A 939,408-nucleotide genomic window follows, 5' to 3' on the forward strand; every position below is an offset into this window, starting at 1 on the left:
GTTTAAACAGTAACCCGTTAAGTTTAACAATGATAATGGATGGTACCTAAGTTATTTTGCCCTCATATAAGTTTAGCATGATTAAAAAAAATGCTTCAAATGGCTCTGAGCACTATGGGACTTAACATCTGAGGTCACCAGTCCCCTAGAACTTAGAACTACTTAAACCTAACTAACCTAAGGGCAACACACACGTTAGCATGATTAAATTAACACAATTATTTAATAACACTTCACTCTTCTAAAATATAAATAAAAAGCTTGTCAGGTGAACTGAACAAAAAACAGAATCTCATTTACGCTAAATACTACAACTCCCTTCTTGCTATCAGTGTGACAAAATATGTTAAAACTTCCACAGACTGTATTCGTCGTCTAAATCCCATTTAAACAAACACACTCTCGGTGATTGGTCAGTGACCCTTGTACTTAGTCACTAGGTGTTTTTATGTCATTCGAAGTAGGTCCAACTTGTGTATTATCAGGCATAGTATTAATACACCACTACGAATGAAACTGTGACACACTGTAAAGTGTAAAGCTTCAAAAGCGTTCAAGTTTTTCATAGCCACCTTCTTGTTTAGGCCATGCTTGTAGTGATGTCAGACACCACAGTTCCGCTCCGTAGACACTGACAGAAGTCGATGTAAGTTGTTCGTGCTGACCTTACTGGAGTGTGAGACGCGGTGACAGCAGGAAGAAAACCTTTGTCGCCACAATGAGAAGGGACGTAACAGGGGTTGTTATCTGTCTACTATACAATGATGCCACTTTAGCCACTCCTGAGCAGATAATCAGCAGCAACTGGATAAATTACTCACGGAAGTAACAAGGTTATATGAAAGCTTATCATAGAGTTGTTAACGTTCAGTCGCCGGCCGGTGTGGCCGAGCGGTGCTAGGCGCTTCAGTCTGGAACCGCGCGACCGCTACGGTCGCAGGTTCGAATCCTGCCTCGGGCATGGCTGTGTGTGATGTGCTTAGGTTAGTTAGGTTTAAGTAGTTCGAAATTCTAGAGGACTGATGACCTCAGATGGTAAGTCCCATAGTGCTCAGAGCCATTTTTTTTTTTTTTTCAAGTTCAGTCACACTCGTTATGCTCGTTTTTTGTTTTTGAGTTGCCACACACAACACGAGTTCGCCGCACTACCATAATGTTACAGCTATTATGTCACTGAAACTGGCTGCATTCGTAAACATACGAGATTTGACGTGAAGTGTATCGACGTGGAATATAAGAAGGAAGGAGCAGAAACTCAGCGTACACAACTTACAACAGAGTTCATGCATGCTACTTCTCACTGGTCCCAAACGTAGCAATCTGAAGGTCACTATAAGTGTTCAGCAGGCAAAATTTAATCTGAAATTCATTACAACTGCTGATTGCCTTCTTTTAATGAAGGTGACTTTAAATTCACTAAAAAAATACCGCTTCATGGTTCTGAGGGGGTTTGGACCACTCGCCCCGTCACCTCCCCCCGTACCTACGCGCTAGCACGAGTAACATTTCTTTAAAATAATCACATAAGATTTTAAATCCAGATTGGTCCTTCCAAAAAATCAACCCCAAACAGTAATCACAAAAAGTTTTGAGTGGGAAATGTTTAATGTAAATGGTATCACCCAAGACGCAGAATTGCCAGACATTGGCAATAAACATAGCTACGAATTATCACAGGCGCCATCGGCGAAAACCGCAGATGCCATTCAGTCGGCAACGTAAACAACCGTGGAACCTGGCTATTAGTCAGTAATGAATAGAAAAATATTTGTACAAACCTGAAAGATCACAAATGCATTAGCAACCGTGTGGACACACGTCACTGACCAGATCGTAGTACAGCTTGCTACAACCACCTTTTAACAAACGGACGTCCTTAACCTAGTTCCGCCGCCACACAAGTTTTGTATGCCGGCGGGCACTTCAACTGATCAGTTTCTCACCAGGTCGAGGCACTAAACCCGCGCGCCATCGGCATGATGGCAGATGATGTTTTCTTGCTGATGACTCAACAGTGAAGAACTCCCTCGGAAAGCTACGCCGCCGAGGCGGTCCTCGGGGCAAACCCCCCCCTTTCCCCCCTCCGCCCAACCCGTTGTGGCCAGCGTGAGGTGACATAAGTCACGGGATAGCAATACGCACTATACGGTTGGCGTTAGTATGGCGTGCATAGGATATAAGAGGGCAGTGCATTGGCGGAATTGTCATTTGTACTGGTAATTCACGTGAAAAAGTTCCCAACATCACTGTGGCCACACCACCGTAATTAACAGACTTTGAATGCGGAATGATAGTTGGAGCTAGACGCACGGGGTATTCCATTTCGGAAATCGTTAGGAAGTTCAATATTCCTAGATGTGTCAAGAGTGTGCCGACAATACCAAATTTCAGGCATTATCTCTCACAACTGGCAACGCAGCGGCGTTTGCGTAGAATTGTCAGTGCTAACAGGCAAGCAACACTGAGTGAAATTACCGGAGAAATCAATGTGGGATGCAGGAGGAACGTATTCGTTAGGAGAGTGCGGTGGAAGCGGGGCGTTAATGGGCTGCAGCGGCATACGTTCGATGCCAGTGCCTTTGCTAACAGCACGACATCGCTTACAGCGTCTCTCCTGGGCTCGTTACCACATCGGATGGCACCGCACGCAGCCATGGACGTAGGTTGTCAACAAGACACTGTGCAAGGTGGTGGCTCCATAGTGGTGTCGGCTGCGTTCACATTGAATAGACTGGGTCCTCTCTTCCAACTGAACTGATCATTGATTGAAAATGGTAATGTTCGGCTACTTGAGTACGGTCACAAAATCCTGCACCCCCATTACCCCGCAGTTATGGACAGCTCTAGAGGCAGCATTTCTGCAGGGGGCTTTCAGCGACTTGTTGAGTACGTGCCACGTCGAGCTGGCACACTACGCTGAGCGAAAGACGGTCCAACAAGATGTTAGCAAATATCCCATGACTTTTGCCACAGTGTACCTTTCTGACGGCGCAGGCGTTCGAGCGACTCGGTGACGTGACGGAATTGATCCGTCACACACTTCCAATTTTGGATTTCTCACTATGCTCATGAAGTCTAATTGACCTATGTATTCATGAGTGTAGTCACGCCGCATGAATCAATGCATTGATTCTCTACAATTGTCGCTATAAATTTCTTTGAAAACTAGTTCAGAACTTCACTAAGCAGAGCGTTTCCCGACGGTAATTTTGGTGAGTAAATGACTCGCTATTATTCCAGTTAACTATTTCGTCTCTTACTGGCTCTATTGTGTACTATGACCTCTAATGTTATCGAAAATAGTAAAATTTTTGCTTCAATCGTATGAGACCAAAGTGTAAAGTCATCGACATGGAGTACAGTCAAACTATTATCAGAGGCGATGAATCATACAGAGGCGATTATTGCGTGACTGAAGCCATGCGGGTTGACCTCTGGTACAGCCCGTGAAGGATTCACTAAAAACAAGTAAACGGATGTCTGCTTACGTGGCACAGCCATTTATCTCATCTTGTTCTTTACGGAGGACAAAGTACCCAGGATGATCGTAGCGTCTGCAAAGTCTGATTCTGCAAGAAATTTCGTTTTATGACTATGCTTTCATTCTGTCATAATCGTAAACCAAACGGCCATCGGAGAATGTAGCGGAAACAAAGATGGCCTGTGCGTTACACTCTTTCAGGACACGTTTACGATAGACAGTCTAGAAGAAAGACTGCACTGATAACATTAAGCTGCAGCTACCATCGTTCAGAGTGCCATGGAACGAATGTGCTCTTCCTTAAGATTGATAGCCATTTGCACACATTTGGGAGCTGTTTGAGAGTGACGTCAGCGGTTTATAAAGACTGAGTCGAGACGATCGGCACATACGAGATGAGGGCAGTAGCGCGTATGTCTAACAAGAAACAACGGCGAAGTACGTGACGTTTACTGGGGCGGTGCACTGGACGAAGAACGGTGCAAGGATGGGTACGCAATGTACGGGCCATAGAGTTTCTTTGTATAAATCGCGATTGACAAAATAATATTTCGCAAAAAAAACGGTAGTTCAAGTGTATGAAATGATTCGCAGTATGAACAAAGACTTATGAAGATGATCGTGCTTCAAGAGAAATGATTAAAGTTATAGGCAAAGTACAACAAAAGGAACTTTCGAAGTCTGTATTACTAAGCGACTAAGCTGGAATGTAGGACACACTTTTAGGAGCAACAAGAATTTGATTTTCAGTATTTCGCGTAATTAGTGACCGAATTCAAATATTTGAAATGCCATCATGATCTACTAATTAAGAAGTATAACCTTATGTTAAAAGTTTAATACAATAAGACAAGGTATTTACAGCCAGAAATTGTGTGTTTGTCTTGGGGCAGTGTAACGGACGGCGCGCAAATACGAGGACTTTCAGGTGTGCCGCAGGTGTATGTCGTAGGACCGTTGCTATTCACAATATATATAATTGACCTTGTGGATAACATCGGAAGTTCACTGAGGCTTTTTGCGGATGATGCTGTACTATATCGAGAGGTTGTAACAATGGAAAATTGTACTGAAATGCAGGAGGATCTGCAACGAAGTGACGCATGGTGCAGGGAATGGCAATTCAATCTTAATGTAGACAGGTGTAATGTGCTGCGAATACATAGAAAGAAAGATCCTTTATCATTTAGCTACGATATAGCAGGTCAGCAACTGGAAGCAGTTAATTCAATAAATTATGTGGGAGTAGGCGTTAGGAGTGATTTAAAATGGAATGACCATACAAAATTCATCGTCGGTAAAGCAGATGCCAGACTGAGATTCATTAGAAGAATCCTAAGGAAATGCAATCCGAAAACAAAGGAAGTAGGTTACAGTACGCTTGTTCGCCCACTGCTTGAATACTACTCACCAGTGTGGGATCCGTGCCAGATAGGGTTGATAGAAGAGATAGAGAAGATCCAACGGAGAGCAGCGCGCTTCGTTACAGGATGATTTAGTAATCGCGAAAGCGTTACGGAGATGACAGATAAACTCCAGTGGAAGACTCTGCAAGAGAGACGCTCAGTTGCTCGGTACGGGCTTTTGTTGAAGTTTCGAGAACATACCTTCACCGAGGAGTCAAGCAGTATATTGCTCCCTCCTACGTATTTCTCGCGAAGAGACCATGAGGATAAAATGAGAGAGATTACAGCCCACACATAGGCATACCGACAATCTTTCTTTCCACGAACAATACGAGACTGGAATAGAAGGGAGAACCGATAGAGGTACTCAAAGTACCCTCCGCCACACACCGTCAGGTGGCTTGCGGAATATGGATGTAGATGTAGACTTTATTCGTCCAGTATTTGTGTACGAGAAAACAAGCTTTACATATAATTTCAAACCTTTACGAACTTTTTCTCACTACTTCGTACACAACGGTGAGTTGGGCAGCAGCCGTTGTCCTAGGAAACTGGACAGGAGCAGAGATGATTGGCGAACAAGTAAATACGTAAACAGAAGCTTTACTTAACTGGTAGCTTTCTCCAAGAGTACAAAGACACTTTACAAATAAACATGCAGCATTAATATGTAGCTGATACAATAGCAACAAGTCCAGCATACAAGGGATAGGCAAAATAATATAAATAGTGGTAGTAATGGGATGGTTGTGTTTGGCGGTCAACAACGCAGGTAAGGCACGTGTCGCGCTGGACTGTGCGTGTTCAGTACGGACTAGGCATCAGTGTAGGTTGTTCACGAGTTGGTGCACAGTTCGTGTTTGCATTCAGGTACCGAGGTCGACGTGCAATGAAATACCTAACGCAGTTCCAAAGAGGACAGAGTGTGGGGGGCCGATTAGTTGGACCATCAGTAACCAAGACAGCCAACTTATTAAATGTTTCAAGAGGAACTGTTTCAACAGTCAAGACAGCCATCTTCGAGACCCCGTATCTATCGACACTGTCCGCTGAGAACACCATAAAGCGAATGTTCAGGGACGAGCTGCTATACCGAAACCATTTGTGACGCCAACCAACGCAAAGTTAAAACATGGCGTCAGGAGCTCAAATCCTGGACGGACGATCAGTGGAAACACGTCGTATGGTCCGACAAGTCAACATTTTCGTTATTTCTAACATCGGGCCGGGTTTACGTCGGGAGAATGCCAAGAGAAGCCTACAATCCTGATTGCTTGATTCCGACGGTTAAGCGTGGAGGTGGAAGTGTGATGGTGTGGGCAGCCATATCATGGTAATCTGTTGGTCCCACCATTATTCTCAAAGGCCATGTTGCAGCCAACGATTATGTGAACATTTTAAATGATCAGTTGCACCCCATGATTCAAATGTTGTTCTCCAAAAATGATGCCATATTTCAGGACGATAATGCACCCATTCACATAGCTAGGACAGTACAATCGTGGTATGAGGGGCATTCAGCTGAACTGCAGCCCCTGGCCAGCACAGTCCCCGGACTTGTAAATTATCGAACCCTTGTGGGCGGTATTGGAGCGCAGACTCCGGAGCAGATTTCCCCCTCCCTCGTCACTACAGGAATTAGAAGAGGTTCTAAGAGTGGCTTAACATTCCACTGGAAACTATACAATAATTATATGCCAATATTCCAAGAAAAATCATAGCTGTATTAAGAGCAAACGGGGTCCAGCCCCTTATTAATAAACGATTCCCAAGTAAGTAGAGGTGGTCATATTATTTTGCCATACCGCATCCAATGACGCCTTTGGCGGCGGATGACACGGCGGTCGGTCGGTACTGATGGGCCCCCCAGAGCCTGTAGACGGAGTAATAATTACGAGACAGTACAAAAAGGAAAGAACGTTCCTTCTACGACGAGATCATTACTGATGGAGAATAAGCTCGGATTCATTACTGATGGAGCATAAGCTCGTATTAGTACAATCAAATCGGTCATGAGCTTTTCAGAGCAAATATCCCGGAAACACCGTTCTTTTGCAAGCGAGTCCACTTCGCCAACCACTACGCCGTCGCTCTTGGTTTCTGTACGTGGAACTGGCCACTTGCAGGGTCAGTCACACAATTTGAGGCTTTAAAATATCTCGATAAGCTGGCACTATCCACTTTCCGCTAGGGATGAAACAGTAGAAGCACATGAAATTTCCAGGCAGATTAAGACTGTTTGCCGGACCTGCTCAAAGCCTTCCTTCCGCCAGTACCTCCTCTCCTCTTCTACCTTCCAACTTCACTGAACTTCTCCTGCGAAACTGGTGGGACTGGCACTCCTGGAAGAAAGGATGTTGCGGAGACAGGGCTTAACCACAGCGTGGGGGATGTTTCTAGAATGAGATTTTCACTTTGCAACGGAGTGTGCGCTGATATGAAACTTCCTGACAGATTAAAACTTGAAATAGGGACCTTTGCCTTTCGCAGGCAAGTACTCAACCGACTGAGCTACCCAAGCACGAATCACGACCCGTCCTCACAGCTGTACTCCCGCCAGTACCTTGTCTCCTACCTTCCAAACTTCACAGAAGTTCTCCTGCGAAACATGTGGGACTAGCACTCTTGGAAGAAAGGATATTCCGGACACATGGGTTAGCTACAGCCTGGAGATGTTTCCAGTAAGGAACCTAAAACCTGCGGGAGGATTTGTGGTTCAAATCCTCGTCAGGTCATCCAGATTTTGGTTTCATTCTGGAAACAGCCCCCAGGCTGGGGCTAAGCCTTGTTCCCGGTATATTCTTTCTTACAGGAGTGCCAGTCCAGTCCCATCGCAGAACGTCTGTGAAATCTGGGAGGTAGGGGACGTGGTAGTGGCGGAAGTAAATCTGTGAGGACGGGTTGTGTGTCGTGCTTGGGTAGCTCAGTTGAAAAAAAAAATTGGAAATCCTACTTTTAATTACATATTCTTTTTCTGCCAAGGCAAAAAGACCAAATGAGGCACGTAACCGAAGTTACAAGCATGAGTGCACACGCACTTATTAAGTGGGGAGTTACGTCGACTGTACAATTACTGTGCAGGGGTTAAAGGGCTGAATTCAGTAAATAAATACTAATACCGAACAAAACTGTTACCGAGTGCGAACAGAATGTTATTGAGTATTAGTCTTGTTTAGTTTATAGTCATTTAGTCAATAATGTCGTAGCTGTTCATTAAAAAGCCTTTGTGTGGAAATTACGTACAAGTAAACAACATCGACCTGTATTTATTTTCAGACTTGTGTTGTAGGATGTTATAGCTAGACTATCATTAGTTCTTTATTGTTTTATGGTATGCGAGTTACATTTTTTAGATGTCGTTAAACTGAGTTGAATGTGGAAGAAACATCACAAATGCTAACACTATCTGTATTGAACTTTTACGCTCAAGAGTTTCGTCCCATGCTTCGTTATAACGCATCGTGGACTAGTTTTCTACCAGTGGAAACGTACACGAGAAGAAAAGGTTACGTGGATGATTTATAACGAAAATGTATGAGACGGCGTTACAATACCTGCTACTTCTTCCTGAGATGTGGCTCGTGACTTTGGAGTATCGCAGACCAGTGTCGTCACAATATTACGGTTTTACAAGTTTCGTCGCGTACTATCGGGATGGTGATTAGATTCTCATAGCTTCATGTTTTGTAAATGGGATTGTGGCCAAACAGAAATAAATTCCAATTTTTGTAGGTCTGCATTGTTCGCATGTACTAAACCTTCACAAATCTTGGCGAGGTCACGTATAGTTGACAGTAAAATGAAATCGAGACGAATGATACAAAAGTAAAACGTATATTAACCTACGTGTTCCCATGTTGACCAAAGGGTTTTCTTGCAATTGCGAGTATGCATGTTATACCTCTCTACGTCGCCCACCGTCAGTTTATTTTTTTGTCCAAATAACAAAACTCATAAGCTACTTTTAGTGCCTCGCTTCCTAGTCTGTACCCTCAGCATCGCGCAATTTATTTCGCCTGCATTACATTACTTTCGTTTCACAACAGAACTACAGCGCCGTTGACAAACCTCTAAAGCTTTTATATCTACTCCCTGAATTTTTATCCTCTTTCCAGATTTTTCCTTGAGTTTTCTTCACAGCTAACTCAATGTAAAGACTGAACAACACTGAGGATGGACTGCAACCCTGTTTCACTCCCTAATGAACTTCTGCTTCCCTTTCATGTCCTTTGGTAGCAGTCTGGTTTCTCTAGAAATTAAGTATGACCTTCCGCTTCCTTCATTTTATCCTCGTTACATTTAGAATTTCAAAGAGAGTGTTCCAGTCAACATTGTCAAAAATTTCTCTAAATCTACAAATGCTCTAAGCGTCGGTTTGCCTTTCTTTGCCTTCTACGGTAAGTCATATGATCAGTACCGCCTCGCGTGTTCCCATATTTCTCCGTAACCTAAGCTCATTTTGCCTGAGATCAACTTCTGCCAGTCTTATCACACGCCTGTAAATAATTCATGTCAGTATTTTGCAACCATGACTCATTTCACTAATTAACACATTATTGCGTTGTCAGAAATCCATCCAGGAAAGGTCAATAAATGTGTGGAGGGGAGTCATCATTCGATAATGTCCAGAAGTTATTTTGTCTGACAACACTGGTAACTAAATTCGTATTACGTAATTAGAATTGTTGTTGTTGTGGTCTTCAGTCCTGAGACTGGTTTGATGCAGCTCTCCATGCTACTCTATCCTGTGCAAGTTTCTTCATCTCCCAGTACCTACTGCAGCCTACATCCTTCTGAATCTGCTGAGTGTATTCATCTCTTGGTCTCCCTATACGATTTTTACCCTCCACGCTGCCCTCCAGTACTAAATTGGTGATCCCTTTGTAGTGTCGGCAGACTTGCCAACACTACGCACACTAATTGAAAGAGGCGGCCAAGATGCATGCGCTAACTCACAAAGGATGGAGTGAGGTCTGAAACAGGATACGTAATGAATGCTATAAAGAAAAGTACGTAGCTTCTGGACTACTTAACTTTAATCCATCCTTTGTATACATCGTTCTTGATGAGACATCTGGAGATTGTGGCGATACAAGTGAGACTATTTAGATACAAGCTATCTAAGGCTAATGGCGCCTTGCTAGGTCGTAGCCATGGACTTAGCTGAAGGCTATTCTATCTGTCTCTCGGCAAATGAGAGAAAGGCTTCGTCAGTGTAGTCGCTAGCAAAGTCGTCGTACAACTGGGGCGAGTGCTAGTAAGTCTCTCGAGACCTGCCGTGTGGTGGCGCTCGGTCTGCGATCACTGCCAGTGGCGACACGCGGGTCCGACATGTACTAATGGACCGCGGCCGATTTAAGCTACCACCTAGCAAGTGTGGTGTCTGGCGGTGACACCACACCCTTGATGCCTCAGAACATGTCCTACCAACCGATCCCTTCTTCTGGTCAAGTTGTGCCACAAACTCCCCCCCCCCCCCCCCCCCCAATTCTATTCAATACCTCCTCATTAGTTATGTGATCTACCCATCTAATCTTCAGCATTCTTCTGTAACTTCTATTCTCTTCCTGTCTAAACTATTGATCGTCCATGTTTCACTTCCATACATGGCTACACTCCATACAAATACTTTCAGAAACGACTTCCTGACATTTAAATCTATACTCGATGTTAACAAATTTCTCTTCTTCAGAAAAGCTTTCCTTGCCATTGCCAGACTACATTTTATATCCTCTCTACTTCGACCATCATCAGTTATTTTACTCCCCAAAAAGCAAAACTCCTTTACTACTTTAAGTGTCTCATTTCCTAAACTAATTCCCTCAGCATCACCCGACTTAATTCGACTACATTCCATTATCCTCGTTTTGCTTTTGTTGATGTTCATCTTATATCCTCCTTTCAAGACACTGTCCATTCCCTTCAACTGCTCTTCCAAGTCCTTTGCTGTCTCTGACAGAATTACAATGTCATCAGCGAAACTCAACATTTTTTATTTCTTCTCTATGGACTTTAATACCTACTCTAAATTTTTCTTTTGTTTCCTTTAGTGCTTGCTCAATATACAGATTGAATAGCATCGGGGATAGGCTACAACCCTGTCTCACTCCCTTCCCAACCACTGCTTCCCTTTCATGCCCCTCGACTCTTATAACTGCCATCTGGTTTCTGTACAAATTGTAAATAGCCTTTCGCTCCCTATATTTTACTCCTGCCACCTACAGAATTTGAAAGAGAGTATTCCAGTCAACATTGTCAAAAGCTTTCTCTAAGTCTACAAATGCTAGAAACGTAAGTTTGCCTTTCCTTAATCTTTCTTCCAAGATACGTCGTAGGGTCAGTATTGCCTCACGTGTTCCAACATTTCTGCGGAATCGAAACTGATCTTCCCCGAGGTCGGCTTCTACCAGTTTTTCCATTCGTCTGTAAAGAATTTGCGTCAGTATTTTGCAGCTGTGACTTATTAAACTGATAGTTCGGTAATTTTTACATCTGTCAACACCTGCTTTCATTGGGATTGGAATTATTATATTCTTGTTGAAGTCTGAGGTAATTTCGCCTGTCTCATACATCTTGCTCACCAGATGGTAGAGTTTTGTCAGGACTGGCTCTCCCAAGGCTGTCAGTAGTTCTAATGGAATGTTGTCTACTCTTGGGGCCTTGTTTCGATTTAGGTCTTTCAGTGCTCTGTCAAACTCTTCACGCGGTGTCATATCTCCCATTTCATCTTCATCTACACCCTCTTCCATTTCCATAATATTGTCCCCAAGAACATCGCCCCCGTATAGACCCTCTATATACTCCTTCCACCTTTCTGCTTTCCCTTCTTTGCTTAGAACTAGGTTTCCATCTGAGTTCTTGATATTCATGCAAGTGGTTCTCTGTTCTCCAAAGGTCTCTTTAATTTTCCTGTAGGCAGTATCTATCTTACCCCTCGTGAGATAAGCCTCTACATCCTTACATTTGTCCTCTAGCCATCCCTGCTTAGCCATTTTGCGCTTCCTGTCGATCTCATTTTTGAGACGTTTGTATTCCTTTTTGCCTGATTCATTTACTGCATTTTTGTATTTTCTCCTTTCATCAATTAAATTCAGTATCTCTTCTGTTACCCAAGGATTTCTACTAGCCCTCATCTTTTTACGTAATTGATCCTCTGCTGCCTTCACTATTTCATTCCTCAAAGCTACCCATTCTTCTTCTACTGTATTTCTTTCCCCCATTCCTGTCAATTGTTCCCTTATGCTCTCCCTGAAACTCTCTACAACCTCTGGTTCTTTCAGTTTATCCAGGTCCCATCTCCTTAAATTCCCACCTTTTTGCAGTTTCTTCAGTTTCAATCTGCAGTTCATAACCAATAGATTGTGGTCAGAATCCACATCTGCCCCAGGAAATGTCTTACAATTTAAAACCTGGTTCCATAATCTCTGTCTTACCATTATATAATCTATCTGATACCTTTTAGTATCTCCAGGATTCTTCCATGTATACAACCTTCTTTTATGATTCTTGAACCAAGTGTTAGCTATGATTAAGTTATGCTCTGTGCAAAATTCTACAAGGCGGCTTCCTCTCTCATTCCTTCCCCCCAATCCATATTCACCTACTATGTTTCCTTCTCTCCCTTTTCCTACTGACGAATTCCAGTCACCCATGACTATTAAATTTTCATCTCCCTTCACTACCTGAATAATTTCTTTTATCTCGTCATACATTTCATCAATTTCTTCATCATCTACAGAGCTAGTTGGCATATAAACTTGTACTACTGTAGTGGGCGTGGGCTTCGTGTCTATCTTGGCCACAATAATGCGTTCACTATGCTGTTTGTATTAGCTTACCCGCACTCCTATTTTTTTATTCATTATTATACCTACTCCTGCATTACCCCTATTTGATTTTGTATTTATAACCCTGTATTCACCTGACAAAAAGTCTTGTTCCTCCTGCCACCGAGCTTCACTAATTCCCACTATATCTAACTTTAACCTATCCATTTTCCTTTTTAAATTTTCTAACCTACCTGCCCGATTAAGGGATCTGACATTCCACGCTCCGATCCGTAGAACGCCAGTTTTCTTTCTCCTGATAACGACGTCCTCTTGAGTAGTCCCCGCCCGGAGATCCGAATGGGGGACTATTTTACCTCCGGAATATTTTACCCAAGAGGAAGCTATCATCATTTAATCATACAGTAAAGCTGCATGTCCTCGGGAAAAACTACGGATGTAGTTTCCCCTTGCTTTCAGCCGTTCGCAGTACCAGCACAACAAAGCCGTTTTGGTTAGTGTTACAAGGCCAGATCAGCCAATCACCCAGACTGTTGTCCCTGCAACTGCTGAAAAGGCTGCTGCCCCTCTTCAGGAACCACATGTTTGTCTGGCCTCTCAACAGATACCCCTCCGTTGTGGTTGCACCTACGGTACGGCTATCTGTATCGTTGAGGCACGCAAGCCTCCCCACCAACGGCAATGTCCATGGTTCATGAATGAGAATTACACACACGAAAGAATGAGAATTACACACCCTATTTTTCCACGTAATCTCTATCCCGTTATATGGCCTTCCTCCAGTGAGAAACAAAGATGTGTGCCCTGTCGGTACCAATTTTTGACCTGCAGGCGGATTCACTCTGTGAATCACCGTTCCTCATCGTTCTCAAAATGTCTTCTACGAATGACATACTTTAATGGCCCAAACAAGTGGAAGTCCGACGGGGCTAGGTCAGGTGTGACAGCTCGACCGCTGCAAATCGTGGAGCCCCGCCGAGCCGCCATCTGTTGACCTCACCCACCGTGCCCAGCGAGTAACTGTAATTCTGTCGACAGCAGATGCTGCACAGACTTTGCACAAGCGTTTCTGAATATTCCCCACAGTTTCTTTTTCTGCAGTGAGAAATTCAATGGCGGCACGTTGTTTGTAACGTACATCACCTACAGACGCCATTTTTAAACTGTCCTGCAGCTACGCTATCTATCGGAAGTGACGGGAACTTGGCGCGCTCACTCAGGAGGCCTCAACTTATACATACGTAACTTTTCGCATTCGCAGAATTGTTGTCAGCTGAGGAAATAAATGCGATGCATTCCTTTCTGGGCAACCCTCGCAGATAGTGGCTGGGTGAAGGAAATACTTTGCCATGTTCGAAGATGGAACTGACTGAACCGACTGCCTAATGGAACGTTCGTCGATAACATTAGAAAAGATACAATATCCACGTCGATGCATATACCTGCCTGATCGAAATTATTCGGACACTGTTAGGGGGCATTAATATGGGGCGTGTCTGTCCTTTTCCTTTATGGTTGCTTGAACGCTGCTGGGGACGCGTTCAGTGAGTTGCCTGAATGGGGGTATACATTGATGATAAATTATCTTGGGGTCAACATGTACAATATATTAGTGGTAAATTGTCTAGAGTTATTTACCTGTTAAGGCGACTTATGGATTGTGTTCCTGAAAAATATGTTAGAACATCCTATTTTTCATTCTTTCAGAGTATAATAACATATGGAATTATTTTGTGGGGGAACTCTAGCTGTGTACATGACATATTAATACTGCAAAGAAAAGCTATTAGGATAATTACTGGTTCTGCATATAAGGCACACTGTAAACCATTGTTCTGTGAACAGAAAATCATGACTGTTATAAACTTGTACATATACTATGTTCTAATTTATACGAAGAAGAAATTACCAGAAACAAAAACCAGAGAAAATGTACACAGCCGCAATACAAGAAGGAATAGGTGCCTCTATATTCCTTACCACAGGTTGTCAAAGTCACTCAACAGCTACGAAATCATGGGGTACAAATTATTTAATAAACTTCCTCAATCTGTTCAAGAATTACCTGAACAATTATTCAAACAAACAATTCATGACTGGCTAGTCCTCCACCCATTCTATGACATAAGAGACTTTATCAACTGTAATATAATACTATAATGTTAACAAGAAACCTGTGTTTCTTTCAAACTATTAATTGTATTTTAGTATGTATATGACGTTGTCTATTGCTGTAATGGCCGAATGACAATAAAATTATTATTATTATTATTATTATTGTCTGGGAAGGAATTCTTCCTCAGGAGCGGGAACCAGAGAAGGGAGTGATGTTGAGAAGGTGGATCCTGGAGTGAAGTCGATGTTCTGTCTCATCCCAGAGGCCTTCCGTTGGTTTTAGTTCAGGAGTCTGGGCAAGCCATTCCATTCCAGGAATATTATTGCCCATAAACCATTGCCTCACTTGCGCCACTTGCGATGCTGACACAATCAAACATCGTCCCCGAACTGTTCCTCAACTGTACGCAGCACACAACGCTGTAAAATGTGCTCTTAACCTTCTGCATTTAGCGTTTTCTTAAGTACGAATAAGCGAACCACACCTGGATAATGAAAACTATCACAATCCTCGTACTTCACTTCACGTGATAAGTAACGTTCTCCAGGCATTCGATGAAAACCCAAACCCTTGCGTCGGATTACTACGAGGCACAGTGCGGTGCGTCACTCCAGGTCGCACCTTCCTACTCAACCGCTGTCAAGTAGGATCGCTCTTTACATCACCTCAAGCGTCGCTTGGCTCTTACTGTAGAAATGTGTGGCTTATGAGGAATTGCTCGACCATCGTAACCTATTATTTTTGACTCCCTACGTACATCATTGTTCTAGTTCAGTGGTTCCCAACCTTTCTTAGACCATCACTCCTGTGTGCAATCAGACATTAGCTAGAAGCCCGTCCCCCACATTATTAGAATGAATGACGAAGGACTCCGCTATACCGGTCGCAAGCCCGGGGCCTCTAAGTGCAGGAGTAGAAGAAGGAGGAGCGGGAGGAGTAACAACCTCGGAAAAAAAAGAAAGAAAGAAAGAAGACAGGGTCCAGCTGGCCGGCTGGTAGCTCCCTGTAAGGGCCCTGCCTAGGATACAGGTGAAAACTGGCCAACGGCTTCGGAGGCAGACGAAGATGATTGGCATCATCTCGACGGCAAGGAAGGCGGAAGAACCACTGTCGGAAGATTGGTCTCCTCGGTCTGGGAAGGCAATCAGTCTACAGGAGGAAACCCTAAATAAACCTACCGGAGCTCACCTCGGTAGTAGCCTGGTCCCCCAAGAAAATGGAGAACAAACTCACGGAAGTTACTACCCCAGGTGGTATCAAATCCACCTCCGCCTTTGACGGTGTCAGTGGGCCTTTGGATTCTGGGGAGTCCACACCAACATGCTTTGAGGACGAGTCGGAGCGTCCTGGAACCACCAACAAGAAAATCAGACATAAGCAACAGAACTGCTTTGCCACATTGAACATCAACTCGCTACTCAAGATAGGCAAACTGAAACATTTAACAGACAGAATGACCCTCCACGAGATACTGCTCACAGCAATACAGGAAACCAGGTATACAGATGAACATGCCTTTGATTCAGAGGGCTATCGCATTTTTAAAGGAAAGGTAGGACGTAGGAAAATGAAGAATATTCCACACTTGGAGACCGGGTTCTTTGTAAGCCATAAGATGCTCGATTCGGTAACTAAATTCAGCTCTCCCAATAGTTCAGTGTCTACTAACGTTCCGGTGCACAAACAAGATCTACACTGTTGTAAATGTTCACACACCCATCTATGAGGACAATAAGCGTAACCCGGGAAATACTGACAAGTTTTGGGAAGAACTAGAGGACATTGTCAGCAAGGTCCCAGAACGTCACACAATCATCCTAGTTGGCGAGTTCAACGCGCAGTTGGGGAAAGAGCGCAAATTTAGAGGCATCATAGAAAAACACCCAGCCCACAAATGGACCAGCAGGAATGGAGAGCGTCTTGTGGCACTCGGTAAAGCTTTCAATTTGGTAATGAAGTCAGCGGCCTTCAAGAGACTACCATGACCTGGACATCACCCAACAACCTCTTGCGAGAATTTCAGATCGATCATGTTGCCATCTCAAGGAAATCCCGTAGAGAGAGATCTACAATCTGAATGTGTTGAGAGGAGCAAATTTGGACTCTGCCCACTACCTCTCCAAAATAAAGCTGAGATTTCTGCCTAGGAACACTAAGAGAACCAAGTCACTCAAGCTTTCTAAGTTTAATATAGAAAAACTTTCAACTTGCAACCAATTCGCAGAGAAATTGGAATCACTGGAAAGTAGAGATTGGGATGAATTGAGGAAGAACATGGTGAAAGTTGCCACAGAGACAGCACCATTACTGAAACAAAAGAAACATGCCTGGTGGACGACTACCTGTGACGCAGCAGTGATGCTGAGACAGATGGCCTGGCTGAAGTGGAACTCGCAGAAGACACAAGAGAACAGAGATAAGTTCATAGAGCAATGAAAGTTAACTGCCAGAACCATCAGACAAGTAAAACAGCAGTTCAGAAAAGACCAATTGACACAACTGGATGACGACTTCAAGAAAAACAACACCAGGAATTTCTACAGAAGTTTTAAACGGAACCTAAGCCACTACAGTCCGCCTAGCCTCCACTTCAGAGGATCAGATGGGAAGCTAGCTTACAACGATACAGACAACTGCCATCACCTGACACATTCTTTGATTACCAGGACAGCACCAAGCATCCAAACTCGCAAGCACCGACGAAAGAAGAAGTAATAGAAATCATCCAGTCCTTGAAAAACAGAAAAGCATCAGGAGAAGACTCAATGGTGGCTGAACTATGGAAGCAGGTGGGAGACAAGACTGTAAGCAAGTTGAAGGAAATTCTAAAAAACATTTGGGAGAGTGAAACATTAACTAGTGACTGGACCTCTGCCTTGATTCATCCCTTACCCAAAAATGCACTTGACTGACATCAATAATTGTCGAGGAATCTCATTAGTGCCTGTCACATACAAGATTTTTTCCCAAGGCCTTAGTAAACAGAGCCGAACCTCAACTAAACCCACAGCTAGGGGAATACCAGGCAGGATTTAGAAAAGGACGCTCTTGTACTGAACAGATACTGAACCTGAAGTCAGTGCTGCGACAAGTAGAAATGGCTGGTAAGAAGTTTGTCGTCATCTTCGTTGACTTCAAGAAGGCATATGACTCAGTTGATAGACCTACTCTCATGAAGATCCTGCAAGAACTAGGGCTAGATGAGAAGAGCCACAGTCTTATCCAACATACTTTAAGCAACGCCAGGTCACGAGTAAAGTTCAGAGGAATCCTCTTAGAAAGTTTTGAAATAAAATCGGGAGTAAGAGAGGGAGATGGTCTGTCCCCACTCCTATTCAACTGTGCCCTGGAAAAGATAATAAGAGAGTGGCGGAAGGAGTTAGCTCGAGAGGGGATTCCATATGGTATCTCTCTGGGACGTAAGTGCAATGGGTTCAATGTTGATTGCCTGGCATTTGCCAATGACCTAGCACTTCTATGAGATTCAATAGAAACTTCAGTGCAACGACTCAACGTTCTCAGACAGCAAGGGGCAAAGGTTGGGCTTCATGTATTACTTGAAAAAAACGCAGTACATCACGAACATAGGTGAATCTCCTAGTACACTGCATCTAGACCAAAGAGAGATCAAGAAAACCAACAGGTTTAAGTACTTGGGAGAATGGCTGGAACCTAATCCATCTGAAGGAACAGCACTATCAACTCCAGTCAACAAGCTAGAGCTGGCATACCAGCTGACCAAGAATACTTATAATACAAAATGTCTCTCCCGTAACACTAAACTGAAGCACTACCAGACAGGCACCCGTCCTGAAGCCTTATATGCTTCAGAATGTTTAATACTCAATAGGAAGGGACTTGCTGAAAAGCTCGAAATCCAGGAGAGAAAGATAATGAGGAACATACTGGGGCCAATCAAGGAAGACGACAATTATAAAAGGCGACCCAACCGAGAACTCTACGAGTACTGTGAAAGAATCACAGATATAGCTAGGAAAAGACGTCTAGCATTTTACGGACACGTTTGCAGGATGCACCGTGGCAGATTGACCGACCACCTTCTCTGTTACTGGCCAAAGAGGAAGACCAAGTCCCCATGGTTGATGGAAGTGGAGAAAGATCTTCAGGAACTGGGAATAACAGAAGGAAACTTGAAGGATCGGACAATACTCAGGAAGAAGCTTAGACCAAAGAGGTTCAAGAACAGACTACCAAGAGAGAAGACTGGTGCCCTCTGGACGCAGGAGAGGAAGGAACAACACAGCCAGAGGATGCGTAACTACTGGGCAAACGTCAAAGTCCACTCCAAACGCAATAGTTGAATTCGTGGTCCTTAGTTGGCCTATACGAAAGAAGAAGAAGAATGACGAAGGAATTCGTGGAGCATCACAAGTGCTACCCACAACTTCTTCTCATGAAACAAAGCTAACTATCCACAGTGAAGGTAGACACTTGTTACAAAACGTGTTTCCCCTGCATTAATCCTCTCCATTGTGGCACTTGCTTGACCTGCACGCTGCAACCCCATTTAAAATCGCTTCATTGCTGCACTCCTTACTTCTGAACTGGCAGAAATTGGACGACTTCAGGCTGTTAATGCTTTATGTATAACCACTAATAATAACTATAATAAAACTGCAAAGCACCATAGTAGCCCTTATGCAGTTACTGCTGTTTCGTGCTGTCAATTCATTTATCTGTTCCGAAGCGAGTAATGAAGCTCTTTCTGGACTATTGCAGATACTATCTTCAACTTGCAGAAGAAATTTTCTTGATATATTTAGCATTTGTTACGTATACATTTCGCTTAAATCATCAGAAATGTACGGGACAACGCTTAACGTGTGTGTGTGTGTGTGTGTGTGTGTGTGTGTGTGTGTGTGTGTGTGTGTGTGTGTGTGTGCGTGGTGGGTGGATTTTGTGAGGAATCTGTAACCTCCACCGCATTAGCGCTATTAACTGAGAAAAAATAATTATTGATAACTTGTTGTTGTTGTGGTCTTCAGTCCTGACACTGGTTTGATGCAGCTCTCCATGCTACTCTATCCTGTGCAAGCTTCTTCATCTCCCAGTACTTACTGCAACCTACATCCTTCTGAATCTGCTTAGCGTATTCATCTCTTGCTCTCTCTCTACGATTTTTACCCTCCACGCTGCCCTCCGACACTAAATTGGTGATCCCTTGATGCCTCAGGACATGTCCTACCAACCGATCCGTTCTTCTAGTCAAGTTGTGCCACAAACTTCTCTTCTCCGCAATCCTATTCAATACCTCCTCATTAGTTATGTGATCTACCCATCTAACCTTCAGCATTCTTCTGTAGCACCACATTTCGAAAGCTTCTATTCTCTTCTTGTCCAGTCCATGTTTCACTTCCATATATGGCTACGCTCCATACAAATAGTTTCAGAAACGACTTCCTGACACTTAAATCTATACTCGATGTTAACAAATTTCTCTTCTTCAGAAACGCTTTCCTTGCCATTGCCAGTCTACATTTTATATCTTCTCTACTTGAGCATCATCAGTTATTTTGCTCCCCAAATAGCAAAACTCCTTTACTACTTTAAGTGTCACATTTCCTAATCTAATTCCCTCAGCGTCACCCGACTTAATTCGACTACATTCCATTATCCTTATTTTTCTTTTGTTGATCTTATATCCTCCTTTCAAGACACTATCCATTCCGTTCAACTGCTCAGCGAACCCACGACATTCTGTTACTAAGTCCTGATATATACCGTTTTAAATAGCCTACAATTCCTCGGTTTTTAATATGTTTTTATGCTCGCCCAAAATAACACATAGTCCTTTACTTGGTTTACACTGAACACAGGTTCATGCGTTGTCAATGCATGTTGTTCAGTGTATGCCGCCTTTAGTATCTGAAGATGGTCATTGTATGGCCGAAACCAGTTATGACTGTGTCATAAACATGTGATTGCGTCTATAAATAAACAAAAACATTTTACTTGTTGTCTTATATAGGCGTTGCCGACCTCAGCGCCGTATTCTGCCTGTTTATATATCTCTGTATTTGAATAGGCATACCTATACCAGTTTCTTTGGGGCTTCAGTGTAATTGCAGATATTCGTCATCTGAAACTATTTTTTGATCCATTCTGTATAAAATCAGTGCCGATAACGTGATATTGAAACAGGCCACACGTTCCAATTAACTGGTATATGATGTCACGTACAAGCATGAGCGAGACACCGAAGGCAGCGATTTTCTCTATTACGTCTGGCACTACAGCCTAAATAGGACGCCGGGAAGGCAGTGCAGCGGAGAAACACAAATAAAATTCCACGAAAGAGTGGCAGTCCCTGCTCTGTTGTTCGAGAGCGAGAAATGGGTGCTAAACCTTACGGATTAATTCCAAATCCAAGCAGCAAAAATGAGATGCAATAAGTGTATGTTTCAAAAGAGACCACATCAGAAACGAGTATGTCAGAAAAGACTAGATACCTATTTCATAAGAGCTAAAATTAATGAATATCGAAGTAAATGATACAAAAATGGGTTGAGAAAAGATGAAAATTATGCATCAAAATAGCTTTATGTTTTTCCGCAGTGTTGGATGTCCCAGAAAGAGATGGGCTGTTAAACCGTAACTGGCCAGATTTCCACAAGTCTTTAGGTGCCGTTATCCAGTTGTGGATGGTGGGTGTCAAATGGCTAACCATGCTGTTGCAGGCGTTTGTAATTGTTAAGGATGGTGAACGGGCGTGATTCTCATGTTCAGCTTGTTACTAGATTTAGTGTATTTGTTTAATTTTTTTGCAGATTTGAATGTTAGCACGACGATTGTCACTACCACAATTGGCAAAATGCTCCCAGGAGCAGTGTTAAATAGTTTATATGGTTTCATTCACAAACCCTTTGTAGTATGCCTGCATCATATAGATCTAAAACGTTTTTTTTTTTTTTTCTGGAGAATGAGATCTATCTCGTCGTTAACGGACGGACCATAATTCTAAACTTACTGACAGATTAAAACTGAGTCTAGGTCCGGCCCAAATTTTAAGCTGCCACGAAGTTTCAAAACAGCACAATGAAAGTTTCATTCCAGTATTCTACCGCCGAGCAAAACTGTCTCTTGGTTGGCCCTGTGTTGCGCGTGTGAACAGTGTCGTGGAACAAAAGTTAAATATTAATGAAGTAAAGTGCTAAATTTGAAATAATGGAAATGAATCTAATTAAATGGCAAACGAAACTAACTGTGTACTCAGTGAACGTTATGTAACTGAAACTCAGTACTGATGTACGTTATGCAAGTTATGTAACATGAAGTGCAATATCTGACGTAAAAATTCACAAAATAAAACACTGCTCAATACGGAAGAAAATAATCGCCGAATATTACCTTCACTGTGAATTAATGTGGTTACTTTGTATAACACCTGAAAACTCTGACGACGTACTGTTTGCTCACAAGAATGCAAAGTTAGACCTCCTTTGAAAGAAAAGTAACTTACCTCTTGCTCAGCATGCTATTTTGTGCCTGGTGTACGGACGTTCTCCAAAGCAAATTGGAATCAGCGAATGCACCAGCTAAACAAATAATCTCTGAATTTTTCTATGCCTGGCCGAAGCGATCTGTGTGTGCGTGTGGCGTAAGGCGCAGTGCACACACGACAAAATATTGAAAACTATATTAAGAATGATGGAGGAGGGTTTTCCTTTAAAGAAAAGAAAAATTAAACTCTGATTACCGTCAAAAAAGACTGTACAACATAAGAAAACTCTAACAATTACGAAATTCTCTCACTACAAAAATTACAGGCATTTCAACCACTAAAGTAATTTATGACATAATGAAAACAAAGAGATCAAGTTGATACAAATGGTGAATATTATTATTTATCTAAGGGTCAAAGATATTCTTCAGTTGATAATTCAAACAAACATTTCATTCGTGCATGTGCATAGGTTACCTTGAAATATTCCTCCAAAAATCTTCTCCATCAATACTGTCAATAAAATAGCTCTATAAATAAATTTTCTTCCCCATAATAAACTATCCCAGATAATTTCCCCCAGCTTCAAAAGTATCAGATCCTCTTTTCTAAAACTCTACTGCTCGCTACTGTTTCTCTAATAAGAACCGAGCGAGGTGGCGCAGTGGTAACACACTGGACTCGCATTCGGGAGGACGACGGTTCAATCCCGTCTCCAGCCATTCTGATTTAGGTTTTCCGTGATTTCCCTAAATCGTTTCAGGCAAATGCCGGGATGGTTCCTTTGAAAGGGCACGGCCGATTTCCCTCCCAATCCTTCCCTAACCCGAGCTTGCGCTCCGTCTCTAATGTCCTCGTTGTCGACGGGACGTTAAACACTACCCTAACCTAATCTCTAATAAGAATGTCCCAGCACTGCACAACTGACTGGCGACAAAGCGTACCACAGTTTACATAAATACAGAGTCAAGGATCTTATTCTCTACTCGTGCATCTTTGCTCCATTATAATAAAGGTGGATCACTATTTGCAATGGCAGAAAACATATGAAATCCTTACGGCATCAGCGGCTGTTCTGTCGTCGCGTAGGTTTTGGCTGATCTTTATTGTTATCTGTACGTATTTTCCTCGTAAAATGACTAGTAATAAGTGAAAGCCGAGTGATGTGTGAATGAACATCAAGTTTTATGGACAAAATCTCGGATGTCGTACGTGTCTACGAAGTATTAGATGTCAGAAAGTGAAATAAATGTAAAAACGCAAATCTGTTTTACATTCAATTGACGGGAGGGTGTAACACATCCCTGTATTTTAGAGAATAATTTATCCAGGCATAATATAAGATACCAGTCACTCAGAATAAAACTAGAACAAAAATCGCCGGTCGCTGTGGCCGAGCGGTTCTAGGCGCTACAGTCCTGAACCGCGCTGCTGCTACGGTCGCAGGTTCGAATCCTACCTCGGGCATGGATGTGTGTGATGTCCTTAGGTTGGTTAGGTTTAAGTACTTCGAAGTCTGACCTCAGATGTTAAGTCCCATAGTGCTTAAGCCATTTTTTTAGAACAAAAATCAGTTTCCATTATTTAGAGGTGCCTATGGAGTATCGTCTCAGTTGTGCGACTGGATTCGTGATTTCCTGTCAGAAAGATTGCAGTTTGTAATAACTGATGGAGGACAACTGCAAAAACCCAAGTGTTATAGGTCGCGCAGGTTACGGTGGCCTATGCACAGTGAGCAGGGCATGTTCATTCGTTTGTTCGGAAGGGGAGCATTTGCCACCTTTCGGCCGGTCGGTGATGACAGAATCGTCGGTAAGAAATATCGTTTTTGCTTTACTTGTAGCTTGATGTGTTAGGTTCATTACAACGTTCCCATCAGTTCGTTCATTAATGATCATAGTTATTGGGATATTTACATAGGAAGTAAGACACTGCACGGAATTCGCAAAACTTTGCAAGAAAAAATAGGGGTTGCTGTGATTTTTCGCCCGGTGCATATTACGCAATTTTGTTGCTGTGTATGAAATTTAACTAACATTGAATTTTTCTTTACACTTGATTGGAGGTCTCTATCTCGAGAAAATTGATCTGACATAACTCACTCGTTTGCGATCGCACCGCGCCAGCGATAAAGCCACAACATTCCTCATATTCAAAAACAGTTTGAGATACTGAAATGGTAACACACGACGAGGAGATTATTTTACCGTATGGTTATTATGCAAAACTTTATTATCTACCGTGTTATTCCACTAACTAGACTTTTCTGATGAAAGAATGTAATTTTTAAGGGCCATCGATAGCTGGTGAAACAAGAATTGCTATGGGTTTTGGAACAACATAGTGAAGTCATTACACGTTTATTTTGTACCGAGGACGTGCTTTTTCGTAAGTTGTTGACTACTTTTCCTCAGTTCCTCACTCAAGCAACTTAATAAACCACTGTTTCAGACTCGCAACTGCGTCTGCACAACATGTTATTGAAGTAGACTGTGTAAACTCCGCTGAATTTTGGCAAAAGAAGCAAATTTTAACATGGCAACAAGAGAAATGTGTAGATTTTACTCAAAATGCACCTCGTGACACTTCACTGAAAGTTACAAATGGTGAACAAACTAGGAGAAAATAAATCGCTGCATTTTCGGCGGAATTCTTTTTAGATACTAACCAAAGAAGAGGTGACAGACCTTTTTGAATGGTGACCATGCAAGTGTGAGCATGGAGGGGCGCCGCTTAATATCTACCAATGCAGTTTAGAACGGCATTTCCCCTACCGCACTCTGAGCGATCTACCCCCCCCCCCCTCCTTACCCTACAGCACTCTGAGCGATCTCCCCCCTCCCCCCCTCCTTTCCCCAACTGCCGCTCTCAACAAGATTCCCCAGCTAAATGCGCATCTAGCGACCACGGCATTTTGCTCAATTGTATCTGAGGTTCCCCAAGGAAGTGTTATAGGCCCACTGCTGTTCCTAATCCATATAAATGATTTAGGACACAATCTGAGCAGCCATCTTAGGCTGTTTGCAGATGACGCTGTCATTTACCGTCTAGTACAGCCATCAGGAGATCGAAACCAGTTGCAAAATAATTTTGAGATATCTGTATGGGGCAAAAATATCAATTGACTCTGAATAATAAAAAGTGTTAGGTCATTTACGTGATTACTAAAAGCAATCCGTTAAATTTCGGTTACACGATAAATCACACAAATCTGAAGGCTGACAATTAAACTAAATACCTGGGGATAACAATTACGAACAACTTAAACTGGAACGATCACATAGATAACGTCATGGGAAGGCGAAGCAAAGATTGCGTTTACTGTCAGAACACAAATCCACTAGACTATGCACTACGCTTTTCCGTCCTCTGCTACAGTATTTCTGTTCGGTATGGGATCCTTACGAGATAGGATTGACAGAGGACATCGAAAAAGTTCAAAGAAGGGCAGCTCGTTTTGTACAAGGTGCGGCAGAACCGACTAAGCAGTTTTAAGGAGCAATAAAAAGTAAATCTGGATGTATAGAGAAAAAATGTTTTTATTTTCTAAATTAGTACAATATACCATTTTACATTCATTTCCTTTTGAAAATAATGTCCTCAAGATGGCCGTTAGCATCAATACATTGTTGTAGACGAACCCTGAAGTTTCGAGCAGTTCTTGCACACATATCGCGGGGTATGGCATTCACTTCGTCAATGATTCTCTCTTTTAACTCTGGGAGGGTGTGAAGGCGGTGGAAACCTTATTCTTCGGATATCCCCAAAGCAAGTACTCACAAATGCTCAAATCTGGTGACCGCGCAGGCCACCCGGCATCACCCCTCGAAGAGACGAGGCGTCCCGGAAACATTTCTCTCAGAAATTTTTAGACAACATAGTTGTGTGGAGATAACAGCGATTTACCTATCAATTATTCAAAATGACAGTCACAATCGCATTATTTATTTTGTCGCCAACCGGTTTCAACCCGCGATAGGGTCATCTTCAGGGCAATTTACACCATTTGGTCGATAGCTGGAGTCGTCACCCTGCCTGTGCACGGTTGGTAACTATCACAGGCAGGGTGACGACTCCAGCTATCGACCAAATGGTGTAAATTGCCCTGAAGATGACCCTATCGCGGGTTGAAACCGGTTGGCGGCAAAAAAATAATGCGATTGTGACTGTCATTTTGAATAATTTCTCTCAGAACATTAAGTGAAAATTGAGCTGTGTGAGCAGTAGCTCCATCCTATTGGAACCACAAGTCCCCCAGTCCATGTTCTTCAGCAATCTCGTCCATTCTGATTTTTGCAACATTGAAAAATAACGTATGGAATTCACTGTTACGGTCACTTCTTCCTCCTTAAAAAAAAATGCCAAATTGTGTTGAAAGATCGTAGTTTCGATACTTGCCTAGTGCAATTTTTTTTTATTTTGTACTTTATAGTACGTGGAACATAGTACAAAAAATGGTTCAAATGGCTCTGAGCACTCTGGGGCTTAACTGCTGAGGCCATCAGTCTCCTAGAACTTAGAACTACTTAAACCTAACTTAACCTAAGGACATCACACACATCCATACCCGAGGCAGGATTCGAACCTGCGACCGTAGCAGCAGCGCGGTTCCGGGCTGAAGCGCCTAGAACCGCTCGGCCACAGCGGCCGGCGGTTATTTTCAGCCCAGTAACGAAAGTTTTGCTTTTTCACGCACCCACTAAGATGAAAACGTGTAGCGATCACAGATCTGCAATTTTCATAATAAGCGCGAACGGCAGAATCACGATGTGCACCGGTCCAGACCATGTTGGCTACTGAAATGGGGTCAGCGACTGAACAAAGGCAGACCAAGTGCAATTGCCTAAACCCACCACAACCCCAGTGGTAATCGATAGAAACTGCTAGTCGGTTCTACTGCACCCTGTATTATGGTGAAATAGGTAAGAATACGCGATCTGGGGTAGGAACCAATACGAACCCTCCGCCAGGCACTCAAGAGTGAACTGCGGAGCAGTCACGTAGATGTAGAGGTCATATCCACCACGAAAAGGAGCACGACCAACAAATTCGCGTCGAACGCGTACTCTCGGATGAAGCGTTGTGGCTCCAGTATTATCCTACTTCTGAACCACCGGCCCTTTGTATGGGAAAATGCTTCAAAAACTTGATTATTATTACCATTTGCGTTACCATGTTTATATTAAATGAAAAAAAATCGTATTATTTGTGTGCATTTTCTGCGCACCTTTAAGAAGAACTTTATCCCCTACATGAAAATAAGATTCTTCATTTGTGTGGCCAGCCGGCCGTAGTGGCCGTGCGGTTCTAGGCGCTGCAGTCTGGAACCGAGTGACCGCTACGGTCGCAGGTTCGAATCCTGCCTCGGGCATGGATGTGTGTGATGTCCTTAGGTTAGTTAGGTTTAATTAGTTCTAACTTCTAGGCGACTGATGACCTCAGAAGTTAAGTCGCATAGTGCTCAGAGCCATTTGAACCATTTTGTGTGGCCATGTTGTCTGTAGTTGCTTTACAATTTTTGAGGGTATTTTTGTTGTGTCGTTGCAACTGCAAAAATGCGTGTTTTTTTTCACCAGATGCGTTTCCTTTTTGAGGTAAAGCATCATCAGTAGCCTGTAATTAAGTTATTTACTATTTGACTTGCTTTAAGATCGAAAAACAGTTTGTTAACAATATGTTGGTTTGTACTTGCGGTGATTTTCGCTTCATTTCTCGCTTACAACGGGAAATGCCATCTGCTAACACATCGTTGACGTTTTTCTTTTTTAGGCACTGATAGTTGTGGTCTAATTTTTAGTTGTTCTGCAGCACGATGCTGGTGAAAAAAACACGCATTTTTTGTAGTTGCAACGTTGTTGTTGTTGTTGTGGTCTTCAGTCCTGAGACTGGTTTGATGCAGTTCTCCATGCTACTCTATCCTGTGCAAGCTTCTTCATCTCCCAGTACCTACTGCAACCTACATCCTTCTGAATCTGCTTAGTGTATTCATCTCTTGGTCTCCCTCTACGATTTTTACCCTCCACGGTGCCCTCCAATGCTAAATTTGTGATCCCTTGATGCCTCAAAACATGTCCTACCAACCGATCCCTTCTTCTAGTCAAGTTGTGCCACAAACTTCTCTTCTCCCCAATCCTATTCAATACCTCCTCATTAGTTACGTGATCTACCCACCTTATCTTCAGCATTCTTCTGTAGCACCACATTTCGAAAGCTCCTATTCTCTTCTTGTCCAAACTAGTTATCGTCCATGTTTCACTTCCATACATGGCTACACTCCATACAAATACTTTCAGAAACGACTTCCTGACACTTAAATCTATACTCGATGTTAACAAATTTCTCTTCTTCAGAAACGCTTTCCTTCCCATTGCCAGACTACATTTTATATCCTCTCTACTTCGACCATTATCAGTTATTTCACTCCCTAAATAGCAAAACTCCTTTACTACTTTAAGTGTCTCATTTCCTAATCTAATCCCCTCAGCATCACCCGATTTAATTTGACTTCATTCCATTATCCTCGTTTTGCTTTTGTTGATGTTCATCTTATATCCTCCTTTCAAGACACTGTCCATTCCGTTCAACTGCTCTTCCAAGTCCTCTGCTGTCTCTGACAGAATTACAATGTCAACGGCGAACCTTAAAGTTTTTATTTCTTCTCCATGGGTTTTAATACCTACTCCGAATTTTTCTTTTGTTTCCTTTACTGCTTGCTCAATATACAGATTGAATAACATCGGGGAGAGGCTACAACCCTGTCTCACTCCTTTCCCAACCACTGCTTCCCTTCCATGCCCCTCGACTCTTATAACTGCCATCTGGTTTCTGTACAAATTGTAAATAGCCTTTCGCTCCCTGTATTTTACCCTTGCCACCTTCAGAATTTGAAAGAGAGTATTCCAGTTAACATTGTCAAAAGCTTTCTTTAAGTCTACAAATGCTAGAAACGTAGGTTTGCCTTTTCTTAATCTTTCTTCTAAGATAAGTCGTAAGGTTAGTATTGCCTCACGTGTTCCAACATTTCTACGGAATCCAAACTGATCTTCCCCGAGGTCGGCTTCTACCAGTTTTTCCATTCGTCTGTAAAGAATTCCCGTCAGTATTTTACAGCTGTGACTTATTAAACTGATGGTTCAGTAATTTTCACATCTGTCAACACCTGCTTTCTTTGGGATTGGAATTATTATATTATTCTTGAAGTCTGAGGGTATTTCGCCTGTCTCATACATCTTGCTTACTAGATGGTAGAGTTTTGTCATGACTGGCTCTCCCGAGGCCATCAGTACTTCTGATGGAATGTTGTCTACTCCCGGGGCCTTGTTTCGACTCAGGTCTTTCAGTGCTCTGTCAAACTCTTCACGCAGTATCTTATCTCCCATTTCGTCTTCATCTACATCCTCTTCCATTTCCATAATATTGTCCTCAAGTACATCGCCCTTGTATAAACCCTCTATATACTCCTTCCACCTTTCTGCCTTCCCTTCTTTGCTTAGAACTGGATTGCCATCTGAGCTCTTGATATTCATACAAGTGGTTCTCTTCTCTCCAAAGGTCTCTTTAATTTTCCTGTAGGCAGTATCTATCTTACCCCTAGTGAGACAAGCCTCTACATCCTTACATTTGTCCTCTAGCCATCCCTGCTTAGCCATTTTGCACTTCCTGTCGATTTAATTTTTGAGACGTTTGTATTCCTTTTTGCCTGCTTCATTTACTGCATTTTTATATTTTCTCCTTTCATCAATTAAATTCAATATTTCTTCTGTTACCCAAGGATTTCTATTAGCCCTCGTCTTTTTACCTACTTGATCGTCTGCTGCCTTCACTACTTCAACCCTCAGAGCTACCCATTCTTCTTCTACTGTATTTCTTTCCCCCATTCCTGTCAATTGTTCCCTTATGCTCTCCCTGAAACTCTCTACAACCTCTGGTTCTTTCAGTTTATCCAGGTCCCATCTCCTTAAATTCCCACCTTTTTGCAGCTTCTTCAGTTTCAATCTGCAGTTCATAACCAATAGATTGTGGTCAGAATCCACATCTGCCCCTGGAAATGTCCTACAAATTACAATTTACTTGTACAATTTAAAACCTGGTTCCTAAATCTCTGTCTTACCATTATATAATCTATCTGATACCTTTTAGTATCTCCAGGATTCTTCCATGTATACAACCTTCTTTTATGATTCTTGATCCAAGTGTTAGCTATGATTAAGTTATGCTCTGTGCAAAATTCTACCAGACGGCTTCCTCTTTCATTTCTTAGCCCCAATCCATATTCACCTACTATGTTTCCTTCTCTCCCTTTTCCTACTGACGAATTCCAGTCACCCATGACTATTAAATTTTCGTCTCCCTTCACTACCTGAATAATTTCTTTTATCTCGTCATACATTTCATCTATTTCTTCATCATCTGCAGAGCTAGTTGGCATATAAACTTGTACTACTGTAGTAGGCATGGGCTTTGTGTCTATCTTGGCCACAATAATGCGTTCACCATGCTGTTTGTAGTAGCTAACCCGCACTCCTATTTTTTTAATTATTAAACCTACTCCTGCATTACCCCTAATTGATTTTGTATTTATAACCCTGTATTCACCTGACCAAAAGTCTTGTTCCTCCTGCCACCGAACTTCACTAATTCCCACTATATCTAACTTTAACCTATCCATTTTCCTTTTTAAATTTTCTAACCTACCTGCCCGATTAAGGGATCTGACATTCCACGCTCCGATCCGTAGAACGCCAGTTTTCTTTCTCCTGATAACGACGTCCTCTTGAGTAGTCCCCGCCCGGAGATCCGAATGGGGGACTATTTTACCTCCGGAATATTTTACCCAAAAGGACGCCATCATCATTTAATGATACAGTAAAGCTGCATGTCCTCGGGAAAAATTACGGCTGTAGTTTCCCCTTGCTTTCAGCCGTTCGCAGTACCAGCACAGCAAGGCCGTTTTGGTTAATGTTACAAGGCCAGATCAGTCAATCATCCAGACTGTTGCCCCTGCAACTACTGAAAAGGCTGCTGCCCCTCTTCAGGAACCATCGCTGAGGCACGCAAGCCTCCCCACCAACGGCAAGGTCCATGGTTCATGGGGGAAGTTGCAACGACGGAACAAAAATACCCAATAAAATACGACTGTTTACTGTACCCCCTCACCTATAAAATTTACTTGTACTAGACGTTTGTCTGACACCCTGCGTCCTGTAAATAAAACTCATTTGTTATGAGTGTTTTCTTATCTGGTTTTTAGAAACCTTTTTGTTATACGAGGGGCGTTCCATAAGTAATGCAACACATTTTTTTTCTTGTCCAGTTTCGGTTTAAAAGGTGCAGAATTTGTTGTGGAACATCGTGGAAAATCCCGCTTCAGTCAGCTTCTATAGCTAACCGAGCGAGGAGGCGCAGTGGTTGGCACACTGGACTCGCATTCGGCAGGACGACGGTTCAAACCCACGTCCGGCCATCTAGATTTAGGTTTTCGGTACTTCCCTAAATCGCTTCAAGAAAATGCCGTGACGGTTCCTTTGAATGGGCACGGCCGACTTCCTTCCCTAATCCGATGGGACCGATGATCTTGCTGTTTGGTCGCCTCCCCAAAATCAACCAACCTCTGTAGTTTCATAGTTTAGGTGGCGGGGATATGTAGCCTTCAAAATGGCGTCTGTAATGGAGATGCGTTTCAAGTAGAGAGCTGTTATTGAGTTTATTTTGAGGGAAAACCAGACCATCGCAGATATTAATAGGCGCTTGCAGAATGTATACGGAGACCTGACGTAAACAAAAACACGATGAGTCGTCGGGCGAGGCGTGTCATCATCGCAACAATGTCAATCTCCCGCGTGCCGGGCAGCCGAAAACAGCTGTGACTCCTGCGATGTAAGATTTCAGCGTGTTCGTCGCCACAAAAATTCAGATGAACTTCTCCATGTCAACGCAACGCATCACATGTGTCTGCAGGCCCGAGAGGAGCTCACAAGACTTCGTTGGGCTGAACCTAGCCTAACCTAATTCTTCCCCATCCACACTACAGACCGGATGGCGCACCTTCCGACTTCCATCTCTTTGGCCCAATGAAGGATGTACTCCGCGGGATGATGGGGAAGTTATTGATGCAGAAAGATGTTGGCTCGGATGTCGATCCGTTGAGTGGTACCATGTGGGTAAAAAGGCCCTCGCAGTGAGGTGGAGTAAGGCCGTTGCATTGGACGGAGATTCTGTTGAAAAATATTGTTTTGTAGCCAAAGGAATAGGGCATAATATGGCATACTGGAATCACGAATAAAACCAACCCGATTTTAGGGGAACAAATGTGCTGCATTATTTATTTAAGGGGTGTAGGATGTCAAATGGGCCGATTTGGAGCAGGAGAGGCATCACAGGACATTTTAATTTCCACTGTCTATACTTTTACAAATAAATTCATAAAACTTTGTCAGCATGACCAGGAAGGATTCAGAATTTACACTCACAGCAGTGGAAGTTCGAAAACATAAAAAAATTTTTTTTTTACATGTGAAATTTCATCATTTTTTTCACTTACTAATGGCAGCATTTGTTGCTATAGGTACATCTTTCTTCATAAGTAAGAGAGATTCTTCGATGAATTTTGCACAGCACACAAACCATACTCAAAGGTGTATGAAACTCTAGAATTTTACAAATCTATAAAAAACTGTGGTAAAAATAGAGGTAATTAACTAGAAAATTTGTGCTTTTTCTTAACATGAATTTTAAAATATAACAGCTCATTCGTTTTTTCATAAATTAAATAAATTCTAGAGTTTCATACTGTAGTGGACTGTTAAGGCAGCCAGTCCACAGTGACGGGTAGCCGACAGGGCACACGTACACACACGCCGACTGGCGCGAAGTCTGGAACAGGATTCGTAATGAATGTGATAAAGAAAAGAACGTAGCTACTAGAACACTGAACTTTTATATCGTCCTTTGGTATACAGCATTCTTGACGATACAAGTGAGACTATCTTGAGATACATGCAATGGTACAAATGGCGCCTTGCTAGGTCGTTGCCATTAACTTAGCTGAAGGCTATTCTAACTGTCTCTCGGCAAATGAGAGAAAGGCTTCGTACGTGTAGTCGCTAGCAATGTCGTCGTACAACTGGGGCGAGTGCTAGTACGTCTCTCGAGACCTGCCTTGTGGTGGCGCTCGGTCTGCGATCCTGACAGTGGCGACACGCGGGTCCGACATGTACTAATGGACCGCGGCCGATTTAAGCTACCACCTAGCAAGTGTGGTGTCTGGCGGTGACACCACACATACACCTGTAAGTATGGTTTGCATGTTGTGCAAAATTCATCGAAGAATCTCTCTAACTGGTGAAGAAAAGTGTACCTATAGCAACAAATGCAGCCATTAGTAAGTGGCGAATGATGAAATTTCACACGTAAAAAAAAATTATTTTGTTATGTTTTCGATCTTCCAGTGCAATGAGTGTGAATCCTGAATCCTTCCTGGTGAAGCTGACAAAGTTTTATGAATTTAATTGTAAAAGTATAGACAGTGGAAATTAAAATGTCCTGTAATGCCTCTCCTGCTCCAAGTCGGCTCGTTTGACGTCCTAGCCCCCTTGACGCCCCCGTCAGTTGTTGTTATCTCGTTCCTGACGAGATGGCAGTCGCCGTATTAAAAGCCATCTTTTTTCCCTTCTTTGTTTCAGAGCTCCGCCGTGTCAGAGCCACTCGTCGCCCCTGCGTACGAGCCCTGTCGCCGCCAGGGGAGTGGAGCAGTCGGCAACGCAGACCGCTCTTCGGTGCTGCGCACAGTGACGGCTAACCAGCCAACAGCAGCGGATGCCGACAACAGCCGGGCGGTCGTCATGTACGTCGGCAGAGATGGGGACACCTCCCCGCCGGGGTCGGCCCCACGCGCCGACGACACACCGCCAGCTGCAGCGGAGACACCCGCAGCGCTCGATCCACTGCTGTTACTGTGCCAGGCGGCCCAGCAGCAGGGCTACGAGAGCTTATCGGAAACTGAAGAAAATGAGCAACAGGTGGCCGTGGGCCCCGAGGTACACTTAGGAGAACCGTCGTTCTCAGATACTTCGCCAGAGAGCACAGACGCTGGGCAGTACGGAGAAAGTGTGGACGGACATTGCGAACTGCCCGTGGAAGAGCAGCGCGAACTGCCTGTGGAAGAGCAGCGCGAACTGTCTGTGGAACAACAACACGAACTGGCCGTGGAACAACACCACGAACTGCCCGTGGAAGAGCAACACCAACTGCCCTCGCAACAGCAACACGAATTGCCCGTAGGAGAGCATCACGAACTACCTGTCCAACAGAGCCACGACGTGCCCGCTTCGAGTACAATCCCGATCGCGATGAGAGTGAACGGCTTGGAAGTGAGTTGCCAGTTCAGGCAGCTGGACCTTACAGGAACAGCCCTGCTTCCAGCGGACGCCGTCGCCGGCCAGGGCCCCTTGACGGTGGCAGTCGCCCCGGTCTACGAAGAGTCGGGCGTCCCCCAGGCGCCAACAGAGAAGTTCATCTTCCTGTACCCTGATCCGTCATCAGTGTTCGAGGCGCCAGTGCCGCAAGTTGCCGTCCCCGCCATCGGGGAGAGCGACACCAGCGCCCTGTGCCAATACAGCGGCGGTGAGGCGCAACAGCGCTCAGAGTGGCAGCTCAAGGCGATCGAGTTCAACAACCCGGACAGCATGATGGCCTGCTACGAGAGGGACGACAAAGCCGAGCCCCCGGACAGCGGCAGGGACTCGCCGTTTTTGAAATGCTCGGTGCAGCACGGCAAACGCGCGCTCCATTTGGACTGCGACTTGAAATGCTGCAAGTTGAGCGACGATCACAGCTACGCGGCCAAAACACTGTCGGTCGGCGATTCCACCGCGCAGCTCTCCGAAATAGTGGAGGCGTCCCCGTCGGTCGCCCTTCAGGAGCTAGCGCCGACCGAATGTCCTCAAAATGCCGACGGCGAATCACAGAAACCTGACGAAGAGGCAGATGTAACGATAGCTACCCCCGATTCCACTGGAGAAACTCTGACAGCTGGAGCACAAGCTCTCCTGGCTGAAGATCCAGTCCGGGAAGAAACAGTGGTGTGTACGTCTGAAGTTCAGCCCAACAGTGACACTACAGAAAGCGACGTCAACAGCCCTGCAACGGCTGCATCAGATGCAGTCGTGACCACAGTAACCTCACAGGACGGAACGGCAGGGGAGAACTTGAAAACACCAGATGACAGATTGGACGACTCCGCGCCGAATGACTGCCATACGAACGGCGAAGTGAGGAATGCCGCCAGGGCGCCGCTCGGAAGACGAAGAAAGAACCCGGTGCGCCGTCACATCCTTCCCGCCACACCGCCCGTCGGTCGCAAACCCGTAGGCAGGAAACGCGCAGCAGCCGCACCGCCAGAGGCGCCCGTCGTCAGAAGAGGGCGAAAGAAGCGCGCCGCGCAGCCCGACCCTCCCGAGGAACCACAGAAGCGGCACGCCCGAGCAAACACGTACACCGCCCAGGAGCCCATCCTGCCGGAGCAAGTTGCCAAGGCTGCTACGGAAAGACCCAACCGAGTCTCCACCACCGGTTCTACACTCAAAAGGGTAAGCACGAGTAACTTCGCAAGTGTCTCCTAAACGATTTCTTCATAACAGTACGTACAGTAATATTGTTCGTAAAAGACAGTTTTTAAACACTTGGCGAAGAATCGCTCTAAGAGTCTAATACTTTTCTTGTCATATATTGTGACCGATAACCAGTGCTGTTTTTCTGGGGGAACGCTGGGGTGGGGGGGCACACCCCTAAACTTTTTCGTCGCCAAAGAAATTTTTTTACGATGTTGAGAACTTGGAAGAGTGTCAAAGATTTATTTCACGGACGTAAATTTTTTATTTCCTTTTTTGCTTCTTGGTAACCTAATACGAACGATACCAGTGTTGGTGGGAAAAGCGATGTCATTGACTTTTCAAGCATTTCTAAGCTCAAATGAAGTAGGCGAAACCGAGAAACACCCAAACAAGAGAATGTGGTATCGCACACTTCAGTTTACATCACCTCAAATGAAGTAGGCGATTCCCATCAACCCCTTAACAATAAAAGAAAATGGTATGGTACACTTCAACTGACCTATAATACACCTCAAATGAAACAGGTGAGTCCAATCAACCCTCCGACATACAAAACAATACAAGGAAATATTACCGAAAACATATTTTAACCTATATAATATCGCATATCCGTTTAGAACGACCATCGCCAACTATTAGCGGGCGAGGGCAATACACGCTTGTCGAACTGGCTGCCAGCGATTCAGTTGTCGAGAACGGTTGCCGCAGCTTCGAAATGGAGTCAACTGAATAGTCCGATACTTTTTTTTATTTTTTTTTTTAGTTAGACATGTTGATGACGTCATGGCTAAAAGCAGACGAGTGTTATCCAATGCTTCAGTTATAAGTAATTTTCGCTGCATTATATCCAATGTCGGAGTACCCTCAAACTTATCTTTTAGAAAAAAGCACTGCTGATAACCATGCGCATTGGTGGAAGACACATTGGCCGTCCGGCAGGCCCCGAAAGACTCGCACACAAAACAACTTTCGAAGGACAATAATGCAGACGGGCGAACCTCGTGGCTCATGCGCCACTTGCCTTTATATAGAAACAAAACAATCGACTGCATTATTGAATTTGAGATTTACAAAATAACAATTACAAGTCATGAAATAATTTTGGTTACGTGTATCAAAAAGTAGGCCATGTATTGCCCTATGAGTTGTAACTTATAGGACAAGTTTACATGGTTCCACGCATAATTCCAAAGAATATAAAGTACAATAATATAAATTAAATTTTAGTTAATTATAACCCAATTACTTTGAAAAAATGTAACGAACAGTATTTCGGTTTGCTCTCAAGTGAAGCTCATCATTTAGGTGATCATAATGAATAAATGTTGTAGCCTTTCAGAAATAGGGAAGAGGTAAATTTTCAAGAATATGTGGGGGCAACACGACTGCACAGTTCACATCACGAAATTTCAAAGTTGGATTATTAACAAACGGCTTATTCCCCTTAGTTGCTAATATGAATCGGGTAGTATATTACTGTGAAATTTAATCTGAGATAATAAAATCATTTGTACTAATTTTTTAAAGGGCAGTTTACTACTGAAACTGTGTGTAGACATAACAGTATAAAGTCCAGAAAGTTAAAAATTCGAGCTAAAATGACCGCTTCAGAGGATGTTGACACGAGGAAGGAATTTCAGATAGGGATGTGAAGGTAGTCCCATTTCTGCACAAGAAAAAAAAAATTCCCGATTTTTCCAGATTTCCCAGTTAAAAACTACGTTTTCCCCGGTGAAAATGCACTTTTTCCCGGATGGAAGTACACTAAACCCCGGGAGAAGGTAAGTTTTTTCCTTGTTAGGTGACAATGTATTTTCCCTCGGAGCTGTAAAACTTTCTACTTTTTGAATGGTAATAGAAGTCTACACCGGCGTAGAATTCCCGGCACTTCCGGGAATGAAACCCAACGAAAAACAACGCATTTTTGGAAGACTTTCTGTGCGCGGCAACATGTGCATTGCGGCGTACCTTCGTATTACGCTAAATACATGACGGTAACTTCCGAAGCACTGAGATCGAGACTGGACTACGCGATGCGCTTTTGTCATCTAGTCATAGCTCATATCACATGATCTCGCCAGCCAATGACAGGAGATATTCAAAGAATTGGACATGTGATGTAGGTAATCTAACAACTTCACAGTTAAACAGCGCGAGCATACAAATACAAAAAGTTAATAGTTTAAATTAATTATACATACAGTATAGCTATAATTGTATTAGTCGTCAAAATTTTTTGCTGTTTTTCCCGAAGGTGTGGTTAGGCAGGATCTTAAAGAGTACAGCTTCTATCGCACCTGCTGAATAATTCTGACAAGCACAATTATAAATTTCATTGCTGTGCACCGAACATTTCGTGGGTTTCCTAACGGAATAAATGTTCCGTCGTGTATTGCATAGTTTGGAATCTATGAAGGAAGTAAAATAAATATGAATAACTAACCTCGAAGCTTGCATTCTTTTAGCGTGTGTTATCCTCTAAGATACATCAAACACATAGTACATAGCAAAATTTTAAAAAATTACATAAATGGATGGTTTCTGCGTTTTTTGAGTGGCTGATCCTCAAAGTGCTAAATTTTGAATGAGAGCCTAAAGCTCCATGAGATAAGAAATTCATCCACACATAACATAATTCATCTTGAGAAAAAGGAAATTTACTTCGAAAGTAACTTCTTTTAAAAAAAATAGAAAAAAGACCTTGCTTCGACTAGGGTGGGGATGAGCGAGAGGCACAGTGCATGCTATTAATTGTGTGTTGATGGGCAGGTGATATTTGCTGCAGGCGACTTTATGTCCACAATCACAACTACAGATATTCACCTCTTACAGTATCGGATGAGAGCGAATATTAAATTTTATATTGATTTTTAACATATGTTTTACGGCAGGGATTGTGCGTAGTGCCATAAAAATTGAAAATAACAAAAAAATGACGCCACATTTGTCATTGCTTAGTTTTGTAAGGACCTGGGAGGTACGAAACGATACATTACGGGACAGTTGATTTACGACTCTCTTCTAACGTACAGGCGTTTGCTGAATAATGTCGCTTTTCTTTAATAACAAGAAATTGCTAGTAAGTAGCAGAAGACCCGACCTTTTGCAGACAAACTTGGTATATCTGCCCAACAAAGCAGAGTTTTGTTCACTACACTTTCAGCCAAATCAGTGAATGTGGAACGTAGGAAACCCATATGGAATGTAAGAGCTACATTATTTAAGGTAGCAAATAAGTCACCCCAAATGTCGCTTGAGGAAAAACCACATAGACGAGACGATTAATCGTCAAAAGCAATAAAACCGTTTTCCAGCACAGAAGAAACCAATTCCACAATTGTGCCAAAAATCTTTTGAACTAAAAGTAATTACATTCACAACAATATTCATGTATTAGAAGGTCGAGTGAAGTGTAGGAATGGGCGAATCATTAGACTTCATAAAAATTTTTTAAGGGCCAATGATAGTGAATGTCATAATAACAGTAGACCACAGAAATATATGCTTCTCAAGCATGAAATATGTTTTTGTATTTTCTTGCATTCAGAGGAGTAAGCTGCAAACATATATTCGAAAGTAACAATATTATGAAAAGGATAGTTGCTACTCACCATATAGCGGAAATGCTGAATTGCAGATATGTTGTTGTTGTGGTCTTCAGTCCTGAGACTGGTTTGATGCAGCTCTCCATGCTACTCTATCCTGTGCAAGCTTCTTCATCTCCCAGTACCTACTGCAACCTACATCCTTCTGAATCTGCTTAGTGTACTCATCTCTTGGTCTACCTCTACGATTTTTACCCTCCACGATGCCCTCCAATGCTAAATTTGTGATCCCTCGATGCCTCAAAACATGTCCTACCAACCGATCCCTTCTTCTAGTCAAGTTGTGCCACAAACTTCTCTTCTCCCCAATCCTATTCAATACCTCCTCATTAGTTACGTGATCTACCCACCTTATCTTCAGCATTCTTCTGTAACACCACATTTCGAAAGCTTCTATTCTCTTCTTGTCCAAACTAGTTATCGTCCATGTTTCACTTCCATACATGGCTACACTCCATACAAATACTTTCAGAAACGACTTCCTGACACTTAAATCTATACTCGATGTTAACAAATTTCTCTTCTTCAGAAACGCTTTCCTTGACATTGCCAGTCTACATTTTATATCTTCTCTACTTCGACCATGATCGGTTATTTTACTCCCTAAATAGCAAAACTCCTTTACTACTTTAAGTGTCTCATTTCCTAATCTAATTCCCTCAGCATCATCCGACTTAATTTGACTACATTCCATTATCCTCGTTTTGCTTTTGTTGATGTTCATCTTATATCCTCCTTTCAAGACACTGTCCATTCCGTTCAACTGCTCTTCCATGTCCTTTGCAGTCTCTGACAGAATTACAATGTCATCGGCGAACCTCAAAGTTTTTACTGCTTCTCCATGAATTTTAATACCTACTCCGAATTTTTCTTTTGTTTCCTTTACTGCTTGCTCAATATACAGATTGGATAACATCGGGGAGAGGCTACAACCCTGTCTCACTCCTTTCCCAACCACTACTTCCCTTTCATGCCCCTCGACTCTTATAACTGCCGTCTGGTTTCTGTACAAATTGTAAATAGCCTTTCGCTCCCTGTATTTTACCCCTGCCACCTTCAGAATTTGAAAGAGAGGATTCCAGTTAACATTGTCAAAAACTTTCTCTAAGTCTACAAATGCTAGAAACGTAGGTTTACCTTTTCTTAATCTTTCTTCTAAGATAAGTCGTAAGGTTAGTATTGCCTCACGTGTTCCAACATTTCTACGGAATCCAAACTGATCTTCCCCGAGGTCGGCTTCTACCAGTTTTTCCACTCGTCTGTAAAGAATTCGCGGTAGTATTTTGCAGCTGTGACTTATTAAACTGATAGTTCGGTAATTTTCACATCTGTCAACACCTTCTTGAAGTCTGAGGTCTGAGGGTATTTCGCCTGTCTCATACATCGTGCTCACCAGATGGTAGAGTTTTGTCATGACTGGCTCTCCCGAGGCCATCAGTAGTTCTAATGGAATGTTGTCTACTCCCGGGGCCTTGTTTCGACTCAGGTCTTTCAGTGCTCTGTCAAACTCTTCACGCAGTATCTTATCTCCCATTTCGTCTTCATCTACATCCTCTTCCATTTCCATAATATTGTCCTCAAGTACATCGCCCTTGTATAAACCCTCTATATACTCCTTCCACCTTTCTGCCTTCCCTTCTTTGCTTAGAACTGGATTGCCATCTGAGCTCTTGATATTCATACAAGTGGTACTCTTCTCTCCAAAGGTCTCTCTAATTTTCCTGTAGGCAGTATCTATCTTACCCCTAGTGAGACAAGCCTCTACATCCTTACATTTGTCCTCTAGCCATCCCTGCTTAGCCATTTTGCACTTCCTGTGCTAAATACATGACGGTAACTTCCGAAGCACTGAGATCGAGACTGGACTACGCAGAAACCCAAGGATTTCTATTAGCCCTCGTCTTTTTACCTACTTGATCGTCTGCTGCCTTCACTACTTCATCCCTCAGAGCTACCCATTCTTCTTCTACTGTATTTCTTTCCCCCATTCCTGTCAATTGTTCCCTTATGCTCTCCCTGAAACTCTCTACAACCTCTGGTTCTTTCAGTTTATCCAGGTCCCATCTCCTTAAATTCCCACCTTTTTGCAGTTTCTTCAGTTTCAATCTGCAGTTCATAACCAATAGATTGTGGTCAGAATCCACATCTACCCCAGGAAATGTCTTACAATTTAAAACCTGGTTCCTAAATCTCTGTCTTACCATTATATAATCTATCTGATACCTTTTAGTATCTCCAGGATTCTTCCATGTATACAACCTTCTTTTATGATTCTTGAACCAAGTGTTAGCTATGATTAAGTTATGCTCTGTGCAAAATTCTACAAGGCGGCTTCCTCTCTCATTCCTTCCCCCCAATCCATATTCACCTACTATGTTTCCTTCTCTCCCTTTTCCTACTGACGAATTCCAGTCACCCATGACTATTAAATTTTCGTCTCCCTTCACTACCTGAATAATTTCTTTTATCTCGTCATACATTTCATCTATTTCTTCATCATCTGCAGAGCTAGTTGGCATATAAACTTGTACTACTGTAGTAGGCATGGGCTTCGTGTCTATCTTGGCCACAATAATGCGTTCACTATGCTGTTTGTATTAGCTTACCCGCAATCCTATTTTTTTATTCATTATTAAACCTACTCCTGCATTACCCCTATTTGATTTTGTATTTATAATCCTGTAATCACCTGACCAAAAGTCTTGTTCTTTCTGCCACCGAACTTCACTAATTCCCACTATATCTAACTTTAACCTATCCATTTCCCTTTTTAAATTTTCTAACCTACCTACCCGATTAAGGGATCTGACATTCCACGCTCCGATCCGTAGAACGCCAGTTTTCTTTCTCCTGATAACGATGTCCTCCTGAGTAGTCCCCGCCCGGAGATCCGAATGGGGGACTATTTTACCTCCGGAATATTTTACCCAAGAGAACACCATCATCATTTAATCATACAGTAAAGCTGCATGTCTTCGGGAAAAATTACGGCTGTAGTTTCCCCTTGCTTTCAGCCGTTCGCAGTACCAGCACAGCAAGGCCGTTTTGGTTAATGTTACAAGGCCAGATCAGTCAATCATCCAGACTGTTGCCCCTGCAACTACTGAATAGGCTGCTGCCCCTCTTCAGGAACCACATGTTTGTCTGGCCTCTCAACAGATACCCCTCCGTTGTGATTGCACCTACGGTACGGCCATCTGTATCGCTGATGCACGCAAGCCTCCCCACCAACGGCAAGGTCCATGGTTCATGGGGGGAATTGCAGATAGGCACAACAAAAACACTATCGGAAAATGAACTTCGTCGGACACACACACACACCTGAATGCAGTCTCTGGCTCTTGAGGTCACACCAAGCTGCGGTCATTGTGTGTGTGTTTTATCTCCGACGAAGGTCTTCTTCAAATTTTTTGTTGTGCCTATCTACGACACAGCATCTCCGGTTATAACGAGTAGCAACGATCCTTTTCATAATGTTGTTCCATTCCATCCTGAATTTTCTATTGTTGATATTCGATAGTATTTCTTCATAAATAAGTTGCAGCTTATGTCGGTGAATCGGTGTGATTAGGATGTGTTTAAATGTATTCCACGATAATTCACGTCTCTTAATAATTTAATAATACATGGAAAGCAAAATTGTAACAGCTGTTTCGTTGATTAAGTATAAAATAACTAAAAATAAACGTTATCCTAACGACGCATGTGATTCTGATTTGCCACCGCTTGGAGCGCTAGTATAGCTCCAGCTGTCAAATGGAAACTACTTTCACACCAGAGAGTGTCGTGAGTGTATGTATTAGACCATAGACCATAGATAACATAGATTGCGCATAACGTCACCGAAACCAACATCTAAGTCACGTGACTCTGGCACGAAGCTCAAATGGCTCTAATCACTATGGGACTTAACATCTGAGGTCATCAGTCCCCTTGACTTAGAACTACTTAAGCCTAACTAACCTAAAGACATCTCACACATCCATGCCCGAAGCAGGATTCGAACCTGCGACCGTAGCAGCAGCGCGGTTCCGGACTGAAGCGTCTAGAACCGCTCGGCCACATAGGCCGGCTGAGTATGTCATTACGTATTTATAGTGCACTATTTATGATATTTTTGTTACTGATCAACTGTTTACTTTTTACTAGATGCAGAAGTAAAGACCTTCACATATGGTCAGCCAAGTCTTCTTTTGTGTCATACAGATAAGGTAAAGTGACGAAAACCTCGGATAAATTCTAGTGTCCGGTTCCACATCTGCTTTGAGCAATGACGTCATACCTAAGGCAAAGACGCTACGTATAATCAATCTATGAAAGCAACGGGTCATATTGTGTATGTGCGTACAAATGTAGCAGACGATAAAATTACAATGACAATCACGCAGTTATTTACTTAGTCATGAATTACGTCGAAACGAAGAAGATAACGAAAACAATTAAGAACAAGAATTAAAACAAATTTTCATCTCTGGTAAGAAGTATTCTCGTAATTTATGCGACTAGAGAAGCACAGAGAACCTTTAAATTGCATTACAGTATAGCACATTGTGAAGTCATGCTGTTATAAAATAGCGTTAATTTTATGTTAATCATTGAATCTAACGGCAGAAGCGCGGGAAAGTTGGGGTTTTGACGGGGGGAGAAACTAGAATGTATGAAACGGGAAAATTAAACGAATCACAACAAATACAAAAGAGCAGCACAAAATGAGGAGAAACCGACACACTAGATCCTAAAAGAAAAGCCAGTGCATGACAAACGAACATCTACAAAATTGGAATCGATTACTGGAATTAACCTCTTTAGGTAAATTGCAGTTGCAGATTACAGGGTTTCATGATTCACATGTAAATTATTTTTGCAGTTGCTCGAACAGTCCACGGGTATACTGCCGGTTCATAGTGTCCAACGGGCACAATATTTCGGCGATCAGACATGTCGCCATCGTCAGGTGCGCTGACGAACTTCCGTACAGTAGCGCACTATCGGAAAAATCGGCCGTATATTAAAGAAACACCGAGTTAGAACCGTCTTTTGCCCGCCCAATAAAACACGGGCATTACTGGGAAGTGCGAAAGATGACCTCGGTTTGAGGAAGGCCGGCATATACTAAATTCCCTGTGAGTGTGGGAAGACTTATATCGGACAAACAGTACGCACCATCGAAGATCGTTGACGAGAACATCAAAGGCACACACGACTGAAATATCCAAATAAGTCGGCGGTAGCAGAGCAGTGTTTGTCCGAGAAACACGAGATGGATTATGAGCGTACCAAGATCCTGGCTCAGACCTCTAAATATTGGGACAGCGTTATAAGGGAGGCTATTGAAATTCGCACCAGGGAAGATCTTATCAACCGAGATTGCGGCTACAATCTCAGCAAGGCTTGGGACCCGGCATTGAATGTAATTAAGAAGACTCAGCAAGAAGTACGAACTGGTGGCCAGGGCGGACGTAGCAAGCACATCGACGCTACGACAGATTCCGACGCCCACGTCTTCGCTGGCGCGGACGGCGAAGAGTGTGGCCCGCGGGGGGAGGGGATTTAAATCGGCCGCCCGCCCTCAGGAGCTCAGTTCGTCAGCGCACCTGACGATGGCGACATGTCTGATCGCCGAAATATTGTGCCCGTTGGACACTATGAACCGGCAGTATACCCGTGGACTGTTAGAGCAACAAATACGCAGGGAGAAACTGAAGAATCAGATTTTTTCAGTTATATACACTGAAACGTAATACCATTTCTACATTTGTAATTCCTCTCTAAAACTACTGCGGTGTACGAGGTGCGTCAATAAAGTAATGAGACTGATTTTCTTTGCAAGATGTGGAGCATTTCGAGGAGGAGTTCTAAAACCCTTCAGGCTTGCGTAGGCACAATATCTTTGACCTTGGTCTATAAGCTCGGCGGAGGCGTCCCTCTCGGGTCGGTGCGAAACTCCTCCGCCTGACCCACCCAAATCTCCTGGTTCCGACTTACTCGACGAGGGTATGTGTGCATTCCTCCGTCAGTCACCCATCTTAAAAGACCTAGACGAATTCCGTCGATCACGAAAAGCCTATCCGTAAGATTCCCCCCACTCTCCTATGAGTCAGGACTAGCAGGCAAAGCACCATAAATGCTAATACTGCACGTGCCTGAGGATTGCACGTCAAGTTAGCGGCACACGATGCAACTGTTGAGTCGTGAGTTGTGCTGTAATAAGTTAATACGTGTTTGTGTGTCTCGTCACGGAAATGGAACCGCATAATATTACGCAACGGTATGCCATTTCTTTTTGCGTTAAATTGGGTGAAAACGCGACGACAACTTACGGTAAGCTTCAGAAGGCTTTTTGAGAGGAGGTTATGTCAAGAGATCACGTTTTTCATTGGCATAAAATATTTAGTGAAGGCAGAACGAATGAATGTTAAAGATGAAGACCGCAGTGAACGACCATCAACCTCACGGACGGATGTCAACTTGTCCAGGGTGCATGAACTCATACGATCTGATCGAAGATTATCCGTGAAAATGATTGCAGAAGAACTGAACATCAGTCGAGAAACGGTTCAATAATAACTGAAGATCTTGGTATGAGAAAGATTTGTGCAAAAATGGTCCCCAAAAATCTCACACCACAACAGCGGAAACACGGAAAAATGTGGCAGCCGATCTGTTACAGCAAACCACAGCCACCTCGTTCACCAGATACCGCTCCGATCGAATTTTTTCTGGAAAAATGTGGCAGCCGATCTGTTACAGCCAACCACAGCCACCTTGTTCACCAGATAACGCTCCAATCGAATTTTTTCTATCTCCAAGAGTCATAATGGCGGTCAAGGGACACCATTTTCAAACAACGTAAGATGCTCAAAAAGCTGTGACGAGGATCTTGGAGGATATTACAGAAGATGAGTGTGGGATCGCACACTAGAATTGACCCAAAATATTAGTTGTATAAGTGAATTAGTTTAAAAGTTGAAAGTTAGGCTGGATGTTGACCCTTGGATTTAAAAGTTCGTGAATTGTTAAGCTTTTGAGACGACTAGCTCACTATATCAGTATAATCAATCACCTATCGTGATATCGTTCCAGTGTCAGTACTAGATAAAGCAAAAGTCAGAAAACATCTCTGCTAAATTTGTGTAAATGCCTGACATTATGCACATAAACGAATTTCCATTCTTACAAAAGCTTACTAAGCATTTCAGACATATTGTGGAATCGTTAGAAAACTAATGGAAATGAGCGTATGGCATCGTTGGCCGGGAGGCCCCTAGTGGGGGAGAAAACTAATGCTGCTTTCGAAATTGTTATTTTGTCTTCTAGTCCTGTGGAAGCGGTGAAGTACAAGATCCACAGTGCAAAATAAAATAAAAAGTATTCACCAAGGAACATTCATTTTGTCACTTGTTAAAAGAACTGTCAATACATTTCAACTTAACCACATGTAGAAACGATAACCACTGCTTTATTATCAGGAATTTTGGAGAAATTAGGTTGACTGGACTACTACATATGTAAGAAGACTACAGTTCGTTGAAGTGTCAAAATCAGTAATGATTTCAGTTATAAATGAGAGAAACTGTAACTGTCAGCTCCACTTTACACAGTGTGTAATTGTAATGAATGGAACTCAGCTTCCTGCCCCGAGTCACGTGACTGAGATGTTGGTTTCAAGCGTTAACTCGGTAGAGATGAGGGACATGCGCGGTATATATTATATATGGACTATGTTGTAGACAGTGGTATTGCCGTGTGATCTTTTGTAGACTTTGTAGTCTCTTGTAGTCACGAGTCGCTGTCTGTGTTTTCAGGGGGGAGGACGCCGGCGGCGAGGAGCTGGGCCCGGCCGTCGTCGCCGGCCTGCTGCAGCACTGGCGGACAGCACGGTGGACGAGGAGGTGGCGGTGGTAGCCCGCGACACGCACCGCAAGAAGGGTCTGAGGGACACAGCGGCTCGGCGCGCCGCCGATGCCAGCACGGCTCGGCGCGCCGCCGATGCCAGCAGCCGCTATTGCTTCAAGTGGACGCTGCAGCCCCTGTCCGCACAGGTACAAACAGTGCGAAGCTATTGACGACGGCTGTAGGCTACAATGTTCCGGGTGCAGTTGTGGAGTTAAGATTGCAACACCGTGGACGTGGCGTGCAGTGAATGTGGTACTACGTGCTTGGCTATGCGGAGGTTTCAGTACAACTCTAAGTAACATCACCAATGTAACTCTTCAGGCTTTCCCAGCGATCTAATCACATATCGGGTTGTGGGGCGGTCTGTTGGATATCAGCGTGGCACTTGCACGATATATCGCGCAAGTACGGTGCTGACAGAATGCCCGATGACCTGAGTCGTCGACAACACCGACACCGAGATGTCACAGTGGTTAGCACACTGGGCTTGCATTTGGGAGGATGACTGTTCAAACCGACGTCCAGCCATCCTGATTCCCCTTACTTGCTTCAGGCAAATGCCAGGATGGTTCCTCTGAAAGGGCACAGCTGCCTTCCCTCCCCATCCTTCCCTAATCCGATGGGACCGATGACCTCGCTGTGTGGTCCCCTCCCCCAAATCGACCAACCCACCGACTGTCTCCAATGATTATGCTGCATATTCCTCTTTCAGAATCAATTTTGAATGTTGGTTCTTTGTGAGATGTTTTACATACTGATCAGCCAAAACCTTATGACCACTGCCCATCGCGATGTCGGATGCCGCCTGGTAGCATTGTGGGCACTTGACACAGTAACAAAAGTGTGTAAACAGAGAAGACACGTACGGCGGATAACCTTGGTGAAGATATGGGCTGCAAATGGGGAAATCCATTTAGATAAGCGACTTTGACAAAGGGGAGATAATTATTATGCAGAGTGTGTGAAAGAGTATCTTGAAAATGTCAAAGCTAGTCAAATGCTCACATGCTACTGTCACTGGTGTATACGCAAAGAGGTATGAGGACGGTGAAACTACCTTTAGCTGCTAAATTGTCAGATGTCCGCGATTCTTCACAGAATGTCGGGTTCAGAGGCTTGTCTGCTGTGTAAAGTACGATAGACAGTGACCTGTGGCATCTCTGCTTAATTGAGCACAATGCTGGTGCACACACAAGTGTTTTGGTGCACACCAATCATCGTACACTGTCGAACGTGGAGCTCCACAGCAGACCACCTCTACATGTGCACGTATTGACCCAGCAACATTGTCAGTTACGACTGCAGTTGGCACGAGACCATAGGTCAGTGAGAAATGGGTGAATCATTTTTGTGCTACACCAGCTCGACGGTCGTCTCAACAGATGCCATCATTGAGTTGAGCAGCGGCTCGAAACGTACAGCATGCCACAGACGTAGGTTGCTGGGAGCAGTATTATGCTGTGGGAGATATTCTCCTGCTCTTGCATGGGACCTTTGGCAGTATTCGAAGACACGCTGATAGCTGCAAACGACCTGCATCGCATTGTGCTCGATGTCCTCCTCGACGGCGATGTCATCATTCAGCAGTATAATTGTCCTTGTCTTGGTTCCAGAACCGTGCTACAGTGGTTTGAGGAGCATTATAGTGAACTCACACTGATTTCTCAGTGACAAAATTCGTCTGATGTAAATCCAGTGGAACGCATCTCAGTCGCTATCAGGTGCCATCACCTTGTACGCAAATCAGTGTCCCCCTTATTTAAGCGAATTACATGACCCTTGCATAGACATCTAATGCCACATTCCTCCACAAACCTACCAACAAACTCTCATTCCGAAGATGGACTAACAAGCTATTAAGCAGGTGGTCATAATGTTTTGGCACATAAAGATAAAGGTCTACCAGAGTTTGTTGGAATTTGACTTTGTATTGAGTCTGTGGTGTAGATGAATCCACAACTTTCATCTGAATACCCAATGCCATGCACATGACTAGTGACTTGGAGGACAAACATTGTTTACTAGTTCTATTTTGTCAAAAACTGGCATTTTGAGCCCGTGGCTGTGTACAAAATATAGTTTGACTCTTACACAGAATATTACAGTAACCAGCCACTTCTTACAATGCTATTTATTTGTTTACGTAACCAAAACATCTTTCATTTAATAATAATAATTTGTCTACATCACTTAAAATTGTCGTGAGGCACAATTACAATTAAAAAGACGTTGTCTCACATCTTATTTTCGTTGTAGGGCATCACCACCCCAAGGACGTTTCGTCAGGTGGGGAAACAAAACACGAAATATAATGTAAAACGTGAACTAGCCATCTGAAGATGAACCTTTTGGTTCAAAAATGGTAACAGTGCTGTTTAAATAAATAAATAGCATTGTAAAAAGTGGCTGGGTACTTAATCTTATGTGTAAGAGTCAACCTATATATTGTTTACTAGACTGTGCAAGGATAGTCACATCATGTGCCTTGATTGAGGAAGTGGGCCCTTTTCTCTCTCTCTCTCTCTCTCTCTCTCACACACACACACACACACACACACACAAAAGTGTGATGATGCCTGGAGCAGCACAGATTCTGTATGGAGGCTTCATTGAAGTAGCAGCAGCAGAGAAAAGTGACCCAACAGTAATGCATCAGACATCACTGGACACAGGAGGGGCATACTTTGTCTTTTCTAAGTCCTGATTATCTGTACAGTGTCACAGTGGTTGCATTAGGGTGCCGAGGCATTGAGGAGAATGAACATTGCCAGACTGCATTTGTTGTTGTCATAGAGCAACAGCACCTGACACGATGGTGGGGTACCATTGGGTAAACAATGTGATCATCTAATTCACGTGGCCAGTAATTTAAATAGCAGCCATGACATTTCTGTTCATTTAACTCTGGTGGCTGTGCCCTATATTTGAGGCCCCCACGATGTTATCTTTCATCGACGTAATGCAAACCGCACGTTCTGCGAGCTGTTCTGTCCTACCTCATACAGAGGGTGGTCCACAGTTACCCTGGTCAGTACAAGGTGCTACCCAAAATATGTGAGAGTTTCATTGTAAAAATCAGAGAAACACACTTATATCCTAAAGTCCTCTATCACCTTCAAAGTAGTCAACTCAAGCTTGTGTGCAACGGTTTCAGAGTTGTTCCCATTTTTGGAAGCACTTCTAGTCCACAGGGTGGAGGGTGTTCAGGACCCGTTGTGATTCCACTCGAATGTCTTCAATTGCCATTGCCATTGCCATGTTGTTTTTGATCAGGAATTCTTTCCAAACGAGTGATGTGTGCCTGAGTATATAGTCATGGTGCACCAACCAGTCTTCTTTTTTCCACAGCTCTGGCCGTTTGGGCCAACAGTTTTTCCTCATTCGCCTCAAAACCTCACAATAAAATTGCCCATTTACAGTTCGACCAGTTGGAACAAACTCCTTATGCACTATTCCCTAAATGTCAAAAAACTAAAAGATCAGCATTAACCTCATGTTGCTGCAAACCTATCGAGCTTTTTTCAGCCTTGGAGTGGATGGCATTTTCCATTGTGATAACTGCTGCTTTGTTTCAGGGTCATAAACCATAGACCCAAGATTCATTACCTGTTATGACTCTGGATAAGAATTTTGGTCACTCTTCCACTCTAGGTTGCAGCTCAGTGCACGTCTGAATCCTGAGGTTTCTTTGGTTGATGCTGTGAAGATGAGGGACAAACTTTGCTGCAATTTGTCTCATGTTCAGTTTGTTGGCTAGAATTCATTGACATGTACTGTGTGGTATCCACAAGTCTCTTACAAACACTGTAAATTGTTCACCTTCAGTCTTCATGAATCACGCCACGCAGTTTCACTATAATTCCCTGTGTTGTGCGTGTTGACAGTCAACTGCAATGTTTGTCATCTTCCTCAGATTCTCTGCCTTCCTTGAAGCACTTCAATCACTCAAATGTTGTTGCTCAACTCACTGGACTCTTACCAAATGCCCCTGTCAACAAGTGGTGGGTTTCAGCTACAGTTTTATTCAACTTGAACAGAATTTGATGCAAATCCATTGCTCCTTCACGTTATACATTCCACAATTCGCACAAGTCCTGACACATACCATGACAACTCGCAACTGCATGCACCAAATATGATGCAACTTCGTGCCACAGTAGTGAAGATGTGTACCTGGAGACATCGTATTGCTACTGATTTCACTGGTACAGTGAAATTCTCAGATATTTCGGGTAGCACCTCATTCATACTCCAAATTTCTCACCCACTGAAATTGTCTGGCCGTAGGTTGTCGAGAGACGGGCAAGCAGATCCTCACCAGCCACTGCGATTGATAACAAATTCTGACACGGAGTTGGGCCAGTGTGGAATGCTCTGTATCTGTCATCCGAGATCAGTTTGACTTGATGCCCAGCTGGGTTAGAGCCATTGTTGATCTAGAGATGGCAGCTATGTGTACTATGTATCACATCTTGTACAGCCTCAAGTCACCTGTAAGTTTAATAAATCATTTTTACTGGTTTATTGTAAAAGCACATAAGTAAACTTTCATCATTTGCTGGCCTTCCTAGTGTTGCAATTTTAATGCCCAGTATTTTATGTAATAGGTTCACTGTAGGCTGTGAAGTGCACTGAAACAGTAACATATTTCGCATTACCATAGCAATGTTTTCTAAGCAGCTTATGTGGTTAAGGAAATAATTTTAAATTCTAATTTGTTAAAGATTCCAAATCATTTATTCAGGCCATCTTCAATAAATACTATACCACATTTCAGAAACAGAATCTTTTCTACGTATTTTATGCTTAAAGCAAATACAATTATAATTGTGAATTAAAAAAGTATTCTGTGAAATATAATATCTGACCAGTTCCACAGTTTTGTTACTTTTATCTCCTACAGAAAAATATCCCCACAAATAACCAATAATGATTCCTGGACACATAGACTTTCTGTGGACTTTAATAATACATTCCCAGTTGATCTACAGACTGACAAATTGAGAAAATTAATGCTGCCATCAGTTTTCATGCTCAACTGTAAATATAATTTTGGGTTTATCTGAGTAAGTTTGTCAGTTATGTCATGGTACCTCTAAATAAGACTATATTGACATCAACATACCACTGATAATATGAGTTCTGTTAGAAAAGTATCCAACCTTATTAGAAAAGTATCCAATCTTATTGTTTTTTGTGAACAATTGATGGATTTGAATCTAGTGCACTTGCATGATCGACCTTGATCCTTCATGCACATGCATGAATTTTTTCCCACCCGTCAATATCATCTGTTGCAGGCAAGCAACAGTTGAGTGAGGTAGTGTGAAGTGCTCACATCTTTTTTTCATTGCAAGGGAAATGACAGAATAACTGGAGCTGTGCTACTGCATTGGATTTTGCCAGAAATTGGACAACAGCCAGGTGAAAACCATTTGGAAGATTCAGACAGCTTTCAGTAATAATGCCATGGGCATCACACAGAGTAAGGAATTAACTGGCTTAAAGATGGCTGCACATTGGTGGAGAGCGAGCAGTTCTCTGGTCGCCCATCAACATGCTGAAAAGACTAAGTCACTGCTAAAGTGAATGCTGTGGTGATGCAGAACCATCATGTGACTATCAGAGAAATTGTGGAAGAGGTGGGCGCCAGCACTTTTTCCATTGTGATCAAAGATTTGGGCATGAAGAGAGTTCTGATAAAATGTGTGCTAAAGCTGCTGACAGTGAAGCAAAACCAAGTTTGTGTGGAAGTCCCACAGGACATGCTGGACTTCACAAACAATGATCCCAACTTCATGAACACCGTAATCACTGGCCGTGAGTCCTCTGCATGTGGATACGGCCTGGAAACCGAATCCCAGTCGTCACAGTGGAAGCATCCCTTATCACCAAGACCAAAGAAGGCCCACCAAGTGTGCAGCAATATCAAAGTGATGCTGACTACTCTCTTTGACTCCTGTGGTGTGGTACACCACGAGTATGCACCACAGGGTCAAACGATCACCAAAGAGCACTACAGGGATGTCCTCCGTCGCCTATGTGTTGCTGTGCCATCCAAGAGACCTTACTTGCAGTCAACAGGAAATTGGTGCCTCCATCACAATAGGGCTTCAGCACATTCCTTGGACTTGATTCAGAATGTTTCGGTTCAAATCCAGATTCCTGTGCTTCAAAAGGCTCATTACTCTCCTGATATGGCCCCCTGCGTCTTCTAGCTATTCCCTAAATTCAAGAGGCCATTGAAAGGAATATGATTTCAAATAAGAGAGGACGTTATGGCCGCAATGACAACTGAGCTAAATGCCATTCCAAAAGAAGCTTTTTTGGCATGCTTCCAACAATGATGGCACCATTGGGAGAAGTATATGGAGTCCAAAGGGAATTACTTTGAGGGTGATTAGGTGTCCAGTGTTCTAGGTAAGCCAGTCTTTTTTTTTTTTTTTTTTTTTTTTTTGGGCCCAAGATCGGATACTTTTCTAACAGATCTCGCAGAGTATTTTCTCTTTTGCATTGGGAAATGCCCCAAAAAAGTCAAATTTAAAGTAATTGAGGAATATTCTTGACAAGTTGCTTGATAAACTATTACCAATTGCTAAGCCATCTCCCATTCCATAATTTTTTCCATTAAAGGTAAAGAACTGGAAATCAAGGTTAAATTGCAAGAAGCCTAACAGATCTACCATTCTTTATTTTTCTTTAAGCCTCTGATTGCCATTCCCATAATCCTAAGAAAGCTTAAAATAAAGTACTGCAGATCTTTTCTTTTCTAACTTATCTATAACTTCTAATTTTTGTTAGATTATTAGAACAAATATGGGTTTACTTGTTGTCTTCCTAGCACATGAAAACTGCTTGTATGTTCAGCAGCAGCAAGAAATATGATACAGGTTAACAGTCATTGTCAGTGGCCAATTTCCTATTACTGTCAGCTTTACATGAGTTGGAAATTGCAGACCCTTAGCTCCAAGAGAAAGGTTTAAGCAAGTAAATAGAGGAAATCTCCGCACATTTATCTCAAGATAAAATGCAAAAAGTAGAAAAATATTTCAGGACTGCCCAAATGTGAGATTGGGGCCCACATCGACTTCCAGTGGGGAAAACATGAGTCATGTGTCTAATAGCATTTTCTAAACAAAAATATTCGGTCTAATTATATAAGAATAGTGCAGGCTTTGTTTTTATTATTTGCAGAACGTCTGCTGTGCACGTAGTATAATCTGAAAGCCAGCTAACTTGCACCCATATAATTGAGAAATTGCTGTAATTTTAAAATTCCTGTGTTTTACATTGTCCAACCTTTAATGACATTGTCAGTTTAAGTATTAAAAAGAAATGGGTTCACAGGGCGTAGGGTCATGTGCAGTGCAATATAATATTCTTATGTGTTTTTCATTAGACATACTTTCAATTATTGTTTGCAAACATGGGACATTTTCTCAGTTAGATGCGGTTTGACACACTTCTTTACTCTGTGAAAAGCTTTTTCAAAATCAGTAAAAGTAGTGTAAGGTTGAAAATTGTATTCTCATTTTGTTTATTATTTATACCATTGTGAATATTCAGTCTGTCCATAATGAACCTTTATGGAATCCATTTTGAATATTTGATGAAGGACGTCTTGGTGTACATCATGAGCCACACTTAAGAAATATATGTTTGCCAGACCGGTATTTGGGTCTGTAGCCCATCATTAGTGGTATCTGATATAGAGGATAAAACAAACAGATGTGTGCTTATCAATCTTTGTAACATACAGCATTTTATATACACTAAGTTAGAGACATTGTGCACTGCTGCATTAGTCAATATGTTTGTCAGTTACAAATTCTTTATGCTAGTTAAAAATGATACGGATCTAGGAAACAGAACCCTGAGAAATTTAAAATCTGATTATAACATTGTACGTAAATGTGCCTACAGGACCAAGACAGGAGTTTTTATCTGTCATACACCTGTGTTACACAAACATGTGTACTATTTGGGCATAAGCTGACCTTTTGTGTGGTGGCTGTCATGAATGGCAGGAGGCGTGCCTTGACACACAGTAGGACTGCTGAGGTATGAGGAACAGTGAAAGGAGGACAGTGCCGACATCTCCCTGAAGTCACCATTACCCATGTTTTGTGTTTATATGAAAGCAGAGATGACACATACAACACTTGGATACCCATGACTATCTTCTAACTCGCCAGTTTTCTCCACTAACGGCTGCTCCAGGAAAAAGGGTCAACTTACTGTGACCAAACTGGACGTGATGTTACTATGAACTGCTAAATGGTCAACTGCCCGGTCATATTCTACGTATTGACACGTTAAGAAAACATGGAACTGGTGCTCAGCTCATAGTGTTCATCAAGATGTCCTTTGCTAAACGCATACAAGATTTTAATTTTGGAGGGAGTTGAGTAGCACTTCTACTAGCATGACTATCCAACTTTTGAATTTTCTTTGTATAGATTTTATACACTGTGAACAGTAGTCTTATGCCTCTGTAGTTCAGTTTTCTTACGCATTGGTTATATTGTTGTGTTACTACATCAGTTTTCATTGATATACCAAAGTAAAATATACCTCAGAAATAGTAAGCACTTATGTTACACTCAGCTTAATCTACACATGATATTATTGAAATGATTATAAGATAATATGAATTTTGCAGGATCCACCGTTGAGGCTGGTTGTGAAGCGCACCCTAACAGTGAGCGAGAGCTCTAACCTTGCAGCAGAGTATGCAGCTAATGAAGACATTACATCACCGAAACCAGGACCACGTGGAAGGCGGCACAGTACTAATGACTGTCAGCCTAACCGTCGAGAGAGCCAAATGGACAATTCTCTCCGTTTTAGCCAGAATGTGGACCAGCCTGACAGTAGCGTGCAATGGCGCAAACGGCGAAACCCTGTATCACTTTCATCAGTTGATGGCGAGGAAGGTGCCAGTAATGACACTGACAATGATGATGAAGATGAAGATGATGATGATGATTATGATGATGAGGACTGGCTTCCTAATAGCTGCAAGTACAGAAAATCTGTTGCTGGAGCGCACAGCAACTTAAGTAAGAGGGCGCATTTGGCAAAGCGAAGAAAATCTATTAACGTTAGAACTAATGACTACTTAAAAATTTCGTGTGTAAAAACTGTAGAAACAGTGACAGCATCTCCTGAACAGGTGGCAGAAACAAACAAGGAAGAGTCTTTGATCACATCAACAGATACTATGCATCTACCTGAGAGGGAGAAGACTGCAGTGGTTGAAACAACTGTAACAGCTGTTGTGGATACACCCAAATCATCAGTTGAAGAACATGTTCCTGATACTACTCAAGTCACAGTGACATCCCACTCTACCACTGAATGCAGTCAACCGCTTGTGTCGCAGATCCAACACAAAGTCTCTTGTGATACTTATGAGACTTGTCAAGAGCCAGCACCAAAGAAATACAAAAAGGCATGGCAGGAATTATGGAGTGCTCAACAAAATAATGTGTCATCACTTCCAGAGGTGGCATGTAAAGAATTGCAACATGGAGAAGAGAGATGCACTAGGGACCTCACACAACCGCCAACAGCAGAGACACGAGTTGTTGCCTCTCCATCTTCATCTAGTCATGTGGATCAACAGGACACTTCAGAAGGGCAGTGTAAAGGCAAGGTAGGCATAACAAACAAAATATCATCTCAGCTGACTGTGGCGCCTCACAGTCTAAGTGATGATTCAGTGGAAACACTCAGTGATACAACTACAGATGAGTCTGATAGTGAAGCCAACCCAGTAATAATGCATCAGAAATTCAATAGTGTAGTCCACCATCAGGATGTCGCAGTACATGCTTCACAGCAGCCACAGGGATTTACTATGCAGCAGCAGCAGCAGCAAGGACTTATAGCTGAAGCCTGGTACATGGTGAACAGAAGAATGATGAGAGTGCAAGTTCAAGGTCGCCTTGATGGTGCATTGAACAAAGTACCTCAAGAAATAATTGAACACTGTGTGCAACAACTGAAGAGATCAAATGAATCTGTTCACTCATTGCATTATAGTCTCTTTCCTTCAAACTATTTACCTGTGCATAATCAAGAAGTAAAGCCGTTTTTATGTCGCCACATTGGGCGTGGAGTGGAGTGTCCATTCTATCCACCTTGCACACGTGTTAAACAAGAGCCTGTGGATGATATTCAACTTTACCGTCAGCATCCAATATTCACACCATCCTCAGGGATGTTCCCATATGATGGTCAGCCACTGGGTTGTGCTAATGTGGTGGTGCAAACAGAAGGCTGTTTTAAAAAGGTGAAGTATGTTTACTATGTAGCAACTTGTCTTATCTGCCAGTTTTTTTCCTAATACAATTAAGCTGTAGCTGATTTCAATTATTTGCAGCAAATATTTCAGAGGCCAATCACTGAAGGCTCATGCGGCTCCAGGTGACTATAAAAACTTTTCTGCATCATAATGTGATCCCTTTACAGAGTGTTCCCTTGATTTGTTTTGTGGGCAAGAGTAATGATGTGAATCCTCTCAACATCAACAATGGGGACACAGTTCAGCAGATTCATGCAACTCATCTCCATTATAAATATTCCAGTTTCCTCTCTGCATGGACATAAGATTTATTTAAGACTGAATGTGACACTGCACGCTGCTATGTTCCTTGTGCTTCCTGTATGCTTGCATTTCTTGCATACAGTAATATCGAATGGCATGCTAGCAGAAACAACTGGCACAATTAAAGGAAGGATATAACCGATAGCTGTGAGAACAGGATGATATGCTATCTGTCATACAATGTACTTTTGTCTGAAAAAGCAATCAGATTGTTACTTGTCCTGTCCAATGGTATAACAGTCTTTCTAGATCAGAAAATATGTACTCTCATTATTATATGAGGGGTAATGATTACCCCTAGGTATAAGCTCATTGCAAAACTTTAATTTCTGATATGATTTAATCCTTCCTACTCCAACAATGTGTGACACTCAACATTGTTTTCCACTCTGATGTCAAGCCTTGTTCGATGTGATTTTTCATACCTCCCACATGCTCCATTCTCGAATCTGCCAGTAGCGTAGATTAATACTGCATAGTCGTGCCCTCTAAGGATACCTGTGCTAACTCCGATGTCAAACTATAGCAGTCGTGTTGAAACAGAGGTTCTGTTACGCTCAGGTGCATTGGTGCAAGATGGCTAGTTCTTCATGTACAGTCTTTTCTGAGGAAGACATTGTAGATCTTTTAGAGGAATCTTTAAGTGAAAGCAAGAATGATAATGATTTTGATGATGACAGTGATTCATTTGTAAACAATTCTAAGGTGAGATCTATCAAACAGATTGGAACCTGTGTTGAATCAGTGTGTTAGCTGAAATGCCATTGATACCAAAGCAACTGCAAGTATTGTCTTCTGCAGTGGATACTGTCTACTCTGGAGGAAGTACAGAATCTATCACTGCTTGTCAGTGTGAGAAGCATGTCAGTGGTAGACCTGTGGCCTCTGTACAGGGAAGACAGGGACCAGTGAGAATTTAGGGTACTACACTCATCCTGCTACCCAATGAATTTTAGGTGTTGTCTTCCACTGAAACTGAAACTGAGCCCAGTGAGATGCATCTCACTTGTTGGGGAGCCTGCTGTGATCTGTGTCAGGAGGAAGAAAGTCGCAAAAGGTTAGAAGTCTATTAATCATCTGCAGTTCAAACATTAGGACAAATAATGGCATCCCTGATGCAAATAGCAGCAAGGTATGTGAAGAATCGCCTTGTGCACACTGTGGGGAGTCCTTATTCAACATTATGTTCTGGCAGCCATTGATGGAACAAGATGCAATCAACTGCACATCTGGTTCACTTTGGAATGAATGATACCTGTCATCTGGGATCCAAGGTCATATCTGGATCATTCCATCTGCCTGACAGAGACTGTTGAGGACACCAGCCTCAAGCAAGCTTCTACAAAGATCACAATCTGCAGCATTGCTACCGGAACTGATTGTTTCCTTATGGTTATGAGGTGAGTAGAATGAATCATCTTGTGGTGCAGAAGGCTTTAACGAGGGCCTTCAAAGGCTCTGAGACTAGTTAGCTTGTGACTTTCTTGACTTACACCATAGATTGAGAATTGAAGAGTTTTCCTACATGAGTCAGGGTTGCACTATAAATAAGAGCTGCCACCCAGGGTGCTGACCCTGAGCTGTTAGTCTAAGATTCAAAGAAATGCCCCCCCCTCCACAGATGAATTGATTAAAATCATAGTGATCAACTACTGAAGCATTTGCTGCAAAGTCCCAGAAGTAGTAGAGTTCTAAAAAGTAGTGGAGCACATATAAAACTAGGTACACAATATTGGCTAAAACCAGAATCAAGAGCAGTAAAATTTGTGGAGTAAATATAAGTGTATGTCAAAAAGTGTATTAGTCACAGTAGACAGTTAACTCAAAAGCCCCTGAGAGAAACATAGGTTCTGCATGAGAAATTGTTTGGGCAAGAATCAAGGGTGGGCATGAAATTGTAAGTGGATCTTTATGTCCACCACCAGGTTCATCATCCCAATGTAACCATTTTAGTTGTCCCAACAATCAATTGGGATGGTTACAGTTTTGTAAATGATGAGTGTGACAAGTCATCCTGTGAAACATTAAATCTTCTTTTACAAATATCTAGGTCAAATACACTCCTGGAAATTGAAATAAGAACACCGTGAATTCATTGTCCCAGGAAGGGGAAACTTTATTGACACATTCCTGGGGTCAGATACATCACATGATCACACTGACAGAACCACAGGCACATAGACACAGGCAACGGAGCATGCACAATGTCGGCACTAGTACAGTGTATATCCACCTTTCGCAGCAATGCAGGCTGCTATTCTCCCATGGAGACGATCGTAGAGATGCTGGATGTAGTCCTGTGGAACGGCTTGCCATGCCATTTCCACCTGGCGCCTCAGTTGGACCAGCGTTCGTGCTGGACGTGCAGACCGCGTGAGACGACGCTTCATCCAGTCCCAAACATGCTCAATGGGGGACAGATCCGGAGATCTTGCTGGCCAGGGTAGTTGACTTACACCTTCTACAGCACGTTGGGTGGCACGGGATACATGCGGACGTGCATTGTCCTGTTGGAACAGCAAGTTCCCTTGCCGGTCTAGGAATGGTAGAACGATGGGTTCGATGACGGTTTGGATGTACCGTGCACTATTCAGTGTCCCCTCGACGATCACCAGTGGTGTACGGCCAGTGTAGGAGATCGCTCCCCACACCATGATGCCGGGTGTTGGCCCTGTGTGCCTCGGTCATATGCAGTCCTGATTGTGGCGCTCACCTGCACGGCGCCAAACACACATATGACCATCATTGGCACCAAGGCAAAAGCGACTCTCATCGCTGAAGACGACACGTCTCCATTCGTCCCTCCATTCACGCCTGTCGCGACACCACTGGAGGCGGGCTGCACGATGTTGGAGCATGAGCGGAAGACGGCCTAACGGTGTGCGGGACCGTAGCCCAGCTTCATGGAGACGGTTGCGAATGGTCCTCGCCGATACCCCAGGAGCAACAGTGTCCCTGGGAAATGGCGGTGCGGTCCCCTACGGCACTGCGTAGGATCCTACGGTCTTGGCGTGCATCCGTGCGTCGCTGCGGTCCGGTCCCAGGTCGACGGGCACGTGCACCTTCTGCCGACCACTGGCGACAACATCGATGTACTGTGGAGACCTCACGCCCCACGTGTTGAGCAATTCGGCGGTACGTCCACCCGGCCTCCCGCATGCCCACTATACGCCCTCGCTCAAAGTCCGTCAACTGCACATACGGTTCACGTCCACGCTGTCGCGGCATGCTACCAGTGTTAAAGACTGCGATGGAGCTCCGTATGCCACGGCAAACTGGCTGACACTGACGGCGGCGGTGCACAAATGCTGCGCAGCTAGCGCCATTCGACGGCCAACACCGCGGTTCCTGGTGTGTCCGCTGTGCCGTGCGTGTGATCATTGCTTGTACAGCCCTCTCGCAGTGTCCGGAGCAAGTATGGTGGGTCTGACACACCGGTGTCAATGTGTTCTTTTTTCCATTTCCAGGAGTGTAGTTTGTGAATTTACTCATGATAGAAATATATTAGTATAAATGGCAAAGATACACCTGACCGTTTTGAGGCTGCCAATATTGAAACTGGTATGATTGAAAATGAGGCATTTGGAACAAAAATGTATTAGTATATGGCAAAGATACACCTGACCGTTTTGAGGCTGCCCGGAATAATATTGACTAATAAAATACAAAGGGCAACTAAAGCAATTAGGAAGATTTATATGTTGAGTAAGTTATGTGCCACATCTCAAATAGGAACTCTACTCTTATCTCAGGGCAGGAGGACTCATAAGAACTGTGGCTTAAGTTTAGGAAAGAAAATCCTAAAGAAACAGCAACTTCTGAAAAACAAAGCTCAGGGACATAATTTGAGAGATGCTGAATGAAAGCATTTGGTTGTCAACAGGGCAATGCATGAAGCCATGACTATTGTGGTAGAATCTCATTGAATGATCTCTATCAAAACCTACAGATATTCTGATCATATATAAAGGCTGTCAGTTCCACCAAAATTTCTGGCCAGACACTCACAAAAGGCACAGGAAATGAAATTAAGGGCAGTAAAGCAAAAATAGAAATGTTGTATCCTGTTTTCAAATGTTCATTTACTAATGAAGAAACCAACATACTGCCCCAGTTTATTTTTTGTGATATAAAGATTAGAGTCAGTGGCTTGTGAGGCAGCTAAATTACTAAAAGTAAACAGCATTCTTTTTGCCTGCAGCATGTTTTGACTTCAAAAAGCATTTAACTTTGTACCACACCAACATTATAAACATAGCACTGTTGTATTGGACATCAAACAAAATTTGTAACTACATTGAAGATTTCTGGTAGGGAGGTCACATCATGTTAACTTGAATGAAGAGTAATTGAGAGAAGTGGAAGTAACTTCAGGTATACTCCAGGGATGTATATTCATGTTGTAGTTCGTGGTACATATTAATGATGCGGCAAACAATATGAATAGTAACCTAAGACTTTTTGCAGAGGATGCTGCTATTTGTAATGAAGTACTGAGAATCACGCTGTAGAAATATTCAATCAGATCTTGACAAAATTTCAAAGTGTAGCAAATACTGGCAACTTGCATTAATTGCACTGAAATGTGAAATTATGCACTTTAAAAACCGGAAAATGAGGTATCTCATGACTGCAGCACGAGTTAGCATCAGTCAACTCGTAAGACTACCTGGGTCTAACAATTTGTACGGATATGAAATGAAGTCATTACACTGGTACGGTCGTAGGTAAGGCAGTCAGCACACTTCGATTCATTGGTAGCATACTTTGAAAATGCAGTCAGTTTACTAAGGAGACTGCTTGTGCATACCATTTTAGAATATTACTCAAATCTCTGGGAATGATACCAAATGGGACCAGTAGGGGATATTGAATGTGCACAAAGAAAGGGGGCATGAATGGTCATATGTTTGTACAATTCACAAGAGACCATTGCAGAAATATTTAAGAAAATCTAAATTGGTGGGCTCTTGAAGATAGGCGCAAGCTACTCTACAAAACCCCACTTAGAAAATTTCAAGAACAATTATTAGTGAAGAATCTAGCTATATACTTCAACCTTTTCTATATCCCTCTGGTATGCATCAAGGAGATATCATCATCATCATCATCATCTCAGCCTTTTCCCACATCATGAGGGGTCGGTGTTGCTTTGCTGGATCCTTCTCTTCCATAAATGCCTATCCAGTGCTTCTTCTCTGAGCCATCGTTTCTCCCCTGGGTCCCCTACTACTTAGTCTTTCCATCTCAGTTTTGGTGTTCCTCTTCTCCGTAATCCTTCGATTTCTAGGTCTTCAACTCTTCTCCCCATCTAGTACTCCCCTCTTCTCTGCACATGTCCATGCCATCTTAGCATGTTTTCTTGGATCATCCTCCCCGTGGGCCCCACTTCCACTGTTCCCCTGATGTACTCTTTTCATAGTCTGTCCTTTCATGTCACCCCACTCATCCACCTTAACATTCTCATTTCTCCCACTTCCATCTTTTTCTATTGGGCTGCTGAGAGCAGATCCATGATGTAGTCCTACTTTCATTGGAAATGTCCTTGTGACACCTGCACTGCTCCTGACTTGTGTCATTGAACCTTCATGCATCAAGAAGATAAACTAATTGCGGCAGACATAGAGACATTTAAGCATAAGCAGTGAGTCCTCCCACACTTACACGACTGGAATAGAAAGAAAAGCTAACATGTAATGCCATGCTAAGGACCGTTTGCCACATATTTCAGAGTGGTTTGCAGAATATGGATGTGTATCTACATATAGGTTTCTAATTCCCATTCAGTTAAATTATATTGACAAATAATCAAATTTTATAACTTTTGAGCTTACCACAACAGAATACTTTTGAGAATTCTATTGACATAGTTCTAGTATCCATTGTGGTTGCAAGCTATTACTAATTCTCTTTGTATGCCCTCTTAATGGCAAAATGACTACAAAAAATTGAGTAATATGTTCTGTTTAAATTGAATTGAATTTTCTAAATGTGACACTTTCCTAGTTTTGACTTACCATATGGGTTACTGGGTTTGTATGCACAAACCCCCTTACCGCTTCATTAAAGCTATCTGAGAACACAGCTAATCTTAATATAGCTGTGAAACAGATCACAGCACACATTACCACTTGGGTTAGGTGCCACAGCAACAAACTGTGGGCAGCAGTGAGACTTTGTCCCCATATTTGAAAACTCGGATGCAGCATGGAAACTTTCTGGTAAACTAGATAAAGGCACTGGTGCATAAGGATACAATTCAGTATATCTAGCAGGACTTACATCACTATCTCAACAATGCATCCTAGAAACAATTCCTTCTAGCCATAAAAACATTTTCACATTCGGTCTTTCTCATTGCTGTGGAGTGTGCAGCAGTAAGAAACTTCTAGAAGATATAAATTCAGATTCAGATTTAGATCCTTTATTAGTCATTGAACATTTGTACATGCAATAGACTTCGTCAGTATATTTGCTTATTAATATTATCATAAAACGGGGTGACTTGAAACTATTTTTGACTTTAGGCTTCTTCAGTTCCTATATTTTTTTTATTAGATGGCACTTCTTGCACTTCACTTTCAGGTGACATGTAGTTGATAAGGCTGATGTTCCCCCCAAAATTTTTTGGAATCATTTCATACCAAAAAAGTTTATTTTTGTGCCTGTTTCAAGTTTCACCATGGGAGGGTGTTAGATTTGATTTGGTTTGGTTTGATTTTTTATTGGTCCAGTTTTATCAAAAAGCTATACATAGTATAGTAGGCAAATTTAACCCTTTCCAGCCCAACTTTTATTTACTTGTGGGAAAAAATATTTTTTCGCGTATTTCCCTGCATAATGATTGGAATAATATATATTTATAAGAAATTTTGTTATTTTTTTGTTTTTGGAGGGAAATTTGGGATGACTCCATATGGCATCATTGGGCAGGATTTGTTTCCTTCAGTCAGGTGGTTGGGATGTCACAGTGCTTGGTAATGGAACTTGAATGAATATTTTAATTACAGAATTTGAAGCAGTTTATTAAAGAAAAATTAGTACATACAATAATGCAACTTGCATATCAGAACAATTTTATGTTTTTTTACAGCATGATTGTTACTTTACATGAAAATTTAAGAAACAGTTCCTGTCTTTGATTAAGCAAAGAAGTTTATTACATTTGATGCATTTTGTTCGAGAATATGCTGTAATGCACAATATACATCTCTGTTTGTTTTCTACATTCTGTGGCCAGTGTCCAATGTTGTCATACCTTACTTACATCATCAACTGGGCTGGGAACCAATGGGGCTCGTCTCTTCACAACTGTAGGCGATGGACTGTCATCTGACGGCCTTCCTCGTCTTCTTACCAAAATGTCTCCTGCTTTTAGTAGTCCATGAGCTACATGAGACCGAAAAATCAACAGAAACATGTGTTTGGTAATTCCTCTTTGTCCGCAGTGTCGGCGGTATAGGAGCCACGCATTCACAACACACATGTCAAGGAGGTGGAATACGATCCTTAGATAAAATCTTTTCACATCAATATTACTCCTATACAAAGCAACCAGCATGTTGTGCAAATCAACTCCTCCCATCGAACGGTTATATTCTCTAACAGTGTTTGGCCTTGCAACATCAATATATTTTCGTTCTCCCACTGACCAACGTTTCACTGGTTCTACTGTTCATCCTTTGTATGATGATGCAAGAACGACAGACTTGTTATCATACCACTTCAGCGCTATGATGTTCCTTTCTGTTTCAGTTCGATAATCGTATGATCCTCGTCCCTGCTTTTTCAGCTCACTGTCTGCTTTTAGATTGCAGTCTTGAAGTCTTGTGGGTCTAACAGTTCCAACAGCCAAAATGCCATAGTTTTTCAGGGTAGAAATAAGATTGTAAGAGGTGAACCAATTGTCTGTAAACACTTTAAATTTTTTATATTTTGGCAGTCCTTCCACAAGCCTTATCACAATATCACCACTTATACCAAGACCAGTATCATTATGTACAGTTCCTTTCCCTCGGTATATTTCAAAATCGTACACAATTCCACTAGAACCAGCATGGGCAAAAACTTTGATACCCCACTTGTGTGGTATGCTTTTTACATATTGTTTCAGGGCTGAATGACCTTTGAAAGGAATGATTAATTAATCCACTGAATGATATTCCTGAGGTTCAATAATTGAAAAACCTTGTTTGATTTTGTCAACAAATGGTCTCACCTTGAACAGCTTGTCATAATCAAGGTCCTCTCTTTGTTTCATTTTAGTGTTGTCATTCACATGTAAATAATTTCTTAGCTTATCAAGCCTATTTATAGGCATTAAGTCAGCTATTGGAGAAAATCTTGTAGCCTCTGCCCAGTTCATTCTGTAACTAGGCATCACCTGCTAGGATGTTTATCCCTATATACTTTTCTATTTCACGAACATTTGTATCTAATGATGCACCTGTTTTCTGTGTGCAGTATAGATTAGATTGCTGAACTAGGTTCTGGATAATATCATCACTACACATTGTTCTGAAATACTGCAAAGACCCTCTCCTGGAGGGTCAGAAAAAACTGCATTACATGATGTGTCTCTTCTTCAATGTCCTTCATTCTCCACCGAAGATCCCAGTGTGTATCACACTGAATTTTCTGAGCTGAATAACTTGGTGCAAGGTTTGGCTCAGCAAATAATCTTGAAGCTAAGGGAACATCATCTTCATCATTGGCTTGAGGGTCCAGAATTTCAACCATATCAAGGTCCATTCCTTGAAGAAACTATATTTCCAGTGTAGTAGGGTCCTGCTGCCGAGCATTTTCAATCTCTTCCTCCACATCAGACGTATTAAGGTCCAAATCAGATAAATCACCTTCCAGAAGCAGCAATATTTCTTCTTCTGATAATGATTTATGATTGCAAATCATCTGGTAAACAAACCAGGAATTTTTTACTAAAGCAGCAAAAAAACTGGTAGATTATATAAATGAAAATTTTAACATATTAATATTAGTTAGTATAATAAAGCTTCAAAAGAAACTTGAAAATATTAGAGTTACACATTATGGTAAACTTTAGTCGAAGTTATTGCATGTACTACACTTGGTAACATAACAAATGCCCAATGATGCCAAATGGAATCACACATGTTTGTGACTTCCAAGCAGAAAATTACCGTAACTAGCATTATTTTCAAAGTGTTTTGTAGTTAATTTACACTTTCAACAATAATTTATTGGTGCAACTTTTATGTTAGTTTGCTTCCTTTACCTTGATATAATATTTTGAAAGTCCAGCTGGGTGCACTGTACCGTAGACACCATGCAACAATACATTTGTCAAGGTATTGTAGCCTACTGCTCTCTGTTTTAGCGAATTCACGGTAGCCAACATAAGAACAATGAACTTTAGAAAGCCCTGCACACTTGTTTATAATCTTTGGACAAATAGTTTGGCCTTGGGTAAAAGTTAAATATGATGATGCCATATGGCATCACTGGGCTGGAAAGGGTTAAAAGAGGTACCTATTACAGTTAATTTTGTTACATATTCAGAAATTCTCTGACAGAATAGAAACAGTGCTTTATTAGAAATGCCTTTAGTTTAGCTTTAAATATTGGAAGAGTAGCATTTTTTATTTCTTCTGGTATCTTATTGTGTAGTATTACACCAGTGTTAATTATGCTCCTCTGATAGGTGGTTGTTCTGCGATATTTTTGATGTATATTTGATTTCCCTCTCGTACTATAGTTATGTACATTTTTGTTCTGTAGCAGTTTGCCTGTTTTCAGGAGGTAGTTCCTAGTGAACAAGATACTTTCATAAATGAATAAACTTGAAACATTTAGAACACCAAGCTCAGTAAAATGGGATTTACAAGACTCCATCTTTTTAAGGCCACAAATTATTCTTAGAGCTCTTTTTTCATTCTAAAAACCTTTACACTGAGAGTTGAGTATCTCCAGAAAACGATCCCATATTGGACTAGTGAGTGGAACTGTGCATAGTATGCCTGCAGTACTGTTGTTTTACTTGTTGTAGCCTTTAAAATTCTTAGGCCATAGCACACAGATGATAGTTTTCTAGACAAGTCATTTATATGTGTGTCCCACTTTAAGTCTTGCTGAACCCATAGACCCAAAAATTTTGTGACACATTTTCTAGGGGATCATTTTTAATTGTGCTTGACTAGACATTTGATTAGTTGGAGGAATTAAATGAAATTCGTCACACAGAGTTTTTTCAGTATTTATAATGACCTTTTTTTTCTTTTTTCTTTTTTTTTTAACCACTCAGAAAGTATTTTCATAGAAAGAACTTTCTGCTGTGGACTACAATGTTTCTGGACTGGATCCAGTTAGCAACATGCTGATGTCATCAGCAAACAGGATAGTTTTTGTGGGACTCATATATTGAACTAAGTCGTCCACATAAATCAAGAAGAGTAGTGGACCTAAGATTGAGCCCTGTGGTACACCATATTTTATTGGTAATTTGCTGGAAAGAAAGGAGTTGTTTCTTGTTTTATTCATTTTGTTGAATTCGAACTGAAGTGATACTTTCTGCCTGCAGTTTTTTAGGTATGAACACAATCAGCTATGTGCTACACATCTTACTCCTCATCTTTCTAATTTTTCGAGCAGAATGTTATGGTCCAGGACGTCAAATGCTTTTGATAGGTCTAGAAAAATACCTGCAGCTAATTTATGTTGATCAAGGGATTTTAAAATGCAGTCTAAGAATTTGAAAATCGCAGTCTGTGTAGATTTAGACTTTCTAAAACCATGTTGTTGTACTGTAAGAGGTGCATATTTATTTATGAAACTTAAAAGCCTGTCATAGAAGAGTTTTTCTAGAATTTTAGAGAAGGAACTTAGCTGTGATATGGGTCAGTTGTGAAACTTTTTGCTATTTTAAAAATATCTGGAAATACACCAGTTTTTAAAGAGAGGTTGAAACTTTTTGCCAAGGGGTTTGCTATGTGATGAGCACATGCTTTTAATATGAAATAAGGTACTTCATCAAGATCAATTGACTTTTATTGCTTAATGATTTAATTTTACTTATAATTTCATTCGGGTTTGTTTCATAAACATACATAAAAGCAGTCGAGATCACTGACTTGCTGGAGAAACTTGGGACTGGTCCTTGACAGTTTACTTGATCAGGTCTTTAGCTAGTGAAGTGAAGTATTCATTGAATTTTTCCACAACTGAATTTGGGTCTGTGACTTTTGAGCCTTCTAGTGTTAATGATACATTCTTTTTCTTTGGCACTGAACTATAAGTTTCTTTCTTTATAACTCTCCACGTGGATCTCACTTTGTTAAATGAGAGATTTCTTGTCAAATTGTCATTCCACATAATTTTTGCCTCTTTGACTAGTCTGCCATAGATTCTTTTTTAGGCTTTTGAATAATCTGTGAATTCATGGGTTACTCTATATTTCTTACAACAGTTTTGCAGAAATCTGTTTCTCTCTCTGGAAATTTTTATGCCTTTAGTAACCCATTGCTTATTATTATTATGTTTTACTGTTTTCACTACTTTTAGAAATGCTACATTAAAATAGTGAAGAAAGATGCTCTGAAAACTCATGTACATGCTATCAACATTGTTCTGAGTGGTGATGCTTTTCGAGTTTTGTTTCGCCAGTAAGAGATTAAAAATTCTAATGTTATCTTCAGAAAAGGTTCTATTTTTAACTACTTTTTCAGAACTGCTACTACTTGTTGGCATTTCTATACACAGCAGCTGTGCCTCATGATCACTATAACCCATGCTCAGTACTCTGCTTGTGACTCTGTAATTTGTTTCTGAGATGAATATTTGGTCAATAATGGAATTTGTGTATTCTGTTAATCTTGAGACAGAGTGTATTTTGTTAACAAATTTCATATTAAAAGCATTCTGGAATACATGAAACACAAGGGTTGTTTTTAAAATATCAGTGAAAGATTATTGTAGGTTTTGGTATTACATGATAATAAATTAATAATAAATAATACACAGAGAAAATATTTGATGTTAATTACAATGAAATCACATTGTGTGCTTATACGGTAAGTTTATTCCAAATGACAAAATAATAATACATATGATGTGCTCCTAAAGGAGGTAATTTATGAAATATTTACAAAATAAATTACAGTAAAACTTCATTAACACAAATCCGAAGGGACTGAAAAATCAGGAGTTCATGTTAAAAAAATTCGTGTTAAGTGAAAAACACAGATTTTAATTAGTATACATGTACATCAGTACACTAATGTGTAATGCACTACACTATCAATCACGTTATTGTAGACTTATAACACTATAAAGTGATTGTAAAATTGCAAGTACTCACAAATTATGTATGTTACTTTCTTGGAAAAAATACTGTCATGGTTCACTGATGTTCATGGGAACGATAATATTTTGTAATTTCACAACCAACTGTAATGATAGCATCCGTAAACCCAGCAGTGATGTCGGATGTTAAAGCGAACTGTTCTAAACAGTCCAAGGCTGCAAACATCTCCTGAAGGGTAGGTGGAATGGTAACTGTATTCTCTTCCTCTTCAGTTTCTTCTGATGGCCCTTCTTGCACCTTGTTCACAGCTTTTGCCACATCCGATTCCACAGAAGCACATATTGCAACATCGTCGTCTACACTAATGAATTCTTAGAAACTAATCGCAGGGTTTGCAATGTCCTGCAGAACTGTCCATTCATCAGGTGAAGTGGCATCTTCTAACTCTTGGTCATCTTCAGTGTTGCTATGTCTCCAAGCTCTGTTAGAGTACTTCCCTATATGATGTGGCGATACTGAGTTCCAGGCTGCTGCGATGGCTTTTACTGTGTCAAGCAGATTCCAATTTGAGGATGCACTATTGTTTTCAGCAGCACGAATTACAGCTCTTACAAGTCGCTTATGATAAGCTCTCTTTATGAGACAGATTATGCCTTGGTCCAAAGGCTGAAGGTGGCTTGTGGCGTTGGGTGGAAAAAACAACCTTTATGTTGGATAGTTTCAGATCATGAATGTTATGGGCTGTACGTCTGTCCAATGTAAGAAGAACATGTCTATTTAGAGCAACCATTTGACTGTTGAAATGAAGAAGCCACTTGCGAAATGATGTGCCATTGATCCAAGCTTTCTTGTAGTGAGAGTTGATGCAAGGTAACGTTTATGTTTTTACTTATGTTTTTAAAACAACGTGGTTTCTTGGATTTACCGATAACCCAGGGACGAAACTTCTCAGTGCCATCAGCATTACAGCACAGTACAACAGTCACACATTGTTTGCTTCATGCTCCACTGTGACACTTATCACCTTTTATCCCCAGGGTGTGATTTGGAAAAGGATTGTAGAAAAATCCAGTTTCATCCATGTTAAACACATCACACCAGGCATACTTTTCCCTCACTTGGTTGAATTCATGCAACCAGCTGTTTGCACTTTCTTCATCAACTTTATTTGCTTCACCACAAATTTGTACAGATGAAATTGAATGTCTCTTTTGGAACCTATACAACTAACCAGCAGAACAACGGAAGTCTTCGATGCCCATATCTTTAGCAATATCATTTCCTTTTGACTGAATCCAGTTAAAGGTATGTTAGATGCACGCATATGATTGAACCATTCTAGCAGTAACTTCTCGATGTCTTCATACTTGACGGTATGAAGTCATTTAGATATGTTTCCAGAACCTGATGCTGCAGCATTAATAATTTTTTCTCGATTCTTAATAATGGTAGATAAAGTAGATTTAGGTATTCCAAACTGCTCTGCAATTGCTGTTTTCTTGGTACCACGGTCCACTTCATCTAGAATCGTAAGCTTTAACTGTACATTTAGAGCTGTCTGTTTCCTCTTTGCCATTTTCGCGTGCTACGGTACCGGTTGTAACTGTAGTTTTTATTCAGTATTCCAACTCAATATGGCTACGACTAGCAGAACACCTGTCAAATCTGGCACTGAGTACGTTCTTAAATGCTGCTGCACACATTATTGAACGTCTTACAATGTACAGCATACACTGATTGTTGATGTGATAATCGTGGCTACCGACCTACAATATGTTAAAAATAAGTCAACATTAAGTATAATTAGCTTTGTAGCTACAGTTCCTATATTCATTTCAGAAAAAAAAATTATGCTTCAGAATACTGTAAGGTCGGAAGTTTGTCTTACAGTGAAATTTAATTATGCTAGGAACTGAAACAGAGTTCGTAGTTCGCCTTAACTGAAATTCATGTTAACTGATAAAACGTACCATAAGAACTAATGTATTCCTGGTGGGACCAATATTTTTTTTCGCGTTAACTGCAAGTCCGTCTTGTGCGAGTTTGCGCTAATGAGGTTATACTGTAGTTTCATTCCATAAAATGTTATAACTAACTGAGAGAACAGAGAGAAATGAAAAATGACAGTACAACAAAATGAAATCATATTTTCCAGTACATAATACACTTGAAAACTAAATTATTTAGTTGTATCAAAAAGAGAAGTTCATTGCAGTTCAACTGGGAAGCAGTATCTTTCCCTTCTTACAAACAGTAGTTCCATCTCACACACAATATCCTCAACATTCACCACAATTTTATCATCTTCAAATAGAAATAAAAATATGTTAGATGCTTTTGTAGACTTCCGCATAAATTTAATTGTATGTACATTCCCATGAATGCTTAAAATTTGTGCAACTTTTTTAATTCCTTCTTTCTTTGTTCCTTCGTCATATTTCAAGTTACCCCATGCTGGACATGTTATTAAAAAAATATTGTGTAAAATCAACATCACTGATAATAAAATATTACTGCAATCATCTGTTTCACCATGAACAAACATATATTTGATGTTTGTTTCACTCACTTGCACATCAAACTTTAGCTGTATGAAAGAAGCTCTTACAGCATTATTTTTCATAGATTCAAATTCACTGTATTCAATAATTTTTAAACCAACTTACCTATGACTAATTAATGATCTCCCAAATATTTCCAGTTCCTTGAAGCCTAGACATAATTTATGATGCACATTATCCAAAGAAACAACATCACAGTGTTGCCAATCTCAAAAAAACTAAAATCCTGACAAATTGTTTCAAGTTGTACTGTTTCAAGTTACCCCATTTTACGGTACATATTTACATTGTTGTATTTGGCATTTCAAAAAATTCTTATAAAGAATAAATAGCAAGAAGCTGTGTAGTTTTTCCATAAGTGATCCGACTGTCACATTTGTTACATGTTTACACAGTTTGTCATGTATTTTGATTGCCATGTAGGTATGACTACTCTTTGTTTTTGCTAGTCTGTTTTGTGGTAAGAACAGAGTAGTACTCATTCTTGTATTATAATTATGTCTTTCGATTGTTACACTTAAATTTGATAGTTCAGTGAGTATGTAATTAACACTTTCTAAAATATATAAATTAATTACAATTAAAATCTTATACTTAGTGAACAAAGGCTTGCAATTAGTCTACTATCTGCTCTTGTCATTACTCTAATTGCTTTCTTCTGAATGATTGTTTTCTACTTCCCCAGTGTATTAATCCATATTGTAAAACAGATTGAAAAAAGGCAAAATACAATGTCCTTACATATTCAGAGGTATAACATCAGTCTCTTAGCAAATATATTACTCTTGATAACCAAACTGTTATTTGTTCTACATGGATTTTCTATGTTAGTTTGTTGTCAACTGGTAATGCCTAAAAATCTTACATTTTGTTTTTACACTTTCACAGTCTTTGATATACTGAAACACATATTCTGCATCTTATTTACATTTAATAGTAAACCATTTGCATTGAACCAGCATACTGTACCTTCTTTCACCAAATTCAGATACATAGTAACTGCTGCATACATATGTTTTTACATCTGTATTATCTGGTAAGTCATTTATTTGTACCAGGAACAGAGGAGATCCTAATTTTGATTCCTATGGCACTCCATGTTGAACCTCAAGTGTGTTTGATAACTGACTTTGTGAACTCACCGCCTACTTTACTTTATTGAGGTATGATTTCATTGGTTTTAGACTTTTGCCACAAATTCCGTAGTATTCTAGTTTGGAGAGTAAAACATACTGCTCAACACAATCGAAGGCCTTACTCAGATCACAGAAAGTTACCTATGTATGAGTATGGTCCTTGAATACTGATAAAATTTCTCGGACTAAGAGTTCAAGAGCCTGCATACATGATTTTCCTTTCCTGTAGCCAAACTGTGACTTACTTAACATCTTGTTCAGTTTTAGGTACTAATACATTTGTTTATACATAGTGCCTTCAAAGACTTTGGCTAGTACTGAGATTAGTGAAACTGGCCTGTAATTTGCAGGTTCAGATTTGCTTTTCTTCTTAAAGACTGGTTTCACGCTGGACAATTTGAGGGGATCAGAAAAAAAACCTCTGTAAGACACAAGTTTATAGAGTGTGTTAATGGAGCTACAATATAATTTATTATTTCTTCCAGTAGGCTATTTGAGATATTAAAAATATTTATACTGAATGAATTCTTCAAGTCTCTGACAATTCCAAGATTTCTTCAAGGTTTACCTCTCTAAAGTTGTCTAATCAAGATCTGGCCTGATCATGATTTAGGTTTGTGTTCTTAAGGTAATCCACAAGTGTTTCATTAGATTTTCTTATAAACTTTTTGATTTCCTCTGCACAGCTTACACAGTATTGTTTGAATGTATCTGCTGTGTTATAAGGGTTTCAGATTACACCTTTAATATTATTGGTTACTGACCAGGTTGCTTTGCATTGTTTTGTTTGATTTGTGTTTAGCCAACTATAACTCTTTCTAGTGCAGTTTCTTGGTAATTTTTTTTTCTTTGGAACAAGATGAGCATTTAAAATACTTGTTAAATAATTTTGGAAGGTTTCATAAACAAGTTTTTGCATTGGAAGCATATCTTAGAAATAATTAATTCCAGTCTGCTATGAGCATGTGCAATAGTTTTTTGAGATTGTATTTTGTTAGTATTAAGGTATTTTTAGACTTAGTTAAGTTTTTTGGGGACATGTTCGTGTCCACTTTTATAATATGTTTTAACTCTACTGTTAACATACTGTAATTTGAGGAAATAAAATTCTTTCATGTTGGTGGAATACATGTGAGGACAGTTAATGAGGACAGTATCTAAACATGCTTTTAGTCTAGTAGGTTTTGAATTAACATAATGGAAACTATGCTGTCTTAGGATATTCAATAACGTTTTTACACTAGGTTTGTTACAAGTTAATCAAAGCTTGAATACATAACCCCCCATTCCACCATTCTTGTTAAAATATCGTTTCCACTTTTTTATGTAACAGAGCACTCTAAGTTATTTAAAAAAGTAGTATTTTCATCGAGTCGGGTGGAGGGGGTGGGGGAGGGGGAGGCATAGTATATACTTTCTAAAATAACTTTCATTATTTCATGTATGATACCCATAAAGGATGAAATGCTCTAAAGTCTATTTCACTGAAAACGTAGATTAAAGTACTATCCTTTTGGCGCTGAGATCTGCAGAAACTGTTTCCGTATTTATGATCATTCAGTTTGTATATTCTACTTGTTCTTGTGTAAGCCAATACTCAGATAAACAGAGTAAAGAATAGTTAATTTGTGTTAATGATTCTTCCAATATTTCAACTTTATACTTTCAAGGCCCTGAATGTTTAAAAATAAGAAGTTGCTGTGACTTAACTGTAAATTTTTAGGCTCGTGTGTCACATTCTGTATCTTTTCTTGGTATGAAGCCATAAAAAATCATCACTGTATGAAGTTGATGTGGACCTACTAGACCTCTGGCTCCTCCTTAAGCAGTGTTGTCCTGATGATACTGTTATTTGTGGTTCTGCTACTGCTGATGTTTCTGGTTTTTCGTGATTCTGAGTACAGAAGTCTTCTTTGATTCTCCTTGTGGTGCTGCTGCTGTCAATGTTGATATTTGATCTGCTGCTGGTGGTTCTAATGATGGTGATTCTAATTTTTGTGTTTTTCTTCTGTTTGTGTTGATGTTGTTTTCATTGCTTCTGTCAATGTTGTTGTTGTTGTTGGTGGTGGTGGTAGTGCTGAAGTTGTTGTTGTTGCTGCTGTTAAGATTTTGGTGATGGTACAGGTACTGCTTTCAGTGTTTCAGAAATTCAGTGGTGCCTTGTGATTACTTCCAGTCACTTTTGTGTCACAAGTTGCTTTCCTATGTTATTCTGATGTAGTCCATGTGAAGTGTGAACTCTTTAACCAGATTCACAAATATCAACAGTGGAAACATTTTTGAATTGTTTGCATGTACTTGAAAAATGATTGTTTGAGCAGTAATCTCTTTGTTTACCCAATACCAAGGTGGCAGATTGTGGCGGTGCATTATGTTTACGAAGAGAACGTTTACGTGAGATGTTTGAGTGAGGTGCTTCTCCAATTCCCAGCTAGGCTACTGATGTTTCATTCTAGTCTATGTCATTAGAAATGCCAAACAGTACTACGAAGTCATTTGAAATCAGCTTGATAATTTCTTCAGAGCAAACATTCATAATTATGTCTGAAAGTCAGGCACTAGGCATAACCAGACATGTTCATTTCACATCTGATGTTTTGTTAACAAGTGAAGTGATTCCCCATCAATGGTTATCTCCTAGAATGTAAAGTTTCTGCAAGTGATCATGATTGCTCATTGCTCTTTCACTGTCTATCGTCGCAGGCACTTCAAAAGGTTTGCTTGCACAAACTTTACTTCATTACACTTGCTGTTTTTACATGTTTTCACATCTTGCATACTGTTTTTAAGAATAACTTTCCTCCACTTTTTGTACTTACAATCACCATATTTCTGTTTGATAGCAAGGTACTTGTCATTTTTCACTGAGACATCCACTTGCCCACAGCAAAAATGAAATCTTTTGTTGCACTGCTCACACCTTATTCCAGATTTCACAGTTTTACAACATTTTTTACAAAGATCAGCTTCTGAGGCTGAAATTGGAAGTGATGCACCATACACTTTCTTATTTTGTTTGTTGCACGTAGCATGCTGTTTCACTTTACTTCCTTCATGTTGCTTAAGTGCTGCTTAATGCTTATGTTTTAAGCTTATGACTTTGTCTTTTTTGGCTTAAGTTGTAGTCAAATTTTGCACATACCCAGATTTTCTGCTTGGGGACAGCACTCACACAGCTACTGTGGTATGTTATCTTGTGTTTAAAGCACATAACACCCTTTGTCACATGTTTCTTACTAGAGCAAAAGGTTTCTTGTGTTTCTGAGAGTGTTCGTAGTTAGACATACGGGCTGAGGTCACTAAAGAGTTTTTCCGTTTCTGACTTGCATTTTTGATATAATATAACTTATAATAAATTTATTGCCACTGTCTATGATAAGCTTTTTGCGGCAGTGACACTTTTCCTCATCACTTTTCATTATCTTTATTAAGTTTCTGATATCATGATTTGCAAATGATGCCATCTTGAAAACAGTGGATGTTAAATGTGTTGCAGTGATGAACAAATGTAATAAGAAAACTGTTTCAGACCTAATCTTATTGTCTTTATTTGGACAATAATTTAACTGAAGTGGTGTGTTATAGTATTAACTGTAAACATTTGGCAGGGTAATTTGTTTAGCAGAAATCTTTAAATGGGCACGTTTATACAGTGAACAGTACAGTACTGGAGTAACCGTCTGTGAGTGGAAAAAATGATTTCCACCTTCCAACTTCCTGCTCCTTGAGTAATAACATGACACACAATGCATTAAGATCAGAAAAAACACAGCATTTTTCACATTTTACACACTTTTCTCACTATTAACATTTACATTTGTGTCTTGACCAGACACTGTGACATTGTGAACTGTATGCTGCACTGTGACTTGTATGTGGAGGGTTCCCCTCTAAGAAGTTTGGAAACTAAAAGGGGGTGGTACTGGCAGAATTCAAGCTGTCAGAGTGGGCTGTGGGTTGTGCTTGGATAGCTTACTTGGTAAATGTATTCCCCACATAAGGGAAGGGCCCATATTTGTGTCTTGGTTTTAAGATGTCATAAAACTGTGGTTTCTCAAGGTTGCACAACAGAGGTATGCAATAAATATTAGTGAATTTCTTTAAAGATTTTTCCCAGTACTTACAGCACTCTGCAGCCTTTCCTTTTTGCCTTTCATTTCACAGTGTGTACTATGGATATTACACCACTAAAATTCATTGATACATAGCTGTGCTGTAGGTAGTTGTCATGCATAAATGTTTTCACTCCTTCCACCTAGCAACTGAGATTAGACTAAAGATATGTCATAACTCAGAAGTGCCATGCTTTTCACTATATTGAAGTGAGCTACAGACATCATGAGCAACAGATGATATTTCAGCATAATTCAAAGAACTGAAGCAGTCATGGTGGGATGCTTGATGTAATCTTTCTCTGGAGTTGTGCAGGCAATGTGTTTTACATGGGTCACCAGTTTGAGAGGCTACTGTGAGTACCTTCCACTACTTTGCTGCAATCAATTAGTGCGTTGAAAAACATGGATGGCATGAGACACAACTTTATATCTTTTATTTTAACTGTAGATCGATGGAGCATTTTAATGTTAAACAACATGACAGCAGCTGCATATGCACTAGAATCACAGCCGCATTATATGTTACAGAAAAAAAAAAAAAATACTACCTGAAATTATTGTCTGTTTTAAGGCCAATGTCAAAGGATGCAGACATAACAAAGGCTATGAATACATCTGAGATGCATGTCTTAGTACTGTGCCTTGCTCACTGTTAATCATTTATAAAAGGTTGATATTCAATCAATTTTCAGCATGGCTATCTTAACACTTCTATCAGGTTGCTACACTCTTTTATAGACCTGTCCCAAAATCAGTTACTAAATAGTTTTCCACAGTGGCTATTGTATCTATTGGATCACTTGTAAACAATGAAAGATGCTGACCAATTTGTCCAAGAATAAATACAAGCACAGCTGTGATTGTTGGTAGTGTAAATAAACAGTCTAAAGAGAGAGAATCTTAAAAACCAGCAACAAATCGCAAACCATCGGTGCACAATCACAAACAGAAGTCCAAATCCAAACACAGAGTCCATACCACAGTAATATTAACTAAGACATATAGCACTTGAAGTAGACAAGATGTGGCAAGAATAGGACATGAAGTGCTTGTAGCTACTTTCAGCATCACTTAAATACAGACACATTTCAATGATGCTGCCTGTGAAACATGGTGTTGCACACATAGCCCTCTTTGCTGTGTTCACTTAGTGCAGGTTGTAGCAAAAGGTTGGCAGCACCTCAGCTGTTGTGGTTGACTACACCCAGAAACAGCTCCATGTTTATATCTTGTATTGTCTGGGTTCCCAGGTTATTCTTGGATCATTCCAGTGACTAGCAGAGAGAGTTGAGAATACCAGCCTTGCTCGCAGAGCAGCATTGTCCCCAGAACAGATGCACATCAGAGGCAGCTACCCAACTAGCAGACTGTGTGTGGAGTGCATACAAGGGTTTTTTAGATTAAGTGACTCACCATCCAATCCAAATAATGATAGCTATGGGCAACTCAGAAGTTATCTAGAAGTATCAGTGCAAGATTCAAAGAAATGCCACCCAGAGAGGATAATATCAAAGTACTAGTGGTTAATTGCCAAACCATCCACAACAAAGTGCCAGAGTTTTTAACTGCTCCAAAAAAGCACTGAGCTCACATAATATTAGGCACAGACAGCTGGTTAAAACCTGAAGGTGGCATTAGTGAGAATTTTGGGGAAAAGTTAAGGGTATATTGAAAGGATAGGGAAAAATGGAAATGGAGGTGGTGTATTTTTCACACTAGACAAGAAACTCCAGTCCACTGAGATTGAAATTGAAGCTGCATGGGAGATTGGTAGGACAAGACTCAGTATCAAGGATGAGCATAAAATTGTAGTTGGGTCCTTCTATTGACCACCAGATTCTCCTCCTGATGTAACCAAAAACTTTAGAGAAAACCTCAGTTCACTTGTAAATAATCGTCAGAGGAGACATTAATCATCCAACAATCAATTGGGCTAACTATAGTTTTGTTAGTGGTGGACACGACAAGACATCCTATGAAATGTTACAAAATGCTTTCTTTGAAAACTTCATAGTATAGATAATTCAGAGCCCCACTCACGATGAAAACATATTAGACCTAATAGAAACATACCAAAGTCTTTATTAGCTATCTCACCAATATGATAAGTGTGATAAGCAATCACATTAAGAGAATAGAAACTCCCCAATCCTGCAGCAGCAGTACTACTACCAGCTCTTATATTAGTAACAGTAAACCAACCTACCATGACTGAAAGTATCATTATTAACAATTCTAAAATTAAGCCTACAGATACACAAAGACATCCTTTCAAATCATTCCTTGTGACGCCCTGTCCTGTGCCACTCTTTGTTTCTGTGTTCAGAATACTTTTGAGTACAATAGAGCGATGACATGCATGTCGACGACACCTGTAGGGCACAATAGCTCAGTCGCTCCATATAAAGCAGTTGCCTATGCAGCAGCCCAGTCCAATGCCATCCTCTCTGAGGGTGTCCATATTGGAACTAATGTTAGTGATTGTGAGGCAGTTGTGGCAACAGTGAATACCAAAACTTAAACGGGCAACTAAAATAAGCAGGAAGATTTATGTGTTCAGTAAACTACAACGAGAAACAGTAATATCTCAACGAGGAGCCTGAAACTTTTAGCTCAGGACAGGAGCATGTAGAGGAACTTTAGCTCAAGTTCAAAAGTCTGGAAAGATATACAACCATTAGAAAAATTCATAATGGAAGAAATACTCCATGGTGTACAGTCACTATAAATATACTTCCAAAGAAACAGACTCTACTGGATAATAGTTACAACATGAAATGTAGTACTGTAGATAGAGGGATGCTGAATGAAACACATTTGGCTGTGAATAGAAGAGTGTGTGAATCTTCAATGATTGCCACAGCAGAATATTGTCAAATGATCTTTCACAAAACTCCAAGAAATGTGGTCATATGTAAAGGTGTTAGCAGCACCAAAGTTAATGTCTAGACACTCAAGGACATGAGACGAAATGAAATTGAGAGCAGCAAATCAAAAGCAGAGAAGTTTTCAAATGTTCCCTTACAAAGGAAATCCCAGGAGTATTGCCCCAGTTTAATTCTTGTACCATTGAAAAGACGAGTGAAATAAATATTAGTGCCAGTGGCATTGAGAAACTGCTGAAATTGTTAAAATTGAACAACGCTCTAGGGGCTGATGGAATCCCTATCAGATTCCATACCCAAGTCGTGGCTGGGTTAGCCCCTCTGTTAACTATAATCTATGATCAGTCCCCTGAACAAAACGCTGTGCCAAGTAGTTGGCAAAAATGCAGGTCACATCAGTCCACAAGAAGGATAGCAAAAGTGATCCACAAAACTTCCGACCAATTTCCGTGAAACCCAACTTGCTCTTTTCTCACTTGATGTCCTGAAAGCCATGAATCAAGGCTGTCAGGTAGATGCAGCATTTCTGGATTTCTGAAAATCATGACTCAGTACTGTACCAATGCTTATTATCAAAGGTATGTGGGATATCACAGAAGTATATGACCGAATTGAGAATTTCTTGGTAGGGAGGATGCAGCGTGATGTCTCGGATGGAGAGTCATCGATAGGTGTGGAAATAACTTCAGGTGTACCCTAGGGAAGTATGTTGGATCCTTTGCTGTTCGTGTTGTATGGTAATGGTCTTGCACACAATGTTAATAGCAACCTCAGACTTTCCATAGATTATGCACTTACCTACAACAAAGTACAGTCTGAATGATGCTGTACAAATATTCAGTCAGACTTTGATAAGATTTCAAAGTGGTGCAATGATTGCCAACTTAATTTAAATGTTTAGAAATGTAAAATTATACATTTTTCAAAACATAAAACATACTATCCTATGAATATAATATTAGTGAGTCAGAGTTTGTACAAATACTTTGGGTGTAATATTTAGTAGGGGGCATGAATTGGAACGATCATATAGACTCATACAGTTAGCAGACTTCAGTTTACTGGTAGAATACTAGGAAGTTCAATCAGTCTACAAACGGGATTATTTACAAATCACTCGTGCAACCCATTCCAGAATACTGATTGAGTGTGTGGGACCCGTACCAGGCAGGACTAATTAGAATTGATATTGAATACATACAGAGAATGGCAGCACGGATGGTCATAGGTTTGTTTGACGTGCAGGTGCGAGTCACTGAGATGCTGAAAGAGCTGGAGTGGCAAACTGTTGAAGATAGATGTAAACTATCCTGAGAAAGTCTACTGACAAAGTTTCAAGAACCGGCTCTAAATGATGACTGTAGGAGTATACCGCTTACATATCACTCCCATAGGGGTTGTGAGGATAAGATCAGATGAAGTACAGCATGCACAGAGACATTTAAACAATCATTTTTCCCGCATTCCATACATGAATCCAACAGGGAAAAGCCCTAATATCTGGTACTGTGGAATGAACCCTCTGCCATGCATTTCATAGTTGTTTGCAGAGAATTGATGTAGATGTAGACTAATCAAGTGCTGAAACTATCTCCAATCTTATATCCTTAGTTTTGGGTGGATAAAAGAAATTGCATAACACGTAACATTAACATACAAGCATAATTTGCACCTTATTCTTATAATTCATAAACTATAGCACATTGTTTTTCTGTAGTTTGGGTGTAGTGTTCTAGGTTGCTGTGTGTGTAGCTGAGCAAAAAAGGAGCATGGCAGTATTGGTTGACTTACCACAAAGTAAAAAAAGGATACATTATCCAGAGAAGTTGCAGCACTATAAAACTACTAGAGAACTCAGAAGTTGAGCTTTAGCATATTTTCCTGTTAAGAATGACTATTTTATCTAAAACTTCCATTATTGGAAACTGGTGTGATAACAGAACTTGAAGATACAATGCGAACAATGGAATCTATATTTTAACTTTGATTCTCTACCCTCTCCCTTTTTCTTTATTTTTGACTTGATCAATTTCCTCATATTATTGCTTTCATGAAATGAATTCCCTGATACGTTCTGTTGTTCATTAATTCTTTATTAGCAGACTGGCGTATCCATTTTAATTACACAATGACCAGATACACAGATCTTCTCTCTACAAAGATATGAATTGATTTTGAAAATTTGTAATTGTTTCCTACAGTGGTGGCCTGTAGTAGCAAAAAAAAAAAAAAAAAAAAAAAAGAGAAACATATTAACACTTGTACTCCATGTCCAATTTATGCCAAAAACTTTATGAAACATAGTGGAACCCTTCACACATTTTTCATCTGTTGTTCATCTAACCAGATTTGTGTTTTCATCTGACAGCCCTGAACATTATAAATATTAATTTTTTACAATCTGTTTTGTAATTAATTATTTTTGTAATTTTTTTAGTTATTTGCTGAAGGTAAAGAAATGTTCCCTCCATGTGATATACTAAATTTTATCTTGCATTAGTGGCAGATGTACTTCACATAGCTTTGGCAGTTTCAAGAGAAATTATAGTGTGACTACATGGAATGCCAGTGAATGCACAAGACATATGGTTACAGTTTCTCAGGAGTAGTCCAATCAGCAGAAAAAAAAGGGGGCAGGCATAACTTTTAGTGCCTCATAGTATGTCTACTCTGTGATTCAGTTGTTGAATAAATAGAGGCTGGTAAACTTTTGGATGGATGCAGCAACATGACTGAAATTTAAATTACAGTCAATGTAAATAGTTTCATGAACTTGTATATAATGATGAGCATGCAGTTCACATTGTTATTACTTTTCATAAAATCAGAACAGTAAACTACATAAACTCAGTGGATTGTGAACTATTTATACAAGAGACAGTATGATGAGGTGAGACATGATATCCCCAACAGACTGATCACAAGTGTAACTAGGAAGAGGCAGATTTTACCACTTGCTAGCAGTGACTCAGTGCACTTGACTGTAGTTCTGTTGTGGCTTGGCGATGATTGACTGTAGCATTCTTAGTTAAGCTTATTAAGAGACTCTTGTATGTATGTTTTTGCAAATCCTTGACAATGTGTTAAAATATAGATAAGTTTCATATTTAATTACAGTGTTAAAGAAAGGAGTCATTGACAATACTCACACGTGTGTAGAAAAGAAGTTATTTTGTGTAAGTGTTGGCTGTTTGTTTTCTAAATTACATTAATATAGTGTATCATATTTGTAGAGGTGCATTTTTAAGTAGATGCATTTCTCCTGTTTTTTCTAATAACACCTGTGAATATTAGTCTAGATTCAAAATTTTATTTTTGAAATTTTCAGTATTTTGATGAAGAAACCACAGGCCATACAGAACTGTAAGATTAGTTTTTAGAAATGTTTACATCCTTTGATGCAAACAAAACTTTTTTCCTTACAACAACAATTCTGAATATTAATATTTTGTATAGTAATATTTCCAACACCTCCACAGCAGAAAAAGCTTATATGCCAACTAGCTCTGCAGTTGCTGAAGAGATTGAAAGAATGTATAATGAGATAAAAGAAATTATTTATATAGTTAAGGGAGAGGATAGCTTAATTGTGATGTTTGATGGCAGTTCAGGAGTAGGGAGATGAAAGAAGCAAAGAGTGGAGAATATGGACTGGGGGAAAGTGTGTAATTTAATCATCACTGACATTTGGTTTAAGAATCATGAAAGAAGATCGTATATTCAGAAGAGACCTTGAGGACACTGGAAGGCTTCAGATTGATTATATAATGGTAAGAAAGAGATTTTGGAACCAGATTTCAAACTGTAAAACATTTCCAGGGACAGATGTGGACCCTAGCCTTAATTCATTGGTTATGAACTGTGAATTAAAACTGAAGAGTTTGTGGAAAGGTAGGAAATGAAGGAGACGGGGTCTGGATCAGATGCAATAAACACAGATTCCTGAAAATTTTGAAGGGAGCATTGAGCAATGATTTGCTAAAACAGGAGAAAAGAATATAGTAGAAGATGAGTGGGAAGCTTTGAGAGATGAAATAATGAGGGGAGTCGAGGACCAAATAAGTAAAAAGACAAGGTCTAATAGAAATCCTTGGATATCATAGGAGATGTTGAATTTAATTGTTGAAAGGAGAAACTGTATAAATGCAGCAAATGAAATGGGTGAAAAAGAATACAAATTTCTAAAAAATGAGATTGATAGGGACGGCAAAATGGCTAAGCAACAGTGGCTAAAAAAAGAGTTAAAACTTCAACAAGTAGCTGCAGTACAGCACACCTACAGTATTTATGGAGAGGGACTGAAGAAGAATTTTTCTCATATTTATGCAGTACATATAGCAGTAACATGCCAGAAAATATTTTAAAATCTTTAATATATGAAGAAAGAAGGGTCAACAATGTAAATGTTCAATAATGTTGGACACAGTCTTGGATAATTAATGACATAAAATGTTGAGCCTGTTTAAAACTTAACTGTGTAGTATAATACTCATGGATGACAGAACTTTGTTCCATTTACTGTGTTACAAAAATTAATCAACAGTACCAAAATGACAAGGCAGTATTTTACACATAATTTAAATGAAGGCCTATGCGTCCTACTATGTTTCTCTTTAAAATCTTATACAAATGTGATGTACTGTACCTAACACTTTGAAAATATCGAACACACATAACCACAAAATATCAATAATGAATAAGTTTTATTTCACTTCTTTGCTTTGGAAACAATAACGCATATTGGAATTTAATTTCTTTTCCTGGTTTTCTACAACACAGCAAAGACAGTGTGGTTTCATTTTTAACCAGTTGCTTTAACTTTAAAATGCAATACAGTATACTGTCTTTACTACAGTATACTGTCCTACTTAAGGTAATCAGTTATCTTTGTTTGCTTTTTGCATTTAAGATATGCATATGCATTTTACATTTGACAATGCATTCATTTTAATGCCTAATTAATGTCATTTAAGTGTTAAACTCCTCTTTGACAATAAGAATTTTTTGTGAAGCTTTCACTGCACTGAGACCTTCCATAAGTGATGGCACAAGAAACTGTTCTTCTTGTTCATTTTCCTGGTTGTCAATTATGTGCTGGCTTCAGATGTCTGCTACAATTTCCTCTTCATTTGCTGAGGCACACACTGTAAGACCCTTGTCGACCTAGTCGAAGTCCTCTATTTCACAAATTGAGAAAGATTGACAAAGTTCTTGCACTAATTCTGCCAGAGGAATGTCATTCTCATCTTCGTCATCAGAACCATCAGCTATTGCTGAAAATGCGTCGCCCTCAATGTGGGATGACAAGAAAGATTTCTGAGTCCTACATGTTTAAAACAATTGGATATTGTCTTTTGAGTGACATTTGGCCACACTTCTGATATCATTAAAATTGCATCAAGAATGTACAAACTGTTTCTTTACTTTTTTTGATTTCCAGAGATTTTATAACTCCCCGGTCTCTAGGTTGTAGAACTGAAGTGATGTTTGTAAGCAAAAACATGCTTTGCAGATTGACGACTACTGGATGAGCAGATCTGTTATCAACCAGGACAATGTTTTCACAGTTTTCTGGTTACCAAAAGCTTTCATTACATGTTCCTGTGATATTTGCAGCAACCATAACTGTGATTCCGGCCTTAGACATTTTCCCACCTAAACACTGTTCACCTTTAAATTTCAAAGTCTTACATCGGTCATGTTGTAAAACAAGCCAGTTTCATCTGCACTGAATATATTACCTGGCTTCTTATCTTCAAGCAAAACAGGCCACTTCTTAGACAGCCACTCATCTGTTATGCCTATGGGCACACAAGCAGCTTCACCACAAATTTTTCTGGTGATAATATCTTGGCAAGCTCAGAAACGTTGTATCAAAGATGAACAACAGTTGAATTTCAGTTTTCCCAAGAGATGCACAAATTCACTTAACTTTGCTTGAAGAATAAGTCCATTAATTGGCACATTATTTTATATTTGCCACTGAAACCATGTAAGTAAAACTACTTCAGTATCTTTGTGTTCAGATGATCTCACCTGCTTGATTTTTAAAGAACTATGTTCGAAAAGAGACTGTATTTTCTCTTTGTTCTTCCAAATTGTAGAAATCATTTGAGTATGAAACACTCAGTTCCTTCACAATGCTGATGTTTATTTCCCAGTTTTCTAATCGCCATATTGTGTGTGACTATTCTTCGATATTAAATACCTTCCTGTTTCTTTGTGTCATCTTTTAAAGCAATGCTTGTATTGACTGTTTAACTCACATACTGATTTGAAACCCTCCGTCTGCAGAAAACAAGACTCTGAAAATAAGTGTTACATTGTTACATAACAAACAAAAATGAAAATTGGATGTTATAGCCTATGCGTTTCACAGAAAATGGAGTAAAAAATGTGCTGTATTATACAGTAAGTCACAATAAATGTCATACAAGTGATTTTTTTAAAATCCAGCATTTACTTAGGATTTAAGTGGACCATAAGATTTCACTGTTATAGCCAACACATTATTAAATTCAATATTACTGTAAATAGTGTTGATTGTGTATAGGAGTGGAAAACCAGTACGGAGCCAAGAAGGGAAAGCGGAAAGTTGTAAGGAATATACAAAGGTGTTATAACGTCAAATTTAACAAATATATTTCCGAACGACACAACACATATAAGTCACAGAGTAAGTTGACAAGCCAGACGTGTACACATTAGCATTCGAATGAGCACTGAGTCCCAGAGTAGCGGCCGCTGCTCAGCTGGCCGCTTAGGTGGCGCAGCTGCTGCATGGCTGGCAGACAGCGCCGCACGTAGAGGACGCGTGTAATTGTGCGGCGGCGCTTTGAATGATTGGCGAGTCACAACACTTTTCCCCCCTTTGAAATTGTTGCACTGGTCTTGATGGAGGTGTCCTGGAGATAGCTAATGTCCATAAGCATTGTTTGACTCGCCGTAAAGTCTCGAGGAGGAGGAGCCTTCCCGTATGGACAGAAGTGTCCCCGATGATAACGGGTCAAGATGACAGGAGACGTAGGGGTCGAATCTGCTGGGCCCCATGCACCAATCTGCCCGTTGTGGCAAGTCCAGTTGATATGACAGGAGACATGGGCGATGTGTCGGCGTCCGTTGGAGGAGGAGGCGAGTAGATTTGCTCTGACAGAGGATGGTCATCCGGTTCCTGCATGGGCACGTCTCCTGGTGGCGTCTGTTCTTGTGCTGGCATCGCGATGATGGTGAGAGGGCTGCATTGCGAGTATTGAGAGATGCCAAGATCCCGAGCGTCAGGTAGAGCCGAAGGTGGTGTAGCAGCATTCAGAACAGGCGTTGCCGGCACACGAGGGTGAAGCTGGTCCGAATGACACACTGCAACACCCGTGTCCGACTGGATTTCATACAGGCGTCTGCTACGGTGTCTTAAGATACGGCCCGGGCTCCATTTTGGCCGCCTGCCATATCCCCGTACCCAGACGAGGTCGTCGGCGGTGAACTGGCCAAGTGAAGGCACCCGCGGCTGTGAGGTGGAAGGCCGCAGAAGATGAAGTAGCGTGCGGGACTGTCGGCCATTTAAGAGCTCAGCCAGGCTGTGGTCGCCCATGGGGGTGAAACGGTAAGAAGCCAGAAACTGGAGAAGCGCATCATCAGCAGCAGAAGAAGTCAGAAGTTTCCGCATCTGAGTCTTAAATGTGCGGACCAGTCGTTCAGCCTCACTATTGGATTGTGGATGGAACGGCGGGGCCATGACATGAATAACGCCGTGATGAGCACAAAAATCCGCAAATTCGGAAGAGGCAAATTGCGCACCATTATCAGTAACAAGAGTAGAGGGGAGGCCTTCCAAAGAAAAAATGCGGGCGAGAGCACTGGTGGTTGCCGCGGTGGTAGGCGACGTGCAACAGACAATGAAAGGAGAGTTAGAGTAGGCGTCAATTACGAGGAGCCAATAAGCACCTAAAAAGGGTCCCGCAAAGTCAGCATGAATGCGCTCCCAGGGCTTCTCAGGTGAAGGCCACGGTGACAAAGATGACTTCGGGGTAGCGGCCTGTGACGCACAAGGGCCGCAGGCAGTGACCATGTGTGCTATTTCAGAGTCGATGCCAGGCCAGTACACATGACAGCACGCCAGAGATTTTGTGCGAGACACACCCCAGTGCCCTTGGTGAAGGAGGCGCAAGACTGAAGCACGCAAAGACGCAGGTACCACGACACGCAGCGAAGCGTTGTCAGTGGAGAGGAGGATAACACCATCCCTAGCCGTGAGGCGGTAGCGCAAAGCGTAGTAGTTCTGCAATGGATCAGAAGTCTTAGCGGACGGGCAATCTGGCCAACCCTTCTGAATACAGCGTAAAACCCGGGAGAGGGTAGGGTCAGAACTCGTAGCAGCCGCCAGCCTGTCCCCAGTGATGGGGAACCCGTCCACAACACGCTGCTCAGCAACATCCAGGTGGAAACACAAAAGTTCGTCCCTATCGAATGCCTGATCAGGACCCATGGGAAGGCGAGACAGAGCATCAGCATTTGCATGTTGAGCCGTTGGCCGGAAATGAATCTCATAATTGAAATGAGACAAATAAAGAACCCAACGCTGGAGGCGGTGTGCAGCCTTGTCGGGAAGTGACGTTGATGGATGAAACAAGGAAACAAGTGGTTTGTGATCCGTAACAAGATGAAATTTTGAGCCATAAAGAAAAAAACCAAACTTATGAAGAGCATAAATAATGGCCAAAGCTTCTTTTTCAATTTGAGAATACTTTTGTTGGGCATCTGTGAGTGTTTTGGAGGCATAAGCAATGGGTTGTTCTGAACCGTCAGAAAAACGGTGTGCAAGGACTGCACCGACCCCGTATTGAGAGGCGTCTGTGGCAAGAAAAAGATGTTGGCCAGGTCGATAAGTAGCCAGGCACGGGGCCTGTTTGAGCATAGTCTTCTATTTCTGGAAAGCCGCATCGCATGACGCAGACCAGTGAAAAGGCACGTTTTTATGCAACAGGCGATGCAACGGCTGAGCCACCGAAGCCACAGATGGTAAAAACTTGTGATAGTATGTTATTTTCCCCAAGAATGCCTGCAGTTCCTTAACAGATGTAGGGCGAGGAAGGGCATTGATCGCAGCGGCAGTTTGCTGAAGCGGACGAATACCATCCCGAGGGAGTTGAAACCCCAAGTACGTGATAGATGCCTGAAAAAATTGTCATTTCTGAAGATTACACATAAGACCAGCAGTCTGTAAGACATGAAAAAGTGTGTGGAGATTTTGGAGATGCTCTTCAGTGGTGGAGCCAGTGACAACAATGTCGTCCATGTAATTGATACACCCAGGGACAGGGAGCAATAATTGTTCCAAGAATCGCTGAAAGAGAGCAGGGGCGCTAGCAACCCCGAATGACAAGCGTTGGTATTGATAGAGGCCGAAAGGCGTGTTAAGGACCAGAAACTGCTGGGAAGCAGCGTCGAGAGGAAGTTGATGGTAAGCTTCTGACAGGTCAATTTTAGAAAAATACTGGCCTCCAGCAAGTTTAGTGAACAGTTCTTCAGGACGGGGCATAGGGTAAGTGTCGATGAGGCATTGAGCATTTACAGTAGCTTTGAAATCGCCACAGAGACGAGTATCACCATTTGGCTTAGCAACGACAATGACAGGAGAGGACCACTCACTGGAAGTGACAGGAAGCAAGACCCCTGAAGTAGTGAGACGATCCAGCTCCCGTTTTACCCGATCACGAAGGGCCACAGGAATGGCCCGAGCCCGAAAAAACATAGGCCGAGCAGTGGGTTTGAGCGTGATATGAGCTTCAAAGTCATTTGCACGGCCTAACCCAGGAGAAAAAAGGGACGAAAATGTCGTCGACAAGGAATCCAGTTGAGCATAAGGAATAGCATCAGAGACAATATTGACAGAGTCATCTATGGAGAACCCAAAAACGCAAAAGGCATCTAAACCAAAAAGATTTTCAGCGTTGCTCTGGTCAACCACAAATATGGGAACAGTGCGAACGACGGATTTGTAAGATACCTCAGCATTAAACTGTCCCAAGAGAGAAATCTTCTGTTTATTGTACGTCCGTAATTGCCGAGTGACAGGTGACAGAAGTGGAGAACCCAACTGAAGATACATCTGAGAATTAATTATCCAGGGAAGAAGTGCAATTGACAGACAACACAGAATCAGAATCAGCATCATGTTCATGAACATCATGTATGCGGTCGGATTTGCAAACGGAAGACACATGACCTTTCTTTTTGCAATTGTGACACACAGCCCAACGTTGGGGACAATCCTCGCGTGAATGTTTCGTAAAACACCGCGGACATGAAGGAAGTTGCCGGGGGTTTTGCTGCAGTTTCTTAGCGGGTTGTTTACGGCCAGGCCGAGGCTGCACGTGGGAGCGCACTGCTGCCACGTCGGCCGGCGGGGACGCGCCGCACGTGTCGTCAACAGCGCACGCCTCTATTTGCGCCCCAGCGGCGTGAGAAATTTCAAAAGACTGCGCAATGGAGAGAAATTCATCTAGAATCAGATTCGCCAACTGAAGGGCACGTTGCTGAGCTTCTTTGTCGGGCGCCGACCGGATAATAGCATCCCATACCATGGAATCGGCATAGGATTCTTTGTGAACATCAGTAACAAATTGACACTTTCGACTGAGGCCGTGAAGTTCAGCAGCCCAAGCGCGATAGGATTGATGTGGCTGTTTTTGACAACAATAAAAGGCAACACGAGAGGCTACCACATGCGTTTGCTTTTGAAAATAGACAGACAGAAGTGAGCACATTTCAGCAAAGGACAAAGATGCAGGATCCTTCAAAGGAGCCAATTGCGACAACAACCGATACATTTGAGGTGAAATCCAGGAAAGGAACAGAGACTTACATGGTTGTTCGTCCGTGACATGAAATGCCAAGAAGTGCTGTCGAAGACGTTTTTCATAATCAGACCAGTCTTCCGCTGTCTCGTCGTAAGGAGGAAAAGGAGGTACAGCCAACGACGAGAAATGCCCCGCATTTGACGCCGCGACGAAATCGTGAATCGCCGCTGTTAGAAGTGTTTGCTGTTCAAGGAGATTTTGCAGTAGTTGCTCGACAGTAGCCATGGAAGCCTGTGGGTCAACAGTGAAAAGGAAAAATCCCATCCTCGTTGCCAATTGTTATAACGTCAAATTTAACAAATATATTTCTGAACGACACAACACATATAAGTCACAGAGTAAGTTGACAAGCAAGACATGTGTACACGTTAGCATTTAAATGAGCACTGAGTCCCAGTCTAGCGGCCGCTGCTCGGCTGGCCGCTTAGGTGGCGCAGCTGCTGCATGGCTGGCAGACAGCGCCGCACGTAGAGGACGCGCGTAATTGTGCGGCGGCGCTTTGAATGATCGGCGAGTCACAACAAAAGGGACTAGACAAGGGAAATGAACTTGAAGGCAATATTATAGGAAGGGAAGAGGAAAAAGATGAAGATAAGGTGGGATATATAAAACAGCGATAAGAAATTGACAGAGCACTGAAAGACTTAAGTTGAAAAAAGACTCCTGGTGTAGACGACATTTCCTCAACTGCTGGTATTCTTGGGGCAGGCAGCTGTGACAAAAGTATTGAACTAGGTTTGCAAGGTGCATGAGACTGGGGAAATACCCTCAGATTCAAGAGAAATGTAATGGGTTCCGGAGGAATGTTGGAACCCACAAGGCAATGGCGGCCCTACAAATTATCTTAGAAGATATGTTCGGGAAAAGCAAACCAACAATTATAGCATTTGTAGATTTGGAGAAATCTTTTGTCAGGGTTGACTGAATACACACTTTACATTTGTATAGGTAGCAGGGATAAAATAAACTTATGATGACTGAAGCAGAGACAATATAAAATGTAGAAATCCAAGAAAATCATTCCTGAAGAGAAGAAATTTTTTAACTTCAAATGTAAATTAAAGTGTTAGGATTTTTAACTTCAAATGTAAATTAAAGTGTTAGGAAATCTCTTCTGAAGGATTTGTCTGGAGTGTAGCCTTGTGTGGAAGTGAAAAGCAGACAATGAACAGCTCAGACAAGACGCAAATAGAACATTTTGAAATGTAGTGCTACAGAAGAATGCTGAAGATTAGATGGGTAGATCACATAACAAATGGAGAGGTACAGAATAGAATTGGGGAGAAAAGAAATTTGTGGCGTAACTAGACTAAAAGAAGGAATTGGTTGATAGGACACATTCTGAGACATCAGCAAATCATTCATTTAGTATTGGTGGTAAAGGTGGGTGGTAAAAATTACAGAGGGAGACCTACAAAGAAAACAGTAATCAGGTTGACATGGATGTGGGTTGCAGTAATTATTCAGAGATGAAGAGGCTTGCACAAGATAGAGTAGCATGAGAGCTGCAGCCACATCAAACCAGTCTTTAGACTAAAGACCACAAAAAACACCAATGTTTCATAAACTACATAATTTTGAAAGAAAACAATTTATTTTATATATGAAAATGGGACTTTAAAATCAATCCTGAAACACATTTATGAGTGAGATCAGATAAGTTCATGTGGTTGCATTAAATCTTGAGTGTTGAATATTAAATGTATTTATTTAGAATATTACAGTCATCAATGAAGGATTGACAAGATCCATTTTGCAAAACAATTTGATGTTTTATGCATGTACTGTAAAAGGATTAGATAAGAAAAGAAAAAAGAAGTAATGTTTATATTAGGAGCAATATCAGAGAAAGTGTAGTTATCCCACATTGCTGTGTTTCAGGCTGATGGAAATTTTGTCATTGTAGGGAACAAGATGGCTAAAGAAACTCTGAAGAGGATTGGGGCGGGGGCACAGGTATAGAATTGCTATGTAAAGTAGTTAATATGTACTTTCTCTCCAACACTCTTCCGTCATGGTAACGCCTTTTCAGAAGGCTGTCCGTTATGTGGAACTCTGTGTGGATACTGTTCAGTCCAGCCTTTGTCTGCCAGAAGAAAGTCTGGCCCAGCATCCTATCTGATTCAGAATTTACCATCTGGCTGTGGCTTGTAGATTTTGATTGTGACATTACTTTTTATTTCTCAAATTATAATTTGAAAACATTTATTTCTCTCATAAGCCATTGTGTCCAGATTATTATGACTTTGCACTACTCCTTTGATGATTTAGCTTTTCATGTGCAGATAGAGAATTGCAGCATTATCACGAGATAAGTAGCTGGTTTTATTTCAGTTCTGATGTTATAGCCTTCATCTCACTAGATCTTGATAGCTGCACAATTTTATAATTTCACTGGTTGCTCATAATGGCTTTTGCTTGGATATGTATGGTTTACTTTCATCTAATCTGATCTACCTTTTTTACTCTTCATGTGTAACAATTTTGTGAGGCAAGTGCTATGACAAAACTAGAGACAATTCTGTCATGCAGATTGTAACTTCTCACTAAATGAATCTTTGTTGAAGAGAAAGTGACTTTTTAAAAACCACTTCTTCAAATTAATCTCATTTTTAACTATTTCTGCTGCTGTTTGTGTGAAGCAGGTAAAGCTAAGGGCACTATGAATATCACCTTGCCAACAATGCTTTGACGGATAGAACTTGTCAGTGTGCCAGTGTGTTTGTTGCTACATGCCTGATAAATTGTAGCTCTACTGCTGTCATCTGCATATTTGAAACCTTCGCTTGCATTGTAAGGTATGCTAATTAAGTTGTCCCCCAATTGCCAGTGAGTAATAATGATGATGTTTAGTTTGTGGGGCACTCAAGTGTGCAGTTATCAGCGCCCACACAAAGTCCCAATCTTGACACAATCCAGTCTCACCACATTCACGAATGATTATGAAATGATGAGGACAACACAAACACACAGTTCCTGGGCAGAGGAAATCCCCAACCCAGCCAGGAATTGAACCCTGGATGCCGTGATCCAGAGGTAGCAATGCTAGCCACTAGACCATGTGCCAGCATTATTTTAGAATGCCAGTTGGTGTTTTTTTTTTTAAATCATGTGATGTAATAAATAGGTTTTAGAATTACTGTCCAAAAAGTAATTTAGGAGTGACAACTTTTAAAGCAGGTTTTAATTTAATCAGACGATGGCCTTGCCGCAGTGGTAACACCAGTTCCTGTGTTATCACCGACATTAAGTGCTGTCGGGTTGTGCTAGCACTTGGATTGGTGAACATTTGGTCTGCTGAACACTGTTCGCAAGTGGGGTGCACTCAGCCCTTGTGGGACAAACTGAGGAGTTACTTGACTGAGAAGTTGTGGCTCCGGTCTCGTAAACTGACATGCGGCTTGGAGAGCAGTGTGCTGACCACATGCCGCTCCATATTCTCATTCATTAATGCCTTTGGGCTGAGGATGACAAAGCGACTGGTCGGTACTGTTGGGCCCTCGTGGCCTGTTTGGATGGAGTTTTTTAGTTTTTATTTATTTATTCAGAAGCTGGAGTCCGGTTAAAGCCATCTACCTAATGAATAATAGACAGGAATTTGTTACACACTCACTCAATCACACACACCCACACGCATGCGCACACACGCGCACACACACACACACACGCACACACGCACACACACACACACACACACACACACACACACACACACACACAAAGTTAACATACAATGACTTTACTCACCCACAGCTGTGATTACTTAAGGGTTGGATAAGTTACTGAGAGATCTGTGGGAGGTGACTGAGCTGAGAGCAAGTCAGAAACGTTACACTTCAAAATGTAACTACTTAGTAACTCAGTTCAGAAAGAAGGTTTAGCAATTCAGATGATAGCCACTGCCTAGGAACTGGTGCCAATTAGCTAGAGCAGAAGAAAAATGTATCATGAGAATTTGATAAGAAAAAGGAAGCATATGTAGGACAACAGAAAGGAAGAAAGCCTCGGAAAGGAAATTATATAATTAGTGAGTTGTAATTATATCAATGATACAAGTAAACAATTTAAAACAGAAGTGTGTAACATATAACATATTAAGTAGCAATTTGTAAGAAAACAAAAAGGGAAGTGCAGGAAATTGGGTGGGACATATATAAGGCAGGAAAGAGCACATGAAGATGTATGTTGTAAGAAAGAGCCAAAAGGTGAAGATTAGGGATATTTTTACATATTTCAATGTACACCATGTCTTTACGCACAATACTGCCAATAGACATATTGATGTAGAAGGATAAAAATATTTTTAGATTTGTATCTGTCAGTTATTTTCTCAGAAAGAAAAGATAGTGTGGAAAGATGTAGAATGGTAGGCTGGGTCACTCAAACCCCTTGTTAAGAGGAATCCACCTGTTGTGTAGACAAGAGGGATGTAAAAAAGGCAGGGGGAGTTGACAGAGAGTGTCTCTGGCAGCTTTCGCTTAACATATTAAATCACTTGAAGTGTAAGCGGGCCAGATCGCTCTTGCAGAAGTAATGAAAAAAAGCATGCCAAATTTAAAAGAACACAAAATCCCCAAGATTGGTAAAGTTTTGCCGAAGTTCAGAAGATAGCGCGTACTTCAATGTGAGATGCTTATAATAATTACCACAACAAAACTCTGTCTTTGAATCTGGCAGAAAACCCAAAGTGATTCTGGTCATACATAAAGCACACCAGTGACAAGATGCAATCAATACCTTCACTGCGTGATAGTAACAGTGAAGTCACTGGTGACAGTGCTACAAAAGCAGAGTTATTAAACATGGTTTTCCGAAACTCCTTCACCAAAGAAAATGATGTAAATATTCTTGAATTCCATTCAACAACAACTGCCCAAGATGAGAAACATAGAAGTAGATATCCTCGGTGTAGCAAAGCAGCTTAAACCACTTAAGAAAGGCAAGGTCTCTGGTCCAGATTGTATACCAGTCAGGTTCCTTTCAGAGTATGCTGATACAATAGCTCCATATTTAGCAATTATATTTAACTGCTCAGTCACAGAAAGATCCGCACCTAAAGACTGAAAAAATGCTCAAGTCGCACCAATACCCAAAAAGGGAAATCAGGAGTAATCCGTTGAATTACAGGCCCATATCACTAACGTCAATTTGCAGTAGGGTTTTGGAACATATACCATGTTTGAACATTACGAATTACCTCAAAGGAAAGGATTTATTGACACACAGTCAGCATGGATTCAGAAAATATCGTTCTTGTGAAACACAGCTACTCTTTATACTCGTGAAGTAATGAGTGCTATCGACATTGGATGTCAAAGTGATTCGATACTTTTAGATTTCCAGAAGGCTTTTGACACCATTCCATACAAGCGTCTTCTAACCAAAATGTGTGCCTATGGAATATCATCTCAGTTGTTGTGTGACTGGATCTGTGATTTCCTGTCAGAAAGGTCACAGTTCATATTAATAGATGGAAAGTCATCGAGTAAAACAGAAGTAACATCCGGCGTTCCCCAAGGAAGCATTATAGGCCCTCAATCGTTCCTGATCTGTATTAACGACATAGGAGACAATCTGAGTAGCCCTCTTAGATTGTTTACAGATGCTGCTGTCATTTACTGTATTTAAAAGTCATCAGACGACCAAAACAAATTTTAAAATGATTTAGATATGATATCTATATGGTGCAAAAAGTGACAATTGACCCTGAATAAAGAAAAGTGTACCATTATTAACATGAGTACTAAAAGAAATCTGCTAAATTTTGACTATGTGATAAGTCACACAAATCTGAAGGATGTAAATTCAACTGAATACTTATGGATTACAATTACAAATAACCTAAATTGGGATGATCACATAGATAGTGTTGTGGGTAGAGCAAACCAATGACTCTGACTTCATTGTCAGAACACTTATAAGGTGCAAACAGGTCTACTAAAGAGACTGCTTACACCACTCTTGTCCACCATATTCTGGAGTACTGCTGGGCGGTGTGGTATCCGCATCAGGTGGGACTGACGGAAGACATGGAAAAAGTTCAAAGAAGGGCAGCTCATTTTGTATTATCATAAAATAGGGGAGATAGTGCCACAGAGATAATACAGGAATTGGAGTGGAAATAATTAAAAACAACTTTTTCGTTGTGACGGGATCTTCTCATGAAATTTCAATCACCAGTTTTCTCCTTCGATTGCAAAAACATTCTGTTGGTACCAACCTACATAGGGAGAAATGATCATCAAGATAAAATAAGAGAAATCAGGGCTCACATAGAAAAATGCTCGTTTTTCCTGTGCGCTGTTCGAGAGTGGAATGGTAGAGAGACAGCTTGAAGGTGGTTCACTGAACCCTCTGCCAGGAACTTTATTGTGAATAGCAGAGTAATAATGTAGGTGTAGATGAAGTGCAAATATGGATGTTTTTCACCTGTGCCACTTTTGTAGCCAGATGAAAGTGATCAAATTTAGCATGTTTAATGCCTAGAAATCACAATTGTAGACCTTGAAACTATCACACTTGAGCAAAAAGTAAAATATTGTGATTCAAAATGGGATATTATTGATGAAAATATCCATAACATAGACACTATGGTCACTAATATTTCTGTTAACAATACAGAGTTACAAAATTTTATTTTTTGTCAAGACTTTTATGTGTAATGGGTGACTTTTTATGTATTTTTGCACCCTGTTTATGACTCTGAAGTCAGATTTTACGTGTCATGTGAGGAGTACTGGTTTTCAATTTAAATATTTACCTAGTCTAGAATATCAGTACAGGAAGGTAAACAATGGAAAATCCAGGATGTAATAACTGCAATACAATGAAAAGGATAGATTGCTACTCACCATATAGAGGAGATGTTGAACTGCAGACAGGCACAAGAAAAAGACAGCTATGCAATTAAACTTTTGGCCAAAAGGCCTTCTTCTGAAGTAGACAGTGAAAACAAACAAAAAAAAACACACACACACACACACACACACACACATTTGATGACTTAAACTCCCTTCCTTTTGCTTCAGAAGTGTGATCTTCGAAACTGCCTTAAGTGTTGCGACTCCATATTGTTCCTTTTTGTAAACCAACACTAGCTAGCTAGCAACACAGAATGACACTTCCCCTGATAACACCTGCCTGTCTCTTTCATATCCTAGTGGAACTGTTATTCTTGTTCTTCACTAAAATCTCCCAAAGATTCAGGGAAAAAGTCAACATGGCTGTGAAGGAAGTGGGGCTTGATTCTCATATTACAACCTAAATTTTTCATAGCTGTCAACATACCTACCACAAATGTCTTGTAATCTAGGTGCTTTTTGTGCCCCAAAATTATGTTTGTCACCAGCAAGGCCCCAGGAATCTGGGAAAGATTATTATAATGCAGAGAGATAAGGTCCCATTATGTTTCCTTCCCTGGCTACACTGTGGGAAGAGGGACAAGCCAGACTTCTTGGAGTGAAATACATCACCCAATACTTGGTCTATGCTTATACTGATGGGGATACTTTTACTGCAAGAAAACTTATTTTATGTTGAAAACATTGAAGAATGTTGACAATATTGAAGAATGTTGAAAACATTGAAGGTAAATTTGAGGAAGCTGAGTCCCTGGGGAAAATGTAGAATGGTTTCATTATTCGTTAAAACTTCCTCTGGTGTCCCAATCTGGAGCTCTTCATGTAATCGTCTAGGTCAGCGATTCTGAAAATGTGGGGCACAACCATCAGAGAGAGAGAGAAAGGGGGGGGGGGGCACAAATGGTGTGCAAGGGGGGCACGGTATATTAATCCTTGATCTGGATTGAATTTCGCCTGTCATCGGTATTATGCCAGACATGGTTGATGACAATGAAACCTGGTCATATTTGTAGCACTGTTTGAAATGATCAAGTGAGCTGGGCGATGTTGACAGAATTGCCCATTGTCGGCTGTACTGTGACTGTATCTATAACTATCATGGGCAGTGTAACCTTTGGCTCATGTATGTTGGCACCTCTGTACAATCATTCAGACTTTATGAGGAAGACTTGACTGGAGTACGACGTAGTTTCTGGTTAGTGACAGAAGTGAAGACCTGAGTGTTCCATCAACTGGCGAAGGGGAGGGAGACACTCCTAAGGTGAAAATGGGATCATATGATGAGAATGATTTATTGCTGGGCTTAATGAAAAACTACAATCACTGTTGAAGAAAACACACAGTGTGTAATTTGTTTAACATTTTGGATACAGATAAGATGAAGCCTAACAAGTTAAAGAGAGGTCTTGAAATGAAACATCCTTAATTAATGAGAAAATGGAAAGAATTTTTTTATCAGGAAGCTAAATATTTTATTGTCTACTCAGAAGAACTTTGCTAAAACCATGGATGTTGTTTATAAGGCCCTTTTAGCTTCTTACCAGATTGCACATGGGATTTCTAAATGCAAGAAACGAAACACGGTTGCAGAAAGTCTGGTTTTACCAGCAACAATTGATATAGTATTGGTAACAACAAAATTTGGTGACTCATTTTCTCAATGGTTGAAAAGTATTTCCGTTCCTAATGACACAGTGAGTAGAAGAATTGTAAACGTTTTTCATGATGTACTTGAGCAATTAATTGATGCATTGCATATAAACTATTTTGCATTTTTTAAGGATACACTTCAGTCACCCACTGCAAATAAATTTTATTATGCTTTATCAGTTTCGACAAATTAAACTGTCATCTCCAGAAGCTTAGTACTGATTTAGCAGACATCAATATCTTCTTTCTAGAAGAGTGATACCTCGATATGTCCAGAAACGTACATATTGTGTGTGATTATTTTATATGCTGATTAGCAGTTTAAAGTAACTGAATCACATTTATTGATGTGATTCACTTACTGAACATTTATTGATGTGATTAAGTTAGTTTAATTGCCAATCAAGGAGTGTCAGCTTGTTGTGGGTCCCAGGATTGCCCGCTCTTCATCTGTCCTCATGCTCAATGTGGATAGCTCATTGAAGGAGCCTTGCCCACCAAAGATTATGGAGGGAAAGAAGATGAAGGTTTCTCTGACGCCCCTGGAGGTGGCAGATCCTCCCCACACATTCAGATTCTAAGCTGATGTTTGTGGGTGTGGTTCCATCCCTACTGGTGACAGGCAGTGATCCTGTGGTGTGACCAGTTCTCCTGGCCCCTTCACACTTAACCTGCCACCAGTTTTTATAATCGTTCAGTGGAACTGTAATTGGTAGTACTGTCACCAGTCGAACTACTACATTTCTGAGTTTTCCATTTATCTCCAAGAAATGCACTTCACCGGTGACCGTTCTCCAGTGCTCCTTGGTTATCATGTGTTATTGAGAGGGCATCTGGAGTGCTCTGTGCTTTGGTTCATAAAGATGTGACCCATGAATGGATTCCCCTCCATACCTTGTTGGAGGCAGTAGCAATAAGAGTGCAAACCTCACTGATTACCATTTGCAACATTTACCTACCTCCAGACTGGCCACCTACTTATGTTGAATTGAACACATTACTCCAACAACTTTTCCCCCTTTTCTCCTGCTTGGGGACTTAAACACACACTTCACATCCTGTGGGGGAGTACCACTTTGTCTGGTTGGGAAATTCCAATTGATGAGCTTCTCACAGACCGTGATCTCTATCTCCTCAATGGTGGCTCTCCTACCCTCTTCATTGCCCCCCACGGCACGTTTTCAGCTATTGATCTAATGATCTTGTCCTCTAATCTTGTGGCTTTGTTACATTGGTCAATACATGACGACCCTTGTGTCAGTGACCACTTCCCCAGTGATCCTGCCATTCCCTTGCCATCACCAAACAGACTGGGCACTTCGCAGAGCCAACTGGCCTTTGTTTGCTTCTGCTGTTGCATTTGCCACCTGTGTTGGATTGTATTGATGAAGTTACGCAATGTGTCTCAAACGTGATCATCCGTACTACAGGGACTGTTATTACCTTTCCTACAGGTCCCTCCCTACCACCAGCCATTGCTGTGGTGGACCAAAGACATTGCAACAGCTATTCAGGTCTGCAGCCAAATTCTGCTATGATTCTAACGACATCCTTTGCAGACCAGCCTTATCACTTTTAAGCAACTTCTTGGTAAGGTGTGCTGTTTAATCAAATGCACTGAGAAGGAATGCTATGAGTGCAATTTCCTCCTTCTTGGGGATGTATATTCTTCAACTCAAGTATGGGCCAAGCTCTGTGGTTTTTTGACCCGCCAATGTTCAACAGCTGTCCTGGGTCTTGTCCTACAGGCACCGATTAATCAGTTCTTGCAGATCACCTTACAACCTGCTTTGTTACAGCAGTCCTCTGCCTATCCGACTACTGTTGTGCTGCAGAAGTGACAAATTGAAGACATCCCCTTATGTTCCACTCTCCACCAAGATGATCTTATAATGAATCTTTCAAATTAATCTTTCACTGACTGGGAACTACTTCAGGCTCTTGCTGCATCCTACAACACAGTCCCAGGCCCTAATTTGATTCACCATCAGGCGATCCAGCACCTGAATGTTCCCCAAAGGCAACATCTCCAACCACCTTTTGGTTCCAATGTGCCTTCCCCTCGCAATGTTCAAATAGAATACTTGTCCCAGTCCTTAAGCCAGGCAAGAACTCAATGTCTACTGATAGTTACTGGCTGATTAGCCTGACCTTCATACTTTGTAAACTTCTTGAAAGGATGGTTGTCCACAGATTATGCTGGGTTCTCAAATCTTGGGGCCTTTTATTGACCCCTTAATGTGGTTTCCAGAAGGGGCAATCCACAAGTGGCCATGTGCTTAGGTAGGAAACAGCAGTCTATCGGGCTTTTTCTAAATGCCAATACACTGTCACGCTCTTCTTTTGTCCTGCGTAAGGCTTATGACACCACCTGGTGTTATCACATTTTACTCATCCTGCATGACAGGGGCTTTCAAGGCCACTTACTTATGTTCGTTCATCAGATTTTATCTCACCAGTTGTTCCAGCTTAGAGTCGGCACTTTACTTGGCTCCCCACAGTTCTGAGAGAATGACAGCCACACGGCTCTGTGTTGAGTGTCACTCTTTTCCTCATTGCCATTAATGGGTTAGTGACCTCTGTTCAGCTGCTGCTCACCCCTGCATTGTATGTTGATGATTTTTGCATTTGCTACAGCTCCCGCTCCGTAGCCTCAGCTGAACGCCAGCAAGGTGCCTTCTGGTGGTCCTCCTCATGGGCTGTTTCCCATGGTTTCCAGTTCTCCCCTATAAAAACGCGGGTCTTGCATTTCTGCCAATGTACCACAATCTGTCCTAACTAGGAACTCTACTCAGTTACCACAGACCTGTACGTTGTAGCGTAGTCCCATTTCCTGGGCCTCCTTTTCGATGAAATGCTGTCCTAGCTGCCCCTTATTTATCACCTGAAGACTAGCTGCATGTGGAAGCTTAACACTTTCTGCTTCCTTGTCACACATTTTGGAGTGTAGATCCTGCTACTCTTATTAGTATTTACTGGCCCTGGTTTCATCCCAAGTGGACTGTGGTTGGCAGCCCCCCCTCCCCCCTTCAGATATGACAGTATCTTCTCTTTGTCTCATATGCAATCTCTCTCTCTCTCTCTCTCTCTCTCTCTCTCCTTCCCTCCCTCCCTCCCTTCCTCCCTCCCTCCCTCCCCCTCTCAATTCTTCTTGCTTGTCCGCCTTCCATTTCAGCTCATAGAATGAAGAAAAATTCATATCCTCCATTATTCGTTTAATGTATGTCAGTCTAGTTCTTCCTTTGTAATTTATGCCTTCTGCTGCTCCCTCAGTTATTCTCTTCAATAAACCATCGTGTCGGAGTATGTGGTCTCTCAGATGAGCCATTCTTCTGTTTAGGTGTTTCATGAAGCATCTTTTCTCTTTTGCTCTGATGAAAGGCACCTCATTCATGATTAATTCTCTTATCTCATTTTCATCATTCTTCTGTAGCACTGTGTTTCGAATGTAGCAAATCTCCTCTCTCCTCTCAGTCCTATTGTCCAAGCTTCGCTGTCGTATGCTGTGTATGTAGGTCTTCAGCATCTGTTTCCTCACATCAGGGCTTATATTCTTTTTAGCTAGTGAACATGTTTTTCTTCTTATTAAATGCATTGTTGGCCTGGGTAGTTCTGCTTACCATCTCCTTGTAGCTTCTTCCATCAGTCATGATTTTACTTCCCAGATAATGAAATTCATTCACTTAATCAGTTGTTTTATTTTTCAAGTTTATCAGAGTCTTGTTTCGTTGTTTCTACTGCAGGCTAGAACTTTTGTTTTATGTTTGTTTCTTGTCATATAGATTTTCTCCTCCATTATTCTAATCTTTGTGTTGAGGATTTTTTGGAGATTTCCTTCACTTTTTGCAATTAGTGCTATGTCATCAGCAAATCTCAGCATGCCTACCTTATCTCCATGAAATAAACAGTGGAAACTCAAGGTAGGAATATCAAATGTAGGTAAAGACGGATTGCTACTTTCTGTAAAGAAGATGCATTAAGTTGCAATCTGTCATTTCCTACATTATCTCCATGGATTGTTACTCCTATGTTTATGTCTTCTGTCACCGTCTCGATTCTGTGTGTACAGACTTAAATAAGTATGGGGCTAGGGAGCAACCTTGCTGTACCTCTTTTGACTACTAGCTGATTCTCCTTTATTACCACAGTGAACTACTTCGATTTCACATGTGTAGGTGTTACATAAGTCTTCTCTCTCCCAAGCAGATTCATGATTGGGAACGATACTGAACAATACATTCCAGTTGACATTGTCAAATGCTTTCTTCAGATCTAAAAATACAATGAAAGTACTCTTGCCCTTCTTCAGCTATTTCTCAATCGCTTACATCAATTCCAATATTGCTGCTCTTGTTCCCACATGTTTTCTAAAACCATACTGGACTTCAGTTAATTGTCCCTGTGTTTGTTTTTCCATTCTTCAGAGATTAATTTTGGTGACTATCTTCGATGTGTAGCACACCAAGCTCAATATTCAGTGTTGTTCACACATCTTGGCATCTGGTTATTTGTGTTTTTAGGTAATGGTAATATTATTCACTTAACAAAGTCTTCTGGTAACTCTTCAGACCTGTAAATATCATACATCAAATCATCAAGTGCCATCTTCATGTTATTACCCAACTTTTTAAATAGTTCTCCTTGTATGCCATCATAGTCTCTTCCAGATTACTGATTTTGGGTTGATTCATCTTCATATACTTCCTGCTGTTTTCTTTTTTTCACCTTTAATCTTTTGAAGCTTAGTTGACAGCGCATTATAATTGATTATGGTGACTGTGGACATCAGCTCCAGTGTAGCTTCTGCTGTCCGTGACTGGTTCCGGTATCTTTCTCTTACCAGTGTGTAGTCTGTTTGTGCCCTTCCTAAGTCTCTTAGGGCTTTACACATATATCTCCTCCTTGGTTGACGCTGGAATATAGTATTCGTTATGGCTAATTTATGTCATATACATAACTCTTCAAATCTCTCTTCTCTCTCATTTATTTGTCCAAATCCGAATTTATCAACTGTATTTCTTTCAGTTCCTTCTCCTACTGTTGCATTCCAAATAAATTAAGGCTTTCTTCGCACTTTATTTCCACTATCAATTCACTTACTTCCTCATAACATTTTTTCCACTGCTTCTTCTTCTTCTTCCTCCTGTGTTGTTGGCACGTAGACTTGAACTATCACAGTATTCTTTGGTTTAGTTTCAATTTTTACTATAGTTAGTCATTCATTATATTACATGAATCCCTTGACTCTGTTTCCCAGTTTGTTATGTAAGATTATGCCCACTTCATCATATCCTAGTCTGTCGTGTACTGTGCTGGAATGGATTACTTGATAATTTGTGCCCACCTCTCATCTGTTATACCCAATACATCTAAATTTAATTTTTCCATCCCAGTTATCAACTTCTGTAATTTCACAGTCTGGAGTAAGATTTTCGTATTCCAGATACCAATTCTTGTCTCGTTGTTTTGTTTTCCTGATGTATCTACTTGAGCTGTACCCCTCTGGAGACGTGAGTGGGCAACTGTTTTACCTCTGGGTAATTTAACTGAAGAAGCATCCAACATCATGAACTGCTTATACTTGGGATATCCAGATGAATCTTTAATGGAGCCATTTCCTGTCACCTTTTGATTCTCTGCCATTGGCTTTCTAGTGGCTTATCTGCCTTTAGAGCAGTTTCCCATCACAAGGGCATGAGATTGCCTTTACCTCTAATTGCTCATCTGTCCTCTGAGGAGGCTGTCAGCACTTAGTGGAGGGGAGGGGGGTTGGGGGAGAGACCTCTTATACCGGTGGTCGTGCAGTCTGTGGATACAGTTTAATGTCACGCTTGGAATTTGCAATCACCGTGCAACAATTTCCTAATCATCCCACATATTCCATTCTGTTTACATATGAGGGGTGTCATCCTCCTGATTCCTACCCTCAGGTGGAATTAGCACTGGGAATATTCCTTGCTTCCCTCTGCCAAGATCTCCATCTCCCCTCCCTGGATGTGCTCCCCATGTATTCTTGTGCACTCCCTCTTGGATGGTGCCCAGGCCAAGGATTAGGACTGGTCTCTTCCAAGGTCCTAGGTTCTTGGTAGCCCCCATGAACTTTTGGCGTCTGTTACATTCAGTTCTTCAAAAGTTCGAGAATGCTACCATCTTTTACACCAATGGCTCTAAAACTGTGGATCAGAGGGGATATGCTTTTACATCTTCTGCCTGTATGGAATGGTATTCGCTGCCAGGAATGTGTAGTTTGTTTACAGTAGTCCTGACATCTGTTAACAAAGGCTTCCATTTTATTAAACAGGCCTCCCATGCTGTGTTTTAATATGTACTGACTCAATGAACAGGCTCCAGGCTATGGACCAATGCTATTCTTGCTACCCTTTGATCTCCACTATTCATGGCCTTCTCCCTGACCTTTGTCGTGCTGCCTACTCAGTTGTCTTTCTTTGGGTCCCAAGTCAAGTGGGTATCCTGTGGAATGAGCTGGTTGACCATCTAGCTAGAGGAGCACTTATTTGCTCTCCATTTACTTTGCTGTCACCAGGTGCAGATTTGTGTGAGCAAGTGAGACCTTTGATCACTTGGAAATGGAACGACATCTGGTGGGCTACTGCCCTGTCTAATAAACTCTGCACAATCAAGGAGACCACAGCAGCATGGTTCTCTTCCTTCTGCTTCTCCTGGAAGGAATCCACAGTCCTATGTCATTTTGTCCAGGAAATTGGCTTTTATTCTCATTTATAAGGTTTTAATCTACCTCCAGAGCAAGGACAAGCCAGTTAGGGATGGGGCATCCCCATCTGTATGCTAGCTCTGGGGGTTCCCTGACACTACCTCTTTGACCTGTTTATTCTTTTATCCCTTTTTTACTCTGTTTTAATCACTTTTAGATTTGGTTTGCATCCTTTCTGTCACACCCAATTTTCTATTCTGGGTTCACACTTTGTTGGACAGTAGTCGCTCCTGACTGTTAAAATGGATCAGGGTGGGGACAGCTGTGGATGGGACGTTTCCTGTCTCGTGCAGAACCCAAGGGACACCCACCTGCTGACTTCTGTATTGCCTTTATCTTGCTTTTTTTTAATTGATGGTGCAAAAGATGTCCATCATGTTTTTAGCCTTCTTGCTTTTTCTGTCCTGAATCTCCAAAGTAGATCAGAAAACATTCTTGGTGGACGTCTCTGCTTCCAGATGTACTACTTATGAATAGTGGGAGTGATGACCTCATTGTTTGCTCCCTTACCCCCACCCCCTCCCCCCACTCAATGAAACAACCAACCAACCAACCATTTATCACATTGCTGAATCCTATCCAAATCATTCTTTCCTCATGAGTTATCAAACCCTCAAGTCGTACACCTGTCTACTCCTTATCTGTGGTCCCTCAAAGATTCCTTCTTTCAGGTTAGCAGCAGACAGGAGGGAGAATTTCTCACAGATATACTAAAAACATTCGCCATCATTATCAATACTTTTATGAATTATTTCATGATCCCAAGTTTTCTGTGGAGAGGTGGCAAAATGATTTTCTCTTGTTTGTCCAAACTTGCTTCTTATCTTCTACATCCAGATTGGTTCTAGCTTCCCATTCCTTCCCAACCTAGTGTAAATCATGTCCATGACTATCCCACAGGCAGAGGAAGTAGGGACATTTTTTGTAGCCTGTCTGTTTTCCAGGAAGCATTCGTGTACTCTTTAGATCCTCACACACACACACACACACACACACACACACACACACACACACACACACACACACACACATTTGTGCTCTGTGTTAATACCACTGCAAGGGTTTTGTAGATTTTCTCGAAGATGTAAGTGTACCCTAGTGCTATCAAACCATTATTATTGTAACATGTGGGAGTCAATCAATAAATAACTTCAATTCCTTCTTGTTGTATGTGGTTCCATACGTTGATATTACTCCTTCAGCATTATTTCAATAAACAAAAAGACCATCATCAGTTACTCATGAAACTCCTCTTCTCTTGTTTGATACCAGGAGAATGTCACACCAGGAACTAGCAATCTTTTCTTCTTTAAACAAGAACCCAAAACTTGTGACAACTCCTTTGAGGGACCCAGATCTCCTGCTAAGTCATTTAGTTTATCTTACAAAACATTTCTGGTTTCAGCTCTCCTGTGGGCACCAAAATTTCATCACTGTCTGCAGAATCAGATGATGATGATGATGCTAGTGATATGATGCTACTGATGACTGTAGAGTTGCTGGTGGTGCAGGTCTGGTGGCTGATTTCAGTTTTGGATATATAATGCTTATGATAGTCTTTTTGTTATAGTCTTCAGCTTTTACCATGCAGAAATAACAATCATGTTTTGTTTGCTCTCACCACGTCATTGGAATTCCGAAAGATAAAGACTTCTGGTTCTCCTGGACACATTTTCTTAATCCCATTACACACATATGACACAGGCTGTGTGCCATGAATGTTTTATGTTGGTCTGACAACTTGACATCAAAATAAAATAATGGAATCTCAAGGTAGGAATATCAACATTATAGGAAAATATAGATTGATATTTACCATAAGGAAGGCACATAAAGTTGCAGACAGGCACCATTAAACGACACTCACATATAGCTTTTAGCCACAGCCTTCGTCAGTAAAGCAGAGAGACACACAAGCGCTATTCATAAACACACACTCACAAACACACGCACACAAACACACAAACACACACACACACACACACACACACACACACACACACACACACACACACACACAAAGCAAGCACTCCACAGGCACACATGACCTCCAACTCCAGCATCTCTGGATAGAATGCTAAAGAAGCAAGGTAAGTTTTTTTTCATGAATGAGGTTATGTTCTCCCTTCTGGATTTCAAAGTAAATGAGCTACACATGAAATAAAAGGAGTGCCGGCCGTGGTGGCCAAGTGGTTAAAGGCGCTACAGTCTGGAACCGCGCGGCCGCTACGGTCGCAGGTTCGAATCCTGCCTGGGGCATGGATGTGTGTGATGTCCTTAGGTTAGTTAGGTTTAATTAGTTCTAAGTTCTAGGCGACTCATGACCGCAGAAGTTAAGTCGCATAGTGCTCAGAGCCATTTGAACCATTTGAGCCAAATAAAAGGAGTTTGAATGTATCATTAGAATATATTGATCTTACAAAAACTGACAATTTTTATTAGTGAAATATATATTATATTGACTGTTTGTGGATTGCTACAAGCAAATTTTAAGAGAAGCAGAGTGACATAATTAAATACAAACTGTGGATATTAGAGAAAATCTGATACCATATTCGTAAACACTTATTTTCATTCAGAGCCACAAAATGGTGTTACTCAGTGTAATTAAAAGATAAAAAAAATAATTGTAAGCAGCTCAGTTCCCAGGATTAAGAATAAAGTGTAGAGTATAATGCAAGCTATTGCATACCTGTAAAGGTATGAGATACAGGAAATAGGTGATGGAATTCAAGCAGCACATAGCAAAATAATTATTGTGAAAGCTTTGTTTACGAGCAGGATATTTCATGTTTGATGCAAGAAATTTTTTTCATGCACCTTCATATTAATCAAGATGTTCATAGAGAACATATTGATGAAGGACACCGAAAAAGATCTGCACATGATTATTAATAATCAACTTGTAATACTCCTATTTTTGTTACATAACGTGGGCATGTTAAATTAAGGGGGGGGGGGCGTCTGATGTGGCTATGAGTAGCATATTTTGCAGTATAAGCTAGAACAAGACCAGCAATTATGACGTCAGCTGCACATAAATTGTCTGCTTGTGTCTGTATATGTGTGGATGGATATGTGTGTGTGTGTGTGTGCGAGTGTATACCCGTCCTTTTTTCCCCCTAAGGTAAGTCTTTCCGCTCCCGGGATTGGAATGACTCCTTACCCTCTCCCTTAAAACCCACATCCTTTCGTCTTTCCCTCTCCTTCCCTCTTTCCTGATGAGGCAACAGTTTGTTGCGAAAGCTTGAATTTTTTGTGTATGTTTGTGTTTGTTTGTGTGTCTGTCGACCTGCCAGCACTTTCATTTGGTAAGTCACATCATCTTTGTTTTTAGATATATTTTTCCTACGTGGAATGTTTCCCTCTATTATAACCATAAATATATATATATATATATATATATATATATATATATATATATATATATATATATATATATATATATATATATTGTTGTTGTGGTCTTCAGTCTTGGGACTGGTTTGATGCAGCTCTCCATGCTACTCTATCCTGTGCAAGCTGCTTCATCTCCCAGTAACAACTGCAACCTAAATTCTTCTGAATCTGCTTAGTATATTCATCTCTTGGTCTCCTTCTATGATTTTTACCCTCCACGCTGCCCTCCAATACTAAATTGGTGATCCCTTGATGCCTCAGAACATGTCCTACCAACCGATCCGTTCTACTAGTCAAGTTGTGCCACAAATTTCTCTTCTCCCCAATCCTATTCAATACCTCCTCATTAGTTATGTGATCTACCCATCTAATCTTCAGCATTCTTCTGTAGCACCACATTTCAAAGGCTTCTATTCTCTTCTTGTCCAAACTATTTATCATCCATGTTTCACTTCCATACATGGCTACACTCCACACAAATACTTTCAGAAACGACTTCCTGACATTTAAATCTATACTCGATGTTAACAAATTTCTCTTCTTCAGATACGCTTTCCTTCCCATTGCCAGTCTACATTTTATATCCTCTCTACTTCTACCACTTCGACCATCATCAGTTATTTTGCTCCCCAAATAGCAAAACTCCTTTACTACTTTAAGTGTCTCATTTCCTAATCTAATTCCCTCAGCATCACCCGACTTAATTCAACTACATTCCATTATCCTCGTTTTACTTTTGTTGATGTTCATCTTATATCCTCCTTTCAAGACACTATCCATTCCTTCCTGGCAGATTAAAACTGTGTGCCCGACCGAGACTCGAACTCGGGACCTTTGCCTTTCGTGGGCAAGTGCTCTACCAACTGAGCTACCGAAGCACGACTCACGCCCGGTACTCACAGCTTTACTTCTGCCAGTACCTCGTCTCCTACCTTCCAAACTTTACAGAAGCTCTCCTGCGAACCTTGCGGAACTAGCACTCCTGAAAGAAAGGATATTGCGGAGACATGGCTTAGCCACAGCCTGGGGGATGTTTCCAAAATGAGATTTTCACTCTGCAGCGGAGTGTGCGCTGATATGAAACTTCCTGGCAGATTAAAACTGTGTGCCCGACCGAGACTCGAACTCGGGACCTTTGCCTTTCGCGGGCAAGTGCTCTACCAACTGAGCTACCGAAGCACGACTCACGCCCGGTACTCACAGCTTTACTTCTGCCAGTACCTCGTCTCCTACCTTCCCTACTTGCCCGCGAAAGGCAAAGGTTCCGAGTTCGAGTCTCGGTCGGGCACACAGTTTTAATCTGCCAGGAAGTTTCATATCAGCGCACACTCCGCTGCAGAGTGAAAATCTCATTCTGGAAACATCCCCCAGGCTGTGGCTAAGCCATGTCTCCGCAATATCCTTTCTTTCAGGAGTGCTAGTTCTGCAAGGTTCGCAGGAGAGCTTCTGTAAAGTTTGGAAGGTAGGAGACGAGGTACTGGCAGAAGTAAAGCTGTGAGTACCGGGCGTGAGTCGTGCTTCGGTAGCTCAGTTGGTAGAGCACTTGCCTGCGAAAGGCAAAGGTCCCGAGTTCGAGTCTCGGTCGGGCACACAGTTTTAATCTGCCAGGAAGTTTCATATCAGCGCACACTCCGCTGCAGAGTGAAAATCTCATTTTGGAAACATCCCCCAGGCTGTGGCTAAGCCATGTCTCCGCAATATCCTTTCTTTCAGGAGTGCTAGTTCTGCAAGGTTCGCAGGAGAGCTTCTGTAAAGTTTGGAAGGTAGGAGATGAGGTACTGGCAGAAGTAAAGCTGTGAGTACCGGGCGTGAGTCGTGCTTCGGTAGCTCAGTTGGTAGAGCACTTGCCCGCGAAAGGCAAAGGTCCCGAGTTCGAGTCTCAGTCGGACACACAGTTTTAATCTGCCAGGAAGTTTCATATCAGCGCACACTCCGCTGCAGAGTGAAAATCTCATTCTGGAAACTATCCATTCCGTTCAACTGCTCTTCCAAGTCCTTTGCTGTCTCTGACAGAATTACAATGTCATCGGCAAACATCAAAGTCTTTGTTTCTTCTCCATGAATTTTAATACCTACTCCGAATTTTTCTTTTGTTTCCTTCACTGCTTGCTCAATATACAGATTGAATAACATCGGGGAGAGGCTACAACCCTGTCTCACTCCCTTCCCAATCACTGCTTCCCTTTCATGTCCCTCGACTCTTATAACTGCCATCTGGTTTCTGTACAAGTTGTAAATAGCCTTTCGCTCCCTGTATTTTACCCCTGCCACCTTCAGAATTCGAAAGAGAGTATTCCAGTCAACATTGTCAAAAGCTTTCTCTAAGTCTACAAATGCTAGAAACGTAGGTTTGCCTTTCCTTAATCTAGCTTCTAAGATAAGTTGTAGGGTCAATATTGCCTCACGTGTTCCTATATTTCTACGGAATCCAAACTGATCTCCCCCGAGGTTGGCTTCTACTAGTTTTTCCATTCGTCTGTAAAGAATTCGCGTTAGTTTCTTGAAGTCTGAGGGTATTTCGCCTGTCTCATATATCTTGCTCACCAGATGGTATATATATATATATATATATATATATATATATATATATATATATATATATATATATCTGAAAACAAAGATGATGTGACTCACCGAATGAAAGTGCTGGCAGGTCGATAGACACACAAACACACACACAAAATTCAAGCTTTCGCAACAAACTGTTGCCTCATCAGGAAAGAGGGAAGGAGAGGGAAAGACGAAAGGATGTGGGTTTTAAGGGAGAGGGTAAGGAGTCATTCCAATCCCGGGAGCGGAAAGACTTACCTTAGGGGGAAATAAGGACTGGTATACACTCACGCACACACACACATATCCATCCGCACATACACAGACACAAGCAGACATTTGTAAAGGCAAAGAGTTTGGGCAGAGATGTCGGTCGAGGTGGAAGTACAGAGGCAAAGATGTTGTTGAAAGACAGGTGAGGTATGAGCGGCGGCAAATTGAAATTAGCGGAGATTGAGGCCTGGCGGATAACGAGAAGAGAGGATATACTGAAGGGCAAGTTCCCATCTCCGGAGTTCTGACAGGTTGGTGTTAGTGGGAAGTATCCAGATAACCCGGACGGTGTAACACTGTGCCAAGATGTGCTGGCCGTGCACCAAGGCATGTTTAGCCACAGGGTGATCCTCATTACCAACAAACACTGTCTGCCTGTGTCCATTCATGTGAATGGACAGTTTGTTGCTGGTCATTCCCACATAGAAAGCTTCACAGTGTAGGCAGGTCAGTTGGCAATTCACGTGAGTGCTTTCACACGTGGCTCTGCCTTTGATCTTGTACACCTTCTGGGCTACAGGACTGGAGTAGGTGGTGGCGGGAGGGTGCATGGGACAGGTTTTACACCGGGGGTGGTTACAAGGGTAGGAGCCAGAGGGTAGGGAAGGTGGTTTGGGGATTTCATAGGGATGAACTAAGAGGTTACGAAGGTTAGGTGGACGGCGGAAAGACACTCTTGGTGGAGTGGGGAGGATTTCATGAAGGATGGGTCTCATTTCAGGGCCGGATTTGAGGAAGTCGTATCCCTGCTGGAGAGCCACATTCAGAGTCTGATCCAGTCCCAGAAAGTATCCTGTCACAAGTGGGGCACTTTTGGGGTTCTTCTGTGGGAGGTTCTGGGTTTGAGGAGATGAGGAAGTGGCTCTGGTTATTTGCTTCTGTGCCAGGTCGGTCGGGAGGGTAGTTGCGGGATACGAAAGCTGTTTTCAGGTTGTTGGTGTAATGGTTCAGGGATTCCGGACTGGAGCAGATTCGTTTGCCATGAAGATCTAGGCTGTAGGGAAGGGACCGTTTGATGTGGAATGGGTGGCAGCTGTCATAATGGAGGTACTGTTGCATGTTGGTGGGTTTGATGTGGAGTGACGTGTGAAGCTGCCAACCCAAAGTTTGGTTCAGATTTATTGATGACATCTTCATGATCTGGACTCACAGTGAAGAAGAACTCCAGAATTTCCTCTCCAACCTCAACTCCTTTGGTTCCATCAGATTCGCCTGGTCCTACTCCAAATCCCATGCCACTTTCCTTGACATTGACCTCCACCTGTCCAATGGCCAGCTTCACATGTCCGTCCACATCAAATCCACCAACAAGCAACAGTACCTCCATTACGACAGCTGCCACCCATTCCACATCAAACGGTCCCTTCCCTACAGCCTAGATCTTTGTGGCAAACGAATCTGCTCCAGTCCGGAATCCCTGAACCATTACACCAACAACCTGAAAACAGCTTTCGTATCCCGCAACTACCCTCCCGACCGACCTGGCACAGAAGCAAATAACCAGAGCCACTTCCTCATCTCCTCAAACCCAGAACCTCCCACAGAAGAACCCCAAAAGTGCCCCACTTGTGACAGCATACTTTCTGGGACTGGATCAGACTCTGAATGTGGCTCTCCAGCAGGGATACGACTTCCTCAAATCCTGCCCTGAAATGAGACCCATCCTTCATGAAATCCTCCCTACTCCACCAAGAGTGTCTTTCCGCCGTCCACCTAACCTTCGTAACCTCTTAGTTCATCGCTATGAAATCCCCATACCACCTTCCCTACCCTCTGGCTCCTACCCTTGTCACCACCCCCGGTGTAAAACCTGTCCCATGCACCCTCCCACCACCACCTACTCCAGTCCTGTAACCCGGAAGGTGTACACGATCAAAGGCAGAGCCACGTGTGAAAGCACCCACGTGATTTACCAACTGACCTGCCTACACTGTGAAGCTTTTTATGTGGGAATGACCAGCAACAAACTGTCCATTCACATGAATGGACACAGGCAGACAGTGTTTGTTGGTAATGAGGAACACCCTGTGGCTAAACATGCCTTGGTGCACGGCCAGCACATCTTGGCACAGTGTTACACCGTCCGGGTTATATGGATACTTCCCACTAACACCAACCTGTCAGAACTCCGGAGATGGGAACTTGCCCTTCAGTATATCCTCTCTTCTCGTTATCCGCCAGGCCTCAATCTCCGCTAATTTCAATTTGCCGCCGCTCATACCTCACCTGTCTTTCAACAACATCTTTGCCTTTGTACTTCCGCCTCAACTGACATCTCTGCCCAAACTCTTGGCCTTTACAAATGTCTGCTTGTGTCTGTGTATGTGCGGATGGATATGTGTGTGTGTGCGTGAGTGTATACCAGTCCTTATTTCCCCCTAAGGTAAGTCTTTCCGCTCCCGGGATTGGAATGACTCCTTACCCTCTCCCTTAAAACCCACATCCTTTCGTCTTTCCCTCTCCTTCCCTCTTTCCTGACAAAGCAACCATTGGTTGTGAAAGCTTGAATTTCGTGTGTATGTTTGTGTTTGTTTGTGTGTCTATCGACCTGCCAGCACTTTCGTTTGGTAAGTCACATCATCTTTGTTTTTAGATATATTTTTCCCACGTGGAATGTTTCCCTCTATTATATATATATATATAATTCTTGTCTGTCATCTTTATTGTCATTTGGCGGTCTTTTTGTGTTTTGTTTAATGATTTTTTCACCTGCTAACAATTCTTTATTTGTTTGGATATCATTTTCTGCGTTCAGCGATTGTTTTTCTTCGTTCAACTATTTTTGTCTTTGTTAGATAGTCTTTTTCCTTCTTCTACTGACCTTTTTTCGGAGCTCATGATTTTATTGTTTTGTTATGCATTTTCGTTATTGGTGGTCTGTTTCCATGTTTTTTGTACTTTTGTTTTTGAATGGCTGTTGTCTTTCTGTGTGGTAACTGTTTTCCTTGTTTGTTGATGTTTTTTGTTTGTCGTTTTTCTCTATTTAGCAATCTTCTTTTGTTACAATGAATTTTACTATGTGCTGCACACCCTTGTGATGATTGTAACTTTTTCATCGATCTCATTTTGTTCCCAAATACTATGCTGCAGTTCCTACTCTCCTTTCATGAACATGCTGTCACCATAGTCAAACAACATACCCTCATAGTTTTCCTCAAGTCCTGCTTAACCTTTGGTATATGTCCTAAAGGCCTAATTAAATATTCCCCTACCTGTCTGCAATCTATCTGTACTCAAATTCCTCCTTGAATTCCAAACTGATCAGTCCTTGGCCATTAACCACCTTGCCCCTACCTATAAATTGCCTCTTCCAACCAGCACTCCTAGCAGCTGTTGTCTCCATTCAAAATCCTCCACTTTTAAGCTCTTGAATCTGATAGCAAATCCAGTGTGATTCTCCCTGAAGCCAATCATAAGCTGTAATGAAATGCATCAAACTGTTTGAGGAATATCAAACTGTCTGAGGAAGATGCCTGTGACTTTGGTCAAACAAGTTTAAAGTGGTATCTCTCTCCTCCTCTCCTGCAACCATCTGCAACACTGCTTCCAACAACTGGCTTGCACCCCACAGCTCCCTCTCTCCTGTAGAAAGCAAGAAAGCTGGTCTCCTTACTCAACCTCCCAATCCCACACATCTCCAATCCAAACCTAAACATAGTATCATTCAAACTCCAATGCCTTGCAGTTATGGTCCTAAATCTCTCATCCAGATCCCTCTATGATGGTGAAATTTCTATTCTTTGCAGTGTCTTAAGCTTCCGTTCTACACCCTAATTCAGTTTCACTGATCCTATCAAAGATACTTATACTCACCTGAAAAAATGGCTTCACCAACAACTTATTGAGTGAATATCGAACCCTGTCAACACAAATACCAAAGGGAGCTTGCTACTTTTCCCAAAAATCATCAGGCATTCAAGGAATTCCTCACATTCAGCATTGCCTCCCAGCCCTTTCTGAAAAATATAATTAAACCCCCTTGAATCTTAAACAGGCTGTATCTCAGCTGTCAGTAACATGGGGCATTTTGCTTTGTTGTCATCATCCCTGCAGACAAGTGTTCCATTACTGGGGTACTTGGCCATAGGGGGTATGTTACTTATGGGCTTTGACAGCCCTGGATAAACCTCCTACATCTACATCTAAACACTGCAAACCACTGTGAGTGCATGGCAGATGGTACATACCACCGTATCAATTATTAGGACTTTTTCCCATTCCATTCATGTATGGAGCACAGGAAGAATGATTGTTTGAATTCCTCTGTGCATGCCTTAGTTATCCTAATCTTATCCTCATGATCTCATATGAGTGATAAGCAGTGTGTTGTAATATGTTCCTAGAATCATCGTTTAAAGCCAGTTCTCGAAACTTCGTTAACAGACTTTCTTGGGATAGTTTATATCCATCTTCATGAGTCTGCCAGTTCAGCTTCTTCAGTATCAATGTGACACTTTCCCATGGGTCAGACAAACCTGTGACTATTTGTGCTGCCCTTCTCTGTCTACATTCAATATCTCCTGTTAGTCCTGTTTGGTATGGGTAACACACACTTGAACAGTATTCTGAATCGGTCATACTAGTAATTTGTAAGAAATCTCCTTTGTAGACTGATTGCACTTCCCCAGTATTCTACCAATAAAGCAAAGTCTACCACCTTCTTTGTCAATGACTGACCCTATGTGACTGTTCCATTTCATATTTCTACAAATATTTGCACCCTGATGTTTGTATGGATTGACCAATTCCAGTTGTGAATTGCTGACACCGTAGTCATAGGATACTATCTTTATTTGTTTTATGAAGTGCACAGTTTTGCATTTTCAAACATTTAAAGCAAGTTTCTAGTCTTTGCACCACTTTGTCATCTTATCAAGATCCGACTGAATGTTTGTCCAGCTTCTATTAGACAACACTTCATTACAGGTAACTGCTTCATCTGTGAGAAGTCTGAGGTTAGTATTAATATTGTCTGCAAAATCATTAACATACAACATGAACAGCAAGGGTCCCAATACACCTCCCTGAGGTACACCCAAAGTTACTTCTCTGTGTCATAATGACTCTCCATTCAAGACAACATTCTGTGTCCTCTCTACTAAAAGGTCCTCAACCCAGTCACAAGTTTCACTTATGGTACTGAGTCAAATGCTTTTTGAAAATCAAGAAATACTGCATTCATCTGACTGCCTTGACCCAAATCTTTCAGTGCACCATGTGAGAAAAGTGTGAGTTGGGTCTCAAATGATTAATGTTTTTGGAATTCATGCTGATAATTGATGTACAGAACTGTTCCTAATAGCCCCATTCCTCCCATCCAATTCGAGCAGCAGAAAAACCAAAACACCTGACTCTGCAAACCACCATGAAGTGCTTGGCACTTAGCGAATGGGATTATTTGTAATCTGGAGAACAAGAACTCTTCAGAAAATTTGCACTCTGTATTGCCTATTAGCTAATAACTTGCTGTTTTTGTGACATAAAATTAAATATAGGATACATAAAACCGATAAAGACAAGAGACAAGCAAGAAAGTACACATTATCTTGCTACAGCTTTACGTGGCATGCTTTTCTTTCTGCGAAAGAGTCTATTACCTCATCAAAGTTCATCAACCGTTTTGGTACATGAAAAATCAAAATGTCACTATCTAATAATGAAAAAGCTGTTAATACAAGTAATACCCAAGACTGGTGTGGTTTATTGCTCTGATTACGTCTATTTTGTCACTGTGTGCTAGATAAAACAAAATAGACCTTTCTAGTATTGCACCAGTTTTGTAACACACGCTAAGTAAATGAGACTGTTTTGGCACAAATGGTCATTTTCATAACACGACAGAATATAATTCACGAAGTACCAAATCAAATGCCTATTAGGCCTACTACAAGCAAAAAGCTTTATGTTAGGGAATAGTTTCACATTTCATTCATACACACCAGTTTCTCAAGCATGAGATCGAAAAGTAGTATCAAGAAATTTTTATATAAATTTGGAATCGTCTTATTATTCCATAATTTGTGTGATGTCCCCGTTTTTTCTCCTTCCTCGTTCTAACAAACAATTTTGTCATCACCAGTTCTGTAGCTATTCCTACCATTGTCAAAATCTGTTCGTCTATTAACTTCACTAACCCTACCAGAATGACAGGTTTAGTTATCCCATGATTATTCTCCAGTTAGGCATTGTTACATGTTCGTAAAACATGTTTTCTGCATTACTTCCAGAATAGAATGTAAGCGGCTGCTAGCCGGGGACTGTACAACTGCTCCTTACTAGTGTAGCGATCTGCCCAAAAAATTTCTGTCAAAATTTCACTTTCTTGGATACACTGAGAAGATAATATATAATCTTTCTCACCTGTTATTCCTGTTAGTCTTTTATTTCCATTCTGGTAGTCTGAATCTATGGATTTCGCTAGTAATTAGAACAACGCTGATCATTCGCAAACCCAGTCAACCACATAATCAGACAGCAATTGGCATTCATCCGTTCGGCTTTACCCTGCTCAGCTCGTATAGCCCCATCGCGTTTTGTCTGCGGAAAGTTTATTTCTAGATGCAATGAGTATTCTCCTGACAGAGACATCTCATACACTATGCACACATTCAAAATTCAACTTATGATTCATTCAGAAATCAACTTAAAATTTTTTCAAAAATGTTCAAAAACCAATAGGGATGAGTTTCAAAATCATATGAATGATCGATAGACCAACGTGCGCTGGATGCTAAGTGCTTTGTGAAACAAGTTTTTTTTCTCAAGAATATGAATTTGGCGTCCCCTTTTCCCAGTAGCTTCCAGATGCTTGCTGCGAGTGCTTGCACAGCCAACAGCCACATGCCTATAGCCAGAAGTGGGAGAATCTACTACTCAAACGCGACTCAACTGTTCATGCACATGAGCCTGCTCGCACCTGCTAAAATGAATCTAATGTAAACAGTTGTGACTTCACACTCATTGAAGACAATTTGTTGTTATGAAGCATTGCATAGTCTTCCTAAAGCCTTTGACACATTTTCCTGTTGGCACACACTTATGTGAACACTGTGTGTAGTTGTATATGGCGCATTTCCTTTGCAATTTAAGTTATTTTCGTTTTTTTTTCTCGTTTATGTTTTATTGTTGAAGTGTTATTCTGCATTAGCAGGATACCATAATATCCTTTGTTAGAGCATCTGTTATTACCAGTCAAAATTACAAAAATTTAACAAAAAACTAAAGCAATGAAAAATTCCCAGGTTTTTCCTGGTTTTCTCCCGGATGAAAAAATTCCCGGGTTTTTCCCGGATCTCCCGGTTGTCCCGGGTCACATACACCCTGTTTTTGGAAATCAAGAAACACTTTCAATATCTGACTGCCTTTATCCAAAGCTTTCAGTATGTTATGTGAGAAATGTGTGAGTTGGGTTTCACGTGATCAATGTTTTTGGAATCCATGCTGGTTGGCAATGAGGAAGTCATTCTGTCGAAGATACCTCATTATGTGTGATCTCAGAATATGTTTTAAGATTCTACAATAAATCAGTGTCAAGGATGTTGGACGGTAGTTTTGTGGATCACTGCTACTACCCTTCTTGTAAATAGGTGTGACCTGTGTTTTTCCAAGATTTTCCGTTCGAGTGATCTGTGATAGATTATAGTTTGTGACATACTACTGGGTGTGACAATGTGGTAAGCAATTGGTCATACCTATTTCATAGCATGGGAGTTGTTGGATTGTTAAAGTCTCCCCTGATGATTACAGTATGATCTGGGAACTTACGTACAAGTGAATAGAGGTTTTCTCTAAAGGTTTTGGATACATGAGGAGAATGAGTCTGGTGGGTGATAGAAGGATCCAATTATCATTTTATGCTCACACCTGATACTGAGTCTTGCTGAAACACATGCATATATGCTGCACGCTGCACTTAAATTTCCCCCCAAAATCTCACTGCTATTGATTTCTGGTTTTAGCCACTTTTCTGTACCAAGTGTTATGTGAGCCCCACGGCTTTTCATGAGCATTTCAAACTTTAACATTTTGCTGTGAGTGCATGCTGTGGCTCAATGTATTGGTCACTGTTCTTTTTACCAGGACATCCAGGTGAGCACTACATCCCCTTCACCTTCCATGGTAGAATTCATGTTTGGTATATGAAATTGAGACGTATCTCTGCCATTGAGATATATCTCAATTCCATACACCATAACATCAACTTTACCATGGGAAATGAAGTGGATGGAGTCCTCCCCTTTCTTGATATCCTGGTAAAAAGAAAAGCAGATGGCGCATTGGACCACAGTGTGTACCGTAAGAAGATGTGCACAAACCTATACTTACAGTGAATAGCTGTCAACATGATCAACACAGAGGAACGGTGTGCTCAAAATGATTGTATGTAGGACTCACACTTTTTCTGCAAATGAGAACCTCTGCCAGTGACTTGAAAATCTGAGGACAGTGTTCCAAAAAAAAGACTACACGGAGTGGCAAATTCAGGATGAATTCTTCAGAAACATCGAGTGAAGTCTTGTGTTCCACCCTCCAGCTGTGTTGTTATGTGGTGTCAAGAACAACCTTGGACTATGGAAATCTGTGGTCTATCAGATCCCCTGTTGACATGGCACAATGTACGTAAGTCAGTCGGTACGTACTGATGAAGATTGTTGCCGACAACACCAGCAGCACATCAGCCAGCACTCTGCGCCAGCTCTGAGGTGATAAGTTTGTCTGTGCATCTGAGAAGGACAATGTGATTGTGTACCAAAATATTGTGCCTGTTGGACATTGACGTCCGGCTGTTCACCTGTGAACTTCATAGTATATTTTGATGAAACTTTATAGTATCTTTACTGTATGGTTATTATTGTCAATGTATCTCACCCAGTCAGAAGAGTGAAAACAGAAATGTATAATCTGCCAGGAATCATACAGTGTGGGTTTTCATGGATGGTGTTACATAATTTAAGACTTCCAATTTGAAGGCGCGCTGTCAATGTGTGAAATCATTTCCTCATGTTTCATCTTTGGAGTAAAATGGTAGCTACATCAATGGCTCAAGGCTTCCCCAAATTTATAGAGCTGCATAGAGAGGACCACCATTTATCAAGTAATACTGATTGTGTGATTATCTGTGGCTTGCGCTAATCGATAGTCATTTTCCTGGCACAAAGTTAACATCCATGCTCATCAAAATTAACACATTCTTCTTTTATATTAATATTATTGTGGTATTTGTAAATTTCTATGGTCACTATATGCGTGCACAAAAGAATGCATTGTCATTGCTAAAATGCTCATCTCACTGAATTTGATTTTATGATTTCCATCTTCTTGATACATCTCAATAGTATTAACCCAAAGGTTCAGTTTATAATTGAGAAAGAGAGCAATGGGCATATCAGTGCTCAAAGTTTGGACGGACTTTTGGCCTTAAGGTTTACAGTTGAGCTACACATACACTGATTGATACTTCTGAGAGGACTCCAGCCATTGCCTAAGACAAAAAAGAGGTGTCATCAAAATTTTGCTGGACAGGGCTAGTAAAATTTGTGAGCTGGTTTGTTTATAAGATGAGCTGAATCACTTACAGTCTGATTTCTAGAAAAATGGTTGCTCTAGTAAGGAGGTGGATTGAGCACTCTGTCTGTACAAGAAGGGAGAAAGTTGGAACTAATGAGGAACAATAGCTGCCAACTGAGAAAATTTTCCTCCTGTTTTTTAACAAAATTACAGATTGCACTGGAAAGTGTTGGTGAAGCATGAGGTTGAAACTGTATTAGATCCATGAAGAAGATAAAAGAGTGCTTAAGAATGATGTATGGCATCCACTAGCAACATCTGGGATATATAAAATTCTGTGTAGCAAGTATATATTCGAACCACAAAAGGAACTTCCATCTGTGACATACTGGCAAGTCGGCCATACATGTTTTCCGAGATGGAAACCACAAAACAAAATTAAGTGAAATGAGTGTTTCAGCAAAGACTATGCATTAACATGTGCACATATATAGAGAAACCACAGAGATTTACAAACACCATAATATTTTAAGTTAGGTAAAGTGTGAATGTCGACTTTGAGTCAACAGAAAGACGATCAATTACTTTTAGTCCAGAACAACACTGCTAGCCAGAGGTAATCATGCGATCAGCATCATACGACAAATAGTGGTGCCCTCTATGCAGCTCTATAAATTCAGGTGCCCATCGAGCCTGTGATTCAGTTGGTTCTTACGTACAAAGATTTCTCTCTCAGTCTGAGACAAAATGTGAGGACATAGTTTTACATATCGACTATAGCCTCTCGGCCCCAAATTTTTAATGAAATTTGTCTGGAAGTCAGTGACACCCTGCTGGTAAAAAATGGATATCTTAGACAAACAGACAGAAAAAAATAGAAATTTTGCAACAATGAAAAATGAAAAAATGAAAGACAGTGTTATGTGGTTTGGACCTCTTTGCTTGTCAGACATTCAACTTGCAATGACTGTGAATATTACTAACATTAAACTTGTGAAACAGTAGATCTCTTAAAACCATGAATAACAAATAATATTAATTTGCTTTCCCTTTAAGAATACAGCATTCAGAGGAAGTGAAGTCATTTAATCCAAGCAACTGTCCTGTATATTGCACTCCCTTACTTATTATCCATATATTATGAAGCATAGTTGTCACATTGTAATAGCTACCTGATAGTTTAAACAACATTAAAATATGGAGTAAGACCAAATGCATTATACAGGGCGTACATAAGGTCCGGGAACACTTTCAAGTGTTTGTTGCACAAGAACTAAACATTTTGCAGATGTCATACATACTGAATTTTGAAGAGAAATTCTGAAAGTTTTTTTTGCAAACATTCAATATGTGAACCATGAGTGACCCGGCAGACGTCGTATGGTAATCGAATTCTTGCCATACCTGTCCCAGCATGGCATTGTTGACTGTGGCAGTCACTTCCCGTATTCTCTCTCAGAGCTCTGCTACATCACCAGATCTTTAATGTGTCCCCACAGAAGAAAGTCACACAGAGTGAGATCAGGTGATCGGGGAGGCCTTTTCATGAAACTGCGAACAGAACTCAAAACGCTTGTCTTCGTTGTCATCATTGAGCTTCTGCATTAGCTTCAATTTGAATGGTTTCATAGACAGTTTCTGTTGCAGGACTTTCCACACTGTCATTGGAGCCGTTTCAAGTTCACGGGACACACGACACACCGATTTCTTTGGACTCCTTATGAATGTCTCTCGTAAGCGTTCAACATTCACTTCACTCGCACTGGGACATCCACTTCTCTTTGCCGGGCACTGCCAGTGGTAAATGGCCTTCCTTGTTGGTGGCTTCTTACCGTACTTTGTTATAAACATCCATTGAACAGCTGTAGCACACTTGTTTTTGTTGAACTCCAACACACAGAAAGCTCGCTCCACAGCTGAACTTGCCATGTTTGCGACTAGCGCTGACTATTGGCAAATTACCAAACTACACTGTGGCAGTATACATGGGGAAAAAAAAAGTAAATTCTCTTCAAATGACATATGTATGATATCTGTACAATGTTTAGTTCTTGTGCAATAAATAACTGAAAGTGTTCCCAGACTTTATGTACATCCTGTATTTACAGATAAATAGTACTTATTCTGCAAAGTTAGTTTCAGTATCATAGATGGTTCCTTTGTCCATGTATAACCTGTTGAAAAGATTTTATCCAGCGTCATTCAGATGACAAGTTGCTGGAACATTGTTACTTTCAACAATACTATTTTATTTGCATGATCTTGAAACATAATTTACCATCTTTGGCACTTTTCAAATATACATTGTGCAACTTGCTTGAGACATACAAAGAAGATAATCAATCAGAGAGAAACATGTACCAATCTCAATGCTGAACCCACTCAGATGCATTGGCGCCAAAAATTTGTATATATGTTATGAACCCAGCTTCCAGTACTTGTCTTAATTGCAATTGTTTTTCAGCTTTAATTTCTATCTTGTTTTCTGAAAATAATTATTTAAGTAAATATGTAGCCTTAGGCTTTATATGCTGATGAGCCAAAACATTATGAGCATCTTCTTAATAGTATGTTGGTTCATAGCCATGATTCTGTGTGCCATGAATTTTACAATTCCTGATTGGTTTTCAGAGGTACCAAATGTCTACACACAGATCTCAAAATTACCATTAATTAGGGGCCGGTGGTTTGTAAAAGCAGAGCTGGCACTCGACAGTGTCTCGCATGTATTCTAGCAGATTCAGCTTGGGCAAATTTTATGTCCAATACATCAGTGTGAGTTCACTGTCATGCTTCTCAAACCACTGTAGTACAATTCTGACATGAACAGTTATACTGCTGGAAGATACCATTGTTGTTGAGGAAGACAGCAAGTATGAAGGGCTGTAGGTGGTTCACAGTAATGGTAACGTAGTCCTCAGCTATCATGTGACAACTTTGATTACTACCACTAGTCCCGTGGAAGCCCAGGTGAATGTTCACAGTAGGATAATATTTCCCTTAGCCTGCATCCATAACATGTTGTATGTTTTGAGCAGCCATTTGTCTGGATGATGGCATATTCAGATATGACCATCGATCTGATGAAGGAAAAAATTTGATTCATCTAATCTGACAACATGTTTCCATTGAATAACAATAAAAAACACAGAATGCTCAATAACCATTCAAATTATCATAAAATTATAACAATTAAAAAGTTAAGAATAATGAGGTGTTTCCAAAAGCCTCATAGCTGTATAAAGGTGCTTTATTCTCAGCTACTGGTTTTATGTCAGTATAGATGTGAGGGACTAGGATATAGTTGCAGGTAAACAACTGAAATTCTCTCAGATACAGATTTATTAGCACTTCGCTTCTACACAGATACCAGTCCGGAGGCTAACTGCTGTTAGTGGCCAACATCCTCCCAAAGCCCTCTCTTCAAAGATAGCACACTTATACACTGAACAAATATTGATATTTTATGGCACTCTATGCCACATAGCCCCCTCCCCCCGTGCAGTATGGAGTACGTCCCTTTGAATGGGAAGGGGGGGGGGGGTGAGAAGTTAGGGAGGTAATGTACAGTTTTTCCGCATCAGGCGGAAGCGGTCAACTGGTAGGAGACCGGGGGGTGAAACCCGGTACGTCGGCGGCGAAGTCAGCAAGCGAAGCCGGTGGCTGAAGACGACGTCCAGCCCTGGAGTTAGCAGGCAGGCGGAGAATCACCTTGCCAGAAGGCCTAACAAAGGCACGTAAATTGCCACACGCAGCACTTGTGCTCAATTTAAAGTGGCGCACCACACGAGTTTCTGCACTTCCTTCCTCAACATTGTCACACGTGAGTACCACACACACCGTATCGCCATCTACGACAACAGATAATTTATGTATGTCATCAGGGTGTACATGTGTTGTGAATTCTTGGGTGGCACCTGTACGAGCAATGGTAGGGAGGTGTGGGAAAGCCATGGCAGGGGCAAGCATCTGCGAAGAGGGGGATGGCAGGTGCACTGGACTGCTCAGGCGACAACCTCGGGCGATCAGCTGACGGACGAGTGAGCGTGACCGAAGGCAACAAGGAGCCACCGTGGATTGAACGGCGTGACAAAGAGCTGTCACACGAAGATGGTAACACAATGGTAGAATCCGAGTGGTTGGCAGTTCGACTGCGAGGGCTGTGAGGAGTGAAACCTCGAAAACATTGGCCACTCGAATTAGATGAACGCGGAGAAGAAGCAGTGCTCGGCAGAGAAGCACGCTGTGGAGAATCAATACTCGAATGTATGGTATGAGAAGATGGATGGCTGCTCGAAGCAGGAGTGGGAGAAATAGGGGCAGAATCAGGGAGGTTCACCTGAGACACAATGAAAGTTGGTTTCACTCGGTTGAGTGAGACCGTGGTTACAGAGTCTTTTATGAGGAGATCCATGTTATTCTTGGAGCATATGACGACCTTGTAAGGACCTGTGTAGGGCACCACGCGCAGAGGTGTATGAGTAGCCGGAGATGGCGGCTGAATTTTGCTGCAGTGCAAGCACACTCACTCAAGAAGTGAAGGGAGTTCAAAGGGCCATGGAAGTGGGGTGGGAGTGACTAATTCTCCAGGCAAAACCAGAGGTCAGCCATACACAAACTCGGCTACGGAACACTTGAGGTCTTCCTTGAACGTCACACGAAGGCCAAGAAGCACGAAGGGTGGCGCTTCTGTCCATAGTGAGTCATGGAAACACAAGGCAGACTTTAAGGTGCGATGCCATCACTCGACAAGCCCATTGCTTTGGGAGTGGTATGCGGAAGTATGAATTTTGACAATACCATACATTTTACATATGTCGGAGAAAACTGAAGACTCGAATTGTCGTCCCTGGTCAGTGGTGAGGTAAACAGGTGAGCCAAATCTAGAGATCCACGAATCTAAGAATGCTCGACTTACTGTCTCAGAGGTAATGTTCAGAATAGGCACAGCCTCAGCCCACCGAGTCATCCTGTCAATAGCTGTAAACAAGTAACGGGAACCCTCGGAGGGGGGCAAAGGGCCTACGAGGTCGACATGAACATGGTGAAACCGGCCTGGCGGTTGGGCAAAACAGCCAAAGGGTGGGGGAGTGTGCCTGGAAGCTTTGTTCTGTTGACACAACAGCATGCCCTGGCCCAAGACTGACAGTCGTGGCGCATGTCTCTCCAGACAAACTGTTCAGATACCAGATGGGGGGAAGCTTTGACACCGGGGTGTGCTAATGTGTGTAATTTATCAAAGACTTGGCATTGAAGGTGCTTAGGAATGAATGGCCGCAACGTACCAGTCGATTCATCACACCACACTAAGTCAGATATGCCAGGGAAAGTAGAGCGTACCGGTTGGAGAGAGGAGCTGTGGTCCGAAATTAACTGCATGATATCGGGGTCTGTCGATTGCAACCGAGGTAGGTCCATTAAGTCAATCAAGGTTGTGACAGCACCAACGCGTGAGAGAAAATCAGCAACCACATTGTCCGCTCCTCGGATGTAGCGAATGTCATTTGTAAATTGCAAGATGTAATCGATGTGATGAAAGCGTCATGAAGGCGGATCAGCCGCAGGATTTTTTTTGGCAGGAACCAACGGCTTGTGATCAGTGAGCACATAGAAATCTCGTCCCTCAACATCAGTTCTGAAGTGTCTTACGGCCTCGTAAACTGCAAGTAATTCTCTGTCGAATGCTGAGTATTTCTTCTGCGAGTTGTTTAGCTTTTTTGAGAAAAACTGCAGGGGGGTCGTAACATCATTGTATGTCTGACTCAGTAGTGCGCCGCTAGCACTGTCACTAGCGTCAGTAGTGATAAACATTGTGGTGTCCGCCCGTGGGTGAGCAATAGTGACGGCGGAGGCCAACAGCTGTTTGAGTTCATTAAATGCCTTGTCCATGTCTGGTGTCCATGGTACCTGGCGGGTGCCAGAAGTTTGTGGGCCAGTGAGAGCATCTGTGAGAGGAGCCTGCACCGCAGAAGCGGCTGGCAAATGTTTAGGGTAATAATGAACTGTGCCGATGAACCTGCGTAATTCCCTGTAGGTCTGGGAGCGTGGCATCTCGAGAACAGGCTTGATCTTGTCCTGCGGTGGTGTCAGACCGCCCGACTACTTAGGAATGTGACGGATGACTGGTGCAGTTGAGTCTTTTTATTGTTCAGTTCAATACCAGTGGCTGCTAAAATATCTGTTACGACTTGAACACGCTCCTCACTCTGTTCCGAAGTAGAAGCAAAAACCAATATGTCGTCCATGTATATGAAACAAAAGTCTAGATGGGATAAAGTTTGATTGATGTAATGCTGCCACGTTTGGGGGGCGTTTTTCAACCCAAACGGCATAAATTTGTATTGAAACAGCCCGAAGGGAGTGGTTATGGTAGTCTTTTCAATATCCTCTGGAGCCATAGGAATCTGATGAAATGCGTGCTTACAGTCCAAAACAGAGAAGTACTTTGCACCTGCGAGCGCATGATTGAAGTCTGCAATGTGTGGGACCGGGTATTTATCAATGATGGTGCGGGCATTTAAACGCCTATAGTCTCCGACCATACACCGAGTACCGTCTTTCTTTTGGTCAAACGGGATAGGACTAGCCCAGCAACCGGAAGAAGGTTCAATTATTCCCTTTTGTAATAGATCGTCTAATTGTTCTTTTGCAATTTTCATAAATTCCGGCTTGAGGCAGCGTGGGTGTTGCAATATGGGTGGCCCATCGGTCAGACGTAACCGATGAACTGTGCCATTAGTGACTACTGCAATACGCGGTGCGGCACGACAGTCAGATGTCCGTAAAGCGGAGCAGGCGGCGGCGGCCGGGCAAAGCTGTGGCGCTGAGGGCACGGAAGTACGGGTGTGCCAACCGCTCATAGGCTGCGTAAAGGCCGCACACGTGTTAACATGGGCGCTATGAGCACTGTAGGCATGAGTGGGCGTTGACACTAAAAACATCCACTCCAGCTTGCACTCGGGCGAAAGTTTCACTGTATACAGAGTAGAACCCGAACACTGTAGGGTAGACAAGTTCACTGCACGAAGTACTATTTTGTGTGGTTGCACTTTATTGGTTGCTAGGCGAACCGGCACCAAAAAGACGTCTGCGCCAGTGTCTACCAAAAACGTACACCTGATTGTAAATCGCGAACGTAGACTTGACCACACTTACTGTTGTTGTCTGAAACGGAATACAACGTTGGATGGTGCCCGTTGTTTACACTGCAGGAGGTGGCACCACAGCCTACCTGCAGTTGGAGTTTGGGTAAGAACATGGTGACTGGCATCTGCTCCCAGAATCTTGCATGGAAGAAACAGTAAGGTTGGGTGGGCCTGTGCTCCTGTGGGTAGTTGCTAGATGACGGAGTATGTGACACAGAGTCTTCCACAGAGGCCGATGCACTGTTGTTGCAGGGAGCTGAATGTGCAGGAAGGGCGGCTAGTTTAACAAACTTTTTATTAGCAGCACCAGACAAGGGTGTTGCTTCTTAGTGCTTCTTAGTGTGGTCATGTCCAGAATGCAGTGCACGGAGCTCACGTTGCATGGCGGAGTATGCTCTGTCGGCGGCGCGTAAACGTTCATTTACTGGCCTATCTTCATACGTAGAGATTGCAGTCTGGACAGGCAAAGGCAGCTTTTCTTTCCAGATTTCCGCGAGTCATCAGTCATAACTTGCTCATCGACAAGAAGACGGATGCACCGCCACAGCTGGGACAGAGACCTGTCGATGAGACGCTCTTCGTAGATGCTGTAACACATTTTCTCTCCTGGTTTTCGAGACGCGCTCCAGTATCGTCTGTTTTGCCACAGCATACTTCCCTGCTAGGGGGGGTGCTTTGACCAGATCGTAAATTAAATCGACGCGGTCGTGAAGATGGTTCATGAGGCAGGCGAAGCGTGCGTCGTCGTCCAAAGCACAAACATTGAATGTTTGCTCAACCAGGTTAAACCAGAACTCCGGGTGAGCGAGTTTGAAGTCTGGTAGTTTCGGCAGATTCGGCACTGCAGTCACTGCTGAGGTGCGCCTATTTCTTCGGACGGAAGTAGAACATGCAGAAGATTGCGAGTCCAAATTATTGGTGTCCCGTAATGCGGGTATCTTGACGCCGGGGGGGGGGGTCTGAGATGCGACGGGCGCTTGAACAGTGTGAGGATCGTAGTCAAAATGTGCATTCTCATTGACGTGGTAGCTCGGAGAGAAGCCACAAGTACTTAAGTACGCCAGTGAATGTCCATTATGCACACTGTATTCACTCGGCCGTGAGTGGTGGGGCTGGTTGTAGATGTCCGGGTAGTTATTGTCCAGCACAGAATTGTTGACTTGATTAGAAGTAACACAAGGATCCCACACATGTCCACTAGGATGCACGCTCGGTGTGATATTTGCTGTTTGGCGAGCATTGAACACCTGTTGACTAGCCGGCGCGGAAGGGTACACACGTGGCGGGAACTGATTCGAGTTTGAATTTACTACTGGATTTTCCAAAGTAGCAAAACTTCGCTCAACGCCACAGACTGTATTGAATTGTGCGTTCGACACAGGAGTAGGAACGTTCCGAACAACACTCTGTGGACACCACGTGGAAAGGTCTAGGCTAACAAAGCCAGAGTCCGCGACCATTGGCAATTGGAAGAAACTGGCGGCACTCGATGAATTCCACTGCATGTTTGGGCTGAAGGATTCCGAAGAGTCTTGCAGCATGTCCACTATGATGGCAGGAGTGCTGGAGAGATGTTGCTGAAATCCAGGTGGCGGTGAGTGCTGAAAGGCCATTGTCTGAAGCTGTACAAGGGCCCTCGCGATCGCGAAGAAACCCGACGCGGTAGACGCGTAAATAACCATCGGGCGGTAACTCGGTTGCGTATTACACAAAAAACGGGGTCACCAGTGAGGGACTAGGTTATAGTTGCAAGTAAACAACTGAAATTCTCTCAGATACAGATTTATTAGCACTTCGCTTCTACACAGATACCAGTCCGGAGGCTAACTGCCGTTAGTGGCCAACATCCTCCCAAAGCCCTCTCCTCAAAGATAGCACACTTATACACTGAACAAATATTGATATTTGTGGTGCTCTACGCCAAAGATGCATCTTCAGTTTTATCTGCCAAGAATATAAATCACTGTGTGGTGAAATGGTAGAAATACAGAATCAGAAATAGTGTTGGCATTCAACAAAAAAAAAAAAAACTGGTATAAGTAAAACTTGAAATCCTGCATGATATGTGTACATCTGGCCTACTGCTAACATTTAGATACGGTGAAAGCAGCCCGTGGAAGCTAACAATACCCTGGAAGGTGGAAGGCCACAATGTCAAAGAGAAATTACTATTGAGTGTTGAGTATTTTTTATTGTTATTCACGGAGTATCTGAGCTATGGTTGTCCTCTCCAGAAGGTTGATGTATCAACATTCCGTTGGTCTACATTCCAGTCTCAAATGTCTTGTGCTTGCTGCAGTTACAATGGGTGATGTCATTGGGTCAGTGTGGGAAAATGATGTAGGGGTTGCCAACAGTGTGCACTGAACAGTGTGCTCTGAATTTTACCTCCCCCAAGATTCATTCCCAGACATTGGTTCGTAACATTCAGACCTTTGTCAAAGTTGCTTATGTCAGTAGATTCCCAATTTGCAGCGCATAACATTGCTAGAATGATTACCCTTTCTTCTCTGTTTCTCTTATATACTTTTCTTAATCAATGGAAAATCCAGGATGGAATGTAACAATATTATGAAAAGGAAAGTTGTTACTCACCATATAGCAGAAATGCTGAGTCGCAGATAGGCACAACAAAAGGACTGTCACAATCTCGACTATATGGTGAGTAGCAACTTTCCTTTTCATAATATTGATACTGACATGGCTGCAGTGCCTAATAGGATCATTCAGCTTTTCAGTGAGCAGTGGTTAAAATGTTTTGGCCCATCAGTGTACCTGCTTCTTACTGAGTTCTTTCTTGTCATATGTTGTCTTTGTGGTACCTTCTTTCAAAATGTAACTGAACTTTCATTTTTTCAGGACTGTTACCGAAGAAAGGAGGTTGCTGCGAACAGTGAGAAGCATGGGAGTGACAATAAAACCATTGTAATTCAAATTTCGGACTCAGATGATGACTGCTCTGGAAATAATAGTGCCGAGAGTAGTAAAATTCAAGGAGGGGATGAAACAAAAAATGGTGAGAGTTATGACATAAAAGAGCCTTCAGATTTGCACCTGGATATACCTCACCCCAGAAAAGTTACTTTTTTGGTTACAGAGCGCGTCCAGAGGAGTCACCGTACATTTAGCAGAGAGAGACGAAGAAAGAAGAAAGTAATTATCTTTAAAAAAATTAATGGAGTATACAGAAGTACAGAGAGGAGTGTTAACGCAGCACAGCAAGAAAACAGCTCTCTCTCACAAGTAGTAGAAGAATCACCTCCACATGGCAGATCATCCCAACTTCCCTCCACAGATGAATTGGCCAGGGACATAAGCTCTCATTCACAGAAACATATTGAACAAGTGACCCAATGTGAGCATGATATTCAGGTTCCAGAAAGTTTTTATCATTCCTCAAGTATCAACCTTCAAAGCAATTTTATTCCTGTAAATGACTCAAATAGGCCTTTACTTGACAAAGAAGATCCGAACAAAAGTAGCACATGTCTACCAGATTCTGCTGAAGAAAGTAATAATTCAAATGCAAATGATGCATTAAAAATGAAAGGCAGCACACAACAATTTCAAGAGATGACTGAAGAAAAAACACAGGACATACACTTGAGTAATTCCCAACATGAAAAGCTACAGCATGATATTACCAAAAGAAAACTTGCTAGTGCAGAAGAAATTACAGAATCCGAGAATCAGATAAGTATCTCTGCTGTTCCAGGACCTGATATGCATTTGTCAGTTAACAAAGATCAAAGTGCTAGCCCTCAACTGAACAGCAGCTTGCCAGTGCCAGGTAATAACTGTTTGAGAGAGGGAACTACACCAAAAAGTGACGATGAAACAGAAAATGTATCATTGGATCACAGTAAATTAGTTACAGGCAATGACAGAAAACATTCAGAAAAATTTGATGAACGAAAGCTAGCACATCTAACAGTAGACACTGACTGTAGAGTGCAAAAGAGTTGTGAAGCTTCAAATAACATAGACAAGAAACAGACTGATGGTATTCATGGAGGGGCTTTGAACAACGTGTGTCAAGAAACCTGTGAATCATCTGGTGACATGGTTATGAGACAGGATACTAACATCCACCAGGCAGATATGAATGATGTGGCTCAAGAGCCTTGTGAAATGTCCGGTAATATTGTTAAGAAAGTGGCCGATGACACTCATGAAATAGATTTGAATAATGTGGCACTAAAAACCTTTGAAGCATCTGATAACGTACTGTTGAAACAAGTTGATAAGGCCCATGGAGCAGATTTGAATGATGTGGGTGTGAAGGAGAGACTCTTTGCAGCTCAGATATCAACAAAACAAGATTCCAAAAGTAGAGGGGATGTTAGACAATCTAAGGAAGAAAGCAAGTTGGAATTACATTGTGACGAGAATCGGCAACAACATATCAATACAGATAAACAACATTCTTTAAATGAAACTAATGAAATGAGCCAATCAAATAACAAGCAAAACACAGAAGATACGAAGATGGAAAATTCAACTGATAGCAGGACTAACCCAGAGGACCTGATACACGAGATGGAAGTAACAGGCAAGTTAAAGAAGCCAGATGAAACGACTAGTGAATTAGGAGGCATTGCTGTAGCTAGGGAGGAGACTCAAGACAATTCTAATAAAGAAACACTAAGTCCTGGGGCAGTGTGTGTGACATCACAGTGTGAGTATGTTACAACTGACACAAATTTGCGGGAAAGGATAAACCTAAAAGATACCACCAGCCCATCACATGTAGTCACCACTGTTGCAGCAGACAGTGAGACACCACAACCAGGAGCTGAAGTGTCTTCAGGAAATTTAATTGATCAACTGATACAGAGTCAGCAAAATTCTAAAGTCTTTGATCCTCTCGTGTCCTTGATAAAGACAAGACCAATTGTTGGGGATTCTGCTTTGCGGTATGAGATGATGGTAAAGAAGGAGCTGGCTAGGATATACCAGAAGGAAGCTAAGCAAAAGAAGAAGAAAAGTAAAAAGCAAATAAGCTCTGCAGGTAAATCAGAAACAAAGAAGACAAAAAAAAAACCAAAAGGATTTTGCAGCTTTAGTGGTAACGATAAAGGCATGGATGGATGTGGACCTGGAAAAGGTGGGTTCGGTGGAGACACACTTACTTTTACAGCTATTGTGAGGAGCTATGGTGGTGACTGCATCTCCAACTTGTACCGTAGTCTCTCGACTAAAGGTGTTAACATTCACAAAAAGTGCAAGGCACTTGTGAAACAGTCTACAGATTTTTCAAATTCTTTAGATATTACATGTTGGTTGCTCTATTTTGGTTTCCAACATGTGTGTCTGTTCAGTATTTAACAGCAGGTAGAAGTGGACAAAATAGAATGTGCTCTGTCAGAAAAATTTATTTTAATTGTGGTAACTCAGTAAACGTCACAAAAAACCCTCATTGACAGTTCTGTATGAAGTCTCTGTAAAAAATGACAAAATTGAAACAGCAGCACAAATGTACCATTTTTACCTACTTAAATTGCAATTGCAAATATCTACCTGAATATCAGCTCAAGGGACAGATGTACCTATGTTTTGCAACATCCAGAGTTGTTTTAGGTCTACGAGTGATTTCTCACAAAATCGTAACTTCACAGAAGTGATAAAAATACCAAAGCTGCTTGTGTAAGACTGAAAAAGTTAATTTTATATGTAAAAAGAAATACAATTAAACAAGATAAGTTTATTTTGTTTAATTATCACTGAAACTGAAAAAAAAAGAAAAACTAAGATATGTGGTTACAGTTATTTTGCTCTTATCTATAAATCTATCGTATGCTGATGTTATTTGTATGAAGATTTGTAAATTTTATTAAAAAGTGGATACATCTGCAAATGATTTTTTTCTTTTTTTTATGGACATAGAACACTGTTACATTCAAGTAATTAAATGACTAAGAGATGCACTCTAAATACTCTTGATGAGATTACATGTATTTTTATGCCTTTTGTTTGGAAATGTCTGGATTGTTGAGGAGAACTTTTCAGAAAATGGAGAAAGTAAGTATTAAATGACTAGATTACATCAGATGCAAGTGTCACTCTCTTTGACAAGTTTTAGGCAAAAAGGCAGTATTATGTCTGGTAAGGGGCTACTGAAGCAATTGGAGAGGTTATCAGAAGAAAGTGCTAAACCACAAGAGCATATTTTGAGTTATTGCAAGTTATGTGTTTGGTTAAATTCAATGACAGGACATAAATACAGTAAGGTGAAGTGTTTTGTGTACTAGATAGTGCTTTCTAGTAGTACATGGGGAAGAATTTATTATCAACATGTGGTGCTTTCAAAACCACAACAGATTAAGTGATCAGACTAATCCTTGCTAACCTGAGGGTTACCACTTCCTTCTTCTGACCCTTTCAGTTTTCATAGATCTTAACTTTTTTCACTGCGATAAAGTGGATATTGGTCTTCACTGTACTGTTATGGAATATGAAATTTATTCTGTCCATAGGTAATTACCCTTTTCACACAGATCTGAATTTTGTCTATTTATTGCAATACATATTCCATAGATCTGTTTTAATTCATTATTATGTTCAGATCGTACATAGATTAAAAATGAACATTAGGAAATGATCATAAAAAAACACAATCAGTAAGTTCTAATTACACTCACAAACAGAGGTTAAGTTACAGTTATTTATTTACAAAAATAAAAAAGACCAACTTCTTGACTTACAGAACACAATGTAATGTAATGAAAGGAGAAAGACACATTAAAGCAGGAATACACAGAAATACTTGGGAATAATCTTATCTACCTCTGCTAAAGAATTCTTCCACAGAACAATAGAAAATCCAGGATGCAATAATGACAATATTGTCTTCTACAGAATATATTTTCAAGCAAGAACTCCTTTAGCTTACTTTTAAATAATACTTCATAGCACTTAATATTACATGGAAGTGCATTGAAGATTTTTTCCTTGTGTATTTTACATATTTTTGCTCGAGAGACAAATTTTTCAGGTCACAGTGTATGTCTCGTTTTCTTCTTGTATTATGACGATAATATGAGTCATTTGTTTCACACTGAGAAGGATTGTGAAGCACGAGTGTCGTAACAGAAAACAGATATTGCGAGGTACGGGTTAGTATCCCTGTTTGCTAAAAAATATTAGGACATGAGGTTCTTGTTGGCGCTAAATGGAAAACTCAAACAACCTTTTTCTGACTTGCAAAGACATTCTTTCGACAGTGGTGAATTGCCCCAGAAGATTATTTCATAACACATAAGTGAGTGGAAGTAGTCAAAGTAAGGAGATTTAGAAACAGTGATGCCTCCAATTTTGGAAAAAGTTGTTACCATCTAACACTATTTTGTCTGCACTGCAGATAGGGTTTGAGGTTCCTCAGGTTCCCTAGTGGCATGCTTTCTTGATATGTATTCTGTGATTATCAATAGTAGAAGGCCTTAAACAGGTCACAAAATATGCCAACAGGCAATATCTACTTGTCATTCCAAAATGTTGGTAAATGAAAATATAGCTTCCTTTGTGGAGATACCTTCTCTCAATCCAAAGTGGTTTTAACTAGTTATTGCAAAGTTTTTTAGGTGAGTGACTATTCTGGCACATTGATTTTTATACCACTTGTGGCCTTCACTTCAACTGGCATGGGAAAAACTCATCTAGCAGCTATAACTTGTGACATCACTGAAAATGCAAGGAACAACATGAACGCATGACAATCATATTTGAAGAAAGAGTTCACCACAACATGAGAAAATTGTAGGCATAAGTGTAGACAAACTACATTGGGCAATTGGCTGGTGAAAAAACAAGATAAAACAGCTTCTTCCTGAGCTTCCAGTGTGTAGAAACAAATGAGCTTGGAGAAATGGCTAGTGAAAAATGCCTTGCCCAGAAATTCAATTGAAGTTTGGAAAACAAAAACTGGCAATTTATCTCCAAAACACTAGAGGCCTCTGCAGTAAGGTCAATGAACTTTTATTCAAAGTCCATGAACCACAAGGCACAGCTTATGCCGATGTTCTGTGCTTTAGTGAACACTATATTAATTCTGATAATGAAAAACTTGTGATAAATAATTATTACTTAGCAATATCATTCTACAGAAAATATGAAGAAAAATGTTGTGTTGCCCTCTGTGGTGGTGGTGGTGGTGGTGGTGGTGGTGGTTGTTAGTGTTTAACGTCCCGTCGACAACGAGGTCATTAGAGACGGAGCGCAAGCTCGGGTTAGGGAAGGATTGGGAAGGAAATCGGCCGTGCCCTTTCAAAGGAACCATCCCGGCATTTGTCTGAAACGATTTAGGGAAATCACGGAAAACCTAAATCAGGATGGCCGGAGACGGGATTGAACCGTCGTCCTCCCGAATGCGAGTCCAGTGTTGCCCTTTGTGTTAAAACCAATGTCACATGCAAAGCAATTGATGTTAAGAGTTATTGTTTAGAACAACATTTGGAAGTGTGTGGCATAGAACTGTCCTTAAATAATTCTTGTATCACATTTACAGTATACAGAGCATCTTCAGGGGACTTAAGTCTCTTATTAATGCAGTTAGATGCTCTCCTAACATACATATTCAATGACAGATGAGGTGTGACAATGCTTGGGAACTTCATTGTGAACTTTCTAACAAATTCCACAGACAGATCAGACTTACAAAATTTAATGTTCACATATAATCTTGCTTCTGTAGTTAGTTAGTTCCTCTATTAGAATACCTTCATGTACAAGAACACCCATCACCATCATCATCTTGGACAGTTTCCAGCCTCTGAAGAACACTAATTGATAATATATTTATAGACCAGACCAAATCGGTGATACAACTGGCAACAAGTCCTGAATGGTCTCTGGCCATTAAGGCAAAGAATCAATTAACAGTGCAATATTGTTCGACAGTACACTATTTGTATTAACTTCATGAATACCAATAATATTAATATATTAATAATAATATTAAAGTGGTCCCCAGTGGAAAATAGCTAGGATAATTAATGAAGAAACTATCCAGAATGTTAAGTCACATCTTCAAGACATAGATCAGAGATCTGTGTATAATTTAGATAATGCCAATTCCAAGTACAATCTTTTCAGTAGTGAAGTGGCACTTACATTTGATAGTACTGTCTCAAAAATGTTATATAAAACTTAAGCTAAGGAACTCACCAAAAGGCCCTGGACAACCAATGGTATTAAGATTTTATGCAAAAGGTAGCAAGAACTGTACATCGCCTCAAAAAATTCAAACAACCACAACCAGTTAAATCATTGTAAAAAAATATTGTAAAATGCTAAGCAAAGATATTCAAAATAAAACTTCGTGGAGCACTGCTGTTATACGAGGTCTGTTCAAAAAATTCCAGAACACCTGTACTTTCTCACCAGTGATGTGTTGGAGTGAAATGCATCCCTGCATACCCCTGTGTTTAATATGTAACTACCAGAAGTTTCATTGTTGTATGTCTGTTAGTTATTGTTCAGTGCTGTATTGAACAGAGTGCTGTGTCACACAGAGATGGAAGAATTAGAGGAGCAATGCATCTGAATTAAATTTTGCATAAAACTCAAGAAAATCTTTACAGACATACCAAATGATTCAGAAAGCCCTTGGTGATGAGTACTTATGCCATACTCAGTGTTACAAATGTTCCAGTGGTTTAAAAGTGGCAGGATGAAAGTTAGAGAGGATCCTTGTTCAGGATGTCTTTTGACATCTATCAACGATGCTCATGCCAGGAATGTCAACAAAACTGTGCATGCCAGTCGAAGACTGACTGTCTGAGATATTGCAAAAGAATGTAACATTTCAGTTGGACCATGTCACAAATTACTGATACAGTGTCTTGGAGTGCATCGTGTTGCTGTCAAGTTGTTCCCACAACTTATGAGTCAAGACCAGAAAGACCTTCGCCTCACCATCTGTGAAAAGCTTTTGGATTGTGCAAATGAGATTGAGATGTTCCTTAAGAGAATCATAGCCTCTGATGAGACCTGGGAGTACAGTTATGCTGTTGAGACGTTGAAAGACCTTCGCCTCACCATCTGTGAAAAGCTTTTGGATTGTGCAAATGAGATTGAGATGTTCCTTAAGAGAATCATAGCTTATGATGAGACCTGGGAGTACAGTTATGCTGTTGAGACGTTGAAAGAACTAAGATTTGCAATGATAGATGAGATAAAAGAAAATTCGCAGATGGCACTTCACGCGATCCAGCAAAAGGCATACCGAGACTGCAATGGGAAGTGGAAGCAGTGTTGGGAGCTGTGTCTCAGTTGTGTAGGAGAGTATTTTGAAGGAGACCATGCACAATAAGTAAAAGATAAGCAAAGAAAAATTTTGAGGACAAAGTCCCGGAATTTTTTGAGCAGACCTCATGTTTCTTTTTACCTTTGACGTCTGATAACATGAGAATTTACAAAAAACTGAAGGTACAGCTTCACTTAACTCATTGCTTGCCACCATCTTGATATCTGATCCAGTCATTCTATGTGTCTAGCAGAGCGAGGTCAGTGTTGTTCATTAATTCAGAGGGTCCACATTGAGAGCCCTTTTGTGAGTGAATATAACTTGATGAAACTGTTTCATATCACCGTGGATGTGTGTGCGCAAGTGAACTATAGAAATAGTGGAGAAAAAGAACCTTTGCCAAGTTTGCCAGTGGAATATTAAATTGAAAATTCTGAAGGTGTTGCAGATATCGATGAAAATACGAGCAGAGAAAGGGAACAAGAATTCCCTGATACCATCCAAAGCTTCTTGGATGTATTTCAAGAGAATGGCTTTGTTCTACCAGCTGTGATTGCATCAGTTTTTGAAAGAACCCATTTGATCAGCAATGAATTGTATCAACGGTTTTGGATTATGCACTGGGAAATGAACTTCCTTGGAATTGTTGAGAATATGTTTGTGGGTGTTTGAGAATGAGATTGGATATCCTGAAATGGGAAAAGATTAAAATGAAAGGTGGTCAAAAGGAAAAATTTCATATCCAATAATTTAAAACAGTCATTGGCATATCATTCGTTTTAAGTAAATTTGATTTCATTCATCTCTCTCTTCAGCTTTAACATTTCTCTAAATTGAAATGTTTCTTGTGGAGATGACATGTAATGCATTTAAATGCATTCTTGATAATTCTTGTTATATAGTTTGGTAATGTAAAGACTGATCACTCCACTTTGATGATTGTGAAATCAATCATAACACTGCCCACTATTTTAATCAAAGCATTAGGTTTTTGTTTTCATCTTTATCAATTTATTTCAATGTTTGTACATCAGGGAGGGAAACAACATTTTCTCTTACTGCAGTGCAGTTCTGGGTTCAGTATCTGTCAAAAGAAAAAACACAAGCACTGTTTATAATAGACATAAGGACACATTTATACCAAAACTGAATATTGTACTTTCAAGTAAGGTAATGAGAGCAGGATTCTGTAAATACTACTTAACCGATTACATCTCTACTGCAAAACAAATAACACATCCTCAACTTTTGAGTGCTGTGTGGAACTAATGCAAGCTATGAAATATAACTCGTACAGTTGTTCTGTGATATAATAAGAACAGCCAGTGTGTGTGTGTGTGTGTGTGTGTGTGTGTGTGTGTGTGTGTGTGTTCGTGTGTGTGCAATTTTCATGAATTTTTGTGATAAAATCTTGAGCTATGTTATGGTTGTGGCATTCATCCTGGCCCAAAGGTAATTTTCTTTCTCTTATGATTCAGTCAATATTTCTCCAAAACAGCTTTATAAACAGTTACACACACATACTGTTACATATGTTCTGGCCATATGTAGGTAAATTTGTTAGGAATAAGTAAGTATAAAAGCTGAGTTAAGTACATTAGTCTCTGTGAAAGGTGCTCTAAAACATAACTGTCAAAATGTCATGCTTCTAATGGACATTTCCAATACAAACACATTAATAATGCTTGCAATAAGGTTTATATCAATAATTTGTTACATAAGATGCTTTTCTTATTCCATAGCTTCATACTGAGGAAATTCTCATTCATGTGAAACATGTTACCAAAGATCTAATCAGTAATCAAGGTGCTTAACTAGAACAAAACATATCAAACACAACCTCAATAGGCCTGCTGCTGGTTTACAAAAAGTAGAGTCATAATCTTACAAAGACTCATATTATGCAGTTACAAAAAGTTCTGCTGATACTAGAAATGTTCATTAACAATGTCTCATCAAATGAAACATTATGTGTAAACTTCTCTGGGGTCTGCTGAATTACAACCTAATATTACGATTACAGTACAGAAAAATGGGGACAACTGAACCTAACAACACCAGACAATGGCATCATCCAGCAAAGTAATGGTGGTGGTGGTGGTGGTGGTGATGATGATGATGATGATGATGATGATGATGTTGATGATGTGGCATGTGATGCCATATGTGCACAAACAGAGCACAGAACATTGACAATATTCCTTTTGCCTCTGCATTAGTTTTTGCAATGTAGGTTGTGTTGACAGACTGATGTGCAATTTAGCACAAGGTTTAGGTTAGGTTGGAAGATGAGTTTAGTTGAGCACTGGCAAAGCCAAAAAATGTGAATACAAAATCTTAGATATGGTGATACACTAATCTGCAATGTAGCCAGAGATCAAGGTTTGATTGAAAGGTGACAGCTTGGTTGTGAGTTGATGAAGCAGTTTATCTAAAGAACTTATCAAGAAGATCAGCTCAACATTTTTTATATTTTGAAACATCTCTCTTGTGTTGACATGAAGACTGGAACATTTTGTCAGCAAAAGTGGACAATTAAAATACTGTGATGATTTTCATTGTATGGGCCACAACAAAATTCTCTGTTGAACATTGTGTCTTGCAATGCTGGAAATATCATCAGGGGCTATTAAAGCTCAGAGAGTAGTTCCAAACTCAAACAAGCTCATCAAGGTGAGAACTGTTAATGCTCAGTATGTGACTTGATCAGACCACTGCCTGAGGTCAGTGAGTCACACTGACTTCTGGTACGGCTTCTCATCAGGAAGGCACTAATGCGTACAGTTTGTCTACTTTTAATCCTTCTTCTTTTCTGTTTAGATTGTTTTTGTCTTTTTGTAATTTTTATGGTCCCTTTGTACATCCCCTACTGTGACTATCACATCTTTGATGTTTGTGTTTCATGTATTCTTGCAGTGCACTTCTGTTGAGTAAACAGCTTTTTGAACTTAGCTTTATTGCCCTTGAGGCTCATTCCATAGATCATTACTGAAATTATACTATCAGTCTGTCTGCAGGCCAACACAAAGGGGTTGTTAAGTGCAAAGTGGGCAAAACTGTGATTTGTTGCTTTACTTATCCATATGAGGTGCCATCGCAGTTTGTTATCTATCAAGAAGCTTAGGAATTTTTCATGCAGAATTTTGTTTAGTCTGTATTTACTGGCACTCGTACTTACAAGTATATTTCATTTCTCTGGCATTGCAAAACATAGTTTCTGTGAGATAAAGGGTTAAGCTGTTTGCTATGAACTTTCACTCATTCAGTCAATCATTCATCATGTTGTGTGGATCCCATCAAGAAGAAGTGGAATGAGTCAATGATATTTTAACATGAAACCAAGAAATCGTGGAAATCTAATCTATGTATTGCACCGACAATAAACTATCACTGGTTAGTGCTATTGATGCTAACACCATCTCAGTTTGATATAGTAAGTTAGTAAGAATGCTGCTGTTATGAGTGAAGCTGCTGTCTCTTCAGTTTTACTATGCAGCTGCTGTTGACTAGTTAGTAGCTTCAATATTTCCTCAAATACAATGGTATTTTTCAAAGAACATAAATTTTCTTTATATCTGTAAATACTGAGTCCTATTTATTTGAGGCATACTACTACCTGCTGCACAGCTTTATAATAAATACTACTACTTGCCATTTAGCTAGCGGAACTCTTCAATCCATGAATCTAGATATTCAGATAATATGTAGAAACTGTGGCTATGAGGTATGTTTTTACTTTTAATTTGAATTGGTAGTGATTTCCAATTACTTGCTTTATGTTAGATGGAAACTTGTTGAATACCTTAACACCAGAATACATATATTGACTTCTATGTGGCACCTGAACATATGAGCGGTGAGGGTGGAGGTTCTTTGGATCTTTGGAGAGAGGGAGAAGAAAGACAGTGCTTCTCGACAAATGTTTGATGTACACTTGTTGTGTAGTTACTCTTCCGAATAAAGTGTTTTACATTAATCGTGTTGCATATCATTAGGAGATGTCCTCATCACATCGTGGTCATTGCTTCCTACACTGATGACACCGTGTCTGTCGTGAAATGCACCTTAAATTTACCACTCTACATTGAAGCAATCCATTGTATTACACTGTGACAAAATGGGTATCACACAACATATCTCCCACCATGCCACACTGGATTACAGTGCCAACAGGATTGCAGTGCAGGATGTATGGCATCATTTTGTGTAAATACAGTGGGGAAAACTGAGTGCATCAACAATTTGTACCTCGTACCTAACGACAACACAACCTAAACTTGCCTCAACATTGATGGCTAACAACAAATCTGTTCTTGGACTTTGAGGGTAATGCTACCACACACAGAGCTCTTAAGCAGCAAAGAATGAAACATAGTTGTAATGCCAGTTTTGCATCTTCCAAACCTCTTACACTGTTAAATGGATGTAACCAACTGCTTACCACATTTTCACACCCAGTGGTGTGTCACTAACTATTGGCACCCATGCTGCCTCTCACACCAAAGAAAAAAAATGAAATGAAGGTGTGGCATTGTTGGCCAGGAGGCCCCATCTGGGAAAGTTTGGCCGCTGAGTGCAAGTCTTATTTCAGTCGACACTACTGTGCAGGGAGGAGACCCCCCAAGAGGGATCATTGCCGACAAAGTTTTATTAAATAAAACTTTCCATGTATAATGTTCGGACGTAGCCGGCTTGGGCATACTGTGGTGGAAGGTGCTGGCCGGAAGACCATGGTCGGCACATTCCTGCCACATGCTCCTCTGTCAGACTCAAGTCCCACGGGTTGGTTGCGCTGACGGGGGTACGCTACTAGCAAGGCGCGTTGGCGGAATCAATCCTCCAATCAGAGACTAATCATGTGATCACGTGGGGACGCGGCCGGGAGCGTCGAGGGCGGCTTGGAAACAGCTCCGCGCTCTCTTGGCTTCTGACCTCGGCCCTGAGTAGTCGCTCCTCTAGCCCCTGCCCCTCTGATGAGCAGACGGCAACCCCTCTTGGGGCTGCTCGGCCCTATGTAGGCACCACTGTACCATCATTACAAGAATAAACTGGGTCCATTCCACTCAATTAATTTTCATTTTACAACGCCCTCCGCTCCTGACTTCTATCCTGACGAACACTTGTGTGTCAGTGATGAGGATGAAATGATGATGAGGACAACACAACACTCAGTCCATGAGCAGAGAAAATCTGCAACCCAGCCGGGAATCGAACCTGAGCCTGCTGCATGGGAGGCAAGCATATTACCACCCAGCTAAGCTGATGGACATCACGCCAAACAACGCTACACTTATTTTTTCAGCCTCACCTCCAAGGCTCAGTTTGCACCTCCAACTACCAGCTTTCAACCCTGATGACCCGGCTTTGTGGTTTGCAATGGTAGACTGCATTTTTGAAGCAATAAGCACTTTAGATGATGATTAAAAATGTGTCACCCTGCTCTGCAGCATGATGGGACAGGCTGAACACTATACCCAAACAAGTGCAGCACAGTAAAGACTGTTCTCTTACAAAGACTTTCGAAAACCCAAAACAACAGTTGCTGTCTAAGAACAGGAACTCGATGACAACCTAAGCTCATAAATTTGGTGTTGCCTCCACACAACTATTGATCATACTTTCATGTTTGACCCTATGGATCACCAAGTTACTGACTGAGTTGCAACTGGCAATGATTGCAAACAAGTTTGAACCTGTAGAAAAAGACTCACATAGGTAGACCCCATGTTCTCGATGGTATACCACAAATGAATATTAAACAGGCAGATGGATGACACCCCACGTGCCACTGGGGCAATAGTGTCTTCCGTACCACTCGATCCCAGCCAAGTAAGCTCATCACCACACAAGGGTGACATCATGCCACTTCAACAGCCGGCGTCCCACCCTTACATAACCACCTTGCCTGCAGCCTGTGCCAGTGATACACCTGATGCCACAGCTGGCCCACAGCCATTGGTCTGTTGGTTTCACAATCAATTCGGACGTGCTGCTTGCAAGTGTTGCACCCCCTATGAGTATCCAAATGATGTCAGTGGACTGAAACAGGTGATTCTGGCCACTACAGCAATCCTAGTGCCCACCACATCCACATATAGCACAAACTCATGTTACTATGACAACGTCTGCAGAAGGATGCCTCTTTGTGCGTGATCTCATTACACAACAGTACCTCTTAATGGACATGAGCTGTACCATCAGCTCCTCACCACACAGCAACAGATCAGCCTTCGAACCGACATCAGCACTTACACTTCACTTGGTGAACAAATCAGAGAGACCAGTCTATGGCACCACTACTGACATCATTCAACTGTCAATGACCCTTCAGTGCTCCTGGACTTTCTGTGTAACAGATGGCAGTGGACCCATCATCAGCATGGACTCTCCATGGTCAACTGTCAACCAATAAAGTATAAGTAGCACTAATGCACCATGCTACCAGGAACTGTATTGAGGGACGCTGTTTGTAAACACAGAGCGATAAGCGGTTGCATAATCACTGAGGTCAATGCTCACACAGAGTTTATCTCATGTGGCTGATGCAATATACTCATTAAATATGTAAGTTATTTGTAGTTTTTTTGATAAGGATAAAGGAAAGGGAATAATTTATTTAATTTCTGTAATAATGGGTGAGATCACCCACGACTAACTTTTTTTTACAATTGTCAATACCTTTAACCCAGACTGACACAGATTCAGATTCATTTATTTTATGACGATTCCTAGTCCTCCAAATGAAAGGCATTGACGACAGGTAATGTGATTTGCCCGTATCTCTATTGTAGACATCTCCAATGTGAAATGTCCGATTAGCGATGATGTCACAGCTGTTAAAATTTTCCAGCCCTGCAACTTTATTGACTTTAGGTCCACAAACGAGGGCTACAGTTACCCAGCCATTACCTCGCTGCATGGTTTCTTTGTTGCATCTGGGCCCTGTTCATCTGAGTGTTTCACTATTGACTCCTTCTCTAAAACACTTTGTGAGAGTCTTGTACTGATAGGCTATATTCTCAGTACTGACCAACAACATGTTGATTACAATGCAGAATCACAGGCACTATGTTTCAGAAACACAGACCTCCAGTGTTGCATTAGCGAAACAGAGGCAGCACCTGCATTGGCACACAAACACTACTTACATGTTGTAAGCTCTCGCAGCCGGCTGCAGCGCACATGGTGCCGACTTTAAGCATGCTCCCTCTGCCCAGTCATATCCTGTGCACAAAAATCACCTTGCCACAGCACACACTAACATTGGCCAGCAACAATCATAACAAACATCAGTACACTGCAACGCACAGTGTCTGTAAACAGCAAAACCAACCTCCCCACCTCCTGCACCTAATTGCGCATGGACGGTGCGAGATGGAACTATACACTGAAATGAGACTATCGATGGTCCTCCCGTTTGCTATAAACCCAGCCATTTGTGCAATGAAGACCTACAAGCTTTAAGTGGATATTTTCCAACCGTCTGACAGCTTGTGGGCTTCTTGCATTAAGCTTGTTCATAAGGAAGACGGTTTGATCATACTTTTGGAAACTACAGGGTTCTCAGCTTCATAATTATACACGATAGCTACCTTATGCCCAAAATCCAATACTTTATGCCCACACTCACCAGTACTACAGTATTCAGTGCAATTGATTTTAAGAGAGTGTATTTACAAATCTCAATGGGCCCCAATGATGTCCAGAAAATGGCGATCATCACTCTGTTTGGATTGTACGAATACCTCTTGTTCTTATACGTCCTTAAGAACCTTGCAAAAACAGGCCAGTGCTTTATTGATGGGCTGCTCCCACAATTACCATACTGCTGCACCTATCTCCATGACCTAATCATCTTCTCCAACACTCACAATGAACATTCGAGACCCCTAGGGCAAGTTATAGCTATGCTATGACAAGGCGGTGTTGTCATTAATGAAGCAACATTGCAACTTTGGCAAAGAAAGGGGAAGTTCTTGAGCCATACACTCAAAAGCATCAGACATCAAACCAACAGCAGAATGCATGGAAACAGTAGAAAACCTTCCACTTCCAGAAACTTTCCATGAGCTGTGTCAATTCCTTGAAATTCTTAACTTCGACTGGTGACACCTTTCTCATGTAGCTGCATTGCAGTCCCCTCTCATGAATGCCTTAGCAGGCAAAGACAAACACAGCAATATATATATAACAGAGGGAAACATTCCACGTGGGAAAAATATATCTAAAAACAAAGATGATGTGACTTACCAAATGAAAGTGCTGGCAGGTCGACAGACACACAAACAAACACAAACATACACACAAAATTCAAGCTTTCGCAACAAACTGTTGCCTCATCAGGAAAGAGGGGAAGGAGAGGGAAAGACGAAAGGATGTGGGTTTTAAGGGAGCTGCTTGTGTCTGTATATGTGTGGATGGACATGTGTGTGTGTGCGAATGTATACCTGTCCTTTTTTCCCCCTAAGGTAAGTCTTTCCGCTCCCGGGACTGGAATGACTCCTTACCCTCTCCCTTAAAACCCACATCCTTTCGTCTTTCCCTGTCCTTCCCCTCTTTCCTGATGAGGCAACAGTTTGTTGCGAAAGCTTGAATGTTGTGTGTATGTTTGTGTTTGTTTGTGTGTCTGTCGGCCTTCCAGCACTTTCATTATATATATATATATATATATATATATATATATATATATATATATAGAGGGAAACATTCCACATAGGAAAAATATATCTAAAAACAAAGATGATGTGACTTACCAAATAAAAGTGCTGGCAGGTCGACAGACACACAAACAAACACAAACATACACACAAAATTCAAGCTTTCGCAACAAACTGTTGCCTCATCAGGAAAGAGGGAAGGAGAGGGAAAGACAAAAGGATGTGGGTTTTAAGGGAGAGGGTAAGGAGTCATTCCAATCCCGGGAGCGGAAAGACTTACCTTAGGGGGAAAAAGGGACGGGTATACACTCGCGCACACACACATATCCATCCACACATATACAGACACAAGCAGACATATATATATAGAGGGGAAACATTCCACGTGGGAAAAATATATCTAAAAACACAGATGTTGTGACTCACCGAAGGAAAGTGCTGGCAGGTCGATAGACACACAAACAAACACAAACATACACACGAAATTCAAGCTTTTGCAACAAACTGTTGCCTCATCAGGAAAGAGGGAAGGAGAGGGAAAGACGAAAGGATGTGGGTTTTAAGGGAGAGGGTAAGGAGTCATTCCAATCCCGGGAGCGGAAAGACTTACCTTAGGGGGAAAAAAGGACAGGTATACACTCGCACACACACACATATCCATCCGCACATACACAGACACAAGCAGACATTTGTGTCTGTGTATGTGCTTTTGGCTGTGAGCTCCTTGCAGTATACGTGGGAGTCAAGTGTTTGCGTGAGGATATCGATGGCTGTCAGGTGGCCATGTAGACAGGTCACAAACCTCTGATGGATGCTATTAGCAAACCATCTCAGAATTCCAGTCCATAGCAATTCAGGCATTTGGACCTGAAGGAACAATATAATTCCAACATACGCCGTTTCCATGGTAAGGACAATATCATTGTGGACTACCTTTCAAGAATCACCACAGTTTCTCTCCAATATGACTACGAGCACATGGTAGCCAAGTGAAAGACTTGAGCATCAACGGCCTCCTCAATGACTACAACACGAACCTTCACATCGAACGTCGGTCTCTGACAATGTCTCACACGATGCCTCTGCTTTGTGACATTTCACAAGACAGGCCATGACTGCTTATGTTTCTTATGATGTGCTGCAGAATATTCAAGCAGCTACGGAACCTGAGTCACCACAGCATCAAGTCAGTGGTCTTCCTAGTGATGTACATATTCGTGTGGGCGAACATCAAACGAGACTGTCATTGCAGGGTACAATGCTGTCTTGCATGCCGAACTAGTAAGACAGAGAGTCTCACCCAGCCTCAGCTCAGATGCTTTCCCATCTTGAAGACTTGGTTCCAACATGTTCACCTTGACATCACTGGACCCTGGCTAGAATTGAAAGGATTTCCAAAACCTCTTACCCATGATTGACGTAAGATCACCATAGGCAATACCCATGCTTTATATCACACCCGAAACAACCACATGTGCATTTGTTGAGCTGTGGATTGCCCACTGGCACTCTGAAAGTGGAACACAGATCAGGGCCCCCAATTTGAATTGTTTTTTTTTAAATGACCTGTATCGCATCTGTGGGCTCACCCACATGTGGACTACTGCATATCACTTGCCGAGTAATGGTATCATTGAGAGGTTGCCCTGATGTTCACAGCAGTTCCTTAACTGAGGCACACTCATGTGTCCTGCTTGGCATTCACTCAGCACACCAGGATGACTTACGGCCATCTCTGGAAGATGTGGTTTACGGTAAGCCACTTGTCCTGCATGTGGACTGCACTCAGCCTATGGCTGACACAAACAGCCAGACTTACTTACACTAAAGCATCATGGTCAGGAACGTATTCAGAACCTGCATGTTCTGGCATCCTCAACACATTTGACCCCAAAAGTGTTTATACACAAGGACTTTGCCTCTTGCAACTTTGTCATTTTGTGAGATGGAACTGTACGATTGAAGCCTCTTTGTTCAGGCCCATATAGAGAGGTCAGATGCATTCCTCAGACATCTGACATGCTAGTGCACGGTAAACCTATGACCGTCTTGTGTACTGGCTGCTCCAAGATGACTCCGCTCCAACACACCTAGATTCCAACATGCCAGAAACTAAGGACTATGACCAGCATGAAACATCTACATCACCCCTGTGCCTGAATTGAATGTGAGCTGGGCAGGACTTTGATGAGCTTCCACTGCCACCTCCTCCATCTGTCACATATCTGAATCATGATACTGCCACTTCGGACACCCTCCGCAACATCTGGCACAGAAGCACATGTCCAGAATTAGCATGTCACGCAGCACAACAAGAAATGGTTTGGTCATGCCTCATGAAGTGGCAGCCATAGCATGACCAGTTGCATGCAACTGCGCACACCAACGACTGCTGACCACAAAATACTGCAGTGCTCCATTCTCCCAGTGGGGCCTCTGTGGGGATATTGACCTCTGTGCAAAACCTGAACATCTCTGGCTGGCAAGAATGGAGGATCTTTGGAGAGAGTGAGAAGAAAGACAAGGCATTCTCAACCAGTGTTTAGTGTAGATGCATTGTATAGTGTTTTATTTCTGGAGCTAGACAGACGCGTGTATCGAAGCTCTCGCTAAGTTAAGTGATTAATATTGAAATAAGAGCTAATTTAGTTAATATTACATTTTAGACTAGTGTATGTACTTCTTCTCTAGGCTATCTATTGAAGGTTTCACTTTTCTGATTGTATTTAGGACGAAAAGGAAGTATTTCATAAAAGGCCGGTAGTTGCTAGTTTTGTTTACATTTTTTCAGGCTTAAATTTCACGTGAGTGTAAATTTTCGTTTTTGACTAGTTATCACTTCAAAGTCAAATTAATTTGTGTCGGTCATACAGAGTTTAGATAGTTAAAACTTTCGGAAGTAAGTTTAAAAGTTTGTTTACATTAGTGTTTATTTACAGATTAGTAGGCTACAGGTTACGAAACTACTGTGGTCTTTTGACAACTTATTCTCTGCTTTTTTCCCGAGGGCATGCAGGTTTACTGCATGGTTAAATGATGATGGTGTCTTCTGGGGTAAAATATTCTGGAGGTAAAATAGTCCCCCATTCGGATCTCCGGGTGGGGACTACTCAAGAGGATGTCGTTATCAGGAGAAAGAAAACTGGCGTTCTACGGATTGGAGCGTGGAATGTGAGATCCCTTAATCGGGCAGGTAGGTTAGAAAATTTAAAAAGGGAAATGGATAGCTTAAAGTTAGATATAGTGAGAATTAGGGTAGTTCAGTGGCAGGAGGAACAAGACTTCTGGTCAGGAGACTACAGGGTTATAAACACAAAATCAAATAGGGGGAATGCATGAGTAGGTTTAATAATGAATAAAAAAAATAGGAATGCATGTAAGCTGCTACAAACAACATAGTGGACGCATTATTGTGGCCAAGATAGATACGAAGCCCATGCCTACTACAGTAGTACAAGTTTATATGCCAACTAGCTTTGCAGATGATGAAGAAATTGAAGAAATGTATGATGAAATAAAAGAAATTATTCAGATAGTGGAGGGTGATGAAAATTTAATAGTCATGGGTGACTGGAATTCGGTAGTAGGAAAAGGGAGAGAAGGAAATGTAGTAGGTGAATATGGATTGGGGCTAAGAAATGAAAGAGGAAGCCGCCTGGTAGAATTTTGCACAGAGCACAACTTAATCATAGCTAACACTTGGTTCAAGAATCATAAAAGAAGGCTGTATACATGGAAGAAGCCTGGAGATACTGACAAGTGTCAGATAGATTATATAATGGTAAGACAGAGATTTAGGAACCAGGTTTTAAATTGTAAGACATTTCCAGGGGCAGATGTGGACTCTGACCACAATCTATTGGTTATGATGTGGAGATTAAAACTGAAGAAACTGCAAAAAGGTGGGAATTTAAGGAGATGAGACCTAGATAAACTGACTAAACCAAAGGTTGTACAGAGTTTCAGGGAGCGCATAAGGGAACAATTGACAGGAATGGGGGAAAGAAATACAGTAGAAGAAGAATGGGTAGCTTTGAGGGATGAAGTAGTGAAGGCAGCAGAGGATCAAGTAGGTAAAAAGATGAGGGCTAGTAGAAATCCTTGGGTAACAGAAGATATAGTGAATTTAACTGACGTAAGGAGAAAATATAAAAATGCAATAAATGAAGCAGGCAAAAAGGAATACAAATGTCTCAAAAATGAGATCGACAGGAAGTGCAAAATGGCTAAACAGGGATGGCTAGAGGACAAATGTAATGATGTAGAGGCGCGTATCACTAGGGGTAAGATAGATACTGCCTACAGGAAAATTAAAGAGACCTTAGGGGAAAAGAGAACCACTTTTGTGAATATCAGAAGCTCAGATGGAAACCCAGTTCTAAGCAAAGAAGGGAAAGCAGAAAGGTGGAAGGAGTATATAGAGGGTCTATACAAAGGCGATGTACTTGAGGACAATATTATGGAAATGGAAGAGGATGTAGATGAAGATGAAATGGGAGATACGATACTGCATGAAGAGTTTGACAGAGCACTGAAAGACCTAAGTCGAAACAAGGGAGTAGACAACATTCCATTAGAACTACTGACAGCCTTGGGAGAGCCAGTCCTGACAAAACTCTACCATCTGGTGAGCAAGATGTATGAAACAGGCGAAATACCCTCAGACTTCAAGAAGAATATAATAATTCCAATCCCAAAGAAAGCAAGTGTTGACAGATGTGAAAATTACCGGACTATCAGTTTAATAAGTCACAGTTGCAAAATACTAATGCAAATTCTTTACAGACGAATGGAAAAACTAGTACAAGCCGGCCTCGGGGAAGATCAGTTTGGATTCCGTAGAAATGTTGGAAAACGTGAGGCAATACTGACCCTACGACTTATCATAGAAGCTAGATTAAGGAAGAGCAAACCTACGTTTCTAGCATTTGTAGACTTAGAGAAAGCTTTGACAATGTTGACTGGAATACTCTCTTTCAAATTCTGAAGGTGGCAGGGATAAAATACAGGGAGTGAAAGGCTATTTACAATTTGTACAGAAACCAGATGGCAGTTATAAGAGTTGAGGGGCATGAAAGGGAAGCAGTGGTTGGGAAGGGAGTGAGACAGGGTTGTAGCCTATCCCCGATGTTATTCAATCTGTATACTGAGCAAGCAGTGAAGGAAACAAAAGAAAAATTTGGGGTAGGTATTAAAATCCATGGAGAAGAAATAAAATCTTTGAGGTTCGCCGATGACATTGTAATTCTGTCAGAGACAGCAAAGGACTTGGAAGAGCAGTTGAACGGAATGGATAGCGTCTTGAAAGGAGTATATAAGTTGAACATCAACAAAAGCAAAATGAGGATAATGGAATGTAGTCGAATTAAATTGGGTGATGCTGTGGGAATTAGATTAGGAAATGAGATGCCTAATGTAGTAAATGAGTTTTGCTATTTGGGGAGCAAAATAACTGATGATTGTCAAAGTAGAGAGGATATAAAATGTAGAATGACAACAGCAAGGAAATCGTTTCTGAAGAAGAGAAATTTGTTAACATCGAGTAAAGATTTAAGTGTCAGGAAGTCATTTCTGAAAGAATTTGTGTGGAGTGTAGCCATGTATGGAAGTGAAACATGGATGATAAATAGTTTAGAGAAGAAGAGAATAGAAGCTTTCGAAATGTGGTGCTACAGAAGAATGCTGAAGAATAGAGGGGTAGATCGCATAGCTAATGAGGAGGTATTGAATAGAACTGGAGAGAAGAGAAATGTGTGGCACAACTTGACTAGAAGAAGGGATCGTTTGGTAGGACATGTTCTGAGGCATCAAGGGATCACCAATTTAGTATTGGAGGGCAGCGTGGAGGGTAAAAATTGTAGAGGGAGACCAAGAGATGAATACACTAAGCAGATTCAGAAGGATGTAGGTTGTGGTAGGTGCTGGTAGATGAAGAAGCATGCGCAGGATAGAGTAGCATGGAGAGCTGCATCAAACCAGTCTCAGGACTGAAGACCACAACAACAACAACAATTCTCTGCTTTTGTGTTAAGTTTGTCTATCAAATCATGTGTGACAAATGTGGTGGTTGCTGTAGAAATTTGAAAGAGGTGGTGTTCTGTGTGGACTGTTTCATTGAGGCAAATGTAGTGGCAAGGAAATGAGGGTAGAAAATGAGGCTCTTCAATGGCAGTGTAGGTTATGTAGAAAGGACAGAAAAATCGCTGAAGAGGAAGCAAACATTTGTGCCCTTACAGCTGAATTAGAAAACGCAAACTTAGAATTATGTAGGTTAAGGGAAGAAAGAGTGACTGGGAACTGGGAAAAGGTAGCAAGCAAAGGGCAAAAAATGGAAAAACGTGAAAAAACTCCAGGAATTCAATTAGTAAATCAATTTGGCTTGTTATCTGAACTGGAGGAAGGGCCCCATCCAGATGTAGTTGAAAGCAGGGTGAAATGTTGAGTCGCGATAGGCACCACAAAACATAAACACAATTATAGCTTTCGGCCATTAAGGCCTTTGTCAGCAGTAGACACACACACACACTCATCCAAAAACAACTTGCACTCATGTCTGCCGTCTCAGAGGACTGAAACCACATTGCAAGCAGCAGCACCAGTGCATGATGGGAGTGGCGACTGGGCGGGGGTAAGGAGGAGGCTGGGGCGGGGACGGGGAGGGATAGTATGGTGGGAGTGGTGGACAGTGAAGCGTTGCAGTTTAGACAGAGGGCAGGAGAGAAGGTGCGGAGGGGGAGGAGTTAAGTAGCGGAAACGAGAGAAATAAAAAGAAATTAAAAGACTGGGTGTGGCGGTGAAATGACAGCTGTGTAGAGAGTTACAGGAATGTAGGATGTATTGCAGGGAAAGTTCTCACCTGCGCAATTCAGAAAAGCTGGTGTTGGTGGGAAGGATCCAGATGGCACAGGCTGTGAAGCACTCATTGAGATGAGGGATATCATGTTTGGCAGTGGGTTCAGCAACAGGGTGGTCCACTTGTTTTTGGCCACAGTTTGTCGGTGGCCATTCATGCGGACAGACAGCTTGTTGGTTGTCATGCCTACATAGAATGCAGCACAGTGATTGCAGCTTAACTTGTAAATTACATGACTGGTTTCACAGGTAGCCCTGCCTTTGATGGGATAGGTGATGTTAGTGAACGGACTGGAGTAGGTGGTGGTAGGAGGATGTATGGGAGAGGTCTTGCATCTAGGTCTATTACAGGGGTATGAGCCATGAGGTAAGGGATTGGGAGCAGGGGTTGTGTAAGGATGGACGAGTATATTGTGTAGGTTCGGTGGATGACGGAATACCACGGTACGAAGGGTGGGAAGGATAGTGGGTAGGAACTTTCTCATTTCAGGGCATGATGAGAGGTAATTGAAACCCTGGTGGAGAATGTAATTCAGTTGCTCCAGTTCCGGATGTTACTGACAAGGGAACCTCCCCATCGCACCTCCTTCAGATTTAGTTATAAGTTGGCACAGTGGATAGGCCCTGAAAAACTGAACACAGATCAATCGAGAAAACAGGAAGAAGTTGTGTGGAACTATGAAAAAAATAAGCAAAATATACAAACTGAGTAGTCCATGGCAAGATAGGCAACATCAAGGATAGTTGGAGGTCAGGAGCGCTGTGGTCCCATGGTTAGCGTGAGCAGCTGTGGAATGAGAGGTCCTTGGTTCAAGTCTTCCCTCGAGTGAAAACTTTGATTTTTTATTTTCAGACAATTATTATCTGACAAACTCTTATGTTTTCATCACTTTTTTGGGAGTGATTATCACATCAACAAGAAAACCTAAATCGTGCAAGGTAGAAGAATCTTTTTACCCATTCGCCAAGTGTACAAGTTAGGTGGGTCGACAACATATTCCTGTCATGTGACGCACATGCCGTCACCAGTGTCATATAGAATATATCAGACGTGTTTTCCTGAGGAGGAATCGGTTGACTTATGACCTTGCGATCAAATGTTTTCGGTTCCCTTTGGAGAGGCACGTCCTTTCGTCTACTAATCGCACGGTTTTGTGGTGCGGTCGCAAAACACAGACACTAAACTTATTACAGTGAACAGAGAGGTCAATGGAAGAACGGACAGATCATAACTTTGCGAAAATAAAGTAAGTAAACTTTTCACTCGAGGGAAGACTTGAACCAAGGACCTCCCATACCGCAGCTGCTCACACTAACCACGGGACCACGGTGCTGCTGAGCTCCCACTATTCTTGATGTTGCCTATCTTGCCATGGACTACTCAGTTTGTATATTTTGCTTATTTTTTAATAGTTCCACGCAACTTCTTCCTGTTTTCTCGATTGATCTGTGTTCAGTTTTTCAAGGCCTATCCACTGTGCCAACTTATAACTAAATCTGAGGGGGGTGCGATGGGGAGGTTCCTTTGTGAGTTATGAGGGGAATTCTCCTCTGTGGCCGGACTGTGGGACTTTGGGAGATGGTGGGAGACTGGAAAGATAAGGCATGGGAGATTTGTTTTTGTACAAGGATGGGAGGATAATTATGGTCAGTGTGGGCTTCAGTGAGACCCTCGGTATATTTTGAGAGGGACTGCTCGTAACTGCAGATGTGATGACAATGGGTGGCTAGGCTGTACAGAAGGGACTTCTTGGTATGGAATGGGTGGCAGCTGTCGAAGTGGAGGTATTTCTGGTGGTTAGTAGGTTTGATATGGACGGAGGTAGTTGGATGAAGCAGAATATTAGCTTAAAGAAAAACGACAGGTCAGGATCAAACCAGAATAGGAAAAGAAGAATTCTGGGTATATGCAGAAGTCATGGGAGGGGTGTGGGCCAGCAGCTTCAGGAGAAATTAGGTGCAGGGTACCAGGTCGCTAGTTTTGTGAAACCAAGTGCTAGCCTTAGCCAGGTGACAGGAAACTTAGGTCAGCTATGCAGGGACTTTGAGGAGGAAGATCAGGTAATTATAGTTGAGGGAGCAGGAAACAGCCTGGCTATGAACCCAAGAAACAGTATTAGGAGTGACCTGGATAAAATAGGAGCAGAAACTGAGCACACAAATGTGGGGTTTGTGGAGATCGTTCATCGCCATGATCAGCCCTGGGTAAACACTGCTGTAAGGCATGTTAACATGGAGCTGAACAGGATGCTCCAAACACAGGCAAAATCTCACGTAAGTGTTTTTCCAGTAAATGCTATTGGTAGGTGGGTAATACATTACACATGGCCTGCACCTGAATAGGACAGGGAAAAATAAGTTAGCTTCTCTATTAGCAGAAACTGTAAGGGGGGTCATCAGTCACACAAGGGGTGATCCCTGTGGTTAATGGGTCCAGGCAGACAGGTTTTTTAGGTTAAAGCCAAAGTCCAGACAGATAACAATCAAAGAAAATTTAACAAAAGAAACTTCATGTACAGTAAATAGGGGTAAAGCTAAGGGCAGTATCAACTTACGTCATCAAAATATCAGTGGGCATGGATAGTGTCAGTATAAGTGGGTATAATTTAGGATCTTACACTTGTAGATCTAGGATGGATAAAGGAGGAGCTGTCACTTACACAAAACAAGGGTATAAATGCAAAACTGTAGAAGTAAGCAAATTTTGCGTTGATCAGCATTTTGAGGTTTGTGCGTGTGAACTTCAGCTAGATAATGTAGTATTGAGATTAGCAACAGTGTAAAGGTCCCCATTAGGAGAAGGAAGCTGTTCATAAAAAAAGTTTGACGCCCTATTATGCTGTCTGTCAGACAAAAAGGAGAAGTCATTAATCTGTGGTGCTTTCAATGTAAACTTTCTAAGTAATTCTGATAGGAAAAGTGAACTAGAAGTGTTATTAACAACATATAACACAGAATCAGTGCTCAGGACAGTAGCATGCTAATAGATAATGTATTTTTACAGAAAGAGGATGTAAAACAAACACATGCTTTCCCTGTGGTAAATGGATTGTCATACCATGATGCACAACTAATTAACTTACAAAACCTAACAGGGTGTACAGTTCGGAAACCATTAAGTAAAAGTGTGAGGTCGCTCAACCCGGTATCTACAGAGCACTTCAGAGAAAGCTTAAGAAATGTTAATTGGGGAGATGTATATAATGAGCCAAATGCTAATGATAAATGCAACATTTTTCTTGATAAATTTACATCCCTTTTTGAACATTGTTTCCCAAAGGAAATTAGTAAATGTAACACCACACACTTTTCAAAGAAACCTTGGATTACTACAGGTATTAGAGTGTCTTCAGAAAGGAAAAGAAAACTGTATGAGACAGCAAGAACTAGTAAAGATCCAGAAGTAGTTTTACACTATAAAAATTATTGTAACATACTGAGGAAAGTTGTAAGGAAATCAAGAAATATGTATGTTTGAGAAGAAATTAACAACTCCGGCAATAAAATCAAATCAATATTATGTTGTTAGGAGGGAGACAGGAAAAGTAACCACTGGGGTAGGTAGTATTACTATTAAAGAGAACGAGACCATCCTAACCATCAGTACACAAGAAGCCAATGTACTTAACAACCATTTCTTAAGTGTAGGAGAAAAAATTGGAGAGAACAGTTCAAAAGAAAAAGCCAGGCAGTACGTGGAAGAGTCTGTTTTGAAAAAAATTTAGTCAGATTAACTTTCACCTAACAACCTCTTGTGATGTAAGTAAAATTATTAAATCTTTGAAAAATAAATGTTTTGTTCAACTAGATGACATCTCTAATAAGATATTAAAACAATGTTGAGCAATTACAGCGGATGTTCTGAGTCATATATGCAATGCATCACTAACTCAAGATATTTTCCCAGACAGGTTAAAATTTGTCATTGTCGGCCACTCTACAAAAAGAGGGACACCACAGATGTCAATAATCATTGGCCAGTATCCTTGCTTACAGTATTTTCAAAAATCTTCGAGAAAGTAATGTACTTAAGAGTGGTTAGCCATCTCAACAGTAATGGTATACTTAGTAAATCACAGTTCGGATTTCAAAAATGCTGTTCCACTGAGACAGCAATATACAATTTCACTGTAAACATAATAGAGTCTTTAAATAGTAAAATGTCACCAAGAGGAATTTTCTGTGAGTTGTCTAAAGCATTTGATTGTGTGAACCATGACATTATGTTACAGAAATTACAATTCTATGGTATAAATGGAATAGCATATGAGTGGTTTAAGTCATACTTACAGATCAGGAAGCAAAAAGTTTCCTTATATGGGTGAAGTGATTTAAATAAGTTTGCCACTTCATCTAACTGGGGTGAAATTACATTAGGTGTTCCACAGGGTTCAATCATTGGTCCCCTTATGTTCTTGATATATGTGAACAACCTCCCTTCCTTTCTGAACAGGAAGCTGAACTGACACTGTTTGCTGATGACACAAGTGTCATTATTAATCCAGTAAAAGAAACTCCAATTGAAAATGATACAAATAAGGTCTTTGGAAAAGTCATTAATTAGTTTTCTGCAAAGGGGCTTGCTCTAAACTTTGAAAAAACACAGTACATCCAATTTTCTGCTGCAAAAAGTACAGTTCCTTCAATAAATATAACACATCAACAGAAGTCAGTAGGCAGGGTAGAGCATACTAAGTTTTTGGGTGTACATATAGATGAGAATCTTAATTGAAAAATTCATATTTTGGATCTTCTAAAGTGACTAGTTTCAGCAACTTTTGCAATCAGAATAATTGCCAATTTTGAGGATATAGAAATTAGTAAGCTAACATACTTTGTATACTTTCACTCTCTGATGTCACACGGAATAATATTTTGGGGTATCTCAACATTTAGACAAAAAGTATTCACTGCTCAAAAGAAAGTGGTTAGAATAATGTGTGGGGGGTTCATAGTCGCACATCTTGTAGGCATCTTTTTAAAAGATTGTGAATTCTTAAAGAGCCCCACAGTACATTTAATCACTAATGAAATTTGTTCTCAATAACATGGACCAGTTTAAAAACAACAGTGACATTCGTGATTATAATACCAGAAAAAAGAAAAACTTACGCTATCCTTTACTCAACCTCTCTTTGGCACAGAAAGGGGTAAAATATGCTGCAATAAAAATTTTCAACAAATTACCAGATGAAATAAAATGTCCGACAGACAGAAGTAATAGCTTCAAAAATAAATGGTAGTCATATCTCCTTGACAACTCCTTCTATAGCACAGATGAATTCTTGAATAGGAATAAATAAATCTATAATTATAGTATATGCATTTTGTGCCATTTAAGGGAATGGGGTAAATAATAGAAACATTAATCTTTAACTCTGTAAATCTTGTTTCATATGTGTATTGCTTGTGCACTTGACATGTTCCACATTATAACAGCTATTGTACCGTGCGATTGATCAATGGAACATGCAACCAACTAACTAACTCTTACAAATAAGTGTTACATGAACCATGTCACATATCATTACACACCAACACACACCAACACGGGATAAGGCGTGCTTAGATAATATTATAGTAAATTTTTCTAGAGATATGTATGACGTCAGACTTGCCAGTGGAGCCCTAGCTGATCATGAACCATTGATTTTAACATTCTCCTGTGATCAGTTGCCGAAATCAGACAAATCAGCCAGAATCAAGTCTAATGCCACATGGGTAAGAGGGCAGAAAGATGAATATATTAATTTATTTATTGACAGAATATCTGATGTTAACTGGGACTTTGTATACAACACACAACTGGAGAAGGGTGCTGGTGAAATGGTGTTTAACAACTTCCTGGAAATACTCATAGAGTTATGGTACTCCTGCTCACCATTAATCAAAAGTAGCCCTAAGCATAAACAGAAAAACAAACAGCTAAAATGGTATACTGATGAGCTAGCTCTCACTAGGGAGGAGATGCTCAGACTGTACAGAATATATAAAAATTCTTGTAAACAAGGACCTGAGTTAGATAATACTTCTTGTAGAGCTTATCTAAAATGTAAAAAAATCTACAAAGACAAACTGTCCTTGGCCAAAAAACAAGCATGTGAACATTACATTGAAAGTGCTCCCAACAAATGTAAAGCAGCATGGGATATCATCAACCAATATAATTCACAAACCCATACACAAGATGCAATGCTGGTCCCAGAAGAAGTAAATAATTACTTCCTAACCTCAGTGAGCGAGCTGAAAAACAAAATCAAGCAAAATGGCACTTGTGCACTAGATCATCTTGGTTCTGTGCCCCATAGGATGTATAATTTCCACTGGAATGTTGTCAACCCAGAGGATATTGTAAAAGCTGTGGCAAGGTTCACCAACTCCAAAAGTATGGACTGTTATTGGTTTTCTAACTATGTAATGAAAAAAATAATACACCTTATCTGTCAACCTCTTTCTTTCATTTTTAATATGTGTTTAGAATCTGGAGTTTTCCCAGATGTGCTCAAAACTGCTAAAGTGATACCAGTCTTTAAAAAGGGAGATAAGCATCTGCCCCAAAACTATCGACCAGTTTCTATTGTCCCAATTTTCTCTAAAGTTTTTGAATATGTAATTTACAGTCAACTAAATAACTATTTTGATAAGCATGATCTCCTCTCCAACAGACAGTTTGCATATCAACATGGTAAAAATACCACTACTGCTGTCACTGGAGTTGTTAACCAGGTGTTAATTGCATTCAAAAATTAGGATCTAGTATCAGTCGTACTTTGTGATCTTAGCAAAGCCTTCAACTGCATACCATCTAACACCCTACTTGCAAAACTGGAATTTTATGACATACAAAAACCATCTTTGGATGTAATCGAATCATACTTAAGTAACAGGAGACAGTTTGTATCAATTAAAAATAGATGCCCTCACTGAAGGAAGTCCAGACTGGAGTGCCTCAGGGCTCGGTCCTAGGTCCTTTTCTGTTCATCATTGCAATTAATGACTTACCTTACCATGTAGGAGCAAATTCAATTGTGTGTTATGCAGATGATACAACATTGCTCAATACACACCATGACACAACAGAACTGCACCAGACAACACAGGAAAAACTAGAACTAGTAATGGACTGGTTTTCTTCTAATGAACTCCTGTGTAATCCTGATAAAACACAAGAAATAATTCTGGGTTTAACTACAGCTGTTGAAAGCAAATCAATAAAATTGTTAGGATTCCACATTGATTCAAAATTAAACTGGGAGGAACACATTAGCCATATCTGCAAGAGAATAGCAAGAGTGTGTTATCTCATCTGGAGACTGACAGATGTAGTCACTGATGAGTATCTAAAGGTGGTATATTTTGGCCTCTTTCAGTCACACATTTCCTATGGCATATTGTTATGGGGACATTCTTGCTTTGTCAGTGAAATTCTGAAAATTCAAAAAAAAAAAGTAATCAGAATAATGAGCAAAGTTAAGCCCAAGGAACTCTGCCGCCCCCTCATTATCAAGCACGTGATATTAACTGTTGTGAATCTATACATCTACACAGCACTGCTTTATGTCAAAAGCAACTTAAATGAGTTCGAGACGAGAGAGAACATACATCCCCACAACACCAGAGGCAAACTGGACTTCGACATACCAAGATACAGACTCACAAAGACTGCAAACTCACACAAAATAATGAGTTTAAAACTCTTCAACAAACTTCCAGCATCTGCTCGGTCACTGACGAGTAATATTTTCAAACGTAAAGTTTATGACTGGTTACTCAAACACCCATTTTATAAGATAACAGAATATTTTGAAGTAATCATTGACATTAGTATATAAGAATATTCCTAAAAGAAAAGGAATTAAATTGTAAAAACTTTACTGTAAAGTTATTGTTAATTGTATATTTAATGTTCAGACCTATTCCGCTGTAAGTGGTCAATGGTGAATAAACTGAATACTGAATACTGAATCATCAGGGCCTGGTCCTACCACATCATGGTTGTAACTTCCTACACCTCTATTCTGAATCCTGCACAAGGAGGCAAAGTCCGCATGAAAATTATTTTTTTGTAGTGTTGTAATGGTGTAAATCATAGTTCAGCTGAAACTAATTTTTATTATTAAGGCAATAAATAAATAAAATGAAGGAATAAATCTATTGGGAATGAGGATAAGGACTCCAAAATCCTTAAAAACCCTTCTGCAAGATACATGGTTATCTAACTGTGTCTGGTAAGGCTGAGTATGAACTCTTGATTTGTATGCTTGTGTCATCAGCAAACATTACAACTGTCAGTCCCTTAAAGTCATTGGTAGATACTTTACGTAAATTAGAAAAAAGAGTGCACCCAATACCTATCCCTGTGGCACTCCACACATTATGTTCCCTCATTATGAGGTTATTTTCAGACATGAGAAACAGTCTATTAATGAGACCCTCTGCATTTTATTATGAAGGTAAGATTTCATCCATACAAGAAGGAAGTCATTAATGCTATACACATTACTTTGCTAAATAGAATTTTTTGATCCACCCAATCAAAGGCCTTGACAAGAACATAGAGTGCTCTTAAGCAGCAAAGAGTACAACATAATTGTAATGCCAGTTTTGCATCTTCTACACCTCTCACACTGTGAAACAAGATATGACCAACTGCTTACCACATTTTCACACCCAGTGGTGTGTCACTAACTATTGGTAGCCATGTTGCCTCTCACACCAAACAACGCTGCACTTATTTCTTTGGGATAAATTATCCTGTTGGTGTATTCTATGTTCCAACATTAATGACTGTCCAGAATGAGATTTTCACTCTGCAGCGGAGTGCGCGCTGATATGAAACTTCCTGGCAGATTAAAACTGTGAGCCCGACCGAGACTCGAACTCGGGTCCTGAGTTTGAGTCTCAGTCAGGCACACAGTTTTAATCTGCCAGGAAGTTTCATATCAGCGCGCACTCCGCTGCGGGTCCCGAGTTTGAGTCTCGCTCGGGCACACAGTTTTAATCTGCCAGGAAGTTTCATATCAGCGTGCACTCCGCTGCAGAGTGAAAATCTCATTCTGGAAACATCCCCCAGGCTGTGGCTAAGCCATGTCTCCGCAATATCCTTTCTTTCAGGAGTGCTAGTTCTGCAAGGTTCGCAGGAGAGCTTCTGTAAAGTTTGGAAGGTAGGAGACGAGGTACTGGCAGAAGTAAAGCTGTGAGTACCGGGCGTGAGTCGTGCTTCAGTAGCTCAGATGGTAGAGCACTTGCCCGCGAAAGGCAAAGGTCCCGAGTTCGAGTCTCTGTCGGGCACACAGTTTTAATCTGCCAGGAAGTTTCATATCAGCGCGCACTCCGCTGCAGAGTGAAAATGTCATTCTGGAAACATCCCCCAGGCTGTGGCTAAGCCATGTCTCCACAATATCCTTTCTTTCAGGAGTGCTAGTTCTGCAAGGTTCGCAGGAGAGCTTCTGTAAAGTTTGGAAGGTAGGAGACGAGGTACTGGCAGAAGTAAAGCTGTGAGTACCAGGCGTGAGTCGTGCTTCGGTAGCTCAGTTGGTAGAGCACTTGCCCGCGAAAGGCAAAGGTCCCAAGTTCGAGTCTCGGTCGGGCACACAGTTTTAATCTGCCAGGAAGTTTCATTAATGACTGTGTTCACTTTAAATGCGAACACATCGCCTTTAAGAAGCAAACTGACAGAATATCAGCCTGCCACAAAATTAACGAAATCATTGAAAAGGAAATTGCAAAACCTTTCCCAGCATACAAGAAAAGAGAAGAAGCCCTTACACATACCATTAAGACTAAATTAAACATGAATAATGCAATAATTGTAAAAGCTGACAAGGGCAACACAACAGTTGTAATGGACAGAACAACATACATAGGAAAAACTTTAGACTTCTTCCAAACCAGCAACACAACTGAAATACATAAAGATCCAACAGCCAGAATACAAAAGGAGATTAAACACATTTCAAACAACATTAACTTCCTACTCACCATCCAAGAAGCAAGAAACATTGTAACAATGAGCCCACAAGCACCTTGCCTTAGATCACAACCAAAGATCCACAAAAACTGGACCCCAACAGGCCCATAGTGAACTACTCTTCAGAATTCTCAAACAAGCATACACATTCAATAATGAGAGAACACTTAAAAACACAACAGAATTTACACAATATGTCAAAAACATACAAGTACCTGATGGAGCCACACTTGCCTCATTTGACATACAAAACCTATATTCCTCTGTGCCAATAGATCCTACACTACAGATAATTAATGCCAACCTACATAAACACAAAAATATCCTTCAACTCACATTAATGAACTAATGTACCTGGTTGAATTCACACTTTCACGCAACTATTTTAAATTTAACAATAAAATCTACCAACAAACAGATGATCTGACAATGGGCTCAAATCTTTCCCGGATTGCTAGCAGAAATATTTATAAGTAACCTAGAAGACAAAATCCTGAATTCCAATCACCACCTCCTCAAAAATATCATCTACTACTACAGATATGTAGATGATGCCATCATTTTAATCAAAGGCACTAAAGATGACATCAGTGAGTTGAATCAGTTTTTCAATCCACAACTCCTCTTGCCACCCCGCAGCACACAAAATAGCAGCATTCCGGTACATGATTAATAGAGCTATCCAACTACCACTCTCAGAAGATAAATGTGATCAAGAAATTGAAATAATAAAACAAACAGCTATTGAAAATGGTTATAACAGCTCCATAGTAGACACCCTAAAACACTCAATAATGGCAAAGGAATCACAACACAAAAAACAAAAAGAAAATAACATCTTCCATACAATCCCCTTTCTGGGTAACATTTCATACCAGATTGCCAATGTCTTCAAACGGAAAGGCATAAGCATATCCTTTACAACAGACAACAAGATTGGACAGAAGTTACCCCACAACATTGGCACACGACACCCACTTCATCACACAGGTGTGTACAAAATTGAATGTTTGGACTGTGGCTGCTTCTACATAGGCCAGACAGGCAGATCATTTGAGATTAGGTTCAAGGAACACATGGCAGCACTAAAAAACAAAAAATATCACACATCAGCAATAGCTACCCACCTGCATGAAACAAAACACCATGTTAACAACACAAGTATTAGCATCTTACACATCCAACCAAAAGGCAGAAAACTAGACATCCTTGAAACACTCGAAATATACAAACATCAAATGAAACAACCAGAATCTATCTTAAATGACAAAAATGACAATATTTACAATAGTATCATCTCCGTTTTCAGCAACTGCCTACACTCATAAAAATGCACACACACACACACACACACACATACACACACACACACACACACACACACACACACACACACACCTAATATTTACCATAAATATTGACAGCTGCCAAGACTACAAGATATTGACCTCATTCACAGATAATTCATCACACCAACAGCTTGTACCCCTTGTCAGCTTAAAACTGTATGTACATCAACTACTGGCACAAATGTATATCTATCTGCATATTTTATAGCATTAACCAATGTATTACCCAAACCTTTAGGCAGCTAATATATGCAACATGCAATCTTAAGACTCCTTGCCATGTAAATGTTTCCTCTCATATAATCACTCTTTTCTCTCTCTCTCTCTCTCTCTCTCTCTCTCTCTCTCTCTCTCTCTCCCTCTCCCTTTCACTCACTCACACACACACACACACACACACACACACACACACACACACACACTTTTTCTCTCTCTCTACCTCTTCTTCAGCCTCCAGCCCCTCACTTCACATCTGTTTATTAACCCCAATCAAAGAGTGTAATGTATGTATGATTTTACTGTTGTAGCCAATATGATCATTGTAATTATAGTCTGTAACATTTTACCTAATTGTTATCAATAAGTATGAAGTTTAAGCCATTTTAACATTTCACCTGATTGTATAAACGAGTACGAATGTTTGCTGTTTTAACTTGTCAGAATTGGATTTATATACCACCTGAAGTACACACACATATATTTGACACCTCAAAACAAACACCGCTAAATGCTTAGAGCAACTATTCTGTAATAATATTGTTATGATGTATATTCTTTGCACTTTGCGATTATGTCTTCACTTCTGCTATACGAACCTTGCACCCAGCTGATTCCAGACGCCATATTTGTTTACAAATGTGGCAGTATACATGTGATGCGTTACGACAGGAAAAGGAACCTGTGATCACTGAAGGTACTGTAGTTTACTTATTTAATGTTTACCAGGGTCGACAGAAGCATCCAATCCCACGCATCGGCTTTGACCCGTGACGTAAGGGTGTTGTCGTGTGTGACGTCATGACGGCGCGGAGTTTGGTTTGAGTGTGGCTGTCTCCAGTTCTGTTTTATCTTATTTTATTCACTTTTCTGATCTGTTCGTTCTATCTCATGAGATTTTTTTTTTTTTAATTTAAAAACACTTATTGCTTATTTTAATTATCTGTTTCCTCCAATTTCTGTTTTAGTTTATTATATTTATCTTTCTGATCTGTTCGATCTATCCCATGAGATTTTTATTTTAAAAAGACAAAAAACACTAATCAGCTACTGAAGCATCTTTATCTTCTATGGGTTGCAGGCGTTACGACCCCTGGGGAGGTGGGAGGGTATTCATGCATGGCTGCCTTCACTTACACGTTGTAGCTATGCAAGGCATCTAAATTTGTTTATATTTAGTTTGCCCCCCACCCAAAACACCCCATTTCCCATGCTTGTCCCGTTAGTGTCATTAGGCTTCTTGTGGAAAGTGTGTGTTTGTTTTTGTTTCCGCCATATTTGTGACGTCATGGGTCAAAGCAGACGGGCGGGATCGGACGCTTCCGTATTTCCGTTTACCTTTAGATAGCAGTTTAATTTTTCGTCAAAAGTAATCCTAAACCATATTCTGAAATAGCGTCTCGTTTCTCCACTAGGCAGTGCCACAAGTTCCTCCAAAAATCGTAACACAACACACACACAAATGTAATACTTACTAATGTAAATCCACCCGATGATGGAGGTTTAAACCTTCGAAACGCGTCGTGGAAATAAATAAAACGGTGACTGGTAACAGTGAACTTGTTGTTTCATTTAATGACTGTGTTCAGTTATGTCAAAGTTAAGCTACTGCACTTGAACAATCGTATTACATTATCAGACATCAAATGAGTGTAGTTATGTGGCTAACCATTTTTTTGTTCATAACTTATAATAAATGAGACTTGATATAACCATAAACACTACTTTGTTCAATATCTCAGTACAATTGAAGTGTGAGAATTGCGAACTTGGTATAGACTTAATCATTTAAAACAGCCTACTTCAGACAACCACTTTTCAGTCAGATTTGGTGGAGTCGGAAGTACCAATGCCACAGTAGCATAGGTAAAGACAGTTATGCTTCAAGCAGTACTACAAAACAATATCAATGCCCTTTGCAACAGCTCTTCTGCCAAGAAAGGTGCATTCTGCAGGAGAAAATCTGGTCACAGGCCAAGGAATCGGAGAGGAAATAGTATAATGCACCTCCACCCCCTTCGCACTCTTGTTGAACAGCCAGAGATGGTAAATTACCTGAATTGATGAAAAATTCGCCAATTATGTTTGCATTACTGACTTCCAAAAATTTGTTTGAAGACCAGCCCACCAGTCATATTTACGTTTCCTCATATGGGGTGGGCTGTCAGCAACATAGTAAAACCACTCTTCAGGCAAATGATAAGAAAATCTAAATGAGATGAAAGGATAATTAACAGGAAGGTGAGATATTTAAATTGAATTTAAAACTTATTAAAGCCAAAAATATAATTGAAGATAACTTCTAGTTAAAAAACATTTGTAATGATAAAAGGTAAAAATAAGAAATACAATAAGACAATAAGATTACATTTCAAAACATTAAAAGAAAACTTTGATGCAGAACACTGATGTTAAAAAGAAGCACTTAACTGATACTAAACCTGTAAGGACCTGCCCTGTGGTAGATAACATGTTGTTGAAAGGGAAATGTTCGTCATTGAGGAGGGTGGAAAGGAGGTGATACATGGATGGGGAGGACTGGTGAAGATGTATTGATAGCTTAAGAGTGACTGTTGGGATACAAGGAGAGTTGGAGTAGAGGGTTATTAGTGAGGCTAAAATTTGATAAGGAAAATGGGCTAGGGATGAAAGGAAGGAAGGGAAAAAGTGGTGAGGGGGGGGGGGCAGGGAAGATGTGGAGAAGGGAGGGAGAGGGAGCCCTGATGAGATGGAACTGGTGGGACTGGGTTGAAGATGGTAGGGGGGGGGGGGGGGGGGTAACCATTGGGACAGAGGCAAGGCCAAGTGCATGGCATTTAAGGGTCTGGATGAACTTACAGGACTTGGGGGGGGGGGGGGGGCAGTTGAATATCCATGCAACATTTGCCTAGCACAGGATAGGTCAGGTCAAGGTTTCGTAACTGTCGAGTGTAGTGGAGGGGTGAAATCCACAAGTTTGGTCAGTTAGTAGTTTTAATCTGTTGTGGGCTTTCTGTTAGATGGTTAGTAGGTGTGGTTTCCATGTCAGTTACAAGTCAACTATTAGTCCAAGATAGTGTAGTGTATTAGGCAGCTGGATAGGACAGTCATAAATGGGAAGGTAGAAGTCATGAAAATGGAAGATGTGGGTGGTGCATCCTATAATTGAAGGGGTCAGAGAGATATAGTCATACGTCACATTCAGCTAGTTTTGAGATAGAGCAATATAAAAGTTTCATTGAAGTACGAAAATTTTGAAGACAAAATGGACGCTTCCTTCTTGCTTGTAATTATACTTTGATACATTGCAAACCTCGTGTAAAATACATGATCTTCTTTCTGTTATGTAACATTAATTTGAGAGTCATTTTAATTATGATGTTGTCGAAAATTGCTTATGATTGTGTCTCCCTGAAAATAATTTAGAACATAAAATATGTTTTAAAGGTTTTATTTTGAAAATTATATAACAACTAGTAATTTCCAATAATTTTTGCACTTCCACATACACACATACATAACAGATAAGTCAGTCTATTACTTTATTTTACACTGTAAATGTGAAATCAAGGAAGTTCTTCTACGTCATCATCGTTCACATTATTTCCAGCACATGACCAGAAAAAGCTTTCATATGCTGCAGGTATGTATGCCATAAGAGACAGTATGTCATCAATCTTTTTCTGATTTTTTTGAAGTAGCTTTCTATATTTTTTTGGCGTCTGAAATGGATCTGGTTCAGCAGGTCTTCCTGTCCTTTTGCTGTGTAGATCCACTGACATGAAGGTTCCTATATCTGAATAGCAGTGCTTCATACTTAGCGTGAAGGGATATTTATACTCAAACTTAAATTGAGTCACTTCACTAAAAAGAATGGGATCTCCAGATCTGAATAGAGAGGGTATTGAGATTAATGACTTCAGATCGCCCAAGCCTCTGAAGTCTTGTCTGTGCATTTTCGTCACAATGAAATTTTTTGGAGTAGCAGATTAGACCACTTCTGCCCATTCATCTGGCATTTATACTATTGGACGTCAGTTTTTCGCATAAATTTCAATGCGACCAAAATCATGATTGCAAGGAAGTCTAGTATGACCTGCCACGGGAAAATACTGCTGCACAGATTCAAATCTTTTGGTGGCAACAAGAGTCCTTTCCGGGGCAATAAGAGACCAATTCTTTGCCTGGCTCTTACATTTATCAGTGATTATGTGGAGATTTTCAGCTTGAGTGTTAGTTATGTTAGTTATCTCCAGGTATTTTAATAAAAGCTCCCAGCTTCATCTGAACCCCTTCCTCCGTCCTTCTCATGCCACAGAAACATGTATCCCTTATTTGTCCCACAATCGTGAATACCATAGTTCTACGTCTGTATTTATCTCTTGTAGAATGCTGGACCAGCTGTTAGTTTTGGCATGGGAAACGTTTGTTCCATGTCCATTGCTATTACTTGGTTCTCTTTCAAATTCTCTTTAGCCAGAGAAGTTAAAGACATGATCATATTTGACCCACCATCAGCCTTTCTTAGATGCAACTCATGTTGTTTTTCCCTTTGCGTACTTTCTTCTGTACATAATTCTGGGTTAATTCATTGCTGTTAGAAATGCATCACATGTTGAACATGTGTCACTTTTCGGCAGTTTGAAGTCTATGTTAAATTCGGACACAAAAACTGCCCTGAATTTGCTTTGTGAGAGCCTTTTCCTTACAGTAATCGGAGTATTTGTCCCAAAATAAAGATGAAATTGTGAGATCACATCCAAAATATACTTTTTTGGGGCTCTGCTGCCTGCTATAGTGACTGTTATATTTTGGTATAGCAGTGAGGAAGTCTCTGACACCTTGCATGGTTTTGTCTTGAAATTTATGTGGATGATTGCCATGTTTGCCTGAAAGAAATGAGCATATGAGTTGATACATTACTTCATGTTATTATTATACTTCAACATTATTTTATTTGGTTAAAATGGATACCTTATAGTAAAATGTAATATACAAATCTCTTCCATCTTCTCTTGGAGCTTCATGACCCAACTTCATGTGCTGTTGCAAATTCCTTATTCTTCTTGTGTGGTTCTGTAAACCATGAACCCTGAGGAAAGCTTGCTTGCATATCATGACTTCCATTCCATTTACTTTCACATTGTATGAAAACGTCACAGCTCTAGATAAAATTTGCTTTATAGTCTTTTTTGGATAGCTGTGAAAGAAAGAAATGTGAAGCAGAACAACATAAAGTAAATTTGTGATTGTTGGTCCATTCGTGTTTAAAAAAAGTGAAACGGACCTTCGCTTTTTTGGTACCTTTTTCATAGAACACATTAGGTAAGTATTCGGGGCATTAAAGTTTCCTATGTCCTGAAACGAGTGGAAAATATTTTCTTCATCTCCAATTAGTTTCCTATAACACTTATTTGAACAACTACAGGAACTTCCCAAAGATGCTGCCTCAACGGTCTCGTTGGTTTTAGAAGACACATACTGCTAACCCATGTTACGTCGACGTTTGGTCTTAATTTTTTTCACTGATCAATATTACGCTTTCTTTTTCTTGAAGAGCTTGGTTTCTGGGGTGATACTTCATTTGCTCTACTTATTTAATGCTGTAATATGAATAGAACTTCCATGAGATATAGTCACAAGCCACACAAATCATTAGATGCCGCTGAAGTGACACTGATAATAAAAATATTCTTACAAGTTTGTAGCCGTGAAAAGTCTATTATTATTACAATCAGCAGTCATTAAAATTATGCTCTAAAGGTGTCTCATAACACAAAAGGTGACGATCAACTGTGAGAGCAATGTTACGAGAAACAAAGTCATAAGCCACTGAACAATGATCACTAGTAAAAAATATTTGTGTATACTTACTGAAACGTCTTTTGAGCTAGTACTGTTGCTTACTGGACACCAAGGCTCAGCACCATCACTGTCAAAAAGATCAGAATCCTCATTTACACTACTGTAACTGCTATATGCGCCTAAAATGTGTGAAGCACCTTCCGATGTACTTGAGCATTCAGCCATTTTGATGTGGCTTGTGACTATGAATCTTCTGAAAATGACACCAGGTGGCAGAGTATAGAATTACACTACATCATCACCTGATACCTGTTGGAGAAAGACGGAACTTCTTCAGTCCAAGATGAGGAGGGCATCATTAAAAATGTCATAGCATGAATATCTCAATTTCAACAAAAGTGTGGCTTATGACTATATCTCTCCAACCCCTTCAATTATTGCCTGAGTTTTAAAAGGATTGATAACAAGGAACTATTGGTTACACCAGGAAATATACTTATTGAGTTGGGTTTGGAGGGACCATTGGGATTTATGGAATGTAGGATACAGGGCAAGGAAAGCAGTATCATCAGGATACTGAAGGAGTTGGACTGGTGGAGGTGGTTTGAGCACATCAGCAGTGTAAAGGAGATAAGGGAGAGGAGATAGGATGGAGCCTTGGGGCACACCTACAGTGGGATAGAAGGTACAGGAATTGATGTTAACGGTGATGAAGGATGGGCAATGAGAGAGAAAGGATGCAATAAGGCAGACATAATTAATTGGAAATGCATAAATCTGCAGTTCAAAGATGAGACTGGAATGCCCTATATGGTCATAGACTTTCTTCAATCTGCAGTTCAAAGATGAGACTGGAATGCCCTACATGGTCATAGACTTTCTCCAGGTCAAGGGAGAGGAAGATAAGAGTTTTGCAGATGTCAAGTTGATGGAATAAGAGATGGATGAGATACAGGAGCTGGTCACCAGAGGAGAAGGTGGAACAGAAGCCACATTGATTAATGGGAAGGAGATGTTGTTGGTTCAGGTATGGATGGATAAGTCAGGAGAAGACAGATTCAGAGACCTGGCTGAATACTGAGGTGAGACCGATGGCGGTCAGAGAAGGTATCAGTAGGTGGTTTGTGTGGCTTGAGGAAAAGTAGGATTTTGGATGTTTTCCACAGCTCAGAATAGTAACCTGTGGAGAGGATAGTGGTATAAAGGAATACAAGGATGGCTCGAAGGAGAGGGGGCATTCTTTAAGGTGTCAATAGGTGATGCAGTTGGGATCAGTGGATGTGTTACATTTTCTGTGAATTTAAGGGTGCAGTGGAAGAATCTAAGTGTTCAGTTTTGTCACCCACATGTTGTTGCAGCACTGCACTATGGATGCATTGCTCACATCAGTGATGATTGAGATGATGCTGCTTATCATGTGAGCTAGTGTGACGACATGACTGAAGGCGGATTTAAGGTTGTCTAAAGCTTGAAGCATCTCATCGGTCCATGGCACTTTCTTCACACACAAAGTGTTTCTTCTGATCAGAGTGTTAATGAGGGGGCTTCCATATAGATAGCATGTAGGAAATGTTGATGGTAGAGGAAGAAGATGATGGTAGTCCATGGGGTTATGAATAAACCTGACATGGTCAGATGTTAGTCTAATCACTTCAGGTGATATAGTATGATGAAGGATGGTTCCACTGGCACTATTTAGCTGGGAATTTTCATGATTTATTTTGACACCATTGTTACAAAGTGTACCCATGACTTGAGCCAGGTGCTGCTAATGATCCTCGACAGGTGGAAAAAATTAGAATATTGTCCAGGTATGCATATGCAAATGGCTCTGAGCACTATGGGACTTAACATCTGAGGTCATCAAACCCCCAGAACTTAGAACTACTTAAACCTAACTAACCTAAGGACATCACACACAACCATGCCTGAGGCAGGATTCGAACCTGCGACCATAGCGGTTGCGCTGTCCCAGACTGTAGTGCCTAGAACCACTCGGCCACTCCGGCCGGCCATATGCAAATGAAAGGATAAACAGTCTCAAATAAATGCTGTGTTGTCCTGTTTGAGCTGCATTTTTGAGGCCATGCAACATTAAACAGTATCCAGACAGTCCAAAAGGAGTGATTAGAGCAGTTTCAGGAATGTCATCTTTGAACATAGTTATTTGATGGTAGGCCTTGCGACTATCAAGAATGCTAAACATTCGTGCACCATTGAGCAGTTGAGTGAAGTCCTGAATATGAGAGATTTGATAATTGTTGGTGATAGTGCTGATGTTGAGGACACTGTAACACGTACAGAGGTGAAATGACCAACTTTCTTTGAAACAAGGTGGATATGGGAACTCCAATTATTATCTGATTGTCGAATGCAGTCATTGAATAAACCCTCAGACATGGAATTTAGATAATACTTGGCACAATGTATTAGTTGTAATTTGTGCTAACTTGTCTGCAGTACATTTCTCCTTATTGACCAACTTGCATCACTGATGATAGCGTTATCATGGCATAGTTTTTTTGGGTTTAGGTGCTCAATTTCGTGTTGTGTGGGGTGGTTGCTCAGTAGAGTTAATCTTATAACTAGAACCATTATTAATGCTAGCTACCAGGGTGTCATTTGAGTCCACAGGAGGAATGACATGGTCTGTTCACAAATGGGGGTTGTGCTATATATAAATGCTGGAAGATAAAGTGCCACAGACGTGAGACACTTATGTAGAAGTTGATGCCAGGGAGTGAGGTGGTGACTATTGCAGAGTCGTTTGGTCATGCTGAATCTGTGTTGGACAGCTGACATAGAATCAGGTGAGTCTGTGCCAGTTGTGCAGATGCTGCAGTGATCCATTAGTGAACAGTGTTGTTGTGAGCTCGAATAGAGTCAGAAGCAGAGCACTTGAAGGTAATCTCGACCAATGCCATGATGAGTTTACTCATCAGAGAGGAATGCTCAGAAAGTAAGCCATGGAGGGGGTCCTTTAAGAGGGAAAAGTGGAAGGAGGGCCTAACAAGTCTGGGATCAGGGAGCCAGAGGCATGCATCCTGTATGTTAGAGGAAAACCTGAAATGTTTATAGAAATCAATGCCTAACACGGGTTTGTCATCATGTTCAATGTGGAAGGTTCATGTAAAACTGGACTTTGATAATGGGATTGTTCATGTGCATAAAGTCAATTTGATTAGGGCTGTGAGAGCAGGTGCCAATGTGATAGGAATGACGCTGGCCTTTGTGCCAGTATCAGTCAGGTATTTCAGGTCTGAAAAGGAAGGAAAGGAAGGAAGAATGGGTTAATGCCCCATCAACATTGAGATCATTAGAGATGGAGCACAAGCTTGGTCTGTGTCAGGGATCGGGAAGGAAATCGGACATGTGCTTTAAAGAAACCATCCCGTCATTTTCCGGGAACAATTTAGAGAAATCTTTGAAAACCTAACTGTGGATGGCCAGACATGTCTCACTCAGTATTTCAGGCCTCAGATGCAGCGTACTACATGTAGATGACTGCTTGGCAGGGATGTTGCTTATGCTGACTGTTCCTTGGTGAGGTATGGTAAGTAGATGGCACATACTTGGTGCAGGTGGTGCACATAGGCTGCTGCCAGGTGACTGTGTTGAAGCTGAGTGCATGCTCTTCTGCAGACCAGATGGATGAAGGAGGGCAGGGGGCACAGTCACTGGTGCCAACCTCATCCTCCTTGTAGACACCCATGTTGACAAGGAGATAAAAGTACCAGAGAATGCCGTAAGCTTGGTTGGCAAGGCACAGATCAGACTCGAAGGGACTGAGGCACAAGATAGTAATGGAGTTGTCACTCATATAAGAGTCTGACAAGCCAAATGTCCATAGCACAATGTCCAGCATGAAATGTGGATCGACCGGGGCACATAGGTGTCACCAGAGCTCAATCACAGTCTGTGGTCCCAGGTTCTCGTCATGTATGGAGTAGTGTAACACATTGGATGGCAGACATGACAAACACTCGATGATGGTGTTCTTTGCAATAGAGTACTTTGATGGGTTGCTGGCCACAGAAACAAACTGCTGATCAGGTCCATATGTTTGCATAGATAGCAGGTGAGACAGATGAAGTGCAAGTCATCTGCGATGGGTGGTGATTTGATTTGATTTATTTCATGTTCCATAGGTCCAACTGTGTTGGATACACAAGGACGTGGAACGAGTCAGTTTTTTACAAATACAATCTGATAATCTTATAGCATATACAGAAATTTGAGTACATAATTATATAAAAATTTAAACAGTAAATTCTTTGGGCAGCAATACAGGAAAAGAAAATACATATTTTCTTAGAATCATTAAAACACTACAGAAAACAGATACGGAGCACACACAGATACAGAGCTCAGGTTAAATAAAATTCATAGTGACATTATGTCAACTTGTATTATATAATATTAAAATATTACAATTTATTTAGTTAAAAATTCATCTAGACTGTAAAAAGCTTTTTCTAGCAGAAATATTTTTAGAGCTTTCTTAAACTCACTGTTGTTATGAATCTTTGTCTTTATTTCGGGAGGAAGAGCATTGAAGAGTTTTGCTCCAGTGTAGTGGACACCCTTTTGTGCCAAGCTCAAATTTCTGAGTTCACTGTGTATGTCATTCTTCCTACGTGTGTTATGCTCATGATAATTTCTGTTTGGTTGAAATATATCTATATTTTTACAAACAAAACACATGAGAGAAGAAATATATTGGCATGTAGTTGTGTATATTTTAAGATTACGAAAACTATTTCTACAAGAGTCTCTTGGGCGCAATCCACATATAATTCTTAAAGCTCACTTCTGTGCAATGAACACTTTCCTTGCTAATGGCTGGTTGCCCAAAAAAATAATTCCGTACTCAATGAGACAATGAAAGTAGCCATAATATGCCACTTTTGCAGTGTTAGGTTCAACACATGTAGTGACAACCTGTAAAGCATAGGTAGCAGAGCTAAGACTCTTACAGAGATCAATAATATGTGAAGACCAGTTCATTTTCTTGTCAATGTGCACTCCAAGAAATTTTGTTGTTTCCATTCTAACTATTGGTTGATTACCACATGTCACACTTATCTCACTCTCTTTTTCTGTTTTTGTACAGAATTGAATAAAGCTGGTCTTACTGGAATTTAATGAGAGACCATTCACCTTGAACCAATTAACCATATCTGAGAGTATGTGATTAATGAGTTCCTCAAGATTGTTGTCTGTTCTACTGCTCGTGAAATCTTGACTGAGTGCATTGAGGTGTCCCATGATGCTATTGCCCGAGGTCATGGTGGGGAATCAGAGTGGTAACCACACATGGAAAAATACCTGATAGATGTGGAAATGTGTTTGACTGGAACTACAACCATGACCGAAGTCGCCAAATGTGACTGTGATGTACGTGTGACCACAATGGGCTCACCATGTGATGCATTGCTCGTTGCCCCCATGGGGGTGGGGGGTGGTGGGTGGGAGGTGGGAAATTGTGACATAGAAGGCAGAGGAGTGCATCACAGATGGAACAGCCATGGCTGTGAAAAGTGGTAATGGAAGTTGCGTAGAATACATGAACAGAAGATGTCCAGCCTCTTGCATTGTGAGTTTGTAGCGGTTCCACCTTCTTTTTATTTTCTTTCATTTGTTTGTTGTCCTTGGTGTCAATGTACTGTGTTGCTACACTGGCTGAAAAATGGGTTGTGGGTTCTGACACTAGCTACTGCAAGTGAGATAGCCGACAGATGCACAGTTGCATTTCACAGTCTTTTACTATCACTTTTCACCCCCCCCCCCCCCCCCCCCCCCAATAATACACAGTTATTTGGCCACTGCACTATTGTTATAACTTTCGATAAGCCTCATTAATAGTTTTCAGGCAAACCTCTACCTACTGCCACTATAGTTTACTGTAGAACATCTACGAGCAGTAAAACGTAGCCACAAAGTTCACAGTTCTTGAAGAATAGAAAGATATGTATGGAATCATTGTTATTACACATAGCCTATCATGTAACACTTATTTCATGGTTCCTTTGTTGTTGATCTAACCAACACAGGTTCCTCATCTGAAACTCGGCTGTGGACTGACTGTCTTGTGACCAAAAATCAGGCCCTTACATATCATCACAATAATAGGTGCTGAAACTACACACTGTTTGAAGTTAAATTTACAGAAATTACAATTAAAACTTAACTCATTAAATTAACTGAACACACTGAAAAATTCTGTCTTTTTAACAGTTCCTTCTACTACAAGGTTTAGGCTGAATTACTTGTCTAAATGATGAAATTATCATACATTGTTACATAAACAATACTTACTACAAAACTGTTAATAACTTAGGAAATAATAAAGGGCTGGTTTTGCTAACATGTTTCCGACCAAAGCCAAATAGATACTTTAAGAATACTAGCATTTCATCTTTCAAATGTTTACAATTAGTTCAGAATTTATATTTGTTAACATGTCAACAATAGAATTCAAGTTACAAAACAATTACTGATTTTGCTCTATAACAAAAGATACTAACTAAGTGTAGTCAAAATAAATTAGAAAATCAATTACATACACAAAACTAAGCACAAAATTAGACCTGGTGTTAAATTCTTTAAAACTGAGGGCCAACCTTTCTCTTTTATGAAAATGCAGGTTATATTCACATATGTTAATGGTAATTAGTTAAAACCCCTCCATGAACCATCAACCTTGCTGTTGTGCCTCAGCAATACAGATAGCCGTACTGTAGGTGCAACCACAACGGAGGGGTATCTGTTGAAATGCCAGTCAAACATGTGGTTCCTGAAGAGGGGCAGCAGCCTTTTCAGTAGTTGCAGGGGCAACAGTCTGGATGATTGACTGATCTGGCCTTGTAACACTAACCAAACAGGCCTTGCTGTGCTGTGCTGGTACTGCGAATGGCTGAAAGCAAGGGGAAACTACAGTTGTAATTTTTTCCGAGGGCATGCAGCTTTACTGTATGGCTACATGATAATGGCGTCCTTTTGGGTAAAATATTCCAGAGGTAAAATAGTCCCCCATTTGAATCTCTGGGCAGGGACTACTCAGGAGGAGGTTGTTGTCAGGAGAAAGAAAACTGGCATTCTACAGATCAGAGTGTGGAATGTCAGATTCCTTAATCGGGCAGGTAGTTTATAAAATTTAAAAAGGGAAATGGATAGGTTAAAGTTAGATATAGTGGGAATTAGTGAAGTTTGGTGGCAGGAGGAACAAGACTTTTGGTCAGGTGAATACAGTGTTATAAATACAAAATCAAATAGGGGTAATGCATGAGTAGGTTTAATAATGAATAGGAAAAGGAATGCGGGTAAGCCACTACAAACAGCATAGTGAATGCATTATTGTGGCCAAGATAGATACGAAGCCCACGCCTACTACAGCAGTACAAGTTTATATGCCAACTAGCTCCGCAGATGATGAAGAGATTGATGAAATGTATGATGAGATCAAAAACATTATTCAGATAGTGAAGGGAGATGAAAATTTAATAGTCATGGGTGACTGGAACTCGATAGTAGGAAAAGGAAGAGAAGGAAATGTAGTAGGCGAATATGGAATGGGAGTAAGGAATGAAAGAGGAAGCCGCCTGGTAGAATTTTGCACAGATCATAACTTAATCATAGGTAACACTTGGTTCAAGAATCATAAAAGAAGGCTGTATACATGGAAGAAGCCTGGAGATACTGGAAGGTCTCAGATAGATTATATAAAGATAGGACAGAGATTCAGGAACCAGGTTTTAAATTGTAAGAAATTTCCAGGGGCAGATGTGGACTTTGACCACAATCTATTGGTTATGAACTGTAGATTAAAACTGAAGAAACTGCAAAAAGGTGGGAATTTGAGGAGATGGGAACTGGATAAACTGAAAGAACCAGAGCTTGTAGACAGCTTCAGGGAGAGCCTTAGGGAATGATTGACAAGAATGGGGGAAAGAAATACAGTAGAAGAAGAATCGTTAGCTTTGAGAGATGAAATAGTGAAGGCAGCAGAGGTTCAAGTAGGTAAAAAGACGAGGGCTAGTAGAAATCCTTGGGTAACAGAAGAGATATTGAATTTAATTGAGTAAATATAAAAATGCAGTAAATGGAGCAGGCAAAAAGGAATAGAAACGTCTCAGAAATGAGATCGACAGGAAGTGCAAAATGGCTAAGCAGGGATGGCTAGAGGACAAATGTAAGGATGTAGAGGCGTGTATGACTAGGGGTAAGATAGATACTGCCTACAGGAAAATTAAAAAGACCTTTGGAGAAAAGACAACCACTTGCATGAGTATCAAGAGCTCAGATGGAAACCCAGTTCCAAGCAAAGAAGGGAGACCAGAAAGGTGGAAGGAGTATATAGAGGGTCTATACAAGGGTGATGTTCTTGAGGACAATATTATAGGAATGGAAGAGAATGTAGATGAAGATAAAATAGGAGATATGATACTGCGTGAAGAGTTTGACAAAGCACTGAAAAACCTAATTCGAAACAAGGCCCCGGGGGTAGACAACATTCCATTAGAACTACTGATGGCCTTGGGAGAGCCAGACCTAACAAAACTCACCCATCTAGTGAGCAAGATGTATGAGACAGGCGAAATACCCTCAGACTTCAAGAAGAATATAATAATTCCAATCCCAAAGAAAGCAGGTGTAGACAGATGTGAAAATTACCGAACTATCAGTTTAATAAGCCATGGCTGCAAAATTCTAACACAAATTCTTTACAGACGAATGGAAAAACTGGTAGAAGCTGACCTCGGGGAAGATCAGTTTGGATTCCGTAGAAATGTTGGAACACGTGTGGCAATACTGACCCTACGACTTATCTTAGAAAATAGATTAAGGAAAGGCAAACCTACATTTCTAGCATTTGTAGACTTAGAGAAAGCTTTTGACAATGTTGACTGGAATACTCTCTTTCAAATTCTGAAGGTGGCAGGGGTAAAATACAGGGTGCAAAAGGCTATTTACAATTTGTACAGAAACCAGATGGAAGTTTTAAGAGTCGAGGGGCATGAAAGGGAAGCAGTGGTTGGGAAGGGAGTGAGACAGTGTTATAGCCTATCCCTGATGTTATTCAATCTGTATATTGAGCAAGCAGTAAAGGAAACAAATGAAAAATTTGGAGTAGGAATTAAAATCCATGGAGAAGAAATAAAAACTTTGAGGTTCACTGATGACGTTGTAATTCTGTCAAGGACAGCAAAGGACCTGCAAGAGCAGCTGAACGGAATGGACAGTATGTTGAAAGGAGGATATAAGATGAACATCAACAAAAGCAAAACGAGGATAATGGAATGTAGTCGAATTAAATTGGGTGATGCTGTGGGAATTAGATTAGGAAATGAGATGCCTAATGTAGTAAATGAGTTTTGCTATTTGGGGAGCAAAATAACTGATGATTGTCAAAGTAGAGAGGATATAAAATGTAGAATGACAACAGCAAGGAAAGCGTTTCTGAAGAAGAGAAATTTGTTAACATCGAGTACAGAATTAAGTGTCAGGAAGTCATTTCTGAAAGAATTTGTGTGGAGTGTAGCCATGTATGGAAGTGAAACATGGATGATAAATAGTTTATAGAAGAAGAGAATAGAAGCTTTCGAAATGTGGTGCTACAGAAGAATGCTGAAGAATAGATGGGTAGATCGCATAACTAATGAGGAGGTATTGAACAGAACTGGAAAGAAGAGAAATTTGTGGCACAACTTGACTAGAAGAAGGGATCGTTTGGTAGGGCATATTCTGAGGCATCACGGGATCACCAATTTAGTATTGGAGGGTAGCATGTAGGGTAAAAATCATAGGCGGAGACCAAGAGATGAATACACTGAACAGATTCAGAAGGATGTAGGCTGCAGTAGGTACTGGGAAATAAAGAACCTTGCACAGGATATAGTAGCACGGAGAGCTGCATCAAACCAGTCTCTGGACTGAAGACCACAACAACAACAATTAGTTAAACGCGAAAAAATGAATTTAAAGAGGCAGACGGCAAAACAAGAGGGGAATTAAAATTATCGCAGCTTGCTTCATCACAAATTGTGTAAAATGTTTCTCTGTTTTGTTGCCGCTAAAGTTTGATGGTAAAGTATGAAATGCACTTGTACTGCACTGAGTAGTGAGATCTGGTCCAAAACACACATGAGTGGCAGATTGGGGAGCTTGTGCAGGGCCAGTAGTGGTGTGATCTGGTGTCAGCATGGAAGAAAAAGCATGGGTCATGCCACTGTGAGCATGAGGGTCTTACGGAGCTTGGTCATGTTACATGTAGAGGTTAGCATTCTTGTTCCATTTTAACAACAGCTTGTTAAGAGTAACACACACTTGAGCTTCACAGTCTGAAGGAGGAGTATGGAGGGAGAACTCTGGATGCGATTAGTCAAATGGTGATTGACTCATTGTCTGCAAGGTGCAGCTCTTTACTGTATAGAGTCACTGAAATAATGAATGGAAAGACAAAATGAATCTGGGGTCACCAATGTGGGAAAATCCATCCTTTAGTCACGTGATGAGGGAGTCAGAAAGCACCAGCACTTGATTAATCATAAAACACTTTTATTCTCTTGTGGCAATAATACACTGAAGAAACATGTGAAAGCCCACAAACAGAAGTAAAGCACAACTACTGGTCAAAGAGAATGGAAGGAAAACAGCAGAATAGATGCTCATGGTTGATAGTCATTGCAACACAATAAAGTCATGAATCAATTGTTTCTCACGTCTAAGACATTGAACAAATTCTAAAAGTCTACAAAATGTGTAAGCAGCACAAAAAGTACAGTGTTTACATTTATAGTTGAGGAAGACTCATATCAATTACAGTGATGTCACATCCATCTGCAATATAAAAGAAAGCATGAGTTAATTTCCACATACACACACATTCACCAAATTAGTGCCCCAAAAATCTAAAATACGTTCTCCATTGGTAGATTTTAATGCCTATTAAGAGCTGATATTTTAGAAGTTAGACGTAACAATTCGATGCCATAAAACTACCCTGATCAGGCTTATAATTGCAGGAAAACCTGTATTAGCTAAGCAGGCAAATATACACCGTGAATCTGACTAATTAAGCATAATCTTGATGTTAAGTCACAACTCAACCTCAGGGTATATATTCTCGCATTTAAAGAAGTTCCCAAGCTCAATTTTATGAGGGACAAAGATAATGCTTCATATTATTCACTAGAAAAAATATAAACAAAACTATTGATTGCCAGTTACTGCTATTATTACAAATGACAAGACCTGCTGAAGGCTGTGCACAATAAAAGCAGTTTGCAGTCAGAAGGCTCTTTAAAAGCTTTATAGACAGTATTTGTTCAATATTGTCATTTACACTATTCTAAAGAATATGTCAGCAGTATGAAAAGAGTAATGTTTGCAGTAGCCACCAGAAAGATCGCAGGAGGTGCACATCGGCACGGCGCGTCACGGACAGTAGTTGCCGCAAGTAGAGTCCCATCCACCAGAGGGCATGTGAGAATTCGGCCGCGCCCTCTGTTAGCGGAACAACAACAACTCAGGCAGCACGGGCCGTGCCCAGTCAGTTTTACATCGGGCATGCCTAGCAGACAGTTCCCGGTCTACACTATGTGAAGTGCGACGGACAACGTGAATCGTGTTAATACAATGTTCACATGGCAGCAGTATCCAAATATGTTAAGTGTGTATTCAGTCTGTAAAGTTGCATTTCCAGAAACTATGGCTCAAGAAAATAAAAACCCGTAAGCAACTACTCCACCACACTCACACACGTACACACAATTGTCTTGGAAGGAAGGGATAGCAGGAATAAGATGTTTTTATTAAAAAATTACTTAGACAACAGAAGACCGTGTACAGTTGCTAAGTACATTACTGAAGATAGTAACTATGAAACAAACAATATTTCAAAAGATAATGTCAAAATTGATATCTCACAAAAACTACTTACCATATATTGTGAGACACCTCAAAAATTAAATATTGCTGCATCTAAATTGTCTGCTTAACTCATTAAAATACTCATTTCTCATAATATAAGCTAAATTGCTACAAAAATTCAATTTCGTATTCCTTGTAGGCAAAAAACAGCCATCATAATATGCTGAATGCGTAACAGCAGCCATTGTATGACCATCCTCCATTGCTATAAATGCGAAACAAATGCCATGACACATATTAAAGTGATATTATTCCTTGTAACATACAGATATATAGATGTAAATGTAGAGGTTGTCATGTTCCAAAAAATTAGTGGATCACAATTGGGAATGACGTTGAAGATTCCACCAGCCCATGATGCTGCCTAAGCTGAAATATAAGCTTAATATCAAGTCCTCAACCACACTGTTCATATTTGGACCTTCAATAAACTGAGCTTAAACAAACAGCTCTAAATATCATGAGATATGGTACCTCAACATTGCAGTGTAAAAGCATCAGAGTGCTGGTTTGCAAAGATGAAAATATCTACATCATTACATGGAAAACAGAGACAAAATAATGAGATTACAGAAAGAATAATCATGAGACATAAGCAGTAATTGCAGAAGTGATGTAATTATATTCCATAACAGAGTAGTTGAAAAGAAAGATACAAGTCATTGGGTACCTACCTGAACAGTCTTGCACAAGGAACAAACACAAAATTCATTCTGCAGTGGTCTCCAGCCTGGTAATAACATGTTATTTAAGCAAGGAAGACTGAAAGAATTCCTGTAATCACATGTCTGGTACTTTATAAAAAGCAATTGGCACTCAGTAGAGTTGAGCACTTTGTAAATACTGCAACTTGATGAGTCTTGCACAGGGTCAAAGCACACACTCCATCCTGTTTCCTGCTATAAGATTCTACTGTACTCCTTATATGGATTCTGAATGCTGTGGTATTCTATTTCAGTACGTAAGAACTGCAAGTAAAGCTCTAGTGATAACATCATACAACCATCTGCATTGTTTAAAACTGATGGAATATCAAAACGGTAATTCAGAAGCACTCCATAGCAACCTATTATCTTATTCTAAAGTTGAGCCTCTCTGTGTATCAATCTATCTATGTGTGGCATTTTGCAGTTTGTATACTAGATTAAGAAGCCACTAAATATGTTTAGTGTGTTACATATAGAAAAGAAAAAAAAACTGCAAATGAAGGACGAAGTTATATAGGGTGTTGCTATGCTTTCAACTACCTAGTTTCATCTCCTTTTGAAGGTCATACACAGCCACTCACTTTCCACACACACAGATCATTGTAAATCAGAGACTTTTCGGTATTTTGCCAGGGCAGTGGATAAGAAAGCGTAATATATTCTCAAACTTTATTAATTCTTGCATGTACCTTCACACGCAGTAAATAATTCACTTTTTATTTGGTGTTGCTTTAATAACATCCACCTTAATTTTTAACCAATAATTTAAATCTACATTGGACACTTCTAATTCCTTCTCCAGCTGGTAATCTGACAGACACAAAGAAGGCGTGTTCTTGAATTCCAATACATATGTATTTTTTTCCCCTGTAAACTATTCCTTTATGGCTGTGACAATTATCTCTGTTCCTTCCAGGAGTTCTTCTATGAGGGAGCATTCAGGGATTTTAATTTTGCCTTGTATTTCCTGTTATAACACTCCAAATCTTCCTGGTATTTGCAACCAGCCCTTCTGCTGCACATTCTTGTGGATTCCTATATAGGACTTTTTGTTCAGAACTTTTGCAAATGAATGGCCATCAAATGTTATTCTGTAGGTTTTAAGCTCTGAAAATGATTTTTCTGTTGCTGGATGCACAATATCCAGTCCACCACATTTAGAGACAATTTAACCATCCTTTCTAAGCAGACTCAGGGGGGAATGAAGCTTTATAAATGGGTTTTTTGTGTGTCCTTTAATTTATTAAAGATGCTCCAATCTGCCATTTTTGGCTAGGACTCCAACATATGGCCTGCTACGAGTGTTATTAACAGTAAATGTAAATATTTAATATTCCCCTGTCATAGCCAGATTTCACCATGCACTGTGTTTAAAGCAATGTGTAAACCTAGCCTGTACTTCTGCAATAACTTTTTCTTTTTCCAATTGCAGTTTATATTCTTCCTTTACAGCAATTGTCTTCACCGTATCTCCAGTTTGCATTTTGGCCTTCAATCTCTTCTATTTCCAGTTTTCTTTTTGTACAAACATCTCGGTTACTGCACTTAAAGGCATCATTTCTAGAGTGGGTAATGGCTTAAGTCTGAGGGGATACATTTATTCTTTTTCTTAGGGTTTGTTGGATAACATTGTTTGTAGGTACCACTCCTGATTTGGCAATATCTGAATCTGATGGTATTGTGGAGGACAGTGTCCTGGATTGAGAGAAGTATGTTTCACCTGCTTTAATATATCATTTCTCTGTAACACTTAAGTTGACTTTGTTGGAGTCAGTGTTAAGGATCTCCATGTAGTTTACAGATAGATAACTAAAGCTAGTGCTTGATTTGTATAATATTAGGTTCCAGTCCTATGACCCACCAGGGGAGTTTTTGAAATTTAGACTTCTTAAAACGTTATTTTAACACTTTTCTTAGCCTTTTAAAAGTGTGGTACAACATTTTTTTTTTTACATTTTGTCAACTGCAGCAAAAGTTCTATTGTACCACATCTCAAAATGTGCAGTTCTGATTTCTTTTCATCAGAGGTACTGGTACAATGTACTGGTGCATACTGTCACAAAACAACCACTGTTCAAAACAGTATAAGCTTTTCTCTATCTTGAGTGTCAGGATGGTTTATTTGTACACCAGTCAATTTTCATATTTTCTGTGAAAGTATTAATGTTTCAGTGTTGTTATATATATATGTATACATATGTCTCCTTCATGTTCTTTGAAGGTTGTCTCTCAAATGTCTTTGGCTCATTTTTGAAATATTTGTTGTGATGATCTTTGGCTATGTTTTGAAATGTGCAGTTGGTGTTTTGTATCATATTGTCATACTGTGTGATGCTTAATAAATGATTTGTTTCTAAAATGGCATTTGATGATTTGTCAACATGGTAGCAGATGTGCACGGTTAATAAAGTTTGTATGAAGTGCGACAGTTGTCCCAATTTCGGAAAAGAAGTACTCAATGATACAGAAGTGCAAAGACGAGACAATGACCGACAAAAGACAACAACTAGATAAACTCACCGGGGCAGAAAACTGGGGGAGCTGGAGAATTATAAGAGAACTATTTTAGAGTGTGACGAAATCTTTGATGTTGTAAGTGGTGAACTGATTAGGCCAGAAGGAAGTGGACAGAGTTACAAAACTGAAGTTGCAAAATGGACAAAGGCTAATGCAAAGGCAAGGAAAAGACTAATTCTGTCACTTGATACCAAGCCTTTACTTTGTGTTGGGAAATGCAAGATTGCTAAAGAGGTTTGGGATAAGTTACACAAGATCTATAATGTGCACTCAGCTGAAAACATTGATCTGCTTAGACATAAATTCCATAACATTGTGTGGGAGGCATCTGGAGGTATACAAGGTCATCCAGCCAAATTTGATGATGTACAAACTCAGCTTTCGTTGTTGGACAAGCCGACTGATGATGACCTTTGTGCACGATTTTTGCAAACTTTGCCAAAAAGAGTTCGATTACATTTATATTATGTGGCATGATCTACCTGCTGAAGAAAGACATGGAATAAATTACAAAAATGGTGTTTGAATTATGAACTAAGAATAACAGATTGTGATGACGAAAGCGTTGCTACAGCAATGATGTCGAAAATGAAGATTAACAAACCACGACAAAAGCACAGTTGTCCATCATTATGCCACCCCATTACTACTCTCACCAATGCCCAATCTTTTCCCCTTCTGCAACAGACTCCATATCCCAGGGCAGGTCCTTCCAGTTTAAGTGCCATAAAAGACCTTATTTTAAATGCCAGTGTTCTGGCATCATATTTAAAATGTTTTTAAGTGTGCTCTGATTATGTTTCATTTTACCTTTTGTTACCGATTTTAACTACAAGTGCAGGAAGTCCTATTTCTCATATACATATAATAACTTCCATTTTATTTCCACTTCTAAAAAATTTTTAATTCATTGTATCTCACCTTTAAGTTTTTTGTTTGCTCTTCTGATTTAACTTTTACTGTCAATAGGCTGAAGAGCAGGTCGAATGTACCACTGATAGCTTATGCTCCCTTCCCACCCCCACCCCCCCTCTCCCTCCCTGCCGATTGGGACATGGGGAGATGAAATAACAATGAAGGAAAATAAAAAGTTACCTTAAATGACTTTTTGGAGTTTAGTAATGTGAATATAGATGGCAAACTTTTCGGAAATTCAGACACTCTACCATATTTGGCTCCTGAGCAGGTTGCGAGGGGCGGAGGGGGGGGGGTGGAGGGAGGTTAATACTCTTCACCCCAGCTCTCTCCACCCCTCCCCTCCTCCATGGCTTGACATGTGGCTGGATATGCTGCTGCTGATGTCCATGATTCTTGGAATGGCCTTGGAGATAAGAAAGTGCTATTGCTGCTGTCAGTGAAATATGACATGTGCAATTGTCTCAGCTGCAATATGACACCACAGATAAAAAAGTGCCCATGCTGCTATTAGCACTTTCCTGTTAAGGAATGTCACAGACCTACTACTCCCTTGTTCCCTCCCCCTCCGCCAAATTACACATGCAAACATTTATGTGTGGGAATGAGCTAGTCCCATGATGCAGCATGACAGATAAATAATTTTTTAAAACATTGGATTCATCTGTGAGTTCTTGGTAAAACGTTATGTATTATATTAACTAAAGAAAACACTTTTTTGACTTTTTTAGCCTTGTTTCAAATATTTCATTATTATGCACAACCTAGGTTTCGGGTTATAAGCCCATTTTCTAGTACCAGAAATACCTAGATCATGCAGTACTGATAAAGTTTGTGAAACTAGATTAAAAAGGTGTTGAATTCAATACCTTTTTTTTTTGTACAAAACAAATTATAAAAGTTACCAAAATTGCATATTACAAATATCTTACAAGAAATCATATCTTATCTTCTGTTTTTTGTTCCAGTGTCAATGCTTCACACCAACATGATGTCCTTCTGTTGCTCTGCGGTATTAGCAGTCTCTTATTTCACTGAGTCATCATTTGTTTACATTAAAAAAATGTTCTTTGGCATCAGTACAAAGAATCAGGTTCCCTAACACAAGACACAACAATTTACATTCTAATCCAGTAATTGAATTTGAGGTGCACAAATTAACAGACAAATATGTCAGAAAATTATTTAAGGTGGAATTTCTCAAGAGTATAATCCTAAGTTTGTAATTAAGTGGGCATGGTCATTCAGCAATTATAGAAAATGTATGCAGTTCAATGGTTTAAATATAATCAGTTAATACACAAATATCTGCAAGTAAACACAAAGCTTATATCTATGACACACACACACACACACACACACACACACACACACACACACACATACATACACACCTTTTCAGCAATACTGATCCCCCAACATCTTCATCTATGTTTTCCATAGTATTTTATTGGGGATGTAACACACTGGATTAACCAAATTTCAGAAGTGTATGAATTGTCATGGCAGAAATAACATGAATGAAACAGCAAAATCACATATTAAAAAAAAATGATAGTATTAATAATGAGACACAAAACAACTTAGAAAGTCTTTTATAAACTTTCAAAGTTAATATTAAATGTAAATCATGTAGCTAACAGTATAGTATTACGAAAAGGAGAAACTGCTGTTCACCATGTAGAAGAGATATTGAATCACAGTCAGTCATATTGAAAAGACTGATGAACATGTAAACAATGAGCTAAAAGACCTATTTCTAAAATAGACAACACACACACATTCATGGAAGCGTATCTCACGCACACATGACCATGGTTGTGGGAAATGCTCAGTCACAGTTTGTTTATGAGTATAGGTACCTGAAGTATCTTGTATGTTTGTATTCTTTCACAAAACTGTCAAATCAACACAGTTATGTAGCAGTATCACTCCATTATCTAGCAGTTTCTATCTAACTGTTTTACTATTCACATAGTATACTGTCTACTTATTCATATAGTATAAACAAATATTCAGTTTTTCCATATTATTAAGTGTCTTTAAGTATGTCTAATGGTGTCAATGTTCATTACTATCTTCATAACCATGAAATATCAATCAGAAATGCAAGTGTCAATATTATGAAAAGAATAGCTGCTGCTTACCATATAGCAGAGATGCTGAGTCGCAGATAGGTGGAACAAAAAGACAGTCAGAAAGTAAGTTTCCAGCCAACAAGGCCTTCACTTACCAAATATGCAGCGACCAGTTGCAAAATCATGTTTTATTTGAGGTGGATGCTCGGGTGAGATACACCAAACAACACCTTGTAATCAGGAGTTCATTTATTCACCTCTTTACACAAGTAAGGCTTACAAAGAACTGGATGGCGAAACTACACAAAGATAATGTTTTGCTTAGTTCAAAGATGATGCTCAGATTGATAATAGCCGCCCCCCCCCCCCTCCCCGCAGTATGGAGTGCTGCTCAGAGGCTGGGAGGGGGGGTGACTAGTTGACAGGGGTGGTTCGCAGGAGCCGTACCACGGTCAGCTCGACTGCATCGTTGGGGAGTGTGCCGGATGTCGTACAGCAGGGCGTGCTGGTCGTGCGGTGACAGGTAGACTGGCGGTTTGCGGGGGGAAAGGAGCGACGACGATGATGTCTCCGGTGGGCGTGGCGAACACACGAAGCATGTCCAGGTTGATGTCGGGCGAGAGGGGAACACATTTCACCAGGTGGCAGGGAATGGCAGAGGTTGTGTCATGAGCACCGGATGAAGGGAAACACACGACGAACAGTGTGTCATCGCGTAGTATTATAGAGATGTCGTGGATAATGTCCGGGGGAACAGGCACAAACACCTCGATCGAGGGCACGTTCAAGATGAGGGGGCGTGAGAAACCTCGACAGGGCGAGGCAGGCAACGGGGGAGAGGTCTAAGGGACTGGAGAAGGGCCTGGCGGCGAGGGCGTGATCGTAGTTAAGCTCGATGTGGGGAGCATGTGATCACTCGATGGAGTGTGTGAGACCGGAGTAGGGTACGGGCCGGTATATGGGGGCTGGAGGAGAGCACGGACAGTGTCCTCTCAGAGCATGACGTACTCGCAATTGTTCAGAGATTTCAGGACACGAACCTTAGGGCGAGAATGGCTGGCAGGCGGAGGGATGTGGAGGTTGATGAAGTGGCGTCTGATGTGGTCCATGAAGGAAGGTAAGTCAAACTGAGGGAGAGAAGCGGAAGGGCTCACAAGTTCGCCAGGGAGAACAATGTTCTGGCCGTATACGAACTCGGCTATTGTGCCTTTGAGGTCTTCCTTATAGATCGCACAAATGCCGAGTATCACAAGGGGAAGGGCTCCAAAGAGAGTCGTGGCACTGAAGAACCGCCTCGAAAGAGTGGCGACGGGAGCCGAGGCGGTGAAGTGTCCCAGGAGTCAACGTGACAAGTTGGCCGCCGGCCCGAAGCAGTGGCACCATGGTCGGGTGAGCTCGGTAGAGCTCGTGAAGCGTTAGTGAGTCCATTGTCCGAGGGCACGGCCTGTGGCAGCACAGTCGCGGGCGAAGCAATAGGCACGAGTGCACTGTTTGTGTTTTCAGTGGCGGTCGCACGACGGCACGCAGGAGCCGAAGTTGCATAGTTTGAGGTGCTGTCTGCAGGGGGACTTTGTGAAACATAACTAGCTCTTTACACTCATGAAGTAATGAGTGCTAACAAAAAGGTATGTCAAATTGATTCCATATTTTTAGATTTCCACACTCTTAGACTGTTTGCAGTGATGCTGTTGTTTACCGTCTTGTAAAGTAATCAGATGACCAAAATGAATTGCAAAATGATTTAGATACGATATCTGTATGGTGCAAAAAGTGGCAATTGACCCTGAATAAACAAAAGTATGAAGTAATTCACATGAGCACTAAAAGAAATCTGCTACATTTCAATTATGCAATAAGTCACACAAATCTGAAAGCTGTAAATTCAACTAAATACTTAGGGATTACAATTACAAATAACCTAAGTTGGAATGATCGCATAGATAATGTTGTGGATAGAGCAAACCAAAGATTGTGATTCATTGGCAGAAAGAACACTTAGAAGGTGCAAACAGGTCTACTAAAGAGACTGCTTACATCACGCTTGACTGCCCTATTCTGGAATATTGCTGTGTGGTGTGGGATCCGCACCAGGTGGGACTGATGGATGAGATCAAAAAAGTTCAAAGAAGGGCAGCTCATTTTGTATTATCATGACATAGGGGAGATAGTGCCACAGATATGATGCACGAATTGGAGTGGCAATCATTAAAACAAAGGAATTTTTCATTGCAACGGGATCTTCTCATGAAATTTCAATCACCAGCTTTCTTCTCTGATTGTGAAAACATTCTGTTGGCACCCACCTACATAGAGAGAAATTATCATCATGGTAAAATAAGAAAAATCAGGACAGGATAAGAATGGATGTAACATAGAAAAGAATGTGAAAAAATGCTAGAACAGTTGGAGTCCTGCACTTGCTATGGCACGTCGCATGCCAAGGATGCATGTTCTCCTGAAGTTTTACATAATTGTGTTTTTCTTAAACAACAGATCAATGGTAACTGGAACATGAGAAGTATCTTCGATGAAAAGGTTTTGCTTTGGTCAGTAACTAATATGCTACCTCAGTTTATTTAATTAACTGTTCTTTAAGCTCTCTGAATGAAGGGTTTCAGCTCAATAATGCTCCTTAGTCCAAAGAACTTCCTAGATTTTGGATACATCAGCCTATAGGTGTTTGGATGTGTGTCTGTCAATACCTCAAGGGGATTAGATTAGATTAGATTAGTTTGAGGAGGAAGTTTGGGTCAGTTACACCAAACAACACTCCCATTTTGCAGTAGTTCGTTTATTCACCTCTTTACACAAGCAAGGCTTACAAAGAATTTGCTATGGTGGAAGAAAGCAAAGATAATCTTAGCTTAGCGTCCGAAGACGATGCTTGGAGTCTAGAAAAAAGCAAATATCGATGCTGGTGTTGACCTCATTGGCGCCACATAGCCCCCCCCCCCCTCCCCCTCGCAGTACGGAGTACTCTTGAGAGGCCGGGGGGGGGGGGGGGGTGACCAAGGTGTCAGCAGGGGTGGTCCGCGGGAGCCGGACCACAGTCAGCTCGACAACATCATCGGAGAGCTGCGTGGGTTGATAACGTGAAGGAAGGTTCGACCACTGAACCTGGAAGTTGTTGAAGCGTGCCGGGCATTGTACTGGGCGTGCTGTTCGTGTGGTGACAGGAGGGCCAGCGGTTTGTAAGTGGAACGGAGCGACGACGACAATGTCTCCAGTGGGTGTGGCAAACACACGAAGCATGTCCAGGTTGACATCGTGCGAGAGGGGAACACATTTCACAAGGTGGCAGGGAATGGTGGAGGTTGTGTCAGGAGCACTGGATGAAGGGAAACACACGACGAACAGTGTATCATCACATAGTATTATAGGGATGTCGTGGATAATGTCTGGGGGAGCAGGCACAAACACCTCGAGCAAGGGCATGTTCAAGATGGGGGGGGGGCGGGGGGGGGCGTGAGAAACCTCGACAGGGCGAGGCAGGCGAGGGGGGAGATGTCGAAGGGACCAGCGAAGGGCCCGGCGGTGAGGGCGTGATTGTAGGTAAGCTCGATGTGGGGAGCATGGGGTCAGTCGACGGAGTGCGTGAGACCAGAGTAGGGGGCGAGGTCGGAGGAGAGCTCGACGATTGGAGCTGGAAGTCACTTGATTGAGTGTGTAAGTCCGAACTGGAGGGAGTGGTCGGAGCATCGTGAGCCACGACAGTGAGTGGCGTGGTCGTGGCCTGAAGGGGGGTAGAAGAAGGCTCGACATGAGCAGGCTTAAATCTGTTGATAGAGACTGTGACAGCTGAATCTTGTGGAGCACTGGAGAACTCGATACGGGCCGGTATATGGAGGTTGGAGGGGAGCACAGATGGTGTCATCTCGGAGCATGACGTGCTCACAATTGTCCAGAGATTTTGGGATGTAAACCTTAGGGCAGGAATGGCTGGCGGGCGGAGTCATGTGGAGATTGATGAAGTGGCGTCTGTCGCGGTTCACAAAGGAAGGTAAGTCAGACTGAGGGAGGGAAGCAGAAGGACTCACGAGTTCGCCAGGGAGAGCAATGTTCTGGCCGTATATGAATTCGGCTATTGTGCCTTTGAGGTCTTCTTTATAGATCGCACGAATGCCGAGTACCACAAGGGGAAGGGCGTCCAAAGAGAGCCGTGGCATCGACGAGCCGCCTCGAAAGTGCGGTGCCAGAGCTCGACTAGTCTGTTACTTTGCGGGTGATATGCTGTGGTATGGATGTGCCGGATGCCGCAAATGTTACAAATCTCGTTGAACAGGGCCGACTCAAATTGTCTGCTCTGGTCAGTCGTGATGATAGCTGGACATCACGACTGACATCCTAAAGCTCGAGGAACAGTTTTTGCTGTAATATTGGGGAAGGGGGACAGCCTCGACCCAGCGAGGTTGTTCAGTCGATAGACGAGAGAACATAACGAGAGCCATTAGAGGGGGGCTAGAGGGCCGACAATGTCAATATGAATGTGCTGGAAACGCCCAAAAGTGATCGAAAAGGCGCCAATGGGGGGTGAAGTGTGCTTGTGTACTTTGCATCGTTAGCACGCGATGCAGGAGCGTGCCCATTGCTGGCAATCCTTGTTGACATTTCTCCACACAAAGCGCTCCGCTGTGAGGTGGGCGGACACACAAACACCAGGGTAGGCTAAATTATGCAATGCGTTGAAGACAGCTCGACGGAGCGTGCCTGTACTGTCGTTGCACCAGATCTCACCAGAAATGCCAGGGAAGGTGGTGCGGACGAAGTGTAGTGAGGAGGTTGAGTCTGAAATCAGGTTTTGTGTGTCCTCGTCGGCGGGTTGGTGGTTAGGCAGTTCAGAGAGGTCGAACAGCGAATGGACAGTGTCGAGTCGTGAAAGGAAATCAGAAACTATATTGTCAGCACCCTTTATGTGTCTGACATCGGTGGTGAACTGAGATATGAAGTCCATGCATCTGAAGCGGCGAGGAGGCGGGTCAGCTGGCGGGTTTGTAATGGCCACAGTCAGGGGTTTGTGGTCCGTTAAAACATAGAAAAGGTGTTCCTCAACATCAGTCTTAAAATGCTTGATCACTTCGTAGACCGTGAGCAACTCCCTGTCAAACGCGGAATATTTCTGTTGTGCATTGGTGAGCTTGTGTGAGAAGAACTGCAGAGGCGAAGTCTGGCCGTCGATAGTCTGGCTAAGGACAGCGCCGATGACAGTATTGCTAGCGTCTGTGGTGATGAAAAGCTGCACATTGGGATGAGGGTGCACGGTGGTGCAGGCCTCGGCAAGAAGATTCTTGAGGGTGGTGAAAGAGTCAGTCATAGCAGGGGCCCACGGAACGGGCCGAGATCCAGAAGTGTGGGTGCCTGCCAAGGCGTCCGTCAGTGGAGTCTGAATATTCGCAGCCCGAGGTAGATGTCGGCGATAATAATTAACCGTCCCCAGAAAGTGCCGGAGCTCTTTGAATGACACAGGTGTGGGTAGGTTTAGTATTGTTTGTACTTTCTCAGGGGGCGGTGAAATGCCGTCGGAAGAGACCCGAAAACCGGGAAAAGTGACAGCGGGTTGATGTAGCTGCAATTTGTCCTGGTTGGTCTCGATGCCTGCTGCCGCGAGAGTGTTCATCACAGTTTGCGCATGTCGAATGTTGTCCTCGATGGAGGAGCTGAACACAAGAATGTCAACAATATATGTAAAGCAGAATTTTAGGTCGAGTAGCACTTCGTTGATGAAACGTTGCCAGGTCTGGGTTGCGTTTTTCAGATCGAAGGGTATGAATCGAAACTGAAATAACCCGATTTGGGTGGTGATTGCTGTCGTCTCGATGTCTTCAGGTGCCATGGGGATCTGGTGGCAGGCCCGTTTGCAATCAATGACAGAGAAAGTGGTCGCACCTGCGAGGGAACTGGTAAAGTCAGCAATGTTGGGTATGGGGTAGGTGTTGTAACGGAACATATTAAAGGCTTTACTTTAATGAAGTATGCGATACCCTCCAAATTCAACCAGTTTAACGAGTATTTATGATTATAGAAAAGTTATTGTGTATGTTAACAATGATTGCACAACATGTCTCCATAAACAGTCAACCCATTAAATTATACTGAATAACTGACCCACACAAAAGTTAATATCACTTGATCACTGATACAGCAAATGTCATCATGTAAAAACACTAAGTTTATCTTAAATAATTAATATGAAGTACGAAAAATAGTGGCCAACTTAGGTATTTTGGATCTCCTTAAATAAAAATCACCCAGTGAAACCTATTTGTTCACTAGGAGCGTTTTCACTCAGTATTCACGTAATCAATCCTATTTTAGACGAAAACCAATGTAATTCTTAATAATTCATGTTACTTACTTATTTATGCAAATTAGAGAAGTCAATTGACAAACTTCTAAAAAAACGGCCTTGTTGTAACAAAGAATTATTCTGTCAAGTCAACAAATCTGTCTTTCATTTTAATAACATGTTAAATTATGTCACTCGATGCAAATTAATAACTTTTCTGCACAAATTATGATAACAGATGTACATGTGACTTATAAACTATATCGCATTCGGGAGGACGACGGTTCAATCCCGCGTCCGGCCATCCTGATTTAGGTTTTCCGTGATTTCCCTAAATCGCTCCAGGCAAATGCCAGGATGGTTCCTTTCAAAGGGCACGGCCGATTTCCTTCCCCATCCTTCCCTAATCCGATGAGACCGATGACCTCGCTGTCTGGTCTCCTTCCCCAAAACCAACCAACCAACCAACTTATAAACTATATCTCTTTTTAGTAGTTCTTTGACAATGTTATAAATACAAGCAGCAAGAAGGGTCTGGGCGCAGTCGGAACGTCACTTTGGTAAAGTGTGTTTGTGTGTTATTGTTTGAGTTGGATAAACAATGCAAAGAACATGTAAAGGAAGTACTACTTTGTGTTGTGTCATGGTCTTTGGTGGACAGTGAAGTTAAGATGGCCACCAGAGTAATAAATATTTGAAGTTTGCATATTTGTTGGTTTCGCTCGTCCTTTATCATCAAAAGCACATAAAAAACACGGGACCTCATGTTTTTACCCTAGACAACCAGATTTAGAGCCAGCATCAGCATCAAGACACAGCAGCGATCCAGCAAGCAGCAGCGATTACTACAATGCATTTTAATGGCGCCAACCTAACATCAAGTGCTAACTAGCTCCGTAAATTGGAGTGAAATAGTGCGATTATAGCAATTAGCAATATCTACTACTAGGTGACCATTACAGTGTCCATAATTGTTCGTTCGTTTAGTCGACGGTAGTCACTGCACATGCGCCTGGACCCGTCTTTCTTGGGTGTCATATGAATGGGTGTAGACCAACTACTGGCAGAGGGTTCAATGACGCCGGAGCTTAGAAGTTCAGAAATCTGCTTTTTAAGGACGGAGAGGGGCTCGGGACAAAGTCGACGTGGTTTACTGGAGATCGGGGGACCTGGCGTGAGGCGAAGTTTGTGAACCGTGCCGTTAGTGACGACGGAAATGTTGCCGGCGGCGCGGGAGGCGGTTTGTTTACAATGTGAGGTGGGCAGGGCGGACAAGGTGTGGTCGTGGTGTTTGGAGTCACTCGACGGCTCTGACGGGAGTCGAGGTGGAAACGTGTCCCAGGAGTCAACGCGACAAGATGGCCGCCAGCCTGAAGCAGTGGCACCAAGGTCAGGTGAGCTCGGTAGAGCTCGTGAGCCGTTAGTGAGTCCATTATCCGAGGGCGCGGCCTGTGACAGCACGACCGCGGGCGAAGTGCTAGGCGCGAGTGCACTGTTTGTGTTGTCAGTGGCGGTCACACGGTGGCGCGCAGGAGCCGAAGTTGCATAGGTTGAGGTGCTGTCCGCGAGGGGAGGAGTAGGAGCTGTCAGTTCGGGTATACGTGACGCTCGTCGTGCATGTGCACTCGTGTCCGGCCGAGTGTCAAATGCTGCCGTGTTAGGGGGGTATGGCCCTGTGGAACTGTCAGTACACGTTATGGAAGACATGATAGCACAGTTGCGAGGGGTAGCGGGAGGTAAGCACACGGAGGCTCGATTGCTGGGACTACAAGCAGATTCGGCGTACTTACTGACCTTGCTTTGTCCTCGCTGCAGTGTCTGTAATTCCTTTGCTGTGTCGGAGAGCTGGAGCCGAGTTTCATGAAGCCGTAGGGAGAGCTCGAAGTTTTCCTTGCGTAGGCGAGCGACGTTTTAGACCTCAACAAGGCACTTATGCGTGGTTTCTTGTAACGTCGTCGACAGAGACGAGCATGTACGGATGAGATGAGCCAGGATCAATTTGTCACGGGTGGTTTGTTCGACGGAGCACAGGGGAAGTGAGTCTTGGACAGGTGCCGAAACACAGTGTTTCGCACTAGGTCCGGTGAAAGTTTGTGATGTCGCAAGAAGTCAATGAGAAGTATAGATTCGTCAATTTCGCGCACTAAAAAAGTCCACTCGAGTTTGCAGTTTGCGGAGAGTGAGACGACGTGGGAAGTTGAACCCGAGCATTGTAGTTTAGTTGAATTCACTGCCTGCAGTGAAATATGATGAGGGCGGATGTTCGACGACGCTAAGGACGTAGGCAGCAGCAAAACATCGGCACTTGTGTCCACTAGGAAAAGGTATCCCGATGAAATGTCTTTAATGTAAAGTCGTCCGCAATTATCGGGTCATTCCTGGACAGAATGTAGCACTGGAGGGTGCCTGTCATGTTGTGTGCAGGAGGCACGTGGGTAGTAGCAGGGTGGTCTGCAGTTCCGTGCTGCCTCACCAAAACGTGTGTGGAAGTAACAGTACGGGTGGTGCGGTTGCGTTTCCTGTAGAAAGTTCATTGTCAGAGGCGGTGGCAGAGGTTCAGTGGCCGCAGCAGACTCAGTTGCAGGAGGGGGCACGGCCGTGGGCGGAGCCGGTGACGTATACTGCGTCCCGGAGGGAGCGGAACAGTCGGTACAGTGCAGCCCCAGCCGCGTCCGGCCGCGGGACGAGAAGCCTGAACCTGAGACTTACCAGGTAGGCAGTGGCTGGCGAAATAGAGCAGTGATGCATCATGTAATTTGTCAGCAATTGTCATTCATTGCTCCACAGGTTCGGGAGACCTCTGAGACAGATCAAAGCAGATGTGGGGAGGTAGTTTATCTGTCCAGATGGTGAGGAGAGCTGTGTCAGAGAGTAGGTCGGCGCTGACCAGGGCACATAGCCGTCCCCAGAGCTGGGAAGGTTTGTCATTGCCTAGTTGCTCGACGTGGAGCACTTGCCGTATTGCCGCCTCAGTTGAGCGTGCAAGCAGACATAAATTGTCTCTTTGGCTAGAGTGTACTGGACAGATGAGTCCGGGGCGTCGACCAGATCAGCAATCAAGTCCTCCTGGTCGTGCAGGTGGGTGATGAGGCACAGAAACCTGGTTGACTCGTCGATTTTGTAATGGTCGAACACTTCGTCCACAATTTTGAACCAGGTTATAGCTCTGTCGGGATTAAATGGTGGCAGCGTCGGTAAGCATTGTAGAGTGTTCGGAAGAACAGGTCGAGTGGAGTTCGTCAGGGCACTGCATGAAACGAGCTGTTGTTGCTGTAATATTCCAGGAGAGTGTGCCTCCAGGGGATGTGGCAACAACGGCTGTTCGGGAGGCAGCGTGATGTGACACGTTGTGGTTGAGCGCGATCCATCGTGACGTGGAAGGCTGACGCGGGTGAGACACCATAATGAGTCGATTGCGGTTGCGGAAGCTCAACACATTGTGGGTGTGTTCGGATTGACGCGTCGTGAAAGACCGACGCGGATGAGGCACTGACATGTACCGAGAACGGTAGCAGAAGCTTGATTGGAGCTGGTGCATGGATGACAGGTGAGAAAAAGTTCAAAGTTTGAGAACGCATGTTAGTACACGGAAAGCTTGACGTTTGATCAGAGCCAGGGCCACCTGTGTTGCAGGGAAGCTGCGGAGATGTGGGCTGTCCAGAAGCACAGTGTGGGAAATGATGTTGAACTAAGGACGGAATGTGCGAATGTTCACTGTTCATAGTCACTCCACTCAAAACGGTGTGCGGATAAGGTGAATGTCGTGGCACAAAACACTGAGGCGTAGCAGTGGGATGGAGGTGGGGGTCAGGCACAGATAACAAGTTATTGTTCATGTTGCAGTCTGAGGAATCGAAGTAGGAAGGCACGTGCTGATGCTGAACCGAGGCAGGTGCGGGCATGTTCGGTTGCTGAGGAGGTTGACCTGCGAACGAAACAGCTCCTGCCACGTGGCAGGTATCCACACGGTACAGCATGGATTGTGGCGTAGCAAATCGTTGTCCTGGCAGTGGTAGGTTGTCCAACAAAGCATTTGCAGAAATCGGCATTGGTCCCGCACTGCACAGAGATCCGTAAGAGGTAACTGCACAGTCGATGAGGGAGGGACCATGTGGTGGGAAGAAAGGCATTTGATAGCCACAGTCATGCACACTCCTAACCTCACTTATTGTTGCAGGCTCTAAAACGTCCCGCGAAATCGGCGTAATTGTCGAGTGAGAGGCATCGTGTTGCGGTCCTGGTGGGTGTACATCACCCGCAACACGATGCATGTCGATCACAAAATCCGGTGTTAGGCGTTGGGCCGAAGTCATTGTTTGAATGTTGTGTCTATGTAATACACACGAAAATAACTGACGCAGAGGCCGCAGACACAGTAAAACGGCGAAAACGGAAGACGTTACAACTCGGGGTCACCAGTGAGGAGGAAGTTCGGGTCGGTTACACCAAACAACACTCCCATTTTGCAGTAGTTCGTTTATTCACCTCTTTATACAAGCAAGGCTTACAAAGAACTAGCTATGGCGGAAGAAAGCAAAGATAATCTTAGCTTAGGGTCCAAAGACGATGCTCGGAGTCTAGAGAAAAGCATATATCAATGCTGGTGTCGACCTCATCGGCACCACAAGTTTTTCATTCCATAGATCTGTGCTGAGGAGATCCTCTTGGATGTGGAACATGTCAATATTTTTCTTAAAGCTGAAATAACAATACTAATAGTATGAATATATATACATCATTTGTTTCTATTAAGAAATTCGACAATGGAGTAGAAGGAGTTGGCCACTAGTAAGTCTTTCAGGCTCCTTTTAAACTGATCTTTATTTGTAACTAGATTTTTTATGTTTGCTGGCAAATTATTGAAGATAAGTGTTCCTGAGTAGTGGACCCCTTTTTGAACTAAAGTAAGTGCTTTTAAGTCCTTATGCAGATCATTTTTGTTCCTGGTATTGTCTGCATGAACTGAGCTGTTTGTTGGAAAAAGAGATATTTTATTTAGGACAAATTTCATTAAGGAGTAAATATTCTGAGAGGCAGTAGTTAGTATACCCAGTTCTTTGAAGAGGTTTCTACAGGACGTCTGTGAGTTTACTCCACAAATAATACATATTACACGCTTTTAGACTATGAAAACTTTTGTTTGACTTGAAGAGTTACCCCAAAATATTATACCATATGACATTATGGAATGAAAGTAGGTAAAGTATGCAAGCTTTTTCATTTTTATGTCACCTATGTCAGCTAACACTCGAATTGCAAATACAGATTTATTAAGGCATTTCTGCAGTTCTGTGGTGTGTTCCTCCCAACTGAATTTATTATAAAGGTGTAATGCCAGGAATTTAAGACTGTCCACCTCTTCTATCTGCTCTTCTTCATACTTTATGCATATGCTGGGTGGAAACCTCTTACAGGTTCTGAATTGCATATAGTGAGTCTTTTCGAAGTTTAATGTCAGTGAGTTGGCTTTAAACCATTTATTAATGTCCATGAAAATATCATTAGCAGATCTTTCTAGAACTACATTCGACATTCTATTTATTGCAATACTTGTGTCATCTGTAAAAAAAAAAAAAAAAAATCTGCTTCTGGCAGTGTAACTGATGAGAGATCATTAATGTACACAAGAAAAAGCAATGGCCCCACTATGAATCCTTGTGGGACACCACATGTAATTTCTTCCCATTCTGATGATGACTGATGACTTAATTCATTAGTCCCTTGCACTGACACCCTTTGTTTCCTGTTAGCGAGGTATGACTTGAACCATTTTGCAGCACTGCCCGTGACACCATAGAATTCTAATTTATTTAAAAGGATGTTGTGGTTCACACAATCAAATGCCTTTGACAAATCACAGAAAATACCTGCTGCTTGTAATCTGTTATTTAATGAATTAGGTACATTTTCACTGTAGGTGTAAATAGCGTATATAGATATCAAAGAACTTTTTAACTCAGCAGTTAACAGTTTGGATCTCTTGTGGGTCTAAACTAAGACTAAATCTCCTACTTCAGCTGTGTTATTTTAACCCTAGCATTGTGTCTCTTCTTCCTTGAATTCCTTTGTTTCTTCATTATTTCTTTCACAACAGCTTCTTTTTCTTGTGCTGAAATAGGTTTAGATTCAGGAATTTCAATGAGCTCATTAACAAAATCAACTTTTTTTATTTTTATTTTTTTTATCATATACTATTTCATGTTGTGGGAAACCTGTGGATATGTGCCGCAATCTGTTCAAATTACCTAAGTGTTCAGTCAAAGATGTGTGTTTATCACTGCAATAAGTCCTGTAGAACCTACTAATCTCTCTCATACACCTCGCTTACTGGCTGAGTGGTAAGCAGATATTGAAATGAATTTTATTCCTGTCCTCTCAATAAATGCTTTCCAAGATTTTGAGACAAACTGTGATCCATTATCAGACATCATTGTTACTAGTGTATCTACTTGTGTAAAATAGTTCTTTTGTACTTTTGCAGTCAGTGCTTTACTTGTGTGCTTGACAGCGTATAATTTGATATACTTAGAAAATATGTCCAATATGACACATATTAAACAGTACCCCCCTCTTGTTTGTGGTAACAAGCTGTATAATGTGAAGGCAAAAAGACTCATAGGTTTCTCAGGTTGTATGTTTTACATCTGACCCTGACGAGTTCTCTTACTTACTTTCACTTGTTGGCAACAGTCACAAATTGAAATTTGTTTCCTTACTGTTTTGCCATGTTGTAGAAGTATACCTTTTCCTGTAAATTTCTGAGCACCAAAGTGTCCATAGCTTTCAAGAATATACTTAATAAGTTTGTCAATATACTGTTCTGGCCAACACAATCTCCAATGACCTCAGACTAAATTCATTCTTCTAAATAGTATTCCATTGTGTGCTATTTATCAACCTTCTCACAGTCCATTTTACCAAAGCAACATCTCACTAGTTTCAAATTATCATAATGATTCAGGTTTCTATGTTTACTGTTGCAGACAGTTTTAAATACAAGGGTGATTTGAAAAGTTCTCAGAATGGAATAGAAAGAAAGTACTTACATCACTGAAAATTTTATTATTTTTCAATGTAATCTCCTTGTAGATTAATGTACTTGGTCCACCGATGCTCCAGTGCCTTGATCCCATTTCGAAAGTGAGTTTCCTCCAGACCTGCAAAATAGTTGTCAACTCTGGCTATCAATTCTTCATTTGAAGTGAGTCTTCGTCCATCAGGAAAAATTTTCAGTTTTGGGAAGAGATGGAAGTCTGATGGAGCCATATCAGGTGAATAAGGTGGGTGTGGCAACAATTTATACCTTAGTTCGTGTAATTTTGCCATGGTGACGGCACATGTGTGCAGGTGCGTATTGTCTTGGTGGAAGATGATTTCTTCCTTGCTAAACCTGGCCTTTTTTCATGTATCTTTTGTTGCAAATTATCCAGGAGGTTAGTACAGTGTTCTCCAGTAATTGCTTGCCCAGTAGGGAGATAATCTACAAACAGAATCCCCTTCGCATACAAGAACACTGATGCCATGAACTTTCCCACTGAAGGATTTGTCTTTGCTTTCTTTGGTGGTGGAGAATCAGCATGTCTTCACTGCTTTGACTGTTGTGTTGTCTCTGGGGTATAGTAACGCACCCAAGTTTCATCTGTGGCTACAAACTGGTGCAAAAAATCTTCTTTGTTTCTTCTAAAATGGGCCATCCTCATGTGTTTTTGTTCCAGCATCAAGAGTCATGGCACCCATCTTGCAGCAATTTGTTTCATTTCTAATTCTTCAGTTAAAATGTGATATACACTTTCAGATAACATCTGGTAAACATGAGCAATTTCAAACACTTTCAATCGGCGATCCTCCATGACCATTTTGTCCACTTTTGCAATGGTTTCTGAAGTTATGACACATCTTGGCCGATCACTGTGCAGATCATCATATAAGCTCTCCCGACCAAATTTAAATTCATTTGTCCACTTGGAAACAGTTGAATATGAAGGAGTAGAGCCCCCAGTGTATTCTGGAAATCAGCATGAATGTCCTTTGCTTTCATACCTTTCTTTACGGAATACTTAATCACTGCTCAAATCTCGATGTTTTTCCATCTTTGCAAATCACTACACGGCAACAACAACAGAGCCACATCACTGCCACAGCTCTCTTCCAAGATCACTGATGTGGCATGTGTTTAGACTCAACAGTCCAATGAATATCATGTGAACAACTCGTTGCGTTAGCACTGACCTTGCCTGGTGATTCCGAGAACTTTTCGAACCATCTTCATATCTTCTCATCTTTAGCCTCTTTCAGATACATAATCCTCAACTCTTGTCTTCTTCCTCCTCCTCCTCCTCCTCCTCCTCCTCCTCCTCCTCAATGTTATTACTATCCACTCCTAATGAATTCCTTCGCAGTTACAGTGTAAGTTCTTTGGTGTGTTTGGAGCATCCTGCTTGTGGAAGCAATTGTTTGGGATGTATCTTCCCCATTTACAGTCTTTATTCAAAACAGATTTCCATTGAGACTATCATTGCTACCATCAGCCACATAGAAAACGGCAAGGACGAGTAAGGATAAGACTAGTCTATACAGCAAGTTACTATTATACAAAGCAGTTAACATAGCATAAGAGCTTTCTGACATTCCTTGTTCCAGATCCAAATAGAATTCCTTATCGATAAATTACAATAACCTGGTGTATTTGTACTTTCCCAATTTCAATATGACAAAAGCCAAAATTGAAAAATAACTCCTTTTATTAGTTTATGATGAATAATTTCAGGTTTTTATTCATAACGCATTCTCAGATCATCCTGTGAAACAAAAGGCTAAAGTTACAATTTGTTACATAAAATACCAAACACTCAATGCATGTCACAAAGTGCAATGTCGAACCTATCACACACATACCGTCTGGTGAGGATAAATATTACACCACATAGGAAAATAGTCATGATAATCATTATCCAAAGGAGTATATTGCAACTAATCATGAAACTGGATACATGTAGAAACTGACAACCTAACCTCAGTTAGCATGAGGAAATTTTCCTGGAGGTGGCGCCTATATTGGACATTCGGAAAGTCGTTATTGCATACTATAATCGTTTTCAATACAACAAAATAATGAATGCAGAAGTGTGTAGGTCACACTGCTAAAAAATTATAGGTAATTTTTTCCCCACAATGGTCATCAGATTGAAACAAAAAGTCAATTTATAAATAAGACAATATGCAAAATGCAATCTTGATGCACAGAAGCCACACGAGAAGGAGAAAGGTAAAAAGATTGTGGGTGTTTTGGTGGACTAGAGAGCTGTGTAGTACTGGAAGGGGACAGGAAAAGGGATAGGTGGGTAAAGGACAATGACTAATGAATGCTGAGGCCAAAAGGGTTAATGGAACATAAAATATATTAAGGGAGAGCTTCCACTTGTGCAGTTAAGAAAAGCTGGTGTTGGTGGGAAGGATCTAGATGGCACAGGCTGTGAAGCAGTCACTGAAATGAAGAACATCATGTTGGGCAACGTGCTCAGCGACTGGGTCATTCAACTGTTTCTTGGTTGCAGTTTGTCAGTGCCCATTCATGTAGACAGACAGCTTGCTGGTTGTCATGCCCATGTAGAATGCAGCACAGTGGTTGCAGCTTAGCTTGTAGATCACATGACTAGTTTCATAGGTAGCCCTGTCTTTGATGGGATAGGTGATGCTTGTGACCAGACTGGAATGGGAGATGGTGGGAGAATGTATGAGACAGGTTCAGCATCTATGTCTGTTACAGGGATTATGAGTCATGAGGCAAGGGGCTGCAAGCATGGGCTGTGCAGGGTTGGAGGAGGATATTGTGTAGATCTGGTGGGTGGTGGAATACCACTGTGGGAGGGGTGGGAAGCATAGCAGATATGACATTCTTCATTTCAGGTTATGATGAAAGCCCTGGTGGAGAATGTAATTCAGTTTCTTCAGCCTGGGTGGTACTGAGTCAGTAGGGGAATGCTCCTCTGAGGCCAGATAACGGCACTTAAGGGAGGTGGTCAGTGGTTGGAGAGATAAGGCATGGGAGATCTGTTTTTGCACAAGGCTGGGGAGGTAATTACAGGCTGTGAAGGCCTCAGTGACACCATTCTTATATTTTGAGAGGGACTGCTCATGACTAGAGATATAATGGCCACAGGCGGCTAGTAAGTATGGAAGGGGCTTGTGGTGTGGAGCGCCATAAATATCGATATTTGTTCTGTGCGTAAGTGTGCTATCTTTGAGGAGAGGGCTTTGGGCAGAATGTTGGACGCGAACGGCAGTTAGCCTCCGGACTTGTATCTGTGTAGAAGCTAAGTGTGAATAAATCTGTATCTGAGTGAATTCTAGTTGTTTACCTACAACTATAGTATATTCCCTCACTGGTGACCCCGTATTTGTGTAATATGCGTCCAAGTTACCGCCCGAAGGTTATTTACGCGGGTTTCTCCGCGATCACGAGGGCTTTTGTTCAGCTCCAGACAATGGCTTTTCAGCATTCACCGCCGCCCAGATTCCAGCAACATCTCTCCAGCACTCCTGCCGTCGTAGTGGACATGCCACAAGAATCTTTGGAATCCTTCAACCAGAACATGCAGTGGAATTCATCGAGTGCCGCCAGTTTCTTCCAACTGCCAACGGTCGCGGACTCTGGCTTTGTTAGCCTGGACCTTCCCACGTGTTCTCCACAGAGTGTTGGTCGGAACATTCCTACTCCTGTGTCGAACACACAATTCAATACAGTTCATGGCGTCGAGCGAGGTTTTGCTACTTTGGAAAATCCAGTAGTAAATTCAAACTCGAATCAGTTCCCGCCACATGTGTATACTTCAGCGCCGGCTAGTCAACAGGTGTTCAATGCTTGCCAAACAGCAAATATCACACCGAGTGTGCATCCTAGTGGACGTGTGTGGGATCCTTGTGTTGCTTCTAAGCAAGTCAACAATTCTGTGCTGGACAGTAATTACTCCGACATCTACAACCAGCCCCACCACTCACGGTCGAGTGAATATTGTGTGCATAACGGACATTCACCGGCGTACTTAAGCACTTGTGGCTTCTCTCCGAGCTACCACGTCAATGATAATGCACATTTTGACTACGATCCTCACACCGTTTGAGCGTCCGTCGCTTCTCAGCCGCCCCCCCCCCCCCTCCCCCCCGGCGTCAAGTGAATTTCGCGATTCCTGCATTACGGGACGCCAATAATTCGGACTTGCAATCTTCTGCATGCTCTACTTCCGTCCGAAGTAATGAGCGCACCTCCGCAGTGCCGAATCTGCTGAAATTACCAGACTTCAAACCCGCTCACCCGGAGTTCTGGTTTAACCTGGTTGAGCAAACATTCAATGTCTGTGCTTTGGAAGATGACGCACGCTTCGCCTGCCTCATGAACCATCTTCACGACCGCGTCGATTTAATTTACGATCTGGTCAAAGCACCCCCCCCCCCCCCTAGCAGGGAAGTATGCTGTGGTGAAACAGACGATACTGGAGCGTGTCTCGAAAACCAGGAGAGAAAATGTGCGACAGCATCTACGAAGAGCGTCTCGGCGACAGGTCTCCATCCCAGCTGTGGCGGTGCATCCGTCTTCTCGTCGATGAGCAAGTTATGCCTGATGACACGCTCGCAGAAATCTGGACTGAAAAGCTGCCTTTGCCTGTCCAGACTGCAATCTCTGCGTATGAAGATAGGCCAGTAAATGAACGTTTACGCGCCGCCGACAGAGCATACTCCGCCAGGCAACGTGAGCTCCGTGCACTGCATTCTGGACGTGAACGCACTAAGACGCTTTCTGACGCCACGCCCTTGTCTGGTGCTGCTAATAACAAACATATTTCTTTCGCTTCGCCGAGTGACAGTTCGGCTAACACCAAACATGTGTGCTGTGCTAAGAAGTGTGTAAACTTATCCTTGGAGCTGCAATCTTGGATAAACAAGTGGCTAGTGGAGTGCGCCAAGTCTTCGAAGTTGCGGATGGAACGTACGGAAATGCTGCTGCATCTCCGCGACATACACCACGAGTTGGCCTCCACACAACAACGCGTCGCGGCACTACAAGCAGACGACTCGTCGGCTACAGACAAGGTCAGTCCATGCCAATCTGGTGTTCCCGTGCCCGCGCACGTTAACGACAATGTTGTGAACTTTGTAAACTGTGTCAGCACCCCCTCTTGTAATGACAGTGCATGCCCTTCTGTAATGATAGGATATGCCCGAGTGCTCATGCTCCTTGCGTTCCGAATGGACAATTAACTTGCCAAGCTCGTGGCAATGAACTACGGCCATCTGCTGTTTGGCCACGCCCACTCGTGCCTACAGCGCTCGTAGCGGCACGGCCCGCTACCAAGAACCAGTGTACCAACCTCACCCATGTTAACACGTGTGCGGCCTTTACGCAGCCTATGAGCGGGTGGCACACCTGTACTTCCTTGCCCTCAGCGCCACAGCTTGGCCCGTCCGCCACTGCCTGCTCTGCGTCACCGACATCTGACTGTCGTGCCGCGCCACGTATTGCAGTAGTCACTAATGGCACAGTTCATCGGTTACGTCTAACCGATGGGCCGCCCATATCGCAACACCCACGCCGCCTCAAGCCGGAACTTATGAAAATTGCAAAAGAACAATTGGACGATCTGTTACAAAAGGGAATAATTGAACCTTCTTCCGGTTGCTGGGCTAGTCCTATCCTGTTTGACCAAAAGAAAGACGGTACTCGGTGTATGGTCGGAGACTATAGGCGTTTAAATGACCGCACCATCAGTGATAAATACCCGGTCCCACACATTGCGGACTTCAATCATGCGCTCACAGGTGCAAAGTACTTCTCTGTTTTGGACTGTAAGCATGCATTTCATCAGATTCCTATGGCTCCAGAGGATATTGAAAAGACTACCATAACCACTCCCTTCGGGCTGTTCCAATACAAATTTATGCCATTTGGGTTGAAAAACGCGCCCCAAACGTGGCAGCGTTTCATCAATCAAACTTTATCCCATCTAGGCTTTTGTTTCGTATACATGGACGACATATTGGTTTTTGCTTCTACTTTGGAACAGAGTGAGGAGCGCGTTCAAGTAGTGACAGATATTTTAGCAGCTGCTGGTATTGAACTGAAAAATAAAAAGACTCAATTGCACCAGTCATCCGTCACATTCCTAAGTTATGTTGTGTCATCGGACGGTCTGACATCACCACAGGACAAGATCAAGCCTGTTGTCGAGATGCTACGCCCTTAGACCTATAGGGAATTACGCAGGTTCATCGAAACAGTTAAATATTACTGGAAACATTTGCCAGCCGCTTCTGCGGTGCAGGCTCCTCTCACAGATGCTCTCGCTGGCCCACAAACTTCTGGCACCCGCCAGGTACCATGGACACCAGACATGGACAAGGCATTTAATGAACTCAAACAGCTGTTGGCCTCCGCCGTCACTATTGCTCACCCACGGGCGGACGCCACAATGTTTATCACTACTGACGCTAGTGACAATGCTATTGGCGCAGTACTGAGTCAGACATACAACGATGTTACGACCCCCCTGCAGTTTTTCTCAAAAAAGCTAAACAACGTGCAGAAGAAATACTCAGCACTCGACAGAGAATTACTTGCAGTTTATGAGGCCATAAGACACTTCAGAACTGATGTTGAGGGACGAGATTTCTATGTGCTCACTGATCACAAGCCGTTGGTTCCTGCCATAAAAAATCCTGCGGCTGATCCGCCCCCACGACGCTTTCGTCACATCGATTACATCTTACAATTTACAAATGACATTCGCTATATCCGAGGAGCGGACAATGTGGTCGCTGATTTTCTCTTGCGTGTTGATGCTGTCACAACCTTAATTGACTTAACGGACCTACCTCGGTTGCAATCGGCTGACCCCGATACCATGCAGTTAATTTCAGACCACAGCTCCTCTCTCCAAACGGTAGGCTCTACTTTCTCTGACATATCTGACTTAGTGTGGTGTGATGAATCAACTGGTACGTTGCGGCCATTCATTCCTAAGCCCCTTCAACGTCAGGTCTTTGACAAACTACACACATTAGCACACCCTAGTGTCAAAGCTTCCACCCGTCTGGTAGCTGAACGGTATGTCTGGAGAGACATGGGCCATGACTGTCAGTCTTGGGCAAGGGCATGCATGGTGTGTCAACAGAACAAAGTTTCCAGGCACACTTCTCCACCCCTTGGCTGTTTTGCCCAACCGCCAGGCCGGTTTCACCATGTTCATGTCAACCTCGTAAGCCCTTTGCCCCCGTCCAAGGGTTTCCGTTACTTGTTTACAGCTATTGACAGGATGACTCAGTGGGCTGAGGCTGTGCCTATTCCGAACATTACCTCTGAGACAGTAAGTCGAGCATTCTTAGATTCGTGGATCTCTAGATTTGGCTCACCTGTTTACCTCACCACTGACCAGGGGCGACAATTTGAGTCTTCAGTTCTCTCTGACTCATGTAAAATGTGTGGTATCGTCAAAATTCATACTTCTGCATACCACCCCCAAAGCAATGGTCTTGTCGAGCGATGGCATCGCACCTTAAAGTCTGCCCTGCGTTGCCATGACTCACTATGGACAGAGGCACTGCCCTTCGTGCTTCTTGGCCTTCATGTGACTTTCAAGGAAGACCTCAAGTGTTCCGTAGCCGAGTTTGTGTATGGCCAACCTCTGGTTTTGCCTGGAGAATTAGTCACTCCGACCCCACTTCCACGGCCCTCTGAACTCCCTTCACTTCTTGAACGGGTGCGCTTGCACTGCAGCAAAATTCAGCCGCCACCTCCGGCTGGTCATACACCTCCGTGCGTGTACGTCCCACGCACGCTAGGCTCTTGTGAGTACGTGTTTCTCAGAGACAACTCAGTCAAAGCCCCGCTTCAGTCGCCCTACACAGGTCCTTACAAGGTCGTCAAACGCTCCAAGAATAACATGGATCTCCTCATAAAAGACTCTGAAATCACGGTCTCACTCAACCGAGTGAAACCAGCTTTCATTGAGCCTCAGGTGAACCTCCCTGATTCTGCCCCTATTTCTCCCACTCCTGCTTTGAGCGGCCATCCATCTTCCCACACCATGCATTCGGGTATTGATTCTCCACAGCGTGCTTCTCTGCCGAGCACTGTTCCTTCTCCTCGTTCATCTAATTCGAGTGGCCAATTTTGTCACGCCGTTCAATGCACGCTGGCTCCTTGTTGCCTTCGGTCACGCTCCCTCGTCTGTCAGCTGATCGCCAGAGGTTGTCTCCTGCGCAGTCCAGTGCACCTGCCACCCCCCTCTTGGCAGATGCTTCCCCCTGCCATGGCTTTCCCACACCTCCCTGCCTCCCTACCATTGCTCGTACAGGTGCCATCCAACAATTCACAACACATGTGCACCCTGATGACGTACATAAATTATCTCCTGTCGTAGATGGCGATACGGTGTGTGTGGTACTCGCGTGTGACAATATTGAGGGAGGAAGTGCAGAATCCCGTGTGATGTGCCACTTTAAATTGAGCAGAAGTGCTGCGTGTGGCAATTTGCGTGCCTTTGTTAGGCCTTCTGGCAAGGTGATTCTCTGCCTGCCGGCTGACGAAGTGCTACACCTCCACTCCAGGACGGGACGTCGTCTTCAGCCGCCGGCGTCGCTTGCTGACTTCACCGTCGACGTACCGGGCTCCACCCCCCAGTCTCCTACTGTGCGTTACCTTCCTAACTTCTCAACCCCCCCCCCCCCCATTCACAGGGACGTACTCCATACTGTGCGGGGGGGGGGGGGGGGGGTGTAGGGGGGCTATGTGGCGTAGAGCGCCATAAATATCGATATTTGTTCTGTGCGTAAGTGTGCTATCTTTGAGGAGAGGGCTTTGGGCAGGATGTTGGACGCGAACGGCAGTTAGCCTCCAGACTTGTATCTGTGTAGAAGCTAAGTGTGAATAAATCTGTATCTGAGTGAATTCTAGTTGTTTACCTACAACTATTGTATATTCCCTCAGGCTTCTTGGTATGGAATGAGTGGCAGCTGTCAAAGTGGAGACGTTGTTGGTGGTTGGTATGTTTGATATGGATGGAGGTACTGATGTAGCCATCCTTGAGGTGGTCAAAATCAAGGAAGGTGGCTTTTTGGATTGAGTAGGACCAGGTGAAATGAATGGTGGAGAAGATATTGAGGTTCTGGAGGAAAGTGGATAGGGTGTCCTCACCCTTAATCCAAATCTAGAAGATGTCATCACTGAATCTGAGCTAGGTGAGGGGTTTGTGATTCTGGATGGTTAGAAAGGATTCCCCTAGATGACCCACAAATAGGTTGGCATAGGATGGTACCATGCAGCTGACCATAGCTGTACCCTGGATTTGTTTGTTGGTGAGGCTTTTGAAGGAGAAGTAATTGGGCTTGAGGATATAGTTGGTCATGGCGACTAGGAAGGAAGTTGCACGTTTGGAATCCATCAGGCGTTGGAGCGAAAAGTAGTGTTCAGTAGAAATGAGGCCATGGACATTAGGGATGTTAGTGTAAAGGGAGGTGCCATTAATAGTGATGAGCAGGGGGGAACAGGAACTGTGAAGAGTCAGTGGAGGAAATGGTTGGTATCTTTTATATAGGAAGGTAGGTTCCGGGTAATAGGTTGAAAGTGTTGGTCTACGAGAGCAGAGATTCTCTCAGTGGGGGCACAGTAACCGGCCAATGGGGCATTCTGGGTGGTTGTGTTTATGGATGTAAGGAAGCATGTAGAAGGTAGGAGTGTGGGGAATGGTAGGAGTGAATAGAGAGATGGACTCTGGGGAGAGGTTCTGGGATGGGGCTAAGGATCTGAGGAGAGATTGGAGATCTTGTTGGATTTCTGGAATGGAGTCACTGTAAGAGAGTTTGTTGGTGGATGAATCAGACAGCTGGTGGAGTCTTTTTTCCATGTAATCCTTGCAGTTCAAACCAACAGTGATGGAGCAGGTAGAATTATAAGGTCAAGATCAGTTTTGGTGGATGTATTGTGGTTCTTTCTGCAGATGTAAGGTTAGCTTGCATGTTGAGGATTTTTTTGTTATTTTTTATTATAAGACTTTGTTTTAAACTATTTGTTTGTTCTGGCCTCTGATTGTTTGTAAATAGTGCCTCATGTAATGCTTCTGTGTACCAAGTGTGGTGTTATGTGTGTTGACTGATTTATGAATTGACTTACTGTTTCAATTAAGAAACTCTGCATAGAAATGATGCATAATTTTTAGTGATATGACTTAAACACTCCTGTATTCATTATTTTTTGTATGGATGATGATAATGGTAGGCAATAAAGACTTCCCTAAACTCCAATAGGGGTACCACCTGCAGGAACTTTGGGAGTATCATACCTGATTCTCATCTACGGTACTCTGAGAAAAGTGTGGTCCTCAGGAACCAGGCTGCCACATTTACGAACCTAAATAAATTTTTATAACATTCTTATTTCATTTATCTAGTCATTTTGAAACTCAATTTACTATACTGCTTTATATTTTGTTGTTAATTTCATTTAAATTTTATCAAGTGCAAAAACGTCTCTGGGCTAGTTTGACTGTTACTAATCGATACTTAAACATATTCCATGATATAAGCGGTTTTATAAAATTCATTGCCTGCAAATGGATTTTGTAAATCTCAGTATTTTTTTTAAAAAAACAAGCAATACTTATTATTCCAACATAAAAAGAATACATTACTGTTTCATACTCTGCTATCAGTTTGTGAATGTGAACATAACTCTAATGGTAATCCTCAAATTTTCTGTCTGTAATAATGGATGACATCACCTGTAATTAGTGAAATGATATATAAGCAGTGGTGAATCAGCCATGACAGAGCCAGTTTGGTAACAGCTTTTGTGCATGAAACCAATACCAGCGGAGTCAATAAACATGTAACTGTAAAAATGAAAATTCTAGTCAACCTGATTACTTAAGATATCTCTTGCAAGCCCAATCATAAGCTACACTGTGTAGAGTTTGGGAAGTTGCAGCAAATCTGCTGGAGCAGATTCTCACAATTCTTTACAGCCACTGTAGCATTGGGGGTTGCCAAAAAATGAAGATGAGCATTTTCTACTAACTGTTACACCCACAAAACAATATATTAACTTGAGGTAAATCAGGATTGCACTCCCTTGGCCTGGCTTATTTCCAGCTGAACTTACCTCCAGCTATAGCCAGCTTCCATTGCATATAACAATTTCTGTGCCAGTACTTTCTACAAGCACTTTAAGGTCCTGTTTTTTTCCCCAATACACCTATGGCAATGTTTTATAGGGCTGCCCTCATACTGTGTGACTTTCATTCTTTGAGGCTGAATCCCTGTTTTCACAATTCTGCACTCCTGTAACATGAAAACCTGCACAGTGCACTCCACAAACCAACTGCTACCCATGTAGCTACCTCGTATGTGTAATGGAGCTCTCATCTATTGAGTGAACCCCCTGACCCCCCCCCCCCCCCCCCCCACTTGGCTCTGTGCCACAATCAGTTCTGTCAGTGATGGTGAAATCTGCCTTCATTTTGCAAGCAAGACTGGTCCTCTTTACAATATAATGAGAAAATCATTTGAAGTTGAGCATTTGTTATCTCAAGGCATGTAGGTACATGGTCTATGTCTTCACAAAGAGGTGTCTGCTGTAGTGTAAGAGATCCATGTATTGTGGCACATGCAGAAACGTGTAATACCACTCTGAACTAACTAGCTTGACCTATTTTTCTCTCCATAAATTCCAAACAATGTAGTACATTATTTCTTAATACATAAAAGATGAACTCCTTTTTGTTTACTGTAGATTTGTTTTACCATCCTTGCAGAACGTTAATTAATAAGTGCTAATTAATTTTCTTGCAATAATATTGTTTTTGTTTCATTTTTAATATCCAAGCACAATGGCTACTGTTTTACTGTCATTGGTTTTCTCTTACAAATCAAAATGAAAAAAAGTAATGTATTTGTTGCAATGAATTTGGAGGCAGAATAAACTTTTGCAAGAAGGCAGTCTATTGGTTACTTAGTTATTAATAAATCTTTTGTGTAGCATAATATTTTTTACCTCTCAAGTGTATACCCTTTCCTTCTGTTTCATTTATACAATAAGCTGTAGCCAAACTTTTCAGTCAACCTTTGTAATCCATAGATTACTTTAGATTATGTCAAATTACTCCTTTCAAGGTCAATTAAGGTATAACTTGTTTTTAAGGTTCTTATCTTTGATTCAGCAGTCCAAGGTGCAATATTTCTTGTAATTACTATATGTTCAGTATTTTCATGCTGCAGCTATACTTAGAACCAAATGAATCTCAGCAAAATAAAATTGACAGACAGAATTTCTTTAAAAAAATGTAGTACATATATTTAAAAAGTATTAAAATGTAGGTAATGTGGATGAGATCATTCTACATGAAAAGTCTGCAATGTAATTATTTTAGTGGCTACAATAAATTAAATTAAATGGCTAACAAACATAAATATTTGCACTATACAGGGTGAGTCACCTAACGTTACCGCTAGATATATTTCGTAAACCACATCAAATACTGACGAACCGATTCCACAGACCGAACGTGAGGAGAGGGGCTAGTGTAATTGTTTAATACAAACCATACAAAAATGCACGGAAGTATGTTTTTAACCCAAACCTACGTTTTTTTAAATGGAACCACGTTCGTTTTGTTAGCACATCTGAACATATAAACAAATACGTAATCAGTGCCGTTTGTTGCATTGTAAAATGTTAATTACAGCCGGAGATATTGTAACCTAAAGTTGACGCTTGAAACCTTCAACGTTCAGTTGCGTGTTGTAACAAACAGCTGCAACATACATCGCGTTTCTACAGAATGATCTGCCAACGTTGATCGAAAATGTCCCACTGGAAACGCGTCGACGTATGTGGTATCAGCATGATGGTGCACCTGCACATTCCGCAATTAACACTAGGCTGACCCTTGACAGGATGTTCGACGGGCGTTTCATAGGAGGTGGAGGACGCATAAATTGGCCAGCAAAAAAAATGGCTCGGAGCACTTTGGGACTCAACTGCTGTGGTGTAATTGAAAACGGAAACCACGTGTGTACGTGTACCTCACCCCTCATGGTACTGTACATGTGAGTCAGTGAAAAAGACCAATAAAAAGGTGTTAGCATGTGGGCATGTGGACGTAATGTACTGTTCCAGTCTCTTCTGTACCTAAGGTCCATCACCGTTCCCTTTGGATCCCTACGTAATTCGGTGCTCTCCGATACACACGATTAAACAGCGGAGGAGTGGTACTCAAGCGTCAAGTTTAGGTTACCTCCGGATGTAATTAACATTTTACAATGGAACAAACGACACTGATTGCGTATTTGTTTTTATGTTCAGATGTGCTAACAAAACTAATGCGGTTCCATTTAAAAAAACGTAGGTTTGTGTTAAAAAACATACTTCCATGCATTTTTTTATGGTTTGTATTAACCAATTACACTAGCCCCTCTCCTCACTATCGGTCTGCGGAATCGATTCGTCAGTTTTTTATGTGGTTTACGAAATATATCCAGCGGTAATGTTAGGTGACTCACCCTGTATACAAAACGAGTGACTGAGGCTTCGTAAATAAGATGTCAACTATATAAAATTTATAAAACAGTGTTGCATGATAAACAAATGCATGTGTCATGAATTAATCATTTACAGCATCATGATAGAAAAAAAAACACTTATGAACATCAGAGGGAGAAGCAGTTACATATTATATCAGGTACGAAATTGATTGAACGCAAATTAAACTCAGTAACTTAGATAAGTGTCTGAGAGTTCAATCAGAAATACGTTGATAGTAGTTGCTCAGAACATATCTGTATGTACGATTAACTTTTTCATAGTACTTGACATGCAAAATATCAAGGTAAGTGAAGGGACTCACTCTCCTTCACACCTCGAGCTGACACAGATACGGGGTTCAGGAAGCAGTGGTTTACGAATGTTGAGCCAGAGCATTGTGCGTGTCATGCTCGATGTCTGAAGTCCAACAGTGGGACTCGATGTGAGATCCTACAAAGGACTGATGCACCACCACCAGCTGTGTCGCAGTACAGGGAGGTCGCCGAACACCAGAAACGGGATGCACTTTGGCTGAGGCTGTCCTGTCGACCTCCTGTCACACTGTCAGCTCCCGCAGTATCGTGAACAGGTTGTCTGCTTCAGGGCGGTCGTTCAGTAGCTCCTGACTATAGGTGATGTCATCGGCATCTGGTGGATGTGTCTCCCTGGAATACAAAGACATTTATGTTGTGTGCCGTAAGAAAATAGCATAGAGCCGGAGACAGGAATTATACACTGACAGAAAAAAATTCACAACATCAAGAAAGAGTTGTAAGAGATAAACGGGAATTGGCAGGCCTGTTTATATATCTGAAAGATGACGTCTGTTCAAATTTTGCTCTAGTCGCATAAGAGTGGCGCTAATAGCACCACTATGAGGATGCAAATCAGGTTTGCTTTAAATACACACTGCAAATGTCATGAGCATAAGTTACCTTTGAGATTGGATGTGGTGAGTTGACATTAAAGTGCACGTCATTTATGTTGGCGGCCGAGTTTAGGTTCGTTCTGCGCATCTGACGTCACAAAACACAGTCAGCCAATGAACAGAGAACGACGTTGCCAGATCGCGACTGCAGTGCATAGCATGGACGAGTGTCTTCAGTTTTAGAAACGTTCAGTCATAAATAAAGTAATAGAACAAAAGCAATGTCTTGATAGCAGACTTTCTTTTATAGAAAGTTTGGAAAAAGCATTTTTTATACCAATTGCTTCATATTCTATTAATTAATTAAACCAAACAAGCAATAAGACTCCTAATTCAGGCGATAGCAAGGAAAGGTGTTTGTATCAATCTCACGAACCGCTTTTTCGCAATAAAGAACAGCGGTAATTGTTTATTTCCTATTGTACTTTGACGAAGCGTGAGTAATTCATAGTCATACCAAGTGTTTGTCAGTATTTTGCGTTACGTATTATATTCCTCATGGAGTCCTGTAGTGAGACAAGCTGCGTTAGCGTAACGGTTTAGGTGTTGGGCTGCTAGGTGAAAGGTTATGAGTTCAAACTTTGTGTGCTGCTTAATATTTTCATTATTTAAAAACAATATCGAAGTGCCTTACTTCACGAATTATATTCGTTTGAATGCAATTTTTTTGAAATTTCTAGTGGTTTGTCTCTTCATTAACCCTTTCGCTGCTGCAGACACGTGCTCCCAGCATTCCGCGCTGTGCGCGATTTTGTCATCACTGCACTGCTCGCCTGTGCAGACACATGGTGTTCCCACTGCTTTGACACACTTATCATTCGATTTCACAAAAACTATTTGGCCCAAAAATTTGATTTTTACACGTCTTCTTGACTGATACCTTCGCCCCATAAATGACTTAATTTTGTTTCGAAGTTCAACGCAGTTATTATGCAGCATTACATGTAGTAATTTTATATGAAATTTAGGTATCTTGTCCACATTTCATTCTCAACATTGTGGCAACTAAAATCGACCAAACAGAAAGTATACTCTATGGACTTTTACCTCTGCAAACTCTTCAAAATTTCGTGCAATGGTTTACAATATTTAACGTTGCATAATAACTGCGTTGAACATCGAAACAAAATTAAGTCATTTATGGGGGGAAGGTATCAGTCAAGAAGACATGTAAAAATCTAATTTTTGGGCCAAATAGTTTTTGTGGAATCGAATGATAAGAGTGTCAAAGCAGTCGGAACACGATGTGTCTGCACAGGCGAGCAGTGCAGTGACAAAATCGCGCACAGCGCGGAATGCAGGGAACACGTCTTTGTAGCAGCGAAAGGGTTAATGCGGCCGTGGTGGCTTTACTTCATGAACTGCGCGCTCCCCCCTAAACGTAAGCTTGCGAACTATGCTGTACTATGGCGCTGCTTCTATTGGCGCGTGCGTCGTGTGCAACTGGCAACGCAGCAATCTCCCGCGTCTGGGCGGGCATGCGCGAGCCGCCAAGATAAAAGAATTGAACAGTCAAGAATAGCTTTCAGGTGACAAAGACACCTCACCAAGTTTCAACAAGGTCGAGTAACAGGGCTACTAGAAGCTGAAGCTCGTCATTCCTTCTGCGATACTGCAGAGAGACTGGCAGGAATGTAGCCACTGTACATGACTGCTGGCAGCTATGGTCGTGAGAATGTACAGTTGCAAGAAGACTGGGCACTGGACAGCCACACGGCACAACCGAGAGGGAAGAACATCGTGTTCGGTACACGGCTCTGGCCCATTGCACTATAGTTGCGACACCATTCTGAGCAGCAGTTGGCACCACAGTGACACAACAAACTGTTACAAATTGGTTACTTCGGGCACAGCTCCAAGCCAGACATCCTGTAGCTGACCCCAGACCACCGCAGTTTGTGACCTTTAGAGGTGTCGAGTGAGAGCTTGTTGGAGGGCAGGGTGGAGGTCTGTTGTGTTTTCTGATGAAAGTGGTTCTGCCTCAGTGCCAGTGATGGCTGTGTGTTGGTTAGGAGGCCAGCTGAGGGCTTGCATCCAACCTGTCTGTGATGCTAGACCACTGGACATATTCCTGGAGATTAGATTAGATTAGATTAGATTAATACTAGTTCCATGGATCATGAATACGATATTTCATAATGATGTGGAACGAGTCGAATTTTCCAATACATGACATAATTAGGTTAATTTAACAACATACTTAAGTTAATATAACAACTTTATTTTTTGTGTTTTTTGTTTTTCTTTATTTTTATTTTTATTTTTTTATTTTTTTAATATTTTTGTATTGTTTTTTTCTTTTTTTCTTAATTTATGTCTAAAAATTCCTCTATGGAGTAGAAGGAGTTGTCATTCAGAAATTCTTTTAATTTCTTCTTAAATACTTTTGATACTATTTGGTAAGTGACCAAAGACTTTAGTGCCAGTATAATTCACCCCTTTCTGTGCCAAAGCTAGGTTTAATCTTGAATAGTGAAGATCATCCTTTCTCCTAGTATTGTAGTTATGCACACTGCTATTACTTTTGAATTTGGTTTGGTTGTTAATAACAAATTTCATAAGAGAGTATATATACTGAGAAGCTACTGTGAATATCTCTAGATCCTTAAATAAATGTCTGCAGGATGATCTTGGGTGGACTCCAGCTATTATTCTGACTACACGCTTTTGTGCAATAAATACTTTATTGCTCAGTGATGAATTACCCCAAAATATGATGCCATATGAAAGCAATGAGTGAAAATAGGTGTAGTAAGCTAATTTACTAAGATGTTTATCACCAAAATTTGAAATGACCCTTATTGCATAAGTAGCTGAACTCAAACGTTTCAGCAGATCATCAATGTGTTTCTTCCAATTTAATCTCTCATCAATGGACACACCTAAAAATTTGCAATATTCTACCTTAGCTATATGCTTCTGATTAAGGTCTATATTTATTAATGGTGTCATACCATTCACTGTACGGAACTGTATGTACTGTGTCTTATCAAAATTCAGTGAGAGTCCGTTTACAAGGAACCACTTAGTAATTTTCTGAAAGACAGTATTGACAATTTCATCAGTTAATTCTTGTTTGTCAGGTGTGATTACTATACTTGTATCATCAGCAAAGAGAACTAACTTTGCCTCTTCATGAATATAGAATGGCAAGTCATTAATATATAATAAGAACAATAAAGGACCCAAGACTGACCCTTGTGGAACCCCATTCTTGATAGTTCCCCAGTTAGAGGAATGTGCTGATGTTTGCATGTTATGAGAACTACTTATTTCAACTTTCTGCACTCTTCCAGTTAGGTACGAATTAAACCTTTTGTGCACTGTGATGTTACAGTCTCTGGTGTGATGTCATAGGACAGCAGGAACTTTCTCGTGGTTATCCCGTGCACCCTGACTTGTTAATCTGATGATTCGACCTGTTGTGCTGCCATTCGTGAACAGCTTTCCAGGGGATGTTTGCCAACAGGATAATGCTAGCTCACAAACTAACATGCTCTACAGAGTGTCAACATGTTTCTAAAGCGGAGTTATTGAACACAGTTTTCCGAAATTCCTTCGCCAGGGAAGACGAATGGAATATTCCAGAATTTGAAACACGAACAGCTGCTAACATGAGTTTCTTAGAAGTAGATAACTTAGGGGTTGCGAAGCAACTCAAATCACTTGATACGGGCAAGTCTTCAGGTCCAGATTGTACACCGATTAGGTTCCTTTCAGATTACGCTGATACAATAGCTCCCTTCTTAGCAATCATATACAACCGCTCGCTCACCGATAGATCTGTATCTACAGATCGGAAAATTGCGTAGGTCGCAACAGTCTTTAAGAAGGGTAGCAGGAGTAATCCATCGAACTACAGACCTATATCATTGACGTCGGTTTGCATTATGGTTTTGGAGCATATACTGTATTCAAACATTATGAATCACCTCGAAGGGAATGATCTATTGATACGTAATCAGCATGGTTTCAGAAAACATCGTTCTTGTGCAAAGCAGCTAGCTCTTTATTCGCACGAAGTAATGGCCGCTATCGACAGGGGATCTTAAGTTGATTCCGTATTTCTAGATTTCCGGAAAGCTTTTGACACCGTTCCTCACAAGAGACTTCTAATCAAGCTGCGGCCCTATGGGGTATTGTCTCAGTTGTGCGACTGGATTCGTGATTTCCTGTCAGCAAGGTCGCAGTTCGTAGTGATAGACGGCAAATCATCGAGTAAAACTGAAGTGATATCAGGTGTTCCCCAGGGAAGCGTCCTGGGACCTCTGCTGTTCCTGATCTATATAAATGACCTGGGTGACAATCTGAGCAGTTCTCTTAGGTTGTTCGCAGATGATGCTGTAATTTACCGTCTAGTATGGTCATCCGAAGACCAGTATCAGTTGCAACGCGATTTAGAAAAGATTGCTGTATGGTGTGGCAGGTGGCAGTTGTCGCTAAATAACGAAAAGTGTGAGGTGATCCACATGAGTTCCAAAAGAAATCCGTTGGAATTCGATTACTCGATAAATAGTACAATTCTCAAGGCTGTCAATTCAACTAAGTACCTGGGTGTTAAAATTACGAATAAGTTCAGTTGGAAAGACCACATAGATAGTATTGTGGGGAAGGCGAGCCAAAGGTTGCGTTTCATTGGCAGGACACTTAGAAGATGCAATAAGTCCACTAAAGAGAAAGCTTACACTACACTCGTTCGTCCTCTGTTAGAATATTGCTGCGCGGTGTGGGATCCTTACCAGGTGGGATTGACGGAGGACATCGAAAGGGTGCAAAAAAGGGCAGCTCGTTTTGTATTATCACGTAATAGGGGAGAGAGTGTGGCACATATAATACGCGAGTTGGGACGGAAGTCAGTAAAGCAAAGACGTTTTTCGTCGCGGCGCGATCTATTTACAAAATTTCCGTCACCAACTTCCTCTTCCGAATGCGAAAATATTTTGTTGAGCCCAACCTACATAGGTAGGAATGATCATCAAAATAAAATAAGAGAAATCAGAGCTCGAACAGAAAGGTTTAGGTGTTCGTTTTTCCCGCGCGCTGTTCGGGAGTGGAATGGTAGAGAGATAGTATGATTGTGGTTCGATGAAACCTCTGTCAAGCACTTAAATGTGAATTGCAGAGTAATCATGTAGATTTAGATGTAAATGTAGATGGTCTGCTCGATCACCAGATCTGTCTCCAATTGAGCATATACGGGATATAAATGGATGACAACTTCAGCATCATCCACAGCCACCATTAACTGCCTCTTTACTGACCGAGCAAATGCAGCATGCACGGAAGTCCATCCCACAAACTGTCATCTGGCACCTGTACAACACAATGCATGCATGCATGTTTGAATGCTTGCATTCAACATTCTGGTGGGTTCACCAATTTTTTTATGTAGCAGCATTTCAGATTTGCAATGGCTTATCCTGTAATTATGTTAACCAGGGATACTGCAATGTTTATCACTTAAATGTGTTACCTAGACAAATGTATTCCAGAATTTTCAGTACTCCACATTAATTAGTTTTTGGAATGCATTTTCTTTTCAAGTCGGTATACCACTGTCCAAAAAATTAAAAGGAGAGAAGACAGACAATCATTGCAACAGATTGTAAAAATTTCCACACAGACAGAAAGAAGTTCTTTAGATGGATACATGATCCAAAGACAAGGAAAGAAGTGTGGTTGAGCCATAATGTCTCAACTGTGTCTGCTCTACTCGTGTCAAAATACACTCCTGGAAATGGAAAAAAGAACACATTGACACCGGTGTGTCAGACCCACCATACTTGCTCCGGACACTGCGAGAGGGCTGTACAAGCAATGATCACACGCACGGCACAGCGGACACACCAGGAACCGCGGTGTTGGCCGTCGAATGGCGCTAGCTGCGCAGCATTTGTGCACCGCCGCCGTCAGTGTCAGCCAGTTTGCCGTGGCATACGGAGCTCCATCGCAGTCTTTAACACTGGTAGCATGCCGCGACAGCGTGGACGTGAACCGTATGTGCAGTTGACGGACTTTGAGCGAGGGCGTATAGTGGGCATGCGGGAGGCCGGGTGGACGTACCGCCGAATTGCTCAACACGTGGGGCGTGAGGTCTCCACAGTACATCGATGTTGTCGCCAGTGGTCGGCGGAAGGTGCACGTGCCCGTCGACCTGGGACCGGACCGCAGCGACGCACGGATGCACGCCAAGACCGTAGGATCCTACGCAGTGCCGTAGGGGACCGCACCGCCACTTCCCAGCAAATTAGGGACACTGTTGCTCCTGGGGTATCGGCGAGGACCATTCGCAACCGTCTCCATGAAGCTGGGCTACAGTCCCGCACACCGTTAGGCCGTCTTCCGCTCACGCCCCAACATCGTGCAGCCCGCCTCCAGTGGTGTCGCGACAGGCGTGAATGGAGGGACGAATGGAGACGTGTCGTCTTCAGCGATGAGAGTCGCTTCTGCCTTGGTGCCAATGATGGTCGTATGCGTGTTTGGCGCCGTGCAGGTGAGCGCCACAATCAGGACTGCATACGACCGAGGCACACAGGGCCAACACCCGGCATCATGGTGTGGGGAGCGATCTCCTACACTGGCCGTACACCACTGGTGATCGTCGAGGGGACACTGAATAGTGCACGGTACATCCAAACCGTCATCGAACCCATCGTTCTACCATTCCTAGACCGGCAAGGGAACTTGCTGTTCCAACAGGACAATGCACGTCCGCATGTATCCCGTGCCACCCAACGTGCTCTAGAAGGTGTAAGTCAACTACCCTGGCCAGCAAGATCTCCGGATCTGTCCCCCATTGAGCATGTTTGAGACTGGATGAAGTGTCGTCTCACGCGGTCTGCACGTCCAGCACGAACGCTGGTCCAACTGAGGCGCCAGGTGGAAATGGCATGGCAAGCCGTTCCACAGGACTACATCCAGCATCTGTACGTTCGTCTCCATGGGAGAATAGCAGCCTGCATTGCTGCGAAAGGTGGATATACACTGTACTAGTGCCGACATTGTGCATGCTCTGTTGCCTGTGTCTATGTGCCTGTGGTTCTGTCAGTGTGATCATGTGATGTATCTGACCCCAGGAATGTGTCAATAAAGTTTCCCCTTCCTGGGACAATGAATTCACGGTGTTCTTATTTCAATTTCCAGGAGTGTAATAGTCTCTTGGTAAAGCTTAAGTCACAATCACCTAGCAATGCCATTTGGATCCTGTTTTGCGAGGTAGAATTCTCAGAAACCTTACAACAGATCAGAGACGTACCAAGGTCTCAGAACTGTGAAATGTGCCATAAACACGAGGCATTTTTATCAAGGTTTTGGCGACGATTTCGAGAGTCGGAGAAATGCTCAGTATACGTCAGTAGATGATCGACCACGAGTGACAGCTCCACAAGACAGCTAGATAACAGTAAGTGCAAGAACACTGTCTGCAAAACTTACAGCTGCCTCAGAATTACCAGTCATCTGTCAGGGACAAAGAAAGGTCCAGCAGTACGTTTTTTCTCAGCACTACAGAGGAGGGTTGAGTTTGTGCTCTTCACACATGCATCCTACTTGCAAAATTTTCCGACCACCTACCTAATAGCCCATACGTCCACCTTTGCTGCAGATATACAGTGGTGATGCATTGTGGCATGGAAGCAAAGAGACTATCAGACCAATTGTGTGATTGGATTGAAGAGTTCCTAGATAACAGAACGCAGCATGTCATTCTCAATGGAGAGAAGTCTTCCGAAGTAAGAGTGATTTCAGGTATGCTTCAGGGGAGTGTCGTAGGACCGTTGCTATTCACAATATACATAAATGACCTTGTGGATGACATCGGAAGTTCACTGAGGCTCTTTGTGGATGATGCTGTGGTATATCGAGAGGTTGTAACAATGGAAAATTGTACTGAAATGCAGGAGGATCTGCAGCGAATTGACGCATGGTGTAGGGAATGGCAATTGAATCTCAATATAGACAAGTGTAATGTGCTGCGAATACAAAGAAAGAAAGATCCCTTATCATTTAGCTACAGTATAGCAGATCAGCAGCTGGAAGCAGTTAATTCCATAAATTATCTGGGAGTACACATTAGGAGTGATTTAAAATGGAATGATCATATAAAGTTGATCGTCGGTAAAGCAGATGCCAGACTGAGATTCATTGGAAGAATCCTAAGGAAATGCAATCCGAAAACAAAGGAAGTAGGTTACAGTACGCTTGTTCGCCCACTGCTTGAATACTGCTCAGCAGTGTGGGATCCGTACCAGATAGGGTTGATAGAAGAGATAGAGAAGATCCAACGGAGAGCAGCGTACTTCGTTACAGGATTATTTAGTAATCGCGAAAGCGTTATGGAAAGGATAGATAAACTCCAGTGGAAGACTCTGCAGGAGAGACGCTCAGTAGCTCGGTACGGGCTTTTGTTGAAGTTTCGAGAATAAACCTTCACCGAGGAGTCAAGCAGTACATTGCACCCTCGCGAAGAGACCATGAGGATAAAATCAGAGAGATTAGAGCCCACACAGAGGCATACCGACAATCCTTCTTTCCACAAACAATACGAGACTGGAATAGGGGGGAGAACCGATAGAGGTACTCAAGGTACCCTCCGCCACACACCGTCAGGTGGCTTGCGGAGTATGGATGTAGATGTAGATGTAGGTCGCTGGAGATAGTTGGCACCACATCTGCACACCCGAGTCAACTAATTCCCATAAATGCCGGTGAGGGGGCAATGAGCTCTGATGCCACGTTCAGGCACATCTCAGATGTGTTCAATTGGGTTCAGATCTGGCGTACTGTGGGACCAGCACATCAGTTGGAACTCACCACTGTGTTCCTCGGACAAGTCCGTCACACTCTGGCCTTATGAGATCGCGCATTATCTTGTTGAAAAATGCTACTGCCATTGGGAAACTTGACCATCATGTTTCTGGTCTGCAACCAGTGTATGATAGTCCTTGGCCGTCATGGTTCCTTGCAAGAGCTCCACTGGACCCGTGCATGTCCACGTGAATGTTCTCCAGAGCATAACGGAGCTGCCACCAGGTTGTCTCTGTCCCATAGTACAAGTGTCAAGGAGCTTTCCCTTTGAAGATTGCAGATTTGTGCATTCCCATCAGCATGATGAAGAAGTATTGGGATTCATCAGACAATGCAATGCTTTGTCACTGCACCAACATCCACTGCTGATGGTCACTGCCCATTTCAATCGTAGTTGCCAATGTTGTGGTGTTGATATTGGCACATGCATGGGTCATCGACTGTGGAGGTCCATTGTTAGGAGTGTTTGTCACACTGTGTGTTCATACTCACGTGTACTCTGCCCAGCAATAAAGTTGATGTTAGTTCTGCCACAGTTAGCCACCTGCTGTGTTTTACCAGTCTGCTCAGCCTACAATGCCTGACATCTATAGTGATGGGTGGCCACCCAACCCCAATATATCTGGACAGGGTTTCACTTTGTTTTTGCTACCTACGTGTTGAAGATACCACAACATTCCTTGAACACCTGACAAGTTTTGCAGTTTCTGAAATGCTCTTGCTGAGCCTCTAGGCCATCACAATCTGCCCTCAGTCAAACTAAGACAGATTGTGCGCTTTCCCCATTCTGCACATGGACAGCACACTCACTGATACAACATGCACCATGTGTGTGTCTGACTAACAGTCATTCCCCACCAGGTGATGCTGCTATCACCTGGATGGGCTTATATCAATAGTAGGTTGGTGGTCGTAATGTTCTAGCTGATTATTGTGTATAGTTGCAGCCAGTACAGTCACAGCAGCACAATTGAAGGAGACCATTCGGAGTGTGGTCTGATGAGGCATCATGATGTAAAGTGGTACCAAGAGCATAATGGAAGGAACTGTCTGTGGTGGAGTTTGAGAAGTCATGAGGATGGAAGGGTATTTGGAGCTTAAATCTTCATTCATGGTCTGAGAATTCTGTTAACACTCAGTGACACAGAGACGAGTAATTAAATGAAGGAAAGAAGGTAGTTCTGAGTTTAACATACAATTGGCAATGAAGTTATTAGAGGAGGAGCACACAGTAGGATTCATTAGCAAATATACCGTTTCCTTCTGAAAGGAAACACCCTAACATTTACCTTAACCAATTTATGGAAACCAAATAAAATCCAGAAATAAATGACCAGACAGTGATTTGAACCCTGTTCCTCCAGAATATGAGTCCCCGTCTTCCTCACTGTATCACCTGGTTCGATAATGAAGTATTGCAAGTACTTTCTGCAATTTTCCAGTTCATCCAGACTTCCTCATTATGAGCAGTAATGCCCATTCACAAACAAATGCACTGATGGCTGAATTTCTCTCGGGTCAAGACATCCCCTATTTGAAATTGATTATCAGGACTGTATGCTTTAAATCCAATAGAATATGCCAGGATTGCACTCAGGAGATGCATTTTACTGCTTCATCCACAACCATCCACTCTTAAATTGTCCACATATCACAGATTTTGGACCATCTGACGGATAGCACACCATTTCGCCATGAAACAAGGGTGACAGATGGATGCATCCATACACACCCATGATTACACTGTTGATGAGGAAGTGATTTTTCTGATACTGTGACGTAATTTTCTTTTAATGTTTATCTCCAGTTTACTAACTACATGTCACTCCACACCATGCATTGTAGCGCGCTTGGCATGCTGCCCACAAGGTGGTTGAGCTGTTACTGCTCAAGCCTGTTCCACTATTTGACAGATACCTCCCTGAGGTCATCCAGTGTGTGAGGAGGTTTCTGTGACAATGCACTGCTACCGGTATCAAATGGTCCAATGCATCATCAGTCGGGTTCATCTCAGCACATAATCACAGGCGATTCCTTTTGGTTGATTCCTGCCTCAAGTGAGCGTGCTGTGCTAATGGATTACTGTTTTGAAAGACGAGTCTATCGCCGAAATGTCCATCACAGGGCTGTACAATAGACTGGGGGATCCTTTCCTACAACAGTGCAGCTCTCAAGTTACTCTCGATGGCGATGACAGGTGTACAACATTCGTGGATAATACCAAAATATGACTGATCCATTTTCCTGCTGACCGAAGGGACTCCATGCCCGACACGTACATTCATACCTCGTCACCTCTACACTTTTATATGATCATTAGGCTCAAGATAAATTGTGATTTTGCTGGTGAAGAGGATCTGATCCCATAGATCCAGATTGTAGTCCAAGCACTCCTTTGTCCTCTTTATTCGTGCAGCAAGGTGCCGTGGGGCGGTGGGTGGGAGGGGTGGTACTGCTGTTTGTAATGGACGTCAGGGGGCCATATTGATCGTTTGGAGGCTGTTACACATTATCTGTATCTACACAGCCGTCCTAGTCGTCCCTGAAATGGTAGAGCGTAGTTACGTTTCCTCAGGCTACTTACGAGCCATAACTTGTAGGTGACGGTCATCACCTCGTGCTCTTAAATGGGTATTACATGACGATCCGCCGCAAACGGTACTGGTCTAGCGCGACAGCCATCTAGCGGTACAATGGGTAAAACTATAAACATTAGCAGACACATTATCCGTGCGCCAGAATAGACGTAGAATCCGTAGATAGCGATAACTTGGACATGCGCAGAAGGGGGTACCACAGTGCTTTCTGCTTGTTATTTGCTTGTTGGTTGGCGGTTAGTGGTTAATTTCAGATTTTCGTGTTAGGGACGTTTTTTCTGTAAGTATGTTTCATAAATGCAGAAAAAAAATTTTTTGCAGTAAAATCTCTTTTATACTAGCTGTTTGTGAAAGCATTTTTTCAATTGATTGCTTCGTATTCTAGAAATGAAATGGAGCAAAGAGGTGTTAAGCGTCTTAATTCAGGCATACAGTGAGAAAAGGTGTTCTACGTATGACCCGTTGTATCGTAATAAGGTACGCCAGCAATCGTTTGTTTCTGAGTAATATGCGTATAACGTTATATTTTCGATTTGTATCGTAACGCCTTAGTTTACAAAAGTTCTTTTTTGATTTGATTGCATCTCTTGCTTTGTTTCAGCATGCCTGAAAAGAGAAACTGGCAGTGATAGGGGAGAATGTCCATGCAGTTTGGCCCAGTGTGACAGACGAGGAGTGCAAAACACTGAGTAGCACACACACACACACACATGATGATGATGATGAGTCCCATACTCATTTACAGAGCGTAGGGGAGCGACGCGGGAGACCCGCGCCGCCTTACTAGTGGAGGTGGTTTGCCATTGCCTTCCTCCGACCGTAATGGGGATGAATGATGATGATGAAGACGACATAACAACACCCAGTCATCTCGAGGCAGGAAAAATCCCTGACCACGCCGGGAATCGAACCCGGGACCCCGTGCTCGGGAAACGACAACGCTACCGCGAGACCACGAGCTGCGGATTTCTACGACAGGACAAAGACAAACTCCCGTGCGGAAATAGGTAGGAACCCTCACTAGCAATAATAATCTCAGAAACAGGTATAGTACGGTAGGCTAGGATTTCCCGACTTTCAAAGGATTCCAAACCGGCTCTACCTGCATTGTTACAAGCAACGAAAGCTACAGTTAGCCATCCGCTACCCAAACTGGAAAAAGAAGAAACTTTCATTAAAGAAAAATTTAACCTCGCACCACGAAATAAAGTAGGTCCATGAATAAGAACAAATTGAGTAGTTTTACCAACTCCTCTTATTTCGTTCTTTTTACCCTTCGCAGAAGACGTCGAAGCACCAAGAGTGCCGTCCACATTGACAAGTGATTTGTAAACCAGCATTCGCCGGCGACGACGAATGCTGGATGGCTAACTGTAGCTTTCGTTGCTTGTAACAATGCAGTTGGAGCCGGTTTGGAATCCTTTGAAGCTCGGGAAATCTTAGCCTACCGTACTATACCGGTTTCTGAGATTATTATTGCTAGTGAGGGTTCCTACCTATTTCCGCACGAGAGTTTGTCTTTGTCTTGTCGTAGACGTTGTAAGATAAATTCTGATTGTAGCGTTCACTTATGGGTGAAGGCTAGTGGTCCTTCTTCTTTGGAAGATTGTCGCATTGTGGGTGATTGTACTCTATATAATCATTGAAAGCAGTTGTCATATATATATATATATATATATATATATATATATATATATATATATATATATTTATTCCAAACTTGGACAAATAACACAAGTGCACGTTTAAAATGTTGTTAATTGCAGTGCATATATTCACAACGACTTTTGAAGTGCTGAGCTGTGCTATTATGTGGCTAAAAGCGAGATTCTTTTTTGATAGCCCAGTAGTCAGGAAATGTAATGTTACAACCAGCCTTAATTTGACAGAGCATTTATCGGTATTTTATTCGTGATCTAGGCTGTTATGATCACAGGACGTATAAATGTATGATTTAATTCTTATTTTCGAGAATGTGAGACAGCCTCCCCCATGAATGTGTCACACTTGCTAATTCCATCTTCTATCATAGACAGCAGCCTCTCGAAACAGGCCATGTCCGTCCTCACAAAGCTCCGAAATTCGTGCAGATCTTCGAGCCTCAGTTCTTTCATTGGCAGTGAGCGTAATCCCCTGCCTTTGTCCCTCCTTTTCAGCCGGGATTGAACTCAACGACGTCTGGCTTTTTGTTTTCGTCATCGTTCTGTCCCAATCCAAAGATTTACTGTCACTGCCAGGGGAATAGCTCCAGAAACAAGTTTGTCCTCCGTGTGCAAAACTGCTCTGTAAATACACTACTGGCCATTAAAACTGCTACACCAAGAAGAAATGCAGATGATAAACGGGTAGTCATTGGACAAATATAGTATACTACAACTGACATGTGATTACATTTTCACGCAGTTTGGGTGCATACATCCTGAGAAATCAGTACCCAGAACAACCACCTCTGGCCATAATAACAGCCTTGATATGCCTGGGCATTGAGTCAAACAGAGCTTGGATGGCGTGTACAGGTACAGCTGCCCATGCAGCTTCAACACGATACCACAGTTCATCAAGAGTAGTGACGCGTATTGTGACGAGCCAGTTGCTCGGCCACCATTAACCAGACGTTTTCAATTGGTGAGAGATCTGGAGAATGTGCCGGCCAGGGCAGCAGTCGAACATTTTCTGTATCTAGAAAGGCCAGTACAAGACCTACAACATGCGGTTGTGCATTATCCTGCTGAAATGTAGGGTTTCGCAGGGATCTAATGAAGGGTAGAACCATGGGTCGTTAACACATCTGAAATGTAACCTCCACTGTTCAAAGTGTCGTCAATGGGAACAAGAGGTGACCGAGACGTGTAACCAATGGCACCCCATACCATCACGCCGGGTGATACGCCATTATGGCGATGACGAATATACGCTTCCAATGTGCGTTCACCGTGATGTCGCCAAACACGGATGCGACCATCAAGATGCTGTAAACACAACCTGGATTCATCCAAAAAAATGACGTTTTGCCATTCGTGCACCCAGGTTCGTCGTTGAGTACACCGTCGCAGGCGCTTCTGTCTGTGATGCAGCGTCAAGGGTAACCACAGCCATTGTCTCCGAGCTGACAGTCCATGCTGCTGCAAACGTCGTCGAACTGTTCGTGCAGATGGTTGTTGTCTTGCAAACGTCCCCATCTGTTGAGTCAGGGATCGAGACGTGGCTGCACGATCCGTTACAGCCATGCGGATAAGATGCCTGTCATCTCGACTGCTAGTCATACGAGGCCGTTGGGATCCAGCACGGCGTTCCGTACTACCCTCCTGAACCTACCGATTCCATATTCTGCTAACGGTCATTGGATCTCGCGAGCGATACGATAAACCGGAATCGCGGTAGGCTACAATCCGACCTTTATCAAAGTCGAAAACGTGATGGTACGCATTTCTCCTGCTTACACGACTCATCACAACAACGTTTCCCCAGGCAACGCCAGTCAACTGCTGTTTGTGTATGAGAAATTGGTTGGAAACTTTCATCGTGTCAGCATGTTGCAGGTGTCGCTATCAGTGCCAACCTTGTGTGAATGCTCTGAAAAGCTAATCGTTTCCATATCACAGCCTCATCTTCCTGTTGGTTAAATTTCGCATCTGTAGCACGTCATTTTCGTGGTGTAGCAATTTTAATGGCCAGTAGTGTACATACAGGATGAAGCGGAATTCGCGCACTCGGGCTTCGCAGTGCGACTCCTCACATGCCAGCGGTAAAGAAATGTCTCTCACAAAATTTCATCCGGCGAGTACATCCGGCAGAAAAAGGACGTTAAACACTGTAACTGTACGTATGGTTACTACCTTTGTCCGCACATACACATTGTGCTGTACAGTTGGTGCAGTGGATAGAGTTTTGGTTTAGCGTGCAGGGGGCCGACGGTTCGATCCTGGGTTGAGGCATACGCTTTTTATTTGGCAAATTTAGTCCAGGAGGCACGGTATCTGGAATCTTAATCGTCAACAGTGATTGAAGCATGTCCCCTAGAAAAAATTTGCACTTACGTACTACAATCGTAGAAATGGAAGATTGGTCAGCTTTGAAGGACACCCTTTCCACGTCGTGGACATTGATTTATTTTCAACACTTCGTCTGCTAGACGTGAAACCTGTTTTCTTTGTACTCTCCTCTAATGGTCCCATAGATTAGTACGAACTATTATTCAAGCCTCGTTCAGGTCCATTAGATTTCGTTAGGGCCTCACGTTCCCAGTAGGACTAGCAACGTGCTTTGTGAATGATGTCCAAAATCGGTTACTATTTGCATGTGTTATCACCATGGTCCCACTAATTATACCTGTCAACACTGAGTCTGGTAACCGCATGCTGTTCACTACGTATCTCAATGCATTATTATTATTATTTCTTTCCTTTCTCAGATGTTATGTCTGGTTAAAAATGGAAAGTGACGCGGACCTTGATCAAGCGTGACTTCCTGTTAACTGTACGGTATATGTTACATTGCATTTATGAACTTTCGGGTAATTGAACATGTATCAATAATTACAGATTTCTGTAGTTGTATATATACGTTTGGATGTAGCTGTATTGCGTTGATGTACTGGTGGATATTGTGTGGTATGACTCCTGTAGTTGATAGTATAATTGGTATAATGTCAACTTTATCCTGATGCCACATGTCCTTGACTTCCTCAGCCAGTTGGATGTATTTTTCAATTTTTTCTCCTGTTTTCTTCTGTATATTTGTTGTATTGGGTATGGATATTTCGATTAATTGTGTTAATTTCTTCTTTTTATTGGTGAGTATGATGTCAGGTTTGTTATGTGGTGTTGTTTTATCTGTTATAATGGTTCTGTTCCAGTATAATTCGTATTCATCATTCTCCAGTACATTTTGTGGTGCATACTTGTATGTGGGAACGTGTTGTTTTATTAATTTATGTTGTATGGCAAATTTTTGGTGTATTATTTTTGCTACATTGTCATGTCTTCTGGTGTATTCTGTATTTGCTAGTATTGTACATCCGCTTGTGATGTGATCTACTGTTTCTATTTGTTGTTTGCAAAGTCTGCATTTATCTGTTGTGGTATTGGGATCTTTAATAATATGCTTGCTGTAATATCTGGTGTTTATTGTTTGGCCTGTATTGCAATCATGAATCCTTCCGTCTCACTGTATATATTACCATTTCTTAGCCATGTGTCGGATGCGTCTTGATCGATGTGTCGCTGTGTTAGATGATACAAGTGCTTGTCATGTAGTGTTTTCTTTTTCCAATTTACTTTCTTCATATCTGTTGATGTTATGTGATACAAAGGGTTGTAGAAGTGGTTATGAAATTGCAATGGTGTAGCCGATGTATTTATATGAGTGATTCCTTTGTGTATTTTGCTAGTTTCTGCTCGTTCTAGAAAGAATTTTCTTAAATTGTCTACCTGTCCATAATGTAGGTTTTTTATGTCAATAAATCCCCTTCCTCCTTCCTTTCTGCTTAATGTGAATCTTTCTGTTGCTGAATGTATGTGATGTATTCTATATTTGTGGCATTGTGATCGTGTAAGTGTATTGAGTGCATCTAGGTCTGTGTTACTCCAGTTCACTACTCCAAATGAGCAGGTCGATATTGGTATAGCATAAGTATTTATAGCTTTTGTCTTGTTTCTTGCTGTCAATTCTGTTTTCAGTATTTTTGTTAGTCTTTGTCTATATTTTTCTTTTAGTTCTACTTTAATATTTGTATTATCTATTCCTATTTTTTGTCTGTATCCTAGATATTTATAGGCATCTGTTTTTTCCATCGCTTCTATGCAGTCGCTGAAGTTATCCAGTATGTAATCTTCTTGTTTAGTGTGTTTTCCCTTGACTATGCTATTTTTCTTACATTTGTCTGGTCCAAAAGCCATATTTATATCATTGCTCAATACTTCTGTTATCTTTAGTAATTGGTTGAGTTGTTGATTTGTTGCTGCCAGTAGTTTTATATCATCCATGTACAGCAAATGTGTGATTTTGTGTTGGTATGTTCCAGTAATATTGTATCCATAATTTGTATTATTTAGCATGTTGGATAGTGGGTTCAGAGCAAGGCAGAACTAGAAAGGACTTAATGAGTCTCCTTGGTATATTTCACGCTTAATCTGTATTGGCTGTGATGTGATATTATTTGAATTTGTTTGTATATTAAGAGAGGTTTACCAATTTTTCATTACTATGTTTAGGAACTGTATCAATTTAGGACCTACTTTGTATATTTCCAGTATTTGTAGTAACAATGAGTGGGGTACACTATCAAAAGCTTTTCGGTAATCAGTGTATGCGTAGCGTAGCGATCTTTGTTTAGTTTTAGCTTGATGTGTCACCTCTGCGTCTATTATCAGTTGCTCTTTACATCCTCGTGCTCCTTTGCAGCAGCCTTTTTGTTGGTCAAATAACTTACGTGTTTGCTGCCGGGTGACGTCACCGACGTCGTCACCTGGCAATAGACCCGTAAGTTATTTGAACAGTCAATTCGCCGGGAAAAGTTAAGGTCTCACAGCCTTTTTGTTCTTCATTTATAATTTTGTTCTGTGTTGTATGTGTCATTAATTTCTGGGGTCTAGTGTAGCAGGGGATACAACCCGTCGGCTTTGAACAATGACGTCACAAGTCGCCAGAGAGCATGTATTACAAAGATGAAAGAGCTGAGGAGAATGTTGAGAAACAAAGGAATGCGAGAGAGATAAACTTTATTTCACATATGTAAGGGCCAGTAGTATTTTCACGTTAACGATATCGCTTGTTTGTATCTTAGTATTTCTCCGCAAAATACAATGGAAAGAAATGAATGAAATTACTAGCAAAGACTACATCACGTTACATGTATGTCAGTTGTATCTCGAAAGTCTTTCGAACTGTATTGCTTAAGTGCAGTACGGGATACAAGTTCAGCGTAGTCGATTTCTTAGTTTCAACTAGCATTGCTGTCCTGTTGTTCGCTTGAACTATGTATCCCCTGCTTCACTAAACCGCAAATGAAACACCCGATACTAATTAAAAGCTCAATCGAAGTGTGTTGCTTAAGTACAGTCCGGAATACGAGTTTGTCGTAAGGCGATTTCTTCGTTTTCACTATCATTACTGTCCTGTTCTTCACCTGAACGATGTATCCTCCGCTTCAGTAAACCCTAAGTGGAACACGGGATACAAATTGTAGATGTGCTGTTTATTTCGTCTCCGCTATTACTAACAGTCTTTTCTTACGTACATATCAGTATTACTGATGACAGAAGGACCTACGTATGTAATATATGTATACCAGACTTCCATTGACCTCGATATATGAACGCTGGTAACGAATAGGTGGAAATACACGTACGTAACATTTGCAACCTGTTTCATTTTATATGTTTTGATTGTTTATTTAATCTTTGTGTTTCACTTGTTGAAAGGGAACTACACATTGTTGTTATGTTTTAGTTTAGTTTTTTTATTGATTGCTTAATGAAGTAGGATCAGTTTATTCTATCTCGTGAGATTTTTTTTTTAAAGCCAAAAAACACTTATCAGCTACTGAAGCATCTGTATCTTAGGATCAGTTTATTCTATCTCGTGAGATTTTTTTTTTAATAAGCCAAAAAACACTTATCAGCTACTGAAGCATATTGGTGGAATAAGAAAGTGAAATATGGTAAAATAGTGAAATATAGATAAACGATCGCTTTTAGATTCACATTCAATTATTTTAATGATAGCGCTTATTAGAACACAAAACTGCTTTATTATCTATGCCTCGAAGTGAAGACATTACTATCTATGACTAAGGAATGACGTCATTGTTCAAAGCCGACGGGTTGTATCCCCTGCCTCACTAGACCCAATTTCTGTGTAATGACTGAAGTTAATATTTTGTATATTGTTGGTAGGCGTGTTATAGGGCGATATTTTGCTGGGTTTGCTGTGTCTGCTTGATCTTTAGGTTTCCGATAAGTTATTCCTTGTGTAAGTGTATAAGGGACTGTGTATGGGTCTGCAATGTAACTGTTAAATAATTTAGTTAGATGTGAATGTGTTGAGGTGAACTTCTTTAGCCAGAAATTTGCTCTTTTATCTTTTCCAGTGACTTTCCAATTGTGCGTAGAATTAATTGCTCGGGTGACTTCATGTTGCAAAATTATCACTTCAGGCATTTGTGGTATCATCTTGTATGTGTCTGTTTCTGCTTGTATCCACCGTGCATGTCTATTATGTTGTACTGGGTTTGACCATATGTTGCTCCAGAAGTGTTCCACGTCTGTTATGTTTGGTGGATTGTCTGTTTTAATGTGTGTGTTCTCTATTGTCTGGTAAAATTTCTTTTGGTTTGTGTTGAATGTTTGGTTTTGTTTCCTTCTATTTTCACTTTTTTTGTATCTTCTAAACCGTTTGACCAATGCTTGTAATTTCTGCTTCTTTTCATCTAATTGCTCTATAGCTTCTTGTTGTGAGATCTTACCTAACCTTGAAACTTCCTGGCAGATTAAAACTGTGTGCCCGACCGAGACTCGAACTCGGGACCTTTGCCTTCCGCGGGCAAGTGCTCTACCATCTGAGCTACCGAAGCACGACTCACGCCCGGTACTCACAGCTTTACTTCTGCCAGTACCTCGTCTCCTACCTTCCAAACTTTACAGAAACTCTCCTGCGAACCTTGCAGGACTAGCACTCCTGAAAGAAAGGATACTACGGAGACATGGCTTAGCCACAGCCTGGGGGATGTTTCCGGGCGTGAGTCGTGCTTCGGTAGCTCAGATGGTAGAGCACTTGCCCGTGAAAGGCAAAGGTCCCGAGTTCGAGTCTCGGTCGGGCACACAGTTTTAATCTGCCAGGAAGTTTCATATCAGCGCACACTCCGCTGCAGAGTGAAAATCTCATTCTTACCTAACCTTGTTCGTTATTTGTCTGATATTTCATTTCTTATAAATTGTGTTAGCTGTCCGATGTCTTTTCTCAGTTTTTCTATTCTGATCTGTAGCCTGTGTTGCCATGCTAGTTTTGTGGGTTACTTCTGTGTGTTGGTAGGTTCTGATCTCTGCCTAGTGTGTATATTTAGTGTAGTGAGTGCTCCTATATAAACCAGTAGTTGTAACTCTTCCATAGTTGTATTTTAATTTATTTTGCTGTGTATGATTCTGTTGATAGTTGTTATTGTTGTTTCGACTTGTGGGTTATATGGTGGTCTATGCAAGAATGGTCTAATGTCTGTACTTGTGTCTTGGTATTCTATATATTTCAGCTGAAATTTTTCTTCTATATCTAACATGTGTGTCACTTCGTGTTCTATTTGTGCTTGTTCTGGTGGCTGTCTTAAGATTTCGTTTTCCTCTGATTGACGCGTGTTGTTCTTTGTTTGTTTGCTCTGGGATGTTTGAGTCCATTACTGTATTTTCTTCTTCTTCTGATTGCACATTATTTTGTTCCAGTATTTGTTGTACTTGTTGTTTGATGTTTTTTTTAATTCTGACTTGGGTATCCTGTTATTTTTGATTATTACACGGATCTGATCAGCTAGTCGTTGTTCTGTTAAAAATTTTAATTATGGGTGTCTGGTAATAAATGTGTGTATATTTGTGATCTATATCCAGTTGTGTTGGTTCCTAAGTTTGTTGCTTGGTAATAACAGAACATGAGTTGTCGGTTAACTTCATCTGACCATCTCATCCTCTGTCTCTGTTTTCCTTCTAGAGTAGTTGCAGGAAGCATGTCCTGCAAAACACCTCTATTTGGATTTAAATCATTCTCCGTGTGGCTAGCAGTGTCGTTACCATTGTGGACGGGTATAGGGTTCAAGCGTCGTCCCCGACCATGACAGCGCTTGTCCGAGGCTTCATTAGTTCTGTCCTGAACCAACAAATCACACTAAAAGGGGGGTTAGTCCTATTAGTGGTTTGTTCTTGTCGTCGCCTTTTATGACTGGCAGAACATACCGGAGGCCTATTCTTTTCCCGGGCCTCCATAGGTTTTATTATTATTATTATTCTATCGATGGGATTGTGGAAACATCATGTCCATTGTCTTTAGGGAAGCAGTGTAATTTGAAATTGAACATTTCACAGTTAGCGGTGTCGGGATGAATCACGCAGAACAATACCAGTCAGAGGGGTAATGTGCGTTAGGTGGAACAGTGCACAGGACTGATGGCGTGTTTACACTGTGAGCAGTGTCCCCAGACAGGGACTAGTTGCGAGTGGAGTAACGCACCTGTCATAGATTGCAATCTACATGCATGCACAAATCGAATTTTTTCACTGTAAACCGCTAAACCAGTGTGGCAGACGTATGGCATACACTAACGATGAATATGTGGATATGCTTCTGGTCCTTGGCGCATCTGCAACCGGGCTGGTGTTGCCACTCGTGAATATGATGCTAGGTATCCTCGTCAATGCCACCCAGATAAAAATGCGTTTTGTCATCTGGAGCTGCGCCTTCGGGAGCCAGGTTCTGTCCTTCCACCACTGCGTGACAGAGGTCGTCCACGGACTCACCGTACTCCAGCTACTGGGGAGGCTATTCTGGAGGCCACACACCAAGAACCTCAGCAAAGTGCACGTAGCTTACAAGGGAACCTCCCCATCGCACCCCCTTCAGATTTAGTTATAAGTTGGCACAGTGGATAGGCCTTGAAAACTGAACACAGATCAATCGAGAAAACAGGAAGAAGTTGTGTGCAACTATGAAAAAAATAAGCAAAATATACAAACTGAGTAGTCCATGGGCAACATAGGCAACATCAAGGTTAATGTGCCCTCAGGAGCGCCGTGGTCCCGTGGTTAGCGTGAGCAGCTGCGGAACGGGAGGTCCTTGGTTCAAGTCTTCCCTCGAGTGAAAAGTTTACTTTCTTTATTTTCGCAAAGTTATGATCTGTCCGTTCGTGCATTGACGTATCTGTTCACTGTAATAAGTTTAGTGTCTGTTTTGCAACCGCACCGCAAAACCGTGTGATTAGTAGACAAAAGGACGTGCCTCTCTAATGGGAACCGAAAACATTTGATCGCAAGGTCATAGGTCAACTGATTCCTCCACAGGAAAACACGTCTGATATATTCTATACGACACTGGTGACGGCATGTGCGTCACATGACAGGAATATGTTGTCGACCCACCTAACTTGTACACTTGGCGAATGGGTAAAAAGATTCTTCTACCTTGCCCGATTTAGGTTTTCTTGTGGATGTGATAATCACTCCCAAAAAGTCATGAAAACATTAGAGTTTGTCACATACACTGCAACAAATGAATGCAACAGTTTCACAGTCGCACAGTTTTCCCTGTGCTCTGTTAAAACATGTTTTTAACGTTTTCAAAATTTTCCGTATGTAGACCGTCAAATCCTGCATATGTCCAAGCAAATCTGAACATGTCTTGGAATTTTGGAGAGCGAAGTTGATTATGTGTGACTGCCAGAACTTTGATAATTGACACACGATCACGTAAACAATACTGCTCTGTGTTCCTGTGCAGCTTCGCAAAATAATTGTCTGAAAATAAAAAATTAAACTTTTCACTCAAGGGAAGACTTGAACCAAGCACCTCTAGTTCCCTAACTCCTCACTAACCACAAGACCACGGGGCTCCCGAGCTCACGCACTCCTTGATGTTGCCTATCTTACGCATGGACTACTCAGTTTGTATATTTTGCTTATTTTCTTCATAGTTCCACACAACTTCTTCCTGTTTTCTCGATTGATTTGTGTTCAGTTTTTCAAGGCCTATCCACTATGCCAACTTATAACTAAATCTGAGTGGGGTGCGATGGGGAGGTTTCCTTGTCAGCAAGGCAGCTGTGTGTCTCGCAGTGCATGATAGTTAACCTGCTGCACCCCTATCATTATGTTTTCACGCAACACCTGCATCCTGCAGATCGCCATCAGCAGATGCAATTCTGTGAATGGTTCCAACAACAACAGGAAGCCAACGATGACTTCATAAACACCGTAATATGGTCAAATGAAGCAGCATTCACTCGTGAGGGTGTCTTCAATGTGCACAATGCCCTCCATTGGTGTGAGGTTAACCTGTACGTCACCCGCGAGCGTGGGTATCGAGTTCGCTTTGTTATCAACGTCTGGGCCGAAATATTGGGCAACAGATGTTCCGATACATGTTTGGCAGAGGATATTGTTCCAACATGATGGTGCACCTCCACACTCTGGAATTAATATGCGACAGTATTTGGAACATTTCCAGGGAAATGTCTTGGACATGGAAGTCCAGTTGTATGGCCACCGCATTCAGCTGATCTAAATCCCCTGGATTTCTTCCTGTGGGGACACCTGAAGGAGCACGTGTACTCTACTTCGCCAACAAATGTGGAAGAATTGGTAGCACGTGTTCATGCAGTTCTTGTTACTCTGGATGCAGTTCGGCTGCGAAGGGTCCAGAGCTGTATGATCCGGCGGTTTGCGCAATGTTTGGACGTGCAGGGAGGTCGCTTTGAGCTACTGTTGTTCTGAGGACAACGTATTCTGTTGTAAAGGTCATGCAGTCATTAATATGGACATTATTATTGTCACTGGTTGCTAATGAGCGACATATGAATGCTTATATTAAAAGTAGTATAAATGACAAGAAGATGTGTTATTCTACTGTACTACCAACTTTAGCATCTCGAAACTGATATTGTTTTTATAGCTATTCTGTCCTATGAGACGCTATTTGTTTCAACTGTCTATTTCTTATTTGTCTAACCACATACTTGTTATGCTCAGCGTTTCAAAATGTAAATTTAGGATACATGTGACCTAAGAAACGGTGTCTATTACAGTATGAAATGTCAGAATGAAATCAGAAAATAAACAGATCCTCCCCAACCTGGGATCGAACCCTCGACCTCCAGCATGCTAATCAAAAACGCTGAGCACTATACCAAGTACAGGGCACAACTGATATGTGCTGACGGAGGTAGTTACCGTACATATGGTTACAGTGCTGCCAGATTGCCACTCTTTAACGTCCTTTTTCTGCCGAATGCACTCGCCCGACGAAATGTGAGACATTTTTTATCGCTGGCGTGTGAGGAGTCGCGCTGCGAAGCCCGAGTGCGCGAATTTCGCTTCACCCGGTATACTTGTGTAATCAAGTTTCGTAATATAAAACTAACTGTTGAGTCTGTAATTTGCAACAGCAGTAACCTACACGAGAGAGTAACAATTACTTAATAAATAATGATAGAAAACAATTTCTTGTGAAACAGGAACCTTGAGTGGCATAAATAATTCGAAGGAATGGCGTTCCAATATGTCACTCGGTTCCCCTTGAGTTTCGCGCGGTAGAACGAACGACTTTACAAGAGGTCAGACAGTTCCGTTTGCTTTTCGCGCGTTGTCAATATCTACTGCGCATGTGAGCCAGGCGTGAATCAGCCTACAGTTAGACACTTGCACGCTTGGGGCGCTGGTGCATAGGTCTATGCAGGTCTATGATTTAAGCGCACCGTGTAGGCCTTATACCGGCTTTAACTGCGAGCGAGCGCCATGAAGCAGAAAATCAATATTTTGTAATTCACGCATGATCGAATGATGTTGATATGTTTTAGTCCTATTCAGCACGCAACTTCCTGCAATGTGAACCTTCCTGTAATTTATACATGGTCTGAACTTTAAATGACTATTCCAGACAAGTCAAGAGAGCGAATAGTGTACTCAAATGCACTGTCTATTCACAGCATGCGCTACTGAACTGCGCTGAGACTGCACATTTATACAACCTGATCAGAATTATCTGGAGACCAATATCTAATGCGGAATTAACCACTAGATATTTTGAGAGGCGGGCAGTATTGTGTTATCAGCAGAAAAGCAATAGCAGGAAAACGGGTGTCAGTGACTTCGAATGTGGACTGTTGACTAGTTGTCACCTGAGCACCACACGCATCAGAGACATTTCAACTCTTCCACAGCTGCCTAAGACGACTGTTGATGATGTGACTGTGAAGTCGAAACGCGAAGGAATAACCACAGTTAAATCGAGACCAGGTAGACCTCATATACTGGCGGATACGGACCATCAAACACTGCAGAGGACGGGTGTAAAAAAATCGCACGAACTTAGCAGAAGGAATCACTCGTGCATTCCAAAATGCTACCAGCAGTCCAGTTGGCACAATGACTATGGGTAGAGAGTTAGGAAGAATGGATTACAAAGGTCGTGCAATTCCTCATACGCCACACATTTTTGTAGTCAATGCTAAGCAACACTTGATGTGATGTAAAGACTGACGCCATTGGGCTGCGGACGAATGGAAACGAGTGATCTGGAGCTGTACCCTGTGGCAGTCCGATGGAATGGTATGGGTTTGGAAAAAGCCTGGAGATCTTACCTGCCATCATATGTAGTGCCAGCAGTGATGCGCTGACGAGGTGGTATCGCGGTATGGGGCTGTTTTTTCGTGTTAGGAGTTGGTCCCCTTATTTCGCTTACATAAACCCTAAATACGGAAGGATATGAACACTTTTTATGGCATTGTGTACTGCGTGCGGTACAGGAGCAGTTCAAAGATGACGTTTGGTTGTATTGTCGTGACAATGCACACTGTCATAAATCATAATAAAGCAGCATCTACGAGATGATTGTTTGTGGAAAATAACATCCCTGAAATGGACTGACCTGCCCAAAGACCCGACCTTGAACCCACCAGAACATCTTTGGATGAGTTAGAACGACGACTTTGCTCCAGTCCCCAGCATCCAATGTGACTACCTCCTCTTGAGGAAGAATGGGCTATTCCTCCACACATTCGACACCTTATTGCAAGTGTCCCCAGCCATGATGAAGCCGTCTCATAAAGACGATGTGTGGACACACCTCGTTCTAATGTGTCTGGGCCTTTTTGATCAGATAGGTTACTATTAGCGTCATTGTATAGATGGCTGTGATCAAAAGAATATTGAGAAAGAACCTTTAAAAAGAAGACAATTTTTTTGAGTTGTTTACATGTGTTAATAGGCGATGACGCGGCAGTTCAGAGAAGGCAGTACTGCGTCGGCATGGAATGTGTGGGCATCAGTTGTTGAGAACGGAGAAGTGACCTGCTGCTTAGAGACTGTAAGTGCTGCTTGGTGGAAGTTCGATCTGCTTTGTGGCCTACTTTCCTCACTCGAAATAGGATTAAATGAGTTTTCAACGTTTTGTGCCCAACAAAATGTGAGTTTCAACACTTACCCTCTTAATTCACGAACCAGACGACCCATGTGCCTCACCAGACGGTAGTCCTTCAAAGGGACAATGTGAGACAGTGTTTCTGTTGTTGGTGTGATGTCCTCAAACCTGAAACAAAATTGCAGCTTGTTTACAGCCGTCACGTAATAAAGCTTGTTATGCATGTTACTGTACTGTAGATTATAGTAGTCAGGGTGATTAAATTTCCCTTGAGTTTTCTTTTCAGCAAATCGTAAAACGAAGCAGTGAAATAACAAATTCGGAGATGCTGCAGGCTTAAACACTCAAAACAAGCAATACGTCCTTTTCATAGCTTGCTCATGTTTTGTTCCTCTTGTATTTTTGACATTTAGCCATGCAGGGATTCCGAAATATCTACAGGGTGGTCCATTGATAGTGACTGGGCCAAATATGTCACGAAATAGGGTCAAACGAAAAAACTACAAAGAACAAAACTCGTCTAGCTTGAAGGGGGAAACCAGATGGCGCTACGGTTGGCCCGCTAGATGGCGCTGTCATAGGTCAAACGGATATCAACTGCGTTTTTTTAAAATAGGGACCCCGTTTTTTATTACATATTCGTGTAGTACGTAAAGAAATATGAATGTTTTAGTTGGACCACTTTTTTCGCTTTGTGATAGTCACAAACGTTTAAGTACGTGGTATCACGTAACATTCCGCTAGTGCGGACGGTATTTGCTTCGTGATACATTACCCGTGTTAAAACGGACGGTTTACCATGTTGATGTATGGCTATTGTGATCAAAATGCCCAACGGGCGTGTGCTATGTATGCTACACGGTATCCTGGACGACATCATCCAAGTGTCCGGACCGTTCGCCGGATAGTTACGTTATTTAAGGAAACAGGAAGTGTTCAGCCACATGTGAAACGTCAACCACTATCTGCAACAAATGATGATGCCCAAGTAGGTGCTTTAGCTGCTGTAGCGGCTAATCCGCACATCAGTAGCAGACAAATTGCGCGAAAATCGGGAATCTCAAAAACGTCGGTGTTGAGAATGCTACATCAACATCGATTGCACCGGTGCCATATTTCTATGCACCAGGAATTGCATGGCGACGACTCTGAACGTCGTGTACAGTTCTGCCACTGGGCTCAAGAGAAATTACGGGACGATGACAGATTTTCGCGCACGCGGTCTATTAACGACGAAGCGTCATTCACCAACATCGGTAACGTAAACCGGCATAATATGCACTATTGGGCAACGGAAAATCCACGATAGCCGCGACAAGTGGAACATCAGTTACCTTGACTGGTTAATGTATGGTGCGGCACTATGGGAGGAAGGATAATTGGCCCCCATTTTATCGATGGCAATCTAAGTGATGCAATGTATGCTGATTTTCTACGTAATATTCTACCGATGTTACTACAAGATGTTTCACTGCATGACAGAATGGCGATGTACTTCCAACATGATGGACGTCCGGCACATAGTTCGCGTGCGGTTGAAGCGGTATTGAATGGCATATTTCATGACAGGTGGATTGGTCGTCGAAGCACCATACCATGGCCCGCACGTTCACCGGATCTGACGTCCTCGAATTTCTTTCTGTGGGGAAAGTTGAAGGATATTTGGTATCGTGATCCACCAACAACGCCTGAGAACATGCGTCAGCGCATTGTCAATGCATGTGCGAACATTATGGAAGGCGAAGTACTCGCTGTTGAGAGGAATGTCGTTACACGTATTGCCAAATGCATTGAGGTTGTCGGACATCATTTTGAGCATTTATTTCATTAATGTGGTACTTACAGGTAATCACGCTGTAACAGCATGCGTTCTCAGAAAGGATAAGTTCACAAAGGTACGTGTATCACATTGGAACAACCGTAATAAAATTTTCAAACGTACTTACGATCTGTATTTTAATTTGAAAAACCTATCTGTTACCAACTGTTCGTCTAAAATTGTGAGCCATATGTGTTGTGACTATTACAGCGCCATCTATCAAAAAGCGAAAAAAGTGGTCCAACTAAAACATTCATATTTCTTTACGTACTACACGAATATGTAATAAATATGGGAGTTCCTATTCAAAAAAACGCAGTTGATATCCGTTTGACCTATGGCTGGGCCATCTAGCGGGCCAACCATAGCGCCATCTGGTTTCCCCCTTCAAGCTAGACAAGTTTCGTTCTTTGTAGTTTTTTCTTTTGCGCTTATTTCGTGAGGTATTTGGCCCGGACACGATCAATGGACCACTCTGTATATTTAATTGCCGTGTTACCTAATAACGTGTCCTTTGTTGAGCACGAAAGTGTTGACAGAAAAATTCTGCCGTTATTCGTAAGCTGTCGTTTACAGACTGGTTTGAGAATACAATTTAACGTACTTTGCAGCCAGTGAAAGGAAGTAGGTTTCTGACATTTAGCTACCAACAATTCAATGTCACATTAAGTACCAATAATGGAATGTGGAAAGATCAGAGACTTAACAGGAATATCACGGTGCACGATAGGTGGGGGTCGTTATTTGCAACATCCAACAGCTGAAAGGACTTCATAACCAGTGATAGGTAGAAATTTTATAGATTGATATTTGTTTCATCCGTTACGTAGAATCATAGACCGTCAAAATGGCGTGCCGATGAGCACTATGAAATTGTGAGTAAATGCAGTCTGTACGTTGTGCAACCAGTAAGGGAAAACAATGAGAAATTTGGAAAGGAAATAAAAAACTTTTGAGCTCGCCAGTGACATTGTAATTCTTTCAGAGACAGCAAAGGATTTGGAAGGCCAATTGAACAGAATGGATAGTGTATTGAAATGAGGTTATGAGATGAATACCGACAGAAGGGTAATGAATTAAAGCAGCAGATGCTGAGAGAATTAAATTGAGCAGTGAGACAATTAAAATAGCAGATGATTTGGACAGTGAACTGATCGTCGACGGCCGAACTAATGAGGAAATAAAATGCAGACTGACAACAGTAGGGAAGATATTTTTGAACAAAAGAAATTTTTAACATCAGTTAAAAATTCAGTTAAACAAGGTTATTGTTAAAGTGTTGATTTAGAGTGTAGCCTTGTAGACCGGTGAAACGTGGGCGATAAGCAGTACAAACAAGAAGACATTGAGAACTTCTGAAGTATGGTGATACAAAATAATTCATGTGAATTAGAGGATGGGGAAAGGATAAGTGGGTGGCTTCCAGCCGCACAGCGCATTGTGGTAATGCAGTCGCGGAAATTGAAAATTTGTGCCAGACTGGGACTCGAACCCGGTTGCTCCACTTCTTCAGAACGGTTACCTTAAGTGCCTCAACCATGGAGTCTTGCTTTCCATCCGACCCAACTTCTCGACTTACCGAACGCTACAATGCTGCGTCCCTCGTCCATGAACCCCTTAGTCTTACTACTTACCGCAAGAGCTCGGACGATGTTAGTACGTCCACACTGAAATAAACGTCAAGGAGCTGTCGCGTTCTTACGGAAATGTATGTTCTGTCAGAAGGGTGTTAAACGACGAGGAATGCTGCATTGCAGAGTGTGAAAAGTTGAGAATAAGGCCGAGTTGGTTAAGGCAACCATTCTAGAGAATGGTTCGAGTCCTGGTACAGCCCAAAATTTCAACTTTAGCCACTGCATTCCCAGAATGTCCTGTGCAGCTGGAAACCATGAGCTTGCCACCCATCCTTTCCCTCCCCATCCTCTGTTTCATATAAATATGTGCATCAGCCACGTCATCATGAGTGACGTCTGTTCTGTTGGACATATCCGACAGAGCAGACACCACTCAAATTAGTACACACAGAGGAATATTGAAGGGTAGATCAGGTAACTACTAAAGAGATACTGGATCGAAATGAGAAGAAGAAGAATATCTTCGCCTTTGAAGTATAAGTGACGATCTAAAAATTTCCATTTGTAGGCCGTACAGTCCAGAATCTGTAGGCCAATCGGGGAAAATCGTAGTGAGCCTTGAGGTAATCATCCCACCAACTCACCAGGTTGAAGGTACCCGGTTGGTAAAACATCGTGCCCTGCTGCATGGAGAAGTCCGTACCTGCCTGGTGCACATCCTCATCCAATAGAAATTCAAGCCTTTTTTAAGAGACCGAAGGTATAATCGCATGGGGAGAGTTGGGGAGAGGTCACGAGTAATGGACAGGTTCTCTAGTGTCTAGTGTGTTGGCGTGCGGCTTACATCCCAGGCGATTGTTACGAAACATCAAAGCTGCGTACTTGGTCGTACCATTCTTATCCCTATAGGCGAATATCATGACGTGCTTCCAGTCACTGATGTAACGTCCGTCCCTTGAGCCCTTGCTTTTCTGGACTTTGATAAGGAGATCAACCGACGTGTTGTGTTGGATCGCCACAGACTTGCTACCCCATACACATTCTTCGTTATCTGACGGGCATCTACCGATGTTTGTCCCTCGGCAACAAAGAAAAGAATAACAGCGCGTTGATCCTGGTTGAAGGATACGGGAATAACGTTGCCATATTGTACGTTTCTGCATTTACTGAATGCACGTCGGATAGACACGAATGCTTCACTGATCCCTTGTCTACATGTTGGTACTGGTTCAAATGGTTCAAATGGCTCTGAGCACTATGGGACTCAACTGCTGAGGTCATTAGTCCCCTAGAACTTAGAACTAGTTAAACCTAACTAGCCTAAGGACATCACAAACATCCATGCCCGAGGCAGGATTCGAACCTGCGACCGTAGCGGTCTTGCGGCTCCAGACTGCAGCGCCTTTAACCGCACGGCCACTTCGGCCGGCTGGTACTGGTATACCTGCCATGTTGTATACAGGGTGTTACAAAAAGGTACGGCCAAACTTTCAGGAAACATTCCTCATACACAAATAAAGAAAAGATGTTATGTGGACATGTGTCCGGAAACGCTTAATTTCCATGTTAGAGCTCATTTTAGTTTGTTCTTCCACCTACGCTCAATGGAGCACGTTATCATGATTTCATACGGGATACTCTACCAGTGCTGCTAGAACATGTGCCTTTACAAGTACGACACAACATGTGGTTCATGCACGATGGAGCTCCTGCACATTTCAGTCGAAGTGTTCGTACGCTTCTCAACAACAGATTCGGTGACCGATGGATTGGTAGAGGCGGACCAATTCCATGGCCTCCACGCTCTCCTGACCTCAACCCTCTTGACTTTCATTTATGGGGGCATTTGAAAGCTCTTGTCTACGCAGACCCGGTACCAAATGTAGAGACTCTTCGTGCTCGTATTGTGGACGGCTGTAATACAATACGCCATTCTCCAGGGCTGCATCAGCGCATCAGGGATTCCGTACGACGGAGGGTGGATGCATGTATCCTCGCTAACGGAGGACAATTTGAACATTTCCTGTAACAAAGTGTTTGAAGTCACGCGGGTACATTCTGTTGCTGTGTGTTTCCATTCCATGGTTAATGTGATTTGAAGAGAAATAATAAAATGAGCTCTAACATGGGAAGTAAGCGTTTCCGGACACATGTCCACATAACATATTTTCTTTCTTTGTATGTGAGGAATGTTTCCTGAAAGTTTGGCCGTACCTTTTTGTAACACCCTCTATACGCTGCAGCAATCCCCTCAAACTGAAACTTTCTGACAGCCCCTTGTTGTTCCAGAGCCACCTATGATTGTATTAATAAAGCAAAAGACTTCAATTGACGGAATGATTCCACTAATTTTTCAACTTCTCCTTTCCGTTTTTAATTTTTCTTTATTCTTTTTTCCTTCGTGTACTGTTATCCTCTTGTCCTCTCAGATGTTGGGGAAATTCTTCGGTTGCCCCTGCCTATTTATGCCCTGCTATTATACACTATGTGATCAAAAGTATCTGGACACCCCCAAAAACATACGTTTCTCATATTAGGTGCATTGTGCTGGCACCTACTACCAGGTACTTCGTATCAGCGACCTCAGTAGTCATTAGACATCGTGAGAGAGCAGAATGGGGCACTTTGCGTAACTCACGGACTTCGAACGTTGCCTGGTGACTGGACGTCACTTGTGTAATATGTCTGTACGCGAGATTTCCACACTCGTAAGCATTCCTAGGTCCACTGTTTCCAATGTGATAGTGAAGCGGAAACGTAAAGGGACACGTACAGAACAAAAGCGTACAGGCCAACATCGTCTGTTGACTGACAGAGACCGCCGACAGTTGAAGACGGTCGTAATGTGTAACAGGCAGACAACTATCCAGACCATCACACAGTACTATGACAGTTACGCAGGAGGTGAGAAAACTTGGATTTCGTAGTCGAGCGGCTGCTCATAAGCCACACATCACGCCGGTAAATGTCAAACGACGCCTCGCTTGGTGTAAGGAGTGTAAACATTGGACGATTGAACAGTGGAAAAACGTTGTGTGGAGAGATGAATCGTGGTACACAATGTGGCTATCCGATGGCAGAGCATGGGTATGTCGAATGCCCGGTGAACGTAATCTGCCAGAGTATGTAGTGCCAACAGTAAAATTCGGAGGTGGTGGTGTTATGGTGTGGTCGGTTTTTCATGAAGAAGGTTTGTACGCCTTGTTGTTTTGCGTGGCACTATCGCAGCACAGGCCTACATTGATATTTGAAGCACTTTCTTGCTTCCCACTGTTGAAGAGCAATTCGGGGATGGCGATTGCATCTTTCAACGCGATCGAGCACCTGTTCATAATGCACGGCCTCTGGCGGAGTGGTCACACGACAATAACGTCCCTGTAATGGACTGGCCTGCACAGAGTCCTGACCTGAATCCTATAGAACACCTCTGGGATGTTTTGGAACGCCGACTTCGTGCCAGGCCTCACTGAAAGAACGGGCTGCCATTCCCCAAGAAACCTTCCAACACCTGACTGAACGTATGCTTGCAAGAGTGGAAGCTGTCATCAAGGCTAAGGATGGGCTAATTCCAGCGTTACAGATAGAGGGAGCCACGAACTTGTAAGTCTCTTTCAGCCAGGTGTCCGGATACTTTTGACCACATAGTGTAGCTAGATATTTTTCTTCATTTTGTGGTTGTTGTTTTCCCTATGTCCTCTCGAGAGCAAACAACAGATCGCGACATGACATACTTCTCAGAAATACTGGGGTCCCTGCAGCAGTCCACGCCATTGCTTCTCATCAGTTCGAGACGAGAAGACTGGAAAACAACATGAATATTCCGTGGTTACCAAAAGATTCGTAAAACTGCGAACAGCAAGAAGAGCACGGAGGAACGATAGCAGTCAGAAGATAAGCCGTTAACTAACACCTGAGTTCTGCCCATCAATGGCACGAAAACCACCAGAATCAAATTGATGACAGCTTTCTGCGGACGCTCAACATAAATTCTAACAGGCTTGTATAGGGGAGATTCAGCTGCCCCTACCGCTGTCGTTTTATGCAACCCGCAATGTTACAACTGGCCTTCATAAGCCAAGCGTGATTTTTATATTCTCTCGCTCGCTACGTGTGAACTATTAGGCCTATAGAAAAAATGAGGAGAACCTTCTTGTGGGAAATTCAATGCAGTTAAATTTTGTACTGGGACACATTTCCGCTAGAGGCCGCAGTTTTCGAGGTATTCAGAAAAGCATACAAAATGGTTCAAATGGCTCTGAACACTATGGGACTCAACATCGAAGGTCATCAGTCCCCTGGAACTTAGAACTACTTAAATCTAACTAACCTAAGAACATCACACACATCCATGCTTGAGCACAACGTAGCGGTCGCGCGGTGCCAGACTAAAGCGCCTAGAACCGCTCTGCCACTACGGCCGGCTAAAAGCGTACAAAAGTGACCTTCAAACGCACCCCCACTTCTGGACTCAGCCCTCACCGGTTAGGATTTCCAGTTCGTTGTTCATGGTGCTCCCTCCTACCACTGTACACATATTTACGACTGCACGATTTATTTCCCACATTTGGCCTTTTTTTATCTTCGTTGCCCGCCCTTATTACGCCACCGGCATAGTCGAGCACTTACTGATCGTCAAATTGACGTTTGTGTAAATTTTACCTAGCAATTTTGCGAATTTTAACAACATAAAATAAAGAATTACATCGTTGTATTTGTCAGGCCTTCTCACTATGAAACTACTGTGCTTGTAAGAATTAAGATTGGATCGAATTGTCAATGTAATTAAATTTAAGCGTAACGCTTACATATGTCGTTTCTCATTCGTTACCCTCACTGGCTTGTTTAAATTAATAATGCCGACCAACAAGCCCACTACGCTGGTGGCGTAGTAGTCCAATCAGTAGATACCAAAAAAGTTAGAATATGGTGAACAGTTCATGTAGCCGGAAATTTTTGTACTGTGGTAAAAGGAAGTGCGACTAACAACATACTAGGAATAATGATTAGTGAAGGGTGAGCGTGGGGTGGAGGTGCGTCTCAAAGTCACGTTTTTCTTGAATAACTCGAAAACCGTGGCCTCCTGCTAGAACGTATCCCAGTACAAAATTTAACTACATTAAATTTCCTACAAAAAAAGTCCTCGTTTTTCTCTGTAGAACTAATATTTTGCACATAGAGAGTGAGAGAATATGAAAATCTCAGGCGTGGTTTATGAAGATCAGCTATGGCACTGCGGGTTGCAATGAACGACAGCGGTAGGGGCATCTGAATCCCTGTAGATTTTGTAATGAATGTGCAGATTTTCGACACGTCAGTTACATCCAGGTTAATTTGATTTTGTAAAGCGGTCATCGAGATGGTTTATCATGGCTTGACTGAAGCAGTTTTTGTTGGAAAAACCTAAGTTTTATAAATCTCACATTTACGAACAGGAAAATCGGAACGCTACACACAGGAACAATATATTCTCCCACGATGTCTCCGTCCCAAACGAGCTTCTGCATCAGGAGGGGGTGGTAATATTTAACAAATCGAGTGTATGACAATGGTGTCTTGAGAGACACATGTTTCATACGCAAATCATAAGAAATAATATTTCTGTATAAGAATTTTGGACGCTTTCAGGGTTAATGTAATAAGCTGTACTTTTCGCAGGTTCGAATCCTGCCTCGGGCATGGATGTGTGTGATGTCCTTAGGTTAGTTAGGTTTAAGTAGTTCTAAGTTCTAGGGGACTAATGACCACAGATGTTAAGTCCCATAGTGCTCAGAGCCATTTGAACCATTTTGTTAAGTCCCATAGTGCTCAGAGCCATTTGTACTTTTCGCAACAAAATTAATACGCCTTTTAAGTCATAGGGGTCTCAAGAACTTAATGAATGAAATCTGATTTGAAATTGTTGTTTATGCTGGTGTGTAATTAAATTTGCGCTAATGCAGTTCGGGGTCAATTCTAGTGCGCGATACAACCAGTCATCTTTGAGCAATGACGTCAAACCTAACGCACAGACGCCACATAGAGGCAAACGTTGAAAGCAACTGGTCATATTGGTAAACAAACGAATATAGCATAGGATAAAGTCGCAATTACTGTTCACGCGGTTAAATACTTAGCCACGAACTGTATCGAAAAGGATTGAATATAATAAATAAGAACAGAAAATGAGAAATGCACGTCTCAAACAAATTATTATCGTAATTAATGCGAGTGGAACGGTAGAGAGAGAGCTTGAAGGTGGTTCACTGAACCCTCTGCCAGGCACTTTATTGTGAATAGCAGAGTAATCACGTAGATGTAGATGTTTTTAGTGTTATAACTTATGGTACGGCACGATGATGCTCTATCAAAAGCGCGTGGGTTTGATGCAATTTATCGTAGTTAATAATGACATCTGTAGATAAAGTCTTTCAATGTGTATACCATACACGGAGACCTATCTGCCATGTCGAAGATGTAGTGAGCTGTGCAGAGAAATGTGGCAGGTTCGTGTTCACGTCGTTCCAAGATTTTCTTTTCACCTTTTTTTCTAAAAGATTCTGAGTCTTTCCTACAAATTTAATTGAACCGTCATCTGCAAAAATCGCTGTTATTTATTAAGAATAATGTATTTTCTGCAGTTCGTGTTGTACAAGTGAACTGCTGGAATGTTTCCCCAGCGGCCACAAATCTTAACGTGACTGCTAGTCTTTATCAGAAAGTAAACACAAGTTACATACTGGAAATTCTTGCTATTATGAAACTTCGTGTAAAATATACGGGGTGAAGAAAACTTCGCGCAATCGAACTTCGCAGCACGTCTACTCCCACACAAGATTTCGTCCTGCGCATATTTTGGGCCTGTCAACACTATAATCACATGTACGGTAACTACCTCTGTCAGCAGACATAGCGGTGCTGTGCAGCTGTTGCAGCGAATAGTGTTGTGAGTTGGCATGCAGGAGGGTTGAGGCCTATTATTTTTTTATTTGATAAAAGCAGTCACGTGGTACAGTATCTGACGTGTTACTCGTCATACAGCGATTGCAGTGGGTCTTCTACGAAACATTTGCAATTACATACTATAAACACAGAAATTGAAGTACAATCGTTTTCATTGGTCAGCTATTAAAGAAGCCTTTTTTCACGTCGTCGACGCGAACTGTATCGCGCCACTGTATCTGCTAGATTCCAAACCTGCTTTCTGTGTACCTTCGCCCAATTGTCCCATCAAAATTATTTCCAAAGCACGTTGCTAGCCCTCCTCATGACGTGAGGTCCTAACGGATTGTAATGGACCTGAATGTGGCAAGAATAATAGTTGGTATTAATCGTTGGTAACATTGGTGGAGGGAACACAGAAAACAGGTTTAGAATTTAGAAGATGCAGTGGTGCGAAACAATTCGCATCCACCACCTGCAAAAGGTTTCTTTAAGAGATGGCCAATGAAAACGAATGTATTCCCATTTCCATACATAACCGCAAATGTTTTGTAGAAGACCCACTGTAATTGCTGTTTAACGGTTAAAACGCCAGATATCGTACCACGCAGAGTACTATAATCCACGATCCAGAATCGAACCCTCGACCTCCTGCATGCTAACCCAAAACGCTCTCCTCTCCACCAATTACACAGCACTACTACAATATTCAGACAGAAGTAGTTACCGTACACGTGATTACAGTGTTGCCAGACTGCCGATCTGTAGTGTCCATTTATTGCCCGAAATACGCGCAGGACGAAACTTTGTGTGAGTGATTTTTATATTGCCGATATTTGGGAAACTGCGCTGCGAAATCCGACTGCGCGAATTTCTTCAGCCTGTATACAGGGTGGTCCATTGATCGTGACAGGGCCAAATATCTCAGGAAATAAGCGTCAAACGAAAAAACTACAAAGAACGAAACTTGTCTATGAAACTTCCTGACAGATTAAAACTGTGTGCCCGACCGAGACTCGAACTCGGGACCTTTGCCTTTCGCGGGCAAGTGCTCTACCACTGGCAGAAGTAAAGCTGTGAGGACCGGGCGCGAGTCGTGTTTCGGTAGCTCAGATGGTAGAGCACTTGCCCGCGAAAGGCAAAGGTCCCAAGTTCGAGTCTCGGTCGGGCACACAGTTTTAATCTGTCAGGAAGTTTCATATCAGCGCAGACTCCGCTGCAGAGTGAAAATCTCATTCTGGAAACTTGTCTAGCTTGAAGGGGGAAACCCGATGGCGCTATGGTTGGCCCGCTAGATGGCGCTGCCATAGGTCAAACGGATATCAACTGCGTTTTTTTTTTAATAGGAACCCCCATTTTTTATTACATATTCGTGTAGTACGTAAAGAAATATGAATGTTTTAGTTGGACCACTTTTTTCGCTTTGTGATGGATGGCGCTGTAATAGTCACAAACATATGGCTCACAATTTTAGACGAACAGTCGGTAACGGGTAGGTTTTTTAAATTAAAATACAGAACGTAGGTACGTTTGAACATTTTATTTCGGTTGTTCGAGTGTGATACATGTACTTTTGTAAACTTATAAGTTTTGAGAACGCATGCTGTTACAGCGTGATTACCTGTAAATACCACATTAATGCAATAAATGCTCAAAATGATGTCCGTCAACCTCAATGCATTTGGCAATACGTGTAACGACATTCCTCTCAACAGTGAATACTTCACATTCCGTAATGTTCGCACATGCATTGACAATGCGCTGACGCATGTTGTGAGGCGTTGTCGGTGGATCACGATAGCAAATATCCTTCAACTTTCCCCACAGAAAGAAATGCGGGGACGTCAGATTCGGTGAACATGCGAACCATGGTATGGTGCTTCGACGACCAATCCACCTGTCATGAAATATGCTATTCAATACCGCTTCAACCGCACGCGAGCTATGTGCCGGACATCCATCATGTTTGGAAGTACATCGCCATTCCGTGATGCAGTGAAAAGTCTTGTAGTAACATCGGTAGAATATTACGTAGGAAATCAGCATACATTGCACCATTTAGATTGCCATCGATAAATTGGGGGCCAATTATCCTTCCTCCCATAATGTCGCACCATACATTAACCCGCCAAGGTCGCTGATGTTCCACTTGTCGCAGCCATCGTGGATTTTCCGTTGCCCAATAGTGCATATTCTGCCGGTTTACGTTACCGCTGTTGGTGAATGACGCTTCCTCGCTAAGTAGAACGCGTGCAATAAATCTGTCATCGTCCCGTAATTTCTCTTGTGCCCAGTGGCAGAACTGTACACGACGTTCAAAGTCGTCGCCATGCAATTCCTGGTGCATAGAAATATGGTACGGGTGCAATCGATGTAGATGTAGCATTCTCAACACCGACGTTTTTGAGACTCCCGATTCTCGCGCAGTTTGTCTGCTACTGATGTGCGGATTAGCCGCGACAGCAGCTAAAACACCTACTTGGGCATCATCATTTGTTGCAGGTCGTGGTTGACGTTTCACATGTGGCTGAACACCTCCTGTTTCCTTAAATAACGTAACTATCCGGCGAACGGTCCGGACACTTGGATGATGTCGTCCAGGATACCGAGCAGCATACATAGCACACGCGCGTTGGGCATTTTGATCACAATAGCCGTACTTCAACACGATATCGACCCTTTCCGCAATTGGTAAACGTCCATTTTAACACGGGTAATGTATCACTAAGCAAATACCGTCCGCACTGGCGGAATGTTACGTGATACCACGTACGTATACGTTTGTGACTATAACAGCGCCATCTATCACAAAGTGGTCCAACTAAAACATTCATATTTCTTTATGTACTACACGAATATGTAATAACAAAGGGGGGTCCCTATTTAGAGAAACGCAGTTGATATCCGTTTGACCTATGGCAGCGCCATCTAGCGGGCCAACCATGGCGCCATCTGGTTTCCCCCTTCAAGCTAGACAAGTTTCGTTCTTTGTAGTTTTTTCGTTTGATGCTTATTTCGTGAGATATTTGGCCCGGTCACTATCAATGGACCACCCTGGATACCTATCTCTTGGTCTTATGGATTGCCTCATGTTTATATCTTGCTGAGAAATACTTTTTTCAATGATGGTCTACATCTACATATACATGGATACTCCGCAAGTCACACTTAAGTGCCTGGCAGAAGGTTCATCGAACCACCTTCAGAATAATTCTCTATTATTACACTGTCGTACATCGCGCGGAAAAAACGAACACCTAAATCTTTCCATGCGAGCTCTGATTTTCTTATTTTATTACGATGGTCGTTTCTCACTATGTGGGTCGGCGTCAACAAAATATTTTTGCATTTGGAGGAGATGGTGACTGAAATTTCGTGAGAAGATCCCGCCGCAAAGAGAAATGCCTTCGCTTTAATGTTGTCCACCCCATGCCATGTATCACGTCCGTGATAATCTCTCCCCTATTTCCCCACAATACAAAACGTGCTGGCCTTCTTTGAACTTCCTCGATGAAATCCGTTGAACCTATCCCTATATGGTAAGGTTACCACACCACGCATCAGTACTCCAAATAAGGGCGGACAAGCGTAGTGTAGGCAGTCTCTTTAGTAGATCTGTACTATCTTCTAAGTGTTCTCCCAATAAAACGCAGTCTTTGGTTCGCCTTCCTCACAACATTTTCTGTGTGTTCTTTCCAATTTAAGTTGTTCGTTATTGAAATTCCTAGATATTTAGGTGAATTTACGGCCTTTAGATTTGCCTGATTTATCGTGTAACCGAAGTTCAACGGATTCCTTTTAGCACGCATATGGATTAAATCACGCTTTTCATTACTGAGGACCAATTCCCAATTTTCGCACCATGCAGATTTCTTTTCTAAATCGTTTTGCAATTTATTTTGAAATTTCGATGACTTTACTAGACGATAAACGACAGCATCATCCGTAAACAAAGATGGCTGCTCAGACTGTCTTCTAAATACATAGATAAGGAACAGCAGAGGGCCTATAGCCCTACGTTGGGGAACGCCAGACATCACTTCTGTTTTACTCGATAAATTTCTGTCAGTTACTAAGAATTGTGACCTATCTGACAGGACGTCAGGAATTCAGTCACATAACTGAGACGGTATTGATAAGCACGCAACTTGAGTACAGCCCGCTTGTAAGGTACGATGTCAAATGCTTTCTGGAAATCTAGAAATGCGGAATCAATTTGAAATCCCTTGTCGATAGCACTCAACGCTTCGTGTGAATAAAGAGCTATCCTGCTGCATATCGACGTTAATGCTATGGATTACTACTATTGCCTTTCATGAATATTGTGCAACTATCCAGTCTTTGGGTACGGATCTTTCGTTGAGCGAGCAGTTGTACGAGTATGTGGTTATTAAGCATAGACCTGTTGCATCAGCATACTCTGAGAGGAACTATTTGGTATACAGTCTGGATCGGAAGACTTGCTTTTATTAAGTGATTTAAGTTGATTCACTACTACGAGGGAATCTACTTCTAAGCTACTCATGTTGGCGTCTGCTCTTGATTCGAATTCTGGATTATTTACTTCGTCTTCTTTGGTGAAGGAATTTCGGAACGCTGTGTTTAGTAACTCTGATTTAGCACCACTGCCATCGCTAATATTTCCATCGCTATCGCGCAGAGAAGGAATTGATTGCGTCTTGCCGCGTGCATACTTTGCATAGAACCAGAATCCCTTTGGATTTTCTGCCAGGTTTCGAGGCAAAATTTCGTTGTGGAAACTATTACAGGCATTCGCTTTGAAGTTAGTGCTAAATTTCGGGCTTCTGTAAAAGATCACCAATCTTGCAGATTTTTCGTTCGTTTAAATTTTGCATGGTTTTTTCGTTGTTTCTTCAACAGTGTTCTGACCCGTTTTTTTTTTGTGATTTAGCAGCACTGTCACGACAGTATTGCATCACTATCTCGCAGAGAAGGCATTGATTGTGTCTCGGTGATAGCATATTTTACATACACTGATGAGGAAAAGCATTTTGACCGCCTGGTTAATAGCTTGTTTGTCCATCTTTGCAACCAAATAGGTCCCTTATTCTGCGTATCAGAGATCCGACAGTTTGTTGGTAGGTTTGTGGAGGCATGTGGCATTAGATGCCTACGCACAGGTCGTGTAATTCGCGTAAATACTGGGTCACTGATCTGCTTAAGCGGTGATGGCGCTCGATAGCGATCCAGATGGGTTCCACGAATTTGGTCGCCGAGACATCAACGTGAGTTCACTATAATTCTCCTCAAACCGCTGTAGCACGGTTGCAGCTCCGATACACTGACAATTATACCGCAGAAAGTTGATATCGCTGTCGGGGAAGACATCAAGGCCGGCCGGGCCGGCCGAGTGGTTCTAGGCGCTACAGCCTGGAACCGCGCCACCACTACGGTCGCAGGTTCGAATCCTGCCTCGGGCATGGGTGTGTGTGTGTGATGTCCTTAGGTCAGTTAGGTTTGAATAGTTCTAAGTTCTAGGGGAATGATGACCTCAGAAGTTAAGTCCCATAGTGCTCAGAGCCATTTTTGAAGACATCAAGCATGAAGGGATCAGGTGGTTCGCAGCTGTCACTGTGTCTTGGATTACTGCCACAGGTCCCATGCAAGCATAGGAGAGTGTTTCCCACAGAAAATACTGCTCCCACCATTCCGCGTCCGTCACGCGCTGCACGTTTCGAGCCGCCGCTCGCCTAGATGACGGCGTTTGTGGAGACGACCAGCGACCTAGCGTAGCCAAAATGCGATTTACCAGAAGAGCCGACGCGTTTCCTTTGATCGACGGTTGAATCCCGATGTTCCCGTGCCCACTGCAATCGTAATTGACGATATCGTTGGATCAACATGTGAACACGTAGGGATGGTCTGCTGTCGGGCTCCACGTTCAACAATGTATGATGAATGGTGTGCTCCGAAACACTTGTGCGTACACCAACAATGTTCTCTTCCGGCAGAGATGCCACGATCACCATCTATCCTACTTTACAGGTCAGACAAGGCTCTGAACCCCACGTTCTGTGAAGAACCACGGAGTCCAGCCATTTAATGCCTAGTGGTAGTTTCGCTGTTCTTCTACCTCTTTCCGTAGATGCTCAACACAGTAGCACGTGAACGTTAGACCAGCTTCACCGTAGATACTCCGTTCACAGGCTCTGCGCAATAATAATCTGCCCCTTGTCAAAGTCGCTTATCTCAACGGATTTCCCCATTTGCAGCCCGTAAGCTCGCTAGGGTGATCCCCTGTCAGTGTCTGATCCGCTTACATACATTTGCTGCCCTCAACGCCACCAGGAGGCATCCATCGTCGCGGTGGGCAGTGGTCATAATGTTTTGGCTTATCAGTGTACGACCAGAATCTCTTTGGATTTTCTGCCGTGTTTCCAGACAAAGTATCGTTGTGGAAGCCATAATAAGCTTTATAATGAAATCTAGACCTTTAGCTGCTTACAGGCGTTGATAAATATCAACGGGGACAGTGTCCGCCCCCGGTAGCTGCCAGCTCTTCGTCTCTACGAACGTCCGGGCACTGTGGTATCACATAGTCAACAGGAAATTTGCCACGAAGCAGCGACTGCACAACATTGGCTTGTCAGAATCCCCTCTTTGTCTCCTTTGCCAGAAACTGGACACTGATGAACACCGTCTGACATGCGCCTCTTCGCAAGATGTATGGCGCTTCGTGCAGCAAATCATTGCCTGCTATCTCCGGGTGCCACCAAACACAATCGAACCTCGAATGTTTCTATACCCGGAGGACAGACGTTTCCCCGCCGCCAAATGTCACGCTGTTACGTGGGTCAAAGGGTGGGCGGTCGCTTATCTCTTCCACGAGGGACCTAAATCCCGCCTCGACTTCAGGACCTATTTACGAACAGCCCATGCAGCTCTCGAAAACACGCCACGTTACCGAACATTATTTGCTAACTATCTTCGAGCGGTCTTTGTTAGACCTCCACTGAGTTGGGGGGTGCCTGGCACAGAGGGCACGCACCCCTCCTCCCCCGGCGGTGTCTGAGTTTCAACCGCCTACGATCGATTCTACTTCTGACCGCGGATGGGAGAGCGCGTCGCAGATTGGCGGATTTTATTTCTTTTTGCTTTTCCTTTTTCTTTTCTTTTTCTATACCCAGAATTTATGTTTCTTTTTCTCTTTCGCCGATGTGTTCACACAATTTCATGATAATAGTGAACACATGCAAATAAATAAATAACAACAACGCCTTCCACTACTGTTGATTCCTGTGTCTCCTACTTCCCTAAGCACCACAGGCTCGGTGGTGGTGAGGGGGACACTGTAGCCAGGCCTCGGGTTACGACCCGCGCCCACTTTGCCCCCCCGAGCCCCCACCGGTCCACTACCACCCCAAAAAAATATACTCCTGGAAATGGAAAAAAGAACACATTGACACCGGTGTGTCAGACCCACCATACTTGCTCCGGACACAGCGAGAGGGCTGTACAAGCAATGATCACACGCACGGCACAGCGGACACACCAGGAACCGCGGTGTTGGCCGTCGAATGGCGCTAGCTGCGCAGCATTTGTGCACCGCCGCCGTCAGTGTCAGCCAGTTTGCCGTGGCATACGGAGCTCCATCGCAGTCTTTAACACTGGTAGCATGCCGCGACAGCGTGGACGTGAACCGTATGTACAGTTGACGGACTTTGAGCGAGGGCGTATAGTGGGCATGCGGGAGGCCGGGTGGACGTACCGCCGAATTGCTCAACACGTGGGGCGTGAGGTCTCCACAGTACATCGATGTTGTCGCCAGTGGTCGGCGGAAGGTGCACGTGCCCGTCGACCTGGGACCGGACCGCAGCGACGCACGGATGCACGCCAAGACCGTAGGATCCTACGCAGTGCCGTAGGGGACCGCACCGCCACTTCCCAGCAAATTAGGGACACTGTTGCTCCTGGGGTATCGGCGAGGACCATTCGCAACCGTCTCCATGAAGCTGGGCTACGGTCCCGCACACCGTTAGGCCGTCTTCCGCTCACGCCCCGACATCGTGCAGCCCGCCTCCAGTGGTGTCGCGACAGGCGTGAATGGAGGGACGAATGGAGACGTGTCGTCTTCAGCGATGAGAGTCGCTTCTGCCTTGGTGCCAATGATGGTCGTATGCGTGTTTGGCGCCGTGCAGGTGAGCGCCACAATCAGGACTGCATACGACCGAGGCACACAGGGCCAACACCCGGCATCATGGTGTGGGGAGCGATCTCCTACACTGGCCGTACACCACTGGTGATCGTCGCGGGGACACTGAATAGTGCACGGTACATCCACACCGTCATCGAACCCATCGTTCTACCATTCCTAGACCGGCAAGGGAACTTGCTGTTCCAACAGGACAATGCACGTCCGCATGTATCCCGTGCCACCCAACGTGCTCTAGAAGGTGTAAGTCAACTACCCTGGCCAGCAAGATCTCCGGATCTGTCCCCCATTGAGCATGTTTGGGACTGGATGAAGCGTCGTCTCACGCGGTCTGCACGTCCAGCACGAACGCTGGTCCAACTGAGGCGCCAGGTGGAAATGGCATGGCAAGCCGTTCCACAGGACTACATCCAGCATCTCTACGATCGTCTCCATGGGAGAATAGCAGCCTGCATTGCTGCGAAAGGTGGATATACACTGTACTAGTGCCGACATTGTGCATGCTCTGTTGCCTGTGTCTATGTGCCTGTGGTTCTGTCAGTGTGATCATGTGATGTATCTGACCCCAGGAATGTGTCAATAAAGTTTCCCCTTCCTGGGACAATGAATTCACGGTGTTCTTATTTCAATTTCCAGGAGTGTAGAAAACAAAACAAAAAATATAAAAAAACAAAAATAACAAGAACTAAAGATGGAAAAAATAAGAAAAAAATAAAAAAAATAAAAAAAGGTCAGTGTGACGGATTGTCAACCCTCTGGACCCGGGTTTCGATTCCCGGCTGGGTCGGGGAATTTTCTCCGCCCAGGGACTGGGTGTTGTGCTGTCCTCATCATCATCCTATCATCCTCATCAACTGCAGGTCGCCGAAGTGGCGTCAAATTGAAAGACCGGCACCCGGCGAACGGTCTGCCCGACGGGGGGCCCCTAGCCATACGATTAAATAAATAAAACGGAGACAGTTGAAAAATGTGTGCCCCGACCGGGACTCAACGCCTGTAAGCAGCTAAAGGTCTAGATTTCATTATAATTTCATTCTTCTAGAGCTGCAAGGTCACCAATGGTATCTGTACAGATACCAGTTTCATACTATAATAAGCATCTCGCATTGAACTCCGCGCCAAATTTGGAGCTTCAGAAAGAGAGCGCCAATCCTGAGGATTTTGCTTTCGTTTAAATTTGGCATGCTTCTCTCGTAGTTTCTGCAACAGTGTTCTGATCCGTTTTGTGTACCATGGGGGATCAGTTCCGTCGCTTGTTAATTTATTTGGTATAAATCTCCAATTGCTGTCGACACTATTTCTTGGAATTCCGGCCACATCTGATCTATACTTACACTGCTAATTTGGAAGGAGTGGAGGTTGTCTCTCAAGAAGGCGTCAAGCGAATTTTTACCTGTTTTTTTGAATAGATATATTTTGGGTTTATTTTCGAAAGATTTGGAAGTTAAAGTATTGAGTCTCGCTACGACAGCCCTGTGTTCGCTAGTCCCTATATCTGTTTTGACTCTTGTTATTAGCTCAGGAGTATTTGCTGCTAAGAGATCAAAAGTATCTTCACAGCTGACACTATTCGAGTGGGCTCATGAACTAAATGCTTCAAATAATTTTCAGGGAATGCGTTTAGCACATTTTCGGATAATGTTTTATGCTTATCTTTGGATTTAAACATGTATTTTCGCCAACATATCGAGGATAAATTGAAGTCTCCCACAACAATAGTTGTTATGAGTCGGGTACGTGTTTAAGATTAGACTCAAGTTGTCTTTAAAACTTTCGGCAATTTTATCATCTCATTTGGGAGGTCAGTAAAATGATCCAGTTATTATTTTATCTCGGTTGCCAAGAATAACCTCTACCCGTACTAACTCACAGGAACTATCTACATCAGTTTCGTTACAAGATAAACTACTACTAACAGCAGCAAACACGCCACCGCCAGCTGTATTTAGCCTATCCTTCCTGAACACCGTTAGGTCCTTTGCAAAAATTTCGTCTGAATTTATCTCCGCCATTAGCCAGCTTTTAGTGCCTATAACGATTTGAGCATCAGTGCTTTCTATTAGCACTTGGAGCTCTGGTACTTTCCCAACACAGTTCTGACAATTTACAACTGTTACACTGGTGGCTCCTAGATCTACGTTTTTCCAGCGTTCGACTTGCACCCTTTGAGACTGGTGCCCTTTTTGTGTTTCGCCGAGATCCTCTAAACTGAAAAACCTCCCAGTCCATGCCACACAGCCCACGCCACCCGTGTAGCCGACTCCTGAGTGTAATGGACTCCTGACCTACTTAGCGGAACCCGAAACCCCACCACCCTGTGGCGCAAGTCGAGGAGTCTCATTCTACACGGTCGCAGAACCCTACACGCGGCTTTGTACCAGAGGTCCGCAATCGGTACCGTCGACTATGCTGCGAATGGTGAGCTCTGCTTTCATCTCACTAGCAAGAGCTGGCAGCCTTTACCACTTCTGATAGCCGCTCGAAACCAGCAGCCGCTTCGAAAAATCTCCACATCTATTCAAATGAAATTACGGAATCTCCACATCCATTCAAATGAAATTACGGAACGAATTTCGATCTTGAAATCTAGGTGATGAAGTACGTTACTTCAGAGCGTTGGTAGTCAACGCAACATCGAGAATATGGATACCATGAGTGTGCAAACTAATATTAGACACTATAGTTTAACTATATTCAATTTAAAACCGAAAATAGGATGAAGATACAATTGAGTTAAGGGAGAACAACAGTGTGACGCTCGAGAAAGCTCGAAATTTTATTATTATTACTGAATCCGAATGTATATACAGTGAAGAGTTATTCCCCCAAATATTATTCGTGAAGTGCAAAATTAACGATTTTGTGTGCGTTTGAAGCCATGTTTGCACTTCGATTGTCGTTAGAGAACCGGTGCCGCTCTCACGCTCCGTGTCTGTAACGTTTTGCGTAAACCTGATTTTCTGGAGCGTTGTTTGGGGGCGGGCGGTTACTCAAAATATGAACGGAACTTTCAATAGTCTCACTTGGAGATATGCTCCAAAAATAACATACAGTCGAAGCGAAGATGTCAACATTGCTTCAAATTTGGCCGTATATCTATTCAACATAGGCCATACTGCATCGATGCACGTGGCAAATGCCCTTCAAATCAAAGTCGGCGATGAAATGCGCCGATTCTGGGAAGATGGCAGCAGCGATGCGCTTAGCGGCGAAAAGGGCTTTGAGGACGAAAATCAGGGCTTATCAGATCAAAGTAGCAGAAAGCGGCCATCCACTAGCCGGAGCGATAATTATTATGGACCAGGCATCGATGATATCCCGTAAGTTTCAAGCTTAGTCCCTTGTTTATGTGATAAACAAACTTGTCAAACTTAAAATGCGTTTTTCTCTAAACCATTTTTGTCCATATTTGTCGTCGCCCACGCTACAGTTTTTATCCGATTTTAATGATTTTTGGTCTCCCCTGAAGCAAACTGAATTCTCTTCAGTTCATCGTAGCCGACTTTTTTATGGTGATATTTAGAATATTTTCGGGCAAAAAGGAGGGAGTCCAAAAACGGCCATTTTTTCAAATATCTATAATTTCGCCTTTTTCTTTTTGAAAATGCCTAAGAACTAAAATTACATCTTAAGGATCAGGGTGATATGTTAATCTCGTGTTTCAGATAACCACAACCGGAGTCAAAGAGGCAACCTTCAATCTACCTCCTTTCAGAGCTGCCTCGGGAAAGCCCCAATTACACAGTGAAGATATTAATATTTTTCAACAAAAAATACCAATAGAAAAATCAATGTATGCTTTATTCATTGCAGCAAACCCCATTTGTCTACTACATTCCGGTACGGTGAAAAAAAATCATGAATTTGAACAATATTTTCGTCGTCACCCTGTCGTTTCACCTTAAAGAATAACTTCTGCTGGCATGTATCTCAGATTCTTATACAGCGTTGTGCAATGTTCCTCTGCCAGTAATTTGCAGTACAAGACATCGTTGAGGTCAGAATCTTCTTCCCGATTTTCTCCGCTCTTCCTCGACAACTGCTAACGGTATTAATGCAGCTGCTTTACGCGCGTACATTTTGGTAAAGAAATTGTGTGATTTAGTGGCCAGATGTAGCCGAGAATTACCGCTGGAGAGCGCTGAGGTGGCAGATCACTATGAGGGGTACGTTCCGTGAGATGTAGCAGGTCGTTTCAGAGATCGCAGCAAGCACGGCAGGCGCCTCGTCTAGCAGCTTTCGAGTGTGAGCACGGCTTAAGTAAAAGATACGAAAGGAGCTAATGTGCAATGTATTCAGTGTAAAATCTAACTGGCTTTCTGTGAGTGCGTGATTGTACTTGCATTAATAAATGTTGGCGCTGTTTCGAGTAGAATACGTATTGGAAGTCAAGAAATGGTTGCACCGAGGAGGTTGCGACCAGTTTCCTTTCTCGATCCTTGCTTGTGCACCGCACCAGATCACCTCGTTGCTCACGGTACGTTAACACGTTCTTGTCGGGACCCGAGAAAGACTCGCGCAACGGCAGTTGTCGGGCGGGCCGCGCCCGAGTCTTACTCGGGCAGTGCGTAAAAATTCGTAGCTTCCATTGCGTTTGTTTCTCTCTACCCGTAACCATGTAGGCTGCACGAGGAAGGTTGTCGATATTGTCCTACCACGTAGTATTCGACTTTTGACCCATCTAAACTCGAAAACAGAGCCTCGTATTTTGCCGTTCCGAGCTGAGTGGACAAATCAGACCAAATGAAAGCTCAGATCAAATCAAAGCTTATCATCATCTCAAGAGAAAGCAGTTCAGTTTGTGGACAAAACTGTTCTTCCACCTGTTTGTGATGGGCATCACGAATGCATTCGTGCTGTTCAAGGAGACGTGGAATATGGGTCACAGACAGAAGTGCACCCTTTCCCAGTTTGGAGCAGAGTTAGCACGTTAAGAGATTCAGTCTTCTCCACCGAGCAGACTTACTGGGCGATATTTTGACGAAAAGATAGCAGCTACTCAGCAAAAAATCGCTGTCTACAAGTGTCTGCAAAGCTTGCTCCGATGTCAGATAGAGCCAAAAGAGAAGAGCGTGCTGAGAACAAACGTCCTGGTGGTGTCCAAATTGTATGCATGAGTGTTTTAAAACATACCACACTCAGCCATATTTTGTGTAAGAGCGGCGCGTGAAAGTATTTTTTCGGAACAAAAACATGATTCAGTAAAACTGTTTCTATATCTGTTAATTTTGCTCTCTCGCCGTCCACCTTTTACGAATAGTTAGGTTTTATTGTTTCATATGACACATCACAAAAACTTATTACATTTATAGTTACAATGCTGTGATCGTCGGAAAATGTGCAAAAAGCAGCCATCCAGCTGCCTCAACCACGGTGACTGTGGCCATCTCGAAAGTTCCGATGACGTCACAAACATAGTGCCTGGGACCATCGAGATATACGGACTCTGTGGCGTGCTTCGCAGCACGTGACACTACAGGTCTTATGAGTTGCAGAGACCGTCTCAGACGGGGAGCGAGTTACTAGTTTAGACCAGTTTCAGACTTCGTAGCTGCGCATTTAAATACATCCACGCTGTCTATAGCACATAACAACGATATGGACTTCAGTGGGTATCTTTCCACTGAGATACTGATTTCCGCTTGGTCCCCGGCATAGCCGAGCGTTCGCGATGAGTACGTCTGGCAAGGAAACTAGTTTGACATCACGATTTCTTTGAGAGGAGAATTGTATTTTCCGTGTCCTTCTACGGCCATAATCGGAGTTAGCGTTGGCACGTATTCGTAATTTAAAAGGGAGACAATCGTTTTGTTGATTTCAAACATAAATTTGTCGCTTACAGCTGTATTACATGTTATTATTATGCCATATCAGGCGTTTCTATACTTTGGCAAAGTTCCATCACATCCTTCGCATACCTTTTCATCTACATGACCACTCTGCAATTCACACTTAAGTGGTTGGTAGAGGCTTCGTCGAATCACTTTCACACAACTGCTCTACCGTCCCGCTCTCAAACAGCGCGGGAAAAATGAACAAAGCTTTTCGTGTGGTTTCAGATTCCTCTTATCGTATTACGACGATCATTTCTCCCTATAATAAGTGGGCGTCAACAAAATATTTTCGGACTCGGAGGAGGAAGATGAAGACGAAAAATTTCGTGAAAAGATCTCGTTTCAGCGAAAACGTCGTTATTTTAACGATTGCCACTCTAAGTCGCCTATCATATCCGTGACATTCTCTTCCCTATTTCGCGATCATACAAAACGAGCTGCCCTTCTTTGAACTTTTTCGATGTCCTCCGTCAACACTAACTCGCAAGGATCCCAAACCAGACGTAATACCCTAGCAGAGGATGGTATTGTAGACAATCATTTTAGTGGATGCGTTGCATCCTGTAAGTGTTCTGCCGATAAAGCGCAGTTTTTGGCTCGCCTTCCCCACAACATTATTTATGCGTTTGTTTCTGTTTAAGTCGTTCGTAATTGTTACCCTAGGCATGTAGTTGAATTGACAGCCTTTAGGTTTGTGTGGTTTATCGTGTAACCGAAATTTAACGGATTCCTTTTAGTACGAATGTGGATGACCTCACACTTCTTTTATTTAGGGTCAGTTGCCACTTTTCTCACGTTACCCATATCTTTTCTATATCAATTTGCAGTTGGTTTTCATCTTCTGATGGCTTCACTACATGGTAAATGACAGCGTCATCTGCAAACAATCTAACAATAAGATGGCTGCTCAGATTGTCTCCTAAATCATTCATATACATTAGGAACAACAGAGAGACTATAACACCTCTTTGGGGAACGCCAGGTATCACTTCTGATTTACTCGATGACTTTCCGTTAGTCACTGAGTACTGGGACCCTTCTGACAGGAAATCACGAATTCAGTCGCACAACTGAGACGATACTCCAAAGGCAAGCAATTTGATTAGAAATCGCTTGCGAGGGAACGGTGCAAATTTGCTGTCACATGAGCCCTCTCGTTTAAATAACGTTAAAACGAATGTGGTTAGAGTTTTAAAGTTCTGTGATTTATACAACTTGTTTCTGAAAATTTTAGGGAGATCTTTTTAACGTATTAATAGGGTGACTGGCTCACCGTGGTTTTTGAAGAGGGCGACAATTATTGAACTATATGAAATAAAATCGTCTGAACGGTTTGCGTTAGGACGTTCAAACTACACGGTTGGCCGCGGTTCATGATGGGAATTAAGCGCCTTATTATTGTCGGCCATTTGCACGTGAAAATGTGACGGTACAGCGTGCCTGAGTGCATATCGCTTGTGAGCTATGCGAGCAATAACAGCCCAACTGTGGCTCAAAGCACGTTTGCGACAGAGTTCAAGCTGAAGACAACCGGTCCAAATGTGCTAATAATCAAGGATTTGATTCGCAAGTTTGAGAGAACGGGTTGTGTTCGTAATGACAGTGTTGACAAAAAGGGTGAAACGCCTCAAAACACCGAGAAGACACGCGCTATGTTTCAAACCAGCTCCAGGAAATTGATCAGACGAGCTGCACAACAGATGGGAATCAACTGGGAGACACTGAGACAAATTGTTGTTGAGGACCTGCATCTCTTCCCGTACAAAATTCAAACCCATCAGCCATTAAGCCCCAGGGCCATGGAACAGCGGTTGTATTTCTGCCGCCGGCCAGGGTGGCCGAGCGGTTCTACGCGCTACGTAAATGACCTAGTAGATAGTGTCGGAAGTTCCATGCGGCTTTTCGCGGATGATGGAAGTTGCAGCATTAGAAAATTGCAGCGAAATGCAGGAAGATCTGCAGCGGATAGGCACTTGGTGCAGGGAGTGGCAACTGACCCTTAACATAGACAAATGCAATGTATTGCGAGTACATAGAAAGAAGGATCCTTTACTGTATGATTATATGATAGCGGAACAAACACTGGTAGCAGTTACTTCTGTAAAATATCTGGGAGTATGCGTGCGGAACGATTTGACGTGGAATGATCATATAAAATTAATTGTTGGTAAGGCGGGTGCCAGGTTGAGATTCATTGGGAGAGTCCTTAGAAAATGTAGTCCATTAACAAAGGAGGTGGCTTACAAAACACTCGTTCGACCTATACTTGAGTATTGCTCATCAGTGTGGGATCCGTACCAGGTCGGGATGACAGAGGAGATAGGGAAGATCCAAAGAAGAGCGGCGCGTTTCGTCACAGGGTTATTTGGTAAGCGTGATAGCGTTACGGAGATGTTTAGCAAACTCAAGTGGCATACTCTGCAAGAGAGGCGCTCTGCATCGCCGTGTAGCTTGCTGTCCAGGTTTCGAGAGGGTGCGTTTCTGGATGAGGTATCGAGTATAGTGCTTCCCCCTTCTTATACCTCCCGAGGAGATCACGAATGTAAAATTAGAGAGATTCGAGCGCGCACGGAGGCTTTCCGGCAGTCGTTCTTCCCGCGAATCATACGCGACTGGAACAGGAAAGGGAGGTAATGACAGTGCGCCCTCCTCCACACACCGTTGGGTGGCTTGCGGAGTATAAATGTAGATGTAGATGTACAGTCTGGAACCGCGAGACCGCTACGGTCACAGGTTCGAATCCTGCCTCAGGCATGGATGTGTGTGATGTCCTTAGGTTAGTTAGGTTTAAGTAGTTCTAAGTTCTAGGGGACTGATGACCTCAGAAGTTAAGTCCCATAGTGCTCAGAGCGCTTTGTCTTTCTGCCAACACTGTTACCCACAGAATTGACGAACAGGACTTGGATGTGAATATGGTTTAGTTTAGCGACGAAGCGCACTTTCATGTGGATGGGTTCGTCAATAAGCGAAATTGGCGCATTTGGGGGTCTGAGAATCCGCATTTCGCGATCGAGAAGTCTCTTCATCTTCAGTGGGTGACTGTTTGGTGTGCGATGTCAGTCACGGAATAATCGGTGCGATATTCCTTGATGGCACGGTGACTGCCGAACGGCATGTGAAGATTTTGGAAGATGATTTCATCCCCTTTATCCAAAGTGACCCTGATTTCGACAAGATATGGTTCATGCAACATGGAGCTCGATCCCATAGAAGCATGTGAATGTTTGATGTCCTGGAGGAGCAATTTGGGGACCGCGTTCTGGCTCTGCGGTACCCAGAGGTTACTGACAAGGGCCTCGATTGGCCGCCATATTCTCCGGATCTGAACACATGCGACTCCTTTTTGTGGGATTATATTAAAAACAAGGAGCATAGAAATTACCACAAAACCATTGCTGAGCTGTAAACAGCCATTCAGAGGGTCATCGACAGCATCGATGTTCCTACACTTCAGCAGGTCATGCAGAACTTCACTATTCGTCTGCGTCACATCATCGCCAATGATGGTTGGCATGTCGAACATAAATCCGAATATCTGTAGTGACGTTTACATGTTGGATAACGCGTGTGCACGCCGCATTTCGTAACTAATTTACGTTTTTTTTATATAGTTCAATAATTGTCATCCTGTAAATGGTCAGCCAGCTACATTTCCCTATGCCTTTCTTTTAGCTCTCCTGTCGATTTGCTTCCGTTTTAATCCCAGGTGTAGCACCTTTCAACCTTTCTCCGTCGTGAGATAAAGTGGTTGTTTGAGTGAATGCGAGTGAGGTAGGAATCAGTGCATGAGTGTCGTTTTGTACGATTCCCCCTCACTATGTGATAAGAATTTCTGTAGCTTTATCCACCTTCGTTTCTTTTACGAGAGTAATCCCAATAGTAAGGTCTCCTATTTTTTTATAAGTACATAGACCTGTTTATTTCTACAATGGTTTACATCAGTTTACAGCTTGAACATTTAGCTATTTTTCGACATAATCACCACTTCTGTCGATGCATTTTTGTAGACGTTGTGGCAGTTTATGTATGCCCAAGTCATACCAGCTCGCCGCCATACTGTTCAGAAAGTAATGAACTGGCTTGATTGTTGCTTGGTCTCAGGTGTAAAGCGGTATGCCCAGGTTTCGTCACCCGTGACAATTGAGTCCAGAAGGTTGTCTTGTTCGGCTGCAAGGCGGTGAAGAGATGCGCGGGAAGCATCAACTCGTTGCCGCATATGGTCCTCAGTCAGCATGCGTGGCACCATCTTGCGCACACCTTCCGGTAGTTCAATGTTTCCGTTAAAATTCTGTGAGCGGTGCTTCGGGAAACCTCAGGAACCAACGTGCAGAGATCATCCATGGTGATCCGCCGATCTTCACGCACGCTTTGCTCAACCTTCAACACTGTCTCCTCAGAAATTGACGCTCTCCCGCCCCTTTGTTCGTCGTGAATTTCGGTCCGACCAGCTGCAAACTCTCTACACCACTTACGAACATTTTTGACATCCATCTACGACTCACCATACACTTCCGTCAATTGGTGATGGATTTCAATCGGCGCAGTGCCCTTTGCGTGCAAAAACCGAATAACTGAGCGCAATTCGCACTTGGCGGTAACATCCAACGGGAGCTCCATTCTCAACAGCTGCCAAGCAAAGACTGAGCGCCTCAGCGCGGCGTGCGCAAGTTTACACACAGCGCGCGGGGCCTTAGGCCGGTATTACACTATCAAATTTCTTTGTCAACGATTTGATCAAAGATGTGATCAAATATTCCGTCAAATATATTTGACAAAGATCTTTGACGTAGCGCTAGAAAGGGTATTACACTGTCATCAAATTTTTCATCAAAGTTCAAGATGGCTGACAACAACTTGTTATTAATCGCAGCAGTTGCACGTACCGCAATTGCATTGTGTGCACATGCGGAAAAGAAGTGGGGAAAAAAAGGAACCATACATACGAGGTTGACAGTCTTAAATTCCTGGGATTACAACTTGATAATAAATTCAGTTGGGAGGAGCACACCGCAGAACTGCAGAAACGCCTTAAAAAAAAAAAAAAATTGGCTCTGGGCGCTGTGGGACTTAACATCTAAGGTCATCAGTCCCCTAGAACTTAGAACTACTTAAACCTAACTAACCTAAGGACATCACACAACACCCAGTCATCACGAGGCAGAGAAAATCCTTGACACCGCCGGGAATCGAACCCGGGAACCTAGGCGCGGGAAATGAGAACGCTACCGCACGACCACGAGCTGCGGACAAACGCCTTAACAAATCTGTATTTCCAATTCAAGTGTTAGCAGACATAGGCAACATAAAAATGAGAAAGCTTGCATACTTTGCCTACTTTCATTCCATAATGTCATATGGGATAATATTTTGGGGTAAATCTTCAAGTCAATGGAACGAAAAACTAATCTAATCTGGGTGAAGCCGTGGGTTTTACGACGACACGATAAAAGCATTCAACAAAATTTGTTACGTGAGGTTACAGTGGAAGACGTCAAGTCGTACATCAATTACTTAAGAATGGATGAGCATGCATTTCTGTACGTGCTCAGTGAAGTGTATCCTCATATCACAAAGCACAATATTCACTTAAGAACTGCTACATCTTCAGAAGACAGGCTCACTGTAACACTCCGATTCCTTGCTGCAGGAGAGGGTTATGTTAGGTTAGGTTAGGTTAGGTCAGGTCAGGTCAGGTCTCCAATCTTCTTAATCTATTTTTGTATTCAGGGTGCCTCACGTTGTAAAGCGCGTCATCAGCTTCATACATCTCTATTAATTTTGTAGTTGTCGGCACACACCAATTGTATTTACCGTAATGTTTATAAAATTGCAGTGAACAGAAGACAAGCAATTTCTGTGATCAGATCTACAGCGAGGTTCTAGATTTGATCAAATATTGGACGACATTTGACAAAGTCCCTATTACACCATCAAATATCTTTGACAAAGATATTGGACAAAGAAATTTGATAGTGTAATACCGGCCTAACAGTGTGACCAACTGCCACACAAACAGAGTTCTGTACATATAAAAAAATAGGAGACCTTACTTTTGGGATTACCCTCGTAATATGCGCTGATAACCTCGCTGTTGAGCGCCTGTATGCTCCAAGCGCTTGCACACACACACACACACACACACACACACACACACACGCGCGCGCGCGCGCGCGCCACGAAAAGCCTTCTGGAAATCTAGAAATATGGAATCAGTTTGATATCCCTGTCGATAACACTCGCGTGTCACGTTATCCCTACTTCAGTGGTTCCTTTTTTTGTGTTCCTTCCTTGATTTATGGAATTCAGTGTTTGTGTATCGCTGTCGCAAGACTTTCACCTCTTCAGTGAGTTTCTCTCGTATGCGTTTGTTTGGTTACGCGTGACACAACAAGCTTCGTGGCTACGGGCAACGCGCAGCCAGATCCTAACACCTAACACACGCCAGGCGCAGATGCAGTACGTTCCTCAAGTAAGCGCCGAACGGAAGCCGTTGTAGCAAGCTGGCCCGCGTGCAAGCCGGTGTTTGTTTCCTCAGGCCGGCCACGGCGCTATTTTGCTTACTCCTGGGGCGCCCTAGGAGTGGCATCGCCCCAGTGTACACTGCCGCAGCGGCTAACCTGGCTCGCATTACATCTCCCGAAACACGCCCTCAGCCATTCCGAAGTCGTCGCGAACGGCAGCTTGCGGGCACTTTCATTTTTAATGACGCAAATATTTGGACGGAGTTTGTAAGTGCTCTACAACTCACGTACGAGTGGTCAGAAATCGATGGCACTTGAAATTAGTCAGGTTCACTCGCCATCGTGTTATAAACATGTCATTTGGACATTTCGACACCGCCTGTTTATTCGTTTCTGTGGCTCTTGTGTACATCATGCCGAGTGATTTTCACAGGACGGAAGATATTTCCAAGCTGGGGCTGGGAAATAAACATAGGAAAAGCCATGGCACAGGCGCTACTGATCAAAAGTATCCAGACACCCGCTAGTGAATATTAATATCACATGTGTCCAACCTCTGCCTTTATGACGCCGTGATCTCTGCTGGGGACACACTCAATGAGGTGTCTCAATGTTTGTGGAGCAATGGTATTCCATCCGCCCTCAACAGCCTGAACCGGAGACAGTAGTGTAGCTTGCGCTCCGACTCATCCCAAAGATGTGCCATCGGATTCAGATCGGGACACTGGGCAGCCAGTCCATTTCAGGAATGTTATTGTGCACAGAGGCAGTTATGACATTGCTGTTGATTATGGAAGCAACACTGAAGAAAAATCAAGATACATTTATAGTATTTGTCGACCTGGAAAACGCGTACGACACTGTAAAATGATGCAAGACGTTCGAAACTCTGAGAAAAATAGGGGCAAGCTATAGGGACAGACGGATAATATACGAGGGTTGCCCAGAAAGTAATAGACAGCATCTTTTATCTCAGTTGTAAACAATGCTACGAATGCGAAACGTTACATATACAGGGTGGTCCATTGATCGTAACCGGGCCAAACATCACACGAAATAAGCGTCAAACGAAAAAACTACAAAGAACGAAACTCGTCTAGCTTGAGGGGGGAAACCAGATGGCGCTATGGTTGGCCCGTTTGATGGCGCTACCATAGGTCAAACGGATATCAACTGCGTTTTTTTAAATACGAACCCACATTTTTTATTACATATTCGTGTAGTACGTAAAGAAATATGAATGTTTTAGTTGGACCACTGTTTTCGCTTTGTGACAGATGGCGCTGTAATAGTCACAAACATATGGCCCACAATTTTAGACAAACAGTTGGTAAGAGGTAGGTTTTTTAAATTAAAATACAGAATGTAGGTACGTCTGAATATTTTATTTCGGTTGTTGCAATGTGATACATGTACCTTTGTGAACTTATCATTTCTGAGAACGCATGCTGTTACAGCGTGATTACCTGTAAATACCACATTAGTGCAATAAATGCTCAAAATGGTGTCCGACAACCTCAATGCGTTTGGCAATACGTGTAACGACATTCCTCTCAACAGCGAGTAGTTCGCCTTCCGTAATGTTCGCATATGCATTGACAATGCGGTGACACATGTTGTCAGGCGTTGTCGGTGGATCACGATAGCAAATATCCTTCAACTTTCCCCACAGAAGGAAATCCGGAGACGTCAGATCCGATGGACGTGAGGGCCATGGTATGGTGCTTCCCATCCACCTGTCATGGTTCAAATGGCTCTGAGCACTATGCGACTTAACATTTGTCATCAGTCCCCTAGAACGTACAACTATTTTAACCTAACTAACCTAAGGACATCACACACATCCATGCCCGAGGCAGGATTCGAACCTGCAACCGCAGCGGTCGCGCGGTTCCAGACTGTAGCGCCTAGAACCGCTCGGTCACTCCGGCCGGCCCTGTCATGAAATATGCCATTCAATACCACTTCAACCGCACGCGAGCTATGTGCCGGACATCCATCATGTTGGAAGTACATCGCCATTATTGTACTAACATCGGTAGAACATTACGTAGGAAATCAGCATACATTGCACCATTTAGATTGCCATCGATAAAATGGGGGCCAATTATCCTTCCTCTAATAATGCCGCACCATACGTTAGCCCTCCAAGGTCGCTGATGTTCCACTTGTCGCAGCCATCGTGGATTTTCCGTTGCCCAATAGTGCATATTATGCCGGTTGACGTTACCGCTGTTGGTGAATGACGCTTCGTCGGTAAATAGAACGTGTGCAAAAAATCTGTCATCGTCCCGTAATTTCTCTTGTGCCCAGTGGCAGAACTGTACACGACGTTCAAAGTCGTCGCCATGCAATTCCTGGTGCATAGAAATATGGTACGGGTGCAGTCGATGTTGATGTAGCATTCTCAACACTGACGTTTTTGAGATTCCCGATTCCCGCGCAATTTGTCTGCTACTGATGTGCGGTTTCGACGCGACAATAGTAAAAACACCTAATTGGGCATCATCATTTGTTGCAGATAGTGGTTGACGTTTCACATGTGGCTGAACACTTTCTGTTTCCTTAAATAACGTAACTATCCGGTGAACGGTCCGGACACTTGGATGATGTCGTCCAGGATACCGAGTAGCATATATAGCACACGCCCGTTGGGCATTTTGATCACAATAGCCATACATCAACACGATATCGACCCTTTCCGCAGTTGGTAAACGGTCCATTTTAACACGGGTAATGTATCACGAAGCACATACCGTCCGAACTGGCGGAATGTTACGTGATACCACGTACTTATACGTTTGTGACTATTACAGCGCCATGTATCACAAAGCGATAAAAAGTGGTCCAACTCAAACATTCATATTTCTTTACGTACTATACGAATATGTGATAAAAATGGGGGTTCCTAATTTAAAAAAAAACGCAGTTGATATCCGTTTGACCTATAGCAACGCCATCTAGCGGGCCAACCATACCGTCATTTGGTTTCCCCCTTCAAGCTAGACGAGTTTCGTTCTTTGTCGTTATTTCGTTTGATTCTTATTTCGTGAGATATTTGGCCCGGTCACGACCAATGTACCACACTGTATGTTATTTGAAGTCTCCTGAGTGAGTGTGCCAAGTTTCCGCCACCTTCGACAGATAGCGTAGCTGCACGACAGTTTCAAAATGGCGTCTGTATGTGGTGTAAGTTACAAGCAACGGGCCGTCACTGAATTTCTCACTGCAGAGAAATAAACTGTGGGGAATATTCACAAACGCTTGTGCAAAGTCTATGGAGCATCTGCTGTCTACAGAAGTACAGTTAGTCGCTGGACACGGAGGGTGAAGTCATCTGAAGGCGGTTCGGAGGATCTCCACGATTTGCAGCGTTCGGGGAGACCATCCACGGCTGTCACACCTGACACACCTGTCCTGCCCCACTTGTTTGGGCCATTAAAGGATGCCATTCGTCATTCGTGGAAGACATTTTCAGACGGTGAGGTGATTCACACAGTGAAGCACTGGCTCCACCACCAGGACAAGGATTGGTACCGACAGGGCATACACGCCCTTGTTTCGCGCTGTAGGAAGGCCATAGAACGGGATGGAGATTACGTAGAAAAATAGGTTGTGTAGATAAAACATCATTCTTTCGTGTGTGTGATTATCATTTTGTTCAACAATGAATTCTTGAAGGAAAAAAATGCGGTGCTTTACTTTCTGGGCAACCCTCGTATAATACACGCAAGAACCAAGAGGAAAAAACAAGAGTGGACGACCAAGAACGAAGTTTCGGATTAAAGAGGGTGTAAAACAGGGACGTCCTTTTTCATCCCTACTGTTCAAACTATGCATCGAAGAAGCAGTGAGGGAAATAAATGTTCAAGACTGGGATTAAAATTCACAGTGAAAGGATATCAATGATAAGACTGGTTGATGACATTGCTAGCCTCTGTGAAAGCGAAGTAGAATTACAGGATCAGGATGTCTAATTAAACACCTTTCAGCCTTCTAGTTTCCAAACTTATTTTATTTGGCTACCAGTTCCAGCGGTTTACTACGTCATCTTCAGGCCCCTGACCGACGTATAGGACGGCTGTACATTGGTTCTGATCAAAACAGGGGCCAGCAATGATGGCATTAGTAGATTTTTGCTATAGCGATCACTTCATTCATCATCTGCCGTCGGCTGATGAAGTTGACCGCTATAGCAAAAATCTACTAATGCTAGCATTGCTGGCCCCTGTTTTGATCAGAACCAAGGTACAGTGCTCCTACACGTCGGTCAGGAGACTGAAGACAGCGTTTTAGCGTAGCGAAATAAAACAGGTTTGAAATCTAGACAGCTGAAAGATGTTCGATTTGACACCCTGTATCGAACAGCCGAGTCCCACAACCATCTCTAAAAAGATGGACGTAAAGAGAATGAATTACAGAATCTGCTGATTGGAATGAACAGTCTAATGAGCACAGAATATGGATTGAGAACAAATAGAAAACGGACAAAAGTAATGAGAAGTAACAGAAATGAGAACAGTGAGAAACTTAACATCAGGATTGATGAAACTTAACATCAGGATTGATGAAGTTAAGGAATTCTGCAACCTAGGAAGCAAAATATCTCGTGACGGATGGATCATGGAGGACATAAAGAGCAGACTAGCAATGGCAGAAAGGACCATTCCTGGCCAAGAAAGGTCTACTAGTATCAAACATACAAATTTCTGAGAACGTTCGTTTGGAGCACAGCATTGTATCGTAGTGAGACATGGACAGTGGCAAAACAGGAACAGAAGCGTCTGAGATGTGGTGCCACAGAAGAATGTTGAAAACAAGTTGGACTGATAAGGTAATGAATGAGGAGGTTCTCCGCAGAATCGGCGAGGAAAGGAAAATGTGGAAAACACTGATGACAAGAAGGGACAGAATGATAGGACATCTGTTAAGACGTGTGGGTATAGCTTCCACGCTGTAGAAGGTAAATACTGTAGAGGAAAACAGAGAATGGAATACATGCAGCAAATAGTAACTGAGGACGTAGGTTGCAAGCGCTACTCTGAGATGAAGGTTGGTACAGGAGAGGAATTGGTGGCGGGCGACATCAAACCAGGGAGAGGACTGATGAGAAGAAAAAGTCCACCAATCATTACCTTAGCCGCGCGGGGTAGTCGCGCGGTCTAGGGCACCTTGTCACGGTCTGTGCGGCTCCCCCCGTCGGAGGTTCAATCCTTCCTCGGGCATGGGTGTGGGTGTTGTCCATAGTGCCAGTTAGTTTAAGTTAGATTAAGTAGTGTATAGGCTTAGGGACCGATGACCTGTGCAGTTTGCTCCCGTAAGACCTTACCATAAATTTCCAATTTTTTCCATGGCCTTACAGATGCTGCTTTTCAACACGGTCCATTGTCACGATGATAAAAACAATCGTTGTCTCCGAAATGTTCCTCTGCTATACTGTTAAATAAGTTCATATCCTTCCGCATTTAGCACTCTCTTAAGCGCAATAATGGAACTACACCCTAACCACGAGAACCATCCCCATATTGTAACACCACTCCTTCGTTCTTCTCCGTTGGCGCTAAACTTCAGACATTCGACAAACCCAAACTCTTTGATCGGATTGCCACAGGGTATAGTGTCATCTATCATTCCAAATCGCTCGTTTCGAGTGGTGTCGCTCCTTACAAGGGAACCTCCCCATCGCACCCCCCTCAGATTTAGTTATAACTTGCCACAGTGGATAGACCTTGAAAAACTGAACACAGATCAATCGAGAAAACAGGAAGAAGTTGTGTGCGACTATGAAAAAATAAGCAAAATATACAAACTGAGTAGTCCATGCGCAAGATAGGCTACATCAAGTACCGACAGAATGCAGGAGCGCCGTGGTCCCATGGTTAGCGTGAACAGCTGCGAAGTTTTCCTTCGAGCAAAAAGTTTAATTCTTTATTTTCAGACAATTATCAAAGTTCAGGCACTCACACATAATCAACTTCGCTCTCCAAAATTCCAGGACATGTTCAGATTTGCTTGAACATATGCAGGATTTGACGGTCTACACACGGAAAAATTTGAAAACGAAAAACATATGTTTTGACAGAGCACAGGGAAAACTGTGCGAGTGTGAGACTTTTGGATTGATCTGTTGCAGTTTAAGTGACAAACTCTTATGTTTTCATCACTTTTTTGGGAGTAATTATCACATCCACAAGAAACCTAATCGGGCAACGTGGAAGAATCTTTTTACTCATTCGCCAAGTGTACAAGTTAGGTGGGTCGACAACATATTCCTGTCATGTGACGCACATGCCGTCACCAGTGTCGTATAGAATATATCAGACGTGTTTTCCTGTGGAGGAATCGGTTGACCTATGACCTTACGATCAAAAGTTTTCGGTTCCCATTTGTGAGGCACGTCCTTTCGTCTACTAATCGCACGGTTTTGCGGTGCGGCCGCAAAACACAGACACTAAACTTATTACAGTGAACAGAGACGTAAATGAACGTATGGATGGTTCATAACTTTGCTAAAATAAAGAAAAATTTTTCGGTTGAGGGGAGACTTGAACCAAGGACCTCTCGTTCCGCAGCTGCTCACGCTAACCACGGGACCACGGCGCCCCGACTCTCGGAATGTCCATGATGTTGCATATCTTCGCGTGAACTACTCCGTTTGTATATTTTGCTTATTTTTTTATAGTTCCACACAACTTCTTCCTGTTTTCTCGATTGATCTGTGTTCAGTTTTTCAAGGCCTATCCACTGTGTCAACGAATAACTAAATCTGAGGGGGGTGCGATGGGGAGGTTCCCTTGTTAGACGACCTCAAGCGTCGCTTAGTATGGCTACCCGACCCAATGCACACCATCGTTTTCAAGTCCCAACTCACAGTCACTGTGCTTGCTGCACTGCTGGTGGCACTCTGCAACTCACGACTGAATGCGTCCGCTGATTTCATACGATTTTTTTACAGCCATCCTCCGTAGTGCTCGACGGTTCCTGTCCCAAAGGCTTGATTTAGCTGTGGCTGTTCCTCTGCGAGTCCACAATCACATCACCAACAGTGGACTTGGACGACTTTAGAAGGGTTGAAATGTCGCTGAGCTCTCCTGATCGACTCATTCTGGGGTTACTGCTTATCTGCTGATAACCTAATACTCTACGCCTCCTTTTATACTGGCGAGTCCACCCCTATGTGACACCTAGTGGTCTCCCGATGTGGCCGAGCGGTTCTAGGCGCTTCAGTCCGGAACCGCGCTGCTGCTACGGTCGCAGGTTCGAATCCTGCCTCAGGCATGGATGTGTGTGATGTCTTTAGGTTATTTAGGTTTAAGTAGTTCTAAGTCTAGGCGACTGATGACCACAGATGTTAAGTCCCATAGTGCTCAGAGCCATTTGAACCATTTTTTGACACCTAGTTGTCAATTCCGCATTACATGTAGGTGTCCGGATACTTTTAGTCGGACAGAATATCTTGGCAGGAAATTGCTTGCATGAAGCTACTGACAAGCTATTTGATTGGATGAAAAGCGTGAATGTTAAATAATTTCGTGGAGCGGTTTGGAGTTCACATTGTCAGGGAGTTCACTGGCAGCCTTTATGTGTTGCAGAATTCGTCTGCCTTCTGGGGTGGACGTGTTGGTTTACTGGCGTACTTTACAACTCAGGGCAGTGCGATCCTTTGTGGCCAGCGAAATTATTTCTTGCAACAAGGAAAACCGAGAGGTTCCGAAAGTTTGTTCCTGCGCGCTGGTGCGAATTTCTAGAATAGTCATTTTAGTTTTTGAGGCGATTTTTGCTGTAGAGTGAGTGTGTAGACGCTCAAATCGGTTAGTGGAGACAAGCAGCTAGGCGGTCAGTGGTGTTTAATGACGGAGACCGACTTGGGGAGGTCTCCACTGAAGCCAATGAATTACATTCGTTTCCGTGGAAATTTGAGTGTGACGCTTTTAGATGACTTTTTCCTTACTGACTTTAAACAGTATTCCTGTGTTCGTTGTCTTAAAGAGTATCACGGGGAATTTTTAGCAGCCATTGTAAGTGATGGATGACCTGTTAGTGGTACACAAATTAGACCGCCGTTGGACGATTCTCTTAATCTTCCTGAAAGTAGTTGCGTAGCTACGAGGATTTAATTATTGACAATGGAATAGTGAGATGGTTAACCTTGTAGTGTTATAGGGCCACTACTGTTCGCAATATATAGAGTAATCCATTGATCGTGACCGGAACAAATATCTCACGAAATAAGCGTCAAACGAAAAAGCTACAAAGACCGAAACTTGTCTAGCTTGAAGGGGGAAACCAGATGGCGCTATGGTTGGCCTGCTAGATGGCGCTGCCATAGGTCAAAGGGATATCAACTGCATTTTTTTAAAAATAAGAACCCCCATTTTATATTACATATTCGTGTAGTACGCTGTTTTCGCTTTGTGATACATGGCGCTGTAATAGTCACAAACATATAGTCACAATTTTAGACGAACAGTGGATAACAGGTAGGTTTTTTTAAATTAAAATACAGAACGTGGGTACGTTTGGACATATTATTTCGGTTGCTCCAATATGATACAGGCACCTTTGTGAACGTATCATTTCTGAGAACGCATGCTGTTACAGCGTGATTACCTGTAAATACCACATTAATGCAATAAATGCTCAAAATGATGTCCGTCAACCTCAGAGGAGTTGGTAAAACTTCTCAATTTGTTCTTATTCATGGACCTACTCTATTTTGTGGTGCGAGGTTAAACTTTCTGTAATGAAAGTTTCTTCTTCATCCAGTTTGGGTAACGGATGGTTAACTGTTGCTTTCGTTGCTTGCAACAATGCAGGGAGAGCTGGTTTGGAATCCTTTGAAAGTCGGAGTCCTATAGTGCTCAGAGCCATTTGGCAATACGTGTAACGACATTCCGCTCAACACCGAGTAGTTCGCCTTCCGTAATGTTCGCATATGCATTGACAATGCGCTGACGCATGTTGTCAGGCGTTGTCGGTGGATCACACTGGGCAATTATCCTTCAACTTTCTCCACAGAAAGAGATCCGGGGACGCCAGATCCGGTGAACGTGCGAGCCATGGTATGGTGCTTCGACGACCAATCCTCCTGTCATGAAATATGCTATTCAGTACCGCTTCAAACGCACGCGAGCTATGTTCCGGACATCCATCATGTTGGAAGTACATCGCCATTCTTGTACTAACATCGGTAGAACATTACGTAGGAAATCAGCATACATTGCACCATTTAGATTGCCACCGATAAAATGGGGGCCACTTATCCTTCCTCACATAATTCCGCACCATACATTAACCCGCCAAGGTCGCTGATGTTCCACTTGTCGCAGCCATCGTGGATTTTCCGTTGCCCAATAGTGCATATTATGCCGGTTTACGTTACCGCTGTTGGTGAATGACGCTTCGTCGCTAAATAGAACGCGTGCAAAAAATCTGTCACCGTCCCGTAATTTCTCTTGTGCCCAATGGCCGAACTGTACACGACGTTCAAAGTCGTCGCCATGCAATTCCTGCTGCATAGAAATATGGTACGGGTGCAATCGATGTTGATGTAGCATTCTCAACACCGACGTCTTAGAGATTCCCGATTCTCGCGTAATTTGTCTGCTACTGATGTGGGGATTAGCCGCGACAGCAGCTAAAACACCTACTTGGGCATCAACATTTGTTGCAGGTAGTGGTTGACGTTTCACATGTGGCTGAACACTTCCTGTTTTCTTAAATAACGTAACTATCCGGTGAACGGAGCGGACACTTGGATGATGTCGTCCAGGATACCGAGCAGCATACATAGCACACGCCTGCTGGGCATTTTGATCGCAATAGCCATACATCAACACGATATCGACATTTTCCGCAATTGGTAAACAGTCCATTTTAACATGGGTAATGTATCACGAAGCAAATACCGTCCTAACTGGCGGATTGTTACGTGATACCACGTACTTATACGTTTGTGACTATTACAGCGCCATGTATCACAAAGCGAAAAAAGTGGCCCAACTAAAACATTCATATTCCTTTACCTACTACACGAATATATATTAAAAATTGGGGTTCCTATTTTAAAAAACGCAGTTGATATCCGTTTGACCTATGGCAGCGCCATCTAGCGGGCCAACCATAGTGCCATCTGGTTTCGCCCTTCAAGGTAGACGAGTTTCGTTCTTTGTAGTTTTTTCGTTTGATGCTTATTTCGTGAGATATTTGTTCCGGTCACTATGAATGGACCACCCTGTATATAAATGAGCTAGTAGATAATGTGAAAGTTCCATGAGGCTTTTCGAGGGTAATGCTGTTGTATACAGAAAAGTCGCGACACTAGAACATATGGGAAAACGTGTAGAGGATTGACGATAGGGACTGGCAATGGACCCTCAACGTATGCAAATGTGTCGTATTGCGAACAGAGGGACAGAAAGTCCCTTTATTATATTATTGCACGATTGCAGATCAATCACTGGAAACAGTTAGTTTCATAAACCATCTAAGAGTATGTGTACGGAACGATTTGTAGTGGAACGATGATATATTCCACTATGAGATTCATTGGAAGAATCCTTAGGAAATATAGCTCATAAAAAGTAGATTACGTAACACTCTTTCAACCAATACTTGAATCCTGCTTGTCAGTCTGGGATCTGCACCAGATAGGGTTGATAGAGGAAATAGAAAAGATCCGAAGAAGAGCAGCACGTTTCGTTGCAGGTACAGTTAGTAAGCATGAAAGCGCCACAGTGATGCTAAGTCAACTCCAGTGGCAGATGCCGCAAGAGAGGTTTTCTATATCACAGTATCGTCTACTGTTAAAAAGTTCGAGAGCATATATTCCTAGAAGAGTCAAGCTTCCATCTTAGCGTATCTCGCGAAAAGACCGCGAAGATAAAAGTAGAGAGGCTCGATCCCACATGAGGGTTTATGGAAAATCGTTCTTCCCGCGAATCGTACGCGACTAGGACAAGAAAAGGGGGACGTGACACTCGTACACAAAATACCCTCCGCCACACACCGAAAGGTGGCTTGTAGAATAAAGATTGAGATTAAGTCGGCCCGCGGGTCAAAACGATATTAGGACCTCTATTTAGACTGATGGGATAGCGTGGCGGTGCGGAGGATTAATCCACGCTACTGATACATGTTTTCTACAAGGTGTGATTGGAAAGTTTTAAGAATGGATCCGCTACTACTTACTGGTTTGGCGGGCAGATACACGCAGGGTGGGGAGTGAGTCATTGCCTTGTCCTTAAACACCCTCTGACAGGAAACTGCGTTTCCTTTATTCAGTTCGTTGTGGCAGCTGGTTGATTGCGGGTCTGTTAAGGCTTGTTGGTGGATTCTGTCTGCGTGAAAATGGACGTAAAAACGGACCTACGAGTTTGTGTGAAATTTTGATTTAAAACCGGGAAATCATCTTCTGAGACTTACGGACTATTAAAAACAGCTTTTGGACATAATTGTATGAGCCAGTCAAATGTTTTCGTCTGGTTCAACAGATTTAAAAATGGCCGCGAATCATTTGAAGATGAACCATGGTCCGGCCGTCCTTCCACCACAAAAACGAATGAAAATGTTGTGAAAGTTGGCGAGTGTATTCTGCTCGTAGGCTTATAATTAGGGATTTGGCTGAAGAACTTCATTTAAGTTTATATGTAGTTCAGTCCATTTTTGCTGAAGATCTGTACATGTGTCGAGTGTCTGCAAAATTCATTCCAAAAGTGTTGTCAAGTGACCAGAGACAACACCGATTGAAGTATGCAAAGAATTGATTAATCGGACTAAAAATGGCCCAGATTTGTTAAATAGGGTAATTACAGGTGACGAATCGTGGGTTTGTGGATATGATCCTGAAGCCAAAGAGCAGTCTTTGCAGTAGAAGACTCCAGGTTCAACACGGCCGAAAAAAGTACGGCAAAGTAAGTTGAAGGTGAAGACAATGTTGGTGATTTTTTTCGATTCTACCGATATTGCGCATCATGAATTTACCCCTGGAGGACAGACAATTAACCAGGAATACTACAAATGTGTCCTTGAGCGTTTGCGCGAAAAGGTGCGGAAGAGAAGGCCTGCATTGTGGTAGGAAAGGAGTTGGGTGCTGCACCGTGACAATGCTGCGGCTCATCGCGCCTTCTCCATCGTTGAATTTTTGGCCAAATTCAAAATTCCTGTGCTTCCAGAACCGCCATATTCCCCTTATTTGGCCTCAGTCGACTTCTACCTCTTTCCTAAAGTGACATTTGCACTGAAAGGGAAATGATTTGACCTGATTGAATACATAGAGGCAAATACAGAGAGCGTCCTTAACACACTCCAGGAAAAAATTTCCAGGAATGTTTCCGAAAGTGGAAACACCCATGGAGTGTGTGTTTTCAGTTAGAAGGGGACTAATTTGAAGGAGATGCATCACAGTAGCATGTAAGTACGACCATTGTACAATTACAAGTCCACTGTTAAAACTTTTCAATCACACCTTGTATTAAGTCTGCGGAGCAGAATGTACGTCGTGCAATTTGGCTAGGTGCGTGGCTCGCTGCCAAGACTGCAAGGATTCTCAGCGCGGCCGCCAGTGTGACTTCGCGCGAAGTAAGGCCGGTATTACACTATCAAATTTCTTTGTCCAATATCTTTGTCCAATATCTTTGTCAAAGATATTTGATAGTGTAATAGGGATCTTTGACAAATGTCGTCCAATATTTGATCAAATCTAGGCCGAGGCCGTATATTTGATCAAAGAAATCGCTTGTCTTCTGTTCACTGCAATGCGATATGTTACCACGCGGAGCGCTAGCATCGCTGCAGCGTTCTGTCGTCTGTAGTGTTTTTATAACCATTGCCGGTAAATACAATTGGTGTGTGCCGACAACTGCAGAATTAATAGCTGATGAGGCGCTTTACAACGTGAGGCACCCTGAATACAAAAATAGATTAAGAAGATTGGAGACCAGACCTAACCTAACCTAACCTAACATAACCCTCTCCTGTAGCAAGGAATCGGAGTGTTATAGAGAGCCTGTCTTCTGAAGATGTAGCAGTTCTTAAGTGAAAATTGTGCTTTGTGATATGAGGATACACTTCATTGAGCACATACAGAAATGTATGCTCATCCATTCTTAAGTAATTGATGTACGACTTGACGTCTTCCACTGTAAGCTCACGTAACAAGTTTTGTTGAATGCTTTTATCGTGTCGTCGTAAAACCCACGGCTTCGCCCAGATTAGATTAGTTTTTCGTTCCATAGATCCGTGCTGAGGAGATCCTCGTGGATGTGGAATATGTCGATTTTTTTAAGCTGAAATAAAAATACTAATAGTATGAATAAATACAATACATCATTTGTTTCTATTAAAAATTTCGCCAATGGAGTAGAAGGAGTTGGCCAGTAGTAAGTCTTTCAGGCTCCTTTTAAACTGATAAACTGATCTTTATTTCTAACTAAATTTTTTATGTTTCCTGGCAAATAATTGAAGATGAGTGTTCCTGAGTAGTGGACCCCTTTTTGAACTAAAGTAAGTGCTTTTAAGTCCTTGTGCAGATCATTTTTGTTCCTGGTATTGTATGTATGAACTGAGTTGTTTGTTGGAAAAAGAGATATATTATTTACGACAAATTTTATTAAGAAGTAAATATACTGAGAGGCAGTAGTTAGTATACCCAGTTCTTTGAAGAGGTTTCTGCAGGAGGTCCGTGAATTTACTCCACAAATAATACGTATTACACGCTTTTGGACCTTGAAAACTTTTGTTTGACTTCAAGATTTACCCCAAAATATTATCCCATATGACATTATGGAATGAAAGTATGCAAGCTTTTTCATTTTTATGTTGCCTATGTCTGCTAACACTCGGATTGCAAATACAGATTTGTTAAGGCGTTTCTGCAGTTCTGTGGTGTGCTCCTCCCAACTGAATTTATTATCAAGTTGTAATCCCAGGACTTTTAAGACTGTCAACCTCGTATGTATGGTTCCATTTTTTCCCCCCACTTCTTTTCCGCATGTGCACACAATGCAATTGGAGTACGTAGAACTGCTGCGGTTAATAACAAGTTGTTGTCAGCCATCTTGAACTTTGACGAAAAATTTGATGACAGTGTAATACCCCTTGTAGCGCTACGTCAAAGATCTTTGTCAAATATATTGGACGGAATATTGGATCACATCTTTGATCAAATCTTTGACAAAGAAATTTGATAGTGTAATACCGGCCTAATGGACATTAAAAAAAAAATCGCGTTGACCAGTTCTCGTCGGAAGCGCTGGGTGAGTTCATTCGTTTGTTCGGAAGGGCAGGCCGACATTGTTGGCCTGCATTCGGCCGGCCAGCGCCACGCTGCGCTGACGGAATCGTGGCACACTCGCTGCAATCTTTCTCTAACGATTTTACAGCGACTATTCGGCACAAAAACTCATATTTATGATGCTTATATTATACGTCAGCTTCATGATGTTGTGTCCATCACTTCGTTAACGGTCACTGTTATTGTGTCATTTGCATTTATACATTGCACGAAATTGGAAGAAGTTTGCAATGAAAAAAGGGCTCTCTGTGATTTTGCGTTTGGTGCATATTATATAATATGCTGCTGTGTATGAAATTTAGCTAATGTGTCAAATTTTTCTCAAGACTTGGATGAAGGTCTCTATCTTTCTCGAGAAAATTGATCATATGCAGCACACTCATTTACGATTGCGGGCGCCAGCAATAAAACCAGAATAAAACATTTAAAACATCCCTCATATCTCATAAATGGTTTGAAATATCGAAATGAAATTTTGGCAAACGATAGCATTGAAAGAGGAGAGTATTCTGCAATATGGTTGTTATGTGGAACTTCACTATCTACTGCGTTATTCCACTAACTATAGAATTTTTCCATGAACGAATGTAATTTTTTAGGGCCTTCGATAGCTGGTGAAACGAGAAATGCTGTGGGTCGTGGAACAACATTAAGTGAAGACATTACACTTTTTTGTGTTGAGGATGTGCTTCTTCGTAAGCTGTTGACCTTACTTGCCTTCAGTTTCTTACTTAATGAACCACTGTTTCAGAATCATCTCACAATTGCGTCTGTTCAATATGTTTATGAGGCGACCTTGTGTAAACTCTGCTGTGTTTTGACAAAAGAAGATTTTAACACAGCAACAAAACAAATGTAGGTTTTACCCAAAATTCAACACTCATGATGCTCCTATGTAAGTTAAAATGGCTAACAGGCCAGGTGAAAGTATATCGCTGCTTTTGTTGCATTTTCAGTGGATTTCTTTATAGATAGTAACCAAAGCAGAGGTGACAGTAGATCTTTTTGGATGGTCACCATGTGACTGTGGCTGTGGAGAGCCTACATTTAATATTTGGAGAAAATATGAGTGTAGGTATCAATTTAGAACGACACTTCCCCTCCAGCTCTCGGCATTTCCCCTACAGCGCACTGACGGCCTGCCCCCAACCCCCACCACAACCACACTCCCCATGCTTGCCCAGCCGACTGAGCATCTATCGTCCACATTATTCTGCACACACTGCACTTCAAGGATGGGCAAAAGGACCTTTCAGTGTTTAGTGGTTTATAAAGGGTGAACCAGAATTCCACCGACAAGATTGCACAGGTTGTTCAGGGATATTTTCTGCATGTTTTGGTGTAAATATTCTTGGTATGCACTGTGTGTCTTGTTTGAAAACAAACTTGTTCCACTCACTCATGGTACTTGATGTTTACAACGGATGCTCACTTCGCTCTTTGACCTCAAGCTTGTTTTTAGTACTGCTCGCTTCTACCTCGGGTTCGTTTTTCTGGCAGTGAAATGCAGTGTCCATAAAAACAACTGAAGTGACGCCACAGTTCTTAAACCGTTTGAACCCCAGTGGTTTCTGCTTCAAACCACCATTTTATGCGTTTTGTTTTTAAGTACCAGTGAATTTCACAGGAAACCACCGATGCTACTTGAAGGCACAGTCATCTAGTGGTACACTGCGGTTCTTCTGTGAATGTAGAGCATTGTAGCAGTCACTTACAGTAACCGTCGGCACGTTGATTGTGCTACATAATTTTAAGAGATTGTGATACGTGGTAATTATTTATAAGCGATCATACAGAAGAGATCATTGGCGGTTAAGTAAGTATGTCTTAAGTTTTTGTAAAGTAAATATGAATGTTTACTGCTTTCGAAGCGAAACAACTGTAACAGTATATACTTTTGATATAAATTTATCAAATTTTAGGCCCATTTTTGCTTGTTATTTAGGACTATAATGTTTTAGTTTCATGGAAATTTCGAGATGAGGAATTATGTCTACGAATGGATGGTCGTAATCTACATGTCTCAGCATTTCCTAGGCAACGAGAGTAATTCTTAGCGTAGAGGGATTAACTTATTTTTAGAAACTTGCTGAAAAAGATTGTAAAGAGCTTCCTTTCGACTAAGGTGAATTGGACATATGATCCACAGTATTGGTAGCCAGCATGTACCTGTAGATGTGTGTGTGACATTAATGACTCTCATTGCTGGATTCAAATGAACGTCAACTATCTTACATGAGCACTTCTGAGCCAAAGTGATGCGCAATTTTCTACTACGGAGTGTACCAACGCAAGGGATGCTCCACGAACTGACACGTTTGCCCCCGCATGTAGTACCTGCCAGCTTCCTCATCAGATCCACTAGTGTATGTGAATTCCTAGGTGTGCTGCAAAAGTGTTTAACATGTAGCTGACATTTTGGCGTTCGTGCGATGACTGACGGGGGACCGTACCATAGTCTTCAGCTGTGAAACAGTTTCGGAAGTCCGAGTTCAGTAGTTCGGCCTTCGCTCTTACTTATTTTACATCAGACCAAGCCTTATGACTTCTAGTCAGATCAGCTGGATAAATTTTAGTATCAAATTCATTGGACGTTCTCTCATTGCTCTGCTTATACTCATTTTCGCTTTGGCAGCTTTTGTTTGTCGGCTAGGTTTTGTCTTCACTTAAATCTGTGACGAAGCTCTTTCTGCTTCGGTAGCACTTTCTAATATGGCTGTTAAACTACAGTGAGTCTTCCTCTTGCTTTGAACATACTTGTCTGAGGCGTAATGAACGATGCTTCTGGATTTTATCCGTTTGTGTTCCACATCTTCGTCCGCAGAATTGAATATTCGACACTGACCACAAAGATATTCTCCAGTTTTTATCCTGTCACAAAGCAAAAATTACTTCCTACCTTCAACAGAACGAAAAACTAGTTCATTCGATGACTAGTTGTGGACCGAGGCCCATTTTCAAATCACATAACAAAGTCGAAAAATTTGTAATGTACATTTTCGACTTTGTTTTGTTGATTTGAAAATGGGTCTCGTACATTACACATTTTTCGACGTCTTCGGAAATGTCATTTTCGACTTTGTTATGTTGATTTGAAAATGAGTATCGGCCCGGAACTAGTTACCGAATAAAATATAAAGTATTTGAAAGTTGGACTGGTTTTTCGTTCGATTGATTAACAGAAGTTGCTGACCCAAGTTACTGCAGCATGCTGGAAGTCCGTAAATACTTCCTACCTTTATTAATATTGCTTGTAATACCATTAGCCATTGACTCTGTCACAGCCTTATGGTCACGGTAGCTTCCTCTAAGTAAACTGATCCCAAAAGATCAGGTCTGATGCTGCTAGGAGTTCTAAGACGTCACGCTCGCGAAATGGTTCTCTAACCATCTGCTCGAAGTAAATTTTCGGAGAAGACATTCAGAATAATGTTACACGATCCCTGTCTCTCGCTCCAATTTTCACTGTACGACTCTCTCATTCTATAGATGGCAAATCGAACTTCCCTCTTTTTACTGTAGCGTGATTAAGAAATTTATTGACAATACTTTGCAATTTCTCTGTTAATAGCTCTGACGCTACAGCTACCAAAGGTGTATAAAATCATTCGATTGCCATGTTTTACCCACCTTTTATACTTAACTACTTGCAAATTGTTTCACATTCGGTATCCGTTATAACCATACTAGACATAATCCAGATAAAGCGCTTTCATTGGCTTCTAATCTGTCCTTGCGATATACAGGCGGCCGACCAAAATATGGAGACACCAAAAACACGACACATTAACGTACATAATACGTTGTAGGAAAACCATTGGCATCGAAAACCGCTTCCAGTCGTCTCGGAATGAATAAATAAAGGTCCTGTATGGTTTTCAAAAGGAATCTTACACCGTTCTTCCCGCAAAACAATTGCAAGTTCACGAAACGACGGTGGAGATGGATAGTGATAACGCACCCTCCTCTCCAAAGTAGACCGCAAAGGCCAAGTAATACTCAGATGCGGTCAACGTGGCGGTCAGGCGATATGCGATTATTTTCGATGTTACAATCGGTAAGTACTAGCTCGGAATAGACAGTTAAAGTTATATTCTTAGAAACATTTGAAATTACGAATTATATGGCACATTCAAAATTTCTGTTAATAATTAGGCAATCTAGTACCGTTTACTACGTTTATTTCTGGATCCATTTATGAAATAATAATCGAAATTAACAGAAATTCATTTGTCAAGAAAAATTGTAAACCCTTTGGAATATGGTTATTACCACAGAGTGAAGTAGTAGTGAGCATGCCTCTGATGTGATAGGACGTATTTTTGTATTTTGGGCGAACAATGTAATTTCGGCTTTGTTAAAGTGAAAATTCAAAAGACTGTGTGATATACCAAAATGTGACAAAATATATTAACGTAACAACAAAAATTCTGCAACAACAAATTTCAAATTTATTTAGATCAATTCAACCACGAGGACCTAAAATTTGAGAATTTCAGCTTCAAGGATCAGACCCCTAGAAAAGAAGAACTTGAGCCAACTCTACATGAAAAGCTAAGTAAACTAGAAAGTTTATTGTAATCTTCGCTTCTTTCAAAGTTTTCATAAAAGACTTTGGTTATTGTGTACAATTGCTGGGATTAGGAAGGAAGGGGGGAGGGGGGAATTAGACCCGGTGTCAGGAAATGGCCTTGTTGCCTTGTTCTGCAGCGTCTGGTGGTCATGAGCCGTCGCTGTCCGGCTTTACTGAATGTGGTGGTACAGACACGCATCGACCATGGTGTGCCCATCGCCCAGCTACCATAGTGGTCACACGAGTGACATCAACGTCGACTTTCCAGGTGAGACCCGGTACACGCCGCAATGATATTGATGGGGTGCATGGAAAGGAAGTTTAGGGTTTAACGTCCCATCGACATCAGGTTCATTAGAGATGAAGCAAAAGCTCGAACTGGTTCAGGGTCGGAAAAGGAAATCAGAGGTGCCTTTTCAAAGGAACAGTCCCGGCATTTGCCTGGAGTAATTTAGGGAAATCACAGAACACCTAAATCTGGACGACTAGACGCGCATTTGAACTGTTCAAATGGCTCCAAGCACTATGGGACTTAACATCTGAGGTTATCAGTCCCCTAAACTTAGAACTACTTAAGGGGAGTATGTACCTCCTATACCCACAGCGGTAAATTTGCAATATTGATGACCCATTATCTCAGAACCTGTGACAGATAGAGATCTGAAATTTTTGGTATGTATAGTATCACACCTTTTCTGATTACTGAACCAGAATCAAAATGTACAGAGAAATAATTAGCTAGTTATGATTTTTTAAAAATGTTGTTCAATGTTTTCTTTTAAAAGTCCACTTTTTCTTCCGTAAGTAAAAAACCGTTAGAGGTAGAGATGTTTTGGAAGGTTCAGTAGCTGCAGTATACTAAGTGGTAACATAGTGTAAAATTAGAGACATGTATCTGTAATAGTTCCTGAGATAATGGGTCAAATAATTTTAAAAATGTCATTTCCGGCAAATCAAGTTCAAACATTTTATTTGATATTAACTGATACATGGAGGCACGCCAGCGTCTAGAAACAGCCAAGCCCATAATCAGCAGTATCTGGATCCTGTTCTTGACTATCCTGTAAACCTAGAAGCTTCCTTCTTCTCCTGCCTCTTGCTTCTATAGTCATTTCCTCTGTTGCACGCTGGGCTTTCATGATCCTAAGTCGATCCATTCGCTGAAAGGCTTGCGGTGTGTTGGTACCTGGAGTGATACCAAGTTCCTGTAATACCCCAATTCTTCCCTTTATATCATCATTAAACGTTATCACAGCATCACAAACACCCAAGCATAGAGTTTTCCTTCCTACAAAGACATTTTTTGGTATGCGGGTCCAAATTACATTATTGAAAGACTCATTCGGGTTTTGTGTTCGACCATGGAGACATTTGGAAAGAAGGTCAGGATGAGCTAATTCTCTATATATTGGTTTAATAGCTTCCATCACTGCAGATGGTATGCTATTTTTGTGCTTAAATTGTTCCTCGTTACCCGCTGCCTGAACTTTGCGGTACTTGCGCCATGAATCAGCATCAGGTGGACAAAGACCATGTATAGGTGTATCATCAGTGGATGATTTGTGGAAGAATGTAGCCCATACTGCTCGTTTCATCCCTTGTAGGTCATGTGTATTGTTTCTTATTGCCATTCCATAATAACGCTGGAGTTCATCAATGTTTTTGTGTGTAAGTCTTCCTTTACCATTTAGAGTCTTTCCATCTGATAACTTCTCTTTTCCTTTTGTCTGCTTCAATTTTCGGAGACATGTTCCCATCCATTTTTGAACGTGGCCCACACAGTCAATCTTAACAATCTGCTTATTACCATAAGGTTTGCTTTCCACTGCTGATTTGTAAGTTTTTGAATCACCATCCCCCAAGTACTCAGTGTAACACACACCTCTCTCCTGTTGCGAACGTCTGAACATAGAAACAACTGCAATAGCCTCCATACCCCCACTAGTTCCCTCATAATTCGTATAGCACAATTTGTTTTATGGCTTTCACTTGTTTCATCAACTGATTTACACTGATGACGGTATTTAGTTAGCACTTCAATGTCTAAGACTTTAGCTGTGTCAACACTAGTGACAGTTGCAACTGCATTTGTTGCTGTGTGGCCTCTCTTCTGTCATATGCCATCAACTGTCACAGATAAGTCTGCTGTGTTCTTTAATTCTACTGGTTCTTTAGCAGCAGCTTTCATAGAAACAACGGCAACAGATTTGACACATTCATCAATTACTTCTGTGTACTTACTTGATCTGGTTGGTGGGTTTGGGCAGTTCAGCGTTGCACATAATACTTCAGCTGCAGTCAATCCTTTCCCGAAGGCACCTCATTCCATACAGGAATCTAACATTGCTCTGAAACAAGCCATTCTTGCGCTTTTCATAAGTCCAAAATGATGTCGAGAGCCTGCAAACTTCGCACTGAATATCGAGTTTGTTAGCCAGTCCAGTCCTTGCAGATGAGTCCTCAGAGATGCTGATTTGCCCACCATAAACCTTACATGACACAGCATCTTGCAAAACTTGTCCTAACACACTCAAATCTAAAAGAACATAACCTAAACTATTTTGATCTTTGCCAATAAATAAATCGTTACGGTCTCCAAGTTTCCTCTTCGAAGCAGTAGTAGGCGTGTCCTTATCACGGGTCTGTGAAAAATCTATTTCAGGATCAACACTGGATTCAGATTTTGTGATATGCTGATTTCGATGGAAACGTCGTTTCTTAAAACAACCCTTTCTTTTCGTCATGTTGAAAAGAGGTATAAGAGCGGATAATAGCACATCAAACCACTATGTTTTCAGTTCAAAACTTAATGAAACACGACAACTGCAAAGTAAATAAACAAAATGCATGCGCTATACCGCCATTTCTGTTTACACAGTGCATCCAACCTCTTAACGGGAACATTAACTTGATTTCAAGGAATAAATAGCTGAAAACCACAGCCTTCTAGATTGAATAGTTCAAGAGATAGAGATACTTGGGCAAGTCAGTGCAGAACGACCGGGTCATTTTACACACGCACTATTAACTTTGAAATGATAAAATTTACACTTCCAATTGGAATTTTTCGACAAATAATGCATAAAATTATTCAGGAGAGATCCAATATTAATAAGAGATAATAATCCGAAAATGTCACTATTTGACCAATTCTGCCATACGTACTCCCCTTAAACCTAACTAACCTAAGGACATGACACACATCCATGCCCGATGCAGGATTCGAACCTGCGACCGTAGCAGCAGCGCGGTTCCGGACTGAAGCGCCTAGAACCGCTCGGTCACAGCGGCCGGCCATTTCAACTGCCGTCCTCCCGAATGCGAGCCCGGCGTGCTAAACAGTGCGCTACCTCACTCTGTCGTATCGGTAGGTGAAGCTCTGAGGAGATTGCATTCAGGGTCGTCATATGGGACCAGTATTTGCCGTGACGATATGTGTTGCTGCTGAGTGGACAATGCGAACAGCTCTGGTTCCTGTAGCCGGTAATTTGCACGCAAGCGCTACCTTTCTGACCTGTTAACGCTGGTGGCTGTGGTATAGCTCTGAGGTCTTATCTTTCAAGAAGATAATGCAAGACCACCTGTTGTCCGTGATGTGCTGGCCTACTCCAGTACAGAGAGTGTTTAACAGTTGCCCTGGCCAGCACGTTTTCCACATCTCTCACCCACTGAAAAAATTTCGTAATTGGGCTGTCGAGAGACTTGTATACCACCGTTCGCTAGTCACTAGAACCTATCAAGTCTGGCATAGTGTCAAAGTTGGAAGGAATAGACCAAGCTGGCAAAAGTCATGGGATAGTGATATGCACAGATGGCGGTAGTATAAAGGGGCAGTGCATTGTCGGAGCTGTCATTTGTATTCAAGTGACAAGTTTCCTGATTTGATTGTGGCCGCAGGAGGGGAATTAACAAACTCTGAACGCGGAATGACAGTTCGAGCTAGACATTTGGGACATTCCATTTCGGAAGTCGTTAGGAAATTCAATATTCTGAGATCCACCGTGTCAAGAGTGTGTCGAGAATACTAAATTTCAGGCCTTACCTCTCACCACGGACAACGCTGTGGCTGATGGCGTTCACTTAACGACCAGCATTAGCAGCGTTCGGTCAGAGTTGTCAGTGCTAACGGACGAGCAACATGCGTGAAATGACCGCAGAAATCAACGTGGCACGTACGATGAGCGTTTTCGTTAGGACAGTGTGAGCGTGGGGTTGATCTGAGATTCTGTTATTCTGCGCAACGGATTAATCTGAGATGTACCCTTTACTCTGTGGCTCCTGCAAGACGCAATTTCCACCCCCACACTACTACAGAAGTCAGACAGACGCTCCTAACGTTCTAAAAAAACTTTCAGCAATAAATATCTTCTGGAGTCGTCCGCTGTAAGGAAATTACACAAAAATTCACAAAATTTGTTACGTAACTAGTGGGATACTTGGGTACTGGAGTAGTGCTAGTTAGTGTAAGAAAAACATGAAACTAACGAAAGTTATTATTTATTTTGCAAAAATTCGGAGATATCACAATGGCACTTTTAGTTATGAATTGAACAAGTTATATCTTGGTTCTTTTCGGAATGTGAAGTTACCTCTCAAGGATAGGATTCGCTAATGAAATTTCTACACAAAGTTTAAGATTGTTGTTGACTTGGCCGAATGGCTGAGAGGTGCGCCTACTCAACTTGAATAACTATCCTTCAGAATGTTGCTAGGTACGGTCGAGGCTGTCGCGTGCGAAATGCAGTGAAGTGTACTGTTGTGGAAGAAATAAGGGGCTCGCAATAGCTGTAGCGCACAATACCGTAAGCTGCGATGACTGCTGTCTGCGTCGTTCGCTGCTGACAAATAAGATAACTCTCGTTCTATCTGGATTGACCTTCGCCAATCAAACTCTCCCTATGCCTTGATGAAGTCAAGGATTCCTATTCGCCCCTAGTCTAACTATTGGCGTGGTACACCGGTCAGATAACCAGTCCACCACGATGCCACTCAAAAATTCGCTCGCAGGCGTTTAACTGTAACTCTGTCCGTTCACACCACACAATAAGTGTGTCGGCCAACACAGTGAACAATGCTTAATCGCAATGACTCAATATAGAGTCGCACTTCGTTTCGCTCTCGACAGAGGTGCTCTCCCAGTGAAGTACTGAGGAGAGACTTGACCCTCGCTCCAAGAGCGACAACGGAACAGCGCCTCTCCATGCCACACGTGAAGGGGTATATCTTTTGGTCTCTTCCATTACTCCTTCAGCTCAAGGCGTCAAAAATATCGTCTGCCAATCAGCATTGCTCTTCTAAAATGGGAGAATGACGTTTCGTTTAAGGCGACCAGTCCGGAAATCTGTAGTATCAGCGTTTGGCGTTTGCTGTCTCCCTGTGAAAATCTCTGAAACTGCGTGCTATGTGTAAAGTATGCGTAGGCTGGCCACTCCCACACAATGTAGCAGAATTTGCTTTTAAACCGAACACGGAGTCGTTCCTCCTTTCCCTCGGGTGAACGCTGTCCGCTCAACGGGCGGCCACCGACCGATGTAGATGGGTTGGGACTCCTGGTGTGCGGTTGCCTCTCTCGAACTAAAAGCTCCTGTGACCGTCGTGTCTGGAATGTATGTGTGTACGCCAGCCTCGAGTATTTCAACCGAGGTGCTCACTCGCGATTTATTAGTTATCTGCATATCGTTTACATGAATTCATACAACATTGACTTTATCTTATCGAGTTTGGGTTCGAATGAATCGTCTTGATGTGCGGAATATGATTGTGAGGGCGGAATATGTAAGCAATGAAGGCGATTGGGCTGGGTGTGGCGCAGACCTAACAAAGACGTGGACCCAAGCTGTCTACAAGGCACTGTGCAAGGCTGGCAGTGGCTCCGTAATGGTGTGGACTGTATCTACAATGGACTGGATATTCTGGTCGAACTGAACCGATCGTTGACTGATAATCGTTATATTTGGCTACTCGGAGACGATTTGCAGCCATTCATGTTCCCGAACAACGATGGAGTTTTGCGGGTGCCAAAGCGCCATGTCACCGGGCCACATTTTTTCGCGATTGGTATGAAGAACATTCTGGACAATTATAGCCGATGATTTGGCCATCCAGGGCGCCCGACACAAATCCCATCGAACATTTTGCGGCGTAATTGAGAGGTCAGTTCGTGCACAAAATTCTGCACTGGTAACACTTTCGCAGTTATGGACGGCTGTAGATGCAGCGTGGCTCAATATTTCTGCAGGTGACTTCCGTCGACTTTTTGAGCCCATGCCGCGTCGAGGTGCACCACGCCGGACAAAAGGAGATCCGACACGATATTAGGAGGTATCCGGCGACTTTTGTCACCTCAGTTTACTGGACCCGTATTCTTCGAGACGATGCTCAGGCTACTTACAAGGGAACCTCCCCATCGCACCCCCCTCAGATTTAGTTATAAATTGACACAGTGGATAGGCCTTGAAAAACTGAACACAGATCAATCGAGAAAACAGGAAGAAGTTGTGTGGAACTATGAAAAAATAAGCAAAATATACAAACTGAGTAGTAAAAGTGTAAGATATGCAACATCAAGGGCTATTTAAGCTGAAGAGCGCCGTGGTCCCGTGGTTAGAGTGATAAACTGCGGAACGAGAGGTCCTTGGTTCGAGTCGTCCTTCGAATAAAAATTTTACTTACTTTATTTTCGCAAAGTTACGATCTGACCGTTCATTCATTGACGTCTCTGTTCACTGTAATAAGTTTAGTGTCTCTGTTTTGCGACCGCACCGCAAAACCGTGCGATTAGTAGACGAAAGGACGTGCCTCTCCAATAGGAACCGAAAACATTTGATCGCAGATTCATAGGTCAACCGATTCCTCCACAGGAAAACACGTCTGAAATATTCTATACGACACTGGTGACGGCATGTGCGTCACATGACAGGAATATGTTGTCGACCCACCTAACTTGCACACTTGCCGAATGGGTAAAAAGATTCTTCTACCTTGCCCGATTTAAGTTTTCTTGTAGATGTGATAATCACTCCCTAAAAAGTGATGAAAACATAAGAGTTTGTCACATAAACGGCAACAAATGAATGCAACAGTTTCACAGTCGCACAGTTTTCTTGTGCTCTGTCAAAACATACGTTTTTAACGTTTTCAAGTTTTTCCGTGTGTAGACCGTCAAATCCTGCATGTGTCCAAGCAAATCTAAACATGTCCTGGAATTTTGGAGAGCGAAGTTGATCATGTCTGAGTGCATGAACTTTGATAATTGTCTGAAAATAAAAAATTAAAACTTTTCATTCGAGGGAGGATTAAACCAGGGACCTTCCGTTCCGTAGCTGCTCACGGTAATCACGGGACCACGGTGCTCCTCAGTGTACACGTACCTTGATGTGGCTTATCTTGCACACGGACTACTCAGTTTGTATATTTTGCTTATTTTTTTCATAGTTCCATACAACTTCTTCCTGTTTTCTCGATTGATCCGTGTTCAGTTTTTCATGGCCTATCCCTGTGCCAACTTATAACTGAATCTGAGGGGGGTGCGATGGGGAGGTTCCCTTGTTAGAGCCACTGTTCCTGCCAGAAAGTGCCAGTTCTTTGAACTATTAGAACAAATAAGCCCTCGGACACAAATATTAAGTCAAAATTGACCAGGTTTCGACGCTACTATGGGCGTCGTCTTCAGAATTAGACTAACTGTTCTAAAACATATTAAGTATATAATACATTAATAAAATTAAAGTTTGTACTGACTGGAAAAAGATGCAGTACTTACAAGTCACATATTAAAAAAGATCTAAGCCGGAAAGGCGGCGTCATGAATAGTTGTAAGTAAGATGGCGAGCCGCTAAGGGCTGCTCGTACTTTATTGAACAAGGGTTGCAACAAGACTGAGGTGCTCACGTTATAAAGTGTGGGCAAGTAAATATGGTGTTGTTACGAGCGCCATCTAGTAGCCGCAGAAACAACTAGGTTACTGTACATTCAAAATTAGACATATGAAATTGTGATGCAGCTGATTCAGGCATAACGTAAGCACTAATAATAATAGGATGAAGTAACATATTTATCTGCTGTAAATAGAGATACATTTTGTATCGTAAAAAACGATAGTTATGACATATAAGAAAACAGCAAAGATGTGACAGGAAAACAACATTTCGGTAAACTGCGTGAGGAAATCTGAATCAAAGATCAAGCAACGGCTTTATACAGTCGAAAAAGTTTTTATTTCGCAGCTGCAACTGTTCGTTGAGAATGAGGCCATCATGACGAGAGAGATGTTTGAAAATCTCCAATTCCTCTAAGACATCTAACCTACGCCCCTTCTTTTCGGTATGCAGAATATTGTTATCGCCTATGGCTTTAGGCACGTGTCCAGTAATTAAGAGATGATAGGCAAAGGATGAATTTAGGGGAATGGTGCCGTTCTTTCTCAAAAGATGTTCTTTATATCTGATGGTGAAAGCACGTCCAGTTTGCCCCATATAATAGGAGGAGCAGGTATCGCAGATGATCTCATAAACACCAGATCTTATTATTAAATTTCTAAATTATGAATGAAGTTTCTCTTTAGATTATTATTAGTAGAGAAGGCAACATTGCAGTTGTATTTCTTGCGAAGCATGCGCTGAATCTGATAGGGAATGAGTGCTATGAAAGGAATAGAAAAACGTTTTTTTGGGTTAATTTCAGTGCATGAGGTGTTGAGCGTGGTAGTTGTTGTGTCGATTCCCTAAGGTCTCGACACAATGAGTGGCTAGGTGCACGCGAAACTAACGCAGACGGGCGTAAATTCTGAAACAGGAGACTGGATGAAAACTATAAAGAAAAGAAGAGAGATGTTAATATACTTAACTTTAATGTAGTCTTGTTCTTGTTGAAATACATCTCTTGCATAGTAGTAAGCAATTAGCAATGATACACATGGCGCCTTGCTAGGTAGTAGCGATGGACTAGCTGAAGGCTATTTAATCTGTCTCTCGGCAAATGAGAGGAAGACGTGATACGTCTTGTCGCAAGCTATGTCGTCCGTACAACTGGGCGAGGTCATGTCCGTGTCTTGTGACCTGCCATGTGGTGGCGCTAGGATTGCGAGTACACAGTGGCGACACGCGGGTCCGACATGTACTACAGGACCGCGGCCGATTTAAGTTACCACCTAGCAAGTGTGGTGTCTAGCGGTGACACCACAGTAGTTCTTGCAGTTTTCTTTTTTAGGATATCGTCCACTATGTTAGGCGTATATTCATTATTGACTGCTATGGTTTTAAGGCTCAAATGGCTCTGAGCACTATGGGACTCAACTGCTGTGGTCATAAGTCCCCTAGAACTTAGAACTACTTAAACCTAACTAACCTAAGGACATCACACACATCCATGCCCGAGGCAGGATTCGAACCTGCGACCGTAGCGTATGGTTTTAAGTAAATTAATCTCCTCATTAAACTTTTCTGTTGAAAGTGGTATGGAGGTGGCTCGGTGGACGGCAGAGTGAAAAAAGGCCGTTTTTTTGAGACTGTGAATGAAAAGAGAAAGCAGGCACGATTTGGTCAGTATACGTTTCTTTTCGAAAAATATTGAATATTAGTAACTTAACTTAAAACAGCAAATGCTTTAATAACTAAATCCGATAAAGGTTGTTGTCTAGTCATTGCTTATATTTCTGAGTATATTTCTAAAACTGAAAATTTCTTCAGTGAAAACAACATATAGGAGCTGCATGATGATCCGACTCCTAAATTACAGAAAGAAGTGAGGTCAGGCATTAACAATGCAAAATTTCTTATAAAACCTTTCCAAAAGAAACTACTCATCAATATGAACCCACAGCCGCCTGAACTTCGGTCCCAGTTCAAAATTCATAAACCTAATCATCCAATACGTCCAATCTCCAATAGCATGAATAGCGCATATCAGGATTTGGCCCGATTTCTACACAAATTTTATCTCTGTTTAAAGCAGATAAATACGTAACTTCATCCTATTATTATTAGTGCTTACGTTATGCCTGAATCAGCTGCAACACAATTTCATGTGTCTAATTTTGAATGTACAGTAGCCTAGTTATTTCTGCGGCTACTTGATGGCGCTCGTAACAACACCATGTTTACTTGCCCACACTTTCTAACGTGGGCACCTCAGTCTTGTTGCAACCATTGTTCACTAAAGTACGAGCAGCCCTTAGCGGCTCGCCATCTTAGTTACAACTATTCATGACGTCGCCTTTCCGGCTTAGATCTTTTTTTAATATTTTACTTGTAAGTACTGCATCTTTTTCCAGTCAGTACAAACTTTAATTTTATTAAGGGGCTCCGAAACGCCCTATACTTGCAATGTTAAAATAACGATTATAAATTACATCTTTCCTCACAAAGTATTTGAGGTAGGAAGTGAACTTTTTACAGATTATTTATTGGAATATGGGCTACAACTTAAGACAGGGATTTTACAAAATTTTAGTCCAGTTATTAAAGATGATTTTTTTTCAATTGTAATGAAAATTCACAACATTTTTTTGCAATTTTTTATTTATATATTCAAAAATATACAGTTTTTTGGAAAAAGGCTGTGTTAAATTATGCAGAAGGTACTGTGTAACATTTACTGAAAGTTTGAAACAAATATGTTTGGAAGATCCTTAGAAAACATGTAATTAGTATGAGAAAATAAAAGTTTTGGGAATCGAGCGACAAAGATTGGATTAACTTTTTAGTGCATTCCAGGTCCATATGATGGATTATCTTCATCCTCTGCAAACTCCTCCTCCAGCTTCCTCTTGTTCCTCCTCCTGTTTACTCTTGCTTGTATTTCTAGACTCTTTACAGCACTGTCTGCAGCCCGAAGGCGTTCCTTGTCTAAAGCAAGCATCGCTCGTTGTTGTGTTCGTAGATTTTGCTACCATTTTCTTCAGTTGCAGTTACTGCAACACTGTTCCAAAAGGTGGTCATGTATGAACACTTATCACATTTCAGTTGTATTTCACTAGCAAGTCCTACGTGCTTTATTATGGAGAGTTCCAGACCAACTTCACTATAATGAATACATCTTACACAGTTTGAAAAAATTCCTTTGAGAACCGACATATCAAATATTTCATTCACATCCGATTCGCCCATAAAACATTCGTAGTTTTCACTCATTGAACCAAGCTTCTTCTGTGAAGTATTTTCTTTCCCACTTTGACTGCTATGGGCAGGTGTACTTGAGAGGTTAGGTTCACTCACTTGGTTATCGTCTTTATTGTTTACAGTAATAACACATACCTTTGGCTTTCCATCATTTCTCCTTTTCTTAAAAGCCTTCAGAGGATTTCTAATAACTTTACTTTTACTCATTATTATACTTCAACAAAACAGAGACTCAAGAAACAGAATTAATTACGAATATTTTCGAGATAACGACAGAGTAAATAAACATGAAACAATCGACAATCACACCAGCGATATATATTGAACCATCACAGGTTAGCCACAACACATACTTTATCTCATATCACTAAAATGTACCTGATGAACACGGACGTTAATAATAACACCATTTGACAGCAGTTTAACAGCGCCACAGTGGGTCACGCCCATGTAGAACACATTTCAAAAAAAATTTAAAAATAGTTGTAGTCTTCGGAATTGAATAAATTATATATCTATTAAAAGGTAATAGTCTGCAGATTCAGAAAACGCAAAAAAGTAAAAATTGAACTTTTCATGATTTTGAGCCTTTCCGGAGCCCCTTAATGTATTATACACTTAATGTGTTTTAGAACACTTTGTCTAATTCTGAAGACAACGCTCATAGTAGCGTCGAAACCTGGTCAATTTCGACTTAATATTTGTGACCGAGGGCTTATTTGTTCTGATAGAATTCTGATACGATCATTGAACCTTAACAGCTATGTTCAAAGTTTTTCTTTGAACTATGTTTGCGAACTGTAAACCGTCAGTTCACTGACAGATTTAACAGCGTATTCTTCCTACTGAATAACGTCTAGTCATTTGCTATACTTGCAGTGGCCAGTAGTGTAGTTGGCTAGCACCCACCTGACTTTGTACACCCGGTTGTAGTCTCCCCCGATCTTGTAGTCGTCCTGCATGACCCGCAGCGCGTGCGAGTAGAGGTGGTCGAGAGGGTGCGGCCTGGTACCGGGGGCGCGGCCCGGGGGCTGGCCGTGGAGGAGCGCCCTCTGACGGGACAGCGCGCCCGCCGACACCACCACCACCACCTTGACGTCCTGCCGGCGCAGGTACCGCGTCAGCCAGCTCACCTCGGCGGGGAACACCTCCGCCATGCACTGGCGCAAGTCCAGCGGGTCCACCACCTGCCGGAGGTCAACTTGGAAGTACGACACGCGACGGCACAGACCAGATCCAGTGTACGCGAATGCCAGACATTTGCCACGCTGGACATTTGCCACGCCGGACATTTGCCACGCCGGACATTTGCCACACCGGACATTTGCCACACTTGCCCCTTCGCCAGGTAGCTTGAGTAGCGATCCCTCAGGTAAGGGACGCCCTTCCTCGTACTTTTTCTGTCCGCTTTCAAACCACCGTCTCCACAGCTTACTCGATACGACCAGGACGTAAGGGACTTTCTTCTTCGACATCTTGGCCAAATACAGAGCTTCTTTTCCGAAATCGAAATATTTGTGACTTTTGGGAAACGAAAGCAATACCAACGATTATGTCAGTATGTAATTAGTTCTGCCAAGTATAAATATAGATCCTTCTGTCTGTATGGTAGCTTCCTTTTACGCTTACTGATTGCAATAGAAACAGTCCATCGCCTTGGGAGCAACAAGAAAGGAACGATGTAAAGAGAATGCGAATGTACGCTAATCATTTCTTTTTGACCACTGCATTAGTGCCTAGTTTAATTACTACAACTGCATGCCCAAAAGACAATAAGGAAAGACGAAATGGGTATGTGAATGTTCGAAAAGAAGAACGACGTACTTCATATTAATTTACTCTGTAAAATGCGATATCCCTTGCGGCGAAACATTAGTTAATAGAGTGTAGCGGGACAATGTTCAAAACATGACTGAAAATACGTTCACTAACTAGAGAGAAGAACATCTATGATTGACATGTCATCTAAAGTCGACGTACAGTTTTAAAATGTTAGGAATAAGGGAATGAAGTTATACAGAATGCTATGTTTGTAACGTATGTTGTTGTTCTACATTGTATAGCTCTGGTATTTGCAGGGTCACAGAGAAGACATCCTAGGTTTTGGAAGGAAAAGCCGTAATTGTAACGATCTGCACTACAACAGAAACAAGAAGCACAATAATGTAGTGTGTGTTCCAGCTCACAAGCGACATTGAAGCAGATAGTTCCTGTGACTTAGTATGGGCAGAGGTTATATTGAACAACCGGAATAAATTAATAACTGGCTCCTTTTACTGACCCCCGCTCTCAGATGAAACAGGGGCCGAACCGTTCAAAGAAAACTTGAGTCTCATCACAAACAGGTACACATTGACAAAAATACATTTCAGACCGTACTGTAGATAGGAAACAACTTCCGTAATTGTTCCAAATGCTTTTTTAAAAATTATTTTGAACAATTAGTTCACAAAGCCATTAGAATTGTAAATGGTTACGAAAACACACTTGGCCTCTTAGCCACAAATAATCCTGAGCATCACGACGGATACAGCAATTAGTGAACACACTGTCGAGCGAGGCTCAATTCCGTAACAAAAAAAATCCACCAAAACTAAACGCAAAATATATCTATTTATAAAAGCAACTAAAAATTCGGTTGACGTCTTTCTAAGAGACAGTCTCCAATCCTTCCAAACTATGTAAGTGAAGACCATATGTGGCTTAAGTTCAAAGAAACAGTATCAACAGCAGTCGAGAGATTCATACCAGATAAATTAACAAGAGACGGATCTGATCCCCTATGGTACACAAAACACGACAGAAAGCTGCTGCAGGAGCACCGAAAAAGGCAAGTATAATTTAGAGGAACACAAAATCTCCAAGGTTGGCGAAGTTTTACCGAGGCTCGAAATTTGGTGCGGATTTCAATGCGAGATGCATTTAATAGTTTCCACAACAAATCTCTCTCTAGAAATGTGGCGGAAAATCCATAGAGATTCTGGTCCTACGTTAAGAAAACCAGCTGAAAGGCTAAGTAAGTACCTTTACCGCGGGTCGGGCGGCGAGTGAGGAGGAGGAGGAGGAGGAGGAGCAGGGGGAGTCAAGGGACACAACTCTTCGGAGCAGGTAAAATCGTGGCAGATGTCCGGCATGGCAAATGTCCGCACACCGTGTGTGCACTCGTTCTCGATCCATACTGGAGGAGGTAGCCAGGAGGCAGAATTGGTTGTCGCGGGAGCAGGAATTGTGGGAGGGGGTGATCACCTTCTCAGTCACGCTGTGCAGACACAAGACAAATGGGATTTAGGCCTTTTGCTCCCTGTTTTGACAAAGGAAAACTGTCCAGATAGCAATAAATGATTTATTATCAGTTAATGTCGGTTTCGCCGTCTTAAGCTTACTGCAATTTAAGTAAAGAGAATTTTACAGGATACACGTTTCGCTTTTAGTTATTCTGCAAATTGGGTACCAATATTTGTACATTTTTCGTTCTTTTAGATGAAAGACAACATTTTGTTTATCACGTGTTTCTGCCTCTTGTTTACAAACACTGCTTTTTTCCCATCTTTGTTAGCAGTGGCTGATGTCGGAAGACTTTGTCTCACGCACTTAGCAGTTTTTGCCTTTGCACTTGGTCTTGCGCTGCATTTGCGTTATTTACAATTCTCGCTTTTGGAAATCGAACTGAAGTTATGTGTGTTCTCACTCAACGCAGTATTACGCTGTATATGTCTGTTCGTTTGTTTTCGTGTAGGTTGTGAGCGTTGCCAACCTGTGAAACTACATTTTTTTAAAAATTAATGTGCATGTCTGTGAGTTTAGGAGTATATATATATATATATATATATATATATATATATATATATATATATATAGAGAGAGAGAGAGAGAGAGAGAGAGCAAGCGAGAGAGAGATTAGAAGGTGGGCGAGTACAGGGTCAATATGTATATGATCCTGTACTCGCCCACCTTCTAATCTCTCTCTCTCTCGCTCTGTCTCTCTATATTTCTGTCAATGTATATGATTCCCCCCCATGAACCACAGACCTTGCCGTTGGTGGGGAGGCTTATGTGCCTCAGCGATACAGATAGCCGTACCGTAGGTGCAACCATAACGGAGGGGTATCTGTTGAGAGGCCAGACAAACGTGTGGTTCCTGAACAGGGGCAGCAGCCTTTTCAGTAGTTGCAGGGGCAACAGTCTGGATGATTGACTGATCTGGCCTTGTAGCACTAACCAAAACGCCCTTGCTGTGCTGGTACTGCGAATGGCTGAAAGCAAGGGGAAACTATAGCCGTAATTTTTCCCGAGGGCATGCAGCTTTACTGTATGGTTAAATGATGATGGCGTCCTCTTGGGTAAAATATTCCGGAGGTAAAATAGTTCCCCATTCGGATCTCTGGGCGGGTACTACTCAGGAGGACATCGTCATCAGGAGAAAGAAAACTGGCGTTCTACGGATCGGAGAGTGGAATGTCAGATCCCTTAATCGGACAGGTAGGTTAGAAAATTTAAAAAGGGAAATGGATAGGTTAAAGTTAGATATAGTGGGAATTAGTGGAGTTCGGTGGCAGGAGGAACAAGACTTTTGGTCAGGTGAATACATGGTTATAAATACAAAATCAAATAGGGGTAATGCAGGAGTAAGTTTAATAATGAATAAAAAAATAGGAGTGCGGGTAAGCTACTACAAACAGCATAGTGAACGCATTATTGTGGCCAAGATAGACATGAAGCCCACGGCTACCACAGTAGTACAAGTTTATATGCCAACTAGCTCTGCAGATGACGAAGAAATTGAAGAAATGTATGATGAAATAAAAGAAATTATTCAGATAGTGAAGGGAGACGAACATTTAATATCATGGGTGACTGGAATTCGGTAGTAGTAAAAGGGAGAGGAGGAAACGTAGTAGGTGAATATGGATTGGGGCTAAGAAATGAAAGAGGAAGCCGCCTGGTAGAATTTTGCACAGAGCACAACTTAATCATAGCTAACACTTGGTTCAAGAATCATAAAAGAAGGTTGTATACATGAAGAAGCCTGGAGATACTGACAGGTTTCAGATAGATTATATAATGGTAAGACAGAGATTTAGGAACCAGGTTTTAAATTGTAAGACATTTCCAGGGGCAGATGTGGACTCTGACCACAATCTATTAGTTATGAACTGTAGACTAAAACTGAAAAAACTGAAAAAAGGTGGGAATTTAAGGAGATGGGACCTGGATAAACTGGCTAAATCAGAGGTTGTACAAAGTTTCAAGGAGAGCATAAGGAAACAATTGACAGGAATGGGGGAAAGCAATACAGTAGAAGAAGAATGGGTAGCTTTGAGGGATGAAGTAGTGAAGGCAGCAGACGATCAAGTAGGTAAAAAGACGAGGGCTAGTAGAAGTACTTGGGTAACGGAAGAAATATTGAACTTAATTGATGAAAGGAGAAAATATTAAAATGCAGTAAATGAAGCAGGCAAAAAGGAATACAAATGTTTCAAAAATGAGATCGACAGGAAGTGCAAAATGGCTAAGCAGGTATGGCTAGAGGACAAATGTAAGGATGTAGAGGCTTGTCTCACCAGGTGTAAGATAGATACTGTCTACAGGAAAATTAAAGAGACCTTTGGGGAAAAGAGAACCACTTGTATGAATAGCAAGAGCTGAGATGGAAACCCAGTTCTAAACAAAGAAGGGAAAGCAGAAAGGTGGAAGGAGTATTAGAGGGTCTATACAAGGGCGATGTACTTGAGGACAATATTATGGAAATGGAAGAGGATGTAGATGAAAATGAAATGGGAGATATGATACTGCGTCAAGAGTTTGACAGAGCACTGAAAGACCTGAGTCGAAACAAGGCCCCGGCAGTAGACAACATTCCATTAGAACTACTGACAGCCTTGGGAGAGCCAGTCCTGACAAAACTCTACCATCTGGTGAGTAAGATTTATGAGACAGGCGAAATACCCTCAGACGTCAAGAAGAATATCCCAAAGAAAGCAGGTGTTGACAGATGTGAAAATTACCGAACTATAAGTTTAATAAGTCACGGCTGCAAAATTCTAACGCGAATTTTTTACAGACGAATGGTAAAACCAGTAGAAGCTGACCTCGGGGAAGATCAGTTTGGATTCCGTAGAAATATTGGAACACGAGAGGCAATACTGACCCTACAACTTATCTTAGAAGCTAGATTAATGAAAGGCAAACTTACGTTTCTAGCATTTGTAGACTTAGAGAAAGCTTTTGACAATGTTGACTGGAATACTCTCTTTCAAATTCTAAAGGTGGCAGATGTATAATACAGGGAGCGAAAGGCTATTTACAATTTGTACAGAAACCAGATGGTAGTTATAAGAGTCAAGGGACATGAAAGGGAAGCAGTGGTTGGGAAGGTAGTGAGACAGGGTTGTACCCTCTCCCCGATGTTATTCAATCTGTATATTGAGCAAGCAGTGAAGGAAACAAAAGAAAAATTTGGGGTGGGTATTAAAATCCATGGAGAAGAAATAAAAACTTTGAGGTTCGCCGATGACATTGTAATTCTGTCAGAGACAGCAAAGGACTTGGAAGAGCAGTTGAACGGAATGGATAGTGTCTTGAAAGGAGGATATAAGATGAACATCAACAAAAGCAAAACGAGGATAATGGAATGTAGTCAAATTAAGTCGGGTGATGCTGAGGGAATTAGATTAGGAAATGAGACACTTAAAGTAGTAAAGGAGTTTTGCTATTTGGGGAGCAAAATAACTGATGATGGTCAAAGTAGAGAGGATATAAAATGTATACTGGCAATGGCAAGGAAAGCGTTTCTGAAGAAGAGAAATTTGTTAACATTGAGTATAGAGTTAAGTGTCAGGAAGTCGTTTCTGAAAGTATTTGTATGGAGTGTAGCCATGTGTGGAAGTGAAACATGGACGATAAACCGTTTGGACAAGAGAATAGAAGCTTTCGAAATGTAGTGCTACAGAAGAATGCTGAAGATTAGATGGGTAGATCACATAACTAATGAGGAGATATTGAATAGGATTGGGGAGAAGAGAAATTTGTGGCACAACTTGACTAGAAGAAGGGATCGGTTGATAGGACATGTTCTGAGGCGTCAAGGGATCACTAATTTAGTATTGGAGGGCAGCGTGGAGGGTAAAAATCGTAGAGGGAGACCAAGAGATGAATCCACTAAGCAGATTCAGAAGGATGTAGGTTGCAGTAGTTACTGGGAGATGAAGAAGCTTGCACAGGATAGAGTAGCATAGAGAGCTGCATCAAACCAGTCTCAGGACTGAAGACCACAACAACACAATGTATATGATGTGTGTGGATGAGTGTGAGTTAGTGTAATTTAGTGAAAGTGTGTTGTATGTTCAGTGGAGATGTGAGAGGAGATAGGGGTGGGGGTGGTTGACTGCGAGTTGTGGTTCGATTTTTATTTGGGTGGAAGGTGGTTATAGGAAAGAAACTAGAAGGAGATGGTAGTGGTAAATGGAACCTGTGGTTATACGTGTATATTTGATGTTATATCAAGCTGTCAGTTGAAAGAGTCTGTGGTTTGCCAGGCTGGTATGATTATTTATGAGTTGTTTCTTTTCCGATATGGTACTTTTCTTGCAACATAGGGAGGTATTTTTTGTTGTTTTCTGTTCTTAAGATTTCCATGTCTGTGTCTGTGTGTAGTTTTATGTTGGTTTTGGTGTAAATGTTCTGCAAAAATTGAATGAATTGTCGTATACTTCCATAGTCTTACATGCTCTTTCTATCTTGTGTAAAATGTTCTGCAGTCACCTACGTATCTTTCATCAAATGTATTGTATTCCAGAAGAAACCAATAATAACTGATTTTAACAGCTACTGCGGTAGATGGCCACGCAAAGACTCATATTATTTTTTAGTTGTAGTTCCTGCCGTATAGTTGTGCATGTGAAAATGCCCACTTCCGGGACGTGGGAAGGTACGCCTGCCCCAGTTCGAATCCGTCTGGTGGACTAACGATGAGAGCCGGCGAGCCTGCCAGACCGGATGCGGTTTTCAGGCTGTTTCCCACATCCCGCTAGGTGAATACTGGGCTGGTTCTCACATGAACACCTCAGATACACGCAGTGCAAACATTTAGAAAATTTTCTCACACTTGGACATCTAATTTACTCCAGATTAGGTACAATGATTCCGTCCTGGAGAGGGGGGATGGGGAGGAGTGAGTAAGAGACTGGTGACATTGGATGTTTATTCTCCTCAAACACATAGTCAGCTGCAACTCAGCTTAATTCCTGTATCGTCTTTGGTCTTATGGTCGTCTTCAGACCAGAGGCTCAGATGATGTGAGGAGCTAGACTTTTTTTTTTTTTTAATGTGTAGATCACGATAGCACAGATTCTTCAATAACGTCAAAAATGGTTATTTTTGCGTCCTAGAGAGGATCTACGAAGGTGAAATGGCTAGGTGAAGTAATAACAAAATGGTTCAAATGGCTCTGAGCACTATGGGACTCAACTGCTGAGGTCATAAGTCCCCTAGAACTTAGAACTACTTAAACCTAACTAACCTAAGGACAACACACAAATCCAAGCCCGAGGAAGGATTCGAACCTGCGACCGTAGCGGTCGCGCGGTTCCAGACTGTAGCGCCAGAACCGCTCGGCCACCAGCGAAGTAATAACGCATTACTGTTTTCTAAATGATAACACTTTCGCAATTTGACTGTTCTTTTATCCCATTTTGGGCACTTTGTAACCTATGATTTCCTGGCCATGTCTGTGTGCTCGCACGGTTTGCTACGAAGGGCACCGGTAGGGGGGGGGGGTGAGGGTATTATTCAGTATGGAGATAATGAGGCTGTCTTTCCCTAATACTCGTATTAGTAAATGGGCTGTGGTCTGAACCTACTGTGCTGACATAAGGGCTGGTGGCTTTCCATGGTGATTTGCGTTTCCTAGAACCTGTTGGGAAGAAATTCTGAAACCCCTCTCTGGAAATGGTCACTGAGAATGCCTACATTATGCTTCTGAGTCTGCCTACCTCCACATGTATAAATTAAAATACCCTGCTGCAGTTTCTGTCTGTATTTTCAGGCTAATATCATGAACTACTGCAGGGATTTAGATACAGTTGTTACTAACAGGCAGAGTGATCACGAAGGAGGTTTGTGTAAATAATCTATAAACATTTCCTGTACACTGATTGAACTATGACGACTTAAATCCCCCACCACTGTGTCACCCGACTGCAGAGGCAGGCCCGTAAAGCTACTGCCACTGGGCAGCTGGTGTCAGCTACTTTTTTACTTTATTGTTATTTATCCCCACACGCACCATATGGGCACGGGGAGGGGAGGGGGTTTAAATGGTTGAAATGGCTCTGAGCACTATTGGACTCAACATCTGAGGTCACCAGTCCCCTAGAACTTAGAACTACTTAAACCTAACTAACCTAAGGACATCACACACATCCATGCCCGAGGCAGGATTCGAACCTGCGACCGTAGCGGTCTGACTGAAGCGCCTTGAACCGCTCGGCCACCCCGGCCGGCCGCGGGGGCGGGGGGGGGGGGGAGCAGGGGTGTCAATGGTACAATGCTGCGCTCTTCAGCCAAGAGTACTGGTAAAAGATAACAAAGGCGACAGAAAAATAAAGATACACTCAAGCGCTAAAGAAACTGTCGGGCATATGGACATGTACCAGTATGGAGACAACCTCATGTGTCCGTAGACCCTGCATGTCAGCAGGGTATTGTTCAGGTTGGTGGAGGATATGTAATTGTGTGGGGCGTGTGCAGTTGGAGTGATATGGGATCCATGATATGTGTAGATACGACTCTGACAGGTGACACATACGTAAGCATCTTGTCTGATCACCTGCATCCATTCCTTTCCACTGTGCATACCGACGGACTTGGGGAATTCCAACAGGGCAATGCGACACCCCACACGTCCACAATTGCTACAGTGTTACTGCAGGAACACTCTTCTGTATTTAGACACTTCCACCGGCCACCAAATTCCCCAGACATGAACATTATTGAGCATGTCTGGGGTGCCTTGTAACGTGCCGTTCAGAAGAGATCTCCACCCCTTCATACTCTTACGGATTTATAGACAGTCCTGGAGGATCCATGGCGTCAATTCCCTCCAGGTCTACTTCAGACATTACTCGAGTGCATGCCACGTGGTGCTGCGGCACTTCTGCACGCTCACGGGGCCCTACACGATATTAGGCACGTGTAGCAGTTTCTTTGGCTCCTCAGTGCATACATTTAATAATGTATTCTGGTCTACTGTACGTCATACGCGCAAGAAGTTAAGTTTCAATATTTACTCCTTCCTGGCTAGTAGTGCGTTATTGATATACACGGTATGTAAAAGCCCATAAAAACCATGCATATTATAAAAATGAATAGATGTGTGTGTGTGTATTCCACATCTCCTCCTGAACCACTGGATCGGTTTCAACCGAACGTGATATACGTGTACCTTATTATCAGGTGGCAATATCTGTGGGGGTAAGAACCACGTATCAAAGGGGTGAGGGTGGAGTTGGAAAAGAAGCGGGGCCCGCAACTCGCGAATACCCAGAATTTATTCACGCAGTATTTGAGAATGAGAGCACTTAGTGACTTGTAACGAACTATACACTTATTTCCAAACGTTTCAGAAATTTTTTTCTCGGTGATAACCCATAGAAAATGATGAAAGGAAAATTTTTTATCGCTTGTTACTTTTTCACCGTTCATGGAGTAAAATATCTCATGAGGTATGATGTTATAATTTGTTACTCCTTTACGACTAACTGAAAATAAATTCCTGGCCAACGCCAGGCTACTGATATAGTATTTTAAAAAATGTCGGGACAGATCAATGGCAAAAAAGAACGTGAGAAATGATACAATATGTGAAAGACAAACACTCAAAGATTTTTGTACACTCTTTATAAATGTTGTGTGTGCCCACCCTTCGTGACAAGACACATATCTAATCGGTAGTCCAATTCCGCCCAAATCTGGCCCAGGCTATCGGGAGTCACTGTAAGAACATCACCTCCCAAACTGTCTGTTCTGACACGTTTGGTCGGCTCGAGTGTTTTCCATCGCACAGACAACTATCCTCCTACTTCTCTATGCTGTTGTAAATCGACGGTGTCTTGCGAAACTTGTCGTGGAAAGCTCTTTGCACACTCACTATCATTCGTCAGTGGGTAAATTATAGCACACAAGTTGCTCTCTGTGCCTAGTCGACAACTACAACCGGCGCCAGAGCGAGGTGTCGAAGTGGTTAGTACACTGGACTCACATTCTGGAGGACGATAGTTCAAATCCGAGTCCGGGCCATCCAGATTTAAATTTCCTGTGATTTCCCTAAGACAAATGCCGGGATCTTTTCTTTAAAAGATCATGGCCGATTTGTCTCCGTGATTCAATCTGAGATTGTGCTCCGTCTCGAACGACTTCGATGTCGACAGGACGTTAAACTTTTTGCTGTGTGTGTGTTTTTCCAAACTTGCTGGCACCACTTTACGAAACAAAGTTCCTCTTCCACATATTGTGTCATTTGTTACGTTACACTAATTACAAATGGGGAAAAAGACCTACTCCCAACTGTGACTGCGGAGCCAGCAACAGGCCGTCCGCCACATCGTCCAAGAGTGCGATAGAAGAGCATACAGTGGCAAGTTCAGAGATTTTCTGATGGCAACAGACGCCGCAAAAGACTCTTTACATACTCTTGATGTTTGTATTTAATTGTATTAACCATTTATAAAATGGTTCAAATGGCTCTGAGCACTATGCGACTTAACTTCTGAGGTCATCAGTCGCCTAGAACTTAGAACTAATTAAACCTAACCAACCTAAGGACATCACACACATCCATGCCCGAGGCAGGATTCGAACCTGCGACCGTAGCGGACGCTCGGTTCCAGACTGTAGCGCCTAGAACCGCACGGCCACTCCGGCCGGCTTAACCATATATAATCTTGATGTTTGTATTTAATTGTATTGCGCATTATCTGTATGATTTATACTTCTTATACAGCATATTTTATTGTGTTTTTATGTATATATTTGTTTAAACATTTGTAAGAAGCATAAAATGATGTGCATTGCCAAAAGCTAAATAAATAAATAAATGTTACGTTATGTTTAGCAACTTACCTATACCGATTTTTTAAAATGTTTCATGGACTTTATAATTACCCTGTATTAAAACATTTTACGTATTTTATTGTTATTGTTATTGTTATTACATTTCTAGAAACCTGCGCCGCTTTAAAAGGGGGAAGGAGTGAAGGTAAATTACATTTCTATTAATAATTGCCAACTAGTGCTGTACGCCGGCCGAAGTGGCCGTGCGGTTAAAGGCGCTGCAGTCTGGAACCGCAAGACCGCTACGGTCGCAGGTTCGAATCCTGCCTCGGGCATGGATGTTTGTGATGTCCTTAGGTTAGTTAGGTTTAACTAGTTCTAAGTTCTAGGGGACTAATGACCTCAGCAGTTGAGTCCCATAGTGCTCAGAGCCATTTGAACCTAGTGCTGTACAATCGCAATAAGGTCATGAGATGTTCAATTGACTCATTTATTAGAACATGTTACGCGTTAAGGGATAACACCCATCTTTAGACATCACAAACTTCAACTCCTTCCTCTGCTTCAAGAGTGCTTGTGTCGCAGTTACAGTCATATGTTATTGGACACTTTCTTTGAGTTGTCAAGGCTGCACGCCTGGTTGGTTAGGAAGGAGTTGAAGTTTGTGATGTCTGAAGATGGGTGTCATCCCGAAACGCATAACATGTTCTAATGAAAGAGTCAATTGAACATCTCATGACTGTATTGCGATTGGACAGCATTGGTTGGCAATTATTAACATAAAAATGATCGCAGGCCTCAGAAGGGATTTTATGTCCTGTATATCAAATTACATTTCAATGGGTGGGGAGGGGGAGTCACAATGATCCCAAACTCAAGTACCTATCTGTCGATCCGTGCCTATTCATCAGATTGATTTCGTGGGAGATGAACGACGGAATGAGAACTGAAATACGAGTGTAGGAGGACTGCTGGAAACCGGAATGACGAAATCGACATTAACAGCTGTCTTCTAACTTGACGAGTCGCCTCATTGTTAGGCGGCAATGTGAATATGGGATGCATGTGACGCAGGGTAGGGCAGCGCACTGCCTCCTTTTGTGACACACACATACCGAGGTTGCTCTCTACACAAATATAGCGAGCTGAGGTGCAGGCAGGGCAGAAAAATACCGCACCTGATTCCACGTGAAACGTGACAGGTTGAGAAAGTATGCGATGTTATTTCAGTGGAGTTGCAGGATGAGAATGTAGCAGTGAGTCCACTACCGATTCTCGGGTGTGAAGGGGCTACGACGAGCTCGGCGATCTTCCCTGCTGGCAGTCAGGTGTGGTCGGCTGCGTCCTTGATGACGTGGAGGCCCGCCCTCACGTTCACATGCAGTCTGACACTGTCACATCTGAATGCTGGATATTGCACGGTTCGACCAGTCAGCCAAATGGAGACCCATTATGAGGCCCGTTTCAAACTCCGCCAGGTGCTGATAACGCTGCCTCACACGTGTAGGCGGCATCTCCGTATCCTTTACAGTGATCACTCAACGCCTGACGCTGCTCACGCTGCTTATGTTCCCTACCGCGTCTGGTAACAAAACTAAACTGCCGTTCTATGTGTCACAGAGAACTGCAACTCCGCTCATTTACACTTGGCGTATACGCGTACGAAAAGCCGTTGACATCTGACTTTATTTCTCAGGCAATGGATCTGAAGATGTTTCTCAAACTGAAGCATCTTTTCCCTGTATTAAGAATATTCCAGTCAAACACTCAGAAACTCCTCGGTCTTACGACGCTACTCTATAGAAGACAGCTATTCATCCTTGACACTTCTTAACAGCCCCTTGGACGTGTTATCAAGTTCAACTGCTGACCTTCGTGGTTAAACCATGAACATGTCAACAGTTTTCCTAGTTACTTTTCTAAAGCTACTTCAGTAATTTGCTTTTATTTCTAGTTTCTACGTATGAGAATACCAAAGTTTACACTGGAGTCATTATTGTAAAAGGTTTATCTCAAGTACACCGCCGGTTTTTCTTCAATGTTAACTGATATGTGGGTGTAACAACATTGAGAAAAAGACAGGTTTTTGCACAAGATCACGAAGTTCGTGGAACTGACTACGATCTAAACAGAAGTTTTAATCGTCGGAAAAGGCAAATTTGAAAGTTATTTCACCGAGAGTTTCTCTCTTAAGCATGCATCCGCTTTTCCATTCTGATTTATTCCGTTCTGAAGAGCCATATAAGTATATTTATTTTCTGTTAAAATCCGTTTCTTAAATGCTGTCGCTGTGGTCTTCAGTTCAGAGACTGGTTTGATGCAGCTCTCCATGCTACTCTATCCTGTGCAAGCTTCTTCATCTCCCAGTACCTACTGCAACCTACATCTCTCTGAATCTGCTTGGTGTATTCATCTCTTGGTCTCCCTCTACGATTTTTAGCCCCCACGCTTCCCTCCACTACTAAATTTGTGATCTCTTGATGCCTCAGAAAGTGTCCTACCAACCGTCCCCTTCTTTTAATGAGATTGTACCACAAATTTCTCTTCTTCCCAATTCCATTCAGTACCTCCTCATTAATTCCGTGATCTACCCATCTTTTGTAGCACCACATTTCGAAAGCGTCTCTTTTTGTCTGTGCTCTTTATCGTCCGTGTTTCACATCCATACAAATACTTTCAGAAATGACTTCCTGACACTTTAATCTGTGCTCGATGTTAATAAATTTCTTTTCTCCAGAAACGCTTTTCTTGACATTGCCTATCTGCATTTTACATCCTCCCTACTTCGACCATCATTAGTTATTTTGCTTCACATATAGCAAAACTCATCTAGTACTTTTAGTGTCTCATTTCCTGATCTAATTCCCTCAGCATCACCGGATTTAATTCGACTACATTCCACTATTTTCATATTGCTTTTGTCGATGTTTATCTTATACCCTCCTTTCAAGACACTTTCCATTCCGTTCAACTGCTCTTCCAAGTCCTTTGCTGTCTCTGACAGAATTACAATGTCATCGGCAAACCTCAAAGTTTTTATTTCTTCTCCATGTATTTTAATACCTACTACGAATTTTTCTTTTGTTTCCTTTGCTGATTGCTCTATATAAAGATTGAATAACATCGGAGAGAGGCTACAACCCTGTCTCACTCCCTTCCCAACCACTGCTTCCCTTTCATGCCACTTGACTCTTATAACTACCACCTGGTTTCTGTACAAATTGTAAATAGTCTTTCGCTCCTTGTATTTTTCCCCTGCTACCTTAACTAAGATCTATGAATTCAATCATGATTCACAGGGAAATAAACTGCTTGACAGTTGCTAACGAACAAGTAACACTTGCTAAAGAACAACTGCCAATTGTTACGGAACAACCGACGATTGCTACAGAGCATCCGACCAATGACAGTAAAAGGAAATGTAGAGGGCGGGACGTGTGAACTGCAGCAAGGCTGTGCACGAACGCTCTGTGTGCATCCGAGAATTCGTGCAGTTCCGTGTTTGACGAAGGTGGTTGTGCAACCGATTAGCGCGACAGTCAGTGTGGTATGGCAACATTTCTGCAAGACATCGTTTCAATGCTTACGATCGTGGACGAGTAGTTAGATGGCTCAGAGACGGACTGTCACTACTGACCCACAGAAACAGATTTGTCAAAAGTGTTAGCTCGGGATTAAAAAAAGGCCTCTGAAGCTGAAAATTCTATGCGAAAGCATACCGATGCTCGCGGATGAACTACTACACCGCAGGAGAATCGATGCGTAGCCCTAGCGGCGAAAAGGAACAGACACCTCACTCTTAGGCAGATCGGTGCAGACCTTGCAGTCGCTACCAGCACACGTGTCTCTGCCAGAACCATTTTGCGGCGAAATGGCTCTGAGCACTATGGGACTTAACATCTGAGGTCATCAGACCCCTAGAACTTAGAACTAATTAAACCTAACTAACCTAAGGACATCACACACATCCAAGCCCGAGGCAGGATTCGAACCTGCGACCGTCGCGGTCGCGCGGTTCCAGACCGAAGCGCCTTGAACCGCTCGGCCACACCGGCTGGCCATTTTGCGGCGAGTAAATAGGGCTGGTTTGTATGATCAGAAGCCTGTTAAATGCCCCCACGTCAACCACGTCATCGTCAACAAAGAGATGGGAGGATGCTGGTTGGTGTCAGCAACAGGGGTCCAGAATGATATTCTCTGAAGTCCTCCTTCACTGTGGCATGTGGTTCTGGACACCAATTAGTGTGGACAGAGAGGCGAACACGTTACACACCATAAATTTTTCATGATCATCCTCGGCATGGCCTAGGTGTTATGATGTGGACAGGCGTTACGCACAGTTGCCGAACACCACTACACGTCTTTGCGGGCGGTAATGCTGCAACACAGTGGTATGGCAAGAAGATTATTTTGGATCATATCCTTCCGTTTAGGGGCACGGTACGTCTCGACTTTCTGTTTGTGGACGACAGTGCTCGCCCACACAGGACAGCTGAGGTGTCGGACATACTGGAAAGTGCAGATGTTGAACGTAACACCCCTCCCTGAACCGTGCAAGAACTGAAAACCGCCTTGAGAGAGGACTGAGCTGATATCCCCGAAGGACTCCTCGCCTGTATGACAGCCAGCAAGGAAAACGTGTGAAAAACGTGCAATAGTGACCGAGGAGGGCATATTCCTTACTGAGAGTCTGTTACCGACTGTTGTGCTGGGAGTTTGGTCTATGTCAAACGTGAACGTTATTTACGTCTGTTAATCCTGCTTCGCCATGTGGTGAAATCTGTATATACCACTCCACCTCTGTTATGTATGAACTATTTCTCATGATATCCATCATTGCCTGTGATTATTCCTGTCCAACAATGTCTCTGTTCCTTAGCAACTGTCAAGAAGTGTCCTACCGGATTCTGGCTAAGGAACTGTTCCACAGCAAGTAGTGGAGTCTTCCTTCGCCTCCTGACCTTGCGAGGGTGGCCATAAACTTACATTTTTTTCGTCGTGGAACACGTTTATGTAAGTTTATTTCAATTAATACCTTAGTCAGAAGCAACAATCTTCTACCTATTCTTTATCAACGGGAGGAGTGGCGGGACAGACGAGCTATTATTCATAAGTACCTCCTGGGTTTCAGAAGACTACTGTGCAAAAGCTACAAGAGAAACAGAAAATAAACACACATCACATTAGAGGTGCTCAATATTGGCACCATTTATCACGCGGCACTTCATAGAAAGAAAGATCCCTTATCATTTAGCTACAATATAGCAGGTCAGCAAATGGAAGCAGTTAATTCCATAAATTATCTGGGAGTACGCATTAGGAGTGATTTAAAATGGAATGATCAAATAAAGTTGATCGTCGGTAAAGCAGATGCCAGACTGAGATTCATTGGAAGAATCCTAAGGAAATGCAATCCGAAAACAAAGGAAGTAGGTTACAGTACGCTTGTTCGCCCACTGCTTGAATACTGCTCAGCAGTGTGGGATCCGTACCAGATAGGGTTGATAGAAGAGTTAGAGAAGATCCAACGGAGAGCAGCGCGCTTCGCTACAGGATCATTAGCAATCGCGAAAGCGTTACGGAGATGATAGATAAACTCCAGTGGAAGACACTGCAGGAGAGACGCTCAGTAGCTCGGTACGGACTTTTGTTGAAGTTTCGAGAACATACCTTCACCGATGAGTCAAGCAGTATATTGCTCCCTCCTACGTATATCTCGCGAAGAGACCATGAGGATAAAATCAGAGAGATTAGAGCTCACACAGAGGCATACCGACAATCCTTCTTTCCACGAACAATACGAGTATGGAATAGAAGGGAGAACCGATAGAGGTACTCAAGGTACCCTCCGCCACACACCGTCAGGTGGCTTGCGGATTATGACTGTAGATGTAGATGTAGAATGGAAGAGTGGATATGTAAAACGTTCTAAGTGCCACAATTTTCAAAAACTTTTTTTCAGTGCTGTTGTGTCTTAGTACTCCGTTGTCCCTAGATTTGTTCAAGTATCAAATCATGAGGTAAATGTTTAAACATTCATTACTAGAAGGCCCATGGTCTTTGTGCAAAGCAATGTTTCGCTCACGAGGTTCGTCAGATAAAGCTGTGAACCCGCTCCAAGTAATTCCAATGCATACAACTGTCTTCTTTGATTTTAAAAATGTGTAACGAGGGTACATCATTTTGATTTTTGTAAGTTGTCGGTGAGCTCGTCAGAGAGTGAGCAAGTTATGTTACTGTTAAACAATCTTGGGTCTTGTCTTGGAATAGTCTTTGCCTCTGCGCATGCTGATGCATCCTTAGTTGAAGTGTGGTAAGCGAAGGACGTGTTCACTAGTTCTGTGTTGACTTGTGATTATACCTTATAGATGAAGAAAGATTTATTGCAAAAGGACAGCAGGGAGGAATATGATGTATATATTGGAGGGCAAAAAGGATATAAATAAATGCTATTTTTGACTAATGTTATTTTTGAAGAAGTTTGAGGTAAGACTGCAACACTGCGCAGCTACGAATGATTACTGTCAGCTATTTAACTTGTTTAGTGATGAGGGAAAGACTACTCAAATTCCATGAAATATACATTCAGATATCAACTGATTAAGCTGCTTGATTTTTATAGGAATTCTCTGTTAACTTTTTACCCTTTTCAAATCAGTGTTCTCTTTGATTAAGCATAGCATTGTTCAGACAACTGTTATGTGGGACGATCACACGAAGCTTTGCTCTATGTTTTTGAATAGATACTTCATTCTAAAGTAGTTGTCCTGCGATGTCATTTTATAGGAATAGTTACTCTCATCTCACTGTCTAAAGAACGTTTATCGTTACGCATTGCCACACTGCATCATGTGGTATGCAACTGTTTGAATACTTATTTAGGAATAGAAATCTACTAGCTTAGCCGCTGCCGACTTGCTGTTTGCTGTTGTGCTTTCGAGAAACCTGCAGCTATGTCTTCAAACACGAGCTAAATGGAAATTTTGATCAGGGCTAGATAATTATTTTACTTCAATTGCGCATTTAATATAAAGACAAATTGTATTCAGACCAGTTACAGTTCAGTTCAAGTTAGATTCTGCTCAGTCAAAGGTCGGCATATGAGTTTAAAAGTGGGTAACAGTTTGTGGGTACATAGTTTTCGCAATATTTAGACTTTTTACAAACTGGGAGGTAAATTTCATACAGAAAGACATGTAGTAGGGAGCTTGTAGATGATGCCGAGACACTGCTGCCAATGGAGGCGTGTTAGATTTCCAAATGCACTGTGATCAAAGTCTCTCATACTCATCCATCTAAAATAGCTATTAAAAATTCTTACTCTGAAGCAGGAGAACGGAAAATGTCAATGTTTTCAAAATGCCGTATCCCAAGATCGGAGTTTCGTAAGAAAGCCGGCCGCGGTGGCCGAGCGGTTCTAGGCGCTTCAGTCCGGAACCGCGCGAGTGCTACGGCCGCAGGTTCGAATCCTGCCGCGGGCATGGATGTGTGTGATGTCCTTAGGTTAGTTAGGTTTAAGTAGTTCTAAGTTCTAGGGGACTGATGAACTCAGATGTTAAGTCCCATAGTGCTCAGAGCCATTTGAACCTTTTTTTGTGCTCTAGAATAGGATACTGGCCACCACACAGCATCTTCTCCGTTGCTTCCCCTGGTACAAGACTCTACAGTGTAAACTACGACACAAAAGATTAAAAGGGAAAAATTCGCTCCAACGAAAGCGAAGACACCTCTATCTGTAGGCATGGTCATGGTGTCAGTTTTTTGGGATGTGTATAGGATAATTTTCATTTATTATTTACAAAATGCAAAAGCAATTGATAGCAAGTGTTATGATAAAATATGGCATCATTTGAGTATTGAAATCAAGCTAAAACGACTACATTTAGTAATAAAGAAAGTTTTGTTTCATCATAACAATGCACCAGTTGATACATCCATTAATGGCATGGCCAAAATCAATGAGTTTAAGTTCGGTTGCAGCACCCATTGTCTAGGGGTTTGCTGGCATGGTAGCTCAGCCTGTTCAGTCAGAGGGCTGGCTACCCTAAGTAATAAAAAAAAGGTAAGTATTGAATGATAAACTTGAAGGGGAATCATGTGACGTCCTCCTAGACCAAAAGCCGAGAACAGTGACGGAAAAAAGAGGGTGGAGGAGCGGACAGAAGTTCAGGGCATTCTCTTGCCCCTTGGGGTGGGAAACTGCCCCCTAAATGGCGGAAGAATCAGCAATGATCAACGAAATGAGGATGCAGAAGGTAATGGAAACCACTATATTAAAGACACACAATGTGTATCCACAGGACATCCCGCTTGTAACTAAAAAAAAGTGTCATAATGACCTCTGCATTGGCATAAGATTCTGGTCTAGACCCCCATTCGGATCTCCAGGAGGGGACTGCCATGTGGGAGAAGGCCATCAGAAAAATTCTGAATAATCAATTAAAGTGTAGCGTTCTATGAGTTGGGGTGTGGAATGTCAGAAGTTTGAATATGGTAGGGAAGTTAGAAAATCTGAAAAGGGATATGTGGAGGCTTAGTTAAGATATAGTGGGGGTCAGAGAAGTAAAATCGAAAGGAGACAAGGATTTCTGTTCAGACGAGTATAAGGTAAAATCTGTAGCAGGATCACTTGGTATAACCGGTTCAAAAATGGTTCCAATGGCTCTGAGCACTATGGGACTTAACATCTGAGGTCATCAGTCCCCTAAAACTTAAAACTTCTTAAACCTAACTAACCTAAGGATATCACACACATCCATGCCCAAGGCAGGATTCGAACGTGCGACCGTAGCGGTGCGCGGTACCAGACTGAAACGCCTAGAACCGCTCGGCCACACAGGCCGGCTGGTATAACCGGAGGAGGTTTTGTTGTGAATGGGAAGGTAGGGCAGAGAGTGAGTTACTGCTAACAGTTCGTTGTTAGGGTTGTTCTCGTCAGAATCGACAGTAAACCAGCACAAACAGCCGGCCGAAGTGGCCGTGCGGTTAAAGGCGCTGCAGTCTGGAACCGCAAGACCGCTACGGTCGCAGGTTCGAATCCTGCCTCGGGCATGGATGTTTGTGATGTCCTTAGGTTAGTTAGGTTTAACCAGTTCTAAGTTCTAGGGGACTAATGACCTCAGCAGTTGAGTCCCATAGTGCTTAGAGCCATTTGAACCATTTTGAACCAGCACAAACAACAATAATTCCGGCATCTATGCAGACGTCGCAAGCAGAAGATAAAGACATATAGAAAGTATATGCTGATACTGAATGGGTAAAGCGGTATGTAAACAGAGAGGGAAATCTAATAATAAGGGGGAACTGTATGGAGTAAGGACTACAGAGGAAGACAGAGACTGGAATACATCCAGCAAATAATTGAGGAAGGAGGCTGCAAATGATACTCTGAGATGAAAAGGCTGGCACAGGAGGAGAATTCGTGGCGGGGAGCATCAAACCAGCTGGAAGACTAACTTAAAAAAGTTCGAATTGCTTCCTCATGCACCTTGTCCACCAGATTTAGCCCGCTCTGATTATTTTCTGTTTGCAAACTGTAAGAAATGGCTTGCTGGGAAAAGATTTACCAAAAATGAAGAGGTGGAGTCTGCAGTTGATAGCTACTTTGCGCAGGTCGACGGTTCTCACTTTAAACAGGGTATTAAAGCTACAGAACATCACTGGGGTAAGTGTATCGTGCGGAAAGAAGACTATGTACAAAAATAAAGATTTTTTTCGCAACATTTTTTGTTCTTGTTTTGTTAGGTCTGGCAAGACGTTGAGGTTCCCCTGGCGCGTGATATTACGTAGTGTGGTCAGATACCTCGACGCCGGTGAGGGCAGCCAGCAGATCCCGGAAGGCCTCCATGAGCCGCGCGAAGCCGTCGCTGTCCCGCGAGTAGAGCAGGAGGATGGCCGACGGCGGAGACGGCAGCAGCGGCGACGCCGTCGACTCGGTCGCGCCGGGTTGCTTCACCAGGAGCGCCGCCAGTGGCGAGCCGCACAGCCGCGCTGTGGACAGAGCACGACCAGAGCTGACTCACCGCCTCTAGCCTCCACAAAGGCACAGTCTGACACATACAGTCGCGACACTCTCCAGTGTGAAAGCTGCTTCCGTTTGACAGCTGGTGAGACACTACTTCAGCATTTCCTCTACCTGATTTAGTGTCGATAACCCTGCACTGATCTGACGAGAAGTCTGGTCTGTCTGCCACTGCACTTCACTAATTCCCATCGTAGCTAACTTCAACCTACTGTCCCCACACCCTCCAGCCAACAGTTTATACCCCATCAGCTCTATCAACTCCTCTCTTTTCACATCCCCCCAACCTCATTGTGCTCCCCTCTGCCCATCCATCTGTCCTTTCCCCTTTACTGCTCCCCATTTTCCCCCACACCCCACCTCCCGACACTGCACCTAGCAGTCTTGTCAGGCTGCTATCTATTCCCTGCATGTCCCGCCCGACAGCATTCTTCTCTCCACCAACCCATACCCTGCCATCCCACCCCCCCTCCCCATCCCACTCCAGACTGCTGTTCACATGACATTTGCGTTCTGGTTGGACATGCCAGTTGTAGCGAACACTTGCACATAAAGTGCGCTCGATTGTGTGTATGTGTGTGTGTTTTTCTTAATGAAGAAGATTTTGGTCAAAAGCTACATGTGAAACAGTCTTTTCACATCTCAGGTCGACAGGTCATTTTTATGGTGAGTAGCAATCTATTGTTTTCCTATTATTATTGATATTTCAACTTATTTGTTTTCCAGCATATCTGATTAGAGATCTAACATTTTCACACTCTGTTCATAGAATACCAGTCTTGTTTTTCTTGATGACTACATCCTCCTGAGAAGTCCCCATCTGGAGATCTGAAAGTGGCACTATTTTATTTTCTTAATATTTTGTTCAAGAGGACTCATCATCATTAACACTTAAAGTTGAGCTGTATGTCCTCGTGGGAAACAAAAAGATCACCACTGTAGTTCCTCCTTGCTTTCATCCGTCTGGAGTGCCAGCACAGCAAGGTCCCACTGGCTAACAATACGAGGTGGATCAGTCAGTCATCCAGCAATTACAGTACAGCCCATAAATTAACTGATCAATTGCTACAGAACATCTTACATCATTGGTTTTCTCCTGCCTTGTGACAATTATATTTCTGTAAATGTTTGCCAGATAGATACAGAACTGATTGTATCAATGTGTATTTTCTGTGTGGAGCTCATTCATAGTAACTGTATCAATGACCAAATACTGGTTTAACAGGGAGACTAAGAGTCAGACTACAAATACAAAGGATCAGGGTTCAATCTTCAGTTGATTTTGGGATTTTTTCCTTCTGGGTCGCATATAGCTCCTTTTGCCTTTTGAAAGTTCTTTCTGTAAGTCAAAAATAGTCAAACTGCTCTGTGGTTTGCATTCAATATTAATCTTTAATCCCTCTATAACTTGAAAGGCAAGGCAAGCCAAAAATCAGCCGAAAGTACACATTAGTTAGTTACTAGAGTGCACGTCATTTACGACGGCGGCCGAGTTTAGGTTCGTTCTGCGCATCTGACGTCACAAAACACAGTCAGCCAATGAACAGGAAACGACGTTGCCAGAGCTCGACTGCAGTGCAGAGCACGGACGAGTGTCTTCAGTCTTAGAAACGTTCAGTCATAAATAAAGTAATTGAACAGAAGCAATGTCTTGATAGCAGACTTTCTTTTATAGAAAGTTTGGAAAAAAGCATTCTTTATACCAATTGCTTCACATTCTATTAATTAATTAAACCAAACAGGCAATAAGCCTCCTAAATAAGGCGATAGCAAGGAAAGCTGTTGGTATCATTCTAACTAACTGCTTTTTCGCAATACAGAACAGTGGTAATTGTTTATATCCTATAGTACTTCGACGAAACGTGAGTAATTCATAGTCATACCAACAGTGTTTGTCGGTAGTTTGCATGTTATTTTAAATTCCTCCGGGAGATCTATTGACTGACGAGCTGCGTTAGCGTAACGGTTCGAGTGCTGCCGGCACGGTATCTCAGCGTGTTCGGTCAGAGGGCTAGCTGCCCTCTGTAATAAAAAAATGAGTTAATGGATCAACAACGAACTAAAACGGGTGTCTTTCGACGTCCGACCAGAGCAGATACAACGAACGAAAACGAACAAAATGAGAATTTTTTTTTTTAAAAAAAAGAGTGTTTAGTTGCTAAGCGAAAGGTTCTGAGTTCAAACCTTCTTTGGTGTTTAATATTTTCTTTATTTAAAAATAATATCGAACTGTCTTACATCATGAATTTTATTCGTTTGAATGTAATTTTTTGAAATTTCTAGTGGCAACTAAAGTCGACCATATGGAAAGTATACGCTATGGACTTTTACCTTTGCAAGCTCTTCAAAATTTCGTGAAATGGTTTACTACATCTAATGCTGCACAATAACTGTGTTGAACATCGAAACAAAATTAAGTCCTTTATGGGAGGGGGGGGGGGGGGGGGTAGAGGGGTGGGAATCAGTCAAGAAGATGTGTAAAAATCAAATTTTTGGGCCAAATAGTTTTTGTGAAATCGAATGATAAAGTGTGTCAAAGCAGTCGAAAAACCGTGGGTCTGCACAGGCAAGCAGTGCAGTGATGACAAAATCGCGCACAGCGCGGAATGTGGGGAGCACGTCTCTGTAGCAGCGAAAGGGTTAATGTGGCCGTGGTGGCTTTACTTCATAAACTGCGCGCTCAAGCAGAGGTAGGTGTAGACAGGACACAACAAACTTTCAATAGGAAATTGAAAAAGAATGTAGGAAAGTTATCGAAAAGGAAGAAAGTTTTGTTGTTAGGCAGTTCTCATGCCAGAGGTGTAGGCCAACTTCTGCAGGAGGAATTAGGTCCAGAATACCAGGTCACAAATTTTTTCAAACCAAGTGCTAGTCTGGATCAGGTGACAGAGGATTTAGGTTCACTCTGTAAAGGATTTACCAGGGAAGACACCGTGGTTATTGTGGGAGGGCCAGGGAACAGCATTGACAGAGATCCTGGGTACAGTATAGAGTGTGACCTGGTAAAGATTGCGTCGGCATCGAGACACACCAATGTTGAATTTGTATCTGTCCTGAGACGTCATGACCGGCCTCATTTGGACTCTTCTGTTGGGAGAGTTAATTTGGAGTTGGAACGGCTGCTTGGGTCGGGTGCGGGGGCTCATATTGGTGTGGTTCCTGTTGATTATCTCAGTAGGTGGGACTATACCAGGCACGGCCTACATCTCAACAGGAAAGGGAAGGGGAAACTGGCTGGGGTAATAGCAGGAAATTTAAGGGGGGGAGGCACTGCCATGAATGGTAAAATACCAGTGGTTACAGGTGTTGGAGCAGCACCTTTTTTAGGATAGGTAAGACAGAAAGATGTCAAGTTCTACGAGAGGTCAGGATTGAAACAAATCTTCAGTTTAGGAAAGAAATTAAACAGCACAATTCTAGCACATTGGATCACCAATCACAGCTATCAATTATAAATTTTCACCAATCACCAGAAATTTTATTTCCACCAAGTTGTAGCTCAGTCCTAGGTAATTGCATTGATGAATTAAAGTCACCCAACCGAGTTGACATAATCTGCCTTTCTGAACACCGTGTGACCACTGGTATAGGAACTAGGCCTAAGCACAATGAGAAACTCAGACAGGAGAGTACTGCAAATGTTAGAATAAGGAAAGGTTCTCATAAAGGTATAATTAAAAATAATGTAAGTATATTTCATCAAAATATTGGGAGTTTAAAGAATAAAGTAGATGAGCTTCTGGTTTGTTTAGAAGACTTAGAAGCTGAGAATGAAATAGATATACTATGCCTGTCTGAGCATCACATTGTTACTGATATGGATAAGGTAAATGTAAGTGGATATAAGCTCTCTGCACATGTAATGAGAGAAAATATGGAGAAAGGAGGAGTTGCCATATATGTCAAAAGTTATCATTGTGCAAAAAGTATAGAAACAAAAAAGTTTTGTGTAGAGAAACATATAGAAGCATGTGCCTGTGAGCTTAAATTAAATAAAGGCACATTTATAATTGTAACTGTATATAGGTCCCCATCAGGAAATTTTCATCTATTTCTGAAAAATTTGGACTCTTTGTTGTGCTATCTGTCAGACAGGGGGAAGCAAATTATTATTTGTGGGGACTTCAATGTAGATTCTCTGAAAGAGGGTAATAGGAAAAATGACCTTGAAGTATTACTCGGTTCTTTCAATTTGACACCCGTTATTGATTTTCCTACTCGGGTGGTAAAGGATAGCAGCTCACTGATAGATAACTTCTTTATAGACCAAGATAAGTTTAACCAGATAAATGCTCAGCCTGTTGAGAATGGTCTTTCTGATCATGGTGCACAGCTAGTTACAATATATGACATAGCTCCATTCAGCAATACTAAACAGTCCTCCAAAGTGGTACGTTCAGTCAACGATTTAACAATTGCAAATTTCAGGGAAAGCCTACAGCAGTTAGACTGGGATGAGGTGTACCGTGAACCTGATGCCAATTTAAAATATAATTTATTTCTTGACATTTTTGTAAATGCATTTGAAAACTGCTTCCCCAAGAAAATAGTTAAATATACTCGTAAGAAACCTTGTAAGAAACCATGGCTTACTAAGGGTATAAAAATATCTTGTAACCGCAAAAGGGAAATGTATCTGACAGCAAGAAAGAGTAGTGACCCAGAAACTATCAAAAATTATAAAAACTACTGTGTTATATTAAGAAAAGTTATTAAAAAATCCAGGAGTATGTGTATCATGTCTGGAATCAGCAACTCTGATAATAAAATTAAAACAATTTGGAATATTATTAAAAGAGAAACAGGTCAACCAAGAGCAGAGGAAGACAGTATTACCATCAAATTGAATGAAAACTTTACGAACAAAAAGTCAGAAGTTGAAAATATTTTTAATAATCATTTTCTAAATGTTGTGGATATAGTAGGATCCAGGTGTTCATTAGAAGATGCTAGGCTGTTAATGGAAGAGGCCATACCTATGCAATTTGATACAATTGAAATCTCACCCACTTCTCCCTTTGAAATTAGGAAAATAATAAACTTGCTTAAAAGCAAAAACTCACATGGAATTGATGGCATTTCCAGCAAAATACTAAAAGCTTGTTCTCAACAGATAAGTAAGATTCTCAGCCACCTGTGTAATAGCTCTCTGGAACAGGGCATTTTCCCTGATAGACTGAAATATGCTATTGTTATACCTTTGCATAAAAAGGGGGATAGATCTGATGTCAACAATTACCGTCCAATCTCCCTTCTAACAGCTTTATCCAAAATTTTTGAGAAAGTAATGTATTCAAGAGTAGCTTCACATATCTGTAAAAATGAAGTACTAACAAAATGTCAGTTTGGTTTTCAGAAAGGTTTTTCAACAGAAAATGCCATATATGCTTTCACCAGTAAAATTTTGAATGATCTGAATAACCGAACACCACCCATTGGGATTTTTTGTGATCTCTCAAAGGCTTTTGATTGTGTAAATCATGAAATTCTGCTAGACAAGCTCAAGTATTGTGGCATGAGTGGGACAGTGCACAAATGGTTTAATTCGTACCTAACTGGAAGAGTGCAGAAAGTTGAAATAAGTAGTTCTCGTAACATGCAAAGATCAGCACATTCCTCAAACTGGGGAACTATCAAGAATGGGGTTCCACAAGGGTCAGTCTTGGGTCCTTTGTTGTTCTTATTATATATTAATGACTTGCCATTCTATATTCATGAAGAGGCAAAGTTAGTTCTCTTTGCTGATGATACAAGTATAGTAATCACACCTGACAAACAAGAATTAACTGATGAAATTGTCAATACTGTCTTTCAGAAAATTACTAAGTGGTTCCTTGTAAACGGACTCTCACTGAATTTTGATAAGACACAGTACATACAGTTCCGTACAGTGAATGGTATGACGCCATTAATAAATATAGACCTTAATCAGAAGCATATAGCTAAGGTAGAATATTCCAAATTTTTAGGTGTGTCCATTGATGAGAGATTAAATTGGAAGAAACACATTGATGATCTGCTGAAACGTTTGAGTTCAGCTACTTATGCAATAAGGGTCATTGCAAATTTTGGTGATAAACATCTTAGTAAATTAGCTTACTACGCCTATTTTCACTCATTGCTTTCATATGGCATCATATTTTGGGGTAATTCATCACTGAGCAATAAAGTATTTATTGCACAAAAGCGTGTAATCAGAATAATAGCTGGAGTCCACCCAAGATCATCCTGCAGACATTTATTTAAGGATCTAGGGATATTCACAGTAGCTTCTCAGTATATATACTCTCTTATGAAATTTGTTATTAACAACCAAACCCAATTCAAAAGTAATAGCAGTGTGCATAACTACAATACTAGGAGAAAGGATGATCTTCACTATTCAAGATTAAATCTAACTTTGGCACAGAAAGGGGTGAATTATACTGGCACTAAAGTCTTTGGTCACTTACCAAATAGTATCAAAAGTCTGACAGATAACCAACAAGTATTTAAGAAGAAATTAAAAGAATTTCTGAATGACAACTCCTTCTACTCCATAGAGGAATTTTTAGATATAAATTAAGAAAAAAAAAGAAAAAAATATTAAAAAAATAAAAATAAAAAATAAAGAAAAACAAAAAACACAAAAAATAAAGTTGTTATATTAACTTAAGTATGTTGTTAAATTAACCTAATTATGTCATGTATTGGAAAATTCGACTCGTTCCACATCATTACGAAATATCGTATTCATGATCCATGGAACTAGTATTAATCTAATCTAATCTAATCTAATCACCCCTAAACGTAAGTTTGCGAACTACACTATGGCGCTGCTCCTTTTAGCGCGTGCAGCTGGCAACACAGCAATCTCCCGCGTCTGGGCGGGCATGCACGAACCGCCAAGATAAAAGAATTGAACTACAGCGCTCCAAGCGATCAGGAAGCAGACAGTCACATGCGTCGTAAGGATAATTGATGCTGTTATCTCCCTACTTAACTAACGAAATTATTGTTATATTTTTGCGTTTCAGGCAGCAGCCGTCGGGCGAGAAACAGCAGCAACAGGGATGTAAAAGTTTCGCGACATTTTACGAGTTCCTAACCTGGAGCGAATTCTTCAGTCTCACTTGTATGTTTTGGTAGATTAGTTTTTGAATCTCTGCATGGTAATCTAATTTACTAGACACATTCTTGCATTTTCGTCAGCGTCTATAGTAGAGTTCCATAGCACATATCTGTTGTCTTTTGTCTGTCTATGTAGAGTAGTTTTCCACAGTCTTTAATATGCATAGGGACTGTGATTGCTGTGTACAGATGTGAACTGAGTTGGTGACTCTTTGCTCTCAGCTCCAGGCTGTGTTGGCTTCGGTTGCTCAGACTGAGGTTGCAGTGGATGGGCACGACCCACGAATCTGCCGATCAGCCCGCACTGGTGGCCAGCCCAATTACTGCTCACCTAAAGGTTGATCTCTCACTAGTGGATTTGTGGTCGAGAGGAGGTCGCACTGGGGTGTGGAAGGCTCACAAGACTTCCCGGGGGGTTGGGGGGGGGGGAATTTTAAGGCCTCCTTCCCCCGCCCCCCCCCCCACACCAATTAGTCTGACAAACAAGTTCCAGGTATTGTCTGTGGCTGACACTGTCCCTCGGACAGATGCAGTCACTCGTCCTGTTTCAGAGGAAAACCTCTCAGCCCGCAAGAGCAGGCAGTAATGAAGGGTGAGATTATTGGTAGTTGGGAGCTCCAATGTTAGGCGTGTTATTGGGCCCCTTAGGGTCGTGGCTGCCAAGGAGGGGAAGAAAGCCAGTGTGCACTCTGTGTGCATACAGAGTGGCATCATTTCAGGTGTGTAATAGGTCCTTCTGGATGCTATAAAGAGCACAGGGTGCAGCCAGCTGCAAGTGGTGGCTCATGTTGCTACCAGTGATGTGCGTCGCTTTGGATTGGAAGAGATTTGCTCTAGTTTCAAGCAGCTTGCTTGCGAGATGAAAGCAGAGCTTACCATTTGCATCATAGTTGACAGGACCGATTGTGCACCTCTGGTACAGAGCTGAGGGGAGAGTCTGAATCAGAGGCTCAGACAGTTCTCCAGTCGTGTAGGCTGCAGATTCCTCGACTTGTGCCGAAGGCGGTGGGATTTCAAGGTCCACTAAAATGGTCAGTAGTCCACTGCACGCAGAAGGCGGTGACATGGGTAGTGGGGGCTGTATGGCGTGGACTGGGTGGCGTTTTAAGTTAGAGGGTCTTAGGAAAACACAAAAAGGGCTTCAGTCTGAAAGGGTGAAGGCCAAACACAGGAAGAACGTAGATGCAGGAACCATTTGTACAACAGTTGTAAATTGTCATAGCTGTGTTGTGAAAGTACCAGAGCTCCAAGCGCTAACAGAAAGCACTGATGCTCAGACATTATTAGCACTGAAAGCTGGCTAAAACCGGAGAGAAATTGAGCCAAAATTTTTGCGAAGAACCTAACTGTGTTCAGAAACGATAAGCTAACTACAGATGGTGGCGGCGTATTTTTTGCTGTTAGTAGTAGTTTGTCTTGTAGCGAAATTGAAGTAGATAGTTCCTGTGAGTCAGTATGGCGGAAGTTATTCTCGGCAACCGAAATAATACAATAACTGGATAATTTTACTTACCTCCCATATCAGATGATACAATTGCCAAAAGGTTTAAAGACAACTTAAGTCTAATCTCAAATACGTACCTGACTCACACAACTAATTTACTCTCGATATGTTGGCAAAAATACATGTTTAAATCCGGAGCTGAGCATAAAACATCATCCGAAATTGTGGTAAACGCATTCTCTGAAAATATGAATATCTGGGATGCTCTGGTTTCCACCAGAAGAAACTCAATGACAGAGCGCTCTGGCTGGAATACATCTCTATTACAGACGCTGTTCTCAAGGGTACGCATAGCATCGCTACCTACCGAATCTTAATGAAACTATAAAGGCTGAAGAGGGAATATTCCTTGATGTCTCACAGCAAATTCAGCATTTTTCCTACCGAAAGGCCGGGGGAAAAAATCTGTTGTATTACTTATTGGATGCCCCTCGTACATCAATGTTGAGTGTCAGTAATAAGTTACAATGTTAAGTGTTCCATCTTGGTCAAGTTGTAATAAAGTGATCTAGTAACTTATGTGGAGTAGTATCATCTCAGCTCTCTCGAAGAGTACAGCTAAGAACCCACCACTGTATGGCAAATGTTATTTCTTGCAGCACAATATGTTACACTGAAGTCTCTATGATTCATGATGGTCCCATGGACATTACAATTGGTGGTTAGTACAGTGTGTGATCACCAGGACGACGAATATAGGCTCTGCTATGTGTCCCCATGCTGTCCACAAGGCTGATATGGAGTTCTTATGGTATTGTATTGTGTGTTAACTGGGGACCTAGAAACGATGGAGAGGCTCCATCCCCACTGCAGCCGCAGCCCACGACGACTACTGCAGTCCACTTTACTCCTCCACTGTCCCACACCGAACCCAGGGTTATTGTGCAGTTCGTTCCCCCCACCCCCCCAGGGAACGTCTCACACCAGACGAGTGTAACCCCTATGTGGTAGAGTAATGGTGGTGTACGCGTATGTGGAGGACTTGTTTGCGCAGCAATCGCCGACATAGTGTAACTGTGGCGGAATAAGGGGAACCAGCCGGCATTCGCCGAGGCAGATGGAAAACAGCCTAAAAACCATCCACAGACTGGCTGGCTCACCAGACCTCGACACAAGTCTGCCGGGCGGATTCGTGCTGGGGGCCAGGCGCTCCTTTCCACTCCGGAAAGCCGTGCATTAGACCACTCGGCTAACCGGGTGGGCTTCTTATGGTAACGAGTTCCATTACACGACCAGCGTGGTTGACAACTGCTGGATGGTGACTAGTGCTCGCGGAAGTGCTGCAGTACATCTCCCCAACACATCCTACACATACTCGGAGGCACGGGCACCTCACTCCATTCGTCGAATATCCTCTCACTCCAAGACCTCACCCACCTGTGCTGTTCGATATAGTCGTGCGTTATTTTCCACAAAAATGAAGTCCTGTCAAAATGCACCCCTCAAATGATGCACTTGGAAAGGAATATAGTGTCACAGTAACCTTTACCAATGAGTGAACTGTGTTCAAACATTTGAATGTCACTACGTCCGTGGAACATTATACCTCCTCACACCATAACGCATGGACTACCAAAGCTGTCATATTCGACAATGTTCTTGGGTACGTTACGTGTTCGCACCTCTCGTCATATGAAGGCGCATCCAGATTTACTGAACACGATCACTCTAGTGGGTGGAGGAGTCCTCAGAACGAGAGGATCTATGTCGTTCGGACTGGCCTGTCCGTTCCTCTGACTTAAATCCCATTGACGATGTGTGGAATCCCTCGTGGAGACCTACTGCAGAATGTCAGCATGCACCAGCGATGGCTCAGCAGTGGCCAACCGCGTTACTGAAGGAATGGAACACCTGACCACAACAACTCTTTACCCACATTGTGGCAAGCATGGAACACGTTGCACAGCGTGCAGTCTCATCCCTGATCATAATACACTACACTCATGTTCATAAATTAAGGATAATGCTGATAGATGGTGAAACAACGCTCAGGTGGGCGGTTTGCCGGTTTAACCACTTTGGGGTATGACCATGCGGTGCATTTGACTAGCAGTCGCTGCACGGTGGCGCTGGCAGCAGTCCACATACGAAGAGGTGTTGGTGCATGTCAGAGTGCGGTGCAGCGAGTAAGTGTGCAGACGTTTTCGAACGTGCTAATGGTGACTGTGTGCTGAAAATGACTCAAAGAACACATATTGATGACGTTATGAGGGGTAGAAAACTAGAACGACTGCAGGGTGGTCAAACACAGAAGGTCGTAGCACGGGCCCTCTGTGTGCCACAAAATGTGGTCTCAAGATTATGGCAATGATTCCAGGAGACAGGAAACGTGTCCAGGAGCTATAGTACGGACGCCCACAGTGTACAATGTCACAAGAAGACCGATATCTCACCATTAGTGCCTGCAGACGGCCATGAGTACTGTAGGTAGCATTGCTCGGGACGTTACCGCAGCTACTGGAACAGTTGTCTCCAGACACAGAGTCTACAGACGACTGAACAGACATGGTTTATTCACCCGGAGACCTGCAAGGTGCATTCCACTGATCCCTGGTTACAGGAAAGCCCGTAAAGTTTGGTGTCAAGAACACAGTACATGGACATTGGAACAGTGGTTCCATGTTATGTTCACGGACGAGTCCAGGTGTAGTACGAACAGTGATTCTCGCCGGGTTTTCATCTGGTATGAGCCAGCCAGTGTGGCCGAGCGGTTCTAGGCGCTTCAGTCTGGAACCGCGCGACCGTTACGGTCGCAGGTTCGAATTCTGCCTCTGGCATGGATGTGTGTGGTGTCCTTAGGTTAGTTAGGTTTAAGTAGTTCTAAGTTCTAGGGGACTGATGACCTCAGAAGTTTAGTCCCATAGTGCTCAGAGCCATTTGAATCGTCTTGCATGAACCAGGAACCAGATACCAACCCCTTAATATCCTTGAAAGGGACCTGTATGGAGGTCATGGTTTGATGGTGTGGGGTGGAATTATGATTGGTGCACGTACACCCCTGCATGTCTTTGACAGAGGAACTGTAACAGGTCAGGTGTATCGGGACGTCATTTTGCACGGGGTGCAGTGGGTCCCACCTTCCTCCTGATGGATGATAACACCTGGCCCCACCGAGCTGCCATCGTGGAGGAGTATCTTGAAACATAAGATATCAGGCGAATGTAGTGGCCTGCCTGTTCTCCACACCTAAACCCCATCGAGCACGTCTGGGATGCTCTCGGTCGACGTATCGCTACACGTCTTCAAACCCCAAGGACACTTCAGGAGCTCCGACACGCACTGGTGCAAGAATGGGAGGCTATACCCCAGCAGCTGCTCGCCCACCTGATCCAGAGTATGCCAACCCGTTGTGCGGCCTGTGTACATGTGCATGGTGATCATATACCATATTGATGTCGGGGTACATGCGCAGGAAACAGTGGCGTTTTGGAGCACATGTGTTTCGGGACGGTTTTCTCAACTTGTCACCAATACCGTGGACGTACAGATCTGTGTCGTGTGTGTTCCCTATGTGCCTATGCTATTAGTGCCAGTGTTGTGTAGTGCCACGTTGTGTGGCACCGCATTCTGCAATTATCCTTAATATATGAGCATGAGTGTATTAAGAACCATGTCCTGCCTTTTTTAACGCTCAGGGTCTCATCATATATCGCGGTGAGTTCAGTGTAATTATTGTCTATGAATGAAAGCGTCATTTCTGCTTATTTCATTAGTATTTCTGTCAGTTACCTTCTGAACTGTACTGCAGCAGTTCTTTTTATATTGGTCCACGTTTCATCAAGCTGTGTTACTTGGCGGTGTCCCATCATGCGAAAGTTACTTTCGTCCTTAAGTCTCGCACACCAGTCTAGTGAATCGCTAATGCACTTCTATCACACTTAACATTTACCTCTAGCGATGCGAGTCATCTTTGCAATCAGTGTTCATGTTTCTGGTCTGAATCTTACTACGAACAAGATGCAAAATTCGACTGCTCCCATAATTACACATAGTTTGTCGCAAATAGAAATATATTCTGTTAAGGGACTGACTCAGGAACGAATCATTGTGATTCTTGAGAAGGTTACTTAAACAAGATAGAGTCTTGTTCACTCTTTGTTACTAATGATATTTACGGGGACAAGTTTTATTGATAACAGAGGCATTAATAAAGTGTCATACCGCACTGACATTTTAAACAACTGCAAGAGACTAAGTAATTAGCGCTCATGTATTTCGGTGCCGGCCGAAGTGGCCGTGCGGTTAAAGGCGCTGCAGTCTGGAACCGCGAGACCGCTACGGTCGCAGGTTCGAATCCTGCCTCGGGCATGGATGTTTGTGATGTCCTTAGGTTAGTTAGGTTTAACTAGTTCTAAGTTCTAGGGGACTAATGACCTCAGCAGTTGAGTCCCATAGTGCTCAGAGCCATTTGAACCATTTTTTGTATTTCGGTCCTCACAGAACAGTTGGATTTTTGCTAATCAAAGGTACAAATTTTGCATTGCTACTGTCATCACTACTGATTCATGGAAATGTCATTATTATTAATAACCCATACTAATGTTATAAACGGGAAAGTAACTCTGTTATGCTTTCACGATTAAACTGCTAAATCGATTTTGATGAAATATGGTATGGAGATAGCTTGAGCCTGAGGAAGAATAGAAGCTACTTTAGAAAGTGTGCAGTTCAAAATATGTATTGATTTGAAGGATATAACGCGAAATAAGCAATAATACTTACCCTTTCAAAAAACTGTTTACTTTTTGGCTTTTGACTTTTATCGTACTTGTGAAACTGTTTTTACTGTTTAATATATTCTACATAATACGATTTAATATAATGAATACAATGCTTATACAATACTCATCACGTTTAATCCATACTTCCATACTAATATGAGTCACAAACCCACAGCATTTTAGCCACCGATTTCGAGTTTCAATTGTCTTTTATAGCTTCTGAGACGCTTGAAAACTCACAATGATGGCATAATTTAAATTTTGTACGACAAACAGAGGCATTAGCCATTTACATATACGACGTCGGAGGATTTCCGTGAGGCTGTATTTCATTACTTGTATGGTAAGTGGAATAGTAGACTTAGGTTCAGGACACTGCCTTGCCTCTGGGTTGGGAAGCTGACCGTAAAGGCGGAAGATTCAGCAATGATCACCGGGATGAGGATGCAGAAGGCAATGGAAACCACTGCATTCAGGATACATCGCGTGTATCCGCAGCACATGTCGCCTGTAATTGAAAGAGTCTCCATTGGCAAAAGATTCCGGACTAGTCCCCCTTTCGGATCTCCAGAAGGGGACTGCCAAGGAAAGGGAAAGGTGACCATTAGAAAAACATTCAATAACCAACGAAAGGGTAGCGTTATACGTGTAGTGGCGTGGAATGTCAGAAGGGAGAATATGGTAAGCAAGCTAGAAAATCTGAAAAGGGAAATACTAAAGCGAAATCTACCGGGTGATCAAAAAGTCAGTATAAATTTGAAAACTTAATATACCACAGAATAATGTAGATAGAGAGGTAAAAATTGACACACATGCTTGGAATGATATGGGGCTTTATAAGAACCAAAAAAAACAAGGTTCACAAAATGACGCATGAAAGATCTCTTGCGCGCGTCGTTTGGTGATGATCGTGTGCTGAGCCGCCACTTTCGTCATGTTTGGACTCCCAGATCCCCAGACCTCAGTCCGTGCGATTATTGGCTTTGGGTTTACCTGAAGTCGCAAGTGTATCGTGATCGACCGACATCTCTAGGGATGCTGAAAGACAACATCCGACGCCAACGCCTCACCATAACTCCGGACATGCTTTACAGTGCTGTTAACAACATTATTTCTCGACTACAGCTATTGTTGAGGAATGATGGTGGACATATTGAGCATTTCCTGTAAAGAACATCATCTTTGCTTTGTCTTACTTTGTTATGCTAATTATTGCTATTCTGATCAGAAGAAGCGCCATCTGTAGGACATTTTTTGAACTTTCGTATTTTTGGGTTCTAATAAAACCCCATGTCATTCCAAGCATGTGTGTCTATTTGTACCTCTCTATCTACATTATTCCGTGATTTATTCAGTTTTCAAATTTATACTGACTTTTTGATCACCCAGTAAATATAGCGGGGCGCAGTGAAGTTAAATGGAGAGAAGACCAAGATTTCTAGTCGGATGAGTATACGGTAATATCAACAGCACCAGAAAAGGGTATAACGGAAGTAGGATTAGTTATCAATAGGAAAGTAGAGCATAGAGTCAGTTATTGTGAGCAGTTCAGTGGTACGGTTGTTTTCAGCTAACCAACACCGACAACGCAACGGTAGTTCAGGTATAAATGCCGAAGTCGCTAGCCGAAGGTGAAGAGATAGAGAAAGTATGTAAGGATAGGGAACGGGCGATTCAGTACATAAAGGGGGATGAAAATCTAACAGTCATGGGAGATTGGGATGCGGCTGTTGGGGAAGTAATAGAAAAAGGGGATACGGGAGAATATGGGCTTGATAGTAGGAATGAGAACGGAGAAGGAATAATTGAGTTCTGCAACAGTTTTCAGTTAGTAACAGCGACTATTCTGTTCAAGAATCACAATAGAAGGAGGTATACTTCGAAAAGGCTGGGAGATAAGGGAAGATTTCAATTAGATTACATCATGGTCTGGCAGAGATTCCGAAATCAAATACTCGATTAAGGCATATCCAGGTGCAGATATAGACTCGGATTACAATTTAGTTTAAGAAACTATTCGGGAAGAAACAATGCGCAAAAAAGTGGGATACGGAAGTACTAAGGTATGAAGAGATACGCTTGAAGTTCTCTAAGGCTATACATACAGCAATAAGGAATAGCTCAGTAGGCAGTTCAGCTGAAGAAGAATGGACATCTCTAAAAAAAAGGGCAGTCATAGAAGATAGGAAGAAAAACATAGGTACAAGGAAGATAATTACGAAGAAACAATGGATAACAGAACAAATATTTCAGTTGATCGATGAAAGAAGAAAGTGCAGAAATGTTCAGGGAAATTCAGGAGTACAGAAATACAAGTAACTTAGGAATGAAATGAATAGGAAATGCAGGGAAGCTAATGCGAAATGGCTGCGCGAAAAATGTGAAGAAATCGAAAAAGAATTGATTGTCGGAAGGACTGACTCAGTATACAGGGAAGTCAAAACAACCTTCGGTGAAATGAAAAGCAAGGATGGTAACATTAAGAGTGCAATGGGAATTCCACTGTTAAATACAGAGGGGAGAGCTGATAAGTGGAAAGAGTACATCGAAGGCCGCTGTGAGGGAGAAGACTTGTCTGACGACGTGGTAGAAACAGAAGTTGATGTAGAAGGGATAGGGGGTCCAGTATTAGAATTAGAATTTAAACGCGCTTTGGAAGACTTCAGATCGAATAAGACGGAAGGGATCGATAACGTTCCATCAGAATTTCTAAAATTATTGGAGAAATGGCAACAAAACGACTATTCACCTTAGTGTGTAGAATGTATGAGTCTGGCGATAGACCATCTGACTTTGGGAAAAACATCGTCCACACAATTACGAAGACTGCAAGAGCCGACAAGTGCGAGAATTATCGCACAATCAGCGTAACAGCTCTTGTATCGAAGTTGCTGACAAGAATAATATACAGAAGAATGGAAAGTAAAATTGAGGATGTGCTGGATGACGATCATACTGATGTAAAAGGTTGTTCTTGTTGTTGTGGTCTTCAGTCCTGAGACTGGTTTGATGCAGCTCTCCATGCTACTCTATCCTGTGCAAGCTTCTTCATCTCCCAGTACCTACTGCAGCCTACATCCTTCTGAATATGCTTAGTGTATTCATCTCTTGGTCTCCCTCTACGATTTTTACCCTCCACACTGCCCTCCAATGCTAAATTTGTGATCCCTTGATGCCTCAAAACATGTCCTACCAACTGATCCCTTCTTCTAGTCAAGTTGTGCCACAAACTTCTCTTCTCCCCAATCCTATTCAATACCTCCTCATTAGTTACGTGATCTACCCACCTTATCTTCAGCATTCTTCTGTAGCACCACATTTCAAAAGCATCTATTCTCTTCTTGTCCAAACTGGTTATCGTCCATGTTTCACTTCCATACATGGCTACACTCCATACAAATACTTTCAGAAACGACTTCCTGACACTTAAATCTATACTCGATGTTAACAAATTTCTCTTCTTCAGAAACGATTTCCTTGCCATTGCCAGTCTACATTTTATATCCTCTCTACTTCGACCATCATCAGTTATTTTGCTCCCTAAATAGCAAAACTCCTTTACTACTTTAAGTGTCTCATTTCCTAATCTACACTCCTGGAAATGGAAAAAAGAACACATTGACACCGGTGTGTCAGACCCACCATACTTGCTCCGTACACTGCGAGAGGGCTGTACAAGCAATGATCACACGCACGGCACAGCGGACACACCAGGAACCGCGGTGTTGGCCGTCGAATGGCGCTAGCTGCGCAGCATTTGTGCACCGCCGCCGTCAGTGTCAGCCAGTTTGCCGTGGCATACGGAGCTCCATCGCAGTCTTTAACACTGGTAGCATGCCGCGACAGCGTGGACGTGAACCGTATGTGCAGTTGACGGACTTTGAGCGAGGGCGTATAGTGGGCACGCGGGAGGCTGGGTGGACGTACCGCCGAATTGCTCAACACGTGGGGCGTGAGGTCTCCACAGTACATCGATGTTGTCGCCAGTGGTCGGCGGAAGGTGCACGTGCCCGTCGACCTGGGACCGGACCGCAGCGACGCACGGATGCACGCCAAGACCGTAGGATCCTACGCAGTGCCGTAGGGGACCGCATCGCCACTTCCCAGCAAATTAGGGACACTGTTGCTCCTGGGGTATCGGCGAGGACCATTCGCAACCGTCTCCATGAAGCTGGGCTACGGTCCCGCACACCGTTAGGCCGTCTTCCGCTCACGCCCCAACATCGTGCAGCCCGCCTCCAGTGGTGTCGCGACAGGCGTGAATGGAGGGACGAATGGAGACGTCTCGTCTTCAGCGAAGAGAGTCGCTTCTGCCTTGGTGCCAATGATGGTCGTATGCGTGTTTGGCGCCGTGCAGGTGAGCGCCACAATCAGGACTACATACGACCGAGGCACACAGGGCCAACACCCGGCATCATGGTGTGGGGAGCGATCTCCTTCACTGGCCGTACACCACTGGTGATCGTCGAGGGGACACTGAATAGTGCACGGTACATCCAAACCGTCATCGAACCCATCGTTGTACCATTCCTAGACCGGCAAGCGAACTTGCTGTTCCAACAGGACAATGCACGTCCGCATGTATCCCGTGCCACCCAACGTGCTCTAGAAGGTGTAAGTCAACTACCCTGGCCAGCACGATCTCCGGATCTGTCCCCCATTGAGCATGTTTGGGACTGGATGAAGCGTCGTCTCACGCGGTCTGCACGTCCAGCACGAACGCTGGTCCAACTGAGGCGCCAGGTGGAAATGGCATGGCAAGCCGTTCCACAGGACTACATCCAGCATCTCTACGATCGTCTCCATGGGAGAACAGCAGCCTGCATTGCTGCGAAAGGTGGATATAAACTGTACTAGTGCCGACATTGTGCATGCTCTGTTGCCTGTGTCTATGTGCCTGTGGTTCTGTCAGTGTGATCATGTGATGTATCTGACCCCAGGAATGTGTCAATAAAGTTTCCCCTTCCTGGGACAATGAATTCACGGTGTTCTTATTTCAATTTCCAGGAGTGTAATCCCCTCAGCATCACCCGATTTAATTTGACTACATTCCATTATCCTCGTTTTGCTTTTGTTGATGTTCATCTTATATGCTCCTTTCAAGACGCTGTCCATTCCGTTCAACTGCTCTTCCAAGTCCTTTGCTGTCTCTGACAGAATTACAATGTCATCGGCGAACCTCAAAGTTTTTACTTCTTCTCCATGAATTTTAATACCTACTCCGAATTTTTCTTTTGTTTCCTTTACTGCTTGCTCAATATACAGATTGAATAACATCGGGGAGAGGCTACAACCCTGTCTCACTCCTTTCCCAACCACTGCTTCCCTTTCATGCCCCTCGACTCTTATAACTGCCATCTGGTTTCTGTACAAATTGTAAATAGCCTTTCGCTCCCTGTATTTTACCCCTGCCACCTTCAGAATTTGAAAGAGAGTATTCCAGTTAACGTTGTCAAAAGCTTTCTCTAAGTCTACACATGCTAGAAACGTAGGTTTGCCTTTTCTTAATCTTTCTTCTAAGATAAGTCGTAAGGTTAGTATTGCCTCACGTGTTCCAACATTTCTACGGAATCCAAACTGATCTTCCCCGAGGTCCGCTTCTACCAGTTTTTCCATTCGTCTGTAAAGAATTCGCGTTAGTATTTTGCAGCCGTGACTTATTAAACTGATAGTTCGGTAATTTTCACATCTATGGATTGGAAACAATATATTGATAGGCGTCACGTATAATTTTGGTATCTGAATTTTTGATATTTGAATCGATTATGAGCGATCAGCGATGTTATAATCTGTATCACAGAAGTTAAGTATCTTTGAGCTGCACGAGGGCGCAGTGGAGCGGTCAGTGTTAAGCTTTGGTAGAGAGAGCGGTCAAAGTTCAGCTGTGTTAGAGTTAGGCTGACAATGTTCAGCAGCGTTAGAGTGAGGAAGCAATGGCAGTATTATATTTGAAATTTAAAGTGTCAATGTATCAATGAATCTTTTGTGAAGGAGGAAGTCTAATGGAATATCAGGTAAATGTTATAACGATGTTATTTTTTTCGTTATTGTTGCGCCATCGAACTAACTAGGTTACTGTACTGAAAGTTGTTAGATTTGAGAGATAGCAAAGCGTATTGTTTGGATGTTGAGAAGTTCATTAAATTTAAAATCTGCCTTGAGTACTTTTTCTCAATATACAAAAAAAAGACGTCATTTCTGGGCATATTTCATTTTCTTACCAACCTTTCTATTACAGTTCTTTTTCATGCATCATCAAACCAAGCATGTACGAAAAATAGTTCGAATCGCAATCAACAGAGAACTCATTGAACCTCTCGACTATCTCTGTGTGGATACAGTAATTTACAGCTTTAGCATAGCGGCGCGCAAGACAGAGCAGTACTGCAACACGTTATACAGATTTCCGCAGAATAGAGGAAAGTAAAAAATATTATGATTTTTTATTTATGCAATCAGGGCCAACTTATGTTATTCAGAGACAGTTTTTGTGATCAATTTTGCAAAACCAATTACTCTACGTTCATGTCAAAGTTCATTATTCAGGCAATTTAAACTCTTCAGTATTCTTGCAGTCAAATTCATAACTTTTACAGTATGAAAGACTTCCCTTTTCATTACGACAGTTGGTTGTTATCTTAGTGCAGTTTGGCTTCCACAAGACGACAGTTCATCTATTAAGACAGCTCAGGCTTACAATCAGAAACAGAGTACTACAGTTCATATTTTTATGTATTTAGATAAATTTCACTATGAGAAGGTATTAAAGCAAGGTAAAAACTCACTGTTTGTGTAATTCATTTGGTAGATAGTTTGTAACAGAATGCACTCGTTATTTATGCTGGTTTCATATGTTTAAGAAGGTTACCTTTTGTGGCAATATTTTATCAGCAGCCACTCACAATATTTACAGGTAGGCTGTAGACAAATGTACAACATACATTATTTGATCAAAAGTATCCGGACACTTGGCTCAAAATGACTTACAAATTCGTGGCGCCCTCCATCGGTAATGCTGGAATTCAGTATGGTGTTGGCCCACACTTAGCCTTGATGACAGCTTCCACTCTTGCAGGCATACGTTCAATCGGGCGTTGGAAGGTTTCTTGGGGAATGTCAGCCGATTCTTCACCAAGAGCTGCACTGAGGAGAGGTATCGACGTCGTTCGGTGACGCCTGGCACGAAGTTGCAGTTCCAAAACATAGCAAAGGTGTTTTATAAGATTCAGTGCAGGACTCTGTGCAGGCCAGTCGATTACAGGGATGTTATTGTCGTGTAACCACTCCGCCACAAGCCATGCATTACGAACAGGTGCTCGATCGTGTTGAAAGGAGCAATCGCCATCCCCGAATTACTCTTCAACAGTGGGAAGCAAGAAGATGATTAAAATATCAATGTAGGCCTCTGCTGTGACAGTGCCACGCAAAATACCAAGGGGTGCAAGGCTCCTTCATGAAAAACACGACCATACCATAACACCACCGCCTCCGAAGTTTACTGTTGGCACTAAACACGCTGGCGCGAATGGCGTCCTGTGGTATAGCAACCCACGCTTCATACAGCTGGTTCTAAAGTTCATCTGGGGTATTTGACCCGTCGTTTCACCATATCTCTCATATTTTCGAATGGCAACAAGTCTGGTGACCTGGCGGGTCAGGGAAAAAGGCTGACACCCTGTGACACCGAGCCGGCCGCTGGTGGCCGAGCGGTTCTGGCGCTACAGTCTGTAACCGCGCGACCGCTACGGTCGCAGATTCGAGTCCTGCCTCGGGCATGGATGTGTGTGTTGTCCTTAGGTCATTAGGTTTAAGTAGTTCTAAGTTCTAGGGGACTTATGACCTCAGCAGTTGAGTCCCATAGTGCTCAGAGCCATTTGAACCCTGTGACACCAAGGAGACACGTGTTCGTGCAGAAACATGTGGTCGTGCATTGTCTTGCTGAAAAATGGTGTCTGGGGCTGAGAGAGTATGGCAAGGATAGCAGAATGTCATTCATGTGGGTCACACTATTCACAGTGCCCTGGACAGGCACCAACTGTGGTTGGTTGGTTGGTGGGTTTAAAAAGGGGGTGAAGGGACCAAAAAATGGTTCAAATGGCTCTAAGCACTATGGGACGTAACATCTGAGGTCATCAGTCCTCTTGACTTAGAACTGCTTAAACCTAACTAACCTATGGACATCACACACATCCATGCCCGAGGCAGGATTCGAACCTGCGACCGTAGCAGCAGCGCGGTTCCGGACTGAAGCGCCTAGAACCGCTTGGTCACAGCGGCCGGCCGGGGAAGGTACCAAACTCCTTTGTCATCCGTCCCCACCAACTCTGACTTGTGGTTTTACTCAGTAGCACCCCACACCGTTAGGCCTCGAGTTGCTGCTGTAAGTCTTGTGCGAATGCGGTCACTGTGATGCCGGTTCCCCTATCTGTGGCGAAGCAAAATGCAGCCGTCAGTTTGAAACAGGCGGAAACTGGATTCGTCCGGAAACACTATCTGATGCCACTCCTGTCCCACTGACGGCATCTAGCATGTTTCTGCACATAGATAGGCGGAGAAGCGGACGACGGTCTGTCACCCCTGATAGTGTAGGATGTGTTCCACTGTTGAGCCAGAGCAGAAGAGGACGCACACGTGCCTTGGCCATTCGGATGAGGTATCGATCTTCTAGGGGGGGGGGGGGGGGGCGGGGGTCTGGGTCGTGGGACCTTACCCATATCGCCGTGTTCTACGGCCTCCCGTGAATCATTCTGCACACTCCCGTTGCACTACCGAAACACTTGGTCCCACAAGAGCGGCAGTTTCCCGGATAGATGCATCACATTCCCTCAAGCCAATAATGCGCCCGCTTTCAAACTTACTGATTTAACGGTATGGGTCGCGCTAAGTCACACTGATCCATTACCTTCGGTTCATAGCGACAACTAGAGAGCCGCAGGCACATTTTACCTGTAGGTGGTGTTGTGGCGCGATATCGATGTTGACCTTGAACCCGTGGGCCGACATGGTTCAAAAGTTTTTTTTTTCTGAACAGGGGTGCACATAATTTTAAAAGGTACCGCATCTAGCCATCCCTGCTTAGCCATTTTGCACTTCCTGTCGATCTCATGTTTCAGATGTTTGTATTCCTTTTTTCCTGCTTCATTTACTGCATTTTTATATTTTCTCCTTTCATAAATTAAATTCAATATTTCTTCTGTTACCCTGGTTGGAAAGGGAGTGAGACAGGGTTGTAGCCTCTCCCCGATGTCATTCAATCTGTATATTGAGCAAGCGGTAAAGGAAACAAAAGAAAAATTCGGAGTAGGTATTAAAATCCACGGAGAAGAAAGAAAAACTTTGAAGTTCGCCGATGACATTGTAATTCTGTCAGAGACAGCAAAGGACTTGGAAGAGCAGTTGAGCGGAATGGATAGTGTCTTGAAAGGAGGATATAAGATGAACATTAACAAAAGCAAAACGAGGATCATGGAATGTAGTCGTATTGAGTCGGTTGATGCTGAGGGAATTAGATTAGGAAATGAGAGTAGTAAAGGAGTTTTGCTATTTGGGGAGCAAAATAACTGATAATGGTCGAAGTAGAGAGGATATAAAACGTAGACTGGAAATGGCAAGGAAAGAGTTTCCGAAGAAGAGTAATTTGTTAACATCGAGTATAGATGTGTCAGGAAGTCGTTTCTGAAAGTATTTGTATGGAGTGTAGCCATGTATGGAAGTGAAACATGGACGATAAATAGTTTGGACAAGAAGAGAATAGAAGCTTTCGAAATGTGGTGCTACAGAAGAATACTGAAGATTAGATGGGTAGATCACATAACTAATGTGGAGGTATTGAATAGAATTGGGGAGAAGAGGAGTTTGTGGCACAACTTGAGAAGGAGAAGGGACCGATTGGTAGGACATGTTCTTAGGCATCAGGGGATCACAAATTTAGCATTGGAGGGCAACGTGTAGGGGAAAAATCGTAGAGGGAGACCAAGAGATGAATCCACTAAGCAGATTCAGAAGGATGTAGGTTGCAGTAGGTACTGGGAGATGTAGAAGCTTGCACAGGACAGAGTAGCATGGAGAGCTGCATCAAACCAGTCTCAGGACTGAAGACCACAACAAGAACAACACCGCAAGGGTGTATGCGCATCAGTGTAAACGATATGTTCTTGTGAAATCAGTTGAATCTGTTGACAGTAAAAAATAAATCTTTGTAGTTGTATGCACAAGTTAAAACTGACGCCAAGCTTTTCTCTCCATTCATGTAGAAGGTGTAATCTTACGAAATTGGATGGATGTTCCTGAGGCACCGTTTACTTTAGCAGGAACTGGTGTGTGTTGTGAGTGGGAGAGCTGCGTCCGGCCTGCCAACGAAGGCCACGAAGGGCGCTTCAGGGATCGATAGCCGGCCCGGGGACTGCGCGACGACTTATCAGCTTTCATTACGTGTGCCGCAACGCCACAGGTACACGGACCGATAAGCTGCCCTCGCCTGCTGAAGCGCGAGGAACGTCTACAAGAGACAGAGGCCCCCCGTAATGTTTATACGGCCTTGGCAGCCGCTCAACCTCCACAATGAACAGAGTGTTCCCTTCTTTTATTGCCGCTTGTCGTACCCGGAATTGTAAAACGATGGCAAGCTGCAAAATTCGCGTACGGTAATTGAACAGTTGTACAATCCTCAGCTCTCACAACACTACTGAAACGTCTCTGTGGAGTCGTTTCGTAAGACGCTTGTCTCACTGGATTCTGTGCATCCTATTCTGTCCACCGCCTGATTGCGGTTTAATTTATTAACTCTCCCAGAAAGACTGAGCAATCAAACTAATGACATTATGTTTGATTTTTTTGTGTTCCATAGGAAATCATGACCTGTATTTATTACGTTTTTCCCTTCACCCTACCAAATGTGTGCGTGAATAGCTCGGTGAGGAAAGGGCACACTGCAGCTAGTGGCTGGTGAGTACAGTTCGTAGCTCCTAGAGAAGGTTGCTGCTAATAAGAAGTAGGTCGAATTAGCCTATGTTAAACTCATGGAATATTTAAGTACTTCAGCTTAACTGAAGCGTGTGTAGTTATGTATTTTCGGAATGTGGTATAATTATTTTGTTAAAAAAATCGGCGATGATGATGGTTGAAATTAAAAGTGCGTAAGTTGCTTTGTTCCTTTCGGACACCATGGTGTGGTATTTTTAGCAGTGAATATGGTTAGGAAAAGCTAGTCGGTATAACTTCGGCTGAACGTGAGAATAATAGTGTTTTCGAACGAGTGTGATTTTTATTGTTCGTACTTTCTATGTTTTCGTGGAAGATGCTATTGTCTCTTGTGTTCGTCTTGTACCTCGTGTTTGGTAACCGATGATCCTTCTGGTCTACCACTGCACTCCAGTAGGTTTTCATATTACCAGTTTAATTGTTTCGTGTGGTATAATTTCAGTAAAATATCAGTTTTTCGTGCACATAGAGGAAATGTTGGTAACTGTTTGTTTCTGAATGGACCACATGTAAGTTGAAACGCTTGGGAGGGGGGGGGGGAGGGGGTTCTGCTTTACCGAGTTAATTTTACTTCATGGTATTGCACCATTAAAATTTCTTACATTTGTGCTTGGTTTAATGTCTAATTTCTGAATAGTTAACACGTAATCAAGATTACCACGTGCTGCAGATCGGCCGTTCGTAAGCGGCAGGTGCGGTTTCCATGTCGTGTATCTACTCTACAAAACCTTACTAATCGGATAAACCTCTTCCTAAGCTAGTGCATGAGCACAATGATGATAGGTATCTCTCAGAACTATTTCTGTCGTGGGTATATAGATGGAATGATTGAATTACCGTTTTCCACTTCCCTTTTGTGTGTTTTTTTCCTTTTTAATTTCGCTATTCTACCACTTTTGGTGAATTATTTAGTTAATTTTTTAATGTATATTCATAGGATGTGCATCAGATTCAGTCATGAAATAAATGTGCTACGTAAAAGATAAATTCTGCGTCCTTTATCTCAAATTAATATTCTATTCTCCGATTTTTTAAAAGTTAATCTGCTTGCTTGTGATGAACAAAAATGGGAGGAAAAATCAAAGTGAATGGGTGTACTGTCTCGAAATTAAGGAATTCACATTTAATCAAACAAGCTCATTGATGTACGACATACAATGCTGTTCATATTGTCAGTTTCTTTGAAAAATTTGCATTCTCGTAATTAAATTCTTAATTTAATTAAACTGATAATTTCCAGTTCTGTCTTTTCTTAATTGTTAGGAGGGGCTTGGTCTTGTGGCGACCCTGCAATTTTTAAATTTATAATTGTACTTGTGAGGTGGCTTAACCAGAAATGGCGCACAAGGGCTACATCTCCATTATTCTTGGTACGTAACGTATGTCCGTGCCTTGGCTAGGATCCGTTTACAGTTCTACATACATACTTTACACTACTTTCTCGCTCCCACGTGTGAAGAAATCTGGAGTTTTAAAAGCATCATTATTATTGAGCAGACTGTTGGGTAGAGAACGGAAACTGTCGATATCTGTAAGGAGAAGTAGTGGGAGAGGGACGAGCAGATCACAAAAACATGCGCTTGTGAAGCTACTTCTCAACCAAGGTCCTTTCTTCAATCTAGTGGCGTGTGTTAGAGTGTTATCTTGCAGTAACAGCACCTGATGCAATCTAATAAGTAATTTCTGTCACACCTGACCACAAGATAAGTTCATCGGACATGATATTAGTTACCCTATTCAGATCACAGTGTTCACTATGGAGCGCTGAAGATGGTGTACAATTGTTAAGATACGACAGTATGACGTCAGCCGCTGGCTTAAGTCATGGCAGCGAAGCGGTACAGGAGTTGGACGAAATTATGGAAACACCCCGAGAAATACGTACTTGGACATTAATGCAGACGCTAGACAAGTGTGCAGGCTGCGCTGTTGTTTTTTACCACGAGCGGCACCTGCGCTACAGTAGTGAAAATCGTATAAAGCCAGTGTTCCTACGAAATTAATATACAAAGTGTAAAGCATATGGGTATTTAATTTATTATGAAAGTAGTAGATACATATGAGACATAAACAACAGTGACGGAATTACATAGAAAACAGAATGTTATCTTGGATGGAGAGTCATCTTCAGATGTGGGAGTAACTTCGGGTGTGCCTCAGGGAAGGGTGTTGGGACCCTTGCTGCTTCTATTGTATATTAATGAGCTTGCAGACAATATTAATTGTAAAATCAGGCTTTTGGCAGATGATGTAATTATCTGTAATGAGAAGCTATCTGAAAGGAACTGCATAAATATTGAGTCAGATCTTGACAGGATTTCAACGTGGTGCACAGACTGCACTTCACAAAACGAGGAAATGTAGTATCATATGACTATATTATCAGTGGGCACTGTTGGAATCAGCCAATTCATACAAATACCCGGGTATAACACTTTATGGGGATATGAGATGGGATGATCACATAGGTTCAATCGTGGGTGAAGCAGGTGGTAGACTTCGGTATTGGAAGAATACTGGGGAGTGCAATCAGTCTACAAAGGAGATTGCTTACAAATCACTCGAGCGACCGATTCTAAAATATCGCTCAAGTGTGTGGTACCCGTACCAAACAGGACTAATAGGGGATACTGAACGTATACAGAGAAAGGCCGCACGAATGATCACAAGTTCGATTAATCCGTGGGAGAGTGTCACAGAGATACTGGAGGAACTTAACTGGAAAACTGCTGAAGATAGATATAAACTATTCCGAGAAAGTCTGTTAACGAAGTTTCAAGAACAGGCTTTAAATGATTACTCTAGGAATATACTACAACCCTATACGTATCGCTCACACAGGGATCGTGAGGATAAGAGTAGAATAATTACAGCGCTCACAGATGCATTCAAACAATCATTCCACACATGAATGGAGCAGCAAGAAACACTAGTAACTGGTACAATGGGACGTGCCCTGTGCCATTCATATCAGGGTGGTTTGCAGAGTATAGATGTAGATGTAGTTAACACGAGTAACAAAATAAGGCGTTTGTATTTCCTCGATGGAAATTGGTGTAAAGGCAGGCACCCACTGTCCTGTTGCGTTGTTAGTGTTTTCTCCAACCTCCATTCTCCTTAATTACCTCAAAAATGCTCTTCGGCTTGGATGTTGTTAGGGTTTGTAGTTCTTGCAGTGAAATTGTCGCTCACTATTCTCGTATTGCTCTTTTCAGCTCACATAAAACTTCAAATTGCCTTCCATTGCGATAAACACGCCTTGCAAGTATTTCCCAAAATTTTTCCATGGGGTCAAATCCAGGTGCAGGCCAGGGCAAGTCATAGACATCTTTTTCTCTAAACCACTTTTTGCTGCGCAGAAAGCACACAGATGCTTTACCCTGTTGAAACACTAGACCGTAGTTTCTCACACATTCTAATCTACCCTGTCTAGCGCCTCAGTGTACACGTTAGAGTTCATTCTAGTACTGAACCAAGCAATGTGTGACTCACTTTTAGTACATAAGGCTGCCTAAATCATAACGCATCCAGCACCAAAATTTCTGATCATTCTTATCTGCTGCTCTGTTCTCAGATAATACCAGTCATAATGGAATCCATTCGGACCATCTAAATTAAACTTTCTTCCATCACTGAAGATCACTTCATGCCATTCTCGAGGCCATGACTTATGTTTTCCAGCTAACTCCAAGCTAGCCTGTTTTTGCTTGGGTGTTAGAGCAGGTTTCTGCTTTAGGTTCTGGAATACAAGATGTTTTCATTAGACAGTGTTTGTTGTACTGGCAACTGTTCAAAAATGGTTCAAATGGCTCTGAGCACTATGGGACTCAACTGCTGAGGTCATTAGTCTCCTAGAACTTAGAACTAGTTAAACCTAACTAACCTAAGGACATCACAAACATCCATGCCCGAGGCAGGATTCGAACCTGCGACCGTAGCGGTCTTGCGGTTCCAGACTGCAGCGCCTTTAACCGCACGGCCACTTCGGCCGGCACTGGCAACAGTAAACCAACAACAAGCTGAGAAGAGTAACTGTTTGTGGCCCTTGCTTTGCGCAAAAGTAATCGTTTGGGTACCTCACATAATATTACACTTTGCCCATATTTTTCGTTCTGTCCATATTTTGAGGCGAGTCTAACGAAATTATAAATCACTGTACTTAAATGGTTCAACTTCTTGGCGATTTGACGATTAGGGAGTTCCATTTCCTTCTACGCACCAATTTTTCACTTTTCATCGCATGATACTGTTTTCCACGTGGAAGTCTCAGGATCGTGGCTTATGTACACAATATGCATTGTAGCTAATGGTGTGTGTTTCCTTTCTGTAGGAAAGGCACTTACTCACACACTAACACCCAGGGGCGGCGGCAAGGGGGTGGGGGAGCTATGGGGGCTATACCCTCCCTCCCCCCCCCCCCCCCATGGAGTATCATATTACACTGGATAAGATGACTTCATAAATCAGCGAATATATTACTCCAACAGATTCAATCATTTTTTATAATTATGTAGCAATATAGGTTGCAATGTATTCCAAACACATTTTAACCAAAGAATAAGAGCGGCAAATAGCTTACTACCTAAACCAATAAATATCATTTAACTTAAAATAAGCGTCTTATTCTTTATTAATACACATTTTTTACCCTGAACTCCAAAACAGTTACCAAAAACTACTTTAAGCAACACCAAATTTTACCAGTTTGTCGGTAGGGGACCCCAACTCTCATTTTGTTAAGCCCTATTCCATACCCCCAACCCCCCCATTAGCCCCCCCCCCCCTTGACCGACTTCTATAATCGCCCCTGCTAACACCGCACAGAGTCGACTGCCTTTTATCGAGTTCCACTCTCTACCATCTGAATCGTTGATATCCTGTAATATGCCGTACCACCGATATCAAATGCGATACCATTTGATTGCATTTAACAGTATACTGGATTTCATGCTATTGCATATGCACTGTGCGCAACTATTCCAACTCACAGGCCGCGCGGGGTAGCCGTGCGGTCTAGGGCGCCTTGCCACGGTTCGCACGGCTCCCCGCGACGGAGGTTCGAGTCCTCCCTCGGGCATGGGTGTGTTTGTTGTCCTTAGCGTAAGTTAGATTAAGTAGTGTGTAAGCCTAGAGACCGATGACTTCCGCAGTTTGGTCCCATAAGAACTTACAGCAAATTTCCAATTTTTCCAAGTCACAATGTTAATTTTCTCAATAATATCCCTGCCTTTATACTGATTTCCGCTACCGTATGTCCTCTGTACGTTGCAATTGTGCAGCTGTGATTGGGCTATGACGGGGGTATCTGAAGTCGAACACGTGCAAATTTTTGGTGCTCATATGGTGGGTGCTTCAATAACGAACGGAGCCGAAGTGCTTGGTGTTTCAAGAGGCACCTTCATTGAAGTTTTATACCGCATACAAGGAAAACGAAAATACATCATCCGTTAAATTACAACGCGGACGAAAGCGTGTTTAGCGTGATCGCGACGGACGATCATTGAAGAGGATTGTGACGAAAAATAAGTCGGCGAGAGGTGCAAATCTCACTGCAGAACTGAATGTGCACTCACGAACCCTGGCAGCGCCAGAACGACACGAAGGAAACTCCGTAAGCAGGGAATTTCAGGGCGAGCTGGAAATCCAAAACCTAACAGGAAAATATGGTGCTGAAACCATAAAGCCTGGACTGTGGAGCAATAGAAGACTCATTTGCTCTTGTTACACACTGGTTTCAACTTCTGGCCAAGTTTACGTTCCAAAATTGAAACGTGGCGGAGATGAGAAGAGTTCTATTATGACCTGGCACATCATATCCTGGTATTCCATGGGCCCCGCAGTTACTGTGCGAGGTCGCATTCCTGCCAAGTATTATCTGACCATTGGATGATCAGGTGCATCTCATAGTACAATTTTTGTTTCCAAATGGCGATGTTTGTCAAGACGAGAGGATCCCTGTTCACAGAGCTCGCATCGTCCAGGACTGGATTGTAAACACAAGGATGAGTTGTTGCATTTGCCTTGGGTAGTACAGTCACCATATTGCAATATTATTGAACCTCTGTGGTCTACGTTGGAGAGAAGTGTGCTTGATTGCCTCCCACCTCCAAGATCTTTACGTGAACTTGCCACTACACACCGTCCTTAGGCATGGTAATGTGTAATGTTTTTGGTGTTTCCATATTTTTGACTACCCCCTGCACCTACGTGCCCGTCTGTTGTATGCAATCAGTGCAGTAAGATGGGTCGACGTTCGAGACATGTAATGGCAGAAAGGATCAATCGTACTGTTATTACCACACGTTCTCTCGGAACCCATAGCAGACTACTGTCTTCACCGGCCAGCGTCCGTGGCGCGCTGCATGTTTCGAGCGCCCGGCAGCCTGGATTGCGGCATATCTGCATACGACCATCCATGTGGTGTACATCTACATCGATACTCTGCAAATCACAGTAATCCTCTATTATTTCAATCTCGAAAAAATGAACACTTATATCTTTCTGTACGAGCTCTGATTTCCGTTATTGTATTTTGATGATCGTTTCTCCCTATGTAGGTCGGCGTCAACAAATACGAGTATTTACGCGAAAGTTGGCGATTGAAATATCGTGAGACGATTCCGTCGCAACGAAAAACGACTTGTTTTAATGATGTCCACCCCACATCCTGTATCATGTCAGTGACACTCTCTCCCCTATATTTCCACAACACAAAACGTGCTGCTCTTCTTTGAAGTTCTCGATGTACTTAGTTAATCCTTTCTGGTGCAGTAGTACTCTTTTCTGGTGAGGGTCCCACACCGTGCAGTAGTACTCTAAAAGAGGACGGACAAGAGTAGTGTAGGCACTTCTTTAGTAGATCTGTTACATTTTCTAAGTGTTCTGCTAATGGAAGGCAGTCTTTGGTCAGTCTTCCCCACAACATTCTGTACGTGTTCTTTCCAATTTAAGTTGTTCGTAATAGTGATTCCTAGGTATTTAGTTGAATTTACGGCACTTACGAGGGTTGGAACCTTAATAGTGGCAACTATTTATTTACAGCTCCTACAAAATAAATACGTCTTTCAAAGTTTTACTGGCTCTTGACTCTGAGCACTATGGGACGTAACGTCTATGGTCATCAGTATCCTAGAACTTAGAACTACTTAAACCTAACTAACCTAAGGACATCACAGAACACCCAGTCATCACGAGGCAGAGAAAATCCCAGACCCCGCCGGGAATCGAACCCGGGAACCCGGGCGCGGGAAGCGAGAACTCTACCTCACGACCACGAGCTGCGGACAAAGTTTTACTGACCTTCAAAGTAGTAACAAGCATTATGTATAACCCGTTGCCAGCGATGTGGAAGTTGTAGCCGGCCGGGTTGGCCGAGCGGTTCTAGGCGCTACAGTCTGGAACCGCGCGACCGCTACGGTCGCAGGTTCGAATCCTGCCTCGTGCATGGATGTGTGTGGTGTCCTTAGGTTAGTTAGGTTTAATTCGTTCTAAGTTCTAGGGGACTGATGACCTTAGAAGTTAAGTCCCATAGTGCTCAGAGCCATTTGAATTTGGAAGTCGTAGAATACTCTTAGCAGTGCCTGTTGTGTTGGCAGTTCGAGCGACGCGGTCTATTGCCCGACGAATTTGTAGCAGTTCTGAAACAAATGCCGTGAAGGTTTCCTTCTGTTTAGAAACCGAGTTGAACTCACGAGGGCTTAAGTCAGGGGAGCGCAGTAGGTGGTATAGCACTTAGCAGCCCCATCAGTGAAACAAAACAGTAACAGCTTTCACTGTACGCGCTTGAACATTGTCCTGCAAAATCATGGTCAGGTCCTGCAGTAAGTGTCATCACTTCTGTCTCTATGCTGTTCATTTTTGGAACACAACCTAAGTTTGAAATTTGGCTGTAAGGTGCCTACGACCTTCGTGTACAATGATATGGGCTCGACCATTCTTCCAATAGCAACTTGTCGACACATGAGAAAGAAAGGCCAGAAGCTTAGAAGTTCATGTGACGTATAAGGTGGTTAATAATGCCCCCTGGCACCAAATTTCACCACAATCCTGCCTAACGTCAGCGTGGAGTGTCACGTGATGGTAAGGTCTTCACACCCCGGCTTACCCACATTACACCCTTTCCTTTGACGCCTCTGCGATGGAGGTCGGAACTGCGACGCACAGCGTTGAAATATGCGGTTTTCTTATGAGTGGCCAGGAAATCATTTCAGGCACACCGCCTCTCAGAATCGACAGAAAACGCCTCAGGAGATGGATTATAGGGCGTCAGTGAAACCACCCTTTCCTTGATAGCTGCTGCAAGCCGCGTCGGCGAATGTGCAACACCGGCGTAGCCATCCCCAGAAACGTTCCGCTGCGCCGCCGCAGCCTCTCTCCTGCTTACGGCCGGGCCTAGGACCGCTATCATCGACTAAGACCACAGCATCGCCTTCTAGTAGACCAGCTGTGTGATCTGTATTAGGCAGGACTCTACCCGAAAGTTACTGTTAAATGTATTCTGAGTGAGGTATTTGCATTTTATCTGCGTTAGGTGATACTTTAATGTTCAGCGACAGTTTTAAATACTTATGACATTCCAGCGGAAAAGGATTGTACAAAGTTACGCGATTCTTTTTATCTACATTATAATAAAGTGAACTAACATTTTATGTTACGCACCTAAATACTTGGGAGTCACTCTCGATAGAACTTTGACATTCAAAACTCACTGCAAGAACACCAAAATGAAAATCTCCGCTCGAAACAACCTAATTCGCAAACTAGCGGGGACACGGTGGGGATCACATCCACAAACTATTCGCTGTTCTGCAATGGCACTGTGCTTTTCTGCTGCTGAATATGCTTCTCCAGTCTGGTACAGGTCATCTCATGCCAGACAGCAGACATTGCTCTCAACAAAACCTGCAGGTTGATCACGGGTTGCTTAAGACCTACCCCAACTGATAAGCTCTACTCCCTGGCGGGAATAGCGCCACCATGGATACGCAGAACAGTGGCTGCCAACAAGGAGAGACTGAAAGTGGAACAGGACAGTGCCCATCCACTGCACGGACATAATCCACCATAGCAACGGCTGAGATCGCGAAAGAGCTACCTGAGAACATCCGAGAAGCTCACCATTTCACCAGAGAAGGCAAGGCTGGAGTTATGGAAGAAGTCGACGCCTCACCTGCAAACGCCAGAAGCTGAAGAACTACCATCTGGACACAACGAGAGCTGGCTGGTGTGGAAATCTTTAAACAGATTACGATCAGGATTTGGACGATCCAGAGACAACCTGAAGAGATGGGGCTTCATAACAGAAGATACGTCCTGTGATTGTGGACAAGAACAAACCACAAGCCACATGCTCCAGTGCCTTTTGTGCCTTACATCCTGCACGAAGATTGATCTCCTGCAAGCCACTCGAAGTACCTTGGAGGTTGCAAAGTAGTGGGCACGTGTAATATAAATACAATTGTATATATATATTGATGTGTATGGCTACTGTACTACTGTAAATTTGTATGTTCCTGATTCGAGAATAAATAAAATGTGTTATAGTATACCACAACAGTTAATATGCCTCACACAGGGTGACAATAAATTGAAAATGCTGTGCGGCTAAGGCTTCCCGTCGGGTAGACCGTTCGCCTGATGCAAGTCTTTCGAGTTGACGCCTCTTTAGCGACTTGCGTGTCGATGGGGATGAAATGATGATGATTAGGACAACACAACACCCAGTCCCTGAGCGGAGAAAATCTCCGACCCAGCCGGGAATCGAAACCGGGCCGTTAGGTATGACATTCCGTCGCGCTGACCACTCAGCTACCAGGGGCGGACAGAGTGACAATTATTGAACTATATGAAAAAACGTAAATTACTTACAAACTATGACGTGCACACGTTTTATTCAAAATGTAAACGTCACTACAGATATTGGGATTTAGATTACATGTTCGATATGCTTGCCATCATTGCCGATGATGTGGCGCAGACGAATAGCGAAATTCTGCACGATCTGTCGGAAAAACGATGTTGTCGATGACCTCCTGAATGGCTGTTCATAACTTTGTTTTTAATACAGCCCCGCAGAAAGGAGTCGCACGTGGTCAGATCCGGAGAATATGGCGGCCAATCGAGCTCCACGCCAATGCCCTCTCGGTGCCCCAGAGCCTGTATGCGGTCGCCAGAGTGCTCCTCCATGACATCAAATACCCTCCTGCTTCGATGGGGTCGTGCTTCCTCTTGCATGAACCACATCTTGTCGAAATCAGGGTCACTTTGGAGAATGGGGATGAAATCAGCTTCCAAAACCTTCACGTATCATTCGATAGTCACTGTGCCATCAAGGAATATCAAATGGTTCAAATGGCTCTGAGCACTATGGGACTCAACTGCTGTGGTCATTAGTCCCCTAGAACTTAGAACTACTTAAAACTAACTAACCTAAGGACATCACACACATCCATGCCCTAGGCAGGATTCGAACCTGCGACCGTAGCAGTCGCACGGCATCAAGGAATATCGCACCGATTACATTACACACCACACAGTCACCTGTTGAGGGTGTAGAGACGTCTCGATAGCAAAAAGCGGATTCTCAGTCCCCCAAAGCCACCAATTTAGCTTACTGACGATCCCATACAAATGAAAGTGGTCTTCGTTGCTAAACCAAAACATACAGCGCATACTGATTCCCATCATACTCCGCTGACAACCATTCAGTTCGAACGTCGTAACGCAAACCCCTCAGAAGTTATGACGATTTTGTTTCATATACACTCCTGGAAATGGAAAAAAGAACACATTGACACCGGTGTATCAGACCCACCATACTTGCTCCGGACACTGCGAGAGGGCTGTACAAGCAATGATCACACGCACGGCACAGCGGACACACCAGGAACCGCGGTGTTGGCCGTCGAATGGCGCTAGCTGCGCAGCATTTGTGCACCGCCGCCGTCAGTGTCAGCCAGTTTGCCGTGGCATACGGAGCTCCATCGCAGTCTTTAACACTGGTAGCATGCCGCGACAGCGTGGACGTGAACCGTATGTGCAGTTGACGGACTTTGAGCGAGGGCGTATAGTGGGCACGCGGGAGGCCGGGTGGACGTACCGCCGAATTGCTCAACACGTGGGGCGTGAGGTCTCCACAGTACATCGATGTTGTCGCCAGTGGTCGGCGGAAGGTGCACGTGCCCGTCGACCTGGGACCGGATCGCAGCGACGCACGGATGCACGCCAAGACCGTAGGATCCTACGCAGTGCCGTAGGGGACCGCACCGCCAATTCCCAGCAAATTAGGGACACTGTTGCTCCTGGGGTATCGGCGAGGACCATTCGCAACCGTCTCCATGAAGCTGGGCTACGGTCCCGCACACCATTAGGCCGTCTTCCGCTCACGCCCCAACATCGTGCAGCCCGCCTTCAGTGGTGTCGCGACAGGCGTGAATGGAGGGACGAATGGAGACGTGTCGTCTTCAGCGATGAGAGTCGCTTCTGCCTTGGTGCCAATGATGATCGTATGCGTGTTTGGCGCCGTGCAGGTGAGCGCCACAATCAGGACTGCATACGACCGAGGCACACAGGGCCAACACCCGGCATCATGGTGTGGGGAGCGATAGCCTACACTGGCCGTACACCACTGGTGATCGTCGAGGGGACACTGAATAGTGCACGGTACATCCAAACCGTCATCGAACCCATCGTTCTACCATTCCTAGACCGGCAAGGGAACTTGCTGTTCCAACAGGACAATGCACGTCCGCATGTATCCCGTGCCACCCAACGTGCTCTAGAAGGTGTAAGTCAACTACCCTGGCCAGCAAGATCTCCGGATCTGTCCCCCATTGAGCATGTTTGGGACTGGATGAAGCGTCGTCTCAAGCGGTCTGCACGTCCAGCACGAACGCTGGTCCAACTGAGGCGCCAGGTGGAAATGGCATGGCAAGCCGTTCCACAGGACTACATCCAGCATCTCTACGATCGTCTCCATGGGAGAATAGCAGCCTGCATTGCTGCGAAAAAAAAATGGTTCAAATGGCTCTGAGCACTATGGGACTCAACTGCTGAGGTCATTAGTCCCCTAGAACTTAGAACTAGTTAAACCTAACTAACCTAAGGACATCACAAACATCCATGCCCGAGGCAGGATTCGAACCTGCGACCGTAGAGGTCTTGCGGTTCCAGACTGCAGTGCCTTTAACCGCACGGCCACTTCGGCCGGCATTGCTGCGAAAGGTGGATATACACTGTACTAGTGCCGACATTGTGCATGCTCTGTTGCCTGTGTCTATGTGCCTGTGGTTCTGTCAGTGTGATCATGTGATGTATCTGACCCCAGGAATGTGTCAATAAAGTTTCCCCTTCCTGGGACAATGAATTCACGGTGTTCTTATTTCAATTTCCAGGAGTGCAGTTCAATAATTGTCATCCTGTAAGTTTGACTATGGGAAAACTAGTATGTAAAGTAAAGACACAAGGAGATGTAACATGTTCTGGAACTAATTGCAGGCTGGTCCCGGCGGAGGTTCGAGTCCTCCCTCGGGCATGGGTGTGTGTGTTTGTCCTTAGGATAATTTAGGTTAAGTAGTGTGTAAGCTTAGGGACTGATGACCTTAGCAGTTAAGTCCCATAAGATTTTACACACATTTCAACATTTTTTTGAACTAATTGCAGGCTGAAGCAAGGGGATGCACTATCATGTATGCTTTTTAATATAGCACTAGAGAAAGTGATGAGGCCAGCTGACATCAACACAAGAGGCACAATACACAATATAAAGGTACAGGGTCTGGCTCATGCAGATGGGTGGTTGCTTGATTTGAGGGACGTGACCAAACAGCGAGGTCATTGGTCACATCGGATTAGGGAAGGATACCGAAGGAAATCAGCCGTGCCCTTTCAAAGGAATCATCCCGGCATTCGCCGGAAGCGATTTAGGGAAATCACGGAAAACCTAAATCAGAATGGCCCGACGCGGGTTTGAAACGTCGTTCTCCCGAATGCGAGTCCAGTGTGCTAACCATTGCGCCACCTTGTTCGGTATATGCAGATGAAGTGGATATCGTTGCAAGAACAGAACTAGCTGATAGAGAAACACATAGAGCACTGGTGGCAGCAACAATAGAGATGGGACTGGAAGTGAACGCCAGTAAAACCAAATACATGTGCCGCGCTTTGGCACATTTTGCGCAGCTTCTCCTGTCGGAGGTTCGAGTCTTCCCTCGAGTGTGTGTGTGTGTGTGTGTGTGTGTGTGTGTGTGTTTGTTATTCTTAGTGCAAGCTGGTTTACTTTAAATTAAGTAGTGTGTAAGCCTATGGACCGATGACCTCAGCAGTATGGTTCCAATTAAAAAAAAAATGTGAATAATAAGACCAGAACTAAATACAGCGCTAGAAATTGACCAAGTACAAATAGGATCCGTTAGCGAATTTGTATGTCTAGGAACAATGGTAACACCACAGAACAATATTAGTATGGAAACAAAGCAGGCTGGCGTCACAAATTATGTTCAGAAATTTGTCCAATGGAACAAAATGTCAGTTGTATAAAACTGTAATATGTGAGGTATTAACATGTAGCTCAGAATACTGTACAGTGACACAACATGTGAAGAGCTAGCAGAAAGGGGTTATGTAGAATCTATGGAACGATTAATGTAGGTGGTGCGTGGCGTAGACGACATAATTTTGAACTTCACAGATTATATAAATATCTTGAAATCATAAAGTTCATTAAAACAGATCGCCTGAAACGAGTCGGCCGTTTTTTTCGCACACAACATGAGAACCCATGCTACAAAACCCAGTGAGACAAAGGGAAGACAATGAGTTCAATACTTAGATGACACAAAAGAAGATCTAAAGATCATTCGTGTCAGAGGAAGAAGGCGCAAATCGTTGGACAGGGACGAATGCAATGATGTCCTAGAGCAGGCCAAGGCCAATCAAGGGCTGTAGGGACATGAAGAAGAAGAAGAAGAAGAAGAAAGAGAATAATAAAAGTAGTATCCACTCGGTCTCTTCCTGGAGCAAAGCGAAAGAACACACCATTGCACCGACAGAGGAGTGTATTTTCGCCCAGTAAAACGGTTAGTTACGAAGGTATGAGAAGCAGTATGACTTTTCTAAATAGCACTCTATATTTTTACCTGGTAATCCACTTTCTCTCCTCGAGACCTGGTCAAAAAGGCATCACAGTGTACCATCCACATAAACAGTACTAGTACAGGTACTGGGGTAATGCAGACTCGTCCACTTACTGGAGTTGACAGTAAACAAATGGAAACAGAAGGGAAAAATGTAAATGTCGTATGCCATTGTTGGCTGGCAATCGCATGAGGTGGGATCAACCTCATGTAGAAAAGGGTGATCCTCCTCTGCGCACGCTGGCCCCTTGCCTTGCAGATATGTAGCCTATTCAGGAACTTTACGCCACCACGTCTCCTTGTAACCTCCCCTCACTTATCGACCTTAATGACAGTGAAAAATTAAACCGCGTGTACCTAATGGAAATTTGGGAAAAGCAATCGTCACCTAAGTTAATCTGTCGGTAAAGAGGGAGGAAAGGGTTACATCTAAATGAAAGGAAAAATGCAAATGAAACTGGTGGAAATTAATTTTGAAAAGGGGTAAAGTTAATAAAGAAAGTAAATGTGTGGCCGTTACGTTAACAATTAACTAGCGGTAATTAGATATTTGAGATTTGGGGGAAATTACGGTCGCCAGTCCTATGGACAATTACTATTGTAACTGAAAAAGAAAGGTTATTACACATATAATTAGCTCTAGAAGCGTGGCAACTGAAGGTTGACACGTGTAGTGTGAAAACTGAAAGTTTGTCAGAAGTAATAAATTTCGCTACACTCTGACTTAATTTAGCAAAAGAATTAATAAAACCCAAAAATCGAAAGTTAATTTAGTGACTCAAGTTAATAGTGAGCTTTCTTTCTGAAGCACATCGAAATTCAGTAAAATACGGTTAGTCTTGGACTACCTCAACAATCATTTCAAAAGCTACTTGAATCTACGCAATTTAGAAATAAGAGATTTAACTTTGAACTTGAATTAAATGATCCTGAACAATTAACAATAGTAAAATTTAGTACGTACCAAGCTGAGCTGGAGTCACAGGTAAGCTAAAATATGCAAACAAAACTCGCTCTCTTAATTTGTGCTTGTGTAATCTAAATATTGTAGCCAGCTATGAATACCTTAACTGAACTTTGAAATTAAAGCAGTGAAATCGAATGCTTTTACTTTAATGCTGGCGTCTGAATTTCAGCGACACTCGAGTTCATTTCGGAAAAGGAAGGGACCCTGCTTGGTAATGCAGTTGGGACAATGAGCAACAAATGTTCATGCTAAGTTGCTGTAATTATAGTTACGAAAATGGAACAGTTTGAAAAGCTGAGGTCTGCCATACAGTTCTAAAACTTTACGTGCTTCCAGTCTTCCTTGTTGGTTGATTGAAGCCGTCGATCGAGGAGGTGGCGACAGTCACTCATTGTCGGCCGTTGCTGTTGCAGAAGCTGGATGTTGGCGCGCCTTCTTCTCGACACGGTCACCAGACGAAACGGGCTCTTGATGTGCGCCAGCTAATGCTTCCCGTCCGCGACACCATGTCAGAAACTATCATCGCAAGTCGAGTGCAATTACATGCTGCCAAACCCCGAAAGCGCGGCAACTCGCGGGAGCTTCACACAAAACACCTGCTCCACTGCACCACCCCAGCCAGACCCCCTCTGCTCTGCCCGCGCTCCACGAGGCAGAGTTAACACTACCAAAGATCCTACACACTTTGATTCTTCACACGACCTATCGATGTAATCGTTCGATAGCAGTTTTCCCTAGGCAAGACCCAGCGTAAAAATACAAATAATATTTACGAAACAAACCAATTATACATCGACATAAATGCATATATATATATATATATATATATATATATATATATATATATATATATATATATATATATATATATATATACAAATAGTAAAACAATTACAATATGTAAAGACACAGAAATGTCATATATTCAGGTAACAAAAATAAGGAAAACAAATTTATAGTACAATAGATGGAAATAGGAGGATATGCATTTCCGGCGTTACATCCTCCTCTTGCTTTAAAAAAATTTCAGCCACCATTATCATTCGAAGCAGCGTAAGGCAGTGTCGAGAGCCAGCGCCGACATTAACGTCCTTTTTTTTTTTTTTTTTTTTTATAGAAGCCCGAGGGGAGGTTTGGGGCAAAGAGGGCAGAGGTCACCTTCCGATGCCTGGCCATCTCCTGGAGCCGAGGAAGCAATGGGCTCTTACAGGATCAAGAGATCTTTATTTGAACATATTTATTTATTTATTTATCTTTATTTTTCATTTTTTCATCAGATCCTACTACCACCATCAGAAGCCTCCGAGTCATCTTCGCGCAAATTAATGGAGGTGGACTCCCTCTAAACCGTTTCCTCGGAGGATCAATCGTGTTCCGTGAGTCATCTTCAAGTGTGCCTTCTAATGCCCCAGTGGGCACGGGGATCCCCGTATAATGCGCCTAAATAATTCGCTAGTCGTAGAACGCATAGTGTCGGAATGCATCGTGAGTCCTCGTCAGGTGAAACCACAAGTCGAGAACGCATTCGGGCGCGGCTTCCAAAACGTAATACAGCACCACGCCCTTCAGCCAGTTCTGGCGGTGAGAAAGTAAACAGTATCTGAGCATAGGAGGTTGTCCAACGTGATAGACTCCAGCCGACGCTGCAACAGGAGCACCAGCATACATTGCATAAGATGCCAACAGCTGCCCGTCACAACACTTTGAAAGTGGTGTGCATCCAAATCGACGACTGCACAGTGCGAGCACAACGGGTCGTCCGTAAGATGGATGAAATGGTGGCGCTGATGTGAATCTAATTTGCCATTCGCCACCATGAACGACTAGGAATGGGCGTATGTGGGGAGGTATGGAGTTTGGGTGGACCGCCACACACTGGTCCGGTGGATTGTTGGGTGGCCGGCCTCAGTTGCCGAGCGGTTCTAGGCGCCTCAGTCTAGAACCGCGCGACTGCTACCGTCGCAGGTTCGAATCCTGCCTCGGGCATGGATGTGTGTGATGTCCTTAGGTTAGTTAGGTTTAAGTAGTTCCAAGTTCTAGGGGACTGATGACCACAGATGTTAAGTCCCCTAGTGCTCAGAGTCAGCCAGAATCGACAGCGACAAGTGTGCCACAGAGGCAGCAGGCCGCCGCCAGCGCCGTGACATCGCGGTAGGCGCCAAGTGCCCTGTGGACGTTATTGTCGCCGCTTAAACATGTTTGGTCAGGATGGATCCTGTGTCTGATTGTGGCCTGAAGATATTTGCAAGGGATACAGGCGAAAGGTTTGTAACCCGCATTCAGGAGTGTAAGAGGGCTATAGTAGTAACGGCAGTGTGAACCGCTCAGTTTTGGAACCAGTATCATGATGCCGTCAAGAAAATCTGTGGGGATGGTAAAATGTTCGTGGCGGAGGTCTTGAAACATCTGAAACCACTGAGCACCCTTCAGGGAATGGAAGGCGCGGTAGAATTCGTTCAGTAAGCCGTTCGGTCACAGTTATTTATTTGGGGCGCCGCGTGCCAAGGGCACTGTTAAGCCTTCAGTAGGGGGGGTCATCATGAGCCACTACTCTGGGGACAGGGAAATCGCACGGGATGCCTTCGTAATTGTGAACAGTCCATGGGTCACTGGCATAAAACGTAGTGGAATGCTGGACAAATGCTGAAGCGATGGCACACTGCGTGTCAATGTGCCCACCTGCTAATGTCTCTACTGGTGTTATAAGGTAGGTGCTTGCGGTGGCGTCTCTCTCGGATGACATGATACCCAACGCCATTTTTCTGTGGATGATATTCTGCACTCTCGCCTGGAGTCGGGCTCGGTCAAGCTGTTTTGTGGTGAGACAGATTAGGCGAGCTTTGGGATAGTTAACTGATGTCTGCACATCTCGTGACGACAGCTGTGTCATTACTTCCGTCGTGTGTGATAAAATTCCGACATCGCCCGACGCCAGCATGAGCTGTCATGGGCATATCCCATGAGCATGCATTGGAGAGCCAGCTTGGTGCAGTCGAGCCACCAGTGTAAAGTGGAAGGATGTGCATGCTGAGTCTGGAGGCAGCGGTCCCATGTAACAGAAATCACCCACCGACATGTGTCTTCATACAGATGGGAATTGTTCAGTATCAATTGACCAATGCTTCGGCATGTGAGTTGTCAGGGTAGTGTGACTGAACAGATGTATGCCAAATGGTCGGTGAAGGCTGTCGGCCACAGTTCCACTCCATAGTTGTGGCTCATAGTCTTCAGGAGATATATATCTGGTCGAGGAGGCTGGCGGAGTGGTAGGTGAAGTATGCATAACCACATTGTTCTCTGTAAAGGAGACGCGATGTGTTTTGCAACGCCAGATTCCACACGAGTGCCTGTAGTGCCAGGCAGGTAGAGTAGTGCACCATTTGGTCTGCGGGATCCAGGACGCTTTTAAAATCACCACCTATGACGTAGTTCTCCGTATTCCCATGCAATTTCGTCGAATTCATCGTGGGTGGCGATATGTCCTGGAAGGGGCGTATACATTGACAATACGGATGGACTGACCCCACTGTAATGGCAAGGCCTCATGAAGATGGCAGATACGTGATGCCTGATACCTCAATGTTGTCATGTAAGAGGAAGGCGGTTCCACTGGTACTTTTGCTAGATGGAATGCTAAAGGCTGTGACACGCAAAGGTCGAACTGCAGCTACAGGTGGACTTCTTGAAAGAGGGTGATATCCAGGTCTGGCGCCCACAGCATGTCATGGAACATGCGTGTTTTGATGAGAGTGTATGCTGTCGATGTTGTCTGTACCACACGGTAGGAGGAGGAGGAGGAAGTTAGTGTTTAACGTCCCGTCAACAACGAGGTCATTAGAGACGGAGCGCAAGCTCGGGTTAGGGAAGGATGGGGAAGGAAATCGGCCGTGCCCTTTCAAAGGAACCATCCCGGCATTTGCCTGAAACGATTTAGGGAAATCACGGAAAACCTAAATCAGGATGGCTGGAGACGGGATTGAACCGTCGTCCTCCCGAATGCGAGTCCAGTGTGCTAACCACTGCACCACCTCGCTCGGTCCACACGGTAGGATTAGGACGTCTTAAGACTGGGTATGAAGGTGCAAATGGCGGCCCCTTGGTGGTAATGGGGCCGCTTGGTTACCCAGCCTCACGGCAGGCATATTTAATGTGGCCCTTCTGTGAGTGTCAGACTCTCCCCCTCCCCCCCCCCCATGTGGGGCGTCAGTCCCATGTGGCGCAGGTGCATGAAGGATGTCTGGTGTATCCTCTGCCTTCATTTAACAGCCCAGTCACCAGGTGGGGAAGGGGTGGGCAATTGGCTCCACCGCCTGGTCTTTATCCTGAGGAGCGTCGGTCATGGTGTCGTCTGGAGTAGGCGAGGCCGCCGTCCTGTCCGCAGGACAGATGCCTTCCTTGAGGCGGTATTAGTAAAGTCTGTTGGCAACGGAAAAGTCAGAGATGATTTCGGCAGCTTGGCCCCTGTCTCCACCCTTTCTTTCGTCGAGAGGCGGCCGTTGTTTCCGGGACCGCGTGTCCATCCCCATCGAAGGGCTGGTGTCAGCACCTTCGGCCTTGAGGCCGACGTCTAGGACCGATGCCTCTGGTACGACGACGGTTGTGGTGGTAGCTATCACCGTGTCCCTCAAGGGCGTCTCTTCGTGCAGCGCCGCCGTCACAACGTCATCGGCGCCTGCGCTCACGTTCGCGTAAGGCAAACTCATACACGCGGCGTCTGTGCACAACGGCCGCACCGCTTTCACGTTCATAAGCGGTAACGCGGTCGGCACCGCTGCGTGTACTGGTTCCGCACTTGGCACCTGGACGAGGCGGTGCTGTAGGCAGTTTGATAGGACGAGGCCTTCCTGTCCAAAGCTGGAACAAGTCCGCGGTTGTCCGCCAGAAATAATGATGAATCGGTAACCGCTGATGAACACGTACGACGGCACGTGTTTGGGGAGTTTGATGGACACAATTGAGAACGTGATACTCAAAGGTGTTCCAATTGTCTTCCATGTAGCTTAAGACCGCGTCATTCGGCCGTAACGCGTCAGTGACGAGCGCTGCCGGGACTTCAAACGGCAATCCGAATATACGCACCGTACGCACCCCCATACCCGCGTAGTCCACAGTTACCGTGCTGACACTACCGTCAGCATAGCGAAAGCGGTATGCGTTGGGGGAACGTCGGACAAGGCTAACACAACGTTCTTCGTTCTTCATCTTGAGGTAGATCTACTGGAAATGGTAGACAGATGGATGCCCATCAGCTCGTGGGGATCGACATGGATGTCCTCTCTCAAAAACCGTTCGATTTCATAAGCCTTCGGACGCGTATGGATTTCGTCAAGCGTGAGTTTCACCGTCGCCTGGCGGTAATACAACGCCATATCTAGTCAGAGCTCTCAACCACATCAACGTTTGCGGTACCGCGCGCAAGCAAGTAAACAAAAACGTGTGCGGCTGAAGGCCGACTGTCTACCTCGGCTACGTAGGCGGGTAAAACACAAGGAAAATGCACGGCGGTTATTCAGTCAACCGCGTTCAGTTGAAGGTCACGAAACGAAAGCAAGCTGTGTCAGACCTTCAAATCAGACAAGCAAACAACCGACAAACGCACGTACTGGATTTCAGCAAATCCGAAATAGACAATTGCAGGACACGTCATACCAACCACAGCAAACTGAGATAACTTTACCGTAGCCTCTGGTACTATCACAAACTAAACTCATTATACACGGTATTATAAAAGGTATTAGAACTCAGCCAAGCACATTTCTATCAGAGGCAAGTAACTCAAATTCGCTGGCCGGAGCACAACGGGAAATAACGCTGCCTAGTTGTGTGAAGTATATACTAACAAAAAATTACAACTAGTACCAGTTCAGAATCGCTGATAACTACGGGAATTGTTTCTACATTAATTTGTACATAAATATGAGCAGGAATAAAAAGGCACGAAGAGAAGCCATGAAGGTTTAATTATTATCTCGAATATAGTAATTTTTGCTCGTTTGCAGGTACATGGATGTAGGCTTGAGACGCACTGAAGTACCCGCGCCACGGCGCTGTAGCACGCCGTTGGGGAGCTAAAAGGAAACGGTGAAGCCCATTGTTATGAATGGGCTGCACATGCAAGTGTCTGCAAACAGACAATAACAAATAAAATTTCCGGGCTGAGAGGCTTTGCTCGATCCGTAAAACTTCTTCCTGACGTTTCGTTTCCAACTGCGGGCAACATCTTCCGAGGTGAGTCAAAGACTGACTGCCAGGCCGTGGAGGTTCCTTTTATATAGAGCACATAGAGGGCGCCACCATACCCCACGTGGGGCCGACTATAAGTCTATCTCTGACTAACGTCATTATTTTCGATTGTCACATCGTTGGTGCAAAGTAGACTGTAATATCTTACCTAACTTGAAGCCTTCCTCTTTTCTATCAAAATTATTGTGGTGTTTCTGAATCTCTATAACTTGTTTATACGTGCGTGCATAATGATGAGATGTCCTGGCTAGCACGCTCGTCTCACTAAATTTTATTTCATGATCACCGTCCTTAAAAACATGTTCCGCTAAAGCTGACTATCGGTATGTCCCAGTCGACAGTCCTTTTGTGTTCGGTTAAGCGGGTATTGACACTCCTTTTCGTTATTCCAATATAAACCTTCCCACAGCTACACGGGATTTTATACACCACAGGAGTTTCTAAGGGTTGTCGAGCGTCTTTCGCCGATCTTAAACCCTCAATAGTCTTCTTGGTGGGTATAAAGATTGTTTCAACTTGAAACGCGGCCAGAACTTTTCCAATATGGTCCGTAAAATTGTGAATAAATGGAAGAAAAACTTTTCCAGCTGACAGTTGTTGTAGCTGAATGTTGTCACACTCTTTTCTTTTGGGATGCACTGCTCGATCTATCTCGTAGTCAGCGTATCCGTTTTTCTTAAAAGCCGTTCACAAATGATTTATTTCATCTTGTAAATAAACTGGCCCACAGATCTTAGTAGCTTCGTCAACCAATGTTTTAATGACGCCTCTTCGAATCCTTAAGGAGGTAACGGTCGGTGTGCGCATCTTTTCTATACACTTTATGCCCTAGACTCCCATCTGCCCGTTTAATTACTAAAACATCCAAAAAATTAAGTCGTCCATTACTCTCTTTCTCCATTGGCAGAAAATCCTAAGAAATTTTGGTTTTATGTCAAAGCGGTAGGTGGATCAAAACAAAATGTCCAAACACTCTGTGACCAACATAGTACTGAAATGGAGGATGACAGACTAAAGACCGAAATACTAAATGTCTTTTTCCAAAGCTGTTTCACAGAGGAAGACTGCACTGTAGTTCCTTCTCTAGATTGTCACACAGATGACAAAATGGTAGATATCGAAATAGACGACAGAGGGATAGAGAAACAATTAAAATCGCTCAAAAGAGGAAAGGCCGCTGGACCTGATGGGATACCAGTTCGATTTTACACAGAGTACGCGAAGGAACTTGCCCCCCTTCTTGCAGCGGTGTACCGTAGGTCTCTAGAAGAGCGTAGCGTTCCAAAGGATTGGAAAAGGGCACAGGTCATCCCCATTTTCAAGAAGGGACGTCGAACAGATGTGCAGAACTATAGACCTATATCTCTAACGTCGATCAGTTGTAGAATTTTGGAACACGTATTATGTTCGAGTATAATGACTTTTCTGGAGACTAGAAATCTACTCTGTAGGAATCAGCATGGGTTTCGAAAAAGACGGTCGTGTGAAACCCAGCTCGCGCTATTCGTCCACGAGACTCACAGGGCCATAGACACGGGTTCACAGGTAGATGCCGTGTTTCTTGACTTCCGCAAGGCGTTCAATACAGTTCCCCACAGTCGTTTAATGAACAAAGTAAGAGCATATCGACTATCAGACCAATTGTGTGATTGGCTTGAAGAGTTCCTAGATAACAGAACGCAGCATGTCATTCTCAATGGAGAGAAATCTTCCAGAATAAGAGTGATTTCAGGTGTGCCGCAGGGGAGTGTCGTAGGACCGTTGCTATTCACAATATACATAAATGACCTTGGGGTGGATGACATCGGAAGTTCACTGAGGCTTTTTGCGGATGATGCTATGGTATATCGAGAGGTTGTAACAATGGAAAATTGTACTGAAATGCAGGAGGATCTGCAGCGAATTGACGCATGGTGCAGGGAATGGCAATTGAATATCAATGTAGACAAGTGTAATGTGCTGCGAATACATAGAACGATAGATCCCTTATCATTTAGCTACAAAATAGCAGGTCAGCAACTGGAAGCAGTGAATTCCATAAATTATCTGGGAGTACGCATTAGGAGTGATTTAAAATGGAATGATCATATAAAGTTGATCGTCGGTAAAGCAGATGCAGACTGAGATTCATTGGAAGAATCCTAAGGAAATGCAATCCGAAAACAAAGGAAGCAGGTTACAGTACGCTTGTTCGCCCACTGCTTGAATACTGCTCACCAGTGTGGGATCCGTACCAGATAGGGTTGATAGAAGAGATAGAGAAGATCCAACGGAGAGCAACGCGCTTCGTTACAGGATCATTTAGTAATCGCGAAAGCGTTACGGAGATGATAGATAAACTCCAGTGGAAGACTCTGCAGGAGAGACGCTCAGTAGCTCGGTACAGGCTTTTGTTGAACTTTCGAGAACATACCTTCACCGAGGAGTCAAGCAGTATATTGCTCCCTCCTACGTATATCTCGCGAAGAGACCATGAGGATAAAATCAGAGAGATTAGAGCTCACACAGAAGCATACCGACAATCTTTCTTTCCACGAACAATACGAGACTGGAATAGAAGGGAGAACCGACAGAGGTACTCAAGGTACCCTCCGCCACACAACGTCAGGTGGCTTGCGGAGTATGGATGTAGATGTAGATAGTAAATTTTATCTTTGGATTAATACTGCTTAGGTGCGCCAAGAAACCCACAATTCCTCTTCACCGTGATTCCATGTCACAAAAGTGTCATCCAGATACCGATACAACTTCAGAGCTTTTACTGGCAGACTGCAACGCGTGCTGTTCAAAAAATTCAATGTACAGATTAGCATCAGCTGGAGTCAGAGGGCTGCTCATAGCTACCCCTTCGGTTTGTTCGTAAAACTCATTATCATACTGGAAGTAAGTCGTGGACAGACAATATCGAAACAGAGCTACTATATCACTGGGAAACATTTCAGCGATGTATGAAAGAGCTTCGTCAACAGGAACCAAGGTTCACAGGGATACCACATCAAAACTGACAAGGGTATTACCTGGGCTGACAAGGATATCCTTCAATTTTTCGATAAAGTGCATAGAATTTTTAATGTGATAATCAGTTTTACCAATACGCGGTAATAAGGAGGCGATATGTCTAGCCAACTCTTGAGTAAGCGATCCAATAGCACTCACTAACGGACATTAGGCTTATGTATCTTCGGTAGACCATATAATCTAGGAGGTTAAGCCTCCCTTTTGCTTCCCGTGAAAGCCTACATGTTACGATTAGACAATAATAGATTGATTACCGTAAAACAGGTATACTTCGACCGCCATGACTACTTTGTTTTACAGCTCTCTGCTGCTGGCTCGTAGCTGGGTGTTTAGTATATACTGTTTGGTGGTAAAGTTCCATCAATATACGCCATATGGCACCATGTAATATCTGTTTTCTTTCGCAACAACTAGCGAACCCGTTGCGACTTATATATGAAAAGTGTTTTAAAATCTGCAAGCACAGATATAATTTAAGCTGCAAAGAGATAGGCGTTATTAACTATGTCATATATAACAAGTTTTTTCGTATGGTCATCATCCGCAGCAAGCACAGAAATATTCTTTGTTTTTAAAATTCAGTCTTAATCACACCACATATGTTACAAGAACAAAGGTGACTGGTTTCGGTCATATCACATGACCATCATCTGACCCATGGCATCCTTCGAAGATGGTAGCTGGAGCACTCTTATCACCTGCTGTGATGTCAACTGATCTATTAAAACAGAAATATTCGTATTGAAAATAAAAACCGCCGTTTCTTGCTACTTCAAGGAATCTTCAGTGGAATCTAGAGTGATACAGTTTCGTTTCGATATGCGATATTTGTAGATCGTAAAACAGTTCACATCTTGTTTTTTTACGTAACTAAATCATTACTTACACTTCTTTACGTTTTTGCCTGCCATCTGTTTTCCGTCTCATCGGGTCACTTGCTGGAAGTCGCCCTGTAACTTCACTTACGAAACATAAGCCTGTATGTTACGAACTTTTTTCTTCACAATTTTCGTATTCTTTGCGGCGTTTGCTGTGGAGAACTATTAGTCTTCTATCACTAGTTGTACATATTTTACTGAAAACTGTGATTTAAACTATTGTGTGTTTACTTTACGTGTATTCCTGTTTGACTTGTTTACGTACATGTTGCCAGCCTAACGAAGTATATGCTGAAAACTGACGTCTGTTCATTTCTGTTCTCTTTATCTCTCTCACACACATCCATACTATTTATTTATTTAGCACCCAGTTTATCATATTCATGATGTTGGAGTCGTCAAAGTACAAAAAAGTATAAAATTTTACATATTTACGTTCATATACAAAATAAAGTCACATATAACCAGTAATACTTCATCAAGGCTAGATGTTTCTTTATTGACACATCTTCATGACTGTAGCAACAAACAGTTTTCTACTCAATTTGACATAAGAAAAGAAAATTCTGTACAAATACTTAGAGAAAATAGTCATATTGCTGAAAAGTTACTGAAAAATTGTGGTCGGTTTTACTAAAGTATTCAATATTCTGATTAAATAGGCATAACAACATGTAGAATTTCATAACGACATATATGGCACAAAAGATAGGTACATAATTAGAATACATGAGTACATTAGTGAAACGAGTTTCGTTTTACCTAGGAATCCTTTGATAATTATGAATTTTGTTTAGAGAGATTATGGGTCAGAACTAACAGATTTAAGCAATATTCCAGAAATTCATTAATACCGTAGAAGCTGTTGTCTGTTAGTAGATTATAGCTTTTTTAATGTATTAATGTTTGGTACTCTTTTTATGTTATCTGACAATGCACTGTAGAGGATTTTTGGTTGTGAACTACACTGTCCTGATATATCGATTTTCTGTGTAAATCCCTATTCCTTATTTGATAATTGTAAATCTCGCTGTTCAAAGCTGTAAACTCTCTATGGCTCTTCATGGAGCCTATTCTTTCAAATATAATATAGATGGTAGGGTCACGATTTTTAATTCTTTAAACATACCTCTACATGATTGTCACTAAGCAACTTTCTTCATTAATCTCACACCTTTCTTTTGAAGGTCAAAAGACTGCTTTGTAAGAGAGTTATTTCCCCAGAATAATATGCCATACCTTAGAACACTTTGCATGTGGGCGTGATAAGCACTTAGCACTGTTTCAGCACTGAAATAATCTTTAAGCATTATTGATATGTAACAGCACTTGCTTAATCTTTTGTGAAGTATTGCTACATGTTTTTTCCGTCTCAGATGTTCATCCATCCATAACTCTACAAAAATTATGTGATTCTTTTGCTGAATTTGGTTATTTCCTAATTTAAATGTTACATTGGTTCTATTTTTGTTCCTTATATCGTCGAAATTAATACATACAGTTTTCTTTTCATTAACAATTAGACAGTTATCTTTAAAATGTTTTTCCGCCTCTTCTACCGTTTTGTCAGTTTTTTGCTGTAACACATAATCATTCTTTCCCTTTATAAACAAGCTGGTATCATCAGCAAATAGTACAGCATCAGCTGTTGAAAACTGTTGTAGTAGATCATTAATAAAAAAACCAAGAACAACTAGGTGCCCAGTACCGAGCACTGGGGCACCCCATAAGTAACCTTTTTTGCATTCAGAACGGTATACATTACCATCCCGAAAAATTTGCACACTTTGTTTCCTATAAGATAAATATGACTTGAACCACTCATAGCAATCATCACAGACACGACAGTTTTATAGTTTTAAAAGTAGTAGATTATGATTTGTAAGATCAAAAGCTTTGGAAAGGTCCAAAAACAACCAACAAATTAGTTCTTTGTCCTCAACAGCTTTTTAAACAGAGTTTTAGGAAACTGAAGAGAGCAGTCTTTGTTCATTGCCTTTTCTGTAGCCATTCTGTGCTTTTACAAGAACTTTGTTTTTATTTAGGAAGTCTAGAAATCCTTCATACATTATTCTTTCAATTATTTTTTAAAATACAGACACTAATGATAATGATCTAAACTCCCTAATGTCAAACTTGTCACCATTTTTATAAACTGGTATTAGTGTTGACAGCTCTCTCTCTCTCTCTTTGTGTGTGTGTGTGTGTGTGTTCAGGAAGGGTTGAAAGTTTTGGTTTCAGCTGATTTGAGATTTTCTTTTGAAATGTTTTGTGGAGAGGTTCATGGACGAGTCAGTTGAGTATTACTCTATTATTTTATCTATTAATGTAAACAGTGAGTTGTTCGTCGTGTGTACTTTTCTTTTCTGCTTTGGTTTTTTTGCTTGTGGTAATTTTCTTGCAGGGTTAGGAGGTGTTCTTGTTGTTGATTCTAATTATTTTCGTGTCCTCTCTTCTAGACGCTGGTTTGTCGTTGTATTCTCTTGGGTCTTCTGCAGATGTGGAGTGGTCTATCCGATACTTGCATAGGACAAACAGAGAGAACATTTGACGTAGGGTACAAAGAACACATGGAAACCCGGAAGTATGGCCCAAACAACTACATATTTGCAGAAGACCCAAAAGAACATAATCACAAACCAGCCTCTAGAGAAGAAGGCGTGAAAATAATTATAATTAACAATAAAAAACACCTCCTAACCCAGCAAGAGAATTACTGCACACAAAAACCAAAGCAGAAAAGAAACCCTGTTACATGATCAAGTACACATCACAAACAATTACTGCTTGCATTACTAGGTAAAATAATAGAGTAACACTCCGACAGAGGATTATTATTATGATAATAATAATACCACCCAACGCCTTTCCACTCTCTCGACCATGAACCCCTCCACAAGAAGACATTTAAAACAAAAACTCGAATCAGCTGAACACCAAAACACCCAATTACTCAATAACAGCTATTACATTCATATTCAACTTTCTGTAGCTCGCCCTGAATAACCACCGACACACCAATCCCCTCCACCACCCACCTATTCACACCCACCCACCCACCCACGACCAAACAGGGTCACACTAGTAAAGACACAATAGTTACGAAATTAAATCACACTTTTCGGTAAAATATCTGCAACTACTGACAGAAGACTAACAGTGCTCCACAGAGTTAGCGCAAAGAATACGAGAATTGTGAAGAAAAAAGTTCGTAACATGAAAACATGCTTATATTTCGTAAGTGAAGTTATATTGCGACCTCCAGCTTGTGACTCAGATGCCATCCAAAAACGCGGATAATTGTAAGTAATCAATGAGTTACGTAAAAATGAAAAGTGAACTGTTTTATAATCCACAAATATAGCATATCGAAACAAAACTGTATGATTCTAGATTTCACTGAAGATGCCTTAAAGTAAGAGCTGAAACATGCCTGGAAGAAATAAAATACATTGAAACAAGAAAAGGCGGTTTTTATTCCCAAACGAATATATCATGTATGTTACTCAATCAATTTCAAAACAGACCACTGATCTTTTTTTTGTTCATACGTATATATCTGCCACTATGTTACGATTTCTGAGATCGTGTGCATGATTTCTCTGTTTCGGAGACACTTACACCATTGGTGATTGTTACCATAGGATAGCTGATATACAAATTATTAAACAGTGTTAATGATAGTGACAATGTGGAGCTAAGTAAAACATTAATTAACCATCGGTAAATAGACGTAGGCTCATTTTTAACTGTTAATGTGTCTACAACTAAGAAAAACAAATTTCAGTCATGCTCAAATTGCAAACTGTTGTGGTTCAGGCAATGATTCAGGTGTAACACATAACGTCAAATGCATCCGTAAACAAATATTAAGTTTGTTTGGCCACAAGTTCCAGATATTGTCTCGATAAATGACGAACAGCTAACTTTAATTCTAACTGCAATGGATGTTACGAAACGAGGATATAGGTCACAGAGGGATGAAACTGAAGGTAGTATGCTCACCTAAATTTGGAGCTATGTGTTTGCTACTCCATCCCATACTTTGCATTGTATTTGTAATTTTGATGATCAGTATATTTATTTCTGGGTGTTCAAAGTTTCATTGTGTTCTTAAAATCTTGAACACAAATGGAATGGGAGCTCACATTTGTGGTAGAGCTGTAGGCCGATTAGTGCATCCCCAAAGCCATGCTAACTTTGATCACCTATAGTTTTTCAATTATTGCCTTCGCATTTTAGAAAATGTGTTGAACAAGCTAGTATGTAATATAAAGATTATGTAAGTTATAAAACAGTCATGATGATCACATATGAATCCTTAAATCGGTCAAATATAGCCAGTTTATGGCAAGTAACTTCTTTATGCTCTGTCAGTTAAAGCTAGGACTTCAGAATATTTATGTAGCTTTAAGGAGACCAGCGGTATATACACTGGTAAAGTCACGATCTCTTTAATAAAAACATTAGAGTAAAGCATATTTACATCCGTAAGTCCAAATATTTTGATGAATTGTATAGAGAGCAGCTAATGAGACATTCTTTTACTTTGTTTAGGAATATTTGGGGATTTTCAGTTTCCTTCCTGATGTCTATTGGCAACGTGTTATAGCCTTTCCTTTCTGAAATGTAGAAAGGTACGCATATTTCTTTGAGTCACGTCTTCTGACTGGCTGGGAACCACAACGTATTCCTCTCCTGTGCCAAACTCTTCATCTCAGTGTAGCACTTGCGCTCTACGTCCTCAATTATTTGTTGTTATTATTCGAATCTCTGTCTTCCCCTTTCCATACGTCCCTTCCGTTGCCGATTCTGCTGGAGACTTCCGCATTCCTCACCTTATCAGTCCACCTGATTTTCAACATTCTTCTGTAGCAACACATCTAAAACGCTTGGATTCTGTTCTCTTCCGGTTTTCCGGCTGTACGTAATTCACTATCATACTACATACTCCAACGTACATTCTCAGAAATTTCTTCCTCAAATTAAATACAACGTTTGATACCTGTAGACTTCTCTCGGCTAGGAATGCTCTCCACTCTCCTAACGCGCCACATTGATTTCTGGGAGTATATTACTCAGTGCTGCTTGTCTGTTAGCATCGACAACTCTACGCAAACTGCTCTGCTCCCGGTGTTAAGGGGGGTAGGACGTCAAACGGGCCGACTTGGAGCAGGAGAGGCACCACAGGACATTTTAATTTCCACTGTCTATACTTTTACAAATAAATTCATAAAACTTTGTCAGCATGACCAGGAAGGAGTCAGAATTCATACTCTTAGCAGTGGAACTTCGAAAATAATAACGAAATAATTTTTTTACATGTGAAATTTCATCATTTTTTCACTTATTAATGGCAGCATTTGTTGCTGTAGGTACTTTTCTTCATAAGTAAGAGAGATCCTCCGATGAATTTTGCACAGCATGCAAACCATACTTAAAGGTGTATGAAACTCTAGAATTTTCCAAATCTATTAAAAATTGAGGTAAATAACTATAAAATTTGTGTTTTTTTATAATCATGAAGTTTAAAAAATAACAGCTCATTCGTTTTTTCATAAATTGAATTAATAATAAAGTTTCATACACCTGTAAGTATGGTATGTATGCTGTGCAAAATTCATCGAAGAATCTCTAACTTATGAAGAAAAGTGTACCTATAGCAACAAATGCAGCCATTTAGTAAGTGAAAAAATGATGAATTTTAACAAGCAAAAAAATTTATTTTGTTATGTTTTCGAACTTCCATAGCAATGAGTGTGAATCCTGAATCCTTCCTGGTGATGCTGACAAAGTTCTATGAATTTATTTGTAAAAGTATAGGCACTGGAAATTAAAATGTCCTGTGATGCCTCTCCTGCTCCAAGTCGGCCCGTTTGACGTCCTACCCTCCTTAAGTGAAAGCTGTCGGCCACTGCATTATCCGTTGAGAGAGGTCATGCCTGAAATCTGGTACTGTCAGCACACCGTTGACACTATGGATCTCGGAATACCGAATTCCCCAAAGATTTCCGAAATTTATGTCCCGTGTGTCCAGCTCCAGCTTCCGCGTTCAAAGTCTGATAATTGCCGTCGTGCGATCGTAATCACTTGAATGACCTGAGTAGAAATGATACATTCGCGAATGCACATCAGTATATGTATATGTCGCTATGCCATGATTTTTTTATAGTTCCGTGCTATTAACCACAAACAGCGTTAGGGAGTATTAGTATCGGCACTGTTGCGGCATGAGCCCCGGGCAGGCCTTCGCAACCAGCCAAGGCACATGCGGTTCAACCACCAGGGCAGTTCTTCAGCTGGGTCCTAGCATAGCACACTGCAATGCGGTGTTCTGCCGCCAGTGGTTGACTTGTTTGCTGCATTCTGTAGCACAGTGCGGCGTTCCCAGAGGTTACCAGTGAGAGTGTCATACTCCCAGCTCAACTAGCAGCAGTATTCGTTCAGCGTCGTGCATTCGAGTGACGAATTACCCGTTGCAGTCATCGGTCGAATACGCGGCAAAGCTGCTCCAGACTCATCGAGGAGTGTCGACAACTAGTCGACATCGCTGATCTACAAGCCGTCAGCTAGTCCTCATGGTTCCGAGCTTTGAACTGGATCTGCTGAGGCGGAGCTAACAAGTGCCTTGTGAGGGACCACTATCGTTCATTGATAAAATTATCTTTTTTTCTTTTTCGTGCTGAAAAGATAGATTTCATATTAGGGTTTTCTCTTTTATTTCACGAAAATGCATGGTTAAGGCGAACGTCGTCATTAAAAAAAAAAAAAAAGAAGACATGTTGGTGAAGCGCTGTGCTGGCAAAGTTGGCAACTGCGAGAGTAGACAGGGTCGACGGAATGTAGCCCTTAGCTGACAGATGGCAATAGTTGACTCGCAATGTTAACCCTTTGAGTCCCAGTGATTTCTACCTGAAATCATAATTTTATTCATTTTTTAAGTACCAGTGCCTTTTGTATGAAATCACTGGTGATATTGGAAGACAGAGACATGTGCTGGTACACTAATGTGCTTTTATAAACGTAGTGCTTTAGCAACACTCGGTAAGGAGATGGTGCTACGTGGCTGCAGGAGATTCTGACGTGCTATTTTTTATAGTGGCCTTACTGATCAGATCATTGACAGTGAAAGTCAGTATACCTAATTTATTGTAACGTAAATTTGAGTTGTTATTACTGCTTTTATCAGTTTTATAGAAATGAAACCAATGGGACAGTATGTAGTTGTGATAAAAATTTATTAAATTTAAGCCCGTATTTGTTTGCTATTTAGGACTATAATTTGTTTTAGGGGTTATGAGTTAATGGAATTTTCGAAATGTGGAATTTTGTCTAGGAAAAATGCGGAATTGCTTTCAAACATATCCCATGAAATGATGCGTGGTTGAAAACTGTATGTCCCAGTGGTTCCAAAATGAAACACATACATAAAACAACTGATTGTTCAACTTTTGTCAGTTTTATCTTATATTCGCTGCTTACTATAATCATAAACATCAATACTGGGAAAAATTACATTTATATTCGAAAGTGTATCCATCTCTTTAAAACTGATTATTAATTTTTTGCTAATTTCTTCTTTTATTCGCTGCCTACTATGATAATAAAAATTATTTATGTGAAAAATAATACAATTACATATTTTTTACATTGTTGGGACTTGGAGGCTTAAGCAGCGATATAAATTAAAAGACATAATATTATAAAGGTAGTTGTCACGACGTCACAAACTTGAAGTCGATGTTCATCATGTCAGTTGTCCCAAACACTAGCTTCTGGTGGAAGCGTTTTAAATAAAAAAGCCAGCTTGTTTGATTTATGGGCGTGCTAACAGTTCTGATTATAGTCTACAGTGTAAAAGAATCACATTTCATTCGTAACTGGACTCGTTCACATGATATTTGCTTTTCTACACACGAGTTTTTGTTGTTTTATTTGACTTTAGATTTTCTACCAGTCCAACTCTAAAACCCTCTGAAAGAACGATTTGAAAAGGGAAGTTTGGAAATTCACCAAATATAGTAAAATATGCTCTCAGTATTTTCGGGAAGAGGACTTGGAGTGAACATTATTTTCGTCAGTCTGTATTAAAGAAAATGCTGGCTGGCGAAGGCAGCGTTGTCGCATTACAGACTTTTCTTGTTTTTACGAAACTTATAACAAAGATAAGGTTACAGTAACTAGGCTAAATGCGTCGTATGTCGTATTGTTAGATCAAATATGCATTTATGACCAGAAAAATAGAAAATATCCTTTTGACACAGCCCGCATCTCGTGGTCGTGCGGTAGCGTTCTCGCTTCCCACGCCCGGGTTCCCGGGTTCGATTCCCGGCGGGGTCAGGGATTTTCTGTGCCTCGTGATGGCTGGGTGTTGTGTGCTGTCCTTAGGTTAGTTAGGTTTAAGTAGTTCTAAGTTCTAGGGGACTGATGACCATAGATGTTAAGTCCCATAGTGCTCAGAGCCATTTGAACCATTTCTTTTTGACACTGTATTGTTCACAAAGGCACTGTACCATTTACTATTTAAAATAACTTTTGCATACACATGACAGAAATTAACAACGATTAGAAAACGTAAACAGTAACTTCTAATGTTTTGGGGCTTCGAATATGGCGGAGAGTAGAGCCTTCCGCCCTTATTATACCTCCATGTATTGAAAGGGCATCCAATACGGCACCCAATATCTTTGGTGATCATCATTACGTGAAAAGAAAAAAAGACTTTGTATGTAAAATAATAATTGATGTGGGAGACTTAGCCGTTATGTTATGTAGGAAGAATAATTTACTGTTTAATGTAAAAGAGAAAAAATGTCTGACTTTCTCTTTGCCTTTCTCTGTATTGAAGAATAAAAGATACACGTCAATATTGTTGTTATTATTTCTCAAAGAGTATACAAGACGTAACTTAACTTTGTTGTTTTCTGCTAAGCAGAGATTATTCCAATTTGGTAATGTTGTCCTATTATCGGAATCAATTTAAAGAGTAAGCTGAGTAGAAATTAATTTTCTGAATTTCATTTGCAGTAATATTCTTTATGGAGAAGTTAAACTAAGTCACTGTGAAGAATAACATCGTGGCAGTACAAAGTCTTTTTTTTTATCTCTATCGATATTATTAACAAAAACAAGAAAAAAGTCAACCCTTTCCACATAGCACATTCGTGGCAAAAGATATATTCTAATTGCAGAAAGAATTATTTCACTAACAAACGTGTTTCTTTTCGTGCAGCGGGATGAAGCCGCCGACGAAAAGAAAGTAATACTAAGTTTTCGAGAACAATAACAAGTTGCAGTTTGTATTTTTTTATTGACTGATTTCTCTCTTTAAATGAACAAGACATATACAGCTTAAATTTGGCTGACAGCATCACAGACTGCGTTTAAAGTTGGCTGATAGCTCTAAAGATTAAACTGGCTGCACTACAGTACTTAAACTTACGTTTAAAGTACAGTAGTAATATTGATTGTGAGCCAACTTTAAACACAATCTATAATGCTCTCAGCCAACTTTAAACAGTATATTCTGTTGATGCTCTTGCTCACTTGAAGAGCGAAACCGGTTAATCAAAAAAATACAAAATGCAACTTGTAGCTGTTTTCAAAAACTTAGTTTTAACAGTCAATCCCCCTGCAGGCAATGCGTGCTGTAGCTGAAAATAATACTATTACTCGTATGACGCTCTGGCCTGGAGGAAAGGGACAGATATTTAAATAATAAAAAAAAGAAAGAAAACTGCAGAATATCGCCTGCCAGTGAACGACTATAGTCGACCAGTTCTATAAAACTAAGCTGGCACTTCCGTTTGCGAGTGTTCACAAAGGGTCTCGCTGGCTGACAGCCTCCGAGGGTCCTGGGTTCGACGTGACGTAGGAGCTGTGCGCTTCTGGCGCGCCAACCTAGCGGCCTAGAATTTCTGCGGCGTGAAGCTCACAAGAAATGCCTTAATGTCACTGCCCGCCGCAGTTACCGCTTTCTCAGCATACATCATGCACTGCTTGCTCGTCACGACTTTCATCTGGACCACTATCGTTTGGGTACTGCATCAACGGCATGAAATAATAACAAACGTTACTTCTAAGCAAGCATTCTTCACTGCGCACTCGCTGCAGTATTGCGAGATCCGATCCCACAGCTTCCCCAAGCCCAACTCTACAGACAGAACCGGCCATGCTGTAACATTAAAGTCAGACGTTGCTTTACTGCGAGTAAAGTGTAACGTGTAAAAACTCCTATGTCTGAAGAGGCCTCTTCACGATGTCGGTTGTCAATTTTACTCAGGCCAACGTCGAAACTCTGAAGCTGTGCACTTCAGTTAAAAGTTGGACGTATTGTTTGTACAGAATGTGCTGTCGAGAGATCTCTAACAACGGACGTAGATGTACTTACTTTTGATGCAGTAGGCAGCCACTAAGAACAGCACACCGACCGCCAGCGACACGGAGATCGCGATGGCCACCAGAGGCTGCGTAGTCTGCACCAGGCGCACAGGTCTCTTGAGCGAGGCGTTCGCGACCGCTGCCAACAGACACCACAGTATGAGGGCCGAGTTCCTGATAGAGCCGAGGGTTGTAAAGATCAACCGGAAAAACCGTAATGCATGACATTATACGTGCAGACATTCTGATCACCGCTGTTGTTTACAGCTTCATACACAATGATACGAACAGGTGGGCAGCAACTGTGGTCCTAGGTAAGCTGGACAGGACCATAAAAGATCAGCGAAAAAGTTAACACAGTAAATCGAAGTTTTACGTAACTGGTATTTCTCCAAACATACAAAGACTCATTACTGACTATGCAACGATATACAGGGTGGTCCATTGATAGTGACCAGGCCAAACATCTCACGAAATAAGCATCAAACGAAAAAACTACAAAGAACGAAACTCGTCTACCTTGAAGGGGGAAACCAGATGGCGCTATGGTTGGTCCGCTAGATGGTGCTGCCATAGGTCAAACGGATATCAACTGCGTTTTTTTTAAATAGGGACCCCCATTTTTTATTACATATTCGTGTAGTACGTAAAGAAATATGAATGTTTTAGTTGGACCACTTTTTTCACTTTGTGATAGATGGCGCTGCAATAATCACAAAAGTATAAGTACGTGGTATCACGTAACATTCCGCCAGTGCGGACGGTATTTGCTTCGTGATACATTACCCGTGTTAAAATGGACCGTTAACCAATTGCGGAAAAGGTCGATATCGTGTTGATGTGTGGCTATTGTGATCAAAATGCCCAACGGGCGAGTGCTATGTATGCTGCTCGGTATCCTGGACGATATCATCCAAGTGTCCGGCCCGTTCACCGGATAGTTACGTTATTTAAGGAAACAGGAAGTGTTCAGCCACATGTGAAACGTCAACCACGACCTGCAACAAATGATGATGCCCACGTAGGTGTTTTAGCTGCTGTCGCGGCTAATCCGCACATCAGTAGCAGACAAATTGCACGAGGATCGGGAATCTCAAAGACGTCAGTGTTGAGAATGCTAAGTCAACATCGATTGCACCCGTACCATATTTCTATGCACCAGGAATTGCATGGTAACGACTTTGAACGTCGTGTACAGTTCTGCCACTGGGCACAAGAGAAATTACGGGACGATGACAGATTTTTTTGCACGCGTTCTATTTAGCGACGAAGCGTCATTCACCAACAGCGGTAACGTAAACCGTCATAATATGCACTATTGGGCAACGGAAAATCCACGATGGCTGCGACAAGTGGAACATCAGCGACCTTGACGGGTTAATGTATGGTGCGGAATTATGGAAGGAAGGATAATTGGCCCCCATTTTATCGATGGCAATCTAAATGGTGCAATGTATGCTGATTTCATACCTAATGTTCTACCGATGTTACTACAAGATGTTTCACTGCATGACAGAATGGCGATGTACTTCCAACATGATGGACGTCCGGCACATAGCTCGCGTGCGGTTGAAGCGGTATTGAATGGCATATTTCATGACAGGTGGATTGGTCGTCGAAGCCAGCACGTTCACCGGATCTGACGTCCTCGGCGCACTTTCACCGGATCTGACGTCCCCGGATTTCTTTCTGTGGGGAAGGTTGAAGGATATTTGCCATCGTGATCGACCGACAACGCCTGACAACATGGGTCAGCGCTTTGTCAATGCATGTGCGAATATTACGGAAGGCGAACTACTCGGTGTTGAGAGGAATGTCGTTACACGTATTGCCAAATCCATTGAGGTTGACGGACATCATTTTGACGATTTATTGCATTAATGTGGTATTTTCAGGTAATCGCGCTGTAACAGAATGCGTTCTCAGAAATGGTAAGTTCACAAAGGTACATGTATCACACTGGAACAACCGAAATAAAATGTTCAAACGTACCTACGTTCTGTATTTTAATTTAAAAAATCCACCTGTTAGCAACTGTTCGTCTAAAATTGTGAGCCATATGTTTGTGACTATTACAGCGGCATCTATCACAAACCGAAGAAACTGCTCCAACTAAAACATTCATATTTCTTTATGTTCTACACAAATATGTAATAAAAATGGGGGTTCCTATTTATAAAACGCAGTTGATATCAGTTTGACCTATGGCAGCGCCATCTAGCGGGCCAACTATAGCGCCATCTGGTTTTCCCCTTCAGGCTAGACAAGTTTCTTTCTTTGTAGTTTTTTCGTTTGACGCTTATTTCGTGAGATATGTGGCCCGGTCACGATCAATTGACCACCCTGTACAATGGAATCCACCTATCACAATGTCAACAAGGAAGTCTCTCTGTACTAAAGCACGAATGATGACAGAGTCACGACCAGACTGCGTCTGCATAGTACGATATTGCTAAGTGTCTCTGAGCATAAGTGTGCGCCGGCAGCTGTGGCCGAGCGGTTGTAGGCGCTTCAGTCTGGAACCGAGCGACCGCTACGGTCGCAGGTGCGAATCCTGCCTCGGGCATGGACGTATGTGATGTCCTTAGGTTAGTTAGGTTTAAGTAGTTCTAAGTTCTAGTGGACTGATGACCTCAGATGTTAAGTCCCATAGTGCTCGGAGTCATTTGAACCATTTGAACCATAAGTGTGCTGAGCCGCTGCCACTGGCCATCCTATATTTCGGTGGCAGATGGCGCTCGAAGTACAGAGCTGTTGGGTGTGGCTCAACGGAGATGCACCATTGGGTCCGCCAGATCCCGTGCGACCGCTATCGGCGTCAGACGAAACGCCATGCCGTTACCGACGTCACGACGCCTGTGGGCCGGTATCGATACGTGATACCACGATTGGTACCATAATATGTACCCATTTCAATGCGTTAGTTGTTTTTACTCTGCATCTAACAGTGTTGCTGCAAAGATGTTGCACAATTTGCTACGTGATGGTTTCTGCAGAGTCATAACTACATCGCCAAGTAGACAACGCCTGTCAGTATAGGCTAACTGTTCTGCATCTAATTGCCGGCCGAAGTGGCCGTGCGGTCAAAGGCGCTGCAGTCTGGAACCGCAAGACCGCTACGGTCGCAGGTTCGAATCCTGCCTCGGGCATGGATGTTTGTGATGTCCTTAGGTTAGTTAGGTTTAACTAGTTCTAAGTTCTAGGGGACTAATGACCTCAGCAGGTGAGTCCCATAGTGCTCAGAGCCATTTGAACCATTTTTTTGCATCTAATTCGTCCACACTTAAACACCTGACCTACTGCCCACGGGAAAATTGTCATTAATGGCTTGCTCTTGCTATATGTGTTTGGAAATACTAACCAACCTAAAACCATACTACGTCTAATAGGTACAATTGTTGTTGTTGTGGTCTTCAGTCCTGAGACTGGTTTGATGCAGCTCTCCATGCTACTCTATCCTGTGCAAGCTTCTTCATCTCCCAGTACCTACTGCAACCTACATCCTTCTGAATCTGCTTAGTGTATGCATCTCTTGGTCTCCCCCTACGATTTTTACCCTCCACGCTGCCCTCCAATACTAAATTTGTGATCCCTTGATGCCTCAGAACATGTCCTACCAACCGATCCCTTCTTCTGGTCAAGTTGTGCCACAAACTCCTCTTCTCCCCAATCCTATTCAGTACCTCCTCATTAGTTATGTGATCTACCCATCTAATCTTCAGCATTCTTCTGTAGCGCCACATTTCGAAAGCTTCTATTCTCTTCTTGTCCAAACTATTTATCGTCCATGTTTCACTTCCATACATGGCTACACTCCATACAAATACTTTCAGAAAAGACTTCCTGACACTTAAATCTATACTCGATGTTAACAAATTTCTCTTCTTCAGAAACGCTTTCCTTGCCATTGCCAGTCTACATTTTATATCCTCTCTACTTCGACCATCATCACTTATTTTGCTCCCCAAATAACAAAACTCCTTTACTACTTTAAGTGTCTCATTTCCTAATCTAATACCCTCAACATCACCCGACTTAATTCGACTACATTCCATTATCCTCGTTTTGCTTTTGTTGATGTTCATCTTATACCCTTCTTTCAAGACACTGTCCATTCCGTTCAACTGCTCTTCCAAGTCCTTTGCTGTCTCTGACAGAATTACAATGTCATCGGCGAACCTCAAAGTTTTTATTTTTTCTCCATGGATTTTAATACCTACTCCGAATTTTTCTTTTGTTTCCTTTACTACTGCTTGCTCAATATACAGATTGAATAACATCGGGGAGAAGCTACAATTATTAATCTGCAAATGAAGAAAATGCTGATGTAAAGTTGTTCAGTACACTGTCCTCAGTCACCAACTAAAATATCTGAACCTATACCCCTAACACCCTATTTGCAGGGAGTAAAATAATACCTGATGGATCAATAGATTGTGAGGGCACTGGCTGCACGTTTATAGATAAGTCTCGGGTGACCGGACAAAATTCAATCGGACTCCTGCAGCATTTCTGACAAATTAAGAATTAACAGCTTCGTTAGGGGCGCCGAAATATGGCTGGGAAAACACTACGCCGCTGACGGTTGATATTATCTAATTCACAGACACCACTGCAAATGCTACAGTACCACAGTAGGCAATGCAGCAATAAGCCCGAGTGTTAGAGCTGAGGCAGCAGGTGGACATTCCACAATAGAAAATCACAGAAATTAAATTTAGTTTGGTAAAAGACCACTGAAGTTTTCGCGGCAACGAACTGCCGGACAGGTTAGAAAATGACGCTATCATTACGGGCGGTCACCAGAGACAAAGATACTCTCATAATTACCCCCAGAGAAGTGTCATAAGGACCGCTCTTATTCTGTGTGTACGAAAACTGAGGGACAGGGTTAATACAAATCTGCGACTTTTTGCTAAGGACGTTATTGTACCCTATATCGTGGTTCAAAATGGTTCAAATGGCTCTGAGCACTATGGGACTTAACACCTGACGTCAACGGCCCCTAGAACTTAGAACTACTTAAACCTAGCTAACCTAAGGACATCACACACATCCATGCCCGAGGCAGGATTCGAACCTACGACCGTAGCAGTCGCGCGGTTCCGGACTGAAGCGCCTAGAACCGCTCGGCCACCATGGCCGGCCCCTATATCGTGAATGTAGAATGTTACGGGACGAGTTAGAAAGAAATTCTGTCTGGTGTGACGAATGGCAGCTTGCTCTAGATGTGGAAAAGTGTAAAACAGATGATTAGGACAAGTTACCCTGTAATGATGTTCGAATGCAGTATTAGTGACGTGCTCCTGGATAAAGATATTTCAAGTAAAAATCTAGGCAAAACGTTGCAAAGCGTCACGAAATGGAACAAGCACGTAAGGACTGTGCTGGAGACGGCGAATGGTCGCATTCGGTCCATTGGAATAATTCTAGGACTGTGACTCATCTATAAAGGAAACTGCGTACAGAACCACTGTTACGACGTGTTCGTGAGTATTGATCGCGTCTTTTGGATTCAAACCAGGTCGGCGTAAAGGAAGGCTTCGAAGTAATTCAGAGACGTGCTGCTAGATTTGTTGTTGGTAGGCACGACCAACACACGAAACAGGCTGAACTATGGGGAAAGGAAGAAAAGAAACGGAAGCACTGGTGGTGGAACAAGGAATGTGAGGAAGCGGTAGAGACTCGCAGGAAAGCTTGGAGAGACTGGAGCAGCAAGAAGGACCCGGAAAGTTTTCTTAGGAGCAAGAAAGGAAGCAACCCGAACAATAATAAGGACCAGAAGACAGAAGATGAAGCAGGAACTGGACAAGATTGAGACCAACTTCAGGAAAAACAACAGCAGACACTTTTTCGGGAAATTCAAAAAAAGTATGATTGGATACAAGGGTAGAGAACTGTTTATAAGAGATAAGAAAGGGGAGCTGGCTGTTAGTGCGAAGGAGACCTGTCGGATTTTTGCAGAGCACTTTCACGATCTGCTGAACTGTGAACCACCTGAAGAAGAGCTGGAAGTGGGGACTGACACAGAAGAGAGAGAGCCACTCCCTCCAACCAGGGAGGAAGTCGCACATGCCATAAGCGATCTAAAGAATAATAAGACAACTGGAGAGGATTGTATAGCAGTCGAGATGATAAAGTGGGGAGGCAACAAAGCAATAGACAACATGACAAACATAATTCACCAGAGCTGGAGAACAAAGAAGTTGCCAGAAGGATGGAAGAATGCAATTGTAGTACCAATACATAAGAAGGGGGACAAGAGAGATGCAAACAACTACAGAGGAATATCGCTACTAGTGGTCGGATACAAGGTGATGTCAAAACTATTGCTCAAGAGAGTAGAAGAACAGGTAGAAAGTACAGTTGGCGACTACCAAGCGGGATTCAGGAAGGGAAGAGGTTGTGTAGAACAGATATTTATCCTGAAGCAACTGATAGAACATAGGGCCTTAAAAAACAAAAAGACAGTAATAACCTTCGTGGACTTCACAAAGGCATATGACTCCATCGACAGACAGACTCTTGTTAGGATCCTGAAGAACAGAGGACTTGATGGAACTACACAAGAACTCATAAAAGAAATTCTGACAGACACAAAAGCAAGGGTGAGATTCAGAGGAGCACTGTCAGAAGAATTTGAGATCAAGACTGGTGTTAAACAGGGAGATGGATTGTCACCATTGTTGTTCAATATAGCACTGGACGAAGTGGTCAGGCAATGGAGAGCAATAAACGAGGAAATGGGAATACCAAAGACCCATGTGGAGGACAAAAAGAACAACAGGGCTCAAGTGGACTGCCTAGCCTTTGCAGATGACATAGCAATAGTAAGTGAGACGGGAGAAGGAGCAAAGACACAACTCGACAACTTAAGTAAGGTAGCCAGAAAGGTGGGACTGAGGATCGCCTGTAACAAGACAAAGACATTAAACACCACTGCGAACTTGGAAACACCGGAAGGCACTGTACAAATGGTGGACAAATTTAAATACCTGGGAGAATTTATAACAGGAAGGAACAGGAGAAAGGAGGGAATAACAGAGAGGATAAAGAGGATGAGGTCAGCCTTCTGCATGACGAGAGAGGTATACAATAAAAAGAATATATCCACAGAGGCAATGATAAGCCACTACAAGGCAACAGTGAGGAATGCAGTATTATATGCTGCTGAGACGATGACACTAGGAAGAAATGGGGCAGAGCAACTAGAGAAAGAAGAGAGGAAAATACTGAGAAAAATACTAGGTCCCAAAAGAGGTGGAGAGAGGTGGATGCGAAGGCCTAGGGAAGAACTGTACCGGAACATGAGAACAATATCCGGGGAAATCAGACTCAAAGGGGCCAGGTTTGCTGGACATGTAGTTAAGATGAGTATGGACAGAATGACGAAGAGAGTGTGGGAAACAACAGGGAGGACAAGGGGAAAGATAGGAACCAAGTGGGTTGTTGAACTTCGGAAGGACTGGTTGGAATTGGGGGTCAAGGTCGAAGGAAAGGAAAATTGGAGGAACAAATATACACCGACAAATATGCCGGAGATCAATGACAGAGAAGAATACAGGAAAAGATTAGAATGTCACCAGTGGAGCCGCTAGGAGAAACGGAAACTGAAGATCTCGGAAGAAGAGCGGGAGAGGAGAAGAGAAAGAATGAAGAGGTTCTGGGAGAAGAAGAGGAAAATGCAGTCCACGAAGGGGCTACCCGTGGTCCTACAGAGGCCGTAACGCAAGAAGAAGAAGAAGAAGAATATTACAGAAATGCTTTGTGGGCTCAAATGGAAATCCCTGGAGGAAAAAGTACTTTCCGCGAAACACGATTGAGATAGTTTAGAGAACCGGTATCTGCGGCTAATTGCAGGACGATACTACTGGCACCAAAAGCATCTCTCACGAGGATCTCGAAGACAAGATAAGGGAACTCAGGACTCGTATGGGAGCATAGAGACAATCGGTTTTCGTTAGCTCCATTTCTGAATGAAACAGGAAATGGGATTACTAGAAGCCATACAAGGTAGCCTCCGTCGTGTACCTGATGGTGGGCTGCAGCGTATGTATTTAGACGTACCCGGCCCAGTCACATTAATATGACCACCGCCTATATTCGACGCCAACGTGTAATAACCATTCACAGACGACATGTGACAACGCCAGCATTGAAGGGTATATGAAGCTTGTATTCTAGCACGCGGAACACACTGCAGTCGTCGTCCTAATGCAGAAATACAGCGATTTAGCTGACGCCCAAAGGGGTATGACACTGGCTTTTGGCGCAAGGTTGGGAGCTTTTCCGAAACTGTTAACTTTATAAACAGTTCACGTGTCGCCGTGGTTCAAGTAGACCGTGCATGCCGAAATGGCGCTATCCAGAGCCGGCGCCGGGGTAACTGTGACAGGGGTGAACGACGCTGCGATGTGTACGGGCAAACAGACGCGCAACCGTTGAACAGCTGAGAGGACCTACCGACAGTGTATCCTGAATCACCGTTCAGCAAACGTTGCTGCATACGGGCCTCCGCAGCAAGCGCCTGGCCCATGCACCCATGCTGACAGCTACATCTACATCATACTCCGCAAGCCACCTAATGGTGTGTGGCGGAGGGTACTTTCGGTACCATTATCTGATCCCTCCAACCCCGTTACATCTACATCTACATTCATACTCCGCAATCCACCATACGGTGCGTGGCGGAGGGTACCTCGTACCACAACTAGCATCTTCTTTCCCCGTTCTACTCCCAAACAGAACGAGAGAAAAATAACTGCCTATATGCCTCTGTACGAGCCCTAATCTCTCTTATCTTTGCGGTCCTTCCGCGAAATGTAAGTTGGCGCCGGCCGGTGTGGCCGTGCGGTTCTAGGTGGTACAGTCTGGAACCGCGTGACCGCTACGGTCGCAGGTTCGAATCCTGCCTCGGGCATGGATGTGTGTGATGTCCTTATGTTAGTTAGGTTTAAGTAGTTCTAAGTTCTAGGGGACTGATGACCACAGATGTTAAGTCCCATAGTGCTCAGAGCCATTTTTTTGTAAGTTGGCGGCAGTAAAATAGTACTGCAGTCAGCCTCAAATGCTGGTTCTCTAAATTTCCTCAGTAGCGATTCACGAAAAGAACGCCTCTTTTCCTCTAGAGACTCCCACCCGAGTTCCTGAAGCATTTCCGTAACACTCGCGTGATGATCAAACCTACCAGTAAGAAATCTAGCAGCCCGCCTCTGAATTGCTTCTACGTCCTCCCTCAATCCGACCTGACAGGGATCCCAAACGCTCGAGCAGTACTCAAGAATAGGTCGTATTCGTGTTTTATAAGCGGTCTCCTTTACAGATGAACCACATCCTCCAAAAATTCTACCAATGAACCGAAGACGACTATCCGCCTTCCCCACAACTGCCATTACATGCTTGTCCCACTTCATATCGCTGTGCAATGTTACCCCCAAATATTTATCGACATGACTGTGTCAAGCGCTACACTACTAATCGAGTATTCAAACATTACAGGATTCTTTTTCCTATTCATCTGCATTAATCTACATTTATCTATATTTAGAGTTAGCTGCCATTCTTTACACCAATCACAAATCCTGTCCAAGTCATCTTGTATCCTCCTACAGTCACTCAACGACACCTTCCCGTACACCACAGCATCATCAGCAAACAGCCGCACATTGCTACCCACCCTATCCAAAAGATCATTTATGTAGATAGAAAACAACAGTGGACCTACCACACTTCCCTGGGGCACTCCAGATGATACCTTCACTTCCGATGAACACTCACCATCGAGGACAACGTACTGGGTTCTATGACTTAAGAAGTCTTCGAGCCACTCACATACTTGGGAACCAATCCCATTTGCTCGAACCTTAGTTAGGAGTGTGCAGTGGGGCACCGAGTCAAACGCTTTCCGGAAGTCAAGGAATATGGCATCCGTCTGATACCCTTCATCCATGGTTCGCAAAAAATAACATGTGAAAAAAGGGCGAGCTGCGTTTCCCAGGAGCGATACTTTCTAAAGCCGTGCTGACGCATGGACAGTAACTTCTCTGTCTCAAGGAAATTCATTATATTCGAACTGAGAATATGTTCGAGAATCCTGCAACAAACCGATGTTAAGGGTATTGGTCTGTAATTTTGAGGATCCGTCCTTCTACCCTTCTTATGTACAGGCGTCACCTGCTGCCTGCTGCCGTACATCGGCGACGAAGGCTGGAATTTGCGCGCCTGTACCGCATCTGAACATCCACCGAGTGATAACAAGTGGTTTTTCAGATGAATCAGGTTTTATGCTTCATTGGAGAGATAATCATTGGCGTGTTCGACGTGAAACGTCCGAAAGCAGACACCTGCATGGGTTATGGACTGAGGAACATTGTCGTGGCAATCCGTGGGGGATCTCGTCATTCTGGAAGGCTAACTGGATCAACAGAAGCATACTTCTGTCCTTGGGGACCGTGTCCACTCCTACCTGCAGTTTATTTTTCATCTGCAAATGGTTCAAATGGCTCTGAGCACTATGGGACTTAACATCTATGGTCATCAGTCCCCTAGAACTTAGAACTAATTAAACCTAACTAACCTAAGGACAGCACACAACAACCAGCCATCACGAGACAGAGAAAATCCCTGACCCCGCCGGGAATCGAACCCGGGAACCTGTGCGTGGGAAGCGAGAACGCTACCGCACGACCACGAGATGCGGGCTTTCATCTGCATTACGGCGCCTACCAGCAGAACAACGCAACGCGTCACACAGCTCGCGGTGTGCGTGCGTGGTTCGAAGTGCAGCAGGATGAGGTTACCGTACTCCCCTGGCCACCAAACGTCCCGGTTCTGTTTCTGTATGTTTGGCAGCGATCCCCACGGCAAAAAGTGGTTGTTCGGGCTTTTGACAGGTGGTCAAATTAATGTGATTGGACAGTGTAGGAGCCGGCCTTTGTGGCCGTGCGGTTCTAGGCGCTACAGTCTGGAGCCGAGCGACCGCTACGGTCGCAGGTTCGAATCCTGCCTCGGGCATGGATGTGTATGACGTCCTTAGGTTAGTTAGGTTTAAGTAGTTCTAAGTTCTAGGGGACTGATGACCTTACATGTTAAGTCCCATAGTGCTCAGAGCCATTTGAACCATTTTGAACCATTTGGACAACATCGGTGTAGTCAAGAGTACGACAATTTCTGAACTTAGACTTTGTCGTGACTTTGAAGGTACCACTAAGAAACAGATGAGACAGTGAATGTAGAATCTCCAGGAAGTGCAGTGAGCTACACCCCTGCGTCCCAGCCATACAGTGGTGTATCAAACAAGTGAAACCACTTGATTTTATGTAACGGCGACACGCCTGAAATTTAACGGCGGACGCCTCAATCAAGGATGTTTAGTATTCGGAACAATGGCCTCCTACTTTGAATGTGGAGAGAGTGATCTTAAGCCTGCCGCTGTGGCCGAGCGGTTCTAGGCGCTTCAGTCTGGAACCGCGCTGCTGCTGTGGTCGCAGGTTCGAATCCTGCCTCGGGCATGGATGTGTGTGATGTCCTTAGGTTGGATAGGTTTAAGTAGTTCTAAGTCTAGGGGATTGATGAACTCAGATGTTAAGTCTCATAGTACTTAGAGCTATTTGAACCATTTGAACATCTTAATCACATGACACTTGGGTGTCAACGACGGAAACAAGTCACGTACGCCTCGCTCCTGTTGTTTGACGAACGTGGGGACATGGAAAATTCAGTGTGAAAACGCTCCTGGCAACGGCGGACGTCAAGATTTTCAGGTATGGTAGAATTGCTATACGGCAGTATACCGTGTGAAACTGCTCTATGCAAGAGAGACAAGACCTTAAAGAAACTTTAGTTGTTTAATTTGACGTTGCATGTCTTTACAATTTGCATGTGTTATTATGTTTGTAAGAGAGCCTTGCCAGCACGTCATAGCATACTCGCCATGGCAATCGTAAGTGGAATAACGTGCGTGACCAGAAAATGTGACTGTGTGAGTAAACGAGAGTATTTTTAATAGATTATAGATTAGTGTATTATTGTAAAAACTAACGCCACTAAAATTACAATAAAAAATATGTTCAAGCGGTCTAAAAAACTCTTGTGAAACTAATACACGTCTACCCTCCCTCCTCCCAATGCACATGCTGATAGTTCCTGCACACTTGGTTTACTAACTAAAGCCTCACTCTCCATGTGTACCACTCACTCACGGAAATTCGTATTAAGCTTGTTTTATACGAACCACTCACATGTCAAAATCGACATGAATGTGACCACCTGTCAAAAGCCTGACTAATCACCTTTTGCTTCCCGTCCGGAGCGGCCGAGCGGTTCTAGGCGCTACAGTCTGGAACTGCGCGACCGTTACGGTCGCAGGTTCGAATCCTGCCTCGGGCATGGATGCGTGTGATCGCAGTTTGAAGGCGATTGATATTGACTTGGCTGGGCAGTTTAACAAACAGCAATTGATTGGAGGTCCAAATGTTTTCGTGGACTGAATCTGAACTTCACTTGTGAAGTTCAGGCTGTGTTTGGAGGTAGTACATGGCTCACACTGGCTGTTGTATGGGGCACCCAAGCAGATTATGGTGGCCTTGAAGCTTTTCCAGATGCTAACATTTTGGCTTGGAAGACGTGGAGTATTGCTGAGACTACAGGGCTGTTGGCTAAACAGCATTATGGTACGCTTGTTCCACTTAGGTTTAAGTAGTTCTAAGTTCTAGGGGACTGATGACCTCAGAAGTTATGTCCCATAGTGCTCAGAGCCATTTTTTGAACCTATTGCTTCCGGGCGGGAAGGAGCGCCGGTCCCCAGCACGAATCCGCCCGGCGGATTTGTGTCGAGGTCCGGTGAGCCGGCCAGTCTGTGGATGGTTTTTAGGCGGTTTTCCATCTGCCTCGGTCTGGCTCCCCTTATTCCGCCTCAGCAACACTATGTCAGCGATTGCTGCGCAAACAAGTTCTTCACGTACGCGTACACTACCACTACTCTACCACGCAAACGTAGGGGTTACACTCGTGTGGTGTGAGACGTTCCCTGGGGGGTCCACCGGAGGCCGAACCGCACAACAACCGTGGGTTTGGTGTGGGGCGGCGGAGGGGTCAAGTGGACTGCGGTAGTCGTCGTCGGGTTGCGGACCACTGCGGCTACAGCGAGGACGGAGCCTCTCCGTCGTTTCTAGGTCCCCGATTAACATAACATAACATAACAACCAGCTATTGCAGTGCATGACGCTGCGAGACGTGTAGGAAGAGAGTCAGTGAGGTTCTGGAAGGTTCGGACCGGCATGTGGAGCCATCCCGACTGTAGTGTCAAGGCCAGCCGCGCTAGCTTTCTCCGTTGCAAGATCCATGGCTCGAACAGCCCGATCGAGGTGGTCCCAATGATTCTCGGAGGAGTGGGTGTAAATCCGGGGAGTCTGGTGGGCAGGGGGTTATGGTAAACTGTTCCTGGTGCTCTTCGAAACACGTACGTACACAGGGCGCTCTGTGGCAGGTTGCATTGTCCTACTGGTAGATGCCCTCGTGCTGAGGAAAAACAAACTACAAGCAAAGATAGATGCATACTTCTGTTGCTCCACCGTGCTTTCCAGAATGATGAGGTCATCCAGGGAATGACATGAAAACATTCTACGGACCATAAAACAGTCTCCTCTGGCCCAGACGCTTTTGATGACTGTTGCAGGATGATTGCTTTCAGACGTTTCACCCCAATGGAGCGTAAAACGTGATTCATCTGAAAATGCCACCTGTTGTCACTCAGTGGACGTACAAGTGTCCTTCTAGGTCCAAATCCCAGCCTCTGTCACCAATGAACAGCAGCCAGCATGGGTGTATGAACCAGGCGCCTGCTCAGCAACGTTCACTGAATGGTCGTTGAGGAGACACTGTTGGTAGCCCCATGGTTCATTTGGATGGTCTCTTGCTCAACATATGCATGTTTGTTTGAACGTACACATCTCCACAGTCATCACTCACACCTGGCATATATGGCCCACGGTGGACCACAGTTGCCTCGGCGCCAATTTCCAATAGTGCAATTTTGTCACGCACGGTATACTTTAACCACTGCAGCATAGGAACAGTTTACAAACTCAACAGGTTTGGAAATTCTTCCACCCTTGGCCCTAAAGTCAACGTTCATGCCCTTTTTGATGGCAGATAAATCGCTCCGTTTCCACATTGCGATGACGTCTGCACTATTTTCCGAATGCCCCGGACACGCTTTATATATTCTTCACTGTTAGTATTGCCACCTGCCATCTGGGAGTATTTACTGCACGTTGACGTCGAACACAGGCGGTGGTCACATTAATTTGACTTGAGCGTGTATGATCTCCCACCATAGGCTCGTCTCCAGTCTGGCACCTGCAATTTAGGGCGTATCTTTGACAATGCCAGCCACTCGTGCTGGCAGAAATGGTTCAAATGTTTCAAATTGCTCTGAGCACTATGGGACTTAACTGCTGCGGTCATCAGTCCCCTAGAACGTAGAACTACTTAAACCTAACTAACCTAAGAACATCACACACATTCATGCCGGAGGCAGGATTCGAACCTGCGACCGTGGTTCCAGACTCAGCGCCTAGACAGGTCGGCCACTCCGGCCGGCTGCTGGCAGAAATGCCAGAAAAATCATTAAATAAACATCGGTCGAATGTCCCGAGCCAAAAGCCAGAACGAAATGGTCAAAAAGTGGCCATGAGAGCCTCAACACTGTTATTAGTGATAGACTGCTACTGTGTTCCAATGTTTTGTGACAACGGTTCCTCATAACTTCACTTTCACCATTCAGATGCAGCACAACCGGAAGCAGTCACAACACGCACAAGTCTGGCACAGAAGTGTACACAAAAATGACCACTCGTGGCAAGCGAGTCTCTTTACAGGAGAAGTGCGCCAGGGACACTGCAGTAGTCTCAGTTGCCAGACTCAGACTGTGATAGCAACGTCGCTCTTGTAAAAGAGGCTTTACAGGAGAGTTGTGTCGAGACAATTTCTTCACATAGGATTCCCCTTGTTTAATCCCTAGCCTTCTTGCTGTTCGTTAATCGTCTTCGTAGGATAAAACATATATACACACGTGGGTTTAAATGTTGCAGGTCCTAGTCTCAATATGACGATGGCTTTAACATATCTGTTACGACAGTAGCACTGACAAGGTAATTCATAGGAAAGTCGTACATATCCTCATGAGTGATGAAGGAAGAATCTGGATGAATATACAAATCCTATAAAACAAACGTTGCCAAACTTACAAAGCTTCTCAGCAAGCATACAGGTTTTAAACAATACTGTGAGCTACCAGAAGAACCTACCACAGAAATAAGGACTGTTAAAAAATTTTCTCTGCCTCATGATGACTGGGTGTTGTGTGATGTCCTTAGGTTAGTTAGGTTTAAGTAGTTCTAAGTTCTAGGGGACTGATGACCATAGATATTAAGTCCCATAGTGCTCAGAGCCATTTTTTGTTAAAAAATCTAACTTTTATCTATTGCCTATAAGTTTGCATTTCCAGTAATAACAAATGAATATTAATTTAACTGTTTGTAAGATAAAGAAACAGAAGAATAGTTAGTAATAAATTACTATTGAAGGCACAGATTTTTACTCAGACTTATTTGTTTCAGTGAGAAGAATGGCACTATTTTTTTGTCATCAACAAGATTTTTAATGTAGGGAGAGTAACTAGTGGCTGCAATTCGAATTCAGTTGTCCAAGTGTTCATTTCTGTGCATTTTGTTTAATAAATTTCTTACTAGAAAAAGGAATCTCACATAGATATTGTGCTGCCCTAAACTGTCGCCAGCACACCGGTCCGCAAAGAGGTTGCAAGAAGATCGATAACAGGCGCTGAATCAAGCACGCCCCTCAGGATAGAGGCCAAAGACAGACTCACAAGCAATGCTCCGCCAACGCCCTCTTGACCGGCAGTATTTAGATCTCCGCCACGGAACCCGATGGCCCGGTCTGTCACCCAGTCAGTCACAGAGTGTCAGCCCAGCCGCAGTTAGCTCAGTTACTAGCTCCGTTACTATAGTAGTTGGCGTCTGTCAGTTTATGTCACCGGCTACCAGAGTGTAGTGTTTATAGCAGGACTTGTACTTCACCTGCAGTGAGGCTAGCTTGGACTATTACGGAAGAACTTGTACCACAAGACGTGGACTTGCTTGAAGATAAGTAGCTTCTTGTTCTTATGAATAAAGAACCCTGTTAATACATGTGTGCAGTTGTATTGTAGAAAGTGGATACTGGGCACCAAACAACATCCTCTCCTGGTTTCCTTTGGTACAAGACTCTAGAGTGTCAACGACGACACAAAAGATATGTCGAGCTGAACATTGCCTTCAACCTGGACCAAAATGTAGCAGACACTCACGATACAGACGCTCTAGTTCATCAGTCAGTGCTCCGGACAAATGGCTGAGAATTCCATGTGCTCTAACTTTGTTTACTACTTTTAGGCCTGTTTTCGTTACATTCTTCATATTTAGAAACTTCCCACTTAGCGACTGCTCGTGTACTACACAATAACGCGACAGAAATTTCGGAGAGCGGTTGTCTTTACAACACAAGACTACGAATCCGTTCTCTCCACTTACCGCTGCAGGAGCTGCATCAGTTGCCAATATCACCAACTTTTTTACAGCATTATTTTTAGAACTCATAAGATCTTTAACCACTGAAAATATGCCCTGTCCTGCAGTACGTCTTGTGGCAGGGATTGTTTTTATATTATTGTATACGTAAATACATAATTCTGTTTCATCTCCTTGTGTACATGGAAATACGATACTGAAAATTATAGAAATCTCCTAAAGTTACTAAAATATGCTTACGTCACATGTAATTCCTGATCACTTTGAGAAACTCGAGATGTGAATTAGTCAGAGGAGGATAACATGTGTAGAGCAATGAAGTACTGTATGGTGTCGTATTTGGAGATCACGTGGTTTAAACGAAATAAAAGTTGCTGTGGTAAATCTATAATGATTTAATTCGGGAGCTGTGTAGTGTGCCTGCACAAGAAATGGCCCAAAGACACGAGGGAAAGCGTCTCGCCAAGTATTGGACCCTCAGATGTCTTCCAGAGGGCGCTATTGTAGGTGTAGGTTAACAGCGTATCCAACCCCTGCACACCGATAATGATAAACGACAGATGAGCCTGAGAACAAGAAAATGTACAAACAGGGGACAGAGGCTGCATATCAAGATATCGGCAATGTAAGCATAATGCAGGAATAGTTTTTGGGAGGAACAGTTTTGACAAGAATTTTTTCCTTTTAGCTTGGCAGAAGTGTGCATTATGTAAGGACAAAATATGTTGCTAACAAATAATTTGATTCTTGACACGAAGGATACGAGCTGCCAAAGAAAATGTTATCAGAGGGAAACGGAGTCAGAGTAATATTCCTACTGGGGAATACTTTGGCTGCAGCTGAAATATACTCACCAAAACAGCTTTTAATATCAAGTATAGAATCTTGTTTCCTTTGTGTCTTGATTCGTTGTGATGCGCGGTGAAAATGGTGTCTCTCTGTGGGGCATGTCCGAAAGAACAGACACTACAAATACACATCTCAACAAAAGTCTGGGATATCATAGAGTTTACTAGAATGACTTCTTATAGTACACCCATTGAGGTTCGTAAAATACATTATTAACAAAATAAACGCCATTCCTTCTGAAAACAGGAACGATTTTGGTTAGTTACAAAAAATCATTACAAAACCGTCCACCCCAATAGCTGAACGGTTAGAACGTTGGAATGCCCGCACGGGGGCCCGGATTCGAATCCCGGCTGGGGTGGGAGATTTTCTCCCCTCAGGGACTGGGTGTTGTGCTGTCCTCATTATCATTTCGTCCCCACTGTCGACGCGCAAGTCGCCCAATGTGGCGTCGCACTCTATAAAACTTACACTTGGCGGCCAAACTTCCCGCCTGGGAACTTCCGGTCACTGGCGCCATACGATCATTTCCATTTTTTCCATTACAAAACCAAGCTGGCTCTCTCCTAAGTGCACCTCTTGAAAACAAAAACAGTGAAAATCTTTGTCTGATGATGAAGATTATCAGCCTTTAGTAGTGGGTACATGCTCCCTGTACACAGAAGAGTTCTTCCACTTTGCGAGGAATGCTCAAGTTTATCTTGGGGTATGAGGTCCCACTCCTCGATGGCAACTTCAGCGAGGTCCTGAAGATTGTCAGGTGGATTCGGACGCTGTGCAATGGCCACCTTCGACAGGTCCCATGGACGCTCAGTTGCATTCATGCCTGGGGATGCGCTGGCCAGTGCATTCGGTTGATGTTGCATCTTTGAAGATACTGAGGCACTACCAGAGTACGATCCGGTCTTACATTGTCATCGACTTGGATGAAGTTGTAGCCAATTTCACATCTGTAGGGCCTTAAAATCGTTTGTAGGAACTCTTGGAGGTATCGGAGACCAGTCAAATTACCGTAGATGGCAATTAAAGGGCTCTGCCTTCCCATCATTATTGCCGCCCAGAACATTATACTTCCACCTGCAAACGGGTGGACTTCCTCCACGGCCGGCCGAAGTGGCCGTGCGGTTAAAGGCGCTACAGTCTGGAACCGCACGACCGCTACGGTCGCAGGTTCGAATCCTGCCTCGGGCATGGATGTTTGTGATGTCCTTAGGTTAGTTAGGTTTAACTAGTTCTAAGTTCTAGGGGACTAATGACCTCAGCAGTTGAGTCCCATAGTGCTCAGAGCCAAGCCTTCCTCCACGTATCGGCGTTCCTGATGTCGTCTAGCGGTTCTAACACGTCTAGTGTCTGGATGCAGCCAATCGTGGTCTCGTCAGCAAACATAACGTTACTCTATTCGGCAATGACCCAGGTCCTTCGAGTGAATCGGTTCCATTGGTTTAGTGCACAACTTATCATTGGTCTTCTGGAATGAAGACCACCCTGACACAATCTTCTGTGTACTGCTTGGATTGAGACACGAATCCCAGCTACTTGGGAGAAGTCATTTAGTTGTTGCGTGCCTCCGAGCCGATAGCTACAGCAAACGATCCTGCATGTGCTGTTGTCGTACGAGGACGACCACTGAAAGGTCTGTCGTTCACATTTCCCGTCTCTCTCTGTTTTCTCAACGTCTTAGAAAAATGGTTCAAATGGCTCTGAGCACCATGCGACTTAACTTCTGAAGTCATCAGTCCCCTAGAACTGAGAACTACTTAAACCTAACTAACCTAAGGACACCACACACATCCATGCCCGACCGTAGCGGTCGCTCGGTTCCAGACTGCAGCGCCTAGAACCTCACGGCCACTCCGGCCGGCTCAACGTCTTAGACACATCACTTTGAGTTCCATGTAAGCGATCGGCAACATCTTGCTGTGTATGATCTGCTGAAAGTAAGCCGGCCGGAGTGGCCATGCTGTTCTAGGCGCTACAGTCTGGAGCCGTGCGACCGCTACGGTCGCAGGTTCGAATCCTGCCTCGGGCATGGATGTGTGTGATGTCCTTAGGTTAGTTAGGTTTAAGTAGTTCTAAGTTCTAGGGGACTGATGACCTCAGAAGTGAAGTCCCATAGTGCTCAGAGCCATTTGAACCATTGCTGAAAGTAAAGACACTATTCTGACTCTGTCAAAGTGCTGTGTACCTCTGCGTGGCGTTTTACTGCAGTGCTGAACAAAAACTGAATGGAGGTATTGTTGATACTGGACTGCTCGCGGTGTGCCGCTGCGGCAGCGGTATGTTTACGTGACTGGGTTCAAAAATGGCTTGTTATAAAATTTTGGTAGGAGAAGAAGCCTTTTGTTTTCGAACAAAGTTTATCTTTTTGTAAAATTAAGCGGTGGTCTTGCTCCACCTAATAAAAATTTTTTGTTCGCACATGGGTGTTAATCTGTGGATATAACTTATAGGGCAGAGTAATTTTAAGGGCTGTGTCAGATCAGTGACTAAAGACCTAACACAACAAGGGCACCTGAAAAAAATTTAGCGATGCATGAGGATATGAGACGTTTTATGGAAATAAAGGCAATTATAATACACTGCATTTACGTTCCTGTAACTGCCACTGCTAGTTCTTTTACGTGTTCTTATTATGTGTAACTGATGTACCATTGTGTGACTGAGAAGTAGAAATAATGCAAATATTAAAGGAAACATTATAGCGCTTGAAAATGTAAATAAAATTATCTTGAAAACTAATAACTGGATCCCTGTAAATGGAGCTATACTAATCTTAGATAAAACACAACAACGAAATTCAGTACTGTTCGTTCTGACCATACCACTGGAAATAATGCACTGGGCTAATTCAGTTAATGAAAGAGAATACAGCAAATTCTACGGTGTTTATATTGATAAGAAACTGAACTGGAAGCCGCATGTTATTGGTCGTATTAAACGTCGAAGGACTACGAAGTTTTGCGTTACGGATAATATCAGATTTTAGAGATTAAAATGTAAAAAAGTCGATTACTTTTCCTATTTAATTTACTGATGTCTTGTGGTATTATTTTCTGGGCTAGCTTGCCAGTGAGGAGGAATGTGTTTTTTTACAGAAAAGCCTGTCCACTGTAGAGGACAGTTCTGTAACAGTTGGGCATACTGAAATAGTCTCACAGCACATGTGCCCCTTATTTAGTCTGTTGAGAAAAATCAATCAAAATTCGGAAACTAAAGTACTGTTCAAAAGTTTAATATTAAAAGGAGAAATGACGTAGACTATCCTTCACTTAGCCAAATGTGGCACGGAAAAGAATGAGGCATTTCAGCGTAAAAATCATAGGCCATTTACCCAGTGACGTAAATAATTTAACTCAAACCCAATTTGAAATCATATCTACTTGACAGCTTTCTCTATTTCATAGAAGAATACGCCAATAATTTTTAAAGATGTAATTATATATACACTCCTGGAAATGGAAAAAAGAACACATTGACACCGGTGTGTCAGACCCACCATACTTGCTCCGGACACTGCGAGAGGGGTGTACAAGCAATGATCACACGCACGGCACAGCGGACACACCAGGAACCGCGGTGTTGGCCGTCGAATGGCGCTAGCTGCGCAGCATTTGTGCACCGCCGCCGTCAGTGTCAGCCAGTTTGCCGTGGCATACGGAGCTCCATTGCAGTCTTTAACACTGGTAGCATGCCGCGACAGCGTGGACGTGAACCGTATGTGCAGTTGACAGACTTTGAGCGAGGGCGTATAGTGGGCATGCGGGAGGCCGGGTGGACGTACCACCGAATTGCTCAACACGTGGGGCGTGAGGTCTCCACAGTACATCGATTTTGTCGCCAGTGGTCGGCGGAAGGTGCACGTGCCCGTTGACCTGGGACCGGACCGCAGCGACGCACGGATGCACGCCAAGACCGTAGGATCCTACGCAGTGCCGTAGGGGACCGCACCGCCACTTCCCAGCAAATTAGGGACACTGTTGCTCCTGGGGTATCGGCGAGGACCATTCGCAACCGTCTCCATGAAGCTGGGCTACGGTCCCGCACACCGTTAGGCCGTCTTCCGCTCACGCCCCAACATCGTGCAGCCCGCCTCCAGTGGTGTCGCGACAGGCGTGAATGGAGGGACGAATGGAGACGTGTCGTCTTCAGCGATGAGAGTCGCTTCTGCCTTGGTGCCAATGATGGTCGTATGCGTGTTTGGCGCCGTGCAGGTGAGCGCCACAATCAGGACTGCATACGACCGAGGCACACAGGGCCAACACCCGGCATCATGGTGTGGGGAGCGATCTCCTACACTGGCCGTACACCACTGGTGATCGTCGAGGGGACACTGAATAGTGCACGGTACATCCAAACCGTCATCGAACCCATCGTTCTACCATTCCTAGACCGGCAAGGGAACTTGCTGTTCCAACAGGACAATGCACATCCGCATGTATCCCGTGCCACCCAACGTGCTCTAGAAGGTGTAAGTCAACTACCCTGGCCGGCAAGATCTCCGGATCTGTCCCCCATTGAGCATGTTTGGGACTGGATGAAGCGTCGTCTCACGCGGTCTGCACGTCCAGCACGAACGCTGGTCCAACTGAGGCGCCAGGTGGAAATGGCATGGCAAGCCGTTCCACAGGACTACATCCAGCATATCTACGATCGTCTCCATGGGAGAATAGCAGCCTGCATTGCTGCGAAAGGTGGATATACACTGTACTAGTGCCGACATTGTGCATGCTCTGTTGCCTGTGTCTATGTGCCTGTGGTTCTGTCAGTGTGATCATGTGATGTATCTGACCCCAGGAATGTGTCAATAAAGTTTCCCCTTCCTGGGACAATGAATTCACGGTGTTCTTATTTCAATTTCCAGGAGTGTACTACAAACAAACAAACACCATCCGAATGGGCCTTGAAGGCCCAGTGGTGCTGACTGGCCGACGCGTCACTGGATGCGGATGCGTAGGAGACTGTGGTCAGCACACCGCTCCCCTCGTTGTTGACTGTTTTCGTGACCGGTGCCGCTACATCACAATCTCCTCAATCTCACAAGAGCTGTGAGCTCTTGCCACCAGCACTTGGCACACCCGGACGGTGATGCATCTAATTGTTAGCCAATGCCAGCAGTGCTTAACTTCGGTGATCTCATGGGAACCGGTGTTACCACTGCGGCATGATCTTTGGCTTAATTATATACACTGTCTGACAAAAAAGTGAAGCATCACAAGGAGAGGAGGAAACAGAATGAAACTTGACGAGTCGAGAGGATATGTGATGTTATTCCAGTGATTACAAAATCTAAACAAATTTATCAAGAACTTGGCAGCAAGAGCTCACTTACCAGAATGAGACTACACCCCCTCTCGCCTGGATGTATGCACTACTTCGGCTGGGGAGGGCGTCATAAATCTGTTATATCCTCTCCAGAGAGTGTGGACCAGGGCTGTCCTGATGAAATGTGGCACCCCTATACTTTTGCTTGACAGGTAACGCATGAGAACGCAACACGTCCGTGACCTACCGATGGGCCGCCCGACTTCCCTTAATCACTACCAGCCGTGGCCTCAAGGCTCCCCACACCTCAACGCCACGAATAACTCCACTGTTGCTCTCCAAAACATTGGCTGAAATGGGCCTCACCTCCCCACACCTCGACGCCACGAATAACTCCACCGTTGCTCACCAAAACATTGGTTGAAATGGGCCTCACCCAAGATCGCCGCCATACCATCCGTGGGAATACAGCACCGAGATTCATCACTGAACACACTGCGATGACAGTCTTCAGCAGGTGTGATATCAGCCCAGACACAACCATTTGTATTGTGGTGTTAACGGCAACCTTTGAATGGGGCACTAATTACGTAGTCTGGCTGCTCCTAGTCTCCCACCAATGGTGCGAGATCATGCAGAATGTTGCAGGGAGTCCAGCACTTGTTCTCAGATTGCAGAAGCACATGTGGAGGGTCTAAGATGTTCTTGGGGCCACAATATGGCGATCCTCCATGGTGATGGTCAGACGTGTTCGATCCGAACTTTGGTGACGAGTAGTACGAGGGGGTTAAATAAGTAAAGAAACACATTTTTTTCTCCTGAAAGCAGAATTCCAATACACCATATTATTTCGCATTCTTCTGGCTACAAAACGTTACTTTTCAACATAATCCTTGCTCAATGCGACGGCCTTACGCTAGCTTGGTGGGAGGCCCTTCGACGTACTGCTTCCCGCGGAGTGCATTCTTCATTGGACCAAACAAATGGAAGTCGGAAGGTGCGAGATCCGAGCTGTAGGGCGCATAAGAAAGAACGTTCCAATGAAGTTTTGTGGGCTCCTCTCGGGTGCGAAGACTTGTCTGAGACATTGCGTTGTCATGGAGAACAAGAAGTTCGATTGCATTTTTGGACCGACGAAAACACTGAAGTCTATTCTTCGATTTCCTGATGGTAGCGCAATACACATCAGAGTTGAAACTTCCTGCCAGATTAAAACTGTGTGCCGGACCGAGACTCGAACTCGCGACCTTTGCCTTTCGTGGGCAAGTTCTCTACCATCTGAGCTACCCAAGCACGACTCACGCCGCGTCCTCAGAGCTTTACTTCTGCCAGTACCTCGTCTCCTACCTTCCAAACCTTACAGAAGCTGTCCTGCGAACCTTGCAGTACTAGCACTCCTGAAAGAAAGGATATTGCGGAGACATGGCTTAGCCACAGCCTGGGGGATGTTTCCAGAATGAGGTTTTCACTCTGCAGCGGAGTGTGCGCTGATATGAAACTTCCTGGCAGATTAAAACTCCGCTGCAGTGTCAAAATCTCATTCTGGAAACATCCCCCAGGCTGTGGCTAAGCCATGTCTCCACAATATCCTTTCTTTCAGGAGTGCTAGTTCTGCAAGGTTCGCAGGACAGCTTCTGTAAGGTTTGGAAGGTAGGAGACGAGGTACTGGCGGAAGTAAAGCTGTGAGGACGCGGCGTGAGTCGTGCTTGGGTAGCTCAGATGGTAGAGCACTTGCCCGCGAAAGGCAAAGGTCCCGAGTTCGAGTCTCGGTCTGGCACACAGTTTTAATCTGCCATGAAGTTTCATATCAGCGCACACTCCGCTGCAGAGTGAAAACCTCATTCTGGCCACATCAGAGTTGATCCTTGCACCATGAGGGAAGGCATCAAACAGAATAACTCATCGAGTGAGGTGGCATATTCGTTAGAACACTGGACTCGCATTCGGGAGGAAGACAGTTCAAATCCGCATCCGGCCATTCTTATTGAGGTTTTCCATGATTTCCGTAAATCGCTTCAGGCAAATGCCGGGATGGTTCCTTTGAAAGGGCACAGTCGACTTCCTTCCCCTCCTTTCCTTAATCCGAAAGGACCGAGGGCTTCACTGTTTGGTCCCTTCCCCCAAATCCACCAACCAAACCAGAATAACCCCTTCAGAATAGCAGAAGACCGCCGCCCTGACTTTACCAGCTGAGGGTGCGCTTTGAACTTTTTCTTCGGAGGAGAGATGGTGTGGTGTCATTTCACAGATGCCGTTTTCTTTCTGGCTCGAAGTGATCAGCACACGTTTCATCGCCTGCGACGACGTTCGACAAAAAACTGTCACGATCACCCTGCTAACGAGCAGATGGTCCATCGTTGGTCTTTATGGTGGAGAGGAATCCAGCAGATACACACCTTTGAGTACCCCAACTGGTGAACGCGTGTGTCACCACTACCAACAGAGACGTCCAGTTGGGCAGCGAGGCGTTTGATTCTGCTGCTTCGATCGCCTCGAATGAGACTGCCCCGCACGTTCCAACACTGCGGGCGTCACAGTTGTGCACGGCGAGCCGGCACGCTGGAGATTGGAAAGGCCTGGGCGACCTCGTTGCGATGATGGCAGACGCCTCGCCAGACGACTCACCGTGCTTTTGTTCACCGCCAGGTCCCCAAAGACATTCTGTAAACGCGTATGAATATCTGCGATGCTCTGGTTTTCTGCCTCCGTTACGGGCGCCATTTTGAAGGCTACGTATTGCGCCACCACTTATAGGTCCTTCATGAAATTATAGTGTTGTTTGTTTGTTGAGTTTGGGGAGAGGACCAAACAGCGAAGCCATCGGTCCCATCGGATTACGGAAGGATGGGAAAGGGGAAAGAAAGTCGGCCGTGCCCTTTCAAAGGAACCATCCTGGCATTTGACTGAAGCGATTTAGGGAAATCACGAAAAACCTAGACCAGGGTAGCCCGACGCGGGTTTCAACTGTCGTCCTTTCGAATGCGAGTCCAGTGTGCTAACCACTGCTCCACTTCGCTGGGTATATAGTGTCTGAGTGGGAGTATTTCACGGTGTCCAATAACAAATTTGGCGTTTTTTCAACCAAATGTCTTCCATTACTAATTGAATGCCACTCGTATATTCTTGCCTTCAAGTTCCGAAGCAGCCCAAAATAGGACCGCGGTAACATCCGAATGCTCCAAAAATCTGTGTATGGCACGATTCGAGCAGCTGTCCAAATGGAAACTCACAATAAGGCTCCTTTAAAAGCCCGTCAGGTGTTGATAAGGCCGTCTCATATGACTACGCAGCATCTCCGCGTCCTTCACAGTGGTCACTTACAACCAGACGCTGTTCACACCCCTTATGTACCCTACCAGGGTTGGTAGCAACGCTATACACGAACAACTCTAATAGATAGTGGTGGTCGTCCCACCTGTTACAGACAATGGCAAACCCTAATCGCTTACATACTTGCCTCGATGTGTACGTGTGTGAAGTTGGTGTTATAGCACTGTTGCTACGGAGTAATTAGTCTTCTCTGACACTCCCTTGAAATATTGGTTCAGCCCTCTTGTCAGCTAACAACCCTTTATGCGTTGATGTCGCCTAGCTGAACCACTCTTAATCTTTCTTGCCCACTCAACACCACAAAAGTTAACGAAGCCACCGAAGATTTTCTGAATAGTGGTCAGGTCAAGGGCTGGTCCCAAAACACCGGCGGTGTACTCAGCGTATAATCGAAGCTTCCCAAATGAAACACTGTGCTGTGATTTGCCGTAAATTCCTTGTTCTTCGTGAAGCTGCCGACAAAAACAGTACCACAGCGCCCATACTGAAGGTCTGAAAGTCTACCAGAAATGACACTGACAGTTATTATTAATTCGTGCTTCATCGCAGTGAAATTAATCTACGTAAAATTACTCGTCAGATTAAGTCGACATAAACGTTTTCTGGGTGTGGTACCGCGTCATAATGTATAAAACTACTGCTGCTGGAGAAAAACCAACGAAGTAGCAGTATAAAATACATTATGACGCGGTTCCACACCCAGGAAACCTGGGCGCGGAAGCCTACGCAATTATAAGTCGGATTAAGATCATAATTTAATAATTATTCCTTCATTGTCGCCTTGGAAAAATTCTTTGCACTCATATGCGTTGTGCAAGTCGTTGACGTTAAATAGGTCCTCTTTGAGACGACGTATGCATTTGCACACTATGTTGTTGTTGTTGTGGTCTTCAGTCCTGAGACTGGTTTGATGCAGCTCTCCATGCTACTCTATCCTGTGCAAGCTTCTTCATCTCCCAGTACCTACTGCAACCTACATCCTTCTGAATCTGCTTAGTGTATTGATCTCTTTGTCTCCCTCTACGATTTTTACCCTCCACGCTGCCCTCCAATGCTAAATTTGTGATCCCTTGATGCCTCAAAACATGTCCTACCAACCGATCCCTTCTTCTAGTCAAGTTGTGCCACAAACTTCTCTTCTCCCCAATCCTATTCAATACCACCTCATTAGTTACGTGATCTACCCACCTTATCTTCAGCATTCTTCTGTAGCACCACATTTCGAAAGCTTCTATTCTCTTCTTGTCCAAACTGGTTATCGTCCATGTTTCGCTTCCATACATGGCTACACTCCATACAAATACATTCAGAAACGACTTCCTGACTCTTAAATCTATACTCGATGTTAAGAAATTTCTCTTCTTCAGAAACGCTTTCCTTGCCATTGCCAGTCTACATTTTATATCCTCTCTACTTCGACCATCATCAGTTATTTTACTCCCTAAATAGCAAAACTCCTTTACTACTTTAAGTCTCTCATTTCCTAATCTAATCCCCTCATCATCACCCGATTTAATTTGACTACATTCCATTATCCTCGTTTTGCTTTTGTTGATGTTCATCTTATATCCTCCTTTCAAGACACTGTCCATTCCGTTCAACTGCTCTTCCAAGTCCTTTGCTGTCTCTGACAGAATTACAATGTCATCGGCGAACCTCAAAGTTTTTACTTCTTCTCCATGAATTTTAATACCTACTCCGAATTTTTCTTTTGTTTCCTTTACTGCTTGCTCAATATACAGATTGAATAACATCGGGGAGAGGCTACAACCCTGTCTCACTCCTTTCCCAACCACTGCTTCCCTTTCATGCCCCTTGACTCTTATAACTGCCATCTGGTTTCTGTACAAATTGTAAATAGCCTTTCGCTCCCTGTATTTTACCCCTGCCACCTTCAGAATTTGAAAGAGAGTATTCCAGTTAACGTTGTCAAAAGCTTTCTCTAAGTCTACAAATGCTAGAAACGTAGGTTTGCCTTTTCTTAATCTTTCTTCTAAGATAAGTCGTAAGGTTAGTATTACCTCACGTGTTCCAACATTTCTACGGAATCCAAACTGATCTTCCCCGAGGTCCGCTTCTACCAGTTTTTCCATTCGTCTGTAAAGAATTCGCGTTAGTATTTTGCAGCTGTGACTTATTAAACTGATAGTTCGGTAATTTTCACATCTGTCAACACCTGCTTTCTTTGGTATTGGAATTATTATATTCTTCTTGAAGTCTGTGGGTATTTCGCCTGTCTCATACATCTTGCTCACCAGATGGTAGAGTTTTGTCATGACTGGCTCTCCCAAGGCCATCAGTAGTTCTAATGGAATGTTGTCTACTCCCGGGGCCTTGTTTCGACTCAGGTCTTTCAGTGCTCTGTCAAACTCTTCACGCAGTATCTTATCTCCCATTTCATCTTCATCTACATCCTCTTCCATTTCCATAATACTGTCCTCAAGTACATCGCTCTTGTATAAACCCTCTATATACTCCTTCCACCTTTCTGCCTTCCCTTCTTTGCTTAGAACTGGGTTGCCATCTGAGCTCTTGATATTCATACAAGTGGTTCTCTTCTCTCCAAAGGTCTCTTTAATCTTCCTGTAGGCAGTATCTATCTTACCCCTAGTGAGACAAGCCTCTACACCCTTACATTTGTCCTCTAGCCATCCCTGCTTAGCCATTTTGCACTTTCTGTCGATCTCATTTTTGAGACGTTTGTATTCCCTTTTGCCTGCTTCATTTACTGCATTTTTATATTTTCTCCTTTCATCAATTAAATTCAATATTTCTTCTGTTACCCAAGGATTTCTATTACCCTCGTCTTTTTACCTACTTGATCCTCTGCTCCCTTCACTACTTCATCCCTCAGAGCTACCCATTCTTCTTCTACTGTATTTCATTCCCCCATTCCTGTCAATTGTTCCCTTATGCTCTCCCTGAAACTCTCTACAACCTCTGGTTCTTTCAGTTTATCCAGGTCCCATCTCCTTAAATTCCCACCTTTTTGCAGTTTCTTCAGTTTCAATCTGCAGTTCATAACCAATAGACTGTGGTCAGAATCCACATCTGCCTCTGGAAATGTCTTACAATTTAAAACCTGGTTCCTAAATCTCTGTCTTACCATTATATAATCTATCTGATACCTATTAGTATCTCCAGGATTCTTCCAGGTATACAACCTTCTTTTATGATTCTTGAACCGAGTGTTAGCTATGATTAAGTTATGCTCTGTGCAAAATTCTAACAGATGGCTTCCTCTTTCATTTCTTCCCCCCAATCCATATTCACCTACTATGTTTCCTTGTCTCCCTTTTCCTACTGACAAATTCCAGTCACCCATGACTATTAAATTTTCGTCTCCCTTCACTACCTGAATAATTTCTTTTATCTCGTCATACATTTCATCAATTTCTTCATCATCTGCAGAGCTAGTTGGCGTATAAACTTGTACTACTGTAGTAGGCATGGGCTTTGTGTCTATCTTGGCCACAATAATGCGTTCACTATGCTGTTTGTAGTAGCTAACCCGCACTCCTATTTTTTTATTCATTATTAAACCTACTCCTGCATTACCCCTATTTGATTTTGTATTTATAACCCTGTAATCACCTGACCAAAAGTCTTGTTCCTCCTGCCACCGAACTTCACTAATTCCCACTATATCTAACTTTAACCTATCCATTTCCCTTTTTAAATTTTCTAACCTACCTGCCCGATTAAGGGATCTGACATTCCATGCTCCGATCCGTAGAATGCCAGTTTTCTTTCTCCTGATAACGACGTCCTCTTGAGTAGTCCCCGCCCGGAGATCCGAATGGGGGACTATTTTACCTCCGGAATATTTTACCCAAGAGGACGCCATCATCATTTAATCATACAGTAAAGCTGCGTGTCCTCGGGAAAAATTACGGCTGTAGTTTCCCCTTGCTTTCAGCCGTTCGCAGTACGAGCACAGCAAGGCCGTTTTGGTTAATGTTACAAGGCCAGATCAGTCAATCATCCAGACTGTTGCCCCTGCAACTACTGAAAAGGCTGCTGCCCCTCTTCAGGAACCACATGTTTGTCTGGCCTCTCAACAGATACCCTTCCGTTGTGGTTGCACCTACAGTACGGCCATCTGTATCGCTGAGGCACGCAAGCCTCCCCACCAACGGCAACGTCCATGCTGATACAACGTACTCGGCCAGCCCTTATGTCCTTATTTGAAATGCACACAAGAGAAGTGTATGTCGGAGCTGTTTGTTTCTCTCTTTCGCACGACACTACATTTTCTTTATCTTACGAGTAGTACAGAAGTTGTTTAAATGTGCCACAGTCAAGACGTGTTTCCAAACGCGCAGCAGTGCGTACAACGAATGACATTGTAACGTACTGTATCTGAGCCTGCAGTGAGATGTCAGTGTTGTAAATTATCAGGGTTTCAGTTAAGGCAGCGGCTTAAGTGCAACCTGGGACCGTCACAGTTCAAACATAATTTTATCTCTCGTTGAGACGAGTGCGAGGCGTGCTGGTAGATTTTCCCACGGAACCGCGCGTGGGCGCGTCTGCTCGTATTGGTAGATATGCAGGGTGACAATTATTGAACTATATGAAATAAAATTGTCATAACTTCTGAACGGTTTGCTTTAGGACTTTAAAACTGCACGGTTGGCCGCGGGGCATGATGGGAATTAGTATGCGCATTGTTATTTGGTTTACGGACGAAGCCCACTTTCATCTGGATGCGTTCGTCAGTAAGCGAAACTGGCACATTTGGGGGACCGAGAATCCGCATTTCGCGATCTAGAAGTCTCTTCACCTGAGTGATGTGTAGTGTCCAGTCACGGAATGATCGGTGTAATATTCCTTGATAACACGGTGACTACCGGACGGTACGTGAAGGTTTTGGAAGAGCATTTCATCTCCATTATCCAAAGTGATCCTGATTTTGAAAAGATGTGGTTCATGCAAGATGTAGCTCGACTCCATCGAAGCAGGGTAGTGTTTGATGTCCTGGAGAAGCACATTTGGGGCCGCATTCTAGCTGTGGGGTATTCAGAAGCCACTGGCATGGGTCTCGATTGTCCGGATATGAACACGTGCGACTTCTTTTTGCGGGGCTACGTTAAAGACAAGGTGTACAGCAATAACCCCCAAAGCATCGCTGAGCTGGAACCAGCCAATCAGGAGGTCATCGACAGCATCGATGTTCGGACACTTCAGCGGATCATGCAGAATTTCGCTATTCGTCTGCGCCACATCATCGCCAATGATGCCTGGCGTATCAAACATGTCATAACCTAAATCCGAATATCTATAGTGTCACTTACATGTTGAATAAAGTGTGTGCCCGCCGTAGTTTGTAACTAATTTACGTTTTTTTTCATATAATTGTCACCCTGTAATGGAACTTAACATTCTCTAATATGACCACTCTACACTATGCACAGAGAGGTTTTCCCGAGCATTCAGTGACAAGGAACAGCAGGAGAGGCCCTGCGGTCGTCATCAATCTGCAGGGAAATGGTATAGGAATAGAGAGGACGGAGCCAGTATGGTGGTGCCAAAAGGGAACCAAGCAGCAGCCGAAGATCTTTGGCTAAATGCTGAACAGTATTAGAAGTTGTGTCCTCGGAGTCTTTCGCGGTGGCATGCTTAAATAAATCTCGACAGCTATCTCAGCCAGTCGTCATCAGGAGTTGAAATCACTGATAGTCCAGTGATTTCAACTCCTGATGGCGATGGCGGACACAACTGTCGAGAGCTCGAGTGTTTCATTCGAAATGACGTGGATTGTAGACCGAGGACATTTTATTTAAGTATTATGAGTTACCAGGAGCTAGCGAGGACTGCTTAAGTGGAGCCTACTGAAGTTTTTGGTATTTGGTCTGTTTTACTCTCACATTTCCGGATTCTTATTTTGAGTCTTCGAAATTGCGAGGACTTTGCAAATAACCCATTCAAAGGCCAATGAGGATAAGCTTGCTGTGAACTGTTTGCGTCCCAATCGTCGTATCACAAGTCTCAGTGGTATCAGATGGCGTCTTCTCGTTCTTCACTTCATGGTATAGCTTCCTCAGACCTTATGTAGCACATGTGATACTTGCAATGTTTATTTTTTTCTTTCTCATGGGGTAAACTAAACTCGTGGCGATTGTAGCATGTACTTTACACTGTACGCTATCTCTGCATCATTTGTTTTCGTTCCTGCACGTTCTCAGTACGCATCTGCTTGAAGAAAGCTGTTTATCGCAATGTTAGCATGTCTTTGAGAAGTAACGTTTACTTATTTTTGGTTTTAGTATTTTTGCACCACAATATGCTTCATATGCTAAAATAATCTACACTATCGAATAAGTGATTGTTTATTTCGTCGCGCAAATACAGCGATATATTTTTTTCAATGTGACACTGGGTGGGCTCCATACTTTCACATTCTAGTGGCATTTTCATAATCTTTACGTGTTCGACATTGAGTTTTCTGAACATTGCACATATTTCAGTTACTTTCTAACGTAAGTAATATTCACTTTGAATATGTCCTAAAATTTTGGTGATACATACTTTTCTTTACATGTAGTATTTTAGTCTTATTCTGTCCCAGAATAACGCACCGAGAATCGATATAAATTTTTCATTTACCCAGTCTAAGCTCGTGCCCGAGGAGCATAACCAAATGCAAATTCCTGCTGCATGCAGAGTGTTGTTCCCATCGTTTACGAGGTATTCGTTTAACTCTGTAATCTCATGATTACATACGCTATCCACCTTATATTAGAAACCTCATGTCCACAGTTTCGATATTGTTGAAGCTTCTCCACGAGTGGAGTCACGTCTCTTCTCACATGTCAAAATCGGTGCCAACATTATTTTATAAACTTTTGTTCTTGCATCTTTCCTCGTCGTGTTATGTAGCATTCTACTGATGGCCCCATATGTACGCTCGAGGTGCTTACCTTTATTCCTACACCTCTATTGTCTTGTTGTACCTTACATCAACTCCTAATAGAAACAATCTTATTCTTGACTGGATTTCTAAACTGATATTTGTAGGTTGTTCTCTTCAACAATCTGTTCTTCTCTGCCCACGGACCATTGGATGTCGTGTTCTGATTTTTTAAAATGAAATAGTAATATTGTAGGTATAAAAGAAGATTTAGTGTTGCATCCCCACATATTCTTGAGAGTTCATCCGTTTCTTCCATTCTTTTACGGTGTAGTGTAGAAAATATTAAAAGAAGTGGCCGATATACTGCGCCGTTATCATACTACACGTGTCGTTTTTAATGTGCTATCCTTACATCCTCCTCGTGTTAAGAATAATCCTTGGACTCGTCTACATTGTTTTTGGAACTCGAACGAAGTAGTGAGTATATCCTCTGCATTCACTAAGTCGCATAATTTAGCTCTGACAAGTTTACTAAAATCCTTTTTAGATTCTGTAAATGCAATATGTGTTTCTAAGATGTATTTTCAACATTAACCTATGATTACTGCAAGATTATAAATATTATATAATATGTCAGTTTTTAACCTTGTATCTTGCATTAAGCCAATTTGACGAATATAGTAGCGGAAGGGATGGAGCTGAGTACTCATAACAATGTTTTGTTTGACGACTGTAGAGTATTTGCGTCGTGTTGTCGAATCTCGTGCTTTGGACATAGTTTGGACCATATGGACGACTCTTGGAAGCCTTTCTTCTTCGACTTTACGGAGGAAATAAGCTTTTTAATAACACGGGCCAACGATGGGAAAACTTTTTTGTTGAAAATACCTTATTCTTATGTTTTTTAGGGTGGGAAATCCAAATGTGATACTTAAAAACCTGTATCTTCCAGTGGCCAAGCGGTTCTAGGCGCTTCAGTCCCGAACCGCGCGACTGCTACGGTCGCAGGTTCGAATCCTGCCTCGGGCATGGATGTGTGTGATGTCCTTAGGTTAGTTAGGTTTAAGTAGTTCTAAGTTCTAGGGGACTGATGACCTCAGCTGTTACGTCCCATAGTGCTCAGAGCCATTTGAACCATTTTTGTATCGCCCACCATTTCTTCACATTTTAAATTTATTAAATTAAACGATTTTTTAAAGAATTTAACAGCTTTGATATAGTTAAAATAATTTAAAAAAGAGGTATAATGAATGTAGTTGACGTGGGTAGCACTGCTGAAAAACATTTGCTGGCAAAAAAGGTCGGTTCTGTTTTTGTGTTAACAGATGGTGTTTTGTTTACTGTCAACCTAACCTCACTTTCCCCTTTCCTGTACATTTGCTCAGTACAGTGTCTAATCGTGGTTGTAAAAACTATGCTGACAGGTTTTGTTATATTTGTGGTGAATTTGTGATTTAAAAACACCAAAGTAAGAATTACAGACTTTGTGAAAAAGGTTTATCTATCATACTTTGGATCTAAACTTGGTGATCAAGAAAAATCTTGTGCGCCGCATAAGGTATGTTATGTGTGTATTGAAGATCTGAGACAATGGTCCAAAAATGAGGAAAAAGTCTTTAGATTTGTTGTTCCTATGATATGGAGGGAGCCAAGAAATCATTCTGATGATTGCTACTTTTGCAGTGTTGATATTACTGGTCATAATTCGAAAAATAAGAAGGTAATAAGCTACCGTAACCTCCCGTCCACCATCCGACCAGTAGGGCATGGTGTAGATTTGCCGGTTCCTGAACCACCTGATGATTTAAATTCTATTCCAACAGAAGTATTATCTGGTGTACGACTGATTTAGATGAACGAGATGATGATGAATTCCATTGTAATACAGAAGGTCTAGAGCCCAAATTGTTTACTCAGACCGAGCTTAACGATTTGGTTAGGGATCTGTGCTTAACGAAAGAAAAGCTGAATTGCTTGGCTCTAGATTAAAAGAAAAGAACTTATATGCAGTTGGAACCAGCATATACACGTATAGAAAAACAGAGCAGCAATTTTACAAGTTTTTTCAACAAGAAGGTCATTTAGTGTACTGCTCAGACATTCCCAGTCTGATGAATGAGTTTGGTATTGAATACAGAAAGGAAGACTGGAGGCTGTTTATCGATTCATCCAAAACTAGTTTAAAGGCTGTTTTATTCCACAATGGTAACATGGATGCATGTGTACCTGTTGGACATTCTGTACATATGAAAGAAAGCTATGAAATGGTTCAAATGGCTCTGAGCACTATGGGACTCAACATCTTAGGTCATAAGTCCCCTAGAACTTAGAACTACTTAAACCTAACTAACCTAAGGACATCACACACACCCATGCCCGAGGCAGGATTCGAACCTGCGACCGCAGCAGTCCCGCGGTTCCGGACTGCAGCGCCAGAACCGAGAGAGCTATGAAAAAGAGAATGAAAATACAAACCAAGTGAAACCTCTATTAACAGATATCATTGTTTTAAGTAGCTTACTTAAAGTACAAACCGTGCTTAGCATAGGATTTTTATACTATATAGTAAAAAGCATATTGCTCGAAAACTACGGGTGATAAAAAAACTATGGCTAGATATGGATTCAGCTCATAAAAATGTATAAAGATCAGCTATTAAAGTAAAAAATTTTTTCAAAAAAAGTTTTTCGTTGACCTGTGATAATTCAACGGAACGATACACTGTACTCGACACACGTTATTGTGGTAGCAAATAAACACGTTACGAACTTATATATGAGCCTCATACGTATTAACTGTAGCCACAGAAATCTGACACAGTTTTCTAAATACAGTCGATTAAACAAACCAATATACGCCATGTTGCGCTTTGTAAGGTGCAAGCTTTTCACCTTGACGTCACTTGGGCGGCTTGCGTGTGAATGTCACTGCTTATTCACGCAAATAGCTACACATCCGGCAGGTGGCGCAGTTGTTAGCACACTGGGCTCGTATTAAAGAAAACCGCGATTCAAATTCCCGTCCCGCTATGCAGATTTTTTTTTTCCGTGCTTTCCCTAAGTCGCTTAAGGTGAATGCCGGAATGGTTTCTGCGAACGTGCGAAATCGACAGGTCTCAAACCCTAATATTGATTTACCCAGATGTCCTCCTGTGGCCGAAAGGACAAGGTTCAGTATCATCGAATAGATAAGAATACAGTGTGATAACTGGGAATCCGACGCGGGATATCTGGGTCAGTAGCCAAAGAATCACGTCTTTGAAGCTGTCATCGGATATAAACTGCCGGAAAAAAAATGTAACACCCACAAGGACAAGTTCATGCCATTGGCAAGTGAGGTGAGCGGTAGTTCATCATTGTACGAGTACGTGATAAGGAATTCAGACCAAATGAAACACTCATGTAACAGTTAAGTGTGCCTAAACAGTCGCATCAATACGAGGTCTGTTGAAAAAATTACGGGACATTAATAATTTCGCGCCAATGGTACGTCGGAGCGAAATGCGGTTGGCAACTCTGCACACACCTCTGTTTAATGTGTAATAGCTGAAAGTTTCATTGCTGTATGTCTGTTAGTTATTGTTCAGTGCTGGATTGAGTAGAACCTTGTGTCGCACAGTTTGCGGTTTTCGAGATGACGGAGGTAGAGGAGCAATGCGTCTGCATCAAATTTTGCGTGAAACTCAAGAAAACCTTTACAGAGACGCAACAAATGATGCAGGGAGCCTACGGTGATGAGTACTTAAGCCATACTCGGTGTTACGAATGGTTGACACGGTTAAAAAATGGCCTGACGGAAGTTAAAGATGACACTCGTTCAGGACGTCCTTCGACGTCTACTGACGACGCTCATGTCAGGAACTTCAACGAAATTGTGCGTGCCAATCGAAGACTGACTGTCCGAGGGATTGCAGAAGAGGCCAGGGTTCAGTCTCCACAATGGGTCGGGAAAGGTTCTCCAAGACCAAAAACAGCTCATTGGGTCAGGGCAAATGTCAAAGCCATGCTGATGGTTTTCTTTGACTTCGAAGGATTAGTTCATCTTGAATTCGTGCCCTAGGGATAAACTGCTAATGAATCGTACTATCGGGACGTGACAAAATGTGAGAAGGAAACGGCCTGTAATGTGGCGTGACAGTTCATGACTCTTGTATCACGATAACGCATCCGCGCATTCATCCCACTGATTCAGGTGCGCAGTTGTTAGCCCACTGGACACGGATTCGGGAGGACGACGGTTCAAACCCGCGTCCGGCCACCTTGATTTACGTTTTCCGTGATTTCCCTAAATCGCTTCAGGCAAATGTCGGGATGGTTCCTTTGAAAGAGTACAGCCGGCTTTCTTCTCCATCCTTGCCTAATCCGATGAGACCGATGACGTCGCTAATTGGTCACCCCCCCCCCCCTCCAAATCAACCAACCAACCAACCTTCATTTCTGTTGGTGTGGCTATTGCACAAAAAACTTAATCGCTGTGCTGCCTCATCCTCTGTACTCTCCGGACCTGGCCCCTGCTGACTCTTCTTGAGTTCCAAAGTTGTACACCCCGTTGAATGGACGATGATTTGCAACGACAGACGAGATAAGAATAAATTCGTAGATGGCGCTTTGCGCGATCCAGCAAGAAGCGAATCAACACTGCTTCCGCAAGTGGAAACGGCGTTGGGAGCGGTGTATCACCTGTGGAGAAGAGTATTTGGAAAGAGACAATAAGTGAAAGGTAAGCGTATAAAATTTTTGTGGACAAAGTTCCGTAATTTTTTGAACAGACCAAGTACTCAGTGTACCATCCTATGGCGGCAACGCAGGTGTCTATTCTCGCATGCAAACAATCGTAGTGTCGAATGACATCATGCAATAATCTGTCTCAAGCATCTTGCACCCTTTGTTGAAATTCAGCAATGGTTCAAATGGCTCTGAGCACTATGGGACTTAACTTCTGAGGTCATCAGTCACCTAGACTTAGAACTACTTAAACCTAACTCACCCAAGGACATCACACACATCCATGCCCGAGGCAGGATTCGTATCTGCGACCATAGCGGTCGCGCAGTTCCAGACTGTAGCGCCTAGAACCGCTCGGTCACTCCGGCCGGCAGGAATGGTTCTTGCAGGCTGTGGAGGACGAGTAAGTTCTCACTTGACCATGTCCCATCTGCGTCCTTTGGCAAGACAACTGGCGCTCTTTCCGGTCAGGGCAGTTGACATGTCACAAGCCCAGCTGTGTGATTCAGTGGTTTGAGGAACACAGTGGCAGATTCCTATTGACGTGCTGGCCCTCCAACCCACCACAACTGGACCGGATCACACACATCTGGAATGTGACTGAACTTGGCGTCAGAGCTTATCGCTCCCCTCCCTGTAATTTACGGGAATTAGGTGAGTTGTGGTGCCAACTCCCTCCAGCGATCTACTAAGGCCTCACAGCCTCCATGCCATGGCACGTCGCTGCTTTTATCCGTACCAAAGGTTGACATACTGGCTATTAGGCAGGTGGTGACAACGTTCTGGCTGATCATTGTAATATGTGTTACTGATTGATCTGTTGCGGTCATCAGTAATTAGATGGTACTCAGGTGTGCGTCCTCTGTTTTTCCCCAACAGGTAGTGAACAATGATTGCTAATTTCATTGTAGGATACAACCATGCCCCACCGACAAATAACGTACAAACTCCTGTTTAACAATTGGAGCAGGGGTCTACATATGTTGGACACAGTGTACTGGTGGTGTGTAGCTGCTTCCAACAGTGGTCTGTGGAAGATTCCCACACCTATAGACCAGGTTCTGAACCTTCGCTTTGTACAGACGCACGTCAAGATCGACGCATTGCTCGAGCTGCGGTGACTGACCGAACGTCATTCAGGGAAGAAATCTGGGCATGTGCTGTGCTACCGAGGACCACTGGGAACCGTCTGCTTGCAGCGAGATTACGATCACGTGTGTCCCTGGCCAGGCAGCCACCCACACCACGACACCGCCAAGCATGTCTACTTTGCTGTCGTGAAGGAGTCGACTGGAGGATGGCATGGTACTCTGTTATCTTCAGTTATGGGAGTAGGTTGTGTCTGTAAGGGAGTGATGGGGGCACGCGTGCATAGCGTGACCTAGTGAGCAGCCTATTCCTGAGTGCATGACCCCACGATACAATGGTGCCTTCCCAGGCCTCGTCCTGTGGGGAACCATAAGTTCAACTCGCGCTCATGTTTGGTGTTCCTCCAGCACAGAGTAACAAGTGCCCACTACATTGTGGGCTACCTTCGACAGGAAGGTGATGTGCTCTTTCAGCAGGGCAGTGCTCGTCCACATACGACTGCTGTGCAACGTGATTTTTCATGGTATTATATAGTTGAAAAATGACTCTGCCGTCAGGAAATATGATCATCATGAAGGGGTGAACGTGTTCTGCAGCCACTGTACGATACTCCTTGGCCGTCACTGTGCCTTGCACTAGCACAATTGGATCCATGGATGCCCACGTGAATGTTCCCCAGAGCATAACGGAGCCACCACCTGCTTGTCTCCATCCCGCAGGTGTCAAGGAGCTGTTCTCCTGGAAAATGACGGATTCGCGCCCTCCCATCAGCATGGTGAAGATGGTTTCAGGACTCGTCAGACCAGGCAACACTTCGCCACTGTGCCAACGTCCAGTGTCGATGGTACTTGCCTATTTGAGTCGTAGTTGCCGATGTATTGGTGTTAACATTGGCACATGCATAAGTCGTCAGCTACGGAAGCCCATTGTTAGGAGCGTTCAGGGCACTCGGTCTTCAGACACACTTGCACTCTGCCCAGCATTAAAGTCTGGTGTTAGTTCTGTCACAGTTCACTGGCTGTCCCGTTTTATCAGTCTGCCTAGCCTATGATGTCCGATATCTGTAATGAGTGGGGGCTGGCCAACCCCATGACCTATGGATGCGGTTTACCTAGGTTTTGCTACATATGAAGACGCTGACCACAGCACTCATCGAATACCCGACAAGTCGTGTTATTTCCGGAATGCTCGTGCCGAGCCTCCAGGCCATTACTGTCTGCCCTTGCTCAGACTCAGATAGATCTCGCACCTTCACGACAAGGACAGCATGCCCAGTGATATTACATGCACGGTGCATGTGTCTGGCTAGCGATTATTCCTCGCCAGGTGACGCTGCTATCGGTTGGAAGGTTTATAACTACAGTAGGTCGGTGGTCATATTGTTCTGGCTGATCAGTGTATATCCCGGTGCCACTGAACGCTGTCCTGGAGGATGTTGCCTTTTTCCAGTGATGTAGTACAACAGAATATAGAAAAGAAAGCTTCCTCTGTCTCACAAGTACTAAATACCTCGAAAGTGCTCATAGTTTCAGCGTGGGGGATAAGACGAAAAGTTCTATGTGACTTAGCACAAGTGACGTCTTGACCAGGAGGCGCCGAATTATAAGTGGTGCCTTGCAATATGGCCGGCCGAAGTAGCCGCGCGGTTCTGGCGCTGCAGTCTGGAGCCGCGAGACAGCTACGGTCGCAGGTTCGAATCCTGCCTCGGGCATGGATGTGTGTGATGTCCTTGGGTTGGTTAGGTTTAACTAGTTCTAAGTTCTAGGGGACTAATGACCTCAGCAGTTGAGTCCCATAGTGCTCAGAGCCATTTGAACCATTTTGAACCTTGCAATATGCATTGTACGTAATACTGGAAGTACATTGATTACCTGAGTCGTAAACGGCCAAAAGTCCAATTTCTGTAGTTTCGACTTACGACTGCATTATAAGAACCGCACACTACTTCCTTTCTGGATGAAGGGTGGCATTCATGTTCCAGCCTGTAGCCGATTTTGGCATATGTCGATCTGACTACTACACTGCTAACTGATCACACGGAAGTACACAATCTCATCAAAAATACCCGGAAACTCGGATGTAATGCGGAATTGCCCTCAAATTGTCACAAGACGTACGACCCGCCTATAAAAAAAACGAGGCGGGGAGAATTGGGTTGTCAGTAGTAAAGCTGTAACAGCAGATTGGGTCGGTTAAGAGAGCTCAGTGAAATCGAATGTGGATGACAACGTAAGTAACAAATACACCAGGGACGTCACAAATTTTTTTAGCTGCCAAAGTCGACTGTTAGAGAGGTCACCGTGACATGAAAAGTCAAAGAAACAACTGAGCACAGTGTGAGGTTGGTTGTAAAATAGCGTGTGAAGTGAATCACTTGTGAGTTCCAAAGTGCTCCAAGCAGTCCATCTAACAAAAGGTCTGTGTGTAGGGAGTTAAAAGGAATGGGGAACAATGCCGAGCAACTCCTCATAAGCCAAGCATTTCTGTAATCAGTGCTAGGCGAAGCTTGAAGTGGCGACAAGAACGACGCCACTGGACAGTGGATGACTGGGAACAAGTCATTTGGAGTGACTAATCACGTTATACTCTGTGACAAGACGATGGAATGATTTGGGTTTGGCGAATTTCTGGAGAACGTTAGCTGCCATTATGTGTAGTGCCATCATTTAAGTCGCCTTGTTGCGATTGTTTGTACCAGCATGACAATATACACTCCTGGAAATTGAAATAAGAACACCGTGAATTCATTGTCCCAGGAAGGGGAAACTTTATTGACACATTCCTGGGGTCAGATACATCACATGATCACACTGACAGAACCACAGGCACATAGACACAGGCAACAGAGCATGCACAATGTCGGCACTAGTACAGTGTATATCCACCTTTCGAGCAATGCAGGCTGCTATTCTCCCATGGAGACGATCGTAGAGATGCTGGATGTAGTCCTGTGGAACGGCTTGCCATGCCATTTCCACCTGGCGCCTCAGTTGGACCAGCGTTCGTGCTGGACGTGCAGACCGCGTGAGACGACGCTTCATACAGTCCCAAACATGCTCAATGGGGGACAGATCCGGAGATCTTGCTGGCCAGGGTAGTTGACTTACACCTTCTAGAGCACGTTGGGTGGCATGGGATACATGCGGACGTGCATTGTCCTGTTGGAACAGCAAGTTCCCTTGCCGATCTAGGAATGGTAGAACGATGGGTTCGATGACGGTTTGGATGTACCGTGCACTATTCAGTGTCCCCTCGACGATCACCAGTGGCGTACGGCCAGTGTAGGAGATCGCTCCCCACACCATGATGCCGGGTGTTGGCCCTGTGTGCCTCGGTCGTATGCAGTCCTGATTGTGGCGCTCACCTGCACGGCGCCAAACACGCATACGACCATCATTGGCACCAAGGCAGAAGCGACTCTCATCGCTGAAGACGACACGTCTCCATTCGTCCCTCCATTCACGCCTGTCGCGACACCACTGGAGGCGGGCTGCACGATGTTGGGGCGTGAGCGGAAGACGGCCTAACGGTGTGCGGGACCGTAGCCCAGCTTCATGGAGACGGTTGCGAATGGTCCTCGCCGATACCCCAGGAGCAACAGTGTCCCTAATTTGCTGGGAAGTGGCGGTGCGGTCCCCTACGGCACTGCGTAGGATCCTACGGTCTTGGCGTGCATCCGTGCGTCGCTGCGGTCCGGTCCCAGGTCGACGGGCACGTGCACCTTCCGCCGACCACTGGCGACAACATCGATGTACTGTGGAGACCTCACGCCCCACGTGTTGAGCAATTCGGCGGTACGTCCACCCGGCCTCCCGCATGCCCACTATAAGCCCTCGCTCAAAGTCCGTCAACTGCACATACGGTTCACGTCCACGCTGTCGCGGCATGCTACCAGTGTTAAAGACTGCGATGGAGCTCCGTATGCCACGGCAAACTGGCTGACACTGACGGCGGCGGTGCACAAATGCTGCGCAGCTAGCGCCATTCGACGGCCAACACCGCGGTTCCTGGTGTGTCCGCTGTGCCGTGCGTGTGATCATTGCTTGTACAGCCCTCTCGCAGTGTCCGAAGCAAGTATGGTGGGTCTGACACACGGGTGTCAATGTGTTCTTTTTTCCATTTCCAGGAGTGTATTTAGTCATAGAGTACCATCCATTAGACAATCTGTGGTCCATAAAATTCTTGAAATGGACTAGCCTGTCTGTCGAAAGCCCGACCTCAAAACTAATGGAACATCTTTGGGATGAGTTGGAACGTCGCCTTCACTCCAGACCCCAGCGTCCAATATCACTATCTTCTCTAGTTTCGGCTCTTGAGGAAGAATGGGCTGACACAGATATTCATTGAAAGTTTCTACAGCAGAATTCAAGCCGTCAAAATGGCGAAGGGAGGGGACACTCATATTAATGTTCGCTAATAGGTATCATATAATGTAGCTGACACTACTGACAGGCCCTCATGGCCACCACTTTAGGTCACTGAGCATCGCCATTCGCATCTGATGATCAGAGCAGTCCTCCTGCCCAAACGAAGCGGTCACTGACGCCCATCCAATGGGGTGGCGCCCTTCTGAAGAACTGTGCCCTTGGACATCTCGCTGTATGTGGATAGGCTACTGCTAGTCATGTCTTGTACAGAGTAAATGTGTTGTTTTAGTCAAGATCTTGGTTATTTGCTGGACTCGTCCACCAAACCTGGGACCCTAGTCAGCTGAGTTTAACTATGACATCACCACACCCAGCGCTGACGTCGCAAGCGAGCCCCCAGATGTGCTGATGTGCGAAGCCCAGACTAGAAGCCCAGGCTAGAATAGGCTAGCCATCCTAACAGACCACGACTGTACTCTACTGCATTAGTTGCCGATCGATGTAGAGGCAGACACTTCCTCCTTTTCCAAGTAAGTTTCCAAATACACAAAGCATTGACACAAAATAAGCAGTTGCTCAGTGACGAGATAAATACTGGAAACCAGACGCTATACAAAGTAACTGAAAAAAATCACATGACAAAGAAAAAAACCTTATCAATCATTCACCTCCCCCCCCCCCCCCCCCCCCCCAATTTCACTTCTTGCTCTTCACCTTTTCCTCCAACTCACTCTCTCCCTCACACTACTACGCACTTATGTCCATTACTCATCTTTGCTTCTCCCTTCCGAACTTATTCACCACACACACACACAAACAAACACACACACACACACACATACACACACAAAATAGATCACTCCATCGTTATTCCTTCATTAGTCTTACACACTATACAAATACACAGTAACATAATTAAACAGAGTAACACACATACAGGCTGACAATTATTGAACTATATGAAATAAAATCTTCATAACTTCCGAGCAGTTTTCGTTGGGACGTTCAAACTGCACGGTTGGCCGCGGGGAATGATGGGAATTAGCATGCGCATGGGCCTTGTCTTTGTTGGCCATTCCATTTAGATGGGTTCATCAATAAGCAAAACTGGTGCATTTGGAGCACTGAGAATCCGCATTTCGCGATCGAGAAGTCTCTTCACCTTCAACGAGTGACCGTGTGGTGTCACGGAATAGTCTGTGCCATATTCCTTCATGATCCGTATCGTACAGTACGTGAAGGCTTTGGAAGATGATTTAATACCCATTATCCAAAGTGACCCTGACTTCGACAAGATGTGGTTCATGCAAGGCGGAGCTCGACTCCATCGTAGCAGGAGAGTATTTGATGTCCCGGAGGAGCACTTCGGGGACCGCATTCTGGCTCTGGGGTACCCAGAGGCCACTGGCTTATTCCCCGGATCTGAACACGTGCGATTCCTTTTTGCGGGCTGTGTTAATGCCAAGGCGTACAGCAATAACCCCAAAACCATTGCTGAGCTGAAAACAGGCATTCAGCAGGTCATCGACAGCATCGATGTTCCGACACTTCTGCGGGTTGTGCAGAATTTCTGTATTCGTCTGCGCCACACCGTCGCCACCTAAATCAGAATATCTGTTGTGAGGTTGAATAAAGTGTATGCATGCAGTAGTTTGTAGCTAATTTAAGTTTTTTTTTCATGTAATTCAATAATTGTCACACTGTATAATTGAGTACAAAAGAGTACAGATCAAAGACAAACTAGTGGCAATGTTGGCAACACTAAAAAACACAATACACACTTACAAATAAACAGCGAACAATGGTGTGCGAAAAAGTCTGATATGAAAAAACGTAAAAAAATCGGTTCTGCAAATCAGCTACCAATTAGACTGCAAGTTTCCATGTCCAATGAAGCAAGAGACCATAGACATCCAGAATGAGATTTTCACTCTGCAGCGGAGTGTGCGCTGATATGAAACTCCTTGGCAGATTAAAACTGTGTGCCGGACCGAGACTCGAACTCGGGACCTTTGCCTTTCGGGGGCAAGTACACTACCAACTGAGCTACCCAAGCACGACTCACGCCCCGTCCTCACAGCAGGCTGTGGCTAAGCCATGTCTCCGCAATATCCTTTCTTTCAGGAGTACTAGTTCTGCAAGGTTCGCAGGAGAGCTTCTGTAAAGTTTGGAAGGTAGGAGACGAGGTACCGGCAGAAGTAAAGCTGTGAGGACAGGGCGTAAGTCGTGCTTGGGTAGCTCAGTTGTTAGAGCACTTGTGCGCGAAAGGCAAATGTCCCGAGTTCGAGTCTCGGTCCGGCACACGGTTTTAATCTGCCAGGGAGTTCCGACCATAGACATTCTAGCACACGGCATTTTCTTATGTAGGCGAGAAACCAAGCAGAAATTACTGTAACTAAAAACCAAGCAATTGTTTTCCATCTTAAAAACAAATCAGATTGTAAATGTCTGTTAGAATCCTGCCTCGAGCGTGGACGTGTGTGATGTCCTTAGGTTAGTTAGGTTTACGTAGTTCTGAGTTCTAGGGGACTGATGACCTCTGAAGTTAAGTCCCATAGTGCTCAGAGCCATTTGAACCATTTTTTTTTTCTTTTGTAAATGTCTTTAGTTATAGACCACTGATGATGATTTACCTCAATAAAGCGAAACGCGCCTGGTGAAAAAAAAAAAGAAAGAAAAGCATTTTCTCGAAGTTGTAATGACGGAACGCTCGATTATGTCTCCTGATCGCAGTGCACACAAACAAGACATCGCAATATTATCGCACAGGAAACCACTCAATCCAAACATGTAATCCGCGAACAGGTAATACCAGTTGCTTCCGTGTTCCCTCGTTTGCATCGGTACGCGGATAAAAATATCAGAGTGACTGACATAGTTGTTGACAGAACCCCTATTATAGAACAAACGATTAGAAAATAAGCTTGGTCACGTCGTCTGGTATGTTACCCATTATTACATAACTCTGTCGTCTCAGTTCATGGCTATCACAGAGAGGTGTGGACACTGACAGAGGTGTGACAGTCAAGTATTAAGGAGGACGCCGGTTCAAATACCCAGCCAGCAACCCAGATGTAATTTTCCGACATTTTCCTAAACCACAGAAGACGAATGCCAGGGTGTTCTTCTGAAAGTTAACGGCTGATTTTCTTCTCCCATGCTCACCCGATTCGAGTTTGTGCTCCATCTGCAATGATCTCGTTATCGACGGGACGTTATCCCTCATCTTCATTCGTTCCTTCCTTCAGCTGCGTGTGTGTAGTTGAGTCAGTATAAAAAAAGTGCGTAAGTGCCAGACGAGTACAAAGGTGAAGGGTTCGATCCCCGACTAGTACTAGGATTTTTATTTCTCACTTGCCACGCCCTTCGCCTCTGGCAATGTTCGTTAATCTGAAACATGCTGGGCTGCATCGCAGTTCGCAGTCCACGTTAAACTATAGATCTCTTATAATTGGCTAGGCAATACAGATCCAAGGTAAGGCAAACCATCTCAAATAGTACCGTGCCTACTAAAGCACTATACTAGTCTAGCAAACTTTAAAATTTACAGCGGATTACATTTTTTTAACGTTCATGCTGGAATTTGCTTTTGTCGTGTCCTCCGTTTGTCTGAACAGCGTGCAGTGGTTCCCAACAGGTGGTCCGCGGACCCACTATGCTATTAGAATAAAAATATATTAATATATTTCGTATGATAACTGATTTTTTTGTTTTGGCGGCTTCCTGCATGAGCAGAGCTTTAGCGAACGCTGACTTCTGCGTCTGGCCTCTTCCTAGAGGCAACTGACGCTAACACACCTTGTATGAAATTAGTGTTTTCTTATTTTTCTCACATGTCTACTCAATGCAATCTCAAGTGTAGTACACTCGAAAGACCAATACACTCAGTTTTAATTTTTTCCTGTCATTTTCAGTTCATACTCAATTTTTATATTTTTAAGGAGTTTGTTATACTGAACACCCAGATTTGAAGGCAAAGATTTTGAGTAATAATCAAAAATTTAACAATAACAATGATGGCTAAATTGAAAAAGTTTTAAGCTCATTATTTTTTCAATAATGAATATGTCAATGTTTTTTCTAAGTACTGAAAATAGAAAACGTATAAAAAGTCTCTTAATTTGGCTTTTTTAGGTACTTGATACTGTGATATGAACAAGGTACCAATCATGCTCGATGAGGGGGTCCTCAAGAAAATTTTGTTGGGAACCCCTGCTCTACACAACACAATGTCTGAAGCTAACAGCAGTGCTTAAATCAGCAATATGGTCGTTACGGTCACGCACGGCAGGTTAACTGGGAACATACACGAAAAAAAGTGACGCATCGCGAAGGAATTATTCAAACAGGACGGAAATCGAAATATTCCTTTTAGCACTCCTGTGGATGCCCTCACAGTTTTCATTATTTAAGGTCAATCGCCAATTTTCTCACCATACACATATCTTTTCTAAATCGTTTTGCAATTTGTTTTCATCTTCTGACAACGTAACTAGACAATAAACGAGAGCATCAGCCGCAAACAACCTGAGATGGCTGCTCAGATTGTCTCCTAGATTGTTTATAAAGGCAGGGAACAGCAGAGGGCATATAACACTAACTCAGGGAACGCCAGAAATCACTTCTGTTTTGATAGATGACTCTCCATCAATAACTATGCACAAAATATTGTCTCATTTCAAGGTTAACAATTTACGCTTTAAGGTCAACAATTTACGTTCAATACAAAGAAAACTCGCCAGTAAGTAGCTAAGTTTTAGAAAATTTGCCGTCAAAGGAAGCGAAATTTGATAAACAAGTTCAGAATTTTTATGTAAGTAACTGAGAAGGAAAACATGCGGTAATCTCGGTTCGATTACTGGTGACAGCACCAATTTAAACTGAACAATCAGCACTGAAATGGCGTGAAATGAAAATACACTCTAAGAAAAAAAAAAGCACACCGAGAAGGAATTATCCAAATGGGACGGAAATCGATAGACGTAAAGCATGTGCAGACAAACAAAAGATTAAAATTTCAGAAAAATTGGACGATTTACTCAAAACCGAGAGCTTCACAAACTGAGCAAGTCAGCAACGCGTTGGTCCATCTTCGGCCGTTATGCAAGCAGTTATTCGGTTTGTCACTGATTGATAGGGCTGCTGGATGCCCTCCTCAAGGGTATCGCGCCAAATTCTGTCATATTGGTGCGTTAGATCGTCAAAATCCCGAATTGGTTGGAGGGCCCTGGCTCTAGGGCTACGAACTTTCTCAACTGGGGAGAGATCCGCTGACCTTAGGGTTTGGCAAGCACGAAGACGAGCACTAGGAACCTTGGCCATGTGGGGGCTGGCATTATCTTGCTGAAATGTTAGTTCAGAACGGCTTGCAATGAAGGGCAACAAAACGGGACGTGGAATGTCGTCGACGTACAGCTTTGCCGTGAGGTTACTGCGCATGACAACCAAAGTGGTCCTGCTATGAAAGGAAATGGCACCCCAGAGCACCACTCGTGGGAGCCGGGCGAATGGCGGGCGACTTCAGATTGGTATCCCATCGCTGTCTAGGGCGTCTCCAGATACGTCTTTGCTGGTTGGGGCTCAGTTCGAAGCGGGGCTCTTCACTCAAGACTGTTCTACTTCAGTCAATTGGATTTCAGGCCGGAGACATGTCTGGAGGAGCCTCAGAAAGCTGTGGCATACCAACGTGACTGTCGACCGCTATACAGCCAGACAACCAGGAGTGATAGTCTGGGTGTCATTGATTCTCATAGCACGACCAATTTGACTGTCATCCACGTATAATCTGGAGTTACTATCTTTCTTAAAATTAGTCAAATCTAAAATAAGTCCAACCGCGACGGAAAACATGAAGACCAGCCATTTTACATTCCAGTCTCAGTTTTTTAACATTTTAGATGTAAATCACGGTTTTACCGTCGTTTACACTGATAGTTCCAAACTAGAGAATTTCCTTGGCTGTTCTGCAGTGTTCCCTGGTCATGTTACCCGGATTCGCCTCCCTGATGAATGTACCGTTTTCGCAGCGGAGCTCCACGCGATCCTGAAGGCACTGGAGCAGATGAATCGTAGTCGGGGCAATCGATTTCTCCTCTGCTCCGATTCTCTTAGCGCCTTACGATCATTGCAGAATCTGTACCCAACTGAGGAGATGGTCCAGCTGATTTATGACCAACTGTACTTGCTCCAACGGCGGGGTAAGGAGGTGTCCTTCTGCTGGGTGCCTGGTCATGTAGGAATATGGGGCAATGAACAGGCCGATCGGGCTGCCAAGGAGGCCTGCAGAGAACAGGATGTGGTCCAGTGTCCTCTTCCCTTGCAGTCTGTCATCTCTGCACTCCACAGGATGTGCATGGAGTTGTGGGAGGAAGAATGGCTGGCGGTGACGGCCAATAAACTGCGGTTGGTGAAGTCAACAACTCGGCCGTGGCGTTCCTCCTGCCGGTTGCTCAGGCGGGAAGAAATGACCCTCACGCGTCTTCGGATTAGGCACTGTCCTCTCACACTTAGCTTTCTATTACGGCGGGAGGATCCCCCGTTATGTTATGCTTGTGGAGTGCACATCTCTGTCCGCCACATTTTAACAGACAGCATTTTATACCGTGATGCAAGGGCAGAAGCACAAGTTGACGGGGGTCTGCCCTGTTTTTTAGCTAAAGATAATACGTGTGTGTCTAGGGTCTTAAAAGTTTTGTGATGTATCTGGACTCTGGCCTTAACTTTTAGGCTGGAGGTCTTAGTGTATTGCAAAGTGGCTGGCTCCTCCCTTTTCCTCCTTGCGGTCAGCCGGCCACTTCCATCTGCTATATTGTTTTAGCTCCCTCTACCACTTTCTTCTTGTGTTGTCCATGTTTTACTGCTGACTGCACGCTTCGTCCCTCGTGACGGCATGCTTCGTCCCACGATTCGGTGTGGGGGCAAATATTTTTCCAACCTTGTTACCTGTGTTTTACGTTCTGTTTTATCTTACTATTCTGAGTATTTTCTTGACACCCGTCTCAATCTGTTACTGAGCGGACGCTGAAGACCTTGCCGTCGTGCGCCCATACAACCCAATCCATCGATCCCCCATGTCATCTACGTCACCCTTACAGCACAACGGTACGTCGTATTCTACGTTCCGTTTTGTTGCTGTTCATGGCAGCCATGCTGGGCTTACATTTCAGCAAGATAACGCCCGCCATACACGGCGAAGGTTCCTACTGCTTGTCTTTGTTCTCGCCAAACCCTACCTTGGCCAGCAAGGTCGCTGGATCCCTCCCCAATTGTGATCGCTAGGAGCACTATGGGCAGGGCCGTCTAGTTTTGTTTCTTCAGCACATATTTTGTGTTAATTTCGTTCGTCATATTAGGTGTTTTGGGAAAGCACGAAACTGTTCATTCATTATTTAAATAATGAAAACTTCACCGTTTACTTATTTTTTTGCTGCTTAGCACAACACGTTTCGAGAATTTATTCTCATTTTCAAGTGCATTTCTGCTAAGCAGCAAAAAATACGTAGCTGGTGCAGTTCCCATTATTTAAATCAGATTTTTTGACATGCATAACTACCTTCAGTATATAAATGCAGTGAAGGGGCAAGGCTTTTAGATCTTTAAAAAAAATTTGAATCGCTTTCTCCTGCTTGCGTGTTTCATTATTCTTATAACTATATTTTCTTTCCTGAGAACTGTCTTCGTATGGTGTGCATTTACCTAGAAAATTATACTATACTTCATTAATGAATGTACATGAGCCGGCCGGGGTTGCCCAGCGGTTCTAGGCGCTTCAGTCTGGAAGCGCGACCGCTACGGTCGCAAGTTTGAATCCTGCGTGGGGCATGCATGTGTGTGATGTCCTTAGGTTAGTTAGGTTTCAGTAGTTCTAAGTTCTAGGGGACTGATGACCTTAGAAGTTAAGTCCCATAGTGCTCAGAGCCATTTGAACCATTTTTGAATGTACATGAACAGATTAGATTAGATTAATACTAGTTCCATGGATCATGAATACGATATTTCGTAATGATGTGGAACGAGTCGAATTTTCCAATACATGACATAATTAGGTTAATTTAACAACATACTTAAGTTAATATAACAACTTTATTTTATTGTGTTTTTTTGTTTTTCTTTATTTTTTATTTTTATTTTTTTTATTTTTTTTAAATATTTTTTTTTCTTAATTTATATCTAAAAATTCCTCTATGGAGTAGAAGGAGTTGTCATTCAGAAATTCTTTTAATTTCTTCTTAAATACTTGTTGGTTATCTGTCAGACTTTTGATACTATTTGGTAAGTGACCAAAGACTTTAGTGCCAGTATAATTCACCCCTTTCTGTGCCAAAGTTAGATTTAATCTTGAATAGTGAAGATCATCCTTTCTCCTAGTATTGTAGTTATGCACACTGCTATTACTTTTGAATTGGGTTTGGTTGTTAATAACAAATTTCATAAGAGAGTATATATACTGAGAAGCTACTGTGAATATCCCTAGATCCTTAAATAAATGTCTGCAGGATGATCTTGGGTGGACTCCAGCTATTATTCTGATTACACGCTTTTGTGCAATAAATACTTTATTCCTCAGTGATGAATTACCCCAAAATATGATGCCATATGAAAGCAATTAGTGAAAATAGGCGTAGTAAGCTAATTTACTAAGATGTTTATCACCAAAATTTGCAATGACCCTTATTGCATAAGTAGCTGAACTCAAACGTTTCAGCAGATCATCAATGTGTTTCTTCCAATTTAATCTCTCATCAATGGACACACCTAAAAATTTGCAATATTCTACCTTAGCTATATGCTTCTGATTAAGGTCTATATTTATTAATGGCGTCATACCATTCACTGTACAGAACTGTATGTACTGTGTCTTATCAAAATTCAGTGAGAGTCCGTTTACAAGGAACCACTTAGTAATTTTCTGAAAGACAGTATTGACAATTTCATCAGTTAATTCTTGTTTGTCAGGTGTGATTACTATACTTGTATCATCAGCAAAGAGAACTAACTTTGCCTCTTCATGAATATAGAATGGCAAGTCATTAATATATAATAAGAACAACAAAGGACCCAAGACTGACACTTGTGGAACCCCATTCTTGATAGTTCCCCAGTTAGAGGAATGTGCTGATCTTTGCATGTTACGAGAACTACTTATTTCAACTTTCTGCACTCTTCCAGTTAGGTACGAATTAAACCATTTGTGCACTGTCCCACTCATGCCACAATACTTGAGCTTGTCTAGCAGAATTTCATGATTTACACAAAGTATATGGCGCTAAATGTTTCAGCACCAGTGTTGTTTCAAAGAACTCTTAGTAAATAGGTCATTTGTGCTAGGTTCGAATTTAAGTATGTGATATAACTCCATTCAAGCTTCTTTTTTTTAAACAGGAATTTCAAGAAATTTAATTTCGGTAACAGCAATAGTGTTTCGGTTATCTACACATATTACTGGTTGTGCTGCAGTTATGTTTTGTTCTGTACGGGAGTTCATGACTGTTATTTTCTGAAGATTTAATTCTTGGTCTGTTTCTGGTAAACCACTGACACTTCCTTCATGATATTTTTTGCAGACGCAGTAAGATCTTATTCGTTATTATTTCCTCCGATCAATAGACTGATGCCATCTGCATATTTCAATGGCTTTGAATCCCTAACGTCTAATGAGGAGTCGTTTATGTATACCAAAAACAAAGAAAGAAATGGACCTAAAACTGATACTTGTGGTACACCTTCGGTTGGAACATATGGTTCTGAAAGATCAACAAACTGAGTGGTATGTGTATGCATGTCACCGAGATGAGACCAAAGCAAGCGCAAGATTTAAAATATTAAACTGCCATATCCAAACAGCTGCTGCCTGTGTAACATATTCGCCAAGATAATTCTGTGAAAGTGTCAGTGGAGCCTATGCATAAAGTGCTAGGGCAGTTATGAGATTAACCACAGAGGTAGCTTGGAGCATGATAATGAAATAACAAGTACATCTCGCCTTCCATTATCAACATACTTCAGTGTTATCAAGCCATTTCGTTCTGTTTTGGGACAATATTAAAGAATATTTAGTTTCCTTTAGAAAGCCTCATGGAATTGTAATACTTTTTTTTTTGAAGCTGTGGTACAAAGTGTCACTGACAACGTGCAGGAATAACTGAACTGGAGAGACCTAGCTAGTAGTTTGCAGCACCCATTTCCACCATTAGAACCGCGGCTACCTTTGGCGGTGCGCACTCCAGGGGGCTCCAAAGTGCTAGAGAGTCATCGCATGATGTGAGGAACGTTCAGAGATGGGTCCGCGGTGCGTGCATCTCAAAAATGGTTCAAATGGCTCTGAGCACTATGGGACTTAACATCTGAGGTCATCAGTCCCCTAGAACTTAGAACTACTTAAACCTACAGGGTGTTTCAAAAATGACCGGTATATTTGAAACGGCAATAAAAACTAAACGAGCAGCGATAGAAATACACCGTTTGTTGCAATATGCTTGGGACAACAGTACATTTTCAGGCGGACAAACTTTCGAAATTACAGTAGTTACAATTTTCAACAACAGATGGCGCTGCAAGTGATGTGAAAGATATAGAAGACAACGCAGTCTGTGGGTGCGCCATTCTGTACATCGTCTTTCTGCTGTAAGCGTGTGCTGTTCACAACGTGCAAGTGTGCTGTAGACAACATGGTTTATTCCTTAGAACAGAGGATTTTTCTGGTGTTGGAATTTCACCGCCTAGAACACAGTGTTGTTGCAACAAGACGAAGTTTTCAATGGAGGTTTAATGTAACCAAAGGACCGAAAAGCGATACAATAAAGGATCTGTTTGACAAATTTCAACGGACTGGGAACGTGACGGATGAACGTGCTGGAAAGGTAGGGCGACCGCGTACGGCAACCACAGAGGGCAACGCGCAGCTAGTGCAGCAGGTGATCCAACAGCGGCCTCGGGTTTCCGTTCGCCGTGTTGCAGCTGCGGTCCAAATGACGCCAACGTCCACGTATCGTCTCATGCGCCAGAGTTTACACCTCTATCCATACAAAATTCAAACGCGGCAACCCCTCAGCGCCGCTACCTTTGCTGCACGAGAGACATTCGCTAACGATATAGTGCACAGGATTGATGACGGCGATATGCATGTGGGCAGCATTTGGTTTACTGACGAAGCTTATTTTTACCTGGACGGCTTCGTCAATAAACAGAACTGGCGCATATGGGGAACCGGAAAGCCCCATGTTGCAGTCCCATCGTCCCTGCATCCTCAAAAAGTACTGGTCTGGGCCGCCATTTCTTCCAAAGGAATCATTGGCCCATTTTTCAGATCCGAAACGATTACTGCATCACGCTATCTGGACATTCTTCGTGAATTTGTGGCGGTACAAACTGCCTTAGACGACACTGCGAACACCTCGTGGTTTATGCAAGATGGTGCCCGGCCACATCGCACGGCCGACGTCTTTAATTTCCTGAATGAATATTTCGATGATCGTGTGATTGCTTTGGGCTATCCGAAACATACAGGAGGCGGCGTGGATTGGCCTCCCTATTCGCCAGACATGAACCCCTGTGACTTCTTTCTGTGGGGACACTTGAAAGACCAGGTGTACCGCCAGAATCCAGAAACAATTGAACAGCTGAAGCAGTACATCTCATCTGCATGTGAAGCCATTCCGCCAGACACGTTGTCAAAGGTTTCGGGTAATTTCATTCAGAGACTACGCCATATTATTGCTACGCATGGTGGATATGTGGAAAATATCGTACTATAGAGTTTCCCAGACCGCAGCGCCATCTGTTGTTGAAAATTGTAACTACTGTAATTTCGAAAGTTTGTCTGCCTGAAAATGTACTGTTGTCCCAAGCATATTGCAACAATCGGTGTATTTCTATCGCTGCTCGTTTAGTTTTTATTACCGTTTCAAATATACCGGTCATTTTTGAAACACCCTGTAAGTAACGTAAGGACATCACACACATCCATGCCCGAGGCAGGATTCGAACCTGGGAACGTAGCGGTCGCGCGGTTCCAGACTGAATCGCCTAGAACCGCTCGGCCACCCGGCCGGCGCGTGCATCTCACTCGATGGTATTGAGATGTGATGTGCTGAACACAACAGAGGTCACATAATATAATGAAACACCTGCAGCCGTCCTTTCGAAGCTATTTATTACATAGCAACCACTTTCGGCGACTCAATACACCATCTTCAGCCCTTAACTAACGCTGAGGGAGTGAACACCATCGTATACACGATCCCGTCAGTGGCCAACATCTATGAACTGATATTCTGTAGAATACTGTAACTGCAATTCCCAGTTACATTACTCTGCAGAAGCCAGTTCGTAGTTGTTGGCAACTGATGGGATCGTATATACGATAGTGTTGATCCCCTCAGTGTCAGTTGAGGCCTGAAGATGATGTATCGAGTCACCGAAACTGGTTGCTATGTAATAAATAACTTCGAAAGGACGGCTGCAGGTGTTTCAGTTTATTACGTAAGGGGACAGCTGAAGTCTCACGAACATTCAGTCACGAGGATGGACATACAAAATCAACTGAGGTCAAGTTCCAGAGGGTACTGCTGCTTGGGCACACTTACAGCCATGGGATGTGTAAAAACCGGGGCATCGCTATGGTCGCTAAGCAGTAGTGTACTCTTGTAAAGCTGGCCTGTGTGGCCGTGCGGTTCTAGGCGCTTCAGTCTGGAACCGCGTGACCGCTGCGGTCGCAGGTTCGAATCCTGCCTCGGGCATGGATGGGTGTGACGTCCTTAGGTTAGTTAGGTTTAAGTAGTTCTTAAGTTCTAGGCGACTTTATGACCTCAGAAGTTAAGTCGCATAGTGCTCAGAACCATTTGAACCATTTGAACTCTTGTAAAATAAAGTACAGCAGCCTTCTGTCACAATCGTGATTTTATTTTAATGCACGATGCATCTGAATTTTGGAGCCCTGGGGACTCATTTTCAGGTTCTCTGACAGTCTACATCAATTATTTTTCCATATTTAGGTTAATTCTGGTCCTTTTAAGATCACAGTGGTATATTATAAAGTAGGAACATTGTGAATATAAGTTTACAAAACTAATACAAATCGAAAAATAACTTTCCTGTGGTGGATACATGGTTTTTGAAGCATACTATGAGTAAACATGTTTATGTACATATATACACTTTTTATTCTACAGTACATTTTGTAAACACAAGTCAAAGGAAGTCAAAGAACTTCAAATGTAAAGATACAGCATTTCTACAAATACACAAGCGTTTTTTTTTAAAATAATAACACCTGTGTATTTGTAGAGTTGCAATACCTATACATTTGAAGTTTTTGTGTTTACAAAATGTACTGTAGAACGGAAAGTGTATATATGTACACAAACATGTTTACTTCACACTGTGCTTCAAAAATCATGTATATGCCACAGGAACCAGTAAATTATTTTTCGATTTGTATTAGTTTTATGAACTTATATTCACAATGTTTCCGTTTCGTAATATACCATTGTAATCGCACCAGAACCAGAATTAACCTAAATATGCAAAAATAAGCGATGAAGGTTGTCAAAGGACCTGAAGATGAGCACCCAGGACTGGAAATGCGTCATGCATTGAAATAAAATCACTGTATTACGAAAGTAGTACAGTCACGGAAGAAACGCTGACGGAAATGGATAAAATTAAACCAGTATAATCTCCTCTGTGCTGTCAACTTTTGCTGAACTGCGAACCTGTCTGATAGCTTGTTAACGATACCACTACCGATAGTACTGTGACGTAGCAAATCGCAGACTGTGTACAAAATTGCTTGGTCCCTAGCTGCACAAATGGCGCGCTAGATGAGGAGACAACGGTATCCGTGTGGGTTCCCTTGCGGACGCCACAGCGCAGTAGGAGAGGTGTAGTTCTGCAGCTGCAGCTGTAGCCTTTACACAAACGCCTATCCAGCAGAACTTCTACAACGACATCTATATCCACGTGACTGCTCTGAAATTTATAATTAAGTGCTTGATGGATAGTTTATGGAACCACCTTCAAGATGTTTCTCTATCGTTCCACTCTCAGAACAAATCGTGGGAAAAACAATCATTTAAATCTTTCCGTGAGAGCTTTGATTTCTCTTATTTTATTGCAATGGTAATTTCTTCCTATGTAGATGGACGCCAAAAGAATATTCCCGCATTCGGAGGAGAAAGCTGATGATTGAAAATTAGTGAAAAGATACTGCCACAAACAAAAACGCATTTGTTTTATTGATTGCCACCTCAAATCGCGTATCGCATCTGTGAGACTCTTTCCTCTCGCCTATTTAGCGGTAGTACAGAACGAGTTGCTCTTCTTTGAGATTTTTGAATGTCCTCCTCCAATGTTGTCTGATGCAGATCCCATACCGCGCAGTGGAACTTCAGTAGAGGACGAACAAGCATAGTGTAGGCAATTTCTTTGGTAGAACCAAGTGTTCTGTCAATAGAACGCAGTCTTTGCGCACAACATAAGCTATGTGCTCGTTTCAGTTTAAGTTATTCATAATTGTAACCGAAAGTGTTTAGTTGAAGTAGCAACCTTTAGATTAGTATGATTTGTCACGTAACCATAATTTAGCTGATTCCTTTCAGTCAGTTGCCACCTTTCGCACCATACAGATACCTTGTCTAATAAATTTTGCAATTTGTTTTGATCTTCTGCTGGCTTTAGGAGACGGTAAATGACAGCATCATCGGCAAGCAGTCTGCGCGGGGTTGCCGTTTATGTAGATTAGGAACAGCAGACGGCCTATAAGACGTCCTTGACGAACGTCAGATATCACTTCTGTTTTACTCGATCACTTTCCGGCACTTAACTGTGACCCTTTTTACATGAAATTTCAAATCCAAACTGAGACGATACTCCACAGGCATGCAATTTGATTAGAAATCGCTTGTGAGGAACGTGGTGTCAAAAACATTCTGCAAATATAGAATAAATTTGAGAACCCGTTTCTATACCAATCATTACCTCGAGTGAATAAAGAGCTAGTTGTGTTTCACAAGTGTGGTGTCACCGCCAGACACCACACTTGCTAGGTGGTAGCTTAAATCGGCCGCGGTCCATTAGTACATGTCGGACCCGCGTGTCGCCACTGGCAGTGATCGCAGACCGAGCGCCACCACACGGCAGGTCTCGAGAGACGGACTAGCACTCGCCCCAGTTGTACGACGACTTTGCTAGCGACTACACTGACGAAGCCTTTCTCTCATTTGCCGAGAGACAGTTAGAATAGCCTTCAGCTAAGTCCATGTCTACGACCTAGCAAGGCGCCATTAGCCTTAGATAGATTGTTTCTAAAGAGTCTCACTTGTATCGCCACAATCTCCAGATGTCTCATCAAGAACGATGTATACAAAGGATGGATTAAAGTTAAGTAGTCCAGAAGCTACGTACTTTTCTTTATAGCATCCATTACGTATCCTGTTTCAGATCTCACTCCATCCTTCGTGAGTTAGCGCGTGCATCTTGGCCGCCTCTTTCAATTAGTGTGCGTAGTGTTGGCAAGTCTGCCGACACTACATTTTTGGCGACGAGAGTAAAAAGGGTCTTGTTCTTTCTACTTGCTTACATTTACTTGTCATGGCTTCGCCAGATGTACTGTCCGAATTTTATCGCTTGCAGAATCAGCAGACGCAGGCGTTATTGGATGCCCTTGGACAGCTCGTCCAGGGTCACCGTGCACTGCAACACGATGCGGCCGTCGCCGCTTCACCACTTCCGCAGCCACAACATGCAGTTGCACCCCCGTTTCGTAGCTTTGATGCAGCCATTGAAACGTGGACGGAGTGGCCACGCCAATTTGGGTTCCATCTCGCCGCCTACAGAATTCAAGGTAATGAGCGGCAGCCGTTTTTGCTTTCGTGTGTAGGTGTGTCCACCTACCGTGTGATAGTGAAATTGTTTCCCAGACGCGACATAGCAACTCTATCCTATGAAGAAATTTTGTCAGCGTTAGATGCCTATTTCAAAGAAACAGTCAATGTCGTTGCAAAAAGGTATACGTTCTTTCGTACAAAAACGTACGGCCGGTCAGACTAATAGGGAGTGGGTTGCAACATTGCAAGGCCTTACAAGGGATTGTGCTTTTGAGTGTGAATGTGGACTCCCTTATTCAGATACAATGGTGCGTGATGCAATAGCACACAACGTTTCTGATGTTCGTATAAGGGAACAGATTTTGAAACTAGTCAATCCCTCCCTTCAACAAGTGATGGACATATTGGATAGGCAAGACACACTTGACTTTGCTCAGGAATCGTTTGACACTTCGCCCGTCACGCCAAGCTATTTGCTTTTACTGTCATAAGAAAGGACATGTTCAAAGTGTTTGCCAGAAAAAGCTCAGATCGGACAATCACAACCATTCCAGGCCCTTTGCTTCGCGCCGGAATCGAACCAAGAATACTCAGGCTCGTGAACCTTCGCCCATGGACATTCATGTAGTTAATTCCACCCCGTTCGGTGCCACTATCCCAAACAGTGACTGTGTTCGTCCCACAAACAGTGTGCGTCGACGTCGCCAGAAATCCCGTCAAGTCGCAAGTGCTTCTGTACCTGTCTCAGTTCAAATTGCACGTGAAAGTCGCTCTTGTCGTCAGCAGGACAATAAACTTTTTGTCGACTTGGACTTTGAAGGCAAAGTGATCCCATTCCAGCTCGATACCGGAGCTGCAGTTTCATTGATCAATCACGACACGTACAAACAACTGGGCAAACCTCCATTGCGTGCTGCAAATGTTAAGTTAAATAGTTATTCAGGACAAGCTATCCCTGTGTTAGGACAGTGCACTCGTCTTGCAACATACAAGGGACAAACAAAACTTGTGTCGTTCTACGTCCTTCGTTCTTCTTCTGCAGTGAACTTGTTTGGTTTAGATTTATTTCAGTTGTTTATCATGTCTATAGTCAATCAGGTCCTATCAGTGAACCAGACTGTGCCTTCCGCCAGTGTTTCTCGTCTATGTGAAGAATTTGCAGACATTTTTGCACCGGGCCTTGGTTGCGCTAAGAACTATGAAGCACATTTGGAACTGAAAGTCAACGCGCACCCGAAAATTTTCAGAGCGCGCAATGTTCCCCACGCATTGCGTGATGAGGTCGCCAATCGCTACGATGTCTTGTATCGGTCCGCTGCTAAGCACGGAAACGCTGATACGTTGTCCCGTTTGCCTGTTGCTGCGGATAAAGCATTCGATTCTTCCGCACTTGCTTGCATGTTCCTTGATGCGGAAACCGATGACGTGGTCGAATCGTTTCCGATTGATTTTCCTCGTGTAGCTACAGCCACAGCTGCTGACCCTGTCCTTGCTACCGTTTTGCGTTTTGTTGCTACGCAATGGCCCTTGTCAAAGTCGCGGATCGAGGATCCGCTGGTTCGCCGATTTTTTGCTCACAAGAAGAGACTTTTTGTACGACGTGGTGTTTTGTTGTTGCGTTCTGATAATGATCAGTCCAGAGTCGTGGTCCCACGTTCGTTACAGTCCTCTGTCTTACGGCTTCTTCACCAAGGACATTGGGGTATAGTTCGAACAAAACAACTTGCTCGTCAGCACTGTACTTGGTTCGGCATCGATGCTGCGATTTCGAATATGTGCTCTTCTTGCATGGCGTGTGCCGAACAACAATCCGCCCCGCCGCGGAAATTCTTTGCATGGCCACAAGCCACTTCCCCTTGGCAACGATTGCACATCGCTTTTGCTGGCCCATTCTGGAATGCTCGATGGTTGGTTGTGGTCGATTCTTTCAGTAATTTTCCTTTTGTTGTCCAGATGTCTTCCACGACGTCATCTGCCACCATCCAAGCGATATCGGCTATCTTTTGTATTGAAGGTCTTCCACAGACTATTGTTTCAGACAATGGCCCACAATTCATGTCCGCAGAATTTCAGTCACTCTGCACGGCCAATGGTATTCAACATCTGACATCCGCGCCGTTTTCGCCTCAGTCGAACGGTGCCGCTGAACGATTGGTCCGGACTTTCACGTCACAGATGTTGAAGTTGAAAGAGTCGCATTCTCGGGAGGACGCGTTATTGCTTTTTTTGTCTTCGTATCGCTCTCAGCCCCGAGATGGTCGCTCGCCGGCTGAGTTGTTGCATGGTCGTCCTCATCGAACCTTGATGTCTTTGCTGCATCCGCCGCATCAGGTTCCTGTGCAGCGGCAGACTCCTGCTTTTGCTCCAGGCGACGTTGTATTCTATCGCAACTATCGCGGTTCACGGCGTTGGCTCGCAGGGCGCATTCTTCGCTGCCTCGGCCGCGCGGTGTATTTGGTTTTGGGGGCCTCTGGTGAGGTGCGTCGGCATCTCAATTAGCTGCGCCTCTGTCGTCGCCTGGGTTCTGCCGCTCCCCGTCTGCTTTCAGCGACGGTGCCGTCCGGTCAGCGCCCTGGGGACCCATCTACTGGCTCACCTCATCCCCAGGTGTTACCGACGCTGCCTTTCATTTTGCCTCATGGCGACGCGCCGCCGCCTCCGCCTGTTCTCCCGCCGGCGCCGCCTGCAGTGGACGCTTCGCTGCAGCCGCCAAGCGCCTCCCTGGGTCACGCGCCGCCGATAGCTTCCCGTGACCAGATGTCCTCCGCCATGGAACTTTTGCCCGCTCCGGACCAGATGTCGTCTTCGCCCGTCGGGTGCCCCGACCACATGGAGGTCGACCCTTCGGCCCCTCCTGTATCTCTACAGGCGCATACACCGCATGTTGACGTGCACCCTGGACTAGGTTTTCAGGCGTTTCCTAGCTCCCCTCGGACCGAATGGCAGGGTGCGGGTGGCACAGCCTCGCCTGTTGTTAGGCTCCCCACCTCGTCGCATACGTCAACATGGGGTCCTCCCCACGGCGGGCGGAAGCCTTATCACACGACCGTCCGCCGATTTGCGGGGGAGGAATGTGGTGTCACCGCCAGACACCACACTTGCTAGGTGGTAGCTTAAATCGGCCGCGGTCCATTAGTACATGTCGGACCCGCGTGTCGCCACTGGCAGTGATCGCAGACCGAGCGCCACCACACGGCAGGTCCCGAGAGACGGACTAGCACTCGCCCCAGTTGTACGACGACTTTGCTAGCGACTACACTGACGAAGCCTTTCTCTCATTTGCCGAGAGACAGTTAGAATAGCCTTCAGCTAAGTCCATGTCTACGACCTAGCAAGGCGCCATTAGCCTTAGATAGATTGTTTCTAAAGAGTCTCACTTGTATCGCCACAATCTCCAGATGTCTCATCAAGAACGATGTATACAAAGGATGGATTAAAGTTAAGTAGTCCAGAAGCTACGTACTTTTCTTTATAGCATTCATTACGTATCCTGTTTCAGACCTCACTCCATCCTTCGTGAGTTAGCGCGTGCATCTTGGCCGCCTCTTTCAATTAGTGTGCGTAGTGTTGGCAAGTCTGCCGACACTACAACAAGAACGATATTTTCTGAGTGCGTGCTCACTATTTGTCAATAGATCGTTTACTTTGAGGTACAGTCAGTTCCACAAGAAAGTGTACGCCATAATTTTAAATATAACGTCTGCAGTGACATCTCTGGTAGTGCTCTCGAATATGTACTCAGTGCGCTTTAGCACAGTGTATTGATAAACAATGTGAGAGTTAAATGTTTTGTTTCGAGGGTTGCAGTTTTGACTAATTTCACTTATTTACAGCCAGTTTAAACGCTGAAAAATGTGCATTATGTATAAAAAATGCCTTCTGAGGCCCGTTAAGTGGCTATTTGGTCCGAACGAGGCAAAGTGGGTGCTTCAAGAGGATAACATCGCAGCCATCTGTGTACAGCGTAGAAACAAGACAATGGAATGTCCACGGTGGATTGGCATGCAAATCCGATCGAAAATGATTGGTCGTATATTAAGATGAAGCTTAAAGGAAAACCAATATATACTTTGAAGCAATTGTCATATAAAATCAGGACGATATGGAGATCATTACCGAGAGAATATGCAGAAAATCTCGTGAAAAGCATGCCAAAAGGTGCCAAGCTATAATCGGTAATGGCGGCGATTGGATTAACTAGGTAATTGCACAATTAGTAATAACATGTATTTTCATGTAATCATACACTCATGCACATAAATTAAGGATAATGCTGATACATAGTGAAACAACGATCTGATGGGTGGTTTGCGGGTTTAAATCACCTCGGGGTATGACCATGCGGTCCACTTGACCTGCAGTCGTCGCACGGTGGCGCTGGCAGCAGTCAACATACGCAGAGGTGTGTTGGTGCATGTCAGAGTACGGTGCAGCGAGTAAGTGTGCAGGCGTTTTCAGGCGTGCTAATGGTGACTTTGTGTTGAAAATGGCTCAAAGAACACATGTTGATGACGTTATGAGGGGTAGAATACTAGGGCGAATGGAGGCTGGTCGGTCAAACACAGCAGGTCGGAGGACGGGACCGCCGTGTGCCACAAAGTGTGAGCTCAAGATTATGGCAACGAATCCAGCAGACAGGAAACGTGTCCAGATGCTACAGTACGGGACGTTCACAGTGTACAACACCACAAGAAGACCGATATCTCACCATCAGTGCCCGCAGATGGCCACGGAATACTGCAGGTAGCCTTCGTCGGGACCTTACCGCAGCCACTGGAACAGCTGTCTCCAGACACACAGTCTACAGACGGCTGAATAGATACGGTTTATTCGCCCGGAGACCCGCAAGGTGCTTTCCACTGACTCCTGGTCACAGGAGAGCCCGTAAAACCTGGTGTCAAGAACACAGTACATGGTCATTGGAACAGTGGTCCCAGGTTATGTTCACGGACGAGTCCAGGTATAGTCTGAACAGTGATTCTCACCGGGTTTTCATCTGGCGTGAACCAGGAACCAGATACCAACCCTTTAATGACCTTGAAAGGGACCTGGAGGTCTTGGTTCGATGGAGTGGGGTGGGACTATGATTGGTGCACGTACACCCCTGCATGTCTTTGACAGAGGAACTGTAACAGGTCAGGTGTATCGGGACGTTTTTTGCACCAGTATGTCCGCCTTTTCGGGGGTGCAGTGGGTCCCACCTTCCTCCTGTTGGATGATAACGCACGGCCCCACCGAGCTGCCATCGTGGAGGAGTACCTTGAAACAGAAGATATCAGGCGAATGGAGTGGCCTGCCTGTTCTCCAGACCTAAACCCCATCGAGCACGTCTGGGATGCTCTCGGTCGACGTATCGCTGCACGTGTTCAAACCCCTAGGACACTTCAGGAGCTCCGACAGGCACCGGTGCAAGAATGGGAGGCTATATCCCAGCAGCTGCTAGACCACCTGATTCAGAGTATGCCAACCCATTGTGCGTCCTGTGTACGTGTGCATGGTGATCATATCCCATATTGATGTCGGGGTACATGCGCAGGACAGTGGCGTTTTGTAGCACATGTGTTTCGGGACGGTTTTCTCAACTTATCACCTATACTGTGGACTTACAGACCTGTGTCGTGTGTGTGCCTATGCTATTAGCACCAGTTTTTTGTAGTGCCACGTTGTGTGGCATCACATTCTGCAATTATCCTTAATTTATGAGCATGAGTTTATATTTATAATAGTGTTATTTCATACAGTTGACGGCGTGTACACTTTCTTGTGATACTGACTGTAATTTATAATGTTCGAACACAGAATATGTTCCACAAATCCTACTGTACATCGACATTGGTGACGTGGGTGTGTAATTCAGCGGACTACTTGTATTTCCTTCCTTCAGTGCTTCTCGGATTGCTGGCACAGATGTGAAGGTGTCGTGGCATGCTTGGTGCACAGTGCGGTGATCCTCCCTTGTGGTCCTAAAACGCGGTCGCACGGAACCTCGCCGTCAAGTATGCCTGCGATCACCGTCCCGTACAGTCCACTGTCAAATCCGAATGCTCCACAAATCTGGATACTGAACGATTCGACAGGCCGTCCGAATCGAGACCCACACTGAGGCCCCTCTCAAACTCGGTATCAGGTGCTGATAACGCTGTCTTACGTGAGAGTGCAGCATCTCCGCGTCCTTCACAGTGACCACTCTACATATGACGCGTTTCACGTCCCCTACATAGCCTAACAGGCATTGTAAAAACAAGAAAAATACTAATGCACTCTCACAGCCGTCCTACCTTTCGCAAAAAACTGCAATCAATCATTTACATAACCGTCGATGGTGTGTACATGTACGAAGTTACAGTGAAATACGACCATGTCTTATGAGTGCTTCACTCTTTTTTCAGGCAGCGTATATTACTCACAATCTGTACAAATAGTTATGCTGATTCACTAAGGTGTTCGATTAAATGTAAGAGGGGACATGAAGCCCTTATTAGCGCCAAATAATATACATGCGTATATAAATATTACCGGTTTTGACTTATGGCATGAGCTTTCAATTTCGATACGGAGGATACCTCATCAAGCAATGGAGAAACAGCCATGTTGAGAGAGATTGGGATAGACTAGAAAACAAGAAAACGGATCAGAGAGTACACTAGAGTGGAATTTGTAACTATGGCTTATAAGGAAATCACATGGAGGTAGGTGGGGCATGAAGCTAGGCGAATGGATGGTAGATGGACCATGGATAAGATAAAGGAAGAACCAGACAATGACCTGAAGGAAGGAGACTAGATGACGTTAGAAAACATACAGGAGTAATGTGGATGTGTGTAGCAGAAGTATGTCGTGGATGCAAAAGGGCAACATACAGGAATACCAAAATGGCTTTTGAACAAACAGATCACATTTGCACTCTAAAACATGAAAAACACTGGGAATATGACCAAGATATCTACAGCCAGTTCGTCGATTTCCAACGTGCAAATGACAGCATCCGCAGGAGTAGCCAAACCTCTCATCTCAGAACCTATGTCCTCAATTAGCTGCTGGATGTATTCCAATCTCTGTCTTCCTCTACAGCTTTTGGCTTCTACAGCTCCCTCTAGTACCATGGAAGTCATTCGCTGATGTCTTAACACCTTTCCTATCATCCTCTCGCGTATGCAGATGATATAATACTACTAAGTAAATAAATCCATGAGTTTAAATAAATGTACCAGATAGTGGACGATTACGCACAGAAAGTTGCGATGAAGGTGAATCAAGACAAAACGGATTTCATGCAGTTAGGAAGAAGACAAGAGCAGGAAGGAATTCTTGAGGTAGATGGCATGAGGTTCAGGAAAGTTCACCAGTTTAAATACTTGTGGTCTTGGTTTACCAGTGACGACAGCATAGGAATGGACATCAAGAAAACAATAACAGTGGGAATGAAATGCTTGTATTCGCTCAGGAAGACGAGCAACCCGAAATCAATATTCAGCGAATACTAAGATGAAAATATGTACCAGAAAGATATGCCCAGCAGTGATGTACAGCTCAAAAATCTGGAACGTGACTAAACGAGGAAAGGAAAATCTATTAATGTTTGAAAGAACAGCAATGAGAAAGATATGCAGACCCATCTTAGATAAACGAGAATGGAGGAGGAGGAGGAAGAATGAGGAAATCTATCTCCTAATACAACAACCAAAAATCCTATAAAAGCTGAAGAGCAAAAGAATCCAATGGGTGGGTGATGTCGCCCGTATACCAGAAAAAAGACAGGTGAAGAACGCATCTGAGGAAAAACCAGGCACCAGACACCTCATAGGCGAGCAAGGCGGAGCTGGATGGACGATCTGGCGGAGTACCCGGTGGCTCTAGGGATTGAAGACGCCTTACGGAACCGAACACAAAACAGAAAGGAGTGGAGACAGTATGTAGATGCAGCGCATTGTCTGCAGGGTCTGTGATCGCAGGATGTGTATGTATGTCTGTATGTACAGGCGGTTCCACAAGAAGTTGTAAGCCATAATTTTAAATGTAACATCTCAGCCACATCTCTGGCCGCAGTCACGAATCTGTAATCTATGCACTTTAGCACAGTGTATAGATAAACTGTGAGAGTTGAATGTATTGGCTATTTGCACTTATTTAACATCCGATTTAAACGCTGAAAAAATGCTTTCTGAGATCTGTTAAGAAGCTATTTGGTTCGGACGAGCCAAACTGGGTGCTTCAAGAGGATAATGATCCGATACATGGCATATGTCTCTTTACGGCATGGAAACAAGACAAGGGGCGTCCACGATCGATTGGCCTGCAATGCCTCCGGATGCAAATCCGATCGAAAATGTTTGATCGTATATGAAGATGAAGATTAAAGGAAAGGCAATATATACTTTCAAGTAGCTGTCATATATGGAGATCGTTACCGAGAGAATATGCAGAAAATCTAGGGAAAAGGATGCCAAAAAGGTGTCGAGCTCTAATCGATGATGGGAGCGACTGGATTAACTGTTAGGTAATTATGCAATTAGTAATAATTGCATAATTATACAACATTCCATTGGAACTACTTACGGCCTTGGGAGAGCCAGTCCTGACAAAACTCTACCATCTGGTGAGCAAGATGTATGAAACAGGCGTAATACCCTCAGACTTCAACAAGAATATAATAATTCCAATCCCAAAGAAAGCAGGTGTTGACAGATGTGAAAATTACCGAACAGTCAGTTTAATAAGCCACAGCTGCAAAATACTAACGCGAATTCCTTACAGACGAATGGATAAACTAGTAGAAGCCGACCTCGGAGAAGATCAGTTTGGATTCCGTAGAAATACTGGAACACGTGAGGCAATACTGACCTTACGACTTATCTTAGAAGAAAGATTAAGGAAAGGCAAACCTACGTTTCTAGCATTTGTAGACTTAGAGAAAGCTTTTGACAATGTTGACTGGAATACTCTCTTTCAGATTCTGAAGGTGGCAGGGTTAAAATACAGGGAGCGAAAGGCTATTTACAATTTGTACAGAAACCAGATGGCAATTATAAGAGTCGAGGGACATGTAAGGGAAGCAGTTGTTTGGAAGGGAGTAAGATAGGGTTTTGTAGCCTCTCCCCGATGTTATTCAATCTGTATATGGAGCAAGCAGTAAAGGAAACAAAAGAAAAATGTGGAGTAGGTATTAAAATCCACGGAGAAGAAATAAAAACTTTGAGGTTCGCCGATGACATTGTAATTCTGTCAGAGACAGTAAATGACTTGGAAGAGCAGTTGAACGAAATGGATAGCGTCTTGAAAGGAGGATATAAGATGAACATCAACAAAAGCAAAACGAGGATTATGGAAGGTAGTCGAATTAAGTCGGGTGATGCTGAGGGAATTAGATTAGGAAATGAGACACTTAAAGTAGTAAAGGAGTTTTGCTATTTGGGGAGCAAAATAACTGATGATGGTCGAAGTAGAGAGGATATAAAATGTAGACTGGCAATGGCAAGGAAAGCGTTTCTGAAGAAGAGAAATTTGTTAACATCGAGTATAGATTTAAGTGTCAGGAAGTCTTTTCTGAAAGTATTTGTATGGAGTGTAGCCACGTATGGAAGTGAAACATGGACGATAAATAGTTTGGACAAGAAGAAAATAGAAGCTTTCGAAATGTGGTGCTACAGAAGAATGCTGAAGATTAGATGGGTAGATCACATAACTAATGAGGAAGTATTGAATAGGATTGGGGAGAAGAGAAGTTTGTGGCACAACTTGACCAGAAGAAGGGATCGGTTGGTAGGACATGTTCTGAGGCATCAAGGGATCACCAATTTAGTAATGGAGGGCAGCGTGGAGGATAAAAATCGTAGAGGGAGACCAAGAGATGAATACATTAAGCAGATACAGAAGGATGTAGGTTGCAGTAGGTACTGGGAGATGAAGAAGCTTGCACAGGATAGAGTAGCATGGAGAGCTGCATCAAACCAGTCTCAGGACTGAAGACCACAGCAACAACAATAACATGTATTTTCATGCAAACATATATTTATAATATTATCTTTTATTTGATGCAGATAACGGCGTACAGTCCGCCTGCTTAGCTGGGCGGTAACGTGCTTGCCTCCCATGCAAGCGGGCCCGGCTTCGATTCCCGGCCGGATTGGAGACTTTCTCCGCTCGTGGACTGGATGTTGTGTTGTCCTCATTCTCATTTCATCCTCATCATTGGCGCGCAAGTCGCCCAATGTGGCGTCCACTGAAATAAGACTTGCACTTGGCGGAGAACTTCCCCGAATGGGGACTCCCGGCCAACGATGCCGTACGCTCATCTGTCTCATGGCGTACACTTTCTTGTGGAACTGATTGAATGTATTTATGTGTGTATGTATATACGTATAGAAGAGACATGGGGAAACCTTTACTCAGCATTGTGCGTCGAATGGTTGTCGTTGCTACTGCTGCTGGTGTGCTAATGTTGATGCCAGATGGTTGTGCAGAGCCTCCTGGTCTTCTACTATAGCACACAAAAATCTGCAGTGAGAATACAGCCATAATGTTACTGTAAGACTGGACATTCGCCTCTCCCCCTTCCACGGCCATTCACTTGGGCACAGTTTTATTGCTCGCTAAAAAAGTAACTTAGTAGTAGAATAATGCTCAACATGAGTGTGCCTACTTGCCACAGACACACTTACAAATGTATCCTGCGTAGCGTTCTACTCACCTTCAAAGCTGTCAGTGGACGTGTCGTACACATCGGAAAGTTTTCCGCAACTGTCTAGTGACACCTGAAACAGAATAAAAAGTGTTGCAATGCTTGTACATTTACTTTTAGAAAAGTTTAAAAGTATAAACGTATGTCGGAAGAAGGAAGCCAAACGTTTAAACTCTCGTCGATAACGAGGACGTTTTGATGGATTTGATTGGGCAGAGATTTAGACATGACCTCGACAAAGGTTGTGGACGGTTCAGGTTGGGGTAGGAACTGTGCTACGGTCTCCACAAAGGATCCATTTTGGTATTAGCAGCTGATCTATGGAAACCGGGTAAGACCTAAATACGCTGCCTGTCATAAAAAAAAGGTGAGTGGTTGAGAGGGTGTGTGAGGTTATTTCGTTGAATACAAATTCGAGTCAAATTTACAAAGAAGTTGGTAGTATGAGCCTTCTTATCAGTGTAAAGTTGCACACCCTTTGGTCTGGATGTATGCGCTGATTTGGTTTGGAAGGGTCTCATAAAGCCGTTGCATCCACTCTTGAGGCGAGGTGGCCGCAGATGTAACTGCTCATTGATATCGTTGATACTGGTACTAGGATGGTAGTGATGTTCTAGATAGTCCCACACACTTTCTATTGGGGAGAGATCTGGGGATCCTGCTGGCTGTGATAGTACCGCAGCACCATGCAAACCGTTCAGAGAGACACGTACCATATGTGGACAAGGTGTGCCCTGTTGAAACCAGGCACCACAGTACTGTCACATGAGAAATCACACGAAGGCACAGGATGTCTGTGATATAGCGTCCTATCCTTACAGTTCCGTCAGTCACTACCAGACATGATCTGAATTCATACCCGATGGATCCTCACACAGGGTAACACCGCTGTGCCTCTCCAAATCATTGAGAGATTGAGACCTCTGCCCATATTGTTGACACAATCTCCATCAGTGGTATTTGGAATATTGCAAAACCGCGATTAATCACTGAACACTGTGCAACAGCATTCAGTGGCAGTCCGTAGTTCTTGGTCATGGCAGCCGACTTTGTTGTGGTGTAAGTTATTAATTCGGCTGCTGTTAGCCTCCGACCAATGGTGAAGGATGTCACAGAATGTTGTAGGGATTCCATTACGTGTTTCCAGGTGGCAGGCAAAGATGTGTAGAGGTTACGATGTGCTTGGTGCACTATGTGGCGAACCGCCCTTGTGGTGGTCAAACGTGGTCGACCAGAACAACGGCGACGAACGAGCCTGCCATCACCTCCCCATGCAGACTACCATAGGGTAACTGTCACCTTGTAACGTCTCACAAATACAGATATTGCACTATTTGTCCAGCCGGCCAAATAGAAACCCATAATGATGCCCCTTTCAAACTCTCTCACGTTCCGACAACACTATCTCACACGAGATCGTGCATCATCGTGTCCTTCACAGTTTTCACGCAGCCTTTTAACGCTGTTCACGCCCGATATATCCCCTACGAGGCCTGGTAACAACACCAAACGCAAACGACACTAATGCGCTCTGGTGGTCATTGTATCTGTCGTAGAAAGGTGCAACTACTAATCATTTACTAACCCACGAATGATGCGTTCATGTAGGAAGCTACATTGCAATACGACCTTGTCTTATCTCAGGCAGTGTATGTATGACCAGACAGATATTTCGAATACAATGCGATTCTGTCAGAGCTCGCGACTCATTACTCGTCAAAAGACTAAGAATAATTGTAGCAACCCAAACTGATTTACAGTGGTAAAAGACAAGGGATACACCTCCAGGTTTCCAGAAGCAAACATCGGTTTCGTTTCAATCAGGCTGCGTTCCGACCTCTGAAGGTCCGTCTTTATTCTTTGAAATTTTTACATTTTATACAAAGTGCACAGATACTGAAAATGTTTTTTATTTATTCGAGTCAGAAACAATTACAGTAATATGGTTATTAGGGGAGACCCGGGCGAAACGGCCCTTCCAAATTTTTAACGGCCTCAACGATAAAAACAAACTACTTAGAAAAATTAGGAACCGTTTATTTAAACATTTTTATGATTCAATTTGTAAGTGACGATTGCAGAAAATAGTATATTTCGTTTGTTATGTCAATAACCTACGAAAGAGTCTTCTAGTTGGTCTTGGACGCCACATCTTACAGATAAGCTGGGCCCCATCGTCGTCACTATCTGTACCAGCACACAGAGTTACGAACCCACTCCTTGCACTTGTGACATGCAATCCCACCTTCGACTGAAGTGGAATATAATTCATTTCAATATACACATGCCACATCTTCGACGTCACGGATTTTCCATTTTCTGTAGAGTCCGTTTACTTTTCTTTTATCTTTCTCTTCTTCGATTGGAGATCTTGTCCTTTTCCTTTCATTTTCTTCTTTTCTTCTGGAGCTAGCAGGTGATCTTTGCTCTATTCTCTTCAGCTTCTTCAGCTTCCAGGAACTTTTAGACCGCTTCTTGCAGCGCTTTCATATAGGGAGATGATGTGAGAATAGCGGTTTTACCTCTCTTCCTTGTCACTCGTTTCTGCACTGATGTAACTCTGGGTACTGGTGCAACATTTTCTGGGCTAAAAATAAAGTAGCTTTACCCGGTGGAGTTATTGATGGAGGCATATTTTTCGTGGACTAATTTTCTCTCTCCGTTTTCCATAAATAATGACGTACCGTCTGCAAACGAGAAAGACAAAACATGCGGTAGAACTTGTCAGGTGAAGAATAAAAGGCGACATGAAACGGAACGGACTATACCAATAGACCATTCCGCCCCAAACGCATATCTATTGAGAAAATATTCAGTGACCACCATAAACAATATTTTCCCAACTGCACTGTATGCAAATATAGTTAAGAATATGCTGATTTAAGTGAACTAAACGTAGATTATGAACAAAAAGCTATGGGACACTTACCTTGTTGGAAACGTCACGTAAGTTATAGTAGAACAGGCTGAATATGTAACTGGCGCGGGAACAGCACCAACCTTACTAGACCACAAAAGACATGGGTTTGGTAAACAATTGTCAGTCTCAGCGCACTACAGTGCCTCTAGATGAAATTAGACCACCGCGAAGAATGTGGTCCACGGTCTGTGTTTCTCCGCAGTTACAGTTTGTGGTAGTCAAAGGAAGGTGCTATTTCTGCAGGTCACCGCCGGATCCATCAGTTCCAGAAGGAAGATGGTTGAGTGACCTCCACACAGTGTAATCCTGTCTATGCCCAAGTGGGACCGAGCGAGGTGATGCAGTGTTTAGCTCATTGGACTCGCATTTGGGAGGACGACGGTTCAAACCAACGTCCAGGCACCCTGATATAGGTTTTCCCTAAATCGCTTCAGGCAAATGCCGGGATGGTACCTTTGGAAGGGCACGGCCGACTTCCGTCCTCATTCTTCCCTAATCCGATGGGACTGATGACCTCGCTGTTTGGATCCCTCCCCCAAATCAACCAACCAACCAACCAACCCAAGTCGGAGGGTTTCCGAAGGGAGAGGCCTGTAGAGATATTGTGAAATCGAGGAATTCACAATTGTTGTAGCTGCTGTTCTTTGCAAGACAAAAGTGGCCTTGAGGAAACTCCTTCTGGACCTCACCCTTTGAGCTGCTGGAACGTGCCCAAGCAACGGTGGCTTTTCTGATGAGCGTGACTTGTTCTTCCCCCATTGACTGCTACTTCATGACGAATGTCTGGTGGCGCTATGCTTGGGCTCTGGTAGAACGTTCCAAGTAGCGTGTATTTCAAACAGTCTTTAATAAACCTAGACAGTTATGTTTGCGTGGGTAGACTTGTACCAGACTGGATATGCATAATCTGCAGCTCTGTAACATGTCGCTAGTGCCGTCGTTCTTCGGGTTTTTTGTCGACGGCCCGACGTAGTTATCTTGCGAAGTATGTTATTTCTGATTTCCACTTCCACTTTACCCTCATATTCTTATAATATTGCTTGTATGTCTGTGTACAATCCAGAATGATCCCAAATATTTTGGCTATCATAGATTTACTAACAGTATTCCCTGCTGTCTGATATTAATAGAGCGACATGCCTGATTGTGCTTAAGATAAGATGCACTCAGCTGGGTTTGGACGATGCTGATTGTTAGAGTAATTGACAGGCAAGTCTCTCAGTGCGTGTCTGCACAGCTGCTAATAAAAGAAGACAAGACGGAACTCCTCACGTGACATCCATATGTTCTAGAATCTTAACACGTATTCCGAGCTCAAACAGGATGCACCTTGAACCGAATAACGTCCTCGGTGCCAGCCACAATGGATTCAGAAAACATTGGTAATGCGGAATCCAACTCGCAATTTTCACACGTCCTGGCGTCCTGAGAGCCACGGTTGAAGGAAATCAGGTGGATATAGCAATTCTGATTTCAGAAATTTTGACTTGCGAAACTCGGCTCGTCCTGTTCCTCCATGAGATCCAAGCGCTGTGGGCATCGGCGCTCGGTTTGATGCCGTGTTCCTCGACTTCAGGAGGCATTCCACAGCATCCCGCATTGCTGTTTAGTGAAGAATAAATACGAGCTTACCGAGTATCGGACCAGATTTGTAACTGGACTCGAGACTTCCTTGCATATAGATGCCTTAACGAAAAAACTCTATTGACGTAAAAGTAATTTCGTAGTACCCTAACCAAATGTAACAGGACCATTACTGTTTCCAGTGTATGTAAGTGTTTTATCAGAAGTCGTCGTAAACTATTTAAGACTGTTCGCAGATGAAGCGGTTGCCTATAAGAAGGTAACAACGCCGAAGCACTGTAGCGATTTGTACAAGGACTTACAGAAGATTGGTGTGTGGTGCAGGCAGAGGATGTATAAAATGGTTCAAATAGCTCTAACCGCAATGGAACTTAACATCTGAGGTCGTCCCCTAGCCTTAGAACTACTTAAACCTAACTAACCTAAGGACATCACACACATCCATGCCCGAGGCAGGATTCGAACCTGCAACCGTGGCAGCAGCGCGGTTCAGGACTGAAGCGCCTAGAACCGCTCGGCCTCAGCGGCCGTCCAGGAGATATATACAGGGTGTCCCAGCTATCTTGTCCACCTAAAATATCTCTGGAACAATAACAGCTATTGGAAAGCGACTTTCACCGGTATCAATGTAGGGCTGGGGCCCATGAATGTACATATTTGGAAACATTCTAAAACGAAAGCGTATGTGTTTTTTAACACAAACTTATGTTTTTTTTAAATGGACCTCCTGTATTTTTTCTTCAGCAATCCATAGCATGACAAAGCACATACACAATGGCGTTGATTGGATCGCAATATTCCCATTACATCCCTAGATATTAAGACGCGAAGTTGACGCTTGAAACACCCGTCATGCGCTGCTAGCGCACGTCCTGAGGCTCAGGCGTGAACCCCATGCTGCCCGTAATCGCGATGTGATTGACATGCGTAATCACACTTCCATACTTATCAAGAGGTCCGAAACGAATAATACGGTCAGCTGCCAGCCTGCAGCATGGGGTTCACGCCTGAGCCTCAGGACGTGCGCTAGCAGCGCATGTCGGGTGTTTCAAGCGTCAACTTCGCGTCTCAATATCTCGGGATGTAATGGGAATATTGCGATGCAATCAAGGCCATTATGTATGTGCTTTGTCATGCTATGGATTGCTGAAGAAAAAATATAGGAGGTCCATTTAAAAAAACATAAGTTTGTGTTAAAAAACACATATGCTTTCGTTTTAGAATGTTTCCAAATATGTACATTCATGGGCCCCAGCCCTACATTGATACCGGTGAAAGTCGTTTTCCAATAGCTGTTATTGTTCCAGAGATATCTTGGGTGGATAAGATAGCTGGGACACCATATATATATATATATATATATATATATATATATATATATATATATATATATATATATATATGCGCGACGACATCTCTAGGTACTTTCATTGTGGATGCACCATATCTGCCGAGCCCCTGCAGGACTTAGCGAATGCTACGAGGAAAAGGGCGAATGGATGGGGGCGCTACTTGGACGTGACAGTTTGAGGATTTTGAGTCGGACCGGGGGCATGAGCGGATGACTGAGGCGGCTAAGGCAACTGCTCTACAGACGCGGAGCATCCGGGTTGAGTCCCAGTCCGGCACAAATTTTCAGCACTCACCATTGATTTATGTAAACGCCTGTAGGCGGCTTATCTCTTAATTTCTCTTAAAATCATAAAACATATAGTATGAAAAGCAGATGCCAGGCTGAGACTCACAGGAAGAATCTTAAGAAAACGTAACTCATCCACGAAAGAAGTGGCTTACAAGGCGCCCGTTGGACCGGTTCTTGACTATTGTTCATCAGTCTAGGACCCTTGCCGTGTGGGACCTACATAAAGAGATAGATAAAGAGCGGCGCGTTTCGTCTCGGGAGAGCGTTACGGAGAAGCTAAACGTGCTCCAGTGGCAAACGATACAAGAGAGGCATTGTGCATCACAGAGAGGTTTACTGTTGACGTTTCGAGAGAGCACTTTCCGGAAAGAGCCGGATAACATATTATATCGACATATGTCTCGCAAAATGAACACAACGAGAAAATTCGAGAAATTAGTGCAAATACATTCTTCTCACGTGCCAGTGGGTAGTGGGACACGAAGGGGAGATCAGTTTGTGGTACCAAAAGTACGCTCCGCCACATACCTTACAGAATGTTGCTGTAGATGTCACGGTGGTCTTCAGTCCAAAGACTGGTTTGATTCAGCTCTCCACGCTAGAGTGGCCTGCACAAGCTTCTTCACCTCTACATAACTGCATCTGTTTGACCCGTGTACTGTGGCAAAACCTTGGTCTCTCTCTCTGCAGTGTTTACACTGTTCACCTCCCTCTGCTATCAGTCTGACGATTCCATCACGCCTGAGGATATGTCGAATCATCCGAACTCTTCTTTCAGTCGGGTTGCGCCATAATTTTATTTTCTTTTTAATTCTATTCGGTACCTCTTCATTAGTTATACGAGCTACCCATTCAATATTCAACATTCCTGTGTAGCACTCTTAAAAAGCTGTTATTCTCTTCTTGTCTGAACTGTTAACCGATCATGTCTCAACTTCTGTACAAAGCTATTCTTCAGACAAATGCGTACAGGAAAGGCATCCTGACACTTAAGTTTATATTCGATATTAATACATTAATTGTCTTACTTAGAATTTCTTTTCTTGCTGTTACCATTCTATAATTTTGAATCATACTACACTGGCCATCGTTGGTTATTTCGCTGCCCAACTAGAAAAATTCATCTACTACTTTTAGTGTTCCATCTCCTAATCCAGGTATCTCAGCATCGCCTGGTTTAATTCGACTACGCTTCATTACCTTCGTTTTACTTTTGTTGACATTCATTTTAAACCTCTTTTCAAGACACTACCCGTACCAGTTTCTTTGCCGTTTCTGTCTGAATTACAACGTCTTCGATAAAACTTTAAAATTTTATCTGTCCTCCTTGAACTTAATTTATTTTCTAAATTTCTCCGTGGTTTTCTTTGTTGCTTGCTCTATGTAGAAGGGTTATTCGGAACTTAAGGTTTATCGGTCACGAAATGGAAAGCACAGTGAAAATAAAAAAATCATTTGCAACAGTTAGCTACACCTTCCAACTAGTTCTGTATATAGTCGCCACTTAGGCATTTGTGGTAGTGTTGGACCAACTTTCCAATACCCTTGTCATAGAAGGCAGCGTCCTGTGCTTTCCGTTAATTTTCTAAGCTGGTCTGCAGCACGTTGTCTGTGCAAAACTGTTAGTTGACTGTACTATCTAGATTTCGACTTTTCTGCCACTATCGAGTGCAATGCTAAAAGTTCTTAGATCATTAACGCGTAATATCTGTCAACGCAGTACAAAACAGGTAAACAAGAGTCTTGGTTACCTGCTTTGGACCGCCTAAACAGACATGACGTGTTAAGCGTCTAAGAACGTTTAGCAGTGTACTCTATCATGGCATAAAAGCCGAAATCTAAATAGTACAAATGTGTGAATTTCTAAGGGACCATGGACTACTTAAACGAACTTAATCTAACTTATGTTAAGAACAACACACACACAAACACACAGCGATGCCTGAGGGTGGACTCGAACCTCCGGCGGGAGGATAGTTAGTACAGAAGATAAATACAGTAATACACAGTCAAATGGCGGCTTATTCTTTAATAGAAATAAAATAAAATAAAATAAAATAAAATAAACAGCATGACAGTTACGTTCCTGTGCGGCTGGTCCCGGCGGAGGTTCAAGTCCTCCCTCGGGCATGGGTGTGTGTGTTTGTCCTTAGGATAATTTAGGTTAAGTAGTGTGTAAGCTTAGGGACTGATGACCTTAGCAGTTAAGTCCCTTAAGATTTCACACACATTTAAACAGTTACGTTATGTGCGGTTGCATGAGATCAGGCGAAATATATCAGCGGACACTCGTACTTGGCGGATATTGTTCTAGGCATACTAGAGACACTGCCCTACACATCTGTGCAAGGCTTCATCGGAGTTTCACTGTGATTTCCATTTCGCGACCGATTTGGACCTTACTTTCCGAATAACCCATGTACTCGTTGAATAACATCGGAGATAGTCTACATCATTTGCGTATCAAAGGAAATTTGTGACCTGATTAAGGATTTCGCGGTAGGGGGATACGAGCATGTTTCCTTCGCTGGAAATTCATGGACAAGATGTATACGTAACTTGAGATGTGCTCCATGGAAACGTGTTGGGGCCCATACCATCCATCTGTCGTATTTATGACGTGGCGGACGCTATTAATAGCAACTTCAGACTTTTTCCAGATGATGTAGCTAGTGCCTGAAAAAAGTTGTACAAATATTCATTCAGATATTGATAAGATTTCAAAGTGATGAAAAGATGGGGAACTTGCTTTCAGTGTCAAGAAATGTAAAATGGTGTGCTTAACAGAACGTAATATCCAAAGACTACAATATCAGTAACTTAGAATTGGAAGCAATCAAGTCATACAAACAGCTGGTTATAACAATTTGTTGGGATATGAAATGGAATGATTATGTAGCGCAGCTGTAAGAAAATCAGGGGACCGGTTCATTAATAGGATACTGTGAAAATACAGCGTCGCTTCGAAGAAGATTGCTTGCGAAACCCTCGCCCGACCCATCTAGAGCATTTGCTGATGTGTGTGGGACCCATACCAAACACGACTAAAAGGTATATCGAACTTCAACAAAGAAGTGCACGCGAATGGTAGGAAGTATGCTTGGCCACGTGTGACCGCCACGGAACTACTGATAAAGTGAAATGGATAGACGCTTAAGTAAATGGCAATTATACCACGAAAGCCTTCTCGTAAAGTTGCATTCACCAGCATTAACTGTGGACGCTACTAACCTACTTGTGTTACTTACTCATTGAACCCCCCCATCCCCCACCCTTCTTTAAGGATTTGAGAAGACGAGGACAGACTAATTACGACAGTCATTCAATAAAGGACTATCTTTTTTTTGGGAACATATCTTTACTCATCCTCAGTTTTCATGTTATTTTCAAAACAGTGTCCTACGGATGCGATGCACTTGTCCCAGCATTTCTGCCGCTCTGCAAAGACATACTGCAAACACTTTTTGGATAGGTCTTTCAGAATCGCCTCCGTAGCCTTGACTACAGCTTCTGATGGTGCGAAATGTCTCACACAAAGGTGCTTCTTCAGATTAGGAAATAGAAAACAGTTAGACGGGGCTAAATCCAGCCTATAAGGAGGGCGCTGAACGCACTTCACATACATTTTTGCAACATACTAATAACAACATTTGCAGTATGCAGCCATTCATTATCGTGGTGCAGAATGCAGCTGGTTTCACAATTCTGTGGTCTTTCGCCCCTGATTTGAACTTGCCAAGTTTTCAGGTCACCCTTGTATTATTGTCCAGTTACTGATGCGAGTGCAGGTTTAACATGCTGATAAACCATTCCATAAATATATAAAAAAAATAGCTGAACATAACTTTCGTAATAGAAGCAACCATTATTGCTTTTTTGGGGTTGGTGATTTCGACACTAATTTTTGCTGTATGCTCTCAGAATCAAAGTGATGTAGCCATTTTTCATCAGCAGTAGTTACCTTTGACAGAAACTCCGGATCTTCCTGTAACATAAACATCAAATGCATGCAGACCTGCACGTGAATCTCCTATTGTTTGTGACTCAGTTGTCTTGAAGCCCATCGTGCACGAACGCGTCTTAGGTCTAAGTTTTCTGTCGCCAACTTGCGTGTGGCACCCAATGAAATTTTCTGTATTTCAGAAAGTGTTCGTACATCTACACCTACATCTACATCTACATGGATACTCTGCAAATCACATTTAAGTGCCTGGCAGAGGGTTCATCGAACCACCTTCACAATTCTCTATTATTCCAATCTCGTATAGAGCGCGGGAAGAATGAACACCTAAATATTTCCGTACGAGCTCTGATTTCTCTTATTTTATCTTTGTTAATGTTCCTCCCTATGTAAGTCGGTTTCAACAAAATATTTTCGCATTCGGAGGAGAAAGTTGGTGATTGGAATTTCGTGAGAAGATTCCGTCGCAACGAAAAACGACTTTCTTTTAATGATGTCCATCCCAAATCCTGTATCATTACTGTGACACTCTCTCCCATATTTCGCGATAATACAAAACGTGCTGCCTTTCTTTGAACTTTTTCGATGTACTCAGTCAGTCCTATCTGGTAAGGATCCCACACCGCGCAACAATATTCTAAAGAAGGACGGACAAGCGTAGTGTAGGCAGTCTCCTTAGTAGGTCTGTTACATTTTCTAAGTGTCCTGCCAATGAAACGCAGTCTTTGGTTAGCCTTCCCCACAACATTTTCTATGTGTTCCTTCCAATTTAAATCGTTCGTAATTGTAATTCCTAGGTATTTAGTTGAATTTACGGCTTTTAGATTAGACTGATTTATCGTGTAACCGAAGTTTAACGAATTCCTTTTTAGCACTCATCCGGATGACCTCACACTTTTCGTTATTTAAGGTCAACTGCCACTTTTCGCACCATTTAGATATTTCTTCTAAATCGTTTTGCAGTTTGTTTTGATCTTATGATGACTTTATTAGTTGATAAACGACAGCGTCATCTGCAAACAACCGAAGACGGCTGCTCAGATTGTCTCCCAAATCGTTTATATAGATAAGGTTTTTTGTAGATCCTCTCTCACAATGACAGCAGCTGTGTTGATGTTTTCTACCGTAACAGTGGTAACTGGCGTGCCGAGTCAATTTTACTTCGCAGTTGATTGTCTGCCCTCTTTAAACAATTTAAACCGTCTTCGAGCCGTGCTGTAGGGAAGAACAGACTTTCCATAGGCCTTGTGTAACAATGCGTAGGCCTCAGATGAAGATTTGTTGAGACGAAAGCAGAATTTAAAAGCCGCATATTGTTCAGGGAGCGTCACCTCCATTCTTGCGTTAGATGATACTGAACTTGCCTCTGCTTGCCCTCCTCTCATCTACATCTACACCTACGCTCTGAAAACCACCGTGAAGTGCATGGTGGAGGATACTATTGTACTATTTATTAGGGTTTCTTTCGCTTCATTCACGTATGGATAGCAGAAAGAATGACTGAAAGCCTGTGTGCCTGCTGTAACTGTGATGTAGAAAAATGGTTCAAATGGTTCTATGCACTATGGGACTTAACATCTGAGGCCATCAGTCCCCTAGACTTAGAACTACATAAACCTAATTAACCTAAGGGCATCACACACATCCATGCTCGAGGCAGGATTCGAACCTGCGACCGAAGCAGCAGCGCGGTTCCGGACTGAAGCGCCTAGAACCGCTCGGCCACAGCGGCAGGCTGTGATGTAGTGATAGCATATGGTAGACACTTAACTTGTGTGACGGCAGCCATCCTAATTGAGCGTATGAAGCACTGAGACGGTGAAACAGACGGATACTGCAGATGTAGCGCACACAAACATTCAGGATTAATTCTAAATTTCTAGGATCTGATTACTCGTGCTGTGTTTTGTCACATCACAATAGTTGAGGTTCGGCAAAACAAGGAGTACACAAGTTCCGAAATTTCTGGACAGGGCAGATGCAAGTGGAAGTCTTCGAACAGCGTAATATTTTCTGCTCAACTGAGACGCTCACTTTATGTTATACCCAAGTTCTTCGCCGTTTTCTGATATGGTGCGTGTACAGGGTTAGCGTCGACAAGAATTGGAGGCAACTTTTTTTGGGGGATTTGAGGTCTGCCAGTTACGCAAAACACCGTTTTTCTCAGTACCCAAACATGTTTCGGCACCACTGCGCCATCATCAGTGGGTTTTCATTTTTATTTATTCTTTACATTTGGTGAGCATGAATTTTCTGGACCACTTTTGTGTTAATTATTACAGGTAGCTTGTCATGTTTTCGTGTGGCAAGCACTTCCAGTCTCCGCATCATGCTGAGACAGTATTTTCCATGAATAACGTAGTAAAAAGCTTTTCGCAACACCAGAACACGAAAACATGACAAGCTACCTGTAATAATTAACACAAAAGTGGTCCAGAAAATTCATGCTCACCAAATGTAAAGAATAAATAAAAACGATGATGGCACAGTGGTGCCGAAACATGTTTGGGTACTGAGAAAATCAGTGTTTTGCTAACTGGCGGACCTCAAATCCCAAAAATTTTAACTGCAAACACGGCCAATACAAGGAGCTGCAAATCAAAAGATGGATATAGGAGGCAACTGTTCGCGAAATTCAGAACTAATTAATTAATTTCCCCGCAGGCGCCCAAACGAGCCAGGGCTCTGCCTCGAACGACTCTGTCGTCGACAGGTCGTCAACCCAATACTCCCTCTTGCTTGTTTTGTTGTCAGCGGTGAACCGGAAATTAGGTAAGTGTCAACAAGCCAGCCGGTATCGCACGTGCCTTGTCGCTCCAGGACGTTCGGGTGGCACGCCTGTTTGCTTTGAGGCACACGCGAATCGTTAGGGAGCACCGGCTTTTTCGAGCCACACGACGAAGAATCTATCTACAGAACGATTCGCAAGCGTAGTACCGCACTTGTTAGCAACAAGACGGGCCGATTAACTACAGCCGGCCGTTGTGGCCGAGCGGTTCTAGGCGCTTCCTGCCTCGGGCATGGATGTGTGTGATGTTCTTTGATTAGTTAGGTTTAAGTAGTTCTAAGTTATAGGGACTGATGACCTCAGATGTTAAGTCCCATAGTGCTCAGAGGCATTTGAGCCATTTGGTTAACTACAGTCGATGGACAGCCTCAGGCTATTTTGACGCGATATGTTTCTGCCGTCTTGTTGAATGGTTGGGTGACGCTGTTATTGTTGATTTTCCTTACGACAGTGCCGTGTGACTATAGTGGCCACAAGTGAGAAAAGAAGCCCTTAGAAAGAAAGAAAAAAATATCAGTCACGTGATTTCGTTGCTGCACGAACATGGTAACATGGGTTGTATCACAAATACATCGGCTATTCAGAAACTAAGTTCCGTAATTTATAAAAAAGCGCCAGTACATTATACCATTTTTATTATATACGAGGGCGTGCTGAAAAGTAGTGCCTCTGAATTTTTTATGTGAAAACTCTTAAAGCTTTTTAAATAAAACGAACGTTATTAACATTCTACGTCTTTATTATTCATGCCTACATATTTATTTCTCGATGTTGTCACCTTAGCGACACACACATTTCTCCCGACGAGAGACGAATTTATTGATGCCGTGACTCTAGAATGTCTGACTTTGTTGACGGGACCACAACCCCGCCCCGCTTACACTGCTTGATCACTATCAAAATGGAGTCCTCCTAAGCGTTCTTTACGTTTTGGTAACACGCGAAAATCGGATCGGGCTAACTCTGGACTGTATGGAGGATGATCGATGACCCAAGGGGTCGGATTGTTGCAGAGGTCTCAGCGCATGGGGGGGGGGGGGGGGGGGGCGGTCTGGCATCGTTATGCTGAAGCAGAGAGTGCTCCGCAGGTGGATGAGCTCTTCAAATTCAAAATTCGACTACAGCACGAGGTTTCTCACGCATCGACATAGCTACGTTACACATCGTCATATTACACGCTACAATTCAGAGCCCTCTAGCGGCAGAGGGCTGCAAATATGTAGATATGAATAATAAAGATGCAGAGTGTTAAGAACATTTGTTTTATGAAAAACTTTTAAGAGTTTTTCCTTAAAAAATTCGGAGGGATCACCTTTCGTCACGCCGTCGTACAATGTAAAGCTATAATTGTCAGCTATGGGTCTGCATAACTGCCTGCTGTACTTGCCATATCGACGAATGACTTTTTCAACGCCCTCGTGGAATTCTGCTATCTGTGATCTACGCCACTCTTTGAGACACTTTTTTAACTCGTCATCTTCAAACCTCCGTGAGACTAATAATTTTTTCATCTTCGGAAATGGTGAAAATCACTAGGTGACAAATCAGGGCTGCACGGAGGCTGATCAAGTAATTGCCAGTTGAAACAATTAAGCAACTTTGTGTGCGAGCGGCAGTAATTGGCCGAGCGTTATCGTGAAAGAAAACGATGCCAAAACTTAAACAAGTTCAGAAGAGCCATTGAAAACAAAAGGCATGTTGTTTTAAGGTTTCGCAGTAAATTTCGGGGTTCATTGTATTGCCTCGTGGCATAAAATAAGCAAGGAATACTTCCTTCCTGTCCCCCCCCCCCCCCCCACTACTGCCAAACGAAAAAAGGTAAAGAAAAAAGTTATCATGAGTTTTCGTGCAGAAAATGTTTGGCAGCACTTTAAAGGCTTACTTGGCGAGCTACCGTGGCCCCACACCATTGATTGGCTTTTCTATGTATCATCTCATGTCACAATGTACACTACTGGCCATTAAAATTGCTACACCAAGAAGAAATGCAGATGATAAACAGGTATTCACTGGACAAATATATTATACTAGAACTGACATGTGATTACATTTTCACGCAATTTGGGTGCATACATCCTGAGAAATCAGTACCCAGAACAACCACATCTGGCAGTAATAACGGCCTTGATACGCCTGGACATTGAGTCAAACAGAGCTTGGATGGCGTGTACAGTTACAGCTGTCCATGCAGCTTCAACACGATACCACAGTTCATCAAGAGTAGTGACTGGCGTATTGTGACGAGCCAGTTGCTCGGCCACCATTGACCAGACGTTTTCAATTGGTGAGAGATCTGGAGAATGTAATGGTGAGGGCAGCAGTCGAACATTTTCTGTATCCAGAAAGGCCCTACAGAACCTGCAATATGCGGTCGTGCATTATCCTGCTGAAATGTAGGGTTTTGCAGGGATCGAATGAACGGTAGAGCCACGGGTCGTAACACATCCGAAATGTAACGTCCACTGTTCAAAGTGCTGTCATTGCGAACAAGAAGTGACCGAGACGTGTAACCAATGACACCCCATACTATCAGGCCGAGTGATACGCCAGTATGGCGATGACGAATACACGGTTCCAATGTGCATTTACCGCGATGTCGCCAAACACGGATATGACCATCATGATGCTGTAAACAGAACCTGGATTCATCCGAAAAAATGACGTTTTGCTATTCGTGCACCCAGGTTCGTCGTTGAGTACACCATCGCAGGCGCTCCTGTCTGTGATGCAGCGTCAAGGGAAACCGGAGCCACGGTCTCCGAGCTGATAGTCCATGCTGCTGCAAACGTCGTTGTTGTCTTGCAAACCTTCCCATCTGTTGACTCAGGGATGGAGACGAGGCTGCACGATCCGTTACAGCCATGCGGATAAGATGCCTGGCATCTCGACTGCTAGTGATACGAGGCCGTCGGGATGCAGCAGGCGTTCCGTATTACCCTACTGAACCCACCGATTCCATATTCTGATAACAGTCATTGGATCTCGACCAACGCTAGCAGCAATGTCGCGTTACGATAAACCGCAATCGCGACCTTTATCAAAGTTGACCTTTATCTAAGTCGGAAACGTGATAGTACGCATTTCTCCTCCTTACAAGAGGCATCACAGCAACGTTTCACCAGGCAACGCCTATCAACTGCTGTTTGTGTATGAGAAATCGGTAGGAAACTTTCCTCATGTCAGCTCGTTGCAGGTGTCGTCACCGGCGCCAACCTTGTGTGAATGCTGTGATTATTGATTACTAAAGACTCTGTTATGTGTATCTGTCGTGCTTTTTAATCTTATGGAAAAGTGCTACGAACTTATGCAGCAACACAGTACATGTGTATTTAACCGTACAGCAACTAACCATAATACTATTAAAATAAAGCTTAAGTGCGGTTACGGATTACATTACATTTCAGCATTTCTATTTGTATTGCCCACATCATTTTGGCTTATGATCTTTCATCGGATAGTGTCGTCTGTTATCGTATCTCACTAAATAATGTGGCCCCCTATTCAACAACTCTGACAGTCTGCAGGAGGCCTCCCTATAAAACTTCAGTATGCTATAGTTACCTAATGTGTTTACATTTACAACACATTAGACATATTCCATGGCTGCGGCAGAATGTAGTGGTCTCTTTCTGTACTGATGTTAATCCCTTGAAGTCTTTGTAGATGTTCCATCACGTTTCGGGAGTGCATCCGGGATATTCTTAATTCCTGTTCCGATATTTCGACTGACACCCTTTCAGTCGTTCTGGAAGTGAGTCGCTTGCAAGATTTTTAAATCACTTTACACTGTGGAGCGAATGCGCATGCATCTGGGGTAACACTACTAGTAACTACAGCGATAGTCATAGATAAAACTTTATGCTTCTAAGAGTAAACCGAAGCAGCCCGCCCGGCTAGCCGCGCGGTCTAACGTGCTGCTTCCCGAGAGGGAAGGCATGCCAGTTCCCGGCACGAATCCACCCGGTGGGTTAGTGTCGAGGTCCGGTGTGTCAACCATCCTGTCGACGGTTTTTAAGGCGGTTTTCCATCTGCCTCGGCGAATGCGGGCTGGTTCCCCTTATTCCACCTCAGTTACACTACGTCTGCGATTGCTGCGCAATCACTGTCTCCATGCACGTACACCAAAATTACTCTAGGACGCAAACATTTGGGGGTACACTCGTCTGGTATGAGACGTTCCAGAGCAGGGGAGGGGGCGGGGGGCGGGGTGCTGTGGCCTGTTGTGGGGTTGTTAACCACTGAGGGCTAGCGGGACGAAGCCTCTCCAGCGTTTCTAGGTCCCCGGTTTAATACACAATACTCAAACCAAAGCAAGTCCTTGTGTTATAGTCATGTTGTGCAACATTTCTTAGAAAAGAGAAACAAATCAGTAACTACAAAAGATTATATACATAGGGTGGTCAGAAACAGTGTGGAAAACTTGTAAAGGTTTTGCAAGGTAGGTTCTGCTAAGAAATCATTATTGAGAAAAAAAATCGATACGTTGCGCCGTTTCCGAATTATTTAGCATTGAAGATAGCGAATCAGGCCACTGGGGCGCAAATTCAAGGTACTCCACGCGCTAAGATGCAGTAATTCACCGACAACTGTGGGTCCTCGGGTTACCATTTGTTCAAATGCTCGTTACCAGTTACAGTGTCGATCGGGAATGATAAGTGTAAGTTAGGAAACCAACCGAATAGCACATTTGGCCACACCGTCTCTGGCAGGCAGAATGAATTTGCGCGCGAGGACCTGACTGGCTATCGTCATAGGTAATTAAATGGGAACGGTGCAATATATGTAATTTTTTCTTAACAATTATTTCTTAGCACAGCCTACCCTAAAACACACTTACAACCTTTTCAGACTCTTTCTCATCGCTATATACAGTGCAGATATTTCTTTTGGTGTACTGAACAACATGACATGACTATTTACGCCATTTGCAGACTAATAATTGGTTTTACCTATTATGAGTGGTACTACCAAGTATGTGTGGTAAGAGAAAGTCAATAATGCTTATTTTCCGTGGCAGCAGGTTAGGGTTAGGTGTTACAGAGTGGACGCAAAATGGTGAGTCTGTACTGACAGGAGTAGTCCACTTAGTGATGCAGTTACGACCATGCAAAAAACATCACGTCGTGAAGACTGTGACTTGTTTGTGGGAAGGCTGTTTGAAAAAGACAAAAAACAACCAATACAATAATGTGTGCACGTATTAAAGTACCACATATAGAAATATCTCTACTTACACCCGTTACTCACTTTATACATACGAACTGCACAGCAGAATTAAAGGATCACTTGTTCGAAGCCCAGTAATTGCCTCCCATTGCGATGCCTAAGTTTGAAATTTGGCTCTAAGGTGCCTACTACCTTCCTGTATAATGCTGAAATAGTCTGGCGCCCTGCGATGTCGTCATCGGGCTCGACGATTCTTCCAACAGAAACTTGTCGACACATGCGAAATGAAGGCCAGAAGCTTAGAAGTTCATGTGTCGTGTAAGGTGGGTTAATGATGCCCCCTGGCACCAAATTTCACCACAATCCTGCCTAACGTCAGCGTGGCGTGTCACGCGATGATGAGGTCTTCACACCCCCTCTGACCCACATTACCCCCCGTCCTTTGACGCCTTTGTGGTGGAGGTCGGAACCGCGACACACAGCGTTGAAATTACGCAGTTTTCTTATGAGTGGCTGGGAAATCATTTCAGGCACACCGCGGCTCAGAATCGACACTAAAACGCCTCAGGGGATGGCTTATAGGGCGTCAGTGAAACCACCCCTTCCCTTGGAACGTTGATTCCCGTGCATTCCACGGTTGAAAACTATAGTTCCCAGTGCAGTGAGTAACAGGAAGATTTTTTGACATTCTTTGATATTGCTGACCACCCTGGCGCTTCAACCCTTCTCTGAGGTTATCTAAGAACCACACTGAATATGATCTCATCACTTTGGAGTGCAGTGCGGCTGTAATTTTTATTCTGGTATACAGGGTGAAACCACCATTCGACGAAATTTAAACGTGATCCGAAACAGCAAAGGGCTCTTATGCTTTTTCAGTAGTTCTGTTTCACACTCTCCTGTTGCATGATCATGGAGGAGTGCGACATTGGCACGCGTGAACAAAATGGAAAAGGGTTCCTCTAGGACCCTCCCAGTTTGGCAATATCACTAGTGAGACCAGCGCCCATTTATTGAGAATTTTAAAAATATGCCTTTACAGGTCAAACCCTGGAAGTAGTGCTAGGTGCCTGCAGGTAGGCAACCATCTGATACACCTCCGGCGCCACTCGCCTTGCTAGTTCGGGAAATTTTGTTGTTTCAGATCCGCGAAAACTAAAGGATTCCTAGAGTCACAGGGATGCGTCAGTGACCATTTTGTGGCTCTAAGCATTATGGGACTTAACATCTGAGGTCATCAGTCCCCTAGACTTAGAACTACTTAAATGTAACTAACCTAAGGACATTATATACATCCACGCCCGAGGCAGAATTCAAAAATGCGACCCTAGCAGCAGCGCAGTTCTGGACTGAAGCGCCTAGAACCACTCGGTCACAATGGCCGGCGACCATTTTGTGTCTAACTGTAATTATTCACCATGACCTTATCTATCACCAATAAACATTTGATGCAAATACTTGGAAATATATATACATATATCAAAGAAAATAATCAGTTTTTAGAAAAGCAAAAAAATCTACTCACCAAACAGTGACAAGAGACAAAACATAAAATTTAAGGAAATGTGCAAGCTTTCAGAGCCGATGTCTCTTTCCTTTGGTAGAAGGACTGAAGGGGAAGGCAGAGGAATAAAGGAAAAGGACTGGCAAGATTTAGGAAATGGGGAAAGTTACGGAAAAGACTCCCAGAACCCCTCATCAGGGGAGACTTATCGGACAGGTTGAGAAGGGAAGACTGATTGTTGGGCACTGCACCGGATAAGATTTGAAAACCTGAGAGCTTAAAGGAGAAAGATACAGTAAAGAGCGAGACAGAGATCACTGAGAAAACATTGCACAAGAGTTAATAAGAGCGGAAAGCTAAGTGCTAGTTACTGAAAAGGAAATACAGAGAGCAAAGAAATTAACTAAATCAAGACCAGGTAGGTAGCAAGAACCTAGGATATGTTGTAGCACTAATTCCCTTCAGCATAGTTCCGATAAACTGATGTTGGGGGGGGGGGGATGAAGGGGGGGGGGGAGTCCAGTTGGCATGTGTGGAGATATAAAGCAGTGTGGTGTGTGTGTGTGTGTGTGTGTGTGTGTGTGTGTGTTTGTGTGTGTGTGTGTGTGTGTTTGTGTGTGTGTGTGTGTGTCCAGCATATCTGCCAAAACCCCTAGACTGATTTCAACCAAATTGGGTATACAAACAGCAAACTTCATAAGTGTCAGCACTGTGGGAGTTAGAGCCTTATAGCTCCAACAGGAGAAGCGATATGACGAAAAACAGTTTTTCAGCCCCTGATTTCTAGGTGCCATGCACAACAGATGCGTTGTCTGAGAGTAGTGTTGGCTCACCATTCCAGACAGGGATTACAGAGAGAGAGAGGGGGGGGTTAGGAGGGGATGGACAGAGACAGAGGGGGGGAGGAGGTGTAGATGGAAAGAGAGAGAGGAGAGGAACAGGTGGTCAGAGAGGGGGTGGAGGAGAACAGCACAGAGAGAGGGTGTGGGGGAGTTGTAGGAGGCATAAAGATGGACAGGGGTGGTTGGCAGGTGAGAAAGTAAGTATCAGTGTGAGAACAGGGGTGGAAGAAAAAGAGAGTGTAATGTAGAAGATGGGGAGTGTGTGAGGAGACAAGTGGTTTGCATACTGCTGGGCCATTGAGATATGGTACTGTGGGTATCAGTATCGCCTAGCTCACACAGGACCAGAGATATGGACATCAAACAGTTTTCCAGCCTCTGCTGTGTAGGTTTCGTTACAGGAGAAGATAGACAGAGAGAGAGGATGGGAGAAGAGAGTGTGAAGGGTAAAAATTGTAGATGCAAACCAAGAGATGAATACAGTAAACCGATTCAGAAGGATGTAGGATGCAGTAATTATTCAGAGGTGAAGAGGCTTGCACAGGACAGTGTAGCATCGAGAGCTTCAGAGTGAAGACCACAACTACAACAAAGTTATCTGATTAATTCCTACTCAACTGAGGGCTAGCACCTTCTTCCGAGAATTACTTCAATTAAAATCTATCCAGGTTACCTCGGACATGTGAACTGAACCTTCATTTTGAATGACAGGATGTGTGAGATGCTGTGGGAAGCTTAAGAGCTGGTGGAGGATATACCTGGGCGAACGTAGCTGAATATGGGAATCTAAGTGTAGTAGATGTCATTCCAAAATTTGGAGAGAGTCATTAGTATTGGGAGGAGCGGAAGTCCATGTTACTTTGGCATAAGTAAGGATGGAATGAATTGTATGTGTGGATGATGGCCGTGGGGTTTAATCCTCATGTTTGGCCCCTTAGTATCTTGTGTCTGTTGTGGGCTTTCTTTTGGATCGTTGGCAGGTGGGGGCTCCAGGTTTTTAGGGATTTAATTCGGTGGGCAGGACGCTTCTCGATTGTCAGATAATGGTATCTGAAGCGGAATGTTCGGAAGATTTTCCTTGTAAACTTATGCCTAGAGTTTTGAAGGGCAGGTGGTAAAGTAAGACTGGTTGCATCAGGAAGTGAAGTTCCTGAAATGGTTTTGGAGGAATCGTTGGGGTGAATGGAGGGTAGGATGGGCTGTAAGAAACGATAAAGCGAGATATATTTTAAGCAGAACATACAGTGAGGAGAAAAAAGTCATAGAACAGCGATATGTACAGGGCTATTACAAATGATTGAAGCGATTTCATAAATTCACTGTAGCTTCATTCATTGACATATGGTCACGACACACTACAGATACGTAGAAAAACTCATAAAGTTTTGTTCGGCTGAAGCCGCACTTCAGGTTTCTGTCGTCAGAGCGCTCGAGAGCGCAGTGAGACAAAATGGCGACAGGAGCCGAGAAAGCGTATGTCGTGCTTGAAATGCACTCACATCAGTCAGTCTTAACAGTGCAACGACACTTCAGGACGAAGTTCAACAAAGATCCACCAACTGATAACTCCATTCGGCGATGGTATGCGCAGTTTAAAGCTTCTGGATGCCTCTGTAAGGGGAAATCAACGGGTCGGCCTGCAGTGAGCGAAGAAACGGTTGAACGCGTGCGGGCAAGTTTCACGCGAAGCCCGTGGAAAATTGGCTCATGCCACAACTGGAGACCGACAGCGCAGACTTCATCTTTCAACAGGATGGTGCTCCAACGCACTTCCATCATGATGTTCGGCATTTCTTAAACAGGAGATTGGAAAACCGATGGATCGGTCGTGGTGGAGATCATGATCAGCAATTCATGTCATGGCCTCCACGCTCTCCCGACTTAACCCCATGCGATTTCTTTCTGTGGGGTTATGTGAAAGATTCAGTGTTTAAACCTCCTCTACCAAGAAACGTGCCAGAACTGCAAGCTCGCATCAACGATGCTTTCGAACTCATTGATGGGGACATGCTGCGCCGAGTGTGGGAGGAACTTGATTATCGGCTTGATGTCTGCCGAATCACTAAAGGGGCACATATCGAACATTTGTGAATGCCTAAGAAAATTTTTGAGTTTTTGTATGTGTGTGCAAAGCATTTTGAAAATATCTCAAATAATAAAGTTATTGTAGAGCTGTGAAATCGCTTCAATCATTTGTAATAACCCTGTACATAAAAATGGCAATAATATCGTGTACATAAGGTGTGCTTGGCAGAGCTGTCATTTGCGATCAGGTGATTTCATATGAAAAGATTTTCGACATGATTATGGCTGCACAATGGGAATTAACAGACTTTCAACTCGAAATGGCAGATGCAATTAGAACCATGGGACACCGGAAATCGTTGGAGAATTCAATATTCCGAGATCCACAGTATCAAGAGTGTGCCGAGAATACCAAATTTCAGTCATCACCTCTCGCCATGGACAACATAGTGGCCGACGGCCTTCACTTAACGACCGAGAGCAGCGGCATTTTGCGTAGCGTTGTCAATGTTAACAGAAAAGCAACACTGCGTGAAATAACCGCAGAAATCAATGTGAGATGTACGGCGAACATATCCGTTAGGACAGTGCGCCGAAATTTGGCGTTAATGGGCTATGGCAGCAGACAACAGACGCCAGTGCCTTTGCTAACAGCACAACATCGCCTGCAGCGCCTCTTCTGGGCTCGTGATCATATCGGTTGAGCCTTTCTCGACTGGAAAACTGTGGTCTGGTCACGTGATTTCAGTTGGTAAGAGCTGATGGTAGGGTTCGAGTGTGGCGGAGACCCCACAAAGCAATGGACCGAATTTGTCAACAAGGCACTGTCCAACCTGGAGGTGCTCCACAATGGTATGCGCTGTGTTTACACGGAACAGACTGGGGCCTCTGGTCCAACCGAACCGATAACTGGCTGTAAATGGTTGTGTTCGTCTACTTTGAGATCATCCGCAGCCATTCACGGTTGCCGTGTTCCCAAACAGCGATGGAATGTTTATTGATAATAATACGCCATGTCATCAGGGCACAGTTGTTCACGATTGGTTTGTAGAACGTTCTGGACAATCCGAGCGAATATTTTAGCCATACAGTTCGCCCACACAAAATCCTTCACCGCCAACACTTTCGCAATTACGGACGTCTATAGAGGCAGCATGGCTCAATATTTCTACAGGGTACTAACGACTTGTTGAGTCCACGCCACATCAAGTTGCTGCAGTACGCCGGACAAAAAATGGTGCGACACGAAGTTAGGAGGTACCCACAAATTTTGTCACCTCAGTTTAAAGGTATTTTAATACATTTAAATATGAGAATGTGATCTCGACACACTTCGTGAATGAATAATAAAACAAAAAAAAGTAGCTGTTTGCTCCTTTTATTTTCAACGCCGAGACTTGAATCGTTTACCTGGGCGCTAGGTGTCAGGGCTATCCTGTGACCGTTGCTACAGACCTCCCGAGACGCTGCGCCATCTGTCACCACTCCCCACTTCCCTCTGCACAGCCGGCCTTATTGATGTCGGATGCCCTTGGACTATTTCCGCCAACAAAGGCTTGTGTTTACTGGAGCCCGCCACAGCGTGCCGCCTCTGCTCGACCTTCAGCGCAGAAGGCCCTACACAGTCCACGTACTGTTTACCTGCCGTCGCAGAGCACAGTTGCCGGCTCCGCGTGCTCCGTCTGTTGGCAGCGAGGTCACCGACTCTAATCATATGCAGTCAAGCGAAACGCTCAATCACAGCTACCACAAGCTTCACTGGGTCCAAAAAGTTATTAAGCCACAAGTTTATTTAGGTGTGGTAATAGGTGGAAGTCTGAGGGTACTAAAGTTTCGAATCTCCCAGTAATTGATATTTTTAGTGTGGTGTCACTGCCAGGCACCACACTTGCTAGGTGGTAGCTTAAATCGGCCGCGGTCCATTAGTACATGTCGGACCCGCGTGTCGCCACTGGGTGATCGCAGACCGAGCGCCACCACACGGCAGGTCTCGAGAGACGTACGAGAACTCGCCCCAGTTGTACGACGACGTTGCTAGCAACTATACGGACGAAGCCTTTGCTCTCATTTGCCGAGAGACAGAATAGCCTTCAGCTAAGTTAATGGCTACGACTTAGCAAGGCGCCATTAGCCTTACATAGTTTGATAGTTATCGTATGAAATGTCTCATCAAGAATGCTGTATTCACAACAAGGATAAATAAAAGTTAAGTATTAGAGGAGCTGCATACTTTTCTTATTAGAATTCACTACTTATCCTGTTCCAGAATTCACGCCCGTCTGCGTTAGATAGCGTGCATTTCGGCCTCCTCTATCTACAAGGTGTTGGCACATTCACCAACATATCATTTAGTTCGTCAGTTTCTCCCACAATAAAGCTCCAAGGTAGGCAAACGCGTTATCTCGATGAAAATTAATTTTCCTCTTATGCAATCACTTATGAACAAAAAGAATTACTTTTAGAAAATAACGCGTTCTCAGTTTCAGCAACTATAGCACTATGCACTTGGCAGCGTGCATCAGTCACTAGGTACCTTGCTAAATCTAATACATTAATGATTAATTAAAGTTTTATGTTAAGAGTGAAAAGATTTTTTTCTGGGTGTGCCAGTGGGACTGTGTGTCTAAATGTTGCTTCCCATGTCCAAAAAAGTTAAACTTGACATTAGTGTGGACCATTATATTGCTACATATTTAGATACCTCCAAAATACTTCCAAAGGTAACTTTACTTCCATGTTGTGGAATTTACATCCCTATGTGGCGCAAAAACAAAAACTGCACAATGAGTTCACTCATTCCCGTACAGTTGTTAACACGCCTGTGATTCACGCCTATACATTCACTAAGAATACAGATTTTTTTGTACAGGCATATACACATCACGGCACAGGCTATATAAAGTGATTATTATGTGCTTACTAACTTCTTCAGTGACATTTAGGTATTATTTAAGATCTTTTATGGAAGAAGTCGTCAATAATTAGCTTTAATAATGAAAATATGTTCAAAAATATCGCTAATGTTGACTGCTTGTTCCATTGATAGTGAAGAGGCTTCGGTATTGTTTATCTAATAATAATACCAAAGGAATTACTGAGTATTTCTCCCATACAAAAAAATCTGGAATATAATCTGAGTAAAAGTCAATAAGTTGACAAAAACTGATAAAATCTGTGCCATGATATAAGTGCACAAGGAAGTATGTATTCTTATCTTAACATAAAGACATGGTGTTGTTTATGTTAGGAGACGGATATAGTGCCACAACATGTGACTAAAGATATCTTTGGGATTATTGAAGCCCGCATCTCGTGGTCGTGCGGCAGCGTTCTCGCTTCCCACGCCCGGGTTCCCGGGTTCGATTCCCGGCGGGGTCAGGGATTTTCTCTGCCTCGTGATGGCTGGGTGTTGTGTGGTGTCCTTAGGTTAGTTAGGTTTAAGTAGTTCTAAGTTCTAGGGGACTGATGACCATAGATGTTAAGTCCCATAGTGCTCAGGGCCATTTGGATTATTGAAACACAAAGCGCACATACTTGTGCACGATACACAGATTTAATATTTTTTGGCGGTAGATAACAACGTTTAGGAACAAATACTCACTAGGACACCCAACAAAAATGTCTTATTGCACTTCAGATGAATCTGTAACTAACAACTTATGTACAGATAGCATTTGGGTAACATGCTACCAAAACTCGACGTGCCAATAAATACTGTAAATCAAACGCGACTTAATTTGAGAAAGTATTATTTTACAAATTTCGTTAACACTTTCGCAGACCTCAGTGAATTCCGTACAACATAGGCAAGTGTAAAAATCTCTTTTGCTTCAGAGAACACTGTCCCTAACCATTATTGGTGAAACAGGACAGTGGTTGAGAATGGAGAAGGGCGGGGTAGTAGCCTATCCAACATGTTATTTAGTCTGTACGTTGAGCAACCAGTAAAAAAGAAAATGGAGGTGGAATTCAAGTTCAGTGAGGAGAAATAAATACTATGAGGCTTGACAATGACATTGCAATTTTGGTCAGAGACGGCAAAGGACTTGGAAAATCAGCTGAACGGAATAGAAACGGCGTTGAAAAGACATTATAACATGAACATAAGAAAGTAGAAACAGGTTAATGGAATGTAGTCAAATTACATCAATCAATGTTGAAGAAATTAGATTAGGAAATGAGACACTAAAAGCAACAGGCGAGGTTTTACTATCTGAAGATTTGACGGTGGGCGATGTAGAGAAGAAATGAAGTGCTGATTGGCAATAGCAAGAAGGCATGAAGGACTTTTGAAAAAGAAAGAATTTTAAAATATTAAGTGATTAAATTCATCAGCGGCCCTTCGTATCTCGTAGGTAAATGGTTGTGTGTAAATGGTTGTGTGTATTTATTTGGGGTGTAGCCTTGGTTGGAAGTGAAACGTGCACGATTCAGAGTCCTGTACGGAAAGGAAAGAGGGATACAGGCTTTTGAGATGTGGTGCTACAGAGAATACCGCTCCAGAATGAGATTTTCACTCTGCAGCGGAGTGTGCGCTGATGTGAAACTTCCTGGCAGATTAAAACTCTGTGCCAGACCGAGACTCGAACTCGGGACCTTTGCCTTTCGCGGGTAAGTGCTCTACCAACTGAGCTACCCAAGCACGACTCACGCCCCGTCCTCACAGCCTTACTTCTGCCAGTACCTCGTACGTACGAGGTAGGAGACTCTACCAACTGAGCTACCCAAGCACGACTCACGCCCCGTCCTCACAGCTTTACTTCTGCCAGTACCTCGTACGTACGAGGTAGGAGACGAGGTACTGGCAGAAGTAAAGCTGTGAGGACGGGGCGTGAGTCGTGCTTGGGTAGCTCAGTTGGTAGAGCACTTTCCTATGAAGGCAAAGTTCCCGAGTTCGAGTCTCGGTCCGGCACACAGTTTTCATCTGCCAGGAAGTTTCAAAAAATACGTTATTCTGCATATTACATCCCTAAGATAATCAGGATAATTTACTAGGCATCATCTAATTAAAATGTTCACGTTAAACGTGTTAGTTAATTCTGTCTGTTTTATTCTGTGCCATGCCGGTGTGTGTGTGTGTGTGTGTGAGAGAGAGAGAGAGAGAGAGAGAGAGAGAGAGAGAGAGAGGGAGAGAGAGAGAGAGATAAATTAAGTGATTAAATTCATCAGCGGTACTTAGTATCTCATAGCTAAATGGTTGTGTGTAAATTATCGATAATGATGTAGCAATGTATTCTGGTTGCTAATGTCAGGAGATATCCAACGACACCTCGCACGGTCTTATGCCAGTTATTAATTTCCACACATTTAGTACACAGCTTGACGAAAGAAGTGAAACACACAGGAGACATAGTCGGATGTCAATCTAACTTCGTAAATATACAACCATCAGTGAATATGAAATGTTTAGAGTCGCAATTCCCTGTTACATGCACGCTTAGAATGGGCACCAGGGTGTATTAGTGTTGTTACCAAGCCTATTAGGGTATACAGGCCGTTTCAGTAGGAATGGTTAAAATTCAACGATATGACTGGGCCGGCCGCTGTGGCCGAGCGGTTCTAGGCGCTTCAGTCCGGAGCCGCGCTGCAGCTACGGTCGCAGGTTCGGATCCTGCCTCGGGCATGGATGTGTGTGATGTCCTTAGGTTAGTTAGGTTTAAGTAGTTCTAAGTTCTAGGGGACTGATGACCTCAGAAGTTAAGTCCCATAGTGCTAACCTAAGTACATCAGACACATCCATGCGCGAGGCAGGATTCCAACCTGCGACCGAAGCGGTCGCGCGGTTCCAGACTGTAGCGCCTAGATCCGCTCGGGCACTCCGGCCGGCGCAAATTTCTTCATTTTCGTACAGACTTGATCAGCGCGGATTAACGTAGGAGTTTACCAGAAGACGGCTCCCGAGCGACTCTGTCGACTCATAGATCTGAGGCACAGAGCCCTAATCAAACGCGCGGGAAGTGTTGGATTCCTGTTGGCTAGTATGTTAAGAAGCCAATCAGTTCATCTGGAGCACTTCTACACTCGCGGTATTTCTAATGCCAGCCAATCAGGTTGTCACAAGTAATTTAGACTAGAAATCTCGTAGTTCCGAAACTAAATAAAGTTAAATCAAAACAAAATACAGTTCCTTTCCACAAAATAAATTACTAATAAATTTAATACTCGACTCCTCTTCTGGCTGCCTCTTACAAAATCAAGCTCACTCGGATATACGTTACAAATTCCCCTATTACACGACAACTTCTCACGAATACATTTACACAGTTTTAAATGAAATATCACATTCTCATTTTACGCATGACTGCCATTCACTCTCACAGTCTCTACAAAACACTTACACAACCAAAACACAATGAAAAAATAATTTTCCAAAGTACTTTTACTTACGTCAGAAATCTATGGTAAAGAAACTAAAGAAAATTCCAGAAAGTTAAATTATATGGACCTATCCTCTTGGTTGTAGTTTCAGTTGATATTATAGATATATTACAGCCCCTAACTCTGTTTCACAATTCCAGCACGGTTATTATGTGATTTAGGTAAAAATTTATATCTCCGAAAGTATTCTAGTTATTGATTTGAAATTTTAACAGAATGGTCGTGTGATTCATAGCATTTGGTATACTAAGTATGGAAAAGATCGATTAATATTTAATAGTACTTCTTCATATTCATAGAGAGTGTGTGTAACGTATTGTACTCAGCGTTAAGCGAGTACACGCTTCGCTCAGCCCAGTAGCCAGCGTCAGTTGTACCAGCGTGAGAACCAGAACCTGCTCTCCTCAAGACTCCCCGACAAGCCACGCTTTCAATGCAAGATGACAACTCGTAATAATTTGCTACGTTACACTGTGGTCAGCAACGAATCACTGTTCTGCATTATCCCGGATGACCACTGTCGGCGCCGGCCGCGGTGGTCTCGCGGTTCTAGGCGTGCAGTCCGGAACCGTGCGACTGCTGCGGTCGCAGGTTCGAATCCTGCCTCGGGCATGGATGTGTGGGATGTCCTTAGGTTAGTTAGGTTTAAGTAGTTCTAAGTTCTAGGGGACTAATGACCACAGCAGTTGAGTCCCATAGTGCTCAGAGCCATTTGAACCATTTTTGAACCACTGTCGGCAAATTTGGCGGTGATCTGAGGAAAGGTCCCATCCTTCCATTGTTTTGGAGAGTCACAGGGTCGTTATTCTTGGCGTCATGGTGTGGGAGCCATCCAGTATAACTTCTGGTGACAGCTGGTAGTGACTGAGGCAACTCTGACGACACCATAGCATCTCAGAGCATCCTGCATCCTCATGTGTTACCTCTCATGCGACAGTATTGTGGTGTCATTTTTCAACAGGACAAAGCTCATCCACGCATGGCATGTGGCTATATGAACTGCTTGCGTGATGTGGTGGTACCTCATACCCAGCATCATCATCATCATTCGTGACAGTGGCTAGATTGGGCTGTGTCAAAATTAGGTCTTTGTACGGGCGCTGATGACCGTGCAGTTGAGCGCCCAACAAACCAAACATCATCATCATCATGGCCAACATCCTCAAACCTCTCCCCTAGCCATGTATCCCCGATGGAACATGTGTGAGACCAGCTAGGACGTCAATCCTGTCCTCTTACCTGTATCCAGGACATGAATGACCATTTACAACAGTTGTGGGTCATCTTGCCTCACAAGATGATACAACGGCTTTATGATAACCATCCCAGCGAATCGGTGCATCCAGGGCAGAGTGGGTGCAACATGATATTGCAGAGTGGGCTCATATTGACAATCTCTTTGTAAATTTGCGTAGACTTTGTAAGCACTGAAATAATATCAAATACCATCCCAGACTGTCAAGTCTGCGTAGCTAACATGCTGTCACAGTCGATTAAGCATTGAGATAGGTCTCCTGGTTGGTTAAACACTCCGGATACTTCTGAATGTATGCAGATAGTCATTATGTTGTAATATCAAGTAACACGTCTCGCGATTAGCGGTAGTATACTTACCGTTGCGCAATAGTATCTTCCGACGATGTTGTGGAATGCGTAACGCTGCTTCACGAAATGCTGTAACAAAACAATTTCCATTAGCTCACATACAGAAATGGCATACGGAAACAAGGTAAATGGGCAGTATTGCTCGTCGTAAGTGTATAATCAACATTTCACTCTAAATTATATGTAACTAAACGAAAGTGTTAACAAACTGAAAGCTTAGCATTCAGATCCATCGTCTGGAAACTACGAGAAATGTAGTGACCCCAAAGCTGGGTTGTTGGAAGGATACCCCATAATGGAAGTGCCCCGAGTTAGCGCCTCAGTGCAGCACAAATCTTCACAAGATATAACTGTGGAGGTCACGTCTCACAACTCACGAAATGCTATATTTTGTCAGCTATAGTCCTATTCTACCAAAAATCAAATGAACTAAAACAATTGAGAATGTCGATGGTTAATAACGTTTGGAGTCATTTCATGTGAATCAGAACAGATGCCAAAGCATCTGATCAGTTTCTAGATTGTTCCTCCCGTCTACCTGAACTCTGGTGTTTGGTAAATGGTTCCAGATTTTGTTGTTTGGTTCCAAAATCAGCAAATGTCAGTGAAGCTGGCCTACCTAATGTGCGTAATTCAGAATAATAAGGCTGGGACCAATCGGCAAAAACCTTTTTTTCTTTCTCTCAAGTCATTGATTAGAGTGGTGCAACAACTGAAACAATGCATATAATAGAAAAATGGTAGGCCTAATTTAAGATCAGAAATTTAAATGTTGTTTTTACACTGAATGTGAGATCAGATACTAAATATAAACTTCAGTTACTGATGCTGGCGTAGGCATACTGAAAGATGTGTGGCTGTATGTCGACAGATGTATGGCTGTTTGTAGGAAGATGTGTGGCTGCTTGTAGGAAGATGTGTGGCTGTTTACATGGTGAAACCGAGCTCCACTGACACAGTTTAGGAGGTAGTTCAGGGATAGTTTCTGAGTATTCTGATGCAACGTACTCGCGGTCTCCGGTAGCTCGTTACCGGCTAGTAATGTAATTATGACTTATTCAGTTTGTTAGCCCAGTTACATTTATTTTTGTGAAAATAACTTCAGAACCGTGGAAGAACCTGTGAAATGCAATCACCAAACAGTTAAACATAATGTTTTGATACCATGGTTGCCTTTGAAGGTAAAATGATATACTGTATTCATAAAGCCCGCTATTGCAATTTAGACCATGAGGCCATTTTAGGTGGTATATTACAAACTGTAGTAAACAGATTGTGTACAGGATGTCTCTCATAAGAGTCGTCAGGGGCATTTTCTCTGGTGTTTCAGCAGATATTTCCCATTTCGATTTTGCTTTTCGCAATTGGAGTACTGCTCATGACGTCTTTCATGTGACGCCCATTATCAGTAGAAGGCGTCGGCTTGTTTCCAGTTACAAATAAAATTATTTTTAAATTGGAATTTTAAGTACTCATTCGATAGAGCGCTCCCAAATTAGTCTAGTGCGATATTCGTTTATCGCTGTGTATTAACAGCGACATTTAAACGCGCAGAATAGACACTACTCACACAGGATTTTGGAACATATATTGTTGTAGAACATTATGAATTACCTCGAAGAGAACGGTCTATTGAAACACAGTCAGAACGGATTAAGAAAACATCGTTCTTGAGAAACACAACTAGCTCTTTCGACACGTAAAGTGCTGAGCGCCAATGACAAGGGATTTCAAATTGATTCCGTATTTCTAGATTTCCATAAGGCTTTTGACATTGTGCCACACAAGCGGCTTGTAGTGAAACTACGCGCTTGTGGAATATCGTTTCAGTTGTGCGACTCGATTGGTGAGATGGTGGAGATATCACAGTTCGTAGTAACTGATGGAAAATCATCGAGTAAAACAGATGTGATTTCTGGCGTTCCCCAAAGTAGTGTTATAGGCCCTCTATTGTTCCTTATCTATATAAGCGATTTAGGAGACAATCTGAGCAGATGTCTTAGGTTGTTGGCAGATGATGCTGTCGTTTATTATCTAGTAAAGTCATTGGAACATCAAAACAAATTGCAAAACGATTTAGGAAACCTGTATGGTGCAAAAATTGGCAGTTGACCCTAAATAACGAAAACTGTGAGGTCATCCACATGAGTGCTGAAAGGAATCCATTAAACTTCGGTTACACGTTAAATCAGTCTAATCTAAACGCCGTAAATTCAACTAAATACCTAGGACTTATAGTTGTTGTTGTTGTGGTCTTCAGTCCTGAGACTGGTTTGATGCAGCTCTCCATGCTACTCTATCATGTGCAAGCTTCTTCATCTCCCAGTACCTTCTGCAACCTACATCCTTCTGAATCTGCTTGGTGTATTCATCTCTTGGTCTCCCTCTACGATTTTTACCCTACACGCTGCCCTCCAATGCTAAATTTGTGATCCCTTGATGCCTCAAAACATGTCCTACCAACCGATCCCTTCTTCTAGTCAAGTTGTGCCACAAACTTCTCTTCTCCCCAATCCTATTCAGTACCTCCTCATTAGTTACGTGATCTACCCACCTTATCTTCAGCATTCTTCTGTAGCACCACATTTCGAAAGCTTCTATTCTCTTCTTGTCCAAACTAGTTATCGTCCATGTTTCACTTCCATACATGGCTACACTCCATACAAATACTTTCAGAAACGACTTCCTGACACTTAAATCTATACTCGATGTTAACAAATTTCTCTTCTTCAGAAACGATTTCCTTGCCATTGCCAGTCTACATTTTATATCCTCTCTACTTCGACCATCATCAGTTATTTTACTCCCTAAATAGCAAAACTCCTTTACTACTTTAAGTGTCTCATTTCCTAATCTAATTCCCTCAGCATCACCAGATTTAATTTGACTACATTCCATTATCCTCGTTTTGCTTTTGTTGATGTTAATCTTATATCCTCCTTTCAAGACACTGTCCATTCCGTTCAACTGCTCTTCCAGGCCCATTGCTGTCTCTGATAGAATTACAATGTCATCGGCGAACCTCAAAGTTTTTACTTCTTCTCCATGAATTTTAATACCTACTCCGAATTTTTCTTTTGTTTCCTTTACTGCTTGCTCTATATACAGATTCAATAACATCGGGGAGAGGCTACAACCCTGTCTCACTCCTTTCCCAACCACTGCTTCCCTTTCATGCCCCTCGACTCTTATAACTGCCATCTGGTTTCTGTACAAATTGTAAATAGCCTTCCGCTCCCTGTATTTTACCCCTGCCACCTTCAGAATTTGAAAGAGAGTATTCCAGTTAACATTGTCAAAAGCTTTCTCTAAGTCTACAAATGCTAGAAATGTAGGTTTGCCTTTTCTTAATCTAGCTTCTAAGATAAGTCGTAAGGTTAGTATTGCCTCACGTGTTCCAACATTTCTACGGAATCCAAACTGATCTTCCCCGAGGTCCGCTTCTACCAGTTTTTCCATTCGTCTGTAAAGAATTCGCGTTAGTATTTTGCAGCTGTGACTTATTAAACTGATAGTTCGGTAATTTTCACATCTGTCAACACCTGCTTTCTTTGGGATTGGAATTATTATATTCTTCTTGACGTCTGAGGGTATTTCGCCTGTGTCATACATCTTGCTCACCAGATGGTAGAGTTTTGTCATGACTGGCTCTCCCAAGGCCATCAGTAGTTCTAATGGAATGTTGTCTACTCCCGGGGCCTTGTTTCGACTCAGGTCTTTCAGTGCTCTGTCAAACTCTTCACGCAGTATCTTATCTCCCATTTCGTCTTCATCTACATCCTCTTCCATTTCCATAATATTGTCCTCAAGTACATCGCCCTTGTATAAACCCTCTATATACTCCTTCCACCTTTCTGCCTTCCCTTCTTTGCTTAGAACTGGGTTGCCATCTGAGCTCTTGATATTCATACAAGTGGCTCTCTTCTCTCCAAAGGTCTCTTTAATTTTCCTGTAGGCAGTATCTATCTTGCCCCTAGTGAGACAGGCCTCTACATCCTTACATTTGTCCTCTAGCCATCCCTGCTTAGCCATGTTGCACTTCCTGTCGATCTCATTTTTGAGACGTTTGTATTCCTTTTTGCCTGCTTCATTTACTACATTTTTATATTTTCTCCTTTCATCAATTAAATTCAATATTTCTTCTGTTACCCAAGGATTTCTATTAGCCCTCGTCTTTTTACCTACTTGATCGTCTGCTGCCTTCACTACTTCATCCCTCAGAGCTACCCATTCTTCTTCTACTGTATTTCTTTCCCCCATTCCTGTCAATTGTTCCCTTATGCTCTCCCTGAAACTCTCTACAACTTCTGGTTCTTTCAGTTTATCCAAGTCCCATCTCCTTAAATTCTCAGCTTTTTGCAGTTTCTTCAGTTTCAATCTGCAGTTCATAACCAGTAGATTGTGGTCAGAATCCACATCTGCCCCTGGAAATGTCTTACAATTTAAAACCTGGTTCCTAAATCTCTGTCTTACCATTATATAATCTATCTGATACCTTTTAGTATCTCCAGGATTCTTCCAGGTATGCAACCTTCTTTTATGATTCTTGAACCAAGTGTTAGCTATGATTAAGTTATGCTCTGTGCAAAATTCTACAAGGCGGCTTCCTCTTTCATTTCTTCCCCCCAATCCATATTCACCTACTATGTTTCCTTCTCTCCCTTTTCCTACTGACGAATTCCATTCACCCATGACTATTAAATTTTCGTCTCCCTTCACTACCTGAATAATTTCTTTTATCTCGTCATACATTTCATCATTTTCTTCATCATCTGCAGAGCTAGTTGGCATATAAACTTGTACTACTGTAGTAGGCATGGGCTTTGTGTCTATCTTGGCCACAATAATGCGTTCACTATGCTGTTTGTAGTTACGAACAACTTAAATTGGAAAGAACACATAGAAAATGTTGTGCGGGAGGCAAACCAAGGATAGCGTTTTATTGGCAGAACACTTAGAAATTGCAAAAGATCTACCTACGAAAGAGATTGCCTACGCAACGCTTGTCCGTCTTTCTTTGGAGTACTGCTGCGCAGTCTGAGTTCCTTAACAGATAAGATTGATGGAGTACTATCGAGAAAGTTCCAAGAAGAGCAGCACGTTTTGTATTGTGGAGAAATAGGGGAGAGAGTGTCACAATTATGATGGAGGATTTGGGGTAGCTTTCTTTGTTGCGGAATCTTATCACGAAATTTCAGTCACCATCTTCAAACGATCGAATTATTGAGAAGGTGGTTCGATGAACCCTCTGTCAGGCACTTAAGTCTGACTTGCGGAGTATCCATGTAGATGTAGATGGGCTTGCGGGCTTTAAAGAAAATTAATGGTGGTCCTCAACTACGTACCCTTAGAGTTGAAATATTAAACGTTTTGGCTGGTTTCGTTGTCGAGAGGCTGGGATACGTAGCTGCCGCATTACAAGCCACATATTGCTGAGTCTATAGTATACAATAAGAATATACACATGAATCGAATGATCGAAGGTTCCTATCGCTCGGCAATTGAGAATTTTGAATGTAACATAGAAATTTATAAATGAAAGATTGCAACAAATAAAATCTGCAGCTACTTTTTTAAAGACTTTAAATGATGAGTATTACCTTTAAGAATTCCATTTATTACTGTGCCTCAGCGATACAGATGGCCGTACCGAAGGTGCAACCACAACGGAGGGGTATCTGTTGAGAGGCCAGACAAACATGTGGTTCCTGAAGAGGGGCAGCAGCCTTTTCAGTAGTCGCAGGGGCAACAGTCTGGATGATTGACTGATCTGGCCTTCTAACATTAACCAAAACGGCCTTGCTGTGCTGGTACTGCGAACGGCTGAAAGCAAGGGGAAACTACAGCCGTAATTTTTCCCGAGGACATGCAGCTTTACTGTATGATTAAATGATGATGGCGTCCTCTTGGGTAAAATATTCCGGAGGTAAAATAGTCCCCCATTCGGATCTCCGGGCGGGGACTACTAAAGAGGACGTCGTTATCAGGAGAAAGAAAACTGGCGTTCTACGGATCGGAACGTGGACTGTCAGATCCCTTAATCGGGCAGGTAGGTTAGAAAATTTAAAAAGGGAAATGGATAGGTTATAGTTAGATATAGTGGGAATTAGTGAAGTTCGGTGGCATGGGAAAAACAAGACTTCTGGTCAGGTGACTACAGGGTTATAAACACAAAATCAAATAGGGGTAATGCAGGAGTAGGTTTAATAATGAATAAAAAAATAGGAGTGCGGGTTAGCTACTACAAACAGCATAGTGAACGCATTATTGTGGCCAAGATAGACACAAAGCCCATGCCTACTACAGTAGTACAAGTTTATATGCCAACTAGCTCTGCAGATGATGAAGAAATTGATGAAATGTATGATGAAATAAAAGAAATTATTCAGATAGTGGAGGGTGATGAAAATTTAATAGTCATGGGTGACTGGAATTCGGTAGTAGGAAAAGGGAGAGAAGGAAATGTAGTAGGTGAATATGGATTGGGGCTAAGAAATGAAAGAGGAAGCCGCCTGGTAGAATTTTGCACAGAGCACAACTTAATCATAGCTAACACTTGGTTCAAGAATCATAAAAGAAGGCTGTATACATGGAAGAAGCCTGGAGATACTGACAAGTGTCAGATAGATTATATAATGGTAAGACAGAGATTTAGGAACCAGGTTTTAAATTGTAAGACATTTCCAGGGGCAAATGTGGATTCTGATCACAATCTATTGGTTATGATCTGCAGATTGAAACTGAAAAAACTGCAAAAAGGTGGGAATTTAAGGATATGGGACCTGGATAAACTGAAAGAACCAGAAGTTGTAGAGAGTTTCAGGGAGAGCATAAGGGAACAACTGACAGGAATGGGGGGAAGAAATACAGTAGAAGAAGAATGGGTAGCTCTGAGGGATGAAGTAATGAAGGCAGCAGACGATCAAGTAGGTAAAAAGACGAGGGCTAATAGAAATCCTTGGGTAACAGAAGAAATATTGAATTTAATTGATGAAAGGAGAAAATATAAAAATGCAGTAAATGAAGCAGGCAAAAAGGAATACAAACGTCTCAAAAATGAAATCGACAGGAAGTGCAAAATAGCTAAGCAGGGATGGCTAGAGGACAAATGTAAGGATGTAGAGGCTTGTCTCACTAGGGGTAAGATAGATACTGCCTACAGGAAAATTAAAGAGACCTTTGGAGGGAAGAGAGCCACTTGTATGAATATCAAGAGCTCAGATGGCAGCCCAGTTCTAAGCAAAGAAGGGAAGGCAGAAAGGTGGAAGGAGTATATAGAGGGTTTATACAAGAGCGATGTACTTGAGGACAATATTATGGAAATGGAAGAGGATGTAGATGAAGACGAAATGGGAGATAAGATACTGCGTGAAGAGTTTGACAGAGCACTGAAAGACCTGAGTCGAAACAAGGCCCCGGGAGTAGACAACATTCCATTAGAACTACTGATGGCCTTGGGAGAGCCAGTCATGACAAAACTCTACCATCTGGTGAGCAAGATGTATGACACAGGCGAAATACCCTCAGACTTCAAGAAGAATATAATAATTCCCATCCCAAAGAAAGCAGGTGTTGACAGATGTGAAAATTACCGAACTATCAGTTTAATAAGTCACAGCTGCAAAATACTAACGCGAATTCTTTACAGACGAATGGAAAAACTGGTAGAAGCGGACCTCGGGAAAGATCAGTTTGGATTCCGTAGAAATGTTGGAACACGTGAGGCAATACTAACCTTACGACTTATCTTAGAAGAAAGATTAAGGAAAGACAAACCTACGTTTCTAGCATTTGTAGACTTAGAGAAAGCTTTTGACAATGTCAACTGGAATACTCTCTTTCGAATTCTGAAGGTGGCAGGGGTAAAATACAGGGAGCGAAAGGCTATTTACAATTTATACAGAAACCAGATGGCAGTTGTAAGAGTCGAGGGGCATGAAATGGAAGCAGTGGTTGGGAAAGGAGTGAGACAGGGTTCTAGCCTCTCCCCGATGTTATTCAATCTGTATATTGAGCAAGCAGTAAAGGAAACAAAAGAAAAATTCGGAGTAGGCATTAAAATTCATGGAGAAGTAGTAAAAACTTTGAGGTTCGCCGATGACATTGTAATTCTGTCAGAGACAGCAAAGGACTTGGAAGAGCAGTTGAACGGAATGGACAGTGTCTTGAAAGGAGGATATAAGATTAACATCAACAAAAGCAAAACGAGGATAATGGAATGTAGTCAAATTAAATCGGGTGATGCTGAGGGAATTAGATTGGGAAATGAGACACTTAAAGTAGTAAAGGAGTTTTGCTATTTAGGGAGTAAAATAACTGATGATGGTCGAAGTAGAGAGGATATAAAATGTAGACTGGCAATGGCAAGGAAATCGTTTCTGAAGAAGAGAAATTTGTTAACATCGAGTATAGATTTAAGTGTCAGGAAGTCGTTCCTGAAAGTATTTGTATAGAGTGTAGCCATGTATGGGAGTGAAACATGGACGATAACTGGTGTGGACAAGAAGAGAATAGAAGCTTTCGAAATGTGGTGCTACAGAAGAATGCTGAAGATAAGGTGGGTAGATCACGTAACTAATGAGGAGGTATTGAATAGGATTGGGGAGAAGAGAAGTTTGTGGCACAATTTGACCAGAAGAAGGGATCGGTTGGTAGGACATGTTCTGAGGCATCAAGGGATCACAAATTTAGCATTGGAGGGCAGCGTGGAGGGTAAAAATCGTAGAGGGAGACCAAGAGATGAATACACTAAGCAGATTCAGAAGGATGTAGGTTGCAGTAGATACTGGGAGATGAAGAAGCTTGCACAGGATAGAGTAGCATGGAGAGCTGCATCAAACCAGTCTCAGGACTGAAGACCACAACAACAACAACTGTAAAACATTTATTGGTGTATATGGTCCAGCAACTAACTAAAATATAAGTTGAATAACAGGAAAACAATAGATTGCTACTTCACGTAAATAATTATGAGCAATACCATAGCTCACGAGATATTCACTTCTAAACGCTTACTACGTCTTCACTGCAGAAGCCACGGAAATCTCACAAGTGCTCAAGTCGGCACTACGAAATACTTCTGTCTCCCGCGACTACACATAAACTGCTCAACACTCTCCAAGTATTTCCTGCAACCGTCATTTGCGCCTCCCCGTTCAGCACTCCCTCGTGTCCTGTGCCACCAGATGCTCCTCCCCCACTTCCATCCAGTCTCTCCATTGACTTCGGTAGTCGCCTACCGTAGTATAGTAACGAGCGGTGTGATTGGCTACAAGCGCTCCCGCCATGTCTCCAAGCCAACGCACACTCACAAACATATTGAAACACATACGAAATACTGGATTTACATTTAAATAACTTGAAATTAAATAAATATTCCTACGGCTGGACCATAAACTCTAACACACATTATTAAATACATAAACATATTAAATAAACATATATCAAAGGAATACAAAAAAAAATTAGGCCAGCAGCGTAATGTCTCTGTGTTTTCTAAAACAAAGTAAATATTTGACCAGTTTCTTCATGAATAGTATACATCGGATATAAACAAAGACATAGACGAATAAATATATTTATAAACATGCTGCCACCGTTTTTCTGTGTAACGGGAAGGTGTCGTCGTTGAGTGACTGTAGGAGGATACAAGATGACTTGGACAGGATTTGTGATTGGTGTAAAGAATGGCAGCTAACTCTAAATATAGATAAATGTAACTTAATGCAGATGAATAGGAAAAAGATTCCTGTAATGTCTTAATACTCCATTAGTAGTGTAGCGCTTGACACAGTCACGTCGATTAAATATTTGAATGTAACATTGTAGAGCGATATGAAGTGGGACAAGCATGTAATGGCAGTTGTGGGGAAGGCGGATAGTCGTCTTTGGTTCATTGGTAGAATTTTAGGAAGATGTGGTTCATCTGTAAATGAGACCGCTTATGAAACACTAATACGACCTATTCTTGAGTACTGCTCGAGCGTTTGGGATCCCTATCAGGTCGGATTGAGGGAGGACATAGAAGCGATTCAGAGGCGGGCTGCTAGATTTGTTACTGGTAGGTTTGATCATCACACGAGTGTTACGGAAATGCTTCAGGAACTCGGGTGGGAGTCTCTAGAGGAAAGAGGCGTTTTTTTTTCGTGAATCGCTAGTGAGGAAATTTAGAGAACCAGCATTTGAGGCTGACTGCAGTACAATTTTACTGCCGCCAACCTTCATTTCACGGAAAGACCACAAAGATAAGATAAGAGAGATTAGGGCTCATACAGAGGCATATAGGCAGTCATTTTTCCCTCGTTCTGTTTGGGAGTGTTACAGGGAGAGAAGACGCTAGTTGTGGTACGATGTACCCTCCGCCACGCACCGTATGGTGGATTACGGAGTATGTATATAGACCTGTGGATTACTTATGGCCTGACGCATTCAACAGTAATCGGCCACTTTGACCTCCAATAACTCATGTACTATTCAAGTTACACGCCTGTAATTCATACCAATTTAGGTTTACACTAACAGCTTTCAAAAGACACGTCGATCGACAAAATCGGATGAACCGTTTAGACTTTGGAAACTCGTTGCTGGGTGTTACTTGTATAATTTACAGTAAGGTACTAAACTTTAAACTAATAAAGATATTGAAAATCTGATTACACCATCAGAATCATCGTGCAAATAATGGTAGTGTACATGTTTCTTCTTACGGTGGCATGATTCCTCTAGCTACATGAACTGTGAAATGTCTGCTATTATGATTTCACAAAGTCCGCCATCTTTGGCACTCCTGGCATGCAAATCTCCTTCATTGACACAAAGCACAGTCCTCGACACAGCGTCAACACGGAAATACCAGCCACGCGGTCGGCCTGGACCACATGCTGGGGCTACCCCTCTTGCTCCGGCTAACGTACGGCACCACGCGGTTACTGACGAGCCCCAGTTTGCCGAGCGGTCCGTGCGGCCCCAACAACTCCAAACTTGAGGGCGCCACAACTCGCCCATTACCTCACAGTGCACCAGCAGTGACAGCACTGCCCTGGCCCGCGCTGCTACCGCTAAGCATGCAGCGCTACTCAGTCACTGCTGGACTGCTCTTTATTCTTCATGTTTCGCTGTCCCTGTTAACACATAACGATAATACGAATATCGTACTAGACTAATTTGGGAGCGCTCTATCGAATGGGTACTTAAAATTCGAATTTAAAAATAATTTTGTTTGTAACAAGCCGACGATTTCTGTTGACAGTGGGTTCAAATGGTTCAAATGGCTCTGAGCACTATGGGACTCAACTGCTGAGGTCATTAGTCCCCTAGAACTTAGAACTAGTTAAACCTAACTAACCTAAGGACATCACAAACATCCATGCCCGAGGCAGGATTCGAACCTGCGACCGTAGCGGTCTTGCGGTTCCAGACTGCAGCGCCTTTAACCGCACGGCCACTTCGGCCGGCTGTTGACGGTGGGAATCGCACGAAAGACGTGATGAGAAGCATTTGTTTGGCCTGACTTCAGCTAACCACAACAAAAACGAAATTGCAAATATCTCTCGAAACAGCAAAAAAAAAAAAAAAAAGTGCCTGACGACTCTTAGAACAGACACCGACTACATACAGGGTGTTTTCGTAAGAGCAAAAATGCAGCAGGACATAGAGAATGCTCCATTAAACAATTTGAGGTAGCGAACCTGGCGTCGATGAAGCCAGCTTTAGGAGATACGGAAGTAAACTTCTCTACCGCACGGTCTAGCATTACTGTTTTCCAGCTTATTTACAACTAACATGCGTACAAGTTTACATGTACGCTGCTGTTTATATACATGTATATTCTTTATTTCCTACAAGGAAACAAGGAGGACGAGCCTGATTGCTGGGATGTCATGATGCAGGTTTTGTTTACTTTACTTGTCTATTAGGTGGCTCTGTTGTATCGTATTTACACCGTCCGCTTGGCTTTTCGTGAGAGGACGTGGATACAAAATGAGGGTGCACAACCTCTCTTCAGTGTAGATGTCCGCAATCATCTCAATGCTGTATTTCCTGGTCGCTGGATTGGAAGGGCAGTTCCTATTCCATGGCCTGCGAGTTCATCTGACCTAAATTCCCTTGATTATTTCCTATGGGGATATCTAAAGTTACGTATGTATGAAACCCCAGTGGATAAGGAGATGAAATTAGTTGCCAGAATTGTACCTGCCTGTGATGTGACTGGAAACACACCAAGCATATTTCTCAGGGTGTGTCAGAATCTTGTTTGCCGATGTCATGCTTGCATTGAGGCTGATGGCCGTCAGTTTCAACACATTTTGCAAGATACAGTACAAATGGTATACTCGTTGTGTCAATGGCTTTACTTGCAGATAATTGTAAATAATTGAAAAAAATGACCAGCCAGCGTAGCGGAGAGCGTTAATGCGCTGCTTCCTTTACTCGGATAGGTGCACCAGCCCTGGATCGAATCTGCCCGGCGGATTAACGACGAGGGCCAGAGTGCCAGCCAGCCTGAATGTGGTTTTTAGGCGGTTTTCCACATCTCACTAGGTGAACACCGGACTGATCTCCACGTTCTATCTCAGTTACACGCCTCACAGACATCTGAACACATTCGCACTGTCCTATGGATTACACTAGACCCAGATAGTTGGGGTACATTAATTCCTTCCCGGGGGGTACGGGGTGGCGGCAGGAAGGGCATCCGGCCACCCCTTAAAATTAACATGCCACATCCGATTGACCAGCAGACCCTGCTAGTCGGGACAAAGGCTTGGAAACAGAGAGAGAGAGAGAGAGAGAATTGTAAATAATTAAAATGAAAATTACACAGTAATGGGTCTTTATTCCTTTTACCTCCTTAAGCTGGTTTCTCCGACCCCAGGTTCCCTACCTCAAATTGTTAAGTGGAGCATCCTCTATGTCCCGTTAAATTTTTGCACGCCCTTACGGAAACACCCAGTATAATGGCATATGCGCTCTCCGTCCAAGGAAGTTGCTAGACTGATTTTATCCATGGTGAATAAGTGACGTCGGAGCAGTAACTACAGTGGAGCTTGAACTAACAACCATAAAAAAGCAGATGTGCATTCGACCAGTCATTTATGAGGAGGCACTGTTAAGGAATGGACGTGTGACCATAATGTGCCAAGGTTGTTGTGTCACAAATCGTAACAGAGCAACGTTCTAAATCAAGTATTTAGGACGTTTTCCAGAATGTTTTGGAGGAGAGAAAAGTGTGTGCAAGGTTTGTCCCGCACACCTTGACTCACAAAAAAAAAAAAAAAAACAACGCCGCATGGACGACTGCCGCGACTCGACTGGAACGCGTAACAGGGACAAATCTTTTCTGAACTGTTCGGGGAACGACTCTGCTTAGTCACTTTGGACAGCGCGGAAGTGGACTGGCTGGTGCTTGGTGTTGGTACGTTCTGGTATTAGGAACGGGATTATTTGACCTTGGAGTAGGTTAAACATAGATACAAGGTTCCTTGACTGGGAAGCCACTGAGTCTTTCTACATAACGTTTATTTAACAAACAGCCAAGTCAATTTGCACATATCGCTACTTGAGATACAGCTGCACAGAATCATTATTCTTGTTGTTGTGGTCCTCAGTCCTGAGACTGGTTTGATGCAGCTCTCCATGCTACTCTATCCTGTGCAACCTTCTTAATCTCCCAGTACCTACTGCAGCCTACATCCTTCTGAATCTGCTTAGTGTATTCATCTCTTGGCCACCCTCTACGATTTTTACCCTCCACGGTGCCCTCCAATACTAAACTGGTGATCCCTTGATGCCTCAGAACATGTCCTACCAATCAGTCCCTTCTTCTTGTCAAGTTGTGCCACAAACTCCTCTTCTCCCCAATTCTATTCAATACCTCCTCATTAGTTATACGATCTACCCACCTTATCTTCAGCATTCTTCTGTAGCACCACATTTCGAAAGCTTCTATTCTCTTCTTGTCCAAACTATCTATCGTCCATGTTTCACTCCCATACATGGCTAAACTCCATTCAAATACTTTCAGAAACGACTTCCTGACATTTAAATCTGTACTGGATATTAACAAATTTTTGTTCTTTAGAAACGCTTTTCTTGCCATTGCCAGTCTACATTTTATATCCTCTCTACTTCGACCATCATCAGTTATTTTGCTCCCCAAATAGCAAAACTCCTTTACTACTTTAAGTGTCTCATTTCCTAATCCAATTCCCTCAGCTTCACCCGACTTAATTTGACTACATTCCATTATTCTCGCTTTACTTTTGTTGATGTTCATCTTATACCCTCCTTTCAAAACACTGTCCATTCCGTTCAACTGCTCTTCCAAGTCCTTTGCTGTCTCTGACAGAATTACAATGTCATCGACGAACCTCAAAGTTTTTATTTCTTCTCCATGGATTTTAATACCTACTCCGAACTTTTCGTTTGTTTCCTTTGCTGCTTGCTCAATATACAGATTGAATAAGATTGGGGATAGGCTACAACCCTGTTTCACTCCCTTCCCAACCACTGCTTCACTTTCATGTCCCTCGACTCTTATAACTGCCATCTGGTTTCTGTACAAATTTTAAATAGCCTTTCGCTCGCTGTATTTTACTCCTGCCACCTTCAGAATTTGAAAGAGAGTATTCCAGTTAACATTGTCAAAATCTTTCTCTAAGTCTACAAATGCTAGAAACGTATGTTTGCCTTTCCTTAATCTTTCTTATAAGATAAGTCTTAGGGTCAGTATTGCCTCAGGTGTTCCAACATTTCTACGGAATCCGAACTGATCTTCCCCGAGGTCGGCTTCTACTTGACGTTTAAGACTTTGTACAGGTACTATGTTTTAAAATTTTAAGAACTTATAATAAGCCTTCGCCCTTAAAACAGACAATGTAAACAGTCACTAAAATTTGGTTTACAAAAGAACTGCACACCTTCATTGCAAGATTGTAATGAGAACCAAGCGAAATTTCAATGATTTTAGCTGAACTTCGAGTGGCGTCCCGTTACACAATATTTTGAAATCCAAAACCTCTACTCAGCTCACCACTCCACGAGAAAATCAGTATCATTAGTAAGTGAGGATAGATAAAATACAAGTGCCCAGAGGAATAACGGTAACAATAAACGCAACAGTTTGTTGAATTTACACCCGACGCTGCCTTTACGCAGCCGTACAGATAATGTTTAATTTGTATGAATCCCTGAGTGTCTGTTCTTTCAGACATGTCCGAAAGAACAGACTGTATGCGGAATCTGCAGATGTGATACATATGGTGTGAACTAAAGGTGAAAAGGGAGAAAGGAAAGGAAAGGAAAGGGAAGGAACTGTTGATGTCAGCTGCTTCGGGCTTTATGCGGAATCAGCGGCGAGGAGTGAGAGTGTGTGCTGGACTGGGACTCGAACCCGGGGTCTCCTGCTTACTGGGCAGTTATGTTAACCACTGGACACAGTGTTCATCGCAACTGAATATATTATCTCTGCACGCCTCCGGACTGACCCTCACTGCCATCCAGCGCCACATATCCACAGCTCCCGTCCATGTCCTCCATGCCTCACAGGAGGTCGAACGTAATTGACTGAAGGCGGTGGATTCATTGCCCATCGAGGCGAATCAGTTGTATGATTGTGTAGTGCCGGTTGTTTTGGGCATGTCCGGAACAACACTCATTCGTGTAACTGATTTGCCTTGATGGGCAGTTAAGTGACAACCTTGAGTGTAGATGCACATTTACGTTCGACCTCCAGCGGGAATCTAAAATTAGCGAGCTTGGAGGACAATGACAGCGACTGCAGATAGGTGGCGCTAGTTGGGAGAGTGAGTCAGCTGTGGAGCGTGCCAAGACAGTCTGGGCATTTGCGATAAGCTCTGTGTCCGGATGGTGCACTGGTTAACTCGTTGCTGCTGATTTCGCACAAGGTCCTGATGCAGCTGGCATCAACTGTTCCTTATTCTTCCTTTCCTTTCTCCACTGTCCAACTTCAATTTACATATGTTACAGCGGCACACATTCAGGGAAACAGTGTCAGCTCTTTCCCACTTGGCTGAGCTAAAACATCTCCGACAGCTGTTTGTACAATCTACCAATGTGCCAATACATCGTGGCAAGTCACTTTTGACACGGGCAGTTATAACAGACGTATACAACAGAGAGAAATACCACAATTAATTTACACATCACAACAAAGCAAATGAATTATGCATGAATTCGACACATCGCTCAACACAGGGGAGCTAAAGGCTGATACAGTTGAAAGGTGGCATGCCTTTAAGATGCGGACAGTGATTTGCCCCCTCTCATATTTATATCTTACTCTGAGTCATTAGATTTGGGGAAATATGGCCGAGTATTTTCATTACAAGGCTAGTATTGAGAACTCAGAAGATATGAATATTTTCCTCTCTAATTGCATGTGGTGAAAAGTTGCTATTGCTTCACACGCGGACTTCCCACACAGCATCTCTCGTCATCCGGCTGGTCCAGTGACAGGCGGGTTTTGCTGATCTTGAAAGGGCTATGCCGACGGGTGTGAGGGAGCCGAGTGGATGCTGACCAGACGCCGACATTGTCATATGAGCAGGTGAGACACGCCCACAGGGCCTGAAGGAGCGGCTGGGGCTAGAGATTCCGTTACTTCGCAGAAACTTAGTGGAAACACTTTCCGACGGGCTACCAGTGAGGTGTGGGAATGACTTGTGTTCCCAGGAAGTCTTCGCGAGCAAATTCCCGCATTTTCTGCAAAATCATAACTGTGATTGGCTTGCTCAGGGGATATCTCCGTGAAGTAGCAAAGTCGGCGCAGAAATTGGCGCCAAGTATCTCCATTGGTGGAATAGTAGTGCTTCGGCAATAGAGTGGAATTTTCCGCCGGTTTTCGTGTTGCTGATTGGAATGTTTAAGCACGGCCACTGTCGTGGGGGCGGGAATGTTCTGTGTTCGGCTTGTACGGGTGTTCTTGAGGGCGTCGGCTATCGCCTTTCGGTCGGGGTAGGTTACAAGACTGAGCTCTCGCTGCTCTGGACAGCCTGCCTTCCGTTGGCTCTCTAATATACTTTCATTTAATTGTATCTGTTTGACGAAGTTGCTGAAGTTTCGACTTCAACGTAACTTTCCGAGTACAGTTGGCAACTGAGCGTTTTGCATACAAGCGGCCTATGTTGTCCGTCTCGAGCAGTTTTGGCTAAAGTTGACTGTATCAGAGTTACTGTGTGACTTCGCTTGTTAAAATCGATCACTGTACCGTCAGTGATTGTGTAGCGAGCCTTCTTGGTCTCCCTCAGAGGCGCATTTATGTTGCTAGGAAGTCTTTAGTCTGGAACAACCAGACCAGGATAATTTGTTTCGGGCTATACTCGCAACATTATCATCACCACGACGGGACGTCGAAGCAACCAGCCATTGCCTCCGGTATGCTAATCGTGTCCTTGCAGTTAAGAAGACAGCTTGGTAACGTATGTCTGCAGCACCGGCAGATTAGGGAATTTAGCTATGTGACAATCAGAGCTAAGCAGAGCGTGCCTGTTCCTGTCTTTTCTAACGTGGTTCTGTCTAGGGTGTTCATTGGCTGAGTTATCACTATTGTAGTAGCAATTAATGTTGGGTTGGCTGGATGTTTCTCTTAAGATTTGAGTTGCAAGGAATTGGCTCCACATACCACTTGGTCATAATGTCACAATCTAGTTTATGGACAACATCACCTCCACAGCATTTATTTGAGTATCCAATTTGACGTATTGTAATTGTTTCATGTGGTTTGTTTATTATTTTGAGTTTAGTCATAATAAATAAAATTGTTGTTTTGGACAGAACTTTCATTCTGTTGATCAGTAGAGCAACCCTTTCATTTCTCACTACGTTAATGAAACTTTCCTTTATCAAATTAATTTCTATCAAATTAAATTATTGCAGGTACCAAACTCTTTTCTAATCCACTTGCAGGGTAGATTATAGTCAGTTCGCGTTTCTTCTTAATCCATGTGCAACAGCAAAAGTCGGAGTTAGAAAAGGGGGGGGGCGGTTCAAAATGGTTAACATGGCTCTGAGCACTATGGGACTCAACTGCTGAGGTCATAAGTCCCCTAGAACTTAGAACTACTTAAACCTAACTAACCTAAGGACATCACACACATCCATGCCCGAGGCAGGTTTCGAACCTGCGACCGTAGCAGTCGTGCGGCTCCGGACTGGGGGGGGGGGGGGGTTAGAGCATCATTTCCATATGAAGATTCTAGAAGAATTTAGTGTTAAATACACTGCTAGCCTCGGTACCTCGCACAATCAGTGCTAAAATTCGACACTTCAGTAAACTACCACTGCATTAGTTAACACCTTACGGCTAATACAGCGAGTGAACAAATACTCATAATTCAATGCTCAGAGAGTGCATGCTGGCAACCATGCATCTGGTAAATACAATGTGCAATTCTACACTTCAGTTTAAACGCACAAATAACAGTGTACAGTTTGGCACTGATGTGTCACTTCACATCCTAACTGCCTAGCCAAATTAAGAATGCAGGTAATCAGGGGAGACGTAGTTCAGATGAAATGTCAGGCAGGTTCTGACCATTAATGAGACGGGTGGAGATGAGATTAAGACAGCATCCTTATGCAGGGTCCGGATAACATGCCCCACACCACGACCCGCTGGGCCAACAGCAGCACGCTGCGCTCTCAAGTACCTCCTCGGTCGGCAGCAGTTACGCCGTCGGTACACGGATCGTGCATTCGAACGTTGTTTCTGACGTCATAGTGTGGAAAGAGCACGCCGGGAGTCTTTCAGGATGTGCGAAGCACTATCTAGGATGACTGATATTTTGAACGCGCATCTGAACTTTGACCAAGGAGATGGAAGAACGCTACGTATACAACATGCACTCAATCTCTCTTCAGCACAGAGTCGCGGGACGCCACATTGGCTTTCTGTGGAAGTCCGTATGTACAGTGATCAGCCAGACCATTTGGGCCACCTACCTAATAGCCGGCATGTCCACCTTTGGCACGAATAGCAATGGCAACGCACGGTGGCATGGAATCAGTGAGGCCTTGGTAAATGGCTGGAGCGAGTTGGCATCACATCTTCACACACAAGTCGTGTAATTCCCCTAAATTCCGATGGGGGCGATGATGCCACATTCAGTCACATCCCAGATGTGTTCGATTGGGTTCAGATATGGCGAGTTGGGGGGCCAGACATCAATCGGAACTCGCCACATGTTCCTCGAAGCACTCCATCACACTCCTGGCTTTGTGACATGGCGCATTATCTTGTTGAAAAATGCCACTGCCATGGGAAAACATGATTGTCATAAAGGGGTGTACACGGTCTGCAACCAGTCTACGAAATTCCTTGGCCGTCATAATGCCTTGCACGAACTCCACTGGACTCATGGATTCCCATGTGAATGTTCCCCAGAACATAATGGAGCGTCGCCATCTCGTCTCCATCCCACACTATGGGTACCAAGGAGCTGTCCCCCTGGAAGATGACGAATTCGTGCCCTACCATGAAGAAGGTGTCGGGATTCATCAGACCATGTAACACTCTGCCACTGCACCCGTGTCTGGTCCTGATAGCCATGTGCCCATTTCAGTCGTAGTGGCCGATGTGTTAACATTGGTACATGCATGGGGTACCCATCGTTACGAGTGTTCAATGCACTGTGTATTCTGACACTCGTGTACTCCGCCCAGCATTAAAGTCTGGTGTTAGCTCCGCTACAGTTCACCACCTGTCCTGTTTTACCAGTCTGCCCAGCCTACGACGTCCGGCATCTGTAATGAGAGGAGGCTGCCCAACCTCACTACGTCTGGACGTGGTTTCACCTTGTTTTCGCCACGTATTGAAGACACTCACCATGGAACTCGTCGAACACCCGACAAGGTGTGAAGTTCCCGAAATGCTCGTGCCGAGCCCCCGGGCTATCATAATCCGCCCTCGGTCAAACTCAGATAGATCGCACGCCTTCCGCATTCTACACACGGTCAGCACACTCACTGATTGTAGATGAACCGTACGTGTGTCCGACTAGCACTGATCATGTGGACGGGTTTATATCGACAGTAGGTCGGTGGTCATAATGGTCTGACTGATCAGTGTACATATGTGAAACTTCCTGGCAGATTAAAACTATGTGCCCGACCGAGACTCGAACTCGGGACCTTTGCCTTTCGCGGGCAAGTGCTCTACCATCTGAGCTAGCGAAGCACGACTCACGCCCGGTACTCACAGCTTTACTTCTGCCAGTATCTCGTCTCCTACCTTCCAAACTTTACAGAAGCTCTCCTGCGAACCTTGCAGAACTAGCACTCCTGAAAGAAAGGATATAGCGGAGACATGGCTTAGCCACAGCCTGGGGGATGTTTCCAGAATGAGATTTTCACTCTGCAACGGAGTTTTAATCTGCCACGAAGTTTCATATCAGCGCACACTCCGCTGCAGAGTGAAAATCTCATTCTGGAAACATCCCCCAGGCTGTGGCTAAGCCATGTCTCCGCTATATCCTTTCAAAGGAGTGCTAGTTCTGCAAGGTTCGCAGGAGAGCTTCTGTAAAGTTTGGAACGTAGGAGACGAGATACTGGCAGAAGTAAAGCTGTGAGTACCGGGCGTGAGTCGTGCTTCGCTAGCTCAGATGGTAGAGCACTTGCCCGCGAAAGGCAAAGGTCCCGAGATCGAGTCTCGGTCGGGCACACAGTTTTAATCTGCCAGGAAGTTTCATATCAGCACACACTCCGCTGCAGAGTGAAAATATCATTCTGGAAACATCCCCCAGGCTGTGGCTAAGCCATGTCTCCGCTATATCCTTTCTTTCAGGAGTGCTAGTTCTGCAAGGTTCGCAGGAGAGCTTCTGTAAAGTTTGGAAGGTAGGAGACGAGATACTGGCAGAAGTAAAGCTGTGAGTACCGGGCGTGAGTCGTGCTTCGCTAGCTCAGATGGTAGAGCACTTGCCCGCGAAAGGCAAAGGTCCCGAGTTCGAGTCTCGGTCGGGCACACAGTTTTAATCTGCCAGGAAGTTTCATATCAGCGCACACTCCGCTGCAGAGTGAAAATCTCATTCTGGAAACATCCCCCAGGCTGTGGCTAAGCCATGTCTCCGCTATATCCTTTCTTTCAGGAGTGCTAGTTCTGCAAGGTTCGCAGGAGAGCTTCTGTAAAGTTTGGAAGGTAGGAGACGAGATACTGGCAGAGTAAAGCTGTGAGTACCGGGCGTGAGTCGTGCTTCGGTAGCTCAGATGGTAGAGCACTTGCCCGCGAAAGGCAAAGGTCCTGAGTTCGAGTCTCGGTCGGGCACATAGTTTTAATCTGCCAGGAAGTTTCATATCAGCGTACACTCCGCTGCAGAGTGAAAATCTCATTCCAGTGTACATATGTGATTTATAAGCGTCAGAAAATTGAGGATCTCTCGCAAACTCGTCATTAATTGTACGATTTGTTGTAATAAAATGAGGGTAAATGTCATGCTCGTCGTTAAAGAATTATTGTAACTTGCGTCTTATGAAAGTATGGCGTCTCAAGGTGGTGGCACACTAACTCCATAAGAAACGCAATGTTGTTTCTATAATTTGTTATAATTAGTGCGGTTCTAGGCGCTATAGTCTGGAGCCGAGCGACCGCTACGGCCGCAGGTTCGAATCCTGCCTCTGGCATGGATGTGTGTGATGTCCTTAGGTTAGTTAGGTTTAATTAGTTCTAAGTTCTAGGCGACTGATCAACTCAGAAGTTGAATCGCATAGTGCTCAGAGCCATTTGAATCATTTGTTATAATTAAATATCAGTTAATGACATATCTACGAATAAAACTTTCAGTTAATAACATATGTACTGTTGAAGCTTTCAGGGGATCGTACGATGCAAAACATGGTCGCATAACAGTCATGGTCGGCATAGTGCTGTCTGTGCTCCTGGTTCGCGTCTCGCTCCACCCAAAATGTTTTTTTACTAGCCTTCGCGTTTTCTAATAGGTTATGATGCTTTCTTATTAGTTTAATGAAAGTATATTCCATAATACTCGATGTTAATTAAGTATAAGTGCTGTCTTTCTGAAGAGTGAGTTTGTTCGATTGGCTTGATCTACAAGACAGCTTGGATTACTTGCAGTTAGATATTGTTCTCTTTCTTGTTTTCAGTTTTGTATTTCACATGCTGTATACGAATGTGAGGGCGAATAGGAACAGTGACCAAGTAAGAATCACCTTAGAGTTTGAGACACGTATGTTGTGCGGCAGCGATGCTGAGACATTGTAGAATCTCTGACCAGAGCAGTTGCGCTCGACTCGCAGTAGCGAGCAGTCAGTCAGTCTGCAGTAGTCAGTCCTCAGTAGTGCTTGGAGTCGGTTGCTAGCAGTAGCGGAGAGCAGTCGGCGGGCGTCGGCATCGCAATGGTCGAGATTCAGGACGAGGTATAATTTATTTAAATAAATAATCATGCAGCTTTGCGCTCATCAGATAATGTAACGAACACTCATTGTAATTTAACTTTCAAAAATCGCCCCCAATAATAATTTTGATTTAAAAGCAATTTTAGAGACAATCATTCAAATTTCCTTCCATTTCCTTTTAACAAAGATTTTCAAAAGGTACTTCCAATGCTTTTCGTGCAAGCGCCAGAGAACAATAAGAGCAAAATTTTGACATGCAGTTTCACTAAGGTAAGAAATTTATTCTCGTTTCGCACAGGGCAAACACCGACTTTTCGGTTGAATTGAGTTTAGGTTATCATTACAGTTTCATTATCATGGGATTTGCGTTCATTATTTAATGGGAACTTGTACTTGAGTCAGATAGCGAGCTTTCATTTAATTGTCTTTGCCATTAATATTCTTGTGGGGAGTTTACACTTAGCTGTGGCTCCATTACTAATAAATATAGCCTTTTTAAAATTTCTGTGGGAAGGTTACACTAGGCGACACCCAGTCCAGGATCGTATTTCGTGAGAATCTTTTGTAAAACAGTCAGATATCTGCTCTTATTTGCTTAAATATAATTATAATTTGCGCAACGCTTTTACTAATCTGTGACTTTCTTTCTACAGGTCAACGGCAATTCGTTGCTCTGTTGTATTTGAGTGTTGCTTTTTGCATTGTGTTTATTTGTTTTGTGATTAATTGTGACTATTGTGAAAATGCCGCGAAAGACAGTGAATAGTGTATCGCGAAGCATTATGAACGAAATTACCGACTTAAACAACGTGACCAATAGTACTGGTGACACGCAGTGTAATGATGACAATCCTGCGTTCACTGACAATCAATGTGTTCCAATCACTCATGATGATTTTTGTCTTAATGATGAACAAACGAACTCGGTTATGTCGTCTGTTGATTTGACGACAATCGATGACGCGGGACGCTCTATTGTAATGAGCGCTGCCCAGCTTAACACAACCGGTTTACTAAATTCACGTGACGAACAGACAAATTTGTCTAACGAAAAAGAACAGGATACACAAAGTACGACGGATTTATTTAATTCCGAAATAATGACCGACAGTGTACGTTCGACTGACAAACCTTTTTGTAAATCTCAAAATAACCAAATGGTTACAGAAAGCGAAACAATTCCAAATCCACCATTAAACAGCACACAGAATGGAAATGCTAATTTTGTATCGGATCCAATTAGGGCATTATTGGTACAAATTCTCGAATCAAACAAACAACAAAGTGAAGAGTCCAAACAACAGAATGAAAGTCTCAGACAACAGTTAAATGAAAAATTAGACAATCAGAGTAAGGATTTCAAACAACTTAGTGAACAGGTCAAACAACAGAGTGAAAAACAAGACAAACTTAGTGAAAAATTAGACAACAATGATGTAAATCTCAAACAACTTAATGAACAGATCAGACAACAGAGTGAAAAATTAGACAACAATTCCAGGCAGCTTAGTGAACAAATTAGAGCCGTTGCCACGCAATGTCATGACACTAAGGAACAGTTACGCGAGGAAATTGAGGCTTGTTCAAGAAAAAGTAGCGAAGAAATTAGGTCTGTTGCTCTGGAATTAAGGGAAATGCAAACAACTGCAACAGAAACACTCAGAGACGAAATTAGCGGAGTCGCTAAACAATGCTCTGAAAAAGCTACACAATTACGGGACGAATTTAAAGCAATGACAGCAGAACTTTCGCGCACAATGGATGAAAAGATTGACGCGAAATTCGAACAACAGAACACTCAAATTAACGAACGTCTTAGTCTTCACATACAAAACAGTGATACTCGTTTCCGCAAATTTATTGATGATCAAAATAAAGTAAAACGTCAAGTAATGGAAACAATCACTGCTCAGAGACAGGAAGACAAACGTAAAATGTTTGCGAAGGCAAAAACGTATATAGACAACAATATTGCTACAGTGTCCGACGAAATTAATTCCGTCAAACAGTTGAACGCGGAATTAGGTGATGAGATTTCTGACCTTAAATCGAAAACAGATACACACACAGCAGATATTCAATCAGTGACCGATAGACTCGAACAATTAGAATTAACACAGGATTCCGATGTCGTCAAAGCTGACGTTAAAAAACTGAACGAAACTACACGTAATTTGCAAAAACAGATTAATGCGTCCGACTCTAAAAACGATGATCAGGCAAAAATACTGACTGAAAAATATGATGAATTGGCCAGTCGTATTGATGCTATTGAAAGTACTAATGACAGCAAATCAGACGACATTTCACCGGTTTCATTTAATCAAACACCTGAATTTCAAAATTTACAGCAGACGATTAATGAGATCGATTCATCTAATAACACTTTACGTAGAAAATTGTCTAGTTTACAACAGGAAGTAACAGAGATGAAAAGTATTTCGGTTAATAACGCATCACAGCAGACGCCACTTTGCGAACATTTGTCAGATTCGCGCAACGCGTGTAATTTGGGTAATCTACAAAGAGCACACGACTTTGATTGCGAACAATCACAGTTCAACAGATTCTCTTACAACCATGAACCTGTTCCATCACACAGAGACGATAATTTCGATTACAAACATTTTCTGTCAGTAAGAAAATTTAAAGTGTTTAAAAACGACAGAACACAGATTCATCCACTAGATTGGATACAACAATTTAGTTTTGCTTTTCCACCGACTTGGCCTGTAACGCACAAACTGGAATTTATTTGCAGCTTTTTGGAAGGCGAACCGGCAACTCGTATGAGGCCGATCGCGAGACAATGTTATTCAGTAGAGGAATTTCAGAATGCTTTCCTGTCAGCGTACTGGTCGAAGACGACACAGCGCGGAATTAAAGATCAGCTAATTAGTTTGCCAAATTATGAGAACACAAGTTTTCCCAGTGTCACGCAATTTTTTGAGCACATGGTGCAACAAAACCAGTATTTAAGTGAACCCTATAGTGAATCCGCACTCATTCAATTATGTATCTCTAAATTACCACGGTCATTAAGAGTTTCACTTCTAACCGGTCAGCAAAAGGAAAATATTTCAGCATTCAGAGATCTGTTACAGCTCTTGGAAGTGCAGCAATCGGATTATTCCTTTGTAAACAAAAACTTTTCGTATAATAACCAAGGTCAACAAACTTACAGTAATTATGATCAGGGACGTAATTTCAATAGGAAAAATAACAGAGGCTTTAGGAACGACAACTACCAGAACTTTAACAGCAGGCAAAATTCTGATTATCAATATCGCCAAAATTATGGGCAACAGGAATCACATTTTGGTAACAATAGACGTTTTCCGCCACAACAACATGAAAGTCAGCCGGTTAGCGTACCTAACCAACAATGGAATGCACAAGGTCAACCAGGCTTTAATGTTTCGCCGCGTGCACGTGTAGTCCCTGATACAACAAATAGTAACGCACGGCAGCAAGGAAATAACTACGTACAGAGAAGACAGTATTTCAATTCCTATCGCAATGCACCGTATAGGAATGAGTATCACGACAGACGTAAAAACGATGAGCACAATTATCAGCGTACATATAATAACAGCCGGTCCTACCAGCAACAAAATGATCAGCAACAACATATTCTAGTAAATGAACCCGATAGTAGGTATCATCCAGAGCGTAATGCGTCTGGAAGAAGTAATAGAACTGTTCAAATTGTAGAAATGCCACAACATCATCCAGAAAATAATAACACGTCAGATAGAATCTGACTAGATACCGTACAGGACGCATCTTCCAATAACACAAGCACTAGTTTTGACACACAAAGTGTTGTTCACGAGAATGTAATTACGTTTGACGACATCAGAGACACTCTTTTGCAGGAAAAACCAGTTGTTCAAAAAATCATTTCACATCCTGTCATCGAAATTAAAATTGGTTCATCGAAATTTTCAGCGGTAATCGATTCCGGATCACCTATATCAGTCATTAACGAGGAAACTTTTAACAAGTGTAACAAAGAGAATACCTATCCCACATTACCTTTAGGCAAAACCAAAGTGAAAGGAGCAGTATCAAGTAAAGGTGTAGACGTTAAATTACAGACGCATTTATCATTTTGTATTGGAGGTCATACTTTTCATTCAAATTTTTGGATTGTTCCCTTGTTGACAACAGACGTTATTTTAGGCATGAACTTTCTGGTACAACACGACGCAGTGGTCGATTTTCAAAATTCTTATTTAATGTTGAAGGACGAAAATGTACAATTAGCGTTAGAGTTTCAGCATTCTTTATCTGCGGAAGAACAAACAATTAACCGCACAGAGGTCATTTCCGCAACACGTAACATAGGCTGTAATTCCGCATTGTTCACAGACACGTACGTACACAACTATAATACTCCAGACGAAGCTGACTACGACGTTATGCAGATGATTTCCGATAAGGTTAAGCAAAGCAGTGCAAATACAGACGACGAACGAAAGCAATTACACAAAATTCTTTTACAGCAAGCTCCAGTTTTCGACAACTTTCCTGGTACTATGTCCGGCTTTATGTACGAATTTCAAGTCAAACAGCACGACACATTTAAAGCAAAGCATTATCCCATTCCATATATCCACAGAGAACAAGTTAAAAAAAGAATTGCAGGATATGCTCGATCAAGGAATTATTGAACCAGCAGTTAGTCCGTACATAAACCCGCTGCATATTGTTAAGAAAAAAGATGGCTCACTTCGCCTTGTACTTGATTCACGTCACATTAATGACATTATTATTAATGAAACAGATCGACCACAGACTTTAGAGGAACTTCTACAAAAATTTCACGGTACTGCTATTTATTCTACATTAGATTTGAAATCGGGATTTTGGCAAATTCAACTTCATCCGAATTGCAGAAAATATACAGCTTTTCTCTGTTTTGGCGACTGTTATCAATTTTGCAAATTACCATTCGGCTTAACCATTTCTTCAGCAGCTTTTATTCGCGGTTTGAACACAATACTTCCGACAGAACTTAAAGACAGAATCACGACGTACGTAGATGACATTCTTATTGCAGAAGCTAACTGGACTGAGCACAATCTGATTCTTGAACAACTGTTGCAAACTTTTCGTACACAAGGACTTACAATTAACCTCAGTAAATCGCACTTTGGGAAAACTTCTATAAAATTTCTTGGACACGTAATTTCAGCAGAAGGCATCGCGCCTGATCCAGAAAAACTTCAAGCTCTACGTGACATTACTGTTCCCACAACGAAGAAACAATTACGCAGTTTTTTGGGCTTAATTAACTTTTTTCGCAAATTTATTCATCACTCTGCTTTAGATACACCTAGATTATGCCAATTAACAGGTAAAAACACTATTTGGTCATGGGATAAGCAGGCACATTCTGAATTCGTGAACCTGAAACATGCTTTGTTGAATGCTCCACTTTTATCGCACCCAGATCTTACCAGAAATTTTTCTATTGCCACCGACAGTTCCAACACAGCTTTAGGCGTACACATTTTTCAGGAAATTGAAGAAGATGGTTCTACAGTAATTAAAAACATCGCATTTGCAAGTCGCATTCTCTCACATGCTGAACGAAATTATTCCGTCACAGAATTGGAAACATTATGTGTTGTTTGGGCTTTTACGAGATTCAGGCATTTTCTTTATGGCAGACATACCACCGTATACACAGACCACAGAGCGATACAATTTTTGCTTTCAGCTAAATTCACTCACGATAGATTAAGTAGATGGAAACTTTATTTGCAGGAATTTGATTTTACAATAGTTCACATTCCCGGCACACAAAATGTTATAGCAGACGCATTATCCCGTTCTCTCAGTAACAATCAGCAAGACGTAGCAACCAACTTTTGCAAAGCAAATTTCAGCGTCATGTACATTCAACAAGTTGCATTTGAAAATTTTATTTCATCGTCATTACAAGACATAGCAAAAGAGCAAAGCAAAGACAATGTGTGGAAAGAAATTAAGCACCTTTGGCAAGATAAGAATAATGTTACGATTAGGAACCACTACACTGTACGCAATGACATTCTGTTTCGCCGCTCTCATCCTGACAGCAACAATTGGTTACTATGCATTCCTGACGAACTGGTTAACAAATTAATTTGGTACACGCATTTAAGCTACGCACATTACGGAGCAAGAAAATGTTTTCTTATATTGAGACAGAACTGTTATTTTACAAACATGGAAAAACGTATACGACGAGTTTTAGCGTCATGTAAAATTTGCCAGAAAGCTAAGTCTGACACCACTTCACACATTCCTCCATTATATCCCATTGTACCTGTTAAATTAAGACATATGGCCGCAGTAGACATTTTTGGTCCAATTCCGAGAACTAATAGAGGTTTTTGCTACATCTTTGTCGCTGTTGAACTCACTTCAAAATTTGTTACCTTCACTCCGTTACGCAAAGCTACTGCTAAAACTGTTTCGAAAGCATTTGTAAAGCATTTCTTATTTCATGTAGGGCATGTGATGAAAGTAATTTCTGACAATGGATCACAATTTCGTTCTGTCATATGGACACGCATGTTACGAGCTAGAAACATTTCTCCGATTTATATATCCAAGTACCACGCCTCTTCGAACCCTTGTGAACGACTAATGAAAGAAATTGGTAAACTGTGTAGAATATACTGCCACAAAAGACATGTTAATTGGGACACACACGTACACTCATTTCAAGATATAATTAATTCCATTCCAAATGAATCCACTATGCTACCTCCGTCTGTTATACTGAAAAACGTTGAACCACCAAACAAAATCAAAGAATTAGTAACATTTCCTACATCTCGTCGATTACGACACCACGAAATAATTGACATTGCGCTGAACAACATCAAACGTGCCGCAGAGCGCCGGAGAAGACAGCAAAAACAGGTTTGTAGACACCGAGACTTTCACGTTGGACAGAAGATATTAGTACGTACACACTATTTATCCAGCAAATTAAAAGGTAAGTGCAGTAAATTTGAACTTCTATACGCAGGTCCATATCGGATTCGCAGCATTCCTCACCCCAATGTTGTACACGTCGAAACTCTGAGAACCAGAAAATCGAAAGGCAACCATCATGTGTCAAACATTAAACCCTTTATCGAATGAAACCACTTTACGATGTAACATGCTATGAGGCCGTTTACACATTTTATGACCACTTATGCAATTATATTCACATGACTAATTACTGATGATTATCGTATTTTTTCTTGGCAAGTGCCCGGCAAGGTAAGGTTAGCAGGTCGCTTTTCTTGTCGTTACACATCAGACCGTGCATATTTTCCAGATGAACTTACACATTTTGTGACCACTTATGCAATTACATTTATGTGACTACCTATTGATGATTATCGTATTTTTTCTTGGCAAGTGCCCGGCAAGGTAAGGTTAGCAGGTCGCTCTTCTTGTCGTTACACATCAGACCGTGCATATTTTCCAGATGAACTTACACATTTTGTGACCACTTATGCAATTACATTTATGTGACTACCTATTGATGATTATCGTATTTTTTCTTGGCAAGTGCCCGGCAAGGTAAGGTTAGCAGGTCGCTCTTCTTGTCGTTACACACTAGACCGTGCATTTTTTTTCAGATGAACTTACGCATTTTATGAATAATTATGCAATTCTCTATAATGACGCATTAATTTTATCAAATTCTCTCTCCATTGAAGTCTTTAATTATCGCATCTATTAACTACACTACATATAAGCTGAACACAACGAATGTCACATTTTGTCTTTCTTATGTATGTACGATTGTTCTCATGTTTTGTTTGTATGCACTGTGAACTAGTTAAGGTATAACACACACCATTTGACTTTGACATTTTGCCTTGTGATATCTCAACATCGTAACTGTTTTACATTTTCCTTTTTTGCTGCTGCATTACGATATTCTCTGTACACTTTTTGCCTTTAAACACTGTCTGTGCTTTGAGATATTACGTTTTCTGTCATGTTATGTTGTATGCTTAATTGAGTCACCATTAACCAGTCACTATTTAATGGGTATATGATTTAAATGCAAGACATTAATCTTTGTTCATCAATTTCAGAAATAAATGATGCGTACAGGAAATGAATTAAACAGAAGTGAGAATTTCACCTATGGAATAAACGAAAGAAGATGCAATAAGCTAATGAGGACGAGTAAATGGATCAGAATTAACAAGCATTAACCAGAATATATTATACACATCGCAGAATAGCAGTCTTAACTAATTTTTTCTTTCAGAATACAAAGCGATTGATGCAAGCTGTCAGACAGAACTACACATTTTAGTTTTAAGTGATGAAATATGCTAGGGATTAGGAATAGTTGTGTGATGAATAATGAAATGATTTTTGCAGATGATAATGAATGCTGATTATGAACAATGATGAAGAATATGGTACTATGAATAATGAAGTTTTTGTTTACAGGTGATGATAATGATGAAGTTATGATGATATGAATAATGAAGTTTTTTTTCTTTACAGATGAGGATAATGTTGAAGTTATGTATTTATGCTATGTAGTTATTTAAGTATTTGTTGCAGTTTACTTTGACAGCAGGTGTTATATTGCGTAGTAGGATGACTGAAGGTTTTGGAAAGGACAGCTATGGAACATTTTTTTTTATATACATTTCACTACCTGTTAATTCGAAGTTCACTACTTTTCAGCATAGTCTGCGTTTCTTCTTTCAGCTCAATAATCCATTTTGTATTTTTCTTTCAGGAGAAGCTTTTTATGATACTTACTAAACTTGTTACCTATTATACCTGTTCTAGTACTTGCATTTTTTTTTACCCACTTGTGTCTATCATTTATAAATGTGATAACCTTGCTACAGCTGACTCATGACGAATGACGTTACACAATCTTTTCATTTATAGGAACAACCTAGAAGCAATTTTTTCTCTCATTTCTTCTTGCTTTCCCTTATAATTACCCAAAGCAATGCATTGCTAGCAGAAAAAACAAAATGTATTAACAGTCCCAGATAATGTCACTAGTTTATGATAATTCTGAATAACACTGATCAGCTCTGAATAGTATGTCACTTGAATAATGACTTCTTAATGATACCAAAACATAATTGCCACTATCTATTGTAATGAGAGTACTTATTATGCCCATGCTTATTAATGCTACTAATGTTTTGTACTATTCAATACTTGCTGGCCACTAAGTGCCCATAATTAATGTAACTTATAATGCCCATGCTTATTAATGCTATGACTGTAATTAACTGATTTTTCTAATAATGATTTCTTAATGATATGAAGAATACTGAATGATGAATAATGTTTTATACTATTCAATACTTGCTGGCCACTGAGTGCCAATAATTAATGTAACTTAACGTTTTGTTAGTGTTTTCAATGATGACTTCCCATATTAATACTGAATGATGATAAATATTTTGTACTAATCGAAAGTTGCTAGGCCACTGAATGTTAATAGTTACTTGTAAATATGTCATTTGAATGAGGAAAAATGTTTTGTAATACTCAATACTTGATGGCGATTGATTACCACTCTTGTCTTTAAATTAATTAATGAACATTTTTCTGTAATACTACATTCATGGTACAGAAATGTTCAATGACTAGAGTATGGATACCGCAAACTACTTATGTAATCACTAATCAAGACTTGTGTGTTAGTTAATGTCCTTCACCTTCTGACCTAACTACCTGAAATTATTGTAACATCCATTTGTCTTGTCCATCCTCATTATCATGGAGCACTATATTTGGTTTTTGCACTAATTCTACGTTGGTGTGCCGCCTCTTAAAAGCGTGGTGTTGACACGACATGCTGTCCACCACTGTAGGCGAAGAAACTACTTATGTAATCACTAATCAAGACTTTGTTATGGAGCACTGTGTGCCGCCTCTTAAGAGCGTGGTGTTGACACGACATGCTGTCCACCACCGTAAGCGATGAAGACGTTATTCTGGTCCCACTGTTTGGTGTACCTGGTATACTGCCAAATGATAGTATGGAATACTACTACGACGTTTCACTGTCTTGATACGCTGATAAATACTTCTGGGAACGGAACTGCAGATTGTATCACTTAGTTGTGATTCTGTGGAAAGATATGGACTTTCAGTGCAGCTATGTGCAAACTAAAGTGCTACAACCATGATGCAATCCTTCCTTTCCTATCCTAATAGTGAAAATCATTTTTTACTAACACCATTTATGTTCATGGCCTATACATTTTTTCTCGATTTGTTGAACTCTAGTGCGAGTACACTTGTGTCACTTGTCGACATGATTTTTGCCATTTGTTGTCAAAATACTAAAGACATTTTCGATTTGTTTTGAAGTGCAGTATGTGTGCACTCTTGTCATCTATATTGTATATACTTTTTGTGATTTGATGATTTTTTCTACTCTTGCGTTTATTTGTTATAAAAATGTTCAAAAGTTTTCAGTGCATGTGCACTTATGTGAATATGTTTTCAACTGAACTACAGTGCCTGTGCACTCTTCTCAATTTTCGATATGATTTGTGTTCATTCTGTATACCTTTTATGATTTATGTCACTTGTTACTCTTGTATATACATTTCGTCTTTTACTGATATGTTCTCCACTGCAGTGCATGTGCACTCATGACACTTGTCAACATGATTTTTTTTTTTTTTTTTGCCTGTTATGAAACTGCTAAAGAATTTTTTAGTGTGTGTACACTTTGTTATCTGTCAAATAATTTGTATATACATCTTTCCTGATTTGTTTTGTACTTATATTTTGTCTTGTCTGCAATGTTTTGTAATCGGTGCATGCGCACAACATTTAATTCATGTGATACATCTAAATATTTTGTAAATGTTAATTAATTAAAAGAAAAATTTGTTACGATGGCAAGTCCAAATGACTCACCATCGCTGCCAAATTTTTGCCCCCCCAGTGGAGGGTTATGAGACACGTATGTTGTGCGGCAGCGATGCTGAGACATTGTAGAATCTCTGACCAGAGCAGTTGCGCTCGACTCGCAGTAGCGAGCAGTCAGTCAGTCTGCAGTAGTCAGTCCTCAGTAGTGCTTGGAGTCGGTTGCTAGCAGTAGCGGAGAGCAGTCGGCGGGCGTCGGCATCGCAATGGTCGAGATTCAGGACGAGGTATAATTTATTTAAATAAATAATCATGCAGCTTTGCGCTCATCAGATAATGTAACGAACACTCATTGTAATTTAACTTTCAAAAATCGCCCCCAATAATAATTTTGATTTAAAAGCAATTTTAGAGACAATCATTCAAATTTCCTTCCATTTCCTTTTAACAAAGATTTTCAAAAGGTACTTCCAATGCTTTTCGTGCAAGCGCCAGAGAACAATAAGAGCAAAATTTTGACATGCAGTTTCACTAAGGTAAGAAATTTATTCTCGTTTCGCACAGGGCAAACACCGACTTTTCGGTTGAATTGAGTTTAGGTTATCATTACAGTTTCATTATCATGGGATTTGCGTTCATTATTTAATGGGAACTTGTACTTGAGTCAGATAGCGAGCTTTCATTTAATTGTCTTTGCCATTAATATTCTTGTGGGGAGTTTACACTTAGCTGTGGCTCCATTACTAATAAATATAGCCTTTTTAAAATTTCTGTGGGAAGGTTACAAGTTTCACTAAAAAGTGAGAATGATGAAATAATTTTTATCTTATTTGTGTCGCACTATTTGTAATGGAACTTTTACAAAGCGATGTCTTATTGACTGGATATGGTACTTTCCTTTTTGCTTTATAACATGCTCATCGATATTGAAGTTTCTATTCATGTATAATACAGACAGAATACATGACAAACATATGGACAATGGAGGAAATGAGTGTTTTAATAGAACAAACGTAGGAATTTTACATCCGTCCATTTCGTAAACAGTATGGTTTGCGAGCCAGATATAGCCATATAGGTTTATATGACTGTATGACATCCATGCTGTCATTTGACAAGCCATTTGATCAGTATTGGTATGGAGAAGGAACACCGAACACTGTTAGTGGAACTGTTTCTTACGAACGGCAGCAATTACAGTGCTTCATCGAGAGGATATTCCAGACCGAAAGGTCCGAGGAGAGGCCCAAAGTAATAGGGTAAACTATGTTCTGACACAATTTTGTAGCGTGGGTTGCATACTTGTCTGGGCTAGCATACATCCAGGGCAAATCTGATTTCTGACGCTCTCCCCCTCCCCTTGATCTACTGTTCTGTTAATTGATTTATAACCCTCTGGGAATAATCCATCCTCGTGAGAAACCCTCACCCTCCACCTCACCTTAACCTATTGTTATCATAATTGATTTATGACCCCCCTGCGATAATCCAGCCCTCCCCTCCCGCACCCCCTCATCTTGAAATTAGCAGGAAAAAGACTCAATCAGTGACGGAGAGGAAGCATCAAATGGGAAATTGAAGTCAGTGTCAATTACATAGCAGAGAATATATTCATTATTTATGAGAATCAATTTGCAGGGGTTGGATCTCTCTTTCATTTGGCACAAAAAACTGACCATAGTCTGCTGTTTTGGAAGATGTAGGTCTTGTAAAAATACATAGAAAAGAAGTAATTAAATTGGGAAACACTCTGACAGTGCTGAACTGTTGGACTGGAAGAGGTAACTACTATTTTGTCCAGCAGCTACATGTCCTAATTACGTACTTAAACTGCTGCAGACTGGAGGTGTTGTCTTGTTGGAAGATTTTAGTGTGTGCCCTCATCTTGATATGCAGGGATCAACTGAGCTAGTGCACAGTGCCACAACCATGCAACCCTCTCCCCCTCCTCCAGAACACCTCCCAGAAAAAAAAATTGGTAGGAAAAAGACTCAGGCTGTGATGGAAGTGGAGCATGTCATGGCACAAAATTCAGATCAGGGTCCATAATACACTCCTGGAAATGGAAAAAAGAACACATTGACACCGGTGTGTCAGACCCACCATACTTGCTCCGGACACTGCGAGAGGGCTGTACAAGCAATGATCACACGCACGGCACAGCGGACACACCAGGAACCGCGGTGTTGACCGTCGAATGGCGCTAGCTGCGCAGCATTTGTGCACCGCCGCCGCCAGTGTCAGCCAGTTTGCCGTGGCATACGGAGCTCCATCGCAGTCTTTAACACTGGTAGCATGCCGCGACAGCGTGGACGTGAACCGTATGTGCAGTTGACGGACTTTGAGCGAGGGCGTATAGTGGGCATGCGGGAGGCCGGGTGGACGTACCGCCGAATTGCTCAACACGTGGGGCGTGAGGTCTCCACAGTACATCGATGTTGTCGCCAGTGGTCGGCGGAAGGTGCACGTGCCCGTCGACCTGGGACCGGACCGCAGCGACGCACGGATGCACGCCAAGACCGTAGGATCCTACGCAGTGCCGTAGGGGACCGCACCGCCACTTCCCAGCAAATTAGGAACACTGTTGCTCCTGGGGTATCGGCGAGGACCATTCGCAACCGTCTCCATGAAGCTGGGCTACGGTCCCGCACACCGTTAGGCCGTCTTCCGCTCACGCCCCAACATCGTGCAGCCCGCCTCCAGTGGTGTCGCGAGAGACGTGAATGGGGGGACGAATGGAGACGTGTCGTCTTCAGCGATGAGAGTCGCTTCTGCCTTGGTGCCAATGATGGTCGTATGCGTGTTTGGCGCCGTGCAGGTGAGCGCCACAATCAGGACTGCATACGACCGAGGCACACAGGGCCAACACCCGGCATCATGGTGTGGGGAGCGATCTCCTACACTGGCCGTACACCACTGGTGATCGTCGAGGGGACACTGAATAGTGCACGGTACATCCAAACTGTCATCGAACCCATCGTTCTACCATTCCTAGACCGGCAAGGGAACTTGCTGTTCCAACAGGACAATGCACGTCCGCATGTATCCCGTGCCACCCAACGTGCTCTAGAAGGTGTAAGTCAACTACCCTGGCCAGCAAGATCTCCGGATCTGTCCCCCATTGAGCATGTTTGGGACTGGATGAAGCGTCGTCTCACGCGGTCTGCACGTCCAGCACGAACGCTGGTCCAACTGAGGCACCAGGTGGAAATGGCATGGCAAGCCGTTCCACAGGACTACATCCAGCATCTCTACGATCGTCTCCGTGGGAGAATAGCAGCCTGCATTGCTGCGGAAGGTGGATATACACTGTACTAGTGCCGACATTGTGCATGCTCTGTTGCCTGTGTCTATGTGCCTGTGGTTCTGTCGGTGTGATCATGTGATGTATCTGACCCCAGGAATGTGTCAATAAAGTTTCCCCTTCCTGGGACAATGAATTCACGGTGTTCTTATTTCAATTTCCAGGAGTGTATATTGACACATATTGTTTGTTTAATCAGTTTGTGGGAGACAGGCCTCCCACACTTGCGTAGAGCTCATATCAGCACCCCCACCCCGCTTCCCTTGACGTAATAATTGTAAGCACTGAGGAATGGAACGAAGTGCAGTATAGGAGCACCGTTTGGGGTCTCCACGGGTATATCTGTCGTCCGGGCGCCGCCACGGAGCTCACAAACCACACACTGTCCTAATTACAGATAGCAATATTAAATACCACTGACCATGAACCGTATGTCAGCCTCCTTTGATCTCGTGACCCCGAACAAAGCATCAAATGGCGGCATTCTGTTGATTGGGAAATTCCAGACTCGCTTCCTGTTGCCGTCTCTCTCTCAAGTGGCTACTTCCTGTTTGCCTGTGTGTAAAACAACGTCTCCAAATACGCGGACAGAAGTTTTCATCTCCCCTCACAATACTGTGTTCCTACTGGTTAATGCTGGAGACAAAGGGAGAGCTGACACAATTTCGATATCAAAAGTAGAGGAAGCAGAAGTGACATAAAATCGGTAAAATTACGAAAATTCATGGAAAATACATATAAATTGAGAGAAAATACGCCAAAATGCGGGGAAGTTGAGGCAGTACTTTCATGTCTGCTTGCTGCAGGTATGGAACAAGAATGTGACAGCGAGAGGAATACGAGAAAAGTTGACGTGGAAGCACCAGGAACCAGAAAACAGTCACTTATCGTCGACAGCGATAAGACGGCTGGAATAGATTGTTTAACATGGATGACAACTAAATATAGAGTAATAAATCTATGTATGTCGGATCACAAGGCCAGGTCTGACTCCAAAGTTATTATCAGTCACCTTATAGATTTTTATAAAGTGTCCTTAGCTAAAGAGCGTTATATTACCAGGTAGGGAACTGCAATATACAAGTACAGAATGGATCGTGTGTTTGATCCTGTGCAAGACTGTTTACGTGTTTTAAACTCTAACAAACAGTAATTACAATGTGCTTCTCTGTTCTCTCTACCAATCACAACCCTGCGGTCTCAGCTAACAAATACCTTACAGACCAGTTTCTGCATGTTTTTTAACGACATTCTACTGTAGTCTGTTGAGGTAATAGGGATACATACGACTGCTGTCTTTGATGCTTTCCTGGAAAAGAGAACCTTCTGCCTCTAAAGTGACATGGATCTGGGTTAAAGATGATAGAGGGTACATGGAGTAATCGACTGAGAGGGGTTATAACGAGGTATGATTTAATGGTAGACTGATAACGCGTTCTAGACAGACGGAGGTGTTACGGCAGGTCATTTATCACGCAATTAACAATTTTTTTCCATTGTTCTCTCAGGGTGTATCAGTTATTTTGTATAACCTGCATTCGACTCATGTACAATTGCATGTTCTTTGTGTGCCTTGGAGCGCTATCTACCTGCGATCGTTAACAGCAAACTTCTGCATAACACAGTCAGCAGAGGACGATGAATCTTGCCCGCCAAACCGTGGTAAAAACCTGTTTTGGCACCCTACTCTAGACGAGCGAAGACGTATGTAAAGTACTCCATTCCCGGCAACATCTCGGAAATAAACCGAGTCTTCAGCTTCATAACTGCCATGATTCTAGGTTAGTGACAGGGATTTGTGAGGTACTGCAAATCCCAGTGTATACATTTGTTTGACAGATGTTTGTGTGTGGAGGCGACTGTGTTCTGTTCACGGGGTTAGTGCAGTATGGCGTGTAATTTCGCATGTCAGACATTGCTGCTATGCATTTGTCTATTCCCTCACAAGATATCGCAGTTTCAGGCATTTTCCATTGCTGACAAATATTTTATATCACTGATGCCAGCACAGCAAAATTTCCGAACCATAATCGAATGTGAAAAGTGAGTTCTACACACCACCAGAAACCTATATACCGCCATGTATCACAGAGAATCTATGTTTTTTTCCTTTGGTGTAGAAGGTACTAGTTTTATCATCTTGAAGTTTTCCGCCATAGTGAGTGGCATAGAAAACTTGCAGAGTTAATGTACGTTAGGTGTTGGAAATATATTTCCTGCATTGGAGTATTAACAACATTTAATTTCAAGTGGCTAATATATCGGAAACCACACTGCTTTAACTTATAGCATGTTTCATTGCAGAACCGTGTAGCTTCAGGAGTGTGTGTTTATGTTCCACGATCATTTCTCTTTTCCCAGCTCCTTCCTAGTATGGAATAAAAACACTACAGCAATTCTACAGAATTGATAGCTGAAGTGATTTACGTAAAATGTCTCAAACTCCTTCCGTCTGGAGTTCCAGCACGCATAAACCGCACATTTCTTCTTCGTCTTAATCATCTGTTTTATCGCTTCAGTACTCTCAAATGTATTAGGTTTATATCTACTGTACACCAATAAGGAGTGCTAGACTCCTCGGCATACAAGCATCTAGAGAGACTACGTGTAACTGGACGGGTGACGTGCATAAGACCAGTATGGAACAGTCTTCACAGAATATAAGTTACAGTATTGGAATGAGAATACCAATCTATATCTCTAGCATCAGACAGTACAAATTTGGAACACGTGGTATACTCTTTGCGAAAGCAAAATGTCATCGTGTATTGATTACGTGGAACTCAGTTCTTTCTGTTCTTTCACGAGCTGTTGAATGTAGCGGGTGCTTCTGGTCAGTTCCAAATTAAATCCGACACAATGTTGCAGGGAAGGTTGGTTAAAGATAGAGCAAGAATTATGAGATGCATAGAGAGAGGCCATGCACAATTTTGTTCATGGTCCTTAGCTGAAAGTTTGAAAGGAGGTGCAGGTTTTGAAATATCTTTGAACTCCGACTTTAATCTACAAATTCGAGAATACTTTGTAACTCGCATCCACATAAGGGGAGATGGCAAATCGTAATAAAATCTTACCGATTTTATACAGTTTTTGCATATCCTCTCTTCTGACAGCTATTTCCTACACTAAGAAACAGTGATGTAGGCAATGTAACAGGGTCCACAATATGTCCACATGTATATAATACTCATAAAGCAATGGAAGGAGTGGTTCAGCAATGATACAGAAATTGAGAACTGTGTCGCAGTGTCACTGGCCGACAGCATCACGAGATCGACATGACGAGACATTTTGTTGACCTGACAACTCGTCGAGAGTGCTGGCTTGAACCTCGAGTAATTGAGTAAAATGCGTTGAAATTATGGAAAACCTGATTAAATTACGAAAATTGATGGAAAACACTTAAAACTGATGAAAATACGATTAAAAATGTGAAGGGATGAGGGGAAGACCTGGGTGTATGAAAATCATTCCATTTCTCCACCGGTGTGATTGGCACATGCTGTCCATGCTCTATGCGATAAAGTCCTGCAGAATAGTCCCTTGTTCCATTTGCGGTTATGCACTATAAGACATAAAAATGAAAGACGCAATGTACAAAGATTTGATGGTCATGAAGACCACCACCTAGGGCACTGAAACTGTGATGAGACACCGGCTACCCTGTCACTGTAGAACATGAGTTTAAATGTGGATGTCATCACCTTTGGAGAGCTGTTTGGAGAGTCTCCACAATGCTACAAATTCTGCCAGTTTCCATACGATGCGATGTCTTACACATTTTTGTCAGCGAGAAACACCACCTTCGTCTTTTATTTCAACCGTCCTGTGTGTTGTGGGTCAGCTTAACTTCATGCAAGGTCCAGCTTTCTGTGAGAGCTGACGGATCGAAACTTGTTAATGCCAGTTTAACACTTGACACAGATATAAAAGTCGTGGTGGGAAAAAAGTATGGCAGTGTACAAAGCTGTAGTCATTTATTGTTTAGAAAAACAAAGTATCAAATTGCTTATGAAAGAACAATACAGGAGCCATCTCTTGTGACTGATAGTCTGTGGGACATGGTCCTCCTATACTACATATGACAAAACTTTACACAGGTCTATGCAAGCGTCTTCAATCACTGGCCACCTGCCCCAGCGGACCAATACATGTATATTTAATATTTTCGTTGTCAACACGCAGACGGTGTTTGTTTTCGGTTTATCAGAAGAGTGGTAATATCTTATCGAGCGCTCTACCATGTGATTTTATAGTTTGTAGTTTTACTCTGTTGGATGTTATAAAAATAACGAGGAGCGACAGAGAGAGAGAGAGAGAGAGAGAGAGAGAGAGAGAGAGAGAGAAAGGGGTGTGTGCTGTGAGCGAAGTCTATGACACCATTACATTGTCGTATGAATAATGTAGTAACCATAGTGATAAGTTAAAGATCAGGAAATGTACAGGGTGATATTATTTATAAACTGTCACTCGATACTGATGAATTATAGGTGTTATGCATCTGAATTTCTTTGTGCAGTCCGTGTATCCTCTGCATGGTTGTGAATTTCCTTCTGTTCATCAGTGTGTTTTTCTTTCTCATTGTCAGTGATGGGTGGAGAACTAGATTAAAAAATGGTTCAAATGGCTCTGAGCACTATGGGACTCAACTGCTGTGGTCATAAGTCCCCTAGAACTTAGAACTACTTAAACCTAACTAACCTAAGGACATCACACACATCCATGCCCGAGGCAGGATTCGAACCTGCGACCGTAGCAGTCGCACGGTTCCGGACTGCGCGCCTAGAACCGCGAGACCACCGCGGCCAGCTGAGAACTAGATTGTCTTCTAACTAATGGAACAGTGCTCTCGGAACGTGATGGCTTTCCAGGCAATAAGCAGGAGTCTGTGAGTTCGCGGGGAACATCTCCTACTCGCGGAAATCATGTGGATTGAGATGCTGTATATCGAACTCGGGGAGATTCGGCAGAACACGGTACAGGTAAGTGATACTCTGACGACGTGGAGCTGAGGGGTAAGCTCTATACCGTTCCTTCTACGTGTTGTGTGCAAACGTGTTACCACCTCGCACATTCGTCTCATGAAGCGAATGCAATGAGAAAATCAGGAGGTTTTTACCGAGAGACAGAGGGATGTTGAAACAAAGATGGACGGATAAGAAATAAGGAGCTTCTCAGCAGAACCTGCGAGAAAAGGAATATGTGAGAAACACTGACAAGACGAAGAGACAGTACTCGTACGATAGTGCATGGGTTAAGAGTCTGAGAACTGTGTCCCCAGAGTAACTTGGCCTGTGTCGGCGCAGATGGCGGGGCAGGGCAGGAGAGGGGTCAGCGGACGACGCTACTGGTGGAGATTCCAGTCTGAAAGACCACCATGGTGTAAGGGGAGGGGCACTTCGACAGCTGAAGCCTGTCCAGAAATGTGTATGTCGCATAACATTTAAGTTACAACAAGCAGGTCTGCAAACGATCGTGTTAACAGGTTATGTCAGTATGACCACTAATTGAACGCCGGCCGCTGTGGCCGAGCGGTTCTAGGGGCTTCAGTCCGGAACCGCGTTGATGCTACGGACGCAGGTTCGAATCCTGCCTCGGGCATGGATGTGTGTGATGTCCTTAGGTTAGTTAGGTTTAAGTAGTTCTAAGTCTAGGGGACTGATGACCTCAGATGTTAAGTTCCATAGAGCTTAGAGCCATTTGAACCATTTTTGAACTAATTCAACAAACATAGGCGTTAATGTTCAACAGTTTCTCACTTCAGAGATGTAAAAAAAATTAACGTAGGGGGCCACATCGCTTGCTGCGATACTGAAAATGTAAAACAAAAAACATGTGACTCGTGGAAGTTACAGGGTGTTTCAAAAAGAATACACGTATTTTAAAAACACATGTTTTATTGAACTGTAAGACACACAACTATGAAACTCGGGACACATACGAGGTGTGGCTAGAAAAAAACCGGACTAGTACTGGTGAAACAATAAAACGAATGCAATAAGGCTGAAAGTCGCGTGGCCTGTCACGTGACTCTCGCTCCGCCTACTGCTCGAGTTTCATCTGCCTCCTGCACTCAGTCTGCCCGTGGCGTCTGTTTTAAGTAGTTGACGTTTTGTCTGTGCGTCGGAAAATGTTGAGTGTACAGAAAGAACAGCGTGTTAACATCAAATTTTGTTTCAAACTAGGAAAATCTGCAAGTGAAACGTTTGTAATGTTACAAGTGTACGGCGATGATTGTTTATCGCGAACACAAGTGTTTGAGTGGTTTAAACGATTTAAAGATGGCCGCGAAGACACCAGTGATGACACTCGCACTGGCAGACCATTCTCAGCAAAAACTTATGCAAACATTGAAAAAATCGGTAAACTTGTTCGGCAAGATCGCCGTTTAACAATCAGAGCAGTGTCTGAGTTAACAGGAGTTGACAAGGAGAGTGTTAGGCAGATTCTTCATGAAAGTTTCAACATGAACAAAGTGTGTTCAAAAATGGTTCCAAAGTGTCTCACAATTGAACAGAAGGAACGCCGAAGAATGATTTGTTCTGACATCCTGGAAAACATTGAAAGTGATCCCACCTTCTTACAAAATGTTATTACTTGCGATGAATCGTGGTTTTTTACTTACGATCCCGAAACTAAACGCCAATCGATGCATTGGAAAACTCCTGGTTCTCCACGACAAAAAAAAGCACGAATGTCAAAATCGAAATTCAAGGCAATGATGATTGTTTTTTTTTTGACATCAAAGGGATTGTGCACATTCATTGGGTACCAGAGGGACAAACAGTGAATCAGCATTACTACATTAGCGTCCTGGCTACCCTACGTGAGCGAGTACGGAGAAAACGGAACGATTTGTGGAGAAAAAAGTCATGGATCCTTCACCAAGACAATGTCCCAGTTCACAGTGCGTTGTCAGTGAAGACGTTTTTGGCAAAACACAACATTCCCATCTTAGATCAACCACCCTACTCACCTGATTTGGCCCCCTGTGACTTTTTTCTTTTCCCTAAAGTCAAGTCAGCTTTGAAAGGAACTAGATTTGAGACTGTTGAAGCAGTAAAAGAAAAAGCGACGGAAGTAATGTATGGACTTACCGAAAATGATCTGCAGCATTGCTATGAACAGTGGAAAATTCGTATGGAGCGGTGTATAGACCGAGGAGGAGAGTACATTGAAGGAGATAACATGAAATTGTAAATAATTGTAAATAAATATTTTTTCCAGCATCAGTCCGGTTTTTTTATAGCCGCACCTCGTATATAGGAATCTCTCAAGTTTAGATTACTCTGCTCGATATGTCGTCCACCAGTGTGCAGGAGCAATATCACATCGATACTCGAATTCTTCTCGAACTCAGGCAAGCATGATCTTAAGGCAGTACGGATCCGGTTCTTCAACTCTTCTATGTTATGTGGTATTATAGTGCATAGACGTTGTCCTTAATGAAACCCTACAGGAAGAAGTCATAGGTCATCAACTCTGGAACTCTGGTGACTGTGGAGGCCAACTGAGAAGTGCTAAGTGCTGTCTGGGGACCAATCCGACAGCTCGATAGAGTTGTACTCACAGAATGTTTCTGTAAAGCGTGCATAAATTTAACAAGATAGAGGATGCTCCACCGAACAATTTGAGGTAGGGAACCTGGTGTCGGAAAAACCAGCCTAAGGAGATAATAGGAATAAAATCACATTGCTGGGTACTTTTTTATTTACATTAGTTACAGTTAACTGAAAATACCATCTTTGACACAATGAACCTACCATTTGCACTGTATATTGTGCGATATCCCATTCATCTGTTTACGTCCCATTCTTCTTTGATGTACACACGGTTACCTCTTGGTAGTATCTTGCTGTGTTACAAAACTGGTTGTCTCTGAGGCTGTGAGAGAACATCATCTTGTTCCAACAAGACAGGCCACCCCCTCGCTGCAGTCGCCAAATGCGTAATACAGAGTGTTTCCGTAAGAACGTGCAAATATGTAACAAGGCATAGAGAATGCTCCACTGAGCAATTTGAGGTAAGGGACCTGGGTTCGAAGAAGCCACCTCCCCGGGTTCCCGGGTTCGATTCCCGGCGGGGTCAGGGATTTTCTCTGCCTCGTGATGACTGGGTGTTGTGTGATTTCCTTAGGTTAGTTAGGTTTAAGTAGTTCTAAGTTCTAGGGGACTGATGACCATAGATGTTAAGTCCCATAGTGCTCAGAGCCATTTGAACCATTTTTTGAAGCCACTTCAAGAAGTTATGGAAGTAAACTTGTCTACCACTTTGTCTAGAATTACTGTTTTCCAGCTTATTTACAACTAACATGCGTACAAGTTTACATGTACTGCGCCGTTTATTTACATGTACATTCTTTATTTCCTACAGGCAAACAAGGAGGACGATCCAGTTTACTAGGAAGTCAGGATGCTAGTTTCGTTTACTTTACTTGTCCATAAGGTAGCTCTGTTGTATCGTATTTACATTGTCACATGACAAAACGTGCTATGAATCATTCTCCAGCGTTATTGAGAGACGCACAGTGCAATACGGTGGAGCAGTATCGGTGCAGTTTCGCAGAACTCACTGACATGCAGATGAATGGGATATCGCACAAAATACGAGGGTTGGAACTTAAATAGTGGCAACTATTTTTATTCACAACCGCTACAACAGAGTTACGTGTCTGCACCTGTTACTGTCCTTCAAAGTAGTCACCAGCGTTGTGTAGAACCCGTTGCCAGCGATGTGGAAGGCGTAGTATACCGTTAGCAGAGCCTGTTCTGTTGATGGTGCGGATAGAGCGGTCTAAAGTTATGGTGATTCTCGCGTACGACTCTTATCCTAACGCACTACGTTCCTCTACAGCAGACCATCAATGCACAGTATTACTGTTCGTGTTTGGAGCTTCACCTGCGACCAGCTTTGCGAAAGAAGCTGCGACACTTTCTGCGCAACCCACCCATCATTTAGTACGACAATGCACGGGCGCATACAGCGCAAGCTGTGGCTGCTCGGTCGATGGGACTGGGAGGTACTGCACCATCCACCATACTCCCCGGACTTAAGTCCTTGTGACTTTGATTTGATTCCGAAGATGAAGGAACCACTTCGTGGCATTTGCTTCTGAACTGTTCCAGAGATTCGACCGCCAGTAGACCGCTCCATTCGCACCATCAACAGAACAGGCTCTGCTAACGGTATACTACGCCTTCCACACCGCTGGCAACGGGTTCTACACAACGCTGGTGACTACTTTGAAGGACAGTAACAGGTGCAAACATGTAACTCTTTTGTATCGGTTGTAAATAAATAATTGCCACTATTTAAGTTTCAACCCTCGTATATACACTCCTGGAAATTGAAATAAGAACACCGTGAATTCATTGTCACAGGAAGGGGAAACTTTATTGACACATTCCTGGGGTCAGATACATCACATGATCACACTGACAGAACCACAGGCACATAGACACAGGCAACAGAGCATGCACAATGTCGGCACTAGTACAGTGTATATCCACCTTTCGCAGCAATGCAGGCTGCTATTCTCCCATGGAGACGATCGTAGAGATGCTGGATGTAGTCCTGTGGCACGGCTTGCCATGCCATTTCCACCTGGCGCCTCAGTTGGACCAGCGTTCGTGCTGGACGTGCAGACCGCGTGAGACGACGCTTCATCCAGTCCCAAACATGCTCAATGGGGGACAGATCCGGAGATCTTGCTGGCCAGGGTAGTTGACTTACACTTAGTTGCCACGTTGGGTGGCACGGGATACATGCGGACGTGCATTGTCCTGTTGGAACAGCAAGTTCCCTTGCCGGTCTAGGAATGGTAGAACGATGGGTTCGATGACGGTTTGGATGTACCGTGTACTATTCAGTGTCCCCTCGACGATCACCAGTGGTGTACGGCCAGTGTAGGAGATCGCTCCCCACACCATGATGCTGGGTGTTGGCCCTGTGTGCCTCGGTCGTATGCAGTCCTGATTGTGGCGCTCACCTGCACGGCGCCAAACACGCATACGACCATCATTGGCACCAAGGCAGAAGCGACTCTCATCGCTGAAGACGACACGTCTCCATTCGTCCCTCCATTCACGCCTGTCGCGACACCACTGGAGGCGGGCTGCACGATGTTGGGGCGTGAGCGGAAGACGGCCTAACGGTGTGCGGGACCGTAGCCCAGCTTCATGGAGACGGTTGCGAATGGTCCTCGCCGATACCCCAGGAGCAACAGTGTCCCTAATTTGCTGGGAAGTGGCGGTGCGGTCCCCTACGGCACTGCGTAGGATCCTACGGTCTTGGCGTGCATCCGTGCGTCGCTGCGGTCCGGTCCCAGGTCGACGGGCACGTGCACCTTCCGCCGACCACTGGCGACAACATCGATGTACTGTGGAGACCTCACGCCCCACGTGTTGAGCAATTCGGCGGTACGTCCACCCGGCCTCCCGCATGCCCACTATACGCCCTCGCTCAAAGTCCGTCAACTGCACATACGGTTCACGTCCACGCTGTCGCGGCATGCTACCAGTGTTAAAGACTGCGATGGAGCTCCGTATGCCACGGCAAACTGGCTGACACTGACGGCGGCGGTGCACAAATGCTGCGCAGCTAGCGCCATTCGACGGCCAACACCGCGGTTCCTGGTGTGTCCGCTGTGCCGTGCGTGTGATCATTGCTTGTACAGCCCTCTCGCAGTGTCCGGAGCAAGTATGGTGGGTCTGACACACCGGTGTCAATGTGTTCTTTTTTCCATTTCCAGGAGTGTAGTTGAATCACGTACATGATCAATGTAGGCCTCAAATTCGAGCAGTGTGTTTGTTTAGTTTCCTACTAAGGTCGAAAGTCGTTTCATACCGAAACATGACACGCTGTGCGAAAGTGTCATTATTGTTAATAGCGTTCTGAAGCTCGCCAGAAAATGCCACAAGTTTGCGTTCGTCGTCACGACGCAGAGCCTGTAACACTGTAACTCGTACGGCTTCCTAACCAACCGACGTCACAAAACACGCCAAACTGTTGTAACTGCGGACTGGCACGACGAGTTGATTTTGAAGGACTACGTTAGAAAACAGTTCGAATTCGTACGATATTTTCTTCGGAAACATGGGGGCGGCCAGGGCTCTTTCCTTTACATACATGTAATGCGTCTACAGACTGTCTACATCATCTGAGAATGTTCCATCCATTCGGAGGATCAGTTTGGTACCTCGACCTGAAACGTCTTTTGCACTGGAGTCACAGTATTACACTTAGCATACTCGACAACGCAAAATAATTTCTGTTCCGGAGCTGCCATTTTGCAACATGTGACGGTAACGAAGCAAACAGAAGACAACCGACATGGAGCCGCAATGAATATATATTAGACAATGTACTCGTTGCTCCAGTAAACAAGCCGTGGCGCGGCGATCGATAGTTTTGACGACATGATACACTGAAGACCCGAAGAAACTAGTACACCTGCCTAATATCGTGTAAAGCCCCCGCAAGCACGCAGGAGTGCCGCAACACGACGTGGCATGGACTCGATATCTGAAGTAGTGCCAGAGGGAATCGATACCATGATTGCTGCAGTGCTGTCCACAAATCCGTAAGAGCACGAGGATGTGGATATCTGTTCTGAACAGCACGTTGCAAGGCATCCCAAATATGCTCAATAATGTTAATGCCCGGGGAGTTTGATGGCAAGCGAGAGTGTTTAAACTCAGAATAGTGTTCCTGCAGCCAGTCTGTAGCAATTTTGGACGTGTGTGGTGTCACATTGCACTGCTGGAATTGTCCAAGTCCGTCGGAATGCACAATGGCCGTGAACGGATACGTGTCACCTGTCACAGTCGTATCTAGACGTATCAGGGGTCCCATATCACTCCAACTGCACAAGCCCCACACCATTACGGAGACTGTACCAGGTCGAACAGTCCCCTGATGACATGCAAGATCCATGTATTCATGAGGTTGTCTCCATACCCATACACGTCCATCTGCTCGATACAATTTGAAACGAGACTCGTCCGACCAGGCAGCATGTTTCCAGTCATCAACAGTCCAATGTCAGTGTTAACGGGGCCAGTCGACGTGTAAAGCTTTATGTCGTGCAGTCATCAAGGGCAAGCGAGTGGACCTAGGCTCCGAAAGCCCATATCGATAATGTTTTGTTGAATGGTTCGCACTCTTACACTTGTTGATGGCCCAGCATTGAAATCTGCACCTATTTGCGGAAGCGTTACACTTCTGCCACGTTCAACGATTCTCTTCAGTCGTCGTTGGTCCCGTTTTTGCAGCATCTTTTTCCGGCCGCAGCGATGTCGGAGAGTTGATGTTTTACCAGATTCCTGATATTCACGGTACACTCTTGAAATGGTCTTACTGGAATATCCCCACTTCATCGCTACCTCGTAGATGCTGTGTTCCGTCGCTCGTGCGCCGACTATAGCACCACGTTCAGACTCACTCAAATCTTGATAACCTGCCATTTTAACAGCAGCAACCGATGTAACAACTGCGCCTGACACTTGTTGTCTTATATAGGCATTGACCGCGGCGCCGTAATCTGCCTGTGTACATATCTCTGTGTTTGAATACAAGTGCCTATACCAGTGTTTTTGGCGCTTCAGTGTACTTTGTAATACGTACATTCTTTTTGAAACAGCTTGTACGTGTCAGTCTCCTGATAACGTGTTCGGAAAAATCACACAAACGCAAAATTTTCTTCTAATTTTTAAGCGTTTTTCTCAAGCAGTTAAAACCTGCGAAGAACTTGTAGCCACACTACCTGAGCAGATATATCTGGACATCTAATACTGAACATTCACTGGGTGTGTCGACCGTTCGCCTTTATGACGATTTCAGTTCTTCTGTGGACACTCTCCATTAAGTGTATGAATGTCTATGGAGGAATCTGAGCGTCTTCTTTCTCAAGAACCTAAACCTGAGAAGGTGTGACATTGGAGGCTTGGGTCTGAATCGTAACCGGCGTTCTAATTCATCCAAGAAGTGCTCCATTGCGTTCAAGTCGTTGGTGTGAGCAAGCACTCCATTTCAGGAATGTTGTTGTCTTTATGACAGGGTGTACTAGCTGATGCAATCCGTCATCGTCTCCAAACTGTTCGTCTGCTGTATGCTGTGAACAATACTGTAAAATGTGCTCATATCCTTCTGAATTTGGCATCTACACAAGCACAGGAAGTGGATCTCAACCTAACCACGAAAAACACCCGCAGTCCGTAACACCCTTCTCTGTACTTCACTGCTGGCACTACATACGATGGCAGCTAAGGTTCTCCACAGTTCCAAACCAAATCACTTTCATCGGATTGCTGCAGGGTGCAGCGTAATTCATCATCCCCATCACTCGTTTCCAGTCATCCATTGTCCAACGATGTCGCTCTTTACACCTCATGAAGCGTCGCTTACCATTGGCTGCAAAAGTGTGTGGCTTATAAGGAGCAGGTCGACCTCTGTACTCCGTTCTTTTTAACAGCCTGCATGCAGTCACAGTGCTAGCTGGACTGTTAGTAGCAAATGAGTGATTCGCTCCGCTGATTTCATGTAAATTTTTGCAACCACTCTGCGCAACGGTCTGCTGTCCCTGTCCTCTAGTTCATGAGATCCGCCTGGTCTTGGTTTACCTGTGGTTGCTCCTTCACGTTTGAACTTCACATTCACGTCACAAACAGTCAACTTGGGCAGCTTTAGATTTCTCCAACTGTCCCATGTGGATTTGTTATTCAGGCGGCATCCAGCATTGGTCACGTTGCGGGTTCAAATGGCTCTGAGCACTATGGGACTTAACATCTGTGTTCATCAGTCCCCTAGAACTTAGAACTACTTAAAACTAACTAACCTAAGGACATCACACACATCCATGCCCGAGGCAGGATTCGAACCTGCGACAGTAGCGGTCACGCCGGTTCCAGACTGAAGCGCCTAGAACCGCACGGCCACGTTGCGGGCTTTGTGATAACTATGCGCCCACAGACTCAGTGCTGAAATATTAAAAGTTTTGGCTGGTTTCGTTGTCTACGGGCTGGGATACGTAGTTGCCGCATTACAGGCCAAATACTGCTGAGTCGACAGTATACGATAAGAGTACACACATGAATCGAATGGTCGAAGGTTTCTATCACTCGGCAATTGCGAATTATGAAAGTAACATATAAATTTACACGTGAAAGATTGTAGTTAAATAAAATCTGCAGCTGCTATCTTAACGACTTTAAATGATGAGTACGACAGTAGAAGTACTTTTGAGAATGCGGTATATTTCTGCAAAACACTTATTGGTGTCGATGGTCCAGCAATTAAATAAAATATAAGCTGAATAACAGCGAAACAATAGATTCCTGCTGCACGTAATTAGTTATGAACCACAACATAGGTCGCGAAATACACTCCTGGAAATGGAAAAAAGAACACATTGACACCGGTGTGTCAGACCCACCATACTTGCTCCGGACACTGCGAGGGGGCTGTACAAGCAATGGTCACACGCACGGCACAGCGGACACAGCACGAACCGCGGTGTTGGCCGTCGAATGGCGCTAGCTGCACAGCATTTGTGCACCGCCGCCGTCAGTGTCAGCCAGTTTGCCGTGGCATACGGAGCTCCATCGCAGTCTTTAACACTGGTAGCATGCCGCGACAGCGTGGACGTGAACCGTATGTGCAGTTGACGGACTTTGAGCGAGGGCGTATAGTGGGCATGCGGGAGGCCGGGTGGACGTACCGCCGAATTGCTCAACACGTGGGGCGTGAGGTCTCCACAGTACATCGATGTTGTCGCCAGTGGTCGGCGGAAGGTGCAAATGCCCGTCGACCTGGGACCGGACCGCAGCGACGCACGGATGCACGCCAAGACCGTAGGATCCTACGCAGTGCCGTAGGGGACCGCACCGCCACTTCCCAGCAAATTAGGGACACTGTTGCTCCTGGGGTATCGGCGAGGACCATTCGCAACCGTCTCCATGAAGCTGGGCTACGGTCCCGCACACCGTTAGGCCGTCTTCCGCTCACGCCCCAACATCGTGCAGCCCACCTCCAGTGGTGTCGCGACAGGCGTGAATGGAGGGACGAATGGAGACGTGTCGTCTTCAGCGATGAGAGTCGCTTCTGCCTTGGTGCCAATGATGGTCGTATGCGTGTTTGGCGCCGTGCAGGTGAGCGCCACAATCAGGACTGCATACGACCGAGGCACACAGGGCCAACACCCGGCATCATGGTGTGGGGAGCGATTTCCTACACTGGCCGTACACCACTGGTGATCGTCGAGGGGACACTGAATAGTGCACGGTACATCCAAACCGTCATCGAACCCATCGTTCTACCATTCCTAGACCGGCAAGGGAACTTGCTGTTCCAACAGGACAGTGCACGTCCGCATGTATCCCGTGCCACCCAACGTGCTCTAGAAGGTGTAAGTCAACTACCCTGGCCAGCAAGATCTCCGGATCTGTCCCCCATTGAGCATGTTTGGGACTGGATGAAGCGTCGTCTCACGCGGTCTGCACGTCCAGCACGAACGCTGGTCCAACTGAGGCGCCAGGTGGAAATGGCATGGCAAGCCGTTCCACAGGACTACATCCAGCATCTCTACGATCGTCTCCATGGGAGAATAGCAGCCTGCATTGCTGCGAAAGGTGGATATACACTGTACTAGTGCCGACATTGTGCATGCTCTGTTGCCTGTGTCTATGTGCCTGTGGTTCTGTCAGTGTGATCATGTGATGTATCTGACCCCAGGAATGTGTCAATAAAGTTTCCCCTTCCTGGGACAATGAATTCACGGTGTTCTTATTTCAATTTCCAGGAGTGTATTCACTTCTAAACGCAAACTACGTCTTCACTGTAGAAGCCACGGAAATCACACAAGGGCACAGGTCGGCACTTCGAAATATTTCTGTCCTCCGCGACCACGCGCAAACTGCTCCACTGTCCAAGTCCTTCGGCCGACTCCTCGTCCGTCGCGCTGTACTGTCCGCGTCCAGCACTCAGTCCCGTGTCTTCTCCCGTACTGTCCAGAACTGCCCCCACTTCCAAACTGCCCTGTCATCTCTCGAAACGATCATCCTCCCCCACTTCCATACAGTCTCACCATTAACGAGCGCTGGGATTGGCTAGAGCGCTCCCTCCATGTCTCCTAGCCAACGCACACTCAGAAACATAATGAAACACTTTCTAAATACTGGACTTACATTTTAAATAACTTGAAGTTATATAAATATTCCTAAGGATGGACCATAAAAACGCTCTAACATACATTATTAGATACATAAACAAATTAAATAAACGTATAACAAAGGAATAGAACAAAAGGTAGGGCAGTACCTTAATGTCTCTGTGCTTTCTATAACACAATAAATATTTAACCAATTTCTTCATGAATAGTATGTATCGGATATAAACAAAGACATAGATGAATAAATATATTTATAAGCAGGCTGCTACCGTTTTTTCGTGTAACTGTGGAGTACTTAAGACCTGACGCCATCGACAGTAATCTGCCACTTTGATCTCCAATAACTCATGTACTATTCATGTTACATGCCTTTAATTTATACCAATTTAGGTTTACACTAATAGCTTTCTATAGACACGTAGATCGACGAAATCGGGTGAACTGTTTAGATTTTGGAAATTCGTTGCTGGGTGTTACTTGTATAATTTACCGTCAGATACTAAACTTTAAACTAATAAAGATATTGAAAATCTGTTTACACCATCAGAATCGTCGTGCAAATAATAGTAATGTACATGTTTCTTTTTGAGGTATCATGGGGGGTTGGGTTGTTTTGGGGAAGGAGACCAGACAGCGAGGTCATCGATCTCATCGGATTAGGGAAGGATGGGGAAGGAAGTCGGCCGTGCCCTTTCAAAGGAACCATCCCGGAATTTGCCTGGAGCGATTTAGGGAAATCACGGAAAACCTAAATCAGAATGGCCGGACGCGGGATTGAACCGTCGTCCTCCCGAATGCGAGTCCAGTGTCTAACCACTGCGCCACCTCGCTCGGTTCGAGGTATCATGATTCATCTGGCAACTATTAATTTCTATACGAACTGTGAAATGTCTGCCACGATGGTTTTACGAAGTCCTCCATCTTTGGCGCTCTCAGCATACAAGTCTCTTTCATTGACACAGCGTCACCCTGGAATTCCCAGCCACGCGGCTGGACCATGCGCTGGGGCTACCCCTCTCGTCCGGCTAACTTTCGCCACCACGTGTTTGCCGCCGGGCCCCGGCTGGCCGAGCAGCCCGTGGAGCCACGCCAACTTAGAATATTTTCAGGGCGCCACATTTCACCCGTTACCTAACAACGTTCAAAGTCATTGAGCTCTCTGGACATACTCATTTTACTGTTAGTGCTTCTCTATTGACAGCAGAATGCTCTCCGCATCCTTTTATACTGGCGAGTCTGCCTCACGTGACACCTAGTGGTGAATTACCACATTACGAACAGGTGTCCAGGTACTCCTGATCAGATTGTGTGTAGTTTCTCCCCTTTTCTTTTTTGAAAGACTGAAGTAGCTTGTGGTGTCTCCAAGTCTCTCAAGCATAGTTTATAATGTTTTAGCTTCCTCGTCTGCGCCTTTCGAGAAAAATTTAATGGCTCTGAGCACTATGGGACTTAACATCTTAGGTCATTAGTCCCCTAGAACTTAGAACTCCTTAAACCTAACTAACCTAAGGACAACACACACATCCATGCCCGAGGCAGGATTCGAACCTGTGACCGTAGCAGTCCCGCGGTTCTGGACTGTAGCGCCTAGAACCGCACGGCCACCGCGGCCGGCCCGAGAAAAATTTAATGGCATAGCACTTAATCATATCTGCTGAATTATGAAAAACTGTCTATGCACGTATGGTGTGGACGATTGCGGTGCTGTGCTGTGTAGTAAAGAGACAGCAGTGAGAGCAAGTGTGTGAGTCGGCAGGCCACAGTCAGCTCAGGTGGCCGCCCCTTCGGGGCATCGCGGTGGACTCGCCCAGTGCTCACGACGAGAATGCATTTCTGGTCCAGCGCCGCATTGTATTGCGCCAACCCTACTCGAAGGAGCTGTGTGGGATGACAGAGGTTGGAGTCTATGCAACAAACAGTCGAGGATACTTTGTGTGTTCATGTATGATGCGCAGGTTGACACATGAAAGGAAGTAGTGGTGGACTGTAGCTAACAGATAGAAGACTGTTGGGGAGAAAAATAAAATAAAAATAAAAGGAAGTTAGCATCTGTCTATACAGGCTATCTGTCGCTGCTTTTCCCCTACCCACAGACAGCACAAGTACCGGCTAGTTATAATTAAAGTGCAACTGCTTACGGAGGTCCAGTGATGGCTGTAATTATAGTGACACAGAAACTTGGTATATATGCTAATGTGTTAGTGCGGAACCGATTTACGCTGGAAAAATTTGTTCCAGATTTGGCCACCATGCCATGCAAATCATGCGCTGTGTACTGAATGTCAGTATGACATTCACGATGTCTCCAGAATGAGATTTTCACTCTGCAGCGGAGTGTGCGCTGATATGAAACTTCCTGGCAGATTAAAACTGTGTGCCCGACCGAGACTCGAACTCGGGACCTTTGCCTTTCGGGGGCAAGTGCTCTACAATCTGAGCTACCGAAGCACGACTCACGCCCGGTACTCACAGCTTTACTTCTGCCAGTACCTCGTCTCCTACCTTCCAAACTTTACAGAAGCTCTCCTGCGAACCTTGCAGAACTAGCACTCCTGAAAGAAAGGATATTGCGGAGACATGGCTTAGCCACAGCCGGGGGGATGTTTCCAGAATGAGATTTTCACTCGGCAGCGGAGTGTGCGCTGATATGAAACTTCCTGGCAGATTAAAACTGTGTGCCCGACCGAGACTCGAACTCGGGACCTTTGCCTTTCGCGGGCAAGTGCTCTACCATCTGAGCTACCGAAGCACGACTCACGCCCGGGACCTTCTGTAAAGTTTGGAAGGTAGAAGACGAGGTACTGGCAGAAGTAAAGCTGTGAGTACCGGGCGTGAGTCGTGCTTCGGTAGCTCAGATGGTAGAGCACTTGCCCGTGAAAGGCAAAGGTCCCGAGTTCGAGTCTCGGTCGGGCACACAGTTTTAATCTGCCAGGAAGTTTCATTCACGATGTCATTTGACAAGCCACAAAATAAGTGAACAGTAAGGCTAACGAGCAGAAGACTATGCGCTGCTAGTGAAACTGTTGCATGTGAACGACTGCAGTTGTAGTACTGCATTGAATGTTGGCGATGGAGAGGTCTGAGGAAACGCCCAAATCAAATTCGAAACGCAAGTGAGCTTCGTGTGGCACGTGGAGGAGCAAGGCGTTCTGTTCCAGTGGAAGTTACTGACGAGGTTGCTGTTGCTATAACTGACCGTGCAACACATGCTCCGTCTAATGCTAGCGCTCGTGGAGGGCCACGAGAATTGTCCACACCATGCTTAAAGTACAGAAAGTTTTGCGCTTTATTTCCCACTGGTCCCCGTAGAGGATCCAGATGGCGCAGGAACTGAAATCTCAGGATATGTAGCAATATCCTGAATTTGCTCTTCGTTTTCTGGCATGGATGAAAGTTGATGACATGCGACCGAGCGATTTTCTATGGAGTGACAAAGCGCACTTTATGTTACAGTGTGCAGTGAATAGATAGAACTGCCGAATTCGGGGTACTGTTAATCCGTGTGTTGCGCACGAAGAGCCACTCCACTGCCATACATAACTGTGTGATGTGGATTCACAAGCACCTTTATTCTTGGTACATCCAGAGTATCTGTCACGTGTACTGTGACGTCTGCACGTTATCTAGACCTCCTTGCATAGCATGTGTATCCAACTTTGGAAGAGTTGAGCTCTGTGGGAACCAATGTTTTCATGCAAGATGGTTAATAATAACTCCAACATTATACCTTCCTCACTTGTTTGACCTTCTCTGCTCATGTCACTTTCCTAATCCATTGCACCGAGCGAGGTGGCGCAGTGGTTAGACACTGGACTCGCATTCGGGAGGACGACGGTTCAATCCCGCGTCCATCCATCCTGATTTAGGTTTTCCGTGATTTCCCTAAATCGCTCCAGGCAAATGCCGGGATGGTTCCTTTCAAAGGGCACGGCCGACTTCCTTCCCCGTCCTTCCCTAATCCGATGAGACCGATGACCTCGCTGTCTGGTCTCCTTCCCCAAAACAACCAACCAACCAACCTAATCCATTACGAGTCGAAACATTTCTACACGTCTTACTTCGACTCACCGCTCGAGATTTGCACCTGGTGGCCAAAACTGGAACTATTTTTTTCTGGTGTAAATCAGTTCCGCATTAATGCATTACCGTATGTACGAAGTTTGCTGCCGTATGGTAACTACAGCTCACGCCGTCAGTAGTTGCACTTTAATTATGACCACCCGGCAGAAAACAGAGCAGCCAGCCAGACTGACCTTTCCGAGGCGCACCACCCGGCTGGGCTGTGTGGCGGTCTGGATGGTGACGTTGCAAGGCGCGGAGTCGGCCCTGTCGCAGTGGAACTCGCAGTCCGCACTGCGCAGGCGCACCAGCAGGTCTGCGATGGGCCGCCTCAGGTCCATCACCAGCACCGCCGTGTGGCTGCAACAAGAGGGCAGACACGTCACTCACAAGTAACCCCACGAGTGCGACGTCGTAAAACGCCAATGATGTTTACGGCATTCGACGTCACACATTGTCTACCACGTAAGTACAATATTGGCTCTAATGGCAACACGGGGCGAGCTGGAGGTATGCACTGGTGAGCGCAGCATGAGGCTACGGAGCGTGGTTGAAATGATTCGTCGACGAGTAACTCACAACAATGCAAGTTCATCTCCAATTTATTTTATAGGCTACAGGTTTCGGTGATACAGTACATCATCAGGCTCATTTTCTTGTAATTTCCAAGAAGCGTTGTGTCGCTAAGTCCGGCCTGCCTCCGATCGATATGTAACGACGCGCGATTCTCGAGCAGCAAATGTGGATTTTTTTTCTGCGTTGACAACGGAACACTGAATAAAGTTTTAATTGTGATCATTGGATCCCGTGTAAAATCGAGTATGGGTTGTTGCCAAACCACGATCTGATAAATTGCGTCGACTGTTATTGGGAGATGAATGTAACACTGTAAGAAAACCACCTATAAGGTCTTCCCTTTTCAGTCGTACTGCACAAAATGCAAGAAAAGTACTTCCACCAAGAAAACAATAATGTTTGATAGCTCCAAATTGACCATCGAGAAGATTACCATTTCGTGCTGGCTAAAAGAACACACTTTACAATCTACTACGTCGGAAACTGAAGTGTCGGTGAAAACTGTTTGCGACTATTACGGCTTCTGTCGTGAGGTGAGCTACGCTACTGTCAAGAATGAAAGAGTCCCTGTTAGTGGCGGGAACAAAGTCGTAGAAGTGGATGAGTCACATACCGCCCCTCGGAAGTACGGAATAGGGCGTCTTCTAAAAAATGAGTTAGAACATGTACGGGTTTTCCGTGATATAGAATGGGAGTCTAAGAAGTGATTCATACTTAGAGTACACCCCAGAGGTAAGAAAACGTAGCCAGCCGGTGTGGCCGAGCGGTTGTAGGCGCTTCAGTTTGGAACCGCGCGACCGCTACGGTCGCAGGTTCGAATCCTGCCTCGGGCATGGATGTGTGTGATATCCTTAGGTTAGTTAGGTTTAAGTAGTTCTGTGTTCTAGGGGACTGATGACCTCAGATGTTAAGTCCCATAGCGCTCAGAGCCATTTGAACCATTTTATAAGAAAACTTAAGTGCCCTATAAAGCACGTCATTTTGCCAGGCACCAAAGTTATAACTGACGGCTGGAAGTCTTATAAAACTTTGAAAAGAAAAAAAGAAAGTAATAGATCACGAATTTGTGAACCATTCAATTGAATCTGTGTCTTCCAACAATCCATCGGTCCACACCCAGAATACTGAGTGGTCGTTGAAATCTTTGAACTCTTCAATTAACAGAGAGGGCCGACCGAGAGACTGAGAACGACTATATATGTTCCAGTATCTACACTTCCACAATTTACGATTGTCTGTCAAAATGGTTCCGTGTGAGACTCTGCCCATATTTCTGAGGGACATATACCGAGTGCATCCTGGCTACGGAAAAAAAAAGGATTGCTACCGGCTGCCTACACCAACTGCGGAGTCGTCCACGATAGAGATATGGCTGACGATTAAAGTAAGTGGAATTACTAGTTTCCTTTACAAATAACTTAAAGTTACGAACGTTCGCCATTTGTCGCCGCTCTGGTCAACGCTATAAACAATATCCATATTTGCCGCCTCGAGAATCGCGCTGGGGCGACAAAAGTCATGGGCTAGCGATATGCACATATACTCAAGGCAGCAGTATCGCGTACACAAAGCGTGTTGAGGGAGCTGTCATTTGTATTCAGATACGTGAAAAGGTTTCCGGTGTAAATATGGCCGCACGACGGAAATTAAGAGACTCGAAACGCCGAATGGCCTCGTGACCGTATCGGCTGTATCCCAGACAACTGGAAAACCGTGGCTTGATCAGACGAGTCCCGATATCAGATGGTAAGAGCAGGTGGTAGGGTGCGGGTGTGACACAGACTGTACGAAGCCAAAGACCCAAGGTGTCAACAAGGCACTGTGCGAGCTGGTGGTGGATCCATAATGGTGTGGGCTGCGTACGGGAATGGATTGGGTCCTTGACTGGAAAGGGCTACGTTCGGCCTCTTAGAGACTGTTCGCAGTCATTCATGGACTTCACGTTCCCAAACAAAAATGTCAAGTCACTGCGCCACGGTTGTTCGCTATTTGTTTGAAGAACATGCTGGACAATTCGAGCGAATCATTTGGGCACCCAGATCGCCCGACATGAATCCCATCGAGCCCTTAAAAAATGGTTCAAATGGCTCTGAGCACTATGGGACTTAACATCTGAGGTCATCAGTCCCCTAGAACTTAGAACTACTTAAACCTAACTAACCTAAAGACATCACACACATCCATGCCCGAGGCAGGATTCGAACCTGCGACCGTAGCGGTCGTGCGGTTCCAGACTGGAGCGCCTAGAACCGCTCGGCCACACCGGCCGGCCTCGAGCCCTTATGGAACATAATCGAGAAGTCAGTTCACGCACAACTTCTTGCACCGGCAACACCTTCGCAGTTATGGACAGCTATAGAGGCAGCATGGCTCAGTATTTCTGCAGGGGTTTTCCAACAACATGTAGAGTCGATGCCACATCGAGTTGCTGCTCTACAGTGGGGAAAAGGGAGTGCCACACGACATTAGGAGGCGTCCCATGACTTTTGTCATCTCAGTATATTTCGGTCGGAGGCAGGCTGCGGCTTCGATATGCAACGCTTCGTTGAAATTAACGAATTTTTCAGTGAAAAAATGTATATATGAGGGTTGTCCAGAAAGTAAGTTCCGATCAGTCGCGAAATGGACACCACAGTGAAAACCCTTATGAAGCTATGCACAGATGTGTTAGGTAGTGTCTCTAGTATGACCGTGGATCGCATCAAGACGCTCTTTTCAGCTGTGAGCGAGTAAAGGTGCCTAGAACAACGATGTCTCCCGTCAAGTAGGAGGGCCCACTGAGAGGCTTTGCCTTAATGAATGCAGCCAACCTAACACAACTACCACTCACTTCCTTCTTCATGGCAATTCTCAGCCGCACTCTGCAGGGGCAGCGAAGACGCTCCTGCAGCCTTTTCGATGGGAAGTCTTCGATCACCCACAACACAGCCCTAATTGGCTCGTCCTGAGTATCATCTCTGTTCACTTGGGCGCAGGCTACACGCTGTAGACCAGCGTAGAGAATTATTGGAAAGCGCAGCTGGCTGCCTTCTATGACGATGTTGGAAATGTGGTATAACGCTCCGGAGCGCCGACTATGTAGAGAAGTACCTGCAAAGTGTAGCTATCTCTAGCAATAAAAATGTTTCTGATTTTCACTGTGTTTTCCATTTAGCGGCCCATAGGAACTTACTTTCTGCACAATCCTCATACGTCATATATGAAAATAACCTGTCTTCGCATCAGATCATGTTTGTACGACTTTAGCATACGTCAACACAATCGTGAGTTGTGTTCTATCTGTTGACATGTGCTTAAGTCGTACGTACATAAAGTGGTGCGAAGAATGATTATATCTACATATATGATGTGCATACACCTTGTCACTGAAACACTCAGACACTATCTAGAATACAATTATCTGATGATGACGTATTTTATCACCGGTAGCCTATAAGATAAAATGGAGATGAACTTAGAGCTGGCGGCTTTTTTGGTATTTATCACGTACATATTGGCTGCTGTCATGCCATCCAGCATAACAAGAATGGATGCACCTAAGTTAAAAACAACTTTTGTGGAATTGCATCTAGAACGGCACAATGGACAGGCAGTGGCCAATATACATGGCCTGAAGCAAAACTTTTTGTCCCCTTTTTACTGTTATTTATGTGAACAAGTATTGACTACTGATAACAAGAAGGTATTTGGACGGTATCACTCATTTTTACTTCAAAACATGAAAATGAATTCACCGCCATCTTCTGTTGTCGGCGACATGATTTTCGGCTTGACAGTAAAGGATCTACGTTGTGCAGCGGAATGGGTCGATAAAGAGAGTTCATTAACTTCAAACATAGAGCACTCATTGGATGTCACCTGAGTAAAAAATCCGTCAGCCCCTCTGAAGCTGCCCAAGTTGTTGGTGATGTGATTGGAAAGTGGAAACTCGAAGGAACGACCACATTGATACCAAGACCACACAGACACACAGACCTCATGGACTATCGTACAGGGATCGTCAAACATAGCGGAGGGTGATTGTAAAACAAAAAATCCCATGAAGTCAGCGGAAAGAATCACTCTGGTCGTAAGCCACACGTTTCTGTAGTCAATACTCAAGTAAGATTTGGTTGTGTAGGGACCGACGCCTCTGGACAGTGGGTGACAGAAAGCGAATGATTTGGAACGGCGAGTCACGCTGCACCCTGTGGCAATCCGATGGAAGGGTTTGGCGAATGCCTGGAGAATTTTATCTACCATCGCGTGCAACACCAACAGTGTAGTACGAAGGAAATGGTGTTGCGGAATGTGAGTGATTTTCGTGGTTAGGTTGTGGCACCCTTGCTGTCCTTAATAAAACGCTACATGCGGAAGGATACGAGTACATTTTACAGCGCTGTGGAGTGCCTGAACTTGAGGAACAGTTTGGAAACGACGACTGATTATATCAGCTTCACAATGCACCATGTCACAAAGCACCATCTGTAAGACAATGGTTTGCGGACGACAACATTTATGATACGTATTGACGTGCCCAGAATCCCAACCTGAACCCAGTGGAACATTTTTGGCAGGAATTACAACGTCCAATTCCCTCCAGACCCCAGAGTCCAACATCACTACCTTCTCTGGAGGAAGAATGGGCTATCATTCCTCCGTAGACATTAAGACATCTCACTGGAAGTGAGCCAGCATAAAGGCGAAGGATCCACTAGTAGACATCCGGATACTTTTGATTAGCTATTTGTTGCAAGCTCCATATTTGTTTGCAACAATCGAGCGATACAAAACGATCTAATACACTTTTACTGAATAAATTACCTAGCTTCAATCGTTAGTGTACATTCTCAATGATTGTTGCATATTTGTGGAATGTTACCTCCAAAAATCCTTTGAAACTACGAAAACAATTTTTTTCGCCATAACTCATAAGATGTCTGGAGACGAATTGGACTCGTCCATCAAGGAAACATTTCGAAGTAGATCATGTCTCTTATGCTTGGGAGTACCACTCGACGGATGAGAAATCACAGTACTGAATATTGCCCGACAATTCTGTACCACCCGAAGATCATCTATCGTTTACTGATCACTATTGGTTTATTACATCCTTTGTCGAAAGGTATTATTGAGTCATAGTAATAAAGTCGTGCCATCAGATTCGAATAAAAGCTCAACATTTATAAACGCTCCAATCTTCGACGATAATCCCCATGGGCGAATCACAGTTCAGTAATTTTCCGACACGCGACCATAAAATTCAGTGCATTAGTTGGCTTTCTATGACCGGGAGTTCGCGACCGGCCACATCTGTAGGCTCACCTACAGCAACTGCCGCACTAGCGTGCGCTCGTAAACAACCTGGCGCAAAACGCATTGCTGAGCCCAGAGACGCGCGTTGTCGCATCTCACGAGATGAAGCCAGAGCTCACCATTTGCAGCATCGTTGACAGAACCGACTGCGGACCTTTGGTGCAGAGCCGGGTGGAGGGTCTGAATCAGAGGCTCAGACGGTTTTGCGACCGTGTTGGCTGCAGATTCCTTGACTTGCGCCGTAGGGTGGTGGGGTTTCGGGTTCCGCTGAATAGGTCAGGAGTTCACTACACTCAGCTGGCGGCTACACGGGTAGCGGAGGCTGTGTGGCGACGACTGGGCGGTTTTTTTAGGTTAGAAGGCCTCGGGAAAGTACGGGGTGGGCTGCAGTCTCAAAGGGCGCATGGCAAATACAGGACGTGCTTGGATCAAGGAACAGTCGGAATTGTAGTTGTAAATTGTTGTAGTTGTGCTGGGAAAGTCCCTGAGCTTCAAGCGCTAATAGAAAGCACAGAAGCTGAAATCGTTATAGGTACAGAAAGCTGGCTAAAGCCTGAAATAAGTTCTGCAGAAATTTTTACGAAGTCTCAGACGGTGTTCAGGAAATATAGATTAGGCACTATTGGTGGTGGAGTGTTTGTGTCTGTCAGTAGTGGTTTATCTTGTAGTGAAGTCGAAGTAGATACTCCGTGCGAATTGGTATGGGTGGAGGTTATACTTAACAGCCGAACTAAGTTAGTAATTGGCTCCTTCTACCGATCCCCAGACTCCGATGATATAGTTGCGGAACAGTTCAGAGAAAATTTGAGTCTCGTAACAAATAAATACCCCACTCATATGGTTATAGTTGGTGGGGACTTCAACCTTCCCTCGATATGTTGGCAAAAATACTTGTTCAAAACCGGTGGTAGGCAGAAAACATCTTCCGAGATTGTCCTAAATGCTTTCTCCGAAAATTATTTCGAGCAGTTAGTCCACGAACCCACGCGAATTGTAAATCGTTGCGAAAACACACTTGACCTCTTGGCCACAAACAATTCAGAGCTGATAGAGAGCATCATGACTGATACAGGGATTAGTGATCACAAGGTCGTTGTAGCTATGCTCAATACCGCTTCTTCCAAATCCACCAGAAACAAACGCAAAATAATTTTATTTAAAGAAGAGGATGAAGTGCACTAGAAGCCTTCCTAAGAGACAATCTCCATTCCTTCCGAACTGACTATGCAAATGTAGACGAGATGTGGCTCAAATTCAAAGATATAGTAGCAACAGCAATTGAGAGATTCATACCTCATAAATTGGTAAGAGATGGAACTGATCCCCCGTGGTACACAAAACAGGTCCGAACTCTGTTGCAGAGGCAACGGAAAAAGCATGCGAAGTTCAGAAGAACGCGAAATCCCGAAGATTGGCTAAAATTTACAGACGCGCGAAATTTGGCACGGACTTCAATGCGAGATGCCTTTAATAGGTTCCACAACGAAACATTGTCTCGAAATCTGGTAGAAAATCCGAAAAAATTCTGGTTGTATGTAAAGTACACAAGCGGCAAGACGCAGTGCCGATGGTACTGTCTGTTACCGACGACTGTGCCGCTAAAGCGGAGTTATTGAACGCAGCTTTCCGAAACTCCTTCACCAGGGAAGATGAATGGAATATTCCAGAATTTGAAACAGCTGCTAGCATGAGTTTCTTAGAAGTAGATACCGCTTGATACGGGCAAGTCTTCAGGTCCAGATTGTATACCGATTAGGTTCCTTTCAGATTACGCTGATACAATAGCTCCCTACTTAGCAATCATATACAACCGCTCGCTCACCGATAGATCTGTACCTACAGATTGGAAAATTGCGCAGGTCGCACCAGTGTTTAAGAAAGGTAGTAGGAGTAATCCATCTACGAGGGCAGTTCAATAAGTAATGCAACACATTTTTTTCTCGGCCAATTTTGGTTGAAAAAACCGGAAATTTCTTATGGAATATTTTTAAACATTCCCGCTTCGTCTCGTATAGTTTCATTGACTTCCGACAGGTGGCAGCGCTGTACGGAGCTGTTAAAATGGCGTCTGTAACGGATGTGCGTTGCAAACAATGGGCAGTGATCGAGTTTCTTTTGGCGGAAAACCAGGGCATCTCAGATATTCATAGGCGCTTGCAGAATGTCTACGGTGATCTGGCAGTGGACAAAAGCACGGTGAGTCGTTGGGCAAAGCGTGTGTCATCATCGCCGCAAGGTCAAGCAAGACTGTCTGATCTCCCGCGTGCGTGCCGGCCGTGCACAGCTGTGACTCCTCCAATGGCGGAGCGTGCGAACACACTCGTTCGAGATGATCGACAGATCACCATCAAACAAATCAGTGCTCAACTTGACATCTCTGTTGGTAGTGCTGTCACAATTGTTCACCAGTTGGGATATTCAAAGTTTTGTTCCTGCTGGGTCCCTCGTTGTCTAACCGAACACCATAAAGAGCAAAGGAGAACCATCTGTGCGGAATTGCTTGCTCGTCATGTGGCTGAGGGTGACAATTTCTTGTCAAAGATTGTTACAGGCGATGAAACATAGGTTCATCACTTCGAACCTGAAACAAAACGGCAATCAATGGAGTGGCGCCACACCCACTCCCCTACCAAGAAAAAGTTTAAATCCATACCCTCAGCCAGTAAAGTCATGGTTACAGTCTTCTGGGACGCTGAAGGGGTTATTCTGTTCGATGTTCTTCCCCATGGTCAAACGATCAACTCTGAAGTGTATTGTGCTACTCTTCTTCATGACAACGCAAGACCTCACACAAGTCTTCGCACCCGAGAGGAGCTCACAAAACTTCAGTGGACTGTTCTTCCTCATGCACCCTACAGACCCGATCTCGCACCGTCGGATTTCCATATGTTTGGCCCAATGAAGGACGCAATCCGTGGGACGCACTACGCGGATGATGAAGAAGTTATTGATGCAGTACGACGTTGGCTCCTACATCGACCAGTGGAATGGTACCGTGCAGGCATACAGGCCCTCATTTCAAGGTGGCGTAAGGCCGTAGCATTGAATGGAGATTACGTTGAAAAATAGTGTTGTGTAGCTAAAAGATTGGGGAATAACCTGGTGTATTTCAATGCTGAATAAAACAACCCCTGTTTCAGAAAAAAAATGTGTTGCATTACTTATTGAACTGCCCTCGTAACTACAGACCTGTATCATTGACGTCGGTTTGCAGTAGGGTTTCGGAGCATATACTGTATTCAAACAATATGAATCACCTCGAAGGGAACGATCTATTGATACGTAATCAGCATGGTTTCAGAAAAAATCGTTCTTGTGCAACGCAACTAGCTCTTTATACGCACGAAGTAATGGCCGCTGTCGACAGGGGATCTCAAGTTGATTCCGTATTTCTAGATTTCCGGAAAGCTTTTGACACCGTTCCTCACAAGCGACTTCTAATCAAGCTGCGGGCCTATGGGGTATTGTCTCAGTTGTGCGACTGTATTAGTGATTTCCTGTCAGGAAGATCGCAGTTCGTAGTAATAGACGGCAAATCATCGAGTAAAACTGAAGTGATATCAGGTGTTCCCCAGGGAAGCTACCTGGGACCTCTGCTGTTCCTGATCTATATAAATGACGTGGGTCACAATCTGAGCAGTTCACTTAGGATGTTCGCAGATGATGCTGTAATTTACCGTCTAGTAAGGTCATCCGAAGACCAGTATCAGTTGCAAAGCGATTTAGAAAATTTTGCTGTATGGTGTGGCAGGTGGCAGTTGACGCTAAATAACGAAAAGTGTGAGGTGATCCACATGAGTTCCAAAAGAAATCCGTTGGAATTCGATTACTCGAAAAATAGTACAATTCTCAAGGCTGTCAATTCAACTAAGTACCTGGGTGTTAAAATTACGAGCAACTTCAGTTGGAAAGACCACATAGATAATATTGTGGGGAAGGCGAGCCAAAGGTTGCGTTTCATTGGCAGGACACTTAGAAGATGCAACAAGTCCACTAATGAGACAGCTTACACTACACTCGTTCGTCCTCTGTTAGAATATTGCTGCGCGGTGTGGGATCCTTACCAGGTGGGATTGACGGAGGACATCGAAAGGGTGCAGCTATCGCCTGATGCACTGTCTGTGTTGATAGCATAAAGCGTTAAATAGTTTTTTTTATTGTTTGGCATGAATATACATTTGAAAAAAACTCTTAACTGCAATAATAATAATAATAAATAGTATAATATAAAATCCATAACCATAAGGAAACGGAAATAAGAGGAAGACAGATCTTGAGAAAAATCATAGTCCCAATCAAAGAAAATGGTAAATTCAGGAGACGACACAATCATGAAATCTACATATACATACAGAAGATAACAGACATCATGCGTAGGAGAAGGGCTTTTTTCTATGACTACATTGCCCGTATGAGTCCTATCTGATCTTCTGCTACTTTCTCAAAAAGAAAGCCAAGGAGGCGTGGTACACTGTGGTAGAAAAAGATCTGCAAGGATTGGGGATAACATTGAAGGATTTCTGTAGACGCATGCCGCTCAAGAATCAACTCCAAAAAATTAAAACTAAAACTGGCGAAACGTGGACTGAAGCGTGGAAGAAATAGCATAGGAAAAGAATGGTGGACTACTGGACTGAAGTGTTCCTGTCTCATTGTCTTGGTAATTTTGGTATGTCTGGTTTGTGTACGACCATTCTCACTTTTTGAGTCCCAGTGGTTTGTGATTCAAACTGCCATTTTATTAAGTTTGTTTTGAGGAAGCAATGCCTTTTGCATGGAACTACCCATGCAATTAGAATATAGAGACATCTAGTGATACACTGAGGTACTTCTACGAATGTAGTGCATTGTAGTAGCCACTTACAGCGGTCAAAGGAACAGTCGCCGCGGAGATTGTGTTATTTGATTGTAGGCGGTTGTGGCGTGTTTTTTTTTTTTTTTTTTTTTTTTTTGTAGTGATCATATAGGGGAAAGTAAAGATATCTAAAGCTGCTCTAAAGTAAATTTGAATTTGTACCACTGCTTTTGTGAGTGGTTTCGAAATGAAAGCACTGGAACAGTATATAATTTTTTTAAATTTTAGGCCCATTTTTGCATGTTATTTAGGACTATAACTTGTTTTAGGTATTACGAGTTCATTGAAGTTTCGAGAAGTGTGATTGTGTCTAGGTAATATAGGATATTGCTTTCAAATACTAGTGTATCACATGAAATTCTGTGTGGTTGGGAACTATATCCCGGTAGTTCCTAAGTGAAAACACCTCCATAAAATTGTTTACTTTTTGCCAATTTCTTCTTGTATTTCTTCTTTATTAGGATAATAAAGTTTAATTTTGGGACAAAATTCAAAATTATATTTTGTTTCGTTAGCAGGAGTAGTCAACATTTTCTTCTTACCGCCCACTTTACTATCTCTGCTAATAGTTAAAATTTCCTAACTGCCCACCGGTTTTATACTACCGGTGATTCATAATTAGGAAAGTAACTTTGTTTTATAAAATTTATAAAGTAGAGCTTCAGCAAATAGAGAATATAATAATTAGTTACCAAATACTTTACATGGAAATATATGTAAAACCGCTGCTGCCTACCACCCACCACGAAAGCTATAACGCCCACACGTGGACGATAGGAACCAGATTGACTACCACTAGGTTAAAGCATAGCTACGCATTTAGTGAATGTAACATTTCACCATATTTCCTCTCCTAGACATAGTCCGCCATTACACTCTGTGATCGCAAGGGAAGCGTAGGTCCCGAGTGTAACACCGCCTCCAGTCCCCGACCCCTCCTTTCTAGACTCTAGACTAGGATTCCCCAAACTGTGTTCCGCGGGAACCGTGTGAGAAGTCCGTGAAAACTATTAATGACATTGCGTTTTCTTTTTCGACATTTTGAACGATACTATTTTTTTTAAATTTTATACTGATTTCTGTGTTATTACTTATGTTTTAAAATTGAAGTGATTACTGAGCAAAACAGTTATAAGGAAGGACAGGAACACAGGAATCCTTCGCAGTCTCATTGTTTCTTTTTTTATTATTCTTGCATATCTAGATTTCAACCATCTCCAGTCTTAAAATACAAGGAAATTACAGAGTCAGAATTGATTTACATAAAACAATAAATGAAACACCATGTTATTCAATAGAAATTATCCATTTTAGTCAACACATCATTCGAGTCAAATATAATCCAACAAACACCTAGCAGTACATGTCACCATATGAATTCATTGGTGTGCTAGCAGAAGGAAACTGAAGTTATTGTTTACAACAAGTGTAGCAGCCTCAGTTTGCGTGATGTAGCGTAAGTAACACCCTATATATACAAAAACCTAAGTAACCTAGGCTCTTTCCTATACTGTAGTTTAAAACCCATCTCTGTTAAATAAAATCAGCAAGTGTATTTATATATCACCTTTAAAATACACCAAGAAACGCCGATGTATACTGCATTTATTCATATTAAATTTTATCCATATTTTGGCGCTGCAAACGTGACTGTTTTAAATACAGTGGAAGCATGAATTCAAAAACGCTTTCAGTCTTAAATTTTCCTGCTTTATTAAATACACGACGCATTTCGAACCCTGTGTGTGGGTCCATCATCAAGTGTGAATTGTCTTAATTCATGATTTATTTTTGCTCATGAGTGAGGTGGAATGCATCTTCCTGTCATGAAAAGGTTTGATGATAGGTTATGAAGTTCGTAAGTCAAATCGGAAAATGTGTGCTAAACAGCTGAAAAACAAAAAGTGTGAAATAGACATTTTTGTAAACACTTCACAGATGTTGTTCGACATGGTGAGATCAAAGTTGAATTTATTCGTAGTGCCAGAGACGTAATTATTAAACAACTGACTTACGTAGGAACCAACGTTATAACAGGTCTCCAAAATTGCTAAAATAACTATGGATTACGAAATGTGAGTGTTCATTTAACATAGATTGTGGCTTTTGACTTTATGGAGGTATATCTCCAGTTATTTTGATGACTGTTGAGGATATGTTTCGTTTCCAACATGTGTTGTGCAATGAGCCTGAAGTCAATTATGTGTTCTTGAAAAAGAGTTTTGAAGTATCTGTCTGCTTATCCTACATAGTAGGCAGGACAACTGGGGCATGATACACTGTTGTTGTTGTTGTGGTCTTCAGTCCTGAGACTGGTTTGATGCAGCTCTCCATGCTACTCTATCCTGTGCAAGCTTCTTCATCTACCAGTACCTACTGCAACCTACATCCTTCTGAATCTGCTGAGTGTATTCATCTCTTGGTACCCCTCTACGATTTTTACCCTCCACGCCGCCCTCCAATGCTAAATTTGTGATCCCTTGATGCCTCAAAACATGTCCTACCAACCGATCCCTTCTTCTGGTCAAGTTGTGCCACAAACTTCTCTTCTCCCCAATCCTATTCAATACCTCCTCATTAGTTACGTGATCTACCCACCTTATCTTCAGCATTCTTCTGTAGCACCACATTTCGAAAGCTTCTATTCTCTTCTTGTCCAAACTGCTTATCGTCCATGTTTCACTTCCATACATGGCTACACTCCATACAAATACTTTCAGAAACGACTTCCTGACACATCTATACTCGATGTTAACAAATTTCTCTTCTTCAGAAACGATTTCCTTGCCATTGCCAGTCTACATTTTATATCCTCTCTACTTCGACCATCATCAGTTATTTTACTCCCTAAATAGCAAAACTCCTTTACTACTTTAAGTGTCTCATTTCCTAATCTAATCCCCTCAGCATCACCCGATTTAATTTGACTACATTCCATTATCCTCGTTTTGCTTTTGTTGATGTTCATCTTATATCCTCCTTTCAAGACACTGTCCATTCCGTTCAACTGCTCTTCCAAGTCCTTTGCTGTCTCTGACAGAATTACAATGTCATCGGCGAACCTCAAAGTTTTTACTTCTTCTCCATGAATTTTAATACCTACTCCGAATTTTTCTTTTGTTTCCTTTACTGCTTGCTCAATATACAGATTGAATAACATCGGGGAGAGGCTACAACCCTGTCTCACTCCTTTCCCAACCACTGCTTTCCTTTCATGCCCCTCGACTCTTATAACCGCCATCTGGTTTCTGTACAAATTGTAAATAGCCTTTCGCTCCTTGTATTTTACCCCTGCCACCTTCAGAATTTGAAAGAGAGCATTCCAGTTAACATTGTCAAAATGCTTTCTCTAAGTCTACAAATGCTAGAAACGTAGGTTTGCCTTTTCTTAATCTTTCTTCTAAGATAGGTCGTAAGGTTAGTATTGCCTCACGTGTTCCAACATTTCTACGGAATCCAAACTGATCTTCCCCGAGGTCCGCTTCTACCAGTTTTTCCATTCGTCTGTAAAGAATTCGCGTTAGTATTTTGCAGCTGTGACTTATTAAACTGATAGTTCGGCAATTTTCACATCTGTCAACACCTGCTTTCTTTGGAATTGGAATTATTATATTCTTCTTGAAGTCTGTGGGTATTCCGCCTGTCTCATACATCTTGCTCACCAGATGGTAGAGTTTTGTCATGACTGGCTCTCCCAAGGCCAGCAGTAGTTCTAATGAAATGTTGTCTACTCCCGGGGCCTTGTTTCGACTCAGGTCTTTCAGTGCTCTGTCAAACTCATCACGCAGTATCTTATCTCCCATTTCATCTTCATCTACATCGTCTTCCATTTCCATAATATTGTCCTCAAGTACATCGCCCTTGTATAAACCCTCTATATACTCCTTCCACCTTTCTGCCTTCCCTTCTTTGCTTAGAACTGGGTTGCCATCTGAGCTCTTGATATTCATACAAGTGGTTCTCTTTTCTCCAAAGGTCTCTTTAATTTTCCTGTAGGCAGCATCTATCTTACCCCTAGTGAGACAAGCCTCTACATCCTTACATTTGTCCTCTAGCCATCCCTGCTTAGCCATTTTGCACTTCCTGTCGATCTCATTTTTGAGACGTTTGTATTCCTTTTTGCCTGCTTCATTTACTGCATTTTTATATTTTCTCCTTTCATCAATTAAATTCAATATTTCTTCTGTTACCCAAGGATTTCTATTAGCCCTCGTCTTTTTACCTACTTGATCCTCTGCTGCCTTCACTACTTCATCCCTCAGAGCTACCCATTCTTCTTCTACTGTATTTCTTTCCCCATTCCTGTCAATTGTTCCCTTATGCTCTCCCTGAAACTCTCTACAACCTCTGGTTCTATCAGTTTATCCAGGTCCCATCTCCTTAAATTCCCACCTTTTTGCAGTTTCTTCAGTTTCAATCTGCAGATCATAACCAATAGATTGTGGTCAGAATCCACATCTGCCCTGTAAATGTCTAACAATTTAAAACCTGGTTTCTAAATCTCTGTCTTACCATTATATAATCTATCTGATGCCTTTTAGTATTTCCAGGATTCTTCCAGGTATACAACCTTCTTTTATGATTCTTGAACCATGTGTTAGCTATGATTAAGTTATGCTCTGTGCAAAATTCTACAAGGCGGCTTCCTCTTTCATTTCTTCCCCCCAATCCATATTCACCTATTATGTTTCCTTCTCTCCCTTTTCCTACTGACGATTTCCAGTCACGCATGACTATTAAATTTTCGTCTCCCTTCACTACATGAATAATTTCTTTTATCTCGTCATACATTTCATCTATTTCTTCATCATCTGCAGAGCTAGTTGGCATATAAACTTGTACTACTGTAGTAGGCATGGGCTTTGTGTCTATCTTGGCCACAATAATGCGTTCACCATGCTGTTTGTAGTAGCTAACCCGCACTCCTATTTTTTTATTCATTATTAAACCTACTCCTGCATTACCCCTATTTGATTTTGTATTTATAACCCTGAAATCACCTGACCAAAACTCTTGTTCCTCCTGCCACCGAACTTCACTAATTCCAGACTATATCTAACTTTAACCTATCCATTTCCCATTTTAAATTTTCTAACCTACCTGCCCGATTAAGGGATCTGACATTCCACGCTCCAATCCGTAGAACGCCAGTTTTCTTTCTCCTGATAACGACGTCCTCCTGATTAGTTCCCACCCGGAGATCCGAATGGGGGACTATTTTACCTCCGGAATATTTTACCCAAGAGGACGCCATCATCATTTAATCATACAGTAAAGCTGCATGTCCTCGGGAAAAATTACGGCTGTAGTTTCCCCTTGCTTTCAGCCGTTCGCAGTACCAGCACAGCAAGGCCGTTTTGGTTAATGTTACAAGGCCAGATCAGTCAATCATCCAGACTGTTGCCCCTGCAACTACTGAAAAGGCTGCTGCCCCTCTTCAGGAACCACATGTTTGTCTGGCCTCTCAGCAGATACCGCTCCGTTGTGGTTGCACCTACGGTACGGCGATCCTGTATCGCTGAGGCACGCAAGCCTCCCCACCAACGGCAAGGTCCATGGTTCATGGGGGAAGCATGATACACTACTGGCCCTTAAAATTGCTACACCAAGAAGAAATGCAGATGATACACGGATATTCATTGGACAAATATATTATACTAGAACTGACACGCAATTTGGGTGCATAGATCCTGAGAAATCAGTACCCAGAACAACCACCGCTGGCCGTAAGAACGGCCTTGATACGCCTGGACATTGAGTCAAACAGAGCTTGGATGGCGTGTACAAGTACAGCTGCCCATGCAGCTTCAACACGATACCACAGTTCATCAAGAGTAGTGACTGGCGTATTGCGACGAGCCAGTTGCACGGCCACCATTGACCAGACGTTTTCAATTGGTGAGAGATCTGGAGAATGTGCTGGCCAGGGCAACAGTCGAACATTTTCTGTATCCGGAAAGGCCCGTACAGGACCTGCAACATGCGGTCGTGCATTATACTGCTGAAATGTAGGGTTTCGCAGGGATCGAATGAAGGGTAGAGCCACAGGTCGTAACACATCTGAAATGTAACGTCCACTGTTCAAAGTGCAATCAATGCGAACAAGAGGTGACCGACACCTGTAACCAATGGCATCCTATCCCATCACCCCGGGTGATACGCCAGTATGGCGATGACGAATACACGCTTCCAATGTGCGTTCACCGCGATGTCGCCAAACACGGATGCGACCATCATGATGCTGTAAACAGAACCTGGCTTCATCCGAAAAAATAACGTTTTGCCATTCGTGCACCCAGGTTCGTCATTGAGTACACCATCGCAGGCGCTCCTGTCTGTGATGCAGCGTCAAGGGTAACCGCAGCCATGGTCTCAGAGCTGATAGTCCATGCTGCTGCAAACGTCGTCGAACTGTTCGTGCAGACGGTTGTTGTCTTGCAAACGTCCCCAGCTGTTGACTCAGGGATCGAGCCGTGGCTGCACGATCCGTTACAGCCATGCGGATAAGATGCCTGTCATCTCGACTGCTAGTGATACGAAGCCATTGGGATCCAGACGGCGTTCCTTGTTACCCTCCTGAACCCACAGATTCCATATTCTGCTAACAGTCATTGGATCCCGACCAACGCGAGCAGCAAAGTCGCGATACGATAAACCGCAATCGCGATAGGCTACAAATCGACCTTTATCAAAGTCGGAAACGTGATGCTACGCATTTTCTCCTTACACGAGGCATCGCAACAACATTTGAGCAGGCAACGCCGGTCAACCGCTGTTTGTGTATGAGAAATCGGTTGGAAACTTTCCTCATGTCAGCAAGTTATAGGTGGCGCCACTGGCGCCAACCTTGTGTGAATGCTCTGAAAAGCTAATCATTTGCATATCACAGCATCTTCTTCCGGTCGGTTAAATTTCGCTTCTGTAGCACGTCATCTTCGTGGTGTAGCAATTTTAATGGCCAGTAGTGTACTTTGTACACTCCATTGACGTCGAGTTATTGTGTATTTGATTTTATGTTTCCAAACTTATTATTAGTTGGCAATGCAACTGTTACTTTTTTTTTTTTTAAGTTGGTGATTATTTGTGACATGGGGCCGAGGTATGGGATACTGACAAATATTTTCTCTTCTTTCAGAGTCTGGACATTTGTTGTGTTACTTTTGTGTATTTGCCTCTCTAAATTGTCAGTTATTTTTCTGGTACCGCGCGCCGCGAAATTTGAATCCGCGCCAGACGTCATGGACGTCGAAGACCCCTAGAGGTCTCTGCACCGTAAGCTGTGGCGGCGCGCACCTCCTGGCCCGCTTTTAGTGTGAGGGCGCTACAGTGGAACACGTGGTCCCAGCGGCCAATCGCGGCGCCCCCGAGAGCGTACTTAAGCGCCGGCCACTCGCCCGTCCAATCAGTATAATCTCGCTTACGGCGGTTTACACCTCGCTTGCTCTAGACTGCTTTCTCCCTGGTTCGTGTACGAGTTTGTTTCCTTGTGGCTCTGTTGTTCGGTCTTTTCGTATTCGTTCTGTCCTACGTTGGTCGTGTCCGTCCTTTTCCGCTGTGTTGTTGTTCGCGGGCCTCTCCGCGGGTCCCGCCGCGCCTTCCGTCAGTGCTACCCCGCGACCGGTCTGGTTGCAGTTACAACAATTTTGGCTGTGTAGCCATTGTTTATAGCAATCGGTTTTGTTATATCTAGCTCATTCTTAAGGCTGTTTTCTTCTAAATCAAGAGAGTGTAGCGTGTGTAGTGGTGAAGTGATCCACCAAATCTTATGCTAAAAATCATTAACTGGTTCATACACCTGTCTCCTATACTACATGAAGCAAACGGAAGCTGCTGTACTTGGTGTAAACAGGAACCTCAGTTTCCTCCTACCAGTACATCAGTAAAATCATATGGTGACACGTACTGCTGGGACTTCGTTGCATTATAACTAACTCAAATGGTATGTTGACTTTAATTTCTATTGGACAAAGCGGTTTACTTATTGTTTTATGTAAATCAGTTCTGATCCTGAAGATGACTGTTTATGGCTGAAATCTGGATATTTAATACACTACTGGCCATTAAAATTGCTACACCACGAAGATGATGTGCCACAGACGCGAAATTTGCAGGCAGAAGATGCTGTGATATGCAAATGATTAGCTTTTCAGAGCATTCACACAAGGTTGGCGCTGGTGGCGACACCTACACCGTGCTGACATGAGGCAAGTTTGCAACCGATTTCTCATACACAAACAGCGGTTGACCGGCGTTGCCTGATGAAACGTTGTTGTGATGCCTCGTGTAAGGAGGAGAAATGCTTACCCTCACGACTTTGATAAAGGTCGGATTGTAGCCTATCGCGATTGCGGTTTATCGTATCGCGACATTGCTGCTCGCTTTGGTTGAGATCCAATGACTGTTAGCAGAATATGGTATCGGTGGGTTCAGGAGGGTAATACGGAACGCCGTGCTGGATCCCAACGGCTTCGTATTACTAGCAGTGGAGATGACAGGCATCTTATCCGCATGGCTGTAACGGACCGTGCAGCCGCGTCTCGATCCCTGAGTCAACAGATGGGGACGTTTGCAAGACAACAACCGTCTGCACGAACAGTTCGACGACGTTTGCAGCAGCATGGACTGTCAGCTGGGAGACCATGGCTGCGGTTACCCTTGACGCTGCATCACAGACAGGAGCGCCTGCGATGGTGTACTCAACGACGAACCTGGGTGCACGAATAGCAAAACGTCATTTTGTCGGATGAAGCCAGGTTCTGTGTACAGCATCATGCTGGTCGCACACGTGTTTGGCGACATCGCGGTGAACGCACACTGGAAGCGTGTATTCGTCATCACCATACTGGCGTATCACGCGGCGTGATGGGATAGGAAGCCATTGGTTACACATCTCGGTCACCTCTCGTTCGCATTGACGGCACTTTGAACAGTGCACATTACATTTCAGATATGTTACGACCCGTGGCTCTACCCTCCATTCGATCCCTGCCAAACCCTACATTTCAGCAGGATAATGCACGACCGCATGTTGCAGGTCCTGTACGGGCCTTTCTGGTTACAGAAAATGTTCGACTGTTGCCCTGGCCAGCACATTCTCCAGATCTCTCACCAACTGAAAACGTCTGGTCAATGGTGGCCGAGTACCTGGCTCGTCACAATACGCCAGTCACTACTCTTGATGAACTGTGGTATCGTGTTGAAGCTGCATGGGCAGCTGTACCTGTATACGCCATCCAAGCTCTGTTTGATTCAATGCCCAGGCGTATCAAGGCCGTTATGACGGCCAGAGGTGGTTGTTCTGGGTACTAATTTCTCATGATCTATGCACCCAAATTGCGTGAAAATGTAATCACATGTCAGTTCTAGTATAATATATTTGTCCAATGAATACGCGTTTATCATCTGCATTTCGTCTTGGTGTAGCAACTTTAATGGCCGGTGGTGTTATAATAATACAACCAATGGAATTGCGATTGATTGCTGTGCTCCTATCCTTCATTACGATATACAGTTTCTGTGCACAACAGTTCCATATGGAATCAAACTTGGTGAATAGAGCAAGTTTTTCTCATTTTTTAAAATTTTATTAATATTCAAAGTAAACAATCAAAGTACTGAGATTCTGAAAGTGTTCCGTGAGAGGAAACGCTTGGTAAACCCTGAGCTAGACAGTAGTACTCGACCTGCGGCATGATGCCGCAGGCAGGCGTGCGCGTGTGTGTGTGTGTGTGTGTGTGTGTGTGTGTGTGTGTGTGTGTGCGCTCCGTGTCTGACACTTCCGTGTTTACCTTTGGGCCGGACTGGCCAGACAGCTTCCTTCGCCTGACGTCTGGGACGCTTTCCCTCGCGGCAGCGGGCAAGATGTTATACAGTGCATAAACAAAAACTGGGAACGCAAGAGAAATTACCCGGTCGACTGCCTGCAGACAACGAGCGAACCGCCAGGTTGAGAGACCTTGACTGTAGTCTTACTACCTTGGCGCGACGGCCGGCGAGTAAGATCATATCCATAAGTTAACACACCTTTGACATTCAAGAAAAATGAGATACGGTGTCACAGTGCCTGCTAGAGAGTTCCGCGGCAGCGTAGTTTGTGGTGCAGGAGACTCTAGTAGCATTTCCTCGCTTCCCTGTTTCAATCGTGAATGGTCTGCGGGAATATCGACTGCCAATAAACCTTTCTTCAATCTCTAACTTCTCTGATTTCCTAGTCGCGGTCCGCCTGCTTAGTTGGGTGGTAACGTGCTTGCCTCCCGTGCAAGTGGGCCCGGGTTCGGTTCCCGACGGGGTTGGCGATTTTCTCTGCCCTCGGACTGAGTGTTGTGTTGTTCTCATCATCATTTCGTCCTCATCATCGGCAAGCAAGTCTCCCAATGTGGTGTCGACTGCAATAACACTTGCACTTAGCGGCCGAACTTCCCCAGATGTGGCCTCCCTGCCAACAATGCCATATGCTCGTTTCATTCTTTCCTAGTCATGGTCATTTCAACATAAGACGTGGTGCACTACGCCTCTCCTGTAGCATCTGCAATTGGAGTCCCATTGCAGTACTTTGACACACTATTACTGCATTCAATGTCCCGTGGTCTGTTAGAAAGGTCATGAATGTATGGACTATTCGTTTCCACATCAAGAATTTATGTAACAGCCAGCCATTGCAGACACAGTAGTATCACTTCTTTGTTGCAGAAAAAGAGCTCAGCCGGCCGCTGTTGCCGAGCGGTTCTAGGCCCTTCAGTCCGGAACCGCGCTGCTGCTACGGTCGCAGGTTCGTATCCTGCCTCGGGCATGGATGTGTGTGATGTCCCTAGGTTGGTTAGGTTTAAATAGTTCTAAGTCTAAGGGACTGGTGACATCAGATGTCCCATAATGCTTAGAGCTATTTGAACCATTTAAAAAAAAAGCTCCAGCGCGGTGTTTTTCGATCTCGCTCCGGAAAATATGCTCTACTACGCGACTAGCCTGTACTATTGTGTCAAACATCGCTCGAAATCCTAATTTTTTTAAAGAAAGATAATTATATTGTTAATGAATTTTTTTGCAGAACATTAAAAATTTCTGTACGGTGTTCTCTGAAGGCTTGATTTCAGTTTCGAAGTTATTTGACCTTTGTGAGATGGCGCAGGGAGCGGTGGAGTGTACACGGGTGATCATTATGACCTACTCTTCTGTGTCTAAGCGTAGCACAGCCGTTAGTTTCTTATTTTGCTGGTTATTTCATTATTAGTCGTTGCAATGCTGCAGCAGAGGAATAAATTGTCAAACTGTCATATTTTCGACAAAATCACAACTACAGAAATAAATGCGAGAAGGGACGTGCTAAGATATCTCAATAGTTTTATTTTTACATGAAAGCCCGTACCTTGATCTACGCACTGACGTCATTATAGTCTGATTATTCCTTGTTTACGTTGTGTACTGAGTGTTTAAGATTCCTCCGATAATCGTGAGTCCCGCCGACTGTGAAGTACGGGCTGTTATAAGATTTCTTAGTGCTAAAGGCCTAAAAGCGATTGATATTCATCGTGAGATCTGTGCAGTTTACGGAGATGGAATGGTAAAAAAGTGATGAGAGCATTTAAAGACGGCCGCATAATGAACAACGGAGTGGGCGTCCTTCGGTCGTTAATGAAAGTTTGGTGCAGGAAGTGGACAATAAGGTGAGAGAAAACAGACGCTTTACGATTTCCTCCCTGCGGGATGACTTTCCTAGTGTTTTGTATGGCATTGTGACCGAGCACTTGAATTACCGAAAATTCTGCGCACGTTGGGTACCGAAAATGTTGACGGATGTGCACAAAACCAAACGTTTAGACAGTGCATTGACTTTCCTTAAGCGGTACCACGACGACGGTGATTTGTTACGGGTGATGAAACATGGGTGGCCTACGTCACACCAGAATCAAAGCAACAGTCCATGGAAGTTGGGCAAGGGCATCGTTTTGCTGCAAGACAAGTTGCCCGTCCGCATGTGGCGAATCAGACCAAAGATTCATCACATCTTTTCGATGGGAAACTCTAGATCATCCTCCGTACAGCCCCGATCTTGCGCCCAGTGACTACCATCTGTTCCTGCACTTGAACATCTGGGCGGTCAGCGTCTTCAAGATGATGACGAAGTCAAAACAGTGGTGATGCAGTGGTTAACAAGTTGAAACGTCCCCCTTTGTACAATTATACATAAGACTGTGCTTAAACTGACACACAATATTTTTAGCGCAACGCAATCTGACTTTCAAAAACCCCTACAAAAGAATGGCCCTGACTAACATTAACCTATACCTTTCACAAATCACTTATCTCACCAAAAATCTTCGTTACTCGAACTACTGCAATACAGCGATCGCCACTACTGCCAGCTAAATAAAAGATTCAAACTACGGAAGGCACTAACTACTGATAGGCATAGTTAGCAAATGAAAGATTATAATAGAGAACAAACAATGTATTTACCTTAATAGTCATAATTGACATCCAGTCTTACAAATTTCAAAACTCCGCCATCTCTCTCCCCACATTCACCACTACTGGCGGGTCACCTCCAACTGCGCAACGCTACGCGCTGTTCGCATCCAGCTGCTGCTGCCCAACACTACAATGGCAGACAACAATGCAAACTAGCCACAGACTGCACACAGCACAGAGCGCTACGTAACGTTGCCAATAAGAAAACATAAACAGCCTACTTACATAGCCCCCATGCTCCCCACAAAAAATTTTACAAATTGTTTTGGGCAATGGCCAATACAGATTTGAAAAAAATTTTTCATAATTACAGTAAGAAAGATATCAAATGCACACACTTATTAATACAATGTTGGTTAAAAGCTAAAATTTTCTCACAGTCCATAAAGACAGTCCTGATCATTCATCACAGTAAAATTGCAGTGTTTTTCTCAAAGTCTAAGCAGTAAAAGAAAATGCACACTGAAGTAGTGGATTTCCAAGCAGTCTTGAAGAAGTAATGTTGTCCTCCCAACGGAAAGACAGTGCTGACTCTTGACATGCAGACAGGTAATGGGCCACAACAGAGCAAACCCACAGCAGTCAGTCGAAATTTTGAAGAGTATTGGTCCACTGTAGTCCTGGTAGAGATTACGGTACTGGTGGGCCACCAGAGGTGCAGACCCACTGCAGTCCTTGTAGAAATAATGGTACTGGTGAGTCAGCAAAGGTGTAGACCCACTGTAGTCCTTGTAGAAATAATGGTACTGGTGAGTCAGCAAAGGTGTAGACCCACTGTAGTCCTTGTAGAAATGGCCAGCAGCCATCTGTTGTGACTGTGCAGGTGCACAATCACCATTGAAGAGTCTTGCGGATAATATAGCAAGTCCATAACCACCTATTCAAAAACTGGTACAACGTTATGACAAGTGCCTCAATATTGACGGAAATTTTGTAGAAAAGTAGATTAAGGTACAGGCTTTCATGTAAAAATAATTATTGAGATATCTTAGCACATCTTTTTTTAATTTCAAAACGGTACTTACTTAAAAAACACGCCTCGTATAAACCGTAAGCCACCTTTTGGTGTGCGGCGGAGGGTACGTTTTTGTATGACTGTCACTTTACCCTTTCCTGTTCTTTTGCTGACTATTGTGTGGGAAGAACCATTGTTGGTAAGCCTCTGAATGGGCTCGAGTGTAATTTTACCTTCATGGTCTTTTTGCGAGTTGTATGTAGCAGAAAGCAATGTACTGGTTGACTCTGCGAGGATACGGTCAGGGAATTTTAACAGTGAACCACTCCATAATGCCTCTCTTGTAAAGTCTGCCACTGGAATTGAGTGAACATCTGCGCGACGCTTCCGCGCATGATAAACGAAACTCCGACGAAATGTGCTGCTGTTACACTGTCTGTTCCTGCTTCCTCTATCAATGCTACCCAACACAGGTCCCAGACTGGTGAACAGTATTCAGGCACCGGTCGACAGTCAGGTTGTAAGCTATCTTGTACGTGGGTGGACAAGGCCACCTGAGGAGTCTTTCGATGAATGCCAGTCTAGCATCTGCCTTTCCTACGAATAGATGTGTTGTGGGTTGATACTTGTATTTATAGATACTCTGAAAATATTGATTATCCATGACATGACCTGTTGCACGTCCCATGATGTACGTTTGGTTTGTGAGAAATACCCAGTGATATTGGAATCACGGTGTTGTGTGTCCTTAATACGGGAGTGAAACTCTTATAAAGATTTACGGTAACACTACCTGTGTTCGCTGCCAGGCCACTGATATTTGTCAGTCCATCTCGCTTTCTTATTGCCTGTTTTTAGTCCCCCGTGTTTGTTTTCGTCTTGTAGTTAACAGAGGCTGGTTTCTCCATATTGCACTTCTGGTTAGACTTCTCGTATTTACTGCACTCTTTGAATTGCATTGTAAATACGTTTCTCGTATTCTGATTGTGTACTGCTCGCATCCGTTATGGTGGGTGGCGTACAGAACTCCATATTTGGTTTTGTTTCATACAAAACAGAAACTGTTTTGTTCATGTAGTGTTCTGTGGACTTCCGTGTTTTTGTTACTTCTTAAGAATCTGTGTTTGAACTGCTCGATTTAAATGCACCACGCATCATATTGCTTTTATTCTACTTTATTCTCGTTTGCATCGGTTTTCCGTACTTAAGTATTTAATGTAGAACTCCATGCTACAAGGTTTTGGAGTATTGGTATTCAACTTTATTACATCTTGTCACGAAATGACTACATAAATCTGCTTAGAATGGTGTTGCTTCTGGCGACTGAGTGCCATGCATTTCACAGTGGCTTGCAAAAATGGTTCAAATGGCTCTGAGCACTATGGGACTTAACATCTGTGGTCGTCAGTCCCCTAGAACTTAGAACTACTTAAGCCTAACTAACCTAAGGACATCACACACATCCATGCCCGAGGCAGGATTCGAACCTGCGACCGTAGCGGTCACACGGTTCCATACTGAAGCGCCTAGAACCGCACGACCACACCGGCCGGCAGTGGCTTGCAGAGTATGGATGTAGATGAGTAGTGTAGATGAGTGGGCCGTACGTTTTGTAGTCTTTGTGACTAGAGTATTCTTGCTCGCAAACACTAAAAATGCGACAGCACTTACACGAATGTTTTCACACGTTACTAACAGGCACTACAGCAGAAACCAAAGAAAATTTCCGTGACCTCCATTAAAGGCGAGAGTGTACGGAAAAATACTGGTTGGTTGCTTGGTTTGGGGTATAAAGTGGGAAAACGGATACCAACAAAAATAAAGTGGAATAAAAGCAATATAGTCAAAATGCATTTAACTTGATCATTTCACACGCGGATTCGTAAGCAATAAGAAATCGAGATGAGTCCACAGAATCCCATGTGACGAACCAGGGGAGACATTTTAATTGACAGTCGGTCGCACGGTGTCGACGGATAAATACGGCACTGCAGTGTCTTTGTTTTTAAGATTTACGATGCAATTTTTCTTCGGACATGACGCATGGTTGATGGCATATGGAAGTTTGGCTCTGCCTGTGTGTCGTGCTCGGATAGCCGACTGTTAAGGCGACCGGTCGCGATAAGCGGCAAATTCGGGTTCGAAACGCGGTCCGGCACAAATTTTCATAGTCATCATTCCATTATATAGTTCATTATACAGCTGATGGGTCGCATCAGCGAATACCTTTCATGTATTTCATACATGCGTGTCCAAAGGAACATTGCGTTGTAATTCTGAACAACACAGGCGCTGCAAAGTCGTCTTTAGAAATGGGTCGTAATTTACTCCCTGACATTCTTTCAATGCTCCGTCTATATCCAGTAGCCTTAATCGCCGATGTTAAATAATCATTTCTACAGTTAGTTCTTCCGGGAAAGACAGTTCTAAAAATGGCTCTGAGCACTATGGGACTCAACTGCTGTGGTCATCAGTTCCCTAGAACTTAGAACTACTTAAACCTAACTAACCTAAGGACATCACACACATCCATGCCCGAGGCAGGATTCGAACCTGCGACCGTAGCAGTCGCACGGTTCCGGACTGCGCGCCTAGAACCGCGAGGCCACCGCGGCCGGCAAAGACAGTTCTCACAATGGTTTTTTTGGTAATCGTAAATCTACAAGGAAACTACATTGCAATTGAGTTAAGTATTACATGCCGCTTCACCAGCCTGCCCCTTTCTTCTTACAGCCACATTAAAGAACTTGCAACGATGCACAAATGAATTTTTTTTGACCTGCTTTACTTCTTGAAGATAACTTGTATATGGGTGATTTTGTAGAAGGTGCTGAAGGTGGCAATGCCGTGATTAACTTGTGTTACGAGCTTACAGCACACATGGGACTGCCAATGGAGAAGTGAAATACGACCATCAGAAGGTGTCATAAACGCTGCAGGTACGGAGTTACTTGGGGTCCACTGGAACACGCAAACTGACACGTTCAGTGTTTCTTACAACAATGTCGTCGACAACATTATAGAACGTCCCACCACTAAGCGAGCAGTACTTCGAGGTAGTGCCGGATTCTATGAGTCGCTGGGTCTGTTGTCATCTGTGTCTTCTTCTTGCTCCTGGCTCTACAGCCCTTGATAGGACATCATTCCATTCGCCCCTGTCCAGCATCTTGCGTCTCCATCCTCTGACACGAATAATTTTTAAATCTTCTTGTATGCTATCCAAGTATCGACGTCTCGGTCTTCCCCTGCTCCTTCGCCCAATTGTGTTTTGCAGCAGTGCTATTTTTGTTGGCTTCTCATGTTCCATGCGAGAAACAAGACGACCCATTTCAGGCAATTTATTTTAAAGAATTGTATGATTAGAAAGTCTTTATATAATCTGTAAAGTTCAGAATTACATCGTCTACGCCATACTGCATATTCAACAGTCACCCCATAGATTTTTCCTAACACCTTTCGTTCAAAACATCCTATTAGGCTTCACACTGTTGTGTCGGTGTCCACGTTCCTGAGCCATATATTGATACTGGACGTATTAAAACTTAAAACGTTGACACTTTGTTCTTCTCGACAAATTTCTGAACTTAAACTGTGGGGGCAAGCCACAGCGGCATTTATTAACTAGATGGAGGCGCTGCTTTATTTCCATCTAATACTGTTTGTGATGTTATCAGTGTTCCCAGGTAGGCAAATTCGCTAACAGGTTTTACTTGCTTGTAACGTTGTATTTAGTCCTGGTCGCATTATTCACTTCCAGTCCCATTTCAATTGCTCCCGCTCCCAGTGCCATACATGTTTCTTTAGCAGCTAGTTCTGTTTTTGCAATAATATCCACGTGATCTGCATAGGCGAGAACCTGCACAATTCTAGTGTATATTCTGCCTGTCGTGCTGATTTGAGCTGCCCTTATCACCGTCTCTAGTGCTATGTTAAAATAGCGCCCATGAAAGTGCATCCCCTTGGCTCTCTCAAAACTTGGTGTTAAATTTCCTTGTAAGCGTACTTTACATACTGCTTTCCTCATTGACATACTTATAAGGCGTATTAAATATTGTGGTATGCCCAGGTCATTCATGGCTTCAGTAAGCTTATTTCTTTTTAATACAGACAGCACCCTTGATCTACGGGGTTCTGGCACGGTAGCTCAGCGTGTTTTCTCAGCGGGTTAGCTGCCTTCTGTAATAAAAAAAACTGAGTCAACGGATCAACAGTGAACTTCAACGGGTGTCATGGGACGTCCGACCCAAACAAATGCAACTAACAAAATGAAATGCCGGGATCGGTGGCCGTGCGGTTCTAGCGCTGCAGTCCGGAACCGCGGGACTGCTACGGTCGCAGGTTCGAATCCTGCCTCGGGCATGGATGCGTGTGATGTCCTTAGGTTAGTTAGGTTTAAGTAGTTCTAAGTTCTAGGGGACTGATGACCTAAGATGTTAAGTCCCATAGTGCTCAGAGCCATTTGAACCATTTTTGAACAAAATGAAATAAAAAAGGGTAGCGTCTTTGAACAGTAATCAAAACGTCCATGGTCCCGTGTTAGAAACGAGCCATTGCTTAAATTTTGAATAAAATTCATCAGTAATGGCAGCCGAAGACTTCCAGCATAAGAAGTCACCCCCCTTCTGCCAACGACCTTGTCGAAGAGAGTGGAGGAGCGGATGGCGGTTCAGGGCACTCTCTTGTCCTAGGGGTGGGAAACTGCCCCTAAAGGCGGCAGAATCAGCAATGATGCACATCCATGCCCGAGGCAGGATTCGAACCTGCGACCGTAGCAGTCGCACGGTTCCGGACTGCGCGCCTAGAACCGCCTGCAATTGTAAAAGTATCATGATGATCTCTCCATTGGCAAAATATTCCGGCCAAGGAGGAGTTGACCATGAGAAAAGTATTGAAGAGCCCCCCCCCCTCCCCCATAAAACACGTACCTTACCGTTGGTGGGGAGGCTTGCGTGTCTCAGCGATGCGGATAACCGTACTGTAGATGCAACCACAATGGAGGGGTTAGCTCTTGAGAGGCTAGACAAACATGTGGTTCCTGAAGAGGGGCTGCAGCCTTTTCAGTAGTTGCAGGAGCAACAGTCTGGATGATTGACTAATCCGGCCTTGTAACACTAACCAAACGACCGTGATGTGCTGGTTCTGCGAACAGCTGAAAGCAACGGGAAACTACAGCCATAACTTTTCCCGAGAGCATGCAGCTTTACTGTATGGTTAAATGATGATAGCGTTCTCTTGGGTAAAATATTACGGAGGAAAAATAGGCCCCCATTCGGATCTCCGGGCGGGGACTACTCAGGAGGACGTCGGTATCAGAAGAAAAAAAACGGGCGTTCTACGAATCGGAGCGTGGAATGTCATATCCCTTAACCGGGCACGCGGGCTGGAAAATTTAAAAAGGGCAATGGATAGGTTAAAGTTAGATATAGTGGGAATTAGTGAAGTTCGGTAGCAGGAGGAACAAAACTTCTGGTCAGGTGAATACAGGTTATAAATACAAAATCAAATAGAGGTAATGCAGGAGTAGGTTTAATAATGAAAAAAAAATAGGAGTGCGGGTAAGCTACTACAAACAGCATAGTGAACACATTATTGTGGCCAAGACAAACACGAAACCCACGCCTACTACAGTTGTACAAGTTTATATGCCAACTAGCTCTGCAGATGACGAAGAAATTGATGAAATGTATGATGAGATAAAATAAATTATTCAGGTAGTGAAGGGAGACGAAAATTTAATAGTCATGGGTGACTGGAATTCGAGAGTAGGAAAAGTGAGAGAAGGAAACATAGTAGGTGAATATGTATTGGGGCTAAGAAATGAAAGAGGAAGCCGCCTGGTAGAATTTTGCACAGAGCATAGGTTAATCATAGCTGACACTTGGTTCAAGAATCATAAAAGAAGGTTGTACACATGGAAGAATCCTGGAGATACTAAAAGGTATCAGATATATTATATAATGGTAAAACAGAGATTAAGGAACCAGGTTTTAAATTGTAACACATTTCCAGGGGCAGATGTAGACCCTGACCACAATCTATTGGTAATGAACTGTAGATTAAAACTGAAGAAACTGCAAAAAGGCAGACATATAAGGAGGTGGGACCTGGATAAACTGAAAGAACCAGCGGTTGTAGAGTTCAGAGAGAGCATTATGGAACGATTGACAAATACAGGGGAAAGAAAGACAGTAGAAGAAGAATGGGTACCTTTGAGAGAAGAAATAGTAAAGGCCGCAGAGGACCAAGAAGGCAAAAGGCGAGGGCTAGTAGAAATCCTTAGGTAACAGAAGAGATATTGAATTTAACTGATGAAAGGAAGAAATATAAAAGTGCAGTAAATGAAGTAGGCGAAAAGGAATACAAACGTCTCAAAAATGAGATTGACAGAAAGTGCAAAATGGCTAAGCAAGGATGGCTAGAGGACAAATGGAAGGAGGTAGAGACATGTATCACTAGGCTTCAGATAAATACTGCCTACAGAAAAATTAAAGAGACCTTGGGAGAATATAAAGAGCTCAGATAGAAAACCAGTCCTAAGCGAAGACGTGGAAACAGAAATAGGGAAGGAGTATATACAGGGTCTATACAAGGGTGATGTACTGGCGGGCAATATTATGGAAATGGAAGAGGACGTAGATGAAGATGAGATGGGAGAATTTGACAGAGCCTAAGTCAAAAAAAGGTCCAAGGAATAGACAACAACGTTCCACTAGAGCTACTGTTAGCCTTGGAAAGGCCAGCCATGACAAAACTCTACCATCTGGTGAGCAAGATGTATGAGACTGGCGAAATACCCTCAGACTTCAAGAATAATGTAATAATTCCATTCCCGAAGAAAGCAGTTGTCGACAGGTGTGAAAATTACCGAACTATCAGTTTCATAAAATTCATGGAGAAGAAATAAAAACGTTGAAGTTTGCCGATGACACTGTAATTCTGTCAGAGACAGCAAAGGATCTGGAAGAGCAGTTGAACGGAATGGACAGTGTCTTTAAAGGAGGATATAAGACGAACATCAATAAAAGCAAAACGAGAATAATGGAATGTAGTCGAAGGAAGTCAGGTGATGCTGAGGGAATTAGATTAGGATATGAGACACTTAAAGTAGTAAAGGAGTTTTGCTATTTGGGGAGCAAAATAACTGATGATGGTCGAAGTAGACAGGATATAAAATGTAGACTGACAATGGCAAGGAAAGCGTTTCTGTAGAAGAGAACTTTATTAACATCGAGTATAGATTTAAGTGTCAGGAAGTCTTTTCTGAAAGTATTTGTATGGAGTGTAGCCACGTATGGAAGTGAAACATTGGCAATAAATACACTCCTGGAAATGGAAAAAAGAACACATTGACACCGGTGTGTCAGACCCACCATACTTGCTCCGGACACTGCGAGAGGGCTGTACAAGCAATGATCACACGCACGGCACAGCGGACACACCAGGAACCGCGGTGTTGGCCGTCGAATGGCGCTAGCTGCGCAGCATTTGTGCACCGCCGCCGTCAGTGTCAGCCAGTTTGCCGTGGCATACGGAGCTCCATCGCAGTCTTTAACACTGGTAGCATGCCGCGACAGCGTGGACGTGAACCGTATGTGCAGTTGACGGACTTTGAGCGAGGGCGTATAGTGGGCATGCGGGAGGCCGGGTGGACGTACCGCCGAATTGCTCAACACGTGGGGCGTGAGGTCTCCACAGTACATCGATGTTGTCGCCAGTGGTCGGCGGAAGGTGCACGTGCCCGTCGACCTGGGACCGGACCGCAGCGACGCACGGATGCACGCCAAGACCGTAGGATCCTACGCAGTGCCGTAGGGGACCGCACCGCCACTTCCCAGCAAATTAGGGACACTGTTGCTCCTGGGGTATCGGCGAGGACCATTCGCAACCGTCTCCATGAAGCTGGGCTACGGTCCCGCACACCGTTAGGCCGTCTTCCGCTCACGCCCCAACATCGTGCAGCCCGCCTCCAGTGGTGTCGCGACAGGCGTGAATGGAGGGACGAATGGAGACGTGTCGTCTTCAGCGATGAGAGTCGCTTCTGCGTTGGTGCCAATGATGGTTGTATGCGTGTTTGGCGCCGTGCAGGTGAGCGCCACAATCAGGACTGCATACGACCGAGGCACACAGGGCCAACACCCGGCATCATGGTGTGGGGAGCGATCTCCTACACTGGCCGTACACCACTGGTGATCGTCGAGGGGACACTGAATAGTGCACGGTACATCCAAACCGTCATCGAACCCATCGTTCTACCATTCCTAGACCGGCAAGGGAACTTGCTGTTCCAACAGGACAATGCACGTCCGCATGTATCCCGTGCCACCCAACGTGCTCTAGAAGGTGTAAGTCAACTACCCTGGCCAGCAAGATCTCCGGATCTGTCCCCCATTGAGCATGTTTGGGACTGGATGAAGCGTCGTCTCACGCGGTCTGCACGTCCAGCATGAACGCTGGTCCAACTGAGGTGCCAGGTGGAAATCGCATGGCAAGCCGTTCCACAGGACTACATCCAGCATCTCTACGATCGTCTCCATGGGAGAATAGCAGCCTGCATTGCTGCGAAAGGTGGATATACACTGTACTAGTGCCGACATTGTGCATGCTCTGTTGCCTGTGTCTATGTGCCTGTGGTTCTGTCAGTGTGATCATGTGATGTATCTGACCCCAGGAATGTGTCAATAAGGTTTCCCCTTCCTGGGACAATGAATTCACGGTGTTCTTATTTCAATTTCCAGGAGTGTAGTTTAGAGGAGAAGGGAATAGAAGCTTTCGAAATGTGGTGCTACAGAAGAATGCTGAAGATGAGATGGATAGATCACGCAACTAATGAGGAGGTACTAAATAGAATTAGGGAGAAGAGGAAACTGTGGCACAACATGAATAAAATAAGGGACCGTTTGGTAGGACACGTTCTGAGGCACCAAGGGATCGCCAATTTAGTATTGGAGGGAATCGTGGAGGCTAAAAATCGTACAGGGAGACCAAGAGATGAATACACTAAGCAGATTCGGAGGGATGTAGGTAGCAGTAGTTACTCGGAGATGAAGGGGCTTGCACAGGATAGAGTAGCATTGAGAGCTGCATCAAACCATTCTCAGGACTGAAGACCACAACAACAGCCAACAAAAGGATATCGTTCTACATGTCGGAGCGTGGAATATCAGAAGCTTGAACATGGTAGGGAAGCTAGAAATTTGAAAAGGGAAATGCAAGGCTCAGTCTAGATGTAGTAGGGGTCAGTGAAGTGAAAAGGAAAGAAGACAAGGATTTCTGTTCAGATGAGTACAGGGTAATATCAACAGCTGCAGAAAATGGTATAATGAGAGTAGGATTCGTTATGAATAGGAAGGTAGGGCAGAGAGTATATTATTGTGTACAATTTAGTGATAGGATTATTCTTATCACAATCGACAGCAAACCAACACCGAGAAAGATAGTTAAGTTATACATGCTGACGTCGGAAGCTGAGACAGAGAAAGTGTATTAGAACACTGAAAGGTTAATACAGTACTTAAAGGGAGATGAAAATCTAATAGTCATGGAGGACTTATAATGCGGTTGTAGGGGAAGGAGTAGAGGAAAAGGTTGCAGGAGAATATGGGCTTGGGGGAAAAAATAAGAGAGGAGACGGAGTAATTGAGTTCTCCAATAAATTTCAGCTAATAACAGCGAATACTGTGTTCAAGAATCACAAGAGGAGGATACTTTGAAAAGGCCGGGTGATAAGGGTATATTTCGGTTAGATTACGTCATGGTCAGACAGAGATTCCGAAATCAGATACTAGATTGTAAGGCGTGCCCAGAAGCAGATGTAGAATCAGAACACAATGTAGTAGTGATGAAGAGTAGACAGAAGCTTAAGAGATTAATGAATAAGAATGAATACGTAAAGAAGTGAAATGAGGAATTACTAAGGAATGACGAGATACGCCTGAAGTTCTCTTAGGGTGTAGATACAGCCATAAGGAATAACTCAGTAGGCAGTACAGCTGAAGAGGAATGGACATCTCTACATCTCTAAACTTGGCAATCACAGAAGTTGCAAAGAAAAACAAAGGTACCAAGAAGATAACTGCGAAGAAACCATGGATAACACAAAATACACTTCAGTTGATCGATGAAAGAAGGAAGTACAAAAATGTTCAGAGAAATTGAGGAATACAAAAATACAAGTCGCTGAGGAATGAAATAAGTAGGAACTGCAGGAGAGCTAAGACGAAATGGTTACATGAAAATTGTGAAGAAATCGAAAAAGAAATGATTATCGGAAGGACTGGCTTAGCATATAGGAAAGTCAAAATAACCTTCGGCGAAATTAAAAGCAAGAGTTGTAACTTTAAACGTGCAATGAGAATTCCACTGGTAAATGCAGCTGAGAGAGCAGATAGGCGGAAAGAGTATATTGAAGGCCTCTATGAGTGGGAAGATTTGTCTGATGTGATAGAAGAAGAAAAAGGAGTCGATTTAGAAGAGATAAGTGATCCAGTATTAGAATCGGAATTTAAAAGTGCTTTGGACGATTTGAGAGGGGTCTATTGGAGCACATTTGTATGCGGCACCCGCATATGATAAACGATGCATGTCTCTGATAGGCTTTGTAATGCGGATCGCTAACTGTGTACGATCGAAGAGCCAAAGAATCTGAGATTATAGTCTTGGAATAAGAGATCGCTTGGCTCACAGTTGTAGGTAGTTATCTGTGAGCGAAAGACGATGGAGTAGGCAGTTTTTATGGTGTGCTGTGTGAAGTCACCAAGTGTAGGTATCTCAATATTGTTGAACATAGAAGCAGAAGTCTTCATGCAAGCAACGTAAAGATGTTAAATAATTATAATTTTTGTTTTGCCAGCGCGTTAGTATAGAGCAGTTGGCTGATAATTTATAAAATGGCTCTGAGCACTATGGGACTTAACATCTATGGTCATCAGTCCCCTAGAACTTAGAACTACTTAAACCTAACTAACCTAAGGACATCACACACAACACCCAGCCATCACGGATAATTTATAACTGTTGAATAACCCCAGAATATACGTAAACTGATTTGATAAAAACGCCTGTCAGATATTTCACTTTTGTAATGTTAGAAAGATTTATTAACAGAGCTATATGTAATTTGATGATTTGTATTTATGCCCTTTTAGTGAGATTAGATAATACTTGCTGTATAAATCTCGTTGTTTGTGGACCAATTAGTAAAATGTAACTTCAATTGTCAAATGTTTTTCAAAAGACGAACTTAACTTGCAACATAATTTTTCCAAAAAACGTCTGTGTTAGTAATTCACCGCAATCTGTACCACCTCCCTGTCCAGGTCATAGCCGGCCGAAGTGGCCGTGCGGTTAAAGCCGCTGCAGTCTGGAACCGCAAGACCGCTACGGTCGCAGGTTCGAATCCTGCCTCGGGCATGGATGTTTGTGATGTCCTTAGGTTAGTTAGGTTTAACTAGTTCTAAGTTCTAGGGGACTAATGACCTCAGCAGTTGAGTCCCATAGTGCTCAGAGCCATTTGAACCATTTTTTTGTCCAGGTCATATGTTTTTCAAAGAAGTTGGATTTTTCAGAAATGTTTTCATTTGTCAGCCAAAACAATTTCACGTGCATTTCAAAGTATCACAGCCAGCATTGCACATCGCTGAGTCAGTAGCTAGCATATTTATATTCTTTTATGAGAGACCAGAATATATCGCGTTCCACCGTTGCTGCTTTGGAGGTAAGACAATTTAATTTATTTTTTATGTGCACAGGGACCAAAGTTATCAGTTTTGAATAGGGCCAGAGGATTCAGTGTCTAAGGGGCTGAATGTATTTTGCAGTGACTGTATTTCCTTATTGGTATTGGGAACTGCATTGCCCAATTTTCTAATAATAACACAGAGTAAGCACACCACTTGCAATTACAACAGGCTACACGACAATTCGAGTTTTGTACCCACTCCACAGTTCAGACATTCATTCTACGTAATCGTAAAGATTTTTTTTTTTTTTTAAGGAACGTTACAGACTTAAGATCAAACACGGCAGAAGGGATCGATAACATTCCATAAGAAATTCTAAAGTCATTGGGAGATGTAGCAACAAAACGATTATTCACGTTGGTGTGTAGAATGTTGTCTGCCGATATGCCATCTGACTTTCGGAAAAGTGTCAGCCACACAATTCCGAAGACTGCAAGAGCTGACAAGTGCGAGAATTATCGCGCACTCAGCTAAACAACTCCTGCGTCCAAGCTGCTGACAAGAATAATATACAGAAGAATGGAAATGAAAACTGAGGATGTGTTAGATGATGATCACTTTGGCTTTAGGAAAAATAAGGGCACCAGAAAGGCAATTCTGACGTTGCGGTTGGTAATGGAAGCAAGACTAAAGAAAAATCAGAACACTTTCATAGGATTCGTCGACCTGGAAAAAGCGTTCGACAATGTAAAATGGTGCAAGATGTTCGAAATTCTGAGAAAAATACGGGTGAGCTATAGGGAGAGACCGGTAATACACAATATGCACAAGAGCCAATAGGGAATAATAAGAATGGACGACCAAGAACGAAGTGCTCGGATTATAAAGGGCGTAAGACAGGGATATAGTACACTCCTGGAAATGGAAAAAAGAACACATTGACACCGGTGTGTCAGACCCACCATACTTGCTCCGGACACTGCGAGAGGGCTGTACAAGCAATGATCACACGCACGGCACAGCGGACACACCAGGAACCGCGGTGTTGGCCGTCGAATGGCGCTAGCTGCGCAGCATTTGTGCACCGCCGCCGTCAGTGTCAGCCAGTTTGCCGTGGCATACGGAGCTCCATCGCAGTCTTTAACACTGGTAGCATGCCGCGACAGCGTGGACGTGAACCGTATGTGCAGTTGACGGACTTTGAGCGAGGGCGTATAGTGGGCATGCGGGAGGCCGGGTGGACGTACCGCCGAATTGCTCAACACGTGGGGCGTGAGGTCTCCACAGTACATCGATGTTGTCGCCAGTGGTCGGCGGAAGGTGCACGTGCCCGTCGACCTGGGACCGGACCGCAGCGACGCACGGATGCACGCCAAGACCGTAGGATCCTACGCAGTGCCGTAGGGGACCGCACCGCCACTTCCCAGCAAATTAGGGACACTGTTGCTCCTGGGGTATCGGCGAGGACCATTCGCAACCGTCTCCATGAAGCTGGGCTACGGTCCCGCACACCGTTAGGCCGTCTTCCGCTCACGCCCCAACATCGTGCAGCCCGCCTCCAGTGGTGTCGCGACAGGCGTGAATGGAGGGACGAATGGAGACGTGTCGTCTTCAGCGATGAGAGTCGCTTCTGCCTTGGTGCCAATGATGGTCGTATGCGTGTTTGGCGCCGTGCAGGTGAGCGCCACAATCAGGACTGCATACGACCGAGGCACACAGGGCCAACACCCGGCATCGTGGTGTGGGGAGCGATATCCTACACTGGCCGTACACCACTGGTGATCGTCGAGGGGACACTGAATAGTGCACGGTACATCCAAACCGTCATCGAACCCATCGTTCTACCATTCCTAGACCGGCAAGGGAACTTGCTGTTCCAACAGGACAATGCACGTCCGCATGTATCCCGTGCCACCCAACGTGCTCTAGAAGGTGTAAGTCAACTACCTTGGCCAGCAAGATCTCCGGATCTGTCCCCCATTGAGCATGTTTGGGACTGGATGAAGCGTCGTCTCACGCGGTCTGCACGTCCAGCATGAACGCTGGTCCACCTGAGGCGCCAGGTGGAAATGGCATGGCAAGCCATTCCACAGGACTACATCCAGCATCTCTACGATCGTCTCCATGGGAGAATAGCAGCCTGCATTGCTGCTAAAGGTGGATATACACTGTACTAGTGCCGACATTGTGCATGCTCTGTTGCCTGTGTCTATGTGCCTGTGGTTCTGTCAGTGTGATCATGTGATGTATCTGACCCCAGGAATGTGTCAATAAAGTTTCCCCTTCCTGGGACAATGAATTCACGGTGTTCTTATTTGAATATCCAGGAGTGTATTTCGCCCCTACTGTTCAGTCTGTACGTCGAACAAATAATAACGGAATTAAAAGAAAGGTTTAGGAGTGGAATTAAAATCCAAGGCGAAAGGATACCAATTCGCTGATGACATTGCTATCCTGAGTGAAAGTGAAGACGAATTACATGGTCTGCTGAATGGAATGAACACCATAATGAATACAGAATATGGACTGAGAGTGGATCGAAAAAGACGAAAGTAATTAGACGTATCAGAAATGAGGAAGCGAGAAGCTTAACGTCAGGATTGATGGTCACGAAATGGATGGATTTAAGGATTTCCACTACCTAGGCAGCAAAATAACCAATGACGGACGGAGCAAGGAGGACATCAAAAGCAGACTAGCACTGGCAAAATGAGCATTCCTGACCAAGAGAAGTCTATCTGTATCAAACATGGGTTTTAATTTGAGGAAGAAATTTCTGAGAATGTACGTTTGGAGCACAGGATCGTATAGTAGTGAGATGTGGACTGAGGGAACCGGAACAAAAGAGAATCGAAGGATTTGAGATGTAGTGCTACAGACGAATGTTGAAAATTAGTTGGATTGATAAGGTAAGGAATGTAGAGGTTCTACGCAGAATCGGAGAGGAAAGGAATACGTGGAAAACAGTGACAAGGAGAAGGGACAGGATGAGAGGACGTATGTTCAGACATCAGGGAATGATTTCCATGGTAGTAGAGGTAACTGTAGGGGGCGAAAACTATTGGGGAAGGCAGAGACTGGAACACATGCAGTAAATATGTGAGGACGTAGGTTGCAAGTGCTACTCTGAGATGCAGAGGTTGACACAGAAGAGGAATTCATGGTGGGCCGCATCAAACCAGTCAGAAGACTGATGACACACAAAAAAAAGCTGCTTTTGAATCAACAAAAAACATGAGGTGTTTCTATTTTGTTTCCCTTGTTTTTGCCAATATTTGCATCTGGGTGGGAATTTCGTCAATAGTTGATTTATCAGGCCTAAAGCCTGCATGATATCTCTCAACTGCTTTTTCTGAAAATGGTTGTAGACTGGTACAAAGCAGGGTGGAGAATATTTTATTTACGTGTTTAATATTTTAGTTCACCTATAGTTTGTACATTCCAGTATGTGCCCTTTTTTATGTATAGCGCGTATTACACCAATATTCCAATCATTTGCGATGACTTTTTGCATCCATATATCTAAGATCAGGATGTGCTTCTAAGTTGATATTCTCCACCATACTCGATAAGCTCAGCTGGCAGGTTATCATTGCTAGATGGGTTATGTTTGGCTAGTTTCTTTGTTGATAGCCGAATATCTTGCATCGAAAGTATCCTATATTCCTCTTCTTCCGCTTGTTGGTTTTCAGTCAGTTCCGATGCTTCATCACTTTATGAGTATAACTACTTAAAGTACTCTGCCGAGCGATGTAACACTCCTTCCTGTGATGCCAGCAGTTTACTGTTTTTTTCCTCTACATTGTGTCGCTTTTGACTGAAATTACTTTCTACGGTTATTGGCCTTTCTGTAGAATTTCCTGGTTTCTTTAGCGTTATTAAGTGATTCAATATCCTGAAACTAGCTTTTGAAAAAGCTTCTCTTCCTTGCATTCAGAATCCCCTTTCCTGCACGCCTTTTTTTTCTTTATAGTCATCCACTAGCGTTCGTGTTCTTCTGGCCTGCATCTTTCTGTAACCTTCATTTTTTGATTTTGTTGCCTCCTGACACTTTTCAACATACCATTCATTCCTTTTGGTTTGTTGTTCCACACCAATCACTTCCTCTGCAGCAGCCTGTATTTCATTTCTGATTTTATTGCACTCCTCATTTCTGTTATGAATACAGTTCTGAAGGATTCCTGTCAATCTATTTTCAAAATTAATAGCCAGGTGTTCACCCTTCCTTGGAGCCTTACGTTCTGCGACATTATACTTATTTTGCCTTTCTTCTTTAACTTTATGTGCATTTGAAATTTTCCCTTTACTTTTGCTATGAGGAGGTGAAACGTCCCCTTAGAACAATTTTACACGACTGTCCTTAAACTGACACACAATATTTTTTTTAGCGCAACGCAATCTGACTTTAAATAATCTCTACAAGAGAATGGCCCTGACTAACATTAACCTGTACTTTTCACAAATCACTTACCTCACAAAAATCTTGGTTACTCCCACTACTGCAATACAGCCAGCGCCACTACTGCCAGCTAAATAAAAGATTCAAACTATGGAAGGCACTAACTACTGATAGGGATAGTTAGCAAATGAAAGATATTAATAGAGAACAAACGTTGTATTTACCTAAATAGTCATCACATATATATAAATAGCAGTTCATGACAAATTTCAAAACTCCGCCATCTCTCTCCCCACATCCACCACTGCTGGCGGCTCACCTCCAACTGCGCAACGCTACGCGCTGTTCACAGCCAGCTGCCTAGCACTACAATGGCAAGTATTACAACAATGCAAAGCAGCCACAGACTGCACACAGCACAGCCAGTGATTTTCATACAGAGGTGGCGTTGCCAATAAAAAAACCTAAACAGCCTACTTACAGAGGTAATGATCGGAGCCATATTTCCACCTCTGGAACTATTGCAGTGCAGTACAGCAGAGTCATGCCTGATATCTAACTTGGTTCCTAGTACTGCTGCCTGGTGACACCCAGGTCGTTTTACGTACATTCTTATGCTGGAACCATGTGCCAGAAACGGTCATGTTGAGTGACGCTGCCAAACGTATCAGGAGGAGTCCACTGTTATTACTCTCTTTACGGAGACTGTATTTACCAGTGGAAGGGAAGAAGAACCGCTCCTGCCCCACCTCAGGATTCATATCTCCTAACACCATTTTTATGTCATTTGTTGGACACTGTCGACAATCTCGCTCCAGTTCCTCATAGGAGGTCTCTTCTCTTCTGCTCTCTTCTGCAGTAGGGTCATGTGCATCTAGAAGACCGTAGTTAAAAATTTCCCCTTTATTCACATATATACTTGGATTTATTGCTTTAAAGCTTTCACTAGTTCTTCAGTGCTTTGATTGTACGTTTGGCTTGTACGTTTTCACTATTCCAATCAGGCTTCCAAGGACTCAAGTTCTATATAAGATCTGTACATTCCGCGATCCAGTCCTCATATTTCATGTTACTTTGCCAAGTCTTTGGCTTAGGGTCTGTCCGGCAGTATTTCCTTGAGCTTCCGTAATAAGACTTTTTCCCGGTAAGGGTTATCAGCCCTTAGCTCAGTCCCTATTCTCCTCCCTGTGTCTTTCCTCTCATTCCCACTGAGGCTGGGTACCTAATCTTCCACAGGATTGCTCACGTTCTCGGGGTTAACCAACTTGGAGATGAGAGATGTAACTGAGTAGGAGAGGCTAAGCGACCTTCACTTGCTTGAAGTCTTAGTTTATGCATCACTACCCCATATGAACCCCAGTCGTTTGTATCCCTCACTGCAATAATAATTTTCCAGGAAATGTGGTGAAGATGAGTCAAATGGGCAGCTCTTACCTCTTAATCTTAACTAAAGCTCGCAAATGTTGGCATCATGCTCACACCTACAAACGCCCCGATGGGTTGTCGTTCCTGAAGACAATGAATCATAAATCCATGCATTTTCCTGTGGTGTCACCGCCAGACACCACACTTGCTAGGTGGTAGCCTTTAAATCGGCCGCGGTCCGGTAGTATACGTCGGACCCGCGTGTCGCCACTGTCAGTGATTGCAGACCGAGCGCCGCCACACGGCAGGTCTGGAGAGACTTCCTAGCACTCGCCCCAGTTGTACAGACGACTTTGCTAGCGATGCTATACTGACAAACTACGCTCTCATTTGCCGAGACGATAGTTAGCATAGCCTTCAGCTACGTCATTTGCTACGACCTAGCAAGGCGCCATTACCAGTTTATATTGAGATTGTAATTAATGTATCATCAAGAGCGATGTTCTCCAATTATGGATTAAAGTTAAGTATTCAAGCAACTCCGTACTTTATTTAGTAGACTCAACTCCTTTAACTGTTCCAGACCTCACGCCAGTCTGCGTGAGCTTAAACGCGTGCATTTCGGCCTCCTCTAGCAACACGGTGTTGGCTCTTCTGCCAACACATCATTTCCTACGAATCAGCAAAAGGTCTATTGGACAGTTCTTTATGTACGGTGCACAACTTCAAACGTGACACAGTCTATTTGCTTTGCAATAAAAACAGACTAGCTCCCTTTAAGAGGTTACTCTTCCACGGCTGGAACTTCTAACAACGCTTCTTGGATAAATACTATTTCATTATTTCTGTAAGGGCGCGAGCTACGACGCAACACTGTGGACTGACTCAACTGTAGTCTTAGGATGGATACGACATGACCCTAATCGATGGAAGACATTTATGTCACACTGTGTCACGGAAATACAAAGACTAACGAATCCATCACAGTGGAGTCACTGCCCTGGTGAGGAAAACCCAGTTGATCTAATCTCTGAAGGTACCAAGGCGTGGTACTATGTGGTTCCATGTTCTTGCTTGGTCGGCAAAGAACCGAACACGTTGGCCACGATTTTTATTGACAAAAAATTATTCCCTGCCAGGACAGAAGAAATTAAAAGACCAAGTCCTCAAGGTAAGAACAATATTCCCTATTTTAGCAGTTACACAGTGTAGTAACTACTACAAACTATGAAGAGTTATAGGACGGTACTTCGCTTTCAAAGGCAGTTAATGTAAGAAAATACAGCATCTGACTTGAACGAAGCACGGACTTACTAGATTCAAGTTGTTCAACAACAAGAATTCGCTGTCGAAGTGCATACTCTGTACAACAATGTGCCTCTGCCACGAAATTCTAATATTGCTCTCTTCAAACCGTTCTTGGATACATGCCATATTTGACTCTGTGGCCGTCTGCAATTGGTGGAATTACCCAGAGACTAACGTCACCCATTTCTTTTCGATGGCCAGCATCATTTCACATATTTACTGATCCAGCACACTCATTTTCGCCTGCACCACCTTGGAGTAAACATTGTTTTATTTCAACTGAGAGCAGAATTCTGAATTCTCAGAGCTCAACAGGCAACTAAACATGTTCTACACCGCTGCCCGACTTGCAAGCTGGTGAAGCTCACTTTGTTCTACAAAGTGAGGCTTTGTGACCAGCTGAGTGTGTCTCACCATCAAAAGTCACAGGCTGTGACTTTACTAGCCTGTTGCACGTCGGATAAGGACATATCACGAACAATATATATATTGCTCTGTTCGCGTGAGCAACATTACGAGCCCTCCACCTCTTACTATGCGCACATATGTCATCTGACAGATTTCTTGAAGCTCTACAAGACAAGGAGTGCTCGGCCACGATTTAAACCCAGACCTGATTTCAAAAGCATCTGAAATCTCTTCCATAAATTTCAAAAAAAAAAAAAAATGGCAAAGTGGCTCTGAGCACTATGGGACTTAACATCTATGGTCATCAGTCCCCTTGAACTTAGAACTACTTAAACCTAACTAACCTAAGGACATCACACAACACCCAGTCATCACGAGGCAGTGAAAATCCCTGACCCCGCCGGGAATCGAACCAGGAAACCCGAGCGTGGAAAGCGAGAACGCTACCGCACGACCACGAGCTGCGGACCCATAAATTTCACTTTATAACTGGTATCAGTAAGTGTCTGGCGGGTAGCCCTTGTTTTGTTATCTGCGATAAATTCTTTTATAAGTTGGAGGTGCATTCTCAGGTCAATTGAATCTTACTACGTTTTGAAATCTATGGAGACTACTGCCGATTTTTTACTTCAACGTCTCAACAATAGAGAACTCATTTTAGATTGATATGTTCACCACCTTGGCGGTCACCCAACTCTTGAGTCCAATTGTTTTCCCGTCCTAGGCTGAAGAATCTTTTAGTTTTTTAATAGAAGAGGAATTGTTTACGTCTATTCTGTTATTTCTTGTATGATGTGGATGGATCAGTACGAACGACGAGCCATATGGAAGTGCCCCAGAGAGTAGAAGCATATTTTACGAAAAACGCCTGTATTGCGAGGGAGCTATCTTGTGGCTGATAATTTATCGCAACTTGAGAGGTTTCTGCTGTTGAGAAACTCCAGGAAAATGAACATTTCGATAACGAACCATTGCACAAATTCCATAGCATTCGTGCAATCGAGTTGTGCTATTGTTTGTACTTGTATACTGAAGCTAGTACGTATGTGGGTTTCACTGTAGCAATGTCCTCCCAAAAGTTACATAACCTTAAAAATCGACTTTTTCACATTACGGTATCGCCGTCAACATGCGCCAGACCGAACAATGCTGCCAACCTTATTCGAATTCGGTTACATACACTCTGTCTGTGGAGATTATTTATTACGGAGAGTGTACGAGGAACCCCAACCGAGTGGTGCGGATTGCTAAGCAAATGTACCCAAACACTGCAGTCCTCATACTTGCAAAATGAAATTAACTCATTAAAATTATTTCGGAGAGATTTGATAACTTCTGTGTAATAACGATAATCAAATGTTAAGCAGAAATTCTTATAAAACTGTTATATGGAAGCACCACTGCGAACCAAATGATTTCGCTGTTTCTCAAGCCGGAGGTCACGTAAAAAAAAATAAAAAAAAGTAGCGTTCGCATGTATTATCGGTGCGTGTATCACTCAACGGTAACTTATCGTGGGTTTGTCTATTAAGAAATTTTCAGCCCCTACTTTTAAGGGGACAGGAAGAGACGCAATTGAAAGAAGTGTCGTACCGCCACGTGACTGGAGTTTCCATTCGAGGATTCTTGATAGCCTATAAAAAAGATAACCATAAAGACCTTCAAGTTTTGTTGAATTTGTCGCTGTTTACATGTTTCCAGCTACTGCTAGGCGTAGCACGGATGCTATGCTTAAAACTGAGTGATTGATACCCAATACTTATTAAGTAGTGGTATTTGTTTTTTTTGTCGGAAGGAAATCAAGCAATCATTTTCACGTTTGTGTAAAACAGGGACCCAGTCTGCAAAATTTTTTCCGCAAAAAATAGAGTTTGCCACATTCTATTGGCAATATTATCTACAAACAGTTGAAAAAGCTCTTCGTGGTGACGTAAAAAACTTTATTTCAATTAATTATGGATTTAATTTTTTCGAATGAATGATGTTTAATGCTTTTAATTGGGTTAATCGTTTCATTGATTTAAGGCAAATAGTTATAACTTTCAATTTTATAAATGTGAAACCTACCTGCCTGGTTAATGGATCTGACATTCCACGCTCCGATTCGTAGAACCAAGTGATCACCAATTTAGTACTGGAGGGAAGCGTGTAGGGTAAAAACCATAGAGCGAGACCAAGAGATGAATACAGTAAGCAGACTCAGAAGGATGTAGGTTAGAATAGTTACTCGAGGATGAAGAGGCTTGCACAGGATACAGTAGCATGGAGAGCTGCAGTAAACCACTCTTTGGAACGACGACCACAATATCAACGACAAAAAATGAGAAAGAGGATTGTACCATATTCGTATTTCAAAAATAATGTACCGGAATTCAGTGTTTCGTGGTTGGAAGTCGAAACGTAACACCTAGGGCCATTTCCGCTTCATTAAAGTCTATTGCCACCAGGTTCTCGCTCACATTTAATTAACTGGAAAGCTAATAACGTGTCAACAGTAATCCTACGCATGTGCAATATAGATAGTGCCACATTTCGGAAACTGTTGTGATGAAATAAATCGGTGCAAAGTACTCCTTATGCCAAAGAAGACACTGTAATTGGTAGGAATGTTTCAAACGATGCTATTTACTTAAAATCACTAAAATACGGTTGTGACCATTGTTTGTGACACATATTGTAAATCTGGTATTATTTGTTACTAAAAAACGAAGTAAATTAAACTATATATCTTACTACGTAATAGCAAAGCATTTTCCTGACTGTGTGAAATGAATTTACTATTATTATCAGGAAGGTTAATTGCAAACCGCAAGACCGCTACGGTCGCAGGTTCAAATCCTGCCTCGGGCATGGATGTTTGTGATGTCCTTAGGTTAGTTAGGTTTAACTAGTTCTAAGTTCTAGGGGACTAATGACCTCAGCAGTTGAGTCCCATAGTGCTCAGAGCCATTTTTTTTTTTTGTTAATTGCAAACATGTAAACAAACTACTTGAAGGGACGTCCAGACTGTGTCTCGAAAGACTGTTATTACTGAAATAAAGTACATTTTTATTGAATCTTATATTCGATACTTTTCAAGTAATCAACTGAAGTTCAATATGTATTGTTTTATTTAAATAGCTTACTATTTTCATTGTGAATGAGCGTATTCTGAAACGAGGTACATTTACTGCCTAACGACATTTTATTTTACAATTCATACTATGTCTTTTTATGTACTGCTACGTATCAAATTTCATTGTATTTCATTAGTTTTCTGGTTTTAATAATCACCGACATTGTAGCTAAGAATGTACAAGGTCTACGCGGGACCACTGTTGTTTGCGAGTTTTGCACAAACTTTCGAGGTGGCTACTGTGCCCGTCTGATTTGTAAGTATGTAAGGATTCTTCAAGCACACACAGTGCTAATTTAGCTCAGTTGAACTACTGCTTGTTCATTATCTGGATCACTTCAAGAATTTCTATTACACAATTATGTCAATATATGGCAGGGGTAAGGAACAGGGAGCGAAAGGTTATTTACAATTTGTACAGAAAGCAGATGGCTATTGTAAGAGTCGAGGGACATGAAAGGGAGGCAGTGATTGAGAAGGGAGTGAGACAGGGTCGTAGCCTATGCCCGATACTATTCAATCTCTATATTGAGCAAGCAGTGGAGGAAATAAAAGAAAAATTCGAAGTAGGAACTAAAATCCATGGAGAAGAAAAAAAAATGACTTCCTAATTCTGTCCGAGACAATAAAGGATCGGGAAAAGCTGTTGAACGAAATGGACAGTGTCTTGAAAGAAGGATATAAGATGAACATCAACAAAAGCAAAACGAGGATAATGGAATGTAATCAAAATAAGTCAGGTGATGCTGAGAGAATTAGATTAGAAAATGATACACTTAAAGTAGTAAATGAGTTTTGCTACCTGGGGAGCAAAATAACTGATGATGGTCGAAGTAGAATTGATATACACTCCTGGAAATTGAAATAAGAACACCGTGAATTCATTGTCCCAGGAAGGGGAAACTTTATTGACACATTCCTGGGGTCAGATACATCACATGATCACACTGACAGAACCACAGGCACATAGACACAGGCAACAGAGCATGCACAATGTCGGCACTAGTACAGTGTATATCCACCTTTCGCAGCAATGCAGGCTGCTATTCTCCCATGGAGACGATCGTAGAGATGCTGGATGTAGTCCTGTGGAACGGCTTGCCATGCCATTTCCACCTGGCGCCTCAGTTGGACCAGCGTTCGTGCTGGACGTGCAGACCGCGTGAGACGACGCTTCATCCAGTCCCAAACATGCTCAATGGGGGACAGATCCGGAGATCTTGCTGGCCAGGGTAGTTGACTTACACCTTCTAGAGCACGTTGGGTGGCACGGGATACATGCGGACGTGCATTGTCCTGTTGGAACAGCAAGTTCCCTTGCCGGTCTAGGAATGGTAGAACGATGGGTTCGATGACGGTTGGGATGTACCGTGCACTATTCAGTGTCCCCTCGACGATCACCAGTGGTGTACGGCCAGTGTAGGAGATCGCTCCCCACACCATGATGCCGGGTGTTGGCCCTGTGTGCCTCGGTCGTATGCAGTCCTGATTGTGGCGCTCACCTGCACGGCGCCAAACACGCATACGACCATCATTGGCACCAAGGCAGAAGCGACTCTCATCGCTGAAGACGACACGTCTCCATTCGTCCCTCCATTCACGCCTGTCGCGACACCACTGGAGGCGGGCTGCACGATGTTGGGGCGTGAGCGGAAGACGGCCTAACGGTGTGCGGGACCGTAGCCCAGCTTCATGGAGACGGTTGCGAATGGTCCTCGCCGATACCCCAGGAGCAACAGTGTCCCTAATTTGCTGGGAAGTGGCGGTGCGGTCCCCTACGGCACTGCGTAGGATCCTACGGTCTTGGCGTGCATCCGTGCGTCGCTGCGGTCCGGTCCCAGGTCGACGGGCACGTGCACCTTCCGCCGACCACTGGCGACAACATCGATGTACTGTGGAGACCTCACGCCCCACGTGTTGAGCAATTCGGCGGTACGTCCACCCGGCCTCCCGCATGCCCACTATACGCCCTCGCTCAAAGTCCGTCAACTGCACATACGGTTCACGTCCACGCTGTCGCGGCATGCTACCAGTGTTAAAGGCTGCGATGGAGCTCCGTATGCCACGGCAAACTGGCTGACACTGACGGCGGCGGTGCACAAATGCTGCGCAGCTAGCGCCATTCGACGGCCAACACCGCGGTTCCTGGTGTGTCCGCTGTGCCGTGCGTGTGATCATTGCTTGTACATTGTCCGGAGCAAGTATGGTGGGTCTGACACACCGGTGTCAATGTGTTCTTTTTTCCATTCCCAGGAGTGTATATCGAACTACCAGCTACCGTTTAGAACTTCCCGTCGCACGGAGTATAGAAACAGCGTGGTGTTAAGATACTGATTGTACTCATGCGATACGGCGAATCATGTCGTTCACCACAATTATACGGAGATAAGAGACGTTTCGTGAGAACCCCAAAGTACTCGATACGACTGACATGAGTTTATCGGTGACTCAAGATAATCAGAAGTTCTCCATGAAGCTGGGCTACGGTCCCGCACACCGTTAGGCCGTCTTCCGCTCACGCCCCAACATCGTGCAGCCCGCCTCCAGTGGTGTCGCGACAGGCGTGAATGGAGGGACGAATGGAGACGTGTCGTCTTCAGCGATGAGAGTCGCTTCTGCCTTGGTGCCAATGATGGTCGTATGCGTGTTTGGCGCCGTGCAGGTGAGCGCCACAATCAGGACTGCATACGACCGAGGCACACAGGGCCAACACCCGGCATCATGGTGTGGGGAGCGATCTCCTACACTGGCCGTACACCACTGGTGATCGTCGAGGGGACACTGAATAGTGCACGGTACATCCCAACCGTCATCGAACCCATCGTTCTACCATTCCTAGACCGGCAAGGGAACTTGCTGTTCCAACAGGACAATGCACGTCCGCATGTATCCCGTGCCACCCAACGTGCTCTAGAAGGTGTAAGTCAACTACCCTGGCCAGCAAGATCTCCGGATCTGTCCCCCATTGAGCATGTTTGGGACTGGATGAAGCGTCGTCTCACGCGGTCTGCACGTCCAGCACGAACGCTGGTCCAACTGAGGCGCCAGGTGGAAATGGCATGGCAAGCCGTTCCACAGGACTACATCCAGCATCTCTACGATCGTCTCCATGGGAGAATAGCAGCCTGCATTGCTGCGAAAGGTGGATATACACTGTACTAGTGCCGACATTGTGCATGCTCTGTTGCCTGTGTCTATGTGCCTGTGGTTCTGTCAGTGTGATCATGTGATGTATCTGACCCCAGGAATGTGTCAATAAAGTTTCCCCTTCCTGGGACAATGAATTCACGGTGTTCTTATTTCAATTTCCAGGAGTGTAATTCATTGACCACATAGTGACCTTGTGTGCCTGGTGTAACGTCACGTTTACAAACGCGTACTTTGCGCCACAGATGTATCTTTGCTATGAGTATATGAATTCAAAGTACCTATACCTTAATGCAATATTAAGGTTTCGTGCTATTCCCAGCTCCACTCTTTGGACATTATGAAGATGTGAAACATGAAATCATTCATGTTCAAGGCTCACTCTTTCGCGAACTTTTGACTAATCTCTTTCGCGATCAGTTCTGACGAGAAGGAACGATAATGTAATAGTCTAAGTTAAATAAAAACGTTAAAAGAAGTACGAGGTCTGTTCAAAAGATTCCGGAACTTTCTCCACAAAATCTTTATACCCTTACCTCTGTGCATTGGCTCCTTCGCAATACTCCCCTCTACAATTGATACACAGCTCCTAACGCCGTTTCCACTTTCGGAAGCAGTCTTGGTACGCCTTTCGCTGGATCGTGCGAAGCGCCGTCTGCGAATTTTGTTTTATCTCCTCTATAGTTGCAAATCTTCGTCTTTTCAACTTTGGAAATTAAAAAAAAAGTCTGCAGGGGTCAGGTCTGGAGAGCAAGGAGGATGAGGCAGCACAGTAGTTTCGTTTTTGTGCAATAGTCAAGTACCAACAGGGATGAATGTGCGGGTGCGTTGTCGTGATGAAAGAGCCGAGACTCGTCTCGCCACATTTCAGGCCGTTTCCTTCTCACATTTTCTTGCAGGCGCAGCAACACGTCTCCATAGTACCGTTGGTTAACAGTTTGTCCCTGTGGCTCGAATTCATGATGAACTAATCGTTCAAAATCAAAGAAAACTATGAGCATGGCTTTGACATTTGACCTGACCTAACGAGCTATTTTTGGTGTTGGAGAATCTTTCCCGACCCATGTGAAGACTGAACCTTGGTGTCAACACCACAACCGTAGACCAAACTCTCATCACCAGTTATGATCCTCTTAAGTAACATCTCGTTGTCATTTCCGCGATCCAAAAGCTGTTCACAGGTTGCGAGGCGAAGGCCTTTCTGATCTTGACTCATGAGCTGTGGGACGAACTTGGCGGCAACACGGTGCATTCCAAGATGCTATGGGATTTCATGACATGATAAAACTGAAATGTGACATTCTTCTGCGATCTCTCAGACAGTCAGACTTGGATTGGCACGCACAATTTCATTGATGTTCCTGACGCAAGCGTCGTCGGTAGACACCGAAGGGCGTCCTGAGCGAGGGCCATCTTTAACTTCCGTTCGGCCATTTTTAAACCCTGTGAACCATTCGTAACACGAATACGGCTTAAGGGGCTCCGGAACGCCCTATACTTGCAATGTTAAAATAACGCTTATAAATTACATCTTTCCTCACAAAGTATTTGAGGTAGGAAGTTGAACTTTTTACAGATTATTTATTGGAATATGGGCTACAACTTAACACAGGGATTTTACAAAATGTTAGTTCAGTTATTAAAGATATTTTTTTCAATTGTAATGAAAATTCACAACATTTTTTTCAAATTTTTTATTTATACATTCCTGGAAATTGAAATAAGGACACCGTGAATTCATTGTCCCAGGAAGGGGAAACTTTATTGACACATTCCTGGGGTCAGATACATCACATGATCACACTGACAGAACCACAGGCACATAGACACAGGCAACAGAGCATGCACAATGTCGGCACTAGTACAGTGTATATCCACCTTTCGCAGCAATGCAGGCTGCTCTTCTCCCATGGAGACGATCGTAGAGATGCTGGATGTCGTCCTGTGGAACGGCTTGCCATGCCATTTCCACCTGGCGCCTCAGTTGGACCAGCGTTCGTGCTGGACGTGCAGACCGCGTGAGACGACGCTTCATCCAGTCCCAAACATGCTCAATGGGGGACAGATCCGGAGATCTTGCTGGCCAGGGTAGTTGACTTACACCTTCTAGAGCACGTTGGGTGGCACGGGATACATGCGGACGTGCATTGTCCTGTTGGAACAGCAAGTTCCCTTGCCGGTCTAGGAATGGTAGAACGATGGGTTCGATGACGGTTGGGATGTACCGTGCACTATTCAGTGTCCCCTCGACGATCACCAGTGGTGTACGGCCAGTGTAGGAGATCGCTCCCCACACCATGATGCCGGGTGTTGGCCCTGTGTGCCTCGGTCGTATGCAGTCCTGATTGTGGCGCTCACCTGCACGGCGCCAAACACGCATACGACCATCATTGGCACCAACGCAGAAGCGACTCTCATCGCTGAAGACGACACGTCTCCATTCGTCCCTCCATTCACGCCTGTCGCGACACCACTGGAGGCGGGCTGCACGATGTTGGGGCGTGAGCGGAAGACGGCCTAACGGTGTGCGGGACCGTAGCCCAGCTTCATGGAGACGGTTGCGAATGGTCCTCGCCGATACCCCAGGAGCAACAGTGTCCCTAATTTGCTGGGAAGTGGCGGTGCGGTCCCCTACGGCACTGCGTAGGATCCTACGGTCTTGGCGTGCATCCGTGCGTCGCTGCGGTCCGGTCCCAGGTCGACGGGCACGTGCACCTTCCGCCGACCACTGGCGACAACATCGATGTACTGTGGAGACCTCACGCCCCACGAGTTGAGCAATTCGGCGGTACGTCCACCCGGCCTCCCGCATGCCCACTATACGCCCTCGCTCAAAGTCCGTCAACTGCACATACGGTTCACGTCCACGCTGTCGCGGCATGCTACCAGTGTTAAAGGCTGCGATGGAGCTCCGTATGCCACGGCAAACTGGCTGACACTGACGGCGGCGGTGCACAAATGCTGCGCAGCTAGCGCCATTCGACGGCCAACACCGCGGTTCCTGGTGTGTCCGCTGTGCCGTGCGTGTGATCATTGCTTGTACAGCCCTCTCGCAGTGTCCGGAGCAAGTATGATGGGTCTGACACACCGGTGTCAATGTGTTCTTTTTTCCATTTCCAGGAGTGTATATTCAAAAATATACAGTTTTTTTGGAAAAAGGCTGTGTTAAATTATGCAGAAGGTACTGTGTAACATTTACTGAAAGTTTGAAACAAATATGTTTGGAAGATCCTTAGAAAACATGTAATTAGTATGAGAAAATAAAAGTTTTGGGAATCGAGCGACAAAGATTGGATTAACTTTTTAGTGCATTCCAGGTCCATAGGATGGATTATCTTCATCCTCTGCAAACTCCTCCTCCAGCTTCCTCTTGTTCCTCCTCCTGTTTACTCTTGCTTGTATTTCTAGACTCTTTACAGCCGTGTCTGCAGCCCGAAGGCGTTCCTTGTCTAAAGCAAGCATCGCTCGTACCATGTTAGAACCTATCTTCATTCCCATATTTCTAAAAACCTTGCACCTTACAATGTTGCCATCATTGAAAGTCGCAACAGCATCATACACACCAAAGTGAAGTGTTTCTATTCCAACAAATACAGTCTTGGGGATTCTCGACCATATAACACTATTTACACTTTCATTGGGGTTTTGAGTTTTTACGTGAATACACTTTTTCAACAGTTCAGGTGCTGCTAAGTCTCTGAAAATAGGTTTCATCACCTCCATTATTGCATGAGGCAGACTATGCTTATGAGTGTACACTTCACCAGTTAGCAATCCTTTGTTATATTTACACCAACTGTCTTCTTCTTTGGGACACAAGCTATGTTGGGGATTTTCATCGGTTGAAGAAGTATGTAAAAAAGAGCCCAAACAGCCTTCTTCATTTCGTCAACACTTTGTGTATTTTGCCTAATAGCCATTCCATAATAGTTCTGTATTTTGTCAATTACACTGTCAGTTAACCTTCCCTTCCCATCCAACCCTTTACCATCACTGAGTTTTTGTTTTTTGTACGAAGCTTTCAGTCGCCGAAGTCTTGTTCCCATTCGCTTCTGTACGTGTCCAATACACTCAAATTTCTGCACTACAACATCATCACCATAGGGCTTCAGTCCTTGAACATGTTTGAAACTTTTAGAATCACCGTCACCAAGGTAATTAACATATCGCACTTTATCACACGCCTCAGAACGCTGGAATATACTGGCAACACCAGCCACTTCCATTCCTCCACTATTGCCACTATAGTTAGCTTTGCAATTATTTTCATGTGTACCTTTATATTTTTGTGGACATCTACAGCACTTTGATATTACTGCTACATCTAAAACTTTCCCTGTATACATACCGGTGGCAGATACTACAACATGAAGAGATGTGTGTCCCCGTTTATGCCAGGTACCATCGAACGCTGCAGTCAAATCTCTGTTACCATTATTTTCCATTACTGCCTCTTCCACAGCGTTCTTCATAGATTCTATACAGACATCTTCTACTTTAGACCCTATTAATTTATTATAGGTCGTAAACTTGGTTGTGGGATTTGGAAGATTCATGATGCCACAGAAAATTGCACCTGCAGTAGCATCCTTACCAACTGAACGCAAGGAATAAACAAATCTAATGTTGTGTTCGTAGATTTTGCTACCATTTTCTTCAGTTGCAGTTACTGCAACACTGTTCCAAAAGGTGGTCATGTATGAACACTTATCACATTTCAGTTGTATTTCACTAGCAAGACCTACGTGCTTTATTATGGAGAGTTCCAGACCAACTTCACTACAATGAATACATCTTACACAGTTTGAAAAAATTCCTTTGAGAACCGACATATCAAATATTTCATTCACATCCGATTCGCCCATAAAACATTCATAGTTTTCACTCATTGAACCAAGCTTATTCTGTGAAGTATTTTCTTTCCCACTTTGACTGCTATGCGCAGGTGTACTTGAGAGGTTAGGTTCACTCACTTGGTTATCGTCTTTATTGTTTACAGTAATAACACATACCTTTGGCTTTCCAACATTTCTCATTTTCTTAAAAGCCTTCAGAGGATTTCTAATAACTTTACTTTTACTCATTATTATACTTCAACAAAACAGAGACTCAAGAAACAGAATTAATTACGAATATTTTCGAGATAACGACAGAGTAAATAAACATGAAACAATCGACAATCACACCAGCGATATATATTGAACCATCACAGGTTAGCCACAACACATACTTTATCTCACATCACTAAAATGTACCTGATGAACACGGACGTTAATAATAACACCATTTGACAGCAGTTTAGCAGCGCCACAGTGGGTCACGCCCATGTAGAACACATTTCAAAAAAAATTTAAAAATAGTTGTAGTCTTCGGAATTGAATAAAATATATATCTATTAAAAGGTAATAGTCTGCAGATTCAGAAAACGCAAAAAAGTAAAAATTGAACTTTTCATGATTTTGTGCCTTTCCGGAGCCCCGTAAGCACTCGTCGCCGTAGGCTTCCTGCATCATTTGGTGTACCTCTGTTAAGATTTTTCTTGACTTTCACACAAAATTTAATGCAGACGCGTTGCCTCTCTAACTTTGTCATCTCGGAATTCGCAAACTGTGCGACACAACTTTCCGCTTAATACATCACTGGATAATAACTGACAAGTATATAACAACGAAACTTCGGGCAGTTACGCTATAACAACAGGTATGTGCAGGTACGCCAATTTCATTTCGCTCCAACACACCATTGGCGCGAAATTAGGAATGTTCCGGAATTTTTTGAACAGACCTTGTATCTGTGTGTTATCTTAGCTAGTATCTTATGAAATATTTAATCAATTTTCCGCGAAGGTCAAATACTGAGCAATCACTGAACGGAACATTTTGATTTTTAGTATGTCGTGTATTGGTATCATACCTGATGGCAGCTAAAATTTCGTGATTAATAATTATTATTTCATTCAGCGACATTAGAAACTGCACTTCCGTAACGACTCCGATCCACAGTTTAAATGGTTCAAATGGCTCTGAGCACTATGGGACTCAACTGCTGTGGTCATAAGTCCCCTAGAACTACTTAAACCTAACTAACCTAAGGACAGCACACAACACCCAGCCATCACGAGGCAGAGAAAATCCCTGACCCCGCCGGGAATTGAACCCGGGAACCCGGGCGTGGGAAGCGAGAACGCTACCGCACGACCACGAGATGCGGGCCCCACAGTTTAACATTAATGTCGTTTGTCTTAGCGTATACTGGAATTTAGGATAAATATTACGTTCACCCAAGAAGATAAGGGAAACTGGCAGCGTCGTATGCAGTTGAAAACGTAGAGAAGAGTGGTACAGTTATCTGCGAGGACTGAGGAATCTGCGGCTTCCTGCGCTATGAGAGATATAAAATCTAATTTTGTCATCTTTCCGCTGCTGTCATCTGCCACAAGCATGCAGAGAGTACACCATCTTTGGGAACGTCTGTACTGTGTACCAGGTTGAACTGCAAGGAGCATGTATGGAAGGCAAATTTTAAGGACTTTATCTTTGGTGACAAAAGCTCGCAACATTTGAATGAATGACGTGAATAATGTTGTACACATCCAGAAAACATGCAAGCTTTTTTTCTTATTGTAAAAGGACGACCTGTTCATTACTATTTACATAGCTAATTATCAACATTTTCTGTGTACCTGTTAATACGTTGACATACTTAACCTGAAATTTTCCTTCTGTAGATAAGATGCAGACAGTCTGTAACTGATATTCACTCCAGTTATTTACCCTTCCGTTATCACTTTTCAATACTACTACCTATCTCAGAACTGTCCACGAAGGCCAACAAATTCCGTGTTCACCCTAGTGATAGCATGTCACACTGGTTAGATTATACAAGTGATTGTCTGCCACAAGTTTCAAGCTTGTATCCCTTTTGACCTCAGTCGGAGATGTTGTGGCGAGTAAGTGTCCATGCCACCAAAAGTGATTCCATTCTCTGTCTACAATGGAAGATATGCTAAATGTCTAAAGGATTCTGTCGGTGATATGGCGTGAAGCGGGCAAATACGTACTATATAGCCAAGAATACCATTCTTCTTAAAAAATGTTCAGCGAGCACTACTGTCGCACTGCACTTAACTCCACGCAGTACCAGAGGGTGAGTTAATGTTTGGTCAATTTAACTTTGAGACGAAATGACATTTTTTTAAAGAAAAAAAAATGGTTCAAATGGCTCTGAGAACTATGGGACTTAACTTCTTAGGTCATCAGTCCCCTAGAACTTAGAACTACTAAAACCTAACTAACCTAAGGACATCACACATATCCATGCCCGAGGCAGGATTCGAACCTGCGACCGTAGCGGTCGCGCGGTTCCAGACTGAAGCACCTAGAACCGCTCGGCCACACCGGCCGGCTTTTAAAGAAAAAATGTTGTTTGGATTACACTTAATAAAATGCCGGAGGTTTTGTGAATGCACCATGCTTCTTTGTTATCCAACTTGGGAAATAAAAATCTTAGTCTGAAATTAATTTAGTCACATTTGCGTCTTACCCAAAACCATTCTGCACTCGAGACGAGACTAAAACTGTATCTATTATCATCAGCGTAGTTTTTCTTTTCGCATATCCCAGCTGGTTTTCTTCTGTGTAGAAGGATTCCTTGTGTAGTGCGTAGAGTTTTTCCTCCTACTATCCCACATCCAGTCTTCTATGCTGATGATCGAACATAAAAGGCCACGAAGGTTGTTTCATTAGTTCTTTTAAACTCCCTAAAACTCCTATATAAAGCCCAATAGATTGTGTGCCAGGAAGCACCAATAAAAAAATTTGAAACTCATTCTAGATATTGTGGATGCTCTACTTTACAATGCAAAATACAAAATAAGTAACATTGTAACGTCCCCTTAGAAAAATCTTAAATGACTGTGCTGATAAACGTCTTACGTTATTTGATTTTCAAACAGCTGAGCAAAACTGAACGTACTCAGACATTTCTCTCTTTATTTATTCTCAGCATCACTAAACTGACACACATCTTTTTTTCTTTTTTTTTTAGCGCAACGCAATCTGACTTTCAATAATCCCTACAAAATAATGGCCCTGACTCACAATAACCAATACCTTTCATGAATCACTCACCTCACAAAATATCTTCGTTACAACTACTGCAATACAGCGAGCGCCAATACTGCCAGCTAAATGAAAGATTCTAATTACTGAAGGCACTAACTACTGATAGGCATAGTTAGCAAATGAAAGATTTTGATTGAGAACAAACAATGTTTTTACCTTATTAGTGTTCAAAAGTCATTATATATACAGGGTGTTACAAAAAGGTACGGCCAAACTTTCAGGAAACATTCCTCACACACAAAGGAAGAAAATATGTTATGTGGACATGTGTCAGGAAACGCTTACTTTCCATGTTAGAGCTCATTTTATTCCTTCTCTTCAAATCACATTAATCATGGAATGGAAACACACAGCAACAGAACGTACCAGCGTGACTTCAAACACTTTCTTACAGGAAATGTTCAAAATGTCCTCCATTAGCGAGGATACATGCATCCACCCTCCGTCGCATGGAATCCCTGATGCGCTGATGCAGCCCTGGAGAATGGCGTATTGTATCACAGCCGTCCACAATACGTGCACGAAGAGTCTCTACATTTGGTACCGCGGTTGCGTAGACAAGAGCTTTCAAATGCCCCCATAAATGAAAGTCAAGAGTGTTGAGGTCAGGAGAGCGTGGAGGCCATGGAACTGGTCCGCCTCTACCAATCCATCGGTCACCGAATCTGTTGTTGAGAAGCATACGAACACTTCGACTGAAATGTGCAGGAGCTCCATCGTGCATGAACCACATGTTGTGTCGTAACTGTAAAGGCACATGTTCTAGCAGCACAGGTAGAGTATCCCGTATGAAATCATGGCAGTGAATCGAGCAAGTACAGTACATACTGACGAAACTAAAATGAGGTCTAACATGGAAATTAAGCGCCTCCGGACACATGTCCACATAACATCTTTTCTTTATTTCATTATTTGTGTGTGAGGAATGTTTCCTGAAAGTTTGGCCGTACTTTTTTGTAACACCCTATATATATACACTCCTGGAAATTGAAATAAGAACACCGTGAATTCATTGTCCCAGGAAGGGGAAACTTTATTGACACATTCCTGGGGTCAGATACATCACATGATCATACTGACAGAACCACAGGCACATAGACACAGGCAACAGAGCATGCACAATGTCGGCACTAGTACAGTGTATATCCACCTTTCGCAGCAATGCACGCTGCTATTCTCCCATGGAGACGATCGTAGAGATGCTGGATGTAGTCCTGTGGAACGGCTTGCCATGCCATTTCCACCTGGCGCATCAGTTGGACCAGCGTTCGTGCTGGACGTGCAGACCGCGTGAGACGACGCTTCATCCAGTCCCAAACATGCTCAATGGGGACAGATCCGGAGATCTTGCTGGCCAGGGTAGTTGACTTACACCTTCTAGAGCACGTTGGGTGGCACGGGATACATGCGGACGTGCATTGTCCTGTTGGAACAGCAAGTTCCCTTGCCGGTCTAGGAATGGTAGAACGATGGGTTCGATTACGGTTTGGATGTACCGTGCACTATTCAGTGTCCCCTCGACGATCACCAGTGGTGTACGGCCAGTGTAGGAGATCGCTCACCACACCATGATGCCGGGTGTTGGCCCTGTGTGCCTCAGTCGTATGCAGTCCTGATTGTGGCGCTCACCTGCACGGCGCCAAACACGCATACGACCATCATTGGCACCAAGGCAGAAGCGACTCTCATCGCTGAAGACGACACGTCTCCATTCGTCCCTCCATTCACGCCTGTCGCGACACCACTGGAGGCGAGCTGCACGATGTTGGGGCGTGAGCGGAAGACGGCCTAACGGTGTGCGGGACCGTAGCCCAGCTTCATGGAGACGGTTGCGAATGGTCCTCGCCGATACCCCAGGAGCAACAGTGTCCCTAATTTGCTGGGAAGTGGCGGTGGGGTCCCCTACGGCACTGCGTAGGATCCTACGGTCTTGGCGTGCATCCGTGCGTCGCAGCGGTCCGGTCCCAGGTCGACGGGCACGTGCACCTTCCGCCGACCACTGGCGACAACATCGATGTACTGTGGAGACCTCACGCCCCACGTGTTGAGCAATTCGGCGGTACGTCCACCCGGCCTCCCGCATGCCCACTATACGCCCTCGCTCAAAGTCCGTCAACTGCACATACGGTTCACGTCCACGCTGTCGCGGCATGCTACCAGTGTTAAAGACTGCGATGGAGCTCCGTATGCCACGGCAAACTGGCTGACACTGACGGCGGCGGTGCACATATGCTGCGCAGCTAGCGCCATTCGACGGCCAACACCGCGGTTCCTGGTGTGTCCGCTGTGCCGTGCGTGTGATCATTGCTTGTACAGCCCTCTCGCAGTGTCCGGAGCAAGTATGGTGGGTCTGACACACCGGTGTCAATGTGTTCTTTTTTCCATTTCCAGGAGTATATATATATATATATATATATATATATATATATATATATATATATATATATATATATATATATATATCAGTTCATGACATCCAGTCTTACAAAGGACACACGTCCAGATCGACCGCTCTCAAAACTCTGCCATCTCTCTCCCCACATCCACCACTGCTGCTAGCGGCTCACCTCCAAGTGCACAACGCTACGCGTTCTTTCCAACCAACTGCCCGACACTAGAATAGCGAATATTCCGACAATGAGTCCAACCAGCCACAGACTGCACAGCACAGTCAGTGATTTTCATACAGAGCGCTATGTGGCGTTACCAACATAAAAACCCAAACAGCCTACTTACAATATCACAAAGAAATATTACGCTTAAGGACACAACGTCCTTGCCTGTCCAATACATGTCACAGTTTCATTCAACATCTGTATTTGTCGTCCATCTTAACTACTTATCTTCCCCTATTACACTCAGAGACAAAAAATGGACGCACTACAAAGGAATTATCCGAATGGGACGGAAATAGGTAAATGGGATAAACATACGTATACAAACAAATGTTACAATTTCAGAAAACTAGGATAACTTATCCAAGAGAAAAATCTTCGCAAACTAAACTAATCGCGGATAAGGAGATGCCTGACAGACTCATTGGAAGAATCTTCAGAAAGCATAATTCACTCACAAAGAAGATAACTTACAAAACGGTCGTTAGATCAGTACTTGAATGTTTGTCCGTCTGGGATCTGTACAAAATAAGACTGGCAGAGGAAATATTAGAGAGAGAGAAGATCCAGAGAACAGCAGCGCTTTTCGTTACAGTGCAGTGGGTAAGAACGAAAGTTTCACTGAGTTGCTCATCCAGCTCGATTGGTAGACGTTACAGGAGAGGCAGTTTACATCACTTAATAAAGGCAAGACTTCTGGTCCAGACTGCATACCAGTCAGGTTCCTTTCAGAGTATGCTGATGCAATAACACCACATCTAACAACGCGTTGGTCCAACTCTGGTCCTTAAGCGGGCATTTATTTGCTTGGCATTGACTGACAGAGCTGTTGGACGTCCTTTTGAGGGATACATTCTGTCCGAGTGTCGCATTAGATCGTCAGAATCCCGAGTTGACTGGAGGGCCCTGCCAATAATGCTCCAAACGTTCTCAATCTTGAGAGATATGGCGACCTCACTGGCCAGCAAGCTCGAACATAAGCAGTAGAAATACTCGCCGAGTCCAGGCGGGCATTGTCTTGCTGAAATGTAAGCCGCGGTTGGCTTGCCGTGAAGGGCAACACAACGGGCCGTAGAATACCGTCGATGTACCGCTGTGCTGGAATGATGCCACGGACAACCAACAAAGAGGTCCTGCTATGAAATGAAATGGCGCCCCAGACTCGACGTCTTTGCTGGTCATTGCGGCTCATTTCGAAGCGGGACTCTTCACTGAAGACAGTTCTACTCCAGTCAATGAGATTCCAAGCCGAAGGCAAGACGCAATCAATACCTTCACTGCGCGGTAACAACGGTGAAGTCACTGAAACAGTGCCACTAAAGCAGCGTTATTAAACACGGTTTTCCGTAACTCCTTCACCAAAAAAGACGAAGTAAATATTCCTGAAATCCAATCAAGAACAACTGCCAAGATGAGAAACATAGAAGTAGATATCCTCGGTGTAGCAAAGCAGCTTAAATCACTTAATAAAGGCAAGGCCTCTGGTCCAGATTGTATACTAGTCAGGTTACTCTCAGCGTATGCTGATAAAATAGCTCCATATTTAGCAATTACATACAACCACACCGCTCACAGAAAGATCCGTACCTAAAGACTGGAAAATTGCTCAAGTCACACCAATACCCAAAAAGGGAAGTAGGAGTAATCCGCTGAATTACAGGCCCATATCACTAACGTCGATTTGCAGTAGGTTCAAAATGGCTCTGAGCACTATGGGACTTAACTTCTAAGGTCATCAGTCCCCTAGAACTCAGAACTACTTAAACCTAACTAACCTAAGGACATCCGGCCGCGGTGGCCGTGCGGCTCTAGCGCTGCAGTCCGGAACCGCGAGACTGCTACGGTCGCAGGTTCAAATCCTGCCTCGGGCATGGATGTGTGTGATGTCCTTAGGTTAGTTAGGTTTAAGTAGTTCTAAGTTCTAGGGGACTGATGACCTCAGATGTTAAGTCCCACAGCGCTCAGAGCCATTTACCTAAGGACAGCACGCACATCCATGCCCGAGGCAGGATTCGAACCTGCGACCGTAGCGGTCACGCGATTCCAGACTGTAGCGCGTAGAACCGCTCGGCCACTCCGGCCGGCGTTTTGCAGTAGGGTTTTAGAACATATACTGTATTCGAGAAATATGAAGTACCTCTAAGAGAACGATTTTTTGACATATAGTCAGCACGGATTCAGAAAATAACGTTCTTGTGGAACACAATAGCTCTTTATACTCATGGAGTAATCAGTGCTATCGACAGGGGATGTCAAATTGAATCCATATTTTTAGATGTCCAGAAGGCTTTCGACACAGTTCCTCACAAGCGTCTTCTAACCAAACTCCGTGCCTGTGGAATATCGCCTCAGTTGTGCGACTGGATTCGTGGTTTCCTCTCAGAAAGGTCACAGTTCGTAGTAACAGACGGAAAGTCATAGAGTAAAACAGAAGTAATATCCGGCGATCCCCAAGGAAGTGTTATAGGCCCTCTATTTTTCCTGATCTATACGAACGACATAGGAGACAATATGAGTAGCCGTCTTAGATTCTTTGCTGATGATGCTGTCATTTACCGGCTTGTAAAGTCATCAGATGATCAAAACAAACTTGCAAAATGATTTACATAAGATGTCTGTATGGTGAGAAAAGTGGCAATTGACCCTGAATAAGGAAAAGTGTGAAGTTATTCATATGAGTACTAAAAAAATCAGCTAAATTTCGATTACGCGATAAGTCACACAAATCTGAAAGCTGTAAATTCAACTAAATACCTAGGGATTACAATTACAAATAACCTAAATTGGAACGATCACATAGATAATATTGTGGGTAGAGCAAACCAAAGACTGCGATTCATTGGCAGCACAATTAGAAGGTGCAACAGGTCTACTAAAGAGGCTGCTTACACCACGCTTGTCCGCCCTATTCTGGAGTATTGCTGTGCGATGTGGGATCCGCATCAGATGGGACTGACGGATGACATCGAAAAAGTACAAAGAAGGGCAGCTCGTTTTGTACTATCGCGAAACAGGGTGTAAGACGTGTGCGTTGCCGACGATGGGCGAGGCATGGCAGAGTCTCTGACCAGAGAGTAGTATGTAGTTATGTAGTTAGTTGTTGCTTGTCGCGAGTCGGCGTCTGTCGGCTTTAGTAGTCAGTCGGCTTTAGTCTTCTGTCCGTGCTAGTAAGCAATAGTCTTGAGTCGGCGGTAGTAGGCGCGTGTCGGCTGTCTGCTCTGCTCGGGACTCTGGTCAGGACTCTGGAGGATGAGTATTGTTGTAGAAGGTAAAGAAGCAGCCTTGCGCATATCTAGTAATGTATATTAATTGTCATTTAATTTCTTTCAAAAAAATGCCCCAATAATAATTTTTATAATATAAAATAACTTTTTAAAGAAAAGCATTCATTTCAACTTAAAGAATATTTCCAATGCCTGATCATTCCTTCCAAGATTAAAAAAAAATATACGCCAGCATTGCACGAAGCTGCGTCGAAAATTATTATGTAAGAGCAGATATACACTCCTGGAAATGGAAAAAAGAACACATTCACACCGGTGTGTCAGACCCACCATACTTGCTCCGGACACTGCGAGAGGGCTGTACAAGCAATGATCACACGCACGGCACAGCGGACACACCAGGAACCACGGTGTTGGCCGTCAAATGGCGCTAGCTGCGCAGCATTTGTGCACCGCCGCCGTCAGTGTCAGCCAGTTTGCCGTGGCATACGGAGCTCCATCGCAGTCTTTAACACTGGTAGCATGCCGCGACAGCGTGGACGTGAACCGTATGTGCAGTTGACGGACTTTGAGCGAGGGCGTATAGTGGGCATGCGGGAGGCCGGGTGGACGTACCGCCGAATTGCTCAACACGTGGGGCGTGAGGTCTCCACAGTACATCGATGTTGTCGCCAGTGGTCGGCGGAAGGTGCACGTGCCCGTCGACCTGGGACCGGACCGCAGCGACGCACGGATGCACGCCAAGACCGTAGGATCCTACGCAGTGCCGTAGGGGACCGCACCGCCACTTCCCAGCAAATTAGGGACACTGTTGCTCCTGGGGTATCGGCGAGGACCATTCGCAACCGTCTCCATGAAGCTGGGCTACGGTCCCGCACACCGTTAGGCCGTCTTCCGCTCACGCCCCAACATCGTGCAGCCCGCCTCCAGTGGTGTTGCGACAGGCGTGAATGGAGGGACGAATGGAGACGTGTCGTCTTCAGCGATGAGAGTCGCTTCTGCCTTGGTGCCAATGATGGTCGTATGCGTGTTTGGCGCCGTGCAGGTGAGCGCCACAATCAGGACTGCATACGACCGAGGCACACAGGGCCAACACCCGGCATCATGGTGTGGGGAGCGATCTCCTACACTGGCCGTACACCACTGGTGATCGTCGAGGGGACACTGAATAGTGCATGGTACATCCAAACCGACATCGAACCCATCGTTCTACCATTTCTAGACCGGCAAGGGAACTTGCTGTTCCAACAGGACAATGCACGTCCGCGTGTATCCCGTGCCACCCAACGTGCTCTAGAAGGTGTAAGTCAACTACCCTGGCCAGCAAGATCTCCGGATCTGTCCCCCATTGAGCACGTTTGGGACTGGATGAAGCGTCGTCTCACGCGGTCTGCACGTCCAGCACGAACGCTGGTCCAACTGAGGCGCCAGGTGGAAATGGCATGGCAAGCCGTTCCACAGGACTACATCCAGCATCTCTACGATCGTCTCCATGGGAGAATAGCAGCCTGCATTGCTGCGAAAGGTGGATATACACTGTACTAGTGCCGACATTGTGCATGCCCTGTTGCCTGTGTCTATGTGCCTGTGGTTCTGTCAGTGTGATCATGTGATGTATCTGACCCCAGGAATGTGTCAATAAAGTTTCCCCTTCCTGGGACAATGAATTCACGGTGTTCTTATTTCAATTTCCAGGAGTGTATTTGCAGTTTTTATTGAGGTAAGAATTTTTGCTTTTTTATTCAGAATACAGGGCCGAAGGGCAGCGCTGCTGCCCTCATAAAATTTACCAGGTTATTGATTTTTTTTATTATTTTGATGTTTAGGAATTTTTCTGTTTCGAACTTAACATTAAATGAGAAAAGAATTTTGTGGGAACATTAAATGTGAATGCATTTCTGCACGCAGACAGATTATAAATCGGAGCCAATTTTGTTCTGAGGTTACAATATTAACAGATTCATTTAATTATTATTTCTGTGGGGAGATTGCACTTGGTTCTTGGATTCTTATAAAATATTTTTGTGGGGAGGTTACACTTGGCGACATCCGGTCAGGATCGTATTTCATTGTGAATCTTCTGAGAAGTAGTCATATATCTGCTCTTATTTACTTAAACGTAGTTTGCATCTGACGCAACGCATTTACTAATTTGTCACTCTTTCTTTCACAGATCATCGGCAATTTGTTGCTCTTTCTTGTAATTGTGTTTGTTGCATTTTTTTTTTGCTTTGTCCTTGTTTCATTTTTGTGATTAATTGTGATTTGTGACAAATGCCGCGAAAAACTGTTAACAGTACATCGCGATGTGTAATGAGTGAAATAGCCGACTCGAATAATTTGACCGATAGCATTTGCGACACTCAGTGTAAACATGATAATCCCCTAATTGTAGACAATCAGTGCGTACCGACCACTAATATTGATTTTGATCCTAGTGATGAGCAAACAAATTCAATTGTGTCGTCTGTTAATTTAACGACAAGTGATGACGCGGGACGTTCTGTTACAATGAACGCTGCCCAGCTTGACACACCCGGTTTGCAAAATTTACGTAATGAACAGATAATTATTTCTAACGAAAATGAACAATGTACTCAAAGTACGACAGATTTTTTTGATTCCGATTTAGTGACCAACAGTGCACATTCGATTGGCAAACCTTTTCAAGAATCACAGAATATCCAAATGGATACACAAAACGTGACAATTGCAGGTACGTCATCAAACAGCACAGAGAACAGAGTAGGTAATATTGGCTTGGATCAAGTTATGGCATTAATACTACTAATCAATGAAAAACAGAAAAACCATTTCAAACAACTTAATGAACTAATTAATGAAAGTTTCAAACAGTCGAATGAAAAACAAGACAACTTTAATGAAAATTTCAAACAACTTAGTGAACAGAATAAACAGCTTAGTGAACAGATTACAGCCATTGCCGCGCAATGTCATGATACTAAAGAACAATTACGTGAGGAAATTAAGGCTTGTGCTAGTAACAGTAATGAAGAAATTACATCTGTTGTACAAGAATTAAATAATAGACATGCAGGCACAACAGAATCATTTAGAGATGAAATTGGTGTAGTCACTGAACAAACGCAACACAGATACACGACGACTTTTGTTATATCCTAGCCAGTAATGCCACCCGAGCCCGCTGCCAAAAGGTTGGCAGCATCAAAGTCCGGACGCCGTCCGCATAAGCAGCGCCAGCGAGACAGGAAATCGCCGCAAGTCTGCGCGCGCCACCGCTGGCTTCTGGGTTCCTTAAGCGCTGGAGTCGCGAGCGCTAGGACAGTTCTGTATTCGCCGATCAGTTGTATACTCGCCACCGAATTGTGTACTTGCTAGTCAGTTGTGTGTTCATCGCAGCAGAGTTGTTGTTTGTCGTCAGCCGACGCTGACCTAGCCGCTCCGACTCGAACTAGACAGATTTCTGTAGACACGGAGTTCACTACTGTGTTCCTGTATCTTCGTTAATAAAGATAAGTACCGACTTTTATTTAATCAGAGTGTTTGGGTTTTCGTCTTTCTGTTCACTGTTCCAGCGGACCGGTCGGCCCGCTATTAAAAGTGTGGCGGTGACTTCGTAAGCCGTTTCTACAGCGAATTGTTTGTCGCTACGAACGCCGCCACAAAACTGGCGACGAGGGCTTCCGAACTCGTGTGCAGGGCTGGTTCAACTTGTTTCTGGTTATACTAATTATAGCGATAAAATTTTGGGGGCTGGTTTAATTTGTGTTCACTATGTCTGCCGAATTACAACAGTTGATCTTGTTACAGAGTCAGCAAATACAAAGTCTGGTGGAAGCAATCGCCAAACAAGCGGCTAATCCTCCAACACAAAAGGAACAAGCACAGGCAGCACCGCCTTTCCGTGCTTTTGATGCATCAAGCGAAGAATGGCGAGAATATTTCGCGCAGTTGCAGGCGCACATGACAGTCTACAAAATCACGGGTACTGAGCGGCAGCTTTATTTAATTTCCACTGCAGGCGTGGAAGTCTATCGACTACTTTGTAAGTTGTTCCCGGAATCCAAGCCAGAAGCTTTAGACTATGACGTTGTTGTTAACAAGCTTGCTGAGTATTTCGAGTCGCGAGTTCATGTGGCAGCAGCCAGATTCAAGTTCTTCAGATTAAAGAAACTGCCACATCAATCTAATAAACAGTGGTTAACAGATTTACGGGGCCTCACCCGTCAGTGCCGATTTAATTGTGTGTGTGGAGCTTCCTACAGTGATGTCATGTTACGAGACGCTATTACTCAAAACATTGCAGATTCTCGTATTCGTGCTGCTATCTTAAAGTTGCCTGACCCGTCATTAGAGACTGTGATGAACATTATTGAAGCCCAAGATACTTTTGACTATGCTGAGTGTGAGTTAGATCAGCCGTGTATTTCTCAAATTGCCTGTGCTAAGCAAGTTATGTCACGCCCGCGGCCCCACCGGCAGAGTCAGACTGTAAACACTAGCCGGCCGCGTCATGTTAAACACATTCGTCAGCCGCGTGTGCAAAATGATAGAGTTAAGTCTTGCCCTAAGTGTGTTCTTGCTCATCCTCGTGAACGTTGCCCGTTAAGAAACGCGGTTTGTCACTTTTGTCAAAGGAAAGGACACATCCAGACTGTTTGTTTGCGTAAACGCAAGAACAATTCTAGTGCTGCCCAGCCCATGGATATTCATGTTCTTCAAAGCCAGCCCGCCCAGAAGGTCGCGTTTAAAGACTCTTCCACGGTTCGTGTGGGTAATAATCTTGTTCGCAATAAGCCACCCACCCAGCCCTCTGCTATGCGACCCAAGCGTAATTCAAACGCTGTAAAAAGTAATGTACAGACTGCAAGTGAAGCGGGAGTTGTTGTTCCATCCGCCCAACCCACGAGTTGTCGTAAGCAGCGAACACGCGCTAAACGCGCTGATTTTGTGTCTTCCGCCTCCGCTGCACCGATCCAGAGACAGTGTAATAAACTATTTGTGAAGCTACGCATCCAGGATAAGACCTTCAATTTTCAATTAGACACTGGTGCGTCTGTGACTCTCATAAATAGTGCTACGTATGCGGCTATCGGCCGCCATAAACTTTCAGCGGCAAAACATTCTTTGGCTACTTATAGTGGAGAACAAATTCCTGTGTTAGGTGTATGTAGCGTGCCAGCCACATTCCGTGGCAATACAAAAACAGTTTCATTCACAGTGCTCCGCGCTACAGACAGTGTAAACATTTTCGGATTAGACTGTTTTGACTTGTTTGGCCTGTCTATCCAAGACAATGTGTTGCAAATTAATTCTGTTGTTGTTCCTCAAGACAGCATAACCGATTTGTGTAAACAATACAGTGACATATTTAAAGACGAACTAGGTTGTGCTGCGAACTTTGCCGCTCATATTACGTTAAAAGATAATGCTCAGCCTCGATTTTTTCGTGCTCGTCCAGTGCCTCACGCCCTCCGGGCACCTGTAGCAGATGAACTTCGTCGTTGGCAAAACAACGGTGTTATTCAACCCGTTTCAGCGAGCCAGTGGGCTTCTCCCTTAGTTATTATAAAGAAACCGTCTGGCAAGTTACGTTTGTGTGCTGATTTTAAGTCGACAGTTAATCCTCAGACTGTCATTGATTCTTTTCCTTTGCCTAGACCGGACGAGCTGATGGATAAGTTAGGGGAAGCTCGTTTCTTTTCCAAAATTGATCTCCGTGAAGCATATTTGCAATTGCCCCTCGACGAGCAATCACAACAGTATTTTGTCATAAACACGTCGTTGGGGTTGTTCCGTTTTCTGCGTTTGCCTTTTGGTTGTGCGTCAGCTCCAGCTGTTTTTCAGCGTTTTTTGTCACAACTTCTGGCTAATGTGCCATCGTGTTGCAACTATTTAGACGATATTGTTGTGTCCGGTCGGACGCCTGCTGAACATTTCCGTAATTTGGAGTGTTTGTTTACAGTGTTGTCTCAGGCAGGCCTACGTTGCAACATCGATAAATGTTCATTTTTCCTTACGGAGATGGAGTATCTGGGACATGTTATTAATGCTCAAGGCATTCATCCCTCCCAGTCACATTTAGCAGCTATTCGTGATTTGCCCGCCCCTCGCAATCTGCATGAATTGCAAGCAGTTCTTGGCAAATTGACATATTATATTAGGTTTATACCTAATGCATCACAGATTGCTGCACCGTTGCATCGTCTCCGCCGTAAGAATGTTCCGTTTGTGTGGTCAGCTGATTGCCAATCAGCCTTTCAGCAGCTCAAAGAGGCTTTATTGAATGATCGTTGTCTGGTCCATTACGACCCTAACAAGCCTCTGGTGTTAGCTTGTGATGCCTCTTCTTTCGGCCTCGGTGCTGTGTTGTCTCACCGAGTCGGTAACTCCGAACGTCCTATTGCGTTCGCATCTAAATTGCTAAACAAAGCTCAGTGTAATTATAGCCAATTGGACAAGGAAGCGTTGGCTATTGTGTTCGGTGTCAAAAAATTCCATCACTACCTCTATGGTAGACCATTCTATTTAGTAACAGATCACAAGCCCCTGACGTCACTGTTTCATCCGTCTAAACCAGTTCCTCAGCGGACAGCTCAGAGACTACAACGTTGGGCTCTTTTGTTATCACAATACCAGTATGAGATACTGTATCGCCCTACAGCTCAGCATGCAAACGCTGACGCGCTTTCTAGATTGCCGATTGCTGCGGATGATGTCTTCGATTCCTCTGACGACTCTTGCCATCAGATTGACGCCGATGAGCATCAATCCCTCCGGGATTTTCCGATTGATTATCGTCAGGTGGCACGTGAGACAGCTACGGATCCTCATCTGAGTTTACTATTACGTTTTGTTCAACGTGGTTGGCCGTCCACGGCAAAGGACATATCGGATCCTGTGGTTCGTCGCTATTATCCGCAACGTCATCTGTTGTCTGTTTCGCACGGAGTTTTGCTGTTACGCACCGAGAATGACCAGCTTCGTGTAGTGGTTCCCCAAGTGCTCCAATCCAAGGTCCTCGACTTGTTGCATCAAGGTCATTGGGGAGTGGTCCGCACCAAGCAGCTTGCCCGCCGTCATTGTACATGGATCGGTATTGATAAGCAGATTACGCAGATGTCTACAGATTGTTCGACGTGTGCCGAACACCAAGCTGCTCCGCCTCAACGCTATTTTGAGTGGGCACGTCCTGCCGGTCCCTGGCAGCGAGTACATATTGATTTCGCTGGTCCATATTGGAATTCTCGTTGGTTCATCGTGATAGATGCGTTTAGTAATTTTCCGTTTGTGGTGCCCTTGCAGTCTACAACGTCTGCACAAACTATACAGGCGTTGACTTCAATTTTTTGTATTGAGGGTCTTCCAGAAGTTTTAGTGTCTGACAATGGTCCACAATTTACCTCTGCTGAATTTGAAAGTTTTTGTTCTGCCAATGGCATTCACCATGTTCTTACTCCGCCGTTCCACCCTCAATCGAATGGTGCAGCGGAACGTTTTTTACGCACATTCAAGAATCATATGGACCGCCTTCGTGCTACGCACTCTCGTCAGCAGGCCCTCATCACGTTCCTGTCGTCGTACCGGACCACGCCACGCGACGGCCCTTCGCCTGCGGAGCTTCTCCACGGCCGTCGTCATCGCACCCTACTACGGTTGTTGCAACCCCCGGATCGACCCGCGGCTTCTGAGCATCGCACGCGTTTTCAGCGCAACGACGCCGTTTTTTTCAGAGTTTATCACGGTCGCCGTCGTTGGGAACGTGGTACCGTGATAAGTGTCCAGGGTCGCGGTTTTTATACTGTTCAAGGTGCTCCTGGGGTGCACAGGAGGCATCAGAACCAGTTGCGCCGCGCTGGCCGCCCGGATTCTGCCGCTCGTTCTTTGTCCACAGATTTGGTCCGCGGCGGGTTCCAGCCGCGCCTTCCGACTTCGCTGCCGCCCCCAGGGCAGCAGCAGCAGCCGTCGCCGCTACCACGCCGACAGCCCGTCCCGTTGATGCCTCCCGCGCAGCTTCATCCGGGAGCGCCCCAGGTGGTCGCTCCGGCGCCTGCGGTCCCTCTTCAGTCGCCACCGCCTTCGGAGCTGATGGACGTCGACCCCTCAGCCGGGCCGCCTTCCCAAGCGGTGGCTGTGCAGCCTGCCCTGCAGCCGCTTTCCTTGGGCACCCCCAAGGAGTCTGACACCGCAGCGCCTTGTCCGGCGCCCACTCGGCAGCCGTCGACGCAGCGTCAGGAGACGCTGCCTCTCTTCGTGGGTCCCGACGCCCCGTCGCGTCCAGTACCAGAAGCTGCGCCCGTGGTCACAGGCGTGCACCCTGACCTCGGTTTTCAGTCGGTGTTTCCCGAGGCCCCGCGCAGCCAATGCTGGGGTGCGGACCGGGGACTGCCACCGACAACAGTCTCCGCCCCGGTCTCTTCTGCTACGCCTGTGGCCAGACCCCTCCCCGCCGTCGACGCTCGCCACGTCATTATTCAACGACGGTGCGGCGATTTGGGGGGGAGGAGTGTTATATCCTAGCCAGTAATGCCACCCGAGCCCGCTGCCAAAAGGTTGGCAGCATCAAAGTCCGGACGCCGTCCGCATAAGCAGCGCCAGCGAGACAGGAAATCGCCGCAAGTCTGCGCGCGCCACCGCTGGCTTCTGGGTTCCTTAAGCGCTGGAGTCGCGAGCGCTAGGACAGTTCTGTATTCGCCGATCAGTTGTATACTCGCCACCGAATTGTGTACTTGCTAGTCAGTTGTGTGTTCATCGCAGCAGAGTTGTTGTTTGTCGTCAGCCGACGCTGACCTAGCCGCTCCGACTCGAACTAGACAGATTTCTGTAGACACGGAGTTCACTACTGTGTTCCTGTATCTTCGTTAATAAAGATAAGTACCGACTTTTATTTAATCAGAGTGTTTGGGTTTTCATCTTTCTGTTCACTGTTCCAGCAGACCGGTCGGCCCGCTATTAAAAGTGTGGCGGTGACTTCGTAAGCCGTTTCTACAGCGAATTGTTTGTCGCTACGAACGCCGCCACAAAAAGTTTAATTTAAAGTCACCAGAACTCTCACACACTCTGGATACGGAAGTCGATAAGAAATGTGTACAACAGAACAGCCAAATTGACGAACGTTTTAAAATGATAGAAACGAAAAATGTTTCAGTCAATAACACGTCACAGCATACGGCACATTCCGAACATCTGTCACACTCACACAGCCAGTATAACTTAAGTAATTTACAGAGACTACGCGACTTAAAATCCGAAAAGATACAAACAGATTCTTATGCAATCGTGAACCTGTTCACACATTCAGTGACGATAACGTTGATTATAAGCAATTTGTATCTGTAAAAAAATCTAAGGTATTTGAAAATGACAGAGCACAGGTACACGCTTTGAATTGGATACGACAATTTATTTTTGTACTTTCACCGCCATTGCGTGTAATGCAGAAATTAGCATTAGCATGGATACAGCAATTTGCTTTTGAATTTTCACCGCCATTGTCTGTAACGCAAAAGCTAAAATTGATTTGTAGAGCGTAATGAACCTCAGGGGATACATTACGCTTTAATGAATATGTGCCGTAGCGTGCACAGGGCCCCGAGCCGTAGTAGTGCTATTTCCCCTTTAGTTTTCTGCACTGCTGCCTTCTCTTCTACTATCCTTTATATCTATCAAAACAGCTCTTCAACTATCGCTCTATCTAGAATTAAGAATGACTAAAGAAAACCCGATAAGACAAGTTTTACCGAAAGTGACAGTTTTCATTAGACGCTCCAGAAATGACAACCACCAGAACTTTAATAACAGACAAAATTTTAATTATCAGTATCGTCAAAATTGTCAGCAACAGGAACTTCATTTTGGTAACAATAGACGTTTTTCTCCGCAACAGTAACAAAACCAACCGGTTAGCATACCTAACCAACAATGTAATGTACAAGGTCAACTAAGCTTTAATGTTTCGCCGCCTGCACGTATAGCATCGGCTCCAACAAATAGTAATGCACAGCAACAAGGAAATCAGTACGTACAGAAAACACACTATTTCAATTCCTATCGCAATGCACCGTATAGAAACGACTATCATGACAGACGTAAAAATAATGAGCACAATTTTCAGCGTACATTTAATAACAGTTGGTCTTACCAACAGCAAAATCATCCGCAACAACATATTATCATGAATGAACCAGACAGTAGGTATCATCCAGAACGTAATACGTCAGGAAGAAATAACAGAACAGTTCAAATAGTAGAAATGCCACAGCATCTTCCCGAAAATAATAGCACGTCAGATAGAATTTGACTAGATACAGTACAGGTTGCAACTTCCAGTAACGCAAGCAATACTTTTGACACGCAGAATCTTGTTCACGAGAATGTTATTTGAAATATGCTTTGTTGAGTGCACCACTTTTATCACACCCAGATCTTACTAGAAATTTTTCCATTGCCACCGACAGTTCTAACACCGCATTAGGCGTACACATTTTTCAGGAAATTGAGGAAGATGGCACTACAGTAATTAAAAACATAGCCTTTGCAACTCGCATTCTGTCACCTGCTGAACGTAATTATTCTGTTACTGAACTTGAAACATTATGTGTTGTATGGGCTTTCACCAGATTTAGGCATTTTCTTTATGGAAGACATACCACCGTTTACACAGACCATAGAGCGATACAGTTTTTACTTTCGGCTAAATTTATACACGACAGATTAAGTAGATGGAAACTTTATTTGCAGGAATTTAATTTTACAATTGTTCACATTCCCGGCACACAAAATATTGTAGCAGACGCACTATCCCGTTCTCTTAGCAACAATCAGCAAGACATCGCAACCAACTTCTGCAAAGCAAATTTCAGCGTCATGTACATTCAACAAGTTGCATTTGAAAATTTCATTTCGTCGTCATTTCAACACATAGCACAAGAGCAGAGTAAAGACAACGTATGGAAAGAAATTAAACACATTTAGCAAGATAGGATTAATGTTACCATTAGAAACCATTACACTGTACGCAATAATATTCTGTTTCGCCGCTCTCACCCTGACAGCAACAATTGGTTATTATGCATTCCTGACGAACTTGTTAACAAATTAATCTGGTGTACTCATTTAAGTTACGCACATTACGGAGCCAGAAAATGTTTTCTTATACTGAGACAGAATTGTTATTTTACCAACATGGAGAAACGTATTCGACGAGTTTTAGCGTCATGTAAAATCTGCCAGAAAGCTAAATCAGACACGACTTCACATATGTCTCAATTACATTCCATTGTACCTGTTAAATTGAGACACATGGCCGCTGTAGACGTTTTTGGTCCGATTCCCAGAACTAATAGAGGTTTTTGCTACATCTTTGTCGCTGTTGAACTTATTTCAAAATTTGTTACCTTCACTCCGTTACGCAAAGCTACTGCTAAAACTGTTTCGAAAGCAGTTGTAAAACATTTTCTATTTCATGTAGGGCATGTGTTGAAAGTAATTTCCGACAATGCATCGCAGTTTCGATCTGCTATATGGACACGTATGTTACGAGCTAGAAACATTTCTCCGATCTATATATCCAGGTACCATGCTTCTTCGAACCCTTGTGAACGATTAATGAAAGAAATTGGTAAACTGTATAGAATATACTGCCATAAAAAACATATTGATTGGGACACATACATACTCTCATTTCAGGATGTAATTAATTCCATACCAAATGAAACTCCGTCTGTTATACTGAAAAATGTTGAACCACCTAACAAAATTAAAGAATTAGTAACCTTTCCTACATTTCGTCGACTACGACACCATGAAATAATTGACATTGCGCTGAACAACATCAAACGTGCCGCAGAGCGCCGGAGAAGACAGCAAAAACAGGTTTGTACATGCCGTGACTTTCACATTGGACAGAAGATATTAGTACGTACACACTATTTATCCAACAGAGGAAAGAGTAGATGCAGTAAATTTGAGCTTCTATACACAGGTCCATATCGAATTCGCAGCATTCCTGACCCCAATGTAGTACACGTCGAAACTTTGAGAACCAGAAAAACCAAAGGGAACCACCACGTCTCCAACGTCAAACCTTTTATTGAATGAACATACTTTATGATTTATCACACTGTAATGCCATTTCCTAATTTTTTTTTATGACCACTTATGCAATTATATTCACATGAACACTTACTGATGATTATCTTATTTTTTCTTGGCAAGTGCCCGGCAAGGTAAGGTTAGCAGGTCGCTTTTCTTGTCGTTACACATCAGACCGTGCACATTTTTCCAGATAAACTTACGTATCTTATGAATAATTATGCAATTCTATCTAGTGACATATTAATTTTATTAAATTCTCTCTCCATTGAAGTCTTCAATTCTCGCCTCTATTAACTACACAACATACAAGCTGAACACAAAGAAGGTCACATTTCTTGTCGTTATATATCAGACCGTGTACATTTTCCATTTTTCATGTATGTATGATTGTTTTTCTGTTTTGTTTGTATGCACTATCAAATATTTAAGATATAACAAACACCAGTTGACGTTGACATTTTTGCTTTATGATATCTCAACATCGTGACTATTTTACACTTTTTTTTTTTGCTGCTACATTGTGATACTCTGTGCACATTTTGGCACCTGCACACTGTCTATTTTTTTGACATATTACGTTTTCTGTCATGCTATGCTGTATGCTCAGTTATGTTGCTATAAACCAGTTTTTATTTAGTGGGTATATGATTTAAATGCAAGACATTAATCTTTGTTCATCATTTTCAGAAAGAAATAACGTGTAAAGAAATAAATTAAACAGAAATGGGAATTTCATCTTCGGAATGAACGAAAGAAGATGCAGTACCTCGTCACGAAGAGTAAATGGATCAGAACTAATAAGCATTAACAAGAATATACTATACACATCGTAGAATAGCAGTCTTAACTAATTTTTTCTTTCAGAATACAAGGCGATTGATGCAGGCTGTCAGACAGAACTACACATCTTAGTTTTAGTGATGAAATATGCTAGAAATAAGGAATAGTTGTATAATGAATAATGAAGTGACTTTTTTGCAGATGATAATGAATGATGATGAATAGTGTTGAAGAGTATGCTACTATGGATAATGTTGTTTTTCTTTACAGATGATGATAATAATGGAGTTATAGTGATATGAATTATGAAGTTTTTCTTTGCAGGTGATGAAGTTTTTCTTTGCAGATGAGGATAATGTTGAAGTTTATGTATTTTTGCTATGTAGTTATTTAAGTATTTGTTGCAGTTCGTTTTGACAGTATGTCTTATGTCGCATGGTATGATGATTGAAGGTTTCGGAAAGGACAGCTAGAGAACATATATATTTTATACACATTTCACTACCTGTTAATTCGAAGTTCACTACTTTTCAGCATAATATGCGTTTCTTCTTTCAGTTTAATAATCCATTTTGTATTTTTTGCAGGAGAAATTATTCATGAAATTAATGTGCTATAAGCAGTTGGTCATTAAACGTGTGTCATTTATGAATGTGATCACATATACTCTACTTGTTTCATAACCTTGCTACAGCTGACTCATGACGAATGACGTTACACATCTTCATTTGCAGCAATAACTCAAAAGCAAATATTGTTATGCCCCAGTAATTAATTATCGATCTCAACGCAATGCATTGCTAGCACAAAAAAAAGAGAGTTCTGAGTAATTCTGAGTAATGTTTTCTAACTACAGACCTTGAATAATAGTTACAGTATGTTACATTTTCAATATGTCCTATGTCACTGGAGTGATCAGTTCTGAGTAATACTGAATGATGCTTTGTAATAATGCATAAATACTATGTCCATAATTCCTGTAAATAATATTTTGTTATACTTTATAAATGCTATGCCAATAATTGACTCTCATTTTGAATGGTAACTTCTGAATAATAATGAATAAGGTTTTATAAAAATATAAGAATACTTTGTAACTGGCCAATGAGTGCCAATAATTATTTTAAATATGTCATATGTCACTTGAATGATGAAAAATGTTTTGTACTATTCAATACTTGCTATATGTTTTGTAACTGGACAATGAGTGCCAATGATTACTATAACTAAGTGAATTATGTTAATACTATGCCATTCATTAGCTCCTGTTTTGAATGATGACTTCTGATGGTTTGTAACTGGCCAATGAGTGCCAATGTTCTCTGTAAACAGATAATTTATGAACATTATTCTGTAATACTTCATACATGGTACAGAAATGTTCAGTAACTGGGCGATGAGTGCTACCAATTACTCAAATCAGTTGTTCGACTAGTGTAATTCTCAATGAAGACTAGTATGTGACTTAATGTCCTTCACCTTCTGACCTAATTACCAGAAATTACTGCAATATCCGTTTGTCCTGTCTATCCTCATGATCATGGAGCACTATATTTGGTTTTTGCACTAATTCTACGTTGGTGTACCTTACAAGAACGTGGTGTTGACACGACATGCTGTCCACCACCTTGAGCGACGGAGATGTTATTATGGTCCCACTGTTTGGTGTACCTAATGTACTACCAAAATGATAACATGGAATATTATTACGACATTTCAGTGTCTTGGCTACACTGATTAATACTTCAAGGAAAAGAACTTCAGATTGTCTCACTTGGTGTTGTGCTTCTGTAGAAATATATGGACTTTCAGTGCAGCTGCGTGCAACCTAAAGTGCTACAACCAAGACGCAATCCTTCCCATTCCTTTCCTAGTTCTTGTAAAATGGTAAACACTTATACAATGCGTTTAAAAATGGTTCAAATGGCTCTGAGCACTATGGGACTCAACTGCTGTGGGCATCAGTCCCCTAGAACTTAGAAATACTTAAACCTAACTAACCTAAGGACATCACACACATCCATGCCCGAGGCAGGATTCGAACCTGCGACCGTAGCAGTCGCACGGTTCCGGACTGTGCGCCTAGAACCGCGAGACCACCGCGGCCGGCAATGCGTTTAAATTATTGTAAAATGATAAAGACATATACAGTGCGTGTGCACTTCATTTCATTTGTTAACAAGATCAGTTGTCCTAAATATGCTAAAGACTTTTACAGTGCGTGTGCACTTTATTTCACTCCATGATATGTTATGTAAAAATGCTAAAGACTTCTACAGTGCGTGTGCACTTTATTTCACTCCTTGATATGTTTATTTGTTGTAAAAATGCTAAAGAGTTTTACAGTGCGTGTGCACTTTTGTCATTTGTTAATATGATTTGTACTCATTGTGTATACATTTTGTCTTTGCTTGATATGTTCAGTACTCAGTGCATGTGCACTATATTATATTTTATGTTCTGCACTTATATATATGTATATATTCTGGTTGTAAACTTAGTTAATTAGGAAAAATTTGTTGCTCATGGCAAGTCCAATTGACTCACCATCGCTGCCAAATTTTTGCCCCCCCCCCCCCCCCCCCAGTGGAGGGTTATGTAAGACGTATGCGTTGCCGACGATGGGCGAGGCATGGCAGAGTCTCTGACCAGAGAGTAGTATGTAGTTATGTAGTTAGTTGTTGCTTGTCGCGAGTCGGCGTCTGTCGGCTTTAGTAGTCAGTCGGCTTTAGTCTTCTGTCCGTGCTAGTAAGCAGTAGTCTTGAGTCGGCGGTAGTCGGCGCGTGTCGGCTGTCTGCTCTGCTCGGGACTCTGGTCAGGACTCTGGAGGATGAGTATTGTTGTAGAAGGTAAAGAAGCAGCCTTGTGCATATCTAGTAATGTATATTAATTGTCATTTAATTTCTTTCAAAAAAATGCCCCAATAATAATTTTTATAATATAAAATAACTTTTTAAAGAAAAGCATTCATTTCAACTTAAAGAATATTTCCAATGCATGATCATTCCTTCCAAGAATAAAAAAAAAATATACGCCAGCATTGCACGAAGCTGTGTCGAAAATTATTATGTAAGAGCAGATATATTTGCAGTTTTTATTGAGGTAAGAATTTTTGCTTTTTTATTCAGAATACAGGGCCGAAGGGCAGCGCTGCTGTCCTCATAAAATTTACCAGGTTATTGATTTTTTTTATTATTTTGATGTTTAGGAATTTTTCTGTTTCGAACTTAACATTAAATGAGAAAAGAATTTTGTGGGAACATTACATGTGAATGCATTTCTGCACGCAGATAGATTATAAATCGGAGCCAATTTTGTTCTGAGGTTACAATATTAACAGATTTATTTAATTATTATTTCTGTGGGGAGGTTACACTTGGTTCTTGGTTTCTTATAAAATATTTTTGTGGGGAGGTTACAAGGGGAGATAGTGTCACAGACATGATATGTGAATTGGAGTGGCAGTCATTAAAACAAAGGCGTTTTTCGTTGCGACGGGATCTTCTCATGAAATTTCAATCACCAGTTTTCTCCTCCGATTGCGAAAACATTCTGTTGGCACCTACCTACATAGGGAGAAATGATCATTACGATAAAATAAGAGAAATCAGGGCTCGCACAGAAAAATTTAACTGCTCGTTTTTCCCGCGTGCCGCTCGAGAGTGGAACAGTAGAGAGACAGCTTGAAGGTGGTTCATTGAACCCTCTGCCAGGCACTTTATTGTGAATAGAAGAGTAATCACGTAGATGTAGATGTAGAAGGCGTGTCTGAAGATGCCACGAACAGCGTTGGTATGTCGGTCTGACTGTTCTCCACCATACAGCCCGACAACCAAGAGTGATAGTCTGGGGATGCATTTCTTTTCATAGTAGGACCCTTTTGGTTATCATCCGTAGAACCCTTACAATACAGAGGTAAGTCAATGATATCCTACGCCCAGTGTTGTTGCCCTCCATGGCAAGCCATCCCGGGCTTACATTTCCGCACTGAGCGAGTATTTCTACTGCTTGTCTTCGTTCGCGCCAAATCCTTTTTTGGCCAAGAAAAGGTATCCAAATTTCTCCCCAATTGAGAACGTTTGCAGCGTTATGGGAAGGGCCCTGCAACTAGCTCGGGATTCTGACAATGTAACACGCCAGTCTGGCAGAATTTTGCACGATATCCCTCAGGAGGAATTCCAGCAGCTCTATCAATCAATGCCAAGGCGAATAACCCCTTGCATAAAGGGCCAGAGGTTGACCAACGCCTTATTGACTTGCTCAATTTGTGAAGCTCTTTTTCATGAATTAATGATCTAACTTGTCTGAAATTTCATAACTATTTTGTTTGCATGTGTACATCTCATCTACCGATTTCCGTTCCACTCGGATAATCTCTTCGCATCGCACCTTTTTTTTCACTTAGAGAGTATTTATCACTCTTCCGATGAGCAGTCAGCTACTTATCTACATGTTTGTCTTCTGCTGTGCTACCATACATTTCTGATAGATGTCATTACTCTCATTCGATAGGAACTTAAATATGACGATGTTAATAACATTGTGATTTCTGAAATACCCTATATTAAAACATTATTATTATTATTATTATTATTATTATTATTATTATTATTATCACTCAAATCGTCCAAGAAATTTGGCACATAGAAAAAATTCCAGAGTATTGGAAATGTGCACTAGTTCATCCATTGCACAAAAAGAGAAAGAGATCTTATGTAAACAACTATAGAGGCATTTTACTCTTGCCAGTCACTTACAAAATTTTATCCACGTGTCTTCGAAAGGGAGCGCAAGAATAGCTAGAACATACATTTTCAGACTACCAAGCAGGCTTTCTACCTAATAGATCGTGCCCGGAACAGATCTTTAATCTTAAAACTATTTTAAAAATGTCCGCCCCTGGTAGCTGAGTGGTCAGCGCGACGAAATGTCATACCTAACGGCCCAGGTTCGATTCCCGACTGGGTTGGAGATTTTTCTCGGGCCAGGGACTGGGTGTTGTGTTGTCCTTATCATCATTATTTCATCCTTATCGACACGCAAGTCGCCGAAGTGGTGTCAACTCGAAAGACTTGCATCAGGCCAACGGTCTTCCCGACGGGAGGCCCTAGCCACACGGCATTTCCATTTTAAAAATTAAAGCAATCAGGTCGAAAGCAGTAGTCGGCACATTTGTTGATTTTAAAAAAGCATACGATTCTATAGATAGACAATCTCTATGCAATATTCTGGAAGAACGCGGACACCAAAACACGAAAATTGATCGAACAAACACTGTCAGAAACCAAATCAAAAATTAAATTCATAGATGAAATTTCGCAACAATTCTTAGTTAAAACAGAAGAAAGACAAGGAGATGGGATCTCGCCACAATTACTCAACGTAGTTTTAGACAAAGTAATTAAAGAATGGGAAGTGGAACTAAGATAACAAAACTTTTGGAAGCCAATGGAACCAGTAAGAGGTCAAGGAAAATTAAACATTCCATACTTAGCTTTTTCAGATGATTGGTTGATTAGGTGGAAGAGACCTAACAACGAGGTCATCGATCTCATCGGATTAGGGAATGATGGGGAAGGAAGTCGGCCGTGCCGTTTCAAAGCAACCATCCCAGCATTTGCCTGAAGCGATTTAGAGAAATGATGAAAAATCTAAATCAGGATGGCCGGAGCGGGAATGAACCGTCGCCCTTCCGAATACGAGTCCAGTGTGCTAACCATTGCGCCACCTCGCTCGGTCTTTTTCAGATGACTTGGCGATACTAAACAACAGTAAAACAAATCGAGGCCCTCAAAGAATGTTTAGAGAAGGTTGGATTGCAAATCTTCTTTGAGAAGACTTAATTAACGTGTTCCAAGTTGGATATTCCGAAACTTAAAACAAATTAAGGTGAAATCAACAGAGTTAAACACTTTAAATATCTCGGTGAAAGCCGGCCGGTGTGGCCGAGCGGTTCTAGGCGCTTTAGTTTGGAACCGCGTGACCGCTACGGTCGCAGGTTCGAATCCTGCCTCGGGCATGGATGTGTGTGATGTCCTTAGGTTAGTTAGGTTTAAGTAATTCTAAGTTCTAGGGGACTGATGACCTCAGAAGTTAAGTCCCATGGTGCTCAGAGTCATTTGAACCATGTCGGTGAAATTATTGAACCAACAGGACTTGACAAAATAACATAAAAAACAGATTGCAGAAAATCAAGAAAGCATCCGGACTTGTTTCAGATTTGTATGACAAAAAATGCATGTCAAAAGGCACTAAAATCAGACACTGCAACTCACAGTAATCAAGCCGACAGTCACACATGCAAGTGAAACACTCTAATTGTATCGAAAACTAGATAAACAAGAAATTAAGAAAGTAGATGGAAAGTTTATTAGAAAAATCGTGGGATCACGATAGACACAAGATGGATACAGACTGCAAACCATCGAGACAACAGAAAAAGTACCAAACATCGAAATTGATGTAAGAAGCAGACGAATGAAGTTCTGTGGCCACCTAGACAAATTACTTGGAAACAGACTAACCAAACGCCTAATTAGACTATGTGATATCCCTTAAAGCATCAAAACCTTGGGTAACTGAAGTTAAGAAAGATTTGACAAAAGCAAAAATTTACGTAACAAACAAATCAGAAGCAAAATTGGTAAGTGGAAGCTTATTCCAGAGATGGAAACAAACTCATATCGACAAAAACTGGACCGAAGAAAGAAAGAAGGCCTTCCGGGAGAAAATGTAGAAATATTGGGAAATAAGAACCCCAAGAAAGATTGAAAATCACCTGCTTATCGTTCTCCAATGGGGGGGGGGGGGGGGAGGAGGCGGGGCGGGGGGGACATTCGCTAATAAAAATAATAATAATAATAACAAATATTGTAACAGTAAGCACAGTAAACGAGTTCACTATGCTGGATTTCGTATTGTATCGGACTCATGCTACCCGTCTAGGACTGCGGAACGTATCTGCGGATATTTCGTGCAGATCCCAGTAAACTGGTTTCTTGTTGTTGGTAGATGGATGTTTTACCAATGCCAGTGTTTTGAGGCGTCCACTAAGATGTTTTTGCACTTTTCGCAGTGTGCCGAGAACCGCTGTGACGACCTTCCCTACTTTATGCCAGACTACTTCGATTTTCATGTCCGCGTATGTGGTAAGTTTTACACGCTATTTCTCGTCGTTATTGCTATCACCTGGGATGGCATTTTCAATGATTCACACTTTGCTTTTTCTCCACAGTTACGATATGTGTTGTATTGTGTTCCAGCATTCGATCTGTTTCAAGTCCGAAGTTCCACAGTAGTTATTCCTCACAGCCGCAGTGATCCTTATCCATAATGGACAAAAGTTTTAATTGGAATATTCGATTTCGCCAACTTTTTCTGGCTTGTGATCTCAACAATCCCTTGCAACGGATGGCAATTTTGGCATATGTTCCACTGGATCAATCGTGCTATATCATTGTGATTCTGGTCGTAATCAGTCTGAGCGATCTTTTTGTAACAGCTCAAAATATGGTCGTTTCCCACGTCCGTTTGCAGAGGCTGCACTTTTGGTCTTTTACTGGTTTCTCGATTCTGGCTCTGGCCTTGTTACTTCCGATGGCTTGATCCTGTGCAGCAAAAATTAGCCATTCGGTTTTTTTTTCTTTAGGGTTCCATTAGTCAGCCAAGGCCAGGTCTTCCCTTTATCTATCTTGCCTTCAGGATTTTCGGTAATGGTTCTTGGTTCGCTGCTCCTTGAGAAGATTTCTGTTGTCGACTTCAATCACCACTTATTCTTTACATCTTTCACGCAGTTTGCCAATGCATGATCCTCTTCTCCCACTGCCTGCCTCACTTGAAAGGGTCCTCCATGGCCAGAGTTTCTGGGCAAGTACAGCCTGTCGACATGGCGCAGTGCATGGTGAATTGTCATGAGTTCTCTAGTTTTCCTCTCCTGATTATCCAGCTGTACTTGTGCCCATTTCACAATGCCTACAGTGTATCCGGTGTTGGGTATGACTCAGGTATATTATTGCCTTGATAGTATTGCCGTCAGACAATTTGCTTCTTAAAATTTTTCTGAACCTTTGGTTGTAGTCTTTACTGATCACATTTTTCACATGCCCATGCTTGATATGGTCCACCTGCAAAACGTCTAGGTATTTGTAGTTTTCTGGATGGTGACACTGCTTGGTTTCTCCATTTTATGAAATACTGAAGTAATGCTAACTCGTTAAGGATGTGTGGTTAGCCGTCAGAGAGAACCTTAAGGCTCTAATATCGCCAGGTGAAACAAAGGCATAAATAAATAAAATGTATACGTCCCTTGACAAAAATTATTTTTTGGACTTCATTCTAATACATTGGCCATTCCGTGTTTTACTTCATTCGCGCATGGAACATGTATGTACTACGAGGATTGGCCAAAAAAGAGATGCACCGCATTTTTCTCTTCAACAGTTCTTTATTGAACACAATGTGAAATACACACACGAAAGAATGGCGTTTTATCTACACACCCTATTCTCCATCCCGTTCTATGGCCTTCCTCCAGCGCGAAACAAGGGCATGTATGCCCTGTCGGTAGCAATCCTTGCCCTGGTGGCGGAGCCAGTGCTTCACTCTGTGAACTTCCTTTGCTGATTGACAGATGCAGCGCCAAATGCCGAGTCGTAATGCGTCTGTCCTCGCGAATGACAACATCAGCTCGCTGCAACATGTCAGGTGTGACAGCCGTGGATAGTCCCCATAACCGCTGCAAATCGTGGAGCTCCATCGAACCGCCTTCTGATGACTTCACCCTCCGTGCCCAGCGACTAACAGTACTTCTGTCGACAGCAGATGCTCCATAGACTTTGCACAAGTGTGTGTGAATATTCCGCGCAGTTTCTTTCTCTGCAATGAGAAATTCAATGACGGCACGCTGCTCGTAATGCACATCACCTACAGACGCCATTTTGAAACAGTCCTGCAGCCACGCCATCTGTCGGAAGTGACGGAAACTTGGCGCGCTCACTCAGGAGACTTCAGATAATACATACGTAACGTTTCGCATTCGTAGCATTGTTTTCGGGTGAGATAAAAAATGCGGCGCATTACTTTCTGGGCAACCCTCGTATTTTCTCTAACCTTAGCCTCATATTTTACACAAGATATTCGCTGGAGATAGTACAATCAGTCTGGTCACGAAAGCTATCAACGGCCTCGAGAACGATGTGCTTGCACCCCTGTATAAGTATCCAGTGATGCCTGTTGACTAGGGGTTACACGACGGTCGGTCGGTACCCTCGCGCCTTCCGAGGCCTGTTCGGATGGACTTAAGTTCAGTAAAATCAGTTCATATTCTACCATGAATATCGATTCTCTAGAATTACTTTGCAAGTGCTGTGGTAAGAACGCCACCCTCCTTTCTGTGATTCCCAGATACTACCAAGAACCCTGTGAATGCAACGTCACAAGTTCAGTCTTTTGTAATGCTCATGTGAAAGTGCTGCGTTAAAAATTATGACAAGAAAAATATTAGCTGCTAATGACCCACCATGTGCATGAGGAGGGCGTCAGAAAATAAGTGTCTGGATGGTGAAGAGATCAACCTTCACTGGAATGTATGTATTGCTGTTGTGGTATTCTGTCCAAAAACTGGTTTGATGCAGCTCTCCACGCTACTCTATCCTGTGCAAGCCTCTTCATCTCCGAGTAGCTACTGAATCCACAACCTTCTGAATCTGCTTAGTGTATTCATCTCTTGGTCTCCTATGATTTTTACCCTCCACGCTTCCCTCCAGTACTAAACTGGTGACCGCCGGCCGGTGTGGCCGTGCGGTTCTAGGCGGTTCAGTCTGGAGCCGCGTGACCTCTACGGTCGCAGGTTCGAATCCTGCCTCGGGCATGGATGCGTGTGATGTTCTTAAATTAGTCAGGTTTAAGTAGTTCTACGTTCTAGGGGACTGATGACCACAGATGTTAAGTCCCATAGTGCTCATAGCCATTTTTTTAATGCCACAAATTCCTCTTCTCCCCAATTTTATTGTACCTCCTCATTAGTTACGTGATCTACCCATCTAATCTTCAGCATTCTTCTGTATCACAACATTTCAAAAGCTTCTATTCTCCTCTTGTCTACACTGTTTATCGTCCACGTTTCACTTCCATACATGGCTACACTCCATACTTTCAGAAAAGACTTCCTGACACTTAAATCTATTTCTCTTCTACAAAAACGCCTCCCTTCCCGTCGCCAGTCTACATTTTATGTCCTCTCTACTTCGACCATCCTATGTATACAGGGTGATAAACGGTGGTAAACGGTCCATTTTAACAAGGGAAATGTATCACGAAGCAAATACCGTCCGCACTGGCGGAATGTTACGTGATACCACGTACTTATACATTTGTGACTACTACAGCTCCATCTATCACAAAGCGAAGAAAGTGGTCCAACTAAAACATTCATATTTCTTTACGTACTACACGAATATGTAATAAAAATGGGGGCTCCTATTTAAAAAAACGCAGCTGATATCCGTTTGACCTATGGCAGCGCCATCTAGCGGGCCTACCATAGCGCCATCTGGTTTCCCCCTTCAAGCTAGACGAGTTTCATTCTTTGTAGTTTTTTCGTTTGACGCTTATTTCGTGCGATATTTGGCCCGGTCACGATCAGTGGACCACCCTGTATATTACACTGTGAAGTGTAATATCGTCGACATTCAAGAAATTTTCAAAACAACCATTAACTTGAACCCTGAACAACGAATGAAAAATGGCGCGCCTTAGTGAACACAAAGGTTCGTACCTTCAAGTTCGAAGAGGACTCCTTGGGAGTTACAAACCGCGCAGGACGTTCAGCTAGGTATCAACTCTTAAAGAACTGATGGAATGTGATGGCTTGTAACCGAATGCGCAACAGTCTATCATGGAGTTTATCGTGAAACTGCCTATCCTTTAAGGCCTAACAGCAGAGAGTGCGATATTGTGTTTTATAGGCACAGAAAAAACATACATCCAGAGGCTGAATTTATCCAGTGGTTCCAGGTGGTATGAGTTGCAATCTCACACACTTTTCAGGAGAGACAGTTCTTTAAAGGAGCATGATTTTTATATGCAGACCAGGAATCAAGCAAGAGCAAGTTATTTTGACCAGATATTGGCCAAGCCCAGAGCTCATACCACAGTTGCAGTTCTCTTACGCAGCACTTCTCGCAACACAATAAATAACTTTCCAGCCAATTTACCATCCACATTAACAGTCCGCATAATTTTATTCGATTGCGTTGATGTTAGCTCATCTTGATACAATCCTCTCCGTATATTAATTTCCAGGGTTCCTTTCACATGCATTTCCTCTTCAAATCCCGATTGGTCGGAGTTGAAAACAAATTCCTTATGGAAAAATGGGATAAGTTCTTTTAACTCATCTATAAATTTTTGGGCCGATACTGCAGTTTGCTGTGCTTCGTCAAATTCATACTTTGTTTGAAATTTCGTTATCTTGTATCTTCCAGTTCTGTAGCTCTGTTTAAAGTTATGCAACCATCCACTGCTTCCTTTGAAATCAAATAAATTTGTTAAATGAAAGAAAACGTAGTCTCTCCAGCGTTTGTTGCTTTTCTCGAAAAGTAATGAGGGCTTCGATATTACGAAAAATTCACCAGTATTCTTCTACTGATTCTCATTTTTTAACATCCCTGTACAAAGAAACTCGTTGCAAGCGATGATCATACGACTATTTAGACATTACGAACGATCAGCTCTAAAGGATGAAAACTGAAGTTGGAGAACTCTCTCTTTCGTATTAAATTGTCCGTTTTCAAGAGCTACAAGCAAAGGCATACTATGTAGATATAGGCAGCAGACGATCTACTTTCTATTTTTATTAAAAACTATGAACGAAGTGTTAAGTTCTTAATTTATTACTGTTGCCACAACTGTCTTTGTCTTATTATTTCATAGAAATGGCAGACATATAATAAGCTTTTGTGTAAAATTTGAAGCGTTCTCTTTTCTTCAATTATTCCGAATGGAAAACTTTTTTAGTCAAATATATAGCTTTACATTCTAACAGGAATTTGAATACTATTGATTTTTTGCTGACTAAACGCCAGATGCCCTTTCAAAAAATTAATAGTCAAAATATAACATTTAACAAATGGCTCTGAGCACTATGGGACTTAACATCTGTGGTCATCAGTCTCCTAGAACTTAGAACTACTTAAACCTAACTAACCTAAGGACATCACTCACATCCATGCCCGAGGCAGGATTCGAACCTGCGACCGTAGCAGTCGCGCGGTTCCGGACTGAGCGCCTAGTAACATTTAACAGGAAGAATTACATGACAATAGTTAAAATTTCAATAATGAATTAATCCAGTGTAATACGTTTACTGCCCACTCTGTTAATAAATACACGTTGTGTAATGTGTTGATCTGTGACTATCAGAAAGAATATCGTTCAAACCTTGCGGGATCCACAGAACGTCCTACCGAACACATTAAAAAAAAAAATTATTTTAAAACAAAAAATTTTAGCACCACTGCTATGGCAAATTGATACATCGCTTTTATACACTGTTATCAGTGAGAAATAAAAATACCTGTTATAACCAAACCCGAAGATATACGGGAAAATATGGTTATTCGGCACTAAAGTACCGGTACCTATTTTAACCGGTCGCTTCTATCCATCCCTGCCATGGGAGGTTGTAAGAAAACGCATGAAACCCGCGGAAGGTATCATTCATAAGTTCCAGATTGCTACCAGAAGTCCACATAGCTCAGTGACCGTGAAAAGGGAGATGAAAAGTAGGGCATACAATCGGCGACCAGTTTCTCGTAAGTTGTACCTTTCTCTATCAGTGCTAATCGACGCTTGAAGTAATGTTAACAGTGACACCACTGGACAGTGGGTGACTGGAAACGAGTAGTTTGGAGTGGTGAATCGCGCTACACCCTCTGACAATCCGATGGAAACGTGAGCAACGCACCTGCTATCGTGTGTAATAGCAACGCTGAAGTAAGGGGGCCGACGATGTTTTTCGCGGTTAGGGTTGGTTCCCCTATTGTGCTTAAGAAAATGCTAGGTCATGATTGTTATGAACGCGTTTAGGAGCATTGTGTAGTTGGTACAGTAGAGGGACAGTTAAAAGATGGTGACATAATCAGCATGAAAATTCACCGTGTCATATAGCGGCCTCTGTGTGTGAAGCAATGGTTCGTGGATTGAAATGGACTGGCTTCGCCAGAATACCCACCTGAGCTCTGTGGAACACCTTTGGGGAGTGTCAGGAAGTCGACTTAGCTCTAGACCACAGCTTCCAACACTGCTATCTTCTTTGGGTTCGGTTTTTGACAAATGATGGGCTCCCATTCCTCAACATAAACACAGAGCCAGATTTATGAAACTTCCTGGAAGATTAAAACTTTGTTCCGGACCGAGACTCGAACTCGGGACTTTTGCCTTTCGCGGGCAAGTGCTCTACCAAATGAGCTACCCAAGCACGACTCACGACCCGGCCTCACAACTTCAATTCTGCCAGTACCTCGTCTCCTACCTTCCAAATTTCACAGAAGCTCTCCTGCGAACCTTGCAGAGCTAGCACTCCTGGAAGAAAAGATATTGCGGAGACATGGCTTAGCCACAGCCTAGGAGATATTTACAGAATGAGATTTTCACTCTGCAGCGGAGTGTGCGCTGATATGAAGCTTCCTGGCATATTAGATAGGTGATACCTTTATTTAAACAACAATTTTTGAAACAAATAATGAATCAAAACTTCTGGCTTGAAGTCTGAGTTGAGCTGAGATAACTAACAACTTAAAGAGAGACAAGATCAAACGCATTAACAGATATAGAAGCCTAGCCTCTGAAAAACGACATAAAAACTGCTAAAATACCATGCCTATCACCCAGAGATTTTTCTAAAAATACAGGTGAATGATAGTAAAACCAATATTTAAAACGTAACTTTGGAATGATTAAGGAAGCTGAAAGCTGTACAACAAAGACTTAAAACCTACATTGAAGAAAAGTAGCTTCCCTCTGCGGAAGAACCTTGATGGTTCCGTGTTTGGATCCCAGACAATCTTGCTCGGACTTGGCTGTTATTAACATCCTCTTGGTTCTATAACACATGTGGACTGGTTACATCATGATTCTGGGTAAACTATCAACCCTCATCTGCACATTTAGTTTAAATCAAAATTAACCACTACTCAAATGTTTATATGAAACAATTACTTATTGGGCTAGTCATGAAGACATGTTAACAACATTAATTTAAATACAGTAAATATCTACATCTACATTTACATCTACATCCATACTCCGCAAGCCACCTGACGGTGTGTGGCGGAGGGTACTCTGAGTACCTCTATCGGTTCTCCCTTCTATTTCAGTCTCGTATTGTTCGTGGAAAGAAGGATTGTCGGTATGCTTCTGTGTGGGCTCTAATCTCTCTGATTTTATCCTCATGGTCTCTTCGCAAGATATACGTAGGAGGGAGCAATATATTGCTTGACTCTTCGGTGAAGGTATGTTCTCGAAACTTTAACAAAAGCCCGTACCGAGCTACTGAGCGTCTCTCCTGCAGTCTTCCACTGGAGTTTATCTATCATCTCCGTAACGCTCTCGCGATTATTAAATGATCCTGTAACGAAGCGCGTTGCTCTCCGTTGGATCTTCTCTATCTCTTCTATCAATCCTATCTGGTACGGACCCCACACTGTTGAGCAGTATTCAAGCAGTGGGCGAACAAGCGTACTGTAACCTACTTCCTTTGTTTTCGGATTGCATTTCCTTAGGATTCTTCCAATGAATCTCAGTCTGGCATCCGCTTTACCGACGATCAACTTTATATGATCATTCCATTTTAAATCACTCCTAATGCGTACTCCCAGATAATTTATGGAATTAACTGCTTCTAGTTGCTGACCTGCTATTTTGTAGTTAAATGATAAGGGAACTATCTTTCTATGTATTCGCAGCACATTACACTTGTCTACATTGAGACTCAATTGCCACTCCCTGCACCATGCGTCAATTCGCTGCAGATCCTCCTGCATTTTAGTACAATTTTCCATTGTTACAACCTCTCGATACACCACAGCATCACCTGCAAAAAGCCTCAGTGAACTTCCGATGTCATCGACAAGGTCATTTATGTATATTGTGAATAGCAACGGTCCTATGACACTCTCCTGCGGCACACCTGAAATCACTCTTACTTCGGAAGACTTCTGTCCATTGAGAATGACATGCTGCGTTCTGTTATCTAGGAACTCTTCAATCCAATCACACAATTGGTCTGATAGTCCATATGCTCTTACTTTGTTCATTAAACGACTGTGGGGAACTGTATCGAACGCCTTGCGGAAGTCAAGAAACACGGCATCTGCCTGTGAACCCGTGTCTATGGCTCTCTGAGTCTCGTGGACGAATAGCGCGAGCTGGGTTTCACACGACCGTCTTTTTCGAAACCCATGCTGATTCCTACAGAGTAGATTTCTACTCTCCAGAAAAGTCATTATACTCGAACATAATACGTGTTCCAAAATTCTACAACTGATCGACGTTAGAGATATAGGTCTATAGTTCTGCACATCTGTTCGACCTCCCTTCTAGAAAACGGGGATGACCTGTGCCCTATCCCAATCCTTTGGAACGCTACGTTCTTGTAGAGACCTACGGTACACCGCTGCAAGAAGAGGGGCAAGTTCCTTCGCGTACTCTGTGTAAAATCGAACTGGTATCCCATCAGGTCCAGCGGCCTCTTTTGAGCGATTTTAATTGTTTCTCTATCCCTCTGTCGTCTATTTCGATATCTACCATTTTGTCATCTGTGCGACAATCTAGAGAAGGAACTACAGTGCACTATTCCTCTGTGAAACAGCTTTGGAAAAAGACATTTAGTATTTCGGCCTTTAGTGTGTCATCCTCTGTTTCAGTACCATTTTGGTCACAGAGTGTCTGGACATTTTGTTTTGAGCCACCTACCGCTTTGACATCAGACCAAAATTTCTTAGGATTTTCTGCCAAGTCAGTACATAGAACTTTACTTTCGAATTCATTGAACGCCTCTCGCATAGCCCTCCTCACACTACATTTCGCTTCGCGTAATTTTTGTTTGTCTGCAAGGCTTTGGCTATGTTTATGTTTGCTGTGAAGTTCCCTTTGCTTCCGCAGCAGTTTCCTTACTCGGTTGTTGTACCACGGTGGCTCTTTTCCATCTCTTACGATCTTGCTTGGCACATACTCTTCTAACGCATATTGTATAGCGTATAGTAACTGATTCTGAAAACTCGCACCCATTAATCCTCTGACTGCCAATTTCATTTCAAAAACAACAATGTATAGTTATTTTAGTTAATATTTTAGTCAGAAACAACAATAAGGAATGAAAACCGAAGACTATCAGCAGAAGCAGTGTCGGTTAGAGAGTCAGTGAGAGAGCACCTCGAGTTCCTGCTGTTAATAAGGCGAGTACACCGTTCGTTTGTTATACGAGGTGCGGCTAGAAAAAAACCGGACTGACGCTGGAAAAAACATTTATTTACAATTATTTACAATTTCATGTTATCTCCTTCAATGTACTCTCCTCCTCGGTCTCTACACCGCTCCATACGAATTTTCCACTGTTCATAGCAATGCTGCAGATCATTTTCGGTAAGTCCATACATTACTTCCGTCGCTTTTTCTTTTACTGCTTCAACAGTCTCAAATCTAGTTCCTTTCAAAGCTGACTTGACTTTAGGGAAAAGAAAAAAGTCACAGGGGGCCAAATCAGGTGAGTAGGGTGGATGATCTAAGATGGGAATGTTGTGTTTTGCCAAAAACGTCCTCAATGACAACGCACTGTGAGCTGGGGCATTGTCTTGGTGAAGGATCCATGACTTTTTTCTCCACAAATCGTTCCGTTTTCTCCGTACTCGCTCACGTAGGGTAGCCAGGACGCTAATGTAGTAATGCTGATTCACTGTTTGTCCCTCTGGTACCCAATCAATGTGCACAATCCCTTTGATGTCAAAAAAAAAACAATCATCATTGCCTTGTATTTCGATTTTGACATTCGTGCTTTTTTTTGTCGTGGAGAACCGGGAGTTTTCCAATGCATCGATTGGCGTTTAGTTTCGGGATCGTAAGTAAAAAACCACGATTCATCGCAAGTAATAACATTTTGTAAGAAGGTGGGATCACTTTCAATGTTTTCCAGGATGTCAGAACAAATCATTCTTCGGCGTTCCTTCTGTTCAATTGTGAGACACTTTGGAACCATTTTTGAACACACTTTGTTCATGTTGAAACTTTAATGAAGAATCTGCCTAACACTTTCCTTGTCAACTCCTGTTAACTCAGACACTGCTCTGATTGTTAAACGGCGATCTTGTCGAACAAGTTCACCGATTTTTTCAATGTTTGCATCATTTTTTGCTGACAATGGTCTGCCAGTGCGAGTGTCATCACTGGTGTCTTCGCGGCCATCTTTAAATCGTTTAAACCACTCAAACACGTGTTCGCGATAAACAATCATCGCCGTACACTTGTTGTAACATTACAAACGTTTCACTTGCAGATTTTCCTAGTTTGAAACAAAATTTGATGTTAACACGCTGTTCTTTCTGTACACTCAACATTTTCCGACGCACAGACAAAACGTCAACTACTTAAAACAGACGCCACGGGCAGACTGAGTGCAGGAGGCAGGTGAAACTCGAGCAGTAGGCGGAGCGAGAGTCACGTGACAGGCCACGCGACTTTCAGCCTTATTGCATTCGTTTTATTGTTTCACCAGTACTAGTCCGGTTTTTTTCTAGCCACACCTCGTATATTTTTACGAGCTTCGAACAAGAGCGACTTACTTTCAGTTGCCTGTGTAGCTACTAGTTTATTTTTGTAATTTCTTGCATGTTGGTGTGCTTACTAGGCACAACTTCTCATTTTAATGACAATGTAGCGTATAGTACCGCCGTTGTTATCGACGCTTGTATCGACCCTCGTATCGTACAGGCTTTTGTTTATTTTGGTTAGTGTAGCTCAGTGTCAGTTAGACCGTCAGTGAGAGAGCACTTCGTTTTCCCGCTGCTAATAAGGCGAGTACACCATTTGTTTCATATTTTAGTGAGGTTCAAACAGGAGTGACTTCAGTAGTAGACAGGTCTGTGACTGCTGTGTACAGATGCGAGCCGAGTTGGTGACCTTTCGCTCACAGCTCCAGGTGGTGTTGCTTCCGTCACACAGCTTGAGACGGCTGCCAAGGGGCATCACTGTGAGGGGGTTGGACTCGGGGGTGCAAGGGATGTTGAGCACGTCCCACGTGTCCCCCGATCGATCCACTGCTGTGGCTGCCCTGGGTAATGCCTGCACTGAAGTTAACCCCTCACCCGTGGTCGAGTGGGAGATCATTCCAAAGTCTGTCAGCCAGCAAAATACTTTACGAGGGGCCAATTGTAGGGCCTCCCTGGTTCATTTGACGAACAGGTTTCGGACGTTATCTGTGGCTCACGAAGTCTCTAAGCTGGATGCAGTCGTCCACTTCATCCCAGAGGAAGCTTCTAGGACCTCAAGGTCTGGGCATTCACAGAGGGTGGGTTTGCCGGTAGTTGGGAGCTCCAACGTGTAATGGGGCCCCTTAAGAATACGACTGCCAAGGAGGGGAAGGAAGCCGGTGTGCACTCCTTGTGCATACCGGGGGGAGTCATTCCGGATGTGGAAAGGCTGGTTCCGGATGCCATGAAGAGTACAGGGTACAGCCAACTGCAAGTGATGGCTCATGTCAGTACCAGTGACATGTGTTCCTTTTGATCGGAGGAGAGTCTCGTTTCGGGCGGCTATCGGAAAGCCATTCTTGCTTGCAAGATTAAGGCAGAGTTCACCATCTGCAGCATCGTCAATAGAACCGACTGTGGTCCTTTGGTGCAGAGCCGAGGGGACGGTCTGAATCAGAGGCTCAGGCGGTTCTGTGACCATCTAGGCTTCAGATTCCAGGTGGTGTATTTCCGGGTTCCGCTTAATAGGTCAGGAGTCCACTACACACAGGAAGTAGCTACACGGGTAGCGGGGGTTGTGTGGAAGGGACTGGGCTGTTTGTTTGGATAGACGGTCTCAGGAAACCACAGAAAGGGCGTCCTTCTAAAACAGGGCAGGTAAGACACAGTAAGGTGGTTGTAGAAACAATTGGTATTGTATTTGTAAATTGTCGTAGCTGTCTTGGGATATAACCAAACTTTAAGCCCTAACAGAAAGCACTGAAACTCAAATAGTTATAGGTAGGGAAAGCTGGCTAAAGCCGGAAATAAGTTCAGCCGAAATTTTTTCAAACGATCTAACAGTGTTCAGAAAGGATAGATTAAATACAGTTGGTGGTGGAGTATTTATTGCAGTCAGAAGAAGTTTACTTTCTAGTGAAATCTCCCGACTCAGAAGACATAGTTGCTGAACAGTTCAAAGAAATTTTGAGTCTCATTTCAAATACACTCCTGGAAATGGAAAAAAGAACACATTGACACCGGTGTGTCAGACCCACCATACTTGCTCCGGACACTGCGAGAGGGCTGTACAAGCAATGATCACACGCACGGCACAGCGGACACACCAGGAACCGCGGTGTTGGCCGTCGAATGGCGCTAGCTGCGCAGCATTTGTGCACCGCCGCCGTCAGTGTCAGCCAGTTTGCCGTGGCATACGGAGCTCCATCGCAGTCTTTAACACTGGTATCATGCCGCGACAGCGTGGACGTGAACCGTATGTGCAGTTGACGGACTTTGAGCGAGGGCGTATAGTGGGCATGCGGGAGGCCGGGTGGACGTACCGCCGAATTGCTCAACACGTGGGGCGTGAGGTCTCCACAGTACATCGATGTTGTCGCCAGTGGTCGGCGGAAGGTGCACGTGCCCGTCGACCTGGGACCGGACCGCAGCGACGCACGGATGCACGCCAAGACCGTAGGATCCTACGCAGTGCCGTAGGGGACCGCACCGCCACTTCCCAGCAAATTAGGGACACTGTTGCTCCTGGGATATCGGCGAGGACCATTCGCAACCGTCTCCATGAAGCTGGGCTACGGTCCCGCACACCGTTAGGCCGTCTTCCGCTCACGTCCCAACATCGTGCAGCCCGCCTCCAGTGGTGTCGCGACAGGCGTGAATGGAGGGACGAATGGAGACGTGTCGTCTTCAGCGATGAGAGTCGCTTCTGCCTTGGTGCCAATGATGGTCGTATGCGTGTTTGGCGCCGTGCAGGTGAGCGCCACAATCAGGACTGCATACGACCGAGGCACACAGGGCCAACACCCGGCATCATGGTGTGGGGAGCGATCTCCTACACTGGCCGTACACCACTGGTGATCGTCGAGGGGACACTGAATAGTGCACGGTACATCCAAACCGTCATCGAACCCATCGTTCTACCATTCCTAGACCGGCAAGGGAACTTGCTGTTCCAACAGGACAACGCACGTCCGCATGTATCCCGTGCCACCCAACGTGCTCTAGAAGGTGTAAGTCAACTACCCTGGCCAGCAAGATCTCCGGATCTGTCCCCCATTGAGCATGTTTGGGACTGGAAGAAGCGTCGTCTCACGCGGTCTGCACGTCCAGCACGAACGCTGGTCCAACTGAGGCGCCAGGTGGAAATGGCATGGCAAGCCGTTCCACAGGACTACATCCAGCATCTCTACGATCGTCTCCATGGGAGAATAGCAGCCTGCATTGCTGCGAAAGGTGGATATACACTGTACTAGTGCCGACATTGTGCATGCTCTGTTGCCTGTGTCTATGTGCCTGTGGTTCTGTCAGTGTGATCATGTGATGTATCTGACCCCAGGAATGTGTCAATAAAGTTTCCCCTTCCTGGGACAATGAATTCACGGTGTTCTTATTTCAATTTCCAGGAGTGTAGATACCCCACTCATACAATTACAGCCGGTAGTGACTTGAATCTATCCTCGATATGCTGTCTCGGAATCTAGCAGAAAACCCAAAGATATTCTGGTTATACATAAAGCACACTAGTGGCAAGACGCAATAAATACCTTAACTGCACGATAACAACGGTGAAGTCACTGATGACAGTGCCACTAAAGCCGAGTTATTAAATATGGTTTTCCGAAACTCCTTCATAAAAGAAGTCGATGTCAATATTCCTGAATTCCAATGAAGAACAACTGCCAACATGAGAAACACAGAAGTAGATATCCTCAGTGTACCGAAGCAGCTTAAATCACTTAAGAAAGGCAAGGCCTCCGGTCCAGATTGTATACCAGACAAGTTCCTTTCGGAGTATGCTGATACAATAGCTCCGTATTCAGCAATTATATACAATCGCTCACTCAGAGAAAGATCCCTACCTAAAGACTGAAAAATTGCTCAAGTCACACCAATACCAAAAAAGGGAAATAAGGGTAATCCGCTGGGGGTTACAGGCCTATGTCACTAAGGGCGATTTGCAGTAGGGTTTTGGAATATATATTGTGTTCGAACATTATAAATGACCTCGAAGAATACGATTTATGGACACATAGTCAGCACGGATTCAGAAAACATCGTTCTTGTGAAACACAACTAGCTCTTTATACTCTTGAAGTAATCAGTGCTATCGACAGGGGATGTCAAATTGATTTCATATTTTTTGATTTCCAGAAGGCTTTCGACACCATTACTCAAAAGCGTCTTCTAACCAAACTGCGTGCCTAAGGAATATCGCCTCAGTTGTGTGACTGGATTCTTGATTTCCTGTCAGAAAGGTCACAGTTCATAGTGATAGAGTGAAACAGAAGTAATATCCGGCGTTCCTAAAGGAAGTGTTACAGGCCCTCTATTGTTCCTGATCTATATTAACGACATAGGAAACAATCTGAGAAGCCCTCTTAGATTGTTTGCAGACGATGCTGTCATTTATCGTCTTTTAAAGTCCTCAGATGACCAAAAAGAATTGCAAAATGATTTAGATAAGATATATGTATGGTGCGAAAACTAGCAGTTGACTGTAAATGATAAAAAGTGTGAGGCCATCCGCAGGAGTGCTAAAAGGAATCTTTCGATTTCCATCTTCTTTGAATAATTTCTTCGTGGTGCGTATCTATTTATTTTCTTTTTTTTTGTGCATGTTCCCAGTTAACCTGCCGTGCATGGTCGTAACATTATCGTCTAGTCAAGTCATCGGAAGATCAAAACAAAATTGTGAAACGATTTAGAGACGACGTATACATGGTGCGAAAAGTGGCAACTGAGCCTGAATAAAGAAAATTGTCAAGTTATTCACATGAGTACTAAAAGAAATCCACTAAATTTCGATTACGCGATAAGCCACACAAATCTGAAGGCTTTAAATTCAACTAAATACTTAAGGGTTACAATTACAAATAACGTAAATTGGAACGATCACATAGATAATGTTGTGGGCAGAGAAAACCAAAGACTGCGATTCACTGGTAGAACACTTAGAAGGTGCAACAGGTCTACTAAAGAGACTTGTTAGACCACGCTTGTCCGCCATATTCTGAAGTATTGCTGTGCGATGGGGGATCCGCATCAGATGAGACTGACGGATGACATAGAAGAAGTTCAAAGAAGTGCAGCTCGTTGCGTATTATCGTGAAAGAGGGGAGATAGTGCCATAGATATGATACGTGAACTTGACTGGCAATCATTAAAACAAAGGGTTCTTCGTTTCGACGGGTTCTTCCCATGAAATTTCAATCACTAATTTTCTCCTCCGATTGCGAAAACGTTCTGTTGGCACCAACATACATAGGGAGAAATGATCATCACTATAAATTAAGAGAAATCAGGGCTCGTACAGAAAACTAAGTGCTCCTTTTTCCCGCGCGGCGTTCGAGAGTGGAACGGTAGACACCTTGAAGTTGGTTCATTGAACCCTCTGCCACGCACTTTATTGTGAATAACGGAATAATCACGTAGATGTACAAGACCCGGGACTTATTAGATCCGACGATGTACCGAACACTAAGCGCAGACCTGCTACAGCGTATCACACGGAATACAGAGGAACCTCCGCAACACAGAAGCCGTAACATCTCGGCTGTGTGGGTTACCAAAGATCTATAGGAGTAATGTTTCACTAAGACCGATTGCTAGACCATGTCTCACTATGAACTATTTGACGTGGAATGGCAATGCCTACGAACAGGTGAAAGGCGTCGCCATGGGTAGACCTCTTAGTCTAGTGGTGGCCAACTTCTTCAAAGAACATTTCGAAGCACAGGTGTGGTACAGATCGTCGATGATACCTTCGTTGTGTGGAGTAATGGTGATCAACAGCTTGTTGACTTCGTAAGACACTTGAACAGTCTCCGTCCCAACATAAATTTTATCGTGGAAGTAGAAAAGGACAAACATCTACCATTTATAGAAGTGCTCGTCACAACGTATGGTGAAAACGTGGGACAAAGCGTATCTCGAAAACCGACACAAACGGACCGACAGCTGCGCAAACTATCAAGTTATCACCCGAGCCAGAAAATGTGCGTGATTAATACGCTCGTAATGCGGGCAAGACGAATATTTGAGCCGCAGCACCTCAGACACGAAATGCAACACCTGGAAAGCGTTCTGAGGAGCAATGAGTACTCCACCAGTTACATGTGAAGTGTAACAGAGTCAAACACTCGAAGAAGTGACACATCAGAAAAACAAATGTCGGGCACGGCCTTTGTGCCATACATTCCCAGAGTGACGGACAGAATCGGCCGTATATTGCGCAAACACGGCGTAAAGACCATTTACAAACCGACGAAGAAGATCAAAGAGTGTCTCAAATCCGCAAAGGAAGAAAGGGACCCATCTGCAACGTCGGGAATATACTGCACACCATGCACATGCAGAGAAGTTTATGTCGGCATGACTGGACGATCAATCAACACCAGGATCAGAGAACATAAGCGCAGGTTTGGGCAGGTGGAGAAATTGGCCGTGGCAGAGCACGCGCTCTGTGATACCGACCACGTAGTAAAATTCGCCGACACGGAAGTTCTGGCTGTAGAGAAGAACTCTCACACTCTCTTTTTCAGAGAAGCTATAGAAATACATAAACAAGAGAACAGCTTCATCAAGAAAGAAGAAAGCCTCGAAGTAAAAGGATCCTGGCTTCCCGTGCTGCAGCGAAGGGCCGTCGCAGTTAGCAAGAGAACCGCACCGGAAATTACCGCGGAGAAGCCCTTGGACGTTGGCGCGCCGAGTACATACAGTCTGCGGCCGCGAGCTCGGCTCCAGTCCACCACCAGCAATGGAGGGTGAAACTTTGACAATGCCAGCCACCTGTGCCGGCGAAACGTCAGAAAAATCATCAAACGTCGGCCGAAGAAACCGAAGCAGAAGCCAACAGGCAGTTTGTCAACAATTGGCCAAGAAAGCCTTAACAATTTTGTAATAAGAAAAGAGTATTTTCCACGGTTTCGTTTTCCATGGCGTTGGGAAGGGGCGGGGTGAGGAGTGAGACTTATAGGGTCATTCATAAGTAGCTCATAGGTTTCAGAAGAAGACTGCACAAAAACTACACGACATACTGAAAATAGCTACACATCAGTGGACAGGGCATCTCTCCAAGTTTGTAACCCACACTCGGGGTGCTCAGCATGGGCTTCGTTTCTGATGTGGCAAACCTCAATCCATGTGTGCAAATACAGGGTGGCGCACGAAATGTGTTACCATTTTGTTTTTGAATATAAACTTTATTGTCAATGCAATCTGAAAGAGCCGTCCATGGAGATTTGTTCTAACTCAGCACATGCTCAATATGTCCACCATTTCGTTTCCTAACTTCCTTCAAACGAACACTGAAGTTAGTGATTACCCTACGGCACATGTCTTCCGTAATTTCACTGCAAGCTTGAAGAATAAGTCTTCTGAGCTCCATTAAATCACGTGAACGTTTCGGGAAAATTTTTTCCTTTAGGTACCCCCAAGTCACATGGATTGAGATCTGGACTATTGGGGGGCCAATTTTGTCCGTCATTGAAGCGACCTGGAAACCTGAGTGAAATGATCCGCATGTCGAAATGCCCGTGTAAAAACTCCAACACAGTGTAATTTTACTGCAAGCTTGAAGAATAAGTCTTCTGAGCTCCATTAAATCACGTGAACGTTTCGGGAAAATTTTTTCCTTTAGGTACCCCCAAGTCACATGGATTGAGATCTGGACTATTGGGGGGCCAATTTTGTCCGTCATTGAAGCGACCTGGAAACCTGAGTGAAATGATCCGCATGTCGAAATGCCCGTGTAAAAACTCCAACACAGTGTTTGCAGTATGTGGCCTTGCTCCATCTTGCATCAACCACTGCGTGCTGAAGGGCAAGTCAGTAGCAAGAAGCTGTGGAATGAAGTTATTTCGAAGCATGCTCAAATAACGCTCGCTGTTCATAGTTTCTTGAAAGAAAAAGGGTCCAATAAGTCCGTGACTGGAAATTGCTGCCCACGCTGTAATCATCGGAGCATAATGTTGTCGTTCGTGAAGCACTTGTGGGTTTTCAGTGGCCCAAAAGCGTACATTTTGTTTGTTAACCACACCTTCTAAATGAAAATGCGCCTCGTCTAAAAACCAAACGTTATTGAGAGTTTCTTCCCTATCCTCCGCCCACTGAGCAAACAGTAGTCTCTGCTGCTTGTGTTCTTCAGTGAGCTTCTGTGCACAGGTCATCTTGTATGGGTACATAGGAGCTCACTTTTAAGAATGCGTTGAACGGAGCGTCTGGATATTCCCAGTTGCACTGCTGCCTTTCTACACGATTTCTCTGTACAGCAACTCGCACCGCTTCAATATTCTCCGGCGAACAAACAGGCTTCGCTTCCAATACTGTTCCTTCCTGTACAAATTTATCGTACAACCTGTGGATGGTCTTCTTGCAAGGGACCCATCGTGTGTTAAACTGTTGTCGAAAACGCCTCTGAGTCACAACAAGGCTTTTCGTTTTATGAAAAAGTAACACAATTGCCGATCGTTTCTGTGTCGTCAGTCTTCCATTGTCAGCCATTGCTGCTTACTAGTCTCCTAGCGGCAATATCTTGAATTACACGTCATTTCGTAACTCATTTGTTTTTCCAAGCTCTGCTGGTACTGCTGTAGAGATGCCAGCGGGATATCTAATGTGCGCCGTAAATTGTGAAAGAAACAGTTGGTAACACATTTTGTGCGCCACCCTGTAGTTGACGCGCTGTGTCGGGGAAGGCGCGAAGGCAGGCCGCTTTCCGGATATGACAAGTGTGTTGCCGTCTAGCAGGCGCGAACTAATTCGATGTGACAATACGGTGACGAGGGTTGAGAGTGAAACATGCGGAAAACACAACCTACAGGTGCAGTCTGTAATTATAAGAACTCTCCTAACCATCAGTAGGCTTCTCTTCACCAGTGGGACACTGATATACATAGCAACAACAACCAACAAATTCCAACTCGTTCTCTGATAACCTATCATGGGACACATAAGTCCCGTTGGTAGTCGAAAGGTTAACATGCAACGAAAACGGGGGGACATTAACCTCATTACTAACGGCCAGTTTATCTAACAAACAAGTTACGACAGTATCCAGCGAACTAAATCACTACAATCATTGCGGCTGAGCGAGGGCACAATTCACAATACATCAGTTTATAGTGCCCGCTCGGAGCACTATCTTCTCGGCACACGTTAATCACATTTACTTGCGAGACACGCAGTAACGTACCGTGTCCAAACTCTCAGAAATAACAGCCACAGCTGCTTATTTAAAACCGGCGAGCCACACGTCCCAAAACGCTCCCCGGACGATAGGACAGGGAACTCGCCGCGCTGCAGTCGACCATAACCTCGAGCGCTCCGTAGTCAACAACCCAGAACTCGGCTCACAGCGAACTTCGGCCACCTGTAAGTACCCTGTTTGTATGTTGGCAGCGCTACAGACGGTGTTAATATCGCTGACAGCGCTCTGCGCCCTCGGCAAGAGATTCTGTGGTTGGACGGACTGGCAGTTAGCGAGTGGATAGGGAAGTGTATGGACGTGATATTCTTAGTGGAGACTCTGTGTTGGTAGGACGTACATTGTAAAGTGAGATGAAATGATGTGGTTATAAGAAAATATACAAGGAAATGACTGATGATGGATGTTTGTTTGACAACGTTTGGGCTGTGGAATTATTGACAACCATATAATTTTTGTAACTGGATGCCACATGAATAAGGTAAAATTTTCTAAACACATTGTTTGCTCTTCAACAAAATCTAATCATATGCCTCGTAGTAGTTAGCGTCTATAGCAGTTAGAATCTTTTTATTTAGCTGGCTCTAGTTGCTACTTGCTGTAATTCGTGTTATGAAGATTTTCTGTGAGATAAGTGATTTATGAAAAAGAATGGGGTTTGCGCTGTTTGGATCCGTGATTGAAATGAGTTTGGGCAAATAACAGAGGTAGCTTCATATTTCTTTAATCTCATATTTTTTGGATTTGTATTATTCTTAGAATTTCTTGCAATTCACGGCCATTCTTTTGTGTTAATTATTGGAAGTCATATTGTCAATGTATACAAGTCAGATTGCGTTAGGCTTGTACATTGTGGGTAATTAATGAATAGGTAAAGTTTGAGTTGTCTTTGTCAGGGAAAATTCTGTAGATCAGTGTTGAGTAAAAATATAATTGAAGAGGTAGTTTCACACCCACTCGTTTCTGCTAAAGGGGGCATACACCATCTGTGCCCAGCGACTCCAGTGTGATGTCAACCTAGCTACATGAAACAAAATAGTGCCACCTTAGGCACAACTTTTTTTAGTGACTGATCGTCAATCGTGTAATCAAACAATATCTGTCCATTAAAACTGTCCCCAGTCGTTTTTTCCATTTCATTCCCAACATTTCGACGACCGACCCAGCAGTCTTTTTCAGGTGCTGCGAGTTTTGCTGTGATGTGTATTCGCTGCCTGGACTCCAATCAGACTCTGAACTGTTGTTGGTCTCACGCCGCTGTTTACAGCCGAGTTCGATTCCCGGCGCCCACAACACATTTTGATGTTCTTTTATTTTCCAGAGCTCGCACTTATATTCAATGAAACACAAATTCTCTCAGGGTTTACCAAGTCTGGCAATTATGATGGCAGAGGATACTTTAATAGAGTGCTGGAGCCCAAGCCTTATCTAAACTGAAACCAATATCAGCACATGCAGTTGTTACTCAAAGGCGAGAAATCTCCATGACACTTTTTCAAATCAAAAGACGTTCTGTCAAATTCTTGTCGGGTTTCAAAAATGGTTCAAATGGCTCTTAGCACTATGGGACTTAACATCTGAGGTCACCATTCGCCTAGAACTTAGAACTACGTAAACCTAACCAACCTAAGGAAACCACACATATCCATGCCCTAGGTAGGATTCGAACCTGCGACCGTAGCAGTCGCGCGGTTCCGGACTGAAGAGCCTAGAAACGCTCGGCCACCGCGGCTGGCCTTGCCGGGTTTCCAGCCGGATCAAACTGTCATCTGAGCACTCAGATGGCAGTTTTATCCGGCTGGAAATCCGACAAGAATTTGATATACTAATACGCCGGGAAAGTTTACATAGTCACAAAAGACGTTCTATATGCGCAGTACTGATCCACTCTCAGAGCTAAGAAGAAGTGCGTGCTTTGGCGCGCATTTCGATGTACAGGGTGGTAAGAAACAGTCGGAAAGGGTGTTGCAGGGAAGATATTTTTGAGAAATAATTGTTAAGAAAAAAAATTTGACATGTTGCGCCGTTTCCGAGTTAATTAGATTTGAATTTAGCCAATCAAGCCGTTGCATGAATAAATTCAAGCTGTCCGCTAGAGACGTTATTGCCAAACGTATTTTCGGTTTAGGCAATCACGCCGTTACACGAGTAAATTCGAGCTGTCCGCTAGAGACGTTGTTGCCAAAGGTATTTTCGTTTGGTTTGAAACGTCCCCTTTTAATAATTTTACAGGACTGTGCTTATACTGACACACAATATTTTGTTAGCGCAACGCAATCTGACTTTCAAAATTCCCTACAAAAGAATGGCCCTGAGTAACATTAAACTATACCTTTCACAAATCACTTACCTCACAAAAATCTTCGCTGCTCAAGCTACTGCAATACAGCGAGCGCCACTACTGCCAGCTAAATAAAAGATTCAAACTATGGAAGGCACTAACTACTGATAGGGATAGTTAGCAAATGAAAGATATTAATAGAGAACAAAGAATGTATTTACCTTGATATCATCATATATATAGCAGTTCATGACAAATTACAAAACTCCGCCATCTCTCTCCCCACATCCACCACTGCTGGCGGCTCACCTCCAACTGCGCAACGCTACACGCTGTTTGCAGCCAGCTGCCTAACACTACAATGGCGAGTATTACAACAATGCAAAGCAGCCACAGACTGCACACGGCACAGCCAGTGATTTTCATACAGAGGTGGCGTTACCAATAAAAAAACCTAAACAGCCTACTTACATAGCCCCCATGCTACCCACAAAAAATTTTACAAAATTTTTTTGGGCACTGGCCAATACATATTTGTTAAAATTTTTTTTCATAATTACAATAACAAAGAAATCAAATGCACACACTTATTGATACAATGTTGGTCAAAAGCTCAAATTTTCTCACAGTCCATAAAGACAGTCCTGATCGTTCATGACGGTAAAATAGCAGTGTTTTTCTCAAAGTCTGAGCAGTAAAAGAAAATGCACACGGAAGTAGTGGATTTCCATGCAGTCTTGAAGAAGTAGCGTTGTCCTTCCAACGGAAAGACAGTGCTGACTCTTGACATGCTGACAGGAAATGGGCCACAACAGAGCAAACCCACCACAGAGTCAGTCGAAGTTTTGAAGAGTATTGGTGGGTAGGTCATCACAGAGCAGACCCACTGCAGTCCTTGTAGAAATAATGGTACTGATGGATCATCAAAGATGTAGACCCACTGTAGTCCTTGTAGAGATTATGGTACTGGTGAGTCAGCAACGACGTAGACCCACTGTAGTCCTCGATGAGACGGAAATGTAACTTACAAGTTAATAATATGATGAACTGGTGTCAATTACAATTTTATAACATAAGAATACAATTACAAAGGTACAAAATACATCATTAAAGAACATAACAATACAGATAACATTTGTAGTACAGGCTTTACAAAAGAATCAAAATAACATATACAACAGTGTTACAGGAATTATGACATAAGTAGATACATAAAAGATCAGAATAAATTTTGAAACATCCACTTCACACATGAGCATTAAAACAAAATAGAATAAATAAAGTCTAAGCATATTTACAAGTTAAATAACATATTATTAATGCCAATTATATTTGAGGATAACAGTATTCCTCATCATAGTGAATGTAGCTTAGTATTAGAAGAAGAAAAATTCTATGAAACTACACAGAGACAGGAAGAAAACAAATACACAAGGGTACACAAACACATAGTGGGATAACACAATGGAAAGGACAGGGTTCGTTTTCAGTGTAACTTTTGGTACTGCAGTCCAACCCAAGACTTCATTCCATAGATCTTTCGTCTTATTTCCACATTTGTTTCCACCAAAAAAATCCTATCAAAGCATGCTTTCTGTATTTATTTCACATATTTCTTACCTCATTATTTATTTCCAAGAAAATCCTACCTAAACCTGTTGTCCCTAAACCCTACTTTTTTGGTTCATATCCTCTTTCAAAATACTTTTTTGGCCAAACCATTTTCTTTAAGCTTCTCAATGCATTTCTTCCAATTCATCATAGTTTCTTATATAGTCTACCCCCTCTTAAGCTAACTTAAATCTACTGAGCTCAGATGCTAAACTAAGGGACGAGGCAATGCAGCAGCACATAAAACAATTAATACAAACAGCAATGGAAAAAAACGCAGATTTGCGAAGCAAGCAGCATTAAGAAATTAGCAAAGCAATTGTAATATTACAACTAATCTAAGGCAATGCGCAGCAAACAATAAAAATAAATCATTAGTAAAACTGGCTTAACAGAATAATACAAAGTCAAATTCAATAACACTATGCCTGGCAAACAGCAGCAACTTATACCTAAACATGACATAGCTCAAGCAGAAAAAATATTACACTAAAAATGGCCATGTCTAATACCTATGTCACATCTTAACACTAGAGTGATGCATCACGAGAACTTACACTAGCAGATAAGTTACCAAATCGTAAAGAAATTGTTTATGCAATTCCTGTGAAGGGAAATGTCTTTTTATGCTCCCTTATTTTTTGGAAATATATCACAAAACTATTATTTACTGGATCTGGAGACAGAAAATATTTATATTAGTACATCTATAAAATTTTATTTTAACCAGTGCTGCAGTGCAGCTAGAAACTAGATATTAAACAAAATGAGGAAATAAATACATAAAGCTAGCCATATGGCATTTCTCTCAATTCTCATAGATAGACACTTGTCCTAATCAGGTGTGCAGATGTAAGAATGTTTCCAAGCTATTATTAGCGTGTCGTATTTACGATGCTTTCTACAAACGAATGTCAATAGCGAGGATAATGGCCTCCCCCTTTTTTTTTTCTACCACCTGCGCCACACACTAATGGCTTTTTCTCAAGGCGGCTGGCACACCTGGCCGCTCACAACGCATTACGTGCAGGTGGTCACTTAACTTTCGTACGGAAATATTTACGACACCAGTTTCCGCTACAGTGACAGTCTCATATAAAAATATTTCACAGGTCAAGAATCTGGGTTACAAATCTGTAGAAACAAAATCCTATAAATATAACAGCATCCAAAAAATTTTCGCCAGCATTGTGATACATTCACGCATATACACACATTTCATAACTCTTAAAGTACGATTCTTAGTTTCCAACAACCTTTTTCACAAACCATAGTCCCTAACTTCTATTCATTATTCATATACATATAAATACGTAATCACATTCCTTATATAGCATCAGCTTATTGATCATAAACATACCGCAACAACATAATACACATAGTCGTCGTAAAAATAACGTCATAACACCTCAGTCAACTCTCAAAATCGTCGTAGCTTCCTCCAATAATATCAAAACTTAAAAAAAATTCTCTGCTCATGTCAAAAGTGTCATCTACCTCAAACGTACTTTAAAATCATGCTCCCTTACCAAATATATCATTCAAAGCTCTCATAGTATCACAATGGTTCTGAAAAAATATGAACAGTTCACAAAGTACAAACAACATACAATTTCGTAAGTGTGAAGTTATCCAACTGTGTAATTGCGTAAACATCTGTCACTGACGTAGTAAAAAGAATGTTTATTTCTCTGTCAAATAATCAGATAGCTGTGTAATTTATGTGTTGGAGAAATATGGTACCAATGTGTAAAGTTGTATAAGCAAATACCATATTAGCTAGGGTTCCTTGTGGTTGCCACACACATGGTACACAAAGTAAGCGTGTACCCCCCTGAGGATTAATGTAATTATACCCTCAGGTGTTACAGATTACAGCAATGGAATGAAATGTATCACGGAAAACTTTCTTTGCAATTTAAAAATCTTTAAAAATAAATGTTTTAAGTACAAAATTAATCACTCAAATACGTGTCCTGTAGCGCTAAACTGTGTGTCATGTCACAACATAATCTCTGTGGAAGTCTCGTAGTTATCGTCCTCCGAAAGCTAAGTTCTGCAGAAGTCAATGTACTTACCTCATGATAAACAAAAGTGAAATGCTTTGTGTATAGATATCGTAGTTATTATGCTTATTGTTGTGATGAAGAAAGTACTGTACTGTAACGTATTGTTGTGCCACAAAAAAGGCTGTCTCATTGTTGCTATACCACAAAAGTTAATTACTAAAACATGTTTCACTTTCCAGAAGAATTCAGAAAAATTGTGCAGATGTAAAACAGATACACTGCAAAAGCAACATTGTAAATTGTCACTCATTAGTAGCGTCGTGATAACATCGTGTAGCTGTCACATAAACTAACCACTGTGTCCTCTGGTATTTCACAGAAAGTACTTTAAATCCAGAATTTTTTTTTTTTAAGTAAACCAAAATGTTGCATGAAAATCTCATTAGCGTTGCCGGTATATGTTCTAAGTATGTGATCCTTATAGTCGTTACGTGATAGTGGAACTAACAAGCAAGAATGTACACACACAATAACACTGTGACGCCGCTCTGTTCACTATAACAATGTATTCGTAATTTCTGTTTCAATAAGTTCTCTTGGTTCTTGACTGGATATTTAACTTCAAACATTGTTGCATGTTAACAGATTCTAAATCTGACAAGCATACTAGTAATGTAAAGTGAAAAATTTTATGGCAAAGACTAAGTTAAAAAGCAGATTATCTTTCTATAAACGGTTTTACATGTGAAATGTGGTGTAAACCTTTACTCTTCCTAGTATGCAGAGTTTCAACTTTAACGCAATTATCATGTGGTATACGTCGGTAAAGAATACTGGAATTTTTCTCAAGGTTAGCGTCTATGTTATTTTTCCCTGAGCCAGCGGGCGCATGTGGCTGCCTCCGGTGCGAGTCATTGTCTGTTTCTTTGTTGGCGCGCGTCGTTACTGGGATTAGGAGACCTAACTTCTACAAATTCGCCTTGCCGAGAGGGCCCAGCTCTGTTTGAATCCCGCCAGTTCTGATGAAATTCAGGTCTGTCGTTACGAATATATCGTCTGTCGTCATGTCGGTAGGTTCCGTAGTTTCTTCCTTGTCCGTCATGTGGTGGAGAATTTCTCCCTGAATCGTAGCTGTGCGCCGAACTGTTGCGTCTGAAGTTATTCTGTCTCCCTTGATAATAATTGTTTTGGTTCCCATATTGTCTGTTTCCATGGTAATCTCTATCATATTCACTACTATGGAAGTGCAATCTTTCTCTGTACCTATTATTCTGCCAACGGTTGTCATATGGGTGGTGTCTTTTTTGGTCACGATTTGTGTTGTGAGAATAGCCTTGTCGCGTCCAGTTATTATTTCTTTCATCGCGGAATTGCGACGGATGTGATCTGTAATTGTTGTGCTCCTGCGTTCCGCGATTGTCAGTGTCAATTTCCAGTTCTTGTAACAGTCCCTGAAAAGCTTCAATGTCGTCTTTGCAACGTCCTGCTAAAATAATATGTCGTAAATGTTCAGGCAGTTTGATTAAGCAAATGCGGATGAGTTATGAGGGGCTGTATGGGTTTGAAAGATACTGATTCTTGTGTAACATGTCTTCAAAATATTTCATAATACTGGAAAATTCAGATTGTTCGAAACGTTTCATCATTATGATGCTATGTTTTACTCGGTCTTGTGTGGCTTGAGACCAATATGCTGAGAGAAAGGCATGATAAAAATCTCCTTCACTGTGACAATCGTGAATGACCGATCGCATTCTTACAGCTGGTTCATTCTCCAAGTAGCCACACATAAATTCTAACCTGTGCTCCAATGACCAGTTGGGGGGAAAACAATGAGAGAATTGATGGAGCCACGCTTGTGGATGAATGTCGTTGGCAGAATTTTTAAACGTTTTGAATTTACGTGTAGTAATGAACAGCTTATAGTCAAAGTCATCATGTCGGCGAGTCGCATATCGGTCATTGTTACGTCGTTTCGGCGGTTCCACTTCAAAATTCGGTGCACCTTGCCAATTTCTTTCATAATTTCCGAAATGCGCTGTGTTATTATTTTGTGGCTGTTCCGTATTTCTATGTCCCTCTTCCTGTACTGGAGCGCGAGTGTCCTCTGAAATATGTAATTCTTGTATTACCTGCGTCAACTGATCTTGTACTTCCCGGATTTCTCTTTTGTACTGTGTATTGATTTGATTTTGATTTTGTTTGAATTTTCTAATTTGTTCATACTCTTCTGTGTCAGTGAAGGCTACAGGTCTTGTGTCATTCAGATCATCATCTACCTTTGTAGATAAGTTAGTGACCTGATCCGAAAGTTCGGCTACTTTCTCCGATAGTGAACACATTTCCTCAGTGTGTTTTTCTCAACCAAGTTTCAGAGTGTCCATTTGTGTTGAAATCGAATCTACTGTGTCCTTCAAGTTTTCCTGAGTTTTTGCAAGTTGCGTAACCGAATCGGTAGATGCAACTGAGTCAAATTTAGCTTGCAAGGTCTCATGATTTTCATGAACAGTAGTTTGCAGTTCTTTTATGGCTGCTTCGTGATTCTGTAGTGCATTTTCATGACGCGAAAAAATAGGTTGGAAATGCTCACAAATTTGTGTTTTTACGTCACTACAGACTTTTTGACATTTCGATTCAATGTGATGTAACTCAGTAGTTAAATCCTCGCGTGTTTGTTCAAGAGTTTGCTCCAATGAGTCTAACTTTTGAAGATTTTGTTCCATTGCGTCTAATTTTTGAAGATTTTGTCCTATTTGTTTCTGATTTTGTTCAAGTGTTGTGTCTAACTTTTTAAGATTTTGTTCCACTGTGTCTAACTTTTGAAGATTTTGTTCCATTATGTCTAACTTTTGAAGCTTTTGTCCCATTTGTTGCATTAATTGTAATAACAGTGCACTGGTGTCTGAAACATGTTCCTCAGTGCTATTCGGCAGTGAAGTTGCACCGGCAACATTCACATTTTGACAAGCAGAAAATGTGTCTTGACTCATTTGAGAAAACGGTGAGGACCCAAAACCTGAGTCTACAATATTTGCGAGATTGTTTCCTGTCATTTCAGATTCCTGAGGCGAGCTGTTGCCGACCGATCGATCGATAATGCTTCCCTGTTCTCTAATTGTTTCACTGTCTACACCATTGTTTGCCGCCCGCTCCATTTCCCTATGCGCAATTACCAAATTACTACTTTGAACATTAGTTAATTCATTACTCTGCGGCGCTAACACACTGCTTTCGTCTTCACTGTCATTTCTCAATTTAGTTTGGAGCCTAGTATTACGTTTTTCACACGCCATTATTGTCACAGTATTTCACACGACAACACAGAAAAGCACAATTTGAAGAGCAAAAATAAGAAAACACATTAATATGACACTGAAAATAATATCTAGCTAATTGCAGCTGCGAAATACTTGGTGCAAATCTACATGCGTGCCACACCTGTTTTACTGTACAACAATGAAAGACTACAACTACAAAGGAGATTCTCTCTACAATTACGCGCTAGCAATAAACAAAATCTACACTAATTACACAAACTACATGAAAAAATCAGAAGATTCCAGTGAGGTATCCTAGGCTAAGGGTCGACATATGAAACGTCCCCTTTTAATAATTTTACAGGACTGTGCTTATACTGACACACAATATTTTGTTAGCGCAACGCAATCTGACTTTCAAAATTCCCTACAAAAGAATGGCCCTGACTAACATTAAACTATACCTTTCACAAATCACTTACCTCACAAAAATCCTCGCTGCTCAAGCTACTGCAATACAGCGAGCGCCACTACTGCTAGCTAAATAAAAGATTCAAACTATGGAAGGCACTAACTACTGATAGGGATAGTTAGCAAATGAAAGATATTAATAGAGAACAAAGAATGTATTTACCTTGATATCATCATATATATAGCAGTTCATGACAAATTACAAAACTCCGCCATCTCTCTCCCCACATCCACCACTGCTGGCGGCTCACCTCCAACTGCGCAACGCTACACGCTGTTCGCAGCCAGCTGCCTAACACTACAATGGCGAGTATTACAACAATGCAAAGCAGCCACAGACTGCACACGGCACAGCCAGTGATTTTCATACTGAGGTGGCGTTACCAATAAAAAAACCTAAACAGCCTACTTACAGGTTCCGTAAAACCGAACAAGAGAGCTATACAAAAAATGCGCATGGGACCGTCGTACGGATCGAACCCGAGCCAAAGGCTGAGCATTCTCGTGTGTCATCATCTTCGCTATGACAACAACTGACACTAATTGTGACCTGTTCTTTTGCCGTTCTTTCAACAGGAAGGTATGTGTTGAAACTTCCTGGCAGATCAAAACAGCGTGCCGGATCGAGACTCGAACTCGGGACCTTTGCCTTTAGTGGGCTAGTGCTCTGCCATCTGAGCTACCCAAGCACAACTTACGCCCCGTCCTCACAGCTGCCAGTAACTCGTCTCCTACCTTCCAAACTTCATAGAAGCTCTCCTGCGAAACTTGCAGAACTAGCACTCCTGGAAGAAGGGATATTGCGGAGACATCGCTTAGCCACAGCCTGGTGGATGTTTCCAGAATGAGATTTTTACTCTGCAGAGGAGTGTGCGCTCGGGACCTGTGCCTTTCGCGGGCAAGTGCTCTACGATATGAGCTACCCAAGCACGACTCACGCCCCGTCCTCATAGCTTCTGTGAAGTTTGGAAGGTAGGAGACAGGATACTGGCAGAAGTAAAGCTGTGAGGACGGGGCGTGAGTCGTGCTTGGGTAGCTTAGATGATAGAGTATTTGCCTACGAAAGGCAAAAGTCCCGAGTTCGAGTCTTGGTCCGGCACACAGTGTTTATCTGCCAGGAAGTTTCATAACAGCTTACACTGAGCTGCAGAGTGAAAATCTCGTTCTGGAAGGTATGTGTTGTTCCAGCAGGACATTTAGGTCATTAGAGACGTAGCAGTAGGTCGGATTGTGTCAGGGAAGAAACCATCCCGGTATTTGCCTAGAGCGATTTGTGGAAATCAGGGAAAACCTAAATCTGGATGGCCGGACGCGGGTTTGAACCGTCGTCCTCCCGAATGCGAGTCCAGTGTGCTAAACACTGCGCCACCTCGCTCGGTCCCGTCAGTAAAGTCAAACATTCTACAGTGACGGTATCAACAAACTAGTGTTTCGTTGCGAGAAATGCGTTCGTCGCCAGGGTACTGTCGAGAAGCATATTGGTAGACATGAAGACTAAAGATATATGATATTAATAACGTTTGTTTTATTTAAAATGCTTCGAGAGCTTTCACATAAAAAATTGGAAGGCATTACTTTTCAGTATGCTCTCGCATGTATTCGTTCCGCGTTTAAGCCTTGCCTTCTTTGCTTAGTACTGGTTTACCATCTGAGCTATTGATGTTGGCACTCCTGTTTCTCTTTTTTCCGAAGGTTTCTTTAATTTTCAGATACTTGGCATCCGTGTCCCTATAGTTCTGCTTGCTTACACAGCTTTGCATCTCTCCTCTAGCCATTCCTTCTCTGCCATTTTGTTCTTTGTCAGTCACGCCTCGTGATGACTGGGTGTTGTGTGTCTTTCATCATCATTTCATCCCCATCGACACGCAAGTCGCCGAAGTGGCGTCAACTCGAAAGACTTGCACCAGGCGAACGGTCTACCCGACGGGAGGCCCTAGCCACAAGGCATTTTTAAAAGTCTGTATTCAGCACCGGCTGCTACATTTTTACATTTTTTTTTCCTTTCGTCGATGAACTTTAACATCCCGTATGTATATTCTCCATGAGACTTTTACATTCAGTATTTCGTGCCGTCAAAGCAACCCATTTATTTTCTATCATGTTTCTTGCACATTTTCTTAAACAAATTCCGTCACTATATAACACTCCCGTCTGCTACCGCTACACCATAACCTTAAAGCTGGAAACAGGCTTTGAAATAAAACTATTTTGCTATAGCAATTATGGTATAAAGCAACAGAGCAGTGTTACCCTCTGGGAGGATTTTTGTTAAGTTGACCGTGTTGTACCTAACGCAAATGGCTTACCGGAAATGAAAGTCAGAATTACGTAAATATTTGAACAGTACCAAACAAAATTTTGCCTATCTGCACTGTTCAACGGATAAAGAAAACGGCCGCCAGCCTAACTAGGCAAGAGAATGATTAACATTCTCGTTTAAGAAAGTAGGTATAAGTAACTATAACGGACAAACACAACCTAGACTTGGCCACACGCGAGTGCAATGAACTCTAACACACATATGTTTTAAGATTGAAGCTAACAACTGGAGCAGCACAAACTATTTGCTAAATTATAAGAGATACCGAAACACCCTATTACTTTCAGGCTTACGTAAAGTGAATGGTCTTTATAATATTACTATTAACATGCACTTCTAATACACAAGATACACAAACACTTAGCAAACATGAATATATAAAGTTTCACAACTGCAGCTTTCTCACTTTTACTACAGCGAAACACAATACTGACCAAATTGCAAGAAACTGACTCACCTTTTAGGATTTATTACAGACAATAATGTGATCATTTGCCTTATAAGTCTCAGTCTTAAGAACTTTTAATATTGAAGTTAGCAACAGCACTTTAAATAGCAGTTTTAATAGGAAAGTTATTTTGAGCAAATAATATTTACTTTAACTCATTCTATTGCCACATTAACTTTAACTTTCTTTTTACTAAGTTCAAGAGACATTAATTAGCAAAACTCTAGGCTTTAACTTCTTTTAGTAAGGACACTCGGATATCACTTCAGCTCAAACGGAGAGGAACCTGAGAGGTGTTATGATGAGGAGAAAATCAAGGTTGGTACATAAATTCAGATATAAATTACCTTATATTTCAGCACAATAACACATCCATTAAGCTGATCCTTCACTGTACATCATTATAGTATTGCTTTACAGTGATTGCGCAACGTGGTGGCAACTGCATGTTGGTAGGTGGATTTGCAGACTGAATTACTGGACTCTGTTATTTCTTGGTGGCGACGACAGATACTAATTCCAGAATAGTTCCAGCTGATTATCCATCCATCCGAGGCATTGGAAAATGACAGAAAAGCCTCTCTCGAAACCAGCACTATGCAACTTTTACACAGCAGTGCACGGACTCTTAGCTCATCTCTGACTGCTGGCTCGTTCCCGACTGACTGCTCGTCCCCGACTGACTATCAGTTCCACCTTTTCCACCTAAGCCAACCACAATTTGCGCGCGCTACACAGTTCCGTTCCCGAGGGGAACCACTACACCGTTTACATACAGAATAACTAAGAGCCCTAAGTGAGGATCAGCAGTTCACATAACAGCAATCAAACACATTAAATAAAACAGAACATTTTCACATATTGACACTTCTACAAAGAATTATTCACACAGAATTACAATTATATACAGTAAGTTTTGTTCCCTCCAAATGGGACAAAGTATTTACAGTACAGATACACTACTTTGCATTGAAACAAACTACGACATCGAAGTTTTAACAAAGAAAAGAGTATACAATTTTGTGTTATCTATTCAATCAAAAACATTTACAGGTTCTTAACGATGTAATATTAAATGAAAGAAAAAAAAATAGATGAGTAGAGCATTAGAGCTATGGTGTTACAACTATACAGAGCCAAAAGTACTACCTGTCAGGTGATTAATGCAGCACAGCTCTCTTTGGATGTTTGCTCAAACTCAAACATTAAAATGAATGGATAGTCTTTTCATTCATGACTGAACCTCAAACATGATGGAATATCAGTACAGTGTCTTGAGTTTAACAGTAAGATTGGAAACTCAAACATTATTTCATCGCTACAGTAAAATACAGTCACGCATTGCGATGGATTTTATGCCGACACAAAAGCCAAAACTTAACGTAGTATTTTCGTACCATAACATATGCAATGTGAGGGGCAGCGATTCCTTAGCAGCGACATCAGAGGGAGCGGTACGTTCTCTCTCTTGGTAATTGTAAGCAGAATGACGAACAGGGTGTTCTTGATTATGGATGGATCACAACTGAATGATCTTTTGGGAAACCAAAGAAAGGAATTAACCCTACGGTAAGAAGGTCTGTTTAACTGAATCTCGTTCTTTCCACAAACAGTGCAGTGTTTTCACAGTATACTGCCTCTCTAAGCTCTTCAACTGAAGAAACTTCAAGTGGGTTGCGTAACTGATGCTTGAGACGAATACACTGCTATCTCCGAAAGATATGAGGGACACGCCGAGCGGCACAAGCAGTTGGAACAAAATTAAGAGAAAAGACCACGCGTGTCGCACAGTAATACTCCCAGGTGTGTCGACTTCCCCCGCTAGCCATGGACCTTGCCGCGATGGGGTGGCGTGCGTGCCTCAACGATACAAATAGTCAGTCGTACTGCGGGTGCAACAACATCGGAGGTGTTTGTGTCTGCTGTAGCAGACTTTTCTTTGCGGAGGCAATAGTATGGGTAACTGAAACTTCGTGGCAGATAAAATCTGCTTTTTATTTTATTTTTTATTTTATTATTATTATTATTATTATTATTATTATTGTTTTTTTTGTCGGACCAAGACTCGAACTTGGAACCTTTGACCTTCGCGGGCAAGTGCTCTACTGACTGAGCTACTCATGCACGACTCAGGACCCGTCCTCACAACATAACTTCCGCCAGTATCTCGTCTCCTACCTTTCAAACTTTACAGGAGCTCTCCTGCGAAACTTGCAAGACTATAGCACTCCCGGTAAAAAGAATGTTGGGGAGATATGGCTTAGCCATAGCCTGGGAGACGTTTCCAGAATGCACTCTCCCCTGCAGAGTGAAAATTTCATTATAATCTGGATAAGTGTTCTGGCCATACAACATTATCCAGTACGACTTTGCTGTGTTGGTCTGCAAACGGCTGAAAGCAAGAGGAAATTTTTGTATCCCGCCTGGGAGGCGGCGCGTGGGTAGGAACGGGAAAAGGTAATACAAGTCGGTACTGCAAGAACGTGGTTTACTGGTGCAATAACAAGGTGGGAATTGTGAACTGTGGTGGCAGAAAGAACAGGACTTCTGATCAGTTGAATGTACGATTGTAAATACAAAATCAGCTATTGATAACGCAGGAGAAGGTGTAATAATGAGTAAGAAAATAGGAATGCGGATAAGCTACTATGAAGGGCATATTGAACGCATTATCATAGCCAACATACACGAAGCGAACTGGATACACAGATAATGATACTGAAAGAATGGACAAAGAGGAAAAATTAATTGTTCAATCATTAAGGGAGAAGAAAATTTAATTATGATAAGCGATTGCCTTTCGATAGGAGGAATTGAACATAGAACACGGGGATGGCGCTTGGGGTAATTTTACTCATATTGCGATTTCATCATTGTTAACATTTGGTTTAAGAATCGTGAAAAATAGTTGGTCTTCTGCTCAGTTTCTTGTCGTTCATCGATTGGCCACCAAGAGCACAGACCATGAAGACACTTTAGCATAACGAACGGAAAATGTTGGTGGACATGTATTAAATAAGTGAAAAAAATGAATTTGAACTTACTTGTGGTGGTACGGCTGGAAGACGTAGCAGAAATCTCTCAAAGCTGTGCAGTCTGCAAATAAAAATAAAATAAACGAGATAGTACCACAGAACAGTAAGCGGTTATTGCTTTCTCAAGTGAATACACAGTAAATGGAATATCAGATCCAAAATCCAAATGATAACCACATTTCTTAGACAGAAGCAGCTAATAAAATATATGTCCGAAAACCCCAATAATAATCACATTTAGGAGTTACAAACAACTCGTATAAAATTTAGCTAGACTGTATTGCGCACATTACAATTCTAGACCTCATACTCAGAAACTTACAAAGGTTTGGTCGCAAATCCGTACCAATAAACTGCAACGATGAAGATAAAATTATGACTCTCTTTTCAGATGCGTTTCCTTCGATTTGCAACCTTTCTTAAACAAAGCAGTCGGTTGCTCATTACGTTCTGACGACTGTAGTATTTCGTGAATGGAAAGAGATGCTAAAACAAACAAAACAAATTACATGAGTTGTGTACCACCCGCAGTCAAAACATGCACACTTTTTTAAGGTCGTATTAAAAGATTATTCTGTTTCTTTACACCCGCTGTTCAAAACTTGTTCATCAATAAAACAACGATGAATTTTGACTGACGCATTCTATAACATCCCAAGGGGAGTAGTGGCAGGTATCCATACGAACGTGGACTGAAGGTAAATTTAGCTCCTCACATGACCCCAGAATAAGAAAACCATGAGCTTCATATCTGATCCAAGTTGGGCATAGATCACGCCGAAGTCAATTGTTTTGAATAAAATGCCAGCACCAGATGCAATTTTCTTTTCATTTTGGAAACCAAGATCGGTTTAGATACACGTGGCCATTATCCAGTGCTGTCATTCTGTGTTCTCTCAGGACGTCTCGCATACGAGCGCTGTTCAATAATGAATGATCATAATTTTTTATGGTCACAATTTCTCGCGACAGGATTTAATCTTATAACATTCTGTTAGTTAAATGCGAACAAACACGCCGACCTACTTTCATTGTCCCGCCTGTAGCAGGCAGGCAAGCTAAGACATGTTCAGTATTGCCTACCGCAGCTGTAGAGATGATACGCTATGAACATTTATGCGGCTTTGAAATTCTGCTTTCATATCAACAGATCTTCTGCTGCGGCCTATTACGGGAGGCCTATGGAGAGTCTCTTCTTCCCTACAGGAAAACTTGAAAATGGCTGGAATTGTTTCAAGAGGGGCGACAATCAACTTAAACGGAACTTTATGGCAGATTGAAACTGTGTGCCGGACCGAGACTCGAAATCGGGGCCTTTGACTTCGCGGGCAAGTGCTCTACCAACTGAGCTACCCAAGCACGACTCACGCCCCGTCCTCACAGCTTTACTTCTGCCAGCACCTCGTCTCCTACCTTCCAAACTTTACAGAAGCTCTCCTGCGAACCTTGCAAAACTAGCACCCCTGAAAGAAAGGATATTTCGGAGACACGGCTTAGCCACAGCCTGGGGGATGTTTCCAGAATGAGATATTCACTCTGCAGCGGAGTGTGCGCTGATATGAAACTTCCTGGCAGATTAAAACTGTGTGCCGGACCGAGACTCGAACTCGGGACCTTTGTCTTTCGCGGGCAAGTGCACTTTCTTTCAGGAGTGCTAGTTCTGCAAGGTTCGCAGGAGACCTTCTGTAAAGTTTGGAAGGTAGGAGACGAGTTACTGGCAGAAGTAAAGCTGTGAGGACGGAGCGTGAGTCGTGCTTGGGTAGCTCAGCTGGTAGAGCACTTGCCCGCGAAAGGCAAAGGTCCCGAGTTCGAGTCTCGGTCCGGCACACATTTTTAATCTGCCAGGAAGTTTTATATCAGCGCACACTCCGCTACAGAGTGAATATGTCGTTCTGGAAACTTAAAAGGAGGTTGGATCCGGCTATCTACACTCTTGCTCATAAATTAAGGATAATGCTGATACATGGTGAAACAACGTTCTGGTGGGCGGTTTGCGGTTTTAAATCACCTCGGGATATGACCATGCGGTGCATTTGACCTGCACTCGTCACACGGTGGCGCTGGCAGCAGTCCACATACGCAGAGATGTGTTGGTGCATGTCAGAGCACGGTGCAGCGAGTAAGTGTGCAGACGTTTTCAGACGTGCTAATGGTGACTGTGTGTTGAAAACGGCTCAAAGAACACATATTGATGACGTTAAGAGAGGTATAATACTAGGGCGACTGGAGGCTGGTCAAACACAGCAGGTCGTAGCACGGGCGCTCCGTGTGCCACAAAGTGTGATCTCAAGATTATGGCAACGATTCCAGCAGACAGGAAACGTGTCCAGGCGCTACAGTACGGGACGTCCACAGTGTACAACACCACAAGAAGACCGATATCTCACCATCAGTGCCCACAGACGGCCACGGAGTACTGCAGGTAGCCTTGCTCGGGACCTAACCGCAGCCAGTGCAGCAGTTGTCTCCAGATACACAGTCTACAGACGACTGAACAGACATTGTTTATTCGCCTGGAGACCTGCGAGGTGCATTCCACTGACCCCTGGTCACAGGAGAGCCCGTAAAGCCTGGTGTCAAGAACACAGTACATGGTCATTGGAACAGTGGTCCCGGGTTATGTTCACGGACGAGCCCAGGTATGGTCTGAACAGTGATTCTCACCAGATACCAACCCCTTAATGTCCTTGAAAGGGACCAGTATGGAGGTCGTGGTTTGATGGTGTGGGGTGGGATTATGATTGGTGCACGTATACCCCTGCCTGTCAGGTGTATCGGAACGTCATTTTGCATCACTATGTCCGCCTTTTCAGGGGTGCAGTGGGTCCCACCTTACTCCTGATGGATGATAACGCACCGCCCCACGGAGCTGCCATCGTGGCGGATTATCTTGAAACAGAAAATATCAGGCGAATGGAATGGCCTGCCTGTTCTCCAGACCTTAACCCCATCGAGCACCGGCCGTGGTGGCCAAGCGGTTAAAGGCGCTACAGTCTGGAACCGCGCGGCCGCTACGATCGCAGGTTCGAATCCTGCCTCGGGCATGGATGTGTGTGATGTCCTTAGGTTAGTTAGGTTTAATTAGTTCTAAGTTCTAGGCGACTCATGACCGCAGAAGTTAAGTCGCATAGTGCTCAGAGCCATTTAAGCCAGCCCCATCGAGCGCGTCTGGGATACTCGCTTGTCTTCAAATCCCTACGACACTTCCGGAGCTCCGACAGGCACTGGTGCAAGAATAGGCTATACCCCAGCGGCTGCTCGACCACCTGATCCAGAGTACGCCAACCCGTTGTGCAGCCTGTGTACGTGTGCATGGTGATCATATCCCAGATTGATGTCGGGGTACCTGCGCAGGAAACAGTGGCGTTTAATAGCACATGTGTTTCGGGACGGTTTTCTCAACTTATCACCAATACCATGGACTTTCAGATCTGTGTCGTGTGTGTTCCCTATGTGCCTATGCTATTAGCGCCAGTTTTGTGTAGTGCCATGTTGTGTGGCACCACATTCTGAAATTATCCTTAAATTGAGCACATGAGTGTAGTTACTTCTCCTGTAGAAGAAAACACCAATAGTGCTGCTGTCATTGTGAGAGAGGGTCATGAATTACGAACACTTACTACAAATTTTCATTGGGTGCCACGCGCAAGTTGGTGACAGAAAATTTACATATGCTGGTTTAGTGGCTGCAAGAAAGCGGATTTCTGAACAAGAGAACATTCGCATGCAGGTTTGTACGCAGTTGAAGTTCATGTTAGAGGAAGATCCATGAAATTTGGCTACATCATTTTGATTCTAAGAGCAAACAGCAAAGCTCAGCATGGAAATCTCCTTCATCAACACGTCCCAAAGAAGTAGACGTAGTTTCCTCTTCTGGGAAAGTTATGGTGCTCTAATTTATTGTTATTCATGTAAAGGATTATCGGCATGTATTTGGCACATATCAGTAACTGGCCGGGGCTGACATGAAATCTTTGCAAGTCTGTAGCAGATGCAAAAGACCACACATGCGTGAAAAAGGCTGGATGTTACACCAAGAATAATGCACGGCCACATATTGCAAATGTTGTTACTGAATATCTTGCAAAAATCTATGTGTAGTGCATCCAGCGCCCTCCTTATAGTCCGGATTTGGGCCTGTGTGACTTTTTTCTATTCCCTAAACGAAGAAACAGCTTCGAGGGGGGCATTTTCCGTCACCAGACATAGAGTATATTCTAGCATGACTTTGCAGACTAGCAGAAGCGCTGGGAAAAGTGCATCGCACCCACAGGAGACTATTTTGAGAAGGACCGTCAAAATTATCAGGAGGAGTAAACGTATGCTGTCAAAAAAAATTCTGATCATTCTTTATTGAACAGTCCTGGCGTACCAGTGGATAATAGCCCTGGGGACCGAAGACGGTTTTGGTTTCTAAAATTAAAAAAACCGCAACTGTTGCTGGCATTTTATTCAGAATCAATAATACAGTTGCGGAACGTGCATCAGCATGCTCCATATGTTGGAGAAGAAACTAATCGCCGACTAATCAATCGTTACATAAATTGCACTTTTAAGTAGTTCCTAACGCAGCATGCGCATTGTGGTGTCCTTCCGTCATTTTGAAACCACATAACCATTAGATTACCTAGTGAGTATGAGAAAGGGAGGAGAAGTTTATCAAGGAACATTTTGTAGATACGTGTTCAGCCTTAGAGAAATGCACTGGAGCCGATGTGTTCCTTATGAGTACACTGGACAAAAAACGTGCCACCTGCGGTAGATATGACAATAGTACTTTGTAATACACCGTCTTTCTTCGATTATGGCCCCAATTCGACGAAGATGAGAGTCCACGTGTTTTTTCAGGTATACCTTACCCAGAGGACGCCTCTCGTTGATTAGCAGAGCTACCGAACTGCTGTTGGTCCTAACAGTCTCAGTTTTTTCTATGGGAGTAAGATCCTACATCTACATCTGTACTCTATGGACCACTGTGAAGTACTTGGCAGAGAGTACGTCCAGTGTACGTTATTACGGCTTTTTCCCCGTTCCATTCATGTATGGAGCTCAGGAAATATGACTGATTAAATGCCTCTGTGGGTGCTGCAATTAATCTAATCTTATTCTCACGATACTTATACGAGTCATATGTAGGAGGCTTTAGTATATTCGTAAAGTCATTATGTAAAGCCGATTCTTGAAACAGTTTTAGTAGATGTTAGTAAACTTTCTCGGGATAGTTTCGGTCTGTCTTGAGTCGGACAGTTCAGTTCCTTCAAACTTCCCAGTGAAGCTCCCACGAGGGTCAAACAAACCTGTGACCATTCGTGCTGCCCTTTTCTGTGTACGTTCAACATCCCCTGTTAATCCTATTCAGTTCGGGTCCCACACACTTGAGCTGTTTTCTAGGATGGGTTGTACGAGTAATTTGGAAGCAATCTCCTTTACAGACTCATGCTCGTAAATTAAGGATAGTTGCAGAATGTGGTGCCACACAACGTGACACTACACAAAACTGGCGCTAATAGCATAGGTACATAGGGACCACACACGACACAGATCTGTAAGTCCACGGTATTGATGTTAAGCTGAGAAAAACGTCCCGAAACAATGGGCTACTGTTTCCTGCGCATGAACCCCGACAGCAATATGGGATATGATCACCATGCACACGTACACAGGCCCTACATCGGGTTGGCATACTCTGGTTCAAGTGGTCGAGCAGCTGCTGTAGTATACAGAGATGTTGCAGCATTAGATAATTGCAGCGAAATGCATGAAGATCTGCAGCGGATAGGCACTTAGTGCATGGAGTGGCAACTGTCCCTTAACATAGACAAATGTAATGTATTGCGAATACATAGAAAGAAGGATCCTTTATTGTATGATTATATGATTGTGGAACAAACACTGGTAGCAGTTACTTCTGTAAAATATGTGGGAGTATGCGTGCGAAACTATTTTAAGTGGAATAATCATATAAAATTAATGTTGGTAAGGCGGGTGTAAGGTTGAGATTCATTGGGAGAGTCCTTAGAAAATGTAGTCCATCAACAAAGGAGGTGGTTTACAAAACACTCGTTCGACCTATACTTGAGTACTGCTCATCAGGCCGAGCGAGGTGGCGCAGTGGTTAGACACTGGACTCGCATTCGGAAGGACGACGGTTCAATCCCGCGTCCGGCCATCCTGATTTAGGTTTTCCGTGATTTCCCTAAATCGCTCCAGGCAAATGCCGGGATGGTTCCTTTCAAAGGGCACGGCCGACTTCCTTCCCCGTCCTTCCCTAATCCGATGAGACCGATGACCTCGCTGTCTGGCCTCCTTCCCCAAACCAACCAACCAACCAACCAACTGCTCATTAGTGTGGGATCCGTACTAGGCAGGGTTGACGGAGGAGATAGAGAAGATCCAAAGAAGAGCGGCACGTTTCGTCACAGAGTTATTTGGTAAGCGTGATACCGTTACGGAGATGTTTAGCAAACTCAAGTGGCTGACTCTGCAAGAGAGGCGCCCTGCATCGCGGTGTAGCTTGCTGGCCAGGTTTCGAAAGGGTGCGTTTCTGGATGAGGTATCGAATATATTGCTTCCCCCTACTTATACCTCCCGAGGAGATCACGAATGTAAAATCAGAGAGATTCGAGCGCGCACGGGGGCTTTCCGGCAGTCGTTCTTCCCGCGAACCATACGCGACTGGAACAGGAAAGGGAGGTAACGACAGTGGCACGTAAAGTGCCCTCCGCCACACACCGTTGGGTGACTTGCGGAGTATAAATGTAGATGTAGATGTATAGCCTCCCATTCTTACACCAGTGCCTGTCGGAGCTCCTGAAGTGTCGTAGGGGTTTGAAGACGTGCAGCGATACGTCGACCGAGAGCATCCCAGACGTGCTCGATGGGGTTTAGGTCGGGAGAACAGGCAGGCCACTCCATTCGCCTGATATCTTCTGTTTCAAGGAACTCCTCCACGATGGCAGCTCGGTGGGGCCGTGCGTTATCATCCATCAGGGGGAAGGTGGGACCCACTGCACCCCTGAAAAGGCGGCCATACTGGTGCGAAATGACGTCCCGATACACGTGACCTGTTACAGATCCTCTGTGAAAGACATGCAGGGGTGTACATGCAACAATCATTATCCTACACACCATCAAACCACGACCTCCATACAGGTCCCTTTCAAGGACATTAAGGGGTTGGTATCTGGTTCCTGGTTCACACCAGATGAAAACCCGGCGAGGATCACTGTTCGGACTATACCTGGACTCGTCTGTGAACATAACGTGGGACCATTGTTCCAATGACCATGTACTGTGTTCTTGACACCACGCTGTACAGGCTCTCCTGTGACCAGGGGTCAGTGGAATGCACCTTGTAGGTCTCCAGGCGAATAAATCATGTCTGTTCAGTCGTCTGTAGACTGTGTGTCTGGAGACAACTGTTGCAGTGGCTGTGGTAAGGGTCCGAGTAAGGCTACCTGCAGTACTCCGTAGCCGTCTGCGGGCACTGATGGTGAGATATCGGTCCTCTTGTGGTGTTGTACACTGTGGACGTCCCGTACTGTAGCGCCTGGACACGTTTCCTGTCTGCTGGAATCGTGCCATAATCTTGAGCTCACACTTTGTGGCACACGGAGCGCCCGTGCTACGACCTGCTGTGTTTGACCAGCCTCCAGTCGCCCTAGTATTATACCTCTCTTAACGTCATCAATATGTGTTCTTTGAGCCATTTTCAACACACAGTCACCATTAGCACGTCTGAAAACATCTGCACACTCGCTGCACCGTACTCTGACATGCACCAACACACCTCTGCGTATGTGGACTGCTGCCAGCGCAACCGTGCGACGACCGCAGGTCAAATGCACCGCATGGTCATACCCCGAGGTGATTTAAACCCACAAACCGCCCACCAGAGCTTTGTTTCAACATCTATCAGCATTATCGTTAATTTATGAGCGTGAGTGCAGATCGGTTGCATTTCCATAGTAGTCTACCAATAAAAAAAAGTCAGCTGCCTATTTTACTCACAACTGAATCTTTGTGATCATTCCATTTCATGTTCCTAGTGTTACACCTGGGTATTTGTACGAGTGTACAGACTCCCTCATACTATATTCATTGGTTACTGTGTTTCTTCGTTTTGTGAAGTGTACGATTTTACATTTCTGATCATTTAAATCAAGTTGCCAATCTTTGTGCTACTTTGAAATCTTATCAAGATCTGGCTGAAAATTTGTACAGCTTCGTGCAGACTGTACTTCGTTGTTGATAACAGCATCATCTGCGATATTTTGAGGGTACTATTAATATTGTGCGCTAGATGATTAGTATAGAACATGACAGCAACGGATCCAACACACTTCTCTGCCATACACCCAAAGTTACTTCCGCACAGCTGGCCGAAGTGGCCGTGCGGTTAAAGGCGCTGCAGTCTGGAACCGCAAGACCGCTACGGTCGCAGGTTCGAATCCTGCCTCGGGCATGGATGTTTGTGATGTCCTTAGGTTAGTTAGGTTTAACTAGTTCTACGTTCTAGGGGACTAATGACCTCAGCAGTTGAGTCCCATAGTGCTCAGAGCCATTTGAACCATTTTTTTGCTTCCGCACATACATCTGTCGATGACTCTTCATCAAAGATATGCTGTGTCCTTTCTACCAAAAAAATTCTCAGTGCAGTCACAAATTTCGTCTGATATACCATGCAGTCGCATTTTTGAATAAGCGTAGGTGTGGTATTGAGTTAAATGCTTTCCGAAAATTGAGAAATGTTGCATCTACTTGACTGACTTGACCCATGATGTCATGTGTGAAAAGTGTGAGAAGGGTTTCAGATGATCTATGCTGGTTGGTATGAAGGAGGTCGTTTCTGTTGGAAATCTCATTATGTCTGAGCTCAGAATAAGTTCTAAGATTTTGTAATACTTTTGCTATCCTTCTTGTCGAGAGGTGTGACTTGTGCTTTCTTCTAGGTACTGGAAACAGTTAAATGTTCGACGGATCTACGATAGATTATAGTCAATAGAGAACTATCTCGGCCGGAAATTCGGTGCAGAAAATGACAGGGATTCCATGAAGCTTTGGGGCCGGCCGCTGTGGTCGAGCGGCTCTAGGCGCTTCAGTCCGGAACCATGCGGCCGCTACGGTCGCAGGTTCGAATCCTGCCTCGGGAATGGATATGTGTGATGTCTTTAGGTTAGTTAGGTTTAGGTAGTTGTAAGTCTAGGGGGCTGATTACCTCAGATGTTAAGTCCCATAGTGCTCAGAGCGATTTGAACCATTTGAAGCCCTGGGGCTCCTGCCCAAGATTGAATCATTTAGCGGATCAGTCAAGGTGTAATTGGGGGCATCGTACTCGTGGAGTCTTGTTAACGCGTCTGCCATCATCCTGGAAGACGAGAGCGTGCACAACAGACACTTTGCGGTATGTAGAAGAAAAGGCAAAACTGTATCACCGAGAATGTTGGAATAAACGTTGTGGCACATGTTCACGGTAACATGAATCAAGGTAACCTGAAACATAACACAAAAAGCTAACCTAAAACATCACAGAACCACCTTGGTGTGAAATACACGATTCCTACTATGATCGTTAGTACAAGCTTGAACTGTCCTCTACACGACAATAGCGTTCGAGGTATTCACCACGTACTTATACACATTTGCTCCATCGTTGAACCATGCATCAAAACCAGTTTGGAAAAATTCAGAGTTTTGCTTCTCGACCCATGATGTTACAGAAGTAAGTGTATGTGCTATTCCATTCCATCGGGCGAAAACTAAGACAGCTAACATTGTATTTTTTAGAATAATTAATAATTTCTACATGTTTAGTTTACTGCAAGAGAAAACAACTTTTATAAAGTTATCTTTTAAATGTTTATTGCTTTTCGAGTTAAAATTCGGTATTATCCGATGCAGGAAAATTGTCTGCCGTTTAACTCAAGGGCATTATAAACGATTTCACTTAGTATGGTTCAGCTTTATCAGAATCGTCTGTTGTTTATAGAGTTATATAACAGTAACATAAGAGTATTTAATACATTTTTTAAAAACCTTACTTCATGTATTAAGCATAAACACAATATTCATAAAGATTAACCTTACATGGCCTTGACTCTCTCTTTATGATATTACTTTCTGTTTTAAGTTTTGTGGAGCCCCTTGCCTGAAACGTGCAAAAATTAATTAATAATAAATATTTACTCTCACACCGTATTTAAGTTGCGTGTGTTGCCGCCGTCTGGCACTCAACATGGGAAGATGCGGTTCAAACGGCTCTGAGCACTATGCGACTTAACTTCTGAGGTCATCAGTCGCCTAGAACTTAGAACTAATTAAACCTAACTAACCTAAGGACATCACACACACCCATGCCCGAGGCAGGATTCGAACCTGCGACCGTAGCGGTCGCTCGGCTCCAGACTGTAGCGCCTAGAACCGCACGGCCACTCCGACCGGTGGGAAGATGCCTCGCAACGTTTTGTTGCGTAATATGGCGTAGCGCAGCCAGCGGGTTTTGCTGCTGTTTCTATTTACTTTTTACTTTTTTCTGCACTTCTCCATAAAAAATGTTTACTACTATCGTTTGGAAATCAAATTCGGAACAATATGGCATTTGAAATTGTGTTTTTCAGAAAAAATATGAATCATGATGAAAATTACATTAAATTTAAATTCCAAAAATACCGCATGAATACTACCTCAAACCGTCTAATATTAGTAGAGGTTGAAAATACCGCTTCAGTTGTAAGAATATTTTTATTTATCAATACTTAAACCACGACCGATTTCGGGCTCTTACATATTCAGCATCATGTGTGACAACTTCGTGCTCTGCGTTCGTTCGTGGTACACTGCGTTCTATACTAATCCATCGCGGCGCTCGCATTCACAGCACAAAGTGATCACAACTGATACTTGACATGGGAGAGCTTGAACTCGATCGTGTTTCAAGCACTGATAAATAAAAAGAACCTTACAACCGAAGGATTATTTTCAACCTCTACAATAATGCTCACTTGCGGATGTTCGTCTAGCAGTATTGTTTATATCCAATGTTACCTTCATTTTGAATTTTATTTGGGAACTTTACTTTGAATAGTTTCTGAGCTACGTGTCTCAGCATCGTGTTATTTTATTAAATTACGGTAACTTTGACCCTTAAAAAGCCCGGAAGTACTTGCTTATCACAGCTAGATTTTGCAAAAGATATTAACATAATGTCTGGTTTGGATGACAGAAAAACCTCCACAAGAAATGCAAGGTTTCCTGCTGTCTGAACTGAACTGGAACGGTTCGTTTGGGGGACTGTATAATGGACATCAGCAATGTGAGGCGTTGGATGGCGCACTTTGGTAACGGAGAAACCGCCATGGCAGATACGCCACGCAGCGGCCGGCCGACAGTATCTGTCATAGATGCCAACCGAGGACGTGCTGATGGAGTGGTTCAAGAAGACATACGCATCAGAATTCACAGTGAACAGCGAAACCTATGCAACAACGCTTAAGAAACCTTAGGAGTAATAATTCACGCCGCCATACATATTTTTCACAACCCAAGCGATTGCAACAGTGGGCTGACGACTGGTGCCTCAAACGCAGTCTACAGCCATGATTTGGCCCTGTCCGACATCTACTTGTTAAACCTATGGAAGACGACCTACATGACTACAGATTCAGTGACTTGGATGAGGTTAAAACAGCTTTACAATCATCTGTCAAGAAGCAAAACCCTGATTTTTTCCGAACTGGTTTTGATGGCTGGGTTCAACAACGTCGCAAATGTGTACAAATGAATCCACCCTTGTACATTCTGAATTCTGTCATATTTCCAGGTGGACGCTCCTGCAGCACCCATTCTGTAAAAACTACTTTGCTGCCACGACTTACTTCAGCGGTGGGGCCAGGGGGTGATGGCTCTACATCTTCGCCTGGTATCGATCTAACACCATCTATAGTGCCCCAAAACGTCAGATGTTCTCTTATTTGAGAACTTCAGTTCAGACAGCAGGAAACCTTGCATTTCTTGTGGAGGTTTTTCTGTCATCCAAACCAGACATTATGTTAATATCTTTTGCAAAATCTAGCTGTGATAAGCAAGTAGTTCCGGGCTTTTTAAGGGTCAAAGTTACCGTAATTTAATAAAATAACACGATGCTGAGACACGTAGCTCATAAACTATTCAAAGTAAAGTTCTCAAATAAAGAACCGAGGACGTGCTGATGGAGTGGTTCAAGAAGACATACGCATCAGAATTCACAGTGAACAGCGAAACCTATGTAACAACGCTTAAGAAACCTTAGGAGTAATAATTCACGCCGCCATACATATTTTTCACAACCCAAGCGATTGCAACAGTGGGCTGACGACTGGTGCCTCAAACGCAGTCTACAGCCATGATTTGGCCCTGTCCGACATCTACTTGTTTAGACCTATGGAAGACGACCTACATGGCTACAGATTCAGTGACTTGGATGAGGTTAAAACAGCTTTACAATCATCTGTCAAGAAGCAAAACCCTGATTTTTTCCGAACTGGTTTTGATGGCTGGGTTCAACAACGTCGCAAATGTGTACAAATGAATCCACCCTTGTACATTCTGAATTCTGTCATATTTCCAGGTGGACGCTCCTCCAGCACCCATTCTGTAAAAACTACTTTGCTGCCACGACTTACTTCAGCGGTGGGGCCAGGGGGTGATGGCTCTACATCTTCGCCTGGTATCGATCTAACACCATCTATAGTGCCCCAAAACGTCAGATGTTCTCTTTTTTTAAGGGGAGTGAAAACATGTCACCAACATGTCACCTAACATCCATGGACATAACCGAAAGTTTTCAGGTCGAGTTTAAATACACCAAGTATATACCGATAAGCAACTGGATTACAGGTGACTGCCATGTTGGAGAGGCGTCACTCCTGTCACATAGGCAATGGAACAGTGGACGTGGCATCTCTCCATGACACCTGTTAGTGTCATTAAGTGAATGGAAAAAACGCTCAACCTCAGCACGTTTTCTCATTGCCACACATGGTGTCCTAAGCTCCAGACAGGCTGTATCCAGTCAAGGAACTATTTTTATAGCTAATATACACGGTAAAGATGTGCATCTTCGAAGGCGTAACTACATATACATCTGTAATGCGCAAGCTTTTTCTCTTCGATCTACCATGGCTTTTCCACGTGATAAATCTGTTCTTCTGATTTGTGCAAAGAACTGGACGTATTTTTTACATCCCTCGGAATTAATTTGGTTGGAAAGCAGTGCAGTCGAAAGTGTTGATGTGGCTTATTTGTTATGAAAGTCGATTACAATATGTGTAGATCGTCAAAAGTAGCACCTGGAACACTTCCAAATAATTCATCGACATGGGAAAACCACCGTAGATTTACACGCAACGACACCAGAAACTGCTTTGTGTGGTGGAAATGTAAACAAGCTACACAGAAAAGCTATACTCATGCCTTTTCATCTCAGAGCAGCACTTGCAATCTACCGTCCTCAATCTTACCGTCTGCATCCAGTCTAGTATCATGAAAGTTATTCCCTCATGTCTTAACACCGTATCACCCAATCCCTTCTTCTTGTCAATGTTTTCCATATATTCCTTTCCCAGCCGATTCTACGGAGAACATTACATAACTTGTCAGTCCATCTAACTTTCAACATTCGTCTGCAGCACCACATCTCAAATGCTTCTATGCTCATCTGTTCCGGTTTTCCCACAGTCAATGTCCCTCTACCATACAATGCTGTGCTCCAAACGTACATTCTCTGAAATTTATTCCTCTTTCAGTTTTCACGTTTGATACTAGTAGACATCTCTTGGCCAGGAATTCCCTTTTTGCCATTGCTAGTCTGCTTTTTATGTCTTCCTTGCTCCGCACGCCACGGGTTATTTTGCTGCCCAGGTAGCGGAATTCCTTAACTTCGTCTACTACGTCATCACCAATTATGATGTTAACTTTCTCGATGTTCTCATTTCTGCTACTTCTCATTACTTTCGTCTTTCTACAATTTACTCTCAATCCATATTCTGTACTCAATACACAGCTCATTGCATTCATCAGATCCCGTAATTCTTCTCCACATTCAGTGAGTATAGCAGTGCCTTCTGTGAATCTTAGTATTGTTATCCTTTCATCTTTAATTTTAATCCCAGTCTTGAACCTTTCTTTTATATCCGTAATTGCTTCCTCAACGCATAGACGGAACAGCAGGGACGAAAGACTACGTCTCTGTGTTACATCCATTTTAATCCGTGCACTTCGTTGTTGGCCTTCAAATCTTGTTAATCCCTCATGGTTCTTTTACATATACACTCCTGGAAATTGAAATAAGAACACCGTGAATTCATTGTCCCAGGAAGGGGAAACTTTATTGATACATTCCTGGGGTCAGATACATCACATGATCACACTGACAGCACCACAGGCACATAGACACAGGCAACAGAGCATGCACAATGTCGGCACTAGTACAGTGTATATCCACCTTTCGCAGCATTGCAGGCTGCTATTCTCCCATGGAGACGATCGTAGAGATGCTGGATGTAGTCCTGTGGAACGGCTTGCCATGCCATTTCCACCTGGCGCCTCAGTTGGACCAGCGTTCGTGCTGGACGTGCAGACCGCGTGAGACGACGCTTCATCCAGTCCCAAACATGCTCAATGGGGGACAGATCCGGAGATCTTGCTGGCCAGGGTAGTTGACTTACACCTTCTAGAGCACGTTGGGTGGCACGGGATACATGCGGACGTGCATTGTCCTGTTGAAACAGCAAGTTCCCTTGTCGGTCTAGGAATGGTAGAACGATGGGTTCGATGACGGTTGGGATGTACCGTGCACTATTCAGTGTCCCCTCGACGATCACCAGTGGTGTACGGCCAGTGTAGGTGATCGCTCCCCACACCATGATGCCGGGTGTTGGCCCTGTGTGCCTCGGTCGTATGCAGTCCTGATTGTGGCGCTCACCTGCACGGCGCCAAACACGCATACGACCATCATTGGCACCAAGGCAGAAGCGACTCTCATCGCTGAAGACGACACGTCTCCATTCGTCCCTCCATTCACGCCTGTCGCGACACCACTGGAGGCGGGCTGCACGATGTTGGGGCGTGAGCGGAAGACGGCCTAACGGTGTGCGGGACCGTAGCCCAGCTTCATGGAGACGGTTGCGAATGGTCCTCGCCGATACCCCAGGAGCAACAGTGTCCCTAATTGGCTGGGAAGTGGCGGTGCGGTCCCCTACGGCACTGCGTAGGATCCTACGGTCTTGGCGTGCATCCGTGCGTCGCTGCGGTCCGGTCCCAGGTCGACGGGCACGTGCACCTTCCGCCGACCACTGGCGACAACATCGATGTACTGTGGAGACCTCACGCCCCACGTGTTGAGCAATTCGGCGGTACGTCCACCCGGCCTCCCGCATGCCCACTATACGCCCTCGCTCAAAGTCCGTCAACTGCACATACGGTTCACGTCCACGCTGTCGCGGCATGCTACCAGTGTTAAAGACTGCGATGGAGCTCCGTATGCCACGGCAAACTGGCTGACACTGACGGCGGCGGTGCACAAATGCTGCGCAGCTAGCGCCATTCGACGGCCAACACCGCGGTTCCTGGTGTGTCCGCTGTGCCGTGCGTGTGATCATTGCTTGTACAGCCCTCTCGCAGTGTCCGGAGCAAGTATGGTGGGTCTGACACACCGGTGTCAATGTGTTCTTTTTTCCATTTCCAGGAGTGTATTTTATATTATCCGTCTTTCCCTACAGCTCACACCTACTTTTCTCAGGATTTCGAAGACCTTGCACCATGTTACGTTGTAGAACGCGTTTTCCTGGTCGACAGATCCTATGAACGTGTCTTGACTTTTCTTCAGTCTTGGTTCCATTGTCAATCGCAACGTGAGGACTGCCTCTCTGGCGTCTTTACCTTTCCTAAAACCAAACTGATCCTCCTCTAACAGTGCCTCAATTTTGTTTCCCATTCTTGTGTACATTATTCTTGTCAGCAACTTTGGATGCATGGGCTGTTAAGCTGATTGTTCGATAATACTGGCGCTTGTCGGCTCTTGGAATCTTGGGAATTGTTTGTATGATGTTTCTCCGAAAATCTGATGGTGTGTACTTGTATAGTAAGTACAATGATTCAACTGTCAGCTAAAATACTTTGCATTACATTAAGGTGTTTTTGAAATGTCTTTTAACATTACTATGGAAAACAAATCTTTAGGGATCGATGCCGAAGGTAGCCGCCTATTACATAGATGTACGCTTAAAGTTCAAAGAGAGTAAAAACATTCCAGAAACGACGTTGACTGAGCTAATCTTCATCAGCGTCGCATTCCCTTTACTAAAAAATAATTGTTCTCATATTGGACCTTCATTCTGTTATATATTCACGATCAGTTGGATTAGAGAAGTATTATTGAAGAACAATTGTTGCTTCCACGTGTAGTTTTACTAAAATTCATATTATTTAGTGAACTACGCCTGTACGCATATCAGAGTGCTAATATTACTTCGTCCAGTCCATGTTTATAACGAAGAAATTTTTTTGGAGGGGGGGGGGGAGAACTTGATATTCTGTAGTAATAAAAGCCTTTGTATGTATACAGCTGGTGTTTACTTTGTGCACGTGTGAGAAAAGTGGTCTTATCTTTGCTAAATGGAGCAGCGCTCTACGCAGCCATTATCTATACCCCGATAAAGTTCTTATTAAACAATATTAAGTGATAAAATCCACGACCATTTCGACGCCGTAACAAAACCGCAGAATTATATTTTACTCACAATTAATGCACGTCCATAAACTCCGTAAAGTGTAAAATGTACCAAAATTCACCTGCATTTCCCAAAACAAAACAAAATTTAAGTTACATTAACATCACTAGAAACTTCTTGTTCAGTTAAAAATACGTTCGTCGATTACGTAGTGTGGTGTGTATACTGTAAGACCTTCGGTACACACACCATCAGATTAGTTGACTTGTCGCTCTAATGAAGTAGGCGAGTGTAAGCAATATGTCTCGTGGTTTTATTGTGGCGTGTTTATCTTCTGCCGTTAGGTCAGACGATAGAAATGCCACTTGCACGCTTAGAGTAGCAGATTGGCGGTGACCAACTTTAAACAGAACTTGATTAATTTTCACACACTTTTATTAAAATAATAACAAGCCTAAAAATTACTTAACTTGGTTCTGGATGCTATTTACAATTGACAATCTGAAATTCCTTTGGTCTTGGTCCGTTAATCTTATTCTCACATATCTCTGATACTTGACAAAGTGTCTGTACATTTATCTTCATGACTATGTACAGGAATATGGTAATATTATTAGGCGCAGACTGAAACTTGACTACAGACTAATGCAGACGGATGCAGACTGACTAATCGGAGGTCTGTACACTCGTTATAATACCTCGCGCGTTCATGTATCACTGCGCGAGTGTGATCCGCGAGGAGAAAAGGTGCTACGTTAGCAGCAATCTCATTGGCTGCGTTACATATTAATACTCGGATCGACGGAAGCAGAATTTGGTCCGTCTCTAAGACAGAGCCATCTTGTAGTGCGGAGACGGACGAGCGCTGCGCCTGCGCTGTTGTGCTTAGCGGGGCGCGCTCTAGTGGGAAAGTTGTGTACGCGCTGACTACGCGGAACTATGTACACAACACGTAGTTAGTAAAATATTTACGCAAATGCAGAATATGGAAATTATATAATTTCTGCTATGGAGGATGGACAAACTCGTGCAGTTGCTGCTTAGGCTTCTTGAGTTATTTTTCTGAGAATGGAGAAAGAGATGGAACCACACATCCTCTCAGCTTGTTGCACATAAAGTGTCAGGTTTCAAGATAACGTAAGATAACCGGAGAAGCAGAGATTCGGACCGTCTGAGATGTGATGCTACAGAAAGATGACGATATTAGGTGGACTGATAAGACAATAAACGAGGAAAGTCTCCACAGGATCGAGGAGAATGGAAAAATGTGGAAACCATTGACCGGAAGAAGGGACAAGATGACAGGACACGTCTTAAGACATCAGAAGTTACTTCCGTGGTACTCGAGGAGCTGTAGAGGGCGAAAATTGTAGGGGATGACAGAGGTTGGAATGAAATGCTACTCTGAGATGCAGGCGTTTGCACAGGAGAGGAAGTGATTGGAGGCTCGTAATAATCCAGTTAGAGAACTGATGACCCATTACCACCAAATACGTCACGTGATTGTAACACCAAACAATGTAACATCCAGGATGGAATGTAACAATGTTACGAAAAGGCCGGATGGTGCGGCCGTGCGGTTCTAGGCGCTACAGTCTGGAACCGCGCGACCGCTACGGTCGCAGGTTCGAATCCTACCTCGGGCATGGATGTGTGTGATATCCTTAGGTTAGTTAGGTTTAGGTAGTTCTAAGTTCTAGGGGACTGATGACCTCAGCAGTTAAGTCCCATAGTGCTCAGAGCCATTTCAACCATTTTTGTTTCGAAAAGGGAAGTTGCTACTCGCCATATAGCGGAGATGCTGAGTCACAGAAAGGCACAACAAAAAGACAGTCACAAATAAAGCTTGCAGCCAGCAAGGCCTTCGTCAAAAAAAAAAAAAAAAAAAAAAAAAAAAAAACACACATACAGACACACACACACGCACGCACACACAAACACGCACGCAAACGCAACTCACACACACACATTGAGGCCTCAGTTACCTGAGACTGCAGACATGTATGTGAGTGAGTTATCTTTGCGTGCGTGCGTGTGCGTGTTGTCTATTTTTGATGAAAGCGTTATGGACCGAGAGCTTTATTTGTGACTGTCTTCTTGTTGTGCCTGTCTGTGGCTCGCCGGCCGCTGGTGGCCGAGCAGTTCTGGCGCTACAGTCTGGAACCGCGCGACCGCAACGGTCGCAGGTTCGAATCCTGCCTCGGGCATGGATGTGTGTGTTGTCCTTAGGTTAGTTAGGTTTAAGTAGTTCTAAGTTCTAGGGGACTTATGACCTCAGCAGTTGAGTCCCATAGTGCTCAGAGCCATTTTTTTGTCTTTGGCTCAGCATCTCCGCTATGTGGGGATGCTACTGAGTGCCACTGTGTCGGTTGATCATTTACAGATTTCACCTTCGTTAGTGAATCAGCTATCTTTTACATGTGTGATTTTTAAAAAACCAAGCAGCGACACACACAGCAAGAGAATGTTTGAGGATTTTACAGTAAATAAAATCATATATAGAGATGTATGATATATATGATATAAGATGAACATCAACAAAAACAAAACGAGGATAATGGAATGTAGTCGAATTAAGTCGGGTGATGCTGAGGGAATTAGATTAGGAAATGAGACACTTAAAGTAGTAAAGGAGTTTTGCTATTTGGGGAGCAAAATAACTGACGATGGTCGAAGTAGAGAGGATATAAAATGAAGACTGGCAATGGCAAGGAAAGCGTTTCTGAAGAAGAGAAATTTGTTAACATCGAGTATAGATTTAAGTGTCAGGAAGTCGTTTCTGAAAGTATTTGTATGGAGTTTAGCCATGTATGGAAGTGAAACGTGGACGATAAATAGTTTGGACAAGAAGAGAATATAAGCTTTCTAAATGTGGTGCTACAGAAGAATGCTGAAGATTAGATGGGTAGATCACATAACTAATGAGGAGGTATTGAATAGGATTGGGGAGAAGAGTTTGTGGCACAACTTGACTAGAAGAAGGGATCGGTTGGTAGGACATGTTCTGAGGCATCAAGGGATCACCAATTTAGTATTGGAGGGCAGTGTGGAGGGTAAAAATCGTAGAGGGAGACCAAGAGATGAAAACACTAAGCAGATTCCGAAGGATGTAGGTTGCAATAGGTACTGGGAGATGAAGAAGCTTGCACAGGATAGAGTAGCATGGAGAGCTGCATCAAACCAGTTTCAGGACTGACGACCACAACAAGAGAGATTTCCTGATCAGGTGAAATAGGTTGGACGTGTAACCAGTTTCAGTAATATATGGAATTTAACGTCGTACATTGTTAAGAATGTTACCAGGAAGACGAAGTTTATCTTTTTGCATGTTTCATTATCAAAACAAGTTCTAGGAAATAGAAAGAAACTGCATAAATTTGTTGAACTGTACATGGCAGGATTATTTACAGGCAGTATGCCTTCCTCTGTTTTTGGTGAAGTGTACACTTTTCGTTGCCCATACTGCAGTGGCATTGCACCTGTCACTGAACCGAACCAGCTAATGAACCCAGATACGCAAGGCCCTGACCCGAAAATAGCAGGTTCTATTCTTGGTACATGAAGAAATTTTCATTTTAATTTAATTTCATCAGGCTCCGTGGGATCAAGTGTGCCAAGGTTACGTGACCAAGCAACGAGTCACTACATATTCATGGAAAGTTGAAAGAAAATTTGAAAGTAGAGAACAAAATAATAAATAAAAATCAGATAAATATTTTGCAATAGTGTATACAATAAATGAAGTAAAGAACACCTATACAGAATGGGCGTATTGCGCTATAAGGAAGCATTCCTACTTGTATTTGAAAACATTGGCTTTCATCACATCAGTGTTCTAGCTTTGCTGGAAGTCTATAGAAAACAACCCTGCAGAGCTGTGTACAGCTTTCTCTACAGTGATTAAAGAAATTTCTTTACGTTTAGTGTTTGCTAAGTGATGTGGCAATTTGTTCAGAATGAAGTAACCACCAATCCCGCACGAGAGCATATGAAAATACGGATGCTAGAGTTGGAGTTCCAAGACTCCTGATAAACAGTCTGCATGAAATACGCAGACGGACACCACAGCTGGTTCTGTTTGCCCTTTCATGGTTTTTTCTTTTTTTTGAGTTATCAGTCTTCTGACTGGTTTGATGGAGTCCACCACGAATTCTTCTCCTGTGTTAACCTTTTCTCCTCAGAGTAGCAACCTACGTCCACAATTATTTACTGCACGTATCTCAATCTCTGTATTCCCCTACAGTTTTTACCATCTACAGTTCCCCCTAGTATCATGGAAGTTAGTCCCTCGTCTCTTAACAGATGTCCTATCATCCTATCCCTTCTTTTTCATGGCTAAGAATATTGTATTTAGCCAGCATCGGTAAAAGACAGTGTATAGTACGCTTGCCAATCATCAGACTATACGTCAATGCCTGTTTAACGACGCACTGCCCAGATGTGCGAATGTCATGAGTTGGTTTCAGAGATATAGCGATTGGCCGTTAGGAGCGAGTGGTCGACGGCGAGAACGTTCACCCATCCGAAATGACGAACAGAGTAACCCAAAAAGTAAAAGCCAAGAATCGCCAACGATGGACGAAAAAAGTCACGGATGAAACAGAGAGAAAAGACAAGAGCAATAGAGTAACTGTGTGCGAAGATAAAGTAGGCGATCGAAAAGCTTCGGAAATATCAACGTAACTGGACGAGGAAAGTGCGCACACCTTCCTAACGCAGGCAGAGGGCCTTTACGCCAAGTCCGAGCCACTGACGGTACGGATGCGAGACTAAACAACTCTGGGTGGCCAACGCTTGTTTTTCCGTCTCGATCTCGATCTGAATTAAGTCAAGCTACCCGCATTGTTTCTGGGTGCAGCCATACGACGCCGTTGCTATTGCTGGTGATACAACTGGACAGTGTGAACGACAAGGTTGATGGACCCTTAATTCTATAGTAGAGCATTATGTTGTATGATGGCATCGAGTTTCACCTTCTCAGTTTATTTATTTTTTATGATGCATAAGCTCTCATCATGGACCTACAAATGACACCCCTGCCAACTGCTGGAGATAATCCACACATGCTATAGAAGTATGTGTATGTATATATGTTCCATATCTCCTCCTACACCACTGGATCGATTTCAGCCAAACCTGATACACACATCACTGTATGGGAAAGAAGCAGTGTGGAGGTAGGAACCACCTCCCTCTCAAAGGGATAGGAATGAGAAACTATCGAAGCTCACAATGCGCAAATAACCAGACTATCTTTATCCGTACTTGTTAATGAGAGAGTGACTTGCAGCAAACTTTACATATAATTTCAAACTTTTACGAGTTTTTTTCTCGCTGACAGCCCCCACAAAATCATGAAAAAGAAAAAGTTTATCGCTTACTGTATTTTCACCGTTCATGCGGTAAAACTTCCGCATCAGGCATCACGTTTCCATCCACTACCTCTTTACTTTTAACTCTATTCCTAACAAATTTTTCAGACAGTATTCGCTTACAACATTGAATATACCCCGCAAAAACATATGACTGGACGACATCTAGTTCAGGAGATATGACGTGGTCAACACTGAGATGCGCGGAAAACTGTCGCGTCATGCATGACCTTTCAATGTATTACTTCTTTACTACTAATTCTATTCGCAAGAAATCTAGCAGGCAGTATTCACGTATGGCACTGAATGTACCTGCAGAAATATATGATTGTACGAAACATAGTTCGGGGGATACGACGTCTAAACGTTGAGCTGCGTGAAAAGGCAACTGCAGGGCGAAATGCGCTAGAGATACAGATAAAATATGTGTACAAATTCGAATGTAATATGCTAAATATACGTGACAAGATGTCACCCGGGCAAAGCCGTGGGTGAAATCTCCTCCTAAGCTCTTGGATCAATTTCAATCAAACTTGGTACACACATTACCTACTGTCTGGAAAGAAATCCTGTAGGGGCGAGAGACAGCAACCTCTTATTGCGGTGGAGGCGATAGTGAGGAGAGAAAAGGGCGAAGAGGAGATGGAGAAAGAAAGGGAAGAGGAGAAGATGGACAAGAAAGGGGGGAGTAGAAGATAGACAGTGAAAGGAAAGAGGAGAAGAGACACAGAAAGGGGAGGAGGCGATGGACAGGGAGAGGGGAGAAGAAGAGATGGACAGAGAGACTGAGGAGTAGGAGATGGACATAGTGTCAGGGTGGATTGAGGTGGACAGAGAGTAGGGGAGAAGAGGTTGGACAGTGAAAGGAAAGAGGAGGAGATGGACTAATAGAAGGTTCAATAAATACATACCCAGGCAACACCTGGTAAGTAGCTAGTTGCAACCCTTGTTCACTACAGTACGAGCAGCCCTTAGCGGCTCGCCATCTTACTTACAACTATTCATGACGTCGCCTTTCCGGCTTAGATCTTTTTTAATGTGTGACTTGTAAGTACTGCATCTTTTTCCAGTCAATACAAACTTTAATTTTATTAATGTATTATATACTTAATATGTTTAAGCACAGTCTACTTCTGAAGACGACGCTCATAGTAGCGTCTAAACCTGGTCAGTTTTGACTTAATATTTGTGACCGATGGCTTATTTGTTCTAATATAATTGCATATAAAGAATTAGAACATTGGTGTTCGAATTCGCAGCTAGACACAACACTATTTCGTAAGGACAGAAGATAAAGGTTCAACGTCCTTTTCATGACGATGTCATTAGAGATGGCGCAGAAGCTCGAATTGAGGATGGATGGAAAGGAAATCAGCCGTGGGTTTTCCAGACGAATCATCCCAGCTTTAGCTTTAACCGATTTAAGGAAACCACGAAAAACCCAAATCTGGATGACTGGCTAGGGAACTCAACAGCCTTCCTCACGAATGCGAGCCCGGTTACAGCTCAACTTCGACAGAGAGTAAAGCTGGGTTCCCACGGGGCATGAGCACGAATGTCTGTCACGCTTTCGTGCTTGATTTCGTGCCATGACAGGAGTGAAACCATTAGTTGTGGGGCGTGGACAGTTCACACGGAGTGTCAACGAAAGCGTGATTCAGTTGGTCGCGCGAAGCCGGCCATGAACGAGCTCCTTATCGAGAGTTGTGCTGTGGTGAGTTCGGGTTTTGCTACTGTTTTGGCACAGAGAATGAATCGATTGGTGGAACCTCAAGAAAAACGGAAGAAAAGACCTTCCGCAAAAGAGCTAACAGACATCCACATCGACAGGCACAACAAATTCGGGATAAGTACCGTGATTACTTTAACAATGAAGGTGCTAACACTGGCAAAATGTACTACTCGGCGACGTTCCAAATACAGAACCGTAGAGCACATCAGTGTCAATATTGTGCTCAGTTATTTTGTAAATGGTTGTCTTCGATTAGTATGTGTCACAAAGTAAATGCATTGCTAGATATATTTTATCATAAGAATGTATTGTTACAGTGCTAGATATTGTTGTATTAAAAGAAGCTGGTACAGTTCCTATGATATACCTGCTATTCTGTATAATCATTATAAAAACTGTTGTAATAATGTAAATGTAAGGAAAAATTTTGAAAATGTATAAAATTTCAAATATGGAAACAAACTTTTATTTCACTTACCAGATTTGATAGTGTGGGTCGTTGCTGAACGAATGGGCGAATGAAAGAATTCATCTTGTCAAACCAGATTTTTGGTTTATAAACCTCGTCAGTGCGAGCTCCAGACCGTTCGCTTTCGATTATTTTCTGCAGTTCCTGACAGTACGAACTCCTCAAGTTTTTAAATTTCGCAATTACTTCTTTCGGTCCGAATCCTGGAATTTGGAGCGCATCACTAATTCTTTCGGCAGCAGCCATTCTTGCATCTCGGTCTCTGTATTCTTCTCTGCTTACATCATACAAGACCTACTCAGTAGCGTGAAGTTCCAGAAATTCTAAAGTTTCACTGTCTTGCAACTTGATCACACGAACTTTAATGGCACTAGTTGCCATCTTGTTGTTCGTATCTGACACAGCCACAGACGAGGCAAACTCACGACTGAAAATCAAACACGTTTGATATGAGGCGTGAGCCCTCACGCCTGCCCGTGACGTCACAGTCAAACTCACGTCTCTTCGTCCTCGCGGGTAGTGTTCCACGACAGCATGTCTCACGCTAGCGTGTCACGCCCCGTGGGAACCCGGCTTTACTGTGTTTGAACGCTCTATCCATCGAAAAATTAGTCATGATTTCCGGTCTAAGTCTCGACCTCGCGAGGCAATTGAAATTATTACTACCTTCAGGTGGTTCTGAATTGTTTCATTAAGAAACTGATAAGGTGGATAGCGATTACAGATAGAGAGCAGCATCCGTTTGTGGCGCATCCGCATGAGCAAAGTTCGTTCCCACGCGATACAGGAATTCGCAGCTGGCAGTTTAGTCACTCGCCAACGCCCGGGTGCGAGGCGAGAGGCGTCTGGTTCTGCCAAGCAAATAAGGAAACATGGACTCTATGGAGCTTCGTCGCAGGGTAGCAGCACAAGCGTTGAAAAGCATTTATATTTAGAATTTCTTTCTAGCTGTTGATTTTCCGTTTTGTGTTGAGCAAGTGTATGCTGTACGCCTGACATTCGCCATGTATTGTCACAGCGACTGAGTATATATATAAAATTCCATTAGAACAACTGACAGTCTCGCGAGAGCCAGTCCTGACAAAACTCTGTCATTTGGTGAGCAAGATGTATGAGACAGGCGAAATACCCTCAGACTTCAAGAAGAATATGATAATTCCAATCCCAAAGAAAGCAGGTGTTGGCAGATGTGAAAATTACCTGCCAGTTTAATAAGTCACAGCTGCAAAATACTAACGCTAATTCTTTACAGACGAATGGCAAAACTGGTAGAAGTCGACCTCGGGGAAGATCAGTTTGGATTCCGTAGAAATGTTGGAACACGTGAGGCAATACTGACCCTACGACTTATCTTAGAAGAAAGATTAAGGAAAGGCAAACCTACGTTTCTAGCATTTGTAGACTTAGAGAAAGCGTTTGACCATGTTGACTGGACTACTCTCTTTCAAATTCTAAAGGTGGCAGGGGTAAAATACAGGGAGCGAAAAGCTATTTACAATTTGTGCAGAAAGCAGACGGCAGTTATAAGAGTCGAAGGACATGAAAGGGAAGCAGTGGTTGGGAAGGGATTGAGACAGGGTTGTAGCCTCTCCCAGATGTTATTAAATCTGTATATTGAGCAAGAAGTAAAGGAAACAAAAGAAAAATTCGGAGTAGGTATCAAAATCCGCGGAGAAGAAATAAAAACTTTGAGGTTCGCCGATGACACTGTAATTCTGTCAGAGACAGCAAAGGACTTGGAAGAGCAGTTGAACGGAATGGACCGTGTCTTGAAAGGAGAATATAAGATGACCATCAACAAAATCAAAACGAGGATAATGGAATGTAGCCGAATTAAGTCGGGTGATGCTGAGGGAATTAGATTAGGAAATGAGACATTTAAATTAGTAAAGGAGTTTTGCTATTTGGGGAGCGAAATAACTGATCCCAGAATGAGATTTTCACTCTGCAGCGGAGTGTGCGCTGATATGAAACTTCCTGGCAGATTAAAACAGTGTTCCCGACCGAGACTCGAACTCGGGACCTTTAGTTCTGCAAGTTTCGCAGGAGAGCTTCTGTAAAGTTTGGAAGGTAGGAGACGAGATACTGGCAGCAGTAGAGCTGTGAGGACCTGGCGTGAGTCGTGCTTCGGTAGCTCAGATGGTAGAGCACTTGCCCGCGAAAGGCGAAGGTGCCGAGTTCGAGTCTCGGTCGGGCACACAGTTTTAATCTGCCAGGAAGTTTCAAAAATAACTGATGATGGTCGAAGTAGAGAAGATATAAAATGTAGACTGGTAATGGCAAGGAAAGCGTTTCTGAAGAAGAGAAATTTGTTAACATCGAGTATAGATTTAAGTGTCAGGAAGTCGTTTCTGAAAGTATTTGTATGGAGTGTAGCCATGTATGGAGGTGAAACGTGGACGATAAATAGTTTGGACAAGTAGAGAATATAAGCTTTCTAAATGTGGTGCTACAGAAGAATGCTGAAGATTAGATGGGTACATCACATAACTAATGGGGAGGTATTGAATAGAATTGGGGAGAAGAGGAGTTTGTGGCACAACTTGACTAGAAGAAGGGATCGGTTGGTAGGACATGTTCTGAGGCATCAAGGGATCATCAATTTAGTATTGGAGGGCAGCGTGGAGGGTAAAAATCGTAGAGGGTGACCAAGAGATGAATACACTAAGCAGATTCAGAAGGATGTAGGTTGCAGCAGGTACTGGGAGATGAAGAAGCTTGCACAGGATAGAGTAGCATGGAGAGCTGCATCAAACCAGTCTCACGACTGAAGACCATAACAAGAACGCCGGCCGGGGTGGCCGAGCGGTTCTAGGCACTACTGTCTGGAACCGCGCGACCGCTACGGTCGCAGGTTCGAATCCTGCCTCGGGTATGGATGTGTGTGATGTCCTTAGGTTAGTTAGGTTTAAGTAGTTCTAAGTTCTAGAGGACTGATGACCATAAAAGTTAAGTGCCCTAGTGCTCAGAGCCATTTGAACGAGCCATAACAACTATATATATATATATATATATATATATATATATATATATATATATATATATATATATTATTGGTGTTTTGCCCTTAAAGAGCGCATTTGGACTAAACTACATGGCCAGTTCCTTTTGCTGCCTTCCTTGCTGCCCAAACTTCCCTCAGTCGCTCGCTGTGTTTCTGTTTCCGGTCCTCTGTCCATGCTTTTTGTCGGCTTTGTGTCTTCGGCTTCATCTTGATTGCCTTTTTGGTTGCCCATATTTCTTTCATCTTCTGGCTATGGTCTTGCTTGCGTTCTTCGGTCCATTTTATGCCTGTTCGTTTGTCACATTGTATCTCATGTAGTTTACTTTTCTTAATGATGTTTCTGAATTTTATTCTGTCGTTTATTGTGTCTGCTGTTGTGTTGAGTTGGTTCAGGTCGTTTTCTGTCTCTGCCACCCATTTGTTGTTTCTAGTGGTTACCCAGTCAAAGATCTGTTTGGTCAGCATGTGTGATGGCTTTCTGTATAGGTGTCCATAGAATTGTAGTCTGCGTTTTCTAATCTTTTCTGTGATTGTCTCCGTATGTATGTACAGTTCCTCTGTTGGTTTCTTGATCCATATTCCATTGTTGTTAGTTGCGCCAAATATTTTCCTAAGTATTTTCCGTTCTACTTTTTCTAATTGTCTGATACATGTATGCCCTAGGATTAGTGTGGTCTCTGCTGCATATAGTGCCTCGGGGAGCACCACCGTGTCGTAATGGCGTAATTTGGCTTTTTGTGAGATAGACTTCTTGATGTAATGATTCCACACTACTTTGTATGCCTTGTCCAGTTTAGTCTTTCTTTCTTCGTTTGAGTCTCTGTTATGTCCACTCATTTGTAGTGTTTCACCGAGGTATTTGAAGTTTGCCGTTTTGTAAATCGTGCCATACTTTGTGTTCAGAGATGAGAGTTTCTTTGTGCTCATAAACTGTGTCTTTTCGTAAGAGATCTGTAGTCCAGTTTTGGAAGCGATTTCGTGCAGTTTTTCAATAGCGTCTTTTGTTTCCTTTATACCTTTCGTGACAATCGCCAAATCGTCTGCAAAAGCCAGGCATTTAATCTGTAGGTTTCCTAAGGTTATCCCCTGTTGTGATGTTTCCCATTCTTTTATGACCTTATCTAACACCAGATTGAAAAGGAGAGGTGAGAGGCCATCGCCTTGTCGGACACCTGTGCGAATTTCAAAGGGTTCTGATAGTTCCCCACAGAACTTTACGTTGGAGGTTGTGTTGGTTAAAGTTTGCTCTATGATAGCCCGTGTTCTGTTGTCTACTTTGTATTCTGCTAGAATTTTGAAGAGAGTTTTCCGGTAAATAGAGTCGTACGCCTTTTTGAAGTCAACAAAGGTAATGATCAGGTTCTGTTCGTGTTGTAAAATCATTTTCAGATTCCAAATTTGTTCCGCACAAGACCGTCCTTTACGGAAGCCTGCTTGGTATTCCCCAATCAAGTGGTCGGTCTGGCATTCTAGTCTGTTCAGTAAAGCTTTAGAGAGGATCTTGTATGTGACCGGTAGTAGGGATATTCCTCTATAGTTGTTCGGGTCAGTCTTGTCACCTTTTTTGTGTAGTGGGTGTATAAGGGCAGTTTTCCAGTCGTCAGGAATTTTCATGGTCTTCCAGATGTCTTCCAAGATCCTGTGGATGTCTTTGGTGAGTTCTGGGTCTTATAACTTCCAGATTTCCGCGATGATGCCATCTTCTCCTGGTGCTCTACGATTCTTGAGTGACTTAATTATTTCTTTAACTTCTTCTAGAGTTGGAGGTTCACTATCTGGATTGTATGTGCTCGTTTCTGTCATTATTTCTTCCATAGGGGGGTCCGTGTTGAGCAGTTTTTCAAAGTACTTTGCCAGAATGTCACAATTGTTTTTGGTATTGGTTTTTAGGGTTCCATCCGGCCTTCTGAAGCACAAGTTGGGTGGTTGATATCCAGTCATATTTTCTCTGAACGTTCTGTAGAAGTTTCTTGTATTGTTCTTCATGAAGTCCGATTCGATCTCTGTCAGTCGCCGTTCACTGCGAATGATATATATATATATATATATATATATATATATATATATATATATATATATATATATATATATATTCAGTCGCTGTGACAATACGTGACGAATGTCCGGTATGCAGTCTGCATCTAAAGTCACCCTGCAATAATACTATTATGGACGGAATATAAACAACAGGCTTACGTTGAGGAACATACATTTGATTATAACAGTCATGCGATAGCGATATGCACACATACATGCGGCGTTAGTATCTCATGCGCAAGGTGTAAAAGGGCACAGCTGTCATTTGTACCCGAGTCATTCATGTGAAAGGTTTCCGACGCGATCGTACCCACACGAAGGTAATTAACTGAGTTTTAAGGCGGAACGGTTGTTGGAGCGGGACTCATGGAGCATTCCATTTCGTAAATCATTAGGGAATTCAATATACCGAGACCCACACTGTCAAGAGTGTGCCGAGAATACCAGATTTCAGACACTACGTCCCACCACACACAACGTATTGGCCGACAGCCTTCACTTGACGCCAGAGAGCAGCGGCGTCTGTGGACAGTTGTCAGTGCTAACAGACAAGAAACACCGCTTGAAATAGCCGCAGAAATCAACGTGCGGCGTACGAAGAACGTTTCCGTTAGGCCGGTGTTACACTATCAAATTTCTTTGTCAAAGATTTGATCAAAGATGTGATCAAATATTCCGGCAAATATATTTGACAAAGATCTTTGACATAGAGCTAGAAGGGGTATTACACTGTCATCATATTTTTCCTCAAAGTTCAAGATAGCTGACAACAACAACTTGTTATTAACCGTAGCAGTTGCATGTACCACAGCCGGCCGAAGTGGCCGTGTGGTTAAAGGCGCTACAGTCTGGAACCGCAAGACCGCTACGGTCGCAGGTTCGAATCCTGCCTCGGACATGGATGTTTGTGATGTCCTTAGGTTAGTTAGGTTTAACTAGTTCTAAGTTCTAGGGGACTAATGACCTCAGCAGTTGAGTCCCATAGTGCTCAGAGCCATTTTTCTTTTGCATGTACCACAATTGCACTGTGTGCACATGCGGAAGAGAAGCTGGGAAAACAAAGGAAACGTACCTGGGTGAAGCCGTGGGTTTTACGACGACACGATAAAAGCATTCCAGAAAACTTGTTACGTGAGCTAATAGTGGAGGACGTCAAGTCTTACATCAATTACTTAAGAATGGATGAGCATACATTTCTGTATGTGCTCAATGAAGTGTATCCTCATATCACAAAGCACAATATTCACTTAAGAGCTGCTACATCTGCAGAACACTCCGATTCCTTGCTACAGGTGAGTGTTAGGTTAGGTTAGGTCAGGTCTCCAATCTTCGTAATCAATTTTTGTATTCAGGGTGCCTCACGTTGTAAAGCGCCTCATCAGCTTTATCCATCTCTATTAATTTTGTAGTTGTCGGCACACACCAATTGTATTTACCGACAATGTTTATAAAAACGCTACAGACGACAGAATGCAGCGATGCTAGCGATCCATGTGGTAGCATGTCACATTGCAGTGAACAGAAGACAAGCGACTTCTTTGATCAAATCTACAGCGAGGCCCTAGATTTGATCAAATATTGGACGACATTTGACAAAGTTCCCTAATATACCAGCAAATATCTTCGACAAAGATATTGGACAATGATATTTGACAAAGAAATTTGATAGTGTGATAGCGGCCTTAGGGCAGTGGGGCGACATTTGACGAACAGCAAGACATTGCCTCCACCGCCTCTCCTCGGCTCGTGACTGGAAAACCGTGGCCTGGTCAAATGAGTCCCGATTTCAGTTAGTAAGAGCTAATGACAGGGTACTACTGTGGCGCAGTCCCCTCGAAGCCTTGTCCCAACTTGGCAACAAGGCATCGTGCAAGCCGGTGCTGGATCCAAAGTGACGTGGACTGGGTCCTCTGTTCCAACTGAACCGATCATTGACTGGAAATGATTATGTTCGGCTACTTGAAGACCGTTTTCAGCCATTCATGGACTTCATGTTCCCGAACAAAGATGGAATTTGTATGAACGACAATGCGCCATGTCACTGGGCTACAACCGTTCGCGATTGCTTTGAAGAGCATTCTGAACAATTAGAGCGAATTTGTGCAACCAGAACGCCCGTCATGGATCCCATGGAACATTTATGGAGCGTAATCGTGAGGTCAGTTCGAGCACAAAATCCTGCACTGGCAACAATTACGCAGTTATGAACGGCTATAGTGGCAGAATGGATCAATATTTCTGCAGGGGACTTCCAACGACCTGTTGAATCCATGTCACGTCGACTTGCTACGCTACGCCGGGAAAAAGGAGTTCCGATACAATACTAGGAGGTATCCCATGACATTATCATCTCAGTTTAAATGCTAATTAATAAAAAAAGTTTAGTCTCGACGCGTGGCGAACTGGCGTGAGTTGTAGGATGACACGGTGTCATGCTTTTGTATTAGTACTCTCCAACCCAACGCTAAGTGCGCGGCAGAGGGTACTTCCCATTCTGCCAAGTATTATGGCGTTTTCCAGTTCCTTCCGTATACGGAGCGCGGGAAGACTGACGGGAAGACTGACTGATTAAAAGCTCTGCGCGTCCTGTAGTTAATATAATCTTTGTTCTCTTTACTAGACAAAGATGCTACTCCTAGACCACCGTGTCTAGCTGTACTATCAGTCACGACCATGGAGGTATAAGGAGGGGAGATGGCACTATGGCCGTCTGCTGTACGTCTGTTTGAAGCCGGTGGGCCGCCATGTTTGATTGGTCAAAACAGTGACAGAGCTCTTGTTAGAATTGCGTGTTCTTCATATTTAACGTTATGTCTGCGAAATAATTTCAGATGATGAGTGTTACAATGTTTACATGCATAACACAACGTCAGAATAGCTTTTTCAGGTGTTTTCGTTTTGTTTTTAATGCGTTTTTGCCCCAGCAATACAACTGATTTGGTCTCGTTAACTTAAGTGTTTCTTTTGGATACGAACTTCGAATGATGAAAAATAACAGTGTACAAAGCTCTTTTCAAACTCAAATCACCTTTTACTGTATTTGTGTCGATGTAAACTGAAAGCAGAACCCGAAAGCTATGCTAGTTTACATACCGGATGATATTTCTTACTCGTTTACACACTTATACAAAATTTCATTTGTAAATACAAACATCGTTTGTGCTTTGTCAAGAAAAATAAGCATATGAACCCACAGAGCCCTACGAGCTTCATTGATCAGAAATCTGAAATAAAATAAGAAGAAAACAGTTTCACAAAACGTAAACAAGGCCGCACATCTCACGAATATAAACGACAATATTTTACGAACGGGGCCACTTACGCATGGAACGTGATTCCTTTTAACTTGGTAGCACTATTCCAACGGTTAGTACACCCGTAAACAACGCAAACCGGCATTTTAAAATGAAAAAACCTTCAGCAGCTCTAGACAGTAGCACAATCGGAAACGAGTCTTCTGACCAAACTGCAATGGCGGAGCTCGGTTTCTGTCGGCTTCAAGTTTGTGACGTCATGGCATCTCCCCTCCTTATACCTCCATGGTCACGACACTCCTGCTCATTTTTGTTATACTCCGCGACAGCAGCGATCCAAGCGGCCAACGAGCTGCACTTCCGAATACGATGTCGTCTACAGGTGGTAGGTGCAAAATACAGGGAGCGAAATGCTGTTTACGATTTGTAACCAGAGGGCAGTTATAAGAGTTGAGGGTGCGAGCTAACATCCCAAAGATGTTCGGGCTCACAAGCGGTTCCTCCTCGTCGAAATGTCTTGGCTCAAGCTCGTCTAGGGGTCGAACCGCACGTGCCGCATTACACGCCCTAAATTAGACATTTGGGACGCCTTGGTTAAATTGTCTGGCTGAGGGCAAGTTTGCGAAATAGAAAGTTAACATAAAATATAATAACAGTAATAATAATATCGGGCACTAAATTAACGACCCATAAAGGATGTAGGCCACACAGTTGCGATTTGGTTAGGATAATGTTTATGCAGAAAGCAAACTAATAGCGAAAGAGGTTGTATGTAGAGTTACTGTTACACTCGAGCGCATATCCATTTGATACAGTTCGATCATTCACAATCTCATCGCGACGCAAGTCCAATACTCCACATCGTTAACTACGCGAAAAGTTAGTGTTCACACCAGGCGCGCGGCTGCTCACCGCTCAGAGACTATGTCCCGCGATACCACACAACGCGAAATTTTCTAAGTCGTTTCACTTTCTAGCTACCTAAAGACCGACTGTCTGCTTTCGCGTCTCCACCAGCTGTACCCTTCGGTGTCTCCAGCCGAACTGTCCCACTGCCCGTCCCCGGCCGCGTTTCCCGCGCGCCGAATATCCTCGCTCAACTGACTAGGGCACTTACCTTTCCTGAAGCCGTCCATCTGATTGGCTACAGCTTTTTCTACATTATTTTACAGTTTAACGTGTTTAAATAATCAAAGCTTGACCACTTTCACGTTCTAAATAAAGTAACAATAATATCCATTACATAATAAACGTTAAATTCTTTTACGTAAAACCAATACAAATCCTTCTTAACTTTGAATGTGACGGCTGGTAGCCTTGCACCAATGTTTCATTTGATAAATAAATAAAGAACAAAAGTAACTATTATGCACTAAACTTTACAACAAAAGTTCTATTACCTAATGGTTCAATAAGGTGTCATCCTGTCATCGTTAATGGTTCAATAAGGTGTCATGCTGTCATCGTTCAATGTGCTTTGTGTGGAAGAAATAATACTGATAATTTAAATTTACTATATCTTTTAAACAAATGAAGTTACAGAGTTGATATTTACAACATTCGTCATTTTAATGATGCGCTTCTATATGAAATGTCGACCGTTAAGGTCGACTAAAGCGTTCATATTTTAGCATTCAGGTCTTTGTTACAAAACTTGTGAATTTCACTTAAACAGTAAATCGTAAACTATAATGGATATGCTGAGACAGTCCGCGGGTGTACTGCCGGTCCATAGTGTCCAACGGGCACAATATTTCGGCGATCAGACGTGTCGCCATCGTCAGGTGCGCTGACGAACTGAGCTCCTGGGGGCGGGCGGCTGTCTTAAATCCCCTCCCTCTGCGAGAAGTTCTCTCCGCGGTCCGTCCCTGGTACGAATTTCGGTAGCCTCTCTAACGACGCTGTCCCAGTATTTAGATGTCTATGCCAAGATCCTGGTATGTTGGTAGTCCATTTCGTGATTTTCGGACAAACAGTGCTCTGCGACTTGTTGGGGTACCTAAGTCGAGTGTGCCTCTGATGTTCTCGGCAACGATCATCGATGATACGCACTGTCTGTCCAACGTAAGTCTTCCCACACTGGCACGGAATCTGGTACATGCCGGCCTTCCGGAAACCGAGATCGTCTTTGACACTTCTCAATAATGCTCTCGTTTTATTGTGTGGGCAAAAGGCAGTTCCTACTCGGTGTTTCCTCAATATTCGTCCTATTTTTGCTGATAGTGCGCCAGTATGCGGTATATAGGCAGTGGCTATCTCTACCTCCGTGACTCCTTCCGTCTCGGCAGGCTGTACTATAGACGTGGGTCGAAGAGCGCGTCTGATGTGCCATTCCGAGTACCCGTTTTTCCGGAATACAGTTTTGAGGTGTTCCCTTTCATGGGGCAGACTCTCTGCGTCAGAGATGGTGCGCGCCCTGTGCACCAGTGTTTTTAGCACCCCATTCCCCTGCGAAGGGTGGTGGCAGCTACCCGCATGCAAACACAGATATGATCAATATTCAAGTTTTATTGGGATCACCCTGAAAATTTATGAAGGGTGGTAGGTCATAATTACTATGGCTTCATTCCCTGCATTACTATAGAATTAAATAGTTTCCATAAATTTTTCCCTTTATGGCCGATCTTAGCTCCGCCATATTTAACACTGCTACGTATCCTTGGCCACAACAGCTTCTACTGGGTTTCCCTATGACGTAGGTTCTAGTCTGTCTCACTCGCACACTACAGCTCTTAGGCCTCAATAGACGATAGACGCCTGTTAATTTCCCCACTGTGGCACACGATCCTCAACGGCAGGGTTCGTTTCACAATTCCTGTAGGCTGACTATTTCGGCCATATATTTAAATCAGAGCGCAATGCCCGTTAACTCACAAGGGACATGAAAGGGAAGCAGAGGTTGAGAAGGGAGTGAGACAGTGTAGTAGCCTATCCCCGATGTTATTCAGTCTGTGTATTGAGCAAGCAGTAAAGGAAACAAAAGAAAAATTCGGAGTAGGAATTAAAATCCATGGAGAAGAAATAAAAACTCCGAGGTTTGTTGATGACATTATAATTCTGTCAGAGACGGCAAAGGACCTGGAAGAGCAGCTGAACGGAATGGACAGTGTCTTGAAAGGAGGATATAAGATGAACATCAACAAAAGCAAAACGAGGATAATGGGATGTAGTCGAATTAAATCAGATGATGCTGAGGATATTAGATTAGCAAATGAGACACTTAATGTGGTAAATGAGTTTTTCTGTTTGGGGAGCAAAATAGCTGATGACAGTTGAAATAGAAACGATATAAAATGTAGACTGGCTGCGACAAGGAAAGCGTTTCTGAAGAAGAGAAATTTGTTAACATCGAGTATAGATTTAAGTGTCAGGAAGTCTTTCCTGCATGGAGTGTAGCCATGCGTGGAAGTGAGACATGGACGACACATAGTGTAGACAAGAGAAGAACAGAAGCTTTCGAAATGTGGTGCTACAGAAGAATGTTGAAGATTAGATGGGTAGATCACGTAACTAATGAGGAGGTACTGAACAGAATTGGGGAGAAGAGGAATTTGTGACACAAATTGACTAGAACAAGGGATCGATTGGCAGGACTCGTTCTGAGACATCGAGGGATCACAAATTTAGCATTGGAGGGAAGCGTGAACGGTAAAAATCGTAGAGGGAGACCAAGAGATGAATACACGAAGCAGATTTAGAAGGATGTAGGTTGCAGTAGTTACTGAGAGATGAAGAAGCTTGCACAGGACGGAGTAGCATTGAGAGGTGCATCAAACCACTCCCTGGACTCAAGACCACAACAACAGAATGAGTGCAAATAGTATTGTTTATACTCGTTTTGTAAATAAAACCGCTTTTTCTTGCTGCAACGTAATTTATTTTTCCCAGACGTGTCTCATCTTTTTCTGCCCCAAGGCATAATCAGTGGGATCTGTAACGATTCAGTTTATCATTTTTCGATTATCAAACAGTTAACGTCGCGTTTTTGATGTAATTAATTAATTACTTACATTCTGCTGTGATCTGCGTTTCCTCTCATCTGGTCTGGAGGTCTCACTACCATTTAATTTTTGAAACATAAGAACGATTTTGTACTCCGAACTTTTTCACACTGTTCGCCATGTTTCTCCTTTTTTGTGGTGTACTCTTATTTTTTGCCAGTATATGTAACTATCATTTACAGTGATTTACAACGTAGCTTTTACAATGGGGATGGTACGTGGTACCATAAAAATCAGCTCTAACAAATATTACACCATATTTGTCTTTTCTTTAGTTTCCTAAGGACCCTGCGAGATATGAAACGGTAAATTTCAGGATAGTTTATTTACAATTCTCTTGTAACGTACAAATATTTATTGAAGAATGCTGTTTTCTCTAAAGAACAAAATACAGCTAGTAAGCAGCAAAATACCTGATCTTTTGCAGAAAGACGTCGTATACCTAGGCAACAACGTGAAGTTTTGGACACTACCCTTCCAGTCAGATCAGTGAATGCAGAAGGTAGAAAACTTCGTTGCAATTCAATACCTGCATTATTTAACGTACCGTACCAAATAAGCCGTCACAACTGTAGCCGAAGGCAAAAACACACAGACGTGATAATAAAAAATAAAAACAAGAAAACTGTTCCAACCCAGGAGAAACCTATCCCACTGTTGTCGACACATCTGAGTCACAAAAGGCAAGAATCTTCAACACGTTCACATTTGAAGCAAAAGTAGTTACATTTACAAAAAGGACTCATGCATCGGAAAGTCGAGGGCAAGTGGAAGGATGTGCGAAAAATTCTACTCCACACAAAATTTATGCGTGTCAAGGAATGTGCCTATCATAATAAGAGGAGACAACAAAAGAAATATATGTTTCTCATTCATGAAATATATGTTTATATTCCATTGATTTCAGCGGTACAAGATTCAGTTATACACATATTCCAAAGTATTCGTTCGTGAATAAGTTAGACCTTAGGGTACTGACTCAATGAGATTCGGTAGTTTATACATTTATTTCACGATCATTCATGTCTTTCGATAATTTACAAAAATTTGGAACGCAAAACTATAATAACTATTTCGTTAATTAAGTAGAAAATAATTAAAAACAAACATTAATCTAACGGCTGCTTTGTCGTCGCTAGGGGCGCTAGTGTCGTACAAACTGTCAAACGGTAACAATTTCCATAGCAATGAGTGTCGTGACTATACGTTAGACTGTGACTATATTATACATCATTGCAAATATTGTGTGCGCAAAAAGCTCCTGATACAGGCATGTTGTTTCACTCCTAGGGTTGTTATATCTAGCTGGGACCACGTCGGGACAGACTGGGATGGGATGCAGAAATGAAATAAAATATTATTTAGTATTATCAATTTTTATTTACAACATAATCACATGGAACTTGTTGCGGCAGAAGTAATTGTTACGCCATATTTTTTCAAAAGATTTCACGTTTTTCAGCAAGTCTTTTTCGCTTTTACGTATTTATAAAACTCCATGAAAGTCAGCTCGTAGTTAAACTGGCACTGTAACATTGATTCCAGTCCCTGGTAGCAGTCGATTTCTTTCTTCAGTCAACTGGGCCGACATCATCGACAATCCTCTTTCCACAGTGGCTTTGTGTGCAGGAACAGAAAATAAATACTCACATAATTTTGGCAGCTGGCATTCGCGTTGAGGATTTTCGGTTTCCTTAAGAAAGTAAATCCGCCTTTCTTCTGCGGAATGTTTTGACTTCCATTCTTTTGAGTCCCGCTTACTTTCTAGGAAGCTCTTCAGATACATATATTCCTGAAAACAATTGTCGCTGAAATCTTCACCCCATTTTTAATCAGGTATAAAATAGTAATTCGGGGTTTCAGATGGCGTCATACAATTAAATACTTGATATTTATTAAAAGAAATATATCATTTCTCTAAGTAATCAAATGCTATGGTATAGAAAGCCGTTGTCTCTTCCTAAAATATCGAACTCAGATTAATTATTTCTTGGTTATGGTTCTCTTTCTTTAATTTGTTCAAATTCGTCTAGGTTTGCGTGCCCTATAGTTCCTATTTCAATCATCGAGACTTTATTCGTCTCCAGGATTTTTATATATTTTTTTCAGACAGAGCCAAGTGGAATACATTTCACTGATCGGACTTCCGAAAAAATCTGAAATTATTTTAGGTGGCCTGCCTTCGGCTTAAAAAAACCGTTTTAATGGAATCCAAAGCTTAGGAATTCTCACAATTGCGCGCATTAACGACAGTGTTGCAAGGCGAGATCAGTCATTCACACTGTTGCCCCTGCAACTACTGAAAAGACTGCTGTCCCTCTTCAGGAACCACACGTTTGTCCGACCTCTCAACAGATATCCCTCCGTTGTGGTTGCACCTACGGTGCGGCATCAAGCGATCACCAGTTTAGTATTGGAGGGCAGTGTGGAGGGTAAAAATCGTAGAGGGAGACCACGAGATGAATACACTAAGCAGATTCAGAAGGATGTAGGCTGCAGTAGGCACAGGGAGATGAAGAAGCTTGCACAGGATAGAGTAGCATGGACAGCTGCATCAAACCAGGCTCTGGACTGAAGACCACAACAACAATGACAGTCATCTTGTTTTTGAATGAGACAGAAGAATCTGGTGATTGTCATTAATGTATGAACGTAGCTGTTTCAGCTTCTCTGCCCTTAACGTGTATATTGAAAAATAATTAAATATTTTCGTGACTATTATTTCAAAGTCGACGGTTAACACTGCAGCAGCGCTTGGCATAGTACTGTGGAGAATATGTAAAGGGCATCCAATCCTTCTGCATTTTTTCCTAGTTCTTCTTTAATTTGGTGAAACACATTCTGCTGGTAGCGTCGATGAATCCCTCCGAAGTTGGTAGTGGTCCTGTCTCCACAAAAAGCTATTAATGTATCTAATGAAATCTGCAGTTGTCTTAAAGTGTCTAGATAAATGGTTCAAATGGCTCTGAGCACTATGGGACTTAATTTTTGAGGTCATCAGTCCCCTAGACTTAGAACTACTTAAACCTAACTAACCTAAGGACATCACACACATCCATGCCCGAGGCAGGATTCGAATCTGCGAACGTAGCGGTCGCGCGGTTCCAGACTGCAGCGCGTAGAACCGCTCGCCCACTCCGGGGCTAGATAAAACTTTGCAGTTGTCTCCGGTGTTTCGTTATCAGCAGCATGTGTTAGATTCAGGAAACATCTTTTCAGCTTTGTGGTTCGATGCGTCGGTGCCTATGCCGTAAACAAACTTCTTGAAATTGTTTTATCCATTCGGACACGGAATGTGGTGCAAGAATGTTTTTAACAATCGATGTAGATTTGTAGTAAGGATACATTGCGACGTTCAGTTTTATGATTCACTGAAGAGAACCGAAGGACTGATGACGATTGACATCTTTATAAGCTGCTATTAGTTCTGCAGCAGCAATGAGCAATTCTTCCTGGGTGTCTTCGTTAATCATGAAATGGCTTTGATGTCGATGCTACCGTGAATCTATTTGTATGATTCTTCGTAGCAATGTGACGCCTCACATCTGCCTTACCTCCGTGGGTTACTGACGTGAAACAGCTACACGTCTCACACAACGCTTCCTGATCCGTACGTCCTTCTTTGACAAAAGACCATTCTTTTGTGTGATCGTTCGAAAAGTGACACTTTCTCTTTCCATCGTTAGGCGTTTTCGTAAACTATGATAAGATAAGCTTATCAGATGGTAAACAGTCGACAATAACACTTAATTCATCGGAGTCACGCCCTGTACATCCACAGTAAACACTTCAGACATTACTAAGCTACACTCGTTGTTTATATTACATTTGGAAACAATCGTCTTATCAGATCACTGTTCGAGCGGCAACTGCCCAATTCTTCCGCGTGGCGCTGCTTAAATAGTTCCAGCCCCGTACTATTGGAGAAGGCTGGTATTTTCTCGAATGATGGCGCTACATCTACACTGCTGGCCACCGTAAATGCAACACCCTGAAGGAAGCATCCGAATCAAGTGAAATTTACACCATGAGTTTGCAGCGATGAGATATGCAACTGATTAGAATTTCAGCGCAGACGCACATCACGCGCGCCTGTGGCGCCACCTCATAGCGCCATTTAAGGCTTGGCGATTTCGACGAGTGTACGTTCGGCACGTGTGTTTACCTTGTGGTTGTTTCACAAGACGATCAGTTATGCCTCGTAGACAACAGCGAACATCGTTTGATCAAGTATCCGAGTTCGACAGAGGAAGGATAGTGGCTTACCGAGATTGTGGATTATCATACAGAGAAATCGCTAGTCGTGTTGGACGAAACCAAACAACTGTAATGCGGATATGTGACCGTTGGATGCAGGAGGGTACGACGGACCGACGTGGTCGATCGCATTCACCTCGGTGCACCACTGCACGTGCTGATAGGCAAATTGTGCGCATGGCAGTGACGGATCGCTCAGTGACATCCCGAACCATAGCACAGCACATTGCGTCTGTAACGCATCATCCAGTGTCTGCGCGTACCATTCGACGCCGTTTACAGCAGAGTGGTCTGTCCGCAAGACGTCCATTGCTTCGTCTACCATTGACGCAGAACCACAGATGTCTCCGTCGCCAATGGTGTGATGACAGGCGGATGTGGACGGCAGAATGGAATGATGTTGTCTTTACTGACGAGGCACGCTTCTGTCTGCAGCACCACGATGGTCGGATTCGAGTGTGGAGACACCGTGGAGAGAGGATGCTGGACAGCTGCATTATGCACCGCCACACTGGTCTTGCACCGGGTATTATGGTATGGGGCGGTATTGGATATTACTCTCGCACGCCTCTAGTACGCATTGCCGGTACTTTAAATAGCCGGCGCTACATATCCGAGGTGCTGGAGCCAATTGTCCTTCCTTACCTTCAGGGCTCGGCCACACGTGGCACGCATTGTCCAAAGGTTCTTCGTCAATAACCAGATTGAATTGCTTCCCTGGCCGGCTCGCTCTCCGGATCTTTCGCCGATAGAAAACATGTGGTCCATGGTTGCTCAACGAGTGACCCAGATTACATCTCCAGCTGCCACACCAGATGATCTTTGGCAACGTGTGGAAGCTGCTTGGGCTGCTGTACCCCAGGAACACATCGAACGTCTCTTTGACTCAATGCCGAGACGTGTGGCAGCGGTGATCTCCAACAATGGCGGCTACTCTGGCTACTGATTCTGGCAGGAACCACATGTCACAGACGTCTGTAAACGTAATCATTTGATACTTGGTCAACATGTTATCTACAAAATAAATTTTGTTGTGCTACCTCTTGTCTTTCTTGGTGTTGCATTTACGGTGGCCAGCAGTGTATGAAATGCTTGCAACGTCGATACGGGATACGCAACATGCAGCGCCATCTGTGAGATGACCTTGTCAACATTATGTTGTTGGCATAAATAAAACTGAGGCTGCATTTACATGTTGCGCTAACAGATGGTGTTACTACAGTACTTGACCGAGCGCGTAACATTACTTTGCAAAATAGGGACAAAATTGTGTCCTGTCGGGATGTCGGGACATGAAGGTCCATAACAGTGCCGTTCCCGATATGTCGCGACGGATGGCACGCCTTATTTCATTAACACAGTGCAACTGCACATGGACAGCCTGTCGTTTCATTGTTAGTTTGAAGAACGCCCCAGGTGTAACACGCGAGCGTTTGCGCAACGTTGCCCTTCATGATAAACACAGCTTGCTGTGAACGGGATGAGCACAGGTACCATGGGCGTGTCACATACTAAAACACACTTGTACTGCATGGGACCTGGTACAATCGCCCACACAACTAATATATTACCAGATAACGTTTAGATAAGGTAGACGTCGTACAATATTTGAGCTAACATACATTCACAGGAAAATTTTTCTTCTTCTGTTTAACAGAAGATTCTTCCATTTCCCACAGAAGTTTGTTACTGGTCCTTGGAAACAAACCCTTAGGATCATACTAATGTGAGTGCTAGGGAATTGTAAGTTGAGTATTTTGAGAAAAGAAACCAAAGCTAGAAAATTAATACTTAAGTGGGTGTGAGGTTTCCAGTGAGTAATGCGTGTATGACACTATATTATAATCTGATTATGTTTCGCAACATACCGCATTGACGCTAGAATCGCTACTTTACAAGCAGTACACATCTGTAGTTTTCAAACCGCTGTTAACCGCACTGTACCTTGTATTATGTATTCTTTCCGCCCCATCAGCGTACTGAGCACTGGAAAAATAACTGCTTAAGTGTCTACGCACGAGGTGTAATTAGTGAGCCGGCCGCAGTGGCCGAGCGGTTCTAGGCGCTACAGTCTGGAACCGTGCGACCGCTACGGTCGCAGGTTCGAATCCTGCCCCGAGCATGGATGTGTGTGATGTCCTTAGGTTAGTTAGGTTTAAGCAGTTCTAAGTTCTAGGGGACTGATGACCTCAGCAGTTAAGTCCCATAGTGCTCAGAGCCATTTGAACCATTTGTAATTAGTGAAATCTTACCTTCGCGATGTCTGTGAAAGCGATACGCAGAGCGTTGTAGTAAATTTCTTGCTGATCCTTGAAATTTTGTAAGTATGCTTTCTCGGAGTAGTTGGAATCTTCAGCCGCCTGCCAGCTCAAGTTTAGTCGCATTTCCATGATATTCTTTCGTGGGTTGAACAATCCTCTGGCCATCCCCTGTATATTCGTACGCGGCCCGCACGCTTGAACAATATTCTACAATATGTCACGCGAATGTTTTATAAGCAACCTCCATTGTAGTCTGAATGCCAATGGGTCGAAGTTTCCACCCGATTTACCTGCGACTGAACATATACTATCTTCATAGTTCATATTTTCACGAACTGTTACACCCAGGTATTTGTGTAAATAGACTGATCTCAGTTGTAACTCACTGTTATTGTAGCCAGAGGGTACTACGCCAACAGCTGCGCCACCTGCACTTCAATAATAGCTGCATGTTTCTCGCATTGGTTATATTCTGAGAAACTCCCGCAGCACATGCCTAAATGCAACTTCCATTCCGCGAAGGTAACGTTCAATATTTGGTGATGTGGTCCTTATCTCATTTACTGCGCGTTTTTGATAACTGTTGAAAGGCTGAGCGCCGATAAAACGTATGATATTTGCGATTTACTCGGCCTAGGTTGATAAAAATGATAATTGAGCTCAGATAACGCGAGAAGAAGAATCCTCACGAGAAAACGCCCCTCGCAGGCCTACGGAGCGTATGGTAAGAGATTATCGTCCATCACGTTCACCAGCTTTCCCCAGCTCATTGTTGGTTCCTTAACTAACAGGGGGATTTCACTTGACGGACACTGGTTCACCAATGCCAGCTACTGTCAACAGAAGCTTCGTGCAAATCCATCAGTGCGTACAGTCGAGCTTCACTGTAAGTGTCATTAATGGAATGCTAGATAGCCTCAGTAGCTGGCAGATGTACACCACAGATTGCAAAAATCGCTCTGTAGGAAAGAAAGCGATTAAATTATACAAAACTTAATGTACAGGGTGATTCAAAAAGAATACCACAACTTTAAAAATGTGTATTTAATGAAAGAAACATAATATAACCTTCTGTTATACATCATTACAAAGAGTATTTAAAAAGGTTTTTTTTCACTCAAAAACAAGTTCAGAGATGTTCAATATGGCCCCCTCCAGACACACGAGCAATATCAACCCGATACTCCAACTCGTTCCACACTCTCTGTAGAATATCAGGCGTAACAGTTTGGATAGCTGCTGTTATTTCTCGTTTCAAATCATCAATGGTGGCTGGGAGAGGTGGCCGAAACACCATGTCCTTAACATACCCCCATAAGAAAAAATCGCAGGGGGTAAGATCAGGGCTTCTTGGAGGCCAGTGATGAAGTGCTCTGTCACGGGCTGCCTGGCGGCCGATCCATCGCCTCGGGTAGTTGACGTTCAGGTAGTTACGGACAGATAAGTGCCAATGTGGTGGCGCTCCATCCTGCTGAAATATGAATTGTTGTGCTTCTTGTTCGAGCTGTGGGAACAGCTAATTCTCTAACATCTCCAGATACTGTAGTCCAGTTACAGTAGCACCTTCGAAGAAAAAGGGACCAAAAACTTTATTGGCTGACGCCTAGTCAACAGCGCCTCAAGCGAACAAATGTACAACTAAATGAAACTTTATAGCTCCCTTAATTCGCCGACAGATAGTGCTTAGCTCTGCCTTTTGTCGTTGCAGAGTTTTAAATTCCTAAAGTTGTGGTATTCTTTTTGAATCACGCTGTATATTCAAATCAGAGATGCAAGATTCACTATCCGAATTACTAAGCGATTGTGTGTGTGTGTGTGTGTGTGTGTGTGTGTGTGAGAGAGAGAGAGAGAGAGAGAGAGAGAGACAGAGAGTGTGTGCGTGTGTGTGTGTGAGAGAGAGTGTGCGTGCGTGTGTGTATGTGTGAGAGAGAGAGAGAGAGTGAGAGAGAGTGTGAGAGTGAGTGAGTGAGTGTATGCAGGAGGTTGGAGCGACTAGTGAGGGAGTGGGGGGGGGGGGGGGGAGGCGGAGGGCAGGCAGTGCACCAGTTCATTGTTATGCATAAACAATTTTTCGTAAACTGTTCATTTCTGTGTCAGAACAATAAAAAATCAACTCACGTATGTAACAGACTGGCTAAATCCCCGTCCAGCTAAACAGCTTTAGGTTTCTCGCAGTTTCTGTAAATCTCTTAGGACGAATATTGGGATGGAACCTTCGGAAAGCACACAGACGATTTATTTTAGCGTCTTTCCCTTTCCGAGTATTTTCTCTGTTTCAAATGGTCTCAGTGTAGACGGAACATTAATCCAGTCATCAGACAAAGGCCATTAAAACAAATTACATGCCGTCTGTAACTAGTGGTGCTACAAATAAAAGATCAAAGTTTCAGACTACTGCACGTAAACATTTATCTGGTCAAAAGTGTCTTGACACCAGTATGTAATGCAGAATTAACCACTAGATACATGGACCCGCCAATATACACTGATGTGAAAAAAAAAAAAAAAAAAAAAAAAACGAACGGCGTTGCGATGTGCACATTTACAGATGGCGATAGTAATGAGTACACAAAGTATAAAAGGGCAGTGCATTGGCGGAGCTAGCATTTATAGTCAGGTGATTCGTGGAATTCGTTAGGGAATCCAATATTCTGAGATCTGCAGTGCCAAGAGTGTGCCGAGAATACCAAGTTTCAGGCATTATCTCTCACCACGGACGACGCACTGGCGAATGACCTTTACTTAGCGGCCGAAAGCAACGGCGTGTCTGTAGATTTGTTAGTGCTCACAGGCAAGCAGCAGTAGACGAAATAACCACAGAAATCAATGTGCGATGTACGACGAACGTATCCATTAGTGTAATGCGGCTAAATTTGGCGTTAAAGGGGTAAAGAAGCATATGACCGACGCGAGTGCCTTTGCTAACATGACGACATTGCCTGTAGCGCGTCTCCTGGGCTCGTGACCATATCGGTTGGATCCTAGACAAATGGAAAACCGTGGCACGGTCAGATGAGTCCCGACTTCAGTTGGTAAGAGCTGATGGTACGGTTCGAGTGTGGCGCAGACCCACGAAGCCACGGACCCAGCTTGTCAACAAGCCACTGTGCAAGCTGATGGTCGCTGCATAATGGCGTCGGCCGTGTTTACATGGAATAGACTGAAACGATCATTGACTCGAAATGATTATGTTCGGCTACTTGGGGACCATTTTCAACCATTCGTGAACTTCATGTTCCGAAGATGTCATGCCATTGGGCAACAACTGTCCGCGATTGGAATGAAGAGCATTCTGGACAATTCAAGCGAATGATTTGACCACCTTGACGTGAATCCCATCGAATATTTATGGGACATAATCGAGGGGTAAGTTCGCGCACAACTTCATACACCGGCAATAGCTTTGCAGCATTGGATGGCTGTAGAGGCCGAATGGCTCAGTATTTCAGCAGGGGACTTCCAATAACTTGTTGAGCCAATGCCACGTCGAATTTCTGCACTATGCCGGGAAAAAGGATGTCCGACAGGATATTAAGAGGTATTGTACGGCTTTTGTTACCTCAAGGTATTCGAGCTTCATTGTGTCATTAATGGAGTACTAACTAGTTGGTAGATGTAAACTACAGATTGCAACAAAGGTTGTATACGGAAGGAAGCAATTAAATGATACTAAATGGGTATTCAATATTCAACTCAGAGAAGTGCATTCACTATAGCAATTTCCAAGTTACTGAGTGTGTATGTGTGTGTAGGGGTGGTACGAGTAGCAGGGTTGTAGCGGGGGGGGGGGGGGGGGGGGGAAGAGGGCTGAGCGGTGCGCTCTTACACTATTCTCTTCAGTGCCAGAAGGAAAAAAAGTCGACTCACGTTTATAACACTCTGGCTAAATCCCCATTCAGCTACCCAGTTTTAGGCTTCCTCCTGTTTCCCGAAATCTCTTAGGACGAATGCTGGCTTGAAGCCTTTGGAAAGCGCACAGGCGATTCATTTTACCGTCCTTCCCTTTCGAGTATTTTCTGTGTCTCATATGACCTCTGTGTAGACGGAAATTCCGCCCCCCCACCCCCCACCCCTTCATCAGATACAGTCCATTAAAAGAAACTTTATACTATGTATAATTAATGATGCTACAAATAAAAAATTAAAGTTTCAGACTATCGCAAATAAGCACCTATCTCGTCAAAAGAGTCCGGACATCCTTGTTATGCAAAATTGACCACTATACGTCACGCGAGGAGGGCACGCCAGTATAAACGGGGGCGGGAAATATTGTGTTATCAGCACAGAAGCAGTACCGGCGGAATGGGACGGTCGGGACAGCTCCTTAACTTGGAACATGGACCGGTCATCATTGTATGTCATGTGAGTAACAAACCCATCGGCGACATTTTAACCCTTCTAAAGCTGCCCAACTGTTGGTGTTGTGATTACGAAGCGATAGCGCGAAGGAGCAATCACACCTAAAATGAGGCCAGCCAGATCTCATGTTATGAGGAAAGGGTGAGGAAAGGGACCATCGAGCCCTGCGGAGAGTGGCTGTAAAAATCGCGTGAAATCAGCAGAGGGAATCACTCGTGAGTTCCAAACAGCTACTAGCAGCCAATCTAGCACTATGACTATTAGTGTGCAGTTAAAAATAATCAGTTAGAAGGCTTGAACTCTCTTCATAAGCCACACATTTGTGCACTCTAAGCTAAGTGACGCTTGAGGTGGTGAAAATAGCGACGCCACCGGGCAGTCGATCAGTGGAAGCGAGTGATTTGGAGGGCTGAATCACGCTGTATCCTGTGCAAATCCGATGGGATGGTTTGCGTTTGGCGAATACCTGGAGAACTTTACCTGCCATCACGCGTAGTGCCAGCAGTGAAGTACAGAGGAGGTGGTGTTACGGTATGGGGGTGTGGTTAGGGTGTGGTCCCCTTATTGCTCTTACAAAAACGCTAAATGCTAAAGGATACGGAAAACTTTTACGGCATTGTGTACTGCAAACAGTAGATGAACGGTTCAGAGACAATGACTATTTATGTCAGCAAGACAATGCACACTTCAGTAAAGTAGCATCTGCGCGATAATGTTTCGTGGACACTAATATTCCTGAAATGGATTGGCCTACCCGGAGCCCCGAACTTAATCCAACAGAACGGCTTTGGGAGGTGTTAGAACGTCGACGTGGTTCCAGACAGGTTCCAGACTTGGCTCCAACACCGCTTCCTCCTGTGGTTTCGTCTCTTGAGACAAATCGGGCAGCCATTCCTCCACAGACATCCAGACACTTCACTGGAATTGTCTCCCGCAGCGTTCATACCGTCATAAATGGAAGGGTGGACACAACGCATATTAATGTTCACTAGCAGACATCCGGATATTTTTGCTCACATGAGCTATTTCGACGCTACAATGAGCTAGAATAAAGCATGCTTTAGCTGAAGACTGTGAGATTTATTTAGAAAAGAATGACATGTTTCAGAGATTAAAGTTCTTTTATTTTTGTATTTGTTGGCACAACCACGTGAGCATATCACAGTGATGCAACCGGTTTCGACCAGTGAGTGGTAATTTTTCGTCTAAATTCGCGTTCTGCAAGCTATTACCGTTGCGTCGTCAACAATACTAAACGATAACAGAGGTCACCTTCGGTATTGTTGACAACGAAACGGAAACTGCTTGCAGCATGGCGAAGATTAACACTGGCTGGACGAAACCGGCGCCTGTATTGTGTAATGCTCATCCGATGGTCCAAAAATGTAATCATAAAAGTGAGATTTGTCACATGTTTGAGGTGGTATCAGCCAGCCAGCAGTAGAGTGTGTAATGTTTCGTCAGATTCAAACTGTGAGCCAGATGAGGCCTCGAAGTTGGAACCTTACCTTTTCTAAAAAAATACGTTTGTTATCCAGCATTTAGTGCACAGAATTTATAATAAATATACTCAATGCTTTAAAATAAACAAATATGGACTCTGTAAATTACTTATTATTATCATCATCGGTTTCCCACTCCAGCTCCCCAGATGTGGTGTACGAGCATTCTCCACTTTCGTCAGAACATGTATAGTTCTTCTCTCAGGACTGTATCAAGCTGACTCGTCTTGTTCTTACATCCTCCTTCACTTGGTCCAGCCACCTATACCTTGATCTTCCTACTGGCCTATGAATCACATGTTTGTGTAGCCAATGTTTTTCTATCCTTCCCTCGTCCATTCGTTTGACATCGTCAAGCTATCTCAGACAATACTTGTCATTTCTTCTTTCAAGCGTGTGTGCACTCCAGCTTCTTCCCTATCATTCCTAATCTTATCCTTTCTGGCTTTCTGGCTCATAGGTCGTAATAATTTCATTTCCGCGGCTTGCCGTTCGTTGTCGATCTGTTTGTGTGTAGCGGAGGTTGATTGACCATATGTTGCTATTGGGATATACGAGGGCCGTTCAGAAAGTAACCTCTGGTTGATTTAAAAAAATACACCAAGTTAAATAAAAATATTTTAATATATACATCTTACAACTACATCTTTGCACTATTTTTCTACATAGTCTCCATAGCGATTGAGGCACTTATCGTATCTCTTCACAAGCTTTGAAATTCCTTCTGCATAAAAATCACCCGCTTGTGCCTGGAGCCAGCCTGTGACCGCATCTTTGAGCTCTTCGTCGTCATCAAACCGCTGTGACCCGAGCCATTTCTTCAAATGCATGAAGAGGTGATAATCACTTGGCGCCAGGTCTGGGCTGTAAGGTGGATGGTTGATAACGTCCCACTTGAAGGACTCAAGAAGGGCCGTTGTTCTGCGAGCAGAGTGAGGACGGGCGTTATCGTGCAAAAAAACGATACCGGAAGTCAGCATACCACGGCGTTTGTTCTGTATAGCCCGTCGTAACTTTTTTATTGTTTCACAGTACACGTCTTGATTAATGGTCGTACCACGTTCCATGAATTCAACCAACAACACCCCTTTGGCATCCCAAAACACCGTTGCCATCAGTTTTCTGGCAGAAAAATCTTGCGAGGCTTTTCTTGGTTTGGTAGGCGAATTTGAATGTGCCCACATCTTTGATTGTTCTTTTGTCTCAGGGTTCACGTACTTAATCCAGGTTTCGTCACCGGTCACGATCCTGTTTAACAATGGTTCTCCTTCGTCCTCATAACGTGACAGAAAGTCTAATGCAGAGGCCATTCTTTGAGTTTTGTGGTGGTCGGTAAGAATTTTGGGCACCCATCGTGCACAGAACTTACGGTAACCCAATCTTGCTGTCACTATCTCGTACAAGAGAGTCTTAGAAATCTGTGGAAAACCAGTAGACATTGAGAAACGTCGATTTTCACGAACTTTTGCATCAAATCCTCTCTTCATCATGAACGTTTTCTCGTCCACTTTTAAATAAACGTACCCATTCACGGACAACTCCTTCACTCATAACTCTTGGTCCGTACACGGCACAAAGCTCACGATGAATAGCTGCTGCAGAATATCCTTTGGCTGTAAAAAACCTTATGACAGCACGCACTTCACATTTGGCGGGGTTTTCTATTGCAGCACACATTTCAAACTGCCACAAAAACTAAACTAGCGCAGGTACGACGTTCACTCGACCACGGCTTGATGCCGACTGACCTGTTGAGTGCGTGAACGCACAGATGGCGTCGCTACTCCCCCCACAACCCGCACTGTGACCAATCGGAGGTTACTTTCTGAACCGCCCTCGTAGTATGACTGAGTGACTAAAGGAAAGTCTGCTTTGATCTCAAGGAGACTTATTCGTTTCAGAGCACACTCCAAACTTGATCGTAGGATTCGGCTGAGTATTGACTTCAGTTACTGGTGTCATGTTGTATCCATGCTCCATGCTTATCACTTGAAATGATACATTCAAGATATTTATATTGGTCAACTGTTTCCAGCTGTGTATCTTCCAGGTCTGTTTTTCCTTCCTTGTTCTGTTGTTGATAGACACTAAAACCATTTATGATTTATTTATTAATCCATGTGATATTACATGGTCATTCTAGGTACCTAGACTCTCCTGAACTTCTTTCTCTGTTATTACCCCAAATTATTACATCATCTGCAAATACAAATGCGTTGGTGTGCTTATTGTCCTTCTGCTTCACTCCTTTCATAACTTCAGCCACGACTGCGATACAGGTTAAGGGGGAAAGGGACTGCCTTCCTGAAGTCCTTCGGTTGTTTGGAACCAATCAGAATTACCATTTGCTACACTACGTATTGTCTTTTTCATAGTACTTGAGAATTTTTTAAATTGAATGATCTTTCAAAACATGCCAACGTACTTTCATTTTATAACTACTACTGTCATCACAGATTATAAACACCGTGCCAATGGATTCGAAGCAAAATACTGAGAAATTAATATATTAAGCACCTACTGTAACTGTTTGGGTGAATACATGCTCCTCTTCACAGTTATCAATTACGCGAAATAATCGAAAAGTAGGTTAACAAACTCTAAACCAGTCACACACTAAAATATCTGGATCTGAGGACAACGCATGAATCCTCTATGCTTCTCCTGAGAAAGGACGCTGTTGGGGAGATGTGCCATGCATTACCTCCGACATGTTACTAGGAGCCAAGCATTCATTGAAGTCCTTTGAATGAGTGCTTCTGCAGTGTTGTGTCGCATTTGTCTCGTTAGGGATGAACATGGAATGAAAGGAACGTAAAAGTTGAAACTAGATGCACTTATACAGCCTACTTCTCTCAAATAGCAGCATTGGGGCTGCTATAATTACCATCCCTTGACAATGGACTCATGGCCATCAAAACTGCCACATACTCTTTTGCCCTGAGACACAGACGAAAGCTTTGGGTTAAGCAGGACATCTTTGCAAAGAGTAGTAGTCAAGTTGTAGCGCCGGAAATGCATATCCTCCTATTTCCATCTATTGTACTATAAATTTTTTTCCTTTATTTTGTTACCTGAAGATATGACATTTCTGTGTCTTTGTATATTGTAATCGTTTTACAATTTATAGGGCGGTGGAGCAGGTGTGTTGTGTGACGCTCCCGCGAGTTGCCGCGCTTCCAGGTTTGGCAGCACGTAATTGCGCTGGACTCGCTATGATAGTTTCTGGCACGGTGTCGCGGACGGGAAACATTAGCAGGCACACATCAAGAGCCCGTTTCGCCTGGTGAGCGTGACGAGAAGAAGGCGCGCCAACATCCAGCTTCTGCAACAGCTACGGCCGACAATGAGTGACTGTCGCCACCTCCCCGATCGACGACTGCAAACCTTCAATCAACCAACAAGGAAGACTGGACACGTAAAGGTTGAGAACTGTATGGCAGACCTCAGCTTTTCAAACTGTTAAATTTTTCTCACTAAATTACAGCAACGTAGCATGAACCTTTATTGCTCATTGTCCCAATTGCATTACCAAGCAGGGTCCCTTACTTTTCCGGAATGAACCCGAGTGTCGTTGAAATTCAAACGCCAGCATTAAAGTAATACCATTCCATTTCACTGCTTTAATTTCAAAGTTCAGTTACTACAATATTTGGATTACACAAGCAGAAATTAAGAGTGCGAGTTTTGTTACCATATTTTAGCTTACCTGTGACTGCAGCTCAGCTTGGTACGTACTAAATTTTACTATTGTTAATTGTTCAGAATCATTTAATTCAAGTTCAAAGTTAAATCTATTATTTCTAAATTGCGTAGATTCAAGTAGCTTTTGAAATGATTGTTGAGGTAGCCCAAGACTAACCTTATTTTATTGAATTTCGTAGTGCTTCAGAAACAAAGTTCACTATTAATTTCAGTCACTAAATTAACTTTAAATTTTCCGGTTTTTATTAATTCTTTTGCTAAATTAAGTCAGAGTGTAGCGTAATTTATTACTTCTGACAAACATTCAGTTTTCACACAACACGTGTCAACTTTCAGTTGCCACGCTTTTAGTGCTAAATATATGGGCAATAATCTTTCATTTTCAGTTATTACAGTAGTTCTCCATGGGACTGGCGACCGCAATTTTCCCCAAATCTCAAATATCTAATTAACGCCAATTAATTGTTAACGTAACGACCGCACTTTTACTTTCTTTATTAATTCTACCCTTTTCTCAAAATTAATTTCCACCAATTTCATTTGCATTTTTCCTTTCATTTAGATGTAACCCTTTCCTCCCTCTTTACCGACAGATTAACTTCGGTGACGATTGCTTTTCCCAAATTTCCATTAGGTACACGCGGTTTAATTTTTCACTGTCATTAAGGTCGATAAGTGAGGGGGAGGTTACAAAGTGCCTTACAAAGTAATCGTACCTCCCTTTGCTGGCCAAATACCAGTGACGAAAATTCGTTCCACCTCCAGATTTCGGATCGGCTACTTTTTGGTCGAAAGCCATATCTCTTCGGAGCCATTTCAACAGGTTGCAAATGTAGCTTAAGCGTCTGTCAATGTGTTTCTAAGAATAGTTATTTAGTGAACGTTAGGCAACTCACCTGTATCATCAGCTGGTACTTCGCTCCAGCACTGGTGACCCTATAAAAAAAGAAACAAATTTACAGTCTGTTGCGTGAAAGAACTGAGAACATCTTAATGCAATACAATGTAAACATACTATGTATTCGACATTTTGCGACTTTCACACCTGCAGAAATGATCCTCTATACCATCTTGATCAACAGTGGTAGCACCAGGGCCGGTTTAAAGCCCAAGGGAGTACAATTATCTGGTATGAAATTTTGTTAAACTGCGAGAAATGCTGTCCAAAGAGTTACTGGAAATTTACAGAATTCTGTGAAGTGTTGACAGCTCTCTAATTAAGATGAGATCAGAAGAGAGCTTTGCTAACGTGATAACGGATGCAAAAGTTCTTGCAGACAAATTTGGAAAAGAAAATTCGTCCCAGGAAAGACAAGAAGCAATTTACCCACGAGTCTAACATTGAACCTATTCATGAAGATGAAGCAGAATACTACTAAAAAATGGTTCATATGGCTCTAAGCACTATGGGACTTAACATCCGAGGTCATCAGTCCCCTAGACTTAGAACTACTTAAACCTAACTAACCTAAGGACATCACACACATCCATGCCTGAGGCAGGATTCGAACCTGCGACCGTAGCAGCCGCGCGCTTCCGAACTGAAGCGCCTAAAACCGCTCGACCACAGCGGCCGCCACAATACTACTCTAAGGTAAATTTTTTTACGTTATTCTCGGTTCAGATATCTACTCACTAAAAGATAGATATGAGGATGTGGACAGTCTTAGTAGAAGCTTCAGCTATATATAGGATATTCGTATTCTGTAGATGCGAGGTGGTGGTGAACTAAAACCGTGTACATTGCTCTTGAGGCTGTGGTAAGTAATGGTGATGAATGTGACGTCAAAGGGAATGAGCTCGGTGCCCATTCTTCCTGGTGGACGTTCTCCACAAAGCAGTTTTATTGACATTTTCCCCCAATACCTTTATAAGCTTATGAATTATTCTGGCCTTACCCGTATCAGTAGCTAGCGGTGAAAGAAGATTTCCAAAACTAAAGTTGATGAAGACACAGCTTATCTAAACACTTTCATGAACGATAGTATGAACTTGGGCCACTTCATCTATTTTCCTCAAGATATCATTTCAGATTCTGTTTTAAAATATATTGCTAAGGTAAAGGATAGAAAAATTTCAGTACCATGTTCACATCCAAAGGATATGCTCAACACCTGTAGGAACTATACGTGACTTTACTAGTCGCACATTTTTGTGTTTTCCTTTTCAATTTTACACATACAAATTTTTTGATGTTCATCATTCTTCAACTACTTTAACGGCAAATTTTCTAAAATTTAACGTCTTACTGGTGAGTTTTCTCCGCATGTAACAAAGTATTACGCAGTTAAATTGTGTCTTCCGTTCAAATAAGTCAGTAAAAGTGGATGATTTCTTTTTGTATTTGTGTCTTACCTTCTCCGATGGAAAGTAATATAATTTGCAAGTCAAAGGATTACATATTTCCATTATTAAACTGAAAAAGGATAAAGATCTCATATTTTCATTCTTTCCAGTGAGTTTAATAGTGATTGTATCAACAAATAATCAGAAATTTCAATATAACAGACTAGTTCATTCTGCTCTCGCTGAAAGGTTTTAAAGATCTCAAGAATTACCTTACAAGGAAAGACCTGTTACCTCTTTTAGAATATAGCACTGGAATACGATCCAGAAATTCAGTTTTTCTACAGAGAAATGTTTATGCAGTATTCATTTTAAAAGAAAAAAGCAATCCAATTCTACGGCAATTACACTTATTTTAAAAAATCTTACCATGAGCCAAAGGAAAGAAAACTAAGGGATGGGAGTGTGTGTGTGTGTGTGTGTGTGTGTGTGTGTGTGTGTGTGAGGGCAGGATTGCAACCTGCAAATGCCAGAAAATATAAAAAACATCTTCAGCAATCTACATTTGGAATGTAATTGAGTTATATGACCAGTTTTCGCGCTTCACTAAACCATCTTCAATCCCCTGTAGTGAAATGCCAAAACTGGTCACATAACTCAACTACATTCAAAATATAGACGGCTGAAGTTGTTTTTAATTTGACATTTTATATTGAGAAGTCCCTCGACCATCTTTGTTCAAACACAGACTTACAGAGGGCAAATATGTCACAAGTGTGGAAAAATGTTCTCAAAACGGCCCTGGGTATCACTAGATTGACATCCGGGTGGACTGAAACCGCGTCCTGCCATCCAAATTTGGGGTTTGCGCGGCTTCTCTATGTCACTTGAGGCAAATACCGAAATGGTTGCTTTGAAAAGGATACGGTTAATTTCCGACCCTAACATGAGCTTACGTTTCGCCGATGGGATGTTAGACCCTAACCTTTCTTTTTTTAACACCTAGATAAAGTAATGATTGAATCAGTAAGGCACTCGCTTCGAACTATTGTAACGTCGCTAAAATTACACGCATAGTCGAGTAAGCTATGTTTCATAATTTTACATTTTACATCGCACATTCAGTGTCCTGGAAGACCGTGCGCCGCTCGATCCTTAAAAAGGTGTATCAGAAGCTTGCTCTTCCATCCTAATGTAGAGAAAGGTTGGCCATACCATAACATTTCTGGCTAATGTCAGGGTGGTTCTGCCAGCGACCCAGACGATTTATCCCCAGACATTGTCAGAATGAGGTGATGTTCTTCTTTCATGACCTCATCTTTCATCGGACGTCTATCTCCCAACAAAGGTTTTATTTTCATTTCAAGTCCCACAGCCACAAATTAATTGAAGTACAATTCCCTTTTCCACCCCGGCTGTTGTACGATCACTGTCATTAATCCCATGATCAAACATGATTAACAGTTTTTAAGTGATGCTGCTATACTCGAAAATTGTACCATCTCCTGCTGTTAGTGTACACAAATCTGCACCTGTCGTTTAAGTACATAAACAGTGTCATAGTAAACACGAGCGAGAACAATGTTCCACATCCATCTATGCTTTAAACTAATATTACTGCCTTAATCGCATACTTGCATAAACATAACATCTCATGATACGAGGGTGTGCTGAAAAGTAATGCCTCTAAATTTTTTACGTGAAAACTCTAGATTCTGAAATGACACAAACATTATTAACTTTCTACATCTTTATTCTTCAAGTCTACGTACTTGCAGCCCTCTGCCGCTAGAGGGCTCCCAATTGTAGCGTGTAACCACGACCCCCTAAAGAGAAGGCCGCGGTTCGCACATCTGATGTCACGCAGATACGCTGGGCAGACAGAATCGGGGTGCACGACATGCAGTCTTTCTCAGTTGATTTTACAGAATCAATCTGGTACAAAATTTTGATTTCTACGTTACTTGTAGCTTTGTGTGTCAGCTTCACACTGAAGTTCGCATCATCATTTCATTAGTGGTCATATTTATTGTGATGTTTCGCATACAAGCATAAAATTCGAAAACATTGGAATGAAAAATACGAGTCGCTATGAATTTGCATTTGATGCATATTAGACCATATATTTCTGTGGATGAAATGAAGGTAACATTTTGGATTTTTCTTTAAACTTGGGAGGGAATCAATATCTGCCTCCAGATTCAAGAAAATGGATTTTATGTAGCTGTTCACTTACGATCATACTCGCATGAGAATGAAATATTCATAACATTCCACATATCTCGTAAACCATTCAAGATGTCCTAACGAGATCCTGACAAATGATAGCTCTCAAAGATGGTTAACATATCTTCGGCGATATGGCAGAAGCTATAGTTCTTATTTTATTTTTTAAAAATCAGTACTGTAATTTTTTTAAGAGTCACCGACAGCTAGTGGAAAAAGAATTTATTAGTATAAAAAACATGAAATTTCTTCTTTTGTGTTACTGTAAACCGACACAATGAAACGCACCAAAGGTTTTTCTTTCTGCACTTCAGGTATCTTCGTCACATGAAAAACTACAGCAAACAGCATACCGTAGCATCTTTTCGCTCCTATACATGTACAGAGTGAGGAAGCGAATCTTCTTACTACAAGTACTTCTTAATTCATCAGTGATATTGACTTTGACTAACAGATGGCAAAATTGTGCAGGTCGTCATTGTGTTCACAACTTACTGGGCTAATTCTAGCCTGCTGCAAAAATGCAGAATTGTTCTATAAGAAATAACAAATTTGATGCCTGTTTATCTGTGGTTGACAAGGTAACGACAATGTGATAGCCATTGCTTTATGAACTGCTTGAGAATCTCATTTATGTTAAAATAAATTGTAAATATACAGTACATAATATATCTTTAACACATCAAAAGATAATTAAGATGAAGAAGTTCACCGCTTCACTCTGAATACGGGTAAGAACAAAAATATGGTGCATTATTTGCTGCGGATCACTTTCATATTTCTTTGCTTGTTTTTCGTAATAGCAGACAGAAAATCCTTTGATAAATTTTCTTCCCTGTCGTTCACTATTAAAAATACGATGGATTACTGGATTCTGCCAAAATTGCAACAAAATCGGCGATTTATTGTTGCCTGAATTGTTAACCTTTTCCCATTTAAAGAGGCATCATCATTTATTAGTAATAACTACATTTCTCTTGTTGATAGGTTTGATTTTGTTTCTTTTGCCACAACATAGTATAATTTACAAACGCTCACCTTGCAGTAGCGACAGAATCACGAAGCAGAATATCTTATTAAACAATCAATTGACGACCAGAGAGGTCAACAGCTTACGGAAAACCTCATTGTATTGGTGTACAGCAACATAAGCGATGAAATTTCGTATTTTTCGTAGCAGAAAATTCTCTTTTATAGTTAGCTGTCGCTGATTCTTAAGAAATTACAGTACTGGTTTGAAAAAAATAAAATAAAAACTATACCATCTGCTATATCGCTGTAGATAAGTTCCGTACGTTAACCATATGGAAAAATGCTCTCCTCCCTGCGTGCTATCGTTTGCCTGACTCTAGTTTCGTTCCCTCGAACGGTTTATGAGATACGTGCTCTATTATGAATATTTCAATCTAGTGCGCATACAAACGGAAGCCAACGCGCTACATAAAACCCACTTTCTCGAGACTGGAGGCTGTAAGAAACATTTGCAACATTTATCCCATTCCGGTAAATACTCGCCTAAAATTCTGCAAAAAACCTTGTGCTACATAATTCTGTTCGTTCAACGTACCTTCCCGCTCTGTCAGCATGCGGGTATATATCCATTCCCTCGAATGTAACTCTAACTCCTTTCTTGCTTATTTGTAGTGTTTCTGCTATAGAATTACTGATCTTTAAATTTGGTGTTGAAATTACGTCCCATCTAACCTACAGGGTTATTACAAATGATTGAAGCGATTTCACAGCTCTACAATAACTTTATTATTTGAGATATTTTCACAATGCTTTACACACACATACAAAAACTCAAAAAGTTTTTTTAGGCATTCACAAATGTTCGATATGTGCCCCTTTAGTGATTCGGCAGACATCAAGCCGATAATCAAGTTCCTCCCACACTTGGCGCAGCATGTCCGCATCAATGAGTTCGAAAGCATCGTTGATGCGAGCTCGCAGTTCTGGCACGTTTCTTGGCAGAGGAGGTTTAACACTGAATCTTTCACATAATCCCACAGAAAGAAATCGCATGGGGTTAAGTCGGGAGAGCGTGGAGGCCATGACATGAATTGCTGATCATGATCTCCACCACGACCGATCCATCGGTTTTCCAATCTCCTGTTTAAGAAATGCCGAACATCATGATGGAAGTGCGGTGGAGCACCATCCTGTTGAAAGATGAAGTCGGCGCTGTCGGTCTCCAGTTGCGGCATGAGCCAACTTTCCAGCATGTCCAGATACACGTGCCCTGTACCGTTTTTTTCGCAGAAGAAAAAGGGGCCGTAAACTTTAAACCGTGAGATTGCACAAAACACGTTAACTTTTGGTGAATTGCGAATTTGCTGCACGAATGCGTGAGGATTCTCTACCGCCCAGATTCGCACATTGTGTCTGTTCACTTCACCATTAAGAAAAAATGTTGCTTCATCACTGAAATCAAGTTTCGCACTGAACGCATCCTCTTCCATGAGCTGTTGCAACCGCGCCGAAAATTCAAAGCGTTTGTCATCGGGTGTCAGGGCTTGTAGCAATTGTAAACAGTAAGGCTTCTGCTTTAGCCTTTTCCGTAAGATTTTCCAAACCGTCGGCTGTGGTACGTTTAGCTCCCTGCTTGCTTTATTCGCACGCGTTCAACCGTTTCTTCGCTACTGCAGGCCGACCCGTTGATTTCCCCTTACAGAGGCATCCAGGAGCTTTAAACTGCGCATACCATCGCCGAATGGAGTTAGCAGTTGGTGGATCTTTGTTGAACTTCGTCCTGAAGTGTCGTTGCACTGTTATGACTGACTGATGTGAGTGCATTTCAAGCACGACATACGCTTTCTCGGCTCCAGTCGCCATTTTGTCTCATTGCGCTCTCGAGCGCTCTGGCGGCAGAAACGTGAAGTGCGGCTTCAGCCGAACAAAACTTTATGAGTTTTTCTGCGTATCTGTAGCGTGTCGTGACCATATGTCAATGAATGGAGCTACAGTGAATTTATGAAATCGCTTCAATCATTTGTAATAGCCCTGTATATAAAATTCCTGGCATCCGTCACAGTTAACTGATCTTGACAATGGGTCCATTTTGTTGTTTATCTGAAGTGTCAACCTATGTCTTGTGTATGCGAAGAACTAGTTTTCGTTTTGCATAGTCCTCAAGATTGTTAATTCGACGAGAAACAGTATCATTCGGAAGCAGCACTGTAGCAAAATGCTTTGCAGGTTTTTCATCGAGTTTACATTGTGTTATGTCTGTCAGGCATGGTTTTATTATATTCTCAGCGACATTGTACGCTTCGGTCGCTTGTGTAATGTGACAGCTGCCCAAATACGATGCGCCTGTCGCTTTGTGGGTTAGGTTGTGTTGTTTGTGGGAAGAGACCAAACAGTGAGGTCATCGGTCTCATAGGATTAGGGAAGGGTGGGGAAGGAAGTCGGCCGTGCCCTTTCAAAGAAACCATCCCGGCGTCTGCCTGGAGCGATTTAGGGAAATCACGGAAAACCTAAATCAGGATGGGTGGGCGCGGGTTTGCACCGTCGTCCTCCCGAATGCAAGTCCAGTGCGCTAACCACTGGGCCACCTCGTTCGGTGTGGCTTTTTCATTCAGTTTCGCTCGCATACTTCATAGTTTCTTGACTTCTTGTTAATTGTTATTCCTTCCGAATACAAATTTCTTCACTTTTGTCCTTGCAATCGGGGTGTATCGTTTCTAAATATCGGTCCATCTTAGCAGGTACCTATGGAACTATTCGGAAATAACCTACTACGAAACATACAGAGGCGAGAGCCATTAGAATCAACAGATCCGAGATTAATGTTAAGATTCGTCGTAATTTCTTTTTGCTGCTATTAGCGGGTCGTTAGATATCTTAGTGTTTGAAATGCTAGAGGGTGAAGTCGTTACATTATCTTCTTCGGTCTCTTAGTCGGAAGCTGATGCCACATTCCCGAGCGAATTATCTATGAACTTTCGATTCAAGATTTTGTTGCAGCAATTTAAGCCAATACTCCATTCTGTGTTTTAAAATCAACAGATGAATTTTACAACATGACAAACGTAGAATAATATTGACACAAGCTACTGCATTTTACAGTTGTAGTCAATACCAAACACAAATCAGGTATACTGCAGTCCAATAGTAAAGTGCAGATTTAGTATGTCGGATTGGACTACGCATCGCAATCACAAATTCAAGTTGAGATCTGTACTCCGTTCTACGCGGCAAGGGTTTATGTAGCCACGGACAGCGAAGCAAAGATGACAAAGCGACGAAATCCTTCGTGGCGGTTCGGGGGACTGTTGCATTTGGATGAGAGAGAGAGTGTGTGTGTAGTGGAATGTCCCCGATGTGTATAGGTGAGAGAGAGGGTGAGAGAGAGAGAGAGAGGGAGAGAGAGAGAGAGAGAGAAAGTGGTGGGAGTGACGGAGAGAGATTGAGAAAGGGACTAAGCATGATAATGATCACTGCGTGTGTCAATAGTGATGAGTCGACAACTACCTAGTTGTACAAGGTAAATTCTTTTGTTTGCACTCTTTATTGTAACTTTAATGGTATTTAAAATGCTACTTGCGTCATTTTCGGCTGAGAGAAAAAAGCAACCTTTACAAAAACCGGCATTTATATGATAATTGTGCGAATTTTTTTCTTAGTGTGTGATCTAGAGTAAAATAGTGCTTTTCAGAAACCTCATACTTAATGTTGTTATGTGAATATTCTGTAACTGACTTGTCTGCATGCAGCGACGTAAATATTTTACAGTATTACACCTTTTCAAAGCACGAATACTGCTGAAATAATAACGGCCAAGTTCTTCGTTTTTGTCGCCTTGGTACTGGTAGCTGCAAATGCTAAAATGTATTTGTTTTCCTCACGACACACGTTTCGACGAATTCAGTTAAAACGTCATGAACAGTGGGGTTTTTTGTCTATTTCTTGCTTGCAATGAGGAATTTATGTCTTCAGCCATGTTTCACAAGGTCTTTCACACTAAGAACTGACGCTGTAAATTAAAAAAAAAAGTTGGTAAGGCAACTAGTGTCAAAAGTCAAATTTGTGTGGAATGTAGATACATAGCACAGTCCTTCGTAAGCGAGAAACAGAAGACAGAATGCCTCTACCGACACGTTTAAAGTGAACAAGATTGTGCCAAAGTACAACAAACCGAGTTGAAATGACTGATTTGGTTGAGTGGAGTGGTTGAATTACACACACTGTGGCGCGGAGAGTGCCACAGCAGTGAGATTTGCCTTGACGGTGAAGCACCGTGACTGGGGTCATGCAAAACTGTCAAATCTAAGTGCTAACATCACAAAGAGATGACTGGATTTGCACATATTTGCACACTTGTGGCACTAACTATTGTTATTAAAATGAAGCACGATACACCAGTTGAAAGAGGAGAAAAAGACGAATATGTTGGTATATGGGTATGATAGGGATATAATCTGTGAACGAAGTTACAGTGCCAACAAGGTTCTTTTAATGGAAATTTGGTAAATAATTAATAACTTTTGTAAATTCTATTGCTCAAAAGAGATCAATCTATCAAATAGTAGTGCTCGATGTGCATCAACTGAGCTAGATACATGTTGTATTATTTAAATAACTAACCGCTCATATTTTATAAACCAAGACAGTTACACCACCAGCAAGGTAGTATGTATGGGCAGACATATACAAACACAACACCAACAACCTTTAGTTTCTAAGAGTTGTGTGACTTATTTTTAATAATTTGTTTATTTTTTGCATAGTTTTGCCCTTAATTTAAAGATGGCTACAGCCATACAAAATCTGACTGTAGTGCTACAAAGGAAATGCTGTATATGTGTATACAACAGTTATTCAAAGCAGGGACTGTTATCTAAATTTGACCACTGGAATAAAAATATGCTTTTGTATAATTTGGGGTGAGCTATTGTGCATAGAACTGAATATGCTTTGCCTTGTTTTCAGAATTTTAGCATGCATCTAATGGTTCATCCAGATGCAAAACTACATTATTGTATGAAGAATTATACACTAAGGCTATTGAATGCTGTAAGTCGTTAAGTGACACACATGTTTGGAATTTCTGGGAGGGGTGACAAAGTTATTTAAGGTGGTGGCCACCTTGCCTCTGTTGCACTGTTCCAGATGGAGTTGCAGAGACAAGGCCTATGTCAGTTTGTAAGGTGGTCATGTGATTTTGATTTTTGTTTTTTATCGATATGCACGTCAGAGAGAGAGAGCAAGTTATGTTACTGTTAAACAATCTTTGGTCTTGTCGTGGCACAGTCTTTGCACACTCTGATACATTCTTAGTTGAAGTGTGGTAAATGACTGTTGTGTTCAGGAGTGCTGTATTGACTTGTGGTTGTATCTGTTAGTTGAAGAAAGATTTATTGTAAAGGACAGCAAGGATAAATGTCATGTATATATTATAAAGCGAAGAGAATATAAATTTTGAGTAATATTATTATTTTTGAAGAGAAGAAGTTTGAGTTGACACTGCCGCACTGCACAGCTAGAAATGATTATTGTCAGCTCGTTAATTTGCTCAGAGCTGAGAGAAAGACTACCCCACTTCCCTGAGTTATGCAGTAATATATCAGTCGATTAAGCTGTTTGATTTTTATTGAAATTCCATGTTAATATTGTACCCTTTTTAAACCATTGTTCAGTTTGTTAAGCACAGTATTGTCCAGAACAATGTTATGTGTGAAGATCACGTGAAGTTTTACTCTGTGTTTTTGAATACACACTTCATTCTAAAAAAGTTGTCTTGGAAAATCATTTCATAGAAATAGTTACTCTCCCCACCCCACTGTTTATCATTATGCATTGCCACGAGCAACAGTTTGAATATGTATTTAGAAACAAAAATCTAGCTTAGCCACTGTCTGCTAGCTGTTTTGCTTTCGAGAAATCTGCAACAATGTTGTCAAGACGCGACGTAAGTGGAAATTTTGATTAGGGCTAGATAACTGTTTTACTTCAATTGCACATTTAATACTGGTCTATTCTAATTAGTTTCTGTTTAGTCAAAGGTTAGCATGCGAGTTTAAGTTGGATAACAGTATGTGGGTACATAGTTATGGCGCGGGAAGTAAAGGTGGGCTAAATTTTCAAATAGAAACAAATATATTGTGGGAGGGGGGTTACAGGTTTGGTTTGGCCAGTGGTATACCCACCCGAGGTGGTCTCGAGATGACGGTCTCGATATTTCACAATAGTTCAATGAAACTTAGAACAATTGGCAGTGGCCAGGACTCTGATTTTATTCTGCAAGTAGTTCAGTGGAATTTTTATTTATCATGAGTCAAGCAGGATCGCACTTGGGGTTATTTGCACTTAGTCTAACTTTAAGTCAGTTAGCTAGTGGGACTTGATATCAGAAGGAAAGTGTGTAAAGTGAAATTGTACTGATTTCTGTCGCAGCTGTACATGCTGGCACTGTTATTTAGTGGATAATACAAACCTATCTACAAGATAGCTAAGGTAAGAGGCGTTAATGAAAAGCGATAATTTTTTAATATCACAACCCGAATGAAATCCACCAAATGCTTCAGATGATAATGATAGTCTTTGCAATATTCGAACAGATATCAAAACACAGTTGACTTTTCTTCCAAATTAATATTGGTGAAGTAAATTCTCAAATCAAGCCTACTGGGCCTGGTAACAAAACTAAATATGAAAAAGGCTAATACACCTCGTTATCCAGTCTACTTGTCACAGATGTCTGCAGTTCTAACAATACACGTACCCACCGATACTTGATGGAAGCATTCCATCCTAAAGAAGAATTATATTCAATACAGAATCCAGTCTACTTATCATTGACTGATAGATGACATAATCAGATCTGCTCATATACCTTAATGCGAACCACACTCACTTGCGAGATATGGAGGTAAGCCAAACCGCAATTGAATCTGTACGGCGAATTAATGATCGTTGGTCTGGCTCATTGGCCCGCCTGAGAGCGACTTTTCGGCAATTTTCCATGCCACTTTATGCAAAGGCTGGGCTGGTCCCCAATCTCTGCCTTAAAAAAATACGATACACAAATAGTATTTCAGAGATCGCTACCAGTAACAGACTTTGTTTGCCACTTGAATTATTTAATGGAGCAACATGTTTCAAGGTACAGAGCTCATCTTTAGGACAAAAACACGACCACACACATATTCTGTACAATCTTGCAGAACAACTTTAAAATCTATGTGCACGTTTGTTAAATGATTTGTGTTGTCATTGTAGCCTGAAACTGGTCTCTACACTTCGAAACATGTTGCTTCTTTAAATAATTAAGTAGTCGACAAATTTTGTGACTGGTAGCGATTTCTGAAACTTTTTCATTATTTTTTAAACAGTCACGGTCGATTAACGGTCAATTTCGCTTTAAATTATTATGATACATAAACAATTGAAATAGAATAACTCACCGTATAAAGTTTACACAACTCATAGACAGTTAGTGCACTCGAGTACTCGACTTCCCACCCTTAGGTTAAATGTTAATTGTGACGAAAGGAAAGGTATCTAGACACAAAGTCGACATAAAAAAAATGGTGCTACGAGGAAATGTAGAGAGCGGGACGTGTTAACTGCAGCGAGGCCTATGCACGAACGCTCTGTATGCATTCGACAGTTTACGCAGTATGGTGTTTGACAAGGTTTTTGTGGAACCGATTAATGCGGCATTCCGTGTGGTACGGCAACATGACCGCAAGACAACATCTGAGTGCTTACGATGGTGGACGAGCAGTTGGACAGCTCGAACCTAGCCAAGTCTCGTGTGAGCTTTCGTGACTGCAGCAAATCAGAAGACAGCGTTTCGTTCCCTGTGTCTGTCACAGCTTCTCTTAAGAAGTGACTGACTTTAAATTTCCTCCTTTCTCTATACTTTAAACTAGTTAATTTCATGCGTGTTTCTTTATTTATCAGGCACAGCTTCGATGTTATTAGCTGTCTTGAGCGTATTTTCGCCGTCTTTAGTACGGATAGGAACTATAATTGCTGTGTTCAGATGTCGGCTGAGTTGGTGACCCTTCGCTCACAGCTCCAGGTGGTGTTGGCTTCAGACACACAGAGTGACGCTGCTGCCAGTAGGCTTCACTGTGCAGGGCCGGATGTGGGAATTCAAGAGAGATGCAGCACATCCCATCTGACCTCCGATCGGTCAGCTACTGTGACCGCTCTAGGTACTGCCTGCACTGAGGTTGACCTCTCACTCGTGGTCGAATGGGAGGTCGTTCCAAGCTGTGGCAGGCAGTGAAAGACTTTCTGATGGGCTTATCGGAGGGTCTCCCTGGCTCTTCTGACTAACGTGTTTCGGACGCTGTCTTTGACAAAGTCCCTGACCCAGACGCAGTCGTTCGCCCTATTTCAGAGGAAGCCTCTCAGCCCACAAGGTCTGGGCATTCACAGAGGGTTAGTTTATTGGTAGTTGGGAGCTCCAACATTAGGCATGTAATGGGACCCCTTAGGGACATGGGAAGGAAACTAGCATCCACTCTGTGTCCATACCAGGAGGAATCAAATGTGTGTGAATTTCTAAGGGACCAAACTGCTGAGGTCATGGGTCCCTAGACTTACACACTACTTAATCTGACTTAAACTAACTTATGCTAAGAACAACACACACACACCCATGCCTGAGGGAGGACTCGAACCTCCGGAGGGAAGGTCCCGCGCAAACCGTGAAATTGTGCCTCAAACCGCGCGGCCAATCCGCGCGGCAAACTGGGAGGAATCATTCCAGATGTGGAAAGGGTGTTTATGGGTGCCATCAACACCACTGGGTGCAGGCAACTGCACGTGGTGGCTCATGTCAGTACCAACGATGTGTCTTACCTTCGGACATGTCCGAAAGAACAGACACAATTTTTGTGATCCAGCAACTATTGTGAATTAAGACATAACGGAGTTTCAGACATTGGTTTCAAATCCCAATCCGGCACAAATTTTCAATTTTCCCCAAAAATTTCAATCAGTTCCTCCTCGCAACCAATGACTGAAATTCCTTTGTATCGTATATTTTAAACAGACATAGAAAAAGCCTACCAAATATGCTTAGCTGCAAAATTTCAGAATGGTACTATTTAGAGAAGCAACGGAAAATCTCAATCAAAGTGATAAGTTTAGAATTTCAACCGGCCTCAGATGAATACATGTACTCTGTGTCAGCGCACTGCTGCGCGTGTGCGCGCGCGCGTGCGTGTGCTCGCGTGTGCGTGCGCGCGTGCGTGCGCGCGTGCGTGCGCGTGCACGGCGCGCACGCGCGTGCGCGTGGGCGTGTATGTGTGTGTGTGTGTGTGTGTGTGTGTGTGTGTGTGTGTGTATCAAAAGGGGTATATTTTTACAGCAGTTCGTGCTTAGGAGCGTAACGTATTTCATCTGGAATCGAGTGAAACTCCTCTACGTCACCTGCTCATAGAGACGGCGTATTAAGTACTAGTATTCGTAGGAAACACAAATAGTTTGCGTTGCTAGTATACACATAGTAATCGACTGGCGCTACAGCTTGAAAGCTGTGTAAACGGCGCCGGTATACAAAACCTTTTCTTTCACAACAAAGGTGCTTTTTCAAGTTCGCAGGCGTGTACGTGCAAATGGGAAGGTCACTTTTCTACCAACGCTCTGTTGTGGATATCAGAGTAAATATTTGCGCACGCAGATGGGTGTGCGTTTATCAGTCACAGATGCGCAGCCTCCGAGTTATCCATGGTGAGAGAGACTCCCGAGGTAGCAAAGTTTCGCAATACTGATGCGGGCTGTGCTGGATGCGACGCGTAATAGCGGTTAGCCGTTACTGCCTGGCGTGAGGCCTGTGGCCCCCTCGTTACATACCTAGTCTTTTCCGAAGCTAAAATTTATTCTAACTGGACATGAACAATTCCCGTATTTCATATAAAATCCTGATTTCCCGTTTTAAAGATGAGGAAATTAAATAAAAAACAAGAGGCAATGGAACAGAGTATGTGGCAGTGATATTTTTCATGTCTGCTGCAAAGTGATTTCAAAAGTGCGCGAGAGTTTTTTTCTGGTCATGTGTTGATTTTTTATCTTTGCCGTAAGACTATAGAGTCTCCTAGTTTTTGTTACTTCTCTGTTGTTTTTTTAGTTTCTTCTCATTGTGAGTTTTTTTCGAATAAATATTTTTTCGTCAACACATTATACCGGACGGCTATGCAATTATTTGTTGTAGGCAAGTCGCCTACATAACTGGTGACCCCGACGTGATATAAATACACTCCTGGAAATGGAAAAAAGAACACATTGACACCGGTGTGTCAGACCCACCATACTTGCTCCGGACACTGCGAGAGGGCTGTACAAGCAATGATCACACGCACGGCACAGCGGACACACCAGGAACCGCGGTGTTGGCCGTCGAATGGCGCTAGCTGCGCAGCATTTGTGCACCGCCGCCGTCAGTGTCAGCCAGTTTGCCGTGGCATACGGAGCTCCATCGCAGTCTTTAACACTGGTAGCATGCCGCGACAGCGTGGACGTGAACCGTATGTGCAGTTGACGGACTTTGAGCGAGGGCGTATAGTGGGCATGCGGGAGGCCGGGTGGACGTACCGCCGAATTGCTCAACACGTGGGGCGTGAGGTCTCCACAGTACATCGATGTTGTCGCCAGTGGTCGGCGGAAGGTGCACGTGCCCGTCGACCTGGGACCGGACCGCAGCGACGCACGGATGCACGCCAAGACCGTAGGATCCTACGCAGTGCCGTAGGGGACCGCACCGCCACTTCCCAGCAAATTAGGGACACTGTTGCTCCTGGGGTATCGGCGAGGACCATTCGCAACCGTCTCCATGAAGCTGGGCTACGGTCCCGCACACCGTTAGGCCGTCTTCCGCTCACGCCCCAACATCGTGCAGCCCGCCTCCAGTGGTGTCGCGACAGGTGTGAATGGAGGGACGAATGGAGACGTGTCGTCTTCAGCGATGAGAGTCGCTTCTGCCTTGGTGCCAATGATGGTCGTATGCGTGTTTGGCGCCGTGCAGGTGAGCGCCACAATCAGGACTGCATACGAACAAGGCACACAGGGCCAACACCCGGCATCATGGTGTGGGGAGCGATCTCCTACACTGGCCGTACACCACTGGTGATCGTCGAAGGGACACTGAATAGTGCACGGTACATCCAAACCGTCATCGAACCCATCGTTCTACCATTCCTAGACCGGCAAGGGAACTTGCTGTTCCAACAGGACAATGCACGTCCGCATGTATCCCGTGCCACCCAACGTGCTCTAGAAGGTGTAAGTCAACTACCCTGGCCAGCAAGATCTCCGGATCTGTCCCCCATTGAGCATGTTTGGGACTGGATGAAGCGTCGTCTCACGCGGTCTGCACGTCCAGCACGAACGCTGGTCCAACTGAGGCGCCAGGTGGAAATGGCATGGCAAGCCGTTCCACAGGACTACATCCAGCATCTCTACGATCGTCTCCATGGGAGAATAGCAGCCTGCATTGCTGCGAAAGGTGGATATACACTGTACTAGTGCCGACATTGTGCATGCTCTGTTGCCTGTGTCTATGTGCCTGTGGTTCTGTCAGTGTGATCATGTGATGTATCTGACCCCAGGAATGTGTCAATAAAGTTTCCCCTTCCTGGGACAATGAATTCACGGTGTTCTTATTTCAATTTCCAGGAGTGTATATACGTTGCCCGCCACCTTCTCGCCATGGCAGCCGTAAGGTGCTTGTACACAAAGGCTTATACGATTGCTCTCACGTAATGTTGCGAACAGACTCAGTCAAATCGCCTTTACAACCACCATATACGGGCCCATTTCAGGTGCTGAGTAGAAATAAGCATACCGTGTACATAATGTACAATGGTGTTCCGACAAAGGTATCGATTGAACGTGTCAAGCCAGCATGGATTTTACCCTCTCCGACCTCTGACACCACGCCTGTGCATCAACACATGATGGACGCAGAGCATACCGAAACACCGCTCAGTACATCGTCGGAGACAGGTGAATCACCACCACAAACAACGTCACCGCCCCCGAGACACCCGACGCATACGAGAGCTGGACGTCGAATAAAATTCAAGTATCAAGTCAAGATATCCCTGGAACTCCGCACTTTAAGGGGGGGGGGGGGGGGGGGGGCTGTGTGGCAGTGATATTTTTCATGTCTGGTGCAAAGTGATTTCAAAAGTGCGCGAGAGTTTTTTTTTCTGGTCATGTGTTGTTTTTTTTATCTTTGCCGTAAGACTATAGAGTCTCCTAGTTTTTGTTACTTCTCTGTTGTTTTTTTAGTTTCTTCTCATTGTGAGTTTTTTTCGAATAAATATTTTTTCGTCAACACATTATACCGGACAGCTATGCAATTATTTGTTGTAGGCAAGTCTCCTACAAGTATTATATGCAAAGTAGCAAGGGGCTTTAATCAAAGAGTTTGAAACGAACGTACCTATTGTTTCACAACTACTAATAAACCTAACGTACATATTGTTAACGTCTTTAGTGTTTGGGAGTCTTTAGAATCTGGGAGTCTTTGTGTTGGAGATTTTAGTTTCCGAACTTTTAGCGTTTGAGTCCAGAGTATTTGTGCCTCTTAAGTTAATGCGCCACTGCGTGAAATAATTAACTGCATTGGAAGTCGAGCTAATTAAAAGTAATTTCTGTTCGTTTACTTTATTGTCCAAATTACGAAAACTGACAGAGCTGAGGTAACTAACATCCAGCGAACACCTCGATCGATAAAAGATCGATATCAGGAATTCCAACTTGAGAACAGTAGTTGTTGCCGAAGATACTATTTATGGCGCCTTCTGTCATCGTCCAGCTCCGTGACATGCGCGGGTGTTCGAAAGTACAGTGGCGCGAAACTTTCCCGCTGGACGCCAGAGACGTTATACACAAGCGACATTTGTTCTGTGATTTACTCTTTGATTGTTGATTTCTGTTCCACGTTCAACTCCTTGGTGAAAGTGGGAATCCAAGTGTGTTAGATACGGAATAATTTACCGTACTGAACTTTTCTCACGCCTTCGTACGAGTTATCGGTTGCAGTGATTATTGTCTGTTCCGACCGCAGGGTTTCGTTAACAAATTATAACATAAAGCTGAGACAAGCCCACTTCCCTTATTCAGCCTACAAGCACACGCACGTGTTAAACCGTCGATCGCGGTCATTCAAACCGGTGCCGACGCTATTCAAACATCGCGTCGCAACTTGACTTTCGATTATAGACCCTGTTTGGACATTTATTATCGAGCTAAAGTGTGACCATTCATAGCAGTGAATCATATCAAAGGATCTGTGTTAATAACAACCGACTTAAGGAAAAGCTATAATGTCCTACGATTTCGAATAGAGAAGCGAACCGAATATTGGATTTTCTCTGGACAATAATAATAGTTTATTCCATATTAATATTAAAGGATATAATTTTCAACGGGCGAAACATCGTGCTGTGTTAAATGAACCCTGTGTCTTTTGAAGGAATTAATTCAGTGTACATGTGTTACGCTAATCAAAGATATGAACTGATTTTGAAACGCAAATCAACCGACTATAATTGTTAATGAGCATCCTTGGTGGCAACCGCTAAACAACGCAGCTAGCCGATGGTAATAATTTGAATCTAAACTTATGGACAAAAAAGACTTTAAAATATTTGTGTAACCCCGAATATAGACTCAAAATAGTGCAAATAGTGGACATAATCAACAAATATTGACTGTTATAACAGATAGTATTTTGTGGCCTCGCTTTCACGCATCACGACAAAGTGAAGAACATTGGCTGGGCACAGAAAAAGGACATAACACTTTCGCTGATCGTGGAAACTGTAATCTTACCCTCCCACACATCAACATTAAATTTTCCATTCTCTTCATTAGTTTCAAAAGTTTCGAGGGCGTAAGATTTAAAAAAAAAAAACGGAATTTTACTTATCTTCATTTTCTCGTTGTTGGCTGCAGCCGGAAATTCACTTCTATAACACCACAAATTACATTGTTATTGTCAATCATAAAACCACGTCTGATTCCATCAGAGGCATGCCCACTACTACTACATTCTGCGGTACTAACAATATTCCAAAGAGTTTACCAAACAAAAGAGTTTACGAACTTGAAACTTCCTGGCAGATTAAAACTGTGTGCCGGACCGAGACTCGAAATAGGGACCTTTGCCTTTCGCGGGCAAGTGAGATTTTCATTCCGCTGCAGAGTGAAAATCTCATTCTGGAAACATCCCCCAGGCTGTGGCTAAGCCACGTCTCCGCAATATCCTTTCTTCCAGGAGTGCTAGTTCTGCAAGGTTCGCAGGAGAGCTTCTGTAAAGTTTGGAAGGTAGGAGACGAGGTACTGGCAGAAGTAAAGCTGTGAGGACGGGCTGTGAGTCGTGCTTGGGTAGCTCAGTTGGTAGAGCATTTACCTGCGAAAGGCAAAGGTACCGAGTTCGAGTCTCACCAGTTTCTTTTTAATTAATTTTTTTCATTATTTGTACTACATTGTCTGGGAGACAAGCATTACTTAGTGGAAAGTGCCAACTACTTATTATTATTATTATTATTATTATTATTATTATTATTATTAAATGATTTCCTTTACTTTACGCCTATAAAAGTCTATTGTTTACTCACACTCTCCTTTTTGCTTCTCTTATACAATATGACAAAATTTTCTCTCTTCTTCAATTTAGGTATAATCTGTAGGATATGTAAAAACGTTTCTTCCACTTCTGCTCCATCTATCATGGTGATATTTCCCTCATACTGTCCCACCTAACAGTGTAAACTAGAGGAAGAGATCAAACCAGAATACACAATGTGCCTGTGGCATCACAAGTGCATCGCATACAAAAACATGAACTCAAAATCAATGCATCGATGGTAAACATAAGCTGTTATGCCTGTCCTGCAATGTCTACCCAAAAAAAAAGATGACAAATGGCCATGTAAAAGGGTTTAAGGAACAATAAGAGAAAAACGAAAAAGGAAAAATATAAAAACGAAAACCTATAAAATGACAGTAATATTAACCAACACTAGGAATATAATAGGTTAATAGAATAAAATATCTTTTTTTAAATTATCGTTGTTAATAAATTTAAATAAATATATATGGTTACAAAAAAAAATGGTCTGGCATACAGTTTTAATCTGCCAGGAAGTTCCATATCAGCACACACTCCACTGCAGAGTGAAAATCTCATTCCAGTTTACGAACTTTCTTGACAAAAGAAGAATCTCCACCAAGTTATATCATTATTTTATAAATGAATCCAGAAATAAATTTAATAATTAGCGTTAGATCGTGCAATTAGTAATATAAATTTTAATTATGCCACATATTTGGTAATTTCAAGTATTTCTAAAAGAAGAGTAATTTTAGCTGTACATATCGATTGTAACAAATTAATTTCTTATTATACATTTTAGCCTGAAATATAATACATCGTATACAAAATCATCTGAAATTCTTTTAGTGAAACTGCTGAGATAATTTTAACCTATACATGATTCGAAATTATTCTTGGTATCGGCTACTTCCATAAAAAAAAGGCAATGGTAGAGGAGGGTGTCCCATTACAAAGTGCCAGTAGGCAGCAATAGAAGGCGTCACAAGAGGGCCACCAATTCAATCACCAGCACGTTTTGTTACTTAGTAATCATTTCCAGAAGGCTTTAGAAATTACATATGTTTGTATATTCTGCAATATTCGATGTTTGTACAAACAGCAGCACTCTCCGTCCAGGAGGCAGTGCTGTTCTGGTTGTACGTTGGTGCCTGTAATAAAACCGCTTTCAATGCAAAGTACTGCACTTCATTGATTTCTCTGCTTTCGGATCTGGATTTGAGTGTGGTTTACTAGGTGACATTGTTGGCTGGAGACGCTGCATACTTCAAAACATCTACATCAAGGTGGCTCCAATTAGGCGACGAAAAAGCTGTCGCGACACCATCCAACAGCAGTCCGTGCTTCTCGGTCACAGTCCCGCTCCAACCGAAGCCGTCTGTGTTGCAGTGTTAATGGCAGCCCACGCATAGGTTGTTAATTCCCTACTCTGGCTGCCAACGGTGCAAGGTGAGAGAGAATGTTGCAGGGAATCAATTGCTTACTATCCTACGGCAGGCGCTGATGTCGAGGGGGTTACGCTGTGCCTGGTGCACAGAACAGCGATACTCCCTTGTGATGATCAGACGTAGTCGATCGGACCCGTGAAGACGAGTGTGGCGTCCTCCACTTCCCCGGGCAGTCCAGCATCGGACCACTGTCTCAGTCAAAGGCCACACAAATCTGGATATTTCAAGAGTCGACCAGACAGCCAAACTCTATCACGTGTTTGACACAAGGTACGCGACATCTCTTTGTTCTCCACAGTGATCACTCAACATCTGATGTACACAGAGGTGATAGTCATAGGACAGCGAGATGGAGACATACAGATGGAGGTAGTATCGCGTACACAATATATAAAAGGGCAGTGCACTGGCGGAGCTGCGATATGTACTCAGGTGATCCGTGTGAAAATGTTTCCGACGTGATTATGGTCTCACGACGGCAATTAACAGACTTTGAACGTGGAATGGTACTTGGAGCTAGACGCACGGTACATTCCGTTTCGGAAATCGGTAGGGAATTTACAGGGTGATTCAAAAAGAATACCACAACTTTAGGAATTTAAAACTCTGCAACGACAAAAGGCAGAGCTAAGCACTATCTGTCGGCGAATTAAGGGAGCTATAAAGTTTCATTTAGTTGTACATTTGTTCGCTTGAGGCGCTGTTGACTAGGCGTCAGCGTCAGTTGATGCTAAGATGGCGACCGCTCAACAGAAAGCTTTTTGTGTTATTGAGTACGGCAGAAGTGAATCGACGACGGTTGTTCAGCGTGCATTTCGAACGAAGTATGGTGTTACACCTCCTGATAGGTGGTGTATTAAACGTTGGTATAAACAGTTTACAGAGAATGGGTGTTTGTGCAAAGGGAAAAGTTCTGGACGGCCGAGAACGAGTGATGAAAATGTAGCACGCATCCAGCAAGCATTTGTTCGCAGCCCAGGAAAATCGACTCGCAGAGCTAGCAGAGAGCTGCAAATTCCACCATCAACTGTATGGAGAGTCCTACGAAATAGGTTAGTTATGAAACCTTATCGTCTGAAATTGGTTCAAGCACTGTCTGCAGCTGATAAGATTAAAAGAATCGATTTCTGTGATTTTATGCTTGCTCAAATGGAAACAGATGAATGTTTCGTTTCAAAGATTGTGTTTAGTGATGAAGCAACTTTCCACACTAACGGGAAAGTCAACCGTCACAATGTCTGTATATGGGGCACTGAGAATCCGCGGGAAACAACTCAGTATGAACGTGACACGCCTAAGGTGAACGTTTTCTGTGCCATTTCAGCCAATAAAGTTTTTGGTCACTTTTTCTTCGAAGGTGCTACTGTAACTGGACTACAGTATCTGGAGATGTTAGAGAATTGGCTGTTCCCTCAGCTCGAACAAGAAGCACAACAATTCATATTTCAGCAGGATGGAGCGCCACCACATTGGCACTTATCTGTCCGTAACTACCTGAACGTCAACTACCCGAGGCGATGGATCGGCCGCCAGGCAGCCCGTGACAGAGCACTTCATCACTGGCCTCCAAGAAGCCCTGATCTTACCCCCTGCGATTTTTTTTATGGGGGTATGTTAAGGATATGGTGTTTCGGCCACCTCTCCCAGCCACCAATGATGATTTGAAACGAGAAATAACAGCAGCTATCCAAACTGTTACACCTCATATGCTACAGAGAGTGTGGAACGAGTTGGAGTATCGGGTCGATATTGCTCGAGTGTCTGGAGGGGGCCATATTGAACATCTCTGAACTTGTTTTTGAGTGAAAAAGAACCTTTTTAAATACTCTTTGTAATGATGTATAACAGAAGGTTATATTATGTTTCTTTCATTAAATACACATTTTTAAAGTTGTGGTATTCTTTTTGAATCACTCTGTAATATTCCGAGATCCATAGTGTCAAGAGTGCGTCGAGAATACGACATTTCAGGCATTACCTCTCACCACGGACAACGCAGTGGCCAACGACAGTCACTTATCGACCGAGCGCAGCGGTGTTTCTGTAGAGTTGTCAGTGCTAACAGACAAGCAGCACTCGATGAAATAACCACAGAAATCAACGCGGGACGTACGACGAACTTATTCATTGGTACAGTAAGGCGAAATTTGGCGTTTATGGGCTATGGCACCAGATGACCGCTGGGAGTGTCTTTCCCAACAGCACGACATCGGCTGCACCGTCTCTCCTGGACTCGGGTCCATATCGGTTGGACCCTAGACGACTGGAAAACCGTGGCTTGGTCTGATGAGTCTCGATTACAGTTGGTAAGAGCTAATGGCAGGTTTAGAGTGTGGCGCAGACCCCACGAAGCCATGGACCCAAGTTATCAAAAAGGCACTGTGCAAGTTGGTGGTGGCTCCATAATAGTGTGGGCTGTGTTCACATGAAATGGATTGGATCCTCTGGTCCAACTTAACCGATCATTGACAGGAATTCGTTACGTTTGGCTACTTGGAGACCATTTTCAGCCATTCGTGGACTTAATGTTCCCAAACAACGATGGAATGGGATCGGAGGCTTTCCCGGCCTATGTGTTTTTTCCAGGGCTCTCGGGTGTCCGGCCGGATACGATCGTTGAAGTCCCACGATATTTCGGCGAATAACCTTTCCGCCATCATCAGGTTGTTCTGACCTTCCCTCAGGTTATTCGCCGAAATATCGTGGGACTTCAACGATCGCATCCGGCTGCACACCCGAGAGCCCTGGAAACAACGATAGAATGTTTATGGATGACAATGCGTCATGTCACCAGGCCACAATTGTTCGCGATTTGTTTGAATAGCATTCTGTATAATTCGATCGAATTTGGCCAACCAGAACGCCCGATATGAACCCCGTCGGACATATGTGAGACGTAATCGGGAGATCAGTTCGTGCACAAAATCCAGCACCGGCAACACTTTTGCAGTTATGAACGCCTACAGAGGCAGCATGGCTCAATACTTCTCCAGGGAACTTCCAACGATTTGTTGAATCCATGTCACGTCGAACTGCTGCACTACGCCGGTCAAAATGAGATCCAAAAGATACAAAAGTATCCCGCGATTTTTGTCACGTCAGTGTGTATGCCTTTTATATACCCTACCAGGCTGGTTAGCAACACTAAACACGAACAGAATTAATGGACTTCAGTGGCCGTTCTACATTCACAAAGAATTGCAACTCTAATCATTTACATACTCGCCGATGGTGCGAACTTGTACGTAGCTTCATTAGCATCCGAACAAGTCGTCCTCGTTTTTCACTTTGTTTGCCAGGCAGCATATTTTGGGTGCTGTCTCGTAGTTGCCTTACCGCTCAGATATCCCAAATTTGCGGCCCGATGATCACTTCAGGTTGTTGCTGTTGTCTGAAATTCTCGAGCAATGTCCTTTGACCAACCTCATGTGACCAGCTGAGAAACTACTCGAATAAATACCGGCGACATTGACGCGCAGGTCGCCGAAGCGACATCAGTTGTAAAGACTTCCTCCGAGCCATCAGCCATCGATCGTTATCAAGCGCATCTCGTTACGACGTGGCGTGTCTGCTGCCGCCGCCGTCTGACCAAAGTGACGTGCGGCCGGTCTGTGATACTGCTGCACATACCGTGACTCACAGGTGAGCACGTGGTGGGACGGGTGGCAATATCCCGTCATACCATCCGAGCCTGTGCGGCCATTCACTTAGTCAGTGATAACTATTCTTGCTTAAAATTTCACAATGACAGCTCTACGATGCTGTCTTAGCATTGGTACTGCCTGTCTGAAACAACTTTACCAGTGGCCAGAGAGGACGCTGGTGCTTTTTATAGGAACCGCGCCACCGCTGAGGAGTAGAACCTGGAAGTACGAGGTTAGTCTTTAATTTCTTGTAAAAAAAATTAAATAAAAACATTTTTTGGTTCAAATGGTTTTATTGTTCCTCAAAACTTAAGCCTTCAAAATTAATACACTTTTGGATGCGTTGGAAGCAATTCTGGAAACATTGTTTTTCTCTCAGTCTGATGCTGGTACCTGAAAAAACATAGTTTGGAAAGGATTCAACAACTTTTTGAGGTGATGAAACCCGCTGTTCATGCGCATTTGGTCTGATGTAAGTAGTTACGCGGTAACACAAGTGAATACAGGGAATTAGATTAATTCATTTGCCTCCATCAATTAACCAGCTGTTGGACGAGCTGTATGCTAGCTGCCATTGTCATTTTAGTAATTATAAACAATGATGCAAAGTTTTCGGTTGTTTTTCCAGATTTCACCGAAGACCTGTGGCAAACAGAGTGTTAGAATAAAATGTTGTCGAAATGCCAGCCGCGTCAAGACGTTAAAACGCCATTAGCTTACGACCAGGCACGTCCTGGTTCCTGGTCATTGCCTTGACAACGGACAGGGAGTGTTTGGCCGAAAGCTCGTGGCATTTTTAACCACTTGCCGCGGTTTGAAACGCGACAACGTTTTATTCAATATTATAACCACAGGACTTACAAATTAAGTGTTATTTGCCACATATTCCCAACACACTGTCGGTTAGAACCGACGAACACAGACAAAAAGTATTAGTTATAGTCAGTAGCCGGGATTCTTTATTTTTATACACTAAGATGTTCCGAAAGAACAGATACCATCGGTGACCATGCAGCTCGTTAGAATGAAATTACAATGAAATGAACACCTTTAGCTACTTACAGACGTTGACATACGTCAACGGGGACAGATGAAAATGTGTGCCCCGACCGGGACTCGAACCCGGGATCTCCTGTTTATATGGCAGACGCTAAATCCATCTTTTTTTCTCATTTTGTTCTATATTGTTCGTTGACTTTGTTCACGGCGGGTGTCGGATGACACCCGTTCAGGTTGTTCGTTGATCCGTTCACTCAGTTTTTTATTACAGAGGGTAGCTAAACCCTCTGACCGAACACGCTAAGCTACCGTGCCGGCATAAATTTTTTGTGTCAGTCGATCCGTTGTGCCAGAGGGTTGGGTTGTTTGGGGAAAGAGACCAAATTGCGAGGTCATCGGTCTCATGGGGTTAGGGAAGGACGGGGAAGGAAGTCGGCCGTGCCCTTTCAAAGGAACCATCCCGGCATTTGCCTGGAGCGATTTAGGGAAATCACGGGAAACCTAAATCGGGATGGCCGGACGCGGGATTGAACAGTCGTCCTCCCGAATGCGAGTCCAGTGTGGGCACAGAGGATAGCGCGACTGCAGGGATTTATCTCTGGCGCGCCTCTTGCGAAACCCACATTCTTCTGTGCGAATGCACAAACAGTGCCCGAACTCTTACGGGAATCGGCAACGCGCCGCGATTAATGACTATAATGGGCGGGGGCACTACGAATGTGGTGCGGGACAATACGTCGAGAATGTGGGTTGCGCGGGAGGCGTGTCCGAGATAAATCCTCTGTGCCCTAGGTGGCTCAGATGGATAGAGAGTCTGCCATGTAAGCAGGAGATTCCCGGGTTCGAGTGCCGGTCGGGGCCCATATTTTCGTCTGTCTCCGTTGAGGTATGTCAACGCCTGTAAGCAGCTAGTGGTGTTCATTTCATTGTAATTTCTTTATTTTTGCCCAGTGGCTGCCGGTTTCGGTACGCAGTACCACTCTCAGCCATCCCCTGGCAGGCAGTCGTCACATTTGTTTCCCAGGTACATGTGTCAGCGATTGGACCCTATCGGATATGTAAAACTATTATGTTTGAATCTTCGGAGTTTCCAAGCACCTCTGTAATTTTTTCTCCATGGATTCTCCATCGTTCTTCAAGCCACTTTTTCCCTGGTCTGGGGCTGAGTTCATTCTCTGGCAGTACTTCCTTTTTGCTAATTTTTTGTCTGTATGAGGTTATTGTTCAAAACGTCTGAAAATTTCTGATGGAGTTATATTAGTCTTATGTAAACCCTTTTTGAGCCAGTGGATCGAGGGTATCGTTTTGAGTAATATAGGGTGACTGTTTCAACTTCAGCCAACTATCTCGAAAACGACGCAAAAGTGTTCTAGGTGAAAAATTAATATTATTAAGGGTGACATCCACCTGTGCTACAACTGGTTTGGATCTTAGTAATAGACAGCAAATCATCGAGTAAAACTGAAGTGATAGCAGGTGTTCCCCAGTGAAGCGTGCTGGGACCTTGTAACCTCCCCGCAAAATTTTTAAATGACTATAATTGAATAAAATGCAAATAGTGTCAAATGTTAGCTTCCCACAGTAATAAAACTCAATGATAATAAAAATGTGCAAAAATGTTAAGTCCCCACAAAATTAACGTTAAGATGAACCTGATAAATTTTATAAGGGCAGCTGCGCTGACCTTCGGCCCTGTGCAATAATTAAACCTGAACACAAAAAAACCAAAATTCTTACCTCAGTAAACTGCATCTATATCTGCTCTTATTTTTCGGCACAGCTCGGTGCAATGCTGGCCCATGTTTAATTTTGATTCTTGGAGGGAATGCATAGGAAATATTATTTAACTTGAAATGAATCTTTTTCTTTAAAAAGGTTACTTTGTAGAAAAATTATTATTGGGGCAATTCTTGAACAAATTAATTACAATTAACATATGTTATTAGCTGAGCGCAATGCTGCTTCATTACCTTCGATAACAATATACCTCGTCCAGAACCGTGACCAGAGATGTAAGGAGAGCACGCCGCCGACCCATGTCGACACCCGCTCAGTACAACAGTGCAACTCGCAACTGACTACTCGCTCTGCCGACTCCTCACACACAACTTCCGACTGACTACTACCGCAGACAGACTGCAACTCGCAACTGACTACTCGCTCTGCCGACTCCTCACACACAACTACTGTTCCTGCCGACTCGCTACACGCAACTGAACTCTCGCGCAGTCAAGCGCAGACTAGCAACGATAAATAACTCTCTGGTCAGAGATTCTGTCATGCCTCGCCATCGCTGGTAATGAATACATACGTGTTTCAACCTCTGCTGTTCCTGATCTATATAAATGACCTGGGTGACAATCTGAGCAGTTCTCTTAGGATGTTCGCAGATGATGCTGTAATTTACAGTCTAGTAAGGTCATCCGAAGACCAGTATCAGTTGCAAAGCGATTTAGAAAAGATTGCTGTATGGTGTGGCAGGTGGCAGTTGACGCTAAATAATGAAAAGTGTGAGGTGATCCACATGAGTTCCAAAAGAAATCCGTTGGCATTCGATTACTCGATAAATAGTATACTTCTCAAGGCTGTCAATTCAACTAAGTACCTGGTTGTTAAAATGACGAACAACTTCAGTTGGAAAGACCACATAGATAATATTGTGGGGAAGGCGAGCCAAAGGTTGCGTTTCATTGGCAGGACACTTAGAAGATGCAACAAGTCCACTAAAGAGACAGCTTACACTAGACTCGTTCGTCCTCTGTTAGAATATTGCTGCGCAGTGTGGGATCCTTACCAGAAGGGATTGACGGAGGACATCGAAAGGGTGCAAAAAAGGGCAGCTCGTTTTGTATTATCACGTAATAGGGGAGAGAGTGTGGCAGATATGATACGCGAGTTGGGATGAAAGTCATTAAAGCAAAGACGTTTTTCGTCGCGGCGACATCTATTTACGAAATTTCAGTCACCAACTTTCTCTTCCGAATGCGAAAATATTTTGTTGAGCCCAACCTACATCAAAATAAAATAAGAGAAATCAGAGCTCGAACAGAAAGGTTTAGGTGTTCGTTTTTCCCGCGCGCTGTTCGGGAGTGGAATGGTAGAGAGATAGTATGATTGTGGTTCGATGAACCCTCGGCCAAGCACTTAAATGTGAATTGCACAGTAATCATGTAGATGTAGATTTAGAACTGACCAACTCCTAAACACTTCTCCTGCATTGGTAGGGTTAATTTTGTATAATTAAATCCATTTACACCGCAAGTGAAATGTAGAATCAAAGGCACCGGTTCTTAATCGAAAATAATAAAAACAAAAAAAAACAAAAAAAAAGGCATAACTGATATTTGTCGATCATAGCACAATCTGCCACCAATGAAAGACAATGGTTACAGTAAACAATAAGCATTTTTTCTGGAGAATCCGAATATGCAATGAAAATGGGGTGGTCCCCATTTGAAAATACAAAGTTGAGCGCACCCATTCAGGAGTTGTGGTTATGTGGTGATTAGTTGTAGCACAAACAAATTTCCTCTTTATTAATATTAACTTTTCAACTAGAACATTTTTTTCGTACAATGTGTAAGGTGGCAGATTAAATGAAGGTAAATTTCGCACCTTACATGAGAGCTTTATACATTGTAACGAGAAGGTGAATATGACACCTAACTTACTTCGGCGGTAATGAGAAGATTTGCCTATAAGTACGTAATGCAAAACGGATGACACTCAATCGACAGTATTAACACACCGCTCCTATATAATTCATGTCAATGAGCAGAAGGTGAAACAAAAAGCGAAAGGAAATGTTTTGTGTGGAAACAGCTGTGGGCAGGAGCAGAGGCCGCACCATGGGAGGCACCACAAAAAGTTCTTAAGGGGCGTCCTGTGGTGGGAGTCAACGACCGGTCAGGTGATGCTTACTGGAGAGCAAGTAACGGGCCACCAGAAGTAGGACAGAAACAAGCTTTAGAAAACTGCATTTCGGAATTCGTAATGGATACGAACAAAACCAGTTGATCATGTGAACACCAATTGGACACATACGATGTACGCATGTAACGTTTAGGCGTCTGGAGTGGGCAGAAAAACGTCCGATTGGCGGAAACGAACTAGGAAGGAGTAAAGTGCCAAGATTTCGACGCAGTTTAATGGTAGGACCCTTGCAATTGGCAGAGAGAGTTTCCACAAAGTAAGAGGAACGCTCCTATTGGTCGAAAAAAGCCGTGATGTGGAGAACAAAAGAACCCAGGTGGGGAGGCAGTTCGGCTACGAGAAAGCCAAGAGCGAAATTTTCGGGGACTCTTCTCTGAACGCCCGCCGGTGTGGCCGAGCGGTTCTAGGCGCGTCAGTTTGGAACCGCGCGGTCGCTGCGGTCGCAGGTTCGAATCCTGCCTCGGGTATGGATGTGTGTGATGTCCTTAGGGTAGTTAGGTTTAAGTAGTTCTAAGTTCTAGGGGACTGATGACCTCAGATGTTAAGTGCGATAGTGCTCAGAGCCATTTGAACCATTCTTCTCTGAACTGTCACCAATGCAGAATGGGGCACATAACGCTCTGTACGATGCAGAGGAGAAATTTGTGTGAACACTGTGTTCACTGTGGCTGACATTCAGCTAGATGTTAGCTGTTGCGTCGTTGACCTCCAACTGTGAAGAAACGACCCAGCCAGTTAGTGAATTGTTCTTGCGAGGACTGAGAGGGCATTTTAATATGCATGCTGCTCCAGTCACGCGCATGTATATCGCCATATTCCAAGACGAGGGATGAGTACATGTTTTCTCACATAACGAGAAACATAGGGAGAGTTTCTGCTGGAAAAATCAGCGAAGGCTTAATTAGTTTTTATGGGCATTTCAGAGGATGACAGCAGCCATGCAGATGACAGCTCATCGCATCTAAGGTAAATACCACGAGCAGAGGCGCAAACTTGTTGGTTCACCAGTTTGCGTTCACTGTAAACTCCAGCGACCTTGGGTAATCCTTTGCTCAGCTTGTCACAAAACTAACCATCCTATGTAGACTTGATTGTCATCCTAAATAGTACCGAACTTTGAACCGGAATCGGATGATTGATCGTAGTACTGGCCAACATCATGACGTAGTCGTAAGAATAATTTTGTAAAGAAACTTCTACTTAAAATTTACCATTGTTGTGTCTAGGATTATTTCACTTTCTAAGGATGAGATGCATTCATTTGAAAACTGTCGTAACATTGTCACATTGTAAACTGTGTAAATGCTTGTATTTCTGTGATAAGATTACAACATTAAACCAAAAATATTTATAGCTTACACAGTTGTTCTGTCCTCATAACCTTACAAATGCTTCAGTTTCGACACACAAACACACACACACACACACATAATATTTAGGCGAATAGTTTTGAGACACAGATGTGTTATGACTTAGCTGCCTCACCCTGTATGTAGATACATATATATCACAGCCCAGACGTGCCGCCTGCCACCCTGAGCCTACCACCAGCTTCGCAGACAACAGCACAGCCATCGCCCGGTAAAATGCACCGGAACTCTTTATCTAAGCCTGCCTGCCAATTCCGTTTCGCTTCATAACAACCACAATTTCAACCCTGGCAACGGCCCTGATTATCTTGTTATTGATAATGGGCAAATTATTATTTCCTTTTCACGTTGGTGAACTGTATTTGTAGAGGATTTTTGACTTTTTCCAGCCTTTCTGGGTAACACAACGAACATTGAATTTAATCGATGAAAGCAGAAAATACAAAAATGCAATAAATGAAGCAGGCGAAAGGTAATACAAACGTCTTAAAAAATGAGATCGGTAGGAAGCGCAAAATGGCTAAGCAGGAATGGCTAGAGGACGAATGTAAGGATGTAGAAGCTTATACAGTATCACTACGGGGAAGATAGATGTTGCCTTCAGGAAAATTAAAGAGACCTTTTGAGAAAAGAGAACCACCTGTGTGAATGGAAATGGAAATGAGCGTATAGCGTCAGTGGCCGAGAGTTCCCAGGTGGGAAGTTCGGTCACCAAGTGCAAGTCTTATTGAGTGCGACGCCACATTGGGCGACTTGCGCGTCGACAATGGAGATGAAATGATGATCAGCACAACACCCAGTCCCTGAGGGGAAAAAATCTCCCACCCCAGGCGGGAATTGAACCCGGACCACCGTGTGTGGAATTCCAACGCGTTGGCCATTCAGCTATTGGGGAGGACGCCTGTATGAATATCAAGGGCTCAATGGAAAACTAGACCTAAGCAAAGAAGGGAAAGCAGAAAGGTGGAAGGAGTAATAAAGGGTCTATACCAGGGAGATGTACTAGAGGGCAGTATTATCGAAATGGAAGAGGACGTAGATGAAGATGAGAAGGGAGATATGATACTGCGTGAATAATTTGACAGAGCACTGAAAGACCTAAGTCGAAACAATGCCCTGGGAGTAGACAACATTCAATTAGAACTACTGATGACCTCGGGAGAGCCAGCCATGACAAAACTCTTCCATCTGTTGAGCAAGATGTATGAGACAGGCGAAATACCCTCAGAATTCAAGAAGAATATAATAATTCCAATCCCAAAGCAAGCAGTTGTTGACAGCTGTGAAAATTACCGATCTACCAGTTTAATGAGTCAAGGTTGCAAAATACTAACACGAATTCTTTACAGAAGAATGGAAAAACTGGTAGAAGCCGACCTCGAAGAAGATAAGTTTGGATTCTGAAGAAATGAAGCAACACACAAGGCAATAGTGACCCTACCACTCGTCATAGAAGACAAGTTAAGGAAAGGCAAACCTACATTTATAGTATTTGTAGACTTAGAGAAAGCTTTTGACAATGCTGAATGCAACACTCTGTTTCAAATTCTAGAAGTTGCAGGGATGGCTGTGAAGGGAGTGAGACAGGGTTGTAGCCTATTCCCGACGTTATTCAATCCGTGTATTGAGCAAGCAGTAAAGGAAACCAAAGAAAAATTAGGAGTAGAAATTAAAGTCCAGGGAGAAGAAATAAAAATTTGCCGATGACTTTGTACTTCTGTTAGACACAACAAAGACTAGGAAAGGCAGTTGAACAGAATAGACATTGTCTTGAAAGGAGGATATAAGATAAACATCGACAAAAGCAGAAGGAGGATAATGGAACATAGTCGAATTAAATCGCGTGATGCTGAGGCACTTAAAGTGGTAGATGAGTTTTGCTATTTGGGCAGCAAAGTAACTGATGATAGCCGAAGTAGGGAGGATATAAAATCTAGACTGGCAATGGCAAGGAAAGCGCTTCTGAAGAAGAGAAATTTGTTAATTCGAGTATAGATTTAAGTGTCAGAAACTGCTGTCTGGAAGTATTTGTATGGAGTGTAGCCATGTATGGAAGTGAAACATGGACGATAAACAGTTTAGACAAGAAGAGAATAGAAGCGTTTGAAATGAGGTGTTACACGCCCGCATCTCGTGGTCGTGCGGTAGCGTTCTCGCTTCCCACGCCCGGGTTCCCGGGTTCGATTCCCGGCGGGGTCAGGGATTTTCTCTGCCTCGTGATGGCTGGGTGTTGTGTGCTGTCCTTAGGTTAGTTAGGTTTAAGTAGTTCTAAGTTCTAGGGGACTTATGACCACAGCAGTTGAGTCCCATAGTGCTCAGAGCCATTTGAACCATTTGAACCAATGTGGTGTTACAGAAGCAAGCTGAAGATTAGACGGGTAGATCACATAAGGAATGGGGAGGCACTGAATAGAATTGGGGAAACAAATTTATGGCACGACCTGACTAGAAGAAGGGATCGGTTGGTAGAACACGTTCTGAGGCATCAAGAGATCACCAGATTAGTACTGGAGGGGAGCGTGGGGGAGGGGGTAAAAATCGTGGAGGGAGACCAAGAGATGAATACACTAAGCAGATTCAGAAGGATGTAGGTTGCAGTTGTTACTCGGAGGCCGGCCGGGGTGGCCGAGCGGTTCTAGGCGCTTCAGTCCTGAACTGCGCGACCGCGACGGTCGCAGGTTCGAATCCTGCCTCGGACATGGATGTGTGTGATGTCCTTAGTTTAGTTAGGTTTAAGTAGTTCTAAGTTCTAGGGGACTGATGACCTCAGCTGTTAAGTCCCATAGTGCTCAGAGTCATTTGAAGCAATTTGTTACTTGGAGGCGAATTTACTTGCACGGGATAGAATAGCATGGTCAGCTGCATTAAACCAGTCTCTGGACTGAGGAGCACACCATCATTTGTAGAGCCACTGTGCAAAAGCACATTTATGGATAAAACTAAACGTTTGTCACCAATCTCCTTACGTTCTTGTGGCTGGTGTCCTTAAACCTTCCATATAGGGTGTATCATAATTAACAGCGTAGACGCATACTGTGAAAGTACATTGTACGAGAAGCAAAAAAGTCCGAGTAAACAAAGGTTCGCAAAAGAAACGTTTGCGAGATAATTACGACTTCGTGGTTACCAGGTATTACCGCCGTGATTCTGTGGAAACACCGCATGCCCGTCTGTGGCGTTGTCTTTGTTTACATTTGGAGACGTGGAGGTGTAAACAGAATGGATTGGACGGTGCAGAACCCAGTCAGTGCTACTCACGTAACTTGCTTGCAGAGCATCAGTTTTGTTGTTGGTGGTAACACGGGACATTACAGCAACTAGGAATATGAGGATATGCGCTTCATGTATAGTGGGACTAATGGCATCGACAGGAGGCTGCATGCATACTGTACCCTGCACGAAGGCATCCCAACAATCGAACGTTGACTTCAACGCAAATTGGGAGCTTTTCACAGGCTGCGTGAGTGGGTAGACCTGCACGAATGACACCTGTGCATGAAGGTGCGGTTGTGTAAACAGCCGAATACTCTCCAGGAATCTCGACAAGGAGACTTACTACACATGGTCCTGTAATGAGCCATGTTTGGAGAATAATGCATCGCAGTGCAATGTACCCGTACCACATCTAACTAGTTCAGTCTCACTGTGAGGAGGACGTTGGTCCTAGACTAACGTTCTACCAGTGTATGCAACAACAAGCTGTAGGCAAGCATACGTGTGACAATAGCATTTTATTTACAGGTGAAGCGGGGTTCTCTTGAGATGTATTTTTATTATAATAATTCTCACCTTTGGTGTCATCTACGCTCCAACCCACATGCAGTGCATGAGTCTTCATATCAGCACCGAGCGAGATGGCGCAGTGGTTAGCACATTGGACTTGCATTCGGGAGGACGGCGGTTCAGTCCCGCGTCCTAGCATCGTGATATAGGTTTTCCGTAATTTCCCTAAATCGCTTCAGGCAAATGCCAGGATGATTCCTTTCCATCCCCATCCTTCCCTAATCCGAAGAGATCGATGACCTCGATGTCTCGTCTCTTCCCCCAAAGCCGGCCGCGGTGGTCTCGTGGTTCTAGGCGCTCAGTCCGGAACCGCGCGACCGCTACGGTCGCAGGTTCGAATCCTGCCTCGGGCATGGACGTGTGTGATGTCCTTAGGTTAGGTAGGTTTAAGTAGTTCTAAGTTCCAGGGGACTGATGACCACAGATGTTAAGTCCCATAGTGCTCAGAGCCATTTGAACCATTTCTTCCCCCAAATCAACAACCTTCTTCATATCAGCGACGTTTCTCATTGAATGTGTGGTTAGGACTACTAGGTGATCGTCTTATTGGATCGTGCGTGTTACGAAACAAACTCAATGGACGGAATAGCTTTCGCTTTCTGCGGCGTCATCTACAGTCGGGAGCTGCGCGACCGCTACGGCCGCAGGTTCGAATCCTGCCTCGGGTATGGATGTGTGTGATGTTCTTAGGTCAGTTTGGTTTAAGTAGTTCTAAGCTCTAGGGGACAGATGACCTCAGAAGTTAAGTTCCATAGTCCTCAGAGCCATTTGAACCATTTTCTTAAAAAAAAAACGGTAATTCCAGACAACAATAAATAAAAAATACCACAAGTTTTTAACGAAGGAATAAACAACTGCGTAAATAATAGTGTTTTCAGTGCGTTACAATTTAGCAAGTCACCATAAAATACAGATAGAGACAATTAAAAAAACAGCCACTGTGATCACGGCTGAAGGCCTTCCACTCCAAGAATGGCAATAAATTAAGAATATTTAAGAACTCGTTGCAATTACAACTTACAGGTATATAAATATTAAAAGTAAGTGGCCACAAACACAGCAGAAGGTATCAGACGCCAGGAATGGCAGTAAATAAGATTTTAAGGCTTACTGCTAAAATACAAATATCGAATTATTTTTTTAATGCAAATGACCACAATCACGGCTGAAGGCCTTACACGCCAGGAACAGCAATTGTATAAAAAATTTAGAAACCTGCTGTAAAACAGCAAACACAAGCAAAGCTTAATTAAAAGAAACAAGCAACTGACCACCAAAAGGGTGAAATAAGATGATGGTAACGTTGTACTACAACCCTTACACTGCTAGATTTATTCCAGAAGGCAACTGGAACTGTTAACTAGACATACATAACATTTAATGTAGGCATTTCAAGGTAAATAATACAATAATAAAACGCAAGGACCAGTCACAGACGGTGCTCCAGGAATCGACCTCTGAGTAGGTCCGGCAACAAACACTTTCGCGAGCGATGAGATAGGCAGCCAAGAGTTGCATTCACTTCACAAGATGGTAACTCAGACTAGTGGCAGTCTAACGAATGCCTAATGATAATCTTGCTGAAGCTACCTGACGTTCAATAAACCAAATGAAAGAATGGAACAACATGCCAAAGCTGGAACCGGCGGACTGGACTACGCCCCCAGAATACTGTGCTTAGAGCGCCCAGAACGAGAAAGGAATCACTACCACGAGATTAGAAGAATCACAAGCGGCCTACAAATGGCTCTGAGCACTATGGGACTTAACATCTATGGTCATCAGTCCCCTAGAACTTAGAACTACTTAAACCTAACTAACCTAAGGACATCACACAACACCAAGTCATCACGAGGCAGAGAAAATCCGTGACCCCGCCGGGAATCGAACCCGGGAAACCGGGCGCGGGAAGCGAGAACGCTACCGCACGACCACGAGCAACGTACAAGCGGCCTTCAATCAAGAAAGCTGTCAAAACTATGCGCCTTACCGGGTAGCAGTGGCAAGGCGAGGAAACGTACACTGCCATTACATATACACTCCTGGAAATGGAAAAAAGAACACATTGACACCGGTGTGTCAGACCCACCATACTTGCTCCGGACACTGCGAGAGGGCTGTACAAGCAATGATCACACGCACGGCACAGCGGACACACCAGGAACCGCGGTGTTGGCCGTCGAATGGCGCTAGCTGCGCAGCATTTGTGCACCGCCGCCGTCAGTGTCAGCCAGTTTGCCGTGGCATACGGAGCTCCATCGCAGTCTTTAACACTGGTAGCATGCCGCGACAGCGTGGACGTGAACCGTATGTGCAGTTGACGGACTTTGAGCGAGGGCGTATAGTGGGCATGCGGGAGGCCGGGTGGACGTACCGCCGAATTGCTCAACACGTGGGGCGTGAGGTCTCCACAGTACATCGATGTTGTCGCCAGTGGTCGGCGGAAGGTGCACGTGCCCGTCGACCTGGGACCGGACCGCAGCGACGCACGGATGCACGCCAAGACCGTAGGATCCTACGCAGTGCCGTAGGGGACCGCACCGCCACTTCCCAGCAAATTAGGGACACTGTTGCTCCTGGGGTATCGGCGAGGACCATTCGCAACCGTCTCCATGAAGCTGGGCTACGGTCCCGCACACCGTTAGGCCGTCTTCCGCTCACGCCCCAACATCGTGCAGCCCGCCTCCAGTGGTGTCGCGACAGGCGTGAATGGAGGGACGAATGGAGACGTGTCGTCTTCAGCGATGAGAGTCGCTTCTGCCTTGGTGCCAATGATGGTCGTATGCGCCGTGCAGGTGAGCGCCACAATCAGGACTGCATACGACCGAGGCACACAGGGCCAACACCCGGCATCATGGTGTGGGGAGCGATCTCCTACACTGGCCGTACACCACTGGTGATCGTCGAGGGGACACTGAATAGTGCACGGTACATCCAAACCGTCATCGAACCCACCGTTCTACCATTCCTAGACCGGCAAGGGAACTTGCTGTTCCAACAGGACAATGCACGTCCGCATGTATCCCGTGCCACCCAACGTGCTCTAGAAGGTGTAAGTCAACTACCCTGGCCAGCAAGATCTCCGGATCTGTTCCCCATTGAGCATGTTTGGGACTGGATGAAGCGTCGTCTCACGCGGTCTGCACGTCCAGCACGAACGCTGGTCCAACTGAGGCGCCAGGTGGAAATGGCATGGCAAGCCGTTCCACAGGACTACATCCAGCATCTCTACGATCGTCTCCATGGGAGAATAGCAGCCTGCATTGCTGCGAAAGGTGGATATACACTGTACTAGTGCCGACATTGTGCATGCTCTGTTGCCTGTGTCTATGTGCCTGTGGTTCTGTCAGTGTGATCATGTGATGTGATGACCCCAGTAATGTGTCAATAAAGTGTCCCCTTCCTGGGACAATGAATTCACGGTGTTCTTATTTCAATTTCCAGGAGTGTACTAACCCCCAGGGCAGGTAACTGGGGCGCTAGCGGCCACCAGGCAGGAAAATACTGCTGGTTGAACTTAACAAACTGTAACAAGCTGAACGCAGTAAATGGTAATTAGTCGAGGAAAGCTAATCAGATCCGCTTTCCCCAAGCATTCCACTCGCTGCTTTTCGCCTCAGCGACCCTACGAGCAGCAACACGAACCCAAGTCACTGGAGAATCGCAAGATATCACAATGGTGGTTTCTCTACTTGAATTGAAATGTACTCATCTTAAAGCCTGCAGAATCTGGTTTACGCCGAGGTCGTGCACCCTCGTGACGACAGGCCTTCCATCCGGCAGTCCGTGCGCGCCGCCAGCGGTTCCGGCGTGTTCTCGCGCTGCGCGGACCTGGCTCCTCCCGAGTCCCCAACCGAACTCCACACTCACATGACACGGAAAAACGACGACGTCGCCCCAAAGATAAGGCAACAATTACTACATATCGATAACCGCCGCTGCTGCCACTAGCGGACAGGCAACGCTTGTGAAACCGAGTGGCGCCAGTCAACACGAGAAGAAGACAAACAACCGCAACTATGCCAACAAAACGATACTGTCTGTCCTGCAACAGAGGCGGAAACCTACAAACAGCACCAATATGAGCCGCATCACAGCTCAGCATTGTGTATATGAAATGGCTAACCAAAGCGATGCGGTGAAGTGGCGCTCTATTTTACACTTCAACTCTAGTTGGGAGTGTGATTACTTATTCACTGAAAGCGAGGGAGGAGCACAATGTTTGGTATGTAGTAAAATATTAGGCATAAAAAAGTGCAATTTAGAATGTCACTACGGAACACATCACTTCAATCAGTATGGAAGTGTTGAGGGTGAATCTTCTTAATAACCAACGCTAGGAAGGAACTAAAGTAGAGGTATGTATTAAAGTGTTGCCCGTCCATACGATATAACTAAATTACGGTGCCTAATAAACCAACTTTTTCTTTGAAATGACAGATCCGTTAGGTTGTTACACAGGAATGTGATGCCTCCTCAACCGATGCATCTATACGCGCTAGTTACATAACAGCTCTGCCGATCGCACGTTCTTCCCTACCATTTTGTGACGGCGAATTTGTGAAGCAGAGTTTGGAAGTTGTAGCAGACGAACTGTGTCCACAATTATCACGTTCTTTCGCAAGTTTGAGTCTGTCGCGGCGCACTATAGCTCGTCATATCGAACGTTTATCAGACGATATTGTGGAACAATTAATAGATGCCATTTCGGACGTCTTGGTGTTTTCTATTGCATTATATGAGAGTACCGACTTACCGGACACAGCCCAGCTGGCAATTTTTGTTAGAGGTGTTGACACAAACTTAGTAAGGGAGACACTCCTTGATTTATGTCCTCTCAAAGACACCACGACAGGTGATGACGTATTGCAGTACGTGAAAGGTGTATTTATCAGGTTTGGTCTACCGTGGTGAAAGCTCGTTTCAGTCGCCACTGACGGAGCATCCTGCATGGTCGGCTGCAGATCGTCTGAGAAGCAGACTACTGTAACACGAAGTGACGCTCATACCTGTGCATTGTTTGATTCATCAACAAAACCAGCGCGCAGAAAGCGGTAATGACCGTAGTGCTGAGAACAATTAATTCTATTAGGAGTCATCGACTGAACCATAGACTATTTACAGCTCTACTGAAGGATATTGAGTGTGAACTTGGTAATATAGCGCAGTTTTGTGTAATTCGTTGTCTCAGTAGAGGTAATATGTTGAATCGCTTTTTTGCTTTGTTGGACGAAATAGTTTTGTTCATGGAAATGAAGGGGCCTCCCGTTCATGATTTCACTGATCCTAAATGGGTTATTGAGTTAGTATTTCTCGCTAACGTCACATCCCACATGTTGTTGTTGTTGTTGTTGTGGTCTTCAGTCCTGAGACTGGTTTGATGCAGCTCTCCATGCTACTCTATCCTGTGCAAGCCTCTTCATCTCCCAGTACCTACTGCAACCTAAATCCTTCTGAATCTGCTTAGTGTATTCATCTCTTGGTCTCCCTCTACGATTTTTACCCTCCACGCTGCCCTGCAATGCTAAATTTGTGATCCCCTGATGCCTCAGAACATGTCCTACCAACCGGTCCCTTCTTCTTGTCAAGTTGTGCCACAAACTCCTCTTCTCCCCAATTCTATTCAATACCTCCCCATTAGTTATGTGATCTACCCACATGAGTAAATTTAATCTTAAGTTGCAGAGAAGCAACATATTTATTACTCATTTTGCAGGCAGTATTATTGCTTTCAAGCAAATGTCGGAGCTTTGATAGTATCAGATGTTGAAAGGTGAGTTAGCCCATTTTCCCAAATGGTCAATGCGGAAATCTGGCTTAACTCAGGATCAGTTGCAGAGATTTTCAGGTACTCTTGCTAGTTTTGTGAATGAATTTGCCATCCGATTTAGAGATATGGACTATTTATCGATGGATCTGAAAGTGTTTGCTGCGTCCTTTTCAACTACCAGAATGATTGATGACGTTCCGCCTGCTCTACATTGCTAATTGCTTACAATTTGATGTGATAGTGAACTGAAGGCTAAATATGAATCACACAAAAGCCTATCACATTTTTATGACCATTTTCCGCAAACAGATTTCCCACAACTGCACAAAATGGCTGCCAAACTGCTATCAATGTTCGGCTCAACATATCTGTGTGAAAATCTGTTCTCCTTAATGAAGATCAATAAATCTCCACGAACAGCCATTATAAATGACGCACATGTTACTGCACTTCTGCAAATTGCAAGTGCAAGATGGATCGCACCATATGTAACTCATCTTCTTCAGCGAAAAGAGACCTGCGCATCATCTGCTAAGTGGCATTTCAGATATACAAGAACACATAATCCTATGTTTTGCTTATGGTGAATTGTATTTATTCATTTTTTTATTTTTGTGCTTACCCTTGAGTTAGTTTGGCGCTCATTGGTTATGCTGTGTTCCAAATACGATTTTATGTTGGCCTACTGTATTTTCATGGCGATAGGTAGTAGCCAAAGGAGGATTTAGTTATCAGATCCTGCCTTGGGCATGGATGTGTGTGCTGTCCTTAGTTTAGTTACGTTTAAGTAGTTCTAAGTTCTAGGGGACTGATGACCTTAGAAGTTAAGTCCCATAGTGCTGAGAGCCATTTGAACCATTTTTTGAACTTGCACCTGAATGAAAGGACGACACTTTGAACAGCTCCTTTAACTACGAGAACAGTTATCGAGCAGTTCTCATGTTCATTCAAAAACGCCCGCGCTTCTACCAAAGTATCTTTAAAACTTTCCTTAATGTTGTACAGTATTGCTGCCTTTTCCTAACTGAGATGTCGCTTAGACAGAATCGGGTCAACGGCGGTTGGTACCCACAAAGTCGCAGTTATCTCGCAAACGGTTTGTTTACTGATACTTTTTTTCCCTCCAGAATCGTGTACTTTCAGCTGTATGGTTTACACCAATAATTATGATACACCTATAATTTGCAAGTGTTGCAGTCAAGTTCAATTTATGATACTGTGTAAGTAGCCTCTTTGTAAGTTGGCAGCGCTATAGACAGTGTTAATATCGCTGACAGCGGTCTGCGCCCTCGGCAACAGATTCTGTGGTTGGACGGACTAGCAGTTAGCGAGTGGATAGGGCAGTGTATGGACATGATGTTCTTAGTGGAGACTCTGTGTTTGTAGGACATGCATTGTAAAGTGAGATGAAACGATGCGTTTATAAAAAAATACACAAAGAAATGTATGATGATGGATGTTTGGTTGATACTGTTTGGGCAGTGGAATTATTGTCAACTATATTATTTTTGGAACTGGATGTCACAAGCATAAGGTAAAATTTTCTAAATGCGTTGTTTGCTCTTCAACAAAATCTTTCTTTCGCTAACCATATGCGTCGCAGTAGTTAGTCTATAGTAGTTAGAATCATTTTTTTAGCTGGCGGTAGTTGCTACTTGCTGTAATTGCTGCTGTACTTCATGTTATGAAGATTTTCTGTGCGGTAAGCGACCTATGAAAAAGAATGTTCTTTGCACTGTTGGAATTCGTGATTGAAATAAGCTTAGGCAGTTAAGAGAGTTGGCGGTAGTTTCATATCTCTTTCATTTCATATTTTTTGGATTTGTATTATTGTTAGTATTTTCTTGCAATTCAGGGCCATTCTTTTGTGTTTATTATTGGAAGTCATGTTGTCAATGCATAGTAGTCAGATTCCGTTGGGCTTGTATATTGTGGGTAATAAATGAATAGGTTAAGTCTGAGCTGTCTTTGTCAGGGAAAATTCTGTATGTTAGTGTCTAAAAAAATAAAGAGGTAATTTCAACTGTAATTTATTTCATTTAATGTGCAAATACTGCAATCAGGTCCAATGTAATAATTGCAATAAGTCGATCACTGCAATGTTATATGTTACTGAATAAGCGGATAGCATTAGCAGCAGTCGGCTGTTTACACCTCATTAAAAGTGCTTCAGTATCCAGTCTCGACGAAATATCAGCCTGGTGCCAGGAAAGCCAACTAGCTCTTAATGTAGACGAATGCAAAACTGTGGGCTTCATGAAACGTACAAACATGGTTTCCTCTGACTACAAAAATGGTACAAATGGCTCTGAGCACTATGGGATTTAACATCTGAGGTCATCAGTCCCCTAGAACTTAGAACTACTTAAACCTAACTAACCTAAGGACATCACACACATCCATGCCCGAGGCAGGATTCGAACCTGCGACCGTAGCGGTCGCGCGGTTCCAGAGTGTAGCGCCTAGAATCCCTCGGCCACTTTGGCCGGCTCATTCTGTAGAAAGACTGTTCAACTCTCACAAGGAAAACTAAGGGTCTACCCTCAAATCGGCACGAACTTGAATTCATCGCTGGTGCGAAACTAAGACTGCCCTTTCCTCGTGTGGTATACTGCGAACTATGGATGAAGGGCAACAGGCAGCCCCTATATTCCTAGATTTCCGGAAAGTGTTTGACGCTGTGCCCCACTGCAGACTGTGAACGAAGGTACACTCGCGAGCTGATACCAACTGCAGTCGTAAATTTTACGAGGATTTAGCAATCTAGGGTTAATTATCGCAATTCTCACCCTTGGAGTCATGTAGGCTGCAACCCACGTGTTGTGCGTGAGTCTCCTCATTAGCGACGTTTATCATTGAATGTGTGGTTAGGGGTACTAGGCGAACACCTAATTGGGGCCGTACAGGTTACCAAACAGACTCAGGTGACGGGATCACCTTACCCGCGGCATCATCTTGCAAGATTACGTGAGGATGTTCCCTTAGAACAAAGCCAGAGAATGTGGTAGATGCGTGATGGAGCACCAGCATATTTTGTTGCTATGGTGAGACGCCATCTTACGCGCCGATATGGCCAAAGATGGATTGAGTGAGGACGACCTGTACCTGTACGGTAGCCTCCAAGTTCGCCTCGTCTGAGCCCCATGGATTTCTGCGTTTGGATCCAACGTTACAGGTATACTGCGCGCCACTGCAATCAACGCAGTTGAAGAATTGCAGCATAGACTTGTCAACGTTTGTCAAGAATTTCGAAATCATCCTGGCGTATTTAAAAGAATTCGAAACCCATTCCGACGGAATAAGTTCCCAGGTATTTGATTGGCTCGAAGACTTGTTGAGTAATAGAACCCAGTGCGTTGTCCTCGATGGCGAGTGTTCATCAGTGACAAGGGTATCGCCAGGTTAGCGTGACACCACCACTCTTATTCTCCACACACATAAATTATCCTGAGGGATAGGCTGAGCTGCAATCTGCGGCTGTTGGCCGATGACGCTGTGGTGATGGTAAGGGGCCATCGTTGAGTGATTGTAGGAGGATGCAATACGACTTAGACAACATTTCTGGTTGGTGTGATGAATGGCAGCTTACTGTGAATGTAGAAGAATGTAAGTTAATGCAGATGAGTAGGAAAAGCAATTTCGGGATGATCGAATACAGCATTAGCAGTGTACTGCTTGACAGTCACGTTGAAACGTCCCCTTTGAACAATTATACAAGACTGTGCTTAAGCTGAAACACAATATTTTTAGCGCAACGCAATCTGACTTTCAAAAATCTCTAGAAAAGAATGGCCCTGATTAACATTAAACTATACTTTTCACAAATCACTTACCTCACAAAAATCTTGGTTACTCGAGCTACTGCAATAAAGCGAGCGCCACTACTGCCAGCTAAATAAAAGATTCAAACTACTGAAGGCACTAACAACTGATAGGCATAGTTAGCAAATGAAAGATTTTAATAGAGAACAAACAATGTATTTACCTTAATAGTGTTGAAAAATCATAATATACATAGCAGTTTATGACATCCAGTTTTACAAATTTCAAAACTCCGCCATTTCTCTCCCCACATCCACCACTGCTGGCGGCTCACCTCCAACTGCGCAACGCTACGCGCTGTTCACAGCCAGCTGCCTAACACTACAATGGCGAGTATTACAACAATGCAAAGCAGCCACAGACTGTACACAGCACAGCCAGTGATTTTCATACAGAGGTGGCGTTACCAATAAAAAAACCTAAACAGCCTACTTACAACGTCGATTAAATATCTGGGCCAGGCGATGGTACGCGTACCACTGGCGGTACACAAGGACGTTTCGGGTAGTATGCATACATGAAAACAGAACACGTACCGACAAGTAAAATTAGTCTCTTACATTAGCTTACCTTTTAGGTAAACCAATAGTGAGAAAAAGTGATTGCAGTGAAGCAATGGCTTCTAAGGACATGCTCGAAACTCTTTCTATTGATTTGACGGACGCTGTAAACGTTATAAACTTCATCAGGTAAGGGTTCTAATCTCACAGCTCTCGCGCCAAGGTTTTAAATCGAACATTTAAACTGAGATTTCTCAGTGACAAAAACCACGACATTAAAAATTTTTTCGCTGTTGATCGGTGGTTATCAAGATTGGCAAATTTAGCTGATGTATTTGACAGGCATCACATTATGAGTATGGATTTACAAGGACGAGGCATTACATCTTTCTTAGCAGGTAACAAAATGTCGTATTTCAAAAAAAGCTGACTCTGTTTAGTTTACAAGTACTGAAGAATAACTTTTTCGCATTCCTTACTCTTACAGCATTTTTGGAAGACAACGAACGTACACCCGTGGAAGATTTAGATCGAAACATTATTACACATTTAGAAGTCCTTCAGAAAAGTACATTTCAGTAGATCACTCTAAATATTACTGTATAAGAAATAATCACTAATGAAACCATCATCGACGTGACCAGCGACAGTTCAATGGAAGAAGTTTTAAAGAAAAACCACTGTTTTTTTTTTTTAATGGGGACAAAAGCGGAGTATCCTTCTGTTTTGGAACAAGCATCCCGATTTTAGGCCCCGTTACTTAGTACCTACACGTGTGAAAATGGTTTTCTTTTAATTGTGACACATTAATAACGGAAATGGAAATGAGACTTCATGCTTCTTGACAGAGCGTAGGGAGACCCGCACCGCCGTACTATGAAAGGTCCTAGTGGAGGTGGTTTGTCGTTGCCTTCCTCCGACCGTAATGGGGATGAACGATGATGATGAAGAAGACACAACAACACCCAGTCATCGCGGGACAGGCGAAAATCCCTGACTCCGCCGGGAATCGATCTCGGGAAGCGAGAACGCTACCGCGAGACCACGAACTGAGAACGTTAAAAATAATTACGGAAAAATTGTTGAAGAGGACTTGAGAGTGAAGCTTAACTCACTCGAGACACACTTTGAAGCTCTGATTAAAGATAAATCACAACATGCTTCCAATGGAAATATGCAGATGTTCTTTCATACAAAACTAAATTTGAAAACTGACATTACTGGATCTCATTTTTTACTCTAATTTTCCATGTTCACGTAGTAATCTCTTGCACAACTGGTTTACATTATTTGCGATGCAAAAGTTTAAAAATATTTTTAATGTCATTCCTCTCTTACTCACTGAATATTTCTATCCGAACTGGCTTAATTTAATTTCATCTTCTTTGCTGTAAATAAGTACCACATGAGAACATCACAACTCTGCAAAAAAGTGGTTCAATGAAACATTATTAGTTGTGTGTGTCACGTTTCTACTATAGTTGCTCGGCATGATGCAAAAATCGTAGTGTATTGTCGGCGCTGAGCATGTTGGCAAAACTATTCACCCCCGTACCGCTCCTCAACCCTGTGAGAACCGTCGCTCAACCTCTCTGATACCACCCCTCCCCTCCTGCACGCCAGTATTCGTTAAAAAGTGAACAAGCAATAGCGTTACCCCCAAATTTCTAACAATATGAAGCGGTTCGTAGTGACAACAAGTCTGGGAATCAATGATTTAGGTGTATCGTTGCAGGGCGATGTGAAATGGAACGAGCGTCTTAGAAGGGAACTTCCTCATCGCACCCCCCCCAGATTTAGTTATAAGTTGGCACAGTGGATAGGCCTTGAAGAACTGAACACAGATCAATGGAGAAAACAGGAAGAAGTTGTGTGGAACTATGAAAAAAATTAGTAAAATATACAAACGTAGGAGTCCATGTGCAAGATAGGCAACATCAAGGGTAATGAGAGGCTAGGATCGCCGTGGTCCCGTGGTTAGCGTGAGTAGCTGCGGAACGAGAGGTCGTTGGTTCAAGTCTTCCCTCGACTGAGAATTTTACTTTCTTTATTTTCGCAAAGTTATGATCTGTCCGTTCGTTCATTGACGTCTCTGTTCACTGTAACAAGTTTAGTGTCTGTGTTTTGCGCCCGCACCGCAAAACCGTGCGATTAGTAGACGAAAGGACGTGCCTCTCCAATGGGAACCGAAAACATTTGATCGCAAGGTCATAGGTCAACCGATTCCTCCACAGGAAAACACATCTGATATATTCTATACGACACTGGTGACGGCATGTGCGTCACATGACAGGAATATGTTGTCGACCCACCTAACTTGTACACTTAGCGAATGGGTAAAAAGACTCTTCTACCTTGCCCGATTTAGGTTTTCTTGTGGATGTGATAATCACTCCCAAAAAAGTAATGAAAACATAAGAGTTTGTCACATAAACTGAAAATAAAAAATTAAACTTTTCACTCCAGGGAAGACTTGAACCAAGGACCTCTCGTTCCGCAGCTACTCACGCTGACCACGGGACCACGGCGATCCTAACCTCTCATTATCCTTGATGTTGCTTATCTTGCACATGGACCACTCAGTTTGTATATTTTACTTGTTTTTTTCATAGTTCCACACAACTTCTTCCTGTTTTCTCGATTGATCTGTGTTCAGTTTTTCAAGGCCTATCCACTGTGCCAACTTATAACTAGATCTGAGGGGGGTGCGATTGGGAGGTTCCCTTGTTAGAACGACAGCAAGGAATCCGAATTGTCGACTTCGGTTTATTGGGAGAATTTTAGAAAATGTGGTTCATCTGTAAAGGAAGCCGCTTATAGAACGCTAGTGCAACGCGTTCTTGAGTACTGTTAGAGTGTGTGGAACCGCCACCAGGTCGGATCAAAGGAAGACATCGAAGCAATATAGAGGCAGAGTGGGTGATTTACTGGTAGGTTTGATCCTCACACGAGTATTAATGAGTTGCTTCGTGAACTCAAATGGAAATCCGTGGCTGGATGACGACGTTCTTTCTGCGATACACTACTGATAAAGTGTAGAGAACCAGCACGTGAAGTTGACTGCACAATGATTCTAACGCCGCCAACGTACATTTCGCTTAAGGACCGCGAACACGAGACAAGAGAAATTACCGTTCCTACAGAGGCGTGAAGACAGTCGTTTACCTTCGCTCTATTTGCGAGTGGAACAGGAAATGTACCTAGTAAGTGATGGAAAAGATCCGCCGTGGTTTAATAACGAAACTCGGAGGATGCTGACGAAGCAAAGGCTGTTGCACTCTCGGTTCAAATGGGAACGAACAAATGACAACAAGCGAAGGTTAGTAGAATTCGTGCGTCTGTGGAAAGACCTATGCGCGAAGCATACAACTACCACTGTCACACCTTAGCAAAAGATCTGGCACAGAACCGGAGGAAATTCTGGTCTTATATAAAACCGCTAAGCGACTCTAAAGCTTCCATTCAGTCCCTTGTTGACCAATCTGTTGTGGCAGTTTTAAATTTCACATTCGAGAAACCTTTCAAACAGGAGAATCGTACAAACATCCATCATAGCACCATCGGACGGACTCCCGCGTGGACAACATAGTAATAAGCATCCGTGGCGTAGAGAAACAACTGAAAGGTTTGAAAGCAGATGCATCATCAGGTCCGGATGAAATCTCAGTCTTTCCTGAGACTGAGAAGCTTATCTTCACGAATGAGCATGGTTTTAGAAAGCATCGCTAGTGCGAATCTCAGCTTGTCCTTTTCTCACATGATATACTGCGAACCGTGGACGAAGTGCAACAGACAGATTCCATATTTCTAGATTTCCGGAAAGCATTTGACACGGCGCCCCATTGCACGCTCTTAACGAAGGTAGGGATATGTAAGTGGCTCGAAGACTTCTTAAATAATAGAACCCAGTATGTTGTCCTCGACGGCGAGTGTTTATCAAATACAAGGGTATCATCAGGACTACTCCAAGTAAGTGTGATAGTACCGCTGCTGCTCTGTACATACATAAATGAATTGGCGGACAGGGTGAGCAGCAATCTGTGGTTGTTTGCTGATGATGCCGTGGTGCACGGTAAGGTGTCGAAGTTGAGTGACTGTAGAAAGATATGGGTTAGATAAAACTTCCAGTTGGTGTGGTGAATGGCAGCTAGCCCTAACTGTGGAAAAATGTAAGTTAATGGGGATAAGTAGGAAGAACAAACGCGTAGTGTTCGGATACATTATTACTAGTGTTCTGTTTCACACACTGAAGTCGTTTAAGTATCTGGGCGTAACGTTGCAAAGCGATATTGGATGGAGCGAAAATGTGAGGACTATGATAGGGAAAGCGAATAGTCGGCTTCGGTTTATTGGGAGAATTTCAGGAAAGAGTGGTTCACCTCTAAAGGAGACAGCGTGTAGGACGCTGGTGAGACCTGTTCCTGAGTACTGCTCGAGTGTTTGGGATCCGTACCAGGTTGTGTTGAAGGAAGACATCAGAGGCGGGCTGTTAGGTTTGTTACCAGTAGGTTTGAGCAACACGTAATTGTTACGAGATGCTTCGGGAAATCAAATGGGAGTCCCTGCAGGGAAGGCGACGTTCTTTTCGAGAAACACTCTTGAAAAAATTTAGATACTCGGCATTTGAAGTTGACTGCCGAACGATTCTACTGCCGCCAACATACATTGTACTTAAGGGCCACGAAGATACGAGAAATTGGGGCTCAAAGAAAGGCATGTAGACAGTTTTTCCCTAGCTCTGTTTGCGAATAGAACAGGGAAGGGAATGACTGGTAGTGGTACAGGGTACCCTCCGCCAAGCACCGTACGTCGGCTTGCGGAGTATCTCTGTAGATGTAGGTGTAGAACTTCCACAGGTGGGGATTCGTGGAGATCAATACCATGCGATCATTTCATTTCACTCTGTGGAGGGAAAAATCAGCGCAGTTCACTCCCTTTTCTGGTGTTTATACCATTGTACAGGGTCCTTTGATTTCCTGATTTGGAAAATTTCTTTTGTTTAATTTTATGGTTTATTTCCTTCCTATCGTCACAGTCATCAGTGAACCTAAGGGAGTGAAGTCATGCATGCCGCCTCTAATTGGAGTAAACTTTATCCTGTGTGTTATCGTGTTTTCTGAAGCAGAGATTGGGGACCGGCCCGGTATCTGTTTAAACGAGCTTGGGAAACCGCCTAAAAACACATTGGGGCTGACCGGTGTACCACATCAACGGTCGTTAGCGTGCCATGCCGACGCGATGCGGACCCGACTCACCTCTCGCCCGTTCAGCTGTACAGTGCGAGCTTGAGCCAAGCACCGCAGTCCTTTGGCGGGGATATACGGTTGTAATTCGGAAGGAACAGAGCGTGAGATATGTGTGCGAGGGGAGATCTGGCATTTATCGACCTCTCGACATCGAGATTATTAAAGACGATGAATAACCACAGCGCAATTTCCTGAAGTGGAAGAGGGAAATCACAGCAAACTCTGTAATCAGTACGGTTGTCCGACAATCTAGAATCCATTTCTGCCGAACACAAGACCACGTCACTCATCCGGTACAAGTCACGAGCCGGTTTTACAGTAGAACGATAAGATAAGGAGAAGAGAGAGCGCTTTAACAAGAGCTAAAGTCAAGAAGCTTTCTCCCGAGACGACATGAAAGGACAGTGATTTGTAAAAACAGTGCACAAGCCAAAGCTTGAACAGAAATGTTTGTCAAGATAAGTGTTGGAAGTAACAATTCTGAGACTAAACTAATAATGTATGGTTGTAGGATACGGTTAAACGTTTACTTTGTAAAGCTACGAGGGTCACTCCAAAAGAAATGCACACTATTTTTTTATCCATATTTTACTCTACATGTTTGAAAGTTTTACAGTGTGTAGATACATCCTTTAGGAACAATATTTTCATTTCTCCACATAATTTCCGTCCCTCTCAACTGCCTTACGCCATCTTGGAACCAGCGCCTGTATACCCGCATGGTAAAATTCTGGACCAACCTTTTTGAGCCACTGTTTGGCAGCGGGCGCAAGGGAGTCATCATCTACAAAACTTGTTCCACGAAGAAAGTCTTTTAGTTTCCCAAAGAGATGATAGTCAGATGGAGCCAGGTCGGGACTGTAAGGCGGGTGTTTCAGTGTTGTCCATCCGAGTTTTGTGATCGCCTCCATGGTTTTTTGACTGACATGTGGCCGTGCATTATCGTACAACAGCATAACATCCTTATTTTGCCGATGTGGTCGAATCGACTCAGTCGAGCTTGAAGTTTCTTCAGTGTCGTCACATATGCATCAGAATTTATGGTGGTTCCATTTGGCATGATGTCCACAAGCAAGAGTCCTTCGGAATCGAAAAAAAACCGTAGCCATAACTTTTCCAGCAGAAGCTTTGGTTTTGAATTTTTTTTCCTTGGGTGAATTTGCATGATGCCACTCCATTGATTGCCTATTCGTCCCTGGTGAAAAATGATGGAGTTATGTTTCATCACCTGTCACAATTCTTCCAAGAAATTCATCTCCATCATTCTCGTACTGTGGCTGGTTCAAATGGCTCTCAGCACTATGGAACTTAACTTCTGAGGTCATCAGTCCCCTAGAACTTAGAACTACTTAAACCTAACTAACCTAAGGATATGACACACATCCATGCCCGAGGCAGGATTCGAACCTGCCACTGTAGCGGTCGCGCGGTTCCAGACTGTAGCGCCTAGAACCGCTCGGCCACTCCGGCCGGCATTCTCGTACTGTTCCAAAAGTTCACTGCATACCGTTTTTCTTCTTTCTTTGTGAGCCACTGTCAACATCCTGGGAACCCACCTGGCACAAACCTTTTTTAACGCCAACACTCAGTATTCTGCAAACACTTGCTTCCCCTATCCCAGAATAGCGTGACAATTCGTTCACTGTGATGCGTCTGTCAGCAGTCACCAATTCGTTAACTCTCTGCACATTGGAGTGTGTGCAGTACGAGGCCTGCCGCTGCGAGGACAATCCTCAATATTGCCATGCCCGCTTTCATCACGTAACCTGCTTGCCCACCGACTAATTGTACTGCGATCGACATCTCCATACACCTTTTTCAAGCTCTTGTGGATGTTTCCCGCTGTCTCGTTTTCACAGCACAGGAATTCTATGACAGCACGTTGCTTCTGACGAAAGTCAAGTGTAGCAGCCATCTTCAAGACATGCTGTGACGGCGCCACTCACGGGAACAGGTTGAACTAAATTTGAAAACTAGCGGGAAGAATGTGTCTACCCACTGTAAAACTTTCACACATGCAGAATAAAAACTGTATTTTTACAAAAATAGTGTGCATTTCTTTTGGAGTGACCCTCGTATACAACTGACTTTCCTCCGAGTTTGGCAGAATCAACAGATCTCCAGTAGATGGTCGGATATTTGCGCTAAACAGCTTGCATGATTAATCATAGATGGACACGACAGTACGATTTGGGAAGACCGGGAGAGACTGTCGCTAAACGAGGGTTTTTCGTAAATTAAAATATTGCCTATTAAAGAAAATCATCCAAGGTCGCCTTATCCTTTGGATTAACTGCGATACTGCATAGTAACACTGGTGTATCCAGTAACTCCAGACATGTTCGCAAAGGTGTGGGACGAGTCTGATAATGTCTGGATATTAGCTGTGCATCCAGTTACCCGCCATGGTAGCCGAGAGCGCTAACGTGCCGCTTCCTGGACTCGGGTATGCGCGCCGGCGCCAGATCGAATCCGCCCGGCAGATTGACGACGAGAGCCGGTGTGCCGGCCAGCTTGGATGTGGTTTTTAGGCGGTTTTCCACATCCTACTAGGTGAATACCCGGCTGGTCCCCACGTCCCGCTTCAGTTACACGACTCGCACACATTTGAAACACATTCACACTATTTCACGATTTACACTATATGCAGTCACCTGGGGTACACTCCTTCCGCCCTGGGGGGGTATGGGCTGGCGGCAGGAAGGGCATCTGGCCACCCCTTAAAATTAACCATGCCAATTCCGTACTTAACCCTGTCGACCCTGCGCACAATGCGGGATAACGACAGTAGCAAAAGAAGAATGATTAGCTGTGCATCCAGTTGGGGGTAATTAGAATATTCGTGAAAGGTAAAAGGAAACTTTGATCCTGAATGTAATTGTAAAATGTATTCCAAGGTTACACCTTTCTAAAACTTTGTGTGAGGGGCATTCAGTAAGTAATGCAACTTTTTTCCGGAAAGCAGGATGGCTGTATTCAGGATTCAAATACACCATATTACTTCCCACTCTTTTGGCTACAAAACCCTATCTTTCAACACAATCTCCATTCGATGCGACTGTCTTACGCCACCTTACAAGGATGCTCTCTATGCCCGAATGGTACCACTCTACTGGTCGACGTCGGAGCCAACGTCTTGCAACATTAAAAATGGTTCAAATGACTCTGAGCACTATGGGTCTTAACATCTGAGGTCACCAGTCCCCTACAACTTAGAACTACTTAAACCTAACTAACCTAAGGACATCACACACATCCGTGCCCGAGGCAGGATTCGAACCTGCGACCGTAGCAGCAGCGCGGTTCCCGACTGAAGCGCCTAGAACCGCTCTGCCGCAGCGGCCGGCTTCAGTTAAGGAAAGAGCCATAGTTCTAGCGCATTAAGATAAGAAACACCACTTACAGTTGCTTCACCGAGAAAGAAACGCCCATAAACTTTCCGCTGAGATAAGGCACAAAAACATTAAATTTAGGGGCGTCGTTGCAAGTGTACCATCTCAGGGGATTTGCTGACTCCCAGAACCATGCATCATCTACATCTACATAGAAACTCTGCAGATCACACTTAAGTGCCTAGCAGAGGGTTCATCGAACCACCTTCACAATAATTCTCTATTATTCCAATCTCGAACAGCACGCGGAAAAATCGAACACCTATATCACTCTGTGCGAGCTCTGATTTCCTTCATTTTATTATCATTATCGTTTCTTCCTATGTAGATCGCCTGTTGTTGTGGTCTTCAGTCCTGAGACTGGTTTGATGCAGCTCTCCATGCTACTCTATCCTGTGCAAGCTTCTTCATCTCCCAGTACATACTGCAGCCTACATCCTTCTGAATCTGCTTAGTGTATTCATCTCTTGGTCTCCCTCTACGATTTTTACCCTCCACGCTGCCCTCCAATACTAAATTTGTGATCCCTTGATGCCTCAGAACATGTCCTACCAACCGATCCCTTCTCCCCACTCCTATTCAGTACCTCCTCATTAGTTACGTGATCTACCCATCTAATCTTCAGCATTCTTCTGTAGCACCACATTTCGAAAGCTTCTATTCTCTTCTTGTCCAAACTGTTTATCGTCCATGTTTCACTTCCATACATGGCTACACTCCATACAAATACTTTCAGAAACGACTTCCTGACACTTAAATCTATACTCGATGTTAACAAATTTCTCTTCTTCAGAAACGCTTTCCTCGCCATTGCCAGTCTACATTTTATATCCTCTCTACTTCGACCATCATCAGTTATTTTGCTCCCCAAATAGCAAAACTCCTTTACTACTTTAAGTGTCTCATTTCCTAATCTAATTCCCTCAGCATCACCCGACTTAATTCGACTACATTCCATGATCCTCGTCTTGCTTTTGTTGATGTTCATCTTATATCCTCCTTTTAAGACACTGTCCATTCCGTTCAACTGCTCTTCCAAGTCCTTTGCTGTCTCTGACAGAATTACAATGTCATCGGCGAACCTTAAAGTTTTTGTTTCTTCTCCATGGATTTTAATACCTACTTCGAATTTTTCTTTTGTTTCCTTTACTGCTTGCTCAATATACAGATTGAATAACATCGGGGAGAGGCTACAGCCCTGTCTCACTCCCTTCCCCACCACTGCTTCCCTTTCATGCCCCTCGACTCTTATAACTACCATCTGGTTTCTGTACAAATTGTAAATAGCCTTTCGCTCCCTGTATTTTACTCCTGCCACCTTCAGAATTTGAAAAAGAGTATTCCAGTCAACATTGTCAAAAGCTTTCTCTAAGTCTACAAATGCTAGAAACGTAGGTTTGCCTTTTCTTAATCTAGCTTCTAAAATAAGTCGCAGGGTCAGTATTGCCTCACGTGTTCCCATATTTCTACGGAATCCAAACTGATCTTCCCCAAGGTATGTAGATCGGCATCAGCCAAATATTTTCGCTTTCGGAGGAGAAAGTTGGTGATTGAAATTTCATGAGAAGATTCCGCCATAACGAAAAACGACTGATGTCAACCCCAAATCCTGTAACATGTCCGTGACACTCTCTCCCCTGTTTCGCGACAATATGAAACGTGCTGCTCTCCTTTGGACTTTCTCAATGTACACCGTCAATCCTATCTGGTAAGGATCCCACACCGCATAACATTACTCCAAAAGAGGACGTACAGGCAGTCTTTTTAAATATTCTGCGAATAAAACGCAAACTTTGGTTGGACTTCGCCACAACTTTTATGTATTCTTTCCAATTTAAGTTGTTCGTAACTGTAATTCCTAGGTATTTAGTTGAATTTGTGTCCTTTAGATTAAACTGACTTATTGTGTAACCGAAGTTTAACGCATTCCTTTTAGCAATTATGTGGATGATCTTACGCTTTTCTTTATTTAGGGTCAACTGCAAATTTTCGCACCATACAGATATATTTTGTAAATAGTTTTGCAATTTGTTTTGATCTTCTGATGACTTTAATAGAAGATAAACGGCAGAATCATCTGCAAACAACCAATGCTGGCTGCTCAGATTGTGTTCTAAATCGTTTGTATAGATATGGGAACAGCAGAGGGCCTATAACACTACCTAAGGGAACGCCAGAAATCACTTCTGTTTTACTCGATGACTTTCCAACAATTACTACGAACTATGAGCTCTCTGACAGGAAATCACGAATCCAGTCACATAACTGGGACGATATTCCATGAGCTTGCATTTTGACCACAAGTCGCTTGTGAGGTACAGCCTTCTCTAAATCCAGAAATACGGAATTAATTTGAAATCCCTTGCCACTAGCGCTCAGCACTTCGTGTGAGCAAAGAGCTAGTTGTATTTTACAAGAACGATGTTTTCTAAATGCATGTTGACTGCGTGTCAATAAACTGCTCTGTTAGAGGTAATTCGTAATGTTCCAACAAAGTATATGTTCCAAAATCCTGCTGCATATCGACGTTAATGATATGGGTCTATAATTTAGTGGATTACTCCTACTGAATGTGCAACTTTCCAGTCATTTGTTACGGATGTTTCAAATACTCTGAAAGGAATCTAATTAATATACAGTCTGGACCGGACGACTTGCTTTTATTGAGTAATTTAAGTTGCTTCATTACTCCGAGGATATCTACTTATTTACTAATGGTGGCAGCTGTTCTTGATTCGAATTCTCGAATATTTACTTCGTCTTCTTTGGTGAAGGAATTTCGGAAGGCTGTTTTTAGTAACTCTGCTTTAGCAGCACTGTCATCAACAGTATTTCCATCGCTATCGCGCAGAGAAGGTATTGATTGTGCCTTGCCGCTGGTATACTTTCCCATACGACCAGAATGTCTTTGCATTTTATGCTAGATTTCGAGACTAAGTTTCGTTGGGGAAACTACACTCCTGGAAATTGAAATAAGAACACCGTGAATTCATTGTCCCAGGAAGGGGAAACTTTATTGACACATTCCTGGGGTCAGATACATCACATGATCACACTGACAGAACCACAGGCACATAGACACAGGCAACAGAGCATGCACAATGTCGGCACTAGTACAGTGTATATCCACCTTTCGCAGCAATGCAGGCTGCTATTCTCCCATGGAGACGATCGTAGAGATGCTGGATGTAGTCCTGTGGAACGGCTTGCCATGCCATTTCCACCTGGCGCCTCAGGTGGACCAGCGTTCGTGCTGGACGTGCAGACCGCGTGAGACGACGCTTCATCCAGTCCCAAACATGCTCAATGGGGGACAGATCCGGAGATCTTGCTGGCCAGGGTAGTTGACTTACACCTTCTAGAGCACGTTGGGTGGCACCGGATACATGCGGACGTGCATTGTCCTGTTGGAACAGCAAGTTCCCTTGCCGGTCTAGGAATGGTAGAACGATGGGTTCGATGACGGTTTGGATGTACCGTGCACTATTCAGTGTCCCCTCGACGATCACCAGTGGTGTACGGCCAGTGTAGGAGATCGCTCCCCACACCATGATGCCGGGTGTTGGCCCTGTGTGCCTCGGTCGTATGCAGTCCTGATTGTGGCGCTCACCTGCACGGCGCCAAACACGCATACGACCATCATTGGCACCAAGGCAGAAGCGACTCTCATCGCTGAAGACGACACGTCTCCATTCGTCCCTCCATTCACGCCTGTCGCGACACCACTGGAGGCGGGCTGCACGATGTTGGGGCGTGAGCGGAAGACGGCCTAACGGTGTGCGGGACCGTAGCCCAGCTTCATGGAGACGGTTGCGAATGGTCCTCGCCGATACCCCAGGAGCAACAGTGTCCCTAATTTGCTGGGAAGTGGCGGTGCGGTCCCCTACGGCACTGCGTAGGATCCTACGGTCTTGGCGTGCATCCGTGCGTCGCTGCGGTCCGGTCCCAGGTCGACGGGCACGTGCACCTTCCGCCGACCACTGGCGACAACATCGATGTACTGTGGAGACCTCACGCCCCACGTGTTGAGCAATTCGGCGGTACGTCCACCCGGCCTCCCGCATGCCCACTATACGCCCTCGCTCAAAGTCCGTCAACTCCACATACGGTTCACGTCCACGCTGTCGCGGCATGCTACCAGTGTTAAAGGCTGCGATGGAGCTCCGTATGCCACGGCAAACTGGCTGACACTGACGGCGGCGGTGCACAAATGCTGCGCAGCTAGCGCCATTCGACGGCCAACACCGCGGTTCCTGGTGTGTCCGCTGTGCCGTGCGTGTGATCATTGCTTGTACAGCCCTCTCGCAGTGTCCGGAGCAAGTATGGTGGGTCTGACACACCGGTGTCAATGTGTTCTTTTTTCCATTTCCAGGAGTGTATTATAAGCATCTCGCATTGAAGTCCGCTCTAAATTTCGAATTTCACATTTCCACTTAGGAGAAATTTCGATTCATCTCTGAAGACTACATGATCCAGAAAATCATCTTCACACGGCAACATTTCGTTTGCAAAGTTGGCGCATAAACCGTAGTCTGTAGGCGTTTGAGCTTGTAACAACTGCAAATGATAAGGGGATAGTTATAAGAGTCTTCTTAATTGCCTCCACACAGTTGTTACTGGAGCTGCTAATTCACAACTAGCCTTCTGAGTAGATTTTTTGGAGCTATGCATGGAAGACTCTCTCACTTGTTCAACACGTTCCTCAGTCACTCTTAGTCGTCCTGAACCCTTCCATTTACAAAGACACCCGGTGTCTTCAAACTAATTATGCCATCTATGGATGTTATTATCACCTGGAGGGTTACAATGGAACTCAGTACGGAACACGTGTTGCACTGTAACAAGACATTCAGTGCTACACAAAAAGCTTTCTGTTCATTAGTTGCCATCTGTGCTACTAGCGGATTCTAACGGAGGACACAGGAAACAGAGCATGCGCATAGGTAAATAAACAAAAGTGTTTGAGTTGCTCTTTCATTTGATGTATTATTTATAATTGTGAATTGAACGCAACAAATGCTACAAAGTCTGAAAACCTCGATATTTATTTTGAAACTCTCGGTACTACAGTTAGGATCCGACGCAGCTTAACTCAAGGCGCTCAAATTATCCGGAATGTGTTGATCCAGTGTTCGAGAATGAGAGCACTAAGGGACACCCAACAAACCTTATAAGCAATTTCAAACCTAAATTAAACTTTTTCTTGCTGAGACCCCCACAAAATAAGAAAGGAAGAAAGTTTATCTCATACTTCATTTTTGTTCTTCATGCAGTAAAGCCTTAACATCAGGCATGGCGCTGTAACTTCCTACTTCTTTACTACTCACTCTATTCGCAACACTTTTTGTGGACAGTATCTACATATACCACTGAATGCATCTGCAAAACTATATCACTGAACGAAATATAGTTCAGGAGATATGACGTCATAAACTTTAATTTTTTGATCGAAACGCAGCGCGAATTACCCATTCTATACAGTCTGATAACGAGAGTGCTTAAAGACTCCCAGGAAATTTTAAACATGATTTTAAATCTTTTCTAATTTTCTCGCTTACATGCTTAACGTCAAATACTTAACACTTTAACTCATTTGTAAAGTAATCAAACTTTGAAACTATTTGTACCTGGGAGTTCGATTCTTTAAAGAAACTGAGGTAGGAGGTTTATTGGATTCCAGCGAAAGTGCAGTGCTTCACTCTGCAGCGTTTTTTAGGATTTATTTTTTATTTTTAGTTTACGTTTTAATTCGGTTTTGTTTCCGAAACTGTTGAAATTCTTTAACTTACGCACCCGTGCCTTCTCTTTGTAAGAAAGGTGCAACGTAATTAGTTCACATTTCCGTTGTTAATGAAAGATCACTTCGGTCTGGAATTTTATCAAACCCTACCGCTGTCCAACCTTATCTTATCTGATCAGCTTCCTTCTCAATCTCTCAATTTGGAAACTCTCAAAATTTGGTACAAAATTTAAATCGATTCTAATCGATCAGGTTGCGTTAATATCATTTAGACTCTCAAACTGCTCATATTAACTATGTGCAAATCCGGATGTCGCTTGTTAGACTGTCACAACTAAAGAGTGTACTGCTTTCTATAATGCAGGTGATAAAATGACAGTTCAAGGACCTGAGATTATCTGTAGAATAACGTCTACGTACAGCGTTCCGTAAGAAGCATATGTTTGTTCTTACGACCTGTAAGTATGCGGTATCTTCAGTTGTAAATAACCACTGCCAAAAACACTATGCCAAACATTAAGAAAAGATAGAAAATAACGAAATTTTGCAAATTTGCTGTTTATTTTACATTGCTAACAAAGTTCACATACAAAAATCATTTCTTGAGATCCCCTCGCACTAAATGGTGTAAGCAGCTGAGAGAAACAGTTTGACAGCCAGAACATAACAGCTACGTGACGTAATTAAGGCTAGCAATAATCTAATTCCGTTAGTGCTGCTTTTGGGATCCTGTCTATGTTCCTTTCACTGATTTTAAGCTCAACCACAGTGTGTCCATTAAGTACGTTCGTCTGACATGTTTCAATGCATTACTGTGAAGTTTAAGCTTAATGCTTTAACATTTAACCAATTCAGAACCGTCAGTTCGCTCATTTTCTACTGCCGAATGTCGCAGTGTTAGATGTGTCTGCTGACTACACTCTGAAGTTACGGTGTCAGAAACGTTGGGAGCCAGTGCTCTACACAGTCTGTACAAGTCAGCACCCACTACAGCGGACAACTGCCAGGTTTTCTTGCTAGTAATCCGTATCAGGAAACACAGTTACTTAAACCGTCCTATTTAATAGAAACAAGAGTACGAATAGCCGGTTCAGTTGGTTAGTTTCAGTGTGTAAATGACCAAAGTAGCTAATGGTCAAAAGGTTCTATTTAAATTTTCAGATGGAGAGTAACAGCTAAAACCACAGGCAGATGTAAGGATGTCGAAATTTAACTGCGTGTTAGTGTTCTGATGTGGACGTGTTTGTCATGCTTTCCTGTTTGTCTGCGGACACTCTTATCCAGATGAATGCGGGTAACCGACAGAAAACCACAGTCAGGATGGCCTACTGAGGCGACTCGGAACGGCCTGAGGTTTAATCGGGACAGTTCTCGCCTCCACGATTTAGTAGTCTAGACACGTTGCTGCATGAGCATATGACTCGGTTAGCAGTTTCTTTACTGAGACGGGACACAGCCAAGGGATGACAACACTTTACTTGCCCAAACAGTAGTTTTCCCTTGTTGCGGAAAGGCACTTACAGAAACTCAGCAGAGGCGGTTAGTTTTAGTGTTTTGGCTAATGTTTGTTACATTGGTCAGGTAATGGTTCAGCAATCAAAGTTCACATCATACGTCAGTTTTTAAATCAGCGAAATAAAACTTTATTAGACGTTAGCCACAAATGTTATACGGAAGTAAAACAATACATTAAAGAAGATATAAGTATATATTGCTGAATAACGGCCCCGCAGATCGTCAGAGGCACGGATTCTGCACTACCTTAAATCGGACCTGTCCCTATCAGTTCGATGGGAAAAAAAATTTTAATTCGTGGTAAAGTCTTAGGGGACAAAACTGCTGAGGTCATCGGCCCCTAAGCTTACACACTACTTAATCTAACTTTAACTTACGCTATGGACAACACACACACACCCATGCCCGAGGGAGGACTCGACCCTGCAGGCCATTACGTCTTTCGTGACTCGGAAGGTCATGCGTTGGTGGGAGGCTCAGTGGCTGGACGTGAGGGATAATAAGTAGCGAGCGGTGAAGGATTCTGTCCGACCGTGGCTCACCTCCTTCCGACAACGACGCGCTGAGGAAGTAGCCCTTACACGGCTTAGAATAGGACATTGTCCTTTGACACATGGTTTTCTGTTACGTCGTGAGGAGCCACCAACATGTCAGACATGTGGGACACAGCTGTCGATACGACATATTTTAACTGAGTGTGTTTTATATGCGGGTTTGAGGGAAGATTTCAGTTTCCCACCAGACCTACCCTGTCTTTTAACTAATAATGAGGCGAGTGTCGCTAGAGTTTTACGTTTTTGTGTGATGTCTGGCCTTCTTCCCAAAATATTGGGATTGAAGTCTTAATGTGCTGTCCAGTGGTTTGGTCACCCATTATTTGTAAGTGGTCACTCAGCCACCGTTAATCATTTTTACCTGTTTGTACTGCTATTTTATTTTTAGTTTTATCTCCCTGTTTTGATGTGCGGTGTCCAATCTTGCAATTTGAACAATACCCATTCTCTCACAATTCGGCTCTGAATTGAACTTTTGGGAACGGGCGCTGATAACCTCGCTGTTGTGCGCCCTAAAACACTAATAATCATCATCATCATCGAACCTCCGACGGGGGAAGCCGCACGGACCGTGACAAGGCGCACCAGACCGCGCGGCTACCCTGCGCGGCAGTTCGATCGGATTTAAATGGGAGTGGGAAAGAGGTAATCGTAGAACAGAAAATCCATTTCTTCTAAAATCCCATCTACAGCTTATGCACTACACCTACGTTCTGTTCTGTGTGTACGGCAGCAGTGGCGGCTCGTGAGTATAGGTTCAGGATGTTCACAAATTTTCAGATTCAGATAAATATGGCAATATGAAAATAATAGAATCTGCTGTATGACAATTACGCCAATCAACTAAAGCCACTGCCAATAATAATAATAATGATAATAATATGTATAACTTGTCTGAAAAACAAAGAATTGTTTTTATAGACTTTTGTTGTTTTGTACATAATCATCTACATGGATACTCTGCAAATCACATTTAAGTGTCTGGTAGAGGGTTCATCGAACCACCTTCACAATTCTCTATTATTCCAATCTCGTATAGGGCGCAGAAAGAATGAACACCTATATCCTTCCGTACGAGCTCTGATTTCCCTTATTTTATCGTGGTGGTCGTTCCTCCCTATGTAGGTCGGTGTGAACAAAATATTTTCGCATTCGGAGGAGAAAGTTGGTGATTGGAATTTCGTGAGAAGATTCCGTCGCAACGAAAAACGCCTTCTTTTAATGATGTCCAGCCCAAATCCTGTATCATTTCTGTGACACTCTCACCCATATTTCGCGATAGTACAAAACGTGCTGCCCTTCTTTGAACATTCTCGATGTACTCCGTCAGTCATATCTGGTAAGGATCCCACACTGTGCAGCAGTATTCTAAAAGAGGACGGACAATCATAGTGTAGGCAATCTCCTTAGTAGGTCTGTTACATTTTCTAAGTGCCCTGCCAATAAAACGCAGTCTTTGGTTAGCCTTCCCCACAACATTTTCTGTGTGTTCTTTCCCATTTAAGTTGTTCGTAGTTGTAATACCTAGGTATTTAGTTGAATTTACGGCTTTTAGATTAGACTGATTTATCGTGTAACCGAATTTTAACGAGTTCCTTTTAGCAAAATGGTTCAAATGGTTCTGAGCACTATGGGACTCAACTGCTGAGGTCATAAGTCCCCTAGAACTTAGAACTACTTAAACCTAACTAACCTAAGGACTACACAAACATCCATGCCCGAGGCAGGATTCGAACCTGCGACCGTAGCGGTCGCGCGGTTCGAGACTGTAGCGCCAGAACCGCTCGGCCACCAGCGGCCGGCTCCTTTTAGCACTCATGTGGATGACCTCACACTTTTCGTTATTTAGGGTCAACTGCCACTTTCCGCACCATTCAGATATCTTTTCTAAATCATTTTGCAGTTTGTTTTGATCTTCTGATGACTTTATTAGTCGATAAACGACAGCGTCATCTGCAAACAACCGAAGACGGCTGCTCAGATTGTCTCCCAAATCGTTTATAAAAATAAGGAACAGCAAAGAGACTATAACACTACCTTGGGGAACGCCAGAAATCACTTCTGTTTTAATCATCTACATTTACATCTACATTTATACTCCGCAAGCCACTCAACGGTGTGTGGCGGAGGGCACTTTACGTGCCACTGTCATTACCTCCCTGTCCTGTTCCAGCCGCGTATGGTTCGCGGGAAGAACGGCTGCCGGAAAGCCTCCGTGCGCGCTCGAATCTCTCTAATTTTACATTCGTGATCTCCTCGGGAGGTATAAGTAGGGGGAAGCAATATATTCGATACCTCATCCAGAAACGCACCCTCTCGAAAACTGGAGAGCAAGCTACACCGCGATGCAGAGCGCCTCTCTTACAGAGTCTGCCACTTGAGTTTGCTAAACATCTCCGTAACGCTATCACGCTTACCAAATAACCCTGTGGCGAAACGCGCCGCTCTTCTTTGCATCTTCTCTGTCTCCTCTGCCAACCCGACCTGGTACAGATCCCACACTGATGAGCAATACTCGATGACTTTCCGTCAATTACTGCGAACTGTGACCTCTCTGAGAGGAAATCACAAGTCCAGTCACATAACTGAGACGATATTCCATAAGCAAGCAATTTCACTACGAGCCGCTTGTGCGGTACCGTGTCAAAAGCCTTCCGGAAATCCAGAAATACGGAATCGATCTGAAATCCCTTGCCGATAGCACTCAACACCTCATGTGAATAAAGAGCTAGTTGTATTTCACAAGAACGATGTTTTCTGAGCCCATGTTGACTGTGTGTCAATAGACAGTTTTCTGCGAGGTAATTCATAGTGTTCGAACACAATATATGTTCCAGAATCTTGCTGCATATCGACGTTAATGATGTGGGCCTATAATTTAGTGTATAACCCCTACTACCTTTCTTGAATATTGGTGTGATCTGTGTAACTTTCCAGTCTTTGGTTACGGATCTTTCGTCAAGTGAACGGTTGTATATGCTTGTTAAGTATGGAGCTAATGCATCAGCATACTCCGAAAGGAACCTAATTGGTATACAGTCTGGAGTAGAAGACTTGCTTTTATTAAGTGATTTAAGTTGCTTCACTGCTCTGAGGATATTTACTTCTACGTTTAGGGCAAGAACGAAATAACGTTTAAGCTTTCGCTACTCCCTGTTCCGCATTTTTGCGTAAGTGGGAGTTCTCGTGATTTTTTTTTTTTATTTTATCGGACAAACGTATAAGACACCTAACACATGTATTACAGCCCACCAACACTGGCACTGGTCTAGAATGCAAATGAGGAGCTGAGAACCATAAGGACCAAAAGCATAACGTCATCGCTCTCAGATTTAAGTGAATATTAGAGAAACCAGTGAGACAGCTTTTGGTGAATCTTCATGTATACAGTGTAGGCCTACAGTACAGATAAACCTGACCCACTATAAGATCAACAGGCGTCAGAAGCATGAATAAATGTTACAGTCCCACAGTCGACGATGATTTGCTTTACGGTTCTCAGTGTCTCAAATGGATTAATGTGTAAGGGGTGGTCAAAAAGAAACGAGCCGGAGGCATAATTACAGAAACCAGTACCTGTAAGAAGTATTTACCCTGGCTGTTGAGACCCTTGTCCCAGGGTGACACAAGGTGGTGAATGGCTGTCTCATAAAATTCGCTGGGCTGCGATGTTAACCAGTTCCGCACGTACAGCTGGACGTCGTCGTCCGAGGTGAATCGTTTGCCCCTCAGAGACTTTTTGAGGGGACCAAAAATGGCGTAATCACAGGGTGAGAGGTCCGGTCTGTATGGAGGGTGACCGAAAACCACTCATTTGAGTTTCTGCAGGAGTGCCGCGACTGTGTTGGCCGCATGAGGCTTTGCATTGTCGTGGAGCAGAATGACCCCACGGGTGAGATTGCCTGGTCGTTTCGATTTGATCGCTTGGTGAAGGGTGGTCAACGTTTGCGAGTAACGCTGGGCATTCACTGTTGTCCCGTGCTGCAGGAAGTGAGTGAGAAGGGGGCCACCTTGGTCAAAGAAGAACGTCAGCGTAACCTTTCCGATTAATCTCGAACAGCGACTTCAGCTGTACGTGCGGAACTGGTTAACATCGCAGCCTCGGGAATTTTATGAGACAGCCATTCACCGCCTTGTGTCACAGTGGGACAAGAGTCTCGACAGCCTGGGTCAATACTTCTAACATACAGATACTGGTTTCTGTAATTATGCCTCCGGATCGTTTCTTTTTGAACGCCCCTTATATGATAAAATCCAAAATTTAATACACTATATCTCATTCAGAATCCCACACGATGTCTATCAGTATAACTGATGTCCTATCTAATTTTACCGTGTAGTGAGTGAATTGGCATATCTGAGGAAAGTGCCACCGACTAGCGGGATTTGGCTCTGAGCACTATTGGACTTCACATCTGTGGACATCAGTCCTCTAGAACTTAGAACTACTTAAACCTAACTAACCTAAAGACATCACGAACATCCATGCCCGAGGCAGGATTCGAACCTGCGACCGTAGCAGTCGCGCGGTTCCGGACTGAGCGCCTAGAACCGTTAGACCACACTAGCGGGATTTATGCCAAGCGAAAGGCGATAAAAGTCTGCTGCAGTGTGCAATCATCTGATGACGTTGACGAAAACTTGTTGTTGATGGTAACCGTGCGCGTTGTTTATCAAAGCCGTACGTATTTGGTCCGTAAGGCAATTACGTCACGCCAGTTGCGCGTGCGCAAATTCTCGTTAAAACATACGCAGCTGCAGGTGTGCTCGTGACCGTTGATGCCAAATTTCACGGAGTCTAGAGGATCAGCAATGTAGAATACCGCGGTAGATTTAGTGCCGCGTATTTCAGATTGCCGCATCTACATTACGTTTAACAGTACTAAAATAAATAAATAAAAAAATCCGCAAGCGTCAGAAGCTAGGATGTCCACGTGATCTTGTGCTCTTACACAACAGCCGCCACTGTACGACTGTCTGAACTACTCTAGATTGCTATAATTACTAAAGTGAAGGACACTAGTACAACCAGAAATGAAAAGGAATAAATAGCGTACAGCATGAATGATACAGGGTGTTTCAAAAATGACCGGTATATTTGAAACGGCAATAAAAACTAAACGAGCAGCGATAGAAATACACCGTTTGTTGCAATATGCTTGGGACAACAGTACATTTTCAGGCGGACAAACTTTCGAAATTACAGTAGTTACAATTTTCAACAACAGATGGCGCTGCAAGTGATGTGAAAGATATAGAAGACAACGCAGTCTGTGGGTGCACCATTCTGTACGTCGTCTTTCTGCTGTAAGCGTGTGCTGTTCACAACGTGCAAGTGTGCTGTAGACAACATGGTTTATTCCTTAGAACAGAGGATTTTTCTGGTGTTGGAATTCCACCGCCTAGAACACGGTGTTGTTGCAACAAGACGAAGTTTTCAACGGAGGTTTAATGTAACCAAAGGACCGAAAAGCGATACAATAAAGGATCAGTTTGAAAAATTTCAACGGACTGGGAACGTGACGGATGAACGTGCTGGAAAGGTAGGGCGACCGCGTACGGCAACCACAGAGGGCAACGCGCAGCTAGTGCAGCAGGTGATCCAACAGCGGCCTCGGGTTTCCGTTCGCCGTGTTGCAGCTGCGGTCCAAATGACGCCAACGTCCACGTATCGTCTCATGCGCCAGAGTTTACACCTCTATCCATACAAAATTCAAACGCAGCAACCCCTCAGCGCCGCTACCATTGCTGCACGAGAGACATTCGCTAACGATATAGTGCACAGGATTGATGACGGCGATATGCATGTGGGCAGCATTTGGTTTACTGACGAAGCTTATTTTTACCTGGACGGCTTCGTCAATAAACAGAACTGGCGCATATGGGGAACCGAAAAGCCCCATGTTGCAGTCCCATCGTCCCTGCATCCTCAAAAAGTACTGGTCTGGGCCGCCATTTCTTCCAAAGGAATCATTGGCTCATTTTTCAGATCCGAAACGATTACTGCATCACGCTATCTGGACATTCTTCGTGAATTTGTGGCGGTACAAACTGCCTTAGACGACACTGCGAACACCTCGTGGTTTATGCAAGATGGTGCCCGGCCACATCGCACGGCCGACGTCTTTAATTTCCTGAATGAATATTTCGATGATCGTGTGATTGCTTTGGGCTATCCGAAACATACAGGAGGCCGCGTGGATTGGCCTGCCTATTCGCCAGACATGAACCCCTGTGACTTCTTTCTGTGGGGACACTTGAAAGACCAGGTGTACCGCCAGAATCCAGAAACAATTGAACAGCTGAAGCAGTACATCTCATCCGCATGTGAAGCCATTCCGCCAGACACGTTGTCAAAGGTTTCGGGTAATTTCATTCAGAGACTACGCCATATTATTGCTACGCATGGTGGATATGTGGAAAATATCGTACTATAGAGTTTCCCAGACCGCAGCGCCATCTGTTGTTGAAAATTGTAACTACTGTAATTTCTAAAGTTTGTCTGCCTGAAAATGTACTGTTGTCCCAAGCATATTGCAACAAACGGTGTATTTCTATCGCTGTTCGTTTAGTTTTTATTGCCGTTTCAAATATACCGGTCATTTTTGAAACACCCTGTAGATTTGTAACAGGTGTGTGCAGTCTTGCAAAACTTTTTAGCAAGAATTTCGCAGCTGTTACTGGATACACGTTGCTGGGGAAAAGGTGCAACTCCCTTTTGGGCTGTGTTCTGTGGCACCACGGTATAATACAAGAATGTGCTTACTGAGGCACTGTAGTGTTAGTGATTCATCTGTCACGGTCATCAGCGATCACAATGCGCTCAGGTAGCCTGTCTGTTTTGACTCTTCAGACACTAATTGTGCTGCGTTTAGAGATGAACAGTGTTTGCAACATTCTTTCTAGGGTACAACCATAGCCCACCGACGAGTACGTACTCCCATAGAACAGCTTCAGCGATTTGAACAGGGTTATATTGTGGGCCTCCTAAAAGCTGGATAGATGTATCGAAGGATTGCTGCGTATGTTGGGCACAATGTACTGGCGGCGTGTCGCTGCTTTCAACTATGGTCTGTGGAGCATCCCTACACCTGCATGCCAGATCCTGGACGTCTGCGTACTACAGATCGACGCATTGTGCGAGCAGCGATGGCCGACCGAACATCATCCAGCGGAGAAATCTGGACACATTGAAAGGTGGCTACACTGAGTCACAGCGCCAGAGATTGCACCAAAGAGTTTTATGCCGCCACCTCCACTGGCAGTGCTTGTTCAGAAGTTGTGGTGGTTAGTGCTCGCTGAGAGGATGTTGATAGCTGTACTATTTGAGGCCATGTTGTGTACAGTTGTTTTGATGGGCTAGACAGCAGATGTTGTTCGAATGGGGATGTTGTAATGATCAGAGTGTATTTTTCGTCAATATATGAAGGTAAAAAACATTTTTTTTATTTTTTTTAAATTTCCTAACTAACAATGTCTCTTGGTCACAGGTTCAGTCAACAAAGCATCTGGCTTGTGTTCATGTATTAGAGTGTAATTCTGGTTTCTATGTGCAATTATAGTATTTCTGTTTGTTTTAATTACTTCAGTGAATGGCGTTTAAAGTATCTTGTCGAAGTGAGGAAGAACCGTGCCAGATGTCTACGTTGAATCACACTTCCACACATAGAACAGTTACACTTGTGCTTTGTTGTTTTGTAGCTTTTATAGTTGCTGGGGACTTAATTCATTAATTGTGTTAACGGAAGTTTCCTTTCATTCTTTGTTGTTATTCTGTGCAGTCAGATTGCGTACTAACACTAGTCAGGGCCAACCGGTTACGAGACTGCGTAACCGGACAGACAGCTACTAAATCAAAAAATTAAAATTATTTGCATTATATTTAATTAAGACCCCATGCAACATATTGCATCAGTTATGTCATCAAGGACGATCGGGAACCTTCAGCTTGCAGCAGAATTGAGATCACGTGTCCCTCATGACACCGCCAAGCATGGCTACTATGGTGTCGTGAAAGCATCGACTGGAGAGCCGAATGGCGCTTGTCTTCAGTGATGAGCGTAGGTCCTGTTTGTACGCGAATAATGGACGTAAATGTATGGTGTGAACCTGATGGACTGCCTGTTCCAGAGTGGATTCGCCCACAATCCACAGATGACATCCCAGCCTTCACGGCATGTGTGGGCAATGAGAGAGGCGTGCAGGCGTGAGGGCAGAACCGAGCGGCCGAGAGCAGCTGACGTCTGTCTAACAGTTTGTGCTCTAAACACTTGATGCCGATGTGTGCAGTCAAGTCGCAAGCATAGCGACAGCAATGTATCTGGCTGAGTACATCATGTTATGGTACGGTGTGTTGTGTAGTTGAGATGGCTGGTCAAACCAGTGCGGTATAGCAGCCTTCCACACTGAAGCGCCAAAGAAACTGGTATAGGCATGCGTATTCAAATACAGAGATATGTAAACAGGCAGAATACGGCGCTGCGGTCGGCGACGCCTATATAAGGCAACAAATGTCTGGCGCAGCTGTTAGATCGGTTACTGCCACTACAATGGCAGGTTATCAAGATTTAAATGCGTTTGAATGTTGTGTTATAGTCGGCGCACGAGCGATGAGACACAGCATCTCCGACGTAGCGATGAAGTGGCGATTTTCCCGTACGACCATTTCACGAATGTATCGTGAATATCAGGAATCTGATAAAACATCAAATCTCCGACATCACTGCGACCGGAAAGAGTTCTGTAAGAACGCGACCACCGGCAACTGAAGAGAATCGTTCAACGTGACGGAACTGCAACCCTTCCGCAAATTGCTGCACATTTCAATGCTGAGCCACCAACAAGTGTCAGCGTATGAACCATTCAACGAAACATCATCGACATGGGATTTCAGAGCGGAAGGCCCACTCATGTACCCTTGATGACTGCATGACACAAAGCTTTACGTCTCGCCTGGGCCCGCCAACACCGAGATTGGACTGATGATGACGGGAAACATGTTGTCTGGTAGGACGAGCCTCGTTTCAAATTGTATCGAGCGGATGGAGGCGTACAGGTATGGAGACAACCTCATGAATCCGTGGACCCTGCATGTGAACAGGGGACTGTTCAAGCTGGTGGAGGCTCTGTAAAGGTGTGGGGCGTGTGCAATTGGAGTGATGCGCGACCACTGATATGTCTGGATACGATACTGACATGTGACACGTACGTAAACAGCATGTCTGATTACCTGCAGCCATTCATGTCCACTGTGCGTTCCGACGGGGTCGGACAATTGCAGCAGGACAGTGTGACACGCCATACGTACAGGATTGCTTCAGAGTTTCTCCAGGAACATTCTTCACAGCTGAAACACTTCGCCGGCCACCATACTCCCCAGACGTGAACATTATTGAACATATCTGAGATGCCTTTCAACGTGCTGTTCAGAAGGGATCTCCACCCCCTCGCACTCTTACGGATTTATGTACAGCCCTGTCAACTCCCTCCAGCACTACTTCAGTCATTAGTCGCGTCCATGCCACGTCATGTGGCGGCACTTCTACGTGCTTGCTGGGGCCATACATGATTTTAGGCAGGTGTACCAGTTTCTTTCGCTCTTCACTGTATTTTACAGATCAGCTCTACTTGGGAGTGGGATTAAATGTTCACCGAAAGCGAAGGAGGAGCACAATGTTTGGTATGTGGTAAAATATTAGGCATTAAAAGTACAATTTAAACGCCACTATGGAACACTTCATTTCAACCAGTATGGAAGTGTAGAGGATGAAATACGACTTAATCTTCTTAAGAATCTACGCGAGGAAGGAACTAAAGTAGAGGCATGTATTATAATGTTCTACTTACATACGATATAACTAAATTACGGTGCCTAATAAACCAAAATTTCCTTTGAAACGACACATTCGTTAATTTTTTACACAGCAGTGTGAAGCCTCCTTTTCAGATGCAGCTGTTCGTGCTAGTTACAGAGTAGCTTTGTTGATCGCCCGTTATTCCTAACCATTTTGTGACGGCGAATTTGTGAAGCAAAGTTTTTCGCAAATTTGAGTCTATCGCAGCGCGCTATAGCTCGCCGTATCGAACATTTGTCAGATGATATTGTGAAACAGTTATTGGATGTCATTTGAACGTCTTGGAGTTTTCTATTGCATTATATGAGAGTACCGACTTATCGAACACAGCCCAGCTGGCATTATTGGTTAGTGTTGATACAAATTTAGTAGTAAGGGAGACACTCCTTGATTTATGTCCTGTCAAAGACATCACGACAGGTGATGACAAACTGCAGTGAGCAGAAGATGTATTTATCGGGTTTGGTCTACCGTGGGAAATCCTCGTTTCAGTTGCCACTGATGGAGCACGCTGCGTGGTCGGATGTTGAGAAGGGCTTATAGATCGCCTGAGAAGCAAACTACTGCAACATGAATTGAGGTTCATACCTGTGCTTTGTGTGATTCATCAACAAAACGTGTGCGCAATAAACGTCACAATGGCAAATGTAATGACTGTAGTGTTGAGAACAGTTAATTTTATTAAGATCCATAGACTGAATTGCCGGCCGAAGTGGCCGTGCGGTTAAAGGCGCTGCAGTCTGGAACCGCAAGACCGCTACGGTCGCAGGTTCGAATCCTGCCTCGGGCATGGATGTTTGTGATGTCCTTAGGTTTGTTAGGTTTAACTAGTTCTAAGTTCTAGGGGACTAATGACCTCAGCAGTTGAGTCCCATAGTGCTCAGAGCCATTTGAACCATAGACTGAATTATAGACAAAGCTCTACTGAACGATACTGAGTGTGAATTAGATGATATTGTGTACTTTTGTGAAGTTAGCTGGCTCGGTAGAGGTAAAAGTTTAGAATCGGTTTTTCGATTTGTTGGACGAAATAGTTTGATTCATGGAAATGGAGGGGCCTCCCGTCCATGAATTCACTGATCCAAAATGGATTAATGATTTAACATTCCTCACCGACATCACATCCCACATCAATAAACTTAAGTTGAAGGGAAGCAACATATTTATTACTTATTTTGCAGACAGTATTACTGCTTTCAAGTACATGTTAGAGCTTTGGCAGCGTCAGATGTTGAAAGGCAAGTTAACCCACTTTTCCAAATTGTCAATGTGGAAATCTAGTTTAACTCAAGATCAATTGCAGACATTTTCAGGTACTCCGGCGAATCTTGTGAAGGAATTTTCCATCCGATTTAGAGATCTTGGCGATTTATCGATGGAGCTGAAAGTGTATGCTGCGCTCTTTTCAACCATTATATTAACTGATGACATTCCGCCTGCTCTACACTGCTAGTTGCTCGCAGTTCGATGTGATGGTGAACTGAAGGTTAAATATGAATCACACAAAAGCTATAACATCTTTATGAACATTTTTCGCAAAGATATTTGCCAAATATGCAAAAAAAACGGCTGCCAAACTGCTGTCGATGTTCGGCTCCATATATCTGTGTGAAAAACTGTTCTACCTAATGAAGCTAAATCTCTAACTGACGCACATTTCACTACAGTTCTTCTAATTGCAAATGCCAGATCGATCGCACCAAATATAACTCGTCTTATTTAGCGAAAAGAGATGCACACTTCGACATCATCTGCTGAATGGCATTTCAGAAATATAAGAACACATAACCCTAATCCTATGTTTTGTTTATGGTGAATCATATTATTCATTTATTTACTTATGTGCTTAACCTAGAGTTAATTTGTCGTTCATTGGTTATGCTGTGTTCTAAATGTGATTTGACGTTGGCCTACTGTATTCTTATTCTGTATAAGGTCACAAGTTTACTCCTGGTTTAATAGGCGTCCCATCTCCAGTTGTTACGGTAAGCTGTGCTAGCAGCTACGAAGTTTACTTCCGCTACGGTGGAAACCCTGTTCTTTTTTCCTGCCTGAGCTGGAGCGCTGCTCATTGAGCCGATTGGTGCCCGCCTCTGCTTTATGGTATGTGTGCGAGTGGGAGGGTGGGGGCAGGCAAACAGTTACAACTCGTCGTCACGTCTGGTTTTTCTGCAGGGTGAAGTTAGTTAGTTAGTTGCGTGTTCCACTGATCAATCGCACGGAACGCTAGCTGTTATGATGTGGAACGTGTCAAGTGCACAAGAAATGCACATATGAAACAAGGTTTTTTAATATATACATATATTACAATACAGAGTTAAAGATTAATTTTTCTATTATTTACCCCATTCCCTTAAATGACACAAAATGCATATACTATACTTATAGATTTATTTAATCCTATTCAAGAATTCATCTATGGTATAGAAGGAGTTGTCAAGGAGATATCATTTCTGTTTATTTTTGAAGCTATTACTGATTTCTGTCAGACATTTTATTTCATCTGGTAATTTGTCGAAAATTTTTATAGCAGCATATTTTACCCCTTTCTGTGCCAAAGATAGGTTGAGTAAAGGGTAGTGCAAGTCTTTCTTTTTTCTGGTATTATAATCATGAATGTCATTGTTGTTTTTAAACTGGTCCATGTTGTTGAGAACAAATTTCATAAGTGAGTAAAAGTACTGTGAGGCTCTTGTAAGAATTCCCAATCTTTTAAAAAAGATGCCTGCAAGATGTGCGACTATGAACCCCACACATTATTGTAACCACTTTCGTTTGAGCAGTGAATACTTATTGTCTAAATGTTGAGTTATCCCAAAATATTATTACGTATGACATCAGAGAGTGAAAGTGTGCAATGTATGTTAGCTTACTAATTTCTATATCATCAAAATTCGTCCTCAAAATTCACAATTATTCTCATGCAAAAGTTGCTGAACCTAGTCGCTTTAGAAGATCCAAAATATGAATTTTCCAGTTACACTACTGGCCATTAAAACTGCTACACCAACAAGAAATGCAGATGATAAACGTCTATTCATTGGAGAAATATATTATACTAGAACTGACATGTGATTACATTTTCACGCAATTTGGGCGCATCGATCCTGAGAAATCAGTACCCAGAACAATAACCTCTGGCCGTAATAACGGCCTCGATACGCCTGGGCAGTGAGTCAAACAGAGCTTGGATGGCGTGTACAGGTACAGCTGCCCATGCACCTTCAACACGATACCACAGTTCATCAAGAGTAGTCACTGGCGTATTGGACGAGCCAGTTGCTCGGCCACCATAGACCAGACGTTTTCAGTTGGTGGGAGATCTGGAGAATGTGCTGGCCAGGGCAGCAGTCGAACATTTTCTGTATCCAGAAAGGCCCGTACAGGACCTGCAACATGCGGTCGTGCATTATCCTGCTGAAATGTACGGTTTCGCAGGGATCAAATGAAGGGTAGAGCCACGGGTCGTAACATATCTGAAATGTAACGTCCACTGTTCAAAGTGCCGTCAATGCGAACAAGAGGTGACCGAGACGTGTAACCAACGGCACCCCTTACCATCACACCGGGTGATACGCCAGTGCGGCGTTGACGAATACACGCTTCCAATGTACGTTCGCCATGATGTCGCCAAACACGGATGCGACCATCACGATACTGTAAACAGAACCTGGATTCGTCCGAAAAAATGACGTTTTTCCATTCGTGCAGCCAGGTTCGTCGTTGAGTACACCATCGCAGGCGCTCCTGTCTGAGATGCAGCGTCAAGGGTAACCGCAGCCCCGGTCTCCCAGCTGACAGTCCATGCTGCTGCAAACGTCGTCGAACTGTTCGTGCAGATGGTTGTTGTCTTGCAAACGTCCCCATCTGTTGACTCAGGGATCGAGACGTGGCTGCACGATCCGTTACAGCCATGCAGATAAGATGCCAGTCATCTCGACTGCTAGTGATACGAGGCCTAGTTTTTTTTTGTTTTTTTTTTGTCCGAAGATGATACAAACGTTGCAACAAAAAGCAAATCAGGTAGTTTTTCAAATATTGGTTAACGATATTTTCTTGTACTAACTAACAAAATATATGGAATTCACGGGCAATCACAACAAAATAAATAAATTCACTACCGGAAAATAAATTAGGACACCTGGAAAGACTACGTCGATTTTGATCTGATGACAGCATGTCGTAGATGTACTGATAATGGTTTCCACCAACAGAAGGCGTAGGGGTATAGCTAGCGGAGTGCGATCTGTGTCTACCCTTTAGTAGATAATGCTCACAGCCAGAAGGGTCAGTGTGGTGCAGACATGTGATGCAAGCAGACAAGCATGCCACAGAGATGCACTCGTGCTTCTTACAGCCAACTGAGTGAGTTTGAAAGGAGTCAAACTGTGACCGTTGAAACGTCCCCTTGGAAAAAATTTATGAATGACTGTGCTGATAAACCTCTTACATTATTTGCTTTCCAAACAGCCGAGCAAAACTGAATGTACTCAGACATTACTCTCTTTACTTATTCTGATCAACACTAAACTAACACACAATGTTTTTAGCGCAACGCAATCTAACTTTTAATAATCCCTACAAAAGAATGGCCCTGACTAACAATAAACTATACCTTTCATGAATCACTTACCTCACAAAAATCTTCATTACTCGAACTACTGCAATACAGCGAGCTCCAATACTGCCAGCTAAATAAAAGATTTTAACTACTGAAGGGACTACCTACTGACAGGCATAGTTAGCAAATGAAAGATTTTGATTGAGAACAGACAATGTATTTACCTTAATAGTGTTCAAAAGTCATTATATATATCCAGTATATATATCCAGTATTACAAATTTACTCTCTCTGATGGACACACTTCCAGATCATCCGCTCTCAAAATTCCGCCATCTCTCTCCCCACGTCCACCAATGCTGGCGGCTCACCTCCAGCTGTGCAACGCTACTCGCTGTTAACAGCCAACTGCCCAACACTTCAATAGCAAATTGCAACAATGCAAACCAGCCACAGACTGCACACAGCACAGTCAGTGATTTTCATGTAAAGCGCTACGTGGCGTTACCAACATAAAAACCTAAACAGCCTACTTACATAGCCCCATGCTCTCCACAAAAAAATTTTACAAATTGTTTTGGGCACTGGCCAATACAGATTTGATAATATTTTTTATAGTTACAATAACAAAGAAATCAAATGCACGCACTTATTGATACACTCTTGGTCAAAAGCAAAGATTTTCTCACAGTCCATAAAGACAGTCCTGATCATTTATCACAATAGTAACTACAATTTTTTTCACAAAGTCTCATTAATAAAAGAAAATGCACATGGAAGTAGTGGATTTCCATGCAGTCTTGAAGAAGTAGTGTTGTCCTTCCAACGGAAAGACGTTTTGAAGAATATTGGTAGGTAGGTCATCACAGAGCAGACCCACTGTGGTCCTGGTAGAGATTATGATATTGGTGGGCCATCAAAGATGCAGACCCAAGAGCCGCCAGCAGTGGTGGATATGGGGAGAGAGATGGAGTTTTGAGAGCGGATGATCTGGACGTGTGTCCATCAGAGACAGTAAATTTGTAAGACTGGATGTCATGAACTGATATACACTCCTGGAAATTGAAATAAGAACACCGTGAATTCATTGTCCCAGGAAGGGGAAACTTTATTGACACATTCCTGGGGTCAGATACATCACATGATCACACTGACAGAACCACAGGCACATAGACACAGGCAACAGAGCATGCACAATGTCGGCACTAGTACAGTGTATATCCACCTTTCGCAGCAATGCAGGCTGCTATTCTCCCATGGAGACGATCGTAGAGATGCTGGATGTAGTCCTGTGGAACGGCTTGCCATGCCATTTCCACCTGGCGCCTCAGTTGGACCAGCGTTCGTGCTGGACGTGCAGATCGCGTGAGACGACGCTTCATCCAGTCCCAAACATGCTCAATGGGGGACAGATCCGGAGATCTTGCTGGCCGGGGTAGTTGACTTACACCTTCTAGAGCACGTTGGGTGGCACGGGATATATGCGGACGTGCATTGTCCTGTTGGAACAGCAAGTTCCCTTGCCGGTCTAGGAATGGTAGAACGATGGGTTCGATGACCGTTTGGATGTACCGTGCACTATTCAGTGTCCCCTCGACGATCACCAGTGGTGTACGGCCAGTGTAGGAGATCGCTCCCCACACCATGATGCCGGGTGTTGGCCCTGTGTGCCTCGGTCGTATGCAGTCCTGATTGTGGCGCTCACCTGCACGGCGCCAAACACGCATACGACCATCATTGGCACCAAGGCAGAAGCGACTCTCATCGCTGAAGACGACACGTCTCCATTCGTCCCTCCATTCACGCCTGTCGCGACACCACTGGAGGCGGGCTGCACGATGTTGGGGCGTGAGCGGAAGACGGCCTAACGGTGTGCGGGACCGTAGCCCAGCTTCATGGAGACGGTTGCGAATGGTCCTCGCCGATACCCCAGGAGCAACAGTGTCCCTAATTTGCTGGGAAGTGGCGGTGCGGTCCCCTACGGCACTGCGTAGGATCCTACGGTCTTGGCGTGCATCCGTGCGTCGCTGCGGTCCGGTCCCAGGTCGACGGGCACGTGCACCTTCCGCCGACCACTGGCGACAACATCGATGTACTGTGGAGACCTCACGCCCCACGTGTTGAGTAATTCGGCGGTACGTCCACCCGGCCTCCCGCATGCCCACTATACGCCCTCGCTCAAAGTCCGTCAACTGCACATACGGTTCACGTCCACGCTGTCGCGGCATGCTACCAGTGTTAAAGACTGCGATGGAGCTCCGTATGCCACGGCAAACTGGCTGACACTGACGGCGGCGGTGCACAAATGCTGCGCAGCTAGCGCCATTCGACGGCCAACACCGCGGTTCCTGGTGTGTCCGCTGTGCCGTGCGTGTGATCATTGCTTGTACAGCCCTCTCGCAGTGTCCGGAGCAAGTATGGTGGGTCTGACACACCGGTGTCAATGTGTTCTTTTTTCCATTTCCAGGAGTGTATATATTATGACTTTTGAACACTATTAAGGTAAATACATTGTTTGTTATCTGTCAAAATCTTTCATTTGCTAACTATGCCTGTCAGTAGTTAGTGCCTTCAGTAGTTAGAATCTTTTATTTAGCTGGCAGTATTGGCGCTCGCTGTATTGCAGTAGTTCGAGTAATGAAGATTTTTGTGAGGTAAGTGATTCATGAAAGGTATAGGTTATTGTTAGTCAGGGCCATTCTTTTGTAGGGATTATTAAAAGTCAGATTGCGTTGCGCTAAAAATATTGTGTGTCAGTGTAGTGTTGATCAGAGTAAGTAAAGAGAGTAATGACTGAGTACGTTCAGTTGTGCTCAGCTGTTTGGAAAGCAAATAATGTAAGAGGTTTATCAGCACTGTCATTCATAAATTTTTCTAAGGGGACGTTTGACCGTCCGAGTGACGGGATGGTCTCTACGGAGAACTGCCAGTCAAGTTGGACATGCTGCGTCAGATGGGTACCAGTGGTCACGTGAACATTCTCTCACCCGTAGACGAGGTTCTGGACGTTCACGAATCACAGACGCCCGCCGAGATGGACGTATTGTAAGGGCAGCAGTGGCAGATCGTACAGACACCACAGCACAGAAAAGAGGGCTTGTGAGCCCAGACGTGTCAACACGAACTGTCACGAACTGGTTATTAACAGTGGGACTACGGGCACGCACACCTCTCGCCTGTCTTCCACTCACGCCACAGTGTCGACGCGCACGGCTCGAGTGGCACCACTTGTGAGATGGAATGGCGCGCCATGGTCTTCAGCAAGGAAATCAGGTTCTGTCTGTGCGCGAATGATGGTAGACCTGGTGAGCGCCGTCTCGCAGAGTGCATTCGTCCTAGACACACTGGCCCCACTGCAGGCCTTATGGTCTGTAGTGCGATAAGCTACAACTCTCGCTCACCTTTGGTGTTTGTAGAGGGGAGGCCAATCACCACTCGCTACGTGCAGAATGTCGTTAGACCCGTTCTTCTGACGTTCTTGCAACAGGAAGGCGATGTGTTGTTCCAACAGGGTAACTCTCGCCCACAAAGTGCTTGCGAAATGTAACACTCTCTGCAAGACTTGTAGCAACTTCCCTGGCCAGCACGATTTCCGGACTTGCCTCCAATCGTTCTTGTGTGGAATTTGATGGGACGAGTATTGACTCGTGACTCATCAACCAACAATTCTTACAGAACTACCTGAACAGTTAAAGCAGGCGCGGAATGACGTATCGCAGCACAGTGTCCGCCATCTGCACGATCGACTGAACGCCAGAGTCAGCGCCTGCACTGCAGCTTGTGGAGGCTACACCACGTACCAGTATAGGTGTTTCAGGATGAGTTGGTACCTGGGATCTCAGTATCATCTGTGTGCCACTGATCTGCAAATGTAGTCTTTTCATGTAATCCACATGCACTGTTGCAACAATAAATCTTGAGTGGATTGGAAACCTCTAAAAGGGTGTCCTATTTTTTTAGGCAGTGCACAGGAAAATGGATGAATCGAAAGAGACAGAGTGGGAAGCATAGGGTTAACTGTATGGGTTAAGTGAAGTTCAGAAGAGGGAAGACTGAGTTGTGTTTGATCATTTAATATTAAATCAGAATTGTGGGCCGCTTTGCCTGCTCGCGTTCTCGCTTCCCGCGCACTGGGTCCCGGGTTCGATTCCGGGCGGGGTCAGGGATTTTCCCTGCCTCGAGATGACTCAGTGGTGTTGTGTCGTCTTCATCAATATCATTCATCTTCATTACGGTCAGAGGAAGGCAATGGCAAACCACCTCAGCTAGGACCTTGCCTAGTGCCGTGGTGCGGGTTTCCAGCATCGTCCCATACGCTCCTCCGAGTATGGGACCTCACCATCATTGTGGCCCAGATGTTTGTTGGTTTGCAGGGCTTCCAATAAGTTTAGTTTTTGGGTCTTGTTTGCTAACAAGGAAAACTGCCCATCATACCCCCCCCCCCCCTCAGATTTAGTGGTAACATGGCCCAGTGGATAGCCCATCAAGAAAATGGCTCTGAGCACTATGGGACTCAACATCTCAGGTCATAAGTCCCCTAGAACTTAGAACTACTTAAACCTAACTAACCTAAGGACATCACACACACCCATGCCCGAGGCAGGATTCGAACCTGCGACCGTAGCAGCCCCGCGGTTCCGGACTGCAGCGCCAGAACCGCACGGCCACCGCGGCCGGCGGATAGCCCATCAGAAACTGATCATAGATCAAACATTGACACAGAAAGAAGGTGTACTGGACTGTGAAAAAAGAAAAACCAAAATAGAAACAGTGAACGACCCAGAAACAAGAAGTACAATATAGAACAGCGCAGCACAGAAATGACGTCTTGGTTAAGTGGTTACAGTGTTGGACTACCACTCGGGCGAGCCGTATTCGAACCTCCCTTGTGCCTCTTTGTTTTTCGCTGTTCGCTTTACTCAAATTCGTGTATGTGTCTGACGTCCGTTTGCGACAGCGAGGTGTGAGGTAGGTACCTATAATAACAGCTGATCTGCACGACTACTCTATTAGCAGACGAAAGAAAGTGCCTTTAGAGTGGGAACCACAAACATATGATAACAAAGCGACACGTCAACCGAATCCTCCACCGGAAAACACGTCTGGTGTGTCACACACGGCATTAGTGGTAGTAGGTGTGTCATATGATAGGAATCTCTTATCGACGCACCTAATTTGTACGACTGGTAAGTGAGTAAGATGTGGCTCCTGGCCTGATAAAGGCGTTCGTATAAATGTGATCAGTCCCAAAGAAGTGATGGAAACAATAATTCGTCACATAAGCTGCAACAAATGAACGCAACAGTTTCACAATCGCACAGTTTCTCTGTGCACTGTCCAAACATGTATTTTAACGTTTTTGAAGTTGCGTTCCGTTTTGGAGGTTTGGACTCTTGAATGCCTTTGTTGTAACATACGAGGGTAAGTCAATTATTATCCGCAAAGTAGTTATAAGATTGTATTGTAAACAAATAGGAAATTTACAATAACATCATTTCTCGACATAGTCTTCTTGCGTTTCAACGCACTTGGTCCATCGTTGTACAAGCTTCCTGATGCCCTTATAAAAGAAGGTTCTTGGCTGAGCTATGAGCCAGGAATGCACCGCTTCTTGCACTGCTTCGTCCGAGGCAAATCGCCGGCCCCTTAATGCCTGTTTGAGTGGACCAAACAAGTAATAGTCAGAAGAGGCAAGATCAGGACGATATGGAGGATGCTCCAGTACTTTCAAATGTAAGTCTGTGGAACGATTCAGCAGTGGGGACGAGCACTGTCGTGCAACAACACAACACCTTTTGACAGCAATCCTCGGCCTTTGCTTCTAATTGCAGGCTTTAGCCTGGCAGTGAGCATCTCACTGTAATGTACACTGTTTACTGTTGTGCCCCTTTCCCCATAATGTTCCAGTACTGGACCTTGTGCGTCCCAAAAATCCATAAGCATCAGTTTTCCTGCGGACGGTTGGGTCTTGAGCCTTTTCTTGAACGGCGAATTTGGTTGTTTCCATTCCATACTCTGCCGTTTACCCTCCGGCTCGTAATGATGGATCCATGTTTCGTCACCAATAATGATCCTGTGCAAGGAGTTGTCCCCTTCGTTACCATAGCGATCCAAATGTGCCACTTCGTCAATAGTTAATCGTCTGTCTAAGGGAATCATTTCACGTGAACGCTCAATGGTTTCTTCATTTGTGGCGGTAAACGGTTGTCCGGCTCCTTCGTCGTGCGTAACACTTGTGCGACCATTTCGGAATTTTTCAATCCATTCGTAGACACTCCGTTGTGGCAAAACACTGTTCCCGTACTGTACCGAAAGTCTTCGATGAATTTTGGCCCCTGATACGCCTTCCGACCACAAGAAACGGATCACTGAACGTTGCTCTTCTTTGGTGCAAATAGACAGCGGAGCAGCCATGATTAACAGCACGACAGCGATAACGAAACTAACCCAGCAGCTTGAAAACTGAAAATATATAACAAGCTAAGTATGCATCATCAACGTAAAACGACAGTACTTCCAAAACATAACAAAAATATAACTAAATTGCGGATAATAATTGACTTACCATAGCCGGCCGGTGTGGCCGAGCGGTTCTAGGCGCTTCAGTCTGGAACTGCGCGACCGCTACGGGCATGGATGTGTGTGATGTCCTTAGGTTAGTTAGGTTTAAGTAGTTCTAAGTTCTAGGGGATTGATGACCTCAGATGTTAAGTCCCATAGTGCTCAGAGCCATTTGAACCATTTGACTTAGCCTCGTAGTTATTACCCGTTTACTTGTTGTTTTCATTTCTGTGAGACGTTTGTGTGGTATCTCGCCTGCTCTCTCTATTCATCACATTTAGTTGCGATGGTAACGTATTCTTGCCACGTGATTCATTTTCTGTAACCAGTGTATAGTATAACAACTGTCAAGACTACAGAAAGAGAAGAAACATTTCAATGACCAGACGAACAGTTCATAATGTTGTGAAAAGAAAAAAAAATAATTGCATGAGCAACTTTCGAACACGGCTAGCCCACATCGCAGCCCAACACCATGTCCACCTTGCCCACGACGCAATTACAGCCGGCTCTTTCTTGCACCCCTTATTCTTGGACCGTTCACTGTTTCTATTTTGCTTTTCTCACTGTTCATTGCACCTTCTTTCTGTTTTCATGCTTGATCTGCGTTCAATTTTTGACGGGCTGTTCACTGGGGCATCTTACACTAAATTTGAGGGCGTGGTGGTGGTGGCGGTAGGGGGGGGAGGGGGGATAAGGGAAGTTACCCTTGTTCCCTTGAAGGAGAGAACATGGGACTGTGACTGGTAGATGTGGTTCTGGCTCAGCACGTGTTCGGCAAATGTGAAGTTTTAATTCTGCAACCTCCAGCTGCTTTCACGATCAGCCAGCCTAGTTGCTACGTCTCTGCCTGTTGAGCAACTTGTAACACCATCGCTCTAATGCTGTACGGATTTATTTTGCCTTTTGTTTTGGTTTAATGTTACAACATTGAGTATCTGTAAAGGTTGTTGGTTTGAATCAATAACACAAAATTGTATACTCCTTTCTTTGTAAAAACTTTGATGTCGTGGTTTGATTCTATGCAATGTAGTATATCTGTCAAATGGTTCAAATGGCTCTGAGCACTATGGGACTTAACATCTGAGGTCATCAGTCCCCTAGAACTTAGAACTACTTAAACCTAACTAACCTAAGGACATCACACACATCCATGCCCGAGGCAGGATTCGAACCTGCGACCGTAGCGGTCGCGCGGTTCAAGACTGTAGCGCCTAGAACCGCTCGGCCACCCCGGCCGGCAGTATATCTGTCATTTAAATTCTTTGTCTGAATTGGAGGGAGACAAAACTTACTGTATACATTTGGAATTTGGGTGAATAATTTTTTGTAGAAATACTAATATGTGCAAATGTTCTGTTTTATTTAAAATGTTTTTTTGCTGCCGGCCGCGGTGGCCGAGCGGTTCTAGGCGCTCCAGTCCGGAGCCGCGCGACTGCTACGGTCGCAGGCTCGAATCCTGCCTCGGGTATGGATGTGTGTAACGTCCTTAGGTTAGTTAGGTTTAAGTGGTTCTAAGTTCTAGGGGACTGATGACCTCAGATGTTAAGCCCCATAGTGCTCAGAGCCATTTTGTTTGTTTGCTGTTATGTAAACTGCTGACCTTCACTTAGGGTTCTTACTTAGTTTGTATGTAAAAGGTGTAGTGGTTCCCCTCGGGAACGGAACTGTGTAGCGCACGCAAATTGTGCTTGGCCTAGGGTAGAAAAGGTGGAACAAGAGTCTGTCGGGGACGAGCTACCAAACTGTGCACTGCCCATGTAAAAGTTGTATATTGTGCTGGTTCCAAGAGAGGCTTTTCCTGCCGCTTTCCAATGCCTCGGATGGATGGATAAATAGCTGGAACTATTCTGGAATTGGTATCTATCATCGCCACCAAGAAATGACAGAGTCCAGCAATTCTACCTGCAATTCCACCTACCAACATGCAATCGCCACCACATTGCGCAATCACTATAATGGAGCACTATAGTAATGTACAGTGAAGGATCAACTCATTGGATGTTTTAGTGTTCACAAATATAAGGTAACTCACAACTGAATTCACGTACCTACCTTGATTTTTTCCCTATCACAACACCTCTCAGGTTCCTCACCATTTGAACTATGATTACCGAGTGTCCTAGTTTGTGGAAAAAATGAAAGCCTCAAAGCCAAATAGTTAATTAAATAATGATGTTTGATCTTTGGTAAGAAGGGAGTATTCAGATTTACTGTGGATTTAGTGAAACTGTGGGAGGTAGTAAATGTAGTTTTGTGAAAGCCTCCATTTGATGGAAACAGTCCAATTTAAAGTTTTGTGGAGATTCAAAGTCACCTATTCAATCATTTACTTGAAAGTAGAAGACTGTGGTAATAAAGACAATTTGCTGTTTCTTTTAAAGATTAAAAGTTCTTAAAACTGAGGCTTATAAAGTTTTGCTTAGTTAATGAACATAGTGCTGCCTGTAATAAATTTTAAAAGGTGAGTCAGTTTCTTGCAAATTTGTCAACATTGTTTCTCACTGTAGTAAAAGTGGAAAACGGCAATAGTGGAAAGTTATATACTCATACTTGCTAAGTAATTGTTTCTTTTGGGTAATGAAAGTGTATATTAATAGTGTAATAGGATCCACAGGTTATCCTTTATGCTCATGATAAATCACAATTAAATAGAAAGACCACTATTTATAAAAACAATAATTTCTTTATTCAAAAGACAGTGAGAAGTAACCCGTTATTGAATTCCGATTAACTTTCATTCTAAATAAAATAGTATTTAGCTAAGAGAGACTTAACCTGTGATCAGTTCATAATTTCGCAGTGAACTACATTTACGATTTTATGTCAGCTAGGAAAATGTGTGAAAAGTAATAGTGTGTAATGTTATCTGTTATATTTATGAAAATAGTCTGTTCTGCTCTGTCAGCTTCCAATCTTAACCGTGAACATATGCAGGTGTCAGAGTTCATTGCACTCGCATGTGGCAAAATATAGGTTGTGTTTGTCCGTTGAAGTTACTCATACCTATTTTCTTAAACAAGAATGTTGATCATTCTCTTACCTAATTAGGCTGGCGACCGTTTTCTTTATACTTTAAACAGTGTAACAAAATTCCTCTCAGAGGGTAACACTGCTCTGTTGCGTTATAACTGCTTTAATAAGATAGTTTTATTTCACAACCTGCCTCCAACTTTAAGGTTATGGTACAGCAGTAGTAGACGGTAGTGTTATAAACTTATCACAATGTTGGCTGGTAATTGTGTCTTATTTTTTCTGCTGTAAATACACTCCTGGAAATTGAAATAAGAACACCGTGAATTCATTGTCCCAGGAAGGGGAAACTTTATTGACACATTCCTGGGGTCAGATACATCACATGATCACACTGACAGAACCACAGGCACATAGACACAGGCAACAGAGCATGCACAATGTCGGCACTAGTACAGTGTATATCCACCTTTCGCAGCAATGCAGGCTGCTATTCTCCCATGGAGACGATCGTAGAGATGCTGGATGTAGCCCTGTGGAACGGCTTGCCATGCCATTTCCACCTGGCGCCTCAGTTGGACCAGCGTTCGTGCTGGACGTGCAGACCGCGTGAGACGACGCTTCATCCAGTCCCAAACATGCTCAATGGGGGACAGATCCGGAGATCTTGCTGGCCAGGGTAGTTGACTTACACCTTCTAGAGCACGTTGGGTGGCACGGGATACATGCGGACGTGCATTGTCCTGTTGGAACAGCAAGTTCCCTTGCCGGTCTAGGAATGGTAGAACGATGGGTTCGATGACCGTTTGGATGTACCGTGCACTATTCAGTGTCCCCTCGACGATCACCAGTGGTGTACGGCCAGTATAGGAGATCGCTCCCCACACCATGATGCCGGGTGTTGGCCCTGTGTGCCTCGGTCGTATGCAGTCCTGATTGTGGCGCTCACCTGCACGGCGCCAAACACGCATACGACCATCATTGGCACCAAGGCAGAAGCGACTCTCATCGCTGAAGACGACACGTCTCCATTCGTCCCTCCATTCACGCCTGTCGCGACACCACTGGAGGCGGGCTGCACGATGTTGGGGCGTGAGCGGGAGACGGCCTAACGGTGTGCGGGACCGTAGCCCAGCTTCATGGAGACGGTTGCGAATGGTCCTCGCCGATACCCCAGGAGCAACAGTGTCCCTAATTTGCTGGGAAGTGGCGGTGCGGTCCCCTACGGCACTGCGTAGGATCCTACGGTCTTGGCGTGCATCCGTGCGTCGCTGCGGTCCGGTCCCAGGTCGACGGGCACGTGCACCTTCCGCCGACCACTGGCGACAACATCGATGTACTGTGGAGACCTCACGCCCCACGTGTTGAGCAATTCGGCGGTACGTCCACCCGGCCTCCCGCATGCCCACTATACGCCCTCGCTCAAAGTCCGTCAACTGCACATACGGTTCACGTCCACGCTGTCGCGGCATGCTACCAGTGTTAAAGACTGCGATGGAGCTCCGTATGCCACGGCAAACTGGCTGACACTGACGGCGGCGGTGCACAAATGCTGCGCAGCTAGCGCCATTCGACGGCCAACACCGCGGTTCCTGGTGTGTCCGCTGTGCCGTGCGTGTGATCATTGGTTGTACAGCCCTCTCGCAGTGTCCGGAGCAAGTATGGTGGGTCTGACACACCGGTGTCAATGTGTTCTTTTTTCCATTTCCAGGAGTGTATATTACAATACAGAGTTAAAGATTAATTTTCCTATTATTTACCCCATTCCCTTAAATGACACAAAATGCATATACTATACTTATAGATTTATTTAATCCTATTCAAGAATTCATCTATGGTATAGAAGGAGTTGTCAAGGAGATATGATTTCAGTTTATTTTTGAAGTTATTACTGATTTCTGTCAGACATTTTATTTCATCTGGTAATTTGTCGAAAATTTTTATAGCAGCATATTTTACCCCTTTCTGTGCCAAAGATAGGTTGAGTAAAGGGTAGTGTAAGTCTTTCTTTTTTCTAGTATTATAATCATGAATGTCATTCAAAATATCCACGGGTGTACTGCCGGTCTACAGTGTCGAACGGGCACAATATTTCGGCGATCATACATGTCGCCATCATCAGGTGAACTAACGGACTGAGCTCCTGTGAACGTGCCGGCACAGAGATCCGTACACTATGCCGCATTTTGAAGAAACACCGGGTCTGAACGGTGTTTTGTCCTCCGAATAAAACTCGTGCACTGGTGGGGAGCGCCAAAGATGACCTCGGTTTGAGGAAGGCCGGCGTGTACCAGATTCCGTGTCAATGTGGCAAGTCGTATATTGGTCAGACGATGCGTACCGTCGAGGATCGATGCCGTGAACACCAGAGGCACACTCGACTGATGTATCCGAGCAAGTCGGCGGTCGCTGAACATTGTTTGTCGGAAAATCACGCTATGGAGTATGAACGCACGAGGATTCTGGTACAGACGTCGAGATACTGGGACAGCGTTGTTAGAGAGGCCATCGAAATTCGCACCAATGACGACCTCATAAATCGTGACTGTGGCTATAATCTTAGCAAGGCTTGGGAACCAGCGATTGGGTTAATCAAGAGTAAATCGAGCAAATGTATAGTTGTGACGACCACGGCGGACGGAGCCATCACACCGACGTCATCTCAGACGCCGTCGCAATCTGTTCCACCGCGCGACCGTGGCGCGGGGCGCGGACGGCGGAGTGAGCGCGCCGCGGGCGGAGGGTATTTAAATCCGCCGCCGCCGCGACCGAACCCAGTTCCACCTGAGCAGCCATAGTGTACGGATCTCCGTGCCGGCACGTTCACAGGAGCTCAGTCCGTCAGTTCACCTGATGATGGCGACATGTATGATCGCCGAAATATTGTGCCCGTTGGACACTGTAGACCGGCAGTACACCCGTGGATATTTTGATTATCAAATACGCCGGGAGAAACTCAAGAATCACATGAATGTCATTGTTGTTTTTAAACTAGTCCATGTTGTTGAGAACAAATTTCATAAGTGAGTAAAAGTACTGTGAGGCTCTTGTAAGAATTCCCAATCTTTTAAAAAAGATGCCTACAAGATGTGCGACTATGAACCCCACACATTATTGTAACCACTTTCGTTTGAGCAGTGAATACTTATTGTCTAAATGTTGAGTTATCCCAAAATATTATTACGTATGACATCAGAGAGTGAAAGTGTGCAATGCTTACTAATTTCTATATCATCAAAATTCGTCCTCAAAATTCACAATTATTCTCATGCAAAAGTTGCTGAACCTAGTCGCTTTAGAAGATCCAAAATATGAATTTTCCAATTACACTACTGGCCATTAAAACTGCTACACCAACAAGAAATGCAGATGATAAACGTGTATTCATTGGAGAAATATATTATACTAGAACTGACATGTGATTACATTTTCACGCAAATTGGGCGCATCGATCCTGAGAAATCAGTACCCAGAACGGCCTCGATACGCCTGGGCAGTGAGTCAAACTGAGCTTGGATGGCGTGTACAGGTACAGCTGCCAATGCACTTTCAACACGATACCACAGTTCATCAAGAGTAGTCACTGGCGTATTGTGACGAGCCAGTTGCTCGGCCACAATAGACCAGACGTTTTCAGTTGGTGGGAGATCTGGAGAATGTGCTGGCCAGGGCAGCAGTCGAACATTTTCTGTGTCCAGAAAGGCCCGTACAGGACCTGCAACATGCGGTCGTGCATTATCCTGCTGAAATGTACGGTTTCGCAGGGATCAAATGAAGGGTAGAGCCACGGGTCGTAACATATCTGAAATGTAACGTCCACTGTTCAAAGTGCCGTCAATGCGAACAAGAGGTGACCGAGACGTGTAACCAACGGCACCCCTTACCATCACACCGGGTGATACGCCAGTACGGCGTTGACGAATACACGCTTCCAATGTGCGTTCACCGTGATGTCGCCAAACACGGATGCGACCATCATGATGCTGTAAACAGAACCTGGATTCGTCCAAAAAATGACGTTTTTCCATTCGTGCACCCAGGTTCGTCGTTGAGTACACCATCGCAGGCGCTCCTGTCTGAGATGCAGCGTCAAGGGTAACCGCAGCCATGGTCTCCCAGCTGACAGTCCATGCTGCTGCAAACGTCGTCGAACTGTTCGTGCAGATGGTTGTTGTCTTGCAAACGTCCCCATCTGTTGACTCAGGGATCGAGACGTGGCTGCACGATCCGTTACAGCCATGCAGATAAGATGCCAGTCATCTCGACTGCTAGTGATACGAGGCCTAGTTTTTTTTTTTTTTGTCCGAAGATGATACAAACGTTGCAACAAAAAGCAAATCAGGTAGTTTTACAAATATTGGTTAACGATATTTTCTTGTACTAACTAACAAAATATATGGAATTCACAGGCAATCACAACAAAATAAATAAATTCACTTCCGGAAAATAAATTAGGACACCTGGAAAGACTACGTCGATTTTGATCTGATGACAGCATGTCGTAGATGTACTGATAATGGTTTCCACCAACAGAGGGCGTAGGGGTGTAGCTAGCAGAGTGTGATCTGTGTCTACCCTTTAATAGATAATGCTCACAGCCAAAAGGCTTAGTGTGGTGCAGACATGTGATGCAAGCAGACAAGCATGCCACAGAGATGCACTCGAGCTTCTTACAGCCAACTGAGTGAGTTTGAAAGGAGTCAAACTGTGACCGTTGAAACGTCCCCTTGGAAAAATTTATGAATGACTGTGCTGATAAACCTCTTACATTATTTGCTTTCCAAACGGCCGAGCAAAACTGAACGTACTCAGACATTACTCTCTTTACTTATTCTGATCAACACTAAACTGACACACAATATTTTTAGCGCAACGCAATCTGACTTTTAATAATCCCTACAAAAGAATGGCCCTGACTAACAATAAACTATACCTTTCATGAATCACTTACCTCACAAAAATTTTCATTACTCGAACTACTGCAATACAGCGAGCTCCAATACTGCCAGCTAAATAAAAGATTCTAACTACTGAAGGGTCTACCTACTGACAGGCATAGTTAGCAAATGAAAGATTTTGATAGAGAACAAACAATGAATTTACCTTAATAGTGTTCAAAAGTCATATATATATATATATATATATATATATATATATATATATATATATATACAGGGTGATTCAAAAAGAATACCACAACTTTAAAAATGTGTATTTAATGAAAGAAACATAATATAACCTTCTGTTATATATCATTACAAATAGTATTTAAAAAGGTTTTTTTTACTCAAAAACAAGTTCAGAGATGTTCAATATGGCCCCCTCCAGACACACGAGCAATATCAACCCAATACTCCAACTCGTTCCACACTCTCTGTAGCATATCAGGCGTAACAGTTTGGATAGCTGCTGTTATTTCTCGTTTCAAATCATCAATGGTGGCTGGGAGAGGTGGCCGAAACACCATATCCTTAACATACCCCCATAAGAAAAAATCGCAGGGGCTAAGATCAGGGCTTCTTGGAGGCCAGTGATGAAGTGCTCTGTCACGGGCTGCCTGGCGGCCGATCCATCGCCTCGGGTAGTTGACGTTCAGGTTTCATAACTAACCTTTTTCGTAGGACTCTCCGTACAGTTGATTGTGGAATTTGCAGCTCTCTGCTAGCTCTGCGAGTCGATTTTTCTGGGCTGCGAACAAATGCTTGCTGGATGCGTGCTACATTTTCATCACTCGTTCTCGGCCGTCCAGAACTTTTCCCTTTGCACAAACACCCATTCTCTGTAAACTGTTTATACCAACGTTTAATACACCACCTATCAGGAGGTTTAACACCATACTTCGTTCGAAATGCACGCTGAACAACTGTCGTCGATTCACTTCTGCCGTACTCAATAACACAAAAAGCTTTCTGTTGAGCGGTCGCCATCTTAGCATCAACTGACGCTGACGCCTAGTCAACAGCGCCTCAAGCGAACAAATGTACAACTAAATGAAACTTTATAGCTCCCTTAATTCGCCGACAGATAGTGCTTAGCTCTGCCTTTTGTCGTTGCAGAGTTTTAAATTCCTAAAGTTGTGGTATTCTTTTTGAATCACCATATATATATATATATATATATATATATATATATATATATATATATATATATATATATATATATGTTCATGACATCCAGTATTACAAATTTACTCTCTCTGATGGACACACGTCCAGATCATCCGCTCTCAAAATTCCGCCATCTCTCTCCCCACGTCCACCACTGCTGGCGGCTCACCTCAAACTGTGCAACGCTACTCGCTGTTAACAGCCAACTGCCCAACACTTCAATAGCAAATTGCAACAATGCAAACCAGCCACAGACTGCACACAGCACAGTCAGTGATTTTCATATAGATCGCTACGTGGCGTTACCAACATAAAAACCTAAACAGCCTACTTACATAGCCCCATGCTCCCCACAAAAAAATTTTACAAATTGTTTTGGGCACTGGCCAATATGGTCCTGGTAGAGATTATGATATTGGTGGGCCATCAAAGATGCAGACCCAAGAGCCGCCAGCAGTGGTGGATGTGGGGAGAGAGATGGAGTTTTGAGAGCGGATGATCTGGACGTGTGTCCATCAGAGACAGTAAATTTGTAAGACTGGATGTCATGAACTGATATACATATTATGACTTTTGAACACTATTAAGGTAAATACATTGTTTGTTCTCTGTCAAAATCTTTCATTTGCTAACTATGCCTGTCAGTAGTTAGTGCCTTCAGTAGTTAGAATCTTTTATTTAGCTGGCAGTATTGGAGCTCGCTGTATTGCAGTAGTTCGAGTAATGAAGATTTTTGTGAGGTAAATGATTCATGAAAGGTATAGTTTATTGTTAGTCAGGGCCATTCTTTTGTAGGGATTATTGAAAGTCAGATTGCGTTGCGCTAAAAATATTGTGTGTCAGTTTAGTGTTGATCAGAATAAGTAAAGAGAGTAATGTCTGAGTACGTTCAGTTTTGCTCAGCTGTTTGGAAAGCAAATAATGTAAGAGGTTTATCAGCACTGTCATTCATAAATTTTTCTAAGGGGACGTTTGACCGTCCGAGTGACGGGATGGTCTTTACGGAGAACTGCCAGTCAAGTTGGACATGCTGCGTCAGATGGGTACCAGTGGTCACGTGAACATTCTCTCACCCGTAGACGAGGTTCTGGACGTTCACGCATCACAGACGCCCGCCTAGATGGACGTATTGTAAGGGCAGCAGTGGAAGATCGTACAGACACCACAGCACAGAAAAGAGGGCTTGTGAGCCCAGACGTGTCAACACGAACTGTCACGAACTGGTTATTAACAGTGGGACTACGGGCACGCACACCTCTCGCCCGTCTTCCACTCACGCCACAGTGTCGACGCGCACGGCTCGAGTGGCACCACTTGTGAGATGGAATGGCGCGCCATGGTCTTCAGCAAGGAAATCAGATTCTGTCTGTGCGCGAATGATGGTAGTTTCCGCGTTCCACGTAGACCTGGTGAGCGCCGTCTCGCAGAGTGCATTCGTCCTAGACAAAAAAATGGCTCTGAGCACTATGGGACTCAACTGCTGAGGTCATTAGTCCCCTAGAACTTAGAACTAGTTAAACCTAACTAACCTAAGGACATCACAAACATCCATGCCCGAGGCAGGATTCGAACCTGCGACCGTAGCGGTCTTGCGGTTCCAGACTGCAGCGCCTTTAACCGCACGGCCACTTCGGCCGGCCGTCCTAGACACACTGGCCCCACTGCAGGCCTTACGGTCTGTAGTACGATAAGCTACAACTCTCGCTCACCTTTGGTGTTTGTAGAGGGGAGGCCAATCACCACTCGCTACGTGCAGAATGTCGTTAGACCCGTTCTTCTGACGTTCTTGCAACAGGGAGGCGATGTATTGTTCCAACAGGGTAACTCTCGCCCACAAAGTGCTTGCGAAATGTAACACTCTCTGCTAGACTTGCAGCAACTTCCCTGGCCAGCACGATTTCCGGACTTGCCTCCAATCGTTCTTGTGTGGAATTTGATGGGACGAGTAGTGACTCGTGACTCATCAACCAACAATTCTTACAGAACTACCTGAACAGTTAAAGCAGGCGTGGAATGACGTATCGCAGCACAGTGTCCGCCATCTGCACGATCGACTGAACGCCAGAGTCACCGCCTGCACTGCAGCTTGTGGAGGCTACACCACGTACCAGTATAGGTGTTTCAGGATGAGTTGGTACCTGGCATCTCAGAATCTTCTGTGTGCCACTGATCTGCAAATGTAGTCTTTTCATGTAATCCATATGCACTGTTGCAACAATAAATCTTGAGTGGATCGGAAACCTCTAAAAGGGTGTCCTATTTTTTTAGGCAGTGCACAGGAAAATGGATGAATCGAAAGAGACAGAGTGGGAAGCATAGGGTTAACTGTATGGGTTAAGTGAAGTTCAGAAGAGGGAAGACTGAGTTGTGTTTGATCATTTAATATTAAATCAGAATTGTGGGCCGCTTTGCCTGCTCGCGTTCTCGCTTCCCGCGCACTGGGTCCCGGGTTCGATTCCGGGCGGGGTCAGGGATTTTCCCTGCCTCGAGATGACTCAGTGGTGTTGTGTCGTCTTCATCAATATCATTCATCTTCATTACGGTCAGAGGAAGGCAATGGCAAACCACCTCAGCTAGGACCTTGCCTAGTACCGTGGTGCGGGTTTCCAGCATCGTCCCATACGCTCCTCCGAGTATGGGACCTCACCATCATTGTGGCCCAGATGTTTGTTGGTTTGCAGGGCTTCCAATAAGTTTAGTTTTTGGGTCTTGTTTGCTAACAAGGAAAACTGCCCATCATACCCCCCCCCCCCCCTCAGATTTAGTGGTAACATGGCCCAGTGGATAGCCCATCAAAAAAATGGCTCTGAGCACTATGGGACTCAACATCTCAGGTCATAAGTCCCCTAGAACTTAGAACTACTTAAACCTAACTAACCTAAGGACATCACACACACCCATGCCCGAGGCAGGATTCGAACCTGCGACCGTAGCAGCCCCGCGGTTCCGGACTGCAGCGCCAGAACCGCACGGCCACCGCGGCCGGCGGATAGCCCATCAGAAACTGATCATAGATCAAACATTGACACAGAAAGAAGGTGTACTGGACTGTGAAAAAAGAAAAACCAAAATAGAAACAGTGAACGACCCAGAAACAAGAAGTACAATACAGAACAGCGCAGCACAGAAATGACGTCTTGGTTAAGTGGTTACAGTGTTGGACTACCACTCGGGCGAGCCGTATTCGAACCTCCCTTGTGCCTCTTTGTTTTTCGCTGTTCGCTTTACTCAAATTCGTGTATGTGTCTGACGTCCGTTTGCGACAGCGAGGTGTGAGGTAGGTACCTATAATAACAGCTGATCTGCACGACTACTCTATTAGCAGACGAAAGAAAGTGCCTTTAGAGTGGGAACCACAAACATATGATAACAAAGCGACACGTCAACCGAATCCTCCACCGGAAAACACGTCTGGTGTGTCACACACGGCATTAGTGGTAGTAGGTGTGTCATATGATAGGAATCTCTTATCGACGCACCTAATTTGTACGACTGGTAAGTGAGTAAGATGTGGCTCCTGGCCTGATAAAGGCGTTCGTATAAATGTGATCAGTCCCAAAGAAGTGATGGAAACAATAATTCGTCACATAAGCTGCAACAAATGAACGCAACAGTTTCACAATCGCACAGTTTCTCTGTGCACTGTCCAAACATGTATTTTAACGTTTTTGAAGTTGCGTTCCGTTTTGGAGGTTTGGACTCTTGAATGCCTTTGTTGTAACATACGAGGGTAAGTCAATTATTATCCGCAAAGTAGTTATAAAATTGTATTGTAAACAAATAGGAAATTTACAATAACATCATTTCTCGACATAGTCTTCTTGCGTTTCAACGCACTTGGTCCATCGTTGTACAAGCTTCCTGATGCCCTTATAAAAGAAGGTTCTTGGCTGAGCTATGAGCCAGGAATGCACCGCTTCTTGCACTGCTTCGTCCGAGGCAAATCGCCGGCCCCTTAATGCCTGTTTGAGTGGACCAAACAAGTAATAGTCAGAAGAGGCAAGATCAGGACGATATGGAGGATGCTCCAGTACTTTCAAATGTAAGTCTGTGGAACGATTCAGCAGTGGGGACGAGCACTGTCGTGCAACAACACAACACCTTTTGACAGCAATCCTCGGCCTTTGCTTCTAATTGCAGGCTTTAGCCTGGCAGTGAGCATCTCACTGTAATGTACACTGTTTACTGTTGTGCCCCTTTCCCCATAATGTTCCAGTACTGGACCTTGTGCGTCCCAAAAATCCATAAGCATCAGTTTTCCTGCGGACGGTTGGGTCTTGAGCCTTTTCTTGAACGGCGAATTTGGTTGTTTCCATTCCATACTCTGCCGTTTACCCTCCGGCTCGTAATGATGGATCCATGTTTCGTCACCAATAATGATCCTGTGCAAGGAGTTGTCCCCTTCGTTACCATAGCGATCCAAATGTGCCACTTCGTCAATAGTTAATCGTCTGTCTAAGGGAATCATTTCACGTGAACGCTCAATGGTTTCTTCATTTGTGGCGGTAAACGGTTGTCCGGCTCCTTCGTCGTGCGTAACACTTGTGCGACCATTTCGGAATTTTTCAATCCATTCGTAGACACTCCGTTGTGGCAAAACACTGTTCCCGTACTGTACCGAAAGTCTTCGATGAATTTTGGCCCCTGATACGCCTTCCGACCACAAGAAACGGATCACTGAACGTTGCTCTTCTTTGGTGCAAATAGACAGCGGAGCAGCCATGATTAACAGCACGACAGCGATAACGAAACTAACCCAGCAGCTTGAAAACTGAAAATATATAACAAGCTAAGTATGCATCATCAACGTAAAACGACAGTACTTCCAAAACAAACAAAAATATAACTAAATTGCGGATAATAATTGACTTACCATAGCCGGCCTGTGTGGCCGAGCGGTTCTAGGCGCTTCAGTCTGGAACTGCGCGACCGCTACGGGCATGGATGTGTGTGATGTCCTTAGGTTAGTTAGGTTTAAGTAGTTCTAAGTTCTAGGGGATTGATGACCTCAGATGTTAAGTCCCATAGTGCTCAGAGCCATTTGAACCATTTGACTTAGCCTCGTAGTTATTACCCGTTTACTTGTTGTTTTCATTTCTGTGAGACGTTTGTGTGGTATCTCGCCTGCTCTCTCTATTCATCACATTTAGTTGCGATGGTAACGTATTCTTGCCACGTGATTCATTTTCTGTAACCAGTGTATAGTATAACAACTGTCAAGACTACAGAAAGAGAAGAAACATTTCAATGACCAGACGAACAGTTCATAATGTTGTGAAAAGAAAAAAAAATAATTGCATGAGCAACTTTCGAACACGGCTAGCCCACATCGCAGCCCAACACCATGTCCACCTTGCCCACGACGCAATTACAGCCGGCTCTTTCTTGCACCCCTTATTCTTGGACCGTTCACTGTTTCTATTTTGCTTTTCTCACTGTTCATTGCACCTTCTTTCTGTTTTCATGCTTGATCTGCGTTCAATTTTTGACGGGCTGTTCACTGGGGCATCTTACACTAAATTTGAGGGCGTGGTGGTGGTGGCGGTAGGGGGGGGAGGGGGGATAAGGGAAGTTACCCTTGTTCCCTTGAAGGAGAGAACATGGGACTGTGACTGGTAGATGTGGTTCTGGCTCAGCACGTGTTCGGCAAATGTGAAGTTTTAATTCTGCAACCTCCAGCTGCTTTCACGATCAGCCAGCCTAGTTGCTACGTCTCTGCCTGTTGAGCAACTTGTAACACCATCGCTCTAATGCTGTACGGATTTATTTTGCCTTTTGTTTTGGTTTAATGTTACAACATTGAGTATCTGTAAAGGTTGTTGGTTTGAATCAATAACACAAAATTGTATACTCCTTTCTTTGTAAAAACTTTGATGTCGTGGTTTGATTCTATGCAATGTAGTATATCTGTCAAATGGTTCAAATGGCTCTGAGCACTATGGGACTTAACATCTGAGGTCATCAGTCCCCTAGAACTTAGAACTACTTAAACCTAACTAACCTAAGGACATCACACACATCCATGCCCGAGGCAGGATTCGAACCTGCGACCGTAGCGGTCGCGCGGTTCAAGACTGTAGCGCCTAGAACCGCTCGGCCACCCCGGCCGGCAGTATATCTGTCATTTAAATTCTTTGTCTGAATTGGAGGGAGACAAAACTTACTGTATACATTTGGAATTTGGGTGAATAATTTTTTGTAGAAATACTAATATGTGCAAATGTTCTGTTTTATTTAAAATGTTTTTTTGCTGCCGGCCGCGGTGGCCGAGCGGTTCTAGGCGCTCCAGTCCGGAGCCGCGCGACTGCTACGGTCGCAGGCTCGAATCCTGCCTCGGGTATGGATGTGTGTAACGTCCTTAGGTTAGTTAGGTTTAAGTGGTTCTAAGTTCTAGGGGACTGATGACCTCAGATGTTAAGCCCCATAGTGCTCAGAGCCATTTTGTTTGTTTGCTGTTATGTAAACTGCTGACCTTCACTTAGGGTTCTTACTTAGTTTGTATGTAAAAGGTGTAGTGGTTCCCCTCGGGAACGGAACTGTGTAGCGCACGCAAATTGTGCTTGGCCTAGGGTAGAAAAGGTGGAACAAGAGTCTGTCGGGGACGAGCTACCAAACTGTGCACTGCCCATGTAAAAGTTGTATATTGTGCTGGTTCCAAGAGAGGCTTTTCCTGCCGCTTTCCAATGCCTCGGATGGATGGATAAATAGCTGGAACTATTCTGGAATTGGTATCTATCATCGCCACCAAGAAATGACAGAGTCCAGCAATTCTACCTGCAATTCCACCTACCAACATGCAATCGCCACCACATTGCGCAATCACTATAATGGAGCACTATAGTAATGTACAGTGAAGGATCAGCTCATTGGATGTTTTAGTGTTCACAAATATAAGGTAACTCACAACTGAATTCACGTACCTACCTTGATTTTTTCCCTATCACAACACCTCTCAGGTTCCTCACCATTTGAACTATGATTACCGAGTGTCCTAGTTTGTGGAAAAAATGAAAGCCTCAAAGCCAAATAGTTAATTAAATAATGATGTTTGATCTTTGGTAAGAAGGGAGTATTCAGATTTACTGTGGATTTAGTGAAACTGTGGGAGGTAGTAAATGTAGTTTTGTGAAAGCCTCCATTTGATGGAAACAGTCCAATTTAAAGTTTTGTGGAGTTTCAAAGTCACCTATTCAATCATTTACTTGAAAGTAGAAGACTGTGGTAATAAAGACAATTTGCTGTTTCTTTTAAAGATTAAAAGTTCTTAAAACTGAGGCTTATAAAGTTTTGCTTAGTTAATGAACATAGTGCTGCCTGTAATAAATTTTAAAAGGTGAGTCAGTTTCTTGCAAATTTGTCAACATTGTTTCTCACTGTAGTAAAAGTGGAAAACGGCAATAGTGGAAAGTTATATACTCATACTTGCTAAGTAATTGTTTCTTTTGGGTAATGAAAGTGTATATTAATAGTGTAATAGGATCCACAGGTTATCCTTTATGCTCATGATAAATCACAATTAAATAGAAAGACCACTATTTATAAAAACAATAATTTCTTTATTCAAAAGACAGTGAGAAGTAACCCGTTATTGAATTCCGATTAACTTTCATTCTAAATAAAATAGTATTTAGCTAAGAGAGACTTAACCTGTGATCAGTTCATAATTTCGCAGTGAACTACATTTACGATTTTATGTCAGCTAGGAAAATGTGTGAAAAGTAATAGTGTGTAATGTTATCTGTTATATTTATGAAAATAGTCTGTTCTGCTCTGTCAGCTTCCAATCTTAACCGTGAACATATGCAGGTGTCAGAGTTCATTGCACTCGCATGTGGCAAAATATAGGTTGTGTTTGTCCGTTGAAGTTACTCATACCTATTTTCTTAAACAAGAATGTTGATCATTCTCTTACCTAATTAGGCTGGCGACCGTTTTCTTTATACTTTAAACAGTGTAACAAAATTCCTCTCAGAGGGTAACACTGCTCTGTTGCGTTATAACTGCTTTAATAAGATAGTTTTATTTCACAACCTGCCTCCAACTTTAAGGTTATGGTACAGCAGTAGTAGACGGTAGTGTTATAAACTTATCACAATGTTGGCTGGTAATTGTGTCTTATTTTTTCTGCTGTAAATACACTCCTGGAAATTGAAATAAGAACACCGTGAATTCATTGTCCCAGGAAGGGGAAACTTTATTGACACATTCCTGGGGTCAGATACATCACATGATCACACTGACAGAACCACAGGCACATAGACACAGGCAACAGAGCATGCACAATGTCGGCACTAGTACAGTGTATATCCACCTTTCGCAGCAATGCAGGCTGCTATTCTCCCATGGAGACGATCGTAGAGATGCTGGATGTAGTCCTGTGGAACGGCTTGCCATGCCATTTCCACCTGGCGCCTCAGTTGGACCAGCGTTCGTGCTGGACGTGCAGACCGCGTGAGACGACGCTTCATCCAGTCCCAAACATGCTCAATGGGGGACAGATCCGGAGATCTTGCTGGCCAGGGTAGTTGACTTACACCTTCTAGAGCACGTTGGGTGGCACGGGATACATGCGGACGTGCATTGTCCTGTTGGAACAGCAAGTTCCCTTGCCGGTCTAGGAATGGTAGAACGATGGGTTCGATGACGGTTTGGATGTACCGTGCACTATTCAGTGTCCCCTCGACGATCACCAGTGGTGTACGGCCAGTGTAGGAGATCGCTCCCCACACCATGATGCCGGGTGTTGGCCCTGTGTGCCTCGGTCGTATGCAGTCCTGATTGTGGCGCTCACCTGCACGGCGCCAAACACGCATACGACCATCATTGGCACCAAGGCAGAAGCGACTCTCATCGCTGAAGACGACACGTCTCCATTCGTCCCTCCATTCACGCCTGTCGCGACACCACTGGAGGCGGGCTGCACGATGTTGGGGCGTGAGCGGAAGACGGCCTAACGGTGTGCGGGACCGTAGCCCAGCTTCATGGAGACGGTTGCGAATGGTCCTCGCCGATACCCCAGGAGCAACAGTGTCCCTAATTTGCTGGGAAGTGGCGGTGCGGTCCCCTACGGCACTGCGTAGGATCCTACGGTCTTGGCGTGCATCCGTGCGTCGCTGCGGTCCGGTCCCAGGTCGACGGGCACGTGCACCTTCCGCCGACCACTGGCGACAACATCGATGTACTGTGGAGACCTCACGCCCCACGTGTTGAGCAATTCGGCGGTACGTCCACCCGGCCTCCCGCATGCCCACTATACGCCCTCGCTCAAAGTCCGTCAACTGCACATACGGTTCACGTCCACGCTGTCGCGGCATGCTACCAGTGTTAAAGACTGCGATGGAGCTCCGTATGCCACGGCAAACTGGCTGACACTGACGGCGGCGGTGCACAAATGCTGCGCAGCTAGCGCCATTCGACGGCCAACACCGCGGTTCCTGGTGTGTCCGCTGTGCCGTGCGTGTGATCATTGCTTGTACAGCCCTCTCGCAGTGTCCGGAGCAAGTATGGTGGGTCTGACACACCGGTGTCAATGTGTTCTTTTTTCCATTTCCAGGAGTGTACATTGACCTGAGGTGTTCCTCGTGTAGTAGGAAATCATTTAATTCCAGGTTTCAGTGTTTTTGCTACTCTCTTTGATACCTATCCTAGATGTGCGACTGTACACCACTTCCTGCAGATACTGGCAGGAGCAGCAGTAGGAGCGTAGAGGAGGGGTGCAATTTTCAGTTTTTGTTTCCTATGCAAGTCACTACACTTATGCTTACGCTTGCCCAAACGTTCATTCCATGCCCTAATGTAGAATACATAAAAACTACACCATGGTGAAATTTGGCAAGAATTCTTGCAGCAATGTCTCCTGCTGTGACACAACGATCGTATGGCTAATATAAATTCACAAGACACAATGTACCTTCTTGTAGGACACACTACTTACTAGTTACCAATCGAGTAGTGTGTCAGAACTACATGAAAGTACATTGTGTTTTGAGATTTTTTTTTTTTCCTCCAGTACAATTATATGTTGCATTCCATGTGGAAGCTTGCTGCGCTTGATACACTTACGAATTGTGAATTTGTCACAGCAGCACACATTACAAGAATTCTTGGAAAATTTCACCATGGTGTAGTTTTTATTTCTTCTACATTAGGACTTGGAATGAACGTTTGGACAAGCGTGGGCATAACTTGTAGTGACTTGGTTGTGCCACCATCGCCTCGGTTACCTGGTCTCATTATTTCTCGTAATGTTTGTCAGATTTGTGGTCATATTTCCCATTATACATTCTCCATCTGATGTTTTACATTTGAAAATGGCGATGTAGTTCGTTGAAACCGACAATGTAACCCTTTCTTTTTGAAGAAAAAATTTTATACACTGTGACTATGGCTTCACTATCGTAGTGTCAAATAAACATTTAAGTTACATTTTAGTCACACTCCTTACGACAATCATGTCAGAAAATAGAATCATATAAGTAACTTGGTGTAACACTTTGTAGGGCTATTAAATGGAATGATCACATAGGTTCAGTCGTGGGTAAGGCAGGTGGTAGACTTCGCTTTATTGGCAGAATACAGGGGAAGTGCAATCAGTCTACAAAAGTGGTTGCTTACAAATCACCCGTGCGACCCATCCTAGAATATTGCTCAAGTGTGTGGGATCCGTACCAGAAAATGATAACAGGAGATATTGAACGTATACAGAGAAGTGCAGCACGAATGATTACAGGTTTGTTTAAATCCACGGGAGTGTCATAGAGATACTGAAAGTGCTGAAACAGCAGACTCTTGAAGACAAACGTAAATTATCCCTAGAAAGTCTATTAATAAAGTTTCAAAAACCGGCTTTAAATGATTACTCTAGGGATATACTACAACCCCCGACGTATCGCTCACACAGGGATCGTGAGGATTAGATTAGAATAGCTGCTGCACGCACAGAGTCATTCAAACAATCATTCTTCCCACGCTCCATACGTGAATGGAACAGGAAGAACTAATAACTGGTTGTTCTTACAGATATGCGAAATGTTAGGAAAAAATCAACAGTCAACAGTAGCATTTTATGTACTCAGTAATTCTCAAAATTCGACGGTTGAAGCAGTCAGTCTCTCACATATAGTTTCGTTGTAAAGCCACTGAATATGTTTTCTCTTATCTTACAGAGAAGCAATTAAATATTCTCTGATATGTAATTCCCATTGTGTGTGCGATAAACAAATCAAGAATGATCTTTAACACCTGTCACGTTTATCCCATTCCTAGACAGCATGTGAATAATCACTGTTTTTATTAGTATTTAGGTATGCCATCAAATTAGAATGATTATTAACACACGTGTATTGTGCTATGTATTTCAGTGTTTACACAAACACTTTCGGACAAGGACGGAAGGGATATTGGCGAGAGTTTGTTCAGAGGAACAAGTTCAGAATTCACCAGCAATGTTGCAATGAATTGGTAAATGGGGAAGTACCTAAAGCTGGAGGGCCGGGACGGGAATTAGAGACCGGGCCATTCCACATGAAAGTCCACGACACTCACAAGGTGGGACAAGGCCGACCGATTCGATTCATATTTTGCAGGTCGCTTTTGTGCAACCTAAAATAAATGAAAGATTGTAAAATATTGCGGCTCAAGACCTCACCCCGCCCCCTCCCCCTTCCCCCTCGTTTTTGAGAAAACCATCCCTAAAGTTCATGACTCGTAGTCGATTCAGAATTTACGGTATGTATAGATTACTGAAAACTGAGCATTTTTCAGCAGCACACGTGCTGTCCGCAAATGCACACTTTTTCTAAAAATCTAGGGAAGAAACTGTTAACGACTGCCGTTTGTGAATCCATAAGATAAGCGCTGTGCAACTAAAGCGCACTTCGAGTAGAAACCACTGGATGGGAGCAGAGAAACAGCGTTCCCAGATCCTTTAAGCAGTTTTCGTTCCATGGATTTTCAGTACTTCGTCACACGCAATGCTGATGGTTAACATTCACAACAATCCTCACTGCAATCCATAGTTGTTTCTGGCCGACGCGGTTGACGCGAAACACGTAATTCGGCACTTGTCATTTTCTGTTTCATATCACTCACGAATCGGTATTAGTGAGTGTCAACCCCACGACGATCAGGGCGACGTGCTCACTCGTCATACTCCGGTGAATTTTACTCGACCACCATTCTTGCCCGTCTTTCCCGCACTACTTCTCACTCGACACTCTCCAGTACTACTTCGCACTCAACACTCGTCTCACTGCCTCCTGCAGCGCTTGGCAATCGACTCCTGTCTACTATCGACCTGGGCATCGGATACTAGCATCTATGTTCGTGGGATCACGGATCCCTTACACACTCCTATTAAAAAGCATCTCGCTATTGAACAAAATGGAACGTCTCACCACCTTACAGTATACACTATCAAAAATACAATATCCAAGTAATAGCTAGCAGTAATAGAACTAAAGGGGCACATTAAAAGCAGGATCAGTTTGAAACCAGCAAACTAAAAGCCGATGACTCAACGAGGTTTACATAAGATAAGAGCTGAGACAAATGTTACATCATGAAAGACAGGCAAAGTTTAATTTGGTGAGGACACAGATAATGGCGCACAACAAAGCGCCGTAGTCATAGGATAAAAAATTAACAGCATACAAACTTCTATTAAAAGAGGACATTGGATTAGTAAATAATTCAGATTTTAATACTGATTGCCTTACAATGGCTCTTTACTTCTTTCATTATTCGTCCTCACGTTCTTTCAAACAACTACGTGGATGGTACTTGTCATAGAAACATTCGAAACAAAAGTACTCGCGGCAGCAAGAACATCTCATGAAAACAATCTTTGCGCTCATACCGGATGGTTATAATTAACTTCCACCTACTTACAGAGGTCCATTGTGGAATGTAATTGTTATATGACAGCGACACGTGGTACATATTCTGACGCGTTAATGCAGAACCGATTTACGCTGAAAAAGAAAGATTAATTCCAATTTTGGCCTCCAGACACGAAGCTGTGAATGCAAGATAGATGTATAGAAATGATTTCGTATGTAATGGATTAAGAAAGGGACGTGGGCAGAAAACGTCGAAGAAATGAGGACGTAATGTTGATTTTATTATTAACTGCCACTTTACACAATTTTTCCAATATCAGAAGCGGAGACCTCGACGAGATGCTGTACAGCACCAGATACGCACCTGGTGGCAAAAATTGGAACTAATTTCTTTGCAGCGTAAATTGGTTCCTTATTAACGCATTAGCATATCCACCAAGTTTCGCTCCCGTACAGTATAGTTACAGTCCATACTGGGAATAATTATAACCACCCAGTACTTCGTTCCTTCCGAAGATTTGGCGGGAAACAGACTTGATCTACATTTAAAAATATTTCATTTTCGGAAATTAATTTTAATGCACACCACGCATACGCCAACATCGTCTAAAAAATTGGGCTGCAAGTTGAGCATGAATTATGCGAAGAATCGTTGATGCATCTGCGCGGTTGTGCAATTCCCGCTGGATTTCCAGAAGTACACTGTAATTTAGATAGCTCCGAAGAAAGTTTTGTGCCGGACCTCCCCGTAAACTAGCACCGTGCGGATAGCTGTCTGTGATTCCTCGTGACGAACTTGTAGTACTTTTACTCCGAATTCCTTTCGTACAACGAGGTTTTAAACTATAATTCTTTACTAGCCCTTCCTGCTTCAGAAATTTGCTGACTCTCTTATTCCTATCAATTTCGACATGGAAAAGAATACAAATAAAAAACTGGAGAATGCATTTGAGACTCAAACATAGGTTCCCTGCTTCCCCGTAATATGCCTTTGTCGTTGCGTCAGCAGCGCCTTTCGTTGAAGGCCATTCACCTTGCATAAGCGGCAGTCGTAGCAGATTCTTTCCTCGATTTCTAGTACCCCATTATGACGGTGACAAATGCTCAGCTTTGAATTATCTATCGATCCCATCAATTTTGAACTGAGTAAGCATCATGAACTTAATGGGTGGGTCCCTCAAACCCAAGCCGGCCGACGTGGCCGAGCGGTTCTAGGCGCTACAGTCTGGAACCGCGCGACCGCTAAGGTCGCAGGTTCAAATCCTGCCTCGGGCATGGATGTGTTTGATGTCTTTAGGTTAGTTAGGTTTAAGTAGTTCTAAGCTCTAGGGGACTGACGACCTCAGCTGTTAAGTCCCATAGTTCTCAGAGCCATTTTGAACCTCAAACCTAGAAGGGTGGTGAGCGAAAATGTCTTAAGAGTCTTTCATTTTAGGTTGTACTCAAGCGCCCTACTGAACATGAGGCAAATCGGTTGGCCGTGTCTGAAGCTTTCCTGCTGTCAGTACTGCATGGTTGGTTTGTGGGGATTAAAGGGACCAGACTGCTACGGTCATTGGTCCCAGTACTGCGTGAAACGAACGTAGTAGCGCAGTGGTTAGCACACTGGACTCTTCTTCAAAGCCCAACCCGGTCATCTGGATTTATGTTTTCTGTGATTTCCTGAAAACGCCTAACGCAAATGCCGGGAAGTTTCCTTTGAAAGGGCACGGCTGAATTCCTTCCCCATTCTTTCTTAAGCCGAACTTGTGCTCCGCCTCTAATGACCTTGTTATCGACGGGAAGTTGGACTCTAACTTTCCACCCTTCCTTCCCTTCCTCAAGGTCGCGCCACCTACCTAGGTTAAAAAATCGCACTGCAAACAATATTTTCAGATTTAAGTTTTGATGGAGAAGTTTACGTCGTAGTCAACCCCTCATTTAGCAAATGGTCGTTGTGTGGTGTGGTGCTTGGGGTGGCGGGGGAATGTGCAAAAATCCCTTCTTGCCAACTTAGGCAAGGCCCTGGTCTTTTTTTATTTGATCCTTTCAATCATATGTAGCGAAGTGTACAAGATGGTATTGGACTTAAATCTAGTTGTTACAGAGAACAGTTTTCACGATTATATGTAGTTCTACATGTTATAAACGACTAAGTCACAGATCTATACACTTATCGTAGTTCAAGTAGTCACTTAATGAATAGAAGTAGTGATTCTGTAGACATTCTACCAGATCTTTGAAAAGGATTAATATGTATTATTTTACATCATTTGGCAACTTATTCAATGGTTTTATTTCAATATAGCATGTACCTTTCTGATACAAACTTGTATTTGCCGGGAGTAAATGCAATTTACCTTTTAATCTAGTGTTGTGATTATGTACTCACAATTGTTTCTCATACTATTACCGTTTCTAATTTTTTTTAAATGTACATTAGTGTCTGAAGAATAAACATACATGGTAATGGTAGCATTTTCACTGTTTTAAATGCCGGCTTCCACGAATGTCTAGCTCTGCTCCCTGCAATAATCCTAATGGCTCTTTTTTGGATTATGGAGGTTCAAGCGCTGCTGGTGAATTTCCCTAGAATATGAGTCCATATATATAAATGTACATTAGTGCCTGTCCATTTATGCATCGTTTTACTGCACTCAAAGGATAGCAGCCTTTACTCGACTTGACACTGACCTATTCAGTCAGTATGTTTGTCCCATATTAGGTCATTTTGAATCCCAACAGTGGTGGAAAATGCCTGGACATTTATAAGTTGGAGCAAATGGCCAGCACAAATACCTGGTAAAGTACCCAAAATTCATAAATGCTCGGACATTACGCATTTTAAAGATTGATAGCCGGCATTTTTAAAAATAATTTTAAACTGATATTTTGTATTGGAAAGGGTGTTCTGCAACACTGCTTCTTTAGTGGTTGAGTAACCGAATTAAAAAGCTGCTTGAGAGTTAGGGTAGAGTTATTTAGGGAAATAAATTGAACTGTAAACATAACTTTTCACATCTTTAATAATATCGATTTTATCTTCACAGCAGTGTACTCTTATAGAAGCAGATAGCCAAAAGAGCATAACAGAAATTTAGGGTCTTCCTCAAATGTCGCTACATTTGTCAATAAAGTCTTTTTTTTCACTGAAAACAGTTAAACATTTAAGAATACATTTATCATCAAGAAAGACATGCCAGCTATTTAACACATTCAGTAACAATTTTGTTATTAATAATCATTCTTCAATAACATTAAGAGATTTGACACGAGTTATTAAGTGTGTTACATTACAATGTGATGAACTAAGGACAATGCTGTTTTTATGTCGCCTATCACTACACAGCTCTTCAACAATGTGTGTGTGTGTGTGTGTGTGTGTGTGTGTGAGAGAGAGAGAGAGAGAGAGAGAGAGAGAGTAGATCTGGTAAAAAGAAAAAAGGACATTATAAATGATAAGCAGCTGTCAGCAACAGGCGCCCTTCCTTGGTACAGAGACTTGGAATGCTAGGGAAACAAAACCATACTTCTCTCTCCTTTCCTTTCGTTCTTAGTAATAAAGGCAATGAATGATGTATGCTGTTTAAATGTAAACATTCACCAACTTTTAATATTGGGAGTATCGTTTCATTCCTTATTTAAATGATAAAATATACATTCTAGCAGTAAAAACTCTAAAAAGTACTTTTTTATAAATGTCCAAATTTTGGGCATTTAAAACTGCTTTGGGTAATTTCCCGGGCAAATCCCCATTTATATCCGTTTTGTCCACTGGGCATTTGTCTGGCCCACATTGCTAAATCCAAATGAAAAAATATATATATATATATATATATATTATATCTCAATGTGTTCTTCATTATGGCTATATCTGGATTGTGCAAGGTGTTGTTTTGAAGGTTATGCAAATTTAATGCTACTGTTTATGCTGTTGTTTATTGTAATATGATTTGTTGCTGACCATTTATTTAGTTGAGTTGGAGTCTATTTCATGTTGGATATCTTCATTTCTTGCTACTTTTAGTAATATTGTTGTATCATCAGCAAACAGAATTATTTTATGTTTCAAAATGCACACACAGATCATTGATATATCTATCAGGGAAAGAATAGGTCTCATTACTGTCCCTTGAGGTACCCCCATTAGTGACTGGGCGTTCTTTTTACAGGGTTTACCATGTCAAAAGCTTTAGTTAATCTAAAAATATCCCTACTGTTTGCCGTTTTTCATAAACGGCTTTTCAAACAGTGTTTATGCATTCGTAGATTGCCTTGGTTTGCTGTTGCCATCTTCCGATCTATTACGAACTGTAGGGCGTGACTGTTTTTACAGTCGAGTGCTGTGATTGTGACGGTTGTGAATGAAAGAAAGGGAGAGACTTAAACCCAGTGTTGGCATACATCCCACTCCTCTTGAATAGCACCAAAGTGGATCCCCACCTGAAGGACGAAACTACATCAGTGTTACATGCCCTCACTCAATGAGATACAAAGAAGAGTGATGGAATGTTACTTGTGGCAAAGAACTGTGGAATCTGATGCGGAGAAAATATGTTCCGCTGCCAAGATTCGAAACAGTTGTCTCTGTGTCGTGCGCCTTCATAAAGGCTTCGTAGGTCTCTGACATGTGTCCACCTTTGGTACTAATCACGATGGATATTACGGATGGTACTCACGGTTGGCTTAACAGTGTACCAATGGAGAGTGTACCAGGAGTGTAGGGAAAATCGAGGCGAACAATTTGATACCTGAAACTTTTCCAAGAAACCACCTCATATTGGCTTACAAAAGCCACGTAAGCAACAGTTCATGTGTTAAAAATCAAATAAATACAGTCTAGACCGCGTTCACAGATTTTTTGTTTGTTAGCAACCGGCTCCGGCCCTTTCCTCAGACCAACTTCAGGCTTTTTCCGTACTTCTACGTATTCCGCTCCATCTGCCGCCACCGGTAGTCATCACGAAACCGCTTGCTAACAAATAAAAAATCTAAAAACGCGATCGATACTGTTTACATTTGATTTTTAGCATTTTATACCGATCGCTGTGCTCCAATTACCGAATGCTTTCTAAAATTTTAAACAGTTCATGTGTGCCACGCGAGATTTTCAGTATCCTCTCGAACTCTTAGACGGCCCCTCGACGGTCAATATTATTGTACAGTAATATTGTGCGATATTATTGACTTCGTTCCCAGACGGCTCAATAATATTGTCAATGGCACTATGTAATAACAGTGTGATTCGGAATTCTGGACGATACAGACGTTGCTGTGATAATTTCTCTTCTTTGTTGCGAACGGAATAAAGAGTGGATGAAAAATTGATTCAAGGGCCGTCAAAGATCACTCACAGAAACTTCTGAGTGAGTTGTGGTTGAACAAAAGAAAAGGTTATCATAACTTTTTGTGTTTTGATGGTCCAACATCTGATACACACATTCGCGCCCTACCTAGGCAACTTGTACCCAACCTCCCTCTCCCCTCCTGGACAATTTTTTGAGGAATCCCATATCCCCATCAACAAAAACCAAAATGCTACAATGAGAGACGCAGTTCCACTAAGTCAGTGCTTATCTGCTAAACTAGATGTCTTGCTACTGGCAATTCTTTCGAATTCTCGGAAATTTACGAATGCAGTTTCGCCTTACAGTTTTTGAAACGTAGTTATGGACACGAGTCGTGCAGTAATACGGCCACTAAGAATTACATTTGAGTAAGTAACTTATACACAGAGATAAACATCTATACACTACATTAATTTAATTTCGAGGCGGTTCCCATATTTTCTGTGCAACAGACCGCACGATTCATCAGTCTTCTTTGTCCGTGCCAAACAGGCGGAAATTTCAAAATACGATATGAAGAACACGTAAGTCATAGCGACACGAACCAATCCACATTTTATCATCACACCAGAACAGAAAATCACCACCTAAACCAGTTAGAACACGCTATAGAAATCTTGCACATAACATCGAAAGGCCCGAACTAAATCTTTTGGAAGAAACAGTAATTTACACTCATACGCGCAAACTTTACAACAAAATCTTAAAGAACAAACTGAATTAAAACATAAAAGGTACATTGATAACTTTATTGAAATCATCGAAATCGATGACGTGTAAATAAATTACGCACAGATAACACCACCAGTAAACAAAACAAAGATAACAAAACCATACAAAACCACAAATTAATATCGAAGACGTAACCATAGTACCAATAAACAGAACAAAGATATGTACTCGCAAACCCATAAAATAAATCAGAGACGTAAAGAGAATTCCAGTAAGCAAAATAGATTATAATACCTCACAAACCCATAGAATACCAAACCAGAGATGTAACCATAGTACATCGTTAAAAGCTGTCAGAAGAAACTGCCAAATATAAAAATAACAGACCATCCCAATTTAATGTTGCTTCGCAGCTTGACAGAGCACAAGTGCCCTATATTAAACTGTTCGTCTCAACTTCCTCTACACCACTATGGCACGTTTCAAACAGTTCTCGTTTACGTCCTGTGTAGCGCTTCTAACACAGCGCTCTGCTGCCCTGCCATTGATATTGTTGATGCAAAGTTAAAGGGCTGTGCTAGTAAAGGGTGTAGGGCGCGGTTCCCGCTAAGGCGATACGATATGCGATGTGATACGACCCAGAAGCAACCTGCATAGGGCGGCAGCATAGAAACATAATGGAAGCGGCTTAACTGATTCACTCTGGGACAAAAGCGATACGACACCGATACACTCTGTCGTATCGCCTGCGCAATAGGGAGTGCTCCTCGCAACTTGTGTCGTACGATACACGGGGAGGGAAATTCCGCGGCATCCGATGTGCCTAAAAAGAAATTGTTTTCTGTAGAGTAAGCTCAACTACATCCGTTTGTGTAGCCAGTTTCTCAGTAAAACTTTTACTATTTCCGTGAAAAAATTAAAAATCACGGTTTTGGGATTCGGCCGTTTTCTCTGCTAAGCAGTCTTATTCGATTTCACGCAAAAACTGATTTTTTCTTATGGTCTGACTCACATCTGGACAATGAACTGATTATCTGTGATTACTACTAATAGTTATTGTGATATTTCTAAGTAAAGTACAACATTGCGCATATTTTGAAAAGTTTGCAGTGAAAAATGTGATCACTGGCCAGTTTTACATCTTACGGCATACATTACTGCATACGAAATACAGCTAACATATCGAAATTGTTTTTAATAGTGGAAGGAGAGCCCTACCTCTTTTCGTTCTCGAGAAAATATGTGATGTGCGGGGTGACTCACGTAAGACCCCTTTTATTTCGTGAACGGTTACACATATCGAAACGCGGTTTTCGGTAATTGTTAGAGCGTCGAAGGGCAGTTTTTTTGTTAGCGTTTTTAGCGCTGGTATCATCAACAAAGATGTTGAAGCAAGTACGTTTTTTTAATTGGAATCGTATACTTTTTATAAGTGCATTCGATAGTTTTTGAGAAGACAATTACAGTAATATAGCTTTTGTCAATGTTGACGTTGAAACCTGCCATATAAATTTCGAGAAATATCCTTGAATTTGAGCGCACGGCGGCCGGAATCGGCATTAGCGGTGCAAACATCGCCAAGCAGAGCTCTCGTGCTACGCTGTGTCAATATGCCAACACATTTGCCTGCTTACTCGTCTGCGCTGCGGGTCGCTCATTTCTGCTTCGACATTCGTTGCGTACAGACATGTACACTAATGATGAGAAGTTGGATAAACTACTTTTCTGTGGTGAATGTAAAAGAAATGCTGTAAAAACGGTACAGCGGTACAAGGCTATCTATCCGGATCGTCAGCCTCCGACGCGCCGGGCAATTGCACGAATTATTAAGATGCTATTGCGGACAGGCTGTTTGAACGTCAAAAAGAGGACGAGAAAGAGAATTGCAACTGACAGAACACGAAGAAGCTGTTCCGGCTACGACGCTAATGAATTCGCACAATGGTACGAAACATATTGCCAAGGAATGAGTAAACAGCCAGACGAGTATCATTTGCATCCTGCAGTGAGATAATTTCCACCCCCATCATGTGTCATTACATCAGGCACTCGACGTCCGTGATTTCGAATGTCGTACAGAATTTTGTCGGTTTGACATTCAGCAACTGAGAGACGACCCTACGTTTTTCCATCGTGTGCTCTTTACCCACGAAGCAACGTTTACTAACCACGCTAATTTAAATTTGCATAACAGGCACCACCGAGCAGCCGAAAATCCACACTGGCTTTGTCACGTGCCACCAAATGGCCGCGAAGCGTAAACGTAAGGTGCGGCATCGTAGGAAATTACATTGTGAGATCTTACTTCATCTCAGGGGCCCTAAGCGGACATTCGTGCGCACTCTTTCTGACGAACATTCTGGCGATTCTTCTTCTAGAAGAGGTACCATTGGATATTCGACGGTGTATGTGGCTGCAACACGACGGTTGTCCAGCTCACTCGCCCCGTGTTGCAACGCAAATACTGAATGAGCACTTTCCTGGACTTTGGACAGGACGAAATTCTGTTGTCAAACGGCCTGCGAGGTCTTCCTATTTGACGTCTCTCGATTACTTTCATTGGGGAGCACTTAAAGATGCAGTCTATGATGAAGCCCCAACTACGCCAGACGATATTTGTCGTCGAAATGCCAGTGCGTGCTCTAGCATATCATCCACTATAATTATGTCTGGTCATTGTCCTTTAGAATGGCGATTGCAATTGTGCCTTTCAGTCCACGGTCAACACCTTGAACACATGCTTAAAAAAAGGATAAAGCTATTTTTTGGAAGGCAAAATTTATGTCATATGATTTGGGTTGTTACCAAATCATTGTTAGTAAATCGTTTATTTTATTTTCATCTGTACGAAATTGCACTGCAATGTCAAACAAGTCGACAGCGTGTATTGCACGTAGCTATAACGCTGTCTTTACGCGCTTACGTTAAGAAGTGAATTTACGAGGGGCGTTCAGAAAGTAAGCTCCGATCGGTCGCGAAATGGAAACGACTATGAAAATCCGATAAAGCTTTGCACAGATGTGTTGGGTAGTGTCTCTAGTATAACCCCAGTTAGCATCACGTCGCTCTTCTCATTTCTGAGCTCGCAGTGAGTGCGTAAAGATGTCTAGAAAATAGTGTCTGCCGCCAAGTACGAGTGCCTGGTGAGAAATTTCGCCTGAAGCTATGCAGCTAACATTACATAACTGTCGTGCTGTTTCTTCTTCAAGACAATTCTCAGCCGCATTCTGCAGGGGCAATGAAGATGCTCCTGCATCGTTTTCAAATGGAAATGTGAGATTACCCACAATACAGTCCGCAATTGTCTCCCCCTGAGTTTCATCTCTGGTCACATGAACCGCTGGTTATGAAGACAACATTTTGACACAGACAACGAGGTGTAGGCCAGCGTGGAGAATTGGCGGAAAGCACTGGCGGCTGCCTTCTATGATGAGGCTATTGAAAAGTTGGTACAACGCTATGACAAAAGTCTAAGTCAGAACGGCGACTACGTAGAGAAGTAGCTGAAAGGTGTAGCTAATTGTTACAAGTAAAACATTTCTGATGTTCGCTGTGGTTTCAATTTGGCAATCAATCGGAGCTTACTTTCTGAACAGGCCTCGTATTTTGCGGTATACAGGTGGTTCACCAAAGGATGTTTAACAAAATGTTTAGTTCAACGAATGTATCCCATATGATACAATGCACCTCCTGACAACTCGGGGCAATTGTACGTTCTTCGTGTTTGCGTTTGTCTGTTACCTACTCGAGACTAATAATTGTTTTCCTGTCGGCGGTCTTTCTTTTTCAATGTTCCTGAATGTTCGTGCTTATTCAGTGTTACGAAGGCTAAGTCCCATCTCAAATCTCACACGATTTAATTCCGTCGCGAATCTCCGTATCCCGTTATCTTACTAACGGTAAAGATGACTTTGCTTTAGTATGACTTCTGAATAATGTTTCAGTCTATATCGCAAAACTTTCAAACTTCCGATTAGCTTAAAATAATCTAGTAGCGCTTACATGCATGCTACGATCGCAATAATACTAGAGAGCGACTAGATAGCAACTGAAGCTAACATTTCCCTTTCCGAGTTACTTTGTAGTCACATCGAACTTCCTTTTCGATGCGGCTACAACTCTCTTCTATGGTAAATGTTATCTTTGGCCAATTTACCATCTGGTCTTTAACCTTCGTTATTAATTATTTTGCAATTCTATCTTTGATGTTTTTGTTCCGTATCTTATCAGATTCTTTCATTCAGTCTCTATTTCATGATAAATATTATTATTCACATGACATTCCTGTTGATCAAAATCACAAGTGTAAATTTTGTCGTCAGTGGCTGCCGTCACTGTCAGGATGACTGATTTTTCTCCTTCTTTTACAACAAAGGGTTGTTTACTAGGTTTTCTGTAATTGGAGTGTTACAACGTCCAGACGAGCTTTGTTATCAGTCGACGTGTCGCTATTTTTGAATCGAGCGAACCGCCCGTACACTTCAGTTTTTCCGAAAGTGTATCTTGGTAAGCTGTTTTTAACATTAAAAACAATTTCAGCAGTATTTTTACCTGGTAGAAAACAAAATTTCTCAGCTGCACGTTGTTCACTTAAACTTGGCATCACAAAATACGAAACGAAAACAAAACAGCACTAGCAAAAACAATCACTGCAGATGAAGAGAAAAAGCCAGATCGGCAACACAGGCGGCACTGGACTAGCAACGAGTTGCTCTACACACGCCAAGCGCCAGAAATGCTCCGCCCACGGCAATGTTATTCCGTTTTTTTGTACTCCCTTGTATGTGCACAATGAATAAAATACCAAATTAGGTGGTCTTACTAAAAGTAAACGTTTCACAGTGGCGTTTTTAACGTCACTCCAACACTTGCAGCAACATACCTCACTGTAATGAGTAACTTCTCAACAGAAGTACCAAGTAGAAAATTTGTGTCCTGCTGGTATTAGTTTCTCCAAAAAAGTGGAAACTGTCTGGATTCATTTTACAAAATTTGGGGAATTTTGGTTCGTGTTGGGAGAGCTCACGACAAACCACAACTGAACTACTTTTGACATTTCCAGCACAGTACGGGTGTACCCAGTGCTTTCTACTCTTTTTCCGTTCTTTGGGCTTTCAATAATGACAAGAGACAGTAACGTCCTCTTCTGAAGAGTCCGTGATAGCAACTTAAACAGAAACGTTTTTCGTGCGGTCTTGTTGCTTGTCGTACGGCGAGTGACCTAGCGTATGTACATCTACCTGTATGAAGACACTCCGCAAGCGGTACCATGCACCACTACTAGTCTTTCCCTCCCCTCTTCCACTCACAGAGAGGGAAAAGCGATTTTCTATATACCTTACGCGCACCTTATGTTGGCGGCAGTTGGAATCGTTCTGCAGTCAGCTTGAAATGCCGCTTCTCCAAATTTTCTCGAGAGTGTTCCTCGAAAAGAACGTCGCCTTCCCTCCACGGACTCCCATTTGAGTTCCTGAGGCATCTCCGTAACACTTATGTGTCGCTGGAACCTATCGGTAACAAATCTAGCAGCCCGCCTCTGAAATGCCTCGACGTTCTCCCTCAGTCCGACCTGGTACGAATCCCAAACACTCGAGCAGCACTCAAGAATAGGTCGCACCAACGTCCTATAAGTGGTCTCCTTTAAAGTGAAACACTCCCAATGAACCGATCGACCATCCGCGTTCCCTATCACATTTCTGACACGTTCGTTCCATTTTATATTGCTTCGCAACGTTACGCCCAGATGTTTAAACGACTTTACTGTGTCAAGCAGGACACTAGTAATACTGAATCCGCACATTACAGGTTTGTTATTCCTACCCATCCGCATTAACTTATATTATCCGCATTTAGAGCTAGCTGCCATTCATCACAGCAACTAGAAATTTTGTTTAAGTCGTCTTGTATCTCCCTACAATCACTCAACTTCGACACCTTACCGTACACCACAGTATCAAACAGCAAACAGCAGATTGCTGCCCACCCTGTCCACCAAGTCATTTATGTAAGTTATATAGATAAGAACAGCGGTCCTATCACTCTTTCGCCGTCGAGGACAACATTACTTAAGAAGTCTTCGAGGCATTCACGTATCTGTGAATTTACTCTATATGCTCGTACCTTCATTAACAGCCTGCAATGGGCACTGTGTCAAATGTTTTCCGGAAATCTAGAAATATGGAGTCATGCTGTTGCCCTTCATCCACAGTTGGCAGTATATCATGTGAGAAAAAGGCAAGTGAGTTTCGTACGAGCGATGCTTTCTAAAACCATGCTCATTCGTGAACATAAGCTTCTCAGTCTCAGGAAAGTTTGTAATATTCGAAGTGAGTATATGTTCAAGGAGTCTGAGCCGGCCGCTGTGGCCAAGCGGTTCTAGGCGCTTCAGTCCGGAACCGCGCTGCTGCTACGGTCGCAGGTTCGAATCCTGCCTCGGACATGGATGTGTGTGATGTCCTTAGGTTGTTAGGTTTAAGTAGTTCTAAGTCTAGGGGACTGATGACCTCAGATGTTAAGTCCCATAGTGCTTAGAGCCATTTGAACCATTCTGCAGCAAACCGAAGTTAGGGATATTGGTCTGTAATTTTATGGGTCCGTACTTCCGCCCTTTTTGTATACAGGAGTCACCTGTCCTCTTTTTCCAGTCGGTTGGAACTTTGTGCTGGGTGAGGGATTAGCGATAAACGCAAACGAGGCAAGGGGCCAATGCCGTAGAGTACTCTTCGTAACACCAAAGTGGAATTCCATTTGGACCTGGTGACTTATCTGCTTCTTTCAGTTGTTTCTCTATGCCAGGGATGCTTATTGCTATGACGTTCATACGGGAGTCTGTAAGATGGTCAAATGACGGTATGATTGTACGGTTCTTCCGTGTGAATGATTTCTTGAACGTCAAATTTAAAACTTCAGCGTTCGTTTTTCTATCTTCAACTGTCACGCCAGACTGGTCAGCAAGGAACTGAATGGAAGCATTAGACTCGCTTAGCGATTTTACACGATATCGAATTTTCTCGGGTTCTCCACCAGCTCTGTTGCTAACGTGTGACGGTGGTAGTATCGTATCATTCCAGTGGGAAAACGAGTGTCGCACCGATAAACGTTGCTTTATACGATCTTTATTCAAAACAATGGCTCTGAGCACTATGAGACTTAACATCTGAGGTCATCAGTCCCCTAGAACTTAGAACTACTTAAGCCTAACTAACCTAAGGACATCACACACATACCCGAGGCAGGATTCGAACCTGCGACAGTACTGGTCGTGTGGTTCCAGACTGAAGCGCCTACAACAGCTCGGCCACGCTGGCCGGCGCGATCTTTATTGGAACGGACAATCCTGTTGTCTCAGTGTGCTCCGCGCCTATGAAACGGAAGAGAGAGGGAGGCGGAGTGAAACTCGATACCCGTAAATTAACGCAGTCCTCTCAAAACGTGTGGAATGTGACAGCGATGCCCATTGAAGGGATCCCAATGAGCAGGGCCCGGGAACGAATCATCAACAGTACCATAACATAATAATATCGTGAGATTGGATCAAGGGCGAATGACAGGTTGACGATCGTAAACACTCGAAACTTTTTTTTTATCACGGGGTGTCGAAGAAGAATTATTCCACAAAATATTATGCGCGAACTCAAAAAAGTAACGGTTCTGCTATTGTTTCAAGTCGCGTCAGAAAACCGGTTCCGCGCTCACGCTCCCTGTTTATACCGGTATGAATAAACCTGATTTGCTGGAGCACTGTTTGGGCGGTTTTATTCAAGATGTGAAAGAAAGTTTCAATAGTCTCATTTGGAGATGCGCTCCAAAAATAATATCCAGCCGAAGCGAAATTGTCAACATCGCTTCAAATTTGGCCGTATGTCTACTCAATGCAAGCCATACTGCATTAATGCACGTGGCAAATGTCCTTGAAATATAAACCGGCGATGAAATGCACCGATTCTGTGAAGGTAGAGACACCAGCGGCGACGCTCTCAGGAACGAAAAGGGCTTTGAGAATGAAAATGAGGGCTTCTCAGGTCAGAGCAGCAGAAAGCGGCCATCCACTTGCCGGGGCGATAGTTAGAGGGCATCGATGATATCCCGTGAGTTTCAAGCTTTGTCCCTTTTTTTATATGATAAATGCTTGTCAAACTTTAAACACGTTTTTCTCAAAAACCATGTTTTTCAGCATGGTTGTCGTCGCCCAGGCTACAATTTTCATCCGATTTTAATAAGTTTTGATCTCTCTTCAAGCAAAATAAATTATCTTCGGTTCATTGCGGTCGATTTTTTTAATGTTGATATTTAACATTTTTTTCGTCCGAAAAAGAGGGGTCCCAAAAATGGCATTTTTTTCAAATACCTATAATTCGGCCAATTGTTCGTTTTTTTAAATCCCTACGATGAACTAAAATTACATCAGTAAGGATCAGGGCGATATGTTAATTCCATGTTTCAGATAACCACAACAGGAGTTACAGCGACAACCGTCGATCTACCTCCTTTCAGAGCTGCCTCGGGAAAATTCCAATTACTCACTGAAGATATTAATATTTTTCAATAAAAAATTTCCAATAAAAAAGTCAATGTATGCTTTACTCATTCCAGCAAACGCCATTTGTCTTCTACATTCCAGCACGGAGAAAAAAAATCCAGAATTAGAGCAACATTTTCGTACTTCACCCTGTCGTTCCCCCTTAACTACTCAATTACACCATAGGATACTTTAATTTCAATCGCCGGGTTCCCTCTAAATAACCACACGTGAATCGTTGTAACTTGTGCAACACCAACCTCCGGTGTGAGGCCTACTGGTAAATATACAGGAGTAGTATAAGTAGAATTATGTGTTCAGCCTTTTAATTTCTCTCTCTCTCTCTGTCTCTGTCTGTCTGTCTGTCTGTCTCTCTCTCTCTCTCTCTCACACACACACACACACACACACAAACTTTTGTCCTCGTTTAATCGAGCTTGCGTCTCGTCTTTAATCATAACGTTGTCGACGGTAAGTTAAACTCTTATCTTCCTTCCTTCATAATTCCACAAACAGCAACCTATCGCCACACGAATCGGATCTCTAAAGGTAAGTTGTTAAAAAACACGAATTTTCGAGGAAAGTAAACCCATTTTAGAGTCCGGGTCCTGCACACACAGGCTTTAATCCACCAGGGAGTTTCAACATTAGATATTCATGGAGAAAACTATGTTACGGAACCAACAACGATCAATTAAGAAAATTCCACAAAAATGTCACGGTAAACAATTAGTATGCAAGTGAGCATTAAATACGCAGAAGCCTGCGGCGGAATGAAGACTTAGTATGTAGGTAAAGAACAAAGACCCACTCTCAGAGATGAAATGAGGAAAAGCGCCTCTTCGAACAGAGACGGTGAAACAGCGGATAAGTACAGCTAATCCCTGCCAACTGGCGCGTCATCGTTGAAATTGTCCCCAGAGATCAACATGAATCATGGATCCACGAAAGATGTTTATGATGAGGTAGGCTATGGGAAAATGTGCAACGTATGGTTGAAAAGGGCTGCCGTTTGGTGACCACAAGCCTCAGCGGCAGGCACAAGCAATTCAGGGTGTTCCAAAAAGAATTACTTGATTTCAGAACTCTGTATTCGTTGATAAAAATGTAGTACAAACATGAAATGAATTACAAAATCTTAAAGTTTTAGGTATACCACTGTAAATGCTCTTTGTGTCATCAACAGCAGCTCGAACAACATCCAGACGATAACTGACTTCGTCATAAACTTTAAACAATGTATCAAATGGTGCAAATGCCTCTGAGCACTAGGGGACTTCACATCTGAGGTCATCAGTCCCCTAGAACTTAGAACTACTTAAACCTAACTAACCTAAGGACATCACACACATCCATTCCCGAGGCAGGATTCGAACCTGCGACCGAAGCAGTCGCGCGGTTCCGGACTGAAGCGCCTAGAACCGCTCGGCCACCGCGGCCGGCCACAATGTATCTGTTTTTACAGAAATTATGACGGCTGTTAATCTGTTCTTCACTTCTTCTGTACCAAGTGGTGAAAGGGAGATGAACACACTTTCCTTCACATGTCTCCACAAGAAAAAGTCACATGGAGTCATTTCTGTCGATCTTGGGGGGCAAGAATGTAGGGCAGAGAACTCCGAGGGCTTCATTTTCAAAAGGCTGGAGCTCCACCACACTGGCAGAACAACTGGCACAGTTTCTTAATGACGCTCTGCATCAACGCCGGATAGGGCGATTTTTTCTTGTGGAGAAAAGTGAAGGAAAGTGTGTTCATCTCCCCTTCACCACTTGATACAGAAGAAGTGAAGAACAGAATAACAACCGCCATAATTTCTGTAACAGCAGATACATTGCGTAAATTTATGAAGAATTTAACTATCATCTAGATGTTGTTCGTGCTGCTGCTGGTGAAACATGGAGCATTTGTAATAGCATAGCTAAAACTTTAAGATTTTGTAAGTATTCTGTAATTCATCCCATGTTTGCAGTACGTTTATATCAATGAATACGGAATCCTGAAATCAAATCATTCTTTTTGAAACACCTTGTACTTCAGTCACAATTGGACCGTTATGTGCGATCATAGGCCTATATCGCTGACTTCGCTCTGTTGTAGAATTAAGGAACATATTTTATGCTCAGATATTACGACGTATTTTGAGAACGAAAGTCTCCTCTATAAAAATCAACATGGGTTCCGCAAACAGAGATATTGTGAAACCCAGCTCGCCCTGTTCCTCCATGAGATCCACAGTGCTGTAGAAATCAGCACTCAGGTAGATGCCGCGTTCCTTATCATCGGGAAGACATTTGACACCGTCTCGCACCAGCATTTCTTCAAAAAATACGAGCTTAACGAGCATCGGACAAGATTTGCGACTGTATTGAAGATTTCCTTTCAGAGAGAAACCAACGTAACAAAATCAACAGATGTAAAGATAATTTCAAGAGAACCATAGGGAAGGGTGATAGGGCAGTTTCTGTTTACAATGTATATAAATAATCTAATAGAAAATGTCGGAAGCTTAGTTAAGACCATTCGCAGAAGATGCGGTTGTCTACAAGAAGGTAGCAACTCCAGCAGAGGACAGGTGAATGGTGTAGGGACTGGGGGTTGATCCTGAACATAAATAAATGTAATATACTGCCCATACATAGGAACCATACCATTGATGAGAAATCTCTAGGAGTAACCATTCCGAGCGACGTTAAGTTGAATGACCGTATAAAAGAAATTGTACGAAAAGATACTAAGATCCATACGAAGAACTTTAAGGAAATTTAACTCATCCACGAAACAAGTGGCTTACAATATTGTTCACTACTCTGGGACCGTTGATAGGTGTTATGTGGCCCGCCGGTGTGGCCGAGCGGTTCTAGGCGCTTTAGTCTGGAACCGCGCGACCGCTGCGGTCGCAGGTTCCAATCCTGCCTCGGGCATGGATGTGTGTGATGTCCTTAGGTTAGTTAGGTTTAAGTAGTTCTAAGCTCTAGAGGACTGATGACCTCAGACGTTAAGTCCCATAGTGCTCAGAGCCAATTGAACCATTTTTAGGTGTCATGTATAATTTTGGTATCTTAATCGATTGTGAGCGAGAAGAAGTTATGTTAGTATCTCTGATGTGCGCGAGGGCGCAGTGGGGCAGACAAAGTTAAGCTGTGTTAGGGTGATGCAGATAATGTTTAGCTCTGTTAGAGTGAGGAAGCAGACAATGGTTCAAATGGCTCTAAGCACTATGGGACTTAACAGCTGAGGTCATCAGTCCACTAAACTTAGAACTACTTAAACCTAACTAACCTAAGGACATCACACGCATCCATGCCCGAGGCAGGATTCGAACCTGCGACCGTAGCAGCCGCGTGGTTCCAGACTGAAGCGCCTAGAACCGCTCGGGCACCACGGCCGGCCTAGCAGACAATGTTAAGCTATGTCAGAGTGAGGAAGCAATGACAATATTATGTTTCAAATTTAATGACTCAATTTATTAATTTGTTCAGTCAACCTGATTATATCAAGATTGTAACGGAAACTGATTTGTGAAGGAAGAAGTCTAATGGAATGTAAAAGGTAAATATTATAATGATGTTACTTCCTTTCCACCATTGCTGAGCAACGAACTAACTTGGTTATTGCACTGAGACTTTCTAGATTTGAGAGGTAGGAAAGTGTATGATTTGGATGTTAAGAAGTTCATTAAATTTAAAACCTTCCTTGAGCACTTTTTCACAGTATACACAAAACTTGGTGTTGTCATCTATGCGCATATTTCATTTTTTTACCAACCTTTCTTTTACAGTTTTTAATGGATCATGGAATCAAAAGTGTTCGGAAAACAGTTCGATTTGCAATTAACAGAGAACTCATTCCAAAGCTCGAGTGTCTCTGTGTGGACACAGTAATTTGCAGCTTTAGCATAGCGTCGAGCGAGACAGAGCAGTACTGCAACGCGTTATCCAGGTTTGCGCAGAATAGAGGTAAGGACTAAATATTTTGATTTGTTTAGTTTATTCAATCAGGGCAAACTTCTGTCATTCAGAGACAGCTTTTGTGATCAATTTTTCAAAACCCATTACACTAGGTTTTGTGTCTAAGTTCATTATTCAGGCAGTATATACTGTTCAAAATTCTTGCTGTCAGACATAACTTTTACAGTGTGAAATACTTCCCTTTTCATTGCGACAATTAATTACTATTACAGTGCAGCACTGCTTTCACATTACGACAGTACAAGTTTCATTACGACAGTCTATTTATATTAACAGCTCAGAGCTTACAATCAGAATAAGTACTTCAGCCATATTTTTTATTTATTTAACGAAAACTTTGACTATATCATATTTTTAATTATTTTAAAGAGAAATCTCACCGTTACAACGTAGTACTACTAGAAAAAGTAGAGAAGATCCAACGAAGAGCTGTGCGTTTCGTCACGGAATCATTTAGTCGGCGCGAGAGCGTTACAGAGATGATCAACAAAATACACTGTCAGACGCTACAAGAGAGCCACTGTGCATCACAGATTCGCTTACTATTGAAATTTCGAGGAATTACTTTCCGGAAAGAGTCGTACGAGAAATTACTTCGTCCCGAATACGTCTCGCAAATTGGCCACAACGAAATATTTCGGGGGATTAGAGCCAACACAGAGGCTTACCGACAATCGCGGATGGAACAGGGAAGGAGGGCTCAGATAGTGGTACCAGAAGTACCCTCTGTCGCACAGCGTCACTTGGCTTGCGGAGTGCTGATGTAAACGATGCAGGAGATGACAGTTCCCTATCGAACTGTCACAGGATACGAGTTTTGGAGGAATCATTATGAACCAGCCACAGACGGGGCAAATAAATGGAGTGAAAACACACATTGTGCGTCCACTAGGAAACTCATAATGATAACCCTCAACATACTGACGCTACTCCACGTGGCTTCTCCTCCTACTTAGCTGAGTGGTAACGTACTTGTCTACCATGCAGCGGGCGAGGATTCGATTCCCGGCCGGGTTGGAGATTTTCTCCGCCCGTTGATTGGGTGTTGTCATAATCATCTCATCATCACCGACGCGCAAGTTGCCCAATGTGGCGGCACCTTCACTTAACAAATATACATCATTTCATTTCCATGTGGCTTGACATTTGAGGCATTTATACGTCACTCTGGAACTCAGATTTGGCGCCATCAGATTTTCACTTGCCTAGACCCATGAGAGATAGTACTCAAAGTCAGAGGTTTTTCGATGACGACCAGACCATTAACGTGACGGGAAAATTATTACTAGCAATGCCAAACTGTGAGTTGGTAGCTGCTAAATCGTCGACAGATAAACCACTTTCGTAGCAAAGCAGGATGACTACATCGACAAATCAGGCGTCATTATATTTTATGCGTGAACTGTCAACCGCCTCGATAGCTGCAGTCGCTAACGCACACATGCGCGTTGGCGGTCGCCTCACAGAGGTAAGATGGTTCGGATCGTGGTGGTGGGTAAAATTTTGCCGCCAATGAGAAGAGAGGTGGTGCCGTAAAGTTCCTGACTACCAGTCTTTACGCCAATATCCTGGATTAAATTCCAAACCTCTTCGCAGTGTACCGTGAAGTAATGGCATGTAAGAGCTGGTGGCGATCCGTCCGTCGCATGGAGTCGTTAAGAGCGATCACCCCCTTGATGCTGTTCGAGAAGAGTAGGCCATGTACCAGCAACAAATTCCACCCTGTCCCTTCTCTCGTCGTCATCATACGACAGAAACACCACCACATTATAAAGGGTGACAATTACTGAACGGTATGAAAAACACGTAAATTAGTTACAAACTGCGTCGTGCACATACTTTATTCAACGTGTAAACCTCACTACATATATTCGGATTTAGGTTATGACATGTTCGATATGCCTGCCATCATTGGCGATGATGTGGCGCAGACGAATAGCGAAATTCTGCATGACCCGCTGAAGTGTCGGAACATCGATGCTTTCCATGACCTCCTGAGTGGCTGTTTTCGGCTCAGCAGGGGTTTTGGGGTTTTTGCTGTACACCTTGTCTTTAATAAAGTCCCACAAGAAGGAGACGCATGTGTTCATGAGAATCGAGGCCCATGTCAGAGCCAGATTTCGGTCTCCAGAGTGCGCCTCCAGGACGTCAAACACTCTCCTGCTTCGACAGGGTGGAGCTCCATGTTGCATGAACCACGTCTTGTCGAAATCAGCGTCACTTTGGATAAGGGGGATGAAATCATCTTCCAAAATACTCACTTACCTTCCGGTAGTCACCGTGCCATCAAGGAATATCGCATCGATTATTCCGTGACTGGATATTGCGCACCACAGAGTCACCTGTTGAGGGTGAAGAGACTTTCTCGATCGCGAGATGCGGATTCTCAGTCCCCCAAATTCTCCAATTTTGCTTATTGACGAATCCATCCAAATGAAAGTGGGCTTCGTCGCTAAAGCAAACAATACAGTGCATACCATAATGCCCCGCGGCCAACCGCGCAGTTCGCACGGCCTAACGCAAACCATTCAGAACTTATGACGATTTTATTTCATATAGTTCAATACTTGTCACCCTGTAAGTCACAACTCTCACATATTCGCAAGGAAAGTACAATCGTGCGCGGTGGAACGCTTTCCGACTAGTCGTATGAGCCCTTGGGGTCCCCAAGCGCACAATTCCGTACGACTGTACCTTACTTGTGCTTAAACTGAGTCTTTGCAGTTACTTTTGTTGTTGTCACAGTGCAAACACTCGCAGAGTTTTTCCGGATCCCACATGGGTCAAAAAAATTAAACTGCTGAATCGATAACCCAGTTTTGAAAGAATTTATTTTAGCTAAGTGGTACAATTAGGAGCACCCACGGAAAAGATGATAGATGATAAGAATGAAGAAGTCGAAAGCTTGGTATGACGATGGCAACAGAACGTTTTTCCTTAAACAGAAATTACCTCAGATGTAGAATCGGTTTTTCTAGTTATAAGACTTGAAATGGTCTAGAACAGTGGTTCCCACCTTTCTTAGACCATTACCCCTGAGTGCAATCAGACATTAACTGGTATCACCGCACCCCCCCCCCCCCCCCCGCCACCCTGCTATCTGTTGTCCCACCCCTTCCCCCACATTATCACCAACTTTAGCAACTAACTAAACTGTAGAATAAAGGGCTTTTCTTGGAACACTTATTTTTCGAATGAGGAAAGATGAATGATATTTAATTTGTGTATGTATGTATGTGTGTGTGTGTGTGTGTGTGTGTGTGTGTGTGTGTGTGTGTGTGTTAGAATGAATGACGGAGGAATTCGTGGTGCATCGCAAGTGCTACCCACAATTCGTTCTCAGATAAGAAAGCTAACTATCCACAGTGAGGGTAAACACAAAACATACTTCCCCTGCATTACTCCTCTCCATTGCGGCACTTACTTGACCTGCACACTGCAACCCCATTTAAAATAACCAAGTTAAAATGTGTGCACTGTACGTTCATAAATCACTTGATTCCTGTACTCCCTACTCCTGAACTGACAGAAATTGGAAGACTTCAGCCTGTTATTGCTTTGAACTATTTTACTACACCCTTTTGTATATTCTTTAACTTCGTTTTAATATGATAAATTTTATTATGTAATTGTACATACAGTGGTGCCATCTACCAAATGCACGCCTCTTTATCTCAAACAGCAGCATCACGAAAGACACAGTAGCTTTATGACACAGTACTTGAATGTACAACATCCGACGTGTTACACTCTGTAGTGATATTTTATAGCATGTTCTTTGTCACTTGTCACGTCCTTCTCTTTCATATTGTACTTATTGCAAACAGAAATTTCTATGAAAAATATTTATTTTTGTCTATTTTAGATCCGAAAGTCATTGCTAACACAATCAAAACCGGTAATACCATTTTTTAATCCCACGATGTGACACATAGAAGTAATATTTTTAAGTTATAATTGCGAGTACAAACATCCGACATCTAATTCAGTTTTTAACCGATTAACGAAACCATACCCAGTTTTCACACATTCCTTAAAGTCATCAATATGTGTCACGTGACTTATTTAAAACAGTAACCTAATAAACATAAAGTACACTGTAAGACGTCGTGGTCTCCTGACCTTCATTGCTTACATATTTCGACCTCACAATCATGTTCTGCACATCAAGACGCTTCATTCGAACCCAAACTCGATAAGATTAAGTCAATGTTGTATAAATTCATGTAAACGATATGCAATTGACAAGTGAGCGCACCGTGGTTGAAATACTCGAGGCTGGCGTGCACACATACATTCCAGACACCACGGTCACAGAGGCTTTTACTTTGGGAGAGAGGCCGCACAACGGGACGCCAGGCCCTTCAGAGGACGACCCATGTCGGCCGGTAACCACCCGTAGCGGACAGCGTGGGCCCGAGTGAAAGGGGGCAACAACACCGTGTTCGGCTTAAAAGCAAATTCACTACATTGTGTGGGAGTGGCCAGCCCACGCATTCTTTACACATAGCATGCAGTTTCAGAGATTTTCACAGGGAGACAGCAAACGCCAAAACTACAAGTTTCCAGATTGGTCGCCTTAAACGAAACGTCATTCTCCTGTTTTAGAAGAGCAATGCTGATTGGCGGACGATATTTCTGACGCCTTGAGCTGAAGGAATAATGGAGAACACGCAACGAGAGCGCGCGCACTCGTACGTGGACTCGAAAGAGCGAGGAACAAGTCTCTCCTCAGTACTTCACTGGGAGAGCACCTCTGTCGAGAGCGAATCAAAGGGCGACTCTATATTCAGTCCTTGCGATTAAGCGTTGTTCACTGTGTTGGCCGACACACTTATTGTGCAGTGTGAACGGACAGAGTTATAGTTGAAACGCCTGCGAGCGAATTTTGAGTGGCATCGCGGTGGACTGGTTATCTGACTGGTGTACCACGCCAACAGTTAGACTAGGGGCGAATAGGAATCCTTGACTTCATCAAGGGCATAGGGAGAGTTTGATTGGCGAAGGTCAATCCAGATAGAATGGGAGTTATCTTATTTGTCAGCAGCGAGCGGTGCAGACAGCAGTCATCGCAGCTTACAGTATTGTGCGCTACAGCTATTGCGAGCCCCATATTTCCTCCACAACAGTACACTTCACTGCATTTCACACGCAACAGTCTCGACCGTACCTAGCAACATTCTAAAGGATAATTATTCAAGTTGAGTAGGCGCGCCTCTCAGCCACTCTGCCAAGTTAACTGCCATCTTAAACTTTGTGTAGAAATTTCATTAGCGAATCCTATCCTTGAAAAGTAACTTCACATTCCAAAAAGAACCAGGATATAACTTGTTCAATTCATAACTAAAAGTGTCATTGTGATTTCTCAGAATTTTTGCAAAATAAATAATAACTTTCGTTAGTTTAATGTTTTTCTTACACTAACTAGCACTACTTCAGTACCCAAGTATCCCACTAGTTACGTAAGAAATTTTGTGAATTTTTGTGTCATTTCCTTACAGCGGACGACTCCAGAAGATATTTATTGCTGAAAGTTTTTCAGGCATTTCTCTTTAGAACGTTAGGAGCGTCTTTCTAATTTCTGTAGTAGTGTTGGGGGTGGAAATTGCATCTTGCAGGAGCCACAGGCTAAAGAGTACATCTCAGATTAATCCGTTGCGCAGAATAACAGATCAACCCCACACACCTCAGAACATGTAAAAGAAACACAAATGCTAATGAAACACAAAACAGGGTTTTCTGTGGCGTAATCAGACGTCTTAGGTCGAGTACACAATGAGATAAAACAGTTTATCAGACTACACATCCCAGAACGGAATTTTTAGATAGACCGCTTGGAATCCACCAAAGAAAGTGCAAGACTGACGCGTTAATTTATTCCAGTTAGCGAGGAATCGCTAAAATGACTGCCACTTGAATATCAGCGAAAATGTTCCGTGCTGACAGCTTTCATTAAAGAGCGTACCGCGGGTGTGAGAGTGTCAGCAACCTCCTCCTCTACCCCCCACCCCCGCCGTTTACAATCCATAGAAAAAATTCTTACCTTCGCAGATCGAACTAACTCTATCCTACCCCAACATCCAACCACACAGACAGGCCTATTGGTTAAGAAATCCGGAACACGTAACGGATATTGACTCGCAGTAAAGACATTTGTCGTGACTTCTCAAAACTATTTCGCCGTCAGTAGCCGCTGTTTTCCTTGCAAATGTAAATCCACAGTGACTCACGTGTTCTGAAGTACTTCACTAGCGTTCAGTCCCAGATGCTCTTCTCGTTTACTAGCCTACGTCAAAAACTAGTGATAATCTGAATGCAGAGAGCATCTGCATGTTTTACAATGTCGCCCGTCTGACAGCAAAATCACACTCATATATCTGAGGCAATCTGTTCTGACAGTTGTAGGATCCATTTCAGTTTTGCTTCAAATTGTGGAATTTTGGTTACGAATTTTTTTACTAATTATTTTACATCTCTATATACTATTCTTGATCATACCGTGCAAGACATTATCTATGCCGCCAGTGCAAAACCCAGTCGCAGCGTCTGTTTTAGTCTTTTGACGCACCTCTTCTTCTCGGCTGGAACGAGCAAGAGTGGTACGAATTCTGGCTATTCCTCTCTTTGTTGTTATTGTTCGTAGAAATGATTGGTTTGTCGACTCAGGACTTGAGTTTTGAATAATAGAATACGTATGGAAAAATCGACGCTAAGTCATCATAAACAAAAATAAGCAAACAAGGACTTCGTTATTTCGTTCATTACCATGACCCAATGTGGAACAAATCTATATTTGTTAAAGTTTATCTTGTGGTGTCGAGATAATAATCTAATGACGACCGCTGCGGTTGCGAGAGAGATATAATTATTTTCGTAAGACAGCAGAATTATTGGGAAAGAGCCACCGTCGTTTAATGGCCGTGTTACAAAAATAGCTACGTAAACAAAGACAGCTTCATCACAGCTTCGAGAGAAGTCAAAACCTAGCAGACAAACAGAAGCTAAATGAAACGAAAACAAGCGTAAGGAGATCAATGAGAGAAGTGTTCAATGGCTTTGAAAGTAAAACGTTGTCAACAGATATGACTGAAAACCCTACGAGGTTTTGGTCTTATGTAATATCAGTAAGCGGATCGAAATCATCTATTCAATCAGTCAGTGATCGGGAACGGAAGATAACAGAAGACCTAAACACCGAATTCGTTCTTCGGAAATTGTTTCACTGGGGAAAATCGTAATGCGATCCCTTATTTCAATCACAGTACTACATCGAAATGGCAGATATTGAGATAACTAATCACGGAGTGGAAAAACAACTACAGCCGATTAGTAGTGGAAAGGCATCAGGACTAGATGAGATACCCGTAAGATTGCACAAAGTCTAAGTGAATGAATTTGGCCTTCTTCTAACAGCAGTGTACCGTAGTTCGTTGGAGCAACGAAGGGCACCTAGCGACTGGAAAAAAAGCGCAAGTCAGTCCCGTTTTCAAGAAGAGTCGTAGGACACATGCACACAATTATAGGCCTATATCGTTGACGTCAATCAGTTATAGAATTATGGAACATGTTTTACGCTCAACGATTATGACGGCTTTGGAGAATGAAAATCTTACTTCAAAAATCATCATGGATGCCGGAAACAGATCTTGCGAAAGTCAGCTCGCTCTATTCCTCTATTAAATCCATAGTGTTATAGACAAAGGCGCTCAGGTCGATTCCGTGTTCTTTGACCTCACCCTCCCGCACTGCCATTTAGTGGGGGGAAAAATACGAGCTTACCGAGCATCGGACCAGGTTTGCGACAGAATTCTGGACTTCCTTGCAGATAGAACTCAATATTTCTCTCTTAACGGAACAAAATCTATAGATGTAGAGGTAACCTCCGGAGAGCCCCAAGGAAGTGTGACAGGACCGTCACTGTTTGCAATATAGGGTTGGGTTGTTTGGGGAAGACCAGACAGCGAGGTCATCGGTCTCATCGGATTAGGGAAGGACGGGGAAGGAAGTCGGCCGTGCCCTTTCAAAGGAACCATCCCGGCATTTGCCTGGAGCGATTTAGGGAAATCACGGAAAACCTAAATCAGGATGGTCGGACGCGGGATTGAACCGTCGTCCTCCCGAATGCGAGTCCAGTGTGCTAGCCACTGCGCCACCTCGCTCGGTGTTTGCAATATATGCAAATAATCTAGTAGAAAGCGTCGGAAGCTCTTTGAGACTGTTCTCAGATGATTATGTTGTCCACAAGAAAGTAGCAACGTCATGAGACAGTTTCGATATGTAAAATGACCTACAGAAGATTGATGAATGATACAGTCTCTGACGGTTGACCCTGAACGTAAATGAATGTAAAATATTGGGCATGCATAGGAGAAAAAGTCCAGTATTGTACAACACTGATGACAAATTATTCGAAACAATATATACCATAAAATATCTAGGAATAACTATACACAGCGATCTTAAATGGAACGACCACATGAAACAAATAGTAGGAAAAGCAGACGGCAGACAGATTCATAAGAATCTTTGGGGAAAGGTAGCTCACTCACGAAACAAGTAGCTTACAAGGTTCCTGAGTATTGTTCATCTATCTGGGACGCTTACGAGGTGGGACTAACAGAAGAGAGAGAGAAGATTCAAGAAGAGCGACGCATTTCGTCACGGGGTCGTTCAGGGGGCGCGAGAGCGTTACCCGATTTACTCGACAAACTCTCTTGGCAGGCGTTACAAGAGAGGCGTTGTGCATCATGGAGAGGTTTACTGTTGAAGTTTCGGAAATTACTTTCCGGGAACAGTCGGACAACGTATTACTTCCCCCCACATACACCTAGCGAAATGACCATAACGAGAAAATTCGAGAAATTACAGCCAATACAGAAGCTTACTGACACTCATTCCTCCCACTCGCTATTCGCTGAGAGGAACAGGGAAGGGGGATAAGTTAATGGTACTTGAAGTGCCCTCCGCCACACATCCTCAGGTGGCTTCCAGAGTATTGATATAGATGTATATTAAAACAAACGCACCTGTTGAATCATGCTTGGAGATGTAATTACGTTAATACTACTGATTGTATGCCTCCCTGCAATAGTGTAAAAATATATTGATTGGTGACTCCATGGAGTGCTGTGTGCACAACGACCATATATGTTAAATTAAAAGGAAGGTCAGCGTTGGCCGTAATATTGATGATTTATTGATGGCAAAATCGATTTTCAATCACATAGTGATCATCTTAACTACTTGGGAGCCCTAATAACAAATGACAACAGTATTGGAAAGGCTATAAGGGAAAGAATACAAGCAGGAAACAGAGCTTACTTTGCAAATATGCAGCTTTTCAAAAATAGCCTTGTTACGAGAAAAACTAAACTGCTAATATATAATTCCCTAGTCCGCCCAGTTATCACATAGGGCTCAGAGGTATGGACGTTGACAGAACACGATAAAAATGCACTAAGAAGCATTGAGTGGAAAATACTACGCAAAATCTATGGGCCAATAAGGGAGGAAGAAGGCTAGAGAATAAGCTACAATGCTGAATTACAAGAGTTAATACAAGGCAGGGACATAGTAAAATTTGTGAAATCACAGCGAATACGATGGCTAGCACACTTGGAGAGAATGGCAAGGGATAGAATTCCAAAGAAAATGATGAAAGGAATGATCCATTCAGTTAGGCGAAAAGGGAGACCTAGAAGAAGATGTATCGACGAGGTAATAATGGATATCAGCAATATGGGAGTCCGGGGGTGGAAAAGAGCAGCAAATAACCGAGAAGTGTGGAGGAAGAGTGTTGAAGAAGCCAAGGCTCACCAAGGGCTGTAGCGCTACTGAAGAAGAAGAAGAAGTGATCATCTTCAGTGCTGAGGTGTACAAATTAAACTCATAGACACTGGTATCAAGTTATCAGTAACCAAAACTGAGAAATGATCACAAATTATTTTGATCGCTTCTCAATTTTGGTTACTGATAACTTGATACCAGTGTCTATGAGTTTAATACTATCAAAATAATTTGTGATCGCTTCTCAGTTTTGCTTACTGATAACTTGATACCAGTGTCTATGAGTTTAATACTATCAAAATAATACTATCAAAATAATTTGTGATCGCTTCTCAGTTTTGGTTACTGACAACTTGATACCAGTGTCTATGAGTTTAATACTATCAAAATAATACTATCAAAATAATTTGTGATCGCTTCTCAGTTTTGGTTACTGATAATAACTTGATACCAGTGTCTATGAGTTTAATTTGTACACCACAGCACTGAAGATGATCACTATGTGATTGAAAATCGATTTTGCTATCAATAAATCACCAATATTACGGCCAACGCTGGCCTTCCTTTTAATTGAATGTAAAAAGAAGTTTTTGTAAATATTTCTTTCAGTGAATATCCTATTACCTAACATAATTAGACGTAATAAGAGATAAAAATACGATGCCACACAGTTAAATACACTGTAGATAGCAGGCACCAGTTATAAAGTGGTGGCAGCAGTGTGTTTCGTGATTACTAAACACAGTTTTCAACAGTTTAGTTCAGATCCTGTGAATGATCGTGATTCCATTTTGAAATTCTGCTTTCACCCAGTCACGACAAATTTTCATAATCAACTATAAACACTGTCAAGTAATTTATTAAATCAGAGCTGTCTTTGAGCCTCAGCACATGTGAAAGAAAGCTTGAGTTAATATTCTCAGCAACAAATACTTTCGTTTCGAAACAGTCTCTGGCGAGTTACTCCGAAACATCGTTTCGAAACATATTTTCGGTATCTACTAGCCGCTGTGATTGCAGAACTCAGTTTTCAGAGCAAAATCTACGGTTATCAGCCCTCCCCCCACTTCCCCCTACATAGCGTTCCCGCGGCGCCGGCGAAGAAGAAATTAGACTAATAAGAGCCCGCATACGGAGGTGCAACCAGTTTTTCTCCCTATGTGTTTTTCTTGAGCGGAACTGGAAGAAATCTTATTGTATGATACAGCGAAAGTACCACTATGTAGTAAGCTGGGGAGTATAAATTTCATTGTAGACAGGGACGAGAAGTGACTAAGGTCTGAAACGACGGAATTCTCAAGCGAATACAGAGAAGATAAAAAACGTTTTAGCTGTTATCATAGGACTACCTCGCATCACAGATACAGTACTGTGAACAAACACGTAGTGTGGATGGAGAAGTGCGTTCCTACCTGTGAAAAACCGCCACATTCCAACAAGACGACGGCAGCTACGATCGCGATGTTCCACTTACGAACGCGGCCCATGCTGCACGACGTACGAGATCTCGCGTCGCGACGCCTACCGACGCCGAACGAGGTTGCCGCTGTTACGCACACACTGTCTGCGTCCAAACACGCCTCACGCCGCCGCCGCCGCCGCCGCCGGCACAGATACCGTCGACTGCGCCGGCTGCGCGATACTCGTCGATAGCTATCGACCAACGCGACACTGTTCGATACGTCGTCAAACTTCGACGCATGTGTACCACACATAGGGCTAGTTCTACAGTCTCCGGTTAGCAGCCGGTTAAACTCTATTCTCGGAATAGCGCGATAAACGCGTTGAACGAACCCGGAATAACGCCTAACCGGAGAATAAACTCGAGATAACTTAACTGGCGATTTCTGGCCGGTTAACGATCTTAGCCTGGGAATAACTTTCAAAGATAGGAGGGATAGTGGCTCTGAGCACTATGGGACTCAACTGCTGAGGTCATTAGTCCCGAGGGATAGTGACACATGCAGACAGCGAAGATGAGATTTTGGCAGAACTGTTCGTGAGAATGAGCAAAGGAAAGAAAGAGAGACGACGCCGATTCCGAATTTATACCCAGGTTTTGCTTATCAAAGGAAGCCGTACTCTGTCTCGTCAATCATGTACGTGGGGAACTGGAGCATATGACTTACTGTTTATTTGTAGCAATAAACATTCGATATCGGTACCTCGTGAATTCTGTCGTGTTATTTATATAAATCAGGTACATTAAAATGACGATTCGTACAAAAATAGTCTTGTTTATCTGGCGTGTGTCACCATTGCTGTAGCAGCGAAAAGAACTGTTTCGTTTTATTTAGCAGGCAGAGCCATAAGAGACTTAACCAAATCGAAAAACCACGCCAGTTATGTGTACTATTTGTATTAACAGCTCTTTTGTTTTTGGCGAAACATCGATTTTTGTGTTGCAAAACGTTTTGATAAGTCAGTAGTGTCCCAGTTACATTAATAGCAGAAAATATTGTTCCCCTGTGTTTTCAACAGGGAATGCCTCTTTTTGTCAAAACCACAGCAGTGTCAGAACAACTCTCCGCCCTTTGGTGGAAATATTAGGATCACAGGCCCATTAATGCATCAGAGCAAGAACATTGTCCCCCACATACAATTATTCACTGAAGCTAAAGAACTATTTGTTCTTACTCAAGCGAAGTTTAACACAATAAGATTAAGAAGAAAGTACGCTTTAAAAAAAAAGTTAATGCTTCCCCAGCTATTCAATGTACCTGTTATTTCTTTTTTTAATTGATGCTTCCCCAGTTATGCAATGTACCTCTTATTTCTCAATTATCAATATTATCCATATAAGCCCACCCATATTTATTATAAAATAATAGCAGTATTTGTGTGTTGTAAGAGCAGAACAGGAATCTAGTTATTGAACCTGGATAGTCGTAGCATGTGGAAGGAGTGCCCGCTATGTTTCTGTCTTTCCTTCAATGTCAAGTTATTTTCAGCATTATCCTTTATGTCAAACTGTAACTAGTAGAAGGTAACTTACATTGAAATACCTTGTATTGTACTTGCGTGAAGTGTCACTTTTCTGACTCTGATAGCTTATTATGTTTGTTTAATGTACCGGTAACAAAAGGTTTGTACAGAGAGGTAAGAGTGAACAGTACTTACTGCTACAGATTTGGCTGAGTAAACTAGGGATATTAGTGTGTTCTCAATTTTTTCTTACATTAAACAGCCATAATAAGCGATCAATTTCAGAAAAATGTTACTTTACACAAGTACAATATACTAACTTAAGTAAGCAAGGACATTGCATTTTTGTGAAGTATCATTATTATGGTTGTTTAATGTAACAGAAAGTTTGATAGCACACTGATGTCCTTAGTTCACTGAGCCAAAGCTATAATATAGAATTTTGTTCACTCTTATCTCCCACTGGGACGATAACTTTCAATCCTTTAGTGAGTGCTTCAGAGCAACAAAGTTGTCTACCACCTAGCATTGTTCCCATGAACATGTGACTTATTTTTGTTTACTCAAGCTAAGTTTAACTCAATAAAATCAATAGGAGAATCAATTTTTTTTAAAAAAGGAAAGCCATAGCAGACAGCTGTTCTATTTCTCAATTATTAGTATTATCTACATAGCCACAAACATATTTATCATAAAGTAATTATCTCTGTGATACAAGAACATAGGTAATTTTCATTCAGCTAATAGGAATCTTTAGTTATTGAATCTACATTACCATAACAGAGGAAGGATTGGCTGGCGAATTATGTTTCTAAATTGCTCTTGAATTGTCTCATGTCATTCTTTTCTTTCTTTCGTAAATGACTCTGCTCTAGCAATGAACCAGCTGCTGCAAACACTACAATATTTTGCGTCTGGTGATTTCTTTCTGTCTATTGGAGACTTCATTGGTATTGGTAAGGGGACAGCCTGCACAATTGTTAAAATATTGTGTATGACACTGGACAACAGGCACAAGAGATAGTTTTTTAATTATTTCAATTCTCTGATGTAATTAAAATAAAATATACAAATGTGCTTATATTCCCATATCTTTATTTGAAATCATTTGTATTAACTTTTATTTTCTGATCCTAATTTTGAACTTTATGATCCTTTTGTAACCAATACAGTTCGTTCTCCTTTCTCTGGTTCTTGTCAATCTACTTTTGAAGCAGCACCATCTGCAATTCTGCTAATTCTTTCACATTGGAGAACAGGTATTTTTGTTATGAAAATAAAACTGGCAGTTCTAAGCTGAAATGTCAAGAAAAGAAGGAAGAACACAGCAAAGATGTCAGACATCTGGTTACTTGCACTCCCCTCCCAGATTACATGCAAGCGCTACAAATCACTGCACATGCCAAAATTAGGTATGAAATAGTTCCTCAAACATTTATGGTGAGATATAATAATAGCAGCCTTCAGTTCGATAGTGCCTTGGGTACATTTCTACCACAGTATTATTAAAAAGATAGTGGTTCTTACTGTAAATGTTGGTATCTTTTTCATCATATATACACTCAATACAATTAATAAACACCACATCACAGCTACATGGTTTACAAGTACCCAAGGACTGCAAATATGGATGCATAAATAGTGTTCAGTAATTCAGCAAGGGTATTTTCTATATAGCATCCATTGCTGCTGAATTGAATTTACCATTTTAAGATGCAAATACAACAGCAAGCTTGCCAGTAACACCCTTCAGACGTTTCAGTCAAATCAATCTCCATGACGTCTGTGTTGTAACAGATTATTGGAGAGAATGAAAAGACCAACTATTTCACAAAGCAGACCACATTTCACAGTTGCTTCTATTTATGTCCCTACTTACAATTCACGATCTACCATACAGCTACATTTTATGGAATATTATCGAGTGAAAACGTTGAATCTGAATGGAACTGACTGTGGCGTCCTTCTGTTGACAACTTTATCAATCCGTGTGTTTCATTGTACACAATTTGTAACTTACATTCCACATATGGGGTGCCACCAATTTATAGCCTGTGATAACTTTTCTCTGCATAATATTTACGTGTAATAATAATCAGACATCTGTTGTAGCTACTCTGTCGATCTATGTAAAATTGTTTGGGAATGGAAACCGTTGCATATTTTTTCCTATGCTTTACTCGGAAATCTAGAAAGATCTCCTACTGGTCAAATGACAAGTTCCTGATCATTTAATTAAATTCAAGAGAGATCGTTATACATAAAAGCACCCTACCAATTTAGTTGAATATTTTGCATTCATATTTTCATTGAATGAGACTGCAGCAGTTTTCGTGTTTTCTGCTATACTCTTGAACTGTTTTACAGTATCTGCCAGCCTCAAAGTATCCACAAGCTAAAATTTTTGCGACCCAGAACGCTTATCACTCATGCAGACGACGATAAAGTAAATATAAAATGACTTATGCTAAAATACCCAGAGCGCTCTTCAGTTGTTGCCAAGTTAACTGGATATGAACGATTTTTTGGGAGTAAGTAACCGAGGAATAAAAAGGTGATCTGCAATGCATACTCCAAGTTGACCCATGGTTAGCCTATTCCCCAGTTAGCAAGCCCTGAGTTTATCCCAAAACTGTACAACTGGCCCAAAGTGAACAATTCAGTTAAGCTGTCCTTCCACTGGATGTGTTTCTCATTGTTAAAAGCGGCAGACATGAATTACTGGTGGTTAGCACACACTTAGGAAAGAGCTGGTGCCACAGACTAACACAGTCATGACACTGCTGCTCATTTTTATTATACATTGCTACAGCAGCGCTCCAATCGTACAGATGTCAAACTTCTAAAAACAATATCGGATGAGTGCAAATAGTGTTGTTTATATTGATTTGTAACATATTTTGTACATTAGGGAGCAAATGTAGTTACATAAAAATTGGCACAAACTAAGGAAACCTGGACGGGTGCAGGTACAACTCGCACTGTGAGTGTTCTGTATAAACGTAGTTATGTATACAAACAGCTCATTTATAGATTTTTGTGTGAGTTTGCGAGCATCAAAATATGCGACATAAATGGCCATACCTTTTGACTACACTGACTTAGGTTCTTAACTTTTTTACACCGCTAAGGGACTATATATCTTAGCATTTGGCATAAATTTCAACTGGATACCTCAACCCATTCCTGAGAAAAGGGAGTCTTAACAGTTGGCTGTATCTATTGATTGCATTGACTTAGAAGCTTATATTCTTTACACCACCAAGAGACTGTAGACATTGATATTTGACATAAATTTCAACCTTATCCCTAGTCGTTCCTGAGAAAAATGTGTCTTGACAGAGAGACAGATGGACAACAAATGGAACAAAATTATTTTTATGTGATATAATTACAAATTTAATTAATGATGAGTGACTTTAATCACCATTATTAATGACTTGTCATTTTTATCATGAATAACGATAACCTTTCACTTTTATTGCCATTATTTAATACCCAATTAAAATGAACAGTTAGCCAAAAAAAATGATTTTCCCCACCAGTCCAACCATATGACTGATTTGTCAACTGTGTTTTTGTGTGCCACAGAGAGAACATCAGACAAATTCCACATGTATGTTCTGCCACATGCCGCAACATTTTATTCAATGCGTTTTCGTTTTTTTTATTGCAATGTAAAGCAGAATATTGTTTCACAGTGGAAATAAAGGAAAAATACTGCCAAATCTCATGATTCTATGTCAACAGGAAGTACCCCCATAGGTTTTTTGATGAGTGAGTTTGCGAGTATTGAAATATGACACACAAATGGTTGTATCTTTTTATTACATAGACCTTAGTATTTGACATATATTTCAACTTGATACCTCTACCCATTCCTGAGAAAAGGGAATCTTAACGGATGAGCAGACAAACAGACAACAAAGTGATTCTGTAAGGGTTACTTTTTTACCTATTGAGTTACAGAATCCTAAAAATGAGACCTCACTTGTCTTTCTTTAGTTTCCTAAAGAATCTGTGGTATATGAAATGGTACATTATGGGACAGTTTATTTACGTTAATCTCGCAAGCTGCAGATATTTACTTACTGGAGAATGTCGTTTTCTTTTAAGAACAAAATGAGATTAGTAAATAACAGAAAGACTTGACCTTTTGCAGGTAGAAGTCCTATATCTAAATGATAAAGTGAAGTTTTCTACATTGCACTTCCAATTAAATCAGTGGATGTGGAACATGAGAACCTTATATGGAGTGTAATACCCATATTATTTAAAGTACCAAAGAATTCACTACAAGTGTAACTGACGGGAAAACCATACAGATGTGACGATAAAACGTCAAAAGTAATAAAACTGTTTTCAACATGGAAGAACCATCTCCATGACTGTTGCTATATCTGAGCCACAAATGGCAAGTCTTCAATACATTCGCTTATTGTAGCAAAAGTAATTACGTTGGGAAAAATATTCGTCTATTTGTAAGTTTAGTGAAGTGTAAGAATGTGCATGTCATTAGACTCCACATAAAATTGTTTCATTTCAAGAGAAGTGCCTATAATGATATAAAATGACACTAACAGAAACATGTGCTTCTCATGCAAGAAATACATGATTATATTCTCTTGTTTCCAGCAGAGTAAGCTGCAATTATATGCATATTCGAAAGCATTTCTTCGTGAATAAGTTGTAGCTTATGTCATTAAATCAGTGTGAATCAGCTTCATTTACACTTGTTTCACGATCATTCATGTCTCTTGACACGTTACTAATACCTGGAACGCAAAAATGTAATAACTATTTCTCTAATTAAGTAGAAGAATAATTAAAAACAAACATTAATATTATGGCTGGCTTTCTCACTACTAGGGTCACTATTATTGTTCCAACTGTCAGACAGTAACAATATTCACAGCAGTGAGTACGTCCCTGTATAAGTAAGACCGTGTTGGTGCATCACACTGAATGTGCTCCTGATCATGATTTGCGGCCACACAGATCTTCAGGGGCAATTGTCAGCTGTATCTGGCTCGCAAGTCACACAGTTTGTCTACAAAAATGGACATGTGTTAGCTCTGTTAAATTGCACATCCCCTCCCTTGTCCATATGCTAGCCATGTGGTTTTGTCGATGTTGTGTTGTGATCTTCAGTCCTGAGACTGGTTTGATGCAGCTCTCCATGCTACTCTATCCTGTGCAAGCTTCTTCATCTCCCAGTACCTACTGCAACCTACATCCTTCTGAATCTGCTTAGTATATTGATCTCTTGGTCTTCCTCTACGATTTTTACCCTCCACGCTGCCCTCCAATGCTAAATTTGTGATCCCTTGATGCCTCAAAACATGTCCTACCAACCGATCCCTTCTTCTAGTCAAGTTGTGCCACAAACTTCTCTTCTCCCCAATCCTATTCAATACCTCCTCATTAGTTACGTGATCTACCAAACTTATCTTCAGCATTCTTCTGTAGCACCACATTTCGAAAGCTTCTATTCTCTTCTTGTCCAAACTGGTTATCGTCCATGTTTCACTTCCATACATGGCTACACTCCATACAAATACTTTCAGAAACGACTTCCTGACACTTAAATCTATACTCGATGTTAACAAATTTCTCTTCTTCAGAAACGATTTCCTTGCCATTGCCAGTCTACATTTTATATCCTCTCTACTTCGACCATCATCAGTTATTTTGCTCCCTAAATAGCAAAACTCCTTTACTACTTTAAGTGTCTCATTTCCTAATCTAATCCCCTCAGCATCACCCGATTTAATTTGACTACATTCCATTATCCTCGTTTTGCTTTTGTTGATGTTCATCTTATATCCTCCTTTCAAGACACTGTCCATTCCGTTCAACTGCTCTTCCAAGTCCTTTGCTGTCTCTGACAGAATTACAATGTCATCGGCGAACCTCAAAGTTTTTACTTCTTCTTCATGAATTTTAATACCTACTCCGAATTTTTCTTTTGTTTCCTTTACTGCTTGCTCAATATACAGATTGAATAACATCGGGGAGAGGCTACAACCCTGTCTCACTCCTTTCCCAACCACTGCTTCCCTTTCATGCCCCTCGACTCTTATAACTGCCATCTGGTTTCTGTACAAATTGTAAATAGCCTTTCGCTCCCTGTATTTTACCCCTGCCACCTTCAGAATTTGAAAGAGAGTATTCCAGTTAACGTTGTCAAAAGCTTTCTCTAAGTCTACAAATGCTAGAAACGTAGGTTTGCCTTTTCTTAATCTTTCTTCTAAGATAAGTCGTAAGGTTAGTATTGCCTCACGTGTTCCAACATTTCTACGGAATCCAAACTGATCTTCCCCGAGGTCCGCTTCTACCAGTTTTTCCATTCGTCTGTAAAGAATTCGCGTTAGTATTTTGCAGCTGTGACTTATTAAACTGATAGTTCGGTAATTTTCACATCTGTCAACACCTGCTTTCTTTGGGATTGGAATTATTATATTCTTCTTGAAGTCTGTGGGTATTTCGCCTGTCTCATACATCTTGCTGACCAGATGGTAGAGTTTTGTCATGACTGGCTCTCCCAAGGCCATCAGTAGTTCTAATGGAATGTTGTCTAATCCCGGGGCCTTGTTTCGACTCAGGTCTTTCAGTGCTCTGTCAAACTCTTCACGCAGTATCGCATCTCCCATTTCATCTTCATCTACATCCTCTTCCATTTCCATAATATTGTCCTCAAGTACATCGCCCTTGTATAAACCCTCTATATACTCCTTCCACCTTTCTGCCTTCCCTTCTTTGCTTAGAACTGGGTTGCCATCTGAGCTCTTGATATTCATACAAGTGGTTCTCTTTTCTCCAAAGGTCTCTTTAATTTTCCTGTAGGCAGTATCTATCTTACCCCTAGTGAGACAAGCCTCTACATCCTTACATTTGTCCTCTAGCCATCCCTGCTTAGCCATTTTGCACTTCCTGTCGATCTCATTTTTGAGACGTTTGTATTCCCTTTTGCCTGCTTCATTTACTGCATTTTTATATTTTCTCCTTTCATCAATTAAATTCAATATTTCTTCTGTTACCCAAGGATTTCTATTAGCCCTCGTCTTTTTACCTACTTGATCGTCTGCTGCCTTCACTACTTCATCCCTCAGAGCTACCCATTCTTCTTCTACTGTATTTCTTTCCCCCATTCCTGTCAATAGTTCCCTTATGCTCTCCCTGAAACTCTCTACAACCTCTGGTTCTTTCAGTTTATCCAGGTCCCATCTCCTTAAATTCCCACCTTTTTGCAGTTTCTTCAGTTTCAATCTGCAGTTCATAACCAATAGATTGTGGTCAGAATCCACATCTGCCCCTGGAGTGTAAATAAAAACTTCAGCATCCATGAAATTCATATGAGGCAAAAGACAAGTTATATGGCCAGTTAGTGACATGAGCTTTCAAAACTCCCATTACAAATAGTGCAATAAAAATTACCATACTCTTCCATATAAAATAATTACATCATTCTCACCTTTCAGTAAAACCCTAAGCTCATACTTATTACCTCACTGTTTCTATCCATCAGCAGCATTTTTAGAACATGTGAAATACAAGGATTTAAAGAATAAAGTTGGAAATATTCTACTACAAGAAGTAGAAGCTCACTTGTAGATGAAAAAAATCATTTATTTATTGCAATATTGCTATTATATTTTCTTTACTGTAAAATAGGGTGACTAGAAGTAATGGAGTGAATAGAAATGAAAATCCAAAAAATGCTCTGTGCTATCATGTTGGAAAAAGATGGGAATATCATCCAAAGATTTGTTTACCAAGGTTGGTAGTGAACAAACCGAACAATGTCATTATGAATTTCTAAGCTGGTGATGCTTTCAGTTCATATTTAGTTCATTCTTTGACAAACATTGGATGTGGTGTTGAATTCTCTTACTTCGATCTTTATCTATAAATACCAATCTAAATTGAGTTGCTTCAGTTTAAGAACATGGGAGGCAAATCTGCAGTTCTGTTTCATTAACCAAAAGTTCAGTTTTAAGGTTTACTGTAATCTGATTTGTGTTTTTGGCTAATTGAAAAAGTGAAGTTGTGTTTTCGTAATTTGTGGGGCAAGTAGAAACAATAACTGTCAGGGTGTCTTAGGAAGAAGACAAAGAATTTGATGGAAATTAAGAACCACTTGGCACTCTTCTGAAGCCAGGAGAGTGTCTTAGGAAGAAGATGAAGAATTTGATTGAAATTAAAAACCACTTGGGACTCTTCTGAATCTAGGAGATCATGCTGTGATTAATGTGTATAGTAAAAGTAAGCAATCATTTAGATTTCATACAGGTAAAATTTGTTATTTAGAAGGCATTAAGTTGAGTTTTTAAGAAGAACAACAAGACCTATCAAACTCAATAATTTTAAAAGACGAGGAGTCATTTGTTAGTCAAGGAGATGTTGTTCAAAAACTCTGTGTTACTTCTGAGTGCACGACTTGTATATTTCACTGATTTGATGTATTAACAAACAAACGAAGTTCATCAGTTTAATGTTATTGTAAAGTAATTAGAGACATAAGAAATTCTACATGGAAAATGGAATTAAAAACCACAATTCATGCAATAATTTAAATTTTTAAATTGAATAAAACTTTCTTTGAACGGGTTAATTTTGTTTCTTATTCTCCCAGATACAAAAAGATTTTTACATGTATCTACTAATCCCAAAGAACAATAAATAGAAAAAATGTTAGGATTAACACTGCTGTTTCTATTTATCACTCTCTGTGAGGTGAATAGAAACTCCAAGTTTTGTATTTTTATGTTATAAAAGCATGAGCCAGGTCTACAATCTAATTACATGTTTAAAGGTAACCACAAGACCTACACACTATATAATTTTAACTTTGATATTTAGTTTTAAAATTATCAGTGTTTTCTTCTAAAGTTGAAACTGTTTCTATTGACATCATTTTACAGTACTTCATGTGTGTGTGTGTGTGTGTGTGTGTGTGTGTATGTGCATACGAGTTTGTAAATACCTGTATGCAAGTATATGCATGAATGTACATATCATCATACAAAATATTTATAAAGCAATTATGTATCCCACAACCTGGAGAGTTTTTTGGAGGAATAAACGAATGAACACTGAAGTGCGATCGCATTAGGCAGTAACAAAGAAAGTAATCTTGCAATTCGTTTGTCCATATTCCTTGTCAAGTTCACAAAATCGAACAAACTCACACCTGAGAGATTGAGAGAGAGCTCTTATATATACATAACATCAAATATTATAAAACATATTGCAATTAAATTAATAAGTAGGCCCCAGAATATTTTAGAAAACATGAAGTGAATAAAAAATTCAAATCTACATTTAACTTCGTAATTCTTTACCTCTCTCCACTACACTATGGAGAGGATGCAGGCAAGACCATGTCTTTTATGTTCTGATATTCTGAAGGCTTTAACAGCTAAAAGTTAATTAGCTGGGATTAAATTTTAACAAATCGTATCAAGGGCAGAGAGCTTTTGCTAAATCTTCAATGTTCTATTGCATTGGCACAGTAAACTTTTATAACACAAAAGTTTTTATATGAAAACAACCAAATACAAAAATACTTTAACCACTAATATGATATTTACTGTCATTTAATTCTAGAAAATTGTATCAGTAACTACATGTTTGTGAGAGATGTTCAGTGTGCTGGTGATCTGATATAATATATATTCATAGGGTGAAAGTTATAAAACAAAACCCAATTATGACCTCAACTAAAATGTTTATATTCAGTATATCGTCTTGCAAGTTCTGATTGTGACAAAGAACGTGATCCAGCGTCTCATTCCTATCCACAAAGCAAAAACATAACTTGTCTTCTTCTGTCTTTCATGCTCCAGCATGCAATGTAACATGAAATTCCATGTTGTGACGTTAAGCATGCTCCAACAATGATGTATTTCATGTCTGGTTTGCCTAAGAATGAGAAACACACCCAGTGTGAGGACGGCTTTACAGATACTTTTGTAGACATAAAGCATCTCCAGTAATGAACTACCTCAAGCAAAAGACACTCAGCCTGTACACATCAAATACTATTGGCAGTATGAGCAGAAGAACGATTTAATGGAAAAGGCTCTAAGGTGATGAGTGCTTTGTTGGTGTTTAACTTTTGCTCATGAGAACCTGCTGCATCTTCCCTTGATTTTAAGTATAGCACATGTGGGTGTATGTATGTTTGTGTGTAGAATGTTCAACAGGACTTTATGAGCCAAAGAAAGACAATAAAGTAGGAAAGTGAAGAACAAAATAAGAGGAGTGTCTCATAATAAGCAGTCGACTGGCTCAAAAAATTAAAATAAAATACAGCTTAAAACGTTTGTATGAGATGATATGCACACACACACACACACACACACACACACACACACACACACACACACACACACACACACACACACACACACACACACACACTCAAGTAACTGTTCACCAGCCCCTTTTGGCTGTCGACCAGTGCACTTTAAGCACTCACACTGCTATCTCTTTAGTAAATAGCAAGACACAACAGTGTCAGTGCACAGTTACTTGTAACTAGGCACTTGTGATTATATGCAAAGCTGTTAAATGTATGTAAGAAGAAGAAAATAAGGAAATAAAAATCTCATGAAAATCAGATCTGAAAATTAAAAGCTTGAAACTACTGAAACTTATTATGAAATATTAACTGTTCGAAAAGCACTGTAATACTCCACACCTAACAATCAATACACAATAATAATAGACAAGTATAAGCAATTTTTTAAATGTTTGTTTAGTGCCAGCATACAAATAAAGTAATCATTTTCAGGTAAAAGAATACTAGGCTGAAGGCCTGATATTCTCCAAACTGATTCATAGTTAATTTAGATTTACTCATGACTTTTTCTAAGAAACAAAGTTTGATACAACTGTATTAACCTTCCGTCGGGTGTGGCTGTTCAAATTGATACACCTCGAAGTTTACTGTAAATTATTTGTCAACAAGTGGCAGCACTGACGCCTACTCGCTAGTAGCTAGCCTTTTCCGAACGCTTGGCATTGTTATGTGCTTCAGTGTCCATACGACTGCTCTGTTGTCGATGTATGTGCTGATTGATCAGTTTGATACACTGCGCCCATTCGTGTTGCATTTCAACAATTCATTTCTTTGGTTATCAACATAGCTTAGTAAGTAGTACAATGTTAATATACATGTGTAATGCACTTATTTTCTTTTTGGACCGTTTTATCGTCAGTTAAGAATGTTTGAGTATCAGGTATCAAATTGATACACTGCGCCTGACTGCGCTATTTTATAGGAATTTTATCATTTTAGGTGTGAGACACTTGATCATGGCCGGCTACAGTAAGACTTACAACCTCCTTGACCCAAATCGTGTTGCAGAAATACAAAAAATGTTGTTCGAAGAGGATAATGATGAAGTCCAAGAGGATTTTGAAGATGAAGTAAACACAGATTGTGATGACGCAGTTCGGCAGGAAGATTCAGAAACAGAGGAAAATGACAGTGAAAACGACGAGGAAGTACTTGAAGAAAGCCAGCATTATTATACTGGAAGGGACAAAGAGACAAAATGGAATAAAGTTCCACCATCGCAGAGAGTACGTTTCAGGGCCCACAATATTATTCGAAAGTTACCTGGTCCCATAGGTGCGGCGAAAGCATTGAGAACGCCTTTGCAATGTTGGAATTGCCTCATAGATGACGACATTTTGTCGATTATAGTTCTGTATACCAATCAGTATATTGAGAGCATCAAAGCTTCTTTTCAGCGAGAGAGAGACGTAAAACCTATAGATATTATTGAATTAAAAGCCTTCATTGGTCTTCTGTTTTTGGCTGTTGTTAACAAAAGTAACAGACAAAGCTTAAAAGATCTGTGGGGAAGTGATGGGGATGGAATTGAAAATTTTCGTCTCATTATGAACATAAAACGTTTCAAATTCGTCATGCGGTGCCTTAGATTTGACAATCGTGTGACTCGCGATGAAAGGAGAAATTAGACAAGATAACAGCGATTCAGGAAATATTTTCTCTGTTTGTACAGAATTGCCAGAAAAACTACACCCTCGGAGAAAACGTTACAGTAGATGAGAAACTTGAAGGACTCCGTAGAAGGTGCAGTTTTCGCAATTCACACCTAGCAAACCAAACAAATGTGGAATTAAGATATATGCTCTTGTGGATTCCCAAGTATTTTATCTCTATAATCTGGAAATATACGCTTGGCTGTAGCCAGGATTGTACCATGTTAGCAATAAACCTTCAGATGTTGTTCTGCGACTATGTGAACCAATTTATCAGTCAAGTCGAAATGTGACAGCAGACAATTGGTTTACTAGTATTGGTTTGATAGAAGAGCTAAGAAGAAAAAATCTTTCTTTTGGTGAGACGATGACGAAAAACAAGCGTGAGATTCCTCTGGAGTTTGCTACCAGTAAAGGCAGGGCTGTCCATAGTTCACTTTTTGGCTTCAAGAAAAGCTGTACTCTAGTTCCTAAAAAGGGGAAGTGTGTTATCATGGCATCAAGTATGCATGAAGATAATTCAGTAGAAGCTGACACTGGAGATAAACAGAAGCCATCCATTGTAACATTTTACAATAGCACCAAAGGTGGAGTCGACACTGCGGATAAGTTGACCGCTTCATACAATGTAGCAAGGAATGTGTGCCGTTGGCCCATCGTCATATTTTTTGCAATGATCAATATGAGTGGAATCAATTCACAAGTAATTTACTATGGCAACAACGAGAATTTTATCCGAAGAAAAGGATTCCTGAAGCAACTCTCACATGCCTTAGTTCTACCTCACTTGGTTCATAGATGCTTGGACACCTCAGGAATTCACAGAGATCTTCAACTGCGGCTACAACAATATAGGCCAACGTGTAAAGAAGAAGCAGAAGACACAAGCAGGAACGAAGAACAAGGGACTGGGATGAGGAAAATGTGTAATACCTGCACAGAAAAAAAGACTGACAAAATATTGTTGCAAAATGTGACAGAAGCCTATCTGTTTGATAAACATTGAACCTTTTTGCTCTGAATGCGGAAAAATTACGCATTTGTTACCACAGTCAAAAAGTGACGATGAAACAAATGAATGAGTTGTAATATCATTGTTGTTCTGCTCCAGTGTCATAATAGCCTTTCAGCAAAGATAATTGTCATTTGTAATGTGTTTTATTAGTGAAATATAATAAAGAAGCAAATGCAAAAGCGACGTTTTTATCATTTCTTACTAAAGCCTAACATTGACGATAAGAAATCTGAATGATGAATATTTCTACTGCAGTTGTGCTCGTATGTCATCTTTATCTTTCTTTAAATATATTTGGCACTTATAATATGTTTTGTGAACAGAATTTAATAAAAGATCACGTGAATAAACGGTGTGATCAATTTGATACAATGCGCCCGATCTCGCTGCAACGAACACCGCGCTCGACAGAAGTTAACCTTATACAATTATGATACTCGTTCATGCCAATAGCAGTCTTAGAATCTGGAGCCTATCCCTGGCGATAATGGCATAGATCAGTAATGTAGTCTATCACACACAATATACACTGATTCAAAACATTCTTTTCTAAGGATGTTACTCTTTTCAAGAGAGTCATTGGGGTTTACTACTTAAATTACTGGTCATGCTAAGTGTCAATCTGACAGTCTTATGGTAGAGCTCTGGGAAATATAATTATTTAGGGTGGTTTGTCATTGATGACAACGATGCAAAACTGCTTCACATTCAAAGTTTGTGACAAATCGTTCATATTTTGCCATGCCATAAACTGTTGTCAGAGTTTTCTTCTCTGCCCACTGCAAATCCATGAGTGTTAAGGTTGTAAGAAATCACATGCTGCCACTTCGCCATCCGATGCCAGGCTGTGCTCAACGTCAGTACTGGCTGTTGTTGCCATCACAACATCAACATCAACATCAACGCACAAGTCGAGTTTGCATCCTCACCGCCATCCCTACACTGTTGCCTACCCAAAAGGGCAACATGACAACATCGCCACCACAGCCTTCACATGACGCTGGGTGTCACTTGCCACTGCTTTGCATGCTGTCGCTGATCTGCCACTGAATGTACATGACAGCCTAGCAGCCAGAAGGAGAAGAGAATCTTTGTCCTGTAGGGCTTGTTTCATATTCCATTTGTCTGTGATTCATTATGGTTAATTTTGCTGTAACTATGACTCAAACGTGGTCTCGCGCTGATAACAGGTTGAGGAAGAGGGCCTTGTTGCGTCCTTTAACTCAAACTTAACAACCTCATGTTCAAAAACATGGAACTGGTAGAGCAGAACGTTAATTTGCAAAGAAAAAAAGCCCCGACGAAGTAAAAGTTCAGTATTCAAGCTACCCTTGGTGAAGTCAGAGGAGCTGAAACCAGCTCAGCTGTTGCCCCAGCTGTAATTGAAAATAGCTTTTCTGCAGTTAATTTTATCCATTCCTCATCGGTAAAAACCACAGAAAATGTAGAAACATTTTCACAGAACGTTAACAACACAGATCAGATTTGAGCATGGCCTGACACTTTTTAATGAATGTAACACGATTGAAGCTGGCCAGGGATGCATGCATGTATGTAGTTTCGGTCGAAATTCTGAAAATGGTGCAGGATTTGAATTCCTGCCAAAATATTTAGTAAAGTGGTGTTCCGTTAGTTACGACTCTGACAACTGTTCGCCCTCAGACAAAGATCAGGGTAATATCTTCAGCAGTTTACAGACTGCAGAAGGGCTATCTGATGCAATATGTATACCCTTGGTCGATTGAAGCATGTGCAGTTGATGTTTTTATTTGCAGTATTAACGCACAGATTGGAGAATAGGTTACAGTAGCCTCCCCTGCCTCACTCCATAACACAACTGGCCTGGCATTCTTACATGTGAAAAAGCCAATAGCTTTGTTGTTGCCCCAGCTTATAGTAGTGAGCTGTGCCATGTATTTACCAGCGTTTCAGTTCGTGGACAATGTAAGCAATCAGGTCATTTAACCGATAAATTCTTAGTGCCTTATTGTCCTAATTGCTGATTTTTAGGCATCTAGGAATACACTGCGTGCAGAACCATAATAGATTGACCCATGGTGGGGAAATGTCTACTGTAATCAATGAAATGGCAGAGGGGACAGGCACAGCCACCCAATGTCTCCTCCAGTAAGGTCTCTCAACCAAATGAATAACTGTGATTCGAAAGAGGTGGCAAATGTGATCGTTAGCAGAGGAATACAAAACTGGCTCAAATTCTAGTGGATACAGACACCCAAATAAGTTTAGTGTTGTTTTTTTCTCCTGGCGACAAACAGCCATTAAAACCCCCTGCTATCATATTAGTGGTTTGAGTACTGAAGTAATAAGTCATGCAGATGCATGTTCAGTTTAGCTGACAATTAATGGCACCACATATGAATTTGAGATGGAAGCTATAAGACAGAGAAGGCCTGATATTGATGTTATATTGGCAAACGTTTTCTTGGGTCAGTTCCAGGGTGTGACTGTTTTCTAGTTCCACACGGTAAAACTCTGTTTTTGGTCATAGCACCTCACAGGTATGAGCATATCAGGGAAAAGGCATCATGCCCTGAAATTCCAATACACGGCATATCTTAGTGTCAAAGGCGACCACCCATCTAGCAATAAACGGCTGTGCCGGAAGAGTCCTCTGGTCTACAATCAAAATGAAAGGGCCTAAGTGGACCACCTCTATGGTTGATCTGCTCACCCACAATTACTTTCCTGGTAGAATACAAGTGCATATGAAATGGAGCCTGCGCAAAGCAAAAACCATGGGAGGAAAAGTATGAATCCCCTGTGGCTAGACAATTTTGGAATCTAGTATGTAGTAATACCGAGAAGAACCTTACCAGCCACTATGCAAGAAGTAACCAAGAGTCAAGAAGCCTTTTCCAAAAACAGCATTCAGAAAATAGGAGAATCATGACCAGTCCGAGAAATGTACAGTCATACCACACTGAGTAAACTGGCCCATTGAACTGACTTCAAGCTAAGTTTGTTATACCCAGTTTTAGAGAAGTATTCGTGGTTATTCGAAGAGGCAATTCTTGGCAGTTGGCGATCTTGTATACCATTAAATCCCTATTGTAAATGCAAGGCCAGGTGCACAGAAATGTACCGAATCCTATCAGCTACTAACTGCTGTGAAAGAAACAATCTGCTTAGAGCTTTATGTAGGAATTATTCAACGACCCACCAGTCCCTGGTCGAGTCTGATTGTAGCTGTACCAGAGAAATCACTTAATGATGAGTAGCTCTACAGCCTAAGTGTAGACATGATAGCAGTAAACAAAGTTACCACATCTGACATCTTCCTCTTGGCACGTATTTTTCTCCTGGCTACAAACAAGCTGTTAAAACCACCCTGCTATCATATTAGTGTTTTGGGTACTGAAGTAATAAGTCCTTCAGATGCGTGTTCAGTTTAGCTGACAATTAATGCCACCAAATATGAGTTTGAGATGGAAGCTATAAGACAGAGAAGGCCTGATATTGATGTTATATTGGCAAACGTTTTCTTGGGTCAGTTCCAGGGTGTGACAGTTTTCTGGTTCCACACTGTAAAACTCGGTTTTGGACAGATTAGAGAATTGTAAGCTTTTCACTACCCTTGATACGCACTCAGGCTATCATGAGATTCCGATAATACCTCCGTACCAGCCTAGAACAGCTTATATTGAACCCTCTGGCTTATGCAAACTTTTGTGGATGCCTTTTGGCTTAAGAAATCCATCTGCTACATTTAAAATATTTGCTGATTTGTTACTAAAAGGTTTGAAACGCACTATCTGTTTGGTCTATTCAGATGACATTATTGTTTTCTCTAGAAATATCGAAAAATACACATAATGATTGAGAATTGTGTTGTTTATCTAAGATCGAACCTGGAAAAACGCTCTTTTGCAGAGTCACAAATTCAGTACTATTTATTTATTTAGCATATGGCAGCAAGACACAAATGAGAATACAACTAGTTAAACAATTAGTTAAAATTGAAATAATTATAGTTATAAACAAACATTTTACATGTGTATGTACACGAAGTTCTGTTACTCTGCTTTGTGGTCCATTGTTGACGCCAGGCTTTAGTCAAGCTGAATTTTTCCTCTGTGGTTGTAACTACCGTTTTGATAGGGGGCTTTCTGGATCGAAGGTGGCTATGTGTGGCGTATTAAGTGTCCTTATGGTCCTCATGTATTGGTAGTTTATTGTTGCCTAAGATCTTCTTATACTCTCTCGTGAGTGCATTTATACGACGCAAATCTGGCGGTGGTATATGGCTCAGTACTGAGAGCCATTTTGTATGGGTAGATATGATGACTCCTGTGATCGTTCTCATTGTGTTATTGAGTCGAACGTCTATTATATGAGTGTGAGGACTGTGAAGCCATACTGGCGCACAATATTCAGCAGCTGAGAAGACAAGGCTCAGAGCAGATGTGCTTAGGACAGAGGCTGATACTCCCCATGTTGTTCCACAGCGTTTTTGTGTGATATTGTCCCTCGATTTTAATTTATCTGCTATTTTTGTTATACTCTCTTTCAATGTGGGAGTCCTATCGAGTGTCACGCCCAGATACTTTGGTGTTTTATTGTGAGTAAGCCACGTATTCTCAAACTGTATTCTAAGCTCCCTTTTTACAAGTTTGTTGATCAGATGAAAGCATGTAATCTCTGTTTTGCTGGCGTTTGGTTGGAGGCGTCATTTTCGGAAGTACTTTCCCAACTTCTCCAGGTCAGCTGTAAGAATCTCCTCCGATTCTTCAAATGAGCTACATCTTGTTGCAAGTACCCAGTCATCAGCATAGTCATGCTTTTTAGATCTCATCTGCGGCATGTCTGTGATATATAGGCTGAATGGGAGTACTTAGGACACATCATTAGCTCTGATGGAGTAAATCCAGCCCAACGATTAGTGGAAGTCTTGGACAATTTCCCTGTTCCAACAAATATAAAAGAACTACAAATCATTTGGTATTAGCAAATTATTATCATTGTTTCATAAGGATTACACTACTACGTCTAAACCTTCGGCCAAATTATTAAAGAAAGGAGTACCTTTGAGTGGAACACAGAATGTGAAATTGCTATACAAAAAGTTAGATGTGTTGACAAGTTGGCCTCTGTTGGTATACATTAAATTTGAAAAACCATTTATACTCCCAAACCACGTCTCAGTCTCTGTCATAGGTGTTGTACTAAGCAGAAAGCACAATGGCGAAAAACCTATCTTCTATGCTTCTTGACAGGTCAATAAAGCTGAAATTACTTGTAGTACCACAGAAAAAGAGGTGTTGGTCGTAAGCCTTGGCATTAACTATTTTAAATGTTACGTGTATGGCAAGAAATAATCATTGTATCTAATCATGCTATCTTGTTATGGCTGTTGAATGTCAAAGAAAACTAGCAGAATATGAGTACAAAGTACATCATAAACCTGGAAAACTGCACCAGAATGCATCTGCACTCAGTAGAAAGATTCGAGTAGTGCAAGCAGACAAAATGCTAATAGCAGAGTTAAAAGACACCCAGAAGAAGAACCTAACTGCCGATTGTATGCCACACTGCCTGATTTTGTGCCAGAAGACAGTATACATTGTACCACATTACACCTCTGGGAAGCTTGCTACTGATACCAAAGCTACTCCAGAAGCAGATCATTGCTTACTGCCATACATGCATCCAAGCTTACATAGTGACAAACATGCTATGAATGTACACATTGCCACCCACTATTGGTGGCACCTAATCCCATGATGTTGATAAATATACAGGATGGTCCATTAATCGCGACTGGGCCGAATATCTTACGAAATAAGCGTCAAACGAAAAAACTCCAAAGAACGAAACTTGTCTAGCTTGAAGGGGGAAACCAGATGGCGCTATGGTTGGCCCGCTAGATGGAGCTGCCATAGGTCAAACGGATATCAGCTGCGTTTTTTTTTTTAAATAGGGACCCCCATTTTTTATAACATATTTGCGTAGTACGTAAAGAAATATGAATGTTTTAATTGGACCACTTTTTTCGCTTTGTGATACATGGCGCTGTAATAGTAATAACCATATGGTTCACAATTTCAGACGAACTGTTGGTAACAGGTAGGTTTTTTAAATTAAAATACAGAATGTAGGTACGTTTGAACATTTTATTTCGGTTGTTCCAATGTGATACATGTACCTTTGTGAACTTATTACTTCTGAGAACGCATCCTGTTACAGCGTGATTACCTGTAAATACCACATTAATGCAATAAATGCTCAAAATGATGTCCATCAATCTCAATGCATTTGGCAATACGTGTAACTACATTCCTCTCAACAGCGAGTAGTTTGCCTTCCGTAATGTTCACACATGCATTGACAATGCACTGACGCATGTTGTCAGGCGTTGTCGGTGGATCACGATAGCAAATATCCTTCAACTTTCCCCACAGAAAAAAATCCGGAGACGTCAGATCCGGTGAACGTGAGGGCCATGGTATGGTGCTTCGACGACCAATCCACCTGTCATGAAATATGCTATTCAATACCGTTTCAACCACATGGGAGCTATGTGCCATTGGAAGTATATCGCCATTCTGTCATGCAGTGAAACATCTTGTAGTAACATCGGTAGAACATTACATAGGAAATCAGCATACATTGCACCATTTGGATTGCCATTGATAAAATGGGGGCCAATTATCCTTCCTCCCATAATGCCGTACCATATATTAACCCACCAAGATCGCTGATGTTCCACTTGTCGCAGCCATCGTGGACTTTCCGTTGCCCAAGAGTGCATATTATGCCAGTTTACGTTACCGCTGTTGGTGAATGATGCTTCATCGCTAAATAGAATGAGTGCAAAAAATCTGTCATCGTCCCATGATTTCTCTTGTGCCCAGTGGCAAAACTGTACATGACATTCAAAGTCGTCATCATGCAATTCCTGGTGCATAGAAATATGATACGGGTGCAATCGATGTTGATGTAGCGTTCTCAACACCGACGTTTTTGAGATTCCCGATTCTCACGAAATTTGTCTGCTACTGATGTGCAGATTAGCCGCAAGAGCAGCTAAAACACCTACTTGGGCATCACCATTTGTTGCAGGTCGTGGTTGACGTTTCACATGTGGCTGAACACTTCCTGTTTCCTTAAATAACGTAACTATCCAGCAAACCGTCTGGACACTTCGATGATGTCGTCCAGGATACTGAGAAAGATATATAGCACACGCTCATTGGTCATTTTGATCACAATAGCCATACATCAACACAATATCAACCTTTTCCGAAATTGGTTAACGGTCCATTTTAACACGGGTAATGTATCACGAAGCAAATACCATCCGCACTAGGGGAATGTTACTTGATACCACGTACTTATACGTTTGTGACTATTACAGCGCCATCTATCACAAAGCGAAAAAAGTGGTCCAACTAAAACATTCATATTTCTTTACATACTACACGAATATGTAATAAGAAATGGGGGTTCCTATTTTAAAGAAAACGCAGTTAATATCCGTTTGACCTATGGCAGCGCCATCTAGCGGGCCAACTATAGCGTCATCTGGTTTCCTACTTCAAGCTAAATGAGTTTCGTTATATGGAGTTTGATGCTTATTTCGTGAGATATTTGGCCCAGTCACTATCAATGGACCACCCTGTATACGCACATGCATGCCTTGCTTCCATTGGCCACTGCCGTCACACTCATTAATTCCTTTGCAGGCCATACTAGAAGCGTCCAGACCATTTGGAACTGTAGCACTGGATATCACGGGACCATTTTCCTAAACGCAGCGGAAAATAAAAATTTTCTATCAAAAATTGATCAGTTTTATATGTATCTAGTACTAGCGCCAGTTGCCAATACCATGGCAGAAATTGTGGCTAAAGCATTTGTAAATTACCTGGTACTTTCATTTGGTTGCTCTGATGCTATCTTAACTGACGAGGGAATCAATTTTATGTCCTCAGAGTATTAGAGTATGTTGTTGTTGTGGTCTTCAGTCCTGAGACTGGTTTCATGCAGCTCTCCATGCTACTCTATCCTGCGCACGCTTCTTCATCTCCCAGTACCTACTGCAACCTACATCCTTCTGAATCTGCTTGGTGTATTCATCTCTTGGTCGCCCTCTACGATTTTTACCCTCCACGCTGCCCTCCAGTACTAAATTGGTGATCCCTTGATGCCTCAGAAAATGTCCTACCAACAAATTCCTTCTTCTAGTCAAGTTGTGCCACAATTTTCTCTTCTCCCCAATCCTGTTCAACACCTCCTCATTAGTTATGTGATCTACCCATCTAACCTTCAGCATTCTTCAGAAGCACCACATTTCGAAAGCTTCTATTCTCTTCTTGTCTAAACTATTTATCGTCCATGTTTCACTTCCATACATGGCTACACTCCATACAAATACTTTCAGAAACGACTTCCTGACACTTAAATCTATACTCGATGTTAACAAATTTCTCTTCTTCAGAAACGCTTTCCTTCCCATTGCCAGTCTACATTTTATATCCTCTCTACTTCGACCATCATCAGTTATTTTGCTCCCCAAATAGCAAAACTCCTTTACTACTTTAAGTGTCTCATTTCCTAATCTAATACCCTCAGCATCACATGACTTAATTCGACTACATTCCATTATACTCGTTTTGCTTTTGTTGATGTTCATCTTATATCCTCCCTTCAAGACACTATCCATTCCGTTCAACTACTCTTCCAAGTCCTTTGCTGTCTCTGACAGAATTACAGTGTCATCGGCGAACCTCAAAGTTTTTATTTCTTCTCCATGGATTTTAATACCTATTCCGAATTTTTCTTTTGTTTCCTTCACTGCTTGTTCAATATACAGATTGAATAACACCGGGGAGAGGCTACAGCCCTGTCTCACTCCCTTCCCAAGCAATGATTCCCTTTCATGCCCCTCAATTCTTATAACTGCCATTTGGTTTCTTTACAAATTGTAAATAGCCTTTCGCTCCCTGTATTTTACCCCTGCCACATTCAGAATTTGAAAGAGAGTATTCCAGTCAACATTGTCAAAAGCTTTCTCTAAGTCTACAAATGCTAGAAACGTAGGTTTGCCTCTCCTTAATCTAGCTTCTACGATAGGCTGTAGGGTCAGTATTGCCTTACATGTTCCAATATTTCTACGGAATCCAAACTGATCTTCCGCAAGGTCGGCTTCTACTAGTTTTTTCATTCGTCTGTGAAGAATTCGCGTTAGTAATTTGCAGCCGTGACTTATTAAACTGATAGTTCGGTAATTTTCACATCTGTCAATACCCGCTTTCTTTGGTATTGGAATTATTATATTCTTTTCGAAGTCTGGGGGTATTTCGCCTGTCTCATACATCTTGCTCACCAGATGGTAGAGCTTTGTCAGGACTGGCCAAGGCCATCAGTAGTTCTAATGGAATGTTGTCTACTCCCGGGGCCTTAAGTCTTTCAGTGCTCTGTCAAACTCTTCACGCAGTATTATATCTCCCATTTCATCTTCATCTACATCCTCTTCCATTTCCATAATATTGTCCTCAAGTACATCGCCTTTGTATAGACCCTCTATATACTCCTTCCACCTTTCTACTTTCCCTTCTTTGGTTAGAACTGGGTTTCCATCTGAGCTCTTGATATTCATACAAGTGGTTCTCTTTTCTCCAAAGTTTCTTTAATTTTCCTGTAGGCAGTATCTATTTTACCCCTAGTGAGATAAGCCTCTACATCCTTACATTTATCCTCTAGCCATCCCTGCTTAGCCATTTTGCACTTCCTGTCGATCTCATTTTTGAGACGTTTGTATTCCTTTTTGCCTGCTTCATTCACTGCATTTTTATATTTTCTCCTTTCATCAATTAAATTCAATATTTCTTCTGTTACCCAAGGATTTCTACTAGCCCTCGTTTTTTTACCTACTTGATCCTCTGCTGCCTTCACTACTTCTTCCCTGAAAGCTACCCATTCTTCTTCTACTGTATTTCTTTCCCCCATTCCTGCCATTTGTTCCCTTACGCTCTCCCTGAAACTCTGTACAACCTCTGGTTCTTTCAGTTTATCCAGGTCCCATCTCCTTAAATTCCCACATTTTTGCAGTTTCTTCAGTTTTAATCTACAGTTAATAACCAATAGATTGTGGTCAGAGTCCACATCTGCCCCTGGAAATGTCTTATATTTTAAAACCTGGTTCCTATATCTCTGTCTTACCATTATATAATCTATCTGAAATCTGTCAGTATCTCCAGACTTCTTCCATGTATACAACCTTATTTTATGATTCTTGAACCAAGTGTTAGCTATGATTAAGTTATGCTCTGCGCAAAATTCTACCAGGCGGCTTCCTCTTTCATTTCTTAGCCCCAATACATATTCACCTACTACATTTCCTTCTCTCCCTTTTCCTACTACCGAATTCCAGTCACCCATGAGTATTAAATTTTCGTCTCCCTTCACTATCTGAATAATTTCTTTTATTTCATCATACATTTCTTCAATTTCTTCGTCATCTGCAGAGCTAGTTGGCATATAAACTTGTACTACTGTAGTAGGCATGGGCTTCGTGTCTTTCTTGGCCACAATAATGCGTTCACTATGCTGTTTGCAGTAGCTTACCCGCATTCTTATTTTTTATTCATTATTAAACCTACTCCTGCATACCCCTATTTGACTTAGTATTTATAACCCTGAATTCACCTGACCAAAAGTCTTGTTTCTCCTGCCACCAAACTTCACTAATTCCCACTATATCTAACTTTAACCTATCCATTTCTCTTTTTAAATTTTCTAACCTACCTGCCCGATTAAGGGATCTGACATTTCACGCTTCGATCTGTAGAAGACCAGATTTCTTTCTCCTGATAACGACGTCCTCTTGAGTAGTCCCAGAGATCCGAATGGGGGACTATTTTACCTATGGAATATTTTACCCAAGAGGACGCCATCATCATTAACCATACAGTAAAGTTGCATGCCCTCAGGAAAAATTACGGCTGTAGTTTCCCCTTGCTTTCAACCGTTCGCAGTACCAGCACAGCAAGGCCGTTTAGGTTAGTGTTACAAGGCCATATCAGTCAATCATCCAGACTATTGCCCCTGCAACTACTGAAAAGGCTGCTGCCCCTCTCCAGAAACCTCGCACTTGTCTGGCCTCTCAACAGATACCCATCCGTTGTGGTTGCACCTGTATCGCTGAGGCACGCAAGAGTGTAAATTGTTAGATTTGAAATGTGGAGGACTATCCACTGAAGCTAATGGATGTGTGAATGAGTTCATAAAACCATCACTCAAATGTTATGCTATTATGTAAACATCACACCTTCAGATTGGGACAGATACTTTCCCTTTATACAATCAGCCTATAACAGCAGAATTTGCGAGTCGACAGAGCATACCCTATTTATGGTAGTTAGGACCATGCTATGAGCTCCTCCTCCAAATCAGACAAGTTACCATGGGATGTGGATTCAAAATAAGGAAAGAATTTAGCACAGAGACTGAAACAGTCTGGCTGAAAGATAATATAACATCATTAAGGCTATAGCCAAACCAGTGCAGAGAAAGGTAAAGGAGTAATACTGCCTCCATATCAGCCAGCTGAGTGGGTGTTAACGCATCAGATCATATGTTTGACTTCTCCTATCAGTGCAGGGATACAACTACCAGATCGCCTTGTGTTAGATCACTCTGACAGACTAGAGCCTTGTCAGGGGAACTCTGTGCTGCTCCAGCTTGCTACTCTAAAAGAGCCACCAAGAGACAGGTCACCTGCTCTTAGAACAATACAGAAGAAAAAGAAGGTTCCATGGCCTCAGTCGAAGACTAGATATGCACTCATTTCCAGGCAGCCTTGCACAAGGTCATATGACTAGAAGTGTCTTAATTAACAATATATAAAATTAATCTTTATGCACCCTGTAGAGTAGTCCTGACATTAGTGAAGCAGCACCAATTTTAAATTTCGGCTCAGTTGTATGCTTACCGTGCTGCGCTGCATCGCACCACTCAGTTGCAGCCTGTAAATTATATAATATTGTATGTGTTTTATTTCAGCTCTTTTTGTGTGTCTGCACAGGTGTAGGAAGTAAAGTAGACACTATGCACCCCCTCCACACCAGGGTGAAACTTCTGACAAGTGTTATGTTGTGCTGAGAAAACCAATTCCTTAATGGATTCCCATAATTGCAGGTGCCCTGACTGTATATTCCCAAAAGCTTGCTTGCATGTCATATGTCTTAATTAATGGATAGACGTGTAGTGTGTTGTTATCGACTGCGACTCAAGAGCAGAGACCACTTGCTTGTGTCATTAAGATTTAAATAGCGCCTAGAAAACCCACACACGCAGTGTGACACTCATCTGTCAAGTTCAGATCTGTGACATGCTACTGCCGTCTTGAAGGAGGTACCCCCTACCCACCTCGCCTCCTGCCTTTCCTGCTATACCTGAATAAATCGTCGAATCAGCATCCATTTCTGTTAACAGAACACTAAACTTATCACCATTCCAGTGTAGCTCTCTGTCTATACCTGCTAACTCTAGCACTTAATCAGAAGTTTGTGCACATGTTTCTTCAGTTCTACAGTCCTCGTCAACAAACTTAACAAGACTACATGACCTTGAACCTGCAAGCCATTTTATTAGCAGTTCTATTGACCAGTACTACTTTGTACATATACATGAGCACTTTTAAAACCAACACTGGACATACATAATTTGAGACATTTCACTGACCTCTTTTAGAACTCCCATGTTATTTGTCTTAGCTGTCTTGGCTTTATGATACATATTTTGTTTTGCTCATATGATGTTCACCTAATACTGGCCAGGGCCCATCATGAGACAAGAACATTACAATAGCTCACACAAGATCATACACTCCATTCCCAGTTATCTCCTCTACAATTGGTGGGGAACTGTTGTTCAGAGCTTAGGCACTATATGATCACCTCCAGCTGGAATGCTACGCCAGATTGGCTTTCACTGGGACTTGGAATCTGCAACATCAGTGGCTGGGCTCTATGTAGCCATACAGAATGCTGTTTGCCGCTATGCTCCTAACCACTGTAGCTGGAGCAAAATTACTACACTCTGTCCTGCACATTTTTACCTTTACAGAATAATGTCTGAACACCTTATTATCTTTTTCGCACTTACTCTTCCCAGTATGTACCTCATACCTGAATGTGTTCTATTCCTCACCAGTCCTGACTGTGGCATTCAGCAAAGCATGTCTACATCATATAACTTGTGGTTATAAGCTTTGCAGTCGAAGGCCATCTACACTGAACTGACAAAAGTCATGGCATATCTCTTAATATCGTGTCGGACCTCTTTTGCCCCTGTAACGCAGCAACTCGACGTGGCATGGGCTCATCAAGTCTTTGGAAGCGTCCTGCAGAAGTATTGGGCCACGCTGCCTGTAAAGCCATCCATAATTGCGAAAGTTTTGCCAGTGCTGGATTTTGTGCACAAACTGACTTCTCGACTATGCCCCATAAATGTTCGATGGGATTCATGTTGGGCGATCTGGGTGGCCAAATCATTCACTTGAATTGTCCAGAATGTTCTTCAAAACAATCATAAACAATTGTAGCTCGGTGACATGATATCGTTGTTTGCAAACATGAAGTCCATATTTGGCTGCAAATCATCTGCAAGTAGCCATACATAACCATTTCCACTAAATGGTCGGTTCAGTCTGGCCAGAGGACCCTGTCCATCCCATGAAACACAGCCCACACCATTATGCAGCCACCACCAGCTTGCACAGTGCCTTGTTGACAAATTTGGTCAATTGCTTCGTGGGGTCTGCGCCACAATCGAACCCTACCATCAGCTTTTAGCAACTGAAAACGGGACTCATCTCATCATATCAAGGTTTTGCAGTCATCTGAAGGCCATTGGCCACTGAGTTGTTCATGTTCAGAAATAATGGGTGAAATTTGGTATCTGGGCAGTCTCTTGACACTATGGATATCGGAATTTTGCATTCCCTAAAGATTTCCGAAATAGAATATCCCATGCATGTAGTTCCAACTACATTCTGTTTGGAGTCTGTTAATTCCTGTCATGCGACCATAATGAAGTCAGAAAGCTTTTCACATGAATCACCTGAGTACACATGACAGCTCCTCCAAAGCTTTGCCCTTTTATACCTTGTGTATGCGATTCTACCGTCATCTCTACATGTACGTATCACTATCCCTGACTTTTGTAACGTCACTGAATGTTGAACTAAGTCACACTTAACCAGGCTATTGCCAGTATCGCCCACTGTATAAAAACACATTAGGCTGATGAGTAATATGCAAAATTCAAACTAGGAACATAGTTGTTGGAACCTGAATTGTGTGCGTCTATGTGTGGGCCTATGAACTATTTGCTACACCCCCATGTTGGCATGAACTACCACCTGTCACTTTTGTATAAACTTTTTATTTTAATAAACCCTGTACACTGTTGGCTCATTCCTGTCCTCGGTACAAGCCTCCATTTTTTTTGTGTGTCACCAGTCTTCTGACTGGTTTGATGTGGCCTGCCACAAATTCCTCTCCTGTGCCAACATTTTCATCTCAGAGTAGCACTTGCAACATACACCATCAATTATTTGCTAGATATATTACTACCTCTGTTTTCCTGTACAGCTTTTGCCCTACAGCTCCCTCTAGTACAATGGAATTCATTCCTTGATGTCTTAACAAATGTCCTATCATCCTGTCCCTTCTCCTCGTCAGTGTTCTCCACATATTCCTTTCCTCTTCAATTCTGCACAGAACCTCCTCATTCTTTACCTTATCAGTCCACCTAATTTGCAACATTCGTTTGTAGCATCATGTCTCAAATGCTTCCACTTTGTTCTATTCTGGTTTTCCCACAGTCCATGCTTCACTACCATACATTGCTGCGCTCCAAATGTACGTTCTTGGAAATTTCTTCTTCAAATTAAGGCCGATGTTGACATTACTAGACTTCTATTGGCCAGGATGCACTTTTTGCCAGAGCTACTCTCCTTTTGATGTCCACCTTGCTTTGACCGTCATTAGTTATTTTACTGTCCAGGTAGCAGAGTGTCTTAAATTCTTCTACTTCCTGAGCATCAATCCTGATATTAAGTTTCTCTCTGTTCTCATTTGTGCTACTTCTCATTGTTTCACCTTTCTTCGATTTACTCTTAGTCCATATTCTGTACTCATTAGACTGTTCATTGCATTCAGCACATCATGTTATCATTCTTCACTTTTACTCAGGATAGCAATGTCATCAGACAATCATATAATTTATACCCCCACACTTGAATTTTAATCCCACTCCAGAACCTTTCTTTTATTTCAGTCTCTGTTTCTTTGATGTACAGATTGAACAATACACTCTTTTTTCTGAGCACTTCAGTCTTGGTCGTCCACTCATTATTCCCTCTTGGCTCTTGTACATATTTTATATTACACTCGCCCTCTATAGCTTACCCATATTTTTCTCAGAATTTCGAACATCATGCACCATTTTACATTGTTGGAAGCTTTTTCCAGGTCGAGAAATCCTATGAACGTGTCTTGATTTTTCATTAGTCTTGCTTCCATTGTCGACTGCAATGTTAGAACTGCCTCTCTGGTGTATTTGCCTTTTATAAAGCTAAACTAATCGTCATCTAACACATTCACTATTTTCTTTCCCATTATTCTGTATATTACTCTTGTCAGAAAATTGGATGCATGAGTTGTTAATCTGATTGTGTGATAATTCTCGCACTTGTAAGCTCTTGCAGTCTTCAGAATTGTCTGGATGATATTTTTTTGACAGTCAGATGATGTGTCGTCAGACTCAAACGTGCTATACACCAATGTGGGTATAGGTTTATGGCGACTTCCCACAATGATTTTAGAAATTTTGATGGAATGTAATCTGTCCCTCCTGCCTTAATTGATCTTAAGTGCTCCAAAGCTCTTTTAAATTTTGATTCTAATACTGGATCCCCTATCTCTTCTAAATCGACTTCTGTTTCTTCTTCCATCATATTGGACAAATCTTCCTGCTCATAGTGGCCTTCAATGTACTCATTCCACCTATCCACTCTCTCCTCTGCATTTAACAGTGGAATTCTCGTTGCACTCGTAATGTTACCACCCTTGCTTTTAATTTCACCATGGTTGTTTTGACTTTCCTGTATGCTGTGTCTGTCCTCCAACAATCATTTCTTTTCCTATTTCTTCACATTTTACATTCAGCCATTTTGTCTTAGCTTCCCTGCACTTCCTTTTTAATACACTCCTCAGCGACTTGTGCTTCTGTATTCCTGAATTTCCCTTAACTGTTTTGTACGTCCTTCTTTCGTCAATCAGCTAAAGTACCCACAGTTTCTTTACAGTTACCTTCTTTGTACCTATGTTTTTCTTTCCAACTTCAGTGATTGCCTTTTTTAGATATGTCCATTCCTCTTCAACTGTACTGCCTACCGAGCTATTGCTTTTTGCTGTATCTACAGCCTTAGAGAATGTCAAGCTCATCCCGTCATTCCTTACTGCTTCCATATCCCACTTCTTTGCATATTGATTCTGCCTTACTAATCTCTTAATCTTCAGCCTTCTCTTCAGCGCTATTAAATTGTGATCTGAGTCTATATCTGCTCCTAGGTACACCTTACAATCCAGTATCTGATTTCAGTATCTCTGTCTGACAATTATATAATTTAACTGAAATCTTCCCGTATCACCCAGCCTTTTCCATGTATGCCTCCTTCTCTTGTGATTCCTGAAGAGAGTATTTGCGATTACTAATTGAAATTTATTACAGAATTCAATTAGTCTTCCGCCTCTCTCATTCCTTGTTCCAAGCCTATATTCTCCTGTAACGATTTCTTCTACTCCTTCCCCTACAACTGCATTCCAGTCCCCCATGACTATTACATTTTCATCTCCCTTTTTGAACTCTATTATCTTTTCAGTATCCTCAAATACTTTTTCTGTTCCTTCATCTTGAGCTTTCGACGTTGGCATGTACACCTCAACTATCGTTGTCAGTGATGGTTTTCTGTCGATTCTAATGAGAACAACTCTATCACTGAATTGTTCACAGTAACACTCTCTCTACCCTACCTTCCAATACATAACAAATCCTACTCCCATTATACCATTTTCTGCTGCTGTTGATAATACCCTCTACTCATTTGACCAGGAATCCTAGTCTTCTTTCCATTTCACTTCACTGACCCCTACTATACTTAGATTGAGCCTTTGCATTTCCCTTTTCAAATTTTCTAACTTCCTACCACATTGAAGCTTCTGTCATTTCAACCTCTTGCCCCCTAACTCATAATCATTTTCTCATAGTCACTTCACCCTTGGCACTCCCCTCCTGGAAATCTGAATAGGGGACTATTCTAGAACCTTTTGCCATTCAAGAGTTCATCATGACACGTTTTGAATTACAGGCCACATGTCCTTGGATATACATTATGTGTCTTTAATGCAGTGATTTCAATTGCCTTCTGCTTCCTCATGCTGTTGATTATTGCTGATTCTTCTGGCCGTAGGGGCAGTTTGCCATCCAAAGGTTAAGAGAGTACCCTGAATCTCTGTACACTCCTCTGCCCTCTTAGACAAGGCTGTTGGCAGAAAGAGGGAAACGTTTTATGCCAGAAGTCTTTGGCTGCCAATGCTGATTACTAATGAAAATTTAAGCAGTGGTTTTTCTGGCCCAGCTTTTGAACACAGGACCAAGGACGTTTTAGTTAATAATCAGACACTATCCACAGACAACAGGTGGAAGTTAGAGCACAGTTAGGTGTTCCTAACGAGAGTAATTATGTTGGTATGAATTCCTTTTTAAGATGTGGTAATACCAGTCAGCTAACCATCAGTGTTGTTTGGGGTCTCTATTTGAGCTTCCTTCGAAGCTTATGTAATGGTAATGGAAAAAATAATCAATTATTTCAGACTATGTGATAAGTAGTCAGTAAAAGTGCTGATTATAGTATAGTAGAGTATAGTAATATACATAAGTAGCTCTGGCTCAGGCTGAAAAATCGGTTAAAATATTAAATTTTAATGTTTAAATTTTAGGTTTCCGATACAGTCAAAAGACTGTTTTAACTGTCATTTGGTTAAAAGATTTATTTTAGCAAAGGAATATTTTAATTTATCGGAATATCAGAAAAATTGAAATAAATGAAACGTCATTGAATTTATACTAAATTTAATCGATTAATATCCATTTCAAGTTTAATAAGCAACTGGTTAATGTTTACAAAACAAATTTATTCTGTATTTTTTAATGTTTCTTCATGGTAACTTAATTTTTATGTGTTTCCATATATATTTTATGAACGAATTTTCCACAGAAACATTAAACTTTTTTTATAATATATGTGTTTATGTTTTTGATAATAATCATCTTTTATTTATAATTTTCTCTCTTTTTTCGAGAGCAGTTGGGAGTATACATAAAATGCTTTTTAAGTACTTGTTTTTATCTCTGTTGTTACTTTAATTTCGTTATTAATTTCTTTTTCATGTTCACACAATGGACAAATCACTTTACTTGAAATTTCCATTTATATACAAAAATTTATTTATAATAAATATAAAAGAAGAATGATATAATGAGTCTTCCTCAATAAAAGTGAAAATCCAGCTGATTATTTTATATTTAAATGTTATACAACATTCATAACGATTTTTATGGACATCTAATAAATGAAAACTATCAAGTCCATCTGATTCAAATAATTCAAATTTAAAATTCTCAAATAATTCTGACCTTAGGTCATTTTTATAAACTTTGAATCTAATATCAAAATACAATCTGTCTTATATTATAAAACAGTTAGTGGTATGAATGTTATATTCAGTACCAAACTGATTTAAATTTCCAATAACAACTTGCATTTATATGGAAGAATTTTTATAAGACAATTTTATTGTTCTCTCTCCAGCTATCCAGCTATAGTGTGAATTACCGAATCCTAACCATTTGGCACATACTTGATTACCTTTCTTTCTTAAAACTTATTCGACAAGGAACATTTCTGGATAATTTGTTTTCAACAGTTCTCGTTCATAAAAACTTTCTTTTACTTCTTCAGCATTGAAAATTATTAATTTATATGTTATTGGAATACAGTGAATAACGTTTTTAATTTCAAATTTTTTCATTGACCAATTGGCAGTATATTCTTTCTCGAAGATTCATTTTCTTTTACTTACTCTCAATTTATCACCTATTTTATATTTAGATTTAGTATCTGGCAGATTTGATTCATAAACAATTTTCAGTTATTTTTTTATTTTCTTTACTTACATCTTTTGGTTTCATTCTTACTGTCATATTTTTTGTGTTATTGCATTCATCAACTAGATTTTAAGTAAATCGATCCATTTATAATAGTTCTTAAGAACAAGTTTTTCCAACTTTTTATTATCAGCGTTATATTAAATCTTTCAACCATGGACACTTTTAATTCAGAATAGTGATTAACATTATTTTTTTCATTAATTCTTGAAATTCTTTATTGTAACATTCTTTACTGTTTAATGTCTGTAAAGTTCTTGGATGATGTATTTTGAATTATCTTTCAACAGAATCTACCATATTTTTAACTGTTTTCTCTTTAACTGGATCGATCCAACCAGATTTCGAAAAAATGTCAATAATGGTGAGTAAATATTTATATCCTTTATCTGAATTCAATTCAACTAGATCCGATTGCCACAAAACATTAATAACAAAAGAAATTACATTTCTAGAATTAAGATTTTTTCTCACTGGTTTATGCAATTTATTAATAATTCCTGTACAAATAATCACAGAATTGTTTAATGAAGTTGCTCTTTCTAATTTTATGGATTCTTCGATTGTTTGTCTTCCACTTTTAGTTTTCACTCTACAAGGGTTATTACTTTCAGTGAATTTTCTACACTTCGAACACCATATGTCACAGTCATAATGGATTTATTGATTTTTCCACTAAGAAATATAAAATATAGTAATTTTTTTTCTTCTCTATCATCTTCAATTGTTTCTGACAACAATATCAATAAAATAAAATTATTTTTACGTCTACCGCAACAGTTTTGTTAGAATCTGTTAATCCAATTGTTAAAATTTTTATTTATGTTATATTTTTTTGATTAGATATAATTGGTTGTTTTGTGAAGTTTATCAAGTATAATTATCTAAATACGAAAATCATTCATTGAAAAATCTTTTTCTGTTTTTCCCAATAGCGAAAACGTCAAGAGTAAGATCATACTCACCGAAATAATTAATTTTTTGTTGATTTCTGGTAATAGATATAAATTCTGTTGTTTGTTTATAATTCTAAGACTAGTTAATTCATTTATATATGGTGTTAAATCTGTCTTTCAGAAGTAACCTGAAAATGCTTTTTTAATTTCCTTTTTTGTAAAGTAATTATTTTGATTAGTTTTGTTAAGTTGTTTCATTTTTCATTAAATTTGTTTTAGTCACATAATTTATCAATTATGTTACAGTACTTGTGTATTCGACATTTTTTTATGTTTTTTAATTCTGTCTCTAAATTTTTTAGTTGCTTACATCTTTTTTATCAAATGCATGTTTACATCTCTTCTCTTCTTCCATCACAGTCAATATAAGTTTCAGATATTTTTAAAATTTTACTTTATTCTTTATCAAATTGTTTAATCAGCATATCCACTTTTGCGAATTCTGATGATTGAAAGCTTTGGATATCTCTAAATTTTGTTTGTAATGACTGTAATGTTGGTTTTATTTTTCAATTATGAAGTAATTCTTCCTTTACTTTCGGTTCTAGTGACTCAAAAACTTTAACATATAATTCTACCTACTGTAATTTTATTTTTAAATTTTGGCTCTATAAACTGAATATCTTTGTTTTTTCAATCTAATATCTTTATCATCTTACATAAGATTAGACAATGTTTGCTTCATTTCGATTCCAATGATTGAACATGTATAATTCTTTCTAATTCTCTATTGTGTTAAGGACTGAACTCATTTCCCACAATGTCTGTTCATTTTATTTTAAATTTGTCCATTTATTATATTTAAATTTTCATTAAATTTGTAACCATTTGATTACAGTTTTAAGACAAATTAACACAAATGACTGCAAATTATTCGTTAGAATTCTATATTCTTTCATCACTATAATATGTCATTCTTACCAAAGTAATTAATTAATCCCCTTGGGAAAATTGCTACCAAACATATCACAAACAAATTTCGTATATTCGAGTCATAGTAACAATTTCAGTGAGAACCAACATCTAAATTAACAATGTCTCATTCAATACTTTTTTATTTCATGAGATAATTCGTCAATCATGAATACAACCAAAAGTATTTAATTTTTTATTTTTTGACATAATTCTGTATGGAAATTGGATTGTGGATTATTAAATTTTTTGGATCATTTCTTCGTTTTTTTTGCTATTTCTATCTTGTTCCTTTCTTTTCCATTGCTATATTGTTTTATTTTTGTTCTTCTAATCCTTTATCAATTTTTTTATGTTTTGAATAAATGAAACAACAGACGAAAAACCACCAATTAATGAACCAGCTGCTCATAAAGAAGGCAATAAAACTGGTAAAAATTCTCCTACATAGTTTTAATACAGAACATTGATCCTTCTTTATAAGAAATTCAACAACTTTTTTTCACAATTGGAACACCTAAAGTAATAAGGAAACTTCCATCAATTTTCTTATCTCTCTTTCTTTTTTAAGTATCAGTTAAATATCATAGATACTATGTTATTGTTCATTATTTATGGTAACTTTGGCTAATTTTGTTTAATTTTACAGCTTATAAGTAACGTGTAATCAACGCCAAAGGTATTAATTTACATAGATAAAAAAGTTAATACCGGATTAGGAAACTCCACCTATTTTCATCGAATTCAAAACGCATTCCTATTTTCATTTAACATACATTATTCCTGTAACTAATGTTAAATCCAATTTTTCACCTATCAAATAATCTTTAGAATACATTCTTCATTTGGCAGGTAATTGAAGTTCTTCATCTGATTTGTGTCTTTTTTCTAAATCTTTATTTTCTCTATAAAAAGGTCATTTTTTTAACCTATTTCTATTGGTTTAATTCCTTTAACACCTCAATATAACCTTTCTTCTAAACTTGTTTCTGGATCACAACAGCTATAACCAGGAACATAAAATTCAAAAGGTAATTTACTAATTAAAGTTTTAACTAATCCTTTTCCATATATTTCACTTGTCCAAGGAGTATTATTCAAAATTCGAATCAAATACGGTTTTCACTCTTGCTTGAAAATAATAAGAGAATTTAACTAATATGTTAACATTTTTGTTATTCAGACTGTTTAATTGTGATAATGTTTATTTCCAGATTATTCTTCACCATGAGTTACTGATAATTGTCGATTAAGTAACGAATATCATTCATCCAAAAATATTTGGTTGGTATATTTTTAATTAATCCTGCACCACTTTTTCAGGTATATTATCTAATGAATCATCAAGATTTCTGTCTGAAAAACGAGGAAAATATTCTTCAACAAGCTGATTTATCAAATTAATATATCAATATCTTACACATGAAATTATTTTATTTGGAATATTTCATGACATACAGCATTTGATTCACATAAAAATTCTGGTATAATTTAATAAATCAACATCTTTATATTTTTCACCTAAATCATCCATAGTAGTCTTTTTTAGTTAGAAGGTTCATTAATCCATTTGTACTTTTATATTCTTTTTCGATAATTTGATTTATCACCATTGAATTGAAATAGATATTCACCAATGTATTTTAGTGTATCAACAGGTCCCAATTCAAAAACTGTATCTTTACTATGGTTTATAAGTTTTATCATTCATTCATTTACAGTTATTTTTTAACATCTTTGCATTTTAAATGTTTCTATCTTTTATGTCTTCATTATCATTCTTCAACAAATCTAGTATTTTTAATTCACTTAATGTATAATCAAGTTGCAAACTTTCATGTTGCTTAATTGGTGGCATATTGTTAAATTCTTCTAAATAATTTTTATTTTAAGTAACCCCATGTTTTTGTATTTCTTTACTTTCTTCAATTGCTTTTAAAACTTTTTTTGTCCTATATCTTCAATTGTAATCATAATAGCTTGATATTCTATTTTAAATTTTTTGTATTTTTCTTTTGGATTTTTTCTAACTTCTATAACAACCTGTGGAACATACAACAAAGTTGTACTAAGTTTTTTCTAAATATTGAGCTTCGCTCTTAGTCCTTAGGACCATCATACCTTGTTAATATATAATAAGTTTAAAAAACAATAATCAATCATTCTATACATTGTTATCTAACATTCAATGATTATATTCAAAGATAACATACAAGGAATATGTTGAATGCTTATGTTTAATGTAAATGTTCGTGTTTTCTAAAAATTCTTAACCTTTTCTCTCTGTTTACCATTTTTAATTTTTCTTGTCATGTCTATCGTAATATAACCGAATTCATAATTATTCCGACATTTATATAAAATTGTCAACTTTTAAATAAACTCCAACAAACTCATGATAAATGAGATTTAAATTTCTGTCACATTATCTAAAAATATTGAAAAAAGTAAGACTATCTCTAATTGTTTCTTTATTTATGAATATGTTTCAGTTAAATAAAAGCGATCTATTACTTTATGTCTTCCTCTAGTAAAATATTCTCTAACAACTTGATTTTCATGAATGGAACTGTCAAATATAATATCTGATTTACCTTCACATTCATCTCACAGAATAATTTCTTCACCATCCTCAATAAAAGCTGTAATTTTTAATTAATTTTATCTTCCGTTTTTTTCACACCTTTCATAATTTATTGATATTTCGGTTGACCTAAGCTTTTACAATAAAGATGTAAGTGGTTGATTTTATTCGAAATCAGGCATCCTCGAGCTGGAATATAATTACTCATCATTAATGGAGTTTTCCACAATTGCTTGGAACAATTACTGAACACCAAATAGAATTTGATAAAAGTTTGCTGTATTTATTTTTCGGTTTCTTCTATGGAATTCTTATTTTCGCTTCTCAATCAGGTTTCATTTATTTATGTAGTTTTTTATTAATAATAAATGTGTTGTTTATTCAATTAAGTGACAATTTATCTGTTCTTCAAACAGATTAACAGTTCCTGTAGAGATCCTTATACAAATGTTTCACTAGTTGGTTTTTATAGTTTTTTTTTACAGGAAATATTACACCACAAAATGAAAAATTAATCACTAACAAAGAATAGCAGAAATTCCTGTTGGCCACTAAATTTTGAAATACCTGGAAAAATTTATTAATTCAAAAACGACTAGTATACTCATTAAGGAAGATAAAATTTTGAATATCTTTACTATTGAGATTGATGTTAAATTATTTATGTGTGAAAAAGGTAGTACTGGATAATTTTATGTTTTAATGAGCAAATTTTTGAACTCAATCAAAAAACTGTTAGTAATAATTTACCAAAAATTGTACCATTCGAATTAATCATAATGAATTTTAATTTGTCCAACGGAATGTTTGTTAAACATACTGAACATTTTTATTGAGAAATTAATAATATTTATTCATTTAAATCAAATGCTTAAATTCAAGGACCAATAATTTATGAACTAAATTATCTTATAAATGTCGAATTTTATATACTAATCAGAATTTAGAAATTACTGTAACCTATGAAAATGACAATTTGATTGACTTTAATGTTTCAAGAGATACAGTTGTTTTAAGAATGTCTTACTAAATTTTTTCCTTTACAAATAATGAACAAAATCGAAATTTACCAGTTTTACTCTTTTCCCATTAATGCAAAAACAAAAAATTATTTAAATATTAATAAGAAAGGAACAGAAATTAATAATAGAGTTGGATGGATTCATTCTAATCTTCACAACTTCATCTGAACTTCAGTATTGTTGGAAACAATATAACAAATCATCCAACTTAGGATAGAAAATCTAATAAAAATTAATCGACATATATGTAGGAAAATTATTCGAGTTATCACAGCTGAAAAAGGAAATTATGTTCAGTCTAGAGCAAGACATCTAATTATTCCTTTGTCGGTTCTTATTCCATTAACTTTGTCTCTATCAAATGAGTTAACTGTGGAAGGATATATTTGTAATGATGGGAAAATAAAAAGTGAGAAAAACGATGTACTTTATCTGTTAGAATTATTTGGTGGATTTTTAAAGATTTTAAAGAAACGTTTCGGTATAGGAGCTTCAACAGTAATTTTCATGAGGAGCTGAAGTTCTGGATATTATGGTCTTAGATTGTTCGATAAAACCAGTCTGCAGTTGAAATAAAAGATACACTTCCTTAAGAAGGTAAAATCGTGGAATCGATGGAAATTCGTGTGCCTGTGGTTAAATATGACTGAAGTATTCAATCGAACTTTACTGTGTTCATTATAAGAGTAAACCTGACATAAACAAACACAAACATCGGTATTGGTCAGAGCCCATAGCACACATACACTGGTGTTACACTCTTCGAGGTAAGTCCTACTTATGTATTAGATATATTATTACTAATTTATGTTAAATGAAACTTTAACATATTCCAATTAGTAACAGGCATCAACCTTTTTCTTAATTATGCTCTAGCCATGTAACTTTATTTTTTCAAAAATCGTGTACAGTCACAGCCTGTGCTTTGTTGTGCTGTTAATATGCAGTATGAAAATTCCTATTTCCTGTCTCTTAGTGAAACATGGATGTGGAACACTGTTAAAAAGAGCTGAGAATTAGGTTGTTCTTAATGTTTTTCTTAAATTTACAGTGGTAACCAGCTTTGAAATTTCCTGAGGAACTGTATTAGATACAGTTCAGTCACCCACTTGAATTAAAAATGTAGCGGAATCGGTAGTGTAAAAGACTGTGAAACTTACTCTAATCTCACAGTTTGTTGGTTTCAGTCTTGTTTGAGTCTTTTTTCCCCTCATTCAATTCGAAAACCTGCAACTAGTTATTGCAAAATTCGTCATAATTTTATATGAATAATGCAAACCTTAATGAATAATGCAAATCTTAGAAAATTACGTATTGCATGGGAAATTCCTGTTTTCATTTCATGTATGAATTCTGAATTGTTGGTACTTTATTAAAGACTTAATAAAAGTTGCTTAAATTAAGAAAACATAACAGTTTAATTTTTAATGCAAAAATGAAAAACCAAAAACTGTTTATTTTTATTATATCCATCGTTGTATACCACAGATGTACATAAGTATCATAGAAATATGAAAAACAATTTTTAACAGCATTGAGCACACCATACAAATACTGCATATTTACATTTGCGACTTTGCCATTACAATATGAACCCAATGAAACTGATCTGGAGTCAAGAGATTCGGCTCAAGAAATAAGAAGACCGATAAGGTGCCAGACGTTCTGGAACTAATGCATGCAGCTTTTTCAAGTATCACTGCTTAACCCTGGCGGGAAATAAAATGGAATGTCATGAAAGAAGAGGAAAAATGCAGCCCTTGGGTGGCTTCATGACTTCTGTTGTTGATAGACTTCAGTTTCATAACTGAAACCTATTTCTCAGGTTCAGATAAGGAAGGAGCTAACAGATTACCAGATGACTGACTGACTAATTAATACCGTCAGTGGCTTCAGTATTCAACAGTATGGTGAAATCCCTGCAGTATGCTTTTGCATCATGCATCACTCAGAAAAATTACCCTGAGTTAAAGTCAGAAATTTTCATCACTCTTGTCTGTAATTAGAATACTATGTTAGGTCAAAACATGGGCATTTTATCCTTCCTGCCTGGTCACCTAAGAAGCCTACATTAGCACTGGGGTTTTGCTGCATATTCTTTCATTCTCTTAAAAATTAAATGATATTCGAAGCTGTATTGTTTCTCTGCTCATCTCTTCTTATGTGTGAACTGGAACTGCTCACATCATTGTAGGTTAGTTGCATCACTGGCTGGTCAGGGCAGTCCAAGTTTAATGCGCCGATAACACTGTTGTCCCGCATTATCACTCAGTCTATGTGCCTGTCACACAGCATAAAATGTTTCCTCATGACCGTACTTCATTGTACTTGGCATGGCTTGGCTTCTGCTCCATGTGAAACGAAATCCAATGAGTTTCAAGCAAATGTGGAAGAATACATGGCATAATGTTTGCATCAGAATATAGAACAAAAAAGGCTAAAAAATCCAAAAATTTCCATTGCTGCCTTTGATCCACAAACTGTAGAGGTTGCAGGATTAAGTGGAAAAGGAAATTTTGTACTAATGTTACTAATTATTATAATTATTCATAAACTGATATGCCTCACTTTATTTTTGTTATTTTCCAAACACATCGTTGAGTCATGTGAAGTTAGAAAATATCTCTATAAAGGATGATAGTAACAAGGAAAAATTTTGGAATCTTGATCAGCTGAACAACTTTTTAGATGGTTACGACAGTTTTCGAGATTTTACAAGAATAACACAAATAAATTACGATGTTGTTGTAAATCCATTCAATTTTATTGAAAATTATCCTATTGTGTCATTATGTGATGAGAAGAATAAACGTTTGCCGTAAACAAAAAATGATGTTATTATGTGCCACTGTTAATGAAAAAATCCCAAATTTCATTTTGTCAAGTAAAAAGAATGTAACTTACTATTCACAACACGGAATGTTAACTAAGATGTTTTAACAGTATGAAATTAATTTTATTCGTTTTTAAAGTTGAACACAAAAGTACATTTCATTCATAATCGTTTTATTTTTTAAAAATCTGATTTATTAGTTATAAATAAAAGAAAAAATTTATTCCAACCCCAACTTATCACACAGCTTACAATATGTACGAAATTATTGTAAAGAAAAAGGTTATAATAATTATGCTAAACTTAATAAACAACAATTAATCGATCTTACTAATAACAATAATAATAATTATGTTAATGAATAAAAAAGGAAACTATAAAAGAATTTTGAAACATTTGTAAAATGAGAAATTTAAAGTATTATTCAAAACTTAATGAACAGGGATTAATCGATCTTATTGAAATATCTTAGTGTAATATTAATAACAATGATAATGGATCAAAAAGAAAATTACATTAAAACTTCTAGTTAACGTATATCAAGAAATTAAACAAAAAACCTATCAGAAAAAATTTTCGGGTTCCAACTTGATACATTTTGATGATGACGAATTTAAAAATACTAAACGAATTTACAGAAAACTTCTGCTTTTGAGTCTAGACTAATAAGTTGTGAAATTAATAACACTAATAATATTGTTGAAGCACAATAATTTTTTAATCATATTCAACAATAAGTAATCTCTAAATTTAAGAACATTTTAGTCTAAAGGAGTTCATTTGAACTTAATATGAATTTTATTATCGAAATACAAGGATTTAATTTTAAAACAATTAACGAAATCTTAATACAAACAATAGATTTGCAAAATTATTACAAAAGATCAAAAAACAACTGTTAAAAGATATGGTAGAAATGTAAAGGAAAATTCTGATTGGTGTTTATTATTTATGAATAATTTAGAATCAAGTATTAATAGACACAATCCAATTTTTTTTTCCTGTTATATCGATTTACTGAAAGAAAGAAAAGAAACAATTTGTAATTAATATTAAAAATACCTTTCAATAATTTATTCCATATTCAGTAAAATTAGGTTTATATCTAATAAAAGATAATGCAGGAAGTCTCAGAATATAATAATTAATAAAAAAACGTTGGTTCCATAATGGGCAAAATTTTTGAAGAAGAAAAAATTAATTTTCATGTTTGGGGAATAAATATTCCAAAATTTGAAAAGAATTCAAATAATTCCGTTAATGTTTATGGTTATTATGAAACATTTGTTGTATATCCTCTTTACCATATGAAAAACAAACACGAAAAATATGTTAATCACCTTTTAATTCGAGATGAAAATAATAATCTTTATTAATGGGTATAAACTTTATCTAGATTAATTAGAGCAAAATCAACTAAACATGAAGAAAAATTTATCCCTGTGACAGAAATGTAAGATTTTTTATTTGCAAGAAAAATTAGACAATTACGAAAACGATTGTAAAGCACATAAGGAAATAAAAATAAATATGACTAAAAAGGGTGAGAAATTAAATTTAAAAATTATGATCATTCATACTGGTATCATCTGTAATTTATGCCGATTTTGAATGTTTATTAAAGAATACCAGTACTTGCAACCAAATCCTGAAGAAGCTTATATTAATAAATAACAAAAATATTTAGCATTTTCTTTTAGTTATTATATAAAATATTCTAATGTTGATTAAAAGCATGTATAATGTATACTGGTAAAGATTCAGCAGAACACTTTGTACAAATGTTAAAACAAGAATAGAGTGAAATTAGCGAATTATATACCAATATACCAATTTGTTCCAATAATAATGACTAATGAAAACAGAATAAATTTTAAAAATTCAGAAATCTATTTCATTTGTAACAAATATTTGCTATTGGAGAAAAACTGTAAGATATCATTGTCATTTAACAGGAAAATATTGAGGAGTAGTCATGGAGATTAGCCTTAATTATAAAAATCCTAATTTTACTCCAGTTTATATTCATAATTTATCATATTGTGACGTTTATTTTTATTACAAAATTGGCAATAGATAATAAAAACATTAATGCCATTCCAAATAATGAAAAAAATTAATACCTTAGTAAAATGGTTGCAGATGGGTCAACTTCAAGATTTCTGAATACTTTAAATTAATGGCCTCAAGTAATGATAAATTGCTTTCTAATCTTAAAAGAAGAACAATTTAAAGAAACATCAAAATATTTCAAATATTAAAATGTAGATTTAATAATTATAGAAGGTGTTTATCCATAGGAGTATAATGGTTCTGAAAAAAATTAATAGAAGCAAAACTACCTAAAAAAGAATGTTATTCGACATGTAATAAATTCAATATTTCAATGAAAATTATAGTTGTGTAGAATAAGTTTGGGAAAAATTCAGCATTAAAAATTTGAAGAATATATGAGATTAAGTAATAAATCCAATGTTTTACTATTAGTGGATATTTCGAAAATTTTGGAGATACTTCAATCTTATAAATTCAATCCTTCTTAGGTATTTCATTGTTCCAGATTTATCTCGGAATGCTGTGTAACATTGAACTAGAAGTATTAAACGACCATGAAATGATTTTATTTCTTGAAAAAGGAATTTGAGGAGGTACTTCTCAAAGTATTGAAAGATATGAAAAATCTAATAACAAATACATGAAAAATTTTAATCCCAAAATAGAATCACACTATATTACCTATTTGGATGTAGATAATTTACAGTTGGTCTATGAATCAATTTTTACAGTTTACAAATTTCACTTGGTTCGATCTAGAAAAAAGTAATATTGATAAAAATTTTCAAAACATGAGACGATTATAAATATGGATTTATTTTAAACTTCGATTTAGAACATCAAATTAAATTACATGATTTTCACAAAGAAGGAAATCAACTATTAATGACATTAAATAATAAAGAAAAACATGTTTTACTTAAGTAGTGTCTAAATCTCGGATGAAAATTAACAAAAGTCCATAGAATTTTAAAATTTCACCAGTCTGATTGGTTAAAAAGTACATTGATATTAATAGAAAAATGACAATAAGTACAGTCAACAATCTTGAATGAGATTTTTATGGATTAATGAACTATTTCATTTTCTGTAAAATGATGGAAAATATTAGATATAGACAAAATATTAAAATAGTGTCCCACTCATTATGAGGAGAAACTACTACCTTCCACACCAGAGAAAAAACAGTTCAGGTCTGATTACATTTCAGAAATTGTCCTATAAAACGATTGTCAGTGTTGGAAAATGCTTGAAAGTACAATATCTTATGAGTAAATAGACAAATGCATAGCATCAGTGTTTGACATGTGAAGTTACACACCATGCTGCACTAACTCTATGAACACAACAGAGTCTCCTCTGTAAACTGTATGCTGGCTGAGTGGCGATAGAAACAGATAGTCAGCATTTACGCTCAACAGTGCTTGGGCTATGGACAAGATGCTTGTGGTCTCAAACACTGGTGCATACAAGATCTTGGATATGTTTAGGGCTACAATCTATTTGTGGCGGAAATTTTCTATTTTCGTGATATGCAGTTATGATCAGACCATTTACAAAGCGGTCTTTGATGTGTAGACCAGTTTATAGGATTGTTTTGTTATCGTTGTAGCAATCTCCTGCCAATTTCGGGCGTTATTGTCGGCCTGGGTACATAGCACAGTGAATGTATACACATGCGATTCTAAAAAGTGTGCTGGGAGGTGGCAGAATGGGGACTTATGGGGACAGTTGTAGGACAGTTTTGAGCACACTCTGGTGGCAGTATTGTGGATCAGAGCAGTCGATCTTCAAACTCCAAGACGAACATATATACACAGAAACAAAAAGAGTAGGCGCAGGGGTGGTAAAAAGTGGGGGCGGAAAGTGGGGACGGGTAAAATGTGGCAGACAATCTAACACCCTCAAAAATAAAAAAAAGTAAATAAATAAGACACTACCTTACATCCTTACTCTCCAGCAACTCAACATAGGCTGAGTTTGTTTCCCACTGATTTCTAGGTTGGGGATGGGAGAAGTAGGGGAGTGGATGGGAGGACTGGAGGATTTACCAGGAGGGGGAAAAGCGGCTCAGAACTGACATGTGGAGGATGGGTGACAAAAAAGTGTCCCTTTTCCCAGAGGATTGGAGGATGAGGGAGAGAGGGAGAGTTGGGGGGTAGGGGTTCTCAGAAGGATAGATTATCGCCAGAGGGTCATAAATCAACCCACAGGTGGTCACAAATCGATTAGCATCACAATAGGTTAAGGGGAGGGGTGAGGGTAATTTTCCCCTGAGTTTGTACTTGACCCTGAATGTATGCAACCTGCACGAACGAAATGTGCCAGGATTGGCTATACTCACTGCTAAAGTTTAACTGTTTTAAAAGGTGTTACTATCAAGTGTGAATTGCGACTGTAGCAGCATTGGTTGGCACTGGGCTAACCCAGTAACACTGTCAGGATCAGTGGCAGTGGCTGTGGTTGCACCTAGGGTGGCAGGGATATGTTGTTAATATTTCGTGATTGTTTAAGATATAAATGTCAAAATACGCGAGGAACAGATGAAATTTAAGAAAATGAAACATGATGGGGTTCGAACCCAGATCCTTCTGGTTTACTGACTTCCTCCTTCACAAAAATGTGGTATTTCCATCGTCTTGGAGTGAGCGGTGGGAGAAGAGTGGACGAGCGATGTCATAAGGTTGGGGGAGAGGGTGTGTAAGTAAGTCAGTTTCCACAAAACGAGTGCGGACAGTACAAGAAATTGTGCCAGAGCTGTCTGAGACTCCCTACTATTAAGGAGATGAGACCTAGATAAATTGAAAGAACAACAGTCGTTGAAAGTTTCAGAGAGATGTTGGACTGAAGCATGGGGATGGAAGACAATAAAAGGTTATGAGTAGCTTTGACTGACAAAGTAGTGAAGGTAGCAGAGGATCACATAAGTAAACAGACAATGCCTAGTAGAAATCCTTTGATATTACAAGACATATTCAGCTTAATTCTTTAACGGAAATGATATATAACTGTAGTAAATGCAGCAGATGAAATGGAATATTGACATTTAAAAATGAGGTTGACAGAAAATGAAAAATGGCTAAATGGGAATGGCTTGAGGACAAATGAAAGTCTGTAAAAATATGCATAATTAAGGAAAAAATTGATGTCGCCTATATAAAAGTTAAAGAAAAGTTTGGAGAAAAGAGAAGCAATTGTATGAATATCAAGAGCTCAGATGGCAAGCTAGTTTTAAGCAAAGAATTGAAAGCTGAAAGATGGAAGGACTATGTGGTGGGTATATATAAGATAAATAAACATGAGGATAATATTATAGAAGGAGAAGAAGAAGTATGTCAAAATGGGATGGGAGAGATGATACTGCGAGAACTAATTGACAGAGCACTAAAAGACCTAAGTGGTAACAAGGCTCCTGGAGAAGAAAATATTCCCTCAAAATTATTTAGAAACTTGGTAGTCAAGCCGTGGCAATTGTTCCACTGGTCTGCAAGATATGAGACAGGACTATATCACCAGACTTCAAGAAAAAGTAGTAATTTCAGTTCCCAAGAAGGTAGGTTGGGTTGGGTTGTTTGGGGAAGGAGACCAGAGAGGTCATCAGTCTCATTGGATTAGGGAAAAACAGGGAAGGAAGTCGGCCATGCCCCTTCAAATGCACCATCCTGGCATTTGCCTGGAGCGATTTAGGGAAATCACAGAAAACCTAAATCAGGATGGCCGGACGCAGGATTGAACCGTCGTCCTCCCAGGTGCGAGTCCAGTGTGCTAGCCACTGTGCCACCTCGCTCGGTGGAAGGTAGGTACTGACACATATGAATACTACTGAACCATTAGGTTAGAACCAAGTCTGAAATGAGGCGAATGGCGAACAACACATCCCAGTCTGCAAAATTTGAAGTAAACTGTGAAATGTAGTTAACAACACAGAACAACGATAGCAATAAGCAGGTAATCCATAAACAAACATATGTGTCCCACCAGTTTGTGCCACCCAAAAAACTTGAGCCAAATTGATTGCACCTTTCATGAATTCCCACAGGGATATAATTATATGAGTATAATGACAAAGGATAACTTTGGATCTGCAGTTATATTCAAAGTAATTCGATTTTGCAATCCAGTCATCCAGACTATTTATCTAAGTTTGTCTGAGGCAATCTGTGTTGAAGGAGCATGAATTGTATCTTCTGTTTACAGGAAGATCAGAATCTTGCAGATTATACAGCCTCTTATGAACCTTTTGTGCCATGATATTATTCATGAAGACGTTTTTCGACGAGTTGAGTGTGTCAAAAAATGGTTCAAATGGCTCTGAGCACTATGGGACTAAACATCTGTGGTCATCAGTCCCCTAGAACTTAGAACTACTTCAACCTAACTAACCTAAGGACATCACACACATCCATGCCCGAGGCAGGATTCCAACCTGCGACCGTAGCAGTCGCGCGGTTCCGGACTGAGCGCCTAGAACCGGTCGGTCGGCAGTTGAGTGTGTCACCGTGGTGTCTTGAAACAAACGTTTTCTGTGAACATGTCATAAGAAATTCTAAATTTTTATAAGAATGTTTGACGACTATAGTTTTCTAATTTCAGACATCAAGCAATACCTTTGTCAGAAAGCTGATTTACCATTTAAATCATAGATATCTTATACATGGACTGAAATGAAATTTGAAATTATTGTTCCTGTTTGGGTAGCAGTGGCTGATGGGAATGGGTTTTGATAGAAGTCGAAAGGTTATCTACAGCTTTGGACTGATGTTCCCTTGATTCCAGTCACTACTAATCCATGCTTTCAACATTGTTTGCAAATAGTATCTTCACTGAATGTATCAATAAATCTGTGGGAAATTCAATAGGGCAGATAATTTCCTCATAAATAATTATATAGTTAACAACAGATAATATTTATTCACACTTGCACTAAGTACAGTTGTGGAGAGAGGTAAAAAAACTATATAACACTTGCAGACTGAAGCAAAGACAGTTCTTTCTTGTTAATGATTACCTCCCTCACTCATTGTGATCAATACCACTGAAGTCGAACCGTGATTCTGCCACATCATCCCCCTTTGTCCTGAAACGGTATGCTCCTGGTGCGTGGGGGAACTGACACTTGACTTGTCTGCCACTTCTCGTGAAGACAGCTGGCGTCGGTATGGGTGCATCCTATTCTGCAGGGTCTGTTTCGTCAACTCAGCTAGCGCTGGGGTTGAGTAAAACTTCCTTGTAGAAGTGTCAGCCTCAATGTTGGAGTCTGGTGTCAGGGGCTGGGTCAGGAGGGTAGACTCATAAACGTACACAGGTTTGAGCTACTATACTGAAACTATGTCCTGTTTGCCCATCTTGTCAGTTTTAAAATTGTAACTTCCTCTTGATATTACCCTGTAGGATACAGAGTATGGCAAAAGGAGCAGTGGGCACAACGAATCAACCCTAAGCCATATATTGGGAGTTTTCTGCAGACATTTTTGCGCAAAGACTCTCTGGTCTCCACGTCTGACAGGACTGGTGTGCTGGATACTCCTTGTACTGGTGCTTAGTTGTTATGTGAATGTGTACATACATAGCTGCAGACTGTAAGGAAGGTGGTGTGATTAACTCTCCTGGAACCTGCAGCTGCCTGCTGTAGACTAATTATGGAAGAGTGCATTGTAATGTGTTCCTTCACTGTCGTTCTCAATTCGATTAGGACCAGCGGCAGTTCTTCAGACCACAATGAGGGGCTGTACATTACAGCAGTTTTGAGCTTGCAGAGCAACTGCTCTGCCATGCCATTGCTGGCAGGACAGTAGCTTGTAGCGCAGAGGTGGTTGCAGCCGCATAGTAGTAGAGGTTAGTGGAAAAGTTGGCTTTCAAATGATCTCCCAGAGTCTCTAGTTTTGTTTTGCGGTACGCCAAACCTGGAGAGCTATGATTGCATTAGTGCTCTTCCAACCGACTTGACAGATATGTCAGGGATTGTAGCATCTTCTAGTCACTTGGTAAAATACTCGATTACAGTAAGTAAATAGTATTGTGCTGGAGAGTAGAACGCCCACGATGTCCACACATGCATGTGAGAAATCTTGCTGAAGGCACTGGAAAGTGAGCGATCAGCACGAAGTCACGCCTGCCGATCTTGTTACGCTAGTATATTAGACATTTGCATGCCCGTGCACGACAGTTTTTTGTTCTCTGGGCCAAGCGACATTATCAGAGATTAATGTGGCTTTGACTCGGATTCCTGGGCGAGATAGGTTATGTAGTGCTTGGATAGCCTCAGACGACGTTGTTCTGGTACATAGGATCTCCGCTTCTTCTTTGTTATGTCACACTGAATTCTGTCTGGCACAGCAGAAGCTGACACACATCCGAGCCGCAGTGCAAGTACACTGCTCCTGTATAAGATGTCGTAAGAGAGGGTCTTCCTGTTGCTTAGAGACAACCTCTGTTCAGTGGGTGGAGTTTAAATTGGCACAGTTGCGAGAGAGGCAATCTGCAACACGATGGTTTTTGCCTGCTGTGTGGCACACATCAGTTGTGAACTGTACGACACATTCGGCGTGCCCAAACTGACGTAGTGAGGTAGGATAAGTGTCTCACTGAAAGATAGCTGCTAGCAGCTTGTGGTCTGTATAGATAACAAAGTGTCTCCCTTCAACAAATGGCCAGAAATGCTTGATAGCTATGGGGATAGTGAGCAACACATGGTTAACTTGCGGTCAATAATTCTCTATATTTTCTGCTGTTGTGTTAAGTTTTTAGAAAAGTGATCTGCTGCCATTTGTCATCAACTTCCTGTTGAAGAGCTGCACCCACTGCTGTTTCGCTCATATCGACTGTTAAGTGTCATAGGGACACTAAATTTTGAATGTCCCACCAATGTTACCTGTTACAGACGTTTCTTTAGGTCATGAAAAGCTGCTTCAGCCTCTGTACTCCATGGTACCGTATATTATGATTTCCTGTGTAGTATATTTACTTGTGAGTAGCACTGTCAGGGTCTCCTGGATGGTAGCTAGGAGATGCAAGTGGTGTAGGTAATAAATAATTCAGCATACTGAGGAACCTGTGAAGCTTCTTGTAGGTGGTGAGAATCTTCTGTACTACTTTGACCAGCTCTTGTAGTGGTGACAGGCCCACCATAGTGATCATGTATCACAAGCATTTAAATTCACTGCAGGTGTTCAACATGCTGTTCTATTGAAATAGAGAATGCTAGAATGCCATCCATATAGCAGAATACAACCGGTAATTTGTGTAGCACCTCATGCTTATGCCATTGCCAAGTTTGGGGGGCATTTCTGAAGTGGTATGACATAAAATTGTACTGAAACAAGCCAGTTGATATGATCACTGGTGTCTTTTTGTATCAGATGTAACCACAGGAATTTGGGATAATACCTTGTTGCAGCCTAAAACACTGAATATTTTTCATAGGTACTGGTGCTGCTAAAAGCAGCCATATTTGTTTCGCGCTAGCAGTCTTGATTTGAACATGAATTTAGCGTTCTATAGTCTCTACATAATCTTTGTGAATTATCTTTTTTAGGGACCATGTGCAGTGAGTGTCAGACACGATCACAATACCTGTTTTCAGAAGTCAGTCGAACTCTCTTTGCACTATGAGGAGCTCCTCCAGAGGCCGCCAACATAGACAGCCTGCAACTGGTTGACCTTGTGTTGTGCATATACTGTATGAGCATGTGTAGTTTATGTGCACTTTCTGGTGGCACGGGGTGGTTGGCAAGTGCTGGAAAGTTCTGGAGCAGGTTGTGTAAAAAGTAGTTCAATCTGACAGTGATGTGACATCGCCTGTAGCATATGAATAGACATCTTATTTTTTGACACAAGGATATGCAATCTGCACTACTGTGAGTATGAAATCGAATCATAATACCCCATCACAGATGATGCGATAGAGGAACCAGACATTGTTGTGCTGGAAGCCGTGGACACATTGCACTTGACTTGATCTGACGCAGAAGTCATTCTGGGCGATATCTTTTCTGTGCATACTGACATCAACCAACAGTTGACCAGGTCGAGCATAAGTTGAAAGTTACATATGAAGTCCTCACCAATTACAGGACCAGTCACGTTGGTGGAAGCTGGAAAACATGTGTAACTTTTACTGGTTTCCACTGTAGCTGGTGTTGTTGGATGCAGTAAGCACATATCACACTGCAGCTCTCAATGTGTCACTGCTCCTTCTTGGATGGACACTAATTTATGAGCCCAAGTCAATCGGAATCTCTTCACCTGATGTATGATCCTGCAGGAAAAGTTGGTGTCATTGGTTGACTGCAGATAGCAAGGCATTTGCACACCTTCATGCACATACTGATCCAAGCACCTGTGTTGTTAGCAACTGATACTATCACCATTTAACATCTGTCTTTTAAGTTTGGGTATTCGTGAGGTGTAATACATTGACAGGCATAGTTGCCAAAAAATCAGTGCTACTAGCACCATTGCAGTAGAGAGTCTTTATTCATAATTGTAATGGAATTTCTGTATATTTACTCTGGTGGGGACGCAACATATCATTTTCTCCAACTGCGACCACATAGTTGCTGTTGGTGTGTACCTGCACTTTAAGTTTTACCACTTGAGCTGCCAGCTACTCTGTGAGTGGTTTAGTAGATGTCTGTTGCTGGATGGAACTAATCATGTGCTTTCCAGGGTCAATGATATCAGCCTCCATTCTCAACTTGCAATGAAGAATTTGTGTTACTTTATGATAATCCTTGGTGGTCTAGCTCTTCATAAGAAATTATCTCCGTAATCATCTTAATGCATTTGCTGTTTTTGCCACTATATTCTTAGACCATAATTACTACAGGCTGTGCATGATGCCATTATATTGATACTGACATCTCATTCGACTGATTGGTGGCAGTGTCCATTTGAGGGCGCCTTTCAGAATACTATTAAATTTATTTTCATCTCAATTATATTATTATCAGTAAAGTTTGTTTGTTACATTTGTGAAATCTTGGGCTGCGTTAGATTGCACCAAAAGGTATTTGAAAGGAAATAACATTTCACTCTGCTGGTAAAGCTGTTTCAAAAACACAAAAAATTACGAACACACTTTTCGTTATAAAGTCAGAGAATTTAAAGTTGAAGCTAAGGTATGATGCTGTTACCAAGCAGATGCAAATGACCTATTTGAGAACATTTATTTGTGTAACAGTACAGGTCCAGACAGGAGGCTGATGCAGTGTCTATGATACAGCTTGTAGACAGCCGACACAACATTTAGCAATACTGACGCCTTCCTCAATAGCAGCCAATTTTTCTGGGCAATGACCATTCTGTAGGAAGTTCCAACGACACTGAAGTATGTGTAAGTCCTTGTATTCTACATTAACAAGTCCCCTTTGGCTGTATGTGGAGCCCCCCACCAGCTAGGCAGATCACTGGCCCCGATGAGCTATGCATTGATGCCCGCTGTTTGTAGGTCTCTACTGCAGGATCGCCGAAACTCTTCTTAAACAGCTATCTACAAAGCTTGGCTGTGAACCAACACCTACTGCCTGATGGCATAGACATCAGATAGTCTTCAATCTGTCATGCATCTCCACAAGACCACCAGCTGGGAATGGCGCTGCTGCCTCATGATCTGAGGTATGAAGTGAGATACTCCATCTACGTGCTGCTGGGGTCCTACACCGACAGATATAGGGTCCCATCCATTGCCCATGGTCGTTGTCCAGTTCTCACTGCCATCTTTGATTAGGGTAGCCACCAACCTGGTGCACTTCAGGCTCCTGAACAGGGACTATGTCACATCATCCCCACTCAGCAACAGCCAATCGCTTGGAATGCAGTAGTAGCCAAAGGCGACGGCTACTGGACTGTCTCTTTGATAAGCACTTACACAGTGAGTCGACGTCGACATAGGTGCAGGGTTCAGCGCCTGTCGCCTGCCATCTGCTTACTGGCTCTGAGCACTATGGGACTTAACTTCTGAGGTCATCAGTCCCCTAGAACTTAGAACTACTTAAACCTAACCAACCTAAGGACATCACACACATCCATGCCCGAGGCAGGATTCGAACCTGCGACTGTAGCGGTCGTGCGGTTCCAGACTGTAGCACCTAGAACAGCTCGGCCACTCCGGCCGGCCCATCTGCTTATTGCAGGCATGCTACAGTACATCTGTTTATGGTTAACAAAAAATATCTTTTACAACATTTGGCTGCCTTCATTTTCTACACTTTCACACACCTCCAGCAGCGAACGACTCACCCACTTCATTCTCTCTGACACCATTACACTGGCATCAGGAGTGGGATTGCACAGATGGAGGCAAACTACTGATAGAAACTGCAGTGACAGTTCAATGTGTACGACACAAATGAATTTAAGTTGGATCAAATGCTTGGCTTATACCACTCGTAGACTTCTTACATATTTGGTTCTGTCCTCTTACCACCGACCTGTTTCCATTGTGTAAAGGGTAGACTCAGGTAAGGGTGACACCAGTCATGTGTACCCAATATAATTTATCTGACCATGCAACACCGTATACTAAATTACAGTACAGTAAGTTGAGTATACCGACAGAAAGAGCATTACGCCAGGGAGTGCAGAGAAAATTCATGGCTAAGGTGAGGAAGGCCATGGGCACGAAGAAAATTTAGGTAATTGTAAATAAGAGGCAAATGCACTCTACGACAAAAAGGCATGAGACACACAAAAGAATTATCTGAATGGGACGGAAATCGATAGATTACAGTTTGAGAAAAAATGGATGAAAAATTCAAGAAAAAGGGCTTCACGGACTGAGCAAGTCAGTAACACATTGGTCTGCTTCTGGCCCTCATGGAAGAAGTTATTCAGCTTGACTTTGATTGAGAGAGTTGTTGAATGTCCTGAGAGATGTCGTTGCAAATTCTGCCTAATTGAAGCGTTAGGTCGTCAAAATTACGACCTGGTTAGAGGGCACTGCCTATACTGTTCCAAGCTTTCTCAACTGGGGAGAGATTCAACGGCCTTGCCGGCCACAATATCGCTTGGCAAGCACGAAAACAAGCAGTTGAAACTGTCGGGGGTGGGCATTATTGCTGAAATGTTAGTCCAGGGTGGCTTGCCATGAAGGACAACGAAACTGGGTGTAGAAGGCTGTCAATGTACTGCTGAGCTGGACAGGTGCTGCGGATTAAAACCAAAGGGGTCTTACTTTAAAAGAAACGGTAACACAGACCATCACTCATGGTTGACAGGATGTATGGTGGGCGATGGTCAGGTTGTTTGGTATCCCATCACTGTCCCAGACGTCTCCTGACTCGTCTTCAGCCTGGAATCTCATTGACTGGAATACAGTTGTCTTCAGTGCTGATTTTCGCTTCGAACTGAGCCTCAATGACCAGCGAAGACATGTCTGGAAACTCCCCAGACGGGGTTAGGACACCAACCTGACTGTCGTCCACCATATGGCGTGACAACCAGCGGTCATAGTCTGGGCTCCCATTTCGTTGTCATCTGCGACAACCTTACAAAACAGTAGTACATCGACGTTATTCAACACCTAGTTTCGTAGCCCTTCATGGCAGACCATCATGGACTTACATTTCAACAAGATAATGCTTACTCACACACGGCGAAATTTTCTACTGCTTGTCTTCGTTTTTGCCAAACTGTACTTTGGCCAGCAAGGTCGCTGGGTCTCTCCCCAAATGAGAATGTTTGGAACACTATGGATGGGGCCCTCCAGTCAGACTATCTAAAGAGCCAGTAGGACAGAATATGGCACGATATGACTCAGGACGACGTCCAACAATTCAGTCAATTAGTGCCAAGCAGAATACGTGCTTGCATACAGGTTACAGGTGGAACAACGTGTTACTGACTTTCTCAGTTTGCGAAACTCTTTCTCTTGAATGAATCATCCAATTTTAGTGAAATTTTAATCATTTGTTTGTCTGTACATGTTCATCACATCTACCGATTTCCATCCCATTCAGGTAGATCTTTCGTGATGCGTCGCTTTTTTTTTTTTTTCATAGAATTATATGTGCATTGGTTATTGTAAATAGAGCAGTAAGAATTTAGTGGTCTTTACGAGTGCATGTGTTATATCTAAATGAGGTAGAGTGGCTTCTATAAATAGTTAAAGTGTGTATTAGGAAATAGGATAATCATTTTAGCTAACAAAGAACATATAATCTGGTACTACAACGATCAGAAGGGCAATAATTTGCGAATACTATTTCTTTTTAATAAGGAGTCGTAAACAGTGGTACACTGCCGACAAAAAAAGAGCATGGATCAAGTGTCGCAACAGTATTGTATGGTCAGGATTTCTTGTCTTTGCATCAAACAACACTGATTCAAAGAAGTGAGCTGAGATACTGTAGATGTGAGATGATTCATTGGCTGTGACATCATCATAAAATCTCCCAGTGAGTAGTATACCAGAAAATGCAACTAAGATATCTGTCCAAGCTTAAGAGATGATCATATTGCAGAACATATCAGGTATTAAGGAAAATATTATTAAGTATAATATGTGTACTAAAGACATACGGGAGTAGCTGAAAAATAACTGTGACCCAGACAGAAGTCAGTGGTATAGGAGAAATAATGCGGCAAGATATACTGGACAAGTCTCTCAGAGCGAGGACTATCAGTAATTGAGATTTTGTATTAACATGACTCAAAGCATAAAGGAGTTTCGATAGTTCCCTAGTCATTATGTCTGAGAATGCTACCTTTCTTTTGTAAATAATTATTCTTTTATATTATGGCACAGAGACAAGGCACTATGGAGCAGTGTGCGTATGTTCATAGATGCGAAGAAGTGCCTGGTTTGCTCTTGAGCACCAGAATAGTGCCTGGTATTGTTCACTTAGCGTAATACAGGGTGCGGCCCTACAGGACACATATGTCATTCATACAGGGTGTTTCAAAAATGACCGGTATATTTGAAACGGCAATAAAAACTAAACGAGCAGCGATAGAAATACACCGTTGTTGCAATATGCTTGGGACAACAGTACATTTTCAGGCGGAAAAACTTTCGAAATTACAGTAGTTACAATTTTCAACAACAGATGGCGCTGCAAGTGATGTGAAAGATATAGAAGACAACGCAGTCTGTGGGTGCGCCATTCTGTACGTCGTCTTTCTGCTGTAAGCGCGTGCTGTTCACAACGTGCAAGTGTGCTGTAGACAACATGGTGTATTCCTTAGAGGATTTTTCTGGTGTTGGAATTCCACCGCCTAGAACACAGTGGTGTTGCAACAAGACGAAGTTTTCAACGGAGGTTTAATGTAACCAAAGGACCGAAAAGCGATACAATAAAGGATCTGTTTGAAAAATTTCAACGGACTGGGAACGTGACAGATGAACGTGCTGGAAAGGTAGGGCGACCGTGTACGGCAACCACAGAGGGCAACGCGCAGCTAGTGCAGCAGGTGATCCAACAGCGGCCTCGGGTTTCCGTTCCCCGTGTTGCAGCTGCGGTCCAAATGACGCCAACGTCCACATATCGTCTCATACGCCAGAGTTTACACCTCTATCTATACAAAATTCAAACGCGGCAACCCCTCAGCGCCGCTACCATTGCTGCATGAGAGACATTCGCTAACGATATAGTGCACAGGATTGATGACGGCGATATGCATGTGGGCAGCATTTGGTTTACTGACGAAGCTAATTTTTACCTGGACGGCTTCGTCAATAAACAGAACTGGCGCATATGGGGAACCGAAAAGCCCCATGTTGCAGTCCCATCGTCCCTGCATCCTCAAAAAGTACTGGTCTCGGCCGCCATTTCTTCCAAAGGAATCATTGGCCCATTTTTCAGATCCGAAAGATTACTGCATCACGCTATCTGGACATTCTTCGTGAATTTGTGGTGGTACAAACTGCCTTAGACGACACTGCGAACACCTCGTGGTTTATGCAAGATGGTGCCCGGCCACATCGCATGGCCGACGTCTTTAATTTCGTGAATGAATATTTCGATGATCGTGTGATTGCTTTGGGCTATCCGAAACATACAGGAGGCGGCGTGGATTGGCCTCCCTATTCGCCAGACATGAACCCCTGTGACTTCTTTCTGTGGGGACACTTGAAAGACCAGGTGTACCGCCAGAATCCAGAAACAATTGAACAGCTGAAGCAGTACATCTCATCTGCATGTGAAGCCATTCCGCCAGACACGTTGTCAAAGGTTTCGGGTAATTTCATTCAGAGACTACGCCATATTATTGCTACGCATGGTGGATATGTGGAAAATATCGTACTATAGAGTTTCCCAGACCGCAGCGCCATCTGTTGTTGAAAATTGTAACTACTGTAATTTCGAAAGTTTGTCTGCCTGAAAATGTACTGTTGTCCCAAGCATATTGCAACAAACGGTGTATTTCTATCGCTGCTCGTTTAGTTTTTATTGCCGTTTCAAATATACCGGTCATTTTTGAAACACCCTGTATCTTCTTACTAGTTACTCAAAATGAATGATTTTGAGAAAGGTACTACGACAATGGAAAGTTTAGCGAGCTTATGATGAAATGATGCTTCCCTGATCCCCATCCTCCTTCGTAAGAGGTGGAACAACACAGCTGCTTATCGAATTAAAAACAGAGAAGTGAAGTAGGCAGTGTAGAACAGTACTTAAAGACTCCATGTCTGTGCCTCACAGGAGTGAAAAGTGAATACTAACATAGAAATGAAAAAGGGACACCAAAATGTATAGGTTATCCAAAAGCAGTTGCTCCAGATAGGAGAATGCAAAGTGCAATATATTAGCGCTTCTGTTGCAGCCAGTTTCTCAAGCAGGAGTTAAATGGTTCAAATGGCTCTGAGCACTATGGGACTTAACATCTGTGGTCATCACTCCCCTAGAACTTAGAACTACTTAAACCTAACTAACCTAAGGACATCACACACATCCATGCCTGAGGCAGGATTCGAACCTGCGACCGCAGTGGTCACTCGGTTCCAGACTGAAGCGCCTAGAACCGCACGGCCACACCGGCCGGCAAGCAGGAGCTAGATGGGCTGAACTATTTCCAGGAGGGAGGGAATGCAATGGCACAGGATCAGATAGGAGTTCGGTGCTGTATTCAGGGTGCATGCTGCAGCCAGCCAGTGCAGCATTTGTCCAAAGCTTCCTCAATAGAGACCCAGGTACCTGAGCAATGAGCAGCATTCAGGAAGTTCTGACAGCACTGAATTATGCGGCAGTAGTTGCCTTCTCCATCAACAAGCCCCCTTTGGCCGTGTATATAACTCTGCACCAGCTGAGCAGGTCATGACTATGACTGAGCTATGCATTGACACCCACCATGTGTCCATCTCTACTGTAGGTTTTCAGACTCTCGTTTGATATAGCTATTATGCTATTCCCAGGAACTGAAAGTCAGTATGTATGTTGATCCCCATATCTTAAACTTGATGATAGATGAAGATTCTGAGATGACAGAATATTAGTATAAGAGATTTCTCTGTTACTAATGTTTTCTAATACATTATTTTTCTTATATTGATATTTTTTCTGTACCTGTAATGCATTGAGCAAAATGTACATAACATAAACGCTTATTTTGTGTAAAATCCGAACATTGTGGAAGAAATGGGTACCAGTTCTTATAAAACTACAATAAAAATTTAACAAGTATGTTAAGGAGTAGTCAGAAGACCAATTGCTTCCTGCCAAACTTATATTTCCTCTCATGCTCATGTCAAAGCACTGAACTAAACGGCTCACAATGCAACAAAAATAGGAATTCTCTGAATGCGTGATTCACTGTCCAAATAATAGCAATCTGCCACTCACTTATTGGATTACTATTATTTGGACAATGAATATTGAGTCTACTATCCATCCCCACATTTGTGTCCCATAGGACATAAAATATATACTCACCTGAGACTCTGCCACTTACTTGGTGGATTACTGTTATTTGGATAGTGAATTTTGCGTCTTCTGTCCATCCCCACACTCGAATCTCATATGATGTAATTTGTATATCCACCTGAAGATGTGGCTTTAAGCTATGAAACAGGTTGTCGTTCCAAATTGTGGATCTAACACACAGGTTTTAGCGGTTTTCATTTCACAAGATGTCAATACAAAGTTTCAAACTGTTAGTTACCCTTTCACCTAGCCAAATGCAAGCATGATGTCAGTAACCATCATATTAATATTATGACAAAAATTTTGGAAAAATTAGCTTAAAGGGCAACCCACATTAGACATCAATGATGCAGAACAGAACGCCAGATGACATAGCTATCAAGTGACGGATGGTCCGCCCTAGACAGAACCTCAGCACAGTATCAGTTGTCTTAGTAGAGTTCCAAAGGATGAAAATGGGGTAGAAGATACTATCTGTGATATGAACACCCAGAATACAGTATCAGTTGTAAGGAACTATCAACGATGCAGTTTATCGATGGCCAAAGTAAACTTCATAATGGATATTCTTGATCAGTTTTGAGAAATGAAACATTTCAAAACACAGACTTTTTTTCTAGCGAAAATATATACATACAAACGTACATTTCCAAGGGAATACGTGGAACCTGTTTACCTTATACATTTGTTTGCTTTCCTTACATAGCAAATAACATCAGAAACATTTGTAATTTTATCCTGCAGTATGGTTGACTGTTTTTAACATAAAAGATTTATTTAACAAAAATCACTCTGTCAATTTATGTTCTTAATTATACACAGTGTAAGTGTCAGCTCTGTTCGGCTATTATATACCATAAAGTTTTTTCATTTTCTGATACCTGACTTCTCTTCCAGAAGAATACTCAGTGGGAAAAACTTGTAAGTCCTCATGAAACATTTGCATTGTGTAACGAAAACATAAAGACTAATAGCTGCAAAAGCACAAAATGAATTACTATAACATGAGTGACAGTGGCGAATATTAGTTAATTTCCGAGTTAGCAGACGACAACATCATTTTCTCCACCAACGTCAATGTCAAAACATTCCTTCAGACAAACTTTGACCTTGACATGCGGTTTCGTCCTGTCCCACTCCGTTGCATTGACAACCTATGTGAAAACCACCATTTGAAGAAAATTATGGGATGTTTTGAGGTTCTGTTTTGTTCAGTCAAGTCTGAACTGACGTATGTATTTCTACATGTGTAATACTAATGCAACAAATCATTCAATTGTAAAAAATCAGTGTTTGATTTTAGCCATAGATGAGGAAAAACTATAACTTTTGACTGCTCTTCGCATAGAGCCTAATTTTAGAAACTACCCTTTTCGCCAAGTGTCTTACATATTGGTTTCAAACCTCAATAAGGCAGAAACAGGCACACGAATGGATATATCTGAGTTGTAAGTTGACAACTTGCCCAGGATACAATGCTCACTCAAGAGTTTTTTTTCTACTCTATGGTTTGAATGGCACAAATACCAAAATACTGTACACCTGTTGTGGTCTTCAGTCTGTGGACTGGTTTGATGCAGCTCTTCACGCTAGTCTACCCTACGCAAGACTTTATCTTTTGTAATTACCCTAGCCAACGTCCGTTACAAGCTGCTTACAGTATTTATGCCTAGGTCTCTCTCCACGACTGTTACCCTCCAACACTTCCCTCCATTTCCAGACTAACGATTCTTTGACGTATCCTGCCAAATAATCCCTTCATTTAGGCAAGTTGTGCCATAAACATATTTTCTCCAAATTTCGTTTTGGTACCTCGTCATTAGTTATTTGAGGTACCTATCCATTCTTCAGCAATATCCTGTATCTCCACATTTCACGTTTCTATTCTCTTCTTGTCAGAACTGCTTATTATCCACGTTTCACTCCTGTACAAGCCTACACTCCAGACAGAAACATCTGATAAGACTTCCTAATGCTTAAATTTGTATTAGATGTTGACAGGTTCATCTTTTTCAGAAATGCTTTCCTTGATGTTACCATTCCGCATTTTATATCCTCCCAACATTGCCTATTATCAGTTATTTCGCTCTCCAAATAATTAAAATCATCTATTACTTTTAGTGCCTTATTTCCTAATTTAATTCCCTCGGTATTGCCTTTTTTAATTCGTCTACATTCCATTATCCTTATTTCACTTTTGTTGTTGTTCATCTTATAATCTTATTCCAAGTCATAATCCATTCAGTTCAACTGCTCTTCCATGTCATTATCTGTCTCTCATAAAATTAGAATATCATCAGCAAACCTCAATTTTTTTATTTCTTCTTCCTGGACTTTAAATCCATTTCTGAATTTCTCCTCAATTTTCTTCACAGCTTGTGTAATGTGCAGATCGAACAGCATCAGTGAGAGGATACTACCCTGTCTTACTCCCTTTTCAACTACTGCTTCCCTTTTCTGCTCTTTGACTCTAATTATTGCACTCTGGTTTCTGTACAAGTTGTTGACAACATTATGCCCTGGTATTTTATTCCCAACATCTTCAAAATTTTGCAAAAGTGTAGTCTAGTCAACATTGATGAGCATTTTCTCTAAATCTGCAAATGCTATAAACATTGGTTTGCTTTCCTTCAACTATTCTTCTAGGATAAGTTGCAAGGTCAGTAGTGCCTCACATGTTCCTACATTTCTCTGGAGCCCAGACTGATCTTCACTGAGATAGCCTCCTACAAGATTTTCCATTCTTCTGAAAATAATTTGAGTCATCACTTTGCTAACAAGACTTATTAAGGCCAATTCACACTGGCCATCACGACACCATCACGTCATGGAACCGTCAGATCGAGGAGTATAAAAACATACTGTCCGTCATGTCATGGCATGGCACAGTGCTTTTTTCGCGGCAATTGCGATCTTTTCAATATGGTTTTCAAGTTCAACTGTTTTTACATGTGAAGTACACATACACAACGTAATAGCGCATGTACATGGATGCTGGAGTCCACATTTCTAAGAATTTGACATTTATTGGTTTATTTTACTCTAATGGGTTACAGCTTGCAGGGATAGCTTGTATATTAGAGAAGGAAGACAGAAAAGAGTTTGGGTCCGAAAAATGTGATTAAGCTGTACAGAAGGTAAATTTCACGCACTATACAAGGAGCTCGAGGAAGAGGAATGTTTATTTTATGTTTTAGGATTTTCATTATTTACGTCAAATTGCACCCAGAATTACTAAAAGGAGCACAGCGTTAAGGGCTGCCATCATGTGTCACGAAAAATTGGCTTGTTTGAGGTTGAGTTTAGTTGCTGGTCTAGTGCAAATTTTTGTGCAATACTCATATCTCCCTCAATAACTTTCCCTTCAAAATTTATGGGTTACCTTTCCGTTTTGTATTTGGCTTTTAATAGCTCAAGTGCCTTATTTGTACAGGGGTAGTTAGTGAAACTACCTAAATATTGAACACTGACGCTTGGTAAGCTGTTTCACAGAAAATCGGAGAGCTACTTAACAACAAATAAGCCTCCACAAACATATATTTAAAGAAACAACTTGTAGCGTTTAAATGTTTCTGTCCATTCCTTTGTGAAACAGAACAAATGCATGGCAGCATACAAATAAATTCCTCCTACTAATCAATCTGATTCTACCCATAGTACTTATTTCACTTCAAGTTCGAACAATAATCAAATTTATTTCATTGTAAGATATTAAATACTATACCGCTACATATAGAAATCCACTTTACAAATGTATTAGACAGCAAGGAATTTAGTACGCTCATGTCGCACAATTCAGACTGCTGCTTCATTGCTTTAGGTCATTTTAGCCATTTATCATAATTTTTCACAAAAGAAATAACGAAACAATTTATAACAAATAACAAAAAAATTGATACTAACCATGAAAACCACAATGAAACGAAATACAATGATTTGTGCATGGCCGTGTATCAAGAGGAAATTAGCTTGGGGTCACGTGATCAACAACAGATGGATGATGTCAGCTAACAAAATTTTCTTCCCGAGAAATCTTGACGATGCCATATTGTGACATGATGGGAAGGGGCAGCCATTGTGGATGTCGCCATTTGAAATGCATTGCAGAATGTTTTCATGGTACAGAATGTGACGTGATGTAGCGACCATTGTGAATCGGCCTCTAAACTAATGGTTCAGTAGCATTCACATCTTACAGCGCTTGCTTTTTTTGGAATCTGAGTTGTTATATTCATCTTCAACTCTTCGGGTATTTCTCCTGTCTCACATATCATGCATAATGTTGTCATTGCTGTCTTTTCCAAGGATATCAATAATTCTGAGAGACTTACACCTTCACCAGAGATCCTTTTTAGACATGTCTTACAATGCTCATCAATATATTCTTGCTGTTTCATGTCTCCCATCTCATTTTCTCCTATTCCTTCTTCTTCTTCTCCTTCTTTTTCTTCTTCATCTATGACATTGTCCTCAAGTTTTCTTCCCTTGTATAGGCCCTATATACAGCGTGATTATAATTAAACTTCCAAACACTGTAGAAATAACACCACTTGTCAGAATGATGTCAAATTGCAATGGAATATTATCGGAGAAGAGGGAAAACGTATGGCAGAAGAAAAAAAAATTGTGTGAAAATTGATCAATAGATGTCACTGAAAATGTCAGAATACGTAAATGAAAACACCTGTCATGCGCACAACCTATTGAAGTTGGTATAAAGACGCCGAGTACATGGCGTTTCCTCCTTTCGCGTCTGCAATGTTCGCCTTGACTGTCTCAATGCAGGATCGCGCTCTGCTTCTAAAGTTGTATAACAAGAATGATGACTCTGAACATATCGCTCTGCAGAAATTCCAGACACTGAAGGGTTTTATAAAAGCCGTTGGTCCAATGACTGCCGTGACTTTGGAGAAAATGATTCGGAAATTCGAAAAGACGGGTTCTTTTGGTAGAGGGACGAAACGAATTGATTCGACATCAGTGGAAGTAGTGGCCACAGTAATGCAGGAAGAGAGGAATGGAGGTGTGCAAATGCGTAGTGCACGGAGAATTGCCAGAACATTGGAAATATCTGTGAGCACGTGCATAAAATTCTACGAAACATCCTCTTTGCTATCCAACAATGTGGATGGGATCCTTTTTATGCAAAATGGCGCACCTCTGCACATCGCAAATCCAGTTATGCAGCTGGTGAAGCGTCATTTCGTAAATGCTAGAATTATCAGCCGCCATTTCCCTACAGCCTGGCCATCCCAATCACTTGATCTTAATCCGCGTAACTTCTGACTGCAAACTTCATTGCTTTGAAGGCACGCATTGCGCAACACATTCTGAACGTGACCCCGGAAACACTTCGATCAGTTGTGGAACATGCTATTTCTCAGTTTCAACTTGTTGCAGAAAACGGTGGACAGCATATCGAACATGTTTCGCGACAGTCACGCGGAAATTAATAATCCGATTTGATTTTTTTATGCAATTTTTCGCCTCAGGACAATTAAAAACCGATGTGATTGTTGCTTTTTTTGCGGTTTTTGGCCTCAGGACAATTAAAAACCGATGTGATTGTTGCTTTTTTATGCGGTTTTACGCCTCATGACAATTAAAAACCGATGTCAGTGACACTTTTTATGCAGTGTTTGGCCTCAAGACAATTAAAAACCAATTTTTCCCACCTTATGTGATATTACATTGCCGTGGTGGATGGACTTACTTAACTAACAATATCACACCTGTACACTGTGTAGTACAGTTTGTTTAACGTCAAATGTATACCTTTGACATTGTTGTATGATTCATTTGTCATTTGTAGTCGAACACTATTAAATTATGATGCTTACAGCGCCATCTATTGCTACATTTTGCAACTATTTATTTTTCTTCTGCCATACGTTTTCCCCCTTCTCTGATAATATTCCATCGCAATTTTACGTCATTCTGACCAGTGGTGTTATTTCTACAGCGATTTGAAAGTTTAACTTTAATTATAATCACCCCTTATATTTCTTCCACCTCTCAGATTTTACTTCTTTGCACAGTACTGGTTTGCCATCTGTGCTCTTGGAATTATTGCAGCTACATCTATTTCCTTCAAAGGTCTCTCTAATTTTTCTGAAGGTAGCTCTATCTTTTCCGTAGTCATACATGTTACTACAGCCTTTGTATTTGGCCTCTACCTATTCCTGCTTAGCCATTTTGCATTTTCTGTCAATCTCATTTTTTTGGCATTATATTCCTTTTCACCTGCTGCATTTTACACTTTTCCCTTTTCCCTTTCTACTAGGCCTTGACTTTAAGGAATATGAATAGTTGTAGGTAAACAACTAGAATTCACTCAGATACAGATTTATTCACACTTAGCTTCTACAACGATACAAGTCCGGAGGCTAACTGCCGTTAGTGTCCAACATCCTGCCCAAAGCCCTCTCCTCAAAGATAGCACACTTATGCACAGAACAAATATCGATATTTATGGCGCTCTACGCCACATAGCCCCGCCCCCCCCCCCCCACAGTATGGAGTACGTAAGAAGTTAGGAAGGTAACGCACAGTTCTTCTGCGTCAGGCGGAAGCGGTCGACTGGTAGGAGACCGGGGGGGTGAAACCCGGTACGTCAATGGTGAAGTCAGCAAGCGACGCCGGCGGCTGAAGACAACGTCCCGTCCTGGAGTGGAGGTGTAGCACTTCGTCAGCCGGCAGGCAGAGAATCACCTTGCCAGAAGGCCTAACAAAGGCACGCAAATTGCCACACGCAGCACTTCTGCTCAATTTAAAGCGGCGCACCACACGAGATTCTGCACTTACTCCCTCAATATTGTCACACGCGAGTACCACAAACACCGTATCGCCATCTACGACAACAGATAATTTATGTATGTCATCAGGGTGCACATGTGTTGTGAATTCTTGGATGGCACCTGTACGAGCAATGGTAGGGAGGCAGGGAGGTGTGGGAAAGCCATGGCAGGGGGAAGCATCTGCTAAGAGGGGAGTGGCAGGTGCACTGGACTGTGCAGGAGACAACCTCGGGCGATCAGCTGACAGACGAGGGAGCGTGACCAAAGGCAACGAGGAGCCAGCATGGATTGAACGACGTGACAAAGAGCTGTCACACGAAGATGGTAACACAATGGTAGAATCAGAGTGGTTGGCAGTTCGACTGCGAGGCCTGTGAGGAGTGAAGCCCCGAAAAGATTGGCCACTCGAATTAGATGAACGTGGAGAAGGAGCAGTGCTCGGCAGAAAAGCACGCTGTGGAGAATCAATACCCGAATGGATGGTGTGGGAAGATGGATGGCCGCTCGAAGCAGGAGTGGGAGAAATAGGGGAATAATCAGGGAGGTTCACCTGAGGCTCAATGAAAGCTCGTTTCAATCGGTTGAGTGAGACCTTGGTTACAGAGTCTTTTATGAGGAGATCCATGTTATTCTCAGAGCGTTTGACGACCTTGTAAAGACCTGTGTAGGGCGACTGAAGCGAGGCTTTGGCTGAATCGTCTCTGAGAAACACGTACTCACAAGAGTCTAGCGTGCGCGGTACGTACACGCGCGGAGGTGTATGAGCAGCTGGAGGTGGCGGCTGAATTTTGCTGCAGTGCAGGCGCACCCGCTCGAGAAGTGAAGGGAGCTCAGAGGGCCGTGGAAGTGGGGTCGGAGTGACTAATTCTCCAGGCAAAACCAGAGGTTGGCCATACACAAACTCTGCTACGGAACCCTTGAGGTCTTCCTTGAAAGTCGCACGAAGGCCAAGAAGCACGAAGGGCAGTGCCTCTGTCCATAGTGAGTCATGGCAACGCAGGGAAGACTTTAAGGTGCGATTCCATCGCTCGACAAGACCATTGCTTTGGGGGTGGTATGCAGAAGTATGAATTTTGACAATACCACACATTTTACATAAGTCAGAGAAAACTGAAGGCTTGAATTGTCGCCCCTGGTCAGTGGTGAGGTAAACAGGTGAGCCAAATCTAGAGATCCACGAATTTAAGAATGCTCGACTTACTGTCTTAGAGGTAATGTTCGGAATAGGCACAGCCTCAGCCCACCGAGTCATCCTGTCAATAGCTGTAAACAAGTAACGGAAACCCTCGGAGGGGGGCAAAGGGCCTACGAGGTCGACATGAACATGGTGAAACCGGCCTGGCGGTTGGGCAAAACAGCCAAGGGGTGGGGAAGTGTGCCTGGAAACTTTGTTCTGTTGACACAACACACATGCCCTTGCCCACGACTGACAGTCACAGCGCATGTCTCTCCAGACAAACCGTTCAGCTACCAGACGGGTGGAAGCTTTGACACCAGCGTGTGCTAATGTGTGTAGTTTGTCAAAGACCTGGCGTTGAAGGGGCTTAGGAGTGAATGGCCGCAACGTACCAGCCGATTCATCACACCACACTAAGTCAGATATGTCAGAGAAAGTAGAGCGTACCGTTTGGAGAGAGGAGCTGTGGTCTGAAATTAACTGCATGGTATCGGGGTCTGCCGATTGCAACCGAGGTAGGTCCGTTAAGTCAATTAAGGTTGTGACAGCACCAACACGCGAGAGAAAATCAGCGACCACATTGTCCACTCCTCGGATGTAGCTAATGTCATTTGTAAATTGCAAGACGTAATCGACGTGACGAAAGCGTCGTGGGGGCGGATCAGCCGCAGGATTTTTTATGGCAGGAACCAACGGCTTGTGATCAGTGAGCACATAGAAGTCTCGTCCCTCAACATCAGTTCTGAAGTGTCTTATGGCCTCGTAAACTGCAAGTAATTCTCTGTCGAATGCTGAGTATTTCTTCTGCGCGTTGTTTAGCTTTTTTGAGAAAAACTGCAGGGGGGTTGTAACATCGTTGTATGTCTGACTCAGTACCGCGCCGATAGCATTGTCACTAGCGTCAGTAGTGATAAACATTGTGGCGTCCGCCCGTGGGTGAGCAATAGTGACAGCGGAGGCCAACAGCTGTTTGAGTTCATTAAATGCCTTGTCCATGTCTGGTGTCCATGGTACCTGGCGGGTGCCAGAAGTTTGTGGGCCAGCGAGAGCATCTATGAGAGGAGTCTGCACCGCAGAAGCGGCTGGCAAATGTTTCCGGTAATAATTAACTGTTCCGATGAACCTGCGTAATTTCCTATAGGTCTGAGGGCGTAGCATCTCGAGAACAGGCTTGATGTGGTGGTGTCAGACCGTCCGATGACACAACATAACTTAGGAATGTGACGGATGACTGGTGCAATTGAGTCTTTTTATTGTTCAGTTCAATACCAGCGGCTGCTAAAATATCTGTCACGACTTGAACACGCTCCTCACTCTGTCCCAAAGTAGAAGCAAAAACCAATATGTCGTCCATGTATACGAAACAAAAGTCTAGATGGGATAAAGTTTGATTTATGAAACGCTGCCACGTTTGGGGGGCGTTTTTCAACCCAAACGGCATAAATTTGTATTGGAACAGCCCGAAGGGAGTGGTTATGGCAGTCTTTTCAATATCCTCCAGAGCCATAGGAATCTGATGAAATGCGTGCTTACAGTCCAAAACAGAGAAGTACTTTGCACCTGCGAGCGCATGATTTAAGTCTGCGATGTGTGGGACCGGATATTTATCAATGATGGTGCGGGCATTTAAACACCTATAGTCTCCGACCATATGCCAAGTACTGTCTTTCTTTTGGTCAAACAGGATAGGACTAGCCCAGCAACCGGATGAAGGTTCAATTATTCCCTTTTGTAACAGATCGTCCAATTGTTCTTTTGCAATTTTCATAAATTCCGGCTTGAGGCGGCGTGGGCGTTGCGATATGGGCGGCCCATCGGTTAGACGTAAGCGATGAACTGTGCCATTAGTGACTACTGCAATACGTGGCGCGGCACGACAGTCAGATATCCGTGAAGCGGAGCAGGCAGTGGCGGACGGGCCAAGCTGTGGCGCTGAGGGCACGGAAGTACAGGTGTGCCACCCGCTCGTAGGCTGCATAAAGGCCGCACACGTGTTAACATGGGCGAGGTTGGTACACTGGTTCTTGGTAGCGGGCCGTGCCGCTACGAGCGCTGTAGGCACGAGTGGGGGTGGCCGAATAGCAGATGGCCATAGTTCATTGCCACCAGCTTGGCAAGTTTATTGTCTATTCAGAACGCAAGGAGCATGAGCACTCGGGCATACCCTATCATTACAAAAGGGGGTGCTGTCACAGTTTAAAGAGTTCACAACATTGTCGTTAACGTGCGCGGGCACGGGAACAGCAGATTGGCATGGACTGACCTTGTCTGTAGCCGCCGAGTCGTCTGCTTGTAGTGCCGCGAGGCGTTGTTGTGTGGAGGCCAATTCGTGGTGTATGTCGCGGAGATGCAGCAGCATTTCCGTACGTTCCATCCGCAACTTCGAAGACTTGGCGCACTCCACTAGCCACTTGTTTGTCCAAGATTGCAACTCCAAGAATGGGTTTACACACTTCTTAGCACAGCACACATGTTTGGTGTTAGCCTAACTGTCACTCGGCGAAGCGAAAGGAATATGCTTGTTAAGGGGGGGGGGGTAAAACACAGTATTTTGCACAAAATCTAGTGACAACTGATAGTGCTTGAGAAAATCAATTCCGAGAATAGGTTCTTCAATTGTTGACACTAGAAACGTCCACTCCAGCTTGCACTTGGGCGAAAGTTTCACTGTATACAAAGTGGAACCCGAACACTGTAGGGTAGACAAGTTCACTGCACGAAGTACTGTTTTGTGTGGTTGCACTTTATTGGTTGCTAAGCGAACCGGCAGCAAAGAGATGTCTGCGCCAGTTTCTACCAGAAAACATACACCTGATCGTAAATCGCGAACATAGACTCGACCACACTTACTGTGATTGTCCGAAACAGAGTGCAACGTGGGATGGTGCCCGTCGTTTACATCGCAGGAGGTGGCACCATAGCCTACCTGCGGTTGGAGTTTGGGTAAGAACACGGTGACTGGCATTTGCGAGCTTGCTCCCCGAATCTCGCGTGGAAGAAACAGTAAGGTTGGGCAGGCCTGTGCTCCTGTAGGTAGTTGCTAGGTGATGGAGTATGTGCCCCAGAGTCTTCCACAGAGGCCGATGCACTGTCGTTGCGGGGAGTTGAAGGTGCAGGCAGGGCGGCTAGTTTAACAAACTTGTTATTAGCAGCACCAGACAAGGGCGTGGTGTCAGAAAGCGTCTTAGTGTGGTCACGTCCAGAATGCAGTGCACGGAGCTCACGTTGCCTGGCGGAGTATGCTCTGTCGGCGGCGCGTAAACGTTCATTTACTGGCCTATCTTCATACGCAGAGATTGCAGTCTGGACAGGCAAAGGCAGCTTTTCAGTCCAGATTTCTGCGAGCGTGTCATCAGGCATAACTTGCTCATCGACGAGAAGACGGAGGCACCGCCACAGCTGGGACGGAGACCTGTCGCCGAGACGCTCTTCGTAGATGAGCTGTTGCACATTTTCTCTCCTGGTTTTTGAGACGCACTCCAGTATCGTCTGTATCGCCACAGCATACTTTCCTGCTAGGGGGGGGGGTGCTTTGACCAGATCGTAAATTAAATCGACGCGGTCGTGAAGATGGTTCATGAGGCAGGTGAAGCGTGCGTCGTCGTCCAAAGCACAGACATTGAATGTTTGCTCAACCAGGTTAAACCAGAACTCCGGGTGAGCGGGTTTGAAGTCTGGTAATTTTGGCAGATTCGACACTGCAGTCACTGCGGAGGTGCGCCTATTACTTCGGACGGAAGTAGAGCATGCAGAAGATGGCGAGTCCGAATTATTGGCGTCCCGTAATGCGGGAATCGCGAAATTCACTTGACGCTGGGGGGCGGCTGAGAAGCGACGGACGCTCGAACGGTGTGAGGATCGTAGACAAAATGTGCATTCTCATTGACATGGTAGCTCGGAGAGAAGCCACAAGTGCTTAAGTACGCTGGTGAATGTCCGTTATGCACACAGTATTCACTCGACCGTGAGTGGCGGGGCTGGTTGTAGATGTCGGAGTAATTACTGTCCAGCACAGAATTGTTGACTTGATTAGAAGCAACACAAGTATCCCACATACGTCCACTAGGATGCACACTTGGTGTGATATTTGCTGTTTGGCGAGCATTGAACACCTGTTGACTAGCCGGCACGGAAGGATACACAAGTGGTGGGAACTGATTCGAGTTTGAATTTACTACTGGATTTTCCAAAGTAACAAACCCTCGCTCGACGCCACGAACTGTATTGGATTGTGTGTTCGACACAGGAGTAGGAATGTTCCGACCAACACTCTGTGGAAAACACGTGGGAAGGTCCAGGCTAACAAAGCCAGAGTCCACAGCTGTTGGCGGTAGGAAGAAACTGGCGGCACTCAATGAATTCCACTGCATGTTCTGGCTGAAGGATTACAAAGATTCTTGCGGCATGTCCACTATGATGGCAGGAGTGCTGGAGAGATGTTGCTGGAATCCGGGCGGCGGTGAATGCTGAAAGGCCATTGTCTGGAGCTGAACAAAGGCCCTCGCGATCGCGGAGAAACCCGACGTGGTAGGCGCGTAAATAACCTTCAGGCGGTAACTCGGACGCGTATTACACAAAAACGGGGTCACCAGTGAGGAATATGAATAGTTGTAGGTAAACAACTAGAATTCACTCAGATACAGATTTATTCACACTTAGCTTCTACACAGATACAAGTCCGGAGGCTAACTGCCGTTCGCGTCCAACATCCTGCCCAAAGCCCTCTCCTCAAAGATAGCACACTTATGCACAGAACAAATATCGATATTTATGGCACTCTATGCCACAACTTTTTACCTATGTGATCCTCTGTTGCCTCCACTGTTTCATCTCTCAAAGTTACCCATTTGTCTTCTATTTGTTATGACCCCCAACTTCAGGAATCGTAATGTGCCACAATGGCTGAGAAATATAGTTTGGGGCCATGCAGAGATACACAGTGCGACTGCATGGATTATTGGGAATGTGCATGTGTTATGGATGACAAAATAAAATATAATCTCTCTCACCAACTCGCCGAAAATCAAAATTTTAAACTGTTCACAAGTTCTATATCATCTCGGAGTCCCTACGTGCTACTGCACAGAAAGAGTTATCCACTCAAATGCTTCAATGGACCCCTGTAAATGTGGTTGGACTTGCAAGTTTGGATATGTTTCGTCTATGGGGGTGCCAACTCTCATTCATCACAATGTACCCAATTTTCCACAAAGTATTTAATATAAATGTAGGCACGATAGACTATGCAAAAATCTCACACACACACTCGCATATATTTGAAGTTTCACAAATATGGGTTTATTTACAATAAGAATATAGAAAAATTGAAAGTCACAGTTCACAGTAAATTAATTTCAAAGTGTGACTGACTTTCTTAAGATATTGGAGGTGAATAAATAAACTACAATTAATTGTGTATGTTATCTTTACAAAAAAACTGTCCAAGTTCCACATTTCTCAAACAATAAATTCCACAATGGCTATGTATTGCAACCTTCCAAGTGCAACTTGTATCACGTACAGTTCAGAGGAAGAAAAAAAAAAAAAAATCCATCAGACACCAAAAAATTTCTATGTCTGAAAGTAGGAACTCTGAATAATTGCGCACACGAACTAGTGGCGACTTCACTGCTCATCAGACAAAACATTCTCGAAACATAGACTAACACCACCTGACCACCTCCAACAGTGTCCGAACATAGACATCCTCATCAAAGTGCCACTGCTCACTCAGGAAACTTCGGTCAAGCACCACTGAACTCAGTTAAACTACTGAACATGAAATTTTCCGAATTTTTCATTTTAACGTTTCATACACATATGATACATCAAATCACACAGAAGTTTTCTGAGAATTATTATACATCAGTTTTATCTGCCATAGCTTATTTATAAACAATAACTTCTATGGTTTTTCTCCATATTTAGATTTATAAGTGTAACTATTAACAAAAAATTTAAATTATACATTAAATAATTTCCTGTGTATCTAAACGTTATTTAAAGTACTGCCACTGCTACTTTTAGTGTTTCTCTATTTAATAACGAAAGCTGTTTTTAATTTAGCGAAATCCACTTTTTGGCCTCTTATTTAAATATGTGAATAATTTCAGTAAATCTACTATCACAGTTCTATACAGTTCTACAAGATGTATCTGTAGACACCTCGTTTGTTGCAATTGTACAATGCATTGCCGAGATATTCACTTTTACATTTTGGGAATTATTTATAACACTTAACTTACAGTAACTTATAAACAAATGCGGATATCGAGGGAACATCTTCAGACGTGTAATCGTCCACCTTTTCCGCTTCAAGTGAGCCCACTGGCTCTTCAGTGACACATATGGTTTAATATTTATTAATTTTTGGGTAAGCTTTAATTCTGTACTGGACGCGAAAAGGGGCCATTGTGTTGCCCAACAGATGGGTTTTCCCAGTAACATTGTCACCTTAGCGGCCAGTGGATGTCCAGAGGCAATCTCATCTGTGGAGCATAGTGTGAAACTGGCCCTCCATGTGTGTGTTCCTGTTGAGCAGATTTTAGCTGTCAACACTAATATGACCCATTCTTCACCTGTGTGTCTGCGGCCATGTGTTTATAACTGAACAAAGTTTCTCTGCACTTTACAATAGGCTTTCAAGTTATAACAGGGAAGTTTGGTGTTGACTTTATTCTGTTGAGGAATACACAGTGCCTCTGTTGATCCAGGAGATGGCGGTGCAGTGTGTGTAGGTCTGTCACCACAAACACCAGTGCCAGAATCTGCTGCTTCGTCACCTGGCCACTCCGTGCCCATGATGTAACAGCTCTTGTCATTACCTGTCAACATGGCCAGCAGTATGTGTCAAGCCAGAAGACCTGTGCCAGTCCTCCAGGTAGCTGCTGGCTATTCCATCACGTGCTACTTGTGATCACCACGTAGAGCACCAAAGGGAAACAACCAGCAGCTGTCATTGTAGTAGAGCCTCAGCAGCTCCAGTCACTCAGCCAACACAGCTCAGTCAGTGATTGACAGCTTTGGAGTCTGGAGACCACTTCCCAGCTCTCCAGCTTGCAGTCCATTGGACAATGTCACCCACAGAGCAGCGGCTGGCCACATCCCTGCTCTCCACAATTGTACAGAACTAAGTTTTCGACATACCTTGCGACAACTGCGGTGTGCCATACAGTGGAGCTTGCTGGTTGATTCAGCAGGCTGGCTAACGCCCAAAATTCATCACCAGGTAGTATTCGTGGTTGGCCTGCAATTTAAAAATTATTGTCCGCTCCATTTCCAGACATGCACAGAATAGCAACATGACTGCGTGCCTTGAACCTCTGGGCTTCCTTACTTATACTGCTTTTCCTCCACCTCTGGTGTAGCCCCTCCACAGGGGTTGGCAGGAACAGTCCTTTATAATAATAACATCAGCTTCTTCTAATCTGCTTCAGCCCGCACACATAGGTTGCTAGGTGTTGTTGTAATTGCAATGTATGGGTTTTTCATAGCACATCAGTGCCCTGTGTTGCACCTGACTTCTCCACACCCATCTCCACACTTATTTATAATGCCTGCCAGGCCAAGCTTCCTCGCCTGAGATCAGTGTTGTAAACCTGCTTTTCAGAACCGTTTTCTTAATTACAGTATTGCCAGTGCCCTCTTCCCAATGTGTCCATTGGTCCCTTAACTTCTACTTTCTGGCCATAGCTGTGCAAAATTTTTCAAAGATTCCCCAAAACCATGCCTATACTTATTCAAGGTGCAGCATACCTCCTCTGTCCCGACAAGATTCACCATGAATCTTTGATATCGGGCTCCCACTAAACTACCTTAACTCTAATAATTTATATATTGAGCACAATCACCTCAATTCACAATAAAGTGCTTTCACATGGAACATCTCCTCACACTTGCATTGCCCCTTAACTAATTACTATGTACCCTTATTGTACTCTAAATACTAATTAAGATCTCAAAATTAATTGCTTCCCCAGCAAATGCTGGTCAACCATTCTGCTGGTAATTGGTGTGTTGGCATATCTGCAGCCTGTGGCTGCTTGCATTTTTCCCAGAAACACAGTACTCAGAAGCCTGCTAAAAACATGCCACAATTGGTTGCCGATACTCTGTGTGCTGCTGTTGTTGCTGGAAATGGTGTACATACTGCCACTTTTGTTTCATCGAAATTCTTACTTGTTGGGGCTCTTTTAATTTGTCCAGAGAGCTCCTAACTTTTAGACTGAGCGTGTTGTTCAAGTAGGTTAAAGTTTGAATGGGTAACACTCTGAGAGATCATTCCAGCCAATACTACACATTCTGCGCAAGTGTCACAAAACTTGAACCCCTGAGCATAACCAGATGATGGAAGTATTCCTTATCCTGGCAGTAAGAACACACACTTCCCGATGCACTAGCCCCCCCCCCCCCCCACACACACACACAAAATTACAGTCCTTAACTTACTTATGTGGCCTTAACCTGTAAGGCATATGATATGCCTTATGTTGTTCACCAATCTCAGGTCCCTTATTTGTACCCCTTGTAACCTTCTCCTCCCAGTTGGCTGCCGATAACTGTGGTATCCCTTCTATCATTCATTTAAACAGCTTTATGCAACTGACATGTATAGCAGACGTTTTTGTGGGGAGCTGTATCTTCACATTGACTGATGGGTGTCATTTTCATAACTAGGTAACATCCCTGGTATGTAGTTACAAATTTCTTTGTTGTCCCATTTGTTGTATAGGGATTTGTGATAACCACCCACCATCCTACGCAGTGCTGAGGCAGCTTGCCTATGCGTTTGTTTGGCTGTTTCTGCTGTTGTAGCATCTTTGTGTTTGCCTTCTTTATGTTCCTCCAAACTTCCCTTATTCATCTGGAAAACTTCCTTGTAAGCCTTACCATCTGACCTTAATTTAGAGTCAAGATGTCAAAAGGAGATGGCATTTTCCTGCGATACACCACCTCAAATGGTGACAAGCCCAGTGCAATATGCATCTTCGAATTATAGGTGCCCAAGACATAGAGAAGATAGGTATTCCAGTCATTGTGCCTGGAATTAATGTACTGCAGTTATCTTGTGCACATATTAGGTTTTCCTGTTGGTCTGTGGATGAAATGGACTCATCTGCAACTTCTGTGAACACAACATGCAGCATGGTTGTTTCATTAAATCCAAGACATATTTCATACTCTGATCCATAACCGATTTCCATATCCAGTTGTTTACTAATGCCCACACCACAGTTCTAGCCCAGTCGTCTGTCATCAGTACCATTGCCAAAAATCCAGAAATAGGATTGGTGATCGTGAGAACATACCTATTCCCTGCAGGTGTTTCATTAAACAGCATGAGGACATCCAACCTCAAAATAGAAAATGGATTGGACAACTCTGGTAATCTTTGCAATGGCATTTTCTGATGCACAACGTCGCCCTTTGTATGCACACCACACAATTCCTAACATACTGCTCCATGGCCACCTTTCTGTTCCTCCACCTAAACTGCTCTGCTACATATCTATCCATCACATGTCATCCTCCATGACCTGACAACATGTGGTCATCAGTTTGCTGCAAAATTTCCTCCTGAAGAACTGCTGGAACCACCACATGTAGTCCACATCTCATGATTCTACACAACAAACTGTCATACATAACAAAATGTGGCTGTTCCTTATCCTTTGCCTGTCCGCATGTCATTCGTCCATGCTCTTCCATAAAATACTCAATATTGCTGCCCTATGACTTAGTGGATTTGCATTTGCTTGTTATCTTCCTGGCTTCTGGATTACCTCATACTCCAAAACATTAAGTTCACATGCCCTTTGAGTTAATCTATTAGATGGATCTTTAAACCAAGCAATCATTTCATAAGGTCTGTCATAACCTTAAACTTCCAACACCGAATATACATAACACTATATATGACTACCATCATCTCTTTATCAGTCATTGAATAATTACGCTCTGCCTTGTTTAAATGCCTCAAAGTGTGAGCTACTGAATGTTCTTGATCAACACTTGATCTGAAACTAATATTGCTTTCATGACATTCCTGTGACCAATTGAATTTTGCCTTGTTTTTCAGTAGCTTGTACAAGGGTTTGGCTATTTTTGCAAAGTCCCTCACAAACTGCCTATAATAACTACCAAGGCCGATGAACAACTCTACTTGGTTAGTTGTTTGTGGTGTCAGAAAATTTTGAGCTGTGTCAATTAGACAAGGATCGACCTGTACACCACTTTCACTAATCACATGCCGCATGCAGTTTACCTGAGTTTGTGCAAAATGTCATTTGTCCATAGTTAACGTCAAATGTCTACTAAAGACATCCTCCAAATGTCTCACATGCTCTGGTAAATCCTTGGAATAGATAATTATGTCGTTCAGATACAAGATAGAAGGTTTCAGTTTTAATCTTATCGTTACCCTATTTAACAACCGCTAAAAAGTTGCCAGTGTGCTCTTTGCTCCAGACAGCATGCGCTTGTAATGAGAATGCCACCCAGTACTGTAAATGGTGTTTTTGGCCTATCCTCAGGAACCATTTCCAACAGATGGTGCCTACTGCATAGATCCATAGTTGTAAAGAACTTACGGTGATCCAGACTATCCACAGTTTTTGTGATGTTTGAATCTGAATAAGCATCCAAAATGGTTAATGCATTTAGATATCTGTAGCCACAGCAAATTCTCTATTTCCTTGTTCCATCCTCCAATTTCTTTGGCACCACTACCATTTTCTCTCTCCTGGGACTAGTTCCCTTGCTATGTGGTATGGCTTCCTATAAATTGGTGTGATATCCTCTGTCACTATATGATGATGTGTTACTCAGGTTGTTGGTAAACCTCCCTCTGTATAAAATAAAATAAAACTCTAAACATCAACAACAAGCTTTCTACAATCCTTCAATCACTGCCTTCAAGTGATCCGCTTTCATTCGTAACACTTCCAAGTTGACTGTTTGCTTGCAGCTTTCCGCTAGACCTGACCTATTGAAGGTTTCACCTTCCAAGACTTCGATGAGTGGCTATTGCTTCACTCTTTGACAGAGCCACCTCCCCTCATTCAAACTTATCTAGACTAACTGGAATCATCCATTCCCTATTAATGTCACTCACACGTGCCAAATTCCTGCAGGCAAAACAATGCGAACTATCCACCTTTTCATCGCTTAAGAGCTGTTCAACCACACGTGCTGTTTCTCTTGGCAATTCAGCATTCACTGAAACCCTCATATCTTCCCTGCACCTGTTGGTATTTTATCCTGCTGATCAATCTTTACTGAAAACGTACAGAGTTCACTTGGCCTCACCACCATGATCGGTGAACGTTGTGCCATTGCCTCACTTGCAACTGTTTTCCCCAACCCGAATAAAGTCCCACTGAGATGTTCTGCTCTGCATAGCCAAAGATCAGCCTCAGCATGCTGTTTGTCGAGAAAGTCTATTCTGAGAATCCCTGAATAACCTTCGTCTACACATGGCAATAACTCCATGCTTTCACTGAACTTAGTTTTCCCAGCTGAAAACTCCAGTACTGCCATACCCAAAAATTCCACACAACTGTCGTCAATATCACGTAACCTATATGGTGGTGGCACCAGTCTCCTCTTTCCCATAAGATCCAAGTTAACAACAGACACATGCGCCCCTGCGTCTGCTTCCTGCCACTCGCCAAGCCCACTAACCAGCAGGCCATCTGCGCACTAAACTGTGCTGCCTCTCAACAGTTGAAGCACTCCTGTTCAATGGCTGCTTCCCTTGCCAGTGCTTCCCACCTTTCCTACTTCCTCAAACGAAAGCCCAGTAGCCCACTCTGAGACATGCATGGCACACTGGTTGTTTTCATTGCATCCTTATATGTCCCTTGTGGCCATATCTGTAACACTTGATTTCAGAAGTGAACATCTGGTGGTCCAGTCTTTGCTTTTTTGCAACATCCACCTCCTCTATATGGGTTGCGATCCTCAGAGGTGACAATAAATGCTCCAGATTTTCCATTCGTACCCTCTGTGAAATCACTGCCAGTATACCAAACAACAAATGTTCATGCTCTTTTTTCTGCCTTTGCAATGATATCCTATTAGCTTCTGCATTCTGGGTCTGTATGTATGTCTATGCATTCAGTTAATGGATTCTATCCTAGAATGCCCCCATAGACTTCTTGTGGTGCAATGACAAAGTACTTGATTTCTCTCCCCCCCCCCCCTCCCAGAAAAAAAAAATTAATAAAAATAAAAAGCGCACACCGTTTTGCTTTTTGTGCTGCTGGCACAGTCCAGCGACCCACTCCTTTATGCTTTACTCAAGATCTCATGGTATGCTACATATGCTTTGGTGTTCCCTGCCAAATGAATATTAGCACCATGCAGGTTATTTCGATGACCGTCCGTGCACTTCTGCAACGATCTTAACACCCTTCATAAAAATTGTCACATACTCTGTTACCTTTCCTGAGAAGAGATTAATTAATGCAACTACTGCCAGGACGTATAGAAGAGAAAGCACTCTCAATCGATGCTTATTTTCGCCTGACTCCAACTGCAGCTTGACCTGACTCCCTTTCCCGGCTTCTACCTCACAATTAAGTTCAAAATTTCTTTGCCTTACATGCTCCAATTACTCTGTTAACGTGTACAATTTCTAAGTTACAGCAGTAATAGCAGCACATGCTTCCACTATTTTGCACACTCTATCTCTACTTGAATTCAACTGTTTAAAAAAAAGAACACCACAATCCTGTTTAATCACCCCACAGACAAAATTCTAACCAAAAATTAATTCTTCTGATGAATCATCAAACACCTACACTCAGTACAGATAGCCAGATGATCAGTTCACCTACACACAGAACAAGTAGCTGCTACAGCTCTGGTACATGGCATGTCGTGTCCAGACAAATTACAAAATGGACACCTCACTAGCACTAAATTATCATGTCCACTATTACCTCTAACCAGAGATAAGTGACTCTAAAAATCCTGTACCTGGCTCACACAGTTAACTCTGACATTGAGAGCAAAAACCAAACATAACATAAATAAAACCAGACTCACCATATCACATTGTGCGGAGCTAATGTCACCAAACCCATGTCAAGTGCCACTTCCTCACTCACCGCTCACTGAAACCTACTCTCTTATCAAACTGTAGTGCTGGATATGGATGAAGACTTTCTGACACAACTTGTGTTGGGAAGCACAAAGGATACTGTAGTAACACTGTTCACGTTTACGTCGCACTTCACTTAGTGTAGACCGGGACTGTGTCCTAGGCATGCCCAATGTTTACTGACTGGGCACAGCCCGTGCTGCCGGAGTTGTTGTTGTTGTTGTTGTTGTTGTCATGCCGGCAGAGGTCACGTCCGAATTCTCGCGTGCCCTCTGGTGGACGGGACTCTACTTGCGGCAACTACCGTCCGTGACGCGCCGTGCCAATGTGCGCCTCCCGCGATCTTTCTGGTGGCTACTACACTCCTCCTCCTTCGGGGGGTGAAGCCACTGTGATCCACTGCATCGGAAGGTGGAGCGTCGGGCAGGAGCGATGACCTCCACATCCATTGGATGGCCGGAGTCGAGGGGACCTGCCAACCCTCGAGCCGGAACCTTCGAATACGGCTGGAAGTGACCCACACAAAGAGGCCCCCGTCGTCCCACAACCGGAGCCCGGGACAGAACGGGCGACAAGCTGTCGAACTCCGGATCCTGTTCCACCCTGGGAGGGGCAAGACCCAGTGGCGGGGACGAAGGGGAAGGGACGACCACAGGTGAACCAACCTCCTGCGAAACCAGGCCGGCTAGGGGGGCCGGCTCTTGCTGGGGCATCTCGAATGATGGCGATGCCGGTGCTGGAGCTACTGGAGGCTGCCAAGGCTGAGAACCATCGCAGTGCGGCAGAGTCACAGCGGGGAGAGGAGGTAACGTCCCCTGTGAAACCAATACAGGTGCCGGCAATGGGGAAGCCGGTGTCCGAGAGGTCGGAGGGTGGGTGCCCGAACGTGGACAGAGCTGATTTTGGTGATGACGTACCACCCGGTCCCCCGCCTGCAAGGTATAGAGCCGGCGGCCATTTCGGCGCAGGACCACCGCCGGTATCCAACGTGGATTGCGACCAAACCCACGGGCCCATACCCAGTGGAAAGCCAGGTACTCCGTTTTGTGAAGACCGGCGAGGACCAGGCCAGAGGAGGTGCAGCAGAGTCCTAGGTTGACGCCCATGGAGGAGCTCTGCGGCGCTGCGTTCTCCCATTGGTGTGGTCCGGTATGCCGTCAAGAAAAACGTCAATGCTTCCTCTGCAGGAAATTCGTGCACATACTTTTTCATCTGCGTCTTAAATGTGCGCACCATGCGCTCGGCTTCCCCATTCGATTGTGGATGGAAGGGGGGAGAGCAAACGTGCCGAATACCGAAGCGCCTACAAAAATCCTGGAAGGTCTGTGAAATAAACTGCGGTCCATTGTCCGATACCAGGGTGATTGGCAGACCTTCCACAGAAAAGATTTTTGCTAGTGCCTGGATTGCAACTTCTGAAGTGGTTGAGGAGCAGCGAACCACATATGGGAATCAGGAATACGCATCAATGACAATGAGCCCAAAAGCCATTGAGAAACGGGCCCACAAAATCGATGTGAACACGTTCCCATGCCTGGGTTGCCGGCGGCCATGAAGAGAACGCTGCCCTGGGAGATGCTTGTTGGCTCGCACACTGGGAACAGGCGGCCACCAAGTGCTCAATTTCTCTGTCAATACCGGGCCAGTACACATGTCTGCGAGCCAAGGTTTTAGTACGGGAAACACCCCAGTGCCCCGCATGTAATAACGTGAGGACCTCCCTTCGTAAACTTGCAGGAACAACCACGCGAGGAGCTGTATCATCGGTAGCCAGAAGGAGAACTCCTTCCAAGACCGAGAGGCGGTCTCGTAGAAGAAAATAATTACGAAGAGGGTCCGAGGCCTGGCCCGGAGGGCGGGATGACCACCCCTGCTGACTGAGGCGAACTACTTGCCGGAGAACCGGGTCAGCCGCCGTTTCCCTGGCGACTCGAGAACTAGTGATCGGGAAGCCATCAACCGCTTGGCGGGACGCCACATCCAAATGAAAACACATAATCTCCTCTCGATCGAACGTAGGATCCGGGCCCACCGGAAGACGGGAAAGAGCGTCGGCTTTGGCATGCTGTCCTGTAGGGCGAAAATGAATGTCATAATGGTACTTAGAGAGGAACAAGGCCCAGCGCTGTAGTCTGTGGGCCGCCCTATCCGGAATCTGAGAGGCGGGGCCAAATAACGATATTAACGGCTTATGGTCAGTGAGTAACTAAAACTTCGTGCCATACAAGAAAGGGTGAAACTTGGTAACAGCGTAGACAATGGCCAAAGCCTCTTTTTCCACCTGGGAGTAATGGGCCTGTGCGGGGCTAAGCGTTTTCGACGCAAACGCCAGTGGTTGCTCGAAACCATCTGCGTTGCGATGGGCCAGGACTGCCCCACCCCATACTGCGAAGCATCTGTAGCCAGGACCAACGGCTTATGGGGATCAAAAGTAGCCAGACAAGGGGCTGACGTGAGGAGGCCCTTCAACGAGGTGAACGCTCGCTCGCATGCAGGCGACCAATCAAAAGGAACACCCTTGTGCAGAAGGCAGTACAGGGGGTGTGCTATAGTGGAAGCCCTGGGAATGAACCGGTGGTAATAGGCTATCTTGCCTAAAAATGCTTGTAACTCTTTCAGCGAAGTGGGCCGAGGAAGGTTGACGATACCTTGGACCAAACTTCCTAGTGGCTGGATGCCGTGCCGAGATATGGTGTAGCCCACATACTCAATGGACGGTTGCAGGAAGGTTGACTTATGCAGGTTGCAACGCAAGCCCACAGACCTGAATTTGAGAAAGAGGGTGCGAAGGTTGTGCAAGTGGTCCTTCGTGCTGCGGCCTGTGACAATTATGTCATCCAGGTAATTAATACAATGAGGGATTGTCGACGTGACATGCTCAAGATAACGCTGGAATATCGCCGGGGCACTGGATATTCCAAAAGCCAACCGCTGGTATTGGTAAAGGCCAAACGGGGTGTTGACGACCGCCAGCCGTTTGGAGTCCTCATCAAGTGGTATCTGATGATAAGCCTCCGACAGATCGATTTTCGAAAAATAGTGGCCTCCTGCCATGGCGGAGAACAATTCATCAGCACGAGGCAAAGGATAAGTGTTCACCACCAATTGGGAATTAATGGTGGCCTTGAAATCGCCACAAAGACGTAATTTCCCCAGGGCTTCTTGACAATAACGAGGGGTGAAGCCCACTCACTGGAAGAATTGGGAAGAACGACCCCTAGGGCTGTCAGCCGGTCTAGCTCTTCCTTTACCTGAGGGCGGAGAGCCAAGGGGATCTGCCTCGCGCGTAGAAAACGCGGGCGAGCCGACGCCTTCAACGTTAAGTGAGCTTCAAAATCTGAAACACGCCCCAGGCCCTCCTCAAAAATATCTGAAAAGTCTGAGATCAAAGATTCCAATGAGTGATAGGGAACGTCTTCGGAGACCAACTGTATAGTGTCAGCGATAGAAAAACCGAAAGCTTGAAAGGCATCCAGGCCAAAAAGGTTAGCGGAGCTCGCATCACTGACAACAAAGTAATAGGCCGAGTGACTGATTTGTAAGTCACGTCGGTAGTGAATTGACCCAGTAGGGGAATGAACTGTTTACCATAACCGCGTAGACGCCGGTAAACTGGCGCCAACGGGGGCGATCCAAGGTCGGAATAAGTTTGTGCATTCAACAACGAAACTGCCGCGCCCGTATCTACTTGCAGTTGTAACCGGCGCGACCGAACCGACACCTCGATAAAGAGTTTGCGTGCCGATGCGTCGGCATCAACGGAACACCAGAACAACGACGCAACACGCGAAAGAACGACCCTACTCGTCGCCAATTGCTTCCTTCGATGCTTTTGAGGCTGAGCGGTAAACTTTAGCAATGTGACCTTTTTTATTACATTTGCGACAAACGGCCCAACGCTGGGGGCACTCTGACCGATCGTGATGTATATAGCATGACGCACAGGACGGCAACAGGGGCCGGCGGCCAGAATTCTGTTTACGCGCCGTGCGGGAGCGGCCGTAACGGCCGGATTGTACCGCTCGCACGTCGTCCACCCCGGACACAGTGGACGCGGCCGCGCCGCCCTGAACCTCTGCGACGTCGCACCACGCTTCCAGCTGTTGACCTGCCGCGTGAGAGACTTCATACGATTGAGCAATGGACAGGACTTCCTCGAGGGAAGGGTCTTCTAACTGCAGGGCCCGTTGCCGGACCTCCCTATCAGGGGCCGAACGAACAATGACGTCGCGTACCATAACGTGGGCATACGACTCTCGCGACTGCTCCGTGACAAAATGACACTTGCGACTAAGACCGTGCAGGGTAGCGGCCCACGCCCGGTAAGACTGATGGGGCTGTTTCTTGCATTGGTAGAACTCGACCCTAGCCGCCACAACATGCGTGCGGCGGCGATAATATGAAGACAGCAACGAACACAATGCGTCAAAAGACAAGGACGAGGGTTCCTGCAACGGCGTTAGCTGCCGCAAAACTTGATACAGCGAGGGAGATATCCAAGACAAGAAGAGAGCACGACATACCTCCGCATCGGCAACATGAAACGCCTGGAAATGCTGTCGAATGAGATGTTCATATGCGTCCCAATCCTCCGCCGTCTCGTCATACGGGGGAAAGGGAGGAGGGAACTGCGCCGGAGCAGACGGCGTGGAGAGCAACGCCGGAAGCACTTGTTTCATGGTGGCCATGAGTTCCGTCTGCTGCGCAACCAAAACTCGCACTGAATCCTCCATGCCGTGGAGAAGCTGCGAAACCGGAACAACGACGCAACACGCGAAAGAACGACCCTACTCGTCGCCAATTGTGTAGTAACACTGTTCACGTTTACGTCGCACTTCACTTAGCGTAGACCGGGACTGTGTCCTAGGCATGCCCGATGTTAACTGACTGGGCACGGCCCGTGCTGCCGGAGTTGTTGTTGTTGTTGTTGTCATGCCGGCAGAGGTCGCGTCCAAATTCTCGCGTGCCCTCTGGTGGACGGGACTCTACTTGCGGCAACTACCGTCCGTGACGCGCCGTGCCAATGTGCGCCTCCCGCGATCTTTCTGGTGGCTACTACAGATACTCTGACAAGAAATGGTTACAACCCCCTGTCCTCAGGATGACTGAGACATATGGTTTGGAAGAGAGGGGTGAATCACACCAGGACATGCAGAATTCCACAAGCAAGTTTGACATTGACTTTATTCCATCAAAGAATACATAGTGGCTCTGCTGATGCAGACGACAGTGGTGTGGCATGTGTGCATGTGTCATTGCAAATGCTGCTTCGGCATCTGGCCACTCCATCCCTGTGATGTAACAGTTCCTGCCATCACCTGGTGGTGTGGTGAGCAATGTGTGTCAGTTGAGCGGCAAGCCCTGTGCCTGCCTCCGGTGTGTGGCTGGCTATTCCCTCTAGCGCTGCTCATGGTTACCATGTAGAGCACTGAAGTGAAGCAGCCAGCAGCTGTCATTGTAGTAGAGCCTCAGCAGCTCTAGTCACCCACCCAGGGCTAGCCCCAGGGCGGGTTGGTCGGTGAAGGAGGACAGCCTTGAACTCCAGAGGCTGTGAGATCGCGCCCTGACTGCCCTTGCACATGTCATCTTGCAGTCCGTCGGAGGCTGCACCCCTGCTCTGTACAACTGTGCAGTGCCAAGTTTTGCACCACCTTTCCATGGCTGTGGCACATCTGTACAGCACAGCTTGGCAGCTGATACAATGGGCCAGCTGCCCAACAAAATTTATCATCAGATGGTTGTCATGGTTGGTCTGCAACTTAAAAAATCGTCATTCCTTCTGGTTCGAGATGCTGATATAGTGGTGACACAACTACTTCCTTGATCCCCTGGCTCCCTTATTTATACTACTTTTCCTATACCTCTGATATAGTCCCTCTGGAGGGTACAACTGGAGTGCTCCTTAATAATTATAATGTCAGCTTTTTCTAGCCTGCTTCAGCCCCCGCCTACATGTTGCTGGGTGGTGGTGTAACCACAAAGTACAAGTTTTTCATAGCAAGTCAGTGCTCTGTGTTGCTCCACATGCAGCTCCACTCTTGTTTAGTGCCCACCATACCTGCAAGTGCTATCATAAATATGTCTCGCAGAAATGTTTACTTGATATTAACATTGCCAATGCCTGCTACCCGAAGTGTCATTGATTCCTAACATCTACCTTCTCACCCTAGCTGCACAAAATTTTCAAGAAATACACAAAGCCAGATCTCTGAGAGACTCTCATAAACTTCTGGTTCTTTCAATCTATCCAGATCCCACCTCCTTAATTTCCTACATTTATTTTGTTTTAGTCTGGTTTTCATAGCAAATAAATTATGATCAGAGTTTATATCTGCTCCTGGAAATGTCTTACAGTTTAAAATCTGGTTTTGAAATCTCTGTCTTGGCATTATAGAATTAACCTGAAATCTTCAAGTGTTCTCTGTACTCTTCTACATATACAACCTTCTTTTGTGATTCTTAAACCAAGTGTTAGAAATGATTAAATTATACCCTGTGCAAAATTTTACCTGGCAGCTTTCCGTTTCATTCCTTCCTCCAGTCCATGTTCTCCTACTATTTTCCTTTCTCTCCTTTTTCCTACTACAGAATTCCAATCACCCATCACAATTAAATTTTCATCTCCCTTAACTCTGTGAATCATTTCCTTTACCTCATCATATGTTCTTTCAATCTCTTCTTTATCTACTTTGCTAGGGGGCATATTAACTTGAACTACTATTGTCGATGTTCACTCTGTGTCTATTGTCTATGATAATGCATTCACTAGCTGTTCATATTCACTTACCTGCATTCCTATTTTATTATTCATTATTATTCCTATTCTGGCATTACTGGTATTTGATTTTGTGCTCATATCCCTGTACTCACTTGACCAGGTGGCCTGTTTTTCCTGCTGTTATACTTGTAAGGAACTGGTGTGGGGGAATAAATACTGAACAGTTAATTACCAAATGTAGTGGTACATGTTGCTAAAGCATAGCAACACATCTCACTTTCCTTTTACTGGATCGATGAAAGATGTGCATGTGAAAAATGTGACTTTAATTAGTAACAGCATAAAGAGCATCTACTGTGCCCAGGTTTGTTGGAATTTAGGAGCAAATATGAGAAAGAAAGATGCAGTCACAGTGCAGGAAGTGCTATGGACTCCAAAGAAGAAAGGAGCCTGACGACAATGGTCAAGCTCTACAGAAAAATGAATGTTGTTATACAAAGTCTATGCCATGCCATCTGGAGTTAAGTACTAACTTACGGTTTTGATAAAGCACTGAAGCATCATATATGAACATATTGCCTGAAGAGCTTTTGTTAATTATCAATTGTTGCAAGTTTATAACTTATTTGAATATAGAAGCATTATGGAACCAGTGTTTTGTGATTTCGTAGTGAGTTATTTAAATGTAGAAGCTCTCTTGTAGCCCTTGCCCATTTACAATCAGAAATGAAGTCCATGGTTAAATACATGGCACTGCATAGTAGGACCACAGCTTCAAGAGAAAACAAGATAGCGACCGCAAAATTCAGAAAAGAATAGCATAGTGTTATTATATGGGAACGAGCAAGACTTGGAATCTTTTAATATGTACATCACTTAAAGACAACCCACAACAAGAAAAACGCCTCTCATGTCACTAAATATGTTGGTCATTTGTAGAAGAAAATATATCTATTCTCACACCACAGTTAGAGCAAATACAATTTATTGTCCTGAAACTTGTTCTTTACCACACAATGAATACAAACACACACTATTTCTCCTACTTCATTTAGTGTATAGACTCCTGTTTTAGCTTCTAACAATAACGGCATTTTATGTAGTTGCTAGTC

General features: G+C 42.8%; 2 protein-coding genes and 1 non-coding gene across 3 annotated transcripts; 1 reads left to right on the forward strand and 2 right to left on the reverse strand.

Annotated features, from left to right (window-relative positions):
• The first annotated feature begins 34,092 nt into the window (after positions 1-34,092).
• On the forward strand, positions 34,093-135,693 carry LOC126195487 (uncharacterized). Its single transcript, XM_049934115.1, has 5 exons — positions 34,093-35,838; positions 47,273-47,509; positions 56,026-57,660; positions 132,782-132,938; positions 133,020-135,693. The coding sequence occupies exons 1-5, from the start codon at positions 34,093-34,095 to the stop codon at positions 135,248-135,250; spliced, it is 6,006 nt and encodes a 2,001-aa protein (XP_049790072.1). The 3' UTR covers positions 135,251-135,693.
• An 81,067-nt stretch (positions 135,694-216,760) lies between these two features.
• On the reverse strand, positions 216,761-850,625 carry LOC126195350 (uncharacterized). Its single transcript, XM_049933928.1, has 11 exons — positions 850,475-850,625; positions 716,981-717,020; positions 663,435-663,486; positions 545,138-545,303; positions 488,185-488,244; positions 457,770-457,833; positions 388,206-388,334; positions 328,044-328,231; positions 307,103-307,380; positions 245,495-245,599; positions 216,761-218,658 (listed from the first exon to the last, which is right to left on the reverse strand). Exons 1-11 carry the CDS (start codon positions 850,547-850,549, stop codon positions 218,550-218,552), a joined length of 1,266 nt encoding a protein of 421 aa, XP_049789885.1. The 5' UTR covers positions 850,550-850,625; the 3' UTR covers positions 216,761-218,549.
• On the reverse strand, positions 371,638-371,710 carry Trnaa-cgc (transfer RNA alanine (anticodon CGC)). Its single transcript has one exon. It is a non-coding gene; the product is annotated as a tRNA-Ala (tRNA).
• Positions 850,626-939,408: the final 88,783 nt, after the last annotated feature.

This window comes from Schistocerca nitens, chromosome 7 (assembly GCF_023898315.1).
Source record: "Schistocerca nitens isolate TAMUIC-IGC-003100 chromosome 7, iqSchNite1.1, whole genome shotgun sequence".
Taxonomy (NCBI): Eukaryota; Metazoa; Arthropoda; class Insecta; order Orthoptera; family Acrididae; genus Schistocerca; species Schistocerca nitens.

Coding starts and splice junctions, on each gene's coding strand:
- LOC126195487 (XM_049934115.1), top strand. CDS start 34,093: ATGTACGTCGGCAGAGATGGGGACACCTCCCCGCCGGGGTCGGCCCCA. Junction 35,839..47,272: donor CCGGTTCTACACTCAAAAGG/GTAAGCACGAGT, acceptor CTGTGTTTTCAG/GGGGGAGGACGCCGGCGGCG. Junction 132,939..133,019: donor AGGGGATGAAACAAAAAATG/GTGAGAGTTATG, acceptor TTTTGGTTACAG/AGCGCGTCCAGAGGAGTCAC.
- LOC126195350 (XM_049933928.1), bottom strand. CDS start 850,549: ATGGGCCGCGTTCGTAAGTGGAACATCGCGATCGTAGCTGCCGTCGTC. Junction 307,381..328,043: donor CTGCCCTCACCGGCGTCGAG/GTATCTGACCAC, acceptor GACCTCCGGCAG/GTGGTGGACCCGCTGGACTT. Junction 245,600..307,102: donor AACCGGGTGTACAAAGTCAG/GTGGGTGCTAGC, acceptor ATTTTGTTTCAG/GTTTGAGGACATCACACCAA.